This window comes from Sturnus vulgaris, chromosome 2 (assembly GCF_052056855.1).
Source record: "Sturnus vulgaris isolate bStuVul1 chromosome 2, bStuVul1.hap1, whole genome shotgun sequence".
Taxonomy (NCBI): Eukaryota; Metazoa; Chordata; class Aves; order Passeriformes; family Sturnidae; genus Sturnus; species Sturnus vulgaris.
Genome location: NC_142244.1, coordinates 12,696,318 through 13,737,010, shown reverse-complemented (window position 1 = coordinate 13,737,010; position 1,040,693 = coordinate 12,696,318). Strand labels below are relative to the sequence as shown.

The following is a 1,040,693-nucleotide window of genomic DNA, read 5'->3' as shown; positions in this document are numbered from 1 at the left end:
TATGAGATTGTCTCAGTATGACTGAACTTTGCTTTCTGTACCTTTATCTTTAAAAATAAACTTTGAATGCTGGGCTTCCTGGTGGAGACAGAGGGAGAACTGCCTTTGATATAGAAAGGACAGTATAAATTGTTCCATTAAGCCCACTTTTAGTGTTAATTCAGATATGAAAGATGCAGCTAAGTCTGACTTGATTTTTTAAACACCCACTAATAAAACAATGTCCTTACCTTGACCTCAACCAGGTAGGAAGTATTTGCAGACCCCAAGCAGTTCTGTAGTTGGGAGCCACTCCTGCTACATGCAGAACTCCCTGAGGAGGGGGTCTGAAGAGCACAGAGTGTTTCATTCTCCATCTGCAGGAGAAGGCATCGTTAAACACTTGGAGCTTTCTTGCTGAAGGTACAGTGACAATGTATCAACTCCTTACAGGAGATTTTAATCAGAACAGTTGAAATTAATACGCAGTTCCTGACACATTTAAGAGCTCTGTTTTTAGAAGTACATACCTAAGAGAAATCTGAGAATTTGTGGATAAGGTCTTCTTCAGTTTGTCCTTAACTTCCTTCTTTTTTATGATCCTTAAAATAGTTATCAGCTCTTATTTTCTCATAGTAGAGGCTATACATTTTTTTGTTGCTAGCTTTCTACTATATATTTTAAAAGTGAGATGATTAAAACAGAGGTTTCTTTCCTGTGGATAGCAGCAGGAGCAATCCTACATTACCATTACATGTAGATTCCTTTTTTTATGTGCTTAAAGCTTTCTCTAACTACTGTCATGCATTTCATAGACTGATCCAGCCTTCCACGTTTGCCAAAAATGAAGCAATTAAAATGTTCTTATGAACAACTGGCACAAGCTTGCAGAGTCTGGAGCGTTTGTGGCCTAGAAACCAGAGAGATGAGTTATTAATGAAATGAATCATTAGATAATAGTCTCCCATGAATTTTAAATGGAGTTTTCTAAAGTTCTCATGGGTAATAGGATGTGAAGTGACTTGTATTGACTTATAAAGAAAAATGCAAGGTGCTTTAGCAGAGAATTAGCTTAATAAGAGAATTAATTTTCTAAATACACCTCTCCAGAGTTAGTTTGCAATACCATTCTAGTCTAATTTCTGTTCTCACAGTTGATGTTTTTCTACAGAGCTGACACTCCTACCCTCATGACACTCTTATCATCAAATTGCAGCCTGAGTGGAGGTGCTGCAATTCACCAAAGCAAATTTTCCCTCAGCTTTTAAGTGGGGACCAAGCACTGCTCATCTTAGTTCAATTACAGCAATTACTGAAACAAGTGGGCTGACTGCTGAGGATTCTCATTTCACCTCCACATAGGCAAAGCCTTACATTCTCAAACACAAATAAAAAAAAGTCATGATCTGGCCCAGAGGATCCATCCTCAGGAGAAAAATATGCAGGATTTAACTCTTGTATGAAACTCACCTTCACTTCCCTTGTCTGGCAGGTAGCATTGCTGTTTGTTGGTGAAATTCATGTTTCATATGATGCAACAATTTCAGAATGCTACAGATAGCAAACTTCAATACTTGAGGCAAGTTTATTAGTAACAATTCAAAATTCAGTTGATAGTGATAAAAAACTGTCTTACAGAGATGCATTAGAGGAAGCAAGTCTAAATGTGTCCTTTATTCTCAAAATCTAGGTGCTTTTTGGTAGCATAAACTTCTTTCAATTCCACTGAATTTTGACATCATATTGCACAGAATTTCCCAGGAACATTTTTCCTACTCCTTTCTAAGAACGTGCATGCAGCACAGTACTGTATAATGAACAAAGTTTTCTAAAAGAAAATGTCCACGCTTTGATTTTCTTTTCTGTTCAATTCAATTTCTTCTCATAGGACTCAATCTTTTGAGGCAAAGTATTGTTCTCCATGGCTGATAAAGCAGTGCATATTAAATGAATAAGCCTATAAAGTCTTTATCTGGAGAACTGTGTTGTTCTAACCTATAGATTCTCCTTTATGTTTCAGTTTCCTAACTCAGCTTTGGTTTCTACAGTGCCTTTCATAATGGAGATGAATGATTGACTTAAAAAGGCTAAGTGAATGATTTGTTGATGGAAAAATTTATTTTGAGGATTTATGAACTATCATTGGATTTTATATTTAAGCTGCATCTTAGGAGAATAAATGTAGTTTGTGATCACAGGTAATTACAGAAACCAGCAGAACACCAGAAACTGCCTTTTGCCCTCTCAGCTCTGAGAATCAAAATTTCCAACTCAAGGCAATGTACAAAAAATGGTTTTGCTGATGAATTTGAACAGAACTAGAGCAGAGTCCTGCAGCCAGTTAGGTTAATAAGAAAAAATGTTATTACCTTTTTCCCCAAGGATGCCATTAATTTAACACTGGCAAGCTATCATTAGTGCTGTGTGAAATGACTAATTCTCCCTCAGGAGCTGCTCACACACAAGGCGAGGGGTTTTCCATAAGTGTTCACAAGCCTGTGTGAATCATAGGTTAGACTTTCACTGCAAGTGCTAGGAAAAAGCTGCATGTGGATTGCTGCTTTTGCTTTCAGTCTTGTGACCTTTAAAACACTTCAGAATTAAACCTTCAGGACTAACTTGAAAGAAAGAATCAAGCACCTTTAGATCTCTAAAAATTCTTGCTCTTTCTTGCTCCACTCTTACTTACTTGCATTTGTCTACCTCTAGAAGACCCTTTCCACTTTCCCACTTTATTTGTTTTCTTAGTCCAAAGACAAAACTTCGGTTTTTCAGCTTTATTACACTGCTGCTTGTCCACATATTGTCTATGAAATACATGTAAAACTGATTTCTTTAAAGATTCATCACAATAAAAACTCAAGTGCTGCAATTAGTAGGCTAATGCCACTGGAGAAATCCAGAAAGCATTCAACATATTTATTCATAGAGGAAGGTCAAAAGAATTCAACACTAACTGCCATATCCCAAATTTCTTTAAAAGAGAAACAAAAAAAAGAAGAAAAAGCCTCTAAGTTGCATAATTCAACTTGCAAATCAGCAGCAAATAGTTGGAGGGAAAGAAGAAAGAAAAAACAAGCCTGTGTTCTAAAATGAGACCAACTGCCTGAAAAAATGTATTATTTACTCTTTACCCATGGTAAACAACCTGGCTTGTGGAATTTAAGCTGGTAATTATATGGCCATTTATTGGCAAAGTGGTTGAGGGAGAAAAAGAGATCTGAAAGAATTATTTACTTTTTGGATGGGAGTTGCTTTTTGGTGTGGGGTTTATTGTTGGTTTGGGGTTTTATTTGTTTGTGGGGATTTTGTTTGGTTTTTTGTTACTATTTTGCTCTGTTGAGATGGTTTTGCAGTGTGGTTCTGTCTTGTTCTGTATGCAGGCAGTGACAAGGACGTGCCATAATCATCTGGGGCCAGAGTGTCAGATGTTAGTAGGAATGACTTTGCCTTCCCTTGCTACTTTTCTATGTCACTTCGCAGTAAAAACAACCACTATGCTCTCAGTCTCCAAATTACCTGACACTATTTTGTAGAAACAGATTGATAAAAAGTACATCACAGTATTTGAAGACTTTCAGTAGCCCTGATGCTGTGCTCCCAACTCATAATTATGCATTGTGCTCTAGTCCTATTAGATTTTCAGTGTGTTGATGACACTGTTAACCAAATATTAAGAATAGTCTAGATTGCATCCAACTCTTGAAAAAACAAGAGTAACACTTTCAGTGAGAAACTGCCAACACCATAATTGGGGAAATAAGGCAAAACACAGTTAGAGGAAATGGGAGTGCTGCCAGTGGTTTCTGTAGAGCCAGAACATACCTCTGATGATCATAAAAAATTTAGGCATTTTTTAACTCCTGAATGTGCTGAAGACAGCAACACTTCCTGAAAAGGCTAGTAATAGAAATTATTATTGATTTAACTGACACTAGTTGACTTTTAATGCAATATTCCAAAATTATCACCAATGACAATATTCATCAACCGAAAAAAAAATAAAAATCCACCCCTAAAATATTATCTTGATGTTTACGAGAGAGCCTTTTAAAACTTCTGACTTTTGATAGCATTTGACATTTATATTGCATTTCAGTTCTACTGTCCATATAGTTGTTTTGCTTCTATGCAGATGTAACTTCCAAACATTTGCATTTTAAAAGCTATTTTTTAAATCAGAAATAACAATGGTAACTACAGGAACAGGATGGTAGAAGTCATTATATTATTAATATAAAGAGGTTTTTTTTCTCACTCCTGCTAAGTTCATAAAATTATAAAGTAATCTCCTACTGTTAAATAGAGTGAGAAAGAAATCATATGTATATCAATGAATAATTGTAAGTGCATCTTTATTCCACTGAATTATGTCTTCAAAGGCATCTTATCAAACAGTGATTTTTAATTTTTAGAGGGGAAATAAAAAAATCTCTCACTCTCTCTCTCATTAATCTTTTCCTTTCTTTCTTCCCTTTTATCCAAAATCCACTGCCATATGCTTATGGAGTAGGCCAGGGACTAGCATATCAATTTTCATGTCCAATATGCAATTTACTAATAAAACTTTGTGATTTTTTTATGAACTCTCCTACTTTTGCCATTCCTTTCAACCATGAGCATTTATGAATCTTGGGTGCTCCCTTCCCCCCTAAGGGTGGATGTCACAAGTAGAAATATTTTTGTATTTATACGTGAATACACGTGACAGCAAACATGTCATGGTAAGAGCTGTGATCACTATGAAACAATTTTTTTTTTAATTTAATGCATAAAAACAAAATTCTGTCCTCATCTAAGTGTATTTAAAGTTCATAAAAATGATTGCAAAACTAAGCCACGATTATTCAGTGATGACTCTGAATAATTAAAATTGTGCAGATTCTGAGTTTCAGGTTTGCAGCACCAGGGACAGAATCATTTCTCCTGACAAATTTATCCTACATCTAGTGGCAGTGCTGGACCATTTAATGTGGATATGCTCCAGAAAAGCTCCAGAAACTCTGGATATGAGAGTAGGAATCCTGTAAAATCTTGTGAAAAGCTTCTGGCAAATCTGTTGCAATACATAATACACTTTATCTCTGCAAGTAGGAAATAGGAGCCAAGACTTGAAAAGCAATAATAGGAAGCATCATCAATCCAAATCAAGAAAGGAGATAATGCCATAACAAGTTGCTGAGAGAGCCAAAGAAGAGTTTTACTTGAACTTTGTGCTAACACTTAGTCATTAACAAAACCTCCATCTGTAGAGTCCCCCACATCACATAAACTCCTTCCCCATAGAGGATGCACAACAAAATACTTGATGGTTTTCATAATCAGTATATTGAAATGGAAACAAAGGAATCTGCAGCCATTCCTTAGAGGTTTAGCTTCTTGTATATGTGGGAAATGTTGATCCTTCCCTGTTGGAAGTGTACAAAAGCAAGTAGCTGGCACACTGAGGCTGTGCTAGATGTGTGGATTTACCACCTAGCACCCAGTTCAACACAGACTTGAAGTACATGTCTCAACTCTGTGTGTGGACTGGCTTCTTGCATACCAGGCAAAACAGCCTACACTCAGGACAACAAATCCAGCTTGTGCTTTTGCCAGGATAACAAAGATGGATTATATTTTTTTTTTACTCTCAGATACAAACCAAGAGAAGAAAGCACAGGTATAATTCTAACTAATTTATATTAGGGGGGACCCTCCCTCATCCCCACCCTTCCAACCAAATTTCTCAAAGGAAACAAGTTCCAATTGCAAGTCGCTTTGAATAATTTCACATTATTTAAGTCTTTTGGATATTGCTATTCAAGTCAGCCCTTCTGTTGCTTGCATATCTTTCTGTAGAGTGACAGCTGCTTTTTGCAATTGTGTGACTTTTTTTTTCCTGAAAAAATCCAAAATGAAACAGCAAACTTTTTAATTAAAGCCCTGTTTAGTATAGTGAAAGAGAAATGACACGTGAGAACTGATTACCTGGGGGACTGAGAGCTCAAAAAGGGGCAGAAAACACGCCTGAAGAGAGAGTGGAGATCACTTGCTCTTTCGTCTGGAAGATGCAGAAAGCTGAGAGGACTGGGAGTCCCTCATTTGAGAGATTTGGGATTTGCAGAGCCTGTGCACGCCCGAATTCTGGAGGTGGTTGATCTGGTCTCTCTCACCCTGTACATTCTGGGAGACTGGTGCTGCTGCCTGCGTGCAGTCCTGCTCTAAAGAGGGAGGGGAGATGCTGGAGTTGTGCTGCTTCACCCCCCTCTCCCTTTTCCCACCTCCAGGCACTGAAAAGGGGAAATCTGCCTCCTGCCTGTCCCCAGTGCAATTCCCACAGGTGGTCCCAGGTCCCAGCAGTTCCAAAGGATCACTCTGATGATTGGTGTCCTCATAGACCATGCTACTGGGTCTCACCAGATCAGGAAAATGTCCATTTGCTTTCACCTATCTGGAAGCAAAATTATTTTCATATGCATTTTCTTGTAGGGAAATACATTTTTATGTGTAGGAACACCCCAGCAATGGAAGGCTGCTTTTGGGATGGTTTCAGCTGGGGTGCATTTGATCAAAGCTGAATGGAGGATTGTGGTGGATCACAAATGCAAGTGAAAAGGGCAAAGAACACAGAAATAATAGACAAGATTTTAAAATCATCTGCTCTTTCCTGTGACAACATTGTTTGCTCTTGTGTCATGATACTTCCTCCAATATCTATTAGGAGATTTCAACCAACATGAAGGATTTTGTTATGCTAAGAGCAATTGTTAATAAAGGGTCCTATAATCTATCTCAGTGTGTATTTAAAATAACTCTATAATTACAGTTGATGAGAAAGATTACTAAACATCTTTGTCCTGTAGAACTTCAGTCAATTGTCTTAAAAATGCAAACTAACGACCAGGGTATCTGGGGAGCAAACTGAAAGGCTTAAGCATCTTTGTTTAAAACAATTCTTCAGAAAGCAACAAAAGACTTGCCCAGTCAAGTCATAGATCAGCAATGGCATCTCTTTCTGCAGTTTTAGCATCATGTATCTGTTGCCTGTAGTAGTTAATCTGATTGATTATCTTGCTACATTCTGAACCTCACGAATTTTGCATACTAAGATATTACTGGAATTCTAGTAAAGGGTTGTTTTATTTTTTTTCCTGAGGGAGGATGATGATGTGGGTAACTGTGCATTAAAAAGTTTATCATAAGCAAACTATCTACCTGTGAAATATTACTGAGAGCATACTAACCAAACTGGGGTTTGTATGGGTAATACCTTGTGAAAACCTTGGCTCTAATGTGATCTGGTCAATTCCCCTATAGCCTGCCAATTTCCAGTCACAGGCAGTGAAAGTGAACCTCTTGGTTCAGAGACAAACACTGCAGACCCAAAAATATTTTGTCTTCATTTAAACCTTAATCCATTTAAATGGAATCTGCACTGCAACAGTAGCATTAAATCACACAAGCGAGAATAGTGTTAACAACAGGACATTATCTTTTATTGAGGGCAAGCAGCAGGGGTGCTGCTAATGAGGACATCACCAATTTATCAGCTAAAGGTCAACCTAAAAGGATTCTTGCCCTCTGCCTGTCCCCCGCCCCAATGTTTTTTTCACTCTATGCTCTTCTGTCTGGACCTTCAATCATTTTTATCAATCATACTGTGCTAGGACAGAAGACATCTTAATGCAAAATCTGCATTATATTTGCAAGAACTACAGATTTGATTAACTGGGAAAACCTGTTTTCCTCTTTCTATTTTAATATCCTTCCATTTTTCATAAAGTTTCTGGTCATTTTAAAATCTTAACACAAAAGAAATCATTGATGACATTAATTCCTTGGTGACTGGTAGGTTTTACTGGAATAAAACTTGGAAAAGGACTCGCTATCATTCATGTATTAAGTGGTTATCAAAGACAAAAGCTTTTTAATTCAGTATTGAAAATTACAGGTGTATATCTTCAAAAGGCTTCTTGATTGCAAAAATATGAAATAAGTAAGATATAACTCATTGCTTACAGTGGTATCTTAAAAATTAGATCAATTAAATCACAACTTATCCTACACTAAAATCAAATTGAGATTTTATTATAAGAATTTAATTATTTTTCCCCTTCTCAAGTTTGTGCCACATATATGCTATAATATGGTATCCAGAAAGATATTTTTCTCTTTCTTTAGTGGAGTTGTCAAACTCATATGGTTCCTTTCCACAGGAGCTGTCTGGTGTGGTGTGGCTTTGCACTTGTCAAGGAATGAATCCTTGAGAATCAGCTAAAAGAAACAGCGTGTTTTCCTGCACCTCACTGAGAAGCTGCATGTGAGGCACTTTATTGGTGATATTTTTACTTTTCCTAATTTTGTAGCTTGTTTTAATCCATTAAAAGCTCAAGTCTTCATCTTTATTCTTGTATCACTCTTTTTTTTCTTTGTCATTTCACCATATATGGATTACTACCTTAAGGACAACAATTTAACAAGAATTTCGACAAGAATTTGTCCAACCTAACCCTCCTCTGGTGCAGCTTGAGGCCATTTCCTCTCATCCTATTGCTGATTTCCTGGGAAAAAAAGACCAATTCTACCTGTCTACAGTCTCTTTTCAGGTACTTGTAGAGAGCAACAAGGTCTCCCTTGTCTCCTTTTCCCCAGGCAATAATTTTACTGTTCCCATTTGAAAACAGTGCTTGGTCTAAATGGTCCTTTTTTAATGGAAAACGAAGCTTAGCATTTATGCGCAGAAAATCCCAAATGCTGGCAATTTTGCAATTTATTTAGGACTGTTAATTCAAAGTAGGGCCACAGTTTCATGCAGACTTGCACTGTTCTAGTGTTAAAATCCTTGTGATTTTACCAGGAGTGCCTCAATGCTGGCACACCCACTATGCCAGATTGAGTACAAGATCTAAGTTACCAGCTTCAAAGGAAACAAGAAAACAATGGTGATCATCATGATAAAACTAGTCTCAGCATGTGTTGTTAAATTATTAGGTTTTTAAACTAATTTACTTAGTGGATCCCCCTAAACAGGTTTAAAATGGATGATATATTGATTTTGCTTAATCTTGTGGGGAATCAATTTAACCTAGGCTGATGTTTCAGGTTTAAAACAATTTAAGAGTGTCTACACGGGAGTTTCACACCACTTTAACTAAATCAATCTGGAACCAATTTAATTTGGCTTGGTATAATGTTATGGACAGGAAACACTGAATAAAATGCTTACATGTAGGAATAAAGTGGTTCTAATCCCAAATTAATGATCAGACTCTGCCTTCAGTTACTTCTCATGCTCCATTAAAATATGTAGGATTGTGCTACATCTGGGAAAAAAACCTTCAGCCAAAGCTTTGCCTTTTTGAAAAGCACTGCTTTTTTTGAGGAATTACTTCATCCAGATGACAGGTGATGGGTCAAGGCTTTATTTTTTTTTTTCATGCAGATAGATCTTCATTTTAATGCTCCCAGACTTCTAGGTGGGTGTGAGTAAATTCCCCATGATGGTGAGGAAGTGGGGAAAGAGGAAGATAAAATACAATGATGGGCTATGTGTTTAAATTCTGATTTGGGGTGATTTTTTAACTCTTCCTTTAATAATTTGTTAGATTATCTATTTGGTTTCTCAAAAGTACTACAGTGATCCTGAACCTCCTTTTTTTTATATGATCTGAAGAGTGCACCCATACACAGACAGCTGTTATCAGCCTCTGCTCCAGTGCAGCTCATGTGCTGTCTCATCAGCTGGATGCAGCTCTCAGTAACCACTCAGCACTGGGTACTGTGCCATTCAGTGAGCATCCTCCTCTTGGGATGATGTGTTGGTTTGAAAGTAAAACCAGTGCGAGACTCCAAGTCAGTAATACAATTTAATAGGAGAAAAGAGAAAAAATAAAATACATGCAATAATATAAAAGAAAAACCACCAACAAAGTCAGAAATATAACCTGACACCCTGTCAGTCAGGGTGTTGGTAGCAGTCCGTATAAATGGTGGCTGCAGTCCTCCTGGATGACGGATGTGGTTCAGGTGAAGCAGTGCTCCTGTAGAAGGTGCAGTTTTCCTCCGAAGATCCAGCAATGATGTGGAAAAAGGTCCGACTTTCCTCTGGGATCCAGTAGAAAGGTCTGCCCTCGGGTCCCAAACCCCAGTTTTTTATCTAGGTAGGAAAGGCTTGGCTCCTGCCCCTGGCTGGGGCATCTCCCAATGGGGTGATGTAATCTTATCAGTCACACAATAGGACTTAATGGCCCATTAACAGAATATATCTTCTGGAGGAGGGATGGGTTGTGAATAGATAACGATGATCATCCCCCGATCTTATCAGATGGCACATCAGCAGAGGATATCTCCCACAGAGATAAGGATCACCACCCCTCCCACATTTCAACAGATGGTGATAGAATACACATTTATGCATTGTACCCCAAGACAGATGAATTCACTGAAGTTTCTTCTCATCTTCCTTAGAAGAGGCCTGAGGTCTAAGCACATCCTGGCCTAGAACTGAGCCCTTCAAATTCTGTTATTTATTTCTAGTCACAAAAGAGTAGAGGGGGAACCTTATTTACTTGCACCTGCCTAAGGATGGGCCACTGCATCTTTTCAGACGTAGAATCCTACAATCATAGAATGGTTTGGATTGGAAAGGACATTGAAGGTCATCTAGCACCAGCAACCCAGCTATGGGCACAGACATCCTCAAGACAAGGTTCCCCAGAGCCTCAACCAACCCAGCCTTGAACACTGCCAGGGATGGGGCAGCCACAGCTTCTTCTCTGTTACAGTGCCTCACCACCCTCATGGTAATATTTTTTTCTTAATATCTAATCTAAATCTGCCCTCTGTCAGTTTGAGTCCATTGCCCTGTCACCCCAGGCCCTTGTAAATAGTCTCCCTCCATCCTTCTTGTAGGCTCCCTTCAGGTACTGGAGGGCCACATGATGATGGATGAAGGCAGATTCCAGGTAGCGAACTAAACAGCATCCTTTAGGATTTTTGGCACTGGGAAAATGTGTAATGTGGTACTCACTGCTGAATTTGTCCTCAGACATACTCCTGCCAATGAACAGAAGCATAGCTGGATAATATACTTTGCTCAAAAGCAGGACTCCAATATCTTAAATATGTTGGTGGTATTATAGAGCATGTAGAGAATTCATAAGTTTTTTTTCTTGTTCTTCCTTTTTTACAAGGCCAGGAGTGTAAGTACTGCTTGATAAATCTTAGCGATAATAATGACTATATTTATTGCTGTTTGTAAGCAAAAAAGATAAAATGCTATCTCAACTGCTGTAAAAAAGTGTTGATGAGGCCCATTTAGTTCATAGATATTGCTGATATTTTAATTCAGTGGTAGCACTGGGATGAGAGAAACATTAATCTCTCTGAATTTACATCTGCAGCAAAATGAGAGCTACTGAAAATATGGTTTGAGAGCAAGTTTGCTGCTAGTTTACAATAGCAGAACCCTACTTTCACTAGATTAATAATGGGAAATATCTCCATTTAAAAATTCAGTCCTCTAATTTACAGTTTGTCACAAATGCCAGAAAAATAATATTGCAGATAAAACTCTGTGCCACTGTCCCTATAGGCCCAATGTTACAGAATACACATGAGTGTAGCAAGCCTGGTTGTAACTTAACAGAAACAGAACTTTTAGAAAATTTACTGTGGCAGGTCTAGTTGGGCATATTTTCTCCTTTGAACTACCCAAAAATTGAAAAGGGCAAAAATTCTCAATACTAGGAGGATTTTTCCTGTTAGTATTCCTTTTTTTTTAGATTCCTTTTCAGCTCCCTTCCAAAAAGGTATTTTCTCTGTTAAGAAATAACTGAAATTACTTGAAGTCAAATCATTACATCAGCCATTTTTTTTCCAATACATTTCCATATCTTCAAACCAAATGTCATGCATCTTCCCAAACTAAAGAGAGGGAGAACAACTTAAATCTTATCTTTCAAAAATGAAGGTTCAGTGAGAGGGAGAGAAATTTACTAAATATTAGCAAGTAGCCCAAACTTTTCAAGTTGCTTTGGTGCCACTCAAATGCTAACGTATATGGGCAAATTGCCACTGTCAAAAACACACATGCTGCTTTTTAAAATTAAATTAAAGTACATATTTTATGGGACAGGCTGTCTACTTGATTCTCTGTTGGCTTTTTTCCACATTCTAAAATTTACTTTGTTCCAGATCTCCACTCTTGCTGCAGATGGTCAAGCCTCAAAAGAGGCTTGGTTTGGCCAAAAAGTGGCTTCCCAATCACAATTTGTTTCCCCTTGCCTGAAGAGGTGTGAAATGCAGTTCTGAAATGAACTCCTTCTGACCACCATGTAAACATATTTCATTTACTTGATTGGGCTTTTGGTTTGTTTTTGGTTTTTGGGGGGTTTTTTTGATACCTCACACTGTGAGCTGATGCATCTGGGATATGGCACAGGAGAGGTTTGTGTAGCTATTGATGCTGATACAAACTGAGTGTGAAATTACTTAGGCAAGTTTGAGCTGGCATAAGCAAGGCCAGGAAGTTCAGCCAAGAATCAGACTCCTGTTTTGAGGCAGTGGGACTGGGCTGAGTTACCAGGGGTCTGCCTTCACTTTCCAGCTATGCTGGCTCTTTCATGAATAGTAGAAGGTATCTTAAATTCCTTTTTTTTCAGCCAGACAAGCTTGGCTCACAAAGGGGGATTTCCAGTACTTAAAGTCCCTAGTGTAAGATTTTTACAACCATACACAGCTTTCTCAGGAACCTTATGCATGTCACATTCAGCACTTGTAAGAACAGCTTTTTCAGTTTATTGGATTTGATCTCCCACTACCTTATAGTTCTGTTCATCATGCTGATTGCTATAGCTTACAGTTTGTCAGATTTACACCCTTTTTCATTATTTAGTCAGGTGTATGCTCTATTCTCATCAAGCATCAGTAGCTGTTTTTAAACACTTGTGGCTGCACCATAAAAGAAGTCAAAGCTGCAATATTCCATGCTGCTAATGGAACAAACTAGATTTCATGTTCTGTTTTCACAAAGTTTCTTTAGTCCTAAGTCTCATTGGGTGGCAGCTGAACTCAGACACTGGAAAAACATCCCAGTATGGTTTAATATAAATGGATTTTACGTCTTCTCCTTCTCCCTCTAAACAAAACCCTAAAGTGTTGTTTGTCTTTTTTTCTACATAGAAAAGAGTAATTTTAGACCTTTTCGGAAGTAAATCCCTAATATCTTTCTTTTCCTTCCCTCCCTCTGATATATAAAGCTCAAGAGAGACAAAAAGGTCTGTGGTCTCTCCACACCTGCCCTGGAAATGAAAGTAGCTTTTACCTTTTGCCGAAGGGATTTTAAACGGGCCTCTTTTCCCACCCCTGCCTGAGGCTGCTCCCTTAGCCATTGACATCCCAGCTACTCTCACCCATGAATTTCTCCAGCTGACACTGGTTTGTTCTGTAGCACAAGTGCTCACAAGAAACATAAACTAGAATCCCCTGCAGCTTGTAATTTTAACTTAATTCTCAAGTGAATATCCTGCTCACTGGAGTAAGTGACAGAGTACAGTAGGCACACAAAGCAGCTCTGCCTGGGCACTGTGCAGGGTGCAAGTCTGAGCCTTCTGTTGAAAAGTAAAGCCCTTTCATTGATATAATAGACTTCATCCCCTTAGATTAATGCTATCATTCCACTGTCTTTGGGGGAAAAATACTCGTTTTAGGCAAGTGTCATGTCTCTATAGCTCTACATCCTGCACTTAATCCATTAGAAAAAACACAATTAAAAATATAGTAGACTAGATGAAAGGGTTGCTCTCTGCCCTCCTTTCCAATACAAGACTGCAGAGTAAAGGTGTTTTCCTGGCAACTGAATATATGAGTTTAATGTACTGAGGGAAATGAATGAATGTAATTGATATTTTCCATATTTTTCTACTGAATTCAGTGTGCTAATGCATTATCTGATCCATTCCAAACACATCAGGGTTGTAGCTTATGTGCAAGCCAGCTGTGTGATACATGTGCAATTTGTTCATGGTTTCCCGGATAGATTAGAGCCACTGCACAAGAGCAAAAACCTAGGGAATAGATCTGCACATCCATGGCCACATGATCTTTACATGCCTGTTGAATATTGGATTAAGATTTCAGAACTAACTCAATCAGGGGTACAGCCTGTATAGAAATCCAGAGGAAAAGACAGTCTGAAACTCAGAGAGAAAGAGAAAATAAATCGCTAAGTAAAAATACCCAAAAAACCCCCAACAAAACAAGAACAAAAAATCTCAAACCCTCAAATCCAGGAAAAAATCAGATCTGCTGACCTTGTGGCCTAAGCAAATTTGCACCTAGTAGACTTCTTCTAGTCCAGTAGGTACATCCTGACCTCTTGCATTTCTTAAATTACTTGTCTTGGGTCTGTGACTCCAGGTAATGAGTGTGGCATGAAAGGTTGTGGAGATGATAGAAAGGAGAAAAAACTGAAAAAGCTCTATGTATCATTGAAATGGGGTTGCTGTTCCATTTGAGGAAAAGTTTGAAAGTATTATTTTGGACAGAGTTTAGCAATGAAGGGGAAAAACACCTCTTTAGTGAACTACAATTCTGTGGTATTGTAAGAATTCTCATTCATGCCTAACAAGACTAAATGAAGGGAATCAGAAAAGAACTGGAGAACTGGAACAATAGGAATATTTAAAATAATTTAATTTATTTCCAGCAGGTTCAGCCTTTCATGTTTCAAACATATCACACATTTTAGAGTATTTTATTCTTCCATTAGAGAGCAACTGAATTGATATGTCCTGTTCTGTGAATTCTAGAATTGTTGTTATTTGGAACTAACACATTTCAACTGTATGACAACCTCTAAAAGAGATAAAAAATAAATCAAATTTTGAAAGGTTGGGGCTTGGCCACCTACAGAGGCTGTATGATTAAGTGAAACTGGGTGAATAACAGGTAAGGAATAATATACTCAAAGAATTTTTTTATGTTAAGGAAACTTCCATTCAGGAGCCACTCTGGCAGTCACACCCACACCACCTGAGCCGGGTGAAATTGAAAAGGGACTCTGAACAAAGGAACCTCTGGGTTCCTCATAGTCTAAGTGAGCAAAAGTTTGGGGGCAGTCTTCTACCTGCCTCTCAGTGTCCCTCTGTCCCCTGCAAAAGGCTGGCAGATCACAACCTCTTTTCTCAGGACCTCACCCAGAGCCTGACCTGCAGCCACCTGCACCGAATATTTTCCTTTACAGTTCTCTCTTTATTTTAACTGAGCACACCTGATAACATACTAAAAGGGAAAACAGAAGCTTTTCAAGCCATTTGACCTCTTTTCTTACATAGATTATTACAAATAACTATTCCAGAATGAAGGATAACAAGATTGTCATGGGGTGGAAACTATTACCAATGTAAAATCACAAAGGATTCTCAAGTCAGTAACTATGAACTGATTGATCATTCACTACTTATACTGGGTCAAGCATTTAACTCCATCCAACAAGCTGGCCTTAGCTGAGACATAAGTTCCTGGTAGGTGCCTCCTAAAGAGCTTCTCTTCCCAAAAACCGATACACTATTTTATATTCACTCTAAAATGAGTGCTTCTGTTTGATACACTTGACTCTGGAACCTCATATCTAGGTATAAATTCCTTTTACTACTGCTCCTCTATCAGACCTCCTTCTTAGAAAGGCTTCAGCCAGTCTGACAGCTGAGCATTTACTATCACCAGTAAATGTTTGTACCCAGCCATAGGTGGCACATCTGCAGAGTTTGTGAGCAGTTTCTGAAAAGGGAAGCAGCTCCACGGCCATCCTCCTAACTCTGAAATCAGTATGACATTTGGGAACTTCCAGCATGTGAGGCAACAGTTTATGATTCCCTTTTTGGTGGCATAAAATGTTAAATCCTCTTTGGCCTTTGGCAGAATGGGGTTTCCCCCAATCGTTCATATTCCATCACTATTTTGAGTTGCCTCTCACTTTTCCCATTGTCTCTGCCTCTGTGCTGAGCAGTCCTTCTCACACAGAGTCTTAGGGTCTGCCACACTTGATCTTTCACTCTGGCCAACCCTCAGGGCCACAGCAGCCCTCTAACTTGTCAAGGTCTCTCTGACTTGTTCCCTGTCCCCAGATGTGCAGCACACCTCAGACACTCATTCTGCTCCTTGGGCTTCTGCTACCTGTCCTTGGCTCACCACACAATTAAATCAGATCAAACCAGCTCAGACCAGTTCTGACTGGTTCAAACTGATTCCAACTGGCCACAGCTCGTTCAAAACAGTTCCAACCAGCAGATCAGCTTGAGCTGGTTGCCTCTTGAGTGAGACCCAGAACAAAGAAATCCTTGGGAAATTATATCCTTACAAATTCTGCACCTCACCCTCACACTCTCTTTGAATGTCTTGCATGTGGCTCTTGGCACAGTGGTAATTTTTTGCCTCAGGTCTTCTAACACCTTACTGGGCTCTTTCTCTGTGCCCATGCAGGCTGGCCATTAATTGTAATTATCTTGTCAAGTTGAAGCTTCTGCTGACAACTGTATCCTCCTTATATTCTGCTTTGTGATTCTGGTGCACCTGCCCGCCGGCAGAGCACGGCAAACTAAAGGAGCCCTAGACTTAGGATAAATGTTACCTAGCAACAACAAAAACATCAGTGTGTTATCAATATTCTTCTCATACTAAAGGCAAAACACAGCTACTAGCAAAACTACTGAGAAAATTAACTCTGTTCTGTCTAAAAACATATCTGGGTCTAAGTTCTCACCTTGTAGCCTGGGGTTTCAGCAACCATAGCTACTATATTCTATATGACACAGTATTATAACTATGTAACTCATTCAACTTATAATTGATTTATTCTAAACAACTAATATCTCTCAGCAATATAATGAGACAGTCCTTCGAATCCAAATTTTCTGGTAAAATCATGTAATTTCTTGGTTCCCTCTGCATTAAAATGATGTATCTCCATGTTCTGCTACCCCTCTAGTTTTCCTGTAACATATCAGGATATAACTTTTTAAAAAACTAAAGCAGAATAGGATTGCTACTCCAGAATGCAGCCTCGTTTATTGCTCTTCCTTTTATTCCTGCAAGGACAGCAGGAGAGGTGAAGGGAAGAAAAGATCAGATTGGGTAAATAAGAAGTGCTAAAATTAACCCTTTTTACTCAAATTCCACTCTTCCCAGGGCACACCAGCTGAATATTATGTCTGGAGGCAAGTATGCTTGGGAGCCTAAAAAGATTCCTGAAAAGAATACATATATATGTTTCAGAGAGCACAAGGAGCTTGACTTAAATCACTTGTCAGAGACACATATCTGTAGATTTGACTGTTGAATTTTCCCCTTAGAACATTTATTTATGACACCTGCTAGGTGGGCTCTCTGATTCTTTTATAGTTTAGCATTTCCATCCAATGATGTGTTGCTTCTATAATTAGAGCTCTTCTTTTGATGCCTCCAAGCTTAATTTTCTTTTGTATCTTGTGTTTGTTTTCATTAGGTTTCCATGGAAATCCTGGACTTGTAATTGATTTCTTTGAAGTTCAGCAGCTCTGTTAGTGGATGTGAAGCATTCTAGTTAGGATAGCTTCCACTACACTATACAATGCTACCCTCTAGTTCTTTTACAGTACAATAGCACCTTCCTTTAAATCTTTGTGTAGGTATAACAGACTGAAAACTTGTCTAATACATCTGGATCAACTTCTTTTTGCGTGCATATTCTGGCTGTTGGCTCAGAGGAGAAAAAAAAAAAAAATAAGTGTATAACCCCCTTTGTCAGAAAGTGCTTGTTCCTTTGTAGATCAGAAAACAGAACGAGTGGAGACAATGACACATAAAATATTTGGGCTTTTTCAGGTTTTAAGAATAATGCTGGGGTTAATATGGAATTTCTACAGTTTCTTACATATACCTTCATTCCACAGGCTGGGACTCTCTCTTGTCATACAAAGCATTTAAAATGCAGTGGTCACCCTTACCACAAGCATTGAAGACATCTCTTGTTCAAATTATTTCATCACAACAATGGTGAGACACAGTCTTGCTACCTTTCATGTGACAGAAGTTACCTGGAATATTAATTACTTGCAGAAATGCAGTAAAGTGGAATGAAACAAAAATCTGTTATTTAGTTTTTGAGAACGTCTGAGTGATGTCAATATTTGAGATTTCAAATTTTCCAAGCTTGAGAAAAGTCTAATTCTGTGATCTAAAATACCATTGTTTGATAGTTGAGTCAGTTTTAAACAGCAGTGCTTACTACATTTTCTTCTTTATATACTTCCATGTTAATCACAACATTCCCCAAAAACCAAGCAGTTTGTGGCAGTTTTCATTATAAAAGCACAAAAGAATTTAACTGTGTTATGAAATGCATTAATGCCAGTGAAATCATTAATAATAGCTTACAGGTAATCCTCTAAAGATGCAAAATTTGGTTCAAAAGTTTACCTTGAAGCTTATCCAATACATGTAAACCTCCTGGGACATACAGCATCTTACAGGAATTTGTTCAGGTGGATCCTACATCCAGCTGCCCAGAAAGAGTAAAAAAAAAAACCCATTTGCTCAATGGTATTTCAGTGTTCAGGCTCCAGAGCCATCAGGAGCTTTAAGCTACAGAACACTGCAAAACTATCACGAGAGAAATTAATAAAGGAGTGAGTGTTAAAAAAAAAAAAAAAAAAAAAAAAAAAAAAAAAAAAAAAAAAGCTTTAAATTCAGGTGAGAGTTTGGTGTGCGTTGGTCTTCTCAATTCTAAGTGAGAATTAATCTAGTACTCAGTACTGAATTTTTAGAATGAATGGACTGTCTCAGATGTCCATATTGATAATTTATCAAAAATGACAAAGTCTGTTTTTTCCTTCTCATTTTTTATACCTAATGTTCAGAAATCTGGCCTTGTTGAAGTTAAAGCATGTAAAAAATATGACTGCTTTGGATTCATCCATCTTTAGTTGTCATTTTGGCATGGGAGGATTGTATGGGAAAGCAGCAATCAGTTCACAAAAAGAAAGATCTCACTTAAATTACAACAAATGGCCAAAAAAAGTGGAATTTGGCTTTTATTTTTATTTTTCCAATTTTGTTGGTTTTGTTTTGTTTTGTTTTTTACATAGAATGGCCATCTGGTAAGTTGAAAATCTTGTTTATCTGCTGTCTTTATATGCTTTTTATCTTTTGACCATTCAGCAGTGCAGAAGTGCTAATGATGGCAGAGCCACCAGCAGGAGCTGTAATGTGTCTTGGGTTTGACTTCCCAACATTTCCAGGACGACCACAAATTCACAAATGTGTGAGTCGAAATCTGAAGAGGACAGTCTGAGAGGTGTGTTGGTGTGATTTGGGATTTATCTGACAAGTCATCATTTTAAATTAATGCTGCCTCATTTTTCACAAAGTCAATTCAAAACAGCATTTCCTGAAGCATGAAAAAGAGAAACTGGACTCCCAAGAAAAACTTGTGTCTTTCAGCTACTGATACCTGACATGGTGAGTGAAGACAGATCTTAATATCTTTTTATAGGGAGGTAATTTTTGTCTAGTGTACCAAAGGATACATTTGCAAAGCTGACAATCTGTAAAAGTTTTTAAAATCTAGCTGCCAACCCAAGGAAGAGTAGAAGAGTGAGGAAGATGATGGAGCATGCTCTCTGGACAGCATGGGCAGTCTAATGGCTCCTCACTTCATTTTATACCTTGTTCTCAATTCCATTTTATGTCTTTCTCTAAATTTTTGGGGTCCTGACCCATTTTTTCCTCTGCGTCTGATAATCCCTCCACCCTTACTATAAAGTGATCTCTTAATTCAGCATTAGTGAATTAAAGCAGTCTGATTTTCAAACTATATTTTGTAATTTTCAGTGCTACAAATTAGTTTGGGAAAAACTCTGGCAAGTGATGTGGATGATCAGTGGCCAGAGCAAGGAGAACAAAAGAGGAGAAGAGGAGCCAGTAGCAGCAGTGAGCCATCAAATGGCTCCCCACTGCCTTGTGTCCTTCATTATTAGACCAGGAATAATCTTTAGGAAATTATTTTTGAAATTATTTGTAAGATTCAGACATCAGTGGCTTTTGCAGCAAAAATAGCTCAAGAACCCCTGGGACCTCCAAAAGGCTGCACATTTCTCCTTCCTAGTAATTCTCCTCACCAGTAATCCAGCCTCCTATTTCAGCTTGCAGGGGCTCCAGAGGTGGAAATATGTTGAAAACTGCTCATGTCTGAGTTTGGAAATGTCTAAAGCTGGTCCCACAAAAAAGAGATCTTACTGATACACTTCAACTTGCTGAAAAGACTATTAAAGTGCAGCCTCTTTCGATTTTGATTTACCATCTCTGAAATATTTTGGAGCACTTTCTATTGAGAAATGCTGAGCCCTGCAGCCAGGAGGGTGACACCTCACGGAAGGTATGGGGACAGAAAGGTAAAATGCTGTGTGGCAACAAGGGGAAAAGTGTGAGAAACATCTCTGTGGGCCCAAAGAGAAGCAGAGGGAGGTGAGGGAGGAGGTGATCCAGGTCCCAGAGCAGGGGTTATCCAGCAGCCCCTCCATGGACTGACCACAGCCCCCATTCCCCATCCTCCCAACACCACTCACAGTGAGACAGGCTGGGGTGTCAGCGATGGAGGAGTGAAGGTGAGGCTGGGAGAAAGTGGTGGAGGGGTTTTAATTTTGTGTTCGTTTCTCACCATCCAAATCTATTTTAACCATCAGTAAAGTAAATTATTTTCCTCAAGCCAAGTCTGCTTTGTTTGTGACAGTGATGTCCCTGCCTTCACCTTGACCCAAGAGCTTGTCAGTCTTATTTCCCCTTGCCTTGTCCCATTGAGGACTGGGGTGAGAAAGTGACTAGGTGGGCAGCTGGCCAAGGTCCACCCACTACCACCAGGGAAATAATTTGTAAGTCTAATTATATTAAAGCATAGTGCCTAGCTGTAGGAAAGAGCTACAACAAATTGCATGTGGGAGGAAGAGCTCCAAGCACCACCATCACAAGCTCCAAAGCCAGGTGCAGAGCCCAGAGAAAATAGCAATAGGAAATAGTGGGTGTAGCCTAGTTCTGCACTCACAAACCCTCTGAACTTGGATTGTAAATAGATGTCTTTGCTGTCCAGACACTGAGCTTTCTCCCACAGCCCTAAAAGGAACAAACGTTGCCCTGACTGGCCATGGTAGAGCCTGAGGATGCTTTTCCTTGCCTGAGTGCCCTGCTTTATGAAACAACAACCACATATGACAATACTTCCAACATTTGTTGGGCAATTGTTTTTTATGTTCTTCCTCATGACTGCTTTTCATAGCTCTGCTTTGTGTACACCTAATGGACTCTTACACCGTCTGTTGACCCCATAACCCTAACAACTCCTGAAAATCATTAGATTTGAAAGGAAAATACATAAAGTAAAAAATAATGGAGCCTTTTGTTACAGGATTGCTGGTGTTTCTAAAAGATACTGAATGTCTCTTGGAACTAAAGAACATTGCATGCTCACCTGTAGTATCATATAGATTAACACACATAGAAAATTACATCTTACTGTAGCAATTCTTCTGTTAAAATACAATTTGTACAGTCAATAATATTTTTCTCCAGTACCTGTGAAAGATTTTTTTTTTTAAAGCTAATGGTTCTACATCAAAATTTCTTGAGAATTGAGGTAGTGTGTCTTATTTCCTCAGTTATTCAAAACTGAAGTGGTGTGTTCAGAGACAAACAAAAGACATGAATTATCCAGTTTAACTCACAACTGTGCTTGAACAGTACGTATTTGCAAGTAGTTGGCAAGGCAGCCCACCTTTTGAAAAAGCTTTTCATCTTGGCTTGAATTTTTATTTGGACAAAAAAGGCAATAATGAAGTATTAATTGATAGTTCGGAGCCTCAGGATAAAATCTAAGTAGTACATAATTTGCTAGGTAAACATGTAAGAACAGAAGACCAAAGCTAACATCCATGGAAGGAATTAAATTGCTTCACAGAATGTTAAGCCTCCACCAGCAAAGTCTAGACAGAAGAACACCCTGGCTGTGCAGACTGGTCAATGAGTGATGATTGCTGCAATTGTGGAGCTCCAGTGAAATCAGCAGTTCGGGAGCTGGTGTCAGAGGATTAAATTTCAGTCACATCCTGAGGAGTGATTGAGAAATTGTCTGAGACTAGTTATTGTACTAAAATATGTTGATGTTGTGTTCTTTGGCAGGAGAGAAACTAATTAGAGAGTTACAAAGCACCATGAGCATCATCTTTCCCAGTCCCCTGGCAGAATTTTAATACTCGTGCCAGTGGCAAAAACCTGATTTCCTGCAGACAGATGGAGCTGGGAGTTGCTGAAACCCTTTAAGACCTCCAAAGAAAGTGCAACGTAGCCTCTCTCTGGTCTTCTCTTGTTCTCTTTGCTTTCTGTTGTTTACTTTGCTAATTTGCCTGAAGCTGTTTGTTCTGGTGGGTTTGTATTTGCTTTGGAGGATGTGGCTTAGCACAGATAGTATCTGGTGTTTGCTTTTTAAATTCAAACACCGTGCTACCTTCATAGTTAGAAGTTGTCTGCAGTATTAAAAACTCAGACAATCCATCTTGAGAGTAAAAAAAATCCCTTTGATTATGCTTGAAATGAAATGTAATAATTTGCAGAGTTGAAAGTTGACAGGAGAGCTCTAATTATGCTGGATACTTAATTATGCTAGATATTTGCCTGTGGTCTCTCAAAGCAGTACTAACATATAGGTAAGGTGATGTATAGCAAAGGAAACCTTGCTCCTGCTGTGCCCAGAGCTTTTAGGAGCACAAAGTCATTTTATGTGAACTTGAGGCCCTTTTGACTTCTTTCAATTTCCTAAGAGAAGAGGCAGATAGCGACCCTTCCTTCGGTGTTACACGGGTACAGCTTCAGGGAGTAAACCGCTCCATTGGCCGGCATGGCTGGCACAGACATCTATCACACATAGAAAGCAGAAAAAACCGCGGCATCTCTAAGAGCAAAAATATTCCTCGGATCGGGATTTTAACGAAAATAATTATCCCGAGGGACGAGGTGCGGCCGGCCCGCCAGGGGGCGCTGTGCGCTCGCGCCGGCGGCAGCGGGAGCGGGCGGGAATCCCGGGATGGATCCGGGCGGGAATTCCGGGAATGGATCCGGGCGGGAATCCCAGGATGGATCCGGGCGGGAATCCCGGGAATGGATCCGGGCGGGAATCCCGGGAATGGATCCGGGCGGGAATCCCGGGGATGGATCCGGGCGAGAATCCCGGGGATGGATCCGGGCGGGAATCCCGGGGATGGATCCGGGCGAGAATCCCGGGATGGATCCGGGCGGGAATCCCGGGGATGGATCCGGGCGGGAATCCAGGGATGGATCCGGGCGGGAATCCCGGGGATGGATCCGGGCGAGAATCCCGGGATGGATCAGGCGGAAATCCCGGAATGGATCAGGCAGGAATCCCGGGACGTATCCGGGCGGGAATGGAGGGATGGATCCAAGCGGGAATCCTGGAATGGGTCCGGGCGGGAATCGAAGGATAGATCCGAGTGGGAATCCCGGGATGGATCCAGGAGGGAATCCCGGGATGGATCCGGGCGGGAATTCCGGGAAGGATCCCAGACGGGAATCCTAGGGCAGGTGCACGCAGGAATGGGTAGGAATCTCGGAACGGATCCACCTTCGGGAGCCTTCCTCGGATCCTGTTTGTAACACCCACCTGGTTAGGACAGCGTATGGAATTCCTCCTTTAATTTCCAATGGAGCTGTCCTGTGCTTCCTTCTCTTCACCCTGGAAGTCAGGCTTTAACTAGCACACCAACTTGCTGCTCTCTCTTAGGCACGGCTTATAAATGTCCTTTGATTCATCTCCTCCTGCAGATGTGCCAGTACACATCAAAGGAATATTGCTGTATGTAATTGTAAACACACACAGCTAATTGCGGTTTTCACCACAAAATAAATGATAAATGAAAGGTGAAACAGCTCCCGGCTTGTGAAGAACATGGGTAAACTCCATCACTGTTATGCCTGAGTTCAGTGTTGAATAAACCTGACTTAGCACAGACCAGCTGCCCACCATGAAGGGCCTGCTCAGCTGGGGTGGCTTATGGAAGGTGTCTCACACAGCCAAATCTGGCAGACAGAAGTGAAGTTATTTGGTATACATTTATATTCTGTTCAAACTTTCATCTCCCAGTACCCTTGTCCAGCTAAGCAGTAAAAGAATTGTATTTCCTGCATAAGGAATAATATTATTGCTGAGAGGGTACTAGAAGTAATAAGATTAAGAAATCATGGTTTGATGGTGGTTTGTTTGTTTGATTTTCATCTTCCTGATAAAGATTAAGAAATATGCTTCCCTCATCTTGTAAACACTAGTTATCTGATTTGTTTTGATCTAATATTGTTTTTCTTTTTATTTTTTATTTTTTTAAGAGTGTTATGAAGACTCCTTTATGAACTACTTGTCCTGGATTTTTTTTAAAAGAGATACAGATTAGTGAGATTTGAGTGATCTAATTTAATACCTCCCGAATGAATTGGCTGGATGTCATAGCAAGTAATGCAGATGGAAAAATGGATTGACCCACAAATCACCTAAAAAGAAATGGTAATGAGAGATTAATTTAACCTGAAGTATTGTATGAGTATGGCTGTGGGGCTAGAAAACACAGCTCAGAAACACAGCTAAAAAACTACTGTTCAAAAGAGACTCTGTTCCTACTTAGGACAATGTTTAATCCTTTAACAAGACACTTGAAAATATTTCTAAGCAATAGGTAATCATATATAAAAATTAAAAACATGTCATGCTTTCAATAGCAAACAGAATAAGCATTATTTGTCATTAAAAATAAAATTAAGAGCACAGCACAGATTTTGTCATGTTTGTTTTTAAATATTAAGATAAAGGTTTTTGTGTGTGAGAAACTGTAAAGTTTCTGAAAATACAAATTTTATTCCCTAACTCCCTCATTACTTGGCTCCCAACATCACTGTAATGTGAAAAAAAAAGAAAGAAAATAGTGCACATTTTCCCATTCTGCTTTTCTCACCTATACCTCTGTTACACCCTCAATTAGAACTTCTTACAGAAATCCCACCCGGAAAGAACCTGTGAAAAGAACTAATTTATATAACAGAATTTTGATCATAAAAAGAGATGTTCTATATTATATTTTTTTTATCGAGGAACTTTTAAACTTTAAATCCCGTGTTATCACCACCCCTATTGAGAGGCAGAAAAGAGGCTCTGAGTTCAGAGGAGTTTCAATGAGTGAACTACTACTACTACTGTTACTACTGATACATGAAAACCAGTTACTGACTGAAATAATATCCAGAAATCACCTGAGAGGCACATGCAAAGTTCTGCAGAATACCTGTGATATTCTTACCATGTTCTGATATTGAAAAATGCTAGGAAAAAAAACAACACTGAACGCATGAAATAGGAATTTGGGGTTATTTTTTAAGTCAAGTCAGCTTCATGCTGTGGTTTGTTCAGCATAAAGCAAGGAAGTTTTGCAGAATATCATGGAGACCTGATAAGAGCTGTAATTTTAGGTTTACATCCTTATTTTTAAAATGAAACTGGATAGCATCACCTATGTGCTCTTATATATGTGTTTTGTAGAACATAGGTTGGTATTTCAACCCTTTCAGTGTCTATCTTTTATCCATGAGGCATTTTTTTATAGAATGATATTTGGCAAATCAGTTTTGCACAGAACAAAATCTGATTGTATGATGAGGAAGCTGTCCTGAGTTCAATCCTTTAAGTGGTTTCAACAGGCTTGCCTAATTTCAGCTCCATCTCCATTTATCTTTTTCATTTTTCTCAGCAAACTTCTTTTAACCTGTAATTTGAAGAGACACTTTTGAAAGACAAGGTGAGAAGTCTATCAAACAGTGGGAAATAATGATGAATATATATTTTATAACAAGGGCAGAAGTCTATGCTGGAAAGAATGGTGTTCAAAGACTGGTTATATTATATTTTTTGAGAGTATTATTTTTGAGAGTTCATACTATTTTATCAAATATCTTGCTCAAAAACATCTACTTAGCTATTTTCCATCTTCATTCCTTTAATGGGGAAAAAAAATCAAGTGAGAAAATTGTGGGTCTCTTAAACAGAAGGAAGAGTTACCCCACAACTTTGCATTTATCATCTGATCAGGTGAAAACCTTGTTTAGTGCAGGAATAAACAGAGTCACGTTAGATTTGTTGTGAGCTTGAGCCTCTGACAGTGCTCGTTTTATCAACAAAGACAAATGAAGGAGCAGAAATTGTAGCACGGCCTCTACTATTTCATCATTGTCAACCTTAAATACAATCATTCACTGCTGATAGATTTTTCTCCTTCCTTCTCCCACTAGTACTAAGCTGTCAGAATGATATGGTCCAGAGCCCCAGTAACAGTGATTAAAAAAGGAGTGAAATTAGCTTTTATAATCTCTTTCTTGATAAATATTGTATTTTCAGAGAAAGAGCTCTGAAATATCCTCTTTCTTGTTGCAGATGCCATTTCATTAAAAAGAGGTGAAAGTAAATAGTAGAGCGGTTTGGCATTAAGTTTGTTTGGAAACCAGTGATTAGTGGCATCACACATACTCTTGAAAGACTGAATACTGAAAAGAGAGGAAACTCAGTTATCAGTGGAGGTTGATTTTCTGCAGAGAGATCCACAAAAAATACCCTGTAGAAAGATAGACACACTTAGATAGTGCCAGGTTCTGATTCATGGTACTGATAACAACTGCGTTGACATATTGATCTAATGACCCCGAGGAACTACATAAAGTGCAGAACAGCTCCTTATCATAAAGGGTCATAATCTGACCTGGCACTCCAATGTGGGGTTTTTTTTGTTTGTTTGTTTTGGGTTTTTTTTTTTTTTTTTTTTTTTGTTTGTTTGTTTGTTTGGTTTTTTTGGGGGGGGGGTTGGGGATTTTTTGGTTTGTTTTTTTTTGTTTGGTTTGGTTTGGTTTTGGTTTTTTTTCGTTTTTCTATAAAAGAATGATTTGGACTTTTCTATTTTAAATTGATTATTTGCTAAAGGGAAAAGTTGATTGACAATCTTGTGGATAAAAAGTTAACAGCTTGCCATACCAAAATATGTCAGTTAAAAATTGCATGATTCAAGTAGGTGTTAAATATTGGTATTTAGTTGCATAGGCTGAGGTCACATTCAAGATGAGACAAATTAAATTAGGCAAGGCAGATTTAAGAAATATTTGTCTATCCTATCCTAGCAAAACAGGACATGACTATCCATCGGACTGCTCATGTCTTGTATGAAATAAAGAAGACAGAATCCAAGGATAATGATGTATTTAAACAAAACAAGAACTTAGAGAAATCTAAAATATGAAAAGCACAATAAAACACGTTTAAAAGATTGCAGCCTCTGCAGATGTAAGGGAAGGATTAAATGATTGTCCTTGTGTAAGGTACTATCTTTCACAAATTCTGACTAAACAATACAGAAGCATGATGCTGTATAATTTAATTAGTTATATTTACAAATATTTAGAAGAATTTTTTTTTTCTTTGGAAGCTGAAGAGCATGATAGTAAAAGAAGCATCCACAAAAGATATTTTATTCATATTCCATTTAACTAAGTTTAAAAATGACCTGTAGCTCTTTTCAGTCTTAATTTTTATAAAGCTTCATAATATTTATAAAGCTTGAACTGTTATTTCATGCCAGACTCCAGAAATAAGATCAAACATGGACAGGAGCACAAAAGTCCTACCAAGCTTTGCTGAACCTGTTTCAAGGAAGACAACAACTGAAGTTACTGAAACTTTGCTTTAAGCATTTGCGGGGGTGAAGCAAATTAGGGGTGACATTCACCTGCCAGCCTGCCAGGCTCATAAGGCTGCACACCTCATAAATCCTTTTAAAGCCCCATTTAGCGAGTTTAAGTGGGATTTAAGTGATGCATAGGCCAAGAGCAGGGGTGTGAATTTTGCTGTAATGACCTGCATGTCAATAGAGTTAGACTGGAATGAGAAGAGTAGAGAATGGCTCAGAAGGCCCCGTGCCACCACAGCTCTGTGTTATTTAACTGTGTTCTTTTGCTGTGCATCTATATTAATATAAATAGATTTCCCTTCCACAGGATGTAACATCTATACAAAAATATCTAAAGGGTACTTATAACATCACAAGACTCTTCAGATTTTAGATTTCATTATTAAGTCAAAGCATAAATTGACTTTGGGTGTGAATAAAATTTGTATTTTCAACAGCCTTTAAGGATTTTCATCATTTAAAAATTAAGGTATTAAGGTTCTGTCACATTTCTTGTATGTTAGTACAACCTCTTGTTAAACCTCTGGACCAGCAGCAGCCTCACTTCAGAAAGCTGTGGATCCTCAGCTTCTGAAATTACTTAATAGCCGAATTTAATTGCACATTTTACTGATTGACATCAGCCTAGGGTTTCCAGAGGTGCAATAACAGGGGTTTAAAAAGCATATATACTTTCATTGGTTTTTGTTTTTTTTTTTTTTTTTTTTGTTTTTTTTGTTTTTTTTTTTTTTTTTTGTTTTTGTTTTTTTGTTTTTGTTTTTTTTTTTGTTTGTTTTTTTTTTTTTTTTTGTTTTTGTTTTTGTTTTTTTTTGTTTTTGTTTTTTTTTGTTTTTTTTTTTTTTTTGGTCTATAGAAGACTGAGAGGGGATCTCATCAATGCATAGAAATGTCTCAAAGGGATTTTCAAGAGGATGGTGCCAGACTGTTTTCAAGGGTACAGGATGAGGGGCAATGGCATAAAATAAAACACAAGGAGTTCCACCACAGCAGGAAGAAGAATTACTTTACATATAGGGTGGCAGAGCTCTGAAAGAGGCTGCCCAGGGAAGTCATGGATTCTCCCTCTTTGGAGACACTCAAACTCACCGAGTCACCTGTGTCACCTGCTCAAGGTGACCCTGTCTCAGCAGAGGGATTGGGCCAGGTCACTTCCAGAGGGTCCTCTCAACCTTTTAAATTCCATGATTCGTGCAAAGCAATGTTGTTAAAGAAGCAGGAATAGAAACAGGAGATACCTTAGATCATAGAACAAAGAAATGAAACAGGTGAATTTACTAGACTCCAAGCCCCAGCCTGATATTCCTTAAATTGTTGCTGAGAATTTTGTCTAATGCTATGCTGGTCATTACTACAATGCGAATATATTCTCTTGTTCTTCTTGAGGCAAGCCTTGGGGAATAAGGGATGAAAGGCTGAGTGTCAAACTGAATAAGGAATCAAAGATAGTGCTTCTTCTGAAAAGAATAATGAAGTGTTTCAAGACGCAGGTTTATCAGGTTTTGTTGAAATGTAAAGGGACAGAACTGTCTTTTCTCATCTGGGATGGGCTGCTGAAATTCAAGGGTTGTTTTTATTCCTCATTTTTATTAATCCAGGGACTTCTTTAAAAATGTATTTAATTCTGTTGGAATCATTATCCAGATGGAACTACCAGTAGGGTACATGAAACAGTTTAGCTAATTGAAATATTCTGAAAATAAGGACAGATTGTTTTATATGCTAACTCCACCTCACAGTCATCTCCGTGGACTTAGTTAAGCATCCAAGAAAAGGAGACACAGCACACATTTTTGATCCACACCACGTGCAAAGGGAGATTTCCCCAAACCTTTTGTGTTTGATCAGCCTGTCAGCACCCCAGGTAAGCCAAGCCCCTCGTGCCCAAGCAGTCTGTCAGAATCTCCTTTTGGGGACCCTTCGGTGAGCAGCCCACTGCATAGGAGAGCAGTTTGACTGGCTTCTTCAGAGACACACACAGAGCATAAAAACCCCCTCCCCGGGTCTCCATGCTTTTATCTGAGTGTGTTCCCTCTGCCAACTAACTCCCTTGAAGGACTCACACCAACAGCTCGTGGAATACTCATTATTAATAACATCGTGACAGTTTGAGGTTTGAGGATTGCTGGTGATAGCATATGATTGCAAAATATGTATTCAAAGCAATACACAGCTTTGAATAGCTCTAATCCCTAACAAAAGCTCACTCCAGGTAATCATTCAGTGCTCCTAGAGGATGGTTCTTGCCCAGCAGGCAACCCTATGAAGGAGAAGACAAGCTCAGCTTGATCCCACAAGTTATGATTGAGTCTAGTCTGTCTTCTACCCATTCTTAACTTACTTTTATACTGTTCCTTTATGATCACATGCAGCTTGAGTGTCTCTAGTCACACATAATGCTCACACATAATGAGGTGTGGTCGTACCATGAAGGCAGGTAGTCTTAGGATGGAGATGAGCACCAGTGTTACATCCCAGGAGAATAATTTTGCCACAGTTGCTGGTCTTATTTTATCTCCCTTGGTTCTCAGCTGCTCTGTGGCTTATCAGCTAAAGGGTAGCACTGAGTTCGCTCCTCTGCAAGGATTTCAACAAAGCCTGGCTTTCTGTACTGTTATAACTGCGTCTATAACTTCCCATTTTTGTTTATTTTTACCCCCAGCTTTTTTTTTTTTTTTTTTCCCACAATCCATTTAAGGTATCTGTTTATGATAAAGACAAATGCGAATGGGTCTGAGAGGTGAGAACTTTTCTGAATGAGTAGGTTTCAAAAGAACTGTTTGAAACTATTGCCCTTGGATCAGTAAAATTGGATCATTAAAATCCACTAGATATAGATAGAGATAACTAGCACTGATAATTCCGTTTGCATGTTTGTATAGCAGAAAGCAGGAAGAGATCAGTGTTTGGAGTGACCCATTCACTCATGGTGTTATGCCCAGTTAGGAAGGTTGTTGGAATGCAAATTCACCGAGGAATTCCTCCTTCACTGAAGGAGGAAAGTCAGAATCACAGAATACTCATCCTTTTATCTATTCGAAGGGGACAATGAGTTGCTGAAGCATAACAGGATTTGTAATGCTAGAGAAGAAAAGAGTAGTTAGAGGTATTTCAGCACTTGAGAATAGCCAGGCTGTTTTCCTTCCTTGGGAAAAATATACCCAATCACGGCTTTATGTGTATAGCACATCATATACAACATCACAATAAATACGTCCGACAGAGCCTGATTTCAAAATATTACACATCAACTGAAAAAATTGCAGAATAAATCGGTTTTCTCTAAATGACTGTGGTGTTTAACAGAGATTTCCTCTCCACAAATGTGATTTATAAGATTTTTTTCATATGCATTAGTCTTGTTACCTGTAAAATTGATGTGTGTCCTATGATGCTATAAATGGATAAAGACAGGGAGTTTGTAGCACAGATATTGTGAGGAGAAAACATGACAAAGAGATGAAGTGTCAGAAAAATACAATTTTGATTTAGAGAGATCGGTCTGACTTTATATTGCAGATGGGGAACTAGAAAGCGTTCTGGGAATATGAGATGTTTCTGAACCACGAATTTACATCCATGTTTTATAACCTATACATTTATAACGATTTTGACATGCCACTGTTCGATAAGTAAGATAAATTTTCTTTCTATTGTTGGGCGTGGGGAAGAAAATTTTATCAAAACCCTAACTTTGCACAGTAAAAATGGGAATGATGTTGTATTGTGTGAAGAATAAACAAAATCCACTTGGCTGTGAGCTTTTATAAATATTCTGATTTTATTCCTGCCCATCCATATCACATTGCCATTGATTCTGCTCACGTGTTTTGTTTTTTTTTTATTTTCCCCAAGGCAAGGAGGCTGCAATGTTCATGCCTATTGATCTCCTTGCTGGAGACTCAGAGCATTCCAGAGAAATTTTCTGTATGCGGGTCTGCTGGATGCTAAGCATCCTTGCCACCTCTAAACACCTACAGGGAGGTGCTAGGACACTGAAACTTGACAACACATTTTAAAAAAGCCACTAGGATTTGGGCTAGAACAGCCAGAGAATGCCTGCAGAGTGTAACTGGGTGTGCTACAAAGGCAGTACTGCCCTACAAGCAGGTGAAAACAGGCAGAAATGGAAATCTACACTTTGCCTTTTAAGTAAAAGTACCTTAAAGCTTGGATGTTTCCACCCCTGCTTAGCCTTTGAAATGTAGGAGACGGTTGATTTTGAGTGGCATGGTTATTAAAGTTTGGTTGTGTGGGTTTTTCTTTTTTTTTTAGTTTGTTTTTCTTTTTTGAGGGAAAGCAGATTTTTAAAAAATTATGTGTTGTCTTAAACTCTTGACTCCAAGTTTTAAAAAGCACTTAACTTGTTAATCTTTTTTTTTTTTTTTTTAGTATATTCTGGGTAAAAACTTGAAGTTTTTATCCAAGTTATTTCAAGAGGGTACTCTGTGATTTCTTGAAATAAACAAAAAATAAGTGGAAAAAAAAATATATTATTTCCCATCCAAATTTCATTGTTGTCTCTGAGTTTGAGTTGTGCATATCATATCACAGGGTTCAAAGATACAAGAAGAAACCTTGCTCAAATCTCTTTTCCTTATTTCTGAAACCCTCCTCTGGAGCACATGAATTCAACCACTGTTGAACTTAGATCAAGAAAATTATCCCACAAAAAAGATTTTTATCTAACTCGTCTATTATTTTCCCTCATGTCCCATCAACAATTTCATTCTGGATGAGAAGATGAACACATTTTCTTCAATACTGAGTGCAAGAAAACAGTTTGTCATCGTTTGAATATGACAGAGGTTTTGTTGAATAGGGCTTCACACAAAAGAAAAGACAAAGCTGAAAAGAACTGTATTCACAGTTGCACATAAAGAAGGTCTAGTTAATAGTTAATGACAATATTGCACATTTCTTTGTTCTTTTTGTGTCAAGTCCTGCAAATCTAATTAATTACAAATGCTGTAATGCTGTAGCTTGTGTGCCACTTGTGCCTTATGGCTTTCAAGGAGTTTAACAGTGTGAGAGGATTGAACAGAAAATAGGTCTTCTTATCAAAATAAAGATATGCAAAATAGTATTTTCATTTTGTCCTCTCTTTTTTTTTTCTGAAAGAAACTGCTTTAGTACATATTAAAAACAACAGTTAAATGAGAGGTATGGAAGGTTAACAAAATTCTGTTGCTGTCTAAGAAGAAAATAATACACAAAACATAATTGTTTGCTGCTAAAATGTCTGTTTTCCTATGAACAAGTGCTTGAAAATAAGTTAATTGACATAGGATTCAGGTGGGCTCAAAATTTTTCTTGCATTCCAAATACTGGAGTAGTTCTCTAAATGACATAAACCCTCCTAGGTCACTGGCTGTCAACAGATCTCCAGCTGTTGATAGCAGCTGACCTGGACAGTGCATTGTAGAAGTCAGGGGAATTCACACCTCCTCACTCACTCTCAGTCATTAATAGCTGATTAATCTAGTTGTAATTTTCCCATATGATTTTTTTTTTTTTTTAATATCCAGCAGGAACATTAAAGGAGTCTAAACAAAAAAAAAAAAGTGTAATGGAAATATAAAGGAACCCAATGGAAAAGGGCACTTTTCTCTCCATTGAGATAATGTTTGGCTTGTTAGAATATGCCTCTCTTCTTGAAGAGGATCTTCAGGGACTATTTTCATTAGCTTGGTGCAGAGATTATCTTCACCTCCCAGTCATAAACAAGGAGAAAAGGAAGGATGGAGGTGGAAGAGAGAGGAAAGGGGAGAGAGAGACCAGGAATGAGAGGAGGGTCATGAAACAGGCCTAAGGAATTAGTCAGGGGAGGAGATTTAATGGTGAAGTGGGGAAGAGAGGAGTCACTAAAGGAGGCAGAAGCAGAATTGTGAGATATACTTAAGGGTTACAAAAGGGAATGGAAGTAAGAAGAAGGGGCTCTAGAAGGTATGGATGGAACAAAATCAGAAGGATTTCTGGAAGATAGATAGATAGATAGATAGATAGATAGATAGATAGATGGTAGTAGCTTAAGGGGAGGAATCCAAAAATATTTTTCAAAGAATAGAAAGTTAAAAAAAATATTGCCTTTATTTGTACATTTTGCAATGGGAGTTATTTGCAATAACATTTTCAATTGCCATTTTCCTTCCCATCTGCATTCTTCCAGGTCCACCGAGAAACATTTGAAGTTCATGTCCTTGATATTTTGGTTTCTGTGTTTACAGAAGAAGGAAAGTAACATTGCTTGGACTGCTATTATTTCTTGAACATTGCAAGAAAGAAAAGTTAACTTCACTGAAACTTTTCAAAGTGACACAGTTTAGCACATTCTTTTCTAATATTTGTTATTCCTAATGGTTCCTATTATGTGGGGCTATTTGTGCCTGCTTTATTTATTTTAGTAGGAAATATTTCAGCTTTAAAGAGACCAGCACTCCATTCAGCTGACTCTGGCTTTTACCTAATGATCCAATAAGCTGGTGAGTGTTTGATGGGTGCATATTGTGTTTCAGGTCTCAGTGGGAAGTTGCCAAGACTTTTATTGAGTGGTAATATTTTTCTCTTGCTGGTTTTGGATTTCTCTGAGGATCAGCAGTTAACACAGCCTTTTCTCTTGCAATTAGATTAAAGTGCCAGTGATTTGTTTTTTCTTCATTCAATTCTTTTAATTAGGTCATTCCTTAAAAGGTTATCTTAATATAGTAAATGCACTACCTCTATAAATGAGGCAAGCTGAATGATGCATGGGTTTTTGCTGTAAGGGCTCTATATAAAAGACTTTTAGAAAATTCCCATCCTGGAAGAAACAAATATCAATTTCAAGTTACAGACTTTTCCTCACAAGTGCTAAGCTTGCTTGTAAGAAGTACCAAAAAAAATCAAAGATATAGAAAGAAAATCCCCAATCTTTTGAGTTCAGAAGCTGACCTCTGGCAGCCTTGCTGCTGTTTTGGTGAGCAGTTTTATGTTGGCTGATATTAATTAAAGATCTATCCTGGGAGGTTATGCAAGTAACCACTTCAGGTTTAGTTTTCATTGCTGTTACTTCAACCCATGAACCACAGTCATAAACAGCAAGAAAATTTTGGTCAGTATATTTTTAGACTCTAGTATTTTTTAATTATTTGGGTGGTTGAGACTCTGTGGGGTTTGTTGAAAAAATAGTGAAAGTTTGAAAATCTTTTAGGCTTAGCCTAGGTTGCAATTTATTATTGGTATGTTTGTTTGCAGATCCTCTTCAATCTTCAAATTTTCTCGCTAACAATTTAAAGAAATAACTGCAGATTGGCAAAATAAATGTTCAGCCTTCAATAAATAGCATTTAATAAGCAACATGGATTATAAGACTAGTTCACAGAATCAGAGAAGCAGCAGTTTTCAGTTTATCTTCTGTAAAACTGAATTACTATAGAACTTTAATTATATTGTAACATGAAGTTATCTTTAAGAAAAAAAGCTTCACGAAAGATTAAATTTTATAATGCATTTTTATGTGGATGTCTAGAATATAAAAAAATATCTAACAGAGAAACTGCAAAACATTTAAAATATTATCTTGTAATATGCCTTTAAAAATTAGGCTAGGAATTCACACACTGATACCTGTAGTCTTTGTTAACCCAGTCATTTAGTAGACCTGAGCAGCAGATTCATGGAGACCGAAAACACAGAGAATGAAAAGCTCAGATACAATAAACTACTAATTGATCAAATAGAAAAAAGATATAATTTGTGATGGTAAACCCTTTAGTGCATACTTTAGTGCATTACTTTCATTAATTTTTGTCTATAAGGGATCCAATTTTGAGACTATTATCAAATTCTGGTGGATTTTGACATTCCATTTAGTGCAGCATTTGCAAAGCAATATAAATAGTATTTTATTATTAGTTCTAAATATTTTTTTATGCACTATTTCCTTCAGGCACCTGTGGAGCTTGTAGAGGTGTGGTGCCCACCAGCCTTTCACACCCTTGTTGTCTCACCTTGGCTGTGATTGGAAGGCCTCCCGTGGGATTGGGATTCTCCCCAAGGACATTTCCCATGGCTGAGTGCCTCCCACCCTCCCACTGCCCCATGCTCGGGTGAGTGACAGCTTTGCTGTGAGGGGTGATCCTTCGATCTTTTGGGTGAAGGAAACTGGATAATGTCCCTGACTGGCAACACTGAGCCTCTGCCCTATGAAATGTCACTGGAACATTGCTGTGCTTAACCCATTGTTCCTTAGTTTTGGCCATTCATTTTGGCCAAATTAATTGTGTCAATTGTATGAATTACAGTTTGTCTGAGTTAGTTATCTGCATGAAGTTGTTCTTCTTTAGCTCCATGAACAAGAGATAGGACTCTGTTTTCCCAGAGTAGCAAGGATCACAGCCAAAATTACTCTGGTTTCTTCTGCATCTGTACCTGGATTTCAAGGCCACGTTGCTCTTGAGGGAGGTTTCATTCTTATACTTCATTCTGGTATGCTTTGACACATCTGGAGATGTGCATGGAAATCTTGACACTAGGTGAAAATTTCAGCCTTCTACCAGGTGGAATTTTAAGGGATATTTTAAAGCTTGTTCTCTTGTCTTGGAATTTTTTTTTCTAGGATTTGATTTGCCTTTTTTTTCAAACCAGTCAGTATTTGTAAATAATGCTGAGTATTATTTAATACAGGCACATAGAAACAATGTGATTTTTTACACGGCAATATTTTCATTGGTGAGAGAGGTGCAGTGAAGAATAAATACATGTAAATAATATATTTTTCATCTGTATGTTGGTACAAAAATGCTTTCTACGGTTTTGTTTAACAATGAATTTACTGTATCAGTCTTAAATGCTTTTGTTCCCTATGTACTTTCAGCTCTGAAGACAAGAAGAGTCGTCAGTCTTGATGAAGTGGAAACATGAAGTAGAAACCTCGCTTGCCCATTGCCCACTGTCTGTCTAGTGTGACCAATTAAAGCATTCTATCCATCTATTTAGCATACCTAATTCAATCAAGCTATTTAATTAGTTGATGTTGCTATTAATTACATAGCAAGCATTGATAGGGTACTAAATGCTGTATAAAGATGCAAAGGAAAGACGTGATTCCTTCCTTAAGAGAGTCACAGAGACTTCCCCAGTATATACAGGCAGCTCCAGAGGGAGGCTCACCTTAACAACAACCTGAGAATTCCATTTGTTTTATTTGTGTACTAGGTATTGTGGTGACACAGAACTGATGATTGATCCTGTTGGAACTTGATATGTAACCTTACAAGGCTGGATGAGACAAGTGTTAGAGCTGATATGCAAAGGTGTCTGAAGGGAACAGGGAAGCAGATGAGAATTTTGTCTCTATTAGACAGAATCCATAAAAATTCACAGCTTCTAGACTAAACTGTGACCTCTATTTCTTGTTTTTATGTGAAAATGTTTGTGTGAAGAGGCCAGGAGAGTCTATTTCCTGTAGGAGAGAATAGAAATATTTGAAGCTTCTGACTGATTTTGCTTGTGTATTACAGTACAACTGCAATAGTTTCCTGGGATTGTCAGGGAGCCACTTCATGGATACTTTCTGTTGTGGGTGTCAGAAATTAGAGTTTAATGTAGTGGTATTTCTTTAAATGGTCTTCACTGAGATATCCTGTAAACACTGATGTGTATGTATATTTGCAGAGATGTTTCAGACATGTGTACCCAAGCTCAAAGAAACCCAAACAAACAAATAAACAAACAACAACAAAAAAACCACAAACAAAAAACACAAAACAACTGAAAACTAACAAAAAGAAACAAACAAAAAACCCAAGAAAAATAAGTCTTTTGAATTTGATTGAAGAATCAATATAATTTATAACTACAGACTCTTAGTTCCAATATGCCCACAGTTGGGAACTATTATTATTCACACTGGCAGAAGTTCTGGCCTTTGTAATACAAGAGTGTATATTCAAGTAAAAGAACTGAAATAATAGAATGCAATATGTTAAAATCTATGTAAAAGTTGCCCTTTATATTTTATAAATTTCTTTTTAGCTTGAGTACTGTAAGTTACAATAGTCCATTTTATTTTTAATCATTGATCTTTCTGTATTCTCTTCAGAAATATGTATCAGCATGTAAGCAATGTATACTTAGTGGCAGTATTTGAAATTTGTGTTAATAAAGATTGCCATATTGGAAAAAAAAAAGTCACCAAGAAATAAAAGGTTTAAGTTGTGAGAATGTTGGATTCAAAATAAGCAGTCTGGACTTTGCTGCAAGGCAAATCTGCATGTTTTATTAACTTTTGCATTTGCTGCAGTGACAGAGAATCGGTAATTAAAAGAAGCTGCAGAATATAGAGATGAGCAACAGGAAGCAACATTCTTAAATACTGATGAAGAACCAAAAGCCTGAAACACCTCTTGGTTTTAAGTGGTCTGTTTCTGTTTAAATCAGTGAGCAGATAGATCCAAGCAAAGAAAATTGTGTTAATTTAGTTCTGAGCTGTACTGATGGTTTGTCTTCATAGCACCAAGGGGCATCAGACCAGCAGGGAGGTCAGAGTGAGGTTTAATGCATGGTGGAGAGTACCACAGGACTTATGACTGTTAACCAGGTGAACAATTGTGAACAACATAGGTGAATAACAACTTTTTTCCTGAAATTATATCTGGGATTCTTATTTCTAAGCAAAAAGTTGACATCTGGAAAAAAGAGCTTTCAAAAGATTAAAAAAAAGGTGATTACACTGCAGAGAAAATAGAAAGTTCCTTGAAAATCCTAGAAGTCTCTTATACTTTCTAGTCCATCAAGGAGAATTGGTGAGATACTGCCACAGGGAGAGAAGCTGGAGAAAGAGATTAGCTCTTTTCATCATCAGTTTCATTTCTCAGTAGCGAAGTCTAGAAAGGAAATCTCTCTTCTGTGATGAAAAGCCAAGATCTCTGTTGTCAAAGATGCTAAGTTTTTCCCTTCTCACAGGGTGTAATATGTGAAAGTCACCAGCCTCATTTTAAAAGCTTAGTAACCTGCATGTTGGATCACTGATTTCAGTACACACAGGAGGGGCAGTGGCATTTTTCTTGAATAAGCTGTTAAGTATCTGATACTAAACATAAATGTTTGATAATGGGTCAGCTCTCCTCTTCTTGGATTAACAAGGGACAGGGGTACACCAAATAAAAAAGCCCCTTGATAATCTAGGTAAGATGAGATGCAGAGGGACCATTAAAAATTAATTAGAAAGCTTCTGTTTGGGATGCTTGAGGCAGCCAGCTCAGATCTGTTGCCAGTCCTGAGCAGGACCCACGATCTGAGCAGTTACCACTGAGCCCATGGCACAGTCAGTGAATAACCCAGCTAAAGCATCTATGAATGACTGAGTTGTAGGTAAAATATAAGAACAAAGCTCTAAACACACTTTATCAATTTCCTCATAACCTCTAGCTCTCATGGTGAACATTTCAGTTAATAGCTGGACTTGGATCTCAGAAGTCTTTTCCAACCTAAATGATTCTACTTTCCCTGGCTTCCACTTCCTGTATTCCCCCCAGTCTCTAGCATTTTTCCTTTTATCATCATTCACCACTACCCCAGGTATTTAAAATGAAGTTACACAAAGCAAACACCTTGCCTGTCCAATAAGCCATCATCTTTTCTACTTTGCTTTCTGATCCAGAAAGGTTATTTAGAGAACTTTTAAATGCTGTGTAATTCTAGGAATTGTGTGTTCTAGGAATTGTTGTGTTCTAGGAATTTCCAGAGAGACATATTAACTTTCCTCATGAATAGGACCTGGTCCCTAAACCATCCCCTTTGCCAGTGGTTACAAACCCTTCCAAATTGTAAATGAAGGGTGGGTTATGAGAAAAATACAATAAGGAACTATAAATATGAAAAAAAAAGTCTAAAAATATTTGAGTATGAGGAGGGTAAACTAAAGCTATACCAATATCTCATTACTTTGACTCATTTTGACTCCACTGTAATATGTTTTTTTCTGGTACTATTCATGTTAGTGTAAGTGACTAAGTGTCTTTATATTCCTTAATAAATGATGTTTTTAGTGAATTTTTGGTGAATTTTTACATATAGTTTTCTATATCTGGAAAATGTTTAGGAAAAAAGTAAATCATAACAATCTCATTTCATTACTGTACATTTTTACTGCTGTATATCAGCAGAGTAATGTCACAAAAGAATGCTGTGTAAGCAATCATTTAAAATAATTACAGCAAAAACATAAAATATCTTTTGAAAAATTCTGTAGCTTGATTTTTTTTTCTGGTTTAAGACATGTCAGTGTCTTCTTTTTCTAACTCTGAAAATTCCTTTCTGAGGAGAAAAGGGAGGAGGAAGACCAAATCAAACAATTGAATCTTTTTACTTTGCACGGTGTGTTGTATTTCATTCAGAAGGATCCTCTTGAAATTCAAAATAGCACTTCACACTTAATCACCTTTCACATTGTACAGGGTGTGCTAACATTTGTTCTTATGTAAGGAGCAGTTACATAGATGGGAATGAAGTATCTGATGTTTAATCTGATTAATACAAACCAACACCCACGTGAGTCACACAAGAATACAGCCAAATAAAAACCTTCTGGCATTTAGGGTTATGTTCTGCCCACGGGGACACCAAATTTCTACTAATTCATGAGTGCTTCTGAAGGCAGATCTTGGCTCCATATTTCACAGAACTTCTGCTGACTGGCAGCACATGAAAATATGGACATATTGAACTGTGTGCAGTGAGACTGATGTATTTAGGACAGTCTTAATAGACACTAGGGAGAGGAAAATTAGTCTGAGAACACCATGAAGACACAGAGTTGTTGCTTAATTTTACCGATTTAGTCATCCTATTGGATCAAATAGGATCCAACAACTCAAAGGGTCAAAGTCCACCTTCAAAGGCAAGTCCTAATGGATAATTTGAATTCCTTGGATGAAAATTAATCTGGACTTGGTTTGTGAAGTGTCTTCCAAGGATATAAAAGGACAGGCTCTGATATCTTTATTTGGCATGCTTTTGGAAAAAAAGATGTTACATTCAAAACAATTATCTTTATATTTTTGTGCATAATATTGGATTCTATAAAAAGGAACACATTAATACATCTCTTTGCCAGTGGAAGATCGATTTAAGCCCAATACTTAATAGCATTTAATCCAATCTAGATTAGAACTCCAAGTGATGAAATAATTCTGTCTCTTCAAATATCTGGGCATTGAGCAAAAGGTCTAAGAAGACTTCATTAGATTCCTTTCAATGTCCAGTTTTCGGTTACTCAAAAATTAATTTCATTTTTTTATGTGCTTGGTAAAAGGTTGGAGGAAAGTATCCCTTTTACACTGTGCCTTATTGAAAGGCAAATATCTTGGTCTTCTTACAGAAATCATATCTGTAGTCTGGGATTATTGTTAACTCATTACAGATAAGAGCATTTTTTAATATAGTAGACTCTCTAAATAGAAAATGTAAATGTCCATTCCTTATCAAAAGTTTCATTCATAACACTTATATTTCATTTCTATGCCAATTAATCCTGCTCAGAAAGATTTAATAGTAGCAGTTATAATTTTCAGTCTGGGTATGATCATTCTAAGCATAGAAAAAAGAGACATTTAGCTGGATTTTTCATTTGTACATCCCTTTCTCCCTCTGCATGCATGTTGCAGGTCCTGGGTGGATTCAAGGTGATAAGCCCTTGAGAGAACCATAATGTGATTATCTTGCAGAGAGGTGGTAGAATAAATAAGATTATCCATAACAAGCTTAGCTGCTGATGAGTTCAAGCTGTGCTGATACACAAAGTCCTGACACAATTGTAAGGTAATAACAGAAAAAAAATACACGTTTGCAATGGAGACAGTGCTGCTTGAACTGCAAAATCTTCCATCCTTAATGCAAACTAACTTACAGCCTTTCACACAGAAGCTTTACTGCATTTTTCACACTTCTTCCATAGACTATTCCAGGGGGAGCTTTAAGTGTCTTTATGCATATAAAAGTTGGTATTACTGAAAGTGAAATTATTTCTAAATTTATTTTTGTTTTGTTTGACTTGAAGAGTTATTTGTGATCGGTATTTGCAAATGAATTATTTTAATAAATTATGTTTATATGATCATGAAGGTCATAAAAATAGGCCAGGCTGCTCTCCTAAACTATGAAGACACCAACTAAATTTCATGCACTCATGTTGCATGAGGGATAGAGGATATGATGTTGAAATTAATTAGCATATTTAAGGTCATATCTGTTTCTGACTTCTTGCATCATCTGCCTTTGAGTCCAACAGTTCAGACACCTATTGCTCTTCTTTTCTCATAATTACCCCAGCTGCACAGAAATGAATGAGAAAATTGTTGCTGTGAACACTAATCTAATTTGCAGTACTTAATTTAGCCTTTTGGATGAAAAGGAACATATGTAATTGTTCACTCACACATACCATTGTCAAGTAGCAGGAAAGCTTATTATGGTTAGTTTTCTAATAGGGCTTTTGTGGAAAAAAAAACCCTCCAGCATACAGAGAAATTAAAAGATTTCAAAAGTAAAAATTGTACAATTTCAATATTAAAAAAGAAAAAAAGCTTTCTAAGCCAAGGTTTTCAAGTAGTAACAACAAACCCACCTTGCAACACCTTGATTTTCAGAAGCACGGTTTGTAGATTTATTAAGAACATTGGTTATTTTGTCATGTCATAGGTGCAGGAGCTCCAAGGCAGAAGGAACTTTGGGCTAAAGAATATAGTTTAAGATAACCAGTTTAGAGCTTGACAAAATGCTTCAGGTCATGATAAAATCCATATTTTCTAAAAGATATCTAGGATGAGAGATATTTTCTGAGATGACAATGCCCTTGGCTCTTCACTGCCTTGTGCCAACAGTAGAAAGTATTTTAATTAAAAGAAACAGTGGCTTTAAGGCTCAATTAGGAGCAGAAAATCAGCATCAGATTGAGTATAATATTAATATGAAACAGGTAAAATGCATAAGTTTTCTAACTCTACAGTTGAAGAAATAAATACGTGGCAAGAAGGTAAAAACCTGCAGATAAGAAAAAAAGACACATGAAATAAATTGATCAATTATTCTGTAGAATTTATTTCTTAAAAAGGAGAAAGTAAAAAGATGTCAACATCTATCTGGACAGAAAGAAGAGAACCTAATGATACTTCATTACAGGTTTTATCTCCTAGAGTTTCTTTCTATTAAAAAACAACAGAGAGAATTTCCCAGCTTTACTGGTATTTCATCACAGGTTGTTAGATATTGCAGAGCTGTTAGATGGCATCTAGAACTTTGTAATTGATGATATATAATTTAAATAGGAGTAATTTTTATTTCAGACATCTGGAAGCCAGAACTCTTAAACAGCCTTAACAACTGGGTGGAACAATCATTTTATTACAGAAGTAAAAAGAAGAGGTTTTTTATAGATTAGATTTTTTTTTTTTCTGTAGTGTATGCTTTTATAAGGAAGCTTCTAATCTGCATTTATTAAAAAGTACTAATCCTAAAGAGATGAACCTTTTTTTATAACTAGGAAATTAAATTTGCAATGTTATGCTTCTTTCTTAAACCAAAGCCAGGTTGCTTGGTTTTGATTTCTTTTGGGTTTGCAGTTTTTTCCTCAGTAAATAACAACATATGAATTCCTCTAGCAATTAACAGACACATGGAACAAACCTCTGTTGTTATTGCTTTTTTCTGACATTTGAAATTCTCCCTTCTGATCACAAGAGAAATTTACTCTTTTTAAAAATGATCATTAATAATTAATAAATTTAATAAAAACTTCTTATAGAAGGGAGGTAAGTATAGAGGAACATTCCCTTTTTTAACTATATTGTGTGAACAGAGAACAGGGATGATTCTCTTGGTTTCTAAAGTGGTAAGTAAAAGTAAAAGCCTTTAAACAGTTCACAGTAGAAATAGAACTCCATATATTTGCACATGTGTACATTTTTTGTTGTTGTTGTTTTTAAAAAAACGTGCACTGGCAGCTGTATGAAGCTGTGGTATGGTTGCAGTTAATTTTGGTGTGGGTGAGGTCAGAGCCAGACTCCCCTTGTTCAAAGGAACAGGCAAATTGATGTAAGTGGACCACAACAGAGGCTGTGGACATGTCTGTTCATTAGTGTCTGCAGAGAAATATGTAGCCATGTAGACAATCAGCATCCGTGGTGAGGTTACATAGCTGCCACCTGGTACTCTAATGAGATGGAAGGCAATTAAAAATAATTACCACTGCAAACTCATTTAAATTCTGTAGGTTTGTTCAACTCTGGCCCTTCATAATTGCTGCAGAACATTTTAGTGTGTCTCAAAAATTACTGTGAAACTCAATGATATTTTAAATCAGGGATTGAGAGGGAGTATGAATCTCAAAGGTTAATTCTAAGGAAGATATTTAATAGCTATAAACCACCATGGTATAGTATAGAGAAAGTTATCATTTCAATATTATAGGAGTGTCAGGAGTTTCACCATCGAACCAGATCTGAAGGTCTTTCTGTGTAGTGTTCTGAGGTTTAAATTTGTGGATTTTCGTGTACATCTATTTGGACTGAAAGATTTAAATAGTAAAATTATCAAGGAAGTTTTTAAGTTTTCAAGGCAACTTCACAGAAGATACAATGCAAATGTTAACAATGGAAGAAAAAGCACACAGGTTGCCACAAAATGGTTTCTGTAGAGTTACTCACTAGTGATGTCATAAGAGAATTCTCAGAGTTTTGTGGCATCTCTAGGAGGTCTCAGATTCCAGTAGCAATGGGAAAAGGATGTTCTTCCCAGGTAGGAATTTGCTTTATGCAGCTAAGCAGTAAGTGAAGACAAGGCAGGAACTCTCCATGAGCAGTGCAGCTCCTTTGGGGGATTGGTTTGAGGACCTCATGCAAATAATGCACTGGAAAAGTCATGAGGCTGCTGCTGATAGGACTCTTTAACAAGGCCATCCACACTGCAACATAAACACATTATGCAATTCCACTTCTGGAATTCACTGCCAGTGCCATAGCCTCTGTTAAAATACAGAAATTCCTCCAAACCTGGAGGAATGAAGTTGGGTGTCATGAATCAGATCTCAGAAACATGGAAATTAATTATTTATTTTGATTTTTTTTCTGTCTTTTTATTCTAAATAGGTTAGCTGGGTAGGAAATAAAGAGTACATTGTGCTTTGTACAATATACATATACCATAGCCTGCATATAGTCTGAGACAGAAGTGAGAATTTAGCTTAAAGATACAAATTTATAATGTTTGCAGAGAAGAAATTTTGAAAATGAGGCATTTAGGAAGATTTTAAAGAAGGAACAACAAATTCCTCCCCACAGTTAATAATGTAATGAGCTTTAATAAGGGCAATAGTTTGGTGCTGCACAGTAATCTGGAGTTTTGTGGTGACTTCTGGGACTCATCTCTTTCCTCAGATGCCTCTTTCCAGAGAGCTGTCAAGTGTCTGGTATGATAAGGACCATTTGAGCAAGCAAGGAAAAAACCAAGATCAGAGAGATTAGAGGGTCAGGAATGGGAATTTTGCCAACATGGAAGAAGGAGGAGGCCTGAGGTTGGATTTTACTGGAAACTAGCTGAACACTTCTTGCATCCCCTCACACAAGATGTTGAACTTCTGGCCTTTGATTTTCTGAAGATAAAATGCAAATGAAGTATTAACCAGCTGGAATGTGACATCAGCTGAGAAAGCTGCAGGTACTGTGCACAAAATTCACCCTCTATTCTGGTAGAGTTCATTACTCTAAAGTTTCTGGTGGTATGATCAGTTATGACTGCGATGGTATGAAATTCTGTAAGAAATGTCTTTTTTTTAAGTGAAATTAAATCTAAAATTGACATATTTTCACTTCACACTATTTGAGAAATATTGTACTGCTGTATGAAGAAATGCCACATCTTAAACCAGAAGTGTTACAGGCTAATATTCAATGGCAAAAATGTTCAGATTTTAATTCCTCATTGTCTTAGTCATAATTTTCCTTCATATCTGTTTTTTCTTATGAAAGAAAGAAAAGCAAAACATGTACTAGGGGATTGATGATTTTTTTAAAGGCTCTGATCTAATTTTCTGCCTATTTTAGACTCAGTTATTAGTGATGGCACTGTTATTTTTTGCTTTCCTTCTTCTTATAACTGTTTTAGTTTCTGTATTAGCAGAGACAAGCCCCCATCCTGCAAAAGTGTGCTGTCATTTGTCATAACAGAGGACAATAGTTACATACTGTAACAACTGTGTGTTTTCTCATAGTTTTATAGGCATCAGGTATATAAACATATTCTATGTTGTGACAGCCAGGAAGGCAATGCAACACATCAGCAGGAGAACTGAAATGGCCTTCAGCAATATGTGCAAATTCAAACAGTGAAATACTGCTTTCTGTGGGCCTTTTGTATTTATATTCAAAATGTTGCAGCACAATAACAATAGTTGAACACAGTCAGAGGTCTAATGAATTAGATTTTTCCTTGGCTCTGCTGAAAACACATTTAGCAGTATCAGCAATGGCAAGCCCATCTCATTAAATTAAGTGCCTCAGCCACCAGTGCCAGCAACACTTCATAAGGCTTATGTACTAAAGTTTTTGGGATATTGCTAGTCTGGCACATGTCCCAAAGAAATGATCATCTGCTTTTTAGAGAACCACTATCAGATGCAATAAATATTTGAGGATCACCAAAGGTAGACAGAAGGTTTGCTCATTGAAGTGGGAGAGGATGAGAAATGTGAAGAGTTTTCTAGATTTGTCCCTAGATTGTTTTTAAAAATTTATCCAAGACATTTTTTTATTTAATATAGGGCTACATTTCATTGCTTTTGTTCATCTTAAGATATAATCACATTGGCTTAAACTGTATTTATCTTGCAGCAAAATACTCTTCTCTGTTACTCTAAAGGAAGGAATTCATCTTTATATTGTCTCCAGTATAAATATATTTGGAAATGCAGACCCAAACCTATTTCACAAGTATTCCCATGGTTTCCAATCAGATGAATGTTAAGGCAGGGCATCACTGGGCTGCAGAGTGCTGGGTGAAGGTGCCCAGGGTCTGGCTGGGGCTGCTGGGCAGTGTCAGAGGAGTGGCTGGAGCTGACCCGTGCTGGACATGGAGGAGGACGTGGTCCAGGTGCCAGAGCAAAGGTTCCCTTGCAATTCCTGGAGAATACCGTGATGGAGTTGGCATTTCCCTGCAGCCCATGGAGGACAAGTGGAGCAGATATCCATACAGCAGCCCTTGGAGGATCCCACAACAGAGCAGGTGGATCTGAAGGAAGTTCAGTAAAATGAAGGAGGCTGCAGCCTGAGGGGGAGAGGAGCCCACACAGGAGCAAGTTTTCTGGCAGGAAAAATGGGAGACCCATGCTGGAGCAGTGTGTTCCTGAAGGACTGGGGCCCAAGGAAAAGGATCTGTACCAGAGCAGTTTGTGAAGAACTGTGGAAAGGACTCGTGTTGGAGAAGTTCAGGGGGAAAAAGAAGACAAAATCAATCTTGAATATCATCCTTTTCAGTATTCTGGTTTTGCCAGTGCCTTATACCAAACTGTACCAGAAGAAATAGATGTGAAACACATAAAACCCTCAGATCTTCTCCTGCTTTCCAGCCAGCACATCATCATTATTAACTAGTAGACTGTCCTCAAGCTTAACTCCAAATCATATGACTAAACTTGAATCATGAATCCTTTAAAGAGTACTTGAAAAGATTTAGGCAAATAAGGAGAAATTTGCAAAATACAACCTGCAGCAGGTGAAAACAACTTTCTGGTTTCCAACAGAAAATTTGAAATGGGCAGATTTACTTAATTTTTCCCTGCCCTGTGAACCTGTAATTAAATGGCAGCAAGATATTTCCCTCCATTCCCAACCCCCAGCCCTGCTGTTGTATTATATTCCCAACCAGTGCTCTCTTCGAGTGACAAATAGCTTATTTACTCACATCAGGAGGTGAGGTATCTCAGTCATCATTTCTCCTTGCTCGAGGATAATCTTTGCATCCAGGAAAGCACCGCAAACATTCATTTATGGATGTTGCAGTATGAGGGGACTGTCTACGTCCTGCTGAAACTGTCACACACTGAATGATAAATAGCTGCAGAAAAAGACAGAAAAAATGACTGTTTCTCTACAGCCTGGTAGTTATCTTCTCATTCTTGGATAGGATCATCTTTTTTCACTGAACACTTTGCTCTTCCATAGCAAATATTCAGGGTTTTTAAATGAAATAATATTGTTTCTATACAGACTAAGAAAGTGAAAAGCAGAAAGATTAAAAGTATGCTATAGTTACAAGTCCTAGATGCAGATGGTTAAACTGGTTTTGTCCTCTCCCTGAGCTGGCTGAAGTTGAAACACGTTTGATCCAAACATAATTTACAGACCACAGTGTGTGATGGTGCTCAGCAGCAATTATCCTACCAGCTTTGCAGAAGGTGGGGGGCATTTCTCATGTTCTTAACCTCTCTGTCTCTTTAACAATATCAGCTTTTTTTCATAATATTTAAAACCTCCTTTAATTTCTGGTACACTTACACAAAATCCTCTGTACACAATATGTATCTAGAAGAGACCAACACCTAAGAGTTGCATGTGCCTGCTGTGATAGATGAACATTATCAGTTATTTTGAAAATTTGATCCACACTTAAGCATCATACAGAAAGTTTCACTGTGAGTACAGTACAGAAAGGAGATAAAAAATATGATTAGAAAATCTGTTTAGTCAAAGGGATTTTTGCTGAAATCTCTTTTATTGACATAGAATCACAGAACCACAGAATGGTTTGGCTTGGAAGGGACTTTAAATATCCTCTAGCTCCAAGCCCCTCTGCCATGGGCAAGGACACCTTTCCCTATCCCAGGATGCTCAGGGCCATATCCAGCCTGGCCTAGAACAATTCCAGGGATGGGCATACACAATTTCTCCGGGCTACCTCTTCCAGTACCTCCATTCAAGCCAAGAATATCTTCCTCATAACTAAACTAAATCTGTTCTTTCAGATTAAAGCCATTATCCCTTTTCCTATCACTCCCTGTTCTTGGAGTAAGTCCTTCTCCAGTTCTCTTGCAGACATGCTTTAGGTACTGGCAGATGCCATAAAATGTCTCCAGAACCTTCTTCTCTCCAGGCTGAACAATCCCAACTCTCTCAGCCTGTCCTCACAGAGAGGTGCTCCAGCCCTCTGAGCCATCTTCCTGGCCTTCTACAAACAAAGTTACATTGCCCCACATTGTAGACTTTTTCTATAGAATAGTCTATCTGACCTGTTCATTAAGAATAAGTTTACATGACAGCAAGAAAGGTGGCAACTGCCCTATTTTTACACTTCAGGAGGCTACAGCTGCAAGAGCATGTTTAATATGAATGGCTGTGCAATGCTGAGCAAAACTAGAACCAAGAAAGAGATACTGAACAGAACACACCTTTGCTCCCAGTAAAATCACTGCCACATTTCCATCAATTTCAAGGAAGAAAAAGTTGGTATTTTATACAATTCCATTCATTACACTTATAAAACTGTAATTTTATTTGAAATGTCAAAAGTGATGTTTGCAGTTTTGTTTTTGTTTTTCTTACGTTTGCTTGGCAATGTAAGAATTATTCTGGCTCCAGTTAAAAACCTAACAATACCCACCACAAACAACTTTTGTCCAAAACTCTTTTTCTTCCCATTGAATATATTTGTTCTTGTATTTCACACTGAGAGAATGATGACTTCATAGACTACATGGATACTTGTGTTCTGCAATACCAGAATTACAGATTGCTATCCTGATTGTTCTCTGATTTCACACCAGTCGTACTGACAAAAGAATTGCTTTCATAAATGCAGCACCTGATCTACAGCAACTGTCCACAGTGAATTCTTTTAGCCCATGGCAAATGTAAAATAAATTGAGTTTGCCTAGCCTTCTTTTATGCTAAGTTAAATTACACTGTATTTGCCACAGGCTAAGAGCATTCAAATAGATATTTATTGTGGATTTGCCAGCACATGGTAACTTCTCACACCACAGCAGTGTGGCTGCTTGAGGTCTCAGGCAGAGAAGTTTTAATGTTGCAAGTTCTCACATTAAGCAATAAAATTAATAAATAAATAAAATTTCAGCATGATTTTGTGGAAAGTGGATAGAGAAGCTAAGCTGGCCTGAGATCAAATACAAGACCATTTAATTAATGAAAAAAGGTAGGCAGTCAAAAGTAGGTCTTTATTTGGACATCTCTTAAGAGATGAAGTTGCCTTATTTAGATCATCAAAGTCAATTTTGAATGATTGTCCAAAACTCCTAATGACATGCTTTCAGAAAGTTTGGCTATATTGCCCTTACAGAGAGTACAAGTTCCATGATTGTTTTCTGACTTCACAAAAGTAGTCTGACACCTTACAGCATATATTTTGCATTATTCTCCTAGAGTAATAGCTTCTCTAAAACTCTTAGATATTGCTTGACCTTGATGCATTTGAAAAGGCAACAGCCTTAATTTTGTGATTTAAAAATCCAGTAGTATAATTGAAACCTCTGGCAGCAATTTACTAATTATAGAAATACTAATTTAGGAAAGATTTGAAATCAGGAGATTTTATGTAGACTTGTGAAAGTCTACCATACCTTTTATCTGAGATTAAGACAGGACAGGACAGGACAGGACAGGACAGGACAGGACAGGACAGGACAGGACAGGACAGGACAGGATAGGATAGGATAGGATAGGATAGGATAGGATAGGATAGGATAGGATAGGATAGGATAGGATAGGATAGGATAGGATAGGATAGGATATTTTACCTGGACAAGACCTCAAGTGGTCATCTAATCCAATTGTTTGACCAAATCAGGGATGACCAAAACAGATCTTTTTCCCCTTTGCACATTAATGACATTACTTTTGTTTTATATCTTGAGTGTGCAGTTTAATTAGCTTTTAGCATGATCAAATATCTGGAGATTTGTGCTAAAATTCTTGCTTATTTAACCACTGTTTAAAAACAGCTTACAGAAATTTGAAGATTTCTAAAGTAAGACAGTCAACCTTTATCAATACTGCCTTTGTAGAACGCTACCCTTTGGCTAATCTCTTTAAAATTGGGAAAGTGAGAGTAGATAGGGAGAAAAAAACAAATGTCAGAGTCTCCCACAAATGCCTACTAAATTGTGTGGTGAATTCAAGCCAGTTAATAGGTTATTTTCTGCAAGTGCTCACATTTGTTTATTCTGAGTTTTAACAGACAAAGACTTACATTCACCTACAGAGAAATGGAGGCTTTTACACAATATTTCCTGTGTTATTCCTGGTTTCAATCAGCACCATGTCTGGTGATGAAACAAGCAGTCTGCTTGCATGGGGCTTTTCTTAAGAGTAAAATGATGAGACTTAAAGCTTAATCAGCATGCCTCTAAGGTTGCTCCTTTTAATACTGAAAATTAAGTGGTGCTTTTACCATACTTAATTTTAAGTTCTTGTTTCAATAAATCTTAAAACAGACAAGATTTTTCTATATTGTTTCATCATGCTGGCATTTGGTATTGAGCACAGCTTATCTGCAGTACACAAGACTCATTTCCTAGCTATTTTTACTGGGGAAAACCCATTAAAGCAGTACATTTTTGAATGTTGGGTTCAAGAGAAGAATCACTGTCTTTAAGTCTCATGGAAGTCAGCAGTGACTTTGGGTCAATCAGCTAATTTAGCCATGAGGCTTCTTATCACACAGAGGTGAATTTGTTTTCTCATGAAATACAAGACTGAAGCTCTCCTTTTTTACCAATACAAGTGATCTGATTCAGTTTAAGGTTATAGCTCCCTGTATCTTGAATGCTCAAGAAATAGCTCAAGGACCATCAAAATATTCTAATCTATAGGTGCTTGCTTTAATTTCTAACGAATTCTACAATGTTCTTGGTCACTTTTAAGGGACACTCCCCAGCTGCAAGACTAAAGTCTTCACAATTTAAAACATGTATATAAGACAGTCATGGTCAACCACGGGATGGTTCATAAGCACCCTGAGTATACTTTTTAGGCTTTACAATTTTGTGATATTCAGAGTGATGCCTTAAGTTTTAGCTTTCATATTTTTTACATTCTGCACTGCATTAGTATAGAATTCTGAACTTCATATAAAGTGTTAGCAAGTTCTCCTCACAGCTTAGTTGTACAAAACAATCCTTTTCCAGCCTGAGAACCAAGGACACTGGGGCAGCTTCAGGCCCAAAAAGTGCAAACAACAGCAAATTGAGGAGAGCAATCTGGGAGGATGGGACTGCATAACCTGAAGCTGTAATTGGACAATTAACCCCAATATGTAATTGGACCAAAACTTATAAAAGTGTGAAAACTCGTGACTTGGAGTCCGTCTTGGGTGGAGCCAGGGCCAGGCTCTTGTACTGCCCAAGGTGCATCCTTTGAAGGTCTTTTAAAAAAATCCTACTTTATTCCTTTAACACTCTCTAGCCTCTGATCCAGGTAGCCTCTCCAGGCATTAAGAGTTTGTCTAGGATTTTGCTCCAAGAAGAAAATTTCATAATTTATATATGTCATAGACGAGCATGTGTCAAATAACATGAGCTAGTCCTATGCTTATGCTAAAGAAACATGTTTCCTTTCCTGAAAATAGTCTAGTGCACTTCTGCCACCAGCCAGTCAGCCAGGGGCTCTCCCTGCAGCTGAATCAGATCCTTATTTCACTGGCCAACCAGCAAAACCCTTTTTTTTTTTTTTTTTACTCTAGCTGGCCATCCAGCAGCTCAAATCTCCACACAGTCCAGTCCAAGAAATGTAAAACCCCGAGGAGGTCACACACTTCTTGCTCAATTAACTGCAAATTGCTCAAGTTGTGAAAAAGTTCTTTGCAAACCCAGAATATCACACTGTTAAACATGTAAAGCTTGTATTTTAAAGAGAACAGTGACACAAGTGGGAAGTTGAGGAATTTCAGCCATTAAAACCTGCTATGACTCCTGTGTTTGGAGATGTGGTGTGCTTATATCTGCTGCCCCCTCAGCCCCTTAACTTAACCATAGATACCTATCAGCTTTCCTTTACAATTAAAAGCCACCTGGTTTGTAAAGCAGACATGCAAAACTCACACATTTAAACATTCTGGAAATTTAAAAGGTAGTCAAGGAATTCGCAGTATTTATTTCATTTTCACCTTAGAAACGGGAAAAAAGTCTAACCCCACAATACATTTTGGAAACCCCTTTCCTGGGACATCCTGTTTGCAAACTCTAGTAGCAATTCTCAACTTTACCTAAGCTTTCTCAGATAGTTTTCAGACACTTTTTGTTCATCAGATCTCAATTTTTCCATCAACCATAGATTTGAGTATCTCCAGAAATGTCATTTACTGTAATCAGATCCGGATATTTCTCAGATGTGGTGACTTGACTTTAGCTGGCTGCCTGAGACTCTTTCACCTTCTCATCAGCAAGATGAGGAAGAAATACGATGGAAAAGCTCAAGGATTAAAGTAAGGACAGGAAGATCACTTACCAATTACAAACACAGGCAAAACAAATTCCACTTGGGAAAATTAATTCATTGCCAAATTATAAGAGTGTGATAGTGAGAAATAAAAACAAAACTAAAAACACCATCTCCCCAGCCCTCCTTCTGGCTCAAATTCACTTGATTCTTCTTCTTCCTCCTCCCCCCAAGAGGCACAGGGTTGTGAGGAATGGGGCTGGAGGTCAGTTCATGATGCTTTGTCTCTACAACTCCTTCCTACAGCCCCAGTTTGGGGTCCTTCCCACTGCAGACAGTCCTCCCCTGTACCTGAATAGGAAATATAGGTAAAATGCTATTTATAATTAGAAGCCCCTCTGTTCTGAGGAGCAAAAGTGATATGGAGTAGTACTTTGATAGCCAGGTGCTGCCCTAGAAATAAAATCTGGAAATTTGGAAGTAAATTATAAACTACCAAATTTTCACTTTGAATGCTGCTGCAGGGAAAGCTCAATTCTATGAAAAAATAAATGGCAAAGGTAATAATAAGCTTATGTGACTGAGAAAAGTATGGATGTATAGTGGCAGGCATAGGGAAGTCCCTCACTGCCTTTGTAAATGTATCCTAAAGAAATTGCTAACCATGGCAAAATCTCTGCTTTGCACAGATGAGAGAGAGAAAAGACAGATGAACCTGAAATGATCAATGGAACACAAAAAATAAAGCCAGTCATCTGAATTAATTTTCTGTGGGAGTCAGAGGCAAAGCCAGGGTTTCTAGTCGATATTGGAAGATGAGTTGTGCTTAAATCACACTTTTGCCAAGTGTTGCCATACCACTTACTTAAAATCAGATTTTTGGTATTTTTGGTGTTGTTGTTTTGTTGGTTGGTTGGTTGGTTTTGTTTTTGTTTTTTTTCTTTTTTTTTTTTTTTAGAGTAAGCAGACACAATTTCATCCTTTTTCTTGTTCCTTCACATTCCTCATTTTCATCATATTATTTTCATACATTTTCACTTCTGGAATCACAGATCTAAAAGAAACTTTCAGTCACATGTATATGTTTTCATGTATTCCTTAAATTCTCTCAGCAGTGAACATTCAATTTTTCACTTCTTCTGTAAGATACTCTGTTCACTGCACATTGTCACAGCTCTACTGATTAACATAGCTTTTCCCAGTCACATATATTGAAATGAAAGTGGACTTTTGGATTTCTTTGTTAGTATTATCCAGCCTGCATCTAGAGAGTAGATGGAGAGGGAAGGAGAAACGGGAAGGGGAAAGGGCAGGCTCTTAATAAAGGTTTCACTGCAGAAGCTTCTCACATTGCTGTGTGTATTCAGACATGTAAGGAGCTTCCTTTTTTACTTCCAAACATCCTTCTGAACTTTGTCCCCACCAAATAAGACAAGCATATCTGTTTGATTTTATATAAGTATATATTTATTTTACATTTTAAAATACTTTATATTTTTATATTTTATGTAAGTATTTTATATTGCAATTCAAGAGACAAGTTAATTATTTCCTTACTGTTAACCATTATCATGTTGGGGTTTTTTTTGCTGACAGAAGAACCAAGGGCAATATTTCATTGTGTTAAACAGGCATTGTACAAATAAAGATTGCAAATATTATCGCTTGAATAACTGATAAGGCAACTGTAAAACCAGGAAATACAGCCAAAGTATCTGGAGGAAAAATATTTAATATTTTCTACAGGGATAAAACATTTATTTCTTCTGACTGAGCAGTGTCAGTTTGGTCTCTGACACTGTTTAGGCCATATCTAATGTGGCTGATAGAAGAGCACCCAGTTTTTTAATGGAAAGGAAAAAGCTACATCTCACCACATCATCTGTCCAAACAACTGGGGATTTGAGTACTGGGACACATAGGGAAGTATATTTATTGACCTCAGTACAGATTAGAGTACAGATTAAGACTTCTGAATAAACTAAAATATGTGTTGGCATTCTTTCCTTCAGAAGTCTACCTCAAGGAGAGGTTAATTTTGTTCCTCTTTTTTTCTATGCAAATTTTCACGTGAATCCAGCTTAATTTTTAGTTCTGTAACAAGAGTTACATAGAAATAGATCTGAGTAGCTGATAATTACAAATTAGTTTATCATCATTACTAACAATGGATAGAATTAATTGCAATAAGCTATCTAGAGTAGCAAGGTATTAGTGGATAGTAGGTATACTGAATATGTACACACATTAAAACGATGTACTGTATAGTATTGATAAGAAAAACTCTTCCTGATAAAGGCTGTGTGTCATGGTTCTATAAATCAGACCTGACTATTATCCTGATGCTAGCCTAATGTAGTGATAACATTTACATAAATGTTGTTGACATCTCTTTAATCATATGGAAAGCAATGTGTCTCCAATCTGAGAAATATTATGATCAAAGTGTCAGAAGAACAATACCCTTGTTTTCTTTCAAAGATAAGGAAAGATTTGTATTCAATTCACACCATCTCCAATACATGGTAAAAAAAAATGAAAAAAAAGAAAGAAAAGAAACTATGAAGTGTTAATATATGTATATATATATGAACGAGAGAGAAAGTTATAAAATCAGTAGGTGTATATGTGGAAGTTAAGTACTAATAGTTAACTTGAAAGCCATTTTAACATGTAAATACATTATGAATTGTACATGTATATATACATCTATATACATACATATATCTATACTTCAGACATTCCTCTGTTGCTTCATGAAAAAAGCCTGTAAAGGAAGTAAAAGTCCAAGCCACGTCTGTCTCACAATGCACTACATTGGTCACACAGTTTTCAGTCACTCTACTATTTGTGTTCCTAATGGCTTGTGTATGTGATCAGTGAGAATCTAATTGAGTTCAGTATTATGCAGAAGCTTGTACTTAAGACAGAAAAAAATTTCCATCCCTTATTTAATTATTTTGTATTTTAAGTTTGAAGGATAAGGGAAACAGCACCTGACAGCAGCCATGCCCAAAAGCTTCATCAAAAAATGAAAAGTTCTGTAATGCCTTTACCACCTTTCTATAGTGCCTTTATTACCCCAGAAAAGGGATAAGGTAGCAAGATTGTATCACTTGAAAATGGCTTGTCCTCAGATCCCCTCCACTTAATTTGTCATTTAGTTACTGGTACTTGACTGAGCCATGTTTTAATTTAAATAGCTCATTTATTTTTTTTTTATTTTTTTTTTAGAACAGAAATTTCACTCATGGCATCAAGAAAATTAAAATGTAGTTCCTGCCAATTGCATTTCTCTTCTCCTTGTCTCTTTTGGCTTAATCATCCTGGCTCATATTTTTTCCTGTTTTGTGCAAGATCAGAGAGCTTTATAGCTAATTAATTGCTACAGATTCCAGTAACCTGAGGAAATATTTAATTGAAATCTATTTTCATATAGATGGTTTTGTATACATAACCATGCATATACATGTAAGTATGGATACATATAAACATGTGGGTGGATGTGGTATGGGGTTTTTTTGTTTGTTTTCTCTCTTTTTTTTTTTTTTTTTGTTTTTGTTTTTGTTGTTGTTTGTTTGCTTGGTTGGTTGGTTGGTTGGTTGGTTGGTTGGTTGGTTGGTTGGTTGGTTTGGAGGTTTTGTTTTGGTCTTACTGATGTTTGAGTTACTCCCTAACCACAGCAGGACAGAGCTGTCATGATCCATTCCCCTAGTTATGGTGCAGAAAATGTTCAACCAGAGTGAGCAGCTGCTGCCACAGCAGGATCCACGGGCAGCACATTGAATCATTCCAGATGCTGCCAGTGATCACAGATGCATCTCTGGCCACTTGAGAGTCCCACTGCATTTGGGAACATGTCTTAGCAAACTTCAGGATGTAGAGCACACTCTTAAGATTTATCTACTTCAAAACCAATGATTGCTGTCCTTAAACATCCTTACTTTTCACACCAAAGTCCTTCCATAGGCTTCTCTATTTTCCTCTGACATACAGGGCTTCTTCAGATTGGGCATGTTGATACCTTTCTGTGTTGTAAGGAAATTGACTTTTTTTTTGGAGGATTTAATGGCATCAGACACAGATAGAAGCACACTTTGAGAATCATGTGTGATCACTGCAAGTGATCACAGTGTAGACTACATATGAAAATTGGAGAGACAACCAGCATTCTTTCAAAGACTCCAGAACTTAGGTTCTATGTATCTATATCTATCTATCTATATCTATATCTATATCTATCTTATTAAAACTTTTAACTTTTATTAAAAAAAAAAAGGGTGAAATATTTGGGCACTGGAACAGGCTCCCCAGAGAAGTAGTCACAGCACCAAGCCTGACAGAATTCAAGAAGAATTTGGACAATACTCTCAGGACCTGTGCAGGGCCAGAAGTTGGATTCAATGATCCTTGTGGGTCCATTCCAATTCAGCATATTCTGTGATCCTGTGACTGCCTTTAATGGCTCAGCTGTCTATCCTGTTCAAAATGCTTCACTCCTTAACATATTTATGATTCTTTTCTCCTTATTTTTTTTTAATGACCTCTGAAGGATTTTTAACACCCCTTTAGTACAAGTAAATAATTCAAGATACACATTAATCCCTTTGATATACTGCAGAAGTGGAAGTTGATTTTAAATGGAAGAACTTATGAATTCAACCAGGCTGTTTAATTGAAGGCAGCTTTGAGCTATTATTATTATTATTAGTCTTTGCTCCTAATGGTGATAGTCAGACGTAGGATCAAAATTTGTAAATGATCAAGTAATTCAGGAAGCTGAAATCCTGTGTGGAAATATGACATATACTATCATGTATAATGTTCCAGGTTCCAGGGTTGAGAACAAGGAATCCATCTGCAAACAATTTGTATACCCCTGTGTAGGCATGATTAAGAGATGATTTGTTTTGGCTGCAGTCTTAACCTTTCCTTGCAGAAATCTTTATCTTTAAATGCTTTAAACACAATCTGATAATCTGTTATCTCTAAAAATCAAAATAGATAAAATAATATTTATGTGGACAGTGGGAAGATAAGCATTCAAACTAATTGTTTTTCATGGCCCCCAGTGTAGTTGAAGAGGGAAGTTCTTTTGTTTCCGCAGAAGCAGCAAGAACCAGATTTCATTCAACCCTTGGTATATTTAAAAATAAATATTTCTAGAATCTCTGCTAATTTCTTAACGGTCTGATTAGCAGGAATTATTATTGTTGATGCTGTATGCAATTTTGATGGGTTTTTTGATGGAGTTCTAATGTGAAATTCATTTCCACAATTTTTAATTATTTTTTTTTGCAGAACACAAACTACTGATTTATATTTTCTCTACCTTTTTTAATGCAAAATGAGAGAAAATCCCCACAGATAGTTTGATTTTATCTGTCATATTGCTCAACATGAAAATAAAATACCATTAAAAACTATTTGAAACTGAAAAGTCAGCACTTACCAGAGCCAACACAGGCATCTATTGTACTGGCACAGCTATAGAAAACATTTATCACAACTTAGAATATTTATCAGCGTGCAATCATTCGAGTATTTGTATCTCTGACTAGGTTTACTTCAGTGAACACCTGTTTTACAGCAGGTGAGGCTGCCTGTGGTGGAGAAGCCATATACTCATACAGTGCTTTCAGGGTTTGGACTTATATGATGAACAAAATCATTATCTGCCAGTGTTTCTGTAGCCATCCATCACTGTCCCAGACTATTTCTTCTTGCCATGCTAAACTTCTACTCCCTGCAACTGTGAACTGAAAATCCTCCTTGGGAGAGACCAGAAATTTCACATTGAATAGTTCAGAGTCCAGTTTACTTCATTAGGAAAATACTACAGATGTTATTTCTTCACTATGAATTGCATATTGAAAAGCTTTGTATCCAGCACACATGTACTTTCCAGCAAATGTCTTTCTATAATATTATTAGAATATTTTAGAAAGTCACATAGAGACTGCTTGCATAGAGCTCAATTACTGTAGATCTTAGTGGAAAATTTTGCCAATGACTTTTACACTTACTGACTTCAGTACATGTTTCATAATTCAATATGCAAAGTTATTTTTTGAGACAATGCTGTATTTAGAAAGATGTGAGTCATTGGTATTCTAAAGATAACAACAGAGTGTTTGTTGGAGAAGGGGATGAAAGAATTTGATTAAGATTTACCAATTTAATAAGAAAATTACTCCAAGAGCAGAAATAGAACTGTTTTAAAATTCTCTTCTCACTCACAGTCCATTGGGATCGATAACATCGTCTAACAAAAGGCATAGAATGTTCTAGAAAATGTTTCTAGGTCTGCCTGTTGTTCATATAATGCCAGAATCAGTGAATGACTGCTGGCTGGTTTGCATGTCTGAGTATATTTTCTCATTGAATTTGTGAAGAGATGTCAGTAGATTTATAAAATATGTCTGTTTTAATGTAGTTCAGATCTGAATTATTTTCTATGCCACTATGCTGTTGCCAGCGTGGAATAATATGAGAGTATTTAATCTTTGGGCATTAAGATCCAAGTACAATTAGTTAATAAGTATAAATTAATGCAGCTATTACCTTAGCCCATAAGCTTTTGGCAATGCAGATGGGTGCCAGGGCTCTGGATGTGCAATGCTGTCACATTTCAGGATTCCAGTGCTTTCAGTCTTAGAGGCAATGCATTGCCTGCACAGTCCCTATTGGTGTCTTCTGGCCAGTTGCAGAATCTTTTTTAGCAATAGGGAGGAGGTTATAGCTTGAATATTCCCTGTGCAGGATTCTCCATAGAATACTGACTGTAGGAGGGGAAATTTATTTTGCTAAACTACATTAGTCTTCTGAACACAGCCCTTCTGCCCTCTATCTTTCACAGATCACAACACGTAACCCAAACTGAATAAAATGAATGTAAAATATCATTTTTCCTTGCAGCAGTGATGGATGCTTACCAAGGCACTGCTCTCTGTTTTCAGCAGGGCTGTAAGAGTAACTGGCCCCCTAAGAGCCATGAGCTGAAATGTCTCAATCCCTTTAAGACTGTCTTTCCATTTAAGAGCACCTGAGAGTCCCGGTCAAAGTATATTAGCAACTTGATTAAATTCCTCTCCGTTCCTCTCAGACAATGCCCTTAACTGCTTCTGTTGGTTTACTGTATTAAAGGCTCATCAGAGTTATGGCTCCTGACTCAGTATTAATCAGCCTGGAGGGCTCTCAGGGGGCTCACTCACGACACCAACGCTCTTCTGCTGACGTGGTTTATGCAGAAGGTCAGTGTCACCTTTGCTGCCTTGGCATTTGCCGGACAGCAGCCCTATCCCAAGGTTTTTGAAGTGCCAAGCGTATGACAGGACCAATTTGGTACACGAGAACTCTCTCATTTTAAGTCATCTACATGTCTTTAAGGCACCTACAGCTTCACAGATCTGTTACACTCTTAAAAGAGTGAAATCATTATTCACTGTATACATATTATTTTTAAATTTCATTAGTATTTAAATTCATAGTCATATCCACCGATACATTGGTAAAGAAAAAGTGGGTGCACCTTCCTGTTTGATATTCACACCAGTGAGAAATTGGTTATCACCCAGATTAGATATGCATAAATTCTATTTACTTACATTTAGGCTGGCTGAACCTTTAGCTGCAGCAATACAAAATGAATGGGAAAGCAGACCCATGAGTTATAATCATAAATTAAATAAATAAACATACATTATATACTATCCCGGTGGTACTTCTACGTTTTCTGAAAGATAAATTTCTTTTTGATAACTATTATTTTCAATTCCTGATTTAGGCTGTAAATGTATCTGTACTATTCAAAATATTTTTCCATATAAGTCTTCAGAAAAGATGTATGGTGAGCAAGTTTATAGATGCTGTATTACTTGGAAAATAGTTTGGTCTTGCACTTTTAGTTTTTAAGAACAAAGTGTTTTCCTCCTATATTTCCCAAATTTCCTTTGTTGCTTATCTTTTTGCAGTCACATAATTGTATTTAATGATTAATCATTTGATATAAGCCAAAGTGATTCTTTTCAATGAGCAGTAGCACTATTGCACATTTATTTATGCTTTAGGATGGTAGGTCATTTTTTATTTATTATTTGCTTTCATAATGAAAGGTTCAGAAGAGATGTTTATCAGGACAATTAGTGACCCTGGGGTTCTTTTGGCTAGGAAAGCAAGCCAAAACAGGATTATAACATCCCAGCATGGCTTCAATCAGCTATGGGCTCAGAGAACATGCTCCTTCGCCAGGAACATCTGGCTTTTGAAAAGCTGGTAAAAAGTTTGGAATTGCTGTAACAAATCCCAGAAATTAATTACAAACCCAGGAGTAACTTCAATAGGTTTTTTTTGAAGTGGAAGTGGTTTCATTTTCCTGAGGGATGAAGAGAAGGACTTGCCAGTAAAGCTGGCCTAAACAAATTATTCAGTACAAACGCACTGCTGCAGCTCAGAAAAACTTGATTCCACATCCTTTTCCATTAGTCTGCTTCATAACATTAGCAAGGGCACAAAAAGCCTGGTAAATACAGGTAAACACAGTTCTGCAAACACAAGGAGTTTTGGTTTTAATCTCAATTTACTAAATATGTTGCATCTTTACAATACAATCATGAAGCAAGGAAAGAGACTTTTTAAAACAGTGCCATTCTAAGAAAAGCAGTCATGAAAGGAAGCTCTTTTTTTTTTTTTCAGTTCTCAAGGGAGACTCAGCTAGCAGTTTAAATAGATGTCTAATTTCAAAGTTATGATTAGTTTCATAGAGGGTTTATTCGTATGGTTTAGTTCTGTATGTACTGAAGAAATTTGCTGAATCAAGGTCAATATCCTGTGCATACAAGGACATCCATACTGATTTTGTCTGTGGCACAGACATTATTACCTGCACATTATAGGTAAGACATCTTTTGAATTACTCCACAGTGCATTATGTCACCACTGAAATTTAATACATTTGTGGTTTTTCAAATAACCTGTATTTTCAGACCATTTTGAAGCATGGAAGCAGCTTCTTGGTAAAATAAAAAAAAAAACCAAACCAGACTTAATAAATCATCTGTGCATATAGATAAGTGATTCTGCAGTGCAAAGATGTGTGGGAAGTAGCAGTAAAAGCACTATCAAGTCCTCAGCACAAGGGAAAACTTTTCTTTTCTCTGTGGGTGTGGAGGTTTGTCCTTGCTGGAAGCTGTATCCTTCTGCCATGTACTGCAGTTATTTGATAGCTGTTAGAAAGCTGACTGGAGTCAGGTCTTCCATGTGCAGCTGGAAAGTTCAAATTTTGGCTTTCAACCCCAGAGGGCTGTTAGGTCACAGTGTTGGCTTCTGGGCATGGGCAGGAGGACAAACAAGACCAAGGTGAGTATGATTGCTTGAAACAACATTGCTTGAAAGTCGAGACTCCAACTCCTGGTTGTGCAGGGGTAAAGCCTCAAACACCTGAGTGAAATATATAATCAAATAGCTTGTATGTTGAAATAACTTGTGAGTATGGCTCTGAATTTTATTTGTTGTGTTTGTGCTTTATAAGCCTGCTCATATATTAGCTGCTAGATGTTTGCAGATATCAGGTGCATCTTGCAGTTGGGTGAATGTTTAAGTCTGTTCATTTTCTTCTCTAAGTCATAAAAGTGAAGAATTATTTAGTACCCAGAGGTATTTTCCATGCTGTTTTTTGCTTGTTTCTTTGCTTACCCTCTTTTCCATACACAACATTTTTATTTGGGGTTTTTATTTCCCCACAGACTCACAGAATGATAGTCAGTAAGCTGCCTCCTTGCTAGAAATCTGTATATCCTTGATTTGCATAACAGTGAAAAGGGTTTTATGGCATTTCAGCAAGAAAAGACCTTATAAAATATTAACATTTTGAGAGATTTGAAGAACCACAAATCAACTTCTAATTACCTCTCATAAGAAATGTTATATTGTGTGATGAGCATAACTTCAAATTTCGTAATGGTACATTCCCAACACAATTCTTACCATTCATTGTTTTCATCTTGACCTTTTTTTCTGGTTTGCATTTCTCCTCTGATCATTCAAGCTGAAAAAGTCTCAGTTCAGCACAGCACTGGATTATGTCTTAGCCAGGTTTAGGACCCTGCATAAATACACAACAATTTCCTAATCCTCATGGAATGAATGGCTCAATGTCCTTAACATAACCCTGATCTAACCAGGTTTAGAGTTTGAAGTACTGACTTGGACCATCAAAAGCCCATGGGATAGTAGAATTTATGAGAGACTTTGATAATAAAACCAGTAATGCAGAAAAAGCAATGCAAAACCAAACAAAAAAACCAAAAATCCCAGTAAAGTATACAACAATATCTATACAATGGGGAGATTCTCCAAGACAGTGAAATAGTGAAACAATGATATTTTTTAAGGTAATAGTATCCATTTTAATAATTGAAAGATCGTTTCCTATTTCATCTTAACAGTATTTACCTGTGTCTCAAAACATATATGGGAACCTAAATTATATAATAAAAAATATATAGTATATAATAATATTAATAATAAAAATGTAGGATTAATACAATAGAATAATTAGAACAGGTAGTGTGATTTAATAGTAATGCAACATGGAATAAACAAATTTCAAGCTTTTTTTTTTTGCAGCTTGGTGATGTTGAGTTAAAGAGTTGAAGATTTTCCATGGGGACACTGCAGGGATCCCAGGAGCAGAGTAAGGAGAGCAGCCTTTGGTGGCTCTTCTCCGGGAGTCCAGGGAATGTGGATCTACAACCACAAGTCCCATATTGGGCACACTCAAGGGGTTCTGAACATCCTTGGTTGCACCCTCGGGTAAGCAGATAATCCCTAGCACCCAAAGTGCCCTTGTTTAAGGAAAGAAACTCTGTCTGACTCAAATTTCTTGATATTTCTTAAAAAAAATTTACCATCGTTTCTGCAGATCCAGTGTTGAAAATGACATGTCACAATGAAAGGACTGCTGGTCTGAGATTGCAGTGTGGGCCATTTAAATAATAGGCTGAATTCTATAGTACTTCTATTCTTCCTTGTGAACCCTTTTCTTCTGTGCTTATTCAGATAGGTACTGAATCTTATGGCTGGACTTAGCAGGTCAAGAAGCTTTATAGACAATGCAGAACATGACTGCAAAGTTTCACCACATATTTACACAACTTTCTGCTAAGCTGTGTTTTGTCTCAGGGACTGGGAAGTTGGTTATTCTTTTGTTTGTTTTCTGTGATATGACAGCATTGCAAAGCTCTGGTTCCAGCAGGTGATCGGCCTCCAATTCCAGGAGGTTTCCAGGGGAATATTCAGGGGAATATTTTCTATTTGTGTTTACATATATTGAACGTGTGTTTTCAAAATCATTTTTTCATCGGAGTATTTCCTTCCACTGGTTGCATTTCTTCCTTTGTAATGACATACTTTGACAGCGGAACCCAAAGGGACATGCACAGCTAAAAAGTAATTTTCAGAGAGAGAATAGAAAGCAAACAGGAACTTACTAAAGTAAATCTTGATTTCTATATTGCTTGAACTACTACTGAAATCAAAGGGGGAAAAAGCATGTTTTAGGTCTTCTCTTTTCCTATTAAATTGCTTGAAGGTCTGTGTACATGATCAGCCCAGAGTCTTGCTAGCAAATGAACAAACCATGTTCTGTTGAGTTTCTTTCTTTCTTTCTTTCTTTCTTTCTTTCTTTCTTTCTTTCTTTCTTTCTTTCTTTCTTTCTTTCTTTCTTTCTTTCTTTCTTTCTTTCTTTCTTTCTTTCTTTCTTTCTTTCTTTCTTCTTCTTCTTTCTTTCTTTCTTTCTTTCTTTCTTTCTTTCTTTCTTTCTTTCTTTCTTTCTTTCTTTCTTTCTTTCTTTCTTTTCTTTCTTTCTTTCTTTTCTTTCTTTCTTTCTTCTTTCTTTCTTTCTTTCTTCTTTCTTTCTTTCTTTCTTTCTTTTCTTTCTTCTTTCTTTCTTTCTTTCTTTCTTTCTTTCTTTTCTCTTTCTTTCTTTCTTTCTTTCTTCTTTCTTTTCTTTCTTTCTTTCTTCTTTCTTTCTTTTCTTCTTTCTTTCTTTCTTTCTTTCTTTCTCTTTCTTTCTTTCTTCTTTCTTTCTTTCTTCTTTCTTTCTTTCTTTCTTTCCTTTCTTTTCTTTCTTTCTTTTCTTTCTTTTCTTTTCTTTCTTTCTTTCTTTCCTGATTTCCTAATTTCTTAATTTCCTAACAGAGCATTCTGAAAGAGTAGTACTAAGTACACAGAAAACACTGGCATGTGATTATGAACCATTTAGTAAGTTGTGAGTACTGTGCTTGTTTTACCTTCTCCCATACACCATAACCCAAGTGCAGCTTCACTGCAGTAAAAACAAGCCAGAAAAGCGAGGACATGCAACATGCAAATATGCTACTAAGGGGATGAACCTACACCAGCTGAGCATCTAGTGAGTGCAGAAATCCTACTATGATTTATATGCAGAACAAACAGTAGCAAGAGGAAATAGTTGTACCATTCAAGTGAACTGCAAACCTCCCTCAGAAACCTTTTCAACCCCATTTCCTTCTTCAGAGGTACGAATATTTGGTGCTTTATAGGACCTGAGTGATGGACTTTATTATGCATGGGCACACTGTTCTTTCTGAATTTGTACATCAGGTAGTATCACATACACTTAATTGCTGCCAAATTAAACTCCACTCTCCTACAGAGATCTACACAGTCTAGACATGGTATTTTTCTTAGTATTTTTTGAGTTGGGAGGGAAAAAAAATATTAATTAAATGTTAGACTAGATAACTGACTGTAAGCTTATCATTGACACATTAACAAAAAGTTTTAGTAGTGTGGCCTATATTGTTCTGAATAGCCTGTTAAACTGTAGCTTGAAAACAAGCTTGAGGCAAAAAAAACCCAAACAAAAAAGCCTGAAAAAAGAAACACAGTTTCATGTACGGCTTTTTCCTAAAGGAAATGGTCATGCTTCAAACAAACATCAAGATAACAATGGAATTTCTATACTGAGAAACTATGGAAACAAATTTAGCAGTTTTGCACTAAGAAATGAGTAGTCATATCTTTCTGTCTATGTCATAAATACACATGATACCAAATGCTTTAGCAGTTTTCTCTTATAGAACCTAGGACAGAGCCTCCGAAAAAAATAGTTTCTTAATTTAGTTAGAAAAAATAGGCACACAAACATTGTCTCTATGGATCTGGAGAGTGCAGTTCAAATAATAGTTCAACCATAGACAATCTAATCTGTGGAACTGCCAGGTCTTTTCATCTTGACCTTTCTTCACCTTTCAAAGTTGTCACTGAAGGCTTCTTTTTGTTTTAAGTAGCATAAATGTTAATTGCTGGAGATTTTTCATAAGCACCATTATATAAAGAAGCAAGCCCATTGTGTCCCATGTATCCTTGCTATCTGTGTGTGCCACACCAGGAAAATTCACACATTGTCATGGCTGTGTGCTCCAGTATAGGCACAAAATTTACCTTTTCTCATCAGCTGAAAGCTGAACAAAACATTAAGCTTTCCAAGACAGAGAAATGGAACTGGGAACTCTGAACAGTGGGTGATGTATCCATTTACTCAAGACACAAACACCAGTATTTCACTTGAAAGCATTTTAGCAGGAACAGTCAAAACACAAGTGACCCAAGCCAATATTTATCTTTCCAGGTATCAATGGGCTCTTAAGGCATTATTCCTGGCTACAGTTTTAAAACACTACAGGTGGTCCTGAGATTTCTCCTTTGGCTGCAGCATGACTTCTTTAATCTTACTGGGCTCTTTTGCTACCCTGGCTGTAAGTTTGGTTTTCTACTCAAATCTCTGCTCAACACTACGTGTTCTCAATTGTCCATAAAAGTTAAATAAACTCCGTGTCCCTCACTTCCACATTAAATTAACACATTGCTTTTGGATTTTCTTTCAGTTATTCTAGGCTTGACATATCCTCATAATTAGCTCTACTCTGCCATGGGATGGTAGCAGTTAAATATCCACTTGCCTCTAGATGGATGAAATCCTCAGGATTTTATTTTCAGAGACAGAAAAGAAGAGGTGAAAGTGAAAATGCTGAGGCAGAGACAACCCCTGCCCTGAACAGTGGCACAAAGCCCCACACGATGTGATGGGGGCTGTGTGGTGACATTTCCACCCTGAGCACCTGGGAAATGCAACACATACTGGCATGGAGAGACTTACCAGAACTGTGCAGGGCAGGCAGCCAGCACAAACACAGCAAACCTGACACGTCCTGGTGGTGGATTGACTCTACAAATCGTCTTGTGTGGAGCTCAAGGGGCTCCATCACACCCAGAGCAGCTCAAGGCGCGCGGCGGGGCGGGAGAGCTCTGGCACGACTCTGTGCACACACTGGGCACTTCAACTCTGCCATCTGCTCAAGACAGAAGGGCTTTGAGCAGCCTGACAGGCTTTCTAAACATCTGGAAATTTTGGACTAAAAGGCTGTTACTAGCTAAGAACTACAGGGCCCTTAGTCTTTACTTGGATCTCCAAAATTCTGTGCCTCTACACAGGCCCAAAATGCTCTATTCATAAATGATTCCTGAAGTGTGAGGATTTTTTATTGGCTTTTTTTTTTTTTTTTTTTTTTTGCCTGTAAATGAATAGAACTAGGAGGGGTTTTTGACAGCTTACAAGCATTTCAAAAGTCATGTCGCTTCAAAATCCATGCTTGTTGCATAATTTATAGGCATTACATCTCATTATTTCCTGATAAGATTCATGAAGAGACCAAATCCTCTGAATAAATTCTTCAGTTGTAGTGAAAAAGATTTTTTTTTTCTTTCAGGGATAACCTGACCTTAGAAGTTCATTAGAAAATTACCTAGAAAATAAGGATCTGTGTTCCTCAGCACAAACTTTTCAAGGCTATTTGTTTTTCTTTTCACTTAACATCCTCCAAATCTACAGAATTATGCCAGTTTTTGTTGATATTTTCTTGTTTTCCTATCTAAATACTTTTAAGAAACACATCCAGTGATTTCAAATCTTATTTTTATGATGTTGAGGGATCCTCTAATTAGTAAAGAGGGGCCCAAATATCTCAGGTGTGTAATGTGCGCTTTGACTGCACAAAGTTTTCTGTCTGCATCTCGGGGAACAGGGAAAATTTGTGCAATAGAGAAAGAAGTTCAGAACAGAGGGATGAGAAAAGAAAACTGCAATCCTGGTCCAGTGAAGAGATGGCTTGGTATATCCATATCCATATCCATATCCATATCCATATCCATATCCATATCCATATCCATACCACAGATGATCCACAGTGGAAGAATATGGCCTAAAAAATGCCAGGTAATACTGAGATAGCCTGACCTTGGATGTAAGAGCCTCAGCCCACATCTTTTGACTCGCATGAATTGTTTATAATATGAACTCACTAAAGTATAGTCAACAACTCAACAACGTTGTTCAAACTGCCCATGAAATCTAAAAGTGATTTGAAAATTCTAGGTGTTAAATTTATGTGGTTATTCCAGTTTTTTAAAAAACTTTTTTTAAAAAGTTGCTTATTTGTTATTTCCAAATCTGTTTTCTTGGATGATTCTACAGTCAAGAATATAGAGAATGATATTGCAAGCACCTTTTTGAGCAGCATTTTCTGGAATTTAGTAGCTCAATTACAGATCTTAACTTTCCTTCTCCTTCTTTTCTATTGAAAGTTCCTCTGAATTTTGGTATTTTTAAAGGATTATAAACATAGAATTTCATTGAAAGTGTCTTCATTTCTGTTATCAACTCCAATAGATACTTGAATTAAGTATCAGTGTTTAGAATGTGTTAGGTGTTAACAGAATTGAGTCAAACAATGCTAGAAGATCTGCCAGTTTCTTTAATTCATACATTGCAGATTTTTTTTCCCCTAGTCACTCAAAAACTGATATTTGATTAATTTCTCACCTGAGAGTAGGGTCACAAACTGCTGATAAACATGAAGGACAAGGTTTTTTCCATTGGTTTCAGCAACAGCCCATCCTGCATATGGGAAGATATGAGTAAAATCTGTCTATGTCTGTTACCCACTTATTGGCTAAACAGTAATGAAGGAAATTAGTAAAGAAACAAGATTATTTTTTTCACTCTTTCATTTACATGGAATTATGTATAAGCTGTCACTGAGAAAAGTGGAAGAGCAGAAATTGGTCCATGTGGAGTAGCTCCTCTTTGAGGTTGGTTTCAGATTCTCAGTCCAAAAAGCATCCCTAAATTCAGTTAAAATCTGGCAGAACACACTGATTTGCCAGAAGTGCTGTGCAGTCTCTGCTCGCTGGTTTCATATCCAGGGATGAGCCACAAAAGTTGCCTGAATTTTCATGTGGAAAAATTGGCTTGAACTTCTCTCCTGAGATCTTGCTGGCAGCCAAGTGGATGCAGCTTCCCTACCTCCAGCCAGCTGGCCCACCTGGCAATTATGTGCTAAGATGTTCCCAGGGATTTGCTGGAAATGCTTGTTAGAAATTTACCCTGTAAGTGAGGAGGGGACCATGGTCACTGTGGGTTTTTTTTTTATTATTATTTTTTATAGCACATATTGGATGGTCTCTGCTGGAGAGGATGTTTCCCAAGGTCAGAAATCCAATTTGTGTATTCAAAATATAAGAAACTCCAAGACTTGCCAGTGGTAAGGAGGTTTTTATAGCAGAGCATACCTGCAGCCTTTAAAGAAATAAGTACCATTACCAGAAATAGCTGTAAGACCTAAATGTATTACTGATGGCAAAAAGGATGAATGTCTAACATTTCTCTGGACTTGAATATGACAATAAATATGTTTGATTACGAAACAGTGGAAGAAGACTTAAATTTCTGCCTGAAAAATAGAATTCAGTGAAGCTGATTTTTCTGTGGGGAAAAACAGGCTACTCACAGATTGTAAATTACATAATTATCTCTCAGATAATTGGTCTGTTAAAAGACAACAAAACAAAAGAAAATAATAAAAAAATAGACACTTAAAAGATTTCTCTCTATAAACAGACACATTTAAACTCAACTGAGACAGATAAAGAATCACTAAAGACCTGAAATGTATTTAATCAATTTTCTATCTCCTGCTGGCTATAAACAGATATGACTTAAAGGTAGTTCATATCAGGCCTTTCAGAGACTATAATAAAAATTTTTTTATCCTTATGTTTCGACATTCTCAGGCACAGCTATATCATTAAAAGCATTTGATTCATTTGCTGAAGATAAAATTCTACTTGATTATTGTAGCAAAGAAAGAAAAATGCTGGTATACTAATGAGATTTGCCTTTATATGCTAGGCTTCTTTTACATTATTTCTCATGCACATTTTGGATTTCAAAACCTTGGAAGGTAAATGATGTGACAGTATTTGTCCAATACTGGCAACATGGCTTGTCTTTGAATTATTTGCCTTGTTTTGTATATAAAAGTAAATTTTTTATCAATAAGAGGTTCTGTGTCTCTCAGTACAGGAAGAAAGTATTTAAGTAAATATTATTTCCAATATTGAAACTTTTCAACTCAGTTCAAAAGAATAAAATAATATTATATTTTAAAAACATGTTGGATTATGCTTCTTGCACATAATGGCAGACAAGAGGAGGTTTTGTTTGGGTTTTTTTGCAATTATTGGTCTCTATTGTTTCTATTTCTTAAAGTATGGGAAGGAGAACAGCACTTTTAGTGTTTATAAATAAAATTTGGGTCTGTCTTCCAGCCTGATTTTCTATGTTTCCCCTGAACTGACAGGAGACTTGACACATCACGGAGGTGAAATTACTTTCATAATGAGGAAATGACAATGAACATTTTAGATATTGTAGCACAGAACAGAGTAGTACTGCATTGTCTTTAAAATGCTTTGCCTTTCTAGCAAAACAATTTGCCATATTTGTTGGTATCTTAATGTTTTTAATGTTCAAAACATTTCAGTGTCTTCTGGACCAGGAGCTAATTTATATTGTAGTAGAGAAAGTGTAATTAGGATGTTAAACTTCAGTGAACAAAATAAGTTAAAAACACATTTTAAAATTAATTACTAAAAAAATTAAACGGATTTACATATTTTTAAAAGTATCAGTTAACTTTTCACCATAAAGACTTTTCTGAAGTTTGTACTCACCCATTCTTTTGACTGTACTCAGATTAATGTGAAGGATTTCTACTAAATGATTTTGAACTTTAGGCTGAAGCAAAAGATATCATGGCGATTTTCCATACAACAAACAGGATCGATGGTATGGCTTAAAATGGGAATTTATAGAGATTAAATGAGAACTTTAATGTATAAGATCATGTTAACATCCACGTGTAATGTTTACATGTGATAAAAAAAAAGGGTTAATTAAAACTATCCATTTAGCAAACATAATCCCATGGAGCTAAAATCAATAAGCCAGTGAAATTCCCCTCCCTTTTTGTTACATAGAAGTTTGCCTATATGTACATGAAAACACATGCAAATATTCTTTCTAAAACAATTGTGATTAAAATGTGTTTTGATATAACTAATTTCTAATATTGGTTTGGTTTTTTGGGTTTTTTTTGGTTGTTGTTTGTTTTGTTTGTTTGTTTGGTTTTTTTTCAAATGCTAGCTTTGTAGGTGTGGAAATGTTGGATGGATATGATAAGCAATTGCACATGACAGTTATCCTGAAAAGATTTTTAAAAAGTAACAAGATTGCATTGATTTAGAAAAAAGCAGCTCATGACCCAATTAAAATAAATAGCATTTTGAAATAATAAAGTACTGAAATTTTAAAAAAGAATGTGGGAAAAGACAGGGACCACGATTTACAATTTTTGTCTTGGAAAATGATGAGTTAAACACTGTCAGACCTCACCTTGCCAGGTATAAATCCAGCTAACTCCACAGGCAATAATGGAACTGTTCCAGTCTGTCACAGCTAAAGAGCTAGCTCTAAATCTTTTCAAGCAAATTTTCCTCTTTAAAATTTGTGCTGTTTAAGCACTTTTAAGCATAACTATCTAAGCAAAGAAATTTCTCAAACACAATAGGTTTTAACTAGGACAGCTTAAATTAATTGCTCAGATAAATTAAAGACTTTGCTTTATTGCAGATGGTTTTCTGACTCGGAACCATTTCTGCATTATGTGAAAAATTCTTCACATAGTGCTTTGGTGACATTTTGATTTTTGTTTGCCATCAGCAGCCAGTTCTCCAGAACACTGCAGAAACTGTCCTCCCCCTTGTTATACACAGGAGCCTAAAGTATAAATCTTGTGCTTTTCATCTAGAACTGGACTCTGACAAATTAATTCCAGGGCATTTTGCTCCAGCAGCTTAAGGTGAATATCTATCAGCCTGCTCCACTAGAGATTACCATGCTGGTGGCAGAACTGGCAGGAGAGACCTTCTGCCCACAGCTCACCTGCTTCTGTGAGTAGCCTGTGAACCTCCTGTAATTTATTGTATAATAATACTCTGAAATCCGATATAAGTAAGTTACAATAAATTATGATGCACACAGTGAGCCACTTGTCATAACTGCATACAGGCATCCAGGGGAAAAAAATGAGGCTAGGAGGATGAAGGAATCTTTAAATCCAGTGTTTGAAGGGACTTAACACAAAATGGAAGGAGAGACTGTTTTGTGAATGACTTGAGAACATTAACAGCAGAGGAAAGGAGGATTTATGAAAATACATAAAATTTAGAGCTAAAGCCTGTGGAGGCTGTGGAATAGTCATAAAAAAAGAGAAATCATAAAAGTTACTGCATCTGATGTTTTAAACTTAGATTTTAGAAGATAATAGGGAAGGAAGAAGAGGCAAAGTGCTGAAAGGAGCAGTCTGATTCCTTAATCCTGAGGCTGGCTGAGCTTCATTTATGCATCTTAACAGCAGTCACCTAGGATGATCTAAATTACATTGGTAGCAACAGCTCCCTGAAGACAAGAGTTATGCTCCCTGTGTTGCAAGGCTGACAAGAGGAGGAACAAAAGGTTTTGAAATGAATGTTAAGTTCACCTAATTTAATTCAAATAGATTGGCCATTTGAGAAATGTTCCGCTCTCTCAAGGAGACTGGAAGTACTGGAACAAATTTCTGCTTTAATGCTGCTACCCTCAGTAGAGTTGTATCAAGTTTAAATTTAGGCTGCACCAGAGAGAGGGAGAGACAGAGTTCTTGTATTTTTCTCTGTGGTGGATCAGTGCTGAGTTTGTTCAGGGCTTTTGCTGGAAAAGGTTATTTCATATTCCAATTTATGTGAAAATATTTTGTAATCTCTTTTTTTCATCTTTTCCAATCTGTTTTCTGAAGAATTACCTCAGGACATTTTATCAGAATCTGGGAAGGCTTACAGTAATCCAAAAGCAAAAAATGAACAGTTCTATTTACATGCCTGTTACTTCCCAGAGAGCCACCCCAGCTCTGCAGCAGCTTTGTAGCACCTGCAGTGTGGGTGAATTTTTCCATTCAGTATAGTTTCAGAAGAAATAGTGGTGAGTTATCATGCCTCACTGCTAGAACAACTTGTAGAAGAAAGAGAATGTAAATGTGATTGTTGTGGGAAGAAAGAGAATACAATTTGGCACATTTAAATTTTCAAAATACACACTCTAGACAGCAGGGCAGGGAGGGGATTCTGCCCCTCTGCCCCGCTCTGCTCAGACCCCACCTGCAGGGCTGCATCCAGCTCTGGGCTCCAGCACAGCAAGGACAGGGACCTGCTGGAGACAGCCCAGAGCAGGCACCTCTCCTATAAAAAAAGGATGAGAGAAATGAGATTGTTCAGCCTGGGAAAGAGCAGGCTTTAGGGTGACCTAATTGCAGCATTCCAGTACCTGAAGAGGGTTCCCAAGAGAGATGGAGAGGCCTGAAGTGACAGGACAAGGGAGAATGGCTTCAGACTGAGAGTAGGTTTGGATTAGAGATTAGGAAAACCATTTTTACTGGGAAGGTGCCAAGGCACTGGCACAGGTGTCCCAGAGAAGCTGTGGATGCCCCATCCCTGCTCAAGGCCAGGTTGGATGGGGCTCTGAGCAACCTGGGCTAGTGGAAGGTGTCCCTGCCCATGGCAGAGGGCTTGGAACTGGATGAGCTTTATGGTCCCTTCCAATCCAGGCCATTCTATGGTTAGAATGAAAAATTAAGCAAAATATATCAAATGGTCTTCACTAGACTGGAAATTATTTTTACCAAAACTAGAGCATCTTTTCTTTTGGAGGACAGCTTCTTGAATACCTGTGGGACTAGTGAGTTAATGAAAAGTAACCAGAAGTTTTTTAAAATGTTATTATCAAGGGTGGAGAAATGAGAGGATAAGAGAAAGCTGAGAAGAGGCTCAAAAAATAGGGCAGATTTTCTGGTGGAATTGCAGAACTGGGGAAAGAACTCTGTTTTAAATAATGTTTTATTGTTTACAAAATTTCATGAGCTGTTTGAACAAAAATGATGGAAAATTCTCCACTGAATCTTGGTTAGCAGTAGCAGCCAAAGCAGATGCAGAATATTTTAATCAGATAAGAAGACTGGTGTGATTCTTCTTTCTGGAGGTTTAATAAAATGTATTAAGAATGTATTAAATGCTGATAGGTGGAGAATACTTTTCCATATCTCTTGGAACTCAAAAACGGTTGCTAAGTAACCAAAGATTATATCCAAAATCTAGTTTCAATAGTGATCCATGTTGAAGTAATAATAATAATTGCCTTTTTCTAAAAAGTGTCTTTTCCTAATTCATTAAGTTTAAATTAGGTGAACATTCTGATATTTTAAGTAGCAAAAATTGATATTAAATTGTGTCATAGGTACAGTGACCCTGTTCATTTAAATCAGTAAATTTATGGGTCAAAGTTCTAATCAACACTCATAAAAATATTCTCTTTGTCTAGAGAATATGACTAAAAGATTATCAATGAAGCATGAATCACACTTCTTCAGAGGTCAACTCTGTATCATTCATACTATCAACACCAAGAAAGGGGAAAAGAATGAGCTGTGTAAATAGGTAGAATGTGTTCAGATCTTTTGGATATTTCCAAAAGATAATATTTAATTTGACAGGCATAATAGAAATGGTAAAAATTATCGTAAGTAGGAACATATAAGAGCTTTTAGGAATTCCAAAAGACTGGAAAATTGTGACTGCAGGCTGCTATATTTTACAGAAAGAAACAAGATCATCAAAACTGGATTTTCCTTACCTTCAATTTTCAGGAAAACATTGGAAAAATATTCAAGTAAACCATTCACATAGATAATACATAGGACATGAATATGTACCAATAAAGATTTATCAAAAGCAAATTATGTTAAATCAATGTATTTTCTGTCTGGAGAAAATAAATGCATGCTCTGTATCCTGTGTATGTTGATTTCAGAAAGGCTTTTGATTCTGTTGCAGATTGTATTCTTTAGCAAGATAAGAAAATAAACCCAAGATGAAATTACTGAAATAAACAGCTGGGGAAAGAATACTCAAAGACTACTTAATATGACGCATTTTTAAACTGGAATAATACATCAATAATTCTTGAAAACTTTGTTCTGAGTCTTGCACTATTTTTTTAATGAGCCGACCAATAGAAAAGAGTAGGAATATTCACTTTAGAGATGCCACCCATTCTGGAAAGCTGGCAGTCCTTTAGGAGATGGGTGCAAATGTAAAATGATTCTTACAGTCTGTAGAAATCAGTAAAAAAAAATAAATTAAAAAACAACCAGTAAAACATGGCTCAATTTTAAAAAGTTTCCCCTTGTACTGGCATATAATGAATTCTTGCATTGTGAATGGGCACCACCTCAAAATTACTGGCTGTTCACAAAAGACCTGTAAGAGGGAAAGTGTTGAAAAGTCAGTGTGACAATGCCATGTTGTTTTCAGAAAGGCTGGCACGCTACTGAGATGTGAAATGTGAGTTTGTCAGTAAAACATGGAGCATAACCTTTCCACCACACAGATCATAAATCATCTGCCCAGCTCTGGGAATACACTGGAATAAAAATTTGGACCTGCCAGTCAGTGAGAGGAGAATAGAAAATCTGATCAGTGATCAAGAGAGCATGGCTTAAAATCAAATACTAGAAGTTTGGAGTTTTTCGAGGGAAAAAGGAGACTTGAGACAGGTTTTTATCTCCTTTATATAAATGTTAGCTAGAGGGAAAGAAAATGTTGTTCTGTAGATCTCTGTACATGTTATTATTACACGTAGGAATTGGTAATAATCCCAGTGCTGTTAGTCTTATTTCTGCAATTTGTCAGAAAGTGGCATTTGTTGCTACAAAAGTCTTAAAATATACCTATGTTGAAAAACTAGTACTCATCATAAAAATATTTACCTGTTCTTAAAAATCTTTAAAAATATTAAATTAAAGTCTTCTTTTTAGCACTGCATTAATGAGGGAAATGTAAAAATAAATGTAGAATAATAGGTTTCATCAACTAGTCATAAGGTGCAATTGAATTAGTTTCATTGAACTACACAAATTAACACAACTTAAGAAAATGTTAATTTCGATTTTTTTCTGCTGAAATAGCCTTATATTAATGAGTACATGTGCATGTTTGTTAGTTTATTGCATTCTAAGAGATTCTTGTTATCAGAACTTGGACAGAAGTTTAGTAAAGTTCCTGCTCACAAAATTTGATCATGTGCAAGATCTCCAAACTGGGCTGCTAGATTAGTAATGAAAGTGGCACTAAGCAGAAAAGGTGAAGATGTTAATCCTATGAGGAGAAAATGCAAATAAACAGGAAAAAACTAGAAGAAATGCAGAGCAGATGACTGTGGGTAAGGAATACTAGAATAAAGTCACAGGGTCAGAATGGACCACAGCTTGCTCTGCTGTAACAAACAGTTCTGTAACTCTGGAACCTCAGAAAACTGGAGAGCTGTGAATTTGGCCCAATTTCCCCCAAACTGAGGGATTAAACTGGTCTTGAAAAACCCACTTCCCTTCTAGAAAGTGCAATTCCTGCTCATGCAAACAGATCAGCTGCTATTTGCAGAGCTGGAAGAATGTGGCCTGAGAATCCATGGAACCATAAAATTAACTTTTGTGGGACTATGTGGTACTCAAGACATCTACCCCTGCAAAAGATAAAAGTACACACACACATAAATAGACAGGTGGAGATGCCATTTCTCGAAGCAGACTGAATTATGCAGATTGATGATACACAAGTGAGAATTTCCAGGACGAGTACATTGTAATTCCAGCACAGAAAACATGGAGACCTACTGAAATGAACACTACCTCAGTTATTAAAAATGCTCTGGCCCTAATTTGCAATTCAGAAAACCTTCGTTCTGAATATTTTTTAAACTTTTGTCTAGTCTAAAGACTTCTTGAGGAATGATATTTGACAACCATTTCTATTCAGAAAGAAATATTTTAAGTGTGTTTATATATTCTAAAAACAATAAGATGAGAGTACATACTTAATGTTCTCATAAACTTAAATATTTTACTACATACTTACAGTACAATTTTAAAATGAAAAATATATGGTAAGAATAATTAGAGGATAATTGGTATTAGAGACATAAACAAAATGCTTATGTCTCTATAAATGAGACATTGCCAGAAATGTTGGAACCTGATTTTGATAACTTTCTTCACAGGAGCATAGATCAGCATCTACTCCACCCAAGTCAGTGGGATTAGATTCAAGTGTAAAATTAGGAAAAATTATATTTGATTATGCCTCAAGTTATTAACTCTTCTGCAAAATTCGAGCAAATGGGATGGGAAGAGTCGTTTGCACCTGCTGATACAAGAATTCTGTCATCTTGGGGCCTTCTTGAAAACCATTGATGGTAATTATAATCTTGCCAAGAGCTTTAGTGCACCTGGAATGATGTTTTCAGGAAGGAGATGCCAGCAAGGTTAAGAATGTGCACAAAAGTCAGAATATTCCTGCCATGAGGGGAACGTGGCTCTCGCACATTTTCCCGCACTCTCCTCCTTGCATTTGCATTCTAATGCATGCATTTCATCAATGTGCAATTGTAAACCTACCCTTCAGAAAAATGACCTATTGATGGGCTCCCCAAAAAGCCTCTACTGCCTATAATGTGTAATTTAATTTCAATTTCTATCTGAAATTAATTATAAGCACTGTGAGACATCATAGAAAATTGCATTTTCTGTTTTGGATTTTTTTTTTTTTATTAGTGGCAATAAATTCCTGATTATTATTTTTGAATTATGTTTGTGGTTTTGCTGATATGAAACTTTAACTGATAACAGTAGTGAGGCAGCAATAAGCAATGCGAAATATACATGAATGCACTTATTCATGGTTTATGATTAACCATAAAAAACACCAGGATTTTGAACACCTTATCTTTTCCTAACGTCCTTTATAGTGTCTCCAAGGCTTGGTATTTTATATATTAGTTAAAATATATGCTGCTCTTACCATGAATAGAAATTAAAACTACAATTTATTTACAGGACACTTTTATAGCTATATGCATGTGTACTGCTGGTCATAACCCTGTATGAAAAAAAATTGACTGTAAAATATGTTATTCCTGATATCGTATGTTTTGCTACAGTGCTGCATAGAATACAGAAAAACCCAGTCACTTCCAATGCCCATGATATTTCTAATATATAGAGGAATATATTTTCCATTGGTATAACTCCTTTCTTACTGCATTTTTTTTAAGATTTATGTTAAGAACTTGGCCTTCAGAATATCTAACATAATATTTTGCCAGGATTTGGGGGGGTTTGGGTTGTTTGTTTTTTTTGATTCAGTTGGGGTTTTTTTGTTTCTGTTTGGTTTTGGTTTTGGTTTTAAATTTTGTTGCAGCTCCATCTAGTCTAAGGGCTTTTTTTTCCACCTTCAGATAGCCTGGGCTGAAAAAAAAATCGAAGGTCAGGCTTTTCTCTCATATTCGGTAGCTTGACTTGGTTTCCAGTATCTGATATATTTCAACACTAGAGAAAACCCAAGCTTCTAAGCTTTAAAGTTCAGTAATACTTGAAGGTATATTGTCCTAAGGCAAATATCAGACTCAAAGAAGTTAAATCTGTTCTGGATAGGTGAAGCAATACCCCGTAGCTACTTAGGAAGATGTAATTATTAAAAGCATGTTAACTCCTATTCTGCACCAGAATATCCTCTCATAGACTTTGTCAAGAAATTTAATGTTATCAACAATTCAAATTAAATCCTTTCTTCAAGATATAACTTCTATTTAATATACCAGTTTGGGTACTATTTGAATTTAGAAAAGAGAGTTATCCAATGTAGAGAGAAGATAGTTGCAGCTGAATGCCTAAAAAGCCCCACAGATGCTGGTAGAAGAGACATAAATCAGAAGAAGAATGAAAACCATACCTCTCAAAGTGCTCTGCCCTTTACAAAGCATATTGTTACTCTGCTTAGCCTCTTCAACTCAATGATCCATGAAGTCTAATGTAGTTTCCAATTTTTGGTAGAAATTGCTGAATTTCTGCTTGTCCATGACAGAACACCACTCTCAGGAGAAAATAAATAAATAAATAACATATTAAATTTATCCACATGGATAATGTTGGATTAGAGTCAGTCATCCAAAAAGAAACTTCATCTGAAATACATCCACTAGGCAATTCTACATCTTAGTGTTAGACTAGTTCTGTTTTTGCACACAAATCTACAGAGAAAACAATCAAAATGTGAAAACTGATTTAATTGTTTCTTGTTCTCTGACTTTTTTGCTGCCTATCATTTACTCTTCTGATTCTTTTTTCTTCTGCCTTTGTGTCCTCAGTTTAACAGTCAGCTTTATAATCCATTTAGTTTTGCATGCTTATTCTCTTCCCTCAGAAAAGTTTATCTTTTCTGAGTGTTGTGTTAGTAGATTCTTCCAAGAACCACATAATCAAATACATTTTATCATGATGTATACCAAGGACTGAAATTTCTGGAATATGATGAACAGTTACCAAGGACATCCCTGTTATTATAATATCATCATTTACTTGGTTTGCTGAAGATATTTTCACATGTAGAAATATAAATTCCAAATATTCTGCCTGCCCCATTCTTTTTTGCAGATAAATGCACACTTTCAGCTCACATCAATAACAACTTCAGCACTGGACATTTCTTTGGGTTTTAATGACCCTTTCCAGGGTTGTGGATCATTGGTCCCCAGGAGGTTGTTAATTCTCAGAAAAAACTCTATTCCTCTGCTTTTGTTACTTAAATATATTGTTAGTGGAAATATAATATAAATACTGGAGAGAAAAGCAAGTTACCAGCTGAGCAGAAAATTATATGGCTCAAATTGACTTTATTTTGTGCTAGATGCCCGGATATCAGCAATCACATCCACTGCTTATCCTTAATTTATTAAAATTTCAGGGGAAAAGACTGCTTTTTACTTTTCATTTATAAAGGACATAAAGATGGATTATCTTGAGTACATCAGTTGTACTTTTCCATTGTAAATTGAATAAAACCCATGAAAATTCACTTTTTAACAAATGCAATTTTCAAGTAAGGTTGATGATTTTGGCCTTTGTTGCAATACAAAACGGTATTAATCCTTTTGATAAACTAAATAATGATGACATTGGACTTGAAAATTTGGGGGTTTTCACATATAAAAAAGATTTCCAGAAAATTCCAAAATATATTTTTTTCAATCTCTGGTAAAAACAAAGAAAAATTGTACTCACCAACATCAAATATTTCTGAACCAAAGATTTTAACTTTTTCTGTTTATTATGGTCTTACTGATTTTACCAGTATTCTTTCCTCACCAATACTTTTCATTCTTAAAAAAATAAAATCTAATCCCCCTCAGACAAGTTTCCTGATTAAAAGTAATCTGTAGTGCAAACACAAAAAGATTTTCTTTAGCTACCCATTCTCCTTGTGCAGAGGAGAATAAATGTGATGACGCACATCATCTATCTACCTCATAAGTCTAGTGACAGAAACATTAATTCCAAGCACATTTCTATTTCAGCCACTTATTTGCACCCTGTTAGTGCATGAAGAGCAATATTTCTGTGGAGTTATGGTGACATCAAGTGGCTGGCTATACAATCCCTGCAAATATATGGATATATGCTCCAGACATTGGAGAAGAAACCAATACAGGGAAGTACCATTAAGTAGTTTTACCTCTTTGAAGTATGACTGAACTTCCAGTTAGTTCCACGTGATGGATTGAAGTCTTAATTTTTGGTGTACCATCAGGGTGTGTAGCATTAAATGCCATTGATGAAAATCTAACCATTGTATTTCATCCCTGAGATGGAGTTCAAAGGTGAGAGACTGATGCTGAGATGAAAAGCGATGCTCAATACCAAATCATCCAAACCATTCTCTTTTACCTTGTGCTAAAACATTTCTGGGTGACTCAGTCAGTGGCTGTGCACTCATTAGGAAAATAGAGTGACTCAGAATGATCTTCTGATAGGATATTTGTGATTGAGTTAACAAGTTAATATCTCCTGCTTTAATTGCATCTTCTGGTTTAATGAACACAGCCTCATAAAGGTATCAAATAAAGTTCAGTTTATTCTACAGTAGATTGGTTTCTTTAAAATTCTCTCTTGTCAGAATTTCCTTTTTCAACCCTTTCCATGCCATGACTAGTTCATAGGTAATGAGTATAAAGACATACATTTTAGGAGTCTCCAGTGAGTACATTTTCTTCATCACCTTGTTTTTACACTCACTTTCCTAATGGGATGACTTCTTCATCTCCTTTCCTACTGCTCTTCCTTCTGTTTGCTATCCTCAGCCTCTCAAAATTAATGCAATCACTCGTCATCCTTTTTCCATGTCACATCAGAGCTTGTTCCCTGCTTCAAGGCTTCAGTCCACTTGTTTGGATGGCCTCCAAGAAAGATTAGCTGGGGAATAAAGACTCAATATGAAATCAATAAAAATTACTGTTGACCAAAGCTTAACTACATAATTCCAACTCATCACAACATTGCCAAAATGGTAGCTGAGAAGCACAGAGAAAATAGTGAGTGGAGTTTGAATTTAAATACACTGATACAAAAATTCCAGTTAAAGTCACTATTTAATACAAGTACAGTTTAATGCAGTGGCTGCATAATACTAAGTTGTAGAAAAGATGCCATCTCCTTCCTTCAGTTTGATGAAAGCCTTTAACATTGACAACTGACTTGACTAGTCCACATTTTCCTATGTATTATAATGACTTCACATATGTGAGTGAAACACATGTATCTGAAAGAAAATTATATATTATATGTGCATACCTTTATACTTTTTTTTTTTTTTTTTTTTAGTTGTTGTTCATCTTCTTGTTGTGCGATCCTCAGAAAGCAAATTATTAGCTCTGTACGCCAAAACTTATCTGCAAGATTAAGATGCAAATTTAATTTTAATAAGTAGACAAAAATTCTGACTTGAGGTATATAATCTTTAGTGGGGACTCACATAAAAATATTATGTATGAGAAGCTATTTGGGACAAAAATCACATGGCTTCATTGCTCTAGAAGATACACAAAATAAAATACATTAATCAGTCTGCTCACAGGACTATTTAAAGGAGAAATCCCATTAAGTGCTTAAATTGATTTACTCTTCCCTCCCCCAAAATAATAAAATAAAATTCCTCAAGTGTCTATTAAATCAGAAAATAAATAAGGATAGGTAGGTAAAATCCTTGGGGAAAGGAAGGACCTTAAGGCCATCTGATTCATATTTCATACCTCTTCTATTTCTCCATCTTTTTTCATCCTTGTTGAAACTCATACATATACAATGTCATAAGCTAGTGTTGGTATGAATTCAATTTATTTTATAAAAGGAAAAAAAATAGAGAAAAAAATCTTGTGAACCGATGCCAAAATAGTCTAGTGAAATAATTTTTATTTTCATTTATATTCACTGCCATGTCTCTCCACTGAAGTTAATGCATTTTCCCTGAAAGGTAGTTCATTTCAATTTAAATCAATACAATATCTTTGAACTAATGCCTTCCAGAGATGGCATGTTTGAACAAACAGTGGTATATTTGTGTAAATTGTAAATTTTATTAGTAATTGCATCTAAAAAAAAGGGTGCTCAGAAAAATACTTTTACTTCTAAACAACGCAGACTGTGAACATAAATAATCTATATTTTCTTTTGCTGTTCTGTTTTGGTATGCAGTGATATTATAGGCTTTGACATAGAGGAGAGAAGGGAAAAGCTATTTATATATCTAAATACAGGAAGGTATAATTCTTGCTTAAGAAGTGATCAGTACTTTTATGAAAGGAATGACTCCTTTTTGAGGTGCTTTTTTTAAAATTCCATACCTTTCAACATAGCAGGGAAGACTGTCCCAGGCTGGTACAAGGAACATAAAAATCCACGTTTAAAACTTGCATTTCCTAATGTGCAGAACATAACCTCCCAAGTAACACTTAATTGAGGGGGTGCACATATGAGAAGACAGAGTTTTTTACCTTTTACCTTCTTGTTTAGCACAAGCCACTAATGTGTGGGGTCAAAAAAAGAGGCAGATGAGCCCTGATTTATAAAATATTTGACTGCCATTCTCAAGTTCCTCTTGAAAATAATCTGAAAAAATTTTCTTTTGAGCAGTGTTTTTCAGTCTGAAAATTACCATCCCCTCTGAGGGATCAAAGGGATTATAAAAGGCTGGAAAATGTCACATCTGTTGCCAGTTTTTCTGGTCTTTCAAGGGAGCTGAGGAAAGCAGAGTCTGTGTTTGCTGGCTGAAAATGTCTTCACGGGTAAACAGCCTCGGATTGCTGGCAGGAGTTTGGCTTCTTTATGGCAGGAGGTAGCTGGGATTGACTTCTCTGCCTGGTTTGGGGTTGTTTAGCTTCCCAGTTTTGGATGTCACCAAGTTGGGTGGTTGGAACCAGTTTAGTTAAGTTTAAACAGCTTGAGCTGAATTGAACTGGTTTGAAATAGTTTGATTTGTTTTGATCCTGTCAAAATTGGTTAGAAGCAGTTTGAACCAGTTTAGGTTGGTTTAAATTGGTTAGAACCAGCTTGATCTGATTTAAAGCAGTTAGAACTGGTTTGAACTGGTTGGAACCAGTATAATCCAGTTTAAAATGTTTACAACAGCTTGGATCTGGTTTGAACTGATTTTATCTGGTTTAAACTGTTTGGAACTGGTTTCACCTGGTTGGAACCAGATTAGTTCAGTTTGAACTGGTTTTATCTGCTTTGACCCAGATTGAACTGGCAAGAACCAGGTGGGACCAGTTTAATCCAGTTTAAGCCAGCCTAGGACTGTTTGGAACCTGACCAACCTGGCTTGGTCCAGTTGAAACAGGTTGGATTTGGTTTAGACTGGTGGAAACTGGTTTATTCAGTAGAATGAGTTTAGTCCATTTTAAACTGGTTTGACCTATTTGGAACCAGGGCAGACAGGTTACCTGCCTAATGGAGTATTCCACCACCTTTTTGGTGCTGATTGTCATACAACATTCTTATGCCACTCATGTTTGAAATGATGGAATTACCCAACTTTATTTTCTTCAGTTGTTTTGAAAGATCACACAGGCCAACCTTCAGGAAGCTGGTCAGCTCCTCAGGTAGAGCAGTCACCCAAATTCTCAGGTATAACTTTCCTCCACTTTTCTTTTCACCCTGTTATCTCCTTTATCCCACCCTACAGCCATGATTCTTTCTTGAGAGAAAGTGCAGAGATGCTGATGGGAGATACATTAAACATTTTACTGTAATTAATTTTTTCCCAGTACTCTATTTTTTCCTATCGCTCTATATTTCTGTGTCCAGTTCATTGTATGAATGGGTATTGATCTTGAAATATAATACCTCTAAATCTTTCTGTATGCTTTTGACAGCTTCCTTATTTATTAATTTTACTTTTTTTTTTTAGAAGCCAGGAGAATTTAACACAGTTCTTCCTTGAGATATCATTAAAATATGCTAACTAAGGTAAATGTGTAAGAAAGAATGCAGACATTTCTAAAGGTTATGATCTATGACAACACTTCTTAGCTTTAAAGTTACTTTAATTGAATTAATTGTAGCATTGAAGAAACTGAAGAACAAAGAGAGCTCTGACTCTGAATGTATTAAAGGGAAATATCTGACCTTTTCAATATGTTACATTTTGATTGGCAGTCCTTTCTGTTGGAGCTTTCTTAATAATAACTTTAAAATTATTTTTCACTATGAAAAATAAGGTAGGTGTGTCAAAAAGCTGAAGTACAGCTGAGATAATTGGAAATTGGATAATTGGAAATATCCAAGAGGAGAAGTGTGCAAATATATGTGTACACTACCTACAATAATTCAGAGGATGTCAGCAATGGAGAGTTCCTTTCATTGGCAAAGCTTTTAACAAAAGGAAAAAAAAAGCTAGACCTAGTTAAACTTAATTTTTCATATCAGGATCATAGAGTCATAGAGTAGTTTGGTTTGGAAGGGACCTTAAATAAAGAACATTTCATTCCAACCCCCTGCCATGGACAGGGACACCTTCCACTAGACCAGGCTGCCCAAAGTCCAATCCAACCTGGCCTTGAACACTTCCAAGAATGGGCCAGCCACAACCTCCCTGGGCAACCTGTGCCAGAGTCTCACTACCATCACAATAAAGAATTTCCTCCTAATATCCAATCTAAACCTACCCTCCTTCAGCTTAAGGCCACATTCCCCTTTGTCCAGTCCCTACATGGCCTCAGAAGAAGCTCCTCTCCATCTATGCTTAGGTCCTGGAAAGCTTCTATAACGCCAATTTCACACTTATTTTGGTTTGTAGGATCTTAAAGAGTCCTTTTATTCATAAGGGGTTTTTTTCTCTTTAAAAGATTGTTCATTGTTTTTTACATGAGAATAAATACCATTTGCAATGAACTTTGTGTTATTTATCAACAGATCTGTCTGAGAAGTAGAGATGCCTTTTAAATTTTTATTTTTTTTAGTACTTTAACTCAGTAGGATTTAATCAATTTTCTCAAAAAAGCAGCAGGAGTTTCAGATGTCAAGGTATATATCTGAGGATATGAACTTTTCTTCTATCTCCTTCTTTACCTTCATTACTTGGTACAGGCTGTTCCTGTTCCTGTCTTATATCTTGCTCTATTCACTCTCTGTAGCTCCATGATCCTATGTTACTCCTTCCACCGTGCCCTGATCTTTTTGGGTTCCCTGGCTCCTCACTGTTGTATGATTTATGTCTTAAAAGTAAGGCAAAGGACCCTCCCTCAGCCTAGGAGAACTAGTCCTTTCTCCATTAAAGTTTACATAACTTTACTACAGTCTGAAGACCTCAGGAACAGCTCTGACAGCATGCTACAGATGCTAAGGAGAAAAAAAATCCAGGTGGCAAACTGTCTTTTCAGTCCCTGTATTGCTTTCCTTATTTAGCTTTTACTGAAAAACTTTACTGCTGAAAAATTTTCAATTTCAGTCTTTCATAATCAAAATGAAACAAAAGCAGGCACTGTGAGGGTTCCTGATGCTTACTGATTTATTGAAAAGACCAAATTTCACTTTACATGCAAATCTTCCCTAAACCCTCAGAGGTTGGGATAGGTGAATTTATACACAGCCAATATCTCTTTATATAGTGCTGTAATTTTATGCAAAACCAAAGCAGAAATTTTCCTTGTACAGATTAAAGCATGCTTGAGGCAAAAATCTGGGCTTGTTTTCAGCTAGTGAAGAATTTGTTTGTAGACTACATAAGTACCACATTTCTGGCCTACTGCTGCATCTCTAACCTCCCTGTAAATTGTTTATAACAAATACTCTGATTTTCAGCTTTGATATCTGATCTGTACTTAAAGTTAAAAGGTTCGGTAAGTGTTTTGAACTAGCTCAGCTTAATTTATTGATACTTCATTTCACATTGTCAAAACATTCACAAAAAGCCTCAAAACATGTCTCTGACCATATAGGAAGAACAAATACATTGTAAATAATTTCCTAACCTCATTTTAAATTGCTGCCTTCTGGACTTCAGTTTCCTAAGTAGAAAAACACTTCAAATTCAGCACATCACCAGATCACTTTAACCTCTTTGAAAATGCATTTCAGGAGCCTTGATGGATCTCTTGCTCAGCAATTGGCCTTGGGAAAGTATACACTTCATGGTAAACCGAGTGCCACGTGCTGTAATCTGTCAGAAAAAGAACAGCAAGTGTAATGGGAGGTTGAAACAGATCATTTAGTATTGTGACATTATTTGTGAATTTGGCTCTATGAGAGAGATTTTTGTCATGCATATGGTTGATATTGATCTGAGGTTATGAATGTGACTGGCTGTATCCCCAATTTCTGAGGAGTTTTGAAGTATAACTTAACCTGGGTCCTCTCTGCAACCTTTTAAGAGTGATAACACATCCTGCATAAGATGCTCCACCAGAGTGAAGCTGAACAGTTGTGATGCCTTCCCAATTGTCTACAAAGCAATTTGGGAGGAACCTAGCTTCACTTTTATTAACCCCAGAGGTCTCTCCCTTTCTTTGATTTTCCAGTCTATATCTTTCTTCAGCTGCCCAGCTAAATTGACAAAGCACAGAGTCCTGTTCCATATAGCCAGTGCAGGAATCCCTTTAAAAGCTTTAGCACTTAAGAAAAATCAATAGCGCTTATGATGTCTTGCAGGTCTCCCCTCTCCTGCACGCTAAATTCTCATCAGCCTGTTATTAACTGTTGGAAGAAGACTGTAAACATTGCATTTTAAAAGCACTCGTGTGGCATTTCACTTGAATAACGTTGCCTATCCTTCTTTAATGAATTTAGTGGAATGATGTTGTTGGTGTATTTAGAAAGAGAAAGAAGAGCTGTGCAAAATGCATTCCAGGGACAGAGCCAAGTATATCTATTATATACAAATCCTCCATGTTCACTGAAATAAAACGAGCACATAGAGACACTGATACTTTTAATACCACTTCAGAGTATAAATGGCCATAAAGACAATCAATTATAGCTTTGCCCATATATATTTGGAAGAAAAAAAAAAGCTCTGGAAGATCAACCTGTGATTTATCACAGGAAAGAAAATGTAGACATAAAAACCCCAGTAAAAAACAGAAGTAAAAATTATATGAATGTACTACATTAAGAAAGGTATTTAGGAAACAAAACTGGCTAAGGCAAAAACACCTAAGTTTCAAACTAGTTTCCAAGTGCTATCCTTATGGTTTCTAGACCTGTACTGTGTCTTGAAAAGGGATCTAGAAGAATTGGATTTGGACCATGTTCTTCATAACAGGAATTAAAAAGAAAGGATTCTACAGCAGGATGGTGAGTAGTTTTACCTTCCATTCACAGTTTGTAGTGTCTGCTTTTTGTCCTTTGCATTTCTATATGGATTATACGCATTTTTTAAAAACAGAGAAAGGATTTTTTTTTTCTATTTTTTTTCCTTACTGTTGTTTCTCAGTGGTTAGAGCAACGATATAGAGTGCAAGGATTCTAGCTCCAATCCCCCAATTTGCTTAATAGCGTCAAATGTTCATCACTGCAGAAACTGACCTAATTACCAGGGTACTGGCCACTTTGCTAGTGCTCATGCACCCATGAAAGGAGTGTGTGGGAGGGGGAATTTCCCTTGTTGCATGTCAGTCTTTTTCCTTAAAGAAAATGAATTCAAGATTCTTTTATTCTGGAATGAGAGTGTATATAAACATGTGTATGATTCTGTAGTCTAGTGAGAATTACATTTGGTGGAAATGGACAGGTTTTGATCATGCAACATTTCTGCATGTTTTTAATCATCCATAATGATTAAAGAGTCCTTGGAGATGAGCTGTAAGCTAAGCCCACATCTTCCAGAATTAGCCTTGCACATCATGCTGGAGACAATCACTTTATGAATCTTGATCTACTTGCTGTATTCACTTTTTGGTTTAGTGAGATGGGAGTCGTCCTTCCCAAAACAGTTTGGTGCTCAGCTCATGTTTTGTCAGTATGAATGGAAGAAGGTTAAAACTCTCTGGGCATGAATCCAAGGCTCCTGCAAGGGGATTGCTCTGTCCTCACATGGCAGTGGGGAGGACAGTCTGCCTCTATTGAGTTTTAAATAAAACCTTTTGTATGAGGCCCTACTTTAGTAAAAAAAAAACCTGTCAGAGTTACATAGATATCCTCAGAGGAGACAAGGAAGGGAAAAGTCCAATTTTCTGATCCATATTGGTCTTTGACTTGCAGCACCAGACCCCAGCTGATCCATACAGCAAAAGTACTCTGGGAGTCCTGTCTGTTCAGCATCTACAGCACCATTGCACTTCATCACTTCACCCGTCATGCTGCTGCAAGAGATATTCTGTACTTTAAATATGGTCAGGACACGAAAAAAGGAGTTCTTTAAAACAGGTTACAAATATTTAGATTGGCATAAGTGAGAAATTTGAAGAAGTGGCCCTCTATATGATAAGAAAAGACATATTAAGCAGGCTTCACAACTGAAGAAGATGTAAAGTTGAATGACATCTTTTATTTATAGCTTAAATCTAGCATTTTTACTGCCAGATTAAAATATCAACTGAGTTCTTCTGAATCTGCTTCCTGTAATGCAACATATCTTTTCTCTGGCTCATATTACTTTTATTATCAACATCAGCAATCTTTTACCCTTTCTTAAACAGAAAAATTAGTAGCATTTCACATTTACTCTAGAAAACCAGAGATTTTTGGCATTTCCTATACTTAAGAATGTAATATGAAGCAAGTTCAAGAGAATTCTGGGCTTGTAAGTATAAAGGGTTGTGATCTTTCTGTTTCTGGTCACCTTTTCAGCTCTACAAAGATTTTGACCTCAGTAGCTCGAGACTCTGCCTCTAGCTCCATCCTATGTCATCTCATTCTTTCCTATGTAATATGTAAAGTAAATCACCTCACATTAATTTTCATCTATTCCATATTACTTTCCAAAGTACCTGTGCCCACACTGTCCTTTTTCACTGCTCCAAGTTGTCACACAGGCCTCTGACATTTCTGATCATCTCAGTTTCGATTTCAGATCATTTTACAACAGTACCTTAAAAGAACCCCAATACATTGACTTGTTCTTCTTTATAGAAGTCATTTGAATTGTAGGTACTCTAGATAAATCTCTCCTATGACAGAATATGAATATTAACAACTCTAAACCTGTAAAAGAAATGTAACCACACAGCTAGTAGGACAGAACTGGGGATCAGGAAAGGCTTGACCTTAATTGCTGGTGTTCAATGGCCACAAAGTCACCTAAAGGTTATTCTTGTGACTTAGAAGAAAACAAAAAATAAATATTATTTAATATACAAAGCAGCACTTTGGGGGGACATTAATACACTTAAAAAAATAAAATAAATAAAGTGGATTGCAATATCTTAAACCATAGTTCACCGTGATCAATTAAGAAAATGAAATATATCCAACAGATTCAAACTAATTTCTTTAGAAATCAAAATCCCAGTATATGCTTGAAATCCATGTCCAGCTGTAGTGATTTGGATACTTTCTTTTGATATCTAAAAGACTTTGCTTTTCATCCCAAAAAGAAACATTATGTATATCAAACAAAAAAGAACAGACATCTCTCAAATTCTACATAAATGTTCACTGTTTATGAACAGAGTTTTATTACTTCTACCTGCAAATTTTAAGCCTAAAAACCTCATTTTTCAAAAGGTGTCAAGAAAATCTGACTTGCCTCAGGTCAGAACAAATGATTAGAAAAAGAGAAATCTTACTTTTCCTGCTTCATCACATCATATTTATGCTGTGTAAATATATTTATTTTTTACACTTCTTATATTTGTAGTATTTTAGAGACTACTATAAGGTAAATATTTCTTCAAAATTCATCTCTTATACAAGAATCATAATCACTGTGAGTGTGCCATGAAAAGACCTTTTAATGATATATAAATAAGTATCTCTTCAGAAAATAAACTCAATTCCTCTTGAAACAGCTTCTAAAAAATTATCTGTAAATCAAAAAACAAGATAGGTTTGTTTTGCTCAGATTCATGCCCAGTATCCATATGAACACAAAATTTAACATATTGGGTAGTCTTTTTTAAATGAAACTGAAGTATATAGCTGAGGCATTAAAGCAAAGACATTTGAGGAAAATTGGCCTGTGTCCAGTGATAAAAACATGTTTTTCATTGTTTTATGAGAGTAGTAGTGAGAAAATAAGAAGTCAGAAAAACAAGAATAGGGTGGTTTTTCCATATGTAACATTCATCTCTCTGTCTTTATTGCATTCAGTGCATATATAGGTAAGGTCAAAGACAGCCAATTTAAATATTGGGCAAACTTACAAACTGATTGAAAAAAAAAAAAAAAAAGATTACAATAGGACAGGAGGACTTTAAGCTTGCTAACATGTCACTGGGGAATATCACTAACTGTGACACAGGATAGTTTGAGAGATTAAGCCATGTATTTTTTCCCTGGGTGTTAAGGCATAACATAAGCCTTTAGAAAAGTACCTCTCATTCATATTGAAACAAGTTGGTCTGCACCTTTTCCTGTACAGCAGATGTGAATTCTCCAAGTAGCTTTTGAGTAGGTTTTATTTACAATTATGTACTGTACTTCAGGAACTTCAGTTGATCTCCCATTGCTGGATACTGCATTTCCTTTACAAATGCCCAGGTTAAACAGAGGTGACTAACCCTTTGTTCAGCCAAAAATCTTCTAATCAGATCAAGGGCTGACCAAAAAAGCCCACCCAAAACCAACCAAAACAGGAAAGGTTCCAAAAAACCACGGGGTGGACACAGAAACGAAGTCCATTGGGAAAACCTTGTTTGTCATCATCTGCCACTGTCCTGCCCACTCTGATGGGTAATCATTCTGCAAAGATTCTCCAGCTATCTTTTGCCCTGTGGGAGAGATGACAGTGCTTTTCATCCGGTCTCCAAACTAGGAAAAACCGTGGTCAAATATTCACAACTGCCAACTTCAAAGCAATTTTTCCATGGCAACCATACCTCAAAAGCCTGGAGTTGCAGAACTTGCCAATTAGCAACTCCAAAGGGGGCCATTAGCTCCTTCAAAAACATAAAGGACACTGTTTTTAATCACCATTTGTTTCCAGCCTTACAGCAAGCACTTCATGAACACAAACCGTGCAAGTGCAAGGCTGACTACTTAAAAAGAAGTTGATGTTGCATGAAAAGAACAACACACATCAAGCTACATTTTTTAATAAATAAAGAACAATTATCCTCAGTAAATCATCGCTTCTAATTTATTGTTGTTTAATTAAAGCAAGTGGTATTTTCTCATTATTGCCAGTGGTAAACCATGCATAACAGCCACAGAATTTGCTGTCTGGAGGAGTCCTTAGTTATTACTTCTGCTTGGGAATGAACAAGTACTATAAAGCAGGGAGCATCTGCATAAATACGGACCTGTGGAGTGGCCTGCCTAGCTGTCTAAGGCTTCAATTCATAAAGAGAGGACATACTGGAGAAATTAAAAATATGAAATAAGAAAAGTACAGAAACAGGAATTTGGCTCCTTAGCTTGTACAATCTTTCTGAGTCCATTGAAGTCTATGGGAAGTTGTGTCATTATTAACCATGAAGATCTATATTAATTCAAGATTATCCTATACCTAAAAAGGAAAACAGACCACTGTAATTGAAAAAAAAAAAAACAACAAACAACAAACCTCCTATATTTTCACTAACTCTTTTGAAGTAATTATTCCTTTATTCACGTTAATGATATGCCACGTCCTTTAGAGGTCACGTTTATTTCAGCAAGAAATTGAAAGAAATATGAACTTCACTCATTCATTTGAAAGAGATGCAATTTGTGAAACCAAATTATACCCATTATTACCATTAACTCTGTATCACAGCTAACTAATGTATCACTTACCAGTCTGTCATAAAACCCCAGTTACCCAGCTTGTCTTGTGCTGCTGGAGATGTTCACATCACTTTGACATCTGGTGCATTTGAGAGGGATAGCTGTGCAAATTTTGAATGTGCAGCCAACTTAGAGACCTCTCCACTCAGCAGAGAGACATTTTCTTTGACGCAAAATTGGGATCATTTTGGAAGAAATGAGGCGCACAGGATGGTACAAGAAACCTGCCTGAATGTCTCTCTCACCAGACACCGTGTGGTCAGCAGGCTATGATGCTGTGAAGTGCCTGTGCTCTTACTGCCACATGAGCCTGTGAAAAGCAGCCCAGACTCTTTGACAAGAGCAGGAGAGATGGCAGGGCCAGCTGAGCAATCCCTGAAAAAGAACAGGAGTCTTGACAGGTCAAATGAGGTGGTGTTTAATTCAAAGATGATTTTCACCCGCACATATTGTTGTCTGTCCAATAAAAGCCTAACGAACTCTTAGCTGGTTTGTCAGAAATGGTGCTAATTGAAGATTCTAGCACTCCTACTTGAATAATTCCAGTCTCTTAAAAAGAAGTTCAGTGGTTCTGAAATACTGAGGACCAAACCCAAATAAATAGTGCTCCTTTTATTATCATCTCTGAGTAAACCAAGGGTTTTCATTATGATCTCTTCTAAGATATTATTCTGTTTGCATGTGCTTGTTTAGAGTCCATATAAAAATCAGTTACATGCTTGTTGCTCACACCCTTGGAAAGGAAACGAATGAAATTTTGTGGCACTTCACTTGGATAGACAGTGCAAATTTCCTTGTGTATTCCCAATTAGCATGCAGCCTAGCTTCACACAGAGGAAGAGATATTATTGCTAGTCCAGGCCACAGGGTTTTTTACAATATATTTCTTATGGACAAAGCCTCATGATGTGCCCTTTCTTCAAAGCTGAACTCTGGTGCTGGAGTCAACAGCTATGAGTAGGGAAATGATGGAATCATAGCAACACACTGTCTGGATATTGAAGTCTAGGGGAAAAAAAAAAAGGAAACTTTTCTCTACTGAAGGTATAGAAAGTATTCGACTGCTAAATGTATGCTTTACACAGTGCCTTGGCTTAACTGCACTTTGTTAGTATGTTAATGGAGCCATGTCCATATAAAAGCAGGATGAAGACTAACTTGAGAGAAAGGTAGAAACTGCCTCATAAAAGCTTCCTCTTAAATGAAGTTCTTAAGTCATGTGAGATACTGCCTCAAAAGGAAGTTTAAAGAAATGTTTAATAAAAGAGAAGAAATAGATCAATAAGCTCTTTTTTGAAAGACCAGGTTGAAAAAAGACAGCAAAATGAAATTTTTAAACAGAAAAAAATACTATGTCGTCTCTTTTTGACACACACAAGATGTTTTTAAAAGCAGCAGTCATGGAAAAAACTAACAACTCCTTTCAAAACCAATGACAAATTAAAAAAAGATAGGATATTTCCGATTTTTTTTTTTTTTTCTTTCCTTAGCACTACGTGAAAATCCATAGTAAAGTTATTTTCCCAGAGGCATGTTGCTGACCTAACCAGTGATGGTTATGGATGCCTTCACAGCCCAGGTCTGTGTTGCATTTGTAGGTGTGTTTTATACATGATAATGCTTGCTTTTCCTCTGTTGTGGGAGTCCTTCATATCCCATGGGAGCACTGGGAATATGAGTCCTGAGTAACAGTGCACCAGCTACCTCTGGATAGATTGCCAATATGTTGGTAGATAAGGAGAAATCTCTATTTACCACATCACCATCCTCTGCTGAGGTTTCTGCTCCAGAGACAACCCTACCTTCCCTTACTAGGATAATACGGCAGAAACAAAAAGAGATACAAATATATTCTGAGAGTTGTAATTTTGCCATGTGCCCCCTCCTCTCTCCCCAAAATTAGATCAAACTATTAGCAATGTCATGCCAGTACAGACAGGCATGGCTAGATGTGTAGCTGTTCCTAGGAAAACTACTCCTGCCTTGAAACTCTTTGTAAATTCCACTACTCTGAGGCTGAACCTTGGTTAGTGTGCCCTAATAGATTCAAAGGGATTTCCCATTAAACATTTAAAAATTTGATGGAACAGGACTAACGTTAAGTGTGTCAAGTATCTCAAAGGAATGACCATCCAATCGGATGCATCTCCTTATGTTTCCTTTCACAATCTCTGTTCAAGACTTTTGTATACTCTGGAAGAGTTTCCCCCAGTGAAACAGGGAGCACACCCTGTTTGGTGGGTAGGACATGCATCTATAATCTGGTCCCAGCTGAACCACTTATCTTTAACTCATAACCTTGGCAAAGATAATTACAATCCACTGGAAACCTCTCCTGTCACCTTTCTATCACCACACCCACTGCTCTATCCAGAGAATATTCATTTGATACCTCTGGTATGGTGTTACACAACACTACTGCTTAACATCTATCACCACTAGTTCTTTGAAAAAGAAACTGAGCAGAAACAAAATTAGCATGGTCTTATTCTGTATTTTTACCAAGACAAATGCATCCCAGGACTTGTGTCCTAGCCCTCTAGCCCCAATACATATGTAAGAATCACCTAGCTCTACAGTATTCCAGGTTTTCTTTGCCTGTTCCTAACAAATGAGTACATATGTGTTATATTTAGCAGTGTACTATCTTCTTTTCTACTTGTGCCCTTACACCTTATTTCTTTTAACATGTGCTTCATTTATAGCATAACTTTATAGCAGATAGAACAAGTGCCAAATATTTCTAAACAATTCACATCACTCCTGAATTCCTTTACTATGAATCAATACCAGATTCCATCCTAGGCTATTCTGAGCTCCCTCACAACCTTTTATTTTTTCTTCAGACACAGTGCCAATAATTCTATTAGCATTCTTGGAAGAGCAGTGTGAATTGACTTTCACAGTCAGTACTTCTTGCACCAAAAATTTTAATTTCAATGTCACAATGTCATTAATACTCTGTCAGAAATACCCTTGCTGGTGACATTGAATTAAGACAAAAATGCTTCCTGTAGCTGCATCCTTGATGTGTGGTCTCTCAGAACAGTTTATATTGGGGTTTTTTTCCCCTTGTATCTTTTTCTGCTCGCCATTGTGCTCATTTACTGAGTCACACTGCAGAGCTAATGCAGTTAAGACCCTCAATAGTGCTCTTCTAAAAGACCTCCAAAGCGAGGCTTAGAAGCACTTTCCAAGTGATAATTCTGTCACTGGAGTTCAGAGCATGAGTGTTCCATGTCCGAGTTCTTGGAGTGGGGAAAAGCGGAGTGTCTCCAGGCTGTTAAGGGCTTACAGGCTTCACTTCACTCACAATGTGCATCAAAGTCACACCTTCCTTCCTTGCCAGCCTGTTTGTGCCTTGAAAGGGAATTGTAGTCTGAGGATAGCTTTAGGATATCCATTTTTCTTTTAGCACTTCAAACTCAAGCTCCCGTGTATCACGTACAAGGATTTAGTTGGGTTCATTCTCGCTTTCAGAATGCTATGAAATTTCTCCTGAAAGTTTTCTCTCTGCAGTCCTACCCTTGCTCCCCTTCTAACTTCTTCTAGCCTTCAATAACAACTCCACGCCTTCATTCCCTTCATGAAATAAATGGAGATTTCTAGCTTGCAAATCATCTGTCACTCAATTCCTTCTTCCTTAAATTCATGCCTTCACAAAGCCCTTCTTCCACTCTCTGTGCTACTGTAGTCTCTTCAAATTCACTTGCTACTGATGTCTCTTTTTAAAATTGTGTTTATATGGATTTTTTTTTTTTTTTGATAATTACATTTTTGTCTTCTTAATGTCACACAGTTGTGTCTTGTCAGCACTCTTAATCACTGCACAAACACACATGATCCTGTATGGAATGACAGATTGCTAACCTCCCTCTTTTAGACTGTTACTTTAGAAAGAGACAGGTATTTAAATTATTTCTTTGACTAGTTTCGCCTTTCAGCATAGCTGTTATGCACACAGTTACATCTGTATGGAACTGCAAAGGTCTGTACCAAATGTTTTAAGTGAGTAGTGTTTTTATCTCACTTATTTATCTTATCTGTACTACACATATCTCACTTCTTCCATGTGATGTAGATAAAAATGTGGAAAATGCATGTGGTGTCAGGTATAATAAACTCAGCTCCACAGGGTAAATTGCATCATACATCCTTCACACCTGGATGATACAATAGTAGAACATGGTCTCAACTATTCATATCATTGATGTTGAAGAATAAGCTGTATTTTCCTAGTTCTCTATATTTTTTTAAACACAGTTTCTATTTTTTATAATATAACTGTCATTTGAACATGTATTTTTCAAAGACCAGCAGGTGACTCTAAGCTAAAAGTATTTCTCCTTCACCATTTGTCACACATTATCCCAGCATTTGTAATTTCACACACCTTAATCGCACACCTTAAAGCAAAAATTCCATCTTCACTGTGTCAGAGCTCATTACCAACTGCTTTCTGATGGCCTCATACACTGCTACAGTCGATACTTGCTCTTGAAACCATGTCAATTGAACAAGATCAGAAAATCCTACACTGAAATTATTGTGTGCAGCTGTGAAAAAAATATACTTGTTTCTAAGTAAATGTTCTAGCACAGATTTCTAAGGGGTCTGCTTTGAATTATATTTATTAATGACATTTTTTCCTTGTCGTTATCTGCTGTTAAGAAATATATAAATAGAAACATAAGAAGACACGTATAAATGCAAGAACTATATAAATACATTGCTGATACATTATCTAATTCCTGAGAGTGGAGTATAAATGAATCAATGACAGCAGCACTACAATGTACATGACAGTCACAGAATCACAGAATATTCTGAGTTGGAAGGGACCCACAGGGATCATCAGATCCAGCTCTTTAGAGAATGGCCCACATAGGGATTGAACCCCACAGCCTTGGCCTTTTTAGCACCAGACTCTGACCATCTGAGCTAAAGTGTCACTTCAGATGCCTAAATTAAAACTGGAAGAAATAGAAATGGAATTTGGATGACCTGAAACATATTCATACCGTCTTGTTGCATAGAAAAGCCAAAGGTAGACAACTACAAGAAAATTTGCATCTCAATAAAGTATTATATGATATTTATACAGGATTATTGCAGCATTTTGTTGCTGTTTCTTTCTATAGCTGTCAGTATAATATCCCATTTCTGGAGTGGAGTTTCCACTGATTATTTTTATAAAAATGTCAAAAGGATTTTGCAGTAAATGAAAATTTCATCTTGTACCCTTCACCATCTGTGACAGCAATGGTAGCACCACATCATTACTACGGGTTGCAAGTACAGACAAAGAGAAATAAAACAAATTTGGAGAAAACACAGGCTAAGCTATATTTTTAGATTTTTTTTGAGAATAGTACTAAAGCTCCAAATGTCTATGCTGATTGTATCACATTGCTTCTCATGGCTTTCTTCCCTTCCCTGGCTAGGATTTCATGTGTGAAAAGCAGAATTACTTGCATTCACTCCAGTATGACTGGATGAATCAGGGAGGAAGAACTGAGTCCATTTTATAGAATTTCTGTGGAATTCTATAGAACTATAGAATAATTTAGGTTGCAGGGATCGTCTGAGCACCTTCTGGTCAAGCCCTCTCTCATGGTTACAAAGGTAAGGACGTGTACACCTTCCAGGCTGAGGGACTGGGATGTGAATGGGAGCAGTGAAATGTTCCAGCACTAAACAGCTGTCCATTGGAGCTGAACTGTGAAAATATTGCACATTAGAAAAGGCCTGCTGGAGATGTGGAGAACAGAAATGCTTTTAGCCAGTATCTTCTGGGGAAGAAAAAAAACCTAAAAGGAATGTGGTACTATTCATTCAATAGACACCTGGCACATGTTATTGTTCTGCTGGCTTGATTTGCCACTACAGGCTGAAAAATTCATCAGCCATCATGCAGAGATATCACATCACTTTTAACTCTGATTGTGACAGCTTAATTTTAGTTTGCAAAGATGATGACATCCTTTCACATTTTGCCTGATTATTTTTTCAGACTGATTTAGAATCAGTTTCTTTCACTAGTTGGAACAGGGAAAAGTAAAATGACTGGATTTTCCAGGTTTGAATTTAACCTTTGTCTAAGAATTCAAAAGATAACCATTTAAATACACACACACACACACACACACATATTCTTTCACTTAAACAAAAATTTTGGCTACTCAATGAACCTGAACTCTTTGCCTATTTTTTTTCCCACAATTTTAGATGTTCCTGGCCACTGAAGGTTTGCAGTGAATCTGTTGACTGTGAACAGCACAGGACAGGCTGCATAGAAGATCTTTCCAATTCATCACATTCCCAAACCCTAAACATTCGTGCACATTAAGATCTAGGGGGCAAATGTGCAGTGAGAAGATGAGGTTGTGGGACTACTGACTGCCAACAGCCTTCCAATATTCTTTTTATGAAGTGGAAACAGGATTTGTCTATATTCACCTGCCTCTCTGCCTCTTCCTGATGTGTGATTGACTTTGTATAGCCTCAGGGGCTGGTTGTAAGCATGAGATAGTAATGGTTTTCTTGAAAAAAGAAAGAAAGAAAGAAAAAAACCTGATTCTGGTTTAAAGAAGTAGACTAATTCTGTCTTCTTAAACCTCTAGTGACTAGGTCTAATTTCTTGCTGTGTGATTTTGTTAGTTTAGTTTTCTGAACCTTAATGGAATAATGTAGACTAATTTCAAAAGGAAGAAACAAACAGCTAAAAGAAGAGATAGTCTGGAAGACAAAGCATCACAAACAAAGGGAAAAAATATCAACCCACAGAGATATTATCTAGCAATATCCTTTCTTTTTGAGAAATTATGAACTAGAAATTTTATGATACTTGCTAGAAACCAACTCAGTTAATTCCTTTTTTTTTGTTCCTATACTGTTCTCCTTCTCACTGCTGTGCTGGAGAACCAGCTGGCCCTGATTTTCTCACCTCTGTGTTATGCCCTTCTAGTGAAACTGCACTTGGTCGAAACACATTTTTCCCTTCACCTGCTATTCCTACTGGAAATCTCTGCACCTGCAGGCAGGGGTACTCACAGGTACAAGGCAGTTCCTTCCCTGACACGTGCTGAACCTGAAGGATGTGTAATGAAAAGCGTTAATATTCCACTTGTGCCAGAGAGGCCCTGGGAATGACCTTCAGAAGGTGCAAACATGAAACTCCCTGGTATTACACAGCTCCCCTGGGACCAAGCTGCTCAGAGCAGAAATTGCAACAGAGCTCTTTTACTTCAAACTGCAGCCTTGCAGGATCTTGGCTCTGAAGAGGCACTGCCCCCTTCCCAGGAAACCTAATGGTCACCGTGCAAACCTCATGGGATGTGGCTGAAATATCACTCTGCACCAAAGTGTTGCTGTGGTACTTGCTGCTTTCTTTCTGCCCCCTGAAAATGCTGAGGATCACTGGGACTCAAGATCTTCATGCTGTGAGATCTGCATTTTTTGGTAGGGCTGGCAGGCAGAACCCTTTCATGGACCAAAGCCTGACCTCGGGTCTCATACTTTGCTGAGGATCTGGCTGCATCCTGTAAACTGTATTGTGCTAATGCAAATTGAAGTCTCTGGGAAATTTCACTCCATGTTATATGACCTATAAATTGTTACATTACAGATTCTTATCTGCCTTAAAAACATTAAGTCTTTACCTTGTAAAATACACTTAACATTTCCCAGAGATTCCCTGGACTGTGTAGGTCAGGAATGAATATGATGTGTAACATTCTACTTGTCTAAGTGACACCAATTTTTTTATTTCAATAGTTGTTTCAGACAGAGACATTTATTCACTTTGTATACTTAAGAGTATTTCTAGGATGGAGTACAAATGCTTTAACTTATTTGTTTTTTGGAATGCAAACTTGCTGAACATAATTCATTTATTAATGAAGCTACAATTGTGCAGTTAGTGCTCTACTGAATTGAAACAGATGGAACCAACAGATTTAATATAATTGGCAATATAAGAGTTTCTCATTCAAAATTAGTTAACACATAATGGCAAATCCTTCATTTAAGTTTCCAACGTTCCACCTTCTGTCTTATATAATAAAGTCTTTTCGGGGATCAGTGTGATTTTGGGTCAGAAGCACAAAGTCCACATACGACCGTGGCTTTTGCACTTTGGAAACCTGAGCAAGCAGCTTCACACACCTGTTCAGTCCTCCATGGGACTAGTGCTGTGCTCCATGCAACAACAGACAGCTTCAGGAGAGAACAGGACAGACAAAAGACAAATTATAACTTTGAAAGTTGAAATTTGCTTCGGAAACGTTCAGCCACACAGAATAAACTATCATCTATATCTCTGTGAAACTATAACAAAGCATGTAATAGCTCCAAGAGAGAGGCAGCATGCAGTACAGTACAAAAGCAGTTTTTCATTTAGATATATGCACTTAAAAGACCCAGAATAAAAAAGTGAGAGCCAAAATATGAGTGGAAGAAAATTGTTCTGGGAAGCCCCAGGGTTCAAAATATGACTATGGAAGACAGCCAGTGAAACCTCATTTCAAATATGTGCAGATACAGGAAAGGGGTTGGCCGAGGTCTCACTGAAAAATAGAAGAAAGAGAAAGAAAAAATCACAGAAAGAGCATTTTCAAATGCAGATTTGGGAGTTTCAGTACTGCCTACGTTTTGAAGAACAAAGGACTCACAAGGAGATTTACACAAAGGCCAGGATGTCCTTAGGGAAATCTCTGTGAAGGAAAACCATGGCACCTGGTAGTGAAGCTTATTCTGCATATTAAATGAGATCATGAAAAAGCAATTTTTTCAATGATCAAAGCCTCTCTAGAGAACTCAAGAAAAAGCATCAAAATGAGGCAGCAGACTACTGTCCAGACTAACTATAATGCTAATAAAGTAGCAGAGGTCAAATATTCTGTAGGTGAAAACTAAAGAAATGTCCTAGGACATCAGTTGACCAGTAGCAGATTCCTCTTTGTAGAAATGAATAATGACATTAAAAAGTTTCCAACTAACTCCAGCCTTAAAGAGAGATGATCTCAGCAGTAAAAAAAAACCCTAACGCTCACTGGCACAGTAATTCAGAGTTTATATAGTCTGGAAAATAAAATATAAAAAAATGCAGCAACTCAGAATCTTCAATTCAGATGATGAGACAAAATATATGTCCTTTGTATGGCACTTTTTGCAGGTAGGCCAACTCTTAATTGGATATGAGTATGTAAAGGTATATTTTTTAACACATAAACATATGTGTATAAGTGCATATATACATATATATGATATACATATAGGAAGAAGTTCTTGAAAATCAATTAAAAAGTCCTACTGAACTGATTACATAAGGACAAGTGCATTCAGCCTCCAGGAGACCTGTTACTTCTAAGCTTTGAAGTGTAGTGTACATAATCAATGTTGCAGGACAGTGGAGGCACACCACATGTAAAAAGAAAAATGAAAGTATTTAGGATAATAGTAGCAAACCAGAAGGTAGTTCTAAGAATGGAAGCATAGCCATAGAGCAAAACTGAATTTTTTTATCACTGTGGAAGCTTTTAAAGGAGTTACTGGGAGAAAGTCTTAGATTGTGTATTTAAAGTTTTCAAATATAATTAAAATTTGATAAATATTCAGCACATCCCTTGAAAAATGAGGTAGTGACTGTTTTAGCCAACTGATGGATAATCATTCAGAAAGTCTGTGATCATCCTGTCTATTCTCAGTTTCTGTGCCAATTAAAATGATTTGCAGCTGTGATGAGGTTACATATACCTATGATTCTGAGGATAACAGGGAATTTTTGGCATGCTAATCATAGACTAGGAAGCTCTCTTTATAACCTTTCACCTTAGTCTAAATAAATAAATATATAAATAAATATTAATTTTTAATCTTGTCTTCATAATGCTTTCACTGAATACTAAAAAAAAAAAATAATGTGACTAATGAGACCACATCTCATTAGCTGTAAGTTCACCACTCAGGGCAAAACCCCAAAATAATTGTTGCAGCACAAAATAAAGAAGGATGCAAGAGAGGTATTCTTGCATCCTTCCCTCTTTCTCTGCAACTGTACATAATTTCCTTTTTATTTGTGAAGAAATTGAAATGGAGAGTCTGCCCTGTCCTTCAGAGCACGTTTAGGAGTGAGTCAGAGGAATTCAGCTTTCTTAGGAATTTAACAGAGCTCTACTCTAGCAGTGCTCTGAACATGCTATTATAACATGATTTCTATTGCTCTGACAGATGAGAAAATTGAAAGATTCCTCTAAAGCCGAGACCAGGAAGAAGATGAAAAGGGAATGAAGCCATAAGGACAAGTCAGGAACGGATCCTGACTACACAGAGTGATTTGGAGCAGATTTGGCTGCCTCCCTTTAAGAGTATTTCCTGACAGAGGTCTCCTCCCAGCTGAGCAGAGTGGCCCTTGAACTGGAGTCACTTGAGGTGGCACAGAGAATCAGAGTAAAGGAGGTGTCCAAACCCCTCCAACTTTAACCAAATGTCACTGCTTTCAGGTCATAAAAGTGATATTCAAAATTTTCAAGATAGTCTAGGTATTCAAGATGAGCCATTGACACTGTGCTCCATGTGAGCTTATCATTATTAACAAGTGAATTGTGCACACCAGTCAGTTGTGGCACTATCCAGGGAAAAAAGGATTTCAGTAGTACTGGAAATAAATTCTGACTGACACAGGAGGCAGCTATTCCTCTTGCAAACAATCAGTTATCTCTGCCTGCATCACACAGAGACAGCCACGGTGGAAGAGCTCTATTTTGGAGAGTGTTTCAAACTCAGACTGAGAGGACACCAGCAGTTTTCAAATAAACCTAGCATCAGGCAGCATGTGAGCTCCTTACTAGAACTCCTAAAGAAGAAATGCCCTTTTGCATCTCGAAAGATGTTTTATTTATGAATTGTTTGCTCCCATACAGATTAAGAGATGCAAAAAGTTTAAGTCATAAAAGCTACATTAGTGGCATTGGATGCTAGTTTTAATTAGGAAAGCATTGGACACAAAGTACTTTAAAACTATTTTTGCTTATTTCTTGCAATTTTTTAGTAAGGCTTGGGGTTTTTTCAATGTCTCGGACCACAGTATGACAGGAAATCTAAAAAGCTCCCCTCTCTCCAAATTTCACTTAAATGAACCTTTAATTAGAAGAATAAAAGCTGAGAAGTTTGAACAAGTCATGATCAGCTCTGGACAGGTTGTAACTATTTGAATTATATTTAGTTTGATGATGCTTTCTTCCTGCTAATTTTGGCTTTGGCAAAATAACAATAATGCTAACAATCCAGAACCCATTAATAGACACAACCTGTGAGCTCCCAGTACTGAGCAGTCCCTACAAGGATGAGTGCAGATCTCTCACTACCAAAGAAATCTAAAAGAGGATGAAAAAGAAGATAAAAAAGTAGATAGCATGTCCTGGAGATAAACAGCATTTTAGCCCAGGAAAGTTAGTCTGTTACTGTATTCCTGAGAAATAAGATACATTTATGTCATGGAAATTGTAAAATAAAGGATGAGAAATTTGATGTAGTATTTACATTTTCCAGTCTGAATATTTACATTTTCCAGTCTGAAGATTAAATCAAGCAAGGTTTTCATTGCCTTCAAAATTATTTTATCCACATCCTCACTTGTATTCCCCACAGATAAAAAAAGAAGCAAGGCCTCAATTCGTGTCTTCTGCTTTCACAAAAAAGAGATGAGATGGCAAAGCTGAAAGATGTGTTTTACTACATGTGAAAGACTCTTTGCTAATTGCACCTGATAATAACTGAATAAGTTATTAATTACAAAGTTTTGCCATCTTGCTGAATGTGCCATGACAGCTTATTTTGAAGTTTGAGTTTTATGCTAAATTATATTATAGATGTATTAAGTTCTTAGAGCCAGAGTTTTCTGTCTGGCTTATTTTGTTCTTTCTTCAGAGCATAAGTGTAATTACTTGAATGGTTTAATATAATTGCATTCTAAATGTATAATATTAGGCTTCATTCATATTATTGTAGCTCCTGGCATCCTCTTAATTAATTGAATAAAAACAAGTAGAGATATTATTACCTAGTAAATACCCAATACAGTAGTTTCCTAATAGTGGAGAAATCCCACATTCTTTCTTAAAGGAACAATAGTTCCATTACTCCAAGGGACATTAGTTCAGACCTCTGACACACCATTTACACATTTTGACCATATGTGATTTCCAGTTAGTTCATGGTATACAAAAGATAACAAAAAGCACTTATTATGTTTCCCACAAACAAAGAGAGTATAATTTACAAAAACCAGAAAATTCATCGGTTCAAAGTCCTACCAAAGCTGTGAGAGAATAAGTTAAAAGAGGCAGATTAAATAAACTGTACAGCTGTTGCTGTTGGACCAAGAATTCCTTTTTCTCACATGAATGGCTTTGTCACAGACTCTGGAGACATGCAGCTCTCTCTGGCTCTCTGGGAGATTTTCTACTTCACTCGACCTATTTAAATCATAAGGAAATGTCCCACTCACTAAACAAGAGAGAATTTTTTTTTTCTGTAAAAGTATTTTATAAAAAATGGAGAAAACATCAAAAGGAAAGATAAAGAATGGGATTTTGCAAAGGCTAATAGCCTGACCATTGAAGGACTTTGATGAGAGCAATAGATTCAAGGCTCACCAAGTAAGGGAAGATATTGAACCAGGGTATTCCATCTCCAAGATGAGCAAATTAAATAGACTTCAGAATTCCCTTTGCCTGCATTTTGTGCCAAAGTTAAAAATAACACAAAAATACTTATTCTCAAAACCAAAAATAATATTTTAATTTAAACTACAGAAAAAAGCTCAGCATTTAAAATTAGAGTTAAAATCAATTGGGTGCTAATATCAGTAGATTTTCTCTTTTATACTGCTTGGACATATCTCCCCATTAGATCCACAAATGTAAGTGTAATCCTACAGTGTCATCCTGTGATCCTCCATGAAGAATGAATATAATACAGTAAGACAAATATTTTTACCTTTATCATGTAAACTCAAGAATTATATTTAACTGTAAAGAATGTTAGCTCAAATTTAAACATAAAATCTTAAGTATTACTCAAAGTAATACTTTAAATTTTTAAAAAATACTTTAAAAGCAACATATGTTTAATGTTTGTAACTGTCCCATTGTGAAGATACATTGTTTTGCAATTCAGAGTGAAAGAGCCACATCACACCTGTTCTAGAGTTGAATATTCAGTTTCTTTACTGCAGCTGCACATGATTATAGGGGTTTTCGTATTATGGCAAGTTTGTATGTATATAATTACAGGCATGAGGTTGTAGATACGTTTTTGTTAGCTTTATTTGTAATTTTTATGTCAGTATAACTTACCTTGACAGTCAGGGCTACTGGAAGGAAGGCACGAATAGACATTATGATCACAGTTCAGTCTGCATTGTAAAAGCCACTTTTTCACAGGTACTAGCTTCTGCTTTGGCAAGAAAAATATTCTTGGTACAGCCCTACTGATGACACCTGGTGCCTTATTAAACAACTACAGTGAAAATTAACTCTTCAAGCCTTAATATGAATATGGTTGTTGTGCCCAGTCACCCTTGTATTAAAACATAATTTGTATGTTTATTTTTCAGCCGTAGTTATTGCATTTATGTATGTCTTCCACAGTTATCAATAAATGCACAAAGTCAGGGTGTTCTTTGGTTTGCATCTAACCATGACATGAGCAGTGGAAGACAAATCAGCAGGTGTGATATCAAGGAAGGGATCAAATTCTTTACTGACTAAGATCTGACATTCACATCTCCAGGAGCAGTAGTAGAGAGTCTGTAACACCCTTTCAGACACAAAATGCATTCGGCACTGTCATTTCACTTCAGCTTTCAGGATATTATCCAATCAAGTTTATCACTCTTCTTGCAAACATGTTATCTGCAAGTCAGCCTGGCTTTTTCAACAGCCTGTCTATGGCAGGAAACAAAATTATTTGCCAGTCCACTGTCACAAGGGATGCAAATAAAAGGACTTGCAAACTGTGTCTGCTCCTGCATGAGAAAAGGTCTTTGAAGCAGACAGGCAGTGCAATGAATAGTACTAAAGAGAATGAATCAACAGGTTTTTGTACAGACTGCTTACCCTGCCAAGCTGAGTGGCAGGGTCCTCTTTATCAACAAACATTGGCCACGGACTGAACACGACCCAGGCCCAGCAGACAGGGTTTATTCTGTTGTTTCTTCTCAATAATTGTGACCAACTCTTCTAATGCCTGAACAGAAACTGAAATTTTGCTGGATCTTGCTTACTTTGAGCTTGGAACTCTCTGCACTGCTTCTAATTTGTTTTCTCTTATTCTTTTTTTCATAGTTTTTAGATAAACAATAATGTTAAGACCGCTGAAGAAAGAATCTTTAAAAAATCACATCATTAAGACTATTCAGGTATTCATGAAGTACAGAAATATGGATAATGACTTGAGCATGTCAGTAAAATGATCATCTGTCCCCAATTAATATTGATATATTGCAGTTGTGAAGGCTTTTAATGATCACATTACTAGGAAATTATTGCTGCTCATATAATTTGTCCTTATAATCATGTATTTATCATAGGCACAAAAGACAACTTCCCCAAGAGGACTATTAAAGCCCATATTCTTCTGAGTCTTAATTGGTAGAGAAGACAGTCTTTACACTTCTGTGGGAACAACTGTCTTTTTGTCAACACAAGTGTCTCTTTTTAATTACAGCCTATATATGCTACATATACCGTATGTTTTATGGGCATGGGATATTACAGCATTTCTGAAAAATATCTGCATGAGGTGGAATAGATAACCAGTTAGGCAAGAATCAGCCTGAATAACTTTCCCAAATTGTCCTCAGAGGGAAAAGTGATGAACCAAAAATATTGATAGTTTTTTTTCTCAGCCTAATTTGGTGACCAGTTCTGTATGAAGCTATTCAATCACAAGTCAGTTCTGTAGATCACAGCTGCAATGACTGCATCCCAAAATAATGCCACAGGTATTTGAATGGTGTGCTCAATAGATTTCAGACCACTGAATTTTATAGGCTTAAAGATTAAATGAAGACACTGCTGCTAATCACTAAATCTCACTCTGCAAAATTAGTTCCCTTGTCTCATATAAATGCCTGCCTGTCTTCATAAATAGATTGCAACTGAGTGTTGTATCTCTCATCTAGTTATATCTGTAAACTAATCTTACACATGGCCACTTGATATACTTTTTATTATGATTAAAAATCCTGGAGTCCTGGTGTTATAGTTTGTTGGCCATGTAATTTAGAGAGTTATACAAGGGATCCATTTCCCCTGCAATTACAAAACATGTCAGACTTGAGGCCCACTAAACGTGAAACTCAGTGTGTGTGTTCCTGCCCTCCTAGGGCAGGCCTAGCCATCAATCTCAGAGGGTATTTCATTTATAAGGGCTGCAGTATCACACACAGCCATAAACAGGAACTTTGAATTGTCAAGCCATTGTTGCAGCCGCCCTTTTCTTTTGGTTGACTGGTTAAAGAATATTTACTGGTTAAATTCTGCTCAGACAGACCCAGTGATATTGATGGTTGCACTAATTATTAAATTAACATGAAGAGAATGCAGTTTTTGATTAAATTTTCTAACTCTGAAACTTCCCTTAGAAGCAGAGTCACCGTGGCAAACTGTGTTTTTTCCCACAGAGGAGACAGCAAATTCAGTGTGAACCTGCAACGTGGGTTAAGGCTCCATGTGCAAGGGAGATGCAGAGACAAATTTGACAGGGCTCAGCAAGGGATGCTCCTTTTTGGCACATGGCAGTGGGTTAGCATCACAGCTCTGCAGCTGGGGAAGCCAGGACAGGACACAGCCCTCACAGCTCTGCCTGGGATTGTTGGCAGGTGCCCCTAGTCAGCACTTGCCAGAAATTGGCCCCACGTGAAGCAGCAGAGACAGGAAATCTCCAGTTTTGCTTTATTAGCTGTGTGTGACAAGCCAAATGATGGCTTTGTGTCTCCCTGTCCCTAGCCCTGGTATTACTGTCCAGGCAGTGCTGGATAATGAGACTGTACATAGCTCACTCCTCCAGGTCTCTCGTGAAATCACCAACTCTCCCTTAACTCTCATAAAGATCATTTGGAAGATTGACTGGATCTTTTTTGCCTTGGGTTCTGTGCTTTTATTATACAATGCACAACTTTTTTTTTTAATTTTATTTTTTAATATAGTTCTTTATTATAAAAAAATACTTTTTTATTATTATGTTTTTCCTTGGGGATGTTTTTTTGTGTTTACCTCTAATTGTGTGTCTAGATTCCCTCAGGGAATTTCACTGGGCTCTCTAACATGTGTCCAGCTTTATAAACTAAGATTACAGGTCTGTTCTGTTTTGCCCTTCTACCTAGAATAAGTTACTTATATGCAACTTTATACACACATACAGAATAATTGCTAACTATCACTTTTTCTCTCTCTCAAAAATTGTCAGGATTATTTTTTTTTGAGGTTTTTTGGTTTTTCTTTTTTTTTCTTTTTTTTTTTTTAAATAAAGATAAAAACATATATGTCCTGACAGAAATTACAGCCATTCTTTGCAAGAGATGCAAAATAGCTGATTGCCCAGTAAACCCCAATGAAACCACTTAATGCTCAGCAGAAACCTAGCCCAATTTTCATTCTAAGGCAAATTATAATTTCAAGGTAAAATGCTTACACTATGCCTGAAGCTGGAGAATAGATTTTACCTTCCAAATGGAAATATGAAAATATTCCTACATATTTTAAAGTACATTTTGTTGAATAAAATCAGTAAGTGGACTGATATATTTTCCTCTTTCTTTTTTCCTCCTTTTTCTCAAAACCAACCAAGCAAACAAACATGCATCAACCAAAACTAAACAACCCTAAAAACCAAGCCCAATCTGTATTGAAAACCTATATACTTCAACTAAAAATTAAACTCTTAGTCCCCAGAAGATTTTCAATATAGTCAATAAAACAAAGAAATAGAAGTATAAAATGAAGGAAAAACAATGTGGCATCACATTACTCTGTGGAGTATGACAATCAGAATGTTTGTTCCACTGGAAGGATTCTAATTCTGCAGATCTGAAACCAAGAACATCATTCTCAGACTTAAAAAATCATGTTCTTACCCTCTAGTCACAGCACTGCCCAGGTCATCTGCTCTCAGCCTTTCCTGCTGACACGATCATCCCACATAAATACTTGAACTCCCAGGTGAGGGTCTCGGTTGCAAGGTTAAGGAGTCATGCTAACCTATTTGCTCATGGGCTCAATTAACACTAGGGGTATTGTGTATTATGACCCATCTCCAGTAGGAAATATTGCAGCTGTTTGAATTCTAAATACTCTGAAGTCTGTTTCTTATGACAATTTTCTGAGGTCAAGAGATCTTGGGTCAAAACCTTGATTTGAATTAGATTTTGCTTGTCTCCCTCTGCATGGGCTTTTTCAGAGATTCTGCTTCTGCTGCACAGTCTGGGATGAAGCTTTCCTGTTGCTTTTTGTTGGAGCTGGAAAATGTGTTAAGCAAGCACTGAGTTAGGAGGGAAGCTTGAGGATAACTTGGGTCAAAGGCTGGTGCACTTTCTGTGCAGCAAGAATCTGATCTTCTCTCCTGGAAAGGCAAAATCAGAAGAGTAGCAGAGAAAAAGAAATAAGACCCTTTCCTGCCCTACCTGATAGTATCTCATTCTCGTGAGAGCTGTAAACTCAGGTGACTTTAGGCAGTTGGTGGTCCAGCTGTAAATTTCACAAGATGGTTTTTAATGTGTCAGGAGATGCAGGGCTCTGAGAGTCAAGACAAACTCAGAACCTGTCTCTTCTCTGTGCCTCACCACTGTATTCTGCACAAATTTCTTCCAAGAGGTGAAAGATGGGCTACATAGCCCAGGTGTTGTAAACACTTTCTGAACTCACCTGTGCTGTAGCAAAGAAACCTTAATTGATCACAGAGAGAAGTAAAGGCAGTGTAAAGATGGGTGTGAGGAGACAATCCTCTCCTTGGTGTCCATAAGATACTGTGGAAGGGTGCCATGTGTGGAGAGGCTGTGTCACTTTCATGTCACCTCAGGACAGTATTTCAAATGCACTTAAGTGAGCTGATGTTTGGGGCAGAACCACCAAGAAGGAACAAAGATATATTCATTTTCAAGAGTGCCTGTTGACAACTTGGGATCTGTGACATTAATTGCAATTGTCATGTCCTTCTTCCTTTATGGGGGCCTGGAATAAATTTGGATTATTAGCTACATTTAATGAAAACTGTGTTTATTATTTTTTTTTTTCCTTTTTCTTTTATTCCTTCTGCACTGCTCTTCTTGTATCATGTGTTGCATCTATGTTCTCAGACATCTGTGAAAAGAATATAGTCATATCTTGTTTTCCCTGTGGCACAGCAGTGCAGGGATCTAAGTTCTACTGATCTCAGCACTAAAGACATCACTATGCTTCTTGAGTCAGGTGGCTCACTAGCTGGATTTCACATCAGAGACAAATAAATGGAGAGAAAAAACAGTAGTGAGAAATGTTTTCTCATCTGTGTGTCTGGAGACACAGCTTGACATCACTTTAACAACTGCAGAGTTGACTTGAGCTGCAAAATTTGAATTCATAGCCTCAGTTTTCCTACGGTCCAGGATATGCTGAATTAAAAGTTTTTTTCCCTTAAAAGTATTTCCTTTTGTCTTAGAACCTTTCTGTTCCCCTGAGGTGTCTGTAGTTACTAAGTAGCTTTTAACTGCATTGAAAAGGCAAATGAGTTAAATGATATAAGGATTTCATTTCTTTTTTTAATGAAAAAAATGAGAAAATATCTCCTATAGCTGTCTGACAGGTTGCATGCCAGTTTCAGCTAGATTTGATTTAAGGCAGACAAGTTATAAACCCTGAAAAATGGGTTTTGTAATGGAAACAACTGACCCTGAACTTCAATGTCATGTGCACAATGCTATAATAGCTGCTACTTGGCACTCACTTTCCATCTCTCACTCCAGTCAACAGATTAAAAAAAAAAATGCTGCTCATTTATTAGCTTTTAGGTTTTTAGGCTGCCCATGCATGGGCATTCAATTTCTCCTCTTCTTATGGCTGCTGCATAACCCACCTCAGAGACTCAGATCAGAAAGATGTTAAGCTTGACTTTGCTTCTGCTGAAATCAGGGTGGCTGCATGCAAGACTGTCAATCTGCACATAAAGTTTTGTGGGCTTGGAAGACTTCCATAGATTTGGTCAACATTAAGCAATTTGTTTCCCAGACCTTATTCAACACTTCTTAAATAAGAAAGCACCGTGTGTAAAGAAATATTGTGGCAATATCCCAGTGGAGTAAGGACCAGGATGCTTCAGAGGGAAATGGCAATCTCCCAGAAGGATTTTCCTAGCTGGAATAATCTGGGAAAAAAAGCCCTGTGACTATCTGTTTGCCCTGCTTTTCCAGCTCTTGAATAATGAGTGGCCACCTAATAAGCACCTAATAAGAGACAAATCTTTCTATCACATCAGGATATCAAAACAGACGTGGAAGAATGTTTTATGACAAAACAGTTTTTTTCTTTTATTTGGTAAGAAAAAGTATTTGTAAGTTTTGAAATTTTATCATCTGACAATAATTTTAACATAGTCTAAATCATAGCAAAGAAGACATTAATTGGTCCCAAGGGACACAGAAATTCAACCAGACAACCAAGTAGGTGAGAAATACTTTTTATTCGAAAGCTGGCTTTAAGACAATAGTTTTTCTGCCCAAGAAATAAAATCTTTGGGACAGAGTGTGAAAAAAAAAAAAAATTAAAAAAGGCACCCTAAGAAAGCAAGCCCCTAGAACATTTTCACTTTCAGTGGGACAAACTAGAGCTGGGCTAGAAATATTAGCTATGTGCCAAGTTGAGTCATGCCAAGCATGGGTAATACCAATACCCTGTTAGGATTTTACTGAATTTTGGCTTCTTGAGAAGCCAGCAGCTTTCAGACTTCTGAGGAAGTCACAACAGGTCACACCTATTCACTGGTGCAGTTTTACTGGTTTCATCTGGTTCAGGCCATCATAGCATCAACAGGATCCTATGGGAGCATTTGATGATGATTTAAGGAACCAAACCACAAATATTCTGATAAACCACCTATTTTGAGCTTATATTTTTGTTTAAAAAGGTTACCTGGCACAGGAATCTCCAAGAAGTACTGATACTAGAGATACCAAAGAGAAGCTTGTATTAAGCCTGTTTCAGAGCAGACAACAAAAATACAGTCTTAACACTAGCTTGTAAAATTTAAAAGAGTAATCTGTAGTTCTGTGCACTTAGAGAACATCTGTTTTTAATCAGAGAGGCAATGCTAATTTCCAAATAATACCTCAGAGCAGTCCTTCTCATTAGGGAGTTGACCTTTTCCCAATTGATATTAGAAAAAAACACTCTTATCTCCATACATTTATATGCAAATGCTGAAAATCTATTGGTCTCTGAAGTTGTTAAAGTGCATGTGATCTCCTCATGTCTGGAGTCCATATCTGACCCAAATGACACTGAGTAATGAAAAAAAGAAAAAAGCTTGTCTCTATGCATTAGCAGTCTAACTTTAAACATTTATCTCTAGTGCACCTTTGAAAAATTAAATGTTCCTTCCAGTAAAGCAGAGGAATTAATAGCAGTTATGTTTAAAGGCTGCTTATGTTGTTTAGCAGGCAGTCTTTTCTAATGTCAAGTTAATGAGAATGCCAATCAAGGAGGAATACTGCATGTTAAGACATGCAAATGAGACATTAGCATACTGAAATTGCTGTCATCTTTACATCCCGCGATGTGCCAGTCTGTGAGAACTTCTTCAGGAAATATCCAGATTTCAATGGAAAAGACAAACTTAAGTGGTTACTAATTCACAGTGTTTGTTGCTTCCATGACAGCTGAGGGACGAAAGCAAAACCAGAACATGTTCAAGCATAACTTTATTTTGTCTAATCTGCACAAAAAGCACAGTTCATGACATCTTGAGCTGACTGTGATTGTAACCAAGTAATAATTAAATTGGAAAAACTACTCAGTGATCCCTGAAAGCTATGAATTACAGAAATAGCTCTGGTGGAGCCCTGGCCTTAATGCACATTGTGCAAACAGTTTTAACTCAAAAATTCTTTCTCCAGACTCTGCACAGAGGCATTTGTAGTACTGTCATATAATAATTAAGTGCCAAAGATAAGTTTGCCCTGCTGATCAGTAATTGGGATGCCTCATCTGCATCCTGCTGCACTGAACCTATGTTTTTTTTATTAAAAGACCCATTCTGGTTAAGGTTTTTAGGGGAATGGAAAAGGGAAAAATGGAAAGGATGGGAAGTGTATGACTACTCTTGTGGTTTTATGCTTAATAGAAAAATACTTTTTGCTCCAAAGGGCCTGATGTACATCTATTGCAAAGCTGCCTCTTCCCAAAAGTTCAACACTCGTTGAGGCTCTGGTTTACGTCTTCACAGCACCAGTATCCACAATATATCTGTGAAAAGCTATGCAGCTATTTTCTATTTGACCTGACCTAATACCTTTCTTGGGAGAATATATTTTACATTCCAGAAAATTCAAATTTACTTAGCTGATGTGGGGATTTTGTCTAGGTGTTTTATTCTGGATTGAAAACTCAAAAGTTACTGTCTTTTTAAGTTACATTTTCACCCTGAAAATCAGTTTCTATCTCTGCTTTATTTACAATTGTTTAAGGAGAAAGATTTATTTTAATGCCAGTTGAGTTTAGAATTATTCATGCTCTAATAATTATCGAAAGGTAGCCTGATGACTCTCTTATTACTTTAAAGGGTTTCATTAATATAAAAATTATTATTTAAATATGGCCTCAAATGTAGGATGCCTAAGGCATATGCCATGTACACATAGTATGCATTTCATTTTTTGACATAAATTTTAATTTAACAGCATTATACTATTCCCTGCCTCGCCCACACACTGTTCTCCTACACTTCCTTTTTAATTTAATGGCAATTTTGGGAGTATTTTCATTTTCCTACAATAGTGATGAAAAAAGAATGCTAAATCCCTCAATGAATTCCTTTCTTTACTTGTGGAAAATAATTTTTAAGAAGGCACATTACATATTTTATGATTTTGTTTGCATTTCTGGTCTCATCAGTGTAGAAAAGGAGGTTTCTTCTATGCTTAAAAAAAATAGGGTCAGTAACACAAAACATGGAAAGAATCAGAATGGTTGCAGAGCCTCTTCTGTAAAGAGAGGGAGAGTGTCCTTGGAATTTCCTTTTCCTTAGCACAGTAAAAATTTAGTTTATTTACAATAATGATGACTATATTTTGATAACTTGTAATTTTTTTTTTTTCAGTACAACCTGAGTTAATTTAAATTCTTCCCTCTCTCTTCATCATATTGGGAGGCTAAAACCATAACATTTGAGTAGGATACTGTTAGGGGTTTTGTGGTTTGCTTTTTTTTTTTTTTTTTTTTTAATATTGAAAGCAAGCAAAGCTTGGCTCAAGCTTCAATCCTTCAAAAACCAATAAGGAATGTGCCAAATAAATGCACAATGGAGAGAGAAGCTGAAAGTCTCAGCCTCCCTCATTGTGCTCCAGCACTGAGAAATTACTGTCAGCCCTTGGCTTTCCTGCTCTGTCCAGTGCCCTTGCCCAAATGGAAACTCTCCCAAACCATGGAGCTCTTGGTCCCTGGATCCATCCAGCCCCTCACCCCCAGTCCCTATGGAATTTCAGCTGAGGTGTGTTTCCCCAACACTGGGAATGTGACTGGCTGCCTGCTCTGAAGGACTACAAGCCAGTTATTCCCACTGGCCCAAACTGGCTGCAGTAAAGCTTTGTAAATCTTTCTCCTCTCCTTTGAAACAATGGGAGGCACTGCTGAATAAAAGAAAACCAAAGTTTAACATCTTGCCATTTAAGTAAACTGGTGGAGGTGGCACAATTCCAGTGTGTATTAACAGTAAAATTGAAGACCCATAGAGGTAAAAAACCCACTTTGTTGTACCTTTTGGCTTTCACAGGAATGTGTCCCACATTATTACCTGAATTCCCTGGAACTGTATGGATGCCTTGTTGTAGATCACTGCCCTTGTGCCTGGAGAAGTATCTGTCAAATGACCAGTGACAGATACAGTGATTTTATATCAACCTTATTATGTGTCAAATTAATACAGTCAGATCTTAAAATTCATTCTCTAACTTGCCTGCTATCCTGCTATGCTTCCTGAGCAGTCCAAACCCTGTTTCAAATCCTGCAGGCATCTCACTGCCAGTGAGATTCTTCTTCCTGGTGCTGAAAATGCTCCTTTCCATAAACCAGTGGTGACTTGGAAAGCCACAGAGGCCATCACAGAGTTTACTTGCAGCATATTTTCTGGTGTAAAATACCTGTTTTATACTATCTATTTTGATGTTTCTCTAGCATAGTATTACTTATTATCTTTTGGGCTTGGTTGTTTTTTGTTTTGTTGGGATGTTTTTGGTGGTGTTTTTTGGTTTTAACTGTTGTTTCTGAGATTATTTAAAAAATGATTCTGCTTATGCTGTGTGTATCCTTAATAAGAAACATATTTTTAATAGCAATATTTTCTTTATTCTGAGCTTTGTTGGAGATGTGTAGAGCTTATGGGACACTGTGGCAGTCTCTGTCAGAGTGAAAAGTTTTGCTCAGCCACACCAAAGCCCCGGGGACAGACACCAGGGAAGGACTTTTCGAAGCAGGTACTCATTTTAGCATTGCAAAGTTGTTTGGCAAGGAAGCACTAGAGACAGATAAGCTTTGGGAAGAGAAAGTCAACATTAAGAATACAAAGAAAACTCAGGAAATTATCTGTAGAATAAAATTAATTTCACGAAGAAGAGGCTATGTCTGCAGAGGTAAATTCAGTGACAAGATATATGGGAAGAAAAAAACTGTTTGAGTTGAACAGAATTCCCCAAGCCTGACAGTTTTTAAGAGGCATTTGGACAATGTCCTTGATAATATGCTTTAAGTTTTTTTGCCAGCTTTGAGGTTTGAAGTGTCAGGCAGCTGGACTGGATGATCATTAGATGACAATTGTAGGTCACTTCCAGCTGAAATAGTTTCCTATTCTTATCTGTTCTGTGCTGTTCTATAGAAGCTGGGAGAAAGGAGAAAAGGCAGTTCTTCTTTCCATCCTGATGGAAGTATTGCAGGCACAATTTTCTTTCCATTTTACTCCATTTAACCCAGAAAAAGTAATCCTCCCTGCTTGGGAGTAGCTGGAGACATGACAGAACCCCAGTGTCCCAGGGAAGGTTGTGACAGCTCTTTACCAGTGCCTGCTGAGCCGAGGTAAACTGAGGGCTACCAGCAGCAGAGCTCTCCTCCATCCTGAATGATGAAACAACACCTGTGGCTTAAAGTTCACAGGCTTTCCTAAATAGTTGGAATGATCTGAAATTGCCATTAACAATTGGCTTGTGTAACACAGGAAGAAGATCACTAAATCATTAATCCATTCATTTTTGTGCTCTGGGAGCCAGAGGAGAAACACTGATTATGAGTTACTTAGCAGGTATTTCTATATATGGATCATTTATTTATATCTATATACATGCTGGATTTTCGTAGAAATTTCTGCAGCCTTTTCCATTTTTTGTCAAGAGTTTAATATTGTTCTTGTCTCATTCAGAAATTGTATCTTTGATAATTTGATTAATTGATGCTTTGTTAATTTCAACCACTTCTTGCCTAATTTTTCAGTTTTCAAAATAGTTTCCAGCTCTTTTCAATAATCTTTGAAATAATCTGACACAAAATAAAAAAAAAATTAAAAGTGAAGGATTTCAGTGGTAGAAAACCTAAAAGTGTTGGCTTTAAGGGAGGGAAAAATGATAACATAGACTTCTTTCCTTTGATTTCCATCACTGTGGAAAAAAAATGTTTTTGAGCCCATAGGAGTTTAAATATTAAGGTAGTAGTGGCCTGCTATGGGAAAAGAAAAACATGCTTGGAGTGTTGTTCTTAATTCTACAGTCTACAGTGGATACACATAGTCTGTGAAACATTAATAAAGTAAATATATATTCTTTAAATAAGATATGATGCTTCAGTAAATGAAAGAAAATGTCTATAATAAAAGCTGAGGACTTGAATCTGATTCAAGCAAACTCAAGCACAGCAGAGGGAAGGAGGAGAGGCTTCATTCCACTGACAGTTTTTGGAAGCTTTCTGTCTTCGGAGCACATGGAAAGACAGAAAACCTTTGCAGCATCCCCAGAACAGATGGATAGTGTCTGATTAAACTTGAACTGGATGAGTGTTAGTTTTCAGGGATTTCGGGGAAACACTTTTCAAGTGTTTCTAGTTTTGTCTTCGGGTGGGGTTTTGGCCATTATTTTGTTTCACAGCAGCAATAATTGGGCTTTTTCTTCACAACATTTTGGAGTTCTACTTCTATCCACATGAATCCACATGGATTAAATATTTTCTTTGAATTTTCTGGATGCAGAAGAAACTACACATGACTAGGAGAGTACAGGACCATCTCATAATTTCCATTTATGTTTCTTTTATGTACATAGATGCAGTTTTGAGATGGTCCTTTTGAAAAATACAAATTGAGAGTGAGACTTTGGCAATTATGCTTCCCCAAAGCTTCATTCTCAGTTATCATCTTCATTCTTTCTCCTAGCAATAATCTGCAGAGTCTAGCAATAAAAGATAAATATAGAATTTAATGGTAAAACCCCTTGTCTTTGGAGTAGCTTTTTTGGTACAAAGACCCTCCACTCTGTGCAGCAACTATTGAAAAGTACCAAGAACTTTCACACAAAATGGTCAGATAGGTAGTTTATTCTCTTTATGTCCCTTCATCTAATTTGAGCAGTCTGCAAGCCTTCTCAATGACAGCTGTGTCTAAATACCCATAAAAATAGCAGCAGATTGCAGAAAAGATCAATAAAATGCAGAATTGAGAAAAATTTCTAAATTACTAAATTTCAGTTTTCCAGCGCAAACTCACATTAAGTAATTTTGTGAGCTTTAAGAGGCAATTTTTAGTTATTATTCCCTGTTTTTCCCCATGTCTGCACACTAGACAAACTTGTGCTGGGGATTGTAGGTTCTGCATGGTTTTCTAGTTCCTTTGCTGACAGCAATAGAATGAGTCCAGTTCTTACCCAGTCAGGGGACTTCACTCTCACATCTGAAAAATCTCCAGTATATTTTTTAATTCCTCACCCCATAAATACCAGGTCATGACTGTCCCAGTTATTCTTTGCTTCTTTCTTTCACCTTCTTTTCACAAACCCTACAGCCTTTTCTGTTCTCACTTCCAGTTAACTGCTATTTTCTTCCTTTCAGTGAACTATCTACCTCCTCTCTCTTTTTCTCTTTGTAATAATCCTTTTTCTTTTAATAATCTCCATCATCCCGCAGTCACTTTCCTGCTTGTCACAAGGAAAGGGCCACTCAGAGGACAGAAGATGCAAACAGGAACCTAAACCAGAGCTTTCCATAGCTCACAATGTCCTTGACTGGCCCAGAAAATCTCAATTTGGACAATGAATCTCTTTATGAGACAGCGGGAAATATTTGCTTTTCTACATCACCATTCAGCACTTTTTGTGGTACTGATAGCATGAAAAGGAAAACTAGGGCAATATTTCTAGAGAGAAAGAAAAATACGAGTGCTGCAATCCTGCCTCACCACACCTGCTGATCCATCCTGCATTTAATTTTCTTTCTATTCATGCTCTCCCTGCCAGCAGGGAAAGCTAAATAATGTCAATGTCTTCTCAGTTATCCTTATCACAAATGATCATTCTGTGTGGCCTATGTTAATCATTCTCACCCGTCTCCCTCTCTCACTATTAGATTAATAGTTGCCAATTATGCATACTCTCCCCTGCACAGCTATTGTTTACACATTCCCTAATTCTCTTCATTAGACCAGTGAGTGGGCATAATTATGGTTATAAGTTATCCATCCATTTTCTCAAGGACAGTGAGAAATGTAGTACAGCCAGAGTTTGGTTTCATGATAGCATCTAGGACTAATAAAAAGAAACTTAGGCTTTACAGAGCCTCATCACATCCAGTGGGAACATTAATCTCATGCTCGTGGTGTGTGTTCAGTATGCAAATTCACAGTAGTTTTAGAAATTTTAGACACACAGAGAGATGTGCCTGCTGCTACCTTGATCCTCACCGCTTGCCTTTTTAATGGAGAGAAAATGTGAATGATAACTTTGCTTTTGAGCATGTAATAGCTAAGGCAGATAATGAGTGGTGGCAAGCTGCTCAATATTTCTCTCAGAATTTTTGAGAAAAGCTGGAGGCTAAAGGTGATAGAAAGGACACACAAGGGGCACGTTGCTTATTTACTGAGATGAGCAATCTGAAAACTCAATTGGAGTTTAGCTAAAAATCATAGTGAGTTTCAGGGAGGCATTTAAAAAATGAAAGAATGACTTCTGTTTTCTTTCTGGTTCTTTAAATTAATCACTTTGGTCATCTGCTCTATAATGTGACTCTTTTAAAGGTGTCTAACTTCTTCTGCTTTTTTCTCCTGACTTAAGAGTAATTTTCTTATTCCTGAAAAGATACAAGTGGGGCTTGTCAAAGACAGAGAATAAGGAAAGCTCTTCTTTCTATAAGCAAAGCTTTCAAAAGAGATCTATTCCAACACATAAAAGCCAAAAAATGTTGTTCAGTATCTCATTTATTAAAAAGATAGAAACAACAAACATTTGGTTTATATTTCTAATTAGCAGATTTTCTCAAATAAAAATAATGAGGCATATTGAACAATTAGTTAGAAGTGCAAATCTCTCCATAATTCAAATCCAAAATTTATTTACAAATAAGATGGTTTGCCCAGTCCAGGAAAAAAGGGTAAATACTTTGTAATTAATTATTTTTCATCTGAAGCTCTCATTTGAGCAGTACATACAATGAAACAGCATGTGAGAAACCTTTTCTAAAATGGGCAGAAAATTAACTGTTCATGGTACTAAATTAGCACTTTTTAAAAGTCATCCATGTTTTATATTTCAGAAGAACACTGATCTGTTAATCCTACAATCTATTCAGTTTTTTATTCCTTAAAGAGTTTCAAGTGTCTGCTGCCATTTCCTATCCAAATAACAGCAGTGGCCCATATGCTTCCCCAGTGAGCCAATTCCACCATGGAGCATTTGTGTGGTTTGACTTCTGGGAGGCTCTGCAGAACAGACACTAATCCTGCAGTTTGGAGTTACTGGGTAATTTTAGCAGCAACTTGTGCGTGAAGTTGAAGAATCGTGGTGCAGTGGACAAAATACACGGAAAATGTTGTTAGGAAACCACTATTCCAGGGAAATTATTTTGACAGAATATACCTATTCCTCCAGACAGGGTCATATAGACAGTGGCCAGCTGTGTGTTTGAGACCTGAAATATACATACCTGACCAATTGAATTCTTGAATTTCTGCTGTTCTAGGCTATCTTAACTTCTTTCCTTGGTAACTCATGCACATTTTTTCACCCATGCCTCATTACCCTGCATACACAGACTTACAGTTTGCACTTCTGTGGCACTTTGTCTCTCAGTCAGAGGATTTCCATGTTTATCCTCCCTGACTGCAAATGCTGCATTTGGGGCTTCTCAGTAAGTTCAAAACCTTGAATGATTTACTGAAGCTGGACTACTTTGAGGATAAGAAGGAAATTAAAGTAAAATGACAAAGGAATAAAATGGTTAGGATTTCTTCTGTGCCATCTATAGCGATTAAAATCTGGTCTGGGCAAAGTGGTCCATTATTTCTCCTGTGATCTGTGGTCTAGACTTTCATTTATAAAAGATGCACAAGGGTGTATCCCCACCACATCTCACCCTGCAGATCACTTCTGTTCATGAAAGAAAAGGCAGCTGAAGGACAAAGTAAAATGTAGCAACACAAAACAAATTATCGATCTGAAGCAGTAGACTCTCTGTGTTTTTATTGAAATGAAAGTATAATACACAAACAAATTCACACTTATAGACTCATCTAATGCCAACTACACTTGACAGGCTTGACATAAGAGCACTTCATTCTATGATCAAATAGCTTGGATTAAATATGAGATATGTGCAAATAGATGTGCTGGAGACAAAGGATTCAAAGGCATGGAGACAAAATATCTCATAAATTACTTTCTAATTCAAGAAGCAATATGTACAGACCAATTAAAGATGCTGCCTATGATGCTGCCTGTGAATTAATATGTCTGATAATATTTTGATAAATATGCTCTTACTCTTTTGAGTTTATTTGGGTTAGAAGAAACTCAAATAGCTTGCAGCTGAATAAGGATTGCATTCAAAAAAGGAATACTGTCTTGACAATAAATCCAGTTCTTCTGTTATGAAGTGACAAACTATGTTGTAATTATCTCAAAAGTATCTTGTGGCCTTTTAACATTTATGTCTGAAATTACACATTCCATCCAAGCAATTCCAGTGGAAATCTATATCAAGATATTACTGCTACAGGCTCCCATTTAAATGTTATTTGGGGCAACGAGATCCACAGGGTTAATTAAGAAAGCATTATATAGTCCACTACTAAGGGATGGCCTAATGACTCCAGGCCGTAGGGGACAGAACCAGTTACACAAATATTGGACCTGAGAGGATGGTTTAATGGGGGCAGCAATAAAGTGAGAGCAGAAAAATTTTACTACCCACTGATGGTCAATAGCTTTCTTAACACAACATCTGTGACAGCCTGGATGACTGTGACCATCAGCAGTCACCCTGAGTTCAGAATCTTGTGAGTAAGAGTACCAGAAATATTTTTACTCTAAAGCAAATAAGTCACTTTGAGCTTCTGTCTGTGAGAAATTGCCCCTCTTCTGTAAAAATCGTTGAATCAAACAATTCAGTTCAAATTATTCTTTACAGAGGGAATGGGGTTAATGAAATTGTGCTAATTTAGTAATCTATCTGATTTACTAATGCAACACTTGGAGTGGAAGCAGATTTTAAGACCATTCTTAGCACTTGAAACAGTTATCTTGAGGTCCAATAAAACCACTTAAGAACTAATTTATTTTAAAAATTATGTGAAAAGAATGGGCACTCAAAAATGGAAGACTTAACTTTGATGCAAAGTGAACAGGTAGTGATTTCACATAAATCCATTTTTACAATATGAAAATACTAAGCCAGGGAAGCACTGAAGGTATGTTTTCATCTGAAATAATTACAAACTCTGCCTTTTTGCTCCTATAAGAATTGAAATTTATCAGGATTATATTTCTTACATTCAAGAACTTAGGGGTATTCTAGTTTTTCTCCTTATCTACTCCCTGCTCCATCCACCATTTTTTTTTATTTACTACCATTAAAAAGTAAAACTCTTTTGAGGGCTGATTTATTATTTATATTAGCTATACTTTATCGACTTCCAGGCAGAAATCAGATGTCTGCATTATTGTCAGTTTCAAATGAGTGGGATTTCCCTCTCCAGTATGTCTCTATTGAAGTTGTGACCCTTGTGAACCCTCTGCAGCTCAGCTTTTGTGATTAACTTGTGAAGTATAGAAGGTAAAAGCAAACCTTTGCCTTTTACCTTTTACATCTCAAACCCAAAAGCAAACAGAACTTGCTAAAAGAAAGAAAAGGTTCAAATTTTACCAGCTCTCCTGGTGAATTCCTGAGATATGGCAAAGGATGCAAACCTTTTCACAGCATTAGAAGTAATAATGAAACACTGATCTCGCTTTTAAAATGATGGAATAAAGCATTTGACAGGCCTAGAAGGGTCCAGACGGCATCTAAATTTACCATAATCTTCTATACTAATAATATTTACTGACTGCCACAGTGACATCGGCACTGGAGCCTCCTACAGAAGTAACTGGAGTCAAAATAAACCTGATCTTACACCTACTGAAACTAGAAGGGATGTTGTAGTTTATTTTTGGAAGCTGACTATTGCTTTTGATTAAGCCTAAAGACAGTCAAATGAGGTAGACATTCTTTATACCTATCTCCTAACAAGTGAAGCAAAAAATGAAAGTTGAAGCTGGAAAGATCAAAATAACCCAGTTTCTTTCAGTTAATTCCAGTACAATATTATGCTTCCTAGGATAGAAGGTTATCTATTTTATCTGAGAAAATTCCCCAATTCATTTCTTTTTTTGGCTTCCATGATCCTCCTGTAATACTTGTAGGACACATTAAACATCCCTGCAAATATAACAGGAATCTTTTCTGTGTGTTAAATACATGGAAAATAAATTTAACTATTTGTGTGGTCTGTATAGCCACCATGGCCACTGCAGACAACCCACGGAGAATATTACTGACATATGTGATCGGGTCTGTACCACTGTATTTTATATTTCACTCCACGAATTTTACTAGCAAGGGGAAATTTAACAGAAAATTCGAAGTCCCAAAGCCCAGACATGAAGTGAAGCTCAGTCAGAAAGATTAGCATGAATCCCCTTGAAATCAGTGAAAGACCCTTTTAGAGATCAGTGGGTCTGACCACTGGCCTATTACCCAGTGGTCCCAAATAACAGACTCATTTAAGGAATTCCTTAACCAGAGATGTCCTCAGTTGGCTGGAAGCAGCACAGTTTCATTTGTGCAGTGCTCTACCCCAGATAATTTACATCTATTTTCCCTGGCCACCTAATTCTGCCTGCTCAGGCAAGGACTCAAGGAATCCTGTCCTGATACCTTCCAGCCTTTGGGCTGGCTTACTCACAGGTCACTTCAGTAGCCCTGGCTTGCATGAAAACCTTCTATTTTAATCTTACTTTCTTGAAGCAGCAGCTCAAAAATTCTTTCCCTGGATCATTCACAACAATTCAACATCAAAGCAACAGAACAAAAACCAAACATACATATTTCCTCAGACAGCACTTACAAACTCTGTAGCTGAAAAGTTGGAGGATTTGATGTATATATGTTTTGGCCTCCCACATTGTACCCCAAATGGTAGGAAAGAAATCTCTGGGACGTTTTATAAAGAAAACTGCAATCCCAGGGCACCACGGTGGTAGGAAGAATTCATTCCTGACTCTGGCTGTATTTCTTGTCGTTATAACATTTTTGTGGGTGCAGCTGTTGAAGTTCTTGCACCAGAGGCACATTCTGCCTTCTGTACCCATGATTTGTGCTCGTGGCACAGCTGTTGGCAGACTGGAAGGATGGCACACCCAGGGTTTGCACACAGATGATCCAGACAATGTGTAAGGAAGAGAGACAGACAGGAAATATTGCACCAAGAAGAAATAACATAAACATTCAGTAGCTGTCAGTTTGCCATACCCCTTCTTTTAGTTGAAGAGGGAACGTCTATAATTTTATATGTTTGTACAGCTCCCAGCAAAATGGGATGCTGTGCCATTTGGCCTCTAGATGGTACCAGAATATAAAGGTTTAATAATACATATTTTTTGTCTCTAGAGTCAAATCTTTATTTTAAAAATCTCTTCAAGTCCAAAATTCTACAAGTCTGTGCCTCTTTGGTTTTTTTTTTCAGTATTTACCATCCTTCATTAATCCCTGTTTTACTATCAGTGTATTTCTTGCTTCAGTTCAGTTTGTTGGCTTGCTTTTCACATGTGAACATATTTTGGTGGTATAAAACCAGCTCCTGATAGCCACATTTATAAGTAAAAGAACTCAATTATCACAGTCAAAATTTATTGAATGTTACAGTTTAAATATCCTTAAACTAAGCTGCATTCTTCAGTTTATGGACTCTCACTGTGAGATACTCCCCGAAGCTCACACAGTAAAAATTGAATGAAGAGCCGAATTATATGTCATGGGACTCTGGGATAAATGTTTTCATGGTATCCTTATTCTTGTTTCATTTGACCCTTAAAATAACCTCAGATTTTTTTAATTATTGTCTTTGTCACACAAAGGCCATCTTAAAATCCTCAGTACCTGGTCCAGCCCATAGCTCTTCTGGTTTTGTTTCCTTTGCTTTTATCTGGCTCAGTATGAAGCCTTTGCTTCCACCAGCAGCTTTTAGCAGCCCTTTTGGATCAGGCACCTTGCACTTTTCCTATGCTGATAGAAACTGCCTTAAAGTTCATCTCTGAGGCCAGAATTTGCTTTCAGAGTCCACCAGCCCATGTCACTGTTTAAAGAATGAGAGTGAGACTAAAGAAAAATGGAGCAGTCATTTTGATGTGTTAACTTTGTTTCAGTCAGATAATCATCAAATAAATACATGTTGTTTCAACTGCAATAGTGACTGAGTGTCATACAGGATTCTTTTGTTTTAACAGGACATCATAAATGTTAGGTGTTTTAATACATTTCATTTCCTCAAGTGGGTAGTTTAATAATATTTTTCCTCAGGGACAAAAAGAAACCTGATCATCCTGGTAAATGTGAGTTGATATACTAAGTTATCCACTTACTCTGAGCAAAGTAGGAAATGCACTGGAACCAAAATGAAGTTAAAGACAAAAATATTAAATGTCCTCAGGCTGTATATTTGAACCAAAAAGGATATAATTAGGTTTGGGTGATAAAAAGTTTTTCTCAGTTGTTCAGCTGTGAATTGGAAGGAATGCCACTGGTTTTAGTGTAATCATTCTATGTTTATACCCTTGTAAAGATAAATAGCACCAAGACTTTTGCCAAACTCCAATGGCAGGTACAGATCTCCATTGCCTTCAGTGTTTTCCTGCCTGAACAGGGCAGCTTGATAAGACTCTCACATTGAACAGGCACATCATGGCTCATGCAAGTCTCCACTACAGCACTCATTTGCTGCATAAAAGTCAACACCTTTTCTTTTTCCTCTCTTTCTCTTTGCGAGAGGAAATTCATCTCACTGTCAGTCAGAACTCCTTCAAAATCCCCCCTTTCAACATAACTCTGCTCATCCTTTAGAAAATCTAAATTGAAAAGTCGAGACATTTTCTTTCATTTGAGAAGTAGTTTTGCCTTAACAAAAAAGCTCTGAGATGTCACATTTATTTGAAGAGAATTATTGTTTGCAGAAAAATACTTATATTTTCATACCAACTACCTATTTTGAAGTCCAGTGGTCCTTTAAACAACAATAATTTGAGATAAAATAGTTCTATGTATTTTATCCTGTAAAAAAAAAAAAAAAAAAAAAAAAGGCAAAATGTGCTGAATTTTCCAGTGAACCAAAGTGCCCATTTCTTTCCCCAGCTGTCAGATCAGTTCACTCCAGCTCACAGATCAGCTGATTCTTAATTGTGGGATGGTAAAGAGGCTGCTGGATGAAAGCTGAAGATGGCATATATCCTAATTATCCTAGAGATGCTCTCTTGCTGCCGTGAAGCTTAATCCTGATGGAAAAAACCCAAGGGAGCCTTTATGTGGGATGTCACAGCCCAGCTAGAGCTGTCACCATGGTAGGTGTTGAGCAAGGCAGGATCTGGAGGGAGCTGGCCCTGTGCACACAAAATCCAGCACACCCAGCTGGCTGGGACACTTGGGGACACTTGGGGACACTTGGGGACATGTCTGGTGCTGGCACTGCAGGAGCAGTGACCTGCAAGGTGTGCTGTGAGCCAGCCCCTGGCACTGTGGGCGTGTGCCAGCACTCTGGGCAGAGCTCACTCCAGTTTGCCTGCCCAAAGTGAAGGAACTGTGGCTATCCTGCCATGGAGACCCCCAGGCAAACTGCAAGCATCCAGCAGGCTGAGAGAAAAGTTTACAAGAAAGTCAGAACCTGCAATCTCATTGAGCAGAGCTCATTTATTAACTGCTGATTTTACTGCAGATTTACTTTCTCTTTCTTTGAAGCTCTAGGAACATAAAATCAAATTACTGAAGGAATTCAGGTGCCTCAAATTGCCCATAGATAGGTGTAGAATTTTTGCATCTAAATGTTTGAAAAATTATAGTCACAGCACATTGTTATTATTACATTGCACAACAAGTAGAACAGTTTAAGATATTATTATTAGCTTTGTTCCACTGTGGAAGCAGTTTCACATTGATATTTTTATTAAATTTACCACCAGGACCAAAAAATGATTTTACTAATAACCTTTTTTTTTTTTACCTGTTCCTCTACCTTTTTCCCCTGTGCAATTAAGCAGCTACCTTCTCACCTTTTCAGATGAAGCACAAAGAGCAAGCTTGCTTAGAATTGCAACAACAAAAAATGAGAAGACATTGAAGGAAAGCTCTCAAAGAAACAAAGGAACAGTGGAACACTCCTGTCAGGTAGTCACAAGGAAGCATATCTGACAAATGTGGAGAGTATGCAGCACATGCTTTATCACTGTCACTCTTTAGCACATGCTGGGGGCTGCAGAAAGGATCTGAAAGAAATACTTTGCCATGAAAAGGCAGCAATACACAAGCAAAAGCAGATGTAGACATCACTTTGTTATTGTAGTATCCTCCTTTTATTTTTTTTTCTGTAATTTAAAGTGCTGTCTTTGGTTTCACATGTAAGATATTGATTGCACAAGAACACTACACTGCTTTTGTCACTTAATAGTCGTCCAAACACAGACACTGCCAGTTCATTTCAGTGTTACATTTATGGACTGAGTAAACTATAAAATCCCTACAACTACTAAAAAGCCCAGGGCATTTCCTTCTTCCTCTCTCCAATGGGTAGTGTATTATGGATTTCTGAGAAAGGATCAAACAACCCAGGCAGGAATACAATTGGGCCAAGGAAATATTCTGAGGGTGCAGAAGAGCTATCACTCATCAGATACATGTGATGGCCCTGATGATTTATTCTGTGCCTAAAATCAGGAACAGGAGACACCAGGAAAGAAAACCTTTGGGTACTCTCATACCATAAAGAAAAGAGATACATTTTTGATTGATTATGGATGGTTATCAAAGGTAAGGGAGCTATGGCTTGGAAAGTGACAGAGCAGGGAGAGTGATGGGAAGCCTGTATAGGTATAATAGGTTTAGTTAGAGAAACGACAGAACAATTCTATTAATGGTTTGTATATTTTTCCCCTTTTAATAATTGACTGTATATATGAAATTCTCGTGCCACATTTAACATTCAGAGGAATAATCAATATTCACCTACAACAAAGTTTAAGAAATCAGATCTCAGTCATACAAATGATTATGTTACTTCATTCAGAACATAATTTTTAAAGTCTCTGTAAAATCAGGTTTTCCTAATTAGAAAACTAAGGTGTGAAATTAAACATGGTGAAAAGGGCTGAAATTGCACATTTTTATAGGCAACTCTACTGTTAAAAGGTAGATAGCTTTGGGGTTTTATTAGGATACTTAAGACATTGTCAATTTATCTGAAGGCTCACTGGTCTCTTCAGGGAAAAAAAATCTCTGAAAAATAAATAACAGAAAGTTGAAGCACATCTCACTATTTATTTTTGATCTATATAAGTTCATTTGATTTTCTCACTTTCTTGAAACCATGCTGTATTCTTTTCTTCTCTGATCAAACAGCTTCCAAACATAATGAATAATACCTCTCAGCTGCAAGCAACACTTCAACAGCAGATCAATACGGACACACAATAGAAGATAAAAGATTTACTTTAGAAGTTTCTAAAGGATTAGTCATAAAATACATATATTAAACTCCGTGAAAAATACTACAGTGCTGTCAATATATCTGGCATTATTTTCACAGCTGTTCTTTTGCTTTTGGACTGGTAGAAGAGACTTTTATTTATCAATTTGCATTTAATATAGCAGTTCTGATCGCTTGGATCCCAGTCATAACAAGGCAATCGACACAAACTCTCTGCTAAGGGCCAATACTTTCTGCCCCCTCAGAATCCCTGTGAAGAATACCTAAAGTGCAGCCAGTCTCCAGGAGTAATTTTTTCTGGGAAATCTGTGTGTTTAACTTAATGCTGGAAATAAAGCTCTCCTAACTCCTCATTTATACCAATGAAGTTGTTCACATTAATGTCTCTTTTTTTTGTATGCTACCTTTTAAGAACGTCAAGTTAAATGGTGAAACATAAATACCTCACCCATATGGAAGATTTTTTTTCCTCTCTGTTGGACAGTAAATCATGGAAAAAAATCATGAAATATATACAATTGTACCTTTGTTGTTTTTCATATACAATGCTGACAGACATAACTTAGTTAAAGCGACTCATAGACTTCAGTAGTTTTAAAAATTCACTTTTTAAATAAATCAAAGGAAATTAAACTGCAAAACTGATATTGAAAGGTCTGACAGCATGTTATAGATGACTGTGTGTATTAGGACTATTTAAAATACACTGACAGTTCCAGTGATAGCACTCCTGGATGGGAAGACACACAGATGCCACTTTAAGAGAATTAGCATGTTTCCATCAAATTCTGCTTCTGTTCACCTTTTGAAAGATCATTTTTAAAACCTTTATTTAAACAATATATGGTAGGTATTAATTGCTCTTGAATAAGTAAAAACCCTGTCTCATTAATAGCTCCTCAGGTTACTTACATGAAGTGAGTGAGAATTGTGCATATAGGAAAGATTTGAGGAGCTCAGGCTCTTAAATATAAGTTAAAATCCTGAAAAGCATCTTAGCCAATCCATCCTGATATTGATCACAGAGCAGGACTATAGCAGCTTCACTTCCCAAATGAAAATCTACTTCAGAGACCTACTTAGGATGAACAGTTCACTTGTCACAGTAACCTGCACAACCACAGAAAAAAATCATGATAAATGAGTGATGGGAAAGATATAGAGATCGTTAAAAATACACTTTTATTAGGCACCAAAGACAACAATATTCATGTCCGAAAAATAGGAAAATAATTACATTCTCATTAGTAAAAACTCAAAAATTACTATAAAGCATAAACGGTTTTACTCTTCTGTTCTATTACTCTCATGCTGTGTGGTTAGCATGGCAGGAGGTGGAAAGGGGAGGAAGAAGGGTACTTATATATTTTATCTATTACATTATCTTATATTATTTTATCAATTATCTAATGGCAAACCTCTGAATTCTGGTTTTGGAGACCTCATTGAAAAGTGGAGTCTCCCCGACTCCTTCACTCCAGGTGAGAATACCTCTCCTTGGACTGTGATTCAGAATGTACATGGGAAGAAGTGAGAATAAGTCCTACAGTATAATTTTTTAAATTGGTTCCTGCAAAAGAGCATGGAAGTGAAGAGTATCTTTTTTTTTTTTTTTTCATAGAACCCTAATGATTGCTAAAAATTGATCTAAGACATGGTGGATATTAGTACAGCCTTTACTAAGCAGTATTAAGTTAGGACTGTGTTCAAGGTAGCAGCAGGCAAATCTCTGTGGGTCTAAGAATTATGTTGCTGAGATACATGTATTGGGCACAATTTTTTATTGGCACAAAGGGAATCCAATTTCCAGGTTCATTACCCAAAACAACACAGAAATTTGAAACAAGAAAACATTTTAGTGCTTGAACTATAGATCAAACTATAATTCATAGTCCACATTCCCTCATGGATTGTGAGGATAAGAAGGGGAAGGAAAAAAGCAATTTTTCTGCCCACTTGATCGATGTTCTATTTGACCTCTGAAATGCCCTCTTGCCATAACCTTTTAAATACCATCTGCTCTTTTTGTGAAGAGTGTGATGGGAAGGAGTCACTTCCAGACAGCAATTGATTATAAAGGCATTAATCAAGCACATGGATTATCTGTAGCACGACATTGTGTGCTGTAGTTAAGCAATTTCACCTTAAATGTGATTGGAAAGGTTAATCCTGTTTCTCAAGACTAATTTAGACTTTGTATCAAACAATTCAGGCCATGGTGAAAACAGCTGCAGCAAACAGGAGCTGAGGAATTGTCTGCTTCCATTAGAAAGTCTTGTAAACTTTGGCTCTGAGAAGAGATAAACAGTGGGTCTGTAGGCATGTCCCTCAATTTTTCCAAACTGAGTGAATGGTGACATCTTTCCCTCTCAAATCACTGGAATTGTTCTCCCTCTTTCTGCAAGTCAAGAGAAATTTCTTACTATTTGGTATTCTCAGATAATATTATCAATTATATTAAAATGTATTGAGTCAATCATATTATCCATTGAGTCAATTTCTACCACTGAAGGATTGCAAAGTCCTTTTCTGTCGTGCATTTCTCCTCAGGATGTCCATCACAAACTTCTCCCTGTACCTGGGGGGGGCATGCTGCACTTGAGGCAGGCAGAGTCCAGAGGTGGTGGCATGCAACAGCTGGAATCCAAGCCCAGATCCCAGGGCAGCCCTGCTTTGATTGCTCTTTCTCATTAACACTCCCCTCCACGTTTTAGGGTAATGTGAGAGAAGCTTGCTCTTGTAGGTATGGCACTTGCTGATAGAGTATGCTGCAATAAATACATGTCAAGTGTATTGTAAGGTTTAGGTAATTTATTTTTATCTGGGGCTCCAAACAGGCTGATTATGCTATGAAAAATTAGGATATTCTGTTCCTTTCTCCATATCTGTTGTCACTATCTTCAGATAGTGCAGTTTGCAATTAATGAAGTGGTCTGTCATTGCTATTGCAGCTAAAGTAATCACCAGAGAGCTTGGCAATGGTCACTTCAGACAGCTTAGGGAGCAGGGAGTGAATGTCTGTGACAAAAGGCTTCAGCCACCTCACACAGATTCAGGAGAGCTGGATACAGGAAAATATATGGAAGCTCAAACTTCCATTAAATTCTGAATTCTTATTCTGCCTGGTTTATTCCCCTTCTAAGTGCTTTGCTATTTTCTCATATCCATCTATGGAAAACTGTCTTGATTCTCCCAAAGCCATTGAGTTTTCAACCAGCAGTGGCTTTCAGCCTCCTCTGACCAATGAACAATATTGAAAAATAAATGTACTGAGGGGAGTACCGTGTTTTACTCTTCACATCTGCCTCCTGTTTAATTGTTTAATTTCCTGTTTCTGCAGACAAGATCAGGGTACTGTGCAGCCTGTAAATTATGAGCATGTATCACAGATGAAAGTCCTCACCTCAGAGACATAAATACCACAGATTAGAAGCAATAAAAACCAAAGAATAAATGCCAACACAGCACCAAGAGTGTCAATAACCTTTCTAAATGGAAGCCCTGTATCCCCATTACATTATTCTGTATATAAACAAAAGCAATATAAAACTTCTTGTTGAGCAAGACTAAATGTTATAATTCTGCTCCCAAAGAGAAATGTGGAGCTTGTGCCATTTACTGTTTCTGTTGATTGATTTTTTTCTAAATTGAAAGCACTCTGCTACAATAAAAACTAGAAGCTTTGTGCTCGTACACATAAAGCAGATAAGTTACTAGCACTCCAGGTTTCTCAGATGTGACAAGAAATCATGGTCCCAAAACACCCATTGATGGAATTTCTCTGTTTCTGGCCTCTTTTTCAATTTAAAAATAATCTCTGTGCATATTCAACCAGCACAAATAAAGCACAATTTGAAGATTTCATCAGGGTCACTGCAATCCTCCTCTGGAGGACAAACTCTCTGGAAGATGCAATGGTGGGACTGACAGATATTTTATCATTATTTTATTGGTTTTATTATCATTTATCATGATTAATTTATTTTATTTTATTTTTATCATCTGTTCATGTCCTTGAAGTCAAGATGCAGTCTTCTTGTCCTTGGTACCATCACAGAGGCAGAGCCTGCTCTTCTTCTGCAGAGCTTCCTTTGCATCCTCATGTTGTGTTGGGATACAAGAGAATGTCAGAGAAGGCAAGGGCTGGAAAGAGAAAGATCAGCCACTTCTGACAGCACACCTGTACTCATTTGTTCCCTTCTGTCTACCACATTTCATGCTGAGCTCTACTTAGTATAAAAAAAAGAATAGATCCAAAATCAGGGAATACCTCTGATGATTTGTGTTGAGCAGGTAGTTTACTCACTTTGTTGTGGTACAAACCACTATATAACATTCAGGGTATGGCAGCAGAACAGATGGGTTCTCCCACTGAAGTGGAAGATCCTGAAGTAGTAAAAGCCAAGAAGGTGACAAGTGAAGTTCAATGCCTTTATTTCCTAACTAGGCCAGTCTGGTGACTGAAATATGCCCTGAATTCACCTGACTGACCTTTAGGCTTTAAATCCAGGGGCCTAAGACAGGACTGTCATCAGTGTAAACTTGTCTAACTTTGCATGCCCCATGGGGTGTGGTACACTGTTCCAGCACCCATTCGTTCCACTAGAAAAATCCATCTCAATACACCTCCCAATGTTTTTTAATTCTTGAACTGTCTCATATCAAGTACAGTTTGTCAGCCTGACCTTTCTAATTGCTTATAAAGCAGCCTAATGATGATGATTCATGACCATGAGTGGAATAATTTTTTTAAGGATATCAAAATGGAGGCATTAACTGCAGATCCAGATACTGTCTTCCCCATAATTCCGTGTCTTTAAATGTAATTAATCAAAAATTTAAATAGAACTCATACATTCATTATCACAATCATCATAATTTAATTTAAATATTTAAAATAATGAATTCAATTGATATATAAAATATCATATGAACGCCTGCCTGTGATGAATGCCTGCTCACAGGTACTGGCAGAGGACAGCAGACAGTCCATAAGTACATCCATCAGCAAGTGCTGACACGGATCTGGCAACTACCAGGGAAAGTGCATGTGGGGTGTTTTCTTCCTTTTACTTCTTTTTTTTAGATCACTTTCTTATGTCTTTCAGAATTGACACAAGGAATACCAGAAAACAATGCATTATAATAATTTTTTCCCCCTCTTTGAATACACTCTTCCCACAGAAAATATTTTCTTCAAATTCTCAGCACAAGCTAAATACGCAGGGAAGATTTGTAATTAGATCTCAGACAATAGCAGGGAAAGAGAGCCAGCAGATATGCAGAAATACCTCTACTAAGGAACATAATCAGAAACTTAAACTAAGGAGCAATGAACAGCTGTATGAGATAACTACAGACTCATTCAAACCGTTTTCTACTGCTCATTTAACATCTATTACTGAAAATTGAAATGTGCAGGTCTCCGTCGCTGAAATTACCATTCTTCACTATTTAGGTTGATGACATGAGGAGCTTAAAAATGTTCTCTTAATGGCTCTGTCTACTCTGTGGAGACTGCATATGAGGGGACACAGCTAAATATCAGAAAATAGCTAACAAAGAGCTCTAAGAAAATTATTACCTCATATTCCTAGGCATGGGTAATTTTGATCCTTTAAAGTTTGACTATTAATCTATGGTAAGGTAAAATGAGAGACTGGGAGAATTATGCCAGATTGTGATGAGATGAGGGGGAAAAAAGAGCCAAAAAATGTTGCCATTCCTTGCAAACATAACTTTAGATCTTATGCCAAAAATAATGCATTTAAATAAGTGCCTGTCAAGAAAGCAATGTTTATTCAGCCATTTGAAATTAATGACTCTCAGATGCTTGCCATAAAATATAGAGCTGGTAATATGAAAAAAGTACATAAAGTAGAGGAAAATGATCCTGCAATAATGTTTTAGATTTACCTAACATGAGGGAGAGTTTACTAAGAGAGAAAAATATTAAACCGAGACCAATAAACCTACCTCTTCCTTCACTGTAGTATAAGTGTTAATTTCAGGGTTTCTGCCACTTTAATGGACAGAAATCTGTGGAGAATCTTGTGTCTGTGCCAAGTCTGTCGTGTGGCCAAACCTACACCCAGTGAATAACAGGGGTGACTCTTTGGACTGAATTAATTTGAGTCAATATTTAAAACTATTTTATAATCTTGCTGTAAATCTTTTGACTGCTGATGCAGTGACAACCTGCAATAATTCTCTTTCCTTGCACCATGAGAATGTCTCTATTCCCCACACTTGGTTAGGACATTTTTGCATCATTTTGTGGCTGCTTGTGGTAAGATCTTGAAACGCTGAAACATTGCCTGGAAAAATATATTAGTAATTTAGCCTAGAAACAAACTATTGCCTTTTTCCTCATATAACATGTAATTGTTGCCCAAAAGCCTAATTAGCTTTTTGCTTTCCATTTAAAATGTACACATATGAGTTAATACAGTGGTAAATTGAGATGCTAGTTAGCCTCACTCCTGCTGTCCAATGCAATCTCATCCAGGACTCCTCCCCTAGATGTGAAGAAACGTATATATACAGTTATCAAATGTATACCTGCAATTTCTGGGGTTAATTTACATTCTAACATAGCAATTTCTGCTGACGTGACGTGGCAGGATTGGGATGCCACCAAGCTACACTGCTCAGTGAATTATGTGTCAGCTGGAACACCCACTTTTTAGGAGGTGAATGACAGCAAGCCTGGGAGAGGAGAGGAGGGGAGGGGGTATTTCACAGGCGATTACAACAGGCCAAACCTCTCCTCCAGCTTTTCAGCAGGGTTGCTATCACACTGGTACTAATATTTCAGTAGAGAAGGCTTTTTTTTTTTTTTTTAATTTGCATCTCAACTAAAAAGCAATACAGAGGGAGTCGTTGAGGCTTTTCTTTTTCCTTTTCTTTTTTTTTTTTTTCCCTAACCAAAGGAGCTTTGAGATTGATATAGTGTGGGAGAAATGAAATAGAGAGCATGCCAGATAAAAATGCCCGAGGCCAAATCAAACAAATGTCTGCACTTGGCACATAGATATTACAGCAGTAGAAATATTATAGATTTTTTTCCAGCTCCAGGGACAGCTTATACATTTGCATTAAGTCTTCGGATATGATACATAACAGCATGCAGAGCAGAGAGGTGCAGCTTTTCTGCTTGCAGGAGAGTGTCCTGCTGGTTTTCCTCGAGTCCCTGTGACATTTGCAGCCTCTCCCATGCAGAGGTCCCCAAGCTGGCACCAAGGGGAGCAGGGCTTTTCCCTGATGGATATTGGGAGCATCCCAGCTCAGGACACAGCCCCTGCTCACTGCCAGATGTGACTTCACTCACAGGGGTGAGATAAACAATCAAACTAAGCAGGACTTGCTCTCCTTTCTCCCAACCCCAACCACTGAACCTCTGTACAGCAGATGGGCAGCATAACCATCATCACATTTAAAGGGAAAGGACTGGGCTTGTGGGGAATTTTGTGTTGGGGCAGGCTAGCCATGCTTCAGGAGAATTAAAAATGCAACATGCAGGCTAGGAGTCCCCAGACAGTTTTAGACTGCAAGGTATGTCTTTAATGGTGCACACTAAGAGAAATGCAGCTGCCCAAATACATTGTGTGGATCTAAAGTGGATTAGCATTTAAGTAAGATCTTCCTACTGGCATTTTTAAAAGCATCTAGACTTAAAAAGTTTATGCCTACTGAGAGACTATATCCCTTGAGGACAGAGTAGACCTGCAGGTTTGGAAGTTTTAAGCTTAAAATTTTCCATTTTTGTCTATAGGCACTTATCAGGCTTAATTGCAATTCTGAGCACATTTTTCTTTCACTTACAAATCTATTCCAGTAAATTGCATTCATAGCACCTTATTAAGATTGGTTTAAAAAGCCCCACACATCACACTGAAAATGAATTTTAAACAAGCCCCCACTCCAAGTGTTTTGCTGAAAAAAAAAAGGGGGGGGGGGGGGGGGGGAGAAGATTGAGGTCATCAGCCAGAATAAAAATCAGTTGTTGGTGTAGAAAATGATATGCTTTTGTGGCTAAGTGAAATAAAAAGTAATATATCTGAATATCTGAAAAAGACGACTCTGAGCTTTTCCTGAGCTGCCTAACATTCTGACTTTCCTTGCTAACAATACCTTCTTTTTACAGGGATTAAAACGTTATTTAAACAATTATATGCTATTAAGTAAAAGATGAATTACAGAGAAAATTGCACCATTAGTAAAATTTAAGTTCTTAACTTCATGTAATAAAAGATGGTAACCTTTTTGTAATGGCATTTCAATTTACCATTTATTATAAAAGTCTAATTTAGAAGGTAAAATGAATTCTGGTTCCAGACTTATTACTCGGGCTGTTACATTTCTATGCAAGATGCAATTCATAACACAACTCCAGAAGAAAATAATGAAGAACATTTTAAAATAATGTAAAATCTTGGCTTGTATATTAGAGATGATATCCTTGTTTAAAAAGGTAAGGAAATATATTTATACATTAAAAAAAAACACCAAAAAACCCACAAATCAATTTAGATATTTAAAATATATCATCTATCAGTCTTGTTTTTCTAGAATCCTGGGATGGTACGGTTCCCCTGGACTTGTTCTGATGGGTCCATGTTTTATGTTGGGGACCCAGAGCTGGATGCAGCATTCCAGGTGGGGTCTCAGGAGAGCAGAGAGGCCAGATTACCTCCCTTGACCTGCTGCCCACAGAGCTCTGATAAAGATATTAAACAGCTGAAGGCCCAGTCCTGACCCCTGAGAAATGCCACTCGTCACTGGCCTTTCAAAACATGCAAATGTTTCAGTTAATTGTTATATTAACTGCTCACAATTTGCTTCCCTCATTCCTTCTATGGAATGCAGTTTCTAGTTAATCTGGTATTGTAAGCAATCTATATTTTATCTTAAAGCAGAGAAAATGAACTTTAGATTAAATTTTGGAGAAATCTTAGCAAGTAATTGTTTTTTATTTTAAAATTATTGTTAACTACTAACAGCTTGAAGATTTCCTATGGCAAAGAGCACACCAGACCTGTCTTGCACCCAATTCTCCATCCCTGGCTCACATTTCTTGCTTTCTGCTGTTGTTAAGACAGTGCAAAGGGGGAAAAAAAATCTTTAAACTGACCTAAAATAACCATTTTTTTTTAGCGTTCTATCAGAACAGGTTATTTCTGAATCCAGTGTGCTACTGGATTTCAATGGGTTTTCAGAAATGGATATATATATTGACTCACACTTGTCTTTATTTCCCCTGTTGCTACCCTGTCTTGATGGTGGCCTTCCTGCATGCTTTAGAATTGTCATGTCAGCAACACTGCATTAATAAGAAGACACCCTTAATTTTAAAAATAGCTGAAACTTCCAAGGAAAAAGCCTGAAAATCTTTCTCAGTCAAAGAGAAGGGACAATGCCTGATACACCTCAGTCCAGCAGTCATTTCTCCATGAAGCTGTCACCATTAAAAAGCTAACATGAGCACACAGAGGTACCTGAGGCAGCCCAGCATGTTACAGGAGTTCTGGTACTAGAGCAGGTAATGACCTTTGGTATTTCAAAGCTATTTGATGGAGGGAGAGCACACTCCTACATGCTGTACCATCTTAAAAGGCTGAATTCTTAGTGCTGACAGGTATTCCTTAGTGAGATCTCACAAAACAAGACATGGTATTTTAAAATCCAGCCAAAGAGCATTTTGGAATGAAAGACAGAAATGTGGTTTCTCCCTGCTGGGGAACCCTCTGTTTCTCACATTCTGCTTTGCTTCAGGGTTCATAGGAGCTCAAATTGTAACAGAAACTAAATGTTGCTTGTTTCTTTGTAATATTTTAAGCTGACTGGAGTTGAGCTCTCATCCCTATCCCGACCATTATTGAAGAGAGGTTATCGACTGTCATCTCCTCTTGCTGCTTAGCTATTTACAATACCTAACAAATATAAACTGACAATTCTGCAAAAAAGATACCAGAATTATTTGGGTGGGGTTTTGTGTTTTTTGGTTTTTTTGGTTGTCTCGTTTAGGGCCTGTGGGGTTTTTTTGGGTTTTGTTTTGTTTTGTTTGGGGTTTTTATTGTGTGTGTTTTGTTGATGGTTTCTTTATTTGTTAAACACCTTGGACCAGTGCCTTGGGAATTAAAATGTGTGCTAGACAGGAGAATTCGATCCTCTGGTTCTACAGGTTATATGGTTACAGGCCAACAACTGTACAGGATCTCCTTTAACGATCTCTGGAAGTGAAGGGAATGATCTTCAGTTTTGCACAATGAAAAGCAATGATCTCTGCAATCAGAGGTTATACAATCAATAGCTATATTTTACAGAATAATTTTCCCTTCCATGAACAGAAAGGAATTCCTGATATCAGTGCATCTATGTTGTTTTTTTTTTTCTTTTACAAGATACATATTCATCAGGCATCACCCTGATATTACTATCATTTGTTTACAGGGGCAAATGAATAGCACTAGCACCATTATTCCTTTCTGGACAATGCTCACGTGTGCTGTGTTCTTGTGCAAGTCATGATTAGAAACAACAAAACTACCTTTGTCCTCAGAGTAACAGAAGATATGTAAGAATGTAAAATAGAATTTGTCTCATCAATTATTTAAGACTTGTTTTTTGGGGTGCTTTTTAATCTTATGTCTGTATTTAATGTGGATACTCTGGAATCTTTTATGCAGAAAATGAGATAGACTTCCTCATCAATCCTTCTCAACTTCATTGTAAACCAAAAATTTCTCTTATACAGATGTTAGTAGAAGAGTCACATTCTGAAAGAAAACACTATTAATGAAAACCTGAAAAATACTGCTAGCTTAAACCATGGCCTGTTTATCATCTTTCAGTGTGTGATGAACTCCTGTGTTTTCAAGCCTTTACTTCTTTACCCTTGTAAAACTGCTGACAAATTGTTATTAACAAGCATTTGACTGCAAAGAGAGAAAGGATATTCACCTCACAAAGGATACTTTAATAATTTTATGGATTTAATATGCTTAATATTAATAGAGTTGGCAATATTAGGCAGAGATATAAGCATGTTTATCTGGTTAGTTATAAGTGAACAGAGAGATTAAGAATTATTGAAATGTTTTATAACAGCTGTGTGTCTTTACAAAAGAAAGCAAAATCCGATTGTACAAATATTCTGTCATACTTGAAGATAATCTGATTTCTAGCCATTTAAGGAATACAGATGATGTAAAGAAATTATAGTCTGGCTGGAGTATTTTTAGCCATGTATGTACTTGGGTTCTCAGGACAGGTTACAAAATGATAGATTTGGAAAAGATGCCAGTTTCTTCACTGCTGGTACCACTCTAGATTAGGAGTACACAGTACAGTGCAGCCACACTCCAGTGACCAGATGCTCTGTTGATACCAGACATCTCAGACCACCTGTTTTCACATCCCTACACACACTTTAGTCTGTCATTCAAAATAGGTTTGTGCCTCAGTTTGGCACTGGAAATCACTATTGCTCTGGCACCGAGCCAGACCAAAGCACAACACACACTTATCTGTCAGTAAAATCCAAGCAAAACCATGAAAAGCAGCTAATCCTACACTTCCATTTTTATAAGATAATGTTTGGAGACAGACAGAGAGAAAAAGGAGGAAAATAGTGGAAAATTAGTGAAATGGTTAAAGATTTGCATAATAAATTCATGTTAACATTTTAAATTTTTCAGTTCCTAAACATCTCAGCCACTCTGTCTCTCATAATTCTCCAGATGATCCACAGAACACATGCACATCACAATGCCATGAACATGCTACAGAACTGGGACGATCCCAAGGGAGATAACAGCAGTCTTACTCTTTCCTAATACAATTCCTAGAGACAAGAAAATTTATTACCACCACTCCCTTCATCTTTTATACCAGATACATATCAAGGAAAATCTTTGTAATGTTCTAACTTCCTGCAATATGGTCAAAATTTAGTCTTCTGCATTCCTATCTTTGAAATTTCAAATAAATGGATGGATGGATGGATGGATGGATGGATGGATGGATGGATGGATGGATGGATGGATAATACAGAAAGCAGGGTTCATGTGTCTAGGACTTCTGCATCTCAGCAGAGGAGAAATTCCCTTAACCCAGCAGCTCAGTCGCAACAGGGACATGGTGCACCTAGAAATCCTGGAGAAATGGAGAAATTATTCTTTTCTGTTTCTAAGCTACCCAACTCTATACTGCTTCTAAGACAATAAAGTCTTAACACTGTCTTAACAGTTTCCTTAGGCAAAACAATGGGGTTAGCTTAAGGCACTGGCAAATCCAGACATGGCCTAATCGGTCTGGCTTTAAATTCTCTTATGAAGCTGTAGCATAAATGTCAGAGCTGTGCAGAACAGTTGCTGAAAATTCACGAGCTACTATAAGCAGACAATTTTTAGCAGACACATCTACACCCAGAACTGGATATATAACCTTTCACAAAACCTTATTTCTCCTGGCATCTTCTGCTCTCATGTTTTGTGACACTGAGGTCCCTGCCTGGCGTGGTGTCCTTATGTTCCTGGCATTTCCCTCACTGGAGCTGTGTGGTCCAGCTGGACAGCAAGCACTGTCCCTTTGACTTGCCTGAAGCTGAGTGACCTGGCTCTGGCTGCCAGAGGACACCAGCACGTTCACAGAAAGGATCTCCTGGGACAGGAAAATCAGTGGATGTGTGCCTGGACAAGCCCCCAGAAGCAGAGGGCACAGGGAGTAAAGGACAGTGGGTTTCCTGTGAGATGATGGGCCCCCTTTCATGTCCTGAATGTTCAATCCTTGCCTTGTGAAAACCCTTTACTTGTTTCCTCAGAGAGATGAACTGAGAATTTCTGCCTTTAAAACACATCTTCCTTAGCCCGGGAGTACTGAAACCACTGCTTGTCCATTTTTTTTTTTTTTACCCTGTAGATTTCTGTTTATCCAGTATATCAGTAAGCAGAAGAAACACTGGAAGAAAAATTTGAATACATTATTGTAGGAAATTGCTGCAATAATTGTTTCCCCCTTGTTTCTTTTGATTTATGTATTGAATTTACCAACTCTAAACTGTAATAGGGCTGTTCCCCCCATTTCCAACTCCTTATGCTTCTGGAGGGAAGGAGGTAGAGCAGGGAGGGAATGAGAGGTGAGTGGGGAGTAAAAGTGTTTATGAGGTCTTATTTTTATCCTGCTCTGATTTTGTTAGCACTAAATTCAATTAATATTTCTAATTTGAGTCTGGTTTGCTCATGACAGTATTTGGTGAATGATCTCTCTGTGTCCTTATCTCAACCTGTGCACATTTTGTTATAATTTCTTTCCCTTGTCCAGCTGTGGAGGGGAGTGGATGCCTGGCATCCAGACATGGTCAACCCACTACAATTTGCATTTAACAGGTTTAACTACAACATTAAATATGCCTTTTGTGGAGTCTGGAAGCTTTCTGCTTCCTCTCTTCACAGAAATAAGTATTGCCTTCTCTAAGGTATCATGGGTATTTTCCTCAAAAATAATTAATCATGAAAGAATATGAGGGGAAAAAGTTACATAAATAATGTAATTTTATTCAACAAAACCTCTGCTTACTTTTGGCAACAGTTTGAAAAATACATTATGAGGAATATTTTACAGAGCTAACTTAAGACAGCCACTAAGGTTACTGTAGAGCTTGTTCTATATATCCTCACTTCTCCAGAAGGAACTGGCAGTCCCCTGAGGGAATGTCACCTGGAACACAAGGCTTTGAAGCTTCCTCTGTGAATTCCTGGGAATCCTCTTACTGTGTGTGCCTTATACACAGAAATGCTGAACATACTCCTAAGATATATTGACTCCTTGGTTTTTTTTTTGTTTGTTTGTTTGTTTTTGGGTTTTTTTTTTTTTGTTTGTTTGTTTTTTTTTTTTTTCTTTTTTGTTGTTATTGTTTTTGTTTTTGTGGGTTTTTTTTGTTTTGGGTTTTTTTTTTTTGTTTTTCTTGAGTTGTTTTTTTTTCCCTCAAAGGAATGAGTTACCATTTTAACAAATGCTTTGCTTTACTCTAGTCTACATTTTAGCATCTTATTAAAGCCACCATTTTATATGAAAATTTAAGATATTTTTAAATGGATAAAATATTATGTATACTGCTCAGGAACAAAATAGTAATGAAGTTTTTGGATAATTTTTTCTCTCTTGGTTTTGTGAGTAAGAAGAAATCTACCATGTGTATCCCCCTGCTCATCAGTTTATCATCAGGCTGTAGTATATCAAATTTTGCTCAGAGATACTCTGTGCAAGACTTGCAGGGAGTTCAGTCTTTTGTTGCTTGCAGCTCCCTAAGTGTACGTGCTCAAATTGTAATCCATCCACAGCTTTATGTTGGAGAAATCTCTATTAAGTCATTTAAGAATCCAATATTTTTTGTTACTTAATATTTTCTCAGGTGCTGTTTCCACACCTAAGCCTCAGCAAGCCTTGAAGGTTTGCTTCCCAATCAATCAATGGCAAAACTGAAGCAAAACAAAAAGAAAAAGATAAAAAGACTTTCAAGCTTAGAGCTTCGAGGGACTGCTTTCATTTCTCTCTTCCCTTTCCATTAAGGGGATGGACTTGAGGCTTGTTGCAGGAGTGAGGCCAGCCAGCAGGTGAGTGTTGCTCTGTGAATAAAACAATTTTTCTTGTATAAAACAATTGCTGTTTGCTGGGGGAGCACAGGCTCTGATCTTGTAGCTCTCAGCAGGTAGAAGTGAGAGATTAAGGGATCCCAGCCCCTGCTCTCACCCATCTCTCTTCAACATTCATATTGCTGAAGAGACAGATTCACCTTCTGAATTTAAATTCAGACCTGTATTCTGAAACCAGGCCCTCCCAGACATTCACATATTGATCAGTGGTCACACCACTCAGCTTTAGGGGCCACAGCTCCTTAATCTCCATGGTTTTCCTTTCTGTCATTCAAATCTTTATTCCATACAAAAGAGAGGGGGAACATACTTGTCCTTTTTCTCATATTTTCCTCATCTTGACAAAAATTGTGGGGAAAAGAGTGTTTTAATAATATTTTTATACATACTAATATTTTAATTTTTTTGCTATCATAGTTTTAATTTTATTATGTTTTTAACATACTTATAATTATATTTTATTATGATACAACATTATATTATATTATATTATATTATATTATATTATATTATATTATATTATATTATATTATATTATATTATATTATATTATATTATATTATATTATATTATATTATATTATACTATACTATACTATATTATATTATATTATATTATATTATATTATATTATATTATATTATATTAATATTTTAATTACTTTATACAAACTTTAGTCTTATGAAAAAAAGTTTGTTTTACAATACTTTTAATTTCTTTTTTTTCTTACAAACAGAGCTTTTGTAGGACTTTAGAGGTAGATTAACAGCTTTTCTAAGAAGAGCTGAGCGTTCCTGCATCCTGGTCAATGCCATTCACATTAATCAAAGCTGTATTCAATAATGGGGGAAATAGAAACACTAAAATTGGTATCACACTCCCAAGCTGAGGCAATCACGACATCAAATAGGCAGCTGAGAGTCAGGATTTTGAAGGCTGCATGCTGTCAATACTTAAACAATTACAGTTGCCATCACAAGTAAATAACGTTATTCAATTTCATCTTAATGCTTGTTTTGCAATTTCTTATGCTGTAATTCCCATGAAGCGGTCACAGATCATAAAATTAATAGGTGGGGAGGAAAATGTTGTGGATTTTCTAATAGGACTGGCTATCAAACTAATTATGAGTCGTTAGACAAGCTCTCTCAAGGCTTGTGCACAACATGCTTAACTGTAATCAGGGGGTAATAAAGTTCAGAAGCATTTCTATCAAAAAAGATGGTCTTCAAAATAGAGATGTGGGAGATTCTATTGAATGCTTTAAATTAGATATAGATTAGTCACAAATCACTGGGAAGGCTTAACAAGAAATCAAAATCAACACCTTGAGTATGGAAGCTGCTTGTCAATATGCAGCTCGCTAATGTGTGACATGATCAACATTTCAATATATTCCACCCCACTCATCCAACGATGCTTTAGATGAGCTGATGCAATATGATGACTCTCTTATGCAGCACTCAAACATCATTAAATACTCCAGCAAACATTATGGTACTAGAATTTTTTTTTTTTAATCACTTCTGTCACTCTGGACTACTACCAGTTAAAATATTTGCAGTAGGACTGTTTACATTTTCTCCTGTCAGAGGAAAACAAATCACAAATGTTGTCTGATCTAAGGCTTATTTTAATCACCCTGAGATTTCCAATTCTCTTGAGAGAACTTTGGATGAAATTACTCCTGCAGCTAAATATGTATTGTCATTTAGATGGCATCATCACTCAAAATAAATTTTCCACTCAGTTGACTTTAGCCAACTTTCCTATATTTCTTTTGTTCTCCAGCTGGGTGATAAAATAATTTAGACTTTCTAAAGATGGAATAATTACCTCTATTTCTTTAAGTTTGCAGGACAAGTTTCATTTGTAGTAGAGTCTTTCTCTGATGGGTTGAACTTATATGGCATCTTACATCTTATTCTGTGATTTTTGTTTGTTTTTTTTTTCTTAATTTGGAGTGAAAAATAGAAAAAAAACACATCTTATGAAATCTGAATCTCCAATGCCAGATTTTTATGTCTTCTTGCCTTCAAAAGGAGCAAGCAATATAGGCAGTGTTTCAGCAAAGCATTTTAATACATATTTTACACAAAATAGCCAAAAGGAACCATTTAATATTGATGGAGTTAAGGTGAGTTTGTTGACAAAGTCTTTGCCTTATGTCATCCTGGGTCCTCCACCTTCTCCTTCCATGTAAGAGATCTTCCAGAAGGTTTTCAGCAGCAGGTGCAGCCCTGACTGAACCCAGCTTCACAAAAGGAGCAAGAGTGCTCAGCAGGTGGGTCACTGCTGCATCAATCACATTTGATTACATAACATCCCACACAGTTTTCTCAGAGCTAATGTCCACTTTTTCCTTGAACACTCACCTAAACTCTTGTGGACTGCACCCTCTACAGGATAGAGTACACAGCATGTCAGAGGGAAGGGGGGAAAAAAGAGGAAATCTCATATGGATATTAGAGATTATTTTCTGCCATTGAAAATCTAATTGCTGACTTAGGCAGTTAATTTTCAATGATGTATTTCTTAAAGAATAAGGTAGGTTCGTTCCATTGGAACAGAAAATGTCAGATTGCTGGATGAATGGGTTTGTGCTTTATGCTGTGCAATAAGCAGGAGTCAGGCTGGCTGGGTGCTGAAGCAAAAATGAGAGCTCTTCCTTGGTATGTAATCAGGGTGCTGTCAATATATCACTAATGCAAACTGCAAAATGCTTATTAAACTTTTGCCTTACATAGAACGCAAGTGACAAGTGTATTTCAAAAAGGTTTGCTGTCTTTTTGATCTTATTCTGACAGTTTTTAAGTGCTTCATGACTGACAGATTTCTGTAAGTATAAAGTTGTGTATCAAAGGGGAATAGCAAGTAAAAGTAGAATTTAAAAGTGAATAAAATGTTCTTAACTGCCATTCGTTTAGGGAACAGAGTAACACAACCCTATATCTGAATTTTTGACCTTTCTTATGCAAAGTATTTGTAATCAATAAAAGCAGGCTTGATTTAGAGATGCACACATATGTCACAAATGTGACATAGACCTATATCAATTCTACTGAAGAATTAATTTATTATTAGCACTTTGTCTTACACTTCAGAGCAGTCTTTTCCTCTCTGTCTTTTTATTTTCCAGTGTTATTATTAAGAACAAGGTAAATAGGAACAAATTGCCTTTCTTCTACTCACCACCAAATATTTCTCCCTGAGTTTAGCTTCTGGCTAACTTTGCTTGTGCAAGGAATGAAAAACTCTCTTATAACTTGCCCTTTCCAAGATGACGAGCAAACTATCCAAAACATAATTCAAGAACTGCATCATTTTTGGCAAAAAATACTTTTCTTTTAAGTGGGATGATTAGATGACTATCGCAGCTTGCAGTGTTCATCAAGCCTGTTAACAAATTAGTGGAAGAGGAACAGTAATTTTCCCTCACTGACAGTGACATTTTGAGGAACAGTTATTTACGAGCACTTCATCCACATGAATAACAGAACTGCTGCGTAAACCTAGTTTCTATTAAAGGGGTGGAAGCACTTTCCTAAACTAATATTTTTGTAAGGTTTTGTTTTCATTCCCTTATCCCACAGTCTCTGAGGGGAAGTTTAGATTTTGTCTCATGAGTCAATTAGAGCAAAATGCTCAGGGCTATGTTCCTTTCCATAAGATCTTCTCCATAAATGAAGTGTCAAATATTCAACTTCATCTTTACGATTCACTTTACCTGACTGAAATATATAAGTAGGAGAGCAACAAAGAGGAAAATAACTTTTATGAAAGGCATCCTTCTGTAGAGTAATGGATAAATGGAGTGGGACATTTTTTTTTTTTTCCAAAGACAGTTCCAATAAAGTTGGATGATTTACAGCAGGGATGAATTTGGTTCACTGTCTTCCATGCACTGATGAATTCTTTCATTGAGAGTTCCTCTTAGCGACTGTAGCCAGTCTCATGGCAGTGAATTGAATCTATGATAAACTTACTGTAGAATATAGTTGAAATGAAGCATTATACCTCTCCATACTAGTCTGTTATTATGGAGGTGCTTATCTGAAATCATCATGATGAGGCAGAGAGTTTTAAAAAAAACCAATCTCATCTTTGGATGAGGAGAAGAAATCAATGAGGTAGTGCTTTTCATTTCTATTTCCATTAAGAGGCATCTGACCTTACTTGCCAAGGCTTTAAAGGGAGATGTTTAAAAAGGAAAATATTCACTATATAATGTGGAAATATGGTATTGCATAATGGTATCAGTCTTCAATAATTAAAAAATGGCAATGGCATTTCATTCTGAGAACATACCTGCAACTTATTTAGCAATCTTTTCTTGTGGAAAAATCAAAAAAATCCCCCAATGACATATTTTTAAGAGTACCATTGATCACTGAAATTTACATAGGAACAAAGCTATAGCAATCACATCCTAATCACATCCTGTCTTTATCCTCCTATCCAGTTCAGCTTTGGAATTTTATTTTGCTTTATTTTGGTTTAAAGATCTCTCTGTTCTTCATCTTTTGTTAATCTTACCACGTTTCCTTAGGAGTTGGGATTTTCCCTCTCATTGCTGTAGTCTGTCACAGTGTCCTGACAAAGTGTCACTGTGATGAACAGCTTTGTAAGCAAGTAAGGAGTGGGATAGCAGGGAAACACAGTGTGTCTGTAGTAATTGATATTGGATTCATAAGAGACCTCAAATATTTAAATATTTGAAGACATTAATAATGAACTAACTAGTGTGTGTGTGTGTGTGTGTGTATGTGTTTAGCAACATACAATATGAAAAGAATCCAAACATTCAAAAGGTTATTTGACCTTTCAGAGGAATTATTCAGTGGAGGGGATGAAAAATAAAGGGGTAATATTCCCACCACTATTATCCATAAAATCCTGATCAAGAGGGGAAAAACCCCAAACCATCACAACACCTTCCGCAGGAGAGTTCAGAGAAGGTTTTGACTCTCTTTAGTGAGTATAGAAAGCCTGAGGAAAACTGGACAGCTATTTCATTTACCTGGCGACACAACTTAAGCATTCCTTCTGAAATGACAAAAATTCAAAACAGATTCATAATATAAATGAGCATAATATAGAAGCAAACAGTAATGCATTATTCGTGCATACAAACTATTCTGAAAAAAATCGATTGTCAAAAAGTAAAGTTAATTACAACCATAGTGACTCTATCTCCGCTGCAACAATTACTTGGCACTCAGCTTCATGCCTAAACCATATAAATATCTGTGTCTTTGTGTATGTGTAACTAGGTATGTGGATTTGTTGAGGCAGGAAGATTTGATGTAACTGCAAAACAATATCGTAACTTTCTTCAGGTGTTCCAGGCAGTCAGCTTTCCTGATCCTGTCACACAATTTCAGGTGCAAAATTCATACCTCCTGTGATATTTAGATTATAAAAATGGGCTGTGGAGGTCCGGGATGCCCTCACACATTCTTTTCAACAAAGCAGGACAGGAACACCCCAAGCAGCTCTCAGATAAAAATATCATCCAAGGGGTGCATAGATCATTTGTATAATCTAGGATGGCTGAATAATGGAGGATGTTACCCCTCTAAGGAGCAGTATTCTTATTCCAGAATTTTCTCATGTGTGAAGTGAGGGTCATGTGTGTCAATTCTTCATTTAGCAGCTCAACTAGCTGAGCATTTGCCTGCTCTCATTTTTTCCCATGCTTATTTAACACTTTAAACCATAAGAAAATGTAAACCTCTTTCATTTTGCCTAGCATCTTCCTAAAACTTGGCCCAGTTAAAAGCCAAGCTCTTTCTAGAATAATCACCATTACTCACATTTTTTACTTTTGCCATATCTGTCACAACAAACTGGAAAGAATGTCCAGACCTTCCCAGATACTCTTTAGCATGGCAGAGGTAAGGGAAATGATAAGATGGTTGTGATTTTTTTTTCTTCTTTTCCTTTCTCCCCATACTGAAGTTTGGTCATTGATGTTTCACATCATTGTAACATTTTACTGTTTTATAAGAAATAGATTTAAACCAATGGTTATCAAATTACACTCACTGCCAAGTAATCTGCAGTTGATTTGTCTAGATTGTGGCTCCTACAAGAACCAGGTAAGGTCTAATAAAGCCAAGGCTAAGGTAAAGCAAACTAGTTCTGCTGAAGCTCTGCTTGAAGAATTTGGCATAAGTTGTGTCTCTTCTACAGTGGAGTCCTTTACAATCCATATTTTGCAAAATCCCTTTTCTACAAGCTCAGATGGTCTGTCCAGACAACTTTTCACAGTTTCATCAAGCCAGCACACATTAATTCTCCATCCAACATTTGGCAAAGTGTTTTTGGTCATTTTTATGCCAATGTTACTATTCCACAGCCATTAAATGTTTTGATTAATAAAGAGAGAGGAAAGAATCCCACCAACAAGCCTACCAGCACCACCACTGAATTAAAAGTCCAACATTGTGCCATGCATACATTTTCAATAGTGAATGACATAACAAGACTGAGATAACACCATATAGATGCAGCCCTAATGTGATGCTCACAAAGGTTACTGTAGGGACTCCCAACAGATTTGAACAGATCATGACTATGAGACGTTGTTGGGAACCCTCAAAGGGAAATAAAATAACTCTTCCTCACTACCCATGACTAAAGGATGCTAAAAGGCCACTAAGGAAAAGAGCTGCTTGTGTAAATTCACCAAAAATGGCAGGACAAGATGAGGTTATCTGAACTGTGTGCATTTCACACAGGTTTGCTCAGCAGCAGATCTGTTCTCAGGACGTTAAGTGTCAAACACAATGTGCTGTGGGTTATTTCTCAGTGTCTAAACAGAATTTCAGAGATATCACTATCATTATATCTGGATTTAGAGCTCAGGTTGTTCTAGTATGATTTAAGAATATCAGTTTTAACCATTCACCTCCTTCTACAGGTAAGTAAAGAAAAAAAGACAAGTTTCACATGGAAAAAAACTAACTGAAGGTCTTTAAAACAGATAATTTTCTGTGCTTTCAGCCTTTGAAGCAAAGCAGATTGTAAGCCTATTTTGTAAAAAAATACTCCAAAATCCTTTCCCTGTTATCAGCTACAATAATTTGGAATACTTTTCTTTTTTTGCCTACATGAAAGTTGCAAAAAAAAAAGTTTACTGTAAGCTCAGAAGCCTGACGATAGTGTAACTGAAACCAGAAGGACTTTTTTTCTTTTTTTTTTTTAAATAAATCGGATAAAGGGAGCAGAAAAGCAAGAGAATACAATTTGTTTTTGTACTACATAAACAAACCGTTCCTCACTCATTCTTGTACCCTTTTAAAACCATGGAAAAGGTGGTCCTGTTAATAATCTTAATGAGCCCCCCAAAAAATCACAGCTAATTCAAATTCAAATTCTAATAGAATAGACCCCTCACTATAGAAAAATCTGGTTTCTGTATCTAAGAAAAATAATGCTCATGATTTAGAAAGTTGGTGATATTTCTAAATTTCATTAACCTTGTAATATGAGTATCCATTTATTTTCAGTCTGTATTAGAGGAAGAGCATAGATTTTGTAAAGTGAAGATGAAGGATAATATTGAAAAATAATTTTTATACATTATACATTTTATACATTAATTAATACATTAAATTAAGATAATGGATAAAAAAATTCAGTACCTTTGACATAATTTAAAAAAATAATTAAAAGAGTTTTTCATCAACAGCAACAACAAAAAAAGACAAATCAGCAGACAAATGGAATTTAAATGACTCCTCACTCTCAAATACCAGCCTTTCTACTCTTTGACAAAAGCTTAGACTAAAAGAAAGAAATGGGACTGAGAGTCTATTGATTTGAATTATTTTGGAGCAGGGGAGTAAAAGAGATTCCATTCACGAAATTCCCATTCCCAGTAATCTCTTGTCATCTTTAATGATGAACTCCAGCTTCAGCTTTGGGGAGCAAAGCATTAATGAAGAAGGAAATGAGGCCATCTCTGAGACAAATAAGGCTCAAATCATTTAGGCCCAAAATATTAAAGAATTAAATGGCACAAGGAAACAAACAGACAACCAGAGAAAATTTTGCAACTCTGCCATTATAAACTCTGAAAATACACGGGCAAAGTGTAGTAGTTGTCCAAAATACATTTTATTTCCAGACATGATCCCAGATCCACAAAAGAGGGAGGAGGATTTGGGGTATTCACAGTATTACCTAAAATGTAAGTGTCAGAAAGAAAAACTCACACTCTACCAACAAACTGTTGGAGCTCTTTCTATCAAAATAATAATTAAAAATTGCATCTTCTATCTCTATAAACCAAGCTAGTCAGTGCAGCTGCACAATTAGCATAATATGAAGGTCTATCCTAGCAATTTCAAACTGCTGGATTAAAAGGAAAATTAAGACTACATTGTCAAAATTGATGTAGTTTGTACACTGAAATATTTGAGTTCTTCTCCAGTCCCCTCTACGTCCCCATTTCTGCAGAGCTGTATTCTAATCTTATACTATTATTGATCATATTAGGGGCTTTTTTCCCTTAGACAGTTTTAAAATAAACACATCTTGATGGCTGAGATGCTAAATTAGGAAATTTGTGCAGCAGACTCTTAGCCCCTCTCCAATTATATCTTGTGAAACAGACTCTCTGGAGATTTTCAATAAAATGTTCTTTCATTATCACTCAAATTACATCTTCACATTTATTGACAATAATCCTGAAGAGAGTGAGTTTCTGCTGTAAATCAGCTTTCATCATCAGAAACAAAGATTTCAGGAAAACAGGCATTAAAAATGTCCTGCAGAAAGTGTAGGATTCTATTCCTGCAGAATGCTATTGGGGAAGTGACTGTTCACACTATCACTGTTAGAATATTGGGAAAAAAAGAGCTTCATTTACCACAAAGCATCATTCACAAACTGAAATTATAAGCTTGTAGATTTAATGATGGGTTATTAGCTAAGCATCGATTTTGAAATTAATTTAGGGAATAAACAAAACAAGCAAACAAACAAAAAAAAGACCCTGATGTGTGAGATTTCAGCAGGTATTTCTAGTGTTTGCTGTGATGGATGAGTATTCCTGAATTTGCATTGCTTCAGTGATTAGATCCTGTTAAATCTGAGCTCTTGGGGAAAGATACATAGAGACACATTCATTTTAGTTCATTTTGTACAGTGAACGTCTGATTTTCACCCCCTACTTCCAAACTCAGAATACTTTTAGGATATGGTTGACAAGCTTCTACAATCTGTACAGCTTCACCCAAACTTAGAGTAATTCGAATTTGTGAAGTTAAAAATTCACAACTCAGTTGAAATTTAGAGGATTTTTAGTTGTCACTTGGCATTTAAATAAAAAAGTTTAGCATGAGTGACTTATTTTCCTCTCAACAGTATATAAAGAATAATGAGGAATCTTCTATGATTTTACTTGAGTGATTTTTACACTATTAATGAAGATTTACAAGTTCAGAATTTGCAGTCAGCAAAAGTCTTGGATTTTGTTTTGAGCTCTTTTCCTTTTGTAAAAATGAGCTGGATGCATGCTAGAAGACCAGGAAAAAAACTAAGAGGCAACAAAATCCATTTAATTAATAATTTAAATAATCATCAATAAATTTAATAATTTGAGCTTTCAGGACAGTCACACTTGGCTATGCTGCTCAAGTCCAGAGTTCCAGAGTCCTGAGACTGGAAAAAGAAGATTAAAAAGTTGCAACCCCTTTTTATCCTCAGGCCTAGTAATAAGCAGACAATAGCTGGGAGCAGGCTGCCTGTCATTTATGTTAGTTCACAAAGCACACATGTGTCCTAGTCTTTTTATAATGTCTTGAGGTTTACCAGCATTCAACTGGCTGGAATATTTCAAAAATATACACAAGTGTAATAAAGATGCCCCTCCTTTTTCTCTTAGCTAGATTTTCTCTAAACATATTTTATGCTATTATCAGCCTGATTTACAGTGAGTTTCTCTCTCTTTTACTCTTGTCACTCACAGTGGTACATGAATCCCCAAATTTAAAGGAGAAAGAGAAGGAAAAGGGGAGAATTTATGTTAACAGGGAGGTAGATGTTCACTTACTGTTATGAAAATTGTCACCACGGTTTGGCCAGGCTCTCAAATTCTAGCCCTCCACTCTGCTAGGAAAGAAACTGTAGAGGAACCCACCTGGACTGGTCATGACAGTGTTTATCACAACAGAATCCAAAAAATCTGTGGCCTAAACAGGGGTTGGTGCAACATCATTTACACCTCTCTGAACACATCAAGAGGAACCAGCAGGAGGAGAAAGAATATTGGATGAGTCTCTCATCTCATGAACATATGTACTGAAAAGATGGGAATGTCCTTAGGTAACATCTGGCTGCTTTTTGGTAGTTCAACAAGACTATGGGGTTCCAAATCCAGGGAGAACATCTGGCCCCAGAAGGCGGAGCACTCATAAAAACTAAAATAACTTTATGTTCCATAAAATAAGTCGATGAATAGGCAGAGGCAATAGCACCCATCAGCAGGAAGATGAGGTGAAAAGCTGTTGGGAGGATTTGGAGACAAAGAATCCAGGAGAGGAATCAATCCTCAGGTTTGAAACAGTAACCATCAGCTCCTTCACACTGCTGTTTGACACTTAAAGATTTTGAATATTGAGTATTGAACACTGACTGATTCTATTATTGCATGTCCCCTCTTCAAAATATGCGTGTGATCCAGGCCATCAGGTTTCCAAGAGCAGTTATTCATCTGTCTGAGGAAACCAGGTTTTAGGAAGTTCCTAGTGGATGTATTGAAGCATAACTTTGTCTTTCATTGGCTTTTCTTAAAGGAGAACTTTGGAATATCTGAGCAGGTTGTGATGTATGTAATCCAGAGACCATGAACTCACAAAGTGGCAATAAATTGTTTCTTTGGATTGGCCTAAACAATCTGGTTTTGCTGCAATCTACTCTGCACAGAATAATTCTCAGCTCTGCCTGAAGCCTAAAAAGATCAGCCCTTAGTATACAGCCTTTAAGTCTCCATTCTCATTCCAAAGTCATTTCTAATGTAAAAATCAGCTCACACTGACTAAAACCAAAGATATATGCAAGCAAAAAATTGATGAGCAATTTATTTCTCTTTAAAAGACTTTACTGAGGAAAAGAAAATGAGATGAAGGAGGGTAACATTGGAGCAGCAAGATAATAAGCTTCTGACACCTCTTTTTGTTGACATAATGGGATAATGTGGTAATTACATTAGTTCAAACACATGATACCTGAGTTGGGCTGGCATAATCTGACCTCTCAGGCTGAGCTACACAAATGGTGCTGACTCCTTCCCACGCATTTCAGTGCCCTTGGATATATGCTAAAAAATCCCAGAGAGAAACAGAGCTGTGCTGAGACACAGTTTCTTAATCAGATGTTATTCCACACAGAACTGGGCTGGAAAAGACATGCAATTGATAAAATAACTAGATTTTCAGCACTCAAACCACTAGAGGTTTGAAGCAGGATGTTAAAAGCACTCTCAGCTGATGAATTTATTATGGCTTGCTGGTTAGTTTCTTAATTAACTGGGTATTAAAATCCATTTTACTAAACTTGGAGACGCAGAGGGGGAAGCAACAAAAAACCCCAAAGCAGACTGCTCCATGTGCAAGAAGCAAATAAAGGTTCTGATGTAACTGAGAATGCACTCACATTATCATAAACATTTATTCAATGCGATTCACAAAGTATGTAAAGAATAAATCAAAAATAGGTAAAGCACTGTACTGTGGGTGTAATATTATTTCATTGGATTGTGCTACATGCACCAGTTGCAACATGCTTTTTTATAATGCTGTAAAGTATTTCAATCTATGTTAGAGAGCTTCATTAATAAAACACCTACATAAATTTAATTGGAAAATACCAAAATATTCAGAGTTATAGTGTATAGTTCCTAGAAGCTGTAATTTTAAAAGGCTTTGCATAAATTGATCTGAGAGGTTACTGCACTACTGTGACTGTGACTAAACAAAGTACCCTAATTTTGTGTTGAGATTTAAGTGTGATTCTAATTTAATGCCCAGTTTTAAGAATATATTAAATTATTCCATATATGTATATATGGAATTATGCTATTGTTCAGCTCCTTTTTCTATAATCTACTTGTTTTGTAACCTTGTGAGTTAGAAGACACAAACATTTATTTAGATTAACTCTGGATAGGCTAGACTGGCTGCGTGAGGCTAGAAATAACACACAGATTTGCTAAGCCAATCAGAAAGCAACTGATCAATAATGATATATTGATCAATTTTCATTCTCTTGCAACAACATCAGATTGAATGATTACATCAACCATTTAGTAGATCAGAAACAAAGTAGTAGTAAAAGGGAATCATTGCAGAATCAATTTTTTCCTACTTTGAGGCCAGTTTTCTCAGAAAATGCTGCACTTTCCTGAAGCAAATTTCAAGATTAACATTCCAGGTTGTTTCATACAAAGTTAAAGTTTTAACAGCATTAAAGTTAAGCTTCCTGAGGGTCTCCCTTAAAATAAATTTTTCATACACTCTCTACAGAAAGAACAGAATTAAATTCTATCACTTTTCAAACAAAGGATGTAAAGTAGTCATATACAGGAACATTGTATAATTGAGGATGCTGAATACTGCTATTATTTTTCATCCTTTCTTGCTTTTTGTTGCAGGTTTTTCTAAATTGAGTTTACATTTTCCTGTTATTCAGAGAACAAAGGAAAGATTAGAATTGAAAGAAAACCCCACAAACTTCCTAATGGATTTTTATTTTTCATAGTGTCTCTTAAGCCATACAACCTTAAATCCATCGGTTGATGTTAGGATTTACTACTTGCTTTTCAGTTTGGATATATGTTAGGAAATTAGTGACCAGAATTATCAGACACAACTATTTGCTTCATTGTTCCCACATTTTTATGCAGCCCTTTCTTTCCTCTTTTTTTTCTCTTCTTTTGTATGTTTTCCTCCTGTGTGTATCAATTGAAAGCATCCACATTTTCTTTTCAAAGTCAGAGGCTGCAAGGAATGGAGTGATGCTCTGCACTGATAGTTATCAGCACAGTCATTAAGAGGTCACCAGGCAAGTGAATGACTAATCATGCTTTGTTTAATTCAGACTATAATTTTCAAATCAATTTGAGAATATTCCTAGTCTATAGTTTTATACATCTACTTAATGCAACGTCATTTTAATGGCACACCCACTCTGTTATCAAAAAAATTCTAACATTAAAAAATTATAAATGTTAAATATGGAGAACAAATTCTTCAGATGTTTCTGGAGAATGATCTTTTTTCCTTTCTCCTCTGTGCCTTTATATAATGAAAAGCTTAGTTCAATTCACTTAAAAATCAGAGAAGGCTACTAATCCTGAAGATTGGACTCCAGCAACTAAAATCATTCTTGGAGATAGTAAAAGACCTACAAATAAAGAGTGATAGTTAAGGATTTATCTAGGTAGAAGCAGAATAAAGTCACAAAATTTCCTTAATTTTCACAAGATATTAGGTATGCTATTATTTGATGATGGCTGACAGTTAAGATGCTTTATATTGTCTAGCAAAATGAATTATTTTTTGTTAAGATGATTTATATTACTTAGCAGAATGGATTATTTTTTCCTTATTTATAAAAAACTATATAAAGCCGTAGTAAGACTCTCTCCTTGTCTTTCAGAAGTGTTCCCCAGGAAAGACAGAGCAATATATTTTTCAGCCAAAAATATTTTTGCAAAGAAAACAGGTCAAAAATCTAGAAAACCATGCAGTGCTCCTGTGCCATAGTGTGCTTTTGTGTCCTGATCCCAGCCTGTGCTGTTGCAACCAGCAACATTTTGTGGATGTGCCTTTGACCAAAAAAAAATCATGCTATCATGCTTATTCTCCAATTTAATATTGTTCTCTTTTTCCCCAATTTTAGAATTTGTTCTGGGCTGGCTGGCTCCACTGCAGCCTGTATGGATGCAGCAATCCAGACATATGCAGAGAACTGCAGAACTGGAGCCAAACAGGGCATGGCACAGCTCCGTGCAAAATAAAATGTGAAAGTCAATGTCTCTGTGCATCAGAGCAATTGCTCTCCACATCTAAGGGATAGAATTCAGCTATACCTGCTGAATACTAGCAGATTTTTTTTCCCTCCTGTACCTCTGCTGTCCTAAATGTAACAGTTTGGTCTTTGGGGACATTGTACTTGTTTTATTTCCTTGGCAGTATATGCAGAACACAATGTACTATTGAATAGAAAATACAGATTGTACTTGTGAATCATATATATTCCAATTAAAAATTATTTTTTTCTACTTTTCTTCTAAAAAACCCAGCATGAATCTGTGTTCTGCCAAAAGATTTGTAGAAACAAGTGTTTTTATTCAATGTTGATTTCCACTGATGGCCCTGAACACAGCTCTCTCTTCCTCTTTGTTTAAATCTCTGCCTTTTCCCATGACAAAAAAAAGCAACACCTTACTCTTTATAGCTATGGTTATGTTTTTCTTTCTTTTACTGTGTACATTACCCCTAAAAATTTGCAAGGTTTTGTCACCTCTGTCAGGTGGTGGGAAAGGTGAATAAAACATCTCTGTCACTGTTGGGTTTAGTTGTGCAGCAGGTCCCAAATCCTTCCCTCAATCCTGGTGAATATAAAGCTGTAATAAATTAGTGTTTTCATTCCCAGCAAGGCGACTTTAGTGCCAACACACCCTTGCCCAAATTGTAATGGAGGAATAATCAAATACATTTTTTGTTCTTCAAGCATTTTCTTTCTACTTAAGCATGGAGATTAGCTAACACTGCCTTCTGGTACTTTCTGAGATGAGCAAATAGAAGTCGCTGCTGTTGTCATTTCATCCCATCCTCCCATGATAGATCAATATTTCTCTCCCAGCCTGTCAGGGGAGGACAGCAGCAATCTGGACTTACATTATAGAGCTCTCAGGAGAGAGATGTTAAAAAATAACAACAAACCAAAACAAAACAGAAATGAGTAGAACTGCTTGTTGTGCCAGCTGTTATTTGAAAAAAATACCAATCCATTTCACAATACCCTAACAATAAGGAATCAAGAAAAATCTTTTTACAGAGGTAGGTCACAGATTCTGCTCACAGATTTGTCATGCTTTCAAAAAGCCATGGTCTCTACATGCAACACTTGTGCTTCTCTGCTGTTTTTTGAAATTGAAATTGAAACCAGCTCAAAAAATTGCCTGGAAACTTCTTTGGATTTTAACCCCTTGCTCAGCTACAGATTATGAGAGTTTGAGTACGTCCTGTGACAGAGTTACACTTTGTTAATTTCCCCCAAGAATCCAAGTTACTTTTAGATTTCTCCCAGAGTCTAGACAGTCTTCTGCACTCATAAAATAACTAGAAGCACCTAGGATTTTTTGTGGATTCTGGGTACTGAGGAACAGCAGGAAATTTGCCAGCAGCAGGTTACAGAAACATAAGATATCTAGAAACCATAACCTACCCACATATTTAATGTCAGCTAAGAAATGAGTAGAGCAGATCCACTGAGATGTCCCTCTTTCAAAACTCAGTGTTCTCACCTCCACAACAGGATAGTCTGGCTGTCTTGAAAAAGAATCCTTCTTAAATTACAGTCTGAAAATGGGCAGATTACACTTTTTTGTCTGCATGTCCTACCTAGGTATTAAAATAACAAAAAATAAAATAATAAATAAATTCTTTTCAAACACACATTTTCCCTTTAATTCCTGATACACACATCAATTTCCACATCTAAGGATCTGGCTTTGATTTTTTAGAATCTACCAGTTTCAAGTATTTATAAGTTTCACTCATTTGTGAAAAACCCCCTATTAAAAATATACAGGTTCTCTTGTATTAAACTAAGTATGGATTTACAAGTTAGGAAATACTCCTAGAAAAATAAAATTTAGTAAATTTAATCTTCTGGCTATAATTTATTTTTCATCTCTAGGCAATGGATATGAAACATCATAATTTTCATTAATGATATATTTAAGCTCTTTAGGGTCTATGAGTTGTCACAGGTATCAGAAGTTCACAGTTTTAGATTTTTGCATGTTGTATATTATAGCTCTATTTGTTACTGTAAAAACTCATTAAAATTCTCTGCACAGCTCATGTACTGCATGTAGACAGTGTAAAAAAGAATAAATACATCTATAAGAATTGAATAAGATGTGAGAAAGGAAAGCACCGTTATTCTGTAGTTGTAGAAAATTTATAAGTACTTCATATACAAATGTTTTCTAAATTACTTTTAAAAAAACCCTCAAAAACCTATAAAGACTGGTGCTCATATTTGCTGGTAAGTCAATCTTTCTTTCAGACATCAAGAGATGACCTCTTAAGACCCAAAGATTTATCAAGTCAGCAGTTTATTCCCTTAGGCCACCATCTTCAGCCTCTTCCTCTTCCAGTCACGTCTATTGAAGGACTTTGCAAAGCCCCATGAGGAAATGGACTAATCTACTGCTTTCTAAAGGACAGGAATGATGCCTGTCCTGACTGCACTTTATGGGATGAGAAAGCTAATAAAGGGAAGGAGACTACATCTATTTGTGAAAGATTCAGTGTGATGTTTGTATTATAACAGACAGAGTTGGAGTGCTCCAGCTGTCAATCAGAAAAGGAGCATTGTTGCCCAGCTTCAGCAGACGCTACTCAGAAATTTTTGAGAAAATTCAGTCATTGTTTTACCTTATGGGCACAAAACATCTCTGAATCAATATGAAAAATACAGGCTTTCATCTTTCTCCTCTTTTTTCTCTCTTTTATCAGTTGATTGTTAACAGATATATATGCATGTAAATTTAAAGTGAAACAAAAAATACAAACCCTAAATATTTTTAAATAAAATAACTTATTCATTTGCATTGTAGAATTGTCCATAAGTTTTTTTTTTTTTTTTTTGCTGTCTACTTTGAAAAATTTACATATTCAATACACATTGTTATTCATAAATGTTTCCACTGCAAACAGGAAATGGCAACATAGGCACTGCAATACCTTTGTCAATGTATATACAAAATAATTTGCTACCCACTCAGACAACCTTTTGTGGGAATTATAAGAAAGGAAAAAGAGAGACTCAGATGTAAAAGTCTGTGTGACTCTTTTCAGGCAATTGAATAGGTGGTGTTACCTAAGTTCATGCAGATACCTCTCAAATAAGTTCCGAATTCCTTTATTTTTCCTTATGCCATTTAAAAAAAAATAAAAATTAACATCATTCCCCTTTGTGGTGGGTTTAGTGCTGGCCAAATGAGACTACTGAAGGGTGAGTGGGTTTTGCTGACCACCCACCCCTTGTCTCTCCAGCTTTCCATATTCTTCCACTCTGAGATTTTTCTTTTTCAGTCATGGCAGAGAGCATCTAATTTTCAGGTTCAGAAGTGCCCCATTATCTACTCTGCTGGCTGCTACTGTGCTGAAAAAGTGTTACCATGGGAAAGGGTAGAGATCAACCTGCAGGGCTCTGATAAGCACTCCTTTCTGTTTATTTTTGAAAACTCTGAACGCTGTCACTTTAGGAATCTTAAATGTGAAAATACATAAATCCAACCAATTGGAATTTAAGAAAAGAAAAAGGAAGGGTGGTAATATGTGTCTCACCCATTTCAGATTAATAAATAGAGGCTCTTGAAATAAATAATAGTAATAATAAAAAATAGCCTACCTAATTGTCTGTTGGCCAGTCTAGAAATAAGCTATAAGATTAGCTGTAAAATAGCTTAAACTGCTGAGTTTTGGGACGTGTTGTAGGGAGATCAGATTCTCCACTGCCAAGGGTGGACATCTTGAGTGCACCAATTGAAATAAAGTGTCAGTGATAGGCAAAAACATGACATGTGGCAGAGAAATAATTTTCTAAGGGTACAGCAATACTTTAGCAACTGAATTGTTGCATGAATCATAAGGGGATAAACTAACAATGGTGCTGTGTAAATATCCACAACATTTTCTTTTTCTTCTGGGACCTTTCACCCTTTAAAGTCACAGGTGCTTGGTAAACTGTGTGGCAGGAAGCAACCATTCCTGAAGGTTCCCATGAATCCAGGACATTTTGAAAGTCTCAGTACAATCCAGCAGACCCTTCACGGACTGCACAGCAGCTTTTTGCATCCCCCAGAAGTGCTGAGGAAATCCAAAGGCTTCAAAAGCAATGACAGCACCTTAAACACAACTGAGTGAAGTCACTCTCTCTCTCTAACAGCCCCTCTATAAAACGCTCAAGTTCCTGCCCTGGAAAACACATTCACAGCTTTGTCAATTAAAGACAAGAAGCTTAAATTAGAATGGTCGAAATGAAGTCTTACCAGACTGCTAAAAGCAGCATTGTAGCTTGATGGGAAGTGGTAAAAATATCTGAGCAATATGAAAAGCATTCCTAAAGGCTGTGTTCCAATTTCCCTACTGAAGTACTAGACATAGCAGAAGATGCTTATAAAAATACTATATGCATATTAAAATCATAAAAGCCATCTGTAAGTGATTATAATTAATTTGCTGGATACATGGAGAATCTGGAAATCTGACAGAAGTGCTTGGGTCAAGTTAAAATTCAAGATTCGCTCACAGACACCTGAAATAGAATTACTTGATAATAGGAATACGAGGTTTATTTGCAATTTTGCTTTTCATGCTGAGGAGTTTTAAATGAAAATTACAGTATATGAAGTTCATTAAGTCATGAATTCTGGTCTTGTTTGCTGTCTCAGACACAAGTACAAAATATATATTTTAGTTTAAATATTTGACCAAAGCACCTGTTACCTGTTATACTTTGGACCTTGGAATCTGCCTCTTTTCCAACATATTCCCACTATGTGTTTTATAGTCTGCAAGTAGCTTAAAAGTGCATAGCACATACTACTTAGTATTGGACTGCATGAGTTCCCATTGTCCAAGACAGCAAATACTTATCTAAATTCATCACAGAACAGAAGGATGCTCCCATAATCCAGCCTTTAACACAACTAAACCTTCTAAAGAGACAGTCATGCCTTACAAATGACTTACAAAAATCCTCTTTTCTGTGTTTTGTTCCATGAAAGCAACAGTCAATAAAAGATCTGTCTCTGCAATCCTCCCACTAAATAACTCTCCCAAGCCCATTTCTGCATATCCACTATTGACTATAATGAAATTGGCTGGATTAACATTTTGAGTGCATTTTTGTCTTCACCTTTGAAAGAACTGTGGTTTTACTCTGGTTTGCTGTAATGTGTGTTCTCAGCACAAGGTAGAATGAAAAGCTGCCATTATCATTGATAAAATTCTGCCATTGTATGCTGATTTCGCAAAGGAAACTAAAATTGGTATTTAGATAATGAAATCCTTGTGTCTTATTAGGAAACCAAGAAAAATATTTCAAGTCTTACACTGGTCCAGGAAGGTTAAATAAACATTCCCATAGTCACTTTCTGGGCTTTTCAAGGACTGACAACCACTAGCTGAGAGGTAAGAGGAAGCAGTCTCCTAAACCACATCTTAGCTGTTTCTTCCCATGTTCTGGTGTATTTATGTTAAAATTGCTGGTTTTCAGACTCATTTCTACTCTGCTTACAATACCCACTAACATGAAGTCTTTTTATTTTAATGGTGACAGAGAAACAGTTGAGAACGTTGAAAAGCAACTGAAATGTCCCATAAATGTACTGGAAACATAAAAAAAACAAACCACTAGAAACCAGATTCCAAATAATGCAGTGAAGGATTTGTTCTCACCAATGAGTTTTGTCTGAGGAGTCCCTCCAAGCCCCACCAGTGTCTCACTCTTGCCCCAAAGTCACACCAAGGTCTCACTCTCTCCATTGACTTCATCGTGTCTTGAGAACAGAACTTTTAAATCCAGCTAAATATCTCTGCAGAGGGTTCTGCCACTGACTTCAGGAATTCTGTTCCAGAAGGCCAAAGGAAAATAATACATGCAACAAAGCTACAATTCTTGTGCTTCATTTGCATTACACTTCCCACTGAGCATTTGACTTAAGGGCTGAGTCTGGAAGGAAATTTTTTAGTAAAATATACGTGTTACCCACTTATGAAAGAAAAGATGGCAAAAGATGAAAAAAAACCATGACAATCAGCCTGAATGCTAGAAATTGCTCTCAACTGCTTTTTTCTTTGTAAATTGTTCATATAATTTAGAATGAAAATTAGTTCTGACTCTTATAATGTGAATATGTAGACATTCAGAGGCCTATAAGCTGGTGAATTCTCAGAATTTCAGGCTTTCAATTCTTGTTGTCACATTCTTAACAGCTTTCTACAGTCTTTTTCAGCTAAAACAGGCCAAGATTAAATATCTCTCTGTCACTAAGATGAGCAAAGCTGGTTTAGCACCAGAATTTGAAATTGAAACCACTGTACTTCTTTCACCAAAATTGTGTCTGACCAAATGACTCTTCCTCTTCTACTCTGTCCTAGTGTAAAATTAAATAAATAGCTTATCCTGTCAACTTAGGCAGAAGATAAGAGCTCTGAAAAACTGCAAAATAGTGGGAAAATGAAAGAGTTCCTGTTTCTAATGCATGACTGGTAACTGCTGACGTTTTCTAATGCTAAGCTGGACTGACTAGTTTAAACCACTGGTAGTTTGTACAGTAGAGATCAGGATGATGACTTTAAAAAAAATTAATATTTTTTTGTTTGGTTGGTATGGTTTTTTTGGGGTTTTTTTTGTTTTGTTTTGGTTTTGCTTTTGCTTTCGTTTGTTTGCTGGTTGGTTCTTTTAATTTTACTCCTGCAAACACAGCATGTCTTTCCAAATGCCAACCTGGTTTGCTTCCACATTTCCACATTGCTTCCATTTTCATCTTGCTAATTCTTCCTTTGCAGTTGCTTTCAGGATTGTTTCTTGTGGATTACTGATCCTCTGTAACACGGTCTTCATTTCCAATGAAAATATAATATCTGTCATCATTTTTTTGCAACCTCATAAGCAGAAACTCTTTTTTTCTACATTTAAGATCACATTGGAAGCAGGATTCTCGGCTTTGGTTCATTCCTGACTGCAGCCTCACAGAAGAATTTTCAGAAAGGTTCTGGAATTTCACACTTGTTGCAAGTCACCTTAAAAGTTCATAATTAGCAGTTCAGAGGTTTGAGTTTTTGTGTGGAACAGATAAATCTCAGTGTTTGCATTTCTTACAAGTATGTACCAGACTCCCAAAATATTTCAGTGTTTCAGCTGTAGGTTGTCAGACAAATGGCTCAATGTATCATCACCAGGGTAAAGAGAAGCTAATTTCTATGCTACTTAATACCATTTCCACTTGTTTTTGTGAGGGTTTTCTTTTGGGAAGGATCCTTCCATCACCTCAGCCCATCTCCTCCTAAGTACTGTACATTCCAGAGAGTTTTTCTTCTATTCTGCAGACCTTTCCTCTAAGTTCTCCACTCTTTTCATTTATAAATCCTCTGCTCCTCTAAACAGCAAGTTATCATTTATTGGTGGGTGGCTGGTTTCTTTTAGACTCCACCTAGGAAATGGAGTGGCCTCTCTGTCTCAATTGAGGACAAGCATTCAAGACAAACTCTTCAGCTTTGGTTGGAACACAGCTGCACAGAAGCAGCTCTTGTATAACTGGAAACACCCAAGAGATGGTGTAGGAAGTAATTTCTCCCGATTATTTGCTGTCTTTCAAGTGAGATGAATGTCTGGTCCTAAAAGTGGATTGACAACATGAGTGGATACACCTATGGTGTGCACACTCAGGGTCTTGGCAGGTGCATTTTGAAAGAGTTAAGGAGTTAAATCACATTACTGCACACTGTCTTATGCAAAGGACACAAATACTTATAAGCATACTGCAAATTTTTAGCATGTTATAAGTGATTTAGGATAAAAACCCCATTGTCTATTCATATGATTTGCATTCTTTGTGGCTTCACATTTTCAGGCATTCAGGTCCCCCAACCCAAATAAAATCAAGAGATCATTTCAAGTTTTGAAAAAGACATGATTTTAAACGTTAAGTAAGTACCTATCACTAATTTTAAATGTTTTAATTTTTAATGTATATGTGTCTACATTTTCTGCACAAATAATGATTACTTTAGAAGTAAAAAACTTCTTTTCATCCAAAGTACTCTGATAATGCCAATTAATCAATGAAATGCTAGTATAATAAGAATTCCCAAAACACTTTTGTTCTAAAATACAGAGGATGCTGTCATATTTGCCTGCTACCTGAAATTAGATTGTTCTGCTTTGGGAAGACAGTTTTTCAACATCTAAATCTACTTTATAGCTGAGTTGAAATTGTCCTGAATACTTTTCTAAGGAAAGTATTACTTTCACATCAGTGTGTTTGAGTTTCAGGTTCCAATATCTTATCATGGGATCTTAGCTCTCTGACTAAAATAGCTTTTTATGAAAGCTTTTCTTTAAATTGTAAGCAGGAAAAAAATTCCTTCTATATCCAACCTTCCAACCTTTCATTTTTATTCAGCTATCTGATTGACTTTTTCTTCTTAAAACTAACAACTTTTATGATTTGATAAAACCAGTCAGAAATCCAAGGTCTTTAGGCATTCCTGACCATTTGCATTAGTTAACTGACAAAACATTAAGCTTTTCTTCAGGGTTCTAAAATGCCAATAAAGATGTCCTACACCAAAAGGAGTACTGCTGAAATGGGATGCAGCTGGCATTCTGGTCAGAGACAGTTTTCCTCTGGGGCCTTTTCATTGCTTTAACACTAATCTGTGACAAAAAGGCCTTGTCAGATTCTTATTGCATTTAAGAAGCTTTTGGTGAGATTTGTATTGATTTGAAATAAGGCAACTGACAACATTGCAATAAATTTTTACTACTTAGTACTGATCAATATGGATTTTTTCAACCTTTCTCAAGAAAATTGCTTTCTATTGCTTCAGATATGGCCAAGCTGCTCCTAACTTAATTATATCTCATGCAACAGGTCATGCACTTTTTCTAGTTCTAGTTTCTGACATGAAACAATTTTTAACAGTCCAGCAACATTTTTGTGTCTACTACTAAAAAAACCTGAAAACTTACTGCCCTAACAGGACAGTGCCAGTAGAAATATCTCATTAATAAAGGTAACTAAGTTAAATTGCCTTTGCTGTATCAAACAGGGAACACTTCCACCCCTACACCTTAAAATTCTAAGATCTTGAGAACAAACTGAAGACATTTTGGTCTGGATAGTGGATAGTCTCATCTGTCCATGTTCCAGATGCCTCACACAACTCTCAAATTTAAGCCATCCATTGTGGAAATTATCTAAATAGATATTTTTTTTTATTCCTGAATTCTATTTTAAATACAGTTATGTTCTTTGGGGACAAAAGGGAGTGTAAAAAATTATGCAACCAAATTAGAAGCCATTAGCAGGAGCCTTTGTAAGGCGTTCATCCAGTACAGCAAAATAAATATGATTTCTTCTCCTCATCTGTGAAGAAAACAGGAAAAATAATTATAAACTAACTCAGGGCTTTGATATGCTCAGCAGGAATTGCCAACATTGCAGAAAAGCATTGGAAAATCCATTCACATTCAGCATTTCAGCAAAACTCATATTTGTCAATTAATGGAATATGTATTTTTATTTGCCCTTCTTCTGTCACCTATTCTTATGTCTGACTAGACTGATTTTGGAGAGTAAATTGAGCTTCTTGCCTTGTCTCAGCATCAGAGTATCTGATCAGAGAATTCATTCAATACTGGAGTTAATAAAAACATGCAGCAAGCACTTTACAGTATGTCTTGGGGCTTATAGGCATACATTTATCAATTCCTATTTAGAAAAAGCCATGTACATTATTCCTTTAGAAACTTTTGATTGAACACATTCTTAAAATATCTCCCTTGCATGGGAAATAACTGTCAAACATACCAATTCCAATTATTAAATTTACAGTGGCTGTGGTTGTGTCACTGGGTTCTTATCCTACTGTTTTATGAAATATCCAGTTGCATCTAATATTACAATTTTAACTCAGATTTAAATTGTACCCTCCAGACCTACTTTCTCATCAGGCAGATGTGGATGTTTGCTATGGCATGAATGTAACCAATCCACTAGTGAAATAAATGCATTATTTATATTACTTTTGTTAGATTTAAATAATCGCAATGGTATTTGTAGCAAGTGTAACTCTAGCTACAACTCTGAAACTTTTAAAGTGTCTGTCACTTGCAGAGTAGAGCATGACAGAGTTACCAGACTGTCATGATGACCTTTTCTCTTGTTAACCTACGAAAATCTAGGAGAAATCAAACAAAAATTATTGCTTGAGATAGAGCTTGCACATATACTCTATTATAGCTCTATTTCACTGAAGACAAATAATTGAATTCTTAAAAGGAGTTTCATTTCAGTGGTAAATGAGATTGCAATTAAAATTTACTTTTAGGCAGCTCTTGGTGGAAAAGAGTAGCCTTTACTGAAATCACAAAAGACACCCATGTTATTTTCATTTCTATAGGCAAATCATCTCAATTCCTGAAAAAAAATTATTATATTTTTCTTCAACTAAAAACGCTATAACATATCTTGTAGGGGCACATGTAACAGCATGCACGTGACAGGTCACATAATTTTGATAAAAATCAATATCCATGTAAACCCGAATTCATGTGCATAATAAAGCACACAAAAGATCATACCGAGTGAAATGTGCCTGAAATGTGTGAAATGGACTGAAAGCATTCGTGAGCAAAGAATGAGGATTGGATTTACTATGTTGCTACTGTGTTAGCCATGAATTAAATATGAAATTTAGATATCAAGAGAAACAGAAAGAGAAAAAAAGAGAAGGGAAATAGAAGATGGTAAATGAGAGCAGTGTTTTAATCTCCCCCCGTCTCTGTATATTACTGAATAAAACAGGCAGACAAGCCAAGTCCATCACAATGAGATGCTGTCCCTGAAATTCAGACTTTTTGCTATTAAAGAAAAAACCTGACTGCTGTTGCTGTAATTAGGAAAGATGAGGAAGTTAGAACTGCCACAGCCAACAGGGATTTTTCCAAATTATTCTGATTGTTATAAATAACAACCTGGTGTCTTCTGATGGCATTTACCAGCTCCAAAGGAGCATGGATGAAGGAAAAGCAGAAAGACAATTAAAAACCATAATCACAAGGATACAAGTTCTCAAGCACAACCATTTCTCCCTGCCAGAACAGTCTGTGGTTGAATGCCTATTTGTAGTATTTTTCTTCTACAAAGAATAAAGAAGAATTTAATTTTAAATAATTTTTAAATTTATGAAAATGAAAACATTGTGACTTGAAAATATTTTTTCTTCAATGTTTTGGTTCACTCCCAGGCTTCTTGGAATTAAGGTTTTTTTTCTCTCAGACTTTTATACCAAGAAAGGTATCTTGAGTTAGCTTGTGTTGTCGAGCAACACCTGACTTGATTTAGAAATACAACCTAATATAACATAGGTACAATTTTAAAATATTTCCAAATAATTTTTCGTGGTGGTCCAAAAAGGTCAAAAACCACGAAAAAAAGGTTTTGAGGTTTTTCCAAGTTTCATGAGAGGTTTTTTTTTTTTTTTCCAATAGAAGTCTCTCAACAGTAGATATTACATGTGATTGAGAGGTTAAACAGGATAAACAACACTTGGAACACTATAATCAGAAACTGGTTTTATCAAGTCTCTATAATATAAATGTGTGTCAAACAAAATGAGATACCATCCCAGAGATATAAATGTAAGCCTATATTTCTTCATATAAGTTGTTAAATAACTCTCTAACACTCTAATCATAATGAAAAGAAAATATATTAACAGTCTGCCATTTTACCCACAGGCAAATCATAATGATACCCCCACTAATTAAACTAAGACTTCATTAAAGTGTTTCTCATTATCATTTGCAATATTTTATGATAATTATCTGCCTTTTACATAACAAATTAAATTAATGTTTTTTAATAACACCTTTAACCTTAGCTGAGGTAATTTTGAATGACAATGTAAGGAGTACACTTTAATGCACATTTTAATTGCCCATCACATTTATTATTTTATAATGAAATAATTTGGGTAACTTATTCTCATTATTTGTTCCTCTTGCATTGCAATTAAACACTCGATATGCTTCGTGAGCAATGTTAACACAGGCTTAAATTAGTTCAGCTGCATTAGTGTATTTATAAAATACCAGCACTGAAGGATTTTGCAGTCACACTTAGTATTTCTCTTTCCCTTTGTGCTGTTCTGATTAAATCAGATAATGTTAGTGGAGTAAAACAAAGCTTTTATGATCACAATATAAATCATGACATTATCATCATCGCAGATTAACGATATTGAAAACCACCAGACTTGAGCAAAAGAGAATGGCCTGGTGGTGCCAAGCAATGGGACCAGACACAGTGGGCAGAAGCTGATGTGCAGGAAGTTCCACCTGAACTGAGGAAGAATTTCTTTACTCTGGGAGTGACACTGCACTGGAACAGATTTCCCAGGGAGGATGTGGATTCTCCCTCTTTGGAGATATGTAAAATCTGTCTGGGCACAATCCTGAGGAATATGCTCTGGAATGGGTCTGCTTGAGCAGGGGGGCAGGACCAGCTGACCCACTGTGGTGCCTTCCAACCTGACCCATTCTGTGATTCCGAGGCCCTTTACTTTACTGGTAAAATATCCGGCACATCTTTGGATCATCTACAGCCAAATAATTACATTTCAAACCTCAAAAGCTCCTGTGCCAAACTGAGGTTTGCTGAGCTCACTGGTCATAAACTGGCAATAATAAGCTGATAATGTCAAGTTTCTTCATTTCACCCAAGCAAATATCTATTTGCTAATAGTCAAATGAGAAATAATGCATTTTGTAGAATGACATTTATGTCTTCACTTTTTAAAGAATTGTTTAAGAATGGAAATGAAAGAGAGAGCAAAGGAAATCCTTTTCTTCCTGACAGGTAACAAAGTAGCTGTCACTTTGGCAGAAGTAGAGCAGGGCTCACAGGATGGCAGCTGGAAACTGATGCACTGAGATGTGGAACCACACGGGGCAAAGAAGCTCTATTGGAATTTGCATATAACAACAAAATAATAATAACATAATAACACAATAACATAATAACCGTAGCAATGATAATAATAAAAAATAATAAGAATCTACTTATCAAAAACACATTTCATTATTTGTTTTATGATCCCAGTTGAGTTGCTTAGAACTGCAGAACTGATATTATACTAATACACACATTTTCTGATTACAAATCAAAATAATCCTCATTTGAACTGGCTTTAAAAAAAACCAAACCTGATGATTTTACAAAGTCATTCAGGTTGAGTGTCAGATGTTTCACTTACTAATTTTAGAAGTGAAAAAATCAATAAATTTCCATAGGCATGATACATGCTGAATTTCAAAGGAGTTGTGTAACTCAAATACAAAATTCTCAACAGACACAGCTATTTCACTTTGCACTACACTAAAAGGCTTTCCCTTGCTGGGCCAACACTTTTATTGGATGGTTGTTCCACTAATACAGAAGCAGAGTAGATAAAGTTTGCTTTGACTTTGCCTCCTCCATATGGGTAGGTGGCAAATGGCTTCTTTTTGACAGCATTCATAATGCACCTGCTGAGGCAAGTGTCACCAGGCTATTTCCTATTTTCACAGCAGTCTCAAATCCCAAAATATTTGCTTCAGAATGTTCTCAAAGCTGATTTATGGCACACACAGCACATAATATCACATAAAAAGGAATTTCAGAAGAAATGCAGCTCTCAGTGGATATTGCTCAGGTGATCAAAGGACTGTACTTGCTGGAGGTACAATAGTTTCTCAATCACTATAAAATGCATTTTGCAGCATTTCCAGAGTCTTACACCACGGCCAAACATTTGACTGATGTTGGTATCTAAATGTGTCTAGATATAAGCTGTAAGTATCTGGATAGACTTGACCATAACATATACTGATCTTCAATTCACATAAAACTGTCAGTTTTATGAAAAAAACCCATCCCCTTGTTCATAACAAAGAACAGAGGCAGAAATAGGAGAGATCTTACAGAGAGCCTAGATAATATACCTACAATCACTGTACAGAAAAGAAAAATATCTTCCCTTTTCCCCTTCATGGAATTAAACAGAATGGCACATTGATAGAGCATTTCCTAAATGAGGGATTGCTTCACCACGATCTAGACTGAAATGGGATCTTTTTTTAGAGCTTTTAGCTGGGTTGTGGATACCTTACAATTCAGGAGTGTCCTGCCACCTGGAAGGAGATGCAGCAGAGGCAGCTAAAATACACCTATGAGCACTGAAGCAAGATTTTTGCCTGCAGTCAGAGACAATTCCACACTGGACAGACTGGGAAATCACTTGGGAGGGATATTATACAATTTGATAACACACAAAGGATGGGATTTATCTCACACATGTTCCAGCACCTTTGCAAGACAACTGCACTTCAACTTAGGAACAGGATCCCTTTTAAAGGAAATGGAAAAAATAATGTTTTCAGACATGATTCTTTTGGTCTATTTAAGATACTTGTTCTAGTGTCAAAGGTCACAAGCTTTCTGTGATCCCACCATGTCCCTTCACCTCCCATTTTACCTTCCTCTCTGTATCATTAAAAATGTCAGACTTGAGACTTCTTCTATTCTTTCTCCTTTGTCATAAAAAAATGGGATAAATTCTCAGAAAAAAAACAATCAGCAGGTAAAACTACCGGTATCATTTTCCTCTCACTTTTTGTAAATGAAACCTGAAGCAACATTTTGAAAGGGATGTATAAATTCATTCAAGTTCATTTAAACTTGTAATATGCAAAAACAACTCACTTGACATCTTAATAATCTTTTAAAACTCTGAGAATCCTGGTGTTTCTTGAAAGAGAAAAATGTTAAAATCAGCTTTGGAATTATTCCTTTAGGTTAGAGCTAGCTTTAGTTAGGTATTGTTATAAATCAGTATGATATTGAGTGTGGCTTATGATTCTAAACATTGCTGTATTATACAGAGTTGATTTTCAGAAAAAATATATAAGCTTATGTTTTAAATTGACATTTTCAGCATCTAAATTAAAATACTAGAAGAGGACATGACACATAAGGACCTTTCAGAAACATGCCATATATTATGGCCTGATAAGGACATCCATAACTTCATTTCAAGTACAGTATTTTTTCCCAAATGGAAATAAAAATGAATACATGTATTTTCATCTCTATATGTGTGTATATCTATATCTATATCTATATCTATATCTATATCTAATCTATATCTATATCTATATTTATATCTATATATCGATGTTGTAATAAATTTCAGAATTATAATATTTTACTAAAATCAGAAATAAACTCCATTTCCTTCATGGAGAGAAAATGAGAATATTGACATTTTTGAAGTATGATTAAAGCATAAACTTCTGATGTTGCTCTATATGGATGAATAAATAAACCTAATTTCTATATGTACATCAAATGCAAAAGAACTTTACATAAAATACAAATGAACTTTCAAAAAATATAGAAAGTCAAAACCATTATATATATTTGCACATATATAAATATCAAAAATAAAAGAATAAAACAAAAATAGAATAAATAATAAAACAAAAAAATAGAATAAAACAAAGCATCTTGCCTGAAAACTAAACTAATATTACATGGACAGTTAAAATTTTTATCCGGAAATTACTTTTTACTCCTTGTGCTCAGATTTCAGCATTTGTCAAATGATGTGTCATGGATAGTTGTACTTCAAGCTGAATAAGGTGCAGATTATGTACCTTTTGCTGCTCTCAGGGTGCCTTTGATGCAAGATTGTTGGATATCAACATAAAAGTGATGTATTCACCTGCAAGGTGATCTGCTCATAAGTATAAACTTCCTTGTAAACCATTCAGTGAAATCACTAAATATTTGAAAACAGTGAATCAATGCACCTAGATCCTGATTCTTACACTTCAGGAACTGCCCAGCACTACAGACAGAACATTGAGCCTGAAGGACTTTTGGTAGAATCCAGAATTATTCATCTGTTTTTAGGCACAGCCACCTGTGGAACGTATGGACCCCCTAATGGAGTAAGCCTTCCCCTAGCCAAATGACAAAGAAAGCTGAATTTTGGTTACATTTTATTCAGCTTCCTGTCACCTTTTCCTCTACTAGAAAATTAAAGTTGGACTAATTATGAAAAATTATGGGGGGAAAAAAAAAAAAAAAAAAAAAAGAAAGAAAGCTGAAGCATTTAAAGCTGACTGATGATACACCTCCACCAAAATGACAAGCATCATGGTGCCAAAAGGGCTGGGACAGTAGGAAACTCTGATCACTTGGACCTGAGAATCCACGGGTTTTTTCCACAATTCAAACCTAATATCAATGTCTCCAGCACTCTACCAGCACGTTTGATTGTAACATTGTAAGCTGATATATGACAGACACTCATGGAATGTGCCAAATTCAAACATATTGTAACACCCTGTAACATTTGCTGATAGGCAGCAACTGGTACTGGTTCAAGTGCATTGAGAAATTTATTTTAAAATAATTTCCATGTACTCCGTCAGCTGAATATGAAAAAAACTTTTTGGATAATCTAAGTGGACTCAGTTAAGTCAGAGACATAATTTCAATTCTGTTTTTATGGTAGTGTTTGTAAAAAGCACTTGATGAACATGATGATTTAAGGAAATGTCCTGTATAAAATAACTTTCAAATTTACATTTTATCTGAAATTCTCAAAAAATTATGGTTTTCTATAAGACTAAGCTATTGTCTCTGTATTCCACCAAGAGTTACCACCAGGAGAATTGAGTGGTACCTTTGGAATACAAACTCCAGTTTGTAGATAATAAAACCAAAACAAAACTAATATATAAAGACTGAGATCTCCCGTGAAAATATTTATCCCTCTGAAAATATAGTCTTAACTTTCATGTCTTTCTATTGTTATCATGATGATACATTTTGTTGACACCCATGAACAGTAAATAAAAACAAGCCTCTTTTTCCTCCTGGAATAGTTTATACTATTTAACAGGTTTGCAAAAGGATTATAAGACTGAACAGAAAGTTGAGCTGCTTACAGGAATTAATGTAAAATATTATTTATATTATATAATTAGATTATTTATTGAATTATTTATTTATTTATTGTTGTTGTTGTTTTCTATGACTTGCACATTGATTGAAATACTCCCAAAACTCAACCCAGACGTTATGAGAATCTCCACATAAAATTATTGGGGTACACTGACATACAATTCTTGTTTTGTTGTTTTGTTTTTTTTAAATCTCACATGTACAGTAAGCTCTGCTGTCTTTTCAGGCAATTGACCACCTCTAATGCATTGTGACATCCAATAAAAAAGCCTAATGAAGATATTCAACCTGATAGATGTGATTGTATCCACGGTTTGGAAAAGGATAAAGCCAGTACTGGACTCCAGTGGTGTAAGGAGAAAAATACTGACACAGAAAATAATCAAAGGAAAAGCTTATCTGTGAATATTATATATTATTTTCAAGTATCATGGGAAGACATATTATCTACAGAGTATATCTACTTATATACCAATACTTATATACTTATATCTATCTTATATACCAAGTCCATTCTATGCTGGCCTATGAGCCTTGCCTTCTGAAAAGTGAGTGGCAAAATTCTGCTTTAAGGGCCTGAAGTAGGGTATTAGAAACATCCTACAAGCTATAAGTCATACTTCTTCTTGCATTCTGCTCCACAAAAATCTGATCTACCTTGACTCTTTTCCTCTTGGATTATTACTTCGAAGAATGTGAACCTGGTTCACTTTTCTTGCATATATGATATTTCCCAGGGAAGTGGTGAAACTTCATTACAAAAGCAGCTGTATGGAACACTCAAAACACATCTGCAGGCGTGCTGCATCTGAAGCTGAAGACCTCAAGGAACTATTTGTTTTTCTCCTTCTGCAGGAGTCAAGACATCCACAATCCTACTCATCACTCATGCAGAAATTTAGGAATAAAGATATGTATATAACCTTGGTCACAGTTCACCCAGAAAAAAAAAGTTTTCTTGCATCATTCCCAGAGGAAGAAGGATTGCACTTTTGAACTACATCAGGATAAAAAGATTTAATCTAATTAACATTTTCCTTTAATCCTAAATCTCCTTTCTTGTGGAGATTTCATCAAGAGCTATTTTTACTTCTTAGAACAGATTTATTACTTGACTCTAGTAACATTTCCTTTTCAAGTTTGTATGTTTGAACCATAAACAAAAAACACAGTGGAATTTTTTCCCTGTGTTTCAAACACTGGGATGCCATTTGAGAGGTCTCAATATACCCATGGATTCTCATTTTGCTACTCCAGGTTTTGCTGAAATATATGCAAAACTAATATTAGCTATAAGTGTCCCAAGCTCAAATTGCACTGATTTGTGACTCCTCCATTTACAAAAAAAACCCCAAAGAACCAAACCAAACTCCCAAAAATATACCCAGACCTTTATGTACCATTGCCACCGTGAATGGATCCTTCCCAAAAATTCTGAGAGTGGATAGTTCTTCATACTTCTGGAGCATGTTCTCTTATAAAACAGCAACATTTAAAAATATTTGCATAGTTTATGCGGTTTCTTCAGAGGGTCTGTTCCCCAGTGTCCAGATCTCTCTCTAGTCTTAATTGGTTCTTTAGTCCCAATTTTTTTATTGTCCAATCTTTCTGAAGTTTTGAAACACTCCTAACAACTCTATTTGAGTATCTGTATATAAATAAGATCCATTATCCTCAGGTTGCTCAGTCTGGGGACCTTTCTAACTACATTTAAAATTCTCGGTGGGAATTACTGGGAGTTGTGTTTCTTATATTTCTTCCTTAAGAAAAATATATTTCCTGTAGGAAGAAAAAATATTTTACACCAAATATATAAATAAATTTCCCGTGTTTAAATGTAAAAGCATTATTTTTAGTTTAAAATTCGGATTTAAATGCTGGGGACTCTTACTTTGAGCAGAGAAGTCTCACAATGTGATCCATGTGTATAAATATCTAATAGGGGAAATAAAGAAGAGGCAGTCAGGCTCTTGCCAGTGGTGTCCAGTGGCAGGAGAATTGGCAATGAGCATGATCTGCAGTCCTGGAACCTGAGGAACATCACTTAAACATTTGAAAATAACTTTCTGCTGTGAGGGTGGTTGAACACTGAAACAGAAAAGGTTTTGGGTGTCTATCTCTAGAGATATTCAAAACCCAAGTGGGCACAACCCTGAAAAATCTGCTCTGGCTGACCCCTGAGCAGGGTCTTGGACCAGATCATCTTCAGAGGTACCTTCCAAACTCATTTATTCTGTGGTTTTGTAATTATTGAAAAATAAGGGAGGGAGAGATGGTGAAAAAATAGTTTTGCCTCTTTCATTTTACCAAAGGAAGCAGGAGCAGTCACAGCTAGGGTGGGTAAAAACTAAGCCTCACATGAGCTAATGTATGTGTTTGAAAGCACTGCATTTTGATCTCAAAATAGTTTACCCTGCAATATTTTCCACAAGATATTTTAATTTACTTTTAAACTGAAGTTCTGCAGCAGATGCATGTATTCAATTTAGATGTCATGAAAATATATCCCCCTTAATCTTAAAAAATAAAGAATATTCTTTGATGCTGTTTTCCAGCGTTTACCCCACTGAATCCATTCAACTGGAATGACCTGGTCAGGCTGGTAAGGAAGGAACATCAGTATATTCCATTTCTGCTCTGTGAATCATTTGCAGGTGTTGATTTATTAAAATGTTACTGTAAAACATGAACAGTTATGTGAGGAGATTTTAGTAGAAGCTACGAGTTTCCAAAATTCCTTTCTGTGACCAATACTATTCTGTATTCTAATCACAATAGGAAAAAATTCAAGCTGAGTAGGGAAAAGCAGATGCAGCATCACCTTTGGTAGTTTTACATTTTAAAAATTCCTTAGGCATACTGCATTTTTCATGAAGCAGATACTTTTATTAATAACAGTAATCTTCTATTACTATTTGAAGAGACCCAATTTAAAGCACTTGTTATTTCTGACAGCAAGACTTTCAAGCAGCAGCTCTACCTGCTGAAAATGACTAGCCATGCCACATATAAGAAAGAATTGTCATTAGAAGTGTCCTTTGGAGGAAAAAAAAAAAAAAAAAAGGAAAAAGAAAGGAAAAAAAAGCAAGCAAGCCTTTCATTCTCAATAACTAAGTTAAATACAGCAATTAACTTGTTATCTGGCAGAACTGCAATCATCATCATCTTTTTCTAATAGGTAAACTCACCACTGTGCATTTTAAGCTTCAAGATTAATGTATTCCAAGAACGTGCTGAAGAATAAAGGTGCTTTGTGGCTGTCTGATTTTAGGCATCTTCCCGTCATCCTAAAGTGTAATCCCCTGGAGTGATTATGTGTGAATAATTTTGAAAAGTGCACAATGCCTGACGATTATGGGCATAATGTAATCCAATATTTGTTCAGTGGCATGTCCATAGCAGATAGACTGTAATGATCTTGCTGAGGGCATGGCAGATAGTTCATGTGTATATGGACCAATTTTTCACCCCAGAGACTTGTCTTTTCTTCCTCAAAACAAGGACCTCCCTTTAGTGGCTATCAAACTTCTTTCCTAGCATGCATAAAAAAACCCAAAACAACAAAACATATTCTGGTTTAAAAATTATGAACTGCAAAAGAGAAACTGAAACAGCTCCACTAATAAGAAACCATGTAATGTCTGAATTTCAGTGCCTTTAGCACTTAGAAGCTTAAATATCATTGACTTTTAGGAAGAGGGTTCAAGTGCTCAAGTCTCTTTTGAAAATTGTGTGACCTCTTGTGTCCCATAGGTGACACATCATGTATTTTTTATTGCTCATTCTGAATCGAACTTTGCACAATGATGTTGTATTATCACTGTGCTACTAAAAATAGCTCAATTCTTATTCTTTCTCTCCTAGATCCCTCTTTCTTGAAAAAGAACCTTTTTCCCTATGAAATACATTTCCATTAGAAACGTCACTGAGAATTTAGTCTATACAGATGTTGGAAACATTAAATTAAATCTGAGTTGTTTATGGATGTTTGGGAAATTAACATTAAATGGGGACAGAAAAATCAAAAAGAAATTTTAGACTTGTAAGGTTACAATCCAGAATGTTTGTGAGGATTGATATTTTTCCAGCTCTTTTAAATGTCTACACCAAATTTCCTTCATGTGAAATATTTTAGGTATTGTTAAAACAAATTTTTTGCCAAGACTTCCTTTTAAAATAAATCCCTATGTCAAAATGCTTTACAGATGTTTAGTGGTTTTGTTTTGCTTTTCCTGTTGCTTCACTGTGCTCACTCCTCATAACATTCTCATTATTTAGTTGAGCTGGAATAATATTTTTTTCTTATAAATCTAAAGAAAAAGAATTAAATTTAAAATTTTGCAATCAAGGTTAATGCTGAGGAAGGAGGAAGAGAGGTAAATCTCTTAAAATAAGTGTCTGTAGTCCTGGTTTATCAGACATATGAAAATTACCTCCATAATGGTAAAAGTGTTCTGCTGTTATGGTCAGGGAGTCTGATTTCATCACATGGAAGAAACTCTAATGAAAGTAAGTGAAATATATAAGAGAAAGCCAGAAGTCACATCCATGGCCATCATGTGCTGAAGTAAATTTAGATCTGAATCTTGTTTCTAAGTAGCACTGGCAATTTCAGTCTAGGCTGGCTCTTGTTCATTTGTATTTGAGGTTTAGGGTCATGTACCTTCCAGAGTCAGCTTCCATACTCCAAGGTACAGCAATATTCAAAGATATTGAATTATTAATTTAAGTGTTTTGGAATTTTATTTATTTATGAAACTCCATTCTGACAATGTGCTTAAATTTAGATTTTCAGCATTACAGCACATATTCTGCATTCACCTTAATAAAACTTTAGAAATGTTAATAGAGGCTAATGCATTTATAGATGTTCCCAAGTTGCCATTTACTTGCTAACAATGAGATATTGACTGTGCTGGTTTATTCCTATATATACAGTACATATTCATCACAATAAAATACTTATAGTATATCAAAGAAATTATTTGACTTAAAATATTTCCTGTTGGCATGACTGTATTGACTTGCATTGCAGCCTGAAGTGAAGTGTATCTTAAACTGTTCTATTTATCTGCTCTAAATTAGGAAATGTGTATTTCTTCTGATATTACAAATGTAATTTACCAAGCTACTATAACTATTATGGAATATTCAATATTTTTCTTCCAGTGGAAAAAAGAGTAATATCCCACGCACAGAAAAAAGAAAGCAAATCCATGTTGTTTAGGGAAATACACCATTATATTTCAAGTAATTATTTTAAAATAAGTAACTTTTACCTTCATAATTTTGTATTTTACTTATGTATATTTTTATGCATTCATGTTTTACATTTATTCAATTTCTGTAAAAGATGAGTGACTAAAAGAAATGAAAAATATGTTATTTTTGAAAAATAAAAATTTATTATTATGAAATGCATCTCTAAGTTTTGCAATTCCGCTTCACCTATTTTCAAACATATTATTTGTAACATTTAAAGTCTATCTGTACGATTTTTTTTCTTTTTGCCTTATTTGTCTAAGCAAACAGATGATAACATATTCCCTTTTCTCCTGCACATCAATATAGTTTTTCCTTCTTTTCCTTTGATGGCCTTAAGCCATATTCTATTGAAAAAATAATTTTTGAACTGTCATCAGCCCATTTCCCTTCTGTTAAGAGATTTTAATCAATGCATGCAATTCCTTGTGCAACAATGGCACAACTTGCAGTTATAAAGGGAATCTCATGCTGGATTATCTATTTTTTTTTTTTCTCTAGAATCTGACTAGGGTGGAATAATTCCAGCCAAACAACGTTGGCTGCTGAATGCTTTATTAACTTTGTGCACTCTGCTCAGGAGAGTCACCAAGTTCAACCCACCACGCAGCTGAGCCTTGTGCAGCACAAAGAGAGCCAGCACCACCCCATTCCCCTGCCTTGGCTCCATTTCCAAGCCCCACATCAGCTCCCAAAAGCTGCCAGCAGCCCAAAGGGGCAGACCCCCAAGGCTGAGGGGCTTTCATCCACAGCTCCTCTCTAGCCAGGAGAGTGAAGGAGGACTCCAAACGCTGGCCCTGCACCACCAAGGCAGCTGCAGGTCAAACTGGCAATTTTCCCTGGCTCTCACATGCCATTCTGTTCTCCCCCAGGAGCAGAGCACACTTAGAAGAGGACAGAGCTCCAGAGATTTACCCCAGCCCATTCAGTGGTGCTGAATCCAAAGCTCAGATCCCAGTGACTTTCTGACTGTGGAGATGAGTGAGTTGCAGGTTTGTTGGGTTTGTAGAGGCTCTTTTAACATCCCACTGCCTTCAAAATGAAGCTGTGACCCTGAAAACCAGATACACTAAAATGTCAGTACGTTAAGAAGAAAGTAGATATGAGGTATAAAAATACCTTGGAATATACTTCCAAGCCTGCTGACAAAGTCCACCCTGGAGCAGCTGTAAATGGACTGGATAAGATTTATAAAGACAAGAACTGTGCATCCTAGTCCTTCTGGATACAGCTCCTAAGAGTGTCCAGCAATAATCACTCCTTTTTCAAAGTTTTTTACTAGTTTTGAGCATGGATTTATGAAAATATAGGTTGATCCTCCCCCTGAAGAATGTTTTCTTAAGAAAGAGGTTTTAAAGATCATATGGCAACACTTCAATCATAGTTTTATGCAAAGTACCTTGAATTCAGAAAGCTAATAACCCCATTGTTTGGGTTACTTTTTAAAGCTCCTGCTATGTTCTAAATACAAAAACTTGGATTCAAGCCAATTTACACCTTCTGGGCATTGATTTACAAAACATCAAACTCTAGCTTCCCTCAGAGGTCAGCTTATAACTCTGATTTTAAAGCAATGCAAAAGAACACAGTACACTTCAGAAAGATGAAATTTAAAAAAAAAAAAGGGAAAAAAAGACACAAAAAAGCATCAAAACAGAACAGAGGAAAAGAACCACAACAAACAAGCGACACAACCCTTTGATTGATACCAAGCAGAAACAACTTTGTAATATTTTGCCATACAACTTAACATTTAGAGAACCAGCAGTGTATTTTGAATTTTATTTTTCTCTCGCCCCTTTTCTTTAAAGCTGCTTTATCTGTATGTTACAGTAGCAGACACAGCTCTTAAAAGTGTCATCTCATCACTCTCAGGGAAGCGAAACCCTGGAAAAAATTTCCGAAAGTTTTGTTGTCTCAGATGTAGGAAACACAAATCCATTAGCTGTGATGTGATTTGAGTAACACACAGTAGGATAACACTTTGTGTGCTTGTGGTTAAATCTGTGAATGACTGAAATGCATTTCTGTGTCTGCTTGTGTGTATACATGAACACTCTATCTCACAAACGTAAGAAATAGAAGGGGAAAGCTATATATGACAAGAGAAATTCAGAAACTCCTTTTTTTCCCTTCCCCTGGAGGCTTTCAGTAATATCTCAAATCTGTTTAGATAAAGTAATTAATTAATGACATTTTTTAGCTTCAAAGTAAAATTGAGAATTAAATTGGTTTCAAGAGAAGTGCAGTAATTATCATTACAACCACAAGGAGTGCTAAGATGAGCACTTACTATTCTGTGCACCTACACAACTTCTTCCTTTGTACAACACATTTTATTAAATCCTTGATTCAACCTTCTGATCTTTAGCATTATAAATCTTGCAACAAGCTACAGAAGAAACTCAGGGAGAATTTAATTAACCAAGATGTTTTAGCACAAAACACAGTAACATAGCTCAGAATGTGTAACAGCTCCAAACTGAAAGGGTAGAGCTCAGCAAAAACTGATTCTCAGTTTTCATTGCTTTTGACAGAAAGCTAGCTGGGGTGTTGGTTATTTTATTCAATGATAACATAATATAATTTCATTTTTTTTTTTTAAGAAAAGAGCATCTGAAATCAACAAAATATGAAGTTGTAACAAAAGAGAATTAAAGATAGATCAGTCTGAAGAGGACAATTTTTATCGTGTACGTAGAGTAAATGAGCTGTAAAGACCCACACCCACACAAAGTACTCCCAGGTGAATGAACCTGGTGATTTCTCAGTGCCCAGCCCTTTCAGAAACCTTCTGTGTTCTCATTCTCCCAGCATGGGTCTCATTTCTCACAGCCCAGCACACTCAGTCCTGCACAGGGACAGGGCTCAGTGCCATCTGGGAATTGCCAGCACTGGAGCCCCAGGATGTCACCTGCAGCACAGACACCCTGCCCTCCCCAGGCATCCCAGTGCCAGACTGGGCACAGGTGAGGAGGAAGAGTTTGGGCCACCTAACAAATCACCAGACATAAAACAGGCTTTGATACCTTTTCTTCCTTGTCCCAATTGCTTTTGTTGAAAGGTGTCTTAAACCCCACGGCACAGGTTTTATTTTTTGAGAAGATGAGGGATGTAGGAAGTGGTAAGCGTCATATTTACCACCCTACTCCCACCAATAAAAAAATAGATTTTATGGTATGCTGTCTTATCGCATAACTTATTTTTTTCTTTTTCTTTTCTTTTTTTTGGAGGGGGGATAAAAAAAAAATGAAGAAAAAAATAGAGATCATGACAATAGAAACAGAGGCAGATATAAAACCAGAATCTTTGACACACACATACCAGACCCCATGGAGCTCTGTAATAGCAATTTTCTCATTTCTGATTGTTCCCCTTTCCCTTGGTACTCAATCTGAAAGTCCAATTTGCCAGAATAATGTATCTGGTGTGAGAGACAATTTCTACGACTGAAGTAACTGTTCCTTAGCAACCAGAAATGCTCTAGGAACAGGTTTCATTTTCCCCCATACCCACTGAGATGCAGAATAATTGTTGAGATAATTATATCACACTTATGAGGATTTACATATCTTTTATATACTTATTTACAGTACTAGTCAATAAAATGAAAGAATTAATTGACCACAGCCAGGACCCACACTGAATTTATAGATAGCCACTAGAAATCTGAATGAATTATAGTTAGCCAGGCTTACAGATTTCAATCCCAATAAACAGATTGCTATTTTTTCATTTGTATCACTGTAACAGTGAGAGATATCCCTGACTTCTGCCTCTCCCCTGCTTGCCTGAGTTCACAGTGCTGTTTTACCAGGCACTCCAGAAGGACATCACTCCACCTGAATACCTGGCTGTCCAAAACCATACAATGCACAAGAAAAGGAGAGTGTGATCCTTCTCAGCTTACAGAGGGGGAAATCAAGCAAATAGAGCTGAAATGCCAGGAATCAGGAGTTCTTGGACACAGGTTTAACAGGTAGTTCCAGTTCTCACTGTTGAAAACATCTCTTGATATAGCCTCTGTTCCTTGCTATGGCCAGGGTCATGCAGGTGAGGCTGTGTCTCCAAGACATTGTAAGGTTGTTTTAGCCAGGCTGGAATCCTCTACTTTGCTCCTGTGGAAGGTATTTCCTCCCCCATCCCTTCCAACCCAGTGGTTGCCTGGCAAACTGGTTTGGAGGTCTGATCTGTCAGGAAATTGCAGCCAAAGAGAGCAAACACTCTGTCAGACTGGCAAGGGGATCTAATGCACTGCATAACTAATGCTGACACAGAGGAGAGCCTGGAATGTCTCATGGGAAGGGAAGGGGAAGGTCCATCCCTTTGAATAATATCCCAATTTCATCATTTAGGCAGGTTATGAAGCAGTAGCTTGAGCCTTGCTGAGTTTTGAAATGGCAAATATGGAAAATCTCCTGAGCAAAGTCACAACATTTGCAAGGTGCATCAACAGCCATTAGCAATAGCCACAGAGAAGCTGCTATTAACAGATGAGAAAAAAAATATTTTTCCTATTATTGAAACACTGAAGAGATGTTTTGCATTGCTAACCCACAGTAGTGGAGAGTTGTTAAAATCCAGGAAATGTAGCCACACAAAGCTCATAGAATGGGATGTCCTTAGCCTGACAGGAATTACTCCTGATGCCAATGTTTGCCTTCTTTTTTTTAGTCAGTGCAAATCTCCAAGCTTAAACCAACATAAAGAATGCTCACCCTCATTCTGCAGGATATTTGCTTTTTCAGGTGGATGTGACAGCTTGTCATTCCACTGTCTGTGGAAGAGAAAAACCTCTGACAGTGTCATTCCATCAGTGTTATTTACTTAAAATTAGCTGACTTGCACATGTTGACCATTTTTGCCACCTTGTGCCTTCCGAGCACCTCTGTTATGATTGGATCCCGAAATACTGCATTACTGCATTACAGCTTCCCACCAGTCTGTGTGCCAAAATGGCCCTAGGCTCTGGTCTCCCAGGTAGCTGTAATATCCTTTTGTAAACCTTCCATGAATGATTATGGTAAATCTTGCTTGCAGCGATTTCTGTTCCCTCTAGCATTTTTCCACCCACCTGTCTGTGTGTTTTTTTTTCTTTTCTCTTCTTTCTGATTTTCAATTCCCTATTTTACCCTATACCCTACAGCCTAACAGGCTGTCATAATACACTTCTTTTTCCCCTGCTGTCTCTTTCTCTGTGTCAGTAAAAGTGTCATTTTCAAACCTCTCAAGATAAGTGATTTTTGTACTAAAAATACAGATACTAAGCATCTACGAAAATCAAAATTGCATATGTAAAATCATTTTGGAAACACCTTAGGTGTTGCTATTCATCTGAATTGCACTTACAAAATGTAACTATTGTTCTTCCTTTCTTTGAACTGCTACAACAAAACCAGCGTCTCAAATACTGAAATAAAAGTTGATGCCCAATACCAAGCTGTAAAGACATCATACTTTGAGGCTTAAAGTACTTTATAAGACTAATAATGCTAGCTTATAATTGCTTGTTTTAAATTGACAAAATCTAAATTATTTCACTCAGCATAAGTAGATACAAACCTAATACAATTTTGCCAGCGGAAAGCTGTCATGCAACTTTCAGTTCTAAAAACAAATATCCAAGAGTTTGGGAGATGATCAGGGACAGATAGTGGACCTGTGTGTCTTGAGTAGCTGCTCGTGAAGTATAGAATATTTCTGAGCTCAGTCAGGCTTTTAAGAGCAGCAGACAAATCTCCATGCCACAGACAGGGATACTGTTCTCACTCCTAAGAGAACAGCTGCAAAAATTGGTCCCAAATCTTAAAATACCTCAAACTTTTAGTGTGCAGGTTCAGTAAAGAAATAAAGGACACTGACTGCTTATTCAGTCACTGGCTGAATACTGTCTTCTGTATCCTCAAAGCATTTTACATAAGTCATAAATGTACTGGGATTCTTTTAATTACATGTGAAAGCCATAACTTCTAGAATAAAATCTAACAACTCTTTAACACCAAGCCTGGTGTTGCTCCAAAACATTTTTCATTGCAAAAGTGAAAATTATCATCCACACTAAAAAAATTATATGGATTTTTTGGGAGGGTAGTGACTGGATTTTAGTTGGGAGTCCCAGATTAAATTTTGTCTTCTAAAACCACACACAGGAAAACAAGAATGATTCTCCAACTCAAGGTGAGAATTTAAGTAGTAAACAAATAAGGGTATGTAGCTATTAGCTACATATCTTAGAAATCCAAAACAATATTGACAGATTTTTGACTTTTGAAATCAGGACTTAATCTGATTCACCCTCCATTTCAAAACCTAGTTCTGTCATACATATATGAAACTGTAACATAAGTAGCTGGAATTGTTGCTTCTTAGGCTTCTGAGGCCTATTTTAGTTAGTCAAATTGACTGCTGGCTTCTCTTAATTTCCTCTAGTGACATGTACTGCATGCTGTTATTATAAGCAAGGGAACCATCATTGAAAACCTCATCTAAACAAAACTCCATTTTAAACCAACCATATTTTTCCTTTCTAAAATATTTTTTTTCCCAATGGAACTAGTCCTGCCAACTTGCCAATTCTTCCAGAAATTGAATTGCTAAAGATTTTCTGTGGTCTTTTAAAATGTGAGTGATAGCAGTCAACTAAGTTCACTTCTGGAAATTTCACTTATGTATACACTTCAGAACTGGGTTTTGCTTCCTTCCATTGGGCAAACATCCATTTGCCTTTCAAGAAAAAGCAATTTGAATTCTGAAATATCAGTATAAAACAATATTTCTCTTTCTTCAACTTTCTACGAAAGCAATAAGAGAATTATTTTAACTACTGTTCTATCAGGGAATAAAATTTGTATAACTTATTCTTGAACTTTTTCCTCCTGTGCAATATGTGGGCACATTTATTATCCCATCCACTGCATTAGGAGCACACTGGTGAAATATCATCAGGTAAAGCCTTTTCCACCAAGATTTTACTCCAGAGGCTTGAACATATGAATGGAAAGATTTTTTGTCTGGCCTTTGGGAGTTTTTTTCTCTCCCATTCTCCTGGCTTCTGAAAGTCTCTTCCTGCCTCTGCATCCCTATATCATCAAAATTGCACTGTGGAAAGATTTATTTGCTTGTTTCAGTATTTATTGCCCAACCACAGAAAAGTTTTATCACATGAATCTAAGTACTATTAAAATATGAGACACTAGTAGGTTCAGTGTAGAGTGAAACATGCCATTCAGCACTGCCACCAGCCAACATACAACTACTGACTTTCATAGAAGTGAGACAAAAACTGCTATTTTTCCTCTTCTTTCTAATTTTTTTTTTTTTTTTGAAAGCAGTACAAAATCCGGTCTTATGAACCTACAAGTTTAACCTCCCTGGGAAAAAAACCAAAACCGAAACAAAAATGACCCACAACCTTAAAAGCACAAAGTTAAATGCCTGAAAAATCAGTGCATTAAAGTTCTCATGCTTCAGCTGGAAATGATAAGTCATAACAAGAAAAATTTAAACACAAGTGCTTGCTTGTTTTCCATTCTCCTGTAAGCTTCATGGTTTCTAGGGCTAGTGGGACTTACCTTGATGAGATTATGTTTGGTGTTGCTGTAGTCAAACAATTATTTTGAGAAATCAGCCTGAAACTGAAATCACAATAATCCTAAAGCTGTAGTACAATTGGCTTTTTATACCATTTATTTTTACAGTAATAGTGAAAAGATTCTCGATCTTTAAGGTAGTTTTTCTACTTCATGACTTTATGTAAATTCCCATTTCCTTCTGTTAGTGGTAGTACATGCTCAAAAGGCTCCTTACAGAGACCCAAGTTTGTAAAGCTTAAATTGAAATAATTCTATGAGTAGTTTAACTCCTTGAGCATCTCCAAGAAAAAAAAACAAAACTGCAAAGTATCCACAGGTATGAAAAAAATGAGCAGAAGAATGTTACAGAAATCTTTCATAAGACTACTCCAAGTATCAAGAAAAGCCATATTTCTGAAAATATATAATTCTGACCAGGAATCTTATCTTCCAATTGGAACAGAAATATGAGATTATGAAAGGGTTACAGCTTGTTACTCCAAAGCAGCTGAAAATTTCCAGTCTCCAGATGTTAAACACTACTCATAAGTACCAGTGATATGAAAATACCATGAATCCATGTTTCAATATTTTTTTTCCTGGTAAGATACACTGCATTTTTTTTTTCTGCCTGGTAGGTAGATGGTAGCAGGACATGCCCTGAAGGAACTGTGCCCAGTGAAAAGTCCATGCAGGAGCAGGTTTATCCTGAAAGATTGTAGCCCATGGGAAGTCCAGTCCACATGGGAGCAGGAGAAAACTTTGAGGAAGGAAGAGCAATAAAGACAGGATATTATGGGCTGGTCACAACCTCTATTACCCATCCCCCTGTGCCAGTCATGAGGGAGGAAAGAGAAAGAGGAACTGAGGATCAAGGAGTGAAGTTATCCCTGGAAAGAAAGGAAAGTGAGAGAAGGTGCTGGTTTAATCTTCCTTTGTTTCTCACTATCTAATTCTCTTTTCACTGACAATAAATTGAAGTTATTTTTTCCCAAGTCTTTCCATGACAACAACTGGTAAGTGGCCTCCTTGCCTTTATCTTGACATGAGCTTTTTCTTCTTTTTTTCTTTCCCTGCCTGTTCAGGAAGAGTCCAGCTGGAAGAGCAGCTGGCACCCAGACATGATCAATTCAACACAGCTCCATAACGTTTAGGTACTTGTTTTGTGGGCCAACTTTGATTCCATTTTCTAAAGTAAGCTATTTCTGTAAGCTTACTCTCTTTCCCTAGGTTAAATCACTGCCCTGGCTGTGTGCAAGTCAGAGTTTTATGCAACTGAGTTTCCTCCTCATTTTCACACTGCATGCTGTTACCATCAGGAAAATCTGGGATTTTGTGTGCTTCTTAAAAAGCATGCAGAAGATTGATGTCGAAATGAGAAGAGCTGTTCAACAGAATTATTGAATCATAAGCTAGATTTAATAAAATGACAATTTCATTTAGTTGCAGTATTGGTTTCAAATGTTTCACTTATAAAGGCAGAAGAAAAGCCATCCATTTATGTGATGGAGACTTAATTTAGCACTTCTTCTATAAAGCTGCAGTTTATAAAGTTAGCTACGGAAATCATTAGTGCTGGAAATCTGCTGAAATATCACATTTAAAATTGTCAGTACCTTAAAAGGTCTGCATCATGTACTCCTATCCAGGGTAATACCAAATTGGATGGGATATAAATTTTTCTTTCATGCAGTCAAACTTAAGCCTGAGAACATCAGCTATATATTCTACAGGTGCAAGCTGCTCCCAACAGTGTGCATCAAGGAAATAATTAAGGAAATGTCTCATAAGACTGGGATGCCAAAGCCAAGGGAGCTGAGTTTATGCAATGAAGACTCAGATAACTCAGCAGAAACAAAAAGTAAAATCTCTGAGAATACTTTCCAAGTTACCAAACTTGGCTACTCAGACTATTCTTAAACATTGGCACTTCATAGCTATATGATTTAATGTCTACATTAATTGGTCTAAGTGCATTCTCCCCTGCCAAAGATAAGCCACTTCTCTTTTACAAAAAGCTTTGATTTTCCTCTGTTACCACTCTGCCAACAACTATCCACTTTCTATAAACATTGAGGCACTCACCAGTATGCTATGGCAATTTTTATTTTTCACTCAATAATTTCCATTGACATAAATATCCAGTTAGGGTTTCTTTCATTCAATCCAGCGTTTGTAATGAGGTTTTATTATTCTTTCAGCTACTAATTAATAGAGAAAAAAAAGAAAACATTCGCTTCTTATCTATGACAGAATTTTTTTTAAACATAAAAGACATAATTTAACTTTAATTTCGTGTAATTCAATTATACTGACTGCTGATATGCTATCCTACTGCTGGTTGACTCCTAAGAACTGGGACAGATGTGTGATTCATGGCTTCCCTTTACAGAAGCTGCGTTGACTCAAGCAATATTACTCACCCTTACTGGCCTCTTCTCAAAGTCTGAGCTGGGGCTGTAAAAGCTCTGACTCCTTCCTTACAAGCCCCTCCACAGAGTCTCAGCCTGGCTGCTTTATTTCAGCCTGGTTCAGTGTGCCCATTCCAGAATGGTGCTGCTCACTGGTGTTCTGGTGGGGCTGCTGTGATCAGAATGTCCCAGGGACAGCTCTCAGAGCTTTGCCTTCCCATCCTCTCTCTCCAAGACAGGACTTCCAAGCTCACTGTTTGACCCAGCAGCATTCATTCTGCACTCCTTCCCTTCCCCTTTGTAACTTACCACACAAGAATTCAAGAATCCATAACTCTATTTGAAGCAATGACAGCAATGATGTTTTATATCAAATACTAAAATAAGATGTTTTAGAGGCACCATGAGAGAGTGTGAATGAGTGACACGATGTCTGATGTCCCAGGGCTGCAAGGACCTTCAAGCAGGCTAAGAGCTCCCAGTACAAATCCCACCTGGCATTCAGAAAATACTGACTCTTTCTAAAATGTTTTAAACCATGTTGGATATCACTGGATTTCTCCTATTGATACAGAGCTGCCTGCTACATGAAAAAACGGTGTTCATGAACATGAATAAATTTAAATAACAAGAAGAAAAAGATGTGTCCTTTTTAAAAAATTCAAAGTAATACAGTAAAATTAGTGGTTCAGGCCAATTTAAAGAAAGCATTCGAATTATTACAAAAACCTTCTTTTAAAATTGAGACCAGTTTTTTTTCTCTGGTGTTCTGTTCTTGTTTTCTTTATAAACTAACTTTTATTACTTTAATGTCTTTAGTTAGTAAATGCCTCCTAGGAGTTGTGCTTCTTTTTATTCTGATATACTCTGGTTGTCTTTTATTCATAAACATGCATAAGGATATGTGCAATTAGCAGAACTATTAGCATTGAATCTATTTTATGCCTCTGTGAATAATGAGTAGAAAATAACATTGATTTTGTTTCATAAGTACGTTTGCATGTAATTATCTCTATATTCCTCTTAGAATGCTCATCAGTAAATATTGCATATTCCACAATTATACCATTATATGCTTCTGAAAACTGTAGTCTTTGAATTTCTGTCAGAACAGAAGATATTAATTGATTCACACCACACCCTGGAAGCGATGCTCATCAGATTTCAAATGCACTGTGGTTTCCAAATGTCACCAGTGGTAAGAAAGAATTCATGCATGAAAAATGCTCACAGAAAACTCTACATGAAACATGAAGCTATAATTATATGTGCTGCATTCTGCAAAAAGCTCCTGTCTATCCATACAGCAGATATTGCACTAATATTTTCCAATTATTCTTGTAATTTTCTTACTACTTGCACACTGGTTTTGCATCAGCCAAGCTGTATTTAAATGCATCAAATCTGTTCTTAGCTCCTAAGCAAACTATTTTCTGATTTCAATTCAAAGTTAGTGCTTTTGCAAGAAGTGATATAGAGACCTAAATTTTTATTTTTCTTGATGGCCATTACAAGTTCACTGCAGCTCCTAAAGGTCAGTTGGAGAATGTGGTATAATAAAGTATAAAATTCCCATGCCTGTTGGATTTTTTTTTTTGTCTTTCTGATCAACACTTTGCTCTATTCCATGTAAGTCCACTCAGGTTTCCATAGCCAACAAGACTAGAGATGGGCTGGACTGTGAGAGACTGAGAAGGACCCCCAAACATCCTCCAGTTAGACTTAAGAGAAATATACAGACTTGTCAGCTGCTACTCTGGTTTAGGCAAGACAATTAACTCCAGGTAGAAATGATTGAAAAAATAAGTTAGAAAATAATTAAGGCTTTGGGGTTTGTTTGTTTGTTTGCTTGAATGCAATTCAGAAGAGGGGAGGATTCCTTCTTTTACCTGTGCATTAATTCTTGAGCATAGTAACTCATACAAGCCAGGGTTTGACATTCCTGAATGTTCTCCAGACCTAGAGCATTCATCAGAGTTCACTGAGAGATATGCAACTCCAGTATCAGTATTTTGGTGGATTAGAGTTTTTTCTATCTCTTATTAGCAGTAATCCTGCTATTCCTCTTCACTTCCTCCCATCTTTATGCAGTTATTCACAGATCCCAAGGTCGTAAGGTGGCATGTAACATGTTGCAATTAAATAATTCCAAATTTGCTGCTGTTATGTCACTGGAGTGGATTGCCCTTTATTCTTTAAAATCCAAATGATGTGCTATGTAGCAGATATCTGGCTGGACCTAAAACTGTAACAGGATTTGACAATTTTTTTGAGGAGTTTTCTGCTCAGCAACTGCATTCACATTGGAAAAATGAGGCAACATGAATAAATGAGATAATGACACTCCTTTCCCTCGCCATAGCCAAAACTCCAACTATGCTGATTAAATTAAGTCCACAGTTAAAAATAGACCACTTTCATTGTATTAAAAGAGATGGCAGCCAGTCAACACATTTCTGGAGTCGACTGCACAGAATTTAGATTCAGCCTGCTGTGGAGCTGGAAAGTCCCAACACCATTATCTCGAGGTTTAAGATATCAAGCATTTCCAATACTAGTATTTTCTGATGATTGCTTGTAGGGAACAGCAACATTCTGAGGCTGACCTTTTCCAGAACTGTGAAGGACAACATATCTGCTTAATGAATCCCAAAGCTGGAAACCATCATTTTATGAAGTCCACCCAGGATAAGATAAAAGCTAAAGGCCTGAGGTTATAACAAAGGCACCTTAATAGCTGTAGATGTGAATCACACAGTCCACTTGCTATGGTCATAAAGGTATAATTGAAAGATGTATCACCACTATCATCCTCCCTCAAATCATAAAATATTGTGAATTTATAATTGTTTTAAATGAGGCAGTTTAAATATGTATTAAAAAAGCCTAACAATCATTTAGCCAAAGAGATTTTTGGTTTTGTTGTGCGCCACAGATCTAATGGTGACTGTGTATAGGAATCCGAATAGCTTGTTGCATTTGAGGTTTGTGAAATAGTAACTAATTCAGAAGCAAACTTTTAAATCATGTGGTTGTACATTTCTTCAATAAATGTGAGACCGAGTTTAATATTTCTGCTCACTTTTTGTGAATAAGATTTAGCAAACAGCCTGTTGAAAATGGGTTTTTATGCTATTTAACACTGACATAATAACACATCTGAAGTTTATGATTTATAGGAGTTATCAGGTGCTGGGTCATACTGCTCTAAGAAAGACAAAATTGTGCTTCTTTCCACTGATAAAACGACAGCAGAAATAACCTTCTGTGCTACAGGGTAGTTTAAACTCTATTTGTTGACACGGGAGGAATTAGTCAGTCATGAATGAGTAACTCTGCTGCTTCTGATGGGATTTTTATTATATCGTTGACCGTAGCATGGCGTTATTAATATGAAATAAAAGAAACATTTAGGTGATAAGAGATGGCCTGATGTGTCCCCAGGAACATTCTGCAGTGTCTGCTCTTGTCCTCTGAGCTCCCAAGTCAGTGTCTGGAAGAACAGCTGCCATCAGCATCCATTTCCCTCCCCTCATCTCTTTAAGGCAGTTTTATTTTTTTCCTTTTAACGTCTTTGCAAACAGAACAACAACTCTGCTGGTGAGGATGCTAAAGAGTGAAGTATGATTGATAAATCTCACCTTTTGTGCTGCTGTCAGCACATTCCCTTATATTTTATCAATATATTCAGAGAATAAAAAACTGCAAGGAGAATTTTGAATAGTAAATCAAATCTAAGGAAGGATCACTCTGGAAAAAAGACTATACCTGAAAAATGAGTTTTTAAATACAGGAAGGACAAGCAAGGTAGTGAGAAAGTCAGGAGACAAACAACCTCATTCTGCTTCTGCCTTGTCTTATAACTAAATTCCATGGAAACCTCAGGAAAAGCAGTGACAATTTAATGTGTAGCAGATAAGATGCAAAAGATAAGTACAAATCAGACATCACCTAAAAGGAGGAAGGAAAAAAGGCAGGGACAAAAATCCAGCCAGCTCGTGTTTCAAAATCTTAGAGAAATTTCCAAGCCAGTGTTTAAGATATTTTATGTTAAACACTGGTTATTCCCCTCATACTTTATTTTCTTATAGCACAAGGAGGAAGACAGGATGGGCCATGGAGGGGTAATCAAGATATCTGTTTGAACAAGTTATCTGTTACCTCCTTCACTCCTGTTTTGCTACTTTCATGTACATGACTTGTTGACTATATTGCACAAACAATAAATGCTGTAGAAGTATCTTGCTGCATCCTTGATCTATTTTTCAAAAATTATTTGAATTGCTTTTTTTCTTTTGTATACTGAAAATTTCAGAAGCTAGAATGGGATCCATCAAAACAATGGGTTTATGATTTGCTGATGTAGGCACAGGTAACTGAGCCAGCCACTTCAGCTCTCCTCAGTAGATAAAAGCTGCTTTAAGGGGGCTTTTTAATAGACATTACCTTGTATATATAGGTCCATATCTTCCCTGTTATTCTCTTGGTTTTGTTGGAGCTCCATTAAGCACAATCTTCATCCATTGGTACTCCTACAAGCTTTGGAAAAATTACTCTAGAAATACATGAATTCCCAGTGTGAGAAAAATTAGCAAGACTAGGTCATAGTTAAGGAATCGATTTTTTATGGACTTCATTCAGCTGAACTTCATACTGCATGCATGTATTTTGCAGCTGTCAATATGAATATCCACACTAATTAAAAATAGGCAAGTAAAGATGTAAAATTTTAAAAATTTTGGATTGTTTCCTTTCTATTTTAACAGGGTTGAGGAAACATTGTAAACAGGAATGACCTTCTGATTTCTAAATAAATACACTTAAGAGTCTCTCTAAATATGGGGAGATTTTCTTGACCTGGTGTTTTACCATTTTATAATTACCTCCATTAAGAAAATAATATTTAGAGCAGGAAAAAGCACAAAAACTGGAAGCCAGAACTTAACTACTACATAATGAATGCCAACCCTTAATTTATAGTTAACTAACTAAACTGTCCCAATTCACATATTAATATTTCATACAAATTTTAAGCATGTATGAAATTACTAGATAGTAATATCAAAGCTGAGTATTTTATGCATAAATAAATCAATCTAAAAGACTGTGTATGAGGCGTAGGGACATTGGGTTTTTAATATATATTTTGAACATATAATGTGTTTAGTTACTGCTCGGGGATTAATTTAATTTTAAAAATGGAAAGAGCTTTTCCATGGTGGCAACAAAGCAAGAGAACAATTAGTTCTTCCAGCCTCTCAGTTTTACACATAAGATATGGGAATCAGGGAGTGTGAGGCACACGACTAAGTTTGAAATTTCCTTTTCCAGCTTTTCTGTCAACACACTGCACGCTAACATTTCCAAAAGACTTTCAAAATAGAGATTTGTAGGTGGATATTAGTGCAGGCTTGGTTTATAAAGGGATTTCCAAAGAAGTGGATTTCAAGGTGAATGACAGCAACAGAGATGTGTTTCTGGATGAGGATACAAGAAACAGCAGAAAACCAGCACAAGATCTGGTGATGTGCAAATAGCACGTGTTGAGAACAAACTGGGTGAAAAATGAGCCCACAGTGGTCAATTCCCACAGCAGATCTTCCTGGCAAGGAGGCTGTAAGAGTGGAGAGTGATGAAACTTCTGTTCTGATGGTGTGGGGTGTGCAAGTCATGGGAAGGAGACAGGACAAGGAGAAAGGCACTGTGGAAGGAGCCACAAGCCATTCCCTATCCTGACAGCTGTGCTGGTGGCCTCTGCATGCAGCTATAATCAAGAATCCAGATGGTGTGAATATCCAAAGCAAAAGCTACATTTTCAAAACTCTTCCACTGCTCATGCATAGCTTTGAGTAGTGACCTAGAGTTTGGAGCAAATGAAAGAATTATGCTGATTTTTCAACCCTTAATAACTGAACTCAAAGCCAAAGAGAAAAACAGCTTTGTTTATCCATCTGTCTCCTTAATGGCTTCTGCATTTAATAGGTTGGATTTTCACTTTTGTTTCTGTTAATTATCTAAATCTTTCCAAATTGTTTGCTACCGTCCCCAAAAACATGAGCAACCTTTGCCTTACTGAAACAAACTATTACACTTTAAAGCTGAGAAAACTTATCAACCTGGCATTTTATATGGAGGATGCAATTTGGACTTTTTCTCTAAAATACGACTGAAGTTATGTTACACTTCCATATTCTGTTTTTTTTCTGCATGTCACTAAGTATTCTGAAATGCAAAATCTGAATTTAGTGACTTAAAAAAAAAACATAAATGACAAAAATATGCCAATATCAGCTGGGTTGCCAAATCATCTACACAAAGGATGAATGACTGATATTAGAAAAAGAAATCACTTTTGATTCTGTTGGGGCATATGGAAGCAGGAAATCCTGAGCTTGGATTTTTAGGTGCCTTGTAAAGAAAAGATTGAACACAATACAATCAGACAGTAACCACAGTTACATTATTAAAACAGAAAGATGTGACATGTAAACAGTAATATTAGCAAGATAGAAGGAAAAGCAGTCGTTACCACATAAAAAACACTGGTGAGAGGTGAAGACACCTGACTACAGATCTATCTTTCCTCTCTTCTTGCACACAAAAGATAGATGCAAAACAAACCAAGAACCCAGTGAGCTTTTTTGGGGATTCTTAAACCCCAGTCTGAAGTTTCACTGGATGATTTGTGTGTCTCTGTCAAAGTGATCTACTCCAGAGCTGGGTGGAGTCTCAGTTCTCCTGGTGCTGTTTATACCTGGACAATATCACAGGATTATTGTAGGACATTTTATTCATCTTGTCTCATCTGCTCTAGCATGATCATAAACTTAAGAAGGCTGAAATCCCCTTAAATTCTTACTAAAAATCATCAGACTCTCCATACTTATTGGGTAGTGTGTGGGAGAGCTTAGGTAAAGCAAAAATCTAGTGACAAGAAAATAGCCTACAGGCTTTCAATGAGGAGTGGTCAAAGGCCCTGAAAAAGCATCTGAAAAATAAAAGGTAAGGCATATTATAATTTCACTCCCACTTTTTTCTAGGGTAACGTTCCTTCTTCAATATCTTCAGAAAATCATATAAATACCATAAACAGAATGTAACTCAAAAGGCCGTGATCCATGTTATCCACCTGAAACATTCCCTAGTAGAAGGAAAACAATAGCTACTCCATAGACCTATTAATGTCATTTATCTTTTGGCATAATGTATAACTTACACATACATTTAGTTATAGTTGCAGTAATAATTATAATTTTATAGTTGTTTAGCTTCTGAAAATCTGATAAAGCCTCGCATAAATGCAAATTTTACTTTGCCATTTTTATGTAGACTAGGGTCTCCAGTCATACTAAAAATATATTGGATGTATATCTTCTCTTTGGGAAAAAAATCTAAGTACATCCTCAAGTTGTGCCTTTCTCTTGAGCTCCAGATTCCTTTTCTTTCATTTTAATTATTTTCACTTAACATTTAACCATTCACAAGACTAATAGATCTGTAGATCTGCATATTATAACCTCAGTATTACATTTCTCATATTCCATTATGCTTCACCCTCCCTGGCTGAGCCTCCAGGACTGGAATGAGCTGGATGCCACACCAGCTGCTGCAATTGTCTCTACCAAGAGTTCTCAGCATCACAAAGAAACACTTGGGTCCAAACAGAATTCCTGTTAGACAAGCCAAACCTACCTATCATCCACTTGGAACTCTCTCTCCTGGCTAAACTGGAGTTTTTAATTCCAGTGGAAGAACTCCATGTATGCTGCAGATCTCATCCTCCTCTAACCATCCAATCCTCTCTTTTTCAGCCTTTTTCAATCCTGTCTTTAGCTGTGACAAGCAGAAGTCATTTGGGTCTCCCAAGAGGTTCTTCTGCCTAATTAAAGGTCTGCATCAAAAGTGCTTCTGCTCATTGCCCAAAATAATTTAGCAATTGTCATTATCACCCTACACACTCACAAATACATTCCAGTTGATCAGCCTTATAACAGTTTTTGAAATATTTCACATCTAATCATTTAAATACTAAGCTGACAAAGTAGCTTCATTAGTAACTGTCCAGAGTAAAGGTCTTTCCAAAAAAAGGTAGGAGAGAAGAATATACCCCACAAAATATTTATGCCTACTAATTCAAAATTCTGAATGCCACATTTCAAAGAATAGCTTTGGCTGCAGTTTGTGAATTGTGAGATACTTGTGATAATGACATTATAAAGTTAAATTTTCTTGCATATTTTCGTGTGCTCAAAATGAGAATTCTTGTCAATTTATTCAGGCTTTAAAAAAACCCTACTTTTAATTTATGTTGCATAAAGGATGCCACTCAAAAGAGAACTTTCTTATCATGGCTCAAACTATCATAAATAAAAAGAATTCTATAATAAATATGAATGTCATTATGTGTGAGCTTTTTCATCTTTATTTGTTCCCAAGCCTAAAGTAAGACAATGATTGATGGATATGTGGAAACAATATTCCCACTACCAGTCTTGCCCTTTAGCAATCTCTTTGTACTCTTGTGCTATTTCAAATAATCACAGACTCTGGTGAGATACTAATGAAGATGTTTATGGTTGCCTTAAACCAAATGCAATACTTTAATTTAAATCCAATACTGATCCTCAGTGCAATGGATGCATTGACAATAATTTATAGTCAATGCATCTCTTAATCCATAGAACCAGTTTTGTTGGATTAGGGAAACTTCTAATGTCTCATGTGATCCATTTTGTTTTCTTTGCCCTAAGCAGAGACCGGGATGAGCTTGGAAAAACACAAAAGAGGAAGCAGACCTTTCTCTTTTCCAAGAAAAATTGTCTAGCATGAATTATGGCTCTTTAGACTCTCCACGTGGCCACATGAAAAATATTTTTAAATTTCTCTTTACTCATTTCATCTAGAAAAAATGCCTTACAGGGAACCTTAATCATAACAGCAGGGTTGTATCAATGAAATAATTTGCTCTCCTAAAGACAGCATCAGGTTTTGATTACCCTGTAAGATCCATTGTCAACATTTACTGCAAAAGAAAATGTCCATTGATGGAATTTTCTTTTTAAATTATCTAGATTGATATTAAAAAGCCAAATATTGTATTTCTTATTCAACTTCGTGTCAAACTGACAGGTGACATAAGTTAAATTGTTAGCAAAACTAAAATTATTTCTTTTCAGATAAGAAAAAATTAAATTTACATTATTACTAACTTTGTAATTACCTGCCTAGTACTTATAAAATGCAGCCAAAAAGTAAGAAGGGCTACATGTAAGTGCTGATGACTTAAAGCCTATTTTTTCCCCATCATGTATTGCATGGTAAAGGTCTTTCATATACTGTAAGTTTTGCTGCCTGCAGCACAGGCAGCAGTTAATGACCCCTCTGTGTTACAAACCATCCTGGATTATAAAATCTTCAAAGGGAAAAGAAAATAAACTAGACAAACAACAAGAAAAAAAAAATCAATCAATCAATATTAGCAGGTCAACATCCATTTACATTTCTTGGAATGGCATCAAGCAATTGGAGAGGCAATCAGGGACTGCAAGTGAGAAATATATAAAGTTTAATAGACAAAAGACCAAAGAATGCAATATATAACAATGAAACATGTGAGTAGTAAAACAAACATTCTGAAGTGATATTCTTAGTTCTTCAAGCATTCTGTAGCATAGATTTTATAATCTGTTCTACATTTGGTGGGCTTTTTCTCACTTATAAATTTATAAGGAAAGGACACACTGAAAAAAACCCAAACAGAACAAATAAAAATATCCTGAAGGGCAAAATACACAGAGATGGAAAGAAACCAAGCAGATCTGCAAGACTGAGTGTTTTATACATTTCACCTTGGCCGAGTTCATGGTTTCCAAGTGAATTGATCCAAAGTTTTCTTCCTTAATAGTATTAGAAGAGAAATGTAAAACACACACAGTAAATAAAACTGCTAGTCTGAAATGACTGGGACAGTTGCAAACAAAGGATGTTATGCTCTATTTATTACACTCCTGGTTTAGATTCTCTTACTAAATTTAACACCCTATCTATTTACAAGAGGTACAGCTTACATTCTCAAGGACGGTGTGTTGGAAATCTGAAGGGTCTTCTTTCTTTTCTGCTACTCTGCTGCCAGGCAATTAGGAGGAGAAACAGAGAATGAGATTCTCCTTGAGTCACACCAAGATTCACACTGGCAAGAAGCAATTTCCCAGTCCTGAATTATGAACTGATCACATGGCCTTGAAGCTGCCTGAGTGAGGGGGCAGCTCCCATTAAGAGATGACAAAATGTCATCTTTGTCTCCGAGGGGCCAGATGTGAATGTCCCTTTGCAGCAGACAGCCAAATCATCAGAGCTGAGTCACGGGCCACACTCTGCCCAGTGCTGACAGACACTGCAGATGTGCTGCTCGCTCAAAAAGCATCCCCTGCACCTGTGAGAAGGCTTGGACACCTTTTCCCAACAAACAAGGCTCCCAGTGCCACTGTCCCAGCATACCAAGATGTGAGGTCAATGCTAAACTCAACAATATGAATAACTTTGGGTCTGGTTCCAGGGCTCAGCATGTTTGCATGGGTTTTCAAAATCAAGAGTTATAGATGAAAGTGAGATTTCAAAAGAGAAAAGTACTCAGTGAACAATATGAGTTTTATTAAAAATAAAGGACCTAATTCCTTAGTTCATCACTCTAGGATTAAATTAATGAATTTCCATGGAGTTATATCCAAGTTTGAGCCATCATAAACCTACAGCAATAGAGTTTTTGCCCATTATGTGTGGAGAGTAAGTGTGTAGTAGGGCATTTTCAGTAGTGAAAGGCAAGGTTGGGTGGGAGCAAGCCCTTCCTTCTTGACTTTTCCACTATCCATTTTTGTACATTACAAAAACCATTCATTTTCCTCTTAACACATGTATATATTATAAGCACTGTGTGAAATTAATTTACTGAACAAGTGTCTGATACTAATACAATTTTTGTTAGTCTTTGGTTTAAGTTACCTACTTGAATGAATACTTTTTCCCCAAATGAAAGAATGCAGAAATGGATAGAGAGTATATTAATATCCACACATTAATATCAGTGATAAGATTGACATTCACAGAAATTTTAGACTTTATGACTCAACTGTTTTAACAAGAAAATTCTAATGCAAGGCAGTTGATGTTTCATTTGAGGACTTAAAAAAAACCTGCTAGCTTGCAAATCAGTTGTTAATACTTCGCTTTGTGACTGAATATAACTTTTCTTTTAATTACAACAGCTTCACTTACTGTACCAGAACACTTCACTCTTCATCTACAGTGTGGAAAGAAACATTATGTATTTACCATCTTCAATGGTTTTATTTTTAGCACTAAATCCAATATTTCTGAAATCGAGCCATAACACACAATCCTACCACCAAGTCAGAAACAGCAGGGGACAGAGAAGAAAGGTAGCACCAAACAAACCTCCAGCAGTAACTTCTCTGAGCAGTGGCATTTATGTCCAGATGTACTTGTGAGCAGCTTTGCAGACACATTGCTTTTGCTTTTCATTATAGCCACACGCCAAATAAAATTAAACTACTCCTGGAGTTGGTCAGACCAGGAAATGAAAAATGTTTCCATTAGATGCAAGAGAAGAAAGGATTGAGATAAAAGGTTTCATCCATTTTTGGCAGATGAAAGCGTGTCAGTGAAAGTACAACTTTTATGTTGCCCTCATATATGGAGACTTCTAAAGGCTGAACCTGGAGCTGTTATTGCATGTTGCTGACAAGACATATGACTATAATGAGGTTAAGGGTAAAGGAAACCCTCAGAAATGCTAGAAGTGCACTCAGGGAATTTCTCAAAAGGATGTAGCTCTTACCATAAATCTTCTGAAGGAGTCTTTCTTGTGCCTCTTTTCCATCCCTATGCAGCCAGACTGCAGGAGCAGTTTAGGAGCAGTGAATGCCAGCTTGTGTCACTGCTGGCTCTCCTGAGAGCAGCCCCTAAGATGCTGAGAAATGTTTTGGCTCCTAATTGCTCTAGAATTAGCCAAATAATATCTGGTAACATTTTCTTCCAGATACACAATGACGTGAAAGTGTAATCCCATACCTGGGTACTAAGGAGACAAAGGATCTGGAAAGGAAAAGTCTCCTGACATCATCACACTTAAGCAACAGTGATATTTTTCTAAGTGGCAGGGATGGATTTTCATTTATCCTGCTGCAATCAAAACTTGATGCAAACTCAGAGAACTCATCTAGGTCTTATCACTCGGGTCACCAATTCCAAAAGCCTAAAAAAGTATTTCTTGAAGATTGTTTATGCACTAGAGGCATGAAAATTTGAAGTACCAGGTTTCTCTGACACCATATAAAGAAGCAGAGTGATAGACATGAGAGACAGACATAGAAACTTACACAAAAACATTCATTAGGGTGGTTTTAATAGATTTTCATATTGCTCAATTTAAATTATCTAAGAGTCAAATTACTTCCAGTGATACTTTGGTGCTGGTCTACACTCAGTTTTGTCAGGACTTGTGGAATAAAGAAAAATAGCCAGAAGAAAACTTAATTAAATAAAAAATTAATAAAAGGACGACATTCTAACCAGAAAATTGAGATAGAGAAACAATATATTTAATGTGGCTTAACCAGGAATTTAATATTGCAAGAAACCATATATTTCTATCAAGTTGCAAGTGCTCAGAACTTTTCAGGTTTAAACTACTGACAGGATGGAAATCAACACCTTGCAGAAGCAAACCACCAAGAAAAATATCTTCAAAGACATTTAAAGAAAAGGATTAGTGACTTGACAAAGAAAATTGTAGCATGGTTTGATCTGTGCAGACAGTAAAATACCACCAGCAGAAGGTAGTGTCCAGATCCTGTTGTGGTTGTGTGTAGATGTTGCTAAAAAAGCAAAATATTGGAGGTTTAAAAAGTATTAAAAACAATGGGCAAGTATCACCTTGAGCCTGCTACTTAGTAATAAGGAGCATAAACACTTGTTTCATATTAGTAGACACAGTCAAGGCTAAGTATGTGCATTAAAAAGAAAAAAGAAATTTCCAGTGAAACCAGGGAGGTGGGAGATGTTGGAAAGCCTTAATACTACAGACCAACAGAATCCCAAGCATTTCTCATTGCCGGAATTATAGGCAGCTATAAAAAATAACAGAGCATGGATTAATTTTGCCTGTTGAAAAGGTAATTCATAATGTTTTCTTATTGAGACATAAGAGCTCAGAGGAACTGCTGGAATACTGTAAGCAAAAGAAAAGAATAAAGGTTCATAAATCATGGAAAACAACAAGTTATAATCACTTTAAAGCAGCTGAGGTACTGGCTGTGCCCAGGAATACACAGAAATTTATATAAGAACCATGTCCAGCAGCATGCCTGTGACATTCACAGAGCATTTTGTGGCCTGCTTTGAAAGCTGGGCCTCATCAGGATTTGTGGGTGACAAAAACATTCTGAGAGAAATGAAGAGTTCTGTTGACTTTGAGGAGCCTTTTTCAGAGTTTTTCACAAATCATGCAGTATGAGAAATGGGGAGGAAAAGAGGAAACTCAAGCAAGGGTGAGCACGTGTGGCTGTCATCAGGGAACAGGAGGCTGGGAAGGTCACCAGTGGGTGATCCCTAATGGAAATATCCCTGCTTCTCAAAACATCTCTGAAAGTCTTTAACAGGCAGGGCTCTTAGCCAAAAATAACATCTAGTGAATAAAAACATGGAAAATAATATAAAAACATCATAAATGGAGAAAATCAGCTCTTCAGAGCAGCATTTTCTGCAGCATTTTCACTTTGCTTCTGTAGCAGGCTGCAGCACAGACAGTGTAGTGTTGTCTACAGAGAATAAAAAATCAGCCAGGGGGAATGAATACAGGTAACACACAGAGTGTAAAATATGACAAAGTAGAAAGCTCTCATTACTCTAGAAGACACTAGCAAGGGGATAAATATCAGGCCTGTTTTCATTCCAATAAAAACACCTAAACTGTATTTTGACAGCTTTTCTATCCATAGCTTGCAGAAGCATTATCACTCTCATACGAATGAGGTACATAAACTTTTCCCATTAGAGGAATATTAAAGGAAAATATTTTATTTATTGTAGTTTACAGGAACAGGATTTACTTGTAACATAAAAATCTCTTACCAACAGGTGCAGACGAACCAATTTCATGTTGTTTCTCTGCTCAGGCACCACCTCACATGACAATAACCAAACCTCAGCTCTGTTCTTCTTCCCTGATCAATGCTTTTCAAATATCATGTGAATAAACATATAAAGGTGTCATTTTCTTTGGATTGTCTGTGAGATTTCAAAGTCTGTTTGATCAACATTAAGAAAACCTAATAGAAGTATGGCTGAAGTTAATGACAATTAAATTAAGCTTATTTTTGCATTGGAATAAAAATATGAAGTACAATCAAAGGCAATGCTTTTAAAATGTGAATGATTTTCCTGCTTCACTTGTATAGAATGAGATGTAAAACTTTATTTTCCCATATAGTATTAGTACTAAATTATCGCTAAATTTTTATTACTATCTATTACTAAAAAATTATCAAAATAAGCACATGAAAAATAAGTTTTCTAAGTTGCAAGGAACTCTGTGTTCCCACAGAATAATGCAGATCACTGATGTCACAGCCTTCACAGAGCCCCTTCCTAAAGCCCTATTCAGCTGAAGTTGTGTTTCTGGCCATCCATAACAAGTGAGCATGAAACAAAACTGCATCTGTCTCAATATAAATAAATGTTTACTTTTATACCAGTTTTATACCTCTGTTACATAAAGTTAAGGAAAAAAATAAATAGTCAGAGAGTTATTTGCTGCAATAAGAATTTTCGGAGATTTCTCCAGGATCAAAAAAGAATAATCCAAGAATGAGTTTTCCTATTTGCCCATGTGTCTGCAAAAACAGAACCTTTGAATGTCACAAGCAAACATTTTAAGTGGGTATCATACAAGATTTTGAAGTAATTTCTGGTATTGCTACATGTGATGTGTTTCCATTCAGCCTAAGAATCATGTCCTGAGCTGGAAGGAACCCAGCAGGATCAACAAAACTTTTTGATGTGTTTATATTTGTGACAAATAACAAAGATTTTTATAGAAAATGTGGGTGAAAATTCAAACTTTTGTCATTAGTTTTCCTAAGCAATCCCTGGTGAAGCACTTCAAGGATCTCTCTTCACTCTGCAATATGAATTTGTAAAACATTCTGCCTGGAGCAAGTAAAAATTTGTTTGAAAAACAAAACAAAGTAAAACGAAACATGCAAAAGGAATAACTGTATTAAGAATTCCCCTAAATCTCCTTCCTTTATAAACAATCAATCAAAACAAAAATAAAGAGAAAAATAAAAAGCAGCATTCCACTAGACCTTATCTTAAATATTAGTTTTCTTTTCCCAGGGAAGAAAACAATAAGAGAAAGAAGAAATATTCAAGCAGGGCATTGAAAGATGAGGGAAACAAAAGCCTACATGAAAAATTGCCTGGAAAAGAAAGTAAAATAAAATAAGACTAAAAATAAAATAAAATAAAATAAAATAAAATAAAATAAAATAAAATAAAATAAAATAAAATAAAATAAAATAAAATAAAATAAAATAAAATAAAATAAAATAAAATAAAATAAAATAAAATAAAATAAAATAAAATAAAATAAAATAAAAATAAAATAAAATAAAATAAAATAAAATAAAATAAAATAAAATAAAATAAAACTCTGGGTTTAAATATAAAAAATAAATAAGAAATGTTTCCAGAAGTACTCAAAAATGTTTATGGTGCCAAAATAAACACAAAGAGGTTACTTACCTTTTCTGCTAACATAGAAGAAAAGTAAATTGAGTTAAACCAATGGGAAGAATTTAAATCTGATACAAACTGCCTTGTTGCACCATATATAATCAGCTTTCATTCATTACACCTCCTTCCATCTTTTTTCCACAAAAATAATAAATAAATTCAAACCTCAGCACAGAAATGGTCTGAAGTGTTACAATCTTTTTTATTAATTAACATGTCGCCTTTACTAGAGAAAAAAAAAGATTTTCATGACTGAAGGGAGTTCTCACAGGGAAGAATCGTCATTGTCCACTTTGAGACTTCTGCTATTAACCTTGAAAACCAGAACTGTTGCTCTCTACCCAAGAAAATATAGACCTGAACTGGTGTGAATTCACTGAAAAATGTCTCTATCCTAAATGCAGCCTTGTGAAAAAGAATCTTCCCTCTCAAACTCAATGGAAACATTACCATAGAGTTTGTTTAGAGTTGAGCAGGAATTTAAATATGGATTTTCTTAATGGCCACGAATGTTCACTCTGGAGCTACATGAGTTTCAGAAGCAGGATGAGTCAGTAGAGTTACTTAATTGTTTTCAAGGCAAAAACCAGGACTGTATGGAAGCACAATGTTGAAATAAGAGTTATTTGGATAGCAATATTAGTGGAGCAAAAGGTCAAACTAATGAGCTAACAATTTTTTTCTTTTATAAGTTGAGCTGCCTAGACACTGAAAATAATATTTTTAGTTACAATAAAACTGTAACCTAATGGTAAGATAAGGAGGAAGCAGGGTGCTTGTTATTTAAATCTAAGAAAAGTTCAAAAACATAAAATGCCTGCATGGGTCTGTGTGCCTTGGGCTCTGGGAGAGCTGATCCCTGTGTGCATTTTGATGGAGTTGTCCTGTGCACTGCAGGCTAGCACTTGCTTTTGATGCCTTCTAAATACTGAAGTGGTTTTTGGAATACTTGGAAATTTTAAAATCCTCTGCAACAGTGAGGGAAAAAAGAAAATGTTTTATCACTGTGAGGAGAAAATTCCTTTTCTATAGTAATTGAAAGGAGAATTTGAGATGCTGAGAAGAGGGGGAGAAAAAACCCTTTTGTTTCATAGTTTTTCCTATCTATTTTCAAACAACTTACAAAGATGGTAAGGCTTTTATCTTTCTTTTTCTTTTTTTTTTTTTTTTTTTTAAGATTTTGTACCCTGAAATACAATTATTTGATAACAGCATGGATCTAACTTAGTGGTTATCTTTTGACTAATAAGCCATGTTGAATTTTTATCTACAAAACCACTTTATAGTATAATTATGAACTGAGTTAAAGCTCGTGGCTGTAAATGGTTTCCTTCACCATACACATATGCACAGGACAAGCAAATACAGAAAATTACTTGCTGGGCAGAATTTTAAAAATTATATGACTAGTGGTGCTGTACTTCAAATTCCTGAACTGCTACTGGCATCATACAGGAATCAGAACACTCCTGTTTTCAGGGGCACAGTAAACTACAACCTCAAATTCTAATAGGCACATTCTCCCCAAATTTTCCCCCCTAATTTCATTGTCCTTCCTTCATTTTGTCTTCATCTGACCTATTCATGGATCCAAAACACAATCTCCATCCCATTTTCCAGCTGTGATATTATATTTTATTGTTCTCTACTTCCTTTGGGGCTCTTTCTTTTCTAATTATCACACTAAGTAGATCTGGCTTTCTTGCTCACAGCTTGATCACTTTTTTCATGTGTGATACCATCTGCCTAATAGGCTTTCTTATCTGGCTTGGGGGGGAGGAGGGGCTGCCATTGTAGATTCTGCTGTGTATCCCCAGAGATTTCAATCCATGTTTTCTCATCATTAAAAAAAGGAAAAAAAACCCCACAACCTTCTCATTTTATAGCTGATTTCAGCAACAAGTTTTTTAGCCACATGTAACAGAAGATGCTTTTTCTGCAGCATGTTCATGCAAAGCTCATGGCCAGATACAATGGAATAATTTCTCTTCAAATGTTTACATCCAAATAGAAACAGTCATCATATGCATGCCCTGAAAGAAGCTTATTTCCTTTATTCTGTCCACTGGCAGAGTAAAATCTCACCTAGCACAGATCAGAATTGATCTGATTGATTTTACAGGTACTAATAATGTAATCCTGATTACCAGAGCAGACCTGATCATTTTAGGATGATTGTTTCTGTTAGACAAATTAGTTATAGAAATGCTCCAATAAATTAAATACTCAGCTCCCAGTAGGGAGCGTGGGTGCCTGGGGCTGAATTGAGATGAGCTTGAACAATTCCATATCCCTTCTGGAAAAGGGATCCTGCTCTTTGTGTGCAAAGAATGCCCGTGGCATGAGTGCCAGAATATCACCATCTAATTTATTTACTGTGTGATTCATTGATTAATCATTTCTTTGCATTCCATGACACAGACTACTACACAGAAACACCTCCTCCCTTGTAGGACTGGGTTTGTGGATTGAGAGAGCTGTGTGTAAACTAGAGAGGCAATAGCAGCAGAACAAACTTGTTCTGCAAATTTTAGTTTCACAAGGGATTGTCTTAGTGTTTGACTTTGTGAAGGAAGTTATAATTGATACTTGGAGGTAAAGCCCAATATAATTCAGTCTGTGCCAGAAAACAGGGAAATCATGAATTACCATCCTCATTTGTTGAGGATTACATTAAAAACTGACGCTGGGAAAGTGTTGTCATAGTTTTTTCATACTTTATGGAATCCTGGCCATCTCAGATTTCATGGCAAAGTCCCTCTTGATTTCTAGAGGACTGAAAATTTATTTGTATTAAAACCATTATTTGACATGTTGAAACTTTTGCATAAATGGCATCATGTTTATATAAAATCTGTATTAAGAACATGACTGTGACCACCTAGCTTCAAACTGAGTCCTCACTTTTTCCACTTGAGTGTTCTGTGTATTGTTACACTATAAATCCTGCTAGATAAAACACCAGATTTACATGTAACTTGATGAAATGTCAGTGACTTCACTGAGTTTACCTCATCAAGAAGTTAGGCCTGAATTTTTGGGACGTATCAAAACGCATCTTCAAGGCAATAGCACTTAGAATAATGCCAATTTATCACATTAATGGACAAGCAGCACAGGATTTATGGAAGCCTTCCCAGCAGGTCTGATAGATGGGATAAGACACCCATAATTGTTCAAATATCAGCTGTGTGGCATTTGCCTCACAGACAAGTGCTTTGATTAGGGTCATATCACAGGTCAAGATTAATTCCTTACCTTTGACTGTGTGTAGAGCCATCATTTCCTGTTTCAAGTGGTGTTTCCACTGCAGAGCACAGGGCTGGTGCAACAACCACGCCAGAAGTTTGTGAAGCTCTTTTGTTGGAGGTAACTCTAATAAAAATGTGGATGATCATGGCTTAAGGCCATGGGAAAACCCTTTACACAGAGGTGAGTAAAAAAATCACCCCCAGCATCCTCCAGTTCCATATTTGATCATTGCCAGAAAGTTCTTTGTTTCCCTTATTAACATTGGTTCCTTTTTACTGCAATAATGTAGTAATGTATCTGAACAGTCTAGGCCATGATCTGTATCAAGTGCACCAGCCAAACTATGTTTAGCTGTTTTTCTACATATTTAGCATTTTTTCCACATTTCTTAGTTTAGACCATTGTTTATAATAAGTGCACAGGGTGAGCCATTTTTAAGAGTTTTCTGCAGTCTATCAAACTTTCTGGAACTCTTCAAGGCTACTAAAACATAAACTGTGCTAAACTGGGAGAAAAGAAGCTAAAAACCAAAATACAAAGATTATAAGACCCAAAATAAAAGTAAGCGGTAATGCTCTGGACTGCAACCAATCATTTTACCTGCAAGGCTTGTGCAGGGTAAATAATAATAATAATAATAATAATAATAATAATAATAATAATAATAATAATAATAATAATAATAATAATAATAATAATAAATGAAAAAGAATGCGAGATTGCATGAACAGTAGGTTTAGAATGCATAAGGTTAAAAGTAAACAATAAATCAGCTTCTGCATAACCATATTAATTTGCTGTCCAGAAATCCTTTGTTCCCGCACAATAATTTTAATATTCCTAATCGCCCTTCCCTACTGGATCCACTCCCTAAATTCTGCCCTATTTCCTCCCCTCCTCCAAGTTTATAAATACCTCTGCCATGCCCTAACACTTGCTTTTTGCCATTGTCCTGGTGCATGGGGTTAGTCACCCTGTACCATCTTTCCCTGTTCGTTCAGTACAAACTGTTCAGCTTACAGTTTTGCTGTTTTCTGTTATTAAAGCTTTTTTTTTCCCATAAAATCAGGTCAGATTTTCTTTCTGCACAAAGTCACCGAGCTCAGTGAAGCCACCGACCCTAATAGCCAGGCTAGGATCAGCTGGAGGCTTCACTCTTCCTTCCCCAGGAGTGGGAATGCAGCTGTGTTCCAGTCACCTGGGCGCACTGCCCTTTCAGCTGAAATATGCTTCAGTGCACTGCATCCTGCCACCTGCACAGAGCCAGCCCAGCTAATACACAGGGAACCTGCATATAGCCACAAATACATTAATTGTACTGGTAAACCTTTTTCACAGATCAATACTGCTCCTCTACACTAACCTGGCTGCAATGCCACAGAAGCCAGTAAATCTCAGCTATTCATTAATTCTGTCATCAGAGGTGCTGTACATAGCTCCATTTTCATTACTGTTGCTTTATTTGATATCTCTGTGGATACTGAATAGACTCTCATGAGTATTCTGCCACACTCAGCTGAATTGTTTGACTTTTCACCCATTTTTCTTAAGAGACTACAACTCAATACTTATTGCCTGTGGGGTAGCCTGAGTACCTGTGAAAGACATTCCTTCCTTTAGCTTTGACTGAGAGGAGTCTGATAATTTTGGAATGGCAGTGGGAATAGAACATCTGGTAGGATATGCAGCAGAGGTTCAAAAGACTGGACACTCAGATTTATACAAATTTATGGTTAGGTCCACACCATTCTTGAATTTATTCAACATCAAGCAAAAAAAATATTCCACTGTGTGAAGAAAAGAAAAAAAAATAAAGCAACATTTTTCTGTCTCATCAAGAAAAGCAGGCAGGGATAAAACAAAGTTATAATGAAAGCATATGAGATAAAAAGAGTACAAGTAGCTTAAAAATAATATTTTTAAAATATAAACAATGGAGAAAAGAAATGCAAGAGCCACATTATCAGAATCTATAAAGACAATGTGGCTAAAATAACATAGAAATTTTTAACAAGAAAGTAACTGCAGAGCAATTGCATAGAGTTCTAAGATCTTGGAGGAATAGCAGCAGGAAAGCTAAAACAGCATCCTCAGAGCTTACATTTCAGAATATTTTTCTTAGATTCTTTTCTAGAGAAAAGTGGTGAACTTTATAATTCAGACTTAGAGAGATGAAGTATTTGAGACAGTATTATTAACTCCACATCATGCATTTAAACATTTCTAATTTTCAAAATGATGATGAATGGGAAAGAAAAAATAATCAAAGACATTATAACTTAATAATATCTCTTTGGAACATATTCAAAAGTAAAAACATGCTTGAACCTTAACACTTTGATTTGGTAGAAAAAAAATATTTGCTTTCTTTTTTTAATTCCATTTTTTGTGATTTCAATCTTACTCTTGTACGTTAATGAACTTTCCAATCTAAGAGTCCCAGAATCAGGTCTCAACCAGCACTAGCAACCAAAAAGCATTATTGACTGCAGAGTGAAACAGCACAGAGGTGCACACTCAAGCATTTTTGGGGCAGAACTATAAGAATCATCATATCTGTGCCAGGAACAAGTTGCAGGTTTTAAAATCTGTTGTAGAGTCTGGAACACAGACTCTAATTTTCATTCTGGCATTAGTTGTGAGCAGGGTGATGGTTGGACTCCATTATTTTAGAGGTCTTTTGGTCTTTTCCAAACCTAATGATTCTCTGATAACATCAGATTCCCCTTTCCAGGGGTGGTTTTGCATTACAAGGTAGACAGGCTTTAGAAAAGATTTCTCTAGTGAGCATAGAAGTGCTGTCATCCAAGAATTTTCCTGAGGAAAAAATTATTATTATTTAATGTAGATAGAATAAATATAAAATGTGTATATTCTGTTCTTTGACCATATTTAAGCAGATTGTTAAAAAAAAAAAAAGGCTATAAAAATGCTGTTTAAATGCCATTCATTTAAATGGAAGAGTTACTGCTGTTTAGTTTCTTCAAACATTCTATATATTAAAGGTATTTTGATCTGCTAAAGGCCCCCACCTGCCAGAATCTCCATCACACACAAATGGCAGATATGCAGTGTTACCATAGAAATGGGGCAGCACCACAGAAAAAGACATATAATCATGTGCATATCCTGCATGAAGGCACACTGACTATGCATGGGAAACCAGCATGCTGGGATCACTTCCTGAAATGATGATGGGATTGTCTGGAAAATTGCTGTTCATGGTATCTGCAGTGTTTACAGTGACTGACTCCAAGGCAGAGTGCAAACAGGGAAAAAAAGAGAAAAAGCCTTGACTAAGATTCCCTGCAGAGGATGCAATGGATAAGGTGGGGGAAAGCAGTCTATGTAAAAGAAGCAAATAACAAGAGTAGAAGAAAAAAGGAGACTAATATAAAAACGAGAAAGTGAAAAATTGTGAGTGAAGTAGAAGCAAGACTTGAAGGGAGAGTGGAGGACGAGAAACTTAACTACAGAAAATGGAGAAAAATCAGACTCAAATGGGAAAGAGAAAAATGAGAAGCAGTGCAGGAATGTGAACGGGAAAAGCAGAGATGAGGATAACAAGGAAAAAATCCCTAGGAGAAAATGATGGCAAATGAAGTAGTGAGAAAGAAAACAGAGGAGCAAATTTAAGAGGACTTGGAGAACCAGCTGACACTGAAGAAGCTACATATCCTATAATTTGAAGTATAAACCCCAGATATGCTTTATTTTTAAAATATGAATAACAAAGCAATATTGTATCTCACAGTATAATTTTTTTTTAAGTCCCTTGATATTAATAACATAGTAACAGGAACTTGCAAGATTGAACCACATGTTTTATTTCTGGAAAATGATCATCCATTTTTCATGTAGTATTTGCCCGTGTCTCTCACTGTTATTGAGTTTGCTCATGGATGTTTCATCACCAAGAAAAAAAACAAAAACATAAGCAAAATCTAGGCCTGAGATTAAAACACTGAACCCATGTTCAGATATCAGTGATAGCAGGAACAGCATTTTTAAAATTTTATTTACTTATTTAAATGTTCAAATGAAGCACATAGGCTGCTTAGGGTGTTTGTTTCCTTTTTTCCTAAATTCAGGTTTAAACCTTATGTGGCTCTAAGTGAGGATAAAAGAACACTGATAATTTTTACATGCACAAAAATATATATTACCTTAGCTTTTTTGTAATTAAAGCTTAACATCTTTTTAACTTTTATCTTTAATAATGGCATCTATTCTTATACTTTGGAAAACGATGTAACAATGAAAACATGTTTTAGAGTTTCTTTTAGAAGTTTCCTATAATTTATTGAGGGGAAAGAAAGGGTTACAATGATTTTAATTTTTAGCTTGCAAGATTCAGTTCTTTTGTCAGACTAGAGATTTTATCAGCTCTTTTCAGAACTTTTGTATCTTTCTAAGGTGTTTCACCATCAAATAAAAGATCATAAGAAGACTTTTTAAAAGAATTTATATAATCTGAAATTGCAGATAGCACAAATTTATAAACACAGTAGCAAGACAAAAATCAGTAATCAATTTACTTGATTTTATTCAATACTGCTCATTTGCTTAGAAAACTAAAAAGATGTACGAGATTAAATAGCCCCAGCTGCCCAAATTAATAAAAAAAATAAAAGGCACACTCTCCTCCATTATTTCTGCAACCAGATATTTCTGCAAAAATATATTTCTGCTCCCAGCAATGATTTATTCTTGTTTTGACGCTACACAGTACGAAAATTAAGTCCAGAATACCCAACACTGAAAAATTCAGGATTAAAGCGTAGGTACCTGAAGGCCTGACAAATGATAAATTAGGAAGGGAACCAATCTGTTACCTTTCCCCACGTTCCACTCAGGGACAAGTCTCTGAAGGCACTTGCAGTGCTGTCAGAGTTTCATTAGGGCACAGAACCCTTCCCAGGCTTCTCCAGGTGCCACTTTGATGGATGTGCACCACGAGATCTGTTCCTGGGCACTGCAGAGGGCTGCAGCTCACACCCACAGCTGCCAGGTGTTTGGTGACTTGAGCAGCTCAGCAGCAAAGACCACGTAAATGCAGAGTAAACAAAGGCATAGAGCTGGGCGAGAAAAACAACACCTGTGAGAAGTCTGTAAGTCTGGAGAGCTGAGACTGCTGCAGGGAAAAATTAACTTTTCTGTTCTTCTTTCACTACACATATAAGACTTCCAAAATCAGCTTTTCAGCAATGAATTTTTGCAATTTTTTGCACAGTTGTCAGTAAACTGAATCTGTTTGTAGTCTGGACTGAATACTCAAAAGGATGAATTTACTATTGTTCCACTCTTCCATTTTTATCTTGTCATAGTCTCAAAAAAAAAAAAAAATAGGCCTAAGCAACAAGTAATTTTCCATGCATATGAAAATAAATTGCTAGAAGAAAAATCAGCCTAAAAATATAGAAATCTTTTGTAATGTTAATTATCTTACTAGTAACATAACCTGTGTCAAATTCCCAAAGAGAATATAGTGATAATGAAGGTCTGACCTTCTGCTTGTATAAGCAAATATGCAATAACGATATTCCTTTTCTCCCATACCTATCACTTTAATGTTTATAATTGAAAATACATTTGCCCATTTAAAGAATGTGGCTACATAATTAAAAGCCTTATAGATGACATAATGAAAAGCCTTATAGAAAGACAGTGCATCAGTGATATATTTGTCATTGCAATTCCCTGAATAAAATTAATTGCAAAGCATAAATTAATTTGTAACCACTGTAATCACCAGCATCACAATGAAATCACAAATATACTGGGCAGAATCAACAAGTTTGGAAGACAGAGCAGTTATGCTAGTACCTTTGTTATTCAATTAGCTTGTCTACAGAAAAAAAAATCTGTGACTATCTAAAAAGGCCCTAGTGATCTCAATTTTTATTACTAATATGGTATGAGAATAGGATTTACTGAAAGTTAACATTTGAACAACAGATTGTTTTGAAAAATGATAATTCTACTTAAAGTAGCCTTTAAACTTTTAAACACCCAGTAAATATCTTGAAAATCTGCTTACAGAATCTGCTTGTGTTCCATGCAAAGAAAATACATTTGTAAGTGTCACATTAGCTATGTTTAAAGTATTGATCTGTTTACATGAAAGTGGTTAAAGTCTACACACTTAAACACAAACATGCATTTTAGCTTTTGGGAAAGGCAAACACAGACACTTTTACTGAGAGATGAAACACTGATTTCCAAAGTATTTACCTGAAAAATACTCTGATCCAAGTTCAAAGTGGCAAGAAAATGGGAATCAAGCTGAGATTGACCTTCTCCTGGCTTAAGGAAGTACACCAAACATTTTCTTCTACAGTCCTGTGGCAGAACTAATATTGCAACCAGCTAAATTCCCAGCACCTATATGTTCCTCTTTCATTGCTCTGAGAATCTGGAAGCTGCTTTTAATTTTCCTCATAAATTCATATATGATGAGGTTATCCCTATTTGTCTTTTGACAAGTGTTATCTGTTAGCTGAGAGGATTTTCCCCCTGCTCCATGCTTGTCTCTTCCACATTTAAACATTGTTTTTATTTTGTTAGGCCCTTTCTTTGTCCCTATAAGTAGGCTCCCACTTCCTCAATCATTCAGTTACGCTTTCATTTAATCTTCCAGAACACAAGCAATAAGAATTGCACATGGTGTTGCAAGTGATATCTCTTTTGTCTCCTGCATAAAAGAGCAAAAAGGCTCTATTTCTGCTGGAAATAGCTCACTCAGTACAACTTCCATGACATTAATACTGCCAGGGAAAACAACCTCCCTTTGCTGCCAGGGGCTTAAATCCAGAGACTGGGATTGCTGGGCAAAACAATACCAGTGACCTCAGAAGGTTTTGGGGACAAACCCCTCAGTCCTATGCTGTTCTCTTCCTCTCTACTTTTTTTTCTGTCTTCTTAAACTGTAGAAAAAAACCCCATTCATCACGTTAAGTACAGGGTTTTGGGTTTTTTTCTACCACTCTATACTCAGCTGCTGCTGAACTTCCCTGAACTTGGAAAATGTGTGTGTGCTTCTTCTATGCCTTGTCCATGCCATACATCTCATATCATAATTCCTGTGATTGCATATGATTTCTTATGTATTTTTCTCCCAAGAGATTCAAATTAAAATTAGTTCTACAAAACCTTGCCTTGTTTTCTTATTTCTTATTTATTTCTATACTCTGATGCCACTCCAAATCTTCCTACTGTAGTATGAAAGCAAAAAGTCTGAAGGGACATTAGAATGCATTTAATTTTGTCCTAATTTGGAGTAATTTTTTGCAACATCTCTTCATCTTGAAAGCTTTCTGTTTTAATATCAGGAAAGTTGATGTTACTTGCAATAACTCTGTTCTTAAAGAATTGCACTGAGAAATTGCAGTTCCTTCAAATGTCTCCACTGGATGCAGACACCTAAGAATTCTGAGCTGAACACATGGCACCATGAAATTCATATGAGATAATATAAAATGTTATGAGCTAAGGATCCATATTTTCCTCAATTTATATACATATGTGTATAGGTCTGTAAATACATATATAAATACATAGAATACTTGAACCTATATGAATTTTCATTCAGAAGATTTTGGAATGCTATTTCTTCACAGTGATATCAGCTAAGGGAGGCTTTTCTGTCTGGTACACTGAATTTATTATATAATATTTATTTATATCTTGAGAGTCAAAAAGGGTTATGTTACTAGCTGCCTATGGATTCATATTTGTCTCATACTAGTTAATGAAAAGTAAAACCTAAAGCTTACAAAACTCTTCAGAATCCACTATAATCATTCACTAGAAAATATTTACTGGAAGAAATCCTATTTCCTCCCAAGAAATAAGTATGCTACACTTGTACTTGAGTTTCTGTAAGACAAAAAGAGGTTTCATGGTGTGGTGGGAAAATTTCATTAATCAGAGTAAAGCAGGTGTTTTATAGCCACTGGCTACCAAAACTCCTTTTCCTCCCCAAGTATGCTGTGCACTGGCTGGAAAATGTATTGGAATTGATAGATCTCTTCCTGCCCCATTCCTCCTGCCTGCTTTGTGCCTTACTTGCTGGAATATTTTGAAATGAGAAAAAGGGCAGGGAAATTCTAGAATAGAGAAAATTTTTCATTTCCTGAGCAAATAGTCTAAACATCATGAAATATGATAAAGACTAGTTTACATGTATGATCTCTGTATATGTATAAACACAACCACCACATTTTCTTAGCTGTAGTCTCATTTTAAAGGAAATGTGTTACATGGTTATAGCTGTGAATATCCCATGGAGAAGGCTGGGACCAGTTTTGGCTCAGGTATCCACAAGAGAGGGTAAAGTGCACAATTTTAAAGATTAAATTGTATTTTAATTTCTCAGTTTTTGGGGGTTGCAGGGCCATATATGTAAACCCACACCTTTGATCATGGATGGTGCCCATGGCCAAGGATTTACACTCCCTAAGATCCTGTTTCCAGCTGTGAGCAGCAGATGTTGCTGAAGGTGCCACCTGACCCAAGGCCTGTAGACAAGCAGATCCATCATGAACCTGCCTGGACTAAACCTCTTAGCTGTTTAATCCTCAGCTTTAGGGTCAGCAGCACTCAGCCAGCAGATGTGTGAAGCTTTCAGTGCCTAGCACTGGGGTGTAGGTATTGAAGATATCTTACCTTTAGCAGGTTTTCACACACAAAAATGATCTATGCTTCATGAAATGGTCTCTTTCTCATGGGAGACAAAAAGCTACAGGGCACGAAATGTTCTGCTTCTTTGAGAACTTACAAAGAGTGGTTTCCTGCAGGTGATCATTTTTGGCTGAGTTGTGGCCACTGCATGAACAGTAGAAATATTTTCCTAGCCAAAGCTCAGCTTTTTTATTGTATGAATCAATCTCTCTTTGGCCTTCTTTATATTTTACTGCAAATGTGTATTTAAATATGCTTTATCCATATCTCTAGCATTCCCCAGCATTATGACTTTTAGAGAGCCTCATTAGATGGTAGGAAAAAAAGTGCCATACACCCCCATCATACTTTAGAGGAGACTTAAATTTCCTTTGTAATTTACCCTGAGACAAGAATGGATAACAGCAGTGGTGTGAAAATTATGGCTGTCTATTTTTACTAATGATTAGCCACCACAAAAATTGCTTATAGGCTGAACCATATCTGGCCTTTTCCTTCTCTATTCCCATTCCAGTGTAAGTGTTAGCATAATGGTTCTGATATGTAAAACACCTGTGTCATTCATCCGTGCCTTTCCTACTGTTTATTTTCAAGCTTTTACATATTTACTGTAAAATAATAAGATTAAATATCTTAACACCTGCTTTGAAAGACCATTCTCACAGCAGTCTGAATAAATGATCCGAATCGCAAGCAGCATTTCATATTTCAGCAAGAGATGAAAAACAATAAAACTGATAAGCAAGCCAGGCATCCTAGGAACATTGTGTTCAATTACAGTCCATCATGGTGGAATTTTGCACACTGATGTTACTCAGTTTTAAAGGAGTGACATTTTTATCTGAGCAGTAAGGTTCAGTCAATTTATGCCAGCAGGTTTTTCTGCCTTCTGAAAGAGGGACAAAAATTTGAATTTAAGCTGTGACTCAAGTATGTCAAACGTAACACACTGCAGACTGAGTCTGCTGCAGGGCACTAGAAATCTAAATTGTGATAAAATGGTATCAATTTCACTGATTATAAAGAAGAAAAGTAACTTTCTGAAACAAAAATGAGAAGAAAAAAGAGAGAGAAGAAATCACACTGAGAATTACTTCATTTCTGAAATGATCACTGGAATCTTGAAAAAAAACCAAGCAGCTCTATCCAAAAGATAGTCCATGATGGGTCTGAGTTTCACAGGCACTTCTTGTTCTACAATACTATATAGGGAAATCAAAGAGAAAGAAAAGAAAAAGAATGCAATAAAAAACTCTATACAGCTGCAAACTTCCGAGGAAAAACATTTAGAAAGCCATGGTAAGTTGCTTTGAAATGTTGTCATTACTTCTTTCTTCAGGATAATAACAATTGTGTCTTGGAGGCCTTTTAAAAAGACAACTGTTAATAACACTGGATTTGAAAGAGAATGGAAACATGCTGTTCCCTACATTCCCCTATAGGTGACCCCTTCACCAAGACCAATTCTCAGCATCTGTAAACTACTGGCAATTGGCTTAAAATACTTTGCAAGTAATAAGGAGTGAATGCAATTAATACATTAGATTAATTTTAAAACATTATTCCCACAAACGAAGAAAGTCAGGAAATTAGTGGCAGAAAACTGAATATTTTGTTTTGTTGTTAGGTTTCGCCTCAGTTTTTATCTGAAACCAAAAAGTCCTTTAAATATGTATTTACTCAATTACAGATTTGGCTCTTGACAATAGTGTATTGAAAACTTACTGGAAAAATGTGTATTATGGAAATAGAAAGAAAACAGACTTATCCTGTGTTTACATTCTTGCAGCTGATGATGAATGTACACACAAAAAGATTAAGGGCAAGTGGGAATTTCTTTTACATATAATACATAAATAAACTTGCAATTAGTAAAAAAAGTAGGCATTATAGCCAAATATGCAAATACAGAGACATTTCTGTTTCTAAGGCTTAGAGCTATTCTTGCATGTCTATAAATTCATCACTATAATGAGGTTTGCTCACAAACTATTAAGTGTTTGAGGGTAAACACACAGGAGTGTTCATGGTGAAAATAAACTTTTAGGTCCTTTTACACTCATCTGCATCAGATTATATAGAAATTTGTATAAAATAAAGGCAGATATTGCTATGGCACTCAATGGCCTGTTAAAAGTCTTGTTTAAGTGTTATCTCTAGAGTAATTTCTTAATATTCCTGATCCTACTGTTTGAGGTGTGCAACTTAATTTCTACTGTGGCCAGGCAAGGTGTCAGCCACTCTGGAAGGTTGGTTCAAGCCTCACTTTGTAAGGTGCTGCTGTAATCCACAAAAATGAGGTCCTGATGTTTTTCTTGTATTATTATTTCTTGTAAAAGTATAGCACATATTAGACAAAGATGGTAGATGTTAGCACTGAAATTTCTGATAGTTCTATAAACCCGTTCATAAATAAGTTAGCAATTATAAATAAAACAGCTTAAACCAAAAGAACAATAATAATAATGGTAGCCATACCCATTTAAAAAACTTTGTCTGAAATAGATTTCTTAAAAGTATGTTTTGGAGCTAGCAGACAAAACTTATTGGTTGTATAATAGAAAAAAACATAACCTAAGAAATAGCAAGCAAATTCTTGTTTACAGAAAAAAAATGTCATGACTTCTTGCAATTACCTAATCATTTAAAAATATCATTTAATAAAATATAATTTGCACATCATTTTAGAATATCATTTTAAAATGTTCTAAAAACATGAAATAATTAAGAATAAATGTTCAACAGATAAAAGAAGCAACCATTAGTAGAATACTCGCATAGGAACCCCAGGAAGCTGCAGTAGGTGTCTGAAGCAGTTGATGATTTTCCAAAGAACAAAGAGAATGTGAGGGGCTGTTAATAAGTCTTTCAAGAGAGCTGGACTTGAGCCACATAGTGCTTGGTCTGCAAATACTATGTTTAAAAATCAATCCTTTGCTTCACAGGAAGCCAATGTACTTTTGTCAAAATTAGAGCAACATGAACATCTGTCCTGGAGCCAGTTAACCATCTCACTGCTTGCACATTTCTGATACTCCCTTTCCTCCCACAAGCAGTGGAGAGCAAAATTATAAACATCCACAGAAACCTGAGGGTTAATACATTTGCAGCAGTATGAGGGTATCAACACACTTTAGGATTAGTGAGAAAATTCAGGCAGTCAGCAGTGCAAGACAGAACTTGAGGATACAGGTCTCAAAGCAGAAACTGAAGCCCAAAGTTACAAGCATTGAAAACTGCTGAGGATAAATAAGACAAGAGCAACACGAGATGTCATTTCATATCTTCAAGGTTACCTTTCAAAATAATTCAAATATGCTTTAAGGAAGGACTAACTAAAAGGTGTTGATGATACTATTTAATTTGCCATCTCTGGTTTCAATTAGATCTCTTTTTTTTTTGCCAGACACAGATTTTGAACAAAAAGGTTTTGTTTTGTTTTTTTCTAGTCACAGAAATATTAATATTGTAGGATTGGAAAAAAGGAAACATACCAGGAGGATGTTTTACTTTCAATATATTTCTATACAGAGCCATCATTATCCAAAAAAAATTAAACACTCTCTGCTACAACCATTGTTCAATGAGTGACTCTTCTCCCTTTCTGGAGGAACTCACGTGTGGATGCAGGTGGCTTGATCAGATCCATCTCTGCCTTCTGATTGTTTTCCCCAGAGACCACCTGCCCAGATACTTGCATTTGATTGTAATTCCCTCCAACAGCACTGCTACTTACTTCCCCAGGGCAGGATTTTGCCTTAGCTATTTACAGGACCATTTTGATGCCATGTAAAAAATCTCATTACCATGTCACTTAAGAGAGAAAGAGAGATGCAAGTGAAATATTCCTACAGCAAAGCTGTCACGCTTGGGACTGGAATAGAAGGGAAAGCTGCTCCCTGCCTGAACCTCACCCTATTAACAGGTCTCAAAATCCTGCAGCAAGCTGCAGATTAAATACCTCAGCCTCAGTGGAGCAGATCCATCATGAATATTGTGTAATGCTGGGCATCCAAGCAGAAGAGATGAGACATTTCAACTCAAAAATGCATCAAATTCTTATGCAGCACTGCTTGGCACAAATTAAAGCTTGCAACAGGCACTGCCACATCTACCAAAGGATACCTGGTTAGCATTGCCCAAGCCTTTGTAAACCACAACCACTCACACACCTGGAGTTTCACCTGTTTGCAGGAAACTGTCAGTGCAGTGCTATGGGGCAAGTTTCATCTTGGATTTTAAAAAAAGGATTGAAAGCTCTTAGGAGAAAATAAACACACTGTAAGAATAAAATCCCTGTATGAGAAAAAAAACAAAACAAACAAAACCATAAAACAAACAAAACCACAAATGAACAAAGCTCAAAATAAAACTTAAAAAAAAAGACATAAGAAATAAGAATTATAGATACTGGCTTACATATCTGCCCCTTGAAGCTAAGAACAGCCAGATAAAAGAAATTCATGGAGGTGCAAGCTCAAAAGTAATCTAATGATAATTTTAAATTTCATTTCCTCTTTGCTGCTTAAGGAGCTGGGTTCTTTTTCGTCTTCAAGAGCATGAAGAGAATAATGAAGCTGAATGTGGATTTTGGAAGTTTGCACCATACTTTTTCCTTACTGGAGGAACAGAATTGCAATTAGAGCACTAAAAAACATCAAAGCCCATTTCCTCCCATACACACCTGTAAATAAACATTTACAGGACACTGATTACAGATCTTTCTCATGTGGAAAGTATTTTCTGCTCTCTTTCCTATGCAACTCTTTTTGAGTAATATAGAAAGCCCATGAAACAAGGAAGATGAAAATATAGATCCCTTGACTGCTTTAATATAATTATGTTTTCTTATGGTAAGACACAGTATTTTCATTTGTTCCCTGGGTGGTGGCTCATTAATCATTTTAGAGTACTCTTCCCAAGCTAAAATTCATCCTTATAACACACCTTGTGAGAGAGTCTCAGAACTCTAAATCTTGGTGCATTAGGGGTCAATAATAAATGATATTAATTTTTCCTCTACACACAACTAAAGGGTGCTTTAATAAGTAAAGAAGGCAATAAACAAGACTGAAAGGAATGTGATTATGACAACTTGTCATAGAATATTAAATAATGTAGCGTTGATATAATTAAGGATCTGAGGCAGGGATGCATCAAAATAACTTATGCTAATTATTTCATTTGAGAGTTAAGAAATATTGCATACGTAGCTAGACCTATATTTGTGTCCTTATTTACATATTTATAGCATTTTAACTATAGTAGGACAATGGCTATTTCCATTTTGCTTCTTACAGAGCCTCCCTGCAGTGCTAATCAAATCCTGACATCTGACTCTAACACTAAGAGTTTTAAGATAATTAAGCACTTTAACCTAATGAACTTGCATTTTAATCTACTGTATTTGTTTAGAGAAAGCCCAGGAGACTAGTAATGAGATATGGAGTTTTACACATTTATAGTGATCACTCAGATTAAGCTCAGCTCATGAGCAGAACAAATCTGAAGCTTCATCTGCAGCTGTAGCACAGCAAAGTGATGGCAGAGTACATCACACGAGATTAGATTTGTCTTGCTTTAATGAAATGCAGTGGTTATTGCAATACGATGGCTACATGGAGCTCCCCAAACTAAAAACTCCACTGTGACTGACTTTAACTGGTGTTTGCAGCAGGCCAAATGCTGAGTGGAAATGGAATTTTATGGCTGTGGCTGTGCCAGAAAAAGGGTAAAACATTTCCAGTTGAAACGGGGAAAGGAAGGTTACAAGTGCCATGGCTGTGCCTGTGGCCATCAGTCCCAAAGGCTGTTTTAGCAGCACTGCATTCCTCTACACAAAGCAATCATGCCAAGAGCCAGAGGCACGCCTCTGGCACGCTCAAATCCGAGTTAGTGGGCAGTTATCAGGTGAGGAGCTCCACAGGGAAATGCATTATCTGCCTGTTCACAGCAAGCCTCACCCAGGGAAGGGGCTACAAGCTGGCTATGCTTCCTCAGCTTCATACAGATTTACCTCTCCAAAAGGCAAAACACTTACAGGAAAGAGTTGCCTTGCCACCCATGCCTAGCTTTTCTCTCTTTTTTCTATTTTTCTGCATCCCACAAAAAGAAAAATCAGGAATTTATATATTCTTCTGCACCATTGAAGTAAGTTAAGACTGTTGAAGAGGAAGGCAAGAAACTATCTACTTTCCAAATTGCTGTTCTGCATATGACTCAGAGAGATGAATTAAACCTTAATCTCACACCTCATGGGAGTATCTTCTAGCCAAGAGGATTTGTTTATTCCTGTATGGAGCTTTTCTTTATTTGTTTTTAAACAATAAAACACTTTTCAGCATCATGACTCTGTAGCCCCTTAACTCAGCAATGCCTCAGAGACTGAGGTTGATGGCCTTGCAGCTATGGGGTGGGATGACTTTTGAGGAACAGACTTCTACACTGCTGAACTCCCAACAGCCTGACATCTGGAGCACTTCCCCGGCTGGTTTGAGTTTTTCTGTACTCCTTCTTTCAGCTTTGTGGCTGCAGATGTACCCCTGATAATATGGAAACAAAGACCCAAGTTACGATGCATAGCACAGCTCTTAAACATTTACAAATTACAGACTGTTCCCCTCTCCTTAAGCATCATAGCCCTTCTCATGTTCCTTCCCCTGGTTTTCTGGTTTCTTTTTTTAATGGTTTTCAAAATTTTCACTACACCCAAGAAGAGTGAAAAGCTTCGGAATTGCTACATTTGTGAGTAAAAACCATAAATTTCCTGATTTTCTTTGATAGATTAAAAAAAAAGAAAACAAACAAACAAACAAAATCACTAAGAAATGTTGTAGAGCCTGTAAATAAGAAAATTATTTAAATATGAGCTGTCGACATGAATGTCAGGTTTTTCCTGGCACAATACATAGTCAAAGGTAGATCCAGTGGGAAATAGAAGAGACCTTGCCACCATGCAATAATCACCCCAAATCATCAGGGACAGGGCTCTGCTTGCCTTCAAATCCAGTAGGCTGGTGGCACAATCTGATCTTCATTTCCCACAATACACTTTCCTATGAGAATTCTGGAGAAAAAAAATTATCTGCACTAGAAATGGCTTCAGTGAAATAATAATCAAAAGGATTGACTTCATTCTGCTTGATAGATCAGAGCAAAAACTGTAATGAATCCTTATCCTTGTACTAGTATCAAATTAAAGTTCTGAGATGAGACTCATCTTTTGCTTTTCATTTTTCAATGTTCTTTATTTTTCTAAAAGATACACTACAGCCCTTCCATATATTTGTGCTCAATACTTTATATGAGAACAGTTTGATTTGTTTATTTGTGTATCTTCTCCAGCTAAGCCTGGGTACAAGTTTCCTGTTAAACACTCCCTATTTAGGTTTTGAAAATAACCAACAGAAAGATCTACAAAATTATTCCAAAATTAACCAAATCAGGGGAAAAACAGATTTTTTTTTTTTAACATATAACTTAAAAATCCAGTGTTAACTGGGTTTTTTAAGTTGTTAATGTGATCACTGAGGTTTTGGTAGAAGAATTGTATCCTACTGAGATCACTCCATAGAGTCAAAGCCTTCTGATAAGAGCACTTATGTGGATTATCCACTTATACTCCAGCTCAAACAGGTTATCTGGTAGAAATATAATCAAAGAGCCCTCCAGCCTGAGTTTCTTGCAGATTTAGCTAAGCTGATTATATTCCCCCACTTTTAAGTCCTGTTTTATTCTTGTGTAATCCTGGCATTCTGGTCCCTCCATGGGCTGCCACCCACCATCACCGTTGTCACTATTTTGCAAGGCTACCCCAAGTCTGCAATCTGATGTGCATGTGAAAAACTGATGTCAAGAATCACACACCAACACCTGCAAAGGATAAGTTAATCTTAGAAAGAAATGAAATTACAATTGCTCCATCATGTAATCATCCTGTGTTTGCAATAAAAAACATCAGGGAAAAAATATGTTGTTTCTTCCTGATGTTTTTTAATAAAAACACAAGATGATTTCAAGGTAAACATGAAAAATTGCATCCAATTTAACTTATGAAAACAAATATATTTTCTAGAGGAAGTGGTTGTGTTGCAAGCATCTGGTATTTATGTATATACATGTGTGTACACACATACATTTTTTATTTTGGAGTTTTAAAATTGCAAAAATTTGAAATACATTTCCTTATGTCATCTCTAGTCAAAATATACAAATAAACATTGTTTTTCATAAAATTTTGTAACCCTTTACTAATGAAATTGTGCTAATGTACATTGAATTTTTAATTAAACATTGAATTAAGCCAGGGGTATGCATTATCAGAATAATTTATGACATTCTGTAGAGAAGGTATCCTTTAAAATGCAGATGAAAATACGTAATGAACTTCTTATAGATTAATGATGTGGCAAACAGTTGTTTGTTTCTATTTGATGGTGATCCCATGAAGCCATTGGAGGTCCAGTTCCACCTATTAGTTACAATTCAGTGGCAACAGAGCTCCAGAAAAGTCAAATGCAACACATCCTTGTGACATTCTGCACTAAAGAACTGATGAAATATTAATCACTCAGGCTCCACATGCAAAATGCAACAAAAAAAGAAAGTCAGAATAAGAAAAAATAGCACAGCAGGGGTGCTGTATATTAACATCAACAAGCCATTTTGAAAGGCTAAGGCAAAATGCAGCAGCCCCAGACCCACATGTTTGCAATTTTAAAACTCTTGTCATAGCTAAGTAATAGCATGGCCACAGCAGGATACACCAAAATTAAAGGTAAAAGCTCTCCTAAGGGGTGAAGAGAAAACTTAATAGTGCCAAAACAGTCACTGGAAAAGGCATTTAGCTTTTTTTTTTTAAGAGAAAGAGCATAAAGCAAAAGAACTAGATTCATTACAAAGATTCATTTGGCACAATTATCTTTTCCTTTGTGACTTCTGAAAGCCTTTGACTGTCATCTGCTGTGGCAGAAATTTTCTATGGTCTAGACAGCTGGTCACTCATACAAATATCACCTCTTACCAGAGCAGCTCTGTGAGTATCACTCATCTTCCCAGCTCAGGCCTCTTTTGCATGAAATATTTCAGGAATCTACAATGACTCACTAGAAAAAGAAAAAAAGAAAAAAAGAAAAAGAAAAAAAGAAAAAGAAAAAGAAAAAGAAAAAGAAAAAAAGAAAAAGAAAAAGAAAAAGAAAAAGAAAAAAAGAAAAAGAAAAAGAAAAGTTATAAAAATGTTTGTGTACAAGAAAAATTTTTCAAGTCTTCAAGTTTCCTACTGCTTCAAAAAAGTCTTTTGTTACAAAAAAAAAAAAAAAAAGAAAAAAAAAGAAAAAAAAAGCAGGATAAGAAAATTTGTACCTTGGATCTCTACCCCCAATGTGCTTCTAATAAAAAGTACTACAAGATCAGGGTAGCACCAATCTCACTTTGATTTCACTGATTATGTAATACAGCAATTACATTATCGTGAATTCTCTGGAGCCTTGATTGTTAGGAAAAACCTTAATTTTTGACCAAATACCAGCCTTACTGTCTCATCAGTAGTAAGGCTAGAGTAAGTAAAGATTGCCCCATTGAGGCCATTAACTTGTTTCATGTGACCACTACAATTTACTCCACAGGCCTGTTTCTCATATTGTCTGGATTGCGTATTTGGATTAGATACACGATATTGTTCTCAAATTGTACTTATATACTTATAAGATTTCAGCCATTCTACATCATCAGGCTTTCCAGTAACCAATATGACCCGTTATTAAATGAATCTGCACTCCTAACAAAATGCTATGGTATATTTTTTCTGTATGTGATCCTCAACCAGTGAATTAAATGAGCTAGTGTGGTTTTTTCCAGCTACAAAGTTTATATGAGAATATTTGTACATTCCTCCCTCCCTTAAACTTTGATCCCAGTTGCACAAAACACCATTGAGAATTTCAAAATCACAACATTGGTCATCAGTTCTCATCTTTGCATCTTTACACAGAGAACCAATAAGAAGAAAGAATTTCAGTCTAGGATTAATGCTGGTGCTCATTGCTGCTTGGGAGGTCTTGTAAAATTCCAGTCAAGCTAGAAAGAGTGACACAAAGACAACTTTTCACACAAAACACAGATTCTTAATTGAATTTGTGGATTCTAAAAATTGCTACCGGGCTGCAGATTAAACCAACTCACTGCCAATGAAATTTAAAACATACACATTATAATTAATCTGAGGGAGGGAAAAAGCAAACATGAGTGGCACTTTTGTCTTTGTTAAATTCTGCATTGGTTGAATCAAAATCCAGAAGGAAATAAGTAGAAAGAAATAAGAGTGATATCATAAAGTTTCTATTTTTTCTGTTGTGTGACTTTATATTGGCAGCTAGAGTGTAAGGGTGAGAGAAAAGGGGCACCAGAGCTGGACAATTAATATTTGAGCATCTTGGAGTTTCCAGTTACATTGCATACAACAATGAAATTCCACTTCTTCTCTGATGCCAGGCTCAATCTGTTTTGTAATAGCTGATTATGAAACCTTGCTGCATCTCTACTAGATTGGTTTCTGTGCCAAACACATGAATGAAGTGGGAGCTTTCAAAGGAGGGAAAGGACATCAGCTAGGGATCAGCAAAAATCATTAAAATTCCCTTTTTCTCTAAAATGAAACTCTCCTTAGAAATGGCACACCAAAGGCCATCTGACCTCCACCCTGTCAATACTAAAAGGGAGAATTTGAAGGCCCAGAAGTTGAGATGTTTTGCACTTCCTAATGAGAGAACACAGAGATTTTTATTTTATTCCCTGACAGCACAGAGCCACAGGACTTGAAGGGCTCATCCAGGTGTGCCTGGGATGTGGTGCCTAAAGGGTACCACATCCCTGGAGGTGAAACCCCTTCTGCCCTGTCTGGCTGAACCTCTGGGGCCAGAAGGGAGTTCCAGGGTGGTCATAGCAGCAGAAGAAAAGGGCGAGGATTAGAAAAATTTTGCATAAAAAATGTAAACTTTATTATCGAAGAGGTTTTTCTGCACTAATTAGATTTTTTTGGCTGCAGGCTTCAGCATGATTGCAACAGGACTGAAAGAGTTTGCAATTTTTTTGATCTATTACAGTTTTAATTACATTTACAATGAATTCTTATCTCTGCATACAAAGTGTTCTTTTTTGTCAAAGTTCCCAGTTTAACATCTTTTCCCACCTTTCAGCTTTATGTGGTAGGGCTGCTTACCACCCTTTATTACAGTACTGCTCTACAGTCCTTTTCCCTTTTGCAAATCTCAGTTCTTTCCTGCTTAGAAAACTGAAAAAAATACATTTTTCACTCAGCTCATACAAGACAATCATACTGGTAGTGCTTGTGAAAATAGCAGTGGCTGGAGGTAATTTTTAAAAATAATTCTAAAAAGAAGCATTACTACATGCTTTCATGACATAAATTTTTTCAAGTTTTCATTTTGATTTTACATTTTTAAAAGGAAACTGCCCATACTGCAAATCCCATGTCATAAGGAAAAACATAGATATCTAAGAGAAATTTACTGAGAGATTCACTGCAATGATACCTATTTTATATGCATAGAAAAAGGTAACAAATGTGCTAATGCTGAAAACTAAAGCTTGCAGGAAAGAACTTTTTCAATTTGTTTGCAGTGCCTAATATGCTTACCAGTAAAAAGAAAAATAAAAAAAAAAATACCAGCAAAGTAATCCAGTTTTAGAATTGAACTAGATTTTGACTCATTACTTTTGTTGTAAAAGTTAGCAAGCAAAATCATAATCCAGTATAAATTCATCACAGCCCAAGTCTAGATAGTGAATGGGAATTTGTGATGCTTTATTCCTGTAGATTATGCAGATTTCTCCACAATGAGTCTGAGTCCTCTGAAATGGAGCAAGTTCAATGAAATTAAAGATTGGCTGGTTTACTTTGGCAAAGATTCTAGATTTTTTCCTCAAAATGTGTCATAAAATTGCAAGAGTAATTTGCAAAGTAAACCCCTCCATGTTTATAATAAAATATTACCCATATCCTTTTCTTTTTCTTAAAAAGCACTAAATTAATCCATTGTGCTCCTCATATTAAAATCATATATATTTCTAAGAAAATCTGCAAAGAAATCATGCTTTTCATAGAAATCTCTGTGAGAGAACATAATACATAAACTCTTACAGGTGTTTCTTCATGCACTGAATTAAAACAATATTTAAGTGCAAGTTTCTTATAGAATGTGCACATACAATACTGTATTTCTACCATCTAGAATTGGACATTTCAGTAGATGAAGTATATTTTATTATGTAAACTGACCAAAAGTTATGAATCTAAGTAGTTATTTACCAATTTATTAACCATCATATGTTCATATAATTAGTTTCTAGGTACCAATCTTCTGGTAAAGACTAAATAATGAACACACCACCTGAAGATCCCTGAATTTAAAAAGGGATAAAATGGAGCCTTCTCCACTAGGGATATGGGAAATTTCACAATCAGTTTAGATTGATCAAGGTTATATAGCTGGGCAATGGCAATTAAGCAATAAGACAGATAAGAGAGATATTACTATGAGATGACAAATGCTTCAAAGGTATTGGCAAATTCTGGAATAAACAAAACAAAACCAAAAATAAAACAAAAACAAAATAATATATTATCATTGCTACATGTCATAAATGCAGGTTTATATTTAAAAAACCAGTAACATAGCACAGAATTTTTTTACTTAAAGCAAATACTGATTTTCATTCGAAGAAACCTGAAAACACTAACAAGTGAAACTTTTACTAAAGCCACCAAAATGAGTAATCAAATGAAGAGTATACAAAGCATTTTCTTCGTTTTCATGTATAAAAGCTATCAAATATTTGGTTTTGTATAATATCTATCTGCTAAAATTTAAATTTTCAGCCTGGAGTAGGTCACTGGGCTTAGAGCAACCAAGACAATATTTTTTTAGCCAGGATTTGTCACAGTGGGGAATCATAAGAATATTTTTGAAGTCAACAGGAGGTTTTTTTTTTTCTCCTAATTTCTCCATAAATCAAGAATGCAATATTTTCTCAGTTTCAGTTACTCTCTACAATTGGACATTTCAATAGATGAAGTACATTTTATTATGTAAACTGAGCAAAGGGATATTCCATAGCACATGGCATCGTGGTCAGCATACAAAGTTGAATTGTCTGAACTACTGTCTGCCCATGGGAAATGGTGAATGAATTCTTTGTTTTGTTTTGCTTTTGCATAGCCTTTTCTTTCCCTATGAAACTGTCTCTAACAACCCATGGGTTTCTGCACTTTTATCTTCTTGATTTTTTCCCCCAAATCAATGCAGAGAGTGTGGCTGGATGTTGCTTTGTTGTTTTCTGGGGTGAAACCACAAGCAGAGGGTGTGATGACAAAACCATTTATTGGCCACATCAAGGTTGCATGAGTAGAAAACAGCTTAATTTGTCTCTTGGAACTCCTGTCTGTACAACAAAGAGGGTGCCAGCTTGTTCTTCTCTTTTTTCCTTTTTTTTTTTTTTGTAATTTGCATTTTCTCTGAAATCAAAGCAGCTTCTCCTTCTCATGTCACAATACAAAAAGGCTGATCATCTTGAGACAATATACACGTGAGACAGAATATGTGGTTCACAAAGTGTTGTTTTAATAATTCATTCTCAGGTCGTCAAAGGGAAGCCAGGCTTTAGAAGTTCCTTTTGTTGTCACTGTGAAACAGGTAACACCATACAGCAGAGCAGCAACCACTGGGTAGCCTCTCCCGAGTACTGAACTCGGGTTTGTTTCCTGTTTTCTTCTTTAGATCAGGAATTTACCTGCAGTCCACCAGGTCAAAAATTGTAAGGGGCAGCCCAGGGACGTGGTGGAGTCATTATTGCTGGGAGTGTTGGAGACATGGCTCAGTGTAGCACTTGGTGCTATGGTTTAGTTCAAATGTTGGTGCTCAGTCAAAGGTTAGACTTGGTGACTTTGGAGGTTTTTTTCAACCGTGATGATTCTTGGATTCTCACCAGAACCTGATGAACAGCAGCACAAACAGACACCAGTGGCTGGTGTCCTCCCAGTGCCGAACCACAGCCAGTAACTCTGGAAGGTTCTGTGCCAGCAAACGCCCAGTGAGAGCCAACACCTCTGTCCCCTTCCAGCCCATGCAGCAGGACAGCTTGGGGACACTCCTCAGGACCTCTTGGCTCAACAGCAACTCTATAAAAGAGGTGGGAAAAGGGCAGACACCTTCCCACAGGGATGCTGGGTCAACTGGTGCTGCTGGCACTGGAGAGTGGAGCCACCCCAGAGAGCTTCTGGGGTGAGAGATTAATTAATTAATGAGAGATTCTGGCCCAGAGTCTTCCTCACAAGTGCTGCTAACAGTGCCACAGATGCCATAAAAGCTGCTGCTCTTGGGGCAGCAAAGGAGGAATGTCCTAAAACAAAAGACTTTTGATGCTGGTTCCCTGGGCAGACAGACCATTGTTGGCTGTATTTGGGACATAGTTAGCAGAAGGCAAAAGGAGAAAGAAAAAAGCAGAAACAGCTGCAGCTTTTATTGCAGGAGCTCAGTCCTGCTGCATGTGGTAAATAAGGAATTCTAAAAGACTAATAAGGAGAAAGGCTGGTGACATAAAATAGAACAGTCAACTGGCACAGCTTCCTCTTTTGAGCCATGGCTTTATCTTGATAATAAAAAGAAACTGCAAAATAAAATAGGCATTTTAGCCTAGAACATGTGAGATCACATTCTAAAACATTTATAGAGAAATACTTAATTTTTAAACATATAGGTCCTAGGTTACTGAAAAAAAGGCAACATTCAAAATGAGCAGATAAAGTATAAAAATGGCTGTTTCAGTGAATAGCTCTCTGGAAAATACTGTGTAGTGGTGACTAAGAAGTAGTTTTCCACACCAGTACTTTAACAGCTCATCAGAGAGCTTTATTATCAGTTATAAAAAAAAAAAAAAAAAAGAAAAATTTATTTTTTTAATGTAATGATATATTCACATAAACTTAACAGTCAAATTTTTATTCCCTATAAAACTCCTGCCTTTTCTTATGAATATCTTATATTCCTGGGACCACTTAAAAGGCAATCAGAAATAAAAATGCTACAGAGGCAAGGAAATTAATATTAGTGGCAATGTATGTGAGAAAGTAAAGCAACAATAAACCAGTAAAAATCTCAACCTAAAACTGTGACATCAAATTACACTGGGGCATGCAAAAAGTAGGGGAAAACAGCACTCAAAAAATAATTTGGGATGTGGGCTAAAGTACACTGTGTTCTACAGAAAGACTTCCTTCAAGTTAAGTGGTCATTTATTCATATCCTAATAGCATATTAAGAGTATAGTGGGGATCTTAACCTGCATGTATCATTCCAAATTATTTCACTAAACTGAAGTTGAGTAGAATCACAAGGCATTATCAAAAAGCAAACATTAATTTAATATAGACAACTAAAACTCTTTTGAAATTCAGTAATGCATTAGCCATTAAAAACATATATGCTGAAAGGTATTTAGTAGTAGAGACCAATTAAGCTGGCTGACCTCTTATAGGAAACAGATTGTTTCCACTATCTGCAAGTACAGTTTAGTCCTTTTTTTGGTTTGGTTTTATCAGCTGTGTGAGGAAAAATTCAAACAGACCAACTAAAGTAATTTAAGTAATTTACTGTTTTTGCATATTTGCTTCTGATTTTTTAGGAAACCTATGTACACAGTTGGAAGGGATTTTTTTGCCTGTTTAAGGAATTGCAAGATACAGAAAACATAGTTTTAAGTTTTACAGTGCATACAGATTAATTGTCTGAAATTGTCTGTTATTTTAGAAACCTGTATCAGTGGAGAAAAGGCTGGCCATATACTTTTGACTTATTTGCAAGCCACCAAGACTTGATGAATTTTCATGCTGAACAGGGGGAGTAAAACTAAGCATGAATATTCAGCAGGAAGCAAAACCTTCAACCAAGACCAATGATCCAAGATCTGTTGTTCTGTAAGGAATGCTGCCTTGACCTGTACAGCTTCAGTAACTAAAGTAGAAAAGTCTCATCCAGTTGTAACAAAATACTGAACTGAAAAGGCAAAAGTCTGTTATCAGTTTTTTTTTCTGTTGGGAAGTTTATTTGTTTCCACACCTAAATGATTCCTACTCTAATTTCGCTGTTAAAATTCAGATCTGAATGCTTCTCATCAGTCACACCTAACCTAAGCTCCTGAAGATCCTGCAAGCTGGGAATAAGTGCTTTGAAAGTCAATGTGTTGCATTTAGGTTTCCAAGGATATTGTGATACAAGGCTTCAGATCCAAGGTAGATATAACACTTCAAAGAGTGACATTAGATTTATGCCTAGCACCTAGGGACTTCCTCTTTAGGTAAAAATCAATTGCTCCTAATCAAATATCCTTATGTACTGCATAATTTAAATAAAGACATAAATAAGTATATCAATTTTTTGGTAATGAAAAGCACTCTAAAATTAATGGTTCTTTTTACCATTGGAATATGGAAATGAACAGAGAATTAAGCACCACAGAGGATGAAATTATGTCGGCAGTGTGGAGGCATTTTCCCTTACTAATATCAATTCACAAGACAACAATTTGCTTCGGTACATTCAACATCAGCATTCACAGGGACTGCAGCACATACTGCAAGGCCAGACTCCACTCCTGGTACAACTTTTTGTCTTTTGTAATGAGACTGTGTTGGCTGGAACCCTTAAATCCTATGTTCCAGATCATGGCTCACTCATGATAAACTGTCATAACACCTAAGAAACTATAGTTTTCTTGATCTAGAATACATATTATAGCCTTAAAATTGTGGTAGGTTGCAAATTTGTGTACTATTCAAAGAGTTTTAGTGCCATTTTTTTATTATGCAAATGGATTTTGTAAAAATACATAGACATCTACCTTCTATATATAGGCAAAACAAATTAATTTTAACAACTCTAGATTAGCTATAATGAGATATATAAAAATAAGCTTTCCAAGTTATGTATCATGGCTTTGAGAAAAATATTGTGGGTTTTTTTTGTGGCAGCTCAGCCCCATGAAGATGCTCACTCATTTCCTCACAGAGGCATGGGGGAGGGAACTGGGTGTGTAGAGGTCAGAAAACTCCTGGGTTAATAACAAAGACAGGTTAATAGGTAAAGCAAAATCTGCACAGGCAAGTGAGGCAAAGCAAAGGAGTCATTCACTGCTCCCCATCAGCAGGCAGGGCTTCAGTCACCCCCAGAAAAGTGGGGCTCCATCACAAAAAGCAGTGACTTCTGAAAGGCAAATACCATTACTGCCAGCATCTCCTCTGCCTTCTTCTTCAACAGATTTTATTGCTGAGCATGGTGTGGGATATTCCTTGGCTCTGTTGGGGTCCTGACTCTGTGCCTCCAAACTCTTTGTGCATCCGCAGTCCATTCACTGGTGGGTGGCTTAAAAAGCAGTAAAAGGCTGAAAAAGGCTTGACCGTGCAAGCTCTGCTCAGCAAAAAATAAAAAATCCCTGTGTCATCAACACTGCCCCCAGCACAAATATAAAAACACAGCCTCATACCAGCCACTGTGAGGGAAAAGTAACTGCTTCCCAGTCAAAACCAGCATAACTTAAAAAGGAAAGAAAAAAAAATTCTGGAAAATAACATATACCTTCTTAATTGTAATGAAATTTATTTTCCCCTTTAACAACAACAGCAACAAGAAGTTATACAAAAACAGACAAGGAAATGAAATCCAAAAGTTTTGTTAAATATAATTAACGTTGTGACATAAACTGACAAAAGCCAGGAAATTGAAACCTAAGTCTGACACTCTATCTATAATGCTCTCTGTTTTTCCATGACATGACTTAAAACCAGAGTTATAGCCTTAACTTTAAATTTCCTGTCTGTTGTCAGTTTGTGTCACAACCTTCATGTTCCTTAAACATGGGGTGAGTTTAATTGTATATTACCCTTTTATTGAAACGAGAATCAACAGTAAAATCAGAATCTTTTGAAAATAGTTCTGAAAAAAAATCTGCATGAGTTTGAAGTGGTCCATGTCTTTAATTTGACCTTCACATGTTTTCTTCAAATGAAAGTTAGCAGTAAATTTTAATTTCCTACTAAATTGTGAAAGCAAACATTTTCTGTTTTCAGTACACAAGTATTTCATTTATAAACTACATTTTATCGAAATAAATCTCTTGGAGAAAACAGCAAAGTCTATTTCTGTTGCAGAAATTGTTTTTCTTTATCGTAATTGTTATTTATTGGATCTGTAGATCTACTTCATTTTATAATTTTATTTTTTTGATTCAGGGCAGATAGCTGATAGTAAATATCTCTTTGGAGTTTGACATATGACTGTAAATGCTTTGCTTGGGCCTCAGTTTCTTTGTACAAATAAGATCGTAACTTACAAGCAAAAATTATTAATGTTGTAACAATTCAAAGCTGCAGAAGTAGAAGCATGTTTCTAAACAACATCAGCAGTTTCAAGTCCCAAAAAATTCAAGAATGTGTTTATAATATAATCTATTTCCTTCAGAGAACTAGAAAGAGCAAATTAATTCTTAACATATATCTTAACATCCTGTTTTGTTCCAAAGGCTTATAGTTTTCCCATCTCTTTGTAGATATTAGGTTAACACACAGAAATGATAATTTAAAAGATAAAAAACATAACTTTGTTGAGCTACACTACAGACTACATTTACAACTCTTTTCTACAGGTGTATATATATATATATTTTTAATGAAATCTTGAAAAGATTTTAAGTATGCTGAGGCAACCTAATCTTTATTTACTGTCAAGATATTTAATTTCCATTTTAAAAGTAGTATAAAGTAACAAAGTAATGATATTGTCTGTGTAAGGGAAGGAAATCAGCTGAAGGGATGTTATTAGTTTCAATTCAGCCAGTGAACAGATAGGAAATAGCATATTAGAGATCTCTTTCTGCAAGCCAGTGACATTGTATATGAGGAAGCAGGATTATTTCATATATGATTAAAGGGACACATTTATTCAGTGAATTCATTGGAATTACACCAAGAATCTTCCTTTGGGAATAATTTTACCTGGTGGTGCAGATCATTCTCTGGTATAAATCCCTCAGGCTACTTTGACTTGATTTATGACCCCTAGGAATGAGGCCCATTGTTCCAAAAGAGCAAAAATTTTGTTCCTCAGGAAGAACTGCCAAGAAAAGCAAAGAAACCTTAATTGTAGCATTTGATAAATTCATATTTTCTCTTAATTTATTTATACAGTCAATCCTTTTTAAATAAACATTTTCTGAATGCCTAAAGAATGTTATACATATTTTAAACAGTGTCCTACTACATATAATATGGTGCAATAAATTAATATATTTTCTGAGGGGAAAAAAAAAATCTCTTTGACCTTAAGGCAAATTCATTCATATCAAATCTCTGCACATCCAAAGGACTCCTCCACACGAGGTGTGTCTAATAAGCAGGAAAGTTTAACAAGATGGTCCAGGGTTCACCCACCCCAAGCACACCTAGAGCCAAAGATGAGTCTCTGTAAATCACCTCATTACCCAAATGAAACACACTGAAACCTATTCAGAAGGAAGCCTGCCAGTGCTAACCTACCCCTGATAGAAAGCAATAAAATGTTTTGGTTTGTTTTTTTTTTCATATTTATTCATTAAAAATGAATAAAATTCTATGTGTTAACCTAATATCTACAAAGAGATGGGAAAACTATAAGCCTTTGGGACAAAATAAGATGTTAAGATATATGTTAGGAATTAATTTGGTCTTGCTTTTCCTACTACTCTGAAGGAAATATTATAAACACATTCTTGAATTTTTGGGGGGCTTGAAACTTCTGATGTTGTTTAGAAATATGCTTCTTCTACTTCTGCAGCTTTGAATTGTTACAACAGTAATAACATGCAAACATACATGCCATTTGGCCTGGGCCTGGCTCCTTGCTGCTGAATTCCAGGACAATTTACACTCTCAGAAGAGCATCATGAGCAGAGTAAATGAAGAAATAAATGAAGAAAACAGTGAGGTGTGTGCTGTCCCTGGTCTCGTTTGTGTTCACAGTGTAAACTCTGCGCTGTGGCCATGGGGGAAGGATGATTCTGCCCAATGTAAACACTGAACCTGCCTCTCGGGTTGCCTGGAGCATCAGTGGGAAAATAGAAACATTAGCAGCTCTCCTCATGCACAGAAATCATCAAAACAAGTTAGCTGCCTTACTAAAGGTGGCAGCTCATCTCTTTTGTCTTAAAGGCAGGTCAAGGTGCCAAGCTCAGATGCAGATGATACAAATTCCACTTTAGGTTACTGAAAATATACTTTTCCCCCCCTCCAAATGTAAGTAACTTAAAATCAAACGTGCAGAATTTTTGACTGTTTATCTCTTCCTGGTTTTATATTTCAAAGTCCTATTCTTTGATACATATCATAGCAAGATTCTTTATCTAAGTACTACCTTTGTGGAAACTGATATGGGCACAGATTAAGCAAATGGCTCATTTCAAATAGAATCTGCAGTGTATGAGAACAGGCTTTCTCCACTCTGAAACAGAGTTAACTTTGATTTTGCATTAAGGCCATAACTGATTTATATGTAAAACCTATGCTTTTTCTCCCTACAGGCTGCTGGTTGGTTGGATAACCTGCTCTTTCACCATTTTTGCAAATCTTGCATGTGCAGTAAAGATTTTTTGGCAATAGTTTAGAGGTTTCCTCCCCCACATCTTCTTATGAACTCCATCTGGCCAGAATGAAGGAATCTAAGTTGAACAGTACATCAAATCCCCAAGTGATATACTCCTAAATCCATTGTTTCTCGTAATGTTTCAAAGAATTATGTTTGAGTAAGGAAATTGAGGGCTTAGTAATATATTGATAATTAACACAGCAGATGTTGCATAAGTGTAGGCTGCAATAGCATTTCTGTCTGAAAAGAAGATAAGTATATTAAGCAAGAATAGAAACATTTTAGTGGCACTATTTTAGAGATTTTAAAAATAGTTTAGTCTTATAAATAGCTGATTTCATGTCTGAAAGGAAAATATCCAACAGTCTTCACAGTCTGCTCTTTGGTTTTTTTGGTTTGGGTTTTTTTTTTCCCCTGTCTTATTTCATTTAAGTTCAAAATGAATCCATATTTTCTGTGATTTATTGGGTAACATTGTAAGAAAGGCAAGACAGTAACCTCAGGCAAACCATATGTAGTGAACAGGTTCCAGAGACATTTTATTGCTTTCTACCAGTGGTAGGTTAGCACTGGCAGGCTTCCTTCTGAATAGGTTACAACTGCTATCAGATACATCTGTTCAGCATTTTACTGCAAAGGGAATGTAATGCCAAAACAATGCTGAACTCGGATTGCCCATTTCCTGAGATTACAGCTCTCAAAAAAGTTCACATAAAGTCTTTGTCTCTGTAATTTTAGCATCTGACAAACAAAACCTGAAACAATGTTTTAATTTCATGCATTATTCGTAAGCTTCTGCAGAAAATATAACTGCAATTAGTATAATCACTATCATCTGCCAGCAGAGAAAAGAGATTCTAGAAATCATTTATGCTGGTTAATTTGTAGGATTTTTGTTGGTGTTATTTTATTCTAATAAGGAAGGGCTACTTTACTATGTTCTAACCTTGCCAGTTAGATCTTTCTTGTCAATTTTTTAGCCTCTTCTAATAGAGAAGCCACTTATATTTTATACCATAAAGTTTAGCTACTTTCAATAATGGTTTTACAGGGATTTTATTTTGCAACTGATGGTCTTAATAGAGACTTTCTACTCTGTTTCCAAAATACAAGCCTCTGCAGCCTTATCATATTCACCCCAGACAGTTCTCAGGTGATGAGACAACAACAAAAACAATTGACTGTACAGAAAATCATCACATTAAAAAAGTCAGTCTCACTACATTTGTCTTCCTGAATGTTAATGTTGTTCAGTATCTATAGTTGAGCACAACAAGAAGAGACTATTCTGAGATGTGATGGAGGTGAAGCCTGCAACATATCAGCATGATAAATGTCAGCTCTGGAACACATCTTCCCACTGCTTGTTTCCTCTCTGCAGACTCCGTGGTGCAACAGAAAAGTGTTGGGTCCTGTGTTCATGGCTCAAATAATTAATGTAATAATTTCTAGTGCCCATATTAATTTTTCCAAAATTAGCTTTGCAAAGCACAGTAAATCTTCGGGTTTTGACTGAGTGGGTGCTCACTGCTGTGAGTTCTGCAGTCCAGATGGTCAGGTAAATGTGTATTCAGTCATACATGCTCAGCCTTGTCACTGGCCATGGTTGGGGACACGGAGCTGTGGAACTCTGTATCTACCAGAGCTCTGCTACTGGCAATGCCCTGCACATGGGAAATGACCAAATCCCTTCCTTCTCTTGCTCCTACTGCTCTTCCCAGCTTGCAGTCACCTGCCAGCTTGCTGAGGCTGCACTGAATATCACTGTGTCATTGATAAGGACACCAAGGAACCCTGAGGGACACCACTCCTCACCTGCCTCAGCCTGGACACAGACACACTGACCACAGCCCCTGGCTGCATCCATCCAGCCAATGTGCAAAATGCTCAGAAAATGAGGTAGAAAACACATGAAGAATGATCACAGCAACAACCTTACTTTCATATTTCTGCCTTAATCCTACAACCAAACAGAAGTGAACTGGTGACTGAAATAGATGAACAATTACTTGTAAGTAAGGCTGAGTTATTTTTCAAGGCACAATACACTTGTTTCAGCAGAGTTTTCAATGTTAAATTTAACACTGGAGAACAAGCAACTCCACTCACTCTTATAGAGATGAGAAAAGATTTTTATATTCTTGTCTCCATCAGAGATTGAGCATGGCACTTACACTTTTTCTCTCTTGTTATTCTTCTGTACTAGATTTTCCTGGAAGAGTGGGAAATACATGACATGGCAAGAAATATCAAATTTATATATTATTAGATATATTTCTTATTAATACCACTTTTAATAGTCAAGACTGTGAGGTTTGATGAAGACAGTTCTTACTGAGCTTTCAGAGATGCAAGACTATAATTCTTGTTCTTCTAACTATAACATCCTTTATTCCTATGAAAATTTCTATCTTCAAAGGGATTTTTTGTGATCCAAAGATTCAACAGTTACATAATAACTCTAATTAAGCATCAACTCTTCTCAAAAATGTTCTGCTAGCCCAGATGTGTGTGATAATGTGTATCTGCTGGAACAGCTGACAGTTTCCATCATGCTTGGAAATTTAGCATGACCTTTACAACCCCTCAAACTCTCAAAAGCCAGGCACGAACTATTTTACTTATATCCTGAAACAGCAAAAGGAATTGCACAATCTACTTTTCCAATTTCACCTAGATAATGTAAACAGGAAGTCAAGTCAGTTTTATCTGAATTCTACACTAAATGTCTAACTTGACACTTTCCTCTTCTTACTATACAAAATTTCTCAAGATTACACCCAGAACTAATGCATGGAGAAGACTCACTTTTAAATATCTTTTTCTTTGTTCTTTTCAGAGCTAATAGCATTTTTGTGCTAAATAATTTTTAATTTTCATAGGCCCCTAGAGAATCAAACTAGAAAAATGCTACATGATGTACTTAGTGTGCTGTTCCAATTATAACAATCAGTTCATTAAACAAAGGACAGAGTCCAGACAGTTATTAAGATTATGGTGACAGGAACATCCAATTGTTTTATTTATGGAAATAAATATGCCTGAAATTAGTATGTAGTATCCTAGTCTTATGAAGTAGCTGAGATGATAATTTTATTTATGTCCATCTCTGTTATGTGTTTAAAAGGTGTTTTGCTTGAAAAATAGAATTCTTAAAACTGATTTAATTGTCACAGCATTCGGCAGAACCACTGCAGCTGATCCATGTGAAAATAAGGGGTTAGAACACATTACTTAGATTTCTAATGAATTCCCATGTGTTGAATGATATCTGGGCAAACTCAGAAGTACTTGAATTTCCTTACCACCGTAAGGAAATATTTACTATATTTGACCTCTGATTCCACATCCAGCAGAGTCTAAGCTGGAACTATCTTTTTTCGACCAAGTATATAAATATCACTCTCTGAATCAGAGAAGTCAATACCTGTTTAATCACAGCCCATGAAAAGCTGAAGTTCAGTCTTCTATTGCAGCTGAAGAAACATCCAGGAGATTGTTTTTTGCTTTCCTGTAAGAAAATATCCATAAATTGTCTATAATTACTGACAAAAATCACACAAAGCAATTAACACCTTCAGCTTCTTTCTAAATCAGTGAAACTCGAAGCTGATATTGAGGGAATTGCATTAAGCAGACATTTAAATCATAAAGAAATCAGTTGTGTTTTATCATATACTTTCAATGTTTTTCTGAATGCTTGATTTCTGCACATCTTAGCCTCAGATTTTCGCTAGGTCAGGACATGAAAATATTTCACAGTCAGTTTTGCACTGCTCAATACAGCTCCTAATCAGTGGCACTCACCTATATTCTAGTCCAGAGCAGCTCTCACTCATACAGCTGGGATGAAAACCAGACCATGCTCCACTCTGAGCTATGCAATTGTTCATAAGTGAAGGGACAGTGACACTTTCCTGCAGCCACACATTTAATGGGAATAGTGAAACAGAGAGGTTACCCTGAAGCCAAATCACTCAATACTGTAAGTACGGAGCAAAGCCTAAAATAAACTTACCCCCAAAGCCTTAAAATGCAACAAAAAATGGTATTAGAATGGCTGAACTTACATAAGTAACACATGTGTTACTGTACATTGATTCATACTGAAAAATACATAGGTGTTCTACCCTGGCTGCAAATTCTGGGAAATGCACCTTTTTGTTTGTTTGTTTTGTGGGAAATTTAGAAGTGGTTTTATCTTTTGCATCATAGGCTGAAATGTTTTCCACAGCAGCAAAAGACTATTCGGCAATAGCACACTCTAAATTTTAGGTTTAAATGCCAGATCTGTTGAAAGTTCAATCTTGTGTGTTGAGGAAGGAAGTAATAAATTCTATATACGGCCAGGCATGGACCTAGTATCCTATAGGGCAGTGTGATTTATTGTATATATTTTTGATTTTTGTCTTTTCATAAACAGTGATTATCTTAATGTTAAGCAGAACACTTTGTGAGTGAAACACATCAACTGACAGGAGACTGCTCTAATCTCAGCCACTGGACAAGCTGTTAATAGATGTTCAAATCTCAGTGCAGCTACACTTACTTTCCCCTGCTAAGTATAAACCTGTTTGGTATTCACTGCAGCTCGTGTTACCAGAATGATGCTAATGATAGTTTATCTGCTTCCCACTCTCGCATAGCTCTATTCGTATATTTAAATCAATGATGCCAGAAAGAAAATGATACAATATATCCCTGGTCAAAAGTTAATCTTCAGTTCTAGCATCACCCACCTGAACATGGACGAATATTTCACCCTTTGGCAGATGCAACTGCTGTCATAAACTCTCATATAGATGCTTTTGTTATTTTCTCAGTCACTGGCTTTTATTCCACAACAAGAATGTTTTCTGTTTGTGCAAATAAGAGGTTGGTTTTGTTGCTTTTCTTTCCCCTCCTCTTTAATAGCAAACTAGCTTGTTGCCTTATAGAGTGTATTACTTACAGTGATTAGATTTTCATTATTAGTTTGAACCTTGAACATTCTCATGAACTCCAGGACCACTAAATATTTGTTGAAAATTGTCCTCTGTTTCCTCCAGGTTAGTTTTCCTACTTTTCCTCTCTTAAGAAACCAGAAGTTTCCCACCCACTTCAATATCCTGTCACTGACAGGGATCTTCCCACAACAGAATCCCTCTCCAGCACCTGAACCAGCTCTACACCACTGAATGACAAATCAATACAAAAGATTTGTTTGGCAATAAACTGGATTTTCATGTTAATTTTGGTGAGATACAGAATTCTTTCAACAATGTAGTTGTGTCATCATAACTGGATAAAGACAGAGAAGGAATGAATAGAGACCAAATTTTCTAGGTTTCTGATTCTTTGCAGTGCCACTCCATGTCCAGGACATCACAGAGCTGAACCACCTAAGTGCACAGAAATGCCTGATGAGGGCTGGGCTTCATAACCAGAAACTTCCTCCATTTCAGATTGTGCTGAACTCAGTACAGAACCCAAAATCTTCCACAAAACACCACTGCTTTGACACCCAGCTTGAATCACGAGGCCAATATCCAAATAAATGAAACAATGAGAAAAGAGATAGGTTCATATTCTCAGTTCCAGTTGTTAGACCAGTGAGATCATTGTCAATCCTCATCCCAGTGAAATCCAGACCCACCTGTTGGTCCCACACCTCCTGTGCAAGCTTCCACAGCAAGACATGAGTGACTCATCAGCATTGCACCACTGATAGAACCTGGAGCTCAAATATCTTCATTTATTCATGAGAAAAATGCTACAAATTTGTTATTAAAGCACTAAAGGTATTTCTCTACAATATAAACCCAGCGAGTGTTACATGCCTTATCACATAGTTAATATTAATCTTATGCCTGTATGGTTCCTAAAATTCAAAAATTAAACAAACTGAAAAAGTTTGTGCCATTTACAATTGTCATTTTTATGTAACCTTACTGCATTCTATTTCAATTTCAATGTTGATTACATCCCCAACACACAAGAAAGCTACAGAGCTACAACACATAATTTATTTACAAAAGATGAGTATATGGAAATATGTATTTGTAGTATAGCAGTTTAGCAACTTTTGGCTCATTCAGCTTGCTGAAATGAATAATATTATGCAATGCAGTGTAAAAAAATTATTAGTTCACCACCACGATTGATTACTGAGAAAAAAAGGCAAATAAATAAATAGTTGCATCCGTAGCGGTAAATTTCATAACTACTTTGCAAGGCTGTGTTATGCAGTAATATTAAAACAATTTGTAGTAAATCAATTTCCTACTCTTCCCATTAAATTAAAGCTGCCTGAAGCCAAATATTTTCTTGACTTACATGCAATGCCATACTAGATGACAAGGATTTAATAACTTTATATATATATACACCACCATGTATCTTCACTATTTATCCACAGTATGTGTTCCACTATTGCAAAAGAAATTTGATTTGCCCTTCAACTGTAAAATTTGTGTTAAAAGACAATTAGATGTGGATAATAAGCCATAAAGAGAAAAGGAAATGAAAATCTGTTTTTTGGTTTTGTGTTTCTACTCAAGTAATCTTTAGCAAGATAGTTTTTCTAATACTAATTCCTAACATTTCTTCCCTTCTTTCTCTCAAATATCCATCTCTATTCTCAAATATAGTATAGTTGCACATGTTTAATTCAAAATTATTTTGTTTCATCTAACAATGGAGAAAGATCAATTTGTCTCCACATTAAATTACACCTTCTCTAAGTTCTGGTATTTATTTTTGAAAAAAAAAAATATTTAAAATATCCAATCTTGTCTAGCTCTAATTAAATAATTTAAGTTGAATATGAGAAAGCTCATGATAAACATTAATATAACAACAAAATACAAATATACAAATTTATACGAGGATGTAGAGTATCAAATAGTTTATCATGAAAATGTATCCTTTGAATGACATTTGGAGTCTGGGATTCCAGCCAAAAGAAAAAGGCTTTTAGGTTACATTGCTTCAAGATCAAAAGTTTTTTATAATTTATCAAGTAAGAGCCAACAGATTTACAGCATGGTTTTTCTTGTCCTTTCAACCTTCAAGAAAATATTAAGGCAAAAGACAACAGGAACGGTCTGGAAAAAATAAGTATAATTTAATAAATATATTAGAGATATCAAAATACTTTATAATATTTATTTTACTGAATTATTTTGTAAATTATTAGCACATAGGTAGCTCAAGCACACAGTGGCGCCTTGATAATTTATTATATTTCTATTCAGAGAGGCACCTTTAGGAGTGCTAATGTAACTAAGTGTATGGGGATAATTAATTTTATGTCATACAACATTTTTTTCATCTTGAAAATGGCAACATGAAAAATAAAATAAAAAGTGCAGATGCATAAAACCCAGGTCTACTTCTGTGGCTTGACTGGGCTGGGCTTATATATCCTTTTCACTTTCATATATTAATCCAAGTGGTTATATGCTTAATGCAAATGAAACACAAACGGAATTTAAGACCCCTTATTCTGTCATATGCTTCCAAGATAACTGAGAAACCCATCCTAGCATAGGTGAATGTGTATATTATTATTTTTTGAGGGTCTGTTTTCACACATTTGTTCCCTAGTCGACTGAGGAGTGCTCTGTTTAAGGTTTATATTCCTCCACCCAAAATTTATATATATGCACCTGTGCAAGGTTTAACCTTCTCTCTTGAAGGTTAGAGTTTCTTGACAGTAAAGAAATCATCTGCCAACAAGATCCAGCTTCTTTTTAGACACAAGAGCAAAGTCAAGGAAGTCTTTGCCTTAACACAAAAAACCAACAGTTAGTGTAGTACCATTATTGATAATAAAAAGAACTTTCAAAGCAGTAACTAGGCTAGAAAGAAAAAACAAGTAACTTTTCCACATCAGCACATGTGCTGCAGTAGTTTTAAATGTCTTCTTTTGCTAGTTACCACCATTTTACTCTGTAAAAACTAAAGATGAATTTGTCAGTCAAGAAATGTGCTGGTTTCCTTGGTACCTGGTGTACCTTGATGAAGGCTCAAGGCTAAAGCTGAGAATCAGCAATGGGAAGTGATACAAAGGCTGGACCTTGAACAAAGGGGAGCCTGCTGTGGCCACTTAGACATTTCCTGTGAGCACAGGTGATCATGTACACTGCATGGAGAGTGCTGGAGTCAGTAAGTCAGGAGTTTCTCTGGATTCTTCAGAGAGAAATCAGAGTACAGGGATTTAATTAAAGCTTTTCGATGGATTGAAGTATGTTAAGTTACTTACATATAAGGTAGAGGTATAGGTTTAAGTTTTAGAATAAGCAGGCAAGTCATTAAGTAAGTAGAACGAGTTTTAAGTGCTTTCAGTAAGCAAAAGGTCTTAAATGCCAGTGTAGAAGTGCGAGTTCCTAGTGAAGGTTGGAAAACATAGTCTTAGACACCGGGGCTTCCGTGGAGGCTCCCAGAACTTAGCCTTAGATGTAATAAAGCTATAGTAAGAATATTACTTATATTTTTAAAATAGAATGAGGTAGACCATATATATAGTTTTTACATAGCCTAGCGTGCTGAGAAACTAAAATTCTAATAGCTTAAGAAGTAGTGGTCTGAGTTTTCATCTTAGCTAGTTGAGACATTTCTATATAAGAACATGCATTAGGGAGAACTGGTGCTTTTGCTTTTTGATCTTTGCCATTGCTTTTGCCATTTGCTTCTGCTTCTATTTGGGACATTATACCAAAACTTAACATGGACTTTAGTGCCTGTGACTTTTACTTTTGCTTCTCCAATAAACAACTTTATAGCAACTATTAGCTGTTTGGCTCATTGAAGAAAACAACCCACCAAGTTGGGTGCCTAAGAGCACCCCGAAGTACCAACCTCATGGAGAGCACATGTACAATATACCAGTTCCATACAGGATTGGAGGGTTTCAAATGCACAGCTCAGGAACAAGAGGTGTGATCTGACCCCGACTGTCTTGGTGGGTTGTGCAAATTTCACACCCGTGGTGAAGCAGCACAAAACACAAATTTTCTTACGTATTAAGGTTTTAAGCTCTCAGGTTTAAAGTATTAATGATGGTCCATAGGAGTGATCAAGGAAATTCTGAGTCTTTCACAGATGACTCTGTTTCTACTTTCTCTTTCCTGCCCGAGGTCCTTTTGGATCTCAGAAGCAGGATGATGGCAAAGTCTGTATGCAGAATGAGCATCAAGCACTAATAAGCCATAATAATACATATTTTGCATAGTTTACTTGAGTTTATTTTTTATGTATGCCTGTATATTTTAAAATAAGATGCTGATCTGAAAAGCAAGTTCACAGTGAAGATAATTACAATAGATTTTTAAACATTAATCCTATACAGGTAGTTTTGAAAAAGATTTCTGCCTGCAGTACTGTCTTTATCTTGACAGCAGGCTCTAATTCTTCATGTGTCATTGTCATTTATGTTAATGAAATCCCTACCAGTACTTTTCTGCCTTAAACATATGTGTGCAGAAGAAAACACCAGCATACCTGGAATTTTAATTTAGAGATACAGATTAGCCCATTTATGCCAGATGATGACATCAAAGCAGCCTACTAAAAGCACAGGATTTACTTACTCTAAGTCTAGGATGTCAGAAAACATATCTCAGGTATTAGGCTACACTCATTTAAGTCCTAGTTCAGTCATTTTAAAATGGCATGGCCATTTAATCATGCCTTATGCTGGCAAAACCAAGGTTTGCAAAATTCAATTCTGTGTTAAAAGATGTTGCAGAGATAGCAGAACTTAGTCCACTGCTCTTACAGTTCTAATGGAGCAAGAGCAGTCTTTGCAAAAAAATACCAATATGGTTTTGGCTGTACATTCACAGATTGGGTATCTGAGAACGAAAGGAAATGAGCTGCAGTGCTGGAGAGCAACTGAGGAGTACTAAAATACTTGGATTTTGCTCAAAGACTCTCTGCATTCTTTTATATGTGCATGGGAGACCCCATGTCATGCTGTAATATAGAGAATAAATATCTGGTCTTAAAATATATCTCCTGCCACATAACAGAAAGAAAAAAAAAGTGTATATATACCAGTTGATCTATTTAGCCAACGAGGAGAAGCTTAAAGGAAAAGAACTTCACTAAAAAATAATCACATCCTGCCTTCTCATATTTCATTTAAACTTGGTTATCTGACACTTCTATGCTTTACTCAAAAAAAAAACCCAAGCAAACAGAATTGCTAAAGCCCTTTTAGACCTTGTTAGGAGTTTTTAAATGTCATTCTAAAGGCTAAAAGGCAAACAGGGCTATTGATGAGTGAATGTAGTGCTCTGTGTCTTTGTTGCATCATTTTTAGTATTTTAGTTATAGTTCCTCTATTATCCCTATCTGGTATAAAGTCAGAATAAATGATATATACACTCATTGGGCTTAAAAAAAGCCACAGCCTGAATCAGAGAATCATTCTGTGCTCACTCTTTTCATGTACAAGTGGATGAATCAAACCTAGTAGCAAAATAGACTGGTGGCAGATAAACAGCAAAGGAACTATCTATTCTACTTGTAAATGTAGAAAATACCTGCTCATACTAAAATTAATAAAATTTGCCATTTTAAAGAATAATTACATTCCATAATGCTAAAAAAGAAACACTCTTCTTCCACAGGTAATTCTTTGTTCTTTTTTACACTTTTTTCCTAATACTGGAATATATATTTTGAGAATGTAGAAGAATTTTTTAAAAATTAAAAATAGGACCAGTTGAGTTGCTTGCAATTTCCTTTCCATCTAAAAGACATTAACATGCACACACAAAGAAACAAATAAAAACAGGCCACCACTTGATGTTTGTCGTGGGAAGTCTATGAAAATAGTGAGAAGCCTAGTGGGTCTTCTGACTTTCTCTTTTACTAAAATAATGTTCTATTTTTTACTCCTATGTTTTGATCCTTTTTTTCTCTCCAAGATTCAATTTATCCAAAATACTAACAGTGCCTCTGTGTGTCTGAACTTCTCAGGAGGGGCCAGGGGTGGATGATGCCTTCTCTGCCATGTCTGTGATATGTTTCTGTCTAGATCTAAAACCCCATCAAATAGATTGTAATAGCCAGGTATCTGAAATTCTAAGAGAAATATATTTATATGAAGCATCTGTGCAGTGTTTGAGGTTAGCTGGAGACATAATTTAATTAGAAATTTCTCCTATAAGAGCAAATCTTATAGAGAATAAGCAACAAGGAAGAAACTTTCACCAAGTTAGAACCTGGCTCCATTTGCCAGGTACTTACATTTGTGAATAAAGTGAGGAAAAACATCCATAAAGGAGCTCTGAGACATCTCATCTAGCCAAAGAATACTGCCTAGAGAGCAGGGAAACACATGCCATGGATTACAGAGGAAGCTCTTGTAGACTTTAGGTCTCGAGGTATAGGTCCAACCTTAGAAAGTGAAGGTCTGCACAAAAAACACATGAAAGCTACTTTTATTTGTACAGATTCTGGACTTAATCCTGCTGAGCTGGCAGCTTAAGTTATGACATCCTCCTTACCAAACCAGCTGCTCATTTTCTTCACTTTTCCCTTTCCTGATCAACAAGGTAGATTTCTTTCCCAAAAGCAAAACCCAGCGCTGTGGAGGATGATATGGATTGACTCAGACAATTCAGCCAGCCTTTGCTCAGTTAGGTAAATGGAGCTAAGTCCTTAACATCTTACCCTAATTTTTGAATCTATTGGATGACATATAGTCATGTACCAGTCGATATTACACTTCACTGGCTTGAACATCTAGGCAAGAGTTTTCCTAACTATGTTTTTTTTATTTGGTTGGTTTGGTTTTGTACAGCTGCTAAAGCCTGGCCTAAAATCTTTGTCTAAGGTGATAAAGAGTGAAAGGACAAGTTTTAAAATATAACTTAAATAAGATCAGAGGAGATACTTACTTTGAAACATGAATATATCAGCTCATAACCATTTACTGAGATTCTTATGGTATTTTTAATCTCTACAGTCTAATAAAATTGAACCTTGCATTTCTGTTGGCACAAGATCCAGCAGTAAAAATAACACTGTACATTGAAGTGTCCTTCCTCCTTTTTACAGATTATAAAGGGGGAAGGGAGGGAGCTCTAGCTCTTTAAAGGGAATTACAGAGTTTAAAAACCTAACTCAAACAAACCAGATCTCCAGAGCAGCAACTTCCTCTGGCTCTTTGTCAAAAAGCCTGAACAGCTATACAAGGTCAAAATAGTGTGGTAGGAAGGGATTTACTTTTTTTTTGTGTATATAGGATTGGATGTTTAAGTTCAAGGTCCAGACTTTTTCATTACATCTGCAGTACTTCTGGCAAAGAAAACAACGTGGTCTTTTTCACAGTTTATATGACCATGTAGATACATTTCAATAAACTAGTGTTTACAAGCAGATAGTAAAATACTAGGAAAACAATGTTAATAACTATCCAGATATCAGATATTGTATTAAATCCTTAGTTATTACAGCTTGCTGTGGAAACACAGCAGTTTAACTGTTGAGTATTAAACAGTACGTGGCGTGCTATAAATTTCAGATGCATTTATATTATATAGTACTGTGCAAATCATAATCTGAAAGTCAGTTTCATTTGTGCATTGTGTGCTTTAGTAGCAGAAAAACAGTTCAAGCATGTGTGTCTTCCGATTTTAGAAGGATTTTAAGGGATTATTTAACTTGAATAAAAAGCAGCTTCTAATGAAATTTGAGCTATAGCATGAAGCAAAGATCACAAGCAATAGCTGAGCTGGCTAAGCACTTAGTAAAACTCTTTCTCAGGTTTATAATAAATTTAAATACTTTTTTTTAACATTCCATTTGGGAGGGCACAATATTAAATTGCCTTATGAAGTATATGGAGCAATACTATTGCATAAATCAGTTAACCTGGTTCTGTGTTAAGGGATTTGAATTCACTCAGTTCTGAACTATTGATGATTTCAATTCACAAATACTCCAGCCAGCAATATGGCCTTGTTTCTTTTGGCCTTAGGGAAGGAGCTTCAAGACAAAAGAGAGTGGATCCATAAAAATATCTAGTTTCTATTGGAAGCAGAGGGAGGACTAAGCACTGTGCTGATATGGCTGGATGTTACCTTTAAAAAAGTAAGCTCAAAAGAAAAGCAATCCAGAAATTGTTCTGCTTGTTGCAGAGATAGATAGTGTCAGAGTACTTTTCTCTGGCAAGTATAGAGCATTCCATCTTTTCCTCTGAAAAAATCTGCCACCTTTCAAGCTCTAGAGCAGAAAAAAAAAAGAATAATAACAACAACAATAAATAAAATAATAAGAATAAAAAAAGCAAAAAGAAAAAGCAAGAAGGTAAACAGGGAGGAAAAAAAATAAGAAAACCCCAAAATAACAAGGGAATAACAAAAGAAAACCCACCAGGATTTTTTTTCTCCTTGAAGTATCATGAACCACAGATAGAGGAAATTAAAATATTGCACCAAGATAAATCAGAAACCAAATTACCAGATCCACACAAATACATTTAACCTTTTCTGTGACAACAACTAAAACTGCTGACTGAAGTAATCAGGCAATAACTAATTTGTTCACTTAATTTAAACATATTTAGCAAAACAGTGATTCAATGTTTGCCAAGGCATAAAGGAAATAGAATGGCAAGGCTAGAATTTTAGCCACCATAGAGATCTGAGGGGACAGAGATAACTCCACAGCCAAGGGTGGCACTAACCAGAGATGAGCTGTGTTTGGAGACTCCAGCAATTGAAAAGTGATTTCTGGAAGGATGTTCTCTGTTCTCCCTTCTCCTTTAGTCTACACCCCCAGCACAGCTGGGGCAGTCTTACCTTGCAAGGCTTTTGCCATTAAAGGAGCACTGACAAAGGATGTGTTTTCTGATGGACAAAGATCTTGAATATTGCCTTATGTACAATATGGCCAAAAAAAGATGAGCTTAAATAAAATATAAGTTGGCACACTTTAGAAGTAGGCTGGTTTATTTATTTTGAAATAGTATCCAGGGCTCTTTGCAAGAAAGAATAGTGCAGCACTCAGTAGAGGATTCAGCCTGACTGAAAAAGACCACAGAAACATATATATATATTTTTTTATCCTGTACAAGGTTTCTGACCTTTTGGGACTAGCAGATGATTCTATGCTGTAGAAATTAGCATCCTCGTACTCTACCACAGATTACCAGTATAGCAAGAGAGTCAGGGGAAACTCTCAACCACAGAGTATTTGAGGTAAAAAGATATTTTTCTCCGGCTAACACTGCTGGGAGGCAGAAAGCTCTTGGGACAGAATGCAGACCTGGAGTTAAAAACCTAAACTGCAACAGCAAGTTTTGACAGTGCTTGTACAAAGCAGTAGATAAACACATTGGTTCAAGAGGCATTTTGAAATAAGGTAATAGTATTAAAAGTGATGAATGTAAGTGAATATAAAGCATTAACTTAACAAAGGGCTGGTTCCTGTGAGTGGAGAAGAATGCAACCCCTTCAGATGACTTCCCATCTAGCAACACTTGAGAGGCAACACAAGGGCTGACCCCTGCTTGAACTCACCCGACCAGGTTGTCAAAGAGGAAAGGCATCGAGAAAATGAGAAAGCAAGGGATTTTAATCTGGTTTGAAAAGCAACTCCTTCTCTGGACAACAAAAACTGTTACGAAATTCCTTGAGAAATCCAACTCAGATAAAGATCACTCCTACAGTTTATAAAAAATCCCCAACAAATTCCTAAATTCCACAGCAGGGTGTGGACAGATCCAAGTTAAATCATAAACGTGGATATTTTGGTTCTGCAAACAACACATAGACAATGTATTGTGTTCTTGCCATTAAACAATAGATTGAGACACATGTCTGGTCACCATTTTAGCCACCAGCCATGAACTCCAAAAGCAGCAGGAGGATTTTAAACTGATCCAGGAATTTGACATAGCAAATGACTACAGGAATTACAAGTGGAATTGCACTGTCTGTCAGGCTTAGTGACAACCCAGACCTTATCCCACTGAGGTATGATCAAAATAGAAACAAAGATAAGAGTAGCCAGAAATGAAATGCAATTAATACTGTTTAGATAGTACTTCTGTTTATGAAGGACTACCTTTAATAATATTAAAGGTCCTATTCACATGGCAGCCTAATCTATTTGAGGCTTGCTTATTTACCTTATTCAATTTCATCAAGAAAAAATTACATGTCAGAACAGCCTACACTACTGACAGCAAAATTCTTCTTCAGCACCCCTTTGTTTTTTTTGTCATCTTAGTAAGACATTTTCTCCAACAAGTCTGCTTTAGCCTGAAGATTAGGGCTGGTGATGCTCTTCATGCTGAAATTATCATCATTTTGTGTACTTTGGGCAATACAGAAAGTATCACATATTTCTATTGTGCACTAGACACAAGTCTTTGAAAAGCATCTACAAAGTGTAAAATGATTCCTCTGTTCTTAAGCAGGTTTATCACTCCAGCAGTGGTAGATAACACAACAAGAGGTTAAGGAGTCCAGTTTTAAGATTCAATGTTCTAGTCTGACTTGTTTTGTGTTCTTGATGGACAACCTAAACTTCAAAAACTTTGTAGTAAATTCCATGGTCACAGGCCTTCCATGATAGTTTCTGGGATTCTTTGGGAAGAAAAACACCACAAAATAAAAACCAGAACTCATAACAGTAGATCAAAGATTTTGGATTCAGCAATAAATTTACCAAATCCCAAGCAGTATTGTCTGTATAGACCAATAAGAGATCCTACTCTTACCTCCCTTAGAGTCTCTATTTAGCTGCCCTTTATTTTAGATTGGTGTTATATAGGTAAAAGAGATTTAAAAGCAGTCACTCCTTTGAAATGTATTTGTTTCTGACTAAATCATACTTTCACTTCCCTGTTATAGCAGATCACACTTAGTTATGACACCAAGGAAGATGTGTCTAAACTGAATATCAGATACAACTGATTCTCACGTCATATAATTAAAATATGGCTCCATTCTCAGAGCAATTCCTTTACAGGGTAGGGGAATTTCTCCAGTAGAGATCATTTGCCTTTGTTTTAGAGTATTTCTGGTAGCAACATGCTGAGACAGGCCAGGGAAACGAGGAAAAAGTCAGAGATTAAAAATTAAACATCCTCCAAAGGCTTGGTGTTTCAAAAGGCTAGGCCAGACAGGAAAAAGGCTCCTCACCAGACTACAAAAACACAAGAACAGGCTGTTGGAAGTGCTTTTGTCTCTACTCCTGTCCAAGGGCAATCTGATTCCCAGAATTCTCTGTACCCAGCAGAGAACTTCAAAAACTCATTTTCTTGGGAAGTGCCTGGTTGAATGCCCATGAAATTCAGTGAAGATGTTGTCACTGACACTTTTATGCATGGTTTATGCATTCATTTAACATCATTTTGGTGGAGTTTCTTTGGGGATGGATCTCTGGCAGTTGCATCTCCTTCCTGCAGGAGGCAAGGCAGCACCAGACAGAATGAACTGCTGGCTGACTTATTCTCCTGGGTCTACAAAATTAATTTCACAGGAGAAAAAGACAGTTTTAAAAGAGGAAAAAAAACCTCTTTTAACTCCTTTTCAGTGACAGTTGGCCTAGTAGGAAAATGAGGCAGCACCCATAAGAGAGCTGTAAAAATCTCCGTAGTTAACACATACAGGGTAGGTTGCAGTCATTTCTCAGTCCCATCATTATTTTTTTCAGTCTACTGAGAGTTTCATGTAAAACACAACAACAATCAAAAGCCAAGGACACAGATATCCTCCTTTTCTGTCTGAATTTCCCTCTTCCTGGGACAGGACACAAAATCCTGCACTTGACCTAGAGTCATTTCATGGAAAGCAAACAAAAGGAAATTAAATCCTTTGAGAATAAGAAGAGCACTGAACCTGTCTTCTACTATATAAAAAGACAGATTATAGTGGTATAATATTTCTATGACTTTTTTTGTGAAGAACCCAGCCGTAGAGACAGACATCTATTATGCCTTGAGCAGGTCTGTCAGGTAGGTCCTGTTGCAGTCTTCAGAACTGATAAGTTTGCTTTCTGAATAATCCCCAAAGCCCAGATCCGCTACCTGATCAGGCTGAGCAAAAAGACCAATGGCACTGAGGAAACTCCCCAGTGTTGTGAAGAAAGAAAGTAAAAAGGTTTGGCACAAGTTGGCAACAGGGCACAGAAAGTCCTGTTGTACTTTTGCCATTCACTGTGATAGTCCTTAACTTACAAATAAAAGGATGAGATACTTCAAATTAATAGCAGTTCTTTGTAGATATTGACTCTTAGCACTATGTTGACGGTTATGCAGTTTTTATAAAATAAAGACTAAAATCTAGCCTGTGGATATTGTGAGCTTAGGCTTGGATCTCAGCCATATTATTGAAGTCCCACCTGTATATTTTTCCAGGAAATTAAAAGAAAAAAATAGAGACTCGACCATAAATTTAACCTCACCTTTGGCAGCAGATGTATGGGGATAAGTTTACAGTTCAAATTTGTAAAATTTAAAAAAAATTCCTCATCTCCTTTCTCTGAAAGTTTTATCAGTTGTTAACTACTCTGTAAATAAATCTCTGGTGTTTAGTACCTGGATCATATTTTTTTTAAATCATTTGGGACTGAAGACACTGCTGATGTAGATGTCCCTGGCTCACCCCATATAAAAACAATACCAAGGGTTCTGGCAAGTCTTTTGTAGCAACTTGCAGTGGTCATTACAATATAAAAGTGAGCAACTGACTAAACACAGAAGCCACTTGCTGACAGATGATAGGAATAATTTTTCAAGCAAATCTTTGAATAGTGAGTCTTAGAATATAAACTGTCGAGCCTGATTTCATTGACTGACAGTTTTTAGTATTTAAGTAGGTAAAGAGCTGTGAAAATTCTCCACTTCAGAAGCATTTTCAAAGTGGTTTCTGACATATAAACTTTTGGCAGCAATTTTCAAGGGGGTCATCTAAAATGACTGATATAGTAGTTAGTGTGATGCAGGCATAGCACATTTAACAGTCACTGAGCTTCGAATATGACACAGTGTGATACTAATTGCAGCACTGCCAGCAAGGCATAAAGGAGTTGCTCAGAGTGCTTGACATATTCTTTATGACTTTGGAAAAAGAAAGAGGCTTCAACTGGTAAAATCAGGACATGGTACAATACCATCACTTCATTTTACACATGAGAAAATGCCATTTACTAGCATGACCAAGATCATTAAAAAAGAAAAATATGATAAATTCCAACTTATTTTAGCTTTTTCTAGATCCCACGTCACATTTATTCTATTCTCAAATGTCACAAAATTATTACAGCATATTGTAGTTTAAGTTTTCTGACACATTATGAAATATGGAAGCTGGAACAGTAAGGCTTGGATTCTGGGACCAACTCCCATGCCAAAAACTCAGTGGTGTGAAGAATTGCTTCTGTTGTATGTTGTTTTATTATAGCAATGTACATGATTTATACCAGGAGAGACCTTGGCTCTATGGTTTTAATTCAGTTCCACTGACAGATTTTCACTTGAACTGTTCAATGCACATGAACTTAGGGAGCTGGTTTTGTGAGGAGTTTTGCAGCTACAGGAAGGCTAATTGGATTGCACCAAGAATTCCTTTCTGGAAATATTCTTTCTAAAGGGAACCTGGTGAACACCTTCCAATCAGCATTTCTGTAATTTTAAAACCTTGTATTGCAATTTATGAAAAAGAATTTTTAAAAATAAAACAAATATTTGCCTAGAGCATTTGTTCAGGTTTGTTTTTTTCCTGAGTACTAACAAATTTTGTATTCAAGCCTTTGAGTTCTATTCTGATTTTATATTTTCTTCAGCTTTTAGTGAGAACAATACTTCACATCCTAGATTTTGAAATCCTTTTGAGGCATGATGTTGATTTAGAGTCAAGCTGGCAGACCTGGAGGAAGCCATAGTCATAGACAAAGTACAGACTTTGTATCTCTGTTTTCTTTCTAATATTTTTTTCTTAATTCTTCATGCTTGTGTTTGCACTTACTAGTTTGAGCTTTAATAAAACTGTGAGCATTTATCTTTTCTGTCTGTCCTTCAGGTTTTTTTTTAAGCTACCCTTTCTGTGCTAAAATTACTCTTCAGTTGACCCAATCATTTAATGTATATAAAATATATGATAATCTTTCAAGCAGAAGCACTAATGCTCGAACCTGTGAAGCAGGAGCTCCAGCCCTTGTTCTTTGCTTCACGTGGACATTTCTATTTGCCCTGCTGGAAATCTCAGGGGTGGTGCCTGGTGCTGGCTGCTGTGTGTGACCTGCATGTTGGTGGCACGTGTACAGCCCTGCAGTGCAGCTCCAGAGCCTGGCCCCAGGGTCAGGGAGCGAGCACTTCTCACATTGATAAAGTGGCTGCACATCACAGCAGCATTTGAGTGCTGATATCACCTCAGTTTGATGTTAGGGGATTAATTCCTTGACCAGAGATAAGCCAAAAGCAGCAAAAAAAGCAAGGTTGAACGGGAACTGCATCAAATGGCAAAGAGCAGTGGGACAGGCAACAAAATTGCTTTAAAATATCTGCTGCAGCTGGTAATTTATAGAGAATCTTTAGGGTCTTTTGAAAGATTCATTAATTTTCTGCTTGAAATGCACATTTAATGGTGCCCTAAACGTCCATGATGGCACTTTTTCCTAGAATTTCCTAGAATTACCCCATCTCTGACCACATTCTTACCTCTGTTCTTCTGGTCAGTCCTCCCCAGAACAAGTCCTTGACATTTAAGTTAGCTCAGGGACACATCTTCATTCCCAGGTTTGGAGACATGGCCCTGCCAGGCTGAGAGGCAATTTGGCACCAGTCACTCTGCATACACACCAATTACTACAAAATAAAAATAAAGACAGAAGCCAATAAAACATGCACAGACTGAATGCAAGACTAGGTCCTGGGCCAGAGAGTGAAGAACCAGGACCTAAAAACATGCCCTTGTGAGCTCTTGCATCCAAGTCCAAACTTACCCTTGGTGGTCAAAGTGAGCCTTCAGCCCTCTTTTCCATCAGAAATGAGGAAGTTGTGCACTGCCTTTGTTCTGGACAGGTGATATTTAAGTCCTCTCAGGCTGACAAGGGATGTCACCATCCACATCAACAAGCAGGTTTAGTGTCTGAACTGGGAGCATCCCAGGAGGTTTAGGGGGTGCTGAGCTCTGGGGCAGAGCAGCTCTGCAGTGCCCAGAGAGATGCTTGCTGTCCAGGCACAAATGAACTTTGATATTATTTCAACTGCAAAGAGTATTATTTCAAAGCAAGAGTATTAAATTGTTCCTCACAAAGCACAGACATTTCTGTTTCATTCTTTAATACATTTAGATCCATGACCAAGGCCTTGGCTTATATAAACCTGATTAGACTGGAATACTGCATAATAAACCATTTTTAATGATGTTTCTGACTTAAAACTGAGCCTATTTGTACAACAAGGAGCACCCAACCATATGTCAAATCACTGTGTAAACAAAATACAAAGAAATGGCCCTTCCCTCAAATGAAATCCCAAAGGAAGACGTGGACAGAGAAGTAAAATTTGAGCTTTAGGGAATTATAAGTCAAACACAGTGTTTCATGCTGTTCTTCCTCATACACTTTAATAGTTATTTTCCAGTCTGTGGAAGACGGTAAAAAATCACAATTCTGTTCATTTTAATATAGAGAAGGATTTATTTTACACTCCAGGGTGATCCATTAGGTTAAGCTGTATTTTAATGATCTGATTTACTCAGAGTATTTGAAACACCACGAAGACTTGCCATCCATCCTATTAAGCCCAGTATCCAACATTAGTATCAGAAGCACATGGATAAGCAAATCAAATGAAAGCTGTGAAGAAAGTTGCACAGAAGCTGCATAAATGAGATCTGTGTATCTGCAAGGCTCGTGGGAAAGATAAATTATTTCAAGATTGATTTAATGCAAAGACACAAGCTGAACAAGCTGACTGATTTTTCTCATTTATCAGTTCTCTAGAACTGGTACAATGTTGACTCATTAATTTTCCTGAAGTGATAGGCACATGGAGAAAAGTGAAAAAAATCAGCTAAGATGAATAAAAAACCTGGCCATTAATTCAATGCAGAGGAAGGGTAGATGGATGATGTTACTCTTGCTACCAAAGTTAACAACTTAGTCATAATATTTGAACTTAAATAATAAGAATGTTTTAGTCATTTGGGTTTATATTCCTTTTTTAAAAAAAGACAAATTTTATGGGAACTGAGGGAAAGTTAATCATGGTAGTTCTGGAGCTGGAAACAATGAAAAAAATATACCATGGGATACATTGAACAAATATGTCCATCAACCAGTTTCTCTTAGAGATCTAAGTGAGATTTGCAGTGTAGAGAACTTGAAGGATTGTTCAGGAGGCAGATTGGGGAGCTGTTATAGATACATAATAGAAAGACCACAATGTTGTGGCAAACAATCAAATCCTTGGACTAACTCAGAAATTAAGTCTGAGCCTACATGGATCACTGTGTATCAGTTTGTGATCACCAAAAAGCCTCATATGTCACATACTGGAGAACAGCTCAATGATAAAATCATTAACATTTTCAGTTATTTTCCAATCCATCTTTTGGTTCATAACACAGAACTGGAAGAAATAAATATCAGCCTCTTGCAGATTCTGGGAGAAACAACAAAACTTGATTGCAGAAGCAGAATCTAACAGGTACAAATAAAAAGAAACATTTTTCCAATGCAGATTGATTTAGTCACAATCAATCATTATTACAGATGCTCAAATGCTACACAGAAATGTCTCCAGCTTCTTTTAGTACTCAGAGTCAAAAAAACAATTTGATCACGAGCATTCACGCCAAATATCCAGAAACTTATCCTTGAAACTCAATACATGCATTTGACATATATTTTTGAATGCTTTTACAATACTATTGTTGGTTATTTCTTAATGAAATTTTCTGTGTTCTCTTCTGACCTTTTTTTTTTTTGAGATACAGTCTTTTCTGTCCTTATTTTATCTCAATCTGGGAAAGCATCAGTAAACAATCACCAAGTAATGTCACCTGCAAAACCATCTTTTTTATGTCTATATTTATGCTTGTTTCCACTGATAGTTATATATTAATGAGAGTTACCCAACTACATTTATCCAACTGAGGGTAAGTTATTGATACAAATTTACAGTGTTGATTTACACAGATTGTAAATTAGTATTTTAAGAATAGTAGGAATTCTAGGAAAACATCTAAAGACATAGGTTTCAAAGTCTCACCTGCTCTTTTTCTCGCTGTAGTATAATCTGTTGCAATTTTATGCTTACGGAACAAAGCAAATTCTATTTTAAAATCACAAGGTCTACCGTTTTTAAGAGATAAAATGGTTTAAAATATTTTCCTTAAAAATGAACCAATTGTTTTCAGTAGCTGGAGAAATCACAATTAATGCTAACTGTCCTTGGAAACAGAGATTAACAAATCCTAGCTACCAAAGCGAACCAAAAGAGCTCTTCCAAAACTGGTGGCCAGAACTCCAGGCTAGTCTAGGATTCCTCCTATGTGATCAAAGTTGTGAAAATTATTGGGTGCCTGCCCCACCATCAGGCTTTCCATGGGCAGAAGATGAGCATCTGAAGCGAGCCCCAAAGTGTGTTTTACCCTGTTAATTTTGGGCTGATGAGAGATGCAGTCTTTGTAGCAAGAGCTTTCTCAAAGGTCCTAATCTGAAGCAATGGCCTGAAAACCATTAGGTTTAAAAATGGATGAAATAATAAAGGAAAAATTAACATCTTTTTTCTCCCATGCTCTTAGGAATAACATACTTGCTTTTCCTGTTCAACACAAGTACTTAACAAACCACAATATATCTTAATTGACCAGCTAGACCTGATCCAGCCAAACTGTTCAGGACACAGAAAAGAAAAAACTATATAAAAAGGTCTCTGGTAAAGAAGCTTCCTTTTAACTATTTACAATAACCAAATAATTTAAGCACTAAATATTAAGAGTTGGTCTTTAGGTAATGTATCAATAAAGCAAATTCCATTCCATTGATAGCTTCATTATTTTTAATAAAACTAAAGGCAATGACAAAGAGTACAGCTTTAGCCTCACTTCAATTGATAAACAGTGAGAAAAAGATGACAACATCATGAATTTGTCTTTGTTTTGAGGGGAGAGAGAGAGGGCAGTCAGCCTGTTCCATATCTGACTCTTTTTCTTGTTTGCCTGGCAACAGATCAGTGTAAAGGCTGGTGGGACCAACTCTCTCTGCTACTGCCTAAGCTGCCAAAGAAAGAAGCAATGTCACATCGCATCAATAGGTCAGTAACAATTTCTTTATGGAAAAGCAGGTTTCCAATCCCACAAAATTACCCCTGGAGAATTCACCGACCAGATGTCACGTAAAGAGTTGCCACAAATGCTGTGAAACAGTCCTTAACCCAAAGCACTTAATCAATTTCAAAATCAGTATTGATTTATTAGATTTCTTTTTTCATAATATAGAAATATTTCATAAAGGAATTTACACTGCCTAGGTAACTAGTTTAATGCTATATTAGGAGCTGTATCTCTGGTGACCTGAAGTGTTGTTTTGTTTGGTTGGGTTTGGTTTTTCCTGAGTGTTTTATTTCTTCTTGCATTGTGACTGCAGGCAAGTAAATACAGGCATAGACACACAATAATTATGTAGCATTTCATTGGGCTATTGATCTCTGCTGAAAACTCCTATTGATATGCAGGATCAGGTACATCTTTGCCAGATGGGATTTTTCCAGACTTAGCCCTCAAAATTTCACAGTGCTCTGTGATGGCAATGCTTACTACCTTAATTGAAAAGTTAACAGTGAAATGTCATTGTAAGCTCAGATTTGTTGATCAAATCCTCAACAAGAGAGTCCAGGAGGGAAAACTGCAAGATTCTTGTGTGCCATTATACACAATACCCTCTCCTTATCCTAGCACAGCTAGAAGGATTACAGAGCATTGTCTACCCACATGACATTGGCCTGACTCACCAAAACAAAGGAATATTTTATTTTCATGCTAATTTACTTTGTCTGCCTGTCAAACAGCAACCATCTGTGACTATAAGGAAAACCAGTCCCCTGATCAAAGCACTGAGCAAAAGAGTTGCAACATCAAAATGATGACCATGAAGGTCCCATAATCTAAAACCACCTGTGAATTTTCTGGATTGAAATGAGAGTAGGAACAGTTCAGCAGGTGCCTTCAGACTGAGACCAACATAGCTGGAAAAAATAATTGATTCCTTTAAGTTCACATGACTGCAATATTCTGTTTAAACAATGATGTCTTTTTCAACATGTAGGTACTGAAATTAGACTTTTTCTAGGTTGTTGTGATACTGGACTGTTGTGGTGACTGCACTCCTCTCTTGTCCTCAACACTATTTTCTACTAAATCCCAAAGAAAGATGCCAGGAAATCTGAGCTTTTTTACCTTCCCATCGGTTTCTGCTGTGTCCAGAATGTGATTTGTGCTGCAACAAAAAACATTGGTTCCCATAGCAATGAACCAAATTACCATTCCTTTTATATTGATATTTTTCATTAGTAACACCAGAAAAGGTATTTTGTAAATCAGCCCTGCTTACATTTTCTTCTGTAGCCTTTCTCTTTGTCTTTTGAAAGTGATACCCTTTCCAGATTCCCTCAGAGTCCTTTGCTTTCTGTCATCTGTGATTGGTGATGAAAAACCCAATCACTTCTTTCAGTGGGTTATGATAAATTTAAGTATGACCAGTGATAACAAAGGACAATGTACAAGCCAGTGATATTCTCCAGTCCAGCAAAGAGAGGAAGAGGCACTCCAGGGTATAGTTCCCTGTCATCCCATCCCTTTTGTCTGCAATGCAGTTGTTATATTGTCTGCACAGTACCAGACACAAAAACTGCAGACTCTGAACTCCTCCCTGTGCCCTGATCTACCCCAAGGGAGCAGCCAGGCCACAGAAAAACCAAACAAATTATGAGAGTCCCAAGGCCAGGATCACCTTCTGCCTAGGCAGATGAATGACTTGAATGCTTCTGAGGCACAGTCTCCAGCATCTTGAGGGAACCAATTCCTCCTTCCCATCACTTCCTAAAGCCCAGGAAGAAAACAGCTTTTCATATCTCAAGGGCCTATAGGGCACCACTGCATTAATGCCATGTGTTTATTGGACAGTGATTTCTGTGTACATCTAATAAATAATAATTGAAATCATCTGTTTAATCATAATTCCTCAGCAGAAGGTCTGAGGCTTCCTCTTCTTCACTATATTCATACCACTCCTGCCAAACCTAAAGATATTTTGGGATCTGTGCAATGGGGGAGCACAAATAAAGGAGTTACTCACATTGGAGGAGACCTGGGTATATTAAAAACATGGGTCCGATGAAGACTCACAGCCACGAATTTGGAAACAGCACATCATGCAGCACCACAGAATTGGCTACAGATCTCTCAGACTCAGACCAACCTATACAGAAATAGCACTTATTGTACATTCAGTTTTCAGGATCTCTGCTTGGACACAAAGTCCTTCTCTCCAGAGTAAAACAAAAACTTAGTAACAGTGCCTTGGTAATTTCCAAAGTGTTTGAAGTCGTATTATTTAGCCTTTTTCTCAGCTGTAACCAACTGTTCTCAAGCCCACAGGACTAAGCACAACCTCATTGACACCAGCACAATGAGACTCATTCACAGCCACTAATGATGGTTGGTTCAACAAATAAACAGGGACTGGCTGAATAGATACCCTTATGCCACTTTATACCTTATTTACTTGTGTGTCTAAGCCCAACAATAACAGTTTTCTGGTAAAGTACAAGCCAATCAATGCTTTTTCCAGACAAAATAAACCAAATAAAGCAAACTTCTGCACAGATTTGTGACCAACACTAAGCGGCACCTTGAAAAATAGAATATGTGGAGAATAAACATACACAGGGATTTTATTTTTTCCCTGAGCCAAATAACCTGGAAAATAAACATTGGCATATTTTTCTTGAATTCTCTAAACTGCAAATTTAGACCCTTCTCTTATCACCCTACCTGCTTCCTAATTTTCATCTGTACAGAGTCAGAAATGTTTTCCTGATTTTTTTCTTTGGAACTGAGAACCTGTTTTGCAGAAATCCCTAGGATAATGATTTTTCAGAGATTGAATTGTGTTCCATATCTAAAGAAGTGTTCATTCTGAAGCCGGGATTAAAGTCTCAGGCAGAACAGGATTCAAAGGATTCAGTGGTTGTGTATCAGTCTGGGGTGGTTTTGTGCTGCTGACCAGAGTTTAGTTGCCATTAAGACAGCAGATTTTTCCAGCTGGAATTCACAACTGGAATAGCAGAAAAGTCAAAGGGGGAAATGGAATTTCTTAAACGGGATTGCTAGGTTAAAAGGAAGATTGGCTTGATTACACTCATGGAATTATGGATAGGGTATTTATAGTGAAAATACATTTATTACTAACAACACACCTTTACAAATCTTAAAAATCTTCAGTGAGGTTTGTTTTTTGTTTTTTTTTTATTAATTATAATATAAATTCTCAAAGTCAAAAAAGTATTCATAGAAGTGAGACATTTTCACCCTCGTCTAAAAACCATTTTCTTTCATCTTTCTGAGCACCTTCTTAACTAGCACGGATCACATGTGCACTCAGCAGTGACACGGAAAGAGAGGCTAAAAGCTCTGGAATAAGAGCTTTATATAACACACACAGCCTGGGTTAGCAAATGGCACAGGAACTTACGTGGCTGGAGAGTGCTCAAAAAACTCCATGAGAATTGTGAGCTGTGCTATGAACAGCCCAGGTCGCTGCCAGCTCCAAGGTGTAAACCTCACAAAACCAGACCAACAACACCCCAAAAGCCCTGGAACACAGAGGTCAACCGGGCAGCAAAGCCACCAAGGGCTTCTACTAATTTAGGAGCTCACAGAAGGATTTTAGAAACAGGATTGCGCATCTTCTCCTCATACCTGTATTTTAGTGGAACACCGCTGCTAATGGAAAGGCAATTGAAGGTTAAAATAATCACGGGATCACCCTAATATTCCTGAGAGAATACCAGATTCTGATTGCTCTCCTTTGAGCAAACAGAGGCAGAGGGAGGAGGTTTCTTGTCCAGGGTTTCTTTCCTGTTCATTGCAGCCCCCTGGACAAGGCAGCTATGGCAGAAGAATAGAGCAGCAGACAAAAACTGCAAACTGAAAAAGGACCAAGCTGACATTCCTGATGAGCTGCCTTGGGTGCCCCTCAGCTGCAAGCTGCAATTATAGCCCTGCAGTCTAATCTTTGTTGATTACTGCTAATTAAATTTCTTTATTCTTTTTCCCCTCCCCCATACTTTTTTCACTCCACTTTAAAACACACTCAGCATACTTATCTCTTCTGAGTTTCTGGATGGTTGTGAAGCATGGGCCTCTATCTCGCTGCAGCTTCTACAGTTTTATAAAGCCTCATACCTTCTGATTCTTAAATATTATTATGCTTCTGTTGCCATATTCTTTCTATCCAGCACATGCATGTGCAGTATTGCTCATTCTCATCTACTTCTGCAGGACCTCTGAAAACCATTAACGAAATAGGGGAAAATAAAAACTAAAAAAAACCCAAACAAACAAAACAACAACAACAACAAAACAAAACAGACAAACAGAAAAAAAAACCCAAAACAAACAAAAAAATACCCCACAAAATCAAGTCTGATTAAAAATTTAGAAAATGTGTTTTTTAATCAAACACTATATATTCAGTGGGCAACTACATTATGCAAGACACTATTTTTAAAAAAAAGTTTATCTCAATATTTAATGTGTGTCCTCACCCCATCCTAATTTCCAAATTACAAAGCTGAAGACTTCTGCTGCTGGTAATTAATTCTTTGCCTGTTATTGACTCAAATACTGATGCCCCATTCATTAGGTTACATAGGTGCAACTTCAGTGGCAGTTTGTCTGCATAAATAAATAAATTATATGTTTTGACTTTACTGTGTATTTGGCCTTGATATCCACAGCAGAATGAAAGGCAGGAAAGGGCCCTGATCTCTGCCTGTCTGGAGAATACAAACAGATTGAGAAGTGCATCACCTGCACATGTTACTGCAGCAGCCTTCCCTTTGTTGTCAAACCCGACTCAGATTCATTTCAAAATATCCAAGTCCAAACCTAATTTCTGGCAGGACCTACAGGATCAAATATGTCTCCTTGGCATTCATTTGCTGCCAGGAAGCCTCAAAAGGACAATGAATGACAGCCAAACTGATTATCAGTTTCAGTGAGTGAAGGTCAGTAAGTGTAACATCTGCCTGGCTGGTACATATTCATGTGCAGCGTTCTGCTCATCCAGAGGTCACAAAAACTCACAGAATGAACAAGATCCCACTGGAGCCCTCTGCTTCCACAGGCTTACAGGCACATCACTTTTTACTCATTCAGTGGGATTTTTTTAAAAAGAAATGACTGACTGGAGGAGCTACATAGGTCAAAATTACTCTCGTTTCGGTTTTTCTTTTTGGTGGTTTTTTTTTTTCCCCTTTATTTGAAAATGCAAAGATAAAGAAGAGGAGGATGGCAAGCTATCCTCCTGGTATAGGAATATTGCTCCTCTCTATTATAACCCATTCTGATTCACTGAGACAACAAGAATTAGTATAATTTTTAAAGTACCTCTCATATGGGGAAGAAAAAAGAAATGTTGCCTTAAGTTTCTGGACTATCATGAGATATAAATTAATGTTGCTCTGTCACAGATTAATGATGACTATACCTGTCCCTTGTTTATAAAAAACCTAAGCTTAAAAATGATAGTTGCAAGACATAAAATTCAATAAGTAATTTCTACAAAAAAAAAAAAATCTCAAATCCTGTTGGAAGTGCACTGGTTCCTCTGCCATAATCTAAGAGAAGGCCCTAGTCCCACCATGAAGGACTTAAACTCCTATTCCAAAAGCATATTGGAATTTTGCTACTTGAATGAATCCACACCTAAATTTTACAACTTGAAAAGATAACTTTGAATTCAGAGAGACCAAACACAAATGAGCATAAAAATACATTTCACAAAAGTTAGACTCTTGGGTCTGGAAAATTGGAAATGTGACATTGTAGGCATGGAATAATTTAGAACAAAAACAAACACTAACAGAACTCGGTTTTTGTTCTGCTGACACCCATTGTGGTTATGTTTTGATCATTTTGGTTCCAAAAATAGTTTTCTTATTTGGTACAATATTCCTGAAGTTATATTCCTATTATATTCTTAAGCAATATTAATATTACTATATACTAATATTAATCATATTCTTATAAATTAACATTCTGAAGGGATATTCTTTAATTATAACCCTTTTATTAAAGATACTGATTCGGTGTATCGGTACATTCAACACACCTCAGGCAAATTTGTTTTCAAGATTCAAAAGCCTGATGATTTCAGACATAAAAATCAGGCAGTGGAGCCCAAGTGCCTGAGTAAGAACTGCTCTGTCCATTTTCCACCACAACCCTGGGAAGTGGCTGTGCAATTCCACAACATCCTCAGCACCAACAAGCAGCCCTTCAACATCCTGAGAGACAATCTCTGTTATAAACAGGGAAAACTCCAGAGTTCTTATTAAGGCTATTTTTTTTCTAATAACCTCTTCCTCAAGTTATCACCACATGTTGTCAATTCCATTTCATGCTTTCCCAGTATACATCAAAACTGGGGAAAATTTTGTACCTCAACACAGGATGTGAAATGCTTTAGGCTCTTGATGAAGACTCTGAAAGAGGTAAGACATCATTAATTAAACACGAGTCTTTAACAGCTAGAAATTCCTCAAGCTCAGATTGGACATAGTGAAACAACAGGAGGAGAATGCCTAGGTACAATTAGAATGTTACAAAAATACCCAAAAACCAAAAAACGGGGAAAGACATCAGCAGAAGAAGACAGGAGCAGTTGTGTAAGGTAATTCCAGGGGATAGGCTGCAGAAATCAGCTTCACAGGCATGGGAGTCACTTAAACCTTTTTTTTTTTGTTGCCTCGGACACAGCCTGAGTTAAGTCCCTTTCTCAGTCCAATTTTCTTTCTTTCTTTGCAATAAGTTAGTATTTTCTATTTTTTTTTTGTTATATTAGCTAAACACAACAGAACCAAGAGACATCAAGGTGAGACATGGAGATAAGGTCGCAGCTCCATTTACTGTAGACAAAGCACAACAGCATGGCAAGAAATATTCTTTCCATGAAGTCAGTGTGCAAAAGAAAATAGCTTTTCTATTTGCTTAATGTAATTTCACATATACACCATACACAGCTTCTGAGTGCTCTGACTGAGAATTAAATGAGGAAGTTTATTCATTAAACAGCTGTAGCTTTCCACCCACTAGGTCCTTAATGCAAAATTTCATGAAAATTTTAATTCCAAGAGAAGATATTTTGGTTTTCATTTACAGTAAATTACATGAATGTCCTGTTTCTTTAATCTTTATCCTTCAAATAAATTAACGAGAAGCTTTAATTAATTAGTAAATACTAAATATTTGTTATTAATGATCATTTCCTTGTCATTGTCCTGGATTATATCAACAATTCATTAGAGCAGGAAATAATGAAAGTCATGATTCATGGTTGTGTTTATTGTAGTAAATTCTAATTAGTCTATAGATAGTGTGTTCCACTGTTGTAACTGCTTACATAAACACAGCATAGGAGAAGGATGTATAACATAAATAAATGGAGGAATGCAATTGCAGGAGTCATCACGGCTCCACAATATTTCAGGAATGCTCTATTTAGCAAGGATTACCCAGCTGGAAAAACAACAAAAGAAGAAACAGTGACTACATCAGGAGAAGGGAGAGGTATAAGGAGAGAAAAATGTTCTCAAGTAGAGTGAGGAACAGCTGGGTGAAGGACAGGAAGGAGAAACATGTGTAAGGAGCAGGAGAATTTCAAACAGAAGCAGCTCCCTACACCTGGTGATTGCTGATGTCTACATCCCTACAGCCCATTAACTACTCTTCCATCTGAGGAACTCTATTTGTTCCTATGCCAAATATTGTGGGGCTTGGGGGTTGGAAGGGAGATTTAAGCATGGCCCATTGTGCTATGCATTTCTCAGACAGGAAGAGTTGGCTTGTTTCCCCTTTACCCACATCGTTGTGTGCAAAAACACATTCCAGCCTAGGTTGAGAGCTGACCTGCAAGAGGCCAAAAAAGACTTCAGCTTAATCACAGGCACGGAGAGCATAGCTAGGCAGAGAGGTGCCTGAACATTTTTTACTGAAAATTTATTAGAGAGAAAATGGTTTCTCTGCCAATTTCACAGTGAGAAATATGGATTTCTACAAGCCTCTAAAAAGATAATAATTTTATATCAGTGATAATCCATTGGAAAAAAGGCCTTTTATCTCTTTTCATATAAATCTCCATTTTTCAATATTGCTAAAAAAGTGTAACTTCTGAGTAACATGAGTAAAGGCATGGAAGATGTGTTATTAAGCAATGGTCCATTGAAAAATGAAAAAGTAGACGAGTTCACCACTCTGTTAAATAAAAAAGCCCTCTCCTTCTGCCTGAGAGAAATTGAGGAGTCACAGTCATTTGCCAGCTTTCAAAGAACAGGTCTCTTCCATTATTTGAAATTAGATTATTAAGCATTTCTTTCCAGAACCATAACTTCAGGGACCAGAATCTAAATACTCCAGCTTTAAGCCTTTGAGAAAGACCTACTTTTACTTTAACACAGGCAAACTAAAAATATTTGTTTGGTCACACATTTCTAGGGCTGGAAACTTTATTTCAAAATCCTTTAAAAATATATATATACTTTTTTTATGCTCCAGCCATTGCTTTCTATCACTGTAATGCTTTGGGAATGTAACTGAAGGCAGTCAGGGAGGAAATTTTTTTGTCTCTCCCAGGACTTTTGGGTCAGGTGTTCCTGTCCATGTTTGCCAAACAAAACTCCAAAGCTGATTTGAGCACAGTTTTTATTCTAAAACTCAAGACTTTTGTTCACGTGCTTACCTTTAATTATTTCCCAGGAGTTGGGGAGATTACTGGCAGCAGGTTCTTACCTGCTAACTCATGACCAGCATAGGAAGGAGGTCATGGATCAGATAAAATTATGTTGTGTTTGTTTAGGAAATGGATTTGGATTTCAGTGAGTGACATTTTCAGATGTGAGATTTTGCTCTTAAGTTAACACGTGGTAAAAAACACACTAACTTTCAGCTAAAAATATATATAAGGAAAAATTAATCTAAGCTAAGCATTCTGTTAAAACTAAAAGTCTTTAGTTGAGTCATTTATATGCAGTGCATTAGGTCAAACAATTTATTTTTTTTATGGTTAATTACAACTTTTGAAGGAAATTGTAAGGCCTTCATATTGTGTATCTGCTAATAATTACCAGTAATGTGATTAAATTCATGTTTAATGCTTATCTAAATTAGCTCATTAGCTTTATAGATGTTTGAAAACCTCCAAAGACTGAAAAATATTCAGTTTTCATTATGGTGCTGATACTGATCTCACAGACTGGCTACCATATTCATTACTCTCTGTATACCCAGTTCTGTATGGAATATCACTTGTTTCAAACCAATTATTATGCAAATCCCAAGACCTTGCTTGACACTCCCTGGTGACAATGAGACATTGTTTGGCTTAAATAATCATTTGGGAGCCATTTATACTATGAATGAGTATTACAAATTTTGTATAGCAAGGAACTATATTTTCTTTCATCAGAGAGTAACAGGAAATAGCAAACAACAATCTGAAGAATAATCTTAGTTTCCCTGCAAATAAATTCTGATGCCTCAATGCCTTTTTCTAGAGCACACAATGATAGATGAAAATAACAAACTACTCTAAGTTATGCTTCCTATTTTTCTTATACTGAGAAACTTCTTAACATGGGCTGATTTCAACGGCATTAACTTACCTCGAGTTTGTTGCACTCCACAAGAGTATAAGAAAACAATATGAGAAATATTTTCTGAATCAATATTTTTTTAAAAAATTCATAAAGCAACTTACATCTTAGAAAATCTAGAAGGTACATAGTTACAAAACAATATTATAAAACTGTTTCTATGAGGATGTGCAATTGAATACATATATTACTAAAATTCTTAGCATTATTAAAAATGTATTAGTTTTATTTTGTTTCTTTTAATGTAACAATTTGGGGTTTATTCTGCCTGACTTTTTGAAGACAATCTGAATTTTTTCTCAAATGACATGTGGCCACAGTTTAATCTGCACATGAAATCCAATCTTTAGAAGTTAAATTCCTTAGAGTTTCTTTAGAACAGTTGCATAAAGCATAGATTTAGGATCACCCTTTATTTATCATCAGTTTTTAAAAAATAAATTTAGTATCATGCATATTGTAACTTGATTTCTTTAGAATATCCTGAGTAATTTCTTACAACAACAAAAAAAAACCAAGTTCATGGTATTCATTAAAGCTACAAATTAAGATATAATTAAGTAGATTCCTGCTGGCAAAGTACTGTGACAAATTGATAGAGGAAAGCTTTTTACTCTAACTTCTCCATAGTCAGAAGAACATTAGCTATATTAATATTGCTGCATTAAAATATCTAACTGTGTAAAACTGTCACAATTCAGAACTGCTGACACATGAGTTTATTATTAGATAAGCCCCTAAACTTTTATTTGCTCATTCTCTCCTCCAGCCAATTCTATGCTCATTCAATGAAAAAATGGGGTAACCTGTTCTGAAACCCTTACTGGAGTAAAAAGAACTGCTAAATCTTTTCCATTTTATTATCACTGGTTTCCACATTTTAATACGTTTTGTTCAGAACAGATGTTTTAGGCTGCATTTATTTAATAGTCTGAATCATTTCAGAGCCAAAATACCAACTCAAAATATCCTGTAGTGAAGTAGAACAGACTCTGTTTTCTAATAACCCTCGTACTTCCAGTCACTATAATTGAAGTGTGATCCACATAACCATGGGAAAACAAAATAAAATTAATCAAAATTACTCCTCTAGCTGATGAAGCAAATGGTCTTCAACATCTGTAAATTTTAAAGCCAGAACTATATTCCCTCTATGACAATCCTCTTTCTCAAGTGAGCATTAAACCCAAGGCTTTCTGTTGTTGCTGTGTAGGTCACTAGCATTTGTATTTCAGGATGCCTCACATTTGGCAACCAGGAGTCAAACTAAACTTCAGGTTAGAAGCAGTGATTATTTCAAGAATCAGTATCTTCTTGTCCCTCACTGCAATATGGAATTTTATAAACTCCAAAAACCGTGAACTTGTGATGCTTCCCTGGCAATGGTAATTTCTATCTCTAGTAAATTATTCTCAAGCAGTAGAGCATTCACAGGACCCAAACTTCTCCCCAAGGACAAGAGTCCATCTATTTTATTTCTAGGTTCAATTTTCACTGCAAGTGGCTTGGTTTTTGCTATTTGTGCAATGTGATCATTTATGAATTAGAAATAGGGTATATATGGTACCCTTCAAATAAATTATTCCAAGCCATTCCATTTGTATGGTCATGTAGCCAGAAAACACATAAACAAAAATAATGTATTCTGCATAGGATGTAAAGTATACTGCTCTCATTCAAGCCTGCATTTGTATTTGGATGGAATCACAGAATATTTTGGGTTTGAAGGGACCTTTAGAGATCACCTCATCCAAGACCCCGCAGTGAGCAGGGACATTTCCTCAGAGCCATGTCTAGCCTGACCTTGAATTTTTCCAGGAACAAGGCATCTACCACCTCCTTGGGCAACCTGTGGCAGTTTCCTCACCCTCACCATAATAAATTTCTTCCTTATATCTAGTCTAAATCAACCCTCTGTTAGTCTGAAAACATGACAACTTATCTTTATTACAGTTTATCCTTATTACAACTTATCCTTATTAGTCTCTGCTTAAACACTCATCCCCATCCTTCTTATAAATCCCCTTTAAATACTTAAAGGCCACGATGCTTTGGAGGTTGAAGAATAATTTCAGCTACAACAAGACACCTAGTTTTTCATTAATCTACTATAGCATTTTTTGGAAAAGAATGTTTGGCTTCCTCTTGGCTTAAGCACATAGATCATGGTGCCAAGGGAAATTCCTTGGTCTGTGTGAGGGGAGGAATAATATACTTCCCAATATATTACATATATATTGGGAAATGTACTTGGGTTGAGCATAGTACATAAAGATCCTCGATACATGTTGTGAATTACCAGGAAAGTACATGGAGATACAAGTTCAATATTATAGCAAAGAAAACCAAAGTCTTTCAACTCATTTCACAAAGCTGACATAAAAAATTGTGCATCTGTTACTTTAAATGCTCTACCCCAAGAACAATACTAATAAAACATTAATAGTTTTAATGAATCTTTAGATTTTTCTGATAAATGTGTCCTGCCCTCTCTGAAAACAATATACCTTTTTGTAAAATTAGTTTCTGGATAGATTACAATTTCACTATTCCAAAACCTCAATGATTTTTGCCTGAAAGATAAATATTTCTTCCCAAGAGATCTTAACATTTTCTGAAAATTATTCATTGTATATACTGGTAATATAAGTTTAGATTGTCTCACTTATTTCCTTATTTATACTTCTAATGCTGTACTTCTATTTCCAAAACAGGATTGTAAGGGGATATGTTCTCAAGGCTGACTCTTCAAGTTAGTTTTCAATTTCATCAGCATTCATGATAGGCCCATTTGTACCAACCTGCCAGAGAACACATCAAAGAGCATTTCCTGCTGTTACCAGCAAGAACATTTATCTTATCACTGTACTGAAGCCTCGAGTTTACCTATTGAATGGAATATCCTGCTCTCACCTCTAAAGCTTAGTCACCTGCTATACAGCTTCACTGCAAAATGAGACCTCAGGATCACATTTCAGTAATGAGTGTGCAGTAATTCACAAAAATAATTGCTTTCTAGCCATGGACAGTAGGCACATATATTTTAATAGTAGAGAAAGGTCTAAATTATTCTTAACTGTCTGAAAGTAACATTTTTAATTTGCAATAATATTTTAAAAATCTTTCAGAACACCAATATGCTAAGCATCAAGTAGCTTCTTTTTTTTTTCCCCAGGAGCTAATTATGTGTTCTATGCAAATTAGCAGAATTGAGGAGGAAATAGAGGTTTTTTAACTAAATCACAGGCAAGAAAATGCTAAGAAAAGGGTTGAATCTTACATGGGAGAATATATAAATACATAAAACCCCCTTAATTTTGGATCATTATACAGGTGTAATATATACATCTTTCTAAACATCATATGAAAACTAGGAAAAATATTTATGCACTTAAATGAAAAGGGTTTCAGTACAGATAACAAAATCATTAAGAAAAAATGTTTGCTCTATTAACTACTTTCACTTCTGCAAATATGATTGTAGGAGAACTCAGAAATGTCACAGAATCTGAATAGCTAGTGGCTATTTGGCTCTGAGCTGGTGTGCTTTAATAGATCCCAAAGATGTGCAGCTAATCATTTGAAATTGAAAATACCTGCATAATACTATGACTCTCTAAGAAATAAAATCTGTTGTAATAAAATATCATTCATTAATGACTTTGATAGTTTATGAGGGTTGATTAATAAGCTCTGTCTAAAAAAAACCCAAAATTATATTGTGATAGTTAATAATTTACCAAAATAAGAGACTGTATGTGTGAGCACATCATTTAGCTCTTCTCTAGCAGTAACAGAAATCAATGCTTTCATTTACTCATCAAAGTAGGGCAGGTACCAGCAATTCTGACACCTCAGTACAATTCATTTGTGTATTTATATGAATAACATCTGCACAGCAAGCATATCAATAATAGATGTGCCAAGCAAAACAGAACCCAGTGTGCTATGGTAACTTCAGAAGCAGTCATTTCATCTGCTTTGACTCTTAAGAACTTGCTCTTTTGCTAGTGTGCACAGAGGTTTTCCTTTTCATTTTCAAAATCAGCCATGGGATCTTCAGCTGGGAAAGAGCACCTGCTAGAGTGTGTTGTACATTCAAAATTGTTCACAATACATGCGTGGATATAAGACTGCAGGCAAGCTCTGTCTAGCCCTGGGCCTGAAGTGCAGACACAAGTATTCTCTTTTCCATCTGTAGAAGAGAAAGCACCACCATCCTACAGTGCACTTTGTGTGGCATCCTGCCACACAAAGACAACCTGCTGGGATTAATTGGAAATGCATAGGAAAGCTGCCTCAGCCTCCTAGCACTGCTGAGCCTGTCCTCCTAATGCCAGCAAATATGGAGCTGCTTCTGGCAATCCTGCACATTTAGCAAAAGGGGGAAAAAAAAAAAAAGAAAAAGAAATACACACACCGTGATATGAAACAGAATAGCAGAAACAAGCCATACATTTATACCAGTTGCTTCAAACTTGTCAAGCTGCTACTTTCTTCACAAGCAGTATCACCTTACCTAGGAGAAATATGATAAATGGGATAAAAAGGAAACAATATCATGCTTACTGGGGATTTTCTTGAATTGTCTGCATCTCCAAGGCATTTGAGGAATTAATATCCTAATGTAAGGGAGAATAACAGCCTCATTTGGACAAGATGAATTTTGCAAAATTGGCTGATAAAAAGAAGGGGTTGTAATAAACAAATAGAAAGGAGACTTTGGTGGGAGCTATCAGAAGAAAAATAGGATTGGTAGCTAGTGTGAAAAAATGGAAGCTAACTCAGAAAAGAGCCATGGATCTGGTAATTACAGAAAATTGGGGGGAGGGGGAAGTAGCAATTGAGAAAGCATAAGAGTAGGTTCATGGATGAAGTGGAAACAATAATTGAACAAGGCCATAGGGCAGAAAATGAAGTAAATGGACATACTATCAAGACAAGGAAGCTTCGCAAAAGTATTGAACAAAAACTGAGATGAAGAACCTGAAAGAGATGTGTACAAACTGAAGAGGACAAAAAAGGCACCTTTTGATGTGCTCCTTGTGAACCTGGAGCTGCAAAAGCAACGTTACATAAAAGGGAATAGGAGTATAAAAATTATGAACACACCAATTTTCCAAGCAATACATTTTGGCTTTATTACAGGATTTGAGATGTGCAGCCACCAGAACATCCACTTAAAATTCTTCAAAGTGATGCCTACTGTAGCATTTGCCTAAAGCTATCAGCAAATATTTATGAAATGCTCCAGCTGAGTAAGTCCAGTAACAGTTTGTACACAAAAAGAGTAAGCTGCTCTTCTGATTAGTTCCCCTGTTAGGTCTGGTAGCAAACATCCACATAAGGTCTTTACCATGTTCCAGCCATGCAGTTGACCTATAAAATGTCACTTCTTGGTTTTCATTTGCTTTTTTAAATAGGCTCATGAAACTGAACCCTCTTCATAAAACATAGTTTTGTTTTGCTTTTTTTTTAAAAAGCCAGCAATCCAGCATCACCCAGCTACTTGCTCACTCCCTTCATGTTGGGATGGGGGAAAGACTTGGAAGAATAAAAGTGAGAACACCCATAGGCTGAGATAAAAACAGGTTAACAAGTCAAACAAAGGCCAGGCATGTGAGAAAAGTGAAACAAAGAATTCATTCACCACTTCCCATGGGCAGGACAGGTGTTCAGCCATCCATAGGAAAGCAGGGCTCCATCACACAACTGTGACTTGGGAGTACAAACGACATCACTCCCAACATCCTTCCCTTCCTCCTTCTCTCTCCTGCTTTATATAATGAGCATGATGTCACAGGGTATGGAACATGGCTTTGGAAAATACCACATCCTTTCTACTCACAAATTCTTGTTCACAAGAACAGCTCTAGGAATGTAATTCATTTAAATCATAGCATTCCAGTGAGACAGGCCTCACGTAGAAATTTATTCATGTTCATATTTTCAGGATCAGGCACTAAAAATGCAGATGCTTCTGAATAAATTCTTGTAATACCACAAGAGTTAAAGGTGGCAAACAGAGCTGGCAGTCCAAGAAAGTCTCCCTGTAGTTTGGGGAGGGGGACACTGTCACTGCCACACTGCCTTCATACATGGAACTGGTTAGAGACCACTTCCCTTACCTTCTGTGCAGGAAAAAGTCCAGCAATCGAAACCTGATTTCTGTGCTAAATTGGTTTCTTTCACCACTATTTCATCAGTCAAGACTGTGTGCCTTTATCAAGGAATAAAAATTTGCCCCCTTGTTTTGTTTTCTGGCTAACAAAGTTCTACTCGAATTTCCCTTATCTTTCCTCATTATTGGTTGCAACCAAAGTGTTCCAACCCTGATAATTCACAAGGACACCTTCTTCAGCAATTACTTAAAATATCAATTGTCTATTTTTTTTTTATTGTTACAATAGGGTTTGGGGTTTTTTTTTTACTGGATATATTATTCCAAGTAGTTATGATTGGTAATAGGCAGAGCACTTGGTATTATGTAAAATCCTTAAAAAACACACAAAACCTACCAGAATCTATCAAATTTAGTTGCAGAGACCTATGATCTGAAGAATTACAAAGCCTAATTTAAGCAAAGCAAAAGCCAGTAATATAAAGAAGGAACAACTGCAATAACTTATCATAAAAGGTGATCTTCCTTATAGCTATCAACAGATACAGCCAAAGGTAATAAATAAAATTAACAGAGAAGGAAAAATAATTTATTCAATAACATTAAAGTATTACATTTTAGTTGTTCATTTTTTTTTTCATTTTAAAACCAGGATTTAAAGATGACTTACATTAGATTTTACATAAAATGATTAGATCATAAGCAGCCCAAACACTTGTTTCTCATAGTAACAAAATCAACATCAAGAACTCTGATATTATTACAATACAGTACGCAAATATAAAAATCACTTTTTTCCACTTCTCCTCTACTGACTCTTTGATGTCTTCCTCACATTTTCTGTAGATCTCCATCCAACCACCTCCATGCAAAAAGTTTTGAAATTTTTAGCCTCACCTTTTCATGTGCTTAGGATTAATTTTTTTGGGGGGATATCAGTTTTAAGGAACTGAGATGCAGGCAAATGATAGTTGAGAATTATTTATCTCCTAGGACACATAAATAAAAACTAAACTGTTTTCCTTTGCTAATCAATCTGTCTGCAAATCTTGTCCTCAGGGTGAAATTTTTGGACGCAAAAAAGAAGTATTTCCTATGTAACAAAAGCATTTTGTACAGAGAAATACTTCAATTCCTTTATCTCTCATAAAATACACTTGCAATACTCAGTAGCACAGCCATTTAGATCAGCAAAATTTGTTTGCATACGTAGTTCCCTTTATGTCAAAGTCCTGTGCTGCATAATTAAATAAGTGACAAGAAATAGGAAATACTTCATCACAAATATAATCACAATAAGACTCACTATATTACCCTACTATGAACACTTGTAAAGTGTAAAGGGTTTGAAAGTATTAAAAATTGATCATTTGAAAAAGAAAGGCCAGCTGGTTTGAGGAGGAAATTGTCTTGTACTAGACAATATCACAGGTCTATAGAAACACCTCTGCCCCTGAAAATAGAGGAGATAAGGAAAAGAAAATAATTAAATCTCTTTTAACAATGCAGTTTAATGGTTCAGGTAATATATTGCAGTTTCCTGTGGGTATTCACTATTTCAAACCAGGGTTTGTTCCTATTCAGGAAGTGTTGAAGCATAACAATTTCTAGCCTTTTTCTAATGTTTCATTTTGGTATAATAAGTCAGGATGGATACTTAAAGATTCTGATCAATCTATTTTAAAAGATGCACACTTCATCAAGCTGTCCATAAAGAAAATAACTTATATCTTTCTGATCAGTGAAATTTTACTCTACATTTTCTCCATCTACTTCTATGAAAACTTGTCAAGACAGATTTCTTATTAAATAAGTCTAACCAATTAATTTTCTATTATTATATACTTCTTTAACAATTAAGATTTCTGAGGCTACTTTTCTCCTGACACCATAAATAAATCAACCAATTTCAGAAGAACATGAAAGGCGATTTCACATCTTAGTGTCTTGAGTGTACACCTTCAAGAAAGGTACTTGACCAGAGTAAAAAGATATCTACATTTTAAAAAAATTTACATTACATCTGAAAAAATGCAACCAGAACCAGTTTTATTCCTTACCAGTGACTGACTTGGTTGCTGAATAGACTCCTGATTCCTCTGCTTCATTAAAAGCAAAATATTCACTGTTGTAGAGAACTGTTTCTGTGAATAATCTCATTTAATTCCTTACACAAATTCTATCTTGTCTTCTAACCACAAGAGAAGCTTGGGTCCATTATCTTCATAGGTATGCAAATTAATGAACCAAAAACTTGACTTTATTTATCATTCACTTGGGAAGAAGAAAACAAATGCAGGTCAAGAACTTACACAAAAAAAAAAAAAATGCTGGCAGTGATCACAGCTAGTAAATAACTGTTGGAAAGAGACATTTGAAATTTTCAAAAATTATGAGCATTAATCAAGTAGAGATCCAGAAGGACTATCAGAATACATTGTTGGTCAAGAAAGACTGTAAAATTCTGGGTTTTAGCAAACATAAGCTTTTCTAAACCATTTTAATGACAGCAGCAGGTGTATTGAAAGGAGAGGTCTCCTTGCAAGGATATTCTGTAATAGTCAGTCTACAAGGTTGGTCAATGTACTTAAAGCTAAGAAATCCTTTAAGTGGCCCAAAATATTTGCTTCCCATGTGTTTACTGTGTGCAAAGTGTGCTTGCAAAAGGAGTGATATTGGGACTGCAGAGAAGACACACCAGCAATCACTATTGTGTTATGATGTAAATACATTATCTTTAAAATAACCTCCTCATAAAGATGAGTCATTTGAAAACAGTTATCCAAACATTTATTTTTTAAAAGGTCTCTAAATAACAAAGGTTTCATCCTCTACTATAATTCTCAGTCTACTTTACTATCCCAAGACAGAGAAGGCATATAATTAAATTAACTGTGACTTTGCAACTAATTTTCAGATTTTAAAAAACCATATGGTACCTTTCATGGGACATTTAATCTGCTCATTCATTAAAACTTTGACCCCACAAGTACTTTCCTCAGTTCAATTAAAAATCTATTAGAATATTAGTTCATGCATCAGTGTCGTGTAATCATCACTACTCAACACAAGACAAATATAATGAGTGAGAACTGAATAAACCTAAGCAGTAATTTCAGTAACACACTGTGAAGTCTTGGAAGTGAATGTTTTATACTTTTTTCCCAATTGCAAACATTTATCATGATTTTCATCTTTTTGAGAACGCACGTGTTTGTACCCTCACCAGTGAGAACAAAAAATCAAAAGCCTGAAGACAGAGGTTAATATTTGGAGCTAGGCATTATGCTGGACTAGAAACGAAACGTAGATTGTTCCTATATGTGTTTACACCACCATTTTGATTTGGTCCCTGTTTTGCTCTTATCTACCACTTTCAAAAATGTTCAAATTCAAAAATGTAGAGGCTGACTACACCAAGTTTGTTACTCTCCCCCTCTCAGTGCTCTCTCCCATGTCATTGATCCATGGCCACCATACAAGAACACACATTTAGTTTCATAATGTCTTATAATTAGATTATTTTATAATTAAATTATCTCTTATTATAAGATAAGGGACTAACAATCTAAAATCAAAAAAACACACTAAACTGGCAAAAATTGATATATTATGCCTCACAGTGCCAGACTTCTGCAACCACAGGGCAAAGAAGGATGGAGACAAAGGATTTCTGTCTGGAGCCTCCAGACCAGGACAAATAAAGGCTACACTTCCCAAAAAACCTGCAAGGGACAGAAAAAAGAGACCAAAGCTTATGGGAGATGCAGAGTGGGAGTTTAGGAAACCCTGACCTTTTCTTCCTTTCCTCCTTCACCATCATACTTTGAGTTATGTCCTCTCTCTTGTTGTGGCAAATCGTTATCAATCTTCACTGCTAATTTATGATGAGTTTTTTAATAACCTTGCTTCCTCTCTTTTTTCTCCTCACTCATCATTACTGCTTTTTGATACCTCCTTATTCATGCACAGAGGAGGCTTTTCAGAATCATTACCTCCCTGATTCCCTTAAAAAAAAAAAAAAAAAAATCCCATTGCCCTGCTACATGCAAGTTTCAGATCCAATATTCCCCTTTTTGCCACTTATTTTCACTTCGAGCACCAAAACAGTCTAACAGCCTTTTATCTTCTCTTTTTGTGTGTACATTTCAAAACTCACCTAGAGAGCCACAGATAAAATTTTACATGACAGAGTTTAAAACTTGCATTTTTAATGTCTCAGACTTAATAACCTGAAAGTAAAAAAACTTTCGTAAGAAATTAATCTACTGTAAAACTACTTCCCAGATTTACATTTAGACAATGAATATTGCTCAGAGTAAACCATACCATGTCTGATATCCATACTTCCAATCTGGATAACATTTGGAGTACATAAATTATTATACCATTCAGAAAGGGATTTGAGCACTTAACAAAAAAATCAGTTTAAAAGGTTTCAGAAATAATTAACAGTGACCTGCAGCAGCAGTTTCCAGAACTAATATAGCCTTGATTCTATGATAATTTCTATGGAGTTAATATGAAATTTAAGACTTTTTTTAGAGTATAGTTGTGCTACTGCTAGTTTGCATGGGACAGTTCCACCATTTTCTGTTTATCTTTTTGTAATAAATTCCGGTGGATTTATCTGAAAAAAAAAAAAAAATAAAAAAGACTTTCCACTGATTAAAAAGGTTACATGAAACATGTTTCAAAGACAAGGTTCAGCACACTGCAGTACTTGCTAATTCCCCACAATATCTATTGAAAGTGTCCCTTTTTAAGAGCACTATAACAGAAGAAAGAACAATAAGGATTTTTTAATAGAAAATACAGTGAGATTTTTCATAGAAACTCTTTTCTAATTTTGCTATTTTTCAACTGTATACATTTAAGAGAGCATAGGAAAGGTAAAGTCCAGCCAAGAAAAAAAAAACCCACAAACAAGTAAATACAGCGAGTTCCTGTATATAGTTCTATATGAAGCAAAATGGATGGCAACAGTTTTCTAGAGATGCTCTTCCTAGGGGTTTTTTTTAATCCTTCTGTATATAAACATTTATGAAGAGACTTGTGATAATTAGTGTAAGAAAAACGTTAATAAATTAGATTGATAAAAATATTATCAGGTGGAATGTCATCTAATACTTAGAAAAATCACACTCAATTTTCTTCAGATAGCACATTGCAAAAACAAAAAACCTATAATTTGCCAAAATAATAGGCATAATTTATTGCATAATTTTACTTTCAGTACAAAATATAACATGCATATGAAGTGCGACTGCATTTTTGTGCATTATGAAGAATTCCTATTTAGCACAACAATGCTATTTAGGCTTTTTTCATTGAAATCGTTGGAATAATCCCCAGCAACTTGCAAAGCTACCCAATGTCAGTCTGTATTAACTAATACTTCCCTTCAAAAGTTGCAAAATTGTAGTTACTAACCATGGCAAAACTCCTGGTTTTTGTGGTTTTCTACCATAGGGAAAACAAAATAAATGTTTTTAATGTTTTGAATTGTTTTTAAAGCATTTCATACTTCTGGCTCTAACTAATGCTAGTGGCAGTGTTCAGCATCCTGAAAGATATCAGGAGTTCCATAAATTGAATATATATTATGCCCCCAAGAATGATCAAGAGATACATAATGTATTCTAAAATTATCATTAAGACAAACAGAATATTAGTTAGGGAAATAGTAGATAAGCATTTCAGCATAAGCTTCATCACAAAATGCACTGTGAATTGAATATATAGAAAGTGCAACATTGGGTGTAAAATATGGATTTTTTTAATCTTCCAATCTAGTTGAGGAACACCCAGTAATATATATTAAAGAAAAAGGTGGCATGTCCTTATAGCTGCTGTACTAAGGGTCACAGAGTAGATTATTCTGAAACATTAGAAACAAAGGAAATATTAAAATGGAGAGAGCAAAATCGGAAGGCAGGGAGGACAAAACCACATTTAGTTCTGGCAAGTATCTGCAGCCAGCAAGGAGCCACTGCCAGCTGGCCATCAGCTGTGGATGGAAATATGTTCCAGCAACTGTTCCCTGTGGTTTCATCCCAAAACTGTGTCTTCTCTCTTCTGAAAAGGTGCCTGTCTTGGGAAGAACCATATGCACCCATCCACTAAAGCCTAATCATTAGAGAAGCTTACATTTTAGGGAACCAGATGAAATGAAAAAAGAGTTGAGAATTCAGGAATTAAAGGCAGCCAGTGAAAACCATGTGCTTGCATCAAACTTACCAGCTCTCACTTGAAAGGTTTCTATGACAATTCGAAAGTTTCCCACAGATTTTTACCATAATAGTATTCAACATGACCAGTTTCTAAACCTAAGCAGAGGAAATACTCCATAGATGATGTGAACAAGGTCAACTACGCTTTTCAGTGGAATTTACAGCTAGGAGTGTTTTCAAGAAAAGAGAAACTTATTTAGTATTGTCAAGCATGGTACATGCCTGAAAAGAAATGAGAACAGTTCGTAGCTATTGAAGAATACTCAATCAAAAGAAATATATACATCAATAACTATTTGATAGCTAGCACTCTAGAATTGCTCATAGACTTCACCTTAGAATTGCACGTGGTACATTGCATAAAATTTATCTGCTCTATGCATCTCTTAACAGAAGTATTCACGAGCAGATTTCCAAAAGCATAGAAATGCCTATAAACATGTAATTTTCTTTGAAATAGTGTTTTTAAATCCTCCAGCAATTTTGATATCTGTTGTTCATTGCAGGATGCAGATATCACAAAAAGCACCTGACTTGCTGATAAAGCATCTTTAAACCATCAGTAATCAAAGTTATTCAACAATGCATTTTAACTAGTAGACTTCTAACATATAGAAAAACCAAAACTGAAAATTTCCAGGGCAATCATAATTATTTCTGCTTCTCAACTGTTCTCAGACCTGTTAATGGGCAACTTCCCTACTATTGTTCTTTATTTCTTTAAGGAACACTGGAACACATCAGGCTGGAGACACCAAGTTCCACTTTTTTGTAGCATTTGAAGTAACTGTGCTGCTAATGCATGCAAGATAAAATTGTCCTTAATTTTTGTAAGGGCCTGGCCTTGACTTTTGAGAGGACTCATCTGCTTTAGCTTCAGGGAAAACAGCTATTTTTAAAGAGAATTTGCACATAGAATACTGAGCACTTATGGAATTCTAGCCAATTGCCAAAGTTGAACACCTTCAACCCACATGTAAGATTAAAAAAAAAAAAAAAAAAAAAGCAAAAAGAAAAAACCCACCACTCAGTTAAGAAAACCGGTTCTTTATGATTATGAACTGACCAAATGTTCCCTAGGTCACCTCTGCAATCACAGCCTCTGAAGAAGTTCTATTTCTGTCTCTTGCTCAAACCTCTCTGCTTGTCATGTCGTTTCAGAAGCACCTTTGATATGACCCACAGGACAATCTTAAATAATTGTTGTTTCTTTTCCATGGCACCTGTTTAAGACTTCCCCAGCTGACTGAATTGAAAGGGGAAAACATCAAGGGGAGGGAATATTGCCTGTTTCCTTGTCCAGTTATGGAATTCCTAGAAAAGTGGAGTAAGAGCTCAGTAAGATTTCTCTCTGCATACAAAAATGCTTACTGCCCCCTATAAAAATGAGACTGTTCAAATACAAGGAATAAAAAGGAGATTTGAAAATGAATGATCTGTTTAGAACTTTCTTATCATTTTCCCCAAACCTTGATTACCCAAAAGCTCTATTTTGCAACCATACCCGTAAAGCACAGAGAAGGGGAAAAAAGAGATATTTTTCTTCATTTTTTCAACTCAAGTATTCACCAGAGGTGATACAAAATGGAGTTATAAAGTTTTGGATTTTAGAGCTGCATAGTGTGTGGCTCTTCCCTACTGCAGGAAACATCAAATGTTCTTTGTCTACTTAATAACATCCATTTTTTAGAAAAGGTGGGGAGCAGAATATGATGAAAACAGATAATAAAATTTGATCTGCTGTGACAAAATATGAAAGATTTTGGTATTTGTAAGATAGCCATTTCTGCTGGCTTTGTCTCTAAGCGTCTATCACTTTCCAAAGCTTTGTAATCTTCTGTGATGGAATCTAAACCTTCAAACTGCTTCAGTCTCTCACTGTGAGGAAAGTGCTTTCTTCTGAATTTATACTTTTAATAAGGGTGCACATGCTTGAAAAATCTTCAAGACACTTCATTGCTAGAAATGCCTCTGCAGGACTAATTCTGTGTGACCTGTAGTTTTGACACACCTCTGCAATACAATAGCCTGTTTAAATTCCATTTTTCCCCACCACACCCCTCAGCTACTAACTCAGGAAAGCACCACTACTTTAATTACATGATGGAGATGTTTTCAAGTCTCATCTCTTTCTCTTCACATTGGTAAGAATTTAAAATAAATAAATGCAAATTTTTTATTGTAGGTCCAGGATGTTGGCCCTAGATGTATTTATATTTAAAGCATCAGTTTGGGCATGTCCTTCCTTCCCCCCTCCTATGAGATATGTATTAGTTTGTTATATGCTTCATTTGTGAGCAGGAAAGAAAATACCAATTCTGCCAATGTGATACTATCCAAGGCATGGAAGATATTTATTTTTTTATATAGCATTCATCCAACTTATCTCCACTTCCCAGCCAGTCCAGGACACTATCAGCAACCTTCATAAGTCTCTTGTCTTAAAACAAAAATGTCTTTTTCCTCTAGTTTGTCTGGGTATTTTTTATATTTCTCCCTTGGATCATTTCCCAGGCTCATGCATTCTCTCCGCATTGCTCCGGTTAATTACTTATATTTGATGGCCACCTCTGCGAGCCCTATTACTTATTGCCACTTGTGAACTGCCGTAATGTGGGGTGTTTGTCACTTCCACCAAGGTCACAGCCAGCCCTGTTATCATGGGGTTGCCCTCCCTATCTGGCAATATTGATGATGGTGGGGTGTGAAGCATTTTCATCTCGCACTGACCCCGTACGAGCGAGCGCCGCGTGTTCACCTTAGGTTACTTCTGCTGAGTAAGCCTTTAGTTCTCAGCAGCCACTGCTGCAAATTTAACTGTAAGTCATTGTGGGGAGCTGGGAAGCAACATAAAAATTCACTTGCTGCAGCTTTTGTGGCTTGAAAGGTGACATTGGTCATTTCCCCCCCCCTCAAGCTTTTGCGTCTTACTGCTAATCTTTTCCATCCACTGGTCCTTGCCAGTGGGAGTAAAAATAATGTGTCATTCTTTAATGACATATGACACTATTTTTAATTTAGAAGGGCATTTCTAACTTTTATATTCTAGACATTAACCTCCTTATATTTTCAGGATCCTGATTACCAGCAAAGTTCCACTTTGCTTTGTCAATAATATTTATAGCTATATTAACAGTTCACAGTAAACAGTTCAGGAGATTTGTCTCCAGATAGACTTACACACTTCCACCTGTTTCATTCTATCCTGCTGCTGTATTTTAGTGCTGACTTATTTACCCTTTGTGTTTTTCCTGCACCCATCTGTATTGCACCCTATCTCCCTTCCCAAAACTGGCATACTCCAGCTGTCTCTAAACCTTGCTTTTATCAGTCTCTTTCTCAAGAAGGATGATGAGTGTATAATATTACATCTTTTTATTGATCCCTGATATTAGCAAGATAGGAGACTGAATAAGATCATTAATAACTTCTCTGAACAAAGAATGAGAGGAGTAAGTTCTCATTCAAGCTGCAAACCTTTCAGCTCAAAGGCATCCTGGCCAAGCAGACGCCTTGTCTTGAGTACAACACCTCTCACAGTGCTATTGTAAGTGACTGACGTGACTGGTGGCAGTGGCAAGTCACCAGGCTTCCTCAAGCCTCAGTCTTCCCGTTTGAAAATGGAAAAAAAATCCCAAACTCTGAAATTCCTGCTTTGAAATTTTCCCACAGCTGCTTAGGCAGAAAGAAAAAAAAATTAACAACACACTCCCCCAAGCAGTTTCCATTCAAAGTTGTAGCACATAACTTGTGACCTCAGGCAGCTTTCCTTTTCTCTAAAGTGTGAGAGCCTTTGATCAGGGAAGCATTTGAGTTTATTTCAGGAACAGTTCATGCACTAGTAGAAAAGAAATTAAAAAATTAAGAATCCACACTCCTAAAATTTTAAGCTATACAGATGGAAAAAAAAGCACCTCTGTCTTTAAAGAGGGCTACAGGAAAAAAAGCAAAACCAAAGAAAAATAAGAAATCAGGTTCCTCTAAATTGCAATCTTATGCACAGGTCAGTGCCTTTTGATACATACTCCAGAAGAGATTATGGCACAAGATGTACAAAGTGAACTCAAATCAAGGGTACACATTTTATCTACAAAGCAATATGGCAAAGTTCACCAAAAGAAACAGCCTAAAATAACATTTAATGTGTCTATGGTCATTCAGAAAATATTAGATAGCTCTTCAAAAGTTCTATTAGAAAAACATTATTAAAAGACAGTTTAAAATTTAGCTGGTACAATGCTTTCCCCAAAATTCAATCACTGTTTAATTTAATACTCCACTTAATGTGAATAGAAGCTGAAAAGCAAAGCTACCTATATTAAAAATATAATTTGCTCATTATCTTGATCACTACAGACAGATATGATTGGATAATTTCATCTGCAGTAGTAAAAAGTATCCATTTAATTAAGAAATAAGGGAGAACAAAAAGACGAGAAAAGATGAGCAAAAGTAGGTCCAGAAATTAATAAATACTCACCATTTAGACTCACTGTTGGCAGGTAGAGAGAATTTGGGATCAAACCCTGAAGGACACTGGCTTAGTGTGTATCCCTGTATCTATTCAGATAAAAAGATTAGCCACTGCAGCTGAAATATAAATTAACTTTATAATTAGCAAACAGAAGATATTGGTACATACAGGATATAGGCACATATGTCTCACAAAGAAAATGGTCTTGAAAACCTTGGTCATTTTATTAAGTCAAATCTCAATCTTTTAAATAACTTAGAAAATTTATTGAATTCTCTACTATGTTGTTTCCTGCATATACAATAAGTAGGAAAAAGGCAAAGTTTAGACTAATACAGGCTGATTTAGAGCAGCCCTGTCTACCCAAAATTCCAGCTCTGGCAGCACAGTGTACTGAAGAAATACTGTTCCACATAAACCAGTGTCACATGGGCAAATTTGATAATCCAGAAGAGGTTATAAATTTACATCTACAAGGAAGAACACAAACCACAAAATAGCCAGGTTATAATTCTAAAAATCAGCTAATTTGTGTTTCCTAATAACTACTTCTAATTAAATGTTACTTCTTTATTACAGATATTAGGCAGAAAGGATAAATACAATGATGTAACTCAGTCCAAAAATCCATATAGCACTGTATCTTACTATAAAATAGAAAATATATTGTTTATATATTTGCCTATATCAAGATAATTATCCAAAAAAAACTGATTATATGCTTGAATTTCAACCCTTAATTAATCGTAGTCTTATTCACAAAAGTATTTAGATTTATAAGCTCAAACAATTCAAAGGATCACAAAAGTATATGTTGGTAAATCTCCAGTCCCACATTACTTTCTCATCATCTGTAATTAGAAAAGGCACGTTCCAGTCCACATTGCTTTTGTAAGATATTAAAGAGTCTATCAATATGGACATATTAAAAGTGACAAGGGTAACCACATCAGCAAAAATTTATAAAAGATGTTGAATGTGATTATTTGAAGGCCTATTTGTTAATATGAGGAGTTTTTCCTTCAGCTTTGTTGTCTTAGTGCACTCTACTTCCTCAAGTGAGGTAAAAATGAGGTAAAAATAACTCCCAACAGTGAATCTGAAGTTCTCACACATTCTTGAGGTTATGCTGAACTTGCCCTCTTTGTAACTTGTTTTCCTTTTTTGTCAATCATTCATGCATTCTACCTGTATCTTCAACCAGAGACAAGCTTAGTTAAATAGAATTATTATTTATTGAACTTATGATTGCTGCTTTATTTTATGAGAGACAAGGTTATGAATTTAGTCCTTGTTATTTTCCTCTTACAAGGTGACATAAGCAGAACATAATCGACCAGATCTGGAACTAGTAAAAATTAACTCCATTTAATAAAAACCAGTTTACATCAGCTACATCAAGGCTCTTAATATGAAAGAAATTTATCTGTATCAATATGACACATTTAATTAGCTATATTATGGTAGTATGTGTATTATCACATAAGATTAAGATTATTGGTCTCTTAATTCAAAGAAAAATTCTATGAACAGTTTTTTGCAGCATTAGAGTTCAACCTATTCCTGATATAGTAGCAATTCCTGTTGGTTAATTGAATGTATAGACTGCTTCCCAAAGACATGCATGAGTCATTGTCTGGAACTTGTCCTTCCAAAGAAAATCAACACTTGTGGAGAAAACCATCTCTATCAGTGTTTCCTTCCTCAAATCATAGACAGCTAGCTTGGCAAATGCTTAGAGTTGCTGTCAGAATGTTTGAGAGGCTAAATAGAGCTACAAACTGAGTGCCAAAACAAAAATGGATTGGAAGATTACAGCAATCTCACTAACAATAGTAGGACCAGACCAGTCATATATTCGAGAGATACATGAAAATAATTTTAAACAGGTAATTAGAGATAAAGCTATAAACAATATAAGTCATTTAAAAATAACCCCCAAATCTTTCTAACTCTAATCTATTATTCCAGGAAAAGGGAACATAGCTTCCAGTTTTGAACTCAAGCATAAAGCAGAAGGATCTATAATGTCACCCAAAGAGGTTCTGTTGCAGCTTGTTGGGAAGGTTTGAAGGCAAATAAAGCACCACAGTAGCAGCAGAGGTTATTGTAAGTGGCCTAAAATACGTGGAAAAACAACAAAACTCTCTCTCCTGGTGGATATCTGTCCTTAACTGTTTGCTTGCACATAAATGTCTTTGTGATCACATGAAGGCAAACCCTTGTCAAACTCTTCTCTTCCCACCTGTTTAGCAGCTATAGTAAATCCATTTCCTTTAATTTGTTCTTGCTTTTACTGTTGTGTTTTTCCCTACTGCCAGTAACAGAGTGGGACTTCCTCTTTCTGCTGCAAAATACTATCAGCAGCAATATCTTAGCTATCTCCTGGATAATTAGTGTTGATGTCCATCTTGGTTTTCTTCAAATGGTTGCTGTTCCTCCAGATGTCCTAAAGTGTACCAAGTTTTATATTGTAAGTGCAAGCAATTTTGCAGAGGGAGAAGAATTATCAAAATGTATACTTATAGCCCTTGTGGTCCTTATTCTCCCACTCTGTTCTCTGGACTCCAGTTGTAGTGATCGTGCCCTCATGAAAGAGCCTGACCTTATTGTAGGGAAAACAACCCACTTCGCTTTATTTTCATCATTAAGACATTCATCTCATTGAAACTGGGGAACTCTAATTGCAAACCCACTCTTAAAGACTGGTTTATGCACTTCAGCTAATGTATAATCGCACAGAAAAGCATACTACCAACTTCACCTCCATCTCTGCTGCTGCCCGAGAGGCAGATTCCAACTCAAGATTTACAGCAAAAGGCCTTTTATCAGGAAAAGAAAATAGGCTTTCAGGTAAACAAGTTCTTCAACATTTAAAACAGAGGAAATTTCAAAGCTGCATACAAATTACAAATGATTAATTAAGTTTAACTGTATATATTTGTATTCCATCTGAAAGATGTTTTCTGACAAGAGAGGCAAAAATGCTGTACAAGAGAAAAAGGTTCTTATCTTTCAGAGGGGAAAATCCATACTGTCCATAACCATCAAATAGCAATTAAAGCAGCAAACAAAAGAAAGGAGATAGTAATCATGGAATGGAAAGAATACATCAATGAGGCTGACAAGCAGCTCTGACATTATTCACTACAACAAACTTTGAAAGTGTTATATCTCTATCCCTCCTGTGTACCAGTGGTCTATACTCAAACTGTCATTCTAAGGACATTAAAAGAAACTGAGGAATTTTGATTCTCTCTTGGGATTCCTGTCCCCTCTAAATGACAAGATCCAATAGAAAACAGTCAAGAGTTTTCCCAGACTAATATCTACCTCCAACAATCTTTCTTACCAGATGAAAAAGAATTCAACATGTGTTGTGAACAAGAATTATTACTTGGTGATACTAACACTATCCAAGTAGCAGCAGTTCTGATCAGTCACCATAAATTAATTTGTAAGAATATAGATAAAAAAACATAAAAGACACCCCTTTAAACACCAGCATATCCTCTGATGAGGACCCCTGTGATACCACTTAGCTACCTAAACAGATTTTTAACTTGACTAGAGCAGTATTCTTGGAAAACACCTTTTATTGACAATTACTTTTCATAAAAATACAACATTTGAAAACTTAGACTGTGCTAGAAGAGTTTTTAATCTTTTAAGATATTTCCCAGGAACGTGTACATCTCAAACAGCCCTTTTTATCATTAAACTCCCAAAATACACTATATGTGTCAAACATGACCTGGGAAAGGGAAAAAAACCACAAATCTAGACACCCATGTGAAATGCCACTCAGTGGGGGAAAAAAAAAAAAAAAAATCCCCAGTCTGCACCTTTTCCAAAATGCAGGTTACACCATTACACCATCCAAGGCACCAAACAATGCTCCTCAGACAGTTTGTATGGAGCAACAGCCTCACAGTGACCTTGCAAAGACAGTGGATGAAGGGCACAGGCATCCAGGACAGGGCATTCACCCTGAGCCAGCTCTGACTCCCTTCTCCTCCCCACCAGGGAGGCTCCCCAAAAGCCTGGGAAAGATGAACTAATTCATGTAAAAACTAGAGACTGGAATCCATAACACTAGAAGTTACCCACAATTAGGAACTCCATAGAAGCACTGCCTTTTTGGAACACTGCAATTTCCCTCTGTTAACCAACAGCATCCCACAGATGATGGGGGGGAAAAAAAAAAAAAAAAAAAAAAAATCAAAAAACCCCACTATCTCCCTTTTCTAAGTCAGAAAAAAAGGTAAAGAATAGTTAACACCGCCTTATAGGTGCCAATTATCCATTATCACATGGTCTAAGCAACACAGCTAATTAAGTTAAAATAATTATTTTAACTGATATTTGGTTTTAATGATTGCTGTTTCTCTTTCAGACGGGGGATCACATATCCCACCAAGCTGCAGATTTCCTTCCAGGCTAAATTGGTTGGTAGTAGTGATGCTACTGGCTGGGGATGCTACTTCCAGCTACTGTAGTACTGCTGCTGCAAGCCAAATGCTACATAAATTTCAGAAACCTAATTGACCTGAAGATGCTAAAGTTCCAAACATACAGCAGTAAAAGAGCAATCGTGAAAGCAATTTTAGACCAAAAGGGAAAGAAAGTAAATATTAACTGTGAGTCATAGCTACTATGCCAGTGTGCTAACAAACTTGGAAGAAGCAGATGAAAATAGAGCAAAACTAATTTTTTTAAAGTAGAAAAGACATCAGCTAAAAGTAAACTGTCTAAGAAAAAAGGTCTGTCAGAAGTTAGGGGAAAAAATAGATAGGAAGAAATAGGAGTGAATTAAAAGATAAAACTAGAGGACACAAAAGTCCATGTAAATAAAATTTATTTCACTACGCCCCTATGTTTTGTTGCATCTCTGGTACAAAATTAAAATTAAAATTATTACCTCAACTAAGGAAAATTATTTATTAAGTTTTTCTCTTAGGCCAGAGAGATATAAAGTCCTGGGTTTTAACAAAAGAAAATTCTGTCTCGTTCCTGAAATTATGCAGGTCCCCTCAAAAAAAAAAAAAAAAAATCTCACCAGCAATGTTACATTTGCTAAGATTGCTTTCTTTGCCCCTTTTCTGACCATTGCATACACTGGTAATCTTGTCAGTACCAGTTCTGCAGCATCACATGAAAAATTCTCAGGACAGTCAATTTCTAAGCAGGACAGATTCAGCCTAAATGATGAGAGTTATACACTCCCCTCACTCAGACCACTACACCCATTAAAATCTCATTAGTCAGCCAATTGCCTCATCCTACTTAAGATATTAAAGAAATGAGGAGGCCATAAAATCCTCATCACCATGCATTTGGATCAGTATATCTTTGCAATAGTACAGTTCACACCCTCAGATGAATAACAGCTCAAACTTCACTGTGCCTGTTGAGGAGAACTCCATTAAATCAAGGTCATTTTGGTTCAAAATTATAATTTTGGGGTCCATCTAATTGGGTTATATAATATTTCTGGATCTTTCAGGTAAGTGACTGTATCCATGGAAACAAAAACATGGAATAGAAGGACAAGGGCAAAATGTCTCCAAACCTCAGCAATCTACCTTTATGCATAAATAATCATAGAGCAGGCTCAGGACAAATGCCCCTGTATTACTGACAATGAGAAGTCTTAAATAACTCCTAAACCGCCCAAAACTCAAAATATACAAATTTACTATGTCTTGTTTTGGACCTCCTCTCCTTCTTCCCTTGTTTCTTCCTCATCCCAGGAAAATTCTAAGCTATAAAGTCAAAGCTCTGAATCTCAAGCAAAGACCACCCTGTATCTTACACCTTGAGCACTAATGTATTTTTTATAAAGGTGTATATAGACCTAAAAACTTGCACACTAATAGAGCAATAACATGCTGAAAAGGACTGAATTTTATGTATTTCAAAGAGCATCACAAATGAAAATTAATTTTCTGCATGCATTTTAGGCAGAACAGAAATTCACCCACTTTACCAGCCTGACCTTCGCATTAATCTACTCCAGATGCTTCAGAGGATGGAAAAGGGAGTCCTAACACAGCGGATTAATGGCACAGCAAAAAAGGCAAAGTAGAGGCAGGATGAAAGAAATAAACAGCGAGATGAATCACATTGAGGAAAAAAAAAATGAAAGAGAAAAATAAAAATGGAGAGGCAGCTTTTAAAAGCAAAGATAAGTACACTGAAATCCCTACCTTTTTTAGAACTAAAAGGTCCCTTCTGGGAGCTTCTTTATACTTTTCTACAAGTACTTCAGAAAGCCAATTTAGCATAAAAATAGACACTCAACCAAAACAATGCAATGTTAAGATTGCTTTTTATACATAAAACTACACCATTATTAATATTATAAAATTATTGCAAGGCATTCAATTTTTATCTAAAAAACCCATTCAGACTAAAATGGAAAGAGAAAGCCATAATTAACTGATAGAAACCTTCTATAGCTTCCCTAATAGAAACATTCTAGCCATCAAAACCCAAGCAATGTGGGGAGTCCTTTTAGTCAACAAGGATGTTAAAAAATATCAAATCTTTCAGATCCCTTGTAAGGGATGATGTAAGGGATGTAACATGAGACATGTTTTGTTTGTTAGCCTTTTATTTTTACAGGCAACAAGGTCAATATCACAATAACCCTTCAGGATAAAAATATTTAAATAACTACTCTTTAACAGTATGAAATTGTCACTAACATGTGATGGCTCAGCAGCAAAGAACATTAACACCTTCCAAAAGTGGCAGCAGCTGCTTCAGAACATTCTGATCACCTGCTGTTCTGCAGGGCAAGAGGTTCTCCAGAACAGAAACAAACCCAGTTATCCCACAGAATATGAAGAAACATTCACCTTTCTGGAAGAGCATGCACATCACAAAATTTTCCATGTTTTAGCCTTAAAAAAAAACCCAAAAAAACAAAACAAAAAAAAACAACAAAAAAAAAAAAAAACAAACAAAAAAAAACAAAAAAAAAAAACAAAAACAAAAAAAAACAAAAACAAAAAAAAAAACAAAACAAAACAAAAAAAAAAAAAAAAACAAAAAAAAACCCAACCAAAACAAAAAACACAGAACAATAAAACAAAACCAAAAGAGCAACCTACCCAACTGCATATTCCTAACTTCAGAAATAAATAGTTTAAAATTTAACTTCAAGGCATGTTCTGCTTTCTACTGGTATGCAGTTAATGTCTCCCTGGTAGCTGGTGCAGTGCTGAGTTTTGGATTCAGTGTGAGAATAGTGTAGGTAACACACAGGTGGCCTTGGCTGGTGCTGAGCAGTTCTTGTCCTAAGTCAAGAACTCTTTAGGCTCTCAGGCTTTGCCTGCGAGGAGGAATACAGGGATTTGGGAGGGAGCATGTCTAGGACAGCTGGCCCCAAGTGGCCAAAGGGATATTCCATACCAGGGAACATGATGTCCAGTACACAAACTGGGGAGAATTAGCTGTGAGGGGCTAATCCCTGCTCAAGGACAGGCTGGGCATCAGTCAGTGGGTGGTGAGCAGGTGTATTGTGCACCACTTGTCATTATTGCATTTTATCTCTCTCCACCTCTCTTTTTTTATTGCTATTATTACCATTAGTACTTTTATTGAACTGTTCTTATCTCAGCCCACAAATGCTTCTTTATTTGTGCTTTTTTGTTTGGTTGATTTTCCTGATGCCAACAACAGGAGGGAAGAGGCAAGTGGCTGCGTGGTATTTTGTTGCTAGCTGGGGTTAAACCACAACAAGGCCTGAGCTCCCTCTTCTATGATTTTAACATTTAATTGAATAGGATTCAAAATTATAATTTACCAATAGTCATTTAAAAAGTTGAGAGCAGTACAGAGTTAACAAAGCCCAATGGCTTTCAGAAAACATAGATTTTTCTGTTAAGAGTCTGTTATAGATCTAAATTGTTTGCAAAGCCTCAGCAAATAAGTTTGAGTTTATCCTTTTTTTTCTGATCAATAGCAATTCAAATTGCATCCTTCCAAGAATAAAAATGCCAAGCCTGGTTCTCTATTTATTTCATGAAATAACCAATTTTCTGTTTTAATCTGCAAAGCAATCATGTTTGTTTTTCTCAGATTTTAGAATGACACAAAGAACAGAGAGAAAGTGTGCAAGAAACTGTGAATCCACTCAAACACAACAAGCCTGACCTGTTTAATGATTTACAATTCAAAACCACTACAAAATTATTAAAAAAAAAAAGATTCCAACAACTAGATAAATAAAGCTCACAATATTAATCATTCCCTCACAAATGATTTTAACTGCTAGTAAAAATGTGATAAAACAAAAGGACTACAACACTTGTAGTATATATGTTAGAGAATACCAGCTCATCCTAGTATCCTTTTCCTAGTGTAAATGTAATTCAAATATTTCTATAAACTCTTCCATTTAACATGGTAATGGGAATTGTATCTCAGAATTGAACCATGTTTCTGATAATGCTGTGACCTAGTAAGTAAAGGTCAAGTTCTCATAAACACAAGTCTATCCCTGGCTCTACCTTTGATGAACTCAAATCATTTAATCACTCTTCCACTCAGATTCTCAATGGAATAAAATAATAACATTTCTATAAGTTTTTCTGAGAGTTCTGGTAAAAGCCAGCTAAAATTTGCTAATTAACACTGCACACACAAGAATGACAAGAGATTGCATTGAATTAATTGAACCAGTCTAAATTTCCATGTTTGCACCTTCTTTACACTTTAGTAATTGCTTATTCTTTCCAACTCAACATATGGAGCAACTTTTATTCCTGAGCTTCTTGGAGCAGGCAGGAAAGCCAGAAAGCAACTCGGAGGGAAGATTTTTCAGAAATGCCCGAAACCACTGATGATCCCAGAGCAAGGAGACATCAAAAAAGTTTTTTTAAAGCATGGGCTCACCACACCCATGCCCTGGACTCCCTGCAGGTCCCTCAAGCAGGCACCAGCCTTAGTGCTCCCAGGGCTTTTGGTGCCAGGCTTGCCTTGTGCCCACAAAATGAGGGACAAGAAGGAGCCCAATGCTCCTTCAGAGCACATTTGTAACTGTGCTGCTCATTTAGAACCATTGAGTTGGAAAAGGTCTTCAAGATCATCTAATTCCAGTCCCTTGCCATGGGCAGGGACAAATTCCACTAAAGCAGATTGCTCAGAGCCCCATCAAACCTGTCCTGGCTTTGAGCACTTCAAGCAATGGGACATCCACTAAGTGCTCAGGGAAATGTGCTGCGGTGTCTGACTGTGTTCACAGAAAATGAAGGAGACCTTACTTGCCCTTTAAGCCATCACCCAGTTTTTATTCACCTTATCCATGACCTTCTTGCATAAATTTTGCATTTCTCTGCCTTGGAGCAACAAGGAGAAGAGACCTGGACCTCACACCTTTCTTCTTCCTACCCTCACCTTCACCTTTCAACTCCTCACAGCACCTGATTAAAAAAGGACAGACCAGGCACAGCGCACTTGTCTGGGTGGGTGCTGCACATTCACACTCCTGCCATAAGGATGAGACTTGGCAGTTCTGCTCTGTATTCTGCATCTTCCTCTCAAACACTTCACAGTGCCACAGAAATGTGAGAGACCAGTTGCCACCGGGCTGGATGGATGGAGGGACTGCAGGATAAACACAAATTCACATTGACAACTAAACCCATGAAACGGGCAGGCAGAAAGCTTTCTTAAAAACACAGCCTCCTCCAGCAGATAATTGCCATTAGCCAAATCTCACTGGGTAAAAGTTAAAAATTCTTAAGACCAAATCTTCTAGTTTTACAAGTGTATTATGGACAGTTTTGCCACACAGTGCTACAGCTTATTTTGTTTCAACCTTATGGGCCACATTAGATTTCTCTAACTCCTGTGTATAACTTATTTTAAAGTCATTACTGCAGCTAACACAGAGAAAAAAAAATGTTTTTGGTGGCCCATTAGATACTCCATTAAAATTTACAAATTGTAATTTCCAAAGCCACCTAAGTACTCTTATGCTGAAATGTTATTTATTCTTTTCAGCCCAAATATATTTGTATTTATTTTGCCTTATAAAAAAATTAATGTGATAATATACAATAACTATTATATTCAAAGTACAAGGAAATAACCATTATTAAGCTAAAACAAAATGTCTTGACATTTTCATATTAAATATATACTAATTTATTTTTACTCAAGCTTCTATTTTTCTTGCAAAAAAGCAACTGTATATGACTGAAATCAAATTTTCCGTATTGTATTTGCAACATTTATATATTAAAGCTATTACAATACAATAAGACAGTGAAAACACTAGAAATCAATAGCTGCAATCAGTGTCTTACTGATTTGTCTGTTCTCCAGACCAGGAAACTTAACTTCAGCACATTTTGGCTCCTACTAAGCCCACAGGTAATGTACATGGAGAACAATATTTCCTGAAATATTTTTAACATGTTTCACCAAGGATGGTAGCATTTACAAACTTGCAGAGAGATGTCTGGACACCAAGAACTGATGTTACCAAGTGGTTCTTAATTCAACTTCTATGCAACATGAAAAAATTTTGCAAGAGCTGATAAAAGACTTTTCTCCAGAAAAAAAACCACCAAACCAAAACATGCAAAATCCTCACAAAATGGCATGTTTTCCAGGTTTAAATGTCACCTTTAAAAAGAAAAATCCATATAGCCTCCAAGATGGTGCAGTGATTTATTAATCATTTTTAGATTTGATTTTTTAAGTAGAAGTGAGTAAGAAACATTGAAAATATTTGTGTGTCAGTCAAAAGGTTATGCAAAAATTTCCTCTGAAAAATTTCTAAAATAATCAAGTGGTCTTTACAATAATTTCCTAATATATCATTGCCATTCAAAACTCTGGCTCACAAGATGTGTTAAAAATTATTTCTGAGGGGAGATTAGGGAGGTAACACGATTCAAAGACTCTCCTGACTGAGATGGAACCAAAAAATAAGCTTGGCTGAGGAAGAAAATTTGTCCACTATCCCTGAATTTAAACACTAAGAAATGGAGTTCTAGGTCTTTTTATAATTTCTCACAAATATAAGAGACAAACTAAATGCCTAATTATTGACAAGGAGAATCCCAGCATTCAATTTTTAAACCTATATTTTTCAGGAACTAGTAGCCTTTATTACAATTGGTCAAAAGGTTATCACAAAATTAAAGCATGCAGTGCACTTCAGACTTAGAAAACATCGTGGTCTTGACTAATGCCTTTTGTTGAAAATTTTCTTTTTCATTATAAGAAAAACTCATAGCCAGGATAAAATTGGACCCCATTGTCATTTGTACATTTAAATTAACACATTACATCTGGTGAAATCCAGGAACAGGCTCCAGATGCCCCATCCCTGGACACACTCAAGGTCTGGTTGGGTTTCTAAGAGACCTGATCTAATCAAAGAAGTCCCTGCTCATTGCAGAGGCAGTTAGACTAAACGACATTTAAATGTCCCTTCCAACCCAAACAATCCCATGATTCTGTGTTCCATTTTCCTGACAGTATAATCTTAAAGGTAAAATTTAACTGAGAGATGGTATTTTTAAAATGGAATTGATAACACTTCCCATTTCTTATCTCTAGAATCTTTACAATTACTAAAACTGAATTTCAGTCATTCTTCAACATTGTTCTGGCTAAACAGCACATATTAATATTCCAAGTTAAATGGAAACAAAACATCTTAACAAGCTAGAGATCCCAAAAACAGCCAACACATTCTGTACACATCTACCTTCATTTATTTTCTCAAAAGTAATATCCTAGGTGATTTGTTCTCTCATTTGTTTTCCTCCCTGTAATGAATTCAATGGATGATCCCAGTAACAGTGTTAAGCACTGAAGTTGCAGATAGGTAGAAAAACGAGGCATCCTTGTTAAGCCTGTTCCACACTCCTGAAAAGATTTGGAAACCCAACATGTGATGCACTTAAAATAAAGGTAGCAAGAAACACTTGTGATTTGTTCCAGCTGACCAAGCACAAGAAGATCACACTTGGTGATTCACTAGAATGGCACTTTCTATGAACTCACTGAGAGTAAAACATCTGCTGCCACAACACCTGGAATTTGTTCTACTTCACAAACAGAAAACTGATGCAGCACAACCAACACCATGGCAGTTCTCAAAGAACTAATTGTGCAGTAAGACAAATGCCATACATTTGACAGAAGTGACTAACTCTTCCCAAGCATGTGATTAACACATAGTGAAAATATACCCACACACATTTTGATAGCTGTCATGAAATGCTGCACTCCAAAGTGTTGCAAAACACAGCTTCCTTTGATTATATCTAAAGAGTTACTCATAATTTCTTGTGAATTGCTTTAGTCGCCCCCCTCTCCAAGTTTTCATAAGCACATTATGATAAATGAAAAATATTTCATACTAGTGGAATGGATGCAGCCTTCTGTTGCTTTTATTTTTCTTTGTTATTTCTTGGAAACAGATGTTGTTTTTCTGCAACAATTTAACCTCTAAGATGGAAAAAATACCCTCTCTAATAAATCTAGTAGGGTTTTTAAGCATAATTTAAATATTTGTCTCAAGCTGGACAGCATGCTACTCATTCCTGTAAATAAGCTTATGTCAGCAATAAAAATCAAGAAAGAAACGTAAATGGTGGTGTAATGCCTGAGGGAATATTGAGTTCAGTTGTGAAACAATAAAATTTCTTTCCCTTGTGAGTCTGAGATTAAAGGCTTGTGGTTTTTGAACAATAGCCATGAGTAATACATACAAGTGACTTCTTTACTGCATGATATTCTCCTCATGTGCATCTCTTATTTCTTCAAGATAATTCAGATAATCAGCAAGGCAGAGACAATAGATCACATTGTTCTTAGTGTTAAACAGATAATCAATACTCTAAGGCAATAAAATTAAATGTTTGAGCTTTATTAAACTTGGGAGACTGCTGGTGAGTAGCTGGAAAATAAGACAACATTAAAAGTCAATTAGCATAACCATTATAGCAAAATATTTGCTTTTTGTTCCACTACAATACTGAATTATAAAATAAGTGAGCCTGTAAGCTCATTGTTACAGCCATGTGAATATTATGTATCTATTTAACACCGAAAAGAATAAAAATTTGTAACGCAAATGCAGACTGAGGCAATCTACATAAATCCAATAGAAGTTTGGTCATAACAATGAACTGAGTAAAACAAAGCCTAGCTCATTATGTTGCTTTGTTTCAGTTATTCTTTCACATTCTAGAAATTCCTAGGTGATTAGAGGTTGGTGTGTTCCATGCACTCCTGAGCCATCCAAGTTATTAAGGAACGCAATACTCCATTAATGTATATGAATTAAAACTACTTAGTGTTCAGAAATAAACTGTGTGATTAAGCATTTTAATGGATTTAAGCAAAACATTTAACACCACAGGCTTGAGTCTAGAAGCCTGTAGATCTCAACTCCCAGATACACTGTTAAGTTTCTTTTTATAGTTGTTTATTTAAAAATGTTTAAATCACTGAAGTGAGCAAGTCCTACTAGGTTTAAGATGGAAATTCAGTTTAAATTGAATCAGCTGATGTAAAATTTAAAAAAAGCCAGCCAAAAAAAGGCTTCACTGTATATATTTAAAGTATACCAAAGTACACATTAAAGCTTTAGTAAGCTTCAGTCTTTGCAAGTTTATTTCTGGTGGCAGTAAACTCAACAGCTGAAGCCTGAGAGCGACAAAGATTAATCCATTCTAGGCAAAATTAGATGGGAAGCCCCTTTTACCAAATATGCTTTTGTATCTTACGTGTAAATCTAGCTTTTCAAAACGTCTGGCTCTCCAAGGGATACTTTTGTCCACATCCAGCTATTGTGCAAGGCTACATAAATAATAATGCACACAATCCACATCAAAAATACCTACGGAGGCCTCCAAGGAGCTCCCATGAAATGGTGGGTGAAGAGGGTGTTACACCCCAGCTGTGATCCAGCTGGCCTGACAGCAGCTGTGCTGCAGCATTTTCAGCATGGAAAAGCAAATCACAGGCTGGGTCAGGTTGGAAGGGACCACAATGGATGGTCTGGGCCAACCTCTCTGCTCAAGGAGGGTCAAGATGCTGCTTTCTCATTCCAGAAGCTATTGCTGACACCTGGGACAAGATATTAACCTCTCCACTCAAAACTAAAGCCTTTTTTTTCCCCCTAGATCCATTAAAATTTCATTTTATAGACTAAAGTTTCAGGTTTCCATTAGCACAAAGAAAATGTACGTTCCAAGAACCTGAGGACTGACGTAAAAATAGCAAAATAAGTTTTAGTGTTGTTTCACCAAGCAATGGGAATATCAGCATTGATAACAGTCATCTCCAGTTATACATTAAAATAGGACAGCTCTTCCTGTAAAATTTATTGTAAAACAGTGAAAATCCAACTTTGTATAAAGGTTTTTCCCTCTCCTGCCAAAATTTCTATTCAAATGGAGATTTCAGGCTCTATTGTAGACTTTTGTTTAACAGTTACTTCAAGGATTTCCCAGCTGCTTTATTCATCAATCATTTCATCACCTCCAGTAACGTTGACTCTACCTAATCTGTCTATCTGAAGCTTTTCAAATAGGCAGATATGGAGTCATTAAAACACATTTACCTCAGTGCTGAAAGCAACAGTAAAACTCAAATTAGAAAAGTTTTTAAAACGAAGTTTTGTTAATTAAAATATAAGAATTTTACTATTCTTCTTTTGTAATAGTGCATATGCCAATCATTATACGACTAATTTTTCTTTTTCAGTTGAATTTTTTTAGTTTTAGCTGCCAAAATTCTTTCACACGGTTTTGACTTCAGGCATAAATGCTATAATATTGAGGGCAGTATTAATTATATATATGTACCTTATTTTAGTTGACAGGATTTGTGCAGGTGAAAGAGGGAAGTGAGATAACTTGAACTCTGACTACTGAGTAGATAGCAAAGATCTCATTTTTACATACCTATACAGACAGAAGCTTTAAATTCAGTGTGTAGGAACTATATTTACATTACTTACAAAATAAATATAAACTTGATTGAACCAAATATTTCTATTAACATTTTTGTCTAAGGAGGCTCTACTAATGGAAGTATTCAGTCATGGTCCTCCTACACACAACACGGTTCCTGAATATAATCTACTCTTAAGGCACTGCAGTGCTGTGATTATTCCCCATTTACTAACTTGGAGATCTGTCTCAAAACACAGAAAATTGTTATTTTTCCCCTCGTGTACAAAACACAACAAATGATGAAAAAGTAATCCTAATGATGGCTTCTGCAGTGAGTATCTTTGGCTTTAAAAAAGAGACTTATTTGTATCTCAAATATCATGCTCCATTTCCCCCCTTGGTCTGGACATCATCATTCCTTACCTCCTCAGACTCTGGGATTCAGCTTGTCAGTGCTCCTCACTGTTCAGTTTTCCTGCTGAAGCCCAGAGAGATCAAGTTTGGCTCCCAGCAGTCATTATTCATCTCCTCAGCCTGCGCTCTCTTCCCTGCTGTAGTGTGACCTCTGTGAGCAGCCAGCCCAGCCGGCTCCCTGCCCACCTCAGATCTCTCTCTTCAGACTCATTTTAGACTAAGTTTTTCCCTCTCTTTTTTTATCCCACCCCTTTTTTAAAACCCCCCAGCCATCCCACAGTTTGGGATGCCTCCATGCCTTTCCTAAAAATCAAGGGCTGCTTTTAGTCACTTCCAAAACCACATTGAAAAGCAGCTCATAGGCAAGCTGGAGTTTCAGTTCTTGATTTCCTAATAGCTCCCTTCACCTTCCCAAGCTATCAAGTCTCTCACCATCAGTTCAAATTGCCAGTAGGACAAGCATAAATCAGGGATGTTTTTGGTGGTATCAGGGCTTAGAGACTTCTCTTGTAAAGCCTTACTGAAGGAAGAGCTGTGTATTTTTCTGACTCATGAACAGATGGGCTCATCCTTACTACTGAAAGGTCTGCATGGGTAACGTGCACTTCACAAAAATAGAGAATGGGAGATACTTCCACAATTACAAAATCTGCTTGGTTCTCAGTTTCAGACAAGTTTACATGATATATTTTTCCAGAAGCCTTCTAGGCAATGTATCTCTTTGCCTTTGGATCTCTGTAGTACTCCACATGATTTTTAGTCTCTTTAAAATTTAAAAACAATGAGAATAAATGAAAAACAACAGAAAATTGATGATTGATTTTTCACTCAGAGTTGTGCCTCATTTCCATGTTATTTGTCTTCCATTCCCACTGGAAGCAAAAACATAAGGTTCACACTGAGCATAAGAGAGCTTTTTCTAGAGAATACTATGAGAGGAAGGAAGACATCAGAATAAGTGACTATATAGTGGTATCTTGTGGAAAAAAGGCATTTTCTCTTTAAAATATCATGTTAATTATGTTCTGCCTAGCCTCAAAAATCAGCAAAACAAACCTCATTAGAAAGAAAAATTCGATTATCATTCTTCTACCAAAATCAACTGTTAACAACAGCCTCAAAACTAGGCAAGTTGGTAAAATATATCCTCTGGACTCAATGACAATCTCTTCACATATAAGGGAAACAGGGAGGCTTAATAAGCAGTATTTAATTAGAGTAAAAGGGGAAAACAGCACTAGGAGAATAAACAGTGTAATATGGACTTACACATATGTATTTTTTAGTCATCATAAATCGTATTTGCTCACAGAATTTAGGAGTTTGTTTCAGCTTGGTATATCACTGAAATAAAGAACACAGCTCCACCTTACTATTCCCCAATATTTATTGAAAACACGAGAAATATTTCTTAAGATTTATCCCTAAAATTATACAGAACTTTGAGAACACACAATCCCCATAGAAATATGGACTTTTCCACGTATACCAAAAGAAGTCTGGGTTGTCTCTCCAGAAACATTAATTATAAGTCATTTAATTATTATCTAATACAGCACCCAATACCAATATCTAATGTTTCATCAACCCTTGTGCACCAAGCACAGCCCAAACATTCCTACACATTTGAGAAGATCAGCATCAAAAGAGGAGATGTAGAAAGAAGAACATAACTCCACCTAGTCCAAATCAGCTGACAGAGATATAGATAGTATTTACTGATTTCTGGTGCTTTTCTGGTAACCTTAACTGAGAAAAAACAACACCACCAACAAAAAAAAAAAAAACCAAAAAAAAAAAAAACCAAAAAAAAAAAAAAAACCAAAAAAAAAAAAAAAACCAAAAAAAAAAAAAAAAACAAAAAAAAAAAAAAAACAAAAAAAAAAAAACTGTTTTCTTGAGACTGCTTTAATAAAAAGCTGATTTGAAGAAAACATAGCCAAAATTACAATTCCAGGTTTTAAAGAAACAATATGTGACCTTGTAACTGCAGCACAGCATTCCAGCAAGAGGGAAAAAAACCAAAGCCACAAAAGAAAAAAAAAATAAAGAAAAATAAAAATACCTTTCATAGGTGCAACATAAGACTTTTTGGGATGAAGCTTAAGGTTATAGTTTAGGAATGGTTTGGCTGATGATCAGACCATACCAACTTGCTTTAAAACTGCTTCAATGATTAATTTTGAGAAAAAAGTTTTGTTCCCCTGTAGCACAACACTTCAGATCATCATCAGAAAAGCTCCAAATCACAGGTTTTTTACAAGAGAAAAGAATTAGTTCTTGGCTTTTGTATTTCCTCATTGTTTTATTGCAAACTGGATTTAATGTTTCCTAAAAAACCATTACTTTCTCCACGGTACAAGTCAAGGATGAAAATTGAGGGAGCATCACAAAATAAATTGGAAGGCCCCCTCCAAATTATCGTTAACAATAGACATAAAAATGAAAAAATTAAATTAAAAAACTTTAATTGTTATAAAAGAGAGTATTTTAGGAAAAACATATCAAAAACAAAGGGAAAAAAAATCTTCAAGTCTCATAAGGTATAACTTCCAAGTAGTCACTTCACAAACATAAAGACTCTACACAAATATAGAATTGCTCCCTGACAAACACTTATTGAATGATTTTTACAGAATAATCACAAATATGTCAAAATAAGAAACCATTGTCAGGTGCTTAAGTTTTTAAGCTTTTTTCCTATTTTACCATATAATAACCCTAGTTCCTGGGAACCCTTCCAGATATTTTATTGCTCATTTTCATCCTTTAAAACATATTTGAAGTTTAGCTGAACACATTGTTTTCTTTGTCTTTTTGTTTCCAGTTTTTATCCTTGCCTCTTACTGTTTGCACAGTGTTTTCATACCTCAGAAAATGAAGTCCAGTTGCCAGCTTAATCAAGCTCTTAACATAAATTAGATTGAACCAGCTCAGCTAAGTTAACTTTACCTCAACCAGAATAAGTCATTCCCTCCTTAAAGTTTACAGATTCAACAAACTTTTATATACCAAAACAACAAATTTTAAAAGGCTCATAAATAGCCTATATGATGCATATACTTGCCTGCACATGGTCTCAACTACAGAACCCCTCCACACTCTCCAGCTCTACCCCTTCTCTCCCATGGGTCTCTCTTAAGGTTTCCCAAACAAAAAGGAAACACCTGCACACATCATCAGCGACTTAATCAGCATTTTCCCATCAGTGATTCATCTCAAGAGGTTGATTAAGAGCAGGAAGACCCTTTACTGTCTTCTAGCTCTGGATTTATTCTTCCTATATGTGATATGGTGCAGCTAAAAATCAATTCCTTGTTTAAAAAAAAAAAAAAAAGATAGTGTCAGTTAAAGGTAGCTACGACAACCTTCCATCCCCACCTGCCTTCCTCTTGACTAAGATAATTTCCTCCTACATATTAAAGTTTTTAAAGAAAAAACAAAACAAACAAAAAAACACTACTAAAATACTTTACCTCTCTGATGTGTACAGACCCTGGAAATTTACTTTCCCTTCCAAACATTTTTTTTCTGTACATAAAGAATGTACAAGCCATGATGGAGCATGAATGAGAAATCAAGAATAAAATTATGCAGAAGCATCACAGCTGTACTAAGGAGATGCAAAAGTAGTGTTCCTGAATTTAAGGATTCAGTTAACTTTTCTGGCTTTTCTAGAGTTTGTGTGTCTGATAGGAAATTCGTGTTTCCCTTAAAAATATCTACTTTTCTGTTAATTAAATAATATTGCCTTAAAAAAAACATTATCGCCCAACAGTTAAACACATACATTGGTAATTCAAAGCACTGCCTTCTAAATTGTGATAATTTTAATGAAAACCTTCCCATTCTTTCTCTACTTCTGAGCAACAAGGATCTGAAACAAGATAGGAGTTTAATTTACACACAGCAGTAAACTTGCTGACATAATTACTTTGTATTCCAGCCCCTTGATACATCCACACACAAACAAAAAAACAACAAAGCACTTCACTAACTTTTTAAGTGTTGTATTGAGTTCCTGACAAAAATCTCTCCTGCCATACACACTTAAAGACCTTTCAAACAGGATCGAGTGCGGCTGGGGTGAGTCATCCTTTACAAATCATTGATTCACAGGGTGCACGAGTGCAAACAGCTCAACCTGCCTACCCTCTGTCAGCGAAAAGCAGGCGTAAAAATAACAGAGAAAAAACATCTCGAGTTGCCACCTTTTTCACATCCCTCGCTGCTTCAGCAAGAGCCCAGATTTTGTTGAAGGAGCACATTTGTTTGTGAGCAGTGGCAGCAGGAGATTTGTGCGCTCCTGTAGAGCATGGAGTGATTGCAATCCTGGTGTCCACTGCTCCATGTCCAGCAGCCATACACACTCCTCGGGGGACACTAATCTGGAGATTCAGATGTCTACCATAGCTCAAAATCTTATGTACACCTGAAGCTTTGTGCTATTATAGTGGATATTGTATATGCTTTCTATACTGTTGTGGTGGTGTCACATAAAGAGGAATTGCACTGTTCAGGTTTTCTATTTCAACTTATTTTGGTACATTTTAAATCTGAGAGAAATTGTCAAGGTTTCCTCTAGTGTTGGAAAGAAGACTTGCTGACTGAGGAAGCACTTTTCCAAGTTCATGTTTCAAACCAAAATGCAAGTTTTAATGTTGCTGAAGCTGTCAAGGTCTATGGATGTGAAGATCGTATGTCTACTCACTGCCAGCTGCATCAGTGAGTCAAGTTATTGTATCTTTCTATGTTTATTCTCTTAAAATCAAATGTGATATAGTCTAGAACTGATATCTTCCATAGATCTAATTTCTTTTAGGCATGCTTTTTAAATTTTTGGTAGAAGCCCTGTCAAAACTATTTTCAGAATGACCCTTTGGATTTCTTTATCAGAAGGAAAAAGAATATAGACAATTAAATACACCAGTGTCTTTATTTTCCTGTTCATTTGGCAAATAGTAACAGTTTCTCCCTGACACTTCACTTTTCTCTGATAAACACTTTTAAAGATTTTTTTGTCTCCTACAGTTTTTGGAATGCACTAAGTCATTTAGCTTTTTCCTGACACTATCTTTTCCCTGCAGCCCTCAGTAAGTGTATATATGTAGCTTTCCTATTTTTTACATTTACTTCAATCTCACTTTAACCTTCAGACTCTATGCACCACTACAGCTTATGACTTTGTCTTTGTTTTTCCTATGTTTATTTGTTTTTTAAGTTCCGAAAAAACACTAAACATCCAGCATATAGAATGATATTCCAATGGTCAGGTATCCTATTTCACAATACATCTCAATAGATCATAACAGAGAACTACTGCAGAAAACATCCAAACTGTTAATTCCTCCTCCTCATTAAAAGAAAACAAAACAAAGCAACAACAACAAAAAAAAAAAAAAAAAAAACAAAAAACAAAACAAAAAAAAAAAAAAAAACAAACCAAACAAAAAAAAAAAAAAAAAAAAAAAAAAAAAACAACAAAAAAAAACCCCAAACAAACAAACAACAAAAAAAGAAAGCCCTCACTCTCCCAAAACGGAGTAGGCACATGGAGTTGTGAGCTTTGGAATAAAAATATTTATGGGAGGCTACATAGGTGACTCTATAAGGGGATGAGATGCTGAATGTTCCTCTTCAATGACATCCTTCATGCACTGCAACAAAGACAATTCCAGCTGGAGTTCATTAAATCAGTCCTTAGTCCTACTGCTGTCTTTCCTACACTGCTATTGTAAAAAAGTTGGTTATTTTTTATTATTGTCTACTCTTAGCTATAGATCAATGTTTCAGTTCAATGCACTATAATTTTTGTATATCTATAGGTTTGTGCATGTAGTAATATGACAAGGGGGAATAGTTTTAAACTGAGAGTAGGCCTTGATTGGCTATTAGGGAGAAATTCTTCCCTGTGAGGGTGGTGAGGCACTGGCACACGTTGTCCAGAGAAACTGGGGATGCCCCATCCCTGAAAGTGCTCAAGGTCAGGCTGGATGGTCCCTTGAGCAACCTGGGATAATGGAAGGTGTCTTTTTCCATGGCAGAGGGTTAGAAATAAATAATTTTTATCACCCCTTCCAACCCAAACCATTCTGTGATTCTCTGTTTCTCTGATGCTATTCAATTCCTTTTTGGAATCTCATTTCAGTAATTCTAAATTTTCTTTTCTCCACTCTTTTTCTTTCCTTTATTCCTATATTTTCATCACTAGATGTATTTGATGTTGGGTAGTAGGGGGTACTTGAAGAAGGTTCGGCCCATAATTCTAGGAGAACTTCAAAGTCCAGTTTCCCACTCAAATTGTTGTTCTTCAGAGACCATTCTATAGTGTTCCTTGATTTCTCTGCACTGAATTTCTGCCTTCATCAGTAGAATATTTCTGATAATCAGGAGAGATCTCTTGCCTTTATGAATAGGAAAGTTAAAAGGAAGGAGCCTCCATTTCTCAAACTGTTTTAGTCACCAGTGATGAGATGGCAGTCTCTCAGACTTTTCTCCAAATAAACTAGCAAATACAGATAAACAAGACTAAAAATTACCAGCAAGAATAGAAGTGAAAGAATTTATGTGGATGCCACCTATATTTGGGGCAAAAACAGGACAAAAAGGATCTGGTCAGGTCTCTTCTGGCTTTAGGGAGAGCACAAATTCTGCTCTTTCATTAGTACACTCCAGCAATACATATGTATTTTCAATATATACATTGCTCACTTTAAATGTCTCCCTATGCCCTACATGTTCTCTGATTGTTGTTGCCCTGGGAAAGGCAAAACAAATTTGCTAAATATGCTAAATATTTTTGCATAAGACAAAGCATTAAAATGTTGAAAAGAAACCCCAGATATAACTCTCTACAACTGGATCTAGGAACTATTTGCCATTTACTTGCAGTTTTATACCTGAGAAGAATCTTCTCATATATTACTCAACTTCTGATACAATCTGTGCTGCTATTAATCAATAGATATACATATTTCTTCCCCATGTTAATAATCATTACAAAATGTTTGTTCCCTATGTATTTAAAATATGTTATATGAATGCTTCTACGGAGAAATCAAGTATTATATTTGAACAGGGCTTTGGGTCAAGGGGACAATTCTGGTCATTGCTGTTAACTTTGGATCAGGTTATCACAGGATGCTCATTCTGTACAAGCTATTTACCTTTATACCCTGGGTTTTATTTCATACAAACATACGTGTTACCACTTAGCTCCCTGTAGAGGAATGCACGCTTTGCTGATTACCGGATATAAAAATGTAATGCTGATATACGACAGCCACAGTTTGCTTTACTGCCTCCCCACGTCCACATAAACTCCAGCCATTTTCCAAGGGCAAGCTGGAAACCAACACGTGTCATCACATATGCTGACCTTGGAATCTATTCCAACGCGAAATTCCATAAATCACCTTTGGCTGGTCCGTATGTAAACCAAGAAGATTCTTAGAGATCTAGGAAATACTGAGATGTAGCAGTTATCTAAATGTGTGTTGGATATTTACCCACTGCATGCATTATCATGATTATGTATCATTGATGTTTAATCTTATACTACAAAGGAATATTTAAACACATTATATACTGCCTTCCTTATGTCATGTAATGTACAATACACGTGTTAGGCATAAATGAATGCAAACAAGGAACATATAAGTGTACAGGTTTTATTATTATGTTTCAAAGAACTTTGGTTAGCATAATGTTTTATTTATTTGCTTGTCTTCCATCAAGCTATTAGCTGGAGTGATAATTGATCAAGCAATTGCATTTTAATTGTGGTAATAGAGCAGCTTTGTGATTTATTCCTCTTTGTTTTGTTTCACTACAAAGTAATCATCTTCGCTCAGATGTTTAACCACCCACCCAATTTATCTATTAAAACAGTTTCACAGCCATATTCCATTAATCTCTGTAGGCTCTACAATGGGCACAGTAATTTCTCTCCTTCACAAGGCAATTTCTTAATTGTGATAGTGTTGGTTATTGCCTCCTTCATCAGCACTTGTACTAATCCACTCTTTTTATTTCAAATTTGCCGATGATTTCACATTACTTTTTAAAATACAATAGCCCAGAGCCTGCTATCTTTTAAACTCGTGTTAATCAGAAATCTCCTTAAGGTGATAATGACAAGTGCAACAGAAGGAATGAACTACAAGAGACATATCTTGAATTCTCGGGTAAACACAATTTGTTCCAAGAAGAACTAAAGAGAAACCAAAGCCAAACATTGGAACAGTATTTGGTCAAAACTGCAAGCAACTACATCTTACTTTAAAACTCATATTTACTAATGCAATAGGCAGCTGCTTTCAGAGTAACCTAACTGAAACTTAAATTTCTTCTATTTAACCAGAAAATGTATGTGTAGCTACAGTAGTTACTGAAGGTGTGTATTCATAGAAGTTGTTTATTTATTGTTTTGGTATACCTTCTCTGACAACAGAAATGCTACTTTTTTGTAGCATTCATCTAAAAGATTAAATAGCCAAACCAAAACAGCAACGGAGTTCAAAGAACAGAGAGTTAGAGGCCTCTTGTAACACAATGCAGGTTCTTAAAGATCTAAGGTGTGAGGTAGATCTCAATTGCAGCACTGAAGAACTGATTTTGATCACTCATCAGCATTTCTCTCATCAGAGCCTACTACTGATGCACAAAATGCTGATTTCCTCCTGCCCTCTCTGTTGCTCTGCTCCGAGGTGTACAGTGTACTTCATTCATAGAGTGATTCTGAGAGTCCAAGAGTGGTTTAAACACTCACTTTTCCTCCATGATTTATCTTGTCTCTGTGTATACCTGGCAAAATGGTAACAAATAACCTTTTGCTCTACGTATAACTTGTCAATAATATTTGTAATATCTATAGTAACTAGTCTGTAAGCACCTTGCCATGTAAACTACACTTTACACACTGGACCTTTTGTCTCCTGGTTGATTCCCAGTCTTCTATGGAGGACAAGTGGCATATTTAGACTTTCAACAGCACCGTACTTTGCTATATATTGCAAGCTTTATTCCCAGATAATCTTCATACGCTATTTAAAAGACTTAATTGCATACACAGTTTTAAGCCTATTAATGGTTGTTATCTAAATGTATGCTTATAAAGTATATTATCTACAGTCAGTAACAGAAATTTAGCTATGTGTGATACTCTTGCACATATATAAGTCCTTATGTTGCTTTCATTTCTCATTATGTTGACCTAAGCTGTCATTATCTCATATTCACTCTCCATGTAGCAGTTGATACATAAATGTTGCATCTGTTTTTTGTTCTTTTCACTGCCTGGATTTTCAAATAGGGTATTTTCCTCAGCCCAATGATTCCTTCCATCCAAAAATGGACCATTATTTAAATATCATTAGTTGTCTGCCTTTGTATTCTGTAATGGAGAAAACTTACTCTGATAACTGGGTTTTTTAAACTTTTATTCTATTTTAATTAGGAATAAGTTGCTTAATTTGAAAGAATGTTTGTTTACCCTGTTGGCACAGAGGAGCAGATGTGCCCTTGGAAAGCCATAACTTGAGTAAGAAAAAGCATAGGTAATTCGATGAATAATTAATTACTGAAGTAACTACATAATTATTAGGGAACGTGACAGATAATTGTGACAGCGTAGAAGAAGAAAAAAAAAATAAAAAGGCTGCAGACAAATAAAGCCCTGATTAAAAAAAAATCAGACACATTTCTCAATACTGCACAATAGCCCTGCAAGAGCGGGTAGGGAAGGGGAGATGGCCTGACATCCTCTCAGAATGTGCCTTTCTCCCGCTCGAACATTGCGGCACGGCTCACAATGGGCGAGGTTACGAATCAATTAAGCGGGACTCGCCCCCGCCGCCGTCCCCCAGCCCAGCCCAGCCCCAGCCCCAGCCCCAGCCCCAGCCCCAGCCCCAGCCCCAGCCCGTGCCGTGCCCGCCCCGGAGCCGCCGCCGCTCGGCTTTGTGGCTGCCGGGGCTGTAGGACCCGGGGGGCTCCGCCGCCGCCAATCGCGGCCACTGCCGGGCTCTATTTGTGTGCAATGCCTCCCGCTGCCCAGCCTGAGAGTAACGCGGAGAACGGGGCCGAAAGAATCCCTTGCCGGAGAAGGATTTGATTTTTTTTTTTTTTTTTTCCCAGGGTCTTGATACTGGGGAGAATCCGGTTTCATCCCCCTTTTATTCAAAAGTCTGCTGAACAGCTTGTCGACTTCAGCGCGCTTCCTCTCTCTCTCTCTCTCTCACCCTCGCTCTCCCTCTCCATATAAATACACGGAGCTCTGTCCTCGCCCTATGCAAGGAAAGTTGGGAAGGACTGCCTGGATGATGGAGCCGCTAGTTTTCTGAGAGCCGCCTGATCCCGCAGGGTGAGTGCCCCGAGTCGCGGGGTCCGGCCGGCAGCAGCAGGGACGGGATGGCCGCTCCCGCTGCCGGGCACCGGCACCGGGCGAGGGAGGCAGCAACAATTCCGCCGAGGCGCCGGGAGAGGTCACCGCGGGAGCGGGGATGCCAAAGTCGCGCTGCCTTAGCGGTCCAACAAGTTTCTGCGCGGGTACCCTTGTCGGGAAAAGTTGCCGGGGGCTCTGCGGATCGCATCCCCGGCTCCTCTCGCCGCTCGGGGGTGATTAACAAAGAAGTTTGCCCGCTGCGCGGCCGGCATCTCCCGCCGTGCCATCTCGGGGCGCCTCTCCGGCCGTCCCGCCGCCGCGGAGGGGGCGGAGCGGGCCGGGGGACCCGCACAGCAACTTCTGTCGGGTCCGGGTGCCAGCAGCACCGGCTTTGTTATCGCCGAGCTCGCAGTAACCTTTTCCCTTCTGCTGGGGATGCCGCCGCCGAGGAGCAGCGCCGGGTGGGAAGCGCCCTCTTCTACCCCCGGCGATTCCCCGCGGGAATTCCGCGGCAGGGGGGAAATGCGTGTATATATTTGTTCTGTGTATATACATATATGTGGGTGCGTGAGTACGTTTAGAGATGGAAAGCGCAGCACCGGAGGGGGATGTGACAGCGCCAGCCGTGGGCGGGGGAGCGCCTCTCTCTGTCCGCAGGGGCGCTCGGAGGGGATGCGCATCCCGCGGGTGTGCGGCCGCCTCCCGCACAATGGAGAGCCCCCGGCGCGGCGCGGCGGGCGAGGGGAGGAGGAGGAGGAGGAGAAGGAGGAGGGAGGTCGTCTCCGGCTCCGCTGCAGCAGCTGCTCCTGCTGCTGCAGTGCCGCAGACCCGCGTCGCCCCCGCCCCGCGGGGCATCGCCCTGGCTGGCGGAGGATGCTCGGCGCGGTGCCCGGCCCGGCAGAACAGGGTACCGCGCCGGGAACAGCACCCTGTCCCGGCTCCCGGCCCGCTCCCCCGCTCCCTGCGCCGCTCTGCCACGCAGGGGATGGAGCAAGGAGCGCTCCTCCGGTGCAGGGGTGGCAGCAGGAATGTTGCCGCACCTGCGTGTGAAGGTATAAAAAAATAAAAAAATAAAAAACATACGGAGGCAGAAGTGCAAAACACACTCCAAATTCAGTATTAACTTTACCTATGACAAGATCCGAATCCAAATTTGTTGTTGTTGTTTCTTTCCTTCATGTCTATTGGGATGCATTAAGGTTAATTAATGATTGCTGACTCAAACATGAATTGAAATGAAGTAAAGATGCTTTTCGTTTCAATTCCACATTTTAGTTATAAAAATAATTGCTTTTAAGTTGCTGGTTGTACTGAGTACATTGAAGATCTTTTGAAGATCTTTAGAGGCTTTTTCTTTCTTTTGAGGGAAAAATATTTTGTGTCATATCCGTGTTTCACAGATATGTGGGTAGAAGGGACAGTTCTCTAATAGTAGAGCATTGTGTGTAGATATATGTTGGTGTTCAACTCATAGGCAAGAAGTGGCATTTGGGAAGGTTTTCTTACTAAGCTGAAGTTCACCCTCTTAAGGAAAAAGCAGGCTTTGTTGTGTGCAGTTTGTAGACAAAGCAGTTTAAGAATGTCCTGTTGTATTCTGGAGTAGTAAAACTAATCTCCAAACATCACATCTGACTTTTACTACGTGCTGCTTTCCCTAATTCATTTTATATTTGTCTGCATATGTGTATTCTATCTAACATCTTGCACTGCTGTGCATTCCAGGGGCATGAAGAGGTTGTAGGAGAGTGGAAAGAGACTCAGCTTTTGGTTATTAGGGGTGAGGAAAGAAGGCAGAAAGCTAGTAAAATTATTCTAATGCTTCTCAGAGTAATTTGTTGCTTTTCAGTCTTCCAGCAAACACAGCCAAACTTCTGCAAAATGTATAGCAATTTTTCCCCAGCCTTCTAGAATGCCAGATTTCTGCAAACATGTTTGGTACCATTGCTGACACTTGCCTAGAAGCTGCACTGATTTCCATAAGAATCCTCATAAAAACAAAGGATGACATTGTGGAAATGTGAAACAGCTTAGCTTGGTGATTGTTGATTGACTTTTCAGTCAGTGAAAGGAAATTTCAACCCTTTCCTCTTGCTTTCCTTAGTGATATTGAATCCTCAATATTGGGTGTTGACCAGATGAATATTGGAGAAATAAGGAGGACTCAACCAGTTTTACAATGAGGATCTGCAAGATGACAAAGGCATCCCAATAGGTTTTTAAAAAGAAGGAAGGTTGAGTTCTGTTGCTTTTCTTTATTTCTCTTTTTTTGGAGTTTTTTTCTTTTACTCCGCTTTGTGGACTTTTCATATTGCCTGTGATACAATTGGATTTGGACCACAATAAGCAACATAATCCACATGGACCTTATATATAAAAAGTATTTCCTTCAAGTAACTTTTCAAGGCATATGTTCACAACCCAACTTCAATCTAAGCAATATAGGCAAATGTATTATTCCTAGGAGGCTCAGATTTTTATCATTTTTTCTAGGAAACCCTAAGAAATTTCAATGTATACAGATAAGAAGATGCAATATGCTTTACCCATGTGTAAAGTATTAAGTATAACTGAGACTTGACAAGTCTATCTTCTTCTGTCTGTGATTCCCTGATTTGTTTGCTGTGGCATAGTTTAGCAAAATTGTATGAGACAACAGGTAAATGTGTAAACAAAGGAGAAAGAAAGAAAAATGATGGGAGAAAGGAAGTGATTTATATTTTCTAGACCTTTTATTTGAGAGCAATTCCATGGGCTGTGATGCTTCTGTGGTGGAAAAAGCTGTCAAGCAAATGAGCCTTTAGGTAAAGACGTGAAAATTATTAGGACATTGTGATTTTTGTTTGCTCAGATTTTGCACCTTCCCTTTTGAGTGTGTTCTATGTCCTCAAAAACATGTAGCAATCTCATGTTGCTTTGCTTTAGAGCCAGACCTGGACTCTCAGGTAGCAGGTGAGAGAAGTTTTGTGTGTATTGTGTGAATCCATTCAAGGTTACAAACGTGCTTATGAAAGAAAGAGATGGAAATTTAGATAATGGGCTTAAACTTTACTTTTTCCATTTGTATGTCTTTTCCAGATGCCCCTTTTTGTGTTTTGAAGTGCAAATTATATTTTTAGACATATATAGTGTATGCCCTTGTACTAATGTATTTCTGTATTTTCATTGCTAGTTCCTTAACTATGTATTTGTTATCGTACAAGATCAGGAACTTTACATATTTTCATTTCTTCTGTTGAGGAAAATAATGGAATAATTGCATATCACTACTAAAGTTTCTGGGTAACACTTTTTGTCAACTCTTTATTTGAAGTTGTATTAGTCAAGTCCTGTGAAAATAGTTCAGCCCTTGGTTCCAGGTTCAGGAAAAACTTATGGCCTAATGTTTCTTTTACCTCTTTCCATGATTCATAACATGATAACTCAAGCAATCTGAGCTAATTTGCACACATATTTGCCTGTATTATAGGGAAAAGAGTCTCTTCAAGGAAAGTTTAGACTATTTCAAATTTCTACGTTCATCAAAATTATCCATCACATAACAGAAATATGAAGAGAATCACCATGTGTCATCCGCAGCAATTACATTATAGACTTTAAAAAAAAAAAAAAAAAAAGCTGTAGAAAGACAGGGGAAAAAAATAACCCTAAAGCCCTTGAAAGAACTGTAAAACAAGGATCTATACTTGAGTGTGTAGGATAAAAAGCACATTAGATTTCACAAGACTCAAGTAATCCTTACCTAACATGCAGGGAGATACAATGAAATGTTTCTTCCAATCTACAAGAGACTTAATAGATATCCTATGTTTCACCTGTAATACTCTATCTGTCTAAACTGCTCAGTCCATAAATCTTTCATTCCCTATCCTTCTTCTACTCATTAACCCCATCAGTTCTCTCTCACCATTGCCAATTTATAGTCTGTCCAAACACATCAATCCTTTGCTTCAATTAACTCGCTCCTCCAAACTTCTCCATTCATTAATCTCTCCTTGCCCATAGTGAGATCCAAGTGTGGACCATCCTCCTGCCTCCCCTGGCCATTTCTGTGTGACTTCCATAAGGGCATTTTTGTTTGTTTCCAATCCTGTATCATCCATTTTTCTCAGACATTTCCAGATCTTTTCTCCAGGTCTGCCAAGTCATGTTCTCGTAAATTTGTTTCCCCAGGTGTCCTCCAGCTTTTTCCTTCATCAGTAATGAGCACATTGAGTGTATTTGTCCTCTTTCCATACTCAGCTCGTCTCTTGCTCCTCAGTCAGAGGAGTAAGTTAGTTTGATCCTTTTACCAACAACGTGAATGTGGAAGGAGAAAATGAGTTGGGAGGCAATAGCAGTGTGAATGGGTAACCTACTGGTTGTCCCCAGCTGAGGGGAAATACTGCTAGTTTTGGTCTGACTTTGTAATACAACTGTTTTCAGACAAATACTCTGTGGTTATAATGTTTAAAATTAATCTAAGGGGAGTAAGAGCCAGAGCCCAGAAAGGCTTGTCTTCAGTTTGCTTGAGTTTCTGAGCCACAGACTTTTCTTATGTCTGTTTGGGCCCTAAGTGTCATCTTTTTCTCCTTGCAGCCTGGGATAATAGAGATGGAAGGTGTTCCTTTTCCATCTTCCTTTAATCTTCCTTGAACTATAACACTGAATAGTTTGTTAGGGCTAAGGAGGTACCAGAGACCTAAAACAGAGTCATGAAACCTGGCAAGAGCTGGAATTGAGGTCCCTTACTTCCACATGAAGCAATTCCTTTGCAATATATCATTCATTCTCTTTCTCCTCAGTCTCTTGAGGTAAAGCAGCTGCCATGGTTGCTATTGTAGTTCACACTGCCTGTATCTTCACCTGGCTCAGAGCACAGGGCTTCCTTCAACCAAGGTGTGGCATTGAGTTCAGAAGTCCTTTCATCCTGATTCTGTGTTGCTGTGAGGTTGATCTACGTTCCCTACCTGAGCAAGTTCTGCATCATCCCCATCTCTCTGCAGAAATTTTCAGGCTGAGGAAATCAACACCTTAAGTAGTAATTAGAATGTGGCTTTTTCTATATCACTTTCTTCAGTTTAGGGGAAATCATTCTGCATAAACTCTGGATTTCCCTCTCAGAACTTCTGTGAGAGAGAAGAAATGGGGAGACATGAAAAATAAACTTAAGTGTGCATCTCTGTTATTCCTCATAACAATTAAGTCTGTTCTGCTCCTAAAAGTGGCATAAGAAAGAATTTGACTCATCTGTTAAAATAGGATTAACTTGCCAACAATGGTGACTTTTCACACTAAGTTTGCTATAATGGTGACTGCATATTCAAAAAGAACCATATCTGACTATGTCATCTAATATATCACTCCTTGATGCTTCTACTATTTTATTTCAGACACAATTGTCAGTTAAACACTTTGTTTTATTTTTTGTTTTGTTTTTCTAGCTCTTTTCTTTCTAAAAGTAACTGTAGAAAGGCAAGGGAAGAAATTCTATCATTGTAAGATACTTGCTGTGAGCAAATATGTTGTGTTGTTTAAATCACACTTTTTATTGTCCTGCAGTACATTCTAAAAAAACCCCAAGCTTTAAGGAACTTTTTTCAATTCTTCATTAACACTTCAACTTCAAGACAAATTAGTGATAGAAAGCACTAAAAAAAACCCTGAAGATGAAAGGTAAAGTGATCCTCCAAACCTATATAGGTGTAAGAACAAATTCCCTAACTACAGGAGGAGATTCACTGCATATGGTGCTGCCCGGGGCAAATATGGGAATCTAAATGAACTGCAACAGTGTTTGTAACTTGTTTTTGTTCCAAGAATGCAAATACTTTAGGATTTTACTAAGAACAGCTGGACAAAAGAGTTGTAAACTCATTTTGATTCCTTATAAAACTCTCCAACTTACTAAACTTCTAACTGCAATTCCTGCCACACCCAGCATAATATGTGAAAGTCAAATGATTTTCTTTCACTCTCCTTTATCACCAGTGGTAGTTGTGACTCAGATAGATTACTCTTCAAGTTTATGTCTCAAATCCACCCTAGCTGTGTAAAGAATTTTATTAGTGATAAATGAATTTAAGGATACGTCTTGACTCTTTGAACCCATTCTTGAGTTTTTATAGCTGACAACTGAAACAAAAAATCCTTTCTGTGTTAAAAATTTAACAGGGAAATTAAACAAATTGTCTGCAGGCAGATAGGACTGCAGGCAATTCTAACTGAAATATTTGAACATAATAAAGCCAACTTCAGTCCCCAGATAAGCCCCTGATGCAGCTAAGTATTTTTGGCTAATAACCCTTCTGAATGTTTTTCAAAAGAAGAAAAAAGCTGTTCTTGAGAACATTGCACCCATAAGGACTTAGGAAATTCAAAAAGTGCCACTGTGTCACATATCAGGGTATGGTTATCAAGTTTAACTGCCCATGGCTTAAAAGTGAAGCACTGAAGAAACTGCTTCAAATAACTTTGAGATTGGGTGTGCTGTACATGGATGAAAGCAAGGCATTCTTTTGAACTATCTCAATTCTGTTATGCAAAGATAGAAACACTTCCTCTGGGTGAAATACGAGAGGAATGAGAGAATGGAAAGTATGGCAGAAGGAATTACATGGTCCAAATATTCTTCATCTTGCATGGAGATTTGACACTGCGAGTTAAATTTATCTTTGTTTGCTAAAGTGTATTTTGGAGTAATCCAGAGCCTGTGTGTATCAGTGAACCTCATATCAGAAAACAGCCAGTAAGGAGAGGATCACCAAATAAAGAATATATATCTAAATAATGATAATGACTAGATGGCAAGCAAGACCAAGAAGCAGTTTTCTACTTATCAAAGGGGAAAAGAGTACATTTTCTGTAATTTTACAGCCATGGTGGAGTGAAGATTATTGCATCATTTGTGTTCAACACAAATTTTCTAGCTGCTCATCAATGTGCAGGATAAGGAGTATTTCTCTACCTTGGAGTTTTATCTCAGTAGAAAAAGATCAAAACCATACTTTAACCAAATGCAGTATTCTGTCCATAACAGTTCAACTTGGGAAGTACAAAGCTTTCAATATTGAAATGTACATGTAATGTATAAGATACAAGTTTAGCTCTTGGACATGTTTTGAGATAGTGAGGTTTTTCCATCTTAAAACTTCTGGTAATAAATATTAAAATGTAGTAAGCATGAATGGCTAAGAGAAGGATAGGAATTTTCATGTCTTGCCATACCCTAACTTGATTGCAGAGGAGTTTCTATCAGTAGCTTGTGTAATTAAAGTGGTTTTGAGCGTGTTTGCATGCAAATTGTAATTGCAAATTTCTTTTTTTTTCTTTTTAGTTCTCACATTATAGCTATACTATGAGCAACTATCCTGACTGTGAACTTCTTTTTTTTTTTCCAAATAAGAAATAAGAGTCTCAAAATCTCTGCTAGGAGAAATTTGAAATAGGTGATCTGAACAATTTCTTTATCCTCTCTCAATATCATTCCTTTAATGTATTGTATGACAGAGCCAGTGTGCAAAGAGGCAATAGTCCATTCACACTGGCAACGTAGCTTACAACTGTATTTCTGTAAAAAAATATATATATATTGAATGTTGTTTATTTAAATATTACAGCCTGTTTTTCAGGAAAGGTTATCCTAAATCTGCTAGAATAGATTTCTACTGGCATTAGGGTAAATATCTGGTTTATTATCTGAGGTCACAGATATTTACATGTGAGGAAAAAAACGCCTATAGGCTCAAAGTGGCTCCCTGAATTTTTTGCTGATGGTTTCCCTCCTTGTTTATTTTAGACATTTCTTAATTGGTATGTGTTTGCTTCACTTGATAAATAACTTGAAGTGCAAGTACAATAATTCTTTCATACCTATTCTCATTGATTTGTACCAATGAAACAATTTCACTTTATGCAACTCCCAGCAATAGGCAGCACTTTAAAAGATGAAATCAGGTGCAACCAATCTTGATCCATGCCAAGGCATGCAGAATACTATGAAGCAAAATACATCAATTTTATTGTGATACTTTTGGTGAGGCTGCATAGTTCATAATCTGCTGTTGCTAAAGTGCCCTCTGTGCCCAACATCATCCATCTCTGACTAATGAGACACAAGTTTTGTGCTAATCATCAGAAATCAAAAGAGGCAGTGGCCATAACCTTGCATTGATCCAGAGAGAGCTCAGCCATAGGTGGAAAATATTATTCAGAATGGAGTTTTTCTGACAACAGGAACAGAGTGTGAATCCTACATCTTTTCTGCTCATCTGCTTATCATCACAGATCGAGACAGTCAGAAGGGAAATGTATATACCTCGGGAATAGAAAAATAATGCAAATTTCTCGTCACTGACCTCTATATGACTCTGCAATGCATTTCTAATCTCAGACTACACACGTCTTCTTATCCTGCTGTCAGGAATAACCTATAATAAGACAACCACTAGATATTTCTTTCAGTTTAGTACAAGACAGTTCTGCCCTTTTCTGCTGAGATGATCATGGGTGATTCTAAAGCTCTTTCTGGCTTTATTCTAACTATAATATAACATGTTACTTGGGAGAATTGGTTCAAACCCTCACACATCTCTGGGAAGGCAGGAGAATTTCAGATGACCTCAGTTACTCAGATTTTCATTGATTCTTGGCTGAGCTACAGTAATGAGAAGCATGAGAGACTAAATATTTAGAAAACACTAGGCAATACAAAATCATGCAGCACATTTCCTGCTGGGGCTGCTCGAAGCATGTTGACCATACTCTTTGCATCCCATGAAGTTCAAGGCTTCTGTCTTAATATCCAGGGAGTTTAATGTTTTTGATCCAGGATAAACAAAATTTTTCAAGCTCTGTAGATAATGTCTCTTTCTGGCCTGATGGAATGTAAAACCTCTGCAAGAGACAAGATCTTCTCGGGGTGTGTGCTAAAGAACTATTCCCTGGGGACTTAAAAACGCATTTAAGGGCACCCTCCTCTCTGAATACTGCACTCCTCCAGGTTGGAGTCATGTCTAGATTGACTGCACAACACAGAAGGGGTTTGTTTGTTTGTTTGTTTGTTTGAAGACTGTCTCTCAGTCATCAGTGAGAGTCAAACGTGACAGCTGCTGGTCAAACTCACCTAGAACACAGAAACCTGCTTAGTGTTGTTTATTCTGCATGGATGGCATCACAAAGTGCCCTAAAGGAGAAATTGTGCATGACTCTGAGCACTGTGTCAGAGTGGGAGGAGAGGAATGTGTGGCAGGTTCCAGCTCTTCCATGAATGTCCTCCTGTTCTGGTACAGTATTCTCTGGCAGGTAAGATGGATAGGCTGGACTACAGCCATGTCTCCTTGTAGCCTTGCTTGTGGCCTCTGCATAAGATACAGCCGTTCCTTTGTCTCCTTGTGCTGCACTAAAGAGTCACAGGACTTGTCCCAGCCAGAGTCACTAAAAATAGTTTCTGTAGAGAGTGACTTTCGTCTTTTCTCGACAGTGATTTGCCATATGGTAATATGTGCACATGAACAGAGAGAAGCTCTGACATGGGGGCTTTGCATTTCTCGAACTTTCTTAGAGATTTCAAAAGTTGAATTTTTCCCAAAGTCTGTTCTATCTCAATCATATTTCAGGGAAAAAACACCAGAATTAGAAGTATTAATGTTTTCATACTTAAGAGGTACAAATAAGTTCTTAGCTATACCAGTTTTCAGGTGAAGACAATGCCTTGTTACCAAATCTTAGCAGCAAGAAGCAGCAATATGACAGAATACATGAAAATAAACATATACATGAAGCCCTTTACAGGGAAAGAGAGAAGCTACAAATTGCTGCTCTGCTCCAGGTGCTTTATCTCTATGTCAAAGAAAAGCATGGTCTAGAAACCTATGTATATATTATGAAAGAAATTATTTATAGCTAAAACCACATCCCTTTTTTAGGATAACAATGGACAAAACAAGAAATCAAAAAAATACCTCCAGTGAGATTCTTCCTTTTCCTTTTTTTCTTCTGTTTTTGTTGTTACAAAACTTGCTATTCCAGTTGTGCCCTTTCAACACTTTCTGACAATAGACCATCCTTCATGTAGGAGTAAATCTGTTATTGTAGGTGGCACTGGAATATTAGTTGGAAATTCAGTTCCTGAGCCTGCTCCTCCCTCTAGTGGAACAGATACTCTTCTCATCAGTAATTCTGGAGAAAAGGAATGGAAATACATAACCTTGACAGCATATTTTTCTTCTTCTCTATCACTTCTTAAACGGGCTCAGAAAACTGAATGGATTGCATAGAACTGCTCCCATAGGAAGCTAAGACAACTTAAATGCTGCTCCACCTGGACCACCTGCTGGTTAGAGCCATTGCTGGGGTGCAGGAGAAAGGGGCCTGTTTTGCTCTGCTTTATTATTTTTCCTTGGTGCTTGGGAATACCCTGTGGATATGACAGCTAATTATGTGTCTGTCACAGAGATGTGGCACCCCTCTCCAAGAATCTGCTTCAACTGCAGTAGTTTTTTAATTGGTTGGTACCAATCATCTAAAGTAGAATGACTGTAGTTCAGAAGTGAAATGCCCATATACATTCTTCTCAGTGTGCTTCCAAAAAAACCCCCAAAACCCAAAGCAACAACAACAAAACAGCAAAAAAAAAAAAAGCCAAAACAAACAAAAAACCCAAAAAACCCAATGAAATAAATAAAAGAAAAACAAATAAAACCCCAAAATTAAACAACAAGCTGTGTAATTTCTTGTATAATGTTACGTGATTAAAAAAAAATAAAAGGGGTGGTAAATGAAATGTCAAATATTGCACAACCCATTTTTCTATTCATGTTATTTTTGTTCAGATGTAACATTTCTGTTTGTTTAACAATAAGCTACTGGTGAAGAATAGAGGTGATTCACTATGAGAATGGAGATTATACACCTGATTTGGGTTCGTGTAGGGAACTTAACATGGATGTAAAGAAGCAAAACAAAGCTTGGTGTTCAGCTGCAGTATTACCTGCCAGCAATTTTCAATGGCTTCAAGGAAAAGTGTTTGAATAATAGAGAAGCCATTTGAAGAAGTAGATCTGAGGACCTATTACTTGCCTGGCTCAGCAGTGGCTGGCAAATATTCTTCTGTGACACTGCAGCCTCTTCTCACCCCCTCCATGACTCATATCCATCTACAACTTTCCTTACATTTTTAGGAGACTAAAGGTTGTCATAGGATTAAAGACTTGAAAGTGTCTATATATATTAATTATTCAGTGATACACTGTATTTAATTAATACCATTTGGTTTTGAAATGTCTTAGTGCTTTTTTCAGCTGATTACATTTCCAGTTACAATTTCTTGCTACCTTACATGATAGCAACACAGTAAATGAACACCAGCATCATGGTTTCAAGCTGTAATTAAAGAGCCTAATAGAACCTAATTCTGTTTTCACTGGGTCACTAGGAACATATTGACTATAAATAAATCATCAAGAAACATCAAGACTCTAGATTTTCTAGATCAGCAAAAACAGTACAAGTGGGAACAAAATGCTTGAATTTTCCTGAACTTTGTCCTTGCCTTTAAAGTCTGTTGAAAGCTATTGAAATACAGAATGATAAGGAATGAATGCATTAAGAACACAAGGGTAATAAATAGTAAAGGTACTGCCCATTACATTGTGAATGTTTCCTTAAGTATATTTTTCTTAAAGTGGTATATGATTTATTGGGGCTGCCTGTGTGAATTGTACCTCCCACCAGTAGTTTCTCCACACAGAGAAAGAACAGCTTATTGCAGCTGTCAGCTAATGAAATGACTCCTGCAGTTCAAGTAGTTGCAGCTTTGGGTTGAAAACTGTGGTTCTGACATTTTTGGCAATGCATACTGATGTCCTGTGGCAAAGGGCTTTTGTTTTGCCATGATGTACAACTACTGCAGTGAGAAAACACCATGAAGACTGGAGTATCAGAAACCATTTTATCATTAATCTGCTGTTGTATTTTTTTTTTTGCTGAGCAGCAAAATGTCTGCCAAATTTTGTGCAGAACATAATCTTTGAGGTCAATGTAGTTTCAGCGTGTATGATTACTTTCCTAAGATGCAAAGCTTAAAAAAAAAAGAATAAAATAGTAAGGGGCTGAGATTGCCTTTACAGAGGGTAATCACATATCCATGTTGGAGCTTTGGCTGTCTGGACACAGGAGGAAATATTTTCCATTGGATATTAGTAACTTTGTTTGTAAGGCCTTTAGGTCAAGAGATGCATCATCTTAAAGGTACACTGCACTAGATTTTTTTTTTTTTTTTAAATTAGCAAGTCCAAATATCATGCAAATGAATGGATAAAGCAGCTGGAAATAGTCTGATTCATTACTGTACGGTTTATGGCTGTGCATGTAACTCAAAAGGATGTGATGGCAATTCCAGCACTTATACCTTATTTCTCTGAGTGTAAATGCACCCACAGACCTCTTATTACAGTCTAACTGGAGGGCTGGTGAATAATCTCAGCATGGTTGAGCAGCAAATGTTGGAGGATAATTGGATCTGCAGGCTAAAATAGTATGAGCGTGGAAGGTCTGGTAGGGAAGATTGATAGGCAGTTATTTTATATCATGTTTGAAATCCACTCTTTGTTTGTAATTTTATGTGCAAGATAAGTTGCCTTTAAAAGTTTAAAATTATAAGTTTTGATTCAAATGAAAGACTGAGGTTAATGTTCCCTAAATAATGTCTCTGTAATCATAAGCTGGTGAGCAGAGCATGCTGAAGAGTTCATTCAATAAAGCTTATAAGCCTTTAATTAAATTGTGAAGCCATTTATACAATGCTTTAAAAGTGGATCTTTGAACGTAAATTTGAGGCACCGAGTTGAGAATACTCAAGCATTATATGTCCTTAGAGTGTACTGTACTTGCTTATAGGACACTTTCCCATCTCAAGTGAGATTTCAGTGAATTATTGTATATTAAAAGACAAAGGAAAAAGTACAGCTGAAGCACTCTAGATAAATTCTGGCCTTTGTCATCTCTTAAAAAAGCTGCTAATGGTGTGTTGGGATTTTTTAGCAAGCCTGACTTGGACAAGTGCTGCTTGTAAGCCTTTAAATAATAATATTATTATTATCATTGTCCCTTGTCTGTCCATTTTGATAAGAAATCTGTTCTTTCATTGCTATTTATTTTAGGACACTTAACAGCTCAGGGTAGGATACATTCTGCTCACTTCTTTGCAAAGTTATTCTATTTAAACCATATTTGATAAAGCTGTAGACTTTAAGACAAAACTTGTCTGAAAGGAGGGGACTCAGTCACACTGGTTGTCAGGCTGGGTTTCACAGTGGTGCTGGCCAACATAGTTGGGATCTAGTACCTGAAATTGGGATGAGTTTACATTGTCCCCTTCTCACATGCTTCAAACAGGTAAAGACAAAGCATGTGAACAATGACAATGACAGCCACTCTGTGTTCATAGCTAATCTTGGAATCTGCTATCTGACTGCAGTTCAGTTTGCCTGAGAGGTTGAGGTCTCAAAGATATCTAAGTTCCTACAAGCAGCAGAGAAGAGAGAGACCCAAATTAAGGTCCACATGACCACAGCATTTATCTGTTCTGTGAGTCTCAGTGAGTGACAGAGCAGTGTGTACTTTTTGGCTGGCTAAAGAGAAGAAAGCTGCTCCAGACCGGTCCCAGATCCTTTCCTGGTTTGTCCCTCTGTGTGACTTAAGCATGTGCTGGTGGGAAATTGGGAAATGTGGAGCTGACCTGCTGATGTCTACAATTTTCCACTGTGGCTGGAAGGAAGATAAATGAGCTGTAACCAGCACTGTTGTAACAGAGCTGGAGAAGGGACTGAGGACCTGAATCTTTAGGAAGGGATCCTTCCCAGCACAGGCTGTTCACTGCAGGCATCCACAGGGACAACCTATGGCATTCTTTCAGAAGAAGCTGAATGTCACAGCTTGCAAAGGAGGAGGAACGAGGGGAGAAACAGAGAGAAAATAGGCTGTAGTTGCCATCAGTAGTAGTTCCTGAAAATAAGAGAACATCCGATAGATTTACTGACAGGAAACAAATCCATAAATTGGCTGTTGCTCTGTCCCTCACAATTGCAGTTATTAAATCCCTCTGTTCAAGTAGAAGAAATTATATGACATAATTTTATGTCTGGATTTGACCAACTATATGGAACTACATAAAATGCAGATTATTTATCCTTTGCCACAGCAAGAAAGGAAAATTAATACGTCTTTAGCTTTTATCATACATTGTTAATATCTTAAATAAGTAGTGTAAATTACATAAAGGTGATTTTTTTTTACTTTAATAAACCTATTTAACAGCTGTCTCTGAATCCTACTCTGTAGCTTCAAGTAAACAACAAAAACTTTAAGCAGTCTAATGTAGAATACTCTATTTCTTTCCCTGCTGTAAAACTTTTTTCTTCTACCAGCGTTTAAAAAAAATTTCATAAAGTTTGAGATGGAAGTATCTGCTTCCATTTCTATAATTATGATCTGTATATTTCAATTCTAACTTCTTATGACAGGAGATTTCAGTATTCTTACTTCCAAGTTTCAAAATGAAAAGCTCAAACTGCTTCAAACTATAGAAATTGTTAATCGTGAATAAGGTTTAGAGAATATGAGAGGGAAAATGAGCTTCAGCCTAACTTTGAATTTCTGAAGCAGCAACCTGGGATTCAGTGCTTGGTTTCAGTCTCACACATTGCACACTAATTGGCAAACAGGACTTTCTCCTTTCTTGGAATTGAATTAACCTTTGGCTGGAGAACTGTTGAAAAATGCAGAATCCATAACTCCACACTGTTGCACAGCATTGTTGTGGAAAAGGGCCTGAGTCTGATACTGTTTGTCAGTGTTTCACAAATCTCTGCCACATTACTAGTTGAGAGGTAATTTTAAAGGCCTGCAGTGAACTTAGTTGAGTTCACAGAAAATTGCTTTTCCAGTTGGATGTTAATTACTACTTTGCTTTCAGGCTTGTCTAGCAGTAACACCACTCTCACTGTCTGCACTTCTAGCACTCACCAATATTCTCAGTTACTTTTTTCTAGTAAAAGTAACATCTGCAGGGTTATGGTATCTTCAGTCTAACAAAAAGATAGTAGTTGTGGGTGGTTTTTTTCCTATTATTTTGTTTTGTTGTGTTGTTTTAGTTTTTTTTTTCCTCCAAGAATAAGGAGTAATTAGACTGCACTAGAAAATAATCCTTAGAACTGGTATTTTAGAACCAAGTTAAGCCAGAGTTTGGAGACAAATACATGTACTTGGAACTTGCAGCTGGATGGTTCAATTCACTTACAAGCTGAACACATCAGTGTGGGAAAAATCTGCCAGGTGTGGGCAACCCTTTAATAAGCATCCTGCCCACCAATCAGTGTGGGTTAATTTGTCTTTTTTTTTTTTTTTTCCTGTATAGCATCTTTGATGTATTTGATGCCTGCACCCCTCCAAAACCATGGCAGACAATGCAAACAATGTTTGCTGAATCAGCTTCCCATCATCAAACCTGATCCAAATCTGTACATCCATGGCCTCAGTGAACACCAGGACCACAGTTGCAGATCCATTCTTTGTCTGGAGGTTGAATGGAGCACTATTATGTGGAGTTAATGCCTTTGAGCATGATCAGAAGGAAAGTAATGCTGTTGCAGATTTGGAAGAGGCTAGGGTTTTGTTTAGGTTTTTGTTTATTTATGGACAAATTTTCAAAAAACTTAGTGCCACCAAAGACTAATGACAGTGCCTGGCACCACATTTACCACAAAATTAATTCCCATTCCTTGTGCAAAACAGTTATGGATAACAGTGTACTGATTTCCATTGATCTCTCTGGAAACAGGATCAGTAAGTATAAGCATTTTTTGAGAAAAGAGGGTGATAAATGCAACATAGGAAGAAATGGTCCTATTTATTTTGGTTTTTAGGCACTGTGGTCTTGAGAACTGACTGCAGAAATATTTTAGAAAATAAAACAACAGCAAAAAAATAATAAAAAAAAGAAAAGCCACAGCAACCTACATTAAATTAAATTATATCAGTCAACAATGGACACATAGAATGAATATATTAGAGGAAATTGAACAAAAAAAATAGAAAAATCAAATTGAATTCAAGTTTGTAACTATTAAAATATATAATTGCTTTCATTGTGACAAAAGAATTAACACTATTTGTAATAGCAAAGACATATAATTTCTAACTTTTCAGTTTGAAGAAGTCATTCCCATTACATGCAAGTTAACAGCTGCTAATCAGAATACTGAGGTTTGCACGAGAGCTGTTGAAAGACATCATAGTTATCATAATTAGTGCTGAAAGAATAGAAAATAAATAAGCAATCTCATTATCTGTATTGACAGGAATGAAAAATCTTAGACCAAATTATTCCTGTTTTCCAAGTTTAAAATGAGTAAGTGTGCCAATCGATTACTTCTTTTGCATTGCTTCTGTTGTACCACCAGCCTTATTGATTGGTTTCAATTAATGTATGCCAACAAGTAAATTAAGGTAGCACCCGAGGCATAATTCTCTGGTGGTTCGTGTACACTGCCTTCTTAGCATTCTTGCTGTTTTAATTCCTACTGAGCATATTGCTGGGAGCTACAATATTTTTCAGTCTGCACACGGACATTACCCATGGCTCTAATGACAGGTCATTTACAGCAAACCCATGTTTCACTGCAGAGATGTCTCTTTAAGTGACATCTTATCAATGGCAATTCAATTAGTCAGCCCTAAGACTTTGAGATACATCTCACACTGTGTCACACAACGCTGGCTGTTTTGCATTTTAAATGTTAGCTTTTGTCATTGCTCTGCTTCTTTGGTATACATTAAAAATGCATTTTCAGTACGATTCTTCGTTCAGAACTTCATGGAAAACATTTTCCATGTTAAATGCAGCTTCCTTCATTCCCAACAGAGCTGTCAGCTGAAGACACTTGTGGACTTGTACTGTGGACAGGAGCTTTTCAAAGCTGGTGCTCACCTATCACCATATCCCACTTGCCATTGACTGCTGAAAACATCAAATGATTCTGAGCATCTGAAATATCATAGCATCCAGGTGTCTAAACTCTTCAGCTACTGCCATATAAATGGGATGCATACAAAAATACTATTGTGGAGTACACAGCCTGTACAGACTGGCAGAAACATAAGCTGTTTTAAAGTAGCAGAGTAGGAGAGAATTTATGGCCAGGTCCTGATTTTTCTGGGATACTTACTCGATGAAGACATCCTAATAAGATGTGGTCCTACTCTGCATCAGCCAGCTGAGGTCCTTAGGGATAAACAAGAGTTGTTTTCCATAGGGAGTGGTGATGTGCTGAAGAAGGTGCCTTCTGAAGTGCCCACTGTAGCACAGTGCAATTACAGTTTTCTTTTTTACAGTCCTGTGTGTACCGAGCATGTACTGTTCAGGATGCACAAATATAAAGCAAAAGACATGTATTCCCAAGCTGTGCAGTGGAAAACTCTGAGCAACATAGCATGCTTAAAAAGAGAACATTTTTTAGTTAATAAGTTAGTTAGTTGAAAAATGAGCAATTCACCCAAGTTTAAAAAAAATCCAAATATTTGGTGGTTGTAACTTTGAGCAAAGGTTCTTCTAAACCAACACAGAAATCTTGGACACCAGACACTTTATATCCCTAAATTCTGTCCTCTAACTCTGTTGCAGTGTGAACGTAAGTGACTAAATACACAACCCCTTCTTACCTTATCCTTATTAATAAAAAGTATGTTTGTCAATCTTTTCAGTTGTACTTGAATGTTTTGTGAGCCTGCACCTTCATATTTCTAAATGAGTATTTTCATATGTGCGTCTTTGAGCTTATTGTTGTAGAATCAGACACAAAGGTATTTTCCCCCTTGTTGCCTAGAAATAAAAAACTCTTGCTATTTACAAAAAGAAAGTTATTGGCAAGGTAACTCACCTGGTGTACTTGGAAAGAGTGTAAGCTAAATGTACACAGATAGTTTCCCTGATAAGCTGTGTGGTTTTAAAGAACACCAACTTGTTTAACATGCAACATTTGTTTTACAAGTATGTGCAACATCAAATCCAGTATTCAAAATTCCATGCTAATGAACAATTTTAACTAGTTTTGAATTACTGGGTCGCTATTCCGAGACCAAATTTTAATGGAGGAAAAAAATTGTATGATAAGGCTCATTAAAAGATTTTAAAATTTAATTAGACTAAATTAAAAAAAAAATAATGGGCAAATTAATCCTGATTGAGAGCTATGCTGCTTTGTAATAAAGAAAATTAACTCATAAGGAAAACAGATAAATTATATCCACTAATTTATGCTAGATTTGTTTTGTTTTGTTTTGTTTTGTTTTGTTTTGTTTTGTTTTGTTTTGTTTTGTTTTGTTTTTAAGCTGGCAATACATACATATTTTTATGCATATGTGTGTGGGCTGAGATATGCATATGTATTTTCAGGGCACATCTTTGTTAGTGTGTTAGTTTGAATCAAGAGCATGCTTTTGAAGTGCATATTTTTCTTCCTTTCTTATTGAGCTTTGGTTCATGTCATGGGGAGCTTTTGCAGTGCCTCAACTTGATTCCTTTCAGATGAAACTAGGATTCAGATTTGGAAGATTTAGCACACTCCAGGAGTGTAACTAATGCACTCCAGCTGCAAATGGGCATTCAGTCCAGAGAGCCAGACTAGAGTTAATCTGAAATAAAAAGCCTTGAAAGGTGTACATTATGGACACGTGTTGTCAGCATCAACTGTTCTTCTCTACAGGGTTGCCACTATCCATCTATAAACCATCTGCTAACCTAGAAATGGCCTTTGAATTTTTGTATGATTTTTATTTTATTTTATTTTATTTTATTTTATTTTATTTTATTTTTGTTTGATTTTTTGTTTTATTTATGATTATCTGTGAAAGATTAGACATTGTTCCTACACAACCACAGCAGGTAGTGCTATAGTGCAGCACAAAATAAGTATTTACATGTTTTCAGTGAGATGGCCAGTTATAACAGCTTCATTACTGTATAATATTAGATTGTTGCAAAACCTACATGATCTGTATCCCTCAGTCGAAGATCACTTCTGTGATCAGAGCCATCTCTTGCTGCTGCCACTGTCTTTTAAAACCTTACCCCAACAGGTTATTATTCAAGCTGCTGTACAATTCTGCAAAGGTAGTTGGGTTGGATGTTGCTGGAGTAAGTATGAAATAGCAGCCCTAAAATTCACCCATATCACTCAATCCCTTGCTCCACAGATTAAATTCCACTATGAATTATATTTTCTATTATTATGGTGAGAAATATTACAGATTTATAAAGTTACTAATGAGTTGCTGTCTGTAGCAACTGCTTTGCAGAGATTTTCTGAGGTGGAGAAGAGTTTTTACATTTGCACATGCACAAGTTTTAAAACCCAGCTGTACTTCTTCCATATCTCTCTAAAGCACTTGGTTTTGTTACTGTGCTCTTCAACAATGCTTGATTTTTATGCATTTGATTAAAACCGATACACTGGGGAATATTAGCCCACATGACAAAATCATCACGTAATTTGGCAGAAGCAAGGAACACTTGACAGACCTTGCCTAGGGAGAGCCCCGGGACAGAGCTAGCAGAGGGAATAATTTCACCTTTGACCAAAAGCAAAAGCAATGCCTTTTGGATTGAGAATTAAAGTCTTGCTGTAAAACATTCCATCTGCTCCAACACCAAACCTTCAAATGCCTGCCACAGGAGCATTGAAATTTGAGCTTTTAAGAAATGTTTAATAAATTATACTGTTGCTTATATCCTTAAAATGAAATTATTCAGCCTCTCTTATATTCTGAAAAAAACTGATTGCATACATCACTTGATCTGTGTAAAAGGTAACTTAGTAGGCCCCTGCAGTAGAAAAATTATTTCTCATTACTTTTTCTGATTCTCTAATTAAAGCTGTAAGAGTACATACTCCTCTAGTCTTAGAAGTCCAGTTCAAGATAAGGTAACCATTTAATATGGAAATTACACTATATTAAAAATATATATATTTTCTAAAAGACACTACTCTTAACCAACTTTCTTAAAATCCACAAATATATTGAACTTTAGTGACTTTTATTTGCCATTCTGTCTCATTTTGTAACTGGTATTTTGGGGTAGTAGAATAGTAAAATGTTATGACTTTCTATATGGAATTTGTTTTGGTTTATTTTCTGAGTCAATGCATTGATATACTTGTTCAGGGTTTGGTTTTCCCGTTCCTGTTAATAGGATAAATGAAAACCAGACCAGAAGGATGAAACATTGATAAGAAGGAGTATGGAGTAAACTATCAATGTATTGGCAGGCAGAATCAGCAGCCAGAGGCAGCCTAATGACAATAAACAACTCTGACACAATAGGAGGAAAGAAATTCTTCCTGCTGTATTTTTTTAAATCTCTCATTTTCTTGTTCAAATCATAGATCTTTGGATGACATGAAACCACTTTCCTTCATTACAACTTTCTAGGATATATTCTGCTTACAAACCAGTTTGTGACTTTGAATGGTTTAAATGGAGCCATGAAAACTTCTGGATCTGTCTTCTATTAAGACCATTTAGAAAAGAAAACTTTGGCATGCCAGAATCATCAAGCTGAATATCTGGGGGTTTCTACTGAATGAATTAACCTCAGAATAATCCCCACTTAATCTCTATCTAGTCATGACCTAAGTGGATACATCTCAGGAGAAACATGGTTTATGGAACCAAGACTCAGAACTAGAGTATGTAGATTAAGGACACGTGTGTTGTATTTCATGTTTAATTTAATCAAGATGTTCAGTGGTGGTAACACGAGATAAAAATACACCAAGTTTTGTCAGAGAAGTTTCTGGAAGTGATAGCAGACGTATGTCATTGTGTGTTCCAATAATGTATCCCTAAGTTGGTTGTTCAGACCTTATTGAGAGAAATAAGTTTTCCTTAAAAAATTGTAAATGAAATCTGATCATGATTTGTGAAAATCTTTTATATCCATCCATCCATCCATCCATCCATCCATCCATCCATCCATCCACCAGCCTCAAAGACTTAATTTGCTAGAACTACAGAACCTCTGCAATATTAAGAAAACCCAACCACAAAAAAATCAACCAACCAAACCCAGTTAAGGTAGAAAAGTAAATTTGGCTAAATATTTTTTAAGGAAACTTGTGACCACATATATTACAGGAACTCTCCCATAGTAGGCTTTGTTTTCTAAATTTTCAGCATTCCTGTCTTGCATCAGAAACTTAAGTATGTTTTTTTGTCTTTGTGATATTCAAAAAGATTACAGAACTGTTCTATAAAGTAATCTAAATAAATAAGTTACTGAGTAGCTGTAATAAACATTCACTGCAGTTAACCCAATACATCTTCTCACTGAATTTGTGAAATAAACCTGGAAATATTTTCATTTTAAACAGTACCTTCTATCAGGAAAGCAGCTCAATGTTAGATAATACTCACTTTAGAAAAGAAAAAATAAAATCACAAATTACATTGAAAGATATTTAGAAATGGCTTATTTGTACTAGAGCATGAAGACTTGTGTTCGTATTCTTGAAAAAGAGAATTTTCATCTAGATAGGAAAACTTCCTAGTAAGTATGAAGCTAAGATGAAGTTGGGGAAAAATTCCTTGAAAAATTCCTCAACATTGATTTTGCAGTTTCTAACTAAAATATAAATTTTTTACCCTACCTATAGGATCTAGCCTTCTTTGTTTTGATTTGAAAAATAATAATATGTTAATTTTTTTTCCTGTCTCTTTTCCTTATTTTTCATATTCAGCTAAATTGATAATTTTCTTGGTAGAGGAACCATTTGGAACCTTGTGGTATTTAGATTCTTCTGCTAACTTATATGTTCCATACAGCATTCTTTCTGTTTGAGATGTTGTTCTCTGAACCACGGTGTCTAGACAAAAATCTTGCTTAATGGAACAAATATTCTCCAGATAGGAAGTTTAACGTATTGGAGATAGAAGAAACTAAATAATTTTTCTTCTAAATTGAATTCTGGTCAAGATTTAAAACATAATGATTAAATAAAGTATCAACAGGACCTGAGTTTGTTGCAATTTCAGTTTTGGGAAGGGGGATGAATCACATTCTTTTCCTAGAGCGCCGTGTCATGGGCTGGGTAACCTACACCTCTATGACATCAAATAGTGCAGATCTTGTGTCTGGCTGGCATAAACCAGATGTAATTCAAGAGAGAATCAATTCTCTCTTTATTTGGGCTCCAAGTGACTGCAAGAACATAAACCTTGTCAAAGACAATTTGATAGAATCACATTGACACTTTCACAAATGTCTTAAAGAGGAAAACAGGAAGAGAGAGATGGCAATAAGGGAATAGAAAATATTTTTTTCATCAGCATCTTTTTATATGAAGAACTTGTATATTTGTATAACAGTTATGCAAAGCAATGCTGTTTCTTCAGAATAATGATTTTGATCTTTAGTGGCTATAACACATAGAAAAATAATGAAACATTGTTTTAGTCACTTAAAAACTTTTTAAATATGAGTTAAGTGCTTGTAGAGGAGTCATATATGTAAGAATAAAAAAAAGTCTAAACTCTGAGTCTAGACAACTATCAATTAGCATTGACCGAGACAACAAATGTTTGGAAATTTTCAAAGTAGGCATAAAATTTGTCTATGAAATTAATTTCTTTTGCATTCAGAATGTATTTGACTTGGACAATAAGTAGCAAGGCTGTGATACTGCTCTTTAAGATCATGAATGAATTATGACTAAAGTAAAAGACATAATTTTATAGCTAAATAAGATGTTCTATAAATTTGAAAACACAAGAGAGCATCTGATAATAGCCTCTAATCCTGATCTATATGTTTGGTAGATAGAACTAATTTTTCTTTATCATGTTTGTGTGGCTGAAAACTGTTGCTAGTTAAATGGGGACAAAAGAGGATCCCAGAACCATAGATTTAAATTCTTTTCAATCATAGATCTGTACAGTCAGTGTCCAGTTCTTTACAGAGAAAAAACTCTGTGAGAAAAATTTTCAAGATTTAAAAAAAATATTTTAATATTCAGAAACTGAAGCTATTTTGCATTAGCAATATGAAGCTTCATCCACCTTGTATAATGGAGATTGCAAGTTCTCACAGGGTTTATAAGCAATATGCTTTTTCATGTCATCTTCTGCTGTTCATATTAGATTATATTTCCTATCCAAGAAGTAAAATCACGATTCCTGTGATTTCCTGAGAGCTTACAACATAAGTTGTACATTTATCATGGGAATCATCCTCTCTACATGGCCTCAAATTATATGAAAAAGAATTCTACAACAAGAGTTCCAAACAGTGTCTCATAAACCTTTTGTTAAATATAGGGAAAAACTTTATATCTACAATATTTGAAATATCATTAGAACCTGTGGTCAAAAAATACACATGAAATAACTGGATTTCAACTTCTGTGTACAGATTGGATTAATCTTGCATTTATTCAAGTGCTGCCATGTCAGATTCTTCTTTAAATGAAAACTTGGAGTGTTTTAAACTTGAAAGGTTCTGCAAAAAGCTTCAGTGTGATATTTCATTTATCTTTCTCAATACCAAGAAACAAAAAGCCCATACAACTCCCCTACCCCCCACCAAAATCTGATACTAGTATGGATAATAGTATCCCTTAAATCAGTTGTCCCCATCTCTAAATCCTTATTGAAGTCAGTTGAAAGGCTTTGTTGTCTTAGTGGGGCATTTGTGTTTTAGTGACCCCTCTCCCAAGATTAAAGGTTGCGATCATTATGGAGCTCCGATTAAGGAACAAACCTGCTGTGTCTTGGTTCAGCTGCTCACAAATCCATTACTGAATATTTATGTGGAGACATTATTTTATATCCTTACTGTCATTCATAAAAAAAAATTAAGTAGAATGGAAAAGAGAGCAGCAGAAATGTCCTTTTTGGCTATGAAACTCTAAAATAGTTTTCTGTGAAGTGCTCTGACATTTTCTCTCCAGTATAGAATATTTACAGTGCTAATATAAATGTCTGAGGCGCAAATAGCTCCTCCTGGGTGTGTAGAATCTAAACCAGCAGAACTCTTGGAGGCAAGCCAAAGATTTGAACAGCCTATAGAAGCATTTTTTGTGAGCCATATAGCATTTGGATCTGGAGAGTATAAATAAAGTTATAGTGAAACCAGTCTGAATGGCAATTTACCACATATTCAGCTATAGTCATTGGAGCCAGCTAGTGCTGAAATTTATTTCCATAAGAGTTTATTTATGTCAAATATGGAGTGTTGCTGTAATTTTGGAGCAGGGTCTCCCAAAGGCATGAAGCTTGTGTGTGCTTCTCAGATGTTGTCAGCAGGTTGGGCTCTTGATTTCCCACTCTGATGGGATGGCCCCTCCTTCAGGAGTTGCTTAATTAGGAATTGAGCAATGAAGGCAAAAAATGTATGTCTGTTTATTTTTCTAATTAAGCTTTGCTGCTGGAAGTTTTCAGCATATATATTCCAACTTAATGTATTGGCTGAATTCTGCACTGAGGGAGTGGTGGCTGTTCACAGTGGGATCCAACACCTTCACCTTCTCATTTTACTGTGGCTTTATTGGATAACATAGGAACTGGCATAACTGCTCTCAAAAGTTTGTGAAACAGTCTGTCTCCTGATAATACTAATGAAACATCCCTACTGTAGGGCTGCTGTGGACTTCATTTTTGTTCCATCACTTATTTTAGGATGGAGTACTCAAAGATTGTAGTGTATCAAATTCTGCATGTTTGACACACCGCATATTTCATAGCTTCCCAGAGATCTGCTGCTCTTTTAAACAAGTTCAGTTAAATATTTTACTTTTCTTTCCATCCAAACATTTGAACTGTGGAATGCAGCAAACTCCTACAGCTGCTCAGCCACAAATTTCAGTGAAGCATGAGTATCAGGCTTGGAGAGAAAACGAGGAAAGTGTGTTTTTCTATCTGCAAAGTGACTGTCCATAATTTCAGTTCTCTTCGTTTTATCTGGCACTCCCTATGACAAAAGGGCCATCTCCAAGTTGCTTTGAAACACTTCATTAAATCCACTGCAGCAACAGATGCAGTGTCAATGTATGAATTTGTGGATGAAATGATATTTCAAATGAGAGTGTCCTTTCTGCTTTGTTCATGAATTTCCTTTATCCTTTACTGCCAGCTATCTGAATGTTGAAGAGTTGCCATTATGACTATTCCACTTGTCTCCATGATAAATGAAGGTTCCTGGCTCATGTTAGCTGAAAAAAAACCACACTTTGAATTTAAAGTAAATCCCTGACTTAGTTAGGCTCATGGCATTTGTGGATTTAGGCTTTGACTCAGAAGTAGTTAAAAGCAAAGAATCTAAAGCACGTACTGTGTCCATGAGGTCATCAAGGCTACAGATATGTTGACTCTTGGCCTAAACATGAAAATGGGCAGTTTCATCAACATAGGCCTTCTGCTGTTTATTTTAGTGAGATCACTTCTTAATTTCAGCGAAATTAAATGGAAATTTTATGAGTCAGACTCAGTCTTGCTAGAGTGATTTAGAAATTCATGTCTATCAGCCTCGGTACTTCAGACATCATGGGTTGGAAGTATGATACTTATTTTCCTTGATTTCATAAATAATTTAATTAACAAAATCCAGATGGTTTAGAGCTCCCAGTAGCTACAAGTTCAAGAAATTGTTTGCCCTTTGAAAGGAAGACTCTATACTTTTCCAGTTCTTTCATAATTTTATTCAGAGCTTAACAGTTCAGGAGTTTTATTGTCTAATTTCTTTCTTAAGATGTCTATTTTCTTGAAAACATCTGTTAGAAGCATATTTGGAAGTAATAACTATGTGCTTAATGAGTGTCTGATAGAATACAAAACATGAATATGCAGTTTTCAATAATTCAAGGAAATCTTCCTTTGCAAGATTTCCTGAAGAAACCTAATCTTCTGGACATCCATTTCAGTATTTTAAAGTATGTTAAGGATGCATGTTATCCTTTGACAAACAAAGAACATGTATGAACCATGAGGAGGTATTATTATGTATTGATTTCTGTAAGACACACAGCAAACACTCTAGTTTTACTCCCAAATTTGGACACTTATCTTTTTTTTTTTTTCTGAAAAATACTCCCTCATGAGAAAATGAATATTTGGGTTGAGTCCTGCAAGATATTATACAAAAAAATGTCAGATGTCTTGTGAGTTACTCCTCCCTATTTAGTTGGGGGATGTTGGGTGATGCATAATAGATACAGAACTGCTGGATACATTTTTATCAAAATCTATGTCGATACTTTTCCACAAGCTGTATTGTTTTTCTAGATGTTCTTAGTAAAAAAATATGTGACTTTACCATGGATAAATATCATGCTTTGTTCAATTTTTTATGAAGTTTATTTAGGAGTCAATGCTACTGGTTTTGTATTTTGATTGGAATAATAGCATTTGCCTAAAACTCAATTTGACAGCTCATCTGTGTTAAGTTATCTTAAGTTTGCTGGAAGTGCCAGGAGTCTAAAGCAGAATAGATTAGCAGAAGCTGATTGCAACATCTGGATTTTAAATCAGAGCTGAAAACAAGGGGGTTTTGGCATGGTTTTTAACTATTCAGACATTTTCACTGGTTTTATCGAATGTGCAAACAAGTGTTTCTTCAAGGCTCAATATGTGATGCTCTTAAAATATCATTTCCATAAATAGCAAGAGTGCTATGGCAGAAAATCAGCTATGAATGTAGGTGTGGACATCTCTGGAATGCTGTGAACTAGATTTTCTTTCTGTGGCTTTATTTCTTGGGCCTCTTTTTAGGCAGGAGTCAGGATGGAGCAGCACTGCTTGCCACAGTGACTGATGAATGATTGCACAGCTCTAATGGGACAAATAGAAAGAAGAAATGAAAGGGTAGAGAGACATCCCCTCATGCCTAGTTAGAGCAGTACCCTGTACGCTAATGTGATATTTTATGGTTATTTATCCCTCGGCACTATTTAACACCACCAATTTTGAAGATAAATGTAGTAAAAGCATTTTTATCCTGCTGCTATGAAAATGTGCTTTTAATAGATTTAGGTTTTCTCGGGTCATAAGAAAGAAACAGAAAGATTTTGCAGCTTTCTGAAGGACTGTATTATATGTGGAGTTTAAAATGTCATAAAGCAGCTTGAAACACTATAGGGAGTCTGTGCAGTAATTGGAAAAATGTTTCATACTAATGTTTGGATTGCATTAGTGTGAGCTGTTGGCATACATTTTGTGACAATAAACATGTCTTTGCTTAATTGTAATTATAGCTTACAAAAACGTTTAAAGAAAGAAAGTGAGAAAGGTGCTTTGGTGAGTATGGATAATGACATTTTAATGCACTTAAGGCACAATGCAGCACTCCTAAAGACCAGCTCTGGTTCCATGCATGGTAGATAGACCAGTTTTACATATTTATTTAATAATATTTGGAAAGTTGGTGAGTTTGTTAGGACTTCTCTATTCTACCCTTTTTCCTCACAAATTAACAACTGGCAGGGTTGTCTGCCTGTATCTCTTCCTCAGCTTAAATTCCCGTTAACAACTCATGAGCAGATTCTAATCATTATTCACTGTTATACAGGGATCTCTTACTAAATTTTCACTGGTGCTTTTGTCTACAGGTCACCCCTCCCACAGCAGGTTTAGTCAGCATAGCAAAAGATGGAAAAGCCAGAACCATCCACCTTTGAAAAGTCACTTGAGGGGAGAAAAAAAAATCTAAGTATAGGACCTGTATCAGCATTTCCTACCTCCACAGCAGCCCACTGTGAATGCAAAGCTGAGCTTTTGTGTGCAGATTTGGACCTTGTGGAAATACCCCAAACATCTTCATACATTTGTAGTTTTCTGTTTAGAACCACTGTAAACTCTAAGCAAATTCTGGTTCATAAACAACCGGGAAGTATAAAGTATATTTTCCTGTCTTCACAACGTGGTAGGTCTGCATGGCTGGGAAAGATAATGTAATAGGGAGACTTCAAGCAGAATGATTTTTTGCTTGGCTTGACTTTCTAAAGAAAATTTAAGATGTGACTTCTGTTTTCAGCACTGTCTTTAATGACATTGCAAACTATGTTGAGCTATACTGACCTATAGCCAAAATCCTTGTGATTGTAGCATCTATTCTGTGTGCCAGCTTCCACAGATGATGTGGATCATGGCAACAATGTGATTGACTGGGCTTCAACTTGAGCTACTTACCCAGAGCCCATCCTGAGTTTATCCTTGATCTCCAGTGTGCCAAACAGCCACATCTTCCTATGGGCACTTCTGTTGTTAATGCTTCAAGACACATCAAGCTGGATGGATAAGTAGCACATGTTTACCTTATATTTTGATTGCTATATTTTAAATTTTGTGCTGGGCTTGCGGTTCCCCATCCCACCCCTCCCTTTTCCTTTTCCTTTTCCATTTTTAGAAAAGATGGCACACAAATACTGTGTTCAATGTTTCTGCACAAACAGCAGTCTCTCATTGGACATGATCTGCTTGAGCACATTCTCTGTAGTGGAACCTACATTATACAAAGGGTTGTCAACATGGAATCATTAGGACATGAAAAGTAGTGGTTTCATCCTATGTCTATAACTTTTATATCTACTGCTTATATATCTTAATGCAGTATCAGCCATATCAGCTTTGAGTTTAAATTACAGCTGACATTTTTGATAATAGAGCAGAATTTTCTAGATAAGAATCTAGAAATGTGAAAATATATTTTTAATCTGAGTTATATCACGAATGCCACAGCACAAGTAATGGCAAGTGATTTAGTGGGCAGCATTAAATGATTACCAAGCAGAATGCTGACATCAAGTGCCTTATCAGTGTGAGTAACAGGTAACTCAATCAAGCACAGAGCACAGGCAGTTCACCACAAATGTGGTATAGCTGTACATGGGATATGGTGCAGAGGTGTACAGATAAGCCAAACTAACTCTCTCAAGCAGCTTTAGAGGAGTGCATATTCTCTGAAGCATTAAAATTGTTAGAATAAGACATGAAACTAGTGAAGACTTTGCACTGTTTTTTCTCAAGCAATTCTGAGTAAATGGTTTTCATAAATTATTTCTTTTTCAAAGCTAAAACTATGACTGTAGGAATTTAACCAGTCAATCACATGCTATGATAGATGAGAAAATTGACCACACTCCACTAGGTGAAAAACTAAAAGCTTCTGCATTCCTGGTAACAATTTATGGTGGTTATGTTAAGCACTTTAAAATGTTCTGGTTTTAATTCATTTTTTATGTTCATGGCATAAATACAGGGTTTTTTTAAAGATCTGGCCCTCAGTGAAATGTAATCAGTCTGACTGGGTGTTTATGGATCTTTGATTTACCTGTTCTCTGTCAAAGCTCTGGAGGTGGTAATGGAGATGCTTCTTTGCCAATAATTTAAGGTATTTTTCAGGGAAAAACAGCAGAACTGGAATTGTGTGCTTCTCCATGAACAGTCTTCCAGCTTTTTCTTTGGTGGCCATGACACTGCACTTTCTTTTACTATCGCATGCTAAGATTTTTGTTTAAAGAGGCACATTTTCATAGTATGAAGTGCTTCTAGTGCCAGCCTCAAGTGGAATACCACACACCATGTGAAATCATTTTGACAGCTGTGTTCTCCAGAAAATACCCTGTGCGGGATGGTTGAATACAACATGAATCCTCATCTGAGGCTGGAAGAGTCCTGCAGAACAGATGAATGAAAGATATGACTCCAGATGGGAAGCACATCTGGCAGAGGGCTGCTGTGGATGCCAGGAGCCAATCTCCCTTATGGGAGAGCAGGACATGCTAGGAGACAGGAATTCTGGTAAGAAGCTGAGGAGCTCTGGCATAGCTTCTTGTCCCATTTGCTACACCAGGAAGCTGTTTTGATGTAGCTCCAAGGTGGTATTGGTATGCCTGCACTAGTAGGAATCTCTTCCTCTCCTTCCAGCGGCTTTTCCACACTGTGCAGTCTGACCCATCTGAAAGAAACGGCACCCTGCAGGTGTGGTGCTCCTGTACACACCTGAAACTCACCTTTAGTAACTTTAGAGAATTAAAGGCACTAGGAAGTAAAGGTGAGAGCAGATATGGTAAAATCTGGTGCTGTAAACCCCATCACAAGCTGTTACAAACTGTCTTGTCCTACAGCCCTGCATGTATTTTATGCCTGTCTTGAAGCACATCTTGACCAAAATACACATTTTGGAATCACCATTTAATCCACCTGTGTGGATTTAACACCACATTGCCTTCAGAGCTCTTGAGAGAGTTGTTTATGGTTGGAAGGAATAATTTACTACCCAGTTAATCTTAAATTTTTCCTCACTGAAAAATTATGAGCAAGATATGTGTTTTACTTTCTGTGTCTAATACTTTATGGGTTATATTAGACTGAGTTCTCTGGTAATAAGTCAAATAATTCCACTTTGTGACTGTTCTTCCTCCAGCTTCTTTCATGAAGCTGCTGCCAGAAGCTGAACTGTATTTATTTATCCCTTATAGGCCAAAGCATGTTGGCTCTACAGCAAATAATCACTGTCTGGTTGACTTTATTGAGCGTCCATGTCAATTCATAGTACAAAATATGCTTTTCATGTACTACAAAGACTTTTTTAAGGCATCTGAAGCTGGAGTATGGTCTCAGTACAACAACAGTACTTGAGATAAACCTTTAAGAGATCATCCTCCTGACATGAGGAAATAAACTGCTTGATATGTTCTGTCTGAAAGTCTCTTGAATCATTGGAAGTGAGTTCCCAGAAGGGAGGAGAGAATCGAGTAGTAAGATCCTGCTAAAATATTGAAAATACTCCCCTCCCAATAAAATCCCTTGGAACAGTCACATTTACTTGGAAATTTATCACTTTATTTACAAACATAATAACTCCAAAGCCCCCAACTCCCGACTCCAGTAAAATAAAGGGAAATAATTTACATTTTCCAAACCTACTTTGATTATCTAGCTCCAGAAAACATTGCCTGGCTAAATTAATTACCTCCAGGATTCATAGCTTGCATGTTTTTGTTCATATTCATTAGAAACGAGACACCACTGGGGTGTGCAGATAGTGCTTGAATACAAAGAGCATTTGCTCTCCTTCCATAACCCAGGACGTCAGTTTGGTGTCATCTGTTCATGTACCCTACTTCTGTCACAAGACAAACTGGGTAAATGATTTCATTTTCTCTATTAAAGGATGAATAAAAGTCTTCCATAGAAACATGGAGCAAGGACACTGTGCTGACATTTTCCAGTGCCTCCAGCAACCAGACTGGATGGGTTTTGGCTGCATACATTTTCCTTACCCCTGCTTATGTGAGGGTGAACAGACTGCACTTGAATATTTAGACCTTGCCTTTCCTGAAAACTTCATCCATAGTGATTATATGTTCTGCTTCACTGGCAGCTTGTGGTAGGGCAATTCATTAAGACTAATTGAATTCTGAGGGGAGGGGAAAAATAACCTTTGGATGTGAGTGTGAATTATTGAGAGATACTGTAATGTATATGTTCATAGTTTTCAGAGTCTATAACAAAGAACATACTGATTTATAAAACAACAAAGGTAATTTCACGTTTTAAATACTGAAGTTAAAAAGCAATGTGGAATTAAAAACAGTGCCTTTTTCTTCCTGATTAGCAATCATGATTGTTTAATCGATGGCAGTCAGGAGAAGTGACACAAAAACCTGCATCGCTGCTGAAGCAGGCAGGATATTGACATTTAAACAAATGCCTTAAACATACTGTGCTTACACTTCTGCTTTTAATATTAAAAGCTAGTGGGGGAGCTTGTCTTGTCTTATTTTATCATTCATATTAATCTTGCACACACCACAAACTTCATGCTGTTTTTTTTTTTATTTTATTTTTTATTTTATTTATTTATTAAGAGAATCACAAACCTATCAAATCATCCTTTTCTTTCAAGAGTTTGATTAAAACCTCTGTAAGATTTGGAACTTTGGAGATATTTCCATTGATCTGAGGTGCTATGAGTATGGATAATAGCCAGAATAAAACGAAATTAATAAGCTCTTAGGATTTCTTCATTCTAATAATTAATATCTGAAACTTTTCATCAGCACTGTTGGTGAACCATGTGTCTGCATTGATTTTTTTGGGTATTGGAAGAGTTAAACTCAGTAGGGCTAATGAGATCTGAGAATTTTATAATGTATAGTTATGAAGTATTTTCAGGGTAGTCAACTTAAAATGTAATTTGGAAATTATCAGTGTTGTATTTTGTGATTCTTTGTGAACTACTGAAATATGGAAGATGCATTTTTGTGCTGAGGTTAACACATTAGTTCTTTGTCCTTTCTTATTTCGTAAGAATTTTGATTCTGTGACTAATTTTTATGCTATATTGAAGTTCTGGAATGTTCAAATAGCCTTTGTGAAGGGTATATGACAAGAAATTATGTTCTAACTATTTAATCTCCCCTAAAGGCATTTGAGGAGGTTCACTACAGGGAGCTTTTTGCGTTTAATGCTCTGGAATAATGTGATTCATTGAGGATTTTGTCTATTTTTTGCAATATTGGGGAAAATTTGGGCTTTGCTTTTATCATCAATTGCATTAAACCTGGCTCTGACCAACTTGACAGAACCACTTAGAATTAAAAGTGTACTTCTTGTTAATTTATGTGAGTAAACAGAATGGAAATACTTTTGAATTCCTATTTGTAAAATTGCCATGTTCAATAGACCCTAAATTTTAGTTGAGCACTCAAAAAATAGTTAAACAGGAGGAAAACACAATTCAATACTTCTAGAATTAGTTTTCTCTATCTCATTTAACCTTTTAAATGTTTCTGTGTTACCACAAACCTTTTAGGATGTGGGGTATGAATAGGACCAAGAGGAGTATTTTGTTATAACTCTCCCTCCTTCAGTGCTTAACACCCAACTAGCTCTAAAAGTATCTAACATATTGGAGAGGCAAAATGGTCTTAGCCACAGGGTAGTTTACTTAATTTCTTGCCAATTAACACAAGCTTCTAATGACCAATTTGGGCACTGGGGATGAAAAACAAAGATAAACAACCAAGCCCTGAAGCTAACTCAAGCAGCCAAGTCCCTCCCCTCCCTGAGCCAGCCAAAGATGGAACCAAATCCCTTCATTCCCCAGCCTTCCTGTCCTGCTGGGGCTCAAGCCCATATTTCCTCCCTGCCTGACACCTCCATCCAAGCAAACAAGGAGAAAGAGCAGCTTTGGAGTCTTCTGGAAACTTTGCTGTCAGGGACTCAAGTCCCCCAGCCAAATCCATAAAGTGGTCAAACCTATCAAGGCAAACAGGACAAAGCAGTCACCATGCAGTTAATCACAAAAATCCCTGTGGTTCACAGGTAATAAATATTCATGGGCAAGTGATTCTGCCATCATTGCATATTTTAAAATAAAGGTCTCTGTGTGAAATTTAAACCTAATGTTTCGTCTAACTCGTTTTCAGTACAGGAAACAAAAAACAAAAAACAACAACAAAAAAATATTTTAACCTATTGAAATGATGGATTACATCTCCTTAAAGGATGATTATAATTAGTTGAATAAACATCTAGAAAGTAATGATCTGTAAAGATACTACTATCCCACTTTCACATACGGTAATGAGTGCAACAGAAATCATTGGTGTGCTGATTTATCAACCAAAATGATGGCTGTACATGACATCCTTACTGATACAAAATGCAATAAACCTCTTATGGTTTGAAGATACTTCTTTGTAAGTTCGTGACAAATCAGTCCAAGCCATTATGAATTAAAAATTAGTTCCTCTTAAGCTCTTTAAACACTTTTAAGGTGTTGTCTGTGGTTCAGTATGAGTAGTTTGAGTATGTTTTTCTGACTGTGTCAAAGATGTTCTAGTGAGATCCCACCAGGAGCCCTGTGCCCAGCTCTGGGCCCCCCAACATAAGAAGGACACAGACCTGTTGAAGCAAGTCCAGAGGAGTCACAAAGATGCTCAGAGGGCTGGAGCACCTTGGCTATGAAGATGAGAATAGGGAGCTGGGGTTCTTCAGCCTGAAGAGGAGAAGGTTTGAGAGAGAACTTATAGAAGCCTTTCAATATCTGAAGGGAGCCTACAGGAGAGCTGGACAGTGAATGCCCTTTTTACACAGGCATGCAGTGATAGGACAAAGGGCAATCACTTCAAACTGAGAGTACATTTAGATTAATACTAGAAAGAAATCCCTTACTGTGAGTTTGATGAGGCACTGGAATGGGCTGTCCAGAGAAGCTGTGGATGCCTCATCCCTGGAGCCAGGTTAGTGGGGCCTTGAGTAACCTGGTCTTGTTGAAAATGCCTCTGCTCATGGCAAGAGATGTTGAGGGACACATTTGGTGTTGAGGAGCACATTAAATGCAGGGAGCTCAAGGTGCAGCTGCAGAAGGAGCTGCAGGTTCATCTCTGGGTGGGAGCCTGGGACAAGAGGCTGTGAATGGCACCCTGTGCACAGCAAAGGGCACAGGGAGCTGTGGCACAGCCAAGAGAGGGACACTGAGACACATGGCAGGAGCCAGTGGCTCCATGGCTCAGGAGGAACAGCCAGACTGGTGTGCTTGGACTGTGAGGGAGGAAAAGCCCAGGGACTCCTTTGCTCAGGGTCCCTCCTTGGAGGCAGCAGCTCAGGCTGGTTCTGTGTCACTGTGCCATGGATAAATGGCATCGTGGAATGAGATGTCTCAGACTCTGCCGTGGAAATCCTGGGATTGAGGTGAGAAAATTCACCAGGTGACTTTTCTGGTGAGGAAAGCCAGTCTAACAGTGAGTGGGTGTGAAGGGAGTCCAGCAGGGACCTGCCAGCCACTGGAGCCACCCTTGTGGAGTGGCCTTGGTCCCAGCAGTGACAGTCTGTGACATTGGGAGTGTGGCTGCCAGAGAGTCTTGAGAATAGTCACACTGGGAAGTTTCCTTAACTAGATGATCTTCAAGGTCCCTTCCAATCCAAACCATTCTATCATTCTGTGAAATTGTCTCATCATAGTGTAATTGAGAAGAAAAGGTTATATTTCATAGAAACAATTGGAATTTGTTTATAAGCGTGTTGTTCATGGTTTTAAGGATAACAGTGAGAGAGAATGATTTAAACATTTTCTGTAGGCCTGTGGGGTTTGATTTTTGTGGTGTAGCTGCTGGTGCAATAATCAGTAGTGTATCCCTCCATATGGTACATGGATTAACTGTATACCATGATGACTGTGGCACTGTATTAAATTAGTATATTACTATTTACACAGTACTATGAATGAATAGGCGTATTTATTATAAGATCTGATTGTTAGGGAAGGTAGGCAAGTTTTATACTGTCATTTTTTCCTCCAATTCTTACCTTGTGGAGGATGTTTTCTTGTGTGTTTGACAGATGGTTTGTTCAGTAGAGTTATTCAGACATTGGAAATGATACTGTTCAGAATTTACTGTCCCTGTACTTCAAAAGAGTTTATAAGTTCACACATGATATATGATATGTTTTTATGCCTTAGGGAGGAATACGTAAAACAGTATTGTATACAAAATGAAAGCATGGGAAGGGAATGAAGAGCAGACAAATGGATTTCAAGAAAATATCTGATTCTGGTGTGATTATAACTATTATATCTGTTTCAAATCAGCAAACTAAAAAGTATAAAAAGATAATTTTAACCAGTTGACCTAAACTAGATTTAAGCACTAGTTTAGCTGAATGACTGAGGTGTCAGGTTTTGAGCAGTTATAGCTTGTGACTGTCAACTTACCAATGCAAGGTAAATCAATATGACCTTCATCTGAATGAAATTAAGCATATCAACTAGAGGCTTGTATTGTTTAACACTGTGATTGCAGATAAGCTGATTAAATTTATGTAGACTTAGACCATTTCTGGTTTGGATCTATGCAGGACTGGCAGCATATAATGAGGAAAAAAAAAAGCTAATTGTTAATCTGGAGTTTACTTTTAAACCATCCAAAAACCACTTGATTGGATTAGCGTTCATGTGGTTCAGGAGTGACCATCCAAGCTGTGGCTGGATGAGACACAAATGTCACTGGCAATACAAGCTAAAGGGTTCCCACTCTGTCTTAAACACAGACATTTCTCAGTCTGCTGTGTTACAGACTATGAGGAGAATTAAACTTCCACAAGAAGTGTCTTGTTTTTCTTTAAATTTGAAATTCTTTTTAGATCTTTAAAGGTAATCAATATCACTAAGTAATCCCAACTTTGGTCATACTTAAAACCTAATGATTTTTAATGCTCTACCTATCTCTGCCTCTCTCTTGTAGCTCAGTTCTTATCTCCTTTGGGCCAAGAGGCCACCCAGCTCTGGGATCAATTAGGGTCTTCCCTGAAACACATCCATGTACCTCCAGCATAGCACAGAGAGCTCCTGTGGGAAAGGACTGTACTCCAAAGGGGGAATTTTCTAGCCCCTGGTTAACCCACTTCCCCTTCAGCATCTGAGTGGACCCTGGCGTTGCATTGTGACTTCCTTTTGAATTATCTGTTTAAATTTTAAACTGCTTTCTGGAGTGTTCCCCCTGGGTGTTGTAGAGAAAACTTTAATCTCATGTCTGTGCTGAGAGGCATGAAGGAGGTCCCGTGGTAGTTCCTTCTGACAGGGAAATGGATGCTGGCTCACAAAATAAGTTTGAATTTTACTCCCAAAGTCTCCAGGCAGTTCTTTCACAGCTTAGCTAACAGGCACGGACAGCACTTTGAGGAAAAACAACTTAAAACAAGTAAACAGAAAATATGAAAAAAATCTTAGTTGGCATTCGATTTTGTTGCTGGGAACAAACTTTTCAGAATCTTAATTTTAAATCTGCCTAATGATTTCAGACACTATTTTGGATTTCCAGATTGGAATACATTCACAAAGTAATTTAAAACCTTCTCAGTGAAAATTTACTGCAATGTCCCGGTTGTCATGGCTTTCAATCAATAATCTCTCCTTTAATAACATAGTATCCTGTTGACAAGAAAAGTAGTGGAAATGTCTTTCTATAAATCAGTCAAAGGGGATAAGCCCAGAGAAGGAGTAGAAACTAAATTCTCCAAATCAATAGCTACTGTTGTGTATCTGTCACCTCCACTGTGTGGCAGGAAGTGTGGTTGAAACTGAAATAGTTATTGATGCATTTTCGAATCTCAAATGTTCAGTTACTTGAAGACACTTAATGAGAGTTTTTAAAGCACCTGATTACTTGTCCTGGCTCTAATGATATTTGGAAGTCAAAATCGATCTTAGATTTTTTTTTTCCACCACCTATTGCATGTGTATATCCATCCACAGACTGATTTTTCCAAAGGAACTGAAGTGACTTGCATAAGGTAGAGCAGGAAAGCCATGGGTGCTGTGGTTTATAGAGCTGAAACAAGAGCCATGAGCACCAGTTAACCCTTCCTCTCTCCAGAGGGAAGAGCCCTGGTGCTAGGAAGCAGCTGAGTGAAGGCAGAGTTGTGCTGACTTAGAAACCACCAGTGAGGGTGAAAGAATCAGAATCTTTTGTTATTGTAATTCCTCTGGTTTTGCTACCTGGGCTGGATTCTTTTTGAGCCATACCTGTGATCTGTACTGCCCTCACTGTACACCCCTCTAACAGCTTCTGAGTGCTAAAACATTTAAACTATCTAAAAGCCAGAGCAGGGTGGAGAGGAAGGAAATAAAATTGGAAGGTGTGGAAAACTAACTCTAGGTCTTTTCTTAAAAGTAAGAACCTGTTTCTCATCTAAAGTAAGCAGATAAAATTCACTGTTTTCCATGGAGTTATGTTATTAACAGGAACTGATATCTCTTTGATGTTTGTTGCCTCTCCCCACTCAAAGAGAGGATTGGCAGAGGAAATTAGCTAAGAAAGGTAGGAGAACAGTGTTTGAGTATACTGGTTACAGAAAGGTGACCTGCAAATCCATTTGAAGATACATGCTTAGTGCCCCTGGTAACAGCCAAGCTGTTTATTTATTATTTATTATTTATTATCCAGCCTCACCTGGATCACTGCCCTCTATTCAGGGACTGACATCACATCAGCTCTGCTGGGCCCTTATGGCCACTGTGGGCAGCCACACAACAGGACCAGGACAGCCAGGGAGTTTGTGGGGTAAATATAGAGAGATGGGAACGATGGAGTTGCCAAAAAACAAAGAACTCCTAATGTAAAAAGAACAAATATAGAAACTGCATGGTACCAGGGGCAACTTCCAAAACCCCGAAAGCACAGAGATCCACATATAGATGGGGTGGAAGGCACAGGATCCAATCAATAATGAGGATAAGGAACAAAACCATAAATGTAGCTGGCAGTCAGCCAACCATGTATCAAAACCAAGAACAGCAAACACCTTATTTGTAACAAACTGGTTCACATGTTAGTTCCCACGAGAACTAAACTCTTCTTTCTATTTTCTCACCATGATGTAAAGGATGTCCTTTCTTCTAGCTGGGTGTCTCCCAGGGTTTGAAGCTGAAGCTCTCTGCATCTGCAGGTGAAGGCAGCTCCCTGTCCACCCCAATTTCCACAGGCCATGAAGCAAATTAGTAGTTAGGTGTCTTCCACTGAACTGCAAAGTTTGGTAAAGCATTCACTTTTAAATAGCTAAATATTACTAAGAAGCTTTTTGGACAGAACTGTACTTCATAGAAAACAAAAAGGAAATAAAGTCAGATTTTTTTTTCCTCGTCTTGATGAATCTAATTATTTGCCCTCTCATTTTTATGGCCTACTTGACAAGAAAATTAATAGGAATCTTAATATAGTCACGCAAATGATGGTCAGGAAGTTCCCTTCTTTGGGACTTGTGTGGTATTAGGTTGCCTTAGAAAGGAAAGGGGAGAGAGTTCACTGGGAGGAGGGTAAGGCTTTTCAGCCTTTCCAGGATCAAATTAAACTACCCAAAATGAACCTGGGAGTCTGCTGGGACAGGTACATATGAAAATGCACTTCCAAGGAAGTGGAATTATGCAGGGGAAAGCAATCAGATGAACTCAGCAACATGATTTTGAAATAAAGAGGAAGGTAATAGACTGCTTGAGAGTCATCCCCTCAGTCTTTGAGTATGCAAATAGATGCAAATAAATTCTCCATGACAGCATGGAAGACTCCTCTATGTGTCTGGCAAGTCTTTGCAATGATAGAGATGGTAAAACTCTGAAATAGATAAGTTGGGAAAACTGTGGATTATCCATGGCAAAGCCTCAAGAATAGCTTGGGAGCACATCTCTTGGGAATGCCATGAGATATATTAGGGAGAAATTACCTAGAAAGAAATTTCTTTAGGAAAAAATTATTTACTGTGAGGGTGGTGAGGCACTGGAACAAGTTGCTCAGAGAAGACGTGGATGCTCCATCCCTGGAAGTGTTCAAGGCCAGGTTGGTTGGGGCTCTGAGCAACCTGGTCTAGCAGAAGGTGTCCCTGCCCATGGCAGGGGGCTTAGAATGAGATGTTCTTTCAGGCACCTTCCAACACAAACCATTCCATGATTCTGATTCTGTATTCAATCAGAGGGCTACACTGAATCATCTCTCGGTGTCTTATCCTCTGCTTTTTTGTGTGTGTGACTGTGAAGGCTAAAGGAAGGTGAGAACGAAAAAGATTTGGGAAGGAGTGCATCAGAGACAAATGATAGCATTTTATACGAAAATGCCAAATTTGATAAAGATATCACAGAGAACAAAGAAAGAAAAAGTTCACAAATGTATCTAGAGTGACTGCAAAATGTCTGTACCTAACCCTAAAACCAGTCTCTTCAAATTTGTTAAATTTATTCATGTACAAACATGATTGACTCTAGATGACAAAGTACATAATATGTTAAATCATAGAAACAAGAGTTCTGAGATGTGACTCAAATTATTTCTTTTTTTGAATATGTAGAGTGTTCATGTTTCTTTTTGCTGTTGCAGGATGAAAATGTTGTATTGTTCTAGATATCTCTGGAACAGTGTATGTACCACGCATAATTTTTTTTTGAAGACGGAGCTCAACATTTTACTTACAATTTTGCTCTCCATTATTAGAAATAGTAGTCTTCTGGTCACTTTGGGTAGCTGTCAGAGAAATGAAATTCAATACTGAAGCATGATCAAGTGTGAGCTTGAACTTCTTCCTCTTTCTCCATTTCAATCTAAATTCACACTCCACAAACTGCTATCATGTGCAATACAGAATCCTTTTGATTATAAAGCAGCAGGCTTTGGAAGTCTAAAACAAATGGTTACGTAAAATTCCAGCTTCCTATCTCAGGGATGGATCCATGAAATCATTGCAACTGAACATAGCTGTTATACCAATACATTAAATTTAGGTAAACCCATGAGCTGACTATGGATAGGTACCTGTATAAAAAAGCAAATTGAGAAATTCTGCTTAAGATTTCTGAGACAGCCTAGTACAGGAATCCATATGGCCTTATTACAAATCCTTATCATATATCTGCTTATGCATTAATAGAAAAAGTGAACTGTATTGGAATTTGCTGTGCCTCAAGCAAAGATTACTTCCACCTTCTTTGAAGGTGAATTGTCTGTCTCTCTAATCCATCAGAAAAGGATGTGCTATGCATCTGAATTATGAGCAAATGCACTGGCAAAATTGAAGGCTTTCTTTATTTTAATCTTAATGCTGGTAAGAGCTATAATTTCATAATGTGTTGGGCATTTGCATCTATACACAAATAACAGCCACACTTTTTAAAAATATACACTAATCTCATAAACACTGATGAGGTGGGCATAGCCAATAGGATTGACGCTTTTTAGAGAAACAATGAATTATGCAGTATTGAAAAATGTTATTATTAATTTGGGATTTTCAATTTGGTTGGAAAGTTCTATTGAAACCCTTCTGTATGTATATTGAGGTAAAGAAAGGTCCATTATGTGTCCTTAAATAGCAATTTGTTACATTTACATGTGCAGGGTATGATGCTTTTGTACAATTTCTGAGTTCCATACATAAAATATGAAACTATTACGAAGATATAGTGGCCAGCTTTACAGAGTCAAATTGCCTTATAATTTTGAAATACAACAAAATGACACAGGGCATGCTATAAAATTCCTAATTTAGGAAAATGTCTATGTGAAAGTGATTTGATAGCAAATGGCAATTATTTTCTTCCTTACTGCTATAGCCAAATTGTTAGGAGATGGATTTTGTTTTCATTCTTAATATAAAGTGTTTAAAAAAAAAATCTCTTGTCAGCTGAAACCTTGTCTGCAGATTCCCAGCCTAAAGCAACATTTTTAGAGTCAAGTTTTAAATCCCTTGATGTATCTGTGTTTGTAATGGAAATGCTAACATAACCTTAGCCGTTACAGGGCAAACAATATTGCGCTAATAAATAATGAACAAAGTGGTTTAATAATTTGAAGCAAATCATGTCATGGGCCTGGCAAGATTTTATGACTAAATTATATGGGCAGGAACCTATCAACGGACATGCTGCATAAATACCATAAATAGATGGACTAAGGATGTGTGTTCATGAAGCTGAAACCACAGTTTTCATCATCTGGGAGATAAAATGCTGCAAGAGACTGTAGGAAATTGTGTGGAAGCTTTGGGCAAATCAAAAACCTGAACAAATGATCAATGTGTCAGTTTTTAATCAACGGCTATTATCTCTAGTGCTAATGAGCTGTACGGTGCCTGTAAATCTGTTGGGCTTCTGAATATGGATGTATTGGTTAATGATGCATTATGTGGCCTGTTGGCAAAACTTCTTTCCTTCTAACTGCAAAATATCAATTTCTGTTTTCTTCTTTTTCTTTTCAGCAACCTGCATAACCTGGCAATGTTTTCATCTTTGTAGCTTAAGGAACAATGGGAGTTTCCCTGGCACAGTTTGAATTTGGTTCAGCTAGGCTAGCACTTTCTTTTTGGACAGTCACTCATACTCACTGTGTGCTTCTAAAATGATGCAACACCTCCCAAAGCAGGAAAGGGCTGATTAACTCACTCCTGCTTGAGCTCTGGTACCAACAGTGACTTTCTGGAGTTACACCTTGAAGGAAATCAGTTTTCCTTCAAACATTGAAGTGCTTGATCCTCAGTTAACTCTTTTCTTGGCAGTGTGGGGTGACAGCAATGACTATAGGCATGTCTGGAGTTACTTGGGCTCTGGAGTGTCTTATGGCTCAGAGTTAAAGGGCAGGCAGGATGTGGGAAACAGCCCCTATTTGGTGCACTGGTGATACAGCACATCCTGTCCAGAGGAGAGGAGAGGATCAAAAGAACCATGAACCCATTGCAACAGACCCATCTTTGTCAGGAAAGGCCTCTGCTTGGGCACTTCTCCCTAAGGAATTGTTAAATGGGCAGAAAAAAAGACTCTTTATGTGGTAGCCCAGTATTAAGGAGACTTTATGTAAGTAAAACTCTGTGTATCATACTGGAGTGGCTGTATAGCAGAGGCCACAAGAAGTGAGGCTGAGATTTTGGAAGAACTGTACTCCTTTTAGGTTCCTCCTAAACAGCAAATACTGAGCAAAAGCAGTATGTTTGGAGGAAGAGGTTTAACAGTCAAAATCTGTGTTTATTTTAGTCTGTGTGGGATTTGGTTCTAAGGGCTTGCGCCGCATTCAGAAATACCCTGGTAGTGCAGAGCAGGTCTTTCCAAATTCCTGTCATGATTTTGTTCTACTTATGGCATACAGGGACAAAAATGTCATTATGCTATTGTTAATGCATTCATTTTGTATCTCTCTGGCACTTCTGCAGATCATACCAATGGCAAAAGGATTGTGCAGTCAGAACTGAGGATGCCAAGAGAATGATCCAGCTAGGGGTAGGCTTAGGGCTTAGACAACCTGTGAAAGCCCATTGTGAAAGACTTTTCATCCAGGAGTCTTGCATCCAGAGAGATCATTAAATGTGTCCCTAAATCTATGGATTTGTCTGCTGCTTCAATAACATCTGTCTCCAATAGCAGCCCTTCAGGTAACAAGGCTCCATTTTAGTTCAGACACTAACACAGGAAATGCTGGCTGGTGATCATTTCAGTACATGTAATTTTCTGGCCAAATTAGTTTTTAGAGGTTCTAGTTTACTCATTTGTGACAAAAAGTGGCTGAATTGCCTTATTACATAATATGAATATTATTATTAATAATAATATTAATATTAATATTACCATCTATCATTATTACTGATAATGAATATCACAGTTCATAATAATCCATCTCCTTGCTTTATATATTCTTGGAGAGATTGCCCTTTGTCTGTTTTCCAGGCAGCCAAATTAGGGCACTCTGATTTGATACCATTTAATATTCCCCTCTTAACTCATCTACTTATGGAAAAGCATGACAGATGTTCTTTAAACTCTAGGGAAGGCTCTGTGGGCCTCTACCAGGAAATTTGTGCTCACACCCTGTCACTTGGAAGCGAAGGAGCCTTTTCTGCTGTCCTAAAGACAGCACACACAAGACTAAGGAAATATAGGGATATATGAGGAATATATGATATGAGGAAATATAGGGAAATAAGGAATATAAGGAATTAAGACTTTCACAAAATTTCAGGTCTTGATTTTGAGGGAGGAGGGGTATGTACAATGGAATGCTAAAATTTATGTATATTCTTCAAACTTGTTCCTCAGGCAGAGCAAAGGCAGAAAATTATCCTCTATCAAAATTCTGTGCTTTACACTGTGTATTAACACTGTGGATTCAACTAAAATTTTCTGTCATTATAATTTAATGAGCTTTAATGATTTGGGATCCTGTTAAATTTGAGCAGTTTCTCTCCTTTCTCAGGTCTGGGAAGTTTAAATCTGTTAAGCCATGTCTGTCATACATTACAAGGAATGCAAGGGAAGCTCACTTGCAAGATAATTTTAATAACAGGCCTTTGGTTTTACAATTCACTGACACATTTGAAGACATGCCCTGCTTAGGTCACATTGAAGGACTGCATTGTACTTTATAGTCCTTTGTTGTTAACTGGTTGCTGTTTCTGGTACCCATCATCTGTTTGTATTCCAGTGTTTGACAGATTCTTATTTATCTTTTGTGAAGTTCTCATGTGGTTTAGAGTGTGATTAATTTTGTTCTGTGCTGGAATATTACCTAAGGTTCTGAGTATTTGTTAGAGATAACTTGTTCTGTGTACTTGTTAGAGATAACTTGTTCTGTGCTTTCCAGTGATGAATTCAGCAGAAGCGATTTTTACCAAGTCTTTTGCAGGAACTGGAAATCAGTTTGCAATTCCTCCATCCCTAAACCTTCCAGAAGCTCGTTTCCCCCAAACTGTTTTCAGTAATGTGACTCTATTACATAGTATAGAGAAAGTTGCTGCAGCTAATATTTTTCAGAGAGTGATGAGGTTGTTCTAGGAGAGAAAGGAAATGGAAAACAAACGTGGGGTTATTAAGTTTTCTTTTTTGCCCCCTTAGATATGAAATTCATTCTTCAAGGCTTCTCTAAAGGAAGATTTGAATAGAAAAAGCACCTCAGTCCACACTGGTACCTAAAGATACTAGGTATATCAATATTTGATGTTAAGGATTCTGAAAAAAACTTTCTTATGCTCTGTTCTAATGCAGGATGTTTACATGCCTTTATAAAGTTCAGCTCCTTGTAAATCAGACACTAGCAATCCTCCTACATGAATTAATGAAAATTAATGTTGAATATTTTATGAAATGTACTCTGAAGAGATTGTATATATTATTTTTATTTAGAATGTTGGAGATTTTTAACAACAACAAGAAGACAGGAAAAATAATTCTGTTGTAGTGGCAGAAATCTGTCTGATGGCTGAATTTGGCACTTTGAAATGCTGTAATTTCAACAGAAGAATGAAGAACAAAGACAGACATTGGAAATGAGGTGTTATTTCCCTGGTCAAACAGTTTTAAGTAAAGCTTGGAAAGGGGAAGTTTGAGTGATACATCTCACAGAAACAAGCAATAAGAATTGTATTAATACCAAGATGTTCAACTCTCCTACTGTAACAGTGTGCCTGTGCAACACATTTCCATTTAAAGTGGCAGGAGTATAATCCCAGTATAATCTCTTCTGCAAACTTTCACAACAGCTTATCTGTGCTTATTGGCAGCATTTGCAAACATCTAGAGATGAGAGATATGGATGAGGAGAAGGAGGGTTAGTAAGAGGTTGAAAGGGGGGAAAAAGTAAGTGAGGAAGTGCTGTTGGAATTGGGAAAGTGGTTGTTTCTGAAAGCCGGGTGTGAAGTGGTCCATGTTCCCCTCCTGTGCTCCATCTGCCTGTCTTCTGAGTCTGTCACCACAGAGCTCCAGAAGCTGGCTTGAAGGAAGGCACTGTCCAGCACCACAGTCCAAAACTCTGACACCCCACGGCTGCTCATGGTCTGACCCCTCTGAGCCACTGCCCTCTCAGTGCCTCCCACACCCAGCTGCTTCCAAGAGCTTTGAATTTGGATCCACACCTGTGAGGTCTGACTTGTTTGATATCAGCTGGTCCTGCACTGCTGCCTCTCTTTTTCTGGCCTTTGTAGCTCCTCTCTACTCACTTCTTGCAGTTCACAGAAACCATTGGTGTTTGTGCTGTGCTTTTTTTCCATTTTCCTTTGTCTCTGGAGGAGGGGAAGGCTGGAGTGGCAGAGGTTGGAAGGTAGGTAGTAAAACAAAGGAGGAGGGAATTGAGAAGGAAATTTGAGAGTCTGTCGGTGAAAAAGAACAATAATAACAGTGCCTTAATGTATTTTATTTATTCTTTGAACAGTGTTCACTGAAGAATAAATGCAAATTTCCAGATTTTTGTTTATCTTGGTAGTACATTTGTCTCAGAAATTACTTAGGAGGTAGCTGGAATGAATATTACTTAATTGCAACCTGTTTGCCAGGGGAAGAATGAAGACAGAGTTATAATCAGCCAAGCTTTTCTCTTAGTGTACTTTTGTGTTGTGGCTTTTTTTGCAGTCTTTACCTTGTCAATCACGCATAATTAGTACTTTCTGTGCACAGAGAGTTTTCACTGTCATGCAGATTGATTGGGAAAAGGCACGTTCTCTAAGGCCTCAGTTGTTCTGATGAATTAAATAGTCTTGCTATTCAAGTTAGTAAGAGCAGACTGTGACACGTATTACATATGTATACTTTCTGTGGTGTTTGGAAGGCTACTTTGACTTTCATGGGATTTGGATCTGACTCTAATGCCTGCTATCATAAACACAAGTGATCCTTTATAATAAAACATTTGGCAGTATTTACCGTCAGAAATGCCTCTTTGCAGAATCTATGCTATTTTCTGCCTTCTGCAGGCTATCACTCTAAATTTGTATTTAATTGGCACCTACGCCCTGCTGAAACTGGCACCCCACCTTGTCTGTGGGCTAAGTGCCATGCTGACAGATGGACACCAGTGCTGGTATGCTCCAGCCGGTTTTCACACTGCACATGAGCTCAGTGGCTGCATTTCCCTTTGCAGATAGCGAATTTGAACATCTTAAAAGGACTTTCAGGTTGAGGGAGAAAGAACCAGTGCTTTCCAGCTCCGTGGTGGGAGACTAGGAAAATATATTGTGGTAGTATTAAGTAGGTATTAGCAATGGTTAGCCAGGGCTGCTGTTCAGAGGGAGGATTATCTTCATCTCCACCCTCGATTAGCTCTCCACAGGGCTCACTCTGACTTTTCAGTGACATTATTTCCATGGCTAAGCCAAGTTTCTTGAGGAATACCTCTGCTGAATACAGAAATCCGATCTGTCCTGTGCCCTGTATAGGAGCCTGTCTATTACTTCTGCTCAATAGAAGCTTTATAAAGACAGCTTTGCAAAAGAGCATCATTCAAATGGCTATTTAACTCCTCAGTGAAGAAGGTAAGATGTTCCAGAAAAGAAAAAGAAAAGAAATCAGTAATTATGCTGTCTTATTATTCTTCAGCATTTAATACACATTTCAATACTTCCTGTTCAGCGTTTCTTTTCCTTTCTTCAGGCAATTAGCTGCCAAGACATAAACATAATAAAAGCTAAACTGTACAAGAGAGGGGTTTTCAGCCTCTTGCTAATGCAAGCACAGACTTTAAATCTCACCCTGAATGCTCTTTACAGATTGACAAGGGGCACGTTATTCCAAGTCACTCGGTATTATGTGTGAAGAGTGCCCCAGCTGTGTCACTGCTGAGGTTAAAAGGTGTTAGTGCTTGCTTCTTTTAAATGAGCATAGTAAATGAAAGTGAACAATTAAGTAAGAAATTTGGCTTGCTATCTCTGCATGCTGCGTTTTATTGTGGTGTTGCCAGCTTCTCTGAATGAAAATACAAGAGCAAATTAAACAGCTTTATGAACTCGCAGGAGGAGCAGTTGTTCTAGTGGCTTTCATACAAATGTCTAATTAATTCTTGAAGTAACCCAAATTGTTCTTTTGTGATCTGTGAATGGGAATTTGTGAGGAACCTGTGCAGATGAAACTAAGTGAAAGGAGAGCTGGGATTTAATGATTAGCTGGCAGTTTGCACTTGCTGGGTCCAGAAAATTTTAGTTATCTTTCTCATTAATATTGCATTACAAAGTTAATGGAACATTTGGGTGAATATGTTATAAGCAATAAGGCATTAATGTTATTTTTCGATCAGTCAGTTATGCTAATGGGCATCTGTCATTTTTTTTGCCAGAGTTGATTTTAATTATTTGGGCAAATGTTAAAATAAAGGTATGATGCGCTTAACCCCCAAAATTAAACAAGAAAACCTATATTTGGCTAGTAGTAGTGGACTTAAATTATTTTATTAACACAAAGACAATGTTATTTTAGGAGACAGGTTGGCAACTCTATAACTGTTTTTTGATTCTTTCCAATGTTTTAGGAAGACTCAGTTTAAATTATTTTTGTTTTATGTCAACCCCACGTGAAATAAAAGAAAATCCTTAAAAAATAAAATATTCATTATTCATAGCCATAACATGTTCAGAGCATGTCTTGAAATTATTCAATTATCAGAAATTATTAAAAAATACTTAGTGTAGTATTCCTATTCACTGCACCGCTGCAGTGTCTGATTCCTCTGGAGACAACTGAATTAATGTGGTATCAAACAACAGCACCTTCATAGGTAACATTAATTCAAACTCCTTTTTTGCAAGCATGTTTGATATGGATAATTGTGAGCATTTATATCACAGAAGTGCTGTTATGTTACATATTTAAAAGTCAAAGTTAACTGGTTTTAGGTAACAGCTGACTAAGTGTCTCTCTACACTCTTTGGAGCACAGCACTCCATCAATTATATGTGTATTTCTTTTAGAGGTCTTTTTATAGTGGGCAGTGAAGTCAGACAATGGGCAAAATGTAAGCAGCAGAAAGAATCTTGGCCAGGGTGCACCAAAGCACCTTGTAATGTGCTGGCAGCCACAGGTATAAAATAACCCCTGTGCATCTCTAGCAGGGACACTGAAAGGAGCTGAACATGGAGAAGGGAGAGCTTGCTTTCTTCATCCCCTGTTAAATATGCAATACCATGTGATTTCCCCCTTCTGTATTTTCATTTAAACTTGGGAGTTATTTTTTGGGTAAGAATCCAGCCACTATTTTCATTTGAGCCAGGTTTTACTGATTTAGCATGACTTGTATATTTGAATTTGTTTTTTTAGTAGTAGTTTTTCTTTTTCAAGTCTGCCTATGCTTGTACTTGCAATAACTTCATTGAAGATTGAATTAAGCTCATCATAGATTTAAAACAGTCTGATTTAATTTGCCGTTTTCATAGTGGAGATTCAGTTTAACTCCATGTTGTGTGTCTTTTTGTTAGCTGAGAGATGTGGAACAGGTTTGCATTTCCATAGATCTGCAAAGCCTTATCCATCTGGCCCATAAAATGGAGGTAACTTTTGTCAAAGCAAATCTCCCCACTTTTCTGAGGTTTAAAATAAGCCCTTCAACTGCTCCTTTCTTTTCATTAGCTGTAGCAAAGACTTGAATTTTTAAAATAACCCAAACAATGCAACAAGAACAAAACCCACACCAAAACCCACTCTGGAATAATTAGATAAAATAGCATTTAGCTGTGATGAACATAAACAAAAAGACTTTGTAGCCAAAGAAAAGGTCTTGAAATCTTTGGGAGATAAAATCTTTTTGCTCCCACTGCATGTGTTGCTCTGGAAAAGGTCTGGATCTAGAGGAAACACCTAAATATTGCCAGAATACAGTAAAACCTAAAACCCTAATGCTGTCCTGTATGGTGATCTATAGCAGTAATTGTGGTGATTTATAGTGGTAATTATTCATGGATTCATGATAGGGACAGTGTTGATTGCAGAAGTCCTGGTGGATGGGCAATGTCTTGGTTTGATCAGAAGCTGTTTTCTACTCTACCAGATTGTCCCTGGTCAGCTGAATTCATACCTCATACAGCAGTGGATCCCATATGTTCAGTATAGGAAACCTGTAACCACAGCTGTAATGGTAACTCTAAACTTGCTTATTCTCTGACCCTAAATTATAGTGAGTACATTCACCAGATCATATGAAGACCAGGATTTTCTGTGTGTCTGTGTATGATGCATGCCTACTTACATCCCAGGGGAGCATTTGATTTAGTGAGGGACTTTCAAACTTAGGCAAAAGGAATATGAGGGCTTAAACTGGAAGGTTACACAAAATAAATTATATTTTAGTAGAAGAGCAGGCCTTGTTTTTTTATCAAGCAGCAGTTGATGGGTTTTTATGGCCACCTGCCTGTTGATAGTGTTCCTCTGAAAAAAATTTGGAGGAGAAAGAACAAATCTGTGTTTCCTCTCTCATGTAAACCTGTGATTAAAAATGTATATGAATAAGCATATTTTATAGATTGACTCCAAGAACTGAAGATGTTGACAGCATCAGGGACACTTGTTGTCCAATTTACTACATTTGACTGTGGAAAATTTTCCAAGTTACAGAAGAGAGTGTCAGAAATACAAAATAGTGACCAGCACTATTTGGCTTACTTATATATGCTTATAAGGCATAAACTGTGGTGTAGGAACGTGCATTCACAATTCATAGCCTGACAAGTATAAGTTTCAAAAGAGTGTGATTCAGTCTCATAGAGATAAATAGATATACATCTATTTTATGTATACATATAATGCCTAATATATATTTATATATAATATATAGGTAATAACTCTTTGTCAGATCATCATTCTAGCAACACATTTGAGTTTCTGAGAGGCTGGAGCAGAGCTGTGTGCTTTGAAACAGTCAATATTAGTTCAGTCAACCTTTGCCAAGCACGGCCATATGTGGTACACCTAATTCTGCGTAACCCCTTCAGCTTTCTGTCACAGTTATTGCTAATGCACTATATTATTTTCCTGGACCCGTGACTTGCCTGTGTCTCCCACAGGGCTGTAAGTGACAGCTCAGTAAAGACACTTAATGCCTTCCCGAGCTGCATGTCAGCTGTAATGCACTGTTTTGCACCTTTGTTCAGTAATGGTGGTGGTGCTCCATAGCAACGCTGGCTTCCCAGCTGTGCAAAGGTCTGCCATGGGGAGGCCAACTGGGAACTATTAGAGCCTGTGGAAAATCTCCAGGAGGGATGCAAGGTGCAGAGCGCACAAAGCGCCGCTCAGAGATGCTCTGCTGCTGCCTGTGCGCTGCAATCACCGCTAAGCCCTCATGAATATGCTCGAGTGTTGCCAACAGCGTGCCTTTTGAACAGAATACTCTTTCCTATTGATTGGAAACGGAGGACAAATATTAATTTATAATGTAATCAAAGGGACAGCCCAGAGTCGCTACTGTGCATGACAACTGCGAGATTTGAGGGGAAGATTTTTCTTATGTAAATGAGAGATTGTTAATCTGCATACAAAAGGATTTTGGAGAGAATTTAGACCAACTGCTTCTGAAAATCCCTCAGAGGAAAAGAATCCTACCCCCTTTCACTGCCTTTGAAATCTGCTCGGTGTCCCATAGAATTATTTTACTTCTCCAATGAACAAAGTGTAAAATTCAGTGAAAATCTCAAATTGGAGTTGTACCCAGTTAGCCTGAAATTGCAAGATATATTGGGGTTCTAATTAAAGAAACTAACATTAATCAAGTCTGAAGATAACAATCAAGCTTGTTCATTACTTGCTCTTTTTGTGAAGCTAAATAAGGTTTATTCACAGATCCATGCTTACCATTCCTGAAAATCTTTAAGCTACACCTGAAGTGTAATAACATGCTTCACAGTGATTTAAGGCTTCAAATAAGTAACTAACTCAATTTAAGAATTAACTCTGAGAATGGCCTTTGAGGGCTTTTCCTTACCAAATCTGTGTTAGCCTTGATTGCATGAAAAATTACCATGACGTTGTGATATGGTGTTTTATGATTGCAAAACTCCACAATTTGTTGGCTTGTGCTATTCGTGTGATTTCCTTCTCTTCCTGCCCCCATCAAGATTTGATTTTGTATTAGCCAGCCCTGATGTATGAAATAATAAAAATCAAGAAAATGAAAACCTTGACATAGAAATGCCATCCACTTCAGAGCAATCTGTAGCTAGCATGCTGGTGATTATTGGACTATGCAGATGAAGACTTGAGAGTGTCTTCTTAATTTTAGGTTTATATTTATGGTTTGAATTTCTTTCATTTTCTGTGGGTTTTGTTTTGGTTTTTTAAAATCCATTTCTTTATGCTGATTTTCTTATTTAATACAGGGAAATTTGGGTTTTTTCTTCTCTAATTTTATGCTCATCTTAGGTTGCAACTCATGAGGGATGCTGAGGGTAAACAGAGTCTGAAGATGAAATTGCTTTTTTGTTTATAATCTCAGTAATAATTTATCTATCTGGAAGAATATATCTTGTGATAACAAATACAAAGGATTTTTGGCATGCCCAAGGATTTTTTTTGTATTTCTTGGAAGAAGTTATTTCCCATGGGTAACCCAAAAGTGACATAATCAATATCAATGCTTTCCCGCCTCCTTGTCTGCAGCGGTGGAGACAGAACAGTGCAGGGACACCTGCTTTGCTGCCTGCATTTGTAGATGTGAGGTGGCTTCAGTGGGAAGAGCTTCAGCCCTCCCTATGCATTGAAAGCAGCAGGAGGGAGATTGACAAAAACTGCCCACAGGTCCTGACCCACTGTCCTTTAAACCCACCTGCTAAGGGAATACACTCAGATTTGTGTTAGAAGTGGATGAACAAAGGATTTGAAAAGACACGAATGTAGACTTTTCCTGCTTCTCACACAGCTTTACAAAATACCAGGAATGGCATTGTGATACCTGTGGGCCCACTGAGCTGGTGTGCCCTGCACCATCCATACTGAACTTAGCAATTGAAGGAAGGGCTTTCTGTCTATAAGGAGCATGAAGCTAACCAAATATTGGTTTGATTCATGGAATCTGATATATCTGTTTAAACAGCACAGTTACGAAATGTAGATGAATTGCTTGTAGTACATGGACCACATTGGCAAATGCTGCAATTGCCAAAATGGATTAAAACATCAATTGAATAAATTAAGGAAAAAAACAGTCTCTACAAAATATGACTAAAGATGCAGACTTGACCTCAGACTTAGGAACCTCCTCAGCCAGGAACTGCTACAAGCTGGGCAGTCTCACCAGAGAAGCAATTCTGTGTACCTGAGCTGTTCTTGTCCTTCCTTTTCCTCATTGACTGATGCTCAGTACTAAGCTAGAAAAACTTTTGGTTTGAAGCATGCTAACTGGATGATGGTTTTTAGATTTTTTTTTTTTTTTACTTCAGCTGTTTCTTCCTTCTTATTTTGCAGTTATGTTGCTGTTGTTGACTATGTGGGCCAGTGTTATTTCAAGTATTGCCATTAGTTTGCATAGGCATAAAAATGATCCCCTTAAGCTCATAATTTCACTATCTAGTGGCTTTCTCCACTGTTGTTTATTACCTAGAGGATTTAAAATTTTCCTCTGAGTCAAGAGAGTTTGCTGAGTAGGGATAGTTGAGAGCACAATGTTAAATGCTTTGCTGAACTGGTATTCCAGTGCTTATATTCACATCTACAATTCTTCCTAGGTTATGAGGGGGATAACTAACAGCTTTTAATATGTAACCCAGTTTCAGAATTCCACAACAACAGTAAATTTGCAGGATAATAATTCCTGTTCATGCAAGAGCCCTTGAACAAGGGTTTACCCTAATGTGCTTTCAGAAGTTCTTCATGTTCTCCATTGACTCTGCATTGTTGTGGAAAAGAAGTTTCAGGATAAGTTCCTTAGTTCAGTGTCTGGCCTGAAGTGGTTAGTGACCTTCTGCACCAGTAGTTTTGTTTTGTAAGGGCTGACATGAATTTTACTTATCTTGACATGTGCAGATTAAGGAGTTCTTTGCTTCATCACCCATGAGAAGTAGCATCCTGAGAGAAGGATATTGTGTCAGCAGGTTTAGGGACATTGGAGATCTGAGTATCTACATAAATTTTGCCACCATTTTGTTGGGTATTTTAGAATGCCAGGGTGAGGCAGTAATATGTGACAGAGAGGAGAAAGAAAACCCTTTTGCTGTGAAATAGTTTACTTCAGCCACTTTGCAGGTTTCTTTTTATGTTTAGATATAGTTACTATAAAGAATATCCGATAGTCTATTATTTCTTTGTGCAGAATACATGATAAAGACAAAAAAAACTCTTCATCAGACAAAAAACACCCTAAAGCAATCCAGAGTATTGATGTTTGAGAGCCATGAGGCAGAATTTGAATGCAACACTAGTTTTATACTCATGTACTTTGTAGAGTGGTTATGTTTTCACTTGAGATGGGAGTTAGGGGAATTTTTTCAATACTGCTTTTAAATTTTATCTTGTTTGCCTAAGCTGCTACATAGCAGGCCTTTTTTTTTTTTATTATGGATAGGATTTTGATATGACCTTATCACTCAGCATACGGCAATACAGATGGAGAGTGAAGTCACAGATGAGTGACAATGAGGAAGCGGCTGGGAATGAGCAAAGCCTTCGGTATGCAGAGAATGGAGGAGAAAACCATCTGCTTTCACAGTTTCCTGAGGCACTCCCTTGCAGGCTGTATGTCAGACGTCTTCTGGAAGTGTTGAGAAGAACAGCTTTATTTCCTTCCAGTTTTAGATGGTACTGAAATGTTGACCAAGTGTTCACAGTGGGAAGGAATCTGCTGTCCCAAGTCAGTAATCTTCAGAATAGGCTTGCACTGTTACATTCCATCAGCTTGACCAAAATGTCAGTGGAGAGCAGTGCCTGTGTCAGAGAGTTGGTTCTTCCTAAAATTTGTCTTTAAGGTGAGTCATGTATCTGAAGGTATCTGTATTTCTTTGTTGGTGATAGACACTCAAATTAAGGTTAGTTCAAAGCCGTTCTTGCCTGTACTCAAAGAAAGGCCAGGGGATGGAGTTTCAGCATATGTTGTCTTACTTGAAAATTTTATGCCTGTGGAGTTATTTTTCCAAGATGTGGGTACTGATAAGCATTTGGATAGCTTTTTTTGTTTGGTTTTTTTGGGTTTTTTTTTGTGGTTGTTTTGTTGCTGTTTCTTTTCAAGACTAAATACAGCTGTGAAATTCATGTATTTAGGAAACGAAATATGCTTGGACAAAACTATTTGTGCAATAAACATGACGTTTTACTGAAATTAAATGTTTACTGAGGCTAGGTATAGATTTTTGGATCCAAAAATTTATAATATCTCAGCAATCTGAGCAGTTGAGGCTGGAACTCACAGACTAGGACTGGGATGTGGAAGTCATTCAAAGACCATTTTTTGAGTGCTCTTGAGGGTAAGAGGCTAAACTTCATCAGAAAGCAGGGTCAATTTATTTGTAACAGATGTTGGACGCCCAAGAGCTGTAGCCAAGTGAGATTGGTTTTATACCCTCATCAGCTTTGCTTACTAGCCAAGATTCTTGACATGAGAGTGCATTCTCAATGATCAATTAGCTACTTTGTGTTATTTGTTAATTTTCTCCCAAATGTTATATCCAAACTGCTTCCTTTGCAGCTGCCACAATCTCCTACTTCCCTCTACCACATTCTGTGATATATTCAAAGTATTTTGCAGCTTTGAGTGCACTGAAATATAGATGCACTGTCAAATTAGTGGCATGGAGTAATATCCAGTGGCACAATGCAAGGATTAAGTACAGGTTCTTTTGCTGCAGTTTGTTAGTTAGTAAGAAGATTTCTATTTCAAGCATCTCCTCAGCTTCAGCCTTCCAGATGTGGCACTATGTTACTGCAAAGCCACGGGCTGCCCAGTCATTTTAGGCTGAGCTTTTTATTGCAGAATAAATGGTTACTGGCTGCACCCTATGCCCACTGCAGGCAGCTGTAACAGGACCAGACCAGCCGTGGGGTAAATATAGAGAGATGGGAACGATGGAGTTGCCAAAAAACAAAGAACTCTTAATATAAAAAGAACAAATGTAGAAACTGCATGGTCCAAGAGGCAACTTCCAAAGACCCTGAAAGCTGGAAAGCACAGAGATCCACATATAGATGGGGTGGAGGGCACAGGATCCAATCAATAATGAGGATAAGGAAGAAAACCATAAATGTAGCTGGCAGCCAGCCAACCATATATTGAAACCGAGAGCAACAAACACCTTATTTGTAACAAACTGGTTAACATCTTAGTTCTCATGAGACAACTATTCTTTCTATTCTCTAATCACGATGTTAAAGGACATCCTTTCTCCTAGCTAGGTATCTCCCAGAGTTTGAAGCTGAATCTCTCTGCATCTGCAAGTGAATCCAGGTCCCTGTCCACCCCAATTTCCACAGTACCCCATTGCAGAAGAAGGCTGTTTTTATTACTGTGTTAATTCTGTCTTTTATCAGCAGTTCACATTTAAATTTCCTACACCCTCTTTTTTTTTCCTTGTTACTCTCTACTTTTTATACCCTTGTATTCCACACCTTAGATTTTTCTGCACGATGGTTGTCCTGTTATTCACCCTGAATAAAAGGTAGTATCTCCAGTGCTCCTGGGAAATAAAAGTAATAGCTAAATCGCAGGTGATTTCCTGTTTTTCTTTTGATTTTTGTACCAGCCTTACAGAGCAGAAATGCTGCAGGCAAGGGCCAGGCCTCCCTCTATTCTCCTTCCACCTGTGCTAAGGATGGTCCTCAACTGAGAAGTGACTCTGTAGTGAACCTCCCTCTCTGTGCTTTGATGTGTGGGCAGGTCAGACCTCTATCATACTGTATAAGATTGCTGAAGCAGCCTATTACAGGTGGTTTCCTTGCAATAAAAATCAATTTATTTTTACTGCTTTGGAGCATCTTCAATTTATCCTTAATCTCTAATTTTCTTTCTGCACGCTTCACTTTAATTTTTAGATTGTTTTATTTATTGAAATAAGACAAGGTAGCCTGAATGGTGTCAAGGAGAATTATCAAGTTTTGAAAGAGAATTGTAAATCATGCTAGGAGGAAAAAATAGAAAGAAAGAGCTGAACTTGGTCTTTATTATTTCTAATGTCATCATCCTGACTCTTGAATACAGCAGCTAATAGATTTAGTTCACACTGGTTCATACAATACATAGAAAGCTGTCAATGGGCATTAAAAAATAAGAGATTGATGGGAAATGTCACCTTAAATTCAATAGGTCAGATTCTCAGCTGGTGTAAAACAAAGCTTTGTGGATTCTACCCTGTTTAAGGTCAGGCTTAATGTATTCACAAATGGCTTTCTTATATTGCCTTTTTATATAGCCGTTCAACTTTCTGCTTGTTTTTTTATTTCTTTCTAAGTTCATCCTCAATTGATGCACGTCTGAAAAGCTATTAAAGATCAGCAGTGGAACAGTGTAAAAATTCGGCTCTGACATTATGACTTTAAATAAATTCTTCACATCAAGTTATTAATAGTTTTTGAAAAGTCAAAAAAGTACTCCTTCCAGAGCTATGGTTTTACCTTAACTTCATTCATTCAGGGAAATTTTGCATGGAACCTCTGTCTTTTGTAGTTCTATTTAGGTGGCCTCAGGTATGCCATTTGACCTGTAGGTTTTTTGGAGATGGCTCTCCCCCATGTTAATTTCAAACAAATTTATAGGTCAAGCTGTTAATACTGTAGATATTTAAATTTCCTTTTTTTCCCCCATGAGACTTTATAAGAATTGGAAATTTGTGGTTTTTTGACATTCAAGTGTGCTTGAAACACAAAATATAAAAAACAAGTAATTGGCCACATTTCATTTAAAGAAAAGTTATTTTTAGCTTGTAGGCTGCAGGGCTGTATCTGTCTCCAAGTGATTACATGTGGAAATGAGAGTGGCCCTTATTTTGCTGAATAAACTAAAGGCTATTGTTTAAATGATCTCTAATGACCTTCTAAATCTTTACTTTAGTAGCCTTCTGCTATGAATAACAACTCTGACCTTCCTGCCTTCTCTCAGGGTATGAGGTGCTATCCAATATGCCCAGGACCAGCAGGAATCTATCCTGAAAGGAGCCCCACTGAGAGGCCTGATTTGCCCCCACACCCCTTCTTTTCCTTCTGCAGTTTAAAGTGGTAACAGGCTCTTTGCTGGAGCATTGCTCATCATGACAATTTCGGATATTCCCCAGCTGGAATACTAGAAATTCTTTCGTAGCAAGTTTTAAACTAGTCCATAATATATGGTGCACTTCGATTAAAAATAATTGTTTAAGATTAGTTTGGTAGTTTTACCACATGCAGGTTGCTACTCAATTTTCAGAAATTAGTTTGGTGAGTTATATCCAGTAATATAGCACTTGATACTATGCACTTATATGTTAGGGTACATTATTGTTAAGTTTTATGGCCTCTGAAGCTAAAAGCCTCTTATATGTCAATGCTTTTGAAATGGAATGATGAAGTTTTAATATAAATTTTATATGGGAAATATTAGCCATTGCTGCTTGAGGTGCATGCAGAAAGAGTCCTCACAAGGGCCCCCTCAGAAGCATTCTTTAGGAAGTATTGATCTGGGTGCTAAATTGTTGCGATTTTCTTGCTTTGGGTTTTTTGTTTTGCTTTTTACAGGTGATGCTATTTGCATTCCCATTAGCGAATTCTTTGTGTAGCAGGGATCAGTGTCTGAGACTTCCATTGAAAAGCCAACAGTAGATCTTCCTTTGTGTAATCTGTCTGTAGCAGGGCAGCTACAGGCATATCCTAGGCAAAGACGTTGTTCAATAATGTCAGATGTGTCCCTGGAGCCCTGCTCTCTGTCATATTATTTTCTGCCAATGCTGACAAAAATGAAGTGAAGCATTTATTTATATTCATATACCTATTATTATGATAATAGAATGGCTATTGTAGTATAAATAAGAGAATTTAAATATATAGGGTTTAACTTTAAGGCCCTTTTCTATGATTACCTCAATTTTTTTCCTGAAAAGGAAATGGGAACTCAGTTGGAGTTAAGAAATAATGTGCTAGTTTCTGCACAAGTAAGAAAGGTAACAGTTGTAGAGATGAGAATAGTTAGACCTTTGGTGAGGGGCTGTACTTAACTGCTTCCTGCAGTTAAGTGAAATATATCCAGTAATATACAACGGGCTCTGTGCCTTCCAAGGATACCTTAGACTGCCGATGTGTTGTGAAGCAGAAAGAGAACACAAGTTTTCTTCATTCCCCAGAGAAAAGTGAGTATCCATTGTGAGCTCCATTTATTGAAGTGCATTATTGCACTCATAAAATGCTTTTTGGTTATGGTTCAAACAGAGGAGAGAGTAATTTAACCCCTAGCTTGCAGAAACACCAGCACACTTAGAATCTCTGTTAAAATTAAATGTTGAAACATAAAGTGGTACCTTCACTTGTAAGGGTGTCCAAATTTAATTTTAATTGCCTAGTTGACTGAAAAAGATGCCTGGTTTATATGCCTCAGTTTAGGCCCTTTGCTGAATGACATAAGTATTTATATATATATATAGTTGTTATATATTGGTTGGCAACTTCATTTTATACTTCTTTGCAGAATCAGATTATAAAAAGTAACAGAAGCCACTAACCAGTTATTTGTTTCATTTATTTCGTTTATTTTCATTTTGTTTTGCAAAAAAAAAAAGGCTAAAGTGTGCTTTAGAATTTCTAGCCTACTTTTGTGTTATTATTCCACTACTAAGTCCTATATAGTCTTGCATATCCATGGAATTAACTCTGCCAAGTCCTTTAAATATGGATAAGTGCTGTTAATCTTCCTTCCTTTTTTGCCATTCCACTTTCCTAATAGTCTATTACGTCAAGAAGGATGAATTAAAACATAGTTATGATTTGGGGCTACTAAATATCTGTTATCCGTTTTTAATGATAGTTTATTTTTATGCTTCTTGCTCCTCTGTTTGGCTGTCATCCACTCTTCGTTGCTTTGAGGATTAAGTGGCTGCTACCTCCTTTATGTTTCTCCTAGTTTTCTGCATCTCTAGTGAATAAATAGTCACTTTGACAGTTTTGTGTCTTTTGATAGTGGGGTTGTGTGGTTTTTTTCCTCTCTAGTATATCTTTCTGTGATTTTTATAGTTCTACAATATCCATTGCCTCAGGGTATGTTCAGTAAAATCCTGCAGGAGTTTGTTGAGTCTTTAGGAGGTATCAGCTTGTTAATAATGTTACAGGACTTGGAAAGCAAGAATGTGTGATATTTCTAGGACAGGTTGTTCATCCACTGTGACATTTTGGCAGATATATTGATATATAGCTTCTTTGAACTCCGTGCTTTTCCATCAGGATGAACTCTGCTTTTCTTGTTCAGTGTCAGTGCTGACAAACATGGTGTAGGCAGTGCTACTGTGTGGATATGTACTTCTATAAAAATGTAGCATTAGGCTTTACATCCTTGCCTTCATTTTGAGTTTTAGTCTTCAAATTATTTACAATCTGTATCTCACCTATGTGGTACAATGTTCATATTTTTAATTGTCTTTTATGTTGCCTATTTTAAGTTTCTGGCCAGCAATTGTTCTGTCCCTGATCATGGGTGTCTGAAAGTGATGCACCAGTTGGAGTGATCCTACTGCATAATCAGGAAAATATATTTGACTTGGGAAAGGGAAAAAAAATAAAAGGAGGAAAAAAGGAAGTGGAATTCAGTGGAAAGCAAAAGACTCAGGGGCCTTGTTAATGAGAGAATGAACGATCATGAGAGAGAGAATATTTCACTCCTAGGTCACCAGTTCAAATGCAGACTAGCTTAATAGTGTAAGTTGTTACCATCTGACAGCTGTTCCATAATCCATGAGAAATGGGGAAATTGTCACAATCCAGTTTCTCTGGCTTCCAGCTATCCAAATGTTGACATCCTACAGACAATCATAATTTGCACATGGATATTAATAATTTGTTTTACCCTTGCAGACACTGAAGGAGAGTATTAAAATATCAAATGTAAAGAACACTTGAACTTTCCCATTCTTTAAATATTCCTCTGTGGATTAAGTTGAAGGATATTTGAAAGCCACTGTGAGACAGAGGTATCACCTCCCCCTGCCATTTGCAGTGTTGAGTTACTTGGTAAGTGATTAGGGATAGCAAAGACACAACATAGACCTTTCTGTAACTAAGCTTTACTGGATGTTTTTAATGAGTAAATATGGAGTAAAAATTCCACATGAATTTTGTGTAGCAGAATGAAAATTGAAAAATTTGAAAGGCAAATAGCTTGAATATTTCCTTTGGAATAATAATCTTGAGGTGATGGTGTCAGTTCCAAGCTGTAACTTCCAAAACTCTTAGGTTATATCATTGTGTGTACAAATTATTTTTAAGAACAGCATGCTTTAAAAAGTGTAGTATTTATATAAATACTGTGATTTTAGCAACAAATAACTGTTTTTTTACTTTGCAATGTTTCAAATCCTAAGTTAAATGTATGTCTGTATTTATAAGCACCATCAGCTGACTACAGAACAATTGCTTTGGGATTTATAGGCTTAGATTTTCATAGGCAGAAAATTCCAGACTTGATTCTGGAAGGTTAAAAAAAACCTAACCAAACACCAGGAAGATAAGTCTGGGATGGAAGTGAAAAAGCAGTAGAATGAGGCATAATCTTTTCTTTCCTTTTTCCATAAAAAAAAAATCTGCAAAAATACCCAAGTCAAATATTACCCAAATGGGGTAAAGCCAACCAAGGAAATAATTACACACATCATGGACAATTTGGGAGCTTGAGTGTCTGTTCCATTCCTCAAACTGTAGCAATATTAAATGGCTTAATATTTGCTTTAAGCCTTCACACTTGTTTTAAATTAGTTTACTTTATCAGTTTTCTTGCAATGCCAAGCATCTGTACATCCTGGTTACTTCATCAGGCCTTGTAAGTGTTCCGTGTTTTGTGAGGTTCAGACTGGTACTCTAGGAGGAATAGATCCATGTAAGCTCATTTTGCTCTTTGGTGCATCTTGTAAAGGCTCTTCAGATTAATACAAGCCCAACCCAGCTGCTAGGAACAGGGAAATGTAATTTTGAAGAGGTTTTGGCTGTTAGAAAACATAAATGATGCATAGAACTGATATGTTTATGAGCTAAAATGACATCTCCTGTCTGAAATTGCAGAGCACATCTTAGCAGCTGCTCTTTATGTGTAATTAGAAGCCAGATGTGGTAGAAACCTGGGCATTTAACAGGAGTTAACAACAGACATTAAAAACTTTGTCAAAATCAAAAGTGGGACTTGGAAATTATTGATCATAAATTGAAATTTGATTTAGCCATGCTGCCTTTCATTAATCACATTTGTTTGTATAAATGTCAACAGTTGTAGTCTCTAGGCATTTTCTTGAACTACCAGAATGAAGTGTTTATTTTGAAGTAGCATGTTTTTTTTCTGCATATAATGAGAAATTTAGGCTTTTTTTTTTTTTATCCTCAAACACCTTTTTATGTGGCTTTAACGCTTTTGCCATTTAGTGAATTTTTCTTTTTTAGGGATGTGTGTTTGGAAGGATCTGCCTGTTAGTGTCTTTGGATCAAAAGACTAAAGAATTATTTCCTTAAAAGTTGTTGCAGCTTTCAAACTGAATGTACAAGCTAGATTCTCACTGTACGCATGTAACAATTACAAATTGCAAGAAAAAAAGTGATCCAAGGTTTAGTTGCAAACAGGATCCAAAGTGAAAATATGATGATGATGATCAGTAAAGAGAAGAGTCTCTCTTCCCCAGACATTTCTACCTCAAGATGAGAGACAAGACAAAGAAAACCCAACTCTGTCTGCTTATTTAAAGTGGTCCTCTGATTTGACTGTTGATTAAATTTTCAAGATGCGAGCTCAGTTCTTTACGATGTGATCAGTCTGATATACAAGCACCTGATGGAATTGCTGATTTGTTGTTTACTGATAACTGAGAACTGCACAAGTGACTACATACTGTATATTTTTTTTTTATTTACCCTTTTGGTTTGTTGCTGTTTTAATCAAAAGTGCAAATTTTCTTCGTAGTTCAACTTTTTCAAAGAAAGAAAATAGCAAGAGAGTTAATTTAACTCTTTATGTGCAAAGTGAAGTAGCTTTCAGGTATATCAGTCGTTTTTCATAGCTACCAGTTGGTGGTGGAGGATGTGTTTCAGCTGTGCCTTTCTCCAATGTGTCTTGCAGAAGTGGAAGTTTTTTGGCACGGGCCTAATTGTTTATGTACTAAAGATTTAAATTAATTCTTCTCTTTATCAGTTGTAAGCTTGACATAATTTCATTCTTCTATTTACCAAAAAACATTAGTATGGGATTTTACTAAGTAAAGCTGGTTTTAAAATTAATTTTAAATAACTTTCCCTAGAATTAGTCATTCTTTTCTTTACTTTTGAGTGACTATTTTTCCTAGTGTTAAAAAAGAACTAGAAACTAAGGGCAAGTCTCTTCCTCTTTCTGAAATTACATATCCAAATGGCATGTCTGTAATCATAAATAAGATGTAGGCTTTGTGGGAAGATATAAAGTCCTTTGCATTTAATTATTTAAGGAAAGCTTAAAATATGAAGTTATATTTCTCCACATTTTTTATATAGACAGTAATAAAATGAGCCCTGCCATATGGGAAGAGGAGAAAATACTACTGCAGGTTAAATGTAAGTCAGTGATTTGTAGGTCAAATACAGCAATGGGGTCCCTAACTTTTTTCTGAAGATTAATAACAGCTTGGAAAAAAATACTGAGTCAATGCTAAGCAGCAAATGCTTTTTTTTGAGTAATTAGTTTAATAAAACTCAATATCTGACTCGACTGAATATCTAAGATTTTGTTGTTAAAAAGCTTGATGACTGTAGTGATAGGTACAGATTTTTATTTGTCTCATTGCAGCTTCCTTGTAGAATTTAGGATGATGGGAAAAGTGAATTGGTGCCTATCACTAGTATAATAAAATTCCTTTGAAACACTTTTTTTCTTTTTTGGCAAAGATGTGATTTGATCCATTTGTAGGGAAATCAAGCATGTTCTTCCAGGTTTTTCTTCCTCCCAAGGGAAGCAGTCCTGACAGCTCTACCTCTGGGTGCAGCCTCATCCTCCCAAAGTAGATGTTACTTGGCAGGTGCCTGGTCCAGCCTTCCCTACCTGCAGTTTTGACAGCCTGAGGGAGTGTTGGTTTGCTCAGAGATCAGATGTGTTAATTAACTGGCTGGGCTGGGCAGCTGGCTGTAATGAGCAGAGGCTCTGCTGCATTTCCATGTGGTGGAAATGGGCACCTGAAGACATCCAGGAGTGCTCTCACTGAAGGGCACCCAGGAGCAGGTTAGGTTCTCTCTGAGACCCCACCCCTCAAACTTGGTACAGTTTATGAGCAGATTCAGCACCTGCCATGATCTTGGATTCAAGAGTATATGGCACATAAATTTTGTTTTGAAGGATGCCAGTAGGGGAAAAAGGAATCAGGTTTGTTTTAGTTTAGGCAGCTATTACCAGGGAAAAAAACTGCTGTTATATATAGGATATATTCACCTATTCAGGTACATTTTTGCTGCCATTTCCATGTCAGTTTGGTGCTTGGTTTAAATAGAAGTGAAAACTACATTCAGATGTATCTGTTTCCATGGGATTTGAGAGAAATTCTGGCTACAAGTGAACTGCCATATACATCTATGGAAACCAAGCTACAAATTTAGGATGAGAGCTTCTTTAGGTAAATGCATTGTTATAGTTTAGGAATCCGTTCTTTTTATTTTTCATGTGGAGCTATCAGCATGCAGATGGAAGAAGGCAAGTTTGAGAATAATATTTTCCGAATATTTTGCAAAGAAGTTGAGCAACACAGGTAGAGTGGGAGGGACTGGAAATTCGGTATTTAGTTGTGCCCACTAGATAAAGTGGTCTCTGCACATTTTAAAATCCTCTCTTTAAGCTACTGCTTAAGACCAAGCATGTCTGAGTGTGGTACATGGTGCTGGACACCATGTGTGGTGTGTTGGTGTGATGGAGCTCACCACTGCTTCAGCCTGGTGGAGTCTAGAGCAGAAGCTTACAAACACAACATGATGAAAACAGTGAAAGCTTGTGGCTTATAAAGGCACAGATGACAAGAACTGTGAACAGAGCTGAAAACCTGACAGTTTTCATGCAGAGAGGAAAGCACAGTGGTGCTTCTTGTTATCAAGGCTGTCTGTATGGCCAAAGTCTCTTCTAACAGAGCAGAAAAGCCCATGTGATGTGAAGATGACACATTGCACACAGTATTTAAAAAAATGCTGTGAAAACTGTGAATAATGAAGGTAGAATTGACCAGTATTTGGATCTACTATGTTGCATTCCAAATCAAATGGGCAAAGACAGAGATTGCAGTGTACAGTTAACATTACTGGAAATTGAAAAGAATTTTGTACCTTGAATAGCTGAAGGAAAGGATTGGTCAAGAGAAGAAATTGCAAGCTGAAAACGGGAAATAAATTATAGTTTTTCACCTGCCTCAATCGAAGCATACAATGAATCTTGCACTTCCTGATTGAAATTCAAGCTATTCTTTTTGAATAGTTTGAGTCTTAATTTAATGGAAGCACTGGATGGTGTAGATTGGATAGTGCTTCTCTCAATGTCGGGCTGCATTCAACTTTTCTTTTGTAATTTATGTATTTACAGATAAAACAAAGATGTGAGTTTATAGCTTGCTATTGATCAACTCCTTTACCAGTTGATTTAATTAGGTCCTTGGCTCCTTGAACACCTGCTCTGAAGCTTAGATAGGGATACGTTGCTTCAGGCATTCAGGCTAAGGTGATGGAAGGAAGCAAGGAGCCCATTGTGAGGGACTCGGCATGGGGAGCAGTGGGGGGAGCTGGCAGCAATCAATCAGCACTGCTTTCCTTAATAGAAAACTCTTCAGTGCAGAAGCTACTACTGGGAACAGAGAAATGCAAGTGAAAGAACTGCATAGATGCAGAGTGCTAAAGAAGGAGATTTGTGCAAATTCTGTATGCAGTTGTATCCAGTCCATAAAGGTTGAGGATTGTGATGTTGTTTGGGGGGTGGTTTGTGGTGATGTTCTGGTACTTTCTTGTTAACGTGACTAAAAAGAGAAATAAGAGCAGGCTGGAAGACCTGCCTTTTGCCAAAGCATGATAAATGAGCTTTATGTACAGTTATTCTAAGGAGATGCAAAGACATTCCTAGGTGTGTGTGACCTATTGCCCATCTAGTAAGAGTGCAGCACTATAAAGCAACATCTACTGATATTGCAGTAAAAATTATTTCTGACAATAAATATTTTTAGAAATATGGGAAGTGATGAGATCTCAGTTACTCTGTCTACAGCTTTCTAGCATCTTAGACCCTTTGTTGGGGCGATCTCTCTTTGTTATTTAAAATACCCATTTTTCAACTCATTACTATTCTTATTCTTTCAGGAACAAATATGTCTTTATACTCAGGAGCCCTTTCCCCATGACCTACATAGCAACTACTCCACATATACAGGATATAATCCTAGTTCTAGAATAGTAACTACTGTGTATTTAAATCCAGCCATAAATAGGAAGATCAAAAGAAGATAACTAAGTTTCCTAAAATAATTGTAGCAAGTTGCTTAGCTCAGTAGGTTGTGTACTTTAAACTTAACCATAAGTTATTTCTGATTCCAACTATTCCTATTAAAATGTTGAAATGTATACATTTTACTAGATTATAAATCTATCAAGCTCATGCAGTACCAAAACTTTAGGAAGGCTCAGGTAAAGCATTATGACATTATGTAAATGAATTTACATCAGAATTCTATGTATTAATGCTACAGTAGAATGTCTGTTGAGGAAGATAATCTTTATTTCAGACACGTTAAAGTACATGCATATTATCTTTTGTGTCTCAAACAGTAGGACTTGAAAACTAAAAGCTGCCAAGTATCTTCTTTTTGGTCAGGTGACAAGCAGAATAGGGATTAATGAGCTGCAACCATGCGGAAAAGAGTGATTGTTTCCCCATGTCTTTGTAGTTGGAACATATGCACATAAGATAATGTCCAAACTTCAGTACTTGGCAGCCAGTTCAACCACCTGCTCAAGCCAGGACTAACTTCAAAGTTCTTGACACTTTGTTCTATTTCATGGGTATTAAAATCAAGGTCTTGGCTTAATCGTGAGGCAGGTTTTTAGAATGAAGTAGGCAGGTGAGAAAGTTTTGCTTAGTTCTTCTGCCCAGCACAGTACTAGCACTGTTCTAATTGTCTTGCCAGAATATTCCATGCCCACGTAGTAAACTGAGGGAAGTCACAGAGGAAGGGGCAGAGAGAATCAGTCCACCTGTCTCAAATTCTTTCATGAAAAGCATGAGAGGGATGTGTCCAAGGGGGGCAGGTGAGCCAAGCCTTTCTATAGAGGCAGAGAGGTCCAGATCTCTATAACTAAATTTTTAGGTCTTATTTCCCTCCTGTGCTAAGCACAGTGATGCAAATGCCAACGCAAAGCCCAGCAGAGGGAAATGATGGTGCTGTCTGGAAGAGGAAATGCAATCCCCTGTGCCAGGGGAGTCTCCTCAAGTCGAGACAACCCTGGCACTCCCACTGTGGCACAGCTGGGGTTGCATGCTTGAGCTTTTGACCCTTGACTATCTCAGCTCCTAACTCCCTGGAAATCTTATCTCTACATGCATGAAACTCTGTAGAAGTGAATAATTAATATGGGGACTATGATATGCAAGATGTGCTTTAGAAGTTTGTCTGCAAATGTATAATAGGTGGTATTACAGAAAAAAATCAGTAAGAATTTCCAGTTACTTATGTTTATTATATTTCTTTTTCTTTATTTTTCCACTGAATTATGGGATGTTAACATATAAATATGGAAATAAGAGAATTTTTAACCCATATTAACACCTACGAAATGCTGCTTTGCTTACTCTGTGACTAGTTGCAGAATCTTATACCATCTCTCAATGTATTTCAGTAACTTGATTTTTGTTTGTCACCCTTATCACCAGGCAATCACCCAGTTTCAGTAAGGATTAAACATTTCACTAGCTGAGTATATGAACATGGTAAGGAGAAGAAATGTTATTGATTCCTGATGACATTTGTAAGTAATTTAATGTTGTCAGTTCCAGCCATACTTGAAAAACAGGCCTAGTTTTATCTTTAAACAACTTTTTCCTCGAGTGAGTTGTTGTAGCCTCTCCCCACCTTGGAACTTGAATTTTGCCCTGTGTCATGTGGAAATTATTAAAAAACTTCTAAGAAGATAAATGTTGCATGTAGGTCTTTGTTTTAATTGCATTTATTAAAACACAAGACCTAGATGCCTTTTCCATTTAGAAAGCCTAGAACAAGAATAATGTCTTTTAGAGGTTGATTCAGTATTTCACATGTCTTTTGGAAAGTAAATAGGAATTGTAAGATGGGCCAGCATATCAATCACATTGCACAGTTACTGTAGTTTGTTACACATCTGTCCAGGTCTGATAAAAGGATTCAGTACATTCCTAACTACCCTTCCTGCCCCTGTGGTTCAGGTGAAATCCCTCTTTCTTTTGTTCTGGGTACCTGTGCCCTGGATCATCTTCACTCCACGGTGCCACATCACCCTCTGGATCCTGTGTGATATGGCACGAGCATCCCCAGACAAAATCCAGTGGCTGTTGAGCAGTTAGAGATGTGCTTGAAGCAAATGTGCTAAAGATGCCAGTGCCTGAATGTCTGTGCTGTAGGGCTCAATCCAGAGATGACATGGAACTCCATGTGGTGTAACTGCAGCCAGGGGAGTGGTTGCACAGCAGTGAGGATGTGAGCCACCCCCAGCCAAATGGCACAGGAAATGGGGATTAAAGCAGCTCAGTGCACATAGCCCACAAAAAAAATAAGGGAGGACTACTGTTCCAGCAAATATTCCTGTAATACCAACCCAGGTATCACCAAAACTGAAGAGTGCTATGACTTTCCTGTTAGAAGGTGCTCCTTAGAGACAGGATTGTGTAGTACGACGTTGGGATGAATTTTTCCGCTTCAACAAGATTGGCACTTTCCCAGCCCAAAGCCCCAGGCAACAGTGGTTTTTTTAGATGCAGAGATTCTTTGTATATCTCCAGGGGCTGAAATCAGGTTGTTTCCTCCCTCATCCTCTTTTAAATATGCAAGCAACTAATTGGTCATTTTTCTCTACTTGTGAGTTTCTTGCATTTTCATAAATTGGTTGGCACAGTATCTCTTTGCAGGCAAGAGGATAAATGCATTTAATTATATTGATTTTACTTGTCTAGAGATGTAGTCTATAACATTCCTTTTCCCTGGCTTTAACCCCTTCTGTCTCTTCAGTAACATGTTTCGAATGTAGAGACATGCTTGCATTACTCAATTTTAATTTGGAGAGCTAGAAGATTATTAACTTTAAGAATAATGTGTGTCTAAGGCTTATGCAGAAAACTCCATAATTTTTCTCCCACAGACTTGCAGCTAAAGTTTAGGACCAGTGGAAATTAAGCTGGTGGAGTTACAGGCACTATTTGTAGTGCTTTTGTCATGATCCAGGACAAGGTAACAAAGTCAGATCCAGGGGCATTTGTGAGAACTAGGTTCACCAAAACATAAAGGGAGGAATGTAAAATAAGTCTCCAAGCTTCTGGAGTGATGTAAGAATGAATGAAATCTAGCATGAGGAACATCTTTATGAGGGAGTTGTTAGTAGTTATGCTCCCATGTGGAAAAGTGTCTTGTGCTCCTGGTTGCTTCTTCTGCCACGAGACAGAAGAAAAACACACTCTTGGTCATATTCTTTCTTGATCTCTTGGTTATAAATGTTCTTTGATGAGAAACTGGGACATACCTCTTAGACTGGGAGTAATTTCTGTTTCTTTTACTGTCTGGGTGTCTTGATTACAACTTTTAGCAGAATCAGAGCTTTGACAGTCATGGCCAAGATTTACTCAGCAGAACACCTGGAAAAGCAGTTGTGGTTGTATATCATTATGACCTTAATCCTCATGTCTCTCCTCAGCTCCAATGCCATTTCAGCCAGCAACAATTAACAGGAGAGGAGTATGTGCTGTTATACTAAAGATAATATCAGGTGATTAATACTTGCATGGGCCGTTTTATTCCACCATTGAAATGTGCTGAACTAACACTTCTGCCAGAAAATTCTTAGTGCTTCATCCCTAAATATACCTAATGTGAATTGCTTTTGGCTTCAGTATTAGACCTTTGTTTGTAGAGGATTCTTAATAATACATACAGAAAAGGGCAATTCATATTTCTTTCCTAACCATAGCTTTGGATTTGGTGGTTTGTTTTTCTTTAACTGAAAGCTGTAGGTAATGCATGATTTAATAAAATTACTTGAGCATTCCCACCTGAGCACTGATCACGATAGAATAATACAAATGATTGATGTTCTCTTACTTTATTGTAAGCCAAAAAACCTGATCATGGTATCATAAAAAAGGGAATAGCATTTTATAGCAGCAATCAAAGTTGAATGAAAACTAATGAATTCAAGGGGGAAGTTTTAGTACCTCTTTGAAGGAAAAATTCCAAGTATTTTATGGGATGAATTTATATAGGCTTTAAGGCAGAATTCTTTTTATAAAATAGATATGATAGGTTTTGCTGTCATGCTTAGTGCTTATCAAAAACATTCTAATAGCAACAGCCATAAAAATGCAGCAGGGTTTACTAAATAAGAAGCTCTGATATTTTGATTAGAATAATTAAATATTCCTTTATTTTATAGCTGTGAAATAATATATAAATAGAAGAGCATATGTATTTTCTGTTGTGGATGGAAAAGAACTCTGCATTTCTTAGTAATTTAGTTATGTATAAAGCTTGCCCATGAAGGATGCTAAATGCCTTCTCCTTGGGGTTTTGTTTTATTGTGCAGTGCTCACTTGCATATGTGTACCTTAAAAATTAATCTGGAAGGTAGAGGTTTGTTATTAAGAATATGTGACAAGTTAGAGTTGTGATTTGCTCATGGTCTAAAGCCATGGTCATACAGTCATTTAGTTTGGCAAAAATGCCAGCAAAAGCAATTCCTTCCTTCCTCCTCCACAGTCATGGCTGCCTACTCTGATTATGACCTTCATGCTCCCTGTAGCATTTGTGAAGCTAAACCATAGACTGAGTGAAAGCCTTATCCAATAAAAAGGAAGTGCCTGGCTGGCTAAGTGTGTGCAGGAATTATAACATCACCTGAACTGAGCAAACAGCTTGAGGATGCTCTTTTTTTACAGGGAAAAAGACTTTGACACGTTGAAAACAAAGCCTAGCAATGATGGTAGTTTGGGGCAGAGGGAAAAGGACAGGCCACCAAACAGGAGAAACTACTGTTGGAATTTTGATGTTATGGGTAGTTTGTATTTATTTGGATTCTAGGGACAAAATTTTAGACAGAACCTCTGAACCACACTGTTCCCAGGCAGTCAATCCTCTCGCCCTTCCAGAATGGAAGTGGATGGATGCTGGCTGCAGGACATGGCCACGGACCACCAGTCCTGTCACCACTTGCCACTTCAGCACAACAAAGACCCTGGTGTCCTTGGCAGCCCAGAAACATCCCTCTGTGACATTCAGCACCTGAACTAGGTCAGGCTGGTGGAACATCAACAGGTTCTGCTTCCCTTTGAGTCAGCTGTGAGCCACTGTTGTTAATTTGCTGCTGCCTCAGGGCACTCTGCAGGACCCTCATGCACTTTCTCTGGATAACAACTTAAAAATGCTTCTCTCTACTTCAACGCTTTCCTTTTTTGTTCATTTGCTCTCCAAAATTTTGATTTCTAATAATAAATTCAGCAAAATTTTACTGTAATATGAGAGAGAGGGCAGTCCCAGGCAGAAACAATCAGGAAAGAAGGAAATACTGTTCATTTATAGTTATGTATGGTTGGCTCCAGAATTTTGGTGTCAATTGTTTGATAATTTTCTTTTTAATCTCTGTGCATAGATTTTTAGATGTTACTGGTTCAATATATGTATAGATAGATGATTTATTGTTCCAAGTGGAGAGTCATCATGGTGCAGCACAAAAATTACATGGATTAGAATGTAAAGTAAGCAAGGTGACAATATGCCATCAGATATATGTTGTTTATGTACATATACATTCTTTATATGAATAGTTCCTTGCTTTGTTACTCTTGTAGCTTTAAGCATCTTAATGAGCTGGCATTAGTGCACTGCTACTTAGAGTTAGATCTGCTATTAAGGAGGAAGTACACAGAAGATGCTTTATGCTCAAGGCATGACATGATATGGAATTTTAGATATTTATGGGATGAGGTGGCAAAGCTGTATTTAAAATAGATGGTAACAAAAGAAGTATAATTTAACATGCTTAGCAAGAAGATGAGGCGAAAAAGGACAAAATTAAGAAATTATACCAGGAAAATGGATGTGTGAAATGTAAGAAGGTGGCAGAAGGATTACAAGAGTGGATGAGAGTGTAAAATTGTCCAATTTCCAAGATACTTAGGGGCTTATGTGCCATTGTCAGGGGGAGAAGCTGTTGTAGATGTTCATGTGTGTAATAATAATCTGCATCTTGAGCTGCTTGAATGCTTACAAAAATAACCCATATTCATTTGGAATCCTAAATGGATTCAAGGATCTTTGGGTTTCAGACTGTTTTATGCTTTTGGAATTTTTATCCATTGTGATGAAACCTAAATGGAGATAAAACTAAAACCTGCATTTTAGAATGGGCTGAAAAGGAATGGTTGATACAATGTAATGGAGCTTGAGAATAAATGAATCAAAATGAGAACCAAGAGCTTAAGTGAGCATTTAGCCGTGCAGGCAAAAAGGAAGAAAATTATCTTTAATGTGTAGGAGAAGCTGCAGAAAGATTTATTTACGATCTGGATTAGGAAGGCTAGGGAAAGGTGAAACAAAAATGACATTTTTACTACAGGCTTGAGTAGCAGGGGATGCTGGTGATGCAGTGCTTCGGTGGGAAGACAAAGAGGTCAATTTTGGTCGTGTTAAACTGATGGCATGCCAGCTAGGTGAGGTGTCAGTGAGACAGCTGGGGTAGGAGATTAGGTACAGCAAAGGTCAGGAGTGGAGAGGTTAATCTGGGATTTGCCAATACAGCTGCTTGTGTATTCTGTTTAGTAAATACTCTTATTACAACTGTATCAGAATCACAAATAACCCACCAAGAAACCCTCAAAAGCCATAGACAGTGACAAGATATTTTTAATAAAGTGAGCATTTACTGCAGGTTTCATGACTCAAAGCTGGATTTGCTACCAGAAGTTGTTATTGCATCTTCTATTGCTTACAACACAGGGTTTGATGCATGTTTGAAAGGAGACAGTGATCCACTAAAATAAAGTACCAGAATGTTTGCCTAACAGATCAGATTGACCTTCATACATGGAATTTAGTGGTTTTGGCTCACAGTTAGACTGCCAGGTTGCACTAAATGAAAGTAAAAATATAATATCATTCCTGCACTGTTTTTCTACTTCCTTCGTTCTGATGTTGTATTCTGAGTCTTCCATATCACACTGAGCATTCAGTTCAGTTTATTTCATTTCCCCATTCAGAGAAGATGTATGTTTTTCTATATGATATTTTCTATTTTACGGGAAACTGAAACAGAAGCTTTGCCAACCAAGTACACAGTAAATAAACTTCTTAAAGAATGTGATGAAGTGGCTTAATTTATATGTAAATGTGAGTAATGCTATTTCAGATTAATGCAGCAAATTGCTAAATAGGAGTCTCATAAATATTGGCTTTTGAAGATTGGAGTCTGAATATGTAGAAAGGAAAAAATTTTTGCAGGGAAATTTGATTTTTTCTGAATGACATTTGAGAAACATGTTCTATTTGAGTGGGGTTTTTTTGTGGGTTTTTTTTTGTTTGTTTGTTTTTGTTTGTTTGTTTGTTTTGTTTTTTTGGGTTTTTTGTTTGTTTTTTTGTTTTTTACCAAAAGAGTGTTGATTTTCAAACTACTTTTCAGGAGCTTTGGATTTTCTTATTTTTCACTGTAATCAAACCTACTGTCATTTCTATTCATGCGCTATATTTTTATTTATCTTAGCTTTCCTTGCTTGCAGTAGTAGAGCAGCATCTATTGCTGTGAAGAATGTCAACAACTTGTCAGTCATGAATTATTGTGTTTTATTTGTGAGAATATCTTTTAAGGTGTTTTTTCTGAAGGAGAGAAGAAGAGAGTTGTTTTTTTGTAGGTATTAATGAGGGCAAAATTGTTTCCTGGTGTATTGGAGATGTTTTCTTCCAAAGCACACATTAAGGTGTCCCATTGTGTATCTTTGTTGGTCCACTGGTGAGCATAAATGTACTTTAGCATGCTTTTTCTCCCTGGCTTTAATTTAACTTTCTTATTTCATCAAAGGCACTCTTGACAAGAACTTTAAATGCCAAGAGAGGTAGTATTCATTTTATGAAAATGAGCTTTTGATTTGTCATCTGCTGGCACTTCAGGTCATGGCTCTTGAGCTATTTGAGTACTCTGAATAAGCTGAGTTTTTGTGAAACTGGGAGATATTTGAGGAACTGAGAGAGTTTTTCATGACAACATTGCCTCAGCTGAGAGGAAAAAAACTTAAAGTTGGTTCTGAGGGGGAGAAACTGTTTATAAATAAGAGATAAACTGTTGTTCTAAAACCAGGATAGCTGTAGAGTTCATGCTTAGGAGCAGATCATCCCATGGAAATTGTCAGTAAAAGCTCAGTCAGCCAAGTTTGACCAAGAATTGTGATGCTGCTACCTGTGAAAAAGACACAAGAAAAAGTACGGACACAGGATGACATAAAATAAATGAGAAGAGTACCAGGGAATAGTGAAAATACTTTTTCAGGTACGAAAATTCTTGAATTGCTTTGTGGTTAAAAGAAGCTTTATGGGTATGAATTTATTCATATGATCCTATACTGTTAGAGTTGTCAATTTAGTGCTTACTGTGCAAGATATAGTTTTATTCTATAACCACATGCAAGTGTGCTATTGCATACTAATTTCTCTGAGAAAATATTAACTTCACTTTTTTCTAATGACAAAATTTAGGAAGACTTTGTACTCTGTAGAATATGCTTTTTGTGGCATTCAACACATTTGCTTTTTGTCTGTCAATACATACTGAAGGTGTCCAAGGTAGGCTGAGAACAAATTAAGCATCCATTTATCAGGAGATGAATGGAAATAAATGGTTGTGATACAGGTAGGCACAGATGAGAGCAAGGATTTACAATAAATAAATAGACCTTTCACTAACAGGAAAGTAACTGGAGAGGGGTAGCTCTGAATCAGTTTAATGTGTGCTAGGGATGTGAGATGTGACTTTGAGGCATGTTATGAATCTCTTCATCAATATCGACTAGTTCATCTGACTGTTTGATGCTCAAAATGTGAGCAAATTTACACTGCAGCCATGTGAATGTCGAATCCACTGCCTTCTCACCGGTAGCAGCATTAGTGTGCTGCAAAGCACCATCTACATGGACTTACCTGAAAGGAAAGGAGGGAATGGGTGGGTGCTGGAGAGCCAAGCCAATAGAAATATTAGAACATAATTCTTATTTTAAATAGGGGTGAATGAGGTAAAAATATATTAAGTCATTTTTTACAATGACTTTATTTTGCTGAGTGAAGTTAATGGTGTCTTTCTTTGAGAAAAACAATATTGCCTTCCAAAAGTGCCAATAGCACAAATGAGCACATATATAATGTTCTTTAATATCAAATTAACCTTTTGTTTCAGTTTCCAATAGAGAGATAAAGCATATTTCTCTCTTGTTCCACTGGCATCATATTTCTAATAGCACAGGATTTGTTAGAAAACAAATGCCACTTTATTTCAGGTGTTTTATATAAGAGACAGCTACTTCAGTGAAAGAAAATATAGAATTTTCTAAAGTCAAATACAATGGTGCTCCTCTTGAATCACTCTTGGCCTTCTGAAAATTTCAATTTCACAGTACCTACTTGTCTAGGAGTCCCAGATCACAAAAACCATTCCTGAGGATTTTTTTTTCTACCCCTAACTAGTTATTCATCCATTAAAAGTTAGTGTCATCATTATGGTTTACTGCTAGGAAATCAGTTCTCCATCTTTCTATAAGTTTCCATTTGTCTATTTCTGTTAAGCTTGGGAAAATTTGAGCTTCAACTCATTTAGCCTCTGAAGGTTTAGGAGCTGATATAGTTTAGTTGCTTGGTCTAAGTTTTCAAATTCCTGCTGATGTGACTGAATCCAGTGATTCAATATGTTGTTTTGTTTTCTTGCCCACATGAGACCGATTATACAGCAGTTCCTCTATGAGGAAATGTCACATCAGTTATGTCATGCACATCCATAACTTTAAAAATATGTTTATAGCTGGTATCCCTTGTACTTACAGGGAGTGTGATACATGTGTGAGCATCTGACAGATGCAAAATGCCTGACGACCTATGCTAGGAACTTCAGAACAGTCAAAATAATAGCTGGTTAATCTGAGCTTTTTGTATATTATATATATTCTGATAAAATCCCTTTGTTTGATCCCAGAAAAGTGCATTGTATTTATAGGAGAAAATATGTTTGAAATTTTGGTTTACTTTACTCTTTGAATAGAGTGTTTGGTGTTGAGACATATATGGTTGTTTTCCCTTGTGTGCCAAGGTTATTTCAAATTTTGAACAGAATTTATAAGTTTGAGCAGCCTTTTTAAGGTATAAGTCCTTCATTCTCTCTTCCATATCTGTTGTGCTTTCCTGGTCAAGATATTTTTAGTTTTATCCTTTAAATTTACTTCTTTGCAGTCATACTTAGAAACAAAGCCTTAAAAGCCCTCTATTGTTACTGCATTTCATGTACTGATGGACACTAACAGTTTTTGTCTTTCAAACAGACAGAATTAATGATCTGGGAGCATCCTCACAAGGGAAATTGTCCAGGGTCAGAATGTTCAGTCTGGAATTTTCTTCTACTGCTAACTCTATAACAGATAACTTCAGCTCTCATATTATGAACCAGAGCTTATGAGTCAATAGATCCTGAGATGACTAAAAATATGCTGTAAAGGACTTTTTTAAGAGGAAAAAGCTAAAGAGGAAGAGGGGTGGTAGGAAAATGAGGGTGGCACTCCTTTTAGGAGTGATCTTCATTTTCGAATTACTGTTTAACTTATAGAGGAAGCTTCTCTTGCATATCCTTCATCAAATGTAGTGCAGCTTTTAAGTATATTTTGTCTCAGATTCCATAGACATACCAAAAAGGAGTTTTCAGGTCTTGCCTTAGATTTTCTCTTACTTCTAAGGACAGGGAGCCTGTTCCTAGGAGGAGCTTGCTGGTCATACCTTAACCTTTCATAGGTTGTTGACAGCACATGCACTGAACAAATCCCTTTTATAAAGCAACCTCGAGGGATTATTAGGGTTTACAGAATAGCATTTTCTTGCATGTAGGCTGTGGTCCCACTGCCTCCTTAGCTCTGCTCATATGAGTTTGAAACAAAAATAACAAGACCACAGTGATCTGAAGGAATCTGCAGCCATTAAGCTTTCTCTTTGAAATAATCTCACATCTCTGTTTTCATTCCCTCCCACGTACTTTGGGCCCACCACTGCACTGCTCTGCCTCTCTCTGCCCTGGAGAGAGTGTGGAATTTTGCATGAGCCCATTAGCCAGACAGAAGAGGTAAGCCTTACATCCTCCCTGCATTCCTCCTGGGGCTAGGAGTGGTGACATTTAAGATTTTTACCTTTGACCCAAAGATTTACAGTCTCAGGAGCTGTAGAAATGCAATTACTTTAAATCTTTTTATTTCTCTGGTTTAAAAGCCACTGGGAACAAAATCAGTGAGATGGCTAAATATGCTTTAAGTGTGAGGCATAACAGAAAGCTATGGATTTCAGTTCCAGAAAAAATAGGAAGCATGACTACCCTTCACTTACAGGGAGAAGATTTTTTTTGTCTGCTAGATATGGACAGGTTGGGGCTTTCAGAGTCACAGCCCTGCAATGACAGCTCGGCTGCTGGCTGCCACGAAATGCCAGTGTCTTCCAAGGAAGCAGAGGAAGGAGATGCTATTAACAACCATAACGACCTTATCAGATCAGTCTCAGTTTCAAAGGGATTCTGCCACTCTTCCAGCAGCTTCATGAAAGCTGGCGTCTTCTTCCTTTCCCCCAAGGAGTTAGCATTTCACGCAAGTCTCCTTAACCAAGAAGCAGACAAGGTTGAAAGTCCTTGTATTGTTTAAGCTTCACCTTTACTGGCTACTCCAGAAGCATGAGTGTGCTGCAGGGGAGAGCTGAATATTCTATGAATCCTGATGTACATTTCTGTCTCTGAGAAGGCTTGTTGGTGAGGCAGATTGTGGAAATCCTTTCTAATTCCTCTTGTTCTTACTAAGGACAAAAGCCAACCTATTTTTCTTTCCTTCAAAGTTGAATCTCAAAATAATTCCAATAATTGCTAAAAATAATTCCAGCAAGCCTTTTGTTGCAGAAGCTGCTGCTTACTCTCCCAAAACACTTATTGTTTCATAGCTTTGCAGTAGAAAGGTTTTTTTTCCATTTTTTTTTAATTTCACAAAGTTTATTTTTTTACAGAACATTTAATATCTCTGCCTGTCATGATAAATAGAAGCCTAAGAAGTTTGGAGACTAGATGAACACAAAGATTTCACCGTATACTGAAGAGAAGTCTGGGTGTTTTCTTTGTGCTGTGTGATTTGCACTCGGGTCTCCTTTCTCAGATGTAGTTGCAGGGGAGAATTTATCCAGGAATTTTACTTCCCAGATTTAAATATTTTCAGAGCAGTGGTGATGCCAAAACTGTGACCTGAAGTCACATCTTAATTTTCAGACAGGCAAAATCTCAAGACCTTTTTGCTTTGTGCCACACTGAATATTCACACTTGACTGCTGGAACTTAAATGCTTCCCAGACAGCTTTCCTTCATGTTTATGTGCAAGGTGAATAATGACACGTGCAGAAATGCTCTAACTTACTAGCTGAGATTCAGAAACGAGCAGGTTTGGAAACTGTCATGCTGTTGATTGTGTGATCACTACTGTGAGATAGCAGAGGAAAGGCAAACCAGCTTTGTCATGGAATTGTGGAATTGTTTAGGTTGTAAAAGGCCCCTAAGACTGAGTCCAGCTGTTAACTCAGCACTGCCAAGGTCACCACTAAGCCATGTCTAACATCATCGTGTCCTTTAAGTGCTTCCAGGGACAGTGACTCCACCACTTTCCTGGCCAGTCTGATCCCTCACATTAGCCACTGACTCACATCTCTGTTATGTACGTGCAACGGGTTTTTTCGTGTTCTCCTTTTTGAGTTATGTGAGTGAGATTTACAGAATTGCATAGATCCATCCTTGTTTCCTTGCATTTGCAGAATTCCAATCGATTTGCTCTGTCTGGGAGCAGAGCTGGGTCAGAAATAGGTACTTCTGAGATCACCACTCCACATCTGTTGCACATTCACATAAAGCCTGAGGTGTATATAACTTGTTCAACTTAATTTTGTGGAAGCATTATCAATAATCTTCTCCTTCCTATCTGTGATTCTCAACTCTACATCATTGCTTCGATATTTCATGCTCTCCAATCCATTAACATTTAGGATGTGTAATAGAGGCCAACACTCCTGCAAGCACAAGGAATTCAGCAAGATTACAGGATTGGCTTCTGCAACGTAGATTTTCAAAAGATTCACTGAAATCTGAGGTGCTACATTAAATACCTGTGGGGTTTTTTAATTGGTGGAGAAAATTTAAAAGTGAAGAAACTTGGTGTTTTCAGAAAGGATTGCAGTGTTATAAGTTTTTTCAAGAAGAATGAGAGAGTTCTTAAACAATTATAGTCCTATCTGTCAAACCAAATAGAATTTATAAGTTTTCACCAATGTTTAAGATCAGAATGCTTTTCCAGTTTTCAACAAAATGGCAATATATATTTACGGTAAAGCAATTTTCCTATTATACAGTAGTATCAAGAAAATACAAGGTTAGACTGAGTAGTTTTTTTCTGAGTCATGTACCAATGCTTTCTGGAAAAAAATGAGTGTGTTTAAGGATTCTAATTACCCTTGTGGATTTTGGAATGTAGTTGTTCTGTAATATGCAATTCTGTGTTATTTGAAAATATTTTACCTCTCTGGTTAAATATTGGTTCTATTTATTCTTTCAATATTTTATGAATATTTTGCTTTCTCTGGGGACTTTCTATACATTTTATCAGCTGAATAAATGAAGTAATTCACACCCCAAATGCCTCTTGTTCTCAATGGCTTTAGGGGACCTTGTCATTCCCTGTAGCCTTTTCTCAGGCCCAGCTGTGTGGCTCTGAAATCACTTGGCTGGTAATTAGGTATTTATCAGATTGTTTCTGAAAAGGGAAGAGACAGTTATCTGACACAATTATCTTTGAAAATTGAATCTCTCTCTTCTGGTGCTGCTGAGGACATTCAAAGATACTGTGAATGTTCAAAGCTTAATGCCTTTGAAAAACCCTTGCTTTTTTACATCAGGTATAACAGAGGAGTCAAAATGCAGTTAAAAGGAGTGGTTTGGGTTTGTCTGGATTTTTTTTAACTTTTGGGACACTGGATTTTCTTTCTATCAAATGTTTCTTCTCCAGCGTGACTCTACTTGGAAGCACTTTTGACAACAACCACTTCTTCAAACGTCCACTACTTAATAGTGTTTGAAAACTGTTAGTATTTCTTACATATAAAAAAACCTGCTAATTACATCAAGGCATTACTAATTACTTTTTTCCTGTTAAAAAAGTGATGAGTGTACAGTTCTAGAGAACACAGTTCCCAAACACGTTCTTGAAAGTCTTGGTAGGTGAGACATGAGTCTTTTGTTTAATTTGCCAAAGGACAAAAGGAGATAGTGCATCAGTAATGCAAGGTATGAGAGTTATTGCTTTATTTAGATCAATTCTTGGTTGTGCACAAAATTTTTAAACATTTTGCCAGGTTTTAAATTTTTTTCTGTTGGAAAACACAGGCCTCATTACACTATTACTGAATTTCTCATACATATACATTATTTTCACAAGATAGCATTTCTTTCAAGATGTTCAAATCTCCTTGAAGGAACCTATTTAAGTTTGAACTGCAGCTTAATTCTTACACCACTTGTGTGCAAAAGGAGTTTGTAGAATGGAAAGGTGGAATTATCTGATCTAATAGGAGTAAAATACCACTTTCTTTCTTCCTGAGTCAGTAGGAGGCTTCTGAGTTGAGAAAATCCCAGTCTTGAGAAATGAGAAAATTATTTCATATCATACATGTTGCTTTCTTCTGAGTTGGTATAAACAAATATGTGATGTTTGGCAGTCTTGCAATTTGGGTTCAAAATCATGTTGAAGTTTTATATCCTAGTTGTTAAATCACAGAAAAGGAAAAATCTCTCTATAACAAGGCAAAGAATTTTCAAGATAGTAACCTTACAGATAATTCATTAATTTTATCATTTTTATTTTCATGTCTATCTGCAATTTCTTTCCAGATACTTTGCCTCAGTTAGTGATCCAGCTACTAACCAAGATTTGTTGACTTTTACTTTCCCTTCTCTGCGTTATTTTGAATATGGGACTACATCCAAATCCAAGTCTGAATTCCATTCATTTTCTCATAGGGTTTTCTGTAGTGCTGTTAGTTACTACAGGATTTGTTTCCCATTTTCTTGGCCTTAGTGATAGATGGTGCCTAATTGTGCAAAAAGGGAGACCCATGCTGATTACAGGGGATAAAATTGTGAAAAATATGAAACTGCATTAAAAGCTATCCCAAATAGCTGTTTCAAAAATCTTGTGTTTTAGACTTGCATGGAGCAAGTCAGCTGGAGTTGTTGTTGATGGTAGTTCTGTTCCTTTGGCAGATTTGTTTTAATTTTAGAGGTATTTTGTTCTCTGAGCATTAATTATGTGAGGCTGCCTGGTTACTATTGAGAGGAACAACCCAAAGTGTCGCCTTCCTCTAAATTTGAATTAAATTTTAATAGATTAAAGATTTCTAAAGCCACATCACCTCTTCCTCTCACCCAGGCACTTGTGTGTGCACACACAGACTACCCTGCACTGTAAAACTCTTGGCTAAGACCTGGGTGTCTTTCCCTTTCCCTCTCTTGAATAGCTTATTGAGAGTGATGACACACATAATCTCCACTTCTCCCTTCTCTTCCCCCAGCTTTTAGCTATATCAGCAGTTTCCACCAAAAAAGGCTAATTAGCAGAATGAAATCACTTTCTGGATTTGAGGAAAGTTTTGTTCAGTGAATTCACTGGTGACTGTTGCCAATTACCATTTGGCCTCTGATTGCTCCCCTGAGAGTGGCTGAAGATAAAATAGAGAACAAAATCTACAATACCGAGGGTCTGTGCAAAATAATAGTCTGCAAGTTAGAATTGATTTTTGCATTCCAGGGGAATAATCAACCTGAACACAACTATCACAGTGATGACAGGCCATAGCTTACAATGCTGCACTGCATATTTAAACGCTCATCTATCTGCTTGTTCTGTTTCCCTGTGGGATCATAAGGTTACTCCCCTAAAAGTGTCATCACAAACCTCCTCAACTTTCTATTTATTGACCGTGAATTGAAGACTTTACACTGAATAAGTGACTTTTGTATTTGTATCTTTTTTTTTCTTTTAAGCTCTACAGAACATCCTCAGCATGCTATCTTCATTCAGTCTGCCCCTGCTCCAGGACCATTTGATGCTGACAACTTTTCTAGTCGCCTGCACTACAGCTCCTAAGCGTTTTCTGACCAATTTTCAGTGCGAAAGACTTTCTACATTCTGTGCTGGACATTTTATAATATTCTATTTCCCAAAACAGAATATGGATTTCTGATTTTGATGCAATGTTCCTAAGCCTGGAAGCAGGATAATTGAAAATGAGGTACCACATTTATCTGGGCTGTGCATTCACCCTTGCAGTAGAGAAGTTGGGGTTTTTTTATATCTAATTGGAATTTCTGTGTTTCAACTTGTGTTTTTAGCCTTGTCCATGGCCACCACTACTAAGAGCTTAGCTCTTTCTTTTTCATTCCAGCACAGCGAGGATTTGTTCATATGGATCAGATTTCCTGGATCTTCTGCTGACTGAGCAGTCCCAGCCTCTTCCAAAATGCCAGATGTTCCTAACTCTTAATCATTTTTGCATCTCTCTGCTGAATTTGATCCACTGTCTTGTGCTGGGGAGCCCAATACTGGGCAAATGACCCCAGGTGTGGCCTCGCCTCTGCTTAGGAGAGAGAGAAGGAGAAGTCCTTCCTCCTACCTGCTGTCAGCACTTTCCCAGACTAGTCCAGGATACCTTTGGCCTTCTTTTCTGCAAAAACACAATTCTACTCAACTTTTTGTCCAGGAGGAGCACTGAGTCCTTCTTGGCTTTCCAGCCAGCTGCCCTCTAGGGTATACTGGTGCCTTAAGTTATTCCTTATCCAATGCAGGATTTAGGATTACCCTTCGAATTGCATGAGATTTTTCCAACCTGCAGAGGTCCCTCTGGATAGTGGTACAACCATGTTCCACTCTCCCCAGCTTTATGTCATCTTCAAACTTGCTGAGGGTGTACTCAGTCTTACTGTCCAGATAACTGGTAAAGATATTAAACAGTGTTGGACCCAGCAGCAGCCCCTGGGGTGTGTGTACTGCAGGGGACTGGATGTACAGCTGAACTTTGTGATGCTGATAACCATCCTTTAAACCTGACAGCTCAGGCTATTTTCAGTCCACATCACTCTCTGCTGATCTAGTTTGTACCTCGTCAGCTTCTTTATGATGATCTTATGGAATAAAGTGTCAAAGACCTTCTTAGAGTAAAGATAAACAATGCCAACTGGTCTCCCTTTATCTACCAAGCCAATCATCTAATCACAGGAAGCTTTCAGGTTGATTAAATACAAGGTTTTTTTTTTTTTTTTTCTTTATAAGGCCATGCTGACTACTACCTTCTCGTCCTTCCATACATATGGAGATGGTCCCCAGAACGGGTTCATTCCTCACAGTCTTTGAGGATGAGGCTAAAAGGCCTGCTCTTCCCTGAATCCTTAATCCTGAAGATTAAGGGGCAACACTTTCTTTCTTCCAGTTCTCAGGAGTCTCTCCTGCCCATCTGAGGGCTGAGGAACTGTGTATGTGTCCAGGTGGTTCATGTACTTCCTATCCTGATGAACCTCCACAGAAAGCAACTTCTCCTCTGGTTCTAGGGCCGTGGTATTCCTGAAGGCTGGTCTTTCCAAAAAAATCTGAGATTAACTAAAACATCAATTACCTCAGTTTTTTTCATGTCCTTTCTCCATGCCCCCACCTCATCTCCCTGGTCTTTCTCTTGCTGTTTATGTATTTGTAGGAGTCCTTCTTGCTGCCCTTGATATACCTTGTCAGGCTGGCTTCCAGGTGGGCTTTGTTTTCCCTGCATGCTCAGACACTGACTCTACTGCTCCTGGCAGAGCAGGCAGCAAAGACAGAGAGCAGGAAGCACTTGGTAACCTGATTTGAGTCCTTGAGAGAGCCCAGTGCTCTGGGGGTCAGGCACGGGCAGGAGCCTGCAGAGCACTGTCACTTTTCTCAAGTGTTCCCAATTCCTTCCTGAAGACTAAAGAAAAAAACCCATGCAGCAACTTTTTTCCTTTGTGTTTAGTCTTTTAATTGAGCTGATTTTTACTCAGTGTTACCCAATAAGGAATGGATAGCAACTCCTCTTTGCTGGTGCAGGACAGCTGCAGTGTGAATGGCAGTGGGGAAGAATATGACACACACAGTGGAGAATTTGGGGAATCTCTTAGAACTGACTGCTTGGCAAGTTTGTTTTTATTCTGATTTTGTTGAGTGATAAGCATCCACCACTTCAAGGGAAGAGCCCTACCTCACCTTCCCTTTTATTTTTCTTTAGTGTCACATACATATGCATGTTTCTGAAAAAAACAGATGAAATTGCTTCTAATGTACCTGAAGAATCATCTTTTAAAAACCTAGACACGCAATTCATGGTATAATTTGTTTTTCATTCTATTTGCACTCCTTAACATTCCACTTCATTTTCCATACTTTACATTGCACATTTATATTGCATTAGAAATGTATTGCTTCCTTACACAGAAATTCTGTTCTGTTGCTCACTGTCTCACTGACATACTCCTCCCTGAGGAAAGCTTCTTTGTTCAAGCTGTCCTTTAATCAAGATTAACTTCAGTTTGTATGGTCAGGCATGAAGGAAACGTTAGAGATTAGCAGAGCTTCTGGTAGAGAAATTGTTTATGAGACAGAGATGAGTGGCAGAAAAACTGTTTCTTTTGTCATATGTCTGATGCCTCAGACTGAGCTTAAGTACAAGGGGATGAGCATGGACACAGCTTCTTTTTAATTTTAATTATAGTAGATGAATTATTCCTATGGTACTGCTTAGGCAGTCAAAATACCATACAGAAATCAAGTCAGAATCTGTGTAGGAGTTTTACATATAAGTTTGTTACCTGCCTGCTTAGAAATGTAAATTGAGCACATTCAATACATTGCTACAATACATTCAATTAATAACAATACAATTTAATTCATAACAATAGATATTTTACTCTTGAGTTTCTCATTGCATTAAAAAAGTAAGCAAACCACAGCCTAAAGTAAGTAAAGTGCAAATCTTGCATCATAACCGTTAAAACCAATTGTTAACAATTGATTCTAAAAAAGCAAATGTCTGGGAACACTAAAAGATTAAATAAGGTGAGCTTCATGAGTGTCTGCTGAAACTATCACTGAAAGGATGATAGTCCACATTTATAGATATGTTATACTGATAACAGCTCTGATTTAAATAGATTTATATTTTTGAGCTGCTTTCATCTTAGTAGATTTACTTTATAACAAAAAAAGAAGCTAACCAGACTTTTCTTCCTAGTTCATCAACTCCCTGTCATTTTTGCTCCTAAATGGACACAGTTGAGACATAGGGCAGAGCTTCCTTCTGAAACTTTAAATAAATTAATTTAACATAGACAGGATGTTTAAAATAGTAGAGAGAAATTCTTAATTTCAGTGATCTATAACTGTACTGATGGTAAGGCACAGGAGTAAGTTCAGAAGTATTGTGGGTCTAAACAGAGATGACTAAATAAATGGGTATTTAATAGGCATGGAGATTGAAAGCATGGGAAGGACCATCCACTGCCAACAGGCCTAACTATGCGTGACAAGCTTTAAAAAAATTCCACATCCTAAAGTAGTTAACCTTGCTTCAAAAGGAATATTTTCTAACTTTTTTCTCCTTTCGATGAAATTTTATTAGTCCTCTCCTAAATGGTTGGGTACATGGCAAATCAAAATTCTGTCTCATTCTGTAGATAAACAGTGTTCTTAAGCATAATATTTACCAAAGTATATTTTACAAAGGGAAGTTATTTTTACAAGTTAGAATCTTAATTACCTGACTTTTGTGCCCATTCTTTCTAGTCAGGACCCCATCAAAATCTAGTCTTAGGAAGCTGGTTACTTAAGAGAAGCATCAATAGCTATCAAAAAGTGTTGGTTTGGTCTGGACTGTGTCTTTGCTTCTGCAGTGACTGTAGTGATAAATAGCACTATACTTTGGAAGTGGAAGATAATTGATTGGACCTTCTCCTTGCATTTACCCTGCTACTTCTTTCCCCTCTGGGGTTGTGCAGTTTAATTTGCCATTGATTCTTTAATGATTATAATGTCATAGAGAAGCCAGTGTTTATCTTCATTGTGCACTCTGGACAAGGCTTTGGATCTGAATCTTTTCTTGCACGTTCTGGTGAAGGTCTGTGGCCATTTGATAGAGTGAGGTGAGGTCTCAGGGCACCTGAAGTGTCTGTGGTGAGTGCATCCTTCTCCTGTCACTGGCAACACCTAATTAGTGCCAATCCTTATTCTGAAGTATTAGTTTTGTAGGTCAGACACCAAAAACTAATTGCAGAGAATTGCATCTTGAGTCCCTTTGGCTGCAGTACATTTCTGGTTTCTTCCATTGTTGTGTAGTGCAAGAATTGTGGTAGATGATAAGATATATCTTGTTTCTCTTTTGCTGGACTCAGCTTCTACCTGAAAACCATTATGATGACAACTTTCTACTTTATCTTTCTTAATCAAGGCTACTCTTTCAGAAGTTCTGTACCCTGAATAAAGAGAACTAGCCTACTATTCAGGATTGTATTCAAGGAATACCTACAGAATTTGTTTTTAAACTGTAGACTAAAAAGCATTGTTTTCATATTAAAATGATTTGGCTTCATGAAAGCTGCCTTCACTGAAATTTTCTGTAAGAATAATATTTTTAATGACACGGAGAATTTCAGGTTTTAGAATGAAATATTACATTTCAAACATAAGCTTACAAGCAGAATAAGAGGGTGGCAAAGCTTTTAACTAAACAGCCAAGCACTCATGGTCAGAGCTCCCTGTGGAGCTCTGTCAGTACAGAGATTAAAAAGAAGTCTTAATCTACCAGTAAAGTAAATGCAAGAGAGATATGGAAAGACCAAATGTTGGATTTATGCATGGCATACCTTCATAGAGAAGGTGAGTGCCATCAGGTATGCTCCTGGGACTCATCTCTTCCCTGCAACTTTACAGTTGAGGTCAGTTGACTTTGGCTTAAGATGAAAATTTATTTTTCATTAAAATAGAGTTGGATGGTGAGACAAAGACAAAAATTAAAATTCTCCCTCTCCTGCCCTTCTTTTTTTTCCTAGGCTCAACTCCATCTCTTCATCCTCAACTCTTCTACCTCTGCTACCCCACCTTTCCCTGCAGTGGTGCAGAGGGATGGGGAACTGGAGATTGGTGATCAGTCCATAAGAGCTTCTCTATGCCTCTCTTTTTTCCTCCTCATACCTTTTCCCTCTGCTCCAGAGCAGTTAGTTTCCATGGGCTGTAATCATTCAGGATAAACTTGCTCCTGAATGGACTGCATCTTTCTCCAGGGAACATTCACCTGGGGCCCTCCATGGATACCTGCTCTTCAGCATAGCTGTCTCCATGGGAGAAAGGGGAATCTGTTCAGGCACCTGAAGCACCTCTTTTCTCTCCTGCTCCTTCACCTCAGTGTTCCTTTACCTCACATTGCAATGACAATGTAAATCTTGAAATGAAATTTTTTTTTTGTGGTTTTGTTTGAAGAAGCAAAATCAAAGGGCTGCCTCCTCAGCTTCTTGTTAGAAACAACATTCAGCCTTGTGTTCATGGCAGAAAGTAAGGTGAAGAAACAATGTGAGTCTGAAAATGAACTAGTAAATAGTTTTATAGAGTAAACCTGTATTACTGTACAGAGAAAGAGAGGGATTTTCTAAGGGCCTGAGCCTCATTTCAGTCTTGGAGTCAAACCATGAATAGCATTTAGAGCAGCATGTAACACCTTGGCCATTAATTGCTATTAACTCTGCCATTAAGATCTGTCAAGGTGTTTGAAACAGAAGAGCAGCCATATGAGTGATAGGGGAAATTAAAGGAATGCAAGTGGAAGGAACCTGGAGGTTTTGTGTGCAGTGTGGTTAAAATGAGGAAAAAAGAAATAATATATTTTGTAGGATACAGGTGATTGTAATACAAAATGGATTATTATTACTTCTAGTTGCTAAGATAGTAGAGGCTCACATACAGCACAAAAAGAAAATTTAAAATGCAACACGTGTCGGAGATGGAATCTGGTCATATGAAACTTATTTATGCATTTTTGAACATCCAAAAGTGTCAGGTGGCACTGAATGCTCCCAGTAGTCATGCAACTCTTCAATCTGTAGTCATTAAATATGTATTAGGTTTACAGATGCAAGTCCTCTGTCCCTACAGATTGAGCAAGTGACTGGTGTCACTGTAGTTTTCTTCATTATTACAATTATGTCTGCTGGCATTTAGGTAATATAGGATTCATCATCCAAACTGGTCATCTCATTAACTACAAGGAGGACAAGGAGAGTGGAATAAGAAATGTAGTTATAAAGTTATCAAGGTGTAACATAATTATTTATTGCTGGAGTAGATTTTGATGTGTCAATGTACATCAGATTTACAGTTGCTTGGTGGTCGCTAATTGTTGGTTAGGGTCAGGCAAATTGGTGCATCTCATAACTTGATAGGCACTTAAAACAGTGTCTCTTTTCACCATCAAGATCTTGATATGCACCCCAGATAATATGAAATATATGGAATACTATATTCATGTGCATTTTGGTTTGTATTGAGAGAAAGGGCCTTTAAGAAGAACAAAAGACTCAAAGAACCTCACCCAAAATAAACCACCCAAAACAATAAATCAGATTTCAGGTTGTGTATTTAATTATCTAAAAAACATCTTACTACTTTTAGAAATCTACTGAAATCACCTGAAAAACGCCATATGCATTTTAGAAAGCTTTAGAGGGAAGGTGTTTAGAACAGGCTGAAAACAACACCTGAGGCCCAGGGAGGCCATGGGGGTCTCCCTGTCTGGGGACATTCCAAACCCACCTGGGTGCATTTCTGTGTAACCTGCTCCAGGCAACCCTCCCTTGGCAGCAGATTGGACTGGATAATCTTCTGGAGTCCCTTCCAATCCTAACAATTCCATGATTTCTAGACAAGTCTATAGTAAGCACTAACATAAGTGAAGAGTAAACCAATGAGTTGGATATGCTGAAATGACTTTTAAGCACAGGTAGAGCTGTGAATGCTTTTTAATCTACAGATGTGGTGGTCAGAAAAATGCCTTTAAAAGTCATACTTTGGTTAAAAATATTTTTGATTTTTTTATTCAAAATATTGTTTTCCTTCATAAGATCCCATTTTCCTGTCAATCAGCTGAAAACTTTCTGCCCTTAAGAACATAGAAATTCACCAGAAAATTGTTTTAAGTGTTCAAGTTATTACTGGATAAAATTATCCCTAATCCTCCTTTAGCAAAACATAATTTCATAAGAGTAAAGTGAAGTTTTAACCCTGCTTTCATAGTAAGCTGAATAGCCTTAACAGTGTTTTCAACTTATGCAAGGGCTTAAGCATTTCCTTGCACTGAGATGGATTAAACATGTACTTAATTATCTTGCTGAAGTGATCAATTTCTTTAATAACTTAACCACACAACATGCAGCACTTTAAAACACATATGTGCACTATGGGGATCCTCGTGTCTCCCTTTAAAACATCTGGTTTGGGGCTGTCTGCTCTGCAAGCATAGCTAATATTCTGGTTGTGGTTTTCAACTGCATAACTGTTAGATAATTTAACATTGTTTTAACAGCTAAAGCTGTATTGAAACCAGCATTCTTCACAGAATTGCTCTGGACAAAAACATTTGGAAGTACCTCAATTTATCATTAATTCTTCTGTTCTTATTTCCATGGTGTCCTGCAGGTGACATTGACGTTAGCACTGCCGAGCTGGTGTAATGCAAGGAGGGACACATCATGAAATGGAAACATTATCCTTTTCTGGCTGTAGTAGCTCTATTCAGCCTTTCCAGATGCCATCAGTTACTGGGTCAGCTCATTCCAGGTAGGTACCTTTTATTTAAGCATAAATGTTCATGGGTTTTGCTGTCTAAGTGTGTGCATGAATACATCTGGAGTTCTCTCTGGGTGTTAAAACGTGTGTGTATGTGTGGAGTTAAGAAAGTTGAGACTCAATCTGCGTGCATAACATACAGAATTTGGTAATTTATTTGTATTGTCTGTGCTGCAGTGATGGGGTTTTTTTTGACTGCCAATATAGAAAATGAGTGGCATGAAAATATGAGAAGGTTAAGGTGGCTATTAAAGCATTCCTTTGATTAGCACAGTCGGTGGGGGGAAGACACAGAGCACAGAAACAGACTTGAATATCAAAGAGAATTGGAAATCTATAGAGAACCTTCCTGAAGAAAGGGCAAAATAGCAACTGGGGAATGCTGAAATGCAGTGTTTCAGTGAGGCCCAGAGATCAGGGACTGTCCTGGTGCTTGCATATGGTAATTCTTACCAGTGCAGAGAGGAGTAGTGTGTATAAAAATGGCAAGATACTGTCCAACTTTATAAAGCAGGTAAAATAAGGAATCTGTATTATTTCAGCAAATAGTGGAATTTTTTTCTAGTAACACGAAGAAAACAAAATGTTTTGTTTATATATTAGGTTCTGAAAATTATTCTGAATAAATTTCAATATTTGTAAAGAAAAATCTAAACAGACTTTGCTCAGTTCCACTAATGATGTACAACCTTCCAGGAGAACACAAGTATATATATAAAAAAAAAAAAAAGTGGCATGCTGGTTTTTAATGGTTGCTTTTTCTGCTTTCAATCTGAATAATAATTTGGAAGACTTTACTGGCTGAATTTCCAATTTGATTACATTGTGAATGTAGCATTTTGTGGCTGTATGATTCTCTTCTCCATATCTCTGGGCAACTAGCTCAAATATAGACCACTGAATGAAAAGAGAAAGGAAAAAGATTTCCTCAAGGATTTGTTCACCTGTATTGAATGGTGGTTCACAGAAAATAAAATAACGGGATGAATTGTTTTGTGGGTTTTTTCCTCTTTTTTTTTTTGTTGTTGTTGATTTCAAATGCAGAAAGACTCCAGAATAGGAAGATGTAAGTTAAAATTATCATTTTAAAAGTTTGACCTCAGACTTCAAACATAATCTCAAAGCAATTTACCTGTCACAAAGACATCTACTGCTCATTTTAAAAGGAATGCCTGCAAATCCAAATGTATTTGCGTGATAGCTACCTCCATCCACTTGCATTTGTTTCAATTTAGTCTTTAGTTTTGTAGTCTTTACTAAAAAGACTGTTTTCATTGTATTTTTTTTTCTATCAAATTAGTTTCAGAATCAAATCACAGGTGGCATTTTGATTTTTGTCCCTGCTTTGTAATTTTCATCACAGACCTCAGACTTGAACCAAGAGATTACTGTACTTGGCCAGACATCAGCATGCTGAGCCTGGCTGGCAGGGTGCCAGGAGTGTGATTATCACAAAAGATCAAATAAAGCAGGATTATTTTTTTTCCTTTAAGCAGTTCATCCCATTCATTTTGCTCTTTTCATGTCTATTCCTTACAAAGGCATGTCTCTTTTAATTTTCTTTTCAATGTACAGAGAGAGAGAACTGTAAAAAATCTCAAACTTTTTCCTTAATTTAATGAGGGAAAATGAAATAATGGTTCTCTAGAATTCTGCTGCAGCCATAAAAAATTTTAAAAATCAATAGAGCAATAGGTAATAGCTTTTCCTGAGGATTGCTAAAAGCACTAAGCAGCTGAAATGTCTGTCATCATATTACTACTAAATTGTGATATTTTATTACAATTAAAAACATGCTCTTAAATAACAAATTAAATGGAATTATTTTTATATCATGTATTAGAAGCCTTTCAAAAATGAAATGTTATGGTTTCAAACTCTCCAAATGTGTCTTACCTAAAAATTGAAATTATTCCAACCTTAGTGATGATGTAGTTTGTCATATGAAATTATAGTTATAAGAAATGTGTTAGAGCTTACTCTCAGATCTGAAATACACAGCTTCAGTAAAATGTGATGAATTTTAATAATCATCTGATAACTTTGAAACATTTGTTGTAGTTTCTGCTGAATCTTCTCATATATTCTTGTTGAGTCTCACTCTTTTGCATATGGGGTCCACAGGGAAGCACTGTCTCTCCCCTTTATTAAAATCATGGCTGAGCCTTTCATCTCATGTCATTACATCTTACCTCTAATTCACATATAAAATACACTCACAATTCCTCTATGGCTGTCTCCTGAGGCATAAAGTATCTCTGCCTTGGCACATCTTTATTTAATCAGGGATTGAACATTATCTAGGAAAGATGTGATTTTTTTTTTTTTTTTCCATGCCAGTTGCTCTGCATATTTAAAAGCTGAAGAACTTGATAGCTGATTTTAGAGTGCACTGATTTAAGAAAACATGACATTAACTAATGACATGGTATATTTAGATGCATATGTTGAGCTCTGTGTTTTTAGTTAAGTGTTTTAAAGTTACCAGTTACTAGATTCTCAAAAAACAAAAACAAAAAAGCAAAAGTATTCATGATATACAGCAGAATATATTAATAATTTGAACTGATTTTTTTTTTTCCTTTTCAACATCAATAACTGCAAGCTTACACATTTTTGGAATGCTAATAAAGACAACAGTAGCATTCCTGCTGAATTTGGCAGGGTTTGGAACCTGTTTTTTTTACCAGTGAGTGTTGTGGAAGGTCTCTCCATCTGAACTGGAGCAGACTCCACTTGTGTTGTGTGTCATCAACCCTTGAGCTTCACAGAGACACCTGCACAAAGAAAGTCTTGTAAGAACGTGACCAATTTGTCAGCAATGCTGAAAACGAACAAAAATTTTGAATGCTCCTGATAGATTATAATAGATTTTTGCAACAGAATTCCTCTGTAGGTCTTAGGAAGATTAGGAAGGTACCTTTTTTGAACCCAGATTTTTGAGAAATTTTTGACAGGAGATTCTAGACCTCTGTGGTTTGCAATTAATTGTGCATTGTTTCTCCAGAAAATAGGTATCCTTGAAGAGATGCATATATATAACATAGCATAAGATATATAAAGCATGCACCATCAAATATAAATTTAGAAATTATTCATGGGATTAAGTGTAAAAAATCCATGAAATAAACAACTCTCTTTAGAAGCCTACTGAAGAGGATCAGTTCAGGTTTTGACTTCTCCTGGGGCAGAAAGTAATATTTAAATTTCCTTTTCCCTAATACTTCCTGGCTTATTACTGAAACACTATGGGAAATAAGTTCACCATCTTACCTCATTTGCCTGTTTTAAACAGGAGACAGTTGTTCACGATGAATACTTTTTCATTAGAGCTTTTGTCAAGTTAATAATAATTCAGTAACGTAAGTAACTAAATGTTTTGATATATATATATTTTTTAAGATCACTGTTAACTTTTTAGCACTCAAATTTTTGTTATCTGACTGGAGAAAACAAGATTTGTATTTTTGACCTATTTGTAACATTATTGAACTTGTTCTCAGAACATGATACTTAGGATTTATATGTCTGACAAGAAATTCCACATTCTTCTAATTTCTCTGCAACCTGTGAAGGTATATTGCATAAAAGTTTCCTAGCACTGGAAGATCTTAATTTGCTGCTTCATAAAGAAAACCAAGGTCTTGTAATGTGCATTTAGGCATTCTTCTGTACTTTTGAAGCACCTGAATGGATTTTTCAGTATTCAGCTATTCAAAATAAATCTGTCAATGACTGAACAAGGCATTGAATAGTTCAGATGAAGAATTTAGCTGGTTTTGTGGTTATGCAGGTCTTTTTCTGAGAATAATGTGTAAAAAAGGGAATGTTCAGCCAAACTCAACCAACCCATAGATTATCTAGTGGTTATCTTTTGGTATAGGCTGAGAGTCAGTGAATTGTATGCTTAATTTTTATGTAAGCTCCTGGTCATGAAGATGTAAAGGAAGAGTGAAGACTCATTGAGCTAAGAAAATTAAGTGGTCTTGGCACTTCTTGAAGAGTGGTGGATACAGATTTAAATTCCTTCAATTGGGAGGTACTTGAGGATAGTTTTCACCTTTTCTGAGCAAGTAATCCCACAGCACAGTTCATATTTTAAAAAAATGGCATGGCATTGTGGTGTTTTGTTATAAATTTTTATTATTTGAAAGTAAAGTGATGTTGGTAACAATTATGAGATGAGCCAGTAAGCCTTCCAAAGCTTGATTTTTAGGTCACAGAGAAAATAAGGTAAAGGTCAGAAGCTAAAAAAGTCCAAATAAAAACTTTGTACATGAGAAGGTGCTTCTTTATCTGAGCTACATATCTCAGAGGAATGTTAACACTGAAGAAGGATGGGATGTAGGAGAGTCAGATTTTTAAAAATGTCCTCAAATTCCCTGCAATTTGCAATTCTGTCCTTGAATCCGAGCCCAAATGAAGATAACATTTATCTACTTGTTTTTATTCAATACATACATATAGATATGAGTGAAAGTGAGTGGCTCAGATATAGGAACCCCCATGGAATCAGGGAAGACATTAAGTTGGAAGACACATGGAAGCCATTTAGTCTACACTGGATGCACTTTTCTTTTCCTTCCATGGGCACTCATGGATGACAACAGGAGGGAGTCCATCACCCCTTGTCCTCCTGGCTGTGCTCTCACTAGAGCATCCCATACTATGCTGGCAGCCTTCCCTAGGTCAAGGGCACAGTGCCAGCTCAAATCCAGCTCACCAGCCAGGCTCCCAGATCCATCTTGTCATGCTCTTCACTTTCCATCACATAACTTCTACTGCAGAGATCATATTCAGGGAGGATCTGTTCTGTCAACAGAATAGAGTGGCAAGAAATGCTGTGTTTTGGTGCATGTTCTCTGGTAATTTTGTTTTCACAGGCTTTATGAAATGTCACTCTTGGCTATAAATTGCATTTTTGTGATCCTAATTTAATATAACAGTGACAAATGCCTCTGTAAGTGATGTGTAGCAAGTGGTGATGATTTAATGTATTGCTTCCACTTCTAAGTGCCACCAAGTTTGTTGGTTGTGGAAGTCAAGGTCAATTTCAGGGAGAGAAGACAAACAGTTTAGGCCTTGCTGGGGTCAAGGAACATGTAGAAAGATGTGCTTCTATCATGCACATCCAATTAACTTGAAATAGACAGAATTTTCTTAGTTCAGAACTGAAAAAGTAAACCAAACCAAAACCTAAATCAAACACTTGTCACGTTTTGGCTAGACTGTCCAAATAAAGGGTTTTATTTAGGCTCAGTAAATAAAAATAAAGTTAAGAAATTAAGAAAAACTGGAATCTCTGCTCTGATAAAGACCATGTTTGTGTTCACACCTGCCTCTTCCTTCTCTCCTATCTCTGCAAAGTGCATAGGCCATCCTTAAACCTCATGCAGGAAGAAAGAGCTACCACCTAAGATGATCTCATTTCTCTACTGCTTTTTTTGTATGCATGTGCATATGCCTTTGTAAATATGCATAATGGCATGCAATTATCAGCTAGTAACTCTTAAGACTAGAAAGTCATCTTGCCTCATGGAACATTCAGCTTTCTTTGAAGTGCAGAGCAATATGTCATCCTTCTGTGTAGAATATTTTAAAAATGTACTAATATCTATGGACTAATGCTAGATCCCATTATGTTGTGATACAATGTATTTGTTATCAAGGAAATATTATCATGTTTCCATGGTATGATATTACCATGCATAATTTCCATTATGGCTATACAAATGAGATTACTTAATAGCACAAGAGATAATAATTTCTTGTTATCAGGAAATGAAAAGTGTGTAGTAAATTTTGTATGATATTTTCAGTTAATATACCTACATAGCAATAGTGCAATTTTTTTGGTCATCCATCCCTGCTAATAGAAGTAAAAGCAAATAGCTATTTTTTTATTAACTTGGAGTTTTGTGACCAAATTTGAAATACTTTCTGTCTTGCTTATATGCCACCTAATTTTTACAGCTGTGTCATTTACCTGTCTTTTTCAAAGTATTCAGATTTGTGTACTCAGATTTCACATTTGTGGGCTTTTTTTTGTGTGACCTTAGGTTTTCTTTGTTGGGTGGTAGGTTTAGTTTGGTCTTGTTTTTTTTAATTGTTTTGGGCTTTATGATATTTTTTTTTTTGACTCCTCTCCCTGCTGGAGAGGACGACAAAGGTTTCTAATTCTTATTAGGAGAAATGTTGTCCCTGTGAAGAGGACATGTATTAAAAAGGGTGGAAAAAAAATCCCAGCACGTGCCTTTCCTTCCAGAGATTGTCACTGTGTACACTGAGGTCTTAATAAATAAAAAGATTGCCAGCTGTACTTCAATTCACAGCTTCTTTATTAGCCTTTAAAAAGAAATAAATAAAGCATGACGCTTTATTTAATTGTCTGAATAGATGGAGGCAAACCAAGAGGCACAGTCAGCTGCAAGACACTTAATGAAGAAATCCCTATTTTTAATCTAGCTGTAGAAGACACAACTCTTGTGCTTTGATGATGTGGCCTTTGTGATGAACCTGGCTGGAAAACCACATGTGCTGCACAGTCTTCCTAATTAAGTCATCAAAATGCACTGGAGCAACCGGAGTGGCTTGCATAGACCATAGAAGTAATTTTAGTTCCTCTATTGCTTGGTTAATAGAAAGTGGCACTGTTCTAGATTATGACTGATAGAGGTGAGATGCTACAGCTGCTGTCACTGTGCCTGTAGGTAGGTGCTTTATATTAGATGCTTCTGTGTGTGTTAGAGGGAACATTTTGCTTTTTGTCTTTCCTTTCTCTTACTTTTCAAGGATGGGATTTCAGAGGCATTTCATCCTTCTTTTTTTTTTTTCCTTGAGAAGCTAATGCCTGTGGTTTTCCTCAAAATACACTGATATTCTACTTTTTTTTGGATGCATTGACAGAGAATTCACCAAAACCGATCTCAAAGTCAGGATTTGGGAAGGCTGCCCCCTAAGATGAGTTTTAAGATGAACAAGAAGAAGAAAATTTCAATCACGATTATAAAAATTGGGAGATATAAAAACTTTGACTATGTATAATGAGGACATAATTAATTATTTTATGTGGACTTGGTTGGCCACAGCTAAAGATTTTGTAAGTGCGTAGACCAGAATTTGAAGTTTTATTGGCAAATTTTTTGGTAAATACTCATTCTGTGTATCATCTTGAAGCTCTTAGCCTCTTGGAGACAAAAATATATCAGTTATGAGAACGGCATAATCAGGTTTTATATACCTTTAGAATGCATATTCATATGCAATATAAACTAAGGCTTTCCTAGGTTACATAGCTCTGTGACCCTTCCAATTTGATAGCAAGGTTACTGTACAGGCTACAGGCATTTGCCCACTAGAATCTAAGAATAATACATTGGCTTAAATTCTTCTGTAAAATTGTGTTTCATATGGTTAATGGAGAAACTGGCATAAATGCTCTGTCTATATTTGGAGGTAATATAAATAGAATTTTCCCAATAAGTTGTTCTAGCCATCCTAAAATTAACAAGAATAAATGTTTCTTGACATAATTTTTCAATTATCCTGAGAATAATTTTCAGTTGGAAAACTAGAGCACAAAATGACATAGTCTCTCTTGACTCCAATATTTATTTAGATGATCAGTCTGTTAATGCTTCAAAGCAATTTCATGTCTTTAACATCAATTATAAAACTAATTTCAGTCATATCAGTAAAAGAATGTAACAATTTACAAGGATGTTTTCACTTATGACTACTCAAGGGGTTACAGCAGACATATCTGCAGTTGCTAATTTATTTTCAGTGCTGTGAAATAGAGTGTCTAGAGATGTTTTATTAGATATTTTAATAAGTGTCGAACATATTTGCAGAACTTCTGCCCTGACAAAGGGTGATTTATATGCACCTGTATCTGCATACACAGAAAAAAAATCCTTTTGTCAGTCTGCCACCTTACTTTTGCATAAATGAAACAGGAAATTACTCCCTTTTGACTAATCTGAATTTTAAATCAAAGCAAAATTGGTGAAAGAAACAAGTCTTATTATAAGCTTATTTCTTACCCTAAACTGTTGAGTTAGATTGACAATAACTTTATTCCAGGTGTTTATACTGTGATGGTATTATCAGTACAGCATTGTGCAACTATTGCTGCATCTTCTTTATTCCAAACCTTTTTAATGAATTTTATAAATGTTCATGAAAATCCTCTAAAAGTAAAGCTTTCATTGCCACATATTATTTTTGACCCAGAAGAAAACTTGTACATTGCCCATATTCAGAGGAGTCAATACTTTACATTTGATAAATTTAGCATTATAAGGCTGTAGGTGCTGTGAGTTTCAGTGGGTTTCTATTTTAAATACATATTAAACGTTTTTCCTACATTAATTATTGTATACAAATGGCTAAAAAGAACATGTCAAATATTCTATGTATTCCAATATTGTTATTATTATTATATGTATTCTGTGTAATAGCTACTACTAAACAAATCAGTCCCTTTTCCTCTGCTGCATGAAAACAAAGAAACACCTATCCTTTATAAATGTGTTTTGCTCAAGGCATTGTTACAGGCTACCACAAAGATAAAAGAACCTTTAAAAGTGCTGGGAAGCACATCTGGTTAGCCATTTGCTGTTAAGTTCCCATGTTTAGACCTTGCTTTAATTACATTTTGGGTGTGTTTTTTCCTTTGTGTTTGGTTTTGGTTTTGTTGGGGTTTTTTTTGTTTTGTTTTTGTTTTTAATTCTCTCCCCAGTTTTGCCCTAAAGGCGAAATTTAATTATGTTATTTAGAACTTGGTATTTAAATCAGATCATCAATGACTGAGGTTTTAAGTCTATTTCATTTTGACACACAGGCAACCCTCAAGGTCACACTTTTAATATATGAAAATACGAAAATAAAAAGGCAGTTTATGGTAAGCAACAAAAGGTTGCTTGTGGGGTTCTTTTCTTCCTTTCTCTCTGTCTTTGCAAAATGTATCAGCGATGCCCTTCAGGATTGCATTCACATGCAGAACTCACAGTAAGATTAAACAATTTCCAGTTCTCCTTATGTCCATCTGGCACTTAAAAATAGAGACAAAAATTTAGATGTTCTATTCATGTGTAACACCGTTTCAGAAAACATGCTTTGTTATATTCACTGAGACTCATTACAGGTCATGGCACTGACCTAGCACAGAGCTGATCACTTCTGCTTTTTAAAGATACTTAATATGTGTGTTGCCTTTGAGTGCATGCTACTTAAAATGTCTGGGACAGGTTAACTTTTCAAATTTGATGCACACTTAGACCTCTTTGCTTGTCTGACCTGTAACACATCATGAAGCATCATGTTGTTTTTGAAGGATGAGATGCCCATGACCACTTCTGTTCATCAGTTTGCATCCCCTCATTTTGTCACCTCTCTCAAGTACGTCTTTGCTCCCGACTGGGAGCTGATCAGCTGGATTTTATCTGCCTCTGAAATCAGGACTGGGCATTGTGCTGATTCACAACTGAAGTTTAAATGTGTTAGAATTTTAGCCTTCTAAATAGCCTAAGTAAATCTTTAGATGGGTTTACAATTTACAGCCTGAAATAGCCATGATTTTCTTTCCTGCCATGTCATGTTCATTTCAGCCACTTTACACAACGAAGGTAACATTTGTTTTTAAATTTCAGCTCTTTGGTGGCCTGTTTCTGAAATAACACTCACGAAGGGTTTCTGGTTTCAAGTTGGAGCTGTTGTAGTAAAAGCTTCTTAGGCAATAACTTTGTTTTAGGGCTTGGGATGAAGAGGGTAATTTGGATTGGTCTCATAAATTAATCGTGGCAATCTGACATACTGATCACAACTGCTGTCTGAATTTAATTAAAAATTTTCTAAATATACAGACAATTCTGAATTTGAACTAAAATGCATTAAACTTACAGCTGGGAAGAGGACAATGATTACTGCCTACCTGGTTTATCTTCCATCCCTTTAAAGCACTTTTTTTTTTAAAATGAAATTTCTGTCCTTGAAAGCGCTTGCTACATGGAGAGGTCAAAATGTTAACTTAGGTTCAGCTCTTTCCAGCATTCATACAGCTTTCCCAAATTGAGCTCCCTGCTGTCATGGCTAGATTACTTCTGGGACCTGAGTGAGCTTATTTAAAGCTAGCCTGGCACCTTGACTACACATTGCAGTCTCTGTTCTTTCACTGTCTGCTGTCTTTATTTCATGGTGCTGCTTTTCTTGCAGGGCTCTGATGTTTTGTCCTATTGTAGATATTTTAGAAGTTATAATATAGCCTGTAAATGAAATTGGTTTCTGATTCCTGATTTCCCCCCTGACATAAATATTCTATTATAAAGGGATTTTGTCTCCCATGCTTTTGAAAGGCCGTGCAGAGGGATTTTTAAACGTTTTAAGTTGTGTGTGGTTTAGCAGGAAAGTCAGCATCCTCTAGTATTTCAAAGAAGCTCTAGTACAGCACAGAGAAAAAGAATGGTCCGAGGTCAGTAGTAGCTTATGAAGGTATTCAGTCAGTGTCAAGTCTGACTTTGACTCTGAATTTGAAATATTTAACCTTTCTATTACTGCAGAAACTCCAATCAATCTGTGTTGCAGTCACCTTGTAAGAAATAACTGAAATCCCTTAATCAGCACTTGCAGAGCAGTCTTTTGGGCTAATTCACAAAGACTGACAAAACTAGAAATAAACCAACTAGTCTACCTTCTTTTTTTAAAAAAAAAAAACAACTAAAAGAATGTGTGATGCACATGGCTACTGTAATAATATGTTTGAAATTCATAAAAGCACATTTTTCCTATGTTTTCTGAATCTGAATGAAGACCTAGAGTAAAACTGCTCCATTCTCCCCACTTGTGTAAAATCCTTATTCTGACAGTTGATGACATAAACATTCATATAAGTAACTAAGCATGAGCAACATTTTAGTACTATTCTAAAGGGCTGTAGGACACTGACAGTCACCATTAAAACTTATAAATAAATTCTGCCGAAATGAGGAATAAAGTAGTCCGAGACACCTTCACTTGAAGCCTTTGTCTTACCTCCGATTTTAATGTCTCCATTCAGCCTCATAGAGATACATCCTGTTTCATTTCCTAGCTGTAAAAATGAAATTTTGAAGTTGCTGCATTTTCACTGCAGAATTCTTCATTCCTAACTTGCATATATTTCCTTACGTTTGCTTTATCCCACGTTTATCTACAGAAATATTTTTTATTTTTTAGCCTGTTTGTGTCACTAAAATATGCAGGAGTAGCATAATATTTTTATCAAGTGAAAATATCTTCTAATTTTTTTCCTCTTCAGTTCCAATCATACAGTAATATTCTCCATCACTTGCAAAGTTTATTTTAGTCTTCTTTAGTGATAAAGTAATGAACCTCATATTGATAGCTCCCTTTATTAGGACCTATCATTTGACTAGATTAATGATTTAGATTGTAATTTTCTATGTTTCCACTTGAACTAAATTCATGTTTATTTAATATTGGAGAAAAGGTTCAGGGTTGTTGGATTCTGTGCGGTCTTTAGGGGTTTTTTTCCAAAAAAAGGTCAGATAAAAATAATAAATCCTTAAAGCTTTGGAGTAAGAACTTAGAACTTAAAACTGGCCATGGAGCTTGCTTGATGTCTTCTTGTCAGTTCTTGCAAAATTTACTTTAGATGTACTCCAGTTGTATATGCCCAGGAATTCTCATGGTCAGCAGCTGATGTTGTATTTGATATATTGGTGGAATTTGAAAAAAGGCTTTGTGTTCTTAGATTAGAAAGAGAATCTAGTCAATCCTATGATCAAGAATAGGAGTTGGGCTTTGCTAAAGTGATCAAGAAGATTGGGTAATCTTTTGTGTTCTTAAGGTGATGCCAGATAAATTTCCAGCAGAGAGGTGCTGAATGGAAGAGTCAGTCTCTTGAAATCAATGTGGAAAAGTCAGAGGATGGTTGTATTAAAGGATTAGGAAAATAGAATATGCTGTGTTAGTTGAGTACATCTGTGCTCAAAGCCTCTTTACTTCATGTCATTATCCTGTTCACTATGACATGAGTCAGCATTTCACACTCTCAGCTCTGTGTCCATACTATTAAAACTGCTTGTACAGGTATGTTACTGTGCACTTTGATATTTTGTATGGGATTTAGCTTATCTAATAGTAGTGTACATCTACAGGCCAATAAATTTTGCCACTTTTCTCTCATTTTCTTTAATTCTCCTTCTTTTGCTGGTCTTGGAATCTGTTCACCAATTTTTTTTTGGATGTAATAGGAAAAGAGAATTTGAAGGGATGAGATATTCACATGAGAATTAGGCTATGTAGAGAAGGGTGCAGACAGAGTGCAGCAGAAATGAGTCACCACTAAAAGGATTTCAGAGGGTATTTCATGAAGAGCTGAGAATATCATGTTAGGAGAATGTAAGAGGAAAGAAGGCTGGTCTTTGTTGGATTTATGGCTTATGGAACAATATAATTTTCTACAATATCCCCCCATCTTTGAGTGCAGAGTGCTCCTGAACTGCTGTCAGGGTAATAGAAAAAAGAGCTGCTGATTTTTGCCATGCCCAACTTGTTTCCTGTGCAGCCACAGAAAACTGGAGCCCATCCATGCATCTGCCACAGGTTTCCCAAATGCTGCTGCATGAAACACCTCAAACAATTTGCCAAGTCACAGACATTAATAGTCCACATCTCATTCCATGGCTTATCTAATTTGACTCCCATGAACACATTTTCCAGTAGGTCTGAGCATGTACCATTAGTATTACATATAATCACATTTTTCATAAAATAAGCTTTTTAAGGTGTGAAATAGTCTTTAAAATGAGACCTTCCATGTCTCAGTTTATCTGTAAAATACTGGTGGAAACTGTTGGTATTATGGGAAGTAGTTCCCTATACTTTCTATTTCTGTCTAAGGGAAGAAATTATATTTTACATGAAGTTCACATACTTTGAGAGTATAGTGTACTGTGGCAATGTTAAAATAATGTAATAAAAATTATCTTATGCTTTTGATATTTTTTCATCTTTATTAATATTTTTTACAGATTTTTAGGAGGAAAATATAGGGGTTTACCAATAATTAAGCTGCAATTCTGCTGTATGCAGAATCCTGAATATAACTGCTCAAAAACAGTGGACTAACAGCGCTGTAACTTTTATCTACAAACTTAACAAATACCAAAACTTTTGCAAAAAAAACCCAAAAATTTTGAGCAACATCTTAGCCAAGAAATCTCACTGTATTTGTAGTACAATGCAAGGCTGCAATCAATTGTTTGGACCCATCAAATATGTAGATTTTCCATCTCTGTGCTGACACTTGATGATTCTCATCCATCTAAGCAGCATCACAGGCACGTGTATGTGATGGTGGATGGTAGATACTTGAATCTGAACTGATCCCTGAGGCTCTACATAATTTATACTCAATAAAGTGAGGTGATTCAGAGTATAGTTAAGGCATTCTAGGTGCACTGTTGGAGGTTGCCCCCTCTAGTTGCCTGTTTTCTCCCTCAACTAAACAAAAGACTCTGGGTTTACTTTTGATCAGATAAATCCCATCATTGGAGTCTGTTAATTCTCTTCTGACAACTGGGCTGCCTCTAGACTAAACAGTGGATATGCTGTTGTGTATCATGCACCTATTTGTCCTATAATTACCCAGATGGAGGGTCAAGACAAAGTGTTACATGGCTGTGCTGTAGTCTGCATGTTCCTGTTTTCTTTCCAGGAAAACCAAAGTGTAGGGAAAAGGCCCTTGGTGCTTGCCTGAAGCTGAGGTCAGTCTGAGGATGTACTACTAAACCCACTTGTTTTGTTGTAGCATACAAGTCTTTAGATTTTAATGTGAGAACTCGTTCATCGTCAAGCTGGTAAGAGAGCTAAAGATGATATAAGAAAAATACTTTTTCTAATCTATTCTGGCAGCAGCTCCAAATCATGCAGAAGGCTTGCAGCACTAGTGCAGAGAGTGGAAATATTAGTGATTCATTAGCATTTCCCAAGGTAAGCAAGGCTGTGGGAGCACGTGATATATTTCCATGGCATCTTTTGAACATGATGCTCTAAGAAATGAGGAAATTTGAAAGCCTTTGTGAAGTCTTCATCACCCTTGCATCCTCTTGGAAGGGACTCTGGAGTGAGTCTGCTGAAAAGCTTGAATCATGAGTCACAAGCTTCATCAGCTGCGTGAGAGCATCTTGGATATTAGAAGAGGAAAGAGAGTTATAGCTGGAGCTTTAACTCTGGCATGGTGCCTGAAAGTTAACCAGGTTCAGGAGACAAAAGCTCAACCGTGTACAGCTCAAGAAAATAAGTTAGGGAGTAGTTATGAGGGCCTGAATTCATCCCAGCTTATGTTAAGTGGAGGCATCTGAGTTAGGGCAGCCTTGCAGCCCAGGTGGAAGTGGGCTGAATTATTGCTTGACTACCTGGGTCTCACCATTGGCTATAGAAGGAAACAGTAATGATATGGGTGAGTGTCTGATTTTGGATCAAATCTATTGAATCAGTTTTTTTCTTATACAGATACTTGTGAGACTTCTTAGGAAATAATCCAGCCATACTCTCTAGGCTAAAACCTGCATTCTCATTTTCTATTGAGCCAGGAAACAGCACCAACATTGTGAAAGAGCCTTGACATCACTTGCTTTAATATGGGATACAGCAATTATTTTCAGTCTCCTCAGACGCCTGAGCTTCTCCAGGTGTCAGGCTCTGAGGACAATTCTGAATTGTCTTATTCGATTTTTGTCCTATTTTTGTCTATTTTTTGAATGGGTGTCTGTAGTGAGAGAGTGTTAGATTAAATTGCAAGCTATTTCTTCTTAGGACTATATTTCTCTTCTTCTAGGAATTAAAAAAAAAACCAAAAACATTGCTTAAGAATGTAGTTTAAGAGAACATAGCAACCATCAGAGAAAGTAATTTATTACCAGGCTTTGCCTCAAATAAAATGTGTTCACAGTTTTATAGAAAATAACAAAATGAAGTATTGCAGTTAGGTATCCTGTCCAATCTTCAGCCTTTGCACTGGAAGAGGTATGATGGTGCATGAATGCACTTCACGTTTAGAGAATAAAAGAAATTAATAATTAATGCTTTGCATAGAATTAGTTTGCTGACTTCTCCTAAATGTTGAATTTCACTTTATAATTGCTCATTAAATTAAAAAAAACAAAAACGAAAAAACATAAACCCATGTATGATAATGTACCTCTGTAGAAGGCCAGTAAAATAATGTTGAGCTTGAAATTATCTATTTTGTAAGTTGCTTGGCCTTTTCTGCTACAAAATGCCATAACAATAAAATTGTGAAATCCTTGTTGTGGGGCAGGGAAACAGAACCCTGCAGAACTAAGAACCAAGGTTTCCTGTTAGAATGTATGCATTTTCCAAGTTAATAATTTGGTGGGATTTTTTTCTGCATATCAGAATAGTCAGAATATTTCATTTTAAATTTTGTTTTATGCTGCAGTTCTTTTAATCATCCCAGTGTTTTAAGATGTAAAAGAGTGTACACAAAAAGAAGTTTGGGCATGCCTGGTCATATCAAGACTTCCTCCAGGGAATGACTCCAAAAAAAGGCATGGAGAAATAGATTTTATAATAATTAGAACTAACATAACTAATTTAAAACTGTTTAATTGAGCTAATTTAAATTTTAATTGAAAAAGAATACATAGGAAGTACTTCATCTTATATGCAACTTGTAATTAAAATGTCTATCTATTAATTTCACAAGCATGAAAGTAAACCTTCACATTCCAACTTTACAGGCACATCCCAATTCCCTAATTTATAGCACATGCAGATAGTATTTGAATAATTTTGCATATAGGTATTTTACTCCCACAATGTTTTATTTCTTGATCATGTTTTTTTTAATCTCTCCTACTCTCCAAACCACACCTGAAAGTATTTAGATCTTATCAAAGTTTCTCATGATTTCTTGCATGAATTATCGAAGGCTTGTGATATTTATAAACCATAGACTGGCTCACTGAAGTGAAGTAGAAATGTAATGTTTTCCATATTTTTCTTTATAAATATTTGGTGTTCTTTGGAGTCTAAAAATATTCAGGGATTTAACCCTGGAATTATTGTTGGACAAAGAGACATCACAGTCCTTTACAATTAATTGCTACTCATAAATTGAACTTATCTTCTGATTAATGACTTAGCATGTTGATGTTAGTGTTTTATTGCTCCTACATTTCTACATGCTTTGTGAATTATAGATGTAGTTATCATCCAATGTTGCAAACATAGTAAAAATATACATATTATTATTGCTGTGCTTTTGATGCTGTTTATTACCCAGACTTCAGCATGAAAGATTTTATTTCTCTATTATTAAAAGCCTCTTTAATTTGCACATAGAGAAGTCATTGCCTCAGCATGGTTCAGAGGTAATTTCCATGTTAGGGCTATAATTCAGTGTAGTTGTTTGCTGTAGCAGTGAGCATCCTTACCTAAGGATAAGAAACACCAAATTACTTACTGATTTCTGAAAATTATATTGCACAAGTGAACCATCAAATTTTAAACTCTCCTGTGAATAATTGAGCAGTGATCCTAGTTTACATGCTGATAATGAAAAGGAGATGGATGGTTTTCACTACAGACAACCTGCCATTTTTTTAAATCACTCAAGTGCTATTTTTCTCTAATGCTGTTGGGTTTTGAGTATTGTTTTTGGGGTACTGGATACTGGTTTTGCTGAGCTATTATCAATAGCTTTGCAAGACTGAAATTTTTTTATAGCCACATAAAATCCATTGAGTAATATTTAATTTTTATTATGAGCTGAGTAAATTTTGAGAGAAGAGTTTTTGCTCTTGCTGTGTCCAAGTCTTTGACATAGCATGATTTGAAAGGAAGAGCAGATTCCTTTTCCCGTGGAGCCCTACTCTGAACTCAGAGGGCAATGAGGAGAGAAAATGCATGCATTTGGGAGATTAATTGTTAAGGGTGAGGGAAATTCCTAGATAAATAGCTCAGAGGCTTTTAATAAATGCATCTGTGCATTTAAAGAAATGCAGTAATAGAAAGAAGAGAGAATAAAAGGTAAAAGTCCTACAAGTTGTATCCTTACAGCAATATTTGGGGCACATGCTCACTAGCTGTTAAAATTTAGAGTGAGCAGCCTGAGAACTCAAGAACTAACATGAGAATTAGAGCTGTAGCCCAAAGGTGAGAGAAAAAGAGAAAGGAGCCCCAGGAATAATACATTTACTTTCTGAGAGAAAAGTCAAGTAAAAAGAGTATTTGACTAAAGCATTCAGCTCTGTGTGGTGACATGAATTAACCTCTCATGTGCCACTCAGAGAGATTTTTTAGCACAGTGCAATTCAAATGTGTCAGACAGCCACTGAGTCTTTCTCAAAAGTCACTATAGTCATTATCTTTTTCATATTTTTATATCAAAACACATCAGTAGCTCTGGCAAGTACTGTGTTTTCAGATAAGTGTGCAAGAAATGTGCTTCTAAATGGATTCTTCAGAAGATGATTTTATTAATGAGTTTATCTGAACTTGTATGAATTCAGGATAATAAATTGTGTACTGACTCGATTGCTGCAGTAATAAGGAAGAGAGAAGTTTTTAACTCCCAGCTTTTACAATTATATTTTAATGTCTACTGCTGAAACTACACAGCTGTAGCATAAGGCCAGCTCAAGGAGAAACAAGATGATGAATGCATATTACTATATTTTATCACTGCAAAAGAAGACCTATGAGTTTTGTGCAAGGGTCTGGCATAAGGAAACTTATCCTATGACCAAGGGATTCTTACTTAGAACAAATAGATAAACTGATTGATTGCAAGGAAGTCAGATATAATGTCAACATACTTATTTTTTTATGCTGTGATTTTTCTTTCAAATGCAGTGATGCTGTCTTTATGCTCCTTTTTTGTTTATATATTTTTTGTTCTTTGAGAAGCTCTTTGAATAGACTAAATAGTATTTTAAAAAATAGCATAAGACATAGGAATAGAAAAAGTAGTGTTGACTGTATTAAAAATTGTGCTTTTTTAACCACATAAAAATCACTTTTTTCAACAGAGAGCACAGAGAAAAGTATATGTCATTTCTTACTACAGGTCTCAGAATTAATACAAAATTAGTTGATCAAGGGCACTGTTCAGAGATGCAGATTCACTCCTCTGATACTCTGAGTAACTCTTCTCAGGGCACTGAAAGAATCACAGGGTGATAGGTGTCTTGTAGTATTTTCCACATCTAGAGATTGAATTATGCTGGAATTAAAATAATTTCATGCTGAGTTTATCTTCTGAAAATCAGCAATGTGGCAAGTAACTATTGAAAATTCATAAACAAGCTAACGTGTTTTAATCTATCCTACATGTCAAATAAATATTCTCCTAACCTTCACCTGGCTATATTTTTTAAGGAATAGAGTCAGCAATGAGGAAGACCTCTGGATTAGAAAATGAGTAAAATAAGAATCAAGTGAGTTCAGCTTTTTGGTTACACAGTAGTGAATCTGAAATGAAAGAGCCTCACTAAATGTGAGATTCTTTTCTCCCCAGCCAAGTTTCCATATTCTTACACCAATATTGACTTCCAGTGTAGCTCAGATTTTACAGCATGACTCAGGAGGATGTTCTCAAGAAGATGTGTTTGAGAAGTTTCCTGAGCTTTTCATATAAACCACAACTTTATATGCTGAAATTTCCTGATAGGCTCTGAAACCAGGAGTAAACCTCAATAAAGAGCTCATTTTAAAAGATACTGGACTGTGGGATGAACACTTTTTGTTTTTATAGAACACAGTAGTGAGACTAAATCAGTTCAGACTGGGGAGTTGCCAGATGTAATTGCAGTTGTATTAACAGAGAAAGTGCTTTCCCTCCTTGCAAATGCAATGAGGGATAAAGAAGCGGGGGGAAACAACAAAGAAAGGTCTTTTATCTGAGAGGAAACACAATGTAGTGGAAAGGTATAAAAATAAAAAGATCCAGAGAAGGTAGCAGTAAAGTAGATTCCAGGTAGAAACAAAGTAATCTTGATCACTTAAGCCAAAAGCAGGTAAGACTTGGATATGAAAAAGTGAGCTGTGAAAAATGTGACGACAGACCATCAATTGCTTTTATATATCTGTTTCTGAAATTGTCACTAGTTGAAATTGTCATAGTTTTAAGAAATGTATTTTATTGCCAGTCTGTCAATTCAGAATGTGTTTCATCATGAGTCCTGTTAATTAATACTACCCTGACACACTTTTCACAATCAAGGAAACAATACCAGTCTTCAGACTAAGCTATCTAATTACTTTGGTTAAAGGTGGGGAGATTTAGCATAGTTTAAAGTGCTCCATCATACAGCTTAAAAGCCTTACCTTGTATTCTTTCAGTCCACCAGATCAGTGTGAAGTCCTTTCCATATGAAAGGAAATCTTCTGAAACACATTAATGCGTTATTCATGTTATATTAATATTTAAATTTCTCTTCCCACCCTAGAAGATATTAAAACATAGTTAAGTGGCAAGACGTTCATAGGCAGTCCTTCTGTTCAAGTTAAATCCTAGGCGCTTTAATACAGGTGTAACATAAATCAGAACGTGGTACCCAGTGCCACTGGGTTTTTGAGGAAATTCTGGTTGCATCAGGCATCATTAAAGCAGAGATTGTGTGGTGTGCCAGCACTTATGGGCACCCAGGAGCTGGGTTGGTTTTGGTAAGGAAGCAAGATTATGCTCCAGGTGGGAGTCTGACATCACCAGCTTGTAGACAGAGTGGACAGTCACAGGAATGTGGGATAGCTCAGGTTGGAACAACCTTGGGAGGTCACTGTTCAAAACAGGGGCAGCCACCAGGTCAGACAAGCCTTCCAGTCACTTCTTGGGAATGTCCAGATTGAGTTTGCACAGCTTGTCTGAAAACCATCTCCAAAGTTTGACTGTTTTCATGGGGAAAAGCTTTTTCTTCCAGTTCAAACCTCTTTCTTTTCAGTTTTGTGTCTGTTATCTTCATGTTCCTGTCACTGCCAGGTTCTTCCCTCCTTTTCAATAGATCTTTTCAATACATCCTGACTTTTTTTAGTGCACCAGCATGATAATGTAGGTTCGCCAGTCATGTCAGAAAAATGTTCTGTAGCTTTTACAGTAACAAGAAGTATCAACTGAAAACCTTTATTGATAATTCTTTATAATATTTTAACAGGAGCTTCTACATATACTTGTCAACATATATTTAATGGTCACATAGTCTTTCCAATGTGGGACTGTCATACAGCAGAAAAATAATGATGCTTTGTTGTAATTAACCCATATATTTAATGAAAGGCATGTACAATATGCTTAGATGCCAGTCATATTGAGAAGTACTGAACTGTGTAAATTCTTGTTATTTTTTCATTAAAATTAAGAGAACGCAGAATTACTACTCAGCTACTATGACACACTTTCTAATATTCCTGCTGTGAAGTTAATTGGGTGAAATTCTACCTCTTTCCATCTACCTATTGTGGCCTATCTAATGTACAGGGTGGGGAAAGGCTGATGGGATGGGCTCTTTCATCTTTTCTTTTAATTCTAGACTTAAAAGGAGATTTCAAGTGAAAGATGAATTGTACTCACAGGATTGAGGCTGTGTCTGTGATTAGAAAAGTAAATTTATCTTCTGCCATGTCAGGTGTTTGTATGCCATGTTGCAAATTTAATTGCAGTAACTTTTAAAAAACTTCATCTTCAAATAATTCTTTTGGGTTCTGTGTAGCTATGTTTAATACCTATTATGTTGCTACTGGTTCTACTTCCTGTGAGAGTTTATGAGCAGAGAAGAGATGGGAACTCCATATGAATATCTGTGTTTAATATCTGCATTATATGTAGTCAGTGTTTATAGTGATTCACACTCCAGCCTTATGCCTGTATATTTAGGGAGCAATGAAGGAGTGCTAGCAAAATCTATTTGAAAGATTAGCAGGATCTGACAAGCTGAAATGGTTTTGCATATTCTTTTGGGGATGCATTCAGGTGTACAAAATTACTGGTGTGGATAAATCACCCAGGAAAATTCATAAAATTGCTGGGATGCATAATTTGTGTTTTTCTCTACAAATGTGAGATGTGATATAAGATGTCATACTAGATTATTTTAAATGAACTGTCAAATGCAAGTTAGTTCAGGACTTTCTGGTTTTAATGAATTTTGAATACTAAGCAAAGGAGACTCTAATAGTGGAATAAGGAAAACATTATAGAATGTCTTGCACAAATGACATTCAAACCCTCCTCATATACATATAAAAATGCCTATGATAACTAAAAATCTCAAATGTTCAATGCAGTGGAAAAAAGCAATTAATTTAATGCATTTTGGAAGTATCTATTACATTTCTTAAAAATACATGAAAAATAGTATTCTCACGTTCAGATAGAAGTGGGGTTTTCAGGGTAGTTTGTTTTGGGGTTTTTTTGTTGTTGTTGTTGTTTTATTTGTTTTTGGGTTTTTTTTTTTTTGTTTTGGTTTTTTGTTGTTGTTTTCTGTGTTGTTTTTTTTTTTTGTGGAGTGTGTGGTGTTTTTTAAGTCACTGAACAGGGAAGGTATATGCCATCCTGGTCATGGCTTATTTATGTTAGTGTAGAGTATGTCATGTGCTAGTGTGAGAGTTAAGATGTGTGGACAGTAGGGTAGATTGTAAAAGTCTAGACCTTTACTGTTCTCAGAGTTAAAAAAGGCAGTAACACTGCAGATAAAGTGTACTCTTCTGATTCTTCTTAAAAAAGAGTTGAAATGGATGGGCAGGCAAAACAAGAAAAGCATGAAGATGGGACCAGCAGCATAGAACTTTACATCTTCACATGAAGTATTTTAATACCTGGAGTACATATGAGCTAATTAAATGGACCACTTTGCAACAGAGCAAACCTTCCTTACTACCCCTGCACTTGCCTGAAGGTAGAAATTAACTGTGAAGCTCTGGGTACCTTCATTTTGATGTTAGAATCAGCCTCAACAGGGGAATAGGAAAAAAGAATCTCCATTTCTGTCCAGTATTTACTATAAATAGATATAATTTGAAAGTCTCGTGGCTATCCAAATTAGAGCCAAATAGAGGGAAATCTATTTTGTGGTAGATTAATGTTGTTAATGTATTATAGGGAAAGGGTCAGTCATATTATATATAAGTATATAAATATTCTTGAAAACTGCTGAAGAATGATTCCAACTGTTTTTAATAGCCAGATATTGGAGCTGGAGTTGCTCACATTCTAAAAGGATGCAGATGAAATATGGTTCACAATGAGTGTAACTCTTCTAAAGAAATTGTCAAGGCGTTAAAAGAGGAAAAATAAGTGGTACAACACTGAGGAATTACCCCAGTTCTTTAACATGGTGATGTATTGCAGCTTGCAGAAGTCATTTTAGACTTATAACTTCTGACGTGGAGATTTCATTTCTATGTATTTGATGGCTGTAATATATTTTGAGGATTTATGTATGGGGTTTTTTTGTTGCTTACCCCGTAATAGCTATCAAAAAATTCACACAGTAAGTGTTAGGTTTGTTACATATTCCTGCATGAGCAGTACCAGCCCTCCTATCCAGAAATTACCTCTTTAGCTGTTGTTAGTTTTGCTGTAGAAGGCATCTGGACACCAGTGTAGAATATTATAGGATGATGTTGAAAAGATTTTAGCATAAGAATGAAAACAGGGGTAAGGAAAAGAGCTGAAAAATAAAGAACTGTAATAAAACTGCAGTCTCCAGGCAGAGTCGAGTCAAATCAGGAATGAGAAGACAAAAATAAAAGGTTTCTCTTGAGAGAGGAGAGAGGTCATCAGCAGAGTCACACCTGTCTAGGTTATTCAACATTTTCATTAGTGCTGAAAAAGTGATGACGACACCAAGTTTTTCAAGGTAATAGGAACAAAGGCTGCCTATGATGAAGAGAAGAAAGTTATTACCATGCAAAGTAACTGCAGTAAAGCAGCAGCTAAATGCAATCTAGATAAATATGAAGTGATGTACATGGAAAATAAACAATTCCAATTTTACATATGTAATGATGGATTCCTAGCTGACTATTATTACCTGGAAATGAACAAATGAGATTTTGGAGTTAGGATTGATAGTTCTATGAAAATGTCAGTTCAGAGCTCAGTAACAAGAAAAAGGCAAATCAAATGTTAGGGTTTTTTTAGGAAAGGAATCTAGCATAAGGCATTGATATGCAGATATAAAATCCTTTAGTGTGCTAAAATTTTGAATGCTGTCTGAAGTTGGTTCTAGTCCTATCATCTCTATAGTCTGTAGTGGAACTGGAAAATGGAGAAAAACAGTGAGTGTGACTGAATAGAAAGACAGAGTGATTTAGCAGTTTAGGACTAGTCAGCCGTTGAGAGAGATGGTTAAAGGTAGAAAAGATGGAGATTTAGAAAATATGGTTATAACACAGAAACTGACTTTGGAGAGGTTGCCCACTAGATTTTCCTTCAAGAACTGGAAACATTCAGTAATGTTTACAGGTGAAAAATTTGTGGGAAAAACAACAATGAAATCTCCATGAACAAGTTATCTTCTTGTTTTATTTTAACATTTAGTCAACTTGGAGGACTGATTACCACAAGACAGCGTGTCAAAAATTGACTGGAATAATTAAGGGAAGAAAAAGTGTTCTTCCATACCAAACATTTCTTTTAGCAGTGGAAGTCCATGACCTGGCAATTCTTGAACGTATGCAAAGCACATTGAGGTGGGAGCACTATTCCTTTGCCCAGAGACATGATTTGATGGGCATTGATCACTGTCTGATGTTGGAGGCAGGAACTAAGACCTTGGTGAACATTGCTTATACAAAATGGGATTTTAGGCAAGATCTGTATATAACTAACTCCTTTTTATTTATGTTACAGCTCTTTCTTCCACTGGCTGCACAGCTAAATGTAAAGTTGTGGGCTTAGACTTCAAAAGTGTCAGTTTTATGATAACTATTATTTTTACTTTTCTCATGACAGGAATTCACATGTATAAAATTTATCAGAGATTGAGAATTAAAGTGATACCTAAAACAGCCGTTATCAGAAGCTCTTATTGTAACTAAGGTACCAAAATAATTTTGGTGCTGTTTTGAAACGCAGCATTCTTGAATATTTCAGATTGTTCAGACTTGCTCATGAAGTTACCAAAGTTTTACCTTTTCAGGGCTCATTCAACAGATTTCTTTGAGTTTTCCCTTCCTTGTGTTCATGCAACCCCTTTCTGTACTAGCCCTATTTTGCATTTATATTAACACATGCACTTCCATTTGATCCAGTTCAACTGATTTAATGGATATTTCAGTTTCCACTTCAGTCCAAGCAGAAATGAGTCACTAGCAACAAATACAGCAATAACTGCTTTTCAGGTATTTACTTTTCAGCTTGGGAATCAACTATTTCCTTCACCTGCTACATAGGCTGTGATTGCTAATGTGGAACCTGCAGCTCTATAGTTTGCAACTTAATAGTTGAAGGAGTTTTCTGAGCTAGGACAGACTGCTAAGAGCAGAATTATAAAGGCAGTACTTTTTTTTTTTTTCTGCATGTATTTTTCTCTGCCCAAAATTTTTTAAAAAAGGAAAAATTGTTAGTTAATTAAATGTTTATTCTCTTCTGTTTGTCCTTAATATGTTTTAAGCAAGGCTTATTCATCAAATATACCCCAAAATGAAAACGAACAAGCAAATCACTTTGTTCTTCTTTCATGAAACATTTAGTCAGGTGGAGGGACTACTTTTCGCAATATATGTCAGGAATTAACTGGAAAAATTAATGGATTAAGAAAACCCTTTCTTCCTAAATGCTACTTTTAGCACTAAAAGTCCATGACCTGGTAATTGCTGAATATAGGGGAAACATATTAGAGAGGACAGCTATATCTTTTTTCAGTGAATCACTCTTTAACTGAGAAACAACATGCTTTTAGTGTGTCTGTGCCTTAGTGATTTTACAATGTGTGTAACCATGTGACAAATAAATGAATGTGTAAGAGCATTGTGTCATCTTTATGGGAAAATAATAGTGAGATTGAAAGCAGATTAACCAAAAAATTGTCCAGGTAACTGAAGGATGACAGAAATATATTTTGTTTTCTTCATACTGTGCATGCTAAGATGAGCAGGAAAATGTGAGCAATAACATGAACCAGTATCTTTGTAACTCGTGTACAGAGTTTCTGACACCTGGAAGACACATAGTAAGGGCCCTTTTCCCCATCCAAGGTATTCATTCTGGTCATACAGGACTAAACCTCTTCTACTGAGGTCCATAGCATGGCCCAGAAGCAGCATGAGCCCACTCAGTGCAGCTGGTCAGGATGTACATGAAACGCCCTTTACACAATGTTATGCAGAATTTGGTCTCTTATAGATGTTTCACTCTTACAATGAAGATAATAATGTACATCTTTTATTAGTCTTTTCTTGCAAGATATTTGTGCATTGAATCCTCTTCTGTGGGCTGAAATCACAGTCAATGGTGGCTCTGCAGACAGCTCCTGCCCTGGTGAGACTCTTAAGCCAGGCTTAAGAGCTTGCAGCAAAGTTTCTTATACAGGTTGGAGGAGTACTGGTCTCTGAATGGGAAGTATTTTGTCATGAAACAAATCCATGTTGACTTGATCCTGGCTGTGTAGTCTCAGTGTGCTGAACTGATCTTCTTGGGCTTCTTGCTTAGAGGCTGTTCCAGGTGTTTTTAGGAGCGTGGGTTCAGATCCAGACAACTTCAAACCTGACTACATAAACAGCTTCATTTCTTCCCCTCTTGGAAGAAAAGAAAAACTAGTTTCAGTCACCTCAGTTCTACTTAGTATATGCCCCTATTTTTTTTTAATTTTTTTTATTGGACCTTTGACTCCCATATCAGAAAGGTAGAACTGTACAATACTTCCTGAGAGGTGTGTTGTGAAGATAAACGCACAAAGCAGGAGGAAGGTACTTTAGGCACAGTGCTTATCCTGGGCTACAGCTGCTCTACATTACCCTGAAGTGGGTTCTTGGGGAAATCCTTGGTAGCATCTTCTCCAAGGCAAAAGAGGAAAGATAAACAAGTTGTTATTGGCTTTATATGTCAAAATCGCAAAAATGAGTCTATAAGCAATGCAGATTTCTGTAAATTCAGTTGTAAAGGTACCATTTGCTCTCTGGCTTGCTGAGACAGCTTGTATTTATTATGAAGTGTTTCTCTGATAGATTTTTGTATGTTGCATTTCTACTTTTCAAAAATGCAACCTAGAACTCAAGTAAAAAAGTTAAAGTTTCTTTTTCTAAAGGAAAGTAGCAAAAACCCCTTGGAGCACCAAGGTTGACAAGACAAAGCTTGAGCTTTGTATTCAAAAGATATATTTTCCTTCAAATCATTAAATATCAATGCATCCCAGATACATTTCTCACCTCTGTCATAAAATCAATGGGCAAGGAACACAAATCAATTTTAGACTCAGAAAATAAGTTGTCTGGACTTCAAGAATTAGTTTATCATTATCTGGAATGTATTTTAGAAAGAGTAGTGTTTGTGACCCACAATTTTGTCTTTTTAAAATGGGACATAATGTCATTCAGAATGATAAACATCATTCAGAAGTATTTTCTCCACTGGTTTTTCATGAAAGGCAGTTTTAAAACATGAGCACATTTTAAGACTTTGCATGGCTTGTGCTTTAATTATTTTTTCCCACTTTTTTCCCCTTAGGTTTTGCATTATAGAAAAAGACAAAATATCATATTAATTAGTTGCACTTATATCAGATATTAATATAATCTAGTAATCACCTGACAGTTGTCCTCCAAACTCTTCTTAAGTTACTGCAACCTGTTGAGTGTTTAGAATTTTTGTGATATTAAGCATCTTTTAAATAGAAATGTAAGGGTCTTATTTACTTAATGTAAAATTACAGACACTCCCTACAACTCTTAGCATATTATTAACATATACTACTAGCTGCATATTAGTTTCAAGAATAATATTCAGGGCTGATAAGAGAATTCCAGCTTGAGAAATCTTTTAGTACATTATATATCAGTGGGAGAATGTGCTGAGTTTCTGCAAGTCAAAGCTCATTTTAGGATTTTACAAACTAGATATCCTGAAAAAGAGTCATGAGTGGACATTAACATTTTCCAGAGAAAGTTCCTGGAGTTCTCCATCCTCTGGAGACTGAAACAGAGCTTGGTAGCACAGAGAGGGCTTGCACCATGTGGAAGAACCTCAGTGGAGTGTTTAATTCACTGTCGTGGGTAAACAAGAATCACAAGTCCTTGAAAGACTTTATAAATACTTCCATAGTTATCTGTTTCTTAAAAGAAGAAATATGAATCTCAAAAATACCTAAAGTTCATCAAGAAACCAGGTAACATCTTTTAGAGATCAGGGTTGGTTTTAGCTATGGAATCTCTTTGTGTTGAAGTGATATTATATTCCTAAAGGGAAGCTGGAAAGGGACCAGAGGATAGTTGGGGTGTTTCTCTGCTCTTTTGTAGCTAGAATTCCCTTTCTTCATAAGATTTGTTTCTGCAGCTCCACACTCAGGAGAAATAGATTTTCTCAGAATTGTTGAAACAAGACTAAGAAATTGGATCTTTCCTATCGAATAGACTGAAACCAGAAAATATCTATAGCTAAACTTATTTTGTTAAGTCATTATTTTAAATTTTTCAAGAGTGGAACTATTAATTAAACAGAAAAAAAAATTAAATAATTATTATTAAGAAGTTTTAAAACTGTGTTGTATAGAAGCAATGTTTTCCCTATTACTGGGAACTAGTACTGAACATTCCCTTGATGTCTCCCAGAGGAAATGTCAGTAAATGTTCATGGATAAAGCCCTCAGTGTTGAGTATTCTTTCCATGGCCTTTATGTAGACTGCTGGTGCAGCTAAATTAAGTTCATTTAATACTCCTATGTTACTTTCTGGTATTTTGTGAAGTTAGAGAGCAATACTCCTGAATGATAGGTGTAGGTGAGAATAAACATAGAAGTAACTGAAAAAGTCTGATACTAAAGTCATTATCTATTTCTGTATACCTAGACAAGATCTTAAACAGCATGAAGAATACACTATATTAAATTCAGCAAAATTCCCAGTGGAAAACCAGTTCATATGAATGAATGACCAGTATATATTAATATGAATGAATATATAAATGACCAAATTAACTATTCATTGATGGTTCCTTATTGTGACATTTTAAATTATTTTTTTTAGGGAAGAGAAATGGATCTGTGAATCAGACAAACTCTGATAACTCTGACATACAGTATAGTACAGGGAGTACAAGGATCAAAAGTTAGCCATATACTGTAACTTCCAAGTCTATTACAAGTATTTATCTTTGGCCTGCAAAGAGTAAAAAGGAATTGATTTCACACTTATCAATTCACTGCTTGTTTTTCAGCTGAACAGAAAGCTTTTTAATGAGTGAAAGGAAATCAATTGATAGCAGTTGCCTCTCCAGTCTGTTTAGAGATTATCTAGCCATGGAAGTTAATCCAAGAAAATGTAGCTGGACCTTTCAAATTAGGGTGGTTTGACTTCATGAGTTAGTCTGACATAATAAATTAATTACGTAATAACTACATATGATCAATCATAGACCAAATTAAGCATGTTCCAAGTTCAAGTTCAAAGCCTGAAATATATGCTATTAAAGCAAACCAATAAACCTGTAGACTTCAGGAGCTGCATCAGGATGCTAGAGAAGAAAAGAAATTAATGATTCCTGGACTTGACCAAGCTCTGAAAGGAAGAGTACATGGTTATTATGGTTATTTTATATATATATATATATATATATATATAATATATATTAATATAATTTTTAGAGTATTGTAATTTTTCCGTGCATTAATTTTTCCATCTATGTAATGGAGGTAGAACAGTCCCATTCAAGTGAACTGCTCGTAGAACTTTGACATTTTCTTATTTTAAGACTAATCAAACTGAGACAAAATATGCTGTGTTTTTTTCAACAACATGTTATTCAGAAGTTCAGAACTTGACTTTCAAAAGCAGCTCTTGGGCACAGTTATTTTTTATGTTAAATATTTAGTAAGATTTTCAGCACTCTTCAATATTTGGATGATTTTTCATTCTCACTATAGAGTTTCTACTGTAACCATGATTCAAATTAGTCATCACACATTGGGTTTTTTTCTATCTTGGTGTAAAGTCTAAATTTTCTCATTACATGCGTCTCTCTAGATGCATGTTTGCATTTTTATTCATATATATAATATATACCATATGCCTGTATGTGTAAATCTATTTATGCAAAGAAGGGGTTGTCTTGTTAAACACAGGCACAAGTATACATCTGCTTTAAACTATATTTTGTGTTGAGATGCTGTGAAGGGCCTCATTGAATGAAGTGTTCAGGAATATACTAAGGGAAAGAAAAAGATGCTGGTTGAATCCAATGAGAGTTAATAATATGAATTGATGAAGCCATGTACAAGCAGATTGTGCAATACCTGTGTCTGAATTATTGAGCTTGAAATCTGATCAAAGATGGGACTTATTGAAAGCTAGTGTTTTAGAAGTGGAAATTCTCCTTTGACAAGGCAAGATGAGACTGCAATAACCTTGACTTAGACGTGGAATCAGAATGATTAGAGCCAGTGCAAATTTCAGACCCATTCTCTGACAATAAATAAATGGAGATGTCGAGTCTCATTTCAATCACCTTCAGTAATGACCTTGAATGCATGCAAATGTGGAATTTGCTCAATGGGGACTCTGTGGCAACTCTGTGATTCAACTGTGAAATTAGAGTAGCTTGTATTTAAACTGGAATTTCACACCTGCTGAACTAGCGGTCTCTAACTTGCAACAGGAAGGAATGAAATCCTTAAAAAGCCATGCTTCCATGTGTTTATTTGACATCATATTTTTTCTCAATTATAATTAAATAGGCTAAAAAAATTAAAATCCATTTGGGGGAAATTGGGACCAAATAACTTGTGGATTTTGTTTGAAAGTTATGCTCGCTCTATTAAAAAAAAAGAAGTTATTGTTAAAAAAGGTATTGCAGTCTTTGTAAATGCTCTATGAGTAAGAATTTATTGAAACACTGAAAGTGTTCTGGTTCTTAAAAAGGAAAATACTTCAACATAGTATATCTGATGCATTACATTATAGAATTATTAGAATACCTAAAGACTAATAGATATACACTTGATTTCATGGAGAGTTCACCTATTTATTTCTTGGCATTTCTTTAGAGAGAATATTCTTTCAGAGCTGAAAGAAATGCATTAGTTGAAGAGTGACGCCCTAACCCAGATGCTTTCTAAAGTAATCAATTTAGCATTGTCAGTGTAGAAAAACAGTGCTTTCACAGCCAGGGGTCTCAAATGGAATTGCATATTATGAAGTGGGCTTTTGTGGGGCAGGATTGGCAGTTCCAGATTATATACATCCCCTGGAATTTTATCACAACAGTTTTGTTTTCTGTCTTGCTGCCAATTAAAAAGAGAGAACTGTTACATCCAAGTTCTACTGAACATATTGCCTAGGTCCTACTCATGAAGGTTTTTTGCAAGTTACTGGAATTAATAGTTACATAAATTATGAATTATCAAAAATTTAGCTGAAAAGTAGAATGACTTTTAATAGGATGAATATTCTTTTTAAAAAAGATTTAATAGTTGACTACTTCATCTATGTCCAATGAATTAACCTAAGTAATGTGCACAGTCCTCTTTCACATGGATGGTAACATTTTGTGTATTTTCTTTGCACAAATTTTTTTGTTCCAAAACTTTTAATTAACTGAAATGCTTCTATATATTTTCAAATTATGTCTGTGAAAAACCTATACATGACACCTCCAAAGCAAGAATCTCCCTTATATCCTGAAATGAATCCCTGCATGCAACCGAGTGAAAATGTTGTATTGTGTTTGTGTAGTGAGGTTTTGGTGATGGGTGGGCTCTGGGGGTGGTTTGGTGGTTTCTGTAAGAAACTGCCAGAAGCTTCCTTTGTGTCTGATGGAGCCTATGACAGGAGACTCCAAGATGGACCTGCCAGGGCCAAACTCATCAGTGACAGTCTAGTGCTTCTGGAATAAGGTATTTAAGAAGGGGAGGACAAAACTATGCAATATAAACTGTGGCTGGAGAGGGGACTGAGGATATGGGAGAGGAGCAGCCTCAAGGTCAGTGAAAGAGGGGCAGAAAATGGTCCAGGAGCTGAGATTGCCCTGCAGCCCATGAAGACCATTGTGAGGTATCTGTGCTCCAGAAACCCAGTCGGTCCACAGAGGAGCAGGAGGATGCCCAAAGGGGGCTCTGACCCCAAGGGAGACCTGCACTGGAGCTGGCTCCTGGATAGGACCTAGGATCCATAGAGAGAGCAAATCCCATCCCATGCTGGAGCAAATCTGCTGGCAGGACTTGTGACCTCGTAGGGAGCCCATGCTGGAGAAGTCTGTTCCTGAAGGACTGCACTCCATGGAGGGTCCCATGCTGGAGCAGAAGGACTGTCCCCTGTTGGAAGGACCTTCCCTGTGCAGGGGAAAACCGTGAGGTGTCCTGCCCTGCAGAGGAAGCAGTGACAGAGCTAATGTGTTATGAACCACATTCCCCTGCAGCACTGTAGGCAGAGGAGGTAGAGATCAGAAATAAATAAAGTTAAGACCAGGAAGAAGAGAGGAATAGAAGGAAGGTGTTTTAAGAATGGTTTTATTTCTTTTTACTATAATCTAATTTGATTTGGAATCAATTCAGTTATGTTCCTCAAGTCATGTCTGGTGGGTACCAGATGTCCAGCCAGGGTCTACCTATCACAGATGTCTGTGCTCTAGTGTTCTTGTGACAATGTTTGTATTTTAGAAGACACTTCTTTTCTAATCTGCTGGTTAGGAAATCTTTCCAAACATTATGCTTTAGCCCTGCTCGTTTTTAAAAGAATTGATTTAAGAACATGTCCAGTCCATCATTAATACTCCACCATTAGCAACATTTATCACTCGCTGAGGTAAGATCTCCTGTGTTGACACTCTTCAAACAGAGAAGAAACTGAAGCATTTCTTGGGACTTTTCTGTACTTGATATTGGATCTTTATACGAAAAGACAAGCCACATCACACTTCAACTCATCAGCACTTCATCAACAACATCAGCTTCTTCCTTAGAGAATCAGATCCTTAGACACCAAGCCACTGGGTGAAGTCAACCTTTGTTTGCTTTTACAACTGCCAAAGGGGGAAAAATAATTCAAGTGTAATTTCAATTTAAATTGTATCATATTGTCAAGTACTGTTAAAACTCATAAAAAATATATTTTAATGTAGTTACAATTTCTCAGATTTTATCAATTTTTATGACCTCAAAAAGCAATTCTAAGAAGATATGCCTGCTTTTGTTCAGCTAGTCTAGCTAGCTTTGTTCCTGTGCTCATTTTCTGATAGAGGTACCTCTTATCTAGAAAACAGTCTCTAGTTTGCTTTTCTTCTCTGTCTTCAACATTCCAGGGCAATATCACAGTCTGATCTTTGAGTTTTTCGATTGCACTTTATTCTGTATTGAGTTGACTGTGATTAAATGTTTGTTGACAGGTTCACTTTATATTATGTACCTGTTCTTACAGTTAATCAACATATAATTAATCGAGTTTATTTTTAAACTGCCTTGTTCTGTTTGTTTATTCTTCTTATGGAAGCCATGTCTAAAAATGTGTCAGGAGCTGGTGATTTAGTGGTGAAGAGATCATCAAATTTCACATGCAGATAGGCCTACTCCCAAGGGCAGTATTTGTTCCCTAAGCTGTATCTTCAATGTAAAACATAATTACTAATAAGATTTACTCCCTAATTTTCAGCACAGCTCTCTACGATATCCAGAGCCAATGATAGTGGTCTTATCACTATCCCAAAAGACTTTGCCTTTTGTTTAGTAGATTTCTTTTATCCTAAAAAGCTGGAGCAAATGCTAAATGCTGGCAGAGTGGCTATGCTTAAATTTCATTCAGCCGTCATGGATTTTTTTCTTTTTTCAGTAGTTAAATGTGTTTCTAAGAGGCATAAACTATAAAGAAAAAAAAAATTGTACAACTCACCTCTTTCTGCAATTAGAGATCAGGGATCACTTAGCTTCCTGGAAAATTTTCCAGATCATGCTGCATGTAACAGAAACATAATAATTTGTGTTTCACTAAAACCTTTTAGAGTACACTTTGTTTGAACAAGGATAGCATTTTAATTAATAGTCAAATATGTAACTATTGCCAGGAAAATATGTTGTGTTTTGGTACAGTTGCACAGGGCCCATAGGCCACAGTTTAGAAAGTGCCCAAGGCAGATGCTTATCTTTAGACTGATGAGGTCTGTTAACTTTGATAAAACTAAACTTAAGCTCTAAGTGGTTTGCTGGACTGGGGCCATAGGCTGTAATTGAGTTGGATTTTTGTCTTTAATCTTTCACCCATTTGTTAAAATTTTTGATGAATTTTATTCTTTTACACAGAATTATCTTTGTTTAATGCTACTGGTTTCCTAATGTAATTATCATCCAGACTTCATTAATCATGTTTAAAGTACTTTCAGATATTCATGCATAATTTCTGCATGTTAATTTAACTTGGTTATTGGAATTTATTTAATGTCCTTAAGTACCACAGGATACACATCTGGATGTCTGTCCTGGTTAATAGTCTGATCTGGTTCTCAAATGTTAAGCACACTTTTATTTGTATGAGGCTCAACTATAATGACCAGGGACTCACTTTTGGCAGTGTTTTGCCTTGTAACTGCAGTGCACACACTTCCTTCATAAGACAGGTCTGTGGAAACCTGAAGTTCAGAAAGTTTCCCAATTACACATAGAGGCTGCTCCCTTTTTACTGGGAACATTAGTTTGAACCAGAATCTATTTCATCAGTGATATCACTGAGAAACCGGGGAAAAGCAGATCAAATAGAAGCTTGCATTTGAAAATAGAATACATTAAAGGATAGAGAATATATTATTTATGCATAGGCTGTTTTAGCAAGTTAAAAGATTTGTTATTGAACTCTGCCTTCATGTTTTCTTTGTTTGTTCTATAATTATCCTGTTGCTCCTTTCAGTTGGAATGTCAAAGTTTTCAGGCAAGGATCATATCAGATATATTTACACTTATATAGTATCTATCACAATGACTCTAGTTGAAACCTACAATAGTTGTCCTTAAATAATTATAATCACATAAGAAAATGAATACAATTTACCAGTCTTAGGAGACAAGAGCACCCTGACAATTACTGCTGCTTCAAATAGATTATAATAGGCACTGATCCTCTCCCAATAAGCTAATAAATTATTAACAGTTTTAATTATTAATTATTACAAATTATTAATAACATTAAATTTGTGGTACACGTAAAATCACTAACAACTGAAAATTTATTAACAAGCTTGTGATAATATACTTTGAAATATACTTTATTTATCTCATACTTTTTGGGTTGAAGATTCCCAGCATTTTAGAATATTTAAACAATTCAATTGTCAGTTTTTACTTCTTTTGGTTTTGATCATATGATGTAATTCAGTTGTTTTCTATGTAATGTATTCCTTTAAAATTTTCATTGGCCCTTTTAATTCCTCTGCCAGTGTACTTGGCTTTGGTCCATATCCTTGCTGGTTCACACAACTACAGATTAATGTGATAACGGTACTTAATGATGAGTGATTAAAACATCTTTTTAGGAACCGCAAATATGCTTCTAAATTGTCCTTTCAATGCCCTTTAAACATTCATTTGTTAAATTCTGCATATTTCATGGGCTTCAGTGAGAGAGAGAGAAAAATGAAAAAAGTGGGCAAATTTCCTCCTTACACATATCTTCACACCCAAAAATATGTGAGGAGGCGAACTTGTTGGCCCAGTGCTCCATGGGCAAAGAAACCTAAGGGTATTGTGAACTTTAATAATATAGATTGTTCATAGGCTTCTTGTGGCTATGAATACTCCCTGTTTCATTACTTATCTTCAAAAAAAACCGCCTTATTTGAATTACTTCTTTTCCTATGATAATTGAATGGGAAAACTGTGTAGCATGGTCGGCAAGTACTTCTACTCAGATGAGAGTATATTCGCTTAATAATATTTATGATAATGTTTTCAAACATTTTAATTATAAAGGGTAGGATTTGACCCATGTTATGTCTGTACATTTAGATATAAAATGCCAAAGTAGAAGAGACACTTTATTGTTGCTTATAGTTCTCTTGAGTTATGACTCTGTCTGGGTGAATGGTTCATCCCATCAAATCTGAACCTAACTAATAAAAACAAGATCGTTTTTGTTCAGCAAATGCTTGTGCCTTGGTATATATTAGATTCAGGCTTAACTCTGCTGAACTGTTCACCTCCTCTTCATCATTAATCAATTTAGTGACAGCATAAATGGATGAGCAACTTTTTTATGACACTTGTATCATGCCTTTAATAGCAGAGATGAAATGTTTCAGTGGGATGCTTTCTGGAAAATGTGCTGTTCTGTATCTTCTATCTCATTGTATTTTATGAATTTAAGGATATATGGTCAAACCCAAATAATAGGATATTTAACTGTCTGTCCCCATAAGTCAACATTAAAGATACTCCGTGTCCACTTTGCTTATGGAAGAAAGCTGTTGTTGGATACATAGGCAGAAACTACCAGCAAATTGTATATAGTGTATAAAACCTTGCAACTTCTTTTTGTGCCAGTTCCTACTGGTTTAGGGTGAGGATGTAAATGGTTGATCTGATTGACAGTTAAAGATCAGCATTGCTTTATTAATTGCTGGGTGTACAGTTATTATTATAGGAACTTGGGTTCAGTCCAGTTGGTTAAATATATATATTTATATATATAACCTTGCAGAGCTAAAATATAACATTTATTTAAAAAAAAAAAAAAAAAAAAAAAAGCTTTATCTTTCTGCTTGCTTGATGCTAGAAGTGTTTTTTTTCTTTGTGTGTACAGATGTGTGCAGCTGGCTGTGTGAGACGGATAGCTGGTGCCAAGCAGAGTTTTGGGAAAAAGCTCTTTTTCAAAGAGATATAGAGGCGTTGTCCCCAAAAGAAAACAGGCAGGAGCATTAGATACCACCATGGATTTGTTAAGTTTGTATTGAAATTAATATGGCTTCTCTACCTGTAAGATAAAACCAAGGAAACAGAAATAGGGAAAAACATGGGGCTTCAGGAAGAAAGGAGTAATTGATCATACTTTAAATAAAGATTATGTGACTTGGATGATATCTTGGATGTTAAAATAGGATCTCAGTTTCCAACAGAGCACACACTGCATTCATGGTAGTGGTAGTTGGGAAACACTGAAGCCTGGAAGTGTCTCCAAATATAACATTAATTATATTTAAAAAAAAAAAATAGTATTATCTCTTCTGTATCTTAAATAGAGGGAAAACCCTTTTCACTTAGATCCTTTTCTTCCCGATAGACCAAGTCAAGTAGACTCAAGTGAACATTATGTGTTTATTGCAGAACTAAATTACACAGCATATACTGAGATGAGTACAACAGTTAAAATTAAAAACTACTGAAAGCTCTGAGGTCCTTGTAAAATAGCTCATTCCAAGAGTGTTCTGTTCATTAGATAGAAAACACCTAACAATGCAACAGAAACACTTTGTTTGCATTTGTTCAGGCTCATCTATACAATTAATTTTTGACATAGCTACCCATGAGTGACAATCCCAACTGCACACTCATAAAATCTGTGTGCCAGACCATGTCATCAGCCACTCTTTGTAAAATGCTCATATAAACTAGCAGCTCTGCTAAAGGACAGAAATGTGACAAATTTGAAGGGTGATTAAAACTACTGGTAGTACACAATATTCATGGGTTTATGGATACAGGCTGAATTCACTGCTTAGCTTTGAAGACAGCAATTAATTTTATTGTGGTCTCTCCCAGTTTGCTCATCCCAAAAGTATCTGAGTGATTTAAAAATACCATACCAGACGAGTCCAACAAAGTAAAAGAGTGGCGTTATCCTGATTTGTAAATGAGGAACTGAGATGCTGAGAGGATTAGATCACAAGTGCCTACTTTGTGCCTTCCACTTGGAGCTAGTTTTTGTACCTGCTGAAGAATTGAGGCTCTGGTCTCCTTGTGTTCAGTTGCAGCTGTGAGTGCAGGTGTTACATAGGTGTGTAACATTCAGTGTGAGCAGTGGAGAAGAGTGTGTGCATCTTTTTGTGCAGATATGCAGTGCTTTACCATTTACCACCCATTTTTCCACATGGCTTACCCATTGCTAAAAGATGTTGTCAGAGCAGCCAAGATGCTGCAGGGTCCTGAAGGTTTTCAATGATCTCACTGAAGGTACTGATATAATCTGTAAAATCTGAAATATTAAGAAATTATTCAAGATTTATAGACGTACAATATGCATGGATGTAGAGAGTTAAAAAATATTATAAAATTAATAGAATGTCTACAGCAAAGGGGGAAAAAAAATCATTCTTATCCTCTGAAGGAAACAGCATGTGGTGCTAGCAAAAAGCTAAAAATCAGAATACCCGAGTTCAGTTCGGAGAGAGCATATTGTCTTTTTTCTATGACATGCATTGTTTTCATGGCTTGCCTTTGAAGTGATCACTCCTATGGTGGTATTATTATTATTAGCATTTACTTTAATAGGATTTTGGTTAGAAAAAGGTGTAATATATCACTTCCTCCTCCATTTTTAAGTTCATACTCACAAAAGAAGAAGAGAGGTAAAATGAAACACATTAAGCATGATGTTGCCAAGGCAACAAGTACTTGAGCCTCCAAGGTGAAGTGTGACTGAAATGCCTATGATGCCATTGCATAGGGACAATGTGGTCTCCTACACTTAGAACTAAAATCAACTCCATTTAAAATTAAATTGAATTAAAAGCTCCACTCTTAGCACCTGTGAGTATTAAAGCAGTTTAGTCTCCAGCCAGCAGACCATGGAAAAATGAATTTGATTTCAGCTATACTAGCAAATATTATACTCATCTGTGGAAAAATGTTTAATCTAAGTTTTAAGGTATTCTGGGAAAGATAACACCCCTTGTGTTTTGTGTTGGCTTGGGAAAACTATTTATGGACAAATATCGATAATAACTAGGAAAAGGAAATTTTCTCTGAACTGAGAATTCAGGAAATGTATGTAAACCTTCTGTTCAGTAATAATTAGAAACATAGAATCACTTAGGATGTAAAAGATCTTTAAGGTCATTGGGTCCAACCATAGGCTATGAGACTATCAGAGTTCCGAGGTGAATGTTATATTTTCTGATTTCCCTCTTCAAGGCTGTTTTCTGCAGTCAATGCTGCTTCATAACTGATTTATAGAATCATTGTTACTGTCACCGTGGGCTATGTGAGGGTTCCCTCTCTATTCTGAATCATGGTTGCATCACAGCTGATTTTTGGGGCTTGGTTTCTTTTCTCCCCTCTTGACTTGGAAACTGTAATAACATTTATTATTAAGATAAATAGTTAAAGCTGAAAATAGCACTAACATTCAACATTGACTACTCAAAGCTTTAAAAAAACATGATATAGACCGAGAAAAAATTATATTCATTTTCCTTTCCAACTATTTAAATTCTTTCTATTTGAGCTTCAGGTTTTTCTTCAGTTTCCTCAGACAAATTAATAAATAAATTAAGAATTTGACAGAATCATATGACTCCAGAACCTGATAATTTAAAGCTCTAACGAAATGCTGGGCAGTTTCAGATAAATTCTTAACTTCATAGCAAAGGGCCAGGTTTTGTCTTGCTGGACCTTGTTCCATCACAACAGATCCAGGTGTTAGCATTTCACAAACACTGAGTAGTGGAATCAGCCTTAGAGCAAAGATTACAGAGTGAATGGAACCCTGTCCAAATTTCAGGAAAAAGCCAATGAGCATATGCAAAATAGCTGACTCTCTCATTTTATAATCGAATTTTATGGAATTAAAGGCATGGAGAGCTCTACATGTAAAGTGGGTTTTTAAACTCTCTTCACAGAGATCAAACCTTAACAAGTGTTTTAGTCAAGTTGCAATGTGAAAAAGCACTTTTTGAAGAATTTATTCTCAAAATTGAATGAGTAAAGTCTGTCTTATGATAGTAATTGTTGTTTTACATTATCTTAAATATTAGGATAATATTTAAAGAGGAAAGCAAATCTTGTCTGCCACAGTGTATTTTACTTGCTGAGCTGTGTTTGCTATCCAGCATGAGAGAGTAGCTATAAGGCTGTAACTTTAATTTTGTGTGTAGGTTATTTTGTTTATTCCCCACCAAATAAATAAAAACAAAACATGCACAGGTGGCTGTAAAGCTTCTTTCCACTCTGGAGTAATTGACAATTTATGTGAATTTTTTTTTTTTTTCTTCAAGACAGGCAATTCCTTGGCGTATTGCAGGAGCATGCAGTACAGATGTAGGGGAAAGCTAGGTGTCACTCAGTAAGGGATCCTGTTGGAATGATTGACACATAAAGCAATTTTTTTTGCCATTCCAATGTGTGCTTTCTCGTGGAGGGATATCTCCGAGACGAGCCATTGGAGTAAACCCCTTCTGTTGTCATTTGGTGGGATTTTTATTTTAATGAAAGCAATCGGTGTTGTGTGCAAATACCAGCCTTTGCTGTTTGATATGCACAGAAATCCAATCAGATGCTTAATTAGATCTTAACATGAGTTCCAAACAGCTGGCTAATTCCCTTGTTTCTGATTAAAAAGATTACAAAAATAAAATTTAACATTGCATTTACATACAGCTCTAAAAGGAAACACTTACCCATAAGTTTTAGTCATTTAGGAAATTCATATCTGCTCAATGCTAGGGATCAAAGATTTTAGCATGATGAATGGCAGAGCTGCAAGAGATTAAAAACTAAATTAAAAAAAAAGAAGAACTGGAAAATGGAATTTGTCAAATGTTCTGCTTGTTGATTATGGCAGGATTTAACTTGAAGGTGTGACTCCATAGATGTATACAGGAAGTATTTTGTTTCATTCTTCTTCTTTGTGAAAACACTGAAATTAAGTTTGTTCACTAAACCATCACTTCCCATGAGCTCAGAAGATTATTTTTCAAACAGGCCGTTCTGGGCACTACACTAATTTGCTTAAAGTTGATTTATTAACTGTCGGAAAATAAGGTAGAATTTAATTTGTTTTCTCTTTAGTTTAATCTTTGAGTGGCTTCTTTTGTACTAATTTTAAATTCAATTTTTAATCAGAAGTATAGTTATTCTAATGTCAGAGAATGTTTGACATTTAGCTATGTCTTCAGCAGTGATAATATAGAACTTCTCTGCTACAGTAAGAGATAAACTCCTTTTAGCTGTAATTCTTCTATCAGTGTATGCACCAGTGGTGAAGCCAATCTAGATAACTGCCATAACTGAGTAGAAAATAGATTCTAAATGTTGTCATTTAGGACTAATTGAGATTCATTTAAATACGTTAATAGAGCTATTGTTTTACACAGAGAATTCATATAGAAACCTTTCTGTGATGTTTAAGTAAAAAGTGTGTTGATTATGTAGAAATGGAAATCATGGGAGCAATGGCAAGTGGTAAACAGCTAAATGAACTGTGTGCATGACTTGCTGACACATGGGTGTGAAGAAATACCTCCCTTTTCTGTCAATAAAAATTGAGAATTTGGAGAGCTTCTGGGACTCTTTACACTTAAAAAAAATAGACAAATTCAAATCTGCTAAAAAATGTGGAGTATAAAATGAACAAGAGTTTTTTTAAAATATGTGAGTTTTCCTTATTCAGAGGAGTGGTGAGTGACAGATATTGCACCCACATTTTACAGAGGTCTGTTTGAACCAAAGGGTTGCAGCCCTCCAAACCATGTATGTCAGCCTCTGCTATTAGTGCAAGGGAAAACCTGAGAAAAACTACATGACAATCCCCAGCAGAAAAGGCTGTGTGAAAAAGAACAATCTCCTTTCTTGATCTGTTGAATTTTTACATTATTAATAAATGAGCATTTTAAGAAGATCATAAATGACATTTTGTTTAGACTCTGCCGAGACTTTGAAGAGATCTCTTGCAACACTTAACAAAAATGTTGAAAAGTCGTGGAATGCAAGCTGTAATTGTTGTGTTGGGTCATAACAAAAATTGACATATATACAGAAGATAAAAATTGAGAATGAATGACCAGATTTTGCTGTCGAGCCCCTGCACCCCCAATAAATAAACACATTAACTAAACAGATGTATGTTAGAGCTTCTGATTTATCCCATGCAAAAAATAATGTACCAGTTTAGGCTAAAAGGCCAACTTGGGATTTTTATGACCAGCACCTTAGAGAAGAACTGTTGTAAGATGATACTTTCCCTCATATGAAGATTAGGGAATCTTAGGTGAATGATTGTACTGAATAATGGTGCTTAATAGTCCTTAAAGGCTTTTACCTACATTAAGTGATCAGACCACAGTGGACTCAATTAGTGTCAAGGGTCTATTTCTCTCTGAGCAGCATTTTTTTAATATTCTCACGTGAAGGGTTGGATATTCAGCATCATATTTACTTATTATACATTACCTGGTGTGGCTTAGGACTTTGATTTAGTACAGTGCTGCAGCAGTATTATTAATCAAATAGAAGTAGACTTCACAATTGAAATGCACAGCCAAGGTAAATCTCAATAAAATGGCTGGGTGTTCCCAGCAGCTCTCCAGGGAAGGAGAACGTGGGCTCAAACCAGCACAAGCCCTTTGCTCTCCTGTAGGTTCTGCTAGTTGTTCACTTCTCTAATCTCTGTTGGGCTCCTTTGTCAACCTGCACCTCACCTGATGTAGCCTAAACGCTGCCCTCCAGACCCTTCTGTGCTGAGGGCAGCTCAGCTTTCCTTGCATCAGGAGTGGGCAATCCCTTCCCACATTCCATCATGAGTGTCACAAACATACAGCCTGTGTTTCCTCAGAATTGTCTTCCACAGCAGGGAATTGCAGTCACATTTTTTGTTTTAGATGTTCCCAACATTTTGTGGCAAGGAGGGCTGTAATTTAAGCAATGAAATGAGTTTATGAGAAAGAGCTTAATTTTGTTGATTTTTAGGAAATAAAGTTTGAAAGGTATAAAAAGGAAAATATGCAGGAAACTATTCCAAAAGAAATCAACAGCATCAAATAAATGGTCAGATCTCAGAATCAAAACCACATGAAAAATCCCAGGCTACCTTATCCCTCTGCATGCAAACTCTTCTGCCTGTCTCCCATCAATTTTGTTGCTCTTTCCTGTATTATTTTCTTTTGTGCTATACATTACTTTTGATTTGTATGTAATACCCAAAATGTGGACTCACTGTGGTTTTCTACTGTGGCATAATAATGCTAAGCACTGGATCCAGATGGAGCCCAAGCCACCTGCTGTATTTTGTATTTTGCAGTGAGAACCAAGAGAGGAAAAACCAAGAGGGATCTCCAGCACAAAGTTCTGTGCAAAATCGCTCCCTGGCTGATCCATGCAGTGCTGTAAAAGCACCAAATTGTCACTGTGCACATCTTGTGATACCTTGTTCTGCTTTCTGATTCTTATGTGCATCATTCATAGCCCAGCCAAGACCATAGAATTTAATTTCCATTTCACTGTAACAGAGTCTTTGCCCTTGCAGCTCGGATTGCTTTTAGTACCCTAAAAAGAAATAATGGAGAGCAGAAAGTGGAGGCTCTATGGCCTTCATTTGTAAACAAGCAAACTAACAATGTGGTACAGAAGCTGACATAATCTTCCTGCAAAAAACCTTGCTCCAGGTAATCATAAATTTATGTGTTTACCACATTATCATTTATTTTCTTCTTTATAGTCTAAAGAAATCATGGGTAGTGAATGTTTCCCTGGACAAAGCTTGTTAAATACCTTGTCAGTGATCAATGGAAGGAGAGTTTAAGCTATTTAAAGATTTATGCAACTGAGTGGAGGTTTAGAATTACCAGTGAGAGACCAGGCTGAATGTGAGCTCTCAGAGTTTGGGCTCTGAGCCATGAAATGCTTCTTGAACTCTGCTGTTGGCCACCAGGCATGTTCTGATTTCAGGACAGCACAGACTCTGCTAGAGTAGGAGGAAGATACAAGTAGGAGTAGGATCTTCTAGAGGAAGATCTCTCTAGAGACAGCTGCAAGGTTGTGTCTGAAAATACTGAGAAACTCAACAGGTCTGTTGGACTCTGCTAATCACTTACATGATAGGAAATAATATGATTTCATAAGGTCCTACTTTTTCTTTTTGTCATATTAGATATGCAGCTGCATGCACACTACAGGAATCTGTTGATTCCTGGCTGAGCCCCAAATTTGCCTTTACTCATTCTGCTTGATTCGTTCTCTTGTGACTGCTAAATTTTTTCTCATTTATTTTACCTCTTTGATTTAGTCTTGCCTCTTTTCTCCACACACATGCTACCTTGACTCCTTTTTTGAAGGAACAGCTTGTGCAAGATCAGAAAAAGAGCCTTTAGAATGTACTTGGAAGTTTCACTCTTAAGCTTTGTTTCATTTTAGAATCTCTTTCAAGATAAAGAGTGAGATGAATTATCTGTATAAAATAAATGCAGCATTTTAGGCTAACTGCGAAAATTCAGCAGAAGCGCATTAGCTTAATGAAAGTACAGTGCTTCAATAAAGTCAGTGATAATAATAATAATAATAATAATAATAATAATAATATTGAATTAGTCTATTCCGTAATAAAATGCTCAAAGCAGATTGTGAAGCTTATTATTGGAGTAGAGGCCAAGAATTTGTGGGATTTGGGGTAGTAGTTGGACATTCCAATAGACCAAGAGTATTAGTTGCTCAAACTCTGAAAACAAGAGCTCTTCTTATGTGTATCTGACTTCTAGCTGCTACAATGTGTCTTAAGTAGAAATGAAAAAATGATTTTTTTTAAATTCATATTTGTGGTACGTTTCTTTGCAGTATTAATTTTAAATTATATTTTACTGGTGCTGATCTCCAGCAAGAGTGTTAACTGTGTTAGGACTCCAAGGTCACAATAGAGAATTTGTCTTCATGGTTAGTTTGTTTCTTTCCTAGAATATTATTTCTAGTATGAATGTTTAATAACCAAAAAAGCAGCACTCCAGGACCTATATACACTATGGAGGAAAGACTGCCAAGTGTCCTTAAAGCTGCATTTTTTGTCTTTCATTGCTGATTTTGACAATAGAGCATTTTTGGTTTGTTCTGTAGTCTTATTCCATTGGTAGAAATATCTTTTAATATGTTACTGTGTACACAAACTACCATAGTGAATGCTAATTGTTACTAGAATGCAGCAGCTAATAATAACTGTGTAATTGTCAATTCTGTGGAAAATTATTTTGGGGGGGTGGAAAAACCCACTAATCACTGAGAGCCCTTAATGCTTAATTATCAGAGTCTTCAATTACCTTCCTTATGATGAAGCATTTCTCTGCATATATATATTTTTTTTTTAAATGCTGGACCTAAATGTGCCATTTAAAGTCTCGGATAAATATCATCAGAATGTTTTTTGAGGTAGTTTTTTTGTGAGGAAATACATCAGACCTGGTCAGGCCATAACTGATGCTGTAGTGTAATTCTGACTGCTGTAGCATTTTTAAGAATTGTGCAAAAAAAATGGACTTACAGTGAAAGTCAAAAAGGACGTGTTTTAATAGTTATCCTACTGGCAATAGGGCAACATTGTGCATCTATAGAACTTAGTTATTTTCTCATGTTCCATTAAAACTGCATAGTTACATATTTTATGTATAAAAATAGGTTAAGTTAACCAGAATAGGACAATTTCTTTGTTGCATTGTCCAATAAGGCAATTGCTTGCATGTCTGCTCTGCTAGAATTATCCTCTTTTAAAATACTTTATTTTCAGTCTTGGAGACTAGGTTCATCTTAGGGTTCCAGTGGGCTAGCATTGTAAAGTTTGCATAGTATTAAAAAGTTCATTGTTTTAAAGAAGAAAACATAATGTGCTGAACTATCTGACTAATTGAACTCATGTTTCTTTCTAAGTGAGCAAATGCCTTGAAAATCACCCCAAAACCAAGTCCAGATAAAGAAATTAAACTGAGTGGGTCAGGCTGGAAGGGACCACAGTGGATCAGCTGGTCCCACCTCCCTGCTCAAGCAGGGTCATTCCAGAGCATGTGGCACAGGATTGTGTCCAGATGGTTCCTGAAAAACCTCCAGTGATGGAGACTCCACACCCTCTCTGGACCATTTGTTCCTGTACTTGGTCACTGCACAGCAAAGAAGCTCTTCCTCATATTCAGGTTGTTGAATGGGTGAGCAAGAAAGAAGGGAATGATAGCTGTCAATAATGTTCATTGTGAGAATATGAGCAGAGGTTGTACCTTCATTTGATTTCTGGGGAAAGTGTACTGGCTTTAGGGAGCACTGTTATTGCCTCCTTTGTGATCTTCAACATTTAAACGATTTGGAATGGGACCTGAATACAGTAAAAAAGGGCAAACTTTCAAAAGTGTTCCACATATATATGGTAACCACCCTGTAATTCTGATAGGTTAGCTTAGAATAATTACATTGACTGTATTTTCATTTTAGAATTGCAGCAGTGTACCACAAATGCTGCATCAGGGCAGTGTCACAGCCCATTATTTGATGGGCCTACATATTTACTTAGTTTTTAAGACAACATAAAATTGAAAGGATGAAAACATATGGCACGTAATTATACTTAATTGTGGAATTTAGCTTGAAATGCAAACTGCTGCATTCATAATCTGTTTCCTCTGAAGATCACTGTTCAGGCCCCAGTCAGATAAGGGTTATATGTAGAAGGTAGGGAGGCAAATCTCATGCAGCATATCATCACATCAGAGAGTTGATAAGTAGCCAAGGAGGCTGGAGTGCTGCCAGCCAGGCTATATTTCATTTCTATATCATTTATACTGCTGGCTGTGATGTATGGTACTATATTTCCATCCTGTTTCCTATACTTAAATGAGTGGAGGGTGTGAGGGGGAGAAATCACAATATTTCTGCTTTAGAGAGTGTGTATTATTATTACTATGAAGCATAAATTTGAAAACGGTTCCATGTAGAAAGGACTCTTCCCTCCTTCTGCCCCCAAAAGACTAAGAGCAAGCTCACCAAAAGGCCTGGGGAGAACTGTGAAGTCCTAAGTCAGAATGAAGTCCTCGCTCTGCAGTTTTAGCAATTTTTGCTACAGCTCTCACTGTTTACCCAGCCCAACCTAATCTGCCTTCTAGTGATGACCTTTCTGTCTAGAGGGTCGTGTAAACTCTCCTAGGCGATGTCTATGCTGATCCTTTGTGTGTGTGTGAATTTCAATGATGTTTTACATTAAGGCTAGAATAAATACCAACAGGGCGTTTTGCCAAGGGCTTGGTCAGCAGTCTTCAAAACTGACAGGATAAAATTAGAGCAAGGGAAATGTCTTGATGTGCAAGAAAGAGGAATGTGAAAGATTCAGAAGAGCTGAGGAGTGTTTGTAATATCACTTGGAGTACAGGTTCTAGAGAGTACAAATTAGGATTGAAAAAAAATCCACTATTTTGTACAAAACATCTATTTTTGAAACTTTCTGTCTAGAAAAGATATAAGGAAGATAAGCATTATTTGTATTGGCATAAAACCAGTAACATATTTGCAAATGGTGAACATTGTGAAGTATTTATCAAACATTTTCATTTGGTAATATTTCAAAAATAACCAACCCTTTATACTGAGATTATGACGCAAGAAAACTGCATTTAATACTCTAGAAACTACTAAATATCTTAGAAATGAAAGCAGTGCATTCACTTTAGCAATGTCCTGAAACACCATATATACCATGAAGTGGAACAGAGTGGTTTCAGGTAGCAAAAAAAGGCTGGGAAGAATAACACTTTGGGCTTTAGCACACATTGCTCTTGACTAATGAATCACTTCCCTGGATTGGGTTTCTGGTCCAGAAGGTGAAGAAAATAAACACCTCCAAGCCTGCCCTATTAGCTGATGCTTGTGAAGTAGCTGATGAATGAGGGAATGTAAATGTTAAGTGCCATTACCACAACAAGTAATCTTGTTGTGATATTTGAATTGCAAGAGAATCTAAACCTTCAGACTTTTCCTGTTAATGAAATCTCAGTTAAGAATACGAACATCTTAGTACTGAAATAATTAGGATATCTTTAGGACTTAAGGGTCAGAAGGTTTATGGACTCATTGACCCTATAGACAAAGATGAAGTATTTTCCACTCCTTTTCTTGTTAAAGACAGATACAAAACTCATTATCACAAAGTATGATGTATGTAGCAAGAGTTATCACCATTTCTATCTCCTAAACAATAGTTTAGCCCCAAATCCAGTCTGGTAAACTTTGTTCCATAGATTTTTAGGCTGATATTGTCATTTTTTCCCATGTTTTTATAAATGCACCATGCTGCTCAGACCTTTATAAGAGCACATTCTAAAAAGATATCGGAAAGTTTCAAAAGCTGTAACTGAGCAGCTTATCTGGCACAATACAGTAAAGTAGCAAGCCCTCTGTGCCTTTTTCCTTTTTTTGTTTTTTTTTTTTTTGTTTGTTTGTTTGCTAAACATGTGCAGGAAGGATGCAAGAAAGATTGCAAAGGTTTATCTCTTTTAATCATGAGAAAAATATCTTCCATGAAGTTTTTCCATCATGTTCAGAATTCTCTCCAGTTTTACTTTCCTGAAGGGGCATTCGGTGTCACAAGTAGTTGATGTAGTCATCAGATTGAAATGGCTTTTTTTTGTCTTGTGGTCTTCTCTTTAGATATTCCAGAAGTCTGACTTGAATAGTTATTATTTCTAGATTGTTAGAAATATGGTTATACTGCTTCCTAGTGGGGAATGAAAGAATATCCTGTTCTCTTTTGTTGAAACTTGTTTCATTATGCTTGTGCAGTTTTTTTGTTTTATTTTATTTTTTAATTATTTGGTACAGCACCAGAGTATTTAGAGCTCTATTCTTTTCTATTGTATGGTTTTATATCAGTGAAGATTGACTTCACTGAATTTGTCCTGGCTGACAGCAGTATGTGTAAGAGAATATAAAAGCAGAATGCCTTGCTGTTTTACAAGGGGTCTTTACTGCAGGCTACAGCATGCTGTTTACAATCCAAGACAATAAATCACCTAGGCTAGTGGCTGTAATCTCCCCTGGAGATGGGCAAGCAAAATATTCTTTTCCCTTACCTCTGCTGTGACTTATCTCTGTTGGATAGCACCACACACTTCTAAAATTATGTTTTCTAGGGAGGTAGAGAAAATATAAGTAACCCAGAATATGTGGAGATCCATTAAAAACAAATTGACAGAGAAAAATATCTGTCAATGAGAGAGATGATTGCTTTTTGAAGCATTCATTGGGAAAGAAGTGAGGCTGTGCACTGACCCCTCCAGGAGAAGAACAAAGCTGTGAGTACCTCCAAGGCATTAGTGGTGTTTGTGTGGTGCTACAGATGTTGGGCTGAGACCCAGGAGATCTGCAGACAGCTCTGGCTCCTGCCTTGCTCCAATTCCTTGCAAAATGTTGGGAATGCACCACCCAGCACCACAGTTAAACACTGGCAGTGTTATTTTTCCTTCTTTCTCTGCTTTCTCTGCTTTTGGTACTGCCATTATTCGTGTCCAACCAGTGCTTGAATAGTCCCATTAATTTTTAGTGAAATTGGGAAAGCAATGAGGTGCTTCTGAGTGTCTGAGTGGGGGGCTGCACTTCAGAGCAGATCAGATTTATGCAGTCTGTTTAAAAAACACATGGAGCTGGAGGTCCTAATGCCCAAATCTGGGAACAGGACTCAATAGTTCAGCAGTAAAAATTCTTCCTCATGTCCTTGCAAGGAGCATACTTTGTTTCTCTCTTTACATGATTGTTTTCACCTGGAATTCCAACTCTGCTCAGAATCAAAATGAGAAAAATGTTAGCAGTCCACATTTTCATGTTTGGGGTTGTTCTGGGTTTTTTTGGTTTTCTTTGGTTGGTTGAAGTTTTTTGCTTGTTTGTTTTTTATAATTTATTTTTTTAAGTAGTTCTACTTCCCTAAAACTGGTTTCCACTTTCAGCTGCTCTTCTTCCAAGAGTCCACGGCTCATGAACCTACCTACCATTGTAATGTCTCAATTTAGATGGTAAAAAATAGAATTGGTACTATCTCAGAATAGCTATGATCCCTTCTTATATTTGCAATAAGGGCTGGATTTGTGGTTATATGTCATCTACAATCATATTTTTTGTCAGACATGCTTATTTATTGATTCATTGTAGTGAGACAGCTGAAAAAATAGAGTATTCCTAATAAACAAAAATAGAATCTGTTCTTAATACGTGAAGATTTTACCTACATGTGTTGATGTTGATAAGGGTGATCTATACGACTCCCCTGCCCATTAAAATTAAAACATATCCCTTTGTGTTTAGACAGCAATATACACAGAAATATTGTTACCTAACATATAGAAGAATTTCATGACTGAAAATTGATTCAACCCAGGGTGTATCTAATTTCACCCATTTGGATGCCAGGGTTCAAAATAACTGAGTGCATGGGCTTTTGTGGGAATTTTTCCCTCAAAGGGGTAGCAGAAGGAACCATGTTCTGGTGCTCCAGGTGTGCCAGCATTCCATGTGAGCTGCTCTTATCACATTCCCACCTGAGCAATACATCCCTGACTGCAAAGATTGGGGTTTTCCCCCATTTTGTTTTGGTGCTTTGTGCTTTCCTCAGTCCCAGCCTTTCTCATGGGTTTAACCCATTGTTTATCAAGAGAAACACAGGAGAGAAATGATCATTTGGATCCCCCTGTCAGACTCCAAGACTTTCCATGGGGGGTTGATTTTTATTGTGTTAATTTGTAGAGACTGTTCTAGAAGTTTAAATGGGCCTGACTTTTCAAAATAAAGCAGCAAAGCTCCTGTAAATGACTAACAGGATCATTTATTTCTTTTAAGTTAGAAACAGCGATCAGCTTTCAATGGTAAATTGCAGCTGAAGTTATTATTTCCATGTTCAGAAAGGCAATGTAAAAATAATCGGAACTAACTCATGCACTAACTGATTCTGCTGTGCTTAATCAGCTTAAATATTATTTTACTGGCCAAGAGGTCTTAGTTTAATAAAACTAAAAGCTGTTTCTGTTTATGTTCACTATTAGTGAGGATGCCATGTTTTTCCTCATGATTAGAGGGATGCTTTCACCAGTAATTCTGTTTACCCAGGAACTTGCCCTAATCTGAATGAAAATACACAAAAGTGCAGGAAAGCTAAGAAAAGCTAGTGATTCTGCTTTACTGTCTGAGTAACCAGGGACAGCATAATGCATAAGATTTATCGATGAAATATTTTCTCTAAAATCAACAAGTGTAAAAATGTGGTTTTTTAACTAAATTCTGTAGTAATCATTGAAATAATTGATCAGGTTAACATTTCACTCATCAAAAGATGCTGAAACTTAACAAGAAGGTAGAAAAGGCTATCATAAGTCACATCTCTTTTGATGCTTGAAATCCAAAATTGCCAAGAGCAAATGCACATGCACTATATGCACAAGGAAAGCCCATCTCCCAAAAATACTCCAAGGGATTTCCCAGCCCAAGGTAGTGTCTTTGATAGTCTTTAGTGGGAGTGAGTGTTGTCCATTAATTTGTTTAAATGTTTTTGATTTGTAAACTTTTAGCATCATCTCTGTTTTGTGTCAGTGCAATGGCTTCTTTGACTTTTGAGAAGAAGGAATTCCTCCAGAGGGTATAAATCTGTCACCTGCTGCCACCTGCTTTTGCTGCTCTGTGGCTCTTCTGCTATATCTAGAGAAGAGTTTTCCTATCCTTGAATAAACAAAGGTATTACTACTTTTAATCCAGTCAACAGGCTAGAAAGCTGATATTTCTGACAATGAAAGAGGATGTTGCTCAGTGTGAAGGCTCTTGAACTTAGTATATAGACAAATAGAGATAGATAGAAACTGGGGTCATCAATGTGCTCCCAGAAGTTTGCACTGATGCATGGTCAGGGTCATATTTCACTTCATCTGTATAATGCTCACACTCAAACAGAAAACCTAGTATATATATTATTTATGTATACATTTATTTAGTATATTTATATTTACACATTCATATATATGTATATATAAGTATGTATGTGTCTTTATTTATATATATATATACACACACAAATATACGTATTCTTTTTATTGTAATGCCAACTAAGTAATTGTGATACAGTACAAAACCTGGCAACTGCTTCAAAGAGGCTGGAGTCTGAGTTGAAAAATGAATAGGTTTGTTCTCACGGGGTGAAAAAGAGCCCAAGGTCTGAAACAGATGGGAGCAATGTGAGCTGCTGTGAAATTACCTTCACCGCAGGGTTTGTGCAGTGATCTTGGATGGTAAAGAAAGGGTTGAAAGAGAGCAGTGAGGTGGATTTCTGAGTGGATATGTGAGGATGTTTGTACATGAGATGAGGCACAGGAAGGCAGAAAAATGGTACAAAAATTGAGCCATCCAAAACCTACTTGACTGTGAAGATTTTGGGTCTCCTCCTCCTTGTAGTACTTCTACACTAGCTTGACTGATTTCAGTTGATAAACAGCTAATTAATCCCAGAGGAAAAAAATGTAAGAAATTAATCTCTATTATATATTTGCAATTTGACATTTTGAGATTTATGATTAGAGATGGGAAAGCACCTCTTTTTCTGCTTTTAAAGTCTACAAAGGGGAAACTTGCAGTGTCTCAATAACCTGAGCAATACCAAACTCCAGGCATAAAAGCCTGTAGGAAATTTCCTGTACAGGAAATTCCTATTACCTTACCATGGCATCCTTTTTGCTGAAATACATTTGTGCAGTGCCAAGGCATCTGTGAGGACAAGGAAAACAACAATGAATTATCTGGAGTACAGTCATCTGATTTTCCCTTTGCTCTTTTCTCATCATTTTGGAGCTTGCTCCTATTTCTGGATGTTTGGGCTGCAGAGGGGGAGCTGGGGAAAGAGGAATGGTAGGAAGAACAGGCCCCTGGGGAATGTGGGGTATTGCTGTGCAGTGACATGGGCATAGCTGCCCATGGGACAGGGGAGTTGACAGGCTGGACATGTTCTCACTTCAGTCCATTTGGCCTGAAATTCCTGCTTAATTCCAGTTAAATTTATCATTTTTAAGAATGAGGCAAAACTGGAACAAAAGAGCCAGCGAGTGGCATATATAGAGTGAGTTTTTTCTCCTCTCTCACTCTCCCCCTCTCTTCCTTCTCCCTTCCCTTACCTACCTTTAATCTGTAGTTTACATGCTTGTACAGTGATTCTTAGGAGTTGATACAATTTCATCCTCTCAAAGCAGCAATCCTCAGCCTATCATTCAGCATGAAGCCTGAAATATTAGATATGTGATATTACAAGCCTGAAATAATGCAGCATGAATTATATATTTGATTACAAATGGTAGCTAGGCTGCTGCCCAAGCCATTCCTGATGCACATTCCTCCCTTGGCAGTGCCAGAGGCAGCTCTGAGTGAGACAGGCAAGCTCTGAGCAGCTGCTCTGCCTTCCATTGTTGCTTAGTTTGGGACATTTCTGTGTACATTCAGAGACCTTGTGAGGGGCTACAAAATATGGAAGACTGAAGCTTCTAAAGTGTAACTCTAGGAGTGGGGAGAAAAATAATGTGGGATGGGGAAGGCTAAAAATAGGGGACAATGTATGCACACATTGCTTGTCTCGTGAAGCTGCTCAGCATATGCTGGGCTGTAATGGGTGCATTGTTACTTGTCTGCAAAACCTTTGGCTGCCAGAGCTGATTCCTTCATGCAAGAATCAAAGGCAGAATTGCAGTGCAGTCTCAATGAAATCTGCTGTCCAATCTGCAACCTACTGCCAGTGCTGTTAGCAAAAAATCACATGTGATGCTGCTCAAGTTCAGCTGGATGTAACTTCTCAGAAAGCCAACACAGATGGTTTTTCCACTTTACCTACTTACCCAAAATGTGAGGTGCTCCTCTGACGTGATGCAGGGAGATTTGTCATAGACACAGTGGGATACAGGAGCCTATGAACCTGATTGTGAGCAAAATAAAATTTATAGTTTTATTAATTAGTTGCTTTTATTAATTAGTTTAGGTGCATTTGTTTTTCATATTCTTTTAAGCATGAAGGTGAATTAGTTTGTGTGTTAATCTCTTAATTTCCTAGAATCATAGAAGGGTCTGTGTTGAAAGGGATCTTAAAAAGCATTGTATTTCAACCCCCCTGCCATGGGCAGGGACATCTTCCACTAGACCACATTGTTCAAAGCCCCATCCAACCTGGCCTTGAACACTTCTAGGGGTGAGGCATCCACAACTTCTCTGGGCAGTCTGTTCCAGTGCTTTGTCACCCTCACAGTAGTTTCCTCCTAATATCCCATCTAAACTTGCCCTCAGTTTGAAACCAATCTCTCTTGTCCTGTCACCATGCTCTTGTAAAAAATCTCTCTCTGTCTTTCTTGTCAGCCCCCTTCAGGTACTGGAAGGCCACTCAGATTTAATTTCTGTTAAACTCTTAATTCTTTTTTTATATTGTGTATAAAGAACAATTTCATATTTTAGAAGAGAGAGCGCAGACCAGATCTTTTTAATCCATCTATTCCTTTCTTTCTTTGTGTCCTTGTATTGTTTCTGTGTGCCCTACTTTTAGATTTCTTGACAATCCTGAAAAGGCAAATCACTTTCTCTGATCTGCACTTCATCCTGAATTCTACTTTGACTTCTTGGTCATTTTTAGCTTAAGCATGCAGCTCAAGGCTTTAAGAGGATTTGGCTTCAGGCTCTGACCTTGCAGATCTCTGGTGCTGCAAAGGTCTCAGGACAGTGAACACTCCTGGCCACGGGCAAGTGGGCACAGGAGGGAGGCCAGGAGGCTGCCCAAGGGACACCTCTGGCTTTTCTTTGTTAGGCAATGAAAACCGTGTGTGTAAACAAAGGTTATTATATATTGAGGTGATTTTTATGTAACCACAGATTACTTTCGCAGGAAGAAGCAGGTGAAATATTTCAACTGGTACCTCTGGAAATGCAGACGAGCTTGAAGACAAGCATTTTCAGATACTCAGTTTCCAGCCTTGTTCTGCCATCTAGTGTTTAACACAGCCAGTTTCACTTCAACAAAGTGATTTTGAAGTATATTCTAGGGAAAAAAAGAAAATAGTTTAAAAGAAGGTGAAAAAACATTTCCTTATCGAAAAATGTAGCACAGATGGGGAAAGGCTCAATACAAATGGCATTGTTTGCATTCTAAATAGGATTGTTCTTGTAGAGAGTAAATTAACTGGTCATCATCTAGGCTAACATTTTTCACTGGCAGAACTGTAAAGGTTTGTATTAGTCCCACAATTTTGGATTCTTCTTTGTTTAGATAAGAGCACTCTAACATTAAGAGTGAATCCAGATGTTTCTTCCCATGTATCTGTTACTATAAATAGTCACCAGGCACTTTGGATAATTACTGATTGGGGGGGGGCATTCAGGCTACTGATTCAGGCTACTTATTTTTGGCTGTTTGAATTCTGAAAATTAGTAGATATTATCTGGGCTCTCAAAGTTAGAAAATTTTCTCTTTCAGACCATACAAGATGCTCTGTATCAGAAAAATTACTTCTGCTGAGGGATGGTGCAGAAGCTTATTTAACTGGGAGTTATAGTACAAAATTTTGTTGATGGGACCCCTGCTAAACTCTGGAACAAAACATGTATCAATTAAGTGCATTTTTTAACTGCACTTTGTTTACAGAGAATTTCATCTTCTAGTTAATAAAAGGATTCTTGAAGACCTCTTCAAATATTGCACAGCCACTATTTTCCACTAGTAACTTCTACTTAATTGGCTGTTTGCTATTTTGCATTGGTTTTTCTCAGGTTTTGTTTGGTTGTTTTTTTTTTTTTTTTGGGGGGGGGTGTTTGTTTGTTTGTTTTGCTTTTTGTTTTGGTTTTTGAGGGAGGGGAGTGAGTGGGCTATTTTCTTGTTCATAAATTTGTGTCAAATTTTAATAAATAGTGTTATGGCTGAGGAAAAAAGAAAGCAAAGTAAATATTTTCAGAAATGTAAAGCATAACAGTGAGCTCTTGAAGAGCAAGTCTGTATCGTTTTTATAAACATCTGGGGGAGGAGGAGGGTGAGAAGAAGAAACATGCCCTCACTTTTGCAGTAATAGTACATTTGGCTATGGCAAAGTGAAGGAAAGGCTTTGGTCTTGTTGGGAGCCAGAGTTTCATTTGTCTGGGAAACTGAGCTGTGCTGTGCCTTTCTAGGTCTGGAATGAAGATCATTTTCAGGCTGCAAGTAAATCACATGCAAAGAATCATGGTTGAATTTTGGACAACAAGAATGGAAGTAGTGGGAATACCTGGGAGTAGTATGATCTCAGTGGTGCTGAGAGGCAAAGATGATGGGAGATAAATGAGGTTTTGAAGAGACAGAGAGAGAAATTCCAGGGGAAAAATAAAAGGAATACAAAGCTATAAATACACAGTTTCAACCGTTAATGCTTAATAAGAATCAGATTCCATACTCGATTCCATGTTTTAATTTCAATGGACTTGCCTGGACTTTAACTCCTTTGCACTTGCAGAAGACCTCTTCAGCCCTAAGTAGACTCATTTCCTATTTCAAAATCTGAAATTCTCTTTTCATATGTTGCAATGTTATCAAAATTTGCTGATAAAATAAGAATGCCTCAAATAATTCCATAAAGTGCCTAAAGACTCTGTAGTTTGATATGCATGATGGATGCTCCAATGTGACCCTAGCCTTTCTTCTCCAATTTTAATGCAATCTCTGATCAGTCTCTGGGTACTGCCTTCTAAAAGCATAAGAAAGCTGAAAGGTGATAAAGCATTATTATTCCTAGAGATCTGTTGATAGCTCTGACAAACATATGGATTAGAATATCCTGTTGGCATGTTGAGCAGCACAGTATAGCACAAATCTCCATGAGAAGGATGGATCAGGAAATTATACATCATATCTCTTCTGTGATACCAAGCTTTCACATTTCCTTTAGATCTGGGTCCTTTTTGGTCTTTGTGGTAACTTGAAGAATTAGGGACATAAAAAAATTTTAATGTCCTTCCCTTTCAAAAGGTAAAAAAATTCTCAGAACCTTTAAAATGTCAGTAACTGTACTTGATATTTTTGTCTTATTTTGAAGAGATGCAAGAAAATCATATTTGCCTACTTTTCTTTGTGTTTTTTAACATTTTGAATGATAGGTTCATGTTTCACACACTTTCTTTGTCCAAGCATACCTCAAGAATTCCATCTTCCTTCTCCTTTGGTACATGGAGTGCTTATCCTCAAAAAACTTCAGCTACAGCCCCAACAGCATTAGAACACACAAAATCTCTGAAGAAGTTCACCTCTGAATTTTAATCCACAGGCTTTAAGTGGTTTGGGGTTTTTTTCTGCTTTCTGGAAGATGTAATCCTGTCTTCTGCTATTCATATGTTTTATATCTATGAAGTAAAAAAAAAAAAAAAAAAAAGGCTGTTTTGTTCTCTGTCAGATGCAGCTCATGAAATTTACAGCTTATTTTATGTTTGTAGAACAGCGACTTTGCTCCTATTTGCACCTTCAAATGTGATATTTATTTCTGTTATAAAGCCTTCCATGTTCAACCTTTTCCCTTTTATTTTCTGGTATGAAGCAAATCATGACCAAAAGAAGAAAATCAGTCACAGAATGCTCACGTGTGATGTGTTTGCAAGTTTTCTAAGAAAATTTTTGCTGCTTCAGAAGGCCCTTATCCTATAAGCCAGATATTTGTGAATGCATTCTTGCAACCATTCCATGGATTTTCTCATGGTTCATATGTCAAAACATATCCCATTCAGTCTGAATTTTGTAACACTCAGCATCCAGTCTTGCCTTTATTCCTTTCACAATAACTTCTCAGCATCCAGTCATATTCCTGTTCTACAGAGATAAAAAGTATTATTTGTTTTTTAAGTCAAAATCACACTCCTCTTTGGAACTATTGAGTATGAATACGTTACTTATTCAGTAGTAAAACCGCTGATGGATAAGTTTGTTCAACTGCGTATTGAAATGGCACAACATAGCTCTGATATTTTTCTAGCTGGCCACAAACAATTTTTACATTTAATGTGGAAATTTGCATCTCAAAGAGAGCTGCTTTGTTTGCCATGCAGTAATCTCAAATCCTTTTTGGCTACCATTATGCACACCCTATTGCTTTGCCATTTTGAATCAAAATTTTCCATATATGTATCTTGATAACTGTCCACATTCACAAAAAAAAAAGTAAAAAAGAAAAATGATTGCATAATTCCAATTAATAGAGAAGAGGAAAAAGACTGAAAAAAACCCTACATTGCAATTTCTACCTTGCAAAAGGCTTAAAGATGTTTTGATGTCTATTTTAATAATGCTAAAATAACAGAATTTCATGCTCTTGCCCAGGGCAGGGGAACATTTTCTCTGTGGGAGAGGGCAAGGGCCCTTCAGTGAGAGTGCACTCCTCACCATTCTTTGGCACCAAAAAAACAAACATGTTTGAGCAAATATACAACCTGTATTCTGCAGAAAACCTTAAGCCAACACCATGTAACTCTAAATGGGTACAAGATAAAAGAAGGGAGGGAATATTCTGCCTTCGGTTCAGGACAACAGAGTCATTTATCATGAAGCAACAAACAAACAAAAAAAAAAGGAGCTACAGTGCAAACAAAGCAAACAGAAAAAAAGGAAGACAAAGCCTGTCTGGCTCAGATTTCTTGCTACCTCCTCATCCAACACCTGTCTTCAAGTGACTGCAGATGAGGAAACATGTTGACTTTATTTTGCATATTTTCTCCATCCTCATTGTCACTTAAGTGCATCAAATTATGCTGATAATCCAGTAGGGAGAGAAGAGCAAAATTAGAACCCAGAGGTATCCATTCTTATTGGGCATGGGAGTGAGCATGAAAGGGGTGAGGGGGAGAGCAGATAAACACACCAGTAGACAGTGTGATGGGAAGGAAAATAAGAAGGAGGAAGAAAAAGAAAGATAAGATTTTTTTTTCCTTCTTGTGTACATATTGCTCTTTAAGAAGGTAAAAGATAAAGCACTAGAAAAAACTGCTAAAAAATTTCATCAGTTCCTAACAAAGTCTAGTCAGTAATAATTAAAGAACCTTATTTTCCCCCAGCATGTTAGTTTAAAAAAAAAACATAAATCCAAAGTGTAAATAATTTTATTGTGTTTCAATCCTTGCAATGAGTTCATAATCAAATTTCAAACGTATTCTGCAATTTTAACTTCACAAGCTCTTTGGCTGATTCAAAACATTCAAATATATTATTAATTCCATGTTGCAGTTTCAAAGATGCAAATGATAACTCTGACTACATTGTTTGGCTATTGGTAAAACGTATTTTTAAAATCACTTTGCCATCATTGGATTCTATTTTGCATTCTCATTCATAGGCAAGAAAATTCAATAAATCTATTCTATTTCCAGAAGGAAGCAAATTTTTTTTTATTTGACTCTCCAGATTGTCAGCAATGCACCTACTCAGTTTTAATCTACATTATTCTACAGCCAAAGTTGTATCGTTATCACAATATCAGTGTTGTTGACACCTTTTTCGATTGTCTGAAACATTCACAATGTTAATTAAAAAAAAACATTTTGACAAAAGACACAGCTTAGAGACAACATTTTCCTTTAAAGAGGTATTCTTTCTTTTAAAAGCATGAAATTTCCTAAATAATAAAAATCTTGATACTTGTTTTCCTGGAAATGTAATTACCTTCATCAGTACTTGCATCAAGTCAAAATATGCTCCTCTTGATAGAGACAAGGATGTTCTCCTGTTGTTAACAGCATTTTCTGAAATACTAGCTCAACAGATACATGGATCAGTCAGTAAAGATAAAAAATATATTTTACACTACATTAAATATCTTAGTTAGTTTGCTGGTATTTCTTTTGATAATATTTGTTCTCTGAAACTCTCCTGCTGTCCACACGAATCAGAAATGAGATTCTTTTGATGTTCAACCTTAACACTGCTGTAGGCATTACCTATTCCGTGTGAAGGTGAGGTGAATGCTGACTCAGGGTGCCTGCTTGGACAGGCAGAAGGCAGGATGTTTCTTTTCCTCCTGCTTGGGAGATCTCTGTGCTGCTCTCACCTGGCTGTTGCTGCCTGGAGAACAGGTTTTCTTATTAGTGAATTGAGGTGTAAAGTATTTCAAGATATTTTTCTTGATGTACTCAGGCTGTGGTCAAACCAGATAAAAATAAGAAGGTTCTGTAAAGCTGTTTCTGCTCACAGTGTCTTTATGGGTGGCTCCTTGCGTGTGTCCTTAGTTCCAGTTCTCTTGGAGGCTCCAGCTGGGAGCCAGGTCCATACAGTCCTCCCCCCAAAAAAGCTGATTCCCAGTGCCCAGGAGGTGTACAGGCACCTCTGCTACCTGGTGTAACCACCTGTGTAGGATTTATTTGGAATTCCTGTCTTTGAACTGAAACTAGTTCTTCATTAGAGGTAGTTGTCCTGTTATTAGGGAGAAAGAAAAGAACTAATCATTCATGTTTCTGCTAACACAGACAATCTGTTAATGGCACACACAGAAATTAGAAATTTCACAAAATAGTTTTGGAACACCACATATTCCTTTTGGAATCAGCATTCCATTGGCTTTTAGTAACTGCATGTTACTCGGTAAGTACTGAGGGGAGCCCTCACTGCCATGCACAGCTTCAGCAAGAGGGGAAGCACAGGGGGTAGGTACTGATCTCTTCTCTGTGATGGGACCCAAGGAAACAGCAAGAAGTCGTGCCAGGGAACGTTTATGTTGGATATTAGGGAAAGATTCTGCTACTGGGCACTGGGACAGACTTCCCAGAGCAGTGGTCACAGCCCAAAGCCTCAGAGATTTCAAGAAAGGCTTGTTTCAAAAAGGGGTTGGACAACACTTTCAGGCACACACTGGGATTCTGGGATCAGGATTTGTGGGTTCTTGTGTGTCCTTTCCAACTCTGGATATTCCATGCTTCTGTGAAAGCGTAACTTAGGAAAATTGAGATATTTTGGCTACATTCTGACAATGGCTGGTGCAGTTTTAGGAAAAAAGGAGAAACTTGAAGGATTGTCCCAACTCCTACCAGCTGCTGTGCCACCCCAGAGGGCTGCCTGCCAGCCAAATCTAGGCAGGCACAGGCAGCAATCTGGCATCCTCTGGGCACAGATGCAGCATTCCTTTGTTCCAAAGGCAAGGGGAGGTGGAGTGTGAACAGGAGGTACTTTTGTGCTACTCATAAACAAGTAATATACATAAAAATGAATAATAATATGTAAAAGTGTGTTAGCATCTAGGTCAGTTCTTCTTGTTTACTTGTTGATGTGGCAGAAACACTCCTGGAGATCATAGAAAAAGGGATTTTTTGCAAACCAATGCAAGGGAAAAGTACAGAGATCAAAATGAGATCCAGAGAAATCCCCAGGCAAACAAAAGGAAAATGTTTGTATCTGGTTTTTATGAAGTTGTATCTAAAACGCTATGCTGGAACAAACAAATTTATTTCAAATGTTTCTTTGAGCTGTCTCTTTCTTCTGAGATGGAAAATTTCCTCATAAATTAAGCTCACAAAATTCTGGAGTAAACCCAGTGGTAGTTTTACCATGACTTTCTTAGTGCTCATTTACTGCACCAGCAGGTTGGTTGGCTGACCCTTCCTGTACCACTCTTGTACAGATGGCACTGATGGGAAGCTCCATTCTCTTCTCCAGGCTGCTGATATTGTCATCAACCCTAATGGGCTGGAGCCCTGTGGTGGGTGGAGAGTGGTAATTTGCAGGCAGCTGGAAAGAAGGGTATTACTTGATTTGCTTCCTTATTTCATAGTCAATTTTTGTGCTTAGTTGACTGCTTTTAGATTATCATGCACATTCCAACATCTCTAGATGGTGAAAGCATTTCACATTTGATGGCATTGTCTTGTGTAACTCACTCCTTCCAAAAGTTTGACAGAAATAGGTGCCTCATCTAAGTGATTAAAGCAACTCTTAAAGAACGGTATTGATTTAGGGCATTTAAGGATTTGGCTCATCCTCTAAAATCCATCAGTCTTAAAACAAAAAATAGAGGTCTTGAAATAGAGGCACAAGCTAGATAAATTTATTTTGAAAATGATGATGGAGAATGTAAAACAGGAATTGGGGAGGTTGCCAAATCCAATTGAGAAAAACACTGTGGAGAAAAGGGATATTAAAAGGCAGGGAGTGAGGCAAAGCAAAAGCCATAAATTTTTCATCATGAGGGATCATTCTAGCAGAGCTGACTCAGGGCTTCTCAACAATGTAGGCAAAAATAAATTTTCCTCTCCCAGCTGCTGTGGAGTAGAGCTTTGACAGAGTGCTGGCTGAAGAGCAAAGAGAAAATACTTTGCTTTATGCTGGCCATGCTAATAGCCAGAGAAAGGTATAAGGGTGCCCCCTCATCCTGTGGGTGGAAATTGAAAATGAGAGATGCAGTCTACCACCACTGGCCCCAACCTTTCCCTCTGACTAGCATCTGGACAGCTTTCCAGGCCTGTGGCACAGGCTAACAACTCAGCAGTCCCACATCTGACAAGGGACAGAGAGGACAATATTATGCAGAGGACATCCTGGGCAAAGTACAACAGGATTCACCACTACTTGGCAGCTATTTATGCATGCCTTGGAATGTAAATTTTAAATTGACAAAATTATTTACATAAAGTATGTTTTCTTTATTCACTCACATCAAGACTGCATTAAAAGGTATGGGAAAACTTCCCCAGGCCAGCCTCTGCATAAAATTGTTCATGTGCCTCTTAATTAATCTGACATGATTCCCTCAAACTTTGATCAAGGGTCCTGTCACCATCTGTGTTCAGTGGATGTGGAAGTGTTAATGGGACCACAGTAAAGAGCAGAAAATACAGAAACTGCAGATATTTTTAAGAAATGATAGAGAATCTATAAATCCCAAGATTAAAGAGCTGTAACTTTTTGATACTGGGCTTTAGGTTCATTTTAATCCTTTGCTGTTGCTGGAGGTATTAATTCAGATCCTACTGATTTTGATGACTTTGTGGAGATTTTGGGCCAAATTCTGATGATATTCCTCATCCTTGTATTCCTGATCAGGTTTGCTTGAAAATCATTGTTCTCTGGTTCAGTTTTAGAAGAGAAACAGGATGAAATGCTTTAGTATCTTGCAGTTACTCCTTCTTCCTATAGGCCTTGTATTAAGATAACTAAAATCATATTCAATATAACAAAATGTATTAAATTTTGCCAAGATCTTATTGCAAAGATGAACTTTGTGTTAACAGATTAACAAATAGGATCTGCAAGTTTTACATTGATTTTGGCTGTAAAGTTTCTATACATACACATTCACTATGAAGTGAATTCAGCAGAAGACTGAAGTACCATAGAAATCTTATACTAGCTGGAAATCAAAAAAAGAATGCAATAGAGATAGTCTTGTGGCCTCTAGTCCTTTTCTACTTCCCCTGAAGTGTGTGAAATTAAGATATTTCCTTTGAGTTCTGGTTAGCAAATATAAAAATTTATCCATGCCAGAGGAATATCTGTTTTGAACCTTAATTGTTGAGTTCAAATTTTGGGATATAATAATACTATATATTGAGAAGCTAGATTAAGAATATCTTGGGGGAATAGTCCTGCTTTTAACTCGCTCTTTTAAAAGTGCTATAACTATTGAAGGAAAAATGTTTTAAAGCATATTGATTTCTGGAGTAGAGGAAAAAAAAGTAAAGCTATTTTGGAAGCTTTTTAAGACCTCCAGCTTTTGGAAGGTCTATTGAACAAGCAGCTTTTTTCACCCACCTTTGTAAAGGAATATGGCTGCCAATCTAAATTTCTTAGGATATGAAACATTGATCATGACCCATGAAATGTTTTATTCAACTGAAAGTACTGTGTATCATAGAATTACTTTTATTGGTTCCACAAAGGGACTGTTAGCAGGGTTTTCTGATAGCCCTTGGGCTAAGTAATGTATTAGTAAAAGAGTCTTGCAAGCAACGACTTGTGTTTCTGCTGTGAGGAAACAAAGGAGAAGCCAGGGATCCTCGGGGTTAGGATCCTCCATCCAATATCTTAGGCAGTATTGGATATTGCCTCCGTTTTTTCCTTGGAGCATTTCACACCAGACACATTCACCCTTGATTTTATGAAGCTAAAATTCTCTAATTCTCCTCTTCAGAAACAACCTGAAGACATGGCAGCTCCATTGTGAAGTTCTAATTGCACTAAAATTAGGGAAGCTTGGACTGAACAAGCTATCAGGCTGGTCAAGATTCAAACTGCTGACGTGGATTTGCCTGTATCTGGATTGCATAGATCCCAAAAAACTATTCTGCACATTTCACTTAGTTTCCTGTGTATGTGCAGCTTTGTATATGCTGCATGTGAAGGACTCTAGTTCTGACATTTTTTTTTCACATTTCTTTGGAGTTTTTCTTCATGAATAGAACTTTGCTTTTTTCACTGATTATTTTCTTCTCTTTATGAATAATTTGTCATAATCAACAGAAATATCAAGTACCTTGTCAGTGTCTTCATGACTCTGGTAAATGATACCTTCCAAAAATGATTTACCAGATAGATGAAGGTGAGGAAACAGAAAAAACTATGGTTTGCTATTTGAAATAAGAGCAGTTGCCACCCTGTGTATTAATAGAGCTACAGCTGCCATATTTATTTCTACTTTTGAGCAAGAATATAAAAGCAGTCAGCCTAATGTACTGTTTCCATTTATCCTCAGTTTGGATGTTATGGTAAGTGCTGATCCCTAACTCTGTGGTGTGGAGATGAGTTCTGCTGCAGGATGCTCCTTCATGAATCAAGTCCCAGGAGCTCGTGGGAAGGGCAGGGGCTGTGTCAGTGCTGCTGTTCTCTGTGAACACATGAGCCTAATGCTTTGTGATACCTGCAGGTGGTTTGGGGTTTCAAGTCTGGGCCTTATTGACCTCAAGCTGCTAAAACCTCAATTTACCCAGGTCATCAAGCTGTGGTGTTGCTTCACATCTCAATCAAGTCAAAGTAAATTGATGCTGCTGGCAGATGCAATGGTTGTGTTGTCCCCAGTGCTCTCTGCCAGGCATCCCTTCTGCCTGCCTTGAGCCAGCATTAATGTGTGTGGGGCTCAATGGTCAGTCAGCCCCAAGAATTGATAAGACCAGCACTGATAAATGAACACTAAAAAGCAGTAAATTGCTTTCCAGATCAGCTTGTTTTATATTGACATAAGCCTTATGAAACAGTTTTGTTTCTATATTAATATTACTGAGGTTATATTTTGTTAAGAGTTTGACAATAGATAAGGCATAATGCGTTAAAAATTGCAGAAGCTATTTTCCGTCAACACATTTCTGTGAAGCAAGGGTAACTCAAGTAATTTACATCCAGTAAGCGTGTATGAATATATGTTAGAAGGTATAGAATATCTATTTCTAAACACAAGCCTACACACCCTAATGTTGTAAAAGCACAGAACCAGACTTAAGGGATGTTTTAGATAAAATTCTGAGGTAAAAGTCCAAGAAATGCAAGGCTCTTCTTAGAAAACTGGTCTTGAAGAAATATGGAATAATCATTTGACCCTAGCCAGTGGCTTAGGGTCTTATCAATTGACACAGCTTCAGTTTATAGAATGCTGATTAATCGTTGTTTTCCTAGAGCAGGTGGAAACTACAGCCAAAAACTTCACATGGGAGAAAAGAGGGAGTTACTAGAAAAAAATCAAAGCTTGAAGACTTCCATTCATCCAAATATTTATCAATGACACTGTGGCCCCAAGTAGTTTGCAGTTTCCATAAATGATCCCATATATTGAAAGAATTCAAACATTCTATAAATTTACTTTGTTTTTCTTTTTTTCTTTTTTTCTTTTTTTCGGTTTTTTTTTTTTTTTTTGTGAGACAATCCAGGGATGCCAACTGGTCAAACTTTGAAGCCTTCTGCCTCTTGGATTGATTTCATCCAAGCAAATCAAGTAAAATATTTAGTTTATGCCAGCACTAAGCAAAGGGTCATGGGACAGGGTGAGCTGAAATGTGTCAGCTAATCACAACCTGCCTTCAGCCCCTTTTTTCTAAACTAAATAAAATGTCAGTGGGTGAAGAATAAAGCAATCACACCAAATCCATCAGATCCTGCAGACATATCAGTGACACTTAGCTGTCAGCAGTATCAGAGACCACTGATAACATTAACATGGACACCTGACCTTTGTCCACAGCTGATGGAAATCTTTGATCAAGTTTGTACTAAACTATCTCATCTCTGAAATCAAACTGAAATGACAAGAAATGCCCCAAAACCCCAGACAAACAACAAAGACAACCACTTAGAAGTATCTGAAGTTGCCCTAAATACGATGCTATGTAAGTGTGTCAAATATAACTTATCTTCTGTTAGGGGACATTCAAAAGGAATCAAAATATTTGTATTTAGCAGAGTATCCCGTGGGAAATCTAGGTACCATTCAATGTTTACCAGTTAATGTATCTTGATAGGGTGTTAAACTGCCTTTGAAGTTCTTGATTCTTCTCTTTAGCTTCATTAAAATCTGTTTTCTAGTTCTCTAATGCTTGCTTAAATTTTTAATTCAGGCTTAATGATTTTCTTCTTAGTTGATAAGGAATATATTTGTGTCTTAAATATGTATTGAAAAAATATTAATGAACGTGTTGTTATTTGAAAGTATTTTAATTAATCTGCATTTAAAGAATGTGAGTGATTTGATAGTGAGATGTGAAGCATCCAAGGCATTCTATTTATGTCATATGTAATACAGGTACAGGCATTCATAGGTGAGGAGAGCCTGGGTTTTTCAATAAGAAACAGCTAAAAATAATCTAAAAATAATTTTGAATGGCTAGAAAAAACTGTAACTTAGACCAGGATCTAAAACTATACATGATATTTATTTTCTAAATGAGCAAATGAAACATATGCTACAGCCATGCAATTTGCAGTGGATAAGCCTGATTTAGTAGATTTAATTACCTAGGTTTACTTGTCAAGTGCAGCCATTTACAGAATATACTCCGTGCTTAACATGATAAACTACTCACATCGTGAATTTAATAAATCATTACATTCCAGGTATTAAAATACCACTGCAAAATCCTAACAAATTCAAAGGAAATTGTACTTTATCACAGTTTCCACAAGAGGGCAACATGTACCAGGCATTTAACTACAGTGGTATTATTAAAATCATTTCATTAGTCAACAGACTTGGATGAAGTTCATTGATATTATATTCAGCATTCTCCAATACGAATTTGTGCTGTTATCTAAACCTTACACATTGATTGGTGTTCATAGAAAAAAAATCCAATTTTATATGGTACTGAACATGGGAGTTGTTACAAGTGCTTATAATTAATTACAATTAAGGCTTAATCTGCATTTCATTTATCACATGGGCTGTCTTAACATGAGCGTTCCCGTATTGGGGATGCCTTCATGGCTAAGGGAAGCATGCAGTGTTAGAAGGTCATACATTAGCAGAGCATATGCTAATACTCGTGTTGAAATAGATTATGACAACGTTGGGAGGGCTCTTGAAGGAAAAAAAACCCACCCAACACAACCGTCTTACACAGCTAAAGGATGGAATCTCTGCAAATTATTTTTAAAATAATCAATTTTTGTTTGGCTAGCCCATTTTCTCCCTGTGTGAAGAGACTTGAATTCTTATACACACTAGATGGGACTTTTCTCTGCAAGTCATCACAGTAAAATCAATTTCACCCTTAAGAGAATCAGGGTGGTCTAACCTGATCCAAAACAATTAAATCCGTCCTGCAAGACCCTGACATCTGATCAATGGTGTTGGCACAGAACTCAGGGTTTCTTAGATTTCTTCAGACTCTCAGGGCTCACATCTAAGGGTGAGCATTTTTATTTTTCCCTTGCAATGAATGATCAAGTCAAACTTTTCAATTTTTAGTCTGAACATTTTTACATAGTCTAAATTTCAGATAAATTAATGCATTGATATTTCAGTGTCAAAACTGGCAGTTCTGGTAGACAGTGTGGTCATAAAAATGACCAATGCAGTAGGATGCTCAATCTCTGGAATATAATTTCTTTAATGTATGTGAAATACTTCATTTTTTACAGAGTTATCTCTTCAACCTGACTGTGTGATGAATATTTTCTTGTAAATTGGAATTTCTGACCCTTTATATCCTTACTTAGAAACAGAGATAGCCATTATTGTCTTCACAGGGCACTCAGACTGATTTCTTCCTTTTCCATAGTGATCTGACTGAAACGGGCAAAAATTTGCTGGAAACATTAATGCTACCTATCCAAAGGCTCTAGGAACAGCAGACAAAGAATTCTGCTTTTCATGTTTTATTTCACTTCCAGTAATGCTTAATCGAAAAAAAATAATAAAACATACACCACTCAATATAGGAACTCACTGCTTTAGGTCAACCATGTGATAAAAGAGTGCATGGAGAGTGAATAAACTCAGAGAGGAGAGGCAGTGCATGCCCAAGTAAGCCCATAGATATTTAAAATACAGTCACAGCCGTTATTTGTGTATGAATTGATGAGCTCTGTGCTGTCACAACAGTTTGACTACTGAAACCCAAGCCAGATAAAGATTGGCAGGTTTATCTCTGAGCTACACAGCCCTGACTACAGTGTAGACATGACTAACTCCAGCATACCTAGCTCTGTATTTATCATTGTTGCCTAGGAGCCTTGATGTTTTGTTTTTCTTTGTTTTTTATTTTCTTTTTCCATTTAAGTGTTACTTTTCCTTTGCTTTCTCCTAAAGTAGTGTGGATCAGAGAAATTAGTTTTTTCTCAAGCAGCCAATACCTGCTTTTCCAGCCTCCTGGTCCACCCAGCAACTGCCTGGGTTGTCAAACTGCATCTTGAGCAAAACAGTGTTCTTCTACCCTTAGGTCTTCCAGATGCACCTCAGCTGAATAAAAGACTCTTCTGCCTGTATGTTTTTCCCATGTGGACAAGTTCTCGTTGCTTTTGCTCATGCCATAGCCGTTATTTTTTTAAAAAAAATCAATATATAATGTAATTTTACTAAGAATCAGAATATGGTCAAGAGAGTTCAAAATAGTCCTCTGAATCCAGCTCCCTTTCCTGGGTGTCGTAGCCATTTTTAGCCTTTGATTTTGCAATAATTGCCCTTTGTGCTGTGATGGATTAAGCAAAATTAACTTCATTTGTGTTTTCTCACTAAAATGTCCTTCCATATTCAAAAGTTGTCCTCTGCATCTAATGAGACCAAGCTTTGTTTTCCAAGCCCTTACCACTGATACCTTGATCAGCTCTAAAACAATTTTAACAGCATATTTGTAGCTGGATGATATGGAAGAAATTTATTAGGTTTGTTTTATTCTTAGGAAATTTTTGAAGTCCATACTAGTAAAATTTGAAGAACTGATAAATTGTTTCTTTTAGTCCCTGTAAGATGAAATTTCATCTCATTTTTCCATAAACAGTTACTTATATTCCAGGTGCCATCTTGAATAAGCATGGACTGAAATCAAAAACCCTCTCCCTTTGTCTGACCTTGCAAAAGCTACACGCTCAGAGAGCTGCTGGTCTTCCTGGGCAGAGAATGTCTGCTGAGATCACTGGTGGCCCTGTTTATTCCTCATGGACAGGTTGTCACGATAGGTAGCTCATGGAGAAATATCTCACTGGATGTATTTCATAAGGTGGTGGAGTATTTATTTCATTCTGGGGAGGGCAGGGAGAGCAGAGCCCTGCTCCTGTGTCCTGCAGTGTGCCTGCAGCTCTCAGTGCATCACTCTAACCCTTTCAAGGTTATGAATAGCCTGCAATATATATTGCTGCACTAGGAAAAAGATATGATCCTTTTATTTTTCTTATCTGGGAAACCTTTCCTGATGGGAGGTCAAGGGTGTCCCAAGAGTAATGCAATCTCCTCTGGAAATTTCAAAGAACGCGATGATTATCTGCAATTGACTGAGGACATCTGTGCTGGCACACTGACACCCTACCTAATTGATTATCCCACATTTGCACAGCCACAGTCAAGCCCAGGGCCCCAGCTGAACAGATGCCATGGCTAACACCCCCTCACACTGCACCAAAAGCTCTACAAGTGGTTTGTTTTCTACCAGAGCAGAGACTGTGTATGGATAATGATTGTAGTTTATAAGCTTTTTCCTTCTGTAGTTGGGAAAATCCTTATACAACTTCAGCCAGCAGCCTGGAAATGTAACTAATTGGTTATTAGCAATACCTGTGGCAAAACTGTCCTTACCCCTGGCTTTAAGGTAGCAATATTGAGGTGTGACTTTGTCCTGTAACACAGAGGGTGTTGCAGGCTCTGAGGACAGTGCCTAAAAATATCCCTCAGCTATTCTCCAGTCTTCCAGTTCTTCGGTTTCTTCCAATTTTTTCAGTTCTGTGAAAGAAACAAAGAATTCAGTAAAACCCAATACTGCATGATGGTATCTGTATTTTTCAGTGGTATGGTCTCTTTGACCTCGACCACTGTAGGAGTAATTCTCCCTTCTTGTCTCTGCAGTTGACCACGTGCTCTGATTTTACACAAACGTTTAAAGTTTAACTTTACATAAAGTTTGAGCAAAGCTTCATAGTCTCTGGTCAGCCCAGTCCCCCTCTGTTGCTGATAGATGTTTATTATCACTTCTGCCAGTAGTGAAAATGCCATCAGTCCTTAATATAATATATGGGACGCTTTTCAACATATTTGGCATAGCAATCTAGCCAGCAGATGAAAATTAAGTGTGACAGTGTATTACAGGACATTTCTAAAAGTTTGCTCTTACATAAGTGGGAAGTCCATCACAATAATTTTTCCCCTTAATTTCAGTAGCAGGTTGAGTTTTTAAGGAAAGAAATAGTACTTAATCAGTTGTAAGTTTATGACTCTTGCAGATACAGATAAGGTACCTATGAACATGACAGAAAATGTCTGCTACAAGGAAATTAAAAACTTGCAGTGAAAAACTGCGACTGTTTTCCCCCAAATTAAGTAATTCACCTTGAATTTTGGTGATTGAAAAAAGGAATGAACTACTTTGAGTTTGACTTTATACCAGTTTTCCTGTCTGTAACACTTTTCAAGATACTTTCTGTGAAAACAACTGGGTGGACATCTCCAACCCAGCAGCTCTTGCTTTATAATTCACTGCAGGCTAAACTGAGTTTTACAGATGATCTTTGTTTAATATATTATTTTTTTCCTGAATATTAGAACTACAGTGTTTTTCAGGCAGCCCAAAACCTACCATCTGGGTGAAGTCTCTAATTAAAGTGGGGGGTCATGGATTTATCCTGTATTTCCAATCAGGTTGCTGCAGTGCAGATATGTTTGTTCATTGATCAAGCTACTGAGGGAGCCCTCTGTACCTGTTTTGCACCTGTAGACTGACTTTGTGCCATTATTTGCCAAAATCCATTCCACTCTCTCCATTATAGTAATGTGTAAGAACTAAAAGGAATAGATGTTTCAGGGCTTTTTTAATTCCAGGATGTAAAATGAGCTCTGGGCTCTTTGGAGATAACCTTAGGTTGATCTGTTTTAAAATTATAAATTAGTGCAAAGAAATGTCCATAATAGCAAAAGGAGCCTCTTACAACTAGCTTGAGATTTCACTGTAATGGAAATATCTGTTCCATCTAATTTTTCTGCTTTGGAACAAATTAATTTATAATTTGGCAGACATGATCTTGGGTTTGCTCATTGCTAATATCTCAAGTTAATCCCTCTTGCAACATATATTGCAAAGCACTTCCTATGCTGAGCAATGCTTGGTTAATGGCTTAGTTCCACCCATTTATTTCGGTTTAGACTTTCTCATCGATTAGGAAATTATTTCTTTTCAGTAATTACGTTTGACATTGGTGTGTGCTGATATAAAAGAGCTCGGAGGAACAAGAATGAAAGTTGCCTTCAAAAGACGCCACCCGGGAGCTTCTGACCTTCCCCAGCTGCATTGCAGGAGAATAGGAAGGAAACTCCCACTTGTAAAAGAGAAAATAAGAAGTTGGAGCATGACTTTCTGCTAAACTACTTTGAAAAATGCAGAAAATAATCTCCTGAGTGTTTTACTGGGCAGTTTCCGCTCCAAAATTTCATCCAACCAGTTTATTTACATAACTCAAATGTTGAAGTATTTTTTTGCCCAGAAAACAAATAATTTTTCTGTGTTTATAGAATTAGCTAGTCACATCATTTCGGAATATGATAACTTTAGTTCAGCTTTGAGTTTTTTAATGTAGTCCTCTTCTACTTGAAAGTTCTACATGTTGACCTCAATGCTGTGGAAACACACAGTTTGTTAGCAGCTGATGTCCCTCATCCAAAAACACATTGGTGTTGTCTCTCTGGTGTTCTCATGATTTTTCATGGAAGAGGAGAATAGATACAATAAATAGTTTTATTTCTTTTCCTATCTTAATGCATTGCAATGCTTATAGGATTGGCTGAGGACAGGGAAATTCCCTGTAAAGATGGGGGATTTTTTCCATACCTGAAGTCTAGATAAGTTCAAGGAGAATAAAAATACCTCCTTTCTTACATAAGTGTCATAAGTAAGTGGCAAAAATGATAAGTGAGGGGAGTCTTGAAAGTCAGGGAAGTAGGTAAGTCAGATTCTAAGAATTTTAAAGGAAAGTGAAAGGAATGGTCCCAAGAATGCCTTCCATCTGCTCTTACACAGCAGTGATGGAGATGTAGCTCCCCATGCCTGGGTACACAGCAGAGCCCAGGGTGGAGAGAAGCTGCCAGAGAATTCTCATAAATAGGCATTGTACCCAAACACAAAAAGCAAAGCTGTGAGTACACATGCAAAATAGTCTCTGAGAGGGTGAAAATGATTGTTTCACTTGGCCAAGACATGGGAAGAACAGAAAAGAGACAAAAAGGACTAAGCAAGCTGTTTCATCAACAATTCTTTAGCTGCCTAGTGCAGGAGCTAGGAGACAGTTGTCATTATTCAGCCTCCCAAATGAATTCAGTTCAGTGTAAATGGGGCAGAATGGTGTACATCTTATTATATATAAATATAATAAGATCTACCAGGAATATTTTTGTTAAATTGTTATCACAAAAAAGGTAACAATTGCAACATTCATATCAGCTGCTAAAACCATGAGTTGTTACCTGCATTTGCTGCCTGTTCTGGAAAGGGTGGAACAGCTGAGTGTGTCCTGTTTGATCCATTGTTAAGTGTGGTTCCCTTAACTGTTAAAATGCAAAACTTGAGGTATCCTGCAAATGTTGGCCTTAAACTACAACACGGATGAAAGGCACTTTAATTGCAGCCAAAACATGTGAGTTGACCTTTGCCCTTTCAGAGAAGCTGCCTTTGCTCACCTACTGGGCAGAGAAAAGGAGGAACCACCAGAAAGGGGAGAAGCTTTGTAAGGTGGGAGTGTGCTGCAGGGTTGGTCATTTCCATTAAGAAGTTTTTCATCTGATGGCAAAGCTGGAGGATGTTTCACAGAATCACAGAGTGGTTTAGGTGGGAAGGAACCTTAAAGATTGTCTCATTTGAACCCACCTGCCATGGGCAGGGACACTTCCATTGGACCAGGTTGCTCAGAGCCCCATCCAGTCTGGCCTTGAATAGGGATGGGGCATCCACAGCTTCTCTGGGACACCTGTGCCAGTGCCTCACCACCCTCACAGGGAATAACTTCTTCATGATACCCAATCTAACCCTACTCTCTATCAGTTTGAAGCCATTCCCCCTTGTCCTCTCACTCCAGGCCATTGTAGATAGTCTCTCTCCATCTTTCTTGTAGCTCCTCTCACATACTGGAAGGCCACAGTTAGGTCACCCCAAAACTTTCTCTTTTCTGGGCTGAACAATCCCAACTGTCTCAGCCTTTCCTCATAGGAAACCTGTGCCAGCCCTGTGTCCCTGTGTTCACCCTGGTGGCCCCCTCTGTACTCACTCAAACAATCCATGTCCTTCCCATGCTGGGGACCCCAGGGCTGTCTATCAATTCCACTGATACCAGTATATATCAGAATTAGATATTTACTTTGAAATTATTAAATTCTCTTCTTCCACGTACAAAAATGTGCATACATATTTCACTTAATTTCCTTTGAATAAAATACTGGGACATAGCTAAATTGATAATCTGGATAAAATTAATTACTTTAATACATTTTAAAAATAATATTCACAGAATAACATATATTAAAGCTATTTGTTCAGCTATATGTACTAAAATGATTTCTAAAGTTTTAATTAATGATTGCTCACTAATAATGACTTGAGCTTTTCTCAAACCACTGGCCAGTGAAAAAGCCACTTCAGCAATATTGAACAAGGATTATCCCACGGTGTACTGTAAATTGCATTAAGATATCAGAAAGAGTTCACCCAAGCAGCAAAGGTTGCTGCATCCTTGACTGTAATCAGTAGAAAGGAAGCAGAAGCTAAGATTATATTTGAATTTAGTCAGTCTCCGGCAGGAAAAATCCTGTTAGTCATGCGTTGATTTGGAATATTCAAGTGCAGCCTGTGTTGGTTTGGTGGAGAAGTAATCCTGATTTAAACGTTAAGCTTCTAAGGTCTATCTTAATTTAAAGATAAACCTTGGGATTGTATAAGGTATTTACTACAAAGAACATGCACTGTATTTGAGATAGTGCTTAGCAGTTTAAAGAGCCTGAGGAATTTGAAGTTCTGAAGGCCATGGAAATGCTGGAGTTCAGTAACACTTGTTTACATATTCTGCTTGTACATGTGTAAAAATGAAGAATTCCTATTTCATTAGGCTGATTATTAGTCAGGCTGGTCTGTGTCCAGTATGTCCATCTCTGTCTCATGCTGGGGAGCCCAGAACAGGACCCAGCACTCCTGGTGTGGCTTTGCCAGTGGTTTTTTACCTCTGGGCAAAGGACGGGATCACTTTGCTCTGTCTGCTGCCAACATTCCTCCTAATGCAGCCCAGGATGCCACGGGCCTTCTTTTCAGCAAAGCCACCTTGTTGGCTTGTGTTCAACTTGTCTACCAGGACTCTCAGGTCCTTTCCTGCAAAGCTGAAAAAAGCATGTTTGTAGAAATGTCAAGCAGATCAGCAGCTTTTATATATTACTGTATGTCCGTGGGATTCATGGTTAATAAATACATCAGTATATAATGATGAAAGCTGTGATTGGCTTGAAAGCAGAGTCCTTTGATGAGAAGTGAAAATCTTACTTCTCAATTTGATTCACTTAGGTTTAAGCAGAATCACATAGATAAAATTTAAAAAAAATTCTGTAATTCAGAAAACAAATCTGCTCATTTTGACTTGCACAAAAAAAAATCATATCATCTGATATTTTCCTGGTGTCATTACCAGAATGGAATAAAACAGTGTTCCAATTTTTCTATATGGAAGGACAATATTCAGCGGACCATAAGAAGCTGCTGAAAAATCAAAAGAATATTTAAGAAGTTAGGAACATTTAAAGGAGTAAATTCTGTAACCAAAACTGAAATTTTATTTATGTGAATCAAGAACTTTTCTATTTTTAGTTTGGTAGGATTATTGTGTTTCTCTCAGAGCAAATGGTTGAGCACAGAGATACTGACCTTTGTATTCCTACTGAATTTGAAATGCTTACTCCCTTTTCAAAGATAAAAGAGATGAAAATGAGGAATTACTTATTATCTTTACAAATAGGGAGGATCACCCTTGAGCTGAGGGAGTGCTTCAAATTCCATATTCTGGATTTTCTTACAGATTTGGGATGGATACAGCTGAATATTTTTCTTGGAAATCTTCTTTTGTATATACAAGTTGTCCTTGCAATACAGTAAAACGTGCTCAATACATAATAAAATATAAATATAATATTTAGATGCTGAGATGGCATCAATGTACTCTTTTTGAATAGAAAGAAATGGTTAGAAAGAATTAAGGATATTTTTTTCTGCTTATATGGTTTCATATTTCATAATCTAGTCCAGCAGACTTAATGAAATTCAGAATGCTGACTACATATCCTAGAGAAACCCCACTGGGACATTAAAAGGAGCAATACCAAACATAAACATAAAGTCTCCTTCAGATTCCAAGTACAACACACCCATCACCTTCCATTTGCTTCTGTTCTCAAGGAACACAGGGAAAATACTACACAATAATGTAAGATATGAATTAATAGCTAGCTATCTAATTCTAGCACCCACTAACAATGCATTTATACACATCAGTTTGCATCATTCTACCTTGTTCAGCTAGGTTGTCAAAAGACAAAAGGAATTAGTGAAAAAGATTTAGCATATTGTAAATCCATAATTTAATTTGATGTGTGGAAGTTTTTGCATAGACTCAATATTTTTTGAAGGTAGGAAACTGAGCAGATAAACAAAAACCTATTTTTAATCCAGGGAATATACAGAGCATTCTGTGACACTCAGGACAACAGAATGCGTTTATTTTGAGATAAGTGGACATCCCAAACATAAAGACAGTTTTTCCCCTTACACTTTCTCTGGAGCTCTTTTAAGACTCATTCTTGAATGCAGAAAAGAATTCAATAAATATTGAAATAACGATTCAAGCTAGTGCCAGAGTGTTGTAGCACAAATTTGAAGACAATGACTTGAACATAGCATGGTCGCATAAATGAAAATTAGAAAGTAATATTTAGAAAAATGTTTAAAGACTATGAAGTCACAAAGTTACCACTAGAAAAAAGTGATAGAAACATTGTAAACATTTCTGTTCTATCAAAAATGAGAGAGGAGGTAAAATTATTTAATTATTTTTTACTTTCCATTCAGCACTCCCTTTAGTCACCTCACTCCTCATGTTGTTTTCTTTGTTCTTATCCTCTGTTCTGCTGTTATTTATTAGCTCCTTCTCTTAAAATGCCCTAAATCACTATCTTTTCTTGCCTTTCTTTTTCTTTTCATGTTACTGCTGGGTCTCTGGTTTGATTTATAGATGACGTGCTGAATTTTGGAGTCAACTTTCTGTTTCAAACTCCCAGATGGAGATTATAGCAGTTGCTGTGTGTAAAAGCCTGGAGACCTTCACCTGAGATTTCCTTTCTGCTCCCTGGCCAGAGGGGCAGCCAGAGCAGCTGATGACTCTGTGCAGGGTCATGCTGATGTTACAGAGCAAGGGGGAAAATCTGTCCTGGTGCCAGGGATCACTCAGGTTTCATGCCAAAGTCTCTATTTGAAATTCTTCCTCAAGTAGCCTAAGAACATTATCGACCATCCCATAAAGCTCTTGATTCATTATTATTGCTCAGAAGGTGGGAAAATCTGAAACACTGCTGTGTGGAATGACTATGCAGGAGAAAAGGTTTTTTCCCTTTTTTCCTCCAGAATTCAAGGAAAAACTGTGTCTGTGCTACTTCCTTCCTGTTGGTCCTTTATTTTTAAAGATCTGCAGTTTCTATTCTGTTAAAGGTGTTGGTGAGAGAGCCTAGAATATGAAATAGAGAATAGCTTCATTATTTCAGATAAAGCTATAGAAGTAAACACGTATTTGTGTCATTATTCTGTATACCAAGGCTCATTAGCTATTGCTAATTTGGCTTGAGTCATTGAATGAAGCTGAGTTGCTGCTTCAGAAAGAAGAAATTAACCCTTAGATATTAATTGTATGCATTAAATATTCCAAAAAAACTTCCTCACTGCCAATTTGTGTTTAAAAAAGGAAAACCCAAAACCACTCATCCTTTAAGGATATTTAAGGAAAGGAGAACCAGTACTTACAGGAGAATATGTTTGGCATGTTTATGGAAAAAATAAAAGACAGGTAAGATGAAAATGGTATTCAGATACAAAGTTTTCTAGCTAAGCCTTACGTCACACGAATGTTAACTGCACATTGGTCTTCCAAGAAAGAAATTTAACACAAAGCACACTACATGAGGAGTTCTAGTTAGAAGACCTTGCTAAAGTGATGCATTCTTGGTGCAGTATTTAAAACATACTTTCAGATGGCAAGCAGGACAAATGCGTTATAAAATATTAAGCTATTCTCCTTTACTTGTATGTTTCATTAAGCAGATTCATTTGCAAAAGTTCATCTTTTTGGTTGTGACATATTTATTGCTAAATAGTTTTTAAGATTCTTTTCTCACCTTTCTCGAACTGAAGGCAATATATCTGCATTGCTTGAGATAACTGGGCTTGAACCATTTCATCTCATCCTTCCCCTGAAAGCAAAGCGCAGGTGGAGCTGGTCCTTACCCTGTAAATGTATTTTCTTGCCAGGAGAGGCAGAATTGAACCAACATGTGAAGGGTGAAGATAATCAGGGGGTTTGGGCTGCAGGAGAGATTGGAATCCCAAGGTAACATGGTGTTACAGATGCAGCTCTGCCTTTCTTTTCTCCAAAAGGAGGAGGAAGAAAACTGGGCTCTTATAGCAGGGAAATGCATAACACCTTAAAGGCAAAGGTTCATTCTGGAAACTTAATGTGAGGGATCAATTCTAATCCATAACAGCTTTTCACAAGTAGCTCTTTCATGCATGAATAATAATATTGAACTCAATGAACACACTGGTGATTGGTTTCTCCAAGGAAGCTAAGTGCTATTTTTCTTTTCTGCTTTGCCATTTCTGGTCAAGATCATGTTGTTAAAGAAGACAATTAAAATGTTCTAGAAACAATGGATAATAATGGACCAAGCCTCTGAATATGAAACAAATAATTGCTCATATGCTTATAATCTTCTACAGCTCTTCAGCATCTGCATAGGTCTTGATTTTATTACATTACTTTTATGCTTTTCCAGCATAAAAATAGTTAACTGCCCTGACCAGCAAATGTTTTGCCTCATATTTCTAAGCTCCTTTAGCAATTCCAGTACTTATTTAAGGAGAACTGATTTTTATCTATGTCTTGGATTGCTTCCTTAAAAAGCACATTCTCTCCCTAAGCCAAAAATAATGCGATTGAATAGTGATGCTTCTGCTGCCCCAGCATCCTCTGGGTCCTAAATCAGAGCGTGACACGAGTGTGACTGGCAAAGCTACAGATATTGCAGTCATGAAAGTACATTTTTCAGAAGTGTACACTGGCCTGCAATGCGTATTGTCATACTTCTCTATATTAGCATTGATTTTAAGTTACAGTCATTTTTTTTATTGCAACTTTCACAGGGAAATCATGTACCAGCTGCTAATATGTTATCTGTCTCTGGGATGCTTGGGCAGCTGCACCTAATATTAGTATTTCACTGACCTTATAAATTTTACCTTTGGGTTTATTTGTATTTTGGAATGGATTTTTTTTTGCCCCCAATATTTAAGCTCTAAATCTTGTTTGATGTGTTAGAGGACAAATAACCTCTAATGAAAATGATGGGACTGTCCCTTTCAATTACACAGACAAAGGAATCAATGGGACTCATTTCACAGGTTGAATAAGGCTGGTATTTTTTAACATTTCAATTAGGAACAATAATTGATGATAAATTATCAGCAAAATCCTATTGGATTATGCATTATTTTACTAATAATGGTGTGAAGGATTAATTAAATTGTGTAGGAAGCTGCAAAACATATTTTCTCAACTCTGCCTCATCTCATAAACCATAAAATAAGCATGTAGAGCAGGCTTCTGCTTCTACTTATTTGAGCAAAGAAAAATCAAATAATGCATTTTCTATGTTTCTATACATGCATTCAGGTGGACCATCAGCAGTCTTTAATTGTTCAGTTCAGGAATGCAAAGGAAAGGAAACATGCAATCAAGAGACAAGTAATAAGATAAATTTCAGATCCTGAAAAACAAAATCTACCACTTCATAAGGCAATGAAAAATCAGTTCAACTCTGTATCTTAATTTTCACTATACACAAAGATATATGAAATTAGTTCATATTTCTCCTCTGGCACTCAAGTAATAATGCTCGTTTCTGCACTTAACACTGTCAGTTCTTTGGTAAGAAAGAATTAATAAATGTCCATTCATATTAGTCTTGGAAAAAGATTTCCCCAAATGGTGGATCCCAGCAGAACCTTTCATCAGTAAATGCATTGTGTTAATTTCTTAAGGATCCATTTAATGCTCTCCTGTTTTATTCCCACTGTCACACCCCTTATGTACTCTATAGCTCCTCCTGGTACTCCTTTCCTTATGGAGTGATCTCACTTTACAAAGGAGTAAAGAGAGCCCTGTGCCCAGCCTGGCCTCTGGGAAATGTTCATTTTTATAGCTTGGTCATCCAGGACTGCAGTGCCAAGAGGAGTCTGGAGTGATGCTCAAGTGAGCATTGCTGGATCTTTAGCAGGAAGCTCTAGATATTACTCCAATATCCCACTCACTTCTTGGAGGAAGATTCCCTGTTTCTGCCTCCGAGCTGGCTGTTCTATTTCCCTGGATATTTTCTTTGACTTCACAAACTTCAGGGGCTGTAGAGAATCAGCCTCATTGCTGACTCCTTGTATCAGGAGGACCTCCCATACTCACCATGTAACATCTACAGCTGCTCTGTGATGTCCTGGCTCTTTTGTGCCAGGAATGGGATAATGCTCCACTGATAAAATCTCTCCTACAATACAGCACAGGGGGGTTTTCTGTTGAATCTGAATTAGACTGACCAGCATAAAGGAAATGCACTGACCAGTTTCGCCCAATTTAATATTCATTTAGACAAATTACTAGATAACATTTTCTTCTATGAAATTCATCCCAGTGGGATTACCCAAAGTTTAAAACCAAAAACTGCACACCTTTTTACTTGGGCAAATATTCTCAAAGAGGTCTGTTATGCTGAGAGACATTATTTATTTTCTCTTCCCACTAGGACAAAAAATAGAAAGCTAAATGTGCAACCACATATTTGCAAGGGATAAAATTCTGCCTTTGACTGACATTGTGATGTATTTATAATGTTGGGAAGTGGTATTTTAAGGTTTCCTGCCACCTGCTTTAAAGACTGCAGTTCCTTTTTTCTTTTAATATTCCTTGTGTAGCGGTGACAGTACAGCAAACTGTCAGTCACAATGAGCTCATGCACATCCTTCTGTCAGGATGAGTGTGGAGCACTGTGGAGATCTAATGGAGCAAGGGAATGGAAATCAGAAGGCAAAGTCATGCCTGTGTGACTTTGAAAAGTCACTTAGCCTTTTTAAGCAGGAGTTGTCACAAGTGAGCTCATTCTCCTTTTTCGTGTCCAGGAAAAGATCTGTGCATGTTAATCAACACTTCCACCTCTTCCACTTCTGTTTCAAGCTGAAATTCCCATCAGCTCCTAGTCCGTTCTAGCAACACCGGAATTTTAAACCCTTATTTAATTCTTATTTTAGAGAAGCATTTTCAACTTTCTTGTAGAGAGTAAGCTTTCAGAGGAATGCTTAAAAACTTCAAGAGGATGCACTTTAAAGTCATCATAAGGAAACCAGAAAATAAACTAGAACACAAAATCTGAACTGTATTTTATTTTGTTGTTGTTCAGGAGGTCTTGTTATTTAGAGCTATATTTTTGTGGAATAATTAAAATAAGTTACATTTCTTTTGAATTACAAGCAAATGCATAATACAAAAATCGTAGAATTTTTTCACAAGAAGCATAGAAAGACCTTGGCTTCTGCACACTGTAAAATAATTTTTAAAACTCAGAAATCTCTGAAAAGAAAAATCAAATTCCATTATCTCACTTAAACGAGAATAAGCTTAAGAAAGGTTAATTGCATTATTCTGACTCCAGGCCATCTATCATCACACTGACAGAACTTTTTCTTCACTGCTGGGAACAATGATAGGGCATAGCAGTGATGATTAAAATTGAATAGTCACTTTTTATGAGGATGTGTGCACTTCCAAAAATAATGCATTGGGATCCCCAAGTTGTGATAACGTAGTGATTAGGAAAAATGGTGAGAAAGGATTTGAAGTGTTCCAGTATATTTCATTGACATGAAATGCAGAACAAATTGTATTTAATAACCACCTTTCAAAATTATTACTAATTAGTGAGGCATTTTGGCAGATGTGCTTTCCTCTTCATCTTTGAATTTTTACCTTAATTTTTTTGACAGATTAGTCTCATAAAGGTTGCAAAAGAAAAGGCAAAGCACCTAGGTCATCGAATCTACAATTAGCTCTGTTAATTTCCTGGAAGAATAAAAGAGATTGATGTAAAATATTACACAGTACCTGCTTGAAGAAAATTATTGTTAAATCTAGGATTAGTATTTCAAGACATTTATTTTGCTGAAGGTATAACACTTTAAAGCAAAGGTATTTTCTGATCGTATGTTAGCAGGAACAGTAAAGTGAGAAATCAAATCTACTGACACGCTTTTAGCCTCTCAAAATTTAGTATATGTGACAGACATTTATCCATTTATCGCAACCAAATGTGATTCAAAAAAAGAAAAGTGAATTTTCTATAGGGAAACGTTCTTCACTGTTGAAGAAATCTTCTATGATGTGCTTCAGCTTCAGTCATTCTGTGTTTGTAGAGTCAGTTCAATGTTGTGGTGGAAGCCACAGGGAGAACGCCTTTCCCAAAGTCTGGATTACCAACATAATTTGTAATCCACAATTACAAGTGGAAACAAAACAGCACAGGAGAAAACCATAAGAATGCTGAAACTAAACCATGGCTCTGCTTTTTCTGAGTGTCACCTGCCTCCTCTCCCAGATCCTTGGAAAGCACAGAGGTAAGGGCATGGTCAGGGGGCTGTCACATCCATTTTTCATCTGGACTTCTACCAAATATATGCAAACCAGCAGAGTCCTTCTGTTCATGCTAAAATTGCTTCAGGTATTTGCCACACAAAGGCATGTTCACATTTAAGTATATCCTTAAACCATTTGAGGTTTTTCTAATTAAACTGAACACGTTGAATCCTTAACAGTTTCTTCCTTGGTGCTGCCCAAAACGCTGATGTAACAGCCCCCTATCACCAGAAGGTCCCAGAAAGCTGCAGTGGTTTAAGTTTACCTTGATTTCAGTGTGATGCCTTGCCTAATGTGGTATTTATGGTGATGTTGCATTCAGGTATCAAAGCCATGAATATTTGTGTGGCTAATTTTATGTTGCAGAAAAGTTGTGCAGTTTATCAAAGACATACCACTAGTAGAGCTGTATTCAAAAGGAAAACATGATTCAACTCTGTTTGCAGCATCAAAAATCCCTGCTGCTTTTGAAAAACCAATTAAATCTACACTGAGTGCCTCTGAAAATCCTGTTTTAGATGCTTTGGCCACAATTTAGCAGTTTTATTCAAACACACTGTTATCAGCACCTGGTGTTCAAGTGTGTTTGCAGGAGTGTTGTGTCAGACACTGTAACTTAGTTTTGTGCATGTGGGTTATTTATGTGTGTGATGCTGTATCTTGTTGTCTTTCTAATCTTCCTGCTGTCTGTCAGAGGAAGGGAAGGACTCCAGTTTTTCTGGACTGCCATGCCCTCGTAAATTCTCTGTGAAAGTAGCATTATGGTGTAACACTGAGGGCTTTGTCAGCCTCCAAGATCTCTTTTAAGTTGTCATCCTGTGGATATGGGAGATTGGATCTTCTAATAGGAGCAGCCAAGGCAGGCTGTAAAACTTACCCTTTCCAATTATTTTCTTCATTAACCACAAACACTTTTGTCTCCACCACAATTTTCACACCCCAGCTCCATTTCTGTTTTTCTAAAGTATTACTTTTCTAAACTCATTTACCTTTACACTATTCATCAATCCACCTCCTATATTACCTTGCAAGCCCAGTAAGAACCAAGCTCACCCAGAAGAAATGAATAGCATCTGTTGCAAGGTATTACTTGTCACTAGGGGGAAAAAACCACCAAACTGCCAGCAATTCCTTATGCCATAATTTTGTTGGCTTACAACACAGGGAAACACCTTTAGGAAACACTAGCTATGGACAGATATTTGGATGATAACCTAGGGAATGAAAGTAAGCTAACTAGAAAAAAGACACTGTAGATTTGTGTGTATTAATACATTGCAAGCAAGGCATATATATAGATAGAAGTTTGTTCATGTTTGAATTGTTCCTTGAGCTCCTCTAGATGTTTTTCCCAAGCAGAATATTGTTTCAAAACGTGGAAATGTAATATGTTTGTGCAAACATACGTTGCACAGAAGATTTGTGCAAAAACTCTAGGTTTTTTTGGCGTTTTTATTTTATTTTAGTAATCTTTTACATCCTTAGGGAGGGCACAAAAACAGTACCAAGCAAAACCAGTAAGTACTTGAAGATACAGCTGAAATTTGGACACTAAATGCCTAAAATTATTTTGTGAATGCATGGAATTCATAAAGCCAGAAAGAGGAGATGAGATGCAAATATTAAAGGAAGGTGTATCTTTACCAGTTTCTCAAATAATCCCAACAATAGTAACAAAATCCTAGCTGAAGGTCAGGTAAAAACTATTTATTACTGCTTGCTCTTTTTTTTCATTTACTAGGCAGTTCTGAATATGGATTATGAATTCTGACCACAAATTTCAACACCGTTTTCTATTTTTCTTCCACCTCCCCGTGACACATTTTTTTTATCAGTACTGGAACATATTCTAGTGAGCTTGAAGTACCCGACAGCTAGCAGGCAGGTTGAATAAATTGTTGCTTTGTGCCTGGGGGTCTACATTTCCCTGACTCCTTTTCTTTTTTTTTTTTTTCCCCCAGTACTCATTTCCCTGTCCTGTCAGCTGTTGCAGAATTCCATTTTTAATACATCATGCACAAGACTCTGCATGGGCAGGGTTGTCTTTGTAATCAGGTTTTACCCTTCTAGTAGCACACATCACGAGAGCTACAGTAATATTTTAATATTCTTAGCAAGGTATTGTACATGTACAAAATTTGGAGGTCATGTGCTGCCTAATACTGAGTTCTTCTAATCTCACATTCACTTTAGTGTGTGTGACATTAGGAAACCAGGCAATTGTGCCTTGGCTTTGTTCTGGAGTGTCCCTTTGATCACATCTTGCTTTAAGGAGTATATTTGCCAACAAATAGGAGTTGTCCCTCTGACCTTAAAGAAGAATATTGTCCCTTCTCACTGCTGTAATGACTTCTTTTTCCTACATGTCCAAAAGGATGGAGCTTAAGAACTGTATTCCTAGCAGATTATACTGACAGGCAGTAGCTATCTTCTTCATATATTATAGTTTTGCTGGCTTAAAACTGCATTTTTTTTTCTCTCTGAGTGAATATAATGTTGAGTTTGGGTTTCTATTTGCTATGGCATTGTACATTCACAGCTTAAAGGCATGTAGACATGGACATTAAAACAATTTTCAGTTTATTCCTATTTATCACATCAGGACCTTTCAGAATTTGTCTGGTGTGGCAGGTACCTGTAACTGAATAACCCCATGGCAAAATCTTGGGCTCTTAATTGCTGGGAGTCTCTACCCCAGTGAGAGGGAAGGTGTCCATGGCACTCAAATATTTTCAAGGTCAAAGGCTTTTTGTGCAGCATGGCTAAGTGCAGAAACTCAGAAGCTTTTGGTCATAAACTTTTGGTCTGTAGTTGTTTGCCCTGGCAGCCCAAAGCCTGTGCAAGTGGCTGATGAATGTTTAAGTGGGGGTATCTGGTGCTGATCTGCTCCCAAGCTCAATGAGGGAAGGAGAACACCTTCAAAGATGCTAAGGGAGTGTCATTCCTGATCCTCCATTGTGTGCATGATCGCAGGGATGGTAGGACAAGCCGAGCTCAGAGCTTGGCTGGTGGAAGTGACTGAAATTGAGGCACTGAAGTGAGCTGTGGAGTTTCCCCCGGGTTGACTGATAAAATACATGACAATCACATGGCAAAGAGCTGCCACTCACACCTGTGTCCCCATGAAGCTGCTCTGACCTGTGTGCAGCACCATTCACATTGGAACTCTGGGCTCTAGCCTGTGACTTCTGTGAGCTGATGCATTTTCACTCTAGGCATCAGCCAGAAGAGATGGATGAAGCTGATGGGAAATAAACAGATAAGCTTCCCTGTGATAACATATCTTCACTCTTAAACACAATTCTTGGGCCTTTTCTTGTCCAAGGCTGACTAATGATTCCAAAAAGTCACTTCTGCTTTCTGTGGACAGATATGGACCAGGTCACTACATCCCTGAGCTATGTGTTATAATGTAATTTCTGACGACCACAAAGATTAATTTCAGTGCTTGTTACATTTCATAATGAACTCTTGGAAAATACAGTTCTGACATCCCTGACTTCTGTGATGTATCAATTCAAAACCTCATTTGTCTTGCTTGAATTTATTGTAAGCTGTAATTTAAGAGAGATCATCTCTTTTTTATCAATTGTGCTTTTATCAGTTTAATGTTATCTTTAGCAATTTATCTTCTGTATTCTGTAAGTTATGTTGAAAACAGAAATCTTCTTCTGTAAGGTAATTATATCTACAGGTTATTTTCAAGACTTTTACTTCATTTTCTGTCCATTAAATTGTTCTACAGAGGGCATTTTTTGAGGTATGGGATTTTTTTTTTCAGGACTGATAGAATCAATTCACCTGAAGTCTTCACTAAATACACTGAGGACTTTCTGTGGAATATGTATGTGGCTTATCCTTCATCTTGTTTCTGGAGAGATATTTTTTAATTATTTACAACAGAACATATGCAAAAAAGTTGTTAAAGGTCATTTTTATTTATATATCTGGAAGTTTTGCTGTAAGAATTAGTCCACTTAAGTCTTGCATCTAAATAACTTCATGGATAAGGATTAAATTTTAAAATTCTTAATGAAAAAGAACATAAACATCAAAGTCACTATTTAATATAATTAAAATAGGAATGTGTTTTGTTAGTATATTTTTCATTGCAAACCTCACTAAATAAGAATTAGGAATTGCTTTAGGAAAAAGGAAGATGTAACATTTTCCTGTATTAAATTAGTTGGAGGAGGAGGATATCAGTAACAAAAACCATGGATGAGGTTTCTGTTGAAAAAAATCATTTAGAAAAAAACCAAATCAGATTGAAATTTAAGTAAATAATACTGCTTTGAAAATTTTCATGGTAAACAAAGACATCAGTTGCATTATTGTAAATTACTTCAATATTAAGTTGTCTGTAATAGTAGGTGGAACATACAGAAGCAACATTTCAGAAGGATGAGCTAGTGAAATATACCTTATAATTATATTCAGAGGACTGCATCTTCTTTCCTTAGCATGCACACTGGTGAGAAAAAAGCACTATAGGGCTGTCCAACTTAAAGTAAGAGAAAACTACTTCAGCATTTTTAATAATCCTTTTTATAATTTTGATGCTGCCTAGGATTTTTATAGAATACAGAAAATGAATTAACTCTAGACAGTATTTTATTACGAAGCATCAAGTTATAAATTTTGCCACACAACTTTTAACTGCTTAGACTCTTTTTTTTTAAATCTTTCCAAAATGAGTAGAAATTACATTAGGCACTCAAAGTCAATACTAAAAGAAAGCTGGAACAATATAAAACTAAAAAATTCTCATTTTTGTACATAACTAAAGTTTGCCAAAGCAGGTTTATGGTCTTTTTTTCCTTGAGGAAACACATACTATATTTTAGGATTTTTTATTAATGCTTCAGAATAAATTGGTATTTTAATTGCATGTGTATTTTCTAGAATTTATAATTTCTGAGCAAAGCAATGCTTTTCCTCTTCCCAAGTCATCTTATTTAAAGGTCTTTTTGTGACACTGACACTTTTTTTAGTCAAACTTTTAAATTAAATTCTGTGTGACACAATGGAAATCTTCCATTGACATCCAGGAGGCTAAATTATCTCTAAGGATAAAGTATTCTTTAAGGATATTTTTGGGACACTCAGCTGCATAATTAGTTCACATATATGGACCTTCTCAGCTTAGGACCATCTTTATTGTAGATCCTCTGCTTTCAAAATGTTTGTGTAACACTTTTTGAGCAAGAGAAGGTAAGTTGAAGCCAAAGAGAATTTCATTTGACAGAAATATATCTTGAACCTGGTTCCATAGTATAAGTTTGAAGCATCTTATTTTGGATAATTATCTTGAAAATCCAACATTTAGTACTGTATAACTTGTCATATATTTAGAGATAATGAGGGAGAGTGAGGATAAAAAATGGTATGGTATCTATTTTTAAGATGCTTGGATTGGTTTTGGCATTGCATGGGGTAGAAACAACTTACAATATTCTATGCGAGCATTTTGTGATATTCAAGTCCTACTGCCTCATTTTTTTAAAAATTCATTAGAGCTTGATTTTGTGCATGAGACCCACAAGATATCTCCAAATCCCAGCTGCAGGACTCTGACATCTGGTTTTGGTTTTGGTTTTGTGCTTGGGGGCTGGGAGCAGCCCCCACAGCTCATGGGAGACTTGTTCTTGTGTTCCTGTTCTCCAGGAGGGGATGGCCCAAACCGTGGCTGGAGCAAAAATGAACAGTCTAATGTGACATTAGTCAGCATATATGGCATTCTAATAAAATTAAAACTGGAGCCTAAGCTACCATTAATTACTGCTAGCTACAGCAACATGCCTTGCTCAACATACACTGAGAATTAGAACCCAATTCTAACGAGAAAAATGATATACTCAAGTTTTGCAGTTTTATCATTCCTAACTGGTAATTATTTTATTCCATAGTAAAGTTACTATTGGAAAATCAGGAATAAAAATCAACTCAATGTATTGGACTCACTTAAAAAAAAAATAATAAGCAAACTATGCGCACATTTCTCAGAAAAATGTACAGTGAGGTCATAATGTAAGTGATGAAAAACTTTATTAGACTTCCACAGAAACTTTTGGACTGACATTCTGTGCAACACCCAGCAGAGATATTTTAAAGGCTGTAACAAATTAAATGTAGTCTTGCTTCTGTCTAGTGAATAGAGTACACATACCTGTGCATTCTGCTTTATCTGCCAAGAGCCATGACAAAGCAATTATGGTATGGTTTGAGAGAATAATGTTGCTTTTGAAAATGTCTTGGTTATCGAAGCTACAACCATTATATAGATTCTTGTAAATTACTTCAATTTTATATTTGGTTTAATTATAGATTGTTATAGCCATGCAGACTGTTTCAGAAATAAGTTTTAGTATAGAATGTCTAGCAGAATTTTATTTAAAAGAATTCCTGTAAAAGAGTACTAAATAATAATTTTTTGCGTGTGGATTTCAGGCAACCTAAGTGCACTAAAATAAGATGGTTTTGAGCAGATAATTCAAGTGTAAAGAGAAAAAATATTGTTGCTGCTTTAATGTTTTTAACTTCTGTAGATCAAAAAGGATAGTTCAGGAAGCAGTGGTGAGCACACTACAACTGAAAATTATATTTTAGGTTTCTTGGTTCTCAAACTTTACTTTTGTTTTGGTTTTGGGTTGTTTTGTTTTTTTTTTTTTGTTTCGTTAGGGTTTTTTTTTTGTTTGTCTTTTGTGGGGTTTTGTTGTTGGGGTTTTGTTTTTGTTGTTGTTGTTTCATTTTGGTTTTTGGTCCATTTTGTCTGTTTTTTGGTCTATTTGAACAAAACTCCATTTGGAGTAGTTTATCAGCTTCACAGCTTGAGAAATGTTCCTGGCAAAAACCTGACCAAAAATTAGTTTTCTTTTTCTGCTGATTTTTTTTTTCTTTTTGATTTTTATTTTGACTTAGAGCATCACAACTCTCCTTATTCTTCATTAATCCTTGTTACCCTTTTATTTTCAAATGTTGCCTTATGATTTTCCTGTCTACAGTTCTTGTTTGTGTGCTTGAGAGAATAGCATGTTCCCATGATCTTTTTTTATGAAGAGTTGGAGAAATTCTTAACACTCAAAGAATAAAAGAAAATAAGGATGTTCTGCTGCCAGAACCAGAAGTTTTGCGTGGTGTACTATTTCAAGAATCTAAACTGGAAGGATGGTTTTGAAGGAACCTTGTGCTGGCAATGAAACACAGAATAAAGGATTTGGCTCCTGAAACTATTCAGATGTACTCTAGAAAATCTTAAAGCAGTTAACTCCCCCTTTCAAGAAGACTGAAAAATGCTGAAATTACTGGAAAATGTTGGCTATTTCCAAGTTCATGTGTTCCTATTTGACAAGCCATACCACTTGGCTATGTATAAATTAGACTTGTAATGAGTTGTGGTTTGCCAATGAAAATGAAATATGTGCTACAATTGTAAAATGCTGATGCAGAACTTCACAAGTTAACACAAGGCCAAATATCTAATTCATCAGTGTAGGGTGGTTCAAGTTCAAAAGCACATTCTTCTATCCTAGAACAAATTTTATCCAGAGGCCTTAATACTTCTGCAAATACTAATCAATCAATTCTTCTGTGCTGCAGAACTAAAAAATATTCCTGTACACCAAAGGAGTATTTACAGGTCTGCTGAATCCTTACCTTTGAAATTTGAAGTACCAGAGCCAAGTCAGTATTTGGTAGCAAAATATTTACAAAGTATGCCCGAAGCCTTTCACATTTCTGTATTGTAGTCTGAAAAATGTTAGTTTTGACTAATAATCTTAATAATCTCTACACTTACCTCTCATAGCCTTCATTTAAACTGGATGCCTTCTTTGGACCTTTGGACCCAAATGTTCTTAGACTTGCTTGATTATTTAAAGCCAAAACAAATGAAAATTGTCATTTCTTTCTGTTAAAATTCTGTTGTTTAAAATTAATCTGGCTGTATTTGTGCCATTTATAATTATTAGTATTGGCTTTAGCAGCAGTTGATACAGTGACATCTATAGTCTAAATTAAACAAAACATAAAAGTGGTTTTAAGTCAGTCTTCAAAACTGATTTTTTTCCCATACTTTCTTTGAGGTTAACTTTTAAAAGCCATTATGATGGGTTGGAGTTAGTCACAAAGTAAAGTTCAGACATCTCCAGGTAGCTGCAAATTTATTAGATTGTTTCATTGCTCTGTTAAGTACTTTGGTTATGATTCCTGTTGTGTTCCAGAAATACATGAGTTTCCTCTTTGTGCTTCAGCTGGGTTTTTTGCTTGTTTGGGGTTTTCTTTTGTGCCATTTTCTAATCTGTGACATAGCAAGTTACAGCTCCTAATTTCTGCTCGACTTGTATTGCATAATGAGCACAGTGAGCGTGGTAGTACATAAAAAAAAAGTTACATAAAATCTCAGAATCATGAATTTAAATATATCTAATTGGAAATAAATCAAGCAGCATTATGGGTTACAAATATCAGGTTACTCCAGGGATTGCTGTGTATACACTGCCCAGTTTTGCTGTGTGCTTTAGATTCAGTAAATGGACCTCACAGAGTGAAACTGCCAACATATGTTGTAAGCAGAGAATTATGTCATCTAGTGTTAGGGCTAATAGACTAAATTACAGATAACTGGGACTGGATCCACAGGTGGCCCTGCAATTTCTGCCAGAGTGGAGCAGCTAGTTAGAAGCTATCATGTTACAAAACAAGATGTTAGATATTTGTTTCATTTTGTTTCCATCTATTTCCTTGCTATAAACAATTAGTAAAAAAAAATAAAAAAATCCTAGTATATATTGCATATATTTATATATGAGGAGGAACTACAGTCCAAAAGACCTGAACTGCTCCAAAGAGAGGAAAACAAATTTTTAAACAATCCCTGCAAAAATAGAGGGAAGAGGATTTGAATGAAGAGAATTTGTTAATTCAATTGAAGACAAATCTTTCTGTAAAAATATCCTCCAACTGTGTACTCTTATAAACCAATGAACTTCATGTTAAATGAATTAATTATTTAGACAAGCTGAAATTACATACATGAAATTCTGCCATGTGACTTGCCCTAGCTGTCCAGTGAAGTGTGTGCTATGTGAAGAAATGTAGAGGATGGAAAAAAGGAGAAAATTAGGAAAAAGATGAGGGAATAAAAACAATGATGAGCAAAGGTAAGAGCTCTGTGCTGTTCTTTCCTTCTTTACAGATGTCATAGTGAAGTGGGATTGAAATCTGCCCTGAGGTTTGTGAACCAAATGCTTTTAATTTCTGTGGCATTTGTTTACATTAGAGTTGACTGTGGCTTCTCTTTGACTGATCTTTTCCTATTAAAACTCAAATCCATTAAGTCCCATAGCATAGCAAAAGCTAATGATAGGTCTTGGAATATGGTGGGAAGGGGAAAACCACTTTTAGAGGCAGTTGTTCACTCCAAAACCAGTGGGAATGTTGAAGGTGTCCTATTATGGCAAAGCTGAGATTCATTTATGCAATGGACGTTGAGTGTATATGAAATCTGAAAAAACCCCAAAACTTTTGAGCCAGCCCTCTGGGCTTGCATTTGACATTTTGAGCCAAACTGCAGCAATCCAGAGTGGACAGGAAGAAATGAGGAGTGGGAATCAGCCAGGAGTGTTTTCACCTACTTCAAGGGCCCCCCAAAAAATCATGTTCAGGCAATTTCCATCCTGAGCTTCCATCCCCTGCCCATGTGTGAGGCTGGAGCCTGTGCAGGTGCCCACCCTTCGCCAGGGCTGCCACTCACTCTTTGCACTCACTCACCTCCCTTGTGGCTCTTTTGGTCTTTATTTTTGCTAATGTCAAGCCTTCACGTTGAAAAGACAGGAGTAACTTTGGGAGGCACAGGCAGGCTGTCATCCTGCAGACTTTACAGGTTTCATTTTTTACAGATTACAGACTCCTTATTCACTGCTGTAAAAATACACTACATGTAAACCCAGGTTTCAGAGGGTAATTTTTACTCTTTTCAAAAATTTCTTACTCTTTCCATTATATAATATACCACCATACACATTATATACCATTATATATTCTTTCCATTATATACCATATCACAGTCAACTATACTTTGATTTTATGCTAATCTTTATTAGCAGTATAGTTATTTTTTTATACTTCAAAATTAATCTTTTATCTGAAAAGCTATCAATATTTCTGTGACTGCTATCATTTTTAAAATCTGATTAAATTTTTAAGTGTTTTTTGGTCAGGTTTTTTTGTTAGTTTGGTTTGGGCTTTTTATGGAGGTTTTCACAGGCTCTTTAAAATTTTCAACTATTGTCTTAGCTGGCATATTTGATAAAGTCATGTTAACAGCTTTCATCTTTAAAATAGCTCTGAATGCACCTCAAGTAGCTGTCAACAGAGCAGAGATCTGTGAAATGGATCAGACAACTGGTCCCCATGTAAGAAGTGAATGTGTTAACTTAGCTAACATGGAAAACACAAAAATCAGGACAAAGGAAAAAGGAACAGAAGAGGAATAGACTTCACTTACTAATTAGAGAAAAATAAAATTCTGTGGGAAGCAACACCTGAAGTCACTGAAACGATTTTAAAGCATTCCAGCAGTATTCATTTGAATAAACAGATTTATACTGATAATTCTGAAAGGTGATAATCATCACTCCCATCTAATGAGAAATTAAGATAATCACTCTCTCATCTGCCCTTAACGAAGTTGAGGTTCTTTCAATTTTGTATTGACTATTATTTACTTATTTTTGTGTTATACATAATATATCCATCTTATCTGTAAAAAATTTTGCTACATAGCTCTGCCTCTCAGAAATTCATCTTTTCTATATCATAATCATCTTTTCTATATCATAATTTACTATGTTTAATCCTGGTATGATAGAAGAGAATTTGGCTATTACAGTCACAGTTTTTGTAAAAACCATACCTTACACTTAAATGTACAAGTTTTTATTCCCATAACAAGTTTCTATCTGTAACTGAATGGTACATTTGCATTTTATGTGTATTTCAAGCTTTTGAAGGAAAATGATTCAGCATTAGATGTCTCCAAACTTTTATTTTTAATCGTTAAAATGATCATTTGGCTGTTTCCAGTTGTTCCTTGGTTATTTCACATGTTCATTTTGCATTATTTTCTAGAAAAATTATCCTCTTTATGATAGATAAAAACAATATCAGCAATCCAAATAATAAGTAAGCCTTACAGTGCCTTACTAAAAAAATAAAAATCAATATTGGAAAAAAATTACTAAAAACTATAAGGAAAGTATTGATTTTATTACTGAGGTTATTAATTTCAAGTAGCTCATATACTTAGGAATGTTTATTTTTGCAGTGTCTTAGTTATTATGAAATTGTTCTTAACATCCATATATTACGATTGCAATTTTTCTAGTTTAGAAAGTGTGGAACTCATTACAAACACACATTTTTGTTTTTCAACTGATTTCCATTAACATATCTATGTACAGTAGTACAACATGAAATATATAGTAAAATGTTACCCTGAATCAGCTAAGAATGTATGTTTTAGTTTGAAATATAAACAAAAGTCAGGAACAGTGGCCTGTGTTCCTACTATTGTTGTAACTCAACCCACAGAAAAACATATTAAATGTATTTGTGTTTTATTTCACGTGAAGGTAGAGTTTGCATGAGTTTTCAGATGGTAATTTTGCTTGTTATGACATATCAGCTAATGATGGCACTTTTATTTCTGTGCATCTATTAAAGATACAACATTCTTAATTCCATCAGCTCAGGGCTTAAATTAGAGTTTGAGGTAAATGTTTTCATTTAGCTTATTGATTCTGTTCCAATTTAGGAGATTACCCCATTGCTCTAATTCACCCAAAGAATCTCACTGGGGAGGTTTTCAAAGGCACAAATAGAAGTCAGACCACTAACTACCATTGACTGCTGAAAATTGTATTACTGCCTTCTCTCTGGATACAGAGAAACCCAGTTCCCATTGTTCTCTTAATAGGACAGAGCATTCATCTTGCTCAAGTAGGCTTTGAAAATGTTGATCAAAGCAGAGGAGGCCAGATGCTCACGGTTTGCTATAGATCCAGTACAGTCAGTGAATTATTTGCACCATTTGGGACACAAGCCATGTCATTGCTAAAATTATTATAAGTTACTTTGTCTCCTAATAACAAGATTCAACACTTGAGAATTCAGTTTTCCCTGACAAAATGGAAAACTGAAAAAGCTAAAAAAAAACCCCAACTGATTCATTAACACCAATGCAACTGCCTGATAAAATTGTCCTTCAACTGAATTTTTTTCTTATTAAGCTGTGAGACATTGACCTTGATTCTTATTCTGAAGATCAGAATAGAAACACTGCAGAGGAAATGTCCTCACATGCTTGGATGAAGATATTGTAAAGCCTACACTGCATTGCAATTTGGGTTGGCATGAGCAGATAAAGTGTAACCAGACTCTTATACCTGTTTTTAGACATTTTGTCATAGTTCCTCTTCTCTGCCCATCTGCCAAGATAGTTTCCCACATTTCTGGTGCCACCCACCCCAGAAAAATAAGCTGATTTTGTATTCCAACATCATGTGCCCTGTTCAGCAAGAATGTTAGAAAGCAATTTCTTTTCTGAAATGAACAAAGTGAATACCAGGAATATCTCTATTTTCTGGGATAAATTTCATAGAGTTTTAGGTATTTAGTAGGCTGGCTTCAACTTCTAGGTTTTGAACTGTAGGACAGGGCTAGTTTAGATAAATGTTTACATGTTTGTGTCATGTTATCTACTGGTTTCTCATCATCAGTTATCTACTCGTGTTGGCACAGTTCTCAGCTCAGCTACCTTTTCCTTTGCAACTCATCCAGGCAATACCTCACTTCTGAGCAGGGCTTGGTTAACTGGAGACAGAGAGGAAGGAGATGAGGAATTACGAACTGGAAAAATGATATTCTGGAAAAGAAAGGAAGTAGTACACTGAGATGGAGTATGGAGAAGTCAGAAATCAGTGGAAAGGAAAATAACATTTCAGTAAAGAGCCATTAGCAAAAAAGAAATACATTTTAAAAGCATATATAAGAAAAAAATGCAACAAGCTACGTATTTAATCTTGCAATCACAAAATGTCCAGGTCTTCTCTGAATGTTTTCTTGAAACCCACTAAGATTATATTTTAAATGTGTGAGAAAAAGTAAATATAGAAATGCAAATCAGGCTTGACAGATTAGCCTAACAATCAGTTTTTTTGAAAAGCAGAAGGCCGACGACAGTTTAGCAGTTTATTTTGAGAGCTAAGTAGGATGGCATATTTTTACATTAAACAATATTCACTTTAGTTTTCTTGTGTTTATTTTTGTCTTAACATATCCTTAGAATTCTCCACAACTCAGTAAACAGTCCTACATTTGCCTGAATTAATAGGATAAATATTGCCAGTTTGTTAGAACAGATAATGATAAATGACTTGAATACATTAAATGTGTTTGGGACATATTTAATCCATAAGCTTGATGTTAAAAGCGCCAACATTATCTTATGAAATTTTACTATCAACATGATCTGGGAAGCATTCTTGTGGTAGTCTCATACAGCTTCTCATTTATGCTGACATAAAACACTGGCTGTGTTGAAATATCAGCTCACATAGAGCTGTGAAGAACTGTTAGTTGTGCAGTCATATAAAAATGCTAAATAATCATTAGATGAAGGCACGCTCTGGCTGCTGGTGTGGGATCACAGCAGTAAGAGACAGAGCCTTTAAAAGCCTGGAGTGCTGTGGTGGAGGGTCCTGAGAACACTTGAGATTCACTCAGGGCTTTTGCTGATTTAGTGCCAGAGTTAAGAAGGTATATTGAGAGATGTGATGCTCTCACATGCTTCCTTCATGAATGGTGTGTTGGGATGCAGAGTCTGCTTTTTGCTTTTAAAAGAGAATTAGTTTTCTGTTGTGCAGAAGCAATGTGTGGCTGTAGGAGGAGGTGGTGCAAGAGGGAACCTGACTTGCTAGCCTGTGGTAGCATCAGCATCACTCAGGTGCCCTGGCTCAGCTGGGGTTGGAGTGCCCTGTTCTTCTGGTCCTTAGCCTTTTGTCTATTTTACTTCATTTTTATTCTATTTTTTTTTCTGATAATGGTTTTAAATGCATAAACTCTCCTGGTATGAAGGACAAGGTGCCACCTCCAGCTCAAACAGCAGCCTTTAAGAAATGTTCTTTCATGTAGACTTTAGCCAGTTACAATGTCTGACGTGTCCAGACTGCTTAGGAAGGATGATTCCATGGCCTGAGTGCAAGTTTGGAGGTATCTCATAGGAACTCACTTTGCATTTTTAACAGCGAGAACAAAATATCTTCTTTATTACATGCTCCCAGATCAGGGCTTGTTTTGGTTTTTTTTTCATTAACTTTAAGCATCTTTTACAAACAAAGAGAAAAAAATGTATTATGAAATAAGAAAAAAAAAATAAAGTCTTGATTCTTGCTTTTCTCATAGCAAGAGAAAGCTGGAAATGCTTTTCTCATAGCATTACTAGCTAGGCCTGTAATAGGGAATTTCTTGTAAAAGCCATAGTAGTTCCTGACTTAACTTTACAGGCTTTGTCTAATGCCTACTCTTCTGCAGCTACATGGAAAAAATAAATCCAGGAAAATTGAAGTCTCTTAAGTAAATCAAAATCAAAACCTGTGTTACCTTGAGGGCATGAGAATAGATGGCAAATTGATAAGGGACATGGGTAAGAAAAATATACTTTTTGCCTCAAAAACCAGATCATCTCTTTTCCAACTTCAACAAGAGGAATTTTATTTCTTGTTAACTGTATATAATTAATGAGTATATATGTAAGGCTGGTTGACCCAAACCAAGATCAGTTTACTTAAATGTAGCTTTAGTCAAGACTAAATAATGTGTATCAGAGCTGCTTTCTAATTGTGCAAATCCTGCTCTGTTTATGTTTTTGTGTTCGTGTTTTTTATTAGCAGAAGCGTGTATACATAGATTCTGTACACTTACTTAAAGATTTGTGTGTATCTTTGCACGAAGAACACATTTGTTTTCCTCCACCACCAAAAAGGTAAAGTGTGCCAGCAAAATGTATAATGTTAGGGTTGAGAATTTAAAGGCTTTAATGTGAGGAAATTAAGAAACAAATATATGCCCCCAGAGAAGTGATGACTTTTAAGACTCAGTTGTGCTGGACCATGAAATCTTTAGGGGAGATTTAATGTTAATTTATATGATTATACAGTGCTGAGTGCACTGTTGGTGTTCTATAACTGAACAGAAAAAAAATAACATGTATGTTAGAATGGTGAATTTGGCAGGTTTTTTTCCATATTTATGCATTTGAATCATTAAAAAACCCAGTCAGTCTCAGGATCTTTGTTCAGTTGATCTATTAATTAGATGTATGCTACAATCAAAATAGAAAAAAGCCCAGCCAAGCTGGTTTGGGAGCTTGAGTGTTTCCCCAAGACTGCAGGGATACAATGGTGTGTGGGTCTGTTCCACACACACACACACACTGCTGAATTATTGTGTGTGTGCCCTCCACTTCACAGCACTACGATGTTTTCATGGCAAACATTGCTCCATTTGAGCTGATCTCCCCGGAGCTTTTAGAGTTACAAGGCTTGTAAAATAAAACTTGGCTAATGTTTAGCTTTAATGAGCTCTGTAACTGTTGTCCTGTCATGCCCCAAAGTCTCTGTGCAGCTGCCTCGCAGAGGCTCCTTGATTTGGTTTTTCTTTTAAAAAGGGAGACTGTTGCAGAAGTGCATCAAAGGCAGTGTAAGAACTGTGTGTGGCAGGTATTTAAGTAGAGCTCATACTGCAGAAATAGAGATCTGCTTTGTTTTGCAAATTTGATAAAGATGCCTTAAAATCAAGGACTCAGAAGGGCAGCTCATCACCCTGCATGGTAAGAAAAGGAGGGAGGAAGGAAGAGCTGCCCTTACTCAGGAGTTGAGCCAGTCCTTGTGTGACTTTGAGGAGGGGGTGACTCACGAACCTGTGGCATGGTGCCCAGCCAGGCTCTTCCTTGTCAGTCTGTCCTCCTTTGCACTAAACCAGCACCTCACTTCTGGGGTAAAAAAGCTTTTCCAGGTCATCAATTTCCAGCACAGCCAGTGGCAGGGTCTTCAGGAGGGACAGAGATGTCCCTGTGTAAGGAAGTGGCTTTGGCTTTGAGGAGTGGAGAAGGACTTCTGTGCACAAGAGGAACTGACTTTTGCAAAGGACAGCTGTTCTTCCAGTGGGAGAGGCTGTAGCTTTCATCATGTCTTTGTGAATGAATGCAGAGGAAATTTATTTCAAATCCCCTTTGGAAGCCCTTGCCAAGATGCTGTAGAGAGCTCTGTTACCAGTTAAAAGAAGGTGAAGTCTCTAATGAAGGGAGAGAGAACTTTAGAAAAAAAGCTCAGTGGAAGCTACTTGATCCAAGGAAAAATCTGTGCAGTAAATTGCAAGTGACTTTTATCTATGGTGCACTAAACCAGAAATTAAAAGTTTTGGACATAATGAAAGCTGAGGAGAAAAGAAATTAGATATGTCTGAAGATTTGAGAAAATGATATGTATTGAAGCTAGATAGAACTAGTGTAACCACAGACCATAAATTCATTATGTAATTTTATCTTCAAGTCCTTTTGACTGAACTGTAGCATATAAGTCAGGAAGGCATCCAGTCTTAGTGTAATATCTTCAAGTGGTCCACTTCATCTCTGAAAAATTTATCTACCTGGCTAATTCCAGAATTAATTATATTGCTTTTGAGTAAGCTTTCTAATAGCTGAGGAACTCATGTGGGCAGAAATTATACAGCAGAAACTGAAACTAGTTAAATGAGCTATAAAATACTGAATCACATAGGAGCAGGCCACCTTTTATTTGGCTTCACACCTCTGAATGCTTAATTGGTTTGGTTTTTCTTGCTATTATTCTAGTGGGGAAGGCAGCAGTCTGGCATTGCTTTGATGGCAGTAATTGCCCACTAACAGCCACACTGTGCATGAGGCACTCTATTAGACAGAGTGATGTAAAAGTTCTTTTAGTGATGAGTTTTCAATGTCTGATTGCATTTCTTTGTGTGAATGAAAAGCCATCACTTGTGAGACACTGCTTTGAGTATCCCTTCACACTCCTAGGGATATGAGGTAGCTCTTTTGAAGGCAACAGCTCCTTCTGTTCTGACAGGATAAATGGGTGCAACCTGTGCAAAAGTGTCCATGCAGTGGTTTGTGTCTATAAAAGTAGCCTTCCATTAATCTTGTAAGATAAAAAGTCATCTGGCCTACAGTTCTGAAACTTTCCATTAATTCTGTGTAGGATTTCCTCTTGGACAAAACAACTGTGGGGCTTGAGAGCTCAGCCAATGTCTACTGAAATACTTATTTGATGCACCAGTTTACTTTTGCACAGCACAAGGCTCAATGAAGTTTTGATCTGGGGCCAGATAAAAGATAACAAGTATTATCTACAAGGCAGGGGATTCTTCTATGAGGCAGCTCAAATTTTTAGCTCAGATTAATTTCTTCCACTCTGGAATTTCATGCTTTGCTTTGGCTTTTTTTTTTTTCTTTAAAAATCTTTCTCTTCTGTCCTTCAAACAGCTCACTGTCAGCTGTGAGATTGCAAAGCCTTTTGGTTTCAGTGCTCAAAACTGCAGCTGTCCTTTGAACAGTCAGTATTTCTGCAGAGTAAACTACACCATTCTACATTACTGATCATGTGCTCCTAAAGGGCTGCCTTATATTAATTGAGGTTTGTTTTTTTTTTTCCCTTTGATGTATTTTGGTGCAGTGAACAATTTGGTACATTCAGGTGTCTTACATAACCAGCAACATGATGAGTCATCTTTCAAGAGCGACTATTGACTGAAATGGCATGAGTTCAGATGGTGAAAAATGTGCAGTTAGAAAGTGCTTTAAAAAAAGACAATCTGACCCCCTCCCCAACCATTTATTTTCACGCTATATGTTACCATAGGAGTTGTTTTTGCTGTGGGGCAAAGGCCCAACAGCATGTGTAGGAGTGATCTCCATTGTTCTTCAGCACATAGATGTGACTCCTGCCAAATAAAATGATCACAAAAAAACCCAAAGCTTTCAATAAGGAAATCCCACGGAGACAAGGACCTGATGACTCTCTCCCTGCCCAGACACAGTACTGGGTCTATATGTGAAAGCCACTCCCTGCTGGTCATCTCTGCAGAGTGAATAGCCACAAGGGGCTGTTGGGGTTAGAGCAAAACTGAAGGCTGCTTGCAATCTGTAACAAGCAGGAGATTTGGCAGATCACAAGTTCTTTATATCCTGTTCCATAAATACTTTGCTTTCTGTACTGAACTAAGTTTGCCCCGAGTTGAAATAAGAGCACATCTCTCTTACTAATTTCTCCAGCTGGTCCAAAGAAAAAGAGTTTGTGGATAACTAATGGCCATTGAAGCTTTCTTGTGATCATCTGTGGTCTGCCAGCTCCAGATGAGAAAATTTTTCCTGCCTTCTTTTGCAAAGTTCTTATCACTGACATGAGAAGGTTTAGAAATTAGTGTCTTCAGCTGGTCACCTCCTAACAGGTTCTTGTGCAGTATTTCAATTGCACTAATAATTTTGAGCTCAAATTTCAAAAAGAGCAGAGGTTGTAAATACTATAAATAAATAGATGCGTTATTAAGATGGAAATAGCTTACTTTGTCTCCCTTTTCTTGCTAATTGAAATTGTATCTAGAAATTTACTCCAGTACTTTATTTGAAAAAAGGTCCTCAATTCTGCAGCTCAGTTACATCCATACACAACTGACAGTATGCAATGAAACAGAAGATCAGCTTGGAGAATTATTTTTCATTGCTGTTTTGTGAAGAAAGTAAGTTATACTGTTCCATAAGTAAAAATTGTAAGTATTCCTGAGGCTGATGCTTATGGTACTAAAGGACTAGAAATTGTGCAGTTACTTTCACTGGATATAATTGTAGACTTCGTGCAGACTAAAGCTCTCTGTCACCACAGACAAAAAGCCCTCTGGTCTCATTGTGGTGATTTTCAGCTCTCAGGATGAAGCTTTTCTGGGTCTTCACAACTCAAGTGGAATGATTTCATAATTGTGGTGAAAGGGGTAGCAGATAATTCGTGTTCCAGCTCTTCCTTGGGACTGTTCCGATGACCGCAGGGATGTTGGTGATCTGACTCCCTGGTACTGATGGATGTATCCAGGGTTAAATAATTCCCAACAGCCAGGGGTAAATAACTCCCAAGAGCTCTGCTGCAAGCACTGGAATCTCTTGCACTGGTGCCGGGTGCCCTGAGGCTGCTGGGCTGCAGGGGGAAGGTTTGTTAGGTAACACAGATTCTATACACAATTTCTCAGAGCTTCTCTTACCACTGCTCCATTTATGCAGCATCTGCTGACTGAAACCTGTGTGGGAGGTGGCATTGTTTGTGTTATTTTCCCCAGGAATAGAAGATGATTGTGCTGAATAAGAAGCAGAGTTACTGCGAAGCTTAAAAAAAAAAGTTTCTTGTTTAAGAATTTATTTTTCATCTTGCATATGTTATTTTTTGCCCTTGCCCCTCTGTGGGTAAGGGGGGGAAGTGCTTTTGTGCCCATTGATAAGCGTAATGAGATTTGAGTGTCAACATTAAAATGTTCCGTGTCATCAGCTCTGTGAAACTGCAGTGAAATATGGAAGTGAGGGAGAAAAAACTCTGTTTTCAGCCTGGCTGTGTCCCCTGCTAGGATGCTGTGGGGAATGTTGATAAACACTGGGAAGGGCTGAGAGGTGGCAGAGGCAGGTGAGGAGCTGGTGGCTTCTGAAGGACCACAGGAAGCTGCCACTGCATCTCCTCCTGCGTCTGAGTGCCAGAGGCTCCTAGTTAGGGGAAGCCTTTACAACTCTTCTGTTTTTGCATTCCCGGGATCAAGGAAACAAGCAATGCAATGGAAATTTTTAACAAACATTTCTAGTAGGAATAATATTTTACATCTCCCTCTGCCTCTGCTGAGTAAGTGCTGTTAGCTCCAATTGTTCATTACTGAGGAAAGTCTTCTCTAATTCATCTCTAGCAGCACTCCAGGTAGAGGTGATTTTTTTTTTTTTGTTACCTGGCATGGCTGTGCTGTCACTGCTGCTGCTGCTTGGGCTAATAGACATAACTGCTGCCGTGGACGTCGTGCCTAGAATAAAAGCGGGGTCAAGGTGGAGAGGTGAAAAGAATCGTGAGTAACCCGGGCTTTTCCTTCTCTTCTTCTCAGCTCTCTGTTTGAAGAAATAATGTGTTAGGCCTCATTTCACTGTGTAATTCCTCCTCTCTGTGAGGCTGCTCTCTAATAGCAGCTTTAAGGCCATGTAATTTAAGTATTTCAATGTGCAGGTGGAAGGCACGGGCCACACCTTCCGTGAGCTCCACACATCTGCAGTACAGTCCTGTGTCTCACTGCAAGCTCTCCCTGCCTGTGCTGATTAACTCCTCTCTTTCCAGGGACTTGGGAGAAGTCCAGGCTGCACCTTTTCTGTTTACAGTCTTAGCATTTTGCATGCTCTTTCAGATGTTAGCTTTGATAAAGGCAGCAAAGCTCGCAGGTCTGCAGTTTGTGTGAAAGAACCTTGTAACCCCAGTGATTATAATAGCTAATTTTATGGATATAAATGCATAGCTGCACTTTAAAATCTGCAGATTTAGGTAAGGAGATCTAAAGTGGAATTGCAGCTTGTGAAAGGTTTATTAATGCTGCACTTATAAAGAGAAAAGAGCATTTACTATTAGAAAAAGAAAGTAGATGAGTCATCATAATATTTGGGAATGAGACTTCCTACTGCATACTCAGCTGCTTGACTAAAATAACCAGATGATTATTTCCATTTAAAGAGCAACTCAGTTCTTGCTGACATTATTCCTTATTCCTGTCCATCTATTTATAAACAAGAATGATCATGATGGTGATGGGCAGCATAATATTATCATTATGCCTGTAAATATTTGCTGTGGTTTTGTTTTGGGGTCTTTTGTTGGTTTGGGTTTTTTGGGTTAATTTTTTTTTTTTTAGAAACACTTAGATTACTAAAAGATAGAAGGAATATTGAAAATTGAACAAAGGCTTTCTGTTTAATTCAGTTAAATGTGATATAATTGCTTGGAAAACATATGTGATGGAAGTCCCTAAAATAGCCAGAACTTGGAGGGCTGGCTGTTGGTATCCTTGGAATGGGTATTATTTTTTCAGTCCTCTTATCTGGAAGCTGATCTGCAGCTTGAGCTTTTTTTGTTTTGTTTTGTTTTCCTAAAGTATGAATATAATATCAGTAAATCTGCAGCTTCTCTCAGTCCCCTTAGCAGCAGCATTAAGGAAAAAGGTGATGGATTGAATGGAACTGAGAATTGCCTTGTCCACTCACAGGTACTTTACATCTAAAGCTCACCCTGCCCAAACTAACAGGGCATGAATGTGTGCATAAGGGATGCACAAAAATGGCAAACCACAGCTTACAAATATTTGAATATATGAACTAATTATTTCTAAAAGAGCCCTTTACTTTAATCATTGTGGAAACTGAGGCACAACTGAAATATGTTGAACGAAATTATTCCACAGTATGTTTCTTTTTCAGTCAAAAGGCTTTCTAAAATGAGTGTCTGTATACCTGTTATGAAAATAACCAGATCCTAGAGTAAAAATACTTAACATTCAGTTTTGATTAATTGACTTGCAAGTGTTTGAAAATGTTTGATTCTGAGTATTCAGTCTAATTTTTTTCCTATGAAAAATTGAAATAGATGGTAATACAGACATTAATGTCTCACAAAAGCATTAATAAAGTTAATCAGCTTGGGATGTCATTTAGCAGCGATAAGTAAATTATGCAAATATTCAGAAGTTTAAGACCACCACCTGTTTGAAAATTGTTTTGCAACTACAGTAGTTCATTTAATGTCACCTGTATTAGCTATTAGACTTTATTGATTCAATTTACTTGTTTTCTTCTCTCAGGACAGGGTGTTCTCAAGCCAGCACATTAGCACAGTGCTATATTTGGTTAAAAGAAAAATATGCTGTAAATTAGTTGTTATAGTACCTTGATATTGTTTTACTTGGTTGCTTAGAGAGATCAGTTGTTGAATGTGTTAAAAGCTGTGGATCTGAATCAGCTCTCCTTGAAATTCAAGAGAAGATATTTAGAGTAGACTTCAGTGTTTCTTTTATTTAAATTTTAGCAGCAGACTCACTAAGAATAAGAACAGTTTACAGGAATGCCATTCCTTGTATACTATTTGGCTTTACTATCCACGATATCAAAATTTCTCTAGTAGTGGGAGTGCAGATTATCATGCAGAGCTGGATACTCTGAGCAGTAGAGAGCTCATTTCTGAAAGAAAAAAAAATGTTGTGTAATCACAGTTGATGGATTACTTGTTGATTGGTTTTAATGCTGTATATTTGCCTGTCAGTTGACATCACACTTGAAGACGTTCTCTTGCTGGTTCATTTTTGCACATCATAGTTAAAATTCTGATGAAAAAATATTCTGAAAAGGCTTGTGATTGTGTGATATATGTTTCTATTTAACTGGTTTACACTTAAGTTCCATAAATAAAACCAAAAAGTATGACATTACATGAAAGGGGACATGGCTGGTTTCTGCATCTCTTAACTGAAATTTTCACTGAAGCATTCAGATTAGCAGCAGTTTAGCAATGCTTTAAAAGTAATTTATATTTACGATATCAAGAGATTTCAAATTTTTTTTTTGCTCTGAGTAGTTTTTTAGAAGACAGAAGAACCTTTCTTTAGGCTCTCTGTGATGCTTCTCCAAAAAAGATCGTGGTATATTAAGGGGCAAAAGAAGTTGTCCAGAAAAGCTGTCGTGATCCAATTTTAGTCATTCTTCTCAAGGTCTAGCAAAGACCACAACAAATCATTAATTTCTATGGCTGGCATTTGATTTATCTGAGCTTACACCTCATCAGATGAAGTTTTCTTCTTTACTTTTCCATAGGGGATCTTGGAACTGGGAAATCTGTAGCCTGGTTCTGCTCGATTGCAGCTCAAATGAGTGAGGTCAGGAGAATGGAGATAAATGTTGTTTTCTGACAAATAGAACTGCAACAAAAATAGTTTGGAAGGAAAATAAGGGAATTTATTCCCATATCAAGCTGTAATTTTGCATTATAACAACATCTTGGTAGTGTGGGGGGTAACAGCATATATCTTGGAGGCAATATTAAACAATTAAATATGTAAAAAATAGCACTGCTTAATTGCTTATGCAATGATGCCTTCTTCCGGTACGTTATTACTTCTATGTATTCACTTCCTGTTTAAGAAAGCAAACAATTATTGTTTGAATGCCTGTACTTTATGATTTACATGCCTATGATCGTGGGAAATTACACAAAGACATCTCATGATTTGTTACCAAAATGGCAATGTATCACTTTCTCTCAGAAAACTGCATTATAGAGCAATATTCTGGTTATTAACTGCTATATACTGTATATAATGTTTATACTGAAGAATGTACAAGCATATTTTCTGACATTAAAAACTTTTTATATTTTTTTTTGTTGTACTATATGTAATTTTCTTTTTTAGGAAAACAATCAAAATCGCTTAATCTGTGAATAAATTTCTTTTCACTTTATATGGAATGAAATTGTAATTTTTTTCATCAGGTTTTGGATGTAAATGTCAGAATTTAAAGTTGTCCCAGAGTGAATAGCTGCAGCAGATATGTGTCTTTCATATTTCTGGTAGAAATATGAACATATGAACTAACAGAATTATGACATTTTAAGATTTTACAAGGCACTAGAAGTATTCTTTCTGTTGTTCAGTTCATTTTGCATTTGGGGTAAAGTGCTTAGGATCAGCATAGCTGGTTTATTTACTGTAGTTAGCACTAGAAATGTCAATACCGTGGTCTTTGTTTAACCATTATTAATTATTATTATTATTATTATTATAAATGCCACTAATATAGAAGTAATAAAGAAAAATGATACTTGTCCTTACTGATTCTTTGTGTGCTGAAATATATATATATATATGTACAAGTCTGTGTACATACATACATATGTAAATGTGGGAATATAAAGAGTTACTTTACTCTCTTAAAAGCTTCAATAATCTTCTGTTGTGGTGCTAAAATCCTGTCAGTAACATATCAGTCATTTCTCAGTCAGTCTGAGTCCTGTATTTTCTAGGTAGAGGGATTATTCTGAAATTGTGGGCTTTTTATTTTTTGGGGGCTTTTTTTGGCTAAATATATCATACTGATACTCATCATACTGATGTTCATTGATTGGTTGATAGGTTGCGAATTTCTGATGATATTTGGTACTCATAATTTTTACCTGTCCTCTATGGATAAAGAAACAGAGTCCTAATTTTGCTATAAAGCAAAATCTATCTGTTTCTTTCCAAGTTTCCTAAGACTGATTGCAATTTAGACAAGCTGAATTGTGCATTGGGATTAAATATTGCAGGTTATTCTATGGTTTATATTTGACTTTCAAATAAATATATCTTTCAAGCAGTTTTGGCAAGAAGGAAAAGGAATCTAATATGTGGCTTTAGCTGTATGGATCCCTAAAGAAAAAAAATATGGATTTAACAGTACTGTTGCTGCCTCAAATAAAATATGCTTGAAAAGAAAAGTACTGAAAGAGATTAGAAGGTCTCAGGAGACACTGCCCAGGGACATCAATGCCTGTGTACCCATCTCTCCACGTGGCAGTGACCACTGGGATCCCCAAATAGCTGCTGGAAGCACATCACCAACAGGACACTAATTTCTCTGCCCAGATGAACTATCCTGATTTGATGAAAAAAAAAAATTCAGGTGTACAGTTAAAAATTAACGTTCTTTTAAAGAAACCAGCAAGTTCCTTATCTTGAAGAAAGGAAAGCAGTCTTTGATGTTCAGATTTCCTATTTTATTACAGTATTTAACCCTGACATGTACCAAATAATTTAACTGCGAGTTTACATATTAATATTATCGTCTTGCACTAGAGGCTTCTTTGGAAGTTTAAACAGAACAGCAAATCAAAACCATTTAGTGATGCTTGGTGGTCAAAGTGTAACCAGAAAGGTTTAACACAGCCTTTCCTAACCTTGAAGGATATTTCAAAGAACTTTTTTCCCCCACCCTTTCAGGTAGTAGTATTTCTTACAAGAAATCGTACTTCACACAACAGAGGAAAATGTTTTATCACAGACATTTTAATGTCAAGCAACTCAGTATCTAAAAAGACAGTTGCCCTTAGATGCTGGAGTCTTTTTTTCTCCTTAGGTAGATGTGGCTGATAAGAAACTTAGAGGAATGGTGAAAAGAGACATCAAGAAAAGAAGGAAAGATATTTTTAACAGGAGAAAAAGAAGAGAGAATTGGAAGCAAACAAAAAAGTGACAGTTAAATAACTGAAGGCTGAAGGAAAGCAAAAAACAGGGAAAAGAAAGATAAGGAGGAAAGAAGAGCATAAAAGAAACTATTTTTGCAGTTAACATTTAACTATTCTGCAGTTTCTCATGCAAACTATTTAGTCTGTGGTATTATCTTGAGTGTCCTCCTTCCATTATGCTGTCTGTAGCATCTGGGAAATGACCTCTTATGAGAGGTCAAGAAATAAATTTATTTAGAACTTTAATTTGCCTAAGCTATAAGGATAAAATGAACTATTTTATTTTAAAATTGCTTCAATAAGATTTTAGAGTAGAAATCAAAGTGGATGACATTGATTCATAAAAGTGTAAAAATTTTGGAGTAATTAAAATTTGGAACATTTGGTGCCTCAGAACTTTTGACCTTTAATAAATTTTAATGGAATTTAATTGAATTTCAGTGTGCAGCATAGCATATGATAGATAGGCAGTGAAGCTGCTCTGAGATTATATTTTTGTAACACACCACAATTTCAAGAGGTCCTTAAATGATTTTGAAGTACTTACTTGAAGAGAAGAAAGCATAATTTCTCCTATTTAGTCTATTTTTGTGAAAAATTATTTTATTAAAAACTTTTAGAAATATTATTTTTCACTTCTTATTTCTTTAATAACAGAAAAAAAGGTATTCTTTTTATGACTTAGTTTTGTTGAGAGATTTCCCTTTGTGGACATTCCTGTACTATTTTTTAAATCCCACCTGTGTATATTCTCCTTTAAATATATTTGCTGATAATTTATTTTAAATCACTCTGTAGTTGACTTGTGAAACTTTATAAGTATTTCCTAACACCCAAAAAACCAACTTTATCCTTTTTTATTCTTAACACTTTATTTTAGCTATGATCTAAGGACAATGGAAGAGTTAACACAACTCTCTGCATGAACTGTACTAAAATTCTCAGGACTGCATTCCCTTTTTTAGTCTTATCTTAGATAGCCAGGCTTACCAATAATTCATCTCTGCCTGCCTCTTTGCTTGGAGATAGATGGAATCATGAGGCACAAGCATTTGAAGAGGAGCATGAGGACCACCCAGTACCTAGATAAGCAGATTATGGTGCTCCAATTCTTGACTTTCCTGCCAAGAGCATCATTATTAACTTCAAACATCTAAACCTATGATTAAGAAGTCTCAAGAAATAGAAAAGAGCTGTTCCCTCTCATTCCTCTTAGGGTAATCCTAAAGCCTTGTACATATATTCAGCTCCTCCATTTCCAGGCTCTTTCCCAACTCAGGCAAGACTGAAGCAGTCACTGCTCACCTCCAAGGCTCAGAGCTGTGACTGGGACTCTTTTTGTGTCCCATTGCTGATGGAAGCCCAGGGCGTGGCTGCAATGTCACAGCTGCACTTGTTACCCAGAGAGGAAAAATGGTTTGGGACGACAGCACTTTATGTGTTTCCTTTTTCTCTTCAAGGGATGCTTTCCTTTTGATTGCCTTTCCTCTCTTCCTGTGAATCTGGAATCCCACTGTCAGCCTACTTTCCCACATCAAGCAGAAGGAAAGGAGACAATTGCTCCATACCCACCAAGGGAATAGCAGCTGGGGCTAGAGCAATGCTGCATTGCCTGGGCAAGTGCTTGGGAGTATTTTTATCCCTTCCCCTCATGCATTAGTTTCCCTTCTGCCTTTCCCTTGTGACCTCTTCTTTACCACATCATTTTCTGGTACCCCAGTTGTCATTTTTTAAGCTTTTTCAACTTTTCCAATCTATTGCATCTCTTCCAGTACCTTATGTGTCACCAACCCATGTGAGCCTTGGGGCAGCCAGCATTCCCATGAAAACAAGCTGTGATCAAGATTCTAGTCTGTCCTTGGGTTCTAATTCTTGCCTCTTGAAAGACTGTGGTCTTCTTCTTGGGACTGTAACATCAGAGGTACTGTATGGGGTTCTCCAAAGAACCTGTTGAATTTCAGCAAGATGCAACTTTCGGTTGGAGGTGGAAGTGCCAGGAAATCTGGCTACCACTGAAAAAATTCAAGTCAGAACAAAGCAGGGGTTTAGGACTACTTGTACAGGCTGAGAAATGTTTTAGCCAAAATAAAAATATTTCCTTGTAATTTTAGTTGTTTGTTTTGGTTTTTTTTTACAGAAGTCTTGATTCTCATACCATGAATTGACCATAAGTGGGTCATGGGGGGGTTATTTTGTTTACATTGATTCTGTAGATGATGATACCTGTCTCAAAGCTTCAAGAATGAGCCAGACATCATAACACATTGATGCCTTCTTGAGACAGTCTTTTATTTTCCCTTATTTTATTTATACACACATATTCTTCCAGAAAACAAGTATAGATTTAATCGTAATTATTTCAATGGGTAATAAATATTTTTCTGATGTGCCATTTGTGCATCTTTAAAATGAACAGTTGCCTGATTCATCACTGTCCTACTTCAGGTCTGTCCTCCAGTGAAATTATTGCTTTATAATGACATGATGCTGGACTACTGATGTTATGTGTCCCTGCTGTAACAGATGAAAGAAAAAAAAATTCTTTATGGCAATATAGGAATACTCATGGAAATATTTATTTTTATGTGAGAGATTAATGAAGATACTACAATCAAGTCTAGATAACCTGTATGCATTTTTTTAGAAACAACTCAGTTTCAACCAGGGGTTGCACATAAGAAAAATAGTGAAACAAAAAAATAAACATGAAGCTTGCTCCATATAGAGCATCTCCAGGGTAACATGAACTTTATATTTCCTGAGCAATCTTTGGATATTTGTGTAAGACTACAAAATCATCAAACCACTCTTCCAAAAGTGGTAGTGGTTGATAAAGCTGCATTTTTTTCATTCGTTATTCCAAAACAGGAGAGCAAGCTCAAAGCAATTAACTGTTCTTACAAATGCTGAAGAAGAGTTTGTGACTAGTTTATTTTCTAAATATTTGTTCAGTGGCCTCACCAGTGATGTGACTTGCTTGGTTTTTTGCAAACATCCATTTAAATTGGACTTGTCCACAAACAATTAAGGAATGCCTGTTCTTTGTATGATTACTCATATTTGCATTCTTGTGAGTAATAAATGACAGCTATTTCAACTGTTCTCAGTATCTTTAAAAGTTTGCAGTCCAAAAAGGCACCAAAAGCCTATAGTATGTTAGCTCAGGGACTAGTTGCATGCTACCTAAAGAAACGTTTTACAGATATGAATGAATATGGGTTTTACAACACATATGCAGTCTTCAGAAAGGTATTGTCTGTATTTATAAGCAATACATTTATAAAAATCATTATTTTTATCATGATTCTTAGATAATAAAGTGTACATGAGGTCATTTATTTGCCATCAGTAGTTTTACTTGGTGCTGTGATACAACATGATATGTCATGTCTATGATTCGAACTGACTAAGGCAAAATGCTTTTTATCCTTTGTAACACGTTTTTTGTCCTGCAGAGTCTTTGGTGAGTCAGTCTCTCTTTACTCAAGGCTGAGTATGATATAAAATAAAAATAAAACTGCATACTTGGGTGGAGATAAGCAGTGAGCAATCAGAACATACTGAAAGTCTATATTTGAGTAATAAGTGTGAAAAAGACATGAATCATAAAAATTAAATCCTGGGTATGCTGTCTAGTAAATCTTAGTGTGAAACATTTGCCTGTGATGACTTGAGCTGAAGACTGTACTGTTACAATTACATTTATTTGCTATTCTTTTACATGTGTAAAAGAATACGTGTCAGTTTGCTAATCTCAATTATATTGCCTTTCATCAAGGTTTTTACATGTTTTAGCCTGCCCAATGGGCTCAATTGTCAAAGGGAAATTACCCCCGTGGAATGTTTCCTCTGATCCACTGTCCAGAAAACGGACTTGCTTTTCTTCCCTCCATTTTTATTAACATTTTCTTCTTTAAAGAAAGGCTTTGCTGAAAGGATCTACATTGTGGAGGTCTCACACTCTTTCTTCCCTTCATCCCTGCTCTCCCAGAACAAATTTTGGTTCTCCCACAGTGCACAGAGAGGTCCCTTCATATTTTGGGGCTTCTTTGTGTATGTTTGTACCCAACATGGTTGGGTATAAAACATGGTTTGTACCGAACCGTGGGTGCATGGGAGGATACATGTGAGGATTCTTTAGAGTCAGTGAGAAGGAAATGTCTCCCAAATTCTGACCCTTCTTTTTTTCTGTGCAAATTAGAGCTGAGGAGGCTTTGAGAATTTACTTAAATCCTTAGTCGTGGAACCTTTTATCCTCAGAGAGATTTCAGCAACAGAAACACAACACACTACAGAAAAAGCAGGGTATTTAATGAGAAACAGATGGGGCCTGTGTATTGCTAATGGAGAAAGACTACTGTTTTGTGTAAAGAGAAACCAACACATAACATGAGGAGTAGGTTACAGGACATTGTAACAAGATGTTAATTTTATGCTTGGTGTTTAAGATATTACTTAAAATGAGTTTTTAACTTACTCTGTCCAATATACAGTCTCTGTGTAGGTCTTCCTTAAAAAAACAAACCCCCCAAAATTAAAGAAACTAATAAATATATATTCTAATTATTTTTGCTGTTTCTAGTCCTTTCAATAAAGTTTTACAAATATAACCTTTTTCTTTCTTAACACCAGTTGTGCCTTTCCAACAGTATCCAAAGACAATATTTTTCTCACAATCAATTTCTGGTTTCTTTAACATATGTTGGTGTGATTTGTTAATGTTCAGGTACCAATAAAGATTTTTTTTTGTTTTCCATTTGTGTGTGTGTTCAGCAACATAAGAATTTAACTACTTGTTTCATTGAAAATAAACTCTCACTGACTTAGCTTTTCTTTTTTCTCTGAGATCACTGGGAATATAACAGTTTTACATGCCAGCTTCTGATGGGTTTATATCCAATATTTCATTTAAAAATCACATGGCTCTGAATAGCAGTGTTTGTTTTTTTAGCGAAGCCTGCTTAGTTTCATATAACACTACGACATTAATGTCTTCTTTTTAATGACTGTAAACATTTTAGTTTGCATTTTATATGCAGCACCTTTAAGCTTTAATTGGACATCTGATAGTCTGTGTACATAAGCACCTCCCAGATAATGTGGAAATTGTAGACTGAGAAGCAATGATGCTATTGTGCTGGGGGATGCAGACTTGAGCCTGTTCTGTCAGATTGTCTCCCAGGGGTGTCTGCTGTATTTCAGAAACCCTTTTCATATGAACTGTTAGAGAAATATGAAAATGATGAGGCAGGTGCCAAAGCAAATCTTTGACATGCATTTTATCCCACTCAGATGAGAAAGTTCCAACCTCTTCTGTTTTAATCTTAAATATTAAAATCTCAAACTGTGAGTCAGGTGAGGCTAGATCTGTGAATTTTGATGTATATTCAATATATTGTGTAAAGTACTGTCCATCATTCTGTTGCTGTGGGTGCCTTGGTCTATACCATATTTACTTTTGAGAGATTCATCCTGTATCTAGAGAACAGCAAATGAAATTGATTTGTTTCCTGACACATTCTTTGAGATGTTCTCCCTCTATTTCTCTGCAGCTGCAGCACCTTCTGCTCTGTGAAAATGCGTTCCATCAGAATGAACCAATTTTCCTTCTCTAACTTATTGTCACTTTTAAATTTAACTATAGGAATCATCAATGGTCACCTAGTAGTACATCCTCAAAAGGCAATTTGAAGAGTTAGTTTATCCTGGAATTCAGCCTCCTTTTGTGAAAGTATTTTATCAAAAGCATTTTGTTTCTGAAGTAGCTCCAGCCCAAGTAATATCATAAAGCAACCTCACAGGAACTGGAGTGTCTAAAGACATTAATTGATCCATTTTCTTCATGTCACTGCCAGGTGCTATAAATAATTCTGTGCTCGTTGTCTTTACTTCCTGCATTAATTCAATGATAGACAAAATGTGTGTAAGAATTTGCAAAAGCCACACAGAAAATTAGTAGCCTTACAGATTCTTGTCATGAGATTCTTGCTCATGAGAACATGGTGTTGCTAAAAAGAAAATGATAAATTGATGTGTCAGTATAGAGTGCAAAGTCTATATATGGGTATCCCTCATACGTGTTCTTGGCTCTCGATGTATTTCATGATGATTACTGACAGTGTTGCCATATGTTATGAGCAGCTAGGGAAATAGGGGCAATCCATAAATATCTGGGCATATGTGGGCTTTTGAGGACATTGCAGCAGAGGTAGAAAGCGAATGTAACTCTGGATCAGCACAAGCATTTCTTTATTGATAAAACTTTTTTCTGGTGATAGTTCTACATAATTGTGTTTATATCTACACTAGCATGTTGTCTCCTACTGTGCAAGAACGCTTTCCAGTACCTAGTTCTCACAATGATAGCAACTCACAAGGAACAAATAAGCAAGAAAATAAAAATTTAAGTTTTGGTTTCAGGACTTAATCAGCTTTGCAAAATCTTAGCAGCTTTCTCAGCTGGAGGAAAATGTGTTTTCTCTGGGTTACAGAAGAATCAAATGATTTAACATTTTGTTTGGAGTCCAAGAGACCAGATGTATAAGTCAATTAAGGTAGTAACTAAATAAGGGTGGTGTTTCTGTAATGGCTGGATTTAGCCTCGCTATCCAAAGCTTCTCAGCAGAGAGTTTCTGCTGCAGGAGCCAGTAAGGAGAGCCTAGGGAAATTAAGCTCATTAGGGTAAAGTTTTCCTTTGGACCACTCAATGTGCAACAACATTTATTTACATCATATCTTTGCTATGGGCCTGGGGTCCTCAATGAAACAGAAAATGTCCTAAGAGCCAAGAACATATTCAGGAATACATAAATCCAAAGCAGCCAGGAAAAGCATTCTCAGACACAGGGAAAACATGCAATAAAGTGTATTTCTTAGGGAACAACTGAATGCTTACAGTCAGATCAATCTCATTGACATGTGACCCTGAAGAATGCAGTCACACAATAGTGCACTGAAAGCACCTTAGAAAAAATCAGAGTCTCTGTGCTCTTATAAAAAGTCCTGGTTTTCATTTAAGTGATATTACTCACTAAGCAAGAATAAGGTATTATCAAACAATAAATCAGGCTTAAGATTATACACCGCAGTCTTCATCACTTATATAGAGAAGTAAATATTTTAAAAAGCAGATTCTCATGCTAAGTATTCTGCCAAGTAGAACCTGCTCAATGGTTGAGTAATTAATTACCAACAGGAACGAATTCTTTTGTGACAGAGCCGGAAAACAAATTTATGGTACTTGTAAAGCATGCACAGCAGTAGATATGTCTCTCACATATTCCAGAAGCATTTACTCAGTACTTGGATAATTGTTACTTTCTCCAGAGAAAAAGCGTAAGCTATAAACTCAGTATGACAAAATCAGGCTCTGGAATAAAAAGCAGCAGAAAACAGCTTCTCATTAGTTGGTGAGAGGAGATCTGAATATTTATATTTCCAAACATGCAATGGTAACAGTTAGGATTAAACCTCTCTATTTTAGCAAGAGTAAGACAAATATCAATAAAGTAATAATACATCTGCATGAAATTTTGAGATGTGATATCAGATGTGATACATGCATCTGTTTTTCTCAGCAGCTTTCATAGTATAACAGATTTTTTTTTCTATTGCTTTCAACTGAGATTCAGCAGAGAAGTGTTAGAGCTGCTTTAAGCAATAGGTTGTTAAAACAACTTTGGTTCTATTTAGCAAAAAACACCTCCAGTTTAGCCAGTCTGAGCCCAGCTTTGCCTGATGTGACCCTTAATTCTACCATTTACTTTGAGTGAAATAGGTAGTCACTGGAGAATTTTGATCTTGAAGACAAGTAGAGCCCAAAAGCCCAAATCTCTCATATTTATACACACAGCACCAGCCTGGCAGTGTGCTCCTGATTATTTGTAGAGCTCTTGGAAAATATGTTGTATTCTTACAGGTATGGTATTTTAAATCCAAATGTCAGTGCCTTGCAGCTGAGTTACACCTATTTCAGAAGGTTAGCATTTGGAGAAAAACTATAAATTACTAAAGAACACACCAAAGCTGCCAAGTACATTGAATATGATTTCACATTCATACAACTCCTTTTCTGCTCTGTGAATATTCATAAAGACGTGTTCAAGCTCTTTGCTTGCCACTGTGTGTTACAACCATACTTCAGCACAGCAGTTCCAGACTCAGGCTGCAGTCCTGAAGAGGGGGAGTGTTAATAAAATAAGTTTTAATTAGATTCTGTTAAAATGTATTCTTTTCTCAATCCCTTTTGTCAGTGCTAGTGCCTGAAAAAATTTCTGTGGCTCATTCTATACTATTTCTCCAACTTTTTCACTTCTTCAATTCTTCCCTAGCTTGTGCTCCAGCATCTGAATGAAGCCTACGGTGTTTTTCCCATTCAGAAAAATGCAAATACCTAATATTAACACTTCACTTGTGCAGTCAAATTATCCCTGCACCCTCACACAGCACATTCTTATGAAATAATTGCCAAGCTCAGAGAAAGAATCGCATTTTCATAGAATAATAGAAATATTTAGGTTGGAAAGGACCTTGAAGATCATTGAGTCTATTTTGTGTATTTAGTGCACAATTTCCATATTTTCATACAGTAACAGAGCCAGTAGCTTCCAGAGCTAGGTGGCCACAAGCACGTGCTGAAATGTATGGCTATGGGAGATTTTATCTTCCAGACTACACCTGCTCCAGTTATTCAAAGGAAACACACTTGTGTCCTTACTAGCACAAAAAAATAGTTATTTTATTCAAAAGGAATAAGGCCAGTTATTGCTTAATGAAAACCACTCATTTTCATGTGGGATGACATCACGGAAAAATATCAAGATCTCAGTGCTGAAAGTTCTAAAAAAGTTATTAGTTCTTGGAGAAAAAGGCACTAAAAGGGAACAGTTTTTCAACATTGTCAGGCTGCAACTTTGGTTGCTATCAATAGTATTCATAGTTTCTGACAACTAACAGATTCATTTGAGGGTTAGAAAGTGCAGAGATGAGACTGAAAGGAGAATTATTAACTACTTAAAGAATATTTGTTAAGAACTCTAAGATTTTTGGGATAATGTGCTATAGAATGTAAGGCACTTTTATTTCAATGATAATATTTCATTACTTTGAGAAACTTTGTTTTCATTTTTGTCCTCAGCCTCAGTAGTTTAGGTTGATAGTAAAATGCATCTATAAAAGTCAAAAAAGTTTTTAATTCTCAAACAGCAAGTAAGAAAGCATTTCATCTAAGACCTTAACTATTCCAGCTACATAACCATGAGCTGCAATTATTATTCTGGTGAGCTGAAGTCAACTTACAGGTGCAAAGAAATTTTTTTTTATTTGCCAAAAGTGCATGCATAGGTTATAAATTTGAATTTCAGAAGGATGATCAAAATGTAGTAAAGCTCCATTTGTGCCTTAATTATTTATAATGTTGTTATTCATGTGTAGTATAAAGTTACAGTGTAAATCTCACTTTGTACAGAATACTTATTTAGACAATTGCATTTTAATACCTGAGAGAAAACCCCTTCCAGGTTCCTGCTGCAGCAAACAGCTCACTGTGTTCTCATCTCATGGAAATGCCAGTGGTATATTTAATAGGATGAGTATCTGAAGGAATTGATCTTAAACCAGCACTTGCCCTTTTTAAATGGGTTGTATATGCAACAGGATTCACATGATCATCCAACCAAAAGGAGAGGTGGTGGAGAAAGGGGTGGTTCAGGAATTTTCAGACTTTGGGGTAGTCAGCTGTGTATAAGGGTTCTGGGTTCTAAATGAGTGGAGGGTTTGTGCACACTTTATGAATGAGAATGAAAGATTGTTGTAAAATTGGCCAAGTGTTTTGATTTACAGTTGTGAATTATCTCCAGTCCATCTATGGAGAGAAATAAACGTAAGAATACCCTCAGTCTGAAGTAATAAACCCCTACTTGTCACACTCAAGACTTGCATCTGATTTCAATGACTATAATATATATTAATCACAGATCTTTAAATTACTTTTACCATCAAGAATTCCACAGGAAGATGTGTTGTCATGTGCCTTTTAAAGTAAGGAGAGTGGCTGTCTATCAGAAGTAGAACCATTTCTGGGCTAAGGCTGCTGCATAAGAGATGACAAATGGCACAGTAGATGAAGAGTACTCCAAGCTACAGAGTAAAAAGAAGCCCTTTCCTCAGCTGGCAGGAATAAATTTAATTATGAGATTGATTTATACAAGCTGTGGAGCTGCCTCATTGTGTGAGAAGAGTGGCAGCAGAGACACCAGCTCATCAGCAGTCTGGTCTTGCAGAATTAAAGACTTTAGAATGATGTGGGTACTGAAGGTAAGAGAGAGGGATATCTTACTTTTGTTATGAAAGTACCATCTGTTGTTTTTTGGCTTTCACTATTAATTCAAGTTGAGCTTGGTTTGGTCTTGAGCAGGTTTTTAGTTTTTTTTAAGCAACTCACTGTAACCCAAGTGGTGATTGTTAGCTGGTGGATATTTGTAATCCAGTCTGGAGAGATTACTGCTGACCTGTACTGGGAAACAGATGAAACAATCTGAGAAGGAGGAAATCTTAGTGTGTGGCCAGGGACAAGGAGATGAAAACGTTGAAGTGGGAACAGGTTGCCCAGATAGCTTTCTCTGAGGAAATAATAGCATTGTTTTAACCTAGAGTTGGCAGCTTAAATTGTCATGGGTAGACAAAGCTAAAATAACTTCTTTTTTTTATTTATTTGTTGTTGGTCTTTAATGCTTTCCTCTGTGTTCAAACTTCTGTGGTTAAAGCTTACCTTGTGGACTGCTTTTAGTTGGTTGCTTGGTTGTTTTGGGATTTTTTTACTGTTGTCTTACTTTAGTTGTGGAGCTCTAGGTGTGGTGAGGCCTAACACAGCACATTGCATATATCTAGTTGTGATCTTGTCAACCTAGAGCCAAAATTCTTGTTGTTACTGAGTCCAGAATATCAAAGTCAGTCTTTTCAAAGCTCTCCCCACTGAGCTTTACAGAAATGGTACCTAATAGACCTTGAGGCTTGTTGGTATCATTGAAGTGATTAAGATTGCTGAAAAGAAAAACAACCCTTTTGATTAAAAGAGATTGAGGTGCATTTGATGATTATAACATCTAACAGATAAAACTGGGGCCCTGTCAGCTAATTAAGTTATATACAGTTCAGTGAGGAACAGTCAAAGTTGTATCTTGCCTTTAATCTTAGGGTGGGTAAATCATAATTGCATTTTACTTCATTGTCTGCAGTGTCTTCCAGTACAACTATTCGTAGCATTTATATAGCATGTAAAAAATTACTAGGAAGTTCTTAAAGGATAATGCACGATGTATTAGGTTGCTCATGTTGTGAAGCTATGGGAACAGCAATCCTTGCTGTACTGGAAAATCCTCCATTATCCTTCCTATGAAAACATTTATAAAAGTTCAAGGGAATGGTTCCACAAAACTGCTGTTTTTTCAGCTTTGCTGTTTTCCAGCTGAAAGTAACACGTTTGCAGGTGATTGGTTTGGGTGTAAAATTTGATGTGAAGATGTCTAAGGAGCTCTTTGGCAATTACCTCTTCTAACAGCAATTTAGGATTACCTACCTGATGGCATATTCTATTTTGTATTGTTTGGTTTGTTTGTCACGTCAAAATCTGCTGTCTCAAAAAGCATCTCCAAATAGTCATCAGTTTTGTGAAGTATGAAATTGACCCTCCTCCTTCTGAGGGGCACTTGCTCATGACTAAACTTTCATCCTTCATCACTTTTTGCTTTTGATGATGCTGAAGTCATGCAGTCTTATGTTTGGAATCCAGATTGTCATGCAAGTCGTAACATGCAGAGTGACCACCTGTCTTACTGGTTTGGTTTTTTTTGGTTTTTTTTTTTTTCCCCTGGTGCTGTTGTCATCTTTTTGCATGCAATGATGGCTTGCAGTGCACATGTTTAGCTAAGGGTTTGGACACTGGAAGTCAAAATTACAGCTCTTACATAACACTTCTTTCCATCTTGCAAAGCAAATCATAGTATATCTACAAGGAACAGTGCCCTTTAATTCTGATATATCTTCAGCACTGTCAGAACCTTCTTCGTGCCTATCTCTAAATCTCTATCTTTAATATACCAACATTGTCTGCTGAGTATTCACACGTATGAAAAGGCTTTATTGAACCTAAGTATTTGGTGTTCTTGCTCTCTGGCATTAGTTCACCTGTGGGAGCACAGGTTCTTTGGCTTAAAATAAATAGATCAAGTTAGACTTGCTATTCCTAACACTAGGAAATGTGACTAGTTTTGCCTCAAGTAAAAGGGGCAATGAGTTCTGTTTACATATTCTGCATCAGGATGGTTGCTTTAAGCTCATTTTTGAATGTTACTTTGTCTTTTTATCCCATTAACAATGTAATTAACTCGGTTGAAGAGCTTCATCTGGCTCTGGGATGGAATCTTTTCCCACTGATGATAAGTCAGTAGCGTTTTCCATTTGAAAGCACTCCTATTGGAAACAGTCTGTGAATGACCTCTATGCAAATCACCTGTTTAAAGATCTCTTAGCTCAAGCAAACAGACTCTAAGAATCTGTAAATCAAACATCAAGGCTCAGATCTCTGTTGCAACATGAATATTACCAAGATTTTAAGTTAGTTTTGTGGAACTTGAAACAAAAGAGGCCAGGTATTTCTGCAGCAGATAGCATCACTGAGCTATTCAAAGGGGAAACTGAGAGCTGTGGAGATATGGCTGTTGTGGAGGTAGATAAGGACACTGAGGACATACCTGAGACTTGGCTTAAACAAGAGAAATACAGCAATGGAAGTTGCTAGGTGATTGTGGCTTTTAATCCACTTAGAAAAATAGGCCAGGCTATTCTGAGATGTTACCTGTTTTATGGCTAGGGTGAAATAATACCTGAAATCCTTGGAAATGCAGTCCAACTATAACAATACTGGGCTTAATTGTCATTTTATATGAGCAGGATTCACAGTTAAATTCTATCTATAGTTGTTGCAGAAGCTGTTAAGAGAAAAAAACAGTGGTTTTTAAGGTAACATGATCTTTTGATGCTGCAGCCTTCCTTCACAAGACTTGATTTTTCTTTCCATAATGAATGCCAAGTGAGTTCTTTGAGTGGTTAAGACCCTTTCTGATGAGCTGTGATGAAGAGCAAGATCTGTGGCTCCCTATTGTTCGACTTGTACTGTCTGGTTGGTAAGAGCAGTGGAAATGAAGGATTAGGGTAGGAATGTAGGCGTGGAGGATTGTGCTTCATCTAAAACTTTCAGTCATTCTGGCTAAGATTCATGGGTACAAGACAGGTCTGGGGCACACGGTCAAGGAGCTGCTCCTTGCTGGGAATTCCTTTGAGCAAGGAGCTGGGTGTAAGCTTTTACATCCTTGCAGCTGAAACATAGGGGTAATTTTCAGGGAAACTAGAATAAGTAATTATTGCAATAATATTTGATTTAAGTTTTAGCTGTGATATCAATAAATTATTCATTTCCTTATACCTGAATTATAACAATAAAAATATAATGATGATATCTAGACAGCTTAAACTAGGCTGTATGTCTTCTTCCCCAACTTATCTCCATTTTCTGCGGCTCCCTCTTTCCTCTGTGATTAAACTTGACTTCAACTGAAACTACAATGCTGGCAAATTCTGGAGAGCTGTGGAAGCTGGGCTCCCTGCTCCTTAATGTTATTGCAGAAAATCAACCACTGGAACCTGAGCTCACCACACAAAATTTCTCAGTTTTTCTTTTGTCTTTTGCAGACGGCTGAGTAATTGCCTGCGCTCTTAGGTATAGAGCCTTGTGAATGATTGTCTTGTTACTTGCCTGACAGATGCTAAACCTGCTATAAATTAACTTGTCTACTTGTTTTACCAGGCAAGTGCGGCTGCATTAGTCAATATTTGAACTAACTGAGAAATAGAGGGAATGATGAGGAATGTTCGCTGGAACACGATCCAAAAACTTGGTTCTGCAAGTCTTCGGGGACTTGGTTGGTTTTGGTTGGGCTTTATTTGCCCCGATGATTTTGAGTGAAAGTGGTAAAAGCATCCCAGATTTCTATCATTGCTTAGTAGATAGGAAGCCAAAGAATCACCATGAAGGAGCTGCCTTTGTGCAGGTTCCAGCACTGCTCTTTGCTGATTCAAAGCAGGTTACAGAGCAAAGCTGTCAGTTTGGGGACACTGAGTCATGAACTGTTCTCTGTTAGCATGGCTGCCTCTGGCAGGGGTTTTCTTGCATGCATGAACCTGTCTCCTTGGCTTTGATAAGATCACTGAACAGCCATGGGAGCTCCTAATCAGAACAGAGGCCGGATGCATCTGAATTGATGGTTTTCAACCTGCTCTTTGAAGTCTTCAAGTTACAATACTAAAACCACTGACTAAATACCGTGAAACTTTTTCACATTAATGTCATGGAGTTGAGGATTTGATATATTTTAATCACAAATGTAATGTCCTGTTTGTCTACCAAACAGTTGCATTCTGCAGAAGGCATTGGTTAGATTTCATCAGGAAACTATTTTTGTACATTGGCTGTTTCCTCCACTATGTTGTTTTTTACCAAGCGCGTCATTATCCTCCCCACAACAGAACCTTCTGGAAAGGAGCAAAAGCTTCAGGGGGGAAAGGGAAGGCAAGCTTTTGTCATTTTAAATTTCTCACAGATAGTTCAGGGTAGCAAAACAATGAATGTTTCATTATTACCACAATAGATTAAAACATCTGCAATAAATAATGCTGATGGCTATTTGTGATGGCATGAAGTATTGTTTTTGTTCTCTTTAATAAAATTACAGCTCATTAACTGTCATAAAGCAAAGATACCATAAATAAAACAACTAGTAGTGTTTCATTTCCCAGAAATGTGAAAGCCTGCTGTTTGAGAACTTTGAAAAGTTTGTTTTCACAGCTGGAATAGTAAAGTATTGGAATATATTGGGGACTGTCAGTTTTGAGGCAAGAGAAATGGTGAAGAGGACAAAAAAAGATCGTCCAAATTTTCACAAAGTTAGTATTGCTCTTGTCTTCCATCTAATCAAGAAACAGTTTTTATTTAGGACACCTGTATTGACCAGCAAGTCTGTGTGTATATATATATATATATACGTATTTAAATACAGAAGTAATTATAGAAGGGTTGTTAATCAGAAAACATAGCCTAACTTTCACTGGGCTGCAAACCATGGAGTATTTGCCCAGATATCCCCACACTGAACCCCATAACTCGTATTTATAGTGGTGTTTTAGGAAAAGGCCTAATCTTAAATGGAAGTTGTTTATAATAATCCAATTGGTCCTTCATCAGAGATCACCTCATCTCACCTGAGATCACAGCAGGTTTATGTGCTCTCCATTTTCAAGCTGTGAGAATAGACTTGCAGAGGTTCACTTAGCTCACAGGTGTGCAATGATATGACTTTTAGATTTGTTTCCAATTTATTTGCCACAGGCAGGCTGCTACAGGAAAACAAGTCTATTTGAAAAGTGGAATGATTAGAAACATACCTCATTGTCTCAAGTTCTGAATGACAGTTCAAATTTCCAGACTCAGATTTTCTCCTGTTCAGCTTGGGATCTGTGACAGCTATAATCATGTGGTAGTCACTAGGAATTTTTTGTCACTGGCCAGGACATGAGCCACGTTCATGCTGGAGCTCTGGACTGCACACATGCTGTGTCTTGTTGTGGGACACTTCAACCCACAGCTGTGCTCTGCACAATAGAAAATCCTCCTCTGGATCTAACATTTCTCCACATTAGGGCTAAATTTGTATTTTGGCTATGGCAGTCTGTATTTTGAAACACTCTTTGTTCCTGAGGCAATTTAGGATTTAGATTAAAAAAACTTGTCTGGCAGTCTGAGCCAAACTGCTCAGTTGCCTGCACAGTGCAATCTTCCAGTCTAAGGTCCAAGAGAAATTAGGTAACAATCAGGGCCTGTGTTGGGTTTTTAATTTTGGGGTTTTGAGGGGTAGAGGCAGGTGGGAGAGAGGAGGAGATTTTTTAGTTTATTTGTTTATTCATTTTGTGCATGAAAGTATATGCTTCTGTTACCAGAAGCAGTTGCACTGTAGAATTCCCTTCCAAAGGAGAGTTTGGAGGCTGGAAAATAGGAAGAGTCCAAAAACAATATCTTTAGGACTGCACAGAAGGAGAGAAAGAAACAAAGCCCTGAGAATACTTAATAAAAAATTACCTTTTAATTAAAAATTGTCTAGAGCTGATCACCATGTATGGGATACTGATGAATCAAGGGAAGTATCAGTTCTGTATTGAAGTGCAGAAGGGTTTTTGGACACCTGTCTGAAAGAGGGTACTTGACTCTTTGATCTGATTTACTGGTGAGTCCTTGTTATAATATTTACTTGGGTTTTTTCAGCCCATGCCAATAAAGTAGGATTTTCTAAAATAATTTGGCATTAGATCCATCTTGTGTCTAAGGTGCTCAGATGGGATTGGGTTGCTATAGATATTGTTGTTTCTTGATAAACAGTAAGCCAGAAGTGCCCCAAAGAATGAGGAAGCCCATTTGATAGGTGCAGGCTCTCGGCACTTGCTTCTGCTAATGATAGTTATAATCCCTAGAAATTACCCTTTAGGATGTGCTGCAAGATCATTGACCCCATTTTTCCTTCCTCTGGGGCACTGCTTTGATTTTTGGAAGCGTGTGAAAACTGTTCTTGTGCTCTTTTAAAAGTGAGGTAAAACTCCAGCTTCTGCCATCCAAGGCAGAACTGAGCACACAATTATTGGTGACATTAAGTTGGGCAGGGTTTCCTTCTGATTTTTTTCTCTGACAAATTAGTAGTATGGCCTATCCTTTCTGTGCCTCGTGTTTAAAGTGCATTTCTGGATAAGGAGTTCAATGCAGCTTTTAGAAAGAAAAGATTATAGTGTGCTTTGAAGTAGGTGATTTGACTAAATGTTTCACCTTTAAATTTTAGAGAGTAAATGTTGAAAATATAGACCATCATCTGTTATTCCAGCAACATACAGCTATGTTTCCAAAAAATGTAGTCTATTATGTGAAAAAATACATGTGGGGAATCACAAAGTAGGTTGTAATTTTTTGGAGGGTTTGTCTGTAGGGATTTTTATCCTCCTTGCTCCTTTATAATAATTGACATTTTTCAGACTTGGGCACAAATTCCAGCTGTGCTGACCACATCCAGCAGCTGTAGATACACACAAAGAGACAGTAAAAGCACAATATATGGAAAAAATACCCGAGTGTTGGAAATATAAGCTGCTCCAAGTGAATGTTTATGCGTCAGTGCTGTGGAGCTTTAGAGGCCAGAGCCCTGGAAGGAGCCTAATCCCACTGGAACTGGTCTGAGCAGGGACTTCTCAGCTACTTCTATATCCCTGGTGATTCAGCTGCTCAGCACTAGCCAAGACATTTCTGCACACAGCCCAATAAGATATGGTGCAGTGCAGATGTTCTTTGCTGTGTGAAACTTGGCAAGACCGTGTAGAGTAGATTTTAGTGGTCTGAAATTTCTGAACAAAAAGATCATCTCTTGCTTCTTCAGTACCACAGACTTGTTAAGAGTTTCCGATTTTACAGATTATAAATCTGTCTTCAGTTTCTTCAGTGCTGGAGCCGTGATCATTACAATTGCTGATTATCACTGATGCATATTGCATGAAACTATTCACCAATTTGAAAACCTAAAGAGTCCTTTGCCTTTCATTGCAGAAAGGCTGTGAAATAGGAAAGAAAAGTTCCTCCAAGTAATTTATCCTTAAATAGCTTGTCACTGCAGTGCAGAACACATGGAACTAAGGGGAATTTTTGTGTGTCTGTGCTGGTGTGATACACATAAATCCCAGTGGACCATAACTTTAATTTACACCCTGGAATGTGCTAGACAACCTGCCCAAATCTGGGAGATTCTGGCACTGAGCCTTCTACCTGTGCCTTGTCTCAACTCTTCTGGAGGGCTTTTTTTTCTTTAATCTTCTTCTATCCTAACAGATAGAAAGGGAGTAATCTCTGAGGGAGCACTTGTTCCTACCCAGCAGTCTAGCTGACATCTGTGAGCGTGACATGCAGACACAGCAGTTCCTGTTTCCTGCAGAATCTGAGCACTCACATCTAATTGCAGCTGAGGTTGACTGAGGACATTCAAAAGAGAGAGAGAGTATTTTGCATCAGAGGGCTGTTGGATTTTTTTCTTTTATTTATGTGGCATCTCTCAAAAACATTCGGTGTGACACTTGGAAGAAACCCACAGGGAAATCATGTGGGATGCAAGAATATGTTTTCATATATATGTGCACACATATATATATAATAAAAGTACTATTCAGCATAGCAAGGATAAAATGCTTAAAGACATGGGGCTGAGAAGATATAAATGGCCATTCCTGAGGCTCTAGCTCACACTTTAATAATCCTGGTATACGTTTAAAGCTGAGGCTAAGTCTAACTGTGCATCTTGGGGTTTATTGAGTGGGGAGTGTTAAATGCCTAGTGATGACCAAGTATCTGGAATGATTTGCAAATCAGCTTTTTATGATGTGTACGGTGTACTATGGATGGTAACGCTTCTGATTACTATCTACTCAAAAATGCAGAGTAGCGAACAAAGCGATCTAAAATGCCAGGAGGAAAGAATTTTCCCAGTGGCCTACAGATGGCAGGCCAATATAACAGATGAGTGATATGCTTGAAGCCAGTTTCTCTGAATATTAGAAGCATAGTACACCCTATTTATGCAAGTTTTCATGGAGAAAGAAGTTTTAATTGGGTCACTATAAAATGCAACTGCTTTTAGACTTGCACTACTTCAGAATATGTTCAAAGTCTTTTGCTTTGTGCTGTAAACTGTGTTCAAAATTGAGTCCAAAAGCTCTTAACTAGAATTGTTTTAAGTGTTACGTAAAGATTTTGAGAATTTGGAGTCAATTATCAAAGATGAGTGTGTATAGGAGGACACTTAGGTTTGCTTGTATGTAGTTCATGTCTTCAAATTGCTCCACTTTCTTAAGAACGTTGCAATTGTTTTTGCTGACACCTTGTACGTTTTTGTATAAATCTAGACTAGCTTTTTTTCCTATAGAAGACACCAGTAGATGAAATTTATGGTTGACTTTTTTTGATCCTTTAATATTAAACAAAAATTCCTTCAGAAGCTTTTGGTCTGGAAGGAAGGAAGAATCATAGACACAGTAAAGCTTTTGTTTCTCTTCCTCTTGAGCACTGAGCTTTAGTGAATGATTTGATACTCTTCTGCATCTTTAGCTCATAAATGCACTAATTCCAGAAGGGGAAACAAAATAGCAGCAAGCCTTTTTCTTTACTTGGAGAAAAAGAAGTTTCTGGGAGGGTAAGAAATAAGAAAATGTAGCTTTTACCAGTCTTCTTGTTCAATGAATATCTAACAGAAAAGACATCTTAAACTCTGTAATCTTTCAAGTGTTTTGTATTTGTTATATAAAACTTTATTAAAAAGGAGGTGGAAAAAATAAAATCTGTTACAGGTCATACCCTTTTCATATTGTTTATAAAATGGCTAATGGTTAGAAAATCAAACTTGCTGTACTTCACTGTTTTTGTCTTCTTTTTTTTATGACTGTAGATTGAAATAGGCACATTTAAAGTATTGTGAAGTATGGAAGTGATTACAACCTGCCGCTTAAAGCACGACTCAGGAAATTGAAGAACAGGGGCTTAAAAGTAGTCCCCAAACAATGGGCTTAACAGACTTTCTCACAAAACGCTTCGACAACTTTTTTTTTAAACTAGAAAATACTCAGTTTCAACTGAGGGGCTGGAAAATATGTTGCTATATTCTTGAACTGTTTTCTATTATGGAAATCAAACAAGCTTTCATGACGGATTACTCTTCAGGCAAGGAGAATGGAATGCTTGTGGAGGCAGCACGCAGGTCTGTGGTCTGTGCTCTGCCCTACTGCTGCAGCTATGCCTGTCTGAACTGTCTTCTAATCCACAAGTGATATTCTGGCTGTTAAAATACCCAGTGAAGCAAAAACTTCTAAATCTAATTCATTTGTGCAATATATATTTAATATACAAAGTGGCAAGAGAATTGTGTATGGTCTTTCTGAGCTGCCCATGTCTTGTGAAACCACGACAGAGTGGAGTCATGGTCTACCCCAGCATTCTCTGCATTATCTGTCATGTATATATGTTGGAGTGGGAAAAAAATCAATTCCCCAGTATATTAACTTCAAATGTGATGGGAAAGTGTCTGGTTGCATATCTACTACAAAGATGAAATGTGGAAGTGGCTGCAAAGTTTGCTGCTTAACTCTGCCATCCAAGAGCCTTGCTATCTCTGTCAAAAGATAGATGTTGTTTAAGGAAAACTGTTTTGAAGATTTGCCTGTATTGGAAATCCACACAAGAATGCTGAGGGAGTGTATGAGAACAATGATGCTGCATCCCTAATATCATGGTGACATGTGCCTGGCTGCTGGCTAGGTTGCTTTTTTTTGTTTTTTCTCCTTTTAAAAGAACTGGAAATTATATGCAATTGGAAGAAAAAGGGGGGCGGAGGGGATGGGAAATGGATATAATCTTGCTTTGAAAATGGCTTCTGTCATGACACTAAGCTTTGCTGTCTCCTGAGGTTTCTCATACACCAAAGCAGCAAATGAGACTAAGTAATTAAATGCGAAAACTGATGAAATAAGTTCTGCAAGTCTTTGCTGGCTCATGGGAAGGGGCTCCTGAATCAATGCGAAGGTGATGAACTGGCATCATTCAAAGTGAGCAGCATACTGAAACACTTTGTTTTAATGAGTCTACAGCCTGTGACTCCCAGCCTTAGAACTGAGAATTCAGGTGGCTAAAATGGGACTTGTATTTTCTAACAGCGTGAGAGGAGACAGAGGTTCTGACCCATTTTCTTTCTTCCTCAGACTGCAGAAGCTCTGCTTTGTCTGCCTTATGCCAGGGTAGGGTGTCCTTATAGCAACAACTGTATAGCAGAGTTGCTTTGAAAGGTAACACTTACAATGTGCTTTCTGTATAATATGACCTAGCAGTTACGAAACAGGAGGTTAGCAAAGATTATAGGAACAGCTGTCTGCTTTGTGCCACTCCCACGCATTCCCCGAGCCAAACTTGGAGGACCTGACAAAGCGAGACACATTGCAGCCAAGATCTTTCCTTTGTAAGGATCCATGTATACATAAAGAAGTCAAAATAGATTCAGCAGTAGTGAATCATACTTCTTTATAGTTTACTCTGACTAGATTACCATTACTCCAATATCCTTGGTTTGCAAGAAAAAAATATGTGCTGCTGCCTTTTTCAAGCTACTCTGGGGAGACATTTCCTCAGGCGTCTATCCAGAGAGAAAGAGAAATTGAACCAGCATCAGTTCTGTTATTTCTCTCCAGAAAATTCATTTATTTAGAGTGCAGGGAAAGCATAAAGCAGTTTCTTTTTCTTCTTTGTGTGTCTTTGATTTTATTTCTGTTTTATAAGAGTAAGTGTGAGCTCTGAGCCTGCAGTTTACTAGGTGCATATGGACAGCTGCACCTGCATGGAGCCACGCTGGCTTCAGTGAGGCACCATGTGGGCACAGCAATCTGCCCACTCGTAAATTGCAAATCTCAGAATGAGGAATTTCACTTGTTTATGTAGTGTTCTTGAAGGAGTAAGGTATTGGAAAGTGCCTGTAGGGTGTCAGCAGGTGCCATATGTGTTTTCCCACACAATCTTACCAATGCACAGCATTCCTGACCTGTATGGATATGGTGTGCAAGCTGAAGGCCAATCACAAATGTGCTGCTTGCATTGAGGTGATAACACCAGTTTGTAGCTGGTGTTATGCTGCTAAAAGGCAAAAGAATGGAAGGCAATTTCCAGATCTTGTTATGTTTAAAATGAAATACATTGATATCTGTTGGCATTTTCTTGTGATTTTTGTTATTACTGAAGTTCAGATTTTGCCTGGATGTGTGGTTTGGGGGACAAGTTGTTATTTACAGCAGGATAACAACTCAAGATACTGAGCCATAAAGGAAAAGAATCACTGCTAGTGCCCCTTGCAAGAGAACACAGGAAACTGCAACCACCTGTTCTAACTGGGCTGTGCAGACTCATCTGTGTTTTATCCATCTTATCTAAGAATTACAAGTCTGGCTTGCTTGGGTACCACCATCAAAGGAGGCTCTACCCAAACAGCAGCTGCTTCTACCTTCAGTCAGGCCTCACACATGCAAAAGAGTAGTCTTGCCTTCTGCCACACCTTTCTCCTCCCAAGTATTAAACTTGCATGAAAAAGTTTGTAATATTCCTTACTTTGTACAGTTTACTATCATTCTCCCTTCAGGCTATTATCATTCTCTCTTGACTGCAAGTCAGCTAGTTCTACTTCAAAATAATTGTTCCTTTTTTCTTCTTGTTTTAATACCTCTATAATGAAAAATAAATAATGATGTGCAAGTGTAACATGGGGCCAAAACAATTGTTGAAAGTTTCTCATGTACCTGAGATTCACTATGTTTTTAAGTTTGTCTCGGACTTGTCTCAGATTTGTTTCATTATTTAATCAGGATTGAAAACTGCTCTCTGTTAATAATCAAGGGTATCAAAGAGGGCTGTATCAAGTTTCTGTGTTTTGAGAAGACTGCAAATCATTTTCAGGAGGTGGGTAATTAAATGCGTGGTCTTTTGTGTCTCTTTCAACTGAAATTTCAGAAGGGTCTGTTTATCTGAAGATGTGAAGGAGATAAAAGTATCAGTAGTCTATATTACATAGACTTTGGGTTTGCAGAGCCAGACTGATTGTTATGAAAGAGTTAACAACTGTGCAGAAGCCTGTGTTCAACTTTTTTAGTCAAGCAGCCCTGAGATTGACCAAATTGCTTTCAAATACTAACGGATCAAGTTTTATTGCAACACAAACTAAACCATTTAAATAACTCGAAAAAACTAGAATGTCCTTGGTGAGACAGGATGAAAACACCAAGGGTTCAGCAGCAGTGTGGTGTCCGTGCAGAATGTGCCTGGCCTTGGCTGTGCTGGGAGCTGGCTGTGCTCCCCACCCTGCTCCAGCAGGAGGATGGACACACTGCCCACTTCCCTCACCAGCTGTCCTGCTGTTTCACACAGCAGCCAGCGGCAAGCTGTGTTCTCTGCTTTGGCCCTCAATAGTCACTTACTATTATAGCTTTTAGGCACTAAATTCTACTCTATTCTCCTCACAGAGAAATTTAAAGAAACTCTGACGAGTCTCTGGTACTGTGATTTTGAAGAACAGGATGTGCATGACTATAGTTGAGCAATTCCTTTGATGCTTCCCAATTATCCTGTAATATGCCTGTGATTTAATTTCCATTAAATGTCACTAGCAGATTAATCTCTCTTAAAATGCTGAACAGGCAAACAAATTACTGCCTTATTATCAAGTAATTTTAGCATGGGTTGAGCAGAACCTAAAGCAAGTTGATCTTGTTCTAAATCAAGGATACAACCTGATAGGCAGGTTTATATGCACGGGGCTGAGAAGTTAAATATTTGTCCTTTTTTGCAATTGTGCATTGTTCCTTGTCTGAATAAATAATTATCCTCTGTATCTGATAGGAGAATAGAAGATCACACATTGTGTGAAGGATTACCATAATGTATGCAGTAGGCATTTCTTTTTTAAATAGGCTTTTTTTGAGTCCTGTTTGACTTTTAGTTTTTCTCCCAAGCTGATTTGGATAAGCTCAATTACACCCAGATTGGATGGCTGTGGATTTTCACTGTGTGATCCTGAATGTCTAAATCACTCTAGATTTTTTTTTCCCATAGATTATATATTTTTCCATAGATTTATATGCAGTGGAGTTTGGGTTTTTTCATTCCTGCTGTTTCTTTTAGTCAAAATGCTGAAGACTTTGTTTGAACAGTGGAATATAGGAGAAATTGTCTTGATATGTATTTTTCAAAGTGCAAGTGTGCACTCCAGCAAAACCAATTGTGATATCTTGAAGTAGCATTATTTTTATGTAATAACTGCCATAAAAGGGTTTTTTTCATGGCTATCTGTAGAACAAGCTGGAATATGCACAGTAATTCTCTTGTTTCTGTTTTTCCCTTGCTCATTTTCATTGAGAATTCTCTTACAACTCTAAGTTCAATTCTACCTGAACGTTGTATATTTTAAGGAAAATGAAGCTGTTATGATCTTTGCCTAAGTAAAATTCCTTTCTATTTTTGAAACCGCACTGAGATGGTTTAAAATGTTGTGTTAGAGCCAGATAATATTGTAAATTCTATAACATTCAACTTTTAACTTGGTGTTATTCTTTTCAAGGACAATGTGCTTATCAAAGGGATGTTACTAGAGTGATAAGCACAATATCAGATTGTAATGTTTCCTTTGTTTAAAATCAGTGCTCTGGGAAAGAGTAGAAACTGTGATATGAAAAACTGCTGAACTCCATACCCCAGAAGGAACCAAGGCCTCTTTTATCATAGGGTCAGATCACATTCAGCAGTGGCAGACTTTGATACTTAAACCACTGGAGTCTTGTTCACAGTCACCTTGCTGCACTTCAGTTAATAATATTTATACTCTAATTTCTGTTCCAGATGGACATAGTCTATATACACACAGTAGAAAAGAGGGCAAAATGCAGTCTTGTACAGCCATCAGTCCTGACAGAAATAGCTCCAACAACAGAGTGACTGGGATTTGAGAACCTGTCTTGGAAATCCACATCAGTCCATAGCGATGGCTGATGTACAAAATATTTCTTTTTTTTTTTAATTATTTTAAGAAATGGATCTGATGGTCTTCCATGTGGTGCTGGTAATGGAGATTTTTGCATATCAGGACAGTAATTCCTGTCATGCAGGATTGTATGTTACATTGCTGCCTTTCTATTCAAATATTGTATAATAAGGAATTTTGGGGGTTTTTTTTATATCACAGGAAAGGTTTAATGTGCCTAAATTCTTGTTCCTAGCATGCAAAATGATTTGCAAGACTACTGCAGCATATATTGGACACTGCTGCAATTTTATATTACTGTGGTAACTACAACCAGGGACCTGAGGTGCCAACTCCTCCTCATGCATCACCCTTGGCTTTAATCACTAAATTCAGCCTTGCTTTTGTTTTTGGAGCAGAGTTAGGAGTCTGGTCTGTTCTTTGTGCCCTGCAGCTCACAACAGGAGCCCAGGCTGCTCCAGGTCCAGGAGGTCATTCCACTGGAGGAAGTGCTTGTGCTTAATGGCCACTAAGGGCAGGATTCATCTCTTCCAAAGCAGCTGGAGAGAAGCTGTCCAGGACACAATTAGGGTTGTTTCTCTCCTGATTACAGGGGGAACCCAGGAACACCATCTTCATAAGCTTTTCCAAAGAGCTCTGCTTCATGTACACCAAAGGAGGAAAAAAAAACACTTTTTTTTTTTTTCAGCCTGAATTAGGCTTTTCTCATAATGTACAATGAGTGAAACAGCTTTGACTGTACCTTGCCAGAGTTCTTCAGGTTTGTTTTTTTTTAACTTTAACTGATTGATTCCTGCACTTACAGTTGAGAGGTGTTTGATATAAGCTGATGGATTTAATGATATTTACTGAAAAACTCCATGCTTAATGCCTGGGTTTCTGCTTTATAAGAGATCTTGTTTGTGCTCGTTATGACAGTTCATTTTCTCTATGGAAAATAAAGGGACTCTTAACAACTGTAGCAAACAGTAGGTTCTGCAATGCATTTTATTGATGGCTGCTTATTACAACTGAGTTGAGATGGGATAAGAGTCTAAAGCTAAAATTATTTTTGTACTTTCTATTAGAAGCACACTCATGGTATTTGAAGTATCTTTGCCAAGCTTACTAATTTTAAATAAAGCAGCCTGTTCTTCTCATGTATACAGTTAGTTGCTCAAATAATCAATTGGCCCTCACAGGGCAAATTTTTCAATCTGAAGTTATTTGCAAGCAATATGTAAGTAAGGGCTTCCCCTGTGAAGCTGTACACAAAGGGAAATTTTTGTATTAATTGTCTAAGTTTTGCTGCAAATTCTTTCTTCATTTATTAAGTTGTTTTCACAGGGATCTCTTAAATCAACTAAGTAGGAAGTTAAAGCAATGTTGGACTGTACTTAATGAAGCCAAGTTTTCAAGCTTAAAAAGCAGGCTTATAGCCAAGAAGACAGAGCTTAAGACAGCTTCTGATATCCCCTTTTTAGAGATGATGAGATATCAGCTCATTAAAATGTCTTGCTTTGCAGGGAAGGACCAGGAAAGTTTCTTAGCTGCAGGCTGATACCAAGTGACATGGAATATAGCTGCAGAAAGTGGTTTATACTTTGGCTTAAGAAAGTACAGGTAGCACAGAGCCCAACTCATAACTTGATGTGAAAATATGTTTTAGATTAGGCGTTATGCAAAAAAAAAAAAAAAAAAAAAGTCTTCCTTTCATTCAGCCTGTGTATGCAGCTGGTCAGAAGTGAAATCCTACTAACCTGGGGAATGTTCATGTTAGAAATGGCTTATGAGTGGAAACTGGACTTTGGGACTACAGCAGAGGCCAAAGTTTGGAAGAGACTCTTGGAACATTCCAAAACTTTTTGAGAAACCAAACAGCACATTGTTTTGGGTGTCTGGCCGTTTTGAGCACCAGGTTAACACATTAGCTGGCTGTAGTGGCTCTCCAGGAGGAAATAGTAAGATTTGTAAGATGCAACTCCCCATCTGTGTATTCAAGCAATTATCTATGGCTTCAGAGGTGATCATGGCCTTTCAACCTCCCCAGGAGCAGAGGAAGTGCCAAGATGAGGTGTCTTGTACAGCCTGGAGCTGTACTGAGAGGGCTCAGCAACCACAAACCTATGCCTGATTTTATTTTTTTTTTTCCCCTTTCTGTATGTCCTGGGACACACTTGCTTCTGCAGTTTCTGATGTGTAGAAAAGTAGCAAAAATTAGTGATTAGTGTAGTGATTCTCTTCTACCTTTCATGCTCTCCTCAGATTTTAGGGACAGCAGTAATGAAACACCTAGAGACTGAATATTCTTGCTGTTTGCCAAATGTACAAATCCTCCATCCTTATCTCTGCTGCTGGTCATCATATTCTGTCTGTGAAGAATGACATTTTAAACCTGAGAAAATATTGTTAAGGAACTTTTATATTGGTTTTATTTTTCTGTATAGGAAATTGGAACATGATAAAATATGTGTAAAACAATTTTTTGTATCTGTAGAAAGTGTTACTCCACGATAAAGGCTGTGTTAAAACCTAGTCAATATGTACCTGACCGTGGATGTGTGCTAAAGGAGATATACAAAAAATTCTTCTAAAAAGCCAAGTTTTATTACTTAATTCTTAGCAGATATAGATTTTGAAGGTGAAACTATAATTTTGACTGAAAAAATCTTCATTATAAAACTTTCCTGCTGATTTTTTGTTTGTTTTTGGAACAACACTTAAGTTTTTAAAACTCACAAAATTTACTCTGATTTTAACAAATAAGCCCCCCTCAAATGTCTGGACATTAACAGCATTAGAAATACTGCAATAAGTGTATCCAAAATAATTTGTTTGTAAAGAATGTGAGTAACATTTAGGAACAAACAGGCTATAAGAACTATTTTTTTTTTTTTTTTTTAATGAGGAAAAAACCCAGAAGGTGCACTGAGGAAAAATTATTTTTAAGTTCACTCTTGGGACTTACAGACAGCCCTAAATGATTGTGCACTGTTGTTTAGATTATACTATCACTGACTTTGGAAATACTTCCCAGTGTGCACATTTGTGGTTTGGTTCTCCCATGATAGAAATGTTAGGTTCTCATGAAAACAATCAAATGAAAATATTTAATCCCTGACTTTTTTTTAACATTACTTGATGGTTGAAGACTTTTTATAGTTATTTCTTACGTATTTAGTTTACATTAAATCAGCCTCTGTATGGGGTCAGGACATTAGGAAAAGGAACATTTTTGAGGTTTGGATGTTAATGCTGTTTGGGTTTTTTGAGTTTTTTTTTTTTTAATTATTTTGGAAATACTTCAGCAGATAAAGATGGAATTTATTGAATTCAATAGTGGAAGAAGAATAGTGAATAGAATGCAGTTTTCTTTAATTCATTTGTCTATTGGGAAGTAACCTCTATGAATAAAAATTACTGCTGCTCATAAAGTAATCCCATGTATACAAGCAGCTGTAAGGCTTCTGATGTCTGTTTCTGGTTAACACACAGGCCTGCTACGTAACTCCTTCCAGGTTTGTTATTGATTGAGGGTTCTTTCTTGAAGGAATATTCACTCAAAGTATTTCTAATCTTTTAGAACTTAATGGCCAAATATTGGTCCCTGTGCTAGTAAGCGAGGAAGAAGTGGTACTTGTCTTACAAAGCAGAAGATTGAAGAAGGCACCAGGAAATCAGGAATATTAAGGATCATAAATGATAATTAAAGTACTTCAAGTCATTATTTATGGATGCTTTAAATATACTGTATGGTCTATGAGCTAGAAGTAATTTCTCTGTGCTCTTCTCCCCAGGCACACTTGTTGAAACTTTCAGATTCTCTGTTTACCTCAGACTTTAGACAGTTGTCCAGAAATTGGGGGTCTTAGGACAAATTTTGTGACTAGCATCTGAATAATGAACAGTAAGTTAATATTGTGCAAGGAAAATAAATTTGACTGTAAATACCTTTAAGAAAAGCTGCTTTCATTAAAGCACTTCATCTAGTTCATTAGCACTAATATTTATTTGAAGTTAGAAACTCAAATGAAGCAGTGTGGCAGTTGTAAGCTGTGCAAACCTACTGAGGCCAAGCCTAGGATCCAGCTTAACTTGTTCTCTGTTTACCAAGAGATGAGTGTTGCAGAAGTATAACCCCAACAGCCAGTGTGGTGAGCAGCCTTACATTTGAAATGCATGTATTTATTTATTCCTGATGTCTGATGGCATTTCCCTCCTCTGTGTGTCAAGGAGGTGGAAGACTCCCCACACTGCCAGTTCTGCAGTGAAAGACAGATCCATTTCTGGGACCTGTTGCTTAGGCAGGGCTCAGCCTGTACCAAAGTACTGGGACTTTGGTGCACAGACTTCCAAGCAGCTTCACCTCTGAGAAGGCCAGGTGATTGCTGTTAATGCCATTTATTATTTCTTTGAAGACTAAGTCTAAATTTTCATGATACTGTATTTTTTTTGTGGGGAGAGCAGCGATGGGCTGGGCTCTGTGAACAATCTGTACCAGCAGAAGTTGAGGGCCTCTGAGAAGAAATACAAAAAGGTCAAATGGAAAAAAAGAAAAAAAAACATAAAAAGATCTGCTGTAATACAAGATCAAGTAATCTTAGAGAGCTTTGCTGTTTGGCATGGTCATTGGCTCACCAAACTTGTTTTAGTTGACCCTTTCTGGATACTTGGGCCTGATGGGCATCCAGACTTGCTGCCTGCATCTGGAACACCTGCACTCCAGTGCTTCTCTCCAGGTGCCAGGCAGCCAAGATCAGCTGCCTTCCCCTTCCAGGCCCCTCTGGCTCCCTCTGGGGTTTTTCATACAACCTAGACTGATGCTATTCCTACCTAACAAGGCTTTCATAACTATTTTTAATAATAAAAACCTTAAATTTTTTTCCACTTTGGTGAAATGATTGCTTTGTCCAATCTTGGCATTCCCCACCACTCCCTTCAAAAAAATCAATTTTTACTTTGTCATTGACAACAGAGCTATGAAAAGTTTCTGGTTTAAAATATCTTGATTACAATAAATATACAAGTGGTTATTCATACTGCATGAAATAGAAATCCAAAAGTCTCTGGGCATGTATTATTTATTGATGGCATTACTGTATGTAAGTGGAATGTATAAATTAATTTTATCAATGCTTTTTCATATCTTCAAAAAAAAAAAGACTTCATTTGTGTCAGAAATTCCCAAATTCATGTACAGTATTTGCAACTGAACTTTTAGTGGTTAATCTGAGGGCAAGTAGGAACAAAAGCATAGAGCACCACTTTTTTTGTTTACTGAAATAAAAGCAATAACTAAACACTAGCTTTGCCATATGAAGTAGTTTTAACTTTAAAATAGCTTACTTTCTTAAGATTATAAAGATGTCAGGAGCACCCAAAGTAAAACACCTTGTTTTCAACAGCTCTCTTCTTCCTTGTGATTTTTAGTATTCATACAGATGAGTGTTAAGTTCTTGTTGTCTTTATCTTGAGGGGGCCTGTTCAGAGAGAAATGTATTGGTACCCTGTGTTGAGGCCAAATTGACCCCTGTGTTGGCAAATGGCAGGGTTGAGACTCCTCTGAGGTGATTTTTTTTGTTCTGCTTTTTCTTGCAGAAATCAGTTGGGTACCTCAGAGATCAAGGGGTGTGCTTTAGTGTGCCCGCCGCAGCGCACAAGCTCCAACACGATGTTTTCGTGTCGGTGATGGCTCATTGCTGGCTGAGAGGTCAGCAGTGAGCCCTGTGTCAGGCTGAGTGCAGACCTGCTGGTGCACGTCCTGTGGTGAGAACACCAGCCTTTGTACTTGGAGCAGGCTGGGAGTTTGTGTGTGCTCAGGTATTAGGTGCTCAGCTAACAAACAATAGCTCATGAGGCCGTGGTAGCTCTTTGTTGTGATCACCTGTTTGTACCTAAGGGTAGTAATTGCTCTCCACACACGTACCTAAAATTCTCATCCAGGTTCTTACATGCATCTCAGCTAACACAGCACCTTTTTTTCTTTTTTCTTTTTTTCCCCAAGCTGTGAAAAATGCTGTTTCTCTGTTAGGTGTGCCACGTTGACTGTAGTAAAGATTTGCATGCCCAATGGCAATATAAGCAGCAATAAAAAGGAAAGGTTGGAGTGACAGCTTTGAAAATCTTATTGCAGCTAGATATGAGGGCATATAGATAGCCTAGTTCACCTATTGAATCTTTAACCTCTCCATATTGCCGTGTTATCCTTCCATATTCAGATGAGAGATAGAAATGGTTTTATAATGTGCTGTGATTTTGTGTTTGGTTTCCTTGTGATCCCTGATCCCCCAGTACTTTTCAGACTATGGCTGGAAAGGTGCTGGTTAGTCACTTGGCTATGTTCCAACAGGAGCATCAAAATCAAGTGCCTTGAGGTCTGTAAGGGAGGAAGCTGCTGTCAAGCCCAAATTATATTATTTCTGTTTTTTCGATTGTAGCATTTGTACTCCCCACTCCCTGATTTACTTTTCTGAAATATCTGAAATACTTTTCATCATGGAAATGTCTGTGTATGAAGGTTAAAGTAAACTCCATAATAACTTAAAAACCACAAAGATGTGAGTTTTGGTAATCCATTAAAGCATTAGATTGCTTCTAGTATTTGTATTGAAAAAATCTCTGAAACGGGACTGTAAATTTTGATATGAGTAATTTTTGGAAACACATTGTGTACCTGAAAGCTTAATTATACAAGAGGTTGCTAATTTTTAGGAGATCATAAAGTTGCCATTTCTTTCTGGTAGAACAGCCATAATGGCATAAAAATTGACCAAATATTTGCAGCAGTCTGAGTGAAAAACTGTAACTAATTTGATTCTGACCAGCCAAATCATCTTATTTTGCTGTCTTGATTCCCTGTTTTGAAGGATTATGTTGTGTAGGGTATGTAGTCTAGAAGCATTCAGGTTTTTCTGATGTTCTGCTGTTAGTGAGTCCTGTGGAAAGGGCTAAGTGCAAGTGCTGGATATCAGAAATTCACTAACATTTGTCACCTCTCTTGAGGTGCACTAAAGTACACTAAATGTGGTGTAGATCTATTTTTTTCTAATATAACACAAACATATAAAAGGAGAAAACTTGCTACCTTCTTTTATATCCATCAACTCGTATGTGGATGCTGTTTGCCCACGCATTTTTTATACAGGAGCCCAATAATAAAATAACATGGAGAGAGTCTCACCATGAGAGAGATTCAACCCAGCAGCCCATTGCTGCAAATGCTATTAGGTGGAATGGAACATCCAGATGTTGTCTCATGCGTTTAGCTCATATGCAAAGCATTCCCTTAGTAATATGATTCCACAAGAAACCATTAAAACAAGAATAAAATAAAACCCAACAAGAGGTGGTAAAACCTTGCTTGGTTTTAATTGCCATGATATCCTCTTCCCTTCCTATTTTCAATACAAAATTATTTTATTTTTGCAGTTCTGGTCGGGATATGTTCTTGCTAAGAAAACCCAACTAGTACAGTGGGATTCTACTTTAGTGATTTCAAATAATGGGGAGTAAACCTGGGTCAGTTCAAGTGTCTTCCAGCTTGAAAAATACGTTTGCCCAACCTTCAGTTGCATGACACTTGCTTTTGAACATTCAAATTTTAAAATATTAAATGCAAAACTTACTTTAGACAGTCCTGCGAGATCTCAGAGGGTAACACATGATAATTGCAAAATGATGATTTGATTAATGATCACCTCTGTCTTGTCAATACTGAAGCCTCCATCTTTGATTTTGAGGAAATGGTGGCTCAGTGATAAATGTGTGGTAAAAAACTGAGCAGTATGGGGTAGTTGTATGCCTGCTTTAATTTCTGATAGTGATGCAGTTGAACTATACTTGATAATGCTCAGAATTAAAGATGAACTACACCCACAACAAAATTTGGTTTGGTTCACAGTTACTGAGTCAAATAGGCCCACTTTTCGTGTGTATTGTGCTCTATTAGGCCTTTGGGGGAAAGATGGTTTTGACATATGTCTGGGCCTTTTTTTAAGGCTTCTGAGTTATTTGGATTTGCTCAACAAGGAAGGAAGGAAAAAACCCCAAAACAACAGATTAATAATGTAGGGTACTGTTTCCTAAAAGGTCCATAATTCAACAATTGCAGTTTTGTAAGCCCTTTTTTCTCCCCCACAAAACATGTATCCCTTTCTCTTATCTTCCCCCCGTAAAAGTAGGAAGAGTAAAAAACGGGGTTATCCATATCTCCTTTTGGAGTCATCAGTCTCTCCTTTTGGAGGAGTCAACCAAGTTCTGGTGATTTCACAATCTTGCAAGCTTAGAAGCTTGATACTTGACATGATTAACAAAATGCCTGTCTTAACACCTGCTGTGGCATGGAGGTAAACAGTCCCATGATTGTCTGCAGTTCTTCACCAACATAAAATGTTTGTATTTCTTTTTATAATGTGGTATTACAGGTGGTTACCTAGGCCCACTGTTTTTTCATTATGTAAGGTGCTGTATAAATACTGCAATAAATGATGAGAAGAAAATTCATCATGAGAAAACAAATTGAGCTTTTATGAGATTTCTGGAAAGATTTACCTAGGCTTAAACTACCTTTTCCATGAAGTCAACTGTGTATGAAGTTCTCACAGAAGTCATGCCCATCCAGAAACAAAGCCCTATTGCCATGTAGTACGAAATCCTCATGGACTTGTAGGGGTGGGATCTGTTTGTTCAGCTTGGGAAAGCATTGTTAAGAATTTATTGTTTTGTCCGGCTAACTTCTACTTCCTTAGTTGAATCAGGTAGTTATTAGTATTAATAGTTAGAAAATTAATTGTTGGCTAAATAATAAAGGAGAGCTTGAGTCTTAAGGTATTCCAAAAAATGCACGGTTTTAAGAAAATAAGGAAAAAAAAAACCACAGAAACCAAAAGCTTGTGATATTCCCATGCTTACTGATGAAAGTCAGACATATTCAAAACAAGTACTTCCAGTCTGATATAGTAGTGTCATGTTGATACAAGTTATAATTTGGGTGGTGAAGAGAAATAAACCATTATATAAGGATTAAATGCTGCAGAACTACTGAGCACAATGATATATTACATTCTATTGTCAGTCAATCTTTTACACACATTTCCTTTCCCAAATGTTAAGAAAAAGTGAAACGTACTATATTGTATGCAAGATAAAATTGTTTCTTTAATGTTAATTTCCCTATGTATTTCATCTTCCATTATATTTGGATTTACATTTTTATTGGTTTGGATGTCATTATTTTTGTATGCTGTGGCATTAGTGTTTTTAAATTGCAACTCCGTGCTTTCAAGCATAGCCATTTTCATTTGAAAGGGATATACCGAAAATGTGCTAAAGAGACTTGACTGTTATACAATGCTTTTCAAGGCTTTTTCCCAGGATTTAAAGGCCAGCCCTCTTATTTGACCTGGAGGAAAACAAGTGCCTCTCTTATCTAAGTGTAGATCTCCAAAGTCGGAAATATTATATGGGAAAAGTAGTATTCTGGTTTTGTTTTGTTTAAAGATCTTCGTGTATTACTTTGGACTAAAGTCACTTAAACTGTGTGGGCTTGCTAGGAAGGGTTTGTTGCACGTTTTGAGTGAGCATCTGGTGCACATGCAACTGTGCCATATGCAATCCCAGTGTCTTTAGAAGGTGAAAGGCCAGTGTAGTGGTAATTTTGCCCTCTTTGCACCAGATGTTAAAGCTCTGCAATGTCCCGGAGTGACCATTAGATCACAGGCAGCTGGGATTGGAGGTTTATGTTTAATTTATTATCACACTATTAATCTATCTGACTGTCAGAATTCTCTCTTCCTCATCGTTTCCAGAAGTCCTTATATTTTTGGGACAATTTAATTTCCCTTATGATGGATCAGTTTTATTTTTGCTCTGTATTTACATCGATGAAGCCTAGCATCCATTTTGGGGGGATAACATTAAGAGTGGCAATATATAAATCTAACAACTCATTAACATTTAAAATATGTCTGCATTTATTTTATGCATCATGTGTTTTAACTCATAACATTTCCATTATCACCTTTGTGTTTAAAAAAAAAAAGCAAGAAAACAACAAAACCAAACCAACAACAACTAAACAGAAACACAAAGCAAATAACAGAAAACCCACAAAGAAAACAAATTAAAATCCCAATGTGTCACCTCTCTCCTACATTGTAGGTATTTTTTTCATTTGCAAGTATATTTAGATGTAGCTAGTATGGCTTTGTGCTCTTAGCTGGAGATGGCTTCTTTAGTTTTGCATTTGGGTTTTTATGTGGGCAGGGAGGAAAGGGAGAGGGAATGCTGGGGGAATGGAAGAGATGATGACAACTGTAATAAGAGAGAGAGGCTTGGCACTTCCTAATGGCAATTCTTGGAATATTTTAAGCTAACTGTGAAGAGAAATTGACAGTATTGTTCTAATTTATTTTATCATCAAGATGTTTTCTTGCTTCAGTAGTTCATAGGCAATTTTAATAGCTTATTGACTTAAACACTGTGGCTTGGACTTACGTTTAAGGGAGTAAAAAGAAAAAAAATCTGCATAATTGATCCCTGCATTTCTTCCTCCATATCCCTGCCTACTGTCATGCCAAATATTTGTATCACTGGGGACTAAAATAACACTTTTTATAATTATTAATTTTCTCTAGCAAGTAAAACTTTTATCCAAATGGGGCATTAATTACACTGTCAAAAGGGATGGTAGAGTCTGCAGGACTAAATTCTTTGCTGCTATTCTAGCTTCTGACATCCACCCTTCTTCCCTGGTCAGTGCCAAACCTGCAGACAAGCTATTGTAGGAATAGGGGATGGAATGGCTGGATGGCCATCTCAGATCATATTCTCAATAACTCTCACCTGCTTGTCTAGACATAAGACCATACTATCATATTCACTTTCTTTATTTTGGATTTATCATGCATGTGTCTAGTGTGCTGCCATCAAAGATAGTTCTGAAACTTTTCATTGAAAAAACCCTGTGCTCTTAACTCTGGCAGACTTGTTTTATATCAGCTCAGAGGTTTGTGATCAGCAGCACAGAGTCCTGTTGGGGTTAGCAGTGTTCCCTGGGGGGCATTCCTGGCTCCAGTTCTCTTCAACTTATTCCTCAGTGACCTGGATGAAGGGGGACAGAGAGTACCTGCACCAGGTTTGCTGATGCTAAAAAACTGGAAGGAGTGGCTGATCCACCAGAAGGCCATGATGCCATTGAGGAAGACCTGGATAGGCTGGACCACGAGCAGAGAGGAACCTCATGGAATTCAGTAAATGCAGGGTCCTGAACCTGGGGAAGAATAACCCAGGTACAGTGCAGGTTGGGGGATGACCTGCTAGAAAACAGCTCTGTGGAGAAGGACCTGGTGGTCCTAGTGGACACCAATCTCTCCATAAGCCAGCAGGGTGTCCTGGTGGACAAGAAGTCCAATGGTATCATGAGGTGTGTTAGGAAGAGCATTGCCAGCAGGCAGGGAGGTGATTCTGCCCCTCTACTCAACACTAGTGAGGCCCCTGCAGTGCTGTGTCCAGTTCTGGGCTCCTCAGTATGAGAAATACAAGGTATTACTGGAGGGGTCCAGTGGAAAGTGGGTAGGGGATGGGAGCATCCCTCCTGAGGAGAGACTGAGGGAGCTGGAGCTCTTTAGCCTGGATCTCATCCATGTGTGCCAGCTTCTGAAAAGTGGGTGTCAAGAGGAAGGGACAAGACAAGGGGCAGCTGGCACAAACTGAAACACAGGGAGTGCCCTCTGAATATAAAGATTTTTTTTATTGGTGGTGTTTTTTGGGTTTTCTCTTTTTTTGTTTGTGACAGGCTGCCCAGAGACATTGTAGGATCTGCTCTGGAGAGATTCAAAACCCATCTGGAAGCTCTGCTGTGCAACCTGCTGAAGGCAGCAGGGCTACAGGGGGGTTGGACTAGATCATCTTGAGAGGTCCCTTCCAACCCCCACCATTCTGTGATTGTGGACTACTGGTAGAGCATTAAGTGCTTGAACATGGCACTGTCAGCTGAAATTAAGAATGCGTGGAAAATAATACTGCTGAAGTTTCAAGAGAACCAAAAGGAATGTAGATAAATAGACTAAAAATACAGTGTGATTCCTGGGGTTTATTGCTTGAGTATAAACTTGTATTTTGTTAGTTAATTTAAATTCAAGAAAATAATTCTCAGTGATTTATCTGATCATTTTTATTTACAGTTTGTTAAACAAAACACATGGATCTTTCCATTCAAATATATTTTTCTATGATTAATGGCAAAAAGTCATAAAACTTAGGAAGAGTCTTTCTATTTTTATTATACTTCCTGTAGTGATGTCACAGTACCTCAAAATAGTGAGTTAATTTTTAATGTTTACAGCAAGGTTTTGCAAAATTGGTGATCTCGTTATTCAAAATAGATTCGTGTTAATTTATAGTAAGTTCCATGCATCGAATCTGGTAAATATTCTGTTTCTGCAAACATTAAGACACTCTTAATAGAGAGCAGGCAGAAATCTGCACAGATGCACAATGATTCATATTTATTCACTGGGGTAAACATGAAATGATTGCCATGGCATTCTGTCTGTTTAAAACCTAATAAATATTATGTTTGTGTAATTTCTTGTGAAATAATTTGTAGAGATTTTAATGGTGATCCCTTTAATGAAAATAAGATTAAAATTTTCCCTAAATTAGCACTTGCAACTCACTTGGGTCAGTAGCAAAACTGTAATTACTATTTAACTTGTCCACAGCCTCTGTAGTTTACATGCTTTTTAAAAATTCTTTTTACACAGATACTACAGTAGTAGTTAAATATTTATCTTTCTTACTTCTTGCTCAATATTTTCATATTCTAAACAAGATGGACTTCTGGGAACTATAGTGATGGAAGTTTTGTAATTGAAGATTTTTGTACTTCCTTCAACATCTATCGTGATGTATGGAGGACAAAATAACCTCACCAACAGAAAGAGTAGTTTTATGAAGAAAACAGAATTAAGAAAATTCAGACTTTTAAATTCAGCCATGTGTGGCCTTGATAATGAAGCATGCACTATTATTTATGGATTTTTAAAAACAAATTTGTTTTATTCTGATCTAATCTCTTATGCTGACTTAGGTATTGACTAGGTCTGACTTTGGGAAAAATGTCTTACTGCAGCTTTGACTTATTCTTAACTTCAATTAGAGAAGAGTTTTCTGATACCATGCTTTCACAAGTGAATTTCTTCAGATGCTTCAAACTTTTAAAACCCTTGGGAATTCATACTAAAATAGCTATATTTGGATAGATGCAAACTACTCTTGCTGTGATACAGAATGCCTGTAAAACAATCCATTAGTACATAAGAATAAGAACATTTCCTGTGAGCGCAAGATGTGCAAAGAGTGAAGTTGGGAAACTACAGCTCTTGTCTGAAAACGATGCTGGGTGTCTGTAGTACAGACAAGCCTTCTGTGAGGGGCCTGAGATGCCTCCTTATTTAAATAAAAGTCTGTATTTTTGACAATAGTAGGAGCTCTTGGAAATGCCTTTCCTAGCCAATGCATTTGGAGGCGTATTGTACACAGTGACAGCTTTTGAAATCTGTATTTAGAACACTGAAGACTTTTCAGCTTTCCACTGCAATTACAGCCAGTACATGAGAATCACTGTGGGAGTGAAGAAGGGAGGATTTGCAGTCAAAGTAGTTGGATATGGAATAAACTTTAACAGCACAAGTCTGTAGCAGAATTTTTTTGTCAGCTAAGTTCTTGAAATTTGCTAGTTATTCATCAGTAGACATGGTTATGAAAGTTATTTATGGAAATAGGAATTTTAGTATAAGGTCCTAACTCATTCTGAGGAAATGCCTGTCATAACTGTCAATATAACTGTCTCAATAAGAGGAAAAATCAGACTGGTCTTTCAATATCACCCCAAAAACGTGATACAGAAAAGCAAATCAACCATTACAATTTACAAGAGGGAAAGAGTATTAAAAAGGATGTGATTTCTCTTGTTTGTATCAATTGTGTGTTGCAAAAGCTCAAGGTTAAATTAAATCAATATAAATTCTAAGATTTAAAATATGCTCAAAACACTGCAGTAGATAAATAACCCCAGAATTGTAATGCTGTAATTTTTATTGCTTTTGATGTTAAAAAAGGAAAAAACAAAACCACAAACCAACAGCTCCCCGAACAATAACAGAACACCAAAAATGCAATACCACTTATTTGTGCACTTTTCTGTCACTCATAGATGGTGTAGTTGATATTTTATTGTCATTTGTCTTCAATCTCAGCATCTCTGTTATTACTTTTTACAAAAACCCTTCTTTTTCCCCCGGTATATGACTTGCTGCTACAGATTTTAAGCCTTTTTAAGCAGTAATTACCCTATGTGGTAAGGTATAAAGTTGTCTGTAAAGCAAAGGCTTCTCTTTTACATTTTTTTCCTTACTTTCCATAATTTGCCTTGTTCTGAGGGCCCAGCAAAAGTGTCCTGCTGTCCCAGGAGAGCTGGGAAGAGCCAAGCACATCCATGCAGGGTGATGGAAAAGGCTCAGCAGCACCCGCAGCTGCCAAACAGATGAGCAGTTTTTAACGGAGCTGAGATTCACAATGAAATCTGGGCCCAGAACTAATCAGATCTAATTAAGACAGACACGTTATGGTCCAGTACTGTTGACAAGGTCAGGGTTCCTGTAGCTCTAAATGAGGCATGTTATAATTATGATCTAATTGAAAAGCTGGGAGCGATACAGAACCTGTGCACTGCTGGGCCTGAAAGGAAAGTTGTATTTCAGGTCCTGTTGTGTACCTTATTAGATTGTTAATGCTCAATTAGACAGCTGTGCATTTAAAAGGGGAAAAAAAAAAGGCATGTGACAGTTGCACATGGCTCAAAGAAAACCTACATGAATTTTCAATATCTTGGTGGATTCCATTCATGGAGATTTGCTAAATATATAAAAATAAGCTGTTTGCTTGTTTGATGTTAGCTTTACTTGTCACAACTTATCTTGATATACAGCAAGGCAAAGGGCTCCTAGATTATTTTATCATGAAGCAAAAATACTGTGGAAGTTTTCTGAAGTGCAGCATGTGCATGCATCAATCTGCAGTATGATATATGAAATGTGGTGGCCATATTTTCTAGCTTTCATCTATCACTATCAACCAAAGTGCTGTGGAGTGGCTTTTTCATTCTAGAGACTGTGGTACCTTCATTTCTAAGTACGACTTGACATATGGTCTTATAAATTACCATAAATTACCATGGATTGTGTCATGCCCAGTTTACACAGTTCTGATCTTCCTTTTTTTTCTGGTGCAAAATTTATGGTTCTGAATTCATTAATTTCTTTTTATAATACCATCTCTGCAATGAGGTTCTTTGTTATAAAAGACGAGTTCTCACTCTACTTTGAGAAGTCATTCATAGACACACGAAGTGTATTGCAAAGAGCTGCTATTGCAGAGGGTTCTGCTTTGAATCCAGTGTGCTCTTGCATGTAGCATGCACTTGTATGCATGAAAAAGAGAGGTTCTGAGCCTAAAACTGCACTGCTTAGCATGTGTCAGCAATGAAGATCACTAACTTTTTCCTAATCTACAGGGAATTCCAATATTGCAACATATTTTTCCTCTAGATTTTTCCATACATTTTTCAAAAACATTCCTTAAGAGTTCCCTTATTCTGGTCTTTACCCAAATTGAATTTGAAAAGCTGTGTGTAAGCTCTGTGGAGCCTTTTCATTGTGCAGAGTAACATGACCATAACCTCTGTGTGGTGTTGGATCAACCTTGGCTAGCAGTCAAATGCCCACCACTTCTCCCCATCATGAGCAGGACAGGGAGAACACAGGGGGAGAAAGAAAGCAAGGTGTCTCACAAGCTACTGTCACAGGCAAAATAACCTTGACTTGGAAAAATAAATGTATAATGATGATGAAAAAAATGGAGTTTGAGGAACAAACCATGCTTCTCTCCATGCTGCCTCTTCTCCCCAGATGCAGCATCAGTCCTTGGCTCCCAAATTCTCTGCATTCCACCCTGAGCAGCCTGCAGGGGTCTGTACAGAGGGTACAGTCAGCACAGAGATTTCCCTGAAACTTCTTCCCTTTCACAGATTTCCCCTCGACACATGTGGGCCTTCTACAGCCTGGAGTGACTCCTCTGCTTGGGCACCATATGGAGCATCTCCTTCTTTGCTGACTTTGGTGTGTGCTGCCTGTCCTGTTTATCACATTTTTTCCCTCGCCCTTGGCTCTGAGCTGTGTTCTGCCTTTCCTTACCCAGGCTTTCCCTGTGGGAAAAGCTGAGCTGTGGGCTCAGCTGTGCCCTGTGCTGGGTTGTCTGGAGCCATCCTTGTGCGGCACAGGGTGATCCCAGCCCCTCCTTACGGAGGCCACCTGGCAGCCTGTCCTGTGTCAGCCCCTGGGGCATCTGCACCCACTGCATACTTCAAAAAAAGAAACACAAAATGTGCAACTTGCCTTTGTAGCAGTAGCCAAATAAATGCAGTTGTACAAACTTCACGTCAATTACTGGCTGCTTTGTGAAACCATCGCTGGCTGGGTGTTTTTTCTCTGATGGATGGCAAGACAGGTTTCTTTGTGTATATCCTCCTTGTCTCCTGACTTGTGCCTCCCTCAGGTAATCAGCAGAGTCAATTCAATGGCCAGCTAAGAGGTGGAACAGGAAAAACCTTCGCTGCCTTCATGAAAGCTCTGGATGCTTCTGACTTTTACGCATTTTAAGCTAGCAGGGTAACTCTTTGATCTGCTGCCAGAAGGCTCTCACTTCCCTATCTTCCTAGGGCTGCACAACAGGCCTGCCCCCTCACTCAGGGGATTAGACAGCCTGAGAGATGGCAAGTAATTATGTTGAACCTCTCTGGTGCTGATTTAGCAATAGCTGTAACTGCTTGGGAAATGAAATTTCAAACGAAAATGCAAAGAAAACCCCACCCCTGAATTGCACGCAACTGAGTTGATCCCATACATCTTTCTGGAGGTTTTGGTTTAAATTTCAAAATATTGAGTGGCTGAGATTTGAGTGTGTGGCCAGACAACAAGAGCATGGCTATTTATAGTTCTGGCTGTCCAACAGCAGCACAGCCATCCCCACCCATCCATACAGCAGGAGCTGGAGCACGCAGGAAGCAGGAGGGAGTTGTGTTGGGAATGGCAGCTGTTTGGGGTTAGTCACCAAGCCCTTTGCTCCCATCTGCAGCCGTGCATTGTCTGTGCAAGTCTCTGTCAGCTCCACAGCAGACACAGGAGGCTGGCAGAGACAACCCAAGCGAGGCCAGGTTAGCCAGCTGTGTGTGGCTGTTCCCATATCCCTGTCCAAGTGGGAGACACGTTCACACCTGCAGGACGTGCTCACTTCCATCTTCTGAACACTCTGCCAGGTCCTTCTGCCAGTTCTGTGTGTGCTCTGTCCTGCTTCTGTTATTCTTTTATACAGTCAAGGGAGTCCAAGGTGAGAGTTTTTGAAGAAAGCCTGACTTGTTTGTTCAGCAGGTTTGACACTCAGTTATTATCCCTTTGTGCTGTTGACTCAAGATATGCTGTAAATAACATTGTTTAGAAGGAAAGGTGCAGGCCTGTTGCTTGGTTGTTGCCAAACAACGTTCAGTAACTTTTGTTCTTAGAAAAGATCTCCAAGAGTATGTTCTTTCCCTCTCTTGTCCCAAAATTATGAATATGATACAGTGATCAAATGTGTTTTGGAGAATTAAGTATTCCAAGAGTCTATGGAAAGAGAACAGATAATGATGGGACAGTGCTGTATAATAACTGATGGGGAAAGAATGGATTTAATTGAGAACACTTATTTCTGTAAAAAAACACAAGACCATTTCACAGGAAGCTATTTGTAGAGTCAACATTATTTTTAAAAGCACAGAGAAAAATACACAGGCAGATGTTTCCACGTTCTGTTTAAACAATCTCTTCGAAATTTGCATAAGAGCCTATTTTGTGAATATCATAAAGAGCATGTAATTTTTTTATTATGTATATTTATTCAGATAATATTCCCTTTCAGAATTACAGAAATGAAGCTCTAAGCCCCTTTGCACGTCTGCACCTTCCAAACTAATCTAAATTTAGTGCCCAAAAATATCAAAGTTGTATATTTAATATGATTTAAAACTTTATTTTCTACAGAATTTGGCATTCTAAAATTATTAGCCTGTCTATGAGTTGCTCTAATTTCCTGGCCCTTCTACAAAGATGGGAGAGGTTAAGAAAGAGATTAGATAAAGATAGAAGAGGGTAAAAAGATACTCTTTGATTTTACAGCTGAGAAGATTTTAGGAGATTTTGCCAGTCCCACATATTTTCTTAAAATTGGTTCTAATTACTTTGGAGCTGTAGCCACTGAAACCTTGATCTCTGTGTAAAGGCATTTCCAGCTTTGTAGGTCTTCCTGTTGTTTTTGGTATCCTGTGTGAATCAAGTATGGCTTGGCAAGAAAAACTGTGTATGTATTTTTTCTTCTTTTTTTTTTTTTTTTTCAGTGGGAAATTCCCATTGGTAAAATATTTCTCTGTGTCTGTGCCTGCAGAGATTAAGGCTGCTGTGACACTGACGCTTCCTATTGCCACTGTGGTCTGGCCTATTTATCACCTACAGTAATTCCTAATTATTTAGAATGTATCATATGTCAAGTGCTGATAAACTTTAACATTATAGCCTTTTCCACATGAATTATCATCAATATTTCATGTGAGATGGCAGGATATAGCATTTTCTCTTCTAATTTCTTTCCACTGGACTTTGTTTTTCCTCAGCAAATTGCAGTGGAAAAAAAATATGTGTGAACTTAATATGTGTGAAGGACTTTGGCTGATCTGGCAGACTGCTGATTGTTAGCTCTTCATTGGTATGTTTGTTTTGTGGGGTTTAGGCTTTTGTTTTCTCTTAGTTTTTGTTTATTTGTTTGTTTTGTTCTGTTTTTTAAAAACTAGGACTCTCTTCAAGGATGGACTCTATTCCTGTTTTTTTCCCTGGGTATGCTCTCCATATTGAGGACCCCCAAGCCAAAGAAAATCACTCTGAAAACAAGACAGTGTGCAAGATACTGAATATTTGCTGTGTAGCAGCAAGATTAGTTTCTGTTTGAAAGGGAAAGGCTCTGAGGAACACCTGAGTAGCACTGTGTGCAAAAACTACATATCAGGTTAAGGATATACTTCCTTTATAATTTCCCTTACAAGGCAGACCCTGGAATGTTGTTAGATGTACAAGCAGGAAGTTGTTTAGTTGTATTAATCTGTAGAAAATACGTTGGTTTTGGTCAAAACTCTGAGAATCACAGAGAAGAATGGATGAATACTACATGTTCCACCTTGAAGTTTCTTTCACCAGGGCCTGTGAAAATTATATTATTGGTCTTTCAGCCCAAGGCCTTCTTCCCCTCTCACTTTATTTCTGAACTACTTATAGCTGCATCCAAGTAGCTCGATTTATGAGGATATGGAAGAAACAAAAGATTATTCTGCTGGGGGCAACTGGATTATAATTGCATCATAAATGTCAGAAATTACAGCAGCTATAGTAGGATAATGGATCAAGACAAAACAGGAATATTGATGTGTTAGTTATAGGCATGCATCTCTCCATTTCTTTTTTGCTCCAGGAGCACTTTTATGATATGAAAGATGCAGGAAAAATATAGTTAATCATAGTTCCTCAGAAGACTTATCAGCACTCAAGTGAAGATTAGTATAGATTTACAAAATATAAATGCTATAAAAGCAAAACAAACAAAAAAAACACAAGAAAAGGGGATGATTTTCTTGGAGGAAAAACAAGATACTGAATGTTGGTTCCATTATTAGATAATAGAGTGGTTTCCCATGAGCTTGGGGAAGATGCACCTCATGGAAACAACAGTTCCCCAAGCAGAGAGGAGAGAAAGGAGGATTATGTGACATTCAGCTCCACCTTGGATACTTTGTCATCTTAACAAATAAACATCTCTTGTAGAAGAGAGTCTTGTGTAAAAACTAATAGGTTATTTGTTAAAGCAAAGCAGCATACTGAAGATGTCAAGGATTTTATTTAAACCGAAGAAACTAAATTATTTGAAAAGAAATTGGAAAAAAATCAAAAACCTGCTCAGTACTAACCCTAGCCTTAACAACTTAAAACAAAATACAGTAAATCTTGTCTCAAGATTTACTAGTAAATAAATAAGAATTTTTGAAAATCAGACAAATTCTTAGTAACTTACATTCCTTGTCACAATGGAGAACTAATCAGTTTGAAGGTGAAAATGCTCAGTGTTCAATCAACTACATTGAAGAACAATCTCTGAAAGCAAGCACAATGGAAGCACACATACCTGTCAATTTATAATTAAAAAATGGTTATGTAATCTAACCACTAATATTTGGATGACTATTTTTAAAATTGCTTCCATCAGTATTTTGATCTTAGAATTTGCCCTCAATGCTTAATTTTAAAACAAAAAGGAAATACAGATTATTAACTTTCTTTTCTGGACCATTACAGGAACTATATCCTCTAGAATATAAACAGAGAGAAAGAGTGGAGCACTTTGTGCTGTTACTGTGTAGTGTTACCTAGATATGGGTGTTACCACACCTCTTGTACAAAAAGGAATATTTAAGTTTATTTCTTCAATTTGGTCTGAATATTTGGGGGGGGGGGGGGGGGGAAGTAGGTGTTTTTTGTTTGGTGGAATATTTGAAGGTTTGGGTTTTTTCCCATTTTCTACTTCTCTGGTTGATTTTTGTAAACATAACTTCAACTGTTAGATTGCAATGCAGGTGTCTATATAACCAGTTTCTGAAAGTAAATGCCTTATGATGCCCTTATCTGCTAGGCACAAGGATGGCTTTCTCTGGTTATTTTCATTTTGCTAATCCCTTCTTCTATTTAGCTGCTCCAGTAGTTCAGGTAAATCTAGAAAAGCTACATGCTGCTGGGGTGTGCTGCACCTTGCCCCAGTGCATCTGGCAACAGGATTTGTCTGCATGAACACTCATGTAATGGATGGCATGGATGCATTGGCCATGAAATAGATGGGGTTGAATATTTCTATCTCTGAGGTTTAAGTCAACTTATGGACATAAAATGTTAATGTCTCATTGTTCTCAAAAATAAATGTTTCACTCGTGTGTCTGCCCTGTGAAACAACACGAATGAGAACTGACTAAATTCTGGAGTGTAATTGTTTCTCTTGTGTCTCATCCAAAACTTGATGAAGTGATGGTGTGACTTTCCATGAAATTTGCTTTTTGAGCACTGCTCTTGGAGGAAATAAAGCACTAGGACACAAGAAAACAGATCTGGTCTTCACTCCTCAGATTTGTAGCTATTGCATTTTCAATGAGCAAATGGACTCCAGCATCCCTGATGAAATGCATAAGCACTAATTAGAGCATAAGCTCTATCTAATTGCTGTTCTTCTGGGCTAGTTACTAGAGGAAGAATTGTTATGCTACTTACCAAAAGAAAGTAGATAACAGTTATCTTAACAGGTAATATATGTATAAAGTATCTATATTCCTTTGCTGCTGACTGGGATGCTTCATCAGTGAGAGGATGCCACATGTGGCAGCCAAGCACAAAATGCATTCCCTCAAAATCAGTGCTGACACAAAGGCTCAAAATGAAGCTTCTGGAGGGATTTATCTCATAATTCTGTGATTCTGAGATCCTGAGGAATTCTTCTATGGATAAAAGTAAGGAAGCCATCTGTGCCTGGGAACAGCATTGTGATGACTGGGAGGTACTTAAACATTTATGCAATTCTTTAATGGATGCACCCAGAAAAAAGGAATAAGAACTTGTACTGATGGTCTAAGGAATATTCCTTTAGGAGTTTTCAAAATGCAGAAGGCAAAAAGCTTTTATACGTTTTTTAGAGATTATAAAGCTGACATCATGAAGTATGAAATGTAATTTCAGGGAAACCATAAAAAGCAGTGTGAGGGTAGTGAAACAGAGGTGGATTGAATGTTTGTATGGTTTATATGTGTCTGTTCTGCCTCCCACATTCTTCCCTTTCTTTTGCTGGAAATTTTTAAGAGGCAAGCATGTACATATTAAAGTAAGGTTAAAAATTGTTATTACATCTTTCAAAATAATACTGTACTTCAATTGATTTCCCCCAAGGTTTTCATCCTGAAATAACCAAGTAGTTGTGTTGCAATTTGCCATTCCTGCATTTTTGAGAAAAACTGGGGCACTAAGACTTTAATTTATTGGAGAGTATTCTACCTTTCTGTTTAGCTTTCTTTCCAGCACGTGTTCTGTTACTCTCCTCAGTGCAGTTAATGAAAAAAAAAAATTAAAACCAAAATTAAAAATCCAAATTTTAGTTGTTATTAATAGCCTCTATTGGTAACAGTTTCCCTCTGTTTATGCTTTGTTTTAGTCCAATTCCCAGTTCCAATAAGTCCTATTTCACATTAATTTACCTCCAAACCCTGAAGACCGTAGTAAAGTCTTTAATCTCCTTTAGCACATTGAAGAGGGACACAATTGGGTTGGCAATCATTAATGAAACATCTGTATGAAGTGCTGTAACATTCCCTGAAGCCTTGTTTCAGTCCTTTGATATCTATAGGTTTCCCCACTCCTCTGGCAAAGCCATCTTTTCCTCCTTTCCTTTTCGGAGCTGTTTGCAGTTATGCCATTGCAGATTAGTCAGCTAGGTTTTCAAATTATACTGTGCCAGACCACATCAAAATTTAAATTCAGGTCACTCTGTGCCTGCAGTGAAGTCTCATCCAAAGAGCTACAGAATGAGGAGGTAGTCCCTCGGTTTTATATATATTGGGTTTGGTTTTTTGGTTTGTTTTTTTTGGGGGGTGCTTTTTTAACCATTATTGTATATCAGCACATTTTCTGAAGGTACCATTCTGCTTTTTGGCTTCAGTGTTCATATCCATATTAGCATTCACACACCACAGTGAAACTGTCATTGGTCACTTTCAAATTTTAGATGTGAAAACGAACATCTTTTTGTGGGGGTCCTTAGGTAAACAATGCTGCAGTTTTCCTAAATGTATCATTGTAGTTTTCTTCTGTATCTCTTAAGCCTTTTCAAATAAGAAGGTGACAAATGAAATTAAATTTTGACAGGAGCAAACCTGGGTGATGGGAAGAAGTTTTTGCCTGTCATGGAAAACTCAAAGAAAACAAAAAGTAGTAACAGTCTGTTAGTTCTCTGTCCTTTGAAATGGCTCTACCTGCAGCTGCAAACACATTGGTGGTTCCTCTTTCCTCCCCGACCCCCCTTGTCCAAGCTAGCCTAGAAAAGGACTTTAGCATGAAGGGAAATTCCTTAAATTACTCTTAATTTCTTGTTAAGTAATCCTGCCTGTGCTCTGCTACCTCCTGTAACTCAAGCAGCAGGATCTCCAGAGTCAATTAAAGGATGTCTGTGCTCGTAAGGTAAAATTTAAAGACTTTTTTGCTAGAGATTTTCTTGCCTGTGCTTCAGAAGCACCAAATCCTGGATGATATAAGGTCACCAAACATAAGACATTCCCATTATTACGTGTGCATGTCTGAGCAGTATCTCAGCTATGCTACCACATGCTCCAGTCTGGTCTCAGAGAAAACGGATTGCTTTGCTTAAACTGCTTTTTCTGAGTACACTAAATATTTGGAAAGATTATTCTTCTCATCTACTAAAAAACTATCAAATCCTGAAGGAGTCATTTCTAGCTGCCTTAGTTCTGGTCTTATGAATACCAGTTTTGATCTGTGGACAATATAACGTTGTGTGGAGTATCCCATGGGAGTCCAGTTTGTTAAAAAAGCAGATTTCAAATGTTGCACCTGTCAGGCTGACCAATCAGAACTAGATAAACTGTAATGGCTCCTGTTTTTTGGAGAATATGCACTCCTTTGCAATTGACTCATTTGAACACGTTTCCTATACATTGCCTTTTTCTACATAAAATTCATTTCTGCTCACCTCCCTCGTGCCTGACAGCATCAAAATATTTCTTCTTCAGCCAAAACCAATAACTACTGCAAACTAATTCTTCAAATAATGGCAAGATAGGGACAGATAACTTTTGAATAGCTGTAGACTCAAGGCTCCATTTTTTTATGATAACCATTAGACTGCCTGTGTTTCAGTGTAGCGAGGTGTTAAATAGATCAGTGTGTACTGAAGACGATTATTTCTTTTTTTTTTTTTTTTTTTTCACCACTGAGAGAACTGGTACTTTATTTACAAGTGGTGTTCATTTTTCATGTCATTGTTCCCACGGGAATTAACATAAATCAGACGAGCTCAAATGTTCTAATTTCAGTGTGGGACCAGCAGCTGTTTCCCAGAAGTTCAGATATGCAGGACTCTGTAAGTCACCACTCAGACAGGCAAAGTCAGCTATATCCAGTTTCATGCCATGATATATCCACGCTGCTTATGCCTGTTGGAGATTATGATAACAAAAGGATTGTGTAGGGCTTCCGAGAAATTATGAGTTTAAGTAAACAGTTATGTAATTGTCCCTTTTGCACTCTGTAAATCACAGTGACATAAAAATGCAATCTGCGAGTGCCCAGGTCTTTGTAGGAAAGCACTGGTGAGCTGGTATAAACACAAGGCACTGAGGAGCAGCAATAGTTAAACCCATTTTCTTTTCAGTGTTAAGCATGTCTATAGAAGCAGATAAAGGAGTGCAGTGAGTGGTTTTCAGTCTGTACTATCTAAAAAATTAAATTATTAGAGTAGCTGGGAAGAGGTAAACAGCTACTGCTTTATTTTTCTGGTCTGTGACTGTTCTGCTTTTACGGGAAAATCCGTGGAAAGGCGAAAAGCCTGCTACAGATATCTTGGGAAGGAGGTACAGACTCCTCTTTGGCCCTTCTGGGGGCAGATTTTCTTGGACAGTCTTTTCTTTGCATTAGCTTTGATTTACTGGCCAGCATATAGAAAGAAAGCAAATGTGAGGGAAGGAACCTTTATTACTTATTTTCCTGTTCAAAGGTATTAAGTGATTCGTTGGATTGTTTATTGTGTTTGTTGTGTAGGTATGTTTTCTGCTGTGCAAAACTGTGCAGAACAGTTAGTTAAAAAAGACACTTGTCTATTGAGTTGAGCCTCTCAAGTCTTCATGCCTAGATCTGGAATGAAATCTTGATTCTTATGAATTCCTGAAGATTTGATCTCCAACCCACGATAATCTAGGATTTTTCTCCACCTTTGTTTTACACATATGAGAATAGAGTAGGTATGTGAAAGAGAGTGCTAATCATCTGTCTTCCAGTTTCACCATCACTTGATGTAGGTGGAACCAGATCCTAGGTTCACCTTTGGTAAAGAATATTCAGTATAGTATTTGTCAAAATCTACTGCACTTACCTCCTAGAATGTGAGCATTATTTGGTCACAAAATTTGATATTTAAAAATACTCGTAATGAACAAAATTTTCAAAAATTAATTTTGCACAAAGTATTTTTTGAAAGCCCTCTCTTCAGCAGAGATAATTTTGATATATTTATACACTGTTTCACAAAGCACTAGTACAAAATGGCTGCTGATTTCTGGTTTGGTTTGGTTTTTTGTTTTGTTTTGTATTAATATTATTGTTCTGTTGAAGACTTCCATTTACATTAGTGACTTCTCTGCTGCTGGATACAGAATGTTTTATTTGTCAGTGAAAGGCACTGCCAGCTTGAAAGTGGCCATCAAATGGCACCATTCCAAAGGCCAATATTATGGTCCTGATTTACTGATGTGTGGGTTTGCTGTTGTTGGGTTGGTTTGGTTTGGATTTGTTTATTTTTTAAAGACATATCTTGAATTATGCAGTATGTACAAATGATGAATTTAGCTATCTAAAGACCTGGTCCTTGATGTCATCCAAGTAATCCAAGTTTTTTTTTTTTTCTTTTTTCCCCTGTAAGTATATGTATTACTTAACGGGAAAAAAAATCATTTCCAGACTTATTACTTCTATACTAATTGGAATTTACTGGAGATTTACTACATTAGGCCTGAAGGTTCCATTTGGCTATTTCATTAATGTGACTGATCTTTCCTTTACATAAAGAAAGCATTATCCTTATTTTATTGAATATTTTTCAACAGTGTAGCTACAGAGGATCTATCTCCTTGAAGTGTATGTTTGTGCAATCATCTCATTTTTCTTTTTTCTTTAACTCCTCTCTTATTTCACTTTTTTCCTATTCCAGAAAGAAAATTAAGCAGGATTAGATTTGATTAATGTAGGAATAAGAAGGTTAGGCAGACTGCACTTCTGTTGACTTTTGACTTTGGCCTAATAGAGATATATTGGGGTATTTTAAAATGGCAAGCTGAGTCTAAAGATTAATTTCCTTGAACTGTTGCTTAAATCTCTTCTGATCACAGACAACCGGTATAAAATATCTAGTAAACAATTTTGAATTATGCATTCAAGGAAAGTAGAAATTAAAGTAGCTGTTTTCACATAGGGAGAAAAAATATTCTTTAAAGCATGTGCTGGGACAGAGAGGGACAATTGTTATATTGCAAACAAAATTAGAGGGCATGTTATGCTCAGAATAGGAAAAAATATTCATAGTTCATAATTGATATTTCCAATCAGTTTAAATAAACAGAACCATAGATTTATGTAAAATAGATTGTTTATTCGTATATCTTTCTCTTTAATACTTGAAAATGGTAGCTAATGATATGTACAGATAAGTGTAATACCATTATGAAAGCACAAAGATAACTTTGTAATAGCAAAAAAAGGAGTCTCTCTCAGTAAGTAGTGCTGTGAGCTTTTCCAGCTTTGCCAGGTAAACCAGAGTTGCACTATTAGGAAAAAAAAAATTAATTGAAACATCATCATATGTAGGATGTGGTCAGGTAGTGTGAAACCTGCCCAATCTGTTTGAGACTAGTGATTGCAAGATCCACTGTTCTCCCTCAGATTCTATATCTGTGAGTGTTCTGTATCAACAGTGAGGACAGAATGTGTGCTCTTATTTCCCATGCATTTGTTTTCATTGTCAGGGGTGGGGGAACTGGGAAGAGTTAGTGGTTTTCTGGGTATCCTTTTATTAATGAAAAGAAATAAATGAATAGAACTTTTTCCTAATTTGATGGGCATATTTTTAATTCTGATTTGCAGTGGCCCATAGGAATGGGCTTCCTGTAATCACATAACAGGCTGTTCTCACTGCATTAATCTGATCTATGATATTAAACATGCCAAGCTTCAGTGGCCCTTTTTAGGACATACTCATGAGTGAGGCAGCAATAATTACTTGAATGTTTATGGCGTGTTCTACAGATAAGTTTCTGCTTGAAAGAGAAAAGAGCAAGTGCCAAAAAATAAAAATAAAATATAAGAGCTGCTGATGCACACTAGAAGTGCAAATGTTAATATACTTGCAACACCAACTTGGGCAGAAGGTTGAAGGTCAGGCTCGGGGGGCAGCTGTGGACTTCTAAGGGAGCCAGTTCAATAAAGCAAACCACAGTGCTGGGGGGCAGGAGAGATTTATTGCCAGACCAGTGTATTCTGCATCTGTTCTCCTTGGTTTCATATGGATCCAAAACCAGAGTTTTGGATTGCTTATCAGCACGTGACTTCAACTACTGAGGAGCAATTCCCATCCAGGCTTGCTCCTTGCTGTCTTATGTAGGTAAATGATTTATCTCTTTATAAGGCACAGACACAGCAAGCACTGTGGGACTGTGATCTCATCAGGTCAAATAGTGTGTGTTTGTAGCAGAAATGCTGGTTTCTGTGCTAAATTGCTGATAGCATATTAAGGAATGACTCCTGATGCAGCTATAGCTGACACTGGATTGAGGGAAGGAATATAATGCCACTGAGGAGCTTCCTGCATGTGGCATCCATCTGCCTCAGCAGCTACTCGGGAAAAAAGGGAGACCTGCTTCTCCCTTCTCTGACTAGAAGTGGTCTGTAAATAGTATGCAACTGAGCAGCATTTATGTAATTTTGGGCTCCTGCCATATTTAGTAGATTCCTCTATGCTTGTAATTAAAAACTTCCCCATAATAAGAATAAGAATTTCTAAACATAATGCTGAGTAAAAAGTAGCCTATTTTGTGAACTGCAGTTGTAGAACTTTCTGTATGTTTTGAAAAGTGATTTTCACAGTGCACTACAGATAATCAGAATTCATTACTACTTATACATACGCCTATTAGCAAAATTAGAACTGGTGTTTAAAAAGAACCCACTTATTTCTCTTGTAACCACTTAAAAAGTAAGCTTTTTTTTTTTGCTTAGAATTTTTTTTTTTAATATGTACATGTCAATGTAACTTTATGTGATAGAAGCAAAAGTTACTACAGTCAAGCACATCTGATACTTCAAAATATGCTTTGAATTAACTTGTCTTTTTTTTTTTTTTCTGGGGGTTTTTTCTTCCTTTTCTTTTCAAAGGCACAGTGCTGCTTGAACATTGCTAAAATTTCTTGGGAATGTGCTCTAAGGATTTTTTTTTTTTTTACTTTTTATTTTTTTTTAAGCATTCCCAGAAGATTGTTTTAAAGATATTTCCCTCCAGGGTTAGCAGGTGTGAGGATGAAATATCCATGGCTTTCTGCAATATCAGGTTTAGAATTTCTTAAGGGACTGAGACTGCAACCAAGATGGTTAACAGTTTGCTAAACCCTTTAAAGCCTGGAAGCTAACAGGGAAAACAGGGTGTCTGTATGACTTGAAGCCCATTTGGCCTTCAACTTCTCTTTTCTAGTTTTAAGCTTTGGAAAAGCTTGGATCATGGCATGTTGGGCAGACATGGCGTTTGGGAAGGGCTGCCCTGTGGAGCAGTCTGAGGTTTTCTCTTCAGCCCTTGTTCCTTCACTGAGCTCTGTTTCTATCAGGCCAGTCGAGGTCTGTCCCTTTTCCCACTGCAATGGCAATGGCATCTCACCTTTTGGCCACACCAAGGGCAGCACCATGTGGGGCTCCCACCAGCCCCAGGGCTCACCTTCTGCCTTAGGGTATTTCTGCATTACATCTTTTAGGGCATAGCAGCAGTTCTTGAGCAATTGAGTGTTGCTACAAAAGGCAGCTGAAAATAATATTGTTGATTTGTGTGCCCGGTGCAAGCAAAGTTAAAACATGAGAATACACGTTTGACCGAATGCTACTCTGTAATTTAAACCTCTTTCTTTTTCTAACTTTTCTCACTTGTTGTCAGAAAAAATGACTACAACCTCCAAAGGTACACAACGATCTGGATTTGGATGTATAGGAATGACATGTTTGTGTACTATAATGAACTCTCACAATGATGGGATTACCTAACTTGAGCACAGTTGTGTTATAGAAAGGTTACTAAACTAAACAAAAACTCTGCAAATTATCTATCATCTTTTGACCAAATATTTCAAGTGGTTATCAGAGGTTTGGGGGTTTTTTTCCCATACAAAACCAAGATCCTGCTTATACTTTCAGACAGATGGATTTTCTTGAACATTAAAAAAACCACTATTCTAAATTCTGCCTTGTTTTCAAACCAAAAAGACAGCCAGCTAATGATTGTATTAATCATTCCAGTATACAAACTGCTTCTTTATTCACTTCTGGTATCTCAGAGATGACAGTGTGGCCAGCTGCCACTACATGTGGGGATAGTTTCTGTGATTTGGACACCTGTCAGCAAGAAACTGAAAACCACATGGAACACAAAACAGCTGCCATGTGTAATGATTTAATATTAACATACAATAAGGAGCTGGGGCATGTTTCTCATTTTGTATTGCACTACAAATAAATGATGCAGTCAAACCACTTGTGATATACTCCAGGATTTGATATCCACTGCCAAATGTTTAATAAATAAAACTAAGACTACTTTATGGACTCCTTGTTACATTATATTTTAAACCTCTTTTAGTGTCTTTCATTCTACAGAAGGTAGATCTTCTCTAGCCCTGCATTCTCCAAACCAACTGCCTGTTTTCCAGGACATGCTGTAATGGATGCCCATGTGTGTCAGGCTGGAACTGTGCCAGTTCCTTATCCATCAGCATTAAGGGACCCTGAGCTATTCTGTGTGTGTATCCATAAACCAGAATGTTACTGCACAGCAGTTCAGATCTCCTTGGTTTTAGACAATTCTGCTGCAAATGTCCTTAGAGTCATTAAAATTAGTATTCCTAGTTGAATAGTAAATCTTAACTACCCCTCCTTGCTTGCAATAATTTCATACACAATATCATGCATTTTTTAAGTCTTGGTATCCTAGAAGCCATTCTCAAATGTTTTCTCTACAGGTTTATCCATTTTTATACACATTATTTTCACATGTTATTCGAAGATGGAAGTTGAAAATAGTGCATGATGCTCAGAAATGCAATGTGGCGATAATCATCAAACTATAAATTTCAATTACAATTAAGCAGTAATATCATCTCACAGGATATTTTTCTGGGGGTAGTAGAGCAATTCATGTGCTCTGTTTGTTTAATTTCCTACACAGAGAGCAGGGTTCTGTAAAAGTCTAGGGAAGAAATTGTACTAGTTGTTCACAGTGATACCACTCTTACTTCCCTCACTTCTTGTCTAGTACATTTTTGACCACGTCCTTGAGAGTTAAGTCAGGGGTGGAGCATGCCAAGCCAATTCATATCTTGTTTTAAAGCTACCTTCAACAGTTTGGCTTTGGGAACATTCCAAAATACATCCATCTGTACAGGTTGCCACAGATGATTTAGTGGTTAGGGAGGGTCATGCTTTATTTTGCTTTCTGTTTAATTAGATTTCTGGTTTTATAATTTATAGCAAAGAAATCCAAGAGGTTTGTTTAAAGCCCTTTTATTTTCTGCTGTGCAAATATTGACTAAAATAATTTTAATGATAAATCTAGTACGTAGACTTGACAAAATAAGCTGTGGGTTTCTAATCCCATAAAAAAGGGAAGGCCTAAAACTGGAGTTTGAAAGAATGTTTCTTTCCTTTCTCCCAATGTCATATCAAGCTGGAAGAACACCACTTCTGACCTCACAGGAATGTAAAGGCTAGTGAACTTGATGGTATCTTTCATGGTGTTTGGGCTACTTCATGAAATTTTGGTAGATAAGGTATATTCTAATAATCCACAAATATTTTTGTTCAGTTTCTTTGGAGCAGGAGAGATGTTCCCACAATATGCAACCAACAACGTCTTTTACAGCTTTGCTTTGTCAAGCACATTGTGTGAAAAAGCTCCTGACTGTTTATGGATTGTTAGTCCTTTTGCTTTTCACTCTCTGGAAACCAAGTATAGGAACTATTCATCAGTGAATTTATTTATTTTTAATAAAGGGCTTCAAATCAAAATCTGGTGCCAGAAAGCTAACTTTTAAAAGCCCTTGGGATGTTTATTTCTCTCCTTTTGGCTGGGTTATGTGTTTTGCTAAAATAATGTAGGCCGTTTGAGTGGTTCTCTTGATAAACCATGCAGACTCATTCATAAAGAAAGCTTCTATTTATCTGTTTTTAGGTTTTTTGCTTGTATTCCCAGGGATGGCTCCTTAGGGAAGGAAAAGTGTTGATTCCTCAGTGATGTCATTTTTCACATTGAAGGGTTACACATTTTGAAGAGGATAATAAATGTGCCCAAAGTGACAGACCTGACATCTAGAAATCTGGAAGTGTTTTTGAATAAGCTATTCACAGGGTACAGCTAGGTTTTCATTTGAATCTGTAATACATTAGTTTTAGACTGAGTCTCTTATAATTCATTTTTATACAGATTATACCTTCCTAAGCTTAATTACTATTCTTTTCCTAATATGTCCCTGAAGAGCAGCTATTTTGCTGCAATTACTGAAAATGAAAAGGAGAATAAAATTCAGTGACAGTAAACTAGGCTTCTCAACTGTACATATTCATTTTTACAGATCTGGTTTTTGTTGGTTTTCATTTTTCTCTGCTCAATGAAAGACAGGTCCCATATTATGAATTTAACAATCAAGCTTTTAAGAGACATAGAACCAAATTCTTTCCTGTTAATATCTTAGCAACATAATTAGTAGATGGATGATGTTGAATTAAAGTAATTTTTTTTGTTACAGTGGCCTTAAGATACTTTTCAAATACCAAACATTAAATAAGTATTTTTTATGCAGATTCAGTCATTGGTTGTATCTTCTAAGGTGTCTTTTTTTTAATTTTATTTTTTTAAAAATAATTGGGAATTTAATTATTAGGTGAAGTTTGTAATGGTGCATACATCCAAGTAATATCTTCAGTTAGTGGGAAATATCTGTGTGGAATGTACATCTGGTATTTAATTAGTAGATAAGATTGGGGCTAATCTGCATGACTGCTGATTTTAATCCAAATATTTATATCCTAAGCTCCCAAGGTAAAATCAAAGTGGCATGATTTGAGCTCCTGACCACAGGTAATGAGAAAGCTGACAAACTTCCAGCAAAAATGATCTTAACCTTAAAGGTGGGTCAGTCAGACCTGAGGTACCACTAGAATATAGATGGTCCTTTAGGCTTCAAAAGAAAAATAGAAATTTTATTTTTTGTTATGTGTACATCTACAATTTCAAATAGCTGTAGCAAGGAAGCGATGCTCCAGTCAGGCTCTAGCCTTGTTCTTTTCCCACACCTGACTCCCAGTAAACAGAGTTTCTGAATGAGTTACATTTCTTCTTCAGGATGATGGGGTGGGTGAGAAAGGTGTGAAAACGAAAAAAAAAAAAATAAAAATAATAAAAAAAAAATCGAATAAAAAACAGTTCAAACTGTCCTGTTCACTTCCAGTTCTGCAGCTTTTTTCTCCTGACACCAAACTTGAAATCTCTGAGTCTGCATTTTTATTTCTTGGTGTCAAATAATGATTTTAGGTAGTGCATATCTATAGGAACCCTGCAAGCAGACAGGATCTGTGGATGTTTCAGTATTTGCCTAGCAGGATTTCTGGTTAGCAGATTTTTTTTTTTTTTTTTTGCCGTCCTTGATGTTTTCTTTAACTTTGAGTTGTGTCCTTAAAGGTATAAAGAGTGGTGTTTAGCACTGCTAGAATATCCTCTTGTGAATGTTATAATAGGAAAATTCTCATATAGGAGAAATAATTTGTTACAATTTACTGTACAAAACAGTTTTCAAAGAACGATATTACATTTATTCAAAAATCTTCTCTTCTGGAACATTAGGTGCTCAAGTCTAATTTCCTGCAATACTATTAACTAAGCTGCATTATTCTAGGTGATTTGTGAAATTATAGAAACAGCTGATAAAATATGCCTAGTCAGGCAATTCAGTATTTTTAAAAGTCTATATATTTTTCTTGTGAGATTTTATTATTACCCTAGAAACACTGGATAATGTATTTAAAGCAAAATTAGGAGTCTGATGCCAGGAAGTTTAGATTGTGGGCACCTGGGGCACTGCTCTTTTAGTTATCAATGATCTTGAACAGTTGAAGCCAAAAAGTCCATGTGGTGAGCCCCAGTGAGGGAACACTCACTTTCCTTGTCCAGAGACAGGGATTGTCTTCTGGCCTCTAGAGGAGCAGGACACAAGTCCCATTTTCCCTAGGCTGACTTTGAAAGGGATGTGGAAATGGCTGAGTGCATATCTTGGATGAAAGTGAGAGAGAAAAACCTGCTTACCCAAACCAGTAAGGCACATATTGTGTTTTAACTTCTTTTTACCAGGGTTGGGATTAAATGCTTGAGAGATGGTATTTCTTGTTGGGACTCAGATGTTTATTATTCTTTTGTATATTACAGTCTCACAAACTATGAGTTCTACAGCACTTCAAGCTAACAAACTAAAAATGGAGACATTTCTCTCTCTACAAGGCCTTTTAAGGCCAACTGTCCAATCAAGAAAAGCCACCCAAATTATTTTTACTTTTAACCCAATAACCAACCACCTGTGGCCCCCAATGCAGACTTTTCTATCCAATTAAACAAGATCACCTAGACCCATGAAGAAGGTGAAAAAGGACAAAACCTCTGCCCTAAAACCTCCATCTTGCTTTATATATATTATTATATTCTAAAACCTTAAACTCTAAATTTTCCACTATGTGATATTACATACTTCTATTCAAACTACACACCCATAATCCCAGTTCTATCATTCCATTTTGGAAGCCTTCTCCACAGCCTCAGGTCAAAAGCACTGTTTTCTTGGGGGTCAGTGCCTGTCAGCACAGAAAGTCTAAAGTTCTCAGTTTCCAGGGTTCCAACAGGCACACTCTCGCCCTCAGGGTTTTCAGTTTGGTGCAGGTTCAGGGGGTATAGAGAAAAAAATAACAAATGTGCAAAGATCATATAGCGTGTTCACCCCAAAGCTGATCAGAGGCATTTAAGGAAATTTTGTCGTCTCACTTTTTAATAATACCACACAGAATGACAAGAAATAGATCTTTTTTTTAGGTTAGAGATTATTCTGTTTCCTCATTTATGGATGCTAATGTAGGTTTTTCATGTCCAATTTTTAAAAGAAACGTATATTGTGTATGCTGAGGGTCCAGAGTTCAAATTGAAGTTGAGAAGGCCCAGCTGAATTCAGAATCAGTGGTGAGGAGTTACTGTAAAGAGTGTTAGATGAGAATTGGTCATTCACTGATGCCTCTTCTTCAAGGCTGTCTTCTTGTGTGCTGCCTTACATGCCCATTCACTTGTGAAAATCATCTTCTTTAGCTGCATTCTGATAATGTTCTCAACATAGAATTATCATCAGAATATTTTCTGTTTTGTTGCTTTTCATCCCATCTCACTTTCAAGTTAGAGACTACCAGAGACTACCCTATAGCATTGCATTTTTCAAGTGTACAGGAGCTTGGCATTCAGTAATTTGTTGTGATTTAAATGACAGTTATTTATGTATTTTCAAGAAGATATCTTATGCTCAGCACAAAAAAGTTGTGGTGTTAATTGCAGAATTCAAATCATCATGTCTTGGTGTCTCTAAAGAGTAGGACTGGAACTCTTCATTCTTTGGATTGCAGCCTGTAATAGTAGCTATTCTATTTTTAAGAATCTTGGTTGAATACTTAAACTGTGAGAAAGAATAGTTTGAAACTATCTACATTTGCATGAAAACATATTTTTTTTAACTTCTGTTTTTTCATAAAACTTGAATGTTGTACAAAACCACTGTTTTCATGTATTAGTAGTCAGTCATAATTTATTGAAGTAGACTGCCTCCAACTATGACAGATGAATTAATGTGACATAAGCACCTTATAAAGGAAAATAAAAAAAGATGAAAACAATTGTAGAGTTAATAGGAATAAAAATCAATATATAATAAAGGAAGAGGTATGCAGTGTAAAATGTCTAAGGTCAGCACAAATCAAGAAAGACTCTGAGAACTTATGGATAGCTTTAGGATGTTGAATCAGCAATTCAGTGACAGAAGTAGCTCACGTTGTGCTCATACAACTCTTACAAGGTTTTAAAAAGACATGTTTGAAAAGAACTATGTAAATCTATGATATTTTATTAATAAGCTCTAACACCACACAATGAGTGGGCAGCAGTACCTTCTCATATCAGCCAATTTGAACCTAATTCTTTATTTGGAAGTGACATTAGGTTAGCAGAGAATGGGGTTCGTGTTATGTGTCATCACAGGTGAGGCTTCTGACTTGCATGAGCTGATGGGACTTAGGCACGTGACAGAAACATTTCCAGCTGCTTTTTCCATGGAGGCTGGGCAGGGATGAGGTGCTGTGATGTGAGGTCTGGCATGGACTCAAAGCAGTTGAACCCAAAAGGACGAGCCCTTAGCTCAGGGCAGTGTGGCCAGCACCGGGGGCACAGACTTGAGGAAGGAAAAAGCAGAATTGCTGCACCTTTGGTCAAACTTCCTGCTTGGATTTTGACTTCCAGTAAGTTCACTTGATGAAAACACTTGGTATTTTCAGGCTCTGGGTCTATGGGGGCTATGTGGACAGATCACTGCAGTGCACAGACTGGAGTTGGTCTGATATTTTTGCAGCAGGAGAGGAAAGGAGCTCGAGATTAAGCTACATATGGGAGTTAGCTTAACTGGAAAGCTTCCTCTTCCCAGAGATAATCTGTGTTTTAACTAACAGACTAAAACCTGATGAAATGAAGCACAAAGCCAGGATTGAGCACTCTGAAGGGAGAGAATGGTTCCCCATCTCTAAGTTTTTCATGATTTCTCAGCTGTTTTTAACTGTATAGCTAAGTTATGGGTCTTCTGCAATTTTTAGGACTTTCAATCCAAATTGACCTGTAAAAAAAAAAAAACAACCCAGGTTATTTGCGGCTTTCCTTGCCAAAATAGCCATCGTACCAAAATAGTACCGATTTAGAAAAACATATCTAATAAAGAATAAATAATAAATAAGGGAGGAAAAGACTGAAAAACTGCTCTAGATCCTGAAAGTAACAGATGACCATATTGTGCAGACAGTGTCCTCAGATGAAGAGATCTAGGGTTCCTGGAGATGAAGAAATGCAATATGCTATCCCCAACAAATGAAGGTCACTACAAGAACCTTCCAAAAGTGGAGCTATTTTTTGTTTTAAAAAGAAAATATTCTTTCTATGAGTGTACAGTCTCTCAACTGTGTCGTGGAAGTCTCCATTTGATTAATAACGAATGTCATTCTTTTATGATTAATAAAAATCTTTGAAGAAGTAGCCCCCATCTGAAAGAATAAGGAAAGCCTAAATGGAGCCTTCTCTGTTCAACTGCAGAAACAAAAGTCCTTTTTACAAACCAACTTCCAAACTTGAAACATGGGGAAAAAATCAGTTTTGCATAATGTATTTAGTTTTGTCATTTCACTTCAATTTTCTTATTACTTATTATCTCCTATTGCACAACTAAGCCTTAAACATTCACTTTAAATTACCTGAATAATATTAGTTGTCACACTTTAGATGAAATACAGTTAAGTTTACACTGAAATCTGAAATGTGATGATACATATAGAGTGAGTGCAAGAATTGATAAGTGAGACTTGAGAACTCACTCCATTTGGAACTCTGTCTTAAATTAATTTCAGAAACACTGCGTGCTTCATTCTTTCCATCTCTTCTTTGAGACAAATGACTTCTACTTGCAGCTCGAGTTATGGCAGGGACAAAATATCTCAAAGATTTCTGGATGCTGTCATTCTAATGCCGTGTTGAATTTGGAATTGCCATGCTGTTCTGTGTTGGTTTGGAGGCATGGATATATCCATTTCAACCCACATAAAAAGAAGTTCTTTATAGAGATCTCCTCTTCCCCACACTGTTTCTGAAATGCAAGGGGAGGTATCTGAATTTTTAAGAAGCTTTCAGCACCGTTTCCATTGGGCTTTGGGGATATGATTAGTCCCACTGGCTGTGCTTATCAGAGCAGTGTGCAGCTGAGAGGAAACCACATGTATGTGCTGAGGGGGTCAGAGGGAAGCCACGAAGGCAAAGCCCAGTTCCGCTCCCAACCCTTGTCCAGTCCCTGAAGAGCCAAGGAGGAAGCCACAGCTGTGGGTCAGGGTTTTAATGTGGTTCATGGCACGGCAAACCAGCATTTATATAAGTGAGAGGTACGTAAACTGCAGAGTATGAAAGTAATCTGCAGTGCACAGCAAGTCTGGGACCCTTCCACAGCTCAGCTTCACGTGTTCTCTGTGCACTCCATCACCAAACACTCGGGTAGAATTCTATATGGCACTCTCACAGTGTCTTTTTCATTATTTTCTCAGCTCACATTTTCTATTGTGAGCCATCATAATGAACAGCGCTGAGTTTAAACAGCAAAAACAATTTACAGGTGATTTCTGCCTGGGGCTAGGTGATTTGCATTGCTCTTACCTTTTAGAGTATTCGCATCATTTGCTTTATAGTAGAAACAAGTTCCATTTTTACATTTACTGATTAATGGCCATAAAGGCAAAGGAATGCACATCAGGTGTTTGCATGAAGGTGAGGGTTTTTTTTTTTAATGTCGGTGCTCACCAATAAATTAACAGTAAAGCATTTCGGTAGTTGAGAAGCCTAGCAGTTTCAGGAGTAAGCATATCCCTAAAAATGAAGGAGGGGAGTGAAGGGAATCATGATTAGAAGTCCATTAAAATTCCCTTCTATATAAAATAATTATTGCACTTAAGTTGCATCATGTACTAATTTTACAGGCATGACATAAAATCTTCCTCCACAACCGATGGATTTCCTTGAATTAAGACATGTAGAGGCCTTTTCTTCCAATGGTAACACCTTGGCATCTATTAACATTTTTTGATCAAAAGCATTTAAATAGAATTTTCAACGACCTTTGATTAGCAGGGATAATATTAATTTTTACTGGATTATTGAAATATAAAAGAGGATTGATATTGCATTAATTGAAAAATAATACACAAGCAGTAGAACTTGTTGTAACATCATGAGATGAGTCTGCTCTCTCTTGGAATTCTGAATATCATTAAGAAATGCTGAGAATGGAGTTTCCAAAGTGCATTTGAACTAATGCAATATTTATGATGATAAAGAATGTACCACATAATCCCTTGAGGCTCGTTGACTGCATAATTAACATAGGTATAAATTAGATTTCGGAAAAATTGGATGACAATTTCATTTTTTTAGTGAAAAGACAAAGATTCTACCAAAAGGCAAGTATGAGGAAACTGAGAAACCATAACTGCCTTTTTTCTAGTTAAGTAAAAATGACACACTAGGATGTGTCAAAGAGGCAAAAATGCAGTGGACTAAAGCTTCTCTTGTGTGGCTGATGGCTAAAAGAAGGAGATTGCTGACTGTGTGATAAAAAGCAATTGCTGCAGTCATTGATGAAATGGTTTGAATATTGCACTGATTGATTGTTTGCCCCTGTGAACGTGTGGCATCCCATTAAAAAGCTTAATCATCAAAGTCAAAAGTCACTAACTTATATGGAATCTAACTGAAAATGTGGATTTGCCAGCTAAAGTTAATTGTCCAGTAAGATTTGTGTATAGCCTTCCATCTGGGCTTAAAAATTCCTTTTAGGAGTGAAATTAGAAGAACCAAGCCATCAATATGTCAAGTCATTATATATTGCCTTCTCATCTGCATGACCTGCTATCATGACACCAACATCCCATTAAAATATATTCATTTGCTGGTGCTGGCCAGAAGTGACACTGATAGAGCAGGCATTAGTTCTTAGACCCAAAACCAGGATACTTTTGAAATTAAATACAATTATCCACTATTGGCTACTTGAGCCTTTTGGCTTCTCTCCCAATATTGCTGACAGTCATCATCATTTCCCGAAAGAGAGACCCTGTCAAAGTTGAAATCAATAGGAGCTTTGGCATTGCCTTAACAATAGTCAGGAACTCCCTTTCAATGTCTGATGCCTAAGTGGAGGTAGGGAATGAAATCTTGAAAAGAAATGTTCAGCCTAAAAAATTTAAGAAGCTGCTCTGGGAGATGAGTCTATGCATTGTCCACATGAAATAATCATCTTGCAACATAACAGGTACTAAATAAGGTGGTACTTGGTTGGTCATTGAGCAAAAACTAAAATTTTCCATAGTGTTTATTAAATCAACCACGGCTCTCTAGGAAGTTTTAAGTTTTTTTTACCTGGTGGATCCTGAGACAGATGTTTTTATAAATTTTAATATTGCCTCATAAATGCTGTGTGTGAAATGAATAAAAATGCCAGCTTATATTTTCATTTATTACTATAATAAGTAATTATTGACTCCCCTGTCCTTGGCAGAGTGTAAAGATTTATTAGCATCAGAAATTAATATTGATCAAAACTAGGATGGTGGGTCAATGAATATTATATGAAGGCATTTTCATCTTCCCAAGGTTAAACTAAGATTTCATTCTGTGAATTCTGTCATCAAGATTTTGCTTCTGGTTTCAGCTATGCTAAAAATGTAATTGCAGATGCAGGACTCTGGATGTGCTTTCATTTGCAACATTATATTTCAAGCAGTTTTAAGACAGACCAAAATGATTACCAAAATCATGCAAGCTGGTTAGGAAAAAAAAAAAAAAGAAAGAAAAAGAGGGGATGAATCTTTACAGTAAAGGTTTGCCTCCACTGCTGTATCATTTCCTAGCCCTGACTGATAGGATAGCAGATGTCCTGGTGGTGAATTATCTAATCACCATCGTAAATGCAGATTGGATTTGTTCATCATGGCTCTACAGATCCTACTGAGCCTGCATCACTTCCAGTTGTGGAAGTCTTTTGCTGAGCTGGGAGGTTGTTCAGTTGACATTGCCTCCACAGTTTGTGATTTCTCCTCTTTATTCATCAGACCATCACTGCTCATCTTTTTTTTATTTTCTGGCTCTAGATTATTTTCCTACAAATTATAACCAAGACTGCTATCAGTGATTATGGTCTCTGACTTAAAGCCTTTACTTTGGTGTAGATGAACAAAATATCCTTATGAAAGCCATTTTTTTTAAAACTATTTTAAGGTAGTGTGAAAGAAATGGTTTGAAATATTTACTGGTACAAAGCACTTTCACTGGTATATTTTGATGTTTTGAAATATTTTAGTTAGGGTACTTCAATAAATACTTTCAAGACTTACCTCTTGCAACCTTATGTTAGAAATTAGAAAGGTCACTGACTCCACACAGCCTTTCTGCAGTCTCGTTTTTTGCACGCCCTGAAGTAAGGAGAGGGAGGAGTCAGCTTTCACTGGCTGGCACTCTTCACTTATTTACCTTGGTGTTCTGGAAACTACTGAAGAAAACTGAGGACAATAAGCAGTACATTTATTCTGCTCCATTGCAGGCTAAGGTTGTCTGAACTTGATTTTGTGTGTTCCTACAAAATTACATTCCTTTTTTTTTTCTTTCTTTTTTTTTTAACAGCCAGTACCTTGTACTGTGTGCCAGCAAGAAAATGGGAAAGGTTTATGTAGCTGAGCCACCCTTCTGTTCATGGACTGGTTTTTGCAGCCATGTAATGACATGCTGGCACATGTATCAGGCTAAGATGAAGCACAGTTTTGCCCTAGTAACATGCTGAATTAGGAGATGTATTTTGCTTAAAGTCACTAATTCAATGAGAATTCTCTATTTTAATGTCATGTCTCAAAAATTAAAGTACCAAAACTGAGTGCAAACATATGAGTTTGAGATGACAGATTTGCCTTTAATGCTCAAGTTTGTTGTGTCAAGAAAGCCCCTGATTTGTATTCATTTCTTGTTCTCTTTCTTCATTCCGCATTAGTGCAAAAGCTTAAAAAGTCCCTTATTCTTGCTGACTTTCTTATCTTAATTTCTCTTTGATCTTTCTTTTTAGTTCATTTTTTTCCATTTTAACCTTTCTGTAGCTGTGCATGTTGTTTAAAGCTGTTATTCTCTCAAAAAATCCCTTCCCTTTCCTCAAGATAATTTCTGTCCTTGAATAAAACTTTCAAAGTAGCTCAAGTCCCATATTCAGAAGATATAATTACTTAGAAGCCTTTTCTCTTGGAGAACCACTGAACTAAATATTAAGCTAATCCCATCAAGTGACTTATATTCCAAACTCACTTTTGTATTCTTGAAAATTTTGCTTTCTTTTAATATTTCTAGTTGTATCTGGTTCTTTCCTCTCTCCCTTACCACTTCTTTTGCTACGTAGCCTTCTGTTATTTTCATGTCTGTTTTCATTTTTCTCTCATATTAATTCCCAGGGTTTTTTGTCTCTGTATCCTCTGTTTCATGGGATTTTTTTTCTTTTTACCCACTGGCATATTCAGCCTTCCCTAACTTTCATCTGATCTTTTCTTTTAAGTCTGTGCAAGAGCAATGGTGGTACCTTAGCAAAGCAAGGGGAGAAAACACCACTGTAGCAGCTAAATCTAGTGTTTTATTCAGCCTCCCCACATGCTGTTCATGAGACACCCTCTTCATATCCATCTTCCAGCTCATTTTCTTGATATGCATGCTACACAAATGTCTCTTAAGGGAGAATTTGTGAACCTCAGCAAGGTAAGTTGACAGCCTCAGAAGAGAAAAATTTAATACCTTCATTAAGCATGGCTACAAGGCAAAGATATTCTTTTATTTCTAGCGAATTCCCCTAGCACCTTCTTTCCTAAGTTATTCTTTCTACAAAACAGGATGAAATTATGAGTCTCTTTTGCATTCGTGGTAGCTTTCTATGCTATAAATTACAGCCTGAGATTTTTAACCTTTTTGTTCCTTCTACAGATTCTGTTTTTATCAGCTTTTACAGTTGAAAATTTATAAACAATTATGCAATGAATTCTGACACTCCCTAAAATTGCATTAATTACAAAATCCATGGTATCGACATTTTCTGTGGAAAGAAAATTTTGTATCTATCTAAACCTAAGTATCACAAGGAAGTAGTATAAATTTGGTTAAAAGGTAATTCATCCTAAATTAACAGGTGCTTTTAACTCCTAAGAAAAAAAGAGAGTGAAGCCTATGTGTATTTTTTTCCTGCATAGGACTATACAGTATATTATATTCATCTGTTAGTATGAGATTGATTTCAATTTAAAAAAAGGTCACATCTTTTAACATTATACGGATTTATTGGTTCCAACTTGCCATTTCCAATAGGACCACATCTTTCTTAAATTAGGCCAAGACAGTTGATAATTTTGTTAGAAAAGTGATAAAATTGACCTGATTAAGTTATGACTTGTGAAATATTAATGGGTGGAAGGTCTGCATCTGAGGAGCATCCTGGGGAGTCTTTGAAGACAAAGGTTTAGGTGTATTTTAGGAAAAATGTGCTGTGATGGAGAAATGTCTCCCAGTATGGTTGGGTAGCCAGCTGTGAGTCTCTGATCATCAGTTATAGAAGCTGGTTAGCTAGATAAAGCAGGAATTAGGAATTCTTGGGAATTAGTTCTAAATGCAAGTATTTTTAAGCTTGTTTCTTTGTACGGAATTATAGAATAGCCTGAGTTGGGAGGGCAGTTTTAAAGATCATCTAGACCAAAGCTGTCTCTACACAATCACCTTTGTGTAGACCTCCTCATACCTGAAATTTAAAAATAATGGATAAATTGCTTAATTTCTTCTACTGTAACATAACTTGGATGTCAAGGCTGACAAGCTAGAAGTGAGGAAAATTCTTAAAATCAGGGGCCTGGACAATTCTTGTGTTCGTTCTGGTATTAGCAGCAAAAGGTACAAGTTAATATTGGAAGCAGCATCCTTCTTGTGGTTATGAGAGAGTTTGAAGCTGGTAAGGCAAAACACTGGAGTGGAGAAAGACTTTTTCCAAATCCCTGACTTGCTCCTCTTTAGCACAAAACTGCAAAAGTAGAGACAACTTTCCAAGCTGTCTTCTTCTTCTTCTGCCCAAGACCCACTTTCCAATGGTACTAAATTGGTCTGCATTAGTCCTGAGTTAGTTATTGAGAAGTTTGTTGCTTATTGCTTCAGATTTAATCCATTACTGAATTGATAATATGAATTTCTGTATGTCGTTGTTTCATTTCTAAAGCAGGGCAGTCAGGATTTTGATAAGTCACTAAATATACATCTTTATATGCATACATTTAAAAGTTAGCTTAGTAATATCTAGTGGTGTTTCAGCTGCTAGAAATCCTTTGTCACTATTTTAATTTCCCCTCAAAATTAAAGATGCTTATATTTTGCATAAAAAGGAAATTATAGAAAAGAGTGTTTAAAAAGTGAAATTTTTTTATAGATTTTTCAATATATCGTTTCACTCTATATCGGTCACATTTTTTCTATTTCTTCATAATGTCACAAAATGTTCTCTTTTTTATTTCTATTTTAGTACATTTTTTGAATAATTGTGGACAGCTGCTACTGAGTAAAATATTCCCTTTTTTCTCCCAAGTCTCTCTTTCTCTGGAAACAAATTGGCAGAACTTTATGTTGCTATGTATATGCATTTAAAATGTAAACACACCCAGCATGATCAAAAATAAATGTAAGGTAATAGATTTTTAGCTGTAAAAAAAAAAAGAGTAAAATGCATACAAAATTGTGAAATCCTTCATTTCCTAAAGCAAAGCATTAAAATTAAGATATATTCACCCATGGGAATTTTCTTCAACTGTGAGCTGTTTTCCTGAAAGTCTTGCTTTAAACAAAATTCCTTCCTTTCCTTCCTTTCCTTCCTTTCCTTCCTTTCCTTCCTTTCCTTCCTTTCCTTCCTTTCCTTCCTTTCCTTCCTTTCCTTCCTTTCCTTCCTTTCCTTCCTTTCCTTCCTTTCCTTCCTTTCCTTCCTTTCCTTCCTTTCCTTCCTTTCCTTCCTTTCCTTCCTTTCCTTCCTTTCCTTCCTTTCCTTCCTTTCCTTCCTTTCCTTCCTTTCCTTCCTTTCCTTCCTTTCCTTCCTTTCCTTCCTTTCCTTCCTTTCCTTCCTTTCCTTCCTTTCCTTCCTTTCCTTCCTTTCCTTCCTTTCCTTCCTTTCCTTCCTTTCCTTCCTTTCCTTCCTTTCCTTCCTTTCCTTCCTTTCCTTCCTCAGAAGGGAACTTAGTAGTAGCTCAGCACATAAAAATACCTCTAAATCAAAGAAATTAGAAACCCATATCCTAATGGGAAAAAAACACAAAGACATAATGGAACAGCATCAGTATTCTACCACAGCATTAATACCTTATGGTATAACAGGTATTGTGGTTATTTTGAACCACAGAACACTGAGCATGGTTTATCTGTGACACAGTTTTATTTCAAGCTCTGCTTTAAATTCAGATGTTGCACATCACAGCAACTGCTCCATGAGCTACTGAGTTCCTGCACAAGCCCCAGTCCAGGCTCTCTGAGTGTGCAGCTGTTCAGTCAGTACAGGGCACTACAATTATAGTCAGTTTTACTTCTCCTGTGTTCAGTTACTTGCAAAAAGTCACCACATGTTGGCCTCCCTTGCTTCACTGGAGAACATATGTGCTTTGAAGCAATGGTTCTTTTAACATCACGATTTTCTCATTTCTTCTGTGCTGTGCTAGTGGATGTTGGATATTTACCATTTTTCTACCTTCCAGGCTCTTCAGGCTAATCATAGATTATATCCTGGACTCCTTATGAATAGAATATTTCTCATTTAATTTCTTTCCTATTTGAAAAATATTTATTTTTTTTAGAAATAAAAGGAATAAGTATTTCTAGACATATTCAGTATCCAGCTTTAAGTTTCTGAGAAAATTAAGCTAACAGAAGTTCCCGTTGTCCTATTCTGATCCTTTTTTAGAGCAAGGAATGTCATTAGTAATCAGTGATTCATTTAAATGTTATGAGTTATTTGAGGGAAGAATTGTAGGATTTTTGTTGTTTTTCTTGTTTGGTGGCTTGCTTTTTATTAAGGAAGGGAACTGAAAACAAAAATCAGAAACCTTAGACTCCAGATTCTGCCAATAGAATCACATTGGCAGTCTTCAAGGTCATTATGAACCTGAAAAGCTTTCATTCTGCAGCTATATCCAGCTTTGCCTGAATAACGAAAGCATAAAAAATTTCAAGGTGGGCCTCAGGAAAAGAGTCATCTGCAGCATCACAGACCATTAACAATGGATGTGATCATCTTAATAAACTAATAGGAAGAGGAGAAAACTTTATCTCCGAGTCTCCTGAGTGAATTCTCAGTTTGGGCAGTGATTTCTTGGTCTCTTTGCATGGTGAATAAGTTCCCTTTCAACTGGTCTCAGCTTCCCCCTTTGTTCTCTTGTCACTTGTGTGAGATAAAATGAGCTGAAAAGCTCAGAGGTTTTACCTGTACTGTTCTTCATTGAGGTGTTGTGTGACATGTGACTCCTTTTATTCACCTTTCTTAAAGATCAGCATGGTCTTCATCCTTGGCCCTACTTCTTACTCAAAATCTTGCTGGACACTTCTTAAGGAAAAAAATGAACCTACATTTTCTACTTGCCTATCTGACAAATTGCCAGTGAAACCAATTTCACTGTACCTAAAAGCTTAAAAGTTGAAAAACAAAATATTTTGCAGAAGTATGTCTTCCTGTATAATGAAACACGCTCTACACATATATTTGTAGTATGAAACTGTTGTTCCAGATCACAGAACCAGAGGCTATTGAGATTGTTATGTGATTATAGCAGTAACAGAACAAATTCATGTGCACCACTTTGTTTTAGCTCAGTTGGATACTTCAGCTGATTCTGCTGAATGCTGCATGTGATGGCTCCAGAGAGAGTTCAGCAGATGAAGAAAGTGGTTTTTGTATGATGCACATTTCTTTTAATGATGGAAATATAATTCAATCTAATTTCCTAAGAAGAGTTGCATTTGAAGCCTTGTTATGTTAATAACTTGTACAAGACAGTTTTGTTTAAAATTGGAGTTTTACAGGTCTCTGCTTCTGGTGATTTAATAAAAGTTCAGATTCCTTTTAATTATTTTAAAAAGAAAGGCTACTGAAAGGGAAAAGGAGTTTGGCTTTGTTCTTGTTTGTTGTTTTGGTTTGGGATTTTGTATTTATTACTCCAAAGACAGTTATATGCATTATTTGTGTCTGGTTCTAGTAACAGCTTAAGATCAAAATAGCATCATAACTGTTTACTATTGGAAGAAAATCTAGGGTTTCATTTTGTAACTCTCAGTGAGGTAAAAGCATTCGATCATATAAAGATTTCCAGCAAAACAGCACATTCCCAAATTCAATGTGTGCTCTTCAATCTACATACATAGTGTTAAAAGGAGCAGATTTCTTCAGAGAATACAGCTTCTCAGTTAAAATTTAGTCTTTATGCTCCATTAGTGTTTTTAATTGCATCTGGTGTACAAATTGTGCTCTTTTTTATTGATTTTATGCTTTTACCTTTTACTAGACAAGCCTGTCATGAGGCAGATCCAGGGTGGTTTGTGAGCACCATAGTAAAAAGGACTGAAAACTTTTCTTTCCCTTCCTTATGGAATTCAGTGTTGAAACTCATGTATTTAAATACAGTTGTTGAAAACCTTCTGTTGTGAGCAGAGCTTGAAAAGAAAACAATACCATAGCAAGTCACTTGTTCTTTTATTGCTTCTCCCTGTGCAACCTGCTTTTAGCTGTTTATTTTATGCTGATTAAACAGACTCCTTTCATTAACTTCACTTCCTTAGATATTGTTTCTTCTGCAAACAAGACAAGTGCCAAAAATAGTCATCTTTTGAGCTTTGTTCAACCTGAACTTTTGCTAAGCTGTTCCCATGTGCTCTGTAAATAATAACTATAATGGGATTCTATTAGTCTGATCATTCTAGCACAGAAGGAGGATATTTAACCAAGTCAAAAGCATGTTTGATAATACATGCTAGAGAAGCAGCTGGTTATTCTATGAAAGAAAAGCAAAATATATTAATTTTTTTTTTAAAGTATATTTTTAGACCCGTTTTTTTTCCTATTCCTCTTTACATTACCTTCTACCCTTTCCTAAGTGTGAGCTTGAAGTCATGTACTAGAAGAGAGTGACTGTCACATAGAGATGGAGTTGGGATGTATAAGGAAATACAGGAGGCAGGCATAGATATCTAAAACACATGTATGTCACTACTGGGTCAGAGCCAACTGCCCCTCTAATCAATAATAGGTGGTAAATTAATAAGTTATGATCTATTAATTCATGTTTAGTAATACCTTGCCTTCTATTGTGCTACCACCGTGGCTGTGGGTATAATTTAGGAAGGAAAGTAGTGTTATTTAGTATCTGAGTTCCTTTCAGCCCTGGCAAATGCTGAGCACGCTGACCTTGATCAAGTTGATTGTTTAAAGACGTGCTGGTCCAGTGGTTCTCCTTTCCTGCTTGTTGAAAGCATTGCCAAGCTCAAAATTAAAGAAAACAATACAGTTTGTTATTGCACTGTTATTTTTGTCATTTAACTGCTTAATATGTATCACTGGCAGAAAAAAAAAATTAAAAAAACCAAAAAACCACATTCAGAGCTCTTTTGCTCTATATATTCTCACTCCTGAATCACTGACCTCACATGTTTTGCTGTCAATCCAAGCATTGAGAGTTTTATTCCACACTGACTCTTAAACAGGGTTTGGCTATAAAATTAATGTGCACTTCTTGCAATGTTTCTGCTCTTCTTATTGTAATTTAATCCACACTTATTACTAAATATACCTGTTCTAGGTAATCCCTTGTGTTCTAATATAGATACTAAAAATTTTTAATTAGTCTTCTGGATTAAAGGGTTCTGTACTCTGCCATCTACAGTTTGTCTGATTTATTTCAAAGTGGATGGGACTAATTTAAGGTTTTTCACATCCATAGAAAAATCCTATATTTCTGATTAAATCAAAGTGAAACTATGCCTTATATTAGTACTTTCCATGTATGAGAATTTTTGTGCATGTGTTAGTTGAGCCAACCCAAAATCAGTGCCTATCAATGTATTCTTGAATTCACTGAAATGCATCCAACAGAAACTCAAACAGGTCCAAGAAATACTGAACCATCATTTATTTATTAATTGTCCTGGGTGCATACTACAGCAAACAAGAGTTGCTTGAGTGTTTTGTATTTCCAGTAGTTTTGAGCAAGAAATACTAGATTCTTAAAAATGTATGCAAGAATCTTTCCAAGTAACAGGTGTGTGGGAGAAGATGGCTGAAATAAATAGACTGCAGAGTTTTACTTTGCATTTAGCCATCTAATCAAACACAAAGATGTAGTTAAGGAGAAATAAGATAAGAATTTGAGAAATTATTAAAAAGCTTAGTTGACTTATGTCTTCTGTCAAGGTCAGTGACAGATTTACTTTAGTTTTTACAGAAAAAATCTTTAGAATAATCTGGAATTATTTAAAACTAATACTGCATTTTATTATCAAGCCATCTGGGGAGAATAAATATTATTATTATTAAGTCATTAATGAAAATGAGTAAAGCAGTTCATAAAAACTTAACTGCATATGTTTTTCTACAGCCCCTTTCTTTTTATATTTTCAATAAATGCCTGAATGGTAGAAGTCCTGGCTGAGGATAAATTAAATTTTAGAAATACCTCTTATTTTCATATAACAAAGTTGTATATAATTCATAATCATTGAATTGCCAGTACTAAGAAGTGAACTACAAGGCTTCTGCTCTCCTCTTTCTTTCCACTCTCTCTTGTCATCCCCAGGTTTTCTCTGTCTGGCTCTGGCTTGTTGGAAAAGATCAAGGGTGATGGTTGTGGGTCAAAGCTTGTCATTGTTGAAGTGCCATTCACAGTGGTTATCTAGGACTGGCATTATCAAAAGTCATAAAAATCTACAAATGGGAGGGGCTGCCAGCAGCAGTAGGAATAAAATGTGAGGGCAGTCCTGTGAAGGGCAGGATGCTTTGGGAATGGAGCAGGGAGTGGTGCCACTCAGGTGTGGGGGAGCAGCAGAGCTCAGCAGAGGGTGGGTCTTTGTGGGTCCCTGCTTGGATTATTTTGGTCCATCTCTTCACTCTAACTATTGAGTTGATATGAGGAATCAGGGTAAATCACCTTTGTTCTTCATCTGCAAGGTGAGGAATGACAGCATTTCTGTTATGAGTGGATGTATCTCAGATATAAAACACTGAAAGAGGCAAGCAGTATTATTTTGTCAGGTGTTTTAAGATGGAAAGAAGAAAATTCTGGGCCAGATCTGAAAAAGGTTAACCACAAAGACCAAAATTAGCAGAGGCCTTGCTCATTCACCTCACTCTTAATTCAAAAGCTATTCCTTAACTCTGTACAAAATAGAAACCTCTTCTTGAAGGTGTAGACTTAATAATTTAAATCGAATTCATTAAGAAAATTTTTTATATTCTAGACTAAGGTGAGCATGCCTTGCTGATATTTTCAACAAACCTGGATGGGAGCTGTAGCTTGTTTCAAACTTTGGAACTTTAACCCAAACTTAGAGAACATTGAAAATTAAAAGGAAATCTTTAGTTCTGTGATTTTGTCTTTTACTATAAATTCTGAAGATCTCTAATTTCCTGAGTCTGAAGCAAAATGTAGTATTTCCATTTGAATTACCATATTTTTCTAGCACCGTAGAAAAGTATATAAACAGACATACTCTTACTCTAAAAAGCTCTGAACAGACTGTTGAAGGTTTCCCTCCCATTTTACTTGTCTGATTTATAGCTGGAGTTGGCAGCAATGTCTATAGCTAAAGTTTCTTAACACTTTCTGTTACCATGTCTGTTTTCAATTGCTTATAGTTTTGCCAGCTTCAGCTGCTTCCCAGTGTTTTAAGACCTTTTGGCTTGGCCAGTGGTTTTGAGCTTTTATGATACTGGTGAGTTACTTCAGAAGTTTTATGGACCTCATCCTGAGCTGATCTAAATTTTTGTAACTTGAACACTGGGTTTAGCTATACTTTCCTGGATATAATGCTGCAGAAAGAAGCCCAGCTGGTTTTATTTATTTCTTAGGGAGTTGTGATGTGAATGAGAATGAGACAGACAGTAAGGAAAATTGGGAGGAAGTTGGGCTGGAAACTCTACAGTCATGACATGTAGTAACTTCTTTCTATTATTCTGCCTTTTCATGTTGCACAAGCATGTGGATTCCATTTGACTGCAGCCAGCTCTGCCCTTCATCAAGCTCAAATTTCTTGCTATTGCAAAAGCAAGCCCGAGGGGGTTATCCTAAAGGAGGAAAACCTCAATAAGTAACCTAGCATGTTTTTCACTGAATTCCTACACAAAAGAGGCGGTAGAAAAAGTTATTTTCTTAAGTAGTTCTGTATTTGTGCTCCCCAAAACTGAGCTCTCCTGTTTGCTGTAGGAGAGGATCCTCTGGGATAACTGGATTCCTGCAGTTTATGTGCCATACACATCCTCATGTCTGTAATAGGAGTTTCCCCTTCAGCATGGGTGCTGAGAATGGCAGCACTTGGTGATAAATACTAAAGGGGAGCAAATCCAAGCCAGCAGAGTGGGTTGTCCACTTCCAGACAAGACTGCACACATGAAGGGGTTCGCATGTTGAGTGAATTAATGGTTAATGTGGATTTTTTTTCTTAATTTTGTGAATGGAGAATGCCAATTTAATCAGAATTTTGAATCCTGCCGTGACATTTTAGCTTAACAAACTGTACTTAAACCATTAATCTTTCTTGTGATTTCAGCTTTTGGACTTCCTTCTGTTTTCTTAACATCTCTTTATTGATCTTAAAACAGTAGTCTGTTATTCTGAGTCTATTCTTGCTCTACTGCAGGCATATATGGGTTAAAGCAGAGAAAGTCTCACTGTAGTATACAGTATTTATTTAATTTCCAGTACTTCACTGAAGGTGTCAGTATTTTCAAGGAGACTCCAGTGTTGCTGAAACTGTCGGTCTTATGCAGTCAGTGCTATGGTTAAAATACACATGCAGCAAGTTAAAAGAGGATACTTAATGAAATCCTTCATTAAGGTTCAGTTTACTTCTCTGAGCTCTTAGTGTAGAGGGCACATGTAGTTAGTGATGTGGTAATTAAACCAAATTGTTGCATTTTCTTTTTTCAGAAAGGCTGTGGGTAGGGGCTTGGACAGGGACTGAACCTGTCAGAAAAATCTGGTTTAGTTTGACCACATTTGAGACATTATATTCTGCAGGACTGAGTAACTTATTAGGAAAAGTTACCCAACAGAAGAAAAAAGACATGCACAAAAACATTGCTGGGGGCCTGAGTTCTTTATCAAGTGTGGTTCTCATGGTGCCAGCACCACTGTCCTGGCATGACAAACAGCATGGGGACAGAGACATTTTCAGTTAGCACTGCTGCTGCCTGGCAAACAGGTTTGAAAGCTGCTTTCAGGCAGAATTTCTGGCCATAAAATTACTTTGTAAAAGGAATTGATGGCCAGTGAGTTTGTTTAGACCAACAAATCAATACTTTGATATTATCAGTGCATTCAGCTGTTCCCATGCTACTCCCCAGGAGAGCCAGTACCAGAGTGATCTTGGTGTAGCTTTGTAGAGGGAAAATAATAAAATTACCTGGGAGAGTAGCAGAGTTGCCTCTCAGGAGGCTGCCTTTTTATTGGTTTATAAAATATATAATGTCTAGATCTAAGACCTCCTGAACGTGTTTGATTTTACCCTGATTCTTGAATAGACCATTTTTTCGAACACATAACTTTTCTCGCTCTTTACCATTAAGGATTATATTTCTTTTCTTTGTCCTCTGATAAATTCCAGGTGTACTGGTTAATTGGATGCATCTTTTAGTAATTTCATCAATGCCTCTTGCTCTAGGTGGATGCAGAACTTCACGCTGTTGGGTTCAGACAGACTGACCTAGTAGAAGGCAAGATTAATCATCACTTGATTTCTAGGTATTCAGGCCTACTTTCAGACTCGATTTCAAAGTTTTGAATTGTTTAAATGAATTTTCTTTTTCTGAAAGCTAGTTTAAAGGGGACTTCAGAGCACAGTTACCCACTCTTACCATGTAGCTTGTCTGTCTGTGACCCATTTCCTCCCTCTCTAAAGGACTCCAGCACACCTGGCAACCCCCTTTTGGGGGGAGCAATCTGTAAGAATTATTCTTCTAAGAGTCATGACGAGGGTGGACTCCAGCTGAGCAACCTGATCTAGCTGAAGATGTCCCTGATCACTGCAGGGGGCTGGAATTAGATGACTTTTAAAGCTCTCTTTGAACCTAAATTATTCTATGAGCCTGTGACTGCACTCAGCAATGGTCCCTAGAGAGCCTCACTTTACCTGTATATTCCATTTGCTGGTTCTCAGCTTTTGAAATTGGGTGAATTAAGATGTATCTGGAAAAAAAAAAAGGGTGTAGGTGATCAAGCTGATTCTTGGTTGACCCCTTGGTAAACCAAAGCAGTTCAGAGGGGAACAGAAAAAAAGTAATAACCAGTGGAGGGAACAAGTGATGAGCCATACCAGCTTGCTGTGAAGCCAGATCAGTACCACAGTCAGTGTGAGAGGGGCACAAGTCTGGGAGTAAAAGAGGGATAATCAGGAGACAGTGAGGGAGTAGGTGAAGTGTCACTTACAGTAGCCTTTGAGGTCAGCTGAGCTGTCTTGCTGGCTCTGAGTTTTACAGCCTTTTTATGCCAACACAGACATGCTGTGTAGAGAGTGTGACCCACAGTCTGGCCCATCTTGTTCTTGAGAAAAGTCTCATGGAAGAAATAGAATTTGAACTAGAAAGCAAAATTACTCTCTTAACGGACCGTGAAGTGATGACAGGCTGCTTTTAAAACAAACAAAAGTCCAAACCACCCAAAAACTCACACTTGATTTTGTATGTTTTTGGATTTAAACTCTTCCAACACGTGTAGATCTACAAAATATTACACTTTGAGAATGTTTCAGGTCATCAGTCTTACTTGCAGGATTAAAAATCTGTCTTAAAAGACATTATGATCTGTCTGGAAGGCTGGTGAAAATGTATCCTTCTCGGAGCTGTTAATCTCTACATCTGCCCCTCTAGAATGCTTTCATGTGATCTGCCCCTGTTGTTTTTTAAGCTTATGTGACCGATACTAGATAAAGATTATATAGATCAAATGGGAAAGAAGTATGATTATTTTACATACAATATAAAATTCAAAAAGCATGCTTTCATCTACCCACTCCTTTAAAAAAAAAAAAAAGATCGGTGGGGAACAAAGGTGTCAGACCTTACTCAGAGGATAATTATCTTCTCCTGAACAGTGAGTTATAGAAGAAACATTGAACTCATCAATACGAGAATATCCCCCCAAGTTATAAAGTGGAAAAAATAGAGGGTTGAAACTAAGAACAAAGGCTTGTCAGACTAAAATGGATGCAGCTGTGTGTACAACTCTAATGCTGTTCATAAGGAATTATGCTAAGACTTCTACAAAACGAGTCGTGTGATCACCAAAGTGGACATTTCTGGAATTTAGCAATAGAGCAATAGCAGTGGTAGGGGTAGGGTGTTTTCTAAGCAAATTTGAACACCTTGTCCCTGTCTGAGTATATTATACTACTGCTACTTGCATTTTGAGCACTGACACTCGGTTGACCAAGGCTTTCTGTGAGCCTCATATCTGAGATTGCAGCAGCTGTTGGGATGTTGGAAGGTGCACAGACACTACAAGCAGCCCTGCCCCAAAAACCTCAGAGAAGTGTGGTAGCTATTATTTGATTCAGTCAAAGCTTTTAAAAGGAAAACTTCATCTCCAACTGTTTTTTCTATGTTTTGATAATATTAAGTGATTTCCTGAGCTACTTCTTATGGTAAGAATACTTAGTAATTCAAGCCATGCAAAGCAGAGGAGGGATTCTGCTTGAGAAAACCACTTGCAAATTCCTGTTAATTTTGCACTCAATTTATGTGGTGTTGGCCTTTCTCAGTGCTAGTCAATATGATTGATGGATTTCTTTCAGGGCAGTCAATTTAGTTTATTGAGGACTTTTAAACAGTGACTGATAGCTCTGTAAGTCAGAGAAAGAGTAGTTTAAAGGACTACCAGAAGTAGTACTGAATGTAAAATAGCATTCTTTTTAGATTGAAGTTGTACTAAAAAGTTTCATGAAAGCAGTAAATCGTTGTACCTTTATGAGAAAGAATGTAGAACCAGAAAGTTTTCTGTTTTATTCAAAACTGCATTAGGTTAGGTGGGTCTTTTTGGTTTGTTTGTTTGATATCTATTAGGATGAAAATAAATTTGTTTTTTTCTGTATTCCTAATCAGTTAACATGTTGGAGCAGTATTAAAAATAATATTAAAATGTTACTACCAGAAATAAAGTGGTCCATTTACCTCTCAGAAAACAAAATGTGTAATTCTTGACAATTTCTCTAAAAGCATCTACTTTTTACCAGATAGGAGGTATTTTTAAAAGTGAGATTGATGGGAAGCCCCAAACTTTGGTGGCTGTGGGATGTTGATTTCCAACCCTTGCACAGCTTCCTAAAGGTGCCTTGGTGGTGTGGATTCCAGTGGCAGTCATAAAGTGCAGGAAGGCACCTTTGGAAATTTTACCTGGTCCAACCTCCTGCTGAGATCAGGGTCAGCCACAGCATGTTGTTCAGGGCCATGAGGTTTTGGTTATGTCTGGGATGAAGAGGACTTTTTTAGGATTTTATAATTACTTAAAATAAAACTCCATTCTTGCTAGTGGTCGTTGTAAATACTATTGTGACTGTAGCTCTCCCCAGGTATTGTAGATTGAATTCAGGTGAAAAACTTGACCAGTTCTGTCTGGGAGCTACACACAATTTCATCAGATATGTGTCCCTTTGTACATTTTCAGAATTTTACCTGACATTTTTGTGGGGATGTGATGACACAAACAGCTGGGATCTCTTTAAAGGTAGAATGAACCACTACTGAAATAATCCAACTCATCTTTCCACTTTGGTCTGCAAACTTGGTTCTTTCCCAGTTCCACACTAAGTTCTGTTGTGTGGGCATATTTTGCACCATATACAAAATCTTGTCGGATTAAAAAGAAGCCTAGCACCTGGGCATCTGTACTGGGCACAAAATGTCCATAGTTCCACTGATAATTTAAAAACATAAAAGACTTTGAAAAAAATAATTTTTTACTTTCCACCAGAATTTTGGGGGGGTAAAATTGTGGAGGTCTAAGTCCATTTCTGTGAAGATGCAATGAACATCACATAGCAGACAGATATGTTTGTGCCCTTTAGGAAATTTCTTTACCTTAACTAATTAAAATGCAGCAATCATTTTCCTTTCTAAAAGCAGTGTCAGGGTGCTGGGGTTTATATCAAAAGACATCTAGCATGCATGCAGCAAATTAAAATGTTTTCCTTTATTTCCTTAATTAGAAAGAAAGAATTTTCTGCTTTGTTCACAATTTGCCACATGATTCCCTGTGGATTTTCATGGCTTATGTTTTGTGATTTTTGGGGTGGGGACAGTGATAGACTTTGTGGACATTCTGGATCAGGAATTTTAGCCATTGACCATAGGACAGGTAAAAAACTTATGGGAATATTTGTAAGGTATTTCATATGCACAGAGGATTTCCAAGTAGTAAATGTCATCTTTTGTCTTACTTGCACCTAGTTGAAATAAATGTACAAATCTGATATAAAAAAGAATATATGTCAATTATGTTGGCTTTTGTACCTGCTAACAATAAGTTCAAGCACTGGAAGATTAAACTATTGGATAGCTAGGAAGCAGAAAAATGTTATTACTTCCTTTTCTACAAATTTGGCAGAATACGTGGCTCATTTGTCAGAGTTCCTGCTTGTCCTTCTTTGTGTGATGTTGCATTGCTAAAGCAGTTGATCAGTGACCTGTACAAATCAATGGGCTGCCTTTCCAATATTTGACAGGGGGGTATGGATGGGTTGCATGCCATTAGTGGGTTTCTCTGTTCTACTAATGAATATTCTTGAGCACAAGACACCAAGGATCACAGAACAGGAGGCAGCCCAGGGCTGCTTTTCTGTCTTACACTTTCTTTGTGTCTGTCTCGTGAGTCCTTTAGGCTTGTAAGCTAAAAAGAGTGGCAGTGCAGGCTGCTAATTTCTGATCTCCTCTGACATCAGTAGGTCTTGTGGTTAAGTATATATGAATAAAGAGGGGTGGAGGAAGAAAAAATTGCACATCAGAGAAAAAGGCTTTGTTTTTGGAGGTGTTCCTTCCTTTACTTCTTTTAAATGTACTTGTGTAGATAACTGCTTTATTATACAGGAACCTTCCTTCTATTTGTTGCCTCGTGTTATGTATTCCTGGTATAGCTCACTGGGATCTTGATGTCTCTGAGTTTCCATGATAATTTAACTGTGGAAGGGTTTGTTCTTCAGATCATCAATATACTCTTTTCAAAGCATCAGAATGTGTTAAGGGCTTCACTTTAAGAAATAATGTACATTTACAAATCAGTTTGAATTGGGTGAGGGTTTTGGCTCCAGGGACAAGGCTTGTTGGGGGTTCTTTAGTTCTTTATTAGACTGGGTGACACAGCTGGAAACTACAGATTCCTTGGCTCTCAGGTACCAAGATCAGAAACAGAAAACTTTGAGCTAATAACAAAAGAGAAGAGTTGCTTCAAGCTTAACTTAATTATATTAGGGAATTAAAGTGAAAACTCTTGTTGGTACTTTTTAGAGCAGAGGTGAATGTGAGCAAGTGGAGACTTGATAAGGTCATAGAAAATCTTTAATGCTTTGTAAATGATAAGTACTGAGAAAAGTGAAATGCTTTTAATAGCAAATCTCTTGCTGTCAGGGAGAATAGTTCTGAGACCAAAAGAGGTACCAAAGGCTGGCTTCCTCAGTCTCTAAAGACATACGTACTCCCCCTCATCCCTGCACCTTGTCTCCCTGCCCAACTTCTACTATATTTTTATTAAAATCAATGCTATTTGCACTATCTTCATATATTCCTTAGTAAACTCTTAAGCCATCCTGAAAATCTGTTATGCTTTCACTAGCTCTTAAAAGCAACAGGTTTTGCAATTGATTGCTGCTGTTTGATCAAAGAGAAAAAATTTAGACTAAGAGGTTGGTGTTAGAAAAAATTATTATGCTAGAGGCTTCTTGTGAGTGTTCTGTTATTTCTAAAGTTCTACAAATACACACATATCTACAAAGAAAAGAAAAAATATTTCATCACTTATCATATCTAAATTTTACAAAGATATGGTTATTTTTAAGAACAAGCAAACAAAATAAACCAGGAGAAAAAAGTGTAGCCTCTTCTAAATGACTAAATGAAAAACAAAATACAGATGGGTCTCTGCTTTGTCTTTTAGGAGAATTAGGGAAGGGAACATCAAGCAGCCATAATTTTTTATTTGCTAAATTTGGTCATGTAAAGACATTAGTTAAAATAGTTGTTTAAACACTGTTTTATTCATGTAATGTTTATGATGAGCTTCATGTAGGTAATATCAACTAGGAATTTTATATGTTTATTAATTGGGGATGGGGAGAAAGAACTGCAATAAAACAGTGTAGTCCAAAGAGAATTAAAAGAAATGCTGGAAATTAAAAAGCAGTTGTTGATGACTATAATCACTTTTTAAAATTAATTTGACTGAAAAGCTACAGGCAATGAGTAAGAACCTGACAAAGTGTTCATGTGTGTACTATAGGTCTGCCTAGAACTTCTGACATAGGTATAGAGACTCCAAGGCAGAATTTCAACTACTAAAACTTTATCTTCTTAATAGCACAGAACCATTTTCCTAGATCTTCCAAGCTTTGTGAGTAAAGTAGATTTTTAGGATGATTTTACTTAAGTCATAATATCATAGATTGTTTGGGTTGGAAGGGATCTTCAAAGGTCATAAAGTCCAGGAAGGCCATCTTCAAGTAAGCCAGGTTTCTCAAAGTCCCATCCAAACTGACCTTGAATATTTCCAGGGATGGAGTAACTATCTGTTCCAGTGTTTTACCACTCTCCTCATGAAAAGTTAATTGCTCATATCTAGTCTGAACTGACCCTCTTTTAGGTTAAAACCATTGCCATCTGACTCATTCTGTCACTACAGGTCCTACTTAAGAGTCTGTACCTGCTTTTTGGGGGGAGAAGGACCTGGGCATGTTTGTGAATCAAAAAGCTCAACATGACTTTGACAATGTGAATTTGTAGCCCAAAGGGAAACCATAACCTCCATAACCTGGGCTGCATCCAGAGCCCCGTGGGCAGCAGGGCAGGGAGGGGATTCTGCCCCTCTGCCCCGCTCTGCTCAGACCCCACCTGCAGGGCTGCATCCAGCTCTGGGCTCCAGCACAGCAAGGACAGGGACCTGCTGGAGACACCAAATGGATCACAGGGTGGGAGCACCCCTCCCATCAAGACAGACTGAAAAGATAAAGGTTATACAGCCTGGAGAAGAAAAGGATCTGGGAAGATTTTATAGCAGCTTTCCAGTCAAGGGCGCTTACAAGAAGAAGGATTTTTCACAACGGCACGCAGCGAGAGGATGAGGAATTGGCTCTGAGATGGAGGCCACTGTAAGGTCTCCTTGTAGCCTTCTGTTCTCCAGGCTGAAGAGCCCAAATCGTCTCAGCCTTTCATCACAGGATCATCCTCTGATCATCTGTGTAGCTCCCTCTGGATCTGCCCCTACTGGTCTATCTCTGTCTTGTTCTGAAAACTGGAGCTGGACTCCAGGTGGAATCTCACCTGAGCAGGGCAAAGCCACAGAGTCCTCTAAAATTGTCCAGTAGGCTAACAAAACATCTACCTATTTTGTCAAAATAAAAGTCATAAGAGCTCAGTAAAGGAGGTCTTCTGTTTGTAAATTTACTGCATGAAGGGACAAGAAATTGTTATTTTCTAAGTTTTTTATTTTCTTTAGTCATCATTTTATAAGCTACTATCTATAATTATAAAAGCATATGTGCTTCCTTGTGCATACTGTAAGTTAAAGAATAGATTGTCAAATGCATTGTGTGCCACTAACCCAAAGAAAACATATTTCTAAGTAGATACCAGTTAAAGAAATTATTAGAAACGTGTGTGTGTCCATAGGAAAAAAAAAGGTAAAATTTCTTTAATTGACTTATGTAGGGAGAAAAAGGCTTGTTTCTTGTTCTGACTTGCAAGCTCCAGACTGTACAGATGTCAGCCTAGATTATATTTGCTGGAGTCCTAAAGTGACAGAAACTATTTATAGAATAGAATTATTTGGCTATTTCACACCGGGCCTAATCAAGGGGTTTAAAATCTTTTCTTTCTTGGTTCGTTTTTCTACCCTTATTTTCAAGGAGACAAAAAAAAGGAACCTCTGTAAGAACCAGAAGTACTTCTGTTATTAGAGCTGCTTCATTTTTGCATCAATATTAAGTTACATAAATATTTATCCCACATCAGCAGAGTTGATGAGAGAGACTGAGGGCAATGTGAAATGCTGTCCTAATTCATCACCAGGCAAGTTAATGTGTGATTTCTTTGATTGTCTCCATAAAAACGGGTAGCAGTATATTATCTTACACTTATAAAAAAAAAAAAATGAACAGTGTGGCTCCAAAAAGATGGGCAATTAATTAAATGATATATTTGTTCATCTTGCAGGTCAGGCAGTTAATTTGGGCCAAGATTTGCTTTGAAATCATGCATGCCTCAACTTGGACCTTTTGACTCCCTAGAGAATTCCTCAGGTCTTACTGTGCACCACGCTTCCTGTGGATGCTGGGCTAATGCTAGCTAATCCTGTTAGCTTGTACAATAGATACAGTGAAATCTGGAAATTGGGATCTGTATTCAGAAATTGGGATCTGCATTCAGTAGTTCTGCACAGCAGCAAATTGAAATCTTCTTTGCTCCTTGAAAAAGAGAGTAAAACATGGTTAAAATTAATGTTGTGTGTTTTGATAATTCATACTCCACAGGGCAGAGGAATAACTGCAGCTAGGATTAAAGTTTTTAAGGTACTTGCAGTATACTTTAGCTGTAGAGTGAAACTGTGCTTAAACGAGTTCTGTGCTTTTCAGCTTCTCATGTTCCTGTATGCATAGGAGTCTATTTCTTTAGCGCAATTTTCCTTTCAGATCTGATGTTTTCATACATCAGAACAGTCTAATTGCGAAGGGTTGATTTGAATTTTTATTTGTTTGAGGTGGAAAAAGATTCCTTCATTTTAAGAATGCTGAATGATAAACTTTCAGAAAATGCCCAGGCAGGGCAAAAGCAATCCAAAAGTTAATGGTATCTCAGAAGGTTTCAACTGGAATTTTAATATAAAAATATTTTGTTGCAAATGCATTAAATTCTTTATTACTTGTACTCCAGTATATTGCACTGCAAGCATTTCTGTTATTAATGACTGTAAGTGCTTTTTTTTCCCAAGAAACTTTTGAGGGTTGTTTTTTTATTTTTTAGTATACATATATATATATATATATATATATATATATATATATATATATTTACTGTTATGATTGCATGGAATGAGGATTTACAGCTTTGTAAATACTTGTAAGTGAAGTCAGGGTTTCCTCTGCTACAACCAAGCCAATTGGTAAATGTGAACCATTGAGTCCCCAAACAATGGCAAAGGGACTTGTTAACAACAAAACAACTCTGTTTTAGGTGAAGAACATACAGGGCAAAGTACATTCTTGGCTCCATGCAGCTGTTGCAAAGATTTTTCCTCTTTCCCTTCAAAGCAAAAAAAACAAGAGGTTTTTTTATTTCCTGTTAGCATTCCTTCTGGAAAATGAGATCTTTCCTTCTTTACTGGCTCAATGTAACTCCAGTGTAAAAATTATGATCACACACAAAAATCAGCAGGATCAGGAGATGTGCTTTAATGACTACAAATAATATAGAAAAATATATTAGTATAACTTATAGGAGAATAGAAATTTTTCTTGCCTTTAAACCTGCTGTGACAGAAAAAAATATTGGTGATTTTATAGAAAATTAATTTCATTTAAATTGAATCAACATTGTTCTTTAACCTGTAAGGAGGAAGGACTAGATCACATCAGTAAAATAATGGTCTTCATATGTTGTGAAGACTTAAAAATAACAAATATAGATGCAGAAAGGTGTGTCCCATAAGCATTACATAGGTTTCATTTTACCATGTCTGTAAAAGTGAAAACTATTTCCTCTGTCTTTGCAATGCTTTTCTGCCCCTGCATTCAACAAGGATGGGAAGAGGGTTGGGTTTCCAAGGATGTTCTTTAGAAAGTGGTTTATTCCTGCTATCATGGCTCACCAATTATTAGCACAATACCACAAATATCTCTAAGGATTTGTAAGCCCTTTAGTGCAGGATATATAACAATTGTTTAATGAACATCTCTATACAAAGCCTTCCCTTCATAAAGGCATACAGAATTGGAAGGAATGGAAAAGGAAGCAACTTCAGAAGAAGCTAAAATATTCCATTTGTAAATCACTGGTGTTTACTAAAAATGGTATTTGTTAAAGGTCATTCAGGGTAATATTTTAATGGCAAAGTTTGTTTAATCCAAAGCTAGCTTGGTTCTCAGTGAGAACTTTTGTTATTCTTTTATGTCTTCAAGAACAAATGTGAAATTTACACATTCAATTTTTCATTACCAGATCAGTTTGAATAAGACTACACAGCCCTAATAGGAATTCCCATTTCATATAAGACGAAGCTAATGATGATCAGTAAGTATTTACTTGAGGTGACTCTCAGAAAAGATCCCATACCAGACTTTTCTTAGACTTGATATTCACTAACAAACCAGTCTCCAGGGCCTCTCCAGCCTCTGATCCACTGTGACCAAGTTCACAGCTTCCATAAAGGGAAATTAAGTCAGTCAAAGTTCATTGTCTTTGCATAGTTTCTGGCCTTTAGCAATTCTCTTCTCAACTTTTTTGTTCCACCTGTCTCATCAGTCTGGAAACTGTTTGCAGGTACCTTAAAATGCATTAATATTTCTGAGATCACCTGAGGTAAATGATGCTTATGTATTCCTCAGGAAAGACTGGTGTATCTTGCATGACAAAACAGAACAGTGTCCTTGCCCCAATAATTCTTGCTCTTTTTACTCAATATTTTCAGTAGGGCTGATTGCTGCAAAGATAGGAGGATTAATTATTCATTAAAAACTGATATGCTCATTCAGATCTCAAGGTTTTACAGCATATCCTGCGAATACAAACTTCCCTCTTTTGGTTCACTCATTTATTGTTGATTCAATGAATTCCTGTTGCCTGTCTGCAAGCTGCATCCCTTTCTGACCCGTGTGCTTCTAGCCACTGGGTGAGAATAACTGTAAGCCTGAGCCATGAATAAGATGTTCTTGATAGCTGTAGTCTCATGTAGTGGGGATTTTTGTTTTCTAAAAAAGTGTATCCTATGTGTAAGCAAGGAACCTGAGAGGAATTCTAGTCTTAAACCAAAGAAATTATTTTCAAGTGTTTTTAAAGTTGTGTAGTATAAACTGCTGCCTAGAATGAAAATAATTATATGCTTAAAGAGTTAGCTTTACAGGGCTACTTTCCTAGATTGGGACCTTTATTTAGTCTACGTTCTGAAATTCTTGCTTATTTCTCCTGTGAATACTTTGCTGTCTTAGTTGTTATGAATAGAGCTCTTTGTTTTCTGTATCTGGAATTTAGTCTAAATAATGACCTCCAATGAAGTACTTCTGTAAGGTCACAAATACCTCTCGGAGCCAAGCTAAAGTAAACATCCTAAATAATGATATTTTATTTTATATGAACCTAATATATCACTGACAAATACTGAAAGCTCTCCAGTAAGGGAATGGGGAACTCACCACCTCAGTTTCATTGACCTGCATGCTGCTTTTTCTTCTGAAGGGTTTGTTTAACTGCAAAGTACTCACATACAGCACCTATAGCTCATTTAAAACCAGCAAGTTTAGGTCAGGAGAAGATGATTAAAATAGGCTGAGTCTGTACCAGTGAGCCCAAGCTTCTGATCCAGAGGATGATAGTCCTAACGTAGTCACTTATGAATCAGACAATCTGCTTTTTCCTTTAAGGAAAAAAGATAACCTGAAATCCTGAAGAGTGTGTTATCTGACCCCACCATTAGGGAAGTCTGCAGCTGTTCGTATTTCTTCTCTGCAGCACGTGTCACTGTGGCAAATGGAAAATATTTTCATCCTCTAGGATTACAGAGCTGCTGAAAAGCCATAAACAAAACATAACTAGAATTGTGCATGTAAGTGACAGTTAATGTGACCTCTCAGAAGGTAAGGGTAGAGAGGAAAAAAAATACAGGAGACCATTCATACTTTGATTTGCAAAAATAATCTTCAGAGAGAATTTTAGGGAAATACATAAGCATGAACCTGAGGAAAGTATTTTTTTATAAAGAGATGTATGTATGTACTTATATATTTATTTAAAAGTAAAGCCCCAGTGAGTAAAGTGGGGATCCATTTGAAGTCATCCATTTCAGAGGAGTCACACTGATGTTAATGTACTTTATAACAGTTTCTGTTCCCAGGGTATCTGACAGACTTTCAGACCTTATCGATAATGAAGGAGAATGTGTCAATACTCCCACTTTAAGATCTGATTCAGAAGCAAAGTGATTTTTTTCAAGGTCAAACAGGAAGTCTGTGTCTTAATTCTGAATTTCATCAGTCTAAGGACCTAATCCTAAAGTTTTACTCTTTTCTCTTGGGGACAAGATGTCCTTAGAATTTTTCCTCAGTTGTTTCTCATCCTTTCTGCAGTCAAGTTTTCTTCAATTGCAGAGTGTTTGAACAGAGAAAACCAGAGGTAATTTATTAAAAGGGGAGGAAGAAGGGGGATTTTAGAAACCTACTTTAGTCTTGGCATCAGCAGCTACTCAGCTCCAGTGAGGTGCTGCCTGCAAGCTCTTCCCAAGGCAGCTGTACCAAATTTCCCATTTGTGCTACCATACATGAAAGTGCATGTGATGTTTCTTACAAGTACAAATGATCCAAACCCCCGAAGGGCATGATTTAATGTCTTTTACAGCAGTGATAAGGATGTTCACTACAAGTAGTCTCAATATAGAAAGATCTTTATAGAAGTTGTTATGTGTTGTCTAAATATGGTCTGCTAATTCACCTCTCTTTTTTATTTCAAGTATTCAGACCAGTTCCTAGAAGTAATTCCAGACATCTAGGCACTGAAACAAGAACAATATTTCAGGGTTTAAAAAGTTAATTCTGAAGATATAAACTATGTACTATTTAATTTTAAAAAATGACATTTTTACTATAAAAATAATCTAATGAATGTGATTTAATAACTAGCTAGGACTGAATGTATGCCTCCTTGTTGAGAGTACACAATAAATATAACAGAAGTGGAAAAAGGTTTTAAAATGGTATTTTCCTGTTTGGGTGACAGGAAGGACACAGCCAACACATTTCACATCATGGACATCAAACACATATAACATATTTCTAGCATCAAATCCATCTATTGCATCAGACCACATTCTCAAAAATGTACTGTTGAATTAATACCTATGATTTAGTAAGTGTATTTTGGCAAGAAAAATTTTGAAATTGATTTCCACCTTCCATCTTTTTAGTTCCACCACTTTGAAAGCAGAGTCATATGAGTACAGAATACCTGGACATCCTTCATCCTTCATAAGAGATCTTTAATCTTTTGTTTAGGATCAACTCCTGGGAACATACTGCAAAATGAATAGTGATTTTGCAGTGTTAATTCTAGGCATTAGAGGTGTGTAACTGTGCAGAAACTGGACAAAAAGGAACATTTGTATCTTAGAGTCTGAATGAAGTGAGGGAGCAGTTTGCCATTTAGAGTTGCCTCTTGGTTAAGATTCTGTTTATTGGGTTTGGCTATCACATAATGGGGAATTTCACTTTCATTTGACTAGAGACAAAAAAGGTCATGATGTTTGTTTCCATGTTGGCACTGAAGTGCCACTGGCACACTGGCCTAAGGAGTGAGTGCCAAGACTTGGCACTCTCAGGCCCAACAATGTTTCCAGGTCCTGCGATGGTTGGAAGAGTTAGATTTCACTTTTGACCCACAATCCCAGAAGAACTCCACAGCAGATGAGGATTGCCATTGCAGATATGAGCTACACATTATCCTGCTCCTTTCTCCTCCATAATTCCCCTACCTTGATGCAGATTTACTTTACATGCTGACTCTAGTACTTAGCCAGAACATTCCCACTTAACATTCCCAGACGTTCTCTGACATTTGTTGCACATCCAGAAGGCAGCAAAACTAACTGTTACTCATGCAATTTACCTGTTTCAAGTGTGTTTTGCTTTTGCCCTTCAGAGCACAACTCCAGCAGTTTATGAGAGGAGCTGTAGGGATGCAGCTCAGCACGGAGACAGCTGAAGTGTGGGTCCAAAGTGGCAGGCTCACACTGCCTGATGGAAACAACTGGTGGTTTCTCAAGGCAGTTTGATGATGTCATTCCCCAGGGGGAAAATGCCAAACTTTAGAGTGGTTGATCCGCCTGGAATAGCTAAGGATAAACCTTCATGTCTGCTGTGGCTGCTGACTGTTCTTATGTCTTCAAAGGCTGTGAGATGACCAGGGAGGTTGGATATGGGCTACTTTACAGTGTGTGGGTCAAAATATATCAACAGAATCTCTCTTTCTAATATCCTTTTGTGTTCTCGTGTCTTGAAGTTTGGATGTTTCTATGGTGCCATCTAAGATAGATGACAAGTAAATAATGTGTTATTATTTTGAAGTGTAGGAACATTCCTGTTTTTTGCAATCAAATGCTGCGTGAATGGTCAGCCAACGTCATGAATTTCTCATTTAGAAGTTAAAATGGAGCTAACATCCATTTTACAAATGGAACAAATGGCTTGTAGGAGCAGGTGGCTGTTCACAGGAATTACTCCAGCAGGTCTGAGTTTATGAAGGAAGACTATCCTGTGCTCCATTTTAGTTATGCCTATACAGTTTCACTACAGATGGCAGTAGCAGTTTCCCCAGCAGGGCCTTCTAAAGACTTCACTGATTGACCATAAAACGATTGTTTTATGTCTTCCCCAAGGCACAAAAAATCAGAACTGTGCCTAAGGAATTCTGGAATTCCTTTATAGTCACAGTAACACTGGGGCTGCACAATAACATGTCTAAAATACTGTTTTCCTGTAACTCAAGCTTAATTGGAAATTATCATCTAACAATATAGAGTATGTGTGTATATATAGCTAAACACACACACATAGTGTTTAGGTGTCAAATCTGCTAAAATACAATCTTTAAATATATTTAATTGTTGCTGTAATGTTTATTACTTATTATGACAATTATTTATGTAGCTCAGTTTGGAAAGCTATTGTATTCCTTTCCTTGAAACAACAGAAAATAGGCAGGGAAAGGTTCGTATGGAAAAGAGAGATTTAAAAAAAAATAACACTTAAGAAACAGTTTCCAATTAAAACGTTTCCTTCTTAATAAATTTTTGAAACACGCATTTTTGCTTGGATTTCTAATATCCAAGCTGCTTCTTATGCATAGTTTTATGTTGGAAAACAAAGAGAAAGTGAACAAGGCAGCAATTTAAAATTCACTCTATAATGAGAAATAAATGCCAGTAATTTTTTTTAATATTTTCTTTATTCTTTTTTGATTTTGGCTTGGGTTTGGGTGTTTTTTGGGTTTGGTTTTTTTTTTTTGGTTTTAGTATAGGGTAGAACTTTACTGCTTCTGTGAGATTTCTCTGAATGCCCAGAAAGATGGCTGTAGGTGGAATTTGTAAAAGTGGGATTGTGGCTGTTTCATGGCAATACACACATGTATAATTCTTCAGATAATTAATCACATCTATTCTGTGTCGTATCTGGCACACTTACAAAACCATGACAGATCTGGCCAGATTTTGGCTCTCCCTTTGGGAAAATACAACTACTGTATGTCAAATCTTGCCAAATTAATGCATGTAAAATCCCTACTCTTGCTACAGTGGTAATAAGTCATGCTCAAATACTTTTTTCCTACCGTTTTAATTTGGATATTTAGTTAATAAACTAGTTACTTTGTTATTTTAAGTGAGACAGTGCCTGCAGTTATTGTTGGGAAAGGGTTAATTCATGCATGATAATAATCTGGACCTGTATTTCTAATGAAAAAAAGTACATTTTTAGAGGCAATTGTAGCATAGTTGTGATTATCTGAACTCAAATGTTTTGGATTTTCTTGTATGAGCATGGAGGACAAGATTTTATAGGTCTCAACTGATGAAATGATGTCACTTAATTTCTTTAGTTAGAAGTCACCATCAAGATCTGAACATTGAATTAGTGAAAGAAAAAAAAATTAAACTAATTATTTAGCTTAAAATTCAGTTTTATCTTACTTATGTGACATGCAAGGAAAGAAATTCTTTGTAGTTCTGTGACATCTTGATTGTTGGTGAACTACAGCCCATCATGCATGTTATGCTCCAGCTTTGAAAGACAAATCCCTGTACATGGGGAGAGATACATTGCCCTGCATCCCTCTGACACTTTCCAGAACTGAAAACTGTAACCAACATTAAAGGCGTTCTGTGGTAAAATTCTTATAAATTTGACACTCATGATAAAAAGCAGCCCTACAGCACCCACAGTTAACCACTAAATTTTAGACACTGGTGGCATGATGTCATTCCCTGTCCATGAAATTACCCATGGCATATATTTCCCTCTCCTTGTGTTCAGGAAAGTGACTGCTCCCCGTCAGTACCTCAGAAAAATGCAATTGATGGGAGGTGGATGAAATGGTTAGGAACAAAATATGATATAAAAGTCTTGTAGCATCCAGAAAATTGATATGCCTATTGCAAAGTGAAAAAGAGAAGCCAATCTAACAACCATTAGAGAAGAGAGATGAGTTTAAACTAAAGCATGTGGGGGACATTTTATTTCAAGTTCTTCTTGGAATCCTTATTCTGAAATAACATGTGTAGGCAGTATGCAATTTCCTTCCTATATCTACCACCTCATTAATACAGGTTGGCAGGAGGAAAAGAAAAATGAAGAAGAATGTGCAAGGCTTGCTAGCTGTATAGTAAAATGGGCTTTTGCATTCTGTAAAAACAGGGGAGGTTTGGGTGTTTCCTGGGTTATCACTACTGAGCAAGGAAAACAGTGCTTCCATAAATATGTGGCATTAGATCATGACAGCCATCTGAGCTGCCACAAAACCAATCTGTGACAGCCTGGACTTTGTGTAAACACCAATCCTAGTTTCAAAATATTAGTGAAGTGCAAACCAAAGGGCTTTGTCCCTGTTTGGGGGGCCAAGTACATAGAGCATGTACGTGCATGTCCTTGAATTTCATGTACAAATTTAGAGTTTGGTTAGCGGGTACAACAACAGATGGTTATTGGTGGGGGAAGATTTAATAATCCTGTGCTCACACCTAATATTTCCATGCTAACAGATGTGCAGTTATGTTGCTTTGGACCACACCCCACGAGGTGTGAGAAGAACCTTTCTGGGGACTGGGAGCTGTCAGACATGGACCACGGGGAGCTCATTTGCACAGGCTCCATAACGTGCAGCTGGAAGCCTGGGGGGGTTTGGTCTGTGTCAGGACATCTGCAGCAGGTTTACTTTTTATCTGTGAACTGGCTGCTTGGTTCTCAGCTAGGGTCAGGAGTTTGAGGGGCTGCAAGGCTCACAAGCCCAGGAAGGCCATGAAGATTTGTCTTTTGCTAAGACATTGTTGTTGCTTTACACCAGCTGATCTCCATCATGGTTATTCTCTGACCTGTACTCCCATGGATGAAACAAATATATTCTCCTGAATTCAGAGCAGAAACTGAATTCAGTGATTACCTGCTTCTTTGGTAAGGACCCAAATTATATCCAGTTTTAGCACTGTCAGAAGTGAGTAAAGGATGGCCAATTCCATGCAAAGTGGTGGTGAGGTGGCTCAAGAAGGTTACGGGAATTTTATAGTGCTGTATAGAAATAATGGGGTGCTCCTCTTTTACCTTTCCATTAATTATTTCTATTTCTCAGTCACAGATGACTTCCCCACTTGATTTGTAAAGTGTATGCCAGTGGAATGTAGTTTTTAAGTTTGTAATTAGTCTTCCCTTGCAGCTTGTGTATGGAAATATTCATAATATCCTCTATTTGAGCAAAGGCTTTTTGAGATTCTCTTGCATCATCCATTTGTATAAAGTGTGTTCTATATTTTTAGCATATTGGAGTGACTGTAAGTTCTTCTGAGTTAATTTCAGGAGTTTAGAGAGAAGGAAAAGTATTACACTTTCTATTTCTTTTAGGTCTTTTATGACCTAAACTGTTTTTCATCATGGAACCTCTTACTAAAACAGTTTTCTGTGAAGAAAACAGTGTTTACAAAGTAAACATTTTTTCTGGCTGCAAGATTGTTTGCTGTCCAGGAAGCAAACACATTCTACTTCATTACATATATTTTGAGTGTTTGAAAGGAAAATAAGTTTATACATTTTAAAAGTACAGCTCACAGACTTTCCGGCTGGAACCCACTTGGGAGTCATAACACATTTCCAGGACCTCCCCTAGTGAGACTCCTCAGATATCAGAGTAGTAGTGACTCATCGACCGCAGGAGAGGCAATTGAATTAAAACTCAAATATTTATGTGTCTGACTCACTCAAATTGCAAAACAAATACAGCCCGATTGCTGGGTGAGATATCTGTGTTTCTCAATAAAAGCTAAAGCTGGTATTTCAAGAGCTGCAATGGTCTGAATTTGGCTGTTGGTCCCTGTTTTCACACAATTTTTTTTTTTAAGTAGTTTCCACAGCTTTAGAACTGTAGAAGTAAAGCTATTATAGCTCAGTTATTAAATATGTCTGGAGTGCTTGATATTAGTGACAGAACTGGAGCTCCTATGAGATGGCTCAGCACGCTCTCTTGCACTCCTGACTATTGCTTTTGGATGGATTGAGGGCACCAGGTAAAGGTGGCTGTGAATGTTCATGCTCCCATCACTTCCAGGCACACGAATGACCGAGATTCAGTACAACAAAAAACTGAGAGCAAAGGAAAGGACGCTGCAGCTACTGCTGCTACGCTGTGTTTTTTCCAAGCCCACAGATTGACAGTAACAGCCACCAGGTCAAATGTCTTCCTCTCCCTGGTGCAGCATCACAGTCTCTGCCAAAAAAATCGAGCTTGATCCTCTGGATTTGTGTCTGAAGCTGGTCTTGGTAAGCATACACAGCACAGATGTTGCTCCCCACACTGCACCACCCCTTGCCCTGCTGTCAGGTGCCAGGTCTGGGACCCTTTGGCTCCTCAGGTCAGTCTGTTTGGACAAGGCTACAATATGTAACTAATTACCTCACAGCTAAGAAAAGCCTGAGCAGATCCCACTTACTGAAAACTGAGCATGTGCTTGCTAAAGTCATAATTTGAACCTAACCATTCATTGCACATTTTCTGGTCCAAAGTCCTGATTTTTCAGCTTGCCTTTGAGCAAGAAGTTTGGGCATTTTTCCATCATCGGCAAGATATGTGGTATTTCATGAGACCACAAATAAAGCTGTTGTTCTGCAAATATGAATACAGCAGGTGTTTGCTTTACTTCAGACAGCTTTCTAAACAACACAGAAGTGTGATCTGAAAATATAACTTAATGTTCTATTCAATGTATTTGAAGAACATCTGACTTGCTACTGCCAATAATAATTTCTTTGTTGCCCAGAGAAAAATTTTGTGTTTTGTTTCAATTGTCCTTCCTTTTCCCCCCTAGTAATGTTCTTATTTAGCCTTTGTTCAGAAATACCTTCTGCCACTCCTGTTCCCTGGTCTTAAACAAATGTGTAGATTTGTCTTGCAAGATAACATCAATACATTAAAATTTAAATTCTACATGAGAGATGAATTTTCCGGATGTAATTTATAACTGTGTCTCATTAGGGTCTTCTTCTGATGCTGAACCACTCTGCTGTGCAATGTATTGTTTATCCTTTTTCTTCTTGTTTCAGTAGGGATAATATTAGATAAAATCAAATCAAACTGGATTTTTGGCAAGTCTTGGAATCTTTGAGCTACTTCAGCTTCGCAAATGCTTTAATTTTGACTGCTCAGCCGCATTCTTAATTATAGTGGTAACTTCACCTTGGAATGGCACATTTCTTATAAAAAATTCATATTTCAATATGAGTTTGTGATTGCAAGTGTGTAATTTTTTTAACATTTTACCAGAAATATTCATATAGCATGGTATTAGATTTTTTTCAGCACACAAACGTGTTTGGTTAACTTTGAGACAGCTGTTTTTTTAGTACATTTGTTATTTTTTTTCTTAAATTCTGTTGTGTTAGTTGCAGGGTGGAGCTAAGACTTTGGCAATAGCAAAAGATAGGAAGAGTCCATGCAGTGTTTAAAAAAAAGGAAATAAATAAACACACTGCTGCCTTCTCTGAAGGTCATAAAAATATTACAGATTTCAGGGAGCTTGATCAGTTTACATAAGGTTGCCTGTAATACCAGGGGGCTGTACTTGATGACCTAAGGATTTTCTCCATTTTCCTTTATTAAAATCCAGTTCTAAGAGAGCAAACAAAACTGTGGTCACTGAAGCACAGTGCATTGGCTGCTGCTCAGCCACTAAATGCTGAGATCCTGGAGCAAACAGAATTGCATGAGAGGGAGTGAATGACATGGCTGAGCATCAGATGCTGCCCAAGCTGAGAAAAGCACCAGTAAGCGTTTCACAGATTTCCACTTGTGATTTGCACATTGTAAACAGTACATAACAGGTTGTGCTGGGAAGACCTAAGCTCTAATCCATGTAAAAGGGTGAAAAAATGCCAATTTTTCCTTTGGGGCCTCTGACATCAATAACATGAAGGAGCATACTTTCCAGTTTGCTAAAATTCGCAGGCAAATCAACAGTATGCTTTAGTTAAAGTACCAGAAGCTGCTTATAATGCTTAATGCTAACTAAAAAAAAAAAAAAAAATTAAAAAATATCACTTAAAGACAGTCTTCCCTGGGCTATTTTATTGGTGTGGTTTCAGTTCTATTTCTTCATAATTTCAACCTGTTAAGAATAAATAACAAATATTATGGCAGTCAGTTGTTCCTGGAGCTGCCTCATTACCACTTCTTCAACACTGCTCTATAGTCTGGTGACTATTTCACTATGCAAGCTAACAATACTGATAAATTTAACTATTTAAATTTTTTAAAAATCTGCTCACATTTTGTTGTAACCTTCCACTCACAGGAAAACATTACTAGGCAGCTGGCAATATTTGTTATTTCTCTGGTACTTCTATTTTTTATTTGTATCAGCTTCACATATATCTGATGAAAGTTGCATTTGAAAGCAAAGTAAGCATAAATGGTGTGGGGAGTTTTATGCTGTTTTCTTTAATAGCCAAGAAATTAAATTAAAATAGTATATTCTTGGTATGTTTTTCAGAAACATATTTGTGGCTTGAATGCTTTCAGAGTGCTTTTGTGCAGCTTCTAGAGATCACCTAAAAGCTTTAATTAAGTTATTTTACAGTCATTTTAATCACATCATTATTATTCTTTAACTGAACCTGAAATCCTAATGTATGCTCTGTGAATTGCTATATTCAGAATTAATCTGAAAAGATCTCTGGAAAAGGAAGACTATGTGTAATGCACCACATTTTAAAAGTAGAATAATTTATACAGAGTCGGTGAGAAGAAAGGTAAACTTTAAGCCTTGTATTTTCTGGGATTACTTAGGACTATAAAAACTTTTATCCTTTTGGCTGATTTGGCACTCTGAAAAGATATGAACTCACTTTTACTGAATTTAGGCAGATAAATTGAGCTAAATCTTTTGAAATAGTCCATTTATGTTGATGAAAAACAAAACGCCCCTGGTTTCACCTGTGCAGAGCTTTAGATGATCACCTAGTTTTGGTCTAAATGTGATGAGATTCTTGTTTTCTGTAGAACTGTTTTAAGAAGTTATAATATAAAACAGAATCCTGTGTTCTGCTGTGTTTTCCCACACAAATCCATTATTCATAATCCACTCTTGGCAAAACTTGTCCTTGTAAAGCCTCACTTAGCATGATCATTTAACTGTCATTCCTTGATTAATCTTAATTTTTTCAGTTGACTTTTAATAGGTCTTGTGTGAAACCTAAGATTTCAAGTTATACAACTGTCTTCACAGGGAGCATTTTTTCTTTCAGTATTACAGCCATGATGAACAAAAAGTTACTTGTTTTGTCAATAGATTGTTATTCTCCTAAGGAAAAGGACTCTCAAATGTAGGTGAATGACAGGAAAAAGGAAAAGCAGATAGTCACTTCACAGATACAACTGGAAGCTCATGTAAAAAAGAAAAAACAAAACAACACAGTTGATAACAAAGCACTGAAAAATATTTTGGAGAAGCAATGCTTTTATTTTTGGTTTCTATTTTTCTTTTTCTGTTGGTTGATAGTTAATATTGTTTCAAATGTGCCGGTGAGCATCTGAGAAGCTCAAAAGCCTCTTCCTTAACAAAAGCTCTGAATTTTACCATGATTTCAGTTTTTCATCATCTCCCCAATACATGTAACATTTTGTGGAAAACAGGCTAGTGCCTAGGTGCTCAGGTGAAAGGACTGAGGAGTTTCTGAATTCAAAGGAGCTTATTTACCATGCAAGGATCCAGTGGATCACCAGCCTTATCCCAGGCACAGCAGAGGCTGATCCAGCCATTCCAGGCACTGAATGACTCCTAAAGCCAGACAGCTGCCATGAGACTTTTCACAAAAAAGGCTGTTACTGCTGCTGTGCCAATTATAGCTTTTTTTTTTCTTTTAAATAAGGCCTGATCCACGCTGAATGTGGGGTTCCAAAATCCAGCTGGAATTAGCTATGTTCCAAGCTGAGTGATGTTTGCAAACAGCATCCAGTCTCTGAAGTAGCCCATGGAAAATCACTGGCAGAACTTTTCATCAGAGGTGTAATCGGCCACATCAGTGAGCAACAGGAGAAGGGGCACACTGAAGTGTTTTAGAGGAATAAAATAAATAAAATAAAATGTGCAGGTTTGTAGTTAACCTGCACAGGCTGCCTTTGTGTGAGTGCCAGAGTGCAGCAATCACACATCCCTCCTTAAACACCTTTCACAGACATCTCACTACAGAGTCAAGACACAGAAAGTCCCTGCAGAGGAAAATATATATTTTAGGTGTATCCATCTCACCCTCATTTTCTTGACAAAACTTTCACTGAAAGCATGGAGGGTTTCAAGTGCCTGGGTGGTGAGGGATGGATGTGCTGTGCTGAAGTCCCTGTGCCTCAGCTCAGTTTGCTCTGCAAAGCCAGGCCCTCCAGGAGGGCAAAGCTGAACACGATACCTGCGCACGTATAAATATTTTTGGTATAAATAATGGATCCTGGGGCATTTAATAGTCCCTCCAGAAATAGGAACCGCTACTATTGTGATCCTAATCATGGTGTAACTCTCACCTGTTAACAGGCTATTGTGTTTGACATCTGTGAAAGTCTGCTTCCTCCTTGGGCACACTGCCCTCGCAGCAAAGTGCACTAAATCTTCTCAGCAGGGAAAATGGCCTTAACTGATAGAGACAACACAGGCTGGAGTCCATAAAGATTTACTGTCCTCAGTGCAACTAAGCAGTGAAGTCTTTGTCTTGTGAATTAGCTCTCACATGTATGTTGTTCCACTGATTCCTGAAGTCTACACCCATATCCTATAGAAGCTCAAAATCAGGACATGTGTGCATGTAAAATGCAGGGAATTAAACAGTTTACAGAAATGAATGTTAAATGCCATCTGGGCTCCGAATGCTGTGTAATAGAAGAATAACACATCTTGAGAATGTACTTAGATTCAGTACAGTACAGCAGAATCACCCAATCCCAAAGTGCAGCAACTCCTGCTGCTTGCAGAGGAGCCACCAGGGAGTCAGGGCAGTCAATAAGCCAGAGGATTGCTGATCCACGAGTCGCAGCCAGGTATATCACTGGAGGTCCTCCAGAGCAATTTTTCTCAAAATTGGAGATAAAAATCCTCCAGTGCCTTACATTTATGCTCTGGGCACAAAATTTTTGCTTATTACTCTGCAGCTTAACTGCTACAGATTTATTGCTTTTTGGCTCAACCCATCTGAATACATACACAAGATGTTTTGTACAGTTAGTGAAGATAGTAATACAATCCTTATTTATTTATTTATTTTTATCCTTCCTTTAGTGACTCCTACTTTTCTTTTTATTATTTTTCAGAAGCAGGGTTCTAAAAGATGGAAAGATTTGGGAATCGCTAAATTTGAGAACAAAATCCTTCCAGGAAATTTGTAAATACATTGTACTACATGGCAGGGTATTACCTCTGCTGGAAGGGCCCATGTTAAAGTTTTATTTCGGAAATCAGTATTTCATAGACTTACTTTTCACTGTCAATATTCGCTTAGTTCATGACCTGTAAACCTATTCTCATAAACAAAGCATTCATCTAAATATTAGAGAAAAATGAGCTTGTAAAGGGTTTTAAACTGTCTCACAGGGTACTGTAACGTTTTCCCCTACGAGCTGTTCCTATGTATAATACCAAATCTTGCTATCAAAGCAGGCCTGTAACAGAAAGAGTAACCCAAGCATAATTAGCTCCTGATTAATAATCTCATTTACATGTTTGCCACTCCAGTGCCTGTGGCGATATTGTGCTAAACACAGATGGGTTCTTGGGTTCTCACATTTAGGTTTTGGTACAGCTGCATGTGAAACCAGTGGTGGGAATAGCAACACAGATGTAGCTGCAGCCAGCCTGGAGAAACCTGAGCAGAGCAGTTTTACCTTTATTATGTGGAGTTGGAAATCCTTAGGGGTTATCTCCTTCCCCACACATATTTAGAATTTTGGTCCTAATCTTGCCCTTCTACATCACATCCTAAATACATTTAACATGTGGCAGTGATTTCCAGTCCAAGTGTGTTGTTTGGGACTCCTATCACCAACAGTTGCTGAAATTCTCAGTGTCTCCTCTCATGTGCAGTGTATTTAGTTTCTTTATAACTTCCCTTCTTTTTAGGCTTTTTTTTGAATAAAAAAGTTGACTCATTCTTCCAACTGCAAATGGATTATAAGAAGTCTTCTTGCATCTCTAATACTGTCAAATAGATCAGGCATATATTAGGTCTCTGAACAGCCAGCAAAGACAGAAATCTGGGCTTGATAGAACCAGCTTTCAGATTTACTATGGCTGGTCCTGTATTTCATCAGTTTGTAGCCACATTATAAAAAGATGCCAGGAAATAATGTTGTGTTCCGTGATTTATCACTTGCTTACACACAGATAGGCATTTGTATCCTTTTCCACTCTCCCTCTCTTCTGTTCCTCCCGAGATTAACTGGGTTTGTAATTTGATGGTTTAGTTCCAGTACTTGTCTGTCAGAAGCAGCCATATTCATCCAGAAGGTTGTAAAAGCAGGTGTTTAATATTACTGTCCACTCTTGGAGAATAGTAGCCAGCCTTGGTACAGATATCTGCAATTTTTTGTGGTTTGAAAAGAGGTTTTGCTAAGTATGTACACATTGAATTCACAAGATATTAAAAATTAGGTTGTCCTTCAGAAAACAGTGTGTTTTTGGAAGGGGGAATGTTGTTCGATTTGTTTTTTGAGGTTTTTCCTAAATATTCCAAGTATTTTGCATTATCATTTTAAATGCATTGCAAGTATTCCTCAGCTCCTTCAAAGCATTTCTCTTATGGTATAACCAAGATAAAGCTACTTAGCTTCTCTTTGTAGTACAAAAAGTTGTTTGGGTAAAACTTCAGCTTAGCCCCAATGGAAGAAGTTCAGTGATAAAAATATAGCAGAGGTTCATTTTTGTGTCTTTGAACTAATAGAAAATATAACTTGTGGAAGAGGTAGAAAATTTGCATAGAAGCAGATAGATTTGCTGAAAAGGAGTAACTTAAAAGGATTTTCACTAAGTAAATATCTGAGGTTCTTTTAAAAATGCACATCATAAAAGCTGTTGCCTTGAAATAGTGGAAAATTGGGTTATATTTGTCATGCAACTGAGGTTCTGAAAGAAACAGCATTTTATACAAATTTGAGACAATTTAAAAGTGAAAATATGGCATTAAGAGGACAATGATGTCTGCAGTATGAATAAAACCATTGATAATGTCATTCATTTTTCCAAATTAATTTTTTATTTGGCCCTATTAATTTTAGTTCTTTTTTTCCTCTGGGAGCCACTCAAATCTGTTCCAAAAATATGTCTTTTAAATTCTGATAACTTAAATTATTTAAGTTTTTAACTGTGCTTCCAGATGATATTAGCAGAATCCTTTGCATTATCTGCAGTGTAGGTGGTAAATAGCTGGCTTTCCTGTTTTCTAAAAAACTCTGGCCAGCATGGGAAATTAAATTTAGAGTGCAGCTTGATTTATGGCACCAGTGAATTTGCTTCCGTGACCTATTCTCCAAGGCTCTGGTCCCACCAGCACCAAAATAATTTTACTTTGGGGTTCCTGGGAGTGAAACTAACTTGAAACTTGTAATTCATTGAAATATACCAGAAATTAACTTCTAGAATGAAACATTTTAACTTAAAATCAGAAAATTTCTTAAAAAAAAAAAAGTCATCTCTCATCTTCCTGCCTTTTCTTCCATCCTCTTTTTCTCAATATTCAAAAAATAAACTTAGTGAAGATTTTACTTTTTTTAAGTTTTGAAAACCCTATTAGTATAAATTAGAGCTCTATTAGAATGAAAAACTCTAATGGTGTTATCTTTGCATTGTTTTTATATTGTCATCGTTATGATAGTCACCCAGCACCAATATAGCCTTTCTGAAATTATAATTTTCACTAATTACTTTGCAAGAAAGAGCCTTGATGAATTCCATTCATTGAAGTGAACATTTCGGTGAAGTTAATGCATTTTCCTGGGCAGCAAAAGTGATCTCTGCAGAGTTCTGGAATATGGTGCATGCTGATATTGATTTTGTGTATGTGTTCGTGCCACGTTAACAGCAGCTGAAGGTAAATGGGTTTTGGAACCTACAGCATAAAGGATGTGCAGACCCTGCTTCCAAATGCATATTTTCATAGCATGAGTCTTTGTTAGTCCAGTTTCACCATTTTCCTACAAGTGGCAGCTGTTACTCATTCGGAATTGTACAGTACCAGGATCAGGTGTTGGACTATTTACCTGCTTCACATGGAGTTCATGGAACAGCCCCTGCCTTGTATTGACTTTCTGCCACTATTTAACTGACAGAATTTGAACCAGTAACCTATAGGTGATAGGCAATATATTCCTTAATTCTTGGAGTATTTGGATCCACTATTCTGTTCATAAGATTCAGAATAAATGACATTTCAGCATATTTATAGTCTGCAGTTCAATATAAAGATATGTTCTCTTCTAAATTCTACTCCACTCTTTGAGGGTATTTCTCAAATTTCTCCCTCTAAAGATCATTACATATATATTTTAGATCATGTCTACACTTTTTCATACTAAAGGTTCAAGGTGACTTGAGTGACTTTTTTTCTATTCTATGTCTGGAAGTACTTTAAAAATAAGCAAGAATTTTAAAACCTCTGTGTCTGTGCTCTACTGTGCTGACAGGTTAACATCCAAGCATTCAATTCTATAGTATAATTTTTTGGAAAATTTCCAGAGCCTCATTAGCATCAGGTGGCAGAGTTGCCATGTTCCTTCTAGGCTAGCACAAGAATGAGAGTTTTTAAGGAAGGCATATTTCAGGTTCTTTGAACCCTTTGAAAGAGAAAGAGTTGGTTCTTCAGCACCTTTATTCTGAATTTTGGCCCACCATCACTGGACACCTTTATATGTAAAGAAAACTAAAGAAAATCCTTAGTGATTCTAAAAATTGCAGACATTTTATAAAGTGTAATAATTATTGAGTAATAATATACCAGCCTCTAAAGATCCTTAATGTTTTGTTAAGCTGGTGAAGCATTAATATTTAGGACTCCACTGTGTTTGTGGCTGTTTTGGTTATTTCTTTTTTAACTTGGCAGTTTCTAAAAAACATGTACATACACATTTATTTTAGTTCTAGAAATGGAAAATATATAACAACTATTTGAATTAAGTTACTTAATAATGTGGTTTTAACAAGACACAGTTCTTGTATCTTTAGAAATTTTAAATATTTAAAATATTTTGAAGTTATTTTTTTTTCCTGCAGTTAATAAATGACGGAACTGTAGCTGTTCTTTGCTGTGTGTCTTCCTCAAGATTATGAGTTGTATTAAAGTATTTTAAGTGGTTTTGCTAATTCGGACAGAAAAACTGAAAACAAACAGGCAAATGTAAAGAAACAAACCTTGAATAATTAACTGAGCAATCAGTCCCCCAAAACATAACATTTAGATATCTGAAGAATAAAGAATAGGAGCACCTACAGCAGGGCATCTTGAAAATGGGTATTTTTGTTGAAAGGCTGCAAAAATCAAGTAATATGTGTCTCAAGACCCTGTTTACACAAGACCTTGTTTATGAATAAAAAGATTTTTCCTTGGCCCTAAAGTGAGTACAACAAAACATTTCCTGAGGAAGCGCAGAGATTGTTTTATTAAGTAACATGTTATCAATACACAGCTCATTCTAGCCCCAAGTACTCAAGAAATGGTCCACACAACAAAAAAATCAGGTAACACAGGCACACATCTCAGGTGCTGGCATTTTAAACCCAAGGTACTGAACTTTTGGTGATTTTCAATTCAGTCAAAAAGTGTCCTTCTGTCTGAATAATGAAATATTATATTTTTGTCTCTAGAATCCACTCAGTAATTTATTATATATATATATAATTTATATTTTTATATTTATATATATATTATATATAAAACTCTCATGCTAGAGGCAGATGTAAAAATCAGGGCTTGGGCATTTCAGTGGTTTGCCTGACACAAGCTGCTGGTGTAGTTTCAGGCCACTGAGCTCCCTACTGGACATAGGGCTAGTGAGAAAAAACGAGAAGATAGAGTCTCTGATAAAAGACTGAGATAATAAGAGTCAGACATAATCATATTAGGACAGTTTAAAGTGTGACTTTTTCTGTTACTATTTCATCCAGTGACAGCTGCCTGTGCTTCTGGAATAGCTCCACACAAGAACAAGAATATTCTTATAATGATGTAGAGAGAGAAAAGATAATCTTTTTTGTGATGCACATTAGTAATTAAGGTTTGTGTTCTCCTTTTTAAATTATGACAGTGGAGTAAATCCATGATTCTTATCCCTTTACTACTTTCATTTCTGCTATGTCAGAGGAGTACATTGCCAGTTTATCCAAGGACTGGGATAGATTTCTATGTACAAAATTGGTAACAGACCAAACGTCTCACACACATGCATCTTCAGCAGAATGGCTTGCATATCCCAGTTCTGGAAATTCCTCATGATGAGAGGGTCTCCACAACTTGTCTTTCTTTCTTCTGACACCACCCAAAGTAACAGAAGCTTAATTTTGAGCATGTGAAGTGACTGCTTTCTGATTATTCCGAATGCAGAGTCGTGTTTCTGCCAGGGTGATGAGTCTGCATAGTGGGGAATTTCAGCTGATGGCTATCTCAGAGTTGGTTGAACCACATAAAAGAGGGACAGGCATGGCATACATAGATGGAAGGCTTTTTTGTAAGAAACCACGATCTGGTGGTTTAATACAATATCTGTTGATTCCACAATAAATCAATGTGGTAGTAATTTCTGTGTCTTAGCTGTTACATGAGATTAGACTTTGTAAGCTTTGTGTGGTTTGCATAAATGAGATGAGTAATACCACATTAAAATTTTGAATTGATCTTGATAGATGCAAATACTGAACTAGAATTTGCTGGTATAATGTATTATATGTATAATGTATAAATATGTTATTTTGTAATTTTAGTGATTCTTTAATGAAAACAAGCTCCAGCAAGCATCTCTGCTGATACCCAAGCATCACAAGATACTTCTCTGATGTCACACATCTCACTTTTAGCCAGCTGCATTTGAAATTGTTTCTGGTCTCTCTTTGTAGAGTTCTGTTCTGATGGCCTCAGGACCCTTCTGAACTAGATGCATAAAATTATGTTTAAACAAGGAGATCTCTTTAATTTTGCCTGGTTTTTGCCATATGCTTACCTATGCTTTCAATCCATAATTATTTTTACAAGTATTTATACCATGTCCAGAATAGTAGCCTATGACAGCTGTCCTGAATTCTACAGTGAATGAAATGCAGTTCTGGTTAATTTGCTTTGTTGGGATTTTTTTTTACTCATGTAGGTCTTCTTTTCTAGAAATGAACCTGTACATGCAGTTTTTCGGGATATTTTTTTTTCCCAAGGCATTCAATCTGTAAAGAGAACTGAAAACCTATAGACATAATGATAGAAGCAAAAGTTAGATAAAGACAAACAAAACTGAAGTAACTGATGGGTGAAAAGTCAGTCACATTGTACGTGGGAGGATTAATCCTCCCTCAGTATCTCAGCGTTCTCATTTTCATTATGCTTCACACATATAGTTTCACACATTTGACTTAAAAGTCTAGGTGAGTTTAAGGAAGACCTTCATGTTCCATTTTTTTCCTAAATTGGGCTAGGAGAGGAAATTGAGCAAGACATTTTTCTGTACCCTATAATAAACTTTTCACAGCTGTGCTATGATTGCTCCCAGACTAAGCCTTCCCTACGAAAAAGATCTGAATCCAATCTGAGATTAGTGGAATTCTTTGGGTCCAGCTCAGAGTAATACAATAACATGTAAACTTTATCACAAAATTTAGTTGATATTTCATCCTTGGAGATAACTTCTCTGCATCGGTATGAGGGGCAAACAGGAGATCAGCACAGCAGCAGGAGAGTCCAGTGGGTCAAGCACCTCCCCAGTGTCTTCTCTTTGGGTTTTATATTTGAAAAACAGGACAAATATTAGTGTATTAGTTTGTAGAGTGTTTATAACAAACTCTAAAATCAAATCCCGGAATAATGATTTTTTTTTTTTTCCATTTTTTCAAGAAAAAATATTTTTATGTTGTCGCTCTAATTTTTTTTCTCTACTGCCTTTGAAACACCACTTAGGTTAAAAAAAAAAAAAAAGGCCAAACCATCTGATGTACTTTGCCTTCTTTGTTGAAGTTCCACTGAGTCATTCTGAGATAAATGGAATTTTCTTCTTCAATCCAAAGCTTAATTATGGTAATTAGCCTGTGCAATTTGTAAAGTTTGGCACTCAATTCAGCTCCTAATATGCATAAGCCTCTTTCTGTTACAAATTGAGTAGGTTTAATCAGTTTTAAAAAGACAGTGTCTCACTATGTCTGCATGGCACACTCTTAGATTTTCAGATTGGTTGTTATTCCAAACTCTGCTACATCATTAGCAGTTTTGATATTTTTAATATTCATGAAGCTTTCATTTTAGCATTAATCCCCAGCATCTGTGATTATGATGGGTACTTTTGGGAGCTGTCTATTGTGTGTCTACTGAGAATGAAAAGCCCAGCAGTTCCTGGCAGTGAATTAACCCTCACTATGCCAGTTGGTGCTGAAGTCCTTTTGAAATGTTGCCTTCTGCTATGTTCCTTTCAATTCAGATTTCACACTAAGGTCTGATTCCCTCAGCAGACACAAGCTTCGTTTCATCCTGACAGCCATCTGTGACTCTAAGAATTTTTTCCTTTTTTCATTCAAAGAATGTATCTTTCACTGTGTGCCTTTTCCCCCTCAGATTCAATATGGTAATCAGATGGGAGAAAAATGGAGTCCAGAATGCAGATTTCTGTCTTAAGTGAGAAGACGAAGGCATTAAAGAATTTTATTTTTCATGGATGCAAGGAAAAGAGAAGGATGTTTTCCTGGAATTCTTTTTCCCTAATATTCATGGTAAAATTTTCTATAGGAAGGGATTTTTTGCTAAACTTCAAAATGTGATTCTACAAAGACCTTTGGCTGTGCAAATGAAGTCTAGGTGTGGGTACTGTTTCCCTCTCTGCTGCTAACTTGTGCAATACAGCAAATTAAGCCTCTCTAATTTGCTTCTTTTCTGTTTTAGAGCTGTAAGCATTTGGAGGCAGGAACCCTCTAGCATTATTTACAGTGCAATATCATGTCACCTATTTTAGATATGCAATTTTAGCTCTTATCTCTAGCTGATAAGTACTTGATAAATGAGGACAGGCTCTTCCAGTTGTAGTTTTACTACAGGTGCTTCAGACCTCTATGGAGGTGGCATCAAAATTAGGATGGCAGGGATAGTGTAAAATATGTACACTTCCTTTTCCTGCTGGGCAAAGCACAAAGATGTCACCATCAGCAGGGCAAAAAATTCTAATAGAATAAAATAACACTATTTAAAGAATGTTTTTTATGCGCTGCCATGATTGTGGTAAGAGAGCTTCACAGCTTGTCACACTTTGTGCCACATGTGGAACTCCATTCAAAGAAGTTCTGAGCAGTTTAGGACAGCTTTGGGCTGCTCTGTAGGATCTGTCCAAGTCTCTCTTAACATGAATTGCCTAAAGACTGAAGTCTCTCTTGGCAAGTGTCACCTGCTCTTAATTGCCTTAGCAGGCTCCCCTCCTGGGCTCTGCTACCTGATCACACAAGTGCAGGGTTGTCAGGATTTGCTTTTTCATCCATTGTTCCAAACACTCTCAGTCTCCTGCCTACCTGGTAGGAATGAAATGAAATTTCTGTCTTAAAAATGTATACAAGTAGGTGGGTTTTAGTGCATTTTAAAGAAAGGTGAAGGATTCTTTTGTCTTTATTCATCATATTTTCTCCAAGACTAAGTTGCTATTTGCTGAAGAATAGAATTTACTGCCTCTAATTATATATATTTGGAGAAATACAGTTGTGGGTAAGTTGCTACCCTGAAAGACAATTGGCCTGATATCGGGATCCATGGATTAGCCTGCTAAAGCAGCTGTACTCTCTGTAAAGACACTTGCCAGCACCCACTTCCAGCAGCATGGGGAACACAGAAAGAGCTCCAGCATCAGCAAATGCAGTGAGAAAGCTGGGAGTGTGCTGTAAAATTAAACACAAGCCAGACAGAAGCTGCAGAAAAAGAACAAGACTGCAGCGTCCTGGTGATGACCAGCATTTCTGATGTCCTCATGGGACAGTCCTGGGTGCCTGGAGCACTGATGGGGTCCAAGGTTGGGCACACACCAGCGTGTTTAGTGGTGGACTGTGTGGCACTGCTTCAAAGATGGTGTTGGTATCCTGAAAGCTTAAAAAACACACTATGGCAGACTCTTCCATAGACTTCCATAGACTCTTTCTCAATGTTTCTAGGAATACTGACAGCAGGAGCACGCTGGCATGTGGCTGTGCCTTGGCAGGTGTGCAGTAGATTCTATATCCATAGTAATGTTCTTGCATCACAGATCTTTGGATTCCACCTTCTTCTCCCTTCTTGCAGCAAAGGAGTGCAGAAGGCTGACCTTCCCTTGGCACTGCTATTATTATATTCCTCCCACCTGTACAGCCTTTTCAGAACAGATATCTCAGTTCAGATGTTACTTCTTAAAGCTTGACATATTTTCTTAACTGTTGTGCTCTTTATAAAACCCTGGGAACAGTCTATAGGTAGATTTTACTGCAAGACAGCTCAAAACCTTTTCTCTGTTCTTCACCTTGTGTAGTGAGTACAGTTCCTCTTGTGCTTTTTGAGAAATACTAGATATTCTGCTCATGTTTGTGGAAATCCCCAGGCTCACTAGTGTCTGGGAATATTAGGAAAGTGTATAGAATTTTCATTTACTGTCTGGACAACATTTTGAAACTGGTCACTTAAGAATACTCTGCTACTCTATGACTCTTTTTCACTCCTTTAGCAGAATACCTGTTATGAAGTGTATTTTCTCCGTGTAGACCCAGATTCTCAGTAGAGTCTCAGGTTCTCATTCTGTAGATCAGGTTCTGTAGTTATCTGATCTTAAGAACAGAAATTATGAATAATGTCAAGTACTAAGGATGGAATTTAAGAGAGGTTCAGTTTTTATTAGGAAAGGAACAAGAGCTTTGGAGTCTAATAAATGAGAGAAAGGTGACGGTTGGAATTTGATTTAAGGAAGCAGGACTTTAAAACATAATTCCTTCTGTGTAATTTAATAGCCATTGAGGAAGTGCTGGAATCTACAGTATGTGGTCTGTTAATCTAATTAATCTACCCTAAAGGTTAAGTCACACACCCTGCAAGTATAAGTGGATTTTGATCAAGTTTTACTAGGCCTATAAAATAGTGAATATATGAAGATGTCCAGATTTACTTGTGTTTGCATTGGAAATAGCTCAACTTTGTAAAGTCGTGTACTGATGTATGTGCACACACGGAGAAGCATTTTTGTTTAACATTCACTTTCCAAACATAACATGCTGTGGATTTAAGAATTGATTTTTATGATGCCAAATGTCATTGAAAAAGTACAGCAAAAAAAGAAAAAACTGCTGTTCTTTGCTAGTAAAGGTGAGTGTTAAAATGAGTATTGAAGGCTAAGGCCCATTATTTTTAAAGATGTAAAAAAGGACCCCATTTAGTCCTGTGTCACATTTGGTGCTCCACAGGTTGCTGTCCTTGGTTTGCATGCACTCTGTCATCCTGAGAAGCACTGAAAGCAAAGACCAATCTTCTGTTCTTAATTTTTCTTCAGTTGCAACCAGATTTTTGTGGCAATGACTCTTCATGAGAAAGATCAGTCAAAATTAACCTTTCTCCCAGAGTTTAAGATGAGAGTAGCTCATCATATCTTGCAGTAAGCTAAATGCTGGTCTCACCTAAGAGAAAATCAGTTAGGATTTAACAATACGAACTCCAGGTGAATCTGAATGTATGCAAATCTGTAGAGCAGTTTGGGTGACAGAGACTTTCCCAATTGTTTAGTTTAAAACTATATTTTCTGTTCCATCAGACCTCAAATTCTGCTTCTCTCTGCGTTGGTTTTCAATTTTATTTTTTTTTAATATGTTTTTTGCCTGCCTGCAAACAGCATAAATGTACAGCATAAACATATGTGTCAATGCAATTCTGTTTGAAGGTTCTCATTCATTTGCCAGTACATCTGCTCCTGTTACAGCTATCATAGTGACAGCCCCCAAAGAATCCCACACATAAAACAGAACTTATGCAGGATGTGCAGGCTGCTACACACTTTTGGGGATCTCCAAGAGTTTCTGTTGCCTTCTCCTTCCCCCAAAGGTTTTTCTCATCTGCATTTAGCAGTAAGTGCTGCTGGTGAGGGAGTGCTCAGGTTTATCACTGGGGTCAGTTGTGAGTGTGGGCACATCAGCAGATTCCTTCCGTGAATTTCTCCTACATATCATTGTAGTTGTGCTCATTCCAAAAATGCAAATTAGTTGCTTACCATAGGAGAAAATTATGTAATGAGGCTCTGGAGAACATAAATATTTAACCATGTTTTTAAATACATTCAAATATGTGTGTATGGAGAGGGGAGGGGTTAGTGGAGGCAATATATTCAAAGAAACATGTTCAATATTCTATTGTATAATATATCAACCCTGCAAATTCACACTAATTAGTATTTTGAGCTCTCATGGTGTTACTAAACCGTTGGCACCAGATGAATAAAATGTTTAGAAAACTTTTTTATGATCTTATTGGTGCATTCACCCATATCAATGACCAAAATTTATCTTGCTTTAGCAAATCAACAGATTTCTTTCTTCTGCTAAATGTTTTTGGCAACATAGACGGAGAACACAGCAGTCGGGGCCCTGCTCAAAGGCACAGATAAGTGGATGGGTTACTTCCTACATTAAAACCAGCTTGTTGACTTGGCAAAGAGCCCTGGTCAAGTAACACAACCAGTGCTGCTGCCATTTGTTAATTCTGCATAATTAAACACCAATTATACATAGTATTGTTTTCTAGCAGGCTCCTCAGCTGGCTTTTCTTTATAATGATTCTGAGCCAGTTTCCTTCCTTATTACTAAAAAGGTCTTTTATTTGTTATTATAATTAGGAGGTTTAAAAGATATCAGTTTTTTCTACAGCGAGAATAGGAAATGATTATGGAAGTTGGCATATCATTTTACATGAGAGACAGTGCAGATAATAGGTATTTTGATTTCTTTGCATAATCTGGGAAATCTGCACTGCACTATTATAGGACTCCCCAGAACAAGTCTATTAGTGAATATGTAATAAAAAATGAATGTATTTACAAACCATTTCCAAAGTCTGTCTTTTTAGAGACACCAGGAAATGGAAACATAGAACTAATATTAATTTATCAACACTTTCTTCCTCGTCTAGCAAGGCTAAGGCCTATTGAAATGAACAATGTATCTGCTTAACTGCTGTTTTAAGGCATGAAACTTAATATTCTGCTGAAGTTGTAATATTTTATGCATCTTGTCATATGACTAGATGCAAATGAAGACTGTATCAAAGGATGTTGATGGTTGTCCTGGTGCTTTTAAACTGTGGTGTTGTCAAGGATGCAGCACTATTAGGAATGATGATGGAGAAATTCCAAGAAAGGTTTTGCCTGTGTGGCTGGGAATAGTGGAATATGAGGAGCAGAAGGCTGGACGCTGCTTTTATACTTTTTGAGAATTTTTCTTTCCCTCAGTACTGAGGAAAGTATCTGTTACGCAGACTTAATATTTATTTCTAACCACTTAAGTTCCCAAAAATATTCTGAAAAAAGGTTGTTGGGGTTTTCTTTTCCCCTTTCTTTGATTATTTATATAACAATATTACGAAAGGGTAATACATACAGCCAAAATAGGTATGGGAAGTCCCTAGAGACTTTAAGTGTGTATAATACAATCTATACATTTTCTTGTTTAAAAAAAAAAAAAAAAAAAGGGCAACTTTTATGCTTTATAATCATTACAATTTTAAAGCTCAGGAAGGATGTTAACTGTGTCTGTGACTCTTAATCCATGGATTATTCAGCTGTCATACACGCCAACTGAATCTCTATGCAACATCCTCATGAACTTTATTGAGAAATGTTTCTGTGAGTCAGCAGCTGGAGCTCATTTCTCAGCCAAACCTTTTTCTTCCCTCTTATCTCCTTGTGACTCCCCTCTCCTTATCTATTATTTCCTTCCTTTGACTCCATATAATTACTGGTACCCAAATGAAAATGCAGAGTTTTGAGCTTGGTAGTTCTTAGTTCTTCATTTACTGGGTCCCAGGCAAACTCAGCTATAAAAAGGAGAAGATGTAGTTGCCAGCTTAACCTGCAGAGCCATGAGGTCAATGGGACTTCCCACAGCACGTTATAAAAAGGACAAAAGACTTTGTAAGATGAGGCTTTTGGTTCACGTTACAGTTTTGACAATGGAGTCATTTTAAGTTGCAATTGTCAGTAATTTTTTTCTTGACTCTCTTTCAGAATAGGTCAGCTGTTTTGAATCATGGTGTGTTGTGTGTGAAACATATATTTCAAATTCCATAAGCTTGGTAAAACAATACTGTTTTGTCTTACTTGCTTTGAGAATTGCAGTATTTTTGGCATGTTCTTTGGACCTTTTATGTGCGTAGCTATTATTCTTCCTGTCTTAGGCATATACTTTCATTTTCATTCTGGTTTAAACAGAAGGAAAAAAAAAGTGTGATTCTAGGATTGTTTCCAAATTAGTATCTAGATACAGCATTGCTACATCAAGAATATCTTCATTTTACAGCTGCATCTAACACCATTGTGAACCATTTCCACCATAGAGACCTTCTTTTTAGTATTTTATCCTGAAAGAAAACTTTTAGATGATACCCATGCAAATATTGATGGAAAGAAACAGAGGGAATTACAATGAAAAAGATGTATACTTTTTTGTTTGTTTGTTTCTCAATGGAATTTTTTTTAAACAGCCCTAGGCTCTGGGATGTTATTTATTATTGCTATTACAATAATGTCCCAAATATGATAGGTGTTGAATTGTTTCCCTGATATGTAGTCAAACCTGTCCCAAGTTTTGAAATGTTAGTTTGTATTCAAAAGAGCTGGGATTACATCCTAATCCAACAAGAGCTTCTGAAACACATAGATAATTTCTCTAGAAGTTTGTGTAATTGATTTTCTACAGCTTTCTTTAAAGAACACTCTCTAGTCATGGCACCAAGATTTTTCTTGAAGCAAAGTACACACATAAATCCTATTTTGGATTAGGATAAGTGGGCAATACATGCATAAAACTGGGCCACAGCAGTATAATGGCTTCAGCTTGACTTCTCCCCCTTAAATGCCAATTTTTATTTATATTCACACGTATTTATTTATAGTCTATTTATGTATGCACATTCTGAGTGTATTTTGATATCCCAGTGATTAATTGCAGAATGATGATGATAAGGTGCCTTTATAGTGCACCTGGGACTGCAGCCCTGCAGCCGTGCTCCCGAGGCAAGTCTGGTGTCACCACTAATGGTCTTCCCAGGATCAAAGGTTGAAGGTCACCTGGCTAACAAACCATGAAGGTTAGAAACAGGAGCATCAAACCATGAGAAAGGATGGACCCTCAGCTCTGCTTGGGGACAGCATTAGCCTCAAGCCATGGACAGTCCCACAACACCAGGCCTTAAAAAGGAGTTGTTTTTGTGCCTGTAAAAGCCATTTCATACTTTAGCTGGAGTTTTTTTGAGCTAAATTTATTTTTTTCTGCTTCTGGACTGAAAAATAGAATGATTCTCCTCCTCTCAGATTTGAAAGAAAAAGAGCTGGGAAAATGTCAATACATTATAAATAACTTGGGGAAAAATTTGGAAGATAATTTTATCACACAACAATGACACATGGACCCTCCGTATGGCAGTTGCAGATGCCAAGATTTTTTTTTGTTTGAACTTCTTTGTCTTGAGAGCACCATGGGTGCACTGCAGCTAGCCCAGCTACATGGAGTAAAAATATTTAGATCACATTATTTATTCTTTCCAAATTACACTTGTTATATCTAAAAAGTCACTAACTTCTTAAACTACAAAAGATCAAGCTGTTGCAGCTTGTTCACCTAGACATGGTCCCATAAATCAGTTTGGTGGGTGACAAGGCGTTTCTATGTAATAGAGAATAAAAAAACCCCTCGTTTTGCAGTTCATTTCATAATTTGCAGAGCCAGAGTCAACAGTCTTAGAAGCTGCTTATGAGGTTTCTGCAAATGTGGGGTTTGTGTGCAGTGAGACACTGGGAAGAATGAAAATATATAGGGTTTGTATCATTTCAGGATCATGGTTCTGTTGTTAAACATCATGTTTAAATGCCTCTGGGGGCTTCTATAGTACCACAGAAATATCAGAAACCATTTTGACACTAGTTTATAGTAATGACAAAACCTAATCTGTTAAGATTTTGTATTCGTATTTGGTAGGCAAAGTTCCATTTTGTAGCCGAGTTGTATCATACTAAAAAACTTGAGTTTGTAAGACTAAGTTGTTGCTAATCATTTAAGAGAATTGCATAAAAATGTTTTGAATGTTTAGCATATTAATATTTCTCTTTTTGCTAACGAAAATTCCCGTTGCTGTTTCTAAGATGTGAATGGTGTTACGTGAGATAAATCATTATTTTACAAAGCAGTGAATACCTATACAGACTCATAAAAACACTCGGTTTCAGGAGTAGTGGCAAATTTAGGCTCATAAAAACTATTTCTTTTTTAGAGTATAGCAGATGATGTTTCTGAGGTACGATTACAATGCAAATACAATGTCCTCTTTGAAGTATAAGAGTTGTAAGACAAGAATTGTGCTTACACAATTCTTAACCTTCTTAAGTATTGAACTTTTCAGCGGTTAAGAAATGTCTTAGATAAATGTATGCTTCATAACTGACACACTTCCAGCTTTCTACCAAACCATTGTATATATTTAATTTATAGCAATAACAAAGTCGTGAAGACACATTTCAATTTGCTATGGATGTGCAAGTTGTATAATCATTAGTCTTTTATTCCCATGTGATACAAGGGTTAGAGAGAAGCTCAGGAATAGATTGAGAGAGGTATCTGGCATCTTAGTACCTGTCTGAATTTGAGTTCTTTTGATCTGATTGTGGTAATTCAGCAAGAAAGTGACAGATTAAGATATTTGATTTCAAAAGTAAGCAGCTGAGATGGTTTCCAGGCTAGCAGTCTTTCTTTCTAAATGTCTGTCACTCCATAAGATTTCCTCTGCTTTAAGCTGTCTTGATTCCAGGAGCCAGAGCATTCTCTAAAGTAAATTTTCCCTTTATTTTCTTCCCAAGCAATCAGTCACAAACTGATTCAGGAAAATTAAGAGAACATTTGTAAGCCTTATTTTCTGCAGCACATACAGAACTTTGCCTGGGCAATCAATTGTCTTGCAAATGCACACTTTAAAATGGCAATAGGCTTTGCATTTCGCTTTGCTGGGAAAAAGAATAGGAGGAAGAGAGAAAAATAGAAGATATCAGTCAAAGCCTGCGTTTTATATTTGATTTCATGTTATTCATATAGACATAAACCTAGATTTTTAAAAAATGAATATAACATTTAATGTGTTTTGAAAAAGCAGATATTAAACTTGTGTCTCATTCAGAATATTACAGATTAACTGTTATATTAAATACAGTCAGTGGAAGGAAAAATTCATTACATGCTTACTGATCCTTTCATAAGAATTGGAAATGCTCCTCCTTTTAATGCTAATCAGCTAGTTATTTATTGGCCTGGAAGTGTTCATGAAGCCAGGAGATGGCCCCATTTAGGCTTTAATAAAACCTTTGGCTTGCTTGATGCCTTGGGCTAGCTAGGTTAAACTTTGAAACTAGTCAGCCTTGTACAGTCAGACAGCAGAGTGAGTGAAAGCTCTGAAAGATCATCGGGGTTTCGGGACATTCACTGCTGTCCTTTCTTCCTTGTATTAGCTCCAACACCACAGGCTTCTAAACGTGGGGCTGGAAGCCTTGGCTGTGGAAATCTGGAGAGCAACTCTCTTCAGAAAACTTGTGTCTAGCCAAAATGGCATCTCAGATGTCCAGCTAAAATGATATGATAATACTATATTCTCAGTCTTGCAGACTTCTGAGGAAAATGTATTAGTTCACTTTTTGAGAGCATTCAGCCCTGGTGTCTGTGAATTAAACGGTTTTAAAGAAGCCTGATTCCCTATCATTAAGTGTCCATTTTGTACTTTGTTTTTTTTTGTCTATTCTCTGCACTGGGACAACACTCTGAAAGAAGGGTCATGAAGTTAGTGACTAAGAGCTGCCTTGGGAAGTTGTAGTGAGATCAGTCCTTGTAGCTTCATTTCTTCAATTTCCTGAGTTTCAAGTTTGTGGCTTTGTGACTGTAAGAGTATACAGGATTTTTTTTTTTACTTGCAGAAGTTTTTTGTTGGGAGTTGAAGAGGATGTTGTATCATAACTGCATATTAGTTGTTGCTGTTCATTAAAATAAGTGGTCACGATGCTTGTTGAAAGAGCCTGTGTCTTGCTACACTCATTTCAATGAGACTCAGGCAGCAGTCTGTACTGTTTCCAATTCTTATTCATTATCACTTATTTCTGTTGTCTGTAGATGCCTGCAAAACATAAAGACAGAGGAATCAGACAAGGGATGGCTTTCATCCCCCTAAAGGGATTCCTGAGAATATTAGAGGGATGAAAGCGAAACTTTGTGTTTTCATCCCTTCAGACTTTCTGCTTTTCTCCCCTTTCCACGCTATAATTCCATCTCCCCCCTCCCAGCAGCAGCAGCTGTAGCTCAGCTCCAAAGGGCCCCTGGAAGCTGGAAGTTCTCCCCAGAGGCACCTCCCTGACCCCAATGGGCTCCAGCCTCAGCTGCAGCACTCGGGGCTCTTCCCAAAACCAGCCTTTCCCTGTGGCTGAGCCCTGCAGGAGACATCAGACAGATTTCACCAAGTGTCCTTGCAACAGGAGATCTGGTTGTTTTCTTTATTCTTTTTCTTTTTTTTTTTTTTTTTTTTATTTGTTTGTTTGGTTGGTTGGTTGGTTTGGGGTTTTTTTTTTATTTTTTCCCTCAGATATCTGTTTTCACTTTTTCAAGTAATCAAAATACTAAAGAAATCAATTATTTTCTTAAAAGGAGCCACAGACTGGACCAAATGTGTGCACTCTCTGCTCCTTTTTTTCTCTAAAGAGAGTAAATAAGATTGTAAGACAAACTTCACCTCCCACCTTGCAGATCCCCTTGACCTTGAAGCCTCTGTGAACACAGTTTTTACACAAATGCATCCTAAACTTTGTCTTATTTTCTGCTAACAAAACTTTTAACACCAAACAACCTGAAGCAATGACAAAAAAAATGCCAGGAGTCTTCAGGCTTGACTGGAAAAAATGTTTCCTGCTGAGAAAGAGGTTTGTTAAATAAAGAAAATGTCAAAAAGATCCTTGCAAAGATTCAACTTTCTAAATACACATTGAATAAAATAATAACTGATTGAATTAGTCTAGGAATGAAGGATTGATCATTAGTTGGACTGTTAAGTTGAAAAATGAAAACCAGTTGCACAAGAATAGTTACATTTTGTAAGGAGGAGGCCAAAGAAGAAAAGTTACATTGCCTCTAGAATTTTTAAAAGACACATTGTGTGAATAGTAATGGCTAGTATCCAATTTTTTGAGCCATGTTTTGGTTGTGTACTAGTTCAGTCTTCTCCATACCTTTTCACCCAGAAACAAAGAAACAAAAACAAAACAAAAAAAATTCAGGCCATTTGCACAAAGTGCTGTGCATCCTTTCTGCCCTTGGAAGAAGGTAATTTCCCTTTCTCTCATTGATCATCCTTCTTTATAACAGACAAACATTAGGATGGGAGTTGTGTGCTCTGCTCTCTGCTTTTCAGCAGGAGCAAAAACAAACACCTTTTAAGTTGCCTGTGAGATCAGATGTGCATAGAAATGTAGCATTTTTCCCTCTTCTAATCTTCAGACACTGGCAGGCCAAACAAACCATGGACTCAGATATTAATCTCATTTTGCACTTTGTGCAAAGGTTCCCAGGCAATGCAGTACCCCGAGTTTTGTGTGAAAGTGCCACTCAAAATGTGCCAGATCCTCAGCTGACACAATTCTGTTCAAGTCTCTTTTATTTCCTACCAATACAGCACTTACAGGGATCTCCAAGTATTTATTAATGGGATATTTCCTGGTGTGATTATATCTATACATCCTATAATTTAGGAACAGCAAATCCATTGTATAATAATCGTTCCTCAACTGCAATTTCAAACATTTATCATTTAAATATTTTTCTCTAAATTTAATATCTCATGGTTGTTTTCACCTTGGTTGGATGATGTATATGAGAATGAACACAAAAGAGAATCAATATAGCTATTAACTGACTTGCCCACAGGATATGATAAATGAGGGGCCAGTTTAAATTCGACTAAATTTTCCTTGATAGTATATCATCAGAAAAATCTTCATGTACCTATAGCATTTTTTATCAAGTGCTTTTTCTACTTATGAATGGCCTTTGTTTTCAATTGTAAGAATCCAAATAATAGAATTAGCTAATCATGCATATTTAAGAAATATGAAATTTGTATTAATGTCACAAATTCAGATTATTAAATATATATTGATAAAATAAGGTGAAAGGGATGAGGAAGGGCTTGGAAGTGTTTTACTTTAGTCTCACTTTTTACAGAACAAGGATTCTGCTATCACAGAGTCAGCATCTGTTGGATCTCCTGCTCTAGTCTTTTCTGAATTCACTTGCTAATCTTAATTAACATATTAAATAAAGAAGGAAGGAGTCTCAAAGCTATACCTGAACCAGTGGATGTGAGGTGCAGTTGCATTTTGTCTGCATATTCGACAACTTTTTGCTGTACACTATCTTTTCTCTTTTGGTCTTGAGAAAGATACCTGTGGTGGGAGGCTTCAAGGAAAGTGGGAAAGGTTTTGTCTGGGACTTTGATTGGGATGACTGGGGGGGCAGGACCCTGAGACACTCAGCCTGAATCTAGTCAAACATAATTATGTTCAAGTTTCAAGCTGAGAAAACCTTAAATAGGAACTTACCTAGGGAGCCTTTTTAGGCATGAGTGCTAATCAGTGTAAAACTAGTTAACATTTCAGTCAATGCTTATGGGAGATTTCATTTATTTATTGCAATTTTTTTACCCAGTTTTCCCTTCTTCATTGAACATAACTTTATATTATATATGTCACTTTTCTAAGACTAAATGCATTTTCAAAATCATAGCCATTTACAAAAATAAAAAAACATAAGGAACTTATCTTAGATTGAGTTTAATTATATTTAATTAAATATTAATGATTATCTATAACGATAATTAATATTAATTAAATAATATTAATGCTTCTGTTTTTATTGCTCAGTGTTTTGTAGCTAAGGTAAAAGTTCTAAAATATTTAACAATTTTAGAAGCTTTTCCTGAAGGGCATTTGAAATAGTCTTCACTTCAGGTGTGAGGTCTTTCTCACTGAGTTGTTTAATGTTTTACTTTTTGTTCAGTTTGGAGCATTTATGTGCACTTACAGCTAGTTTATCTCCAGTGTTAAGCTTTCAAGATTCTATCACATCTCCATGGTCACTCTACAGTTGTAGAACAGCAACACAAGTTTTGGTGCAGCTTGAGTAATAAGAATGATGGGGTAAACTCAGTAGTTTCTTTTGGTTTAAAGTTTAAATTTTCTCAGTATTTTCAGAGACTTTTTTCCCTGTTTGAAATATAAAATAATAGCATTCTTTGTTGTTTAACTTTTCAACTAGTGTTCAGTGTCAGATCAGTCTCTAGCTGGATGTGTTATTTGATCCAATGTGTTACTCTCTTTTTTGTCATATCCAGCGCTTTCTGAAATTACAGTGCTTTTCCAGGAATCTTCTGTAGTCTGGTTTTCTAAAAGGAAATATGATTAATTGCCTTCAATACACTAAATATGTTTTCCTTTTTCTAAAGTTCTTGTGCATTTCTATTGTTCTCCTCTCTCCTTTTCCCATAATTTTCATACTTATATTCCCACTAAAACAAATAAACTTGGAGCCAGTAAAAATATTAAATTCCTTTTCATATTGTTCTGTTTGATGGTAGAAGTTTAGTGTACTAGTTGGAATAATCTTGAATATGCCTACAAATTTTTAGTATCATAATATGCTGAAGTTTCAAACTAGCAAACCCTTATATACATCATGCAGTTATTTAAATTCAGTAATAGTAATGGTGTATCACTGAGATCTGAGACACCCCACAACTCGTTTGTGCTTATAGGTTATTTGTACAGGTCTGGAGCAATGACTCTGTGATTATCAGTGGCTAGATCTTGTGAAATTATGTAAGATACCTAAACTCTGCTCCACCTATTCAGGTTTAAAGGTTCTTTGTAGAGAACTTTTCCACTGGAGACCTAACCAGATTCCAAGCTTCTCCATTGACCAGACAGTAAAGATGCTGCTGAAGGACATTTCCTTGCTCCAGTGTCCCATCTCCAGTGCTCCAAGCCTGCAAGGGCTGGGAGCTGCTGGCCCCACCATCAGTGGTGTCACAGCTGGGGGGTCAGCCAGGACCAGAGAGGAGCCCCATGGGCACCAGGGCACGCAGGAGCCTGGCAGGGGCTGCTGATGGCCACCTCAGGGTCAGGTCCTGTGCTCCTTTCAGCACCCCACAGCAGCATGAAGCACTCAGATAGAAGCCAGGGCATCATCCTGCCTGCTGGAATTTCACTGCTGGGTAGCAGTCATCCTAGCCCGTAGGGATGAAGCATCTATTTCTGATTTTATCCAGTTTGACATGTTTAAATTTGCTGAGGATCTCTGCTAGAGGCACTTGAGGGCCCCAACAATATGGAACCAATCATGCTAGAAACACATGAGATGTATAATGTTGCTTCAGAAGTATTTTTTATTTCCTGCCCAAAGCAGCTGCACCAACACATTAAATGAAGGTAGGACAAACAAACAGGGCTTGATAAAGAAATTTTTCTTTTCTCGAGCTGTCACTCTTGCAGTGTTGTACTTTAGGTCAGTGATATTAAAGCTGTGACCCAGTCAGCAATGATATACTTGGGAAACTTTCTACAAGTGAATCTGACACAATGAATTCTTAGTCATCTCTGCTTCCATTTTCAGTTCATTACTGGTGATAAATGAGTCCTTTATTATGAGAAGCCTAATTTCTTGGTCTCTAGCACTATGAGGGTTTTGGTTTTGCTTTTTAAGGGGGGGCATAGATGGTACAAAATACAAAACACAAATGTTTCCTTCCATTTGCTATTTAGCTGTTCTGTATCTATTAATGCATAAACAAAAGCTTCTGGTCAGGTTATGTCTTTCTACCTGTTCATCTCAGAAGTCTCGTTGGTTTTTGAACATAGATGTGTAATTTGGTTAATCTTTACCATCTTGATAGTCTTATCCATCAAAATTTTGATGTGACTGCTCTTGTTATTTACACTGGCATTGTTCTCATCACGTTTGTGTAGTTTAAAACTTATCCTTCAGTGTTCAGACTTGATTGCTTTGGGCTTTGTGCTTCCAGTTACAGCTCTAATTCCTGTGGATCTGTTGGAGGTCCTTTTGTGTTTCAAAATTACTGCCTCTAGCCAGTAATTCCTATGCTCAATGTACACAGTATTACAAATTAACAATATTTAGAGAAATCTGTAGATCCTTGTAAACCCAAGTACCCCTTGCTGTGTTGTATGATTTCTTATCTGGCATTAATTTTACAGAGCTGAATTCTGGCAAGATAGAAGAGTTATTGATTGTTCTCCTCCTCAGCTATTTCATTTCATCATTGTTCTATTTTGTCTGGAGTTTAAGTTCATAAACCTGGAGTAATTTTTGACCTTGTGCTTTCTTTTGAGGCTGACATTAATCACACTGAGAAATGAGATTCCCAGCTGGAAGATGCTAAAGAACCATTAGGAACTATTACATTAACTTACCACTATTTTATCTTTCCCAGCTCAGGCTGAGAATTATTAAGCTGATTGGGACATATCTGTATGTTTCATTATGAGCTAGATAGTAATTGCTAATTATTTATTTGTGGCTCTTTCTCCCACTTCCCTGAAGTATTCACAGCTGTGCTAACAGAACCCTGAATCCAGTCAATGGGAGCATTTTGCTGCTTTAACAAGAAAGGTCTTCAAGGCTAATATCAAATTTTCCAGGCAAATGCTTACATGCTCCATCATTTGTTTTCTTAAGGATATGATTTTGAGCAGCGAGTAGTCAGCTCAGGTAAATAAAGCAAGCAGGAACACCTGTTGTACAGCTTCTCTCCAAGGCACAAACTCAAAAACCTTCTTTGTAGAATGCATTTCATTACACTGCAAAAAGCAGAAGTTCTTCAGAAGAGCTTTACAGAGAGAATGCCTGTGATCAAATAACAAAAGGAAAAAACTTCCCTGAAGTCCTTACCTCTATTTAGCATGAATAAAAGAAGACAATTTTTTAAGACAATTTTTTTTTTTTTAATCCAAAGGTTAAAAGAAATGGTACTGTTGCAAGTGAGTTTCATTTAAGACACTTAGAAGGTGAATAGGAAAGGGAATTCTGGACAGCTTGACTGACTACCATGTCATATGGATATATATGTGTGGCTTGATGATGCTTGTAGCTTGCTGTAAGTTCATCCTTGTAGAGAAGTACTGATTAACAGTGCATGTTTTTCAACTCCATGCCTTCTTACAAGTCAGTGTGAATATCTGTTTACCTTGCAAGTCACCTTTTCACTCCACTTCAAAATCATTCCTGTACATTACCTAACAAATACTTTCCTGGTAGGACACAGTGAATTTAATTGTCAACTACAACAGGGTTAAACTTTCATTTTTTAAAATCCTTGAATCACTCCCTAGGCTATAGCATACTTTTGCTTTGTACAGAAGACAAGGTAAATAGAATGTGATTGGCTTTAAGTATGGAAGGCTGCTGGATGCTGGCTTTTTTGTCACAGCTTTAAGAGCTGGGATGAGGGAGACAAAAAGGAAGGGAAAGCACAGGAGAGCAACAACCAGACACATATCCTCTAAAAAATCCATATGCTAAGTAAACACAATGTGGCTGAAGTCACTGTTGGAAGGTAGAAAATGTGCTGGGAACAGCAAAATTCTTCAAAATGTAGCCCTTTTAAAAGGAGGGGAAGTCAAACCAAACCAGAATAGCTAGGAGTGTCTTCTGAGGGCAAATAACTTGTGATTCTAGTGGTATCAGGGAGACTTTGTTGCTTAAATATCTGTGTTAATAGGCTGAGTTAATGTGCCAGTGTCTTGCCTTGCTGGACAGTGTATTAGTGCAAGTATGTCTGTTCTTTCTTTAAGCAAGCATTGACAAACATTGATTTAATATTATTCTTTGTGCTGAGCTCTGCAGACAGATTGCTGAAATGCAAATGACACAGCTGTGCTGCAGATAGATCTTTCACAGCTCAGAAGATGACTTTGCATATTCAGAAAAGCAAGGGAATGAGAAAGGACTTTCTCAGCTCTTGGGTTGCGTACATCCCCTTCAATATTCATTATTATGGTAGTTTTAATTTCAAATCATGTCACTGCAAGGCTGCTGGGATGCTGAATTAGTTCCTGCATTTTCCTTGTTTGTCTATAATTGTCATTAATGAGGGAAATTCATCACTTTCCCAAAGTTCACCACTCAGCTGAAAAATATAAAGGGCAATTAAGCATGGTGGGATTCTTTTTCTATAGCAAAGAGCAAGGGAACCCAGTTCTCTGCTACTCTTTTGGGGGCAGCTTCTTGTAAAGCAGCTGCATAAATCAGCCCCAAAATATCCTTGGCAGGGCTGAAGCCATGGAAGAGGAGCTCCAGGGGTTAATGCCTGAAGGACTGGGTGTAGTCTCAGAGAGTTTAATTCTATAGTTAGGGGATTACTGCAAGTCCAGTAGAGTTGGAGGATTGCATGGGAAGCTCACATAACCAGTTCTTCAGCTGTACATGGTATTAGTTGCTATTATTTAAATGTCTTGATAGTAGTTCCCACAGCAATCTTGACAAACATGTAAGTTTACTTGGAAGAAAACAAAATAAGAGGTCTTCTAAGGGAGAGAACATTTCCTGAAGCAAGTTAAAACTCATAGTTTGCAGTAAAGATAAAATACTCGTATGAAGAAATCTTTGCCAAGTAGGTCTTATGCATATGCCATATTGAACATAGCCAAGATGACTGGTGAGCACTTCAAAAAAGTCATTTATTTCTGCATTTTCTGAAGAAACATTACTTGTTACCTTGGAGTAGAAAATTCTATTATAAATCTGCTTCTCCCTCCCTATAAAATGGCTTCTAGTCCTAATTAATCATAGTGCCTTGCACAGGCTACTGATGGGTCTCTTATCTAGCCCTGCAACTAAAGCAGCTGGGGCCACCACCTGTTAGCTCACTTGCAGCACCATTTAATTAGCCTGAGTGGCTGCTGCCTTCAGGTTTGTGTGGCTGGAAAAGAAATGGGAGCAGATGCCAAACAGGAGAGAGCACTCCCAGGGACAGTGCAAGGAAAAGCCAGAAAAAGTCCAGGAGCAAGGGCAGGTAGAGAGAGGGCAACAGGCAGGTTTGGCAGCACCAAAACAAAACAGTGCAAGTTTGCTGTGCTCTCTGCCAAATGCCAAGTTTTGGGAACCAAGTGTTCAGTCAGAAATGTTTCTGTGTAATTGGATTCAAATGGTGACTGATCCCACAGAAGACTTCAGCTGATGGTTCTGCTACTCAGTAAAATGTATTTTGCTGGGTCTGTGTTGGAGTTGCTCAACACCTTTGTTTATTACCTACTGCATAAATAAATAAATTGATTGCAAAGACACAACAAGGTTGTTTCATGTTTATGCATAATAAAATCCTTGCTCATTTACTTTTTTTTCTTAGTAAAAGGCTGTTATTGAATGAGTTGTGAAAATAAAAGGAAGGAGAGGTTTTTAAATATCATCCTTACTGAGGTTTTGCCAGGATTTCAGTCATGTACTGTTCTTTGAAGACAAGCAAAAAAAAAAAAAAAACAAAACCCAACCATTAAATAAATGCTTTATTCTTCCTTGTTTTAGTAAATATCAACTTCTAAGGGGTGTCTTTTACACGACAGTGTTCTTTTCTTATCAAAAGAATGCATTTTGAGTGTAATGAATAACATTTCTGTACCTGTAAGAGTATACTTTACTGTTAGACTACTTATTGAATTGCTAGAACACACTTGTACAAGCTATTAATTAAAAAAAAACCCCAAAACAATAGCAGCAACAAAAAAACCCAAACACCCCCCCCAAAAAAAGCTCAACAAAAAAACAAAAAAAACCTTGTGGATTTACTTAAAATTTACTTGAGCCACGTCCTCCCATTAAGGATATTACAGGAGAGCAAATTCTAGCCTTTCCCCTTAGCTTGAATCTTTCTTAACTTCTGAAATGAGGCAGCTGAGCAGTTTAAATTTTTAATGAAGAACTACTTATTACCTGTGGAGACTCTTAGCTGATGAAAGTGGTCATAACTCCCTGAATTATCCAACTTAAACAAGTTAGCTGCTTGAATGTGCAAGTCTCTAGAAAGATGCTGTATTAAGTCTTATGAAAAAGAGTACTTCCTTTGAGCTATTATGAAATATTGGTAAGGATATTAATCAGATTAGCAGGTTTCTGATACAGACCTGTGAGTGTTCACCAAGCTGTGATAGTCTAAATGTGGCCTAATTATTCCCAATTCTGCACATAGCCTGAAGTTTTCCCTTTTTGTTCCAGATCTGAAGAATAGGTCTACATCCTTGAAAGCTGGTCTGTAGTTTGCTAAATAAATATATAATATCAGGTAGCACTTTCCCTGTACAAAATTTGTGTCTCATGGATTTAACTTTTATAAATGTTCTCCTTTAGGTACTATCCTTACTTATTCTCTGAAAGCATAAACTGTTTTGTCATTGTGGACAACCAAGTGAAGAAATAAGAGAAATTAAATATTCTTTAAGCCATATTATAGTGTATTTCTACTGTAACTCCAAAGAAAACCTAGAATAAATCAAAATACTGGGAAAAAAACCTTGGCTATTAATTTACTAATTTAGTTCCTCATCTTAGGTTTGATGCAGTCCCAGTTGGGCTTTTTTTTTCTGATGTCTCTTCCTGAATTCATCTAGATCACTAGAGAGGGATCAATGGGAATTGATCCAATTTGTAGAACACAATTCTAATATTGATAGTAGTTTATATTCATTTGCTTCACCCTAATCTTTTATTAATGCTCATTTGCAAAATGCTGTTCATGCTGTTTCCTTCCAGTTTTGTACCCCCAATCTGCTGATGATAATGAAATTTAGAGAAACACAGCAAGAAATAATGAAGTTATACATATTTGAATTAAATACGGTAGCAGTTACTTTTTTTTGTAGTCAGACTTTTCAGTAGGTGACTTTAATTTCAGATAAACAAAGATCAGTGTAGAAAGTCAGACACATGAAATTCTTACAGAAGAAGTTATGTCTCTTTAGGTCTTTTCAATTTTTCTTTATGTCCACCAGGAGGCCGGGCCAGGGCATCAATACTGAATCATCTGGGGATTTTTAAGGATGCATCATCAATAAAATGTGTCATCCAGATATATCTCCTGGTTCAAAAGAAGCAATAACTGATGGAATCACTTTCTCTTACCAGTGGGGAAAAAAAGTCACTGGTGACTTTTCTAGGAAGAGCAGAGCCATGGTTTAATATGTTTTGTTTAATATAATTTTGGAAATTAGAATTATAAAATGCACTTGAATATAAACAACGATGAAAATAAGTGTGTCTGTCTGGTTTGAGGTGTTTTAGGAGCTAGAAGAATGAATAACATTAGTAAATATTTACTATTTGGGTTTTCTAAAAAAAATGAAGAGTTAAAGATATGTAAATTAAAGCGTGAATGGTGTGGCCATCCAGTAAAACAGAATAACTTAGAGATTTCAGTAGAAATTTCATTGGAAAAGTCTCCTCACTTTCATGTAAATCTTTTGTGCTCTCCAACTGCCATTGGCACCTAAAATTGTTCTGAACCTGTATGCAAAATCCTCTTGATGCTTTGAAGGGGTCATATGTGCTTGGGCTGACTAATCCTGAAAACATTCTTCCAAAAAGCTGGAGCACTCAGTGCTTGTAAACTTAACACTCTCCTCTCATGTCCAAGTAGATATTTGTTGTTTTTTTGATAGGTTTTGTCTTGTTTTTCTTTTAATGTCTTGCCCAACCTGATGAATGGTTGCTCTGGAAATTTCCATGGAAAGAGGGAATGAGATTTTTTTCATTGTTATGAGGGAGTTCCCCCTCTCAAATGAAGAGTGTCTCAAGTACTCCTGTGAAAGAAAAGTGTAGTAGCAATTGCTAAGGGGTGCCTTGATACTTATTTTTCGTTACTCAAGGCTTCACTTTTCAACTTCCTCTTCCCAAATAAACTCATTTGGAACTATATTCAAATGGGAAAAAAAGGAGGGGAAACTCCTTTTTACTTCTTCATGAGGTTTTGCATACTTACAGATAACAGTACGTTTTCTGCTGAATTTCTTTTTGGGGGTGAGGGGTGCACTGTGTTGGTATTTTGGGCTTGTTTGGTTGGGTTGTTTTGTTTTTTTTAATATATAATGAATCAACCAATTACTGCCTAGGCACCTTTTTAAAGCTTAAGATTTATTTCAGGGAAAACTGGCCCTTCTTCTTTGAACAGCTAAGAAAAAATAGAAACCTTGGCTTAAATATTTCTTGTCTGATACAGAAATTCAACCAACATGTCCAACCATATTGGAGAGGGTTTTTTTTAAGGGACATCTCTCTCTGTCACTTCTGTGAGACCTCTTAAGGACTGATTATGACACTTCTTTGAGGGATGAGGCACCAAGTTCAGCCTTTGCTTTGACTCAGACTGAACTGTAATTTCTTCAGGTGAATTGTTGTTGGGTTTATAGTTCATTTGCTTCACATTTTCTGGCATTGTAACAAGTTCAAAAAGTGTAATGATGTAAAGTTGTTTATTATGTTTAAGGGAGCCAGGTTGAAAATTGCCTGATCCTACAGCATGGTAGTCATAAGAAATACATCATGTCTTAACATTTAGACTTTTACCAGCCATTCAACAGAGTGCCTTCACAGCAGTCCTACAGTGAAATGTGTTATTTAAGTCAACACTACTTACCTCTGTTAAGTTTTTACAGAAACTCCCAAGCAAAGCTGGAATTTCTGACAGAGCTGAAATTAAATGCAGCCCAGCACAGAGGGCAACAGCTCAAAATGTAGCACTTATTGTTCAATGAAATGGGTAGAATTCATCATTAGTGAGTAGTTTCCAGCCAGGGACCATAATTTAACATAAGCTGAATATAATTTTTAATATCAGGTGGAAAAGTAACATTTCTCAAAGAATGAGATTGAACAATGTCTGTATAGTTTTAGATAGTAAATAATAAGTGCATTGTCACTAACAGATATCATGTATCAGTAGTGTCAAAAATATACTAATTCCCTCCCTCATTTACTTTTACTGAGTGATTGGAGCCAAGATTTGCAAGCCTAAATAGCTGCAAGTAGTTGTAGCCTGGTTTTTGAAGCTGCTGCTCTCCTAGTCTGCTGGCTTGGATTGAATTCATAGCATTTCTAAATTGGAGACTGATCCTGTTAAAACTCTTAAGTGAGCTTTGCTAGGGGCATTAGCATTGGTTGGTTGTGGGGTGCTGTGAGGAGGATGGCCCACTGCTTGGAATACCATATCCAAGGGTTAAAAAACCATATCTTGGGTTAAAAAAAATAAAAAAACCAATTCATTATGCAATTAGACTTTGCACATGACACCGAACATTACAGTGACACACAGAACACTTCCAGTAGCTTTCAGTGCATCTTCTTCCTCCTCAATAATTTTGAGTAGTGTGTGGTAAAATCTCCTAGAAGGCAATCAACCTCTCAGAATGATAATCAGCAGGTTCATTGGTCAAATTTCATCTGGGCTCCTTGTAGTCCATTATAAACCTTTGCACTAAAAAAAAGGTAAGCACAGCCTCTGCCACTTAAATTAATAAAAAAGTCCCATCCTTCTGTCCTTTACTGCAGTAATTTAAAACTTTGACCCAATCAACCCCTGAATGCAAATGAGTGAGCAATCTGGAGAAACAGAGTGTTGATCCAGTCAATCTACAGCCATTTTCAGAGCAGATTTTAAAGATGTACGTGACATTGGCCATTAGTGAGCCAGCAAAGATGAATGGGCCAATAAACGAACATATTTCACTTCTTTCATCTGCCAAGATGAAACATCATCTTGGTGTTTGGCTGCTTTTTTGTTGTTTGGTCTTTTATTTTCTTAATTTGCACGACAGTATTCTGAAAGGCATGCTATTAATCCTTTAATTGACTTTTCTAAAGAAATATTTTTTTCCCAATAAGTCCCTTTGAGTGGGCTTGTCTTGAGGATTTTGGTTTTCTTAATATTTTTCATTTGTAACTCATTAAAAATATTTTTATTATTAAAGATATTGTCTCTAAGATTGTTTAGAAAACAAATGGAGAAATGAATGTTTGGCATCACATTTTAAAAGTGAGAGTGACTGAGCTAGTAGAATTAAGTATCCAGGATAAAAAGAATCCACTTATTTTTTTTTCCTAGTTTTGTTTAATATACAGTTGCTTTAGGTGTTTTGTGTACGTTCAGAGTAATTTTTAGCAGTATGGATTTTGTTGAAAATGAACAGTTATTTTCAGTCATTATAGAAGTCCATAATATGTCTGAGAGAGCAAAACATGTCTTTGCAATAATTAATAAATTATCTGACACCTGTCAACAGCAAAAAAAAAGAAAAAAAGCAGCCTATTGTTGTGGCAGTGTTATTTTTGCAAAGACATTTGCTTCTTGAAGTTTTCTTCTGAACAAAATACTGACGTTTCTTTTTGGGTATTGTTTTTTGGACAGTGCACTATCAGAAGTAAACAAAAATAAGATTTAAGTTTAATAAACAGTTTTACATTGAGAGTAAAAATGTGTAGTGATATTGTCGATAAATTCCTTTGGGTTGTGCTGGGTTTTTTTCAAAACAACTGGGATTTTATTTCATTTTTCGTTTCGAACTATTTAGTCCATCGTTATGAGTTATATTCACAGTGCTTTGTGGCGTTTTGACCAGCAATTTATCTTGGGGCCTTAAAACACGTGTTCATTTATATGTTTGGCTGACCAGTTGCCTTCTTTTTTTTTTTTTTTAATTCTTTTTCCAATGTGACATTAAAATGGAGCGATTCCTTGCGATGATGTTTTAGCGGAAAGCACGTCTTCCTCGGTGCGATGCTAAACTGTTGCCTTTTCATGGAGGGCTCCAGCCCTTTCCCTTTCCCCATCTCCCAGCAGAGGTAGAGCAGCCCCCCTGTGCTTCCCAAGCCCCGGCCATCCCCCCGCCTCCTCCCCACAAAGAGGTGAAGTCCCCTGGGTCTGTAATTGCCAGGAGATGAAGCGATGATGGGGAGCGATCACAGTCAATAGCTTTGATTAACAATAAGGTGGAAAATTAGCAATGCTAGCATTCAGCTCCCCTGCCTTCCCGTCCCCATATGCTCCCCGCAGCCTGCGCTGGCTGGCTAGCAGGGTGGCCACTGTGCCTGGCTGGCTGCAGAGCCACGCTGGCAGTGGACAGAAGGGGACAGTGGGCAGATTTTTGGGGACCCCGGACGATGCTCCCGGCCGTGGCTCTCCGGGCTCCGCCACGCAGGCAGGGGAAGGACGAGGTGTGCCGTGCGCTGGCACTGTGGCTCTTGCTGTCATGTGTGGATTTAATTGTGTCTGGACGTGTTGTGATCAAAATGGCAACTCCTGTTAGTCCTGTGACCCCATCAGCAGCTCTGGTGTTGTTTCCGACAGACTCCGAAGACCTAGAGAGGGGGAACGACAGCGGGACACCCCAGCCCACCTCTGATAACGGCGACAATTCGCTGGGCTACACAGGTAGAGTGCACCTTTCCAAAATATTCCTGACTGCCTCCTTCTGACACCTTCCACCCCATCTGCCATCGCCACCTGTACGTGTTCCTTTAATCATCTCTGCTAGCTGGCTCTCTTTCACCATCACCTTTAGAAGTTCAACGTTGTTAGTACTGTTGGGAAATATTATTGTGTCTTTTAACTAACCAAAATGACTGTCCTTGTGTGTGTGTGTTAGTACATGTCAATGATTTAAATGTTAAATTTGCCTTGTTGAGACAATGCACCCATTATTTTCCTTTGAACTGTATATATTAGTGCATGAGGCAATATATGATCTCAAAGAAATTTTTCCAAAGACCAAAGGGGTTTTTCCATGTGTTTATTTGGGGATTATTTTTTTTTTTGCTTTGTTTCTATTATAAACAAAAGTAAAACACATTGCAGCAGGGAAGAAAATCCAAATGCAACTAAACTGACTGGAGAAGAGTGTGTTTCATTGACTTCTGCTTTGCATAAACTACAGAAATGTGTCTCTAGGCCAAATAAGAAAAGCCACAGACTAAGCAGCATCATACAACAATGATCTCTGAGGAACCCAGTCCTGTAACTCCTCTGCAGCCTGAAATGTTACCCAGCTCCTGGAGTCACTGACCACAGCCCAGTCTCAGCTGCAGTCACGGGTTTTTATGAACTACTGGTGGTCCAGTGTGACTCAGATATTCCTAACTAAGACAGTCTTGCAGGGTACAAGAGGATAGGTAGAGGATAAGAGAGAGAGAGAGCAATTTCTTGTCTATCCATAAAACTTCAGGTCCTGTTATATGCCACTTACAGTGATTGCAGCTTTCATCACCTGCCCCTCACAATCATCTCTGCATGTGGTTTAAAACCTTGACACATAATTTTATTTCAGTTTAAAAGAGGTTTTTTTTTTTCTAAAAAGGTAAAAAAAAAGTAAAGCAATACAAATTTCCCCTCAGCCAAGATAGATGCCTTTTTAGGAAAGTATCACGTGAATCCAGCTGCATGTGGATTATTTAGGCTTTTCTGCATTCCTGAATGAATATTCCTGTTAATTTTGTTCTGAATTGTTCCCCTTGCCTGCTCCAAGTTTGTCACATGTACATTTCTGATGCATATGGGATCATCATATTGATAAAATATAGCTTACAGAATGGGTTTTTTTTCCTTACTGTAAGTTAGACTTTTACTTTCAGAAACAAGGACAGGAATCATGATCCCTGGTTCTTGTGTTTAAACAGCCACTAATTTACTTGGAACAGCGAGTCAGACTCTTTTAATAATAAACTGGTTTAGTTTTACCTGGATATGAGCAGTGGGTTCCCCTCCAGCCTCCTCACCCATCCCTGCTCCGAGGCTGATGCTCTACAGGCAGATCCCTGCACCTGACTCCCTTGCACCCAGCACCCCAACAGCCCCCTTAGGCACAAGAGCACCAGGGGTGAGGATTTAGATGGAGACCCCATCATTTTTTTCCACTGGAGAGGGGCTGGAGGCTTGAGGCAGGCTTTCCCATGACTAGTGAGTGCACTGGGTGGGTGATGGCAGGCAGAGGGTGCAAGGGCTGCAGGCAGTCCTGCTCCAGTATTTAAGGCAAAACGGGCAGTGTTTAAGACAAAACCTCCACTCTGAGCCTGAGGGCTTGGGACAATGTCCCAAACAGAGCACAGAGCCTTCTGCATCTGTCCATCCCCGAGGATCCTTGTCCTGTTGTTCCAAGGTGCACAGGAGCAGCTGGGCATCCAGCTGCATCCACCCTGCATCCCAGGCAGAGCCTCTGCAGGGTGTTGCACTGTTTAACCTTGCTCTCCGGGACTAATGGGGTCATTTGAGAGCACTGACAAAGCCAAACCCTGGTCTAGTAGCTCCCCAGAGGCTCCAGAGGCTTCTTAACTCTAGCCCATATTTTAATAGGTGTTTTCCAAATAGGCACAAAAGTCAGAGGCAAACACAAGCTGAAAAAAAATTAACGCCTAGAAGATGACTAGTCTTGTTTAATTGGGGATTTTATACCTCTATTTGAATGGGCGCCAAGTGAAGGAAAGACCAAGATTTTCACATTTAAAGATTTAATGATCAGTATTTTTTTCTACAATATGTAATAGTAATCAGTAGCACTGTGTGTGCATACCCTGGTTTATATGGAAAAGCCTTGGGGTATTTTTTAAAATTAGTCCAACAGATTTCTTTAGTAATCAGTAAGAGATTTAAAAAATAACATTCATTGGAATGCAGCCTTGTAAGTAAAGTTGCCTCTTTTTTTCCCTCCTAATTGTGGGCTCATTCATATGGGTCTAATATGGAATTCATGGATTTTACAGAACTGTACTTAGATCATTTTTCTTCTTTCTTACCTTTAGAATTCCATTCTCAAAAAGGAAAACCATTCCTGAAGCTTCTTTGTACTGAAAATTCTCTGACTTTCCTAAAATCACTTGGATTAAGTCCAGGATGCCTGCACCCAGGGGTGAAATAAAGGGTAGTTTATTTTTCAATCGTGTATCTGTCTTCAGGTGATGCCTGAATGGACAACCCATGCAAGTTGATAACTGCTGTCACACCATTGGACTGTACCTCTGTGCTCATACTGAGAGCACTGACACATCTGCAGGGCACATCTTCCTCCTATTCTATATAAGTTTAGCTGCAACGTAGAGAAGCAAAGCATTCACTTGTATGGGAAGTTTCAGGATTAAACATTGTAACTTTTTCCTCCATCTTTTTCTTTCCCTATATGTTTTTTCATGGTAAATATAGGCAGCTGTTTGATACCTTTTTTAAGTGGATGTACATAACTTGTAGGGAGGGTTTCAGTGTGTCCTCCTAAAGCCCCCTTTATCACTATTATTTATTCTCCTAAATCTGGAGATTTTTTCCTATCCATTTAGGTTTTGTTATCTCCACTGTGGATGTGAGCACTTGAGAAGTAACCTCATGCCAAACAGTAAACACATCCATTGCAGGGGGGCAAGAGGAGATAATAACCCAAAATTTTTCAGATAAATTTGAGGTTGTTAATACATCTAAAAATTATTACAAGGAAATTATGAACTTCTATTTGATTGTTCATAATTCTCAGTATGTTACAGGACTGAACCCTAGATTTTTTTTTAAATCATTATGGTAAAGTGATATCAAGTAGATATTACACTTTTTAAAGATCATCAGGGTTTTATAATCAAAACAATTATTAATAGTTATTGACTGTAGACACAACTAGAGAAGCTTTATATGCATCTATATTAAAGATAATCACTTTCAAAAAGCATTTGTAATAAGCATAGGTAGGGGCTGAATAAACCACAGAATCAAGAAAAGAAGTGCAGCCACTGAGGATTGTTCCATATGCATGATACTGGTATTAGACCTAAGGAGTTTATAAGAAGGGCTTTTTCCTTGCATATTTAATACCAGAGAAATATTAAAGAATAAAAAAACCTCTAAAAGCTGATGTGACCCATAGGCAGCACAGATGCTAGATGCAGCTGGATTGATTCAGCAAAAATTCAGGGTTTAAAAAGTTAAGAATTTTTAACTGTAACTCTGTCAGTTTAAAGAAATGAGGCTGGAAGATTACCTTGTCTTCATCTTCACAAAAGATCAGTTCTACAGTGTCAAGGCCAGATTGGAAAATAATTGCATAGTTAGGATGTGTAGCAGCAAAAATTTAAATAGCTATTCAAACCATGTGCATAAAGAACAGGCCAAATCACAGTGAGATTCAATAGGATAAAAGAATATGAGTTAGACACTTTATGTTGTATTTAATTTGTCCTAAGGAAGACACCCACAGCAGCTTTCTGAAGTGCTGCATGAGCATGCTTGTTTCTCTTTCTACAGACTTTAAGGGGACTTCAGATCACTATCAATGGCTTAGATACTTAAAAATTATTGCAAGTCATTTCACATCCCCATCAGCTTGGATCTAAGTTCAGAAAGGAGAACTAGGTGATAGGAGTGATAGAATATAACGAAATTTAATTTGATCATCAAAAAAAGACAGGGGAATGGAAGATGCAAGTAGGAATTCAGATCTTTGTCAGGTTTAGGCTATGGAGATGTCAGACCAAGCTATCATTTAGACAGTTTATTTTAGAGGGGAAAGAAACCCTAAAGTTACCCATCTTTTTTTTGTTGTTGTTCTTTGTTTGTGATTTTGGTTAGGTTTTTTTTGTGGGGGGCAGGGTTGAATTTTTTTTTCTTTAAATCCTGGAGAAAAGAACAGGGACAAGCAGAATAGGAAGGAAAGCAAGTAAAAATATCCAGCAGAGTTCCCACTGTATATCAGAGGAAGAATATGGAAAATCATCTGAATAAGATACTGGAGGAACTCAGGAGATGGAGAATTTAGGAAAAAAAGTCATAGAAGGAAATGCCTTTAAAAACATCAGGGCTTCCAAGAGAAGGGCTTGTGTTTAGTCACTAAATGGAGCAAATGATGTGTTGAGTGATGTCCTGTAGTCCTGGAGAAGCTTTCAGAACCACAACTCTGCAGCAGGGAGTAGGGGAACCTGAAGAGCATAGGAAAAAAACATCTTGACTAAAGCTACTAAACAAATGTCTCTGTTTAATATTTACTGTTAAAGAAGATTTTCAAGAAAAGACTAAAGTAATTCATATTTCCACATCAGATATCACATGTGACATGCCAGCCTGAATAGTAAAGAAAATGTTTCCTCTTGGCTCACAGGCTTCTTTTTTCCTCCCCCAAAACAGTGCAAAAGCAATAGGTGTCAAGTATGAACCTCAGCTATTTTCCACATAATCAGTGGCTGCAGAGTAATCTCTGAGATTGCTTTGTGCTGTGCTATTGAAGTGTGTGCATGCAGGATATCCCAGGAAGTAGCACATTTCCTGTTAAATCAACTGTGGCATAAATATTGGGGATCATTTACCAGATCACAGAGTATCACTTGTGTTACAGAGACCAGAAGGATGGCTTGTTAAATTAACACTATATAGTCAAACATCTGCAGGCAAGGATCACCACTCCTCATTAAGTAGAGTCATAACTTTTTAAAGGGTATTTCCAAATACTTCTTTATTCCTAGTTTTCTCAGACAACTCTTCCAGTATGCAAAGAAATCCTGTGGTTCCCAAATGAGACCTGAAATTAGTCTTCAATTTTTCCCCTCCTGATTTTAATCCTGAAAATATTGTGGTGGTATTCTTTTGTATAACAAAGGACTCATTTTTTCTCACATTGCCTTTCTTCTTTACTACAATGTTGTTACATAATCAGGAGAATTGTTCTTAGTGGATCACTGCTTGTTCCATGTGAAATAGGACAGGTTGGGCTTAGATTTTAAGACGCACTTTAAGAAATGAAGGGGTAAATCTCTTTTCATTTCATGGCCATGTCTGAGATGTTTCTTCCTCTAGTCCAGTTATTTTGCATAGGTTATGCTGTGTATTACAGGGTGCTTGTTTTGAAAAGTGGTAGTTTAGAAAACATGTTCAAGAAAACATTTCTTTGAAATAAGAAGTGGAAATTACACTAATAGTTACCCTGTGAGAAATGGGAGTATGTTTCATTTTTTCTTTCTTTTTTTTTAAGGTTAGTAGACACAGTAAATGTACATACAGATTTTGTGGCTGAGAAAGAAGAGGGCTGAGGAGAAAAAGCTGTGATATGCAACAGGATGAGAAATAAAAATGCTGGAAATAAATATTTGCTACTTGGTATTCCTTCTAAATTATCATCTTTTGTGGAAGTTAGAAAGAAAGATCAATATTAGGGGAAAAAACACGGCAAAAGCAGTTTGGCAAATGGGTTGCAAAAAGTGACAGATGAAGGTGTAGCTTGCAGAGTGTGGATATTTCTGATTTGGAAGAGGCTGTAATTTCAGATGGGAAGCAGGTAGCTAGTGATGTCTAAACAAAAGAAAAATCTTTTTTCCATGCAAGAATTCCAAGTGAGGTATTGGCACACCTCATATTGCACTGCATTCATCGTGGCAACCACCTGTGGAGAAAAACAAACACTTGTTTGCACTACAGAACCAACAGACCTCTGACAGGGCTGATTGAACCACCAGATCAGATAGCAGCAACATTATTTTTTTTACAGTTACAGAATCCTTATTGCCAGTAGACTTCAGCTGGGCGTTTACATCTCAGGATATGTACAAAGCTTGCAGTTAAAACCCTTTCCCAGTCTGTGTTAAAACTTGCTAACTGGGCAAGTGTGCTCTTGAGTCACTGGGAGAATGAACACAAAGCTCCACGATTCCAATTTTACAAAGTTACTTCTTAGAGTACATCTGCACTCTAAATCCAGGAACAGATGGGTGCTGTTATGCCTATTTAAAAAAAAAAAGGGGGGGGGGGGGGGGGGAAGAAAATCCCCTGCTCTTATCTATCAGCAAAGCTTTCTGTTCCCCATGTCCAGCTAAACTGCCAGACAAGTCTTTTCAGTTTTAGCCTCCTCTTTGCAGGAAGTCTTCTAACACAGATACAGAGGATTTATTTTTAATATGTATTAAAATATAGATGTAAATTTCACCAATCAACAGGATTGCCTGTCAATGAGAGCAGGCAGAACTGATATTAAAGCAATAATAATTTAATCAAAACTCATATTAGCAATATTGGAGTACAACTACTCCCACTTGCACTACCAATTTTTATGAAAAAGTTAATAGAAAATCTTCTCCTCCAATTATTGTGTTATATTTCAAGGCTGAGTTTTATTAAAACAGAAAGTAAGGCAATCTCCCATATTTCTCAATCAGTGAGAAGACTTTGTCTAATACTGACTTTAGCAGCAGTAAATGCCTGTATATAGTTAAGGTGCTAAGAATTTTTCTAAACAACCATCTTTCAGGAGGATGAATTTGAGCTTGAGAAGGTGCAGGAAAGAGCTGTTAAAATAGTTTAGGAATAGACAGTTTATTTTGATGGAGGCCTTAATGAAAGGGAGATGTGGCTGCATTTGTTGCCAGTCTTGTGATTTCAGAAAACAAATAGAAAAAAAGCATATTGCTTATTCAATTTGGAGAAATCCAGTTATTGATAAATAGCCTATGGTCAAACAGTATTCAGAATCTGGGCTTTTATAATAGGGTATTCTAAGCTTTTATTCGTGTTACCCCATGACAAAAGATGAAGCAGTTAAAAAAATGGGCTTTAATTAATTTAGAATAGAAATTTAGAATGTGATATAGAAGCATATTTTAGAGCACTTCTCAGCCAGGAGTTTGAAATCTCCTTTCCAAATATTTAAATTTATCATAGGCTATGAGAGACTGTGCATGCTTGATTTGATTCCCCAGGATGAGCATTTTAATGTTGAGTTCATGTGTTCCTAATTAATTATAAGACAAGTAAAATCAAAATAAAATGCATTCACAGCATATTATAGTTTCTCTTTTCCATTTGGGCTGTCACAGACAGGAACCCCTGGAGTTGATGAGAGGCTTTCTGCTGAGGGCCTCCTAGCAAGAGCAAAGACAGAGCAAATTACCCTCAGACACTGCTGTCAGTTCAGTGAATTAAGTATGCAAAGCAATTTGTGAAGATGTTCTGAAGTGCAAATTTCTGCCACTAGGTCAAAAGAGTATGAGCTATCACAGGATGAGCAAGGTAAGAGAACATCATTCCCCATCTTCATCAGGGTGTTAGACAAGTTAGTATTTGATTTTAGCCAGTCAAATTGTTTTATTTAAAAAAGCAGGAAGTTGGTAACATGGATGATTACATTAAGTGCATAGCAGTGAAATGAGAACATTAATTTATTTTGTCTACAATAATGCACTTTCATGAGTAATACAGGAAAAGAAAAACATTGAAATGTGTTTTCTATAATTTAGATATTAGCACTGTTAGTTATGTATCATAATAATTACCATATACAATCATGGATAATTGTAGGATAATTCAGGTTGGAAGCAATGATTGGAGGTCTCAAGTCCAACTTGCTAAACAAGCAGAGTCAGGTATGAGGTCAGACCAGTCTGGTGAGGGCTTCACCCAGTTAGGTCTTGAAAACTTCCAAGGACAGAGCTGGCACAGCCTCTTTGGGCAGCCTGCTCCACTGGCTGCCTGTCCTCATAGGGGAAAAATAATTTCTCCTGCTCAGCCTGAGCCTCTCCTGCTTTGACTTATGCCCAGAGCCTCAGTGCCCTCCCAGCAGAGCTGCTTCCCAGCCTGTGTGGATGCAAGGGGCTCTTCCTGCCTTCCTCTCCACAGCAGGACTTTACATCTGTCCCTGTTAAATGTCATTAGGCTCCTGTTGGGCCATTCCCCCAGCCTGGCTCCCTGCTCTAGGACATGTGGACAGGTTTTTGGTTGGTTTTGCTTGTCAGCATGAGGAAAGTGCCCTCAGTCCCCTCCTCCAGGTGACTGATAGGACCTTAAGCAGGCCAGGTCCCAGGACAGGCATGGAAGTCCATCCCTCTTTTGTTACAGTTCTCCAGGTAAGCTGCAGCCCACCAACCACTAACTTTTGAGGTGGTGTATCATCCAGTTCTTGATCATCTGGTGGTTCACCCACCCAGACCATAACATCCCCGCTTGGATACAGGAATTTTATGGGATACAATGTTGTACCCAATACATGGGTGTCCAAAAACACAAGTTTTCTATTGGTTTAGTGAAGCCTCCAGCCCATCCCAGCCCAGCTATTAGGGTCAGTGGCTTCACAGGACTTGGTGACTTTGTGCAGAAAGCAAATCTGACCTGATTGTATGGGAACAAAAAAGCTTTAATAATAGAAAACAACAAAACGGTAAGCTGAACAGTTTGTACTGAACGAACAGGGAAAGATGGTACAGGGTGACTAACCCCATGCACCAGGACAATGGCAAAAAGCAAGTGTTAGGGCATGGCAGGGGTATTTATAAACTTGGAGGAGGAGAGGAAATAGGGCAGAATTTAGGGAGTGGATCCAATAGGGAAGGGCGATTAGGAATATTAAAATTATCGCAGCAAAAAGGAAGCAATGACAACAAGGGAAGCAGAGAACTTTCTGGCAATGATCCACATATGAAACTGGAGGATTCTGGGGGTGATTTTTTACTCACCCTTACTGGAAGGGTTTTTCCATGGCCTTAAACCATGGTCATCTGCACTTTCATTGGAGCTAATCCAAACAATTTAGGATTTCCCATCAAAAGTCATCTCCCCTGTTTGCACTGTTTCTAACTGCAGCTCTTGTCCCACCAATGCATTAACATCTGGCAGAAGATCCACAGTTATTTTTGTCAGATTCCTCTGGAAGTGCTGCCAGCCGTTTGTTTTCAGTGCTTTGTGTGTGTATGTGATTCCTGCATGATGCTTATCCATAAGCTGTAACAAGTTGAACCATCACCTACTAGTGTTAAAACATTGTAGGGAGCTTTTTAGAAGGAACTGTATTGATTTTCAGTGACCCTTGTATAAGGAGGGAGATGTTTTTCTGTGGTACAATTTACTGGTGAACACATTATTTACAGTGCTTTTGTCTAATACTTCCTAAAAGGCAGTGAGAAAACTACTACTAAAACTCATTGCTGCTTCCTTTATTGCAGAAAATACGATTATTTTTCTCTCCTAAATATAAGCAGAACGCTAGTTTTTTTTTTTCAACTGTGAGTACTTTGAAATAATCTCTTCCATTAGCTTTTATATTAGATTCTCTGCCTCTGCTTAGACTCTTCCTCTTTTCTTTCCATCAAATGATCCTTGTGAGGTAATAAGATCCAGTTGCTTCATCCTCCTTCCTTTTTCTTTAATTTTATTTCCTCAATTTCATGGTCTGTTTCCAAATAACCATCAGAAAAAGAAAGGTTGCATTTTGGCTAAACTTGGAATAGAGCAACCAGGCCACTCATACATTCATAACTTAACCACTCAAAAAACAAACAAAAAACCACTGAAAATCTATTTTTCTTTCTTTATTTCTGTCAAATCATTAGCAGAAAAAATTCCTCTGTCTTGTTTCTGAAAACCAAATATAAAATTTTGCTTTTTCTGTTAGGAGTCAGTACTGCCCAAGGGAGACCAAATCACTTTTCAATGGATTTAAACTTTTGATAGCAAAGTGTAATTTCTTCCATTTCAGCGAGGTAGTTTACTTGTGCTCTGGTGTGTAATGAGGCCTTTCATCATTTCATATGTAGATTACTTTTTTATTAAAAACAAGTGGATATTATTGAAGTGTTTCCATCAATGGAAATTATAAGCTTTGACAGGAACTCAAGACAAAAGGAAAAAGAAGGTAAAAGGAACTTATTGATCAAGTGATTACAAACTTAGTGTTCTGATTCCTTCCAAAACCTCAAATACTTAGCATAAAATTCTGATGGGAAGGAAGATGCCTGTTTCACTTGGAAAAACTACTGTGCAGTGTTCAAGTATTGCAGAGAGTTTATTGACCATTTTTAATGGACAGTAGGTACATCATAGGAGGCTGAAAATGGCTTTAAGGCTACTTTTCCTGCAAAATTCCAGCTGTTTAATTACAATATCCAGATCATTATCAGATGAATCAAATAGGAAACTTATCTGTGAAATATACTGTAGAAATTTGTGGGTATACTGCGAACACTTTATTAAGAATTAATAAATTCTTTATTAAAAATTAATAAAATTATATCCAGAACATGATAAAAAAACAGACATTATGCAACAAGTAATTAAATAAACCCTCTGTAAAAAACAAATGAAATTTTTTAAGAGAGCAGATATAGACATCACAGCATACACACACACGTGTATTTGGAGGGCTTTGACAGAACTGAGGATTTGGAGGAAAAAATGAAATTCTCAGTAATCGCAATGTTTTGATTTTTCACTTTTTCATGTGAGCATGGCTGAGCCCTGGCAGAGGCTTCCCAGAGAGGCTGTGGAATCTCCATCCTTGGAGATAATCAACCACGTGGGCACAGTCCTGGGCACCCAGCTATAGCTGGCCCTGCTTGACAAGAGGGACAGGATCAACCCTGCAGGTCCCTAGCAAGCTCAAACAGTCTGTGACACTATAATGCAAAAACTTCCATAAAAAAGAAGCTTTGTAGATTTTAACCCAACTGAAGATAACTATTTCCTTGGCCAAAAATATTCCTTGAAAATCTAAAACTTATAAGATATGAGGAAGCAAGATCATTTGTCTGCCCATAAAGTCCAGAATGAAGAGGCACTTTCTTTCCAGAAAAAGATGGAAAACATCACCAATATTAGGGAGCTGTTTGCTCTTTCTTCCAGGAGCACAAGCTGGAGTTATAGAGCCTTATTATTGAGAGGGATGTGCTTTTGCTATGCTAGTGTGGCAGGACATCCCTCTACAGTTCGTGTGCTTAATAAACTAATTGATATATAAATTCAATATGTCAGTTTTGGGCTTATCCACCTGTATACACACAAGTGTTTCATGATAGCTTGTCTCTGTGTTTCTGTGCTTGCCTACATGCTGAATATGGATCCAAACCAAGGCAGCTACAAATATCAAGAGGGGAGTGTCTCAGAGAAGAACAGAATAGAGAGGATAAATTATTTATTTCTGTTTTAAACCCACGTGACTGTAAATATAATACCTAGAAGGAATATACCTGTTCAGATCTCCTTTTTATCTGGGTCTATAAAAGTTCTCTGAAGACTGAATGAATCTAGTTTCAAATCTGAATAATTAATTCTTTTGTAATGCCCATATGGCATCTTTATGAATTTTCTACTTATTTTGTTGGGAAATGCCCTTGTATTAAGGTTAAGGTCTTTTTGTAGCCGCAGATGCTCTTAAAATCTGCTCTCCAGAAGCTGAACTGAGATAAAGAAAAAGCGTCACGACACAGTTATTTTGGCAGCCTGATCAAAGCAGGACGGCTGTATTTAGGCAGACAAGTGTATCAAAGGGATGCAGTTTGAAAAGGCTGAGTTAGCATTCCCAAAACTGTGTCCCTGTGATATGCTCTGCAGTGCTGCTGGCAGAGCACACAGTGCTAGGAAGGGTTGTGCACCCGTCAGGACACAGCTTGAACCAAATACAGTGAGAAATTATGATTCACTACAATCTCTTGCTGCTTATATTAATTTCCCTCTAGCCATAACACATCTGTTCATGGTAAGACCGATCCAATGCACATCCAACTACAGTTGAATTATTTCAGCAAGCAGTGGTTTCAGTAAATACTATCCATGGGAAGATTTTTTTTAAAAAATTACTTAAATCTGAGTGAAGAGAATGAGTCCAGCTAGTCCCACAACACACGGCCCTAAGTACTCTAGCAGCTTCTCAAATGTAGTTTCCTTCTTTTTTTACTGTGAGAGTGGAAAGTCCTGTCCTGTGAGGTATGGAATATTTCTTAATTAGAGCTTTTGTTTGCTTATTTATTTGCCTTTTCCAGTAGGGATAAAGAACATCCAGGGCTGTATTAGAGCACTCAAGTAGTCATGACAAGACCTTGGATTATACCCACCCTCTTGTAAAATAACCTGTAGTTAAGAATAAAGTGAAATATTTCATATAAGTGGAATCCTATATTTATTTTCATCTGACACAAAAATCAGTGAGTGAAGCACTGCAAACACCCACTGGCCACTTGCCTCTTCTACTGTAATGGAGCAGCAGTGGAGAAGAGTTGGAGTGATTAGCTGGCGTTTTTCTTGCAATGGGCTCCTCACAAATTATTTAGTCAGCATTTCCTTCTGAGCCAGTGAGTTTGGCTTCTTAGTGCCACTACAAGGATAGAAGGGAAATGAGAGTCTGGGGCTGAAACTGTAGAGGACTGGAACAGTTTGGGTGTTTTCTGTACTTTTTTTGTATTCCATAGAAGTGCAATTAGAGAAGTGTTAAGACTCATGGCATGACAAACATTGTATGCAGTCATCTGATTTACAGGTTCCTTTATAAATGTTCTCAGAACACACTGGTCTATAACGAACAGCAGTTGTGGATGCTCCATCCCTGGAAGTGTTCAAGGCCAGGATGGATGGGGTTTCTGATCAACCTGGTCTAGTGGAAGATGTCTCTGCCCATGGCAAAGGATTGGAATTTTATGCTAATGATCTTTAAGTTGTCTTCAAACCCAAACCCTTCTATGACTATTTGTTTTTATAAATAAAATTGATACAGAAGCCATAACTTATTTGCATTTTTGGTAATATTCAGTGACATTGCTCAAAACAAAGCCTAGAGGAACTTCTTTTTTTATTTAGCTAGAGATGACTACTTCTTTGCAACATACATAAAACCTACCAAGGTTCAAATAACTTCATAGTATTTGAATATATTTTGCTCCCAACAGAGTTGCATAAGAATTTCATTTGAAAAAACGCTGTCAATTACTATTCTCATGTCCTTTCTTTGCATCATTATTAAGTCTAACTCTTTGTCTACATAATATTTTATATTTATAAACGTCAATTTTTTTTTTAATCAAGAGCGTTAAATAGGAAATTAATCTTATAAGGTATGTTAAAAGCTCCCAGGGTCACACCCGATGATTGTTGATTCCATTTGGAGAGACACCTAGGGTGTGAGTTTCCATATGAATGGTTTCTTGTCTTTTCAAGCTCTAAATAGCTTAAGGCTCACTAATTATATCGGTGCTGGGATTACCTTAACAACAGCAAGCATCAGAACATATTTTAGATGGTCAGCACAGAAGAACTAGGTCAGGGACCTCCAGGGATCTCATCAAAAGGTTAGCAAACCTAGCAGCACACCTTGAGCACCAATCACTGAGGCTAATGAGACCTCATTTAAATAGTTTTCCAGGGAATTAGAAAAGATCCCCTTCTTTTGGGAAACGAAATCTTACTCTGATTCATCTAGTAGTAGATCTTCTCCTTTTTTTTTTTTTTAATAAATATATTCCTTTATCCATGGAAGGATATTAGACTAATAGGCATACATAAAATATGTTGCCATTAGCACAATAAACTCTACTTTCCTGAGACAGAAATGGAAAAACCTTCTCCACAGTAGATGCATTTTCTTTAAAATGGAATCTATTAATCTATCATATCAGCTACTAAATGAAAACAATAACACACCTTATTTTTCCTTTCAAAATCAATTAATTCCTTCATTAAGAGCATTCAGAAAATAATTTGAGTGAAAAATGTTATCTATGATGTTAAAATTACAATAATTTATACATTTCATTATCAAGATTTTTAAGTGAAAGGGTAAAATACTATTTCTGAACATATAAAAAATATATATAACAAAAACATTAACTCTATTAATTTAATATAAACTAGTAAATAAAATACGAATATTTTATTAGTCTTCATTTTAAATGCAATAAACAGACATACGACATAAACATTCTTTAAAATGGTTCCACTGAAGCTGATCCTTCAGTATTTTAGCATTGAAAGGTCTTCTAGCAAAACCTAAGGATGCAAAAAAATTAGGTCAGCATGCCTTCAACACCTATACAATCTGAGAATTATTTCCTGTGTGTTCTTTCTAATTTAAATTACCTATGGGCAACGGGCAACACAAGTACCTCCTCTGGCAGAGAAACTAAATAGTTAAATACATAATATTCAAATAAGAAGCCAAGAATAGTGGCACAGAATAAAAGCAGTAAGCAGTAGCTTTGTGTCACTCTGAAATAATTTTTTATTTTCAATGTGTCCTTTCATATACAGGCAAGAATCATAAGGGATTTGAAACAATTAAATTTCCTTTAAAGAATTATTTTCTAAAGACAGCCTGGGAATATAATACTAAAATAGTAGAAATTAACTGTACTGCTACACTCTAACTACATTTCACAGCTTTATGTTCCCCAAAGGTGCCTGGTGTGTGTTGTATTCAGTCCATCTGTGATTGATAGATACATGTTCCTCATGGCTACCAAATCAAGCATAATACCTTTTTGTTACATGTTGTATGGCTCTCAGTGTGATAGAATGGAAAATTCTAATTCACTAAAGAGATTTTACTGTAATGCCTGATATATATCAAAAATCTCTTTCAAAAAACCCATTCAGGATATTCAGAATTTTATGTGGTAGCTCCATATCATTAATTTTTTTAAATGGTCTCCCCAGAGGTTTTCATTGTGTTCAAGTGAGTGGAGTATTGAAGGGTTGGTATTATTATCTGCCTCTTATAAAGTAAGAATACAAGGATTTCTCAATAAAATTCTAGGGGTTTCTTTTTTTGTCAAGCAAGTGAAAAAATAGAATGCTGAACACAAGGTTATAATTTTTTTTTACATCTTTGGGAAATCGTTATGATTTCTATGAAATGCCAGTAGATGAAGCATTATTTTGGCAAAAGTTATTACGTGGCATCCAAATCTCATTAAAGACCCCCTTTGGCACGGGTAAATTTAGTTAGATTGGGCCTGTTGATCTTTGCCAAGTGCTGTCTTGAATTATTCCATACTAAAATGCTGCATGTGTGTTACTAAATGCCATGGTCCTATTTATACTGATTATTCTAACCTATAGAGTTACAAATGAATTCACAATTGTTTATGGAGATGTGGTTCAGTTCCAAGTGGCCAGAAACTTAGGGAGTGTTGGTTTTGATTACCAGTCCTTTACTCAGTATTGCTGAAAGGAAGGCTTAAACCTTACAAAGATTTATATGGATCCATGCCTCAATTCTGTGTAACTATGGATCTGATCTCTGCAAACTCCACACCTCTTCCTCAAATATATTCAAGAGCAAAATTAGCAGAAATAGATCCAGTTGGATTTAAATCAAGAGGAATTTTACCAAGATAGGTGTGCAAATATAACAGTAATTAGTTGTCTGACTAAAGGGGTGAACATCTCATTCTCTCTGCAGCCACCAGCTCTCTACTCCTTTAGCAGCCTCTGAGGGTAGGGAAGAATGAATACCCAGCAATCTGTTCAGCTGGTAAACTGTAGCATTTTTGTCTTAGAATAAATAAGGTTTCTCCTTTTAAAATACGGATGTTGATTAGGAAAGATAATAAAAATAAGGAAGGCAAATTAGAAAGACGTAGATAAATAACCTCTGTTCAAGGTGAATAAGGTTTTAGAATACTTAATTTTCACACATCCACTTTATTACAAGAGAGGTATACATATTATTGGTCCAGAACACCAAACAAATGAAGCTGTGGACTAAACCACGTAGAATTTCACAGATGACTGCATTACAAAAATACATTTCCATTGATGAACAGTAAACACAAAACAGAAATCAATGATGAAATGAATATTGTTCCTTTGTATTTCAGAATGAATGGATTTTGTTTTTGTTTGTTTGTTTGAGCATTGAAAGTATTACAGTGGATGGAGAAATGCCTAGCTATTTATATCAAAAATATTAAACATGATTTTCATAGATAATCACATAAAATGGTAAGATAAATGCATGAAGATTCCCGAGTAACCTTTGTTTAGAACTCAGAGAATAGAACATTTCCTGATGTAGCTGCTGTACATCAGACAGAATCAATAGAAGCCAAGAATGAGCTTCTCAAGTGAAACAAACATCAGAAGACATTTTGTGTCCTTATTGACTTCAGCAAGCCACTGGCAATCTAATGATGTTATAAGTTTTATACAGTATCACATATAGCCAGGTGTACAGAAGGGAATTTACATTCTGTCTCTGGAATACTCTCCCTTGGCTTCTGGTTAAATAAGAATGATCTCCACAAGCAATGAATTACAAGGGTTCATAAGAAGGTTGTGTTTCACAATTTAATTCGATTTCCATTTCTTCTTGACTTTATGATCTGTATAATTCCAGCTGAATAGGAAACAGCCTCTTATATTCCTCCTTCTGAAGGAAAACCTCATTTTAAATGATGGTTGCAATTGTTGCACATCGGAGTAAATAGAATCTAAATGAAAGGAAAATATTTATTAGAGGTACAATGCATTTTGTTATATGACAGAGTTTGTTTGGAAAGCACAGTTAAGTAATGAAAATGGAATAAGTGCTCGGAATCATGATATACTGTAAATCCCAAGGCCTTCCTAACATTGCTCTTCAGCCTTTTCTAGTAAATCTCTGTTGAAAAGCAAAGGAAGAGCATCAGGGGCTGCTTCTGTACAGAATATAAACCATAATAATCAGTAATTTTTTATAATAAAATTTTATTGACTGATAATAATAAAATGTTTATGATGGCATGTTAAGTAGTAAAGAAAAAAGTGAATGTTGAGTTGCTTCAAAGGTAGAATAATACATAAAAATAATACAAATATTTTAGATTTAAGGCCAAAAGCAATCTTTATTTGTCTGCATTTTTTATGTGAACTAAGCTTCTGTGATTGCAGTCCTGCTTTTCATGTTTGAATGCCAACTAAATTTGACAGAGGAGGAAGATCTTAGTTTTTTCTGCAGAAGGCAGGTCCCATTCTGTTTGGATTGCTTGACAAAAGAACAGATCTGTACGTGCAGGCTGCCTTCAAGCACAGACTGACTCTTGGCCAGCATCTCCAAAATGGTGAAAGGCAGACACAGGAGGGAGCTGAGTGTTTTGATGTGCAAGGAACACTGTGGGAGAGCTGGTGAGGGTGCATTGCACCATAAACAACGTAGAGAGCACAAGAGCCAGCACCAAATTGTGGCAACATGAATGCTGGGAGAAGGCAAGAGGCAAATTGTTAGGAAACCAGACATCATTGATCTGGTTGTTCAGGAAGCCATTTGTTCTCATGCCATGAGCTGTCATGCATTATTCATGGTCAATGGCACTGGGCAATTACAACATAATTTGAAAGAAAGCTGAAGTTATCATTATATTAAGGAAAATAATTTATCCATTCTCAGTTTTAAGGACTTATTTTTTTTTCCCAGGAGCATTATAATATTCTCTGCTGTGAAGCAGGTAAATAGGCAAAACATCAGGAATAATGCTTTCAGTACAGTATTGTTTCTTACTGAGGAGTAAGCACATCTAGCTAAAATACCTCATGTCTAGAACTGCTTTGCCACAGTGCAGCAGCAGTTACTCAAAAAGCTCTCTCCCTTTAAAGCACCAGAGAGTCGATTGTCCACATGTGATTTTCGTTCAAGCACAGGGTCTGTCACACAGTTTCCTCCCCTCCTTGACATATTTACAAACCTTGGCAGGCCTACCAAATTTCTTGGCTTGTAGCACTGGATTCTTCTAGCTGAAGGATGAAAGGTGGTGATGGGATTGTCGTTGTTACCCTTCTTGCCTCATGAGCTCTCTGCCAAGTCCAGGAATACTACAAATCATTCTATGAACAGGTTTTTAAAAATGCACTGACTTGAGAACCGAGTTAATGGCAGTGTGGAAAATCAAGGTGAAGCAGACACTTCACTTGTGGGAAGTGGGCATCCCTGCCCTGGCATACTGCACACAGCACACAGGCTGTACCCACAACAGAAGCCATCTGTCGGGATGGCTCCGTGCCTGCACTCAGCCCATCACATCTTTGTCCCTCCAGCATGGGTGCCAACAACAATAGACTTGCTCAGGGAACCAGGGCAACCCTGTGAGCAGCCTCTCATCACATAGGAAGCCCTTCCCTCTGCTGGCATTGAAGCATTGGTGCCACATGCTTCTCTTCAGTTGTTAACAGCCTCTAATTAGCAGTAGTCATATTCTGAACCTCATTTGTCAGATTGTATCTTGGCTAAGCGTTCAGCACACTCAGAAATAGAACTGTTGGAAATATTGTAAAATTGTCTTTTTAAGAGCATTATATTGCATTTGGCTGAAAGTAAGTTTTGGGTCTTACTGTGATATAAATTGAACATGATATTCTTTTCCTGTGAGAACATATCTTTGAATATAAAGTTCAAAAACTGTGAAAAATACATTAGTAATAAAAAAAAAATGGTCAGTTTCAATTTTTTGTGTTGCTTTAGTCTGAAAGGGAGCAAGAACCAATAAAAGAAATAAGCCTGACAGCAGGACGCTAGACTTCAAAGTTCCAGATCCAGATAAAAGTCCAACGAAAAAAAAAATCTGTTGCACAGTGACGAAGCTTCATCCCTTACACGGAGACAGAAAATCCTATTATTGAGCACCCTTCTTCAAGTGGATGTGGAGAACTGCCAATTAACTACCTCTGCTAAGTGATAGACAACCTCCTTGATTGCCTTGAGAGCATGCCTGTCCTGATGAGCAGCAGCAGTGCTGGATTTCTGTGCTAGATTTGCTCTTAGAGTGTCTTTGAAGGTCCCAGCATCCCACGCTCAGACGGGATCCTCATTTGGAGCCCTATTTGCATTTCAGCACCTCGCCTTGCACTTCATACATCAGGGATGAGGGCTGGATGAGCAAGGTCAGAAAAGAGGCAGGCAGACAGTCTGCAACTCGACTTAAGCAAAAGGGCTTGTTTTACACAAAGTACATGAAGGAAATTTTCTGTCTTCTTTCAGTACAAGTGCAGAACTCAGTCATGTTTCCTGTTCTGCAGTGTTCATGGGGTTTTTTTCCATTTCTTTTTTTAATAGTCATGCTTGTATCCTACTCTCTTCTCTACTATGGCAAAGCTTATCTTCTGAGGGGCTAAAATACTTAAAATTCTTCCCAAGCTCTCACTTCTGTGTATATATTTCGGGGTTTGATTTATTTATCAGTATAGTAATGATGGCTTCTAAACTGTATTTTACAGGATTTTTAAAAATAATTTTAATCACTAAAATGTTAAAATGTTACAGAGAAGCAAATTTACCTTGTCATTAATTATTGTTACTCATTTAGATAAAAAAATCTAGTCCAACTGCCCAATTTTTAAAAATCATAAAAGAGAACTAACTTGAAGAATGCATTTGAACAACTTAAGAGATTCTTGGCCATTTCTATAGCTTTTTCTTGCTTGTATAACGTTAGAGGCAGTAGTGAAATGAGATTTTAGCTGGTTAATCAACCTTGTTGCCAAATGCAGCAGCAGAAAGAAATTAGGTATCACTTCCTAAAACGTTCTATATGTTTTTCACAGAAAGTGGTATTATTGTCTATCTGATCTTTCTACTTTGTACAAAAGAACAAAGGAAACAGAGCAAAAAGTAACAGATGCCATATAGACTGTGAGGAAGACTGTGCTAGGATGAAGATCTTGAACCTGTTCCTCTCCTGTGCTGACATCTGGTATCTCTGCTCCAAGCTGGGATAACCAGCATGCTTTGGGGACAAAAGATTTTTAGAATTTATCATGAAACAACCACGAGGAGAAGAACATTATGTTAAAATCACTTTATAGCTTTATAGCAGTGTGGAGTTCCATGATGTGATGAAGTAGCTGTGCAAGCTTGACTCCTATAGAATAAAGGAACTAAAATCCTGGCTTTAACACAAAAGGCATTAAATAATGTTGTCCCTAATGAGTGGGGGAAATATAGCTTATATAGATGTTTAGTAAACACGGGAAAGTATATATCAAAACCTCTTTTTCCATACACATAAATCAATTCTAGCAAAGGGGCTAATCATTCCTTGCTGACTTAATTTCCCTTCAGTTCAATATTGTAGATAATAAGAATCAAATAGAACTTCCTAGTTCAAGTCTAGCACAAAGAGCCACTTTCAATCAAACATTTACATCAGCTGTATATTCATCACACCCTTTTACAGGAAAATAGATATGGACTTGCAAAATGGAACTAGAATCCTAGAATATTTGAGAAGCTTTTGGATGTGCAGTGTAGGGATTAGAGCTCAAGTGAAACCCTCCAGTCACAAAACAAGGTAAGAGCTGCATAATAAATACATTTAGGGCCATTTGAAAAAAAAAGGAATGAAATTGGATTCCTATTTAACAGTAGATTTTCCCAAGAGCTCTGAACAGTACTCCATTACTCATTTGCAAAAGCAATGAAAACATTAATTGACCTCTTGATTAGTATTTAAATAATAAATACCACAGTGGATTAATGCACTGGCCTTTTACCTCAAAGACATAGTTTAAAACTGACTTGACAAAAAAATCAATTTAATTACATGATACTAAAATTGCAAGTGCCAATAGGTGAGAGTTTCCATGAACACAAGGCCACACATCACATAATCACGCCAAACTGGAATTCATTCAGTGCTTTTTTTTTTTTTTTTTTTTTAAATGAATGCATGCGTGGTGTGTGTTGAAAGAAAGCAGGCTGCCACCTGCCACAGAAATATCCCACAGAGTAGCTCCCATCCTTGTGAACTAAAATATTTGGTTTAAATGCTAGAAACCTGAAAACTGATACAGTTCCATTATCACATTCACCAAATTAAAACCGATAAATTATGGAAAGAAATGTCAAATGTTTTCTGTAAAGCTTATATTTTGTGGAATCACTGCACATATATCTGTGGAAAACTAACTCAGATTTTTAGTTTTTGGAACATCTCTACATGCAAATTGACGTTAGCCAAGTCAATGGAGTCTGGAGGTTCTTGTTTATATTGAATTAGTTAACGCAAGGCTTTCTTTATGACTTTGACAGCTGGGAAATATCATAAACTGCTCTTAGTAGGTTTCTACCCTAAGGAGTGGAAATCTCATGAGGTCATTTATTCCTTTGAGTTTTCTTTTATCTTAGTCTAAAAACCCTGAAAACAGCTGGCCAAAACTGATCAGGAGAAGAGTCTGTCTCCCCATTTGGGTGGGTCTCAAAAGAAAAATCCATAGGGCAGATTGTGACATTTAGCATTTCCCATGAGTGCATCTAGATACATGCTATGTCCTAGGGAAATTAGATCTAAAATCCCCCCCCCCCATAGTGTGATGTGATACAATTTTTGGCTTAGAACAGTTAACAAAAAGTGGTTTCCTCTCAATAATTCATTAATTCTGTGGGGTAAATGGTACTGGTTGTCCTGATATGAGTGTGAGTGAGTTTGCTGTAGAATGTAGTAGATAACCCTAAATTTTGGCAATATAGCAGTTGTAATTTTTTTAAACTTTGATTTATCCAAGGCCAGATTATTTTCTGAAAAGATGCGCTTTTCATTTGTGCATATCTATTTTTGACGAGTGCAGTTATGCTCTTATATCAGACTGAAATTTTCTTGCAGCACTATTTTAAACAACATTGTGCTGTCAGATATTCTTCATAGAAATTATCTGTCTCTGGAAGAAGTCTTTGTCTTCTGTTGAAAACATGGAATTATAGTAAAAATGTATTTTGACTATGTTCAAGATATTTTTTCAATTGCTTTTCTACTATATGTAGTTTTTACTTGATGTGAAAATGAAAGAAAATCAGATATAAGTGTGCAGGCATGTAACTGTAGTAGGAAAAACAAAAAAGATATTATTTTAGTTTGATCAATCTTTGTTAAGTGATTGCTCTGCTTTACCAGCTTTGTCTGATGAACATTCAGCTTTTGGCTCTTATGAAAAACCCAGTTGAAAAATACAATATTTTTACATATTGTAACAACATGGTTGAGGCAACCAGAAATTATTGTGGCAAAGGAACCTCATGGTAATTCTGTTTGAAATAGTTTTTTCTTCCTCCACTGCTCTTCATCCTTCTCTCAAAGATTAGGAACCCTGTAGAGAAAGTATCATAATTGTTCATTTTGTAGAACACCTAGGACAGATTTTTGTGAATATCATTTTATAGTATCTTCTTTATACTTTGGAAGTCTTGTTAACAATTTTGTTTGGCTGTGGACTCCTGAGAAACTAAGTATTTTTTCTGTTCCCTTTCATACTATAAATGTCATAAATCCATAGAAGAAGGTTGCTTTGTTAGAGTTTTGCTTTGATTTTTTTTTAAATTTCATTTTATTGAAAATTAAGCAACAGAAGGTCTACTTTGAAAAGATAGACCTTGTTAACTTCTGTAACTCACCTATTTTATGCTTCATCACAAATCCTTCCTGATGCTCTGTATGTCACAGCACTTTGCTCACTGACATATTTTTCCTTCAATTTGACCCAGAAGACACAATCCAGCCATGAAAGCTCCACCTGCTTTGTAAGATGCACTTAATGCTACTCATGAAAATTGCTTAGATACAATGTGTAAATTGGTGTTGAAATGCTGTATTTTAATTTTATTCAATTGACACTTCTTAGCATTAACCCTTTAGTCAAGAGGCAGATGCCCTGCAATCTGGGAGGATGATGGCAATTCAACACTAACAAGTCCAAAAATTATAGGCACATTGTAATTGCAAGTCATGTAGGTGCATAGCTATGAGTGTCTGAATAATCTTAATTTACTTACAGATGTGCTGAAGTTCTGAAGATGTGACTAGTCAGAAAATTATCTGTTAAATTATCTGTTGATGTCAGTCATGGTTGTCTCAAACCCACAATCTTTTAGAAATCTACAAAATTACATCATCAACACCTGCCTAGGTGCTATTTAGGTTAAGCTTCCTAGATCTCATACCAACAAAAACTACCACTTAAATAATCTTAGTCATATTTCTGAAAAGCTTTGTTAGCCCTTTTATGTGCTTCAGAACCTGTGAGAGAGAGCATTAACAATGTAAGTGTTCATTTTTGAGAGTCAGTGAAGCAGAGCTCATCACCTGTAGAAATGCAATCTCCTTTGGAAGTGGTAATCAGCACGACACTTTTAAAGCATTATAATGTGTTTTGGCAGCACATAAATGAATAGCAATTGGAAACAATGCTGCTCTGTTTGATCTCTTGCCAAATGATTCAGTGTTGTGGCTTAAAATTCATACAGGTGCTCTTTTTTTCTTGTTGTTGTGAGAACAAGAGGCCCATCACATTATTAGTGGTCTTGAATTTTCACAGCTTTATATGAAATGTTGTGTGTAGTTAAGAGATTAAAACAGGACTATACCATTATTAAAGGAAAATAAAATATTTGGGTCAATTGGCTTATAGGATAAAAATTGACTTACTGGAAAGAAAAATTGATGTGTTTCTAGAGCTTGGTTCAGAATTGAAAGGGAAGAATTATGAACAGGCTTTGTGGCTCAGCTCATTCCTGTTGGCAATTTATATATTATCAAATCAATATATATGGGAAAATCTGGTAGGAATGACCAGTTTCTAAAGAGCTAAGAAGAGAAATGTTATGCTGATTTAATTTTGTCTTAAATAAAAGCAGAGTTCATAAGAGGATAAAATACATAAAATTCCCATTGCTCCAGCCTTCATAGCACCTCTGTGGCTAGAACAGCTTTTCTATTAGCAAAACCTAACATTCCAAATTTTCTCTGGAAGGTCTGCAGGTAAAATGATAGGGGCTTGTGTGTGCATGATGAGTTTACTTCATCAGTATTCAATGTCTACCTTTTTTGATAAATCTGTAAACATTCTTAAGTAGTATAATAAGAACACAAAAACCAAAAACCTGAAAAGAAATCATTATTTTGATGTTAATCTTTCTCTGGAAATAGAAATGCATACTATTTATCCCACTGAAATCAACAGGACTTTTCCATTGGTTTCAGTGAAACTAGGATCTTACTCTTCATTCTAAACAGCACTTGTGTATTCAAACTGCAGACTGATCCACCCTTTATGCTTGATTATTATAATTTTATATCACATAATATAATTATACATCTACAAAATGCCTATCACTATAGCTGACATATCACACACTCTCCCACTTGCAGCTTTAGGAGGTAGATGAGTGAAACAAATGTCTCCAGCCTGAAAAGAATATTTCAGAATCTGAAACAGATAGAAAGCCTGAAAAACTGTCTTTTCGTGTCCATTCACTCTGTCTGTGATACAATTTATGTAGTTTGGCATTTTAGATGCAAATCCACATGATGAAAGAAGTCCTGTATTTTGGGTGTTTTCAATATTTGTTATCAGAAGATATTGAAAAATGATGGCAGGAGGGTGTCAGTCTGTTCTGTGTTTCTTACTGGAAGTATAATAATAAGGCAAGTTTATTTAGCTTAATTGTTAAAGATCAAGGAGAAATTTGTGTGTTACCATCTTCACTAAATGGCTCTTGATGTGGAATGTGGCAGCACAGAGCAGAACAGTGAATGGTGGAAGCAGACATTTGATTGAGAAAGAAGCAACACATTTTAACATAATGATCAAATAAGCACTGAATTCTTCATCACTCCACATTTCAAATGCTTAAAATGTGAAGTGCAGTTCATTCTGTGATGCAGGTTATTAAGAGCAGGTTTCAGAAGAAAAAAGTAAAAATTAAATGGCTGTTTTATGTGGGGGTTTATTTATGTGGACCTCATCTCCCAGGCAACTAGTGACAGGACAAGGTGACAACAGCCTCAAGCTGCTGAGGTTCAGTTGGACACCAGGAGGAATTTTTTTCACAAAAAGGATTATTAGGCATTGGAATAGGCTGCCCAGGGAGGTGTCCAGGGAGTGCTGGAGTCACCATCCCTGAAAGTGTTCCAGAAATGACTGGACATGGCACTCAGTGCCATGGTCTAACCCACAAGGTGGTGATGGCTCAGAGGTTGGACTGTCCAGTATTGAAGGTCTTTTCCAACAGAAACGATTCTGAGATTTTTACATTACATAACTTAGAGGGTTTCACAGTCTTTGGGATTAAATAGGAGCCAGTGTTGCTGTGCTCTTGTTAAGCTCCAGTGACCTAGACCATGCCAGGATATTCCATGGCTGGTACTTTCCTGCAGGATGCCATGCAGAAATACTGCAGAAGAGACAGGGATATTCACTGAGCACCTGCTCCTAAACCTTTACATCAGTCTCAATCTGCTGCTGGTGACAGCTGAACCTACCTGAACTGGTTGGCCTTGCTCATACATCTTCAGCTAACACCTTTGGTCTTCCTGTCTTTTCCATGGTTCACCTTGCTGGAGAGTAGGGAGGGTACAGCCCCCAGCAAGCTGCTGGCTCAGCTGCTCCTGAAAACGCTCCCAAATCAGTGAGAGAAGGAGATGTGCAAGTCACTGCTTAGCTCACATCATCCATTTTCACTGAACAGCTTAGGGGGCAACTGGACAGGAACCTGACTTCCAGCTGGGAAGTGTTAGGCAGTGACTCATGGATAAATCTTCTTTAGCTGACACAGCTTCAGCTGAAAGAAGATTTGTGTTGTAAGCACCTACTGTAAGCTGGATGAAAATCACTGTGTAAGTTAAACTGACTTAATACTATCTCTCCTAAAGCAAAATAGTGCAACTTTTACTCTTCCTCCCATATCCTGCAATGACCTCTTGGAGACATTTTGTGCACCATGAAGTTTGTAAGCTACAATACCACAGATAATATACATACAGTGCTGTAAATAATAGGACATCTCTGTGAATGCATAGTAATGCTTATAGCCATATTTATGAATAAATATGGGCAGGAATCAGCCAAGTGGAGAACACGTATGTCTCATGCTTCTGAAAAAAGTTATTCCCAAGGGATAGAAAATAAAAATCTGTCATCACAGTCAGACAGCACAAAAATGGCACCTTTTTTCAGCAGTACTTTGGTTAATTTAATCCATTTTCCAAACATATATGGTGGAATGAAGCTGATAAATCATCTATCTGAATGTGAATGTAAATAGAAGCAAAAATGAATTAGCATTGTAGATAATATAATGCATATTATATATATGTGTGGGTATATATAAATACATAACATTGTCACTTGCATGCTAATTTTTTCCAGTCTACCTCTGCCACCTTTTAGATGGATAAATTATTTGATTCCTTTCCTTGGAATTCTTTTCAAAGCTTGCCTTTTTGTATCCCAGAAAAGGGAATTTCATGTGATAGAAGAAATTGTCTTTAAGATACTTGTTTAGTTTAAACTTACAACCACATTAGTGTTTCTGAATTTTAAGGAAATTTTCTAAGTTTCTTATTCTGAACTCATAAAATAGAATTTGCAACTAAAAATGCAAAACAGGTTTCAAAACAGATTTTTTTTAAAAGAAGAGCTTTTAGGTTTTTTTTTCGGAAAAACAGGTTTATACTCCCAGAAATCAAGATTTAGGATACCACTTGAGCATCGACTGTCCTAGATCTAAGTAATATAAATATTAGCAAAATCTACTGTTAGCCACGTGTGTGTTATTGCTCGAGTGAGACAAGGAAAAACAGCCAGGCAGAGATCTCAGCTTTTGAAAAAACACATCTGTTTACCAGTGAGCGAACCCAATTGATCCCACACAGCTTTGTTTAACAAAACTTTGGCCATCTGCCTTCCAGAACGCATTGTCCCCGGTGTGCTTCAATACAAACTGTGAACTTCCTCGTGCTGACTCAGTCTCTGTGCTGCTCTGAAGAATTTACAATGAAGTGCATCCATTGCCTGTCACACAGCTGTAGCTGCTGGGAGGCACAGTGGGAGTGGGGACACTTCTGAATGTGTCACCATCAGCGCCCTGGAGCTGTTCCTGGCACTGGTGTTTGCTGCCAGGACAGACTGGAGACGCTGCCTGCCACAGGAGCAAGTTGGAATCTTGTACCTGTGATCTTACAAGGGCAGCCACTGGGTTCCCAAGTAATTTTGGGTGGGATGCCAGTATCTCCAAGGACACGTTGCCATTAATTACTTGACTGACTGTACTTTGAGGCAACGTGCCTGCCAAAGGAGAAATTTTACATCCTCACATTTTACACCTTCTTTTTCATTTCCCTCATTATTACATTATTTACTAAAAAAAGAACGGTACTTCTACTAAGCATATAGGAAGGAGAGAAAAAAAATTATTTGGAGATCCTCAGAAAGGTGTGGTCCAAAGTGCAGGGAAGTGATCCCTCATTTTTACTGGAACTTACAGAAATGTGAGGAACAAAATAGTTTGCTGATTATATTGAGAGGTGATGTGGACTCTCTTGAGGGACAAAAATCCTTGCAGAGGGCTGCAGATACATTGGAGCAAGGGACAGTTCTTAATGGGATGAAATTTAACAAGCCCAAATGCTGGATTCTTGGTGTGGTAACATCAGATGAAAAATATAAATTGGGGGAGAGGTGTCTAGAAAGCAGCTCTGCAGAAAGAGATCTGGTCAAAAAGCCACATCCTGGAGTGTATCAAGCAGTATAACCAGGCAGTAAAGATAGATATTCACTGTATTCAGTGAATCCCACTGTATTTGCTATTGCTGTGGCCTCACCTGAGTGCTGTGTGCAGTTTTGAGCCCACAGTTCCAGCAGGATGTAAAAGTCCTGGAATGTGTCCAGAGTATGGCTAGAAAGCTGTGAAAGGGCTGGAAGGAATGTCCTGTGAGGAGCTGCTGAGGACTTTGGTTTGTCAGGCTGGGATAAAAGGAGCCTGAGGGGTGACATTGTTGGTCTCTACAGGTTTCTGAGGAGGGAGAGTGGGGAGAGAGGTGCTGATCTCTTCTCCCTGAGATCCACAGATAAGATGTGTGGGAGTGATTTGAAGCTGTCGGAGGTTCACACTGGACATTAGGAAACAGTTCTTTACCAAGGCTGGACACAGGAGAGGTGGCCAATGCTCCCAGCCTCTCAAAAAGGCATTTGGGTAGTGCTCTTAACAACATGGTTTAACTTTTGCTCAGCCTTGACTTGGTCTAGAGGATTGCCAGAGGTCCTTTCCAAATGAAATATTCTGTTTTATTCCTACAGGAAGTCACATTACTGTAGATAGATCTACTGGATTGCTGTATTACTTCTATTTGTGTGATAATACATGATTTTCAAATAAAACAGACATTGGTATTAAGACATTAGAATTTTAAAATCAAAAGCTTGATGTCATTTCAGTTCTGGTAGAGCAATTGAAGTTGGATGACATAAAGATTAAATGAGCATGACTACATAAAAAATTGCTTATTTGAGAATGCAATGTAAAAATACACAAACAACTTCAGGTAACAGATATAGAAGAAGCAGTCTCTTGAAAATATTAGACCATGTTTCCCAAGGTGGACTAATTGCCCATATTTTCTTCTGTAGTATTGAATTAACTTAGTTGTCTACTATGAAGGAATGTTAGTTTTTTTTCCCTGTTACTCATTAGTCCCAGAGAACAGCTCCTGGACTAGATAGGCTATGTTCGATAAGAACAAAAGATGTTTTACATTTTTACAGCATCAGAAATTATTTCCTATTTGTGGGCAAAGCACCTAGCTTGGAAATGCCCATGAAATAATTCTTCCTTTTTCCAGTTACTTTATCTTAAAAATCTTACTTTATCAGCTGCTCTGAGTGCAAGCCAAGCCAGATTCAGACTATTGCAAAAAATAGTCAGAAGTAACAGCCAATAGTCATTATACCAAGGTCTGTGCCACTTCTTTTAAGAGTGGAGTTTACTCCTGCATGGATGTTAGAAAAACATGTGAATACACACAGAGTCCAGGGAAATAGTCTGCTCCTAAAGGGCAGCACACCAACAATATGATTATAACTGAATGGTAACAAGGAATGAAAATTGTAAATTCCAGGAAATGGTTATACAGCATTCTCTAGTTCTTTACACCATGTCTGTGTTGTGTTGGTTTCCCTTTATCTACTGAATGTTATGCAGCTATTAAGTAAAATTTCAAATTATTATTGTTGTTTCTATATTCTAAATGCTAAAAGGATTGACTTCTTCTTCTCCAAAGAATTATCTTCTTTTTTTCATAAGGAATATAATCTAAAATACATAAACATAGAGTACTTCACATGTTTATTTCCTGAAACCTCAAATTACAGTATATGCAATAAAAGTTTTAGAGGTCAGACAAAAGCAAAACGTCAGTGTGATCCAGTAGCTGTATTTCTTGAGTATTGATATTTATTATTTAATTACAAGACAAATATACACCAAAATTTCAACACAAAAGCTAAACCTGAGATCTTAATTGTAGATATTTTAGTTTCATAGAGAAGGCAGTTTTGGAATAACTCAAATCCATACATTCTTGCATAAATATGAAAACAGCTTGAAAATGAAAAGTACATATAGGTACATATATGAAAAGTACTTATAGGTAGATTCTAGTTACTCAAGAATGCAGAAAGAGCAACATACCTAAAACTGCCAATTTAGGGGAAAATAGGATCATTCTGCTATCATTCTTTCTGGATAGAAAATTTTTTTTCTGCTATCTACTGATCTCCCTCTAGTGGAATCCTATAACTCTGCATGACATGCAACTTGAATTTTATCTCCACAGTTTTTCATGCAACAGAGCTGTAACACATGATGCATGTGCTACAAACATCTGTTTTCAGTGCTCAAGACAAATTCTGTCAGTTCCTTTAGGGAAATGCAATGTATGTAGTAAACACAGGGACTGGAATTACAAAGCCTTGAAGCAGGCCCATTAGAGAACAGCTAGGAATGTAATTTGTTTGTTTTTTAAACCTGTTCCTTATGGATTGCAATTTTATTTTTTAAAATAAATTGTATTAATATATGGGTTATATTCTTTGTGGTTATGACAATAGTGCAGAAGGCAAAGGGAAAGACAGAGAAACAGGTGTTTACAGAGAGTCCTTTATCCCTCATCCTTACTGGGCCAGCAGACTCTCAAGGGGACAGGAAGCACAGTATGGCCTCACCTCCCCTAATCTCCACGCCAGCCTGCACTCTGTGTTTGGTATGCAGAAGGAGTACATTGCACCCCATAAATCAGTGTCATGCCAAATATGCTCTTTCCTATACACCCCTGTTTTGTGCCTTCAGAGAAGTGCAGTTCCCTGCAGTAGAATGTCCCCCAGCTCCTGCTGCAGAGTGCTGGGACTCAGCTGCTCCAGGCTTTCCTTGGGCACCAGGGAATGGTGTGGTGAGCTGCTCTGAATGCATCCACTGGTGATTTACACATGTAAATAACAAAATTGCTTCTGCACATATCACATGTGGCAGCCTGAGACACAGAGCAGCAAATCTGCATTACAGATACTGTAGATAAATACATAAAAGCTGTTAATAAATACACATGTGCATTCATTCACTTGTGTATACCCTCAAATGTGAATTGCCAATCATTCTAAAGAAGACAAAGTGGTTGCAAGATAACAGAAGGTTATTCTTCTGATATCAATAGCATTAATCATATATTTCACAGTGAAGTTACCATTAAAACATAACTTTGATTAATGGTAGTGTCAGTGTATTTAATCAAGTGCAAGCAACACAGCACTGTGAGTATTTCTCCCCTTGACCTCATCCAGCTGAGGAGAAATGTGAGTAAAATCTGGGCCATTCCATTGCCTCAGACCTGGCATGAAAGGAGACTCCAGGGCCTATCTTTGCCCAAATGACTTCTCAAAATTTGAGACAGAGGAAAAATAGGAGCAAGTCTCAAGTCTGAACCCATATCAAACATTGCAGTGATTAATTATAGGCAAGGAAATCATATCAGTGGATCTCAAATAAAAGCAGTGTCTTCTTGTTCTAAACTTTGCACTTCCATATACTGAGAAACCATTCCAGAGAGTGGTCAGTTATTACAGACAAAGGTTAGGGTGTGCTTTAGGGTGCAAAACAAGTTGCAAATCAATCTGGGCATATACTTCCCCCTGTACTTAGCATTGGTGAGGCTGCACCTCAAAACTTGTGCTCAGTTTAGGGCTCCTCACTGAAAGAAAGATTGAAGCACTGGAGCATCTAGAGAAGGGCAACAGAGCTGGAGCACAAATCTGGTGAGGAGCAGCTGAGGGAGCTGGGGATGTTTAACGGGAGAAATGGAGGTCCAGGGAAGGACCAGATTACTTTCTACAGCTCCCTGAAAGGAGGGTGCAGCCAGGTGGGGACTGGGCTCTTCTTCTGGGTAGCAAGTGACAGGAGAAGAAATGGCCTCAAGTTGCACCAGGGGTGGTTTACATTGGTTATCAGGAAAACTTTCTTCCATGAAAGATGGCCAGGCATTGGAACAAGGTGCTGTGGACACACACATTTAGAGAACTAGGGAATTACAGCTTGGAAATTCTTTTCAGGCCTGGATTTCTCCTGACTCTCAGGTCCATTCCCAGGCTGACAAGCTGACTGCAGCTTCAGTTAGGGGGGAAGTCTCCCAGGGTGATAATATGGTGAAAAACAGAGTGGAATTCATAATAAAGATTAACCCCTGGTGTCTTTCCCATGGGGTACATTCTGAGGTGCTGTCCCAAGGATGTTTTTCCCAATTGTCCAATGAACTACTGTCCTGTCCTAGCTGCATGTAACACACTGTAAATACGGGCTGTCTCTACAATAATGTTGGCCTTTTTTCCCCAAAAAATTCTGTGTGTGTTGCTGTCCTTTCCCTCTCTTTTCAGCACAGTAACCACAGGTGCCCAGGGAAGTGGTACAATTTCCAGCCCTGTAAGTGTTCAAAAGAAACATCTGGATGTGGCACCTGAGTTTAGTGAACATGGTAGTTCTGGGCTAAGAGCTGGACTTGATGATCTTAGAGGCCTTTTCCAAATTGAACAACTCTATGATTTTGATAGACAGCCCTCTGCTGCAGTCCTGTGTTAGATCTGTATGGTTGAACTATAGCTCAGCCTTTGGCAGGGGTTTGAACTCTTTCAGAGTTGCCTTTTCTATCAATGTAATGGAGCCCTACATTTTTTGTAGGGTGTGTTACTGTGTAACACATGTAACACCTCATGAACTGACACTGGCAGCAGAACAAAACCAAATGGAATGGCTTTTCAGGTGGAAAAGACCAAAGTCCAAGGAGCAAATCTCACAAGGGGGTTGAACAAAAGGGAGAAGAAAGATCAGAAAGAAATGATGGGACAAAGGAAAAAAGATGGAGGATGAGTTAACTGCAGCACTTGCTGCGTGTAAAGGAAATGGAGATGAAAATCATGTACAGATCCATCTGAAAGAAGGGGGAAAGGTCTTTACTTACAGAGCTGGCAAACATTTGCAGTTGCTCCAAATATACCCTTCCTTTCACTGTGCTCTATTTGATGTTGCTGCTTTATTGACTTCTCTGTGCTCCCAGTAATTTGGGGTGATTTTGGCAATTGCAATCAGAAAGGTTCTATAGTTGTGGGCATGATGTTATGTCAGCGAGCAGGAAGGAACTGGAAGGATTTTACCTGTCTGTGGCAAAGATAGCTAAAACATCTCCTAGGGCACTTTGCCAGCATATTTCAACTGCACCTTTAAACTGGGCAGCTTACACTGTTCTCTGTGCCAAATAAAAATTCTCTTGGTTTCTTCTTAGACAGCTTTTGAATCACGGGTGAAGCCCAAAGAAAAGTCTCTAATAAGCACTATTTTTTTTCCACTCACCACTAACACAAAAATTCTGAACAGATTGAAGGCAGGGGGATGGGAAAGGAAGAGGGATGAGTGAGGAGGAGTTCCATTGTGCTGAGACCAATTATAGAGGTCTCAGCCCAAAAAAAGACTCTTTCAGAAAGTCCCAAACAAATGAAAACAGGAGACTGTGATAAATCGTAGCACAGCTTTTACAGCCATGCATCTCTTATTCCCCTAAAAGCTATAATAAGGAAATTGTAAGGGTTCATATCCCTCTGAGGACTGTAAATTCAATCAGTCTTTAAATACTTTGCATCTTCACTGTGTTAGATTATTTTACTAGTAATGGATTAGAGTGGCTTTTTATTACAAAAAAAAACACAACAAAAAAACCAAAACCTGCAAAAAGATACCACTTTTAAAAATATTCTCATCTTTCTGGTACCCTAAAATAGTATTGAGAAAACATGCTTAAAGCTTGGTGCTGGAACAAAAACATAGCATCAGCTGGAAACAGGGCTTGTTCTCTCGAATATGAATTCATCCACCTCCTTCAGTTTTGAAATCTTAACAGCCTCCTACCACATTCTGGTTGTTCCCTTGTATTCTACTGTATATTCATGCATCTTTATACTTCCTGAGCATTATGTCTCTTTTGCCCCCTTGAACATGTTTGTTCAATATGGATTTTATGTGGCTTATCCCTCCCGAGTATGTTTTCAGAAACCACTACATGGAAAACACTGCAGAACCTCCAGTTTTTTCAAGCACAAGAGGGAAAATAAACAGCTGATAATCATTAGGAAGTGGGAACTGAAGGCGTATATGACATAAGTGTGTAAGCTAGCTTTCATTAAAAAATGTTTAAATGGCTGACTGGAGTGGATAAATCTGTCCTGAAAACTATTTGGTGATACCTATCAGAGATGATCACAACATACAAGATACAATGTGGTGTTTTCTTGACTATATCTCAAGGCAGTTTGGAAGACAGATTATGTCACCACTCGGTTTCTGGTTGCCATTATTCATGCTTCTATTGAATTCCATCTATTTCTGTTCTCATCATTGTTCAAAAATACTGGATTGTGCCACCACAGTTGGGAATCAGTAAGGAGGAGCACGCCAGCTCTAAAAAAGGAAAGCTTTTTGCTCTCACAAAAAGGCTTTGTTAATTAGTGCTACACAAGTAGGGAAATGACAAAACTCCATACTTTTCCATTTAAATGTTTGTAAAAGTGATTTTGTTTAAATTTCACTGAGTGTAGGAGGAAATGTTAAAGCTGAAAGAGACCAGACAGAACATACTAATGTCCTTTGGAGTGGGAGTGAAAGAGGGGAAGGGCCTGAGGATTTTATTTTCTTTATTTATACTCTTTCCATAGAAATCTGCAAACTTTTGAAGCTTGTAAAAGAAGTATTGATTTGACAGCCCCAAAGACAGAACTCTTCTTTTCACGTAGAGAGCCAGCACAACATAAGCAGTCACAGGAACAACCCCCTGTTCGCTGCTGAGCTGGAGACAAAAGGAACAATTCCAGAGCCAGCCCAACACCTATACAAGGTGCCTCTTTGCACATATATTTGCCTCACTGTTTTAGAGCACCGTCCCAGCAGGATACATCTCGCCTAACCTTTGGTATTTGAGGACAATTGAGGCAATCTATTTACTTATTCTCTGCAGGTAATAGCTAAAGAGGGATTTTTCTAGAGCATTCGAATGGATTCTTCACAGGCAACAGAAAAAAACCTACAAGACGATTACACTCCTAAATTGGATTCTTGAGTTACTTGCCCAAAATTAGGTGGATTAATCTAGATCTTAGCATATCCATACAAGGACTTGGTGTTGAGTAGCAAGTATACTTTTAATTCACACACTAGCTCATAGTGCATTCATTTCCTCATATAGACAAGATATAAATCAAAAATAACAATGCTGTTTATTAGGATGAATTAGTAAGATTCTGCTGCAGATAATTTCTGGAAACTGTATTACTCCACTATCAAATAACTTTCTGTACATAAAAATAATGGGAACAAGACCTTAGCTTTTCTCTGTGGAAGCATGTTGTCTTAAAATTGAGTTCGAATTTGACTAGTCCTAATAATGCTATTTATTTATTAGTTGAAATAATAATACTTATTTTGGCAACCAACATTGATCTAATAAAACACAGATGTGTGAATGTAGCTATATTTGCATTCAGGCAGGTATCTGCAGTTTATAGTCACCTAGGGGCTCCCTATATCCACAGAGAGTTACAGGCATTGGCTCCATGTAAAGGAAAGCCACAGAAGCTTTCCTGTTTGGACTTCAGCTTCAGAGAGGGAAACGTGGATGTAGCTTTCATATAATTAATTTCCCTTTCTCTGCCTCTTCACTTTTCTGCTTGTTTCATGAGAATCCAGACTCAATCTCTTGTGGCCAACTAACTTTTCTTTTTAGGTCAAAAATTAAACTGCTAATATAAAAATTAATTTTCACTGTCAAAGCCTGGAAAATAGATTTTTCCTTTAGCCTTTTCTATCCAAAGCAGTCTCACCTCAACAAGGTAATCAAACATGATGACATATATCAATCCACCCACTTTGTGTCTTGGCAGCCTATGGACATGACCTTGCTCCAGCCACATTCATCGTCCTTTCACCAAATATTTACTTCTCTTCTACTACCCCAGGGCCTGTACAAGTGACAGAAAACCTTCCTGTAGAAATGTCATGCCACTGATGATTTCTGCACCTATCACATCTTGTTGTACTCGTTTTCTCCAGGCAGATATAAGCTAACCCAGTGGCATAATGGCACTTCCAAGATACTTAACTGCATTTTTAGTTCTCTGTGACTTTTTATCCCATGTGGAAGACAAAAAATAGGTGTTTCCCTTCTGCTCTTCAAGTTCATCCAACAGCTTTTGCATGGATTAGATAACCTACACTTACTTGCAAAGTTGAATAATAAATGTCATGTTTTTCATTAGTAGTTTGTTGCAGTAGATCATGTCTGCATGTTTCCTCTTGTCTTCAAAAACCAACACACTCTAGTTTGATTTGTTCTGTTTTGTTTTGTTTGAGGTTGTGACTAATTAAATGCTGGCATCACTAACATTATTGCTATCTTAGCAAGGTATTTTAGAGTTATCCTTGAAACAGTCAGTAACATTCCAAAGGAACGTGTTTGATTCAAAATACCATTAGGAAAAAAAGTAAATGAGAGCAACTGGCTTGTGCTTGACTTGAGACATCCATTTCTAGGGAAAATCTAATCTGTCAGGCTAGCTGCATAAAGACATCTTTGAATATTGACCCTGTATAACTTGGTTTAGTTCCCTAGAAATTCTTGAACATAAGAGTTTATCTGAGTTTCTACAACAGGATTAAGTTGCTGGTTTTGTAGGTCCTTCTGGTTCTCAGTAAATGTTTGCTGCCAATCAAAACTCCATTGCCTGTAAAATCCCATACATAGTTTATCTTTTTGTAAATACCTAAATCTGTATCCCATGATTCTAATATAAACTAGAAGGAAATTTTAACAGCTTTCTGTTAATGACATTTTTTCTTCTTAAACCACATTATTTAATTGACCTTATTGACCATCTTGCGCCTTTATGTGTGAAGAGTGCAATGGTTTACTAAAATAGGTTGTGAATTTGGCTCGTGACATACAGGTGTAAAGCCAGTGTCTCAGCATGAGTTCTCACCTTGCTGGTGAGTCTCAGGAGGCACCAGGATATGTTAAAGCAGGTTTGCTTCACAGCCGAGCTTTCCACATAAAAAGTTAGCGGTGTGTAAACGATTCTAGATAGAGAAAGCCCCAAAGTACTAAAAGTAAAGTTAATTTAATGCTTCCAGATTAACTGCCACATGCATTTCTCGTGGAGTCAATCTGATCAGCCTGGTTTTGATTTGGCTATATGAGCAAGTATCTGTGATTTCTCAGGAGACCATAAAGTGTACTCATTCACAAAGACACAGCAGCAAGCTAGTGAGCTTCGAGACATACAGCTGCATTTTGGGCTTGCAAATGCAAGAATCCCTTGCTTATGGTTCATTTATTATTTGATATGAAGTCTTAATATATATACAAAGAACAACTGTACTTCTTTGTCTTATGCTACTGCTGCAAAAAGCTACTTACTGCAGCTTTTGAATGTGTCCTTTGCCCTGGGTAGCTCATTAACACTTCAACCTTAGTTGCGCTGTATCTATTTAATTTTTAATGCAAAAATTCAGAGTGAAGTAGAAAGGAAAAGGAAAGTGAAGGAGGATAAAAGGGAAACAAAAGGATACTCAGAGACCAATATGGATATATGCAGGTTTCACACGGTGTCTGAATACCTGGAGGGAAGGAGAGAGCAGTCAAACACAAATGCTCATGTGACTCCTGTGGGTGAATTGACAAGTGCAGCCAATAGATTGATGCAGAGAGAACCATCCACAGAGCCTAAAGTGAAAATTATTTATACTTTTTATGTCCAGATACAGGTAATGTAGTATGCAGCTAATAAAGAAAGAATTTTTGGTTGGACAGTGGAAAGCCCTTGGGTTGGTATGTTTATACACAGGACTCCTTTAATGGCCTCAGGTCATTCACTCCTCTGAAAGGTGTCTCTGGTATTGTGCTATGGTTTTAGGGTCTTTGTGCTTGCACTGTGCATCCATTTTAATATATAGCATAATTTTTACAATACCTTTCTCAGTCATAGCACAGTTTCATTTGTAATAGATAATAAACAGCCAAAGGCCCAAATTACATAAATGAACCACTATTATTTTCTAAAAATTGAAATACTAGAAAATGTCTGAAGTAAAGATTATTTGTTTATTCTATTCTTACTTCAGGAATTTCAGTGACTTCAGAAGTTTATCCTTGAATGTTTAAATATGTCAGTGATTTTGATTTGCATTTGCTTCTCATCCTTCAACAAATCAATAATTTATTTTTTTCTTTTTTTCTATCATTCAGTAAATATGCACTGTGTATCTACACCTTATAGTAAGAAGGGGGGAAAAGCTCTGAAAGCCCCACAGTTCATTAAAGATGCATCAGGCTTTATTATCATTCAAAAAAGAAGGAAAGAAGAAGAAAAATGGGTGAAGAGGCCATCCTCTGCAGCATGATAGAAGCTAGGCTCATATAAAACAAGCCAAAGAATTAGTTCCTTCACCAAGGAATGACATGAAACTCTAGCCATGGTAGCTATAAAAACAGTTAAAGGTCTTCTTTGTGCTCATTAACACCACTGTGCTGGTATTCTGTGTTGGCAGCTTTTGGTTCTGCCGAAGCAGTCCTAAAGAAAGTTGTTACCAGCCTATATTCTACAGTTCACAGGCTCTCAAAAAGGACACATTAGAACAGCCAGAATCCCCAGGGCAAGTGGGGAGATTAAGTAGCCCTCTCCCTCGACAGAAGCCCCCGCAGACAAAGGTTGGCATTGTGCATTCAGCACACTATCTCTTTCCAGTGCTGAACTTTGCCATTGTCCCGCCGGATCCCAGCGTACAAAGTGTTTGGGGCACTTTGCGTAACGGTTCACTGGCACCACCATTGACAGGCATCTGAGTGTGGGAACTGCTCTGAGGGATGGGATGCCCCCAAAATCATTGGCTTATTCTCTTGGTCCCTAAGCCAGTGGCAGTGTTTTAGTGCATGTGTGTGTGTGTGGGGGGGGGGGGGTGTTACTCTGCAGTTTTCTTGGAGTCTCATCTTTCACAAGAATACAAAATCAGGCAGGCAAAGCAAACACGGATTATTTGTTTCCCAAAGGATCAGGCCTTTTCAGAAGCTTTAGCTGTTCCACTGTCCTACAGAATCTACCACAAAGACCACAAGGTGCCTTGGAATACTTGTAGAATTTTGGGGGAATGCTAAAAACAAACTTTTGGGTTGGGGGGAAAAAATCTTGCTGTTTCATTATAGCAGTCATGAGAATGATTCTTTATCTACCCTATTTATTTCTATTTTATTTAATTTTGAAATTTTTTCAGATTGATTTTTAATTAATTTGAATAACTAATAATGAGATTTCATCTGGTGCTACAGCTTATTCCTTTGGATATGTGCGCTTTGATTGAAGACTTGTAAAGGACCTGGTACAAGAAAAGCAAAATTCTTGGAAAGACCAAATTTGGAAAGAATACTTCAGCTGAATCTTATATTTCATTTTCAGCTCCTTTTATATTAAAAACAGACTTAACAGATTTTTTTTTTTTTTTTTTTTTTTTGCCAGACTCCACAAATGTTAGCATGGATGCCTGGAAAGTGAAAGGGGCTCCTTCTGAGTAAAAGTATGTTTAGAAGCAAAGTTTTGGCGAGGGGCACGAGTTTTCCCTGCTTTCCTTCAGCAGCTGAGGGTACAGAAACATGAGCCAAGGTAGTGAAATGCAGAAGGTGCAGAGCATGGTTCCTGGGAGGAGAGGTGAACAGTAGGAATTCTGATGGAGGCAGAGAGAGCGGACATTGGCTTGAGGTTCTCTGAGGGAGGTAAAAAACTCAAGTAGAAAGGACATGGTGATAGAAGACCAGAGACTTGTGGAAGGTTTGGCAGGAAACTGGAGCTCAAGGTGGGAGATGTCTTTCTGTTCCCCAACACTTGCCTGACACATTCAAATCTGTGCAATGGCAGTATTGGGTCTAAACTGAAGAGAGACTGTGGATTTGCATGGCTTGTGTTTAGACTATGGTGGGTGGAAAAAGAATGTGTGTTGACAAGGATGAAGATTTTACTGTGAAAAACACTGTGATCACTGTCTTGCTAAATGAGATTCATATTTATGACTGACAATGGGGGGAAAGGAAAGTGTGATAGGATTTTATATACTTGATGACTGTGAAGACAAATTATGAGATGCCATATTTTGCTTTGATAACAGATTCCTTGAGATGAAAGAAAAGCAGAAACTCAATATACCTGGACTTGGGTACATTTTTTTTTTCATTCAGCATAAGCAAAAATTAAAGCACACTGCAGAAGACTGTAATTAGTATAAATATCAGTAAGCTGAGTATGAAAAGCAAAAGGTGATGCTGAAGGGTGAACTATAGAAATATTGAAGCTGAAGTAAAATAAGTGTGTAGTTATCTTTCTAAAATTTGTCTTTGCTCTGTCCCAGATCACTTTTTTCCCTAACCATCCTTGTACAAGAATATGATGTATGGCAAGGTTTGATGGTATCATAAATAGAGAAGGACATCAGAGCAACATTTAGAGAAATTTGTACTGGCCACAAGGACTACCAAAACTGAAGTGAAACTGAGTATGTGAAGAACAAGGTCATAAACAGAATTCACGATTGTGAAACGATAAAGGAAAAACACCTGAGTGTACATATCAATCACAAAATGACAACTGGTAAACAGTGATGCAGAAACAAAGTTGAGGGAGAAGGTTTGTTCCCAAAAGCATACATCAGAGAAAGAGAAGGCAATGATCAAACATAAAGATGATGTTGGCACAATACTAAGAAGGCACAAAATGACTAAAAATAGACTTACACATTAGAAAAATGCATCTGTGCATCAGAGAAGTAAAATTCTGGTACAGCCTTCCTACAGGGATAGCTGGTGCAAAATCAAATTCTTTGGCACGAAAGTTAATGTGTGAAATGGGAATTAATGTTTAGAAAAACATTAATTTTTTTTGAAATGGTGATTTATCAAAATCAAAACATACCAGACGAGTGAAAAAAATCTAAAAAGGGTAAAAAAGAGAAAATAAAAATACAGGGGTTTAATAAGAGCAAGATTGAGATATTTAAGTCTCCCTTTTTTAAATGTTTCTCGTGGAACTGATTATTTACTTTAGCAGTAAAGAGAAAACTTAAAGAACATCCTCTTCAGCCACCAAATACTTCAGGTTTTGTGTATTCTTTTTTATTTTTTTCCTGAACAGTAACAAAATAGAGAGTTGCAAGTTCCTTTTGAAGCCATGAGGGCAATTTCCACACACCTCTACTAATCCTGCTCAAAGCAGCAGGTTTGTGAATGGCCATTCTGCCAGAAGCAGGCAGAGCAGGGGGACTATTCTCTGGCCTCAGTCCAGCTTGCCACGGATTCCCAAATGAATAGATGCTGTGGAATTTGGGAAAAAGTAGAGTGTGGCTATTAAGGGGCAGCAATGCACTGGAGAGCAGTAGTTGACTGCCTGCTCTGGGGAAGAGCTGGCTCAAAGCAGCCATTTTAAGGCAGGTGGTGTTACTGTGGACACAAGGAAAACCCCCAAATGCATGCTTGCTGTAGTATATCCTGAATCAAAGGCTCTGCTGTAAGGCCCCCCAGGGATCTAGCCATTATGTCCATGGTCCTAGCAAATTTTGAGTCTGTAACTCCTGTGTAAACTCATAAATACACGGCAATAATATAAATCCTGTAAATTATCAATAAGCTGTTCTTCAGAGGTTATTATTTATTAAAATAACATAGTGGTACAAAAATTAACCAGGTCCTCTTCTGCAGATACTGTCTTCTTTCATATATGTTCCTGTGAGGGTGTATTTATTTACAGGCTCATAAATAGAAGCTTAGACTGGTATTAATTAGAAAATATGTCACCTCTGATCTTGAAACTAATTGGTTTGTAGGGACTTTGTTAAATTTGCATAATTTCCTCAGCATGATGTCTTTAGTCTCCTTTCATTTTTAAGTGAAAATGTCTTTATATCAATACCAAATGGAGAGTTTTAAAAAATAAGCCTTCCAGTGATTATAGGTTAGGTGTAGCGTTTCATCCTGTAGTAAATGGATATATTTCTGTCACGTATGTTGAAACCTGGAATTCAGTCAGAGGCAGAAAATTTTATTCATAGGCATGGATCCTTGTTAAATAAGCATTACCTTTGCTTTACCCCTTCCGCACTGGGGATGTACAGCAAAATGTAGATTCTAGTGAGTCCTTACTTCCTCATGGCAATTACCAAGGAAAACCTGACTGGAGAACCTGTTTTATCCCACACTAAGTCCCTGGCTGGGTTTCCCCACACCAGATGAGAGGAAATCTCAGCTCCCTCCTTTACAGCTGCCTAAATTTTTCATATGCAGCATCTAAGAAAATAACCAACCAAACCCTAACAAAATAAGCCATTGGTGCCATTTGCACTATTTCTCAGTAGCCTGCAGCCAGTGCCAAATCAATTCTTTTAAGTAATCAGTAATGTCAGACCTCCTGGTTTTGGCAAGCAGTAGGACTTAGAAGTCCTGCTTAACAGCAGCACTTTTCATTTAAAGTAGCTTTAGAAGAACTAGGACTGTAAAATTTGAGGTTTACGAAGAAAAAAAAATACATAGCTCCAAATTCTCTGCTTCATTTTGTGGATGTGTTCTGGCACACATAAAAGGGTGTGTATTTTCTTCCTAGGACTGGCCACAAATGGTGGTAAAAATACATAACTCTGTTCCACATGGATGCGGAGGGAAGTTATGGAATAGCACGCCCATTTCCCCTCCAAGGAAATGGAGTGACACAAGGGACATTGCTTGTCAGCTCACTGAAACTTTGGGGTTAGCTCTGCTCTTAATACCAGCTACTATGAAGTCTCTACACAAGAAATAAGAGGCTGAGAGCTCTTGAACAGCTCTCCTGTGTCTTGTTAGTTCAAATGTGAAATATTGCTCTCATTCACTGAATATAAGCCATATGACCTGTTGTCACACAGTCCTAAGATGAACATGCACTGGTTTACCTGAAGGAATAAAACATATATTAACATATAGTTTTGTAAGTGGACTGTTAGGCTTGTATACAAATTGCTTTATGTAGACGCTGATGTAAAATTTGATTGGAGTTTACCTTCTTAAACTGTGATCTCTCACAGCTAATCCCAGACCATAAACTATCCTTTTATACCATTTGACACAACGTATTAAGCCATCAGGAAAAAATATTTTTACTTATACAAGCCACCCACTTCATTGAGATAGTCAAAAAAGCAGATTAAGAAACTGCAGAAAATAAATTAATTATATTACCATGAATTTCTGGAATATTAATAGAAAGTGTAAAGGATCATTGTACCAAAAGAAGCAATTAACAAATTCCTCCTTTAGTTTCAATTCCTGTTAGGTGGAGGGAAAAATGCAAATTTGGGCTATAAACAATGCTAAGAATAAACAATGCTAAGAAAGTGCTCACCCACACACCATTGCCCCAAGGATAATTATTAGACAGGGCTTGGTTAAAAAGGCCAATATGCCATGAATTCGGAATTAAATTACATTGATATCAACTGAAATCAGAACACTTAGAGTGAAAAGGTTATGGAGGAATACAACCAAGAAGAAATTGGATGGAGACATAAAGGTACAGATGCTTTGAGTGTCTGCTGTTGACTAATAGGTGAAGAGTATTGCTCAGAATACAGGACTCTATGGCAACTCCTGACTTTAGGACTTAGCTTTTAGAAATGTTCTGCTATTTGGTATAAAGATAGATCAGTTTGCTAAATCTCATGTAATCTGACCAGCATGGTGAATTTCAAAAAAGCAGCAGAAAATCTCAGCATAAAGAAGGTGTGAGTGAACAAACTGAATACTTATTTTATTCATGCATTGCATCATGTTTCAGGCTGATGAGAAGTTAGGCTTGGCACAAGTCTCCTAGAAAGTGGACAATGAAATCAAAATTTCTTGATTTTTGTTTCGCCATGGCAAAACAGAAATCGTGTGACATGATGATAATTAATAAACCCAGAGCAGTATTGCATAAGATAACACACAATAGCTAAAAAGTAGCTCTGTGGCAGATTTGTCACTGTGCTAAGACACATGCATGATGCTGTGATAAACACTGGAAAAGGCACTTGTTAAAACAGCCCTTATCCCTGAGGAATTTACAGCCTGGGAGACAGAGAGAGATAAGATAAAATGCACCTGGTAACCAAGAAGTGATGCTATTTACATTTTTCTATTCTGTTTGCTTTCTTTTCCCAATGTTTCACCCTCTGTTTTATAATGAGGTGCTGGGCTGGTTGATGTGACACTTGTGAGTCTCTACGAAGGATTTGATTGAAGAACACTGGTGGCTGGCACTGGGCTTGGGAAATCATATTTCACGAGATAGGCAGCCAAGAGGAAAGTAGAAAGACAGTGATTATTGGAGACAATTTTTAAAGCTCAGTCCCTGTCAAACGCTGAACATTTTGACTCCTGTCAAAGAAAATAAGGAGGGGAGTATTATTTAGAAAGGGATAGCAACTCCTGTATGCTCAGAAGATGAGGGTTTTTTTTCCATTCAGATATTTAATGCATAAGCCAGTCCTCCTCTCAACAGTGCAGCCTTTTGATGAACAGTAACTGTCATAACACTGGAATAAGAACTCAAGTGGTGCTGCTGCTAAAGATTTTCATTTGCCTTGATAGCATCCAGACTAGATATGAGGCCTTGTTTGAGCTCCCAAACGTCATTAGGTTTCTCAGGGTTAATGCTAGGCTGCTAGACTTACTGAAGCCATTCTAATCCTTTCCTCTTCTCATTAGAGCATGGCTGTCACTTTTTCTCAGCTTCTGCATCTGCCTGTTTCCTGGTTTCCTTCAATATATTCTAACTGCACTCTCTTCAGTATTAGCTCTCCAGTTTCCCTTCCCTCAGTTTTCCCCTTATCTCCTTCTGGTAGCATAATATCATCACAGGAAATTCACGGCCAAGTTTTCTGAATCCTTTTTCCTTCTCCTACTCCCTTCTCTCAGTGAGCACTTTGTATGGCCTTACCTTGTAATATTAGCCAAGTCACACTGTATCTTTTCTACTGTGTTCTTTGCCATTTGCAAACACTTTTATTAGTCTCTACTTGATTATCTTTCCATTCTGAAAATAATTTAGTTGGTGATATTTGCAACAGCAGGGTTACAGCTCAGTGAAGTACCTCACATGAATCTCTGTGTTTTCAGTAAAAAAAAAAAAATTTTTTTCACCTCAATAAATTTGAATCCTGGTGTCCTCCCGCAGCTAAAAACTGTGTTTTCCAATGAGAAATGAAAATCATATCTTTGGTCCTTTTTTGTACTGTATAGTTCAAGTGTACTCTGCACAGCCTAATAACAACATTCTTTTAAGGTTGGTTACTGCAGCACAGTAGGTGACAATGATTATGAATCAATTCAATTCAATGAATGTTATCCAGATGCACTATAGCTGTTAGAGTATAATATTTATGATAGTTTTGAAAAGGTGTAATATCTATTACCAGTCTAAAAACTCTTAAACATGCCCTCAAACACGATTAGCTGTAATTTATTTGAACAGAACATGAACAGATAAGCACTTCAGTTGACACAGTCATACTCAAAGCAAAAAAGAATTTGATTAATATAAAGCACCTGTGTGTTTTAAATCATTTTAAAGATGGCATCTGTTTTCTTATGAGATTAAATCTATGTAATATCAGTATTTTATCTCTAGCCAGTGTGTCTAATAATCTCAAAACTAATAAAAAGAAGTGTACAAAGGAATGGATCTGAAAGAAGAAACACGTATGTTTTTAAAACATTCAGCACTTTTACTGTTTATCTAAAGACCTTTGTAGGAATCTATCTGATAGATTTGAAAGCAAGATGTAGGGATTAAACACTTGTCTGGGTGTTAAAACTCAAGAGAGATTTGAAAACAGATTAAAGCAAGAATCAACTTCTTACCATCACCATTGTCATCACACTTCATATGTACTGTACAGAACACGGCACAATACAGGAAATTCTAGTGGTTTTCAAAAGCAGAAGAGACAGACCCTTCCTTCCTTCCTTCCTTCCTTCCTTCCTTCCTTCCTTCCTTCCTTCCTTCCTTCCTTCCTTCCTTCCTTCCTTCCTTCCTTCCTTCCTTCCTTCCTTCCTTCCTTCCTTCCTTCCTTCCTTCCTTCCTTCCTTCCTTCCTTCCTTCCTTCCTTCCTTCCTTCCTTCCTCCCTCCCTCCCTCCCTCCCTCCCTTCCTTCCTTCCTTCCTTCCTTCCTTCCTTCCTTCCTTCCTTCCTTCCTTCCTTCCTTCCTTCCTTCCTTCCTTCCTTCCTTCCTTCCTTCCTTCCTTCCTTCCTTCCTTCCTTCCTTCCTTCCTTCCTTCCTTCCTTCCTTCCTTCCTTCCTTCCTTCCTTCCTTCCTTCCTTCCTTCCTTCCTTCCTTCCTTCCTTCCTTCCTTCCTTCCTTCCTTCCTTCCTTCCTTCCTTCCTTCCTTCCTTCCTTCCTTCCTTCCTTCCTTCCCCTCCCTTCCCTTCATCCTGTCTGTTAGTGTCTAATACATAACGTGTTTGAAGAATAAGATTTGATGCTGATAGTTTACATGGATTCACTACAATTTCTTGTCATCTTCATGAATTTCAAAGGAAAATGCATTTTCCAGAATGGGCACAAGAAAAGAAAACAAACATCGCCCTGATAAAAGTTCCTGCAATTCCAGGGTCATGGCAACGAAAAGTAATCTTAGAAATTTTTACTGGAAGAATGAATAGTACCATCATGTGCCCTGTTTGCTTCATTAGACTGTTGATGAAACTTTTGCTCATTGATAATACAATTTCTATAAGCCAAAAAGACGTGCAAGTTTATATAAAAGCATGCAAAGAATTTTCCTGTCGATAGACTGTTATGATATTCAACATCAGGGAGCAAGCCACTGTAAAACAAGTTTAATAACGAAATTTTTTTAAAGACAAGTTAAACAGGAGTTGAGACTTCTAATACAGACATTAGAACAAGATCTTAATTGCACATAGAGCTCACGAATTCCTTCTGAAATAAAACAATTGGTAAAAGACAAAAGAGGCAAAGAGAGATGCACACGCATTTTGTGCATGTTACACTCAATTGAAGTCCTTTGCTGTGGCTTGAGCAATTCCCTCTTGTACTGCAAAATTTCTGGCTAGGAAAAGAAATTGTTTGTCCTTTGCATAATAGTAGGAGGACTGCTATAGTGTTACAGGAAACTGAAGAAGTCCATCTCTTTCTTATAGCCACTTCAGTTTCTAATTAATTGTGTGCAAACATCTGTTGCAGAATTTTCTGTGAGAATACTCAAAGAAGCTGAGCTGCTTATTTCAGATGATCCAGTCAGATGATCCATGATTCAGCCAAACCACTCAAGTTCCGAACTCTTAGTTGAAAGTTTCACTGCTTCTTCTTCAGTTGAGTTTCTAGCAAAGACTGATAACTCAAAGGCCTGTGATAAATAAATCTAGAACAAGATATTGAAGACATCTTTTGTGAAAACCTTTTCCAGGCAGATCAAAGCATTACATTTAAAGATTGGACTTCTCCTGCCTAACTTCAGGTGTATGAAAAGTCTAAACCAGTCTAGCAGTAAGAGGCATTTGCAGATGATTCACCAGCTCTAAAACAAATGTTGAGGTCATCCATTAGAGAGCCTCTGGAGTAGCCCATTTCTTGTGTTGGCTGCAGACGGAACCAGCACATAACTTGCTAATAGAAAGCTGACCTCTGAAATAATGTTCTAAGCCAGGTATATGGAAGCCTTCATTGAAAGAAAGAAAAAAAACCAAGCTCTACAAATTTCCGCTTTTCCACTGTGGCTTTAGGAAAAAACCTTTTGAAAAACATATGAGTAAAACAAATTATCCTGCAATTTTGTGATGGAGGTGATGACTGATATTTATGTTCATGGAAAGGAAATCTGGGTTAACCAGAATAGGCCCTGGAGTCTGTGGAGGTGTACTGTGTATGATGTTTCAATGCATCAATAAACTCTGACTGGGACCCAGAGCAGTACTTCTACCCAGCAGATAAGGTTTTAGGTTGGAAGATTATACACAATACTGTTAAGGAAGGTTTTAATGTTTAATTTATTTTCCTCCACTAGGCTCTGTACTGTTGTGGGTTTGATCTCCATATGGGCCATTCACTTAAGAGTTGGACTTGCTGATCCTTCCATCTCAGGGGATCTCTTCCATCTCAGAATATTGTGATCTAATACAGAGTTTACACCTGCCTGTTTGCAATGCAAGGATTAGCAAAAAGAAGCACCACAACTGGAAAGAATCAGCTCACTGAGAACAGATTTTATTTTCTCTAGACTCTAGTCTTTAATTTTTGGTAATTCTTGGTAATGATGATTGTATTTGAAGAACCATGGCAAGTACTCTATTATCTTTTCTATTTAAGGAAGCAAAAATTTATTCTAATTTTGAGAATATTGCCATTTAAAGGGAGTTCACCCTTTTATAGCAGAAGCTGTACTGTAAATTTAACACCACTGAAATATTTGGTAATTCTAAAATTAGGAGATATGGTATAGTTTCATTTCAGATAAACATATTCCCACTGAATTTATTTTATTCCTTTTCCCTTGCCACCAAGTTCCACATAAAACATGGCAATTTTACTGCAAATTAACAATTTGCAATAAATAGTATCTCTCATTCTTATTTTTCCATAACTCTTCTCCCATTCATTTTCTCTCATGGAGTAAGATGAAAAAGTTGTGTGGCTTACACCTCTTGCCTTGATTCAACTTAGAAATTCATAACTTACTGAAAACACTCCCTTGTGTGGTGGTGTGGCTGTAAGTTGGATACTATATGCATTTTTACAAATAATGTTCATCATCAACACTACTCAGCAGTGTAAAACTGGGATAATGCCATAGAAATATAAATCTGTGTTAATCATCCAAGAAAATGATTCTTTGTATCTCAGTCTTAAAAATGCTGGAGCAGAAAGATCATACAATCTGACCATCTCCAAATGTTATCTGATGTCACTTTATACTTCAAATAGTTCAACTTGACACCCTGTTTGGTTTACCCTTTGCTAAGACGGAGGCTTTACCCTGAAATGACCTCTTTGGCTTTGCAGTGAATTGTTTTAGTAAACAGATGGATCATTTGGCTCAAAGAAAAAACCCTAAAATATTCATTTAGGTCTGCAAATCATTTCTGTGAATGAGAACAGTAAATTCTAAGTGCCTGAGGCTTCAGACCTTTCAGGAGTTGGAATTCTGCATGAAATTGGGTTGTTAGTGTCTTGCCTTTATTTTATGAGATTTATTCTTTGTGCTACATGAAGCTCCATACTAGAAAATTGTTAATTACTCATTTAATTGAAATATTTGAGGAGTTGTATTTGTTTCACTTTATTGGCAGCTTTGCTGAGCAATGTGTAATTGTATTTAGTACAACTCTGTGTTGCATATTTCATTAAAAGATTTGTTTTCCAATCTGACTTGTAATCAACTGCACATATTACTTCAGTGAAAGATATGAAAATTCCCCTAACTTTCATAATTAAGAACATCAATATAATCAGCTTGTGTTGTAGTCTGTAAACCACAAACTGAAGGGGTGACAAAGGAGTAATTCAATCCCATTTTGTGGGTATGGGCTATCATGTTTTGATATGTTCATTTTGTCAATAGAATAGGAAAGAATCACTCACAAGCTGTGGCGTGGTTATACTTACAGAGAAAAATAAAACTTTTTAAAGTCATTGTAATATATATATTTTTTTAAAAAATTGATGTTCATCTCATAAATAATATATTGTCTAGTATAATTTAATTTGTGACATCTATGATAAAAAAAGGACCTATTTATTAATTGTGATAAAGGGCATTTAAATTTCACCCATTTAACCTGTCTGCTGGGCTCCGTAAGACACACTGGTATTTGCTTAAGGCTTCCAGAAAAGCACCTTATCTTAATTTGCAGGGATCAAGAAATGAAAATTCCACTTCTTCCCTTGACTCTTCAGTACTGTGGTATTAGAGGTTGTTTGTACTAATAATTTGTTTGTAAATATCACTTCCAGAAACTGCTGCCTGATTTCAAAAAGTAGAGATATATTTCACATCTTACTAAACTTGTTAACAGATAGGCATAAATGTGCCCAAAAGGCTATTTTTCTGTTATTTTTTTTTTCCTGTGGGTACAAATTGGTCCTGTTTTTCCGGGATATGACAGAAATAAGGCTTTGACACTACCCCATAACTCATGACCCTGAGGTCATATGGTAGAATTGTTGTGTTCTTATTTGGACATGGCAGTGTTTCAGATGGCAAGGATTAGCGGACAGAACATAAGGATTTTGGATCTTACGGATTTTCTGGATCCAGTTTATGGCCGCAGAATCTCAGTCAGACTTACAGGGTTGTCACCTGCTTAGCAGTAGAGCACTGAGGGGTAAAGGCCTCCCTGTCCTCCCCTCTGCCTGTTGCTGTTACTGTGTGCTTGTGAGAAACAGGGAATATTGCTGTGCCATGGGAATAGCTGGCATCCCTGGTACAGCAAAATCCACTCCAACATAGATTTCTTTTATTGTTATTCAGAACTAGACCTATGCTCTCTGCAGTGTCGTGACAAGCATGGGAGCATTTGAGGAGGATGTTTATATGGTTAAAATTCTGCACCAATCTGTCTTTGTGTAGCAAGATTGTAGAAATAACTCCTCTTCTTTCTCCTTTTTTTTTTTTTCACAGTGGACCTCAGTCTCTCTGCCATTTAAGTGGGAATTCAGTGTCAAATAAATAGCTTCTCCTGAATTCAGTGGGTAGTAAAAGAATAGGTTCTTTCTTCAGTATGCCTTGTTTTAACTACTGCATACAATACAAATCTCTTATGAAGGAAATTATTAGATATAATTGGGGCTAGGGTTACCTGTAATACAGTATTTTACAGAGGAGGGTAGTGATAAGAGAAAATTCATAAATGTTACTTTTTTAGACTACATTTGGCAACATCTTCCAGAGTAGCAATAAAGCAAAATTTTCACAGGCTACCTATGCATCACATCATTTCATTGATAGGAAATCTGATCACTGATGTAACTGTTTCCTGGAGTTAGTAAGTTAAGTGTCAAACATAAACCCAAAGAGATGAAATAAAAATCACTACAGTCTTTATCATAAGCAGATTTCAAAGAGAACTACATTACGCTATATAAAACTTGTCTCTACTCTTGTCTTCACTGTGGCTAAAATAACACAGTTAATCAGAGATATGGCAAATCATTAAAAATGTTGAGGAAGAAAACAGATGGACTCCAGCCTTCCTGTGTATCTGGAAAGTGGCAGGCATGCCTCCCACACCTGCTCTCAGGCAGTGGGTTGTCACCTCAAGCTACTGCCAGCTTAGGACATGGCAGATTCAAGAGCCTGAAATCCTCTAAGGATTAGGCTGAATCTACACAATAGTCTTGAGTGCAAATGTTTGCCTTTAACGTGTTTATTACCACGTTGCATGTATTCATCATTTATGTCCAATGCCATTGTGTCCCACAGCAGCAGAGCATCATTTCAGATTCCAGCTTTTGCCATCTGAAATGATGTGACACAACACTAAGATTTTATAACATAAGCATTTTGGGCCATTCAAACCCATGCTTCTGTTGCACTAAAATTCTCTGGGTTCTGATTGTGAAGCATACAGCATGGTCAAACATGGAGGAGACAGGCTGATTTTGAACAAAAGCAGCAGCTCTCCAGAGAAATGCTTGTCCAAACTGTAATCAAGAAAATCCTTCATGTCTCCTGTTAATTGGTGATTCGCCCTGCATATCTGATGGGCAGATTTATGGCTTCAAGCAAAAATCTCTTTCAAGGGATTCTTAATAAAGGGTTAAGGGTGGGATTTTCAAAAGTACCAAGGGGAGTTCTTTCAGTGGCAGTTGAACATCCCCCTCTACAAAGCACTTTTGAAAATCTCACTCATGTTTCCATGATGCCAAATTTGGACGAGGTTTTTAATTTTTACTCTGTGTTCAGAGAGAAAAGGAAGACAAAAACCAAGAATACCCTAACCTTATTTTTTAGCATTATGCTATCTAATTAAGGCAATTTTAACCAAGCATACTTCAAAGGATACGGAACTTTGAAAATCATTACTTGTTTAATCTTGCTGCATATAAGATGTTGGTGTGTTTGGTATTTATTCACAGAAGGTACTAATTAACTCCTTGGGAATGGGTAGCTTCTCACTAAGCCTTCTGTCAGGCAGTAATAAGTGGAGCAGGGAAAAACTTAAGTTGATTTTTCAGTATTTCCTTTTTTCCACATATTCATGCCATAAAAGTATTGAAGCAGGATCCTCTGGTATAGCTCTATTTAGCTGTCTGAGTTGTCATTCCTTTTTTTTCTTTTTTAAAAAGACATTTAAAATATCAACCAAAGTTAAAATGTAAGTCCTAATGCATATATTCACTTACTTACTTAAGGAGTGGCTTCAGCCTATGGATATAGCCAGGTGTTGAATTGGTACAATATAAGTAAGAGCTCTGAAATTCTGAAATCTAACATTACCATTCTGGTAAGATTTTCAGTCTTGATTTACTAATGCAGGATCAAGTTCTTTAAGTTAAACGAATGTCAGTTGATGGTCTTTAATAGTTTATTCCTTTAGCTATGGAATTTTTCACTGAATTTTGAGAATTTAGCAAATATTCTTTCTTGAGAAACCTCGACGGTCGTGGCAACTTTGTAAAATGTTCGTGTCAAATTTGGTATTTTTTAAGATCAACTTGTCTGGTTTTATTTAAAAAGAAAAAGAAAAAGAAGTCTTATAAAAAACCAGCCTAAGGTACTGGTAGAAGTTTATGATGGTTTGAGCCCAAGGTCTTCATGCCATTTTAGTACCTTTTCAAATGAACTACAAAGGAAATTTAGAGTGTTTTTACCAGTTCAGTACCAGCAGAGGGCATTACAGCATAGTTCACTTAAAACTGTATATTTTGGAATGAATCCAGATAAGAACAAAGTACATTGGAGGTTAGATAAGTACTTTACTGAAAGACATGTATTTATCATCACATTGAATTGATTGAGAGGATTTCCCCATCATAATAAGAAAAGCCAGGGTTTTTAAACCTCGTTTGCTTCAATAAATCAAAATGCAAATCTTGCAATACAAGTAATGTTGCATACCAAAATGTATCTCAAAAAAGTAAGTGTGTATATTTTCTTTAAAGTTGGGAAGCAAATATAAAATTTTACAATTAAATATAAAGTCGTTCATAATGAGAACCAACTGAATATGCTTGAATGAAATCTCTCCAACTTCTATTCAGGCAAATCGTTTACCCTACCACTTGAAAAGACTTCCTTCTTGGTTAATAGAAATTTTCCATGGCAATATGCAAAATGTCAATATTAAAAACCCTCTGAGTGCCAAGGAAATCTCCCCTGGCCTAAAGTTATTATCTCCATGTGAGACTATCTATTTTGAACACACAAAAGTAGACAGTTTATCAGCTCCATCATTATGAAGCAGCACCTAAAAATGTCAATTGAAATAAAACCTGAAATAATTTAATAAATAAATAATGCAAAGTAATTTGGAATGATTTTCTTCCTCTTTGCGTGTAGGTGTAAATTTCAGATTATGGTTTTGACACATAATGTTTGTGTCTCCTCTGCTGCTCTCTTACTCACCTAGGAACTACAGCTACAGGGATCATATGTGGAAGGTGTAGATCCCAGATAATATCCTTTCCTATTGTGGTCTGTAGGAACTTCGCCTGAGACTTTCTTCAGTCTTAATATTTATTTAGTTTGATATTGCTATCTGAACTGCCATGCTGGTCCTGTGCCCGTACCGCAGGAAGGTTTAAAAAGCAATTTTTCTGTTCTTGTTGTGCTCTTTGAAGTGGGTTTTGTGAGCCCATGAAGCTCTGACTGTGCACTCCAGCTAAATAGTAGGTTGTTTGTCCAGCAGTGCAGCTGAGACTAAAAGCAGATAAATTGTGTTTACTGAGTAACAACTAGGACAGTACAAGACTCATCCGTTTATATAAAAGGGCGAGCTTTCAACTTTTTATTTGAGAGCAGATTGCTGCGTTTTTAAGACCTCCTCCAGTGCTCAGTGTGTAATTTACTCTCACATTTTCTCTGTTAAGAGGTGATGGAAGAGGAAAGTGGAAGTTGTATACCTGTGTGATCCTTGCCTAAGGTCATGCTTTGCACTTGGGGAAATGCTATTACAGTGGAGCAGGGGTGATGCAGCGGCAGCCGGCACTTCACCACCTACCTCTAACCCACTGTTTCTGAAAGGGCCAGGACAGCAGTTTAGACAGGAGCAGCTGCAGGGTGTGAGCGGAAGGCAGAATTCCCGGGCAGCAGGGAGGAGCGGGCTGACGGCATGTCTGCGGCGCCGGGAGCAGGCCCCGGAGCAGGCCCCGGAGCGCCGCTCTTCGTCTCATGAGGGGCAGGCCCTGGGCCGCGCCATGGCAGCAGGGCTGAGCCTGAGCCAGGCCTGAGCCAGGCCTGAGCCCGAGCCAGGCCTGCTGAGACACAGCCTGGTTAGCTCAGGCTTGGCACAGCTGACAGCATTCACTCAGCTCCTGCACTGGGGCTGGCTCGTGTCAGGCCGTCTCGGAGAGTGGGAGGAATAGTTGTGTTACTGGATGCTCCTAACTATGTAGACATACCCTGACAGATTTGTCCTTTGGGAGGTTTTAAAGAGAACACATGCAAGACCGGTTTTCTTTTTAATGAAATATTTAGCTGGGGCCCAAGGCCTTCCCTCTAGTTTGTTTTCCTTCTTCCCCCCTCCTCCCATTCTGAAGAAAGTCTGACCTTCTGTGCAAAAGGAGATGTATGAGGTATGGGAGCCTGGTGCTGCTGCTGGAAGGAGCTGGTTTAAAATGAAATAGCCTGCTGTATGAATGGGCATACAAGGCTCATTGACAGTATTCTCTCCCTCAGCAGTAATCCTTACTCGCCCTGCAGGTTTAGTAGTTTGTCAGTGTCTCCTACGGAACTCCACAGTGTACATCACCTGGGCACTTCACAGCGGGATCCATTAGGATTTAGACCAACAGTGTTGACAAGAAAAAATACGTCAAAAAGAAAATCCCCAAATAATTCTATGTCCCAAAGAGTGGAGAAATGCTTCTAAGGGCTAGAAAACATTTAGTATCTAGCAGAATAAGATGCTTCTGATCAACAGAACTCTGTTGTCTGTTTTGAGGGTGAGGGATTTAACTAATCTTTTTTACCTTTTTTTATCATCTCCTACCTCAAAAAGTAGAGGTAGTTTGTAGTCAAACAATTGAAATACCTTTATACATTTTAGTTCTCTAATTAAATCAAGTAATATACCTTTTCACAGTTCTCTTGAAGTATGGTTTTGAGAGCTTTTTATATGGGTAAGGATTGTTGGGTCTTCATACCTTTTCACCAGGGGTATTTAGCAAGGAATTTTAGATTGTGAGTATTTTGTGTATACAGAAAAGGCTAAGGATGTGCTAGCCATGATACATAGAGGAAGGCAGATCCACTTATTCATTAAAGCAGACATATTTTGTCAGGGCATCAACAGCAAAGCCAGCAAGACACACTCAAGAATTGCAAGGGCTGTAATTCAAATGCACGTTGTAGGCACGAAAATAGGATGTCTTTATCATCTGTAGTTCCATCCTTGCTTTCTTCCCTTCCTCCACTCAAGGGCAGAATGCAATATTAAAACTATAGTAAGCATTTTTTTTTAATTAAAAGAGGTTAAATATATGGGATCAGATAGGCTTTCATCATGCAATTATAAATTGTATGCTGGTTATTTTAAATTTCAACATGCAATTGCAATGGTACTGGGTGAGCTGGCTGGGTATCTGCTTTGCATTTGACGGAGTTAATTCACTGCAGGTATTCAGTTCTTAAGTGGCGTCTGCTTTAAATATGTGCAGTAATTCAATCAAAGAAATAAGATGGATAGTTTATGTAATCCTTTTCATCTCCAGATTGCTAAGGTTAACCTTAACTATTCATGAACTATAAATGCATCCAGCAATCTCAAATTAATACATGCAAACCCCCCTTTTTTTGATGGCCTGCTGAAAACCATGGAACAGTTCCTTCTTTTAAAATGTAATTGATGAAACTTACAGGCACTTCTTCCACTTATTATTCGTAATCTTAAACAAAAGTTTTGTGCAACTCATTTAAAATGGTTGTCTCTGGCAATATTAAACCTTTCCTCTGATCCAGGAACATAGGTAATTTTCTCTTCAAAATTTTGGATGCATCCTTCTTACAGCCCTTTTCAGTGCCAAGAGATTCTGTAGCATGAATGGGAACCCAAAGGCAGATAGTACAGAACAATAACGCTCTGTTGAAGCTCTCACAATTCCTGGAGTAATTAAATAAAGAAAAAAGAAGCCTTTCTCTTTCATTTTGTTAGTTCATTCAATGCCTTTTGGGTGATTTGGCTTGTGAGCTCTCTTCCAGGCAGTCAGAACAATCCACTAGGTGACACCCTCATACTCCTCGTATTGAGGCAAGGAGATAGTGAGTACTGAATGGCTCATTTGTTAAACATTTAAAGCAAATACTGAGATTTCAGGGACAGGTCTCTCTTTGTTTGGCAATATCAGAGATAACACCGGTTTTGCAATAAATACTGTGTTGTTTGTATATAAATTACATATTAAGCAGATTAGCATTTTGTCACTAACAAGAGCAAAACCACAAAGCAGGAGTTCTATGCAATATTTCCTATAATTATAATAATTTTTAAAAGCGTTTGAGCTAGTCTGCTGAGTAGACTGAATAGCAAATATGCCTTTAGCATTTTCTACCGAGGCAACAGAAGGAATATAGCTTCACTGATTTTGTTTTTTTTTTCCCAGTGGGGATGTGCTATAGCATCTTTGAACAAAAATTAAAACACCCATTCACCCCTAATATAAAGGAATATTGAAGGATAAAATTCAGTGGAATTCTTCATGTTTATGCCAGTGGTGATTTTTTCTTTAAGTTCTTTATGTTGATAATGATGCTTTATAAATCCTTTGAAGAAAGCATCTTTTATCATGGTGTTTTTACACACCTAGCATAATGAGGCTTGAGCTTCTTTTGAGTCTTTATCTATGAATTCATCATAGCAAATAAAATATTATATTTTATTGCTATTATTCCTTGCTCTGCAGTGACTCGAGTACTATTCTAAATGTTGTATGTAGTGAAAGACACTGGAAGTCTGAATTCAATTCACTAGTAGTGCAATTAAGAGTAACATCAAAGAAAATAAGAATTACATCACAAAATTAATGTAAATAAAAGTAAAATCATGGTAAGACCCGAGCAATCAAACACAAGAAAACAATGTCTTTGAACAGCATGTTTAAACAGTAACCAGACAGGTCAAGAAAGAGACAGAAATTTACTTATATGGGCATGGAAATCATAACATTTCTTGTTTGCTCATAGTAATTATCCCAATTAATTATATGGAAACTGTAAGTTTTCAAGTTTTTGCTATTCATGCACTTTTTATATTCAGCTGTCCTTTACAGTGCTCCTTCTTCTAACATTTCAGTGCTTGTTTAGATCTAATGTAGAAAAAGCCAATATTTTTTCCTAATGAAAATACCACTGAAATAATGTACTGTTCTGCTATCAGGTATGTTTATTGACATCAGCTAGGATTCCTACCATGCTTAAGGCCCATAATATACTTAGAGACAAAGACACAAAGAGAGATGTATATATAATGCCTCGTATTTTTCCACTTAATTTCAGCTTACATTTAGAAAAAATATTTATAATAGCTTTTTAAGGCAGTTCACTAAATAACGCAACCCATCACTTCCATGGAGTCCTAAACAGTCTGGAAGAAAGAGTTTTTTAAACTTAGTTGTATCTGTATAATCCCTATGATGTCAATGGGAGCTTAGTTGTAGCCTATAGAATAAAGGAACTGATTCAGTAATCCTGGCTGCCAGCCTCGGAATGATAAACTCCGTGAGCTTCTGCAGACACGAGCGTGTGTGACCGTGTAATGTACACACAGAGCTATTCCTGGCAGCCAGCTCCGCAGATAACCGGAAGGCTACACGGTAGTTTGGAGATCAGGAAGGGGCAGAGTCATTTGAAGTTCAAAAAGGTTTGTGGAGAGAGAGTGTGTTTGCCACCACAACACATCCAAGACGTCATGTGCGTGTCTCTGCCCTTGGAGAGAAGTGCCTGGCATCTTCAGTGCTTACAGAAGTTCAAGTTCTTCTGAATAATCTCTCAAAGCACATCGTTCCTTGTATCAGAGGCAGACCTGATTTTATTCACTTCGAGGGAAGAGTGCCATCTGCTGAATCACAACTATCAGTTCTGGAGAACCTTTTACTTTTTCTTGGAGGTTTCATGACCAAGTCCTGTGCCTCAAACTCAGGCAACGTGTGTAATCTTATGCTTCAGAGTAGTTCTGTTCTCCCAGAAATTACATGTTTGTCTAAGTCTTAAAAATGCTATTTACGTGTTACAGAATAAACACAGCAAGTAAATCTTCTTTATAATAATCGTAGATGTACTGTTCCCCACATCTGAAGAGGTTAAAGCCATATTTCTTTTCCTAGAAACATTTTCTGACAGACACACATATACGTGTGTCTCACATGAATGTCTGTATGTCACAGTATCAAGGACAATAAGGGTGTTTTAATAGCACACGTTTTGTAAGAACATCTGCAGAATTAAAGATGATGTCAATTACTTACAAGACATTATGATGAAATTCTGTAGGCTTACAATTTGAAGAGATTCACTCAGCTGTGCAGCTGTTATATATTATTACAATCTAAATGAATTTTAAGAAAGATAATTAGAGCAGTATACATTCACTCCTAGCAATTTTTCTGAAGTAAGAAAGCACTGACAGCTAAACATTATGTTATGAAGTATCTGAGACAGTACAAATTGAACAAGCCTTTGAAGCTCTACTGTACTTTCACTATAGGTACCTAAAGTAGAATGACTGACTCTGTTCTTCTCAGAGGATAAAAAAATTCTTTATAGTGATTGAAACACTGTAGAGGCTCATTAAAGATGGGGTAACTGTGGCACAAAAGCTTTAAACTGTTTTACGTAGGCTCGTCTCACGATCACATGGTAAGGTCATTCAAGCTTCAGAGCTTTAATCCATTGCTGTGTGGAGAATTTCTCTGCATGTCAATTTCAAACTAGCAGCCAGCATACAACATGATTTTGACATGGCACAAAATTTTACTGGCCCTTTTTATTAAAAATTACCTAAGCAAAAGTGTGAGTGAATATAGAAACCTACTATTGCACTAATGAACAGGAAACAGATTCATCTTGAATGGAGAAAACTCTCTGGGAATTAGGAAAATGCTTTATTTACCTTTCATACACATTGTATATATTTGTTATCAGTTACAAAGTAAATGGATTAATTTCTGTTTCTAGATAATACATAAGCCATAGAAATGCATTAAAAGTTATGTTTTATGATTAAAGATTAGAGGAAATATGTCCCATATAAACAGAGGGATACATAAGAATTTACACTTTACAAGCAAATAAATACATATACACATAATCGTGTGAATGTACATTCACAGAATAAGTGAACCCATTTATTCCCTTTAGAGTGGCCTACTAATAGATATGTGGATTTGCTTTTTAAAGAGATACAATCACTTAAAATGTGTACAAAATTTGGTACAATGTGAGTCTGCCAAGTATTGATACTACAGAAGGAATTAAAAATAAAGGTCTTCAAAATGTTATTGGTGGTGATGGTGGTGTGTTTTCTTCCAGAAGACTATTTAGTCTAGGCTGAAAAAAAGAGAAATCTGACTATATAGTTACTAGGACAGGTATGAAATTCCAGTCATGTGAAATGGATAGAAGAGGGATTACAAAATACCTGCTAGTTAGGGTCTTACTTATATTTGACACTCTCTGAGAACAGAGGTGAAATGTACTCTTGAGGCCCATTTTCAGCCCTGCATGTGACTCCTGTTTATTTAATCAATTATAAAAGAACATCCCCAAATCTAATTTTTTGAAATCTCAAACTTCTCACTAGGATTCAAGGATACTCTCGGGCCTCTTCACTGTTTTTGTGGTGTGGTTTTAACTCCGGAGGTGCTAATGCATTTTTCTTCCATGAAGTGCAGAATGATGCTTGAGGTCACAACAGGAAGAGAAGTGGTTGTCTAGGTACAGCTTGAAGAGATCTGCTCATATTCAAAAGTATCCACTGTTACTGATTCCACAGATATGATTGTTTTCTAAATGTGCTTGAAGTAGGACACAAATTCATTTTTCTCTGTGAAAATTAACGTCTGATGGATGTAAAAACACTAGACTGTTTTTCTAACTTCAGGATGTTCATCAATTCTCATCGGTTTTAGAAGAAAACCTTGCCAGTTTGGTTGCTGCTGATACAGATACACTGTATACATATAACCAGGAGCTTCCTTTCCCAATGTAAACCAGCTTTGCTTTACAGTATAGAAAATCTGTCTTTATGGATCTCATACACACAAGAGTGACTGAAAAAGACTCAGTGCAATGCATAGGACCTTTCTGTTGGACTTTTGGTCAGTTTGCCCTGAGGGACGCAACATGGGGCAAACCCAGTGACATTCCTTGTGGTTTGACTGATGGTGGCTGCGAGCACCCAAACCTGTTTGGCTGATAACAGTGTGGGGTCCGCACAAATCCTGTGACAGGAAGTATTTTCTATATAGTTTTATTATCCCACTGTAGACTTGCTTGCAACGGGGCTAATATATTCAATATACTGCTTGGAACTGAAATTTCTTCTTCTGCCTCATTCAATCCTCACAACTTAATGAATCAAATCTAGGAACAGCTGGAGCTTTGCTGTGAGGTGGCAGTGCTACTTCTTCCAAGTCAAGCTTCCCTTTTCCCCTGGAGTGTTCTTCCCCTTTTCGCCCCACCACTACCTCTCGTGGTGTGACACGGCCACGAGGAGTTGCTCCTGTCGTATTTGTCCGTGCACTCAACCGCAGGAGTGACGATCTGAGGATGCTTCTTCTCCTAGAGATTTGGTCCACGCCTGGAGCACGGCCAGGCCACGGGGGTTGGGAATCATCCAGCGAAGCGCAGTCTCCTCGCTCCGCCGGGAATGCCGGTGGAGACCCGCGCGGGGGTTTTGTGCGTTTGCTTGTTTTCGGCGGGTGTGGGCAGGGGGGAATCTGAACTTCATCCGCGCCCGAGGTTGCCCCTATCCCTTCCCCTTGCTCGTGGCTGTGCCGTGCTCCGGGAGCCGCCCCGCGCCTTACCTTCGGCGGGGGAAGGGGCGGGAGGCGGCGCCGGCTCCGCGGGGAGCGGGGCGGGGCGGGCGGGATGCGCCGGGCCGGGCAGCGCCGCTCGGGGCGTGCGGGGGCCGCGTAGGTGCGGCTCCTTTAAGGTGTCCCGAGGCGGCACCAGACCTGCCGCGGCGGCAGCAGCGCGGGCAGGAGGTGGAGGCGGCCGGGAGGGGGAAGGGGAAACCCGCGGCGGAGGCGAGCGGCTCGACGTGACACCAGAAAGTTCAGGCGCGGCGGGCTCGGCCCCGCCTGACTCGTGCACCCCTGCCCCGGCGGCGGGGCAAGGCGAGGAGCCGCTCCTCCCCCTCCGCCCTCTCCTCCCGCAGCCGCCGCACCGAGGGCGGGCGGTTGGGGTGGGTGGCTCGGGGGCGTTGGCCCGGGGAAGTTTTGCTCGCTCTCTCTCTCTCCCTTTTCTTTCTTCTTTCCTTCCATCGCCCCTCTTGTGCCCTCCTCCGGCGCTGGGGCGGGGGCGAGCGTGGGATTCCCGCGTGCAGGGGCGGGGGCGGCGGCGATGCTGAGCTGGGCTCGGGGCTGCCGCCGGGGCTCCCCTGCCCGCCGCCCCGCCTGACCGCGGCCGGGCTCCGCCGCGGCCCCCGACGCGCCCGCCTCCTTCCCCCGCCATGGGAGCGGGCGCTGCCGCCGCTCCGCCGCCGCGCTCTGCCCGCCGCTCGCCGGGCGCGCAGTGACTCGGCGGGGACACTTCGCGGAGCTCCCTGCCCGCTCCTCGCCTTCGCGGAGGGCGGCGGTGGCCGGTCCGTGCCCGTCCCGGCTGCGCTCCGTTACCTCCTCGTCCCGGGCGCCCAGAGCGGAGTCTGGGGCCAGGGCAGCAACTTGTGCTCGGGAGGCGGCAGACCTCTGCTGCGGGAACTCGAGGATCTTTTGTTTTCTCCTATCGCTTTGGATAGTCCTGGGAAGTGTCAAGGCGCCGCCGAGGAAAGCCCGGGCCGGGAGAGGGGAGGCCGGCCGGAGTTGGCGTGCGGCTGGAGCCCCGCGGACCTGACAGCGCCGTGCCCGGAGGGGGCTCGCCCCGGGAGTCCGGCGGGATTGGAGAACCTCGCTTGCGTTAAGCTTCTGTGGAATTACAACTGGGGGCTCTTCGTTTCTCCCCCCGCTCTTCTGGCATGAGACTGCTTGCAGGCGCCACCCGAGGACAATGATCGCGGAGTTTGCTCGCTTTTACCTCTTTGGATTCATATGTGTCACCTCAGGTAACCACCTCTCGCAGGCGGGTCAGATACGCGGCCGCGGCGGTGGCAGCGCTCCCGCAGCCGCTCTCCTCTTTCCCCCCCTCGCTCCCCCAGTTTGGCCCCTCCGCGCCTCCCGGCCCCCTCCTTTGCTCGGAAACGAAGCTCGGTTTCCACCCTGCGGGCGCCCGGACCGCGTTTGCCCCGCGAGCTGCCGCCGGCCGTGGGGGCTGCGGGGAGCGAGGGATGCGCGGCGCCGGGAGTTGTCCTGGTCCCAGGGCTCCCACCGCCGGCAGCTCCCGAGGGTCGATTGATGTAACCACGGCTGGTGCTGGGCACCGGCGGCGAGGGGGCGGCGGGCTGGGACCCCGTGGTGCCGCGGGAGGTGCCGCTCGGTGCGGCTGCCCGTGGTACCTCGCTCCCTCCGCCGGGCGCTCCTGGAGCATCCCCCCGGGCCGGGATAACCCCGCGCAGCCGCCACCGGGGGGGTGACCACGGCGGTGGTGGCGAGGGGGAAGGGAGGGCTCGGGGATGGGTTTTGCTTCACCTTGGCGATTAAAGTTTACCCATGGGTGTGAAGTGAAGCGCCAGCGTGCTAAGTGGGAGCGGGGGAGATGGCCGAGGAGATAGCGGGGATTAATGGTCATTAGGCACAGTTTGCGCGGGGCTTATGCGCGTTGGGGCATCTTATCGTGCCTGTGGGTTACAGATAGGCGGCACTAGGAGGGCACTGTGGAGGGCAGGGTGGGCTCTGTGCCCCCTGGGCTCGGAGCGGGGGCGACTCTCCCGGGGCGCGCCTGTGGCCGCGCTGGCCCGGGGGCTTGGCAGGGTTTCGGGTCCGTCTCTGTACAAGGACGCTGTTTCTCGCTGTAGGACGGGTTTATCTCCCTGCTTGTCGTTCTTAGGAACGCCTTTTGTCACAGGCTGAGTGAACGCAGTGAATGCTTGTGCCGTAGTGAAGGTTGGTTTGGGCGCTAACTTTTCTACCTTAAGTGATTCTTCTAAGTTTGCGGAGGATCCCTTTGAGTCATTAAAGTTATGGTAGTATGAGATATCTGGTCAGTAAATGAATGAATGAAGTTTTTGAAAGACTCAAATACACAGCTTGAAGCTTTAAGTCTTAATTATGTCACTAGTGTAGTAACTTATGTCTGTTTCTAGATTATATCATAAATTTAACTACTAAAGTTTTGCTCTTAGGTATTAGTTTGCTCCTTGTGGCTTTGGATATGGCAAACTTTGCATCCCTGAGTAGCTCTCGCCCTGTTCACTTTTGACAGTGTTAGTCATACCATCTTTAATTTGATTTTTCTCTGTATTGCCTCCTTTATGTGATAGAAAAAACAAATGGAATGGGGAAAAGCCTTGGCACCCATTTCATCTTTCTGAATCTTTCATGGCAATCATCCTCACCTTAGAAAAGTTGACTTCATAGATAGTGTACTCTGTAACTTGATCATGTATTGGGATGGTTTAAACTTCAAGTTAAGAAACAATTTTATTTATTTTTGAATCCTCTCATCTGTTTATCATATAAATGCTCAATGAAGTTGCATGAAAGGTTTTTTCAATTTCTTCCCCCCCCAGGATGGGGCTGCTCTCTCTAATAATGTTGATTCCAGCTGAGTTGGAGAGGGGGAAAAAAAGGAAAAAAAGCCATGAATTTTTATGAAGGCTTTTAATTTGTCATGTAAGCAAACTCAGTAACAAAGATAAGAGACAAGCACCAGATAATAACGCTGTTCCAACTCCTTCACCAGCAGGAATTTCTTTTTCCCCTCAACTAGAGCGTGGTCAAATAGTTAGTCTTGTGTCTGGAACAATGGAGATGCCAGAAACCTTTGGCAGGATGAAGTTTGAGGGCAGATGGCTGCAGTGCAGAAGGAAGGACAGGAGTCATCTACAGCAGTTTCCACACTGAAATCCTTTGAGTTCTGCTGACAGCTGATCTTGCAAGTTGATTGATCCTTTCCTCCCCTCTTCCACTGAAGGTTCTCACTTCCCTCACACCCACTACTGGATCAATGGTTTGTGTGGCCACACTCTAAATGGGATGTTAGAAACTTCTGCTGAGAAGTGGGAAATAATTGGGGGATGGGAAAGAGAAAAAAAAATTAATAATAGAAAAGTAAGTGGGTTAATGTTTGTTAAAACAGTAATTGGTAAACCACTTAGAATTTAAACCCCCTAAGTTTTTACCTTGGTGTTGTCTCTGTGGAATCCTGTGAAGTACCTTCTTTCATGTAAGCCTGTGGTTAATAAATGCTGAATAAATTTAAATTTGAATAGTGTTGAAAATTGGAATATAGCAGCTTTCCTCCCTTATTCTCCCAGTCTAATTTCAATGCTTCTTTACATACAGAATAAGAATTGCTTTAAGGGATAATTCTCGGGTATCCTTGTTTTCTTGAGTGTTTACCTGCATTCTGCCCTTTTTCTGTCATTCTTAGGCAGCCTTTATTTTAGAATCCTTGGATTTTTCATCTCTCCACTCCCCAGGAAGCAGCAGCATCAAATGAGTATGTTTGGAAAATAAAAGCTTTCACTTATCTGAAGGGCAACATGCAGAACATTTTTGCTGGGAACGAATGTCAAGGTTCTGGTTTTCCACATGGGTGTTCACTGCTCTAGCAATTTCTCAAGGCTAAATATGTTACTGTGTGATTTTTCTGTTTCCCTCCATAGAAATCTTTATATTTTCATGAGTTATTTCATTGCATTGCTGATTCCCATCTGCTCAACACCCACCTTTTCCCCCCTTTCCTGTCCATGTTATCCCTTTCTAATTACTGCACTTCAGATGGGATTGGTACATTTGCTCCAGAGGTTTTTCCATGCTGTATGGAACAGGCAGCGCTGACACAGCGAGGCAGGAATGTTTTTCAGTGATAGTTCTAGCCAGTGGAGGGCAAAATTGTCTCTTGTATTCCTTCATGGGAGAGTTATCTTGTGATGGTTAATAGTTTAAAGGTGTCCATGGAGTGTCCCCAAAGTCCTTTCCAGCTGGCTAACCTACCTATTGGAGTAAATAAATCAGCCACTTCCTCGATACATTTTGTTTGTTTGTCTCAGAAATTTGTATTTAAAAGCTCCCTCATGAAGTGCTAGAGCATTTCTGGAAGTGGTTCTACTGCTTTTATGTATTCTTTGTCTAATAGTAATAAATTAGGAGAGATTTAAAAAAAATACACAGTAATTCAAAGGATTATGCAAGTATTGAGTGCCTAATCTGTAAAAGCAAATATGGCACCCAAGAAAACTTTTAAAATGTGCATTTTTCACCTATCCCTAATGCATTTTATGCTGTTCTAAGTAATTTTACTGGAAGAATATTTAAGAAAGATTGAGCCAGCTGCTTAGAGCTGAAGAAGCTGGCCCCACTTGTATTGTGTTTGAAGACTTCAAGCTAGCAAAGAAATAACCACATGGTATAAAATTGATAATTCCTTACTTGTGATGAAATATTCTCCAAGTATCCAGGTGTTTGATTCAAAGCCACTTATCTTTATGAGTACTGATAATATCTGTGGAGAGCAGACGTCTTCTTTTTTGTTCAATTTGCATAAGTGTGAATTTTGTTATCTTTCAGGTAGAAAGAGATAAGTTTTTGCTTTTTTTTTTCCTATTGCCTTGCAATTAACTTAGTTTAAAACAGAAGAACACTCAAGCTGATTTTTGCTCACTGCAGTCAGTATTGGTTGCCAGATGTTTTTTTGTTGAAGTTAGAGTAACTTCATTAGCAGGGATCATCTCTAATGTTCAGGATACTGAATTTTGGGGGAACCATATATGCTGTCCATAAGATTTTTTTTGGAAAACATGAATTTATGTGAAGAATACTCCTGAGTCTACATGATAAAGGTTTTGATTGCATTTACAAAGATAGATAGGCCATTACAAATATTATTAGAAACTAGTGACGCTTAGGTAGCAGTTATCATATTAGTATTATACACCAAATACCTTTGCCAAACAATGCTTTAACATAAAATACTTTGTAAGTGGTGGTCAAAGAGATTCCATAAGGAATCAAAACCAGTTTAGTTTTCATTAGAAGATGGAAAAAGAAAATATTTAGAAATTCAAGAAAGAAAAATCTATAATTGTGCTTAAAATATCTGGGAACCTGTTCCCTCACTTTCAAATAACATCGGTTTTGGTTGGCACTTAATTTTTCTAAATAACTGGAAGAGTTTTGTTTCACAATCCTAAGCCACTGTAATATTATGTCTCATTATGGGATAGCTTTCCCTAATGAATATAATAATAGTTTGCTGAGTGTAACAAGTCTGGTCACTCGCTGCAATTCTCAGTGTAGTATTTCTGTTGTTGTTAAATGCACTGTGTGGATAACGGTCACTTGGCTTGGTGTCCTGGTAGCTGGCTTGGATTCTTCTTCAAAAATTTGCTTTTCATAGTGAAGATTCCCATTTTCAGTGTTTCAGTTACTGTTGTGAATTTGTTGTGGGTTTTGTGTTTGAATAGTTAGGAATGAGTCATTTTGTTGTCGATAGTCGTTCATATTTTGAGGTTGTTTTGGGACTGGGAAGTTTGTAGAGACCTTGTACTTTCCCAGCAAACAAAATGGCACTTAAGAATTTAATATGCTGAGGTCCTGACACATTTTATTTGTGTGCTCTGTTATATAATCTCATTTGGTGGTGATAACCTCCCTTAGCTTTTCACCTGAGTGCTTCTTCATAAAATTGTAAGGTAAATAATGAGGCAACTGAAGTAGCAACCAAGGTGTGTTTTAAGTGCAATAAATTGTGCAAACAGGAGAAATAAGAGTATTTTTCAGTTTGTGATAAGAAGCTTGACCAAAAGGTGAGAGAAGAGCAAGAAAGACATAATCTTAAGTGTCTTGAAAGTTAGAGATGCTTTTAAGGACAGGTAATTTGCTAGTTTATATCTTTTTTAGGAGAAATATGTGTGCATATTGATACACATACATGTATATTTCAATCATACACTGTTGTCTCTTGGCTTACTGTGTCAGCCTTAGCATCAGCACTAAATTGCTGTGTGTAGAAGGACATTTTATGTCTTATGAGCACAAATATTTTCTACTGCTGACATAGATGCAGCCAGCTATGTTGGAATCCCACAGCTGAGAATTGGTACTAAGGAAAATCTCAACCAGGGAAAAAGTGAAACACCTGGGAAGCTAATAATGACTTCAATTTTCAGTCAGGTGTGCACAGAGTTGTGTTATTCTGTTGGTTGTCTTGAGTTTTGGTTTTTAAAGAGCTAAATCATTTGGCATCCGGATTATTGATGGAAACCAGGACTGTGAGTTACCTTACCCTGGAGGTGATGGTAAGCATTCTTGAAATAAGAAGGGGGTGAACTTAATTCTGGATGTCAAAATTTCTTTGTTGGTTCACTGTTCATTAGGAAAAAAATGGTGCATTTACCCAGATTTAGGCACAAAAATGATGAAATATGGTTCTGGAGCATCATGAGGATAGGCCTTTCAGACCAGGAATGTATATGATATAATTAGGGTTTACACATCAGCACACAGGGAGAGATGTTTGTTTATGTGGACTTGTCCATTTCAGGTGTAAGTAGCAGGGGAAATGTCCTCCACTTAAATAAAACATTGAATAGGGACTTAGGGACAATATATTCTGTTTCTTTTCCTGTCCTTTGAAAATAAAGTGAGGAAACATATTTTTTGTGAGAAAGTGAAGAAGTATGTGAACAAGGAATGAAGTTAAATACTGTCAAATACTGAGAACTGTTCTCATACTTGTAGGTATTTTCCATGCCTATGTTGTTCTGAAGCTTAGGAACATTTTTGATTAAGACTCGTGTGTGTGTGTGTGTGTCTGGGTATGACTGATTAAAACAAAATTGATAAATGGACAGTAATGAGATTTGTGAGTGGCATCAGGCCAGTCTTTTTAATTAGAGCCTGCTTGCCATCTGAGCAACTGCAGCCAAGCTCACACCCATGAGCAGCCAAGTCATTTCACCTCTGCTGAGGACAGAATGGTTTATGGAGTGGCATAACCTTAAGGTGGCCTTACCAAAAGGAGGCAGACTGTGCTGAGAAGGGGCATAGAAAACCTTTTACCTTGTATTTTAATGGGAAGTAATGTTAATTTTGTTTTCTGGAAGCAGAAACTTGGAAAATTAGAAAGGAGGATCTACTGTTAATAGGCAGAAAATGCACTTGTGGATTTAAATATAAGATCCATTTGTTTTATGAGTTTATAAAGCAATTCTATATCTTTGTGTAAACTACATATCAGGCCTTCAAGTTTACTCATAGTTTCTTTCAGCACTGCTACCCAAAGACCTGCCCAGAACTTGGGCACTTTTCCATCTAGGTTTTAGTGAAAAGGTGTGCTGTCAGAGGGGTGGACGTCCTCATGGTGCAGCTTGGGCATGTGCTTCATCTTCACATATAAACATTCAGTACATGCATTTTGGTAAAAGCAGTAGCATAATGTCATCTTCTACCTCATTTTCAACACATTTTTGGTTTATCTTAAGGGATTTTTATACATATATAAACTCCATATGGCTAGTGCATAAAACCATTTTTATGAAGGTATCTTAGGTATTTATCTTCCCATTCAGAAGGCTGACATGTATAGAATGCTCATATTAGCATCTGTACTTTCACATAATAGTAAATGTGTTGCTGAAGATTTATTCCTTAGCATATTCCATTAAAAAATACTAGATTTCTTATTTAAACAACAGGAGAGAACCTCTATGGGTTTACTTATTGGTGGTAGAGGTAAATTCCACAAGATACTCCTATTTAAGTCTTGTTTTCTGTCACCAGACTTTACACTTTTAAGAGAGACATAGAGCTTTTTATACTATGTTAAATGCTTATATTTATTTACATTTAAGTAAATAAGTATAAATTAAAGCATTTAATTTTAGTATAACTTACTATAAATTCAGCTTAGACTAAAGTGGGTAGTTGAATACATTATTATTACTGAAGTGGTATGGATATTCTTAATCAGATAACAAGCATGTTTTCTGGACTGCTCTCATCTTGAAATACATATACTTTCTTTGAAGAAATGAACAGTCAGATATGCAAAATTATTCAAGCTGCCCTTTTCTGTTGGGAAGTATTTGCTCAATATGGTATTGCATTACCTTAAGTCTAATACTAATACTGTGAATGATTAAAATAATATGAACACCCCTGGCTGCAGATTAAAGGTCTGTAAATCTGACAAGCATGTGCTGAGCTCTGGATTTAAAATCTTCAACTTGATATTTTATTTTCTTCATCTTGCATAGTGATTTAGCAGTGGAATAAGCTCAGTTTTGGAACAGCCTGTGTCTTCAGACATGCAGTGCAGGGTAGGGCAAGGATCAGGGTTTGACTTGTGCAGGCTAGAGTCATCCATGGCAGCCATCTGAGTGAGCTGTAAAGTCTGTGTGCTCTTCATGTTGTTCAGTTTTGTAGTCTTTGTCTTCTGCTCCCTTGGCTGTCTTGTACATAAATCAGAATTGTGATTTCTTTAGTACTGTTAAACTGTTTCATGATAGCATTGCATTAAAACTTGCTAGGCTGGCATTTTTGTGCCTTCTGAAATTTGCATGTCCTCAGGCAAGGTATTTATTTTAGATTGTTGGTTAGTTATATTGCCTCTTATCTAATTGCCTAAATGCCTTTATGATGAAGATTAGACACATAGAACAAGAGAGCAGTTTATGGTTAAATTCAAGTACAGAAGACTTTAGTTTTACTATTTGCTTCTACAGTAGCATAATAGACATAAACATTTTTTTATCTTAGAAATTAGATTTTAATACATGGCCAGGGATTTGGTGTAGGCCTAAAGATGTGCATTCGCTCCACTTCATTCTGGAAGAATGTGAAGGGAGAAAGAAATGGTGTTTGATGGTGACCAGATGGGCATGCTTGAAAGATTTGCTGGATATTTTAGTAGATACTAAACCACAGATTTTTGGACTCCAGGGCCTTGTGGGTTGTTGAAGTTGGGAACCTACAATCTAAATTTGGAGCCACTTAAAATCAGTAGTGCCTGTTGAAAATCTTGATTCTAGTGTTTAAATTAAATTGCCTAAAGTGTTTGACTTTATCTTCAGTTGCAAATGTTTGTGGATCATTGTGGGTTCTTAGCCAGTCTGAAAATTGAGATTGTAGTGAATATTGACTTAAGAGCCAATTAACTGAAAAAAGCTGTATAATTTTAAATTTGCATGGGCCTCACTAGCTCTGTGAAGAGTGAGAAGCCAGTCAAAAGTGTATTTGAGTGTGTATTCTTTTAGAAACTTCTCAGCTTGCCACTTTGGTAGTGCACTTTTCTAACACTGGTTTAAAGCAAACTTTTCAACTCAGACATCTCTTGTTGGACAAATAAGCCCAAGATGAGGATAGCAGCCCCAAATCCACAGGTGGGTCTGTATTTATGTGTTGAAAGCATAATACAGGGTTCTAAAACACTATTTTTGGATCAAGTGCTCAGCAATGTCACCAAGCTTTTTCTTTTATCAAAATCTCTTGGCACCTGGTGTAGCTTTGTGCTAGGAGATCTCTTGGATGCCAGGCAGGTTCAGAACTGGGATTTGCAAATTTTGAATGCTTCTCCCCTCACCTCCCACTCACAAAACAATTCTTGTCAGTCCAGCTTTCTGGTTTTGGAATATATCTAAGGCCCTAGGTACTGCAGCTGACAGATACTTGATAATCAAAGTGTTTCATGGTAGGAGGTGATAAAGGAGAAAAAAAAAAAAAAAGGTAGCATGAGGAAAAAGATAAGTAGGGATAGTAACAAGCTGTTTTCCTTTTTGCTTCCCAGAGCAGGAGTTGGCACGTGAGAGGATAGAGTTTGGGACTATGATGCTGTAGCAGCAGAATGCAGGAGAGATGTTTATAATGAACAGGTTGAACAAAAAGGTTTGATGTGACTGTGGAATGAAACTTGCCCTGTGCTCGTCATAAAAGTGATTGGCAGGAGGGCCCCATGCACGGAGTAAAATCCTGTCTTCACCACTGTGGAAAATTATGGTTTCGACTGCGAAAGGAGGTGAAGCTTGGAAGGAATTAGCATATCACTAACACCGAGTGGCATCTGGAACTGAATGGCTGGGTTAAATCATTCAGTAGTGATTAATGAGGCTTATTGCTCAGGTTATACAGCCTTTAAAAATTTAAAGGAGAAATTTAAAAGGAGATGCAATGCAGAAAGAAGGAACCATTACTTTATTTACCTCTTCAATACAGAAGGCAGAATGAAGTCTTCCCTGCCTTCTGATACAAGGAGAGATCTGTTCAGTGCTTCTGTTAAGCTTAGAAACTAAGAGATGAATTTCTGAGTAATTGTTTTGAGGAGCATTTTGTGACTTTTCAAATGCATATGTAGCAGTGCAGACCTTGAAATGGGAAGGAGTGTGCAGGATGGTATTTTGCTGCTGGTGATTGCTTTTTAGAAAACTTCAGAAAATAGTGATTTCTGTTTTCTCTCCCACTCATGAATGTTAATCTGTTTTACCTGTAGGGAAAGTGGATATTGAAGCACAGAAAGTGAAACAAGCTTAGAGATGTAGTGAGCACTTTTAACTTTCCTTGAGTGTGATTCTGGCAGTTGCTGAGCTGAATGGTGATGTGGCTTGGTGTCACATCAGGAATAAATATTCAAAATGTTCAAGGGCTGTTACTCTGTAGGAGGATTACAGTACTGCTATGAACACACTTCTGCTTACTTTCAAGTTCTTAGTGGAGCAAATACAGAAACCAGTCAAGTGTTCAAGTATTAGGTTTTTTCCTTCAAAATTGTGAGAAAAAACAAATAGTGGCATCATTAATGGAGCTATGGCTTAAAATGATTGACCTTTCCACAGTAAGTTTATATAGGCAGAAAATAAAAGGGAGCTAGAATGAGGTATTATCCCTCTGTAGCTAAAATAGGATTCTACTTTAATTCCTGCTAGGGGATGAAGTTCCCTAAAATGCACTGCTCAAAAATCTCTGCTCACAGCAGTTCTGGCTTCTGAATTGCTGGAGTTTTTGACTTCTTTAGTGGATATCTTGCTTCTATTTGGGGAGGGGATGGTGGTGTGTTCAGCAGAAAATAAGGAAGGAAGTTTTGTTTTTTTTGTTTTTTTTTTTAATAGTGCAAAAAGTTTGCATCTCTCTTATTCATACTCTAATGTGGTTCCTGTGACCATAATGTGGAAGGAGAGTTTTTAATCCTCATCCACCCTCCAGTGCTTCATATTAGATGGGAATCTTTTTGTTTTCTCCCTGCATTTGCTGAGACAGCCAAGATCGGACACTTGACTTGGTGCTTTAATGTTATGACCAGAAGGAGTGAATACTATTTTCACAGGCAACTTTTGTGTGTGTTTGTTTGGGTTTTTGTTTGTTTTGTAGGTTTTTATTGGTTTTATTTGTGAGGGTTTTCTTCGGGTGTTTTTTTTTGCTAATTCTCTGACTATAAAGTTTATTGCTAGAGTATGAATGTTTGTTTGATTTTTGAATAATAACTATGAATTCTTTTTTGCAGGAAAATGACTGTTTAAATGTCTATTAAGTCAGTTGTTATTCCAAAAAGATTGGGCTAAAGTCTACATTGAGATTGTCTTCACAATTGATAGTTATGTCTTTGACAGAAATTTACATTTTATTTTACCTCAGTTTCCAGAAAGACACTTAGAGTTTGTTTTTCTGTGTACCTTATTACAGGAGGGAAAGCAGCAAACTCTCAGCTAGAAATTCACAGTGGCCTACAGTCTAGTAATAATTAAAATTAAACAGAGTTAGTAATTTCACTTGGTCATTTCGTCACAATTCCTGTAGGCATGCGGCTGATCATTTTGAATCTCATAAAATCAAATTTTATTTTACTCACCTTACTAAGGTCAAGTAAAAAGCCACATCAAGTTAATGAGTCCCTTTCTTTGCAATGAACTGAACGTGGCATTTGTTTTTGTTCTGGCAGTCATGAAATCAGAGGGTGTTGGCGACAAGTCCATTATTGGCTCTGTGCAGGGTTGCTGAGGGCTTTTACTCCACCCAGTGCATTATGTGTGCAGACTTTATCGTACTCGTTAAAACTTGTTTCAATTTGAGGATTCCTCTTTTTTTTTTTTTTTTTTTTTTTTTCTAAAGCAGTAATAAAAAGAAAGTAAAAATAGCTCCCTCTTCTTTATTAGCGTAAATGAAAGAGTAGCAGCTACTCATTCCTTTCGTGACCTGAGGAAATAAAACAAAATCTGGATGAGTTCTCAGCCCCTTGGAGGAGGTTTAACTATTGATGCCACTTTTTATCTTACTTTGCAGAAGCTTAATTTGTGTGTCACTCTACATGATGTTACATAGAAACCTTAATAGTGGGGAATAAAGAGATGATCACTAATTGTTATTCTCAGCTTAAAAAATGAGAAGCATTTAAAGGTTTATTAAATTCTTTGATTTAGGTTCCCTTTTTTCATTGATTGTAAGGTTGAAATTTCTTGTGTGTTGTTGGTGCAGTTGGTGTCATTTATGTGGTAGTCAGTCTTGTCCCTGCTTCTAGAACAGCCAAGCTGGTTTTGTTTTAGCTTTTCATTTTTGTCTGCTTTATTTGATTTTTTTGGGTATGTTTGTGTCTGATAACTTTTTCAAAACATTTCTGGTTTGGAATTTTCCTGTGCTGTACAATATACAATCTTTTTTGAGGGGATTTCATTTAGGGAAGTATAATCCATAAATCCAAGAGTTTGTTTTCCATAGTTGTAATTTTTTAGATGGCAAAAAAAAAACCTGTCAGTTTTGAGGACTAATACAATCTAATTCCTTCTAGAAAGTATTTGAAGTGAGCCATAATATATTCAAAATTTAAAATGACGGTAAGCTCATCAGGTTTTAGAGTGTGTTATTTTCAAATCTCTACTAAATTTACTTTTTAAAATCTTTCCCTATGAAGTTTTAAATTACACAGAAAATAAAACCAGACCTTTCCCTGTGACGTGTCCTTTTTTCCTAGAAGTACCAGGTGTCTGATCAATAGCATGTGCTGGGAAGCAAGAATTTCATCTGAGACTACTTGAAATGCACTTATTTACAACTTCCAAGAGCTAGAAGTTGTATGTTTCTTTCTGTTTTGCTTTTCAACTGGTCATTGCTAGGTAGAGTTTTGTTATTTCACTGCTGATTTAAGACACAGATATGTACATAGTTTTCTTCAGGCTTTTAAGGGCTCAAGTTTAAGTGGTAGATCATTATTCTACGCATCAAAAGTGAAGGGTGATTAACTCTGTCTGGGTGCATGCGTGTAATTTTAGAGGCTACAAATGTTGTTACAAATCAGGTTAAGGTTTAAAGGTGAAAGTTTGGCTGAATGAGTTTTACAGCTTGAAATTAATGTATGCAAACAAAGAAACTCTTGTTTTCTACCCGTTTGTGTCTAATGAGCAAGTAGCTTGTGGTACAGAAAAGAAAATGGGAATATTGTGCAGTTTGCCATGAAGTAAAAACTGTGTACTTTTTACTTCAATTTAGAAGTTCCATTAAATAGACTGAATCTAATAACTTTTTTTAGGCTCTTCATCATCTAAATGTACAGTGAAAGGATAATGGCTTTAAACTAAGTGATAATGCTAAACTAAATTATAATGGCTTCAAACTATTATAGCTTAACTTTTAGCATTAACGTATTTTTGTAGATTTCCTCAAAATGTCATTAAATAATTCGAAGAACCTGCTGAAGTAACGCATAAAGCTCATGTACTGTGTTTGAGCTTTACTTCTAGGTGGTTCTAAAGTAGCATTGGTAACTTGGATTTTCACTCAATTCTCTGACTTAGCTGTATTCCTGAAAATGTAAGTTCAGCAGCATGTGGGAAAAGAATGACCATTTTTTAAATGACAGGGAAGTTATTCACAAAGGCTGGAATATTTTAAAAGGTATCAGCCTCTTTTGTTGTTAAGTTTGTAAGTAATGAGACAGGTAGGGTCCGTCTGTGTCCTCTGTCCTAGTATTGACCTTTGTCACCCTTAAAGAGTTCTCAAATAGCCTAGCAGCTGGGAAGCTCTTTTGAACTTCTGAGATTGATTCTCTATACATTGGCTAAAAGGTAGATAGTGTGGATTTTTGTAGGACTACATAGTAGCCTAAGAAGCTGCTCAGTTCAGCTTCATCTTTAGTGATCTAATCTGATGGCCATTCTGAGTGCAAAAGCCAGGGTGTATAAATGGAATTTAAAAAAAGGGAAGTGATTAGTGGAAATAAAAATAAACATCTTTTAGTCACAGTAAATGATACCTTTAAAGCATGGCAGCCCTGTCGAACATAATTAAAGTTGTAAGAACTGGGGTAGGGTGAGTGGGCTCTATTCTCTGAGGTCATGGTGGAAATACAGAGGTCAGGGTTTTGCACTTAGTCTTATGTAAACAATGTCATGCCTTGGTAAGTATAAGAATTGATTTAACTATGTTAAGATAATTAAAAAAACCCCAAAAAACAAAGCAACAAAACCCCTTAAACAAACAAAAAAGAAACCCCAGGAAAAAAACAAACAAGAAACCTAGAGCAAATCTATGACAAAGGTATATTCATTTGATATCAAAACTTGAGTGCAGTCTCCATGCCTTCTTCTAACCAGTTGATGGTAAAAGGTGAAAAGCGTGAAGGGTAGGCTTCTGTTCGGGATGCCTGTTGCTGCTGAGTGATTCTGTGGTGTTTGGCTTTGTGCAGTAACATCTCTGTAGCCTTCCCTGAGCCTGTCCTTCAAAATCTGCAGGTAGGCAGCTGTTTGGTTTTGCCTCTGGTTCAAAATGAGGCTTCTTCATAGAATTTTGTATTACCAGTTTCGTCTATTGAATGCTATTTTCTTTTGCTGGGGAGTTCAAGTGCTCGTGTTGCTTCACTCATGACTCATAGAGCCCTGGTGAGTTGGAAGTGACCTGAAGGTCCCTTGTCCAACTCCCCCTGCAGTGAGCAGGGACATCTTCAACTTATTCAGGTTGCTCAGAGCTCTTTCTAACCTGATCTCAAATGTTGCTGTGTATCTCCCCAGTTATAATAAATCTTTATTTCTTTTCAGGGATTGTGGTTGTTTGATTGTTTTCTTCGTTACTGGTTTGGATTATGTATTCAGACTTACATTTATGCATGGTAGGGAAGAAATTAAGGGTTATCCTGACAGTTCTCCCTTCTGAATGATAGGAATTTTGTTTCTTTCCCCCCTGCCTCCTCTCTGACTCCATGTGTTGAACCTCCTTTCATTACAGTACATCACCAGTCAGAGTGAACCAGCAGCTCCAGACAGAAAATGTCTCTGACTCGTTAAAGAAAGAGGGCTGGCAAAACCCATAAGACTTAAATTGGAAATGGAGTTCTGGAACTTAGTCTGGCAAGCACAGGCACCACTCCCTTCCAGAAGTTTCTAGGGCAGTTGCTCGGGCTTTCAGAAGCTTTGTGCAGCCATCCCCCAGCTGTGAGCTGGCCAGGGCTGCCCAATTCAAAATGTCTGGTTTGTGAGCTGTCCCAGAGAGGGCTGCCGGCTCTTGCAGAAGAGGACGATGAGTGTTCAATATAATGATTAAGTCTGAGGAAGAAACACCCTGCAGTTCCTGGCTCCAACTGGCTCTAGGCAGATCTTCCTTGGTGTGAATTGCTGCTTTAATGTAGGTCAGCTTTAACTGTTGTAAATGAGTGTAGTTCTAGTGAAGTCAATGAGCCGCTGTTAATTTACTTCACTTGAGAATCTGCCCGAGTAGATGAGCAACTAGAAAACTCAAAGGGAAGTGCTTATCCAGCAAGAGAACTTCAAAACCAGTGAAGTGTTTTGTATTTGTTTTCTTCTCCCTCTCTTCTGAGGAAGAAGTTGACATTCCTACATCCCGGTGGTGTTTAGTGAAAGTAGAATTTTATTTGCTGGGAGAAAGCGTGTAAACTATTGCTGTTTTGGAAATAAAGGGATAATAGGTGTTTCAGCTTCTCACTCCACATCCTCTCTTTGCTAATAAAATGAGTGGGTATCACTTCATAGCACGGAACTGTCAGTCAGCATTCATCATGACTGACATAATTAGCAGCTTCGAGCTGGAGGAGGCTGAAGATTGCTTTTGGTGGAGACTGCTAACACTTGCCTTGCCATGCTCACAGAACAGAAGCATCACGGATCCCAGGGGTTTTAGTATGTGTAGAGAAAATTAAATAAACACTGTGTTTTACCCCAAAAGCTTTCTTGGCTGTGTTGTAGGTGGTGTTTCCGTGATGCTCTGAAATAGTAAGAGAACAGGATATAGACTGGTTAGACTTTTGGTGAGGCTCATGAGACTGTGTGCTCTGTGCATTCAAAACTACTTCATCAAAGGCAGGCTTGGGTCAGCCTGGTCCTTATAAATGCAAATGCATGTCACAGGAAATTGCAAGCCTGGTAACACTTACAATTTTCTATTGTTCAAAAAATAATAACCTTACTGAGCAAATGTAAACTGTGGCCATTTTGGCAAGCTAAATGACAAATCTGGTGACTGCAAAAGCCGTGTCAGAGCAACTAAGCTATTAAAGTTTCCTAATCTAATGTCATCAAGTAATGCTGTTTGTAGATCTTTGAGAGGGGTCAGATGCTTTTAGTGACTAGACTGTGCATTCCTTAAAAATGTATAGAGAAAAAAGAAGAAAGCTTATTTCCATAGTGTACTACATACACAACTATTGGAAGAGTGTGCATTAAATGAGGAAAAAAAATGCCAACTCACTCAGTTCTGTTGTTGTCCTTAACAATTCAGTTCTAGCCAGGGACTCTAAGGCTAAACTCTTCCAGCTGATGAGATTATACCCGGTTTTAATGTTGTTCTAAGTGTCTGCAGGCAACTGGAAAAATTAATTTTGTTCAGTTTGAATTGCAGCTCTTCACTGCCCCAGTACTTTGGTTCCTCCTGTAAGTAGATATATTGAAGTTTCTTATATGAGGTGCTTTGCATACCAATTGCTCTGTATTTACCCAAGGTGCAACTACGCAAAAGGTTTACTCTTCAATGTGTATTTCTTATTTTTGTGATCAAATAGCTCCAGGAATATGGCTGCATTTTACTTTTTAAACATTCATAAACACATGATCAGGAGCTTTGCTACTTTCCCTGTCCACAGGCACTTCAAATGGCATGTTTAGCCTGATTTTTTTTTTTTTGGATAATTCAAAATGGTATCAAGTATCATCACATTGTACGTTGTGGGAGGTGTTTTTTTAGTGAATGACTGTCCCAGGTTGCACCCTGGCTGACTATGTAGTTGCCATTTGTATCTGTGACTCCTAAGAGACTGTGAATCATCAGACATTGACTCTTCTGGCTGTATGAATTCAGGGTTGTAAAGAAAAACACCCAAATGCAAACAGAGACACCTCAATTTTTTTTTTTCCCCCAGCTCTGTAATGTGCTTTGTATATAAAAGGCAGCAGGATTCTATGTGGTTTTGTGTTTAGGGTAGCCTGAGCATGGCCTTAAATTCCCAAGGGCTGCAGTCTAGGCTAAGTCATGTCTCCATCACATTTGTCTGCAGTGAGGGCACATCCTCCAGCACAGGTACCTGTTTTGTTTGGTGTCTTCTGCACAGCATGGGACTCCTCTTGCCTTCTGTACATCAGCTGGACAGCAGCAGCAGTGGTGGTCCAAAGGTCTGCCCTGAGCTGTGTGCCTGCAGATTAGGAAGTCATTTTCTAGCTGCAGGTCAGTGGGGATGTGCAGGCACTTGGATGTCGGCAGATTGTGAAGCAGTGTTTAACACAGCAAGTGTGATAGAAGGGTGATGGAGGGTTAGAGACAGAGAGGACCTCAGCCACGTGTAATCTCCACTAATTAAGCAGAAACAAGCCTTGTAGGCAGCACTTCCTCAGCAGTTTGCCTGATCTGAGGTTCCTTAGCATGGATAGTGTTGTGGGAGATAACAACAGAAAATTTCTTGGTTTGGCTTGTTTGTTATGTGATTGCTCTGTCATTTAGTGCTTCACTTAGTTTGGTTCTTTATTTCTTTTAAGCAGTCTGTTCCAGACATCTTGCTTGCCCTGCCCTACTTATTTTAATTACAGCTTGAGTTAACTTTTCTTTGAACATGTTAAGGTATGTCTCTGAAATACATATGTATTTTGTTTTGAAAGTCAGATATTATATAATGTATCTGGTATGTTTTGGAACGTGCATAGTTCCCTGGCAACTGTTAAGCAAAATTATGCCTTTATGTATATTGTAGTGTAGGAAATTATTATTTTAGTCTTAAGTTACATACCAAGTTAATTTTTTTTTTTTTTTTAAATATGAAGTAATACCCTTGGGGAGAAAGTGGGATCAAAAGCCATTTCTATTTAAGAAGTTGGGTTAAATATTGTCAGTGTTAATACTGCAATTTTGTTAATATTTGTAGCCAGTGAAATGACTTGTCAGTCTTGAGGGCTAATACCCAGCTTCAGGGCAGGTGTCAAACCAAACTCTATTCCTCTTAAACTTTGTTTTCTATGTTGTTACGCACCCAGAAAGAGACTCGGAGAATTAAACTAAAGGAAGCAGTGTTCAAGACCAGGTTGGATGGGGCTCTGAGCAGCCTGGACTAGTGGAAGGTGTCCCTGCCCATGGCAAGGGGTTGGAACTGGATGGGCTTGAATGTCCCTTCCAGGCCATTCTAGGAATGTTTCCACAGTTTGGTTTTGAGAAGTGTCAAAAGGTGTGTGCTAGTGTGCCCATGCACCTGAAAGATTGCATGTAAAATTCCTCAGTTTTCATAGATATGGTTCAGTTGCAGAGAGTACGTCTGGCTTGTAAGCATGTAGGTGTAAAACCCATGAAACTTAAAAACATTCTTTTCAAAATGAAAAGCAATTTGGGGAAAAAGGTGAAGACTGAATTGAGGTTTATTTCTGAATTGGAACCTGATATAGGGCATCGGAATTTTCAAATAGAGTATTTTGGAAAGTGTGCATTTAAATAGCTGTTTATGTCATGCATTCACCTCTTCTTGCTGGTGTGTTATGTGTGGGATATCAACAGAGCTGTAATTTAAGGAGTGTGTGTTTTCATTAGCTGGAATCTAGAAAGACTGATCATTCAGGATTTTTCTTCGCTTTTGATTTTCATTGACTGAATAAAGATGCTTTTATGGGCTCTTTTGTTTTGACCTGATGTAAATAGCCACCCGTTTAACCTAAGGTTCAGGTTGGTTTTGTGTTGTTTTTTTGTGGTTGTGTTGTGGTTTGATGATTGTTTTTGGGGGGTTTTCTTTGCCACTATTGTGTGTGTTTGTTTGTTTGTTTTAATGGGCTTAAGAAATGACCAATTAGAATGCCATGAAAGCCAGGGAAGAAGATCACAGTGCTCAGCCATCAGAAGCAATAACAATCTGGGAAGTATTCACCACTTGACCTAATTAATTCCTCTGTATTAGGCCTCTCTGATATATTGGCCACCTTTAATTATGTGCATTCACTAAAAAGTTGGTGCTTGTATAGCTGTGTTTGTTTTTTAAGGAAATATTTCTAGCATGAAGGGACTGGATGGAGAGTCTGAAGAACGAGATTTATTAAAATAGCTACATACTGACTTCTGAAATAATTTTACCTTTTTGGGTGTAGCCCTGGAACAAGACTCCATTCAACAACATGAATGGAAAATTAGAGTGTAGCCAATATTATCTTGCCATCATAAGGAAGTGGTTTCAGTCTCACAGTTGAAGGAATGTTGTTAGGGATGAATATTTTATATATCCTTTAACAATGAAGCACTAGTTCTGTTTGTTTTTCTGTGTCTGTGTTTTTAAATATTTAAAAAGAAAAACAACAAAAATATCCCACCCTAAACCAAAAAACCCCACAGAATTCTTTATCTAGCCTCACTGCATTTATCTTCTATTAGGGATAATTGAGAAGTATTAGATATTCCCTTAATCTTTCCTGCTGATGTGTATTACAGGAAACATGACATTGGATTGTTAAATGTTACAAGTGCTCTTCCCATGATAAGGTTTGGATACTTTCAGATATACTTGGAAATACGGATTGGATTTATTTGTCCATTGTTAGAGTGCTGAAATTATGTTAGGTTTGCAGTAGTTAGAACTGCTACCAACAGGAAAAATTCTAGATTTTATGTAGTAATGTTTGTTACCTTATTATTTTGGGACTGTGTAGGAAGTGTCACATCTGCTTGGAATGTGTTGGTATTAATCATGTAACTTTTTAGTATAATATTTGAGATTTGAACTCTACAAAATTACACATTTTCTCAACATAATTTAAAAAGAGCATTTTTCAATTTCAAGAGCATCAAGAAGAATTCTGTGGGTTATATTTAGTAATATATTTCCTCTCACTGTGTTGAGATATCCTCACTAGAGTGATAAAATCTTAAATATTTTGGTTTTTTTTTAATCTTACATTTTCACTTTGAACAGTCTTAAGGAGTAAACCTTGTAAGCAAAAACTTACTAGTTTCTAAAGATAAGCTTTTTCTCTTCTTCCTTGCCTTCTATGAAATGAAAACAATTTGTCATGGGAATAGACTTCAAAGATCAGTTAGTAATTCTGATAAATAAAATAATGAAAAAATCTTATTAAGTACTTGTTAGAACAATCAAGTCAGAGGCTCCATATGGTAATTTGTTTTGATGCACTCCTGTTTCAGTGTATGTCAGAATTGAGAGGGAGCTGGTTTGGGGAGTTGCTGACATGACTAATCTAGTATGAGTTTTCAGGTCCAACATATTTCAGGGTAGATAGCTGAAGCTTTATAGTATTTTTGAGCAGGCACATAAATAGGCAGTTACTAGTCTATTGCCTGTTTGACATCCTTCATAAGTTTTAGTTTTCCCTCTTGTTACTTTTTTTTTTTTTTTTTTTGATTGGTGAGTGCAGATGCTCATGACTGTGTCTTGGCCAGCTTTCTTCACTTTTCTCCAAGCACTTTCATAGAAAGGAAATAAATTTTGCTAGTTTATTTTGGTATATCCTATACATACAACTGTACTATTCATAATACACTTAAATAGCAGAGTTTACTATGTTAAAAGGAATGTTTCTTAAAGGTAATAGGCAATTATGTTTCTTACTGCTTTGGTACACTAGTGTTCTATCTATGGAGCTAGATTATTGGATCCTTTAATCCCAAATGCAAATCTATTGTCCTGAGGTAAGAGTCTCTTTATTTTCCTTCCAAAATCTTTGTCTTGCATCAAATTCTGTCTCTGAAATAGATGTGAGGTTGTATTTGTTCTTCCAGATCACAAAATGCCATATTTTATGTTGATGATACCCAGTTATTTAGTGTGAAATAGATTCATCCTTGCATAGCATACAAATAAATCTATTGTGATTTTTTTTTTTCATCCTTCTCATGAATAGCCAATAGTTTTGACAATTTTCAGCAACTCCTTTTAGACAAGCCTTTAATCCTCTACTACTGCCTGTCTCCTTCATTACACACACAGGTTTAGGCATGCTGGAGAGAGGGGGAAATGTTTTCTCTGAGAAAATATTCAGCCTTAAAGAAAAAATGAAGAGTGTTATTAAAATAATGAAGCTTATGTTTATTTAGAACAAAAAGGTGTAGCTTGAATATGTCTATTTAAACAGCTTGTTACAATTTGGGAAATTTCAGACAGGAGAATGTTGTTTATAAAGTGAATTTTCAGTTCCATTAGAATAGAAAGGGCCATTATAAAAATATATAATGACAAGTTCTTCATATTCGCTCACATCCACATTGCTAAGCATTTTTTGTTTGATTCCTTCTACATCTGTTTGAGACACTAATTGGAGCATTGCTATGGTAATGCTGCAGTTTCCTTAGGAAATGCCACTCTTCCCCCTGCATCCACATCCTCTTATTGCAGTGCTTGGCCACACTGCTCCTATTCCTTCCCTTTCCCTGATGGAAGTGCAGGTCCAGCAGCATAAAACTGAGTGTATTAAAATTCAGCATAACCCTGGTTACAAAGCAATGTTGCTCTTGCCTTTTATACAAACAGCAGGAAATGCCAGGAGCTGCCTTTTGTGTGTATGTGTCTCTGTCAGGTTGTGGTTCAGTAGAAGCCAAATTATTTTTCAGATAAACATAGGTGGCTTCAAAACATACACAAAACTTGGAATTAAAGTTTATGAGATGATTGATGAAAGTTGCAGTGTAGTATTTTGCAAATAGTTTACAGCAATAGTCTTAAAGTACACAAAGTGGTTTTTACCTTTCTTGGATTAAGATCCTTTGTAAGTGCAAACAAGCCCTTGTAGATGGCAATAGATATACTTTATTACTCTATACTTCCATTATAATTCCTTTTAATGGAAGACCCTGTAAAGGTGATGATGGTTCCCCATTATCAGACTGGTCCTCTAAGAATGGCCTCATGTGGGGCTTGCAGTTCAGGATCCAGCTTCAAGGAAAGACCAAAGATGGACTTTAATGACAGGGAGTGGCAGAAAGGACTTTGGGAGACTTGTGTCATTGGTATTTTACACACTGTTTTCTCCATATGTAAGGATGGTTTGGTCAGATTTAGATCTTATAAGATCTAATATCTTACATCTTATAAGATCTTAGATTTTATAAGCCGACTAAGGTCTTGTTGCCTTCCTTAGCCTGGCTGTGACTCTGTACTCACCTCCAAGAGCTGTGCCCTGTCTTCAAGTGAGTCCTGTGGATTCTTCCAGAGGAGCTTCCCCTTCTAGCACAGAAACAGAGGGAAGATGTTCTTGAAGATATATTTGCCGTGCTAGTGCAGGCAGAGTTATAACCAATGAATCTTCTGTAATTAAAGCAGCAACTGCATGACTCAGATTTTGTGCTAGGCAGGTGGAATGCTTTGTTGTGGGTAATCAAATTATAATTCTTCGGCTCTTAGTTCTTGATCATTTTCCAAGGAGTTTTCTGACCATATGCATCACCTGTGATAAGACTAACCTTGTCTTTGTTTGACTTAGGCATTCCTTTCTCCATGCCTGACAACCAAGATTGTTGGAACTAGATGTCTGTCCTCTCTGAGGATGGGTGATCTGCGTTAAACATCTGCCTCTGCTTAAAAAAAAAAAAAAAGCAAAAAGCCCCAAGATTCTGCTTCTCTCAGTTAAATTTCTCATTGGAGGGATAAAGTAGGACAGTGGGATGGACTCTGACTTCAAGAATGTTCTAAATGTTTCTGAGAATTAAAAATGAATTTTTGAGTTCTTTGCCACCAAAAGGACTGTTTAACATTATTGCTACAGCTTATTTTAATCAGAGAACCAACAGAGAGGAAGAGAGTAATCCTAAGAATATGTATTTTTCAAGTATATTTAATTTCTGATAGAGTAAAATATACTTGTTGAACTTAAACAGATGGATTCCATTTAATAACTAATGCCTAATACAGAGTTGACTTTATTTCTGTTGCATTTGCTACTTTAGCTATTTTTAACCTACCATGTTCTATGAAAATAGTTTTTTTCAAAACTAATATTGCAATTCTAATTATTTTAGTTTTGATTATTTTCCCCACTAGACATCCTCTCAGTAGAAGCTAACCAAGTTGGTAGGGCTTATGAAGGATTTTCTATTCAAATGTTTTTACTTAAGAATGTCTTATTTATATCTGTTGGCATGACACACTTCTGAAATGTCAATTCAGAGAATCAAAGCAGGTAGATTTAAAAGTAAAGCATTTAAGAATTAAGAATTAATTACATTAAGTGTGAGGAAGTATGACCATGAACCCAGCTGTGCCCAGGTGGCCAAGAAGGGCAGTGGCACCTGGCCTGTATCAGCCATGGTGTGGCAGCAGGACCAGGGCAGTGACTGTCCCCTGTGCTGGGAACTGCTGAGCTCACACCTCAATCCTGTGTTCAGTTTTGGGCTCCTCACTGCCTGAAAAACAATGAGGGTCTGGAGAATGTCCAGAGAAGGGCAGTGGAGCTGGGGAAGGGTCTGGAGCACAAGTCTGAGGGGGAGCTGGGAGTGTGTTTTTTTGTTTTTTTTTTTTTTTTTTTTTTGTTTTTTTTGTTGTTTTTTTTTTTCCCAGCAGGAAAGGAGGCTCAGGGGGGACTTTATGGCTCTCTACAACTCCTGAAAGGAGGGTGCAGCCAGGTTGGGGTGGGTCTCTTCTCCCAAGTCAAAAATTACAGGACAAGATGAAATGGCCTCAAACTGGGCCAGGGAAGGTTTAGTTGGGCTATTAGGAAAAAATTTCTTCACAGGGTGTCTGGGGATGCAGTGGAGTCACCCTCCCTGGAGGTATTTCAAAGATGTGTCGATGTGGCGCTTAGGGACATAGTTTAGTTTAGTGGAGGACTTGGCAGTGCTAGTTGGAATCAATGTTCTTAAAGGTCTTTTTCGACTTAAATAATTCTGTGATCGCATTAGTAGGAGCTAAACATCCTACAGTACCAGAGGGAGAAACATTGGCCACCATGATTTCCAGTTTTAAGTGTCACATGGGCTGAGGAAAGAGCCCTGTGTGTTGTGAGTTTCTACACAAAAGCAAAGGTGCAGAAGGACTTAGGAAAGCCCTCAGGTGTAGGCTTTTCACCTGGGAAGCCAAGCTGTCCCACATGGGGATTTGATTTGAGTCCACATCTACCACGGTCTGTAAAAGTGCAGCAGAAACTAACAGCAAGCTGGAATGAATGGTAGTGGGTTTTGTGTGGTATGTGGGAAACGGTGTCTTGTACTGGGAAGTTGAATCAACTTCTTAATGTACTTCTCTTTTGTTTATATGGAGTTTTTAAGTGGCTTTTTGTGAGCCCCATCACCATACTGCCAAAGTGACTAATAGCTCTATTGACACCATCTGTCTGAGGAATCCATGGCTGCTCTTTCCAGCTCTAATAGCAAAGCATTCTTTATAGGAGGAGGTATTTCAGCTCCTCTTTTCCCGTCTGTTCCCCTCCCAAGGATCCTCAATGGTGATTCACACTGGAATTTCCCTCAGCTTCCCTTTCCTTTTGTGCATCCAGTGAATTTCTCTGTTGATTCTCCAGTATTGTATTATATGTTGGCAAGTTATATCACAGTATGGAAGCTGTAGGGCAATCTGGACAGAAATAAAACAGAAATAGCTAATTTTGCAGATCATTATTTCAAATTGTTTTGTTCTTTTGGAAACCATTTGATGTATGTAGATAAGGTTTTTACTGGACTGATGTTGCACTGACCAGATTTAATAATGTCTTTTGAAATACTAAAGTGGCAGGAAGACTTATTTCTGCCAGTGGGAGTTGGAATATCCATTTCTTCAAAAATTATTCCAGTTGAATATAAGGATGTGGAAGAGGAAGAGAGCACACAAGTTGAGATGATGTGTTCCAGTAGTAACCAATGCTGCTCAGTCTTGCCATTTGTGGCTGGCAGAAGCAGCTTGATGCTTTAAGCAAATTATGTTGTAAATGGTGATGATTTAGAGGATTTGTATACACTTTTAATAAAATGTATACTTGTGTGAGGAGGATGTGCTGAAGCATGGTGTTGCTTTTGTTTGTGGCTCCCCGAGAAGTTTACCAATGTCTATGAGATGAAAGTAATGCAAGGTCCGTCTCCAGAGCAATAATGATCACTTCTGTTTGCTGAAACTTGTGGTGAGTCCAAGCAAAAATTGTGCTTTGTAAATGAGGACCTAGTCAAGACAGGAGAATAAAGGCACAGTAGTTTTTTTGTCAATTGTGAATTTACCTAAGGAGTTTTATTAATAAAAAAAAGCGGGGGGGAGGGGGGGCAGGAAAAAAACCAAGTTAAATAAAGATCCAACTTATGCCAACTATGAGCAGTGGCAGTGAGGTGATGATGCCATTGTGAGTGCTAGAGGTTATGGGAAGGGGAGACAACTCCTCTCTGGTAATGACTCGGGGTTTAATTGTTCATTATGAGCAAGTTTCTTGTGTTTGGCCGTTGTGTGATTCTTTTATAATGTTTAACTTTGGTTAATATTAGACAATCTGAGTCTTTAAGTTAGGAAGTCTGTAATACTGATGTTGTAGGTACTTTTTTGATTGAAATGAGCCACCTGACCCATGTAATTTAATGGTAATGAGAAATCCAAGTTCATTTGCTAACAAGTTCTGCAAGACTGTACTTCTGTACTTTTTCATTAACAAAAATACAAGGAAAACAAGAATTTATTAGTACCATGCATAACTCTATTCCACAAGTATGTTCTAACCCTATGAATGTCATTTGCAGTAAATTACTTGAAAATAGCTGTTGTAGAAACAACCAACTATGAATTTCCAGGGTTCCTGTACTGACCTTCCTTGTGACAGTGTTCAAATTTTCCTAGATTCTTGTTCTCTTGTCCCAGGGAGAGTTGACCTGCTGTTTCTGTAGGAGTTCATGGGATTTCTTAATCCTGCTAGGCTTGGAAAGCAGCTGTACTCAGCTAAATTTATGCATTTATGGCACAAAAATTAGCTATTGGGCCTGATGATGGGAGCAATATGAAGATAAAATAGATGTCTTTGTAGCTCCATATTACATCTTTTCACGTTGGTTGTTTAAGCAGACATTTTCTTCTGGACATTTTTGTAAAAAAAATTAATTGGTCAGATCTTTCTCTGCAGTTGGTTCTGCAGACCTGAGAAGGTCCTATAACAATTATTTTGCGAGCTCTTTTGAGGAGAACAAGAAAAATAGTAGGTTTTTAATGTGTAAAGATTTGGCATAATGAATAAAAATCTTTTTTGCAGATACCTTGCAAATCTGTCATCTGAATGCAGCAATTTGTTGACTTGAAAAATAAAATGGAACAAGGAGCAAGTATAAAGAACATGTTAGGTTTTTTTTAAAGGATTCCCTGTTGTGAATGTTCTTTTTTTAGCTATGCGAAGAAATCCTTCCTCCTGAGAATAGTACCTAGTTATAATGCCATCTATCATATTTTGATTGAAAGAGCAACTTAAAAACATATTTACTTGGAGGAAATGGGCCAGCCAGCTTTGCTGTTACTAGGTTATGGTTTTTTTTAGTAATGTTTACCTTTTATTATTTGTAGAAATCTCTTCAATTGTATGGATTACTATTCAAAGTAGTTTCTGGTGAACATGTATGGACTGTTTGCAGAATTTCTTAAGGCAGTTTGGTTTTTTAATGTTCAGTGAAGGAAGGATACTAACTTGAAATTTTGAACAATTCTTGCATTTACTTGCTGAAATTTGCCTTTTCCTTCTCCCCCTCACATGAAGTAATTCTTAAGAGTAGATTCCCTTTTCCAGCACTGAAATTTCAGTTCCTCTGTCTCATTGTCCCGAGTAGGGTACTGTCATCTATGTTAGAAACAATGCATTATTTGCCACTACAATTTTGTCTTTCCCTGCAGGATTTTTTTCACCAGTAGTTATTAATAGCATTATTAGCAGAGTTCAGTGTCAGTGGAGAGCCAGCATGCTGTGGGGTGAGTGACAGGTATTTGTAAGGAAAGGAATCTTCTTAATGGGTGTGTGGGGGGGAAAGAGAATGTACATTAGCAAAGGAGAGCAGGTAAATTGTTGCAAAGAGAGGGGACTATAACGAGCAATATTAATAAGCACACAAAGCTTTAGCCATTTGCATTCCCAGCAGTATTTTGTGGAGATGGGCCTCTTAAGCATTACTTGTCTTTTTACTTCCCATCCCCTGCTAATTCATTCTTGTCATTGTGAGAGCTTTTAACATAAAAGTAATGATTTTTAGTAATTCACTGTGGGCTTTATGACAGCATTAACAGGAAAATGGTCCTTTTTTCCTTCTGAAGTATACCAAGGAAGGCTTTTTTCAAGGTCAGGGATGATCTCTACTATGGCTTGGTGCGACATGTTTATATGAGTTTCTTTTGCTTTTAAGCATTGATGACATTTATTTAACTAGGATGGAGGATAAATTTGGGATCTCTTGTTTTGCTTTAGGATAGTGATTAAATTTGTGTTTTGTTAGAGTTGAGTATGGGTGCATATTAATCCTACTGACTGTTGCACCAACAAATATTTTAAACAGCACAGGTCCCAGCACCAACCCCTGAGGAACATTACTGGTCACTGCTTTCAATTTGGCATTAAAACATCACCTGGAACTGTGAGTGTGACCAGACAATTCTTTATGCACCAAGTGGTGCATCTGTCAAATCCATGGCTCCCCAGCTCAGAGACAAGGATGCCATGTGGCACAGTGTCAAATGCTTTGCTCAAGTCAGTAAGATGACATCTCTTGCCCTTTCTTTCCCTGTCACTGCTGTAACCCCACTGTAGAAAGTCACCAAATTTGTCAGGAATGATTTGCCCTTAATGGCAAAGCCATGTTGGTTGCCACCAATCACCTTCTTATTCTCCCTGTGCCTTGGCATAGTTTCCAGAAGGATCTGCTCCACGGTCATGCCAGACATTTACATGAGGCTGGCTGGCTTGAATTTCCATGAGTTTCTCCTATTACCTTTTTTAAAAAAACGAGGATTGTTTTTCCTTTTCCAGTCTTCAGCAGAACTTCAGTAGACTGCTATATTCTCAAATATGATGGATGATGGCTCAGCTGTTTCATCCACCAGTTCCTCAGGACTCATGGATGTATCTTGTCAGGTCCCAGGACATGTGCACCTTTGGGTTTCTTTGACATTCTTGAACCTGATCTTCTCCTGCAGTGGGTAGGACTTCATCTCCCAATCCTTGCTTTCACCGTCTGCAACTTGGGCAGCATGGCTGGAAAACCTGCAGATGAAGACTGGGGAAAAGCATCTTTGAGTTCCTGAGCCTTCTCTGTTTCCTGGGTAACCAGGTGTCCCGTATTCCTCCTGAGGGGACTCAACATTTCCCCGTGGCTTTCTTTTGTTGCAGATATACCTAAGAAGTTTTTTTTGTTACTGTTGATCTCCTGGGCCAGATTTGCTTCTGCCAGTGCTTTAACTTCACTAAAGATCTCCCTGCCTGTTCAGACCATTACTCTGTGTTCCTCCCAGGCTACTTTCCTTGCTTCCACCCTCACTGAGCTACCTGTTTGTGTTTGTCTAGGAGCTCCTTGTTCACCCGTGGAGACCTCCTGGCAATCTTCCCTGGCTTCCTCTTTGTAGGGGTGCATTGTTCTTGAGCCTGGAGGAGGCAATCCTTGAGTGTCTTCCAGCTCTGCCTTTTCCCACCAAGGCTCTATCCCCTGGCACTCTACCAAGGAGATTCTTGGAGAGACCCTCTGCTGTCCTGACATCCAGGATAGTGAGTGCACTTCTCACCCCCCTTGCTGCCCCAAGGATCTCAAACTCCACAATTTCATAGTCTCAAACTCCACACACCTACTGTTTTTCTTATGGTCTTGAGGACATTCCATCCACTAACACTTTCTGTAACTGTCTCAGACCTACCAGACTGAGTTTTGTTAACAAGTCGCAACTGCTTTCTTCTAGAATTGCTGTTTTAATTGCCTTATGTAAAATTGGTCAGTACCCTTGGAGCAGAAACTTTTCCATTTGCTGGACTTCTGTAATTGTTGATACAAACAGCCCCCTCATCTTTCTCAGGTCCTTCTTGGGTATAAGTATTCTTGTCTGAATATGCTTGAAAGAAAGGGCTTAAACACCCTGAAGACACCTGAAATCTGTGGACTGCTCATTCCAGATGGAAGGAAGTGACTAATTTACCATTACTGAAGTGGCAAGGCATGAAGAAGCCAGAGATTGGATTTTGGCTTGGCTAGGCAGTTTCACACCAAGCAGGGTAATTCTGCATAAAGTTCTGCTTAGAATGTTAAGAAAATATTTTATAATGAGTCATTTTGTCTTTCCTCTGCACTCTGTAGGCGTTATATGTCCCTAGTAGAAAAATCTCAATTTTTATTTATTCATATGTACATACTTGTCAAAAAATACTGTCAAGGCCATGCACCTAATGTTTGCATAAAGTAGTTTCTCTTAGGGGTATTATCATGAGAGGACATGGAGTGGCTTTTCACCACATTGCTCTTGAGCTGAAAGAAGAACACGAGGTTGAGTGGCACACAGTCTTTTATGAGAGCTTTCAGCTATCCTTGAAGCCCAATGATAAAATATGGAATTTGGGCTGATCTGTTTTAGAGACCTTTTTCTTCCCTTCTTCTAAGTCTTATGCACTGGTTTCTTCATTTATATTTTGTTAGATCATTAATTTCAAAGTTGATGAATTAACTCAGTTGCTCCCTTGATGAACGAGTTTCTCAGTGATGATGGTGTGCTCTGTTGGCAGATTGATGCAGTTGATGGAAATAAAGATTTCCAAGTCCTTCCCCACTGTTTCCTACCTGATAATCTTGACAGTGAGTGGTTTACCACAGTCCTTGTAAGGAATCAAATACTGCCTAATCTGTCCTGTGTATCTTGACTACTTACAATTCACTTCTGTTTGTAAAGTCCCATAGCTATTCCAGTGTGGTGTTCCTAGTGCAGATATGCCAGATTATAAATACTTGCAGCAACCACAAAATTACAGAACAAGTTAAGAGTAGAATTCCTGTGTAACGTGTAGAGGACTGACAATTTGCAGCACAGTCTCTCACAAAAAGATCCATTTATTTTTAATTGACTTTTTTTTAGCACTGCTTAGCTTTTGTTTTAAATCAAAACACTAGGGGAGAATTTCCCATTTATTTGAAGCAAGAATTTTTTAAAAAGGGCAGATTAATTGTCATTAAAAATTCATTTAAACTGATAGATGTGCCATAATGCCTACTAATTAGTCATATAATGGTATATTAGAAAATAAAAAGATTGATATTAGGGCTTTACCTGTAGAGGAGGAACAACTGATGCCTGTTAATCAATTTAAACCCCATACCATGTGTTTAATTCTCAGTCTTTGCAGAGGGTACTGGTGAGCAGCTGGGAGCCTCAAGGCCTCGTGGTTCTGTCTAATTAGTCCCACTGAAGGCTTTCAGCCTTTCAGGAAGCCTTAATTTAGGGTTTTGTTTCAAATAGCTCTTTAGACAAAGTGGAATAGTCTGTATACTGGTTGCCTTTTAGCATTTGGAAACTATGTTGTAATTATAATCGCGATACAAAAAATAAAGTAGTTTAGCCTTGAAAACCCTATTGCAAAAAAAAAAAAAAAAAAAAAAAAAGATTCTTAAGTCCTTTGACTTAAAGATGTGCTTTGCAAGGATAAAAGCAAAAAAATCCTCTAGTTCCTTGTACCCACCTGCCCATCCGTGCTGGGCAGTGCTGTAGCAGAGATGGGTGTAGCTGCTTGAGCAGTGTGAGTTTGTTGTGATATTTGTGTTACTTGTTGGCAGCAAAAGGTCCCAGCCAACTTCCACCTCTCAGGAGACACTGACCAAATCCTGCATGGAGTAACCATGGGAGAGAGACACAAGCAGGGCACAGAGGTAGTAATTAAAAGTAGTCCACTTTGCATTCTCCTCTCCAGTTTATTACTAATTTAGTGAATAGGTAGCTTCCCTACATAATAAGAGTATTACCTTTTTTTTTTTCTTTTTTAAAGTAGCATTTCTACATCCTTGTAAAATACAGTTTAATTTGTTGGAAGGGAAACTCCAATATATAGCCATACTTTAGAGTCTTACAGACTGGAGAATAATGGCTTTCCTCAGCTGATGGAGCATTCTTACTTGAATTCTTTTAGTCTAGCTGCCTTTATTTATAGGTGGCTGCTGTATTTTCCACTTGCCTCACTGTGTGGGGATATCTTAACTAGTGAAACAAGCCTGATGCAGAGCAGTAATCTCTTCTACTAGAACTGTTGATAAAGCTGAAAAAAAGAAAGATAGTAGTTCTGGGCACTCAGATTCCTCTAAGGTTTATTCATTTCTGGCAACAACATATTTTTCTTTGCTGGTTGAACCCTCGGGTTCAACTCTGTCACAGTGATTGCTGCTTGAAGTAATAATAAAAATAATAATTCTTTTACCTTCTTTTCAAAAAGCTATTCTCCTTTAAAATTTTTGAAGGCTTTGTCAGCATTTGTGTTTATGTGTGTAAAGCACACAAACCTCTGCCTGCTTGCTTGTGTTGATGTTATATTACACATGAAAATCTTCTCAAATCATACAGCTACATTCTTCTCATTTTCACTTAGTGTTTGTTTTTTTTTTTTATCTTTCTTGCACAGGTCTATGGAGCTTTTGAGGTCTGTCTTTTCCTGTGCTTTAATATTCTTCTCTGCTTGACTCAGCCTCATGGTTGTGTGGCACTATTTTGCTCTTACCTCTCCCTTCTCCTTCCTTTTTCCATTTATGACCACTGAATATTGATCTGTGTTTCTCAGTACTGATCCTTTCACCAGAACCCCTTACAATAATTATTCAAAAGCTATTTGTTAAGCTAGCTATTAAAAAAAATTACAAAATAATTAAAATAATGGAAAATAGACCCCTGACTTTTTATTTTAATAAAATAATTATTTTTATTTTACTTTTTCTTATTTTTAATAATGTTCTTCATTTCTTTAAACCTTATCATCAACAACGATAAGCTACTGCTATTTTTCAATTTTTTTTACATTGCATAATGAGATTCAGTAGACATTTGACAGCATTTTTGTTTATCTGTAGAGTTCTCACACTTAGCATGCTATGTAAGGCATAAACATTGTCTTCATTAATGTTCTGGATATGTCAGAATTTGCTTTTAAGGTTGAAAATTGACTGAGGTGGGCTGCATTCCTTTAGGGATTTGTTACTAATCCTTTAAAAGGCCATTTCAAATATATTGTTTTCTTTAAAGTATAAATGACTTCAGACAACTATCCCTGAAATTGTGGTTCAGTATTTTGTCTTGAAAAAGTCAATTACTTGCTGAAAACTGGTGTTACTTAAATATCTTTCTTGAGTGTGCCTATCATACAGAACATCTCAAAAGCTTTGTTTTACATACATACTTTATATATACTGTTTTACATACTTTTATATACATTTCAGGCTGCTGAAAACCCAGGCTATTAGCCACAAGTTTCTGAAGAATTCACTATGAATATTCAGGAAAGTAATCTGATAATATTTCTTTTTACCATCTCTTTCATCAGAAACATCTTGATAGATATACATATTTGTTTTTCCTGTCAATTTGATATGGAGGCTCTGTTTTTAGCCACTGAATGAAGTCTTCCCTGTGATGTATTCAGGTGGTTTTGTACCATTTTCACACAACTAGAACTGAAATCCAGCTGCAAGAGTGTAGGAGTGGCAGAGATGTTGGTTGACATTTCTGATAATTTTTCACTAGGTTTTCAGCAGTCATGCTTATGGGGTAGGACTTCAGACCTCAAGATAATGCTTCTTCATGAGAAGAAAACTCAGTGAGTCTTCTGGGCCAATACTTTTGTATATTTAAGGAAGTCCTGGAATCTGTTGTTCTGTGTGTGATGTCATTCACCTGCAGTGGGATTCAGCTGAGCTTTCCAAATTACACTTTGTGCAAAGGTGTGAGTAGGAGCAAAGGCAAAAGAATTGGCTGTGTGGAAAATTTCAGATTTCTCAGTTTGATTTTGCAACCAAAGAAACCTTTGAAGGAACAGAAACCAAACCCAGTGTGTGGGAAGGTAGTTTGTAAGGATAGTGCAGGAGGCAATTTTCCTCAATGGATTACGGCTGTACTGATTGCAGAGAAGTGGAGACAGCCTTGCCTGCCCAGTGAGGATGGGGTTATAAAAGAGTGGGTTAGATGGGGCAGAGTTAGTTGGAGCTGGAGCCCCAGAGTGTGCTGCAGTTTGGGATGGAGCTGCTGGCTGTGCTGTGAGGAGGAAGGGACATGTGGCTGTGCAAGGGACAGACAAGGTAAGGAGATGCTGGGTGAGGGACAGACAGGGTCAGGGGGCTGGGTAAGGGACAGGTTGGGTTAGCCAGTCATGCAGAAGGAAGAGAGGGAGTCAGTGCTGTGTGGAGTTACCTGAGAGAAGCTCATTGAGAGAAGAAACAAAAATATTTTTAATAAATGACTGATGATGATGTCAGTCCAGTCCGTCTCGACATAATTACTACAACGAGTGGCAGGACACAGTCTCAAGCTGCACCCGTGTAGGTTCAGGCTGGACCTACATCAGGAATAATTTCTTCACTGAAAAGGTTATTAAACATTGGAATGGGCTGCCCAGGGAGTCACTGGTGGAGTCAGTTTCTGGAGATGTTTAAGGAAAGAGTGGACGTGGAACTCAGTGCCATGGTCTGGTTGACAAGGTGGAGATCAGTCTCAAGGTGCACTTGATGATCTCAGGTCTTTTCCAACCCAAAAGATTCTGTGATTTTTCTGGCCTCTTAAAGAACAAGAAATTCAAACACAGTCAAAGGGAAAACTTTACAGTGCTTCTCAGCAAAGATTACTTTGAAGGCATTGATGGGTAGAAGTTCCTTTAGGTAAAATTTTGCTGTTTTGACAAATCTTTATATTGGAGAAAAGTAGGAACAAAAACACCTTCAGTCATCCTGCAGTGAGTATACTGTTGATTGCTATACAGACTAAGTCGGGAGGAGGTATTTATTGCTTTTCCCTGGAAACATGCTATCTTTTATGCTTCTCATGTTCGTTTACTTAGCTTTATATTTGAATAAAAGTATGTATTGGAAAAAGGGTAGGGATGGACAAGTTTTCAGTAAGGGGTTATTTGATTTAAATTTTTTAGCGGTGATGAAAGTTTAGTTTATACTGATCTGTATATTTTATGTAAGTGTACACAACTGATTGAATTTTTTAAAATTTGGATTTAAACTTTCATCCTTCCATATGTAACAAAAATACACCAGTGTTGTTACATCAGTAACTTGTAATTCAAAATATCTGGGCTTTTAGTAATTGTCCAGATTTAATGTCATACAAGAAGTCAAATGTATTAAATGCAATGACAGCTGTTTTAATTCAAATTTTTAGCCCATTAAAATAAGAATAGAGAAACTAAACTGCTTAATAATAATAATGGTTTTTGTTTCCTTGTTAATAATTGCTAAATTAATTAACCACTACATATTTAAATTTAAACTTATTTCCAAGCTGACATGCATCTCCTGTAAACACCTAACATTTGGACTCATGAGGGCAGTTTTGATGTTTCATTCCCCCTTGCATCTGAAACAGATTTACAATTACCATAAAAAGTATGATTTTGGACAGGTGTTTTGAATCATCATATTTCTCTTTAAATCCAGTTTGGTAACAAGAAAAAAATGGCAATATGTCTTATGAGATATACCAAAATGGGCCCAGGAATAACCTAGGAGTGCTATTGACTAGGGTGTTAAAATACTTGTGTTGTCTCAGAGTTGAGGAATGAATGTTCCCTGGCACAGCTGAGAAGAGAAAATCCCTGGTCCTATTGAGAGTTGCTGTCTCTCTGGCTTGGAGAAATGAGGATCCTTTTTCCCTTCTCTCAGCATCTCCTACATCTGAACATGCAGTTGATCAATATCAGATTCAATCTCACACTGAAACCTGGAAGTGGAAATTAGTTTAGAAGCATTGTAGGAGGTGACTTTGAAAAGTCTGGAAGAATGTGGGGGCAGCCCATCTGATATATTATAAAGAGCAAGCATTGTGTTTGGTTTTGGTGCTTTTAGAAAAGAATAACTCCTAAATGACGAATATCTTTAGATCAATTTTTGTGAATGAGTATGATCATCCAGAGGGTTATTTTGTGTTTTGTTTGTCTATATAGATTAAGCTTTGGAATAAAATAGCCTAATGTGCTGTAATCATGCCACGAATAGGTGAAATCTTTGACACTGATTATGGACAGACAAACCTACAAGTGAGGTAAAAATTTCCTGTATCAATATGTCTGACATCTGATTTATCAACACATATATGAAGAAAATTCATAAAATATATAACCCTATTAATGTAATAATAGTTTATATAATGTATCTACATAATTTTGACTCTTAGGCATTGTTAATCAATTGGAAGTTCATTTGGTTCCTCCATTGCAGCTAAGAGTCCTCCTTTGGTTTTGGTGTGCTCTTGTTTTTCTCCAAGTTCTGTTTTCCTGTCCCAAATGGCAAACCAGCAGTTCACAGCCAGTGAGATACTCTTCCAGTCTGGGATGAAACGTGATCGAGGACAAGGATTGAAGACAGAGGAGACCCTGACTGCCTCTTCTTTGTTTCCTACTCCTCCCTGCCTTCCTGCTCAATAGAAAACCAAGCCCTGGCAATTCTGATGTGGCACACAGCAGCCTCTGTCCCCACACTTTCCCATTTACTCTGTCTTGTCTTCCCAGGCTGCTGACAGCAGATCAGAGCTGTCAGCCCTGCCTTTGCAGGGAATGCCATCTACCAGGAAAGGAAGAGGATAGAGCAGGAGTGATTGCTCTGAGCTGTCTCAGATCTTCTCACTGTCCCCTCACTCCTGTGTTTAACCAGTGGTCATCAAATCCTATTACCTTTATATAGTCCAAATATCTGTTTCCCTAGTGCTCTCCCAGTTGCTCTTTACTTCAGCTCTGCTTAATATTTGCCTCCTTTCCATAATCCTTTGCCACTTCTTTTCCCTTATGCTCCTGACAGCCATTCCAGGGCTGCAGTGACCCCACTGCTCCACTCTTGCTGCAGTTTGGTGTGGTCACTGCCAGCTTCTCACATCCAGATCTCCAGAGACCAGCTCACCTTCAGACACAGCTCAGCCATTCTCACCCTTGTCCTGGGGTACAGCCAGTGTAGAAAATACCTCCCAGCATTACTGCAGCCTTTTCAAAGACAAAAGGAGTAATGAAATAGGCTTTATTACCATTGAGCTTGTTTTTGTTTTTCAATATGCTGGAGTTGCTCACTGGGTCATAGCTAATTTTGCATTATTAATGAAAATATTTCTGTAATTTCATTAATGTTTCCCTTAAGGGAAAATGCTATTCCTAGCTTAACAGTTTGGTGTGGGATGTTGTTTTTATTGAGGGAGTTTTCGTTTCAAAAATCAGTGCTCTAAATACTGACATCTCAGACTATTCCAGTATCCACCAGAGTCAAATGAGATAAACATCTTACCAGGAAGCACAACTGAGGGGAAGAAAAAATAAAACTGACCAGTTTCTTACCCTGGGAACATTAGCTATTGCCTGGGGTTTTATGTAAATGTCAGCCTCTTACATGATGCAATATAAATATTATTATTTTAAATTTATATTCTAGCTAATTTAATGAATAACCAGGTCAGGACTTATTTATGCTAACTGCTGCACAAACCAGTAGCATGTGTTCATGTAACAAAGATTGAGTGTAAAGCTGAGTCTCTTGAAAATAAGTGGTTTGTTCAAGAGCAATTTGGAAGAGTTGAATTTAATTTTGGATTAAGAAACTAAAGCATGCTCTTACTGCTACCGCTTTGGGCTTCTTTGTTAAAAGTCATTATTTCAGAAAGCAAGTCTCTCTTAGTATCTCCTGGGAATATATGTCCTTAGGAACATCAATGGAGACTCAGTGTTAATATCTGGTCAATGAAGTATTTCCCAGTGTTTTTTTTTCCCCCATTCCCACCAGGCAGGGTATTTAAATAATTATAAGATAATGTACAGCTTTGCAGAAGACTTTGTTGCTTGGAACTCATTACTTTTTCTAACCCAATCACATATGCCCAAATTACTGCTGAATAAAAAACAGAAACAAAAGATTTGCACCAACGATATATAAACTTTTTAAAAATTAATTTTTGCCTTTATTTATTTAGCTTATTGCTACAGCACTTCAACTAACTCCTGTTCAGTTGACCAGGTCACGAATATTGTGTAAATTGAATGTCTGTAGCTTCCAATGTTTGGGTTACATCTTAGTGTAAGAGCCAGGCACGAGATCAGTCTGGATTTGAGGCATTTTTAGTACAGCTCCCATTTAATCTCTTATTTCAAAGAGACAGACAGACGTGGCTTAAAACTCCAGGCGCTCTGTCATTACCCTAGTTTTTTTTTTCCATAAGTGTACAGTAAATTACTGGTTTCTGACATCTCCTGATAGTGTGGTAGCTATGACAGAAATGCAATTGTAATTCATGGTGTCTTAACCTTGAAGTGTTTTTTGTTGCTGTCTTTTGAGTGGGAGAAATGTTTTGTGGATGTCTACAGATTTATTTTAAAAGTCATGGCCCACATTTTGTAATCAGATTCTGTTTTTAAAGCAAATTATTTTGCTTTACCCCAAAATATCCCTTGTAGGAGAAATAGTTAAAAGAAAAAATATGTTAATATTTTCATCTATGAATGAAATTTCAATAGCAATTAGAGGAGGGAAATAAGGATTCCTTGACACTGCAACTGAAATAAGAACAACTTTTTCAGACAACATCACTGTGGTTTTGTGGTGGGAGTGATCAGGTAGTGTTCAGGGCTTTTCTTTTCATTTGCATCTTGCTCACCTGTTTTCCACAGTGTTCTCATAGAAAGAAAAGGATTGTTTCTCTTCATTGGGAATACATAGGATAATTGCAGGTTCCCCTGATCCAGAGCGAGAGCCTTGCTTGTCACACTTTATGGTATCTTTTGAAAAGAGCTGGACCTGTTCCCAGATCAGTGTTTGGAGCCATTTGCCATGTCTTGAAATGCATTTCAATAAACCTGTAGTCCTGGGTGAGCATTAATCAGCTGAGGTGACAGTGCTGTTCAAGTCCAGCTATGTGTTTTCCTCCTGAGTGTAAAAATACTCTCTCCCTTGCAGGGGAAGGTTTTTGTTCATAAAAGTGGCATCCCTTTAAAGGCGTTATGACTGTGCAAAGTAATGGCAGGATTTAGGTAAAAAATTGCCTACTTTGTTTTTCTAGAATATATGTTTAATGTTCAGGTGTTAGAAACTAACAGCTGTTGTAAATAAAACCCTGTGTCAAAGGCCTACTTCCTCAGTCCAAAGTTATACCCTGTGCTATTCTCCAACCAGTGTTTCAGAAATACCAGTTAAATGCAGTTTTTATTGCCTTATAGCAAAGTGGAATCAGACAATGCAATTTCAGTTCTGATAAAAGTATTTTTGGAAAATTCAAATAGGCACAGCATTACTGTCTTTAATAATTACTTTGTCTTTGGTTACAAAAGGATGAGGCAAACCCTGAAAAGGAAATGTCAAAATAGTTTCTTTTTAATATGCAATTCTTGTAGGCTGCAAAGCTCAGGAAATCAGGTGTTCTATTGAAGCTGCACAAGGGTAGTATACAAAGGGTGGGAATATTAAAAGAGTGGTGAAGTTGAGAGAAAGAAAATGAATGGGACAAAATCTCTGTGGGTATTCCTATTTCTGTTGTTTTTCCTTGAAAGTTATTTTTTGTCTGTGCAACAAAGCAAACTCAGTAGGTTAGGTTAGCTGCAGGTACAGGGGCAGAAAAGCCACTTTCAGAAAAATACTTTGATTTATGCTTTAGTTATTTTTTGCCCTGTAGCATGATGTGACATTGTTTTGCAGTGTGTGCTTGAAATAGTACTCAAAGTCTGCTTGCCTCTGGGGGTGTATGGTTTGGGTCTTCCATCTTCAAAAAGGATAAACTACAATTTAAGACCAGGAAAAGGTGAGCAAATCTTTTGAGGGGAAAACCAGATGAAATTAGTTTTGTGACTTCTAAGAGCAGCAACAACACAGAAACCAAGAGGCCGGTAAAAAAGTAAAAGGTTGTAATTTGCATGTCAAAGGCATAAAATTCCAAGAAGTTTGTGGAGAGATCTGAATTATGAGGCACTTCTAGCACATGAAGAACGAGGGATTTACTCTTTGGGGATATGTTTAATCTGATGATTAGGGAAAGATTTCTAACCACTAGAGCAAGAGACTTCTGGAACATCTTTCCAGTCGACTTATGTAAAACCACAAAGAGACTCCCCTCCACTTTCTGAAAAGTTTCTGGAAGAGGTTACATTAGTACTGGAAACGCTGGGGAATTGGGGAAGCTCTTGTGCTCTGATTAAGTATAATTGTTTACAAGGATCACCTGACACTGATTTTTAACTTGTGGTTTTGTTTGCTAGCATTTTACTAAAAACTTTGACGGCAATTAGGCCAATTACTCCTATCTTACATAGGGTTTCAATAATGAGAAAAAAAGAGCAAAGTTCTCATGCTCTGAAAATCAGTGTAAAATGCAGTATTTGTGGAATGGAAAAGAAACAGGGCCAAGAGTATACTGGCTGTTAGGAATTTGGCTAAGGATACAGTCTGTCACGCAGTATTTTATAATATTTATGATAGATTACTATTTAGATATACAGATCTTGGGAAATGAGGTTTTCCACGTCCATCTGAGCTCAGGTTTAGATTGACTGATGCAGTTTGTTCCAATAGCACAGAACTTTTTTGTTTTCCTCCAGAGGAGAACATGTTTGTACATAGTGTTTGAATTCTTGATATCAGCAACTTTCATATTTAAATACACTCTCTGCTGTTTATCAATAAATTTTGTTTTAAAATGCTACCAACAGGATGTTTTAAGGTGGGAATAAAGGCAACTTTTAGCTTCTACATTCATCTAATATAAGTTTTCTTTGAACATTCACATCTGTTTCTTTCACTGTTTGAATGCTTGTAAAAATCGTTGTGGTACAGTCCAAGAAACTGGAAACATGATTTCATATAATTGTTCTTTTAAGCAACAGCATGGAATAATTAGTATGGGGTGCTTTAATTGGTGGCATCCAATTGACTTTTTATGAAAGACTTGAATTGTAATAAAAGCAGAGAACACAAGCTGGTTAGTTCCTATAACCCAGTGCTGTCATCTTGGGGCAAAGAAACAGCAGCTCTGTATATTTACTGGCAGATCCAGTATTCCAGTATGTATTAGGTGCTCATCTTTTGGAGGTTTTAGGGTTTTTTCTTTTTTTTTCTAATCGGATATCTTCTGGGTAGGATTTTTGACAGGAAAATTATAGGATTGGTGCCCACTCTAAGATTTATGTTGATAATTGAAGCTACTTCTTCTCAAAAAAATATAAATGCAGCTTAAATAAATAGCTAAAATAAAAGGAAAATGAAAAAAAAAAAGTGTAGATAGATAGAAAGATTGTAACTTGGTTGTCAAGGCCATTATACCCCTCAGGCACTTGTCACTAAATCTGTGGTTAATACTCACTATGTGCCAGTCAATTAATCATGCAACTTTTGTCCCTTTCTGATTTAGGCAGTGTTACGAAATTTGCTAGAGAAATGTTACTTTATAAAATGCTAAGAGAAAAATAAAAATTAAAAAATAGATGATTTTGTTATTTATCTTCTCCAATATTATCCAGCAAAGATGAAAATATATATGAGCATTCCTGGATGATTGTGAAGGGTTTTCTTTCCCTGCTTAGGGTTTTGAGTCTCAGTTTTCAAGAAAGTTTAAGGTCAGTCTTTATGCTTTCCTTCTGTACAGTGGTTGAAGTACATGCACAGCCAGTTAAATGTCAGTGTGGAAAGCTTGCACACAATATATCTGAAAATGGTATTTCATTTATTTGTGGTCTGGGCCAGGCTGACAGAAACAATAGGAGGCTTGTACTGTATTGTGTGCTGGCTAGCTAGCAGTGCCTGTGAAAATACAAACATGGTACATGCTAGCATATGTCAAAACTTTGGTTTTTAAAAGACTTCTTAACTGCCTTTTAAACATCTTATATTGAAATTGGCTTTTTATTTTTCCAGAGTGTCTTAGAGTGATTGATTTTAGCTCAATAATCCTTTGTTTCAATGCCTTTCCTTGGGAATTACATAGGAAGTAAGTAAAAATATGAACAAAATAAGGTTTTTAATCCCTCTCTAGGCATTTTTTATCCTGGAAAGAGGGATTTGAAATTGGCCAGCCCATTTGTAAGGGCAGAAGTATTGAATGAGGGGTTTTTCACAAAAGCTCTGTAAAAGTTCAGGATGAGTAAACACAAATGCAACTTTGCAGTGACTGAGATGTGTTCTCAGGGAACACAGAAATCTGTTACAGGGTTTTTTAGCTGCTGCAAAAGACCAGTGCTGGTTGGCACAATTTTCTTTACTTGTGCTCTTAGCTCTCCTTTCACTGGGTTTGGCCTGTGCCAAACTTCTTGGAGGTTCTGCTTAAAATTTGGATTTGGTGTGATGTTCAGGCTTGGGGTGTGTAGCCTCTGTTCTGTCTACCCAAACCTTATCTGAAGATTAAGTTTATTGCTGTTTGAAATGTTTTGAATTTAATGATCAGTAATGTTCATGTAAAACTGCCCTGTTTTACTACATGCAAAATCCAAATGTATTTCAATGTAGTCTGACCATATTGACAGAGATTTGAGTGTGTGGTAGTGCTAGCTGATTCATTGTACATTTAATTATCTTGAGGTGAAGAACATGGGAAATAAAATGAAAATTGTACATAGAATACTTTTATTTTAGATACATAAATATATATTTGTGTATATATAAGGAACACATTTAGCTTATATTTAAAAGAGTAGTCCCTGGACCTCTCCTCTTGTTCTCTCCTTTCCCTGTTTCCATATCAGTTTATGGTCTATTAACCTGCAGTGAATAGATCTTGTGTTTCTTTCTGGTGCTTCACAGCTGTTCAAACCCCATGTTATTAATGTTAATAAAGAATCTTGGCATCTGAGATTTTAATAATCAGGAATTAGTGACCCAGGAGACTATTTTTTATCCATGGCAAAGTTGTGCTTCAAGAAAGAGGAAAAATAAGGAAAACAGTAATTTGAATTTGAGTCAACATTTTAAAACCCTGAAAATTTTGATAGCTGTGTATTCCTAATTTGGAATTCTTGAGTATGCAGTAGGTTGTCATATTAATCTGTGCTATATATATCTATGCATACTATTACTGGAGTTGTTTGTTTGTTGGGGTTTTGTGTTTTTTGTTTTTTTTTCCCATGTTTTGTGTTTTCTTTTTGTTTGGTTGGTTTTTGTTTGGTTTGTTTTTTTTCTTTATGCAAATTATCAGCTTGAATTTTGAAATGGTCTGAAATTGAATGCTTTTCTAGATGATCACCTTGTATAGAAGTACCTTATCCAGAAGAGTATCTTATTTGCTTGTAACTTTTCTTTTATGCTGGGTACTCTTGCCTCACAGTTTTTTTCCAGATTAGAGACATCTACAATTCTATAAAGTAAAAATTTTCCCTGATGCACGAGGCATAAGAAGCACTCAGGTCCTTCATACATTTATATATACTTCTGTGGCACTACTTAACAAGGAACTTAAGAGACAACAGTACAAGTGAAATAAAGCAACTCAGTGGGCACTGGAAATGTCAGAGTTATTCTGTAGACATTGCATGACTAAATGGCCTTTCCAGAAGGCTGCATGAGGTTGGCTATGGCTTTGGGTTATGGATCAGAAGTGCCAGTTCTGCTGGTTGAGTTTGTCTGATATCTGTGGAGTGTCTGTAGGACTAGTTTTTGTAGTTCTAGATATGCATATACATGTGTGTATAAATTGATGTAAATGAATAGATCCATGTAAAGATTGATGTGATTTAGGAATATGTCCATTCACTAATATTAGGTCTCCTGTTGAAAAAGTGCTTTTGAACATACTCACTTGGGAGAACCTTGCACGTGGTGAAGTGCACTTGTGGTCACTCTGAGTCCAGCCCAGATGGACAAACCCCTAGACCACCCAGGAGATCGGTGAGAGGTCTCCAAACTTGGCAATTAAAAGTGAGGGACAGGCACAGATTGGTGACCCGAAAATCAAGAGGATTTATTAATATGAAAATAACAAACAGGACGAATATGAGCACAGTACAAAGGAGTGCACCAAAAAGGCCAAGGGCATGGGGTAAACCCAATTTATGTAAGGTAGGATAGAGGTGGAGTTTGAGGGCGAGGGTCCAGTTGGAAAGAGGGATTAGGAATATGCAAAATATCACAGCACTTTTAAACCAATAATCTGGCAGAGAACTTTCTGGAGGTGATTAACATGTTGGTGCAGGGGATGCTGGGAGTGAACCAATCTCCTCACCGTAACTTTGCACGTTTTCCCACACCCTTCTGCTTCAGTCTTGTCAACTTTTTTTCACCCCAACATGCACTGAGGTTTTCTTTTGTGTACTTTAGGATGTTAATAGCTGCTCCTATTGAATGGTTAAGTAGCTGTTTTGCACAAGACCGTGACTGTACCTGGCAGGGATTTCCTAAGAAAACTTTCCATTTTCACCTTGCAGGTTCCCGTCTTCGACAGGAAGATTTCCCGCCTCGGATCGTGGAACACCCCTCGGATCTGATAGTTTCCAAAGGAGAACCAGCCACTCTGAACTGCAAGGCAGAGGGAAGGCCGACCCCCACCATCGAGTGGTACAAGGGGGGTGAAAGGGTGGAGACGGACAAGGATGACCCGCGCTCCCACCGGATGCTGCTGCCCAGCGGATCTTTATTTTTCCTGCGCATCGTGCACGGGCGCAAGAGCCGGCCGGACGAAGGGGTCTACGTGTGCGTGGCAAGGAATTACCTCGGGGAAGCTGTGAGTCACAATGCATCGCTGGAGGTGGCAAGTAAGTACATTTCCCTCCTGCCCTTCTCTGCTAATACCCGCTTGCTTTGATGGTGTTTGAAGATAAAAGTAAGTGCGAGCTGCCTCTGAGGCAGCGACTTAAAAGCGATGAAGGAATTAGGCGGTTAATTATTATTTATACAGGGATAGGAAAATAGGAGGGTCAGGTGATGTATCATATCACTGGAGAAATTCAGATGATTTTGTTCGTTCTCACTACTTTTATGCTTCAGTGAAACTATGATTGCTTTATGTAAGATTTTATATACTTAGTTTCAATTTATACATGTTTTTTCCTCTCCAGATAACTGTGCAATTTACAGTGTGTAATAGCAGGCAGGATAGCCAGGATTTGATCTAACAGGGTAATTGTTGTTGCACAAATAAACATTAGAAAGAAAAATGACAGATTTAGGCAGACAAAATTATCTCTCTGGTTTTAAGTATTGGGCCAACGGAAGGAGCAGTCAAGTATGTTCACATCACTTTGTAATGCTTATCTCTTCCTGTATATCCTTTAACTCTACTTGTTGCAGAGGAAGAGAGTGTACATTAAAGTGCTTTAAGCATTCGTATGGAGGGCCAAGTGTAGGTCATAAAACATCAATTTTTGGGGGTACTGAAGTATGAGAGGAAGCCTTGCAATTCAAAGTTAGGTATCTGTTTTGAAGTGGCTTTTACAGGCTTCCTTTGTAATGTGTAGCAATTCACCTGGTGTCCTGTTGAAGAGCAGCACAGAGCTGGGTGAGTCACTCTGGAAACACTGATCTCTGTTGACTGAATGATTCATGTTGTTAAGGAGCTCTGAAGAGGCTCCTATCTCTTAGATAAGTTAAGTGCCACCGTTGGTGTATAATTTTAGAAGAACGGTTAGATCTTCATAAGTCTCACAGAAGGCCAAGGAAATAGGCTATAAATTTGTGCATTTGCTTGAGCCCTCTGGCTAGTCTCTCACATTTAAGACAATCCCAAGGACTTTCATAACTACAGCAGAACGATCTCAGGCTTCTCCTATAACAGCATAGATATACATGATTAAGATCATGCTGTTTCCTTGTTAACCACTTCTAGTGATAAAAGTAATCAGTGTCTGGGTAGCTGGAAGTATGCTTATCCAGTAAATGTGTAACCTGTTTGAATCATACTCTATTGCTACCAAATGCTGTATGTGGTATCTTGTAAGTGTAATTTTGAGTGGTCATTATTGGTTTAGATCTTGATTTTTATCTAATTACTGTTTCATTTATAGCACTTCACGTTGGTTCTTAGAAGGGGTTTTAATGTTCTGTCCTTATTTAATGGTCTCTTGGTTTGTGATGTACCTTGAAGTGATGTGTGAAATGGACGCAGTGTTTCTGTGTCTTCTAAAACTTCTCATCAGAACCCAGAAATGTGAGGTGAACTTGACTGTGGCATTCATCAATTGAATTGATACACAGTTATTAAAGGTGTTTGTCACCCCTGGCTCAAATAATTTACATGAGATTATATAGAGAGTCTTACCAACAGGGTTCTGAATGTGAAATATTGACATTGCCACAAATTTTAAGAGCTTCTGCCAATACTTGAGACTAAAAAAACCCACCTCTTAAAAGTGTGTAAATTTACACCATTTAACAATAATGTAGCATTAAATTGTTAATTCTCTTCAAAGTGGATCTCACTAGCCCTTGTATCAAGAGCTTTTATCAAAAAATAACCACCAACTATTCTCTAAAGGAAAAAAAAGAATCACAATCTATATTTGGAAATAAGATCTGTAGGTATAATTATATGCGGTTTTAGTTGCATACCAGGACACTGTAGGCAAAGAATTTTAACAGTAAAGGTTATTATTTTAGTAGAAAGGTAGTGATTTGACAGTGCAATAGCACCAAAACACTTTAAATAGCACAGAAGGGGTGAGGAACAAGGAAAGAGTTGAAGACTGGTGGAATAAATTTGCATTGAGTTAAAAAGCTCTGAATTATAGGTGTAATGCTATCATCATTATAAACTGGAGCTACATTCACAGTGTATTGCTGCAAATCAGCAAACTGCTCTGTTTAGTTCTCAGTACACCTGTGCTGAGCACCAGGGCATTTACATTTGTATGCCTGTAGTCATACACAGTTGCTGGTTTAGAAATCCTTATGTTATAGTTTAAAAGTTGTATGTTTACAGAGTCAAATTGCTTTTGTTTGGTTTCTACTTTCCACAAAGTACACATGATTAAAAGTACTCATTATATGCTTTGATGCTACAATTTTAACCAAAAACCTTTTGTGAAACAGGAAAAAACATCATGTTATGCAGTTTACCTGCTAACTCTGACTGGAGGAGGCAGCTCAAGTCTGCACCAGTTTGTTTCACAATGTGATAGGAAATTTATCACTTTTCTTCTGTCATCTTATATTGTAACACATTCAGTGAGATGAAGTTCCTCCTGTTTCCAGTGGATGTTGTACAGCTGACTTTGTCTGTTATGCCTTTATACAATTATATTTCAATTTTTTAAGCAGTTTCCATGCTCATCATTTGAGATTAATCCACAAAGAATTTCTTGCCTATGTAATCAGGTGGACATCTGCCTTAAGCACACTGTGCTTAGATTCCACAGTTGCAAAGAAGGAAATGTATTGTGATTTCAAAGCTACCAAGATTTCAGAAGATTGCACTGTATTAAAAGCTGCTTTCTTTTTTAAATACCTGTGTATCTTCAAACATTTCAAAACGCCTTTAGATTTGATTACTTTGGAGGAGTAGTGACTTAAATCAGAATTGAAGATGGTTTTCCCTTTGGTTTGTCACTTTCTAGTCATCAGCCTCTCCTTGGTGACTTGGCTGACATTTGCATGTCATTTAATCCAGAGGATGCTGCATTTTCTTCCACTGATATACATCTAAGTAATGGCAGTGTTAGTCCTCAATTAATACCATTGAACATGACCTAGATAACATTTATTATCAGCAAATTGAATTAAACAAGTCTCTTATTCAGTCTATGGCTCTTGTGACTCTTCTAGAATGTTTGGAGATGTCATATATCTACTCACAGCATTAAGGATTTGTTATATCTTCTCCATAGTCCTATTTTATTTTATATAAAAATATTTGTGCAGCTATATTTGCTTAAGTTTCTGCAATTATTTATTTGAAACCATGCCCCATCCCCTAAAAATCTTTAAAAAGAAGGTGATCCTCTGGCTGGTGAAGAGTGGTATCCTAAATCTACCAAACATGTTATTCAGCCAGCCACTTGGTATTTTGGGAATTGGAATCTTTCAGACACTTTGGAGACTAGTAAAAGTACTCTCTGTTACACAGCTCTGTGCAAAGTAGCTTTGTAATTTAGTATAACTTGACATTTTCTTTGTAATTTAGTTCTGTCATATCTTCATAAATGGGAAGGAGATAAATTTGCATAAACAGGAACTCAAATGTGAATAACAAGTCAATTGAAAAAGTGATGCAACTCCTGTTTAGCCGGGAGATTAATTTTTTTTTAAGTTGACTGGTTTCATCTATACTTGAAATCCCATTTCCAGAACTTTTGAAATGGAGAGTGGCTGTGTGTGTTCAGAGTGGATTTGCAGAAGCATGCAGTTTCTGCAGTGTAGCCCGGGAGGGGTGAGCGATGGGATAATCAGGTAGCAGGCTGGAGGCATCCTCCAGACTGAGGCTCCCTCCAAGTCCCAATTTCCCTCCCTCTTCCTGACTTCCTGAACTCAGCCTTTTGATCACCAGAGACCTACTTAAATGAGCTCCATGTTTTGTTTTGGAGGGATGTAGCTGGTTTTGGATTACTGCCTACCAGTGACACGTTCTCCAGTGCTGAAAGGTCCTAAAGAAGGTGGAAAGGGCATGTCCCTGTCAAAATGAAGCTGCATAATTCTCTCTGTAAATGTCAGCTTTTACAGGTGGGAGAAGAAAGTGGAATCATACTTCATCCTCAGAGTAAAGGCTGAAGACTGTTTTGGCTATCAAACAAACACATAAGCAGCTGGAAAATAAGGTCATTTTCAGAGTAGGGAAATAGAAGCAGTTTTGAAAAAGTGCATTAGCAGACTGGAAAGTGGCTGTAAGCTTCTTCACATGTTTGAATCACTGGTGAATGGATCCACCTGATTAAGACCAAATTCAGTTACTGGTGTGTGATAGTTTGATTCAAGTGTTTATTTATTTTTCTGTTATTCCTTTTTGAGGAAAATTTTATTTCTGGATCTTGTGGATGTCTGAGTAACAATTTTGCAGAAGCCTACTCATCTTGAGAGTGGCAACAATGCCTGCAAGGGTGTATTCATCTTCCTTCCTCCACTCTGAAGAGTTTTCAGGCTGTTAAGAAAAAATCAAGTGCAAATGAATTTGGTTACGTTTGCTAGTCAGGGACTCTGCAAATCTGTTTTTCAAATTATATTTCTCTGAGACAAACTTGTTTCTCTTTTGCCACAAAAGTTATTTCCCTTCACCCCTTGCCTTGTCAGAGTGAGTTTTTAGAGGAGGGGTATATATGTGACCAAGGTATTTGACATGGTTCTTTCATGTGTAGCTTTGTCATTATCATAATATAATTTCCAGTGCATACTAGATAATGGCTCTAGTTCTGAAAAAGCTTTGTTACAGTTTTAAGATTATAGGATCAGAAGATCAGTAATGACTTTCCTGTAGTTCATTTTCCTGTTAAGCAGAATATGAGCTTCTCAATTAGCTGCAAAATTCTTTCTCACTTTGCATTAATTTTAGGCAATATACAGCCTTCCTGAATTATTGATTGTGTTATTGCCTGCAAGTTATGCAATATTGTCAAAAGTCAAACAATATAATTTGTATAAACGGACCTTATGTGAAATCACTGGCATGTTAAGAGAGTGGGACAAATAACTCCCTTCTTGATCTGCATGATAATGAATAAAACATTTTGGATATGTATCAGAACTTCCATCATTTGAGGCACCTGTGTGCATGGCAAGCATATGCTGTTTATGTTGCTTACAATTTTATTTGACAAAGTCTCACAAAAGTCAGAGCTTTGTTTCAAGTACGTGGTTGGTTTTAAGGTATCAAAAAGGTCTGTCTTTTTTGAGTCTTTTGTCTGCACTCATGAAATAAATGGATAAAATAATAGAGTTACTGGCTGTGCATGCTGTAAAGTGGGTTTGAGGAATAAACTTATGTACAGATTTAAGAAAAACAAAACCCTAGAGACTTAAAAAACAAAACAGCACCAAACCAACTTAGAGAAAATTAAAGCAATGAGGAAATGCCATAACACAAATATGCTTCTACCTGTACGCTTAGTATGGCAGAACTTCATTCTACTGTTATGTCTAAGTTAATTATTAAAGGAAATTTCCATGTTTATTATCTAAAATGCAACATGTATGTATTTAGAAATTTGTAGGATTAGTTCTTAAAAGTCTTAAAAAGAATGAGATTGGTATTTTAGGATTTTGGTTGTTCTGTGGGGATGTTTGGAAGCCTCTTGCATGCTATACATGAAGTGCTCAGATTCACTAGATTTTGGAAGCAGGCTAAAAGGACTTTCATTGTGGATGTGTCAACATATTTGAGCATTATAGCTAATTCTGTATCAAAACAGTTCACAGGTGAATCATTGTCAATGGATAACAATGATGCTTAAAAAATTAAAGTTTTTAATGGATGCTATTACATGAGACTTTCAATCACTGTGAAAACAGAGCACATAAATAAAAGATTCTTAGTCAATGCAATTATCTACTCCTGCCAAGATTAGGGCAGAATAATGCAGACTTTGCCTGAAAAGTGTTCTTACATGTCTCTGTTTTCCCAAAAACGATGCAGAACAGAGGAATTTAGGAGTACAATTCTTGATGGGTGGTGATACTGTGAATAAACAGATTATTCTTAAGCTGATGAGTAATTTAGGGTGTTACAGTGGCCATGCTGGGATGGATGATTAAGCAAAATTAGACATTTTATAGTCTTGACAGAAATTGTTGTGCAGATCAGTGAATTCATAAATCAAACAATGTGGTGGCAGAGTGGCAGCTCGGATGGATAAAAGATTATCTGAAACCTTTGAACCAAAACTGGAGAATTTGGCTCTTCAAATGAAGTGAAAGCGTTGCTTTGCACATTTCATCATCAAGTTGTTAATTTGAAAGAAAAAGGTGAATCAACGTTGAAGGGCCCTACTATTTCAAGCATGAGCCTGAAGACAAGTATTTAAGTATTTTTCCTGAATCCAGCCAACACAGTGAATTGATACCAAAGTTTTGCTAGTCAGGAGCCTGTGGGAGACAATTTGGACTCTTAACATCAAGTGTAAATGCAGATAAAGGCAGACCCTGATTGCATGGAGAAGGAAAAGGACGTTTTGATAGCACAGTTTGTTTTCAGTGTCTGATGCTTGTTCTTCCTCCTTTCTCATGGCATGAAGTGATGTGCTGATCAGTGATTCTCCAGCCTGTGTGTGCCTATGGGCTGGGGAGGATTGTGCCTGGAGCTGAGTTCAGAGGCAGCTCCTCAGTACAAGTTTTCAGATTAACTGGGGCCATTGACTGCCTCCTCTTTTTTACTGGTTGTGAGCTTCCTCTGGTTCAAGGGGGTCTTTATGTGGTGTTTTCATCTAAGAAGTGTCTAGCATGCTTTCTCTCAATTTCTGCTTTTGAGTCTTGATCATTCCTATTTTTATAAGTATTTCCATTTCCTAGCTGATGACACAGGACATATGCCTGTAGGCAGAAGTATAAAGTCAGGCAAGTAAAATGCTGACTAGTGATCCTCTTTGGTTGTTCTGATGCTTTTTTCCCTGGTATGATAGTTGAAAAAAAAGTTTTTCTGAAGTTCTGAAAGACTTGCTTCGGAGTTACTCTTAGGAAATAAATTTGCATTGTGCCAATGCATTTTGTATATGAATTGAGACTATTTGGCAAATACTCCATATTAATGAAATGTTATTTTGAATTATCATTCCCCAGGAAACAAAATGTTTAATGTTTAAAATGTTTAAAAATGTTGGAGAAATCAATTTTTCTTTTTTTACTGTTATCAAATTAAAACCTTTCTTTGAGATCATGCTGCTGTCAAAGATAGATTTGCATCTTTGTGTCTGTGAGCTGTTCTGATGAGAACTGAGACTTAACTTGCATCCTGTATGTAAATTGATTTCAGCTGATTGTTTTGAATTTGAAAGAAATTTAATTTGAAAACTGCCCTGTTCCACTCCCTGGGGTAGTAGATACTTCTCTACGTCATCTGTTAAGCAGTGCATAGTCAGCATATGTCTGTTCCTCTCTTATTTAAACTGTTTTCTCCAGAGAAACACAAATTCCCTTTGGACCAGGCAGACATCTGCTGACTCTCTCCTACTAGCAAAACAACTGAAAAGATATTTTTCCTGTGATTAAAAGAAATATGTCTGGAGGCGCTTAGTTTTTGTTCAATTAATCAAAGATTAAACACATGTGGACTCTAAACTGGGCTTCTTTGTGCTTCTATGCTATCAAAATTGATTGGGGAGAGGAGCTGTGTGTTAGAGCTGGCTAGACTGAAATTTTTTGCCTATATAGGTGCTATATAATTCAGTTCCAAAAGGTCACAATAAGGTGGAGGGGAAAAAAAAAAATCACACAAAAAAGCTTGATTGTTAGTTTTTAATTAATTTATAACTTAAAAGTATTTGAGTTTAAGGGAAAAGAAGGGGAAGTGTCAAATATTTTTTGTAACACTTGCTTTTAAAAGAAAAAAAAAAGAGTCTTAGGGTTATGTGATTGGGCTGCTTTTTACATAGTTGCCATTTTGGTAACCATTTCCAGATGGAAAGGCATTTTTGGGTGCTTTTGTTCCTCAGTTCCCGTTAGCAAATGCTTTCCTGGCAGAAACTGTTAGTGTTAAAAGTCTGGTTTTTCAGCTCAATGCCTTATCCTTACTCAACAATAATACTTCTGATAGACTGTTTTGTAAAAAAAACCTGCAGGCTTTTCTCTGATGTTAAAAGACATGAATTATTTTTTCACCTGAAAGTATACACAATATGTAGACTAAAAATTCTGCAAGAATAAGATGGCAATAATTAAGCAGATTCCTTGAATACCATGCTGTTCTTAAATTTTTTCAGACACTAGGAAGTCTCTCTTGCAGACATCTTTATCTGAAGAGAATTTGTATGGCTCCAGTTTTATTAGTGGAATTAGTTCTTTGGTGTGGTTTTAAAACAGGAAAGGCTCCACTGATAAAGTGACTGTAGTGACATTTTTTTTTTAAGTGGTGTCTTCTAGACCGATCTTTGTAATACCTGTGATTTTGGTTTATTAATAGATCAAGTTTTCCTCAAACTATATAAAAACTTACCTATGTTTCACTTTCTGGATGAGCATAAAATCCAGTGTAGAGGTCTGTCTTCATAAGTAGGCATCAAACAGCATTTTTGGCAAGATACTTTTTATGATAGCTGTGATAGCAAAGTTTCTTTATAAATAAAATGTATTAAATGTGTAGTAATAGTTATTGAAGAAGTGGACACTGAAATATTCAAAACTGCCATCATGGAATTAGCTAGTAAAATATAATAAAAATCTCTAGCTCTTTCACTCTGAATGGGATGAACCAATCCTTTTATATTAATAAAAGGTGCAAGAGTAAGCGTTGCAAATTATTTCATTTTAACATGGTAATTGAAGTAATTAGGTTTTTAGTATTTTCTGAAAATAACAAAATCATAAAGGTTAACTCATTTCAGTAAATTTTGTCTCTACACAGAAGAAAGAGAATCAAGGGATACTTCTATTCCAGCACCTTAGCATTGTTTTCCTTTTGCAAGAATACCATGAAGAGTCTTCTCTATTTATAAGGAGGTGTTTAAAAATAAGTTTTTAAAGGTATTTCATAATATTTAAATATGCCCATATTTTTGAATGAAGGTGGTCTTACTGTTGCTGTTTTCTAGGCAGGAAGAAATTATATCTTGATCTCAGATGATCACAAAAAAATCTGTTAGCTCAGGAGAGATTGGGAACTCTCTTGCACTTCTGCTTGTTCCTCACAAGACTGTTCTTCATTGCTCTGTCTTAGACTAATTGAAATGTTTCATTTAATTAATATCAATTTTTAGCGCTAATTACAATTAATTTTGGAAACCCTTTGAAATGTTCTAAAAATTTCCCCTTTTGGGCGGTGCTAGGATAAAAAATTAGTTCTCTACCTTGTAATGTTCCATTTTCCTGGTTTTATTCCTCTAGAGCATGTATTGCTTATTTCCTATGGTTATAGGCCTCCTTATTTTTTTGTTTCCTCCCTGCCAGCTGCTCATGGCTCAGATGAATATATCACGATGCTTGAGTCTTTAACCCTCTGCTGCCCAGAGCACGAAGGCCAAAAAAGTGAACTATGTAGGTGTTTTAGAAGATTCTGGAAACGGGGATACTTGATTTTCTTCCTTCAGTTTACTGTGTTCCTGCTGGGCCTAGGACTGCTGCTGCAGAAGCAGATGAGAGTCATTGAGCATAAGTGAAATTAAAATCAGGGATGGTGTCTAAATTCAAATTCAGACCCTTTGCTTTATTATATGGGCTCAGGAAGTCACTCAGTGCCGTGGTTTAGCTGATAAGGTAATGTTAGGTCACAGGTTGGACTTAATGATCTCAGAGGTCTTTTCCAACCTAGTTTATTCTGTGGTTCTGTGATAGAGGATGTGAGGATTCTGTGTGTGGGCCAGGAATTCCCAGACTGTCTGCTCCCATTGGAGAGATTGTAGTTCCCATGTGGGGCTGATGCTGCCTTCCCTCCTCTCATTGCTGTAGGGGTTCTTGGGGCACCAGGTTACTCACTGTCCCCCCTGATTGTGTAGCAAAACTATTTCTGGAAAGCTCATCACAAAAGGTGTGTGAGCTCGAGAGCCTGGCGTGCTTGTGGTCCCTCCTGTGGCTTAGCCCATTTTGGGGCAGATGTTCTAAAGGACCTGGATTGTTCCAGCTCTGCCCCACACCAGCTGCTCTCTGGACGGGCAGCTCAGGAAGGTGTGGAAGTGCTGGAGCTCTAACACTTCTATTCTAGCCCCTCAGCCATCACCCACGTTCTTTTGTTCCTCCCACTCCCTGCTTCTCCTCGCTGCCTTTCTCCCTTTCCCGCTCTCCCGTGGGCTAAGTGAATTGTTTAGCACAGTGCAGGATGTGCAGTCTGTGCTCTAGGCTATCGTGGGATCCAAGTAAAACCATCTTGCAGAGCTGGATTCAGCCTTCGGGCTGTCAATTAGTTATCCCTGTTGTAGAGGGAGAATTGCAACTTGTGCATATTTCTGCTCTATGTCATGGAGTAGATGCAGAGCTTCAAAGTTAGGAGGGTAGAAAATGGGAGCAGTAATTAGCAGTTGCAGTCCCTGGATTTGCTCCTTCAGTGTGCTGTCATCATTTAAATATTTTGTTACTGGAAAGAAGAAAGTAAGCTTAATTTTTTCCTGACTTCAATTATGACAAAAAAACCCTGATTTAAACCAGTCTTCCTAGAGGATTAGATGAGCACGAGTAGAGGCTGTCCATAGAAGAGCAGTGTAAACTAATGGTAAAAAACTGATGTACTTTTCTTCAAATTATCTGACTGCTTTGTGGAAAGAGTCAAGCAGTGACCCTTTCCTCTAAACATGCACACACAGGCCCACTGGGTTAGTAGATAGAGGTGGAAGGAGTAGATGTGCATAGTTTAAAATGCATTTACTCAATAATCATCAGTCACAATTTGCAGGATTTGCACATAAGACAAGTAAGATAAACAAGATAAAAAACCCAGATAAACCAGTAGTGGTAAGTAAGCTAAGTCCACTCTCCATATTTGAACTGAATGGCCTGGCAAGTATATGCTTGCATTGAAATGCCACATCGTGTGTCTGAACATGAAAGATATATGTTCAGAAGTTTTGCATTATGGGACCATAGTCTCTTAAGGGAGTGATGCTTAACAGGACCTGGCATCACATTAGATAGTCTAAGAAAATTTTTAATTGAGCTGTGAAATACAAGTAAAGAGATAAGGTACAGGTGACTCATGAGTGAGATAATTACTGGAATGCTGAATTCACTCACATGCACAAAAAAGGACATTGGAAAGTTGGAATGAGCTCAGAAAAGTTGCACAGATTATTCCAAATTTCAAAAGCTTGAGATACATGAGACTTCTGCTCAACCTAGTGTGGTTTTATTAAAGCAAATGTTCAGAGTTAACCTGAGTGAACTCATACAGTATAGAAATGCTAATGAGGATTGTAATTCCATGACCATAGATGCAGGGATTCTGTCTCTATTAAACTATGTATTTGTGTACTACCCTGACCACAGCTACAGCTTGAAGAAGGTATAAACAATTCTGTGCCTACAAAGTAAATCAGTAGGTAAAACACTGCTTATTTTGCTGTATTTAAACTTTCATACTGCTCTGGGAATTTAAATCAGCACCGGAGTTTATTTCACTACTGTTATTTATTCTTCAATTAAGAATACAGTAAGGGAGGTCACAGGATGAGAAATTAAATGTACAGTGTGCTGTTCAAACTATTCAGGCTTCCTAAGAAACATTAGTGTCTTGAAGAAATGCCGCTATGCTTTAGTGAATCCACGCAAAGCAGAAGAGGCAGAAGAGAACTTGAGAAGCATTGTTGGAAAAGTGATAGCGTTTAAGTTTTTCTTTTTGTGTGAAATGTTATTTACTGAAACGAGGAAATGTGTATTTTAAAGTTTTTGGGTTTATGTTTTGTTTTTTAAACATTTACTTGAAGTATTCCTATGTTGAAATGAGCTGATACACGAGACTGCCTGAAGCTCTGTGTGGTATCTTTAGAGTTAAAGAGGAGAGCAGAAAGCTTGGATTGGTCTGTGGTCTACATCCAAAGGCATTAGCTATTCACCAGACTTTAGTTACTGTCTCTCTCTGTAATTCATCTTGATGGCATCTTGTAAAAGCCATAGACCACCAAAAGAGCAGGAAACAGTTGAAAGGAGCTGGTTATGCACTAGTCTTGCTCAGCAGATTTTGTTTAAAAGTGTCTTGATGTGTGCACTGCACGAAGCAGGTAAAGTTTTGTTTTTCTTTTTTTATTCCTCAGCCTGTGGGCACTCAGCTTCATCAGGTCTGCCAGCTGGGATTGTGTAAGAAAATGAAGAGTCTTGCCCAGTGGCAGAGGTTGCCAGTCCTTCAGGGCTTCATGCCTCCTCACTTTCCTCCCCTCTTCCCCTTTTTCGGGGGGCTCTTAAAATCGTAGCTGTTTTCTCACAATGCTGCTTGTTTACACCTGCAGTTTTCGTCCTTAATGGGTCACCTTTTGTCATCTCTTCTGGATCTCAGGGTTTTTGGTATTCTTTAGAGCATGGAGTTGGGGCAGGTGCAGGGGCTTAACTTTGGGAGAAAGGCTCCTGAAGCTGCCCAGAGGGTTTAGGGAGGGAAGGGAAGACCACTAACAGGGCAGACCTGGAAATAGGGTAATTTCCTACAAGAAACCAAGTGATCCCTTAAGTTTTAGCTTTCATATCTTCCAGATTCTGCACTGCATTAGTATATAACTCCGAACATCATATAAAGTGTTAGCAAGTTCTCTTCACAGTGTAGTTGGACAAAGCAATCCTTTTCCAGCCTGAGAGCCAAGGACACTGGGGCAGCTTCGGGTCCAAAAAGTGCAAACAACAGCAAACTGGGGAGAGCAATCTGGGAGGATGGGACTGCATAACCTGAAGCTGTAATGGGACAATTAACCCCAATATGTAAATGGACTAAAACTTATAAAAGTGTGAAAACTCGTGACTTGGAGTCCATCTTGGGTGTAGCCTCGGCCAGGCTCTTGTGCTGCCTAAGGTGTATCCTTTGAAGGCCTTTTAATAAATTCCTACTTTATTCCTTTAGCACTGTCTAGCCTCTGATCCAGGCAGCCTCTTAAGGCATCACAAGGAGGCTCTTTTTAAGGGATCGGTCCAAGCTAGGTAAAATTTTGTGCATCTGTTATTTCCAGTGACTTATATTTTTTAAAGCCGTGTTGACAGCCCTTCTGGAATTTGGTAACTTCTGCCTCTATGAAAGTGAACAGGTTATTGTTCCTGATGATGTGTGGTGTTGGCTCTAAGTTCAGCACTGAGTTGTGGCTGAGACCTAAAGCATAGCAAACTATGTTGAGAGTAATGATCCTTTTATTCTTGACTTTTAGCTATTTGAGGTTCTGTCTTTCTATTTAAATACTTTGGAGAGATAATAATTACATCCCTTGGAGGGTATTAGTTTGGCTAAGATGATTTGTTGAGATATATGGCTTAGTGTGCCTAATGCCTGATGATTATTTGCATCTAATTGCTCCCACTGTAGATGTATTGGAGAATCTTCTGGTTGATGAGTTGAAACTGAATCTGAAATATATGTGCATAGTGGGTATGAAAAATCACAGGTAGGCTCTTCTGTAAGCCTAGCAGAGTATCAAACTTTGAAACACATGTCATTGCTTTTTTTACTTACAAGGGAAACAACTGAATGGAACATTAAGATACATCAGTGTTCATATAGATTCAATTGCTTGAAGTAATAAACATTTTTACTTTTCCTGTAACATTCCTTTGATCTTCTAAATTAAATGTATACTAACATTATGATTTAAGTTGTTTGATTGAGCATACAGGAGGGCATTGTGTAAGTTTTGTGTATATCTTACTTGAGATAAAAATTCTGCAGAAATTTATTCAGACATCTTGTTCAAAACTCTGTTAATTTAATACACTGAGAAATTCTACCTTAAAAATAAAATACAAAATACATTTTCAATTACTGCATGCAGTAAAGATCTTTTATGGGTCTGTGCATTTTATTTTTGTATCTTAGATTTACTAGATCATCTATAAAAGAAGTAATATGACCACTATAAAAAGTTATGGCAGGCTTTGCAGCTTTATTTTTAAGGCACTGATTGGGAAATGGTACAGATTTCACCTTCTTGAGGAACTTTGAGAATGGAAACAAGAGAGCCTTTAGGAATAGTGCTACACTAGGGCTCATTGGAGGTAGAAAAGCACTCTTTATGAAAGAGGATTTTATTCAAAATATGTTGGAAAGTACTGTCTGAAAGCCCTCCCCCTTTTTATGGATTGAAATAAAGTTAATGCTGGCAGATGCTGTGCTTTGTTACAGTGGGGAGAAGCAGCTTTATGGTGATGGGAAGGTAATTGTTTCTTTGTGACAGCCATGAAATGTGAGGTAGGATGGTTTCTTTTGGTAATGCAGTAAAATTTTTTTTCTAAATATTGTTTAGCATGCAATTTCAGTGGTGGTTGTTAGGATGGCCAAATTACACAAATGCTTTTGGAGCGTGCTTTGCCATTTCGTTTAGAACAATAGTAGACATGATAATTTGGATCTAATTCATAATAAAAGGTTCCTGGGTAGAGAACTACTGTTTCTCGTGCAGCTTTGTTCTGGGGAAAGGATTAGTGGTGGTGTGAAATAAGACTTGTTAGCCAGTAAAAGTCTCTGTGGGACGCACTGTGTATGTCCTGGGGAAAGTTGGCTTTATGGTGTGACTGTGGGCACCTGAACTGCTTCATTAGTGCAGCAGAGGCAAAATCCCTGCAGCTCTGCATCCAGGGCTTGTAATGCACGGGAAGACTTTGGAGGGAGTGCAGTGTGAATTCTCCTTTGGCTGCCATTTCAGCATAGACGTTATGATAAATTTAAGGAGGCAGGGAATCTTGCTGCCCAAAATACCTGCATTCTGGTTCAAGATGGAGTAGAAAAAGGCTGTACATGAGGACATAACTGATTTGTGTTTAGTCATTAGATGATACAAATACACTCTTCTGCTTGTGAGTGGAGAGAAAGTTAATTTTAAATCTAATAACTTTTCATTTATTTAATAGTATTCTGGTAAGCAGGATACAGAAATAGCCTGGGGTTTTTTTTCTCTTTAGTTAAAACTGGGAAACTCTAATGTGAACAGATTTTAATTTATTTTAATGATGGGGAGAATATTTGGCTTTTATTCATGGAATCCTGTACTTAGCTTTTACCTCAGCCTTGGGCATGCTTCCAGTAAAGGAGCTGTTAGTCTCTATTATTACTACTATTTTTCATTTGTCTTTTGAAGACTTAGTTATCTTGAAAAACTTGTCTGTCCTTAAGGTTCACTTTTATTTGCTATTTTTCTTTCTTTACGCATTTTTGTTCCCCTAGCTGGAGTTTATCTCTCCATGAAGCGATCTACATTGTATTAGTCCATTAAATAGACTGGTACAAAGTCCACAAAGTATATCTTGGTTTGATATGGAATATTTGCAAAAGGAAAATAAATTACTTGGGGAGGAAAGCTATGTCTACAGCAAAGTTCAGTCAAACTTCTGCACATCCATAGCCTGTATGGTTAGGATAATGCTAATTACAGAGGCAGTGTTGTGTCAGATCTCTGGGCTGTTTGTTACTGCAGGTGGGCTGTAACCACCTCTATTAGGTGGCACATTGACAGTTTCCTGAAGCAGCAGATAACACCTGCTGGAAGGACAGTGCTCAGTTACTTGCCTTGCTTACTTGACTTTGGCAGGCTCAGTGTAATTTTTGATCACATCAGTCAGCATTTAACAAGCTAAGTAATGGAGGTATTTTCTATTTCAGATGGTTAGCACCAACATCTTGGATGCTTTGCAGTCTGTGTTTTCCAAGTGGTCAGCACTGGTCTGCTCTTTGATTTATGCACCATTAGTACAAATTTCAGTTAAGTTTATTTTATATTTGAAACAAGTAAATGCTCTCACTGAGGTGTTTACCGAGGCTGGTTGTGCATTGTCTCTTTCTACAGACAGCTAGAAGAGATGATTGATTTGAGTTGGTGTGATGTGGCCTTGCATGTTTGAACATTGTGGAATAATCTGTTTTCTAATGTGCGTGAAGGTCTTTTGCAGCAAGGTTCGTTTATTATGAATAGTAGTTGAAAATAAACCTAGAAATACTTTTAATAATGTGTTTAAAGATGTATCTTTAGTGGCCACAGAATCACTGTGCTTGCAAGGTTTCTCTCGAGAGTTCATTGTCCAGGCCCCCCCTCCACCCAAAGCCTGTCAGCTTTTAATCATATGGAAAGAGTTCAAGATAATGTCAGTGCCAAACTATGCCTGAGTTTATAAGGGAAAGTAATAGATTTCAGGTTGTCATAAATCTGATGCAGTAAAGTGATTCTCTTAGCTGTTCCACATAACTTCACCACTTTCTTTCTTGGGGGGGAAATCAAGAGATGCACCAATGAAAGTCAATATTGATCCACCAGGTCTTTTTAGAGATGTACTCTTTCTGACTTTTCTCAGTGGATTTTTTTTTTTTTTTTTCCTGCACAGCTGTGTGTGAGAAAATGAAAATTCTGGTAAATGCAGTGTGAGAGTGCCTTACCTATTCTGCTAATCAAATGAGATTCTTTAAAAATATATTAAATTTTGGTTTAAAATTTATAATGGTTATTTCAAAGAAAAGAAGTGGACAGAAGTATAAACCACTTACAAATATATTTTTGTTCAGCTGATGTTATATGCTGAGCAACAGGAGAAAATACTTAATTTCTTGTATGAAGTTTTGCAAAAATGTGGTACATAACCTTTTCCAGAGTTTCAGAAGTCCCATATTACAAGGAAAAAGATCACCACCTCTATTCTTGTTATAATGTCTTAATGTCAATGTTATGTTGACTTAATTGTGCTTATATTATGAAATGTGACAGAATTGTTAATTCTCTTATCTGCAAGACAATTCTTCGATATGAAAATATAAATTGAATAGCTTTCTTCTAATGCATTTTTTGTTTAGTTTTTATTTTTCCTGCTAGAAGAGTATTAATTAAGATATCAAAAAGTTCCCCCCCACTTCAGTTTATAGGTATAGATACTGAGCTACTCAAGAAGACATTAAGAAAATTTGCTTGGTTTTCACCCTTTTCTTCCTGATCATAGAATGAAATCCAGCATTCCCGGGATCAAACAGAGCTTACAGCCTGGACTAGGAGTGAAATGTTGAGAGGGGGAGTAGGGAGAGTTGAACAAGCTGCAGGGAATGGTGGGGTTCTACTTTCAATGTGCTGTTGTAGACACTTTCCTGGGCAGAGGGTGGCGAGTTCCAGCCTTTGGACATTGAACCTGGGTTTTGCCCTATGACTTCTTCCCACCAGTTTGCAGCCAGTTGTGGCTTCCATCTGAGCTGGCAGCCCCAAGTGAGTCCCAGACACGGTCCAGAGCTGATTTACTGCTTGGGTCTCCAGGATTTTTCAGTTCAGGTGCAGACTAAACCACCCTTCTGTTGCTGGTCTTGTGGGGCTGTGCCACAACTCTGTGTGTGGCAACTTCAGCAATTCTTAGTGCACATGGACACTGTCATGAACGAAAAGAAGATAGAGGAGATGTTAATGGGAATGATTCTGTCTCCATCTAAAATAAATAACTTGACTATAGTTTGGAAAGGTTTATTTTATCATCAGTTTTATGTGAGAGAGCTCAGCCTGGATATTTGTGTATTTTGTTGTGCCTGCAGAGAAAACCTGCCAGTGAAGGGACTGGGTGTAGCTGCTCTGTCTTGCTGTATCTCAGTTAGAACATATAAACTCAAACCTCGTGTAATCTATCTAATAGCTTCAAAATGTAACAGGTAATTAAATACCTGAGAGTTTATATAGGCTCAAAAAAGCAGAAGTATAGAATAGAAGACTATTCCTTTTCAGATGCCTGCTCTTTCTTTCTAAGTCTCCTCAAAAAATAAGAAAGCAAAAAGAGATTTCTTACGTGTAGAAATGTGCAACCAGCACGAGCTATTTTGAGTGCACGAGCAATTCCAGTACTGTGGAGTTCACTTCTCTGGATTGCAGCTGCTGAAGTATTAGGCTGCATTATCCCCATCCTGCAATTGCTCTTGTTGCTGTGTGGCTCAGAAAGGGGGGAGTGGAGGATAACCTTATCCCTTCCCTCTGTATGTGCAGCCCCACAGAGGTGGGGAGCTGGCTGATGTGACATGAGCAGCTTTTTTGTCAAATTAGGTCAGATGTGCTCTTATGGCTACTGCTTGGCCAAATTAAGAGGTTTTTGGTCCCAGTTCTGTGCCTCTATCCCTCCCTACCATTATTACATCCCTGCTTGGTGGCAGTTTGACTGCATGTGCAGCTGCTGTCAAGGCACCCTGTTCTGAGAAAATCTGAGCTGAATTATGCTATGTAAATTGTGCAGAATTGGTTTTGACACAACATAGGAAAAAAATCGATGTGCTAGCTGATACCTAGCCTATATTTAGGCTAACTTTTTAACAGGTATTTTTCAGGGAGGAGAGCTCCTGGTAAAGGAACATGAATAAGCAGGTGAAAGTGGGAATCTCATCTTGCTGTCAAGATCTTGCATAGAATCATAAGATATCCTGAGCTGAAAGGGAGCCACAAGGATCATGATGTCCAGCTCCTGGCCCTGCACAGGACTCCCCAAGAATCATACCATGTACTCTATTGTATTTAATAACTTGTGTTGTACTCAGTTTTAGAAAAAAAAAAAGTGCCTGAGACAACAAGGACACATTTATATTCTGTCACTTCTCTTAGATTAATCTCTTTCCATGTAAAATTTATAAATTGGCCTCCTGTTTATCGGATTTCAATTCCAGGCTAGCAAACATTTTATTATGCTTTCTCCAAGTCAGAAGAACTATTTAATATCCAGCATTTCTCCATGACTGGAACTAGGTCATTGGCCCCTCAGTCTTCTTTGGGAGGAGACTGGATGAAATTCTGACTTCTGGAGGGGTGACTTTTATGGGGATTTGATTGATTTTTGAGGGTTTATTTTGCAGTACTTCTTCACATTTTGCACTTCTTCAGCATTCTTCCATAAATAAGGGTACTAGATTTGCAAGCAGTATTCTTCCTTAACTGGTGTAGTATAGGGGTTAGATTCCAGGCATTTCTCACTGAAAAATACTGATACAAGCATGGAGGATTGTGGCATATTGATGCCAGATTATAAGTATGTATTTGGCAAAAGGTATGAAAAATAATATTCCTTCAGATTCTGTCATATTTTTGGTGACTTCTCTCTATACAGTATTTATGCCTATGAGTGCATTTCCTTGTTTGACTTCAGCCTAATGGTCATCTGAACTTGTAGAATTCCACCTGCTGATGTTCTTTATTTTCACCTGTTATATTACCCTTAAGTAATAACATTTCATAGGGACTAATGTTTTTTGGCTGGATTACACAACTGTGTTTAGTTACTTGAAACAAAAGTCTAATCAAGCTGAAGGAATCAAGTTTTCACTGCTTGAAAGATTTTTTTCTTTTCAAGTTCCTAAACTAAAAAGAATTTGTCAATTCATAGAACTGTGTGGAAAGTGTTTGTTTGCAACAGCTGTAGAAAAAGGTACTTAGTGCAGTAGCTCTCTGAATAAATCTGTATTTACAATATTTACTGTTTAGTATAACGTTATTGCATCCCACTGCAGGGGTTTAGGTCATTTAATAGGACTATTCTATAGGGAATAAACACTTATGCATGAAACCTGTGAAACAATATGAATTTTTAATGGTCAACTTAGTTGTTCTGGACATAGAATATAAATGATGTGTATGAAGTCAAGATATGAATAATCTCTTGGTAGATTTACAAGTTTTATTTTAAAATCGAAGGGTTGTATACTTCCTTTACGAGACAGGGGAACAAATTTAAGAAGGTAAATTCATTTATATTTAAAGATACACATCTTCAGAGCTTTTGAGCCTTCATTAAAGGCAACATTTTTGCTTTGTAGATCAGCCTTGCCTTGCTTCAGCTGAGAGTAAAATAAATTTTTACCAGCTTCAGTGAAGTGGGAGCTAATTAAATGAATAGATATCTTTAGACAATTTGCTGATAAGTTGCACATCTCTTGCATCATATTTAAAAATTAAAAGTTTCCTTGGTCTAATTTATGAAAGTTGTATATTTTCTAGGCTATGAATTTCTAATAAGAAGTTATACACCACTGTTGAAAATCACGTTGTTCTGTAGGTTTTTGGATTTTTGGCTGAGAATTTTATATTTTTGTTTGTGTTTGCTCAGCAGCTTAATGCCAAGTAAAGTGGTGACATGGAAGGAGTTAAAATATTTATTATGAATTTACATAACATGTGGTGAAATTTTCATTTGAAAAACTGAGAGCTTTGAAATGCTGAAAAGACTAGTGGTGAACTTTTGATGTGTGTTGTTTTTTTAGCAAAAAACACGGAGATGGATATGGTGTTAAGTTTCTTTTCAACTATCACGAATCTCTCGCCTGATGGAACAGAGTGAGTTGAAGGAGTGAGTGACCAAAGGAAATCTATGAGCCTTTGCTTTCAGTGTGAATCTTTCATGTCTTTGAGTCTTTAAATTTTCTAAAACTAAAAGCAGCATAAGTGAATACTTGATTCTGGGTCAAAACCACAGTGCATTGTCTCAGAGTCCTACAATAACTAGCAGCCTAGACCATGATGCAAGAGCTTTATACAAAGTAATTATTTCAACATTTTTTTACAAAAAAATTATTCAAACAAACATCTGAACAGCTGCTAGGGTGAAGTATTCACAGGGATTGAGCAAGACTGGAGAGCTCTGCAAATCTCTGAAGCTTCAGAATTTGAGGTCCTTCATCCCACTGCTCCTTGATGTATTCCTGCCTCCTAGTCAGACACTCTTGCTATTCTCTGCAAATGATGCAGCTTTTAGCCACTGACATCTGGCTGATGGACAGCAGCCAGCTGTATTCCATGCCAGCAATTCTGAAATGAATTTTTTCTTGGATTTTTTTTTGTTTGTTTGTTTGGTGGGGTTTTGGTGTGGTTTTTGTTTATTTGAGGTTTTTTTTGGTGTGGCTTCGATACATAGAATGGCTGAAAAGGAATAAAAAGAAGAGCCAGAATACTCTACTAAAGTTTACTGCTCCTGTGGGATCTGAGGATTTTGTTTTTGTTTTTTTTTCTTTTTTTGACAGAGCTGTGATTGTGAAGGTGGCAGTGTTACACCGTAGATGATAATTTTTGTTCTTTTTTTTTTTTTTTACTTCATTTTAAACTCGGATTGTGTCATAAAGGTATCATTCAGAGCCACATTTCAAACATAAAAATACCCAGTTCACTTGAGAAGAATTAAGTGTCCAAACCAACAGAAAGTTGTTGCTGAGATTCTAGTTATTCATTCTTAAGAAAAAAAAGTACTATTTATGTGTTTTTGTCAATAATGCCATTGTAAAACTTAGTGGAACAGGTGTAATTTTTTTCCAATTGTACGAATTGTGGGAAGATTCTTTCTTTTTGGTCTTTTTTTTTTTCTTGTTTCGAAATGTACAGCAGTATTTATGATTCTGTAACACTGCTGTTTCATGTTTTGCTTAAAAGGTAAGCAGGGCATCTCACAGTATATAAAACAAACCTCTTTTAAGGATGTGGCTTAAAGCAATTCTTCTACAAAGTACTTTTAAAATGTTAATATTTTTTAAAATTATTTTCTTCTCTTTGTGTGTGCATGTGTGTTTGCTTTCTGCTGTTTGCCTCAAGTGGTGATGCTAACGCAGCACACTGTACACGAAGGCTTTGGGGAGCTAAAGTGTGAAGTTCAGCCTCCAGCTAAACATCACCACTGAGCTAATCTACAGTTTAGACTGATCCATCACGAATATTTACAAGGAGGGAGAGTGCAGTTCAAAATTAAACAGCATATGGGTGCAGTTATCCCTGTTCAAATGGCCAGCGTGCCTTGTATTGTGTGTGGAAGATAACGGGGACAGGTGGTAATCTGTCTTCTGTGAGCAGAGACAGCTGGTATTTTCCTTGGGCGTCAGGGCTGCCTTTCTGTGTGCTCTCACCTACCAGCTGATATCCTGCTTGTTACAACAATACCAAGTGTGTATTAACCCTTTGATCTCCTTCTGTTTGATTTCTGAACGGGGGGAGTGTCAGACTACCTGCGCATAATCCCGGCGGTTTGATATTTCTAGTAATAGAGCTGTGTTCATCTTGGCTTTCTGACCTCTTTACATGCATTGCTGTGATATTTATCTGCAGATAGTAGATAAAAATCTGAAGTTTGTGTAGGTTTTTTTTGTTGTAAATGTCTGATAAGCTTCCACACTGAATGAAGTTTTGAGAATCAACCCTCCTTCATTTAGTTCAGGAGAATCTGGAAGGTCATGTGGAAAAGAGAGAAAATTTTGTAACATCGCTTGTATTTACTTCCAGCCATATTGCTTAACATTCAGCTATGTGTACTTCTCCTCTCTGAGCACACTAATTTTGTTCCCAACATGAGCATGATGCTTGATTTTATTTTTTTTCCTCTTTCCCCTTCCTCAATATTTAGCAACTGTCTAGGCTCTAGGGGTAACCAGGTATTGATGCTCCATGAAAATAATTTCATGCCTTTATCTGAATGGACCACTAGTGGTAGTGCTTGTCTTAGAAACCAAGAAACCAGCTTTATCTTGGACTGTTTGGTGTGGGGGTTTTTTTTTGTGGTTTTTTTTTTTTTTTTTTTTCCTAGTAAAAATGAATGTAATGAACCTGGAGGAAAGAAACCTCCCCAGATGTGAAGCAACAGCAGAAGGGCTCTGTCCAGAAGAGGAGCATGAGCTTTGTGCAGTTGTACTCTAGTAGAGTGCTGTTGAGGCTTGAATTTCCAATGAAAATGGGACAGACAAAACCAGAAATTCTGCAGAAATTATGGCGCATTAACTTTGGAAACCTTCATATCAGTCACAAAAGTGGCCTCCACTTTGAAGTCTTTCTGAGCTGCCACAGGTAGTACCTTGCAGAAGAGTAGGAAAAGGTATTTTGATGGTTTTACTAGAGTGAAACGATTACCTAGAGAGCCTGTGATAGAGGAGATGAAATGAAATTGCTTTTCAAAGTTAAGATTTGGAAACATTTTGCCAGGTTAATTGTCATTTGGTAAAACTTTTTCTTTTAAACTGAGGATAGAAGACATATCAGATAAAATAACTGTTGCAGCTAACCTTCAGTGTAAAAGACCACTCTAGATATGATTTTCTCCTGGACAAGTTAGAAAAATGTTAACATTATTTTCAAGTTAGATATGGATTTCTGATTTTTCAAGTTAACCTTTAAAAAATTTACCAAAGCCAGATTTTTATTTTTATATATCTATTACAAATCATCTTGGAATAAAAAGAATATCTATTAAAAAAAATCTCATTTGATTTAATAACTAAAAATACTGATGTTTGTGGATGGCTTTTTTTTTTTTTTTTTAATCATGTTACCAGAGAGTGATTTTTGCTTTTCAAACATTCTCAAATTAGAGTTCCAGCATTGAGTATTATCTAGGGTGGCTTGATAGTATTGCTTTTAGATTACTAGTTGTTTGAAACATTGGGGTTTTTTGCGTGTACATGCCTAAGCAACACATGGCCACCCACAGAGGTATGAACAGAACTTTAAGGTACTTCTGTTCTAATGGATTTCCCTTTACTTTAATTGGTTCCAGCTTGTTAATCCTATGTGTCCTTGGAGAATGCCTTTTTTTCTTTGTCTTATTACTGCTCAAGATCCACATTTAACAGGTATTCCGTAAGCAGAAAAATGTCTGTACTCTTCTGTCCATGTGTTTTTCACCCATACAATGATGTTCAGCTACAGTGATGAAAATTTTCAAATTTCAGTTCTAAAAGTTACATGAGAGATATGTTATGTCTAGACTCCCAGGATAAACTGATTGATTTTAATGTCCTGTATTTTATGAGCCACTGCACTTAGATAATGTTCAGTGCTGCTTGAAAGCTGGGTTTTGGCCTTAAAAGGGAGAGTATAATGAAAGCAGTGGTTCATAGATTTAGTCTCTTATGCTTTGTTAGGTGCAAAAAGTCAAGCTTGGAATTTATCTAATGAAGCACAGCAAACTATTAAAAATAATAGTAATACAAAAGAAATTACAATTTTAAGACCTCCAGATCAATCAGCTCTAGCGTGAGGAATTAAAATAAATTATGAATAAAAAATTTCTGAAGTTAGCTTGGTGTATTTTTTACCTCTGTTTTGAAATGTGTCTGGTTTTGTTGCTGCCTTGTTTTCATTTCTCATTTAAGCTAGCAGCCTTCCAAAGAAGCCTGAGCTTTGTGCTGCTGTAGCTTTCTTTTCATTATGTAAAATTCACTGCACCTCAGAACTCAAGGGCACCAAAAGTAATAATTGGAAGAACATATTGAAATCTGCAGTCTGACATGCTGGACAGATTCACTGAAAGAGAGCAAAATAAATGTGAATATTATTTTGAAGTGGTCATGAATGAACTGACACTTTTAAAATGATATTTATTTATTTATTTAAAATGATTGAACAAAAATAAACATCTCTGACCCTTTCTTGTAAGTCCTGATGATTAGGGAGATGGTCCCTGAGGATGTGATGACGTATGGCGAGAGCTTTGATCACTGAGTTACTGAATGTAAATAAAGGGCACTTTCAAATGTTGCTGTATTTGCAAAGAATCACTTCCTTTTTCTTGCAGAAGATGCATCTTTAGCATCTAAAACTAGACAGCTATGGTTTATGAATGCAATGATAAAACACATCTCTAAAGTGATGAAATTTCATGTTCTCCCTGTGTAGCTCTTCTGCTGTGAAAGTTTTAGTGAACGTGTAGATTCATGAAAGGTCTTTGGTGTGTAAAGGAAATTATACCAAGGATTTGGCTTCCAAGTCCAGGACTGCATTTATCAAAACCCTTTCTGTGAATCTAGTTCTGAGCTGCCTTTTCCTCTTCTGCAGTAAAATGGGAAATAAGGTGGATGGGAATAAAGTTCAGTGTGGAAATCAGATCTTTAATTGTATGAGTGAAATGACTGTATGGTAATACTTTTCGTCCAAATGATTTAGCTATTATTCTGTCCGGGCATGTAAGAGATATATATTCCAAAGTAAATAAAATCGGTGATTTCCCTGCAGTAAACAAAGCTATAGACTATTCCAAATAAGTTTTATACATGGACTGATCACCTACAATACCTGACAAATCATTAAGGCTTTCATAAGGCATCTGCATCAGAGAAATGAAGCCATAGTCAGTGACAAGCTTTATGCTGCTCCTATCCATAGCAAGTTCCTTAATGTATTCCATTTTAATTGTTATCTTGGAGTCAATCGTGATCTCACACTACAGCTACTGACAGGAATCATCAGTTATGTGTGTGGTGTTTGGCAAAATTGCAAATTCACAGTACATCTCTCCTCCATGGCAGCAATGTTTAGCAGCTCATTAGCTTTTGGGCTATACCTTCTGGTCAGTAGATACTGGGAGAGACAGCCTGGTTGATTTGCAGACATCTATTAGCCAAGATGAGCACTGCAATATAACTGAAAGGAAACACAATAAGAAGAAAATAGCATTTGGGGCATACTTCCATTAGCTGGAAGATAATTAAAATGGGATTGAAGAAGAAAAAAAAAGAATTTATTTTTTTTTCTTTGCTTAGTAAGCTTGCTCAGAAAAAATGCTTTACTATGAAGTATGATGGTTTTGATTCTGACTTTAAAAATGGTCCATTTCATCAATTTATATTTGAGCAAAAGTGAACAAACAGATAGAAACCGTGCTGCATGCTTCTGTCTGAATGGTGGAGTACTTCAAGGGAGAGTTAATATCAGAAACAGGTCCCATGTGTAATATACTGGAGGTACTGTGTAATATGTTGTCCTTGGTTACAGTTTCAGTGGTTTTGTTCAGTTTTGATGACTTAATATTACTTGGAAGGAAGTGGATTGGAATAGAATTGTATAGCACTGGAAAGCCTCTGTAGATATTTTCCAGTATTGAAGAGCTGAGTGAGTGAGAATAGGCTTCAATAATTCAGACAAATGGTAGGGTCAGGAGGAGTTATTACTGAGAGACAACTGGAAAATGGAGATCGGGATGGAACGTTATTACTAAAAATGTAGGAGAGCTGTTCTGTTTCAGAAGAATTTAGGTCTGGAGGCTCAAGAGGATCCTTTATCCATGTCTGAATGTATCTGATGGAGGGGAATGAGTAAGAGGAAGCCAAACTCTTCTCACTAGCACCCAGTAACAGGAGAAAAGACAATGGGCATAAACAAAGCAACACAAAATTCCATCTGACCAGAAGAAGTCTGTCCTTTACTGAGGGAGAGGAGCAGGATGCCTGCAGAGGCTGTGAAGTCTCAGTGGTGATGCTCCAGACCTGACCTGTGCCAGCTGGCCATGCTGGAGCAGCAAGGTTGGACTGGAAGATTTGGGAGGTCCCTTCCACACCCTCAGTGGCTATTAGCATTGTGGAGCTGTTTGCAGGATGTAATGTGATTAGAAACAAAACAAACTCACAAAACTTAGTTCAAAAGTGAAAAAAGCAAGTGTCCTCTCTGGTATTTTTGTTGGCATACCCTGTTAAAACTCCATCTGGTTAAAAGCTCTGAAAAAATGAGAACTCTGTTATGAATTTTTGAATAGTTCTGTGTCGAGTACAAACATTTTACCTGTCTAAGTTTTCTTACTTTTCTCTCCTGATATTCTTATTGCAAAAATACACTTTTTGATTTCTGTAGTACACCTCTTTATTTTTGTTCATTATTTTCCCCTTTGCATGTTAAACGTATCTTGTTATGGTCGCTGTAGTGAGTAGTTCTTATTCAAAGGTTTTGTTGTGCTTGTGATCAATCCAATAGTTGCTTCTTAACATTTTTTTAGAAGAATACCACTTTCTTTCAGGATTCTGAGCCCAATGTCAACTGTGCTTGACTAGATTTTGTTTAACCAATTGTTAGCTTGTTGCAATTTTTTATATGTATGATATTGGAGCAATTGGCTATCCACTGATTTAGTGGAGAGCTGAGGGGACAGTCTCCCTCCTAACATCTGTGGTTTTTACATTATTCCTTTGGCTGGGTATTCATTGAGTATTTCCAATAGAGAGTAATAAGTCTTCAAAAGCTGAGTTTATTTGCAGACAAGTTAATATTCTTTTGTTCTATTCAATTTGTCCATTTTAGGTAATAAGTTGCACTCTAGCCATTGTGCCTGATTTATTGCTTCAAGGCCTGTGTGAAATGAATTCAAGTAAATATTCCCTAATTTTTGGTGTCCAGGTGTTAAAGTTGTGCATTAGATCCTATAGTAATTAGCATTAATTTGCAACCTGTCATCAGTGAAACACACAAAAATTTAAGTAGTAATTTGGCAAAATGTTGAAGGTCATTCTTCTGTTGCTTGGAAATCAAGACGTTTTAAGTATGTGGAACTTCCTAATAAGTAGGTATCCAAGTCTTCTGCTGAGCAGGATCAAATTGCTAAATGAGATCATGAAAACCAGCACTAAACTGTTTCGCTGAGAAATTCCTCCTGTACTATTATGGTTTAGCTGGGTTTCATTTTTAATTACACAGAAGAAGAATTCTTGTTCTTTGCTGGCATTGTTCTGCCTCCATTATGGATAAATAGAACAGAAGATACCTAAGATTTCATTCAGTCTCATCTCTTCATATTTATTTAAAAGCAATTTTCAGTTATTTTATTCATGCACTGTATTTGGTGACAGTCATCAGCAAGTCTGACATACTTTTAAAAATAGTTCGTGCCTGTTGTTGATGATATCAATGACATTGTGTGAAATGCAATAAAGTCTTGGGAACTGTTAATTTACAAATGTTATTTGGAAATTTTCTTAATGACTGCCACAGCATGTCAAACCTCTTTTTTATTTCTTTATTTTCCTAAAGGGCTACCTCTAGCTAGCAAATTAAGCTTTTCATTGTCTTTTTTAATTGACTTAACACTGATATTAGGCAAGAACTAAACTAAAAAGTAAACCATAATAAACCTAGTATCAGTTTAGAGATTTCAGACGTTATTAAGGTCACGGTTTCCCTTCTTGTTTTTTGCAGCATTTCACTCTCTTTTAAATAGATTCTAAATATTACTGTTTATAAATGAGAAATATCTTCCCATCTTTTGTCTCCTGAATATTTGTAGCTGTTATTTTCCATAGAGGAGTGAAATAGTACAGATGCCTTTGTGAAAAATGAGTTTTATATAATGAGAATTTTGGGACATGGTGAAAAAATATATACGTGCCTCCCTTTAAAACGGCAGTTTGAGTAGAAACATAATTATAATTATGTAGATCTTTTAGGAAAACAATACTGTAAAATCTCAGTGAAAATATTTTGCTTCAGACTGGGTGGAGGTTTAAGGTTATCCAACGAGTACTGCAGCCAACAGGGGATAAGGAAAAGGAAACCAATTATTTGTACTAGTTTTATAAATCTCCCTTTATTGCCTAACCTTTTCAAACAAGAAATGGATTTATCCTCTGTGGAGACAGTAGTATAAATAATGTCATTCTCTGGCTAGAAATGGCTCTGAAATCCTTTGATCTGATATAGGGTTGCTTAATACTAAGTACATCCTGTTCGAATATGTGCACTCTCACTAGATTTAAAAAAAAAAAAATCCAGCTCTAAAAATTCTGGTCAATAAATATGTTATATTTAGACCAATTTAATATTTATAGTGTGGTACAGTTAGTAGGTGTGTTTAATTTTTAATGATTCTTTTTTGATGTCATGAACATTATCTGAAAACTTGATTTACTTTTTCTTCCTGAGCTTGGTAGATCTTTAAGTGAAAGATGAATTAATAGGAAAAGTGTTTAGTCTATAAAGGTTGGCCTAGTGACTAGGAAAAAAGTAAATATTTTTTGTGTTCTGATTTTTAAATGTTTATAAGCAAATCAAATAGCATACTAATTTTCCCTCGACGAGGCCATTAACTACTGAATTTATTTATTATTAAACCAGTACTGGAGGACAGTGATGCAGACAAGGGGAAATACTGGCATAATGAGAGAAAAGAAAACAAACATGAAAATGGCCATCACAGAGGGGAAATTGGGCTATCACAGAAGTTATTACAGGAGACACTTGATGTGGTCTAATTTACCAAAGGTATGGGTGAAGAGATGGTGGCTCGTGTGTGTCCTACATAAAAGAAGGCAGGAGCCAATTCATGTCTGTCAGACTAACATTTTACAGGTTTACAGAATTTCTGTGCAAGAATGTTTTCCTCCACCTCACCATGAATTTTGTTTTGTGCTGAGTTTTAATTAGTTTCTAAATGCTGCTGTTCCATCACTTCGAAAACAACTTTTTGAGTCCTTTTAACAAAAGATTTTTTTGGTCTTTACTGCAATCTTAAATTTTTTTTTTTTTTTTTTTTCCAAGAGGCAGTGTTTCCCTTCTGTTGTGGTAATGAATGCCTCTGTGAGGCTGTGCTGTAATGAAGTGGAGCTGGTTGATCAGCTCTCCATGACGTGCAGAAATGACTGTCACTTCTCATGGCCATCAAGTCCTGACACAGCTCTGCCTGCGAGCTCCTGTCACAGGGAACTTCTGAGATTCCATGCTGACTTGATGCCTCTGGGTCCTGGGGATCCTGCTGCAAGATCTGCACCACAGTATCTACAATATTAGGTTTTCATAGCAGCAATTAACCTAAAAGATGCATCTATGATATTATCTTAAATACTGATTGATATAGGAAGCAATTTCCACTCCAATGATAGAACAATAATTGGAGGGGAGAATATTGTGAAAAAAGAAAAAAATGTAGGACATTAAAGCAAATATTTATGAAGGTCTCTATTTTCATTTATTTGTCTTCTTTTTGGTTAGATTACATAGAAAATACAAACATTGCTTCTGAGGTTTCAGGTAATAGATTTCTACTGTTGTTTTAATAATATAAAATAATTTTCCCTAGACTTGTGTAGTTTAAAAATATCCTTTGCAGTTTTGAAAACTGAATGATAAGTAAGTAGTTTTATTGTGTTCGGTGAATGGAATTCTCCTTTGGTCAGTTCTAGGTTTTTGGTTTGGTTGGTCTTGCAAGTCACATTTTCAAATTCAGGAGCCATCTCTAAAGTTTTGTTAGTTTTTGTTTGATTTTTTTGTGTGTGTTTTTAGGTTTTTTTTAAGTTTTGTTTTTAAAGCCTGCTGATAAGAACAGGAAACATTTTCTGTCTTCTGAGATTAAAAAAAAAAAAAAGCATGATTATATGTGAAGGCAGGAGACGTGATGAGAAATATATCCCCAGTACCATGCATGTTAGAGGGGAATTCAATAAAGTAGAGAGCATTGTTCAGGAGATGCAGGGGCCTACTGTTAATGTCACTTTGCATAATTATTTTGTATGTATTTAGGCATGGTACTTTGTCAAAGGCTTGTCACAGTTGCTTTGAAGATAAAGTGATTTTTTTATTTTTTTTTTGGTAGCCCTTTAACAGCAAATTAAGGAAATGACGATGTCACATATTGGTATTTTCCTATTCAAATACATTTGAAACACACTCAAAACCAAAAACCCTTTTTTTTTTTTTTCAGAAGCTACACCCTAGCTGGACTTCTGGCACATTTAGGATTTGGATTCATGGGGAGTTTATAAGTGTTTTACAGTCACGCATATGCACTTGCTAAGCTTTGTTGACTTTTCAAAGTAGGTTTTGAAGCTGACTTAACTGAATAAGTTCAGTATCTCAGCTGAATATTTGTACTGGTTTCAAACTATGTCAGCTTGGCCTGGTTCTGTGTATTTACAGACAAGTGTTAAAATATACAAGTCAGTGGTAGAGCCATTAAAACGTGTCATCATGTGAAGTTGAACTGATTTATTAAAACAGTCTAACTCTGTATGTGGACCAGACTGCTGTTTCTATAGGGATATTCTTTGCACAGCTCCCCTCTGTACCACCTATCTGCCTTCCCACCCTCCAAGTCTTGGCTGGTAGCACCAGAACTGAGAATTCAATAATGAATTGAAATATGTACTTTTCAAGGTATTTTTGTCCTAATGTTCAGATGGGAAAATAAAAAAGTCATCCATTTATTAACCAGCAAATAAATTACTTGTGTTTTTTTTTTTTTTCCTGGATACATACCTAAGTTGATTCTGTGCATTTTGGAGAACTGGCTACCTTGCCAAAAGGACCTTTCTTGGACTAAAATTAAATATCTATCTGTTTTATGAAGGCTTATGTGGTAATACTGATATAATTTCAAGAGCCACGGCTGTGCATAACTGGACTTTCAGCGTTCTTGTGGTTGACATTGAAATTGCCTTGTCTTCTGGTTTCTGCGTTTTCCTGGAGCTCTGATCACATTTCTGGCAATGAAAGCCTAGAAATAATAGCCTTACACTTTTCAAATTCCCACAGGCCTCTCTGCTTGCTTCCAACACGGACTGTTTTTCTTGTGAGCAGGAATTCTTTACGCTGGCAGGATATGAGGCAAGGCCAGTAGCTGCTCTTGTTCTGTTTTTGAAAGATTATTTTTTATTACTTAATTTATTTCTGTGTTTCTTACAGATAGAAATGTTATGGTAGTCTTGATTTACAGGCAAGGTTAGCAGTCTTCCTGTAACTCTTACTCCTCTGAGTAGTATCAGTAAAATCATCTGAATTGTTTTGTGACCGAGGCATGTGCCTGCAGTGAGAGCTTTTGTAATACTTCTCTTGTGACAGCCCAGGTAATAAAGACTGAGTTGCAGCTTTTATGAATTACTGACATTGATTCAAGAACTAATAATGGTTTGGGAGGCTGCAGTCACAGTTCTTTTGAGTTTTGGAATAGTAAAGAGACTCCGAGTAAGGGCGATGGCCAAAAATGAACCATCCAGATTTCTCAAGGACCAGCGGTCCCACTGATAATTTTAAGTTTTTAATTTAACAGTTGTTAAAGAGACTGGGAGCTGCCTCACTGCCCTCTTTCTCACTGGGGTCCATGCAGTGGGCATGGTCTGCTTGGTTAAAAACTGAACCAGACCACTCCTGTTCAAGTATCTCTACAACACTGATGTGCATTTAGCTGTAGGTTCTCTTTCTAAAAATCAGTAAGCAGAGTGTCCATGCAAAGCTTCAGCCTTAAGTTTCCTGTCCTGCATCCTTAATTTCAGCAGGGAGCTACAGAACCAGCTAAAGCTATAGACTAACTTACCTAGTTACGTGAGGGAAGCATCTTTTTATTTGAAAAACTTATATTGAGTTATCATGACTTCCTATGGCTGGAGCTTTGATTTGTAAGCATTACAAGTGATTTAGTAAATTTTATAGTCTGTTTTCATGCTTCATCCTCTAATCTGGTTTTGAAAAGGACACTTGTTTTTAAATTGCTCCATAGTTAGCTAAACAATGGATTCTTGGCTCTTTATAATCCTTTTCCTTATTGCCTTTTATTTCTTCCCTCAGACTGCTGTCACTGGAGTAACTAATACACATTCTTCATGGCTGATTTCAAAGTCTGTGTACTTTATACATGATAGGCCTGAGACTTGCTCTGGTTTTCTTCCCTTTTTCTTTGTGTTTCCATCATTCAAAAACTAGATTATTTAAATAAACACCATAGTGAGTAACTCCATCCAGATTTCCATCAACTGCAAATTGACCCAAATAATACTGTCTGCATTTTGTTTCATTAGGATTCCAATTTGTACATTCAGTTGTAGAGAATCTTACACTTGCCTTTTCCAGTCTCTCTCTGGACCAAGTAAATACTATGGTAGCTAATGAATCCTCATCTAGAATATGTCATAATTTTACTAATGGCTGCCTGAAGCCTGTAATCCTCCTGGAATCACCAATCTTCTTTTCCTCATGCAGGTTTTTCTTGTGGATATGTTGAACATTTTCCAGGCTCATTCCAGTTTTCCCCCTATAGTTCATAGTTATTGTGAATATGTTTTTTTAACCTCAATGCAGAATATATTCCACCCTCATGCCTGATTATGTTCATGCATTTCTTCAGAGTTGATGCTTCTCTGCTTCTGTTCTTCTATGCTTTTACTTTCTGTGATTCCACATTATTTGCAAATATAATGATTACAGTCCTCCTTTCTTCCAGGGCTTTGTAAGACCTAAATTTGCTGTTCCCCAGGGAGATAATTTTTTCTAGTTTCTGTAACTCATGTTTATTATTATGTTTTTAATTGCTGTACCTTGTTTTATGCTTCCCTTGACAAGTAGGTTAAGGTATTTAAAAGCACATGTATATGTGGGTGTGTATATTAAGATTTACTGATACATTGTGATGTAACTTTTGTAGCCAAATCCTTGATGTACTTTTCCACTTTCTCATATTTAATTTGGTTAATTTAGAAAAATGCTGTAAAATTTAGATTGCTTTGGTCTACAAATAATGTCTTCTTTGGGGAGTATTTTAAACCTTCTGGTCAGTTGAAGTACAATATTACACTAACCAGCCATTTCACTGAAACTTAGTGCTTGCGTTCGTGTTATAATTGCAGGACTCTCAGTCAATAGAGTTGCAGTGCAATTAAAAAAAATCGGTGTATTTTGTTTTATGTACACTAGTGTGTACTTACAATGATGTACACTTGCGTGTACTTACAATGTTTTTTCTAGTAAAACTTAGAAATAAAAAGCATAGAGGAGGATTCAGGGTTTCTTTCCTTTTTTTTTTTTTTTAAATACCTTCAAAAGAGAATTTTGGGTGAAAATTCATGAATGAATTCTTTCTTTGGGCTCTGAAATTTGTTGCTGTTGCTTTAAGAAAAGCTTTCAGAATTTTTTCAAGGCCATACTTATTTAGAATATGTAATAAAATATTCCCCTAAAGCTTTGCGAAAAGAAATGTATTGTGAGGACTAAATACGAAAACTCAAGAATACTTTATTGGATGAAAACGTTGGATCAAATGATGTGGAATTTGGGAAGAAGAGTACTTCTAAAAAATTTTAAATTTATTTTAAGGACACTCAGTAGACACTGAGGCAGATCCAGTTAGTGTAATATTAGTAGGTTTAATGCTGTGCAGCCAAATGCTACATCTGTTTTTGCAGTGTTTTTCCAATAGCCAACAAAAGCACTGAGGATTCTGTGTGTGTTGTATTCAAAGCAGAATTATCAGAGGGGTTGTATCCTTTAAAGCTAAATACAAGCCAGTGTGAAGACTCACTCCTTGAACAGAGATCCCACACCTGAATTTCCTAGAAATAGGAAAGTGTAGTTGTCCACAAGCTGTGGTTATATTTCCTTTGAGTTTTCAGACAGATCACAAAAACATTTACATTTACATACATTGCACAGATGGCACTTTGCAGCATGCCTATTTTGGGCTGGTGTCAGAGCTTTTTTGGCACACTTTTAAACTTGTGACCTTTGGCTGCTGTCATGGTCTTTGTATTTTGAGTTGCAGTGATTTCCTTCTTCCTGAAACAGCTTCTCATTGTTGCTTCTCTGAGCAATGAATGTGTGTTAAGAATTCTGCCATGTCATTAATGTTCTTTTTGTTTGCCTGATAATAATTTGTATCTTATGCAAGAACACCCTAAATGTAGGGTGTGCTGTGGTAGTGTTTTTGCTTAAAAAATGTCTGTATATCTCAGCATAAAATTTAAGTGCTAATTGGTAATAATAGAAATGTGCAATTGTTTTTTCTAGCATTCATGAGGAAAAATAAGAAATTAGCATTTCAGAGTCATTGAGGCCAGAGTGCTTTTTGTCCCTCTTCCTGAGTAATCTTTAAGCAGACTGGATTTGTTGAGTAGATACTGCATTTGTCATATGTTCTCTGGGATATAAGCATATGACAAGAGGAAAGGTTTCAGAGACAACAGATAATTTTGGTTAAAGTTTTAAATAGAAATTCCCTCATCAATGAAAGATGCTTTTGGCAATTATCTCTCAGGGTTAAATTAAAAGAGCTTATAGAATGCATCTAGAGTCATAGAAGCATGGAAAACTGGTTTTATTTTCTTCTGTGTAAGGACTCGGTGCTCTAAAGCCTTCAGAGGGAGGTGTGGATATCTTAATTTATAGCGTCGGTTGCAGGCACTTCTAAATGACACCTAGGACATTATGTGTATATAATGGCAGCATTCACGACTGAGGGAGCTTTAATTTTCCGGATTCTCAGCAATTAAGCACTTCTGCTGATCCAGACGAGGCCCTGGTTCCCCGGGGATGCTCGGCGGGGCGGTGGCCGACGCCGCGCTCCCGTTGCGTGGTGCCTGTCACACGGAGGTGCCACGTCCCCCTTCCCTCTCCTGTCTCTTGGTGGCAGCTTCCAAAGCTGTGTCATGTTGGTTGCATGTTGGGCCTGGTAGTAAATCACCAGTGAATAGAGTAGCCAGCTCTGTATTTCTGTGTTTGAAGGAGCACTGAGCGCTGATTAGTGCGACTCTTCGTGGCACAACGATGCTCAAGGCACAGAGACACGTGAAAAACTCTTCTAGGGCAAGAGATGGCTTTGTCCTGCTGCTCCCCACCCTTCCCTTTGAGCCATTCCCTCTCTGGGCTGGCCTGGAGCTGGGCTACTTGATGAGCAGAACTTCAGGAAGCTGTTCAGCTTGCTGATGAGAGCCTTTGGGCAGTCTGCTCTGGAGAGGTGGCGCATGGTCCAGCCATGGTCCTCACACCCACTGCACTTAATACATCATCTGAGGACATCCCCTAGGTCTAAAGGGATGGACAGCTTCAGCTGCCATGTGGCTAAGTGACTAAGACACAAATTTAGAGCAAGTTGGTTGGTTTTGCTTGCATTTATTTAGTTATTTTTGCCAGCTTTTGTTTCAGGTTTGGAAAAGCACGTAGAGATGAGGAATGGGGTTACGTGAACTTGGTTGTTCTCCCGCCTTTCGACGAGCTCCTGTTCCTATCTTGGGGTTATTTGTATATACCTGCTGCTTTGAAAGCAGCCCCTGTGACCAGCCTTGGAGAGCTGGGCCTTTCCTGCCCTTTGCAGGCACCTCAGTTCATTAGCCTCAATTAATCTTCCCCAGCAATCCTGCACAATTCAGCCAATTAGTGGAGCAAAGCCAACACAGAACAGAAGAGTATTGTTACTCTTTTTAAAACTCGTCCATGCTTTCCACTACCTTATTTGTAATTGTCTTCATATAGAACTTTAGCTTATGTAAAAGTAACTATAGAATGACAGCTCCTTCCTGAACATAAAATAATTTCTATGAAGTAGTGACTGCCTAGAAAAATCAACTAATCTCAATTTTTTTTTTATGCTAGAGTCAGGATAGGGAAAACTGTTCTTCAAAATGCCAAGAATGTAGTATAAAAAGTTTTTACCTTACAGGCAAGCAGCTTGAATCCTTCCTTTTGCTTGACTGCTGTCAAAAAATTGTTTCAAAACAAAAGAATAAATAAGGGGAAAGTATCTTTAAAAAAGCCCCTCACGTGTGAAGAAATAGCTGCAGTCTACTGTGATTCTTCTATGATCAGTAATGTGCATGTTTGTTTGTATTTTTGGGTACACTTAAAATGTACTTGATGGTGAATTTGTGCAGTACTCAAATTGTGTTAGTTTTTGCATTTCCATCATGTTTATAAGCAAATGTTATGGCTGTGGTAGCTGTGGTGGTAAATATGGTGTATTTTCTTTCTATTTAGTCACTCATGAGTCATATATTTATATTATTATCTGGACTATACATGATTTTTTAAAAATCTCTACCCTCAGAAGAATTAGCAGTATCAAGATGTTTTCATTAGAACCCAAAGTTTCGCTGGATTCCGTAGTTCTCATTGTTTCAGGGATCTGCTTTCACTATTTAATTGATTTGTTCTTCTTCAAAGTTCTTCTAATGTTAATTCTGAATTTAGAAAAATGCAGCAGCTTCCTCTCTGTGTTCATCTTGTTCTCAAATTCAGAATTCTTCAATGATCTCTTGTTTGAATAATGAATAAAAGAAAGAAAATTATTTGTATTTCTTTGCAAAAGTTTATCAGAGATAAGCATGTTTTTTGCCACAAGCAAGACATGGTAAAAATAATGGGGTTTAATATAATTTGTAACTCTAAATTCTGTTTCCTTTTGCCATCTCTACTCTTCAGTATTCATCTGCTTTATTGGTAACATTTCTTTCCTTTTGGAAAACCTACATGTTTTGTAGGACTGTCTTAGTTCCCACTTGTGCATAACATTTTGGGTTTTTTTGCTTGTGATATTCTGACAGTGTCTTTGAATAATCTTCAAAGTAGAGAAAAAGTTAAGGTCACACATGCCAATATTTGATTGATGTGCCCATTATAAAATTCATCTTTTGTATTTATCTAGCGAAATGTTAATGTTCTAATTATGTTTTAAGGTGAATTTGACATGATGGAATGCTGTAATTATGAAGTTTTGAAATAACCTGGTGCTTCTGTCTGAACTTGTATCTAGTTTCAAAGTCCAAGTCCTGCTTTGTGCCTTGAAGTGCACAGGTAGTGGTTGATGCAAGAGATGTCACTGTGCTGAATGCATTTGGCTTTGGGAAGCTGGGACTCCATCTTCAATCTCCTGGTTTTTGGTATTTAGTGCTCTGTGTCATTTGGCATCAATGTTCCAAGGAGTGTGGGTCCTCTTTCAGAGAGCTGTTTTGAGGGTTAAACAATCAGAGAAAGGTTCACTTGACAACATAGTCTTTTTTTTTGAATGTGATAAGCTCATGGCACTTCCTAAAGAAGTACTCTGAATAGAAACAGATGTCAGTGTTGGAAGAGACAATAGCAGTTTCCAAAAAAGAGCCATTATAATAGTTCTTTTCTGAAGAAGAGAACAAAGGGGTTGACTTGGAACCTCCCAGTCTTCCTCTTGCTGAAAGCATCTGAACTGCTGTGACTCCATCCTCCCATGTGCCCTCGTGCACCCAGCTGATGTTGGTGTAGGAGTCTAATTGTCTCTCCTTGGTGTACAAAATCTGTATTGGATATGAGAGTCAGCTTTCTCTGTGAAACTCTGCTAGCACAAACCAGAGGACACCTAACAAGACTCAGTTTATATTGATGTTGACAAACACTCATTGTAATTTTAGTGAAAGGGTTGGGGTAAGGCTTCAGCATCAGGTTTTTGTGGCTTTTGGGGCTTCTGCTTTAAACGAGGTCTGGTCCACATGTTTGTCCTCTCCTGGACCTTGTCATGTGCCTTGGCTTCTTCTGAAGGGAATCCAGGTCACACACTGCAGGACTTCCACCCACTACAAAGCTGAAATACAGTACAGAGGGTAATGGCTTGGGAGTAATTTCAAAAGCAGGCTGTCTAAATTGAAAAACTAATGTATGCGCACATTTTGAGGCATAGCAGGGGTAACAAATGCTTTACTATGTAGCTGAGAGGTCCTTTTACTGTAAAAAGTGACCTAGCCAAGGAAATCCATCTTTGGTTTACAAAATGAATTAAAACAAAGGAGTTTGAATTTCATCTAGTCCTAGATTATTGTTTGTTTGTTTAATGCACCCTCTTTCCTAATAAATCCCTTATCTAATATGATATAAGGAGCCAAATATATTACTAGGGACACTTGTAGGAAGATTTTCCTATCTACATCTCTTTCATCATTTTCCTTTGCTTACGCTGCCATCTTGTAACTAGAAAAATTGATAGGGCCTTGATGAAATCTACTTATCCAAGGCTGCAGTGATATTTTTTCCTGTGTGGACTGTAATGATGCATTCAGGGAGTTTCCCTTTTACATGGATATTCTGTAAGTAAAAGGGCCAGTTGCACTCTGGTCAAAAATGAACCACTGATAAAGGAATCCCAAGGCCACGTCTGAAACAGGATTTTCTGGAAATTAGTACATTACTGTACCTCCCTGAGCTCCACATAATTAGCTCCCTGCATTCTCATATGTTCATCAATTTACATTCATTGAAGGATTTAGAAAATTGGATAAGATACAAAGTTAAAGCTTAAACTGATACTTAACAGTAAAAGCATTTAAAAAAAAAAAAAAGTCATGTAGACACAGTGGCAGTTACTGGCTGATGCCAAAAAAAGGATAATTTTGCTCCATTGCTGATTTCTGCACCCAGCCATAAGCTTCATGCCTTTCCTAATTAACTTCATGCTGGTGAGCAGATTGAGAATGGCTCTAGTCAGCGCTAAAAATGCCTGGAAACATGCTGGTTTACAGCCTTATGCAAAGTTGCTGAATTTTTTTTTTAAATCACTGCCAAAAGCCACAAGACATAGATGCATATGTTTCATGCTAATCACAAAATAATAAGGTAATTGATATTCAACAATTTAAAACAACAAACAGAGCGCATACTCTAAATCTGGCTGACTGGTTTTAATTAATGCTATTGCCCACAGTTTGAGTGGAACCACAAAGGAAGTGGTGGGAACTTGGTTTTTAAAGAGAAGTCTCTTGCAAAATGTTGATAAAGCTTTCAAATAACTCTTTATGTGTCCAGGAAGGCAGCTGATGAACTGCCCTCCTTTCTTTTTCGCTCGCACTAGATTTGAAAAGAAAAAAGCAAGAGGTTTCAAAAGGAAGGTTAAACCCTGAGAAGATGTGGGAAAGGTTTTCTTTCTTTCTTTTAAATTAGCTGGTGTCTTCTGAGGAACTCGTTTCAGGATTTGTCCATAAAATAAATTACACCTGTTCTAAGGGACTATCTATGAAGTATATTGGTTTAGAGACTGCTACTCATCTACACCAGAAAGAAGCTGAGGATAGAAACAGTTGAATTGTTGGTGGAAAAGCATTAAGAAAATGAAATGAATAGCATATACTAGAAGGGAAAAGGGGAAAAGGTCCTGGCATGGAAGAAAAGTGACAATTACTATTCCAAATTATTTCTGATTCTGAGGAGATTTTACAGAGGTGTTGTAGAAATTCTATCATCTCTAGTAGTCAAAATTCTATGTTACTATGAGATGAAGGATTTTTGGTAGTCCTGACCCCTTGCCAGACATACTGGCAGTTAAACTAGCCAATATATATTTTAATGCCATATCTTCAATTAAAAAAAAAAAACCCAAACAAAACAACAAAAAAACCCATCATATTCCTATCAATTATTCAATTAAAAGAAATGAGATTTTTTGATGGAAGATGTCATCAATTTTTCTTAAACTTTTGATGAAATTTTGGATGATTCTCCTGTGTGAAGCAATCATCAGACCACTGTGCCTCATAGATGAGCTAGTTTTATTTGGGCTTTTGTTATATTTGGGTTTTTGTGTGTTCTGTAAATTTGCTTTTAAAGAAAGTGGGAAAACAGCTGTAGAATTGTAATGAAGACTTTTTCTTCATTATCTGCTCATCTTCCACTGTACTAGAGATTGCCTCATAAACCCTAAAATTTTAATATATGAAATGGCCGTTGTCATTTGATGAATGATTTATTAACTGGCTACTTCCTGATAAACTGATAAGATTCTTTTTCACTGGAATAACAACCATGATAACATTTTTCAAGAAGTTATGCTCAAGGAAGAGCTTGTGTTCTTTCCTTCTTGGAAATGAAGATTTTTTCATTTGGCCAGATTAAGTGGTTTAAGGAGCAAAAGGCTTAAGGATTCAATCTGGGTGTAGAAAGTGAAAGCACGTTTTCTGAGCTTTTCTTGTGCTTTGACAGCCAACATGTGAAAATCAAGAAAAAAATTCCATTGCTCCTTTTTAGTTATCATTTCTAATTAGAATGTAATGTTTAAAGATTGCATGTTTTCTGAGATGACTGTCAGAAAATTATTTTTGTGTCTGTTCTCTCACTCGCATTAAATGGAGAATGATTTATCATTTTGCTTAATTGAGGTATTGTTCTGGAGAAACTCTGAAAAAAAAAAAAAATTGCCAGCTTACTGAATTGGAAAATCTCAGCCTATTTCTTTTTTTTTTCCTTCTGGCATGATGAGATGGTGCAATATACTGGTACAAACTTTTCCTAAAGGAAGTAAATAATTCAAGAATAGGTTTTTCAATGGCTACTAAATACTTAAGTCCAGATGCAAACTCTTTCAAACCACAGTTTCTGGCTGCTAGAAGCCTAACCCTATGTATTAGGAAAACAATAATTCTGTTAAATCTGTTACTCAAACATCTGCAGCTCACCACTATTGGGGGAAAGCAGAATTTGATCCTAGTCCTGCAAGGAAAGAAATGTTTTATGTTGTGGTGTTTTATTGTTACAGGTATTTTTCTGTAGAGGTTAATGGAGAAACCAAAAAGGAAATTATAGTATGTGGCATTTTTTAAATATTCAAGAAATTTCAAAAAGGGGCATGGAGAGCCTGGATTCAGAGTGCAGTGGCTTTAGGAGTCTTTGAGGTTTCTGAGCCTCCATTGTCTTGGGCTCTGTTTCATTCCTGAGCTCTCCTGCTGGGTCCACTGCTGTGCCAGCTTTCCCAAGGGTGGGGAATCTCAGGAGCCTCCATACAGCCCTCTCAGCTACTGAGCTAAACACAGCAGCATTTGTAAAGAAAGTTCAGAGCTAGTGTTTCAGAAACATGGTTGAAAAGAGATGGGGGTACATTATTAAAACTCAGGAGCTGCTGATTTCGAGAGGCAATCTGCAGGGAGAAGTGATGGAATTCTCCCCTGTTTCTGTTGCCATTCATGAATTTCCTTTCCTGTGGCTTGATAACTTAAGCCTAACTCTGCTTCCTTATACCAATTTGCCTTTGGGAGAAGGGAAAATAAGGCAACAGCATCTTGTTGCTTTGTCCTGCATTCCCTTTCACTGCTTCTGCCACAAGGCTTGAGTACCAGCACTTGACATTCCCATTAAACCCTGCTGAGGCTCTCTGTGACAAAGTCAGGACTGTGGGACTCCAACAAACAGTCATGGTGGAGGAAGTGGAATCTGTCAGATTTGTTCCAGCTGTAAATAGTTCATTTATCTAGCTTTTTTTTTTTTTTTTTTTTTTTTTTTTCTGCTGTATTTCTGAGAAAATAATTATACAAAGTCATAAATATCAGGAAGCTCAGGCTGGCAAAAGATTGTAATGAGCAGTTCCTTGAGGATGAGTGTAAAGCTGAGTGTGTTAGTTTAAAAGCATGCTTGGCTGAAACAGAAAAAAAATATTTAGGTTCCAGCACAGCTGTGGAATATTTATTTCTATTGAAACTTAAAGAATTTAAAAATAATGACTTCCAATAGGTTTCTGAATTATCTGATGTTTTTTTTGTGGATATTTCAAGGCCAGTTAAGATGTTTTTTTTTCATTATAAAGTCCAAAAACTACTCACTGACAACTTCTTTATTTACGAATAAACATGACATTATTTTGTACCTGCATCATTGAAGATTATTATTTAAAAGATTGAAAAGATTTGTCCTTCAGTTCCTTCTCACATGTGATACCTGCAGTTTGAAATATCAGATTTCAGCTTTCTTAAAACATGAGTTATTTCTTAGCATTTGCAATTATGGACAGTTTGTTCTAAGTTCTTCACATTTCTTTCCTGTGTTGCTAATAGTGGCTGTCCAACTGAAATTGTGTTTTAATAAATTCAATTGCATTAGATTAAAAATATTCAACTTATTGCTGTGCTGGCTTTTTATGTACCTGTTAGAATTTGGCTGTGGTGTTGATAGGTAAGGTATTTCAGCATATACAATCTGGTAAGCAAAAGACAGTAAAGCAGTATGTAAGGCTCAATTTGTTGCAGTTTTTTGACTCACCAGGCAGGTAAAGGGGGGAAAAAAATGTCTTTAGTTGCACCATGGATCTGGCTTTCAGAACAGACAGAAAAGCTTCACTTTACCAATGTAGAGCAAAGCATTTCTTCTAGGAGAGATATTGAAAATGGAAGCAAAGTTGGTCTACCTTTGTTAATTGAGTTTTGATTTTATGATCATAAAAATCTAAACCAAAATCAATCATGCAAAAGTTGAATTCGTGAGCATGGCAGGCATCTTGAAAATATTTGGAAAAAGAAATTGTCTTCCTTCTAGTTTAGAGCTTTGGGAAAGAAGTTCCATAGCTTGCCCTTTATTTGATTTTATTACCCTCATTGGCTACCTCTGTGTCCTTGACTTAAATGTATATATGCACTGTTACTAACAGTTTTCTCTGTGTAAACATTTGAAGAGCAAACAGCAGTATCTTGTAAAGGGTAAGTGGATTTTCTGAGGTGAATACCCTGTAGGTAATGTGGACTTGAAAGAGCATTCCAGCCGAGCTCTGGCTTTTCCAAGGCTGTCTCCAGCGCTCACTCACCCTTAGCCTTGCTCAGAACTGTGCCATCAGTATTTTGTTGAAACTATTGGAGAAGCAAATAAACCTTGCCTTTGCTGGGATTAATTTAGTGCAGCCTGAAGCAGCAAAGCAGCTCTGGCAAGCGTTCATGAGCTGAGTAAGCAGCACCCTCACATCTGCTGGCAGCCTGGGCTCAGCGCAGAATCCAGGCTCTGAGAACATTTGGGAGCACTAACAAGTGAGGGGTCAGGATGTGAGCACTTTGAGAAGACAACAGATACCATATCCACACTCCACCATGCTCTCGTGGTAGAGTGTGGGTATGCTATTTGCTGTCTTCTGTTCCTCCTGTGCTTGTGGAACTCAGCTGGAAAAACCAAAGTTCATTATGCTGGGAGAAGCCAGTTCATTCTGGCTTGGCCGATTAAGTGAATATATACTTGATTAAAGAATTGGTATTTTTTTTTTTGTTTAGTGAATTTAATGAAATTCTAATCAAAGTAAATCTTTCCAGGAAAGTTACTAGAGCCCTGATGTTTCAGAGCTACTTTAAAATCTAGTTTAAGTAATTATATAAATTATGTTTGGGGATTTGCTTTTCTTCTGGATGGCCAGCTGGATCTTGGCAAATCACTTTAAGACATTATTCCTTGTAATCAGTCTTTGCTTTTCCACAGCAGTGCTAGACTAAACAAGGGAGAACATGGAAAATCAAAATTGGGGTCAGTGACATAATCATGTTAAATACCGCAACACTTACTGACTTGAGTAATTTTCTTCTCCAACTTAATTATTGCACAACACTGATGATCTTTACTGTTAAGCTGTGCTTTTAAAAGGTATTTGTGCTTTATTTGAGCAGTGGTAAAGACCTGATCCAATCTTGGCAATGCTTCTGTAAGTTCCTGGAGACCTGGTGTTCTCCCCTTCTTGGTTGTCCTGCACAACGTTGCTGTATCACTTTGACTTTTCATAGGCATTTTCCTCACTCTAAAATGAGCCCAGCAGTGGGCATGGCATCTAATACGTCCAGAGTCTGGAAAAATACACTACTTCACAAAGATACTCTGATGTAGCCTCAAACTGGAAAATGTTTTCAGAATACAAATGTTAGTCAGTGATACGTGAGATACACATGTGCATTCAGTCAAAAAGCAGACTAGTTGCATAATTGTGATTCATGACTAGCCTCACATTTTGATTTTTCTTTAGTTGAAGTGAACTATCAGCAGCCACTACAGAAATGGTAAAAAAAAAATAAACAAGAAAATAAATGTATTAAATATGTTAAACAAATAGAATCCATCTGTTTGTGAGCACTTGGTGAGCCAAAGGAAAAAAATGTTTCAAATATATATTTCTGAGGGAGTTCATTGCTTAGGTCTACAAATTTCTCTCAAATTGTTGAATATGATATAAGCTGTTGAAACTTGTCAGAATTCATGTTCAAAATAAAAGGATCTGATTTTCCTTTAAGGGTTTTGGTTGCATGTTGTTACTAGCATCCATAAATTGTCCTGTGTTTGAGAAAAATGATGTGGGAAACAAACAGATTTAAATGGATGGGGAAGCACGTTAGAGACTATTGTAACGGAATATTGCTTTGTACGTTTATCACTTCTGTATCTAAAATTGTGTGGTTCCAAATGGATCTTTGGTTTTGTGTGTAGTCAGACTTTTTATATATTCAGTACAGCCTTTACTTATGTTTATACCTCATTTATTTTGTTTAAGAACTACTTACGTGCTTTTATCATTTAGTTTTCTATTGTTGCTGCCAAATCCCGAAAAATTGGTCCCAGTGGTATGCTGCAGCCATTAAATACCAGTTGGTTGCAGAATATCATTTGAACTTATTAAAATGTGATTCATCTAGTGCCAAGTTTATTCACAGGCCTTGTGCTGGGCCAGGCATTATACATCAAGGGAAAAAAAAAGTGCAAACTCCCGTGGGCAGAGCTGCACAACTTAATTCTGGGAGGGTAGTTAACTCCTGTCTGCACTGGAGCCAGGAGGGTGCTGCTGTCCTTTCCTCTCCTGCTCTTACATTTCTGCCTCAGTGGCCCAGGGAGCAGCCACTGGAACACAGAACTTCTGTGCTCCTAATCCCCTAATTAGACTATCTTGCACAGATGGTATTTAGATTCCTTTTCCTGCGTGGAGAAAGCATGTGGTAACAATATTCATGAATTTTTTATAAGATCAAACATGCTATGTAGGCTTTGCTTGCATATTTCTTAACCTTGCATTTGGGCCAGACCACTGGATGGAAACAAATGTGAAATTGAACCTAAGTACACAGAGGAGTTCTTACCAAATCATTTTGCAGCATGCAATAAATCAGTAAATGCATAGCAGCACTGTAGTGGTATTTGTGACAATGCAACAAGTTCTTTCATTTTCTCAGTCGTTGACCCCAAGAAGGAAAATTCAGTAAAGCTTGCTTGTTGCACTCATCCCAATGGTTTATCCAAGAGTATCTGTCCAAAGAAGCTATGTTTTACTTTTCTTTTGAATAATAAATGCTGATAAAGACATCCTGAGTTTTCAGCTTTAAAGTGTACATTAGGTTAATTTCCTATAGACTGATTTAAGCATTTTGAATAAAGGGAATCTGCAACGTAGATGTCAGATGGAAATGCATTGTTCTAAAGCACTTGCACTGGGAAGTCATTGGCAGAGAATTTTTTCGTAATGTTATCACATAAATGGCCTCAATATTTCCTATACATAATATAAGAAAAATTGCATACTTACCTTAAAAATTACTTCACTGGTGGCAGTGTTTTGCATTTTCTTTTGCATCGCCCACAGAACCAGGAGATAACAAAGAAGTGAGTCATTATAAAAACAGAGACTTGCTGTGTTTATATCTTTTATCAAAGTTGCCAATTATAGTGACAGTGCCTTGTTCTGTCTGGCATTTATAGGGTGCAATTGGAATCAAATTGCAGCCTTTAAATTGTCCAAGATAGACTTTCAGTAAATGAAATTGGATTTTTCCACATTGTTTTCATAAAATACTGATTTACCATGTTTTGTTACTGTTACTGAACATACTTGAAGTGTCAGAGAGATTCTCATAAGAACTTCAAAGGAACAAATAAAAGGGAAAAAAAGGCATGCGAGGAACATTCAGAGGGCAGAAGCAGAAGATAAGGGGGAGGTAAAGAAAATGCAAGAAATAACAGTTATAACAAAATATCCTGAATCCAGTGCTAGAAGAATTTGAGAAGATTGAGTTCTGGTAATGAGGTGTGTGGAGAAAAAGAGACTATCATAACAGAAAAAAAAGTACCAGATTTCTTGCTCCAGGTAAGAAAGATGAGTATTATTGTACTTAACAGTGAGACAGAGCAGTCATAGTGTAGGGGTCAGGGAAAAAGGAATGTGGACACCAGTCTATATTTTCTTTTCCCTTTAAAGTTTTGATAATTTAAAAAATTGCATAAAGTTGAAGGCTATAAAGGGATTTGAGAATGTGTAATACAACAATGTTCTAAACTTTTTTAAACTCTCTGTAGATCTACAATTAGAATATATTTAAAAAAAAAGTAAACTGCTCTTTAAATGATCAGATTGACAAATAGAGTGTTTGTGTTTACCATTAAATCCTTTACAATCATAAGAATGTATTTTAGAATCGTAGAATAATTTAGCTTGGAAAAAGGCCCTTCAAGAATTCAGTCATTAACCCAGCACTGCCAAGTCCACCTCTAAACCATGTCCATAAGTGCCACATCAGCTTGTCTTTTAAGTACCTCCATGTGTTCCACGTGTTTTATCTACTTCCAGAAATTCCTTGTGTTTTGCCTAGCTGAAGGGTAAGCCTGGGAGAAAGTGCAAGGAGGAGTTATTGTCTGTTCTGAAAAACTGGCAGTGTTGGAGACTCCACTGTTTCCCAAGTGAAATACATGCTATTGTTTCCTTATTTCATTCCCTAACATCTCATCTGAATTACCCTTGCTCTAATTTAAATGCTTTACTCTTTGTCCAGTCCACTAGGGGCACTGAGAATTGTCATCATTCTCTTTGCAGCAACCTTTGCATATTTGAAAAACTGCTATCATGGCCCTTACATCACTTTTCTCCCAGCTGCTGAGACATTTTGAAAGATTATTATTATTTGCATAAACCTGATTTCACAAGTCTTGTGCAGCGATCACAATAGCAGAAGCAGGAACACATTTTTTTGCATAGCTAAGTAAACTTTTGAAAGCACAGCTTTCGTTTTTAATTATAACCATCTGGGAAGATGTAACAATGGATTTTTGGTGAGGCAGAAGAGGGATGTAGCACTCTCTTCTGTAGTGTTGCCATTCAGTGTTCCTCCAGAATATTCTGCTTGTGTAATATACCAGTACTAAAGTCATTCTAGTGGAATCTGTTTTCTTAAAAAATTTCGGTATACTGAGTTGGTCAGTGGAACTGCAAAGATTTTCTTAGCTCACTTTTAAGAGATAGACAAATGTTTGGAAACGGTGGAAGTGAAAAAGTAGCGAAACTTGTGGCACAGGAACAAGCATGGGATTATGCCACAATTGTAGAATCATTCACTGAGGGGTAAAACATTTGTTTTATGTAATGAGCACATTGAACGGAGGTGATTTAAGGCATTTGAGTGTGGTCACACTGAGCGAGAGGAAGATCTCTGCACTGTGCTGGAGAACACGTGCTGCTGATTTAGAAGATTGTTGACAGGGCCTGCTCTATTTAGATGTCTGGTTTTTAATCTCAGCAAAGAACTAGCAGGGCTGGATATAAGCAGTAAGGGAACCTTGAAACTGATGAACTTCTCAGGCAATTTTCAGTGGTTCCAGTGGTATTGAAATGCTGGCACAGTAGCCTGGGAAAAGGAGGAGACCTGGTGCAGGCTTTGGTACTGCAGACAGACAAAGGAATAGGGACAAACCAGAAATCACATCTAGCAGGTCAGCTGGCCCATCTATTTCTATTTTGGCGGAAGAGAGACAGCAAAATCTGATATCTCCAGAGGGAGAGAATAGTGCAAACGAGACAATAAATCCTTCTGAAAGTCACAGTTACCTCAGTTCTCTTGGAAGGTGAATAAAATAAATCAGACATGTAAGAATAGCACTCTTTGTTGTGTGGTTTATCCTTTGTAAAGGCAGGAGAACATTCAGATGGAAGAAAATGAGGAGAGGGAAGATTTTTTTTAATTGAGTCTGATGGTTTAATGCAATGGTTTTATGAGTAACTTAATGTTCAAATAATTTTTGAAGAAAGATAAAGTGAGAAGGGGACTATGGCTAAATATTTTAGCTCTATGTCCTTTCTCCTCCAGTACTGAAGGATATTACAGGAAAATTGAAAGTAAAAATAAAAGTAATTGAAGTAAAATTAGATGGCTAACTTATGAAATCATGTACAGAAAAAGGAAACTTTATTGGCTGTTGCTGTGTAAATTAGGAAGAGGAGAAAAGTATTTTCAGCCCGTGCAATAGCAAGGAAAACTACAAAGAAACTGGTTTTAAAAAGCAGAGTTTGAAAAGTGTACAGAATCAGCAGAAGTAGTTCCTGGTAGAAAAACTTTAAAGTCTGCTTTAAATGTGAGAAGGTATAGTTATCCTGCACATGATTTCTCAAATTGTCTCAGTATTCTAGACATTATGTTTGATTTGCCACAGCAGAAGCTGGGACATAGATCTACAAGTGGAAAAGCCAAGTTTGAAACCACTAAGTAGGTTGGAATTTTATGGAAAGGACATCTTGCAATTATATCTTGAAAAGAGATGATGTTACATACAAACCCTCCTCTGCTCTACAGCAGCTATAGCATGAAAAATGTGAGTTTTATGTTCTCAAGAGGGAAGCAAACCCCCAAAGACCAGTCTTTGGTTTACAGTAATGAGCTATTATTATGGATTTGAGTCTTTGCAAGCTGCTGGCCAGGATCTTTCTTACAAAAGGAGAATCCAAGGTACATGCTTTACCTGTGGGGCTAAAGACTGTTTTCCTCACCATTTCTCTTACTTAGTGACAAGGAACTTTCTCCGCTGGGCATGTTAACTTAATGTAGTTTTATTTTATTATTCAATGTAATGATTTTTTGGCATCCAAAACAAAGATGTTTTTACTCTATTGAAAACTGCTGCATTTAGGTTTAAGGGAAAGAGATTAACCCAGAGCTGAAGATGTCTGAGTTGTCATATCCCTTGTCCTGGCGTTTTGTTTCAATACTGAGTATGGTAGTATGGCACTATCAAATATTACAGAGGTGGGAGGGAAAGTGGGTGTATAAGGTCATACACTTTTTTTGTTGGAAATGGTGAGAGATTTTTAAAAATCCCAACAGGTGAATATTTGTTCATACTTTATTACCTCTCCCTTTTAATGACAGCATATTTTAAGGAAAAGACATGATAGTCTGTCACTAAATGAAGTTTTCCCCTAAATTTAGCTTCAAAACATTTTCAGCTTTAGTTTTACATGAGAACATGAATCTCTAGATTAGGACTTCATCCAGCAGATAGGGTAAAAACGGATTAAATTCAGTATTGACTGGGGCTTGTAGCCCTGTGCTAGAATGATGAACAGAAATTTGTGCATTTAAGGGGAATAACAGAATTGCCAAATACAATCCATGATCTTATTAAAAAAAGTGACTAAAAAATAGGTCTGTGAGGGTATCAGAAGGTAACAGATCATCTGTTGGAAATCAGTTTAAAATGTTATTGTTAAGTAGATAAGGACTTGTTGATACCATTGTAGAAAGACTGGGTGAAAACTCATCTGAAATACTGTGTTCAACTTCTGTCTCACATGTTCCAGGGACGTGAATTGTGAATAGAAGTAATATTAAGGACAGCTACAAGAATGGCTGGAAAAATAATGAATTAGGGTTGTAAGAAGATACTGTAAGAGCAGCTTTGCTTGGCCTAGTGAAATTGAGAGCTAAAAAATCTATATTGTATATTGATGTAGAAGAGGAAGGTATTTCCTTACATTTTAAAACCTCCACATTTTACCTAAAAATAAAAAAGAATAGAAAACGATCCTAAATAAAACCTGACTGGAACTTCAGAAAAGAGATTTAATTATAAGAGATGTAAGCATTTTGAAGCAGATTTTTGCCTAGAGTGTTGAAAAAACAAAAAGTGTAAAGTGTTGCTTTCTAAGACAGATCTCAAAAATTGTATCAGCAGGTTGCCATACTTTGCTTTGAAACTGAGGTCTAGCCTCATTAATTCAGAACATCTCTACTAATTGGAAGTTTTTACGAAGTACATGCTTGTAAGGATACATCCTTGAATAAAATTTAACAAGGGTCATATCTCAAAATAATAGACTTCTTAAAAATTGCCTTATTTACCTTGCATTTAGTTACAACATCCACGATATAAAGCAAAACCTTGTCTCCTTCAAGATACTTAGTAATTTTCATGGGTAAGTGAGCACCATGTATTGGAAAGACTAATGATTATCCCATGTATATTTCTATCTCCCTGTGTGGTCTGAACATGGATAATTACAGGTAATGGAAGGCAGCAGTGATGTACCAAGCGTCCCTTTTATCTTCTGTCTGAATATAAGAGCTATAGTTAAAGTTACAGCTACAATTCCATTGTAAGCCTGATATTTTCTTCTTATTTTTCTTCTGCTGCCTTTAACAGGTTTGCTATTTTTTTCTTTGTCTTTTAATAGCACACTTTAAAATTTTGGAGTACTGTTCTGTGAGGCCCCACACACACAGGTCATTTTATAATTATTTTTTTGTTAATGGAGACATTTCACCTTGAAAGAAGATGGCACTGTCATATTCCTTATATGCCTGTTTCGTTGAGTAGCTCTCAGAGGTTTATGATGCATGTTGTCAACTAAATAAATCCAACAATTTTTTCAACATAACAGGTAAAAACATTTGTTTCTGCTTTTCATGTATTTATCTACTCTGGATGTCTAGTCAAACTTTGGTGTCCATCCTTTAAAAAAAACCCGAGAGGTTTCAGGGGCCCAGTATTTCTTTTGTTTCATGCTAATGGAAGTCTGGATAATTGTTTGAGTAACCTGGTCACCTCAGTCAGAAAGTTTAGTCACCTCTGTCAAATAAAGTGCAAGATAAATTCTTCCTGCATTGATGGAACTTGCAGGAAGATTGCCTTATGTACAGAGCCATCCTGCAGATTCCAGGTGCATTTAATTTTCTGTGTTTGTAAAAGAAAAATGATCTATTAATCAAAGTATTTATTTATTCTGAATTACCCAACTGTAAGTTTACTGTGGATGATTATATCTGAGTCTATTGCAGATGCACATGAGTCTTACTTAATAGATTAAGTAAGTTATTAATGTGAGTTAATAGGTTCTCTGGCAGGAGAAGGTTTACTAAAATGGACACAATCCAACAAACACATATTCTGGACATTAAGATCTGAAAGAAAATGTCATGTGCAGGTAGAATTTGAGCTAATTGTTCCTGTTTATCTCTGAACATTATAATTAGTTTAGTACGGTTGTTGATTTCTTTTTAGTCCCCGTTTTTCAAGTTTAGTTTAAAATTCTCTATTGAGAGTCTTAATGATTGTATCCTAATTGCTTTCCTACATGCAGCATTTTTTAGCTGACAGGGTCTTACTCTAGAAGTAATCCTGAATCTTCTGCAGCTTTCAGGTCATGCACAAGAAGTGAAATGGAAAAAGTATGCAAGTGTTCCTATCCTATTTCATCCGAAGCTGGGGGAAGCACACTGCTAAATTCACAATTGCACTCAGCTGTTCATGTCAGCAAATGTGGTTCAGTTGTGATGATTTCCTTACCTTTTTAAGAAGAAGGTAACCATTTTTAGGACAAGGAGATAAAAATGAGGAAATCTTAGACAGGGGTAGGTTTGGTATTGGGATTTTGTTTTGTGTAGCAGGTTTTGACTAAAACCCCACATGCATCAATTTTTTGGTGGTTTGGTTTTGGTTTCTTTTTGGGGGGTTTTTTGAGTTTTTGGTGATTTTTAAGAACTCACAAATTCAGCTAAACTTTTGTGTTTAATACAGGAAAGCTGTTACTCTCTTTGCATATCAGGATAGTCTAGTATGACAGAATGGTAATGATAAATAGCTTTACTTAGTGCTGAGACTGTCCCTTTGTGTTTGTATTCACACTTTTCACCTCACAAGTGCCATTCACTCATATTTTATATTTACCGTGGGCCTTTGCTTGATTGATTATATATCAAAATTGAAACTTCAGAAGCAGAAATAAGTGGTGGGGAATGCACCTGAGCAGAAAACTTTCTTCAGAAGTCTGTCCTTTTATTACTAATCCTGTTCCATTGAGTATTTTTAAAGGAATTTTTAAGCGCAGATTTTTAACTAAAATTATTAAATCTCTTTTCTTGTCTCTGATTCTGTGACTCCTTTGGCTGGGCCTACAGATGCAGTGCTTTTTGTGAGATTACCCGAGTTTCTGCTGCTTGTAGTCCTAATGCTTTATCTCTTGAGGTTGTACACTGTCTTGTATGAAACCAGCCAACCAGTGTCAATAAGTAGTCATTTCTGAAAAGGAACAGCTTATATTGTTGATTATTTATGATTGTTCACAGTGTTTGGTGGTGTGCCTGGCTGCAACCCAGCCACTAGAATATCTTTGACCTGTAGAGATGAAAATCTAAATAAGACAAACCTTAGAGGGAGATACATAAAATAATTAAGTTGAACTTAAGTAAGTTTTCAAAAACCTGCTTTTTTTCTCTACTCAAATGCTCTATGTCTAGGAATTCACCTTGCTGAATGCCGTGATTTTTTTGTTGTTGTTGTTTTAATAAGGCATTAAATGAACAAAGAAAGTTGGTTTGAGCTGAAGTCTTGAGAGCAACATAGAAACATGTGGATGTGGAGAGGACAACACCTGGATGATCCCAGCAAGAATCGAGCTGTTACTGAAACTGTGTAAAGGAACATAATAAAGCAGCATCTCACAGCTGAAGCCTTTGGTCACAGCACAGTGATGTGTTCATTACAGCTGAAGGAGAAGCTTACTTGGGTTTTGCTGTGCAGTTGTGAAGAAAGCAAGGCCAGAGCTGAAGTAGTGCTGTATGCTGACTTGGTCAGCTGCCTTACAAAGCAGAGCAGGGTTAAAGGACAGAGAAAAAGAAATGCTGCGTTTTGATCATGTTAACTGGAGCATTTGGAAACTCTTCTGCAAAGAGGAAACCTAGTTAGAGAGGAAACTTAACTGCAGGATACTTCCCATCTGATTGATAAATAATGTTTAGGCTTGCCCATAAACCAATGTGTTTTTCAGTTGGCAGTTTGCTATAATTGCACAGCTTAATGGAGGCATTCTCAGAATAGTCCCATTGTCTGCCAGCGCAGCGTGGGCTCGCCTGAGATCACAGGGAAAATCTCAGCTCTGTGCACCACAGCAAGACTCGGGCAGATGTTCCCATTCCTTGTCTCCTGGAACCAATTCTTTGCAGATTGGGCTTCAGCATTTGAGCAGTGGCTTCCACAGGACTGGTATCTACTGTGGTGGCTAGGAGGGTGGTCTGGTTTGGGGGCTGCCTGCTGCAATATCTGACTTCCTGACTGGTCTCTTTTTAGAGGGTGGGAGAATTGTCACATTGAATAGTTGCCAGGAGGATTATGCCGTGAGAGTTTAGAAAAGAAGAGAAATCTTCATGAGATCCAGGCCTTTTGTTACTGCTACTGATATGGATGCTATAATCAGTGGGATGTGTTTGTGAGCAGCAATTATAGTAGAAGACATCTGGGAATGCTGAATGCATCCCTAAGCATTGAGGTGTATGCTTGTTGATACATAAAACATGAAATAAGTGTGGTTATTTTCTTTGTAGCTCAATCAGTCACTAAAAAAGGGAAAAAAACAAAGCAGCAACTTTCCTTCTCCTTTCTGTCAAGGTGGAAAGCTGCAAACACTCCCTCAGTCTTTCCTTACTTCCCTCCTACTTTCCCTTCTTCCCTTCCACTTTCTGTTCTCTCCTTGAAGGAAGTAATACAGGTGTTCAGCCTAAAGAAGATAAAAGTTTCAAGGTAGAAAACATGCAGAGGAGCTTTCATACATGTGTGTATGTATAAATATATACACTTGTATAAATATACATATATATTTATACATATATAAAAATATATGTATAAATGTGTATATATATACACATAAAAATCTTATTTTCATTACTGCATTTCACACCTTTTGTACAAAGTGGTTTGTTAAAGTTTTCCTATGTTCTTTTCAGAATACATGATTGCTTATTAAGAGAAGAAAGAACTTGAAAAAGATAATTAAAATTACAGCTAGAACTTAGCATCATACTAATTACTTACATCATTTAATGCATGCAAGTTACATTTGCAATTTTGCTCTTGTATCTTTCAAGTTATAACTAATTTTAGGCTGTTCACAATTTCAATATGTATAGCACTTTCATGCATAGTAAGGTTCCATTGTTCTGTTAGACCTATTTGTGTTTTGAAATCTTCCTAAATTTAGATATTGCCTGTTGTTGCCTTTTTTTTTTTTTTACTAAATTTCTTTTTCTATATGCTGCTTTTATGAACTTCTCAGAGTTTTGAGTCTGAGTACATCACAGTACATGTGTAGATCTGTTCTCTCAGAAAAGGACTTGTCTTTTCAAATATGCTTTGTAAATTTGGAAATGGTTTGTCCCACGTGTGTTGGTTTTGGCCTGCAAGTTCAACATGAATTAACTTCAACATGAAGTAACTTCACTGATATCAAGGATGTTATTCCCAACATCAGAAGGGAAAGCATTTGTGGACAGTAAAGTTATCACTGAGGAGAAAAAAACCCAGTAAATTACAAAACTTTTATTAGTGTATGCAGGGTAAAGCATTTAGAGCTTGCATGTCAAATTCTGGTTTGGTTTTGTAGCTCCATTACTTAGGTTGGTTGATTGGATTGTATTTATCCCTGTAATTGAAGCATTTTTGGTAATTAAATTTCTGAAGGAGTAATCATGACTTTTCACAAATGCTTTACACAAAAGTGAACTTTATTGTGGAATGTTGGAGTATTTAAAGATACTTAGAGGCCTTCTGCTATACGTGGATAGATGTCATGTATGACTTGAAAAATGCCTTAGTGGACATTTAGATGAGTGGATAATTACCTAAGTTAGCCAAAACTACTTCTAAAAGTATGTTGCCAGCTAATCAGCATTCAAGCCTACAGAAATATTCAGGTTTTTGTCCCTCTCTTCCTAAGGCTCTCAGCCAGAGCATGACTGGCACTCATCTTGGACCAATCAGATAGGCTGTTCCTCATTACTGGAGTGTAAAACCTTGCCTAGCAAGGAATTGGGTACAGCTTGGAAGATGCTGTGACATGAGATCATTCAATGAGAACCCGAGGATGTCTCACTTTCCCAGCTAATGCTTTGGATTCCAGCTTATGTGAGCACATTTATGGATTGGTCCATCTCTCTGTCTCCCATCCTCCTCTCAACTTAATCCTTTTTTTTTTTTTTTTTTTTTTGCCAAACCCCCTGCAAAAACTCTGTCAACCCCCCCAAATCCAATATTTATGTAAAATAATGCAGGGAAGATGCAGCTGAATGTGCTCATTTTCCAGCATGTTCAGTATTTTCTGCCTGCTCACCGAGCGTGAGATGGAATTTTCAGCTAGCAATTTGAGACAGACTTTCATCTTGCTCATTTTGTGGCAATTCCGAGTGTGTGCAGTATTTGGTAGGGTGTGTCTTGATGTGATGGCTTGTCACTCTGTTTTTTAGCAGGGCACCTTTTCTGAGGATGGAGAAGAAAGGATGAGCCTGATAAAGAAAAGATCTTTTGTGTGTTGATGTGTGTGCCGTGCACCTGTGCATATACTTTCAAATTGAGAATAACCATGCTTCACCTTTGCTAAATTTATGGCCTTTAAGCTTCTTCTTCTTTCTGGGCTTGTTGGCCTCATCCAAGAGGGAAATATTTTTGCCTTTGACACGAACAAAGAAGTTACTTCAAGATTTTACTATGCTTTTAGTGCTTAGGTTTGTTATAAAAATATACAGCTTGCCACAAAGTGTTACTATTTGTGTTAAGAATCTGTGTCTGAAGAACCTCAGTGTTGTGTTTTGCATTTTGATAATGTTATTATAATAATAAAGTTGATGGTATGGTGTAAACGCTGCAGGCCCTGACGTACATTGGTTGCAATTCCAACACATGTGGAATTGCAACTGCAATTTCTCTTCTGCCTGACTTGTCATCACCTGCTGCAGTGAAGAGGAAAATCTCAACGATCTCAATTCACATCTGAAGGGTTTCATTTATGCTGAATGCCACACGAAGGCATTTCATGTATATTTTACACTGGGAGTAGAAAATGATAGTATGATTTTTAAAATTGGAGTATGATTTTTTTTTTTAAGAAGGTTTGGACAAGATGGTCCTTGAGTTCCCTTCCAACATGATGTTCTGTTCTATGCTTCTCTGAAATTTGAAAAACCATAAGGAAGACAAAGCATCTAATACTTTGGATCACTGTTCCAGACTTTATTATTCTGAAATATATATTGTTTTTATTTGTTACTAAATGACTAGAGAATAATTCTACTGTGTTTGCTGAAAAATTGAAATAACTAAGAGAACATTGAAACTATCCAAATCTCTGTCGGCCTTTCTTGAAAGGTATCTCTAAAATATTGAATCAGATGTTTGCAATTTAATTTAGTACAGTTAAATAATTTGGTTTTATTAAAGATAAGTCTTGTTTAGATTACTTTTTTCTTTTTTTTTTTTTTTTCTTAATTGTTTTCTGTAGTATTTAAATTATTCAAAGCCTATTTCAAAAGTGTTTCTGCATGGAGACTAATACAAAGTAGTATTGGTACAATTCTGTCTTACTTATTTCAGAGAGATGGTTCATTCTAATTTGTGTATCAATGAATTAATAGCTTCTACTACAAATAAAGCCCACAGTTTGTTATGTAAAGGTTAACCAGGTACATCTGAATCTGAACAAGGTACATCTGAATGTACTTCTGGAAGAAACTGATGTTAGCACATAAGCCTGTTTTTATTTCCACATCATGAGGGGTAATCAGAAACAGCACAAAAGAAAAGTGGTTACTGTGTAGCTATGGCATTAGACATTTTATGCTTTTGAGCAAAAGTCATTGCTTCACAGAAAGTGCCAACAAGCTTTGTGGTGCTGCATCTTATTTCAATGTCAGTCTTCATGCTAAGGTAGCAAAAGGGTAATCAAAAGTCTTTGCTGAGTAGAAGTGTTATAAATGGTAGGTATTTTTTTCTGATGGCTTTTAAATGGGAGATAAAACCAATTTAGATATGGGATTAGATTCAATACATGGGAAAACATTTATTAGCTAGACAGAAAAGCCAAATATTTCAAGCTTATTACTCTATTCTAAGCTTTGCTTCTTTCATCTAGAGAAAAGGCCATTTTTCCCCAGGATTTGGAAAGTTCATACTTTCAAGTCCAAACGAATACTTTCTGAATTAAAATACTTGGAGAGGCTTCAGTTTAGTCTCCTGCCAGCTGCGAGAGAGCCCTGTGGGCTCATCTAGAATGAACCAGAAAAGCACAGTTTCCTTTTAGCCAGAAGTTTACAAATGTGGCCATAGTGGAGGGTGGTACTCATAGGAAAACAATCAGAGTGCCTGGACTTAGTGGCTTTTATACTTTTCCTGAGACAAGTCTACTCCATCAACCTTCCCTTAGGTCAGGATGAGAATTTGCATTTGCAGCATTAGTGAAATCATGATTTCCCTTCTTTTCAGCAATGAACAGCAATGTTCAGAAGCGTTTCACATTTGTTTTTATCTAAACTTTATATGAGGGATACTTTCCTATGCATAAATGGAGGCTGTATCTACCCCTGGTTTCAATAAAAATTCCCCTTATTCCTTAGAAAATTTTCCCATGCAACTGGCAATGTTTAGTTGGGAAATCTTTCTTTTAATTAAACACTAGCAATGAAAAGTAAGTTTAGATTTTGAACATAGACAACGTGGAGTGTTAACTGTGGAAATCCTAGTCATTTTTATGGGCTACTTTTCACGCTGTTAGTTTTATTACAATAACTGTAAATATTATTTAATTACTTTGAATGTGTGACTTTGTTCACATAGAGATCACAAATAACTTATTTGTGCTTCTTATTTATTTTTATTTGTGCTTCCTGCTATTTTCTCATTCTGTATAAATTCCAGAAATGCAGGAGATGCTACCATCACAGAAAGTAAAAAGTACTACTTAATCTAGAGTAAGCTGGGACAGCTTAAATGGTTTGAAAATACAAATCCGTGTTTCAAAAAGGGAATCCTTCAGCTAGAGATCAAAACTTGAGTTCTCCTTCTGGCTTCTAAGAAATGCTTATGTAGTGCATTAGGAAGAGAAAATATGGGTACTGCTGCCTGTTCTTTTTCTTGGACCATATTTCTACACTCAAGGGGAAGGAGGCTCAGCAGAGCACACAATGCAGTGTGAGGTGTGAGTGGCAGATCATGTGTTGAAGGTTGTCTCTTGTAGCAGCTTTGCTTTTGGACAGATGTGAGTGAATGTGGGCAGTTAGGTTTCAGCAGGACGAGACAATAAAGATAAATCAGGCTGTGAATTTTTTATAATCCTCCCAATGTGTATGGAAGGGAAACAGAGCTCAAAGTTCAACCTCATTTTTTTCCATTTTGAGCTGCATTATTAAAATTTTAATGGACAAAACTAAATCAGTAAGAGCTTGCTCAAAAGGTAATATACTTTCCATATTAAAATGAGAGACCAATAATGCATCTTTTAGACAGGATTGATTATTTATTGATAACTCAGCTTAGTGACTGTGCAAATTAGCACTTGCTTGTTCTTCTGTTGTTACGTTTGTAATTTGTTTTCCCTCTGGCAAACTGCTGAAATAAAAGCCATTTTTGGCTTGAGAAACCAATGAAACAGTCATCAAATCTGAGTTCATGAGAAGGTAAGCTACTTACTGGCACACATTGCAAATTATGTTTGCCTTTTCAATCCTAAATTTGAATGCCGTGGATTTATTTAATATGCACGTTTGGAAGGATTTTACTTAGCGTAATATTTTTTGCATTCAAGTAGTAGATTAACTGGAAAATGAGTCATTAAACATTATTAGCATTTAATTTCTCCTAGGTAGAGTCAAGCTTGAAATAACATGGTAGTTCCCATGACAGTAAAAGTGAACCAAAGGAAGGATGATCTGCTGGGTGGTGTTTAGTATGGTGAATGGCAATCTCACATTTCAGTACACATTTAAGTAGCTTCCAATGAACTTTTATCCTCATCTTTTCTATGTTCTTCCTTATGAAGCCCATTTTATACCCCGAGTCATAAGATAAAAGAAACCAGCAGAACTGAATAAGTATTAACAAAACTTATAATGATTAGGATCAATTAAATTGATTACTTCGGCTTTGGCAATTGAAGACAACAACTTAAGAAAATAATCTCGTTTACAGTCTTTTTTTTTTTTTTGTTGTTTTTTTCACTCAGCAATTTTTTTATTGCACTTCTATATTTTTTTACATTTTGATAGAGTTGGTAAATGTATAATCAAATGTATTTTTGGAAAATGATATCACGTTTGGAGCTGTTTTAAGAATAGGGTATTTTCTTGCCAATATGATAAATGCACGGACATGAAATTTCAGTGGAAGAAAGTTTAGTGTTTTCATTTCGTAATTCCTGTCAGTATAAACTTCTGAATGTAATATATAAAATGTACCTTTCAGGTATAAAGAAAAATTGCTTATGATATAACTCTATGTAATTCTACAGACCAAAAATTTCCATATATTTTTCATAGTGATTTATTATTTAAGTATTATTGCCATAACTGATCTCATTCCTTCCATTCACTTGATATTGCCAAATGATAAGAACTTAGGAAACAAAATTATTATAATTGTATGCAGAGAATAGATTGCATATAATCCACAGGAGCTGATACTTTCTGGCCCTAACACTATTTGGCTGAATATTATGAAATATTCATTGCTGGAGAACTCGAGAGTCAGCATCTGATTAGAAGGACTCCAGCCTGAAAATATATTAAAAGTCGTTGAGTGTTTGATTTGTTAGCACTTAACAGGTCAAAGACGTTTAGGGGTCACTGCACTTCCACAGATAAAGACATCAGAGTAACCAGGGGGTTTGCATAAATTATTATTTCTACAGTAGCCCTGCTGGAGGATTAATAGGTTGGCTTCATGGGGTTTGTTTAACAGCGTTTAGGGCAGTCAGATGACTGAACTTCTTCCACTGATCATTTAGGGGATTGTTTGGTGGTGGGCTTGTTTCTTTTTTTGGTACAAGTGTTCTCCCAAGTTACAGTGAATGAAAGGGATGTTTTGTTCTTTAAATCCTATCATGAACCTTGCCCTTTCTGCTTTCTCCATTTGGAAACATTTTATGACATTTAATGAGCTTGAGCGCTGGATGGAAGATTTAGACTTCTCATACACTTGCTACTGGGTTTGCAACAGCAGTGCAGGCAAAAATGAAAGTATGTGATAAAGAAGTAGAGGATTTGCCACGTGTCTTGACTAGATTTCCTCGCAGCCTATGGAATGCATATGGCTTTAGTGTTTCCTGTCTGGAAGTAGTGGCAAAAATTTGAGTGGAGCACTCAATCACTCAGTTATATATGTAAAGCTATGACCCAGGAGTTAAACCCTATATATATTCAGTGGTATTAGAAAAAGCAAGCTGTGCATGTTTCTTTCTTTTATTTGTGGATTTTCTTTTTCTTTCTGAATGTCTTTCTGCCTGTCTTTCCCAAAAGCAAATACCCTCTATTCAGAACAGCAGAAATGGCCTGATGTTATTTGTATGAAATGCCAGATTTAGGAGGGAGACAAGCTATTAATAGGCTGGAACTGTTTACTGATATTTATGGGCTCTCAGATGCCATTTGTTATAGCAGAGCAATCACAGCTGAAAGATACGTGCAGGATGTACAGGGTGTAGCATGATGTTATGCCAGTTCAGCTTCTGCACGTCTGGCAGAAAAACTGCAATGGTCTGTTGCCAAAATGTTAACAAGGGCCTATGTGTATCATTTCCACTTAAATATTTTCTGAATCATCAGTGATCCATGTGGCAGGCGCTGATTTCAGAATGCTTTGTTCATGCAAAATCCACTAAATCACAGTCTGAATTCCAAAGTCATACACTCCATCATGCCTCACTGCTCTTTCATCATCTCAGCAAATGTAAATATTGCAGCATTTCTTTTTAACCAGTTCCTGGAAGAAGGAGTCCTCCAGGCAATCATGGAGTAAGTCTTCAAATATCTGTGCACATCCATGATGGTGTGTGATTTGACTTCTGATATGTTGTGTGGAATTGCTAATCTTTAAATTAATTTCAGTAGTGGGATAAAGTGGTGTTTACACATTTTGAACCTTAGAGCTTTGTAGGTCTTGCCTGGAGAGAGAGGCACACTTCCTGCTGGTAGATCAGGGTGCTTTTGTAGCAATTCCACTGTACTTTTGTGCAATATAAAGGCACCTTCAGGTTCAGATATTTTCATCATTATAAAATATTCTTGTGCAATATTATAATATTAAGAAATATGTTTTTACAGTAAGTAATTACCAGTAATTAAAGATGCAGCCTAATACTTTGTAGGCATGTAGTGCTTTGTAACAACACACAATTATTACATATTATGGCAAAGTCCACCCCGATGTGCCCTGCAGTGGAGATGTTGCGGAAGACTGGCTGGAGGATCAGAGAGTTTTGACCACTTTTCAGTGTTTTATTTCTTTTCAACCCAAAAAGAATGATATCCCAGTGGGAAAAAGTTTTGCCTCATTAGTCCTCGGAGAAATTCCACAAATGAGTTGTGGGACTGAGACAGCCTTCTAGGAAACATTATTGTGAGTGTTAAGCAAAATATTCACACTCCCATTCCTTTTAGGATGTTGTCTCACATTTCTCCTGCTCTCCCTCGTCTATATATATGGAAGAAAAGTATGTTGTGAACTGTCACTTGTTTCCTGAAGTATTTTTTGCCCAGTTTATTTTTTGCAAGTGTGCTCCCCACACTGTGGTGCTGCAATGGCAATGTGTTAACTCAGAGATGATGAACTGCAGGGCGGCTCTCTGGCAGTTGCTGCTTGTTCTGAACTCTAATGCATTTTCTAGTTCCTTTGATGCTTCACGAGTCCTATCCTTTCTGAACCGACAGATAGAGCAAATAAATTGTTACATTTTAATTAGAGATAAGAGCAGTGCTCAAGTCCTTTTGGACAGTAGCCACGACACACTTTAATGAAAGTGCTACAACTTGCACTTAGCGGTCTCCTCAAATCAGGACAAGCACTTGCTCTTCTACACATGAAAATTGTAAGCCTTACAGCTATTACTCCAAGGTACAAAGTCTGAGAAATGAAAATTTATTACTCTCATGTAGGAGAGTGCTCAAATATCTGAGTTATTTTCGCCTATGTTTGGTTTGATTTGGATTGGTTTTAAAATTTTACAGATTAATCACAAGTGTGCTTTTTAAGAGGGCAGAGACATTACTTGCAAATTTATCCGTGATTGTCTCACAGCCAAAGAAATAATTACTATTCAGTCCTTTATCAAGAACAGATAGCACTTCTGCACTCTTTTACCCTTGTTCTGTCTCCTTTCTCCTGGGAGGAAATGGGTGATGTTGCAGTCTCATGATGTCTTTCCATGGTGTGTTACCTCATTTCTAAACACATGTACTGCCGTGTTCTCTGCACCTTGTTAGTGGCATCCAATGTCCATGGCAAGGTTTACTTTCCCTCTTAGCTCCTTGTGTTCCAGTGAACCCCACTCCATTTTCCCAAGTCTTCCTCTTCATTTTTGCCCTTTAAATCTTTGCCCCACAGTCTACAAACACTTTATTTAAAAAGATAAAAAACAACGAAAAGCACTGCTCATAATGCGTTCACAATAAGGAGTTGGATTGCTTTTTCTTTTTAATATAATTTCTGCTATATGATTATTTATAAATTATATATAATTTAAATTCCTTTTTTTTTTTTGTTTAATCCTTTATAAAATCATCTTAAATACATAAAAGCCCTTAAGTACCTTGGGCTAATGCTACACTCAGTTTTTAATGAAATTAAAATTTCCGTGTTGGTTTATTTCAGAAGTATTAAACAAAGAGTATGATATCTTTGCCAAGCAATGCTGTTTCTATCTTGTTATCTGGTTGAGTTGTGCAGATAATTATGAGAGATGGTCAGACTTGTTTTATGAGTCATGTAATGTTGGTCTTGACTTTCAGTGTTTGCTTTAAGTGGTTTTTCCAGTATGGTTATGTTCACTTGTCTGCACTGCAGTGCTTCTTCACAGGGGTGAATTTCAGCTGAGGTATAAAGTAATTCAGAAGAAGCAGCATGTCCAAATTCCCTTTTGTTTCTGTTTTTTTTTTTTGTTTTACTTACTAGCAAAACAATACTCAACACTTCAAAGTAGTTTGGTTGCATTTTGACTATTATATTTTTAAATATCTATGATGGTTCTATATGGATGCTGATTTTTGGTTAATTTAAACAGAATGTTTATTTTGATAACACGATATCACTGATGTCTTATGTTGTAACAGACTGCACATAAATCCTAATTTAAATTATAGTACGTAAAATATATGATCTGTATAACTTTATATCAGTAGTTGCACAATGAATTACCACGTTTGCCTTGATAAGGGCAGTGTTGTCACTTGACGAGTGACAACATGAGAGCAGGAGTCATTGGCTATTCCTAGAGAGTACCTGGATGGAAAAAGCCTGTCTGTAAATAGCAAAGGGGGTGAACTTCTTTTCTCAAGAGCTGGCTGTGAGCTGATCTCCTCCCAGGAAGGAGAGAAATGGCAACATATATCTGATTCTTTAACTGTTTTTCTTGTTTATACTTACAAGATGTCCTCCATCCTGTAAATATTTGAGCCTGCATTAAAGCATTGGTCATGACTTCTGTATGTAGCCAAAAGCCGACATGGTGTCCAAATCTACATTCTTGCCATATGAAACCATGAAAAGGGGTAATAGACCTTTTAAATTATCTAAACCAAGAAAACACTATAAATAGTTCACAGATTTTACTTTAGTTTGCTTTAAAAAACTGGAACAACTCCGTTATAATTTAATTATATTTTGGAGTTTTAAGTATATGCTACAAACTTTAAGTACAGATCATGACTTTTTTTCTAAGGAAATCAAAAAGCAGCACTGGAACAAGTTTCTCATGCATAAATCTTTACAGGACTGAAGTCCAAAAATATATACAAATGATGACAGTGATAAATGCTTTCGAAAGTGCAGACAAGTTATAAAACAACTGCAGGTCTTCATGATTAAAATTCATTGCTGATTGAAATTAATGATAGTTTTTTTATCTCTAGTGAAAGCACAAGTTTTATTTATTTAGATGATGATAAACTTTTGGATGCAAATAAGTAAATAGAAAATTCCATTTCCAGGCTTTGATCGAATAGCTGCATCATTGTCAGAGAATTGTCAATAGAAGGGAAAATAAAATTACTTGTAAAACTTAAATATTTGGATTTTGCAGGGTTGAAGTCAGGGACCCGAGCCATGTATTGTTATTCATTTTGGTGACTTTTGGATCACTTGTAGATATATTCTTCTCTCAGAATCTGTTTCCCTTGAAAACCTATATAGGTAGTTCTGCTTTTAGTGTGCTAAAAATCATTTGCAGTCTTAATGATACTTTAAAAATATTCTTCACACAATAAAAATGAATGTGACAGCTAAAAAAAACCCAGAACATTCAGGATGGTAATCAATGCGATTTAATTGGAAATGACTGAATCAGACAAATATATTTTGAGAGGAAAAGAGTCTTTTGATATTTCAACTTTCCATAAAACATACTAAACCACTTACCTTAAATATAAATATGGCATCGTTCTAAATAAGAACCTGAAATGGCTTCAAGGGTGGCTGCAAATTGGTGGAAAGCATTACAAGTTTGGACTGCCTACCAGAAGTGTCTTCTTTGCCAGCTTCTTGCACCAGATTAAAATCCATTACTGATTTGCAGAAAGGCCATTTGAACCATAGCAATAGGCTTTAGGATCATGTTATATATAATGCAGAACATTTGTGAGTTAGTTGTAATATTTATAAGAAATTCTTAGTTATGAAAGAAATAGACCTGTTTAATGTTATAGGGTTTTGGGAAGAACTTATTTGGGGAAAAAAAATTAGTTACAGCTGTTAACCAATAAGATTCTCATGCATTTAGTTCTTTATATGGCTTTCTTTTACAGATGACTTTTTAAAATGTGTGGTATTTCAGATGGATTCTATGCTGCCTGGAAATGAGACTGGGGCACTTGGAATAGCTCAGTATTTTACACTTCTCAGAGAAGGGAAAAAGTAAATTGAGATTACTTAATGAAGACATTGTTCTGACTACAATTCTACTTTTCTCCTAGCATTTGATTGACACTTTTTATTTTTCTGTCTTTCATGCTCCTATTTGGAGTGTGGTTATAAGATCTGTGACAGATTGACTTATTCCATTCACTTGCTTTTGGAACCTGTTTAGAGTTAGCAGATTTTGTATGAACACAAGCAAAAATCTGCTAAAGTCGGTACCTGTTTGTTGCACCTTTAGCACTGACTTTCGTTTAGTTTAATTGGTTTGTTAAACTTCACTCTGTATCAGTTCATTACAGAGACTGTTATTTAAATGAATTATCCTAGAAAATAAACACTGGGATCATCCACTTGGAGAACTGTCTGCTTGGTCTGACTAAAAAGTGCAAATTTATGGGAAGATCTTCAAAACATGGTAGGCAAAAGTCACGCCAAGCCCAGTGTCCTTGTGCTACCAATTGTTAGGTTTGGCATCTAGCACTGATCAGATCCTCCTTCAGTCCATCATGGATTTGGGTTTAGTCAGTATTTGTCTTGTGACACTGAGGGTGAGATGAGGAGGAGATTTCAAATGCTTTCCCATGGCAAAGCCTCCTGAGAACTAAAGAAGGAAGACAAAGCTCTGTCTCTGCTATTCATCTCCATCTCCCAGTGCATGACTTCTTCCCCATAGTTTCAGATTTTTGGTCATGGTTGCCCAGAATAACATCAGATTTGTGGTCATATTTCTCCACAAATAATGGGATTTCCTGGCTTTCTTAATGTTTGGATTTATTTTCAGGCATTTGACTCAGCAGTGGTGTGGCATTGGTTTAATTAGGGATAGTTTTGCTGCTGCCTACCAGATGCTGTAACAGCAATAGCAAAACTTGAAGATGTGTCTTATCTTCATAGAAAAAATGCTGGCAAACTATGTGCTTTAGCTGATGGTAATGTGCAGCTTTAATTATCATGGTTGTATTTACCAAAAGGGAAAGTAATACAAATATTTTAAAACAATTGTTTAAATTGTACTGGTGTTACCTGAGAGCTGAATCTACAAAATCTCACCTGAGGTTTTGTTCGTAACTCATATATAGATTTCTAAAAAAGCTCTGTCAAGTTTTGGGTCGGCCATGTTTTTATCAGCTACTTTTTTTTTTTTTTTTTTTTTTTTTTGATTGTTGTGGGGACAGAATTGCTGAGCATCTAATTTTGAATTCATGTCTACAACTGCTTGGGAAAAGCAAGGTAAATGCTGCTGTGCTGTCTGTGAAGTTTGGTGCTCGGGGTTATCTCCTTTTTGTGGGATGGGTCCTAAAGCATGGGATTTTTTTTCAATAATGACCTTTATTTTAGACTGCTAATGGCTTTAAAAGCCAATTTTCATTGGTATACTAGAATGCTTGCTCAGGAAGACTGTAAGATGTAGGAGAGATTAGTTTGAGTCTCCTGTGAATCCCAAAGGTTTATTGAAAGTGAGTCTAACACTTCTTGAGCAAGTGCTCCAATTGCAAAGGCTTCATTTAAGAGAACTAGCTGCATGTTTTAAGTAGGAAAGTATGAAACCATTAAAAAAAAGCTCTGTGTTCTAGTTTACAAACTCAAGTAGAGCTGTGCTATTGTTCTTAATATAAATGGTATGAGGTTAGTATTTTTGCTAATAATGCCTCATGTAATATGTAATTCTGACCTAAATTCCAGTAAATGTGTAATTAATAGGATCATTTTTCTAAAATTACCTGATACTAATTGCTGAATTCTGTCTGATAATTGAGTAAATTAAGCGGCATAATTTTAGACTAGTTCTTTCCATTACCTCATCTAAGTTTCACAGGTAGTTTTACCAAATTTTCTGAAGTTTGACTTTTTTTAGCATGTTTGACAATCCAACAAGTCAGTTTCACTGTCATATACAATAACGTCATTGTTTTCAGTTATTTTAAGATCATGAAAATTAGCTACTCTATTTTGGAAACTTAAACTGTTTTTAAAAATAAGTGATCTAATAGTAATATATTACATTAATATAAATAGATCTAAGTAAGGATTGAGAAAATAAGAGTATTTCTTAGTATTTTATTTTATTTACCAATTCTTATGAAGTAATGGGGATTTTGTTTTGGCGCTAAATTCTAAGTACCCTTACTGTAGCTGTGGTAGTGAACTGTTGGATGTATCCCAAATGTGAATTCTGAAGGAGGCAGTGTAATTGTCTTGAAGCATTCCTAACTGAAAATATCACATTTACTGTTCAGTGGCCAAATGGAATTACTTGCTGCTGCCACCCTTGATTTACAAGGAATATAAAATCCATGTAGCAGTTACTTTTGGTAAGGCAGAATGGTAATTTTTTCAAATTTGTTCAGCTGTTGTACATTTAATTAATAGTATTTTAATGTCAGGTGTTCAAAGGAATTATTAAGGTTATGACATGTTAATATTCTCGCCCTCTGAAGTCAAATAGTTTTTATGATATTTATTCCTCAGATGAGATTTGAAGCAGTGCCTGGATGTACAGCATAATGTACGAGATAGAAAAATTATTTGGGTTTTTGGGGTTCTTTTTTTGATTTTAATGAATATCTGTCACCCTAATATTGCTCTATGATGGGACCACTGGCTGGCCAGGAATACAAGTGAAAATTCAGGTAGAGCAGCTTATGGAAGATAGAAGAGCTGTTGGGTGTGACCTGCACTTTGATGATGGTCTTTTGCCAGGTTTTTATTTCCCAAGTCTAGTTTTGCCCCAGGGGAGTCATGACATGAGCAGTGTGAACTGCACATGGATCCTACAGGAAATCAAACTTTCACATCCTTCCCTAGGTTTTTCCCTGGTGGAGCCAGATGCTCTCTGCTCTGTAGAACTTACCCAGTTCCTCTGTGACACTCTTGTTTCTGGCTGGTGCTTCATGGTCTCTGCTTAGGTATTGGCATGGTTAGTGATAACTTAAATAAAAAATAGTTTACTACTCTACAGAGTGCTGGATGGGATAAATACCCTTCTGTGGATGCTTTGTGTTTTGCTGTGAAATACCAGCAGTGTTGCCATATTGATACAGGAAAATTCTAAAGTCTGAAGTAAGAGTCTAAAATATGGGGTCCAGCAGTGAACTTAGGAAGAAATATACTTTGGAAGCTTATAAAGAAATTCTAGGCCCACAATAGCCAATTGTTGACCTAATTACATCCAGAAAACTACTGTAAATGAATTAATATTTACTTTCTATATCCACTTTACTCAGGAAGGTTGTGTATTTTTTTTTCCTGAGTTACTCTTAAAATTGGAGGTTGTGTATGAGAGCTCTGAAATCTCTTTTCCAAATATAGGCTGATTAAAACCAGCAGCACAAAAGTGAATCACTTCCCACAATGCTGAAACAAAAGCTTCAAGAATTTGCACCTGCATTTGAAAGCATGTAATAATTATCACTAACTTCTTTGTGAACTTAATTTCTTGAGCATCTGCAATAAAATGTATAAAATCCTTCTGCAGACACAAAGATTCTGCTTAAAAAAAAAAAAAGAATATGTAATTTAGTAACAGAAAAGGGGGAAAAAAAGGCTAATTTCTATGTATTTTAAAGCTTCCTTTATGGAGAGAAAAAAAACCATGATCGGATTCATTTCAGACAAGACAGATTACAGGATATTCAAACAAAACAGCTGAAGATTTATGAGTATGGTGTATAATTAAACATATCAGGTTTGTTTGTGTTAGAGCAGTACTTTATGCCATACCTGTTGCTTGGTGGCTCTTAAATGATCTTTACTGTGGAGAGGGACTTTTCATTTGTTTACTGTGCTAATTAATCACCGTGAAGCAAGAGGGATGATTTTGTACAGTTCCATTATCCATCCTGTGACGTAAAGCAACGCTGATCATATTACAGTTAACAAGCAAATTGTCACTAAATAGTTTTGGAGCCTTGACTGTATAAATGTGTACTTTCCTGCATGCTGACTTGCAGCTTTTAGCTCCTATTGATTTCCAGCTGCCTCTGTGGTTTAGCTAACTCAATAGAACTATTACTGCTTAGTTACAAATGGTCATTTGCTTTCAGCTTTTTTTGCTATTGGGAAAGAGAATTTCTGAATAAAGTCTTGAAGCATACCTTTTCTCATAGCCACTGAGGAGTTTATGAAAAAGAAAAAAAAAAAGGTACTTAACATTAATTAGGGGTAATTTAAGATACAGTAAGACGTTGTTAGTTTGGCTAGTTAGTATGGCAGAGGAATCTTCAGCTTCCTAAGTGTTACATGATATATAAGATGACTAAAGAAAGAAAATAAATTTTCTGATAGATCTGATGCAATGTCATCATATTTTCCTTCAAGTACAGCTGTTGAAGTTCAGTCCTCAAGGTTTCCTAGAATTTTGGCTAGATAGTATTCTTCCAGAAAAACTTCCGTACAAAATAATTTTTTAGTCTCCTTTATGAGAATATTTTTTTTTTTTTAAAGGATGCCACATATGAAATACATTCTCCTTCAAAAAGTTTTCTACAATACAGTTTGAAAAAATTCTAATTACGTTTTTGAAGTCAGTTTTTATTGCATTAAATGTGCTTTGTTCCTGACTGTTGTGGGTTAATCCCAGCAGGCACCCAGCCACTTGTTCATTCCCCTCAGAGGGATGGGGGAGAGATTTGGAAGGGTAAAAGTGAGAAAACTTGTGGGTTGAGATAAAGGCAGCCCAGTAAGTAAAGCAGAGAATGTGTGGGCAAGTGAAGCAAAACAAGGAATTCATTCCCCACTTGCCATGGTTGGGCAGGTGTTCAGCCATGCCCGGGAGCGTGGGGCTCCAGCACGGATCACTGGCACTTGGGAAGGCAAAGAGCATCACTCCCAGCGTCCCTGTGTTCCTCCTCCTTCCCCTGGATCCCTGTTTTGAGCACAGTGCCATATGGTCTGGGATATCCCTGGGGTCACCTGTCCCCTCCCAAGACCTTGTGCACTCCCAGCCCACTGATGGTGGGACAGGGGAGGAGCAGAAAGTGCCTTGGTATTGTGTGAGTGCAGCTCAGCTGGAATGTCCCCGTGTTACCAGCACTCCTTTGGTCACAAATCCAAAGCACGGCCCTGTTCTGGCTGCAGTGAGGAAAATGAATTCTGCCCCAGCCAAAACCACTGGCCAAGAACACAGCACTACTGAAAGCAAATTCCCAAAGATGATCTGTTCATATTTAAACTCCTAAACTCAATTAGTTTTATCATCATTATCATTATTGCTTTAAGTTCAGTGGTTGGCATTGCCCTCAGTTGGGAACTGAAACCTTTTTGTAAACCAAGAGACCTGAAAATTTGAATTTGAATTTCTGGCTTCCTACTTTTCTCTGTGCTTCAACAAAGTTGTTTTCTGTTCCAGCATCTGGATAAATTAAGTTTAAATAGACCTAGATACTTTAACAACAACCATAAACATGATGCCATTTTGTTTTAAAACTTGTGGTTGGTTGTAGGTAATTTCTGAAATTAGCAATGTTTTTGAAATTATACATAGGAAATAGGATGCTTCCTTTCTCCAAAATTGGTGTATTTCCTCTCTTTCAGCTTTCTCATGAAGTTCTCAGAGGGCATTGTGCAAATATCACAGAATCACTGCTGATCTTTAAGATCTCCAGTCCTTTCCACTTAGGCTATTACTGCTGGTTTTCTTTTAAAATGTGCCTTGGTCTACATCTAGTGGTATCAATTTCTCCCTCCCTCCTCCAGTATTGTATAAAAAACTTCTGTGATTATTTCACATACATGCTGCTGCTCTATTTCAAATAAATTCATTTGTGGGGTTAACATAAACAGATGACAGTCATTAAAAAAAAAATAAATCAGTGCTGGCTCACACTAATTGGAGTTTTATGCAGAGGTGGTAATTGTGTATGTAAAAGAGCCAAGCTTCCCTAAAATCAGCCCGGTTCAATTTCCAGAGCTGAAAGCTTAGGGTTTGATTAATTATTCTGGAGTTGTTTTCCTTCTATTTCAGGGCTGGTTTTATTAATGCATTCTTCACAAACCTTTATCGCTTTCTCGATCGCTCTCATAAGTGTTGAGATCTGAGGGCACCAGCTGGAGCAGCTGTGTTCCCCCTTGGATCTGGAAGCTGAAAAACTTTCATCTCTGTTGCTGTCTCAGCTGCTGTGGCCTTCCCATAACTCAAACCAATTTCAAAGCAGTGCAAGTAACCTCGTTGGAATGCTTTTGGAAAACCACAGGAAGATTGGTTTGGGGGGGTTTTCTTCATATTATTATTTTTTAAACAGTGTTGTCTGTTTGAATCAACTGCTTCCATTTTAAGGTGATCTGTGCACAATGCCTGTTGTGAATGGGCAGACCCATCCTATAGCCAGGTTAGGAATTTTGGTGCTCTTATTTAAATGAGGAAGAAAGGGCAGTGATTCCAGCAGGGCAGATGGCATGCAAAGACTGAGCTTAAGAGGTTTGTTTAAATCTTTTTGGTAGTCATATAAGGGTATGACCTTTGAGTCAGGTGGCAGGAAGAATTGTATTTCAGACAGTTTTGCTATAAAGAGAAGAAAACCTTCCTTAAAGACATGCCAACATTTGGAAGTTGCATTGACAGGATGGGCAGAAAAGCATTGAAAGTAAAGCAGTGGGAGGAGAGCTTTTGAGACCTCATGGTAAGACCATGTGCTTTACTTGCTTCTTCATGTTCTGACCTCAGAGGGAACCTCAGACTTTTTAGCCTTTCTTGACTGACTCCAATGAAGTGTAAAATAGTAGAAGTACCAGACTTTCCAGGAAGGGAGAAATTCCTGCTGCTGACCTTAATCAAAACAGAGAAAAGCATCTGTCTTTGCTTCTGAATCCTAAATCTGTGATTGCCAAGCTGATAAAATACAGGGGAAAGCCTCTCCCTCCCCTACAGTGTAGTGACAAAGTGCCTTAAACTCTTGCCAATAGGAATCTGCCAATGGGTAACTGATCAGGATGCCAAGCCAGTAGCAAAAAATTGTTGAAACTTAGCAAACTTCAGTAGATCAAAAGAAATGATCAGACACGGTGCTGCCTTTCTGGATGCATTTGCAAAGTAAACACTGGAAACCCCAGAAACAGCATTTGTACTGAGAGAGGAACCAGTGATGGCTGTCTAAAGATTATATAATTAAATGTTTTAGGATTTAATTTTATCTAATTACTTGCAGCATTTTATCTTGAGATGAATCTTTTTGAAAAGATCTGCGTGAACTAGCTCTGTGTTTCAGTGTAGGAAATGAACATGTTTCTGTCTCACAAAGGACAATAAGAGCCACTCTGGATTCATTGAGCCCTTCTATTTTCAAAATAAATTGTCTTCTAGCCTAGCCCTGAACTTTCTCCTGCTTGGCTCAGAGCACTGCTTTGTGCTGGGATGATCAGGGAGGCAGTGCTATAGAAAACATCAGCTGGGTACCAGGAGGTTTGCAGGGTGCAGACCCCACATCCTCCCTGCAGGTTCAGCCAGCGTTGCTCCAGTCCTGCTTCTCCTCTGGTCATTGCAGCTGCATCCCATTGCTGGTGGCTTCTTTCAGATGTGTAAAATGTCTCTGAGCACAGAGCAAAAGCATGCCTGAGTGACAGACTGTCACTGCGACTTTCACTTTCTGGCTATTGACCCAATTAGTAGTCTCATGTTGAATTTCAAATTAAGTGGTATTTTACAGCACTAGTGATCGCTCTCTTAGGCCAGCAGGGAAAGGCATCATGCTCTTAATTTCTGGTGTCAGGGGAACTTTTGGAGTTTATGGATGATGATTTCTGTCTCTCTCCCATTTATGACTGGTAACAGAATGATTTATCACTGATCATATCATATTTCCATCCTGTAAAGGACCAATAACGAAAAAGTACATTTTGGGGACGTAGAAAAAATGTATGGATTGAAGCCCAGGGTTTCATTACTATTCTTTGAACCTTCTAAATGATTTGACCTTTATCCATAAAGTGATCGCTGTGGTCAACAAAGGCTAGTATTGATTTACAGCACAGCTAACCTGTCAATTCTAAGCTCAGCCTTTGACCTTTTGTTTTGTTGCTGGAAAAATTATGGCACATGCTTGAGTCCTACTGTTTGGTTTTGGTTTTTTTATATGCAAAAGGCCAAAAGATTCATTCTAAATAAATCAGCCTCTTTAATAATCTGAGTGTCAGGAGAAAGCAAATTGTCCATAATTTAATTCAGAAAACCTGACTGCCAAAAGTGTTTCTCACAATTGAACAATGAGTTTTTCAGGAGACAGTAAATATGCATGTTTCACAATGGTTAGCTGCCTTCTGTTACCACAAGCATTTTTCTTCCTTCTTACTTCTCTTTTATCTCGCATCTGTACCAAATGGGGGGAAAAATGAAAGGTAGACGAGATCCTGACTGGTGCATTTTTCCTGTTTTAAACTTCCCCCTTTTTAATCTTGCTCACAAACAGAACACCACTGAGAGGATCTGTTTCCTTCCCATTTCTTCTTCACAGATAAAGTAATGTTTGCCCTGCTCTCTAGAGCAAGGTAGGCCACTTCACAGCAGCTTTAAACCTCCAGCACATGAAAGATGCTTTTTTTTTTTTTTTTTTTTTGCCAGGATGTCAGCCCAGGGAGATAGTGTTTACATTGTGCAGTAATATGGCTTATATAAGTTAAATGTGCTGACTGACCATTTAATTGTGCAGATGGCTTCTTTGCTTTGCTTTGTCTCTATTTGGTTTGTTTGAAATTGTTTGTAAAAGGCTGTTAATGGAACTAATGAGAATGAGTTATAATCCTTGCCTTGCTCTCTCCACTCTCCTCCCCCCCAAAAGAAAAAAAAAAAGAGCTGAATATACACTGAAAACCTGTTGTTTATGTCTAGAAAGTAGGATACACTCTTTTAATTGGGGTTGTATGGAAATGTAGCATTATGAATGTAATAATCATCAGCATCTCAAAGCTTAGTGTCTTTTAGTTTATGATTTTATTCTAAAATTCCACATTTAAGAGTGCAAAATTTAACTTTTATGTTTTGAAGGGAATAATGTAATTGGATTTTTGAGAAGACAAAAAGCATTAACTGGCAGAGTTCTGACCTAGATCATAGTTTCTTCTTCTGAAACAATAGATCACAGAACTGTCCCATTTTTCTGTCAGAGTTTGCATGTTCCTCAACAGAAGTAATAGAATTGACTGTGAGGAAAAGCTTACCAAGTTTTTGTTTCACTGGCTTTTTTTTTATAAAGCTTACATGAAGAAACCAGTGTTCTCTTGTTTCCTTTAAGCTGTATGGCAAATCTTGTTACAAAGCACAGGTAACTCTCCTAGTACCTTCAGGAATACTTTATTGAAAATGATTATGTTATTAATGCAGTATTCTGAAACCTAGGCACTCCTTTCCCAGATTGCCCATTCACAGATTAATCAATGGAGGAATTCTTGCAGCTTCATTCTTACCTAGGATTCAGTCTAGGTCTGTGAGATAGGGGATTAGATATGCTTGCAGGAACACACAGCTGTATCAAAGAGTTTGTCAATACTAACCTTCTTTTAATGATCATTCATTTTGAATTCCAAATTCAAATTGATGCTTGGATCTCGTTTCCATGACTGCAATTGCACGTCTCTGAGATTGGTAAATTTGATGCCCACTTGTGTCAGCAATTCATGGACTAGGAATATGTAGATAGGTGTAAATTAATATCAGTTTGGAGCTTCCTTTATGCAAAGACTGGAACAGAGTATCATGACAGCCCAGGATATAACTAGCTGGCACAGTGCTGGAAGACCATGTGAGGATATGTACCTCTGTGCAATATTAATACACTGAAGGAGTCATATCTAGCCTTGGCTGATTTGGTTAGGCAGGCAAACGCCCTCGTCCTACTCACCCCAGGGAAAACAGATGCCAATGCAGAGGAAGAGCTTTAATAATAGCAGTAGATTTGCCATCTGTCACCTTGCTGGACAAATAATCAAGGATTAAAGATTTAACGCCTGAGAGGGATTTTTTTTTTTTTTTCTTTTTTTTTTTTTAATTTCTGTTCTGGGTTTTGTATGTAAATCCCTATAAACAATATAGTAGAGTTTATTGTACATACATTTTCCTATGGAGACCAACATTCAACAGAGTTCTGAAATCTCAGCTTTAGTAAGCAGATTTAACACGTGCATCATGTTTGATTCCTTTGCAACTAGATCTGACCCCTTTTCATTATTTCCCTGAAAGAAAAGAAGGAAATAGAGTGTTCATTACTATGGGTTACTGTGGACCACGAGATCTGAAAGCAGTGAAATCAAAGAGTCTGTTACTCATTGGAGTTAAGTGCAAAGGTACACCTACAAATAAAAACCAAACACCTCTTCCTGCTCTAGTTTTTTATGACCTCCTTTTGTGATAAATTTTAGAAGTTTCAGCTTGCTGAAGGGTTAGCCAATACAATTTGAATGTGAGAATTAAAGATTGTCATTTATTTTAGGAGGGGCACTTGCTGTGCTATCGTTTATTAGCATTGCAAGGAACAGTTGCTGTAGTTTAGTCACTTCAATTGCTAAATAGAGAAGGAAAACAAGGGAAGACACTTCACGTTTTACGGGAGACCCTGCAGAGTACAGGTAATGTCAGGTAGTAGTAGATGGGTAAAGAAAAAACAGCCAGGGAGAATACAGGTTAATGATGAAAGAAGTAAATGGTACGTGACAATGTCAGCCCATCAGCAGCCCAGCAGTTTTTGGGTTCTGTGTAATAAAAGCGATTTGTGACTTTGAGCATATTGTGGGAAGCATTAGTTTTACAGGAATACTCTTTAGAAATCACAGAGTTAAGTTGTCTGTAGGGAAAAATAGTGTAGAGGAACTATTGATTAATCAGAGGACAGATGGAGAGGTAAGATGTTAAGGGGCCTCAAAAATTATCATAGAGAGTAACACTTGATCTGTTGTTATAATAAAACTGCAAAAATGACACCTGCACCCTTCAATTTGAGTGACTAAACTCAAGAGGGGAAAAAGAGGGAGAATCTAGATTATCTGACTCCAACTGTGAAACAGGTTGTAGGACAGGTTTCAGTCTCAGAGACTGATGAGGTTGAAATTGTCATTTCATATCTTCAGTCTCAGTTAAGGAGTACATTGTTTTTCTGTGCCAGAGCCATGATGATATGCCATCTGAAAATGTTTAACTAAATTAGTGTGAAAATCTCAGGATCAATTTTCCTATCTTGTTCCATGTCTTTATAACTTTCTCAGTCTGTAACTTTCTCATCTCTATAACTTTCTCACTTATTTTGGAGACATTTAGCATGGAGAAAATGTCACAGAAGTGTAAGAAAGTTGCATGTGTATAGAGCAGGGATGGTGTCCTTCTAACTGCAAGAAAACACATTGGTTGGCAACGTTTACAGTTTTGACATGATGCTTTTCCCAAGAGAGGCAGGCCTGGGAAATCCTTGCATTTGCTTCAGGGGCCCTGGGGAGGACAGAGTTTCTTGTGTAGCCTCCAGCCTTCTCATAATCCTGACCCTTCAGTCAAGGACTGTTCTCACTTAGCCAGGAGCTTAGACTGTTCCCTGATACACACACGATAGAACACATTTTATTTTCTTTGTTTAGTAATTTTCCACTTTGGCTCTGGAGTACCAGAGTGTCTTCAGAGAAAGGCATTGAGTACTGAATGTGATGGGACCAAACCACACTTTCTTCAAGTCTAGGTGGTACATTGCAATCTAGTACTTAAGCTGAAAATAATTGTCACATGTAGAGTAAGGGTGGGATATAATAAAATAAATAAGGCGGGAAGGAACTGCAAAAAGGGTTTTGCTTTTCCAAACACTGTGAAATATAAATATGACCAATAGAGTCCTGATCGTGTTACCTAGTCGGTTCTTTGACATTTCAGTGCTTTGGCAATTCAGTCTCTCCAGTTCTTTGACTGTGAAACAAAACTTTCTAATAAATGAAAGTTTTTTTGGCATAGTTGAAGCTATTGGATGTGCTATTGCAGTATTGAACTGAAAATTAACAGTACACATGCAATGTTCACTTCTCCGTCTGCACTGTGAAATTTATTCCCCCAAAAGCTGATACTCTCCCAGAAGACATCATCCCTTTTGCTCTTATGGCAAACAGACCCTTCCTTTGCTTTCTATTTATTATTTACAAAGGAATTTAAATCTTCTTAAAGTTGATGGTAAATGAAGTGAACCAATATTTTCAGTTGTGCAGTTTCATCATGAGATGAATATATTATAATTACAGTCTCAATTTGACTTACATGAAGAGAGTATAAAAACTAGCTACTGTACCTGTTGTTGCCCTTCCTTGATTTTATCAAATAGCTTTCAGAATATTTAGTTCACAAGTGTGTGGATGATTGTAAATTTGTCAGCATATTTCTACTTCCCTTAGGAAAAGCCAAGATTCTATTTATTAATAATATATATAGGTGTATGTCTTTAAAAGCTAAGATTACAGGCTTCAGCTGAGATGTTCGTTGAGAGGACAAGTGGAGTCCTCTGGAGATAGTAGCCTCATTTTCCCTATATATATGTTTTATTTTATTTTTTTTTTTAATTACTAGGTTTTAAATTTACTGTGTGCAGAAGAATTAAGGAGTGGGATTTTCAAAGGACTCAGCAGTGGCCTCATCTGTACTCAGTGAAGTTAGTGATAAAATACTCAAAGCTGGATTTTATAGGATTAAGCCGATTTACACCATCTGTGAATCTGGCCCCCATTAACTTCAGTGGTAGCAGATTTAACCAACATTGAGAGCTTTTCAAAACCTCATCCTAATTTGGTAGTAAATACTCTGACTGTATAAACAGTAGATGTCAAAGTGGAGTTAAAAATAACAAGGCATCAATCTAGGTTCCCCCTGTCCTTTGTAATTATACCTTTTTTTCTACCTTAGAGTTCTAACATATCATGTACCTAATGATGTGTAGATTTTTTATTTTATTTTATTGATATTCTTTAATATTCTTAAATAATACAGTTTTACTATATCAGTCACTAACAATCTGAAATGAAGCAGGTTTACAAGTAGGTTTTGTGTGTGTAGTCAAGTACATAAAGGATAGATATTTGGGGGTTCTGCTGTATGTTGGTACAACAAAATTTCTTTCTGAAGAAACAAGTATAATGTTTGGATGTTCTATTTTTATTACAGCAATAGGTAGGATCACTAACCACATAAATAAAGCTATGTTGCTGTCTTTGTCTATACATATATATATTTTATATCTGTTAGACCGAGCTCAGGTATTTTTAGCTATTGTCCATGTCTATTTGTCTTTATTCACTCTACTACAGCTGAATAAGTGAATGTATGTTACAGCAGGACTGAAATGATCTTCTGTATGGCATAAAAAATTGTGTGAAAGCAGTTTTGCCTTTTGGAATCATCCTAATTGGTTTATCTGAGAACTTGGATAAAAAGCTAAATGCTTAATTTCACTGTACTGCTGTAGAAATACTTGCTAAATTGATAAGTAGTCAAGTACTGTAGTTGCTGCCTATTTCAGCCTTCATACTCAAATATTTTGGGTTTGGAGTGGTGTAAAGCATGTATATTGGGTCACTTCTTAACTTGTACATATTCTCTATTAAATTCAACAGGGGGGAAATTTCCCATGTGTTTAGACCACTGTCACTACTGAATCTTTCTATTCGACACAGACCAGAAGCAAAAAGGGCATTTCAACTTGATAACACAATTTCATAATGTCATATTCCCGTGCCCAGGGTTACCATTTATCTCGAGATGTTTAGCACTGAGCAGTTAAAGCTGTCACCAACAGGATCATGAAAAGTACCATGGTCATTGTCCTGCAGTCTGGATCCAGGTTGTTTGCTCCATGAAGAAGAAAGTGTCTTGCTGCAGACAGCCTTCAGACAGCACAGGGCATAAACAAAGCCTCCATCAACACTTCCATTCTCAAAGTGGTAATTGAGGTTTTAGCAGCAAGACTCTGCTTGACTGTAACCAGAGTCAAATAGCTAAAACTAGCTTCAGCTCTTTGAACACTTACTCATTAAGGGACTTGTTAAATGAGCCCTGTGTTTGCTCAAATGAGTAGCACAGATCTTTTTGCACCTTGAGCAAATTCACTTCTTTTGACTACTTACTGTGCTCTGCATTAATCCTGGGTTTTTTCTGCAAAGGCTTATCAGGTGTAGTAAAATTGAAAGTTCTTGAAAAAGGCTTTTTTTAGATGCTATATCACTAAGATATGAAGTAATTTTACTGCTTTAATCTAACTTCATTGTATTTTTTAATAATAGAAATTTCCAAGTCGTGTCTGTAGTAGAGATAGTGCATATTTAAAAGTAATTTAAAAGTTAACTAAAATGTAGCACGAGATACTGATACGATTTTTTGTGTGTAGATAGAAAAGAGAAAAAGGCAATCAGTGATACTCCAGACATATTTTTAAACTGATAGTTTTTAGTGGCCTGTAAAGCAGTGGTTTAGTTCAACAGTTGAATGGATCTGTATCTGTGATCTTAAGACGATTTTAGTATTACAAGTATTGAACTTGACTGAAATAGACTTTTTCATGTTCTTATTTTCTAGTGTTAATAATAAATTGCTTAATTATGGCTAGAGTGAAATCTAGGTTAAGAAAAAGAAACCCTTGAATAGCATCTCCATGATGGGGCACAGTGCAGGAATGGTTGTATTGTGTGGCCTTAAAATAATCTGTATTCTCATGGAGAAGATAGAATTATCCTTATGGGTACACTGCTGCAGCCATGAGACTCTTGCTTTCAAGACATAAAATGGGATCTCTCATGTTTTATGCTATGAGTTTGACAGAATCATTTGATTCAGGGATTGTTTATGGGTATTTCCTACATAGTCTTTTGGAAAGACATGCTAAAAACCAATACTTTCACTCAAATCTGCTGTTTAATTATTTCACGGTCCATTTCTGATAAAATGTAGCCATCTCTATGAGTTTTGTTGCTTTAAATTTTGAATATAAGGAAGGTTTCAGTCCATAGGCTTTTGTTATTAGGCTTTGTAAGGAATCTGAAATTGAACTTGATAGCAGAAGATGCCCTTTTGAGGGCCAATAACTGATGCTGTACACGTCAATTTAGTAAGGCAAAACATTCTTCTTTGGAAAATAACCCCAACAAGCATGGCAATTGGCTGTGCTAATTTATTGCTCTTATTAAGAGAAATGGAAAACTGGGCTAGGTAGATGGGAACTGCTGTACATATGATTGCATTGGAAAGGACTCATGGTTTCCTTGTTGTCCAATCCTTTTCTTATTCCATGTGCTCACTGAAACTCGATTACAGCACAATAACACACAGTAGTTAATCCATTAAACCCAAAAAGTTCTTACTATTCTATTGGTTTGATTTTTTTGAAATGTCAGTAATATCTTTTGTTTATTTAATTTTACCTTGCATTTGCTGTAGACTCTGTTACTCTGAATGGAGCTGAGCTTCTTACAGCAAGAGAGAAAGGAGCTGGGAAGAGAGGTGGGTCAGAGACATTTTCTGCCTCTCCTGGTTGCTGTAGAGAAGCATCATGGAAAACTTTCCAACATTAGAGCTGCACACTGGAGTGCTCTGTCCTGGTATCCAGAGTTAAAACCCCTAATCTACAGGCAGTCACAGGCAAAAATACTGCTTAAAGGGGAAAAAACAAATTCTGAGTCTTTCTCATGGTGTGGATAGGTGGCCATGTGACCCCACTTAAATGCTGTGTTGTGATGCCCATGTGAGCCATGGGGCAGTTGTGATGGACGTGTGTACATGCTGATTTCTGAGCCAACCACTGCCTGAAACCTCTAATTGCTCTCTTCTTACTGGAAACACGGATTTAGAATTTTCTGGCTCTCGCTGCTCATTTTCACAGAACTTGTAGGAGTATAATTATCTTGGACACCATGGCTTGATGTTAAATTTGGTTTTAAAGTGACTGTATTGCACAAAGTTATTAGGAGACAGGTAAGCAGATGGATAGGCAATCTATCCATATAAACCTTGCTGCTTTAGGAGCACTGCTTCTGTTTGAAAGCATCACTCACACAACACCAAGTCTTTGAAATCTCATTATGTCCTGCAGCTATAATAGGTAGGAACTGTGTAGGAACTTGTTCTTACAGACAGTATCCTGTAGGGTGGGAATATCCCCTGCAGCAATGGCAATATTTTAAGTCTTCATTATGGAAAGTTCGCCCTTATGTATGTTTTTGGAGTGCCTTTACCATTGAAGTGTCTCAGAGTTTTGCATTAAGCAAAATCACAATGTGTTTCTTGTCGCCCTTTACTGAAAGGATGATGTAGCAATATCATATTTGACTTGGTTATTCTTATGAATTCCTTTGTATCACATATTAGCAATAAATAGGAAAATGCCCAGTGAAAATACATTTGGATGCAAAGGGGCCTCGTGGGAATAGTCTTATATTTAGAAAAAATTATTTTTTTCTGGTAACGTTGACTCTAATCATTGACATCAGTATTGTTCATTTAGGCATATTTGTCTAGACCTGTGTTTTTCCATCATCATATTATTTATATTTTAGGACTTTTTTATCACTCTCACACCCATACGTGCACATGCAAATCTGAAATGAAAATATTTATTCTCTGCTGTAATGGCTGCTAATATGAAGAAAGTTTTTGGACATCTCATCTCTGTCAGGTCTGCTGCGTGACATATCTCTCTGCATAAAACTTGTTAAACCTTTCAATATAGTGATTTTTCAAACTATTGTGAAACATCTGAAATTAGCATTTAACATCTGTTAACTTGCTGACATATCTTCAGGTTCATCCAGAATAAATTATAAAACGAGTAAAAATATATAAAAAAAATTCAGTCTTCTGTCTCCAGATGCTATCACGATAGACAAAACTGAGTTTACTAGGAGTCATTGCAAAGCATTATGGGGTGCAGTTCATCGAAGTTGAGACTGACTCTATCACTGACTTGTTTTTGAAAAAAGTATGACTTTAGATAATTATTTTTTTTTTTTAGTTTGTGATTCAAAGTAAAGCTATGAAAACCACTTACAGAAAATATCACAGTAGCCACATTTTTTGCTTTACACAATTCCAAGATTTAATTCATTCTCTGGCAGCATTTTTGGATCATTCTTCTAATCCATACCTCCAAAAAGACTTAGCCTCAAGGGGTCATTCTGACAGAAAGTTTGAACTTGGAGAATCTAAATTAGGTAAATCAAAAGCAGAAGTTTTGACAGCTGAGGATGTAATCCAAAATAAGTTTGTCTGTACAATAATTTTGCTCTTCACATTAAGCATGCTAGTTGGACGAGGCATGCTTTGTAATAAGATGCAGGAGGTGTAAGATAACTTGTCTGCTACCCTTCCCATCAGGTCTGCTCCCAAATCTCACAGCAGATAACTGTGTCCAAGTAAAACTTCCCAGCAGTGTTTAACAAACTGAAACATCCCTGATATATTACTGACTTGCAGGAATGGAATTTTTGGATAAACAAGGGCTTATCGTGTCTCCCTTTTAGTCTTACCCATCCTTTAGAGCACTGTCACTTTTTTTCCTTTAAAGACACATCTAGACCTTTAAGTTATCCTTTTCTGCTCTCTTTTTAACTTTATATTTAACTGAAATATTTTCTGAATTATGATGGCAAAGCTCAATTTCCAGCTAAGACCCTACCAGACTAATTGATTAAAGTGTTTAAGTTGTTTCAGGAGACAACCGTAGTTTTTGCATTTGTGACAAAGTGGATGAAACATGGATGTATTTACTGAATTCTTTAGTTGAGAGAACAGTATGGAGGAAAGAGATGAAAAGGACTATCAGCTTTTACAAAGCTGATGGAAATTTCTTGGTCTTGTTGATTTACTTTCTGGTATTCTTTTATGAAGTATTACTCTTCAAATATGCTTTGTTGGTTAGTAGGTTCCTAAATACAGAGGGACATATCTAAATAATATGAATAATATCATAACTGGTAAACAGTGCCACCTGTTCAAGTCAGAATTTGGAGAGAATGTATGATTAGTGGGCCATTTACACCTGGGCACATGAACATCCATGTAGAAAAATGTTTCCAAAAACACAGTTTGCTAAACTTTTTGCTGTTTTCTTCTTTATTTCCTCCATTGTCTACTTCTAAGGTTGTTCTGTCTGAAATCTGGGTTCTACAGGGCTGTCATGTTCTCTGAAAAGGACACCTGCTGATACCCAAGCCCATTTGAGGTAGTGGGGCAGTAAAGAGAAGATTTTGTTGCTAAATCTTGTCAAACACAAACGTCTTCTTGTTATGCCCAGGCTGATGCAGGTTTTAAGACCAGAAGAATAGTGGGAGTGACGTGGAATTTTCAGGGAGCTGGGTTTACTCAGCAGAACTTGCCATATGACTGGAAACTAACTATAACTAAGCACATCACATTGTCTCCTGTTGCTTTCTTTTCTTTCCTTCCAAAAAGTAGTCAAACCAAATACCTTTTGTTCTTTGAATTAATTGGTTCTTTCTATTGCACCTGAATTCCTAATAAATACTAAAGCTTTCACAACAGGGAATGTCTTTAATGCAATTTTTAGATATATCTATCACTGCACTGTTCCAAAATGTTTAATTTGACTGCCTGGGTAAATGGAAATACTAGAGATTAATACAGCATTAAAAATACAGTGATATGTGCATTTCTCAGTCGGTTAAACACAGGCAACTTGGAATTCTTAAGTTGGTACAATTAATCAGTTAGACATACTGCCTCTGTAATACTTAGCTCATATCATTTCCCAGTAGGATTTTTATGTAAAAAAATTATTGCTTTATAATTTAACACTAAGTGCTCCCTGTAGAAAAATTAGAGTGCTGTCTTGTAACGTAAACAATATAGATTACTGGTGTATAGGGTTAGTTCAGTCTTCTTTGTGTTTCTGCCTTATTCATAAAACTGACTGTGAAGTGCATGACACCGAATCACTTCTTTTAAAGTCAGTGGGCAAAATTTTCCAAAGAGGAATAATATTTTCTCAGGGAACTTCTGTTCACTAAAACCTGTCCACACAAAGTCACTGCTGAAGATCTAATGAAACATTTTTCTTTGAGTTCTTCAGAAAGGCAAAATCCTATAAATGCTTTCCAAACCACCAAATTAAAGAATGTATATTTTAGCAAGACATATTTCCATTATCTAATTGTAGCTTAAAAAAAGGGTTAAGTAGCCCTTCATAAAGAAATAAAACATTATATAACATTTTAACTGTTTTGTATTTAGCTAAATCAACAAAAAACGAAACTCAGACTTTTGACATTCTCCTTATTACTGATTTTATTGTATTCTTTCCCATTCCCATTAATCTGTTTGTACACCCACTTTAGTAAATAGTCTACCTAGACACACTGCAAAGCGGATGAATGACCTCGTTTTTAATCCTCATTACACTTTAATTTCTTTTATTTGTGATGATTTCTGACCTTGATTTTTTTTTATTTTTTTTTTAAACCATATATTTAAAGCCTTCTGGCCTGGGAAATATTTTAAATATATTTTGCTTTATTAATTTATCATAATGACAAGAAAAAGATGTGTGTCCCTTGAACCGTTTGGGTCAGTATAAAACTATCTTCCTGGAAATGAAATACTGTAATTAGAATTCCTTGGAGGCAATGTTTTCTTTTTAACTTGATGTTATAAGAGAAGGACTTCAAAGACTTTGTGACTTCAGCTGATAGTGGAGCAACTCCCTAAGGCGATCTCAGTCAGACAGCTCAGGGATGGCCATTCAGGGGTAGATAAGGGAGTCTGTGAAGTTAATGAGTAATTCTGCCATTTTAAAATGCATTGCATTTTTATTTATTGGTGAAAAATACAGTTTTGACATCTTACTTAAAAGTTGAGTAGTAATAGGGAAATGGTGCTAGTAACCTAAGAATGATCAGAGGTGGTAATATCATAGCACTGGCAAGTAAGCACTTTAAATTAAAATGCTTTTCCTTCCAAAGGCTCACAGAGGAAAGAGAAACTTGTTAGATCATCCCACCACCAGTGCAGCTACTTCCCAAAGGGGAGTAATTAAATTGATGTTTAAATTACTCGAGCATCGGTGCATCTTTCACATGAGTGGAGCAGCTTTCCACAGGCTGATTGCACGTGGTGTGAGAATTCCTCTGCCCTGCCCTTGGGAGCAGGATGCTCTGCACAGCTCCTGGCTCCTGGCAGGATGGTCCTTGGGTCCCTGTGCTTGGGAGGGGCTGCTGGTGCTGGGGACAGCTTGGTGGGGCCAGCCAGGGTTGGGTGGGGACAGCTTGGTGGGGCCAGCCAGGGTTGGGAATAGTTTGGCTGGACCAGCCAGGGCTGGAGACATGTTGATAAGCTGTTGATAAGACAGTGACTGTAGCCAGGCTTTTACTGCTGCACACAGTCTGGGCCAGAGTTGAGGACTTGCACACACAGTCAACCCTAAATTTTGTTCTTTCTCTTTCTGATGTTTTTTGTCTGGACAGCAGGTTCCCTTCCTCTGTGCCCTACCAGTGGATATTTCAGAAGTTGATATAGTAATAATGAGAGGCTAGAGGTGGAAAGCAGCAGGGAAAAATAAGCAAACAAATGCTGCATGGGTAAGATGAAAAGGAGGGCTTTGGGGCTGTAGTGGCTCAGACAGAGATGAGCTACAGGGGCTGGCAGGCAGCATGGGAATCTAACCTGGGAGAACAGGTTATCCTGAGCTGTTTGTTTCTGGAACGCTGCTGATTACATGGGCAAGGTCTCCTGCCTTTCCCTGGAGACTGGTGTTGCTTATCCTGGCTCCACATCCCTCTGACAGCTGAACAGGGATGAGCTGCCTGCAGCTGCCAGCCCGGTGCCAGCCCACAGTGGGGGACAGGGTGTTGTAACCCGTGGGATGAGGGCAGCCATGGACACAGCACTTGGATCTGAGCCAGCCCAGCCAGGAATCCCCTCTGGCCCCGGGGGCTCCGTGAGCCACAGCCAGCCTTTAATAATGGATGGGAGATCTGGGCTCCAGCCTAAAGTTCAAAGCTCAGTGTGTGTGTGGATGTAAATAAGGCCACTGGACTTTGTGCAGGCTAAGCAAACCCTCTCCTGTCTGCCCTTGACACCCAGAGTTTTCCTGGTAGTTCCATTTCCTGTTGTCTTAGGGAAGGAGAAGGTTGGGGTGTGTGCATACTTCTGCATAATGGGTCCTCTTAGGTCTTAAATACATTTTCATTTTTGCCCTCAAATTCTCATCAGTTTGTTGAGAGCTTGCTTTGCTTTTGAGCTGTTGTGTGTAATGTTCTCTTCGTAACACACTCAGTACTATATAGAAGGAGATTATAATCTTTGTATCTTGCATGAATTTATTAGAAATCCAGTTTAATTCTGTTTTCTGTTAATGGAAAAGAAAATGTGTGCCTACAAGTAAGTATTTAAAGTGGTAGTCCCATGGTCTTTAAATTAGCAATATTGCTCTAAGCTGTTCCACAGGATGGTAGAGCAGTTAGCTGAGATGGTGTTTGAATGACACAATGACAAACCAGATAACTAACATATATTCCTATTTTTAAATTTCTGTAAATTCGTTTTTCTCATGAACTGACATGTTTCCTAAAGCACAGTACTACTACTACAATCAGAAGGTGTTGTCATTAAAGAAAGGCAAAATGCTGTTCATTTAGGAGAGACTGCAGTTTGTGTGCCTGTATCCTTTCTCTCCTTCTGACCCCTGAGAGCATGCATTGACTTCAGAATTCACAGAAATCAAATTAAGTGCTATTAGTTTTAGAGTGCCTTTCATCTCAGTGGAAATGCAGACCAGAAATGGACCTCCTGAATAGCACAGGCTTTAGAATGTCACTCGGTAATTTCAACAACCAACCTGCAATTTGTGGTTGAGCAAGGGCATATCTTAAAGACAGACATCCAGTCTTAATTAAAAGATTTAAAATGAGGAAGAATCTACTACATTCCTTGACTGTAGAGTGTTCTCTATTTTCTGGACTGAATTTGTCCAGAAAAATTACAGCTTTCAGCAACTGGACATTATCTTTCTGTTTGCCAGATTTTACTTTTTTTTTTTAAAGCTAGAAATATTGTTATTTTCTGTCACTCAGCTAGGAAATGGTTTAGGGTTGACATGCTGCAAACATAATGACGATTATATTAAAAAAATTCAGTAAAAAAAATGCAGTAAAAAAATTCAGTAACTGCATCACTGTATTTCTTTAAATAGTTAATATCTTGTGGCAAATTCAGTGTGTTTGCTTTCATTTTCCTTACATCATAAATATATGAAAAAAATCCATATATATATTCACAAGAAAAAATAAATATAAACATACAGATTGAGATTGATTTCAGAGTTTTAAATTTGAAGGTTCATCTAGGAGCAAAACAAAATTTTATTTTACAGGTTTCGTTATGTGCTGTTTCTTAATCTTATTTCCCCCTGAACTTTCATATGGTCTTATAAATCGGTTGTGACAATATTTCCTACTGTGTTTCAGGTAAAGGGCAGGCGATAAAAATGTAGGAAATGCAGTTTAGTTCAATAGAAGGAATTAGATTTAACATGTAACAACTTTGACATATAGCATGACAGGAATCCTCCAAGATGCGATGCCCGTGCAACATTTTGTTAGCCAATCACTTCAGTACCTGGAAATTACAGTTTATCAAGTATTATGTTCCTTCCACCTGCCTTGGTAGTAGTGATCAGATTTTTAAACTCATCTAATTTATCTTTTGGTTTAATATCTGATGAAAGATTGCAGGAATTTTCATGTCTCTGGTAGTTATTTTAGAAAGGAAAAAACATCCATTCGTTTAATTAAGATGATAAACTCACAATAAAATCTCGTTAATGGCATTGTTCTGAGAAATACATCCATAGGCTGTCTTGGCAACAAGAGATGGAGATGGAGAAATATATCTGCTGACACAAATTTCTAAAAGTAATCTTTTATTGTTTTTAAAGAAAACAGTGAGTTTTAGGTTGGTTTCCTATGTATATAGGGAGAGTGTCATATTTTTAAAATACGCAATTAAAACCCCCTAGAAAATATTTAAAAATCTCCATTGTCATTGCTGCGGCTGTAGCATAATCTCTAAGGATTGCCATTTTAATGCTAATTCCAGAAGCAAATGGAGCCAGCTGACATGTGCAGTATCAAGAGAAGAAGGTCAGAGCAGCAGCTCGAGACTCAGGAAACAGCAGGAGACTGCATTACCACTCATTACATATATTACAGCAGGCCTTAGGGATTTCTGTATGGCCAGGACATTGTTATGCTCAATCCTGTACAAATGCAGCAAGAGCAGTCCATGGGCTGTGTGATGGCAAAACAGGAGCAAGGAAAATGTTTATGGAAATTGTCCTTTTTGGTTTATTTTTTTTTTTCTTAATTCTTGCATGTTGAACCAAACCAAACTGGCATATATTCATTTTTTTGCTGTCCCCCGTGCCTCTGTCTGTGACTCAGCTATTTTAATTTGATGAGTGTCATTAGAGGAAGCAAGGGACACTCAGTGGTATATGAATTTCCCCTGATGGCACACATATCTCCATGTACTCCTCTAAGTGAACAGGCAGCAAAGAGCTTCTCAAACTCTTTGGGATCCATCTGGCTTCATGCTCAGGCAAATGAAATTACTTAAAGTGGAAATTATTTTATATTGCATTGATTTTTTTTTTTTTCCCCTCTACCTCCACCCCCTAGTTGTCATTAGCCACAATTGTTGTTTTCACCTGGGGATTCATCATAATTCAGATCTGTCTGCCGTGCACACAGGGTCTGGATTTCATAATGTTTAAGACTGAAAAGGATCAATAAACCATTTAGTCTCATTGGAACTTTTCATGTCACATCTGTTAAATTTCACCCAGTGAAATTTCACCCATCTCTGCATGCTAAGACTGGCAACTTTATATAAATAATTTTTTTTTCTTTCAGCAGCTGAAGACAGCAGAGAGTAGAGCATTAGCAGTTTCTGAGGTCTGTGCCAGGTGATTAGTCTGCTACGATGATCTCAGCAGGTGTGCCATCATGCATGCTGAAAGGGGAGATGATTTGTTTCCTCCCTTCCTTCCTGACAGCCAGACCTGTGGTATGCATCCCATCTGATTATACGTGGGGGGATCACCATGACTCCCCATGGGCAACCAATGCACACAGGCAGCTATCTAGGAACAGTAATTCTTCTGTTCTTGGCCACCAATATCTAAAATTATAAACGAATTAAGGTTTTTCCTTTAATTCCTTCTAACCACCTTGCAGAAATAATAATAAAATGTTAAAAATTTTATCAATTAGATCAGAATGCCTATAGGAACTTTGGCATAGATTTTCTGGGAATCAAATGGGATTTCCTTAAAGTCCTAAGTTCAGCCTGGAAGAATAGATTCTCCCTTAAGACTTTAATGTGAGGACTGCCTCTCTGGCTTGAGCTTGGGGAACCAAAACTGATGGGTTGCCTTCTGTGTAAAGGTGTAGCCAGTTCTTCACTTGTACTTGCAATTTCTCTTTGTATACAGCCAGTCATAGCTGTATTGCTTCACCCTTTTTTGTGTTTCCCCCCCTTCTTTTCTGGTCACAGTTTTACATCAGAAACACATGCTTATAGCAGTGCTGTCCAAGCACTGCTGTGTGCCGTGTTTGTCTTGATGTGGTTCTGGAAGCAGTGTAGCTATTTATTGGCTTAGAAGCTGGTCAAAGCCCGTGCTGCTGCTGAGGGGAACGGGCTGTTCTTGCCTCAGCCACAGCCAGACGTTCCCTTTTCTCCTTCTGCCTTGGCTCTCTCACTCTCATGGTGAATCAAGTCTGCTGGGCTGACCAAATCTACCAGGGCAAAAATAAACCCGCCCTTGTCTCCGTCGGAACGGGCGAGCTGATCCAAGTGCCCCACGAGCAGCACTGCAGCTGCCTCCTGGCCAAAGTGGAGAAATCTGTGCCCTTTTTACAGTGGTGGTGTAATGTTAGCTCAGTCTCACTTGCTGGTGACCAGATTGTGTCTCCCAGCAGCTCTGTGCCAAGGGTAGTCTGGCTCTGGCACGGAGCCACGCTGCTGTGGCTGGGCTTCTTCCCCATCCAACAGGAGTTTATTTGAGGGCTTGCAGTCTATATTGTTTTAGTTGAGCTCTGTGAAGGCCTTCCAAGCTTTAGTTTTTATTCTCTTATTACAAGAGTTACATTTTAATCTCAAAGGCGTTATTTTTTATTTGTCAGTGTAAAATAAATTTTGCTGAGTTGAAGTTGTTTAACCTGGTAGGTTATACTATAGCAGTAGCCAAGTTGCTTTAAGTCTTTAATTATTTATGTACTTACTGAGCTCTCTGTCATCTGCATGCTTGCAATAGAGATTTTTTTGTTTGTATTATTATTTCTAACAAAAAATCCAAAAACACCTCAACAATGAACCTAACAAATAAAACCAATCCAGCTGGAAATAGAAATGTACTAAGAACAGGTCGCTAGGGACCTTAATGCACTTCTTTTTATTCTTTGTATGCCAAAAAATCATAAAAAAAGAAAACATATAATGCAAGTATTTAATAAAATCAAGTTCAGCTATTAAGCTGGAAATGAAAATCTAAGATATCAACACAACAGAGACCACTAACACCATCACAAAAATATAATAGATTGGTTGCTAGTCCTGCTGGTTGACATTACTGATATTTGTAGACCCTATCTATTCTTAGAACAGTGAATATATTTTACTTACTTTACTTGTTTATAGTTTGAGTATTCAGTGTTTTACTGCTTAACAGTACTTTCTTAGCTTTTCTTTTTCCTGCCTTTTTTTTTTCTCCTTTAGTCTCTGTCTTCCAATATTTTGAATTACTTTTACCTATACAGGCAGACAGAAAAGTTAGAAATTAATCTGGAAAATTTAAAATTCTTTATTCAGTAGCATGTCTAAAATAAGTTATAAAGAATCACTACATTTTGTCTCAGTAGCTCCATCTTTTTCCTAAGGACTATGATTTATTTCTTAAAAAATCGAATCTTCTATTACATGTATCGCATTTCACTTTTTTCTAATTATTGATGTATATAAAAATTAAAACTCAGCATCTGTAAATACTAATTATTGAAAAAAAAACACCCTTACATTCATTCTTGCTGTAAACAAAGGAATGCTGACAAGTGTACTAGAAAATACTTCTTATCAGAGATAATTTAAAACTGAGTGACGTTTCATGCCAAGCCACAGAAGAGCATAAGCTTGATTTTGAGCTCTACAGCATCAAGCAGGATTGAAGTTGCCTCATTGTTTTGGTCATAAAATCTGTAAGAAACAGGTCTACAGATAAAACCACTATAATTGAGTAATTCTGTTGCTTCCATTCAGGTGATGCAGTTACTAGAAAATTAAATTTAGCATCAGCAAATTATTTAATATATTCCATCTGACTGACTTTATCAGTGTAAATATAAAATATGTTATAGTTTTGTCCATTTCCTGAAAAATAATCTTACTGGCTTAAAGCCAAGTCAGAACACTCAGAGTAGATCTTTGACATGGGCCAACTTTTATAGAATGGATCTGGGATTGCTGGTACCAGAAGCCTGAGTAAGAGATGGTGGGAGGCAGTTTTGGGTTGCTAGCAGCAAACATTTAAGTAAAGCAAGGAAGCAGAATGAGGTCATTTGTGTAGGCACAGCCTAACACTTGAAAAAGGAATCAATGATCAGTGTATCTAGTCAAAGTGGGTTTGCACAGCTGAGGTGAGGCATTTGGAGGCTTTTTATAGTACAAATCATAGCCCTTATTCTTAGCCTGGGCAAACAGAAGGAGCTGCACTGATGCCAGTTAAGCTATGTAAATATGGTGAGGTTGTAGCCTTCTGGATCAAGGTATAAATAGGAAGCCTCTGCCTCTGTCCACACCTGTTAGACAATGTACAGTTTTGAGACTTACCATACACAGATCTCAATGCACAGTTTGTACTGTACATTCATTTGATGCCAGGGAGCTAGAGAGACAAAACAGGTTTTGTTAAACAAATCTGCCTCGACACTCGTGGCTGAATGTACTGAAAATTCTGAGTCAAATTTTACTTGGGTTTGTATGATCAACAGAACACAGAACTCTACCCTCAAAAAAAAAATCTGTTCAGTCTTATCCCAAATAGAGTGCTTAACACCACTTTTACATCTACTTTAGCTCCAGATTAGGATAGTACAAAACTTACAGTAAAAGGAATTAAAATAGTACATTGGGTACTCTCCAGACTTGATTCTCTGTAAGTGCTGAGCCACTCTTCTGTGGTCTCCAAAGCAGAAGAGTTGGAGGGTTCATCTGATGTTTGATTGTCCTGATTTCCCTATTTGTTAACAATTTGTGTGGCTGTGGACATGTTGGATCATGTGCTTCAGATCTCTCAGTCTGTCAAAAACATGCAAAACTGTTTTCTTAGCCACAGTATTATTTTGAAACCTTCAAGTACGTGGCAAGGATGATGAGAGCAATGGACTTGTCTTATCATACACAGTGATCCCCTGGATGTATATTGTTAAAATCCTTCTTGGCTCTAAATACAGTGTTCAGACATCAGTCGTCTGGGAAGCTCTAAGAACTGAATAGCACTCCTAGCACAGTATTTCTCTTCCTTTCTGTTCCCATTTGTTCACTGTGAGATGAATATTTCCTTCCCATTTGTTCACCTGGAGATGAATTCAATTGCATAGTCTTACTAGATTTACCAGGAACTTTAGCACTTTGATTTCTAGCAAGGGATTGGAAATGTGAGGATTTGCTTAAACATTGCAACAAAAGGTGCTTGGTCTTTTCAAATATCCCTTCACTCTTTTAATAGGAAATAGGGAATCATGGTATATTCCATTACAGCTTTCTTACATAATTCTGTACAAATTCCATACCTTTTAATAGGTGTCTTCAGGGTTATTGATTTTTTTTTTCTTTCTTATCCTTAGGGTCAGATCTAAGTGCAATATGTCACTTATTTTGCCTTAATTCTTTGACTCATGAGAGTCATGTTTCTAATACAGCCCTGACCTCAGGAGTTCTTTTCAGTCCAAGACAGCTTCTAGAGTTCCATATTTATTTTTTCTTCCTTCATATTAAATATATGAAAATATCTTGGGCATTAGACAACATGGGAAAGTGGAACCATTCATTCTTACTGTTCCAAAACTACAACTATATAAACAAATTAACTGGGCCAATAATGATCAATACATGAAAATGAGCTATGGTTATGCATTAGGATCATATACCTGATTTTACAACTCAATGCTAAAGCAACCAATTGCTATCATAAGGCGAGAATTTTAAACCACTGAAAATCAAATTTATTTGCACACCAGTGACTGAGAGGTGTAATTTGTGTCCCCCCTTTAGAAATTGGTATGTATTTCTCCATGGTGAGCTATCTTAAAATGTGTTCAGCTGTGTTCTTGCTTTGCCTGATGATCCCTTGGGACAGGATGAGTATGGTGAATATTTGTGTTGCTTAATGTGCTGCAGTTTTAAATAATATTGCTTATATCTCATGAAATAATAGTCTGATATGAATTTCCAGGCTACCTGCTTAGATAAAACTCAGGAGAGTTTAGCTGATTTCCAGCCAGTGTGTAGTTCTACTCATTTAAGACACAAACTATGTTTTTGTTTGCTAGTGGCTCTGCGAGGTGCTACACATTTTGAATACTGAAGAGCCATATTTATCATGATTTTCCTAATCTTCTGCTGGTATTGACACTGTTGAAGCAAATCTGTTCCTGCCACCTGTGTCCTTAGAAAGGCAGAAGGAAGGATGTCTGAGCTGAATCCCCAGTTTTAATGAAATAAGTATTTTCCATAGGTAAACCTTTCTTTTTTCTGTATCATTTCTGTGGTTGCTTTTAATATAAATTGTCCTTAGTTTTGAAAGTCTGATTTATAGGGATTAATCAAAGCATAACACTTTGAGGCCAGTTTACATGCAGAAAATCATACACAAATATACATAGCATTTCTAAATGCCTGTGTATCTTTCAGCATAACCTCTGTTTGTAAACAGATTTGAATCAGCACTGCTGTTCATTATGTAACCAATTTTGAGCTTAATATATCAGTATTAATACTAAACATCTGGTTCTTCTGGAGCAGAATCCCATAATGTATACACTCCAATAGAACAATGTCCCTGTTTTATGTTGAGTTATCCTGAGGTCTGCTACTAATGTTATTTTCCATTTGTAATACAGACTTTTTTATGTCTCTTACATACTGGTTGCCACTATATTCTATTCATATGTGAAGTTTCTGGAGGTATATGATATTTCTTTGGAGTATTTCATTCCTTGGGATCAAGAGACATGGCTGATCAAGGGAGTGTGTTCTTCCCAGTCAAGGATGCTCGTAGATGAGTTGGACAGACAGTAAGAGCTGCCTGTATCAAAATCTGTAACAGGCTGGGGACTTGCCTTCCTGCAGTATGTGAAAGGCAGCTATTTTTTCTCATCAAATGATTTTCTGTTCTTTACTTCCAGAGGGATTTGCCTGTGTACTGTGGCTCCTGTGGTCACACTGAGGTTACAGTTTGCAGTATGCTGCCCACGGGACGAGCCATTCAAAAGCCACAGCTCGTGAAATAAGAAAATCCACATACTTGTTTTTGTCCTCAGTGCATGAGTAAATGGTGTCCCCTTATTTGTACAGTCTGCCACATCTTCTATTAGTGAGCTTATTAGGATAGAAAGTATCAGGATCGTGTCAGATTTGTGATCATAATTTGAACACAGCTTCTTTGGACCTTCATCTATTCAGCTGTCACAAGTCTGACATAAACTTGTGGTCATAGACGGTTTGAACCAACTAACCAATGCATCTTTGATTTGGAAAGGAAAGAGACAAACATACTGTACTCCCTCTAATTAGTTAAACATCACTATTTTTTGCTTTTCCAAGTAGTGTGGGTTATCTTTGCATGATAATTACTATAATGTTACTGTAATGGACCATATTCACGTACAAAATCACCTGAGTCTTTCAAAAGTGCTTGACTACTTGATTATTGCGACTTTTAAAAGATGTTCTTTTATAAAAATCTATTACTTTTTTCTGCTCTGTGTCTGTGTTTTTCAGACATCTTGTCAAGGCTTGCTGTTTGTTATGAGAGTAGACCCTTAATGTGGAATCACAGACATAACATCTGACCTGAAAAAAAAAAAAAGTGGTTCTAACAAAAGGTTGAATCTTCGGTATTGAAGACATTGAAGTGAAAAGTAGCCTGATTAAAGACAGCAGTATTGAGTTTTTGCCATTAGACTAGAAAGGCTGAATTGTTACTAAAAGCCATGAAGAGGGGGACTCTGGAATTTGTGGTGAAAGGAAATTGAAAAGAAACAGAACATTTGGATTCATGTTTCATGAAATAATGCGTGTGACAGAATAGGAAGGCAGTCTGAGGGAAAATTGACATAATTTTTTCCTACCACTGGGAGAGGCCAGATAAATATGTCACTGTTAACAAGTGAACTATTGTATACATAGAAAAAAAGATTCAGAACAATTTGTAAATATTAATTTGCACTGGCCTTAGAAGAATGTTTTATAATGTACAAAAATGTACTTTTTCTTTATAGCATCTCTATGAGTCCATACTAATTACAAATCTTCCTTTGGTTTTCTTTAGTTTCATAAGGCCATTTCTTCATTCAGCTTCACTTATCTTAATTATGGAGCTATAAAATTAAATATTTCCCACTGTATTTTGTTACATGAGAAATAGAGAATTATGGTATGCTATGGTACTAGGTTTTTCAGAGATGAAAGAAAAAAGATGTTATTAGAATTGAGAGTGTTAACTAAAAAGACAGAAAACAAAACCAATAAGGATGGAATTGTATTTTTTCATTTTATAACAAAAGAACAAAGTAAATTCTTTAATGTTCATGTACATGTAGTAATGATGACTGGGTTTCAAAAGTAAGAAGGAAAAAATCAAGCTTAGATAATTGAAGTATGCTATGGAAGTAAATAAAATAGTTGAAATATAAAATAGTTGTGAATAAATGGACATAGGAGAACCTATATTGAAAGAAAAAAAAAAAGGTAATTCCTTTTTAGAAGAAAGCAAAAAATTGGGAAGTGGTCACCCCACAGATGTCCTGAAACTTACTTACAGAAAATAGCCAGATCCCACAACTAACAGTAGCAGAATCAAGATTTTGGATTCCTTATTTCAGTAAAACAAATGCAAATTTGTCATCATTTCAGCCACTCTTTTATTGCCCATAGTAGCATCAATGTTTCGTAATTATTTTGGTGGTAATTAGCTGAACTTCTGTTCCTTTGTTCAATAAATTGTTTTCAATCATTTATGAGAGAAATTAAGCACTTTGTTAGTATAGTTCAGTTTATGGCTTTTATTAACAGCAGGTTTCAAGAGTTTCTCAGGCATGATGCTGACTTTAGGAGCATTAACATCAGAAGATCTCACATGGTGAAGTTACACATGTTTTAGTTGTCTAGAAATTTGATTTGTGTAAAAGAGTTTAAAATGTTTGTATTTGTAATTTGACTTATTTGCATAAAGATTCTTTAACCTAAACCTTCCTCATAGGTGAAGATCAAGTATTTTTGACTTTCCTCTAGACCATAAGACATTATTATCTCTTTTCAGGTATTTTTTTTCATCCAAGATTAAGAAAAACGTCTGTATTCAGATAAAAATAAGCATTGAATTGGGGAATTTCTTTAAAATAAAATCTGTAGGTATTGGAGCAAGATTTCTTGTTTGCTTGGCAGTCAATAGAGATTCCATGGACAGAAGATAGCTTGGTTCTCTTCCTCAAATTTAGATAGACCCTGCAAAGCTTCCTGCTATAAAAGTACCTTGTCTGGCTTCTGCTGCTGTTTGCCCCAAGAATTCGTCTAGACAAGCACTGTAAATTTTAAACCACCTCACAGGTGATGTGGGACCTGCATTATTATGAAATTTTGTATATTTGGCCCTGCTGACTGTAAAGCACAAGGATAGGACACACGACACCTATTTTATTTACTTGCCCACACAACTATTTTCAGATCCAAAGTCCATTTTCCTGTGTGACACTTCCCTACTAGGAGAAGGGACTTTAAAACATTGCTGCAGAGGCAGACAAAGAGGAGAAACAGTGGCACAGAAAATGGAAGTAACAGCAGGGGGATGCATTGCAAAAGTTTAGTGTTATCATTTTTAATGCAAATAATAAAGTCAAGTGATAAGCAGCCTCTCTCTGAGGGCAGGATGGAGGCAATGCTGCTGTTCTTCACCAAGGAATTTGTAGATATCAAAACACCTTTCCAGTAAATCCTTGTCATCATGTACATAGGCAACATGCCTTTTCTCAGAAAGGGAGCAGAAAGGCTTATATACTTTTTAATGAACTTTGGGAGCCCTTTATAGAACATCAACAAATATCTGATGGCTGCTGTGTTTGTATAAACAGGATTTGTTTTTTCTTGTTCTGGTGCTTTCTTGATATTTCCAACCAGCCAAATTAATACTCAAGAGGGATACATGTTTCTGTAGTCTCCAAAAAGCTGGAGATCATCAGTTACATCCAGGAATTTCCTTTTTAAAGTATATTCAATTTACTGGGAATGTTTCTTGAACAACGTTAAAGATGGCTGTGTTGGGTTGCTTTGGTGTTTTTTTTAAGCCGGCATCAATTAAATTGATTGCCTGTGCTTTAAAACCAACTGAAAATACAGTTAATATAAGTTTTGGCAACTCAGACTTTTTTCTCACAGATTGAAAATACAGTCATAGGTAGGATTCACAATTTTAAGTCGTTGAATTATAGTAGAATTATACATTGATTGTGAATAGCCCTTAACTTGAAATGATAAAGTGAAAAGTATATGAAACCCTTGGGAATTTTGTCTGTTCCTTTCTTTTCTTGTTTTTTATTACAAAACTTAAGAGAATGGAGTGCAGACTTACTTAAGAAGAGCAGCAAAACCATTTCTCAGATTGTCTTTAAATATATCACTGCTATTGATACAGCTTGCTGGACTCTACAACTCATCACGTCAATTCTGGGCTCTCTTTTCACATACAATACTCTGAGTTCAGTTTCAAACTCACAATTTTTTGTTTGTTTGTTTGGGGTTTTTTTGGTGTTTTTTTGTTTTGGGGTTTTTTTTTGTTTGTTTTTTTTGGGGGGTTTGTTTGTGGTTTTTTTGGTTGTTGTTGTTGGGGGTTTTTTGTTGTTTTTTTTTTTCTTACTGAGACTACTAAGTATTTTGATCACAGAGAAAAGCAGTGTTGAACTAAAGGTTCTATTCAGGTGTTCTCCTGTCTTGTGCTGAGCCAAGTGATGTAGTAAGAAAATGCAGGAAAAGAAAGCCTCCTTGCTTTTCAGGAAATTTCATATCTTCCAGTTCATTTGGATGTTACTGGTAAATGCTCTTTCATTAAATGCAAGAGACCTAAATTACATTAAGTTGACTATAGGTTAAAATGACCCTATTTTATACATTTTCAGGAGGTTGCATATTAAGTCAGCATTTACAGTGCTTTCATTTGTTTGTTTTTCTTTTCTTTAGGCTTTTTTTTTTTTGTTGGTATTTTTTTAACTTTTATTCCTTTGTTATAAATGGAATGTTGTTTTGAAAATCTAAATTCTGAACATATTTAATGATATAAACAGATATAAAGGACCTAAAAATATATAATACCAGCCCACATATGTAGCAATTAAAGAATGCATTCCCAGAAAAAACAAAAGCCTAAATAAATGCACCTTTATCAAAATTTTTTCCTTCACTCCATACTTTAACCATCACATCCATAGTTTTATTGAAATTTTGTTCTGGAGTAGTTCATTCAGATGCCATTTTGTAGTGGCTGCTTGCAACCACAAACTCTGTTAGCATTTTAATTTGTGCTGTAGTTGCTTATTCTGTATCTGTCACAGATACTAACAATTCAGACCTTCTGAATGACAAAACAAAATATTTGTATTTATAGTTTGACGGGAAATTTTTAACAAATAGGAACTATGTTCTATAAATTCAGTTATCAGCACTTTGTACATTTTCAAGAAGCTAAGCAGGTTTATTTATTGTTGTTTTTACTATTTATATTTTATTTTTATTTCATCCTGGTCTGCTTACTCTATTTATTTATTAGGCCAAATAAATTCCAACTTCCAGTCATAAGATATTTACCTTTCTGTTTCTATGCTAATATCTTCATTATCTCTCACAGCATCTTTCTTCTTTCTTGAAGTTTTAAATGTTTCTTCCTGTATCCTCTGCTAACCTTTGCATTGTCCCCAACATGTATCTTTGCATAGTCTACATTTCTCTGCTCACCCCTCACAGAAGAGTGGTTCCCTTGCAGAATTAAACATGTTACAGGTAGTTGGAAAAGTAGAGGACATAACAGCAGATAGTCCTCACCTATGGAAATTCTTGGATTAATTTATTTAAGAAAAAGGTAGCATTTATTCTGAGGGCAGTAAAGCTGTACTGTGTAATTGCATACAATTTCTGTAAGTGAAGGTTTACTCAGTGCCTAATGCCCTGACTGTAGCCAAGACCAAGGAATCAAATTAGGAGAACACTGGTTGTATTTTATAGACATTCAAAGTCGATTTCTTTTGCTCTTCTTAGTGTCAGAAGAGACAGCTTCATTGCTCTGCAGTAGCTTTCTGTATTTCTGTGTTTCACCACCTTATTTTAAAATCATACTATATATATCAAACCTGTGATTTCAGGAATGAAAGGGAAACAGAATCAGGCACATACAACTTTTAAAAAAGAGAACTGAAGGAGAAGGAAGGTATTGGACATTGCTGTGAGTACAGCTGATTCTTTCTGGGAAGAGATTTTGTGAGGAAAGCCTTGCTGCACTAAGTAAAACCAGTGTTGATTAGGCAGAAGTGGATGGTAGTTGATTGGGAGTGGACAGACTGAAAAAAAAATGTCCCAAGCCAGTTTATAGCCTCAGCTACATCTGTGCTGCTTTTTACTGGAAATTTTCAAATGAAAACCTGGTTTGCAAGCTGGAGTTTGGAATGACTTTTCTTTACATTGGACCCTGACTTTCCTGTGAAAAGCAATTAAAACCATATGCATCACTTTTTTGGATGCAGAGTTCCCTTTGTCCTGCACAGACCTGGGAGCATTACGGGTAACATAAGAGCTGAATTATGAAAGTAGTTACAAAATAAAGTAACTTTTCCAGTGCATTTTACAAAATAATCTTTTCGCTAGATACATTTGACTACATAGAGTGTTTTCCTTGTTGTTTTTTTATGTATTTGTTTATTTATTTTAATGTCTTTGAGCAATTTTGAAATCCTGATATCAAGCTTTTCGTTTGGCGTTCCTGGAAGCATTTATTGCCCTTAATTGCTTTTAATGTTTTTTAAATGCCAGTCCAAAATTACACGTTTGGTTATTTGATGCCTGAGATACCTGAATCTGAGAGATTAGGTAAATGCAAACTGATTTGTGTGGTTGCAAAAACCTCATGAGTGGAAGCCAATTATATTGATCACTTCAGCCAATTATTCTTGTGCAACACATTTTATTCATTTTATTCACTAATATTCAGTAAAGCAAGCTGGCAGCTAAGAGTTGTTACATGATGAAAGCCTCTTTGCTTACCACTCTGATATCACTGCTGTGAAGGACAAGTCTTGTAATATATTCTAACAATCTTTTCAAGAATACAACTCAAAGTTACTGAGACTAGGGAAAAAAAAAATAAATGTTGGCACAATTAGGCTTGGGTTGAGAAGTAGCAGTTCCCGGCCAACTAAAATGTTTTAGATTAACTTTTGGGTTCAGCACTCTATTTTGAAAGGAAAACTGTTGACAAGGCTGCAAGTATTTTGAAGGGCTGTGGTGCGACGGGCTTGATCAGGAATGGAAGTTCTGTTTGTTTCCGAGGTTTCTGTTGGCTTTGCAACTCCCATCTCAATACCTCCAAAACTAAAACCAGTCTATATAGTGCTGGTTGTAGCCAGATGAAGTGTCAAGGACTTATTTAGCAATATATGGGTTTCATTTCATTCCAGTGGAGATGCAAAGTGAGGCCTTTTGCTAAACTGAATTGCAAAAGAGTTCAATCAGGATGCAGATGCAAATGCAGACTTCACTGGAAGTGAAACACTGCCCTCAGTCATGGGGATTAATTCCTTTGTCCATTGTCATTTGGGCTCCCTCTTCTCTGCTGCTGCAGGATTCGTCATTTTATAAATCATTCTGTGCTGCTAAGATCTCCTTTTCGGCTCATTTGAGATGCAGTATTAGGAAGGAGTACCCTCTTCCAAAAGGTCAAGCTTGTTGTTTATTGTCAATGAAAAGGTTTTTCTGTTTTCTCCTCCTTTAACTTCTAATACCATCCTTCTTTTCTGTGCCACCAACCAGCTTTGTTTCTCTCTGAAATGACCAGCAGGAGTACTTTTAAAATTTGTGTGGCTTAACCTCTTCCCTGTGAAAATGGCCAACAAAGCTCGTGTTTTGAGGCCCTCTCTGCGTTCTCCATCGTGGTTTAAAATAGTTTTAATAATGCTCACAAAAGCATGTGTGGGAGAGGGGGTGGAATCACAAGATCAGAATTTTAAAATAGCGTCTTTGGAAAAGTTGATATTGAGAGTTGTTTAAAATTGTGTGAGCCATAATTGTATTCAGGGCTGAAAGTACCTCTGAGGGGAAGAGGAAAAAAAAAAAAGCTTAAGATTCTCTTTTTAACATATTTTCTTGATGCTTTTTTGAATGTGGAATATATTAGGTCTACATTATCCATCATTTCTCTATTATGAAATCTCAGTTCATTAAGTCTTATCTGCAGCCTTTGAATAGAATGCAGCTTTCTTTTTTTTTTTTTAGTAGCAGGGCAGGTTACTCCTTATCACTCTTAGACCTTGCAGATGTTTCCCTTGTAGCCACATATAAAATGGCTGATATGGCATGAATCTCCATATGACAAATAACTTCAAGTGCCAGAATTCTATGTGGGATTCCACTTCAACTTCTAATCTCATACACATCTTCTTGTGATAATGACAATTCAGGACAGCAGAAAAGATTGACTAATTTTAAAAAAATGTTTTATTCGGAAAAAGGTATTTTAATAGGGAAGGCATGAAAGCAGGATTGATAGGATATGAACTTTGAATTGAATTGCACAAAAAAGGAAAAAGCTGTGTAAGGAACTGTAAAGGAAGACTTATTTCCATCTTCATGGTGGTAGTTCTGTCTTCAGCATTTGAAAGCATAAAATAACAAATTGAACTGATAAGGTGGCAGTGACACCTGTGCTCCACATTAATATAAATGGGCTCCTTGCATTCTTGGAGTTTGGTGCATGATGTTCCTTGTTATCTCAGGGCTTCAGCAGTGGCTTTGTGACTATTGCTGAATTCCAAAGTGAATGGATCTTTGATGGCACAGGAAAATGATGGGATGTGTGGGTTTTGTTCTAAATTAAATGGAAGAGCTGCCTTTAAGAGGTCTTTATATTAAAGTTCTTTGCTTTAAGAGGTTGTTCTGTAAGAGCAGCAAGCAAAAGTATTTCATATAAATATTTCTGGATTCATAAGTCAGGTATTTCGTCTGTGCAACAATAAATTTTCTGCCTCCTATAAAGTTATTTTTCCTGTAGTTTATGTATCCTACTAACAGCATAGGTTTCATAGAAGAATTCCTGGATTCCTTAAATTCATTACGGTTGAACAAATGCAAATCAAAGAATAGGAAGAGGTTTAAACTATTGGGCCCAGTAGGATATAAAGTTACATTCATTCCATGGCCACATTGACTTTTAGGGTTAAAAAACAGAGAAATGTGCATGTGCAGGTGAGTAATTTTTCGGTAGATGAAATCTAAAGCAACCTCATGCCATATTTTCTTATCAAACTGCTAACATCTTCACAGCTGTTGGCTTTGCCATCTGAGTAGGCACCTACATCTGAAAACTTGCTGGGAGGGAAAAGAAAATCTATCTGTGTTGGAGCACTACTTGTGAGAGAAGGAGCAAGCCTTGGAGGAATCCTGAACTGCAGACAGAAGGCAGCAAAGCTGCTGCTGACCTCTACAATTCCCTTTAAAGCTTGGCCTTGTGTGAGATGCTAAGCAGGGTATTGCTTGTTAAAGTAAGAGGAAGATGAAGGCAGCTGCTGTGCCGAGACTTGTGCTGCACCACAGATTGACTCATTGCTGGAGAGGAGCTGAGGAAAACACGGTGCCAGAATCAGCCCAGCAGCCAGGCAAAAGGCTGGCAGAGTGCTTAGGAGTGTAAAAGTTTGGGAACTTGATCCAAGAAGCAGAGCAAAGAAATTGAGAGGACTGCAGAAGGTGGGCTAGCCCAGAGATGTCCATACAAAAAGGCATCAGGACTAGCAACTAATTGGGAAGGCTTCCAGGAGGGAAAAAACCACCTTTGCTAGAACCAAGGAGTTTTTCTTAATTACTTATTAAAATATTTTAAAATTATTATTTTTTAATTTTTTCCTTCTAGTGAACTAAGCAGCCAAGCACTGGCAAGCTATTTCAGAATGTGCCAATCCTGCGGCAGATTTTAAAAAAGGGGGGGAAAAAATCAGTTGTATTTGCTTTACTTTAAGGATTCCTTAAGGAAACAGAACTTTTTCTTTATTTTAGATTTTGGTTTATTTTTGCTTTTGCAAACTAGGAAAAATCTGTAGTCATTACTTCATTTTCTTTAAATAGGGGCTGCACTAACATTTTGATGACAAAAAATATTGTATGAGTTTTACTGCAGGAAAATGCATACTAGAACAATCTACAATTTTTAGTATTTTCTGCATGCACGAGTATACAGAATGAAACCAGGCAAAACAGTTGGGGGCAGATTTTTTCCTCTTCTTTCAAATAAACTGTAGGAAGTAAAAGCTCTTGCAAGGTCCAAGTGGTGCTGCTGGCTTTGTGATCAGGGCCTAGATTTGTGTTGTGTATCAGTTTGTGAGCTGCAGTGGAGGTGGCATTTCATTACTCTGACAGGAGCCTCAATCTGAAAACCACACCCTGATTCCAAGAATCCAGAACACATCTGCGAGGACAAAAATCACCAGCAAATATTAGCATGTCTCAAGGTGTGAAGGGGATATCTTTCTAGGAAATAATGTGTTTGATGATTGTCAGATCATGTTAGTCTTACCTTACCATATTGTAGACACAAAGAAGTATGTTCTTCTAGCAAAGTAAAAAAAAATAGGCATGTACTTACAAAATTTGAATTGAAAAAAAATGCAGGAAAATGTAATTAATTAGAACACCATTCTAATCCCAAACACTAAAGAAATTTGGTACCAATAATCTTTCTCAACAGGGATCACTGATAACATCTCTCAAGCATGCACACTGCAGACCAGCTTCTCAGATCAACATCCTTCCATGAATACTGGCTTCTAAGAATATTCCCAATACAGCAGAAAAACCACTAGCAGCAAACAAGCCTTCAGAATTGATCTGGGCACTCTACCTGTGTCTCTGCAAATTTGGTGGCCTCATTAATTATGAGTTGTGTTTTGCTGAAAATGCAATTAAAATGTTAGTAAGTCATCCTAGATGGAGTTAATTCTGATGGTTACATTTTGTATCTTCATTTTCTGACTTGGACTTGCCTTTCCCTCCCCTCCTTAAGTAAGGGCAAAAGCAAGTGCTCACCTTGGAGGTGGCATGCATTTTACCAGGCAAAGCTCTTACTGCATTTTCATCTCTACTGAAGTACTTTCAGTCTCACATGTTGTTAAGAAATATTTACTATTTAAATTCTTAAGAATAATCCAGCTGAGCCCCCAGCATTTGTGAAAAATCGGAAGTGACAGAATGGGAGAATGGAGTAAAACTGGGAATGGTGTTTCAAGCAGGGATACATGCAGGCACTTAGAGAGTTGCACTCACTTTAAGAGGTCTTGTCTCAACTGGTTTATTCATTCACATCTGGAAAAATACTCTCTGTTCTGCCCAATAGAAATTGGACCAGTAAAAGCACGTGGTACCTTTGCTTTTTAAGAGAGCAAAGCAGTGTTTGGAAACTGCAGAGTGAGCTGGATATATTTCAGTTTAGAGAACTGATCCCAGTTAACTGTGGCTGGTAATCACCAATGTTGGTGAATCACTCAACTTGGGCTATTTGTTTTCTGATACTGAGAAGTTGTGGTACTGTAGGGTATCTGTGCTTCACTGTAAATCCTAATAATGGTCTTTGTTTTCAGGTTGTAGGCTGAGGAGATGTGATTGACAGTGCACTCAATAGTGGATGCATTTCTCTCTTCATTTCTTTTAACTTTTACCCAGTTCTACATTGCAGAGGTGATTTGAGTTTTATTTGAGTCTCACTTCGTGCAGAAAGGAGATTTGGGAAAGCAGCCCATAATTGAGGTAGCTGTTAAAATTCTGACTGTTTATTTTTTTTTAATTATTATGATTTCTAGATCCCATTGGTAGAGGAGGGTAGGTATTTTATTCATCAGGAGATCAGCCATAGAGCTAAAAGTAAGAGCCCAAAATCTCTCATCTCCTATCAAACTGGTCAGTACGTTGCAAAACTGAGCCCTTAGTAGTAAAGTATTACAAAATGTAGGTGCAGGGTTTTTTTATATTTTATTGCATTTGTCGTAGATTAAGATAACCCTTTTAACCATAAATCCAGCAAGTGGTACTGTTGTTAGCTGAAATACTCAGAAGTTCTGTGCAGGAAGCTTTCCTTGAAGAACACTTGAAAAGGAAATGTATCTCCTGTGATGTACTGGGACCCAATATTGTCAAACCATGTATAAACTCTAATATTTGGCACAGATTCTTGAGCATGGGATGCTTTGAAGGAGGATGGTTAATAGAGCCTTGCTTTGGTTTCTTCTTGAGCTTTCTGAAGCAGATGAGAGAACTGAGGAGTATAAAAGGTGGGTGTGCTGTGGAGCTCTCTGGATTAAATGTCTCTTGCATAGTGGAAGAGGAGACAATAGGGCTGGATGCTTTTGCCCCTCAGGATCCCTCAGATGACACATGCCCCAGTATAATTTCCAGATGGCTTTTGAAGTTGGATGTAACAAAGTATTTGCTAAATGGCTCTCAGAAGGGAGCCCAAACTGTGTTCCATTGTCAGAAGCAGTGAAAAGCTGAGCTCCCCACTTAAAACCATAGGGCTGTTTTGTGGGGATGCTTGTTTCCAAATGTCTCTGGGTTCTAAGTCGTTTTGCTACAGATATTTTCTTATGGGTTTTGTCAGTGATAGATTTTGGAATAGCTCAAATATATTTGTTGTATGAAATATATTTGAAAATATTATTTATGTAAGTGCAGTCAGAGAGCGAGGATCATGAGCAGACCCATATAAATTATTTCAATATACTCAGAGAAAGAAATCCTGACTGTAGGTCTAAAAGTCAAAGATAAAGCTTCTTGTGACTTCAGCTGGGAAGAATTCAACCCAGAGAAAATAAGAAACATGAACTGATGTCAAGATGTATGTCCTCTGCCCCACAGAAAGAGGATATTTAAAATATTTATGTAAATATTTCAAAGGCTTGCCAGTTGAGCTTTGTTAAAGGAACCTGCATGTGTGTTGACCTTATGTTTGTTTGTTTCATGGAAAACTCAAGCAGCTGCTTTTCATAACTGTGCTCACATCTGCTGCTGCTAAATCGTTGTGAGCCTGGTTTCCGAAGGAAATGAGTTTTATGTGATTACACTGGGTGTGTGTGCACACGTGCATCCACACGAATGTGAGCGTTTCCACAACCACAGAGCTTTTAACTCGCTGGCCAATTCCAACCAAGCCTGAACCCAGGGTCTGCTTTCTGAGATAATCCATTTCTACGCATTTCCTGAAGTGCAGGCACCTAGGAAAGACAGCTGGAGAAGGAGAGACTTTGGAGGCAGCAGCGTGCATGAGTTCAGCCCTTGTGAGGCACCAGGGAACAGAGACTTTGGGAATGACCTAACTGATGGAAAGCTACCTTTTTAGGTGCTGGAGTAACTGGCTGTGAGAGAGAAATCTGCAAGGAATCCAACTTCATTAATTTCACTGCTCGCAAAATTGTCTTTTCTAAAGTCTCATTGTATTTTTAAAAAACCAAACAACCAAACACAGAGAAAATGGTAATTTTTTTTTTTTTTTTTAGTAGCAATAACAGTCTCTGGTTATTAGTCTCTGTTTTAGGAGAGGAAATTTTAGATTTAAGAGAGGAAACAAGCATGAAGGGTTAGAGCTAGTTTTTATTGGCAAAAGTTTTGGATGGTATTGAGTGTGAAAGCTGTAAATTACTTCTGCAGTTTGTCCTAAGGAAAGGAGACTAAAACCATTAAGTTACATCTTTAATGTTACATGAATTTGCTATGTACGACAAAACTTGGCATGGAAGAAAAATCTAACCTGAGAAAACTCCCTTGAATTATTAGTTGCATTTGTGGTGTTTCTCATCTCTTCCCTCCTATGGGACAGATCCACCTGTGTGATACCAGACAATAAAGAAAAATTGTAGGCAATAGATAGAAATCTTTAAAAGTTGCCTAAACTACCTGTGATTGATGTATACAAGAAATATGTATTAGATTGGGTGCATGTCTAAATATATATATATATATATGTCTGTGTGTACATGGATATAGTGAGAGAATGAATAACAGAGTAGGAGAAGGCTCTTTCTTATTGGAAAGGGAATTTGTAGCTCACTAAACACTGAAAAGCCTTTCTTTCCAGCCCTGACAGGCTGTGAATATTATCCTTTAAACCTGTCACTATTCTGGGACTGAATCTTGCTTGCCCTGTACCTCAGGGAAGTGTAATTTGGGAGAGTGTGCATGGGGATGTTTTAAAGATAGAGAACTAAGTGGGAAATCCACTGTGAAGAGAATGAAAGGAGATATTTCCTGGTGAAGGCAAAAAATTTTGTGGTTTTTTTAATATTATTTTTTTTTAAAAGTAATTAGAGATGTTAAAATGTTCAAAAGGCAGGAACGTTAGAAATTACCTTAGGGAAAATGCATTAATGGGAATACAAGTATGGAACATGTGAGTGGTCAACAGGACATGATGAATTAAACTTAATGTACAGTTACAGGCTTAATTGGAAGATTTTTAGATTAATTGCATGAATTTGCCATGTAACTGCCTTCTAAGTAATAAAAAATAAAAGCAGAGGTGATGCCTTATTAAGGCTTAACTTTTCTAGGATATTACTGGTTTTACTAAGCAAAAACCCTAATTTTTTTGGTGGTCAAATTTCAGGAAGTGACCCCACCCCAAAAAGAGTGTGATTTTCTCTTAATAATGCATATAATGCTGAGAGAAAGGGAGGCAGTTTCTACGTGTGCACACAAAAGTTTCTCAGGGGAGGAATTCATATATGTACTGTGATGTAAAAATATCCAGTTTTCTTGTAGAAAAAGCCATAGGGAAAAGTCACTTTAAAACATGTCATAGCTTAGCTCAAATGCTTCGTGATGGAAGCTCAAAATAACTGCAAAGTGTCGTTTGAATGTAATTCAAGTAATGGGAAAGAAGGAATATTAGCAGCCCTGCATCTCTCATTTATCTGAACATCAGCAAATGGACACTTCATTTGATATCTTGACATCTCTTTGTTTTTATATATTTGGCTGGCATGTATCAAGGAAGGCACAATGCAGTTTCTTTGAACTCTGCTGCTGAACATCTGTAAAAGTTTATTTGGCACATGGTAGTAATTTTGGGCTGTATGTATGGCAAAGATGTGTATATGTCTCTGCACAGAAGTTAAACTGGTGAATCTGCCACATTTGTCTAAAACATTTCATTTAACATCCTTTCGGATTATATATCAAGTTAAAATATAATATTTGAGAGGTTTCTTTGTCTTTGAGTGTACCTTTGAACAGGGTGCTCAACAGACTCTGCATTAGATCTAGGATTTTGAATGAAGAAATATATATGCATATATATAATTTACATATGCCTGTATTTCTCTCACCACAGACACTGAGAATCAATTTACTTTTATAAGTGTGATCTGCAACCAAACGATTTCTGCTATAAGTGAGAATGTCTGGATTGCTAGCACAGAATGGAGGACTGTGTAAATCCCAATTTTCCTCTGAAATTAAACTTTATGACTTTTTTTAATATAGCCTAATCGTTATCTTTTTTTTCTCCCAGGATCACATGCTGGATGCTTTTAATGAAAATACACAGATACTTTCCTAAAATCTATTTCCTATTCTGTCACTGGAATAAAAGCTTTTACTCATGACAGATGTGTGCTTTGGCACTCAGTCACTGCTTCTGGGGACTTCATAGAATCCACAGACTCTGAGAAGATTTGAAGGTCTCTTCATATGGCAGTTTCTCAATTCAGGACCTTATTACCCTCATATTTATTTTTATACATTTATTTTAAAACAAGAACAATAATAAATTTTTATTCCTGTAGTACTTGAGGGTACCATCCTATAGTCACTGCTTGGAGACTACTTTTTTTTTCACTCACCTGAGAGCACTGGAGATAACTTGAGAGTGGACAAGGAAGCTTGTGAGAGCAGCTGAAGAGAGGGGACATGGAGATGCCCATGGGCAAAGTCAGACAGGGAGCAGGGGTGAAACTCAGAGGTTTCATTCAGTGTTTGCCATAAATCAAAGTCATAGAATGGTTTATGTTGGAAGGGACTTTAAAGATAAGAATTTGACTTAGGTTGAATCTTCAGTTCTGAATTTTATGCCATAAAGATCTTTTGACTTGTTGATGAAACCATTAGTAGATCAATTTATTCTCTTGTTTAAAACAGTATTTAAAGCACTAAAATGCTTAAAACCTGCAGAAAGGTCCTTGTATCTCAATGGCAGATCCATGAATGATTGCAGTGTGCTGTGTTATGTTCCTAGTCTGTTTACAGAAATAGCTATATTTTGCTGTAATCTGATATGCATATCTAATATTTCAAATTAGAATATCTGCAACGACTTTGTGAAAACTTAGGTTACTGAAAACTGTGCCTTTTCAATTCTATAGCAGAATCATCAGAAATTGCTGTGCTTAAACTGAGTGTAAAATGCAACCCTTTTTATACTTCATCCCTGTGAAGTGCAGTTCCTTGATGTTAGCATTCTGAGAGTCCAGTATTTGCATTAGGAAATACTTAATATCTGCTAGTGGGAATAATTAAAATGGATTCCTGTGGTGTGAATAGATGCCATAGCTTTTATTGTGCCCCATTTTCCATGTGTAATTGAGCAGCTTTGTAGTAAGAGAACAAAGGTTAGATGTGTGTAAGTTTATCTGGATACTAGCTTTCAATTAGAGGAAAACCTAATTCCTTCTACTTTTTCCAGGTTCTCTGAAGCTTGTATGCAAAGGGCACGCTAATTACCTCCTCCAGCAGTTCACCAGCGTTGAGGGGCTTTTTATTTTTACCCATATTTTTTTGGTCTTGGATCCTAATCTGGGAAACAGAGAGGTAACAAAAAGCATAGTTAGAAAGAAGCAGGACCATCTCACAATGTGTTTTAGAAAAAAAATCATGGCAGGTGATACTTTTATGAGTATTCATGCAAATACATGGCTCAGCTGAAAATCTTCAGGGAGCAAGGGAGCTGTGTCCTTTGCACAGAGAGACTTAGCAGATGCACTTTTACTTCGAGGGAGATACTCTTTTTATTATTCTATTTATTATTTATTTATTATTCACCATAATATTAGGCTGTGAATGTTTTTGATATCTCTAAAATAGCCTTTGAGGAGTTCCAGCTTCCTGTGTGGTGATATGGACAGTAGAATAATGTGGTCCCAGCAGTGTTGTATTCCAAATGATCTGCCTCTAATACCTGTCATTGCCAAATAGAGGCTATGGGTTTGAGGGGTTTGGGGGTGGTTTGGGTTGGTTTTTTTTGTTTGTTTTTTCAGTTTGTTTGTGTTTTGTTGTTGCTTTTTGGGATTTCTTTAGCTTAGTGTCATTGGAGCTTGCAATTTACACAAATGAAATATAAGACTGAACCTTTAAATATTGTTTCAGAAGAGTTTGCCTTGTTTTCATTCATTCTAGAAAGTTTTACAGGAGGCCTGATTTATCTGGCTCTAGCAGCACTCTCTATAATCCATTATATGAATTGTCTTTATTTTAAAGGCGACTAAACTATGGAAGAAGTGGGTGAGAGTGGCTGTAAAATTTACCAAAATTGAATTAAAGCAGTGCAAATGTAAGCATGCATGAAGCTGAAAATCAAGTTACAGCTTCAGAGCGTTGTCCCTCTGCCTTGCTGCTCTTTGTGAGCTTCATGAACTTTAACTGAGTGAAAGCAGCAAAACTTTCAACTGCATGGTACTTTGTTTGTTAGGTTTTGACTTTTTTTCCTATTTTCATTTCATGAGAGTGACAGTGCTGGTGACATTCATAAAATCCTTACAGCGTTGCTTTTTGGTAGAAGCAATTAGATACGATAACACCTTGAACCTTTTAGGGATATTTAGTTTGTTTTTATTGAGAATGCTCATGGAGGCAGGGTTTTTGTTTAGGCTTTTTAGGCATAGGTTTTGAGAGAAATTGCTGCTTCTGTTCTGTTTGGAGACCGAGGCAGAGAGATGTGACTGGAATTTTTCAGGAGAAGCCGAGTCAAGCCAGCTGGATCCTCAGCCCACCAATCCAGCATCCCTTGGAGCAGAGCCTTTGCCACCCCAGAGCTGCTGCACTGGGAACCAGTTTGACATGGAGAGCTCCATGCCCTGAGGGATTTGCACACTAATCCCTTGTGTGACAACTCTCGCATCTCAGGCTTGCAAACACGGGGGTGATGAGTGTGGTGTAAGTGTTTGGATAGATAAAAACAAAATGAACTGTTAAGAGGGCTTCATTTTTTTGACTTGTAAAAAAATTCTCAGCAGGGCAAGATATTACCAGTGCTAAGAACAGCTCTGAAAGGATGTCAAGATAGTGCTGCTATCAACATGAGCGTTTGTGGTGATCCTTCAGAAAAAAAAATAAGCTGAGAAACAATTTTTCTTCCTTCTGTCCCAGGGGACTTACTGACTAGTGATGACTTGTCTGGCTCAGCTATGTGTATTGTAATTCACTTTCTTAGCCAAGATCAGTCAACACTCATTAGAAGTAAACTTCAGCACTTAGTTCAGATTTGGTAAATAGCTTTATTAGTTTAGGTGAAATACTCTTAGGTCTTCAGCCTTACCCAGATGCCACAGTAATCTGGGTGTAACAAGGAGAGAAACTATTCATAAATCCTTCTGTTATTTTAGTGTCACTGAAATGGAGTTAAATTTTATAAATTACTGGTTTGGCTCTCTTTCTGTGGAGATTCTGCTGTTACAAACCCAAGATTCACTCATTTTATCTAGATGTAAGCTTAATTCTAGTTCAGCAAATTATTTAATCACTCAATTATAACCACCTGATGCAAAACACAATATAGACCAGAGTTGGAGTTTTTAAAAATCCAATTTCTTTAAATAAGAATATGTACTAGAATAAGTAAAACAAACTAATTCATACAAAATAGGAATCATCTGTTGGTGGTGGTAAAGCACTTTAGCATGAAAGTTTATTGGTTTTGTTAGAAACACATTGCACTCAGTACACATAAGAATGTATTTGTCCTTGGGCTACAAGTTTGTTTAAAGAAACAGTTTTTAACCACTTCAAAATCGTAACAGGCTAACCTGTTCCACCAAAGGAAACAAAACCAACAGTTGTAAACTTTTTTGTGGAGGTGGTTTTATTCAATGCTTTTAAATTTGGTACCATCTATGAGTGTACCCAATTAAAAACATCTAGATAATTATTCAATGCAGTAAACAAGGAATTACATTTCATCTTCAATTTTGAATTTGCTTTATTGACATAGGTTTGGTGATTGGCATTACTTTAGCAGTTCTTATTTTCTTCCCCATACCTTTCTTTAAATAAAAATCTTACATTCCAATGTCTTGCAACCAGTCAGTTTGCAGCACAAACAGAATTGCAGCCACAACGACAGGAACAGCAGGACTTACCTGAAAAATGATCTCAGGTAAATTGCATAGGAGATGGCCTGTGAATGAGGCTTTTAAAATCATTTTTATAAAATCAGCTGCAAACCACCAGGAAAAAAAATAGAAACATAGAAACCTATGGAAGAGTATATTGCTTGATTGTAGTACATCTCTGTGAATATTTTGAGCTGCAGTCCTCTTTCCTCCTGTCATTTCTTGTAGTTGTTCCTGAACTTCAATGATCTGACTTGAATTCAAATTAACACGATTACCTAAAACTTTAAAGTCCAGCAGTAATTAGAGTATGCCTAATGTCAACAGGGCTTCAAGGAGCTTGTTAAAGAATGTGTATTTAATTTAAGCATGTATAAAATGGTCACCTACGCCCAGGTATGGCAGCAGCCTCATTAGCCAATAAAAGTCACTGATGTGAAGTCTTCATATATTTTGCCCCAGGATTCTGACAGACATTTTCTCTGCAAGATTTGGTAGTATGAGAGCAAATGTAAAGATGAGGTTCCAATTATGGTGCTTCTTATTTAAATCTGCATCTTTTATTCGCCTCGTGGTCCCATTAGAATAGGTGAATGGAAATTATCAGATCCATATCAGAATAAATGCTTTTTATGTTATAAACAAACCATTGGAAAATCTCAGTTGTATAATTTCAGTGGGATTTAAACCTATTTAATGGTTGGTTTGCAGACTTTTATTTCAGAATTTAATGTGGGTATAAAAGTATAGTGGAAGTGTCTTGTTAATTTTTTGTCAGGTTAATATTGATAATGTGGTCAAGGAAGATCTGTCTGGCAAACATAGGACACTAAGAACAGAAAGCTATGAATAAGTTAAATTTCTTAACATATGTGAGTAGACTTGTGGCAGTATGAAGAGGATGGAAGGATTTTCATTAACATAAACCCATTTTAGTTTCTGAAGGGCTCAGTGGTCTAAATCCTCTCAGTATTTATCTACGTTTCAGTATTTATGTCGAGATCTAGGTCACGCTCTACATCTAATTCAGGTTTTCATACAGCCTTCATGTTTCTAATGTTTTGTGACCTTTGGCTTTGTGGGAAGCCGTGTGGTTTTTATCAGCCAGGAACCTGGGACTAGAGAAAAAGTGAAGTCAGGTTTGAACAGTACAGTCAATCAGCGTGGTTCTGTTCCCAGATTTGTAAATGCTGACGAGTGGTTTGGTCACTTCAGGTGCTGGGTTATGTGGTGTCACAGATTTCAGACTGGACAATAATCCCACATGATCCCTTTCTAACACTGCTGATTTTTTACAATCTTTTAGACAAAACCATGAGACGTCAGTAAATTAACCTGAGTTTTCTCATTTTGGTACAGATAATTTTGTACTTCTTGATTAAACTTCACTTTTCTTGGAAGAATCATAATTTTAGTCCCTCTTTGTGTCGTGGAGCATCATGTGAATACTGGTAAATTCTGTAGTGTGCACATCCAGCTGTTTCTGTGAACATGGCATCAAAAATGTGATAGTTTTATTGTAAGCTACGAGTACTACTTAGTAAATTAAATGCTGACATGTTTGGTAAGGGAAAGAATTTTGACAGTATCACTGTAAAACAAGATGATTTTCAACACCAAATACTTAAAGCAGCTTGAAGCCTAAATCTGCTGCAAACTAAATTACTCTGGTTGGATGTCTGACTTTTTGTGGAGAACACAACTCACAAATAAGCATAGGATGGAGCTGCCAATTTTATTGCTTACATAAATCAAATGCTTAGTGTTTGAGACATTGTTCAGAAAGACAGCATTAAAAGTTTCTCCATGAATCACAAGGAGAAATAAACTTAATTGCTGACCCCTTGGGTGTGAGAGGTAACCTGTGTGTGCCACCAACATATATATTGTGGGTGTCAGTGTTAATACTCTTTTCTTCTCAGGGTTGTATGTGAGGCAGTTTAAGTATTATTATTATTGTCTTGAAATGTAAACATATATTTGTTGAAGTTACTGAGTGATTCAAGCCAGGGCGAGGCAAAGAGAAATATGTAGTTCAGTGCTTAGCTTAACCAGACACAAAATCCTAAAAAAAGCTAAAACCCTGCACCACAAACTGGTGTTTGGATTGGGGAAGAGGGAAAGTTAATCCAAATTACTTTCTTTCATTATGAGGCAGTGAATAAGTTGCTGTCTACGTTGTCCTTCTCTCTTTCTTTCTCTTGCAGGAAATATTTGAAAGAGGATGATAGAGCCTGTAATCACCAACTAAGTCTGTGGCTGTTAGTCTCTTACATATAAATTAAATTTGTACCTAGTTTTCTGACTCCTTGTCACTTGCTTTTTTGAGAGACGGTCAGCATCTCAGGAACCTGCCCTGTGTGACAGAACCTTGACAGACTGGTTTAGAGACAAATGTAGCCCAAAATATGCTGTATTTTTGTGTCAGTTGCCCATAAAGCTGAACTGCAAAACGAGGGTGAGCCCAGCCTGTAATTTTGGCTATATGCTCTGTTGAGGAAACAAATGGGAACTGCCCCTCCTCCCTATGGGAAACACTAGGAAATGCTCAAAAATAGTGTATTTACACTTTCCATCTGTAGCTCTCAGTAATTATTTATTTGTTACTGTTAAAACACTTTCCAGATGTTTTCAATTACTTTATTCCAACTGAGGGTAAATAAAACACATTCTTGAGGTTGATAGGAGGAACATTTCCATCCCTCTTCCTGGTTAGAGATTATACAGGATATGCATACATAACAGTGCATATAATACTGCAAAATAATGTTGCTTACATGAAAGAATTCTGTGGAATTCTGGCTTCCAACAGGTGCCCTTCTAAGCTCTCCACCACCATGGTCTCTTTTTTTTTTGTTGTTGTTGGGTGTCTCTGTAATTTAGAACAATCTCCATCACTCTGTAATGCCATAATTGAAGACTGGTGCTGATATAAGCCAGTGCAAAGTAATTGCTAGGCCTTGTTTGTTTGCTTGCTTGCTTTGTATTTGAGAATAAGCAGGGTAGTTGTGGAAATAACCTAAATGTCAAAAATCCTTAACTCTAACAGCAGTGTTGCTTGATGATGAGTGTTGGGTACAATTTAAAATAGTTAATGGTAAGGCAAAAAAAAAAAACCAACAAAAAACAAACAAACCCAGAATTTGTTAAAATCTCACTGAAGAAGCATCTAATGGAGAACAGCTCCAAAGGCATGGAGATGAGGAGTACCTGGTGGGGAGGGAAGAGCAAGACAGGAGGGGAGGGCAAGGGGCTGTGAGATCTGGGAAGCAGATTCCATGAGCTGTCCCTTCTGTGAGCACAGCTCTGCAGCAGTCTCTGGAGAATAGAGAGGACATCATTCAGTGACCTCCCTTCATCCCCCCAAAGGGCAATTGCTGCTTTCAGCCATGGGGATCAGTAAATGCAGCAGTAATAACGCATGCAGGCAAATCTTTTTATCCTGTCAGTGCTAAGGTTGCCTGCTGTTTGTCCATGCACACAAATGAAGAAGCCTAGATCCAGTGTTACTACCCTGCTTTGAAATCCCCTTCAGGAACTTTAACTTAAGAAGAATCCTAGTGTGCGTTCTTGCAGGTTGCAAACATTGAACATTTGTTTTTCACATGTTGATGCTTTCTTAATACTTTCTCTTACTTAAGACCCAGTCTTTTCCTGTACAATCAACAGAAGAATGCAATCTTCCATTAGAGAAATCTGTTGAAAATTCCTTATACTTGTTATACTTGTTTATGTGTGTGCAAATGTGTATAAACCAGTGGATTTTAAATAGAACTCATTATGAAGCAGGAATTCCTTGTTTTCTTTCATTTTGTTTGGTCAACTGAAAAAGAACATCTGTACCATCATCCTCACTGCAATTTTCCACCCTGGCAATTATCCACATGAGGAAAGATCATGTGCTATTTTAGAGAGGAGGATATAATTGTGCAGAGTTTCTGTTGATCTGGGTAATTTAGTGGAAAAACTCAGATTAGACTAATCTTGCCAAAAGGTAGTAAGGGACACTTTAGATGGCTTACCTGTAATTTAGATTTCTTTTAAGCAAGGTACAAATTGATGTTTTTGTGTACATAAAAAGACATCAGAAAAAGATGTATTATTCATAGGTACTGCTTCCTAATGGCAGCTAAAACTTCTTAAATGCATAATGCATTTGCAGTAAGGAAAATATGTCCAATATTTCTTAAATGTCAAATATATTTAAATATTTAAAAATGAGTTGAATTTGTGCTTCATTTAGCAATATATTTAAAAAATGCATTTGGCATTGTGAGTTGTTTTGAACATGCATTATCCAGTTAGCAACTAAATAAAATATTTATCTGACATGCTGACCTAAAGATGCAAAATCATTGTAGTATAATTCTTTTTATGGAGGTCTTAAAGTGAGGTCAAATTTCCATTCATTTCTAGCCCCTGTACAAGGTTACTAGAAGGTCAGCTCTTTGAATAAATAGAGCAAATAGTTACTGTAGAAGACAATGAAAGCTGCTCAGTTGAACCTTTAAGTGCTTATTCTTCGTGCAACTGCAAAGAATTACAGCAATTGTTGAATCGTATTATTCTGCACATTGCAAGCTGGAGTAAAGAATCTAATTCCAAGTATTATTACAATAATTGTGAGGATTATTGCTTAGTAGGGCCTGGTCCATCCTGTTAGGTGCTCTGCCTTTTGTTTTCCAGGAGCTTTGTGAAAAATGTCTGCATCATCAGTAGCGAATCTTGCTTGTGAATCTGGAGATGCTTCTGCCATCAAAAGCTCAGAATTCACTCTCACAAGTCTTGTAGTTTGCCCAGATGTGTGTGACATTCAGCTGACTGGGGGAATGGACCCATCCTGACTTTGGTGAAACTTTTAAGTGCAAGGATGTGAAAAGGGTTGGAAAGTTAGCCAGGTGCAGGAATCAAGCACAAGTTCAATCAGGAGTAATAACTGCACAGCCAAAGAAGTACAAATATATTTAAATATTTTGAAGGGCACTGCACACAAGTCTCTTGTGCCTTTTTGCTGGAGCACTCCTGCAGGGGATTTAAACAAATCTGATTGTTTGAGGGATGTTCATTTGTCCCTTAGAATTTGTCACAAATCCTCTTTTCAGGTAAGTTAAGCAAAAATGCTTCTCTGAAAAGGTGGAGTCCAGGAAGGGCTTGAAGTGGACACCACTGTTAGTTTGCTCACCCTTGAGTTGCCCTGTCCATTTGTCTGTCTTTCCATCAGCCTTCCTCTGTGCTGAATGCTGGATGTGCTCAGAAATTTTCTTACCTTTTTCTTACCTTTTTGAATGTGTTATTTTGAATGAGGAGTTTTCTTGTCTTTGGACCATGTGAGTCTTTCCCCAGTACATTATATAGTCAGTCATGCTGTACTACAGAATCTCTGAATACCTTAAGATTTTAGTATTTTACTGTTCCTTCTGTGGTCTCTATTGCAATGCAGGACTAAAAGTGACAAGGCAATCAAGAGTAGTGCACCATCCCTACTTATTTAAATTCAAATTTGAAAATTCTGCTGGCATTACTCAATTCATAATTTAATTTAGGAAGCGTGGCTGTTGACCCGGGCTTTGTGTTGGGTGTTTTTAGTTTTATTTCCTTTTCTCTTCAGTACCATTGTCTGTGGTTATTAAAATGCTTAGGGACCTGATTTCCCAAGGTGGTCCTCAGTCAGAGTTTCAATAGTTCACTGATTAATAAGTCTGAAAATGAAGGTTCTTGTGTGCATTCTGTTGAGACTGACCTCCTATAAAAGACACAATGATGTCTTCCCCAGCTAGTTTTGCAGAACTGCCCAATAAGTAGATTTTGCTGAATTAGTGAACTGGTCAAAATCCAGTATGCTTTCTATAATCTAAAAATGCATTGAGGTCTTTCTGAGTCAATTTATTCCTGCTATTGTAGAGAACAGTGGTAAATCTTTTGCTTTCCCACTTTCAAGGAAAGCTTTTATTTTATATTTTCTGATTGTGGCACCACTGTTTCCATTGCACTCTTTCTAATGACATTTAGGTCTTTCCCCTGACTGCCATAATTTAATTTATTGCTAGTATGTATACATGCATGAATAGTTCAGATTTCATTTCCTAGATAGTAATTTGCACTTCTGGCATTTAATTTCATTTGCTGTTGGGCTGTATGTTTTATAGTTTCTGACTGGGTTTTCCCTCAACAAAGCGCTGCCAGCATGAAATAATTGGTATGGGAAAAGACTGCACACATGGATTATGTATAAAGTGACTTAATCAATTAACTTTGCAAAAGATCCAAGCTTTATTTGGTGTACATTTGTCCCAGTTTAGTCAATGATACCAAATTTTTAAGGATGGCTCAGCACATCACAAAAATGCCATCTCTTTTCTCATGCAGGTGGATGCTCAGTTATCCTGGGTACAAACCCACTAGACTGCACTTTGTAATTCTTAAAATATGGGCCAAAATCTCAACGTTTTCAGAATTTTGCCTTTGGAAGGTGTTTGATGGGTTTTTTTTTTTATACCAAAGGTGTTTTTTGGTCCTTCTCTGTCTTATTATAAGACAGTAAAATGCCAAATTAAATTAGAACAGCTATAAGGTTATATAACGGTATTGCTTTAGCTTTTCAATATAGTCTTTTTTTTTATTTGTATTTGAGCATATAATAATCAAAATTCACTTTGCATTCTATGAAAAATTTAGATGGAAACTTAATATAAGATAGTTGTAGTTTGTCTGTAATGGAGTAGAGGAAATTAAAAAGTGTCTTGTGTGGCTCATAAAAATTATCAGGTTTTAACTTCTAAAATAATTACTTCATAAAATTACCCAAAGGAGAAGTTGTGCTGAACGTTTCTGCAGAAGCTTTTTAAATCAAAGAAATATTTCTTCAGTTTAGATTTGTCAAATGATTCACACAGTACTATATTTTTTTCCCCTTTGTGCTTTGGCCCAACACTTGAGAAGAGAATTATGAATGTAAATGAATACAAATCAATAGGAATGCTGTTTTATTATTTCACTGGGAATTTCTTTACAATTTGAGAGCAACTTGCTACAAGTTGAGCAGACGATTAAGGTTAACCTTGATCTTTAGCCAGCTAGGTTGGCTTACATTCTATCAGCAAGGGAATTAAATTTACTCGGACACATTTTAATTGGCATTTATGCAACATGTACTCACAGATGCTGAATTCATTGAGAAATACTGAGTGCCATCTGTTTAACTCTATTTCCTCTCTATTAAAGTCTAATAAAATAAGGCCAGGTCCTTCTGGCTTGCTAATATATTTATATTTCAGAATACAATATTTTAATTACCACATCAATAATGTGTTATTCTGTGCTAGATATTCATTTCTGTGTATAATTAAAAGTAACCTTATTTTCTGTGCTCTTTTTCATAGTTGTTTTCTCTGAAACTTTTATGTCTGACATCAAATGTCTTTAAAAATACTAGATGATTGTTTCAGTGCTTGCAGAGTGTAGGTGCTACTTATAGACTCACATGGAAAAATAATTGAAGTAACCAAGTAACATCCAGCTCATTTCTGAAAAATTTGACTGCCTTTAAAAGCATGACTGATTGTTATTGACTGATCGTGTTGCCTAAAGTAAACATGTATAAATACTAAATGCATTTTATTTAGTGATAAACAAAACATGCACACATTAGTACTCCACATTTATTTGGTAACATGAGAAACAAAAGGTGTTTTAATAGATATATGAACACTGTGGGAATACATATATGTGTGTGTGTGTAAAAGTATTCATGTGCTATTTTCCAGCCTCATATGGTAAACGTAACAACAAAAATGTTTTTCATAAATGGACAAAGCTGTTTTAAATCCCTGCTGGGGCTGGATCCTCTTATTGCATTCTAGGCTGTGGGGAATTTGGGCTCAACTGCTTCATTCTGACTCAGATGGTCCCTGGTGTAAAATCACAGGTGAGACAAAGCAGTGCTGGATATAGGTAATGTAATTGCACCCCCCCACTCTTCAGTAAGGAAGTCATGAAAAGGCAGCTCCCATTCTGTAAAAAATATGATTGTTAGTGTTATTCAAGGTTTTTCAGGTTTTTTTTTTCTGTTGTATTTTGCTTTTGGTGGGCTTTTGGCTTGTTTTAGGTTTTTGCTTGAACACTGTTCATGCACTTTTACCAGATACAAGACCTTTTCCCTGCTTCTGGTATTTAGAGGGAGAACTGACTGATCGCTCTCTGATTAAAGGAAACATTTAAGCATATCTAAACTTACGATTAGTCCAGAAACACTGGGACATCCTTAAGCACTTTTCTAACTTAGGTTTCAATATTTCTGTTTTATTTTTGGATTAATGGAACTCATGGAATATGCGAATTTTCATGATGAGGCATAGAAGATTACTGTTCTTTTAATTTAAAAATTATAGTTGTCTCTAAGTTAGTTACCTTTCCTTTGCATTCTTACAGTAGAAGCTGTTTAATGCAGTAAGAGTTTTCCAAACTGTTTGGGTTATGCTTCTACTTGTAGCCATGCCACTCTTTTTAACTGCTGTTATTTCCTGCATGAGAAATGGTTTTTGTTTTGTTTTGGGTTTTTTTTTAATGATGAAATGTTCATGTTAGTTCCTCTGTTGGATTTTCATGTTTTTCTACTGTACTTTAAATCAGCTTTTGAGTTGATTTAGATCTGTGTTATAGGAAAATATAAAACTCACAGAGAGTAAGGAGATTAGAACATAAAATACAGAATACAGCAAGTTAATAAGATGAAAGAACTATGGTAACATCTAACCATGAATTCACATACCCTCTCTTTCTCTTTCGTTTTTTTCACTATATCTTCTCTCCTCCCAAGGCTTTCTTTGCAGGGTAAGCTGGCTGGTATTTGAATGTAGTTTTTCAGATTATACAGATAATTTGTGACATTTTCCTGTTGTACTTGAACAAGATACTTGCCTTTGATAGTGTATTTGTGGTGCTGTCTTTATGTAAAGCCTATTACAACAGTGCCTCAGCTTTCATCATTTCTTTATGGTAGGTTATATTGAAATAATAGTAATTCCCTTGCATACTATGCAATTAGCCTTGCTAGATGATATTGGATCCACAGATTCAGTTTCAAAGGAAAGGTTAAGACACCGTAAGTATCTTTTTCCTTTGAAGTATGCTGTAGAGACTTCATCTGGGGATGAAAGGGTGCTGACTTCTAGGCCAGTGGGGGCTTAAAGGGAGAATGCTCATCTCAAATATGGGCAAATGAGATTGTTTCCATCTCCCTGCAAATAGTGCCCTATAAAACAGTGATGCTTCAAAGAGACGAAGAGTTAATCAGATAGATGTTGATGGTTATAGCAGGTTCACTGTCCAATCAGACTGTAGGAAAAGAAAAAAAAAACCAACAATCCCTTCTGGAAAAAAAATAATCATATAAAATATACATGCATGTAATAGGATTTTCTTGATATTTATTTCTTGTTACCAGCAGTGCAAAGCTAAGTCTATTCCCACTTGATAAGTATCTTTTTAATTATCCATCTGTTTTTCCCTTACCTTTCATTATTCTGTCTGAATTGGTGGTTCTGTGTGCTTCAAATGGTATGTAGATTAATTTCAGTTCTGGAAGTCTTAAATTATTTATACTGTTTGGGAATAATGTGCATTCCCATTGTTTACAGCTCTGGTGTTTCTGATTATGTAGCATCAGTCTTGTTTTGCTGAGAGTGTCCTCTGTTGGTTAACTCTCTAGATAGTTCGATAATGGCCCATATCCAAATGATGTATATACAATTCCCAATTGTTTCCATGAACCTTGGCAGAGTTTAGTGAGGTACTTGTTACTGGATTTTTTTTTAGATGAATATGTATAGAGTTATCCCTTTCTGCTTTAAATTGTTTTCCTTTGAGAGATAAGATAGTTTTGTCTGTCATACACTTTTACATGTTAGAATAGCAAAGGGTACCCAGGCATTGTGTGTACAGATACAGTGATAAGAGAAGTTTGACACAGTAATGGGAATTAATCCCATTAGTGACACTTCTTACTTCTGATTGCCAGTGTAACTTTTATAAATTCTATAAAACTCTCTTTATTTCTCCTGCTAACTGTTACACTCTTAGGAGTTCCCATCTTAGACCAGGTCAATCAATTCAGTAAGTTTCATCAATTATAGGTAGAAACACCAAAAGCAAGGGGAAAAAGATAACTGTCAAATTTCTCAAACTTCATGTTATTTCTGTAGTTTCCTGGGAAGTTTTTGAGTAGTTGCATTGTACTGCATTTTCTCCCAGGCTTTGAAAGAAAGAGAAATGCAGTATTTCCCCAATAAGTACTTGCCACCTTGGTACTTTTTGCCTTTTCACAACTGCTTCCATTGTGTTGGTTTGCTTTGCCTTGGTTGTATTTATAAGTTCCCACTTCAAACTGCCTAAGCTCACCTTGCAGTGATCTGCTTGCCTTTTGCTTGGGTGGTGAGGGCTGATGTGTTGTCCTGTGTGCCACAAAGCCCCTGACAGCCCACTGTGCCTCAGAGCATCCCAAAATTGGACACTGGTGGATGCCAGCATCTTCTTTGTAGCTGTTATTAAAGATGATATCTTTAGCTGCAGCACTGAAGTTATGCAACTTAATGTTCCCTGTGTATTAAAGTATTAATGAAAACATGGGATAGAAGACAATGAATGTGACCCAATATAAAAGGAAGCATTTAATCAAAATTAAAATCTTCAGTAATGAAATCTGCCTGGCTTTATGCACATTTGTTTTCATGCTGAACATCGCCCTCTGTTTCCTTTTGTTAATTCTGAATCAGACTTCTGGCTGCTGTCTTACCACATGGGGGGATCCACAACTCTGTGCACTCCTTCCTGCCAGCAGTACAGCAGACTCTGCTAACAGGCAATGTTTCTCTTGATTTTTCCTCAGTAGCACTTACTGCACATTAAATACTAACATATTGATCAATTGGCACTTTGCCTTTGAATATCTCATAGGGCTTGAAGCCAGTATGAGAGTCCAAATGCAGAAGTACTTTTTCTGTATGATTTTACTGTCTTGCCATTTATGATAGAGTATAAATCTCCAAGAGCTGCAATTCAGATTTCCAGCTTGGTGGATTTGGTGTGTCTGTTTGCTTTCAAAACCATTTTTCATTGTTTTAGCTATTAACTTTGCTACTTTTTGTAATGCTCTTCGTAGAATTTTACAATATTTGAAGCCTTCAGATGGTTTCCTAAATTATGAGATGTCACTGTAAATCATAAAGACGTCTGTCTTGAGATTTTTGAAATTCTGAACAATAAAATAAGCGAGTGTGTGATATTTTGTCGTGCCTTTGTGTAGTGGGAAAGCAGAATGATTCATTTCTTAGAATACGCCTGAAATAGAACAAATGCTTGCCTGTACCATTTGGGATCTAACTGAAAGCAGTTAATTGAATTAGATGAAGACTATATTTCTCTCTGACCTCTGTGTAAGCTGTCTGCCATTCTCCCCTGAGGTGATTCCCTGCATTGTTTTCTAAAACAAGCAAAAGTAATTTGGCATGCATATGATATTTGGCTTAAATGTAATTTTGAAATGGTTTATCCATTTCTACCACTACAATCTCTCGTCAATTTATGTCTTGAATGTTTTAGGATGTAAAAAAAACAAGATAGCATTACCACAAGAATGATACATTCACAGGTTGGGGAATGCAGGGTATAGTTGATGAAACATCTTCTATCTAACTGGGGTATGTCCTGCTCTATAGCAATCTGCAGAGCTGAACAAAGACAGTGGAGCTCTGTGGTCTGCACATTCTGCCAAGACAATAAAATTATATACAATAAGAGAACAATGGAACAGAGTAAAAGTGTATGTAATAGTTCAGCAACATTTCTGAGCTGTGTGGCCTTGCTGTAGTGTGTGGTGCCAACAAATGCTGTTCTTAGCTCTGCTGTTATTTACAATGACCCACTCAGCCATATGAAGTGCCTGCATCTTGTCCCCTTTGACTGATGTTTCAGGCTTGACCTCCTGTGTGAAGGGGGGAATATAATTTTCTGGAATATTAAAGAAGCGGCTTAGCTGTTTGAGTGTGATAATGATACTGTATATTCTCTGATATTAAAATGTCATTTTTTTCAACCACTTTAAGAGCATAATGGGGATTTTTTTTCATGGAAATAGGGTCCTTTCAAAAAATGTTGATGGTAGTGGTACAGTTATAACACCCTAGAATTTGCATGCTAAGCAGAAGGACCGGGCTAAAATAGTTATGTGGAGGCAGCACCTTTAGCAGAGCACTAACATAGGGCATATGCAGATTTAGAACTACTGCAGAAAAAATCTTATCAAGGGCATGGAAACCTTTATTTCTTTGCACATGTCTCCTGTGATAAGTTTTTGACTCATTCAGGGTGAAAGGATTATTATAAGTGAACATACAAGTATTTTAAGTCTTAGCATTTAAGTCTTTCCTACTACAGGAAAAGTGCTGCCAGCTCCATTGATAAGACTCTGGAGCAGTTGCTTCTCCTCTTTTATCAGCACAGGTTACAACTAATGAGTTTCCTTTACATTTTCCCTACTGAGGGAGCTTCCTTCTTAGAAACAATGGAAAGACAATAAGTTTTTCACAACACAAGCCGCCGTGGCTTGCTATTTGAGAGAAATGCCTTTTAAAGCAATTGCAATATAGCTTATTTTGTCATCCTAGCTTTAACCTTTAACTGAAAACTAAATGTTTGCTTCTGTCCTTGCTACCTGTGTTCTTTTATCCTGAGTTGGATGACAGAGGTGTTTCTGGGTTGGTTCTTGTATTCTTCCTGAAAAAAGAAATCTTCTGCTCATGAAATAGGTTTGGTGAGTAGTTAAGGAAAACACTGGAGTTCTGGTGAAGTGTCTTCTCACCTTTTCTCTTTCCTTGTTTGGTCCTTATAGCTCTTCTTTGATTTCAATTATCTCTTTATTATGTCATTTGGATGGCCAAGACATACAGCCTCTTAATCTGGTTCTTTTTCTCCATTATAATCTGATCTGAAGGAGGGCCAGTGCAGCCAGCAGCTCCTTGCAAATTAAACATCAGAATCTTTGTTTGGAGTGTAGTGAGAAAAATCTTTATTTACAGAATGCAGACAAATCCCTGGATATAAAGATACATACCCTTCTTGGCCTTATGAAAGCTAGTTTGTGATGTCTGAAGGACACTACTTGGCTGAGCTGTCTATAAAACCCCTTGGGTTTGTGTCCATAAGTTTGGAAATATGCTGTGTTAGTCGTTCTGAAAATATTGTCTGTAATCCAGCACGATTCAAATAAGCCCAAAACAAAATGTAAAATGTACTACTGCTACTACTACTACCAGAAAATACCTGAAAATATTTAATATTTACGACAAGTGAAGGGAAATAATCTCTGCAGTCTGTAGAAATTAATCTGTTCTTCCAGGAGGTAAATTCTTAGTTACAGTGAGTAGATGCCTTGTCTTGGAGCATAATATGTGGAAGACATTGAGAGGGATTGCTCTTCCTACATAGTAAGTCAAATTAATAATTAGGTCCCTTCTCCTTATCTATTTTCAATTTTCAGTCATCCTAAGGGATACTCTCAGAGCCGTGTGCCTGAGGCATCACAGATCCTCCAGGATTTAATTAGGTTTCCCAGTGCTGCAGCATGCTCTCTGAGGCCTGTCAGTTACCCTTTCTCACAGGAGTTAAAATTACTCTTTATATGACTTATCAGATTTGGTCATTTAATTGATTCTCAATTCATCATCTAATCCATTTACAATTTCCTTTCCACACATGGAGATAATGTTATAGGCTGACAGCTACATTGCCCAGTAAGATTCCAGGCACTACTTAAAGCCCAAATCTTAAATGAGTGAAAAAATTCAGACATTCTGAATGGTTTCCATAATTTTTTGTCAAGGTTTTCAGTAACTTTCAGCCAATGGTTTTTACAGAAGTTTTGGTTGTTTTGTTTGTTTGTTTGTTTCTTAATGACAGTAACAAATGACAGTAAATATATTTATTTTAAAGTCATAAGTTTGTAGCCAATTGCCTAAATATTTAATTGCTTTTGCAGTGTAACATATTGCTTAATTCAGGCACATGACATGTATTTGCCATCAGCACCTTTTAAATATGTGATCCAGTTGGTGCAGCAATCCTTGATTTCCTCCTTCTGCAATGGATTAGAAGCAGGCTGGTCTTTTATTTGCTGACATGTATTGCTGAGTGTCTTCGAGACTTTTCCAGAAGTGATAATTATTAACCTTCAATAGATACAAAGACCCTAATTTGATGATGCTGTATTGAATCATCAAATGGTTTAGGTTGGAAAAGATCTTTAAGCTCATTGAATCCAAGTGTTGACTCCACCACTAAACCATGTCCCAGGTGCCACATGTGCTCTTCTTTTAGATCCCTCCAGTCATGGTGGCTCCAGCAGTGTCCTGAGCAGCATATTCCATGTCCTGGACACCATTTCAGTTCCTTATTCAGGCCAGGTGCCACTGGCCTTCCTGACCACCTGAGCACAGCCTGGCTCATGTTCAGCCACTGTCAGCCAGCACACCCAGGTCCTTTTTCAATGGGCAGAGAAAAAGCAATCAATCAAAGCCATGGTTTTTTTGGAGAGAATCCGTTTTAAAACAGCTTGAAGGTTGCAGTAATGAGGACAGTACATTTTGTTAACATTTTAGAAGGGTGCTCTAATTTCCCTGCTGCTGTTTTATACATCTGTTGCTTATATTTAACTCTGTTGTCTTGGTTCTGTTTGTCAGTGCTAAAACAAAGCAGTGTTTCTTTGCTGCTTTGGCTGTCGGTGCTCTGTGCTGGTGTCAGCAGCCAGGTGGTACTAATAATGTTAGTACTAAATTACCTAGCCTAGTAACATGAACTTAATGCTGCTTGCTGACACCTTTAATCTGTTAACGTTCTTACAGCAGAGTGTGGTGCAAGACTCAGTAAAATCTTTAGCAGATCTGCCTCTGATGAGAGGCCATTTGCCATTGCTTGGAAATTCTGCATTACTCTGCTAGGTAGTAGGAATGCACGTTTTCTGAACTAAAATTCCATTATATACATGTTGTATATACCATTCATTCTCTAATTAATTATTTGAGTAATTCATTTTCATTCACTTAAGTTAAATGCTATTCTTCAGCACTCTTAACTCTTCCAAATTTAAATTACTGTTAAAATTTCTATATGCCTCTTACAATGTCTACCAAGATCTTAAAAGTAGTGTCATTTCAAATTAAAAAATAAATCTTTGGCAATATGAGAACAAGTACAATAATAGAAGGAAATTCTTAAATTGTTTCAATGTCTAAAAGAGAGATCTTTTGAAATCTTTTCTTGCATTCATTAACCCTTCAGTTTCTTCCATAGTGACGTCATGGAGGAACTATTTATGAACCAGCTGTTTAAACTAAATTAGTTGATTTCAGTGGAAATAAAGTAGGAAAAACACAGTTGTTTTATTGAGGAGCTTTAATAGTTGTTTCCCTTTGTGAAAGGAGATCTTGAACTAGAAATATGTATAATGTTATGATCTCAGTTACGTACGCTTGGGTAAAGGTCTGAACTAACTCATACAAATGTGACTACTAAGCGAAAGGCCACTTGATTTTTAAGTGCTTTTGTTTCTTCAGACTTTGAGGTGGTAAGGTTTGCTGGTGGGCAGAGTTTAAAGCAGAGCAGGAGAGCGCTGTGTGAGTAGATGATGCTGAATGTGTTGTCATGAACGTATAGCCAAGGATTAAAAACAGATCTGTGCTGTGATGATGCTTTGGAATCAGCCTCATGCAGTGAGCAGCCTCCTCTGTCTGGAGACCTGTTTGCTGTGAATTCTCAGACTGTGCAGTCAGAGGGGCTGTGGTTGGAGCAGTGGCCACATGCCCAGGGCTCATGTGGTTTTTTGATGCCCAGAGAAGGCATCAAAGGGGAAGAAGAAGGGGAATATGAGAGATGTGGATGCTGGCCTGATTGGCATCTGTGTGCCTGTAGAAGACTTTCAGTCTGACTGAGCAAGGGCAGAGTGCTGCAAGGTAGGAAACATAAGAGAACTGGAAATGTTGGAAGTGAGGAGCTCTAGGCATGCTGGCTGTGACTTCCAGCCTCTTGGAGCCTTGTGGGAGTGCAGACATCTTTTGAAACATTCCATAGAGCACTGCTGGACTGCATGAAATTATTGCCTGCATTGCATGAGTGGTCTTGTTAGATGATCACAACAGTAATTTCTGACTATTTATAGCCCTCCTCCTTCTGTTCCATTTTAATGACTGTTTGTTTTAGTTAACACCAATGTTGACCCTGTTTTAACACCTTCAGAAAGGAAAAGAAAGCTTTTTTTTCAGGGAATAAGTTTTTCCTTTAACTTTTTATGACTTCATAGAGACTTTTAGGGAGGTCTCTTCAGAAAGAATATTTCTCATTTGTAAATAATCAAGTTTTTTGGTCAAACCAGGTAACAGTTTAATGAGGTCTAAAATATAATATGGTAACACATGTGTTGACTTAAATTTGATAATGCATGCCTTTGTTTATTTTTTTTTCCTTAATTAGGTGCTCTAACACTTTCCTGTTAGTGGCATGCATGTATTAAAAATTATATCCTGACATCTGTATAAGTTTAATGCCAGCAAAGTCTTTAAACAAGGTACCATAATTCTGGCTGATGCTTAAGTTAGTTGTAATTAAAGTTAAGCACCTGGTTTGAAGCACTGTTCCAACTGACAACCATCTTATATTTGAATGCCAAAAATGTCTGGTGTATCTCAGTAAATTTAAATTACAAGTTCAGTATGTAGTGGGTAAAAGGGATCACTGCTGATCCTAAATTACAGGAAGAGTTCTGTTTTTGAATAACAGCTCAATCCTGACGAAGCAATAATTAGTTTCTCTTTGATTACAGCTTCATGGGATTAGAGGATTTATATAACCTCCTGAATCCTATTTTTGTTTTCCTTATCTTACAGGCTTTTAAAGCAAGCTCTCATTTTTGTTGTTTTGTTCATCATACTTTATTAGTCAAATTAAGTATTAGGTGGAAACCTGGTTTGTAAATACTGCTCTTTTGTCGGGGAGGAAAAGGGAAATGTAAATAATACAAGTGGTGGATATTACAAAAGATTTAACATCTATTACAACTTTTAACAAAATTAGCCAAAAGACAGGACAGTGGGTCACTAAGGTTGTATTTAGCTTCTTTGATGTCAGGAGGGTTTTGTTTGCTGTTTGTTGTAAACTTGCTCATTAGCTGATTTCTTCTATTTATTTCACTTTCCTTTTCCACCATTTTTCAGGCACATGCTACTATTCAAAGAAAAATTCAAGTTATCTTCATGCAGAAAGAGTGGAGGTTGTTGGGATGTTTTCTGTTAAATAATTGTGCCATACTTGGACTCGCCAGTCTCTCTCTAAAAAGCAGACTTGCAAAATAGTGTGTTTTGTGTGGGATGGTGCAAGAGAGTTAATGGGAATCAAGTCTTAGTAATGCCTTTTTATAAGAATTAAAATGAATTTAAATTGCCTTGGTCTGATTCAGAAAGTTGCAGCACAAGCCTCATCATTCCCTTCTTCCTCTTTTTACTGGCTGTAAGATCTTGGTTGATTAAGGATCCCAGATATATTTTGGTACACTGCTTTAAACTGATCTAGCATGAAGTGTCTGGACTAGAACAGACATGTAATTAGAATTTTCAGGAATTTTTCTGATTTCCAGATCTTGAATGATACCACCTGTTAAGGCATGATATCCATAGTGTCTGATGGTAACTAGTGTGCTCCTTACAAATTCATTCTTCTCAAGTATTGACTAGAACTTTCTGGTTGGTTTATTTTATCTTGCATTTTATATATCCCGTCCAAATTACAGTTATTGAAACATAAAATTGAACACAAACCTTCTGAATTAATCTATCTAAAAAATCCTGCCTATCTTCGTCCTGTTTCACCAAGCAGTGTCTCCCTACTCTTTTCATAATAGGCAACAAAAAACTTTTTAAAAAAGCACTGGGTGCTGCATTTTGCAAAACAATTTTTGGTGCCATCTCTGCTTATTAATAAAAATTTATGTTGCTCATCAACAAAAATTTATCCTCAAGTGGTTGCCAGTTCCCTTCTTCCCTGAGAAAGATTCTCCGGGGAAAGTAAAACCCCTTAGTGGATTGAAGAGTACACAATACGAAGTAGTTGTGTGAGCAGTTGACAAAATTTTAAGTGGAGCTGCAAAAGTTGCTTTTGAACCTGAATAGTTCAGCATTTTCACACAGCAAGATGAAGGAGTTGTCTCAGTTGTGCTGTGGTGATGGTTACAATCATCCTTCATTGAATTTCAGAAAATATTAGGTAAAATGCTAGAAAACCTTAACCAAGATTTGCAGAAATGGGGAGGAGACTGTTGTATCTATTAATATTTATTTTTTTTAATGAAAAAAATATTAAATGTCCTCTTAATGTACCTTTTTTTTCATTCCATCTGCATATTGTAGAAAGAGGTGAAATTTCACTCTTTGGTGACAAAAAGCACTTGCTGTAGTGGATTGCAAAGTATACTTCTAATATAACTTAAAAAGGAAATGTTTTCTCAATTTACAGTGAACCTTGACTGTGAAGAACAGCAAAGAAAAAGTTAGAGGTTTTTTTTTTTTTCAGTCAGGGATGAAAATTTAAGATTTATAACTTAATGCAAGATTGCCAGGGCCTGAGGCAAACGAAACAGAGCATGTATCTACTTTACAGCTGCAAAAATAATTACGATGACTATCTGTGGAGTAATCTCTGTTGGATTATATTTTGTTAGCATTTCATTATGTGATGTTAGGGCCAAAATAATTCATAGTAAATGGGGAAAAAAATACTTGTTTTGAAGTATCTGTGGCCTGGATCTTTGATGTCCTCCTAGGCATTCTATTAAGAACTGGTTAATTTGTGAAAGGTCTTGGTTTGCAGGCAAGGTACTATGCTTGTCAAGCTATTATAAGACTAAAGAGTGTAGAAATTACAGAAGTAATTTGGTTTTATTGTGTAAGTACTGGACTTCTTTGTTGCTTCAAAGGTGCTGAAGCCATCTGAGGTTCTACCTGATAGTCCTTTCTCTTAGATTTATGATGTCTCTCAGACTTGAAAGGCACTTACACTTTATTAAGATCACTTGATTTAATTTTTTTTTTAAACTTCAGGCTGCTTCTTTTTATATGTCTCTTAAATTTATCCAAGTGATACAATCTTCAGCAGTAATGAGACTCTTCTTACTCATGGTCAAAACAGCCCTTTTTTGTGTTGCAATGGAACTGTGGTGTAGCAAATAAACTCTTCTGCACTTGCATGTTGGCACTGGCCACTGGATCTGTGGGAGGGAGGGTTTAGTAACTTAGGGCAACTTCTGTGTCTTCTTTAATGTTCTTAAATTGGAAGAAGTGGGGGGAAAAAAAAAGTAATAATATGATCAGTGTCTCTAAGCCAGATTAAATCTTTAAAGTATTAAATAGAAAAAATTTGTAAACTTCAGTAGAAGCAGTGTCCGGCTATCCATTTGCACTATGTGATTTATAGTGATTCATGTGTCTGGATGGCTTGAGGGTTTCTTGGGAGCACAAGAAATTGACTTTGGCTGTTAACATCAAATTCAGAATAAGCAGAACAAGGATATGTAACGTTTTCAGTGTATGTGAGAGTGTTGTAATACTTCCGTAAGCAAAAATTAATTTGAAGTGCAATTTTGGTGCATCAATATATAAAGGAACATAGTTAAGAAGATGTAAGAGAATATGGGTTAAATTTAATTAAGTTTAGTTGAAAGCAGAAGGGAATTTAAAGGATTGTTTTTTTGACTTACCTTTCTGAATAACTAAAAATTATATAATTCCTCTTTTTAAAAAAATTATGTTATAGCAGAAAATATATTCAATTTTTCCGAAGTTCACAGAAGGAAATTATCCATGAATTTTGCCTTTTAGGAAGATAGATGCTTTGATCTTAGGTGGAGCATGCTTTTCCAGGCTTTTGTACACTCAGAAATAGGTGCATGTTTTATTTGTTGTGTTGGTTTTTGGGTGTTGTTTTTTTTTTTTTTTCTTTTTTATAAACTCTGTACACTAGCTGTGTTGAAGAGACCTAATCTGTCCAAGAGACCATGGTCATTGAAAAGTATCTCATTGTAGACTTGATGACCTCCAGGGGCTCCTTCCAATCTGAGTTATTCTATACTATCTTCTTTAAGTCCTATAATTCTGTTCTATTTGTATTGTTAATGTGATAGAGGCATTTTATCCTTGACTACACTCTTTAAGAGCATCAGTATATCCTATTTCCAGGACATCCAGAAATTTCAGTAATTGGACTGAAATATTAGAAATCTGCATGTTTCATTGTGGAAGGGGATAAATAAATTCAAATGTTTGGTGAGATCAATACTATATTTAAGTCTTTTTGACACACAGATATTCTTTGTTATTTCTGGAATTTATGTCCTTTATCTAGAATAGTGGCAAAACATTCTTTATTTATTGTTTTTGATTCCTGCCTACACTTCAGTATCAATGTGGAACTTTCCTGGTTGTGTATTACATTATAATAAAAGCAGGTGTGAGGAAGGTGTATATACCTCTGTCCCAAAGCAGGTGACCTATTTGCCCTCAGAGCATTTCAGAAGGTCTTACCAGCATGAAGGACCTTACAAAGAGGGATGGGTTGGTGGTAGCACTGTACCTGACAATCTGTAAGAACCACATTGCTTAACAGCTGACAATAAATCTCACCTCCTCTTGAAGCAGCATTAACAACCAAACCCTGTTCAACAGTGAATGTCCATGTATCTAGGGTCCATGGCTTGAAGGATATATTTTTTTTTTGCTTCAGTTTCTTGTCATTATTTACTGTTGACCCAAGATTGTTGCAGGTAGGAAGAGTGACATACAGCTCTGAAAAAATCCTGATAGTCCTTTGGCCATACTGTGCTGTTCCATTACCCTATCCTTTGTTCAGTGTGGATGGAAGAAGAGCAGTGGAGAGGACTAGAATGTTATGTTTGTTATCATTTGAGTTATTTATTTTTAGATTAAACCTAATGCCACTTACTTGGCAAGGCTTAGGAATGCCATTATTCTGTTAAACCATACCCCTGTGTAGTGGTCTGCTGAGCACAGGATGATGTCTGTCCTTTCCCAGAAAGAAAAATAATCACACAGCTATTGATAAAATCCATAGTGGATGACTGGAGGAAACTCTAGTTTCCTAGGCCTGGCCTCGGCCAAATGATGAGGAAGAACAAATTCTAGTAATGAAGCTACAATAAAAATGTTTCCTTGTGTGCAAAGGTGGTAAAATGGACTTTTAAGTAAAGGATGTGGTCCTGATTTAGGCTAAGTGACAGCTACCAGAGATCAGGAAATACTTTAAATATTTTTTTCTTTAAAAAGACACAAGCCAAATTGCAAAGATGAGTTTGGCTAAGGCTGGGCTCTCTCACAATAAGCTCTTATAAAAAGTCCCCTCTCCAGCTCTGTTGGTTAATTGATCTGTTTGTTAATGCAAAATACAGAGACAACAGGCATCATTAAAGGCCAATACGAAACACTTTGCTGCACTATTCATATATTATTGAGTAAATTTTTGCTTCATTGCCTTTATTCTTTCAGTTCTACGGGATGACTTCAGACAAAATCCATCAGATGTCATGGTAGCTGTGGGGGAACCTGCAGTGATGGAGTGCCAGCCCCCGAGAGGTCACCCAGAACCCACTATATCATGGAAGAAAGATGGCACCCCTCTAGATGACAAAGATGAGAGAATTACAGTAAGTGTCAAAAGTTACTCCAAACAACACAAGAATCAACTAATCCAAACTTTCTTGAACGTCTGTCCTTTCTAGGATGTGTCCTTCCCTTGCCTCACAGGCAAGGGTGGTTTGCATTCAGCTTGGAATGTAACCTCTCATCTCCTGGTCCCTCATTGCAGGGTGTGCATTTGTTTGGTAAAGAGGCCTATGCAAAACCTATGTTCTTCTCTTCCTCAGAAGAATTAGAAGCTTGTGGAAATGAAATTCGTTATACTCATCACTGTCCTATAATCTTCTTACCTTTTATCTACCTACAAATTTCTGCAACCTGTAATATCTGCCTTTGGGTGGAAAAAGAAACTACAAGTAGTGTCAGTGAGATCTTTTGTAATTCTGTTGAAAATAGCACGTGCAGAAGAGTTGTGTGTTGTATTAGAAAGGATAAAAAGGGTTTGGGGATATAGATACATTTTTTAGTGAGATAATGGCTTATCCTGCCACCTTAAATAAATCTGTTTTTTCATTAGAGGTGTTGGCATACTCATTTGTATCTCTAGCTTGCTGAACACAGCACACCACTATTCAAGAGTATGTATAAAGCAGCTTCTCAAATCATAAAAATATGCTTTTGAAACAGTAAACTGGTAAGCCTAAGTGTCTTGCAGAAATGGCAGTGAAAAATGGAGATCAAACATCATTTATTTGCTGCCAACGTGGTGATAGGAGAAACATCTTTCCATTTGAGAGAAACTATATCATCTGAAAGCACATACTGTCCTATTGGTACTGGAAAGGTTTCTAGTGTAAAGCAGGATTAGAGGCACATACCTTTTACATCCCTCAATCACATACCAAAATGAGGGGAATGTTTAATGGAAGTACTCTTAGACCCCAGCACCTTAAGTAGAAAATTACCATTTTGGTTTGAGATTGAAATGGCCTGTTATTCCATTTATTTTTTGCAAACAAGACAAAGCCCAGGCATTCTGCAGTTGTGGCGTATGCATACATTTAAATTTTTAAGTACCCTACCCAACCTATACTGATTGCTGGCTATTAACTCTATTCCTCCAATCATACTTGCTAAGAACTTGCAATTTCCTTTTCAAATCTCCTTCCAACCGTGACAAGCCAATTGATCTGAGATAAAGAGAAGATTCCAGTGCTACCTATGTTGGTTTTTTTTCTCCAGGAAGCACTTTCTCAAGTTGTATTTTTTATTGCTATAGTTTATTCTCTCGAAGGATTTTTAGGTGTTGCCTGTTAAGTACATTTCTTTTGTTATTATATGAAAACTGTTCCAGCTACCAGAACAAAGGCATACCCAGAATAAGAGCAGTTATTGTTGACTGGCAGTGTCACCTGGAGTCATTAAAGCTTTTCTTAGGATGAAGTAAAGCCCCTCAGTTTGGTTTTATTTTCTGGTGTTTGTATCAAATGCTCACCCACACAGTATTCTTTCATCATGTCATCTGGCAGAGTTGCTGTGTGTTATCAATGTCATCTCCCAAAAACAAACAAATGAAAGTGACTTTTGGTGTAGGTGTAGATACACCCTTGTTTCAGATACCCAAAAGAGGGTTTGTTTCCAGGGGTGTGAATTAACAGAGCTGTCACAGCCCAGCTTAGCTGTGTCCATCCATGTCACATGTCCTGGCACTGTCCTCAGCAGCCTTATTGATGATGTTGCTGTATTGATATCTTGGGTGCTTTCTCACACAGGCAGAGAGCCTGAAGCAACATTGTAATGCAGATTTGCATCCTCTTAAGGTGTAGCTGGGCCTTGCCAAGTGGATAAATATGCATTCAGATGTACCTCTTTACAGCTTTGCAGTAACCATCTGCATGGTCTTGCTAGAGGCTGGGAGGGGAGGGAGGATTGGGACCTGGAATGGACAACTTATTAAAGGGCAGATGGGAATGAAATGCTATTTGTGAAACCTGACTTAGAATAATTCCATTTCTGTTCATTTATCTCCTTAAAGGCATTTCTATTTCAGTTTGGCAACAGGAATGAAAAAAAAAAAACAAACTAGAAGAGTGCAAAACCTGAAATAAGGATGAAATTGACGTGGTTTAAGTGACAGGTTTCTTCTTTTTTTTTTCTTTTTAATTAACTGTCTATATTAAAAATGAGCACCTACCTTCCTGTGGTAGCAAAATTTTGATTGACTCAGTGGAAATATAAATTTCCATAATACAAGTGTGATGTTCCTCTTTTTAAGCCATGAAATTAGCAGATCAGGAAATGTCAAACTATGTATCTTGGTGTTCAATGCATATGTAATACTAGTGGGCATTTAAGAAATGAAAAAGCTTCAGTGGCTCCACTTCTAAAGCATTTCCAGTTGTTTTCATTCTTATAGCTTTGTTGATCTTTGACTCATTACAATTTTAAGAGTTCTGTAAGTGTCAAAGACTGTGTGAAGCATTTAGTATTAATGCTTTCCTTCCTGACAAGACATTTAAAATAAACATTAAGGCTGTACTTTTTCTGAATAAGGCATGATTCTTGACATGTCCTTTATTGTTTCATATCTATACTATCTTCAAGAAGATGGTATCTCCATGAAGCAACCTTATTTGTAATATATGGAAGCATATTTTCTCCTCTGCAATGACAGTGTCATCTATGAGTCAGAAAAACTGGGTTTTTCAGAATGAGTACTAAGAGTGCCAGAGAGACAGAGCTGGAAGCTCCATTCCTGATTGAGAGTTTGAAGCAAAAAATGTAGATAAATAGCAGATAAGTGAGATCCAAGTTAAGGCATTACTTCCTCAGGAATGCAATAAAAAGAAAATCTTGTTTTGTCCTGGGTAGAGTTAAGGAAATCAATGTGTTTATATAGGTGAGATAATAAAAATCAGTCTTTTCATATTTTTGGTCTATTTGTAGGGCATATAAATGTATTATGAAGAGAAAAAACTGTATATGTCTTTCAAGTTATAAACTAGGGAATGGAACAAATAGGAAATGAAAGTTAGTGGTGAGGGCAGAGCCATCTGTGAAGGGATTTATAGAAGCAGACATTTTATTTGAGCACAGCTCTCCCAGTGGTGCCCAGTTTTAGAGACTTGGTGTAGGCTCTTCAGTGCACAAATGTCTGCTGGGTGCACCTGATGACGAATTGTCATCAAAATATTTTTTTCCCTACTCTTGTGTGTGTTGTCTATAAACAGTTTTCTCAGTGCATTGGGGCTCAAGATGATTTTCCTCATGTGTGTTCTGTACACCATGGTATGAAAGCAAATGCTTGATGTGACTAATCCTTCTCCAAATATTACAAATGAAGCTGGAACAGTCTTGCCTTAGAAGCAAACACCTACCTTTGGCTTAATTTGTTGAATTGGAAAACAGTTACCACGAGGACAGAGCAGAACTAGTATGATTCCATGCTCATGCTCATCTAGTTAATTTTTCTCCTGGGATTATTTTGGAATCCGGAATCTCTCCTGTAATAGATACATATAAAGGAGTGCCTCAGCTCAGTCTGGTGAATAACTCTGATTTCTCACTTCAAGCAGTGTAAAGCTCAAATGTATTTCTCCAGTTCCTTATGTGATCCATCTGCACTAGGAGAGGCTGTGACACTCCTCTTGGAGCTGATGTTTGGTGTAGAAAGAAGGTGCAAGGTGTTGTCTGTGAGAGAGACAAGGGAGTGCACCAGGGTGGGGAAGTTCCTGGTTCTGTTTCCAGCTGTTCTTGGTGTTTATGCATTTGGCACCGGTGGAGTTCATAGACCCACCCATTGCTTGGAGCAAGGATCTAGGCCAGGGCTCCAGGCTTCCAGGTATCCTCCCCAGGAACAGCCCTGCTCCCAGCCCCATCAGTCTAGCCATCTTTTTTTGCATGGCAGCACAGTGTCATTAGGACATAGCCACGTGTGTCACCTTGGTGCCAAAAGCTGTGAGTTTGCATTCCCTCGGGCTGAGGAGGAAGTGCAATCAGTGTAGTTTCTGCTGACTGCTGTAATCACTGGGTTTGGTGTTTCCAAATTTATTTTGTCTGGATGCAGTTGGCAGGGTGTCAGTGGCTGTGAGAGCCAATGACTTGCTCAGGCACTCGCAGTAATCACAGTGAATGTTGGTTGCCTGTAAGCCTGTGAATTCAGTGTGCTTCCATTCACTTCTCACCCATTTTCCTTCTGTACCCCAGAAATGTCTATTTTCAAGTGGTGTTCCCACTGCCTTCCTCTCACACACCCCACCATGAAATTTTCATCTCATTCCCCTGCCCTTTCCTCCATCTCACAATGTGTGCTCACATCCACCCAGCCTGTCTGGCTCTGTCACCTGATTAGTGATATCTGCTTGTGTGGAGGTAACAATTTGGAAGCTCAGATAAGCAAACCCTCCTGCAGCATGCTGTGAAGTCAAGGCATTCGTCCCTGGGCTTTGCTGGTGCTGGAAATGGCTGGTGAGCTGTGATTTGTGATGTCTGCCTGTGTCAGCTTTGCTCAGAGCCTCCCTTAAGGAGCTGCATTGCTGCTCTGTCTTCTTTGTGAATCCCAAATGCAACTGTCTCTCTACAAGATGCTGATATCAGTAATCTAACCAAGATGGTGGGCCTTTGAGCATATCTTTAGGCAAAATCTGGCAATAATTACAAACTCTCAGGAGTGCAGAGCATTCAGAGGATTTTGTGCCTCTCCCATCTAGACAGGGCAACCTCCATGTGCTTTTGGATCTATCAATTTGTCTTGTGTTTTAGCAGTAATGTCTGAATAATTAACTAAGCCTCAGAAATCAGGATGCAGCCAGAGTGCCTGTAATTATCAGTGCTTTCCCAGTGGGAGAAAGTGTATATATCTTGCATAAGCTCCAGAACAAGCTGATGTTTGAGCCAGGTTTGGAGGTCAGGATTTCACAGCTGAGTCTGTTCCTGCCCCATGACCACTAGTAGCCCCTGCTTCAGAAAGCTTCCTAATTGTTCACATCAAGTCATGCTATAGGTGGTAGGAGAAAAAAGCTATGCATACCGAACATGAAATTTTAATAGGTAAAATCTTTTACATATACATGAAAAGGGATGCTGGTACCTAAGAAAGAAATCCTTTGTAATTGAATACAAAAAGCAAAGCCTTTGCATTGAAACTTCTATGCAGCACTGTGATTGCAATTTCCCCCTCTTTCGTATTAACTCTTATCTCTCATTTATCCTGAATCATCCTCATTTGATTTCTAAAAGAAAAAGCTTGAGAAGCCATTTATCTTTCCTTGTTCAAGTTTCTTAGCTTTAAAGATCAAAGTTGCAGGATGAATAATGCATACAGGTTTTCATTCCTTTTTTGTGTGACTGTCATGTGCCATCAACAGTTTTGAATGACTTACACTTTTATTTTAGATGAGCTGCAACTTAAATTTTCAATTCCCATCTCCTTTCCTGGCCCTTAAATAGTACATCACAAATGCACAGCATTTATTGCATCTTACACAATGCTATTTTTACATGAGTGAGCGATGAAAATGTTTTTACAAAACATGAAAACAAAGACTTCTGATCTTCTGTTGTGACAGGAAAACCTCCTTAGTGGTACCATCCACAGAAAGATGTTTCATGTGCTTGCCCCAATTTTTTTGTTAATGAATTGTCACAGAGAACTGCGTTCATTCTGCTTCGTGGAGACCAGTCGTAGCTTCATTGTGCTTTGGCAAGTTTAAACCTACATAGGTGGATCCCAGCGTGACTTGATCATAAGAAAAAAGGAAGTGGAAGAAATTGCTGTGACTGTCAGTTAAAAAGGAAAAGAGAAAGTGTTGTTAGTATTGGAGGGAACAGTGGAAAGAGCAGGAATTAATTCCCTCTTTAGGAAAGGGTCTTTCTTTCTAAAGTTAAATTGCAGGGAAAAATTGCAATGGGGAGGCAAAGCAAGAGAAATGAAAAAATAAAAAAACCTGATTGAATTTGCTGGGGTGTTTTGTGTGGGGTAACAGTCTTAACCCATTACTACAGCAATGCTCCTGATAGAAACCATACTCTTGTGGTGCCACTCCAAATCAATTCAAGATGTTTATCCTTATTTCTTTCTATGCCATTTCTCTTTTGTTTTTCCCTGGCCTCCTCTCTTTTTCATTGATTTATTGATCATTAATCTCTTAACACCTTCGTTTCCCCAAACTGCATATTTTAGATACACAGCAAAAGAATGCACACACTCCTATAGAAGCTGTAATTCTAATGGTAATATTGTCTCTGCTGTGGAGAGCTGATGAGAGATCATGGCCTGGGTGCACAGCACACAAAGCAATGGGGGTGAGGGGAAGGCAGGGAGCAAGGACTTACAGTTCAGGGTTTTATTTCATTTTAATTGTTTTTCTTTTTTTTGGGGCAGATTAAAGGGCAAGTAGCAATTTCCTATAGGCCCCAAGAGGGTTAGAAAGAGAAGTGTATTTTTCCTTCTGATTCCCAATATGTGCTGCCTCCCAGCAATTTCCTTTCTTCCAAGTCCTTTTTCTTCTCCCTGGGAGCATTGGCTTTCCACTCTACCTCTCTTTTTACTTCATCTGCTGGTCCCTTCAATGGTGGCTTCCTCAAGGATCGAGAGTAGTTTTTTCTTAATGATTTGTATTTCTTCTGCTCTTAATATTGTTTCCACAGGTGACACAGCTGGAGCTGCTGTGAGTTAACTTGGCACCCCAAGAGGGAAAAAAAATGTTAAAAATTGTGAAAAACAATTTGTAACGACACAGCTGTCCCAGAGGATAGTGAGAATTCCTTTAAAACCTGCTGTTTCTTCCCCTTGTTTTTTCCAAAATGTGACATTTGTTCTGTGTTCACACTTAAAGCTCTGTTTCAGGGTCCCTCTGCTCCTGCTGAAATCTCTTTGCTCTGCAGATTCCACAAATCTTTCAAAATGTACCTCCTGGATCACTTCTTTCTTCTTTTCCATGCCAAGTGCTTGTGCTGTCTCCTGCCTTGCCATGAGGACACCTTTCCCATTTTTCCCCTCAGTTCTGTCTGCATGCCTGCCTCTTCCCCTGCTGTGCCTAAACCACTCAGGTTTCCACATCTGCACAGCCCCTCTGTTAACACAAAGGGTTCTCATGTTGTCTTCTCCAACATTGATAATTCCCATGTAAGTTTTTTTAATTATCATCAGCATACCCAAGCTTTTTTAAGTGGTCCATTAATCTTTGATTATAGTTTGTTGCATTGTTTTGTGTGTTGTTTGTGGGGTTTTTATGAGCCCTAAAAAAAGTAACCTTCTACAGAGGACCATGCTCACCCTGGAATGTTGTGAAAAATCTGACAAGCCTGGGCTAATGTGAAATTGAGAAATATCACACGGACTTTTATTTTTGTAACCATTTTCCTCTTTTGCTTCTTCCATCCTACTTGGAGTCTGACCATCCTCACTTCATTTTTCAGACTCAGCCCTTTGAAACAAAACTTCTCATCTCTAACACATCCAGGAGCAGTTTCCATCCCTGACCACAGCTGCCAAGAACGAGAGCTCTAATTCTCCGTGTTGGTGTGGATTGGAAATCCTAACCTATTGACAGCATTCTTCCCTCACAGCCTGCATTTCAGGTTTGCCATTTGAAGGAGCGTGGCCGTGCAGATGTTGTCAGGCAGATGTGAGCTCTGGGCTGGCTCTGGGTTGCCCAGCAGCCATCTGGCAGTGGTTACTGTGGCTCTGAGCCCGGGCTAATGAGCCCTGCTGAGAGACGAGCCCGGGCGCGCCGGCACCGCCCGGGGCTGACACGGCCACACAGCTCCGCTGGCACCGCGGGCAAAGGGAGCTTGGCATCTCCATCCTTGTGCCAAAACAAGGTAAATGGCCTAAAAGGGCCCATGTGGATGTTCCCTTCTTCTGTGCAGCTCTTGCAGAATCACAGAATCACTGGGTTGGAAGAGACCTTTAAGATCGAGTCCAGCCCATGCCCTAACACCTTAACTATGGCACTGAGTGCCACATCCAGTCTTTTTTTAAAGACATCCAGGGATGGTGACTCCACCACCTCCCCAGGCAGACCATTCCAGTACTTTATCACCCTTTCTGTAAAAAACTTTTTTCCTAATATCCAACCTAAATTTCCCTTGGCGCAGCTTGAGACTGTGTCCTTTGGTTCTGTGAGTTGCTGTCTGGAGAAAGAGACCAACCCCACCTGACTACTCCTTTCAGGAAGTTGTAGAGAGTGGTAAGGTCACTCCTGAGTCTCCTTTTATCCAGGCTAAACAACCCCAGCTCCCTCAGTCTTTCCTCATAGGGCTTGTGTTCCACCCCCTCACCAGCCTTGTTGCCCTCCCCTGGATGCATCAACTGTCCCAAATACTTCTTTGAGGTGCTGTCTCCATTTGCTGTAAGAAAATGGTGAGGAAAAAGCCCACCAGTCTCTAGTGTTTGGGTCATGCTCAATGCCCAACGTTGTTCTAATTGGTTTAAATGGCTCATTATCAACCCCAGATCTTCTGTGTTGGGTAGGGTACACCTGTCTTCCCAGCAGGCATCTCCAAAGGGTGATGTTGGTCTCTGGAATTAGGGAAAAGGGAAGGAGCATGATGACACATGGCAAAAGTTGTCCCATTGTCAAACATCTGTGGGCTGAGGAGAACACCAGGGTCTGTAGGCTTGTGCTGGCTATCACAGCAACAAGAGTTTGTATTTAGGACCAAACTGACCTCCTGTGTTCCCAAGGGCATGCCTGGTAGTAGTGCCATCCTCTGTGTGAGGTTATCAGATTTATAGACTGTGTTCACACTCACCAAAAGTACTGGAATTAAAACTCATGGAAATTCAGTGTTAGATTAAAAGGCTCCCTATGGTCATTCCTCCGCTGGCATTTTAAACCAAGCTATTGCTGATCATATTTGACCCTAAAGCTGTAGGAATATCTATTCCTTCTGTTTTTTCCTCACAACTTTCAAAAATGTTCTTTTGCATCAGTGATGCCCTTTGCTCCAGCTGTTTTTGTCTTCTTACCACTTAAAAAGTTCAGCATTAGACATGCATAACTATGGTTTCTCAGTATTGTTTCACCCAGCAGTAGTGAAAAGGACTTCTTTAATGTGAAATAAGGGTGTATTTTTCTACAGTCAGCTTTATTTTAGACTGATTTCTACTTTCCATTGTGAAAGTAAAGCAAAGAAGAATGAGGCTTTTTTGCAGATACTCTGTGGACTTAGAGGAATTTGAAAACTTCTCATTGAGTCAAAATTCTCTACGGATTTCTTTTGTCCCTAGTCATGAACTGATGACCTAGATAGTAAAAGAAAATAAATGCCTGCAGCAAATAGAGTATGTGTTAGATATCTGAGTTTTGGGACATTTACAGGCCTAGATATTAGACTATCAGGATTTTCTTGTTAAAATGGCTTATTGAGAGTTTTGAACCTCTGGGACCATGTGAAATTATAGAAATGGTGTCTGGGAAGCTTCTCCCTAAAAAATAATAAAAAGCCAGGTGGTTGTTATCTCAGATTGGGTTACTTGAGCTATCCAGTGTGTGTAGGACTTTATGATTTGGATGGTTAGGAGCAAAGGTGATTTATTATGCTGAGAAAGTAAATTCTTTGTTTTGTTTGGCTGACAGTCTCGTTGTTGGGGGTTTTTTGGATGAATAAGAGAGATGAAAAAAGGATGTGGGAGGGAAATTATTTCTTCATTCATTTTATTCTACTAATGAAAAAGAAACATTTTTGTTTGGTTGGTTTTTCTAAGCATTTAGGAAAGGAGGCTTTGCTTATATTACAGACAATAAAGATGAAGACTGTGCTTAGAAAGCTAATTCTTCCCTTCCCCTCCCTTCATCAGCTGCAGGGAAATGTTACATGTTGAGTGTGGACATCCTCCTCTAAGTTAAAAATCCATTTCTAGAAACACTGTTTTCCCTAGCCCCTTAGTGACTCCTGTGCCTTCCCTCATTCCTCCTCAGAAGCAAAAACAATGAGTGGCAAAGTAATATTGAAAAGAATTAGGTTTTTATGAGTCTGGCACTCTGAACGTTAGGACTCACAGTGGGAAGTGGGCAACCTGTGTACAGGCAGAAAAAGTGTTTGGAGTAGATTCCATTGGACATGGGACTTAGGATCCCTGCAGATCAAATGTGTAAAACAGCACTGCAAATTTGCTGCCTTCCAAGGTTCCTTCATGCAGAAAGATCTGTCTGCCGTTATTTTTACTGCATTTAGGTTTATTTTATGCTCTTATACTGAGATATTTCCATTTGTTAAGCATGAAAAATGTTTTAATAGACAGATATCCTGCAGAAATCAATGTATTATTTGTGGTAAGTCTTTATACTGAAGTGAAGGAACCCAGCTCCTCACTGTGTTTGCTCTTTTCCAAACACTGAAACCCTCTCCATTTTGGGGGATGGGAGAGAGGAGGAAAAAAAAAAAAGGTACACTTTTGTTCTTGAAAGTCTCTAGTGGACCTTATAAATTTGATTGTACTTGGCATTTTTGATATTCCTACTTGCTTGCACACCACAGCAGCCACATGTTGTCACTTAAAATCTAAATATCAGATAACTGCTAACTGAGACTATATTGTGTATCATGCTTATTTTAGGAATTACTTTTGTAAAGTAAAAATGACACTAACTCTAAAAGCATGTGTAATAAAACCTCAACAATCCGTGTGCTGAGTTTGCACATATTATGTTCTCATAATCAAAAGAAAAATGTAGAATAAAAATAGTAGAGAAGAAGAGTGCCTGTTTTTGGAGCCTTGAACAGCTGTAAGTGATTAGAGCTTCTTATTTGGTTTGCTTTGATTTTTTGGTCTACTTTTTGAAAGTTCTGTCAACTTCACTTTTGCTTATTTCACTTTGTTTGGATAGTTTTGCCTTACTGAGTTTCCTGTGATGCTTCTGGTTATATGAAAAGTCTAGTCCAAATCACAGCACTTCAAAAATAATAATTTTCAGTTCTTGGGTTTCCTCAACCCAACAGAGTACTTCTCTCTCTCCAGGTAATAATATACTCACCATTACTTACTGCCAAGTTCAGAGATTCACCACGTGCACTAGTGTGGGATTCACACACAGATTGCAGGGTGTTATTCCAGACTCCTGTGTAATATTATGCAGGGCCAAGTCTGCCTGCTTGAGGTTGTCCTCCTTTAAAGGGAAAAGAAAAAAAAAAAACAAAAAAACAAAAACCAACAAGCCTGCTTTCTTTCTTTATCTAGACGTAGGATAATTCTTGCTAATAATCATTCATGCTGCACTGAGTAATTGATTTTATTTTTTCCTTCTGAAAAATCATTATCTAACAAGAATCTATTTGGCACATGGTCACATGGAGATTATTCCTTTGTTTAAAGTGGAAGTGTGGGTGGCTAGTTATACTTGGATCTATTTATACTCATCTTGTTTTTTCTAACTCAGCAGCTTTGCTTTTGCCTCTGTCTGCTGCTGTTGTCAGTTGTCTACTTGCCTCTGCTCAGCCTCCTGTACAGAGGAGAATAAATTACACAGAGAGAAGAGGGGCAAAAAATGAGTAAGTTTGAGAATAAATAAACCCCACAAATTTGGCAGGGAAAATAATACTGTTAAGAAAAATAGTAAAGCATTAGAAAGTGAAAAGCTTTCCTGGTGTACATCTCAAAATATTTCTACTGCCGCATGAAATATACTGAATTTTGAAACTAGCCATAGAGATATCTATGCTTAAGTAATTCGTCCTCCCTCACAAAGTACAAAATTTGGTTCCTTGAACAAAAGGATGATGAATCATGATCTCTTAACTGTAAGTTTGTGAGAGTTTTGCATCATTGTTTTCCAAAGTGACTATGCCTTTCAGAATGTCAAGCTTTTGAAACTGAAAGATGTTGGCGTGATGGCTTGGAATTCCCTCCAGCATGCCTTGCCTTTCAAACTCTGCACACCTTGCTCTCCCCATTCATAAGAAATCTCTTAGGACTTCTTTGAACTGTGGTATTGAGTTTGAGCATTGGCTTTTTTTGAGTAAGACCTAATGAAAATCAAGAAGGAAAAAAAAATAAATAAATTGCTCATTCAGGGTAAAGTATTACCACAGAAGCAGCAGGTACCTGACTGAAGCAATTTCATGGTGCATTATAGGTATTCCAGAAATGGGTGTTTGTGCTCTCTGGCAGACCTGCACGCTGGATAGGATCACAGAAAATCTGTTTTAGCCATGAGACTGTACAGTCATTGCAACATGATTTCTAGAAGTGGGCTGCGAAACATTCTCCTACAGAGAAAATTATTGTGCAGTAAACGAAAAATTGCCTTGAGGTAGAGAGTCTGCAAGCTAAGCAGAGCAGATTTCTGGGCTGCTGCAATCTTCCTGTGTGATTTTGGGCAAGCCTTGAAGTTGTTCAGTTCTTCTTACTCAGCATTTCATGAGCTGTGGACCTGAATTCATTCGTACATGTAAAGCAGCCTGACACTTGCAACAAAGCTGTGTTGTGCCACCTTGCAAAGTGTTACTGCATCCTAATCATAAATAGGCTCTTTTTTAGAGACAAAACAGTAGAATCATATCCTCACTTTCATATTCAGGCCATGCTCCACTCCAGGTGTTTGTGATTGTATAATACTTGCAGGATCTAGCCCAGCTACAAATACTTCAGGGATTTTTGGTGATTATAAAGAAAACAACTCTATCGTTTAACTACATGCTGAAGCCTTAGAGTGGTTTTGAGATTATTGTCCCTTGCATTGAAGGATCTCAGGGGTTTGTAAGAATTTAGGAATGTCTACAGAGCAGGTACTTTGCATGATTATAACTCCTGGGAAATCTGCATGGTTAGCATGTTTCACTAAAATAGGCTTTGCACACATCCTGAATTCTCAGGGTGGAATTCTGTCATTACTGAAATCACTGTGAGTTTTACCATTGTCTTTCCTGAGACTGATACTTTCCAGGAAAATAAATAGTATAGTTTATAGCAAGAGAGAAGCCTCTTTTTAAAGTGCCAAATGAATTGACATTCTTCACTTTTTTGTTGCTAATGTTGTTACTGCTTCACTTGGTTTTATTGGCTTGTTTGTCATTAAGGTACTTAAAGTATTCCAGCTTTTTGGACTGCATGTTGATTTTTTTTTTTCTTTTTTCTAATGAGATTTTCTGCTAAGAAGATTCCCATGTTTTGCCTTTATCTTTTGCATTGTCATTTTCAAATATTGGAAATTCTGCAACTGGCAGTGACAACTCTTACTCTGGTTTTGCCATTGATAGTCCAAGGCTTTGCTGTTGTAAGAGGTCATCTGTTGTATCTGTTACTCTTGAAGTTAATAAAGGTAAGTAGCTGTAATGTTTTTTTTCAGCAGAAGAAGAAACCTTAACTTTAGCAATCTGAACCTTTTAAGTAGGACATGGGGAAATAACTTCTAAAACACACAAAATTAAGCATGGCTGGAGCAACCAGAATAAATTAAACTGAAAGCCTTCTCTGATAGTTAGTGTCAATTCAAAAAGAGATGTGATCTTTAAAAATGTTATCTTTTACTATCTGATGTGGTAGCAAACTATGTTCTCCCTACTTTAACCATCTCAACAAAGACCATTTTTTCTACTTCTATGAATAATAGCAGTAGAATGAATAGTAGCAAGTTCAAGAAAAAAGGGCAGTTCTTCATCTTTGTAACATGTACATTTCTGCAGTCGATTTTACTGTGTTGCCCTGAAAACGAGCCTCAAATTCACCTTGAATGATCCCCCCCAGGGATGCCAGCTGAACCTTTGACCCTTCTCTTCTGACTGTCACCAAGGTTAACACATCATTACAGCTTGTGATGTACCTGTGCTTTTGGAGCCTTTATCAACCTGCACTGCTTCACACAACTTAGACAGAAGTCTCAGTCCCTCATTGCTTTTTCACAGGAATATGTCTTGTTGATTTTTGAGAGTGAATTATGTTTCTTCCTAATTTTGTGTTAAAATAGACTTGAAATTTTGAAACTTCCATCTTTATCTCTACTTTATCTTAATTAATAAAACAGCAAACATAGGACTGCAAACAAAAATGAAAAGATGAAGAAGCATTTTCTATTTAAATTTGAAAATGGTCACATTCATACCTGCTGCACAGTGCAAAAAAGTGTGTGATGAGAGACAAAATGACAGCATTAAGTATTGGTTCTGTAGGATAAGTTCTAGTTACTGACAGGTTATGGCCCCTTTATTTATTTGGAATTTTGCCAAGGTATCATGTTGGATAATAAGCTGATTATAATTAAAATGGGATTTGTTTTGTTAATCCAAAAAATGGTGTCTACAAATACCTGTCTGTGGCACTGATAACTAGCCAGGATAACTCTTTTATAAGAGAAGCCTGTTGACACAGATTTTCCAAGTTGTATTACGATATTGTTTTAATATATTGTACGTTAACTGTTGGATTCACTGATCTTGAAGATCTTTTCCAACTTTAACAATTCTATGATTCTAAATGTGCTCTTAGCAAAGTTCATTTTTTTTCTCTAAGATTGTCCTCTGATAAAACATGTAGGCCATGTGATTGGCCAGACCTACTTCTGGATGCTGTTAATGGCCATCAGTTTTGTGTTCATGAAATAATGAAACCAAGAGATGCCAAAATCGATTAATTCTCTCTCTGAACATTGTTTCAGAGGACTTCCACAAATTCTCATTGGAGAATTGATACTACTAGCGTTGACAAGTTTTATAAGGTAAAGATGATGTATTTATTCAGGTGCTGTGGAGAATGTGAAGGGATTTTTTTGTTTCTGCCTGTGGAGGAGATTACTTTTAACCCCAAGCAGCCCATAGTGCACTAGTTTTTTACCTCTGTATTCTTTGCTTCTTACCTGCTACAAAATGCAATCTTTAAGTCTACAAACATTACACCTAGGTACCAACCTACAGCATTCAAATAATATACAAAGTTATCTCTGTCCACTTTACATTCAGCTGGGAGAGCTGAGATGATACTGGGACAGGGTTGTATCCTTTTCTGTGCTCTCCATTAACACTTTGAACACAGTCTTTTAGGTAGCAAGCCTCAAATCACTCCTTTCAGTTAGATGTATGTAATTTTCCTCCTCTTAGACTTGTCTGAAAACTTCTAATAGTGGTAACAATTGCAGTTAGGTGTGATGCAATGGTTTTTTTTTCCCTTTGGGAGAGTTTGAAGAGTGACAGTTCCATGAACAGGGTTCTGGAAAGGCAAAGTATTGTTAATTTAACCACATGACTGTACAGAAAAAGAAACACTTGAAGCCACTCTGAAATCTGTGTGCCTACCTGACCAAAATAGGGTATAAAATTCCTTTCTAGTGGAATCCTGGATGTATACGTTCTTTCTTCCCAGTCCACATTTAATGAGCTTCTGTTCTTTTGCTCCTCAAGGAAGTGTGCATCTCATTAAATCCTTCTTCCTGCTTTGGTTTTTCCCTCCTCTCATGTCTCAGGGACAGAGTTGCTGGTATGTCAGGTCCAGTCCTCTGCCTCAAGGTGAATTTCTCTTAAGCATTTGTTGAAAAATTCATAAACTGATCATAAACTAAAGGATCATAAAGTAATATTTGTGGCAACTTTCCAGGCAATCCTGCTATGAAATGGGTTTGCAAAATGAGCCAAGATCCAAATCTAACGCATTATTAAAGGCAACTCTAAATACAGCAAATATTTTAATATTTTAATATTCCATGCATAGAATGGCCTGCATATCAGATTGTTCTTGGCATGCATGTTTGAAAGTGCCAGTAATAATATCTGTAATACAGTGTTTCTGCTTTAGGCCTGTCAGATCTTGAACAAAATTTTGAATCTAGTAGGATTGTCCAAAATTCCTGTTTTCAGAAACTTAAGAATATTTAAGCATTCTTCTGAAATATAGTAAAAATATTCGTGTTATATTCTACCAAACATTTCTTGCCAAACCTTAGGTCTGGAAAAGCATGCAATATTTCATTGCAATCCACTGAAAGTGAATCTCATCAAATAACAAAACTATTTAAGATTTTATAGTACTTTGATCAAATGTGCAATAGCACATGGAACTGTTGGAAAGAAGACAATCATTAGAACATGATTTTTCACTCTTTAGCAAACATTCTCTGAAATGATTGCTTTTCTAGTCGTGATTGACTTCCACTTTTGGTAGAACTGTCCTTAGTTTTGTCTTCCAAAGTCAACAACTTTTATATTTATCATACTTGAGAATTCTTAGATCTTTCCTCCTTAATTCTGACTGTTTGTTCAGCATTGGAAATCCATACTGAGAGTCTTCCATTAAAAACTATTTTGCAAGAGTAGCAAATATCAATTATTTAGCTTTTCTGGATAAATAAGTGCAAACAGTGGATCTGTGTCCTCTAAGATAAATGGGGGTGATCTTCATTGTCCACAAACTCTTCTGTAAGCTTATACCTTGGTGCAGACATCAGGGTACTGATGTGACATACTGTTATTTGTTTACGTATTGCAGTAGGGGTTGATCTTGTTAATTTTTGTGTAGAAAAGGAGATAAGAAGACCAGGGAAGCTTATTGATAATGTCTCTTTTTTGCCTGGATGCTGTCAAGACAGTCCTTTAAATACTGTCTTCCATGCCTGTTCACGTGGGCCAACTTTGCTTGGCACTCTTTAGTGTGTGGTTTTGCATCATTTTCCTTACAGCACAAAGAAATGCTACTCTAAATTTGCTGCTGCAAATATTTTTACATATTTGGGGCACTTATTGGAGTCAGAGAGTGCCTCAGGAATGGTGAGTTCAGACCTTCCATGGAGGGCAGCTCCCATTTGTAAATTGTCCCTCGTGGGCCATGGTGGCACTGGGTGCATTGCATGCCAGGGGCTACAGGCAGCACCTTTTGGTGGTCAGCATTCAGAACTAGGTCTGGAAAGTGGAACTGCAAATTCGGCTACCTGGCCATGTCAATATGTCCATCTGGCAGGCAGAAATGCTGACTATCACACACCTTCTCCAGCCGCCATGGGCTCCTAAATTTTGCCATCTGCTTTTCAAAAATTCAGCCAGAATGTGACATAGATGAATCTTTTAAATGCAAAAATGTAAGTTTTTTCTTTTTCTGTTTGTCATGGTAAGTAGCTGGCAAAGAAACAGTAATGTCTTTAGAAGTTAAGTGTTCACTTCAGACTCAGCATTTATATTTGTATATTCTGGAAGCATAATGTGGGCTTTTTCTGTGTTTTGGGGGAAGAAAGCATACTGAGGGAGTGCATATGACGTTTTTAACTTTTTGACACTGTCATTAAAAGGTAATTTGTACCAAGTGAACTGAAATCTGATCAAGTAACGCTTTGAGTTTTTGGTGACAATTATTTCTTATTATGTTCTTTTTAGACGGCTCATACAGAAGATGTCAAAGCTTCTCATTTATGACAGGATGGGGCTAATTCTAAAAAAGGCGTGCACACAGACACAAGATAATACAGGAAAATAAAGTGCAGAGTAATTCCAAGTTCTCTGCCATTTTTACCAGCCTGTTCCAATAACAGCAAACATCAGCAAATAGGAGACTGATTTCCATACAGAACATGGCCAGATATTTGCTTTGTAAATACAAATGTGAAAAGTTTAGCAGCTAGTATTTTCAGTGTCCAGAACAGCTTCTCCCTCCTTTGCAGCCACATTTCTCTCTCAGCCTTTTCCATTGGTGCAGTTTACAGTGACCTTTTGACAACAACAAGAATTGTGCCAGAAGTTTAAACCCACTGTGGCATCTGCAAAGAATAGCAAGGAGCTGCTGCAAAGGAAGCAATTACCGCAGCAGGGCTCCAGAGCCCGCCCGAGCAGACAGCAGCCAAGGCCAGGCCAGAGGCACTGCTTTTTGGGCTTTGGTCTCCTCCTTCTCCCTGGCTTTTCACAGGGTAGGCACTGCCATTTATACACTGAGCAATAAGGGTTTGCTGCTCCAAAGGCAAAGGGTGGGAAGAGCCCGAGCGGAGGGCAGCATGTTCCGCAGTGTCCAGCCTGGCAGAGTTAAAGGATGGCACTGGGAAACGTGAGCACTGCTCCCCAAGCATGGAGAGAATGGGAACAGTGTATGCTTTGTTCTGCTTGAGCTTGTTTCACGAGTAAAAGAAGCTGTGAGTAGCTCCTGGCCTCACTGTGTGTTGCTGAAGATCAGCCTGTGTTGTAAAGTCTGTGGCAACAGAGAGCGTTTGTGAACGGACCAGGATCTGCAGGTCATTCCCTGCCTGTGGAGTCTCTCTGGAGGATCTAAAGTTCAGCACAAAAATAATTATTCTGGGCTGCTCTGTGAGCTGGGGAAATTGGGGGATTTGCTCTTTGCCTCTCTGTGCACACATTCCCCTCCTTATTATTTGTAAGTTTAAATTTTAGCATCTTCCAAGTGGAGGCTGTAATGTCTAGCCCAGTGGTTTTTCAGCAGTCCTTCAGTAATAGTGGAAGTTACACTCAAGATTTGCTTGTGGTTGCCTATGACTGCAGCTTTTTGCCTCAGTCCTGTAACACAAGGCTTGTGTGCAAACCACAAAAAATAGAAGGAAATCTGTGATTTATGATTTGCATGTGCTGCAGTCACGAGAGCTGTAGTGAACAGTGATGGAAGAGTGAAATGTGACAGAGTAATATATGACTTTTGTGTTTAACTGCTCATGAAAAATCAGCATTGCAGTGCATATGCTCCTCTTTTTGACAGTGCTCCACAAATTATGACAAAGGTTTAATGTTTTCAGAACTTTGGGTTCCCAGCATTTACTCTAAGAGTTCTACTGATCTTAGGCTCACTCAGAGATAAATGCAATAGGAACTTACCATGGGTTTATATCCTTTTAAAGTGTTGTCTCATTTCTATGGCATGTCATCTTGGTCAAGAGACCAGGAATCAGTAGGTTTTTAGTTATGTTAGAAAACATTTTATAGTTTTTTAAGGTTGGTTTTCCAAAATACTTGTTTATTTGTAGTGTTTAGTTGGCAGGGCCAAAACTTCTTTGGGAGTTAACCTGATTTTAAAGTTTTTACAGAAAATATTTTGAATGAGAAGTCAAATCTGTGTCAACATTTAAAGCTGTCAAAATACTAATTTGGAAATGTATGAAAGAATCCACTCCATCTTAGTCACCTGTGACTAATTTTATTTGCTTAGCTTGGTTCTCAGTTCGTGTTCTCTGCCATAAAGGGCTCAGGTTTACCCCCAGAGGAGCTAAGAAAATCCTCGTTCCCTTGGGAAGCTGCTGTGCCAGCTCCAGCGAGGAAAGCTTTCACAGGCAATTTAGTGCAGGAAGTGCAGCGGTCACGGGAAGGATCCAGGAGCCTGGGATTTGCATCCCTTGAGTGAGGAGCCAGCAGTGGGCAGCCAGGCTGGAGGGGATGTGCCTTCTCTTCGGGACAAGTGGGAGGCTGAGCCAAAGCTGCTGCATCTCGGAAGGTCAGGAGTGACTGAAGCTGAAAATAATGACCTGATGGACAGACCAGCCAAGAGAAAAATTCTCTTGAGTCGTGAATGATTCATTTCTATCCCCTCCTCTGAAACTGTGAGGATTTTGTTGCTGCTTCACAATTGTACTTGTGAGTCTAGGTGATCCATGGTTTTGCAAGGAAGGCCATTCATTTCCTTGTGGGAGCTCGTGGTAAAAGAAGACTTACAAACTTCCACTTCAAATCTCTTGATAACTCGAGTCCTGTCAGAACAATTCCATTTAGAAGACCCTACATAAGAACCTTGATAAACCCCATATTTTAGCACAATGGCTGTGAGAAATCTGCACTCTGAGAAACGCCTTTTATCAGATTACAAGTCTTGGTGAAGTTTTACCCACCCATCCTTCTTAAGTTTGAAATTGACTCTGCTGTTGAAGACTCGTGCTCTGCACAACTGGTCTTTTCTTAGGGGAAAGTAGGAAATTTTCTATTGATGAAATACACCCTACGATATACAGTTGTCTTAAATCCATGTTGTTATGCTGCCAGCATTAGCTCCAGACTTAGAAAAGCAAGACAATATTTTCAATACCTGCAATGACAATCAGGAACTGAAATCCCCTTGGAATCAGCAGCAGAGTCTGGACCCCTTTGGAAAGGCTGTACTCTCTTCCCTCCACCCTGGTGCTGTCTGCAGGTTTTAGGTGTGATCTGTCACATGCAGAGTCAGGTCTGGTGATGTAGGTGGGCTTTTGTCTCCATCCTTGGTGACTTTTAACACGGCCCCCTCAGAGTGATCTTGGTCTTTCTTTTTACAGTGGGAAACAGGCTGCTAGATTCCTCTGGAGATTTGGGTTATGTAGTTTCTTTTATGGTTACCAGGTAGGATTTTTTATATGTTTTAAAATTTGTGGTTTGTTAGTATAATTTTTCCTTATTACATTTGTGATTCTTTAGGTAATGTAATTAAAAACCGAGTGATTTTTGCATTAACCCCAGCTCGTCTGAGATTTTATCCTTGGAGGTGTGTAAATAACACAGTAGTGGTGATGCTTAAAAGAAAATTCATGTGTAACTGATACTTCACATCATCTGACTTGCTTAAGGGAAGAGAAATTAAGACATACCAGACATCGAGTTCAGTTCAAGTTCACTTTTACTTCTGATTTCAATCACTGATCGTAGTGAAAGCTACATGTGAAGCAGTGCATCCAGGGGAGATTTATTCATGGGGTTAAATTTACAGTTTTACAGAAATTTCACAGTTGTCATTGTAAACGCATCGTTCCCATGCAGGGCCTTCTTTGGATAGTGCAGAAAGATTGATAGTTCAAAATATAATTTTAGTGACCCATAGAATGTGCATAAGTGTTGTCAGTTGAGTTTAGTGCGTTTTCTGTACTTAATAAATAACAATGAGAAAAACAGTTTATGAAACATTTGCTTATTCTTTTTATAACTTTTTTTTGTGATCTTTGTAGAACAGATTTAAGACCATAAAGGTAGTTGTAACATGAATTTCTTGTAATATTTTAATCTTGGTTTACTATAAGAAAGGAACTATTGCATAGAAATTTTTTTGTACTGTAGCTGTGAAAGCGTTTCAGAGAAGTATTTTACTGGTTCAAATATTGCAATATAAACATAGCTGTCTGTTCAGAAATTAGTTCTGACTAATGTGAGCCAATACGGATTATTGCAAATTAAATCTTCCTTTGTGATTAACAAAAGCCAAATGTTTATAGAAAGTTAATTTGGAAATGTTACAGTTTTAAACTTCTGAAAATCACATATGCTGAGGCATGGATTTTTCTTTTCTGAATTTGATTTATTAAATTCTGCACATATCTTGGCTGTTCCTACCGTCTCATTGGGTGAAGCATAAAACACATGAAGAAATTCTGATATTTGGTGACTTGTGATAATTCCAAGGGCTGAATAACTCTCAGCTGTCTCTGAATTCACCAAGCAATTCAGGACACAGATAAACTTTTGTAGATATCCACCTTCTTGTAGATACAGCCATTAATAATGAGGCCAGAAAAGTGGGAAGAGTCTTATGAACGGACTTGAATCTGATTCTGCCTCTGATGTATCAGATTGGCAGGGGTGCCAGAAGCAGCAGCTTGAGTCTATTGTCATTTTATCTGCCTTAAATACCTTCTTTTTACATAAAGCCACGTTCCTGTGCGTTTTGCACCTTCCTTTAGGCTGCCTTCAGCCCTGTCTGTATTGCAAAGCTGTTTTGTTGGTCTGTGTGGTAGGGGGGAACAATTGACTTGCACTTACTTTGTCATGGCAGATTTACAGCACAGGAAGACCACTTGAAAGAATGTTTCAGACTACTTTCAAATAGAATTTTTTTGTGTGTTTGATCTGGAGGAGGCAGCATGTACCTTCCTGGGGTCCCAGAGAAAGGAACGGAAAGCTGGACTGACTCGTCTGTCTGAACTTTGAAGTTAAACAAGAACAAACTTTAATCATTGTTGAAGACCTGCTCCAAACACATTTTGATGTCTAGTGTCTGATATTTAAGCATGCTGTAATAGGTAGGGAAGAATACATGGGGTTCACAAGGCTTGGAACAAGAGACAAATGTTTAAATGAAAATTAAGATAGATAGTCATTTGTACTTTTTTTTTGTTCAGCTTTGTTCAAACTGCAAAGCTGCCTTCTATTACTGACATTCCATGCCTTACAGCCTCTCCTGCAATGGTGAGTTGTGATATGGATATTTTGGGATGCTAGACCAGACAGAGGGAAATGAACAAACTCTGTGTTTCTTAACTAAAAAATAAAAGCTTAGTTTTACTTGGATATACATTGATGACACTATTAATTACAACTGCCTGGACTCACCTTGTAGTTTCTTGTATTTTTATTCATAATTAGATGGTACACTTTTAAAACAAACGTGTCTGACAGGTTAATATTAGATGCCCACCACTTTCAATTTAGAAAGTGAAAGAAAATGGGTTGTTGTGTATGCTGTAGTGTGAAAGACTGAAAAATATGAAATTTGTGATATCACATATGCAGAAACCCTGGCTATACAAACAGAAGTCAGTATTTCATTCTGCAGTCTAAATTTGATTTTCCTATGAATGTGTTTCCTTTAGAATTATTTTGCAACAGAGCAGATTTCATTTATTAAATAGAAATAAACTAGGAACTGAAAGAAAGTTAAAAAATAAGTCACTCACATTTATATTTGGATTCCCCAGGCATTTCTCTTATTGCTTCATTCTGTCTCATATTTCATACCACATTTCTGTGAAAAGTAAATGAATCACCCACATATATAAAAATATTTCATAACACAGACAGATGGGTATGGATTTATATGTACAGAAATTTACACACATATACACAACACACATAGGTATATAAAATATGGTCTCAGAATAAGAATATATGTGTGTACAGCTATACTGAATTCTTGGTGGTATGTTGTAGAACCCCTGGGTAAGTTTTTATGGATTTGATTTATTGGCTGACTGAGTTGATTCATTATTTGTATATGATTTTTTGCTGCTGGGTGGTCATAATTTACAATTCTGGACCTAGTTAACTCTGTGGGTGCCTAGAGTTTTCTGTATGAACATCTCCAAGTATTGTTTAAAGAAATAAATGAAGTGGCCTTGCTTGAATGAGCAATTTACTGATGAGGAGCAAATTATGGTGAGGCAGGCAGGTCGTAGAAAATAGCTTTCAAAAAGTCTTTCTAAGTCACCACACCATCATATATTTTCTTAGCATACATACAATAGTCCATACATCTTACACACAGCTGAAGATCATCTGTGAAATGCTGATCACAGTCTTTTTCTCTTATTAGAATTCAGTGCTATTCTTGTATTATCCTACTTGGAAATCCCTGATAGATTTGCTGGTAGGCACAGAACAAAATCCTGAAGAGGCATGAAAAGTCAAAAAGTGCCTTGGCTTCATTTTGGTATAAATGAAACATGACACTTTCAGAATCAGACTTAAAGCTTTGGCAGCTAGCAAAGCCATTCTTTTCCCACAACACAACCATATCTACTACAGTAGTGGAATAAAACTGTTTTCTGTGTCTTGTTTACTAGGAAGAAAGGACTTCCCTTGGTATTCAGCATGGTCACAAATCTTCAGGAGGTTTGGGATGTAATGGTACACTCACTGCCTGTCACTTTTGCAAGCCATTATGTCATTTGCTGCTATAAAGTCCAGCTGGCATATTTTGGGGCAAGCGCAAAAATAAGAGAAGGGCCAGAGCACTCAAATTAAAATGCCTTCATTGACTGTGAAGTATAAGCAGACTATGAATAGTTGTCATTTGCAAGATTTCATGTACTCCAAAGGTGATTTGACTGTTTACAGCCTTAAATACTGGATATGAACATAGTAAGACAAAATCAACAGTGATTATGTGTTCCTACCAAATTTCACGTCCACGTCTTCCATTGTGTATTTTTTTTACTTGAAGCCATTGGTCTGTGGTCCATAGGCATTTCTGGAATTGCCTATTGAGAAGAAATACTGCACATAAAGAACATAAATTTTTCATAGCTGCAGTTTTCATTTGCAATGTCATATTAAACTGAAGGGATTGGCCAGTCTTATTGAGATGGTGGGTGCCTAATTGTTTAAAATACAATGAAGAATCTTGGTAGTTGCTCACCAGGGGAAGTTCACTTCCTTCTAGCCATCTGTGAGTGCTCCAGTTACAGACACGTGTAATTCCACATTCAGTGGTGGCACATTTTATTGTAGCTGTGTAATTTATCACAATTCCATGTGGAATAACTGTCATTGCCGCTAAAGTTCTAAACCCTTCTCATGTTTTAAGGAAACCAACCAAACAAACAAAAGAAACCTCTTTGCACATGCATTCAGAATTCCATGTTGTAAGCACAGCCTCCTTCAGCATGCGTGTCACATCTTAGGAAGTCTGCTTCAACATCTATGAGGGAATGTTTCCTCTGCATCTCCTTTATCTAAATCTCTAATAACTTTCAAGAAAAGCATCTTTCAATGACTTTTTAGTTTATCATATGTTTCTGCTTTAATATTTCTCTCCATCTATGCTTGGAAGAGAGTCTTGTAGCGATTCCTACAATAAATTCCTAGGATTGTTCTTGCTTAAGGTTATAATTTGTGCAATATATGCAGTTGTGCTATATTGTGGTGGATTTGAATTGGATTTTCATATGTGATAACAGAGGAGCATAAATGCTACTGAATGTCACTAGGATTTAGACTCTCAAGACATGCATGAAAATCACTGATTTGAGTTTATATGGATTTGAAATCACCAGGTGAGTTGGCAAATTCTTGTGGTGTATAAATGCATTTCTTTGTTCTATCCAGTGTGGTCAGTATTTATGTACATAAAAGTCATATATTTCTGCCTATGTATCTGGATATAAAAGTACCGAAAATGCAAGTGAAAGTCATTTAAAAATTGGGGTTTTTAAAAAATCCTTTGCATATATTATTTGGAAAATCAGTTGCTTTCTGTGATTTAGAGAGATGTAAAACAGGAATAAATATAGATAGACTTCTAGTTACATTTTGTATTCTCTTACCCTGCTTACCAGTCCAGGCAGTCAGCAATCTGAAAATGCACATAGAGTCTTGAAAAATGTGTGTTTGCAGCCACCTTTATTTTTTCATTCCTCATGCCTCAGATCTCCACTGAAATTTCAGCATTACAGCTTTCTGAATGATAAAGGACATATCTCTTGTGCTCTCAAGCAATGAGTGCCAAAGGCAACAGAATGAAATTTGTATGCAGCACTGTCTACACTCCACGTGCGTGTCCATTTATCTCAATAACTGACTGTCATCTTTGTGCCTGCACATCCTACAATGACAATCAGAGCCCAACGCCGCTCGGGATGTCAAATTTCCAGGGATAGATTCCTAGCTGCAGGCAACTCGAGCTAAATACCTCATATTGAGAACACTCTCCTCCTTGTCACTGACCACATTAGAGCCTTTCATGTAGCTTCATATGTGGCTTTTATTTATTGTCTGCTTCCACCCATGCCTTGAACTGCAGTGGTTCTCAGAAGCGATTGGGCTCGTAAGCATATGTGCACTTCAAAATGTATTTTCTGTAATTAAGGAACTTTCCTTGGATATCAAAGTAAACGTGGTGCATATGTAGCTGCCTACACATATTTTGCTGCGTTTTGGTGAACTCTGAAACTTGTTCAACCATTTGGTCAATAAAATGGGGGAATAAATCCTTTTAAAGGAAGATCAGATGTTTTCCTGCGCGTTTAATGTACATTTTTATATAACATAGTAAGATCTGGAATCACAAAGGTAAGTGTACTTTCTAATTTGGAGGTTATTGGAATTCCATTATCTCCCAAAAGCTGAATTCAAAAAAAGGAACAGAATGTTATTCATTTCCCACTAAGAATGTAATTGCTTCCGCTCAACTGCTTATCAGCCTTTAAACTTACTTATTTAAAGGTGAAGAACTAAAGAATTTCCTTCACTTCCTTAAGAAATGAAAATCAAAACAAACACAAAATTCATGAATAATAATGAGCACGACCAGCAGCAGGATAGTGTGCACATATTTCTTGTCAAGAAAAAGTAATTGCAGCACTTGATGTGAAAATGAGATTTATGTCTTGTGCTAATTTTTACTCTCCACCTGATTGTATCAGTACATGGGAGGGAATTGTAGTCCTTCTGGCTAACAAACATTAAACAGGCTGCTGAGCAGCCAGCATTACATTACACAGAATGAAGAAAAAAACTAACGAGAGTCAAAATTTCAGAGATTTTTAAATAGTGATGTAAAACTAAAACACAAGCTTTTTGTATAAGAGAAGGAAATTAGTTTAATAGTAATTTTTTCCACTATTTTATGTGATATGGAAAACCACAGATGACTTATTCTATTATCTGTAACAAAATGCTTTTCAAACCATTATTATTAAATTGATAATTCATATTAAAGTATTTTTGTTATCCTTGATTTGTCCTAGATCAGAGGAGGAAAGCTTATGATCACATACACAAGAAAGAATGATGCTGGCAAATACGTTTGTGTTGGAACAAATATGGTTGGAGAACGTGAAAGTGAAGTTGCAGAGCTCACTGTTTTAGGTAAGAACTCCTTTTAAATTCTATTCATGAAAATGTCCATCTTGTATTTTTCCTAGTAAGCCTTTCTCTAAAGATTATTCTCATCCATTTCCTTTTCAGTGCTAAAATGTTTTTCTCATGGTTGTGATCTAGTAAACAGAAGGGAGGTAATGGCTCTGCAGCCCACCTGAGACAATTTTTCCTATTATAAGATGCTTTTGTATTTAATTCTCAAACTGAAAATAATCCCAGTGTCCATGACTGGATCAGTATTGTGAAACAACAGCAAAACAAAAATTAACAAGTTAAGAAGCAGAGGCTTAGTTTTTCCATCTTACTGGAGAGAACCAGAATTACTCTAAATTTCTATTTGTCATAATTATCTTGTCATTTATAGGAGCGTATGCTGAGTGTTGTAAAGCTATAACAGATCTGCTTGTTCAAGTGATCCTATTGATAGTCCCTCTGAGCGTCAAAAAATATGTTTTCATTTAGGACAGCTGAGCTTAGCTGAAAATTGTGTTTTGTTGCAACATCAGAAGGGAAGCTGTAAGTCCAAGTGCAGTCTCAGTATTCCTGCAGCATAGGAGAACTTAGGTGGTTTTCCTTCAAAATATGTCCCATTTTACTTTGAAGTAGAGGAGGCTTGAGATGGCTTGATTGTTTCTGAAAAAAAAAAAAAATATCTTCACAATATATCATCCAAGCCCTGGCTCACAGCACACTGGTTTCTATCACAATGCTGCTGCAGAACTAGTAGTTTGTTGGTGGTTTTATTTTTGTTAAATTCATGTTTAAGAGCTCTTATGTGTCTTTGGCACTTTTATCTGTCTTCCCTACATTGTTGAGCTAGGAATCAGGCAACTTGAAGACCTGTTCAGAGTTTCATGTGAAGCAGGAGTTTCCTTAATAAAAAAAGGTTTTATTCCATCTTAAAATTGTTTAAACTGAATATCCAGGAAGAAAGTGGTGTGTAACCCTTTAGAAGCTGAGGAAGACTTTGTGATTCCCTGTACTGTTTTATTTTGGTTTTGTATAAACATTTTTGAAGCACTAGGGAAGGAAGTTTATTGTGAAATAGATTTTCAGAACTTTCAAGCAAAATCTGAACTTGAAAGTAAGTTGTAATGACACGAGTGAAGTCCTGGCAGCAGGCTCCTATTTAACTGTGCCATTTAATAGCTCATCACTAGTCTGCTGCCAGCCAGGGAATCATGGGCTGGACTGTTTGGAAACTTAGGCTAAATTTTATTTTTCTTGCTAAATACCTGTAAGAGGGGTACATTGCAGGCAAAGCTTTGTCTGGCATTTTCTTCGTCTCTTGTTCCTTTCAGACATATTTCAGATTTTCAGTCTAGGGAAACTAGTGAGGTTTTGTTTTTAAATGAGGCGGTAAAGCTCTGAATGTATTACCAGCCTGTGTCTAGAAATCTTTAATACACCTTCTCCTTTCAACTCAGACTTGGATATGCGTGAAAAAGCACAATAAATATGCTGACTTCATATATTAAAATTTTTCTACATTAATCTTCTATTTATGAGATTTGGTTACTTAGAAGTTGAACTTTTGCTTCTAGGTCTCTGTTTTAGATCAGAGGGAGGATTGCATGTCAGAAATTGTAATATTAGAAAGTTTCAAAGTGATCCTTGCTAAGCTTTCCTTGTATGTATCAAATAATCATGTGACAAAGCTAGATTCTTAAATAATGCTGATTTCCCTTATCCATTTCTGCATTTGAATAAGGGTGTTATAAATTGGCAGACAAAAACTTATAGAAGTCCATTACTCTTCCTTTAGGAAACTGATCTGGAGAACAATGTGCCTCTTGTGTGGTTTGCAGTTGGGCACCAGTCCTGGGCTTACCAGATCAGTCCTTTTTCTCTTGAATAGTTAAGTTAAATATTCTTCTCCAAACTATTGCTACTCTGAGGTTTAATTTGGATGTTATTTTCTTACATTCAGGTTTCGTTTTTTTCAGCACCTACAAGAAAGGGGCCGGGGTAAGGGGTTGTCTGTATTTGTATCTTTTAAATTCACAGCTAGATTTATGTCTGTAGATCTCTGTTTTATTTCTCACTTCTTGTATACGAACCCGGACTAGAACTGACAGCTTAAAGATCAACTTGCTATTTCATTTAACATTATTTCCTACCATTGCCAGCAAAGTTAAGTTTTCTACAACACAAGTGTCCAGCTGGTCTGGACATCCTCGAGAATAAAAGAAGGATTTTTTTAATAAGGTTTTGTTCAGTTCACATTTCCTTTTTGAACCATTGAGTTTTTGTAATATTGAATCTCTATGTCTGCAAAGCCAGAGTAATATTTAGAACTGCTTTTTTCAAACACAAATGTGAGACATGAAGAGCATGGGATTGTCTCTTTATCCTTCTGTCTAGTCGATTTGTACTCCTGTGAGAAACTTGTGGTGTATTTTTGGGTATTCACACTTCCTGACGGTGCCAATGGCTTCAGACTCTTGCAGTTCCAGGGGGATGATATTTATAACTTTAGTACATACAAGTCAAAACATGCAACTGACTTTTCAACCCCCTCAGAGCTTTCACATGTTTATAGACAAAAAGTTCATCTGCCTTAGGCAAAGGAACCTGCCAAACACTCTCCTATTAAACCTTCCCAGTTCTTTTATGGACATGCTGTTGTCATCTGGGGCTGCTCTTCTAGATGGGTCATTCCTGGAATATTCCAGAAATTGTTTAAAATCACTTTTATCCTTGGGAATGTGCAAACCTCACAGCAGTGCAGCCCGGTGTTGGAACTATGAAAGTATGAATAGCCCAGCAGCCATCAGCTTTGAATCCTCTTACAGGTAGAAAAGTCTGTCAATACCTTCCCTGAAATTCGCAGGGTTTACCAAAATAACACAGCCTGTACTGAGATCACCTTTTGTTCCAGAAAGTCTGAGCTTGAGTGTGCAGCATTAATCTGACTCTGCGGAGCCAGGACTTGGGTCATCCATGTCCTGCAGTTTAAGTCAGGGATAGCAACAGTTTCAAGGAACAAAAACTACCAAGAGGACATTCTCTCTGCAGAGAGAAGGGGGTTTTTTGGCTTGTTTTACTTAGTGTATGCTGGTGAAAGAAAATGTTGCCTTTCAAACGCAGCATTGGGAATTATTGCATGGAATGCTTGCTGCTGCTGACACCTGCGAGCAACCTCACAGAAATCCTGTGCAATCTGGACACAGAACTGCTGGATTAATGCTTGTTTTCCTTTCCTCTCCCTTTAGAGAGACCATCTTTTGTGAAGAGACCCAGCAATTTGGCAGTAACTGTGGATGACAGTGCAGAGTTTAAGTGTGAGGCGAGAGGTGACCCAGTCCCGACAGTGAGATGGAGGAAAGATGATGGGGAGCTGCCAAAAGCAAGGTGCAGTACTTGGAGTTACCCTTTTTATAACACCTAGTTTGGTCTATGATGGGGCTATTCAGTGATTGACATTTCTTTGTTTTGAATCCAAAAGGCCTGGCTTGATCCAGTAAAACATTTCTAATTAGCACCGTGCTCTAGCTGAATTCACAATTTATGTTGAAACTTAAGAACGGCTTGTTTTCAAGTTTTTGTTGTGACAACACAAGACAAATAAAACATAAAATAACCAAGTTCAGCCAATAGTATCAGATACAGAATCATTCTTCACCTGAAGATCTTTTGTGATTGCTAAAAGTTTTGGAGAACATGTAACAAATAGTAAAAGATTACAACATCAAGTATATATTGGAACTGCAATTGATGTAAAATGTAGTCTGGCAATGTAGAAAGCTGCCTTGGTAAAAACATTATACATGGTTTTGTTACTAGGTTTCCAGTGGACTTACATTTTGTCATTGCTGTTATTCAGGCCAAAAAATAAAACACCTTATTAAAAATAAACGCATCCTATGATGGATCGATATAGAGATAGATTAAATACTTATCTACTTACTTTGAAATCCTAATTATCAGTTTAAAAAACTTTCAGGGGAGTAGACTGAAAGAGAGTTACCCTTTAACAGCTGGCTTTGGCCAACAAATCCAGCTTCTTGACAATGTAGTCTATAGCTTTAATAAAAACTATCATTTTTAGGAGAAAAATCTACCTACCATAAATAGAAACACATTGACTTTATTATACAAAAAAGAGAGAAAGGTAATGAAAGAAATTGGTAAAAGGCTGCATTGTTCTTTAGAAAAAAAAATCATAGATTTTGATTTATCTTGACTTGCAAGTAATTCTTATCTTTTTGGGAGCAATATTTTCTTTTCAACCATATTAAAAACTTCTGTCATTCAGATGAAAAATAATTAATTATATTTACTTGTTTAAAAGAATTCCAACAGTTAAGATGTTCTGTATTAGGGCTTTGTGATTATATGCAAATAATATCAGAATAAGATTTTCAAATACTTGGATATATTTCAGTTTTAAAACTTTATTTTAAATTATCAATTTATAAGTATCTACACTTTTTTTTCCCCTTATGGGAAATACAGAAGAATATTTTTAGAGAAAATCTGCTATATTTTTGCCCTTTATAGAAATTGTACAAAGTTCTGTTATTCCTATTCATTGTTAACTACTATGTATATTTAAAGATACGAAATCCGTGATGATCATACCTTGAAAATCAGGAAAGTTATGGCAGGAGACATGGGATCATACACTTGTGTTGCAGAAAATATGGTTGGAAAAGCTGAGGCATCAGCAACTTTAACAGTTCAAGGTAAGAATATTTCTTTGCAAAGAATAAATTGAATAAAGTTGTACTAGAATTAAGTTGATTTTACTTTGTACAAAAACTCCAGAGATAAAAAATGTGAAAATACAAATTTGGCTTGATTTCTATTCTGTGGAAACAGAAACGCTTCATGTGTAAGATTTTTTTAAAGCAGTCTTTACAATACTGGGATGGGGAGCTGAGTATGTTTAGAATTTCAGTTCTTCAAGTTCAGAATCAAGTCACTTGCAATTTTTGTATCTGAAACACAGAAAGAAAAAAGTCAGTGTTACTAAGCTGCATTGTTTTAATTCAAAAAAGAAAGAGTTGCAAGTTCAAGTATCTGCCAAGTTTTTCCAATTAAATACAGTAGAGACGCTGTGAATGATAAATCTGTTTGTGTGTCTTTTAATACACTAACCCAGGCCACTGGAATTCCTGTTGCTTTTTCATTACAAAAGCGTATCATAGCACTACTGTTTCTTTGTAAGATAAAAATTCAGTGGAACTCAGTGAACTAATATGTATAAAAATCCTTCACTGCCTTTATATACACAATCCAGATGTTCACTATTCAGATAATCCCTCTCTTCCTTTCCTGGCTAGCAGACAGGCAATGATGTCATCCTGATGCTTTTTTCTGGGCACTGATGGTCCTTCTGTCCTTTTCTCTGTTCAGTGGGAATTAGTCATTATGGAGTTCTGGGGAAGTGTAGGTTTAAAAGTATTTTATTTGGTAACAGGCCTCTATTTTGACACATTTACTGTAACAGGAAAGGTCTTGTCCTTAACCTGCTCTCCTTTTTCCACTAGAAACATTTGGTGTCCCTGTTAGGAAAGTATTGAATTCTTTTGTTGAAGCTCTCATAAAACCAAGAATTTTGAGATGTTCTGTTTCGTTCGTCACCATGATGTTTATACATCAAAACTCATACCTTATGTTTGTAAAATAACCAGCTCTCATGCTCACTGTTGTAGAATAAAGGATAAACTTGAAAGCAGTAAGCACAGTTTATTCAAAGGAAAAAGACTGATTTCTTAAATGGTGATTTGTTCTGAAGATCACGTCTTAAATCAACTGTTAATCCTGTAAAATATTACTATTAAGAAAATTTGCTTTAATGACTGGTTGAGCAGTTACATTTCTGGAAATAAACTCTTGGTAGCCCTAATCTTTCATAGTCCTATTCAAAATAATAAACAAAAACATACTTGAAATCCCATTTAGCTTAATGGTGCTAATAGATATAAAATTACTAAGTATGTAGATGTTAGAAATCGAATGAGATCTTTCTCATAATAAACTGGTATGTTTAAGGAACAAGATCATAGCCTAAGTCCTGATTCATCATGATCCTAATTTTTAAGTGCTGTGTATTAATTACACAGTAGATATTTACACTGTAGCAGCATTGCTCTGAGGATATTGTTATGGGATAATTTGTTTCCCAGTGAGAATGGATTACCTCCTGAGCCATTTGTCTGCACTAACGTCTTTGTAGGAGGAATTGATATGAGAAACTGTAATGTAGAGGGACAATTTGTCATTAGTAATGAAATAAATTGTGATCAAAATCCATTTATTAGTGTATTCAAGAGACCAAGTTCTATGGGATGAAAAAAATACTCTTTTAGAAAATGCATTTTCCATTCAGGTTTTTTCACATTTTTCCTCCTGTTTCTTCCTTCTCCTCCTTTTTCCACGTCTCCTCTGCCCTTGTTAAAACAATTATTTTGTTTTCCTAAAGGCCCAGCTTTTTGACTATGCTATATCTAGAAAAGTAGGCTGATCTTCTTTCACTACTAAAATAAGATTTCTCTGACTGGACACACAGCTCTTTGATTTTTTTTTTTTTTTTTGTTGGTTCGTTATGATTTTATGTTATGGGTGTTTTTTCTGGCTGATTTAAGGAATGCAACTGGCAAGTCTTTTCTGCACTTTTGGTTATCATCACATAATCTATTGACTGTAGAGTTTAGTAAATGTGTTTTCTGCTGTGCCAAATTGGGTTATTTTTGTTGCCTGTTTGTAAACAGAGGGTTGCATTGCCAATCACAGACTCAGACATTACAGCAGCCACTGTGCAGGCATGTTAAATTCAGCAAAGGGCAAGGAGGGGGTTTGCCCTGGGTTTGAGTGGGTTAGGATTATTTGTGGAGCTTTGGTTTGGGGTTTTTTCCTCTTTGATATCTCAGCAACAGGCTGTGGTATTTCTGTGCCAGAGAAAGAATATGAGAGCTATCAGTGGTGACCCAAGACATGTGAGGAAGGGACAGTCCCCATCAGTCAAGTGTCTGCACAGTGGCAGGGAGGGAAATGTGGCACACAGCAGACAGAGCTGCAAGCAGTGCTCTTCAGGGCCTCAGGGTTGGCAGCACTAAGGATTTATCTTCTTCTCTACTCATCATTTCCACTCACACAGTGGCTGACCTGAGTGCTCTCTCCTTTAGGGGGTTATCTGGGGCACTGAAAGGTGGAGCGTGCAGCACCAGGGCAATTGAGATACACAGCTGACGGGGAGGTGTGGATGGGACAGGGTGAACAGCAGTCCTGGATCCCACAGGATTTTTCCTCCTGCCCAGCTCTGCCCCTGCTCCATGGAGCAGACCCTGCATGATGCATGCCCTGCAGGGCTCCCTGGTTTTGGGAATGCTCTCAGGAATGGTGCACAGCCACTGCGCTGCCTCTGAGCTGGGAGCCATCCCAAGCCATGTCCCTGGACTAGGAGCTCAGATAGTTCAATTCTCCGTGTAATAAACTGTTAACCCTAGAAAATACAAGAGAAGGGAGGGAATATCAGTCTCATTTTTATGTCCTTCCTGCTCATGGCACTGGCGTCACAGATGCTGGTTATTGGAATCACTGTTATCCTCTGTACAGGCTTCTAACATTGGGGGTCACAAGTGTTTCCTACATGCAGATGTTGTATTCTTCCTGTGGCTTCAGCCATATTCATGAACCAAATTTGGAGCTCTGTATTGATGTAGTGAAGTTTGAACTCTTCCTTTAGTGTTTTGCTCCTGCAGCTTAGAAGCATTTCCATCCCTAAAACTGTCAAGTTATCTTATTGTCTCCTTGGAAAATTAAATAGTTAAGGAAATGTAATCCTGATGTTGTTTCCATATACCTAAAATTGGAGAGTTCAACCCTCTGTTTTCATTTTGCAGCAATGTGTACTGCATCTGTAAGGCATCCAGAGACATTGCTAAATACATGTGGAAGCATTTCATTCAGGAGATGATTAATTATTAAATAAATACCTCAGTCAATACATAATGCCAGGGAGCAGCCCAGAGTACAATACATTATATTTTGCCAACACATTATATTTTACCAAGTAGCTGATGCACTTCAGAAAAGGAAAAAGTGGCCAAAAAAGTGGCATCACTGGAAGCAGTGGACTTCTCTCTTGCTCTGGCATTAAGCAAGCTGGATGTATTTATTGTATTTATATTTTATTGTATCTGATATATATGCAAGATGAGTTTCATGTTTTTTGTAGGTTTCTGTTATGTGACTTGCTTAGTTTTATGCCTCAAAGCAGGACTGTAGGAAATATAATATTATATATTTCATTACTACATATATCATTGAAAACAATGTTCATAAGACACACAAAATTACCAAAAATGCATACTTCAGGACGTCAGTACTAAAAGAGACTGTTTTATCATTTACTGCAAGTGGAAGTAGGGCATTTTCAAGAACCTGCAAATTCCACATTTAACCATGGAAGTTCTCTCAAGCAAACCTAAGAACCAAAGGTTTTACATATTCTTACCTACTTCCATTTGCTTTGCTCCCATCTGCAGTACTTAATTTGGCTTTTTTGACATCTAATTTTATAATAAGTTTGATTTCTGGTGAGACAAGCTGTTCTCTCTGCAGCTGGCCAGGAGCCATCCTAGCAGTGACAGTGTAGATGGGACTCAGCAGGAGTGAGGGGAGCAGCTCAAGTGGCTCAGTTGACTTCAGGACTTCACAAGGGTGACACCAACGCTGGCTGCAGGTGACTGTGGTCAGTCAGCAGCAGACTGGTTGTGAATCTTTGAGTTCTTCTCAGCTCTCCCTGCTCAAGCAGTGGCTCTGGAGGAGTGTGCAATACTTGGTACAGGGCCCTGCCTAACCTGCACCTAAACCTGCTGCAGCAGTGGCTGAACTGTCAAATGTAAATTTTGCCATTCAAAGGCACTAAACGCATTAGGTGTTATCTGTTTGGCAGGAAAAAAGAAGAATTCCTATGGAAATTGTACCAGCCAGTTCATAATTTACAGTGGCTATCTCTGATACCAAGCCTTTTTAGATTATGATGTCTTCAATTTTAGGCTTAACAGAGCTTGTCTGCAAGGTAGATAGAGTGGAACTTTTGATAACTGACTCCTGGCTGTGATTTTGCTGTAGAGTCAACTGACAAGAAATTTTAATCTGAAAAGGTGGCACATGCTTCAGGTCTGGAATTTCCTCCTCCTTCCACCTCCTCTTTGTGCAAAGTAGCTTCAAGGCACACAGTAAAAGATATCTATTTGATAAGGCTTCTGGGAAGGGCTGAGAATACCTCCTGGAATATAAAGGAATAGGATTTGCTCTTTCATGTGTCTGATACCATATAAATGTTTCCACTGCTTCTGTCAGGCTGCTGGTGCACATTATAAGTTGGCTATAAATGTAGCATTATGCATGAAAACAACAAAGACAAAATTCAGAATTTTATGGGATTACAGAAATGTTGTTGAGGTGTACAGCAATTATTATGCATTGTAGTGAACCCTTCACAGTCTCGGGGTGAATTTAATCACTGGAATTTTAAAACTAGGATTTGGATTTAAGTCTAAACTTGTCTTCATGTTCTCTCTCTAAATCAGTATTTCTTCCTTTGAAAGAACTGACTTGATGCCATATTCTGCCTTCAGTTCCTTGAAAAAGGAAGGAAGAATAATGATTGTCCAATGAACTCCAGGATTTTTTTAATTAGTAAACTTCTGGCAGGATGAAGGAAAGAGACCATCTCCTGTGATTTCTGTAGCTTAAAGAGCCCATTTCCCCTTTAATGAGTGCAGTAAACTCTGATAGCATGTCAGATTTCTATCAAGGATCTGAGGAGTTTGACTGCCACCAATTTCTGGTGGAAGAATGGAAATCTGAAAAGTTAATCAGCAGGAAATGAGAAAACTGTCTGAAGAAGAGATTAGAGCCCTGAAGGTTCTTGTCTCACTGATCAAGTGATGAACACTAAGATTTCTGAAGCATTTCTAAAACATGGATAAAAGAAGGAATCTCTAAGTATTTTAATGAATAACTGCTTCCATGGTTTTTAAGTGCTAAATGGATGTTGGCTTTGTTTGGTTTTTTTGCATAGAATCTCAAAACAGTGACAACAATATTTACAATATTGTTGTAATAGCACATAAAAACCTATTGAGATTCCTTCCTCCGGTTTGGTACTTTGAAACAAGCACTTGGGACAGATGTTTTTAAGTGTGTAGAACAGGGGTCCAAATAATTTGGAGAAATGTTGCTACAGAAATAAGTTGAAGCTAGAGGCTTTTTACTGCTGGAAGGGGTTTATTTACTGTATAATTCTCAAAAATTATGTATTATAATCACTCAGTGCAGAGAATTGGAGCAAGTAGGTTTGTGTAGCATACTTCAGCACTCAATTTAAAAAAAAAAAAAAAGGAGCAAAGAAAACCTGAAGGCTCTTTTCTAGTGCCTGAGATTTCCTAAATCCCATGGCTGTGGAAAAAGCAATTCCTTTTGTATCAGGTTTCACTGCTGCTTACTGTCACTTACTGTGACTGCTGTTCTAAAGATAACGTTTCAATAATTTTTTTCTTTGGAATAGAAAAAGTAGACTTTTACTACAAGTTGTTGATTTTGAACATTTTTGGCTTTATGAATAAAATTAGAGTGCAAGGAATAATATTTTTAATTGATCAGCAAACAGTACTTCTGCTATACGTTCATTCTGAAATAAACATTGACTTTATTAAATTGTGCTAAACATCTGTGAAAAGGTAATACACACTTTACTGCAATCCCTGTATTTATTACTCACAGGCTATTGAACTAGGTAAAAATACAGTCCCTTACTTTTGTTAGTTTACTTGCATCATTTATCCTGAATTGATCTTAAGACAAAGAATATAAAGATGCTGAAACACAGTGCATTCAAACTTTATTTTGATATGCTGTTTTGAGTACCATGTGTTACTGAGTTGTGTTTTGTTTGAACACTAAAATGCTTTGTTGCTAGGTGCTGAATAACACTCAAGAACTGGTAATAAAGAATTTTGCTGTCTTTATATGTGGACTTGATTGCCTTGTAGGCTCAGTACCAGAATCTTCCAGTGTAAGAAAAAAAAATTCCATGTTCAGACTGAACTGTTATATATATAAATTATCATTTTCTGCAGGAGCTATTTGCGTGCTCCTCTTGTCCCTATGACTACATACTAATTCCCAAAGTTTGGGATGACTTTTTTTTTATCCTTTTAAGTATGGAATAGGATGACAGGAGAGAAAAAAAAAGGTGTCTGGATGGACCATGTTGCTTGTTTTATTCTCATAAATGCTCCATGCTCTCTGAACACAGCAGTGAAGGGGATTCTGTTCTCTTTTTGTTTTTCTCTGGTCTGAGAGCCCACTTAGGACTTGCACCTCCTCATCTTAGCCAGCTGCTCTCTCCTTTGACACAGTTAAGGTCACACACTGGGTCTCAGTACAGAGAAGGGAGTCACCTGGGAGTTCTGGTTTTGTCCAGTTGTCCACCAGAGAGGTCTGATGGCCCTTTCAGACCACCAGCAACTTTTGATAGCATTGTCATCTTTTGACAGGTAACTGTATGAAAACCAGGCTAAGTCTCCCTGAATGTTTTAGGTGGGTTTTTTTGTTTGCTTGTTTTTGTTTTTTGCTGATCATCCATATTTCCTATATCATCTTGTTCCCATTTCTGCCTCCATGACAGTAAAAATTCTTAGTGGATAGTCTGGCGTGCACAGAATTCTTACACATTGTAATTTTTGCTATATATAATTGAACTTTGTTAATATGTCACAGTTAGCTTCCTGTTAACATTATTGAAAACTAAGTTGGGATAGTAAGTGTAGACTTGGGTTGTGTCTATGTGGGGGGTATGGCAACCCCATGAGAAGAAATTCAGGTTTCTTTTGAAATAATATGTTTCAGTTGAGAGTATTCCTCACTGAGTACTGCATGCCCAAACCAACATTTTTTAATGATCACAAGTTAGTGCACTGCAGAGATTTACTGTCCTTGCATTTTTAGTATGTGTTGGTGTCCGTTGATCATGGGCCTTGGCCACTTTTCACAAATAGCTTTAACTTGTTATAAGAAGGTTGCTATGGATTTCAAGTTCTCCTTTCCAAGAAGTACTCTGTGCTATCATAAACAGCTGGGGGAAAAAAAATCCCACTCAGTTTCCTTTTCAGTTCTACTATCTTCAACTATAAGTCAAAAAATGCAGTAGGAAGCTAAGAATTCTTCAAATAGTATCTATCTATCATAATCTTTTTGTACTTCTACACAGTTTATTTAAAATTCATCTTTTTTTCACTCTTTTAAAAGGCTTTAGTATAAATATTTGTAGCCACAGCTACTTAGATTGCAGCAGTGCCTAAAATTGCCTCAGTTCATTTAAAACATGGGGGAAGACAACTCTTCTCTGAAAAGAGAAGCCTGGGAACAGGACTTCACAGTGTACCACATTACTCTAGTTTTTAAATAGATGGAATTACACTCGTCATAAGAGCACTCTCTAACTTATGCTTGGTTTATTATGTGGTTTAGGAGGATCCACAGCAAGGAAGGGGGAAGGTACACTAGGAGAGGAACTTCTGGAAAATCTTAAATCCTCCTTTCTCCCTCTCTCTCTTCTACCCTCTATATGTAAGATCTGTCTTTGTCACCTCAAGGCAGTGACTACAGGATTTATTCATGTTTTAAACTGTGTACTACATGCATTAGCCTGAGAAGTGCTACCTTTAAAGCTGCATTGTAAAGCCTTTTTCCACATTTATGGTTTTATATCCTAGAAATCTTCATTGAATCCTGCAGGAGGACAGATTATGAGCTATTTCAGTTTTTTTGCTAGTATCAGTTGCAAAGCAAAAAGTCTCATATGAGTACATTCCACCCACTGTTGTCTTCCCTCAAATTTTTGGAGTAGGTTCCTCACACATATAGACAAACATGCACACTTGTGTATGCCTTTTCATCTTGATTTTTTAAAGGGAAAATTCTGAAAATCAGACTTCAAAATAGTATAGTTACATTACTGATACACAGCTGAAACACAGCCAGATTTTACTGTCCAGCCTCTTGAATGAGAGTTAAGGAAGGAAACACCTCTCAGCTTAAACTAAATCTCAGAATGGCCACAAATCCATAAGGATTCAATGCCATTTGATTGTTCTTGAAATGAGAATAGCACCCAAGCAGGAGGTTTGGTAAATGCACAGATCTTGTGGTGTTTATCAGCAGAGGATGGAGTTTAAACCACCAGAGAGAGAAAGAAGTTGAGACATTTTAATTCCAATAGGGGAAACAACAAGTGAAACAAATTGCTTGTTGCTCCCACTGCAAAGCTGGGAGTAGGCACATTCCTGCTTGCTGCAGGACAGAGAATCACTGATTTTGAACCCATGTGCTTGAAGCTCATCTCTGAAATTGTTTCTGGAGTTGGTGCTGTCGAGCTGCCAGGCTGCATGTGTTATGACATCCGTATTGAGGGTGTTCCAAAGGCTTATCCTGGCCTCTCTCCCTGGTATGTGCAGCAGCTCCAGAAGCACTTTCATTTCCAAGGCTTTGTCTGTCCTGTCAACACCGAGGAGTGACACCTGCCTTTTTTCCCGGTCAGAGCACTCAGCTCTCCTGAGTGCACACAGGCGCCGGCCCTTTTCCTTTGGGTTTCAAGTCCAGGGGCACAGGCTAAATCTGCACAGCCCCTCAATGCCTCTCCACCGAGTGAGATGGGGAGAAGAATCAGAAAAAAAAAAGCAAATGGTAATCAAGAGAGAGAAAAAAATAAAATCCAAGAGAAACAAGTGATGCACAGTACAATTGCTCACCACCTGCTGAAGGACAACTAACTTCTCCCTGAACAGTGATCAGCTCCCACCTGGTTATCACCAGTTTAAATCCTGGGCATGGTGTTCTATAGCATACAGCATCCCTTTGGCCAGTTCAGGTCAGTATCCCAGCCATGCTCCCTCCCAGCTTCTTGTATCCTTCCTCACTTGGCAGAGCATGAGATGTCCTTGGCTTGGGATAAGCACTGCTCAGCAACAACCAAAACATCAGTGTGTTATCAACATTATTCTCAAACTGAATCCAAAACTCAGCACTACACCAGCTATTAAGAAGAAGAATTAACTTTATCCCAGCCAAAACCAGGGCAACCTGACTGGTTTCAGTGTTCAGACAGAAGAGGGAATGTGAATCAATTGAAACAAAAAAAATAAATAAATACAAATTTGAAAAACTATGAAACTCTTTGAAAGTATGTTGAGACTAATTGATACTGAGATTTTTCTCTATGTTAACTTTTCTGTCTGTGAACCTGAAAGGTTTTTATGGGTTTCACTAATTCTAATTCTAAAAAGGTGGCCTTAGTATCAAAACTATTTTTCCAACTAGTAAGTCATCTGTTCCAGTCTTAATTTCATCCTTCACATTAAAATTATAGAAAATAATTAATCTCTTTTCTTTCCAATCAGATTTTTTAATCTTCTTGGGTTTGGTAAATTTGAAGTACGTAATCACTTGTTCCTTTAAACTTAAGAAGCACTTGTCTGACAAATCAGCAGCAATCTAAACCAGAATTTTTTCCACTCGCCATAAATACAACAAACCACGATCGCTCCCTTGCTGGTGATTTGCAGTTACAAGTCATCACTTTTGATTTGAGGCATCAGAAATCTCGTGTAAACACTTTCCCCCCGCCCTGGGGCGCGCTTGGCGCCAGCCTGGGAGACCTTTCCTGCGATGTCTGCGCTGCTCCGGGTCCGGCTGGGTGCTCTGGGACCACGCACTCTGAAAGCATTCACCGTGAGCAAGGGTGGCCCAGCATCCTCCCACAGCAGTGTCAGCTTCAGCGGAAAATCCAGGAAAATGTGAATCGTGTGTGTATGTGTTTAGACCTCAAGAAGTGACAGCTGAAAGTAGAGAGTCCAGGGAGGATGGAAAGTGATATACCCCAGTTCTTTTGTACTGTACCTGGTGTTATTTTCCTGTATTTGTCACAGGCTGAAGCCAGGAGGCAGCTGAATGGCAGCATTTATATTTTTTTTTTTTTTTCAGGACAAGAGGTTCAGGCTTTTGTTTATTTCTCTGTAGAAAGTGATACTTCCCACAAATGACTGCAGAGAGATGTGCATATCAAGGATATTGAGAGTTTCAGATTGCTTTGATAAGAACAAATAGCCTACAAATCACCTGATACGAAATGGAACATGGCACATTGTCTTAAACTATCTCTGTTAATAATAGTTTTTGCAAAACACCAACATAAATATCTGGTAGTCATGTTGCAGGGAGGTATTCAATGGTCCTCTTTCAGATAGTTGAACATAAAAATTTTTCATAAGATTTCAGAGTTTAGCAGGATTAGAAATTAAACACATTTTTGAGTAGAAGATGTTGGCAGCTTTTTGCAGAGTTTTTGTTTGGAATTGTTCAGGATTTCTTGTTCATTTGTTTTTTAGGATGCAAAAAGTCAGAGTCTGACCCGTTTGCTAAACATAATCAGACTCTTACATTTCTTCTACATGTGACTGCAATACCCAGATTTTCTCTACCCACACATTAAAGATAGGGGTCATAAACTGTGGATTTCTCAGCCATTTATTTCATATGAAGATGACAAACAGCTGAGTTTCAGCTCCCTGACAGACAGCACAGCAATCTCTGTGCTATCTCTGTCGCTAGCTCTGCTGTTTCTCCCCTCTCACTGTCTAGTCTGTACCCAGCCAATCCAAATGGGAATTCTGGCTTCTCACTCCATTGTCTACTCCAGCACATCTGCTCATACTCCTGTCCCATCTCCTACCACTTCATTTCTACAGGCACATGCAATCTCTGATATATTTCACTTGAACTGGGATTAATGTATCACAAAATTACTTGAAAGGTATCTGAATTTCATTGTGACTGCCATTGTCTAGATTAGTCATATTGACTAAGTATTTATGCAAAACTCAAGTTATGAGCTTGATTGTTGTGTGCAATTATTGGCCTGAAAATTGTGATTGTTTAATTTCTCTGGTGTAGAGTTATACTTTCTCACTTCTTTTATGACTTCTATTAGTGTCCAGCAGTCCTTGAAGGCATGAAGATTTTTTTAAAAATAATCAAAAGTGAAACACATTGAACTTCAATCAAAAGTATTCAAATTGTGTCAGTTAAATAGCAAGAAGATACTTGGAACCTGGAAAATATTTGTAAATAGCAATAGTTGAGAATAATAATTAATGAGTATTAAATATGCTGAAAAAATACTCTTTAGGAGTTAAGTGCCGCCTTGGATCTCAAAAGAATGTTATTAGTATACATAAATGAAAAATTCTATAATTATACTCCTTTTGAGATAGATAATTGCTCCCAAGCTATGAAGAATGGGGTACTTGAAGCTTCTAACTTGCCTAATGGCAGACTAAGAAATGGATGCAACACTAACATTTTATTCTAAATATGAGAAAGCCAGTGGGTTCTAGAGAAATACTAGATCAACATTTATATTCACCTCTGTGAAGAGAGCTACAAAATGTGTCTTTTTGAGATGCAGGCATTGCACACAGCATGTTGAGCTCTCATATGAGACCCCAGGGTGAGACAGACCCAGGCTCATCCCAGTGGTGCATGGAGGGAGCACAAGGGACAATGGATTTAAGTTGGAACAAGGAAGATTGAGGCTGGACATGAGAAGGCATTTCTTCACTGGCTGGACAGCCAAGCAGCAGAGCAGGCTGCCAGAGTCTGCACATTATTATTTCTTGAAATTTTTCAGGCTCTGACTGGATCAATCCCTGACTGACCCTGTAGCTGACCCTCTTGAGCAGGAGGTTGGAATGGAGACCTCCGAGGTTGCTTCCAACCTGATTATCATGTGAACCTACAAAACTACATCTGTCAAATGTAATAGTTGCTCCATTAACATCTGGCAACTATACTGGGCTGTAGTTTTAAGTCCTAAAACTGTAAATTCCTACTCCTGTGAGTGGATTTAATGATACCAATAGTCCCAGCGAGGTTGATAGGATTGCTGGAAAGAATAAGGCATTAAAAGATCACGTCACTAGACTGGAAACCGCTTTTCTTTTGGTTTTTGTTCAGACTGGACATGTCTTCCCTGAAAAGCCTTGCATGTCAAGGAAATTATATGAAAGGCAAAAATATTATTCCTTTGGTAGTTGCGGTTTTACATGCTAACTTCCTGTCTTTACAAACAGGTTATTCCACCTAATTGCCATGTGAAAAGCCATTATTAACACAGGGAAAATTAATTTACTTTATAATTGAAAGTGGTGTCAAATAAAATGAGATATAATAGAGGAAAAACTACTTGCTTCTCAGTTTTAGTAACCTTAGATATCAATAGCCTGCAAATCAAACTAAGAATGTGGTCTTTGTTGTAGATGTTGCTGTTATTGTTGTTCTTTGAAACCACATGATATTCCTCTGACAAAATGGTTCGAATTTTTCTGTGAAACTTCACCTTTTCCCCTTTCCACAGATTTGCAACCAATGTGATGCCCTGTTTCTATAGGGATTTGTTTTCATGTATCAGTATCCCCTCTGTTTTCACAGGTGGGCAAAAACATATATTTGCTCGACAGGGTTATTTTTGACCTACAGTGAGAAATGTCTAATAAAAAGAAAAGGGAAAATTCAGCACTTAGAAGTTAATTTAATTTGTAGAATTATAATTGAGCACTCAAGTAAGGTCTTTTAGCCATTTTCTAATGAGTTTGCAGTAGAGGACTTGAGCAACTCTACATTACTACTGAGAAGGCTGAATTTCCCTCTTCTTGGTACTACTCAACAAATGAAAAAAAATATTTAGAGTTGCTTTCTCTGTGCAAGAATTGCATTCCATTAAGTCTCTTATCACTCTGTTTCATCTACAATGGGTTGTGTTTTTTGGAGAATCATTTCTAATTCCAGACCATGTCAGATTGTAATTGCAAGTTTAGTAAAGAGCTTTTCGGTGAAAAAGCAACAGTTACAGGGAAATACAGAGTTAGACATGAACAAGAGTACCTGGGAGCTGAATCTTGGGGAAGAGCAGATTTCTCTCAGGAATTCATGTGTAGCATTTCTTGGTCACTCCTCTTAGGAATTGTAGAGCTAATCTGAGCAGAGTAATTCACACGATTTTCTTTTTGAGAAATACCATTTAAAGAAGACTAGTGCACATCCAGAATAATTCTTTAAAACTCAAATCTTTGTAAAACGGTAATTTAAACTTCCTCTCTTTGAGATTATTTCCTAAAAAAAAAAAAAAAGTCTCTTACAAAACTCAAATCTAGTTGATCTGGGCTTGGCATGTGCAGTTACAGCTTCTTGTTTTCAACGTGTTCCAAATTCCAATATTCCATCTGATTCTCTTTCTGCTTCGTTTTTGTAATACACCTGGAGTCCTCTGTATTTATTAGAACAGGAGGCCAAGATTCCTCATGCCTAATGAATGTTGGCAAAGTGGATATTATTGGTGTCCTGCATGTGTTAATCAGGATGGTGAATTGAGGGTGCTTAGCTACTTGATACAAAAGTGCTGAATGAGAGCTGGTTTAGTCTCAACATAAAGTGATAAGACCAAAGTGTAGCATGCATTTAAAAAGCTATATATTTCTGGACCTTTATTCTAATTATCACCAATTAACCTATTTTTATTAATTTTTCCTCTTTTTTTTTTTTTTAATCAGTATCTGTTTATATTTTCAAAATGCCTTACTTCTGGCTTATTATTTTCAATCTGTTCTTTCCATCACTGATACTAGGTTGGAATACTTTCTAACATGTCTTTCTTTTATAAGCAAAGTTACCTTGCTAGAATCTGATCCATTTCAAAGTTCATGAAAATTCTGAACTATTTTTGAACTATTTGAAGGATAATTTAATATTTGATAATTTACCACTGATCATTTCCACTGAAAAATCTAGTATTTTGCAATAAATGTTTGGTTTGTAATATTTTAATGAAATTCAGATTTGGGGGACAAAGAAAAGGGTTAAGAATCTTTTCAAACTAGTTTTAATTGTGGTTTACTTTGCATTTACAGTTTAATAGTCAGCCTTATGACCTGGACACAGCAATTCTCTACTGAAGAGATTTGTGTGTGGCCTAAATGCCTTAGCATATTATTAATTATTTAATAAACTTTCTTTTTTAATACATATTAGCTTCAGAAAAATATATTCCATTTGTAAATGTTTGGGTACTTTAGAAAGTCTGTATATGTTACTGTTCCATTTCAGCAATGTTGCAGATTGATATTTACTGGAGATTTTAAGTTGTAAAGTTAATTTTATCATGGAAAGATCTTGATGCAGATGAATAATGATAATGTGGGGAAAGAAAAACAAATATTTTACTCAATTCATTAGAAAGTTTTGAAGTATAACCCAGACTGCCTGACCAGCATTTCAGTCTGTTACCCATTTTCCTCTACCACCTACTTTCAGTATTTGATAGAGACTGCTCCTTAAAAATCAAAATATAAAAATGTTGTTCAACATTATCAACCTATTTTTCATATATCAGAATATGTGTTTGCTTTCTAAGGTCCTAACCAAGGATCCATTTTTAATTTTTTTTTCTTTAATTTTGCTTTATTCTTTGCTTTGTTTCATGTCTGTTCAATTTTATTTATCCCATGTTTTCTTTTTGTTTTGTTTTTGTTTTTAGTTGTGTCTGGTAAGTTGAAATTTTATTGGCCATCTTCTAGTCATCGTGTCACTGTGACGGGAACTTCTCCTCCCCTTCCCATCCATCCCCTTCCATCTCCTCCAACCACCCAGCTCCCATCCTTTACTTGTTATTGGCAAGACACATCGAACAGAATAAATTCTGCATGAAGTTTGGGTAACTTAATGACAAAGAGAAAGGTAATGGGGTTGCAAATTTTCTGTCTGTTTTTGTATGATGTCTCATGTCAAATCCTAATATGTCCTTTCTTCAGTGACTGCATGGGTTGAACTTCAAATTGTGCTAAAAAAATCATGTTTGGTTAAAAGGTTTCCAGGGTAAAAGTTGTTCTTTTCTTACGGGGATTTATTGTTTTGGCATCTTTTACAGTCTCATCATTACATATCACATGTATGTGAATCAAGATGTGAAATCAAATTGATATTAAAAAAAAAAGGCAGTGAAAAAGCTTCCAATACAGTTAACATAGAATGGAATTTAAATATAGTTTCTCTTAACCCTGTTCAATTCTTCTAACATTGAAGCTAATAAGATTTTTATTATTTACCTTAATGGCAATAGATTTAGAATAATACATACATGGGCAATATGCATGTATTTTTGAGTAGTATCCGTATAAAATATGAATTTAGAGTAATACTTAGAGAAATATGTACCTATTTATTTTATATGGGTACATTTATATATTTTAAATAGGTACATTTATTTTATAATTTATTTTATAAATTTTTCCATGGCTGCCTACAGGACTAAATCCCTCTTCATTTTTGTGTTAAGTATTCCCTGAATGGTCATCTTGAGGTACTGTAATCACAACAATCCAGCTATTTCTCCAGTGGTCAGAACCATTTTATTTTCTTTATGGTTGTACCTGTCCTCGAGTTCAACAAAATCTGAAACCTCATAAATCCTCTGCACAGGCACAGGGTTTAGAAACCCTCAGTTCCATATTGTGTTACAGGCTCGTACAGAACCAGCCAAACCCTAAATTTAACTGTATGCTAAATTTATTCTTGTTACTGGAATCTAGCAGCATAACAAAGGTGTTTCACCCTCATCTCCATTCTCCCCCCCATGCCTCACGATCCCTTCCAAATGAAACGTGCTGTCATGTCAAAGTCTTCCCACATCCTCTTCCAAGGTACTGGCTGAACGTTTCAGAGCTAAATGTTTTGAAGTCTGCTAATTACAGTAGGTCAATCTTAGCTTCACTTTGCATGGTTTCTTATCTAAGGAAATGCTGGGAAAGGTAGCATTTGCATCCAAATATAGACAATAGTGTTATGCTTCAAAAATTCCTCTCGAAGCAGGAGGGGTGTAGGAAGACTATATTCTGATATGAACTCACCAGGGAGCAGACACAAGGCACAGTGAACAGATAACTGCAAGAATTGGCCCGCAGGAACAGTGAAAGCAATTTTTATTTTTTTTTTAAAGGCCTTAAGTGTTATTGAATTTATTCTAGGTAAAGCCACTACTACTTGATGTTTAGAAAACACATCTTTGCATTACATATTTTGCACTGTTTTTAAATGTTTAAAATCAATGTTCGCAAGGGGAGAAAAGAGGAAACAAATATCAAAATCATTTGATTTCTTAAAGTCAGATACAAAACGTCCCCTTTATTCTCAATCCAAAGAAGAGGGAGAGCATAATTAGTTTTAGATAGATGATCAGAAAGAATTGGAAATCAATAAATAAATGGGCTTTGATTTAATGCACATTTTTCAAGAAGCTAAAGTTAACAGCCTGTAGAAGATACTAGATTTTTTCTATGCTAGCATCACCAAAATATCTATGCTGATTTTTTTTTTTTTAACGTGACAGACATGATTTTTTGACATTCTACTTACTACTGGATGAAGGGGTTGTTCAGTATAAGTCAGTATAAATCAAACAATGCTGGCAGTATTTATAATGTTAGGCTGAGCAGATGTTTCAAATTTGCCTTCATTTGCATACATATTTTGTTTGAACATGCTCTTGCGTATGTAAATGAGGAAGACATTTAGTTCTGCTGTTCCTTTAAATTCATTCCTTCTCAATGTGTTTGAACTGGAGATTTTAAGTGGTTATAATTTGAATAGTATTTCTTGGGCTTTTGACTTCAAGTTTTTTTTGAGATCATGACTACATCAAAAGTCTCTTATATAAGCACTTAAGGGCTTTTTCTCTCCTCAGTTTTCCTAAGTCTGAGATGATGAGTTTTGTATGTGTAAGCCTTAGTTCCTAGTTGCTCAGCAGTGTGTCTTGCAGCCCTTAACAAAGTGAAACCTCTGGACCAGTTGTCCCTCAAAAATTTCTCTATTCTGGCTTGCAGCCCTATTCCTCCTTTAAAAACCAAATTGTAGCAGATTTGTTTGTGTTGGTGACTGTTGCTCTGCAAGTTGTCTCATCAAGCTAGTGGAACTTATTTCTTTGTACACTGGGTCAACACTTAAACCACATGTTGCACAGTCAGAGTTTTAATTGTGAGGTCTAGACATAGAAAAGATTATCTGAGTATGCTGAAGCTGTGGCTCTTAGAGACCTTACCTGTGCTGCCTCTCCTTATTAAAGAAACTTAACTGTTCTGGTTTATGCCATTAAAACTCAGGAGGTAAATTGTTCTTTCTAATCATCTGATGGCAGTGTTATTTATTTATTTTTGGTGTTTTCCTTTCAGAGCCTCCACAGTTTGTTGTAAAGCCTCGAGACCAGGTGGCTGCACTGGGGAGAACGGTGACTTTCCAGTGTGAAGCAACTGGAAACCCTCAGCCAGCCATCTTCTGGAGGAGAGAAGGGAGTCAGGTGACACACCCTTTCTGTCCTCCTTCCTGGCAGTTTCTTCAAGAAATTATTTCACATGAGGGAAAAGTATTTTAATTATTGTTTTAAAGATACGGGAAACAGGTTTAGAGTTTGGGGATGCTGGATACTTATTCTTTACTTCTAAGGCATGTGCATGCTAAGTGATGTCAGTCTTATTACAACAGATCTATGTTTTGCTGTCTCCTGTTTTCTCCATGAATGTAAAAATAAATCTGTGAATCAGCTAGAAACATTCCATGTTTCACTATTCTGATAATCTGTTTCACCTAACAGGGAGAACTTTTAAGAAATGGAGAGATGACTTATGCTGAAATTTGTTCGAACCCCCAAACACTCCCAGATTTTCAGAAAGTTTGGCTCTGGGTTTATGGTGCAGCTGTTAGTTTCCCATGTGTTTTTGAGTTTCTGGCAAACTAAACTATTTGCTGCATTGATCTGCATCACTGCATGGGTAGGACTCTAGTTCTGGGCTGAGGAGAACTACTTTCCCACTCCATCAGTTGACTGACAGTCCGTACTTGAATAGGTCACTTTTTCTCCCAAGTTCCTTATTTGAATGGGAGGGAAAATTATTTTCATCTTCTTTGTAAAAGATCTTGAAAGCCAGTGGGTGAAACACAATATAGCACAGCAAGTTTTCTTTCAGAGTCATCTTTTGAAGGAGGGATGTGACACAAAGTATTCTTTATTGGAAGGAAAGAAGGAATATGGGATTCTGGGTTTCCTGTGAATGAAGGAATGAATGGTGCAAGAGTATATGATAGAGTTCTTTGTGCTAAAAAACAATGGGGCAGAGAAATTGAGAGCATTTGGAGATGGACTTCTTTACTCCATTTGCAACATTTCTGTCTGAATACCTAAGTACAGCTAGACTGCTAACCAAATTTAGATGATAATCTTCAGTGGTATATATATATATAGCAGTATATTGTGCTTTTATTTCCTTCCTTCCTTCCTTCCTTCCTTCCTTCCTTCCTTCCTTCCTTCCTTCCTTCCTTCCTTCCTTCCTTCCTTCCTTCCTTCCTTCCTTCCTTCCTTCCTTCCTTCCTTCCTTCCTTCCTTCCTTCCTTCCTTCCTTCCTTCCTTCCTTCCTTCCTTCCTTCCTTCCTTCCTTCCTTCCTTCCTTCCTTCCTTCCTTCCTTCCTTCCTTCCTTCCTTCCTTCCTTCCTTCCTTCCTTCCTTCCTTCCTTCCTTCCTTCCTTCCTTCCTTCCTTCCTTCCTTCCTTCCTTCCTTCCTTCCTTCCTTCCTTCCTTCCACCGCATGTTGTCTAGTACATCTTTTTTTCACTCATATGAGTGGTGACTACTTGTGATGATTGAGAGAAATGAAAGAGGAGATCAAAGAATAGTGTTTGCTAGTGCTGGAGAATATTGTGTCCCATTCCTTTGGACAATTTTTGGAAATGCAAAAGATAGTTAGCCAAGAAAAAAAGAGGAAGATACCCTGTGTGATCCTAAAGTATTCTTATTCACAAGTTATTCATACAGAGTTAGAAATTCAACCCCCAACTGATTTTTGGTAAATACTATGTACTTCATACCCAAACTATCTAAATAGAAATAGGATTCAGTATTATAATACTTGTCATAAAACACAAACACTCTATTCAGAGAGACCTGTAGAGCACCTCTTTTTAAAAAACTGCTCCATTTGTAGGAAGGCAAATGTTAAAATACAGATAAGTAAACCACCATCTGCATTTAAATGAAAGCAAACGAACGCCCTGGAGCAAGTTCTAAAAAAGAACATTAAAGCAAATTACTGAGGTTCACCACAGTTGCTCACACCATTGCTGTATCTGTACATTTCCCATCTTCACTAGACTCTGTGGCACTTAGTGCAAAGTCCAGTATTGATCCTAGAGAGTATTAGAGCAATCCCAAAAGTCTTACACAATTCTATGGGCATGTCTGCACCTATTTTGTCATTAAAAAAATCCTACAGAAGCTATTCACGTTGTGGTATAGACATGCTTAAGACATGAAGATCAGAATGATTTCTGTGTAATATGAAAAGATTAATTTGTTTAGCAATATTAAAGTTATGTTTATTGATGTTTGAATTTATTTAACCTAGTTTTTCCCCACTTTCTTTCCTGGACATCTTTTAGAATCTACTTTTCTCATACCAGCCCCCTCAGTCATCCAGCCGATTTTCAGTTTCCCAGACAGGAGACCTCACCATCACCAATGTCCAGAGATCTGATGTTGGATACTACATCTGCCAGACTTTAAATGTTGCAGGAAGTATCATAACAAAAGCCTACTTGGAAGTTACAGATGGTAATCATAGATTAATTTTATCATTTCCAAGTTTTTTAGTTTTATTTGAAGACAGCAGTGTGGTGATGTGACACTTCTTTGAAATCTGTTTTGCATAAATGTGGATTGCATGTTTCTTTGAACATAAAGATCCTGTTTTGGCCAACTCTGTCAGGGGCTTAGAATTCTGGATGATGTGTAACTCCATATATCCATTTTGTATTTGGTAAGTATATTCAGTGTATGGATTTTTGTCAGATCTGGTAATTTTTATCTGACTCTTTTTTAGCTTCCCCCACTGGATTTAATTTACTTTCAGATTGTGTGCTATCTTGTTCTTTGTCCCTTTTATTGTGTGGCCATTTGCTTAGAACTTCCATTGACCTGTTTTTCTCCCTGTTTCATAGTATTGTGTTTTAGCAAGGAAAAAAAAAATCAACCTGTATGGAGACCAGTGGAATAACATAGAAATCATACATTCCTTTTTAGGAGTAGTAAGGAAAAAATACATGATGAAAAAACTACAGGGAGCATGACTACAAGCAGTAATGCATGTTGGTGTGAGACCACTTTGCCAATTATCAGAAATACTTTTTATTTTTAATAGCAGAGATAAACGGGGAAAAATGCTAATCTTATTTACAAAGGAAGAGGATAAGAGAGAGAATTTGAGCAGAGGGAAGCTGTTGTCTGAGAAGAGTTTCCATAAAATAGCCCTTTGCCCTATAGAAAACGTAGAAATAATAAAATACTAGAAACATGCAGTGAACTTTTAGGATAAAAGTTGTTTATTTATCTTCCCATCCTCCTGGATTGACATGGGAGGGATAGGACTACATCCCTTCTGGTTCTTCACAAATTGTAAGCCACATTTCCTAATCCTTCTTTTTCCAGTTTTTCACTGGGGAGAAGACCATGGCAGAGTGAGAAATAAATTTACAACAGTTTTCTGCTAGTGACCTATGCCATATTGAATTTGGAAATAATCAGTTTAAATGCATTTTCTTTACTGTAGTCTCTGGATTGATCTGATGGGTAGATGTTTTCTTATAATTTTGGTACTTCTGGTACTTATATAAAAGTGAAGACAGAATATGCTGAATATTTGTAAAGGTATTAGAATACCTTTATGAATGGTTTTCCTAAAGGTAGGAGGAGTTGGCATCAACTTCAGTGGACTTAAATTAGCCATGAATTTCAGTGTCATTAGATTTCTCCTATAAAGCACAAATCAGTCAACTCCTTACCTTTGCCAACTGCAAAGTTCTTTACAAACTTGTAAAAGTCAAATGCAAATTATAAATGGGCTTATTTTGTCTGTCTCTGCAGAAAGATTGTAATGGTCTTAAAGTGTGTAGCAACAGGCTGAGACAAGAACTAAAGGATAAATAATGCAGTTGAAAACAGAATGTCATTTGAACATGCAAATGAAATTATGGGAGTTGGAATGTAGCCAAAAAAAACAGTGCTAACATCCTGTCTGTTGTTATGAAGAGTAATTTAGAAATATCTGATTTTCACAAATTATCAGAATATTTCAGCTACCAAGCCAGTTTTTAAGTTTTGTGAGCTCCATGCCACTGCTGAACACATTTATGACATTTAAAATTATGGCTATTTTCAGATCATCAGTATATGTCATCTTGGATGGTACAGGTAAAGCAGACCTCAAAATACAACAAGATAACTTTTACCTCTTTTTTGGATAATGGAAGACTACCATTCTTTTTTTCTGTGAATACTGAGACTGGTTTATATTTTTATTTTTTAATTTATTTTTATTATAATTAAACAACCCATCAATAGCACTTAATTTCCATTGTATGAAAGTTGTTTTAAAATTGACATAGACAATGGGATTGTAGGATTTTCTTGGGGGCTGTGAAGTCATCATAAAAGTCAGAAACTACTTGAAAAATATTTCATAGAAGAAATCGTTCCAAAATGGCTTTATCCATTTGTGTTTGCTTTACCCTACTACTGGGCATCTCACAATTAAGACACAGCACCAAGATGAGTAGTTGGCACATAAAAAATGGCTATTTAAGCAATAGGTATTTGTGAGGTTATCCCCTGATTGTCTACCTCCTTTTGCTCTGTCTTTAAATGCTGGAAGTATGAGCTGTGTTACACAGGCCTGGCAGTGCTGAAAGATGGAAAAGGTGAAATCTGTGCCTTGCCAAATAATCTGGGAAGTCCTTTCTTTTTCCATTATCACTTCATAAAGACACTTGGACTTGGAGGATGCCTGGAGGATAGCAGAGATGTGTAATATGCAATACTTTCTCTGTTCTCAAAATACCAGGCTGTGTATCATTTTAAACATCCATAGCTGTGCATCATTATAATGCACCCTGCCCTGAATAATGCATGCCTCCAACTTTAATTACTTGTTTAATTATTTTTAGTTTGTTTCAAAGCCTCGAGCAACTGCTGTTGCTTAGATGATTAGAAAATTGCTTCCAGTTGCAGAAATGTCTTTCCTGTTGTTTCTCCTGGCAGTGATTGCAGACCGGCCTCCCCCTGTCATTCGGCAGGGTCCCGTGAATCAGACTGTAGCTGTGGATGGTACTTTAGTCCTGAACTGTGTGGCCACGGGCACTTTAATGCCCACTATCCTCTGGAAAAAGGATGGGATCCTCATTTCCACCCAAGACTCTCGCATCAAGCAGCTGGAGACTGGAGCACTGCAGATCAGATATGCCAAGGTAGCCTGAACGGGCAAATGGGTTTTCTTCTTTTGTTTCATTTTGTGCTTTCAACCCCAAGCATTTTCGATGTAGTAAACCCTGTGTTTAGAATTAATGAAAGGTTACATAAATGTACTAAAATATTTGATACTTCATGTTTTCAGATAGTACATTCTTTATGCTTAACAACTGCCTAGGGCACATTATTTCAGATTTCATAACAAAAAATGCTGTAAAGAGGTATTAATTAAGGGAATTATTTGGTACTTAAAACTTGAAGGGGAATGTATTTCAGTAAGACAAATCATTACATTATTTAAGCTTTAGCACTAATAGATTAAAATGATCTAGTTAATTCAAACGTTTATAAAGAAAACCTTTGTTTAGCATATTCAGTAATAGAGCCATGTATGCAGATTTTTCACAAGAGTTTTTAGTGTTTAAACATGCTCATTTATCAGGGTAACATAGCTTAAAAAGGTTAACCACCTGTCAAATACCTGGCTTCCTCTGGGAGTTGTAATACCTGGCCAGTATTGCTGCTGGTCAAGCATTGCACACTTTAAAATGTTCTAAAATGTGAAGTTGTAGCATACTGGATATTCTCTGCTATCTTTTCTGTGGTTTGAAATGGAGTAACTTTTTTTTACATTAGGCTGAATACATCACTTTACCATATTCCCTAGAGCTGCCCTGCTGCCAATTACAAGTTAGACTGGCTTAGAGCTTGAATCTCTGATTTTTGATCACTTCCCTTCAGTTCATCTGCTGAGGCTGGGACCTGAGTAGGATAGCATTTCTTTTGAGGGGAAAAAAAGAAACACTTTTGAAATGTGATTAAGTCACATATGGACAAATAATCCAACATTCAGAACGGGATGAGGATAGCATATGGAGATTCTTTTTTGGGTCTGCTGTAGAGTGAAATTTATACTAACACAGGGAGCCACATGCAATATTTACCCTGTGCAATATTTAAGCTTTGCTTTAAGGATGACATGTTCCCCAGTGTTCCAGTCCTGATAAATCCCCAGGCATTATTTATGTAGAAGGTTGACAGTTGCATGGGGTCTTGTTATCTGAGTTCCTTCTCAGTTTATTTGTTAGGACCTCTGCAGGGTAAGGAATAAATGCTACAAGAAATGGCCTTCAGCTTGCTCATTACAGAATAGTTAACATTAAATTAGAATCTGCAGCATTTCCCATTCTTTTGTGACTGCTCAGAAATAAATACCCGTTTTTGTTTTGTCAAAATCGTCACTTCTAACGGAAAGAGTTTCTGGTGCAGAAGTTTTTGCAGGCTAATACATTGATCCATATTCATGGGGGAACCTAGAGAGCTGTAATTACTTTTCTAGGCCGCTGAGTGGCTGATTATTTCAGATATTTGCTCTTCTCTTCTCCCCTTCAGCTGGGTGACACCGGCCGGTACACCTGCATCGCCTCAACCCCGAGCGGCGAAGCGACGTGGAGCGCGTTCATCGAGGTCCAAGGTAAATCCATCAGGGCCCCTCTGTGTGGAGAAAACACATGGAGGAAAAGCAGAAATCAAAATGCAGAAGTTATCTGACTCTGTCATAAATTGCCAGTGCAGATGTGAGCAGCATTTAGCTAAGAGCTGCTGCCTGTCCATGCTCAGCATTTCTGTCTCCTTTTGTCAGAGTTCGGAGTCCCAGTGCAGCCACCGAGACCCACTGACCCAAACTTGATTCCTAGTGCTCCATCAAAGCCCGAGGTTACAGATGTCAGCAGAAATACAGTAACGTTGTCATGGCAACCTAATTTGAATTCAGGTGCAACTCCAACCTCTTACATAATTGAGGCCTTCAGGTATGTGGGTCTCCTTGTGATCTTGCTGTCTGGATGTTTACATGTGATGTGTTGCTAAAGAACCACGTGCTAACCTTCTGTTGTGTGCTTTATCCTTAGCCATGCATCAGGGAGCAGCTGGCAAACTGTAGCTGAAAATGTGAAAACTGAGAGTTTTGCAGTTAAAGGGCTAAAACCTAATGCAATTTATCTCTTCCTTGTGAGAGCAGCTAATGCATATGGGCTGAGCGACCCAAGCCAAATATCTGATCCAGTGAAAACTCAAGGTAAGTTTTTGATACTGAACATTTTGGGTGTCCACAGCAGCTATCACAAGTTGACTAAACAATACCAGATGCAGGAATTCTGGTAGCTTTGGACTGTCTACCTATCCTGGCTATAAAATATACTACAGTAAAATACAGTGTTTAAACTTGCATTTCTCTGTAACACAGACTCTGACAGCATGTTGCATTGCCTAGTATCTCTTATCCAAAGGTAGTTACAACTTGCAGAATAGCAGTTGCTAGCAACCAAAGTAATCCCTGGTTTTTTTGAGTTCCCACACAAATCCTCAAATTCCATGGAAATGTTATTACTATGTCCAGTGAATCAAATAAGGCTTAAGACTGAGACAGGGAGAGAAACAGCATGTAATCTAAGTTGATTTCTGCTGCAATAGGAAAGAGAAAAGTTGAAAATTTGAAGGAATTTGGCATCATGAACCAGTAAAGAGGTTTTGGCAGTATGTTACAAGTGTTTCCATAGTACAACTGTTGGAAGTGAAATAGGTTAGAAAGCAGAGCTTACAGATAGCCAAGTGGAAGAAAAGTCTGGGTAGAAGTGAATGAAGGAGTCATCCACTAACTCCAGCTGTGACTGAAGTCCAGCTGTGGACTGAATCCAGCTATGTAAAATTAAAACTATCTTTGTGTTCACTGTAGCCAGTAAATGAAACTTAGGATGATGTACAGGGAATCATGCATTGCAGCTCTGAAGCCTGCATTTTTCCAGTGCAAAGCTTAGGTTCTTAAGAAGGGGAAAAATAAACACACTTTTTTCCAAAGAAAAAGTGATAGAGATCGTATTTTTTTGTTTGTTTGTTTTCCTGATCTTCCTACTTACTGGAGAAATTGACCCACTGGCTTATTAAGAGTGTCTGTGTTGTATGTTTGTTTCTTTGTTTGTGTAAGTAAGTACATGTTAGTTTTTGAAAGGAAGTTCTCTAAAGGAAACAAAGCTTTTTTCTTTGGTGACTTCTCATGTTTTCTGTAGTTGGTCTGAAAGCAAGTCTTTCTCAATTCCCCTGGGGAGTGACCAGTTTCACATTGCTGTCTTTTGTTATTATGCATTTCTCCTCATGGGTGACAATTTCAGTGGATATGTAAGGACAGCAGAGTCACAGCTGCATGGAAAATCAGGATTGCACAGGTTCCCAAGTTTGTTATACTGAAGAGAGATTTAATAACCTTTTAGTGATTCCTGATTTCTGGGAATAGAGCTGCACGAGCCTGTTTTTCATGTAGTGTAGTTTCATTTCTGGAGATGAGAAGAGGTATTGTGTCTGTTCCAAACTAACTGATTACTGACCTGATTCTGAGAAACAGCAATGTTCTGTTCACTCAACTGAATGGTTTATAATGACATGGAAAAGCTTCACTGTTCTCTGGGCACCTAGTAGAGCTGAAAGCCCAAGAGCCACACAATACCTCAGTGAAAATAACAACTAACACATAAAATTTTCTCCAGTTTTATGAAATGTAATCAAGTGTCAAGTCCTTTAGAGCAGTTTTTCTCTTCTTCCAATACCATTTCATTTTTGTTTAAGTTGTGGCCTAGCTAAGCAAAAATTGCTCAGTTCACTTTTGTCTAGAGGGTTATATAGTCCTGTCCTAACTGCATGTTCAATCCACAAACCAAAATGAAGGTATGTGACTACCTTCAGTGCCTTCATCCCTTCAGCACTACCTTCCTCTTTGCACTTACAAATATTAACAACCACATTCTCGGGTGTTGTCACTGACAGTCCATGTCTTGGAGCTGAAACAAGAGAACACACACTTCATTTTATAGCACAGATGTGCAAATGGCTGAGCCTGTGAATAGTTTGATCCATATTGTGGATGACTCATCTCTTTTGACTAGCAAAGCCAGAACTAATTATTCCACTGGCTTTCCTGTTACATTCTGAGCAGGGTGATATTTAGGCAATGCTCCCAAACAGAAGCTTTTATCTTTAATGCTTTCAAACTTTGGGAGGAGGGAAATACTGTGATAATGGACTGTTTGCAGAACATACTGCATGAGGATATAGCAGTTATTCAGTGGAGGATTTTTCTGGTTTTGTTCTTTTGTTATTACCGATGTTGCTTGCTGAGAATCCAGATTTGTCACTCACTGGCTACACATTAACCTCACTAGTAATCACTGCAAGTACTTTTCATAAATTTCCAGTCATAGCATTTTAGCCATAGTCAGCATGGTATTTGTTTAAAATGAGGTGATCAAGGAGTGAGATGTGAACCTAGAACAGAAGCTGTTACTCTGTTTCCACAGTACATGTTTTAGATACCCTCTTAGTGATTACCCTGTAAATTTTACACGTCTGACAGTCATTCCATTTCAGTTAAATGTGCTTTCCAAGGGCTCAATATGCAAAAAATACACATTTGCATTGTACTATTGCGTGTTTTGAGAGGAATTTGTCCCTTCATGCATATGAATAATCCTTCCAGCTATAGGATAGACCAAATATCAGACAATCCAGACTGCCCTCAACTGGGCTCTGTCTCCTGTTTACAGAAGCCTCTTGCCATTAGAGAAGCTGCAGCCGTATGACTAATTTATCTTTTCTCTGGTGGTTAACATTATTTTGTGGTGACACCAAGTAAGTTTGTCAGGAATTCATCTAAAGATACAGCTTCTGCTTTTGCTGTACTTTATAGGTTTCCTGGTCTCTTGGAACTGGCAGTGGGCAATACAAGGTTTTTCTCTTTCCAGCAGGAAAAAAATAGAGAGATACTGCTGTGGCCATTTACCAAAGCTGTCCTTGAGTGTGGTGTGTCTTTTTCTGCAGCATTACCCTCGTGTTTCTATCAGAGGAAGTGCAGTGTCTTGAGTTGGTACTACCTTAAGGTTCATGGTTTACTCAAAAAAATGCTTCATGTAGTTTTTTCTTACATGGTTAGGAAGTACTTAGGTTCAACTTCATTAGTGATAGCATCACATACTTTCTGACATACTCATTTGAATTTACATGTACTTGTTTCAACAATCACGTGTACTTGTGAGAATGGAATCTTAAATTATTGCAGATGTTCCGCCAACAAGTCAAGGTGTGGATCACAAGCAGGTCCAGAGAGAGCTGGGTGACGTGGTGCTGCATCTGCACAACCCTACCATCCTTTCTTCCTCCTCAATTGAAGTTCATTGGACTGTGAGTACAAATCTGTACCCTGCTGGTGGCTGCATGTACTGCTGAGATGTCCTGCCTCAGCTGCAGTGGGATCACACTTTAAGAAGCTGAGTAGTTTGTATGCTTGCAAATGTTTTTCTCCGGGGAGAGTGCTGCTTGTGCTCTGCTTTTCTACTTCATTAAATTTTACCCATTTTCTCCATCTTTGTCTCCATAGAGAGTGCTGTTTACAATAGGGTGAGGGTTTCAGAGTCCTCTGGAAGCTAAAGGGCTATCAAAGCTCTCCTAAGTCATATCATTTGAAGCCTTTGCAATGCTTTCAGTCCCTTAATGAGATAACATGGGCAATTCCCTGTCTGTCAGTCATTTATAGAGAGAAATACAGCACAGTTCTGTTTGAAAGTGTTACCCCCATGCTACGGACCCACTGACAAACACACCCAAATCAGATAGCCTCATCTGAACCTCTCCTTTCCTGTGGTGCACTGAGTACACGTGGTGCAGGGAGAAGAGGTAAAAAAGGCAGTGTCATGTTGATGTTGCTCTGGCAGCAGGAAAGCAGGAATGTGGCCACGTGGAGGACATAGCAGAGGAACTGACAGAGTGAGAGATGTAACTCACAGATCAGTTTTAAGATGGAATGCAAAGTTAAGAAAAAGTTGGAGATATAATTATACCATGTACAGACATAAAACCATAAGGAGTGGGCTTTCTCTGTAGGACTTCCATCTGAATATTCCAATATATTGGCAGGGATAGTATGGGACAGCTTGGGCTGTAGCTCCTGCCATGCCATAGCAGAATATTTTGAACAGGAACAAAAGGCATTTTGACTTGGTAGAAGAGCCATAGCCCAAAGGAGTCCTGATCTCTGCCCAGGGCTCCTCAATGCTGCAATAATATCTGCTGTGTTGCTCAGTAATTACACTCTCACCTGCAGTATGGCCACCTGCAGCAGGCAGTCTCCTGTTTTAAGTAATGCATTAAAACATCTTTGAGGTTCCTAGCAAATTTTGTTTGACCTTTACTTACAGAGCAACCTTTTCCAGACAGACGGCTTTTGTCAGTCTCTTGGGTGGCCTGTGGCTTCTCTGCAATTTCAGAAATAAGCATTACCTCAGTTTCAGCTAACACATGCATTCTTGATGTGATTATTAAAAATGAAACGTGTTGCTCTTTGGATTAAAATTGCAAGCACATAGTTTTATTATATTGTTGTATGAGATTTTTGAAAACAGGAAAATCTGATGCACTTTAAAAATTTTATTTTGGTTGTTACTGGACTTCCTTATTCATCAGAAATTGAAACCAGTAGTTAAAAAGATGGTGAATGCTCCACAACAGATCAGTTGCACAAGATATCTTTCTGTTTCAGCTATAGCCAAACATATTGGAACTGCCCTCAATTACATGCAGATCTCTTTCTCCATACATTTGATATAAAATTGCCTTAGTTTGAAAACCACTCAGGACCACTTGAGCATCATTTGCTTTTCCGAGTCTCATCCATGTTACCATCCATGTTACTGAGTTTTATGTTCCCTCTTGGAACCTGGTCCTTTCCTTCTCGCAGAGGGCCTCCCCCTGAGTGGGTGGACATGGGGGAAATCTCTGGGGAGATCTGCCCTCTGGCAGAGCCCAGCCACAGCAACAGAGACACTGCCAGCTGGCCACCCTCTCAGTTTGCTTTCTCCAAAAAGAAGCAGGCAGGAAGCGGTGCTCATTTCACAGGTTTTGGGAAATGTCCACACCTCGGGAGAGTTGACAGGCTCTCTCTTTGATCTCCATATTCATCACCTAGAGCCCTGGCACTGTAAATCTCCCTTTCCCCGTGTGCCCAGCCCTGCTCTGCACATTCAGGTGGGCAGCAGGCTGACCTGTGCCAAGCTCTTTTGCTCCATGGATGCAAAGACTGTTCATTTCATGAAGCTGGGGTATATTATACAATTTAGTTATCCCCCTTAATGCCTTCCTAAATCCAGGGAAACCAGCACAGTTCAACCAGCATCAAAGAGATTAATGCACGTGTAAATCAGGCCTGTAATTTGCTGTAATGCAAGGAGCCTTTATCTGCTTTGGCAGTGATGTTTACTTTGAATAACACGAGGGGTGGTCCAGGGGCTGTGCACGGTGTCATGGGCATTATCCCTGGGTTCTCTCTGTTTATGGATGTGTTCTGTGTTCTGCTCTCTTGCCAGGTGGACCAGCAATCCCAGTATATTCAAGGATATAAAATTCTGTACCGGCCTACGCCAGCATCTTATGGAGAATCAGAGTGGTTAATCTTTGAAGTGAGGACTCCAACCAAAAACAGCGTTATCATTCCGGAGCTGAAGAAAGGTGTAAACTACGAAATCAAGGCCCGCCCTTTCTTTAATGAGTTTCAGGGAGCAGACAGTGAAGTGAAATTTGCAAAGACCCTGGAAGAAGGCAAGTAGGAGCTAGACTGTCTTCATCTTTCCTTTTTGAAGTAGCAGCCTGGCCGGCTTTCCTCTGATATGTTCATTATTTGATCTTGTTTGAAGTGCATGCTGTTTGAGAGCAGCAATCTGTGGCAGAGGAGACTGATCATTATGTGAATTGTTTGGTGACACAGAAGTAAATATTCTGAGGCAGGCATGAGAGACAGAGAGAGAGGGATGTGCAAAAATCCCCTCCAACACACAATGGGAAATTCACTTTTTTATCTTCCCTGCAGTGTGTGCACTCCTCCCTGCTGAGTTCATGGGCTGGTCACAAGTGACTTCTGTCAGATTCAAGCACTTGCTAATCACTATCTTAAGTAGATAGCAGACACCATAGAAATCATCAAAGCAGTGTAGCTGGGGGAATGGAAACCATGGTTTTTAGAAGGCTTTTATATGTGGATCAATCAGTGAGACGAAATGGAAAGATGAATGAGGGCAACAGATAGAGTGGACTAAATTATGTATTTCCATCTCATGCATGTGCTAAAAAGACAAGGTTCATAAAGCTCTTCCTTTTGTTGCTGCACAGGCATCATAAGTATGCAAGGTGGCCAGTGCCTCTGAATAGGGATTTTGGTGCTTCTGCTAGGCTGTACCACTTTTCCCTTCCTATCTTCCTCCTCCATTAGAAATGCAGTGTAGGTCTAGTTTATTGCTGCACGTGGTTCAAAAGGTGTGCATTCATCCCATGCATCAGCTAAGCATCCACTTTTTAGAAGGATTATTTCAAATTCAAACCATAAATTATTATTATAAATATATTAATACTAACACATTCTGTCCAGATTTTAGTAAGTTTTGTATTACTCATTATTTTTTACACACTAGAGGAAGTGAGATTTAGACTGGGGACTATATAGGATTTATTTTTCAAAACTTTGGATCCTGGGTGAGAAGATTTGAGACCAGTGAGGAAGTCAGAGCCCAGAACTGTGACATGCAGGTAAAGGATATCTGTGAGTACAATTTGGAGTGTTACTTTTCCTGGCTTGCACAGCTAAACTACAGCAGAACTCGGTTGTTGTGTTATACATTTTCCTTCTGTATCATTTTATCTGCCCTCAGTGAAAGGTGGGGCACAAAAGATTGTGTCTGCAGAGCCCAGAAACCATCTTCCACTGAAACAAACTCGCCTGTGGGTGTGACAAACGTAACCATTCAATCTTCTTTTCTGAACAAACAGCTCCTAGCGCTCCACCTCAGAGTGTTTCAGTAACTAAGAACGATGGGAACGGCACAGCAATCGTGGTCACCTGGCAGCCACCCCCTGAGGACAACCAGAACGGGATGGTTCAAGAATACAAGGTACTGCTTGGTCCCCTGGCAGAGGGAGCGTGGCCAGGCAGTCAGGGAAGGGCTGTTCGTGGATGCTTGGCTCCATCTTCTGGTTACTCGGGAAAAATGGGAGAGAAAATCACTGCTTTGACTCCAACTCTGTATTTAGTGATTCTGCCTAGGTGGTGGAAAGGCAATTAAAACAGCCTCCATAAATCAAAGCAAAGGGTCAACACTCTTAATTAAAACAGCTCCTGCCTTGCCTTCATTATGACTTGGGAAATGCACACACAAGGAGAGAGGGAATCATACCTGCTTGAGAGCTGCTAAAACACTGGCCAAGGTAGTAAATATAAACAGGATTAATGAGTGGAAAAGCTCAGGGATAATAATTAACAGTGTTAAGATCTGAGTAAATTATGTGTAACTGGGTAGTTAAAGCAAATGGAAAACTTTCAAGAAAATAATGCACTTCTATGATAATAAATCTATTAGTGCATAGAAATTTTTTTCTTTTCTTCCAAACGCAGTTCTCATTATGTTATTTAATTTTTAACAAATTGAAAGTACATTAAAAATATGTATTGTTTGTTATTCATTTATGAACACAGACTGTATTTGCAGTTTGAATTTTTTGGTGATAATTTACATAGCAAATTTAATGAAGTTTATTTTTCCTAAGCAAGCCAGAGATGTTTTATATGTAGATACCAAGTAAGCTTTGTAGCCATGGAAGGGTGGGAGCTTTGGTTTTAACCCCCTGGAAATATGCAATATTGAGAAAATCTCTTAAATGAGAATGTCTTGGCAATTTTTCAGGTTTAAGCACAGTACTATAAATATATATTCCTAGCCATCAAAACTCATTCTGATTTTTTTTTTCCTCTCAGTAAAAATGGGATAGGGAAGAGATTGCTAAGCTTCATGGTCAATTTAGAATAATAAAACCCTTTTCAGAACCTGGTCACCTGGTAAAAGAAAATCTGTTTATGGCCTAGTTTCAGATATATAATATAATGTAATTGGAAAAAATACTTGTGAAGTTATTTCATTTAAAGACAGACCTTGAGTTGGAGAGATGGAATTATTTCCAACAAGAAACTGCATCAGAGGAATGTTAAGGTTGCAATGACACAATGATAAAAGTCAGGAAATTCACATTTCTGAGTGGATATAACCCTACCTCCCAGGATTCTGAGGTGACAGGCTACCAGGTGCTGGAGCAAGCACACTGTAGTGCTTGTGTAGCAGTAGATGGCACAGTGGCACATTTTGCATCTCTATTTCTTGCATTGAATCCATTATTTTCCTTTGTGCTTTTCACCACGGACAGAGAGCAGACATAAAAAAAGCATAATTGAAAATATATATGCTATTCCTATTTAAGTCGCTATATGTAATTACTGGTTTTGTCAAAAAAACTAAAGAAATGCAGAACTGCTGATTTTAGATTAAGAACTAATAACAAGGAAAAAATCATATAGAAGTCTTGTGAAGTTTTCTCTTTTTTTCTTCCCCTTTTGTTTTTCTATTTTCTGTTTTCTCTCATAAAAATTTTAAAAAAAGATGTATGCATATATGGGGCAGTCCATTATTTTCTCAGCAACTCAGATCAAAGGCAAGAGTGTACCTACTTTAATTAAAGGATAAAATAAATAGGAAGGATACTATCTTAATTGAATAATTGTCTGTAGTACACACAAACCCCTAGAAATTCAAATTCACAGAATAAGTACTTTTCTCTCTTCACTTATGTGTCTGTTATAATGTGAATTCATTCATATAAAAATTCAATGAATTTTTATAACATTCTAAAAGTTCATTTTCACTTGCCTATTTATATATACATGCAAATGTAGGATGGCAAGTACTGAACAATTTGATGTTTGACCTGACATTCTTGTTTCATGCACTTCTCCATGTACCTGAGCACCTAAGAACAAAAAATTTGTTCTGAATTTGTTCATGGTTAAAAGTACATAATAAATGGGTTTCATTGTTTGCACATGCACCATTTTACAAGGTAGCAGTAATAATTTCTGTGAAAATTCCCTAAGTCAAAATGTAGACTTAAGTTCTTTTGTTCCTCACTTAATTGAGTTCTTATTTATATAAGAGTATTTTTGTGACCATCTTTTCGGATTCAAGAGCAGTATTAGTAATAGTTTCACCCCTAGCACTGATTGAAACAGTCTCCATGTAGTATCAGAATACAAAAAGGAGATTCTCTTCATGTGCTCTGACCTCTCTGCAGCAGCACTTATGTATATCCTGTGCTGGGATTCGATTTCAAAGGAACTTAAAATGCATTTCACATCCTCACAGTGTCCCACAAGCCTTGTTTCAGTCTGTGGCATCCAGAGAAGGAAAAAGGGTCTTTACAATGTCCTGAAGGTGAGATAAAATTTCCAGTGTCCAGGCGGAAAGGGCCGTACAGAGGGGGCTGTAGCAATTGTTCTGCACATGAAAGTCTATCCCCCTCACCTGGAAATCTCCACAGCAGCAGAATTGCACCAGGGATTTAAAGCAGCTATCTGGGTACTAAATCTTTTAGGAGCTCCATATGTTGAAAGCAAAGTCTTCCCTCCCGTGCACAATCAGCCCAGGTTCTGATATGCTGGTGTTCTCAGCCAAGTTTGCTTCTTTACAGATAAAGTATTGAATTTAACTAATTTAACTTTCAGGATAAATGTTCTTTGTAGAGCAATACATTTGTGAAAAGGGCACAAAAAGGAAATAGGCACAGCTACATGATTTTTTTTAGCAGATGTAGATTAGCTGCTGTTTCACCTTGAATAGCATTTAGTTCAGCTGTCCTCTTAAAAGCATTTGCCACATCAGTGGTTCAGGCCTAAAGACATAAAGATATCTCATCATATTGTTTCTCCCAGCCATTTAATGTCACTGATGTAATATAGTGATTTGAAGTCACTAGACCTGTATCTTGGTCTTAACTAAAAATGAGATCTGATGTCACACTGTTGTCTCAATTGGAAGGCATCATATCACTCAATATTTGCCCCTTGCTGCCATCCAAAAAAAAAGAAAAACCAAAACGTTTTGGATTCTAGCATGACATTAGTTCTCTTAAGATATCATGTGATGACAGACTTGCTTATGCACTTGAGTGACACATAATTCCTGAAGAAGAGAATTGCAAATTCATTCATCTGAATGCTCTTAATTAGTTGTTTATGTGAACAGTTCTTGGCTGACGGGCTTCCCTCATTTCTTCTGTGCTTGTAGTTTCATTAGCACTTGTTGAGCTCTAAATGAATTGTAATAAACTCATCAAATAATGATTGTAGTTGGAGCAGCTCTTTGGAACAAGAAGTATCTTGTCAGTATTCATAGAGGGCCTAGGACAGCACTCAAGGACTGAAGATTTTAGAACAGGGACAAAGTGTAAATTTCTTCATCCAGAAGAAAACAATGTGTCAACTTTCCTTCTTCCTACCCTTCAGCATTGAGTTTTGAACATTTACATGTGTCGTGCATCTGGTTCCCTGCAGGTTTGGTGCCTTGGCAATGAGAGCAGATACCACATAAACAAGACAGTGGATGGAACCACCTTCTCCGTGGTCATCCCCTCCCTGGTTCCCGGTATCCGGTACAGCGTGGAAGTGGCTGCAAGCACTGGGGCAGGACCTGGAGTGAAAAGTGATCCCCAGTTTATCCAGTTAGGTAAGCTTCCTGGTAACCCTGCCTGTTGGTTTGGGTGATTTCTGTTTGTTTGCTCTCATCTTTTATGGTACCAGAAATGCTTTCAAGATAGTGAAATGGATAGTGTTACTTGATCTCTGGAATAGCAGGATTTGGCATTTCTGGTTTCAAACTTGCCTTAGAACTGCATTCTAATGGTGAGATTAAAACAACTCTGATATTTGTTTTTCTTTAATCTCCTAGTTCAGCAGTGCTTTTTAGTTGTTGACTTTTCAAAGTGAATTTTCACCCTTAAGACTGGAAGTATACTCCTTGTAGGGGAGTATGAATCACTAGGTGTTGATCCACTTTAGGGATGTAATTTGTCTTGACCAGATGTTATCATTATTGAAGCAAAAAAACAAGCATCCTAAAATTAGGCACAATAAATACCAACTATGTGTGAAAGGCGGTAGATAATCTGATTACAGGAAAAAAAGATGTACACAAATGATTTACCCTTCTAATTTGACCTTCTAATCTCATTTACACCAAACACCACTGCCATAAATGTTGACCAGGGACATTGCTCCTGGATGTTTCTGGGAAAAATGCATCTTTGCTGTTGGTTAGCTGAAGATTATTTAAAGTAGCTTTAAGTATAGTCATATGCTGCTTTATAGTATGCCTGGAGCAGAATACCTTATCATTACAGTTATATAATTATGAAAGCAAGCTCAGCATGTTGCTTTGGACTTTATGTCCTGCCTGTCTCTGTATCATTAGTAGATCTACCTTCTCATTTCACTTGTTATATTTAAAAATCTATAATTAAAAGCATGTGAAAACAAGACAGAGCATCTAATATGGAAAATTACTTGTACATTTCCTTAGGTATTAAAAGGAAAGCCATCTTTAGCTTACTTAAATTAGACAGGTATATGATTCCCAATTACATTGATGGAGATTTTACAATAAAATTGCACACAGCTTGTATGATATTCCATTAATATGGAATTATTACAGGAAAACCCTGCAGTTATTTATATGATTATTCCTCCCTACATCCAGCTACCATTCACAGCTTTCTATAGCCAGTCAAAATCAAGCTTATTCTATATGGCTTAGGTTTTGAAAATTCTGCATTGGTGAGGTTTATGAGGATAACCTCAAATCTTCAAAGTCAAAGGCTCCATAACCACTTCTTTTTTTCCCCTTTTGTCTGATGATAATTAAATTCTAAATGAGGGTCAATTTTATAATGGAACTTAATCACTTCGAGGTTTTGTTAAGTGGAAAAAGAAACAAATGAGACTATCAGAGTAAGGTTTTTGCCCACTTCTGGGTTCCTGGCCTTTATTGGCACTAGGTTAGAAAACAAGAAGTGATCCCACACCTTGAAAGGTGTTCAGATGTGCAAATCTGGTAGAATACACATATTTCCTCATGGCTGGAGTTTGCTTTCACTGCCTGCCTCTACTTAAGTGGCATGGCCTAAACTAGGTGTACTGTAGTAAATCATATAATTTGGTTGTTACATGGCAAAGATGTGGAGACAGGAATCTTGTGGAGATCCATGCCACAAGAGACAGAGCAATGAAATATCTAGATGGTGCTGCAAGCGTTTCAGCAACTGCAGGAGGTGGCTGAAAATTAGTGCTTAAATTTAGGAGATAGCACTCCTTGGTAGGACAGATCAACCTAAATGATCCAGGTACAAGAATGGCTGCAGATTATCCAGCTCTGCCCTGTGATGCAAGTTCTCCTCCAGCCCCCTCAAGGAATTGGATTTCTAGTTCTTAGAAGTGCTCCCAGCGTGGGGGTGGAACAGAGTTGTCTGGGTAGCTTTCTGAAGAAAGAAAATTAATTTGTTGATGTCATCAGTTGGCACTATTCACCAGCAATAAATTACGTTGTTAGAGAGGGGGAAGGGAGGCCAGGGAGGGGGAGGAAAGAGGACTAAGGATACTCCTTGTAGGTTTGAAAGAGTCTGGACATGCTGTGTGTATGTGCTCTAAGAACTGTGTGACAGCTTCAAGCTTCTACATTTCTGACCCTGCTCCCAGCTATTCCTTCAGGAAATCTTTTCCTGATACCTGAATTATTGCAATCCTTCATAAAAAAAAAAAAAATTATAAATGGGAATTCCGTGTGTGAAAACTGTGTGATTCTGAGGCTCACATTTTAAATAAGAACTTTTCATTGAAATCCAACGTCTATCTCCTTAAAAGGTGTTTTTCATCCAAAAACGTGAGACTGGGCTGTGGCTGGCTCTGGGTGTCCTCTTTGAGCCTGTGTGCCATGTGGGATGCTCCCAGGTCTGTGGCTCTGGGACATTCCTGGGCAGAGTTTCAGGCCAGGAGGAAGCTTCACCCTTCCAGAGCCGCCTTCCAGGAGGAGAGGGGAGGCCAGGAGACGTTGGATTCCCTGGGAGCTGAGGCGTGCAATCGCAGTCCATGCATCAGCTGAGCTGTGATAAATGACCTTGTGCACACACTTAACCTGTTACAAAGACAGGTACAAATTGTAATCTCGAAGCTCTTTCATTTTCCACGTCTCTGCTGACATGAAGCAGCTCACTGAGCTGTGGTACCCCAGACTTCCCCTGCCACCAGGGACAAGCCAACGAAATCCCTTGCTTGTTATTCATAAAATCATGAGATCAACTGAAAAATTATGTGTCTCCTTAAAACACCCTGCATGAAGCTTCCGAATTTGCCTCTCAGCTTTTGAATGACCTTTTAAAGCTTTCTGTGCAATTTCAAGGACTGAAAAAATGTTTGTTTGTTTGTTTTAAAAGAAAATATTATATTTTACATAAAGAAAGACTGAAAAAGCTTTGGTGTTAAGGGAAAACAATTCATGAGACCTAGTCACCGTTCACTATATTTTCTCTATAAAAATGAACTGTGGAGAAACAAAATCACGGAATTTCAATTAGACACTTTTTTTTTATTCTTGTCACAACATGGAACTTAAAGACCTTGTTTGCAAAGATACTCTGTACAGAAAGATGAGAATTAGCAAACAATTCTTTGCTAATCTCTAGCCTAGCTTTTGTAGAGTGATGGGATACTGCCTGTGATAGCTTGGCAGTATTACTTATGCTTATTGACAGATAAGTAATGATATTGGAACATGTTGTGATGTACTTTTTTTCCAGTACAAGCTCTGAGAAGACCCACAACTGCAGTTAATGTTACTCTTAAGCACATAATTTGTGTGAATATATGGCATGCAGTTGTTTATTAAGAGATGTCTGCACAATTACTGTAAACGTTGAGTGTATTATTCAACCAGTGAATGTCTCAAGTGTACAAAACACAAGAAAGTCTCATTGAATCTTTATTATTCTAATTGCTTCATTTAGGAGATGTGATTTGTGAACTAGCTAGCATGCCTTCAGGATATTATTCTGTCAGCCCTTAAGGTACTTTGAGTGTGATAGTTGTAAGGGTTTTTTTGTTGATATTTTTGTTTGTGGCCTGAAAAAAATTTAAGAAAGTAATCTTTATTTTTACCCCTCAAAGCAAACCCTTTCAAATCAGTTTGGTGCTGTCACCTCAAGCTATATGTTATAAGATTGAAGTGCACAATATTTTATCAGTTTGGGAAACATACATCTAGAAAGGAGACAAAATAGCATATTCTTACCTTGGCAATATTTCATCAAATAATTTTCATATTGCATCATGCACATATATTTGAGATAACACTCAAACAATATGTTACAGCTTTCAGGTGTTTTGCAAGTTTTCTATTGCCAGAATAATCAATGTCAACACCATTTAGATATTCCTAAGTGTTTGTACATTTTGCATACTGAATGAGACACATATATGGAAAAGTACCATTCCATAGATCATGCATGTACAAGGCAGAGTTAAGTTGCTTGCACACCTGCAAACCTGGAATTTCCTGACATTTTTGTCATTCGAGTCATAAATGGATATCAATCTTTTATTTATCATTTAGCAACTTAAATGTTAGCTTTCACATTATTATTATTTATATGAATATTTTACATTAGAGGATTGGAGGTTCCAGTTCTCTATGTAAATTCTAATTAGTTTCCATTGAAGTTTGAAACTTGGAGCTTCAAGACATTCAAATGGAGTAGCTTGTGAGCAAAAGCCATAGCAACACTATCTGTGATTAAAAAGAGAGCTCTTATCTCGGGGTGGAAGAAGGGATGAGTCACTGTGATAATATTCTGGTTTCAGGGAGCTCTGGGATCAGCCTGCTCCAACAACTCTGAGGCATTTCCAAGTACATTAAATGCTGCTGCTGCTGCTCTGGCAGTAGGATGCACTTTGCCATAGAATGTTTATGTTCACTTATTGTTTTGGCACATCTCCCTGAGGAGTGCAAGCAGGAACAAGAATGTTCATTATGAACCGTTTATATATCAGTCAAAGTTCCAGAAATTTCCTGGGATGAAGAAAAAGTAGGTTGTTGGTTTTTTAAAGTTCCAGAGTTGTTTCCAAGACTGATCATTCAGGATCTCACAGGGCTCTTAGGGAGAGGGAAGATGCCCTTCTCAAAGAAAGGCTTCCAATATAATGTTCCTGGAAGTTTTTAGTGATAAGGAGGATGCTAAATTTCATTCTATTTATATTTAGCTTACTTTCTATTTCTGAATTATAAGAGGAGTAGGATGTAGTTAAATGTGACCTCTTGAAAGCCCTTCCATCTCCTCTTCTCTTGTGCTGTTTATCTGACTGGATGTGAACACAGATGCATTTTTATCTTTCCCATGTGCATAGATTTATACCAGCTTATGTAATGGCTCTAGCAGTCCACTCATATTCAATGTGCCAGAAGCATAATTTCTTAAAAGAAAGTTTATTCTTATGCTGTTCTTGCACTTGTAATGGCAAGTAAAATAATAGCATGAAATTAATGTTAATTAAAATTAGGATAATAAACAGTCAAAGATTCCTTCAGGATTTTATAATATTCAGGCACATATTGACTAAGCAATGCAAACTGTTTGTGTATAAAAGTACTGTTTTTTTCTGTATGACTGAATTGTTGACATGTTTAGAAAACATTCTTATTTGGGTTTTGAGTTTGTGATTATTTTTTCTTCAGGATTTTTTGTTTTAAAATTTTTATTTTAAGGATAAGACAAAAAAAATATGTATCACTCTTATTTATTCAGGACCAAAGGCTCTCTATAAATGTTTTATTCTATTCCATTAAGTTGTATAAGGGACTGTAGCTGTTTAAAAACACAGAAATTACTCATTTTGAAAAGGAGACTGATGATGCAAGTTTTCATATCTTAATATGGTCTCAGCTGCAGAGAGACAAAAAATGAGATGACAACTTTAATTCATTGGTCACAGTATTCTTTATACATTTAAGCCCATCTGGCCACTTGTGTGGAACTTCACTTGGCTGTCTCCATAAAATCTGAAGCAACCCATCTTAACCTTGCACAAATAGGCGTGAAATCCATAAACCCAGCAGACACAAAGAGTGTATTAGTAAGAAAAGAATGAGTCTGCCTGGTGAACTTTCAGGCTAGGCAGTGCACTTAGGATCACAGAAGATAAAGAGAGCTGAAATATGAAATAAAATTTCCAATAAGGTAGCAGTCAAAGGCGAGGGTGATTTCTCGGCAAAATAGATATTTGACTTCAAGGTCACAATAACTGGAATCTGGAATCCTTCACTGGAAGAAGCTGTTATTAATTTAACCTTTTCCATTCAAAAAGGTATCCTTTCCCAGAGGAACAAATTTGTTGTGATTCCACCTCTTGTTTGTAATGCAGTTTCTTATATTTTCTGTAGGCTTATTTTGGCATAATGCAAGATGTCATCGTAAAAACAAAACTTTCTATTCTGTTCTATTCTATTCAGCTTGCTTAGTTCATAGGGAAAAGATACTGGTTTTAAGCAAATAGATCATAATTTCTTATATAGTTCATATTAATAGAATTAATAACAGCACCTTTCTCCTTAAAACACTAATCTCTCATTCTGAATTTGATGTCACAACCAATAGTATAAAGTAACTATCTCTTGGATTTATACAGGAGTAAAAGTGGGTATTTCAAAGGCCAAGCTGTGGAATGTGTAAAGTAATATCTACTCTGAGTGAAGGCTTTGAATTCTTGCCCTTGCCCTGTGCAGTAATGAAATTTCCAGTGAGCACTCACTGTGGTGGTAAAGCATCAGGAAGGCAGCATTTTGGCTTTGAGTTGCTTCACTTCAGTCAGAAAGCTTGGTCACTAACTGGGTCTCCTTACTGCTGTTCCTAGAAGGTTCCTGCAAAAGTTCAGTATTGAAAGAACAGAAAAGACCAATTCTTAAAGGTGCCGTCTCTATTAAAAAAAAAGAAAAATTAACAGCCTGTGGAAAAATACTTGTTCTTTATTTTGATGTGGGTTATTTAAGGCTAAACTGGTTTCGAAAAGCACTGCTTGTTCATTACTAATGAGACTCCTTGGCTGTTTTTAGCAATTCATAAATAATTTTTTTAGTTATCTTTTAGCTTTTTCATCTGTATTTAAGGGGACAGGATTGGTTATTTTGTAGTTTAACTTTTTTCTACATCCTTTTAAATATTCAGTCTTTTTTTAATTGAGGTCAAAGTGAGAGACTGAGAGACTGCAAGAAGTACATTAGACTGTGTAATACAAGATTTAAGTAATCTGTCAAGAACTGCTAGATTAAAATATCTCCCTCAATACCAACTTTATGTGAATGTAGTTTAAATTTGTGACTTTGATTGTCAGTTCTGAGAGTGGACATTTGGGGAGATGACTTGTACCCATTCACATTGCTACTCATATTTCATACTAGAGCTTTTTTTCACTTGCTGTAATTTTTTGCTGATTTTCTGAATAATTTTCTGAAGCTGATGTTGCTTTTTTTAAAGTGAAAGAAAAATAAAAAATAGCAGTCCACAGGTTTGTAATTTAGGATTCTTTCTATTTGTGTACCTGGTAGCCTGATTTTAGCAGCTTTTGTAAGCAAACAAGAGTCAGTAATATTGGAGGTGCCTGTCTTGTACAGAAAACAAACCACTTCTGTCTAAACCTATAAAAGTGAGATTTTGAAGAGCAGTCTTAAGGATTTTACCTTGAGAGACTGGGCTGCAATTATGCCAGCTCTTTTCATGCTGCCTTTTACAGCTGTTCATTGAAATTAATTGGCTGTTACGGGTGTCTCTGTTTCAGATTCTCATGGAAACCCCGTGTCTTCAGAAGATCAAGTCAGTTTAGCCCAGCAGATTTCTGATGTAGTAAAGCAGCCTGCCTTTATTGCTGGAATTGGTGCAGCCTGTTGGATTATCCTCATGGTCTTCAGCATCTGGTTGTACCGCCACAGGAAGAAGAGGAATGGACTCACGAGTACTTACGCTGGTATCAGAAAAGGTGCCCTGCTGCCTATTTCAGTCTGCTCCCTGCTGAATGCCTGTTTGCTGCCTTTTTATTTTGTCATCAGTCCCTTGTTCTTCTCAGGCTCACATAAGGAATTACCAGCTTACTTCAGTACTTCCATGAAGTCTGGGTCAGGAGCCAGAGCAGCAATATTTCCGTAACATGCTAAGTCTGGCTTTAGAGCATAAATCTTGAGCTGAATACCAGGAGTATCTTTTTATCAAGATGCTCCTACAAATGAGAAATGCAAAGATGGGTGTAAGGCTGGGAGCTTCCAGTATGGCCTTGCTCTCTGATGCTGTATCATCTGAAGAGGAGCCATCTGAAGGGGGTGGCAGCTCCTTGTCCCCTGTTCAGTGCTTTGCCTGCTGCTGGGAGTGCTAACAGTGGTGAACATTGCTGTAACCCTTTGGGTGTGGGTACTTGAATTTCTTCCCTTCTGGGGGATGTGTGGCTGTTTGCAAAAGCACAACATTCAGACTGCTTTCCAAGACTCTTTTCATGAATGCTGTTGTGAGACCCTTGGCTGGGACTGAGTTCTGGGGCTCTCATCCTGCATCTGTGTTTAGTTAGAATGGCAGCAGTGGGGCTAACTTACAGCACTCCTCACGTTCATGTTATTTCATGTTATTGATAAGTCTTACATATCACATTGTCAGTGGTCAAGCAGTGCTTTGCAGTATACTCTCTGACAAACAAAATTAAAATCTCTACCTGGAATATCTTCTGGAATAAAAAAATTACTCCTCCAGATCAAATAGTTTCCTGGTTAAACCTGGAAATTAAAGCTGAATTGAACGAGCTACAGTTCATTATATCTCAAAGCAGAACCTCACAGGCACTTGTACAGTGAGAACCATAAATTTTGGAATTAATCAGAAAATGGGAGATCCTATTTTTGAAGAACTAGAGGGATTATATTTGATGTTCAGCAATCAGAAGACAGGCCTAGGTTTAAAAGTTGGATGCATCTTCATGTATGAAAGGTGTCATGAGATGCCATTCTTTAGTCCTCAAGAAATGAATGTGTTATGGGCAAGACAACAGGCAAATCAAACACAAATGGTTTTAAACAGCTGCAATACATTGCTATGTAAAAGAAGCAGTGCTAAAAATAGCAAATGAGTGAGTGGAAACGTGGAAATAGGTCTGGAGTGTTGCAGAGTTGAGAGGTCCTCCAAGCTATTAAAGTACCAGTGCTCACTGTGGACTCCAGGCACAGTGCTTGTCCTGGAGATGCAGCCACAGAAACGGGAAGGAATTGCACTCTCGATTGTGTTCTGCTGGGATTTCTTAGGCAGGACAGCCCCCCACGTAGTGCTGCACTGGCCTGTGCTGTTTTGTTTTACTAATAGCATGCTGCCACACTGCCTTTCTACAGCTCTATCACACTAACATCACTGTGCTTTCACCAGTACCTATGATTAAGCAAAAGGCATACAATTTGTCCTTAAAAATGGTTACTTCAGTGACATCAACCATTGTTCAAAACAGCTGTGTTTTCCAATATCTGTAAAAATATCTTTTGTGTAATTTGGGGGGAGTTTAAATGCAAGTGTACAGAAAAGTAGGGTATGTATCTCTGGTATCAAGTATTCTTCAAAGACAAATCCTATCTTTAGTGAAATATGAATTGCAAAGTAGTTTGCCACTCTGCAGTTCATCAAGTCATCACTGCAAGCCCAAACTTTCTTCAGTCTTGCATTTATCTATTTTCATATTTAGCTTCAGGCCTGTCATCTGTTAAAATACTTCACTACTCCCACACATACATACTGTACTAGCAGTCCTACACACTTGGAAGAGTTTATTAATAGAAGCTCTAAGAATTAAGTCATTCTTTCATGTGGTAGCCATAAGATTTCTTTCAGTTGAACCTCCTCAGTTCTTCAAGAAACTAAACTAGATTTAGTATTTAGCTCACAGAATAGTAACGACACAGTAGTTTAAGATTATTTTCCATGTCCCTGTGATTGCAAATTATTTTAAGATTCTTGATTCTCTTTGGAATAGCTCAGATTTAAATGCCCATTCTATTTTAATGAAAGCTTGTTACTATGGTTCTATATTTGGAATGTATCTAAATTAAAGTTAACTATGGGAAAAGGCCTAGCTCGAATAAAACACAATGGTATTCCCAAGAAAAAAAGCATTGCTACAAATGCAGCCTGAAATGGCCAAATACTCAATTTTTCGTTCTTTGCTTAGTGTCATATCCCTGGAAATAAATTGGCTTGGTAAAAAGGGGGCAAACCTACAGCATATCCTAAATTATAACAACAAGACACACTGCACTCCCCACAAACTTTAGAGTTCTTAAATAAATAAGAAGTTGTTCTCTTAGCCAGAACCTTTTATTTCTGTTCTGGCTTTGCTGATCACCTTCTGTCTCCAGGTTGTTTTAGTGAATATTTGATTGCTTCTCTTGCCTACTCCTGTCATCAGAAAGGGCAGTGTTAGCCTTGTTCTGCCATCAGTGAGAGGAAAACGATGCTGCCTTGTCAACAGGAGGGGGAGCATGTGCTAATAGGAAGAGCAGATGCTGGTGCTCTGTATTTGGATTAGAGACCCTATTGATCCAAAGAGGATTTATCGTAGCTGTGAGAGAGAAGATTGTCAGGCAGTGTCATTGTTCTGTCGTTAACCTTTCCCTCTTAAAGCCAAGGGTTGGAAGGTAGAAAGGTGTTATATCTAGGGAGATTTTCTTTTTTTTTGTGATCATTTAAGAAAGAAACATAATAACGCTGTTTAACAGTCTCATCTGTGAAAACAAAAATTAATTGCTGCAGTAGATTTTAGTGTCTTTATTACAGTGAGAGTTGGTGCCATTCTTGATTCAGAGGCAGTAAAACAGCAGTTCTCTTTGTTCCTTTTTATGATTATTATTTCCTTACTGAATACTTAAGTGTGCCTATTAGTTCAGTGTAATGAGCATTTACTTAGTGAACTGCAGATAAGATTCAATAGGACCTTGATAAGGCTTTGTTAAGGAATTTGTCATTCTGCATTCTAGAATGATTAACAGCGTGGGGGTTTTGTTTGTGCTAGGATTTTCAGAAAATAACTTAAAATACCAAACTGAGAGGGATTTAAAAGGCTAAAGCACACTCTCATCCCCTCAGGAGCACAATAGAATATCAAGCTTTTTGCCTTTTTTTTCTTTTTTTTTTTTTCTTTTGCAGAATAGTACCTGCAGAGACAATCTTCTTTCTGAATTGCAATTTGAGTTTTATTTTTATATCAATGTGACTGAACTAGTGGGTTAGTTACATATATTTGTTTTATGTTCACCTGTCTGCTAGATTTATACTAATGTGGTATGTTTCCCTTTCTCTCTTCAGCTTAATAACCAGTTTGTATTTTGTTTTGATTTTTCAGTCCCGTCTTTTACCTTCACACCAACAGGTATATATTTGCACTTTTCCCCCCTTCTTTGTTACTTAAGCATGTGTTTGTGGTACTATTTCTCTTTCTCTGACATAACCAACCAGCCCAGCTGTTCTGAAGTTTTGTTTTTTTTTAAACAATGTCATTAATGACAGGTATCATTATTTGTTTTCTGAGCAGTGTGCATTTGCTTTGTGGCTGACAATACTTTCTATTTGTGTGTACCATTTCATAGCACACCATTCCATGTCAGCATGCCATTTTATAGCATGATCCTGTCAGTTTGTACAACCTGGGCTCTCTTCCTGAATATTCCAAGGGAGTAGTGTGGCCTCCCACATCTAGTGATGCAAAAGGTGCTTCTGATGGAGGAGGAATGACTTAGCAGAGCCCAGATGCTGACTTGAAAGAGATTCAGTGAGATTATAGTTGGTGAAATATTTGTTCTTTTTCTTTCCTCTGAATCTGCATTAATGCAGTGGCCTCGGAGTTGTCTGCTTTGGAAGATACAGAAAATCAAAGTGTTACAGCAGTTATATTTCTTTGTTTCATACCTTAAATGGTATTTTGCTACGAATTTTTAAGAATTATCCTGTTCAGATTAAAAAGAGGTGCATTTCAAATTCAGTGTGAGTTTAAAATCACCTAATTTTTTGTTTTGTTTTGAAATGTGCAAAATATGACATAACCTGAACCACAGCTCACCAAAGCCCATGAGAGCCTTTCCATGCTGTAGAGCTGACCTTCAGTGGGTCCTACAGCCTGGCAGCTGAGCAGCTCATCCTCTGCAGTAGATAAAATCCAACACATTCTGTACCCATCGGTATTCTGCTTTCCTTTTAGCTACAGCCTGACTGAACAGACAGGTTGTTTCTTCCTCCTTTGTTCTAAATCCTCCGTTTTCACAAGAGACCTGCAGGACGTGGATATCCAGGCAGGGTAAAACCCACCCACCTATACCCACCCCTTCCTGTGCACAAGCAGCTTCCCAGGGAATTTTAGCTCGTAATCAGCGCTGTGGTGATGTGGCCTCTGTGCAGCAGCTGAGTTACATCCTCCAGGCTGGACCACAGAGGATGCAAACCCCTTCCTTCCCCACACATACCAGGCTGTGCTGGGTTAGTCACCCACCTGCTGCTGATCAAGCTGGAGAGTGAGTGCCTGCTCTCAGAAGTCAGCCTGTTATGTTCAGTGGAGTTATATCCTTGTTCAGCATGAGCCAGAGTGGCCCTCAATGTTTCTGTTTCTTTGAGTGCCTCGGTGGAGAATAATTCAAACTCTTTGTTGTTTTGCTGTTATTTTAATTGGCTAAACAGAGGGCTTCTATTGGAATCTCCCTTGTAGCACAACACTGAAATTCTGCAGAGGTTGGAAGCTAACATCTATTCTCTCCATTGGATTCTTAACATTAAAAGAAAATATCAGGGTTTCTTAAGATATGTCAGAGCTGGAAAATAAATAGCCCTGAGATTTCTGAAGAAGAAATTGGGAAAAACATAAAGCATGTAAAACACTTAAAAGAAAAATCCTTATTTTTCAATCCAGAATCTCAGTCATGCTTTGACTTTAAATGGAACCAGGCTCCCCTCTGTAGCATTACCTGCAGTAAAAGATTTACCTGTAGGAATGCATCCTACATTTTAATCCTGTTATTGTAATCACTGCCAGCATTTATCTCTCTCTTGCAGACTCCCAGTTTGGAGTTCTTCTAAAGAGCAGAATTTGGCTGCTTGTTTTTAGCACATTCCTAGCTGGAAATTGTAGAATCCATCAGTATCTGCAGGAAGGCAGTCTCCTTAACCCTTTGCCAAACCCAGTGCAAATCTGCAAAATTTATAGCACTGTTTTTTCTTGGATGTTTGCATCCTAAAAGCTCACTTCTCAAACATCTTGCTTCCTGTGAAGGATATGCAATCCATGCCAACAAACAAATGCATGTGGACATCCACTTTGTTGATGGAGAATACTTCTGAAATGCTAGAAAAACTGTTCCTTCTAATTTAGAAAGTGTTATTTCTGCCAGACTGTTTTTTAATCAAGATTTATATATTTTTAGATTATTTAGTTTAATTTATAAATCCAGTGGTAAAATGTTATAAAATGTGGAGTTTCTGTGGACTTCTAGATTGTGCTTGTTCCTTGAGTCTATTGCAGTAACATTCAGAAAGAGCATTTGTTTTTGCAGTAGCTTCAGCTGTAATGAGCCACTATTTACATTGGAAGTAAGGTCTGTTATAGAATCGTGATACCTCTTTAATCTTGCCAAAATAATATGGTAGAGCAAAGCTTTAACATCCAGCCATTCATGAAATAAATATATGACCTAAATTCTTCCACAGAGTAACTCCACTGAAGTCAGCAGAGTTATGTTAAGAATAAGTTCAGCCTGATGTATGGCTTCCTGCTTTCTTAAGCAATACATGTGTGTGTGTGTGTTCAGAACAGAACTGAAATATAAAACTCTGTTGGGGCTAGGACTAGCAGTTATCAAGCAACACAAGTATTATGTCTAAACTTGGATTTGAAGCAGTAGCTTGCAGAATGAGACTCAGAATTAATGTATAAACAATGCACAATTAGCATTTTAACTAAAAGGAAGCAAAGGTGAAACAAGTACGGTTATCGAAGGAGTCTTGTATGATTTTTTAAATTTTTTCCTTCTTTTTATCTTTAACTATTTCAGTAACATATCAGAGAGGAGGAGAGGCCGTAAGCAGTGGAGGCAGGTAATTATGTGCTTTATTCTTATAGGTATAAATTGTGTGCAAATAAATTTAAGGATTCCGGGAATTCAATTGTTCTTGTAAGTGATGGCAGAATAATCACTTGGAGAGATATGTTTTAGTTCATTATATTAATGTATACATTTTGGCCATGTATTTTCTGTTTAGAAGGAGGGTATATGATTTGAATTTTTAGGTTGACTTCCAAAACATTATTTGAAATATTTTCAGCTTTGTTAACCTGCAAAAACTGCATCTCAGAAAACGAGCAGCAGAGGGAGTGCTTTAACTTCAAAATAAAGACCTGGCATACCACCTGATTAAGGGAGTAAAAGTAATTAAGTTGCGGCCTTTATGAAAATTAAGAAATATAGCTGCCTCACAAATACTACAAAGAAAGAAAAATGTTTATTGGAAAAAAATGTTGAAGACAAAAATGGCTTATAAGGTGACATTTTATGAAAAAATTCTTTCTGTGAATGCAAAACAGTTAAAGCATTGCTTAAAATAGATGGGGCACTGAAGGAGAGGGAAGCAGGTTGTGAATTTACAGCCACTCAATCTGAGAACCAGGTCCATTCCAGATTGAGGGTTTAACTAAGGGATGTTCGGTGGGTTTACATTATTACTTAATGAATGGCCACGGAGAAAACAGTAATTTACATTTCCTATGTAGGGGTGAAGTTTTCTTCAGGAAGAGAAATAATGGTTTTAGTAAAAAGGCGGGTCAGAGCAGTGGTGCTTTAGTAGCATGCCATTTCTTTTTCTAGGTCACATTCAAAGATTTGGCATGATGCTGAAATAATGCTAAAATCTCAGAGACCAGCTGGGCAACAAAGTCCTGTAACAATTCCTGTTCACAAGAGGCATCTTGTGATTCCTAATTTGCAAGACCATGCAAAAATTTGATTATTGTGAAGATTAGGCATAAAATAAAGCATTCCCGGTCTACCTGAGTACTGTGCAGAAGTGAGGCTATTCAGCTCCTGCTGCAGCTGAACCTGGCATATTATGAAGAATTTCAGATATCTCTGCCCAGCACTGTGTGTTGCTGCACTCTCATGGCCATAGGAGCATGGAGGGAAGCCTCTAGAACAGTTACCATGTGATTTTTGAATGTAAGAATGTGTAAATCACTGGGTTGCTGCCCTTACTCTAGGATAGTGAGAAAATAAGAGAGGAGATGAACCCTCTCTTTCCCTGAGAGTTGTTTGAAAAAATATTCAGCTAATATCCTTTGTGTTCTTTGTGCCACTGTGCTTTCTCACTCTTCCCTTAGCACAGGCTAGAGGAAGCACTCTCACACAGAGGACAGAAATGAGCCTACAAGTGTCTGCATCGTGCACAGTAATTTTCGTACTTGTAGAGAATCAACTTCAATTTCACTGTCCTAGTGTTCAGCAGCAGTGCCAGAATCTAACAATGTAATTGATTCAAGGTGCAAATATCTGTGCTGGTTTTCTTCGTTTGCACATATAACACTGACAGCATGTGTGATGCAACTTACTTTGTAGAATGTGAAACGTAGTTCTGCAGTATATTAAAAAAAAAAAAAAAAGTTATTTTTGCATATGAAACCATCTTCTGATATCCAAACCCAAAGTTTTCACTTCCTTACTTTGCAGTTTTTTGGAAAGGTTTAGTTTTTTTGCCAAATGCAGTTATGAGAGCATGTTAAAGCATTTTTCAGATTTCAAAATGTCACAGTGATATATTTCAATGTAATCCCCACTTGTGTGCTGCTGAAAAAATACCCATTTCTTTGGCAATCCCTTTTCTGGACAGGATTTGAGTAATGAGTAATTTGTGCTGGATTGACTCCAGCTAGCACCCACACAGCCACTTGGCTCTGTCCACCCCTGCCTCAGACCCCATCCAGTAATTCAGGGAGTCAAGAAATTTGCTGCCAAGGTTAAAGTTATTTGGAAATTATGATCTCAGATCATCGCCAGGCTATGGAGCTGTAATGCAAGCATCTCTTGCCTACAATTCTACCTAAATGGCTCCAATTAGTAGAATTTTCGTCTGCTTATATACATCACACCACATTTCTTACATGACAGCAGGTGTGAATGCAAAGTAAATTTTAGAAACAAAGGATCTTAATTCTCTGTGCAGAAATCCAGTACACAGATCTTTAAAGTGCTGAAACATTCTGGGATGCTTTGTCTCCTCTAAATGCCTTGAGGTGTAGGTTCATTGTCAGAGCAAAGTGTAGGGAAAAAAGCAGAGAATTTCAAATCAGCTGGCCTGCTCACAGGCCTACACAGCTGTATATTTATTTCAGATTTTTTTAAAAAATACTTCTGTACTGAATGCATATTGGCTGGTTTGTAAGCCTGACAGCAAGTCAAGCCTCATCACCCCCTATGTTAAATTGTCAAATGACATATGCAGTACAGAAATATATATGCACACATATATGTATAGATCTTTTAAATGTCATTCTAGGTCTATGACTTAAGCCTGCAGCACTGACAGACTCTATCCCCCACAAATAACTGCATGCAGCTTGTATTTTCAACTTGCAGTTTAAGAGGATTAGCATATTTTATTTTTGAAGATCATCACATCTAATATTATGGAAAATAGTTTCTGCACTATTTCAAATGGAAAGTTGCCTGTTAAGCCCCAAGAGAAAGGGGCCTGTGTTCATACATGTGTATGTGACAGTAACTAAAATTAACTATTTTTTAAAAGCACCTTAGTTATCAAAGGCAATTTTAAATTGTATGGGACTGTAACATGCTACTGCATTGTTAGCGTGGAGACTGAAGAGCCACCAAAAATTCTACAGAACATTCATCAAAGAGACTTTCACACTCATTACAAAAATTCAGCAACTTGGAAGACAAGGAATGCTGTTTTTTCTGCTGATAACAGGGATACACTTTATTCCAAATGCAGCCAGGATGCAGCATTCATATCTGAATATTTTTCAGGTGGTCAGTATTCCCGAGTTCCTCAGACTCTCTTGGGAACTGGGTGGCTTTGTCATGAACAAGTGTGTGTCACCCACTCAGCGTGGTTAGTGAGATCCAAATGCTCCCAAGCCACAGAGGTTTCTGTTATCTGCTGTTCCCTTTGATGCACCACGGTAGTGCTAAATGATAGTGAGGAGAACTTGTTCCATAAATGACCAAGAATATTCACATTTAAATTTGGCTCTTACTTGCATATCCATCCTGCTTCCATGTGTGAATTTTTTGTTTATTTGATTTGCCAGTATCCTCTTTTTTACCTTGCTTTCTTGAAGAAAGGGTGAAGGGGCTGGAAAGTAAAAGTGCAACCTCCTAAGAGGAAAAGAAAATTTAAAAATGAAAACCAAAGTGACAGGTAAATGATGTTCACCAACATATAGTGTAGTACAGCAAAATGAACTGATGCTGCCCTTGACTGCTCACTCCTGAGTGATTTAGCAAGGAACAGGTTAGACAGGAGACTTGAAAATGCTAAACAATTGAATCAAGCTCTGCTTTTCAGTGCTCAAGCCTTTTGGTATGTGGTATTATTTTGGAATATCTCACCATTTGGGAAGAGTGTCGCTGCAATGTGAAAATGTTTTATTTTGTTTAATGTTTGAAATGACCAAGCTTTGTTTTTCAAGGCCTGGACTCCTAAACATCAGTGAACCAGCCACTCAGCCATGGTTAGCAGATACTTGGCCTAACACAGGGAACAATCACAATGACTGCTCCATCAACTGCTGCACCTCTGGCAATGGCAACAGTGATAGCAACCTTACAACGTACAGTCGACCAGGTTAGATATGTTTCTACCTTGCTAAGGAATCTTCTTTACAGAGTGTGTGCTTCTAATACCTGAGAGAGCGTACAGGTTTGTTTGGGTTTTTATTTCCCGTGCTGTGAGGCTTAATATAGTGTCATGATTATGCTTTTGGTCTCTTTTTGGATCCTTTCTTGATCCTCTTTGGATAGTTGTAGCAGGCTTAAGGGGCCCCTGCAAAGTTCAATGCTGCCAAAACTCACACTGAACTAATACATTTTGGCTTCTGAATAGAGCAGATAAGGTAATTTTTGGGTTGTTCTGTGCATCCTTGTTGCTTGGATGGAGAAGGATAAATACCAACACGATGCTAATGTGGTTTTCCTTCTGATTTGGATGTGATGGAAAGCAAGAAATAAAACTTTGCAACAAAGTCAGTCTGTTTTGGCACACTCAGACCTTCATTTTGGGTGCCATTCTGCACAAAATTGGATAGCTGGTGTTCTGTTTAGGGTGTGTGAATAAAGAAGTTAACTTCACACACTTAAAGCAATTACAAAATGTTACATTAAGTGGTTTTCTGGGAGCTTGAGCAGGACTCAGAGAGCTCTGGAAGACAACCTCATGAGTTCTATGGAACACATTGGAGGAAATACATCTCAGAGTGCTAGTTGTTGTACATTTTGTTTTAAACAGACCTTAGGTTCCTTTTGGTTTAACCTAGTGTTACTGGTGAGGAATGAAATAAGTCTTTTCTACTACTAGTATCTCTGCTGGCTTTTGCTGGTTTTTGCTAGTAGCATGTCCCAGCAATCCAGAGAAGGGAGTATGTGAATTCACATAAGTGCCAAGCAGCATTGCCTCCTGTAATTAATGTGAAACCAACTCAAATGGCTGGTAATTCATGACTGGTGGTAATGGCAATTCATCTCCTGCAGTAATGCTGTCTGACAGTGACCAGTGCCAGCTGCTTCAGAGCAAGGTGGGAGATTTTGGCATTAGAAACTTGTCTCTCACTCTGGCTGAGGAGATGACATCCACCAGTACCTGTATAAAGAGGTTTGTGATTCAAGGACAGACATAGCAAGTTCTGGTAACTAACAAATTCAGAAAAGGAAGAGAAGGCACATTTTTGATGGTCACAACCTATTATAACATCTTGTATTGAACTGCAGTGGATTCTCCCTCTCTTTAGCTTTCATATTAAGTTTGGTTCTGTCGTGAAGTGTTTCCTTCCTTTCAAGCAGAACTTTGGAGCTTGCGGGTCAGACAATGTGCTCAGAATGAACTCTTCTTTCCTGGAAATTCTGCCAAATATTCTTAATTCTGTCATCGTGGGCTGGTTTATGCTCTGAAGCAGCAGTGATGGATATCCCCTGAGTAGTTGTGAATATGCAAAGTAGCTGCATTTTTAATTGCTTTTAAGTATAGCACTGTCTTCCAAGTCTACAGAATGGGAACCAATTGTTCCAAAAGTAGATGCCATAAAAAATCTAACCAGATAAATCTTCTGTTATATAGATAAACCAGTTTTAAGTACTTGTTGTGAGGAATTCTAATGTGTCTATGTAAAAAATGTACCTACTGCATATACTGTATTGATTATATTGCCTTACACACAAATCAGATGTAGCTGCAAATGAAAGGAGGTAAAAATATGTTATAAGTGACTCTCAAGGATATTGCAGCAAAGCCTGAGGTATCAGGAGTGAAGAATATACTGTATATATAATTGCCCAGTATAATACAATAGACCTGGAAAGGAGAAAAGACTAGTATGGTTTCAGTAGGTGAGAGAAATGAAAACATTTAAACTCTAGAAATCAAGAAGTTGAGGACTGTGAAGCAATAAATAACAGAGGCAGTAAATAACACCTCACATAAGAAGGAAAAATATATCAAACAGTAAAACCTTCAAGAAAACCCACAGGCTGCATGGCATGAAATGTGCAGTGATAAGTTCTATGTGGCATGTTCTGATACTGTTCCTTAGTCACTGAAAATGTGGATCGGTGGTTTTCTTACACAAGCATTATTTTATTCCTCTTTCTCGGGTTATATATCTCTAAAAATATGTATGTGTTAGGGAATGCTTTTGAAATTGAAAATCCTCTATGTTTGCTAGTTATTTCATTTAGAGTGATGGCAAAATCTTGAATTCTGTATGTAGTTTGACTTGGCATCCTCTCCAGTAAATTCATTGTGGATACAGGTAATGGACTCTGGGTTTTGAATCAAATTCATTAGCATAAATACCACTTCTTTTAAAAGAGAAAAACTATATTCCCGGTGAGTGTTATGTAATTATTGATGGATTAATCAACTGGAAAATTAGAATTTTTGCTTAAGGATCATTGAATGCTAGTTCCACTAAGCCTTCTGACTGCTGACTCACAGACTATTTCATTCAGTATTCTCACAGTGGACTGGATGTGGAGAGGAAAAAATATGTGGGCTTCTTGTCACACAGTGGCAAGAGAACGTGGCAAAGCAGAGATGCTGTTTCATGCAGTAGTGGCCAGAGTATCAGCACATGTCATTTTACTGTCTGCAATAAATGGTGGTCTTAGGATGCAGTAAATGTCAGAAGAATTAATTCATGCTGTCTATACCATTTATCATTAGCATACAGGACAATGTATTGCTGTGCTATTACATATTTTGCAATATCCAGAGCAACTGAAAATCAGCAAAAAATTCCAGATTGCTTTTCTGCTTTTTTTGTTTTAAGTTAAAATATAAGATTGTACAAGCAAACAATGATCAAATAAAGACTTGCTACTGGGTACTGAGTTACCTTTTACATTGTACTGTTTTTCTTTAATTCTCTTACATGTAATGATTTTTAAGTCTGTTTTATGAAAACCTGTTGTATGTCTATTTCTTATCACAAGCACAAGAGTGTCTAGATCCTGTTGAGGTGACATGAGATGACGGTCATATTTAGTTACTCCTGCTGTTAGGTTTTGGTTGAATTTTCCTTGCAATGCAAGTGATTTTAATCGCAATAACTAATTGAATATAGATACTGCTATGAGAATAATGTCTAAAAACATGAATGTTTTTATGGAAAAGTCCAGCAAGGTAAGTCATTGTAGATATAATTCAGCAGGTCTGAATTTACAGTGACTCAGAACAGCGAACCCTACTTTGGGAGCAGTAGTGTATAAGGTAAATAATATTCTGTAGATTACTTAGTTAATGGCAGTATCTCTGCCTCAGTGTGTCTGCTGCATGGATTCAAGCCATGTAGTTGTGCAGTAAGGAAATGTTAGAGGGGGTTTCATGGAAAGTCTGGTGTGAGCGAACAGAATGACCTTTTCTCTTTTCTCTCCTCTGTGGTTAGCCGATTGTATAGCAAATTACAACAATCAGCTGGACAACAAGCAGACAAACCTGATGTTGCCTGAGTCAACTGTATATGGGGACGTGGACCTCAGCAACAAAATCAATGAGATGAAAACCTTCAATAGTCCAAATCTAAAGGACGGAAGATTTGTCAGCCAGCCTGGGCAGCCCACTCCTTATGCCACCACTCAGCTCATCCAGTCCAATATCAGCAATAATGTTAACAATGGCAGCGGGGACACGAATGAGAAACACTGGAAACCCTCTGTTCAGCAAAAGCAAGAGGCTCCACCCATACAGTACAACATTATGGAGCAAAACAAATTAAACAAAGGTGAAGAGCTTTTAGCTTGTTTCTCCTCTTTAGGCATCAGAGGAGTTTTGACCTTCTGGTTCTGGGAGTCTAAAGCTTTCAGGTTCAGCAATTACAGGCTTCTGTGGTGCTTTTAGACCTCTGCCTCTTTAGATTCAGAAATGCACCGTTAGCAGTGTCAGAAAGTTAATTAGCACCACGATAACCTTTCTGATATTGAATTTATTGTAAAATATAACAAGCTGTATCTTTAGAAAAGAGTTAAATAAAATACATTTCCTTTGGATATAAAATTAATTTAAATTAAATAGTAGTTAAGGGATTGGTTAGGATAGAGGCCAGATATTTTATTCATAAGCCAGATGCATGGTAGTCACATTATATTCTACCTTAAATTTTAAATAGGTCAACCCACTCTTCTCAGTCGTGGATGGAGACTCATTAAATCTACATGTTCATGTAAACGAATGAAATTTTGCATATCAAACTCTGTAAAATTGTATTGTGTTGCACACTGGGGACACAAATGGAGTGATCCAATTCATTTTAGACTTGTTCCTAGCAAGCCTCCAATTCTCATATTGAGAGGCAATGCTACCACACGCAATTTTGGAAACTAAATTCTTGTGTTACCCTGACTGAAGTCTGTGGATCCAGGAGCTAAAAATAAATTGATTTCAGTGTTAACGGGAAACATCAGAATGTGCTTTTGAGGCCTTGAAGGCATGTTTCTTTAATATACTGTGTGGGAGCTGGAAGAAATAGGTATGTGATTTCTTCTTTCTGGTCCTCCAGGCTACCATGCAACCTCTTTTAATAACCTGATTTGCAAAACGGTATCCCTAGGAGCTGGACCCATTCTAACTTGGAACTTTTTGCATGGATTTTTGTGATGGAATAGTGATAAGTGATCCAGTAAAAAGAAACATTTCATTACAGGAATGTTGATTTCTCTACAGGACCCATCTACTCACTGAGGAGTTCAAAGGGCAATATAAAATGTCACACCTTCCCTTGACATAAACATGCCAAAAGAAAATTCAAGGGTTTTGGCTCCTTCCTAGAGGGTGAAAGCTGTATTTTTTGTAATTGTTCTCTTTCATGAACTGTGTATTACGTACCTCTTTGGGAATTAAAACATGTTTGGTTTTTATGTGCTGGAAGATACTGCATCTTTCAAACTGTGTATATTACAGCTGCATATTCTCTAGCATATTGTAGTGTGGAAAGGCCCCCTTAAAGCATTGTCTGCTGACAGTCATATATACATATTTCAGAGTGCTGATTTACTGTTTATCCTCTGTGTAAACATATGCGGTATGCAGGGCTTCAGCGTGGTCTGTGGAATGCAGCTAGGCTGAGAAACCATTACAGAATACACTCTGGTGTGGAATTTATCATTTTGCTCTTTTTCCCATGCTTACATAATCATAAACATTTCTGCAGCAGATGGGGACTGAATTCTTAGTTTTGTTTATTTTTGTTTTGTTTTGCTGTTTTATGAGTCAGTTTTCTGATCTTGGTTTTCTCATTTCCTAAGTCAAAGCCATCTTGCTGCTGATTATACCTGTAGCTTTTGTGATGGGAAGTAACCATTTTGATGAGTTACATGCTGTGCTTCATTGTCACTACTTTATGTCCAGTGGTTCTGTTTATGACGCAGTTTTATTTGTTGTATGAAGAGTAACTTATCTCTTTTCTGTTCTCTGTAAATTGTAAATTTTTTTTAGCATGAGAGTATTGTTCTGCCAGATGAATATTTTACTTCGGATGAAGTTTTACAGATCTGGTTGTCAGATCTAGATTTAAAAGTTATACCAAGTGCTTTGGAACTGGAGAGCAAAGTTATGGTAACAGCTATTAGCAAAAAAGGCCCTGCATGTAGAAGCTGCATAATCCAGTGTAAATAAAAATATTTTTGGAGCCAGCAGACCTGAAACAAAGACTTTGTTGTAAACCAAATTCAGTTGGAGCTGCATTGTTGCTCCAGCAGATCATTCAGCACTTGTCATACAGAGCTGAGACTCGTTTGTGGGTGTGTCACCTTTGAAATGCCAAAAGTAGCTACCTCAGTCCATTGACTGCCCTGCATGCATAAATTAGGCAGAGACCATGGAAAATCAATCAAGGTGACAGTATTTATATTTTAAATGCTCACACGGGTGATAGATAGATAGATAGATAGATAGATAGATAGATAGATAGATAGATAGATAGATAGATTCGTTGTGACTTGATTATTGCAGAGGCTTTGTGAAAACCCTGTGCATAGAATTCCATTTTACTGCATTTTAGCTGTGCAGCTACTAAGTTCCCATGATTTCCCCTAAGCCTACAATAAGAGGCAAGATAAAAATTAAACATGAATGCAGGATAATTTTTCTTTCACAAAATGAATGTGTTTCAGGAGATCTTACTTTGTGTTATTAACAAGTATATAACAGTAGATGTGTTCCTGAAGGGCAGCATTAACCATACCATTAAACTTGCAGATTATCGAGTAAATGACAACATTGCTCCAACTATTCCCTACAACCAGTCCTATGACCAGAATACAGGTGGATCCTACAACAGCTCAGACAGAGGCAGCAGTACATCTGGTGAGTACTTGCAGTGTTTTCCAAGCCTTAGGCTTTGTGGAGTTTGGAGCTGTAGCCGTGGTTAGCAATATTTACTGGGCATAGAGAAGGAGTGGTGGGAAGGAATCCATGGACAGCAGATGTTGAACAGCACAAAAACTGTCCCAATAGGTACCTGTATTTCTGTTGCATCCTCATGATTGCTTAGTGTCATCTAAATGTCAGTTAAGTAACTGATTTTCCAAAATTGTGGAAGTTATGAACTTGAATGGAGGTTGGATTTCCTAATGCTAATGTCATACTGGGTAATGTTATGTTTTCCAGATAGGCAAGTCACCTTCGTGGTACTTTAGAGACTTTTTTTCTCATCTCTTGGGTCTACTTACCTAATTTATGAACCAGCTCAAGATATCACAGCAGTTGAGTGATACCCAACAGAACTTTGCTTTAAGAAGATTTTAATTTTGTAAATTAAACCCGTGTATTTTGTTTGATTTCTGGTACAAGCATATGAGCTAAACCAGAAACTCCACATAGGCTTGGTTTGGGGCTTTACTGTAAGTGTGGTAGTTAGGCTGTATTTATTTACATCAAACCAATTCCAGGGTGAGTTATGCTCACAGTCACAAGTGCCCTGAACTTTATATCCACTAATCAAGATGCAGACTTTTCCCATTCTGTTCTGCTGTTGTCTTTGGTAGTCCAGTTGCCTTAATCCCAACCCATGCTCTGTCCTGACCGATTCTGACTGGGGCACAGCAGAGACATCAATTTGTTGATGAACCCTGCTGTGCCTCTGGGTGATCTGAATTCTCAGTGGCTGGGATGGGATAAGCACGGCTCCCAGTTCTCCCAGCTGCTCAGCAGTGTTCTTCTGGGAGACAGTCTTTAGCCAGCTCCCAGGTCTAAAAGATGAGGATGTGGTGCTGAGCCTGTGCTCGATGATGTTAAGACTTGAAATGCATGGTATGAACCATGCAAATTAAAAATGAGAGAGTGGTGTTCTCCGTGCTGATACCTGCTAGGGTTACTCATAACTCTAACAATTTATAGTCCTGTGCCAAGGACTCCAGCAGGAATGAAGAAAGGTGGCCAAAGTAATAAATTAATTGTGTTGAACCATGTATATATCATGGTGCTTAGGATACAGAATGCAGGTTGCCTTGGGATAGTTAGTGTCTCGCTTGACCTACTGAGATACCGCAAAAAACAATTGTACATGGCTAAAACATTTGCATCTGGCAGCTAACGTGGGACAATAATAATCAGACCTATTGTCAATAAGAGTGGAAAATCTGAGACAGCAGAAGTGAAAAAAAGAACCTTCCTAAATCTCACTGCAATATATTTAATCGTGTATATAATGCTTTATTGTGATAATATAAATTCATGCCTCAGTTTAACAGAGAAATGTGAAGGAGTCTAAAACAGCCTCAAAACCACAGTGACTTTATCTACATAAAAGGAGTTTATCTATGATGAAGGCGTAACAATAGCAAAGAAGAATTAAAATGTATATATACCAAGGAACAATGGTTGAGCCAGTTCTCCTAATAGCCATGTCCCAACTTAAAATTAGAGACCACCTGAATAATTGGTCTTAGTCAAAGGTTTTTGAACTGTTAAAGCTGCATTGCTTTATTATGAGCTGTAATTTTCCAGTAATAGTAGTTGAAAACATTTGTGAAATACTTAATCGATCTTTATTTTTTTTCCTGTTATTTTAGTTCTTCCAGCAATTATTTTCAACTGCACCTGCCATTTAGACTAAAAGTAGTAATTTCATTGTGCCTAAAATGTTTCAGTGGACAAGTACAAATTACCTATATTCACTGACTTAATGCAACAGTAGAACTTTAATAGATCATATCTGTATCATATTGTATTTTAGGTTCTGGCAATTAAGTAGGATAAAGGCACTTCAGAAAATATGTCTACAGCTCATTTGTTTTAGATGATAATCTTTAATGTAATTAACAGAAGTAGGAAGCTCACTCTTAATGACATTGCTTGTAAAATTCATTTATGGTTTTATCACATTTTGACTGTTTTTTAAAAAAATTATTTTGTATCCCATGTGTTTTTTTCCATGCTATGTAAAGTTTCTGGTTCAATTCAACCACTTAAAATGTAGTTCAGTTCTACAAAGAGGCTAAAAGTAAAAACTAGTGTAAAAAGGAGGAATGCCAGTTTGCTCCAAACTGAGCAAAGGAGTAAATTCCCAAAGAATGCAAGAGCATCTGGGAAGGGACTACAGTTGTTTTGATTTGCACAGCTAGTGCTGAGGAGAGCCTTACAAATATGTGCTGCTTTTTATTCCCAGGGAGTCAAGGGCACAAGAAGGGTGCTCGGACCCCGAAGGCTCCCAAGCAGGCTGGCATGAACTGGGCAGATCTTCTGCCACCCCCTCCAGCACATCCACCTCCCCACAGCAACAGCGAAGATTACAGCCTTTCAGTGGATGAAAGGTAAGAAAGAGGAAGACACTGTGCACCTCCCACTTTAATCTCTAGTTAAATGAAGTGTGATTTGCCCTACAAGCTGGCAGTGAGACCTTCCTGCAGCACTGTTCTGGTGCTGCTCGTTGAGCTGCAGTGTGGAAATTTGGACAGCACTTAGTGACAGTGGTGTGCATCCACTCGGCACATCCTTATGAGCTGTTCTCAAGAGCACAGAGAACAATGGTTTGTTTCTGGGCTGTTAATACATGTATCAGATATGCTAATTACACAGTACAAATTTAAGTCCTTATTTTCTTAAAAAATTAATTTTAGCTATGACCAAGAAATTCCTTGTCCTGTGCCACCTGCAAGGATGTATCTGCAGCAGGATGAGCTAGAGGAAGAGGAAGAAGATGAGCGAGGTCCTACTCCACCTGTCCGAGGAGCAGCTTCCTCTCCAGCCGCTGTCTCCTATAGCCATCAGTCAACTGCCACTCTCACCCCCTCTCCCCAGGAAGAACTCCAGCCCATGTTACAGGACTGTCAGGAGGATCTGGGACACACACAACACCAACCTGACCGGAGGTGTGTGAATGCAAATGTAGCGAGAGGGATGTGACGAGAGTCATCCGAGCCCCACTGAAAATTCCTGTTGGATTTAGTGAGGCCAGCAATTTCCCCATTATTCTGTTGCTATTTAACTTCTAATGCAGGATGCTAGAACTATTTTAACCTAAGAAATTGGTAATTAAGTTGCTTTATTATTGTACCATGGGAAGAAATGCAGTATATCACTTTAGGGTACGTACAATGCTGACATAAGTTAAATTCACAGTCATCAGGTTATTAAAGTGGTATCGTTAACACAGCTTACCATATAATTACAGTTCCATTGTTTCCAATAGATTTACTGCATTATTACCATAAAATAGCATGCATTATTTCACAGTAACTGTGCAATTAACTTGTCACCAATATGTATGAATATATATAAATATATAATTTATATAACCTATAGATTTTCCTCCTCTCATAAATCCTAATACAGGAAATTACTGCTTGCAAAATTTTCTTAACATTTCCATCTAACCTTATTTAAAGGAATGACCAACATTAATAAAGACAGATATTTGCTACAGGGAAATTTTGTTTCTTCTCTGAGTTGCTTTTACAACTGTTTTGCATATAAACTCTCACAGCTTCTCTCCCATAAAGCAGTGAATTCTGAATGAGCCCTTTTATCTTTGATGCTTACATCTCTTGGCTTTTGTTAAGAAGGCACAGCTTTTCCATCCCAAATGATGGGCTTTTATTATCTTTTTCCTCCAGTGGTTTGCACATACTGTTTATTGCCACAAATATATAAACTTACCTGCAGCATTCTATGTAGAATTTCTATTTTTGGCAAAATGCAAGCCTCTTACAATGAAATTAATATGATTTTTCTGAGTAGACTGTAGAACTTAGATTTTTCAACGTAAGTTACTGAATATTTATAGATGCACTTTCCAGAATTTTTTTTTAAAGTTAGGTCATCTTTATGGTTCTCATTTTTTAAAGTAGGCAGTAGTTATGCATGTTTTTTTAAAGGAGCCTATATCTGCTTTTACTTTAGCTCCCCCCTACTTGATATGCCTTGGTTTGTTTCCTTTACTCTTTGTGGTAGCACTTGTACTGTGTATCTTTCCTCTTCCTTATCTTCCTGAGTCTTTAAAATCACTCTTTTCATTAGTGGATGGCTAATTTCCTGTTATTTCCATTGGTCCTGGTACACTGGTCCACAGAAGTGTTCATTTTAATCACCTAGATTTCCTGGGTTATTTGAGAGGTAAAACTAGGTGGACACAAAAGAAAAGGGAAAAGCTAAGTGACCAACAGTCCTGAGTGACTTTCCAGAATCTCTGTGATTTTCTGGAGATTGGGACATTGTCCTGAGATACAGAATGGAGTAGACACAGAAGCAGATGTATACAAACATGCATAATCAGCCAGCAACTTTCTGGAAAGCAGAAAGTTTGCTCAACAGAAAGACTCGTGGCTGATCACCATCAATGCCATCAAAAAATAGTGGCAGAAGGAGAGCTGGAAGGATGTTCTAATATAAGCTCCTAGGGCATACAGCTTACTCCTTTTGTGGACTAAAAATATTAAAATGTGTATTTATTTTGTCCCTCCTACAATGGTTTAGTATAGCTTTGCTGAAAGTCTTGGAATTTGTTAGTGACTAATTTTGTCTCTTCCATCTTACTTTTTCAAACGTTCTTTCTTTTCTTTTTGCTGCATCCATCCCATAATTCTAAAAATAGTCATACAATTCTATTTATTTGATTTGTAAGGTTTGGCTGACTACCTGTTCCATCTGCTGGTGTTGATATGACCCAGGGCTGCTGTTGAAGAATTGGATGTCCTGTGTTCAACAGCTGTTAACTCGTTCTGGAAGGATGGGGCTCTGTTTCTAATGTGGTGTGGCAATACTTTCAAACTCAGAATACATTCCAAGTGGTGCCTTTCCACATTGATTTGGGGTGTTTTATAAATGGTCGGGTTTTTAGTGAAAATAATGCCTGAAATGCTGTTTGTTATACTTTTTATTATCTTTACTCATAGTTCTGCTGAGTATTATTTCGTTTGCTGGTCATCTAGCATAGGATTCTAGTGGTGGTGGTGTACTGAAATATTTCTCTGTCTGGTGAGCTTGCTGGAAATACAGCAAACTGAAATAAAAACTTGTGCTCTGGAAGAGTAAAAAGGAGAGAAGAAACCTAAAGATTTAGTGGGATAGCAGGTATTATCAGAGCTGAGATAGGAGACAATGTCACTGTTAAAGCAAGAACCTGCATCAGATAAAGGGAAAGAAGTATTGCTAATTCTGTATGCCCGTGAACCAGCTGCTCTCAATTAGCCTATCCCTAAAGGTTGACAGCCAAACTGCATTTTCAAGAACCCTAACATATTTTGTAACCAGTTTCCTGTCTTCTAATACCAAAACCTAGAAAATAGACAAATATATCACAAGGACATTTGTCACAAGAGCTTTAAATTAAGGCAGTAAGACTTTATTGGGCAAGATCTTTAGTCAAAGCAGGTATAGATTCCAGGCAGCAACAGCTTCTGGGATTTGGGGGTGGTGTTATAAAATGATTATTGTATATTTATCCCTAAGTATTCTTCATTCTGTTCAGTACTTAATACAGCAAGTGAAAAAGAGTGATGATGTAGTCCAGGGAGGATCAAATTTGCTCTTGCTATATAGAGTGTTAGGTCTTTCCTTGCTAACATTTCTTTCCGAAATTAATATGTATTCCCATTTATTAAAAAAAAAAGCAAAAACAACAAAATTGCATGTCACCCACACAAATGAGTCGATAATACCATGAGAGTCACCATTTCTCAATGAGATAATAAGAGGGCAAAGTTGACAGAGGAAAATTACTTAGAATTTTTTTTCAAAGCATACTGTAGTAGAAATTCCTGGTGAGCACAGCCAGCAGGAGAACCGTCACTGCAGGAAGTGTGTTTTTTCCTGCCAGACAAATGGCAATTAAAGAGTGTGTCTGTGGCCCTGTGAAGAACTGTTGACAATGTTGCTACCTGGAACTTCTGAGTGAAGTATTAACTAATCTTGAACATTGATCTGATATCTTATAGTTTGCCTCCCTAAGCTGGAGATACCATTACTGACAAATTAGGATCTAAATTAGTTAACCTATACATCTGTATGTATGTTGGTACCCCTAAGGCCTAGAACTAACACTATGGCAGAAAATTATTTTATTTCATCACCTAGATCAATTTAATGAAATTGCAGTCTCTCTTTTCATATCTTTCTGAATCACCAGGGTGGGTGGAGGGAAGATAACACTAATGGAGCAATCTATTTGGATAGGTGCATCCGTTGGCATCGATAGTTTCAAGCTCTACGTTTGCAGTTATTTCTTTTGCTTATACTCTCAAGGGTGCACAAATAATTTCTTTGATAGCCACATGATCTGTAACCAACTCTTTGCTTAGCTCTACATGTGTTATTTAGGGGAAATGAACAGCTTTATCATTAAAGTCAGTGATAAAGGAACCGCATTAAAAAATCAAATTTCTTTGCGATAGATTTCAAGCTACATAGCTGTCGGTTCTGATTTACAGCAAAAGTATAAACTAAAAAAAAACAAATCTGAGCATTTCAGATATAAATTAGGTTGATTTAAAAAGGCAGGCCAAGCTTGCTGGGAAATAAAAAAAAAAACTATTTTCCTCAATCTGCTCTGTTATGTCATCTCAGTTCTTCTCACCCTTGTGTTTTTATGCAGACGCCAACCTGTGAGTCCTCCACCCCCTCCAAGGCCCATCTCCCCACCCCACACCTATGGGTACATCTCAGGGCCCCTGGTGTCCGACATGGATACGGACGCCCCAGAAGAGGAGGAGGACGAGGCGGACATAGAGGTGGCCAAGATGCAGAACAGGAGGCTCCTTCTGCGCGGCCTGGAGCAGACGCCGGCCTCCAGCGTGGGGGATTTGGAGAGCTCTGTGACGGGCTCCATGATCAATGGCTGGGGCTCGGCCTCTGAGGAGGACAACATCTCCAGCGGGCGCTCCAGCGTCAGCTCCTCCGACGGCTCCTTCTTCACCGACGCCGACTTTGCACAGGCGGTGGCGGCAGCCGCCGAGTACGCCGGGCTCAAGGTGGCCAGACGGCAAATGCACGAGGCTGCAGGAGGTGAGTGAGCCGTCCTCTGCTCCACAAAGTGCCCTTTGTGAGATGAACCTGCCCGCAGGCGCTCTCCGAGCTCCTGCTCTCTGCGTGTTCGGAAGTCAGGAAGAGGCAGAGAAGGAGTTTTGGTGAAACGGCTCAGATAAATTGCTGCTCCGCAATTTTTCATAAGTAGTTCCTACTTCTTTGGTCTCACTGACTGTGGACAAACATCGACCCTGCTGGTGGATTTATGCTCAAAACTGAATGAGAGGGGAGAAAAAAAAGGATTATAGAAGTCAATCTTTTCCCAGTATAAAGCTCCCTGTCTTTTCATTTCAGTCGCTCTACAAGATTTAATTCCTCCCTACTGAAATCTCCAAATAAATAGTAAACCTTTAGAGTCATATTTTCCCTGGATTTTTTTTTTTTTTTTGAGGAGTTCTATTCAGGCTTTTACTGTTGTATTATTGGGATGAACTGGCTTTGTGTCAGTTTCATATTTTGATAGCTGTTACGGGTTACATTTTAAATTACAGATTATGCATATGCAGCAGGGCCTTATGCATATGTTTGTGTTTTCACTTTTCCTTTCCCCTGGAAAACAATTGAACATATAAAACATGATACTTGAAATATTTCGTTTTTTACAACATAGTGGATACTAGTAGCACTGGATATATACAGGTAATCAGTAATCTTACTAGGCCAAATGGATATCATTACACTTCATCTAAAAAATAAGAATACAGCAGGCTGGGATGCAGGTTTCAGGCAGTTCCATGAATGTTTTGACAATCAATCCTATTAAACTGCCAGACCTGGAGAAGAGGTACTCTCTCACAACTGTGTCCACCCTGACTCCACAGATTTTCAACCTTCCTCCCACTTCTGACATCCTCTCCCAGTTAACAGTCCTTTGTTCCATTTCAACACAGCTGTTCATCATGAAGAGTGAGAGGGGATGTAATTTAGTAATTCTGGATGAAATCCTGACCAATTGAAGTAGGTGGCAAAACTCCCATTCATACCCATGGGGCCAGGATTTTATCCATTTTGTACAAATGAATTTCTATAAATATGGGTTGTGACTTATTTATTTAGAAAAGTCTTTTTACTTCCAGCTGCTAATATTTTTGCAACAGTTAGGTTCATGTTATGCAATGATTTCTATATGTTGGTATTATGTGTCCCTGACTGCATGTCCTTAAAACATGACACTTCTTGTCTGCAAATAATCTGTGATAAAATGCCAGCCATCCAGCCTCGATGCATTCCTGAAAATTCACTCAAAGTGGCAGAGGGGACTTCTGTACCTGAGACCTGCTGGTCACTTGCTCTGCTTATGGCAGGGATGACCTCGTGTGGCCCAAGCTAGGGGAGGGGAAACCTGAAAGGGAAACGTTCTGCTCTTTCCAGAAACTGGCTGGGTGGGAATCCTGCTTGTGCTTGCCTGATGATGGATTTCGTTGCTCCTGGGGCAGGAGCTACCAGCTACCAAGCAGCTGGATAATTTCTGTGCAACCAAGCCAGCCTGCCTAATGATAGGATAGCAAATGCTTCGATTTAGTTACAGCCCATTCTAAAACTGGATGAGCTTTACTATTGTTCCAACAGTGTATTTTTAGGTTTTGTACAGCTAGAGCATTCTGATGCAAAAAGAGAAAGTCTGAAAAGTCTTATTTTAGGTAAGAGAAATAATTGCTATTTTTTTATAACCATTTGCAGGCCGTAGACATTTTCATGCATCACACTGTCCCAGACCCACCAGCCCTGTATCCACCGACAGCAACATGAGTGCTGTTGTAATACAGAAGGTCCGACCTGCCAAAAAGCAGAAACACCAGCCAGGACATCTGCGCAGAGAAGTCTACACAGATGGTGAGTCCACTGAAACGGGTGAAAGCCTCACTGAACCTTCCTAAATATGCATTCAGTGCGTGTGCGTGAAATTTTTCCGCAGAGGTAACGCTGTGTTTCAGCATTCAGTGATTTGTGTTTCCTGTTGCTAAACACGCTGAACAGTTTAATCATTTTAAATGCCAGAGTTCCTTAATACTGTACATTGATGCTTCCACTCCAGAGCCTTGCACCTGTTTTCTATGGTGTCCTAATCGGCTAATTACCATCATTATTTAAGACCCCAGATAGCTTAAATAGTACAGTCATTGAGAATAATGCATGGTTAGGATTAAAATCTTTGGTCACGTGGCTGACTATTAAAACCTTCAGAATGTGTCTTTTCCTGGAAAAAAAAAAAAAAAAAAAGCAATTCACCATTCACATGGTGGACAGCCAAATCAGTGAATTGTAATCCTGACCACAGCATTGTTGCAAGCAGTTACTTTGTGAGTGAAAGCAAAATCTAATCATCTTCTCTCGTGCCTTCACACACAATATCAGCTCTTGCTGAAAAGGTAGTGCTTGTATTCTCTTGGGGGTGTAGGATGATAATGCAAACATTGTGATGTTGTCTAGAGAGAGCCTTTAATGAAAATGCCTCAGGTGGTGCAGCTTTTATTAAAGCACTGCCTTCCAGTTGTATAAAACAATCCGTGGGCTTTGTTGGAAATTCATGTAAGATAAATTCCCCAAGACTTAAACCCACCTTGTCAAGTTTGCTGAATTTGCTAACAGGAGGGAGATGTGGGGGAAGGGGAGGGAAGGGAAAAGGAAAGAAGGGCAGAGCTCCCCACCTCCTGCTTCTCTGCAACAACAATCTGATTAGGACTTTCATTACCAGCCTGAAATTTTTCAAAGAGGGGCATCATTTGCCATTATCATATGAAAGGCTAATATTATAGATCCTTATCCAGGATTACAAGAAGGGAGTTTTGAACCACTTCTCCCTGTGATTCCTGCCACTTGTCGAAAAAATTTAATACAAAGCTCAAAGCACGAATGAGCAGAAGTAATTTAGCAATGAGTGGTTGTCCGTGCTATTATCTGTACTTTATTCTGAGTATTTTCTCTCAGTAGCATCTATCTGATATTAGGCTGCGTTAAATGCTGGCATGGCACAGTGCACCTGGGCCTCTTGGCTTGTGCCCAGACCCCTTCTGTCAGCGAAACTGAGCTGTTGGAATATTATCTGATTTCAAGAGGTTATTACAGTGGTTTTGTGCATGTTTGCTTCTCTGAAAGGACAACACAAGGTGTAAATCTCAAAACTGTACCAGAAACTTACGTTTATGAGACTCTTGTAATGGCATTTCATGGGATTTAATTGACATTTTATCAGCTTCTATTCTCTTGAAGAGAATGCTCTTAACTGAGTAATTGGCAGAGCATCAAGCCTCAATACAAACACAATAGCTAGGACATTCGAAATAAATAAATAAAGGTGTTTTATGTGGCCATTTGCTTCTAACATGGGGATAAATAAGACGTGGACCTGTATTTGATGACACATTTTTGTGAAAGTAGTTATACAGAGTTAAATCATAGAGCCATTGTTGTTAAATATTGCAATATAGATTTGACAATCGTGATCAATATTTGTTTTGTGTTATGTAGCACCTGCTTACTTCAGCATATTTTCTAATTAGGTAAGAATTTTCCCTAACCTCTTTATAGTGCAATGCAATGTGGTCATTCAGGGAATAGCAAATTATGGCTTAGCTCCTTCAGATCTAATAAAATCTAGTTCAGAGGTTGAAGGACTTGTTTGGTTTTGATTTTTTAAAAAATAATTATTTTTTCCCCCTCAGTCTATTAGCATAAGCATATTTGGAACCTTACTGTAGATTCTAACCATTCACTTTAATAGCTGCAGCTAGTATATTTTGACCCTTTAGCTATAAAGTAACATATACCAATTGTTTTCCTTAAGTGGAAAAAAGTGATGTGGAAAGCAGAAGCATTCAATAAATACTAACAAGAGAAAAATAGCTTCCTTCATTACTTTCTCAGCCTCTGAAATGGAATTTTAAAGAATTGCATGTAAAGAATTTTCTTCTGTTCCCAAACTACCTGAATTAGTACTTGCTAATACTTCTGTGAATACAAGTGTAATGAAGAATTTAAATGATTAGTTGACAGGAAGGAGAGATATATAAATAAATAAAAGATTTTCATGAATGGTTGAAAATGCCAGGAGTATTATCAACAGCAATATGTATAAGTCTTTAAAAATTCGCTATTTTATTTTCTTCATGGAAAGACGTTGGTCTTTCTGAAGGTGTGTTTGTCACTAATGTAGCAAGAAAAGGCCTGATACTACCTATTTTTAAATACAGTACTCTCTGATCTACACTGAATTGTCCAAGTAGTAAAATTTTTTATTTTCTGTGAGCATTAGTTCAAGTCAGTTGCTACTTTATGTGGGATGGGATTTCAGCTCCCTTGTTTTGTTCCTTGACAGCCATAGAGGCAGTGAAATGTTCTTCATATTTGTTGCTAAAAATCTCTGCTCAGTAGGTGGTAAGGATTAAAATGTATGAATTTTTAATTGCTCTTCATCTAGCCTTTTAGGAGAGTTTACCAAGAATGCATTACAAGAACCAACTAGCAGATGTACCCTCCTTCTCAACCTTGACTGACCTACTTACATATTTAATTTAGAAAACCAAACTTTAAAAGAATACATTTGTCTTTTCTAAAAATATGTATGGGAGACTCTCTTCTGAACTGTCTTGAGTTGATTTATCAGTTGTTATAAAACCTAGAATTGTAAGCATTTAGATAAAAAGGATGAAAGTACTTTGCCATTGTTCTGATTCAGTAGGTCTTTCAATAGAAATTATGTTTTTCACAGTTCACATGAGATTTTAAATCCTGATTCTTCTTTAAATCTCTGAGTGACAAAAAATACTAAATAGTTTTGCAACTAACTGGCTGAGACTGTAACTGAGTTATTTAGCTGTATTACCAATGGCATGACATCAGGGCAACTGAATTTCTCACAAAAGGCAGTCGAACATCTGCCAAATATTCCTCGAATTTTCACTTGGAAATGTTCAGCCTTTATGCCTGCCAACACCATTTGTACTTTTGTCTCCCTCTGCCTGTGCAGTACAAAAAAATCTACTCTGTATGAAGCAAATTTTAGCAAGATACAAAATAAGTTGGAATGCATTTCTTACTCTGCTAAAAATCAGCTTGTTAATGAATTATAATAATTTTGAGATGCTTGCCCTCTTCTCAGTCCTCACTTCTGAGTCCATTATGAGATATTTTGTAAATATCAAATTTTTTACTTGAAGGAGGTTTTGTGGAGTGAAAATTGCTTTGAGATTTATGCAAATATACATAAAAGCAAAAAAAAGGCAACAGGCCACAGCTTTTATACATCACATAAAGTTTTGCTGTATTAATTTGTTCCTCCAATTATTGTGTACAGTGTGAGCCATGTTTCTTACGAGACAAAGCATGAAAACAACTTCACTACATGAATAATAGCTCAGATTATGATGTGTCTGGAAATCTTAAATGATCTCATAAGGTTTTTTAAGTCAGAAACAATCTTGAGTTTTACATACCAGCATGAACGTACAATAGACTAAAAAATCATTTTGTGTCTTAGAGAATGATAGAATGGCCTATGTTGGAAGGAACCTCAAAATTTATTTGGTTCTAAGCCCCCTGCCATGGTCAGGGACACCTTACTAGATCAGGCTGCTCAGAGCCCCATCCAGTCTTGCCTTGAACATGTACAGGGGTCTTCTTCAGTACTGCATCAAATCTAGAACTATGATTTTTTTTTTAGGGTATGACTGAAAAATCTGCAGCTTGATAGAGGTTAAAAGAGAGAGTTGTCTAATGAAGCCTAATTCCCTCATTGGTCACTACTTATAATTCATCTTTTTTGTGCTTATTTGAGGTTTGTCCACTTTAAACTAATTTAGCAGATTATTTTTCCTCAATATTGTTTTGATTATGCCCTGGTGTCTGTGTGTGTTCTCATTTAGAAAATTATCATCTCTACTTTCAAAAGACACCTATGGAAGGTTTCTCCTGTAGGCTGAGCTATGAAATGGCATCCATTAATTGTTTGAGTTAGGGGGGGAAGCAGGATAACAGTAATACATAGACATGAATAAAACATTTGAGCACAGCTGACCTTTAACAAATACTTCTGAGTTCTTTCTATTGGTTTGATGTTGCTTTGTGATTTATTTTTTATTCCTTACAATGGGAGCTTCCATTTTGCTTTTAATAAGAAGTGTGCCAGTTTGTACTCGAAGAGGCAGATTGAATCTGGATTTTCTCTGTGATCTGCGCTGTTAAAATAAATACCACAGGGGTGTAATAGTGTTGACCTCTGAAAGAGATTTTTTTTTCTCTCTGTTAAGGATTCTTCTCAGTCAGAAGTACTGTGTTATAATGAAGTTTTTTATAGTTCCCTGCAGGTTGCAAAAATGTTCTTGAAAGCGAATATCACTTTTCTTTAGTTATTACTGTGCCATAGAGCTGCTGCCAGTTTATGAAACTTTTTATATCAATGCATCTTCCCTTTCCATAGTCAAGATTCAACACCACTTTGTTCATTGTCCTGCGTAGCTGGATAGGATTCTTGAACAAAGTAGTTTGTTCCAAGGTATATTTTATAGGCTACAGGGATGTTCCTTCCCTTCAGTATTTATTCAGCCCGTGCACTGCCATGCCACATCTGCTGGCCTCTGGCTCCAAGGGTGGCTGAAAAGGCTGATGTTGGATATCTACACTCCCTTTTCATCAGCAGGTTCAAGAGAAGGGCTGTTCAGTGCTTTGTTATGGAGAAAGTGAGTGGAGCATGTGAGACACAAGGTACTTCATTGTCCTGGTTTCAGCTGGGGTAGAGCTAATTTCTTCTCAGCAGCTGTTGCAGTGCTTTGTTTTGGATCGGAATGGGAATGGTGCTGACGATGGTTTTCTACTAAGTCATGTTTCTCCTAAGTCAAAGACTTTTTTTTTTCCTTGTCTTATGCTCTGCCAAGTGAGGAGGTGCACAGAAGAAACTGGGAGGGGGCATAGCTGAGACAGGTGACCTGAAATGACCCAAGGGATATTCCACTCTGTGGAATACTGTCATGTCCAGTATATAAACTGGGTATTTACCCAGAAGGGCCCATCTGGGTTCAGGAATGGCATTGGTCAGTGGGTGGTGAGCATTGCATTGTGCATCACCTGTTTTTTCCCTTGTTATTATCACTATTATCATTACCATTATTGTATTATTTTACTTTTCAATTATTAAAGTGTTCTTAGCTCAACATACAAGTTTTACTTTAATTCTTCTCCCCATTACACTGGGATGAGAGAGGAGAGGTGGAAGGTTGAGCAAGTGGCTGAGAGGAATCTCATCTCCAGCCGGGATTAAAACCATGACAGTCGTTTTTGCTGCCCAACATGCACCCCCAAAGGGTTGAGATAAGGACAAATCCAACCAGAGTGTGTTAAAAGAAAAGCATCTGTGATTCTAGAAGCCTACAATTCTTGAGTTTGATTATCTTCATCCAGTTCTGAATCAGTGTGTCCTCTTCTGAGGGAAGAAGTACTGTGAGAAGAAGATTTTCCTCAAGAAGGAAAGTATTGTTGGAATCTCTACAGGCTAATTCAGAGTCTTATTTTTTAAACCTTGTCCAAGTTCTGTAATTGCTAACAGTGTTCTGTGAGGAATGGGGTCCATCTTCAGCCTTGCTTTGGAAGGACAGTTCTTATGCTCAATAAGCTTCAGTCGGGATTGACATGGTCTTATACACTGGGCTTTCAAAGAATGTATTACACACAACTCTGATGTCTTTGGCAGACTTCACATGATTATTCACATGATTGCTGAATTGTAAGAGACTATGTACTTCTTCAGAACAACACTTTCTGCAGCAGGTATTGACTCTTAAGGTCACATGGCTGTGGATCTTCGTGATCCAGAAATTCAAATTTGCACCTCCAGGGCTGGACAGCCCTGTGAAAGTAGTTTGGTTTGTTCTTTGGTGGCAGGACCTCACAGGACATTTTTAGAAGAGGTAATGCTACTCTGATGGCTGGAATTACAGACTTGCAATGCTGAGGTTGTGTACTGAGCAAAGGTTACCTCTCTAAACCATGTTAAACAGTTTAACAGATAACAAAGGAACACAACTGGTTCTGTGCTTTCTTGCCTTGTATGTTGTAAGGCTTGGTGCTGTGACCACTTCCCTGTGAGCCTGTTCCAGTGCCCAGCCACTATGGGTGAAGAAACTTTTCCTGATATCCAATCTAAACCTCCCCTTCATCTAGATTCAGCCACTTAGTTTATCCAACCCTACATTATGCCTTTTTAGGCTTTGAAAATGACAGTCCTTTTTCTTAAAAGATACCTGCAAATAGTGAGTGTTAAGTAGGTAGTCAAAATTAAGTCTCAATAGTCAATTGTTTGCCTTTAGCTGCTCTCAAAAACTGCTAAAATTCAACAAACAAGCTACGTTGATAGGATTTTTTTGTTTGTTTGCTTTGTTTGATTGTTGTGGGATTTTTTTCACCATGACAGTGGAGTTATTGCAGCAGGAAATCGTTTCCCTGAAGTATGTCCTACCTTACGAACCATACTTTTTGACATCTTTCTTCCTCTTCATTCCAGTCCAGCCAGTTGATAAAATTTCCAGTCTTGTTTAAGACAGGTCAAGGATAATTCCAAGATATGTCACCAGGTGAATGTGGTGACAGAGCACTGAATTCTGCATTGCTTTATCTTTCCACAGGGCTGGATCAAGTCACTCATGTTTTGTGTCACTGAAAAACCTCTTGAAAAATATCTGGCATCTGCCATATTTGAACTTATATGTATATATTAGATATCTGCTTTTTCTTACTCAGGAGTACTATCTTTATTTTTGGCCCAGTTTAGGTAAATTTCAGTTGAAACATTCTCTTAAATAGACTGTGTTTGAAAAATACAGCTGTGCCCTGATTTTTGTGGAAGTAGGAATGCACACTATTACAAAATGCTGAAGTTACGATTTTTAATAGTGAAAGGTTTTTTCTAGCAATTTCACTTGAGAATATTAACCTCATCTACTTTTTTTAACCTGTTCTTCTCTAATATCCATGTGAATTGTGCCTATAGCTTTATTGTGAACTGCTGTTGTATTGCCACTTCCTTGCTTGACTCCTGTATTTTCTTCTTCACATTTTTATTCCACAGAGCACTGTTGTATCCTGATGAACATTTTACATATTCTAGTTTTATGTCCTAATGCAAGAATATAAAAATATAATGAAGTAAATTATATGTTTGCTTTATAAATAGTATTTTAAAATATTCAGAATTTTAGAACCCCTTAGTCTGTGCTCATTTAGAGACAAGTGCAAAAGTCGCTGTGTGTCTTTTCTTCTTTTTTTTGGTTTTTGGGTTTGTTTTTTTTCTGAGAGATTATTACTTCATTGACTGACTGTGCCTTTTTTTTTTTTGTCACGACATGCCCACAGATATCAAGGATATGTGTGTTATTTTACCCCACTGTTTTAAAAGCAGACTGCAATAATAGATAAAGTTTATCCTTACATATGTCAGCAATGCATCTGATACACGTTTTTACATCCCAGCCTGTTTGCTTTAATGCTCACTACATTGAAGACCTTGAGCAATTGCAGCACAAGCTGCTGTGTTCTTGAATGGACTTAGCAAACAATTACAAATATCAGGAAGAATATGTTATTGTCCTTAACTCTTTGTTGGTATCCATAACTGGTATGTTAATATCCAAGTGCCTAAAGTTTACTGCAGTTTTTGGTAATGATTTTTAAGAAAATACTGTGATTTGAAAAGGCAGGGAGAGGTCGTCCTTTGTGTTTTTGAAGCTCAAGCTTTTGGAAAAATACCCATCAGCAGTTTTAGCAGTAACATAATATTTTGGGGGCGGAGAGAGGAGGGCGGAAAGTAAACAGGAGCGTCTGTTTCTTCAGTTCAAGTCAAATATTATTTCTAAACTTCACTAGTGCATGATGTCGTTGTAATTGCTCTTCTCCCTCAACCCCACAGATTTGCCCCCTCCTCCCGTGCCCCCTCCAGCCGTGAAGTCCCCGACGGCGCAGTCCAAGTCGCAGCTGGAGGTGCGGCCGGTGATGCTGCCCAAACTCGCCTCCATGGAGGCCAGGACGGACAGATCGGCCGACAGGAAGGGAGCCGGCTACAAGGGCAGGGAGGGGGCGGAGGGCAGGCAGCATCCCGACCTCAGGACGGGCTCGGGGGAGCGCAGGGAGCCCCAGGAGCCGCTGCCGAGCGACGGCAAAGCGCGAGCCAGCAAAGCACCAAAACGAGACGGCGCACCAGCAAAAAGTCACCTCCTCCAAGGTCATTCTGCCTGCTCGGGGTCTGCTGCAGTGCTGGGGGTTGGTCACTGGGAGCTTTGCAGGCTGCTGGTGTGGAATTAGAGCTGCTGAATTGCAGCTATGTCATGTATTGTATCATATCATCAGCTTTTATCATAACTGTAGTGTTAATGTTATCGGTCGCACTGCAGGATCTTGTTAGGGTAAAGCAAGCTTATTACAAGCTTACAAAACGTTCTTTTACTATTTTGCTGCCCTTAGACCTGTGTATTAAAGCTAATGCTGAGGAAACCAAAAAGAAGTACTTCTTAAGAGTTGTAAGGATCAGCATTCCTGCTCCTACCATACACTTGTAGTCTAGTTATATTTAATGTATCTAATTATAATCTGGATTGTAAGGCAACTGAGTGAAGTCAGCAGATCTGTAAGTCAGAGACTTAACTTTCCAACCAAAGGATCAACACTTGGCCCATTTTGCCAATTTCTAGAGGACAAAAGGGCCAGAATGATACCTGGTCCCAAGAGTAAAAAAGCCCTCGTAGTTGTGGATTAATTAGAAACACAAACTCGCATAGCATTATAGGAGCCAGACGTGATGAAAGTAATCTCTTATATATGAAAAGTGGTAAGTTTACTAATTAATGGAAAATGCTAAGAATTCACCAAGAGCACAGATTGATACAAATGCCTGGTCCTTTCTACCTACAGGTATTTAGAGATAACATCAAGGGTGTTTGGGTATTAAGTTGGTTAAGTGGGTACATGAATAAAAGTTTGATTACAGTGGGTTGCTGTAGACAAAAGTTATTAGAATGCTACCACAGAGGATGGTGGTGAAATATTAAAGCATGGCCACTGATTGTATCTCAAATTCAGCCTGAGAAATGCAGGGTGCAGTATTCAGATGGAATGAGTTCCTTGTATCATATGGGTATTCTCATTTCCTCCTACTCTGTCATATCGAATATATACTACAAGGGGTGGGGTTTTTTTCATTTTCCTGTAGAATATAGACCAGGGATCCTAAATTGAAATGGAGTGGACACTAATCATGAATTAGTTTTTCTGTAGTGAAAGTTACTATGTAAAGGCTATAAATTTCCTTGAGAAAGCTTCTATAATTCTGCTGTGGAAGCAGCATATTTCATGTTCTTGTCAGGCATCACTTTAAGCCTCCTGAGAATCATAAAAAGTAAATCAACTGCATGCAGAAATTGTAAGTTCACAATATCTCTGGGCTTGTAAACATAACAATTGTATGCATTTAATTATACAGAGGACATCCTGCCATACTCTAGACCTACATTTCCAACATCAAATAATCCTAGAGATCCCAGCTCCTCCAGCTCCATGTCCTCAAGAGGATCAGGAGGCAGACAGAGGGCAGATCAAGCAAATCTAGCCCGAAGGAATGTTGCAGAAATGCAAGTACTGGGAACCTATGAACAAGAAGAGGAAGAAGAAGAAGAGATGGAGGTAACTGCAGTTGTAATACTGAAGATGACTACAATAAAGCTATTTTTATTTTTAGACAGATGCCAGGAAAAAATGCTTTTGAAATAGAAATATTTCTGTTCAGGAAAATTAGTGCATTTATCTGTCCATTAATGTTATGCCCAATCCACATAAACAAACTAGGAATGTGTCAAAACATAAAAGACAAGTCATGTACAGTATAATTGTTATCATACTAAAACTTATGGAACAGAACTTGCAGAAATACAATATTTTGAAGAGTACTTTACATTACCCAGATTCCTTCAAATCTGAAAATTAAGAACTAGAGCATCTAAGAACACCGTGACATTGCCTTTCACATCTTTTGACAGTTTATCATTCTAAATTTTATTAGAAGTTAAGATACAAAATTTTTCTCTACTTTTTCTGCCTGATGATATTGATTCAATTTAAATACTGATTGTAGAAAGGGTGGCCAACACACAGTCGCATTGCTGTGCATAATTTAAACTAGTAATTATCATTTAGAGGTAGCAAATCTCTAGGAAGTATGTAAAATAAATTTTAAGTAATAAAGGTTAACGTTAATAATTTGTATCCCTTTTTTTTTAATACAGGAAACAGAAAGCTGAAGACAACGACATGTACTGTAACAGGCTTTTAAAATCTAATCAGAAAAAAAAAATAAATCACTTAAGATGCCTCAAGTCTGATGATGTTTGACGCCAGAAATAATGTTCAGTGCAATCAGAGTGTACAATTTTTCCTTTTTCCTCATGCCATCAGAATGCTAGTTTTTATTTTACTCTTTCTTTGTAAACCCTCCTCACTAGGAACGGCCCTTGCCTGTTCCGTAACGCCGAGCGCATCCCCCTCGCTGCCCGAGCAGGCAGGGGAGCCGCTCTTCCAGGTGCTTGGGCCAGCTGCTGCTCCAGGATTAGAACAGGAGGGAATTCCAGGGGTTCCCTGGCATTCCAAGGTTTCTCCCCAGCGAGGCGGTGCTCAGTGCAGTGCCAGCTCACCGGTGAGCCGGTCGGTGACACCACAAGGGACACGGCAGCGACCGCGGAGTGCCCGGAGTGGACGTGGTGCAGAACATTCCTTGGTTCTCACTGTGGTCTGCAGCCAGTGCAAATGGCATCTCGCAGTTTTAACACTGTCTGGGGTTCTGCCAGTCTCTTGCTAGCCTTTTGCAGATGATACAGTTTGACAAACGAAAGTAAAATTAATTTGGGACAAGATGGCTCTTATTGTAAATATGTACTCATTTTAAGCCCCTGTGGTACTTTGATTTGTATTTCCATTTTCATCATAAAATACAATCTTATTAAAAATGTCCTTTGGGATAGGCAGGAGGTAAGCCAATGTGATTGCTGTTTGCCTAATCATAGCATGAGCAAGTTTATCTGAAACTTTTTTCTAATTTCCAGCTTCAACACTGCTTATGAAAAGAAAATCAATGGACATTTTTAATAACGATTAGGTAATATCATCAACTGCTACTGGCCCAAATCTCAGACCTCTACTTGTGTCAATTCACCTTAAAGAAGAAGTGCCACTTAAAGAAGTTTTGTTTGATCTTGGCGATGAATTTTTTTGTAATGCACTGCTTATCTTTTTTTTTTTTTGGTTTTAAAAGCACAATCACTAAACTTTGTTTGTAAACCATTGTAACTATTAACCTTTTTTTTGTCTTATTGAAAATGTTAAGCATTTGTTTGGGATATTTTTCATCTTTTTGTTAATGCTCTATGTTTGTATTTGGAATATTTGAATGATGACAGATGGTAAAGTAACAGACGTAAATGTGGGCCATAATCAAAACACTTTTCACTTTTCCTGGACTTACAGAAAATTACCAATTTTTCTGTGGCCTCTCTCAACATTGGATTATCATTAAAGCTGAAATAGAGGCATTAGTTGCATTGAATTTGCCAAATGATGTCCTCTGTCTGTAGATTTTCTGATCTTTTTTGTAATTATAAAATTTCTTTGTCATTGGTGCTAATGGAAAAATGTGTGTTTGTTTATTGACAACTATCAGGACTAGCCCCAATGAAAAAAAAAAAATGAAAAAAAAAAGTGTTTTGGTGTTTACCGAGGACTGAAATTTTTCATTTAGCTGATTTTTAAAGAAAGGTTCCATAGAAAGGGTGTGCAGTACTAAAGGAAAAATCCATGTGATTAATGTTTTCATTATGTTCATGTAAGAAACCTCATATTTTAGCCATAATTTTGCATACTGAGGATCCAATAATCAGAAAAGTAATTTTTGTCACATTATTTATTAAAAATGTTCTCAAATACATTACCTTTTCTGCGTAGTTTCTTGTGTTCCCTGAAGCATAATTTTAGGGGAAACTCTAATTTTATTTCTATTGGCAAGAGCCAGGATCTGTTCCACTGAAATCATGCAGCTACAGTAGCATGAGCTAAGTGGGAGAACTGGATGCAGCCTAGGATTTTGCATAATTACAGTTGATTGCCTTAAAGATCTGATTTCTGGGCGCTTCATGGACTGTGATAATGAAAACTTCTCTCAGCCTGCCAATTTCCAGGGAGAGCTGATGAAGAAAATCTGTACCAACAAAAGCATTCACCTCGGGGGTGAGACACATCAGCTACAAAGCAAGTAAGATCCAAATAAGTGAAGAGAATGGATGTTATGAGTCGATGTTTGTTGGGACCTGCAGAAATGCTAGTTTCCTCACCTGCCTGCTGTCCTGTGCTGTAGCCATTCTGTGATGGGCAGAGCCCTGCTGTGGATATGGTGGAGTAGGATGGCTCCTTTCCCACTCTTGTATTTTCATAAGCCATACTGATCACCCTTTCCTCATCCTCTGCTCTTCATCCCCCCAAAAAATTGCTGGTTTTGACTGACACACTTCTTCACTGTCCTGCCACAGAACACTGCTAGAGCCTAACAGGCACAAATCTCAGATACAGGGGTTTTTTTCATAACTGCAGCTTTGAAGCACATATGAAGATCAGGTAGTATTAAGTTAAATGTGTACCTTTCTGTGTAGATTATTTGGGATGTTTTCAGCCCTTGTGCCTCAGATCAGCACACGTTAGAGCCAGCCTTATCCAGGCGGGAGCCCGCAGACAGCCTGGGATGTTCCATCCATCTGGCCTGCACCTTTCCTTTAGAGGAGGCAGGAGAGGTTTCACAGGCACAGCTGAAAGGCTTTCCTGGGCACCAGAAACAGCCTTTTGGTTTGGGGTGAAGCCATTCCCACAGCAGGGTGTGGGGAACAAGGTGGAGCTCAAAGAAGTGTCCCTGAGCCCCCTGCATCAGCCCCTTGGCACAAAAGCTTAACCCGCTGCCAAAGGTGGTGTGGAGCATCTCAAAACTGGGATCTAGTTGCAGCTGTGGTGTGCAGACCTCTGTAAGGTGTATCTGCCCAGAAACACTGGTGCTGCTTGCCCAAAATAACAGGTGCTCACTTCATTCTCTGCTGGCACAGGGACAAACTGGAAACCAGGCACTGGACCCCAGAAGTACCCACGTCCATCTGTGTAGCTTCACTGGAAGTCAGGCTCCAGCTGAAGTTCTCACCTCAGCCAGCAGTAAGTGGGAAATGTTGCCCTATGAGGTTTTTTAAGAAGTTCTTATAAATTTGTTGGTTGATGCTGTTCCCTAAGAGGTTTCCTGGATTGCTTTTTGCATTCACTTGTGTCTGGCAGTGTATTGAACAGCGTGTCACAGAGTTGTCAAGGGCTCTTGCCCCCACGCTTGGTGCACTCTGGTCTTACCAAAACCAATGTCATTAAGAGAAAATATGTACAAGGTTGATCTTGAAATTATGACTCCTGTTGGTCGATGTTAAGACACACCTGCTTTAGTCTTTGCCATTGAGGTACAGTAAAATGAGGTCATTAACACAAAGCTACATTTCCTAAAGAATTACAAAGTGATTGGAAAGCCAGCACAACCAAAGTAGTGTTCAGGGGTTTGGATTATGCTGTATACCTCAAAAAGCAAGTATTCTACTGCAAAATCCATAGCTTTTGTGTGCTGAGTTAAAATAATGGATGCAGACATTTTATTTTTCTCTTGTAGGGCTTTCTGTGAAATCCTGTATGAGTTCCTGTTAAATTTGATTTTACTTGAAGTAAAATAATACTTGCTAATATACTACAAAAGAGGTTTGAAACAATATTTATAAAATTTTATAAAATTCCTTGCATATATTTTAGCATTTTATATTCAATGAGTAATTATTCTGATGTATAAATAACAAAGTGCTTTTATTTTAGGATAATGCAACTATGCCCTAGATCTGTATTTGGAAAAATTGTACAGGAGTTGGTGAGCTACAACTGGTCATGAAACTTAAGCAATGGAATTTGCTTCAACTCTTGTAAATATAAACTATCTACCACCTCACTTGTATTCCAGAACCAGCTATTTGTAAAAATAACAACCTGGTTAATTTATAGCTTTAGTCAGCATGTAAATTTTACACAATGTTTTCCTTTTAACATTCTCTATTTTTCTTTAATCTATTATCTTCAGTAAACTTAAGGGAGAAAGAGCTTCCATGGGAAAACTGGAGGATCTGCCCAACATAGCATCTGTTGTGCAATAGCTTTTTTGAAAGCTAACATCCCACCCCTGTATTCATAGCTCCTAAAAGATTTTCTGTCAGCAACGGAACCTTCTATTAAAAATTAAAGATGGTGTATCCCCTAAGTGAAGTTTACAAATTGATTAAAGGATCTACTTACAGGTGGAAAAAATTACTTTATACCTTGTTTTTGCTTATGTTACAGATGAAAATTCTTTGCAAACTAAAATCTTACTGCTTATGTATATTACAATATGTTTAGTGTGTACACAAGAAGATTCTGGTATTTGCAAATGCAGATTTTCATGTGTATGGAGTTCTGTATTTGCTGAGATTAAGGTTGGGAAATGAGTCTGTTCCAAACACTCAGATGAAAGACAAACTTGTTTATGGGTGTTTGAGGTTTGCCCACACATGAGTAACTCCCAGTGTTGCCATGGGCATCAACCTCACTGAACATGTCCTTCAACAGCTTCATTTTGTGTTGGACTGGCTGAAACTTTGAGAAATTAGGTCACACTCTAAATCTCTAAAATTGGCAACAATTACGGATCTCAGTGTGAACTGCTAGCCCAGATTTGATTTCCTTCATGATTTTTTTCCTTGTCTGTGATGATTTTCCTGTTGCTTATAAATATGTTCATCATAAAAGCCAGTGCTGTCTGTGGCAGTGAAATATCTGAAGATTAGGATTATTTTTTTTTTAACTGCTCCTTCCTTTTAGCAAGCCACTTAATATTGGATCACAGAAACATTCAGACATTTTGAGATGACACCATGGAAATGAGTTTTTACTTTTGCTGTCCATATTGAGGATATGAAAAAATTCCATCCTATTCAGAAAAGGAAGAGGAATTGATAAAACCGAAATCCAGTCTCTATGAAAGCTACAAAGGAGGAAGACAGGCTGGAGAAGATGAATCAAGGGATATAAAGAGAAAAAAAAAAATTGAGGCATCAAGGAACTCAAGTCTCATTGACACTAATGGCAAATATAGTGTTGAATTAAACGGTTCTGGAAGGGAATTACTTGCTTATGAAATAGCAGAGAACAATCAGCACAGTGCAATGAACATTGAAAGAAGAGTGAAATCCTTGCTGAATGCTTATTTTGTTTGGAGTCCTTGCTAAATATTCACCAAATGGCCTCATTTTAAGCTACTTGAAGAAAAAAATTAGTTTTTAATTCACCATGGTTTTCACCCTGTGACACAAGGTGATGACTATGGGACCAGTTCTCATCTCTGTGTCTGCCATAAAGTGGAGCCAATTGCTTTTCAGATTTTTTTTTTTTTTGAGCATGACAATCAAAGCCATCAGGATAAAAATGGTGCTTATTGATTTATTTTTTTTTTTCAAGCCTTAAGATATTTTTAGCAAAAGCAGCATCAGGAAATGTAGAATAAAACCATTTAGTATCGACTTCTATTCTGTGGCTTCCCACCAGTCTTAAAGCACAGATGTGGTTCAAAGTCAGCAGCAAGGGATAATAGTAAAGGAGCCCTTATGGGCTTTGATCCATAGAAGGACAAAAGCAAAATAAATAAAAAAAAAATAAAAGAAAAACCCTCCACCCCTTCTTTCAGGAAATGGTAACTAATAGGATATTTCTGATCTCCATCTTGTGATTTCTGTTTGGATAGCATGAAAATAATGGCCAAGAACTTTTATTTCTGCTATGTTAATTGTCACAGTATCAAAGATTTCATTATATTCCTTTAAAATTGTGTTTGTAGAAATTACATTCTACTGAGCTGAGTACAAAGCAATGCAGTTCCTCATACTTAGTAAAAGCCTGAAAAAAGCAAAGCTGACCCCAGTGTTGTCAGCAGTGTGCCAAGTCTTTACCCCACTGATCACTCACCTTACCAATACTAATTAAAATAGAAATAAAATGTTAGTTCCCATAGCCTTTGTTAATCATCCTACAAAGGTGGCGGCATTTGATGTCTTTGGCAGCTTAAAATTTACAAACCATCATAATCCCAAACTCTGTATTTCTTGGATGCTAATACCTGAAATAGTGTAACAATGCAAGGTGCCAATGCTCCAGTCTCATAGGAAACAAAATCCATTTAGGCACATGGAAACAATTCATGAATGCCACATGGCTACATAGATAGATTTATTTGTCTGTTCCTGGAGCTGATTTCATTATTATGTGATACCTTTAGGAGGGGCATGTATATTTTTATGCTTCTGCTACTGTAGGTTGAATTCTTTGGCAGGACTTTCCAAGAATCACCATCAGCTTTATGTGCACAAGGTGAACAGGAAAAGACCCTACATTTGTTCACCAACCTAAATTTTTCTGCCCTTCTATGCTTGCATTTTTACATTCTTCACCCCCACTTTACCTTTTTTCCTACAAAACCCAAGTCATAGGCTGTGACTGGTTTGCTAAAACCCTTTCTGTTTGTGGAGCAACTCTGTGATTTTGGTGAGTATTTTGTGGATGCTTTTCTTCAGGGGAAATTTTTAAATTTTCCATTAAAACTCTCCCTACTACTATGAAACCAGAACCACGTTTTCACTGGGACCTTAATGCTTGGGAGCTCACTTTGGCTGGCTAAAATGAAGGCAGGCAGTAAATCCAGAGCACACACTACAGACACCCTATCCTGCCTATGTAGCTCTTTGAGAATTTATCAAAATCACAAAGGCTAGCAGAGGGCTGATGTTCAGTTTCTGAAGGACTGCAGTGTTTTTCTTTTTTCCATGTTAGTAAATGCCACAAATACAAGCTTCAGTCCACTCATGCTCTGGGAATGCAGCTCTGGTACAGTTCTTTCTCCCATTCGCATGTACATTTGTAATTCTCTGGCTGTCATGGGGGTTTTGCCCACTGTGCTCCAAGGAGGAGGTTAGGTGGAGCAGCAACATGAAGCTCAATTTAATGTGACAGGGGCTGAAGAAAATTTTTTCCAGAATATTAGTCTTGGACCATGAAAATAATCAGGTTGTGAAACCCAAAAACATTTGATCCTCCTGCCATGAGCTGATTGAGTGTGCAAGAGCTTGGAAAGGAGTTGCTCAGAAATGTTGCATGTACTAAATCTAGAATTTGAGCAAGGGAGGTGAAGAGGGGGGTTAAAACTGGGTTTACATGTGTTTTGTGATTTGTTTTGGTTCATTTTTTTCCCTGGTAGAACAGGTAAAGACTTTTACATTCCTACTTTGTCGTATATGAAAGCTCAGGAGTGACATAAAAGCCAAGTAACTGGTGATTGCCATTTTTGGCTACGACAGTAACCATGATAAAATTCTCAAATGAGACATTACAGCCATATCCATTTTTTACAGAGCTAACAGATTAAAAAGGCTGTGCTGACAAGATACCAACGAGCACTTCTGAGCCCCTTTTTAAAATGTAGGTAGGAAAAGAACCTTGGAGGAATATTCTCACTGAAATAACAAATGAGCTTAACTGTATTTCCTGCAGTAGGAGGGTGCTACAGACACTTCTGTAGCAGATATTCCTCAGAACAGTCTGAATCCCTGTGGCAATTAGAATTATGATACAGTGGGATTAATTTAATGTCTGTCAAGTACTCTGAATATGAACATTTCTGTATAAGCCATAAGTAGTAGGAGCACTTCTGTCAGTTTTGCTTTGCAATCAGTCAGGCTGTTTTCTCAATAACTTTTGGAGAGCTTTTATTGAGTCAGTTAACCAGTTCACTGAAGTGCAATAAATCTGCACTAGGAAAAAAAAAAATTAACAAATAGATTTTATGTGAATTCTCGTTTTTGTTCCATGCTCACTGCTTGTAGGCTTGCTTTCTTGGATGCATGCACACTGTCACTATGTTTTGACATCATGCCCACACTGGAGAAATGCAGATTCCAAGTGCCAGGAAAACACATATGTACTAATTTTACTTTATACTTCTTTTTGACGGCAGACTATGGAGGATGTTAGTCCAGCTAACAATGGGAAAACTTTGCTGCTATCAGTGATACACTGACAAAGGTCTTAAAGTGTATGATTCAATTAATCAATTTTTAAAATAAATTAATCTCTATATTGCCATCAATTTATAAAAAGGATAAAAGAAAAACTGAAATGAAAAATATAAATTGAACTTTCCTTTAAGTTCCTTTAAGTATTCTGGTTGCAATACTTCAGCAGTCAGAAGAAAACAGTTCTTCATGGATTTCTGATCATTGTCATCAAACCAATTTTGTGCTGATGAAAGATGGCATGTTAATTTTTTCCCAGAAATACTGAAAGTAATGTTGAAAACTATTTCTATTAGGAATTAGAATTAGTTAAGAATCTCATTGAAAACATCAGAGAAGCCTTGTGTGACAAATTTGTGAAGAACATACAAGAAATACTCTGAATATTTCTGCAAGTATAATGGGCAGCAAAGTGTCTTCATCATTTACTCTTTTCTAATCAGCTGCCTAGAAACTTCAGTTTTCTACGAACTTTAGATCATCATTCTTGCAGTTCAGTAAGATATGGCAGGACATTTTCCTCCTCTTTTAGTCGGCAAGTGGCAGAAATTTTAAACAATTTTATATTATTAGATAATCTTCATGACAGCTACAGCATTACAGATCCTGGTCCCTCAAAGCAGTGGAATGCTGCTTCCAGCCTGCTTCCATTTGTCTGGCCAGTTCAGGTGGATGGCTGCTCTGGACAGGGGCTCTCTGTCAGGAGCATTGCTGCCCTGATGCAAATACTACAATATAATTAGTATTAAAATTTAAGGCCTAATGATATTCTGAGACTGTCAGTGAAGCCCCTTGAGGATCAATTTTGGGACAGTCTTATTTAATATTTTCATTAAAGTACTTAGCTCAAAGGCAGGAGTCCAATAATGAAATGTGCTGATCACAGAAGTTGTGGGCAGTTGTTGTTGTAGAGGAGCAATGGGTCACCTTGAGGGCTGAAGTATCAAAAAAGCATTAAATCAACCAGCTCACTGTGCAAAGTCATGCTCTTAGGGATTAATACAAATGTTCATTATATGCTGAAAATTCATCAGTTGTAAACAACAGGGAGGAAGAAAAAAGTCTGACTGGTATTTGTTGATCACTGAAAATTCTGGGAGATCCCAGTGAGGTGATGCCAATAAAACCAAAGCAAAATAAATGCAAACCTGAAATATCCAATAAAATATACTTCCAGTAGAAAGAGAGAAATGCAGATATTATTGTCTTAGCACGTACGAAAACACAAATGGGATGTTTTGCCCAAATCTAATTGTTTGTGAAGCTGATGCTGCAGGGGAATTACAGAAAATTACAAGTATCTCCATTCTATAATCAGATCTGTTCCTTGTAAACAGAGAGATTGTAGTAAAGTGACTTTCATCCATAGCATGGTGCAACGTTTTAGTAGGAGCTGTTATAAACACATGAAAAAAACAGCTCTTTGATGTGTTTATGTGTGAAAAATCCAGGATAATTTCTCTTTGGATTCTGTGTAATTGGTCTAAAATTTCAGTGAAAACTCATTCTTCAGTAGCAATCAGTTGATGGCTGGACTCATCAGGAAAGCCATGAAAGCACAGGATGCAACTTTTCCCCTGACATCTGAAACTCTGCTTCTGAAACTGGCTGAAGTGATTATCACATTCACTTTCTGAGCAAGGCATTAAGGTTAATACTTAAGTCAGGCTTTTCCATCTAAACCTTAATCTAAAGATAGAGAAAACTAAACAGTTATCTAAGTAGTTTTAGAGAAATAGCAGAGTACCAGCATATTGAGATAACCTATGGTGGTCCACTTGGTTTCACTATCAGACAATTAAATGGATAGATAGAAAATAATGAACTTCATTCCTTTAGTAACTGATCTTTTGGAGATGGATCCAAAGAGGAATGTTTCACTCTAAATTGAATGTAAACTAGAGATATTTTAATCTGTTTTCAAAGATGACAGCTGGGACCATCTGAACATCTCAGATAGCTCAAAAAAAAAAAAAAAAGTAAGTGAAAATGAGAATATGAGAAGGGAGAAAATGAGCCCTCCAAAAGTAAAGCTGAAAAAAATCCCACTCAGTGGCATGGTCCAGAAGACAAAAGAATAGAACTCTGAGATTATGGAAACCTCCAGGAATCTGGGGGAATAAAAACCATGTAAGTAACTGCCATACACAAACTGGAGAGTGGAAAACAAGTTTCCTCACGTGTTAGTTTAATGCAGTTATTTGAGGCACCTGGGCTCCACCTGCAATTTTGTACTCTGATGAGGTTTTTTTATTTTTGTATGGTGTTATGTATTGCTTTAATTCATTTCTGTGAGACTGCTGAAGTGATTCAGTGTCTGAGAGCACATCTTTTTCACCCAAGTGTGAAAAGAAACAATTGTCAAATACACTTAAATGATTTAGAAGCCTAGGATTTAGCCCCTGAGCACATTTTACTGCATTCAAATATTTTAGTCCCCTTCACACAATGGTTGTGCAATTTTTACTATCTCAATGTAATTAATCTCCTCCCCAAGTATTTCAGTGTAGCAATGTCAGTACCTGCATAGCTGAATGTCACATAGAAAAGAGAAGATTTAAAATAGTTTGTAATAGTTTTATTGGTATTGGAATATTGTACAGTGTCATGATACTTAAATGCCTGTGCAATTGTAATCACAGTAATTTAAAAAGCAGTTTATAAACTAGTCTGAACTGAATATCCATTCTGTGCCAAAAAAAATAAGAAGTGTATTTTGCATTTAAGTGTTTTAGAAAATTGTATTCACTACCAATATACCTACTTGTATTTTCTTGACTGTCATGATCTCTCACTGGCTTTGGCCAGTGATGTTATGCACCAGAACACCAAAGCTGTAGCAGGATTTTTCAGACAGAGCCTACCTATGAACACATCCAGGCATCCCCCTGGCAGACACTGCTTCTCTTTCTCCACCTTCTGAAATTGGCTTTCATATCCAGCTTGTAGCATTGAAAGGGAATTACACCCCAAGGGCTCTGGAGCAGTTCTTTGGAAAAAGTACTTCTCCTGGCAAGTCTTGGAGTAATTGCCTCTCAGCAGCCTGAGCACAATGTCTGGTTTGGCAGTCTGACCTTAAACTCTAACCTCTAGTTTTTTATTATCATTATTGTCATATCTGCTCCTCTGTCATTAAGAGACTTTCCAGTTTCACAGTATTCATCTGGGAGCTTTAAACCCTCTGGCCCATAATTTCCTTTTCTTTTTTTGGCATATCTTTTTCTCAGTCCTTTCATGAAACTTGTCTGCTGAGTGACATGCCCTCTGTAAAATATAAACCATAATTACTGTAGGATTGCTCATACTTGGCATAAATACTGTACTTGCAAGTATGTGGCTTATAGCAACACATGTCACATTTAATTAAATTGCAAAGCTACATCTTATGTTGTCCTTCAGGAGAAAGATAAAAAGCAAGGGAGAAGGCAAACTTGTCTAAAAGAATTTTTTTCATTCCAGCTGCTGTGTTGAGGCAATAACCTCGTGTAAACTGGGTGTTCCCATGCGTGGATGACACATACCTTTCTCTTTTTTATTGCCAGGTTTAAATCCAGGCTTTACAGGTAGACCAGCCATACCTGCCTCCTTTTTTTGTTGTGATCTCTACCCCATGGGTCAGACTCTTCTGACATGACCACAGCAGTCTGCACCTGAACTGGGACCAGGTTCTGGCTCCCTGTATGGGAGATAAAATGTCCCCTTCTTGGTGTGACCCCTTTCATCCTAAGGTCCATATCCAAAGTAAGTCAGATAACTCATGCTCTGTGTTTCCCTCTTGACTGATGGTCTATGCTAGGGGCCCAGGAGGACCAGCTCAGATTTTAGTATCTGCACTCCTGATGACTGAACTTGGATGTGGTTCATTCCATTCCTCTCATCTTTACTTAAAAAAAAAAAGTTCCAGTGTTAAGATACAAACTTTCTTTTTACCATCGGGTTTCAACATACTCACATTTAAGCATCTCGAGCAGTTCTTTCAAAAGAGCTTTGATTTTCCTTTCTTTTTAGAAGCTGCTAATTTTGCCTTCATTCTTCTTAGGATAATAAGAATTGCTATTCTAAAGAAATGCAACAGAAGCATTAGTTTACTGAAAGGTCAAACTTTTATGGAGCTGTGTTTCTTCTTTTAAGGCAAATTTTTTTTTTGAAAATGCTGAAATGAGTTATTTTGAATTTCTTATTTGTATCAATTCTGGTTTGTCACTACATGTTAACATAGCAAAAATGAAGCATTATTGGTTTGAAAGATTTCAACATTCTCTGGGTTATTAGAGGTTTTTTTTTAAATCCTGTCAGTGGAAAAATTGTGAAGTAACCCTTGGTTCTTACAGGGAGCTAAAACAAACTCAAAAATAATTCTGTTTCCTGTCTAGCTGTAGATTTCTTGAGACACTAAAGCTTAAAAATGCTGGCTTAGGAAAGTGTACACTTTCAGCCAAACCCTTCTGGCTTTATACAAATGCAAATAGGAATGAAATCCTGATCTTGGTTGGCGGCCTCTAAGCAGAGTTTTCACTCAACATCTAGGTCTGCATAGCTCCCAGACTCTCATGATGGGAAGGCTGCTTGGATCCATATCTCTGTCTTTTAGGCTACCCTTCAAACTGAACTGAGTCATCATCTGTAATAAGGCATCAAGGACAACAAGGAGGCGGATGTTTCTAACAGCAGATCTGTAGAAATTTGGTGGGTTTATTTCTAAAGAAAAACACTGTAGCAGATAATTTTTTAGTCTCTTTAGCAAGAGTTAAAATTTTAACATAATTTTTATTTCCTTGTGGAAATACTTAAGTATGACTTTGTTAAAAGTCAGTATGAACTTGGCAATTATAAGTCACACATTTTTCAATTATGCATAGCACTTAGTGACATAGACCATAACTTTTAAAATGTTTTTTAAATGCTCAGAATATGTTTTCACTTAGAGCTAGAAAATGACATCCTAATGTTACTAAATTTGAATCATGTTCATAGTTTTGTCCCAGTTCTTAGTATCACATCAAACTGATTATGTGAGTGTAGTTCATGAAGAGGTCAACAAAGGTACAGAAAAACAGACTCTTTACTTCCAGGACACTGCAAATACTCTGGTATTTTAAGCTCTGATTTCTCCCAATTCTTCACTGCTACCAAACTGTTCATAATATTTTACTCTTCTAAAATGGCAGTGGCTGAAATTCTATAAATCCTATAAATACCTATAAATCTGGTACATAAACTTATAAAATGCTCTCCATAACAGTTTACTCTTTGCTGTTTTCAAGCAATCCTGACCTTCATTACAAATCAGACTTTTCAGGTGTTTTCTTTTTGGGGCTGTTTTCCTGTTTGAGCCCTGGAGTTCACAACTCACTAATTCCCTACCATACCTGACAGTTGAAGGATTAGTGGCTGTTTTTTTGGTTTGTTTTTTTTTTTTTGGTACAGTTTTAATATAGCTCATTTAAAAAGGCATTTGACACGGAATATGGAAAGAACGATTTCATTGTTCAGCAGAACACATTTTCATTGCAGCTGCGTCTGGCTACGATAGCTGACCTTTACTTGAATGTAAAAATTAATGCTTTGTCAAAACTAAAACGTAGATGATTTCCCTCCAAATTACCAGTAGAGGTCTTTGATAAAGAGTCACAGCACTTGAACACAAAATTACTTTGGACATCATGACAATAGGAAAGCAAAATATTTGTTAATATACTTCAGTAACATATATATCTATCTGTTGGCTGTGGTGTGTGGATTTTCTAAAAAATAGAAATTCAGTGATATTTACAGACCTGCTGACATTCATTAGTCACTTTTACAGATTTTTTTAAAATTTATTTTTAATACATTTCCTGTCATAAGCATGTCTGCTAAATGAATTGACATAATATCTGTAGCTGAAAGCTGCACAAGCAAGAAAGCAGTCAATGTGAAGAAAAATCTTGAGAGAGATATGTATATATATGACAGCATATAATAGGTTGTCTTTGCTCCCCGGATATTTATTATACTTTTATTTCACAAATATTTGGCTTTTTCTGGTTTTAAGAATTTGATTTTTTTCTGCCTATGATTGTTTTCTAGGTTGGTTATTTTCTTATTGATATTGTCCCTGCTGATCATTGTGGTTATCTAATTTATTGTGTGCACATCTTCTAAGAGGTACAGAGATTATTATCTTTTATAGCATGCAGTAGGTGTTGCTTTGGTGTTTTCTGCTCTGGGTAGAAAGCTCACATTTTTTGTTTCTCACTTTGCCCCATGATTCTTGTAACATAGTTCAATAACTGGGTGACAGTCCCTAGTTGTGTGCATCTTATCTTAATAATTTCCTATGTTCAGGCCGTAAAGACTAATGGAAAAAAAAAATCCGTGTTTACCAATGGAATGATTCTGACTGGACAGATCTCAATTTGAATTCCAAGTAGTGCACAGCAGTGCTCTTCTCCCCTCGTGCCTTCATAATAGTGGCTCACGTAGCAAGGATTTGCAGTGACGATTTCTCTTTGACAGAAACAAGCCACGGAGCTGGCATGAGGAGAGCAAGAGACACTCTGTAGTCCCCAATTCCAGTCACAGCATGGCAAACACTCAGCCTGTGCAAACCAAGTCATATTGATATCAGTATTAAAATAATCCTTTTGAGTCAGATACATAGCTAAATGACAAGTAATCTCTTGCTGCTAAGCTTACTCAGAATCATTCAGATTTGTACCTAGAGATGAATAAATATTCTGTATTAATGTCAAGTTATGCAAGCAGGACAAGCTTGTAGCTTTTCTACCCCTCTTTGATCTCAGATTTTTTTTGGTCTTGTCTAGGTCTGTCTCTGTCTACAAATCTCTTGGGGTCAGAGACTCTGCTGCTCAGATATTGTCCATCTGCTTTGGTGTGGGATCACCCTGAGGCTCAAGTTACTGGAGCTAATAGCATTATCACATAGTTCAGGAAAAATGTTTCCCTCCCAAACGATTTTAAACTATTAGACCTGTTATCCCCTGTACTTTCTCACTTGTATGAATCACGTAGCAGAGATACCAAAGCAGTCTTAGAAGACAATCCTCTACTTAGTTTCAGCAGAACCTGAGCTCCTGTGGATTATCACTAATTACTGGTGGTGATGATTATGTCACATTTTGGTTGGTTTTTAGGGGTTTTTTTTGTTGTGGTTTTTTTTGTTGTTTGTTTGTTTGTTTGTTTGTTTTCTTTTCTTTTTTTTTTGTTTTGGGGGTTTTTTTTGTTGTTTTTTTGTTTGGTTTTTTTTTGTTTGTTTTAAATTTAGTGATCATGGAAACAAAGTTATTTCATCCCTAGTGAATGCTTGAAGAAGGCCTATGTTGCTTTTACTTTCTAGGGTTATGGCATTTATGTATTAACATGGGGAGACTTTTATAGCCTATACACTGTTCTGAAGCTAAAATAGAGTCTAACATTAATAAAGTTTGTTTCAAAAGAAATAGATTTGAGCACTTTAAAATACAGAATTATTTCTAGCTATTCTGTGAAGGCCTGATAACCTCAATAATACACAGAAAATAGCACAGAAGTAAAGCTGAAGTAAAATACATCTTTATAAGTCTGGGGAATTTGAGCCAAATTCTTCATCTCTGATAGTATTGAATAGGAGACTCCAGGTGGGAATGTTCATGGAGGGTTAACTGCATAAAGTAAGGAGAATTGGAACATTGAATTTTTGGTGAAAGGCCTATTTAATGCTCTGTTGCATAATTTAAAAATGTCCATGAACTCCTGTGTCATCTGACAGCCTGGAAGCCTTGCAAACCATGAGCAACCAGCACCATCCATGCCACTGAACCTGTCTGGAGAGAATGGGGCTGAGCACAGCCACAGGCTAGAACATCAGTGCTCAGGTAGCTCTGTAAATGCTTCCAGCTTTCCAATAGCAATAGGGTGCAGGAGTACAAGATTTGTGTCTTGATGCCCTAAGCCTGGTTCTACTGGAGGGACTTGGCTTCTGTTCTGAGGTGCAGAGGGCGTGCAGGAATGAAGGCAGCAGAGCACAAAACCCATTGCTTAATTATAATATCAGGAATAAGGGAGTATGGGGGGGATGTAGCTCTGTGGAGTCTCATTAATGTCAGCATCATGTGGCTGAATCCCCTCTAAATTATTTCAAGTATTTACCATAGGGCGAGCAATTGGGGCTGATGATATGGTTGTACTGACTTCTGCTGGCTCATTCTTGCTGTCTGGTGGTGCAGTTCTATGGTTCTTTGTGCCACAGTATTATTTTAAGTGATTGAAATTATTATTAGCAGAACAATGGCACTGACATATTTTTCTTTATGAATTCTGCCTTTTAAGTTTCATAACCCAGCTGTAAAAATTTGCTCCAGGCACAGGTTTGGTGTATGGTATGAATTAATGATCAAGTAATAGTTTTATTTGTTCTGCAGAAAGGTTGAACTGGAAGTTTTGCATAGGTGGATAACCACTTGTCTAGTGTGTGGTGATAAAGACAGAGGAGGTTTGTGTATCTTCTTACCTTTTCCAACTTACCTGCAACTTAGGCACAAATGTGAGATAAGCCACTACAAGTGAATTTCCAGAACACTGCATGAACTGCAGGGATCCCCATTGCATTTTGTATCTCAGTTCCTTTAACTCCTCCTAGGGAAAGAGCTGATACAGGCTTAGTAAAATATATCTGTGCCCTTGAACATCTTAGCAGAAACATCAAAGAATCTTTTTGCACTCACAGTGGCGATTTCTTCTCTGCTGAAAGTGGGGCATGTGAATATATCCCACACCAAGCTAAAAAAAGGAAAAATGGGAACAAGAGAATCAGGATGTGGAGGAGAAAGGGAGAAGGGAAGACAGCAGGGGAAGAGGAAAAGTGTGAACAAAAGAGCAAGGGAAAGGAAGGAAACTTCTGTATCCATAAGGTTTAAAGACGTCACTGCGCTGTACTGGAGGAGGCAAGGTCTAACCCAGTTAGCAGAGACCCTGTCACTTCTGGATTCTTCATTTAGGAGGCAATTACAGAAAATGTCCCGATGGGCTGGTCTGCCTCGTGCACCTCCATGGCCTCACTGCCCTCCAGCCCTGCTCCCTCAGGTGCTCTGAAGGGAGCACTGAAGCAATCCCAGTACTGCAGCAGCAAATTGCAGGGGCAGTGCTCACTGTTTCTTCTCCTCCTGAGCTGAGGGAAGCTATGCTTGCTACTTCCAAAGAGTGGGAAAAAATGGTTCCTGCTCCTTTTCTTGAGGCTATAGGGAAGAGTTTTCTTTTGCTTCTTATGTGCAGACTAATGCAGAGTGGAACTAATTGATGATCGCTGCAGTCTGAGATTAGCTGGTGGACATTTAGCACAGGAACAAGAAAATAGGAATGAAGATCTGTTTAAGACTTTGTTTATATTAAAAATCCAGTCCTTTATCCTAGCAATTGCATTTTAAGGTGTATCTTATGGAACAAATGAGGACTGGACTGACTAAAAACCGTGAAACAAAGCTTGCAGAAGGGCAAGTTTGTTTTTCCTTTAAAACATCTGTCTGCATGTCTTTAAAAGCAGACCAGCTTTCCCTGCATTTCTAAAAGTCACACATTACTAAGTCTATTAAGCCACTGTAAGTATATGTATGAGCGTGTTTTTGTCATGGCTTTTAATTTGTTTACTCTTATTTATCAGAACTTTTCACTGTCTTAATATCATTTCTAGCATATTACCACTAACTGCCTTGTAGCTGAATTTTTCAGCTTCCATGCTGAGCAGAATCAGTTCTGCTTTTAGGCAAAGCTTTTCCATGCTGATTGACAGGAATGGATGGCAAGCAAAGCTCCAATTGAGAGCTGTAGGAGCCATTAAAATGTTCATGCTGATTGTTATTTTGAATTACTAATAATGCAAAGATTTGTGTTTCGTTGCTGCACTGATGGGTGGGCTATGGGGAGCTATCACAATACTGAAATCCCTTAGTGGTACTGCCCTGCATCTAGAGCTGAAAGATGTTTTCTTCCTCTGAGGGGCAGAAAAGATAAGGCAGTTAAAAATGTTTATGTGACTCATTATCCAAAGGAGAAATTAATGTTTTGCAAAGCTAAAAATTTCCTTCTAAGAACTGGAGGCTCAGTGCAAATTTGTGTACCATGGAAAATTTAAGGAGATTTGCTTATTTGGGTTTTCAAGAGTGATGAGCTTAACACTTTGAATCCCAAATAGAGAGGTGGGTTTTTCTTCCCATATTTGCAGTAAGTAATGAGGATAAAGTACCATGAGGGCACAAACCTTGACAGACTAGACTAGTACAACATGAGATATGCACTGTGATTCTGAAGTGATAAAAACATCGGAAGAGATCTCTGTCTCTTTCCAAGTGCTTTGGATATACATTTTAATACTCTAAATCATGTGTTTGGCTGTGCAGTACTTAGAAGTGAGATTGCAATGAAGAAGAGTCTAACACATTTAGATATACCTAATTAAAAAAAAAAAAATAGAGAGAAAGCTGATATATCCTGAAAGGTCACTACCTTTAGAAGTTCCCAACCATGAGGATCTCTAGTTTTTGCTTAGATCAAGAAACAGCTTTGTTGGTAGAGGTTAGTACTTGAACAAAAGTTGCAGTCAATAATACATTATTGACCTGCAGGAAATGGGTCAGTTCTGTTGTCCTACCCTTTCTCAGATGAACCTAGGTAAAACATACACACACACAGTAGCATTTGATGCTGAAGAAAACATCTGACCTGTGCTTTAGCTATCTATCTTTGGGTCAGGAATATTTTACACTTCTTCCTTCATAGAGAAAACAAAGAAATAAACAAACAGTTGATCTGACAAATATGAAATCTAACCTTCCTGTGACCACAGACAATCTAAAAATTACAGTCAGATGTTATTGCCCCCATCAGAGAGAGAACAGAGATACTGTTGGCCTAATGAACCATAACCGTACACTTATTTCACAGCTATGTAGTTTCTAGCACTCTAGCTGGAGAGATCTCATCTGAATAATGACTGCACAGTCATTTCTGCCAAACCACAGTATACTTCTGCTTCTCTCCTCGCTCTGGTTTTTCCACATGAGCATGCTCCCACTGCTACTGGCTGCTTGTTGATGTGCCCACCCCACCATCACTCCTCCGTGCTCTGCTGCATCCATCATCATGCCTGTCCACTTCTTTTGCAGCTATTTAATTATGGAAGAGTAGCAGTATGCTGGAGCTCTATAATGGAACAGGAGGGCACTTAACGTGTCCCCCCACCAAAAAAAAAAAAAAGGGTGAAGTGATGTATTGAGTAAAAAGGCACCAAGAAATTCTCAGAGCAGAAACGAGGTTAAAAATCCTGAAATGTAGGTTTGTTGCCCGGATATGGCTGGGGAATTTTGCTGGTGGTAGAAAGTCAGAGCCACATAAATATTCAATAAGCAATGCAGAGATGAATAATGTTCAGTAGCTACTTATAAGTTTGGCTCTTAGCAAGTTTTCAGTCCAAAATGCAGTGCTCTCCAATAGGCAGAGTAGGATGCTGAGCAGTTGCTCAGATGCAGTTTGGGAAATATAGAAAATCAGAAGTGTTGGAGTTGCCATCCCTTTTACCTCCTCAGAGCTTCCAGTATTGTCTTTGTGTCACAAAAGTGTGTTGTTCTTCTCCTAAAGAAACAGATTTCCTTTTTGACACAAAGCTTGCAAAGATGTGCCTGTTATGAAAGGGAGAAATTATTTTATGTTCTGTCTGGGAAAAGCCTTTCCTGAGCTCTGACACTGTGACAGCTAGCTGTCTTGGAGCTGGTATTTTAACTTTATTTCTTCCATTAATCGAGCAACAGCTACCCACAGACTCGTTTCACCTTTGGGTTGCACTTGTTTACAAGCTATTTATTTCCCTGACTTTTTGTCCTCCCTCTGCTTTCTCTCCCCTTTGAACTGCAGTTTGCTCCAGTTGGCTCCTGGGCCAGTGAAAATATCTCTGTCAAGAGTAAATTGGTAGTCTCAGCTACTTCTCTAAGTTCTTCTTAAGGAGATGATATAGGATTCCTTGATCCATGAACTGAAATGAACCTAAAGCAGAGCAATATGTTGCCAGAAGAAAAATAAAGCAGCACACATAAATGAGCAGAGTAACAATGGAAGATGAAATAATAGCTGTAAGGCTGGGAACCTAATCAGCCTCCAGAGAATGTTGGATTTTTAGTCATCACTACATTGCTAACAACAATTTCCATTGGGATTTGCTAAGAGAAAGGTTTTTGGGATGCTATATGAGTATGTTGTAGCTGACATAAGGAAGACCTGCTAGAAGACATTTTGAAAGGAAACTGGAATTATTCTTTTCCCTCTGCTGTCTTCACTCTTTTATGTATTTTACTTTTTCCATTTTATTTTCCATTAAACTGTGCTCTTCCTCCTTACTTTCCTTTCCTACAATCATCATTACAGTCCAATTTTATTTTTTTTAATGAGCCCTGTAAATCCTTTTCATATATAAAATCATACTCAATACAAATTATTCTGAATTAGAGAAGCAGCTACTGAGCTTTTACAAGTGACTTAGATCCAGACCTGCCAGGTGCAAACTACCCTTTTCTCTTAGTTATCTTGGCAGAGATGGCATTGCTTAACAGCCCACAGAATTAATAATAGCTGAGATTATAGCCCAAAGAGCATGCAAGGAGCTATTTTCACTGGGAAGCTAAATGTTTTCTAGTCTGTACCTGCATTGTCAACACAATAAGCTATGCAAGCACGTATCTATTTATGTACATGTATAAAGAAACAGAAAAACTGCAGCACAACAACAAGTAAGCCTCCAGATCAGAATGATATCCTTGTACTGCTGTTGAGCAGCAGTATTCTCCTGCCTGTGAAAAGAGTGATTTGTGTCTTGGACCCTGTCCCAGCAGATCATCCCATCCATGGTAAATCCTGGTGCATACTCTGGGGCATTTGCAGGATCGTGGGCTCTCCCACTGTGCCAGGCTGGCCAGCGTTGCGTGACAAATCATGAAACTCCAGCTGTGAAAATTATGGACTTAGTCAAACTGTCAATCCAGCCCTGAAAGACACCTGCTGGTAGAAGTAACCTTGACAAATATTTGTTCTAAATGTGGTAATGTTTGCAGTCTGCAGTAGATGGATTCCCGTGGCAAAGTGCTCACGAAGCCTCTCCTACTGACACAATACACTGCTCCTGTTAGTGCCTGGAAAACACCCATACTCAGCAGACACCGTGGGTGATGTGATGCTCACATTTCTTGACAATTCTTGACTTTTGAGTTCAAAAACCCTTCAGTGAGGGGTAGAATGAACACTGTTATTATGCTGAACTGAATGTACCATTTTCGTAATTGAAGCTCCACAAGAGTCCATGTTCTGTTTGGAATCCAACTTCAATTAACATAACATAGTTAATTTTCATGCTCTGTGAAGTTCATAGTATTATTTTTCCTTTCTTACAGCTAAATTAATTTTAAATATATTCCAGATTTACCAGGACTTCATTTTTAATAAATACATTAATTTTTAAAAATGTGGAAGTGCAATTGTTTGCATATGCTTTTCTACTAATAGGAATATAGATGAAGAACCATCTTTTAAACAAAGAAAAGGAAATGGAATAGCTACAGCATAACAATGTACGACCTAAAGGAATTCTGTTTTGGAGGTTCTAATGCCTGGAGTCTCCTTTTAAAATGTCAGTGAGAAACACCAGGTTCAATATTTTACATTCAGTTCAGTTAGCTAGCCAATTTTTTAAACCAAAAGTTACTTATCTTTTTCAAGAAAATTTAACAAAGCTTTTAATATTTTTAATTTGATGGATTTTGTGTAAGGCTAAACTAAAAAAGGCTAATTTAATCTTCTTTATGCTTTCTTGATTTCTCTTTTTAAATTAATTTATTTTTTATCCATAGCAGAAGAAATAAGAAGGTGAAAGAGAAAGCAATAAAATATATATGTTTCAATAATATAATGGAAATTTTATACCTATTGAAAGCATTTTCAGAACAGTCATGATTTTTTATGCTTACTTATGTTATTGACTCATCCTTCTTCGAGGGTTACTATCCCCATCAATTGCAGTTTTTTTCATTTCAGACATGGCTTACAGTGCTTACTGCCTGCTCAGATTTTTATTTCTGTTTCTATTTTTTTCCTAATTCTAAGAGGTGTTGATATATTATCATGATTCTATCAAATATATGGAAGTTTTTCACAGTAATCTGAAGAAATTTAAATTTGTTCTGAATATGAGATTGGTCAGTGAAACTGATATCATTATTGTTAGATTATTACACCTTGTAAGGAAGAATATAACACAGGACTCTCTAGCTACACTGCCCTACTTTCTGGAGGATTGTCAGGGCTGGATGGAGACAGTAAAGAGAGAAGTCAGCTTTGAACAACATAACTTTGGAATCAAACTTCACCCTTCAGTCACAAATTATTTCAGAGCAAAGAAAAAGAGAGCATCAAATTGCATTATCATACGAAATGATTGCATTAATTTATTATTACTATATATCATGAAGTATCCCATTAGATAAACTGCTGGTGGGTGGGTAACATAGATCAATTGACTTCAGAATTTTCAAGGGCTCAGACCTGGATGACGAGAAAAAGAAAAGGAGTATGTGGGAATAGATGAAGGCTAATAGCATAGCACTCTTTGGAAGCAATGTGAAAATTATACAGTCCATGGAGAGCTCATAGTAGCTCTCACTGCTAAGGAATTCCTAAGTTTAATGCTATGGCTTCACTGATAAAACCATGTCAAAATATTATGTCTGTGACCAACCTTTTTAACACCTTGGAAGCACTGTTAGTGTAGGAACTGCTCTTACATTTTGTCAGGCCCTTCATAGGTGGAATGGGACAGCTGGGACCATACCTAGTCCATGTGTAATTTGTAATTATTACCTCAAATCTTTAGTCCATCTGGCAGGCTTTATCTTTTATGCAGTAGATGGGTTTAATTATGAATGCATATGTACAAAAAGGCCAAACAAAGGCTTAAAAAAATCTTGGTTGACTAGGCTGTATTTTCACTGAAGGTAATTGCTTGGATAGACTTTTTCCTAGGTATTTAAAATGTTATGATTCTGGAAATATCCCTCAGTCTTGCAGTGGTTTAATTTTATAATTGGTTTTATAACTTTCATTTTCAAAACAGAAGTTGCTGCAATGAAGTAAAATCAGATACTAGTCTACTAGAAATTATATTGCTACCCACAGTATTTGTCATTTCAGAAATAATTCTTTGTTAGCAATGGAGCTGTGAGGGAAAAGAGAAGAAAACAAAGAGCTGAACACAGAAACAGGAGGTCTTAACATCCTCTTAGTTTTTATTCTGCACTGAGCATGTTTATTTTAACATTGCTGTTCTAAAGCATTAATTAGTGCACGATTGTAAAGCAAATTGGTAATGGAAAAAGAAGAAGACAGTCCCCAGATTGTGACAAAGGTTTTGGTGTTGTGAGGATTCACTCAATAATAGCAGGAGTCTGGCAGTGCTGTGGGAGCTAGGGCAGGTTTGACATCTGATTCTTGCTTGGTGTGAGGAGTGTTTCTGCAGCTCTGCAGTGATGACAGCTGCAGAGGCAAATGTTGAAAGTAAGCTCAAGTCACTGGGATCTTTAATTCCTTTCTCACAGCCATTCAAATCATTTTCTGGCCTTGATTATTTTAACTCATTGATCTCTGACAAGGAAATAGCAGAGAGCATCCCCTTGGGCTGTGCCTGTGGTTGTGTAACGGGGGGCATACAATTTGAATACACACATAAGTCCAGCTTTGGGGTTTATGTCACACTTGACTCTGGGACCAGTTTCAAGCTCTCTCATAAAGCCAAGCATCTCCTCCTGTAATTTTTCCAATAATGGGCCAGTGCTGGTGGCAGCAGGCAGTGAGCAGTAGTCCTGAATAACACAGATGGTGGTACATCTGACAGTGTGTTATTCTACAATAAAAAAATGGTTGTCATTTTTATGCTTGCTATTATGAAGCCACCTGTACTCAGTCTGCTCTTGGGCAATAGGAAGTCATGGGAAATATGAGCATGTTGTACTGAGTCTTGAAAATGCTCTGTGTATGTGTACAGAGCAATGTACACAGGCACATGTGAATCAGTGTGTGTAGACAGGCAGGTTCAGAGGCACATGATTAAGAAGTATAGAGGTTTTTTCCCATGAAAAGTACAATATTTTCAATTTTGCAATTTGTGAAAGCATTTGATCATATGAATTAGTATTAAGAGAATTTTCTTTTTAAAACACTGTGCCCCTTTCCCAGAAAAATAATTCTTTCACTATGCTTTTGGGGGTGGGATTCTTATTTAATAATTACAGTTAAAAAAAAAGAGGAATTGTTCAGTATCACACAGGATAAGAGAGATGCAAAGCAGCTTGCAGCCATCAGCATGTTTGAGTCCACTTTCCAGGCTAAGTACTTCTGGTAGACACAACTAACATCAAAAACAAAACTACTGTGCTTGGTAAAATCAGTCTTGTCACTGACAGCAGTCTCCCACCCTACCCAGGTGTGTCCTCTATGAGAGGTTCATGAGAGCAGCAGGTTGCTTTCTGTGAGACTTTCTGTCGAGGAGGACAGACCCTGTGCACTTACAGAATTTTGCATTATGTTTGTCTGTTAAAAAGGACTGGAGTCTGATGATGTGTGTGATGTAATACTAATAATCATGATTCCAAAAAAAAAATGCTTCTTTTTGGTCATAAAACAATAGTATGTAGGTACTATTTTCTAAATTAAGGGGGAAACATTAAAACAATGAACAACCTAGAAAGAAAAAAACAAAACAAGAATCCAGTCATTTGGTTCAGCTGTTTTTATAGATGGACGACATTTAAAAGGTAAATGCAAGTTAGGCCTGCCTATCCCTCTTCAAGAAAAAAATGTTTTCATATCATGGGAATGTTGACCCTCAAAACCAAAGCTTTTCTGGAGGACAACCTAAAATGTTTGCATTTTTCACAGGATCTGCAGGATAAGATCTCACCCATTGTGCCCTTGCAGTCCAGAAAGGTTTTCTAGACTTTTTCATACAGAAAACCTCCACATGTGGGAAGTTAATATCTGGGTCCTCAGTGGGAGGTTCTCTGCTGTCTTTTGAAGGTCTGGATGTGTACTTGCCGTTGCTATTTCTTGGCTATTCCTCAGTCTCTGCCCCACAGGGACATCCCTGCAGGGGATTTACCTCCTTTCTCCTCCCTGCCAGCACTCTGGGAGAAGAAAGGAATTCTTGGAGCTGCACAGGTGCCACATGCATGCACAGGAGAGGATCCATCCAGAGGCCAGTGTACACAGCCCCAGCCTGCCTTTTGGCCAAACCTCCCGTGGAGGTACCAGCAACAAATAAAGCTGGTGCTTCTCCTGCTACAGCTGGGACACAGGGGAGTGATGACCCCAGTGCAAACATTTGGATCTGTTTTAGGTTTGGAGACACTGGTTCATCCTTTTTATACTGGTAAACAGTTTTCATACCCTAAGCAGTGTAACAAGACTGTAGAGTTTATTTTTTCAGACCTTCATCTGTTTTGCTGAAAAGAATATCTCTGACCAAAGTGATATAAAAAACCCCTGAAAATCAAATTAAGGTAAAAAAATTAACTTTACAATAATTTCTGAAGATTATGAGGCTTTCACTATGGTGTCATGGTTTCATTTTTAACTATTTAGCTGCCTGAGTAGAAAATGACAGCTACTGGCTTCTCTTAATTCACATGTTTCTGAAAATTCAATAGCAAGAAATCGATAGAGAGGAACAAGTACATGAATTAAGATTCAGCATACAGGCCTTTACTTGTGTATTGAACTCAGGGAAATGATAGTCACCTAAGGGATTAATAGTCCTGCAGGACAACAAAACTGCTTCTTTCACCTTGCACTTCACAGGAATGGTGTGTTCTTCTCTTCACCCCAGGCTCTAGGAGCCCCCAAAAGGAAATTGCTTTTACACCTTAAGAAATGTACCCTTAGTATTTCAGTAAGTACAAAACTATCTGAACTGCAGTTGCAATGGTGCAGACATAAAGCAACATGAAGGATAACCTTTCCACTTTAGAAATTAAGATCTCCGTGGTCAGGAGATCACCTAAATGTCTCATGACAGGCGGGATAATCAGAGGGTTCAGCCTATTCACTGCAGGTTTTATAAAACTATTTTTACCAGCTTAGGCCATTGGCATTATTGTGTGAGGTCTTCATTTGAAAGTTTTGTTAAAGGAATCGAAAGTGATGGACACTGACAATTTTTTGCAATTTTTTTTTTTTTCAATAGTGATTTTGTGTGTCAAAGAAGAGGTTTGAGTAGATATCAGTAATTATTTGAAATCTCCCATAAGACCTGTTCAGACACTGTCAAAAGCAATAGGACTCCTTCTTTTAGTCTTTCAAATGTGAAACTTTGATTTGATTCTGTACTTCTTGTCTGGGGCATGGTTTGATGTATTTGAAATCTGTCACTGTATATGTGGGCATGACCAAATCTCAATAGAAAGCTAATGCTGGTTTGATGCAGACTCTAGATAACTAGACAGAATTAGCATTCTCTACTAATTTTATTTAATGAGTAAAGAAAATTTTCACACAGTATTTGAAAATTTGTTACAACTGCAATTAGTATTTCCTTTTCCTTGGACATAGAATCACAGAATAGAGTTACTTTAAAATAAGTGTTTAAATTCTCATTTCCCTGAAGATTATTTCCTTTTATTGAAATTATTTTGCTTATATTTATACTGATGCACATTGGGACTAGAATGGGATGTAGCTTTGTGTAACTTCAGCTTACTTGGAAAGGAACATGTATTCAACCTTTGAACCAGCCTAAAATGGTCTGAGTGCCAGCATGTTAACTGCAGTAAGCCACAGAGCAGAACAGGCTAGCCTTCCTGTAGTTTGCCTGGGCTGAGCAATTAATTCCATATTTTATCTCTAGCCATAGCCTTACCTAAGATGGTTAGCTTAAAGGTAACTTGGAGATTCCTGAAAAAGTTCCTACTGCATCTCTATTTGTTATATAGTGTTTATCTTTTTAATATAAACCCACTGAAAGTAATCTATTCAAAGCAGTGTTTCAGTGACCACTGTGTCTTCAGATATCGGCCTGTGTCTCTTTTCTCACACCAAATAGATTCAAACCTGTTGGGCTAACCCAGACAACACTGAACACAATTCATAAATTTGAAAATTGTTAATCCTTCATAGCTGTTTAGAAATACAAGTCTGAGGCGTGTGGAAAAGAGAAACTCCATAATATCCTTGATTGAAAAAAAAAATACTAGAGCATGAGCTCATAGCACACCAGACACCAGAGAATCCACACAGGAGATGTTCATTTAAGCAGTTCCACTCCCAGAGAAAAGCTTGCATTGGAGTTTACATCATCCTAGACGTGAAAGTCGATAAAACTTAATCCAAGGAAACCAAGCCTCATTAGTTCTACTTTTTTTTTTTCCAGAGCAGCAATCTTAGGTCAGATTTTCTGGCTACATTATTCTGTGAAAAGAGTGGTTAATAATGTATGAGATGGTAAAATAACAATTGAAGTAATATTAGTACCAAAATTACAATAAATTAAAAATGGTACGATTTTTTTTTCCTACACATGTTTTGGGATAGGTTTGATATAACCCTGTGCTGCAAGGCCATATCTAGCTTATGTTTAAATTTAAAGCTTTAATCCTGTCTGTGTTTAGCTTTAAAACATCATGGGCTAAATCTCCAAATCTTCTTATCTTCAAAATTATGTCAGCAGCTATGACAAAATGACATCTGTTCAGAGGCTGTAAGAAGAACATGCATTACTTGGCACTTGGCTCAGTCCCGTGGCAGAGCAGGGTCTGCCTCCCACATACAAATGCACCAAGTCCTGCTGAATGGATGTGGTTCAGCCAGCAGCCTACTGAGTGATGCTTAATAATCACTATCTGCTGCTTCTGGTCCAGTGAAAGATGTCAGTCTTGTGTAGGTTTGCATTGGTCTGAGGAATGCGAGGCCTCTTTCCAGAAACAGGGTGGGGCAACACTTGGTGTTTTTTTCAATTTCCAGAACTTGGAGGTTGGAGAAGTGTGTGGCAAAAGCGCCTGCTATCTCTCCTTGCCATTCATTGTGTGCATTTAGCGTGTCAGAAACGCTCTGCTGCTGCAGTTAATGCCGAGCAGAGATTGATTGCGGGCTGTTGTTCCACAAGACGTGGCTGAGGCAAATTAATAGCTCCTTGCTACTCAGAGGGGGTGGGGGCCTCATTCCCACCTTTCCCATTCCCCCTGGCAGCCCTGGGCTTGGGCTCCTCTCCTTAACTTGTCTGGGGAATCGACCCCGTGGTTTCCTCAGAACCCCCCAGCCGCATATCTTTCTTAAGGGGATAAGGGATGGTGAGTAATCCCCACAAAAACCTGGATGGATCCCTGGGGAAGGGCAGGAGTGAGAGCAGCATGGACCCTTCCCCTCCTGGGAGCATTATGCTTTGGATGAGCTGTCCCTGGAGCTGCAGCCCCAGCTGCTGATGGCACATCTGGCCAATAGTCCCTGTGAATCAGGGCTGGGATGCCTTTGCTTTGTGCAGAGGCTGCCTGCTGGCTCTGGTGTAATCTCCAAACAGCACAATATTTCTCCAGGGGTTCAGCTCCAGCAATGGCTTTCTGCAGGTGCATCTTCCCACTCCTGCTTTCTGCAGGCAAGCACAGTGACAGTGACTGGAAGCAGCCAAAAGGAGGCTGGGATTTCACAGGCACGCTCCCCTCCAAAAAACCAGGAATGTTCTCGCAGCCCCTGAAGTGCCACATGTTGCTCCACAGCCATTTCTGTTCCTCCATGGGCTCCAGCTGTGTTGTTTTTCTGGGCTGTCCAAGCCCTGAGGGCAAGCAGTGTCTGTCTGTGGTGCCTGACAGAATGGCAGAAGCATCACTGCTGGTCTTCTCTGCTATGTCCCACTGCAGAAAGGGATATTTGCTTTTTGTAAGAGTGCTTGTGAGACTGGAACAGCAATCCATGGGCCTCTGGTACAAATTCCCACGTGTCACTGCTGTCCATGACCTTAGAACTACTCACTGTCTTTTTCTGAAGAGTAATGAAAGCTTCCTCACCTCCAAATCACAGTGAGAGTTTTGTCTTGTACATCCAGAAATCTCTAGTACTTCTCACATAAGTCCAGACATTCTTATTTTATGATTTCTGTCAAACCAGATGTTATCAGCTTGCAACCTATATTTTGCCAGTCCCAAACTGTAATCTAGCACTGCTAAATATGGAGAAAAGTCTGGCTTTAGAGTGGTTTTCCAAGTTTTGCATTTAGATTTTCAGTAGCTTGTGTCAGAACGTGTAATTTGCTGAAAATTGCATAGTCATACCCACTATTTCAGGGATAGTGGGTAGCAAAAATAACTGTCCAATTGAAGTATTGTCTAGTAAGGCTGACTAAAAGAAGTGAGTATAAGTAGTCTTGGACAAGGACATACTCCCACAATCAATATAAAAATGTCAACCACTACCTTCTATTTTTCTTCTAAAAGAAAGAACTCCATTCATGACTCATATTTTGCTTTAAAATATTTTTTGTATATTTGAAATGAACATAGAACCTTGTAGCCTTCTTTTCATGGTTTTCATTTGTTTCAGTCCCAAATAGATTTCAGAATTTCTTGTCAACAGCTTTATTTCCAATGCCTTGGGATCATCTGACTTATCCTCTTCAAGAGAATTCATTTCATATTTTATGGTGTCATCCTTTGTGCTTCCTAGGTCATTCCTGACACTCAAGGTGTCAGGAAAAAAATCTGTTTCAGTTATATGTCTTTGCCTATTTATCTATATATATATAATAAGCACATTTTTATATATGTATTTTATACTTTATTAATCCCGCCACATTTTAATGATCATGAAGGGTACTGAGTCTCTTGATCCTTGTCTTTATTTTCTGTTTCTTGAAGCTTTAAGAAAAAGGAGAATTTGCCCCTTGATTTAGCATTTAGTTCTTCACATCCCTTCAATAATTTGTTGAGATTATTTCTATGGCTTTTTGATAATTTCTGCAGTGGCTTTATTGCACCTTGCAAATTCTAGGGGACCAAGGACTGGCATGTTCTTAACCCACAAAAGCGTGTTTTCTCCCTTGAGATTATTCTGAGTTTTATCTTTTCTTATTCCTTTTCAGGAATGTCATGCATAATCTGCTTTAATGGTCATGAACTCTGCCCTTGGTACATTTAACAAATTCCTGCTGTGCTGAAAAAATTTATGCAGCTCTTTCTTTTCACCAAGGGATATTGCCTTGGCATGTTCCTTTTGTAGCAGTATGTGCAATCTTTTACAGACTCCAGCTTTGCACAGCATATGAGTTTCTTTCCATCAGATGCTTCATCTTGTAGCATTTTAGATGAATTATTTAATTTCTGAGCTCTTTCTATCAGCTGTTCCTGGTTGATTCACTCAGAAAGTCTTCTTGCTTTGTCAGGTTGGGCCTTTTCTTTGGATCAAATTGTAGCTCCAGATTCAGTATGGTTTCTCACTTCTTTATTCTTTGCCAGTTCTGAAATGGCTTTTCAGATATTCAGACATTCAAGTGCTTTTAATCAGAGAAACAACACGGGAAAAACATGTCAAAACACAATTTGCTTTCCTTTATACTGAATAAGTCTCTACTTTTGGGGTTTTATTTTTAAGTGATTTTCATGCTTATTCCCTTTTGCCTGCATTAACTAGAAAACTTTTAAGGACATTCAAGTATGTCTGGAAAGTTATAGCTGCTACCAGAAATAATATCAGTCATTCCTCAAATAAAAGACAGTGCAGCTTGAACAAAATCCTGCTAACAGCAAGGTTGTACAGACTTTTATGGGCTGAGGAGCTTTTCAGAAAGATAAAGAATAAGACACTGTGGGGATAAAACATAGAAAATTGTTAGAAAATATATTTTAGTACCCAGTTGCTCAGGAGTCTATGGGGTGGACACTGTCAGTCATTACAGAGTTGAGAGCAGCTGGTAGAAACCTTTTCCAGAAAAATGTCACCACTGAGAGTGAGTCCTTGCTGCCCTGCAACAAAGTGTGAGTCACTCAATCTTCCAAAGTATTATGGCATCATTTTGCAAATTTTATAATTACCCTGCATTGTAAAGAGAAAAAAAGTGCACTGAAATGATTTCTATATGTAAGTACAAAGTTTAATATTATGCTTCACAGATGCCTAAACGTTTTCTTTGTGCATAACATACACTCACTCTTGCTACCAGTGACTTCCAAAATAAATGTCACTATTTTCCAAATATTGTGATAATCTAGGTATTAATATGCAACTAATCAAAATGCACCAGGCGTTTTTAATAACTGAGATTTAGTGTCCTGTAATTGAAGCAATGTTTCTTATTCATTTGGTATCTTCTAGTATGTACATCATATAGTTTGTCTCTCCTTCTGGATGTGAGCTGCAGCACATTGATTCATGCAAAACAGAATCTCAGGAGGAAAAGCTCTGCCTAAATTAAAGGTATAAAGGGAAGATTTCACACAAATAGTTGTTTTTATTGAGGGCATTCTGTTTCCTTGAATAGCCTATTAATTCTGAAGGCCATTTGGGTTAGGATTCTTAATCTGAATTATGTTGTTATTCAGGGCCTCATTTTGTGTCTTTTCATCATCTTCTTTGTCTGATGGCTATTTTAAAGAGGGTTTTTAAGAACGGGATGGATGGCAACAAAAGAATGTGTTTACTTTATCCATCATTGTGGCCTGATTCCACTATACTTACCCCCACTGAGGCATGCATTAGATTTCAAGTGTCCCATTCTTCACAGTGAAACTAATTGCAGAGCAAAATAGGCCAAATGTGAATGAGGATTCAAAGAATCCAGTTTGTGGTAATTATTGAAGCAAATAAATACATTTTGTTTTGGTGACTTCTCTAGTGCATAATGGCTGGATGTGAGTCCTGTGTGGAGTCACTGGGCTCTTGAATAAGAAGGGCTGTAGACCAGAAAAGATGTGATTTGGCAAAAAAAGCTGAGCTGATCAGAGAGGATGAGACCTTATGATACTGGACTTGAAATTCCTTCATGTGGTAAATACAGCCTAATGTATTGTCTCTGTTCAGTAACAGGAAATTTTCAAAGTGAAAAATATCTGAAAGAGTATTTATTCTGCTTTTTGTGGAGGTATATATATGGAAAAACTGGGTAAATTGGAAGTTTCCCCTCTAGAAATTTTTGGGGAGCTCAGTTTCCTGTCCTGTAAGTTTTTAGTCAGAGACAGATAATATCTGCAGTAGATAACACTGATAATACAGTTATCAGAGGAGGTGAAATTTTTAGCACACCTTTCAGATTCAAAATAGAAACAGAAAACTTCAAATATAAGCTGAGTTTAACTACCTGATTCTCAGTTAAACCGGGAGATAAAAAATTAGATCTGTTGGAGGTAGAGAGTTGGTATGTCACTACTGGGGAGGGATGATAAGGCAGAGGAACAGAAAATGATTGTTCATACCCTCCAGAACTCAGAGATTTGTACAAGTGCAAGTAAGCATGAGGCTGGGAAAAATTTTAAACTAACAACTGTATGAGCTATGAAATTTTCAGTAGATTTACAAAAACTTTAGTTTCCAAGTTCATGTCTGGAAATGTTTTACATATTCCTCTTGAGATCATGGCTGGGAGTTCACTGAGAGAGTGGTTGGTCTGTGGAAAATACTCTCATTTGAGTCACTTGGGCTCTCTGTACTTTAATAATCTCCCAGGAGTTCATTTTAGTGCGTTACTGTCTTGGTGAAGACTTCTGGTGCACTGGGAAATGCAGTTGTCAGGCCTTGGGTTCCTGATGTCTCTGTTTGGGGGATATTTATTATGATTATTTTAAAGGTGTGTCAGCAAGTTTGCCAAAATTTATGGTCTGGAATTATTCAGCACATGTCAGATTGTGACATCCTCCTCCAATACATAAACATGGTCAGACCCACGAAGAGCTTGCAGTCTAAATGGCTGAGGCAGGCAAATACTGCTCTAGCATAACTCAGTTTCCTTCTTTTCTTCTCTCCTGAGTAAAATACAGCCTGTGCAGTGTAAAACCAGGCACAGAAACAAAAGCTGGCTCTGAGCAAGGCAGCAGGTCGGTGTGGAATGCTTTCTGTGCTGTGCAGATGAAAACCAGCCCCTCTGTGATATAGTAATCACTCAAGGGTGGCACTACACCATGTGCATCCAGAGCCACAGCCAAACTTTAGTCCTGTCCACCCTGTCTTTAGTCCCAGGGTGTCCCTGAGCAGCCTCCCTGTGCCTGATTTACCTCGCTGCACTCACTCTGCTCCTCCTGCAAGGGGTCTCTTTGTCTGGACAGGATTGACAGCCACTTTTCAATTAAAAGCTTGAGCAAGGAGCTCTTCTAAAGAGAAGTAATCAGCACAAGAGAAAGTAGCAGCCACATCTGATGTAAAATGGATTGTCTCCATCTGGTTTGGACTCTCCCTTGGTATTTTGTGTCTGACTTCTATTATCTGTGTCTGATTTAGGGGATAAACACCCTAGGGCAGTGTTTGCACAGTACCACATGCCATGACAGCACTCAATAAATTACAGTAGAAGCTGGTCACACAGGACTGTTCCCAGCTTCCCACCCCTGAATCCCACTATCCACAGATCTCAAGCAGAGCAGGACTATAGTGTTTTCTGAGTGGCACTGTTCTACACTTGAACAGAATTCTCCTAGAATGAGTGTTTTTCTGCTAAGGCGCATTAAAACATATTCCTTTATAATTTAATGAGGGTTTATTTTGCTAGTTATTCATGCCTTAATAATTCAAATCTTTTCCACACATTAAGACACCTAGGATTGTTGTAGGTAGTCAGACAATAAAAAAAAAAAAGAAAAAGAAAACAAACCTTAAGCAATTCCCCCATTCTATCTCAAACCCAGATGGCCTCAAAATTACTTTTTTTCTCCCTCTTAATTCTTTTTTCTCCCTTCATTTACCATCCTCCTTTTCTTTCATTACACCCCCTTTTCTGTGATGATTCCCCCACAAACCCAAGCAATCTCATGCAGTTTTTCTTCTTCTTGAGTGACACAGAAGTATAGCCACAAATATCCATAATGATCTCCTTCAATATTTGAAAATGCTTAGGCATGACTATAACACAAAAGAAACCCTTAATTGGCTAGGTTATACTCTTAATTTTAGCTTATTCAGGCTCTCTTGCAGAAGCCTGATTTTTACACTTTCTGCATTTTTATTATTCTTTCTCAGGCATTAATGAAACAGAAAATTCTGTTGGCTTGAAAGGCAGTGTTTACATATAAGGACAGAATGCACAGGGTCAATGAAGACTCTGTCCCATAGTTATTTTAACCTTTTTTTCATACTGGCCCCTTGGGTTTCATGACATCCTGTGTTGTTTTCTTCCATTTCCCTAACAAGCATAAAATAAATACAGCAAGAAAAGCTGATTTTTCTCACCACCCTTCCCCTTCTAAATAGTAAACAACAAAACCAATCTATCTGTATGGATACGTTAAATGCTTGCAAATTATTAGGTATGATGCCTAATAGGTATGCTTCCTGTCTTAAATGTGTAGATTCCTTTAAATCACAAGTTAAACTCTCAGCATTACTGAAATACTCATTTTCTGGCTTTCAGAGAGACTGGGATTGAATGCCTTTCTCCTTACTCTGCAGTTCCCATTAATGTTAACAGGCATATTTCTTTTTGCTTCCGTTGGAGTCGACTTGATACACATGTGGGATCCTTTGATAACCTCTTAAAAAGACACCCTTCTGCTTTACATGCACTTTAGAGCTTTAATGAGCTCACGGTGCTTCTTTGTGTCTCTGTGGCCAAAATGTTATCTAATACTTCTTGTAAATAATACAAGATAGCTTTTTTCTCTGTAAGTGACCTTTGTAGCATGTGCTAACCGTCTATTTGAATATATTTGCCCACAGGGTGTTTTGCTGGAGTCAGGGGAAACCATTAGGAAAGCAAAGGAGAAGCACCATTCCCTTGCTTTTCCATTGCCCTAAAACAACTGTTTCTATTCAACTACTGGGCCAGACAAAACCTGGGAGAAGGAAAGGTGAAAGGAGGAGGAGCCATACCCTTATCTTTGCTTTCCAGTTCATCGATGCAAAGCCATGTAGGAGCAAGTAATTTCTCCTGGGGAGCCTCTGAGCAATTCCTATTGCAATGGAGATTTTTTATGTCTGCTTCAAAAGCCACTGTAAACACAAAATGGTGAATTGTAATGTCTCTGCATGTATATTTGGTTCTACTTCTATTTATAGATACAGCATTTAAACCTTTGAGCCCTTAGCTCACATCATATACTAACAGGTTTTTGGGTAAATTTTCCATGAAAAGCATGAAATCAGAGCTTTGAATTCCTTTTGCTTGTTATGTTTTAGATGCATAGGAAGTGTTAAACAACTGTTGAAATACAGCCTTATGTGCAGAGCTTTGTGATCTGAAGGTATTCAAAGGAGTGGGCTGCAAGGCTTTAAAGTGTCAGTGTGCACAGGCACAGCACACAATTCAGAATGGCTTTCCCTGTGAACATTAGGAGTTCTGCCATCTGTGGATCACTTGAGCAGGATGGCTTTAGCAGCAGGTCATGGGGTGGGCTCATCTGCTCACCCTCTGGCTTTGGCTCCCACCCGTGTGCCCCCTAAGAGGAATTGGAGAGCAGCCCCATACCCTCTGCTTTGGCCATCAGTCAGCTGCTCTGTGTGGCAGCACACAATGCAAGAGACACAAAGTAAAGGGATAAAAAGCCCCCCTCCCCTCCCTGAAGGTCTGCAAGCATGTCCCTGTGGTGGGATCCAGGTAGGAGAGGGCATTCATCCTCCCTCTACACTCCTGACCCTCCTCCCACTCTCAGGACCCTCCTTTGGCCGATGGCAGGGGTGATCCAGCTGCAGGATCTGCTCAGTAACTATGGATGCTCTGCTCTGTACCATGGCACTGGTGGCTGTTTCACATCTGCCAGCACTGGAACAGATTGCTTGGTAAGTTCAATAAACCAGGAGGGTGATGGGCGTAGCTCAGATCCGGGTTCTGATAGCGGAGACTGGAAAGGGTGATGCCTGCCATGCAGCCCTTTGTGTGAATCTCAGGGAAAGAGCTCTAAACACATGCACGTGCTTTGGATTCTCAGAGTTCTCAGGCTTTGTTTGATGCCAGTAGGAAGTGTGAAAATCTAAAGTAACTGATCATCTGCATGTGTAACATCAGAAAGCAGAGGAGCGAGCTTCCCTCCAGTCCTCCAAATATAGATTCTGTTCTGTTCCTTCTCACTACAGCTGGCCAGATAATTTGCATCTATCTTTTCTCCACTTTCTGTGCTTCTGGGAGTGTCCTTGAAAGACCTGAACCAACTGAATGCTGAGGTTACAAGCTCACAGCCTCAGATCTTGCTTTCTCTCTCTAACCTGTACAAAGCTAGTGACTATTATTGCATTAAGGACAAACAAGGTTATTAAAAACATGCTCACCATTTCTGATACTTACAGCAATCTCGGTAAGAACTATGTTTTAATTGTTGTCAAATTTTGAGGCTTTGAGGGTTTTTTTATAGATATTGGCATACTTAGGCACTACATTCTGATGAATATTAATTTTGGTTGCGTTGCACTTCCCCCCCAATGACAAGAAGAGATTAACTAAAACAATATTTTATTTCCTACTTTAATGGTGAGTACATAGCATTAATTATATTATTAATCCAACTAGAAACTCCTGTACAAAGCTATTTCAAGCCATTAGTTGCCCTGTTGTAATTGATGGATTACTGCATTACCATTTAATTTAGTATTGTTTTCAAGGCATTACATTCAGTTTCATTTAAGTTAATTGTATGGCCAAATAAGGAAAGAACTTGCTTTGTGAGCATGAGTGATGCAAGCAAGGATTCTTCCTGATTTCAGAGGTATAATGGGATGTGATCCATAGAGCAATTCTGTACAAGGCCCTCCAGTTAGCATTACCTTGCAATTTATGGAAGCAAGAAATGAGGGAATGGACCAGAAGATTGCATTGCATTTGGATTCAACATTGTGATAGTCTTCTCTGCAAATGGAAATTAACATCAATTATTCAAATCTAGTTATGCTTTCAACCCTCTTAATTGCTAAGTGTTTTCCATTCAGTGATCAAAACCAATTCCCTAAACATAATAGCAATTATAACTGTTGTTATTCAGAGGAATCCAAAGTAATCCTCTGAATAGCATCTAGAGGAAAATATACTCTCTTTGGCTCAATTTTCAGCTCTGATATGACCTCTTTATGCTGCTTTTTACACAGAGGGGTTGTTAAGATGGAGCAACTTTTCTTTTTTTTTTACATAGAACATATCCCGGGGATGTCAAGAAGCATGGACTATAATCTTGTTTACTGAGCCAGCATAAAAACAGGGAAAACATAATGGGTGGGATTCTCCTGCCAGAATACAACCCCAACAAAATACAACAAAACTCGACATCAGTATGTAGGCCATTTTAGAAAGAAGCCCTTAGGTGCCTTCACAAGGGTAGGGAATGTGGTACAGGACTGGGGCAGATCCATGGCAGCTGGAGGCAAGGCTGGATGTACCACTCAAGGGTATCTAAGATAGCACAGTGAGTGCCAGAGTTACCTTGATTTTGCCTGGCAACTGGGACAGCTCTTTTAGGCTGTGAAAGGCTAAATGGAAATTATATTCTTCTTGGAGCTGAAAATTGCTCCATGCAATGACTTGTATAAGGGCATAATGAAGTTTCTTTCTCCTCAGTGGAATTCACATTTTTTATTAGAAATAATTCAGGCACTCTTGTCCATCTTGTAGTTTTTTGGGGGTTTTTTTGTGGCAGAAATGATGATTTTGTTGCATTGTTGCATGTTTAGACTATAGCTGTAAGTGCAAGTAAGCAATATTCAGAAATCTTTAGGATCCAAATCTAGGTTTCATTCTCCTTGCTTATGATTATTTCCTGCAAGTATCTCATCTAGAGCTCTAATTCTCTAGTTTTTAACACTTATGTTTTTTGAGAAACAGAGTATTTTCTTGCTGCTTTTTCTATTTCCTGATTTGATATTTTTATTCTTCTGACAACAAAACCAAACAAACTCATTCACTCATGACTAATTAAATTTCAGCCAGTACTTGTTGGCCTGCATTTGGGCAGTGACTCCTGCTTCAGCTCTCTCTGGCAGAGAAATTTAGATTATGTATTTGAACAAAGGTCTGTTGCTTTTTCAACCATCTTCAACTAAATTGTAAGTTCCTAGTAGAACAGTGCAGCAGGATGAATAGTCAGTGCCTGGGATGAACTTCAATCAGAAAAGGTGGAATCCTTACTTTGGAACTCCTCTGTGGTGTGTCTTGGATAGATTTTATTGGCTACACTTTACCCTTCTAAAGCAGAAAGACTCCTCTTAAATCTATCAGAGGTTGGAACAAGGATGTGTCTTACCTCCAAAAACAATCTGTAGAGACTGGTGAAGCTGCCATGGTTGGTGTCACTTTTTCCTTGTGCTCAAAGATGGTGTGATTCACTTCCAGCAGATTAGTCCAAGGTCTATAGAACTCCTCCTGCAATGTAGGTTTCATATAGAGGGATCAGGGAGGATTTCACTCGTGCCTAGAGGATTTACACTTTATTTCTTTACAGAGGCATGATTTTCAAGCTTTGAAAGAACTGGAAATGCCACTTGCCAGAAGGAAGCCTGAATACTATGCTAACACTTGTGCAGAATCCTCTCTTTTCATGAAAGACTGCTGTCCATGTGTGCTGAAAGCTTTGGTTTGTATTACTCTACAGGTGCATACGATAGCCTATTCTGTTTATTATAATTTGAGCCTAGATGTAATGATAGAGATAGTGAGATTATAGTTTATCTCTTCTTATAACTTGCCACAGAGTGCATATGTGTTTCTGGTGGAGCATATTAGTGGTATCTGGACACTGCTCCAGGAGAAATGAGATGCAACAACTGCACTAATCAGGCTGTTGTCCCAAAACCCATTCAGTACAGCATGATCTGCTCGTTTTAATAGATGCCTCTTACTTGTTATTACTTTAGAATGAATGTCTCATTCGAGGGGAAAAAAAAAAGGAAAAAACCTGAAACACAAAGACATTACTCTAGTGGCAGTAACACTCAGAAACATTTGCCATGGGCATTGATTGGAGTAGTTGTCATATATTTAAGTCATGATATAATGGCACACTGTAGGCTATTCTTATATGCATTTTCATTCCGAGCTCATTTGTCACTTGTCTCTGTAAATTCAACATCTTCCTCATCTGGGGGAGTTTATATATCTCCTTGCAGTTGACTGTAAACAAATTGCAAGTGCTGCTTGGCAGCTGACAGATAGATCCAGCTGGTTAGGTAAGGCTGCTGCAGTCTCAGTGCAAGATGAAAAATTTACACATTTGAGAAATTCCAGGCTGCTGCTTTCTAGTGTAAGATTTTGGATATGACAGCAGATGTCAGATTTAAAAAGGAGAAGAATGAGAGTCTGTGGGGGACTGAAGTAGCTCGTTTCATTCTTATGAAGAAGAAGTGTAGACGCTTAGCTGCCTTGCTGCTGTAATTGGTTACTTTATGCTCACCGGGTGAAGTGAGCCCATATGTGGAGACTATGCTGCTCCTCTTTGCTAAAGCACAGACTGATTTCTGATTTCCAGCGGTGTCACAGCCCCTGGGCCTTTACAAGCCAAGGCTTCCATCAGGAATGGCTGGATCGGGGTGCTCAGGTCCCTCCCAGCCTCAGCGAGTCTGCAAACACATTCTGCATAGAGCTCACTGCAGCCCTGAGGCCTCAGCCTATCTCTGCCCTGGATGATGGAAAACTTTAATAACACGTACAAAATTAATTTGGACCTTCTCCTAACGCAGGTCTTTGAAGTCAGTGGGAAGCACTGAGGGGTTTTGGCAAGGCAGTCTTTATTTCTTTGTATTCATGTACTATAGTGACTGACTTCAGAGCGTGTGAGTCACGGTTGTTTCCGTAAGCACCTCTCTTAATATGCAAAAGCCATATGTATTTGTTTCTTCTCGTTGAGCAGCCTCTCACCTCTCAGTTGTGGTGAAAGGTGCTATACAAAAAGAATAAATTGGTAGTGTAGCTCTTTGTGCCTTGCTAAGATACGACACCAGCCATATGGCTCAGTGCTGGGCACGGGGAAAGCAGCTGAGAGCCGGGAGGTGCGCTGAGTTTGTTTGGTTGATTTGTTTTTATTAGGCAATTCTCTTAATTATTTTCCCTTTTTCTTTTCTTCTTGTGGCCACTTAGAGATGAGACCTTGTGGTTCTGTGTGTAATTGTGTTAGCCTTTATTCAGGAGAAACCATATGGTGGTCTGTAAGAGCACAGGAAAGGCTCCTGGGGCTGTCAGGGGCAGACACAGCCTGCCTTGTGCTATCTAATGACATTCACAGGTTTGCTGAATTCCCTTTCCAGTCAGACTCCTTGTGCTGCCTATTACTTCTACTAGAAATTTGCTTTAAACCTTCACTCTTCTGGAATTCTCCTCATTTTCAGAGCAAGCTTATTCCTGACCGTGCCTTCCTCCTCTTTGTTCGTGTGCCAAAGACTTCACTGTCTTTTAGTGTAAATAGCTTTTCTTTTGAATGTTTATCCTTCTCTGCCCTTAACACGCACACCCACACCCACACATTTGCAATATATACATACCTACTTACATGAACAGTAATTGTGTTCTCTAAAAAGAACAAAGGAAGATCTTTTAGTCTTCCTATAAACCTAGAAATCTTTTCTGTTCCAGTATGAAGCTGTCTTCCTTGAATGTACATGACTGGAACTATGCAAAGTATCACTACAATATTCTACATAAATTGTAGTCAAAACCTTATAGAATAGGCTTAATATTGCATCTCTCTATGGAAATATTTGGTTTACATTGTTATACAATCATGTTAGCCTTTTTAAAATAAGAAATGTACCGATGGTTCATGGTCATTCTACTTATACATTTAATCAATTCATCTAGTAATGTAATATACCCATATTTTCTCCTCAACCATTTAGAAACACTGATTGTGCACAGTAAATTATGAAACAATGTAGATGAACAATAGAAAAATATGTAATCCAGCACACAGTATATAGAGCTGGAGACTCTAGCACCTGGCCCCAGCAATTTTTTTTCCCCAAAGACAAAGCATGTAGAAAATGTCTCTTCCAGCTGTTTTTTGAAAATGCAAATTGTAATTCAGGTTAACAGGTTTACCATTTTGAATACTGTTGTATAGTTGACAGGAACCAACCTAATTCTTACTTCATTAGCTGGGAAAGGAGTTAATAACTGCATTGCATATAATTTTGAAATATTGTACAGGTCAAAACAAAGGGCATTTTCATCAGTGATCACTCTGTGTCAGCATTTCAGTGCAAATATTCAAGAATACCTGTGCTACAAATGGAAAGGTATTAGAGCTTTACTTATAAATGATGTTATTGTTGCAGAATCCATCTATTCTTGCTAATATCATCTGTTCAATTCAATAATGTCTGTAATTGTAATTTTTGTAAGAATTACTTGTGTCTTGAATTTATTTTCCATCTTAACCTTTACCAAATATTATTCATAAACTCGAAGGTATACAGCTCTTTGGTGCAAGAGTCACACCAATCACTGTATTAATTTTGCCCCCTTTGCTTATATCAAATCTGTTAAAATAGTTTCATTACAATTTTGAATTACCATACATATGCTTTGAACAGATCCTTTATAACCTTCCCCATTTGCATATCATTCAGCAATGCATTCTTAGCATGAAAAAAACCCACACAGACAAAAAAAAAAATCCCTGTAATATCCTCAATCCCTTGTTTTCATTCTCTTCTTGTAAGTTTGAAACCTCTGCAAATCAGCGTTGTTTAATGTGCTGACCATTTATCTTGGTGAGAAAGTGCATATCTGTGTGCATATTTCCAGATAAATAAGGGCAGCAACCCAAAAGTACAGCCTGGCTATGGATAAATTATGTATTATGAGGTACAGATGATCTTATGGTTCATGAGTGACAGAGCAAAACAGAATGACGAGCTGATATGAAAGCTCATCAATAACTTGGAGTAATAAATAATGTATTTGTCTTCTGCCAATTGAATATATTTCTTATGCTCTATTAATAGTTTTTCATATGTTTAATAATTATTTTGGAATGAGATAGGGAATTGCATCACCCAGATTCAAGGAAGTATTTCTATAAAATCTCGTTTTATTCTGTGCCACACTTTTGTTTTTGTTTAAATTATACAGACGCATACTAGGCATATGCAACTAGTCTCAATGAATAATTTATTTGAATTTAACCTCCTTTTCTACTGCTGGAATATTCAAACAATAGGCCACAACTTATTCGGATTCATATGTTATTAAAATTTTATTTGACAGATGTCTTTTTGAGTTTTGTTTTATGTCTTGACAGTGACTATTTGAAAATGCAGCTATGTACTATAATTCCACTGGAATAAATGGGATGCTTTTTATCTGATCCTTGATTAGCTGAAATTGGCCTCATGAATCCCATGGTATTTTGTGCCCTGCCTGCATGAGAATACAAGCAATTCTTATGTGAGCATTTTGTGTACAGGCATAAAAGTCTGTTTCTGCCAATTAAGTGTATAACTTTGAAAATGCCTCCAGAGATTATATTGGTCAACTGTGAAAAGCTACTGCAGATACAGAATGAAATAACTTTCTCTAAAGTTTCAAACATATTTGCCTTTCATGTTTTTAATTTAGTTCACCACGGAGGCTTCATGTTTTGCATAATTTTCCCTACTCTGTGTGTTGTGATCTGCCTTTTCCTCGTGCCTGGTCCTGAGATGATGATCTTCCAGTACCTGCTGCTTTCACTGTGGAGTGAAGGTGAAACAGGTCACAGGTAAACCACAAAAAACAATTAGTTGTTGCAGTACTTCATCTCTTCTTGTTCTTCATGTGCTTTCTACAAAGACAGATCATTAAATTAACATATACAAGTTATATAATCCATGAATCCCTATTGGACAGAAAGGTACTGATCCCTTCCACCTAATTCCAGACACTTAATTGATAATTTTACATGAGCCTCAAGAGGTAAGCCTCACTCTCACAATGTTTATTTCATTATAACCATCAGGTTTGGTTTCCTTTCAATCAGTACAGAGACAAGAACAACACAGGGACAATTTGGATCACAAATGCCCTGGGTTACTCTTTAGATCTCCTTGCTTGCCCTCGTTGGTTATTGCAGGTGAAGACCACCAGGAGTCCAAATCCAGGTTTTCTCTAACTGAAATGTAGAGGACCCAGTAATTCAGGCATTTCTAGACAATGCCCTTTCTTATCCCTAAGTAGCATGGCTCAAGGGGAAATTTCTGCCTTGCTGATATCTGAATTTAGGTTAAGTGAATAAATACAGAGAGGTAATCGCCATCACAGATTTTTATTTTTTTAAAATGCAGAGTATGTGAGTTTGGGTAGTAGCAATAAGGACCCAATTCTGCCTGGAGAAGCAAAATTAATGTTGCCTCACTGGGTCAGCTTTGCTATTTACCTCATTCCTGCTTATGAGAGTTTTAATTGCACTTGCAGGCAAGATAAATTCCTGATCTGAAGTCCCGGCCAAATTTCTGATTTGTTTTTAACTCCAAACCTCCTAAAATGACCCCATGCTGACTCCCTGATCCAGGGTGTATCCTCTTGGTACTTGACAGTTCCCAGGCTCTCTTGATATGCCCCTGCTGCACGGGGGCATTTGTTCACAATTAATATAAAGTAATACAAATGATCTCATAAAATTAATTTGGAGCTATGCCCCTTTGTACAGACTCCCACAAACGGTTTGAGACGACATATTTTTGGGATTGTTGGTAACAAGCAGCCTAGTAATGTCATTTTATTTTGTGACAGAAATCATTTGTGGAATCTCAGAGGCAGACTCCCAGCTAGCATAATTTGCCATCTCTCTCTTGGATTGCCACTGTTTTATTGCAGCTCAAGAATCTGGCCCATGACTCCTGTTCCACTCTGACTTTTGTGATTCCTGTGTGCCCCATATATCCCTGTTTTATTAAACCATACTGAGAAGGAGGGGTAGCTTTCCTTTGTGCCACTCCAGAAATACAAACCAACTTAATTGGCCAGAGCAGGCAGGTTTACAGCTGCTTTATGTTGACAAAAAGGCACAAAGGAGCCAGACAGTATGACTGAAACGAGGTCTGTAACTCAGAGTGGCAAGACGTGTATGAATAGTAAATATTTAGATTTGACAATGTCTTCTCATGGTCCTTTCCTAGAGCTAGATGCTCATATTCACTGGAATTAAAAAAACCAAACAATGTTTATCGGGGGAAAAGTTCTGTTCTGAATTGCCACAGAGCTCTGCTCTTTGCTGTGTGATGTAGACTGATTCCACTCCATCCCTGAAGGAGCTGGGAAGTCAGAGAGTCTGCAGTCAAACCCAGGTCAGTGTATTTTTGAGTTGTGTAATTTGGTGGTCCGTCCCTGCTGCAGTTTGAGGCAGCTGAAAGATGCTGTTCTGAAGAGTTTAAACCACTTTCAGATACTAAGAGCTCCTACCAGAAGCCCTGCTGTCTTTAAGGACCTTTTTCTTGGATGAATCCCTTTTAATTAGGCTTTACTCCAGTTCTCAGACATTACATTTCAGAATGCTGAAAATTAGTATTCTGATAATCAGAAGTGCTTATGTCACTTCAATATTTTCTTTATTCATAGAACTGCTAAAACCCAAACAATTAATAGTAATAATAAATTATAATAATAATAATTTGCAGCAAATAAACTAGTAGCATTATGAGAAGAACTTTCTGAGCACTCATAATTTATTTTTCATGACACTATTTATTGATATTCGCTCCCTCCACTCTCCCCACCTAACACTCAAAGGAAAAGGGGGTGAAGAAGAGAGAATGAGAAGGAGTTCATGAGCAAATGAACCTCTGTATCCTCAAAAGACTACAGTTGCTGAGGTTACAAATCACAATTAGTCCACAAACAACAAGGAGGATGCCTATGCCATCAGCAGTAGTGGGGTTAATAAAAATATGTTCTTCTGTATCTAGCTTTACAGATATCTGTGCTTTTTCAAAATTTCTGTAATGAGCATGTTGTGCCTGTCAGGGGTTGGTTTCCTCAGCGAAACCTTCACAGACACTTTCATCCCCAAAGTCTCAAACTTCTTGTCAAAACCTATAATTACCTCCCAGAGTCAAACCTGCCATTAATCATCTGAGAAAGACCTTTGCTGAGCCTTAGCACTAAGAGTGCTGAAAATGAGGGGGGACCTCCTGCATCTGTGCCACTTCTCTGGACTCTGTTGTCCTGTCCTGGCAAAACTGAGAATTAGCTAAAATAAGCTTTGCTGAAATAACAAGGCTTTCCAACAATAATACTGTAAAATGTGAAGGTAATCCAGATGTCTTTCTTCTCTTTTTACCCCTTCCTTTTTTTCAACAAAGGAAGACAAGTGCTTTGCTATAATATAGCTATAATAATTAGAGGGGGCAAAATGTGGGAAATATTTTTCCCAGTGTCTGTATTTTGCAGAAAAGACAGTCAAAAGGCTAAAAAGACAATTTTTTTTCCCTGCTGGATTATTAAAAAAAAAAAAAAAATCAGGGTAAAAGCTGTTATAAATGTCAGGTAGCCTGAATAATAACTTAAAAATAAATGCATTCATTTTAATGAATATAAAAGATGAACACCCCCTTCCCTGTATCCTTAACCCCAGTGTATGCACTGAATTAAAATCACAATGAAAATGAGAGTTTCAAAGACAGTAACATTTTGGTTTTATAAGTATTTATCTACTCGAAGTGGATAATTTGCCAGCATAGATAAAAGAACAATGTGGATCACTAATATCACTTTCAGGGCATCTGCAGATTGAGAGCTCCATGGTCATGTCTACACCATAATCATGGTGTGAACAAAGGCCAATGATAAAAAACTAAAAGGAGTTTTGATGACTCTCCCTTGCCACCTAGCATTTTTTTTTAGCATCTAGTAAATGTAGTTGATTTAACTAGATTAAATTAAAGGCAAAGTTCAGTGGTTTAATTTTTTTTTAGTAGGATGGGTTTTGGGGGTGTTTTTTGGTGTCTTCTTTTTTTTCTTTTTCCCTTTATTGGAAGAAGTGAACTAAGCTCCAGGGAGGATGTTTATATTTGATGTCTTTATCAGGATCTTTTTTTTCTTCGAGTGTATTTGAAATTACTGTCAGTGTTCTGGTTGGTAAAACCAAAATGAAAATGTGTAATGGAGGAACAGTGATAGAGTATGGATGACCAAGCTCCAGAATAGGCATAAAAACGTTACCTGTCTCAAGCAGGGGATTCCCAATGCTGAAATTCTCCAAGTGTATTCCTATGCTGGTTTTTTCCCATTAAACACATGGGAATTTCAAAGCTTTAAAATGCGAGATTGTACCATCATTTTGGAACATCTGGATCTGAATGAAAATTATCTGAAGTTTTCCTGAAATTCAGAACTCATCTGAAGCTTTATTTCCAAATCCCTCTCTATCACTGGTTTCTGAGACACTGGTTAGAAAAACGATGCAAAAAATTTCATTGTCCAAGTGTCTGAAGAGTTTATAGCCATTTGTAGGTAACTCAGAGGAAGGGGATGATGCAGTGAAGGAAGCAAAGGATGGGGTTCATGAGCCAAGATGGGCACTGTGGAAGTCCTGCCAGAACAGAGTTAATGGATTAGTGTTTGGGTAGCCAGTTAAGAAAGAAACATAAGCCTAATTGGAAAATGTTTATTCAGCACAGGCTAAATGCTAGTGAAGATAATGAGAAGGTTGAAAGAAACAAGAAGGATAAACCTGTAACAGGTTTTGATTTCTAAAATAAACAGCACATGGAAAATATGCAACTGGAAATAGTTTAGAAATTCCAATTTGCTGATGGTAGGTGAAGCAAAAGAAGGAAATAGCATTGTGTAGGGAAGAATCACAAGTATGGTCAGGGGTCACACAGAACACAATTTCAAGCATTTTTATCAACCTCTGATCTCATTTTGTGTTGAATCCTGTAACAACCCCCATGATTTTATTCAGGCTTTTTATCCTACTCATACAAATACCTTCCTTCCAATTCCAGCTGTCTTTGCACTCTTCCACTGCCTGAGACAGCTCTCAGTAGCTGCCTTACTTCAGTGATTGGGATATTTTTCTCTCTCCATACCCTGACTCCTCACTGGTGCATTGCACCCTGAGAGATGCACCCCCATTTTTCAATGACTCTGTGATCTAAAATCTAATTAAACTGTCTTCTGATCTCTGTTTCTCTGTCTGTCTGATCTATCAACACACATTTTCCACTTGAAAGGGTAAACAGATATCCATCTCTACCAACAGCAAGGAAGAATCATAAGTCTGTAACTACAAACCCTATAATTCAACTAAGGAAGTCAGGGAGACTTTAGCATGGCCATCAAATTAAATTCTGAAGCTGTTATTCAAATTATTTTCTGTTGTGTGTATGCATCTTGCCAATATTTTTCTGTGCACTTTTATTATGCTTGTCTATTTTGTACACTTTATACATATATATATAATTTTTGAGTAAGATACATGTAAAATTAATTTTATAAAGAAACGTAATATGAAGAATACAGAACCTGCCAAAGGGTTAAGTAAATTAAAGCAGTAGGTAAGTGAACTGGTTAGGCAGAACATTGATTTGTGAAAAGAAATATTATGGCTGACATAGAAATCTGTATAGGAATTAAAGCCATGAAATGGTAAGTTGATTCTAGGATGCTACAGAGAGAGTTTACATCTCTAGGGTAGTTAAAATAAAATAACACAGGATCAGCAAATGTTTTTATTCATTGGAGATTTCTATAACAAGGCAGGATGTTTGATACTGGCAGAGTTTTAATTACTCAGATGTTGACTTGGATGCCACTCAATAAAAAAAAAAAAATGAAGAGGAGGAACACATTTTAAGAGGCATTTCAGGATTGCTTTCTTCCACAGCTTATTGAAGCATTCAGATGGTTAGAGGCTATTTTGGACCAAGTCCTAGGATATATACCAAGTATGATTAATAGGACTGAAGCAAGGAAACACACAGACATTACAGTATCATTAGTTCAAATTATTCTCGGGAGCTGGTGGAAGCCAAGTGAACATTCTGGACCTCAAGAAAGTTGACTTTGAGAAACATGAAATGCCCCAACAGGTTTTGGTCATTATTTTGTTGGGCAAGATTGTATTTTGCAGAGGGAGTCTAGTGGAGACTCTGGGAAGTATTTTAGAAACAGTTGGTGATGCAATTAAAATCCATCCTGGATCAGTCTAGAGGGAAAAAAGGCAACAGATGCAAGTTTGTTTAAGTGGCAATGTAAAAATAATTATAAACAGAAGGCTTCTTTAAAAATATATACAAAAAGTGGTGAGAGGTGGATTGGGAAATCTCTAAAAATAAGCCTAAGTAAGTCAAGAACATAGCAGTATTGAACATCAAATTGTAAAGGGTATTTCAACTATCAAGAAATTCTGCTGTTGTATTTATGGTAAATGAAAAAGAAAATGGGAAAGTGATTTACTTAAAACAGAGACTGGAGA

At 37.2% G+C, this 1,040,693-nt stretch overlaps 1 protein-coding gene across 5 annotated transcripts; it reads left to right on the top strand.

The window, feature by feature from the left end:
• Positions 1-313,929: 313,929 nt before the first annotated feature.
• On the top strand, positions 313,930-993,917 carry ROBO1 (roundabout guidance receptor 1). Of its 5 annotated transcripts, XM_088157810.1 has the most exons (31): positions 313,931-314,248; positions 403,894-404,034; positions 642,641-642,724; positions 747,770-748,096; positions 882,772-882,929; positions 909,192-909,312; positions 912,540-912,678; positions 913,885-914,012; positions 931,617-931,741; positions 933,874-934,045; positions 936,527-936,732; positions 938,126-938,207; positions 938,376-938,544; positions 938,644-938,810; positions 941,838-941,959; positions 944,137-944,368; positions 945,590-945,711; positions 949,194-949,365; positions 956,514-956,711; positions 960,096-960,122; positions 962,788-962,830; positions 966,435-966,589; positions 969,900-970,235; positions 972,707-972,814; positions 975,117-975,261; positions 975,568-975,819; positions 979,539-979,948; positions 981,650-981,802; positions 989,862-990,173; positions 991,428-991,627; positions 992,227-993,917. In XM_088157810.1, exons 2-31 carry the CDS (start codon positions 403,947-403,949, stop codon positions 992,239-992,241), a joined length of 4,968 nt encoding a protein of 1,655 aa, XP_088013936.1. In that variant the 5' UTR covers positions 313,931-314,248; positions 403,894-403,946; the 3' UTR covers positions 992,242-993,917. The 5 variants fall into 5 exon arrangements, with proteins under 5 accessions (XP_088013938.1, XP_088013936.1, XP_088013951.1 ...); XM_088157812.1 differs by lacking the exon at positions 960,096-960,122 and having other exon boundaries at positions 313,930-314,248; XM_088157825.1 differs by lacking the exon at positions 642,641-642,724.
• Positions 993,918-1,040,693: the final 46,776 nt, after the last annotated feature.

Coding starts and splice junctions, on each gene's coding strand:
- ROBO1 (XM_088157810.1), top strand. CDS start 403,947: ATGAAATGGAAACATTATCCTTTTCTGGCTGTAGTAGCTCTATTCAGC. Junction 936,733..938,125: donor TGCAGATCAGATATGCCAAG/GTAGCCTGAACG, acceptor TCTCCCCTTCAG/CTGGGTGACACCGGCCGGTA. Junction 979,949..981,649: donor AATGCACGAGGCTGCAGGAG/GTGAGTGAGCCG, acceptor AACCATTTGCAG/GCCGTAGACATTTTCATGCA.